At 41.2% G+C, this 1,026,246-nt stretch overlaps 9 protein-coding genes across 22 annotated transcripts; 6 read left to right on the plus strand and 3 right to left on the minus strand.

The window, feature by feature from the left end:
* The first annotated feature begins 18,208 nt into the window (after positions 1–18,208).
* frmd4a (FERM domain containing 4A) lies at positions 18,209–539,961 on the plus strand. Of its 10 annotated transcripts, XM_068005053.1 has the most exons (26): positions 18,209–18,337; positions 27,442–27,515; positions 35,803–35,921; positions 37,703–37,791; positions 345,613–345,678; positions 381,723–381,817; positions 403,578–403,670; positions 431,059–431,143; positions 443,439–443,495; positions 447,305–447,327; positions 470,167–470,250; positions 475,207–475,272; positions 477,589–477,646; positions 483,455–483,541; positions 491,450–491,526; positions 491,978–492,116; positions 493,024–493,165; positions 503,993–504,126; positions 505,160–505,282; positions 514,771–514,999; positions 515,477–515,533; positions 518,299–518,536; positions 521,008–521,184; positions 523,515–524,374; positions 533,563–533,662; positions 538,053–539,961. In XM_068005053.1, the coding sequence occupies exons 5-26, from the start codon at positions 345,613–345,615 to the stop codon at positions 538,153–538,155; spliced, it is 3,093 nt and encodes a 1,030-aa protein (XP_067861154.1). In that variant the 5' UTR covers positions 18,209–18,337; positions 27,442–27,515; positions 35,803–35,921; positions 37,703–37,791; the 3' UTR covers positions 538,156–539,961. The 10 variants fall into 10 exon arrangements, with proteins under 10 accessions (XP_067861154.1, XP_067861155.1, XP_067861152.1 ...); XM_068005054.1 differs by lacking the exons at positions 27,442–27,515; positions 35,803–35,921; XM_068005049.1 differs by lacking the exons at positions 18,209–18,337; positions 27,442–27,515; positions 35,803–35,921; positions 37,703–37,791 and adding exons at positions 299,120–299,582; positions 535,913–535,987 and having other exon boundaries at positions 538,053–538,140.
* A 17,419-nt stretch (positions 539,962–557,380) lies between these two features.
* On the minus strand, positions 557,381–579,769 carry prpf18 (PRP18 pre-mRNA processing factor 18 homolog (yeast)). 2 transcript variants are annotated; one of them, XM_068005059.1, is made up of 11 exons: positions 579,641–579,769; positions 578,068–578,145; positions 577,891–577,917; positions 573,206–573,307; positions 571,277–571,390; positions 569,724–569,870; positions 567,511–567,579; positions 564,402–564,542; positions 563,776–563,847; positions 559,357–559,512; positions 557,381–558,187 (listed from the first exon to the last, which is right to left on the minus strand). In XM_068005059.1, exons 1-11 carry the CDS (start codon positions 579,704–579,706, stop codon positions 558,107–558,109), a joined length of 1,053 nt encoding a protein of 350 aa, XP_067861160.1. In that variant the 5' UTR covers positions 579,707–579,769; the 3' UTR covers positions 557,381–558,106. The 2 variants fall into 2 exon arrangements, with proteins under 2 accessions (XP_067861160.1, XP_067861161.1); XM_068005060.1 differs by lacking the exon at positions 577,891–577,917 and having other exon boundaries at positions 579,641–579,768.
* Positions 579,770–583,009: 3,240 nt separating this feature from the next.
* bend7 (BEN domain containing 7) lies at positions 583,010–627,152 on the plus strand. The gene is made up of 9 exons (XM_068005058.1): positions 583,010–583,461; positions 584,680–584,757; positions 590,864–591,205; positions 593,785–593,901; positions 599,251–599,555; positions 610,348–610,573; positions 615,443–615,562; positions 618,599–618,655; positions 625,731–627,152. The coding sequence occupies exons 1-9, from the start codon at positions 583,401–583,403 to the stop codon at positions 625,802–625,804; spliced, it is 1,380 nt and encodes a 459-aa protein (XP_067861159.1). The 5' UTR covers positions 583,010–583,400; the 3' UTR covers positions 625,805–627,152.
* A 21,519-nt stretch (positions 627,153–648,671) lies between these two features.
* On the plus strand, positions 648,672–689,385 carry sephs1 (selenophosphate synthetase 1). The gene is made up of 9 exons (XM_068005061.1): positions 648,672–648,762; positions 648,907–649,231; positions 662,563–662,666; positions 668,800–668,907; positions 672,303–672,457; positions 676,819–676,909; positions 678,510–678,609; positions 684,139–684,351; positions 685,664–689,385. The coding sequence occupies exons 2-9, from the start codon at positions 649,039–649,041 to the stop codon at positions 685,876–685,878; spliced, it is 1,179 nt and encodes a 392-aa protein (XP_067861162.1). The 5' UTR covers positions 648,672–648,762; positions 648,907–649,038; the 3' UTR covers positions 685,879–689,385.
* An 8,043-nt stretch (positions 689,386–697,428) lies between these two features.
* On the plus strand, positions 697,429–712,255 carry phyh (phytanoyl-CoA 2-hydroxylase). 2 transcript variants are annotated; one of them, XM_068005062.1, is made up of 9 exons: positions 697,429–697,534; positions 699,615–699,670; positions 703,816–703,926; positions 704,602–704,770; positions 705,234–705,315; positions 705,789–705,970; positions 709,303–709,452; positions 710,235–710,369; positions 711,783–712,255. In XM_068005062.1, the coding sequence occupies exons 1-9, from the start codon at positions 697,481–697,483 to the stop codon at positions 711,834–711,836; spliced, it is 993 nt and encodes a 330-aa protein (XP_067861163.1). In that variant the 5' UTR covers positions 697,429–697,480; the 3' UTR covers positions 711,837–712,255. The 2 variants fall into 2 exon arrangements, with proteins under 2 accessions (XP_067861163.1, XP_067861164.1); XM_068005063.1 differs by lacking the exons at positions 697,429–697,534; positions 699,615–699,670 and adding an exon at positions 697,620–697,641.
* A 28,706-nt stretch (positions 712,256–740,961) lies between these two features.
* Positions 740,962–755,733, plus strand: ucmaa (upper zone of growth plate and cartilage matrix associated a). Its single transcript, XM_068005064.1, has 5 exons — positions 740,962–741,139; positions 741,916–741,981; positions 742,063–742,158; positions 749,827–749,925; positions 755,037–755,733. Exons 1-5 carry the CDS (start codon positions 741,082–741,084, stop codon positions 755,132–755,134), a joined length of 417 nt encoding a protein of 138 aa, XP_067861165.1. The 5' UTR covers positions 740,962–741,081; the 3' UTR covers positions 755,135–755,733.
* Positions 755,734–763,360: 7,627 nt separating this feature from the next.
* Positions 763,361–830,694, minus strand: mcm10 (minichromosome maintenance 10 replication initiation factor). The gene is made up of 20 exons (XM_068005383.1): positions 830,646–830,694; positions 824,111–824,165; positions 823,621–823,941; positions 822,094–822,219; positions 816,945–817,085; positions 814,540–814,726; positions 812,678–812,843; positions 809,378–809,545; positions 807,996–808,112; positions 805,551–805,747; positions 804,174–804,268; positions 802,813–802,929; positions 798,247–798,373; positions 796,276–796,504; positions 794,845–794,989; positions 789,394–789,512; positions 786,907–787,020; positions 771,409–771,554; positions 765,960–766,002; positions 763,361–763,613 (listed from the first exon to the last, which is right to left on the minus strand). The coding sequence occupies exons 2-20, from the start codon at positions 824,115–824,117 to the stop codon at positions 763,530–763,532; spliced, it is 2,649 nt and encodes an 882-aa protein (XP_067861484.1). The 5' UTR covers positions 824,118–824,165; positions 830,646–830,694; the 3' UTR covers positions 763,361–763,529.
* A 3,649-nt stretch (positions 830,695–834,343) lies between these two features.
* On the minus strand, positions 834,344–870,498 carry optn (optineurin). Of its 3 annotated transcripts, none has more exons than XM_068005067.1 (15): positions 870,433–870,498; positions 868,494–868,694; positions 864,347–864,540; positions 863,632–863,823; positions 862,857–862,933; positions 859,881–860,015; positions 859,131–859,326; positions 857,772–857,887; positions 853,340–853,510; positions 852,385–852,478; positions 846,582–846,716; positions 845,990–846,139; positions 841,856–841,998; positions 840,589–840,677; positions 834,344–835,980 (listed from the first exon to the last, which is right to left on the minus strand). In XM_068005067.1, the coding sequence occupies exons 2-15, from the start codon at positions 868,678–868,680 to the stop codon at positions 835,859–835,861; spliced, it is 2,001 nt and encodes a 666-aa protein (XP_067861168.1). In that variant the 5' UTR covers positions 868,681–868,694; positions 870,433–870,498; the 3' UTR covers positions 834,344–835,858. The 3 variants fall into 3 exon arrangements, with proteins under 3 accessions (XP_067861168.1, XP_067861166.1, XP_067861169.1); XM_068005065.1 differs by having other exon boundaries at positions 859,881–860,018; XM_068005068.1 differs by lacking the exon at positions 840,589–840,677 and having other exon boundaries at positions 835,887–835,980; positions 859,881–860,018.
* Positions 870,499–882,891: 12,393 nt separating this feature from the next.
* ccdc3a (coiled-coil domain containing 3a) lies at positions 882,892–942,494 on the plus strand. The gene is made up of 3 exons (XM_068005069.1): positions 882,892–883,523; positions 885,868–886,042; positions 941,555–942,494. The coding sequence occupies exons 1-3, from the start codon at positions 883,159–883,161 to the stop codon at positions 941,819–941,821; spliced, it is 807 nt and encodes a 268-aa protein (XP_067861170.1). The 5' UTR covers positions 882,892–883,158; the 3' UTR covers positions 941,822–942,494.
* Positions 942,495–1,026,246: the final 83,752 nt, after the last annotated feature.

A 1,026,246-nucleotide genomic window follows, 5' to 3' on the forward strand; every position in this document is an offset into this window, starting at 1 on the left:
ACAGCACCTCCTACAATGCAACACTCCCTCAGAGCTTAGATTATGTGCTCAAGTCACTGGGGCTTGAACTCACAACCTCCTCAGACAGAGATGAGTGCTACCACTGAACGAAGGCAGATAGATAAAGGAGTGTTCCTTAATTACAGACTTAAACAAACCTTCTTCTCTTTTTCAAATACATTAACAGTTCATCAATCTCCTCTTTCTTAACTCATTTATTTGCTCTTTACTTGTTTAATGCAGTATACTCCTAACCAGATGCCTTAGGTATCAATGAAAACAACCTAGTGATGGCATTTGTAATTTACCCTGATCTACATAACGGTGGAATAATTGGTGTCTGTTTAGAGTTTAATATTTTGGTCGCTCAAGTTGTCTTGCATTAAACCAAACCAAATGGCTTGAATTTTAAAAAAAATTCTGCCAACAGTCTGAGTGAAGTGCCGCATTAGTTGAAAACGATTTAACTCCTGGATTATCAGAAACAAAGAAGTGAAAGGTAACACAGAATTGTAACTCCAACATTACTTTATTTCCCTAACTCTGTAGATGTAAAAATACCATGGTTATCAAAATAATCTTCACAATATTTACAATAACTTGGTTTCAGAGTCAGAACAGTATAGCAGGAGCTGGGTTCATCTCTCGGCTTAGCATTAAAGTTTTACAGTCTTAGCTGCATACAGATAACAATTGTATGTTTTGTTTAATTCTAGTTATGGTATTAATTTAGGAAGGATGTCAAGGCCCAGAGAGGATGCAGAGGAGATTTACTAGAATGATACCAGGGATAAAAGATTTCAGTTACATAGAGAAGCTGGGGTTGTTCTCCTTAGAGCAGAGAAGGTTAAGGGGAGATTTGATAGAGATGTTCAAAATCATGAACGGTTTTGATTGAGTAAATAAGGAGAAACTGTTTCCAGTGGCAGAAGGGTCGATGACCAGAGGACACAGATTTAAGGTAATTGGCAAAAAAAACAGAGGCGACATGAGGAAAATTTTTTTAGTCAGCGAGTTACGATCTGGAATGCACTACCTGAAAAGGTGGTGGAAGCAGGTTCAATAATAACTTTCAACAGGGAATTGGATAAATACTCGAAGGGAGAGAATTTGCAGGGCTATGGGGAAAGAGCTGGGGAATGGGACTAATTGGAAAGCTCTTTCAAAGAGCCGGCCCAGGCACGATGGACCGAATGGCCTCCTTCTGTGCTGTATCATTCTATGATTCTATAAATCTATAAATAAAATGGCTTACAGCCATTTCAGCTCCAAAAATGGTTGAAGTGTTGAATTAAACTTGAATCCATTTCTAAAACAATCTGGTTCTGCCTCCTAGTCTGTCACTGTCAAGCTGTGCCTTCAGCAAGTGCTCTAAAACCATCTTTTGTTCCTGGTTCATCAGGTATCTTTTTTGTTTCTTCCAGCTTAACCCATACATGTATTTAACTATATTGCTCACAACTCAAGAATTTATGTTACTGGATTAACTATCAAAACACCTGCTAAACTTCTCTCTCAGTTGAACTGAATTCTGACTTTCTTTCACTCCTGAAACCTATCTTTTGTTGTATCTGACAAAAGTAAGGCAAACATTTCCTTTCTCATATTCCAAGATCAAAATAACTTCAGACAATCTGACCTGTCAATCACTTCCTCAAGATTACAATAGTTCCTTTCTAATCCAATTTATTTAAAAGCTCCACCCTTGGGCATTTATGACAATAGTCAAATGGTGTCAATAGTCTGAGTCAGGGGCCACCCTTTAGCTTTTTCCAGAGGGGATCGCTCCTTTATAAGGACTTAATACACTTAATAGTTGTAAACTGGTGACAGGAAAACTTTTGCTTTGGTTTATTGTTATCGAAAAGACTTTCTCAGAAACTATGCCAATTTAGATTTATCAATTGGGAAATGTTTCTAAATTCTCAAAGTTTTTTTCCTTTTCTCATACTTCCTCTACCACTTGTTTATTTATTGACCTTAGCTTGACCTGCCTATCGGTATCAACACCTTAAACAGTCCTGTGTTATAAGAATCTCTGAGTTCATAAAATGGAGTTTGACCCTAACTTGTGTTATGAGTTTCACTTCTAATTCTTCCTACAATAAAGAGATGTCTGGTGGAGGAATGAAAAGGTGTCTTAGCAAGCACACGCTGTCTGCATATTCCACACAAATCAAGTTTCCAGTGTCATTGGACCATCGGGGAGAGTTGTTGTGTGAACCCTATGTGCTTCACTACAGGGAATGGGGTGGGGGGAGAAACAAATGACTACCTCCTAGTAGGCAGTTATAGATTAATATTTACAAAGATCTTGATTAAGTAATCTATTCACCCTTCCTACCAAGTAGAAAAAGTATGCAAAAAGATTTAGAGAGAACAGACAATGATGATTCTTTGAAAGAAAGATAAAATCACAAATTGCAACCTGCCTCATACCATTAAAAGTTACTGTAGTCCACAATAGATGGAACTATAATGAAATTTCAACCAACTAAAATTTGATCCATAAACAAACATCCTGTCAATATTCTGTCATTTTGAGTGCAGTTTGTTCTGGTTGAGGTTTAATTAACAAATAATGGTGAACCATATGTCTTCACCAGGCTATCTATTTCACCATAAAGAGAGTCATTTGAAAGAAAGATGAGGTCAACAGGTTAACCTTTTGCTCACAACATCCTAATTTCTGCTTCAGACAGTAGTCTCTTTCTGGTAAATAAGTAGACTAGCGAGGGCAAAGGGTTAAATCTGCAGAGGGATGACCCTTGACACACAGGTCATTCTAACCACTGCAGCGTAACATTAAGTTCCAAAGAGAATCCAGTCTAATCATGTCTAGTAAAGAACACTGGTAAGTGGGGCATATGTTGAAAGTGAAACATCAAGCCTTATTAAAAAAAAATTCCATTACATTAAATGTACTATAATGCACACTGCTATAAAATAAACAGGATAAGCTATTCCACTGTAAACTACAATGAAGTAAACCTCAATATCACATGTTACAACAGCACTTCAGTTTAAATGGTGTAATTAGATTGTAGGAGACAGCCATCCACCATGTTCTGCCATGCCAGAAAAAAATCTAAAAACAGTACAAAATAAACTAGCCACTCCAACTATGTATGTATATTTTTGAAGAACAGTACAGGCTACAGTATTTTTCAAATATTAACATGTCTGAGTTCAAAAGATGTTGATAAGGAGATCAAACTTTGCTCTTTTGTTTCTGACATCATCTTAACACCTCAATTGCTCACCGGCATATTGTATTAGTAAGGAATGATGGGTGTGATTCTGTGATCGGATACTCACAGGGAGCACATTGCGGATGTCATTATAGATGGAAAAATCACAGGCTGGGTGTCCGCGATTTCCTGAGACACATACCTTGTGAGCATTCTCCCAAAATGGGACTGCCGAACACTAAATCATCCCTGTTATTCCTTCTTTAACTGCAGTGAAATAAATGCTAATATTACTTCTGGTCAAAGTATACAAGATGGAGGTTGCTTTCATTTTACAAAGTACTTGAGAAAATGAATCAGAAAACTATTTTCAGCTATGCCAAGGACCAAAGGTCACAGGTTCAGGGTTGTGAAGGGCTGATACAAGGGATTTTTTTTTACACAGAGGTTTATCAGCAGTTGGAATGGTTATTAAGAAAATCATTTAAGAAACAGCTAAATGCAGTATTGGGAAAGTGTAAGGTTGGTATTCTGGAATAGGTCAGGTCAAACAATCATCTGAACCTAACTTGTGATCTTGTGAGCAGATTTATCTCCACTACGGAAATGGTAAGAAATTCTAAAACGTGTACCTACTGTATAGAGAATTATACAACCTCAACTTGGTGACAAGGTGGTGACAGGAATTATGATGTCAACAGAATCTTCCAATGAGTTATTACTTTGTGATGTGCTGCAGACTACATTATGCTACATTTAACACACCAGCCTATATGTTATTCCATATTTTCAATATATAAAATAATTATGATCCCCCTGAGTAATTTTGCAATGTCACAACTTAGATTACACATTAAATGATATCTAAGACTTGTATTTATTGATGCTTTCTAAGTTGAAGATTAGTTGCTTGGGATTTTTTTACGGTGCAATTCCTTGTCTTGGTCTCAGTGTTTGTGTTGACCTGCAACTTAAAAATACCATTTTTTGTTTAATTGACCAAATGTAATTCCCCACTATAAATCTCTTGCAGGCTCAGTCTGTTAATCCAATAAACACAGTGAAATGAGTTTATATTTCCGTAAGCTTAGTCAAACCTCATTAATGAAACCTAATAACAGTCAAACCCCATTATAACAAATCTATTCTTGTAATAAAGCTTTGTACTGATTCTAGCAGAAGCACATTATATAAAAAAAGAAAGACTTGCATTTATATAGCGCTTTTCATGGCCTCTGGACGTCTCAAAGTGCTTTATAGCCAATGATGTTCTTTTTGAAGTGTAGTCACTGTTATAATCAGTAGGGAGCTGGAACCTTCCTATGATGAATTCCTTACATACAGGTGTACTTTGCTGTTGCTTACAAGTTTTCAATAATAAAGCCTGACTCACAAACCTTTTTTAAAAGTGGGAGGACAAGTTTAAAAACCTGTTTTTTAAAAAAAAAACATTTGGGATCCATGTTTTAAATAGTCGGGTTTACAAATACCAGTAAACAGTACAAAAGCAAAGAGATCATTTTAAACCTATAATCATTGGTTAGACCAGATCAGAGAACCAGTTGGGTTTTTACGATAATCCAACAGCTTCATGGTCATTTTCATAATCTCCCTTTCAGCTCCTAAATTATGAATTGAATGCACTAGGTGCTGTAGGCCAGAGAGAATCCTTCACAATGAGTCAGATTCTTATCCATGCCATCACTATGGTCTGATTGTTTAAAACAGCAAAAACTTGGCAGAGACTGAAAGAAACAAAGACAACCCCACAATAGGCCTGTAAATAGATCAATCTTAGTCATAGTTGCTATTTAAAATCTTGGGCCATTTGAATGGGAACTTTTATGTTCACTGAACTGGGCCAACCACCTCCTACACAAAAACCGATATCCCCGGATACTACTGTCCCGAAGCCAATTGCAGGGTTCCTCCTGTTTTGGCTGAGGTCAGCTAACTCCGCAAGGGCCAGTGATCAAACCTGGTGACTTCTGGATCTGTATCGCACCAGGCAGTGCCCACGGAGCCATCGGCTTATTATTTTATTACAAATCACAAAATACAATCACGACTGCAAAAGAAAATAATATAACTACATTATAAAAATAGTTTATGCGCTACACAATACAGTAAAACAAAACATTAAATTGGGCTGTTTCAATTTACTTATTATTTATTGCTCACATTTCTTTTGAAAATCTAACTCCCTTAAATTTGAATCTCATTCTTGGATGAGTGTATATAGGTTTGAAACATACATATTGAATATGGTATTTGTCCCAAAATTAGCATCGTATCGTGAAGCATCAAAGAACACAAACTAAACTAAACTACAACAATAAAAACAACTTGCATTTATATAGTGCCTTTATCATAGAAAAACATCCCAAAGTGCTTCACAGAGGCGTGATCAGAATCAAATGCATACCGAGCCAAAAGAAGGAGATATTAGGAAGGGTGACTAAAAGCTTGGTCAAAGAAATGGGTTTTAAGGAGGATCTTAAAGGGGGAGAAGGAGGTGGAGAGACGGAACGGCTTAGGGAATTCCTTAGCGTGGGGCCTACGCGGCTGAAGGCACGATCGCCAATGGTGGGGCGAAGGGAGGGGGTGCACAAAAGGTCAGAGGAACTGAGAGTTGGGAGGGATTATCGGGCTGAAGAAGGTTACAGAGATGGGGAAGGGCACGCCTATGAAGGGATTTAAATACGAGGTTTAGAATTTTAAATTGAAGGCTTTGGGGAATGGGAGCCAATGTAGGTCAGCAAGGACAGGAGTGATGGGTGAGTGGGACTTGTTGCGGGATAAGGGAACCGAGTCTTGGATGAACTGAACTTTATGGAGGGTGGAGATGGGAGACCAGCCAGGAGAGCATTGCAAGAGGCAAGTAGAGGTGTCTAGAGGGCTTCAGCAGCAGATTGACTGAACTAGGGGCAGAGGCAGACAGGCAAAAAATACGTATGTTCCAAACATCACCTGGGAATAATGAAGATAAAATAAAAACAGCAAATTCATTAACATTTTCTTTCAGTCATTGTCAATTTCCAGCGTCTCTTCAGATTACCAGCTTTTAAAAAAAAATCTTTACAATGAAGTAGTTAATACAGGTACTTTAGAAATTCATCCTGGTCAAAATGCCACTTTTCTGCATTTCTTTCCCCCTTTTAAATATGTTCAAGATACAAGTACTTGTGGTTTGACCTAAGGTACTGACAGTAGGTAGTAAAGGAAAACCAATACAATTGCCTTCTAACCCTTACATCTGCCCCAGGTTCAAATGGCATGGAGGTGCCATATGAATTGTGTATGAATCATGCAGTTGTGTTACGTTTCACATGGTGTGTATTATGTGCCATTTTAGTTTGAATTGTTGTAACAAACCACACACAGCTGTGATTTCCTTGGCACCCAGAGCTACCTACAACTAGTCAGAATTCTTGGATGCCTTTGCAGCTCAGGTGGATATTTGGGGGAAAAAACAGATTGTTACAGTGGTGGGGTGAATTGTGCTGTGCAATATTAACTAAAGTGTTTATATGAAATTCCTTTGTCTGCTATTTTAAAAGAAGTGCCAACCCATTCTCTAGTTCCCAAAAGTTTATAATAAATGTAATCTATTAAATGTTGGTGAGACATGATTAGTCTTATTCTTTAATTGACTGAGTAGAACTTCAAAATGTTTAATCACATTGTATTCCAGCTTCAGAGTCTGGATTTTATCACTGCTGAGCCAATGGACAGTGAAATGTATGGCACTAACGCTATTCAGTAAGGTGCAAACCACACACCATATTTTTATTCTTCCCCATTTCCATGTCCTTGTGGGACGATTGATATCACCTTGATTGCAGTTTTCAGTGTCCCTATAAGGTTTGCTGTTGAAATTTTAATTAAACTTACATGAAGGCTTCTAACTTTGATGGGGCAGGGAATTCCAAAAATGAGTAGCCTGAAGATTCCGGTTGGACTGCTGTGCTGCCCAGGTGTGGTGGGGCAGGACTTTCATCCATTAGCCTGCCCCAGTGCTGACCCTGCTTCAAATCCCAGAGATGGGGTCATTAGCATAAAAGGGGCTGGCACCCACACCATTTACGGTGTTCCTGGGCATCCACCCCCCTCCCACAGGTGTGGAATTTAGGAGCGGAAACTTGCTGCTCTGTTAGGGAGGGAGGAGGCGGAGGAGAATGGCAGGCTAGTCTGGCTGAAGAAATCATTTAAAATCCTATATTGCTCCTTGGTGTCATTGATTCTTTCCTAATCCTGTTGATCTCTCTAAGATCGATTGCCTTTGGGGAATGGCATTGTGGACTGCACTTGCAGCAGCCGTACAGCAAGGAGAAATTTCATTTCATTTCGAGGATTTCATTTCACATCGTTCACCTGACGAAGGGGGAAGCCTCCGAAAGCTTGTGAATTTAAAATAAAATTGCTGGACTATAACTTGGTGTTGTAAAATTGTTTACAATTGTCAACCCCAGTCCATCACCGGCATCTCCACATCATATTTTACATTGGTCATATGCCCGGCGGAACTGGCAGGATTTCAATCTGGGAATGTCGTCCCACCAGTCCCAGCTCTCACTGTAATGTCACAATGGCAGGGGAGGAGCTGGCAGAAGAAAAGTCCGTCCGTACCACCCTCACCCCCCGTAAGAATTTCCAAATTTGGGTAGAAAGGGATAGATATTCAGCTGAGACTGGTTCCACCTTAAATTCCTCTCCCTGCCAAGATTGTGTGATTCCAATGCCAAAACTGGACCATAATTTCGGAGCTAATTTTTTCTCTTAAGACCTGGGAAGAAATTTTCAGCACTATTTTTGATCCAAAGACATGAAGGTGTTCCAGATATAAATGCCAATTAAATATTCAATTAATTCAGTGGTACAACTTTGTAGTTAGCAAGTGAGTTACAAAGCCATTATAGCGTCACATTACTCATTTTTTTTCATTTTGTTGTTAAGAAATCTGCTTACATTCCTCACACTGCTTTTCTGAAGCCAAGAGTCTGGGTGAACAATCTGTTGGCAAGTCTTTCCCAATACCATTCAGAACTAACTGTTCAAAAGTATGCAAGAGGGGGCACTTTCCTCCCATTTTCTCCCCCTACGCATTGGGAAGCAACTAATTAGTGCTTCTCATCAGTGACATGATTCAGACTACACATTGGTGTGCAGGATTGCAATGTGTCCAATACAACTATGAATATTAATTTTATTTTTATCTCTGTGTATATGCAAACAAAGTGAATCAAATTTAGCTCAAAAAGTTATATTAAAATGCAGAATTTCACTATCATTAGCTTTTTAACAATTAAATTGATAAAATATTATGATTAATTTGTGCCTCTTCTATAAACACTAACTTCTGCTCATTTCATATAGGCAATAATAAAGTAACACATACTGGTGTAATCCCTTCCCCAGAGAGCTCCCCATCGTTCTGAGTCAAATCAATTTGCACAACAGCCACTACAAACAGTGGCCCTTGGGTTCTAGTCTAGATACCCCGATACTACAGACCTAGCTCTCATGGCCATCCCCTGCCTCCTGTTACACCTATCAGCCCAGACATTTGTGCCTTAGGCAGTACTTACAAAGATCAGTCTATTAAACACTCAACATAAGATTAGTATTGTTCAACTAGCACTTTTTATCTTTGGGTGCTCTTAAACTTGGTATGAATTGCACTCTTGTTCGGCTAGTATGTGAGTCGAATCCACTTGGGCGTACTTGCTGTGAAATTTTATAAGCTAGGTCCATCAACTGCTGTCATTATCAGCACCTATTTTATCATTACAAGAACATCAATGATGATGACCACCCTTTCAAGACTGCAACATTTTTATATTTGGTGAGTCCATTCAAGCTCTGCTTTATCACATAGTTACAGCTACAACCACCGCAATTTTATTATCTCATATGAAACACATGTGGTGCATGCATCAGTGAAGAATATTAAAGGATAATGAAGAGGGGATTTTCTGTAACAATTCTTCTGCAGCAACAAAGCCCTACTTCCTTGAAATAACCGTCTCCTTAATAGTTATGACACTTCCAAAATTCTAAAATCATAAAGATCTGCATAGTAATCCCCTTTTTGATTCCCCAACACCCCTACTATAAGCATACTATAGAAGCAAAATAAATATAGAGTTTTCCAGGAATCTGCTCATAATCTGCAGATATAAAAGATCAGTTACAGTATGTACTGGAAGATACTACAATCTGGTCTGATGAGTGTCAGGTCTCCTTTTCATAGTTTAATTTTGGAGTACAGTGAACGTAGCAAATAGCTCAAATGATGACTGTATGCGACTGAGCACGATAGCAAGAAGGCAGGTATCCTGCAATGCTGCACTTTTCTGTGATCTCTGTTGTCATTTATAGAATTGTCTTTCAATGAAAACATTCATATATAAAGGAATATACCTTGCATATTTATTCCAAGTTTTTTTTAAAGTTTACAATTGCAAGAGTGAACTCCTAAGCAGCACACGAGACAGTTCATACTTGGTTCAGTAGAGTGGGGTGTTTTTACAACCGTCTTCCTTTTTTTTCTAGGTTCTCAATGCTGGACTAGTCCCTTAACAATTTCTCTTCAATCCTTGGAACGCTTGCTAGTGTTGACTGAATTTAAAATGGAAGCTAAATTTCTCTGACTCTTTTCAGTAATTGTTGCTAACTCCTCCAAAATCTGCACTTTCTTGAAACATGACTCATTTGCCCTTGCAGAACAGGTGAGCAAATGTCCCTTTATGGCATGGCTTTGAAACCTTGTTGTAATCCCACTTTGAGGTTTGCAACTGTGATTATCAATATGGGTAGATGCTAATGAAATTCTCCACTTTAAAACATAATGGACTCTGTGGAAACTGATCAGTACAATCAATTTGCACCAACTGCTTCAAACAGTTGAAACGTAAAACCTACAATACAATCTGATTTTGACTATTTAAATTTGGCTGCTAAATTGCCATAAAAGAAAGAACATGTATTTATAGAGTGCCTTTCACGACATCCCAAAGCACTTTACAGCCAATTAAGTAATTTTGAAGTGTAGTCACTGTTGTAATGTAGGAAATATGGCAGCCAATTTCTGCACAGCAAGGTCCCATTAACAGCAATGTGCTGTTTTAGTGATGTTGGTTGAGGAATAAATATGGCCAGGACTTGCCTGTTCTGCTTTGAAATAGTGCCATCAACCTGAGAGGACAGAACGGGCCTCGGTTTAACACTTCATCTGAAAGTCAGCACCTTCGACAGTGCAGCACTCCCTCAGTACTGCACTTGAGTGTCAGCCTGGATTATTGTGCTCAAGTCTCCGGAGTGGGACTTGAACCCACAACCTTTTGACTCAGAGGTGAACATGCTACCAATGAGCCATGACTGGCACAACTCCATTATTATAATTGGATCCTACTGTAATACTCAAAATTAAAGCAATGAAGAAATGGGCCTGCGATTTCATATAATTAGTAAGAACTCCAAACAGTAGGTATTCACTTATATTGTGTCATCAAATGAAACATAAAAAGTGCCAAAATGGAACTTATTTCTTTTTTACCATTATCTCCTTTATCTTCCTTTTTAAATGTCCTTTACAACATGCAGATTACCCACCAACAGGGCAACCTCTTCCCAACCTGTACAAATGCTGCCTTTGATCCATCTGTTTCGAGTTTATCTGCAAGGCCACATGGGATAATGTTTTCTGATTTCCTTACTCTGGGGAAATATGTCACCTCCTTCATCTCCTGTAAGCAGCAAACTGCAGGCAATTAACCTTTTAAATTTGAATTTAACATTCTGACAAGGAAGGCATTCACTTTCAAAAATCTCTATTATTAACTTGTTCAATGCAAAGCCATAGAAGTTCTGCAGATTCTGTGGAGATATATACATCTGGTTGAAATGTATGCCCTAAATTTTCCAAAAAAAAAATTGGTCAGTCTTGCTTCTTTGGCATTACATTATGTTATAAGGATCAGTGAAAATATACTGGCACAGAATTTATGCAGATCATGAATATTTACATGTTTTCTGCATGTTTCGTTGTAATGCACAAGCCTCAAGTTATCAAATAAAAATAATTATGACAAGATCTGCTTTACTATTTTGGAATTATGTCATCACTGTTGGTTTTCACATTGCTGCACAAATCATAAAATAGCCACTTGCTGATTATTGACCAATAGTATAAAATTACAGTTGTTTTCTCGAGCTAACAAAATGGCCTGACATCACATTCAAATGACCACTAATGTTGCTGTGATCGGCCTGCGATTCTTGTATATGTGCATTGGTCCATTACAATTAATAAACAGCTAGCAGAAGCAACTGGATCAATGAAGCACTGACACATTATAGACATATAGTGGAATCCTGCTTTATAGATCAGTGATTAGGCTGCTAATTGTCTTTAACTGTGAAGGATCCTGAGGGTGACTTCTGGAACATGTTGCCAGTACATGCACTGTTAGTGGTCAACAGAATGCTGTATGGGTTACTGCAAATGGAAGACATCTTGAGTTATAGAAGGTAGGTTGGGATCATGGGGATAGTGTATCAGTTATCTTGTTCCCCTGGAGCTTGCTTTGTCACCTATCAAGGGTTAGAGATGAATTTCTTGATTTTTTTTTTCCTAAATTGGCCTAAGTTTTTTCTCTGGTTTTCTTTTTACTTCTCCCAGGAGATTGCATGGCTGCTGGGGGTGGGATTGCTTGGGGTGGCGGGGGGGTGGTGGCAGAGGGGAGAGATGGTTCAATGGTGTGAGCAAGTTTCCACATGAGGAACAGAACAGCTTTAATGGAGCAACTGGTTTTTTGCTGTCTTTCTTTTTTAAATGTTTGTATTTTTCAAAGAGTTTATTTTCTCAGATATCATGTGCCACAGCAGAGTACAGAGAGGAAGTGTACTGAGGCCAGGGGGATAATTTTAACCCCCTAAGAACGGGTAGGTTGAGGGCGGGAGGCAGTAAAAATAATAGATTTTTGGAGTGGGACCGCATCACAGCTCCAATGTGCCCACTTCCGGGTTTAACCCAGACGCATTTGGATGCGCACACGCAACAGGAACCCAGAAGTCCCGTCCTCACTTAAAGCCGGCAGGCCAATACTTAAAGGGGCAATGTACCTCACTGCGATAGTTGAGGCACTTAATTTTTTCTGCATTACAAACGTAAAACAAATTTAACCTTACCTGTTCGGGATTCACATCAGGTGAAAGGCGGCGGGAAGGACCGGATCCATGAGGTGAGGGCCTTTATTGCACTGCTTGTGGGCCTGGAGGAGCAGGAGTGCTTCATCCAGGACCAACAAGCTCACCAGGCGCAACAGAACCCTTGCGATCGGCCGACTCCCCCTCCCCCCGCAACCCGATGTTGGACACCCCTCTCCTCCCCGTGCTGGATACCTTCCCCAGCGCCCACCGCCCATCCCCTCCACCTCCACCGACGCTGGACCCCCCCCCCAATTTTCTCTAAGGCCCCACCCAATGTCGTCCACGTCGCCCCACCTCCTCCCACCCCTCCGATTTCTTCCACGGCCCACGATCTCTCTCCCTCCCCCCTCTCCAATTAGCGTCTCCTTTCCCTGTAAATCTGGCTGCCTGGTGCGTGGGAAACCCGGAAGCACAAATACTTACCTTCAGTTGAGTTGCGATCGCAGATTGCGACACACTCATTTGACTTCCGGGTTCCCCACCTGGATATCTGCGGTCGCGCTGGGTTCCTGGCTCCGAGCTAAAATCATGCCTCAGATGTCCCATCAAATTGATCCTGAGGGCTGCTGAGAACACAAAAGGCCTGGAATATTTTAACCGTGGGAGCCTAACCATGGCCTAATGTGTGCTTCAGCAACTCTGGATCTAATTGCTGCAGTGAAAGGGTAAATGTAATGATTCATGAAATGAATCTAGTGTTAATTTAAAATGCATCTAGGAGCTTTATATTATTGATAAAATGTGATATATTGTCTCTGCTGATGACAAAAACTACTTCCGTGGAAAAATTGCCCTGCAGTTTTCACCCAAAGAAAATCTATAGAATCTACCAAAAATCCTGCCAATTTCCACAAAACCTATTGATAGTTAGTATACATACCAGGCAGAATTCTCTTGCCAAACACTACGCAAAAGGATAAGGCAACTGGACAATCATGATTTGAATGTTCCATTATATCAAAGAATTGTATATAATTTTATTTCAATTTGTAAGAAAGTAGCTCATTTTCAGGGCCATTGGTTTACTGTTCCTGAATAATTCAAATTCTGATTGCATTACATAGGATTCTGGGATTTTTACTGGTGTTTTGGGGATTGCAAACTGCTTTTCTGCCCATTTTTCCATGAAAACTGCAAACCAGGGACCTTGTTAATCTTTTCAAAGTATCTTTAAAGAGCCTTAAATAATATCCGAAAGCAGATGAAATGGCTCTGTGTTGCTCCTGTGTAAGAATACTCAAGAAATACAAACAGATGTTTCTCAGGGCTGGATGAAATATAAGAGGCAGGAACTTTGAAAATAAACATCAGGGTTAACGATTTCAGAAAAGCAGATAGATCACAGGGAATTAACTAAAACAACAATCTGGAAAGGAAGAGGTGGGAGCATATAATTTCAGGAAGACAGTTTCAATAACACGTTTAATTTTGGGCACAGAAGTGCAGTCTAATGTTGGTGTTTAGCTGGGGGAAACAGGGAAAACAACTTCTCCACCAGTGTTAATATTGTTAATAATTTGATGGCACAAAAGTAGGTTTGGCACTTGGAGGACGACTCTTTTTTACAAGAAATAACCTTCAGGCAGACATAGAGAAGTTAGCAGAATGATCACATAAGTGGCAGATGCAATTTAATGTGGTAAGTGTGAGGTAATACACATTGGGAGGAAAAACCGCAACAATCATTAAGGCTTGCGATTGCAATGTGCCTCAAGCTGCTTGCCCAAAGTTTTGTAAAATTTAACAGTAATAAACTGATTTTTGGTTGCTTGGATGCTAAGTAAGATAGGGTCACTGCTTGGCATCACCAATCCTGTCTTCTTTCTCTGCTGGCCATAAGGGCCCTAAGTGAATTGTGACCTGTCTTTCTCTTTTTTTTCTAGATTTGCCTGAGGACGAATAGCCAGGCCACAATGTATCCAGTACTGCCAGCACTTCACATCGCACAGCATCACTCACTCTCCCCCTCATGAAGACCAGTTCAGCTACATCTATCACGGGGGATTTAGAGAGTGAGCTTGAGGGGAGTGCACTGGGTGAGATCCACAGCAGAAGTGAGCAGGAACAGCTGCTGCTGGCAGAGGGATTTGTGGCCTGAGGGCCAGCTTGTGTTGCACCCTGGCTGAAGAGCTGGCATGTGTTGCAGCCTGGCTGGAGAGCTGGCATGCGTAACTCAATGTGCCTACAGCAGGACCTGGAAAACATCCAGACATGGGCTGACAAGTGGCTGGTAACATTTGTGCCATGTAAGTGCCAAGCGATGACTATCTCCAACAAAATATGTCTGAACCGCCTCCCCCCTAACTCTTAACAGCATCACCATTGCCAAGTCTCTCACCAGTAGCGTTCCTGGGGGTCATCACTGATCAGAAGCTTAAGTGGACCAGCCATATCAATACTCCAATAATCCCTGATGTTGGATATTCTGTGATGAGTGGCCCACTTTGTAACCCCTCAAAACCTCTCCACCATCTACATGGTTTAAATCAGGACTGTGATTGAATACTCACCACTGACCTGGGAGGGTGCAACAGCAACAACATTCAAGAAGCTGGTCAGCATCCAGGACAAAGCAGTCCACTTGATTAATGTCCTCCCACTGAACTAAATATCCACCTCCTCCATCACTGTGGCTGCAGTATGTACAATCTGCAGGATGCACTGCAGCAATTTGCCAGGCTTACTTCAACGGCATGTCCCAGTCCCGTGACCTCTACCACTGAGAAGGACAAGAGCAGCAATTTCATGGTAACACCATCACCTTCAAATTCCCCTTCAAGTCACACACTGTTCTGATTGGACCTATATCACCATTCCTTCATTGTCACCATGTGGAATAACTCTGTGACAACTGGTGAATCAAAAACTCTACAGCCACTGCTTCTCAGACAAGGAAGATGTTTGCACTTTGCTTGTATATTCTGGAGTAGGGGTACAGCTAATGAATTCTGATTGCCTCAGGTATATAGCTGGACTTGCCCAACATTACTCTGTTGTTCCTCTTCTTTCTCCAAAAAGAGATAGGGCTATTCTTAGTGGGAAAGTCATGATGTGAGGAAGTTCTTCATGCAAAGAGTGATTAACACTTGGAATGGACTTCTGGGTAGACAGAACCTTGGAGTTATTTGAGACAATTGGATGCAGTGATAAGAGGCCTGTAGGTTTGTCTAGATGGATGAGCTAAATGGAATGAAGGGCTTTCCTAATCTATATTTATTTTGTTATCTTACATTACTACAGTGTGACTATATATTAATCTGTAAAGCACTGTAACCCAGCTCCTTTGTCATCATGTGTAGATTAGTGCTGTACTTCCCATATCTGATGCTTACACCAGTGTGCACATTTTTCATGTGGGTTGTTCTTCATTGAAACTTGTGCAGTCAAATTACTCCAACTTGATGGCAGGCAATTTGAATGAACCAAGCCAAGAAAAAGGAAAAAAAGGAGCAATGTACAAAATGATGCCTAGTAATAGGAAAACTTGGAGTTCATTTCTAGTTATCATCTTCATCATTGGAGTAACATAGGAACATAGAAATTGCTAGATGAGAAAAGATTGAGTTCCATTTAGTTTGCCTTCTATCATCTTGGTAGTCACATGGTACAACAATAATGGAGTTCTTGACTAATCATGGCAATCAAGCTCTATCAATTATTCTACAACAGAAACAGGCATGAGGCAAGGAAAACCCCAGTAGTGGAGAGCTTTGGGAACCATAGATCCAAAGTCACCTGTTCCACCCAAGTATGCTACATTTACCATATGACATGTCTCAAATTACTCATGTACTGTAACCCAAACCATCATTTAATGTCATTAAATTGGGACCCTTACCGCTACCCACAGCCTAGTAGAGTGGGGAGACTTCAAGCTTCATTAGGAATGGGACACAAATGCTAAATTCAGAACCGTTCAAGGAATATACCAAGCCTATTCATGGGTAATTGTAAACAATTTTACAACACCAAGTTATAGTCCAGCAATTTTATTTTAAATTCACAAGCTTTCGGAGATTTTCTCCTTCCTCAGGCAAATGTTTCAAGATCTCCTTGAAGCCTACGCATTTATACATATTGAACAATAATACATGGTGTAAAATCGTCGAGCAGAAATTGATAGCCAAGTTCCGCACCCATGAGGACGGCCTCAACCGGGATCTTGGGTTCATGTCACGCTACACGTTACCCCACCAGCGAACAAATGTTATCTGTTTTTAATATAATGGGTCATTTGCTGGCTCTCTCTGCCTTCCGGATGTTTCTGCCTCTCTCTGTGTTTTTTTTTCTCTGTTTTTTTTCCCTGTTTGTTTTTTTGTTGAATGTGTATTCGGAGGTTCTGCAGGTAACACCTCTCTGTCTGAACACGGTGATTGCCTTGGCAACGGGCAGTTGCAGGGGCAGTCTGTAAACACCATGTATTATTGTTCAATATGTATAAATGCGTAGGCTTCAAGGAGCTCTTGAAACATTTGCCTGAGGAAGGAGAAAATCTCCGAAAGCTTGTGAATTTAAAATAAAATTGCTGGACTATAACTTGGTGTTGTAAAATTGTTTACAATTGTCAACCCCAGTCCATCACCGGCATCTCCACATCATGACTATTCATGGGTAGCACACATGGTGGTCCAAATCATTTAACTTATCCATTCTCTCTCAATATTTTTGCAATCCAATCATATTGATGGTTAACAGTGTAAACTGAATAACAACATTCCAACCAATATGTGTTCTATCAAATTTGGAATAAACATAGGGCTCGAAATTCCACAATCCCCGCTCCTCCACCAGAAGTGTGGCGGACGGGACTTCTGGTGGGACTGGGCCTTGTCGTTGACACCGTCTCAAATCCCAGCGACAGGATCATTTTAATAGTCAGGGTACTTGACCTGCACCTGTGGAGGCGTAACAGAGGTGTCCGTCCTCTTGAGATGGTATAAGTTGGAGCAGCACTGTGAGGTTGGGAAGGGCGGAAGATAAATGTGAAGAACATTTTTGAAATGCTCGTCAGGGATCAAAGGGTCAGGCTTTTAAAGGTAATAAATCCATCTGCATCTACCATCACCACCAGATCCCTTTCAAATTAACCTTTAGCCAGCTCTACACCATGCAAATTGTGAGTATGACACTTATTCCTTCTGTTCATATGCAGAATCTTTGTAGGGCTAGGTACTGTTCCCCAAGTGTTTTCAGGCTTCTGACTACACTACAGCATTAATTAGTATGTTTGTAGTTTTCTGGGTGTACTAGGCTGCATTGTAGCATTATTGCTTCAGGTTGCTTGCAGGTTCCTAGTTGCACGGGATTGCACTGCAGCATTAGGTGTTCTCGAGGTTCCTGGTTGCACTGCAAGGTTAATGGCAGCACAGCACTACATAACAGTGTTACTGAATGTGTGCAGTTTTCCAGCTGCACAAGACTGCATTGCAGCAGTAATGGCTGTTTGCGGGTTCCTGATGACACGGGACTGCCCTGCAGCGTTAACGGATGCATTTACGGATTGCTGGCTGAACAGGACTATATTAATGTAGCATTAATGGATGTATTTGTAGCATTAATGCGGGTTCTTGGTTGCACGGAACAGCATTGTAGAGTTAATGGGTGTGCTTGCAGGCGCCCGGTTGCACAGGACTGCGTTGCAGCGTTAATGGGTGAGTTTGCGGGTTGCACTGCAGCCTTTACGGACGGATACAGGGCTGCTCTGCAGCGTCTGCGGGCTGCGCTTTTCTCTCTGCTGCCGGGTGATGGACAGCTGCGCAGTCGCGCGCCGCCGTTTGGGCACGTGAACACGGCAGAGTGGCGACAGGAACGCAACGTGTGTGTGTGGGATTCACTGGGCCAGATTGTAATAATAAAAACATCTGGACGGGATTGTGTCCGCAGTTGATGCACGTGGAAATCTAAATGGACGTTTTCCCGTCCTGAAATATAAGGTAGGGTTTTTAAATATATATATATATATATATAATTTGAAGGATCGCGAATAATTAACTTTCCATCAGACGATGGTCCTATTTTTGCTGAAGGTTGTAAATATGAAAATCGTATTTTTTTCTGCCTAGAATTTAAACCAGTAAATTGGGAACAGAATACGGCTGTGTTTTGCATATAGGCTGTCTGCTTGTGTGCAGACCTGTTGCAAGTACTGTACCTTTTTTGTAGTTCTGCTGCAATGCAGTCTTTTAACTGAGGATGTCATGACTGCTTTTTGAGTGCAGATGAATTTGGAGCGTTCAGTACGTGCAAAGGATGCATAAGGTGGGCCTACAGTTTGCAGGAATAACATTAAAATTCTAGAATTGAATTGCATTGGAAATTCAATTTAATAATGAATGAAAAACGAATTATATATATATATAGTAGAGTGAATCCTCTATACTGAGTTAACAAAAACTTGTGTTTTGCATTGTTCAAGGTATTGTTTTTTCATCACCACCCTCTGCTCCTCCATTGGACCACCAAGGAACTTTTTAAAGTATGGAGTCTTTTTCATGTTAGGAAACATCTGCCTGTGTTCTCCTAACATTAAAAAATAGCAGTGGAAAGAGCAAAGATCTGAAAATGCATCAAAGCAGACATGTGCAAGGTCAATGGGTAGATTCCCATTGCGAAGTGTAGTTGGCAGACCAGTGTTATATTGTGCACACATACCTCAGCATGATCAGCAACATAGAGTTTTTAGATGAATTCACATAGGTAGATTAAATAGTGCTTCAGGTATGCTGCTGTACACTTTTTAATTAGCCTGTGTGTGGCAGACATTGGATCATTCTGTGTCTCTAAATGTACCTTTGGAAATCATTGTAAGAAAAACAAAAATATTTTGTTTCTGTTTAATATTTAATTCATGTTGTGAGGAGTGGGCACACCTCCTTATGCTGGAGCAAAACCCTTAAGCTGTGGAGCAAAATATTTATTTAAGCAAGCCTTTGCTGACAGCTTGCTCATGTGACCTAGCCTTGACAATAATTATGATCAGAAATGATCTAATTGTTCAAACAAGATTTGGTGTGCCCTCACTGTTCTATCACCTGATTAATTTTACCTATCTTTTGCCTCTTAATTGTTTGTCACTTGAGCGTTATGTCACATAATGCTTAACTATTTGACTGTAGGATTGGCGTAACAATGTTGTGTTAACAGCTTGCATTCTACTTGAAAGCCATTGGTGCAGGTGTGACAATCCCAGAAAAACCTAATTTTCAGACTAGAATCAAGCGCCTCACTGTTGGGCCTTCTCAATGGAATGATACATCACTTCAATTCTTACAACTGCTAATAGATAACAGGGAGCCCATTTTAAAGGCATCAGTCACAAATTTCATGAATTGTTAGCATAAAATAGGCTTTATTCTTATCAGGCCTTTGTGAGGAATCAAATAAAGTCGCACATCGTTGTACAGACTAACTTCTTTCAGTTTATTAAACTGAATCTATTTGAGACATCTTTCATTTTGAGCTAACTTATCTGGATAATTACAGATTGGTTGAATTAAGCTTAAAAAATAGTGTGTTTGAAAAGTGATACTTCCTACTGTAAAGGGAAATCTAGTTTAAAATGTCTCTGGTAATTTTTAGGAAGTTGTTCACAGGATCAACAGTTTCCTTTATCAGGCCCTGTTACATTATACCAGATGCAGAACGATCAATCGACAAAGCAAAAGAGCAGTACATTGTCTTTCTGGGTTAGTAGCCACTTTGTCAAGCAGCTAGAGTTTCTGTATGTTGGATGAAATGGAAGATTGCTCAACTTGACATTCCAGAGCGACACACATCCGTGCTCTGCACACGATGTTGATCTGCTTCTGGCCTCTCTCGTCCAATCCTACCTGTTGGCCTCAGTTCCTACCCCATCTGAAGGACTTCTGTCACCTGCTGTTTTACTACTTTGCTGAATCATTTTTTAGAAGCTTATTTCTTTCTCTTAATTGCAAAACTGAGTAATAAAAAGCTAAAGAAAAGAAAACGTACTTGCAGTGGGTTATTTTTCAGTGAAATTACCACACACTATTAACACATAAGCAAACAGAAGGAAAATAAGCATCATATTGAGGCACAAGTAATAAGTTGTCTTAACCTGATGATGCTCAGTTTCAATTACAATCCAGTCCAACGATGAATACTTTGTTTTGTTGATGTATGTTTGTATATATTTTGAAAGGGATATTTTGTTGATCAAGACTAGCCGGTACCAGAGAGATCAGTTTTTTAAAAAAAATGGTGTCTGGGGATAGTGGGAGGCAGAGTGCGGCCAGGAGGGAGGGAAGTGTGGTGGAATTGGAGCATGGCAGATGGATTATAGTTGCCTTTTAAAATTCTCATGCCAAGCTAGAAGTCTCGAACTGAAGTCTCCTCCTACTTCTGCGAGACTTCTATGGCTTGGCACCATTTTCAAATCCAGGAAATTCACTTCTTTTAATGCCCAAATTTTAAAAAAAATCAAATTTGGCGTCAAATGTCCACTACTGGGATGTATTTTTGGGGAAGGAGGGGAGGAAGTTCAGAATGTTTTTTATCTAAATATGTCTCCATTATGTCAAATTAAATCTGCAGTTCATACTGAGAGGTACATTCCGAGAAGTGAAATTGTTAAATTTGAGGTCTTAAAATAAGGTGATTACACCTGCATATATAACCTGATCTTTCATTGATTCAAAAGAAAAGGACAATCTATTAAAAACTTCCTGTTGCTGTGGCAAACAGCAAGCCTGATGCACGGTATACAGAACAAAGGAAGAAATAAGTTATATGCAATTATTTTAATATGACTATTAAATTTTCAAGGTAGCACTTTTTGAGGTTTTTTGCCCCTCCTCACTCCCACAAACTGTCACTTCTTACTCGACGGCTTTCACAGATGAGAGGACCCTGGACATTCCAGTACATCAATGACACTCGCAGACCAATTAAAGAGACTGTTTGCGAGACTGGGCAAAAGGTGATTTCCCCATAATTTTCACCTAGTCTGCAAGGAAAATGCCTGGCCTCTGACCATAGCTTCCTGGCAGTAACTTAGCTGAGATTATGAATCTAACAGTGCTGGGCATTGGGGGTGTTAACTAATATCCCACCTTACATCTCTCATCATACTACCTGTCAGTGTGATGGAAATCTTTCTGTTACATGTACTGGTAGTTGTAACCTGATTACAAAAAAACTTATGATCAGACCTCAATGTCTGGTATGCAGGTAACCAGTTCAGATTAGTGTCATAACTTTCTGATGCTGTAAGCAACAATTATCTTAGACCTTGGTGGGAGAACATTTTGCAGTCTGCTATTAATGAATTAAAAAAGAAAATACAAACCACTGTGATTAAGATTTTGTACTTCAAAATATCTCCGTGAAGGAACTCAAAGGCCTTGTGATAATACTGTGAGGAATTTAATCTATCTGGATGTTGCACTGTATTCAAACAATATGCTGGCTGCTGCCACGTTTTGACATACATGCCCCCACTTAATGCACAGAGTTTGCCAGGTCCAGTACCAAAGAGTGGGCACTGTAAGGGCAGTTAGTGCAGTCATGGTCTGAGTTGTAAAGGTCTTCTTGATAGTTATGAATATTTAATTGATTTTTCTCTATCATAAACTATGACTAATAGCTGTAAATGGAACACAAATTAATAATCCAATCTCAAGTCATATATCTATCTTAAGCTGCTTGATCTTTGCTCTTGTGGTTTGATGCAATACAGGATTTTGTTTCTGATGTTAGATTTATTAGGCAAATATTGTGAGCAAATGTCTTTTTTATTCTAAAAACAAAAAGTAGAATAAATATGGTGATGGTGACCCAATATTGTGTGGTTCCTAAATGACTGTTGTATTAGCAAATACAATGAAATGTAATACCTGTTAACAAACAAATTCACAGTAATCAAGACACCAATTGTAATCTAGACATTGGGGAAAATTCTACTGTTGGCCCCCTCTATTAATTTTCATTCATTATTTATTATAGACATGAGATTCATTCTTCAATGGTCAACATAATTTGCGATCTGTAAATAACAATCCGTTATGTTGACCTACCATGATGCAGTGCAGAAATTCAACTACAAAGTATTTGTTGTAAATTTGCTGAATATGTAGAGAATTGTCTACTTAGTTTGGGTGAAATCACTTTGAAAAATTGTGTACTGCGGAACAGTGATGCACTTTAATCAAATTAATTAGTTGATTACATTTTAATATATATCAACTATACTATAACAATTTAAAAACAGCTGCCTGCGCATTTTAATACAAACCAATTTGTGTCAGTGATCTGACCTACATACTACACTATAAATCGATAAAAGCAATAACAAAATTTATGGTAGCAATCATGCACAAGTGAAGTTGTTTATGGAACTCTCAGGGTTTGTTTAATTGACACAAGGTTGATAATTTTCAGTATGTTCAGCAGTGTACTTTACAAATTACAGTCCTTGCCTTAATCATTTTGCCAGACAGTGTGATTACACAAAAGCATTAGGAATAAGCTTAGGTTTGGGTTGTTGTGAAATTATCCTTGAATATTGTTTTTTTCCTGTTAATCACTAATAACATTTGCCATATTCTAATTATACAATTGCATACATCTCAATCACAGAATTATAAACATATTAAAATGCAGCATTTTTGTAAAGAGAATATATTGTACCTTCATCCCTTTGGAAGATACTTCTGCAAGGTGATTTTTTTTTTAAACATAGCACCTTTAACACTCTCTTGTATTAATGTCTAGCATTATTTATAAGAACAATAACATGCATTTATATAGCATATTTATTGTAGTAAATGTCCCAAGGTGCTTCACTGAGGCAAAAATGGAGCTCCTCTCCCTGGGCATCTGATGTTTAATATTGCGAGAGAGTAGGCAAGAGTGTCACTTTTTTTTACAACAAAAAATAATCCATGCTAAATTTATAAAGTTTGGCAGAGATTACCCTGCTACTGAACTCAGTATATACCACCTTCACCACTGCTGCACTGTGGCTTCAGTTTGTACTGTCTACAGGATGCATTGCAGCAATTCGCCAAACTTACTTCGATAGCACCTCTCAACCATGTGACATCTACCATACCATTGAGAAGGACAACAGCAGTAATGTCATTGGAACAACTTCACTTGCTTGCAAATTCTCTTCCAAGTCACACACCATGCTATCTTGGACATGTACCATCAATCCTTCCTCGTTGCTGGGTAAAATCCTGGAATTCCCTATCTAACACCATCATGGTAGTTCAATCATCACAAGGACTGCAGTGGTCCAAGGAGAAGGCCCACTTTCACCTCAGGGAAATTAGGGATGGGCAATAAATGCAGCTTGCTAGCTGTTTTTCCACAATGGATTTGTTAAGAGTTACTTTTAATACTGGGTTTGTAAAGCGCATTGCCACAAGTTTGAAAAAAAGAGGCTGTGAGACAATAAATAGTTAATCTGCTAATGAGGTATGATTCATGACCCTTTCCCGTAGACTGTGAATAATAAGCAATTCATATACTGTGAAATAAAGCAGCTGAACAGTTTGTGTGAAGTCTCTCATCATTTAGTGTTTGCATGGTCTGCCTTCAGAGAAATTGAGGAACCACATGTTAAAGACACCAATATCTAGTTCAGATCACAAGGGGATACTATTGTTACATTCCTGGTTTATGCTATTGTATGGTAAGATATTGGGTAGTACAGGCACACCTCTAAACATCATCTGCTCTAACTGATTATGGCAGTGACTAGCACCATTGTACACAAGAGAATATCTATGGCAAGATCTAAAATTTGTAACACCTCCACACACAAAAAAACCGAGATCCTCTATATACAAAACAGCAAGACTATTTGAGACTCCTATCTTTTCTACTTTATTCTCTCCCTTCTTTCTGCTGTCATCCTGCAGATTTTGACCATTCAGGGGGTAGTTTTTTCCAGTCCTCCAAGCTCGCAAACTAGAAACAGCTTGAAGGTGCTGAAGCACAAAAAAGGGAACCAGATGTAGCGCCATGGGCATGATCAAAGAAGCTCACAGGCTGCACTTGGCCCATGCGCCACCTCTTTGACATCACTGCTTTGTAGTACTGCACCTTGATCATCTCATGTGATGTGCAAATTTGGGCATTTATTTCCAATGGCTGCTTGCAGTCCCTCATGATTAGCAAAATACTGAAATACACTTTCTGAGCATGCTCTGATATTCTGCGCATATGGTTCAATTCTGATGTCTTTAACTTGGTTGTTCTGCATCTTGCTGACTGGGTCATGCTTCCTTACCGGCTTTTTCCTGTTCACTGGTGTGGGTAAGTTTACATTTTTAAATGTAATCTTGTTTTTTGTTAACGTTTCTGCTTGCTTTCTTTCCATAGGCTTTACTGCCTCTCACACCTTGCCTGCTTGTCACCCCTACTGGCCAAGCTCCTGCTGTTATATTTCCCCCTCCCCACTGACCTTGCTGTTGTCCCCACCAGACTTGCCAGCTTTTGTAACTCCAGGATAGCACTGGTGGCAATATTGCTGATTATGAATATTATCACCAAGCAGATGGGTTTACTGTAGGTGGAACAGAGGTAAAGTTTGTTGTGTGTATACATTTGTTGCTCAAGTGTTCTCGGTATTTCTTTGTGTCTAAATGTATTTTTCTTTATGTGCAAAGTTAAAGAAAGTTATTTTATTAAATTGAAGAACATTTGTAATGATAATCTAGTGAAATAACTTTTTTTTAGCTTTACAGAACACCTAAGTATCCTGAATTAAGATTTAACTAATGGAATGGATAAAGTATTTGATCTGTTCAGGTGCATGGTAGAAATAGGGTAACAAAAATGGATGTTCAGTAGATGTTCAGGATATGCAAACCTGCCCACATCTCATGTTCTTAAAAACAGATAGGAAAACAAATCAAAACAAGTAAACATTGATATACATAACAGAATAGATCGACATTCGGGAGTACATCCGATAGGATTCGGCTACATCGGTATATAGAGTCATAGAAGTTTGCAGCACAGAAGGAGGTAATTGGCCCATCACATCTATGTTGGCTGTTTGCTAGACCAATCAAAACTAATCCCACTGCCCCACTCTCTCCCCGTATCGTCCTCTGCTTCAAACATTTGTCCAATTTTTCCGTAAAAGATTCAGTGGTCTCTGTCTCAACCATTCCCTGTGGCAAAGCATTCATTCCATGCTTCAGTAACCCTCTGTGTAAAGAAATTTCTCCTAACCGCTCTGTTCACTCTCAGTGCCAGTTTTAAATTGATGACCCCATCCGACCAGAGGAAATAGTCTTTCCCTATTCATGCTATCAAAACCTTTCATAATTTTAAAAACCTATACTAAATCTCCTCTTAGCTTTCTTTGCTCCACTGGAAACTGTTCCAGTATCTCCATTTTCTCCTCAGATATAGTTTCCCATCCCTGGCATCATCATGATGAATCTACATTGTACACTTTCTATGGCTTTAGTGTCCTTTCTATAATGGTGCATCCAAACTGCACACAGCACGTTAACTGTGGCCTAACCAATGTTTTGTACAAATTTATTGCTTGTTTACTCTTGTAATCTGTGCCCCTATTTATAAATGCTATTTGCATTTTTTATGGATTTATATACCTCTGTTTCCATTTCAGGGAATTATGTATTTGAACTTCTAATTCTTGCTGTTCATCTACCACCACCTTCATCTTTCCACTGAGTGAATACTCTAATTTCTTGTTTTTCCTCCCAAAATGTATTACCTCACATTTATCCATATTAAATTGAATTCATAACCTGTCTGACTATTCTGCTAATCTGTCTGTCTTCCTGAAGCCTTTTACAGATCTCCTTGCTGTTTGCAAATCCCTTTTGTGTCATCAGCATTTGAGATCATGCTCCAGTGCCCAAGTCCAAATCGTCTATACATGCCAAGAACAAAAGTGGACACAGCACTGACCTCTGAGTTAGATCACTTCCAGCCCTTCTCCAATCCAAACATCCTACGGGGTCACCAATACCCATTTATCCAAACTGTTTGTTTATTGTCCATTGACCAACTTTCTATCTATGCTGCTACATTTCCTCTTGCACATGTGCCTGAATTTTTCTAAAGTCTCTTGTGAGGCACCTTATCGAGCACTCTCTGAAAATCCACATAGATTACATCTGTTGCATACCTTTTATCTGTCCAATAGGTCACTTCTTCAAAAAAAACCTCTCTTAAATTTGTCAAACATGACTTGCCTTTAACAAATTTGTGCTGGTTGTCCTTGATTAACTCGACATACAAACATATATATAATTTGTGTAGGTCATGGAGGTGCTGATCCCATTTTGCGGACTTCTTGCTTAATGATGTCTGATACATTTTGTGGACCTGAATGTCCTTTCACTTATGTACAGTATTACACTGAGTCATGTCCTTACAGTTTGTACGTTGCCATGCTTTATAGCATAAAAATAGACTGAATGCAGTGTTATACTGCCCCTTTTTTTAAAGTGTGGATTTGCATATTGAGTTTTTAAAATTGACTAGAAAAATTAGGCTCTCTGACAAGTAAGGTATTGTAGACATGTCATGAAATCTGTCAGGAGTTCCTCTTCTCTCAGCACACATTCAGGATTAAAGTTAATCTTATCCTTGTCTGCCTATCTCAATTTGTTCTGCAGAAAACATAGAATTCCTTGAGATTAAGGCTTTACAGGATGTCTATTGTTTAAGACAGAGATAATCGCTAGAAATTATTAAACCATCATACGTCTGAACCTCAATGGCTGAAAAGACTCACATGAATAATGTAATGTTTTGAAATTTTTTTATTGGAATTTAAATATCTTGGAAGTGCAAGCAAATGCAAAGGTAAAAAAGCAACTTTTGGCAGTGTAAAAGAATCATAATACCCTCCAACGTATCAAAGAAGGTGACAGCAAGAGTTGAGGATTTTTTTCTCCTGTCAACCTCGCAAGTAAGTTTGTAAATGTGCTCGTGTGTGTATTCAAATAATTTTGTATTGTGAATGAGATTCTTAATTCTATCTTTCATAATGTGTATGTGCTGTTATATATGTTTCTTTCAGGAAACCATGTGAGACAAGTCACAACTCAAGCAACTCAGTGAATGTCCGCATCATCGAGGCATCTATCCAAGCCAGTACGTGGAGTAGCTCCAGCTGCATCATGACAGATATGCTGAACAGCAAACTTAAATCACTGTCTCTTGAAATTGGTGAAAATGACACTCTAAATTAATGCACAAGTAAAGTACTTCTTGAGCAACAGTAATGATTTAATTGCGAAATGCAAATAGTTAGGATGTAGTGGGTACAAAGAGTGCAGAAATGTAGAATCAGGAAGCAAACACAGCCTCTAGTGTCTGGATGAACTGTGTGAGATTAGGTATTGTGGAGATTCCAGATCATAAGTATCACTAAGGGAAAAATCTTTTGGCCCATTTATTCCTCAAGTCATCAGGTTGAAAAGATACAGATGGTAAGGAATTTATTTGCTGAAGAAATCTGCAAATATCATAAATCACTTCAGGGGACAACACAAGTGTATGTCTTGCACAGTGTAGTACATTGCAAAGTGAAACCAACCATTCGCTAATATCCCATTTTGTTGGCTTTACAAAGTCTAAATTAATTGAATCTTGGAAGGATTCTTAAGTCTAGTACAACTTGTGCTGACTTTGCACATTTTATTGGAGAAAAGCTTCTTGGGTGTACTGTTGAAGATAAAGTACCAGTAAGGATTTTGATTAATGAAAGTACCAGCCTGAGCAAGAAAACCCAATTAATTGTGTGTGTAAGATGCTCCATAAAAGATCTATCAGAAAATTTCTTCCTCTCCCTCATGGAGCTTGAATCCACAGCATCAGAAATTGAGGAACATTTATGGCATGCATTGTGTAGCTTCTAGCTGCAGATATATGTTGGCATTATGGAAGTTATTTACAGCTGTTGATCATGACTTAAAGAGCAAGTCAAGATCCAAATAGAGAAGGCCAGGAAGATCGACTGCAGCATGAATAGTCTGAAAATTAGCAAAGGGTTTTGTTAATGATCTTGGATTGATGGTTGATTGTCTCTATGAAGAGTTTCTCAGAAATCCTTCAATTCAAAGTTGAAAGACGTCCTTTTGTAAAGCTACAGCTTAATAAGATGAGATCTTTTTGGAGAAAGTGTGTGACTAATGTGGTGGAGAAGAGTTGCGTGGGCTTTGTGAATTTTTCAGATTAAGGTTTTTTTTTATTCAGACATGGGATGTGGGCGTTGCTGGCAAGGCCAGCATTTATTGTCCATCCCTAATTGCCCTTGAGAAGGTGGTGGTGAGCCACCTTCTCGAACTGCTGCAGTCCGTGTAGTGAAGGTTCTCCCACAGAGCTGTTAGGTAGGGAGTTCCAGGATTTTGACCCGGCGACGATGAAGGAACGGCGATATATTTCCAAGTCGGGATGGTGTGTGACATGGAGGGGAACGTGCAGGTGGTGTTGTTCCCATGCGCCTGCTGCCCTTGACCTTCTAGGTGGTAGAGGTCGCGGGTTTGGGAGATGCTGTCGAAGAAGCCTTGGCAAGTTGCTGCTGTGCATCTTGTAGATGGTACCCACTGCAGCCACGTTGCGGTGGTGATGGAGGGAATGAATGTTTAGGGTGGTGGATGGGGTGCCAAACAAGCGGGCTACTTTGTCCTGGAAGGTTTAGTGAAGTAAAACACAAGTATAGGCATGTAAAGAGCTGAGGCCCACAGCTTTGCCTTCTCACCAGTCTTGGCTCAAGAAATTGTGAATGCAACAAACACATTTGCTGCTATTAAGCTGAGCATGAGTGAGCGTTCAAAGTAATTAATGTAATATGCAGAGGTCTTAGAACCAAACTGATTTCTTTGCAACCTCCTGTTTATTTTCATTGTTGGACCAGCTCTCCAAAAGTGGAACCCACAGAATTATATTAAGAAATGACTGCTGTCTTTACGATCTGATCATGTTACAATCATGAATAAATGACCTGCGTCAGCTGCTGATTTGATAGCATTTTGGATGCACTTTTAAGAAAGATTACGTTCCTTTTAGATTCTTCTTTTAGTATTTGTTTTACTTTTTAATTTGGCTGGAATTGGTTGCACAACTCACGATGAATCAATAGGCAATTTTCTGATTTTTTTATCACTGTGATACTTGTGTGACTGTCAGATGGTGGAGATTGGAGGAATCAAGAGTTGGCGAAGCAGACACCAGAGGATTTTGAATAGGGATCCAGGACATATTGAGGGAAACAGAAGCTCAGAGATTGGACAGATCTGGGGCGGGGGATGAAGAGATCAGGGAATTGGGAGCTGGGGGGCGGGGGGGGCGGAGATGGAAGGAACTTTAAACACAGATCTGAGGAATTGGAAGCCTGGAGAGCAGAGAATGGAGGAATTGGAAGAGAACATAGACTGAAGGAATTGGGAACTGTGGAAGTGGAATTGGGAAGAATCTGGAGCAGAGACTGGAGGAATTTGGCACCAGCTTGAGAGGAGATTGGAGGAATCAAAGCCCCATTATGACGGTCCTAATAGAAAGGGACAAAGGAATTTGAGTTTAAAAATAAACATGTGAAATAGATGTGTGTTCATTAATGGAGTGATTTCAGATTTGGAGAAATAATTTTGAAAAATGTGCATTATGATCTATACAAACTCATCATTTTCTGAAAAATTAATAAATTGATCTGACATTATGTCCGTCAGTCCAATGAAATACTTAAAAGTTGTGCGGCCAGGATCAAAGATTACATAAAACCAGATAGATGAATTTGCCTTCTTTAAAATATTCTGCTTCAACCACTGATTCGAAGGAGGCTGTGGCCTACCTGGGCATTTTTGAAACATGGCTTTGCATTAGCTGGAGTTATGCTCCTCTCCATGTGAGACTGGTCAGTCCGGCAATTGTTCTCCTTGTGTAAATACACCATCCAGAAGCAATCTACATTTTAGAGAGATAATCAGTGATCATTTAGTCAGTAGAGATTTGAAGGAGCGTGGTTGTATTTGGTCCAGATTTCAAAGCTAAGAGAAATGAAAAGGCTACTATAGGTGTCTAATTAATAACAAGGATGCAAGGGGAAGGTTTCTTTTGACACAAGACTAAAATTCGGTCAGCAGCAAAATAAAAGGTTGCCGAGAGAGAAAAGAGGTGAGATTAAGTCATTGGACAAATTCTGGTAAGTAACCTTTTATTTTAAGTTCATCCAACATTTTGAAGTAAATAATGTAGGTTATATAATATAATATGATGTCAACCATATAACTAGATAGGTAAACACAGTACATACCTGTTGTATTACATCCTTTATGGCTTGTGCAAAACTTGTGAAATTTCTTTTAGTCCACAGAAAAAAATATTTTTTAAGTTCAGTCTTATCCTGAAAGTTGATATTAGAAATTCCCAGATTGTCCTTTTCATATCCACACAGATGATTCTGAAACATCGCATTCCATATCAGGAGATCCATACTATGCTATCATTTGGGCTGTTGAAGGGGTGCAACATCCTGTCATTCTGTAGTTAACAGCCACTGCACAACAGAAAGTAGACATAGTCAAATGAACCATGCATCAGCTATATGAACCACCAGAGGGACAGCATGGAAAAAAAGATCCCTCACTTGTTCTGATGCAGAGAGGAGCATATCAGCAATAGTTATTCGGCACTACAATTTCACATACAGGAAGAAGATACTTCTAAGCATTCCAGGCACAGATGAGATTACACTTGTTATTCAGACTAGTTTCTGACCAATATGCATCATAGTATGCAAACTGACTGGGTTCAATTGGCTGATCAGTTTGGCTGCTTAATCAATCTGCTGGCACAAACCTTCTGCTATGCTTCAGAAATGTACCATGTTAGACCTCTCTCAAGCTATTAAATATAACCAGCTGATAGTGTTGTTGGGAAAGTTTCCTATGTCCCTTTGGCTGAGATGTCACTCCACTCCAAGGCTTTGCTGTAGTCATTTTGAGTAATAGTGCTTCTATCTGAGTTCAACCCTGGATGCTCAGTACATTTTTTTTATTCGTTCATGGGGATGTGGGCGTCGCTGGCAAGGCCAGCATTTATTGCCCACCCCTAACTGCCCTTAAGAAGGTGGTGGTGAGCTGCCTTCTTGAACCGCTGGAGTCCGTGTGGTGAAGGTTCTCCCACAGTGCTGTTAGGAAGGGAGTTCCAGGATTTTGACCCAGCGACGATGAAGGAACGGCGATATATTTCCAAGTTGGGTTGGTGTGTGACTTGGAGGCGAACGTGCAGGCGGTGGTGTTCCCGTTTACCTGCTGCCCTTGTCCTTCTAGGTGGTAGAGGTCGTGGGTTTGGGAGGTGCTGTCGAAGAAGCCTTGGCGAGTTGCTGCAGTGCATCCTGTAGATGGTACACACTGCAGCCACAGTGCGCCGGTGGTGAAGGGAGTGAATGTTTAGGGTGGTGGATGGGGTGCCAGTCAAGCGGGCTGCTTTGTCCTGGACGAGCTTCTTTAGTGTTGTTAGAGCTGCACTCATCCAGTCAAGTGGAGAGTATTCCACCACACTCCCGACTTGTGCCTTGTAGATGGTGGAAAGACTTTGGGGAGTCAGGAGGTGCGTCACTCGCCACAGAATTAGCCTCTGACCTGCTCTTGTTGCCACAGTATTTATGTGGCTGGTCCAGTTAAGTTTCTGGTCAATGATGACCCCCCAGATGTTGATTGTGGGGGATTCGGCGATGGTAATGCCGTTGAATGTCAAGGGGAGGTGGTTAGACTCTCTCTTGTTGGAGATGGTCATTGCCTGGCACTTGTCTGGCGCAAATGTTACTTGCCACTTATCAGCCCAAGCCTGGATGTCATCCCCATTTCTGACCTTATGATGGAGGGAAGGTCATTGATGAAGCAGCTGAAGATGGTTGGGCCTAGGATACTGCCCTGAGGAACTCCTGCAGCAATGTCCTTGGGCTGTGATGATTGGCCTCCAACAACCACTACCATCTTCCTTTGTGCTAGGTATGACTCCAGCCACTGGAAAGTTTTCCCCCTGATTCCCATTGACTTCAGTTTTACTAGGGCTCCTTGGTGCCACACTCGGTCAAATGCTGCCTTGATGTCAAGGGCAGTCACTCTCACCTCACCTCTGGAATTCAGCTCTTTTGTCCATGTTTGGACCATGGCTGTAATGAGGTCTGGAGCCGAGTGGTCCTGGCGGAACCCGAACTGAGCATCGGTGAGCAGGTTATTGGTAAGTAAGTGCCACTTGATAGCACTGTCGACGACACCTTCCATCACCTTGCTGATGATTGAGAGCAGGCTGATGGGGCGGTAATTGGCCGGATTGGATTTGTCTTGCTTTTTGTGGACAGGATATACCTGGGCAATTTTCCACATTGTCGGGTAGATGCCAGTGTTGTAGCTGTACTGAAACTCAGTTTGGCTAGAGGCACGACTAGTCCTGGAGCCAGTAAACAAGTTAAACTACAGGCACTGTTCCATTTTCTTTCAATTTATGTAAATAAGAATTATATTGTTTTACTATTTAATTTGTCGGATTCTTTGCCCATTTGTACTTTCTTCATATTAGATGACAGTCTTACATTTGAAGAAAAATGCCTCCTTGCTTGCTGCATTCTAGATTTTAGTTGGAGTCCAGCACACTTGCAACTTGAGGAAATTTTGATCTGGGCCCGTTTTTGGGCACAGACTCGGCACCGTGCGACCAGCACACACCCAAACTGAGAGGCCAGAGGGTTGATGGAAACCTCCACCACACGGACTGCAGCAGTTAAAGAAGGCGGCTCACCACCACCTTCTCTAGGGCAATTAGGGATGGGCAATAAATGCTGCCCTCGCCAGCGATGCCCACATCCCTTGAACGAATGAAGAAAAAAAAATCGTTCCTTTGGCCTCATCTGCATACTCAGCGTGAGCTGCCAGCGCTGGTCGCACTTTCACAGGCAGCTCACCCAAGTGGAAAAAATCAGTGACGGGTCACCTACCTCGCCAGCAACGGCTCTCGGGTAAGTCCGGGGGGTGGCGATTGGAATGGTCTTTTGGGGTGGGGCCTGATTGCGACTCCTGCTCCCCCTGGCTCCACAGGAATGTTTTTTTAAAGAATTTTTAAAAAACTTACTATTGGTGGTCGCCGGGACTGCTGAAGAATCCTGAGCGGGGCTTGCTTGTCGCTGACAAATTTCCTAATGGTGTCCGCCAGGCGTTAGGCCCCTAATTTCCATATTTACGACTCTCTAATGCCTGTTCTAGATATCTGCCCGGGACACCTAAAAAAAAAAAGGCCCCACGCAATTAGCAGTGGGACCAAGGCCTTCGCAGATCGGGTACAATACATACCAATTTCTACCTCTTTTTCTTTGACTTCCTCGTACTCATTTCTTGCTGCCTGAGTAATCAGCACAGAAGTGGTATACTAATGGTGACGGCACAGGACAGAAGTTGTGTATTCAAATCCTGCTGTGGCAAATTGTGCAATTGAATTCAATAAATCTGGTAATTTGTGGGTTGGCACCAGAAAACATGACCATGAAAGCTGCTGGATTGTTTTTAAAATCCAACTAGTTCATTACTGTCCTTCAGGTAAGAGAATGTGCCATCTCTACTTGTTCTACACCATGTGGTTGAATCTGAATGCCCACAGGGCATCTAGGGATGGACAATAAATGCAGCCTTGCCAGTGTCGACCACATCCGGAAAAAAATAGAGCATTTAGCCCATCAAGCCTGAACCGATGTTTTTCTTTACATTAGCCAGCTGGTTTAATGACATGCTCTTGCTTGCTCACCATACCTTTTTAATGCTCTTTTTCAAGCAACTATCTAATCTCCTTTCAAAATAATTTGTGGCAGAGAATTCCATATTCTAACTGCTCTCTGTGAAAAGGATTTCTTTTCCTAACCTCTCTTTAATACTTTTTGTGATTATCTCAACTTTTTGCTCGCTTGTTACCATCTCCCCATCCAGTGGAAACAATTTATCACCACTTAGCCTATCATAATTCTTCGTAATCTTGAACATTTCTATCAGGTCATTTCTCACCCTTCTCAGTACCAGTGAAAAAAACTATAACTTCTCAAGTTTCTCCTCATATCTGTAATCTTTCATCCCCGGTAACATCCGAATGAATTGTTAATGCAGCAAATACTACAGTAGTTGGTTGCTATCACCTTAAGGCAACCAAGCAATAGCAGATATGATGGTGAAATGTTCGTGTTCTTGTAGTCATCCCCCAGTAACTTCGGCTTTATTTGTCAGAATGAAGTATTTTCTAACCTCTAACAACAGTGGTACTTCCAGTTTCTGTTGCATTAGAGATTTGTCTTGAATACTTTTGCAGTGGTCTGGCAGTACTTTGACCTAGTCCTTGCTGGGTTTTAGGTTGGAAAATAATAATTGGATAGTATTAGTAGCATTTTGCCCCTTAATTACTGTTTGGTTTTTCAAAGATTTGCTGTCAAATTCCTAAGCACTGAGTTTAGATGCTGATGTAGAAATGCAAACTGTTGGAAAATGCAAAAGCATGGATTTATTGCCACAATTTTTAACCTGTTGGTGGTAAGTCAGACCGAGTATTCTTGCGATTAGGAAGATCCAGCCCCTTCTCCGCCGATAATTTAGCTCCCTCACATTATCAGTCTCTTTGCAAAGTATCATTGGTACTTACAGTTTAAACAGAAATATTCAGTGTCAGCTAAAGTGGGGAAAACAGCTATTTATATCTCTATGCAGTGTTTAAAAGGAGTAATTTAGAACTGCTCTGTAAGGCATATAAATCATCACACTGTAGATAGGCAGTGCCACATGTGGTCTCCTGCTCCTGTGTTATTTAAAGCCCCTGGACCCACATTATTGTGCTAGTTCATTTTACCCCACTTAAAGATGCTTTGCTTCTCATTTTGGACCTCTTGTTGCCAACGTCTGCGAAAAATAAACCTCTAGCCCCTTTACAAGGATAGATTAGATTAGACAGCGTGACTATCAAACATTCCGTTAATGTACCTAGTCTGTCACTCTGTCTAATCTAACCTCTCCCTGTGGTCCCTTCCAGAAAGTTCCATAGATCATTCTTATGTTGCACGAGTTTTGTAACTTTTTTACTCAAAGGTACTTTAAAGCCTGTTTTTAGCTGCTCAAAATATTTGCAAAGTAGTCTGATTTAAAAAGTTATAATATGATCATCTTGGCCCTATAAGTCCAGTAACATTCTGTGAGAACCTACTGGTAGTTTTGGATTCCATCCCATTCCGGTATTAATATATGCGTTCAAATTATCATCTAGAGTAGTTTTGGTAAACCTGAAGCTTTGGATGTATTCTAGCATTTTTTAAATGTGTCTTTTAATGTAGAATAATGCTGCATTAACAAAGTATCACACACATTGGAAACAATGAAGAGTAATTTATTTTTCTTAACATTTTCATAAACAGGCATTGTATAATCTGTCATCTGTCAAGAAATTGCCTCGTGTATTCATCACGAGTTACCCTTAAATGTGATTGATTTACGTTTGTGTATTAAAACAGGAATTCAAACACAGCCAAAAAAGGTACATTTCATTTTATTTTATATATTAAAAATAGGTGAATGAATGGAAGCCCGTAACTTACTCCAGTGTACTCTCTGAGAGTGTGTGTGTTTGTGTGTGTGTGTGTGTGTGAGAGAGAGACAAAACTCTATGGGTGACAGGGCTATAGAATCAACCATTATTTGTTATCTTTGTACTCTTACGATAAACATTAACATTAGTTTTTGCTTCATATACCCACGAGTGATTACAGTAGCTTTGCCTATTAAAGATGTAGCTAACAGTTCCACGACTGGAAGAAATAGCATAGCAACATTTAGAAATATTTGTATCTATATTGCTACTAAATATTATTAAGCATGGGATAATGAAATTGTGGTGTAACACAGGACAGTAACACATCTCAGGCTAGAGTTTACACCATAAGATTGAAGCTGTAGTAGTTTTACTGATATTACTGCACTTGCAAACTCTATAGTTCATTATTCTGTATAATAATGGCCCTGAATTTCCACAGGTCTTTCTGGTGCACCTGCAAATGTGGCAGAAGGCCTGGGAATTAGGATGGGACCAAGATAAGCTGGGTCCTGGCCTAGTCAATGAATTTCTGGGAGGGGGGCTATTGTTTGTGGGGTGGGGGTGGGGGGGAGAAGAGAGTTTTTCGGGTGGGACCTAATGGAGGGGGGTGTAGTTGGAGAAGGGAATTCCCAGGCCGAGAGTTTCCTTGGATCCTGCCTGGGTTATGCTGGGCATCTGGGATGCTGGGAGACACAAATCACATTAGCCTTGTCAGCGGTATAAATGGGCCATGCCTAGGGGTGTAGGCCTGTGTCCTGGCCTGGACCCACCCCCCACCCCCCCCAAATAAAGAGGCTGATATCTTTCTAGATAAATCAGCCCCCAGTGCTAGGCCTGTTGAAATTAACATCTGTATGCTCTTTTAAATTATTCTCCTCTGCTTCCTGACTGCTGAGCTGATCATTTGAACTTTGCTATGTGGGAAACCATCCTACCGTTCCTTGATGCAGCACTTTGCTACATCTGGCACTGATTCACTTAACTGCCCCTGCCAGACATTATAGTATTTGAACGTTTTCAATAAAGCTGACTGGAAAATGCCAGTGCTTCTAATACTTAAACCTGCTACTCCTCTCCCTTGGCAAAACCTAGTCTCAGGATTCCAATTAAATCAAACAGCTGCTGTGCATACTTCTACAAGGTTGCTTTTTCTAAAAATGTTCTCCTGTTTCCTCTCCTGAGGATGGTGATGTGTGCCGAGATACAGGTCCATGGGAGCCCGCAGAGTCTCACCTGGGTAGCTATTTTTCATGTGTGAGCTAAGACATTGAGTGTCATTAGGCTGTTTATGGAGGGTATCTCACCTGAACCCATTTCTGCCAACACCTCACATTCACATGCATGCAGTTCAAGCAGCACACAATGTATAGTGATCTGGAGCAGTAACTCTGGTTGGTTTTCTCCTCCCCATAACCTCATGATGCTGAGGCCCAAGTTTGGCACCCAGTTCACTCAGCACAGACCAAAGGTTTAAACCTGGGACCTTTTTGCTCAGCACCAGCAAGCAATGTTTAACAAATCTTGCTTTTTGTATGTTTTAAAAATATATATTATTAGAGATTATTCAGGGACTTTAGGTTTCTATACAAGCATGTGCTAACTGGGATGAATAGCCTCCCTTAACTGTACTGATCTTTGTGGTAATATATTTAGGGAATGCTCTATTAGACACAACAGGTACAGTAGGAACTAAATTGCGACACTGATTTCTTATCTGCTTTCAGATTTGTTCCAGAGATGACCTTTTGTGGAAGAAGATCCAGATAAGAATGCCAGCAAGCAGCCAGGAAAGCATTTACAAGACTTTGTAATTGTAAGTAGCCAGAGTAAATGGTGACTAGGTTGTTGTCAAAGTGGGCCATTAATTTTCATTAGTATTATTGTAAACTGCTACAAATATTTAACAAGCTGGTACATTGATGATCTCTGGCAGGCTCTGCACTGGATAAGCTCTGGCTGAAGCCTGGTTTTCTTTTGTGATTTCTCTGAAACTTGAGCACAGTGTTTCTGAGTATGTTTAAATACTTTTCCTAAATGTAGTATGTGTAGGGTCAAACACAGACATCTAAAGGCTCCTTGTAGTATGGTATCCTATATGCAGGCTTTTCCATAAATGGGGTTGCACTGAATGAGAAACAGTTTGCATTTATTAGGTGAGAAATGATGTGAGGTGAGATGCTAGAATATTTGAGTGTATATATTATATATATATTGAGTATTGACAAAAACAATTCTGGAACTGAGAGGAGATCACAGACATAGGGACAGACGGCAGGCAAGTGAAGGTTCCAAAAATGATGTTTTATTAATTTTATTTTATAACTGATTCACTTCTGTAGTTACGTAAAGAGTTTTTTTTTCAAAGAGTGAGTTGGTTAGGCGATATAATTACTTGCAGTCTCCCAAGTTTGTGGCTCACAGCACTACACTACCTACGATTTGGCACAAACTTGTATTAAAATGGAACTTCTCAGTTAGCAAGGCCACAACGGTGATTAGTGTGGCTACTGGAAAAACTCTCATGGGTTTATACGCAGCAAGTTGTTAGGATCTGAAATGCACTGCCTGAATGGGTGGTGGACGCAGATTCAATAGTAACTTTCAAAAGGGAATTGCATAAGTAGTGAAGGGAAACAATTGCAAGGGAGTGGGACTAATTGGATAACTCTTTCAAAGAGCAGGCACAGGCACGGTGGGCCGAATGACCTCCTTCTGTGCTGTATGATTCTATGCAGTAAGAGGTCCTCTTTCAGTATCCCAGTAATGGTTCACCAAGCGGTGCAAAGTCTGCGTTTCTTAGGATTACGTGAGCAGCCTTTTTGTTTTCCTCTTGAACTGAGAAAGTCAGAGTTCAGAATGTGCTCACTTGAACAGAGGCACAAGTGCTCAGCTCACCAGCCTCTGAATACTGGGAAATTTCAATGTTAAAAAGGAACTGATGGATTAGGCAACTTTTTTTCTACCATCGGGCATTTAAAGTCAGCTTGCTACACTACATGCATTTAAGATTCAACTTTAATATTTAAAAGCTCTCTCTCCCTTGGTTATAGTTAACTGGCAGCCAACTTGTTCGCAGTGCCTGGCCATCACCCATTACTGAGAAACCAGCAGCATTACACTGTATGTTTGGTGCAATGCACCAGTGTCAAAAGTGAAGCATGACTGGAGCACAAGGTGTAGGTTTCAGCACTGTGTTGAGACAGAGTATAGCGGGCATTTTCCAAGTCAGAAAGAACGAACAAACTTGCATTTTTATCGTGCCTTTCACTTCTTAGGAATTTGCAAAGCACCGTAGCACCATTTAATTACTTTTGATGTGTAGTCATGGTTGTGGGCAAACTCGGCCTCAATTTGAGGGTGATGCCTTATTTCTGAACAATCACCAGATTTTTGTTTAAATCTCATTATTTGGTATATTTTGTATAAAACAGTAAACAAAAGATTTGCGACTACCCAAAGCTTCTGGATAGCTGAAACCACAGCCAATTTGCCCACAACTCGCACCTTCAGCATTTGGCTGAGTCTTCACCCTTAAAAAAAAAAATTTTTCCTCAGGTTGGAAAGTTTGAGGGAGCTAGTCTGTACACCTCGACTGTGCTATACTAAGTCTGGAGGATGGAAATGTGTTTGTTTCCCCAGCACGTACATCCCTTGTCTTGATGAACACAACAAAATCTATTTTTTAAAAAAAGAATAATTTTTTTTAACATACTTCTGTCATTTCTGTGTATTTAAATAGTAAATGTTAATATATTAATGAGCCAAACTGAATTAACATCAGTAAAGATATTAGCTTAGATACTACTGTTTGCAGTATTAGCATATAAACACTTAATAAATTGATCTGACATTCCTCTATGCTGTTTTACCAGAGATGTTAACCCATTTGAAGCGGATGGATAATGCCTCCATTAAAACAGCAGATGGATGAATGTCATAAAAATATATTGAGAATTTATATGCTCATATTGCAATGCAATTTTCAATGCCATAGTGATTAATCAGTGATATCAATTAATAACAAGAACAAACATATAAATAGCACCTTTAGGAAAAATCTCAGGGTGCTTCACAGAGGCAGAAAGCAATGGACAACGAGCCATTATAGATGAGTTAGGAGAGGTGACCAAAAGGAGAGATCGAAGAGGTAAACATTGAGAAGACTTTTAAATGCGGCGAGAGAGGCAGAAAGGCAGTGGGGTTTCAGGAGGTAAATCCAGGGAGTAGGACTCTGGTTATTTTTGGTGTTAAAATTGTCCAGGCCAAGTAGAATTTCCGGGCCAGCTCTTCACGTGATATTGACAAAACTAATTGAGTAATTAAATTTAAAAAAAAGATTTTTCAGTTAATGACACTGATTTTATTTAATGGTGAAAATCTCCATTTACGATTGATTTTCTTATTTTCTAAAGGGGAATGTTGATCCAGTTTTTAAAAAATTTGGTAGTAATGAAGCACAAAATTCTGAAGATGGGATGTAGGAGATAAATGAATGAACCATGAACTAGGTTAGAATATATCTGGAAATAAATAAACAATAACCACTTAGATTTACATTTTTAAAAAATTTGTTCATGGGATGTGGGTGTCGCTGGCAATGCCAGCATTTATTGCCCATCCCTAATTGCCCTTGAGAAGATGGTGGTGAGCCGCCTTCTTGAAGCGCTGCAGACCGTGTGGTGAAGGTTCTCCCACAGTGCTGTTAGGAAGGGAGTTCCAGGATTTTGACCCAGCGATGATGAAGGAACGGCGATATATTTCCAAGTTGGGATGGTGTGTGTCTTGGAGGGGAATGTGCAGGTGGTGTTGTTCCCATGTGCCTGCTGCCCTTGTCCTTCTAGGTGGTAGAGGTCGCGGGTTTGGGAGGTGCTGTCGAAGAAGCCTTGGCGAGTTGCTGCAGTGCATCCTGTGGATGGTACACACTGCAGCCACAGTGCGCCGGTGGAAGGGAGTGAATGTTTAGGGTGGTGGATGGGGTGCCAATCAAGCAGGCTGCTTTGTCCTGGATGGTGTCGAGCTTCTTGAGTGTTGTTGGAGCTTCACTCATCCAAGCAAGTGGAGAGTATTCCACCACACTCCTGACTTGTGCCTTGTAGATGGTGGAAAGACTTTGGGGAGTCAGGACGTGAGTCACTCGCTGCAGAATACCTAGCCTCTGACCTGCTCTTGTAGCCACAGTATTTATGTGACTGGTCCAGTTAGGTTTCTGGTCAATGGTGATCCCCAGGATGTTGATTGTGGGGGATTTGGCGATGGTAATGTCGTTGAATGTCAAGGGGGTGGTGGTTGGACTATCTCGTTGGAGATGGTCAATGCCTGGCAATTGTCTTGGGCGAATGTTACTTGCCACTTATCAGCCCAAGCCTGGATGTTATCCAGGTCTTGCTGCATGCGGGCACTGACTGCTTCATTATCTGAGGAGTTGTGAATGGAACTGAACACTGTGCAGTCATCAGCGAACATCCCCATTTCTGACCTTATGATGGAGGGAAGGTCATTGATGAAGCAGCTGAAGATGGTTCGGCCTAAGACACTGCCCTGAGGAACTCCTGCAGCAATGTCCTGGAGCTGAGATGATTGGTCTCCAACAACCGCTACCGTCTTCCTTTGTGCTATGTATGACTCCAGCCACTGGAGAGTTTTCCCCCTGATTCCCATTGACTTCAATTTTACTAGGGCTCCTTGGGGGTCAATTTTGCAATAGTGGCGGATTGGCAGCGGAGGTTGAAGATGTGCGTGGCAAACCTGCATGAACAAAACTTACCGATTCCGACGCGATCGCATGTTGATTTCTGATGATAAACGTCCTCTCCGGGTTTTGCGCCCGGCAGCCAGCCTGATTGACAGAAGTCTGTGCCTTCTGACTTCAGTTTTTTTCAGGAGGATCTTAGAATTCGAAAAGTTCTGGGTGGTTCTTCTCCTGCTTGGTTCAGACGTCGTTGCTGTAAACTTATTCTTGAAAAGATTGATGAGAGATGCAGTGAAATTATCTGAGTGTCAAGTGAGTGTGGTCCTTCCTTACCTGGTTGGTCCCCAGCCTGATGTTGAAGTGTGCAGGCAGAATTGTCTTTTTAAAGGTCGCACTCTTGTTTCCATGCACTCCAATTAATTATACCCATTTTATATGAGATTTATGCCAGTGATTACTCCACTGGATATCAAATGAGCTGACCCAGGAAGCCCTCGTGAAGCTACCTCTTCAGACCACTGGCAGGTTCAAATCTTTTTCAGTTGACATAACAGGGGCACAATTGAACACATAGAAATTTCCCCCTCTGTGTCTTTAGTACAAGTGTCAATTTTTTGCTTCTTCATTGGTTAAGTTTGTGTGTTTTTCTAATTGATTATTTTCTCCTTTGGTCGGAAAATAACCAATTATATTGCACAAAATCTTTCTCCTCTCCAAATTTTTCTTCTTGATTATATTGCAGGAAAAAAAATTGTGATACAGCTGTCATAACAAGTTCCCCACCAATCCCACTATATATGCCTAATGGTATGGGACTGGGATTTGCTCCTTCATCCCCCACTACCCAGTCCCAGCATGGTAAAGTCTTCTTGATTCTTTATTGGATTTTCCCAGCATGTTTTCTGAGTTGGAACCTGCTTCACGTAGCTCTGGCAGGATGGTTTACGAGAGGAAGCACAAGTAATTAGCTCACTACAGGAGTTCTCCATTCTTTCTGAAATGACTTACTTAACACCTGCTTCACCTTGGCTGACTTATAAAAGGACAAGTCTTAGGGCTTCTGTTTTCTGTCAGACTCCATTAAAAAAATTTTTTTCTCTTTTTCGTTAATGAAAAGTGTTCTGCTGTTCTGAAGTGCTTAGCCTTGAGGTTCAACTAGGATTGGCACCTGGCAAATTTAGTTTCAGGTGGAATCTGTGAGGGACCCTCTAAATCAGGGGTGTCAAACGTATGGCCCACTGAACAGTTTCATCCGGTCCGTGGTGTGCTGTGCCCGATCTACCAGAATGGGACACAAATCCCCCGGGCACAGATGGGACTCGGGGTGGGGGCGAATAGAAAGGGATCAAGGAAGGGGCAGAGAGGAAAAAGGGGATGGGGAGGGGAAGAAAGGGATTCCGAGGAATAGGGAATGGGGGGCTTGGGGGGAGAGAGGGAGGTTAGGGTGATTAGGGCGTGGGCAAGGGGGAGAGAGGAATGTGAAATTGTGTGGGCATAGGACCCAGTATTTTCTGCAGAGTTGGGAGCAGCAGCAAGGTGGTGAGTGGGAGCTGGGGACTTTACACTGGGTAAATAGTGAAAGATTGTTTCCACTGGTGGACAAGTGGGGAACAAGGGTACAGAGAGTGAGGGGATTCTCGCTGCATGCAGGGAATTGCATGCCCTGATTTTACATTGCAAGCCCCAACCGGCGCTGTTCACGTCGGGCTGGGAGAGGAGGGGAACTGCACAGCCGCAAGATGCTGTCCCACTCCCCCGGCTCCTCTCTCAGGGCAACAAACCTCACAAACAACCCCGGCCCCTGATATGTTAGATGTGCTGTTTATGGAAGTTTGTTTAAAGAGCTCTGTGCTAAGATTTGTTGAGACAATTTATGAACCTGTTTTCTTGTGTTTTTTGTTTCTTTCCTGTTTACACGGGAGGCTTTGTGTCAAGTGATCTCATCAGTTGCAAATTGGAAAATAATCAGCAGCTTTGATTTTGAATTTTCTTGGAAAATTGTTCTCTTAGTGATATTAAAAATACATGTTGAAAGATATTATTGAGTGTTGATAAGTAAATAATGAAGTTATATTGTACTCAGTATTTGAGATAAATTAACATGGTATCCTGGTTAAGTGATGTGAGCAGAAATCACAGGTTGAAATTGATAAAGAATGGTGCTTCAGCTTGCTGAACAGTATTGCCTTTACTTATCTAAATTATCACATTGGAAGAAGTTAAGTCTTGACAATGAAGGCAGCATTTTTTTTTATCACGACCACATGTGGTAATCCCCTCCTGCGTTACATTTTTATCTTGGAATTGCACCAGCTTAGGGAGCTGCAGCTGTGCATCCCTGCCTACCTGAAGCTTAGCCTCGTTTATCTGACAGTGCAAGGTACAGGGGATAGATTCAATGTTGTCACTGCTGTACCTGACTCTGGACAACAGTAGCTACTGTAATTGGACTGGCTGTAATCATAAAAAATGCTTTTTAAAAAAAAGGCCTGCATCCAAAGATGTTTTGAATAAGCCGTTTCCTTTACCTGTGTATTTTTTTTAACAGAAAGACGTACTAGAATAAAAAAAGCACAGTAATGAATTACACCGTGGTAATATTATTACCCTGATTGTCAGTTAGTTGATCTCCCGTGGTATTGCTCATGAACTAAATTAAGAAATGTTTGCTTCTGTTCCCATCTTGCTCTGTAATCCCATTTGTCTTCTCTTGCTGTTTTTTGTTTGTCTTCTACTCTTTCTCTCTCTATGCCTCTCACATATTTTCCCTTGTCGCTGTATCTCCTTTTTCTAACTCTTCCTTTCTGTAAGTCTTTCCTCTTTCTCTCTGCTCTCTTCATGTCTCTTACTCTCTTAAGTTTAGATAAAGTTAGTACATGCACATGAAGCATCATGTAATACTGTTTGCTGAGTCTTTTGTAACTTAAAGAAAGAAAGACTTGCATCGAGTTACATTGAACCTGTAGCCCAGAACCAGGCCATTTGGCCCGACTGGTCTATGTCGGCGTTTATGCTCCACACGAGCTTCCTCCTACCCCTCTTCATCCAAACCTATCAGCATACACTTTCTCCTGCATGTGCTTATCTAGGTTCCTTTTAAATGCATCTATGCTGCCTACTTTGTGGTAGTGCATTCGACATTCTTACCACTCGTTGGGTAAAGACGTTTCTCCTGAATTCCCTATTGGATTTATTAGTGACTATCTTATATTTGAGTTCTAGTTTTGGACTCTCTCACAAGTGGAAAATTTTTCTCTACCTCTGCCCTATCAAACCCTTTCATTATCTTAAAGACCTCTTATCAGGTCATTCCTCAGCCTTGTCTTTTCTAGAGAAAAGAGCCCCACACTGTTCAGCCTTTCCTGATAAATATATCCTCCCAGTTCTGGTATCGTCCTTGTGACTCTGTTTTACACCTTCTCCAATGCCTCTATATCCTTTTTATAATATGGAGACCAGACCTGTGCACACTACTCCAAGTGTGGCCTAACCAAGGTTCTTTACAAGTTTATCATAACTTCTCTGCTTTTTAATTCTATCCCTCCAGAAGTGAATCCCAGTGCTTGTTTTTTTATATGGCCTTGTTAACCTGCATTGCTACTTTTAGTGATTTGTGTATCTGTACCCCTAGACCCCTTTGCTCCTCTATTCCATTTAGATACTTACTATCCAAGCAATATGTGGCCTCCTTATTCTTCCTACCAAAATGCACCACTTTACTTTTATCTGTATTGAAATTAATTTGCCAATTACATGCACATTCTGCAAGTTTATTAATGTCTTCTTGTATTTTGTCACATTCTTCCTTCGTATTAACTGTACCCCCCAATTTGGTGTCGTCCGCAAATTTTGAAATTGTGTTTCCAATTCCTGAGTCCAAATTGTTAATGTTAAATTGTGAACAACAGTGGTCCCGACACTGATCCCTGTGGAACACCACTTCCCACCTTTTGCCAGTCTGAGTAGCTATCCTTAACCCCTACTGTTTTCTGTTTTGTAGCCAGCTTGCTATCCATTCTGCTACCTGCTCCCTGACTCCACATGCTCTGACCTTAGTCATGAGTCTACTATGTGGTACCTTATCGAAGGCCTTTTGAAAATCCAAATATATTACATCTACTGAATTGGACTAGGGACTAGATTGTATTTATGTAGACCAATTATTTGAACTGGATAGATTAGGGAGGGCCAGGGATTACGCTAGTTATGTAAGGGCAGAACTGGGTTGGATGTTTGGCAGATAGAATTGCATCAATGGCATGTGAGTCCTTATCTGACTTTGGCCAGCACATGTAGGCAAGATGGCCATAATGGCTGGTTACAAAGCAATACCATCAATCTAGTAATAGCCCGTGTTGCCGACTCTCTCAGTCGTGAATAGTGCGTGCCATGATTGGATGAGAAGAAGGGAAAACAGAGATATATTAAAATGTAGAATAATAGTAAAAAAAAACAAAAGTTCCCTTCAGTTTTTTAAAACAAGTACTCAACATCCTACCATGTCAGAGGTAGACAGACTACTTGAAAATTGTTACTTCTTTTATTTACCCAAAGATAGCTTGATAGTTAGCTACATATTTCAGTCAATTAATAATTCTCCCTGTATGGACTGTACTAGGCATTAACATAATGGTTTTCCCTTGCAGTTTCCTTCTGTTATTCCACAGCACTTTTTTGAAATTTCTCACCACTTACTCCTTTTTAGTTGAAGAACATCTCATTAGGTTAATGCTCCTCCGCGGTTCAGTTCCTAAGAGGTGAGAAAGGCTGTTAGTTTTGTCTCAAGGTGGTTGTTTCATGCTACTATATGATGTACAAATCGCTGTTTCATGCCGTCTAATCAGCTTATACACGATACAATTGGATGTACTGTCTGGTTCATGTCTTGGCTCCATTAGGCAATTTGGAAATTTGCAATTTATGTCTTAATATTAAGTGTAGATGTGAACTGAAAATTTGTGACTTGAATTACCTCATTTCAGATTTAGTCCAGAGTATATCATTTCAAGTTAAGGTTGAACTGCCAATTTTAAAAAGTGATACACATGCACAATATTCCACCTCCATTTTCTATATTCTGTTCAACATTCCCTATAACAAAAATAGTGTATTTAAAAGATATTTTATTCACTGGAGTTGCATGGCTGGTTTCACCAGTGTGAAACGTTATCAAAAAGTGATGGAGTGGAAGTTGGATCTTTCTCATGATCTCGGGCGTGCTGTTGCTGGGAGAAGCCACGTGGAGTTTGGCACGGCTCATAGGAGCAATGGAGGAAGATTTGGAAGGAGATTCATCTTCACACCATTCTCATGTACCTCCAAGGGTGACACTGGCAGAGAATGTATGCAATAGTATAGAAGTAAAGGAAAAGAAAGAACCTGCATTTATACAGCGCCTAGCACGACCTCAGGACGTCCCAAAGCACTTCATAGCCAATGGAATACTTTTTAAGTGTAGTCACTGTTGTAATGTAATTTGTATGCAGCAAAGTTCCATTAACAGCAATGAGATTAGTGACCAGATGATCTTTTTTAATGATGTTGGTCGAGGGATAAATATTGGCCAGGAGACGAGAGAACTCCCCTGCTCTTTTGAATAGTGCCATGGGGTCTTATGCGTCCATCTGAAATAGTAGATGGGACCTCATTTTAATATCTCATCCGAAAGGTGACACCACTGACAGCACAGCACTCCTTCAGTACTGCACTGAAGTGTCAGTCCAGATTATGTGCTTAAATTTCAGGAGTGGGGTTTGAACTCACAGTCTTCTAACTCAGAGGCAAGAGTGCTACCATTGAGACAAGGCTGTCACTTTAGGTGGAAAGGGCCTGCTTATCTCATTCCAAGGCTGGTACAGATGTTGTCGCATCTATCTATGTTTGTGTATCTGCTGGAGGTAGAAGGAGTTTTGGAAGCCCATCTCCTGTTATTCAAAAGAGTAAGTTTCAGCTTGGGAGTTCAGGCCCTGACCATGGTCTGGACCCCTCAGTATGGCCCCATTGATGCGCTAGTTGTATGTTGAACCCTGGTTAATGGAATCTCCTCCCCCCCCACCCCCCCCCACGGCATCACCGTCCTTGTAAGGGACGGTGAAGGTTGCATCTCTTGTAAGGTGTAGAGGGAATTCCCAATATAGGCCGGGACCCAGTGTATCCAGGTCCCGACAACATTCTGGGATTTCTACCACCCTGCCGCTGGAGTTCCAGCAGAAGTGTACCAGAATGGCTGAGCACTTTCGACCCCTGCAACTCTATTCCCAGGATCAAGAAGAGACTTGACATAGAACCCTCTGCATGGCTAGTAACAATTGTAAACAATTTTACAACACCAAGTTATAGTCCAGCAATTTTATTTTAAATTCACAAGCTTTCGGAGATTTTCTCCTTCCTCAGGCAAATGTTTTGCCTGAGGAAGGAGAAAATCTCCGAAAGCTTGTGAATTTAAAATAAAATTGCTGGACTATAACTTGGTGTTGTAAAATTGTTTACAATTGTCAACCCCAGTCCATCACCGGCATCTCCACATCATGGCTAGTAACAGGCTAACTAACCTCCCGAGGACTACGTCGCGAGGTCATTAATTCTATTAACATAGAAATATAGAAACATAGAAAATAGGAGCAAGAGTAGGCCATTCGGCCCTTCGGGCCTGCTCCTCCATGCAAATGATCATGGCTGATCGTCTAACTCAGTACCCTGTTCCCGCTTTTTCCCCATATCCCTTGATCCCTTTAGCATTAAGAAATATATCTATCTCCTTCTTGAATACATCCAATGACTTGACCTCCACTGCCTTCTGTGGTAGAGAATTCCACAGGTTCACCACCCTCTGAGGGAAGAAATTTCTCTTCATCTCGGTTCTAAATGGCATACCCCGTATCCTGAGACTGTGACTCCTGGTTCTGGACTCCCCAGCCATCGGGAACATCCTCCCTGCATCTAGGCTGTCTAGTCCTGTTAGAATTTTATATGTTTCGATGAGATCACCTCTCATTCTTCTAAACTCTAGTGAATATAGGCCTAGTCGACCCAATCTCTCCTCATACATCAGTCCTACCATCCCAGGAATCACTCTGGTAAACCTTTGTTGCACTCCCTCCATGGCAAGGACATCCTTCCTCAGATAAGGAGACCAAAACTGCACACAATACTCCAGATGTGGTCTCCCCAAGGCACTGTATAACTGCAGTAAGACATCCCTGCTCCTGTACTCATCCTCTTGCAATGAACGCCAACATACCATTCGCCTTCCTAACTGCTTGCTGCACCTGAATGCTCGCTTTCAGCGACTGATGTACAAGGACACCCAGGTCTCGTTGCACTTCCCCTTTTCCCAATCTATCACCATTCAGATAATAATCTGCCTTTCTGTTTTTACGACCAAGGTGGATAACCTCACATTTATCCACATTATACTGCATCTGCTATATTCTTGCCCACTCACCCAACTTGTCTAAATCACATTGGAGCCTCTTTGCATCCTCCTCACAGCTCACATTCCACCCCGGCTTTGTGTCGTCTGCAAACTTGGAAATGTTACATTCAGTTCCCTCATCCAAATCATTGATATATATTGTGAATAGCTGGGGCCCGAGCACTGATCCCTGCGGTATCCCACTAGTCACTGCCTGCTACCCGGAAAAAGACCCGTTTATTCCTACTCTCTGTTTCCTGTCTGTCAACCAATTCTCAATCCATGCCAGTATATTCCACCCAATCCCATGTGCTTTAATTTTGCACATTAACCTCTTGTGTGGGACCTTATCAAAAGCCTTCTGAAAATCCAAATACACCACATCCACTGGTTCTCCCCTATCTATTCTACTAGTTACATCCTCAAAAAACTCCAGTAGATTTGTTAAGCATGATTTCCCTTTCATAAACCCAAGCTGACTTTGTCCAATCCCGTTAATGCCCTCCAAGCGTTCTGTTATCACATCTTTTATAATAGATTCTAACATTTTCCCCACTACTGATGCTAGGTTAACTGGTCTGTAATTCCCTGTTGTTTCTCTCCCTTTTTTAAATAGTGGGGTTACATTTGCCACCCTCCAATCTGTAGGAACCGTTCCAGAGTCTATAGAATTTTGGAAGATGATGACCAATGCATCCACTATTTCCAGGGCCACTTCCTTTAGTACTCTGGGATGTAGATTATCAGACCCTGGGGATTTGTCAGCCTTTCGCCCCATTAATTTCCCTAGCACTTTTTTTTAACTAATACTGGTTTCCTTCACTTCCTCCCTCTCACTAGACCATTGGTTCCCTAACATTTTTGGGAGGTTATTTGTGTCCTCCTTTGTGAAGACAGAACCAAAGTATGTGTTTAATTGTTCTGCCATTTCTTTGTTCCCTGTTATAATTTCCCCCGTTTCTGACTGTAAGATTGATATTCTGTCATGTAAGTTTGCTGCTTAGATGTTGTATAATTACAAAGAAAAAAGGGTCATCCTCTGGTTTCTGGATTATCGGTCAGTCATTCCTGCCTCTGCTTCATGGGCTGACTCTGAGACCCAGTGCTTCCAGCAGGGAGCAACAGGCCAGAGAATTGGGTACAGTGTTGTAGCCCTATCCCCTGAACTGTGCTTGCTGTGGGGGTGTGGCTCCCGACTGGGAGCACGGGAACGCAAAATCACTCTTTATGTTTTATAACTTTGTCAAGCTCAGGAACTTTCAGTGCTTTCTTTCTAAAGGCACATTATAAAGTTGAAAAGGAGCACATGGTCCACTGTGTGAGATTAGAAAGGGACCTTTTCATCGTTAATTGGATAAGTAGCCTTAAATCCCCATAACTGCTTTTGTTCTGTGAGATTGGGTATATGTGTTTCTTTATCTTGAAAGGTTCACACCCCAGTTGGTTGAATGTGTTGCATGCGCTGCCAGTTGGCAGGCTGTAATCTCTTGGAATGCTTGGTAGCACGACTAGTACAGTATGGGTCTTTTTTGTTCATTATTTGATGTGGACCTTTATCTATCTTGTGTTCTGTCACTTGACAGCACTTTCAGCAGGCACTATTACCCAGATTATTCTGTTTTCCAGTCCTTTTGTCTTTTTATAAAGCACTACTTTGTGACAGGTTATCCAGTGTAAATAAAAAAAAATAAATGAAAAGGAAAGGTATATTACTTTCCTTTTAGCTGTCATTCTCATTTTCCGATTAATGCATATATCCAGCTTTCTCATTATTGATTACCTTCAGAGTGGAGTACTCCGAGTGGTTTCATGCTTTTCTGTACATGGTGCTTTGTACAGCAATTACTAGCAAGTGTGTTAAAATTCATCTGGGACTCTGTGCCTCCACTCCAGAGTCCAGATACTTTTTCATCCTCCTAAACATTATTTCACAAATTGATAACAAAAGAGCTGAATTCCAAAGGTGAGGTGAGAGTGACTGCCCTTCACATCAAGGCAGCATTTGACCGAGTGTGGCACCAAGGAGCCCGAGTAAAATTGAAGTCAATGGGAATCAGGGGGAAAACTCTCCAGTGGCTGGAGTCATACATAGCACAAAGGAAGATGGTAGTGGTTGTTGGAGGCCAATCATCTCAGCCCCAGGACATTGCTGCAGGAGTTCCTCAGGGCAGTGTCCTTGGCCCAACCATCTTCTGCTTCGTCAATGACCTTCCCTCCATCATAAGGTCAGAAATGGGGATGTTCACTGATGATTGCACAGTGTTCAGTTCTATTCGCAACCCCTCAGATAATGAAGCAGTCGGTGCCCGCATGCAGCAAGACCTGGACGACATCCAGGCTTGGGCTGATAAGTGGCAAGTAGCATTCGCGCCAGACAAGTGCCAGGCAATGACCATCTCCAACAAGAGAGAGTCTAACCACCCCTTGACATTCAACGGCGTTACCATCACCGTATCCCCAACCATCAACATCCTGGGGGTCGCTATTGACCAGAAACTTAACTGGACCAGCCACATAAATACTGTGGCTACAAGAGCAGGTCAAAGGCTGGATATTCTGCGACGAGTGATTCACCTCCTGACTCCCCAAAGCCTTTCCACCATCTACGTGGCACAAGTCAGGAGTGCGATGGAATACTCTTCACTTGCCTGGATGACACAAGAAGACTAAAGAAGCTCAACACCATCCAGGACAAAGCAGCCGCTTGATTGGCACCCCATTCACCAACCTAAACATTCACTCCCTCCACCTCCGGCGTACCGTGGCTGCAGTGTGTACCATCCACAGGATGCGCTGCAGCAACTCGCCAAGGCTTCTTCGACAGCACCCGCAACCTCTACCACGTAGAAGGACAAGGGCAGCAGGCACATGGGAACAACACCACCTGCACGTTCCCCTTCAAGTCACACACCATCCCGACTTGGAAATATATCGCCGTTCCTTCATCGTCGCTGGGTCAAAATCCCGGAATTCCTTACCTAACAGCACTGTGGGAGAACCGTCACCACACGGACTGCAGCGGTTTCAGAAGGCGGCTCACCACCACCTTCTCAAGGGCAATTAGGGATGGGCAATAAATGCTGGTCTTGCCAGCGACGCTCACATCCCATGAACGAATAAAAAGAAAAACAAAGTGACCACTGTTTTTTGAAAAAAAAACAAAATAAGGTCAATTTATTACTCTGGTGGGAGTGTTTTCTTTCAAGTTTAAGTACAGTTCCTGGTATTGAGAGCATAGTTTTGACTGATGGTGAGGAAAATCACAAACTGTGTAAGAGTTAGCACTTGGTAATAGTTTAGTGTTCACTGGAAGAAGCAGTCCACTGGTGCTCAAAATGTGGGGCATGGGTGAATGATGCCAACCTCAATTATTCAAAATCAGCAGGAATCTCAATAGGCCATCCATAAAATAATTGTAATCAGAGTAACCACTGTCTGCCCTGCCATGATGGTGAATTTCTCCAATCTTGCTTGCTAAAGGGAAGCAAGCACAAAGACCTCTGGAGCTCACCAGATTGTGGGTCACCCTGGCAGTTGTTAACAGCAGTAACTAGCTGGGACTGTGCCTTCCTCCCTTTAGAGCTTTTGGTGCAGGATTGTGGGTCACCCCAGAGTTGTATTGATTCTCTTAGTTATTCTGGTCAGATATGTTCAATTCTAAATCCTTTCCACTCTCACCATGGATATCAGTATAAAGGGGCAACTACACGGATTTGTGTGCAGGAGAGTCCAGAATTGTGAAAGCCAGTGACCTGAGAGAAACAGTGAAGGGAGGAGAGTGAGAAAAGCAGGAGTGGAAGAGAGTAAGATAAAAAGCAGAACTGGAGAAGAGAGGGACAGAGAAATAGAAGTGAAGGAACGTGAATTAAAGACAATTCAAGTACATTTAGACATTAGTATCAGTATGCGTGCTTGTTGAAATGTGAGAGGTTATGAAAATTTTTTGGTGGAGCTTAAAAAAACTTAAGATGGCGGGACTTATCAGAAATGCTCTTGTAATCTGCAGGATGATGAACTACTTGAATCACATTAGTTATCTAATCAGGTGGATGAGCCAGTGGTGTAGTGAATGAGACTATGTTTAACGAAGCCTCTGCTGCACAGCACAGGTACAAGGGACATCTGAGCTCCAAACAGCAAATACCATTGTTCAAGTCAGGTTGGCAAAGAGTGGACATTGTACAACTAGGTGAATCCAGTACAGTTACAATATTTTTAAACATGCGCATTGTGGGATACTTCACTCACTATTTTCCTGTTGTATATCAGTCGTTCTTAAAAAAAAAAAATTGTGGCATCTCTTTAAAAAGAAAAAGAATTGTGAATCAAATCTGTCTTGTCTTGAATCTATAATGAGTTATGGTTTCAATCGTTGAAAATGAAAAACTCTCACCATCTGTGTAAATTAGATCTGAAGCTGCCTGTCAGTCACACATAATGATACACTGTGATGATGTCCACCTGTGATTCTCCAGCTGTGCGTGACTGTGAGCGCACTCCCCACACATAAACTCAAGCTCTTCAATCAGCCTCATTCAGTATTTACCAAGGGTTTAATAATAGCGGTGATGTTAATGAAGTCTGCATATGCATAATACTATTTGAATTTTTTGATGAAAGGAAATCAAAAGTGCTTTCACAGAAAATAAAATGAAATTGCTAAAATATTGGTGATACAACAACCTCTACTTGGGCTGCTTCTTCGTACAGGTTTATATGACCGAGTTTGGGGAGGTGACTTCACTGGTGTGATTTAGAGATTTTGCTAGGTGCTGTAAAGATCACAGATGCCACTGTAGAATAAATGCATGATTTCTTGGTTTCCAGTACTGCTGCTGTAAAAGAGTGTTGAGGATTGAATACAAATAGAAGAAAAATCAAGAATCGCATTGGTTCTAAAATCTTTCCAAAAGGTTGAAACTTGAAATTGAAATGCTGCAAATGTACAGCAATGGGCAGTAGTTCCTCTCAGTGCCAATTGTAGCAATAACAGAGTAACTTGTTAAAACAGGAGTTATTCCTAGAGTTAAGCAGTATCAAACAGATTTATGTGTATTTAGCACAGTTGTAAGATTTCTACCAGTGGGGAAAAAGCTCTCCGTGAATTTAACACTGAAGTTTTTTTTTAAAAAAGTTAATAACTCCCAATGCCATTCTTTCAGTCCCAGAGTGATTCTCAAAGATGCTTTTTTAAAATTAGCCATTATCAAGACTTTAATGCTTGTTAATGCTGATTAGGTCACAACTTCTGGAGTCACTCTGGCAGGGAAGGAATGGCATTGGGAGTTACTAACACCAGCTCAGGCAGTTAACCAGGGAAAGGATGGGAAAGCAATCTCGAAGTCTCACTATGGTGGTCAGGCTCATGTGATGTGGGTGTTCAGGGTTACAGTCAAATTATCAACAGGTTCCTGGGCGATTAAAAGTAAGTCTACTTAAGAACATGTTAAAGTCAAGTTTCCCAATTGTGCACTGCTGGTGAATAATGTTTCCTAAATGTGGAACAAAAGTATTTTGGAACAGAGAAATACCTGCACAAAAAAACATGTAATTTTCTCATATGATGAGCTAGAAGGAATAAGGAACCCACATACTCCTCAGGAAATAAGAGTCTAAATGGGGTAGAGAAGTAAAGAGATCTAGGGGTACAGATTCACAAATCATTAAAAGTTGCAACGCAGGTTAACAAGGCTATAAAACATGCAAACAAAGCACTGGCGTTCATTTCTGGAGGAATAGAATTGAAAAGCACAGAGGTTATGTTAAACTTGTATAGAACCTTGATGAGACCACACTTAGAGTACTATGCACAGTTCTGGTCTCCATATTCCAAGAAGGATATAGAGGCACTGGAGAAGGTTCAAAAAAGATTTACAAGGATGATACCAGAACTAAGAGGTTATAACTATCAGGAAAAACTAAACCGTCTGCGGCTATTTTCTCGAGAAAAGAGAAGGCTGAGGGGTGACCTAATAGAGGTCTTCAAAATTATAGCGGGGTTCGACAGGATGGATGTAGAGAAGATGTTTCCACTTGTGGGGGAGTCCAAAACTAGGTGACGTAAATATAAGATAGTCACTAATAAATGCTGATATGCTGAAAGGCTTAGATGAAGTAGGGTGGGAGGAGGCTCATGTGGAGCATAAACACCGTCTTAGACCAATTGAGCCGAAAGCCTGTTTCGGTGCTATAAATTCTGTGTAATTCTATATTGTTATAGTGCTGATTCTGTTGAAGTAGTTATGACAGGGGCATGTGTTACATTTCAAATCATAAAGTGGGATGTGGCAGGTGGCTAAATTTTATTTACTGTAACAGGCAGATAGCCAATGATGCATGTGGCCGTACTCATTTGGCAGGCAGGGCATTATTAATACGAAGATATGTTTTGATTGCAAAACAAACAGAAACCACTTAACACAAACTGCTTGCTTTGTCCTGAAGACATTTAATTAAAGTAAATGACTTGGTAGTACCTGCAAATGGGTTTGGGTTTAGCATCCATTTGGAGTTTAGGAAACCATCACTTGGCTTTGATCAGCTTTATTCAACTGTGGAAGACACTTTTTAATTTCCTGCATCCCAGCTTTGAGCTTCAAAGGGTACAAGAGGTTTAGGAGGTATAGCTCGGGCAACATGGTCACAATTCTTTGGTTCTTCTGAGCCCATCAAGACCGGGACAAGACATCATCTGGTTGAGTTTTTTCATCGCAGCACATGGGGAACATCCAACCCCAGCAAAGAGATAAAAAAGGGGTAGAGATCCAGTATGTAAGGTGTCTACCCTTGTTGCACTGCCCAGGCTTTCCTGGGGCCCCCAAGAAACACATCACTGGGCCTACACCTGGAGTAGGCTACAGGCCCAGCTTACAATAGTAATGAAGGGGTATGCCCGGCCTCCCACCTTTCATTTATCATCAGCTGACTATCAGGCGCATGAGGAAACCTGATAGTAGGGCTGTGACCCTCGTGGATTGTAAAATCTGTGGAAATCCTGCGGGTATGCAAAGATGAAAGAGAAGCCCAAAATTGGTGTTGCCAAGATACTTCCCTTCCACGCGCCTCCAGGTTGATCTTCAGGCCTCGGGAGAGCAGCAGTCAGAAAGTGCCAATACCAGAAGCCAGGAGTGCAGCTCGTGGTCTCTCAGGCCAACATTTTAGTTGGGCCATTTGCATGGTCCCTCTGGCTGGCTCAGCCAGGGGGACCATACAAATGGCCTGGAACATGAAATTTAAGTGCAACTCTTTTTTGACAGACGCAGTACAACTTAGGGTACGCTGTGCTTGTGGGATACCCTGAGGAAAGTCTCCCCTCGTGTTAATAGACAAAACCTGCTGGGTAAGTTAAATAATGGGTGCTGATCCAGACTTAGTCTGAGTGTTGTAAAAGAGTTGCATTTTTTTTGTAGCTGAGAATGTAATCAATTGAAACCTGCTGTATTGATCTGCAGCTGCTTTTAATAAAGCTGATTCGTAATTTATAACCTAAGTCATATGGTCTGGTAGAGTGTTATTCCTTCTATTATCCGAAAACCAAGAGAACACGAGAGGGTGCATGTCAATTCAGTGAGCTAATTACGGTAACACGGATTTATGTAAGGCAATGCTACATGACCACATATTGTACATATAAAGTTGTACTCTGGTTTGTGGGGAATGAAGGGTTACCTACGGGAGTGGTCTTTGGTGCTGAGCACAAAAATATCTATTGAAGTCCCAAAAATGTACGAGTAGGTTTGACAAAATTTCTGCAAAGAGGTTTTCCTGTATTGCTGCTCAGAACCACTTCAAAAGACTAATGTGCAGAAAAAAGTACTTCAGAAAATCAGACAATATAAGTTACAGGGTTTCTTCCCATATCCCACATCATGATACAGTAATTAACAACTTGCATTTCGATAGTGCCTTTAACGTAGAAAAATGTCCCAAAGTAACTTCACAGAGACGTGAGGGGAGGGGGAAAAAACCAGACACCAAGCCAAAGGAGGAGAGATTAGGAAGGGAGACTGAAAGCGAGGTCGAAGAGATGGGTCTTAAAGGAGGAGAAGGAGGTGGAAAGGCAGAGGGATTTAGGGAGGGAATTCTAGAGAATTGACCTATGAATAACATTGAATATGTAACCTGTGTGTTACATTTCCAGCCCTTACTTTTCCCACCGCACTCTTGTCTTCATCCCTTATTATCCGCTTTAATCTCATCTCCTTCAAGGAGATGAGATTAAAGCAGATAATAAGGGATTCAAGGCTGAGTTAGACACATTTTTGATCAGCAAGGGAGTCAAAGGATATGGGGAAAGGGCGGGATAGTGGAGTTGAGGTAAAAATCAGATCAGCCTTGATCTCACTAAATGGCAGGGCAGGCTTGAGGGGCCGAATGGCCTACTCCTGTTCCTATCGCTTATGGTCTTATGGTCCTCCAAAGACTAATTGGCCTATAATTTCCTGATTTTTCCTTTTTTTCTTGAACAGAGGGTAACATTTGTCACCCTCCAGTCCTATAACATAACTCCCATTCCGACATTTTTTTTAAAAGTTATGGCCGCTGTCAATGCTATCTCTCCCCACCCTTTTCTATTTGATACCACCTGGGTCTGGTCGCTTTTCTATTTTTATTATTAACTTTTTTTTAATACAGTTTACTTTTCAATACTTATCTTCAATAGTGATTCTTCCACATCCCACTTGCGCACTCTTACCATCCTATTTTCACCTTTCTCTGTAAAAACTGATGTGAAATACTTAGTGAGGGAATGGTAGAAATCCTTAATGTCAACTGCAAGATAGCGCTCTTCATCTCTAAGTAGTCCTGCCCTTTTTTTGGCTATCCTTTTTACTTATATTTTATAAAAGCCTTTGCTATTTCTCTCTATGTTGACTACCAGTCGTCTTTCATACTTCCTTTTAGCTTCAAACAGTACTACTTTTTTTCAGTGATTTAGTCATTGGAAGGTGTTGAGTTATTCTAGATAACTCTTTTATATGGGACAATTAAAATGAATTGGCTAAACTGCAAAAACTGTTTGCTGATACTGGACAGGGCTTTCAGGAATATGCAGTTGGAAGGGTAGAAGGCCTTTAATGGTAAGCAGACATACAGCATGTTTATTACTATTAATTACTATTAATTACCAAATGGACTTTCTAAATCCCCCTTAAAATTATTCTCCAATCAGCTTCACTAAGCAACAACAAAGAGAAATGATAGTAGTGCTATTTATGTCACAGTTTATTTTTGTGGAATCTATTACTCTTGTTAAGAGAAGTTTCCCATTACACTTGTCTGCTGAAGCAACTGCTGTTTGAAATCTTCCCTAGCAGGAAGAAATCCGATGTAACCTTTTCAGTAGTGTATCTATAGTTCATGAAGATTGTGGCAGACAGAAAAATAATAATCTGATCTGGTTATGTTGGGCCGGATCTCGTTGTAAAAATAAAGGTGAGGCTAACCGCTCACTGTTATTTATGTGCAAATCGGACAGTAACTTATGGCGACAGCACATGTGCCGTTAAATGCGGAAATCTGGAAGTTGCAGTTCGAGATGCCCTGCTCCTCCAAAAGCTGCATGAAAATGGCTTCTCACCATCTGACTCACCATTCAAATGTATTGAATGGCGTGAAGTTCCTGTGCTGACGTCATAGGTATAGATTAAACTCACCAAAAAAAGTTCGGGCTTGTCAATTCCAGTGTAAGTACCCATTTAATGATGAGGTAAGTCTTAATTACTGCCAAACAACCTCTCTAGCACTGAAAATTAACTTTTACAAGTGTGGAGTCTCATGCCTTTAGGTATTAATTATTGTTGGACATTTTAAAAAAAACTTAAAGATTTTTTTTTTCTTTGTCTCTTTTATCTCTGTCTCTTAATCCAATCTTTCTTTCCCTCTCTTTATTTTGCTTACAGTACCCGATTTGACATTGAATTCACTATTCTAACTTGCACTTCCTAGTTTAGCCCTTGCGCTGCTCATTAACAATTCTTCAATCTGATTGGTTAAGGAGATATACAGTTTCTTACCCAGTTCACACAGGTCCCAGATGCCCTGGAGAGGGCGCTGTGCTATTTGGCTGTCCCATTGACAGCAACTTGCCATGCAAAAGCCTATAAAGAGTCAGTGGGCAAATGCAAGTTGAACAAACGGCTGGTGCCGTTCATTTGCTGCTCACAGCAAAGTCCGGCCTATTATTTGTCAAGGAGTAGAAAGGAAATATCCCGGGAAAGAAAAAGAGACGCAAAAATAGAGCACGGAGAAAATGTAAGTGCAAATTATTATGATACAGTTTTCATGTGCTTTAAACTCAACTTCCAATAAAGATCAGTAGGACCACCCTTTTTGAACCTTGGTGTACTGAAATGCTAGCTTTATAGAATGCCTAAAATGCTATATCAGTTTGGGAGGTTGTGTAACATTATGTTTCCAGTTGTCTGGTTGGGCATGTAATGCTTTTTATATACAGTTTACTTCATTAGGATAAGATCCTATTGTGTATCATTTCCAGTGCTAGTCAGTGTGTGTCCAATTGTGCTTCTATTTATAAATCTAATATGGTACTTATAGCCAGAGTTGGTTGTAATATTTTGTTTACACAGGGATCATCATAGTGGGATTTTATTTGTCCGTGCAATTCGATGTTTTAATAGAGAATGATGTAGATTCCGAGGGGTTTATAGATTTGGTGTGGGACAAGAAATGGGCAGCAGAGTTTTGGTTGAGCTGAAGTTTATGGAGGATGGGAGGCTGGCCAGGTGAGTATTGGAATAGTCAAATCTGGAAGTGTCAAAGCCAAGGATGAGGGCTGCAGCAGCAGAGGGGCTGTGGTAAAGGGGGTGGTGGGCAATGCCACGGAGGTGGAAGTAGGCAGTCCTTGCAGTGGAGAGGACATAAGATCGGTAACTCAGCTTGGGGTCAGATAGGCTGCCGAGGTTGCAAACAGTTTGGTTCAGCTGTGTCAGTGGGAGGGGAATGGAATTGGTGGCGGGGTCTGAAAATAATGGCTTCAGTCTTCCCAATATTTAACTGGAGGAAATTGTGTTTCATCTAAGACTGGATGTCTGATAAGCAATTTGACATCACAGAGGCAGTGGAGAGCAGGGGCAGACTGGCCATATGGGAAATTGGGTGAATTCCTGAATGAATGGTTCCATAGCTGTATATTATTGGCACCCTCCTCACCTCTGCACCCCCCCCCCCCCCCCAACGAGAATCCCAAAGAATCCCTTTCAGGGAAGCCAGTCCACCCCTGGTGGAGGGGTTGCGAGAGGTAGTGGAGAAGTAGAGCTTGAGTGTTGGTGTATATGTGGACGCTGAACCCATCAAATACCAGCAGAAACAGACTAATTGCTCATTCATCTCATGGCTGTTTGTGAGATCTTGCTGCACACAAATTGACTGCAGTGACTGCACTTCAAAAAGTAATTAATTGGCTGTTGAGCACTTTGGGATACCTTGAGGATGTGAAAGGCACTATATAAATGTAAGCTCTTAAACTCACATTCAAAGGGGGGAGGAGAGGTAGCCATTTTTTATTGACTGGTGAATCACAGCACCCGCTCCCCACCTCAAAGTTGTATCATACAAAAAAAAGGGACAAGTGGCGTTAAGGTTTTAAACAAGAGACTGAGGTGTAGGCCTGGGGCCCGGAGCTGGAAGCTTAAATTGCAAGAGGTCAGTTTTTGCAGTTAGAAGTTCTCTCGATCAAAGGATATGCCATAAACATGTAAGTGAGCCCTTGAGAGGGATTGGGCACACGGTTTATTATTTTTCCCATTTCTCAAAGAGAGACGTGAAATTGAGTGAAGGGAGTAAAATTTAATTTGAATGTTACTTGCTCATGTTATCTGTAAAATAAAGCAGCTTACCAATTCATACCTGGCCTTGTTTAACCAAATGTATTAGTCTGACATCAAATAGGTTGGAAATGTGTAAAAGACAAAATATCCAGTTCAGATTATGAGGGAGTCTTATTGTTAACACCCCTGAATTACCCTATCATATAATTAGAGATTGCGCACTACGGGCACAGCTCTGTATGTAAGATGCTCAGACCACTTACAGGAGTGACCAGCACTGCTGTACCTGAGACAATATTTACGGTATACCCACAACTTGTTAGAGGGACATGCCCCCAGACCTCCCAAGAAAATAAATCTTGTGCCTTCAATGCTTTATCTTTCTAATTTTTTTTTCTTTTCAACACAACTGAAGCAATGTTGGGTATTACTACAGCTGAAGTTACAAGCCCATGTCCCGTTGCACTTTCTATGCATTTACAGTTTTGAATTGTCAGCTTTATTGGGGTTGCGCCAACTTATTTGAAGCTTTTGGTCAGCCTTTGCTAGATTTCTAGGTTGGCATGTATGTTTTTTTTTATTCGTTCATGGGATGTGGGTCGCTGGCAAGGCCAGCATTTATTGCCCATCTCTAATTGCCCTCGAGAAGGTGGTGGTGAGCCGCCTTCTTGAACCGCTGAAGTCCGTGTGGTGAAGGTTCTTCCACAATACTGTTAGGTAGGGAGCTCCGGGATTTTGACCCAGCAACAATGAAGGAACGGCGAGATATTTCCAAGTCGGGATGGTGTGTGACTTGGAGGGGAATGTGGAGGTGGTGTTGTTCCCATGTGCCTGCTGCCCTTGTCCTTCTAGGTGATAGAGGTCGCGGGTTTGGGAGGTGCTGTCAAAGAAGCCTTGGCGAGTTGCTACAGTGCATCCTGTAGATGGTACACACTGCACCCACAGTGCGCCAGTGGTGAAGGGTGTGAATGTTTGGAGTGGTGGATGGGGTGCCAATCTAGCGGGCTGCTTTGTCCTGGATGGTGTCGAGCTTCTTGAGTGTGGTTGGAGCTGCACTCATCCAGGCAAGTGGAGAGTATTCCATCACACTCCTGACTTGTGCCATGTAGATGGTGGAAAGGCTTTGGGGAGTCAGGAGATGAGTCACTTGCCGCAGAATATCCAGCCTCTGACCTGCTCTTGCAGCCACAATATTTATATGGCTGGTCCAGTTAAGTTTCTGGTCAATGGTGAGCCCCAGGATGTTGTTGGTGGGGGATTTGGCGATGGTAATGCCGTTGAATGTCAAGGGGAGATGGTTAGACTCTCTGTTGTTGGAGATGGTCATTGCCTGGCACTTGTCTGGCGCGAATGTTATTTGCCACTTATCAGCTCAAGCCTGGATGTTGTCCAGGTCTTGCTGCATGCAGGCACGGACTGCTTCGTTATCTGAGGGGTTGCGAATGGAACTGAACACTGTGCAATCATCAGCGAACATCCCCATTTCTGACCTTATGATGGAGGGAAGGTCATTGATTAAGCAGCTGGAGATGGTTGGGTCTAGGACACTGCCCTGAGGTTTAATGTCTAATATAAATAATGTGAAATCTTATTTAGAATGGTTTAACATAAGGCTGATAAAGGTGCACAAATCCCACTAAGTATTACTTAAACAGCAATGATGTACTAAGAACCTTGCTGTTCGGCTACTGAAAATAAAAATAGACAATCCAGTGCATGGGTCGTAATCCAAAGAATCCAAGACTACCTAATGATTCAGTGATTCAGTCTTCCTATTGACCGGCAAATCGGTAAAGCCTATCCACTGTTCACAGAACCAGTTCACTCCAAAGCCATGCAGCCTATTTCATGCCCAAGTACTCCATCTATAACACTGAAGGCTGAGCTGTAATTTCACTGCAAGGTTATGACTGTAGTTGCATCATGAGACTTGCTGGTGCTTCAGCTTATCTCCATGTTATCTCAGGACCACAGGAACTATTGCAGTTGCACCTCATCATTTTGTGTAAATCCAGAATCCCAGCACCAAAACTAACTTCTGTGCTTACGTCAGAACACAAGGTTTGCACTAAGATTGCGTTGTAAATATTCATGATGCTACTATATGATGCCCAATAGACTAGTTTCATGGGTTTAAAGGGCTTGAAACATATGCAGTGGATTTGGTGGTAGCTCCTATAAACTACCAAAAAGTGGATACCTGCCGCCACTGGAATAACTAAGATTGCATCCTCTATATTTATAAGTACAGCTGCGGTGGGGAAATCATGCATTTGCATTGGCTGCACTCTGCTGATATAAAAGGCCCTTAAATATACTACCTTAGAGTCAGAAACATGGATTGTGAACAATTCCCGTTACTTGATCATAGAGTAGAAATGTTAACAGTTGTGGGAAGAGGTTCATAGTTTGGACTACCTTTTCTTTGGGGCGAGTAGTTCAATTAAAATAAAACTTATTGGGAAAATAAATAAAAACCGGGTGAACTGTCATACCAGCTGCGACTAAGAAGCATTTAATGTTTTTCTTTAGCTCATTAGGGCTCTGAATATTTTACAGATTGTTCAATATTTTATACCAAGCCCTCACGACAGCCCCTGGATGATCCATGTAAACATTTACATAATCAGTCTAGACTTATAGTAACCAGCGTATATAAAATTGCTATGGATAGCATTTATGTCTGGGTTTTCAGCATCCAGTAATTTACTGTTTTCAGGAATGATTTCTCTTTCTGTCCTAAAACATGGCCCACCCCTTTAATTAGTCCAGTGCCTGATGGCCCTGAGGAGCCTCCTTCGGGATGTGTAACAGTGTGGCCTGGAGTGATTGTTGAAAGTCTTTGTCTGTAAGAGTTCATCTGGTGCAGCAAGTGTGTTCAACAGAACCTGACATGTTTCCAGTAAGTGTGCAAGCTCTGTGGGGAGTTCTGCTTTATATTGGGAGGAGGAGGAGGAGATAGAGAATTTGATAAGGTGAAGGGTCACCGATTAACCCAATTCATATGTAAATAGAATAAAGGTTATTGTACACAGTGGTACTCCATTTCTGTGATTAACCCTTCCACATTTCAAAGTATTTATGGTGTCTGTATGTTGAAAGATTCCACGATGTGCACCATGTTTGGAAAAGGAAGAAAATAACCAAAGCTACATGTGGTATGTTGCACTGTTTATATTTTCTCTTGCAAGGTATAAAAGTCGAACAGTCATATCTTGCTGTTTCATATGGCTAGAGAGCAGGGGGTTAAAGAGTAATAGCTTTAAGTATGTGGAGGTGTTTGCTTATATTCAAAGCTACCTTGCTGTCAAGTGCTTGATAACCGCTTTCTGCATTCCTCCTGAATGGCTGAGTTGCTTGCACTTTGCTTAAAGCTCACTGTTATCTCCAGAATCTTCTCTGAAACCAGCTGCTTCAAGGTTGAGCTACAGACGTAGTCACTGTTCTTTTATATCTAATTAAGCTTTTTTTCCCCCCCCCACCCTCCTGTGCTGCTCTTTCTGTTGCTCGGTTTTTTTGCTCTGCTTGTCTGCGGGCAGTATTTAAGCATTGTTCTCTGGCTTCTCCCCTTTTTTGTTTTCTGTGCTGAATGTAGGTGTTTGGATGTTCTTCAAAAGAAAACAAAAAGGCCAGAAACTTGCTTAATGTGAGGGGGTTTACACTTATTCAGCTGGCAAGAGAGGACCATGGCTGTGCAGCTTGCGCCTGAACCTGCTTTCAGTTTACTTATGGTAAGCGATTCTGCTGAACTGACACACATTCTATACTGCTGTGATTTCACCTGTCTCTTAAAATAATTTTTCTTTGCTCAGTAATGTTTTACATTTGTCATGTACGATGCATAAGTGGGTGTTTCATTTGTCTTGCTCAGATCTGGTCGAGTAACGAGGGGATGAAATTTTATGGCTTTAAAATATAAATAAATAAGCAAAGGCCTGCATTGATCAGGGTTTTCCAACCATGAAAGATGTCAGCATTTCTCATGAGAGTGCACAGTTATACATCCTTGACAGGGTGGGTTCATTAGACATGCCCAGTAGGCTGTGTAAAAGATATGCTGTGTAACAAGAATATTGTCAGCATTTACAGTATGTTACAATTTTTTAATAGCCTACCCTTGTTCATATTAGAAAGGATTTGTTTAATTTTTGGACAATAGAAAATTGCTACAATTCTGCTTTCCACTCTGGGTGTGTGGAAGTTTTTGAAAGAAGCAACATAATCCCAATAGTGAGTGATGTCATGGCTTAAAAGAGGCTTTCCAATAACACTGTGTGTGCATCATTGTTGACACTGGTGACCTATGAATTATCCCTTTGTTTTGATAGAAGAATCCATTATTAATTGTCTTGCTGATGAAGGGCTTTTTAACAAAAAAAAAGACTGACCTGTTTATAGCGAGGAACAAAGTAGTTATTGTGGCCTGTGGTGTCAGGCCCAGAATGGGGTATCCACCTGATGTCATGTAATATATCTTAGTTGTCATGTTGACTTTGAGTATCTACTGTAGTTTGACTGAAATTAAAAGCAAGATAAAGTATAGTTTACACAATATGATATTTGATACTTGCTTCCAAGCAAACTGAGAGACACTCTTTAACGCTTATTATTTTATCCTGACGTCGTGTAAGAAGAAATAAAGCACACCACGATTGCTGAATTAATTTGGTTCAAATTCTGGTCCTAACAGCTGACAAATGTTGAAACGCTGCCAAACGTGTGTGGGGGAGCTTGTTGTTTTGTTAGATCACTGTATAGGTTAAGAATGGAGATAAACTACTCTTTTACAAAGTGCCTGGAGATGCCACCCTGTTAGAACTCCATAGAACCAACTGGTGGGATGGGACCAGTCGCTTTGTACTGAAGTCCTTGAGACAACAGTTCGGACCAAAAAAGAAGCCTCAATAGAATTGAGCGTTACAGTAAGAGGTATGACAATAACGAGGCACCTATTAAATTGCCATCTGTTTCTGCCCAGAACAGCTGCAGAGCTGATAGACTGTACTGATTTGTCATTTGATTTCTACGGACATTAAGACGTTCAACAGCAGGAATCTGTGACTGTGTAAGTGTCTCAAGTGTATACAATTCCCTCCCACATGCTAGAGAAACAAATCAACAGTTCACGGCTCTTCAGATAATTTGGGTGACGTAGAGGTTAGGCCACTATTATACAATGTTAGTTTCATCCTGATTTGCTAAAAGAAATTGCAAAACTAAAGTTAAATTAATATGTTTTCCTCCTATTTGACTTTTCCCTCTCAGATTCCACTTACAACGACGAATGTGGGATATGCTAGACTATGGCAGAGGCATAGTAAATACTGTTTCTGATCATCTGGGAGATGCACTTCTAAGTTTGAGCTATTCTGGCTACTTTCTCCTACCCCTTTCTGCCCCCCACCCAAGTGATGGAACACTCGACTGCCCCCTCAGAGTGTGCTTCAACAAAAGGCTTGAATGCAAACTAGTAAAATTAATCCAGTGACGGAAAGCAAGATACAGTGTGAATAGAAGGTGGGATTCAGACACTATGGGCTTCATTTTAGCACCCGATATCGGGTGCGTTCCTGGCAGGGGGGCTCCGAAAATCGGGGAATCCCGGAGTGGGTTTGGAGCCCGGCTCCAACCCGCCCACTTCCGGGTTCCCCAAAGACGCGCCGACGTGCGCGCGCAGCCCCCGCATGTGGGACTCCCGCAGGCAATTAAAGCCGGCGGGGTGCCACTTAACAATATTTATCTAGCTGTTCCAGGTTATTAACAGACCTGATTAAGTGAATATGTGAGGAGGGGTGGGATTTTAGAGACAACTGGGACTGTTTCCCATACTGGGGAAAGCACTCCCAGTTGAAATGGACGTGTTGCAGCTGTCAGCCTGTGGCAGCTGCATAGGTCCATTTGACAGGGGGGGGGGAGACCCTCACTCATTGCAGGAGGCCACTCTGTCACTTGGGACAAAGTTTGGCCTCCACCACCCTCCTCCTGACAAGAAAATTCACCAAGTTGCGCACTTACCCCGGGGTCCAGAGACATGTACCTACCTTGCGGACCCCCTCAGATGAATATCTTCCAGATGGGGGCCGCCGTAGCTGCAGTCATGACCTCCTCGGAGGGCGAACAGCATCACCAGCCTCGCTGGCCACACCGTCCACCTCTGACACGTGGAGCTCCACAACAGAGTGCTGTGACACATCCACCTGCACAGCAGGAGGGAGGGTAACCGCAGAGAGAGATGCGTCGCAGAGGGCACTACCCTCGCCACAGGGTCCACAGAGTGAGGCTCAGCTTCCTGGACCTCTCTGAGCAGCAGTGCACACGGAGGCTCAGAGTCACTCGACATGTAGTCGTGGACATCTGCAGCCTCCTTCATGCCGAGCTGCTCCCATTTGGCCCGAGCATCATCATCTTACCTGTTGCTGTCAAAGTCACCGCTGCCCTCAACAACTTCTCCTCCGCATCCTTCCAAGGTGCCACCGGGGACATCGCCGACGTCTCTCAGTCGTCTGCACAAAAGAGCCCTGCAAATACACCTACACCCACTCTGCAGTGACACAATGGGTGTCATCAGTTGTGGGTCTTCATTGTGATCCTCAGGAACGGGCATTATAGCACAAACCAGACAAGATTCGCAAAGACGTGGCAGTAGTGGTGCCAATATACTATGTAATGTGAGTTGATCAGAAATTCAATACAAGTAAAAACCATGACAAACCCTCAAACACCCTTGTGCATCCCCTTCATGCTCACGACACGTTTGCCTTCCGCTTCCTACTGCACATATGTGATGCATGCCCTGTGGCTGCAGCACAGGTAGTGGCAGGTTGAGTGAGGCTGACTGTGAAAGAGATGCATGAGAGGGTGAGTATGAGATAGAGCCATGAGATTGTATGAGGATTGGGTTGAGTGGTAGTGGCGGAATGAGTGCTGGCGAGGTGAGTAGGTGCAGGTAAGATGATGATGAGGTTTGAGTGGGTGTGAGGAGTGATGTGACAGAGTAGTGTTGGCAGTGCAGAAGGAGATGTGAGGTGGGGGCAGTGATGTGGCAGACGGAGTGTAGGGGAATGAGTAAGTGTACTCACTTTGGCTGACCTACTTAGGTCATTGCAGCGCCTCCTGCACTGTAAGCAGGTGGCGATATGTTGGTGGTGCAGGTGACCTCCTCTGCCACCTCGAGCCAGGCCTTCCTGGTGGCAGAGGCAGGCCGCTTCCTCCCGCCCGCCGGGGGGAAGATCTCTGTCCTGCCCCTCCTCCTCACCCCATCTAATGATACCTCGAGTGAGGCATCATTAAACTGGGAGTAGCCTTCCCCCTGGGCTGCTCCATGTTGTAATTTTTTCTATTTGTTGCAGCATCTGTCAGTGGAGGACTGCCCCTTTAAATAGAGCTCCTCCAGCTGACAGACCTTACTGCGCATGCGCAGCCCGCCCGACGCACAGATCAGCAGTGGGGAACCCGGAAGAACAAGTAAGTGGATCCAATTAGGCTGTGATCGCGCGGGGGGCAGACTGATTTCGCCGGGCACGTTACCCACGCTCCCAATAGCCCCCCCGCCACGAACCCGTAGCCCTGGTAACATCGAGCCCTATAACGTCAACCATTGGGGCTACCGAGCTGTGTCACAATTAGCATAAATATATTACAAATGATACAAATCAATTTTTTTTTTAGCGAACTCTACTTGTCTCCTGCTTTCTAAATCTTTCTGTCTTCCTCTGTTTCTCTTCTACTTTTTCTATTTCACTCTAGGGCCAATTTTAACCCGCCTCGCCCAGCTGCAGTGGGTGTTGGGGGGTGTGGGGGTGGGGGTGGGAGGATGCGCCATTTTCCCGCCCCCCTCCCCCCCCCCCCCCCCCCCCCCCACCATTTTTACTTGCCTGACTTCGAGCACAGGAAAGCTGCCCGTCCCAGAGGAGCGGGGCCTAATTTAAATGGCAGTGTCGCGTCCCAATTACGTCATCAGGGCGCACGCCGAGATATTCAAACATTCACACCCGCACTCACAAACTCACACATGCAAGCACAAATAAGTTCATGTTCGGACATATATAACCTGACATTCTGAAACCTGTTCATGCTCACACTCACACTTTCACACCTGCACTTAAAAGATTTTATTTCAACATACTTTTTTTTCTGCATCTTTGGTAATTTAACAGACATCAGACCTTACCTTAAAGGTTGAGCAGGCTGGGGCTCTTTTCTCCAGAAAAGAGAAGACTGAGGGGTGACCTGATAGAGGCCTATAAGATTATAAAAGGGTTTGACTGGGTAGATGTAGAGAACATGTTTCCACTTGCGGGGGAGACTAGAACTAGGGGCCATAAATATAAGATAGTCACTAATAAATCCAATAGGGAATTCAGGAGAAACTTCTTTACCCAGAGGGTGGTTAGAATGTGGAACTTGCTACCACAGGGAGTAGTTGAGGCGACTAGCATAGATGCATTTAAGGGGAGGCTAGATAAACTCATGAGGGAGAAGGAATAGAAGGGTATGCTGATAGGGTTAGATGAAGTAGGGAGGGAGAAGGCTCATGTGGAGCATAAACACTGGCATGGACCTGTTAGGCCGAATGGCCTGTTCCTGTGCTGTCATTCTATGAAATTCTATGTACTCTTCCCCACACCAAATTGATAGAAAGACCAAAAGCAGAAACTCTCACACTGCCAGACCTTGTGCTTTCTGACCACTGGAAATCGCAGGAACAGGTGGCAAGAAATAAATATAATTAAGGTTGGGTTGGATCTGTTGGGTGCGGATAATAGTAGGGTACCTAGCAGAACATACCATTCAAGGTCAGGTGGCCAGGAAGACTCTAGGTCGGGTAAAGGCTGAGTGGGGCTTTTGACGAGCAGTCGCATTTGAATGGGAGGGGAGAATAAGGTTGGCCATAGCAAAGAAATTGAGCAGGTTAAGTCCTGGCTGCTTGGGAGGAAGAAAAAGTAATTAAAAAGAGGAATACTGAAAAAAAAAGTATAGAGGTAGAAAATTAAAATTCACTGCTTATGTGTTCATGTAGGGATCTTGTTGGTCTAGTTGTGACATGGTTAGCATCCCGACTTGGAAATATATCGCCGTTCCTTCATTGTCGCTGGGTCAAAATCCTGGAACTCCCTTCCTAACAGCACTGTGGGAGAACCGTCACCACACGGACTGCAGCGGTTCAAGAAGGCGGCTCACCACCACCTTCTCGAGGGCAATTAGGGATGGGCAATAAATGCTGACCTCGCCAGCGACGCCCACATGCCGTGAACGAATAAAAAAAAATGCATCAGTGTTGGGATGTGCTTGGTTAAGTGGTTATCATGGACCAATCAGTAGCATTGGCGGCTCACTACAATATTATAGACGCGCAGACTTAAAACTTTTAGTAAAATAGATGGATAATGTATTTTTAAAATATCTTACGCACATCTTTTTGTGCTCAGTTCATTTAACCTTGTATGCATCTGGCCAAAAGCCAGTGAGTCTGAGTGCTGTAGGATTATTGATAAAGTCACATTTCAGAATTTTGTGTGCAGTTTCAGACATGCTGCTTTCAAATTTATGGATACATTGGGGAGTGTTTTAGAGAACTTTGATAAAGATGATCTTATGACTTAATGTTTTAAGATATGAAGGAGATTCACAAAACTGAAATTCTTTATTAGAGAAAAGAAAATTGCAGAGACATGATCATGATTTTTTAAATATTAGAAATGGATGATGCAGATGTAAGCAAAACAGGTTATGTAACCTCTACAGTGTTTGAAAATCCAAGGAAATTCTGATCTCCTTCTGCCTGTATTTTTAAAAAAATTTTCAATTCACGAAGTATGACACTGAACAAACATTAATATTGCAGTAATAAAACCACTCATGCTAAGGTTAGTTCTATTGCAATATAAATTTTATCTAACTAAACATTTGAGAACCATTTTAAGCAATGAAAAATGCACTGGTTGCCCTGTCTTTCCCTTTCGCATTATCTCTTCTGTTTTTGCTATTTTCACTTTCTTGCTATTTTATATCGAACCTGTTCACCTATGCTCTACCTATTTTTCAGTTGCAGACACTTATCCTCTGTATCCATGGTCCAACCATCAGTTTTAGAAGTCTACATGACATCATAAAAAAATTGGCTACTCCAAGGTCTGTTTTTTTCAGCCAGTCAAAGGCCATATAGTCTACAGCTTGAGATGATTATGTTATAATCGTCACCAGGCCAACTTTTGGTACATTTTGAAGCACTGTTTTAGTGAGCATGAACAATCTCATCATGCCTGGACTCATATTTATAGTGCTTGGACTGTGAGTGCAGAACAACAACAACTTGCATTTACATAGCGCCCTTAACATAGTGAAATGTCCCAAGGTGCTTCACAGGAACATTATCAGACAAAATTTGACACCGAACCACAGAAAGAGATATTAGGACAGGTGACCAAAAGAACTTCAGGATTCCAGTATAAAATCAACTAATCTTGAAAATATGAGATTGCAATGGCTTCACTAACCCTTGGGAGGGCAGGAAGAAGCTTTGCTGAATCTTTTCTTGCATTAACTGGGTAGAGTAGAACCAACAATAGAACATATTGTACGTTGTCTGTGGAAAGAGTTGACTTGGTTGTCTGAACAGCCTTTCCTCGTTCTGTGATTTCTTTTTATGAGGAATGGCTATTACATTTGGTCAGTGTGCTCATAGGGAATGCCACATGACCTTTCACTGGGGTTAGAAAAGTTACATCTGATTAATAGGTGTGCAGAGAACACAAGAGGCACCATTTTAACTTTTTTTCAGTACGAAGCAATAATATGGTAAAAGGTAAAGCTGTGGATGGTACAATGAAAATGTTTCTCTTAAAGCACTAACCATATATACTCCAGTAGCTTCTGCAGAACAACACTGCTCCTTTTAATGTAGGAAATATGCCCTGATTGCTAACCCGTAGCTTCAGTTTGTTTTTCATCATTTCTTAGGCCATAAGCTCTGGAATTCCCTCCCTAAACCTCTCTACCTCTCTGTCTTCCTTTAAGAGTGTCCTTAAAACCTACCTCTTTGACCAGGCTTGTGGTCAGCTGTCCTAATATCTCCATATTTGGCTTGGTGTCAAATTTTGTTTAATAATTGCTCCTGCGAAGCGCCTTAGGACGTTTTACTACGTTAAAGGCGCTATGTAAATGCAAGTTGTTGTTGTATTGAATATAAACAATAAAATAGGACATTTAATATTTGCAGATAGCTGCCATGAGCAGTGATTTCTCATTTGCATTATTATCTAATCGCACATTGGCATCTGCTGTGAGCGTAGACAGTAACATTTAGGCGCAGTGTCAACTTTAAGGCCTGTTTACGATGTACGCCCAGTGTTTCATGACAAAATTAGTGATTCTTCCTGCAGTAAATGTATTGCGACCTGAATGTTAAGGTAAAAATTAAAGTCTACGCAGCGAGCAAGTAAGATTAAGAATAAATTTAAAAAAAACAAATGTAGAAATCTGAAATACTGGAGGTTGATCAACATCTGAAAGATGAAGATAGATTAATGTCCATCATTAGAAATGGTGTCTTTTGAGCTTGTATGATATGGTGAAGAGGGAGGGGGAGTTAATAGACAGCGGATCCTACTTTAGCAGTTGCAGGCTGGATATTATTTTCTGACTGTACTCACTGCATTGTTTGTGATAAGTGGGCTTTGCTTAGCCTTTAAATGTTCCAATGTCATTACAAATTTAATTAAAGGTTGCATTTTGATACCTAATACTTATTTTCTGTGTTAATTCTCCATTGTTTGTAGTTTAGTCTTTCACTTCAATAATAAGAAAGTCAGATGTGATGCATCTGGGTAAGAACTGCATTGATTGACAAAAATGCTTCCTGTATTAACTACCGGTGATGTCATCTAACCAATCACATAAGACCTCAAGTACCATGAATGATGTATCTATACCTTAGGGAGTTGTGCTGGGAAATATAAAACGTGCATGTAAGCAATATTAGGAACCCATTACACCTATAGTGAGTAGGAGTCATGCACTTTGAGAATACTTCGATAGGAATTTAGATTAAGAATAAATAGCATGATCGTCTGTTTATGTAAATATAAACCTTAAGCAATATATTCTGTATGAAAACACAGTTTATATTCTGATGTAGTAGCAAAAAATTTTTATCTTGCTGTGTCTAATAAGTTTTGTGTGCACGTGACCATTGTATTGCTCTGCATCCACACAAAGGAGCCCATTCACTTGAGTTAAGCAGATGTTCATTGCAGTACTAATAGGTTAACCACTACCATTTGTGACAAATGCTTGGTTCAAAATGATTCATACATTGATGAGGTTCCTTCATGATGTACTTAAGATCTCTGAGTGGTAGGTTGGTTGGTAATGATCTTTGTCATTTCCAGGGCTCTAGGTAAGTTCATAAGATTGAGTCACATTATTTTTGCAATCATTAAATTAATTTTTTTTAAATGGAAAAAGCTCTCCATTTTTTTCTGTATTAGCTGATTTGTAGCTTCAAGTACCTGTAGTTTTCCTTTGGGGCATAAATCCTATTTAGTTAAAAATTGCAAAGACCATTAACCATTTAAAAAAACATGTCCCTGAAATGATGCTGTGGGATACTTGCAGCCAAACACTTAGCATGTTTGCCTGCAATTCTTCTCTTCACCAATTTTGTGCAGGCAATAACCCAAATGGGTCAATGCCATGATAAAATAGCAGAGAGATCAATTTTAGACCAACACATTAAGTGTTTGTCGTTATCCCACAATTTTAAGGCTATGAAACTGCACTTTTACAGTTAATTAGTCTGCAAGCAGTGTAGCTCCAAACATACCCTTCAGTGTTTCTTCATAAAAGGTTATTAATAAAAGTTAAATAACAGTTCTGGAAAGCCATTTCAACTGAATGATTCATAGATTAAATTCTTAAAATTCATTTAATATTCTTTTGGAATGATTTGTGTTATAAACCTTCTGTGAGTAATGTATGGAGGTGTGGGCTAGTAGCTACAATGCTGGTAGATCAGTGGTGTCCAAATACTGTCTCCTGTGTACTGAAAATTTACATTGTAATTAATGTAATGCATTCTCCTTTTGATCCAACCATGGGTATTTTTGGTATGTCTAACTCAGTTCAGATATATTGTGTTAATGTTTGTTAAACTGTTCTCATGAGGAATGATTGAACAAATTATTTTTGATTTGGAACATTTACTCAAGGTAGATCGGTGGTATGTTCATAAGAGAGCACACACTAATAACTCCTTTCAGTTTATCTTTCCAAATGAAATTACATTGGCCGAAGGGCAGGATGATCATTGACTTCTTCACTTTCCCATAGAGTTTAACTGAAAACACAAAAATGGTTGTGCCATTAGGTGACCTTACTTAGAGTGGTTTACTGCATTGTGTTTTATCCTATTTATTCTGTTCATATGTGTATATATATTTTTTTAATATATATATATATATGTCACTGACACCCCAAACCTGTTCCATGCAAGGGCCAAATAGAACAGCAGAATACTTCTTAGAACAAACATTTATATTAGATTTCTTGTCACTGAAACTTTTTTTAGGGGGGCGGTGGGTTATGTAATGTTTCAGTAGAAATGATTAGAAAATCACTTTTCATTACAAGATGACAATTTATTGACAATCAGTATGTCTTTTCCTGCTTTTGTAGTTTGTGAATTGAAGTCAAGTTTGTTGATTTAATCTTGTTTGCGGAAAAGCAAAAGGTTGTATCACATCTTACAAATATGATCTGAATAATATAAACCTCCTAATGTCACAAAAATAACCTACAGGTAGAACTTCAATACACTTTAAACAAGGTTAACTTATAGATATGATTTTTCTTTTGTATAACATAATTTCCAATTTCCTTACACCTAACTATACTCCAAAGAGCAGAGGTGTGATTGGTGATTAAAAAAACCACTTACGTTGCAGAATACCTGTGCTAGCGTTGCAGGTTCCTGAAGCTTGAATTTTGTGCACCCGAATGCAAATCAGTGTTAAACTCCTAGACTCACTAAGGCCAGCTTTTGGGAAGACCCATTTTAATGGTCCAGAGACCAATTTTTAATGGGTCTCTGGACCATAGGTTTTAACAGTTGCTGGCACTTTTACATATGACTTTCAGACAGTTATTGGGGACCTGACCACACTGGCTCAATATAAGTGATCAGTAGGGGGATTGCTGGCTGCCCTTCCAGTCCGAGAATAATGATGTTGTGCATAACAGGTTCCCAGCGCCCCATCATTCCACCACCACCACCTTTGCTGAGATTGGCTAGCTCATAGAGGCCAGAAAGTGAATGAGGTTCTTTGTGGTCTGTATGACAGTGCTTCACCCTCAATGAGCTGTGGGTCAAGTGGGTGACATTTATTTGGTGTAACTAATGCAAGCTACTTATGTTTTTCTTTTCCTTTTTCTTCTTTCTGATAGTTGGCTGATATTGAGCCAGAGTGATGGAACTGTACCAATGAAGAGATCATTGGTAACAAAGAACAATGGACGTGGGTTGTCATCAGTGCAGTACCACATTGGACAGAAAAATAACGCAATTTGCATAGATTCAATTTTTACAAACTGTAGGGGCAGTCAAAGTACCTTGTATATTATAGAACAGCATTACTCATATTTGCTTGAACAGGCTTGTGTACTTAAGACTGCCGTTGAAAACTGGTGCTGCTCCAGGTGCAATAGTTATCACAGTTAGTACCTGTTTGCGTAATGATGTTAGTAATCATAGTTTTAGTAGCATATTAACAATGCTATGCCACCCTGAACTATTTTCACATATATATTTTTGCTTCCAAACTAAGAGTTCCTGACACTAAATGGATAACGCATTGCAATTATTCGCCCCCCCCACACCCACACCCAAGAACTTTGTTTTACAGAAAGCATTTTTTATTTTTTAAATTCAAATTTATTTCCTGTTGCTATGGGTGTCCATTCTACCACTGCATTTAGTAATTAATTTTAACAAGTCTGTGGGTCACAGATTTATAGTCCTTTTGCAATGTAGTAGAAGTTACAATTATAATAATAATTAAAATAGTGGAAATGGAGGACAAGTGTAAGTATTGATTGTACTGATAAAATAAAGATGGGTGTTTTTCACGCAAGCTACAATTTGCAAGTAAAATAATATGAAGAGACTGGATGGTGTAGTTGGTGAGCACACTGCCCTTTCTTGAGTCCAGATTTGAATCCAATCACCATTGATGCATAAAAGCCTGTTCTGTCTGCTGATTATGAGGGTCGTATATGAAATGATTATTATCCTAGTTCCTACTTGGTTCAGGGCAGCAAAAACTGTGCATTTCCACACAAATTGGCAGGCTTAATCAGAGGATCTCACAAGAGGCTTCACCACAAGATAGAATCACGTTGAATCAGTGGCAATCTGCTGGGTGGATTGAGAATCGGCTGGGTGCCCGTAGGCAAAAATAATGCAATTTTTGCAATGCTGTCAATGGATTTAGATTTGCCAGGAGACCTGTTACTAGTGGTGTCCCGCAGGGATTGGTGTTAGGACCGTTGCTCTTTGCTATCTACATTAATGACATAGATGTGGGTATTAGGTGGAAAGATTTGCATGTGTGCAGATGATATCAATCTATATGCGACTGTAGAGGATCCTCAACTACTGCAAGCAGATCTAATTGTGATGGGGGAATGGGTCCGTGTTTGGAAAATGACGTTTATCTTAGAAAAATATTGTGTTATACACGTGGGCAGGTCTAATGCTAAATATATGTACGCCCAACAGGGAACAGAATTGAAGTCAGCGGTGAAAGAAAAAGATTGAGGTGTAATATTGCATCACTCCCTTAAGGGTTCATGACCAACGTGAAGCTATAGCTAAAGCAAACAGGGTTCTATTTTGTATTCACAGGACAATTTATTACAAAACAAAGCATACCATTTTGTCTTTGTACAAAACCTCGGTTGGGCCTCAGTTAGAATACTGTGTTCGTTTTGGTTCCCTGGGGATATTGAGGCTTTGGAAAGGGTGGAGAAGAGGGCCACAAGTTTGATTCCCCAGTTTAAAATACCTTGGATACCCAGATAGGCTCAAAGAGCTGGGTCTATATACTTTAGAGAAGGGTAGACTAGGGGATGCTTTATTCGAGGTCTATAAAATAATGAAGGGACAAGATTATGTTCATGTGGACCGATTGTTTCAACTGGATAGATTAGAGGGGACCAGGGGTCATGCTCACACTAGTTATGTAAGAGCAGAACTAGGTTGAATGTTAGGCAGTTTTTCTTTTCCCAGAGAACAGTGGACCTGTGGAACAGGTTGCCATCTCGTGCGGTGAATGCTGATTCACTATATTCCTTGAAGAGAGAGCTGGACCTGTTTCTGGCTGGGATGAAGATCACCTCGTACAAGAGGTAGTATAAATCAGGGTCAGTGTTCTCCTGGACTAGTTTCGATCACCTAAAGGGGTTGAAGAGTTTTCCAGATTTTTTTCCCCCTAATTAGGGTTTTATCTAGGAGATTACGTGGCTCCCGATAGGTAGGGAGTGTCTGTATCTTGATTCATAAGGCATCACAACTATATAGAACAAGCTAGACGGACCATTTGGTCTTTTCCTGTCCATCATTTTCATATGTTTGGAGATGGCCGAGGTGGGAAACAACAGTTAATGAGAAGGTTCTTTTCTGGGGTTGGGGATTAAGGCATATTGGGGCTTGTTCTGCATCTGTCACAAACCAGATCTGAACTGCTTGACACTGGCCAGCCGAAATAAAACATCTATGACCCAATACTGACGTTCCTTATGAACATGAAAATCTACCAGAAAAATTCAGATCTTTTCTCTGGAAAAAAGAAGGCTGAGGGGCAACCTGAAAGAAGACTTTAGGATCATGAAAGGGTTTGATAGGGTAAATGACGGGAAATGTTTCCACTTATGGGAAGTCCAAAACTAGAGGTCATCAATATAAGATATTCACTAATAAATCCAATAGGGAATTCACGAGAAACTTCTTTATCCAAAGAGTGGTGAGAAGGTGGAATGCGCTACCACAAGGAGTAGCTGAGGCGAATAGCACAGAATCATTTAAGGTGAAGCTAGATAAGCACATGAAGGAGAAAGGAATAGAAGGGTATGCTGATAGGGATAAATGCGTAGGCTTCGAGGAGTTCCTGACATTTACCTGAGGAAGGAGGAAGCCTCCGAAAGCTTGTAAATTTCAAATAAAATCGTTGGACTATAACTTGGTGTTGTAAAATTGTTTACAATTGTCAACCCCAGTCCATCACCGGCATCTCCACATCAGGGATAGATGAAGTAGAGAGGGAGGAGGCTCGTGTGGAGCATTAACGCTGGCATAGACCAGTTGGGCCGAACGGCCTGTTGACTCAATTAGTTACATTGAGTTACATTATGTGCTTATGTAATAAAAATGTTACTAATGAAGTAATCATTGCTACGAATACGAAACTAAGACAATGTACACTTAATAGTAATAGAATTACTAATCTTGCAATTTTTTTGCTTGGTATCCTCCAGAAATCCTTTATTGCTCCAAGAATCTGACAGTTTATCAAGATAAATGAGTTTCAGTTTTACATAACATGAATATCTGAGAAAAATCTATATTTCTTGAATATGGATTATATTTAGTCTTTTGTATGGTTTGACTTGCCACCTCCCATATAGGTACACTCTTCAGATCTTTATTGGTTATATTTTGCAATAGTTTTACACCTGATCAATGCGCTTGGGTTGGAAAAATAGTCTGGTAAATCCAATTTAATAGGACGGATGTGAATTTATAAATAATAGAAAACAGCATTACCACAATTGATTGTCTGCTGGCCACAATGTAAGTGCTTCTAGAGTTGGCCGGTGTGCCTTTCCGTTGTGAAAAAATAATGGGACTGCATGCCTTTTGTAAGCATGACCCAGACTGCACTAAAAGACCTGACCTTTCCTCAAATAAAATAAATTAAATAAAATCGTGATAAGAAATTGCAACACCTAGAGGATGGCTTTGAATTATATTGCAATTTTCCAAACCACTAGGCAATGTGAAGTAATCACTGTAAAGTAAAGGCTGTGCTTTACAGATAAATGCATGCTTGAATACATTTACAAGTATTTCCATGGAAACTGTATACGTAAAATAAAAGTGACTAGCGAAACTATTACTTTAAAAAAATTTGCATAATTGAATTGTGCATATTTTGACATTTGCATTTTGCTGTTGAAAGTTGTTTCACCATGCATAACGTTTAACCCTTAGTCTGCTGCAGAGCTGACAGTCTCCTCCCTCTCTGCTACATAAGGGTTTGGGCTAATTCCTGGTGGGCACACGTTTACAACACCTAATTGCTTATAATTCAACACTAATTAGTCATACCTTGTTAGCCTCAGAGAAACCATAAGAAAGCTGATTGTGGAAATGCAAAAGCTGCACTGATACAATGGGGTTGTATCTTCTGAGCTTGAGGGCAGAGAGCTTTACCTTGCATCTGACCCATGCAATATCTTACTGAGGAGTGAGTGCTTAATGCTAAAATTGGATACAAAAAACAATTATATTTCCAAGCATTGACATCCCTCTGCCTCAATAAGTGCAACATCCATCACAAAATATAAATACATTTTTTTAAATATTAACCAAATTAAATTGTTGAAGGTTCAGTTAAATATTAGGTAGCTTGCATATAAGGGTATTTTTTGTTTTAAAAATTGCGCTTCTAACAGGAAGGCTAGATTTTAATTCGGGATCAGTGCGTGGGTGTACCAGGGCGAGTGACAAGCTCAGTTGCTGAGGCCTGTAGAGATTTTAGTTCCCGGTCTTCATTTAAAAATGGAAGATCGAACCCAGCAGGAATCACTGAGCGGGAATTCAGGCAGCAGGAGGCCGCTGCCGGGGACCCATAGGAACGATCCTCAGCACAAGGTAAGTCCGTCGGAGGCTCTGGGAGGAGAATCCCCCCCAAGGGAGGAGGGGGGGGAGATGCCTGGGGCCAGGGGTGGCGCAAGGTTTCCTTGTGGTGCCTGGAGGAGCACCCTTCCTCCTCTTGGTCTACAAGGAAACAAAAACGTTTTTTTTAAACTTACCTCACTGGGCCTCTTCTGGCCCCAACTACTGCTCCCAGCAGGTTTGGCGTTCAGGCTCCAGGTTAAGATGGCAGATCGATGATGTCATCGGAGCCTGACCTGCATATTTAAAGAGAGCCCTCCCGGCTTTGGGCCAGGCATCCTTGCTGCTTGCAATTTAAAATTGCAGCTGACCAGATCGGGTCAGGAAGGGAGTGGGTAACTCCCCGCTCCATTTTAACCCTCTCCCCTCGCACCCGCCTGGCTTCCTCCAGGCAGGGGGAGTTAAAATCGAGGCCAAACTTTCACCTGCTGGGAGCGTGGATTGAGCACTCCAGTTCAGTTATCAGTGGGCCTCACAGGAGTTTCCATCCATTAAAAGTAATGACCCGGAAATTTGTAAAATTACCCCTTAGTACTTTGCTGAATTATTTTTTAAATATGATGTTCCTGTTTTGGATACTTTTTCCTTATTGTTGCATAATTTTCCTAGGTTGTTGTTATACAGCCTTTGTTATACTCGTGTGTTTATACCCATGTATACTATTGAAGCAGAAACAAGTGATTGCTAAGGGCGAGAACGAAACATGGTAATCACTACAGTCAGGGGTCAGAGATCTAAGGTTTGCAGTATGCACCTGAGTTATTGCACACACAGAAAAACAGGAGACATCCTGATTATTCCCTCTACATCCTACACAGTTTAAAAAGAAGATTGGATAATAAAAGTGCCATTTCTCCCGGCTGTATTTGTTTATATATAACAAACCTGGGACCAGTGAATTCCACTAGCTACTATGATTTGAAAATTGCTGCTTTACTCGATTAGTTTGAACAGCACCATTTCCTGTTACCTTTTTTCCAGTTAACCCATCGTAACTACTTCAGTAATACAATTATTCAGAAATTATAAATATATCTTCTACAATGTGCAGGGCATTTAAAATTATTCATTGTAACCTGTACAACAAGTGAAGGATTGGATAAAGTAAGGCTCTTTTTATTTTCTAATTTGGTAAAAATGTTGTAGAATCATCACGTTTAAGATTCGTACTGAATATAATGCTAAGTGCAGAGAGAGTATCTGTCAAAGATACCAACCCTCTCTTCCTGTAGCAAAGCACTTGGTCACCAGTCAGTACCTTTTTCAGCAGGTTTTGACATTGGGTATTTGACTTAAGAAGGATTACAGGCACCGAGGATTATAGGCCCCCAAACAGTAGTGGAGGTGTAGGGGAGAGCATTAAACAGGAAATTAGAGACGCATGCAAGAAGGGTGCAACTATAATCATGGGTGACTTTAATATACATATAGATTGGTCAAACCAAATTAGCAATACTACTGTGGAGGAGGAATGCCTGGAGTGTGTACGTGATGGTTTTCTAGACCAATAGGTTGAGGAACCAACTAGAGAACAGGCGATCCTAGACTGGGTATTGTGCAATGAGAAAGGATTAATTAACAATCTTGTTGTGTGGGGTCCCTTAGAGAAGAGCGACCATAACATGATACAATTCCTCATTAAGATGGAGAGTGAAGTAGTTGAATCCAAAACTAGGGTCCTGAATCTAAATAAAGGAAATTATGAAAGTATGAGGTGCGAGTTGGCTATGATAGATTGGGGAACTTTACTAAAAGGGATGACGGTGGATAGGCAATGGCTAATACTTAAAGATCGTGTGCAGGAACTACAACAATTATTCATTCTTGTCTGGCGCAAAAATAAAACAGGAAAGGTGGCTCAATCATGGCTTACAAAAGAAATTAGGGATAGTATTCGATCCAAAGAGGAGGCATATAAAATTGCCAGAAAAAGCGGCAAGCCTGAGGATTGGGAGCAGTTCAGAATTCAGCAAAGGAGGACAAAGAGATTGATTAAGAGGGGAAAAAGAGAGTATGAGAGTAAACTAGCAGGGAACATAAAAACTGACTGTAAAAGCTTCTATAAATATGTCAAGAGAAAAAGATTAGTGAAGACAAATGTAGGTCCCTTACAGTCAGAAATGGGGGAAATTATAATGGGGAACAAAGAAATGGTAGAACAATTAAACACACACTTTGGTTCTGTCTTCACAAAGGAAGGCACAAATAACCTCCCAGAAACGTTAGGGAACCAAGGGTCTAGTGAGAGGGAGGAACTGAAGGAAACCAGTATTAGTAAAAAAAAAATAGTGCTAGGGAAATTAATGGGGCTAAAGGCTGACAAATCCCCAGGGCCTGATAATCTACATCCCAGAGTACTAAAGGAAGTGGCCCTGGAAATAGTGGATGCATTGGTCATCATCTTCCAAAATTCTATGGACTCTGGAACAGTTCCTACAGATTGGAGGGTGGCAAATGTAACCCCACTATTTAAAAAAGGAGGGAGAGAAAAAACAGGGAATTACAGACCAGTTAGCCTAACATCAGTAGTGGGGAAAATACTATAAAATATGTGATAACAGAACAATTGGAGGGCATTAACGGGATTGAACAAGTCAGCTTGGGTTTATGAAAGGGAAATCATGCTTAACAAATCTACTGGAGTTTTTTGAGGATGTAACTAGTAGAATAGATAGGGGAGATCCTGTGGATGTGGTGTATTTGTATTTTCAGAAGGCTTTTGATAAGGTCCCACACAAGAGGTTAGTGTGCAAAATTAAAGCACATGGGATTGGGGGGAATATACTGGCTTGGATTGAGAATTGGTTGACAGACAGGAAACAGAGAGTAGGAGTAAACGGGTCTTTTTCTGGGTGGCAGGCAGTGACTAGTGGAGTAATGCAGGGATCAGTGCTTGGGCCCCAGCTATTCACAATATATATCAATGATTTGGATGAGGGAACTAAATGTAACATTTCCAAGTTTGCAGACGAAAGAAGCTGGGGTGGAATGTGAGCTGTGAGGAGGATGCAAAGAGGCTCCAATGTGATTTAGACAAGTTGGGTGAGTGGGCAAGAACATGGCAGATGCAGTATAACGTGGATAAATGTGAGGTTATCCACTTTGATTGTAAAAACAGAGAGGCAGATTATTATCTGAATGGTGATAGATTGGGAAAAGGGGAGGTGCAACGAGACCTGGGTGTCCTTGTACATCAGTTGCTGAAAGCGAGCATTCAAGTGCAGCAAGCAGTTAGGAAGGCGAATGGTATGTTGGCCTTCATTGCAAGAGGATTTGAGTACAGGAGCACGGATGACTTACTGCAGTTATACAGGGCCTTGGTGAGATCACATCTGGAGTATTGTGTGCAGTTTTGGTCTCCTTATCTGAGGAAGGATGTCCTTGCCATGGAGGGAGTGCAACGAAGGTTTACCAGACTGATTCCTCGGATGGTAGGACTGATGTATGAGAAGAGATTGGGTCGACTAGGCCTATATTCACTAGAATTTAGAAGAATGAGAGGTGATCTCATCGAAACATATAAAATTCTAACAGGACTAGACAGCCTAGATGCAGGGAGGATGTTCCCGATGGTTGGGGAGTCCAGAAACCAGGGGTCACAGTCTCAGGATACGGGGTATGCTATTTAGAACCGAGATGAGGAGCAATTTCTTCACTCAGAGGATGGTGAACCTGTGGAATTCTCTACCACAGAAGGCAGTGGAGGCCAAGTCATTAGATGTATTCAAAAAGGAGATAGATATATTTCTTAATGCTAAAGGGATCAGGGATATGGGGAAAAAGCGGGAACAGGGTACTGAGTTAGACGATCAGCCATGATCATTTTGAATGGCGGAGCAGGCCCGAAGGGCCGAATGACTCTACTCTTGCTCCTGTTTTCTATGTTTCTGTGACACATACTATGCCACTTATATGTTCCTTTTTTACAGTATACTATAGGATATTTATCAAGATTAATTGTAGATTTTATTTATGTTGCAGTGCTGGGGGAAAACAGACAAGGGGAGGGATTGTCTTGGAGAGTATTATTCAAAACACAAGTGTTATCATTTACTGATTACGATGACCGTTCTGTCCACCAGAACAAGCAGCAAGGATCTTGACTTAATAGTTTTTCTGAAGGAGAGTGCCTCGTGGGGCTTCCATGGAATTGTTTCCCCAGGTGATGCTTGAATCCATAAGCTGATACAACTGCCAGAAATGAGTGAGTGATATCAATGCTGCTAGTGCCAGCCATGATAAATGTAGGGCACAGTGTCTGCATCTTGAAACTTAAAAAAGAAAATTGAGAACAGATCAAAAAATGAAACTACTTTCATTTCCATCTATAATTTAAATGTTGCAATGTGGTGGCATTGCAGCATCGTATGTTATTTTCAAAACATGATCAGAGACGTTAACGCCGATCCACTCCAGAGATTTGAGCTAATTTAGGAGGAGTTGAGAACTGGTGCAAATCACTTGTGCTGCCAATAAAAATGCCTGTATGGCAAAATTGCCTTTTGCAATTAATCGTGTCACAGATGACATTCAGTGTCTCAAAATGTGTAAATCTCAGCAACTGAAATTGTGAAAGAATGTTGAGGGATAGAAATTAAGTCTTTAAGCAATGCAGCATACATATACTTATTTTAAATTTCCCTTTATTCATGCAAAATTGCTTTTCCTTTCTGTACAACCTGCTATGGAATGGCCGGTGGGAGTACAGTCCTGTACCAATTTCTTATCAGAACATCCTAGGTCACATCTGTCATCTGTTGTTCTGCATTTAGTCACTGAAAGCTTGTGGTATCTGTTTGTCATATTGAGTGATCTCTTGCTGTGTATAAAGATTCATTGACAAAGAAAACGGGAGTTCTACCACTCTATTTAATTGGTGTGAGAGCAAAAGATGTACAAACATGGTCTGTGAGTGATACAAATGAGAAAATTTGCTCTTTTATTGATTAGATTTCTTCAAACAAAATTGGTCAGATGTCTGAGTAATTTATTTTGTGTAGGGTTATGGGGTGCCAGATATAGGGGGAGCATAAAATTACAGAAATCTTGATGTGTTTCAATTTTTTCTTCCTCCTCTCTCAAGAAGATGCCTGACTAACAAAGGAAAGAAAGTCAAAATTACCCATTTAACTTGTTCAGGGGAAGTGATGTGTGACTTATTGTATCACAAGACCTGTCAAAAGCCATAAGTAAATACGATATATCTAGTATTACGGATGCCTTGTCAGAAAGTCCTGCAGAATTCCAGAAGGTATACTTTATTTAATGCCCTCTCTTCCACAAAGCTAAATTCATCAGGTTTTACATTCTCGGGCAATTATTGCAAATGTCAGAGTTAGATTTGGTAATCATATAATATGATAATTAATGCTAAGTTTTTTTTTATTGGCTTGGCTATAAAACCCCAGGTGGATATGTTGGTTTTGAAATTTGAAGAAACCTCTAACAATGGAGCGAGCCTTTGGCTTAGTGGTGGCATTCCCGCCTCTGAGTGAGAAGGTGCAGGATTGGAACCCCACTCCAGACAGTCCCGGCGAGCGGGGACCGGGGCTCCGGGCGGTCCCGGCGAGCGGGGACCGGGGCTCCGGGCGGTCCCGGCGAGCGGGGACCGGGGCTCCGGGCGGTCCCGGCGAGCGGAGACCGGAGCTCCGGCTCTGAATTCTCGGTTAACGTCCAACTGGATACTCACGCCTGGTGGGTGTGGGTGGCTCCCCTCATTGTATGGGCTGAGGAGAGTGTAGGGCTAACCACCCAATCAACTGGTATACAGATGGTTACGGGCATGGATGGAGCATTCATTTCGTGACCTGTCAGACTTAATCAGCCTGCAAATCCTCCACTACTTCACACTATTCTCCAAGGGAACAGTGTGAAGATGCAAAGACAACAACATCCTATAACAATTTCAAATAAATGCAACTAAATTGCTTCAGCATAACCTCCCCAACCCACCCAAAAAAGAATATATTTTTCTCCTTTGCTGTGTGTTTGAGGAAAGCCACTTCTCATTTCTTCCACTTTACTCACAAAGACTTCCCGCACAATGCACTTGATCCCGGTTTAAAAAACTGGGCCGGAGACCTGGGCCTAAATTTTAACAATGAGATGGGAGGGGTTTTAACAATGCAGTGGGGGTGGGAGTCAATAAGTGGGTGGGAAACCCGGCAAAAAATTTTGTGCGTGGTCCCGAGCGATCGCAACTCAATTGAAGCCACTTAACACAACTTCCAGGTTTCGCGTCCTCAAGCTGCGCAGTGGGCGGTCTGCGCACTCGCATGCCGCGATTTAAAGCCCACTATTTAAAGGGACAATGGAACAATGCATTTTGAAGGAGAAAGGAGGTGAAACCACAATGGAACGTCATAGAGCAAAGCCTGCACCCAGGTTCTCAGATGCAGCCCTGGAGACACTACTGGCTGCTGTCAGAAACAGGAGGGAGGTGCTATACCCACCTGACAGGAGGTTCTGCCACCAAGAAGGTGGCTGGAGGTGAAAGAACAGGTAAGCAGCAGGAGCACAGTGACCCAGTCGTGGCTGCAGTGCAGGAAGTGATTTAATGACCTAACCAGGTCAGGAAAACTGAGTACAGTTACTGATTCACCTGCATTCTGTGGTGAACATTACCCTCTCCGGCCCCCCCCCCCCCCCCTCACACTGCTCTGCGAAGTCTACTCCATCACAGCACCCCTCACACCAACTTAAGGCTCACTGTCAAATTACCTTCACTTTCTGTGCACTTCTTCATCTCCCATTTGTGTACCCACCTCTCCCACTCACCCCAATCCTGATGCAGTGTGATGACTCTGTCTGATAGTCACCCTCTTTTGCATCTCATTCACTGTCAGCCTGACCCAGAGTATTGCATCCATTGGGTGACCCTGTCATCCTCACTCACTCATACGTCTGTACTTTCTCCCCTTGTAGGAGAAGAGAGCGCATAATGCAAAGGAGAGGAGTCGGACTGGAGGGCGGCCTCTATAAATCATGGCCCTTACAGAGGCGGAGGAGGAGGCCTTGGAAATAAGCCGAATGGTGGAGTGCCCGCCATCGGATTGCCGAGACTGGCAACGCGCAAACGTCTGGTGACAGAACTTAAACATCCCTCGCACACAATATGGATTGATGTTATCAATGATTGACCTGTTGCACACCTCAGTATGCTCATTGCAACATTACTTCTGCGATGAATCTTAATATTGCTGTATGTTCTCTTCCAGGGCCGTCAAGGACTGAAGATGTGGATGAGGGCGATTCCTCAGAGGAGCTCCCTGCCTCTGAGGGCGCACCGTCACATCTTAGTGAGCCGTGCACCAGCGCAGATACTCACACCTTGGTGGGTCCTATTAGAGAGGTAGTTGGGTTGTCGCCTGGTGAATCACCACACACAAGTGGGCATGACCAGGCACGAGCAGACACTGGCGGCAGGGTCAGCGGTGGAGAGTCCGTGTCGGTGGGCGCACTCCTCTCCAAGCTCTGCTCAGCTTGGCACAGATGCTAAACCCGGGGGCCATCCTTGAAAAGCAGAAAGATAGAGTTACAGACGCATCTTTGCGACGAACTGGGAGACTTGCCACGCTTAATCTCCACATTGACGCAGAGGCTAGAGGAGTCCACCTCCAGCATTAGTGGACTGGTGGCGCAGGTAAGTGAGGAAATGTCTGCGATGGAGAGAATGGCAGACTCCATTGAGCTTCAAGCAAGACTCCAAAATGAGTCAATTCAGGCCCTGGCAATGGCCATGCGGACTCAGGGTGAACAACATTCTGCCGCCTTAAACAGGCTGACAGAGACATTAGAAGTGGCTTTACAAAGCATCACAAGTCCTCCAAGTTATTCTGCAGCATAGTGGTAGGAATAATGTGGCCCCTGGCCCAGGAGAGGGATGATGGCAAAGAGGGACATGGAAGTGCGGACTTCACTCAAAGCTCTCCCACGCCTCACCCGTTGCCCCCCCCCCCCATCCCCCTCAACTGATACCCACAATGCTGCCTCCTCTCCCGATGGTTGAGTCTGCATCTGCACAGGTGCAGGTGGAGCAATCTTTGGAGGGGCCCTCAAGGGCTCCAAAACCCAGAGGTCGTAGACTGCCCTAAGCAGTCAGGGCATGAGTCTAAGCAACCTGCCACTACCTCTGCTGAAGCCACAGGGGATGGCGAAGCTGTAGGAAGAGGAAGTCGAAGGTTTTCTAATCACCGAGGGTGTCTAACAGAATGTCATGTTTTTCATTTATATTTGTTTTTTGTTGAATGCACATTAAATTTTACGATTCTCACCACCACTGCCACGTCTTGCCCATTATTGAGCCCCTTTTGTGAAAGCGTCCTTTCAGGTGCTTCATCATGTACGACAAGCCTTCATGCAACCCATTGGGTGCATTTACAATGTGTGTATGTGTAGTTGTAGGACTGTTTTGTGCAACCGGGGTGGGTGGGGATGTTGGTGTTGGTGATTGTTCCAGGTGGTCTGAGTACTTCATTATCGTCAGATCGCCCTATGAGAATCTATCAAATATGAGTGACTTCCTGGCATCACGAGCAGCCAGGTGAGACGCTGTTCTGCCGATGGTTTGCCCCTCCTTCGTCTCCTCCTCCTCTTCGTCTTTGATGGCAGGTGTGGCTGCTTCATGAACGCATGGGACCTCATCCACTGGTAACCCTATCTGTTGAGTGATGTTATGCAGGACGCAACACACGAGTATTATTCTACACACCCTCACTGGTGAGTACTGAAGGGCTCCCCCAGATTGATCCAGGCAACTGAAGCACATCTTGAGCAGTCCTATGGCTTGTTCTATGACAGACCTGGTGGTGATGTGACTGTAGTTGTACCGCTGCTGTGCCTTGCTGGTGGGGTTCCTCGCAGGTGTCATGAGGGGGTATCCCTTGTCTTCAAGCAGCCAGCCCTTAAGTCTGTCTTGTGCATGGAAGAGGGCCGGGATGTTGGACTCGTGCAAAATGAAGGAATCATGGCAGCTGCCAGAGAATTTGGCACACACCTGTGGAAACCTCTTCTGGTGGTCACGAACCAGCTGCGCATTGATGGAGTGATATCCTTTGTTGACGAACGGTCCTGGCTCATGTGCAGATCCTCTCAGTCTGGCTGATGTCGTCGAAGGGGAAGTTGAGGTAGTCGGATGCCCTGACAAACAAGCCATCCGTGACCTGTCGTATACACTAATGTACAGACGACTCAGATCCTGGTGCTGTAACCAGTGGCGCCCTGGAAGGATCCGGAGGCAAAGAAATTGAGGGCAGTGGTGACTTTATATGCGGGCAATGCGTGTCCACCAGGCCCAGCCGGGAGCAGCTCTGCATGAAAGGGTGTGCACGTGTCTGCAACCACCTGGTGATTCAATCTCAGCCTTCATAGGCACTGCTCCGCAGAGAGGTCCAGGAAGCTCAGCCTCTGCTTGTAGACCCTCTCATAAGGGGCGTGCCTCCTGTGACATCGGCCCCTCCGTTGATCCCTTCTCTGCTCTTCTGCAGGTCCTTGTGGAGCTGCAACTCCCAGAACTGCATGCTGTGCCTGCCGCGGATGCTGATGTGCCTCCTCCTCAGATGCACTGCTGAATAAATCCATTGCACCCCCCATCCTGATGGTGTCAGTTTGAAGGGGTCCAAGATGTAGGTAAATATGTGTGTACACAAGAATTCTGAATGTGAACAAAGAAATCTCAGTCTAAACACAAAGTACTCCCAGCCAAAGGTTAGTCTGAGAGAACTGATTGCCCTACTGCAAAAACTCACCTTTTCTTTACCTGTCAGTCACTGGTTTAAAGGTCCAAGTGGCTGCCGGCTGCAACTCGCCTCCATTTCCATGCTGTTTCTCAGAGGCCACGGGAGACACGTTCAGGTGGAGTTGAAATCATTTGTCTGCCTCAATACACAAAAATGTAATTCACTTAACTACTTCAACTATCTTAATTGCCCCTTTAAATGTCATCCAAAAGTTGGCGGGACTTCCGGTTTTCTGAAGCGCGCGCGCACCCAGATGCGTCTGGGCGAAACGCAGAATTCGGCTGGTTGGAGCTGGGATTCATTTCCGCTCCAAACTTTTATAATTTCCACTGTCCCCGCCCCCCCCCCCTCCTGCCCCCAACTCACCCGTTCTTCCGTGTTAAATTTATCCCCTGGTCCCAGGCCTCTCCCTTATTAAAGCTCCTCAAAGATGTACAAGATTAGTCTCCAGAGATTGGCAGTCCAATTTTTCCATTGGTGGAAGTAATGCTACCGTGGTATAAAACTCTGGTTAGACCACATCTGGGGTACTGCCTTCAGTTCTGGGCACCGGATCTCAGGAAGGTTATATTGGCCGTGGAGAGGGTGCAACGCAGATTTGCTAGAACGATACCAGGACTAAAAGGGTTAAATTATTTGGAAAGGTTGCATAGACTAGGCTTGTATTCCCTCGAGTGTAGAAGATTAAGGGGTGATATAATTGAGGTTAAGATGATTAAAGGATTTGATAGGGTAGATAGAGAGAAACTATTTATTCTGGTGGGGCAGTCCAGAACAGGGGAACATAACCTTAAAATTAGAGCTAGGTCGTTAAGGGGTAATGTCAGGAAGTACTTCTTCACACAAAGGGTAGTGGAATCTGGAACTCTCTCCCTCAAAAAGCTGTCGAGGCTAGGGGTCAGTTGAAAATTTCAAAACTGATATTGATAGACTTTTGTTAGGCAAGGGTGTTAAGAGTTACTGAACCAAGGCTGGTAGATGGAGTTAAGATACGGATCAGCCGTGAACAGGCTCGAGGGGCTGAATGGTCTACTCCCATTCCTGTGTTCATATGTTGCTAACCTCTCTGTGGTGATGTTCCTGGCCAATCCCACAATGTCTTAACTTTGTTCCATAGGGAGTTCTCTGTCTGGAGAGAGAGAAGAAAAATTAAGAAATGATGGTTTTAGACAGCTTTATTTAAATTTGCTGCGGCTGTGAAATTCCATAGAGAAATCTTGGATCTAGTTCTAGACCGGATTTTGATTTGTAGAACTCAATCCAGGCTGACTTGACACATTTGAACAAATCTGTCTTCAGAGTTGCAGCACTCTTGTCAATATGTTGTTTCAGATGCGCACCACACTTTCTGCTAATTTAATCCTTGCCATAAATGTAGCTTGCCAAACCCTACTACAGGATGTGTGAGTAACTACCGAAATGCAGCTGTCTGTGCAGATGTTCCACATCTGTCTGCTTTGTCAGCAGACTACAATCTACAACCGAGTCCAGTTCTGCGATTTGTTATGAGCATCTGGCTAAATTGGGAGCTGGAGTCTGAATTAACCACACACAAAACCAAAAAAAAAACCTCATCAAGAATATATTACTGTCGGATAGGAGGAAGAAGAGCGTTGCTTTCATGGACTCACCAATCTAAAGAAATCAAAAATTGTTGTCAATTGAACGGTTACAGAAATGGTATCAAGTCAAATGTTGTTCATATTTAATGAGGTTACACAAATCCAAAGTGAAAGTATTCATAGACTTGGTCATGAATTTTGTGCTCATCAAAGAGATGTCAATGCTGAGAAATAGAGCTCTCCAGTTTTTGTGTCTAGTATCAGCATGAGGTGCTTCTATATTAGATATAGCAAGCAGAATATACGGATTAAAGCTTCCTCTCCCTTTCCCCAACAATATATCTTAATGCCAATCCCAGAAGAGTGCTTTCAATTGCATCAGTAATATAAAAAGAAAAAAGAAATATTTGCATTTATGTAGTGCCTTTCAGGACGTCCCAAAGCACTTCACAGCCAACTAGGTACTTCTCAAGTGTAGTCACTGTTGTAATGTAGGAAATGTGGCAGCCAATTTGTGCACAGCAAGATCCCACAAACAACAATGAAACAAATGACCCAATGATCTGTTTTATTGATGTTGGTTGAAGGATAAATGTTGGCCAGCACACTGGGCGAACTACATATCTCTTCTTCGAATAGTGCAATGGGATCATTTACATCCACCTGAGAGGGCAGATGGCACCTCGGTTTAATGTCTCATCTGAAAGACTGCACCTTCACCAGTGCAGCATTCCCTCTGTACTGTACCAGGAGTAATGGCCTGGTTTATGTGCTTAAGTCTCTGGAATGGGGCTCGAACCCACGACCTTCTGACACAGAGGCAAGAATGCTACCACTGAGCCACAGCTGACACCTGTAAGAACTGTATACAGAACAAGAAGTGGCCATGCGCCTTACAAAAACTCGCTCCTTCGAGAGACCATGTACAATATATTTATCTCTGGCCACCTTGTCACCACCTGAGCAAAAGTTCTGCATCAATACCCTTTGATCTCCAAACGAAATCAGCAAAGTTCCGGAATATTGATCTATTCCCACACCTTCACAATTCAAACCTGCCTGCTACTCTCCACAGAAAATATTTCCCCTCTCCACTGTGCCAGCAGCACATGAACTATTGTTTCCCATGGAGGATTTCATCATCTCAGTCTACACGTCCTGTTACAAGCTACATTCTTGTTCCCAGAAAGATATTTATCCAGCTCCTTTTTTTAGCCGTTAATTTTCTCAGTCTCAAGCTGAGGCCTGAGTGGCGGGGAGCAGTATCAGCTCCGCATCAGGCAAAACCTGCCGGGAGCCACGGCCTGGGCCATAAGAGGCCCAGAAGGTAAGTTTTAAGTTTATTTTTCAGGTTTCCTTGTGGACCAGAAGGGGCACCTCCTTCAGGCCGCACAGGGAAGCCTTGGACCTCCCTTGCACCGGGCTCCCCCTGCCCCCCCGATCATGGCCAGACCGCCCTGCCCCCGACGGGCAGATTAGGTTAGAATTGCCTCCTCAGAGTCACTAATGGATGAGTTTCGACAGTTCGTCTTTGGTCACTAGATGAATCACTCGAACTCTGCAGCCAGACATGGCCTGCTTAGCTCTTAAGGGCCAATCCGACTCAACATTGGGGAAGCATGATTGAGACATGTGGCTTGTGTACAGTGAGTCAGTTCGGCAAACCTAGTAGCCACAAGACTCGGTGCTCCAAGTCAAGAGACAAGGGATGAGATTTGTGAGCTGTTGCCAATCATTGGGAGGGAATTGGTGAATGCTGCGGAAATTTTGCTAGATAAGAAATAATGGTGTCCATTTTCAAAAAGGGTGACAAAACAGTCCAGGTAACCAAAAGCCTCTCAACTTGATATCAATACTAGGTCAAATAACAGAATTGAATATCAGGAGTAAAGTTGAGGATTTCCTGTATGATAATAACCCAGTAAATAACAGTCAACACAGAAGGGAAAGATCTTGCCTGACCAACATCCTTGACATTTTTGAGGAAGCAAAATCCTAGATGGACTTTGGAAAGCCTGGGACATGGTGTATCTAGATTTCCAAAAAGCTTTTGACTCATTTTTATTGTTTTTTTAGGATGTGCAGACGTGGCATATAATTTCATCCATTTTAGAGTTTGTCATCACCAGCATGCAAAGCGCATAGACCACCAGACAGTTTAGTTAGTAGGCATTATTCAGTGATATGGTACATGGTTTATATATTGTCTGCAAGAACATTTGTCGCCGTCACAAAGGTCCCATAGGTGAAGATTTGAGGAGCATAGTCCCTGTTCAAAGTGGTTGAGAAGCGCCCAGTTGAATCCTGGTTGATGTTCTGTAGGGTCAGAGATGAAATGATGATTTATAGGAAGGAGCATCTGCTGTCCACTCTTCGCGCCAGTGATTAGGTAAGTAAAAGTCAAAGGAATCAGGGATCGTTGGCTATATTGGGTGGGTAGAAAAAATCAGAGGGGATTGGCAATCTTATTTTATCACAAAGTCTGTTCACCAATTGTGCATCTGAACGACGAAGATGTGGGTGAGCTATGTTGCAGAGAACTGATAACAATATGCAGGGTATAGGGCCCAATGTGCCTGACTCAAAACACATGGTAGCGTGCAGTTGAGTATCCACCACTGTGTGGTGAGCAAGCCCAGATGGAAATCCTGTTAATTTCCTGTTCATAGAAATAAAATTATCTTTTTATAAAAACATTTCAAATGCACCTGTGACCTTTTACTGACATTACCCATTCTTAATGTTCCCAGATAAGCAAATGATATTCACTATTGCACTATATTTTCAAATGTCAGATGTATTAATACCTTTGCACAGTACAAGTACAAATGCGCATTCTTGGAACTGGGTGATGCAGCTTAATTGTATTAAAATTTTTTTTAAAAATTTCCATTGAGATATATTTCACAAAGCATCATATATTTTGATTGTGTGATGCTTATCAGAGAATACATTGGAACGATAGGTTGTTAGCATGCTATATGCATATGCTGAGAGTGTTGCATGTTTAAGGGTTGGTTTTGATCCCTGGGATTTGATTGGGCTGAGGGTACAAGCTGTCTCCCCTACATTAAATAGAGGTCCTATTGTTTGGGGTTGCTGTCTTTTCTAAATCCCACAACTGGTCACTGTTTTTCTGTTTCCTTTACTGTGTTGAACTGCTGTACGCTCCCATAAGGTAGTTTGAGTATTGCGATGTGAGTCTTCAGGAAGGATACTCTGACTTCCCGGTCTCCAAATCTAAAAGAATGCTGAATATCATTCATTCTGATTTTTAATTTGGAAAGCATATCTGACAGAAATATGAGCACATTTTGTAAATTGCTATGGAAATACAGTACTGGAATATATTTTATCTTCATATCTAGCTAAATTACTTGAAGGAATCTAAGGTATTCCTATGATATTCTATTTTAATTAATGTATAGTACAATTAAAGACAGTGACTGAAGTTGGAATATGAGGGGTGATTCTATGATCCGGCACTCCCAGTGCTTCCAGACAGTGCATCTCGGGAAATCTCACAGCCAATACTTTCTGTCCAGTAAAATTAATGGATTAAAAAAAACACAGGCTACGCAACAAAATGGGCAGAAATTTTACTATACAACTTTTACTTTTTGGGGAGACGCAATTGCAATATTTCCTCTTCACCTTCCTACAGAGCTGCTTTTTTCAACTGCGCATCTCCGATTGGGAACGATAGCCAATCGAACTACAGATGGTGTTGATGCTGCTTTGTGGTCATCTGATGCAGAGGCACCAAGTTGGGAAGAGTAAATGCTCTTGCATTGTTAATATTGGAGGTGCATTGCAGCCTGTTTCTATCTAGCATGCAGCTATCTTGCACAGATTCGTTAGGCTTTTCTTTGTGGATTTGATTAGTTACGAACTTTGTTGTATTATCGACTTCCAGATTTATATTTTAAACAGACTCTGAGGGCTGCTGATCATTTCATTTCATTATTTCCCTTCCAGACAGTAATTTTATTGGAAATTTAAAAACTTAGGTGTGGTGTGAGTAGGAGTCGGTGGTGGGCTATTGGTACCGCAGTAAACTGCACCAAGATCCTACTGACAGTTTGTAGTTTCACACCATTGAGGAGCACCATTCTTCAAGTATTGGGTAGTCTGGTCCATCTAGTGGCAGAACATTGGATGTAGACACGGTCAGAGTGAGGGAGATAGTGGGTGGCTGGTTTCCCTTTCTCCATGCTTCTTCATCGCTAATTTTTTTTTCATTTTAGATATTTTTTAAAACAATAAATTTGCAGGGTGGTTGTGCAAAATATGGGGCCTGATGAAGAACTGTAACATCACTGAATTTGCTATTCCAAACCCAGCACAATATGAATTTGGCCGCAGTCTTTGGAATACATGAGTCCCCACTCTCGAGACTCTCTGCAGCTGCTCATCCTGAAAATCTCAGATGGTGAATAGGCATCTCCTATATAAAAAACAATTGGAAACTGAATAATTATGCCCAGAGAATTTGGGGCTATGTACAACAAATGATCCCAATGAGCATGAACCTGTAAGATATTATTTAAGCATTACTGTTTATTAATAAGGAGCTATTTTGGCAATTAAATGAAGTGGGATGGGCATTTTGTGTATTGTGTTAGCAAAACCTGTAGTGTTGTTAAAGAGAAGGCTCGCATCTGGGCTATATAGATTCTGACCAGTGGAATTTGGGAAGGCTGAATTTCCAAGTACGGTATCCAGCAGTTTTACAGAACTCGGGTGCAGATCAAATGAGGTTTACAAGCAAGGGAGAATGGCACTCTCATATTGATTCCTTTCTTGTGACTGGTAGGCCTCCCTGTCTGTCTGCAGTTGCTGTAGTCCTGCTTCCCAAAAGTTATGGCCAATCTTACAAACTGAGCAGGTGCTGGTCCATGGTGGGATTGTTCCTGCCTGCAGTTCCTCCCTTGAGATGGAGGTGCTCCATCTAGTGGACTGAGAAATAACTGTGAAAGCCCAACAAGACAATGAGTGAATTTGAATGTCTGTCAACACTGGGATTTGAATTCTATGCCCAATTCAACTAACTGTTTGCAGCTAGAGATACCAGGCTACCCAATTTTTGAAAGGGTGGGCTTTTTAATAGTGCAGAACACCCTCAAACGGTTACTTGGTGCAGTTCACTGCTGTTAAGTAAATAAAATGATAACTTTCTACACATACCACAATTTTATGCTTGAATAATAGACACAAGTATTTGTGTTTTTATTCAACTTTTGCTTTAAATTTGTTTTTATAATTGTCCTGTTGTGTTTTGCAGGAAAAGCGCCATATCTCCTGCGATACCACTCTTCCTGTTCACTTTAATGCAGCTAAATTATATGTAAATAATTTTACTCGTTTGTATCCTGCTCACGGCATCACTCAGCACTGGTGAATAATTGGATATTTTAAACCAGTTGGGTGGGAGGGAGATGATTTGTCTTTTAAACAAAATGACCTTTGAAACAACACCAAGAATTGAAATATATTAAAAAAGGCACTATTGAGCTAGCTTTCTGAATTGTGTTGGATGAGAAATTTTTGCAATCAACTCTTTCAATATTTGTAAGTTCAAATACAAGTTCCGTTTCCCTTGGTCACAACTTGTACTGTTTTATTCTACAAACGTCGTGCTGTTGCTATTACTGCTGCAAGTTTGCAAAGTTTGTATTAACGCTGAATTTAGAGAGTATCACTGTTTTACCAAAGGAGTTAATCTGTTTAAAATGGACACGTTAACATAGAAAATAGGAGCAGGAGTAGGCCATTTTACCCTTCGAGCCTGCTCCGCTATTCAATATGATCATGGCTGATCCTCTATCTCAATACCATATTCCTGCTCTCTCCCCCTACCCTTGATGCTTTTTTTGTCTAGAAATCTATCTAGCTCCTTCTTAATTATATTCAGTGACTTGGCCTCCACAGCCTTCTGTGGTAGAGAATTCCACAGGTTCACCACCTTCTGAGTGAAGAAATTTCTCCTCATCTCAGTCCTAAATGTCCTACCCCGTATCCTGAGACTGTGACCCCTAATTCTGGACCCCCCCAGCCAGGGGAAACATCCTCCCTGCATCCAGTCTGTCCAGCCCTGTCAGAATTTTATATGTTTCAATGAGATCCCCTCTCATTCTTCTAAACTTGAGTGAATACAGGCCAAGTCAACCCAATCTCTCCTTATATCACAGTCCTGCCATCCCTGGGATCAGTCTTGTGAACCTTTGCTGCACTCCCTCTATGGCAAGTATATCCTTTCTTAGGTAAGGAGACCAAAACTGTACACAATGCTCCAGGTGTGGTCTCACCAAGGCCCTGTATAACTGCATTAAGACATCCTTGCTCCTGTACTCAAATCCTCTTGTAATGAAGGCCAACATACCATTTGCCTTCCTAACTGCTTGCTGCACCTGCATGTTTGCTTTCAGTGACTGGTGTAGAAGGACACCCAGGTCCCTTTGTACATCAACATTCCCCAATCTATCACCATTTAAACAAACCCTGCCTTTCTGTTTTTCCTTCCAAAATGGATAACTTCACATTTATCCACTTTATACTGCATCTGCCATGTATTTGCCCACTCACTCAACTTGTCTAAATCGCCTTGAAGCCTCTTTGCATCCTCCTCACAATTCACAATGCCACCTAGTTTTGTGTCATCAGCAAACTTGGAAATGTTATATTTAGTTCCCTCATCCAAATCATGGATGTATATTGTGAATAGCTGGGGCCCAAGCACCGATCCCTGCGGTACCCCACTAGTCACTGCCTACCACCCCGAAAAAGACCCATTTATTCCTACTCTCTGTTTCCTGTCTGTTAACCAATTTTCAATCCATGCCAGTATATTACCACCAATCCCATGTGCTTTAATTTTGCACACTAACCTCTTATGTGGGACTTTATCAAAGGCCTTCTGAAAATCCAAATAAACCACATCCACTGGTTCTCCCTTATCTATTCTACCAGTAACATCCTCAAAAAACTCCAGTAGGTTTGTCAAACATGATTTCCCTTTCATAAATCCATGTTGACTTTGTCTAATCCCATTGATATTTTTTAAATGTCCTGTTATTACATCCTTTATAACAGACTCAAGCATTTTCCCTACTACTGATGTTAGGCTAACCGGCCTGTAGTTCCCTGTTTTCTCTCCCTCCGTTTTTAAATAGTGGGGTTACACTTGCCATCCTCCAATCTGCAGGAGCTGTTCCATAATCTATAGAATTTTGGAAGATGACAACTAATGCATCCACTATTTCCACGGCTACCTCTTTTAGTACTCTGGGATGCAGATTATCAGGCTGTGGGGATTTATCGGCTTTCAGTCCCATTAATTTTTCCAGCACTTTTTTTTACTAATACTAATTTCCTTTAATTCCTCCTTCTCAGTAGTCCCTTGGTTCCCTTGCATTTCTGGGAAGTTATTTGTGTCCTCTTCCGTGAAGACAGAACCAAAGTATTTGTTTAATTGCTCTGCCATTTCCCTGTACCCATTATAACTTCTCCTGTTTCTGACCGTAAGGGACCTACATTTGTCTTCACTAATCTTTTTCTTTTTACATACTTGTAGAAGCTTTTACAGTCCACTTTTATGTTCCTTGCAAGTTTACTCTCATACTCTATTTTTCCTCTCTTAATCAATCCCTTGGTCCATTTTTGCTGAATTCTAAACTGCTCCCAATCCTCAGGCTTGCTACTTTTTCTGGCAACTTTGTATATGTCTCCTCTTTCGATCTAATACTATCCTTAATTTCTTTTGTTAGCCATAGTTGGGCCGCATTTCCTTTTGTGTTAACATCTTTGTTAAAATAGCAGACAAAGAAATTTGATGCAGACAAATTAATGCGTTCACTACTAATATCGCACAGGTCATGGAACTTATTCATGAAGGAATGCTCCATTTAGTTGATAATTACTGATGAGCTGAAGTTCATAGAAGGGCTTCACCTCATAGCCTTCGGTTTTACAGGTGCAAGTGATACCAGCAAAGACTGACACCACGCAGGTGATTTCTGTCACTGTGAGGAACATGAAGAAAGAGACTCAGTCAGTAACATAAAAATGTAATAAAAACAGAAAATGCTGGAGAAGCTCAGCAAGTCAGGCAGCATCTGCATTCTGACAAAAGGCTTCGACCTGAAACGTTAACTCTGTTCCTTTCTCCACAGATCCCGCCTGACTTGGTGAGCTTCTCCAGCATTTTCTGTTTTTATTTCAGATTTCCAGCATTCGCAGTATTTTGTTTTTGACATAAAAATGTAATGTGTAGTATGCCCAATTTAACAGTGAGTTTGAGATTTATAGCATAGAACCTCCAAAGAGATTACATTTTTTGTTTTATTAATGTATGGAAACAAATGCTTTTATTGGCTTTGCTAGTTCAGTGGGCTTGTCGTTTTAAAGCTTTGTTCAGTCATCGATGGGTAGTGAAATGGAGTTGACAATGAACATGTATGTGCGTTCTGCAGTGTTTTTAATAATGCACGCAAGTATAGAATCTTAAAGGTGAAAAAATCCTTGGTTAAAGGGAACAAATGTGTTTGTTCAGTTGATGGACTTTAGTAATGACTGCAATAAACATTTCCAATTTGAATATTTGTTACCAATTTAGATAATAAGAAAATAGTATTCTACTTAGTTTTTAAAGCACTGATAAAGCAATATGTGCTGTTGTATTGTATCACATTTACCATGCAAATTGGCACAACTTCAGACATACTGCTGAGGTTATGGCATACATTTACTATAGCAGTGCTCACACACCATCAAGGTTACAGCATTATGCAGAGAAAGTTAAGTTGCTTTACTGGAATGACATATAGTTGATTCATCCTTGCCAGCTATTATAAATCTTTGAAACAATGCTCTGGCACTCTGACGTTTAAAAAAAAATCACAGCCAGGTGGTATTCATTTTATTTTTGGGGGAGGGGACTTGTTGCTAATAATATTGAATCAGATTTATTACAAGGGACAAGGAGGTAGGTAATGTGATCTTTGGAGACTAATGCATACGGCACACAAAAACATGACTTGGAAACACCTCAGGCACTTGAAGTCTGCTCACTAGTTGTGCACTACGCTCATTAAAGTCCCAATTTTGATGCCAGTGAGGAGAAGTCCCCATAATGCAAGTGGAAGACCTGAACAGTGCTCTCCTGGGCTAAATGCCAATATCAGGAAGGATCTGTTCCCGTCAATTGGGTCCTTGCTTTAAAGGCACTTTTTTTTTTTGGGTTCATTTATTTCGAGTCAGTGTTTCTCTGCTATATTGATGTTGTTGGATAAGGAAGGTAGTGAAACTTCTTGGCATCTTCCTGACAGCCTGTTAAACATATATTTCATCTGTCATCCACACATTTTGTCCAGTGAATGATCTTAATGTGCCGGTTTGAAAGGAGCTATGGATATCCCATGGACATATCTGTCTATTTGCAGAGAGAAAGAAGATTAAAGGAGGCATGGCAGATGTGCATTTGTAGCTTAGGTGCCCTGTTATGGTCCATCCTTACGCTGCCACCCGCGTGTGCAGGGTCATGTTCTTGTTCTTGGACATGTCCGACGACAGTTGTATATGAAGATGAAGGTTCCTAAAAGAGGCTATAACAGAATCATTCACACTGCTGCAGCCAGACTTCATAACCCCTTTCAGGACAGGAACAGCTCTGCCATTGACTGCCATGGTTCACAGTTTTGTTGTACTTCTATATGGCGCCGTAGTTCCAAGTAACTATTGGAGATTTTTGGCGTATCTCCCAAGCTTCTAGTGCTAGTATTATTCAGGTCACTGGTTTAATTGTTAGGCAGGGCCAGTGAATTCATCAGGTTACCTTTGGAAAGCAGCCAGCAGTAATAAAGAGCTACCCACGCTTCCATATGAACGCTATGGCAGTCAATGGTGCTCGTGTAATTTGAAGGTTAATGAAGACTGCAGAGATGGCCACTGGGGGAACCAGCGAAATGCACTACAGCTGTGGCTGATGCCACCACTACAAAACCCAAAGACTGGACCTGAGGAGAGTTACAGTACAGCCCATGTTACTACCTGGGTCTTAATGGAGCACAACATCAGCATCTCCAGCAGCGTTTCAAATGTCTGAACAGATCAGGGGAGTGCTACAGTACAGCTTGGCCAAGGTCTTGAAGATTATCTAGGTATACTTTGTCCTGCAAAGGGGTATAACAGGCAGAAGAAGAAAAGCAGGAGCACCATAGAAAGAGGATGAACCCAACCACAAGACTGAAGATTTGCCTGCGCAATGAACTACTTTGTTAGCAAGAGTTATCCGGTGTAGTCTAATAGATGACACCTTTAAATAAGTGCATTACACCTCTGATGCACATATTCATCCCCACATATGCCCAATATCCTTGCCAACTTTACATCAAGCCCCATGAATGCCTCTTCTTTTCTCTGCAATAATATTTGCCTCATACTAACATGACTGTCAGGATATGTTCCAGCGTCAGTCAACGCAACATTTATTAACCTTAATGGTATGTGGTGCAGATGGGTTCAGTGCATTCTGCCTCGGTGTTTCCCCTTAGTGAAAGTGTGTGCCTTCTACTCCCTAACTCTGTGCTTCCTTAAGTGGGAGTTTTCCCAGTGGGAGGAAGCAGTAAGGTGGATGGAAGTGGTCTAGTACCTCCTTGTGCTGGGCCATCAGATGGCTCTGTAACTCTAAGCAGGACTGATGCAATGGCTGCCTGGCCTATATGCTATGTGACACATTGCTAGTCCTTAGAGTGGGGTGGCTGACAGTCAGACAGAGGCACCACTCTCTGAGACATCTTCATCCGTGCCAGCACCTGCCAGTTGCCTTGCTGCTGAGTGCTCCCTTAGCACAACTAGAGATTTGTGTGAGAATAGACTTCTGGCCTGCAACAAGGTTCTTGAAGAGCTGCATTACAGTTGTCTCGATCTTATTTCCCACTGTGGTGAATTCAGACGAGAGGCCACTGGATATTTGAGCCCAAAGAGCCCCAGTCATAGCATATGATGGTAGCTATACCTGAGCCTGCAATCTCAGGCAGTGTTGCTCCGCTGCAGAGGATCCTGGAGTGTCCACATTCTTCATGGTGATCTGCAGCTCAGTCAGGCAGTCACTGCACACGTGCAGGTTGTGCAACTCTCCAAAGATGCATCCAAACTGTAGAGGCTGCTTGCCGCACACTCAGATGACTCTATTAAGTGCTGATGTTGAGCTACCAAATCCTATTGACAGACAGGCCCCGTGAGGTCCAGTCCTGGGGCACATCATTTGAAAGAGCCCACAACCTGGCCTTCTGAACAGCAGGTTGTTTTTCCTAGAATTTCATCTGTACTTGTTCCTCCTCATTTATGTTCGGTGCTGCCTCTTGCAATTCACTGACCGTTTTTATCACAGATATATTCCCCACAGTGGATATATCTCTGATAAAACAGAAAATCCATTAGCATCTGTAAAGAAAAATGTTTTAGGTGTAATCCCTTGTCAGAACCTGTCAGAAATGCTGTCACCTCCATCCTTGCTGCACTGATGCTGCTTTTTATCGCAGTGGCCTTCACCTCTGACCCTGTGGCACTCCCAGCATGTTATGTGCTGTGTGCCAGGATTGAATTTTTTTTTTAATAAGTTAACTTCACACTATAGCACGATCTAAACTAGGAGCATCATAGTTGCACCAAAATCACACTATCAGAACGATTTTATGTTTCTATTAGCATCCATGTTTTTTCTTTTTATTGATGACAGGTTTCAGGCTTGGAGCAGAGCTGCTTCATAATACATGTACAATATTCTTTAACTAAAAATGCATCTTGTTTATGGCTCCGGATAATTGAAAAACCTTATAAAACACCCTCTCTGTAACATTCCTCACACCAGAGAATATTTGCTTTTATAACATCCCAAAGGCTACTTTTGTACTTTAAATCATCTGGATGGCCAGACTTTTCAACACCTTTTTGAATGACAGAAATTAGATGGAGAATTCCACCCCTGGTCCATTAAAGTTCACTGGTGCAATGCATTTTTAGGAACATCAGTAGTAAAGTTCATACTCTTACTGCAGTACATACATCAATATTTTCATTGGAGTACAGTGGATATTTGGGATTGATTACAAGGTAATCTGGCGGGGGAGGGGTGGATAGGGTACGGACACCCACTGCCTTAGCACTCTGTGAAATGTCAATAGTTCTCTGGGTAGAAATTCTAATCTATGAAATTCCAGTCGGTAAAGTTCACGTGAACATTTAACATGCGTGTACGACATTCCTGTGTGTGCTAATTTTCCACAGGTGTGTTAACCTGTTTAAGATAAATGGGTTGATACCTGTATAAAAAATAATGCTGACAGGAATGTAATACAAGTGTGTTAGGCTTTTGTTTGTGTCCTACTTTGTGACGTCTTTACTGCAAGTTTATTGAGAAATAATTTGCAGTTGATTTCTGAAAAATTTATTGTAAGAGGATATCCATGGAGACTGTGGTTTACTCCCAGTTTAATTCTCTGTAATAATCTTGTTTTTATTTTATCAATGCTACAATGGCCATTTATCCTTTGAACTTTCCTTTTTTGTTTCTTCTAAGGTTGGAATTCAGTGACCTTAGACTCTTCCTCCTCCCCTCTGCATCCTCACTGTCAGGATTCAGCACACCATCTCCTACACTAAAGCATTCTATCCCAGGACCTCAAAACCATGGAATTCCCTACCATCCTTAGTTTTCCCTTCCTACCGCCGTTTGCAGACTTTTAAAATGCAAGCCAGAAAATCATCCAACATCAGTTTATCTTATTGTCTTTCCTACACTTTTCAATCTTCATGTATCCTGCACTATGATCCTTGGGTCTTCACTTAGGTTTCTCAATTTAAAAATAAAATTAGAAGAGTTATAAAGCTGTGGGCATGAATACTGTCTTGCCAGCAGGTATCCTTTTATTAGTATGTGCTAAAATGCAAAGCAGATTACATATTGAGCTATTTTATTTTATATTTTGTTCCCTTTTGTTACTTTGAAAATTACCCTATGACCTTTGACACAGTGGCTGACTGGACATGTACGTCAACACTGCCTGAAGTGAAGTATCCCTTATTCTGAGTCCTGGAGGAATTTTGGTCAGTAGAAATCAGTCAGTAACTGCACTACTGCACAGAATATTAATTAAGTTTTAAACTTGAGAAACCGTGAATTTGTGAGGCATTAAACTGCTTCTACGTGCAGAATAAATGCCATGGTTCCATGACTCTCTATTTATTAATGCATGGGTGCACTTTATAGCAGAGTACACCCAGAGAATCCTGAGCTTATTGCATGTCTGACATTTTTAATTGAAAAATAGTTTTCTACCAAGATTGTAAATCATGAGACAAATTTCATCCAGTGGTTTATTGACATCCAGCGTTGACAGTAGGTTACTTATTGTTGGCACAGATGCTATTTCATGCAGCTAATTATTCAGTCATTCCCAAGCACTGTTATTCCCAAGCACTGAGCAACAGCTTTCAATGATGTCTGTACATCTTAATGCTGACATATGATTGCCGTTGAATTATAACAAAAAACAACAACCTGAAGAAGAATGAGTTCCAATGCCCTTGAGAGTGCAAATAGAAGTCAATATGATTTATTAAGAATAAACATACGGTACCTCAGACTTACGGACTCTTCATTGTGTCTAGCACAATTCGTCTTCATTCTGCATCCTCCATACAATGTAGGAGTGATCCCTGCATGGACGTAAGAGCTGGATGCCAGAGGAGAGATGAGAGTACCGCCCATCACATCAAGGCAGCATTTGACTGAGAATGGCAGCAAGGATCCCTGGAAAAAGTGAGGTCAGTGGGTGCCATATAATAACGATCACCTAGAATTGCGGGGGTACAGCTAACTCAGGATTGTTTGTAGGTCTTAGTACAGGGCAAATTGGTATGCATATTGAGAACAATACTACATTAATCTGTTATATTAGTGAACATGGAAGGATTCACCCACAGTCCCTTTGTCATGTTAGATGATGCACATCATTTGAAGAATAAAGAAGACCCTAAATGTCGTCAATCTGCATTTTGTGTCATGAGGACCGTGAGTCTCAAACTGTTACAGTAATGTTCAGTATTGTGCTCTATATCAGGGCTTGTAACGATACAGTAAATGTCCAAACTTGTTTCTTTGACAAGTTTGGACATTGAATCTGAAAGCAAGTTGGTTCACGGAAATACATTTTTATTTCAGGGAATGTGCCAGTCTTATCTGATTAGGATCAACCATTTTCTATTCAAGTTTAAAGTAGGCCTCTATTGCAGGTATTTAGAGGATGCAAGGATTATTCTGTGTTCTTATTGAGAAGATTTTTTCAGAAATATCTTGCCAATAGTGGTTGACAGACAACACAAGGCAGTAAATATCATGAAGTGGAATATTTGTTTTTGCTACAGCTATGCTAGAAGTTGTATAAAAGGTATGCTGCTAGACTTATAAAAAGAGTAAAAAAAATGCTCGTTACATATTTTTTGTAAAATCACCCATTTAAATTCCACGAAAAATGTGCTGGTGTGTCTAGCATTTACGTGCGCCATCAGTAATATATATAATATGCACATTCTTTTCAATGTGATTCAACTGCTTGATTTGCCCAACTCTGTGTAGGTGTTGAACCGAAAGTGAAGCAGTTTACTCTCTTCACATTTCCTCAATTCCTAGGTAATTAGATGTGTGCAAAAGCCAAGCCTCAGCAGACACCAGTTTAAAGCACTATCACATTGTTATGACGGGTCCGGAGTGGAGGGTGGGATGCACTGAACTGAGGATCTGTGATTTCTGTGCACGTACTCCTATGTTTATCTTCCTTCCTGATGTAACTCCATAGGCCTGCAATTCCCAAAGAGAAAAGCTCCATAGTTAGTTGTAAGTAGAGACCTGAGGGTAGCTCGTGAAAATCTATGTCTCTGTTGGCGCCAGGTCTCTGGAGTTCAGGTATTTTATATTAATGAGTTCTGTTTATGGTGGGAGTATCGAGTGTCTTCCTTCAGTGTAAAAGTGCCTTTAAGTGTGATCTGCTTAATGCTGCATTCCTGTCAGCTGCTCTGGATTTCAGTGTAGAGAGAGCAAACGAATACTGTTGCCGGTGCCTGGGTTCCTTGTTACTGATGAAAAGAGTGATGTATGCATTAGGTTTGTGGATACTATTTTTTAAAAAATTCCCTCTTTAATGGAATATATACTTCAGGGTAGGCTCACAGAATGATGGAGTGTTATCTAATATTGCCCCCTGGTACCTCTACCAGTTCTAAAGTTTTTTTTTAAATTAAAGGGTAAATTCACCCATCCTATTCTCAGAGGTGGGCCATGCTTGAAGAGAGCACAGTCAGAGAGAGGGCTAGAACACTGTAGCACTGATTTTCTGGCCCACGCTCCTTTTCCTTCTAGGAGTGCACCATCAGTGAATTTACCCTTAAGTTTTAAGCATACTTTACTTTCAAGTCCACAAACAGCTGTTCAGCATATCAGATGAGCATGGCCATTCCATTGTAATATACCCATCACAGTGTAATGTACCCATCACAGTGTAATGTGCCCATTTTTCCTTTTGGGCAGTTTTTACTGTAGTTATTCACATGTTATAAAGTTCCTTATCACATCAAAATATCTCAAAAGATTTCATATAGTGAATTACTTTTGAAGCCCAATGACTATTATGTAAACACCCCGTCATCCCTCACTATTTTTAAATCCCTAAATTCTGTATTATTTTGTGTTTGAATGTGTGTTGTAACATAGAGTTTTCTAAACAATATAGGGAACTTTTTGCACCCATTAAAATAAATAGTCAGAAACTTGTAGCCTGGGGGTTACGCAATTTCCCAATATCTACTTCTGACATGTGTTGGCTAATGTTTTTACAGATTTATAAATCTCAAAATTTTCACTGCCCAACAAAATGTGTTTTTTGAGTGAAATTTAAGAGGAGGGTGTTGGCACTTCATCTATCTTGTATTGTCCACTGAGGATTGTTTCTGAAATTTGGCAACTTTGCTGCCCTTTTGGCATGGTCTATCTTTCCATAACGATAAGAAAAACCCAAGTTTGACTCTGGGCTGGTCTGCAGTTCCTGCTTAGCTGATCAGGAGTTCCATATGGTCTTAATGTCATTTCTCATTTTATCATTGAAATAAACCCGCAGCTGCTGTCATTACAAAAATCCAGGTCACCATGTGGGCAAGCAGAATTAAATGAGGGCACCAATGCCAGTTTTGTATTGTCATGGTAACTAGAATCATTCAAAGAGAGTACTGATGCAAACAAAAATGAGACTTTGGACTGTGCTGTTAATCAAATACACAGCAGGTGTTTGAAGGAGTTTTACTGAAACATATAGGGCATCATGGGCACCATCTGAAATCATTGTGATGTGAGTATATGAGTATAATTAATCTATATGACATTACCATTTGGCCTGTTTCAGCTGTCTAATCTTTCTGAAGCAAGCCTGACGTCTAGGTCAAAATTGCCACCAGAGGTCATTATAATGGAGTTCAGGTTGATAATACATGATTGACTTCAGCAATTTTTGGATTAACCCTTAATCCTTTAAGTAACTCATACATCAAATTTCAAGATTGATTTAATTGTAACCAGATAGTTATGCATATGCCATGTGTCATTTAATGGAATGTACACATGTATGTCTCATTTGCTAATGCAATACAGAATATTTCATGATTTTAGACCTACATCTAGTACAGTGAAGAATGCTGCAAAAATTTATAGGAAGAATAATCTGTTAACTGAAATGTTGGGACTGTGCTCAAGAGTGTTGACATGCCCTTTTCTGATATTTGTACTAATGCTTCCTCTATAAAGCAAGTTTGTTAGTTATCTATCAGAAGAAGAAAAAATTGGCTTAGGGAACGAGCTCCCTTCTGATCCTCTGTAGCACAACTCCTAGTCGGCCATCTGACGAATGGCATTGACTGCACTTGTGGAGATGTTCATGGCCAAAGAGCCTTACCATCTTTGCTTTTATTTTGTTGAGAAAAGTTAGTGAAGGACCATGGCATATAGTGCAGAACACCATTAAGACTGAAAAGAGTAGGAGAGAAAATGAGGTAATTAAAAATGTGGGGGGAGAAAAATGAAAATTAAATGCACCAGCTTCACCATATTCAGATAATAGACCACACAAGGAGATGAATTGTCAATTCTGAATCAGAATAAACTAACAGTCTCTGTGTGGAAATACCTTGTTCCAAGCAGTGAAAATTGTCTCCTTTGAAAGATCATAAAAGTGGTGACATTAGCAGAGGAATTCTGCTCTTTACATTTGTTTGATTGGAGTAACTGTGAGTTGATGTAGCTGTTTCTCACCACAATTTAAGTATCATGAAAGCGGAGGATGGTTGAGCATAATAATATGGCTCAGTCAATTTAAAAGTGCTGGTAGCAGAGGGGATTACACAACTTTGCCATGTTATTGTAGCTGCTCCGAAGCTTGGTCCACTGACATTTTCATTGACGAGTGTAAATATTTGCAGCTGTTGAATAGCCCTGGATTAACTCGATTGCCACATATCTTTGGTAAGGTGGTCTACTGTGCTCAACATTTATATTTCTGATTACAGCTACTGAGGATGAACATTGAATCTAATCCGCTGATAGTATGTTGTTATTTATGACCAGAAAGTAGGTGGCAATCAAGGACTGAACAAAATGAAGTGGAGGGAGGAACAGATAAAGGTCAAGAGTCTGATATTTTATCAGCGATCACAAAGAAGCAGTTAAAGGGTTTAATATCCTGTGAATAGGTTTCTTTTTAGAGAGCTGTGAAGAGGTGAGAAAGTGAGGATATCCTAACCTGCGGTGGTGTCACTGCTGGATATCATTAAAAAAAAATATTTATAGATGTGCTGTCCCATCCCCTGTCACTTAGATTTCCTTTTAGGTGCGAGTTTCCCAGTCATAGTCAGGTCTTCTGCGACAGAATATCTTTGCACACCTCTCAAGTTGCTTTCTTCATTGGCTGACTATGGCTGCATTATCCCACCCTCCAAAAAAAAATCAAAGAGAAGACTGAGGGGTGACTTGATAGAGGTCTTTAAGATTATGAAAAGGTTTGCTAGGGTAGACATAGAGATGATGTTTCCACTTGCGTGGGAGAGCAGAACTAGGGGCCTTAAATATAAGATAGTCACTGATAAATCCAATAGGGAATTCAGGAGAAACTTCTTCACCCAGAGAGTGGCAAGAATGTGGAACTCGCTACCACAAGGAGTAGTTGAGGCAACTAACATAAATGCATTTAAGGGGAAGCTAGATAAACACATGAGGGAGAAGAGAATAGAAGGATATGTTGACAGGGTTAGATGAAGAAGGGTGGGAGGAGTGTCACCTGGAGCGTAAACACCGGCATGGACCTGTTGGGCCGAATGGCCTGTTTCTGTGCTGTACATTCTTTGTAATTCTTTGATTCAGTAGATCAACTTGTGCAGGCAGTTGATACCACCCACAACCTATTTGTTGCAGTTTGTAATAGCGGGGATTTATTGTTCTATTTCATGAAAGATTTCCATGTAAAGAAAATAACACAGTGGTCGGAGTTTTTCTTTTAATTAGAATTAAATTGTCTCATTTTTTATGTATACTAGCCCACTTATCAATGAAGTAATTCACCCTCTTTGTGTAATTATTTCATACCAGATAATCGTTTTGCAGAAAAGATCTTTAGATGTTATTGTAATTGTCGGTTGACTGATGGGCCCCTTCAAATCCAGCGAAAGGTTATTGAAAATAGGAAATTGATATGCTGGTTCTTGGAAAAGTAAAGCTGCAACTGCATTAATAATGTACAAAATGTATTAGAATGAGAAGGGGATGGAGAAGGAAGTTTGAAACCCACCAGGATCATTATATGGAAATATTTTTATAAAATGAGCAGTGACAATTGTTTGGGCAATTAGGGTGTGTCCCTTTGGGGAACTTGCACGCCATCCTAGGAAACTGACAAAAGCTGACCGGCAGCTTCAAAAAGGCTGACACACCAAAACAGCTTTAAGTATAGACCTTATGGTATGTGAAAGTGCAGTGGGACATGGGCTTGTCATAACTTAAGCTGCAAGTCTACCCAATATTCCATCACTTTTATTGCAGGAGGTAAAAAAAACTAGAGTACCCGAAAATGCAGTTTGCCACAACGGTGGATTTAGAACTTATTGGGGAAATGTGAGTGACGAAGGCCTGAGATTTATTTTCCTGAAGGACCTGGAGGCATCCCCAGAAAATTTTGACTTTGCCACTTTATTTGGTACATTTCCTGACATTTCGCAGTCTACTGTAATTCTACCTTTTTGAAGTCAAAAATAATTTCTCCTGGAAGACTACAAATATTTTAAATTTGAATATAAAAGTGGTTGTAGAGACTTCAGTACAACTTTACAGGGTCTGGTAAATTTGAGTCCAGATGCATCATTTTAATTTGTTAACTTAACTCTTTACAACACATACCTACAATAATCCCAAGCATCAGGGCATGTCCGAAAACATTTCCGGCTCAAGTTCTGTGAATCTAACATTGGGAAAAAGTAACATCTGATTGGTTTGCTTCTAACAGCCTTCAATCCCACCTTCAAACCAACCTGATTAATTAATATTGACAACTTCCAATTCCAGTTTTAAAAAAAAGTTGCTATTTTTTTAAGGCCACTTCATAGGGCAGTTAAGAGTCAACCACGTTGGTGAGGGACTGGAGTCACATATAGCCTAGACCGGTGAACACAGCAGTTGCCCTTCCCTAAAGGACATTAGTGAACCAGTTGGGTTTTTACGACAATCCGACAGCTTCATGGTCGTTTTTACTGATACCAGCTTTTTATTTCCAGATTTTTAAAACAGAATTTAAATTCTGAAACTGCCATGGTGGGATTTGAAATCACGTTCTCTGGATTATTAATACAGATCTCTCGATTACTAATCCAGGAACATAACCATTATTCTACCGTACCCTGATTATGCTTATATTCTGGGTTGGTGAGTAATGTGCTGAGAGCCTTTGCGTAGAGTATAGGGGAGGCTTATCATGGCCCCAATTTCCAGAATACGGCAGACACAGCACTCATTTAGAATGGGTACTTCAGGGGAGGCCCATTTACTTTTTCCCCCTGGGCGGCCCTCTCCTTCCGGTAGGGTGACCCGTCATTCCTCCTCCACCTCATTTCTTTGGCCTCTAGAGACCATTCAATCAAATGGGTTGTTTTGTCCCAAACTGACATTCTGTTGAAAAAACAAGGCAGCACTGTAAGGGTAGACAGCAGCCCTTAAGTAGTTGTTGGCACCCAACATTCCAGCTCCAACCTGTTTGACTCCTAACTAATCTAGGTTAAGAACTCCTCCTGTTGTTATTTTTCAAAAATAACATGCTCATGATTTTGTTAGAAATAGCAGTCGGAGGAAATCTTCATGAATAAACTTACAATGTTGCACCGTGAGGAATTCTTATCCCTTGGTCTCCATTGAACAGAAGAATTACATAGAGTTGCTTGTAAATATGGCCTCAGGAATTTGGTCTCTCACATTGCCCTGTGACTACTTATTAGTTAATCTTGAACTTTTGAACATTTGTAGCTAGTTTATTTATTTAAATTTTCAGTTACAAGTTTTAAAGGGTTAGAATTTTCTCACCGTTAAAGTTTCAGTTCTTGCTGTGGAGCTGTCAGGATTGCTTTCTGTGCTTGCTGCAGAATATGATTCTCAGATCTGATTTTTCACTGCAGAACGCAAGGTTACAATCCTACAGATACAAAACTTTTATTGTAGAGAATTATTGCTAATCGCCGAAGAAAATGAAGGTGTACAGTCAATTTCTCATGCAGGAGTAACATATTTAGCAAAAAATAATTCACTAGCTGGAGCATTCCTTGTGCAGAAATACCAACTGACTTTGCAAAATTCAGTGAGGTTGGCCCACACCACCTCGAGGGCAGTCTGGGCCCCATTCGCCGTGTTCCTGATGGCTATTATGCCAGGATCATAAAATTGACCCTATTAGTTAATTTTTTTCTTTGATGTAAGTCTGTGAGATGACTTAAGATGCCATCTCTGTTTATCTTGTTTGCATAACAGTAATTCCACTCATTTGTGGAGGTGGGCTGGGGTTGCTAGGAATATTTCCCCCAACTGCAGTAAACAGCACACGTCCACCGTTTGTTAACGATATATAATATAATATGACATAAGGGAGTGCTTCTTCTTTTCAATGTTGTGAAACATAATTACTTCAGGGCAGGTGATCTTTTTTTTCATGGATTTTCATCAGCAAGAGTAAAATTCAGAATGTCACGATTGATTCTGCTGTTCTAGAGTACCCACTTGTTCTGCCAACTACCCTTTACTCTCAAATCAGGGAAATATGGTGAGATATTTATACAGAATGCAGAGCTTTACTAACTGGCATTCGAAAATGCAAAGGCATAATCTTGGGGACTATTTAAACTTGAACTTTAATTTTAAAGCTTAAAAAGTTCCCTGGGCAGAAGAGTCAAATCAAATTTTTGCAAGTATGATTATTCTCTAAAATGGGGTAATACTCCAGCTAGTGGTCCATGGATACTTCTCCTTTAATTTAAGTAGGCAGTCTTGTGAGTCTTCTTTAACAAAAAAAAAGGGTGAGTCTTGCTCCAGTTTTTTCCTGCTTATGAGCCAGTGTCAGGCCTCTGCCAGTTAAGCAACGTAACTCAGATGAGTGTGGGCCTATTGAACGGGAAATTTGCATCCCAGCGGCCCCGCCCACCCCGTGCCTTTGCAAAGGATATTGCTAATTTCAAGAAAACAGATCCCCTGCTCCTACCACCATTCACTTCTTTAGAGATCTATTTTAAGAATATTATGCAATCAATGAACACTTCAGTAGGTTAAACAACAGATAATCTCAGTGCTCACCTGGTGTGAAATGCTGATCTGTTAATTGTTTACATAATTAATGCTTCATTATTCACAAACTGCTGGAATCTAATCAAAGGAAATGTCATACTGCTATGATCTTTAAAACTTTACAGTATTAATTTGTATTTGTAAATATAAAAGAACATATTTATAACTGCCTTCCTCCTCCAAGTTTTTAAAAGAATTTTTTGCATATTCTTAAAAAAAATATTCCTGGCCATGTTTCTTTAAAAATACATTGAATCAGTTGCATATTTAAGAGAAGTATGTTGTGCTTGGATGCTTTTAGTGATTAGACAGCTACTTTTATTTAAAATAGGTAGGAAGCTGCAGAAAAGTTTAGCAGAACAATTTTTTTCCAGCATTTGTATTTACAGTGATCATTGTATTCACAGTGGTGTAGTGTACACTAGCTCTTAACCACATGATTAAGATTTTCAGGCAGTACAGCAAAAACCAAGCCAGGTTATACAGCAAGTAAAACAATCCCCCTCTGCAGAAAATAGTCACGGGTCAGGATATAAATAATAATGGATACTTGATTAAGGTAATTAATAAAGCTTGAGTGGTTTATACACATCAACTGAACCTGAGATTAGATTATAGCTTTTAATCTAACAAATTAGTGGATGAGGGCAAACCACTTGGAATGATTTACTTGGGTTCCCGAAGGCATTTCCTAAAGGTTAAGACTGAAAAGTGGAGTTATGGGGACGAATAAATATACGGATGTTATGCTTTTATACCTTTTGAGGATCAGGATTGGGGTTAATAGTCTGAATGTGCTTTTCTCAATCCATGCTTATGCTGATACCTGCAGAAATTTTAGTTGCAAGTTTTATTGTTTCTTTGAAAGTTCCAGAATCTCAGTAGAGCATGAAACCGTTCTAACCAAAAGCTATTGTACTCATTTGTAAAAAAGGTTTATTGGACAATAATTTTGAGTAGGGAATTTCTACGCACAGAATATGTATGTTACTGTAGTATATTAAAAATCTTGCATCGGATGCACATTTCCTGTCTGTCACACTTCTCGCTTATCACACTTTCTCCCTTTTGTCACACTTCACTGTTGTACTTGGCTCAAAGTAAAACAACAGCAAATCAGGCAATGTACAATCAAAAACGAGGAAAACGGCTAGAAGACCACTAATGAGAAACTACGAAGGATTTATGAAACTAGCCAATCCTGGATTACCAGTCAGGAGAACCTACCAAAGGAAGAAAAAAGATGAACCAATCAAATCATTCAAAATGCCTGCCATTTTCTGTCAGTAATGAAGTTCCTAATGTCCAAAGTAAGGTTTATAACATAAAAAGATATTTAAGGATGACATATTCTGCAATAACATGATTAAACTGAACTATAAAGTTGCGTTTTGTGTCTTTGATTGCCTTCGTTAATGTTTTACTTGAAGACCTCACCCTGTCTCAATAGTCTGGACTTGAACTTCTCATTTTAGCCCAGAGCTGTGACTCTAAACTGAAGGCAGATACTGCAGCCTTGGCATGCGCAGTTTCCCAGAATACATCAACAGTATTTAGTCAGCTCAGTTCCTCAAGTTTCTCTTCAGCTTCCAGCAATATTTATTTTTCTTTAATATTGTGTTTTTGGAGCAGAGAGGCTACCTGTGCATGTGTGTGAGAAAGACGGAAATAGAAGCAGACAGAGACTTCCTGTATGACTGGCTACTGATTACATATGTGTTCCAACTTTTCCTTATGTTCAAATCATAAGCATTCTGTTATTTCTTTTTCTCAGTAGAAAAATCAGATTGCATCTCTGCGTATAACATTATTTCAGTTTGTGTGTGTTTGTTGAATATGAACTAGACAGTGAAATTTGCATAGATTTCAACCAAACTTTTAAGTAACAACTTTTTTTTTACTTTAAAGAAGTATGTCAAGCTTAGACAGAGAGTGGGAAAGGGATAGAGGAGAGCAAGAAAAAGACAAACAGAAGTGGGGGATGGCTCCAGGGCGGGTAAGTAACTTGGGACATTTCAACTGCCTACCTGGTGGAAACCAGGTGGGCACGCAGTTAAATCACCCGAGTTACTTACCCGCCCTGGAGCTGCCAGGAACCCACCATCTGCGATTTTAACTTATTCTCTTGGAATAGGACACCTGCGCGAAGCCAGCGGGATCCTTCTTTACATATGCATGTTGGGTCCCTGTGAGGTCAACGGGACTCAACTGCAGTTTTAACTCAAACCAGAGCGGGGCAAGTCGCTGTGGTTTTCTCTCCAAACCAACTGAGGACAGAAGAGGGTTATCCCCAGAAGGGGCTGAAAAAGGTAAGTGTTTCTCTTTCCTTTGTGGGGAGGAGGAACAGAACTGACACCCTCTCGCTCCATACTGCCAAACCCCAGCACCTCTATCCCTCCATGCAGCCAAAGCCTAGGACCATCTGTCTAGTGCCACCAAAGCTCTCGATCTTCCCTCATGCTACGGAAACCCAGGACTGGCCCCGATTCCATAACCCTACCTAATACTGCTAACGACCCAGTACCTACCTTCAATTAGTACATCTTGAATACCATCTTGCTTTGTGTTATCAACTTTAAAAATGGTAAGGGATAAAAATCAAATACATAGGTAAAGGAATTTATATATAAAGTGACGATCCCGTATTTACGGTTTTCACAGAATTGTGGACAGAGTTGTGGGCTTCAATCCCAATTCACTGGTAAAAATCCCAAAATATCTACTGTAAATTAAATTTGACCCGTGGAGTGTGCTTTCCATGAAAACTCCAAAGTAAACCAGCTCGTACAGAAATCTCATTATAAAAAAAGTGCCTAATTTGCAATTACAGTTGTCACTTAACGCTACCTGTCACACAACACTACCTGTCACATAACACCGCCTGTAACATAACACCTACTGTTTTAGTTTATCTTTTGCCCACAAGCTGCTCAAAATGTTTTCTGAAAATAGTCGCTTATAGTAAATAGTAAATAATATTTATAATGTCCAAAATCAGGGTTTCAACAAAATAAAAAATTATTTCTCTATAACACTAGTGCATCTCCCATGACTATGTCAACAGAAAGACAGGACAAAGCAAATTTACCTTAGATTACATTAGTTGTGGTGTAGGTATAAGTATGAGGGAGCTGGAGCTTCTGAAACTCTGGCAAGTGGTAGAAATGTGCAGCTGCAGGCATGACTGTGTTGCAGACTGGTGGGGCTCGATTTTTGCACCCGCGATCGGGTGCATTTGTGGCAGGGGGGGCTGCGAAAATCGGGGATTCCCGGGGCGGGGCGGGAGCCCGGCTCCAACCCGCCCGATTTCCGGGTTCCCCACTGAAGCGCTCACATGTGCGCGCAGCCCCCGCATGTGGGACTCCCGCCGGCGATTAAAGCCAGCGGGGTGCCACTTAACGTACTTAAACAGGTACTTCAGGTTGTTTACAGACCTGATTGACCAGTTATTTTAGCAGTAATGGGATTTTGCAACTGACTGAGACTGTTTCCCGTACTGGGGGAAACACTCCTAGTTCAAATAGACGTGTTGCAGCAATCAGCCTGTGGCAGCTGCAAAGGCCCATTTGACAGGTGTGGGGGGAGACCCTCACTCATTGCAGGAGGTCACTCTGTCACTTTGGACAAAGTTTGGCCTCCACCACCCTCCTCCTAACAACACAATTCACCAACTTGCGCACTTACTCCGGTGTCCAGACACATTTACCAACCTTGCGGACCCCCTCAAATGTACATCTTCCGGATGGGGGCCGCCGTAGCTGCAGTCATGACCTCCTCGGAGGGCGAACAGCATCACCAGCCTCGCCGGCCGCGCCTTCTACCTCTGACACGTGCAGTTGTTGGTGGCTCATTTCCCGACCTTGTCGCACCACAACACAGTGCTGTGACACATCCACCTGCACAGCAGGAGGGAGGGCTACCGCAGAGAGAGATGCGTCGCAGAGGGCACTACCCTCGCCACAGGGTCCACAGACCGAGGCTCAGCTTCCTGGACCTCTCTGAGCAACAGTGCACACGGAGGCTCAGAGTCACTCGACATGTAGTCGTGGACATCTGCAGCCTCCTTCATGCTGAGCTGCTCCCGGCTGGCCCGAGCACCATCTTCTTACCTGTCGCTGTTAAAGTCACCACTGCCCGTAACAACTTCTCCTCTGCATCCTTCCAGGGTGCCACCGGGGACATCGCCGACGTCTCTCAGTCGTCTGCACAAAAGAGCCCTGCAAATACACCTACACCCACTCTGCAGTGACACAATGGGTGGCATCAGTTGTGGGTCTTCATAGTGATCCTCAGGAAAGGGCATTATTGCACAAACCAGACAAGATTCGCAAAGACGTGGCAGTAGTGGTGCCAATATAATATGTAATGTGAGTTGCTCAGAAATTAAATATAATTAAAAACCATGACAAACCCTCGTACACCCTTGTGCACCCCCTTCATGCTCACGACACGTTTGCCTTACGCTGCCTACTGCACATATGTGGTGCATGCCCTGTGGCTGCAGCACAGGTAGTGGCAGTTTGAGTGAGGCTGACCGTGAAAGAGATGCATGAGAGGGTGAGTATGAGATAGAGCCATGAGATTGTATGAGGATTGGGTTGAGTGGTAGTAGCGGGATGAGTATTGGCGAGGTGAGTAAGTGCAGGTAAGATGAGGATGAGGTTTGAGTGAGTGTGAGGGGTGATGTGACAGAGTAGTGTTGGCTGTGCAGAAGGAGATGTGGGGTGGGGGCGGTGATGTGGCAGATGGAGTGTAGGGGAATGAGTAAGTGTACTCACTTTGGCTGACCTACTTAGGTCATTGCAGCGCCTCCTATACTGTAAGCAGGTGGGCGATATGTTGGTGGTGCAGGTGACCTCCTCTGCCACCTCGAGCCAGGCCTTCTTGGTGGCAGAGGCAGGCCGCTTCCTTCTGCCCGCCGGGGGGAAGATCTCTGTCCTCCCCCTCCTCCTCCTCCTCCTCCTCCTCACCCCATCCAATAAGAGCTGGAGTGAGGCATCATTAACCTGGGAGCAGCCTTCCCCCTGGGCTGCTCCATGCTGTAATTTTTCCTATTTCTTGCAGCATCAGTCAGTGGAGGACTGCCCCTTTAAATAAAGCTCCTCCAGCTGACAGACCTTACTGTGCATGCGCAGCCCACCCGCCGCGCAGCTTAGCAGCGGGGAACCCGGAAGACCAGGTAAGTGGATCCAATCAGCCTGTGATTGCGTGCGGAGCAGACTGATTTCACCGGGCGCGTTACCCACGCACCCAATCAACCCCCGCCGCGAACCCGCCACCATGGTAATATCGGGCCCGTGATGTCCAAATAAGAAGTGCACGACATAAATTAACATATTACAAACCTCGTTAAATTTATCCATTGAATTGTCTTTTGTGTCTTTTAATGCTGTCATTAAACTATGTACTTGTAGGCTTCAGCCTCTCCTAAAAGCCTGGGCCTGGTCTTGATATTTTTGCTCAGAGCTGTGACATTGTTAAGCTGAATTCAGATTTTGCAGTCTGAGCATGTGCAGTGAACTTAATTTCCATGATGCATCAGTGCCATTTGCTCAGCTGTACAATTGGAATATTTTCCTTAAGTTTCTGCTCTGTCGTTTTTCAAACTTTTCCCCAAGAAAAGCTCGAGGCCAAATTTGAAAAGCTTTATTCAGATAAAATTATATTGAATGTTTATTTTAAAAAACAGATTTTGAGTGTTTGTGTGCTTGCGCGAGAGTGTATATAAATTACACTACTGATTGAACACTTGTAGCTTCGGTGTTATATAAACTTCAGAAAGGACACCACAAGAGAGAAAAATTGTCTTTGCTCATGCAAATATTAAAGTTCAATTTTCAAACTAATTATTTTACCTGTGTTTTTGACAGTTAGAAACAAAGTAAATGTTCTAATTTCTTACAGCCGTGAGACAAAATTTCTAATTGCTATCTGAGAGAAAGACAGAAGCAGACAGAGAAGTGTCTTTTTATATTCTAGTTAGGAGAGGAATGGGAAGGAGGGAAACTGGTTGAGGGTGAGAGGGGCTCTAGCTTTTTGCCACCACCATTGGAGGCAGCAGGGGGAGTGGATGGAGAGGATAGATTTAAGTTGATTACAGGGGAGCAATGGAGCAGGATGCAGGGTTGAGTGGGCAGATCAAAGAGGAAGAGGTAGGGGTGGTAATGGAAGCGCGGTGGGGGGATGCTATAGGAAGAGGGGGTAATGGGAAAGTGAAAAGGTAGTGGCATAATGGGACTGAGGGAGTGGACGGAAGCACGTGATTGGGGACTGGGTGGGATTGGAGCCGCTGACAGTCACAATTTCCCTGAAACCTCTACCCCAAATGCAGCTTGCAGTTGTTGGTAGCTCATTTCCCGACCTTGTCGCACCACAAACCACCTTCCAAACAGAAAGGAAGAAGAAATAGACAGAGAGGAAAGCAGAAGAGAATAGAGAAAGAAGTAGAAGAGAAAAACTGGGCAGAAGAGGAGGAGCAGCCACATGAAGATATCAGAGACAAATGAGGTAGACTGTATGCTCCGATTTACCATGTGCAACACCATAAGGGATTGACTAATGTAATAAAAATGGAACTTAACATACTTAGTGAGTATAGACCAGTGGCCCAGTTGTTATGCTGTATATGGCATAACGCCCCTATTGTTAAGAAATAGCAGATTCTCTTGACTTACTATGAGAAATGCCATGGAAGACTTGATAGTAAAAAAGCATTGTTTTATATTAAGTTTAATCAAGTTATTGTGAAATTTGCAATTTTTAAATGTCTTTTTATGTTGCAACCCTATTTTGAACATTTTGAATTTCAGTTACTGAGGAAAAAAATAGTAGTGCCAAGCTTTTCAAAAAGCATTTGCTGTGATTCAATTGATTCACTTCTGTTCTTTTATTGATGTGGAGATTTCACATCGTTCACCTGACGAAGGAGGTAGCCTCCGAAAGCTTGTGAATTTAAAATAAAATTGCTGGACTATAACTTGGTGTTGTAAAATTGTTTACAGTTCTTTTATTGATGAGGGTCTCCAGATTGATCACTCAGGATTGATTGTTTTTATAAGTCCTTAGTAGTTTCTCATTGGCAGTTTTCTAGATACTTTCATTGTTTTTGATTTGTACATTCTCTACCACTCCAGTTCTGATTTGCTGCGGTATTACGTTGCGTGAGTTAACAAAGTGTGGCAGGAAGAGTATGCTTCCTATGCCTTTCACGCATAGTTTCTGTCACACTTCGCTCATTTACTTTGAGTTGATCAACATAAGTGTAAACAGCAATTCCCCAGGGAGGTGTCACATTACAATTCTCTGTTACTTTCACCTAGAGACTAAACAGTCACGAGATATGCCTGTCCTGACATAGGCACAATGTGTACTCATTTTAGGAAGTCTTAGATGAATTGCACAAGTTGGATGACGGATCTTGACTGTACGGAAAAAAGTCATTTGATTATTGTAGGAAGGAGAGAAACTGCAGTAGTGTGTTCAGATAATGATTTTAATTGCATTTTTAAAAGTACAAAACACTGTGACAACAAAAACATGATTGCTGAACCTGTAGCATATTATTTACCAGTTAATTAAAAGAAGAATGTCTGTGGAGCACTTCATCTTTAAAACCTTGCATACCCATCTGCTGTACAAGTTTTGATACCTTGACATGAAAATTGGAACCACGGTCAAAACTATTGCAGCAATTTGGATTAAAATGTACCAATTTGAGTTTGGTTTCCTATATGACCCATTGCAATCACATATACTAAAGAGGGGCCACCAGTTACAATTTTCAGTTTGTATGGAAATGAATAGGAATGATTACAATAATCTTCTACAGCGCAGTTAAAATAATCTTCTTCCAAGAACAGAATTATTAGAGATGGCGTATCTGGAGCATGCCATTCAGATCTAGGTTTCAAAAGCAGTAAAATTAATGAAATATGGATGTTGGAAGGAGTTAATAAAGGTTCCATTTTTATTCACCCCATGTGTGCACAGGTTCTCCACATGCCTTATCATCACTGTGGCAATGTTGTATGGAATGTTAAATAGATCTGCAGGAAGCAAGCTGTCACCCTAGAAATGCATTTAACCATTTGCTTCGCATGATTTTGCATTATAGATAAAAGACGAGCCCACGCTCTCTGAAAATGACAGCTTTGATCTTGTTAAATGGCTAAATTTATTAATCACTGCAGTCCATATAGCAAGGAAAGATGATGATGACCAGTATAGATTTGTGGGGGCTGTTTATTCTCTGGAGTATTGGCTGTGGCCTCAGGCAAAGGTTTAAAGCAGCTGATATTGCCACTGAATTGTATCTGGGGATGCTGGTGTTGCCCATAACAACGGTTGCTGGGAAACCATTGCGCACGTATGGAGAGGTTCGAGTTGCTGAGTATGAGTGGCCCAATCCTTATGTTCTGTTACTTAGCTGTTTTCATTTGCAATACTAGTTAAGGAGGTGAAAATTAAAGCAGATATTTGTCAAGGATGGATTTCATGTTACACTGTATACCTTAAAATTTATACTAACTGGGTTATGTTTAAAATTAGTCTGAAAATAAATTGAGGTCATACTGTAGAAACCATATATATGTAAATAATGTAAAATCTATTCTCGTCTATACAGGGAACCATAAACCTTAGTCCCATTGTCAACTGTCCTTTCAAAGATTACCCATCAATGAATTGTTTCTGGATGGCTCATTGGTAGCTGTTACAATATTTTCTGTTTTACATGTGTTTGATAGTTTGGCTTTTCCTTGTATTAACTTGCCCTAATTACACAGTAAAATGGCTTAAAAAGTTCAGATTAAATGAAGTTTAATTTAATTTAAGCTTTGCTAGGGTAAACGTAGAGAGGTCGTTTCCACTTGTGGGGGAGTCCAAAACGAGGAGCTGTAAATATAAAATAAAAACAGAAAATGCTGGAAATACTCAGCAGGTCAGGCAGCATCAGCGGAGAGAGAAACAGAGTTAATGTTTCAAGTCGATGACCTTTCATTTGGTCTCCCCAATGTAGAGGAGACCTCATCGTGGGCAGTGAATACAATATACTAAATTGAAAGAAATACAAGTAAATCACTGTTTCACCTGGAAGGAGTGTTTGGGACTCTGGACGATGGGACGGGAAGAGGTGAAAGAGCAGGTGTTGCATCTCCTGTGCTGTTTTTTTTATTCGTTCATGGGATGTGGGCGTCGCTGGCAAGGCCAGCATTTATTGCCCATCCCTAATTGCCATTGAGAAGGTGGTGGTGAGCTGCCTTCTTGAACCGCTACAGTCCGTGTGGTGAAGGTTCTCCCTCAGTGCTGTTAGGTAGGAAGTTCCAGGATTTTGACCCAGCGACAATGAAGGAATGGCAATATATTTCCAAGTCGGGATGGTTTGTGACTTGGAGGGAAACGTGCAGGTGGTGTTGTTCCCATGTGCCTGCTGCCATTGTCCTTCTAGGTGGTAGAGGTCGCGGGTTTGGGAGGTGCTTTCGAAGAAGCCTTGCCGAGTTGCTGCAGTGTATCCTGTACATGGTACACACTGCAGCCATGATGCGCCGGTGGTGAAGGGAGTGAATGTTCAGGGTGGTGGATGGGGTGCCAATCAAGCGGGCTGGATGGGGTGCCAATCAAGCGGGCTGCTTTGTCCTGGATGGTGTCGAGCTTCTTGAGTGTTGTTGGAGCTGCACTCATCCAGGCAAATGGAGAGTTTTCCATCACACTCCTGACTTGTGCCTTGTAGATGGTGGAAAGGCTTTGGGGAGTCAGGAGGTGAGTCACTCGACGCAGAATACCCAGCCTCCACCTGCTCTTGTAGCCACAGTATTTATGTGGCTGGTCCAGTTAAGTTTCTGGTCATTGGTGACCCCCAGGATGTTGATTGAGGGGGATTCGGTGATGGTAATGTCGTTGAATGTCAAGGGGAGGTGGTTAGACTCTCTCTTGTTGGAGATGGTCATTGCCTGGCACTTGTCTGGCGCGAACGATACTTGCCACTTATCAGCCCAAGCCTGGATGTTATCCAGGTCTTGCTGCATGCGGGCATGGACTGCTTCATTATCTGAGGGGTTGCAAATGGAACTGAACACTGTGCAATCATCAGCGAACATTCCCATTTCTGACCTTAAGATGGAAGGAAGGTCATTGATGAAGCAGCTGAAGATGGTTGAGCCTAGGACACTGCCCTGAGGAACTTCTGCAGCAATGTCTTGGGGCTGAGATGATTGGCCTCCAACAACCACTACCATCTTCCTTTGTGCTAGGTATGACTCCAGCCACTGGAGAGTTTTCCCCCTGATTCCCATCGACTTCAATTTTACTAGGGCTCCTTGGTGCCACACTCGGTGAAATGCTGCCTTGATGTCAAGGGCAGTCACTCTCACCTGACCTCTGGAATTCAGATCTTTTGTCCATGTTTGGACCAAGGCTGTGAAGAGGTCTGGAGCCGAGAAGTCCTGGCGGAACCCAAACTGAGCATCGGTAAGCAGGTTATTGGTGAGTAAGTGCCGCTTGATAGCACTGTGGACGACACCTTCCATCACTTTGCTGATGATTGAGAGTAGACTGATGGGGGGGTAATTGGCCGGATTGGATTTGTTCTGCTTTTTGTAGACAGGACATACCCGGGCAATTTTCCACATTGTCGGGTAGATGCCAGTGTTGTAGCTGTACTGGAACAGCTTGGCCAGAGGTGCGGCTAGTTCTGGAGCACAAGTCTTCAGCACTACAGCCAGGATCCATAGCCTTTGCTGTATCCAGTGCACTCAGCCGTTTCTTAATATCACGTGGACTGAATCGAATTGGCTTAAGACTGGCTTCTGTGATGATGGGGATATCGGGAGGAGGCCGAGATGGATCATCCAGTTGGCACTTCTGGCTGAAGATGGTTGCAAACGCATCAGCCTTGTCTTTTACATTCAATGACTCTGCTATCATTGAGGATGGGGATGTTCTTGGAGTCTTCTCCTCCCGTTAGTTGTTTAATTGTCCACCGCTATTCACGACTGGATGTGGCAGGACTGCAGAGCTTTGATTTGATCCATTGGTTGTGGAATCGCTTAGCTCTGTCTATAGCATGTTGCTTCCACTGTTTAGCATGCATGTAGTCCTGTGTTGTAGCTTCACCAGGTTGGCACCTCATTTTTAGGTATGCCTGGTGCTGCTCCTGGCATGCTCTTCTGCACTCCCCATTGAACCAGGGTTGATCCACTGGCTTGTTCGTAATGGTAGAGTGAGGAATTTGCCGGGCCATGAGGTTACAGATTGTGCTGGAGTACAATTCTGCTGCTGCTGATTGCCCACAGCGGCTCATGAATGCCCAGTTTTGAGCTGCTAGATCTGTTCTGAATCTTTCTCATTTAGCACGATGGTAGTGCCACACAACACATTGGATGGTGTCCTCAGTGTGAAGACGGGACTTCGTCTCCACAAAGACTGTGCGGTGGTCACTCCTGCCAACACTGTCGTGGACAAATGCGTCTGCGACAGGTCAAGTAGGTTTTTCCCTTGTGTTGGTTTGCTCACCACCTGCCGCAGCTATGTCCTTCAGGACTCGGCCAGCTCGGTCAGTAGTGGTGCTACCGAGCCGCTCTTGGTGATGGACATTGAAGCCCCCACCCAGAGTACGTTCTGTGCCTTTGCTACCCTCAGTGCTTCCTCCAAGTGGTGCTCAAAATGGAGGAGGACTGATTCATCAGCTGAGGGAGGACAGTAGGTGATAATCAGCATATGGTTTCCTTGCCCATGTTTGACCTGATACCATGAGATTTCATGGGGTCCAGAGTCAATGTTGAGGATTCCCAGGGCCACTCCCTCCTGCCGGTGGGACAGGACATACCCAAGGATGGTCTTGGAAGAGTCTGGGATGTTGGGTGAATGGTATGATTCTGTGAGTATGGCTATGTCGATTGACTAGTCTGTGGGACAGCTCTCCCAACAGTTGCTTTTGCATGGTAAGGTGCCATGGGAAGGAGAGCAGGTGTTTGGGTGATGGAAGAGTGAATACCTCCGTTCAGTCTGCAAGCGTGACGCTGAGCTTCCGGTTGCTTGCCATTTTAAGTCTCCATCCCACTCCCATTCTGGCCTCCTACACTGTTTCAGTGAAGCTCAACAGAAGCTCGAGGAACAGCATCTCATCTTTCAGTTAGGCACTTTACAACCTTCCGGACTCAACATTGATTTCAATAACTTCAGATCATAACCACTGCTCCCATTTTTTCGACCTGCAGCTGCTGGTAATAGTTCTGATGTTACTATTTACATCTCCTCTAGACCCATCTTTTGTTTCTTTACTTGTCCCATTGCCACCTCCTTTGCCTTGCACCATCATCTCTTTTGTCATTTAATTACTCCTGCCCTCCACCCTATCACAGACGTTCCCTTTTGTTCTTTCCTCCCCTCCCCTCCCCTTCTTCCCCCCCTCCCCTTTCCCTGGCTCTGTACTTGCTTAGAAACTGTTAAATCTTCACTTCAAGTTTTGATGAAAGGTCATCGACCTGAAATGTTAACTCTGTTTCTCTCTCCATAGATGCTGCCTGACCTGCTGAGTATTCCAGCATTTTCTGGTTTTATTTCAGATTTCCAGCATCCGCAGTATTTTGCTTTTGATTTAGCCATAAGTATAAGATAGTCATTAATCAATTCCAAAAGGGAATTCAGGAGAAACTTCTTTACTCAGAGAGTGGTGAGAGTATGGAATTCACTACCACATGGAATGGTTGAGGTGGATAATGTAGATGCGTTTAAGGGGATGCTAGATAAGTACATGAGGACGAAGGAATAGAAGGATATGCTGCTGGGGTGAGATGAAGTAAGGTGGGAGGAGGCTCGTGTGGAGCATAAACACGGGCATGGACCTGTTAGGCTGATTGGCCTGTTTTTGTGTTGTAAATTCTATGTAATGTAATTCAATGACTGTCAAACATATACCATCCATAGCATTAAAATCTCCTACTAAAAATATGTTTGGCACATCAATTTATGTACCTGCCCCTAGTGATTATTGCAAAATATAGCATATTGATCAGACGCAGTAACATATTGCCATGAAAAGTCCGAATGGCATGTTTACATGATTTTAAAAGTATATTTATTTGTTTCAAGATATTTGTACCTTCGGCTCAGAGGCCAAACATGGAACTTGTGGCATTCTCTGTTATTGCTGCTACACAATTAGCCGCCTGGTAACGTTCCTGCTGACATTTCCTCTCTCCCAGTGGCGACATGCCATACTTCTGCTCACTGTCATCACATGACAGCATGACTAGGATCAGGAACTCCCCAAGTAGTGAGTTTATATTCCTACCTGTTGGGAGCTGTACCTGTTTTTATCAATTGTTTGGCTGTTGGTGGTGACGCTTGAAAGATCCAAAATGACATAGTGAGCAGCTATTATTGTGGGAGTAGGGATTGGTGTCCTTCCTGGTCTTAAATACTAAAGCCAGTGCTCAAAGTGGTTTAAAGGAAAGATCTGTATCAGTTGGGTTGGATAGTCCTTCAGAAAATTAGCAAAACATTAATGAGTTGCTACTTTATTTTTTGTTTACAAAAAAATTTTTTTGAACTCAAGGACCTTCAAAAATAATAAAAATATTTACTTCAAGTAATTGCACAGTGTGTTGGAGTATCATTGTGGTGCAATGCAGTTTTCCTCTTCTATGTCACTGAGTTAATGCTCTCAGTTACAGTCACTGTGAGAGGTGCTAAGTAGAGACTAGGTGCTTCTCTTTGGATGGGGTGAAAAATCAGAGGCAGGTTTATTTCCTCTTAGTCCCAGTTGGTTGCGTTTGCTGGGTAGTTTGGACTGGCATTAGTGGAAGCCTAGGAATGGGTAAATCACCCTTTCTGTTGATGCTACCTGGCCCAGGAAGAATATTAGGAGGTGGTTTTGTGTTTGCATTATTTTTTATTCGTTCATGGGATGTGGGCGTTGCTGGCAAGGCCAGCATTTATTGCCCATCCCTAATTGACTTTGAGAAGGTGGTGGTGAGCCGCCTTCTTGAACCGCTGCAGTCCGTGTGGTGAAGGTTCTCCCACAGTGCTGTTAGGTAGGGAGTTCCAGGATTTTGACCCAGCAACGATGAAGGAACAAAGATATATTTTTGTGGCGGGATGGTGTGTGACTTGGAGGGGAACGTGCAGGTGTGTTGTCCCCATGTGCCTGCTGCCCTTGTCCTTCTAGGTGGTAAAGGAGGTGTTGGGAGGTGCTGTCGAAGAAACCTTGGCGAGTTGCTGCAGTGCATCCTGTAGATGGTACGCATTACGGCCACGGTGCGCCGGTGGTGAAGGGAGTGAATATTTAGGGTGGTGGATGGGGTGCCAATCAAGTGGGCTGCATTGTCCTGTATGGTGTCGAGCTTCTTGAGTGTTGTTGGAGCTGCACTTATCCAGGCAAGTGGAGAGTATTCCAACACACTCCTGACTTGTGCCTTGTAGATGGTGGAAAGGCTTTGGGGAGTCAGGAGGTGAGTCACTTGCAGCAGAATACCCAGCCTCTGACCCGCTGTTGTAGCCACAGTATTTATGTGTATAGATTGGAAAGGTGGGAGGTTGTCCTAAGCCTATCTCAATTTTTTTTTAATCATGCAGAATTTGGAAGGAATGTTCCTTGGAAAACCACAGTTATACAATAAGGATCACCTTTCCACATAATTTCAATCCAAGTTTCATTTGTTTGTTCAACCAAATATAAGTTAAATCATTGATTCATTCACTGCTCTATTTTTAGTGTATGGGCAGAGTTCTCATGGTTTTTGTGTATGGCGATTTCACTTTTTTGTGTCCACTCGCTGGTTTTGACATGTGTATTTGGCCCCCCAGCTCCAAAGGCTGGACATATCTGAAAGGTGCCATAGACTGTAATGGCAGATGACATTGTGGGTTTAAATTTTTCTATGTAGCCCACCTGGTAATTGTGCATTAAGAAGTATTAATTTAGTGATGTGGTATTAATTGTTGGTGCTTTAAATATTGCCCGCACGCCTAGAAGTAAATGCGTCCAACACACGTTAATGCAGAGTTCTAGTGTTAACTTTTTATGCTTGTTAACTGCTCATTAAACAGCAATTTAATTACGGATGGGCGGTAAATATCATTCTTGTCAGTATCGCTCAAATTCGGAGAACAAATAAAACAATAGCGTTTAACGTGGAATGTGCAAACGTACTTAATTTCCACATCACATTAATTTCCCCCATTAGAAGTTGGGGTTAAAACATTGGAGGGAGCTTGCAGAGTTCCAGTGGTGAGCAGAGCAAGAAATATAGGCTAAAGGAGGAAGGAAACCTTTTACTTCCAACAGATAATATTTTGTGCCGGCTAACTTCCAATTTTATATCTTTCAATGCAAATAACATTAAAATGGGGGTAGTAGAATTTTATCCCCCAGAAATGGAATAATCTATCCTTCTAAATCTCCTCACACAAATTTTGTTATGGTTCATATTATTTGGAGAAGGTTATTGGGGTATGAAATATGTTTTCTAGATCCCACTATCTGGCTTTTGTTGCTTTTTGAAAATCAACTGTTCAAGCAAAACTTCTTTGTAGTGAAAACTGAGATATTTACTGCATCCTTCTTTATAATCTGCTATTATATCCTGTAGTGCCACATGGTATCTTTTAGCCTATACAGCATACTGTAAATACAGCAACTCTCCATTTCAGTTGCATGTGTGCATTTGGTTTTAATTGGACTTCCAATTAATAAAAAGGTTTATGGAAGACTGTTTTCATTTAAATTGTCTGTGTATATGCTGCTGTAAAATCCTGAGGGTTGTACAACTGAATTCATTTTTGTATAACACATAATCTCCCACAGAGTTACTCACAGAAAAAAAACCCACAAAAATGTCTGTCTCTAGCTGTAGGTATCTCTCCACTTCTTTTCCATTCTATAATGCTTTTCTTCCCTTTGTCTGGCGTGCAAGCTTTTTTTTTGCTCACCTGCTTTCTCTTCCTCTTGCCCTACAGTTTATTACTCTAGAAAGAGACGTGCACTAGCTGCAGCCGAAGCTATTTGGATTCAATTAGTTCAAGCTAAGGGTCCAAAATTAATCAATGGCATCTGTTACAGGACTTCAGGACAAGGAGCCCTTTATGACGTGGCACTTTGGGCACATACTACTAAAGCATCTGGATTGAGCAATGTTTGTATTATGGGACATTTTAATTTCCCCACCAGTGAATGAGCCAATGGTGAACCATCTAGTGTAGAGGGCAGATCAGCTAAAAGATTTGCTGATACTATAAATGACAGTTCCCTAACAGGTTGGTGAGAAGACTGGGGTAGTGGATTACTTGATCTAGTTTTTAAGCAGTGATCCTAATACAACATCAGACATCCCTGTGGGGAAACACCTGGGCAGCAGTGACCACAGTATAGTTAGAATTAATCTGACCAGCCAATCCAAGGCCACTGACAGTTTAATGCTAGCTTCAGATTTCAAGAGAGCTAAATTCACAAAAATGGCAGAGGATTTGAAACAACCCGACTAGGCAGAGAAATTTCTAACGCTGATATAAAAAAAAGGGAACCATTTAATAATATTCTAAGACATAAAGGGGGTGATTTTAAACCTCAAGAACGGGTGGGTTAGGGGCGAGTGGGAGTTGAAAATAGTTGTTTTTTGGGTCGCGACCGCAACCCGCCTTTATTTCCGGGTTTAATGTCGGCACGGAAGAGTACAGGCTGCAAAGTCAGAAAATTTTGCAGTTATGATCCAAAAAAACTATTTTCAACTCCCGCCCGCCTCCAACCCACCCGTTCTTGGGGTTTAAAATCACCCCCAAAGAAGCCATGTATGTCTCTAGGGTCAAAAGAAGGGCACATGGTAAAACAAATCCAAAGTGGCTAACTAGGCGTATGCAAGTATAAATTGGATTCAAACAAAATTATTTTTACAAATTAAAAGAAAATTACTCCCAGGGGATAGATGCCGGCCTCAGTTAACGCGACAAAAGCTGTCACTGGAGCAGCCAAAAGTTTAGTTGAAAAGCACTGGTAGCAATAGCAAAGCCTTTTTTTTAGCTTCAAGGAGATTTAATTGAAGTGTTTAAAATGATGAAGGGACTAGACTGTGTCCGAATGGACAGACTATTTGAAATAGATAAGCTAGGGAAAATGAGGGGGTCATGCATATAAGCTATGCAAGCATAGGACTTGGTTAGATGTCAGGAGTTTTATTTTACGCAGATGGCTGTTGACCCTTGGACCAAATTACCAGCTGATGCAGTGAGTGTGGACTTGCTGCACCAATTCAAAACCGAGCTGTACAAGTTCCTTGCTGTGGCTAATATCACTGTGTATAAAAGGTTGATGGAACATTGGTAATGCAATTCATGGTCTCTGTGATCTCCTTGAACTCATTTTGATCACCTTGATGGTTCGAGAGGACATTCCTAGATTTTTTTCCCATGAATTAGCCTAGGTTTTTTTGCCTCTCCAAAGAGATTACATGACTACAAGTGGGAGGGTACACGGACAGTCAGGATGTTTAGTTGTGTCATGACTGTTTGGGACATGCTCACTGGACCAGCCGATCTTTTCCTGTCTGTCTTTCTGTATGTTTGTATATATTGAATTTCTCTGTCGATACTTTTTTAAAGCCATGGGTATGTGGCAAAATTAGAGGCGACGTACTGCATTAGAGGTGAGTACTTTGATGGGGTGGGGAAAGAGAGTTATCATAGTCGTATCATGGTAGATGCAGCACAGTAGGAGGCCATTCGGCCCATTGTGCCTGTGCCAGCTCTTTGAAAGAGCTATCCAATTAGTCCTATTCCCCAGCTCTTTCCCCATAGCCTCCTAAATTTTTTCCCTTCAAGTATTTATCCAGTTCCCTTTTGAAAGTTACTATTGAATTTGCTTCCACCACCCTTTCAGGCAGTGCATTGCAGATCATTACAACTTGCTGCATCAAAAAATGTTTCCTCATGTCGCCTCTGGCTCTTTTGCCGATCACCTTAAATCTGTGTCCTCTGGTTACCAACCTTTCTACTACTGGAAACAGTTTCTCCTTATTTATTCTATCAAAACCATTAATGATTTTGAACACCTCTATCAAATTTCCCCTTAATCTCTGTTCTAAGGAGGACAACCCCAGCTTCTCCAATCTCTCCACATAACTGAAGTCCCTCATCCCTGGTACCATTCTAGTAAATCTCTTCTGCACCCTCTCTGAGGCCTTGACATCCTTCCTAAAGTGTGGTGCCGAGAATTGAACACAATACTCCAGTTGAGGCCTAACCAGTGATTTATAAAGGTTTAGCATAACTTCCTTTCTTTTGTACTCTATGCCTCTATTAATAAAGCCCAGGATTCTATGTGTTTTTTTAACAGCCAGCTCAACTTGTCCTGCCATCTTCAAAGATTTGTGTGTGTGCAATCTCAGGTCTCTCTGTTCCTGCACCCCCTTTAAAATTGTACCATTTAGTTTATGTTGCCTCTCCTCATTCTTCCTACCAAAATATATCACTTCACACTTTTCTGTATTAAATTTAATTTGCCATGTGTTTGCCCATTTCACTAGTCCACCTGTGTCCTCCTGAAGTCTGTTACTATCCTCCACATTGTTTTCTACATTTCCGAGTTTCGTGACATCTGCAAACTTTGAAATTGTACCCCGTATATCCAAGTCCAGGTCATTAATATATATCAAAAAGAGCAGTGGTCCTAATACCTACCCCTGGGGAATACCACTGTATACTTCCCTCCAGTCTGAAAAACAACTGTTCACCACTACTCTTTGCTTTCTGTCCCCTAGCCAATTTTGTATCCTTGCTGCCACTGTCTCTTTAATCCCATGGGCTTTAATTATGCTAACAAGTCTATTATGTGGTACTTTATCAAATGCCTTTTGAAAGTCCATGTACACAACATCAACCGCACTACCCTTAACAACCCTCTCCTTTACTTCGTCAAATAACTCAATCAAGTTAATCAAACACGATCTTCCTTTAACAAATCCATGCTGACTTTCATTTATTAGCTCATACTTTTCCAAGTGACAAGTAATTTTGCCCCAGATTATTGTGTCTCAAAGTTTCCCCGTCACCGATGTTAGGGTGACTGGCCTATAATTGTCAGGTTTATCCCTGTCCCCCTTTTTGAACAGGGGTGTAACATTTGCAGTCTTCCAGTCCTCGGGCACCGTCCCCATATCTAAGGAGAATTGGAAGATTGTGGCCAGAGCCTCAGCAATTTCCACCCGTACTTCCCTTAGTAACTTAGGATGCATCCTATCCGGACCAGATGACTTTTCTACTTCGAGTACTGCCAATCTTTTAAGTACCTCCTCTTTTATCTATTTATATCCAATATCACTACTACCTCCTCCTTTACTGCTACAATGGCAGCATTCTCTTCTCTAGTGAAGACAGATGTGAAGTATTCATTTCGTAACTCGGCCATATTTTCTGCCTACACAAGAAGATCTTTTTTGTCCCTAATCGGTCCTACCCTTCCTTTGACTACCCTTTTACAATTAATATATTTATAAAAGATTTTTGGGTTCCCTTTTATGTTAACCGCTAATTTTTTTCTCATACTCTTTCTTTGCCCCTCTTAGTCCCTTTTTTAGATCTCCTCTGTACTTTCCGTATTCAGCCTGGTTTCCCGACTGTATTATAAACCTTACATTCGTCGTAAGCCTCCTTTTTCTGTTTAATTTTAATCTCCATATCTTTAGTTATCCAAGGAGCTCCAGCTTTGGATGCCCTTCCTTTCCCTCTCATAGGACTGTGTCTACTCTGTACCTGAACCAACTCCTTAAAGGTCTCCCATTGTTCATTTACTGTTTTGTCTACCAATTTTTGATTCCAATCAACCTGGGCAAGATCCCTTTTTAACTCACTGAAATTAGCCCTCCTCCAGTTAAGTATTTTCACATTTGATTGTTCCTTGTCCTTTTCCATAACTACTCTAAACCTAATGATATTATGATCTCTGTTGCCCAAATGCTCCCCCTCTGAAACATGCTCCACACACACAGGTGAGAGAGGAGGTGGTGTCAGGGCAGATGTGATGGGGAGGGGGTTATATACTCTTCCTCTATTTGTGCATATGTAATATTTTTTGATGGACATTTTCATAAAATCTATGGACACGCGTTAGACAAGTTATAGCAGGCACATGGGAACAATACCACCTGCACGTTCCCCTCCAAGTCACACACCATCCCGACTTGGAAATATATCACCGTTCCTTCATCGTCGATGGGTCAAAATCCTGGAACTCCCTTCCTAACAGCACTGTGGGAGAACCTTCACCACACGGACTGCAGCGGTTCAAGTAGGCGGCTCACCACCACCTTCTCAATGGCAATTAGGGATGGGCAATAAATGCCGGCCTCGCCAGCAACGCCCACGTCCCATGAACGAATAAAAAAAAACACGAGTTTTAATTCAAAAGATAGTAACTTAATAACAAAATGTATTTAATTTTCCTCTCCAAGAAATGAGCTGCACCTAATGTTGTTTCTTTTTGGAGATTCTGTATTGGTAACTTGTGCACTGTAATTGGACTTAAAGACCAGTTATGCAACAGTGACATTGCTGCAAACCAGTTCTGGCTTTGTAGTACTGCAAACTGCGACGTGTAGTCATCCAAATCGAATTTAGGCAAGATATTTGAGGCCACATCAAGGACATAGTCTGAGAACACTTTGGCTTTACACCAGCTGGAATCTAATTGCCCGCAGTGTGCAGCAAACCGTAATAAGTTTTTAAACTTAATAAAGTTTTTTTTTTAACTTTCAAAAGGGAATTGGATAAATACTTGAAAAGGAATAATTTGCAGGACTATGCAGAAAGAGCAGGGGAATGGGACTGATTGGATAACTCTTTCAAAGAGCTGGCACGGGTATGATGGGCCGAATGGCCTCCAGTGCTGTACGATTCTATGATTTTCAGTTTAAAAGACAGCTGACAGCCCTGTTGGTTGCTTGTTAACATTAACATTTAAGTGGTGCGAAGATGCCAATGAATGGAGCTCTTAGGATGTGTATAAACACATAGGGCTCGATTTTGGCGTCGGGTTTCCGGCGGGTTTCCAGCGGGGGGGCCCAGAAAATCCCGATATCCGGTCACGTGACCGGATTGCGACGAAATCCCGGCCACTTCCGGGTACCGCGCTGACGTGCGGGGCTGCGCGCGCAAGCCCCGCTGGTGGGAATCCCGCAGGCAATTAAAGCCAGCGGGGTTCCACTTGAGTGTACTTACCTTGCTTGTTGAGGTCAGTTAATGAGCTGAATCAGCTGTCAAAAGAGGAAGTGTGGGATTTTAGGTTCAAGGCAGTGAGCTTCACACACTGGGGGAAACAGTCTCTCTCCAACCAGGCGTGTTGCAGCCAGCAGCCTGTGGCAGGTGCCAAGGTGCACTCCACGGGGGACAGCCCTCACCCACGCAGGAGGCCACCGCGTCACATAGGGAAACCCCTGCCCCCCACCACCCCCCGCCAAGCCAGAGGACAGACCGACACGAAACCGCAGCCCCAGTCCGAGGAACCACCCACCTACCCTGCACAACCCCTCAGACCAACACCTGCCAGATGGGTGGTGTGTGGACACCCTCGGAGGACGAAGAGCATGACCAGCCCCAGCAGCCTCGCAGTCCACGCCGTCCGCCGCAGAGACGTGGATCCCCCCAACACGGTGTTGTTGCACGCCCACCTGCACAGCAGGAGGGAGGGCTACCGCAGAGAGAGACGCATCGCAGAGGGCACTACCCTCGCCACAGGGTCCACAGACCGAGGCGCAGCTCCCCGGACCTCTCCGAGCAGCAGTGCACAGGGAGGCGCAGATTCGCTCGACATGTAGTTGTGGAGATCTGCAGCCTCTTTCATGCCGAGCTGCTCCTGGCTGGCCCCAGCACCAACTGCTTACCTGTCGCTGTCAAAGTCACCACTGCCCTCTACACCTTCTCCTCCGCATCCTTCCAAGGTGCAGCCGGCTACACCGCCGATGTCTCTCAGTCGTCTGCGCGGACGAGCCCTGCAAATACACCTGCACCTACTCTGCAGTAACACGATGGGTGGCATCAGTGGTGGGTCCTCATAGTGATACCCAGGAGCGGGCATTATTGGACACAACGGACAGGATTCGCGGAGACATGGCAGCGGTGGTGTCAATATAATGTGTGCTGTTTGTTGCTCTGAAATTCAATATAGGTAACACCCATGACAAACCCTCAGACACCCTTGTGCACCCCCTTCATGCTCACGACACGTTTGCCTTACGCTGCCTACTGCACATATGTGATGCATGCCCTGTGGCTGCAGCACAGGTGGTGGCAGGTTGAGTGAGGCTGGCCGTGAGGGAGATGCACGAGAGGGTGAGTATGGGATGGAGCAATGAGATTGTATGAGGATTGGGTTGCGTGTTAGTGGCAGGATGAGTACTGGCGAGGTGAGTAGGTGGAGGTAAGATGAGGATGGGTTTTGAGTGGGTATGAAGGGTGATGTGACAGAGTAGTGTTGGCGGTGCCGAAGGAGATGTGGGGTGGGGGCAGTGTTGTGGCAGACGGAGTGTAGGGGAAAGACTTCATGTTCTCACTGCGGCTGACCTACTGCGGTCATTGCAGCGCCTCCTGCACTGTAAGCAGGTGGGCCATATGTTGGTGGCGCAGGTGATCCCCTCTGCCACCTCGAGCCAGGCCTTCTTGGTGGCAGAGGCAGGCCGCTTCCTCCCGCCCGCCGGGGGGAAGATCTGTGTCCTCCCCCTCCTCCTCACCCCATCTGATGATACCTGGGGTGAGGCATCATTAAACTGGGAGCAGCCTTCCCCCTGGGCTGCTCCATGCTGCAATTTGTTCCATTGGTTGCAGCATCTGTCAGTGGAGGACTGCCCCTTTAACTAGAGAGCCTCCAGCTGACAGATCGTACTGCGCATGCGCAGCCCGACCGACGCGCAGGCCAGCGCCGTGGACCCCGGAGGAGCAGGTAATTGATTCCTATTAGTGGGTTGCCTGCTACGATCGCGCGGGCAACCCACTAATTTCGCCGAGTGTGTTGACCACGCTCCCGGAGGACCACCCGCTGGGAACCCGCAGGCCTGCTAAATTCGAGCCCATATAGTCTGAAACTGGTTACTGTAGTGTAACTCCATCTGGAAAACGTTTGAACGAAAGAAATCGATGCATTTAAATAGCACCTTACCACATCTCTAAACACTTCACATATAATGAATCAGTTTGAAGTGCTTTGACTTATTATGTAGGCAAATGCAGTACCACTTTGTGCACAAACAATAATGACTAGAATGTTGGCCAGGGCACCAGAAGAATTTTCCGGTTGTTTTCAAACAATGCCATGGAAACTTTAACATCCACCTGAGCCGTGGGAACAGGCAGGCGGGGCTCAGTTTAACATCTTATGCAAAGGACAACACCTCCAACATAATGCACTCAGTGTGGCACTGGAGTGTCAGTCTAAATTGTGTGCTCGTGATCTGAATTGGGACTTCAACCCACAACCATCTGACTCAGAGATAAGAGCGTTGCCAATTTTAGCCAAGCTAACGTCGGCTGTTGGAATTCTAAAACCACAAAGACAAAATTTTACTCATCAACAGACCTAAGCAGGAATTTATGATAACAGTGTTTCAGTTTAAAAAATCAACTGTAACATATTTTGAATATAATTTTTTTTCATTAATGAACAATGTAAAATCTTGTACAGTAAAGGTTTTACCCACATGAAAACACCTCCTGCATTTCAAAAGTCATTATTTGTAGGTGAAACTCTTAGGGATGTTTCTGGAGGAGCCGTAACAAGGCAGAAGTGCTGATTATACAAAATGGCACCCCCAGCAGGTGCATAGACGGAACAGTATTAGCAGCATGTGTGAATTACAATGTAAGCTCCCAGCAGGCGAGAGTCCCTGCTGGGAAAGCAATTTTGTAAAATTACCCCTGCTATATAAATGCAAGAGTTTCTTTCACTTGTTTGGTGACATCTGTTTATCATTCAATCAAGTTATTTTACAATTCTAATTGTACCTGGAAATTAATGTTTGTAAAAGAAAAGCACTGTTTCAGTTACTCATACCTAAAGGGTACTGGACAGCTAGCAGATTGTGGGAATTGTATCTCATGCAAATTTATTGAGTAACAGCAAGATGAGTGGATTACCATTCTTGTGGGAAATTACTCACTATTTCTGAATACGGTGTATTTCCTAATCTTTAAGACCTTTCCCATAGTCCCTGTGTAGACTGAAACTGCTTCATTCTGTAAAACTCTCACTTTTATTTTATGTTTAATTGGAAAGCCTGTAGCTTTCCGTCTGGAGAATTTTAAATGAATTCGGATTAATGACTATGGTTCTCAGACTAGGGCAGCGGTTCAAATAAGCTAAACAGAAGTGCTGAAATATTCATACAGGCTCTAGTAGAGGAGTAACAATACTGTTAATTACAGAATCATTAATATAAATTTCCCATGTTGCTTTGCTGGATTCCGAGTAATCTCGTTTTGGGGTTTGCTGGAGGGCTGAGATGTGGGAGTGTGTGAGATTGATTCAAGATAGCTCCAGGCATCACTAAGCAACATGCCTATTTGTCTCTTTCTGTCAATCTGATGAGTACACTGTTATTGCTAAATACTGTGCAGGCAGAATAACAGCTCTACAATCCTCCCGTACTTCATGTATTATAGAGAATTAATTAGTTGTCTCTTGGTATGGATTGTATAAATGAATTTGTTAAATATTAAACATTGGCTGCTTGGGGAAGGAGGGTGCTGCAAGGCCACATTTTAATCAGAGGGCTCTCTGTGTACTTGTAGATCTTATATACAGGCTATACTGCACTTTTATGGGAGGTGCTGCTCAGATTTTCTTCATGTTGGCCACATTAGTGCAGTAAGACATTGCCCCAACCTCTCAGTGCTGACATCAATGAGACTATCTCTAAGTGGTGGTCTTGCACTAATTTTCTTTGTTCTTCAGACTGACCACTGTATAACTGTAAAGAAAGAAAGACTTGCATTTATAGAGCACCTTTCACGATCTCAGGATGTCTCAAAGCACTTTACAGCCATTGACGGACTTTTAAAGTGTAGTGACTGTGCTAATGTAGAAAACGTGGCAGTCAATTTGTGCACAGACTAGTCCCACAAACAGCAATTAAATAAATGACCAGATCATTAGTTTATAGTGATGGCCAGGACATGGGAGAACTTCTGTGCTCTTCTTTGAAATAATACCATGGGATCTTTTATGTCCATCTGAGAAGACGGACGGGGTCTTGGTTTAATATCGAATCCAAAAGGCGGCACCTCCAACAGTGCAGCACTCCCTTAGTACTGCACTGAAGTGTCAGCCTAGATTTTATACTCAAGTCTCTGGAATAGGGCTTCAATCCATAACTTTCTGACTCTGAGACAAGAGTGCTGCCTCTGAGCCATGGCTGACACTGTAGCTGGCATCTCTGTGCTGGAATTTGTTCAACTTGCATCTGAGCAATTGGCACTTCCCTTTCCCGATTGCTTATTTGCGTAGACATCAGGGGAATATTTCCTTAGGTCATTATGTATTAGCGACATCTGAAATGTCATAGGAAGAGTTCTTCTGATCACTGTTTCTAGCAAAATCATAAAATGTTCTAAAGTAATGCTTTTCATTAGAAATAGTGACCAGAGGAAATTCCCACCATCCACAATTTGGCTCTTTATCTTTCCAGCTTGTTGTTGATTTCTAAAACAAATAAAGAGAAATGAACCATCATTATATCTACAGTCTGTTGGCCATATTGTATATTTTCTTTGCTCAGTGTGAGTGATCACAAATTGTTGTAGTTAACAAAATTATCTAAATTGATCACAGTTATACTTACACTATCAAAATGCATTGGAGCACTTATGTGTGTAGGCCTCATAGTGGTGCAATTGCCCACAATTTTACACTAATTGGCAGTAAATTTGCAGTCTCTTAGAGGCCACAAAGGTATGAGAAACGAGAAATAGCACACTGATGAACAGTTGCTTCCTGTCTGAAGTTGGGTTGAAGTTGCATAACTGAGGCAGAATAAAGGTTGCATTACCCTGCTTAATAATGACATGAGTATAACAAGTGGGAAGGTGTTCACCATCACTGCAGTCACATTGCTGTGCACAAACTTTACCCACCAAATTATAAACTAGAAAAGAGCAGCTGGCCCAGGTTGGTTCAGTCCGTGGCCGTTTCTTTCACATCTCCAAAATTCCCCTGTGCTATTTTTTCCACATCTCCCTTGTTCTTTCCTGTATATTAATCTGTCTTTACATTACAGGCATGCAGCCAACAGTAAATGCACAGTTCGATTTGGTGCTTGAGGAATTGATGGATCATGTATCTACAAAAATATAGGTCTTCAAATATGCCGTCAGGTTAAGGTGACTGGTTTCATCAAAAGACGTTCGAGGATCCAGTCCCAGGTATTGCACTGTGGATCTCCGTAATGGAGCCCAGCACACCTACAGAAAGTGGCTCACAACTCCAAATCTAAAAGGAAGAGTGATGTATGAAGCTTGCTCTCCCAAAATAAGATCAACAATCCTGTATTGTGTAAAAGTGACTTTTAATCCACCACAACTACGATTTCTTTGTCTCTGAGATGCCTGTAGCCGTTTGGTTGTCAAATTGCCCCTTGCTCGCCAGCTTCACACTTGTGAGGTCTCTCCCTGATCACCAACTCTGGGTCTGTTGAGGTTTCCCCACGCTCACCAGGGGCTCGATGTTACCAGGGCTGCGGGTTCGCGGCGGGGGGGTTATTGGGCGCGTGGGTAACGTGCCTGGTGAAATTAGTCAGCCACCCGCGCGATCGCAGCCCAATTGGATCCACTTACCTTGTGTTCCGGGTTCCCCACTGCTGATCTGCACGTCGGGCGGGCTGCGCATGCGCAGTAAGGTCTGTCAGCTGGAGGAGCTCTATTTAAAGGGGCAGTCCTCCACTGACAGATGCTGCAACAAATAGCAAAAATTACAGCATGGAGCAGCCCAGGGGGAAGGCTGCTCCCAGTTTAATGATGCCCCACTCCAGGTATCAATACATGGGGTGAGGAGGAGGGGGAGGACAGAGATCTTCCCCCCGGCGGGTGGGAGGAAGCGGCCTGCCTCTGCCACCAGGAAGGCCTGGCTCGAGATGGCATAGTAGGTCACCTGCATACAATGCAGGAGGCGCTCCAATAACCTCAGTAGGTCAGCCAAAGTGAGTACACTTACTCATTCCCCTACACTCTGTCTGCCACATCACCGCCCCCACCCCACACCTCCTTCTGCACAGCCAACACTACTCTGTCACATCACCCCTCATACTCACTCAAAGCTCATCCTCATCTTACCTGTACTTACTCACCTCACCAGTACTCATCCCGCCACTACCACTCAACCCAATCCTCATACAATCTCATGGCTCTATCTCATACTCACCCTCTCGTGCATCTCTTTTCACGGTCAGCCTCACTCAACCTGCCACTACTTGTGCTGCAGCCACAGGGCATGCATCACATATGTGCAGTAGGAAGCGTAAGGCAAACGTGTCGTGAGCATGAAGGGGATGCACAAGGGTGTTTGAGGGTTTGTCATGGTTGTTACTTATATTGAATTTCTGACCAACTCACATTACATATTATATTGGCACCACTACTGCCATGTCTTTGCGAATTTTGACTGGTTTGTGCAATAATGCCCTTTCCTGAGGATCACTATGAAGACCCACAACTGATGCCACCCATTGTGTCACTGCAGAGTGGGTGTAGGTGTATTTGCAGGGCTCTTTTGTGCAGACGGGTGAGAGACGTCGGCGATGTCCCCGGTGGCACCTTGGAAGGATGCGGAGGAGAAGTTGTTGAGGGCAGCGGTGACTTTGACAGCGACAGGTAAGAAGATGGTGCTCGGGCCAGCCGGGAGCAGCTTGGCATGAAGGAGGCTGCAGATGTCCACGATTACATGTCGAGTGACTTTGAGCCTCCGTGTGCACTGCTGCTCAGAGAGGTCCAGGAAGCTGAGCCTCGGTCTGTGGAACCTGTGGCGAGGGTAGTGCCCTCTGCGACGCATCTCTCTCTGCGGTTGCCCTCCCTCCTGCTGTACAGGTGGATGTGTCACAGCACTCTGTTGTGGAGCTCCACGTGTCAGAGGTGGACGGCGTGGATGGCGAGGCTGGTGATGCTGTTCGCCCTCCGAGGAGGTCATGACTGCAGCTACGGCAGCCCCCATCCGGAAGATGTACATCTGAGGAGGTCCGCAAGGTAGGTACATGTCTCTGGACCCCGGGGTAAGTGTGCAAGTTGGTGACTTTTCTTGTCAGGAGGAGGGTGGTGGAGGCCAAACTTTGTCCCAAGTGACAGAGTGGCCTCCTGCAATGAGTGAGGGTCTCCCCCCCCACCTGTCAAATGGACCTTTGCAGCTGCCACAGGCTGACAGCTGCAACAGGTCCATTTGAACTGGGAGTGTTTCCCCCAGTATGGGAAACAGTCCCAGTTTGCTATAAAATCCCACCCCTCCTCACATAATCCCTTAATCAGGTCAGTTAATGACCTGAACAAGCAAAATAAATACCTTCAAGTGGAACCCCCCTGGCTTTAATTGCCTGCGGGATTCCCACCAGCGGGGGCTGCGCGCGCACACCGGCGCGTCAGTGGGGAACCTGGAAGTGGGCGGGTTGGAGCCGGGCTCCCGACCCGCTCCGGGATTCTCCGATTTTCGGAGCCCCCCCCCTGCCAGGAACGCACCCGATAGCGGGTGCTAAAATGATGCCCCATGTCTTTGTTTCCGAGATCTCCCCTTGAACTCTATACTGAACTAAAGTCTTTGTGCTTGGACATTGTACATTATCTTCCAAACAACAGGCAAAAGTGGCAATCATATATGTACAATAAAGCTGAGCTTCCATCTACGTGTTTGTTCAATCCCAAATGCTTAAAGCAGTTAATTGGCAGATGTACTTGTTGAAAATTGTCTGTTGGTGCAGTTGTTCTAAATAAAGTAATTGAAAAACACTGTCATGACCTCCTCCTCTGTGGAAGTCAATGGGTGTGGGTAGGGTATGATAATGTTGCTTAACAAAGATAACATAATTGCATCTTGCACTTGGAATGTTCTTGATATTTATTAACCTTTTTGTGGTGCTTTTGACTTAACTATTAAGATTTTTTAAAATTTTGAATGAAATAGCTGCAGATGGCAAAATTATAGCACAGTATCAACTTGTAAAGAAGCGAACCCAAAAAATGAGGAACCATGAGAATTATTCAGTATAAGGCTTTGTTGTAATTGCTTTTCATATTTCTTATGTTACTGAAGAAAGTTAGGTTTTTTTTATTGATTTTGTTGAGAGGAAGAACATGTAAAGTAAATCTAAAATTGTTCTCAGTGAATAACAGTCAATGCTTCTCCGTCGTTCCATCCACTGGCCAAGATTTGTTGATTTGTGACAATTGAAGGCGAAAGATATAATATTGATACTCGAATTTATATAGCGACTGATCACATTGAAACATCTCAGTACTTTTCACAATGAATTACTTTTGGATTGTAGTGTCCCACAAACAGCAGTGACATGAATGACGTTTGTTTAACATCTCATCCAAAGGACAGTCCAGTCTTACATAGATGCCAGGCAACTCACATGAATTTAGAGCCTTTGTATTCTCAATATCTTGCTTGCAATATTACAGGTGTCCATTAGCGTTACACACTGCATTTATAATAATGATGGTTTAACAGGTTTACTGAATAGATCATGAATAAGAGTTGATTAATAATTTCTACATGTGCATATGTAATATATTTTCATTAAACTATATTACAGTTACTGTAAATTGGCCAGACTTCCAGTTTGCAAAACTAGGTCTCCCTTAATCAGGAGGATAAATTATGGAAATTAGTAGTTACTGTGTTACAAGAAAACACTGAATGAGGTCAGCTGAAGTAATACCCAAGCTCTTGAAGAGAAGCAAGGGATCAACAATTGAATCTAATGTAAATAGCACAGTTCTGACTAAATCAAAAGAGAAAAAAATATGAACTCCTTGATTTTTACACTCTTGTCTATATTTCAGATAAATCTATTTTTTTTAGGAAAATTTGCCTCTAGCTGAATCTGTGCTATGGTCAGTCAAGCGAAGAATTCACTTGAGTCTCCTTGTTGAGAGTCTAATGCTCTGCCTTTCTGACTATCAGGTCCTGCCATTCAATATTACCCTATAATAGTCTTTGCCGTTCCAATTTGTAATAGCTTTCTCTTCAGTAATTGTGATCGTCAAGCAAGGATACCATAATGGATCTTTTAAAATTTCACTCTGTTGAGAACTTTGAATGATGCAGTACATGTCTCTGGTAAAAATGAAGAACTGAATTATTTTTCTCCTCTAAAGTGGTAGTCAGAATGAATCACAGCCTTTAGTGATTTCAGCGACTTTGTGCTCGGGACACAAGGGCTGGATATTAACTTGGAGTGGGGGACGGGGGGGAAGGATTTTTGGATGGGAAACCCGGAAGTAAGGGTTTCACACACGTGACGATTTTGACAGTAGGTTGCCTTTAAAAAGAGTTTTTTAACAGGTTTCGCACTCGACAGCCAGCAAGATTGACAGACTGGCTGCCTGTTGCGTGGGAAAACAGCTGGGGAGAGATCAGAGTTTTTGGGGTTTGGATGGGGATTGGGGGTTGGAGAAAATCGGAGCCTTCGGTTTTTGGATTGGGGGGGACATCGTGGGGGGGTGCGTTTGGGGCGCACTGGACATTGTGGAAGGGGGTCGGCCGATCGCGGGGGTGTTTAAAAGGTAAGCTTGGTGAGCTGCCGGGAAGCATTCCTGCTCTTCCTGGCCCACAAACAGTGCAATAAAGGCACCTTATGTATTTGGCCCCTCTCGCCTCTTTTACCTGCCGTGCTTCCTGCGTTCCTACGGCCTGGGAAACCCATGCTGGAGGTGTTAAATTCGCAGTTCATTTTAAAATCACCTAATTTACATCTCATAATCAGGTAAATTGCTCCGATAAGTACCCGCCCGCCTGCTAATTATCGGCCCGCTTCTGGCATGTAGGTTACTGGCACGCAGCCAAACGCATCTCCGTTAAACCCAGAAGGGGATATGTTGGAGCCGGGTTACGGTCATGCTGTAAAATTGTATTATTTTAACTTCACACCTGCCCCCAATCCACCTGTTCTCGGGGGTTACAATCCCTCCCCCCCCCCCACCATGCTGTCTATTTCCTGCTATTTACATGAGTAGAAGTATGCAGGGGAAGTTTGGAGTTGTAGTTTTGGTTTGTGTTTACTGTAAAGTAGCTCGCCATGAACGTATCCAAGAGCGCATGGCGTTCCAGTTCTTGTCCTGTGTTGCTCACTTACACGTATCAATCCTTCCAGGGAAAGCAGAGAATGTTTGAAAACAGCTGAGGCACTCTACCAGCTATTACTTCATTAAATTGTTCTGGTGCTGAGCAAACCCTCATTTGTTCTGGTAACTGGCACCATGTGTGGTTTGTGCCAATGAAAACAATAAAATAGAGTCCATTGTTTCTTCCCAGCTGTGTTACTGTTCGTAGTGACTGAAGTGACTAAATTGTTTGTCGGATCATTCTTTGAATGATCTTCATGATGTGGCCTGACAAATGATCTGAAGTCATACTTTCAAGAGAGGAGATTTTTATTTTGCTCAAATGCTTTCAAGAGAATTGAAGTCCCAAAAGTATGCATGCACTTCTAGTCCAATGCTAAGACTTTCAAGTAAATTTAACTGATGGGGAGGGTGGAATAAAATGCGTTTTCTGAGCAGGCGATGAAGTTGTACAGAGAGTGATTGGCATTGTTTGTCCTTGATAAAGCTTGATACACTCTGCTGATAAAGACTTTGATGTCAAATTCTGTAGCTAGGATAAATATTTGCTGTTATTAAAATGTAATAGCTTATGAGATGTTGGCCTGAGTCCTTCAATGGATATGTAAAGCCAAAAGCTGGGTTGCTGATGGTTAAAAGATCCTTTTTCTCTCAAATGTAATTAATTCTTGCCACAGTGTCATGTACTGTTCCACATCACCACACCAAAGCAATGCAGGATACATATTCAATGATTTCAAGCAGCACTTTTTACTTTTTTTCCACAAGAATATAATTTACCAGTGACTGAGTACTAGTCTAAGGGCACTAATGGTACATTTGCAGTGTAGAATTGTTTCGAGAAGCCTTTCCACTATATTGCTTGAGGATATGAGGTACTGTGGAATGAGCCCTGTTGATGGTTTTGACAGCAGCTGGAACAGAAAGCCAACTATGCATGTGAAAACTTGTACATGCGCGTTTGTTTTTAAATTATGATTCACAACATTTTTTATGGCCTCCAGACCTTTCCCAATAGATGAGGTACATTCAGGCCAAAAGCAGAAAAGCCTATTGCTGGCTTCTATGTCATAAAAGACTGCTGCCTACTTTTCAGACAGCACAGTTTATGTTGCTACCAAGGGTGCTGGTAAAAACTATCACCAGGAATTCTCTCGGGGGGTTCTCCTGATCAGAGCTGTAACCTTGGCAAAAGATTGGCAGTACCCCAGATACCTGCATAAACAAGGTTTTTGCTGATCTGCTGAAGTTATGGTGGCCGATCGGGGAGAAGCCCTGAGGAAATTCCTGGTGCTCCACTTTAGGTGGGCTGCAGAGTCTTTGGACACAGCAGTGCCACCTAATTTATTGTACATGCTGTAAGGTGAATGCAACGTTACACACAACTCTTATGAAGGCCTTCCTTTCTGGCCCTACTTATTTTTTTCCAGTCTTTCTATGATACTCCAGAACCTTCCCTTGTCTGCTTACAGTTTTCGCAGGTGCTTGTTTGTTTGACTTTCTGTACTTTGGCTTTTTTTAAAAAACGATTTGGCTTGCTAAAATAATATAGTAATGGACCTGAACCAGTAGACACTATCAGTGCTAATAGATGGGAAATTGGGAAAGAAGTCATAGGGAAGAAAGTCCCCATTGTCCTGTGAATATTTATGTCTTACTCAAAACATAGGGAGACGTATGGTAATGCTCTGCTGAAGAGTGAGGAAACAAAATAATATTTCCAAGGAAGAAAACTAGAATTGTAGGTGAAAACCTGAGATGGATTGAGTCAGCACAGAAGATTTTGGAAAGTAGGAAAATAAGGAGCAAAATTTTGCCTGTAATAACTTAAGACAATTAACTACAATTACTTTCCTGATCAGTTCTGTGAGGTATGGGATTATAATTTGAGTAGAATTACTCTGCTGCTTGATGTCAGGTACAGGTGTTTGACTTTGGTGGTAAGATAATGCTTTATTAGAGCAATTTAGTTCATTTAATGTGCTTAAAAAGAGAGTATCAAGCCATAACTACACAGGCCTTTAAAATGAAAATAGGGTACCTCCTCCTGATCGTGGAAAGTCCTCCTGGGTAAGCAGAAGAGGTTATCAGCAGGTGCATTCCCGGCTTAATAGCTGGCATCACAGGCCCATGTTTTTTCATGGCCTGTGTTTGTAAAACAGGTATCAATATTAGATGAAGCCAATTGTACTTTGTACATTGCAGTGGTGGAATCCACTTTTCAACATTCCAGACAAAATGCAAAAACACAGTATAATATGAATAATTAATGTTAAAATAAATGAGTGTAGGGGTGACAAAAAAAACAATGTAGAAGTGACAAATATACTACAGGTGAAGTTTTTGGAATTAAAATTAATCTCTGAAAATCAGTGCTTGCTTTGAGTGAGGGTTTGTACCAGGAGTATAGCCTCTCAAAATTTGCCCTTATATATTGTGGTAATAATTTACATATTGGTATAACAGCAGGGAGTGAAACACAGTAGTTATTTACAGTTAAAGATTAAACATTAAAAGCAAAATGACTCACTTGTTTTGATTAACAACTCCTAGGTGGAATTACTTTGGTTCCCTTTTCACTGGCTGAATTTTATAGATGATGTTGATAAGATTCAAACAATAATTGTCCTACATTAGTCAAAGGAAAAGGGACAATTTGTATCATGATCCCAGTAGAAGGAAGGACCAGGTTGAGCTATGCTATTCTGCCTACCTAACAACAGTCACTGCACACCAAAAGTGGTTGATTGTGTAAAGTGCTTGGAGACATTTTAAATGGTGTGGTAAACATTATGTAAAGACAAGTCTTTTTAGTTTTAAATATTTGCAAAATGTTTTTATAACCTTGACTGTGAAGGTTATCTTTTTTGTATTTAAGTATTTACTGGGCAATCATATAACCTTTTGCCTGTCAACATTTGAGTCAGAAGCAGCATTGTGCGATGAACTGCTATTGCTTTCTAAAAGTGTTCAGCTCTTTAAAGGTTTCTCCAGCAATAAAAATCAGTATTTTTTGTGGGGAATATTTTGTGTGCAATAATACTATTAATTAACTATTAAGATGGTTTAATTGCAGCAGTTGAGTATTCTACAAAGCTACAGACGAAAATAAGGCAATGGCCTGAAAGCATTTGTTTCACCAAAGCCAGTTGGAGCTGAATCACCCCCTGCCGGTGTTTTGCTAAAATGTGGCCAAAAAATGGACCAAGTTGAATGATACACAGATCTATGTTATCAAAGGAAAAATTAAAGGACCACTGCAACAATGTTTGGTAAACCTTTTTTGTTTGGTGATGGAGTCAATTAGAGATATGTGTAATTTTTGCCACAATGGTAATGTGTATCTGGTGCTATGATGCATTTCAAAGCAACTTAAGTAATTATGTTGTATATTTGGTAACAAATGAAATAGGGTTAGCGAATCATTTTTTTCATGTAGGTGGTGCCCCCACAGACATCTTTTTTCAGCAGTTAGTGTTAAACTTAAGAGGTTGTGAAGTTGTTCCACTCGTGAGAGACCAATATAATTGGGATGGTGAGTATATCTATTGTAATGTATCTGTTAAATCTTGGCTACTGGACATAGTGGTTATCTAGATCTTCAAAATATGTCCATTTGTTTTATGAGTACCAGTACTTGCTACAGGAAGGAATTGTTTGTGGTATTATTTTCCAAATATATATATTGTGTTCTTAGCTAACAACTCTTCAGTTTGTTAACCAAAGAGATAACAAAAACTCGACGGTGTCTGCTTTAAAAGCAAAATATGGGAAGGATCCAGTCAAATTCTGCATCTATTAAACTGGATGTCCTAAAGGTGGATTCCTGTCTGATGTCAGTGGAACATATCCATTTTTATAAAATATTACTTTGCTGTTTGCAACTGAGAATCCTTTTAATAAATGATTACTTCTCATGGGCATAACTCTATTTCCGCTAGAAGAAAGAAAAAGACTTACACCTACGCTGGCACATGTGAATGGGTTGGAGGACATCAACACATCTATGGAAACAAGAGTATAATTTGTTGAAAGGCATTTATCAGCTTTTTAAATTTTTTTGATTTTAACATAATGTTGATCATAATTTGGTGTAAAGTTATTGTTAGTGATTTGTTTTGCTAATGACAAAAAATGCATCTTAATCAGAGTGCATGAGATATTTAGAAGAATATGCAGTGGTGCATGCAAATCTGAATAAACTAGGCAAACAGCGTTTGTGCAAAAACTGTGATAATTTATAATAAGCGCTTTTCAATTACAGTCTTTTGATTTTTTTTTTCTGATGATGCTTCCATGCAATTCCAAAGCAATTCAAACACTGGATGCACATGGGGAACAATTTTGTGTGCACAAAGGAAAATCAGCAAGCATCTCAAGTGTTGAATCTTAAACTGCCAGAATGATTAACATTTCATATTGCAGAGCAGTAGGAGGTATTTCATTCTGCGACAGCACTCACGGAGCACGTGGCCATTTAAAAAAAAATTAATTGTTTCCTATCCCTCTGGTCACTACATTTAATTTGTAATATTCTTTATGCTTTAAAGGATCATGGCCAGACTTCTGGATTCTTTGTCATGTTATATAATCTTAGATAAGATGAAACTTGAGGAAGCTGTATTTTTAAGGCAGGTATCTCCTCATTTTTTGGTCTTTGTGAACCACATGGGTGCATGTCAGGGAGCCTCGGGCCACAAACAACATTTAAATGTTAATACTAATTTGCATATATCTCAAGGTGCTGATATAACAGAGCTTGGTGTTTTGATTTAATACTTAATCGAAAAATGAGGCAGTAGCACCAAGAGCAACCTCTCCCAAACATTCAGGTCCACAAAATTCAAACTAGGCAAACCAGTGAATAGGAAATGAAAGGACAAATAGGACTGATTTGCTTGTGCTTCCTGGGCCAGATTATCAGATTTGGGGTCACATGTGGCCCATGGACACTGCTGCTCTAAGGGAAGCTCATTGTTGCCAGTGGTAGTGTTGCACATACCTGGGCAGAACTACCAGTGTATTTAATATCTTGGATGAGTTCTCTCAGCTTCTGTCTAAACCTTCGATCGGAGGTTAAGCCAACAATAAAGTTGTTTATTGTTGGCTGGAACAACATTAGTGGAATGCTAACATGGTGGGCATCCTACGTAATGTTGCGCACATAGCAAATAGATGTCCACCTCAGAGAATTAATTCAAGTGGGAGCTATTCAGTTATGGAAGACAGAAAAAGGAAAAAATGTAAACTGCAAGGAGAATGAAAGAATAGCAAATAATTGAGGTGGGTGGGGGGAGAAAAATCAAGCTGACCATTTTGTAGACTTTTGAACACTGAGCAAAAAAGTCACCTTTTTAAAAAAAGACTTTAATGTCCGAAGCGGCCTGCAGTATTTTTGTAGAGCCAGGCTGAGCACTCCAGCTGGTTAAGCCACTGATGACCCAAAACAACTGGGCAGAACAACTCTGCTATTTGCTGAACAATTTCGATTGAAATTTGTACCCCAAACATTGATTTAAAGCCCAAAAAACAGGCACAACAATGTTGAATTTCTGACCCATTGTCACTTTGCAGTGGTGGAACTGGTAGTTTGGAGATCATGATAATAGTACTATACAAGGACCTTGAAGAAAATGTCCATTGGAAGTACATGTTGAATTGATGAAGCACAGCCACAAGGTTTATTGTGATAACTATATACAGGAGTGCAGTTACATCCAAACATACAAAAAAAGGACAGGGGAAGACCAAAGGTCCATCAAGCCTCTCCCATCCAAACATAGTGCAGCTTACGTGCACCATCAACCTATCCCCACCCCCTCAACACCCCTCTGTTCACTATGGTCCCACAACACCAATTGCGGACCTTCAGTGTCTTTATCAATTACGACCTCCAGGTCCCTCTCCCTCCTGCATGATATACACAAGCCATGAATTACCCAGACACAAATGCATCACCCTACATTTATCTACATTGAAGGACATCTGCCACACACGGACCCATTCCCCATAAGCATCTAAATCAGCCCATACCCAATTTATTTCATTTACACTCCTAACCCCTCAGTTTATTCAGCAAGGTGGCAGCTAATAGAGGCAACACTAATATTGCAGTAGTTAATCAGTATTGCTAATTTATTTTTATTCAGTCATCTGCGCTTTGAGAGTGCAATTAAAAAGCAGAATTTTCCACCCTTTGGCACTCTTGTTTGCAGTAGTAAATTGGTGTTCCATTGCTGGCTGATTGCCACCTGCTAGTTAAGTCGTGGGAAACCGTGATGCTTATTTTCATTACCTTTGGAGGCCTTAGGATAATGTCCCCTTGGTGACCAAAGGTAGTACCAAAACTTTCCTTTTCAGGGTGTTAATGATCTCCTTGTCAATTGCACCATAAAAATTCAATGAGCACCTCAGCTATGCTTATTTTTCATCTTAGATACACTTGGTGAGTCGGAAAATTCAGTTTCGAATTGCAGTTTTCATTTTGTACACCAAAAACAAAAATTAATGTTAGTAATCATAATGAGCGTTCACTATTAGCACGGTGACTGTTTTCTTAAATTCTGTCCTTAGTTGTAATTAATTTTTGACAATAACCTTACTGTTTAGTAGTTAGGAGCTTTTTTGGATTATTTATATTAATTTTATTTGTGCTTTTATTAATATTCAGCCACAGTATTCCTGCATAGCTCTAACGCAGAGCTGCTCTGGGTAATCCTCCAGTAGAAGATCATCCTCTGGAGTTTTCACATTTCTCCCACATCGTAACAGTGACTTCTACTCTTCAGCCTCATAAGGCACTTTGAACCTATAAGGTTGCCCTATACATAGGCTCTGAAGGAGTCTGTTTGAGCTGTACTTTCGTGATCACATGGTTCCACACTGTGTGCCTTGAGAGCAACCATCAGGTTCCCCTAAAAATCTCTGACCTGCTCTTTCTTCAGCAGTAATACCAGCTTTCCAATCTCACATCTTGCTTTCTAAGGCACTTGGGCGAGGGGCTACTTGTTGAACTTTGCAGGCCGAAGGAGGTGCACAGCAAATAATACTTGGGTCAGGGAATCTTATTTGTACTTCTATTTATTTGAGTTACTCATTATATTTCAGGACAGGGTTGCCAAAGTTCAGGGCAATCATCTGTTTGGATTCTTTTAGAGATCCTGACCTGGGAAGATGTCCCATCTGCAGAGGTCTCCAAATTTCCAGTATTGAATCCTCAGACCAGGAAAGAATAAGGCATTTAATGCCATTCCATTGTGAATGGAATTTGGCTCAACCTTGAATGTAGGGCAGTTGAACTCCTAATAAAATTTAAAATGGTCATAATGTCATAAAATACTGCAGTTTGGTCAGGACACAAGCTCGCTTCCACAGACTTCAAGGACACGTATTTCCTTGTGGCAATTTCTCCACAGCTGATAAAATGTTCCAGAACATCAGAGAAGTCATCTGCTGTGGAGAAATAGCCACAAGGAAAAAGCTAAAGGGATGAATGTACAAATATACAGATCTACCTTGTGGTCTTATGTCTAGTCCTTGTGATTCTGAAGTAACTTTCTTTGACTGTAGCCTTCTTGAGGCTGCCCAGCACAACATAACCATTTTCCCGATGTTTGGGTTTTTAGTAATTCTAGAAATAATCACATTTGAGCATTTGCAGAACTTTATACTCATAAGTTTCATTTTTAAACTTCTGGGAATGATTTACTTGTCAGACCAAATGTCAGATAATTTGACAGAACATTTGCTTTTGAATTCTGGGTTAGATGTATGTAGTCATTTTTTTAGTGTGGAATGGAAATATATTCACAAACTTCTCCAGCCCAACCTTCTAGCCTACTGGTTACTCAAGCATCAAACACAAGATAATAAAAGAGATTTACCTCCAAATTGACATGGGTTGAAGAAGACAATGTTATGTTAGGTTTTAGGTTACGACCTGCTCCACTGTCTTTCATGTTGGTTACAGATGGTTCTTGACAGGAGAAACACATAAATGGAGGGTAAGTGGGCCCAAAGCACTGGACTCCATCGACTTCCAAATGACACATCAACAAATTAGGATTGAGAGTGGAACCATTAGTCTTCAAGCCTTTCAAACTCTGATTTGTGGGCAGTGTCAAATTTGTCCTGGGGGGCATTTATGATTCCTTCATCTGGATACATTTCAGGTTGACTAAAGTGGGTCCATGTGCATTTGCATAACTGGATGCTACACTCAGAAGTCACAAGTGACCTTTCTCAGGGATGGGGTTATGTGAAAATATGCATTTGCAAACTTTTCTGAGAAAGGACCTCTAAAAAAACATTTCACTCCAGTGACAGGAGAGTTTGAACTCTGAAATATGTTGTACTTTTGATGGAAAAAAAATGCTTCTGTGCTGTGCTATCATTTCTTTTCAGCTCCAGTCTTCCAGTAAGTGAAGGCTGAAGAGGATGATACTTTTATTGATAACCCCAGACTAGTCTCAGAAACTGGAAGTCGTGATTCTCTGACATCCGTCAGTTCTTTTTCTTAAATCTTTTTTTTTCTCACTAGTTTCCCCTCTCTTCTCTCCAGAAGGTGTTGATTCCTTGCTTGGGTACAGATCCACCTGTGTTGAGCACCATCCAGTAACTCACCAAGTGGTCATTATTCAAGTATGAGCATTGGCAGCTATTCTTCTGTGGGAAGTGTCACAACTGAGCCTGATCCTGTCCTCACCCAGTGTCCACACACCCGTGCACTTCCAAAAGGGGGTCACTGGATAGAGCAGGAACACTAGCTAATTTTCCTGTTTCTAATTCTGAAGCAAATTGTAATGCCACTACCATCACCCTGGCTGAGATCAGCTAATTCAACACGGAACAGGGATCAAACTTGGGATCTTCCTGGTTTGTATGACTCATTGGGTACAGTTGCCGAGGCATTGGGGAGCTCTGACATCCTTCAGTTCAGTTCCATTGCACCATTCTTCGCGTTGTTACAGGCTGGACCTTCTGTCTGAGCTGGAAGGTTAGAACCAGCTATGCCAAGTGTTTCTTTGATTACTTGGCTATTGGCTCTCCAGTGAAGGTCACATATATCTGTTCTGTTCTTGTGTTTCTGGGTCCAACGAGCTCTGAAACCTCTTTGGACCAAAAGAGCTGGCAGTGCAGAATCTCTGCTACTGCCGTCTCTGCTATCCACTGAGAGGTGCATAATAGTGACAAAGCTCATTTTGATTTTTCCTCCCTTTTGCAAGAAGACTTTGTGGCCCTCCTGGTTACTGCAGGTCAGTTCAGGAACTGAGTGGGGTTGAGGATTGAACTCAAAGTTCTGTGTACAGTGCCACTTAACCTGACTTTTAAAATTTAATAGTACACCATTAAATTGATTATGACTCATCATAGAAGTATTTTGACACCAATAAGAATTACAATCAGTAATGTATACATAGTGTATCAAAATTACCCCATTACTCATGCAACTAGACTCTATAAAAGAAAAATATTAAACTTTGTAATCATTTTATATGGTACCAAACTACTCATAAATATCTTCAAAAGGTTAGAGTGCCATTGGCCCCTGTTCCATTGTATTGAAAATTGTTCAGCGTACACATAATTTTTGTCATTAAATTTTCACGTGCCCATAATCTGCTGACAGCTTTATGTGTGCTATCAGGCAATATGCTTCATGAAAATAAATTGGACCGCATTGGGGACTAGTTGCCACTGCATAATAATTTGAAGGTATGGCAAAAAGCTCACCAAAAGAATTGAATATTTTATACCCATAGCTGATTCACAGTTTTCGTTCGCAGATTTAATAGTTCTCGTGGTTACTCTTTTTACCTATAAATTCAATCTCGTTATTTGTATAGAAAGAATTGAAGATTCCTTTTTCAGCTACAACAAAATGTCCCACCAAAAGAAAGCTAAGAAACGACTGTGACTGTGGAAAATAATTCTGATAATACGAGGATAAATTGTCCAAGGTGAAAGTGAGTGCAAATTGTAATGTTCCTATTTTTCTTTATGTTGTATGCAAATAGATACCAGGGAGAATTCATCTTTTGATAATTCCGGTAGCTATTTCCAAAAGATAAATAAAGGATGAGTTTAGTGTTTCATAGTTCTGCAGGATTCCCTAGTTCAACTCTATAATCAGTCTTGTTTATTCACAGTTTGTTTCTGTTTTTGCAAACGTTAGAAGTCATGATAAGAAAGTCTTTGAAAGCAGCAGATGGATCGTCATTCCTGCAAATATCACCTGCCTGTAATAATAGTATATAACTTCAGTTATCCCAACAGATGAGCTAATTAAACATCAAAGTCACTTAAGACTGTTTCTTTGGTGTTTTCAAAATAGTTTTCATCCACAATGGTTGTATTTAATGTCAAGGACTGTGTTATAATTGACGATACATTTTACATTTAATTTACTTAGCCTCGTCAAGTGTTTCATTTACGCACATGCTCAATTTCTGCATCTTGCCAGATGTAAACTTGCCCATCCATCAAGGTTAGTTGTAATTTAATAGCAGTAATGAAGTATAAAGGGTCACATTATCAGGCTTTTTAACAGACCAGGACTTTCTTTAGCATTTGATTTACACTCGTGCTTAAGTATGCTTAAGTGAATGTGTTTTAGAGTGGTAACTTTCACAAGCTACAATTCGATTATTGTAGCTTAATGAAACATTTATATTTGAATTTACTATTCCCAAGCCAATGGTATGGAATGAGGAATACTTGGATTTCATTTTAAATCTTTTTTATTGCTGTGTTTTTCTGTCCTGTAACACTATTTGGCTATTGATCGACTTGGATTTATTTCTATTCAATAAATAGTGTGTAAATATATGAAGCCATTTCACATCCGCACATCTCAAGAGTTTTCATTTTTAATGATAAGTTTGAACATTTTAAGGTGGGAGCTGCTTAAAAAGTAACGTGTGGAGGGAGATGAGACATGCTGGCGGAGAACGTAACATTGCTTCAAAGTCTTTGGAGCTATCTGGCTTTTTCTTAAGCATTTCTTGTGCTCTTAAAGAGGGAGTGTCACCATCATGATCCCCTTTCAAAAGTCAAATAGTTTTTAAAAAATCTGTATTATATAGACATTTAAAGAAGAAAATTAATAGTCATTCACAATAGACACAAAGCATTTTATTATAAGTCGATCTCCCTTGGCGTTGTCCACAGAGAGTCAAGATCTAGTGTAGCCTTCAGGTGAAGCAGGGTTACAGGGCAGGAGGTAATAGGACCAGGGTGCACAGATGTAATTCAGTCCCCATTTAATACTCATCATTCTTACTTTGTTTGTCACCACTGGAGGGAAGTGGAGTGAGCCTTTTGGCTTAACGGAAGCATTCCCGGCTCTGAGCCAGAAGGTGCAGGGTTTAAGCCCCGTTCTGAATTCTGAATTGACTTCCAGCGGGCAACTTACATCCAGTGAGTGTGGGTGACGCACCTTCATCGTATGGGTTGTGGAAGCCCATAAAACTCTCCCGCCTTATAGGACTAACAAGCCTATCAGCTGGTATAAAAATGGTTATGGCTTTGGAAGGACTGTTCACGTCGCAGCCTGTTAATAAGCCTTTCACTACATCACACTATTCTCCCACAGGAAGAGTGTGAAGCTACGTAAACAACAATCATTAAGGGGAGGGTGTAATTATAGCCTGACAAGTTTTACATAGGCAACAACAACAACTACTTGCATTTATATAGTGCCTTTAACATAGTAAAACATCCCATGGTGCTTTACAGGAGCGTTATCAAACAAAATTTGACACTGAGCCACATAAGGAGATATTAGGACAGGAGGTAGGTTTTAAGGAACGTTTTACAGGCGGGGGGAGAAGTGGAGAGGTTTAGGGAGGGAATTCCAGAGCTTAGGGCCTAGACAGCTGAAGGCATGGCTGCCAATGGTGGAGCGATTAAAATCGAGGATGCGCAAGAGGCAAGAATTGGAGGAGCGCAGAGATATCGGAGGGTTGTAGGGCTGAAGGAGGCTACAAAGATAGGGAGGGGCAAGGCCATGGAAGGATTTGAAAACAAGAATGAGAATTTTAACATTGGGGCGTTCCTGGATCAGGAGCCACTGTGGGTCAGCGAGCACAGCAGTGATAGGTGAACAGGACTTGATGTGAAATAGGACAAGGGCAGGAGAGTTTTGGATGAGCTCAAGTTTATGGAGGGTGGAAGATGGGAGGCCAGCCAGGAGAGCATTGGCAGCTTCCATTTTAAATATGGACATAAGTGTTTATAACAGAAAAGGTTGACTGGCACACAGACGTAAGAATTCTAATATATTTGATGAATAAACAGATTTCCAGAAGAAAAATGAAAAGGAAATTTGTATAATTTCAGGTTGTGGTTCAGTGGTAGTACTCTCTCCTCTGAGTCAGAAGGTCGTAGGTTCAACCCCACTCCAGAGATTTGAGCACAAAATCTAGGCTGACACTCCCAGTGTAGTACTGAGGGAGTGCTGCGCTGTTGGAGATGCTGTATTTCAGATGAGATGTTAAACTTAGGCCCCATCTGCGCTCTCAGGTGGATGTAAAAGATCCCACGGCACTATTTGAAGAAGAGAAGGGGAGTTCTCCTCGATGACCTGGCCAATGTTTATCCCTCGACCAATAGCACTAAAAAAGATAATCTGGTTAATCTCACATTACTACTTGTGGGACCTTGCTGTGAGTAAATTGGTTGCCGCGTTTCCTACATTTGAAGTGACTGCATTTCAAAAGTACTTAATTGGCTGTAAAGTGCTTTGTGACGTCCTGAGGTCGTGAAAGGCGCTATATAAATGCATGTCTTTCCTTTTTTTTCTTCAAAATTACATGAATTTTATATTATTTGTATATAACATGAAAGTTTATGTAATTTTACAGCAATTTTACTCGAATGATCAAATGTAAATGTGTAATGCATCTGCCATAGCTTTGCTCGTAGGAGGTTGGACAATGTGTTTGATAAGGAGAGGAGGATTTTATATGTTGTAATGGAGAATATAATGGTTGTATGTTTTAAATGTTTGGCAATAAGGGGAATATTAGTTAATATAAAGAAATGAATGTAAAATAGATTAAATGGTAGAGAGAAGTTACATAGAAATGAAAATGAATCATTGAAATTATATGTTGGAAGAATTTATATAATTGCAATGGTTTATGAATAAAAGGAATAGGAGTTGAAATAATTTAATGTGAAATATATTAAGTAGTATAAAATGTATGCATACAATGTGTATATAGTATATATATATGCCATGCAAGGTAAATATTTTTATATAATCTTTGTATTCAATTTAACTGTAAGGAGTATTCTGCATTGATACATGTCATACATTTTTTTAAACATTAAATACTTGTGTATTAGTTTCTGTGTTGGGCAGAAGCTTGTGTTTATTTTGATGAGTTTATGAAAATGTGTGTTTGCAGGAAGCAGGAAAAAACAGGAAAAGGACTTAAAAAAAACTCAACTGCAACAGATCAAGTATACTAAACCCCATGAGTGGGAGTTAAAAAAAACACCAGAGCAGGATTAAAAGTAGTAGGAGAGCTGTACTTAGAGCAGGAGTTAAGAAAATGGAAAGCTGTACTTAAAAAAAAAAAGGAGTGGGAATTCGAAATTAAGTACCTGAGCTGATTGCATAACAACCAAGGAGCCTTTGCTTCATCCCATCCCCCAAATGTCCTCCCATTGTGCTCCCCATGGGCAGACCTACACACACCTCTTAAACCTCCAGATATTAAAAAAAGCTGTGTTTTTAAAGTACTCATACAATATTTGAACAGTGTAAGCACAATAAAACAATCTCCCAGTTTCTCACCTTAGTGCAACAAGCCAAACGGGGTTCCTGGGGACGTTGGTTGGATGTTGGGGACAGTCGACCAGAAGTCCGAAGCCCAAAATGTAAATGCAATGGGTGGTGGCTGCAGTGAGGTTTGTGGGGGGGGGGGTGGGTGTGGGTGGTGGGCAAAGCTGGTAGCAAACAGCCCCAGATTTGAGTAGTGCAGCCAGAGGCAGCAATGGGGTGACCAGTGGCAGTAGCAGAAATGGGCTGGAGGTATGGGAGATGGCAGCAACAACAGGGGAACGCTTGATGGACCTAGCAGTCATGGCTGGGAGGACCACCGATAGAGTTGATCACATGATCGATCAACTCAAGCTAATCACAGGCAAGTATAGGAAACGACTAGTGCTCCAGAGACAACTAGCTTGAGGCTCAATTAGGAGTCCTGACAACACTGAATTACAGCTCATTGCGGTAAATAGGAAAACTAAAGCGTGATAGAAAACCGTGACACAGCAACTGTGTGACGCAAACAGAAAGTATGAGCCTATGTAAAGGTTTGACTATATTATGGATAGATATGGTAATAGAAAGAATGATGACTTGCTAGAGAATGATTTCATGTGCATGTTCTTCTCATTTTAGAAGAATGAAAGATTTGCATTTTACGTAGCGCCTTATCGTATCCTTAGGACATCCCATTATATTTCACTGCAGATGGATCACTTTTGAAGTGCAGTCACTTTTGTTATTTAGGCGAATACAACAGCCAATTTACACACAGCAAGGTCCCACAAACAGCAAATAAATGAATTAACAGATCATATTTTTGGTGGTAATGATTGAGGGAACAAAGTTACCCTAGATACCAGGGGAACTCCCAGCTCTTCTTTAAATAGTGCACAAGATCTTTTATATCCGCCGGAGCTGTTAGACTGGGCCTTTGTTAACGTCTCGTCCCAAAGACTGGACCTTCAACAAAACGATACTCCCAGAACACTGCACTGAAGCGTGAGCCTGTTATGTAATAAAATCTGTAATGGGGCTTGAATCCACAACTCTTTGATTTAGAGGCATGCGTCCCCCTATCTGACATTTTAATAACTAAACTGCTAAGTAATAAAATTACGCGCATCTCATTTGTACAGTTCGCTACTGTGGCAAAATGGATTTTTGCCTGTTGAAATTTTTAAACTTGTATTTTTGTATTTCTAGAATAAGCTTGCAAGGACTTAAAGCAGCATCATACCAGGTGTTTCTCAACATATTAGTTCAGTTCAGTGTTCAGTGGCTGCGGCATTCTTTATAAATGAAAATTGATAAACTGAGAACAATAGAAAGTCCAGGCATCAGTTGACCAGAATTGTCGCATTCAATGACAAGCATCTTAGGTCGTTATCAGAGATTGCCTACATTCAATATTGATGAATGGCTATTTGGTTTGATTAAATCATGATCAGTGGATTGTTTGCTACCGTTGTTTCTGGATCTGTGGGGATAGGCTCCAGTCTAGGGTAGTGACTTTGATTGACAGCTCTTTCTAAGGCCTTTTAAAAGAAAGAGCTGTCAATCAAAGAAACTATCCTAGACTGGATAGAGCCCTCTGTGATTGACAACTCGATGGGCAGATAATTTATTTCACTGAATTGTATTGGCAGCCCACAAGGCAGCCTGGGGTCAGTCAGTCAGCGAGAGCAGTTAGTGGGTGTGAAACTCGCAACCAAGAGCTGCATGGCTCTTTGCTTTTCAAGTTATTGCCGACTGGCCAAGAAAGAAGGCTAGTGTGAGTTTGCAGTAAGTAGACTTCCACTTAAAAGTACAAATTTAGAGATAAAGCAAGTAGCATCTTTATTTATATTGAGTGTAGGGAAATATATATATATATATATATATATATATACTATAGTCACACTATATTAAACTGTGTAATGATCATTCATCTACTTTGGAGCCGGCATGCAGAGTAAGGGTTCTCTGTTAAGATCCTTGGGGTCATGCTATTGTTTGCCTAGATATTAAGCAGAAAAGGGTACATTCTTACAGGAAAGTGGCTTATGGGAGTGACTGCAGGTGCTGAACCTAAGAGAATATCTAGTGTAAAAACCACTAAATGTGACAGTTACTATTGATTTTTTGGTTCTCAGTATGCAAATGCAATGTCAGGTATATGTGCTCATGAGTTTAAATGTGTGTCCAAAGACAGTAAAAGTGCATCCTTTGAATATGAGTGAGTGCCTGTTGCTCATATTTATTGTGTTTCTGGAATAAAGTTGTGTTACTAGTTCCAGCAGTGACACATTGCCTACCAGCATTCCTCCCTCCTAGTACCTAAGAGACATTTCTGTGCTGAAGTTCTTGAGGCCCAGTTTCGCATCTGTTTCAATGGGAAACCAAAGTAACATTTTACTCTTGCCAATTGGCCATCCTTCAAAGAGTTTCTGTAATGATCCATAACAATTTTTTTCCTTCCTTCCCCCTCCCTAAAAAATTCGCACACGCATTAACTATTTTACTTTAAATACAGAAACATTTCAGTCAAAGTCCATAGAGAGTAAAAGCTGGTACATACATTTTGTACAGGGCTAAATTGGACTTACTTCTTGCAAGCTGGTAAGAGATTTGTGGATGTGATGAGATATATAGTTTGGGAGATTTGAGTATCTTGACCTGAGGCTATGATCTGTAGTGTGAATACAGCTTGAGTAAAGCTATAACTCAAAATTGTTAATTATAATGCTCCCCAGTATAGCACTATTGCAATTATAGCACTACTGTTCCTTGAATCCTGTATTTCCTTTGATCTTAAATGGCTAGAAAATCAAAGGCAAAATCGTGATCAGTAAGTGTCCTTAGTATAACAGAGCGAGCACAATAAGTAGGCTTCAGTTTAAAATCTAAGAACTCCTCAGGTTGCTACGTGTAGCAACATTGAAAACGTGTTTGTGAAGATTTTCTTCGTTGTGTATTTTTTGTGAAGTTGTAACATGTGCACAGGCAGTTGACCTTCACAATGATAGCCATCCTTGGCACAATAAGAAGTCAAATTAAAAGAAAGCATTCCATGAAACCAACCAGTGTATATTTGATAACGACAGTAGTTGCAAGTCTTAGGTTTAGGTGACTCCTCCAGCATTTGTGACATTACAATTAATTGCCTAATTATCCCTGGGCATTTACTATTCCAGATCTTCACAAAAATAATCAGAATGACTTAGGTCTTTAAATTACCATGCAAAAATGTTAATAATTTCAAAAATAAGAAATAATTTGAATTCGGGGCAGTTGAGCTGTACTCAGCTTGGGGTAAATTTTAACCCCACAAACGGGTGGGCTGGGGGCAGTGGGAAGGTAAAAATTGTAAAAAAAAACTAATACCCTACCCCAACTCTCCTCCCACTTCCGGTTTTAACGGAGGCGGGTTGAGGGGTGGGCGACCAACCCGCTCTTAGGTCGGTCACTAAAAGCTTTTAAGGAGGCTGCAGGCCTCCATTTTGACAGCTTTTTGTTTTTAACTCCTGGGGACCGGGATTCCTGGGCCTTCTGCTTCATGCCATGGGTAAGAGGAGGCAGGAAGGCCCGGATCAACAGGTAAGTGCCTTTATTGCACTGCTTGTGGGCCTGGAGGAGCAGGAGTGCTTCCCTCATGCCCAACAAGCCTACCTGCCTCGATCCCACCAATGCGATTGACCGACCCCCTCCCCCCCCCAGAGGTCTGACCCTCCCGATCTCCGATCCCTCGATGACCGATCAGCACCCCCATCCCCCCCCATTACCCCCGACCCACCCCCGGTGACCGACTCACCCCCACATGACCCCCGACCCACCCTCATGACTCCCCCTGATAACCCCCTCTGATGATCCCAACCCCCCGATGACCAACCCCCCCCCCCATGACCCTCGACCCCCCCCAATGACCGACCGCTCCCGGATGACCCCCAACTCTGACCCACCCGACGACCCTCAACCTCCCTAATGACTTCCCCCGATGACCGACCCCCCCCCCCCCCCATAACCCCCGACCCCCTTGATGATTCACCCCAGATGACTTCCCTGACTCCCGATGACTAACCCCACCCCCCCCAATCTAAGACTTACCTGCAGGCATCTGTTCCCTGGCTCTTCTCCCATCTGACCGACAGCTAGCCTGTCAATCTGACTGGCTGTCGGGCAGGAAACCTACAAAAAAAAATGAAAAGACGTCCTTACATCAAAATCATAAAGACGTCCAGGAAACCCGTACCTCTGGGTTTCCGTCAGGAATTCCCCCCCACCCTCTGCCCTCTTCGTGGCTCCTGGTTAAAATTTCCCCCCTTGTCTCTCTATGACTATACACCACTACACCTACTTTATATTAACTCCAAAGCTGGCAACTGTAGCATACTGTGCATAGCACACACTTTCTCAGATGTCCTCATGCTCTCCTCTTCAGTTATTGATGTGTTTTCAAATTTCCCCTCCTTGTTAATGTTGTCTCTGAGCATGACCCCGACACTGCCAACGATTGATCATTCACTGAAGGTTTACAGCCATTGTGAAGATGTAGTTAAAAAAGTTAATCAAATAATAAGATTCATCTTTAGGGCATTAAACTGTTATTTTGATAAAAAGCACTTCTAACCTTGTATGAATGCTGGACGAAATGTTTTTTCCTCTACTGTTTAATGGGCACGTGCAGTGGACTCTCAGCAAAAGCAGTTCAGGCTGGGATGATTAATTCCTTTGACAAGTATCTACCTGGGAATGGAATTGATAGTCAGTAGGGATAGGTACAAACTGAGTTGTTCAGATACATGACAGAACACATTGGGCCGGAATTTGCTGTAAAAATAACGGTGAGGCTAATGGCGCTCACCTTTATGCGTAAATGGTACAGCAACTTCGGGCAAGGGACAGAGTAAGGAAGTCGTGCTACAATTGTACAAGGCTTTGGTGAGACCACACCAGAAGTACTATAACAGTTTTGGTCTCCTTACCAAAGGAAGGATATGCTTGGCATAGAGGCGGTGCAACGAAGGTTTACTAGATTGATTCCTGGGATGAGAGGGTTGTGCTATGAGGAGAGGTTGAGTAGAATGAGCCTTTAGTCTCTGGGGTTTAGAAGAATGTGAGGTGATCTCATTGAAACATATAACATTCTCAGAGGGCTTGAGAAGATGCTTCCCCTGGCTGAAGAGCCTAGAACTAAGGGGGGCATAGTCTCAGGATAAGGGGTCGGGCATTTAGGACTGAGATGAAAAGGAATTTCTTCATTCAAAGGTGATGAATCTTTGGAATTCTCTACCCCAGAGGCCTTTGGATGATCGGTCGTTGAGTATATTCAAGGCTGAGATCGATAGATTTTTGGACACTAAGGGAATCAAGGGATATGGTGATCGGGCAGGAAAGTGGAGTTGAGGTAAAAAATCAGCCATGATCTTATTGAATGGCGCAGCAGGCTCGAGGGGCCGTATGGCCTACTCCTGCTCCTATTTCTTATGTTCTTATACGTGGATAATTGAAAGTTGCTGTCTAAGTTGCGCTGCTCCACCGTTAGCTTCACGAAAACAGGATCTCGCTGTCTGCCTCATTGAAATGCATTGAATGGCGTGAAGTTGTTGTATTTGCGCAGTAGATACGAACTAAACTCGCCGCAGAAAGTTAAGTCTTGTCATTTCAAGTCTAAGTACCCTTTTAACGACATAAGTGTTAATTACTGCCGACCAACCTCTCTGATACCGAAAATTTACTATTACAAGTGTGGAGTTTCATTCCTTCTGGTTTTAATTATTGTTGGAGATTTTAAAAATATCAAATTTAAAATTATTATTTTTTTTACTTTTCCTTTCTGTTTCTTTTTTTCTCTCTTAATTAAATCTTTGTTTCCCTCTCTTTATTTCTCTTTCTGTACCTGATTTGACATTGAATTCAGCCACTCCAATTTACACTTCCTTAGCAGTCCTTGCGCTGTTAATTTCACAATCCTTCAATATTATTGGTTAAGGAGATACACCGTTGCTTGCCCTGTTCACGCAGGTCCCAGATGCCCTGTTTCCCTCACTGCGACGTTATAAGCTCGCACTTTCAGCAACTTGCCATGCAAAAAAATTCAAAATCCTAAACATGGTTAGATGCCCTGCTATAGCAAATTATGACAAATTATGGTTTCTGTACTGTGGGGCAAAGGGGCAATATTTCCTGAAGGACAGCAGGTCGAGATTGGGTAGTGTAAATGTGAGGGTGGATGAGAATTCTGGAATTTGCCTATATTATGTTTAGGGATCAGAACTTTCTGAAGCGATTTATGGATGGAGTAGAACGTAAGAACATAAGAAATAGGAGCAGGAGTAGGCCGTACGGCCCCTCAAGCCTGCACTGCAATCCAATAAGATCATAGCTGATCTTTGGCTTCAGTTCCACTTCCCCGCCCGATCCCCATATCCCTTGATTCCCCTAGAGTCCAAAAATCTATCTCAGTCTTGAATATACTCAATGACTCAGCAGCCAAAGCCCCCTGGGGTAGAGAATTCCAAAGATTCACAAGAGTAGGTGATAAGGTCTGTGGAAGAAACTTGCTTCATGGCTAATGGGGCCTTTTATCTTTCCATGCTATATGTTCTTTTACAAGTAGGAGAAAGGATGGATGGTGAAATAAGAGGCAGCAGCATCAGGGGCAATTGCACGACCCCTCGAGTGGATGCAGCCCTCATAACTGGCCACCGCTGGTGGCGTTGGTCAGTCCAGGCAGGCTGAGCTCTCGGACTAATGTATTCCGTTTCTGCCTGACTGGTCTGCACGGATCGTCCACATCATTGGCAAAATCAGAGGTGGCCTTAGGGTGGTGCAACCCATGCAATTGCACAGTCCAGGGCCCCGAGCGGATCTAGTCCCCAAACCGAACGTTTGCACAAGGCCCCCCGCAATGCAAATGCTGCCCCCGAGAAACATAGGAAGCCATAGAGGAAGCTAATACTGTTAATTTTTCCTGGTGAATGAAATCCTAATGTTGAATCACTGTATCCCTGTCACTGTAGTACTTTGATGGCACTTCAATCCCAGGATGGCATTGTAAGGAGGTGTCGTTTGATGTGTGGGCTTTAATTACTTGGAAAAGTTAAAAATAGTGGTGCTCACTCTATTTATCAGGCTTGGCTTTACGCGTGCACACAAAAAGGTAACATTGAGCCTGACAGGAGATATTTTAAAAAACTAGTCATAAAATACTACTCACTAACCATTTCAAGATTTATGAAAACATTTTTGTATCTCAAAAAAAGAACGTTAGTCAAAATTTATGGTGAAGCTTTGTGGCTTTGGTTGTTTGTATTATTTATTTAGTTGTTTTATTTATTTTCTCTTGAATTTTTTTTGCCTCTGCTCTCCTGAAGGCATCGACTTCTTTACTGGGGTACAGTTCCATGGGTGGAATTCTTTACTTCATCAAAGTGATCATTATTTACGTGTGAAGCCTGAAAGTGAGTGGTGGAGAACATCACAGCTGAGCCTGCTCCTGTTCTCACTTGATGTTCACATACACGCACTTTCCAGCGGGGGTCACTGGATACTGATCAGGAGCAGGAGTCCTTCCAGTTTTCCCTTCTCTAACACAGTGGCACTGTGGGGCAATTGTAGCACTTGCACTGGTGCCCCAGCTGAGATCAACTAACTCAACAGAGAAAAGGAGTAAAACCCAGGACCTTCCAGCTCTGCGGCGAGTGTGGCTCTGAGCCATTGCGGGAAACATGTTTAGGGTTTTTTTTTAACATGAACGCATGAACTGTTGAATTTTTATGATGACTAGCCTCTTTTAATAGAAAAAGTTAACAGTTTTGGCACCACACACAGGTCCACAGCTCAAATAAAACTCCAGAGTTTTCTTGTAAATCGTGGAGTTACATACCAGTTTCCTTTAACATTGTGAACTGCAAATTGTGTGTTTTGATTCTTTTTTGTTGTTTTAATCAGGAAGTAAATACTGAAAAACTATAAAGTGATCTTTTAGAAAAGTTTGGAGCAGCAAGCTGTTCCACTGTAGATAGTCCATTGTGTTATTCCCCTCCACTATAAATAAATAAGACATTGTGGGATGTTGCAATTAAGCAAGGAATTGAATGATGTCCAAAACAGTGAGATCAAATCTCAAGCAGTTTATGAACATTTATACTTTGAGATTGTGTTAGACCCATGAAGCTCGTATGTACGTGTTTAAAAAATGATGTTACATATCTACAAGACATTGATTGTGCAAACTTAAGGACGTTTTTCCTCATGTTGGTAGAGAATCTGGCTTAGGAAGAAGTGACATCTCAATCTCTTTGCCACTTTGCAACCTGCAAAATGGTGCAGTAAATGAGGTGGCACACCATTGGACCCCTGATAGCACTGCCATTTCCAGTAGCAAGGTAAATGTTTGCCGTCGGAGGTGAAGGCAGTCATGATTTGGCTGCAGCAGACCATCCAGCCAATCTGTTCACATCTGCCCCATGAGAGCCAGTGAAATGGTTTTTCATTCACATCTGGTCCACTACCCTTTCCCAGCCAACGAAGAAGGTAACAGCTCTGTCAAAAAGACGGAAGCAGCAACTTAATAATGGCTGCACTTCCATAACATTGCATGTGCGCAGCTGTTTAAGTCTTGATCTGTAGAAGCCAGTCTGCAGTAGGAACAGAGCGATTTCTATAATGCAACCAGCATTGGATGATGAGAGTCAGGCAGCCTAAATGTGATTATACAGACTCAAGTTAGCTGTCACTGCATTTTGGAATCCTTACTGAAGTGATGTTTTATCATGTAACAAATATTGAGCTATAACAATGACTACTAGGAGGGTATTTAACACTTTATAAAGTGACTGATTTATTCAGTGCCTTGCATATATTCTAATACCCTATGTTACTGGTTTGCTGTAACAAGGTTTAAGGACTGCCACAAAACAGTAAATGTGAAGTGATTGCAATGCTATTCGACTCTGATAATTGATGTTTTAGTTTTGACATGATTGTAAAAACTCTAATGAGTTAGTCAGCAGCCACCTGCCAGAGATAATTTTATTAATGAACTGAATATTCAGTCTGAGTAGTGGTTTGAATATTTGACTATTACTAGATCACCTATTCGTGTCGACCTACTGTGAGTAGTGCCTGAATTTACAGTGGAGGTTTCTTCATAAGTGCCTCTTTTAAAAATAAATGTTCAAAGAATTAGAATTAATGTACCATTATGTTTTTCTCCCTATATCAGCTTCTTAAAAATAATTTGATAGAATACTGAAGGTTGATAACATGGGAGTGGGGGAGGGTACTGGGTTAGAAGAATTTCTGCTGCTGACAACGAGCCAACCGAATTAACATAAGTAGAGATGGTAATTAACCCAATGGACTTCAGTTGCCTTATCATTTTTACTGTGTATTATAATTTTGCTTCCTCTGTCTTCCTCAAAAGACCATTGATATTTTAGTTTTATAATGAGCATAACGTATCATTTCAGCACTGTTAGGCAAAAGTTGCATTAAAAAAACCCTCTATGTTTGATTTATTGGTGCTTAGTTCTCTCAGCTATTCTATTAATATACATATAACAAAACATGTTAGGAAACAAAATCTTACTTGCAATTATCAAACCACATGATGTAATGGTATTGCGTGTGCTGGTATTTGGCTGTAGTTAGAGTGCCACTTTTGTGTTGATGTGAAGAAATTTTGCGTGCGCATGGCTGGAAACATGTCGGTGTAAGTTGGGCATCAGGTCACGTGCTAAAGCCAGTTGGTGTGAGATCTCCGCCGGGAGGTAAACTCACAACTGATTTGAATCCACACCAACTCCAACCTAAAAATCAAACTGCTGCAAAGATTATTATTAAATTTAATATCCATCCCCCCCAACCTATTTGTCTTAGTGTTTTTACACATTTGTGTCTAAATAGTGAGCATTGATACCCTTGCCGGGAGAAACTAGCAGAAATTGTGAAGCCCAAAACAATGCCACGGAAGTGAATTAAACACATGCTTAAGTCTAGAAATTACTGTTGGCAATATTAATGGACAAATGCTTAATGTGTTTATGTCACATTTCTCTGTCCACTATTTTAAGGCAGGCATTAACTCATTTGTGGAACCTTCATGCATATTGATGGTGATCTTCCTAACTTTGCCTGGACTGCTATTTTAAAATCTGGACTCAGAACTGCGTGACTACTCCAGAATTTTTTTTTATATATTTGTTTTCAGGATGTGGGCAACGCTGACGAGGCCACATTTATTGACGAGGAGCAAAGCTCCGAAAGCTTGTGATTTCAAATAAAGCTGTTGGACTATAACCTGGTGTTGTGCGACTCCTTACACATAACCATTATAATACTGTACCCATATAGTGTAGCACCACATTAGTCTATATTTTATTTTTATTCATGATTGATTTAAGACATTGATAAAATTGATCTAGCTGATGGAAAATGTTAGGTGAAGCATTCCAGAATGCCTGTGGTTTAAAACATCCTTCTTGGATCAAGATGAAAGCATAGAAATCCTGAAAAAGGAGCAGTACTTCAGGTGACTTGGGACCATGGTCCTTATTAATGTGGGGGACATCAGAGGCATGAAAGTATAGACTAGTGGAGCAGGATTTTGAAAGCAGTGGGAAATTGATAATTTTATAATTTTAACACAAAGGATACACAATTTTAAAAAAGAGAATGAGCCTTCTGCTCTCCATCTCACTCTCTTGGAACCCTGGTATGCATATGGTGTGTAAAGAAAGTGCTGGAAATGTTGTGCATTCCAGAAAATGCTCCACTCAACCACATCCTGAGTAATCTTGACTCGACATGTCAGGGACTGTTTTTCACAATTTTCAGCCCATTGTCAAATGTAGTAGTCTATTTATTGCAGCATGCCATGGGAAATTATGTCCGGGTACTGACTCGGCTGAAATTTGAGGGTGCGCTGTCCTAAATAAGTTGTTATTGAGATACTTTACTGAGTAAATTCCCATCACACCCATTACACTGTGGCCAAGTGAAACTATTGAAGATAGTTTTGATAAAAGCCTTTTTAAACCCCATTGAATAGAATGAAACTTGCTTCTTCGTTGTCCAAATTTGCCTCGAGCTTTAATATTGCAAAATTTACTGTTCAAAGATTAATATGAAAGCAAAAAAGTCCCGTGTCACATTGATGCTAGACAATGAAGTAACTCTTCAAACTGAAATCTGAGAGGCTTCTCTTTACAAAGCCACCAATTTGCCTTTCTTGTCAGAAGCAACACCTGTGCTATTAAAAGGAGCTAAACAAATGACTTTCATAACTCAGAAAAGCAGCACCAGATATGGGCTTATTGTAACACAGAACTCACTATCTATTATCAAAGTGCAATATCATAAAATCTTTGGGTTATAAAAGCCTCTGGATTTTTTTTTGTTGAAATGATGCATAATGTTTTTCTTGAAGAATGCAATTGTTTAACTGGAAATAGTGTGTAAAGTCACTGGCATGTAACATAGCACAAATATTGAAAAAACTTCCAGTTACGAAAAACAATTTGCTGCTTGGGTACTAATAATGGTACTGTTGCTTGCATGTTATTATATTTTCTTGTACTGAATATTATAAGGATCTTTGTTGGGAAAGCTGTTTTTTATGGTTAACTTTATTATTATTTGGTGTCGGATTGGGTTAGCTTGCCTCTGGGTCAGAAGGTTGTGGGGTCAAGCTCAACTCCAGGACTTCAGCACATAATCTAAATTGATACTCCAGTGCAGTACTGAGGGAGTGCTGCATTGTTGGAGGTGCTCTTCTTCGATGAGACATTAAACTGATGTCCTTCCTGCCTGTTCCAGTGATTCAGGAAGAGGTTAAAGATCACATGGTAATATTCGAAAAAGAGTACGGTGTTCCTCAGTGTTTCGACCAACCTTCGTCTTTGACCAACATCACCAAAAAAGCAGCTACAACCATCCTTGAAGACAATAAACCTTCACATAAGAAAACAACTGGCCACACCCTAGAAGATTCCTTTAAGCAAAATGAAAAGTTTCTAAAAGCTGCATTTTAGCAGCTACTTGTTTTATATATAACTTTTTTGGGGAAGAACAGTAAATAAACACACCTGTGATTGTGACTCAGAAACCATCATCTCATCTTAAAACCTTTCTGCCTCAAATTTGGGCACAACTAATAGTGGGAGAAAGTAAAGTCTGGCAGACTGGTAATAATATCCTTCAGTCCCATCCACCAATTGATCTGAATGGTTCCAATAGCCTTCAGCCCTACCTACCAAATGATCTAATTGTTTATAATAATCTCCAATCCTAGTGGAAAAAAATGCTGATTTTTCTTGTAAAATGCTGATTTTTCTTGTGAAATGCTGATTATTTGACTCATGTTGTTGAAAAACTGTGGACTATTAAAGACAGGTGGTTGCCATGTTTGTGACAGGCCTGCTCCCAGGCCTCTGTCAGTGTTGTGCTTTATGAATTAAAAAGTCTACAGAAGTAATAGAAAATAATGTACTGCATGAACTATCAAAAAATTGACATTTTTCAAAATTCAACATCTTTTTAAAATAATGCAATCATGAGTTAAATCTGATCTGAACTGGCAGAGGTTTAGATGAAAGAAATTACATTTCCTGATGAGTTTGGGCTTGGGATTCATTATATTAATGCAAGACGCACTGGAAATAAAATGTTAGAATTACAGTTATATTATGCAGTTCTGGAGAAATTAGATAGGTATAAGTATTGCTGAGACGTGAACAATCAGGCAGAATTTTAGATAAATGGAAATAAGGGATTCTAAAGGACAGAATAGGATAGATAGAAGGGGCTGTTGCTCTGTTCGTTACCAAGGAGTTAATTGTTCTTGAGAGAGATAATATTGGTCTCCAGGGCAGAGCGGAAGCAATTCGATTGCACTTGCATCAAGCTATTGGTCCAAAATTGATTATTGGTACCAGTTACAGGCCTTGTGGATGAGGCACTCTGGGCACAAATTGAAAAGGCAATAAAATTAGGTAGTGTTTGTGTTTTGGGGAATTTCCAGCTTGAAGTTCAAGCTGTGACTGCTTCTGTGAATACTGAGAAATTATTTGACAAAGTGCTGTGGGTTTTGATACACAGATTTGGCTTGGGGTGAATCTGTTTGGTGGAGTTGAATTACATATTGTGCACCTACAATACACATTGTAAATGTTATCAGACAGCTTTGCACTTGAGATGGTAGTAGGACTGGATACCTACTCTTTGTTTCAACACTTAGCTGAGACAAGGGTGTGGTAATGACTGGGGTGGGATGAACAGAATATAAGATGTGTCTCTATGCTGGTGCCAACCTATTACTGTTGTAACAGCTTCAAATGGTAACACTTTTTTAACCTTATGTGCAGAATTCCTTTACATCTTTATTAGGTAGAAGATAAAAGGGAGTAAGTTAACTGTGCTCCATTCAATGTCCACTGCACCAAAATGATACTTATAGGAACAAACACAGCTATAAAAGTGCACTTCCTGTAACAGGCAAGATTTGCAGTGTTGGAATGGATAGTCAAATGGACCTAGCACAGATCATTGTGGGACTCCATTAGTGACTAGCCCCCACGCAGAGCTGCTACCATTAATAACTACTCTCTGTTCATGTGAATGCAACAAATTCACTACCCCACCTAAAACCTGCACGCCAACCCCACAATACGCAATCTTTTGTGCAGCACTTTATCAAAGGCTTTTTGAAAGCCAAGATGCACAATACTTATCAGACTTCTATTATCCACCAACTTTATAACCTCTTCAAAAAATTCAACCAACTTGGTGAGACAAGACCTCCTTTTCCAGAAGCCATGCTAAAAATTAAGTCCAGTACATGATTTGCACTGGTGTCTTCTCTAACATTCTGCGTAAGAAAGCAATCATTTATAACATCTACAAAAATGGCAGTCCTACTCGCCTCGATAGTTGCTTGGCTGCTATTGAACCACTGGATTCCAGAGATTTGCTTAATTGCAGCAGAGACTAAATGATTCTCTTTAATCTCGATCAGTGTCAATGGATTGTTCACAGAGGGCTTTGTTTTATAATAATTTCAGCAATTTGATTTTAATAAATGAAAATAACTAGATCAGTGGAAAACAGGTTGTATTTACACATATAGAGGGTGATGTAAGGAGGCAATTATTTTTTTATTCGTTCCTGGAATGTGGGCATCGCTGGCAAGGCCAGCATTTATTGCCTATCCCTAATTACCCTTGAGAAGGTGGTGGCGAGCCGCCTTCTTGAACCGTTGCAGTCCGTGTGGTGAAGGTTCTCCCACAGTGCTGTTAGGAAGGGAGTTCCAGGATTTTGAACCAGCGACGATGAAGGAACAGCGATATATTTTCAAGTTGGGATGGTGTGTGACTTGGAGGGGAACGTACAGGTGGTGGTGTTCCCATGTGTCTGCTGCTCTTGTCCTTCGAGGTGGTAGAGGTCGCGGGTTTGAGAGGTGCTGTCGAAGAAGCCTTGGCGAGTTGCTGCAGTGCATCCTGTGGATGGTACATACAGCAGCCACTGTGCACTGGTGGTGAAGGGAGTGAACGTTTAGGGTGGTGGATGGGGTGCCAGTCAAGTGGGCTCCTTTGACCTGGATGGTGTCGAGCTTCTTGAGTGTTGTTGGAGCTGCACTCATCCAGGCAAGTGGAGAGTATTCCATCACAATCCTGACTTGTGCCTTGTAGAGGGTGGAAAGGCTTTGGGGAGTCAGGAGGTGAGTCACTCGCCGCAGAATACCCAGCCTCTGACCTGCTCTCGTAGCCACAGTATTTATATGGCTGGTCCAGTTAAGTTTCTGGTCAATGGTGACCCCCAGGATGTTGATGGTGGGGGATTCGGTGATGGTAATACCGTTGAATGTCAAGGGGAGGTGGTTAGACTTTTTTTTGGAGATGGTCATTGCATGGCACTTGTCTGGCGCGAATGTTACTTGCCACTTATGAGCCCAAGCCTGGATGTTGTCCAGGACTTGCTGCATGCGGGCATGGACTGTTTCATTATCTGAGGGGTTGCGAATGGAACTGAACACTATGCAATCATCAGCGAACATCCCCATTTCTGACCTTATGATGGAGGGAAGGTCATTGATGAAGCAGCTGAAGATGGTTGGGCCTAGGACACTGCCCTGAGGAACTCCTGCAGCAGTGTCCTGGGTCTGAGATGATTGGCTCCAACAACCACTACCATCTTCCTTTGTGCTAGGTATGACTCCAGCCACTGGAGAATTTCCCCCCTGATTCCCATTGACTTCAATTTTACTAGGGCTCCTTGGTGCCACACTCAGTCAAATGCTGCCTTGGTGTCAAGGGCAGTCACTCTCACCTCACCTCTGGAATTCAGCTCTTTTGTCCATGTTTGGACCAAGGCTGTAATGAGGTCTGGAGCCGAGTGGTCCTGGCGGAACCCAAACTGAGCATCAGTGAGCAGGTTATTGATGAGTAAGTGCCGCTTGATAGCACTGTCGACGACACCTTCCATCACTTTGCTGATGATTGAGAGTAGACTGATGGTGCGGTAATTGGCCGGATTGGATTTGCCCTGCTTTTTGTGGACAGGACATACCTGGGCAATTTTCCACATTGTCTGGTAGATGCCAGTGTTGTAGCTGTACTGGAACAGCTTGGTTAGAGGCGCAGCTAGTTCTGGAGCATAAGTCTTCAGCACTACAGCTGGGATGTTGTCAGGGCCCATAGCCTTTGCTGTATCCAATGCACTCAGCCATTTCTTGATATCCCATGGAGTGAATCAAAATGGCTGAAGACTGGCTTCTGTGATGGTGGGGATAGCGGGAGGTGGCCGAGATGGATCATCCAGTCGGCACTTCTGGCTGAAGATGGTTGCAAACGCTTCAGCCTTGTCTTTTGCACTCACGTGCTGGACTCCGCTATCATTGAGGATGGGGATGTTTACAGAGCCTCCTCCTCCCGTTAGTTGTTTAACTGTCCACCACCATTCATGACTGGATGTGGCAGGACTGCAGAGCTTTGATCTGATCCGTTGGTTGTGGAATCGCTTAGCTCTATCAATAGCATGTTGCTTCCGCTGTTTAGCATGCATGTAGTCCAGAGTTGTAGCTTCACCAGGTTGGCACCTCATTTTTAGGTACGCCTGGTGCTGCTCCTGGCATGCTCTTCTACACTCCTCATTGAACCAGGGTTGATCCCCTGGCTTGTTGATAATGGTAGAGTGAGGAATATGCCGGGCCATGAGGTTACAGATTGTGCTGGAATACAATTCTGCTGCTGCTGATGGCCCACAGCGCCTCATGGATGCCCAGTTTTGAGCTGCTAGATCTGTTCTGAATCTATCCCATTTAGCACGGTGGTAATGCCACGTAACACGTTGGATGGTGTCCTCAGTGCGAAGACGGGATTTCATCTCCACGAGGACTGTGCGGTGGTCACTCCTACCAATACTGTCATGGACAGATGCATTTGCGACAGGTAGATTGGTGAGGATGAGGTCAAGTAAGTTTTTCCCTTGTGTTGGTTCGCTCACCACCTGCCGCAGGCCCAGTCTAGCAGCTATGTCATTCAGGACTCGGCCAGCTCAGTCAGTTGTGGTGCTACTGAGCCACTCTTGGTGATGGACATTGAAGTCCCCCACCCAGAGTACATTTTGTGCCCTTGCTACCCTCAGTGCTTCCTCCAAGTGGTGTTCAACATGGAGGAGGACTGATTCATCAGCTGAGGGAGGGCAGTAGGTGGTAATCAGCAGAAGGTTTCCTTGCCCATGTTTGACCTGATGCCATGAGATTTCATGGGGTCCAGAGTCAATGTTGAGGATTCCCAGGGCCATTCCCTCCTGACTGTCTATCACTGTACCGCCACTTCTGGTGGGTCTGTCCTGCCGGTGGGACAGGACATACCCAGGGATGGTGATGGAGGAGTCTAGGACGTTGGCTGAAAGGTATGATTCTGTGAGTATGGCTATGTCAGGCTGTTGCTTGACTAGTCTGTGGGACCGCTCTCCCAATTTTGGCAGAAGTCCCCAGATGTTAGTGAGGAGGACTTTGCAGCATCGTCTGGGCTTGGTTTGCCTTTGTCGTGTCCGGTGCCGAGTGGTCCGTCCAGTTTTATTCTTATTATGACTTTTTTTAGCGAGATTTTACAACTGAGTGGCTTGCTAGGCCATTTCTGAGGGCAATTAAGAATCAACCACATTGCTGTGGGTCTGGAGTCACATATAGGCCAGACCGGGTAAGGACGGCAGGTTTCCTTCCTTGAAGGGCTTTAGTTGCGGGTGCGTTGGCGGTGGTGGGGGTGGGGCTCCAAAAATCGCAGAAATCCCTTTCGGGTTCGGAAGCCGACTCCAACCCGCCAACTTCCGAGTTTCCCAGGGACCCACCTGTGCGCACGTGGGGGACCCGAAAACGGATGACATTTAAAGAGCCAAATATACCTCATTGAGATACTTAAGGCACTTTACCTGTGACAGATTAAGTACTTAGAAATATTTTTAACTTAGCTGGGTGGCTTGCCCACCACTTCTGATTCACGCCTGGTGAAACAGGCTCCAAAACCCAGAGGTCATGCGCCGAAAGCATCCAAGGAGTCAAGGCATGAATCTAAGCAACCCGCCACTACCTCTGCTGAAGCCACAGGGGATGCACCACATAGAAGCGGTAGGAAGAGGAAAGCTAAGTTTTTGTAATCACCAAGGGTATGCACAAGGGTGTCTGACTAAATGTCATGTTTTTCATTTATATTTGTTTTTTGTTAAATGGACTGCCACGTCTTGCCCATTCTTGAGTTCCTTTTGTGAAAACGTCCTTTCATGTGCTTCATCATGAACGGCGGGCCTTCATGCAACCCATTGGCATGTTTACAATGGGTGTATGTGTGGCTGTGGGAATGTATTGTGTAACCGTGGTTGGGAGGGGGGGTGGCTGGTGGTGGTGGTCGTTCCAGGTGCAGATTCTTAATGAGCACATGGGACCTCAGGCTCCAGTAACCCTCTCTGTTGAGCAATGTTGTGCAGGACGGAGCAAACGACTATTATTCTACACACTCTCGCTGGTGCGTACTGAAGGCTCCCCCATATCGATCCAGGCACCTGAAGCACATCTTGAGCATTCCTATGGCTTGTTCACTGACCGACCTGGTGGTCATGTGGCTCTGGTTGTGCCGCTGCTGTGCCTCGTTGGTGGGGTTTCTCAGAGGTGTCATGAGTCACGTCGGCAGGGGGTATCCCTTGTCTCCAAGGAGCCAGCCCTTAAGTCTGTTTTGTGCACGGAAGAGAGCCAGGATGTTGGGTTCGCGCAGAATGAAGGAATCATGGCAGCTGCCAGGGAATTTGGCACACACCTACAGAAACCTCTTCCAGTGGTCACAAACCAGCTGCGCATTGATGGAGTGATAAACCTTTCGGTTGATGAACTGTCCTGGCTGATGTGGAGGTGCTTGGATTGCTATGTGTGTGCAATCAATTGCGGCCTGTATCCGTGGGAAGCCAGCCAGAGAGTGGAAACCCACTGCCCTCTCAGTCAGGCTGATGTTGTCGCAGGGGAAGTTGACGTAGTGGGATGTCCTAGCAAACAAGCTATCCATGACCTGTCGTATACACTTACGTGCAGACGACTGAGAGACCCCAGTGATGTCATCGGTGGTGCCTTGGAAGGATCCGGAGATGAAGAAATTGAGGGCAGTGGTAATTTAACTGCAACTGGCAATGCGTTGCCACCAGGCCCAGCCAGGAGCAGCTCTGCATGAAGGAGCACGCAGATGTCTGTGACCACCTGGTGACTCAGTCTGAGCCTGCGTAGGCACTCCTCCTCGGAGTGGTCCAGGAAGCTCAGTCTCTGCCTGTAGACCCTCTCGTGCGGTTAGTGCCTCCTGCGACCTCTGCCCCTCCATTGTTCCTCTCTCTGCTCTTCTGCAGGTCCTTGTGGCGCACCTCTGTCTTGTGGAGCTGCAACTCCCAGAATCGCAGGCCGTGATGTGCCTCCTCCTCAGAAGTAATGCTCAATAAATCCATTGCACCCCGCCATCCCCATCCTGATGGTGTCTGTTTGAGGGGGTCCAAAGTGTAGGCGATTATGTGTGAACACAAGAATTCTGAGTGTGAGCAAAGAAATCTCAGTCTAAACACAAAGAACTCCCAGAATATTCATCCAATAACTACTCTCTGTCTGAGAGAACTGATTGCCCTGCAGCAAAAACTCACCTTCTGTGCACGTGGCAATCACTGGTTTAAAGTCCAAATGGCTGCCGGCTGCAACTTGCCTCCGTTTCCATGGCGGTTTCAGAGGCCACGGGAATTGCGTTGGGTCAGAGTTAAAATAGTTTCCCTGCCTCAATACACAAAAAATTAAACACTTTAAATACTTTAAGTATCTTAATTGCTGCTCTAAATATCGGCTCACCGGCTTTAATTGCGAAAGTCGGCGGCTTGGAGCCGGGACTCATTCCCGCTCTGAAAAAGAGCAATTCTCTCTCCCCCGCCCCCAACCCACCCGATCTTGGGGGCTAAAATCATGCCCCATATATCTTTTCTAATATATTAACTGCGTGCTGGAAGAAGTGTGATTTGTGAAGCATGTTCTACCATCTGCCAAGTGGATGTGAAGGCCCGCACTGTTTGTTCAGACATCTGTAGCATATTGGGAAAAAAATTAATAACAAGTAACCTGGTGAATGAATGTTGATCGTTTCTGCTCTGATTTCACTGCCCTCATTTGGAGAGTTTGTAGATTAACTTTTGTCTATTTGTATTCTATATGTATATGTGTTAAATGGCAATAGTAACACATCATTGAGTACACATGATGATAGTAAAGTACAAGAGCAAAGCAGTTTCTCTCTCCAGATTGTATTCTGTATAATATGACAAAGTCCTTTTACTTTTCAGGAACAGGAACCAGAACTTGATTTTGTTAATTGAGAATGACTGGTAAAGGGCCAAGGTCCACTGTGCAGGACACTACCAGGGTTGAAAAGAGATGGGTGGAGGACAAGATAAATAGGTGATGGCAAGTTTCGCTTTTAAAAACCTGCAGATAGGAGAAGGAAGGTAAAACTGAGGTGTAAGGATTTCCACAGTTCATTGCTCTGTGAAAAGTTTAATGAATGTGCATTGTCTGCCATTGGACCTGCATCTACCCATTGTTTGGTTTATTGAATATTCATCCAATAACTACACGTAAGCTTTGAAATAAAACTTACCTGCATCATTTGTATATAGCAGTCATTATATAGCGGCCATTGTATTCCTAGCTTCAATTTAACTATGTACGGCACTGAAGTGCTCCAGGAATTTAATTCAGAATACTAAATCCGCTCATTTGCTTTTAGTGATACGAATTTAATGCCAGATTAGTTAAGTGACTCTGTTCGTGTCCAGGCTCATTTGTCTAGTGAAAATTTTCCACAGGGATGGGGAGGCACAAGAAATTGAGACCCTCTACCAATTTGGTAGCAAAGCCATGCAGCTTTCTCATGTGACAAATAAAGAACCACTTTAAGTGAGACCCAGCTTAGCATCAAGGAAGGAAGTTCAGGGTCCATCCCTTCCAATTTTCTTCACACATGTCAGGGAACCACAAATCCTTATTCAGACACAAAACGGAATCTGGCTGACATTGAGGAAGTCTATTATCCTTACAAGCGGGAAGTCATTGCACGAAGAACTGTTTGTCAAAAGATCTAAATGTTTTGAAGGGTACACGATGTATGATACAGAATAATAGATCAACAGAGATTTATGATATTATTTTGGAACTTGAAATGAAGCAAGTCAAAATCACTTGGCTGGAATGGGAAGAGTCTCTAAGTACAGACTTTCTTCACTCTTGACCATTAGTGCCTCCACTCGTCTCTCAAGCTCTGTGATGTGATTGACTTTGTCATACAACACTGAACGGTGTGGGAGATCAATAAAGTAATTAACCGAATTGCACTTGGGATGGGAGATGTGGTGGATCATTTTTAAGAACTGACTAATGAGAAGACTGAAATTAGAAAAGTTCTTGACCAAACAAACTATTATGCCTGCTTGTTTTTTTATATCAGTAAAGAACACACTTTAATATTTTGTAATTTATTTTTCTGAGTAAGGTATCATGAAAAACTCTAGTAGAAGATGTTCAGCTCCCTCAACAAAAAAGCTAACCACTTCTCAGCACGTTATATGTGAGTTCCAAATCGTGGACTTTTTAACGTGAAGCCCAAATCATTGCTTTTCGATTCTGTAAGTCTACCAGACTTGCTAATGTTTGGTTAGTCGATGTGGTTTAATTAGTAGCAAAGCCATCCAAGCAGTTCAAACAGGCTGCCGTGTAGAGTTTGGAATTCTTATGCCAAGAACAAGAAACCACATCTGGCATGTAAAATTAAACTGTCGGGCCATTTAGAAAAAAGAAAATCAGTTTGTCAATACAGTATGTAATTCAAAATGGTAGAAGATCGACCTCATAGTCCTTAGCGTTAGGTAGAGTCAAACCATTCTGTAACACTTATAAGAAGTCTTATGGATTCAAAGGAGCAAATTACTTTAAAGCTCAAATGATAGTTTCAATCCATACTCAATTGTGCATGAGTAAGAACTACACGAAAGACTGAACAGAAAATGTGAATGATAGGGTTTTAAAAAAAAAATAGGACAATTGGAAAAGATTGAAAGCAAGAGAAACAAAATCAAGAAAATAGCTTTGTTTGTAAAAGATTTAACGTTTAAATCAGATGAGGAATGCAGCTTTGCACTGTGATGTTTAATATATTGTGCTCCTGTGGATGCTCATAGTAGAATTCGGTCATATCTCCACAGAGAGGGAGGGAGGGAAAACTGACAATAAAAGGGATCATCACCAAAACACTGTAGTGCATCTTCTGGTGGTTGGTTTTAGAACAGCATTGTCAGAGTCCTGGGGGTAAATTTTAACCCCCAGAAATGGGTGGGTTGGGGGCGGGTGGGGAGTAAAAATACTCTGTTTTCAGAGCAGGACGGCATTCCGAGTCCACCGTGCCTGTATCTGGGTCTAACCCAGGCAGGTTTTCCTGTGTGTGGAGAGCAGACACCAGAAAGTCCCGCCCCCACTTAAATCCACGGGCCGATAGTTAAAAGGGCAATATACCTCATTGAGATACTTGAGGTACTTAATATTTTGTGTATTTGGAATAATAAAATGAATCTAAGCTTACCTGTTCATGTCAGGTGAAAGCAGGCAAGCAGGGCCGGTGCCATGAGGTGAGTGCCTTTATTGCATTGCTTGTGGGCCAGGAGGAGCAGGATTGCTTCATCCAGGTCCAACAAGCTCACCTGGTTGACAGGACCCCTGTGGTCAAAGGACCCCCCCCCCCCCCACAAAATGGTGGACCCCCCTCCCCCCATGGTGGACCTCACCTACCTCCAGCTCTTCACCCGACATCCAGCGACCTCTGATATCTTCCTCAGCCCCCTGATCTCTTCATCTGCCACCCCCCCCCCCCCCCCCCCCACCCATCCAATCTTCTCCCTGGCCCATGATCCCTCCCTTCCTCTGATTCCTGGCCGTCAGCCAGCCAGTCTATCAATCAAGCTGGCTGCCGGGTGCAAAACACGGGCATGAAATTGATGGGCCTCATTACGATCACAACCCACCCACTTACCTTACAGGTTTTGCACCCGGAAATCTTCTTCCCCACTCCCTTCCTGGCTTGGAATCATTTGTCTGCAGATGCAATGTATGTGTGTGGAGGGACGAGGAAGTGGAACAAGAACAAGCTGAGGGAGAACGCCTTAGAAATACTGGCCTGGAGATTACTCTTTGCATATTAGCATATAAATATTTAATATTTTCATATAACATTCTTCTGTCTGTTGCCTTAACAGAGGCATTAACCTGTTTAAAAGAAACCGGTGAATACTTCTGCTAAAATAGCAGAGGAATGTAGTTGTGAATGTGTTAAGCATTCATATACTGTTATCACAAACAACAATTTCTAGGCTATTGAATATCACTTTTACCAGAAGATTATAGAGAAGTACAGGGAGTATTTCATTGAAATGCAGCATTTAAAAAAATCCTTGAATATAGCAGAAACTGTTTTTGGGCACATGATTTTAAAATCTGTGGACAACGGCAACAAAAAAAATAACTTTCAAGGCTATTGTCATCTTTGGTGCCATCTAGTTCTTAATCACCACATGATATCAGATGTGATTTCAGACCCTATTTTGCAATGGATTGTGAGCTACATTTTGTAGTCATGTTGCTGGAGGTTAGACTAATAGTAATAATTGTTATTAACAATGAGCAGGACTGGCATTCTGGAGTCTCATTTACTGTCCATCTCTCTGTAACGAAAATTTTTTGCTGGGTATTTCCTCAGGATTTCTCCCGCTCTGTCACCGCATGTTCAGCGGAAACCCCGAAGTTACGGAGTCACAATTGGAATTTTACTCTGTACTAACGGTTAGAATTGACTGCATTGCCAGACTGGATTCCACATGACCAACACTGAGCAAATTGTTTATTAGCATGCAGATTATTTGAAACTATTAGACAGTTGGACAGGAGCAACTTTGTAATTGTTCTTTCTGGTTTCACAAAATGGCCTGAATGCCGGAATGGGATAAAATCTGTTTTGCTAATCTTTGCTAGCACGTTGATTTCTAATTACCCTACTTCTTGCCTATTTGCTTGTAAGAGAGCGTAGAATATGTGACATTCTCCCATTGAGAATTACATAGAATTTACAGCACAGAAAGAGGCTATTCGGCCCAACTGATCTGTGCTGGTATTCATGCTGCACATGAGCCTCCTCCCACCCCCCTTCATCTAACCCTATCAGCATAACCTTCTATTCCTTTCTTTCTCGTGTGTTTATCTAGCTTCCCCTTAAATGCATCTAAGCTATTCGCGTCAACTACTCCTTGTGGTAGTGAGTTCCACATTCTGACCACTCTCTGGATAAAGAAGTTTCTCCCGAATTCCCTATTGGATTTATTAGTGACTGTCTTATATTTATGGCCCCAAGTTCTGGTCTCCCCTGCAAGTGGAAACATCATCTCTACATCTACCCTTTCATAATCTTAAAAACCTCTATCAGGTCACCACTCAGTCTTCCCTTTTCTAGAGAAAAGAGCCCCAGCCTGTTCAATATTTTCTGATAGGTATAACCTGATAGGTTCAACTCAGTTTGTGTGGTCCCATCTTGTAGCAGTCCTTTACACAATTTCAGATCTCTTTGGTTTACATCTGAAGAAAACTGTGATGAAAATATTCCAGTGGTAAAAGCTTTTAACATTTTGGGAGTCTAACCAGCTAATTTAAAATTCTTCTTATTAGATTTGCTTTGCGACCATTGTAACATAATTTTTGGATCAGGGTTTCAATTTATCTGCTCTTAATTGTGTCAGGGTGTTTAGACAAATAAAGGTAGATTTTCACTGGAGCTGCTGGGCAGAAACAAGGCGGTAGCGCCTCTCAAATGGTGGGGGAAAGCTTTCTGTCCCTGATCTGGCTAACCCCAAGTCCAAAAGAATATACCACTGGACGACCGGAGAGCCCGCCTGAGTCAGGGGATAGGCCCTTTTACGATGCAAATTAGGCTCCTATGACGTTTGTAGGACTCCGACTGCCATTTTGGGACACAAACAGGTGGAGCGTGTGCTGTGCGCACTCTGCGTGGTTTCACTCTGGCAGCCCAGCTGAAAGGGAGCCAAAAAAGTACGGTGAAGTTTTCATCATTTTTGAGTGGCCAGGAGGAGCAGCAGTGTTCCTCTGGACTCCACAAAAATAATGTGGACTGCTGCCGCATCGGGTTCCCCTCCCTTCCGCGAATAATCCCTCCCCCCGCCACCTTGCTGGGCCGCCCGATATAGCACCGGCCCAGAGCCGGTGAGCTTCCACGAGGCGCCCATTTGGCCCCCGCAGCTGGTCGACCACATGGTACAGAGGCCCGGCCCTCAGAATGAGTCTGGACTGCCATTGGCACTTTCGGTTGGCCAGGCAACGCGCTGCACCGGTCAGCCTTCCGATAGTTAAAATCTACCCCATTGCTTCGTCATGGCAAATACTAGAAATATGTTACATTTGCTTTGTGCCCGTGCCACTCTAGACGGCTATACTTTTCCTGGCAGGCTGTAAATTGTCTGCCCAGAGCAGCCGTTCACATGTTGATCTCGATGCAGATTTGTGAGTATATACTTCAGTTGAACAGTTGAACAGCCCACATGCATTGGGATTGTAATTCTTGGGGATATACTATTTTAAATGTAGATAGCTGATAGCAATAGGAAGAGGTGCCCTATCTGGCATGATTGTGTTTCAAAGTTTACTGTCCAAAAGCATTAAGCATTTAAGAAGATGCCGACTATGCAAGTGCTGAACCACTGGTCATATTCTGCCTCCAGATCTGTTCACTACGATACCTATTGCTGTCTGCAGATGAACTTCCTTTCATTCAGGGAAAACAGAGGAAATCATCATGATAGCAGGCAGGTCAAATCCAATTAATAATACAGTATTAACAAAACATCAAAGCCAATGGGGTTTAATGCATCAGATATTCCCACAACACAGCAGCCAAAAATAGCTGATTTGCGAGCTGCAGTGTCTTTGTCCTTGCTGCCATTCCCGCTGATTATTGTTTTTTTTTCCTGATAGTGCTCCTGTGGTGCCCTTGGATGCCTCTCTGATGATAACTGCTGGCCTGTGTGTCATCGCCACTTGTTCCCTTGTTCATCTTGCCTGGCATCCTTGGACTGTCGCCTAGATCAAACAGATGGGTGGTGTCACTTCCAAAATTCTTTGGCCAATGTTTTTCTGACCTGCAGTTGCTTGTAATAAAGCCTCCCAGGTGAGACGCCAGCCAATCCAGATTGGCCACCGTGTTCTGACGGCATAGCACTGACCAAATAGGAAGCTGGTTCTTCCTAATTTTTCTTACAATTCACAGATACAGTGCCTGCCGCTTCCTGGGAGTGATTGGCCATATCAAATATAGCCCCATTCATTTGGCTCTTGCCAACAAACTCACTCTGCAGTGGAAGCTGTTAGTTAACAGCTGACACCATTATTAACTGCATAAACTGATAAAGGTAATTGCCTCCTCTCTGACCAGAATTGATGCATAGTTTTTACATTGCAGGTATTTGGTTAATGACCATTAGTGAAATAAGGTGCTTTGTGTTCTCTCTGGCTAACTTTTGAACCCTTATCTTCAAAGCAGCAGTGACTAAAAATTGTTTCATATCCTCCTGTACAACGTAGCTTCTCTTTTTAACAAGCTACAAAAAAGTCTTTTGCATTTTGTGTTACCAAGCATTTCAGACATGTGAAGCTGGTGATCAGTATAACAAGCTGTCTTCTGTCTCACTCGGGCTTCATCTACATATAAGGCAGATATGTCCTCAGCTGTGTCTCCAAATTGCCTTTAACAACAGAATTACTAAAGAATACAAATTCATAAATTTCAAAAGGATCTTGATTTTATTTGTCTGCCACATGCATATTTGGACAGTGGGAGGTGGCTGGCTGTCATTGGTGTTTCAAAAAATAAGCATCAAAGCAACAGATACTGTAACAAAGGTAAAATGCACATCAGCTGTTGCACTTATAGCACTCCAGTTAAAATCTATTATTCAGTATTGTTTAGAATGAAGATTTGTATTCGGTTGGATGTCCCGAAAGTAAAGGACGGTGTGTATAGCATTAGGCTGGCAGCAATTTGCATTCCAGTTGTAGCCCATAGTAAAAGGAGAGCTACTTTGTTAACGGTGTTACACAGAAAGAGATTGATGATTTCAAAGGTTTTTATTATGGCCCTGGCTGCGTGCTTTGTTCTGCTTGTGTCATGGCAACGGCTTGATGCTTGCATTGTTTAGTCACTCTATTCCCAGCTGCATGAATGTTTGATTCTGCATGTGAGGGGTACCAGCTGATCTCACCATCCTAATTAGCAGTATCTCCTCTATAAGTCATTGCAGGTACTTTCAGAGGATTAATTCCAGACATTACAAGATAGACCTGATTACTGATTACTATTCCTCAGGGATATTGTCCTAGGGTGGTAGTTTTTTGCTTCAATTACGCTATCGCAGTTGAATATCAATGGGTGTCCGTGTGTGTGTTTTTCCCCCTTGGATAACGACTAAGTCTGAATCTTTACAAATGCTTGAAATAGTCCTGCAGTGTGGGAAGAAAAAAGAAAATGGTTTCAGCATGGACGCATTTACTGCAGAGGGACCACGTTTCATTTTTACATTTGACAATTATAGTTAGGGAATAATTGGTGGTTGCTGTCTCCCTTCAAAAAAGAAGTGCAAATTTCAAATAGCTGTAGGATCCATGCAGTCTTGTTAAGCTAATTTTGTATGTACTGTATATTGTAGATATATCAAATGGTACAACACAGCTGTCTGAGGAAAACAATGTAATGTTATTTTGAACAGCATATAAAAGAAAGAACTTGCATTTGTATAGAGCCGTTCACGACCTCAGGACGTCCCAAAGCGCCTTACAGCCAATTAAGTACAGTGACAGTAGTCACTGTTGTAATGTAGAAAACATGGTAGCCAATTTGCACACAGCAAGGTCCCACAAACAACAGTGGTTGGAGGGATAAATATTGGCCAGGACACCCTGCTTTTCTTCAAATAGTGCCATGGGAGCTTTTAAGTCCACCTGAGAAGGCTGATGGGGCCTCGGTTTAACTTCTCAACTGAAAGATGGCACTTCTGATAGTGCAGTACTCCCTCAGCACTGTACTGAAGTGCCACTGAATTTCATAGATTGTCTCTGAAGTGGGACTTGAACCCACAACCTTCTGACTCAGAGACGTGAGTGCCACCACTGAGCCAAGGCTGATGCCCTAAATGTAATATGATGTTAAACATAATATGATTTTAGCCCTTCTAATAGTGTATGGGTGCTTGTAGATGTTAGATCTGACAAACTGCTATAGTTCCTTTGATTCCAATTGTAAATGAGCAAAGCTATTGCTGAATATTAATTGAAGTTACCTTAGCACTCGGAGGATGCATCATCATTGTTTTTTTCCTTTTCTAATTTTTTCCCCCATCTTTGCTAAAGGTGTTAACTCTTGCTAGGATTCAACAGCATGGGTGGGGCAGCTCTCCGATACCTTGTCGAAGTAACTTTCCTTCATGTGTGAGCCTAGCCAGCAAGATCGGAGAGGCTATTTCACCAAGAAAGGCATCACAGCAAATTCCGATTCTGCCCTCAACCGACACCCACAAAGACGTAGTTTCCAAGAAGGGTCACTTAACAGCAAGCAGGCGCAGCAATCCTGGCAGGTGTTTCTCTGGCCCAGGAAGGACGAACTGTAGTACCAGAACTATCGCCCCAGCTAAGATCCGCTAACTCACTGGTGACTGGAGAGCAAACCAAGGAACTTCAAGTGTGTCCCATTATAAAATAATACAGGGCTGCTTTTAGTATCAATCAGAAAAAGTTCCATTCATTTCTCTTAATGTACAGTTTACTTCAAAGCTGCAAAGTGCATTGAGTTTATGATTTTCTTGTAGGAGTAAGGAATCTGCAGTATGCTGCAGTGGGTTATTGCCATTCTAATGTGAACTGTAGGATGAAGTGTATTTTTTTTCTCCATTTGAATGATGGGTTGTATAGTGCATGATGATCTGGAGATAAGGAAGTAATAAAGAGCTGAATTCAAAATGAAGCAGTGTTACCACAATGCAATGTTTGTTTGGCGTGAATATTTTTTTATAGGCACGTGCTATGTGCCCCCATGGGCATCTTCTAATAGATGGAGAATTGCTAAAGAAAGCACAAGTGCTGCGGGGGAGTGAGAGCTGGAGTTAATAACACAGGGAGGATTTGCAGTTCAGTAGCAACATGATTTGGGGCCTGCTCTGACACAGTGGATGTTTCTGGTCAGACATATTATTGTGCAGCCTCAGATATTGGATGGAAATGTATGTGATGCAGTTTTAAAACATTTTTGTACAAGAATTTCAGCTGTGAAGCTCATGCAAGAGTTACCTGTGAAACCTCAGGGTTATATGGAGCAATCTGTGCTTTATGCTAAAATATGTAAATCTTGGAGTTGTTTCTATTGCATTGGCTTTAAAGATAAAATATAGTAAATAAAGATTAAAGCTGTGTTATCCCACAGACTTCCTTTTTCCTCCCTCCCCCCACCATGCATATTTTTTTGTTCTCATCAAGCTAAGGTTTCATCATGCTGGGGAGTAAAACAATTACTATGTCAGGCACCCAGTAGCTCCACTAACCACTCCCAGGTCAAGTATGGTACAGCTCAATGCTGAGTAAACTGCCAAACAATGTCTTTCTGCCCCAACCTCACAAGGGTGCCCCTTGTTGCTCCTGTTGTGACACATTCCATTTCCCACATGCATCACCTTTTGAATGAAGATGCCAATTTAATGCTTCTCTAATGGGCAGTTTTGAGCTGAGGGCCCTTGCTCATGGGAATCCCTTCTAGTTTTATGAAAGTTTATATTAAAGGACTCTACCAAACTTCCTGTTTTAAGTTCTGATTGATTTAAATTTATTTTATTTATGTAAAGAATCTTACAACACCAGGTTATAGTCCAACAATTTTATTTGAAAATCACAAGCTTTCGGAGATTACCTCCTTCGTCAGGTGAGTGAGTGTGGGACTCCTTGAACGTTTCGCATTTATAGTCAGAGAACAATACCTGGTGATTACAGATAATCTTTCCAACTGCCCGTTGTCAAGGCAATCAAAGTGTTCAGACAGAGAGGTGTTACCTACAGGACCACCGAATACACAAACGGCCAGAACACAAGACAGAGAGAGAGAGGGAGAAACATCTGAAAGGAAGAGAAAGACAGAGAATGACCCGTTGTATTAAAAACAGATAAGCTTTATTCGCTGGTGGGGTTACGTGTAGCGTGACATGAACCCAAGATCCCGGTTGAGGCCGTCCTCATCGGTGCGGAACTTGGCTATTAATTTCTGCTCGACGATTTTGCGTTGTCGTGTGTCTCGAAGGCCGCCTTGGAGAACGCTTGCCCGAAGATCAGTGGCTGAATGTCCTTGACTGCTGAAGTGTTCCCCGACTGGGAGGGAACCCTCCTGTCTGGCGATTGTTGCGCGGTGTCCGTTCATCCGTTGTCGCAGTGTCTGCATGGCCTCACCAATGTACCATGCTCCGGGGCATCCTTTCCTGCAACGTATGAGGTAGACAACGTTGACCGAGTCACAGGAGTATGAACCGTGCACCTGGTGGGTGGTGTCCTCTCGTGTGATGGTGGTATCTGTGTCGATGATCTGGCATGTCTTGCAGAGGTTACCGTGGCAGGGTTGTGTGGTGTCGTGGACGCTGTTCTCCTGAAAGCTGGGTAATTTGCTGCGAGCGATGGTCTGTTTGAGGTTGGGTGGCTGTTTGAAGGCGAGTAGTGGAGGTGTGGGGATGGCCTTAGCGAGGTGTTCGTCGTCATCCATGACATGTTGAAGGCTGTGGAGAACATGGCGTAGTTTCTCCGCTCCGGGGAAGTACTGGACGAAGTTCCAGGGAAGTATTTTATTTATGTGAGTGAGATCAAGTGGCACTGACCTCCACCCACAGTACTTATCCCTGCCAGTTGGACACAGAAGCACAGAGTGGGCATCAGGCTGATTTGTGATCAAAATTTGTAAGTAAATGGCTTGAGCTCACTCACAATGTTTATTTTTGTTTTACTTTTAAAACTCTTGAATACTTTTTAAAGTTTCAAAAAATGCTTTATTTCATTGTATCTGAATGCACGAAGCATTCATAACAAGATAGATGAATTAATGGCACAAATAGAGATAAATGGGTTTGATCTAATAGCCATTACTGAGACGTGGTTGCAGGGTGACCAAGGTTAAGAACTAAATATTCCAGGGTACTTGACTGTTCGAAAATATAGGCAAAATGGAAAAGGGGGGGGGAGGGAGGTAGCCCTGATAATAAAGGATGAGATAAAGGCAGCAATGAGAAAGGATCTTAGCTCAGAAAATCAGGATGTAGAATCAGTATGGGTGGAGCTAAGAAATAATAAGGGGCAGTGGGAGTAGCTAACAGTAGTTATAGTGTTGGACAGATTATAAATCAGGCATTTATAGGAGCATGTAACAAGGGTAATGCAATAATCATGGGGGACTTTAATCTTCATATAAACTGGGCAAACCTGATTGGCAAAAGTAGTTTGGAGACGAGTTCATGGAACGCATCTGAGACAGTTTTCTAGAACAATATGTTGAGGAACCAACTAGGGAACAGGCTATTTTAAATGTAATATTGTGTAATGAGACAGGATTAATTAGTAATCTTATAATAAAGGATCCTCTGTGGAAGAGTGATCATAATATGATAGAATTTCATATTGAGTTTGAGAGTGATGTAGTTAAGTCGGAAACTAGGGTCTTAAATTTAAACAAGGCCAATTTTGTAGGTACAAGGGGCGAGTTGGCTAAGGTAGATTGGGAAATTAGATTAAAAGATATGATGGCACATAAGCAATGGTGAACATTTAAAGCAATAATTCATAATTCCCAGTGAATATATATACCCTTGAGGAATAAAAACTCCACAGGAAAAATGATCCAACCGTGGATAATTAGAGAAGTTAAGTATAGTATTAGACTAAAAGAAGAGGCGTATAATGTTGCCAAAAATAATAGTAGGTCTGAAGATTGGGAATGTTTTAGAAATCAGCAAAGAATAAATAAGAAATTGATTAAGAGGGAGAAAATTGAATCTGAGAGTAAACTAGCAAGAAATATAAAAACAGATTGTAAGAGCTTCTACAAGTATATAAAAAGGAAGAGATTAGCGAAAGAAAATGTGGGCCCCTTAGAGGCAGAGACAGGAGAAATTATAATGGGGGAATAAGGAAATGGTAGAGATGTTAAACAAATATTTTATATCTGTCTTCACAGTAGAAGACACAAAAAACATTCCGGAAACGGTGGGGAACCAATGGTCTAATGAGAGGGAGGAACTTAAAGTGATTAAGATTTGTAAAGAAAAAGTATTAGAAAAATTAATGGGACTAAAAGCCGACAAATCCCCTGGACCTGATGGCCTACGTCCTAGGGTTTTAAAAGAGGTGGCTGCAGAGATAATGGATGCATTGGTTTTGACCTTCCAAAATTCTCTAGATTCTAGAATGGTCCCAGTGGACTGGAAGGTAGCAAACATAACCCCGCTATTCAAGAAAGGAGGGAGAGAGAAATCAGGGAACTATAGTCCAGATAGCCTGACATCAGTAGTAGGGAAAAGGCTAGAATCTCTCATTAAGGACATAGTAACAGGGCACTTAGAAAATCATAATATGAATAGGCAGATTAAACATGGTTTTATGAAAAGACAATTGTGTTTGACAAATCAATGAGAGTTTTTTGAGGGTGTAACTAGCTGGGTAGATAAGGGAGAACCAGTGGATATAGTACATTTGGATTTTCAAAAGGCACTTCATAAGGTGCCACACAAGAGGTTGATATACAAGATTAAGGCTCATTGGATTGGGGGTAATATATTTGCATGGATTGAGGATTGGTTAATGGACAGAAAACAGAGAGTAGGAATAAACAGGTCATTTTCGGGTTGGCAGGTTGTAACTAGTGGGGTGCAACAGGGATTAGTGCTTGGGTCTTAGCTATTTACAATCTATATTAATGACTTAGATGAAGGGTCCGAGTGTAATTTATCCAAATTTGCTGATGATACAAAGCTAGGTGGGAAAGTAAGCTGTGAGGAGGATGCAAAGAGTCTGCAAAGGGATAATAACAGGCTAAGTGAGTGGGCAAGAAGTTGGCAGATGGAGTATAATGTGGGGAAATGTGAGGTTATTCACTTTGGTAGGAAAAATAGAAAAACAGAATATTTTTTAAATGGTGAGAAATTATTAAATGTTGGTGTTCAGAGGGATTTGAGTGTCCTTGTACACAAATCACAGGAAGTTAACATGCAGGTACAGCAAGCAGTTAGGAAGGCAAATGGTATGTTGGCCTTTATTGCAAGGGGTTTGGAGTACAAGAGTAAGGAAGTCTTCCTGGAGACCACATCTGGAGTACTGTGTACAGTTTTAGTCTCCTTACCTAAGGAAGGATATACTTGCCTTAGAGGCGGTGCAACGAAGGTTCACTAGATTGATTCCTGGAATGAGAGGGTTGTCCTGTGAGGAAAGATTGTGTGGAATGGGCCTATACTCTCTGGAGTTTAAAAGAATGTGAGGTGATCTCATTGTAACATATAAGATTCTGAGAGGGCTTGACAGGTTAGATGCTGAGAGGTTTCTTCCCCTGGCTGGAGAGTCTAGAATGAAGGGGCATAGTCTCAGGATAAGGGGACGGCCATTTAGGACTGAGATGAGGAGGAATTTCTTCACTCAGAGGGTTCTGAATCTTTAGAATTCTCTACCCCAGAGAGCTGTGGATGCTCAGTTGTTTAGTATATTCAAGACTGAGATCAATAGATTTTTGGACTCTAGGGGAATCAAGGAATATGGGGATAGGGCGTGAAAATGGAGTTGAGGTTGAAGATCAGCCATGATCTGATTGAATGGCGGAGCAGGCTTGAGGCCTAATCCTGCTTCAGTTATGTTCTTATGTTCATAAAATTTAAGGATATACACAGTTCAATGTAAATATCACAATTACATTTCAAAACAACAAAATACAGATCGTACACACTCCGATCCCATCATTACAATTCAAAACAAAGTACATATCTTCTAATACATGCCGAATAATGCAAGGTGGGATGGCCTTAAACGGTGGCTTTTCCCCGTAGAGTCTTTGTGTAGGCCACACCTTGCTTCAGCGCATCCCGCAGCACGTACTCCTGGACCGTGGAGTGTGCCAGTCGGCAACACTCGTTCATGGACAGCTCCTTCAGCTGGAAGACCAGCAGGTTTCGGGTGGACGAAAGGGCCTCCTTCACCAAGTTGATGGTCTTCCAGCAGTAGTTGATTTCTGCCTCAGTGTGCATCCCAGGGAACAGCCTGTAGGGTACAGAGTCCTGTGTTACTGAGCTGTGGGGGATGAACCGGGACAGATACCAACACATCTCTCTCCACACCTTCTGCGCGATGGGACAGTCCACCAGAATACACTATATTTAAAACTAGAGGCTGTTATTCCATTTATTTTAGAGGATTGCAGCCTCTGGAGGGAGCCCTGGTCTCGGGTAGCACTGTACTGTAAACGAGGTGACACACGTGCATCTGAAGATAGGCCACACCACCATGTCAAGTGATTTGTTTCGCTGCCTCCTTGGTAAAGCACTGGCTGTGGTAAAGCCCAGTAGCTGCCACTGGCATCGCCAGCCCTCAGGAGCATCATTTGGTTCTGGCTGCAAGCAGCCTGGGAAGTATTTTACCACTACTGGTCTATGGAACCTTCCTCTTAACGTGTTGGGGGAGCGAGGGTGGTGGGGGGGAAGAGGAAGAGACCTGTGACCTGTGAGGAAGAGCCTTGTGGCTTGTGCATCCCCGATTTCCTTTGCCCCACCATTGGCAGCTGTGTCTTCAGCTATCTAGGCCCTCAGCTCTGGAATTCCCTCCCTAAACCTCTCCGCCTCTCTATCTCTCTCTCCTCCTTAAAGACGCTCCATAAAACCTACCTCGTGGACCAAGCTTTTGGTCACCTGTCCAAATTTCTCCTTATGTGGTTCAGTGTCAAATTCTGTCTGATAACATTTCTGTGAAGTGCCTTAGGACGTTTTACTATGTTAAAGGCACCATATAAATGCAAGTTGTTGTTGTGCAGTTGTACTGATTTTACTGGTCTCCAAATCTACCCGTAGTGTAAATGGGATAATTTTGGCACGACGGAAAACCGGTCCACTCTGTGCAGCATAAATACAGGATGTGTTGGTGTGGTGGAAAATGCAACTTTAAGTGTAGTTAGTGACTAATATGAAAAAAAAAACTTATCTGGAATCACAGTTCTGCACACAACGTGTGCTTTCTAATCTATCTGAGTTGCTCCAAAGCACGTGTATGAACTTGGAACATTGGAACACTACAAGTAACGTGGGGTTGGGATAAAATTGCTGGAGCGTGTAAAAATCCTTTCATCATCAATATAATAGTGCAAAGTAAGCACCTTCCAGTCATCCTTTTGTGACCTAATAGCAGCGGTTTGGATGATAGCACTTTCCCTGTGTTGAATGCACTGCGTAAGACAGGGATCATTTGTCAGTGAGCGTGGAACAAACATAGCTCCAGGCATGTTATACAGAGAGGAACAGAGGAAGACTCCACCAGGAGCGGTGTGCAGTGCTGGGAATTCAAGTTAGGCAGGTTGATATGGAGAAGATCACACTGTGGTTAGCGTGGCCTTTTTTTACGTGGGATGCTTGAAAGCTGAAGAAAGACGGACAGGCAGCAGGAAATGTTATGAGGCTAACACAAAAATGGAAGGTCTTCTGTCTCCAATGCGTACAAAGGTAGGTAAATTAAATAGCGTCTGGAGCAGCTACTGTAGCCTTGCAAAAAGAGTGGAAGTGCAGGCATGTTAGTGTCAATAGCAGTGGAAAAGCTGCTTCACTGAGCTTTTGTTTTCCCAGAAATCGCTCTCCCTTGACTGTGGCAGTGTCGCTTTTTAGCAGAACGTTATTCTAGAAAGAGTGCACTGAGAGAATATTATCGCTCTGTGAATAGAAGTGGGAGGTTTTCTAAATGAGGACGCCTGCTCAATAGACAGCCATGTTTACACTTGCTTTTCATTTAAGCCATGAATAGCCTCAGAAATGCCTGGTACTGATCAAATGGAAAACTACCAACACAGTGTAGTCGGGCTTTTTCTTCTGGTGACGAGAAGCTGAACCGTAGGGGGGAAAAGTAAACAAGAGCTATAAAGAGATTCGTCGCAAATGCTGACAGAATGGCCCTGTTATGATTTTTTTTTTGAAAGAGGAGAGAGAGGGAGACTTGAGTTTCATGGAACAATCTGTATGTGAAGATGTTCTGTTAGAAGAAATAAATTTTAAACTGGAAAGTGGGGGGCGGGTGGAGGGAAGGCTCTCTCAAAGACCTAGAGTGCTAATTTTCTTTTTGTTAACACATTTCTATCAAGCAGTGGAGAGATAGTAACACCTAGCTGCTCCAGTGTCTTGAAAATTGTTTCTGAAGGTTTAATTTCTCTTACGCTGCTGAGGTGCCTGTATGGTAAGTTTTTTTTTTAAAGTGTGGGTTTTATTCATTCCGAATCCTTTGGGAATGAACTGTTGTAGCCTGTTGTGCAAAGCGTTGAAAGCTCATTGATTTAGGAATGGTGTTAGAAGAAAAATTGTTACTTGGCTCACACATAGAGTGTGAGTGAATCATCTGTTCCCTGCTACACACGTAGTGGCTCACCGTGGTAATACCGGGAGACACTGCTTTGAGTTCCATTGCCCAGAATGTGCAGCCATGTTGAAAAGACTGTAAATCTTGCATTGGCTTTTCATTATTTTGATAGTATGCAGATGCGGTGGAGGCACGCTCTGTTTGCGTGAAAAAATACTGAAGGACTTTGACAGCAGATCTCTGAATGATTAATGTACTGTTTGAGGCACCTGGTGACTTCCTTTTCCAAGGGTTGTTACTGCACAGCTACTGTTCCACAGCAGAATGTTTAAACAGTGAACTGTGCGGTTATGGTAACGGGTCTAAACACTGCATTGTGCAAGTAGGGGAGGCTGTATGGGCATAATGTTTTTATTTTCCTGTCAAAAAGACTCTTGTTAATACACACACACAGTCGAGATGATTACAAAGCCATGATCTGTTCTCAAAATGTTTAATAACTGCACAACTGTTTGATTATCATAGCGCCTTTGTACTTTGTGAAATTTTAGCAATATAGTCTCGACCAAATAGTACAGATACCATTCCAGATTTAATAAAGCAATAAAAACTAGACTGAAAATATATGTGAATTGTAAAAAAAAACCTCCCTCAGCTGTGAGTTTCAGACAATAAAATTAAAATTAACTCTTTGTTGGTCAGCAGTCCCTGCTTTTCTAACTGAATGTTATTTTCTGCTATGCACTTATTTAAAAGCAGAATGAATACCATTCTGTTTTTTCATGTATTTGTTCACAGAATGTAGCAAGTAATTCCAACAAGGTTGATGTTACACATATTTATTTTGAATTCTTAATTCCGTCGGGGGAAGGGGTTGGAAATTTCCTTTGTGCTTTAGCTATAGCAAAATCGTAAACCCATTTGTAAAGAACATATTTACAATTTCCTTACACTTACTTTTGCATTGGATTATTTTCTACACTATCCGGCAGTTCGATTATGCCACAGCTGATGTCAGTTGGCCACTTCTCAACTCTGAAGATAGTTGTTCGGAAAACACAGGGACTGCATTGGAAGCATTTGAGGGAACATGCACAATTTGTTGTTTATTCTTCACATACATTCCCTGATACAGTAGGTATCACACCAAAAACTTTGTAGTAAAGCATCTCACTTACTACTGTTAGTACCTTAGGAACAGGAGTAGCCCATTCAGCCCCTCGAACCTGTTCCGCCATTCAATTAGATCATGTACCTTAACTCCATCTACTCGCCTTGGTTCTGTCTATAATCCTTAATACCCTTGCCTGACAAAAACGTATCAATCTCAGTTTTGAAATTTTCAATTGACCCCCAGCCTCAACAGTGTTTTTGGGGGAGCGAGTTCAAGATTTCCACGACCCTTTGTGTGAAGTAGTGCTTCCTGACATCAACCCTGAACGGACTAACTCTGGTTTTAAGGTTATGGACTCCCCCACCAGAGGAAATAGTTTCTATTTACCCTATCAATTCCTTTAATCATCTTAACACCTGGCCCTTAAGTAACATAGTTGAAATAAGCAATAAAACAGTTACATGGTATATAGTGCGATGCCACTAAATTATACATTAGCAGTTTGGAATCTGGAGCACGGTCCTGATGTTTAGCTGCTGACCTGGCCTGTCTCTCTAAGGCCACTGCTTGTAATAGGCAAATGTAGTTACTTATAAACAGCTGATGTTTCAGGCTTCAGAGCCGTGACTGGCTTTCTGATGTCTGGTGTGTGAAGGACATGTGCTAAATGTAAAGCTTTTATATCTATGATATATTAATAGTCTTGTGTATAGGGCGCTCTTCCTGTAAGTCATATTTTATTGAAAACACCCCTATTGTTGTAAAACAGCTGCCCTCCAAATTCACTGCCTGAGATCGGCTACTATATTAAAAGCCTTCAGTCTGTTACACTTGTTCTTCACAGTTAAAAAGTTAACTTTTTTTTATTATAGTTACCTCTGATTGAGTCGTCCGGTCTTTGTTTCCATTCTCCACAGTATCACCAGCCTGGGGCCTCTCAAATCAGACGTGCGTCTGTGTCTTTTCCTTCAGCCCTCCAGCTGAAGAAAACCCTATAGCCCTGATCCCAGCCATGACCCAGGATTGAACTTCAAGTGTTTAATATGCTTTTGCAATATAAGCACTTTATCTGCTTTAAATAACAGAGGCTTCACAGATCAATGCTGGGAAAGGCATTTTGGGAATCCCAGCTCTCCACCAAGGAAAGCCTTGTAACCACAAACATTCTCAGGTCACAGCTTTAATGGTCATTCTCCTTCATTCCCCTGTCCCCTCCCAAAATACCACCAAAGCCTAGTCCCTCCTCCAAATGCTCCTCATCACTTCCAGACCTCAAGAACCTCTTTCCCAATCATCCCAGATCCTCACACTCCTCTCTCCAGTATTTCTACATCGTGACCTTTCTCCTCCTTGCCATAATTCCCACGGCCCCCTACTATTGGCACAAGACTTGCAGCACTGCTGTCCCAATAGCCTCAGGGCCCTATCCCCCATCTGCTACTCCCAAACCTGTCATTACTCCAAAAGCCCTAACATCTATTCCAGTGTTGCCAGACCCTGTAACCCTCCTCCCCACTGTTCCTAACCCCCAGGGATTCTTCTCCCAGTAATTCCACGCACCAACATCCCACGATCACCCTCCACTGCTGAAACATCCCACCACCCCGCTCCCACCATTTCCACATTTCCAATACACCATTCCCAATCCTGGAACTTCTCTCCTACTACTCCCTCATCGAAGGACCTCCCTCCTCCGTACTCTCACACCAACCCCTCTCACAGCTGCCAGACCCTTACCACCCTCCCAAAACTAGAAACTATATGACCCCTCCTACCTACTTGCAACCTGAGACCTTCCTGTGATCTTGAAGACGTAACATTGAATGCATAGCTAAAGAAACATAATAACAATTGTGGTGCGTTGCCATAGGGAGGGATCACTGGAAGGCAAGTCGCCACCGAGCTAATGCAATGCGTACCCTAGCTGCACATTTAAAACAACTTAGGCAAATACCTGGGAGCAGATTGTCTTCCCCTCAACTTCTTAACCACTGTAAGTGCATGGCCTGATAAGGCCAGAAACTGGGGAAAAGAAATAAAAACCTTGAGAGGATAGTATAAATAAAATGACGTTTATTGATTTTCTGAAACACTTGAGGGTTTAATCCCACTATTTTTACACATCAAGTTAATGCGTTTACATAAATGCCTGTTTGCGCTAATTTAACAACATCTGTATTAAAAGTAGTGCAAAAAAGAATTTATGACGGCTGTTTAACATGTCCGACAGAAATCGATTAGGAATTAAAGCCACAAATGTTCTAATACACTGATGTCTATCCAGAATAATTGCTGTACAATTCACAAGTACTTTAGCCACTGTATTTCCTCAACTTTATCAGTCTTGTAAGTTAACTTCAGTACTTTGATTATGGGAGATCAGTTTGCAAAGTTATGAATTCTATTACATAAAAGAGAAGAAAATTCAATGTAATATTTTGGTAATATTAATCTCTCCATATTTTTTCCTCTTCAGCTTCCCCCCGCCCACCAACCCACCCCCCCTCTCCAGAACGTGTTGGCTCCTTGCCCGTACAGTTCCATGAGTGCCAGTCACTCTCCAGTACTATGCCCAAGTGGGCAGTATTCATGGATGAGCCTCAATAATGAGTGTCTTCAAACTATTTGGCTACGGAGGGCTGTGCCCAGTCTTGTCCTCACACAACGTCTACATGTACACTTCCGGCAGGGGTCACTAGATGGTGATCAGGAGCCAGAACCTCTGTTCCTTCTCCTCCGAGCTCAGGGTTTCTGAGGCCAGTTGTGGTGCTTCTATTGCTTCCACAACTGCAGTCAGTTAACAGAGCACAGACTAGGAATCAAACCTGGGGGTCCTTCCTGGTTTACACGGCTCACCCACACTCGTGGATAAATTCACGGAGCCATCGGGAATGCCTGCAAGCTCTTTATCTTTAACGCAGAGATCTAAATGTTAATTCTCACATTTAGTAGAAAACAAATCTGTGCTACAGATTATGATGCCCGCTGACAGCATAAAATTGATCTCGGAGAACAGAAATTGTTATTACATTATACTGCATAATAGACTCAGTCAGACCTAGTTATGAGTATTTAATGCTCCTATACCTATGGATTAACATAATTGTTTTATTAATATGTATGAGATTAAACTCAAAGTAGGAAAATATGATAAATAGCCTGCGCAGTTACATAAAATGAGGTTTTTAAAGAAACTGACAATGAATTTTTACTGAGGTACTGACCTATATGGTTCACAATTGAGGACTGTAAAAAGAAAATATTCTATTTCTACTTCACATGATTTTTAAAAAAAAAATCACAAAATGACATTGTTTATAATACCACAATAACTGCTGTAACGGGAATAGATCCTTCGCTACATTATAAAGCTATTTTTACAAGTCTTTCTCCTTTCTGCTCCAGTTTTTTTCCCTCGTCTCCTGAAGGTACTGATTTGTGTGGAGTGACGCATTTGTACGGGCGGTCTAGCTCTCCAGTACCTTGCCCAGCTAGCCTGTCTCCATAAGGGAGTCTAGATAGTGAGTGTTGGCACGCTATTGAACCATGGCAGAGAATCACAGCCAAGCCTAATCATGTCTTCACCTGACACCCACGCAGTTATTTCCTGTTAAGAATCACTGAATGGTGATTAGGAGTGGGAACCTAGCACATTATCTCTCTCCTTCCTAGCCAATCACAGCACCCAATCTGAGATGGTCCTAAGCATATACACACTAAACAGTGCACTTATTTAGGCATCAGAGGAGCTGTTAAATATTTATTTATATCTTGAGATACGTTGCATTTTTCGGGCCAACTCCCTCCACTAGCAATTTGCACACATCTTTTATTTCCAATAAGTTAAATATTTATCAAGGTTTAGAACACGATTATACCTGAAGTAGAAGACAACTGTTGATAAAGCTGAGGACACTCTCAGTGGCGTCTCTACGTGCTGATTCACCTCTTTCTGTTGTGAGCTTGCCTTTGTTTTCCTCAACTTGATTATCTCCATAGTTGTTCCCAGGTCCTGTACACAGCTTTGAGCCTAGCCACCACCTGCTGTCAGGCATGGTGCATTGTTGTCCTCTGGGGAGTGTACCATGGACCCTCAAGCACCTACACACCCACCTCATGGAGCAGCATATCCATGTCACCAGCCAAAAAAACAGGGATTCTGTGCTGCTCCATTACTTCTCCAGAGTCTCCATTTTGGGTTTTCTTCACTTTGTTTTTTGGCTGTCACTTCTCCCTTCCAGTACAGCCTGTTTTAAATTGACCTTGCGCATAGAATTGTTGCCCCTTTAAGGCCGGCATGCTCTTTAGATTGCCTGCCCCCTTACAAGGCACAGTCGGCAGAAGGAACTCTAAATCATTATTTAAATATGCTGACCCTGAAACTAACCAGAATCCAGCTCAATGTAATTTGGATGAGTGGAGAATCTACCCTATCAGCTATCAAATGTAACTGGTCATGTTGGCTAATGTTGAACTGAAATTGTGGCATTGTTTGACCACATTTGACTCTTCCTCAGAGTTTCACCTGTGTGAGGGCGAGCCCAAAACAATAAAGTTTAAACATGTTGAAGTGGAAGGCATGGGGTTAATTTACCAAATGGCCTTTTCCCATCCATACTTTGCCTTGTTTCCAAGGACGTGAAAGTAAGCTTTGAGGTACAGTTCATTTATAATTAGTTTATGGGCACTAATTTTTTACATGTGGTATATAAAGATTGCTTCATGGAAAATCTTGAATGACTATTTCCACTCACCAGGAAGTCTTAGTATTGTGATTGGATTTCACTTGTGGGAATATAAATAGTCCATTGTGATGTATCCTCTGTACACAGCGCTAAAGAAATCATTAAATTGCACTTTTCCTGAAGGGAAAAGTCTTTCTAGCCCGTTTGGGTGGGACAGAAGCAGCTGTAAAAAAAATTTTTTATTCGTTCATGGGATGTGGACGTCGCTGGTGAGGCCGGCATTTATTGCCCATCCCTAATTGCCCTTGAGAAGGTGGTGGTGAGCTGCCTTCTTGAACCGCTGCAGTCCGTGTGGTGACGGTTCTCCCACAGTGCTGTTAGGAAGGGAGTTCCAGGATTTTGACCCAGCGACGATAAAAGAACAGCGATATATTTCCAAGTCGGGATGGTGTGTCACTTGGAGGGGAACGTGCAGGTGGTGTTGTTCCCATGTGCCTGCTGCCCTTGTCCTTCTAGGTGGTAGAGGTCGCGGGTTTTGAGAGGTGCTGTCGAAGAAGCCTTGGCGAGTTGCTGCAGTGCATCCTGTGGATGGTACACACTGCAAGCCACGGTGCGCCAGTGGTGAAGGGAGTGAATGTTTAGGGTGGTGGATGGGGAAAATCATTTCCTGTGTTATGCAATTCACCATCAGGAGCCTTAAGTGCATCAGAGTCAGCTAGCTACAAATATTTTGAAAATTATTAAACAACGATTATTATTACTTGTTTTTCAACCATTGTCTATTGTAATCGTTGCTAAGTTTTAAACTGCTCTTCCACTCGTCCATTCTTACCTGATTCTGCTATTTTTTTTCTCTATTTGCTCATTTTTTCTAAGCTCCCAGCATCCTTCGGGCACTTTCTGTAGAGCTTCCAATCATCGCCAGTATCTTTGGCACGCTTGAAGGGATTTGTAATTACAGTTTTACATTTATAATTCTTTTTGAAAAAAATATTTATTTTGATCTTTTTATCCAGAGTTTTGCTCCGTTTTGAAAGAGTGGTCAGACTATTGTAGTCAAATGGTAGAGCAGATTGAAATATGAGAAGAGGAGACAGTGTGACACTGCCTCCGCTCGCTGATGTGCCTCATATTGGATATGATGAGTAACTTGCTAAGTAAAATTGGGATTTGCAGCCTAGTTATCATTCAGCACATTAAATACGTTGAGTCATCAGCTCCTACACTTCCATTTAATTATCACTGGGCTATATCTCCTTCAGAAAAACATTCTGTCTGTCCTGTTAGCCAAGGTATCCTAATCCAATCTATTATTGAATGACAGATTGGTTTACAATCATTTGCGATATTTTAGTAAGGTTCCAGTTCAGTTTGATAATCCATAACCTTTAACTCTTAGTCAGAACTGTGGTGTTCTGTAGAGACAAAGGAAGTAATGATTGCCAGAATAAGAGAAAAGGCATTTCTTGAGATTGTTTAAGGTGATGTGTTCATCTTAACTTCATCACCTTAGGAACTCTAACCCATTTGCTCAGAATAAAATACATAGTTTTTTGTTTTGCAGGGAGATACCCTCTGTTTCTTGCTATCCCCACAACATGCCCCATTCCTAGCTGAGAGGGATGGGTGAATGAGTATTTCCAGGGGTGCACCAATGCCACTCCTCATCCTATTACTAGGAGGTGAAGGGTTATCAATTTAAAATTATCACTAAGAGATTAAGGAGAGGGATTAGGAGAAATTTCTTTATGCAGAGAGTTGTTGGCACATGAAGTGGTTTGCCAAAGGGAGTGGTTAAGGCAGAGACCTTTGCTTTTATAGGAAAATTGTAAAAATATTTGAAGCAGAGAAAGATACATTGCTATAGCGAGAGTGAAGGATGATGATCAGTTTTGGATTGTTTGAACAAAAAGCCAACAGATGGGCTGAATGGCCTCCTTGGGTGCTGCAAATTTTAAGTTTTTGGGGGGCATGGGCCTGATTTCCTCTTATTTTTTTCCTCTCTGCCCCTAGCTATAGTTTGATGCTTCTTCAAAGCTGAGATCAGTAACTCAGCAAATGGGAAATCACAGGTCCTAGAGTCTGTGTCACCCCTCCATGGTGCAGCGTGTTGGTGTTCTACTGCATTCTGGCACCATCTTATCCCAGAATGAAGAATTTTCTTTCTTGTTGCTGGTATAGTTGACCAATTTGAGGAAACTGGATTTTCAGGGTAATCATTTCAATTTATGATCCGGGGCCATTCGATCAGCAACGAAAGGAGAACATTACTTGCTTCACATTAGTTAACTGAATTAAGGTAGATGGGTTGCTTGGCCAAGAGTGAAGATAGCCAGCTGGTAGCTCTAGTAATGAAATTGTGGACTCCATTAAAAGGCCTAATTTCAATTTATAGCCTTGATTAATGTTTGAACTCTGCTAACTTGAGTTTTGTCCGATCTGTGCACATAATTATATCACGGCAGCTGATTATGCAGATGGTATGATTTCTGCAAAGAAGTTGGTTACTAAAATGTAGATTTCAAGTATAATGGGAGAGTAAATAATTCGAGACACAACTGCTGGAATAGATTAGTATAAGTTTTATTTTTTTGATTCTTAAGTGTTCTGTTTTAATCAGTATATTTTCAAAATGAAGATGGAAAAATTATAGGATGCACATTCACATGTACTTATGTGCAATCAGGGAGGATGACTATAGGAATGATAGTATGAAAATGAATGACTGTAAATCAGGACATTTTCACATGGTCTTATTTTCGTAGGTTTCTCATATGTTCTGTTGTTGGGAAAATAAAACCATCACAAATATTTTGCATGATACAAATGCAAAGGTTAACAGTAACCAAGCATGAAATTAAAGCCACACAAATCTTTTGTTAAGCTCACTGTAGTGAAAATTTAACCCAGTGAAAATGATTTGATTTACAGTATCTTTTTTGTTGCTTGGAAGGATTGCAGTAGTGCAGATCTATATAAAATGGGGCAGAATATAGGCAGTGAAGCGTTAGCTGTTCTTTTTGATTTTAATCTATTTGTGGCCTGGAGAAGACGCCTTCAGTGGGTTACATGAGTGAGTTGTCAGGATGCTAGGAATTGGCAAATTACTGTAGACCTAAAGCAGTGAAAGACAACAGAGAGGTTAGGTGATTTAATGATACTGTGAAGAGTCCAAGACTCTTATCTGCCAGAGGATCAGATTTCCACAGAAGTGGTTTAACCCTGTGACCCGAGCCAATGAGTTTTAATTCAATATGATAAGAAATCCTTACCAAGAACTCCTTTCCTAACCCCATTCACATGCAGCACATTTCAAGGAGTTTCTTTGTCTATATTCTCTTTTATTTTTTTTTATGATGTTTGTACTATAAATGAGTACAATGAGTAAAAAATTTAGATAGGTTTAAGAATTCTTTCTGCAAACTGGTCAAATTCACAGACAATACCAAACTCGGAAGGACGGTTGAGTCTGAGGAATTAGCTCTGGTGCTGCAAAATGAGTTGGATTAAATATGTAAGCGAGCAGAATAATTGCAGATGAAATTTAATATGGACCAGTGCATATGTAGATATATTCTGCATATAGGAAGAAAAATGAGCAGCAAATGTACTCAATGGTGACGAAATTATTAAGGATGAAGTTGAAAGAGATTGAGGGATTTTTAATAGACTTGATGCTCAACATGTCTAATCACAGCACAGCAATGATCAACAAAGTAAATCGAATGCTGAACTACATAGTCAATAGAGTAGAACACAACTTGGGGGAAGTCATACTCAAACTGTATAGTACTCTGGTCAGACTACACCTGGAATACTTTGTTTAATTCTGATCACGGCGACGCAAGAACTGGAGGTGGTTTAGAGAAGAGCCATGAGACTGATCCCTGGTGCTGTATACCTAGTTATGAGGAAACACTGGAGAAACATAGATTTTTCAACCTTTAAGAGAAATGATTGAGAGGACATAAGATAGTAAACAGTATAGAAAAGGTAAATCTGAAACATTGGTACAAACTAAGCCTTGAGAGTGGGGCAAGGGCATAAAGACTAATAATCAGTCCTGATTTAGGACTGATGTCAGGAACTTCTTTTTCAAACAAAGAGTGATCTACACATGAAATGGACTTCTGGGTAGGGAAAATCCTGGAATCATTGAAGAAATAATTGTTTGCTGTTTTGGGAAACTAGATGAATAAACCGAAATGGGCCAAATTGCTTGTAGCTGTTGTCTGATAGGTGTAGAGCTTGTATTACATCATAGATACAGGCAGTGATACTTCTCTGTTGATAATTTTAATTGCTATTTAATTTTATGATACTAACATTATGTACAAAAGTAAAGTGATTCTATATAACGAAGCCTATTGTGTGCCCTCTGGTAAATGCAGCAGGTTTCTTCTGATTCTTACTGTCTATGCTACTTCAACATTGGCTCAACATCTACATAAGCAGAGCTTCTGGGGTAGGTCGTTACACTGGTCTCCCACTAGTGTGATGGTTTTACCAAACTAGCACTGCGTGTGCATACAACTTGCCCTGCTTGTTGCTTTCCCAAACTTTGCGACTATTCTAACGTCATTGGCACACAAATTTTGTAGATATTTACGTAAACTACCTGGCATGATAAGGTGTAAGTCATAGACTTCTGTGGGATCAAATCAGTTTGAAAGGCAGAACAGAAAGGCTGGCTAATAGTAGAAGGTGAAAACCTACCACCATTTGAAGGTTGGTGAACAAGAATTAGGGATGATACGAGGGACCTTCCTGTACACCTCTGGCACAGCATTTGTTAGTGGCATGGCAATGTTTGCAATGTTGTTATAATTCAGGGTACTTCCCAATATTCTTTATCTGTGCTCTTTGCAAAAGTTAGCTTTGATAAGCAATCCCATGAAAATCATCTAGAATAGTGTATCACAATACGAACAATGAACTCTTGTAGCATTGAGATATACTGGAAATAGTACAGGATACCACCGATTACTGATCTCTCTGAAATAGTGGGAAAACTACTAATTTAAATTCATTGTAATTAGTAAGTTTATGCAGAAGCAAAAATAAATCAGCACACAAGCATAAGTACAGTAACTAACACTACACCATTGTACAATGTAAGTTCCGAGATCTTAGCACTTCTGTTCAATAACTTTTGAACAGGTGTTTATGATGAAAACCTTTATGGTAGGAATGAACCTCATAGAAAGCCTTTAAATAGTAATGTGGCACAGCAAAAACTAAAGAACATGATAACCAGCCATGATAGTACTCCACTCTTTCATTGATGTCAAGCTGGTACAATGGAAGATTTTTTAAAAAGGTATCCATCACAATTATTCAGAACTGTCTCACTTTGAATTACTTTTTACAGTGTCAAACCAGAGATAAAAGCAACTGCAGATATAAACAATTCCAACAAACAAATGTAGCCAAACAGGATTTAATTAGATGCAGGTCAGCAGTTATTACAGATAACAGCTCCAACTCTTTCTCACAGCAAGCAGCGAACTCACATGTCTGAGGAAACAATCAAATCATTTTGTCCTGATAGGGGGGCTGTCTGCAAGCAATCAATAAAAACAAAAGTGAGTCATTTTCCTCTCAACTTAGACAGCGTTTGAGTAAACCTCACTCGCCTCACTGCTAACAGAAGCCGCCTTATAAAATTGTTACAAGCAAAAAGGGGGGAAAAAAGCAGCAAATGCTGGAAAGAAGGGTTGGTGCCCAAAACGTTAACTTGTCTGTCCTCTCCACAATTGCTGACTGATTCACTGTGTGTGCTTCCAGCATTTTCTGTTTTTTGTATTGAATTGTTGCACTACTTGGCCTAGCTACAAATTCATATACAAAATAAATAATAGAATTTCTTGTTGTTTAAAACTGCACGGGTCATAGAACCTATCATAGTGAGGGACAATAAAAGTAATTGGCTTTTTTGCAAAGCTTATATTGATGTAATTTAAGACTGATTTTGCAAGAGACATTCCCCGTTGTTGCTTTTCAAAGATTGGAGTTTAAATCTTTCAGTAGAATCATAGAAAGGATATAGCACAGAAGTAGGCCATTTGGCCCATGGAGTCCACACCTGCTCAATGCAAGAGCAATCCAGCTAGTCTCACTCATCCGATCTTTCCCTGTAACCCTGCAAATTCTTTCCTTTCAAGTACTTATCCAGTTCCCTTTTGAAGACCATGATTGAATCTGCCTCCACCATCGCCTCGGGCAGTGCATTCCAGATGCTAATCACTCGCTGTGTAATAAAAGATTTTCCTCATGTCACCTTTGGTTCTTTTGCAAATCACCTTAAATCTATGTCCTCTGGTTCTTGACCCTTCCGCCAATGGGAACAGTTTCTCTTTATCTATTCTGACTAGATCCTTCATGATTTTGAATACCTCTATCAAATCTCCTCTCAACTATCTCTGTTCCAAGGAGAACAACCCCAGCTTCTCCAGTCTATCCACATAACTAAAGTCCCTCATCCCTGGAATCATTTTGTGAATCTCTTCTGCACCCTCTCTAAGGCCTTCACATCTTTCCTAAAGTGCGGTGCCCAGAACTGGATACAATACTCCAGTTGTGGCTGAACCAGTGTTTTGTAAAGGTTCATGATGACTTCCATACTTTTGTACTCTGTGCCTCTGTTTATAAAGCCCAGGGTCCCGTATGCTTTTTTAACCGCTTTCTCAACCTGCCCTGCCACCTTCAACAAATTGTGCACATATACCCCGTCCACAGTATTATCTACTCATAGTTCAGACTTGTCTCAGTTTTTGAGATACTGTAAAGCTGATGAAAGCAGAGAGTTTAGCTTTGACATCTTGTCAGTTGTGACCTGTAGCCTTGTTACAGCAGAGTGTGAATAAAGTAAGCTGCACAGACTTCATCCCCAGGTGATTTGAAGTGCAGCAGTAACAGCATTATGCTTCAGAATGCAGTATTGGGCAAATGTGTGTAACATGGTGCATATAAGACAAAGATAAAAAGAATGAAGTGATATGAATGAGAGACAAAGTTTTTTTTTAAAATGAAGTGATATGAGTGAAAATGGCTTTAAGTCTAGGCCACTTAATTTTTTTTTCAATGGAAGTAAATTGAGTGAGATTAAGCACACATTTATTATGCAACTTATTATAAAATCAGTACAGAAAAAAATTGTACCCCACTGTCAGTACTGTATTTTTTCCCCCATTAAACTATTGTTGTTTTAGTAAAACATTGTAGGGGTCTGACAGTATTATAGTTAAAGAAATATTTTCCTACCAAATATATATGTGACTCTTATTTTTATTATCGAATATTTGACTATACCTATGAGTTTTATCTGTTAAATGCATTTCTTTGTGTAACTTACACCAACTCCCCACGGCTGCTGTTATTAACTTAACGGACTTTGAGATATTTAACACTTCGTGTGAGATAATCCCTTATTTCATTAAGAGCTGCAATTCCTCTGTGAAAACTTTTAATCCCATAACAGAAAAAAAATGTACAAGTTGAAATGAGCTAAAATGCTTTGATTTAGGAATAATAAGCACAGATGGATTCTGTTTCAGTAATTACTGCAGAATAATTATGACTGTGAGTTGGGTGGCAGCTTTAATTTAAATTTCCAGTATACTTTGGGATGTACATTGTAACCAGAACCTACATTTTTAATGAGGGAACATGAAATCTGACTGGAAACTCCTTCAGTGTGTGACAGCATGCTATTGCTCTGAATTTTCCCTGTTTACATTTCAATTTTCAGAGAGGCGCAGGAACACTAAAACAGCTGTTCACTCGGAAGATCGCGTATGTGAAGTTGATGAAAATTGAGTCTGGGAATTATACCCTGCAATATAATTGTACAAGTGTGTTCAGCATTCGTAACAAACTCTAAATCGGGTAATGTTTCTGTTAAGATACTAGACAATGAAATTGAATAGGAATGTGTTAAGCATTCATTTGATATTGTCGGAGAGGGTAATTTCCCAATGATGGTGTTTAATGCTCAACGCTTTGACCAACTTTGGGGAAGGTCAATCTTGGTCAGCCAGCAGTATCAAAGTCACTCTAAGCCTGGCCACTGCTGGACAAAATTGACATCCGGTGGGTCGTCAATTTGAGTTTCCCTTCGACAGCATTTTGTCTCCGGAGGCAAGAGGCAAATCGCCTTGGGGGAGGATTTCCTCTGTGCACCAGGTGTAATGAAATTGTAGAACCATTCCTTGTAAACTGGCTTATTATTTTATTACTCAGAGGAAATTTCCTCTCCTTGTGAAGCAGCGTCTTGTGTCTTCGGAGATATGGATACCACCTTGTTTATACTACAAAAGTGTCTCCACTGTCCATGGAGGCAACATCATAGAGGTAAGTAGAGTATACAGTCATTTTCAGTTCCATTGTGGGGGACATTTCTTTTACGTACAAGAAATAGCACAATCAAATGTTTGTGCTTTCTTCATTCAGTGGCTCACACAGATTTTTCAGAAGTATGCCATAAGTTGTTGCCGTAGCAATGACCTACCAATAACCTCACCGTTTCCATTATTTTTGTGAAGCAAAATAGCACGTAAGAACTAATACTTTGGATTGATCCTCGTTCTTCATTTGGACTCTGTTGTATAGTAGCAACATCCAGTGGTAACTTTGAACTCTGAATTAACTGGTCATTCATGTCATTTACTGTTTGTGGGACCTCGTTGTGTGCAAATTGGCTGCTGTGTTTACAGCCACAGTGACTGCATTTTAAAGGTAACTCATTGGACATGAAGTACTTTGAGACATTCTGAGGATATGAAAAGGAATACCTTTCCATTTATAAAGGTGCTCTAGTCTGGGATTTACTTAGTGAGCTCTGTAACCATTAAAAACTTCTGTTATAGGTTAATTCAGTGACTTGTATTTGTGTCTTTATATCTATTTGTATACATAAAGTTCTTTTCTTCATGTAGACCTTGCTGTCAGGTAGTGGAAAGCTAACTTGGGTCTTTCAGAGTGCTCATAGTGGTGTATATTGCCATGTTTCTTTGTTCTTTTTTAAGATTATACGTTAAACCTGTCAAAATTGTTCATTACACTTCTGGGATGGTTTTCTATGTTAAATGCGCCATATAATTGCAAGTTGTTAAGTGTGCGATGACACTTCAGATTGTATTCTATGGCTAATAAATGTATCAAATGCTCAGCTAATAAACCAAAGGCCTAAGGTGCATTATGTTGTTTGAGGTGGCATCCTAGCAATTTGGACTCCTTTCTGTAGTACAGGATTCAATTATTGTACCAGTACTTGATTGTAGAAGTGAAAGAGTACAAAAGGAAGAGGTAGAGCAATTAAATAGGATACTATAGATAAGGGAATACTACTGAAAAAGTTGGTGGATGTTTGCATAGGGATTTTCAAAAGGCATTTCATAAGGTGCTGCATAGGAGGCTGGTTGATTAAATTAAGGTGCATAGTATTAAAGGGAATGTGACAGCATGGATAAGAGTTTGGCTAAAGAACAGAAAACAAGAGAGTAGTGGTACATAAATGTTTGTCGACAGGAGGATGTAAATAGGGGTGTCCCCCTGGGATCAGTATTGGGACCCATTGATCTTCTCAGTATATATAAATGATTTGGACTCAGCTTTAGGGGCACAATATCAAAATTTGTAGATAACATAAAAATAGGGGGTATGGTTACCTGTAAACAGTCAGTGACTTCAGAAGGGCATAAACAGATTGGGCAGATAGACGCCAAATGTAATTTAATGTGGAGAAATGTGAGGCGATGTGTTCCGAGGGGAAGAATAAGGAGAAAATATATACATTAAATGGTAAAACTTTAAAAGGATGGAAGAGCAGAGAGACTTAGGGGTTCGGATATATAAATCTTCAAAAGTGGGAGGATAAATTGATAAAGCTATTAAAAAAAAGTACATGGGATCCTAGGATTTATAAATAGGGGCATACAGTACAAAAGAAAAGAGGTAATGCTAACTCTATATATATCATTGATTATGCTGCAGTTACAATATTATGTCCATTTTTGGGCGCACCACTTTGGGCGCCACACGGACTGCAGCGGTTCAAGAAGGCGGCTCACCACCACCTTCTCAAGGGCAATTAGGGATGGGCAATAAATGCTGGCCTCGCCAGCGACGCCCACATCCCGTGAACGAATAAAAGAAAAGAAATAATGTCAAGGCCATGGAGAGGATACTGAGAGATTTATTAAGATGATACCAAGAATTTAGTTATGAGGAGAGTCTAGAGAAAGTGGAGCTCTTTTCAGTAGAACAGAGAAGGTTAAGAGGAGTTCTGATGGATGTGTTCCAAATCATGAAGGGTTTTAATAGGGAAAACTATTACCACTGGTTGGAGTTAGCAACCATAGGATGTAAATTTAAGATCATCACCGAAAGAATGAAGGGAGAGGTTAGGACATTTTTTTTGTTTTACAGCGGTTGTTAGGACATAGAATTCCCTGGCAGAAACTCTGGTGGAAGCAAAATCCATAATAGTTTTTAAAAGGGAAGTGGATAAATATTTGAAAAAAAATTAAAAGGCTATGGTCAAAGGGATTAAATGGATAGCTCTTTCAAAGAGCCAGTAGAAATGGAATGGGCCAAATGTACTGTACTGTCGAATTCTATGATTGGATAGATTAGAGTACTTTCTAAATGGTGAAAAGCTTGAAACAGTGGAGGTCCAAAGAGACTTAGGGGTCCATGTACATAGATCATTAAAATGTCATGAACAGGTACAGAAAATAATCAAAAAGGCTTATGGAATGGTGGCCTTTATAGCTAGAGGACTAGAATACAGGGGAGTAAAAGTTATGCTGCAGCTATACAAAGACCTGGTTAGACCACCCCTGGGTGGTCAGTTCTGGGCACTGCACCTTAGCAAGGATATATTTGCCTTGGAGGGAGGGCAGCATAGATTTACTGGAATGATACCTGGACACCAAAGGTTAAATTACAAGGAGAAATTACATAAACTAGGGTTGTTATTCCCTGGAATTTAGAAGATTATGGGGTGATTTAATCAAAGTTTTCAAGATATTAAGGGTATCATAGCTTAAAAATTAGAGCCAAGACTTTCAGGAGTGAAGTTAGGAAACATTTCTACATGCCAAGGATGGTAGAAGTTTGGAACTCTCTTCCGTAAACGGCAGTTGATGCTAGCTCAATTGTTAATTTTAAATCTGTGATTGATAGCTTTTTGTTAACCAAAGGAATTAAGGGACATGGGGCTAAGGTGGGTATATGGGGCTTGATTTTAGCGTCGGGTTTCCAGCGGGGGGCCCCCGAAAATCCCGATATCCAGTCACGTGACCGGATCGCGCCGAGATCCCGGCCACTTCCGGGTGCCGCGCTGACGTGCGGGGCTGCGTGCGCAGGCCCCGCTGGTGGGAATCCCGCAGGCAGTTAAAGCCAGCGGGGTTCCACTTGAGTGTACTTACCTTGCTTGTTGAGGTCATTAAATGAGCTGAAGCAGCTGTCAAAACAGGAAGTGTGGGATTTTAGCTTCAAGGCAGTGAGTTCCACACACTGGGGGAAACAGTCTCCCTTCAACCGGTCGTGTTCCAGCCAGCAGCCTGTGGCAGCTGCCAAGGTGCACTCCACAGCGGGTGGGAGAGCCCTCACCCACGCAGGAGGCCACCGCGTCACGTAGGGCAACCCCTGCCCTCCACCACCCCCCGCCAAGCCAGAGGACAGACCGACGTGAAACCGCAGCCCCAGTGCGAGGAACCACCTACCTACCCTGCACAACCCCTCAGACCAACACCTGCCAGATGGGTGGTGCGTTGACATCCTTGGAGGACGAAGAGCATGACCAGCCCCAGCAGCCTCGCAGTCCACGCCGTCCACCTCTGACACGTGGAGCTCCACAACAGAGTGCTGTGACACATCCACCTGTACAGCAGGAGGGAGGGCTACCGCAGAGAGAGACGCGTCGCAGAGGGCACTACCCTCCGCACAGGGTCCACAGACCGAGGCGCAGCTCCCCAGACCTCTCTGAGCAGCAGTGCACAGGGAGGCGCAGATTCACTCGACATGTAGTCGTGGAGATCTGCAGGCTCTTTCATGCCGAGCTGCTCCTGGCTGGCCCCAGCACCATCTGCTTACCTGTCGCTGCCAAAGTCACCACTGCCCTCCACAACTTCTCCTCCGCATCCTTCCAGGGTGCAGCCGGGTACACCACCGATGTCTCTCAGTCGTCTGCGCGGAAGAGCCCTGCAAATACACCTGCACCTACTCTGCAGTAACACAATGGGTGGCATCAGTGGTGGGTCCTCATAGTGATACCCAGGAGCGGGCATTATTGGACACAACAGACAGGATTCGCGGAGACATGGCAGTGGTGGTGCCAATATAATGTGTGATGTTTGTTGCTCTGAAATTCAATATAGGTAACACCCATGGCAAACCCTCAGACACCCTTGTGCATCCCCTTCATGCTCACAACACGTTTGCCTTACGCTGCCTACTGCACATATGTGATACATGCCCTGTGACTGCAGCACAGGTGGTGGCAGGTTGAGTGAGGCTGGCCGTGAGAGAGATGCACGAGAGGGTGAGTATGGGATAGAGCCATGAGATTGTATGAGGATTGGGTTGCGTGTTAGTGGCGGGTGAGTACTGGCGAGGTAAGTAGGTGCAGGTAAGATGAGGATGGGGTTTCAGTGGGTATGAAGGGTGATGTGACAGAGTAGTGTTGGCGGTGCCGAAGGAGATGTGGGGTGGGGGCAGTGTTGTGGCAGACGGAGTGTAGGGGAAAGACTACGTGTTCTCATTGTGGCTGACCTACTGAGGTCATTGGAGCGCCTCCTGCACTGTATGCAGGTGGGCGATATGTTGGTGGTGCAGGTGACCCCCTCTGCCACCTCGAGCCAGGCCTTCTTGGTGGCAGAGGCAGGCCGCTTCCTCCCGCCCGCCGGGTGGAAGATCTCTGTCCTCCCCCTCCTCCTCACCCCATCTGATGATACCTGGGGTGAGGCATCATTAAACTGGGAGCAGCCTTCCCCCTGGGCTGCTCCATGCTGTAATTTGTTCCATTGGTTGCAGCATCTGTCAGTGGAGGACTGCCCCTTTAAGTAGAGAGCCTCCAGCTGACAGATCGTACTGCGCATGCGCAGCCCGCCCGACGCGCAGACCAGCAGCGCGGAGCCCGGAGGAGCAGGTAAGTGATTCCAATTAGTGCATTGCCTGCTACGATCGCGCGGGCAACCCACTAATTTCACCACCCGAAACCCAACCCGCCGGAAACCCGCAGGCCTGCTAAAATCAGGCCCATGGAGTTAGGTCACAGATCAGCCATGATCTTATCAAATGGCGAAGCAGGCACGAGGGGCTGAATGGCCTACTCCTGTTCCTATGTTCCTATTTGATTGGAAGAGAGTTGCTGTCGGGCTTGTATTACTGGGCTACTTGTTAAAATGACTTCTATGGAATCCTAATCTGGGAATCAAGTCAATGCATTCAATAATACCTTGACCACAAAAAGCTCAATCTATCTAAAATTGACTGAATAAAATCAACAATTAATTGATTTGTCAACAAGCCAATTAAAGGATCAGCAGCAGTCCTGAGCAAGCAGGGACATTCCACGATAAAGGGTAAGAAATAATTGGCAAAGTGAGCTTGCTCCACCTTCACCTTGTTGCCTGCTGATAAACTACAATGACAGTTCCAAAATTTATACATTGACAAGTAAAAAGCAAAACTCTGCCTTTGCTGGAAATCTGAAATATAATCAGAAAATGCTGGAAATACACAGCAGGTCAATCAGTACCTGTAAAGAGAAAATTCAGGGTATTGGCATTTTGGGTGTGTGAGGTACACATCTGAAATTTCATTATCCTGCCTTTTTCTAAATACTGATTTACCTGCTATGTTTTTCCAGCATTTTCTGATTTAATTTTACACCTTTACACATTTTTTCAAAGCTAGATGATGGAGGTAGTTTACTCAGGTATAGTCTGTGACATAATAATGAGAAGTAAATTTTGTGGTATAACAAAGACACTAGAGGCTGATACAGCTTCTCTGTGCACTTTATCTCCTGGTGAGTTCAGTTTCAGCATGGCATTTATCTACTGGTAAATTCAGTCTTGGGTTCCTTTATACTATTTCAGCTTCACACTGATACTAAACTTGTGTAATGTTAATTGAGTGTTAAGACTCAAACTGACTCCAAAGTGAAACGGAGTGAGCCTTCCTCCTCACACTGGTAAATGCAGTCTTGGGATGGGATTTATATTAATTTTTGAAAATGCTCCACAGGTTCTATATACTCCTGCAGAGTGATAATTCATGTTGGTTGCTCATTGATTATCAGCTGTTTGGGTAGTCTGAACTTTGCCTTGAGTTTTATTCTCAGTAAACACTGTCATTACTTTCTAAAAGCAATTTTATACCTTTGCTTATTTGGCAAGAATTGCAGACTCATATAGTTAAAAATAAACTGTGAGGCAACATTGTAATTAGCATGATTATTTTGAACTCATGCAATTTGCCTGCGGCTGAGGATGAATTTGTTATTGTGCAAGCAGTGCCCTGGATTTTCCTGTAAGTAGCCTGAAGGAAATGCTATTGATGCAAATGAACTTGCCAGGAAAACAAATGTTCAAACATTTCGTGCTAACACTTTACATGCACTTTACGCACATTCACTAAGTTTAATTTGTTGGAGGGCTGGGGTTTGATCAAGAAACAGGGGCAAAATCCCTGTCTTGGCTAATTTTAGTGAGAAAAAGGACACTTTATATTAATGTCGAATTTGCCCTAAAGTTAGTGAAGTTAGGAATTTCACACGGGTGATTCCATCTTCTAAGAACATAAGAAATCGGAGCAGGAGTACGCCATATGGCCCCTCGAGCCTGCTCCGCCATTCAGTAAGACCATGGCTGATCTTCTACCTCAACTCCACTTTCCTGCCCGATCCCCATATCCCTTGGTTCCCTTAGTGTCCAAAAATCTATCGATCACAGTCTTGAATATACTCAGCGACTGAGCATCCACAGCCCTCTGGGGTAGAGACTTCCAAAGATTCACAGCCCAGAATGAAGACATTTTTCTCATCTCGGTCTTAAATGTCCGCTCCCTTATCTTGAGAATATGCCCCCTAGATCTAGACTCTCCAGCCAGGGGAAGCGGTCTCTCAGCATCTACCCTGTCAAGCCCTCCAGGAATTTCATATGTTTCAATGAGATCACCTCTCATTCTTCTAAACTCCAAAGAATATAGGCCCATTCTACTCAATCTCTCCTCATAGAACAACCCTCTCAACCCAGGAATCAATCTAGTGAACCTATGTTGCACCCCCTCCAAAGCAAGTATATCCTTCCTTAGGTAAAGAGACCAAAACTGTACACAATTCTCCAGGTTTGGTCTCACCAAAGCCCTATATAATTGCAGCAATACCTCCTTACTCTTATACTCCATTGCAGTAAAGGCTAACATACCATCTGCCTTCCTAATTGCTTGCTGTACCTGCATGTTTGTTAACTTTCTGTGATTCGTGTACGAAGATACCCAAATCCCTCTGACTACCAACATTTCTTAGTCTCTTATCTTTAAAAATATTCTGCTTTTCTAGTCTTCCTACCAAGGTAGAAAATTTCACATTTCCCCATTTTATTAACCCCCATCTGCCATCTTCTTGCCCACTCACTTAACCTGTCTATATCCCTTTGCAGCCTCTTTGCGTCCTCCTCACATCTTCCTTTCCCATCTAGCTTTGTATTGTCAGCAAACTTGAATACATTACATTCGGTCCCTTCATCTAAGTCATTGATATATATTGTACACAGCTGAGACCCAAGCACTGATCCTTGCGGCACCCCACTAGTTACAGCCTGCCAACCTGAAAATGACCTGTTTATTCCTACTCTCTGTTTTCTGTCTGTTAATTAATCGTCAATCCATGCTAATATATTACTCCCAATCCTATGAGCCCTAATCTTGTGTAACAACCTCTTGTGTGGCACCTTATCGAATGCCTTTTGAAAATTGAAATATACTACATCCACTGGTGCCCTCTTATCTACACTGCTAGTTACACCCTCAAAAAATGCTAATCGATTTGTCAAACACAATTTCCCTTTCATAAAACTGTGTTGACTCTGCCTAATCATATTATGATTTTCGAAGTGCCCTGTTACTCCGTCCTTAATAATAGATTCTAGCATTTTCCTCTCTACTGATGTCAGGCTAACTGGCTTATAGTTCCCTGTTTTCTCTCTTCCTCCTTTCTTGAATAGCGGGATTACATTTGCTCCATCCAATCCACGGGAACTGTTCTAGAATTTAGGAAATTCTGGAAGATCAAAACCAATGCATCCACTACCTCTGCAGCCACCTCTTTTAAAACCCTAGGATGTAGGCCATCGGGTCCAGTGGATTTGTCGGCTTTTAGTCCATTAATTTCTCCAGTAATTTTTCTTTACTAATATTAAGTACTTTAAGTTCCTCCCTCTCATTAGACCCTTGGTTCCCCTCTATTTCCGGTATGTTTTTTGAGTCTTCTACTGTGAAGACAGATACAAAATATTTGTTTAACGTCTCTGCTATTTCCTTATTCCCCATTATAATTTCTCCGGTCTCTGCCTCTAAGGGAGCAACGTTTATTTTTGCTCTCTTCCTTTTTATATACTTGTAGAAGCTCTTACAATCTGTTTTTATATTTCTTGCTATTTTACCCTCATTCAATTTTCTCCCTCTTAATCAATTTCTTGGTCAACCTTTGCTGATTTCTAAAACCCTCCCAATCCTCAGGCTTACTACTCTTTTTGACAACACTCTAAGCCTCTTCTTTTAAACTAACACTATCTTTAGTTAGAAGACATTAGTGTAAAGTTGACACCTTCAATCCACTAGAATAATGAAATCCAATAGAGTCCACTTGTATTTAGGTTACTGATAATAGAAAGTAGAAGTTAGTACTCATTCAGCTAGAGATTATTTAAAGGCTAGCTAGTTTGGATGTCAAGCATGTCCAACACGAACGTTAATGATTTCCTATTGAAATGTTCAACAGTCAGAATGGGTGGCTGACATCAGTTGAGCATGCTGTAGAATTTCCATCCACTATAAAATGTTAAGTCCCCTGGAAGATGAGGCAAGGTGTAGGTGAGCAGCATTAGGAGATTTTTATCTAACAATATAATTAAGGGCTACAGTTTCACCCATTCTTCCACCTTGAAAGCACTGAAGTAGGACTATTCTATAGGTTGAATAGGGGTATATAAGGCAGCCCAGAGATTTTATTACCAGCAGAGTTGTGTTGTTACTTAGATGGATGCAGCCTACAGCTAAACTAAGCATGTGCAACATTCAGGAGTTAATCAATCACCTTCATATCTCCTGAATTCATCCTTAATTCCCCAAAATTATCCACAAATCACTCATTTGATATTCTTGAACTATTATCATCACTAAAGTGGCATGTTTGTCATTATAAACACTTATTATTTGTAGGCCTAGCCCTTGTTTGCTACAAGTAATACAATCTTTGTTCCAAAAGAAAATTCCTTGTTCTATTTCTTGTGTCTGGGTGAATAGGCTGAAGGCTCTTATCCTGTGAGCACTGCTGGAAAGGACATATTTTTGGACACAGTGAAAATGATAATGATGGCGATAACGACAATAACCACTAACATTTTTATAGCGCTTCTCAGGATGCAGTTGCCCTGGGCTATGATACTCCGACAGTCTCCTGACACCACTGTCTAGGTTAGCATGAAGAATGGCCACTTGGGCAAGGTCCCAGAGGACCACTGGTGACTGTGGAACAGTACCCTAATGTGAATCACTGCCTTCAGGGATGAGGAAAATAATAAGGAAGAGAATTGATGAAAAAATTACTGAAGTATGCAAATGGTCATACTTTACACCATAACTTCTATTACTTCTATGCATAATACCCTTTGCCTTTTAATTGCTTTATATATTTAGACATGATTCCTTTCTGATTGCCCTGAGAACTTTCAGTAACATCTTGTTCTCTTTTTTAAATCTTTAATTCAATTTGGAAAGTTATTTAATTACAGGTCAGGTGTAGGTTGTATTTTGCAATCTTTTCATTAATGAGGTGCAATTAGAACTTTGTTGTGCAGTACTTGAAAATGAAATGGGAATTGATGGAATTACCTTAATACCACCATTATAAGGAATCCCATAGTAGGGACAATGATCTGAGGTTCACAAATCTAATTTTTGAAAATATTAAGAGACCTGTGAACCTTCAGGCTTTATGTTCAATATCTGAAGTTTTCATTGTTCTGTGTTGAGATTATAGCCCAATTTCAACCTTGAATTCTAAATGACAGCAAACAGTATTTAATACAATCATTTATTTGAGAGGCTCTTAAAAGGAGAGACTAAACACAAGTAATAGGGGTAGAAATTCGCTTGGGTGCATTTTCGACGGTACATACAGTCATGTCTCCTAACTGCCCTACTACTGCTTACCATCTGTTTCTCTTTTGTGAAGCACCTTGGAACGTTTACTTTGTAAAAGGCACTAAAAGACGGAAGCATTTACTTTGTAAAATGCAAGTTGTTTAATCTGGAAAACAACAAAATGATTAATTTCACTGTTTAAACATTCCAAGGTTAGAAAAAGATAGGAAACAGAGTAGTTGGAAGAGAACATTACCATATAAATCTACCCACATTGGGATTAGTGGTGCAGTGGAATGCAATGCCATGGAGTGGATGTTACAGGTTTGTCTTTTGGGGTCCCTACAGATTGAGTTTACAGTCTCACCCAGACTATCTGGTTGAGGCGGTAAGTAAAACCAAAGGAGCCCACTAAAATGCACTGGTATTATCAGCACGCAGGGAGGCCTGATGCTTTCAATGCACCCAACCAACGTGGAGGGCACTGGGAGCTTATGTACACGCTGTGCGTGTTAGGGCCATGAAAATGTGACAGGAGCGTCTGAGCAGCATTTGGAAAATACCCTGAAAGGGAAGCCCTATTTTAAAAAAAGAAAGTTTTTCTGCCTGGCTTTTCCTCCTGCTACCCTGAAAAAAGCCAGCAATCTATGGGCAGACAGCACTCCTTCACTGCCTGTTGTTCAACTTGGCGCTCCCAGCCTGTCATGTGAGACATGCCATGAGCGCCAAATAAATATTTAAATGATCTGACCTCACAAAATCAGATGGGGGATTTCATTTATATGCAGCATCATGCAGCACCGAAGGGGCAGCAGGGAAGGAGGGAAATTCTTACGACAGATCAACTTTTCTGTGCCACCTAGTGGCCAGATTAAGATCACCATTGAGAATAGGTTACCACCTATTAAGTTTGCCAATACAGTGAAGCAAATTTAGTTACAAAGCTGTAACTGAAATGTTAATGTCCAACCTTTTGGAGCGGGGCTCAATTCCATTTGTTACATAGTGCATGGGCTGTGCATGAGAACTAGAGGGTAAATCTACATAAGTAGTTCTAGCGTCTAATTGTGTTTCAGAAAACTAATGAACACTATTTAGCGTGGTTAAACCTTCAAATATGAATAGACTTGTTAAAAAATTATGATTAATAGCATCAATGCGGGCTGTTACTTCTAGTGAGCTTTTTTCATCCCAGTTGAAGTTTATCTTCAACAATTATACAGTGTATATGTTCTTGGCATCTCTTGACTCTGATTTGACCTGTTCAACTGTTTATTTGGCCGTGTTGGTTACATATATTTATTACACACAGTTATCAGTTTATGATGGTGAGATTATCATCTTTTACAAATTAAGGGTATCGTTTTTGTTTTATAAAGCAAACTGAAACCTGAATGTTGGTATTGGAGATGAGTGTGGGTGCCTACAAACAGGTTAAAAGAAAAGTAGAGATACACACTCCTGGCTGCCACCTGCTGTACCACACTCATGTTGGCTGGTGTTTGGGCAATTGCCCAGGTGACATCTTGATAGGATTCTATTTCGATGACTAATATTGTGTCCCGCCTTTTCAAGTTTGCCTAAGGCATTATAATATTGTGGAGCCAAATAATTTGATGTTATTTTACTTGTGATGACTTTGATGTTTTTAATATAAACCATAGACACTCTTTGATCTACCCCAGCTTTCAAAGCCCTGTAATTTCATTTAAAAAAAAGTTTCTTAAAGGAACATTGCTATCAATTTGTAGAGGAAGGGCTAATACCCTTGACAGTTCTGCAACACAGTAACTTCACATACTAGCAATGTGATGATATTTTCTTGGCACAGTTAAGTTTTCAGATTGGAGTAAGATTTAATTTGGTATTTCTATTCAAATCATAACTGATCTTTTGGAACGTGTTCATTCTTTCACTGTAAATTGTGAACAAAGGAAATCTTCATCGGCTCATTTAGAATGTCTCTCCGCACTTTGAGCAGAGAAATCCTTACCATGTGAATTGTTATTGTGTTTATGATAAGAGAAATGAAAGATTTGCTAATTAAGCTTCAGTGACAAAAATGTCCTTTAAAGCTAAAAGTCAGTCAATGAGAACCTTAAGTTTATCCTTTTAATGTTTATGTGTATATTGAATTATACAGTATCATTTTACATTTTATATGTCGGCTTGTAATTCAGTACTGATAAATCACTACTAAAGATGCCCTCTGTTGAATGAAAACACAAGTATTTGAGCTGGTTCAACATCACTACACTGATTTATCTCGGACTGGAATAAGTGGGAACTGTTGTTCACCGTATACGCAGATGATTTGAATTCAGAAATTGGAGGTATGGTGTTGAAATTTACATTTAATTCCAAATCGGGAGTGGGGGTGGATAACTAATAATATGGAGGACTGCACCAAAATACAAGAACACATAAACAGGCTTGCAGAGTGGGCAGATAAATGGCAAATAAAATTCAATATAGCAAAGGGGATGAGGTCCTAAAAGCAGAATATAGGGAGTTAGGAGGTAAATTAAAAAATAGGACCTCAAAGGTAGTAATCTCAGGATTGCTGCCAGTGCCACGTGCTAGTCAGAGTAGAAATAGGAGGATATTTCAAATGAATACGTGGCTAGAGGAATGGTGCAAGGGGGAGGGATTCAAATTCCTGGGACACTGGAAACGGTTCTGGGGGAGGTGGGACCAGTACAAACCGGACGGTCTGCACCTGGGCAGGGCCGGGACCGCTGTCCTAGGAGGAGTGTTTGCTAGTGCTGTTGGGGAGGGTTTAAACTAAAGTGGCAGGGGGTTGGGAACCTGAGCAGGGAGAGAGAGGAAAGCGTAACAGGAAGGGACAGAAGGTATGGAGTAATAGGTAAAGTGTTAAAAAAGGAAAAAGCAGGAACTAAGCGTCACAAAACAGATTTGAAAGTTCTTTATCTGAATGCACGTAGCATTCGTAACAAAATGGACGAGTTAACGGCACAAATAACTACGTATGGGTATGATCTTGTGGCCATTACAGAAACATGGCTGCAGGGTGACAACGACTGGGAATTAAATATGCCAGGGTATTTAACAATCAGGAAGGACAGGCAGGAAGGAAGGGGAGGTGGGGTGGCTATGTTAATAAAGGAAGGAATCACTGTAATACAGATAAATGATATTGGGACAAAGCATCAAGATAATGAAACAGTTTGGGTGGAGATAAGGAATAATAAGGGGAAAAAAACATTAGTGGGCGTAGTATATAGGCCTCCTAATAGTTGCAACTCTGCTGGAAGAAGTATTAATCAGGAAATAGTCGGGGCATGTAATAGGGGAACAGCTATAATTATGGGGGATTTTAATTATCATATTAACTGGACAAATCAAATTGGGCAGAGCAGCCTTGAGGACGAGTTCATTGAGTGCATCAGGGATGGATTTCTTGAGCAGTATGTAACTGATCCTACAAGGGGGCAGGCAACCTTGGACCTGGTCCTGTGTAATGAGTCAGGATTAATTAATAATGTCCTAGTTAAGGATCCCCTTGGAACGAGCGACCACAACATGGTTGAATTCCATATCCAATTAGAGGGTGAGAAGGTTGATTCTCAAACAAGCGTACTGAGCTTGAATAAAGGAGACTATGATGGTATGAGAGCGGAATTGATTAAAGTGGACTGGAAAAATAGATTAAAGGGTAAGACGGTACATGAGCAGTGGTGTTCATTTAGGGAGTTATTTTACAACTTTCAAAATAAATATATTCCACTGAGGAAAAAAGGGTGTAAAAGAAATGACAGCCATCCGTGGCTAAGTAAAGAAATCAAGGATCGTATCCGATTAAAAACAAGGACATATAAGGTCGCCAAACTTAGTGGGAGGATAGAAGATTGGGAATTCTTCAAAAGACAACAAAAAGTAACTAAAGGATTGATTAAGAAAGGGAAGTTAGATTATGAAAAGAAATTAGCAAAAAATATAAAAACAGATAGCAAGAGTTTCTATAGTTATATAAAAAGAAAAAGGGTGGCTAAGGCAAACATAGGTCCCTTAGAGGATGAGACCGGGAAATTAATGGTGGGAAACATGGAGATGGCAAAAATGCTGAACAAATATTTTGTTTCAGTCTTTACAGTAGAGGACACTAAGAATATCCCAACACTGGACAAACAGGGGGCTCTACGGGGGGAGGAGCTAAATACGATTAAAATCACTCAGGAGATGGTACTCAGTAAAATAATGGGACTCAAAGCGGATAAATCCCCTGGACCTGATGGCTTCCATCCTAGGGTCTTGAGGGAAGTGGCAGTAGGGATTGTGGATGCTTTGGTGATAGTTTTCCAAAATTCCCTGGACTCAGGAGAGGTCCCGGCAGATTGGAAAACTGCTAATGTAACACCGTTATTTAAAAAGGGTAGTAGGCAGAAGGCTGGAAATTATAGGCCAGTTAGCTTAACATCTGTGGTGGGTAAAATTTTGGAGTCTATTATTAAGGAGACAGTAACGGAACATTTAGATAAGCATAATTTAATAGGACAAAGTCAGCATGGCTTTATGAAGGGGAAGTCATGTCTGACAAATTTGCTTGAGTTCTTCGAGGATATAACGTATAGGGTGGATAAAGGGGAACCAGTGGACATAGTGTATTTAGACTTCCAGAAGGCATTCGACAAGGTGCCACATAAAAGATTATTACTTAAGATAAAAAATCACGGGATTGGGGGTAATATTCTGGCATGGGTGGAGGATTGGTTATCAAACAGGAAGCAGAGAGTTGGGATAAATGGTTCATTTTCGGACTGGCAACCAGTAACCAGTGGTGTTCCACAGGGGTCGGTGCTGGGTCCCCAACTCTTTACAATCTATATTAACGATTTGGAGGAGGGGACCGAGTGCAACATATCAAAATTTGCAGATGATACAAAGATGGGAGGGAAAGTAGAGAGTGAGGAGGACATAAAAAACCTGCAGGGGGATATAGACAGGCTGGGTGAGTGGGCGGAGATTTGGCAGATGCAATATAATATTGGAAAATGTGAGGTTATGCACTTTGGCAGGAAAAATCAGAGAGCAAGTTATTTTCTTAATGGCGAGAGACTGGAAAGTACTGCAGTACAAAGGGATCTGGGGGTCTGAGTGCAAGAAAATCAAAAAGTTGGTATGCAGGTGCAGCAGGTGATCAAGAAAGCCAATGGAATGTTGGCTTTTATTGCTAGGGGGATAGAATATAAAAACAGGGAGGTATTGCTGCAGTTATATAAGGTATTGGTGAGACCGCACCTGGAATACTGCATACAGTTTTGGTCTCCATACTTAAGAAAAGACATACTTGCTCTCGAGGCAGTACAAAGAAGGTTCACTCGGTTAATCCCGGGGATGAGGGGGCGGACATATGAGGAGAGGTTGAGTAGATTGGGACCCTACTCATTGGAGTTCAGAAGAATGAGAGGCGATCTTATTGAAACATATAAGATTGTGAAGGGGCTTGATCGGGTGGATGCAGTAAGGATGTTCCCAAAGATGGGTGAAACTAGAACTAGGGGGCATAATCTTAGAATAAGGGGCTGCTCTTTCAAAACTGAGATGAGGAGAAACTTCTTCACTCAGAGGGTGGTAGGTCTGTGGAATTTGCTGCCCCAGGAAGCCGTGGAAGCTACATCATTAGATAAATTTAAAACAGAAATAGACAGTTTTCTAGAAGTAAAGGGAATTAGGGGTTATGGGGAGCGGGCAGGAAATTGGACATGAAGCTGAGTTCGGATCGGTCAATGCCCTGTGGGTGGCGGAGAGGGCCCAGGGGCTGTGTGGCCGGGTCCTGCTCCTACTTCTTGTGTTCTTTAGATTTGTGGTTGGGATCAGATCAGCCATGATCTTATTGAATGGCGGAGCAGGCTCGAGGGGCCGATTGGCCTACTCCTGCTCCAATTTCTTATGTTCTTATGTTCAAAGTGTGAGGTGGTTCATTTTGGTAGGAGGAATAAGGAGGCCACTATAAATCAGTAAAAGTAGCATTACTAATTGATAATGTCTTAAAGAGTGTAAACAAAGTACTGGGGTTCGTTTGTAGAGGAATAGAATACAAAAGCAGGGAGGTAATGTCAAATTTATATAGAACCTTGTTCAGGCTATACTTGGAATGCAATGTGCAGTTCTGGTCTCCATACTACAAAAGAATATTGAAGCACTGGAGAAAGTGCAACAAAGGTTTACAAGGATGTTACCAGAATTGAGAGGATGTAACTGTCAGGAAATATTGAGTAGGCTGGGGCTCCTTTCTCTGGAAAAGAGAAGACTAAGAGGAGAACTGATAGAGGTCTTTAAAATTATGAATGGCTTCGATTGGGTGGATATGAAGAAACTGTTTCCACTTGTAGGTAAGTCCAGAATGAGGGGCCATAAATATAAGGTAACCACTAACAAATCAAATAAAGAATTTAGGAGGAATTTCTTTACACAGAGAGCCACATGGATTGGTTGAAGCAGATAGTATTGATGTATTTAAGGTGAGGCTTGATGCATACATGAGGGAGGAGGGAATAGAGGGATATTTAGAGTGCGAGGAAGTCCTTGTGGAGTATAAACACTGGTATAGACCATTTAGGCTGGGTTCTGTGCTGTAGATTTTATGTAATTCTATATAAAAAAGCTTGGATTTTAAAAAGCTTGTGGATTGTAGGTGGAAGTGAAGATTCAGTAAAGTTAAGGAGTTCAACAGTTTTGAGGTCTTGGAAAAGAATGAGTGAGTATAGGGGATTGTGCAATAAATTGTGACTTTAACACATTGAGGCTGCAGGGAGGAAGAGGAAAAATGTGTGGGCTAGCGACTTTTGAGCTCATGAGTAACAAGAAAGAAAAGTTCAGAGAAGGACTGACCATTCAAGTATTGTTAAAATAGTGAGAGTAAATAAAAAGCAATATACTAAAATTGGAAAATTAATCATTACTTAAATTATTTTCAGCACAGCCTGCACTCTGAAAAGTCTTACTCTCTGGCACTTTGGGGCACATAGTCAAATGCCTATGAACAGACTGGTATCCATAGGAAAATAAATACCAATTAGCCATTCCAGGTTGAACTATCTCTGTTTTGGCAGTGCGTTATCCAGGGTTGAAGTACAGTAACTGTAATGGAAAGGTTTGTTCAGTGGGAAACAGTTGCCTATAAGTAGTGTTCCATTCTTTGGAAATATTCCCTTCCAATCATAGTTTTGTATAGAACCATGATGGCTGTCTGCACATGGCTTTTGGCCCTGGTCTATTGAAGCTGATTGAATGAGTGTATTTATTGCAATTTCATTATTATATTATTGTATGTAGAGACAGCACCTTCTGTTGATTTAATTCATTAAGCCTGGCTGTTTCATTTATCATGATTATTCTTTGTAGTTTTGGTAGCCTCCCTTCCGAATTTTTTCTTCCGAAATTGTAATGATGTTGGCTGTTTAATATGCAGTTCTAATTAGACTGGCGTCTGGGCTCGTCTAATTGGAGTGAAGCTTCTAAGTTCATTTTAATTCACCTTCACTAATAATTAGCGCAGTATAATTAAATGCAAAAACTGAAAGCTACTGAGACCTACTTACATGTAGAAATTTCCCAATATTTAGAAAAATTTGGTCTTTATTAATTTAGACCTACAGGGCTTCTTTTCACTGCTCTGCCCCTCAGTACAATGAAACATTAATCCCTCCTATGGTACTGAAATAAATTCTGAACACTTTTTGTTTCTTTAATGCATGCTCTATAATATGTTAAAAGCCCTGGCATATAATGCACCCTTTCAGTGCGACACTCACTTCCTTTAACACTTTCCCTGTCACACTTTCACAGTCACACTTTGATGATAGCACCCCTGCTACAAAATAACATATCTGATTGACCGTGAGCCACAGGAGATGTGCTAATTGTATGTGTGTGTTTCTTAACCATTTTACACAAAATCTAGCAATATTTTTCAGAAACAAAAGGATCTTAAATGCACAGCCAGTGTGAGTTTTCAAACAACATACAATCCAATAGCCAGAGCAAAATGAAGTAAAAAGTGATTCTGAGAAAAAATTGAAATGCACTGAATCCGCTATATGTCACTACCTGTGTGTCACTGCCACTGTTGTTAGCACTTACAGATGATTTGTACACCAAAACTGATATGTTTAAAAATAACATTTAATCCGCTATTATACATTATTAGGACCTCTGCAACATTGTTTTTCATCAGGAGAACTGGGTCTGTTGTGCATGTGATATATATCAGTGGGGTGGAGAACATACAAAGTCAGACATGAAAAGCTTTGGTTATGAGGACAGAATAAAGAAACTGGGGGTCTTCTCTTCAGAAATGCTGGCCTTGCTAGCGACGCCCACATCCCAAGAATGAATTTTTAAAAAGAACAGAAAAGGCTAAGAGGAAATCTGACAGGTATTCAAAATTACATGGAATTTTGTTGAGGGAAATAGGGAAAAACTATTTTCACTGGTTGATAAGGTGGTAACTACAGGGCAAAAAATGTAAGTTCATCACCAAAAGATTGAAGTTAGGAGAATGCTTTTTACATAGAAAATTATTAGGACATGGAAAACCCAATGGAAACTGGTGGAAGCAGAATCCATAAAGCTTTTAAAAAGTAAGTGGATAAATATTTGAAAAAAGGAAGACTTGCATTTATATAGCGCCTTTCACGACCTCAGGATGTTCAAAAGCGCTTTATAGCCAATGAAGTACTTTTTGAAGTGTAGTTACTGTTGTAATATAGGAAAACATTTAAATAACGTAGGGAAAAGGCAGGGGAATGAGACTAAGTAGATAGTGATTCTACAAGAAAAGTCATTTTGGCTCATCAAATCTTATTACATTAACTGTCCCAGCATGGCATCTAATTGTATTTTGAATAACCCCAGTGTTTTGCTTCTATTACCTTTATTTTTTTGAGCCAAGGCATTTTTCTATTATGTTCTGTATTTATTTTTCACTAATTTACATTTATATCCTATTTTCTTCTTGTCCTTTGATGTGATAGTCTGGCTTACTTATCTACACCATTTAATATCTTATATACTTTAATGGAATACGATTAACTGTTCTCTTTGTAGACTGTAAAGTTTAAGCTGCTCTAATCTTTCTTTCCTCCCCATTATACTTAGAATTGGCTTAAGAAAAGCTTCATAAGCAATGGAAGTCTTAACGGGCCTGAGATATTTCAGCCTTTTCTGTTTTGCAATGCCTTTTCGGTACAAACGTCTGTTAATAATTTTAAGAAAAAAGTTTTCATTTTTTTTGTTCTATTTGGCTGTCTGCTCACATTGAACCAGACAATGATTAATCTCAGTGTCCTCTTTCACCCTGAGCTCAGCTTCAAACCCTATATCCTATCCATCATCTAGAGCGTTTACTTTCACTTCCAATGCCCTACCTCACTCCCACTGTTGTTGAAACCTTATCACCACTTTGACTGCCTCTAGCAGCCTCTCGTGCCCTGGCCAACCTCTACTAACTCTAAAACCCCACTGTCTGCATCAAGTTCTACTTGCCATTACTCTGGTCCTCGCTGACCTCCACTTGCTCCCTGTACCCATTGGATCGAATTCAGAATCCTCGTCGTCATCTACAGATCCCTTGTTGGCCTTGTCCATCCTCATCTCAACAACCTCCTCCAGTCTTCCGTCCCATTCCTATGCTTTTTGGCAAAGGCTATGGCTGCCTCGGCCCGACCCTCTGGAATTCCCTCCCTAAACCCCTACATCTCGCTAATTCTTTCCCCACTTTAAAAGTCTTCTTAAAATCTATCTACTTGACTACATAGAAATATTTTACCTTTAGGCAGCGGCCCTCAGGTAAATCCTAGGAAGGGGTTGGAGCGGGCTACGGGTTGGGGGGAGGGGCGGCGGAGGGGCGATTGCGACTTCTTGAAAAAAACAATTTCAAAAACATAACCTTTGGTTTGCGGCTGCAGGGACCACTGAAGAATCCTGAGCGGGGCCCCACGAATTTGGCAGTAGGATCAACTCCTGTCCAGATTGAGCACAGGCCGTCCCACTGCTGAATTGGAATGCTTTACGTCCATTTTATACCCAAAAAAACGTTGCCATGCACAACAATTTCTACTCTGGGGTTTCCTCATTATAAGATGTTGACATAAAAGGCATGACTCAAAAATAATGACATTAGGAGGTCAGGGCAATGTGAACAGGAAATGCGCACCATGTGCAAGATTTTTAATATGAAGGTGATATCACTGTGCCTCCTGGTGGAGGCTAGTGACCTGTTAGGCTGATGAGAAATTGGATGGAAGCCAACATTGCTGTTTTTGCTCCAAATATGTTGGAAAGGTCACTAAAATGTTTATGACACCTCTCTTAAAATATACCTCCATAATCCAGGTACAGAGAAACGTTCCGCTGAATCATTATCCTTTGTGTATCTTTTTATGGCTCACACACAGAAGACGAAGGAAGGCTGACTAATAGAAGCAGTTAATTTTAATTATCCTGAAATATATTGGGGGCAGCTTGATTTGTTGCCTTCATTGACAGATGTGTGGGGAGGGATTCATGGAGCGAGTGCAGTCAATACCAGCAGATCCAGTAGATAACAATAAACCAGAACCAACAGTTAGTCTGAAGTGGGTGAATATTTACAAGCGCTGATGACGCTGTTAGATTTTGTTAAGAGCTACAAATAGGAGAATTAAAATATCGATCTCACCAGACTTACTGCAGGGATAAAGAGTTGCAGCAGAGATAATTGTCTAGGAGTTTAATTTGTATTGAGGTTGATAGAAGCCGGAAAATGGAGAAGTGTTTGAAAGACTGGGTGATCATAACCTTTTAAGAACAAAGAAGATCATTTTGTTCCTTAGATCCAAGAAAATAAATGAAAAAGGAACAAAGACTTTGCAAATGTTTTAAGTTATCCAAAATGAACAAGGGAATGCAGTGAGTAAAAGAAAAATTAAAAAATCTTTTTAAAAAAATTAACAGGTATATAGAAAAAATAGAGACAGATATCAAAGTGGTTGAGGACCAATAAAAACGATTGCAAAATTAAGAGAACAATCTAGAAGGAGAAGATAATGGGATTTTGTTAAAATAAATATAGCTTTCCCAATAAATAAGGAACTGTTGAAACACAATGTTCTTTTCTTTGGTTTCAACAAGGAACATCTTATAGGGGAAGTTTTCCTCTGTGTACTATTTGTAACAAAATTTTAGGCCAGTTTATAAAGAATTGGTTTATGAATTTGTGATACATTGCGCATAGCAGAAATGTTCCTTTATAAAGGTTCCAAATTCTCCAACCAGATGCAAGAGTCTGCCAAATAAATAAACAAGCAGGGAAGTTGTTATTTATAAGTTGATACAATGAAAGAGCTGCAGGCACAATTTCTGACCCGGTAAGTATATTAATGAAATTAATACATTTTACAGCAGTTTTTGATATAGAGTGTGTTGCTTCTTCACCAGAAAAGGCTGAAGTGTAACCCTGGGAACTATGTCTGGCTTAACTTCAGTTGTAGGTAGATTATCAGGGAACATCATTAGAGATGCAATCCAGTGTCATTTGTCTGAATTGAACACGATCAATGATGGTCCAAATGAGTTTAGGTAAGACAGGTCATGCCTGACAAACCTATTGGATTTTTTTGAGGAGGTCACAGAAACTGCTGACGAGGGAGCTGCGTTGATGTTTGGCTGTTTGGACATTCAAAAAACATTTAATAAGGCTTCTCGCCAGAGACTTGTCTGCGGGATAAAGAATGGAGAGAAGTGACAAATTGGAACGTATCTAAGAACAGAAAATGGAAGGCAGTTTCTAATGAGAGAATTTCATATTGGAATGCAATAATCAATCCCAAATCTGCTCTTTCTCATCATCTTTAATGACCTTGATGGAGGGATAATAAGTACTATATCTGCAGTCACATTTTACAAAATTGTTTGGGAAAACTAACTAGGTAGTTAACATGCAGAAGCATCTGTAAAGGGCTTAATATTTGAGCAGATGGTTTAGGGTGATTGATTGACCAGTGTACATTTTTGGAATGTGATTTAGCAGCTGAGCAGGCAAATATGCTTTTAGAATATATGATACACAGTTGGACACAGTTTTTTTTCAGGTCACTTCTCCAGCTGGGATGTTGCAAAATTTGTGATTTTTCATGAGTTAAGTATATTTCTGGGAAAGCTGCACAGTTTGCAGATGTGTGACAAATTTTTCACGTACTTACCTGTAAGTGTATAAACATCTCTCACACACAGGCACACGCACATGTATACACGCACGCACAGAGTGATTCTAACTTTCTAGTACTGAATAGATGAAAAATGGTTGAGGACATTCAGCTGCGGCTATGTGGCAAGTTTTGCTGAGGAGACCAAGATCTTCACTGAGGAGATGCTTGGAGAGAGAAGTCTCTGGATGTCATTTCCATATTGGGACTTCTAGCACTTATCTGAAAGATGTGCGCTATGAATTCTTGAAACACTGAATTCAGTCTACTGAAGACAGAATTAAAATTGGGACTTTAATTGTTTCCCAGAGTACAAAAAAGAGCATTCTATGAAAAGAAAAAGATGAAATTGTGGAGCTGATTTTCTGGTCGGCTGCTCCAGGACAGCAGTTGTCCAACTGGGTTCAAGGGAGTAGAAACTTAGGAGAAACTTGATCCCATTTCCTACTGGGCTACAATTTTTGTGATCTGCTGCATTTATTGCTTGCTGTCTATTTAATGCCTTTTATGTCATTGAGGTCCTAGATTTGATGTAAAAATATTTAAGTGAAGACCTAGTCCAATTTTTCAGCGTGCTTTTGTCCTTTGTGTGCTCATTGAGAGCAAGGGAAGCCCCATGTGCAAAAGAACTATTATGTTTTTTGTTTTTTTTGCAAAGTTTATAAGTACTTTTTTTAAAAAAAGCTTTACTAGATGTTTAAACCTGTGTAGAGCATCTCTCAATAGGCAGTAACTAAATTATCTGACTTTTAAACCTGCTACTAATGCAATAGTAGTAAGACTCCCAAAGTGATCCTTAATTTTAACAATTATATTTTTAAAAAAGATTTTATTCCATATTTCTAAAATTTTCATTAAAAATATATTATATTTGAAATCATTTGTTTTTGGGGGAGCAATTTTTCTTTGCTCCTTGTGGAACGTTTGTTTCTAAAGTGACCCAGATTCAGTATTTCATGGTAGAAGTACGAGATGAAAGGAGGCATCAGACAATATCTGCACATCGGTGGAATGGCAGGAACTGCCTCGGGTTGCTGGATAGCCAGTTGCAGAGCTTTGCGATGCGCAGCAAGAACATCTGGGCAGCAATCAACTTGCAACGTAGGGACGACATTGCCAATGGTTGACAAGGTTACTGCCGCTCTTAATTGTTCTGCCTGTAGTTCCTTCTCGGCTAGCGTTGTAGTGTCATATATGTATCAAACAGGTGACTGATATGTTGGTTAGCTTTGCCAATACTTTAATCTCCTTTCCCACTTATTAGCATGACACAGCGGCCCAATGTCACTACAGTCCCTAAAATGCAGAGGGCCTCTGATGGCTGCCATATTCCTACCCTAAAGCCCATTTTGGTTGTCAGTGAGTGATCGTGTATGTGGTACGATGGTTTGATGTGTAAAGCCCTGGGAAATTGTGTGTGCAGCAAGGCTGTCAATTGTACGTTGCATCTTGTCTGTGTGCCCTGCTAAAGTATGGGTATGCATGAGATGGAATGAAATAGCTGCATGGTTTTATGAGAGCTTGTCATGGGTGACAAATGTGCAACAGGTCGACAGGCAACACGTTGTGACATTAAATCTTGAGCCATTTACTTGATACGTTGAAATGTTGGTTAGTCTTGTCTTGCCAGATTCATTAGCGCGCCATCTTCTCCCACATCCGTTCTCAGTCGTATAGGCACTGTAGACAGCATTGAGCCTGCTGCTACCTTCTACTAGGCATGGTGCACCGCTGTCTCTGGGGACAGTGCCCTAGACTGTCAAACAGGGCAACTCTCCTTTCACCCACCTCATGGAGCAGCACATCCACTTCGACAGCCACCAAACTGGGGACTGGGGACGGTGCTACTCTGCCACTAGCCCATAGATTTGTTTTCATGTCTCCGCATTGAGTTTTTCATCCTTTCAGCCTTGTTGTCACTTCTTCCCCTCCATAAAGCCTTTGCAAAAGGCTGGAAAATTCTTAACAATCATTTAAAAAGGTTGACACATGTTTGTCCCCAAATAAGGTCACCTCCCTTTAAGTCGCTACACCTCTTTCAATTTGAACTATAGCCCTATAAGCAATATATACTGCCACAATTTAATGCCTATTCTGCCCCCATGTAGTCACATTCTCTGTCCAAGAAACCAACGCCACGGGGACCTTATTTATATAAGCCCAGAAGAAAGTAATTGTCCAGCTAACTAAGCAGCTTATTCAATAAAGTACGGGCAGTATGTCAAAAACCACCCCTTTATAATATAGCAGGGAGGTATTTGCTACTGTCCATCCTTTAAAGTTAGTTCAGGACCCGAGCCAGGTCAATATTATTTCAATAGTAAAGCATTAGCCCACACTTAGATCATTGTATCTAGTGTTGTTCTACATACTTAAGGAGGACATAATTGCTTCCATAAGAGTGCAGAAAATAACTAGGAGGTGAAAGTTCCGATGTACCACTCTTTGGTGTTGTCGGGAGCACATTTCCCAACAGCATGCACTCCCGGTCTGTGATTTTCCATCCATTAACTTGGAAAGAAGAGGACAGATACATTGATAATATCCTCCTCACACTTGCTGGAGAACATAGAAAAATAGGGAATGACGACAAGCAATGGCAGAATATGGAGGAAGAATTCCTCTCTATTCTATAAAATAAAGCAGTACGTCAAAAATGACCCCTTTATAATTTAGTCGGGAGGTATTTGCTACTGTCCATCTTTCGAGGTTTGATCAGGACCCATGCCACCTTTCAAGATCAGGGAACATTCAGGACCTAAGGTAAGTGATGCTGGGTCTGTCTCCTTTTCTGTTTACTGACAAAATCATAAATGCGATCATTTATAAAAGTGGTTATGATTTTTCTACAATCTTATCCTGTGCTGTATTAATGACTTTTGAAGGAATTTCTTTTATACCAGGGATGTAAAAACATTGAATAAATTGTCATCTAGCACTGACAAAGTGCTATCTCTAGACAGTTTTTTAAAAGAAGTGTTATACAAGCTTATGCTGCAGGGAGGACTAATTGGCTACAAACTCAGGATAAGCCAGGGTGAAACAAATACCAGTGGGGGATTAAAATGCCATGTACTAATTGGAGCAGTGTTTGCACTTGAATGGAGTTGAAGTTTACAATAGTAAGGGGATGGATGTCAATGCTGTTGATCTAACATTATGAATTATAGAAGAAGAGAATAGATACTCGTAATGCAGTGCTCTATCCCAGATGGCTGTGGATGCTTAAGTCATTGAGTATATTCAAGGCAGAGATAGATAGATTTTTGGACTCTAGGGGAATCAAGGGAAATGGGGATCGGGTGGGAAACTGGAGTTGAGATCGAAGATCAGCCATGATCTTATTGAATGGCGGAGCAGGCTCCAGGGGCCATATGGCCTACTCCTGCTTCTATTTCATATGTTCATATAGAGCCACTTGCAGCCCGCCTCTACCTCACCTGTGACCCTCAGGAGACTCGCTGCTCCATGTGTGTCACAGGCTCCATTCACAGCACCAGATAACAAGATAGTGGCCCTCGACAAAAGATAAGGGTGTAGTTTCCTCCTGTTGCACCAACCTTTTCAGTCACATTAGTGACGGCTGGAAAATGTGTCCATAAATGAGTAATCTTGGACTAGATGGACTGAATGGCCGGTTCTCATTTCTTACTTCCTTACCACTTATTCTATTTATTAACAATAATACTATCATAGATGGTGAAGGGTAGCTCGAGGCCCTCAGAAAGGAAAGGCAATTTTTTTTAACATACAATATCATTCCTTAATTTTTGCCAACATGAGAAATAATATTGTTCCTTATGAAATGCCACAGCTCGTAGCCTTGTTATCACAGCTAGAGATGCTGGCTATATTAAAAAAAAATTACCATTTCCCATGGCTGTGACAGCTGGAAAAATGGTGCACTGATTATCACGGAGACCACAGATGATATTGCCTGAATAATAATAAGGGCTAAAGATCACAGTTTTTAATTAGCCTCGCGGTAGATTATTAGTTGTCCTTGTGCCGGAAATGATTAGAGACCTCTGCTCTGTGTTAGTGACAAACATGAGTACAACACAGGTACCCTGCACAAAGAGCACAGACCTTGCCTCCTGCTGGTGCTTGTCCTTTTCCTCAAAATTATTAATGACTTAATAATTACTGTTCAGTTCTCAAATTTATAATTATTCCCTCTAGCTGGTGAATTTTCACCCACCTATGTAAAATAAAACATTGAATGCCAAGAAACAGACACACAGCATTTTCTGAAGTGATCAGCAAATACTCCAATATGTAATCCTGTGAGTATTCATTCAAATTGACACGATTATTAAGCTTGAAAATCCATTTGACCCTTTGTGTGGTTTAGTTTCATTTTGTGCCATGCCACTCTCCTATAGGATGTTAAATAATAAATAACGATCAATTTACGATACAAAATGAACCATTCTCCTTTGTTACCTCACCTAAATTGGCACCCACCATTCCCCATGTCATATTTAGAATGCGTCCTTTCTTTAGCTGGTCTGCAGGGTACTTCCAAAACTACAAGCTGACCAAATCTATGCAGCAAACTATCATTAAGTGAATTTAAGATTGTATACAAATGCAATTACCTCATACTGCTAAAGATTTCAAGAGGAAGGAAGCTCTTGAGATAAAGTGCTATAACCTGGCAAGTACTTCCCCCTCACGGAGTCTCATAGTTTAGAAATTATCTTTCCAATGACTTGACAGGGCTTCTCTGTGCAGGTGTGTATTCATTTCTTTCATGAGGCGAACAGTGGAGGGGTTGCTCTGGGTGAATTAAGCTGAGGGGAGCTACTTGCAGCTTATTCCCAAGTCTTATCACTGGTGCCAGTGTGGCTGCCCTACAAGGGAATACTCTCAGTTACCATCACTCCAGTGTGTCCGCTCTATTGTTTGCTGCATGAATATAGGCGCTATGAGATTGTTTGCAAAATAACTGTATTAAACTCAATTGGATTCAAATAGATTTATCTTCCCATTTGTTTAACTATCCCGTATACCTCTGTAAGTTCACATCTCAAATACTTTTTTTCAAGGCCATAAAGCTCAAATCTCTCCAGTCGTTCCTCATAATTCAGAACCTTGTCACTAAGGATCAGCACTGTGGCTCTAATCTGCACTGCTTCCAGTGCTTGAATGTTATTTTTGTGTCTTGGCAACCAGGACTGGACATAGTGCTCAAGGTGTGGCCTGACCAGAGCACTATACGATTTGGACTTGACTTCCCTTGACTTGTATTCTACTGTTTTTTCTTTATGGTTCAACATTCTGTTGGCTTTGTTGATTGCTACTTGGCATTGATTGCACATGCTGAATGTCCATCAGAGGTAAATGTAAGAAGGCTGCAAAAACTCTTCAAAATATGCATTTTGGAGTGTCACTAAGCCATAACAGGCAGGTATTAGGGAAGGAGACATGACACAAAATTGTGACGTAGGAAATCAAGTGTGAAATGGAGAGGAAGTGCATGCTATTAATATAAATAGATAGAGATAGAATTGTTTTAATATTTGTTTAGTAAGTATTTGAAAGGAAGAATTTTCTTCTTATTTCTGAATCTAGTCAGCACTACACTTTTAAAACAATTTTTAGAATTATGTAATTAGGTATTTTAAACACTGCAGTTATCGTTACAATTACTGAAGAGGGTTAAGCAACATAACAGAAACATTCTGTTTTCAGATATACTTCAAGACAAGTAAATTCTGATTATTGTGTTGCGTCGGCATGAATCACAAAGCATTGATACTAAATCTTCAGGATGGTTGACTGCTGCGTGAGATTGAGTCTGTGTGCTCCCTGTAGCCCGATGGTTTATGGATCGGTCTTATTCTTCAAACTGATTTGTTAGCTATTACTTTATAAGTCCCTCTGCAACCATATCTCGTCCACAGTCAGCCTTCAGCAAAAATAGCCAGAACATTATATGTACAGATGAAAGTAGTGCCGATCCTGTACCATGTTAGATGGGTTTGAATGTGTTCATCAATATGGCTTGCCTGGAGGTGTACAGGGTGAGTGTTCTGCTGTAGTTTGAATAAAATCAGCAGCAGTTTATGTCACTGGAGTATCAAGGAAACCAAAGGTGACCTCATGGTCACTGTAGATTTAGTGTAAGAAATTCTAGATGAAATAACATTTCAGGGAGCTACGTTTTGTGCAGTTTTCATTTTCCATTTGCTACCTACAAGATGCCACCTATGTTCAGAAATCACATTAAAAGATTTTATTGAATGAAAGAGAGAGGAAAACCTATAATACTTGTTTGTCAAATCAGACAAGTTGGGTCAAAGATGAACAAACAATTTATTACAGACAAGTTCCTTGCATGGCGATAGTCCAGCTATCCATACCATATATCAGCTTCAAAATCAACATGTTTCAGTGCCAAGCTATTAAAATGTGCTGCTTGACCATATGAGGTTTCACTGTGATTACACCTTATAGTTGAGGGCACTGCAGTGTTTGTTGTGCAAAAAGTAAATGATGTTGCTGGCGGAAGGATAAAGTAGTTTTTGAATATAAACTCACCCAATTTAGGTGACAATACATAACTGGTAGTGTACTTAGGAAAGCCAGTTACCTGCCAACTGATCTGAACCCATGTGCTAATCTCGCGTCTCCTGTTATTGCAAAAGGGAGCTCTGTTCTTTTCCCTAACTGCTGTGCACTGTGAGTACCATTACATCACTAGGTATTGGATGATTGTGTTCTGCAGCTGTGGTGTAATTTTTTTCACAGCATTTTGCCAACAAAAAAGCATTATTTTAAACATAACATTTAGTAATGAATATCATTTTTAAAAACTTTTAAATGCCAAATTTATAAAGCCCTGATTAATTTTGGATAGATTATGGTTTTGAGAGGCTATTCAGAAATTTCCAAGGTGTAAACTGTACGCCAAAGTCATTTTTTTTAAAAAGTTATTTTTTTCCACTTCATTTTGTGTACCTCCTGATGTGGAGGTACTAATTACTGAGTATTGCGATTTTTGATGAACTTTCAACTGCAGAAAAGAAAATCTCAGAACAGCAGCTATGTTCCGACCCCTGTCTGAACCCTAGTCCGTCGACTTTTGGACTTGGCGTAAGATGGCAACTCTAAACTTATATTTAGTGACATTTTCTGTTCCATGGTTCATACCAGTTGCGCCTTACCCTTTACACTCCAAAATTCCATTTTGCTGTTGTTCATCCTTCAGATGAGATAGTAAACCAAGGTTTTATCTCCTGTTCAGGCAGACATTGAAGATCCCATGATACTATTCTAAAAAGAGAAGGGAGTTCTCCCAGTGTCCCAGCCAACATTCTTCCTTCAGCTAATACCATCAAAAAAAAGATTCACTGGTCATTCTTCTTAGTGCTGTTCATGGCACATTGCTGGTGCAGAATGGCTGCCAGGCTTGCCTACATAACAACAGTTATTGTACTGCAAAAATTATTCATTGTGTGAAGCAATTTGAGACATAGTGACATAACAGAGTGCTTTATAAGTGTTTTGTCCTTTGGTAACATTTCTTTTTCACCTCTCTCATTTTCTTTTCTTTCCCTAATAGACTATTTAGTATTTCAGGGGTGTGAATTTTATCGTGTTGTCAGTAGAAGTGACAAGTGAGAGATGAGCTACTTGTCAAAGTACTTAGCTATCAAACATGATCCTTTTTATCAAATAATGGGACGTGATATTACTACCAACCAGGCACTCTAATGTCTTCCATCTGGAGCCTTTTATTGGTTCACTCATCAACGATCAAGGGGAAATGATTCCTTGTACTATTGTATGTATTAGAGAATTGTTAGAAAAGATTATAGAAATTGAAAAGATACAGGAGAAATGAATGCAACATAATGATTTCTAAAAGTGGGTAGGAGATTGGGTCGTGCAGTAAGTTAGCACACTGTTCCTTTGACCTATGGGGCCTGGGTTTGGGTCCAGCCCACACTGTTTTCTTTAAACGCTCAACTTGAAATGTGTCTGAGCAGTTTCAATTAAGGTTGCCAACCCTCCTGGATTGCCCAGGTACCTCCTGGAAATGGGGCATGAATTTCCGGGAGAACTTGGGACTAGGGGGCAGGGGATTGTGGCTTGGGGAGGAAGAGTGAGCGATGGATGACTGGGGGATTGGGGCTTGGGGGCAGGAGGAAAGAGTGACAGCAGACTGGGGGTCGGGGGAGAGGGGGACAGAGGACTGGAGATGGGGGGTCGGAGAAGAAAGAGGAATAGGGGTCAGGTTGGGACCTCGGGGACAGAGAGGAAAACTGGGGAATGGTCTGGGGGTGGGGTGTCGGAGGATGGAGAGTCGGGGAAAGAGGGAGGCTAGGCTATGAGGGTCGGGGGATGGGGGCTCGAGGGAGAAGGAGAGACAGTCGAATGCAGGTCAGGTTATGGGGGCTCAGCGGAAAGAGGGAGTCTGCAGAACAGGTGTCGGTGGATGGGGCTCATGTGGGAGGGGAGAGAGGGAGATTGGGAAATGGGGTGGACGTAGGGCACAGCATTTCCTGCAAAGCCGGGAGCAGCAGCAGCAACAATAGTAACGCGGTGAGTGGACAAGATGCTAAAAGAGGAGCAGCCAGTAAAGGATGAGTGAAACCTGGTGTCCTTACTGTGAAAGATTGTTTCCACTGGTGAGCGAATGGGAAACAAGGGGTTCGAGACCAAGGATTCTTACTGGAAGAATCAAAGGGGAGGGAAAAGGACGAACAAAGATACTCAACTACAGGGAATATGGTAAATGCAATAATGTTTGCAGATGATGCATGATCGGATGTCATGTGATCAGAAAGCATCTGGTCAGATGTCGTATGATCAAACCTCCAGGAAGACCTCCAACCAGAGTTGGCAACCCTAGTTTCCATCCAGGTCCTACTGGACTTGATTCCACAACACATGGCTATCCTTTTTTTTATTTCAAAATATACTTTATTTCATAGAATTTAAAGATACACACAGGTCAATGTAAATATCACAATTCCAAACCAATATAATTTAAACCAATACAATACAGATCGTACACAACACGATCCCAACAATAGAATTCAAACACAGTACATTTCTTGTGATTCGTAGTGTACAATACAAAGTGGGATGGCGTAACACAGTGGCCTTTCCTCATAGGGCCTTTGTGTAGATTGCACCTCGCTTCAGTGCATCACGTAGCACGTACCCCTGGACCTTGGAGTGTGCCAGTCGGCAAAACTAAGTCGTGCACAGCTCCTTCAGCTGGAAGACCAACAGGTTTCGGGCGGACCAAAGGGCCTTCTTCACCAAGTTGATGGTCTTCCTGCCACAGGTAATATCTGTCTCGATGTGCTTCCTGGGGAACAGCCCATAGAGCACAGCGTCCTGTGTTACCGAGCTGTTGGGGATGAACTGGGAGAGATACCAACGCATCCCTTTCCACACCGTCTGCGCAAAGGGGCAGTCCATCAGGAGGTGGATGACGATCTCCTCCTCCCCACAGCCTCGAGGGCAGCTCGTGGTGGTGTTGAGATTCCGTGCGTGTTGGAAAGACCACACTGGGAGCGCCCTTCTCACCACCATCCTGGTGCCTGTTGGTTAGTTCTGGCAATGAGACACTATGGCAGATGGCATCGACCGTCTGGTCGGGGAAATGCCCGATCGAATCCACCCTCTCCTTTCCTTGCAGGACTCTCAGAACGTTCCGTGTCGACCACTGTCTGACGGACTTGTGGTCGAAGGGATTCCTCTTCAGAAACTTTTCCACCTGGGACAGGTGCGGGGGGACGGTCCAGATGGACTCTGTCATGCTGCCTGCCAGAAGCATACCCCTTCAGCACTTCCAGTAGGTCTGGGTCTATCCAGTCCCACAGAGCCGAGTACAACTCCACCGTAAGCCGTCGCTTCCGGGAGTTCTACTCTTCTTGAAGGACCGGACGGCCTTTGTCAGCAGAATGGTAGCATAGTGGTTATGTTACTGGACTAGTAATCCAGAGTCATGAGTTCAAATCCCACCACGGCAGCTGGGGAATTTAAATTCAATTAATTAAATTAAATCTGGAAATAAAATACTAGTATCAGTAATGGTGGCCATGAAACTACCGGATTGTTGTAAAAACCCATCTGGTTCACTAATGTACTTTAGGGAAGGAAACCTGCCGTCCTTACCCGGTCTGGCCTATATATGAGTCCAGACCCACAGCAATGTGGTTGATTCTCAATTGCCCTCTGAAATGGCCTAGCAAGCCACTCAGTTGTAAAATCTCGCTTAAAAAAAGTCACAACAAGAATAAAACTGGACGGACCACTAGGCACCGGACACGACAAAGGCAAACCAAGCCCATACTCGCAGAATCATACCTTTCAGCCAACGTCCCAGGCTCTTCCATGACCATCCCCAGGGTATGTCCTGTCCCACCGGCAGGACAGACCGACCAGAGGTGGCGGTACAGTGATATACAGTCAGGATGGACTGGCCCTGGGAGTCCTCAACATTGACTCTGGACCCCATGAAATCTCATGGCATCAGATCAAACATGGGCAAGGAAACCTCCTGCTGATTACTACCTACCGCCCTCCCTCAGCTGATGAATCAGTCCTCCTCCATGTTGAACACCACTTGGAGGAAGCACTGAGGGTAGCAAGGCACAGAATGTACTCTGGGTGGGGGACTTCAATATCCATCACCAAGAGTGGCTCAGTAGCACCACTACTGACCGAGCTAGCCGAGTCCTGAAGGAAATAGCTGCCAGACTGGGCCTACGGCAGGTGGTGAGTGAACCAACATGAGGGAAAAACTTACTTGACCTCATCCTCACCAATCTACCTGTCGCAAATGCATTTGTCCATGACAGTATTGGTAGGAGTGACCACCGCACAGTCCTCGTGGAGACAAAGTCCCGTCTTTGCACTGAGGACACCATCCAACGTGTTGTGTGGCACTACCACCGTGCTAAATGGGATAGATTCAGAACAGATCTGGCAGCTCAAAACTGGGCATCCATGAGGCACTGTGGGCCATCAGCAGCAGCAGAATTGTATTCCAGCACAATCTGTAACTTCATGGCCCGGCATATTCCTCACTCTACCATTACCAACAAGCCAGGGGATCAACCCTGGTTCAATGAGGAGTGTAGAAGAACATGCCAGGAGCAGCACCAGGCGTACCTAAAAATGAGGTGCCAACCTGGTGAAGCTACAACTCAGGACTACATGCATGCTAAACAGCAGAAGCAACATGCTATAGACAGAGCTAAGCAATTCCACAACCAACGGATCAGATCAAAGCTCTGCAGTCCTGCCACATCCGGTCATGAATGGTGGTGGACAATTAAACAACTAACGGGAGGAGGAGACTCTGCAAACATCCCCATCCTCAATGATGGCGGAGTCCAGCACGTGAGTGCAAAAGACAAGGCTGAAGTGTTTGCAACCATCTTCCGCCAAAAGTGCCGAGTGGATGATCCATCTCGGCCTCCTCCCGATATTCCCACCATCACAGAAGCCAGTCTTCACCCAATTCGATTCACTCCACGTGATATCAAGAAACGGCTGAGTGCACTGGATACAGCAAAGGCCAAGGGCCCCGACAACATCCCAGCTGTGGTGCTGAAGACTTGTGCTCCAGAACTAGCTGCACCTCTTGCCAAGCTGTTCCAGTACAGCTACAACACTGGCATTTACCCGACAATGTGGAAAATTGCCCAGGTATGTCCTGTCCACAAAAAGCAGGACAAATCCAATCCGGCCAATTACCGCCCCATCAGTCTACTCTCAATCATCAGCAAAGTGATGGAAGGTGTCGTCGACTGTGCTATCAAGCGGCACTTACTCACCAATAACCTGCTCACCGATGCTCAGTTTGGGTTCCGCCAGGACCACTCGGCTCCAGACCTCATCACAGCCTTGGTCCAAACATGGACAAAAGAGCTGAATTCCAGAGGTGAGGTGAAAGTGACTGCCCTTGACTCAAGGCAGCATTTGACCGAGTGTGGCACCAAGGAGCCCTAATAAAATTGAAGTCAGTGGGAATCAGGGGGAAAACTCTCCAGTGGCTGGAGTCATACCTAGCACAAAGGAAGATGGTAATGGTTGTTGGAGGCCAATCATCTCAGCCCCAGGACATTGCTGCAGGAGTTCCTCAGGGCAGTGTCTTAGGCCCAACCATCTTCAGCTGCTTCATCAATGACCTTCCCTCCATCATAAGGTCAGAAATGGGGATGTTCGCTGATGATTGCACAGTGTTCAGTTCCATTCACAACCCCTCAGATAATGAAGCAGTCCGAGCCCGCATGCAGCAAGACCTGGACAACATCCAGTCTTGGGCTCATAAGTGGCAAGTAACATTCGCGCCAGACAAGTGCCAGGCAATGATCATCTCCAACAAGAGAGAGTCTAACCACCTCCCCTTGACATTCAATGGCATTACCATCGCCGAATCCCCCACCATCAACATCCTGGGGTTCACCATTGACCAGAAACTTAACTGGACCAGCCATATAAATACTGTGGCTACAAGAGCAGGTCAGAGGCTGGGTATTCTGCGGCGAGTGACTCACCTCCTGACTCCCCAAAGCCTTTCCACCATCTACAAGGCACAAGTCAGGAGTGTGATGGAATACTCTCCACTTGCCTGGATGAGTGCAGCTCCAACAACACTCAAGAAGCTCGACACAATCCAGGACAAAGCAGCCCGCTTGATTGGCACCCCATCCGCCACCCTAAACATTCACTCCCTTCACCACCGGCGCACTGTGGCTGCAGTGTGTACCATCCACAGGATGCACTGCAGCAACTCGCCAAGGCTTCTTCGACAGCACCTCCCAAACCCGCGACCTCTACCACCTAGAAGGACAAGGGCAGCAGGCACATGGGAAAAACACCACCTGCACGTTCCCCTACAAGTCACACAACATCCTGACTTGGAAATATATCGCCGTTCCTTCATCGTCGCTGGGTCAAAATCCTGGAACTCCCTTCCTAACAGCACTGTGGGAGAAACTTCACCACACGGACTGCAGCGGTTCAAGAAGGCGGCTCACCACCACCTTCTCAAGGGCAATTAGGGATGGGCAATAAATGCTGGCCTCGCCAGCGACGTCCACATCCCATGAACGAATAATAAAAAAAAAAGCTGATCCAAGGTCAGTGGCCAATCGATTCTCTCCCACTCACTGTCCTCTGAGACCTCCACGATAGAGGACAGGAAGGACTGGGAGGCCGTGCTTCCTGTGGGCTTCGCGTCATTCAGGCCGGCATAAAAGGATTTGCTGATCCTCAGTATGTTGGCCTGTGAAGACGTCACTGAGCCGTCTTCCTACTTCAGGCCGCTGATCACAGAGGTCTCTCTTTGCAGCTTCTGGAAGAAGAAGAAGCGCAAGCTCTTCTCGCCCTGCTCCAAGGAGCGGACTCTGGACCGGAGGATGATCTTTGAGGCCTCGGAGGCAAAGATCAAGGTTTGCTGGCCCTTCACCTCTCTGAGTTCCTCCCCGACAGCGACCCCCATCAACTGCAGCTGGAGCAGCTCCTGCATGCTTTTCTGGAGCTGCAACACTTCTCATTTACTTCGGTTGCTCTTACATAACACTTTGCAGTTGGTTACAGCCTGGCATTGGTAGGGTCTGGAAGCATGTTGGGTCCATGCCCTAATAACAGGAAGTGCTGCCTAGCAAGGAGATATAAAGAAGAGAAAACAATATGATCAGTGTCAATGAGAATTAATTAAGTTTGGTTCTGCTATTAAATATTTCAGTGTTTCCATTTCAGCCTACAGTATCCTCTAAATCCCAATGTGAACTTAACCTAATTCATCAACATAAAACCAAATCAAACCAAAATCTTCCAAACTTCCTTCGATAGGGGGGTGGTGCCAGAGGACTGGAGAATTGCAAATGTTACACCCTTGTTCAAAAAAGGGTGTAAGGATAAAACCAGCAACTATAGGCCAGTCAGTTTGACCTCGGTGGTGGGGAAACTTCTAGTAACGATAATCCGGGACAGAATTAGCTGTCACTTGGACAAGTGTGGATTGATTAGGGAAAGCCAGCATGGATTTGTTAAAGGCAAATCTTGTTTAACTAACTTGATTGAGCTTTTTGATGGGGTAACAGAGAGGGTTGACGAGGGCAATGCAGCTTATGTGGTGTATATGGACTTTCAAAAGGTGTTTGATAAAGTGCCGCATAATAGGCTTGTGATCAAGATTGTCACCCATGGAATAAAAGGGGAGTAGCAGCTTGGATACAGAATTGGCTAAGTAACAGGAAACAGAGAGTAGTGGTGAACGGTTCTTTTTCGGACTGGAGGGAGATGTTCAGTGGTGTTCCACGGGGATCACTGCTTTTCTTGAAATATATTAATGACTTGGGCTTGGATGTACAAGGCACAATTTCCAAATTTGCAGATGACAGAAAACTTGGAAGTGTAGTGAACAGTGAGGAGGATAGTGATAGACTTCATGAGGATATAGACAGGCTGGTGGCATGGGCGGACATGTGGCGGATGAAATTTAACGCAGAAAAATGCGAGTTGATACATTCAGTAGGAAGAATGATGAGAGGAATATAAAATAAAGTGCACAATCCTAAAAGGGATACAGGAACAGAGGGACCTGGGGGTGTATGTACACAAATTGTTGAAGGTGACAGGGCAGGTTGAGAAAGCGGTTAAAAAAGCACATGGGATCTTGTGCTTTATAAATAGAGGCATAGAGTACAAAAGCAAGGAAGTCATGATGAACCTTTATAAAACACTGGTTCGGCCACAGCTAGAGTATTGTGTCCAGTTCTGAGCACCACACTTTAGGAAAGATGTGAAGGCCTTAGAAAGGGTGCAGAAGCGATTTACTAGAATGATTCCAGGGATGAGGGACTTTAGTTACGTGGATAGACTGGAGAAGCTGGGGTTGTTCTCCTTGGAATAGAGAAGGTTGAGAAGAGATTTGATAGAGGTGTTCAAAATCATGAAGGGTCTAGACAAAGTGGATAGAGAGAAACTGTTCCCATTGGGTCAAGAACCAGAGGACATAGATTTAAGGTGATTGGCAAAAGAACCAAAGGTGACATGAGGAATGTGGTAGCCACAGCGAGTGGTTATGATCTGGAATGCACTGCCAGAGGGGGTGGTGGAGGCAGGTTCAATCATTGCCTTCAAAAGGGAACTGGATAAGTACTTGAAAGGAAAAAAATTCCAGGGCTATGGGGTTAGGGAGGGGGAGTGGGACTAGCTGGATTACTCTTGCATAGAGCCGGCACAGACTCATTGGGCCGAATGGCCTCCTTCCATGCTGTAACCTTTCTATGATTCTAAATCAATCTCTCTTACAACACTGAATATCAACACATAAATATTTTTTTTGTCCAATTCTTGCCCTGGCTCTCCTGAAGGCAGTGATTTGTGCTCGGCTACAGTGCCATGGGAACCAGTAGTCTTCTGGTACCTCACCCAAGTGGTCATTCTTTATGTACAAGCCTAGGTATGAAGTGTCAGCAGGCCATTTGATGATGGTCCGGGGGACAGGTACACATCGAAGCCTAATCCACTCGTCTTCTAATGTCCATGCAAGTGCACTTTTGAGCAAGCATTACTGGACGGCAAACAGGGCAGGGACACTGGCTGATTGAGAGAAGAAAGAAAATAACCGCAAACGCTGGAAACTGAAATTAAAATAGAAAATGCCTGAAATACATAGTAGGTCCATCAGCATCTGAAAATAGAAGAGATGGGTTAATGTTGTGAGTGTAGACCTTATGTGTGGAGCTGCTTTCCCCTAGTCCTGGAATGCTGAGACCTGTTGTAGCATCCCCACTGCAGGTTGATATAAATGTATATACCTGTTTCCTAATAATTCCTCTATACTGCAGTGCAGAATTAATCTGTGAACTCTGTGATTTTTATCTTTTTTGTAAAATGTTTCAATCCAGTGTTCACAGTAGAGCCTTAATAAAAGCATTTTCACAATACATCTTAAAATGCACCATAGGAACAGGAGTAGGTCATTCAGCCCCTCAAGCCTGCTCTGCCATTCAATTAGATCATGGCTGATCTGCACTTCAACTCCATTTACCTGTCTTAGCTCCTGATACCCTTACCTAACAAAAATCTATCGATCTCAGCCTTGAAAGCAAGAGTTTTTGCATGTTTAGGGAGTTCAAGTGTTTTTCCTAGCCATTTCAACACAGTTCATTATAATTTTACAGGCAATTATTCTCATAATCAGGAGGTCTAGAGGAAATTTCATTCTCAAAATGTTTCTAACCTGCGGAGTTCCTATAATCAGATCCCGCAGACAGCCGAATAATAACATTCGGAAGATTAGAATAAAAGATTGTCAAGCTGCGTGGTGATCCGAATGATTTCCCGTTAATCCTTGGATTTGTTGACACAAGTGTGTGGCTGTTTTGGCTGAAGTAGTAACAAACTGTCACTTTAAAAAGTGCTTTCATGTGTTCAAAGGCACAGCTGTGTAAGTTATTGATAAATGAAGCTTTTACTGTTTATGACGATGGTGGGTTGTTATTCAGTAAAATGTAAATAAAATAAGCACTGAAGTAATCTTTAAAAACTGTTCAGTTTTACATGCAAAGTTATGTAGAATAAGTGCCTTCATTAAGATAAAAATTTAGAAAAATATTTAAATGCTGAAAATCTAAAATTGAAACAGATAATGCTGACAGCAACTGAAAAGAGAAAAGATGGGTTATCATTCTAGGGACCCTTCCTCTTAGAATTCTGTTCTGCTCTTAAAAAATTGTTTCTGTGTGAAACATCAGTCTCTTTTTTCTGATTTCGGATGGTGACTGGTCTGTGTATTTCCAGCACTTTCTGCATTAGTTTGGACCTAGAGACCAGAAGTTGTAAAATTACAATGATGGCAGTGATTCCATGGCACAGTGCCAGTGACATGGCCATAATTTTGATAACAGATTTTCAGGAAGTTCTGACTGACAAATTTGAAAAAAACTGCAATGTTTCATTTCTAATATAGTGATGGATCATGAGTCTGCAGTGACCCTGACAATAACATTGTTGTAGAAAAGTCTCAGAATCTTTATTCTAGAAGGTTTGCTCAATGCCTTTCCAGATGGAACTGGCTTAGATCACATACTAATCAAGTGAGAATTGTGGACACGGAGCCCAGGTTATATAACTGCACGGCACAGTGCGTAAGTGCAGTAATGTACCATGGCAAGCATTGATAGTCTATTGAAGTTTTGCTTTGGTGTGGTAATTCAGTATTAGTTGGGTCCCTGATACCATTTTCTAGTACTCGTGCAATGTTCCAAGTGCCCTCTGTTTCCCTGTTGGTATTGCGCACACCCATGACTAATAGCACTGGATGCAGGGCTCCTACTGTAATTAGATCCTTCAGGCATTCAAGCGTGCATTGAAGTACAGATGAAGAGGATGAAAATTAGGCAATTGCAAAGCCTTCTATCGCACTGTTTGATGCCATAGATACAGAAAATAGCACTAAAGCCTGCTTCCACGTTATCTTCTTTAGTTGATTTGCATCAGATTCTGAGATTTTCAAACCACTTTGTTGATTACCATCATAGGGTGACTGCTGTCTCTGACAAACGAGATAGAGTTTCTCTTCTAAATCTTATTTACAGAAAAAGATCAACTAACTGTAACTGATAGCATGTAAATTGATAACATCTAATGGTACTGTTGATGGACAGATACCCTACAGACTTACAAAGAGAGCCTGAGGGACTTAAATGGCACAACTGTATCACTGAGGCGATTTATGCCGAAGGTTTTAAAAACATAACTTGCTTTATAATTTAAAATTGGGACCTATTTGCTTCAGTGTTAAAAGTACTTTACATTATATTTCTGTCTTTAGTAGAAGATGGAGTACATAGAAAAATAAACTAGCATGTGTGAGTTTAAAAAGTATTAACACAATCAAAAAAATTTGACGGATGGCATAAGCTGCAGAGCCAAAGATTTAATCGGTCTGAAGATGTCATTCAAATCCATGATCTTGCAATTGCCTTTAATTCCGTCCTTTCTACTTATTATTTTCTGTCATGCAGCTAAATCCTAATAAATGCGTAACCAGTTTGCGTGGATGATTTTATGCTAGGATCAGCAATTTCAAAGACTACTCACGAGAAATATTGAACTTATAATATTTGAATCACCCCCCCCACCACCCAATGTGATCATACAGGGCTACAATAAAATCTACATTCAAATACTTTTTGTTGGTGTTCAAAAGAGATAAGTTATTTGCCAGAATACCAGTTATCTCTTGGAATGATTTCAACATGCTGAGCAGTGGGAACCCTTAATAACTAGAATTTTTATTTATCCTGACTTCAGGTTTAGATTGTTTAGGAGCCTAGTTCAGGAGGGCTATGTAATTGAAATGAGTGTGAATTGGTGTGGGTAGATTGAAAAGTTGTGGTTGGAGGAAACTATGCAGAATAAGTGGAAATTCTGCCCAGATAATAATAGTCTCTGCACTTAAAAATAATTCATTATGTGAAGAGCTCTGAATGTGAAAAGGCACTATATAAATGCAAATTCAATGGAACCTCCATTATCTGACATAAAAATTGCCTTCCCCCCATCCTAGTAGATAATTGAAATTGGTGGATAAGCCCTCAAGCTTTGATCTTGCACGTACGGTAGAGCAATGCTTTTGGCATAGTAATGAAGATGGGTACAATAAGAATTAAAACATTATGTAGTTTTATTCATTTAAAAAGATGAAATACAAATGACAAAAGAAGTTACACAATGAGATGAGGTTTTGCAGAAGATTTTGTCCTGAAAAAAGCTCTGGACGATATTAGGATTACTGATAATGGAACTTCCACTGCAGTTGTGTATGTATAATAATATAGCCTATGTGCCACTAAGATTATGGTAAAATGTTTTGGAGGCTGAGTACATCTTTGTACAATGCCCACTTTAACTGTGAAAAGGACTCCAGTACAATTATAGATTTTGCCGTTCTAAACTTGCAATGTTTCTGAAGACAGTATTTTGAGCTATGTCGCACTAGGATGAAGTACCAGAAGTTGCATGACTTCCATTTATGGGAGCAATTTAAAGTGATGAATTAAGTGTATCACAGAGGAAACGCATTGCATTAAAGGATATTGGCTTAAGTATGATTTTTTTTCTTCCCATGGTATGTTGGTGTCAATATGCTAATTAGGTCTAGAAACAGTATTGCTTGTGCCACGGATAAGATTATGTCAATGACTGCACAGTAAGAGGACTGCAGGTAGGACTTTGAAGCTGAAAACCCTTGAATCCTGTAAGACCCTTTTCTTTTTCCTGTCCCTGATTTAATAACCTTCCCAGATTTGCATCCCTTCATCCCAACCTCTTCCCTTTTACCATTCCCAACTTACAGCCATTTCATTTAAAATAGTAGCAGAAAGTCTTGAAGGCTTACTATAATAAAGCTTCAAAACATAAAAGCACTGAAACAGCACATTGGCAGCACAGGGCTATTACCTTTTAGAGTGCGTTTAATGGCCAATAGGGGACCATTTTTTTTAAAGATCCATGTAGTTCTGAGTTGCTTTTGGTTCTGTATGACGATGAGCAATCAGGTTGTGTGCACATGAGCCCTGAACCACCACAGAGTGACGTACACATCTGCAGTTCATCCCTGGAAGTTCAACACAAAAATTGTCTTATGTTGAGTAAACTACAGGTTGCATGTAATGTAGAGCAATAGGTTTATATAGTCAGGCACGTATACAGAGTGTACCTTTTAAAACTGGAGTGTACATAATGTTAAGGATATCCATGGATTTTAATATTGATGAACGTTATCCAACAGAGGCTGTGGAAGAGTTTTTATAACACCTTCAAATACTTCAAAGCAACTCAGAACTACATGGATCTTTATTAAAAAAAATGGCCCCCCAATGGCCATTAAACGCACTCTAAAAGATAATAGCCCTGTACTGCCAGTGTGCTGTTTCTCCGTGCTTTTATGTTTTGTGGGGGGAGTCCAAAACTAGAGGTCATAAATATAAAATAGTCGCTATTAAATCCAATAGGGAATTCAGGAGAAACTTCTTTACTCAAAGAGTGGTAAGAATGTGGAAGGCGCTACCATAAGGAGTAGTTGAGGCAAATAGCATTGATGCATTTAAGGGGAAGCTAGGTAAGCACATGAGGAAGAAAGGAATAGAAGGATATGCTGGTAGGGTTAGATGAAGTAGGGAGGGAGGGAGGAGGCTCGTGTGGAGCATAAATGCTGGCATAGACCAGATGGGCCAAATGGCCTGTTTCTGTGCTGTAGTTTCGATGTAATTCGTGTAGTCATAAGGAGAACTTTACTGTACAGAGGAACATACTCCTTATTTCTGTTTTTTGTAATTATTATATTGTGTAATATCCAGAATGCTTATTTTCAATGGCTGATATTATTGAAGACTATGTGATGGAGTAGACTGGCAGATCTAGCAGTAGGAGCAGCTGACTTCCAATCTAAATACTCAAGTTTGAATCCCTGGCTTGACTGGCTTCTAATTCATCATGCCTGTTTTCTCTTCTCCCCTTTCCCTCCCCTGAAGTCCTTGCTGGTTATGATTACATGATTGTTGACTGCCTTCCAGTACCTCAGTCAAATCGTTATTATTCATGTGTGAGTCTAGACAGTGAGTGTTAACTGGTTGTTCACCTGTAGGAGCATCACAGCTGACTCCATTGCTGTCTTCGCCTATTGTACAAAGTTAGCAATCAGGAGCTGGAACCATGGACGATTTTCCCCTCTGCATAATCTTGAGTGAAGATGCAATTGTAGCACTTACTGCTATATCATCTGAGATCAGCTAAGTCAGCAAAGATCAAGGATGAAGCTTGAGAGCATTCTGGCCTATATGGCTTAACTTCTGACTGGATAAACCAACTGACTCATGTGGGGAGCCACATTGCGCAGGAATTTAGATAACATGGAAATGCCAAACTCTTCTCTGTTCATAGGATTTTGCAAATAAATCCTTGTTAATGAAATAAATGCACATTGTTATTTCAAGCCAGTCACTTATTTTTCCTACTCCCTCCCAAGATAACTTTTGGAATCATGAATTGCACATTACTGCAGGTTACACCCCCCACCCTATAGTCAAATTGCACTCATTGTTTCTATCCTAAACCCTTCCTTTAAAAGATTTGTCTAAGCGAAGAGCAGAGGTGGTGGGATTTGATTGATATGGTGTGGGGTGAAAGAAAGGGGAACATAATAAGAAGTAAATGTTAATAGCTTTTAATATTCACTTTTCTGCATCGCAATAAATGAAGTGTGTTGCGTGGTTCAACACGTTATAGAAAGCAGGAAAAACCCAGCAGATTATTGTCTGAAAATGTCATCTATATTCTAAGCTTGTGTTGATGCAACATTGAATTTAAGTCAAAATTGGAAGTAATTGTGCATTGGTTATTACTGAATTGCAGCTCATTCCTGAATCCTCCATTTGCAGTTCTATAGTCGAGAAATGACTGTTGTCGATAGATCAGTGTGTAGCATGTTATTACATTTTAGTGGAGGTGATAACCCATTTAAAATAAACAGGTTAATGCCTGTGGACAGCAGAATGTCCACTGTAGGCGAAGGTCCACTAATTTTGCCAACAGTCCTCTCCGTTTTCATACTTACTCGAAAAACACTTTCTTAATATTTATGGAGAGCAATTTCCTCTATTTGCTACTTGACTCCATTTTGTCAAAGAAAAACTCTGCAAGTGTGCAGGTGCTGGAGACACTTGGTGTGTTGGTCAACTGAGCTTAGCACACCTGATGTCATTACCAGGCGCTGTGGTATAGGAGTACCTGGCAGAAGCATTCCAAAAACTTTCATGGTTAAGCAGAAAATTTAGTGCACAACCAGAAAATTAGTTCACAATGAGCCAGTCATGAGACAACCCTTTTATGACTTTTGGGCCCATAACTTGTGCAGTTGAGGCATTGTAGAACTTGTTCCATTTTCCATGGTAACCCACTACATTTCCTTTACTGGTCCCATTTATGACCAAAGTCTAACAAGTAAATACTGGAGTTGTACATGTCTACCTAAATAAATGCAGGTTGTTAGTGCACTTGGACCTTGATGTTTTCAGATCCTGATGTTTCTCTGTTATGTTGCAGAGTACATGGATAATGTCACAAGGCACGCTCTCATTTCAATAGGACCCTGTGACTCTTTAATACATGGAGTAGTAGTTTGAACACTGAATCCTGTTGGTTGAGAGACTGTCTTTGATGTAGAGTGACTGCTTAAGTTTATAGAACAGGTGATTACTACAGCTCAGTTGGTATGATACTATTTACTAATGGTCACAAAGAACTTTAGGGATAATTCCATCATCCTGCATTCCAAGAGAGGACCTGTCCTCACAGGAAGTGCAGGATGGAGATAGGACTACAACATTGTAGCCCCAGTCCTTTGGCCATCTTCAGGCTCTGAAGGAGCCTGTTAAGAGTTTGTATCATTTTCTTTTTGTTTGAAGGGAATGTTATCCTGGGAGGGAATTACTTTCAAAGAGCATCCCTTTTAACAGAACAGGTCTCCCAAGGCTGCCTTCAGACATGCACCAAATTGAAATATCTCCTGTCAAGTAGAAGATAGTTTTTAAAGAAAACAATCTTTTCCTGCAATCTTCCTGGAGAGAGTACTTTAAATTGAAACATTTACCTCCAGGGTGTCATTACCATTTAAATAAATAGCAGCCCTGGAATCTTGAATAATTCATCAATTTACTATTTTGCAACATAAACCAATCTTACATGGTGGCTGAAACAGGATCCTGAGTGTGGTGGTAACTTGTCAAGTGTTGGGTGTGATATCATGTTAGTTGGCATTGCCAGACTGCAGCACCCCAGTGATACATGGACTTGGTGATACAAAACAAAGAACTCCATGAATCTTGCTAAAATATTACAAACTCTGTAGCATCTCCAATGAAAGGAATTGCATTCTGAATTTCCTTCGGTAGAAATAGTGCTTCTTTCGTGTAGCACTTTTAAGAAAGAATTATCCTTTAAACACAGCATTGATCTTAATAAAAATATTTAGACTAATGGTGCAGAGTCTGTAACGGTGCATGCTTCATTGCAGTCCTTCCTGGCAATATTGTAATAGGCAAAATTCCTCTCCACTTTCTTAACTAAGGTGTTAAGCTGTTTATTTTAAATAGGTTATTGTCTTTGTAAGGAGTCGTTGAGGAGTTGCACACCAACAGGTTATGGCATTCATTACTAATATTGCACAGTGCAATTTCAGCCTATTTTTTGCAACATCCTGATAGTGTGACAGTAAATTGGAAAAGTCACTTCAGTTAACAGGTATTGATTGTTGCTGAGGGTCAACTCTATAAATTCTGTTGTGTTGGAATCAAGTAGACTATTATTTTTGTCTGGATACGGTCCAATTTGGGTATTGTCTAAGCAACACATTATAGTAGTGTGAACCAGGATCCATGACGTTCCGTGTTAGGCAGAAACCTTCAGCTTGTCATACAAAACGACAAAGACAAAGGGAAAAACTTTCAATTGTGTGGACAATTCTGTATTTTCATTCCACATAGTGTGTAAACCATGTATGTGCAAAAATGAATCTATCAGTCATACAAATAATGCCCATTAGCCCTATAGGCTAATATGGCCCATGTTGCCCTATGGGTACTTGAAAATAGCTTGTGAATAGTGTAAACAGAGAAAGCAAAGGCTCTCTGTAAATACTTTGTTGATGAAACATTGCCGAGAACAAAGATCAATTTTGTGATAATGTGAAGAGAGAAGAATCATTAAACATGAGAAAATTATCCTGAGGAACTCAACCCCTGCTTGTGAGTAAAATATGGTCTGGAACGACATGAGGAAGGTATTCAGTGATTTAATATAACCTGCCAATGACAAGTTGCCCCCATATTGGGTCCTAGGCAACCAGATTTGCAAATAATTTGGTAGAAAATAGGGGACATTTTGCATATCTGTTTATGTGCAAAACAACGAATGTAAATGGATTGAAAATTCCACTGCCCGCTGCCAGTGAGCATTTAGCAACTGCACTATTGTGAACAAAAAGCAATTTTGTCTCCAAACTATTCCTTTCAGACATTCTTGACTTTTGGACTAATGTGTGGAAACCGTTCAAGTTTTCTAACCAGAATTAATAATTAATGGTCCACTTGTTACAGTCATATTTTAAGAGTCCACCATAAAATCCCGAATTGAGTGCTCTATCCACATTGCAGGACTTAATTACAACCTGGACAAATGCTGTCAAGTATTTTTTCTCTTTGTATGTTGCGCAGGAATCTGTAGAACTATTTGGTAAAATAAGCAGGACAATTTTTCCACACCTAAATTTGTTTTTTCATCAAGAGAATGAATATATCATCATAGTAGGTACAGCACAGGAGGAGGCCATTCAGCCCATCATGCCTGCTGGCTCCTTGAAAGAGCTATCCAATTAGCCCCATTCCCCTGCTCTTGACCCTTAGCCTGTAAATTTTTTCCCTTCAAGTATTTATCCAATTCCCTTTTGAAAGTTACTATTGAATCTGCTTCCACCACCCTTTCAGGCAGTGCATTCCAGACCGTTACAACTCACTGCGTAAAAAATGTTTCCTCATGTCGCCTATGGCTCTTTTGCCAATCACCTTAAATCTGTGTCCTCTGGTTACCAACTCTTTTGCCACTGGAAACAGTTTCTCCTTATTTACCCTGGCAAAACCGTTTATGATTTTGAACACATCTATCAAATCTCCCTTTAACCTTCTCTGTTCTAAGGAGAACAACCCCAGCTTCTCCAGACTCTCCACATAACTGAAGTCCTTCATCCCTGTAAAGCTCTAGTAAATCTCTTCTGCGCCCTCTCTATGACCTTGACATCCTTCCTAAAGCACAATACTCCAGCTGAGGCCTAACCAGCATTTTATAAAGATTTTGCATAACTTCCTTTCTTTTGTACTCTATGCCTTTATTAATAAAGCCCAGGATCCCATATGCTTTTTTAACAGCCTTCTCAACTTGTCCTGCCACCTTCAAAGATTTGTGTCTGTGCATCCCCAGGTCTCTGTTCCTGCACCCCCTTTAAAATTGTACCATTTAGTTTATATTGCCACTTCTCATTCTTCCTACCACATTGTATCACTTCACACTTTTCTGCATTAAATTTCATCTGCCATGTGTCTGCCCATTTCACCAGTCTGTCTGTGTCCTCCTGAAGTCTGATACAATCCTCCACATTGTATCCTACATTTCCGAGTTTTGTGTCATCTGCAAATTTTGAAACTATACCCTCTATACCCAAGTCCAAGTCATTAATATATATCAAAAAGAGCATTGGCCCTAATACTGACCCCTGGGGAAAGCCACTGTATACTTCCCTCCAGTCTGAAAAACAACCGTTCATCACTACTCTCTGCTTTCTGTCCCCTTGCCAAGTTTGTATCCACGCTGCCATTGTCCCTTTAATCCCATGGGCTTTAATTATGCTAACAAGTCTATTATGTGGTACTTTATTAAATGCCTTTTCAAAGTCCGTATACACATCAACCGCACTATCCTCATCAACCCTTTCCGTTACTTCATCAAAGAACTCAATCAAGTTAGTCAAACATGATTTTCCTTTAACAAATCCGTGCTGACTTTTATTTATTAGCCCATACTTTTCCAAGTGCCAATTAATTTTATCCTGGATTATTGTCTCTAAATGTTTCGCCACCACTGATGTTAGGGTGACTGGCCTGTAATTGCTGGGTTTGTCCCTCTCCCCTTTTTTGAATAGGGCTGTAACATTTGCAATCCTCCAATCCTCCAGCATCATCCCCATATCTAAGGACGATTGGAAGATTGTGACCAGAGCCTCCACAATTTCCACCCTTAATTCCCTCAGTAACCTAGGATGCGTTCCATCCGGACTGGGTGACTTTTCTACTTTGAGTACTGCCAATCTTTTAAGTACCTCCTGTTTATCTATTTTTATCCTATCCAATATCGCTACTACCTCCTCCTTTACTGCTACAATGGCAGCATCCTCTTTTCTAGTGAATACGGAGGCAAAGTATTCATTTAGTGCCTCATCCATGCCCTCTGTCTCCACAAGAAGATCTCCTTTTTTGTCTCTAATCGGTCCCACCCTCCTTTGATTACCCTTTTACTATTTATATGTTTTTTTAAAGACTTTTGGGTTCCCTTTTATGTTGGCTGCTAATCTATTCTCATACTCTCTCTTTGCCCCTCTTATTCCCTTTTTTCGATCTCCTCTGTATTTTCTGTATTCAGCCTGGTTGTCTACTGAATTCTGAACCTTACATTCATCATAAGCCTCCTTTTTCTGTTTCATTTTAATCTCTATGGGCTAGAAGTTGGGCCGTGTAGCGCCCGTTGTTTCGGCGCTATGCAGCCTTCCGAAGTGCCAAGGTGGTGTCTTGGCTGCGCACGCACGTTTCCAGCATGACGTGCGCTGGACGCCATATTGGTATAGGTATTAGCGCATGTGCAAATGCTGAACGCCGACAGCATGTAAAGTAAGGAGAAAATGGATACAATCAGTTTGCAATGCTGATTTAAAGTGATAGACACCATTTTGGGACTTAATGTCAACTCAACGCACAGTCTTAACCACGACTGTCTGAACATGTCTTAGAGTGCCTGGAGGACCCCTGCCAGCGCTATTTAAAGGGACCATTCAGGTTTTACAGGTAAGTGGCTGGATTATTGCTTCTGGCTGCAGATGCATCTATAACTGTTTTTGGAGGTCTCCTATACTTGAATATTAGGACGCGGGGACATATCCTAAGATTTAGAGCCAGGATGTGCAGGCGTGAAGTTAGGAAATGCTCCTACACACAAAGGGTGGGAGAAGTTTGGAACGCTCTACTGCGAACGGCAGCTGATGCTAGCTCAATTGTGAATTCTAAATCTGAGATTGATAGATTTCTGTGAACCAAGGGTATGAAGGGACATGGGGCTAAGGCGGGTATATGGAGTTAGGTCACAGGTTAACCATGATCTCATTGAATGGCGGAACAGGTTCGGGGCTAAATTCCACTGCCACTTGCTGCCTCCTGTTATGCGCCACCTTCTCCTGCAAGAAAGCGGGACGTGTGTCTCTGGGTGATGTGCCTGTCATGGTTGAATAGCTGCCAGTGTGTGTGGCCTGTGAGTTGTGAGTGGGCGGCTTGCAACAGTGGTAATGTTTAAGGGTGAGTGGAAGCATCTGATTGGAAGAGTTGAGTACTGATGGAAAGAGTTTGTTCGTTTGTGGGTTATGGGGGGGTATAGAGCGTAGAGTAGTGGATGCGGCTAGTGGTGCAGTTGGTAGGAGATCCAAAAGAGTTGGATCCAAATTTGGCTCAGTGGCAGGAAGCAGAGGGTAATGGTCGACGGGTGTTTTTGTGACTGGAAGGCTGTTTTCAGTGGGGTCCGCAGGGCTCAGTACTAGGTCCCTTGCTTTTTGTGGTATAAATTAATGATTTGGACTTAAATGTAGGGGGCATGATTAAGAAGTTTGCAGATGATTCAAAAATTGGCCATGTGGTTGATAGTGAGGAAGAAAGCTGTAGACTGCAGGAAGATATCAATGGACTGGTCAGGTGGGCAGAAAAGTAGCAAATGGAATTCAGTCCGGAGAAGTGTGAGGTAATGCATTTGGGGAGGGCAAACAAGGCAAGGGAATACAGTATAAATGGGAGGATGCTGAGAAGTGTAGAGGAAGTGAGGGACCTTGGAGTGCATGTCCACAGATCCCTGAAGGTAGCAGGACCGGTAGATAAGGTAGTTAAGAAGGCCTAAGGGTTACTTTCCTTTATTTGCCGAGGCGTAGAATATAAAAGCAGGTAGGTTATGCTAGAACTGTATGAAACACTAGTTAGGCCACAATTTGAGCACTGCGTACATTTCTGGTCACCACATTACAGGAAAGATGTGATTGCACTAGAGAGGGTACAGAGGAGGTTTACGAGGATGTTGCCAGGACTGGAGAGTTTTAGCTATGAGGAAAGATTGGATAGGCTGGGGTTGTTTTCTTTGGAACAGAGGAGGCTGTGGGGTGATTTAATTGAGGTTTACAAAATTATGAAGGGCCTGGATCGAGTGGATAGGAAGGACCTATTTCCCTTAGCAGAGAGGTCAATAACCAGATTTAAAGTGATTGGTAGAAGGATTAGAGGGGAGCTGAGGAAAAATGTTTTCACCCAGAGGGTGATGGGGGTCTGGAACTCACTGTGTGAAAGGGTGGTAGAGGCAGAAATCCTCATCACATTCAAAAAGTACTTGGATATGCACTTAAAGTGCCATAACCTACAAGGCTATGGACCAAGTGCTGGAAAGTGGGATTAGGCTGGGTGGCTCATTTTCGGAAGGCACGGACATGATGGGCCGAATGGCCTCCTCCTGTGCCGTACATTTTCTATGATTCTATGCGATGTCACTTGACAGTTGACCTCATTCACCTTGACCACTCGTCTCAAAGCATTGAACTTCTTCCTGCACTGCATCCATGTTCGTGGTGCTGTACGCCTGGCATTGACTTCGTCCCCCGCTGCCTCCCACTGCCATTTGAGCATATGTCTGGAGGTCCTCTTGCCCCCCTCCCCCACTCCCACTGCGGATATAGGATGTCCCTCCTTCTGTCCACCTCTTGCACCAAGACCTTTAATGAATCAGCAGAGAACCTTGGTGCACGCACTCTCACAGGCCTGGTACAAACTCAGAATGGTGAGGTCTGGCATGCAGATTGGACAATGTGGGATTTAGTAGTGCGCAACCTTTATTCAGTGATTTAACATAACTCATCAGTTTATAAACACAGGGACTGGACCTGCATCTGTGTTTTACATGTGCGATGTCTGATCTCCGTGCAGACAGCAGACTGTTATTTTTAGCTAATAACAGGTACCGGCTATCTTCAAGAGATTTTAAGAGATATCCTCCCTTTAAGAGATTGGGGCTCCCCCTGCTGGTGGAAAGTGTGCATTTACTTCAATCATCGTGTAAAGGCCAAGAATTCAACGCTGCTTGAAGGTAAGTACTGAGGCTGGACAGAGTTCTCGTCCTACCTGCGCAGGGGCCATCGGGCGCAGGTTAATAGCAGATTGCGCTACCTACGGCCAATAATAGGCCTTACCCAATTTTTTTTCCCCCTACATCTTTAGTCAGCCAAGGAGCTCTAGCTTTGGATGCCCTTCCTTTCCCCCTCGCAGGGATGTGTCTACTCTGTACCTGAACCAACTCATATCTTGTTAGTAATAAAAAGCACAATAAGCATTAAAATAAATATGATAACATTTATTAAAAAAACTGCATGACCCATCACATTTAAACCCATTTATTTAATGCGGTAATTAGAAATCTGTAAAATAGGGCTTTTTATTCCTCTTGTTTTCATTAATTAATGCTATTTTGTGAACACAGTTTTCTCTTGTGAGTATCTGATGCAGACCACAAAACTAATTTTGCCCACAGTGTCAGTGACAATGCCATTTTGTTAGGTACACTGGGCTCAATATCTGGAGATGCCTTTGGCACCTAGATGGTGTTGGCAGACAGCCGTGGTGTTTGTAGACATTTTTCCCGTACTTGCTTTCTGATGTACTTTCCTTCCCAATCTCTTGAGTTTTCTATTTTCTCCGCACACACCCCCACCCCCCACCACAATCTCTGTCTCTTGATGTGTTTCTGATTCCTGGTCTTAGTATATGTTGATCCATCTTGCTTTGGATCTCAAAAGAAAGAACTAGGTAACACTATTGGAAGGTAGGGAAATCACAGTCTTCTCCCACCGTTCAATTCTCCTACTTCACTGGCCTGCTTCATGCCTCTCACTCCCCAGATGCTGGTCCTGATATTGAATTTGCTTTTGTCTGTGCTTTTGGTCTGTCTTCTTCTCCGTTCTGTCTTCTCTTTCTTTATGGTCTTTTACCCACCAATATTTTGTGCTGTGTGGTCTAGAATCTTCCAGTCTCATTTTTCTTTTAAAGACAGAAAAGGAGCCTACAAACGATGGCAGCTCACGTGGTTTGAACACAAGAAGCAAGTAATTACTCTGTAACCTCTCCCCTCAACCTCCCTATCAGCTTCTCAATCACCCTGGTCTCCCAAAGAGTTTTGCAGTCACTTTAGTTTCATAATGTGCTTCTTCCCCTTAGCCACCCCATGTGTTTCCGAGTTTGTTTCTTCCGCTTTTTCTCCCTCCTTGCTGTAATCTTAAGAAAGCTATTCCAGCATCCCTTTGATCTCTGAAATTACCCCATTCCCACTTCCCTGCTTAAGAAATAGACCTGTTTTAGAATATTGGGAAACAGAAATGTAGAGAGGGTATAGGAAGAGAAGGGGAATCAAGTCAATTATTTTGGTGCTTTTTCTCAGGTAATTACTCCTTGAGTTTAGACACTGCCTTGAAGAATATAAATACTTCTATATTATATAGAACCTTGGTTAGAGCACATTTAGAGTACTGTGCACAGTTCAGGTCTCCATATTATAAAAAGGATATAGAAGCACCGGAGAAAGTGCAAAAAGGATTTACAAGGATGATACCAAAACTGAGAGGATACAACTATCAAGACTGAACAGACTGGGGCTGTTTTCAGTAGAAAATAGAAGACTGAGAGGTGACCTGATAGAGGTGTTTAAAATTTTGACGGTGTTCGATGGGGTAGATGTAGAGAAGATGTTTCCACTTCTGGGGGAGTCCAAAACTAGGGACCATAAATATAAGATCGTCACTAATAAATCCAATAAGGAATTCAGGAGAAACCTCTTTATTCAGAGGATGGTGAGAATGCGGAACTCACTACACAAGGAGTAATTGAGGCAAATAGCATAGATGCATTAAAGGGGAGGCTAGATAAGTACACGAGGGTGAAAAGAATAGAAGGATATGTTGATAGGGTGAGATGAAGTAGGGTGGGAGGAGGCTCGTGTGGAGCATAAACACTGTCATAGACTTGTTGGTCTGAGTGATCTGTTTCTGTGCTGTAAATTCTATGTGATTCTATGTAGATGGCGCTGTAACAGAAGGCTACATCTGAACTCTGGTATTTAAATAATTAGTGAAAAATAACCCGCTGACTACTTTTTCTTCTTCTTTAGACAGTAAGGTATGTAACACTAGCTGAGCCCCGCTGATGCTAGGTTGTTGCTATCACCGGTCCATATGTGTTATTTATTGCCTGTTTGTTTTAATTTTCTTCTCCAATTTTCACCATTCCTCTCCTCAAGATGTTGACTCTTGTTGGGATGTGGTTCCATAGCCACTAGCTGCCCTCTGGTACCTCACTCAAAGCACAACTTTCCAGATGCCTGGACAGCTATTCCACCACTGCGGGAAGTCATAGACAAGCTCAGTACTGTCCTCATCTAACAGCTAAAGACATTCACTTTCCAGCAGGAGTCACTAGATACCGTCAGGAGTGGAAATCCAACCTTATTTTTTCTCTCTCTAATCTAGGATGCTGAGGCCAATTATATCACCTCGATTGTCTGGGATCAGCTGAGCCAGGGATTGAACCTGGGACTGCCCTAGTTCCATACTGGGTTCCACTGAATGATGTGAAGATAAAAAAGGCCACTAGGACCATCAAATCTGCTGCATCCAGAGTCCATGTTGGATCATTCTATCATGGACATTTCCCACTCTCTTCTTCAACCACTACCACAAACAAAAATCAAGCTCTATAATCTTCAAATTCCCTTCTTAGGAGAATCATTGGGAGTACTACTGTCTGTAGACATTTTTCTGATCATTTCTGCAGCACCAATGGAAAGACAAGAAACAAAGGTCTTTCAACTGATAGTGTTTTGGATTAAAAACTAAATTCTATATTCCCCATTCCCAATAGCTAATATTTTATAGAATTTTCATTTTCTTCCCTTGATTCTCTTTCATTGCTTTCTCGAGATGATTGACAGGTTGTCTAGGTATTTTGTGTATTTTGCCTTGCCAAAAAAGCAGTATTCAGATTGTTTCATCCAGCTGTTTGGGTGTCAGGTGGCTGAAGTAAGTGAAATTCAGTCTAGTCATTAAAATTCTACACATCAATTTCTTCATGCCTGACACCATTTTCACTGTCTGTCTGCTTCAGAATAACTTCTAACAAAATATAATGTCCTTCTAAAATTTGACTGCAAAAATGGATATAGAGGTTCTTCACAGTATATTTGGCCAATACAGTTAGCTATATTCATGACATTTTCTTGTTTTGTATGAGATGGTGCCCTTTCTTAGCCTCATACTAATAGAGGAGATCTTGACAACTGGCACAATGAGCTATTGATACACTGCTCGTGCAAATACTCAAGGTCTCGCAGTTGTAGCAGCCAGCTTCTGCAAGCATGCTGTACTCTGTACAATGCACTTCACTGTGGATAGCCATCTACAAAAGGTCAGCACTGAACAGAAAGAAGTTCAGAGTTGAGAATTAACTGCTCCCATAAATAGCGTTGTTATTCAGTGGTCTTTTGCTCCATTCTCACACGCTGTTGTAGTCTCTTATACTACTGACTGGTATCTGATAAAGTGCTAAATGTATGATGGCTCGACAACCACTCTGAGCGAAAGTTGGAGGAGACATTTCTCTGAAATTCTTGCCTGTTGAGTTTAGGTAACAGTGAAGGAAATGAAACTTTAGTTTCTGACTATTTCTGATTGTGGAATAAGTCTGTGGTACTTTCTGGGGGCAAAGCAGGAGGACATAAATCTTGTATCTTGGATCTGTTGCACCATCACTATGACTCTGGCTGCTAAACTGGAAGACCTGGAAGTTAAGATGGAGCATCTTCTTATGGACGTGTTTGTAAGTACTATGTACTTTTCTTGTTTAGCAAACTGAATGCAGTGTTTAAAACCTGGAACTACAGTCAGTAATTCTCAGTTAAATCTTTAAGGAATACCTTGTTAGGAGTGCGTTTGAAGTTTAAAAGGATAAGTATTGATATTGATGATCAAATACAACGCTGTATGAAACACTATAATCTAGTCCTGCTGTGTTGTGACTGTGACAACCCTTGCAATCTTATAATTTAATTTTCAAGAAACTACTTCAAGGGAAATGCTTAAGAATGAATAAATACTACTCACTGTTGTAACATTTTGGCCCTTAGTCAATAACACAACAGTAAATTACATATGTATCCAAGTAATCATAGTGATGTTCCTTAATACTATGTACTTAGGTAAAAAATAGTCTTCTGGCTGATTCAGAAGTATGTGCTTGCTTCTCCTTCTAATTACCTTCACCTTCATAGTGTTACCCAACTGTAAAATAGAACACCATTTCACAGACCTTAATTCTGTGTTTACGCTTCCTCCCCTGCAACCTTTAGGACTCATGTTAAGGTGAGAGAACTGGAAACGGTGGGAAATATATCATTAGTTGGAGCTGCAAACATTGCTTAGTGTTCAAACAGAAAAAATAACATTTATATTGTTCCAACTATTAATTTTCAGTTTTAAGAAAGAACTTTAGTCACAGAATAAATTAATATTTCCCCAGTGTTTGTGAATGGAGGAATATTGTCCCTTATAAAATAAGCCCAGCAATGCATTACTAATGATGCACTTTTCGATACATGTTAATACATGTGTGCATCAGAAGAGAATGCATGTTGGGCACCAATTGTTTATTAAAACGGAATGACTGGTACATAACTCATGAAGTCAGCAGATCAATCTTGTGTAAGTGTAACGGAGCACTTATATTATGCAGTTCAGTTATAGGGTCAGTATATTGTTTACAGATTTGGCAAAGAAATACACTCACAATTAATTTGCTTAAATTAGTAGTTGATCCTTGATTTTTGCAGTCATGACATTTGACGATGGAGGTTAGTGGAAGTATAGAGTCATTCATTAATGAGAATATAAATGGCAGCTGTCTTTCAATGGGTTGAATGAATAAAACATTGTTCACAATTTTGGAGTAATAGATTTTCTATTGTATTTATTGCTATAAGCACTGTGTGATTTGTGTTTACCCTTTATAATAAATCTCTTAGTTCAGTAATCCTCTTTTAGTCACATACTACAAGGCATGGGCTGTCTTAGTGACAAACCTCTTTAGTTAAGTGGTTTTGTAACCACTTGACTTCGCCACCTACGAACGAAGACCTTTGATGGCTCAGAAACATGCCTTTTGTGCATATTAAATGTTTTTTTTTGCTATGAGCATACAATATTTATTGACCAGCAGTGGCTATAGTACCACTGACAGAAACATTTTACTGTATTCATATTAAAAGAATTCTGTAATATATACTGTGTGTAGAATTTCAAATATAAATTATTCACCAGTGATTGTAGAGTAATGACACCACAAAACATCACAGCACTTGAGACATTAAAGCTCTTCCAGTAACAAGAGCCAATTTCTATTCTTTTTTTAAAAATAAACATATAAATCGTATATATTGTTCAAAATGAATACAGAATGCAAGGGAGTGAATCCAAGCCTATAATCTGTTATTGAGGTTAGATAACTTTTGTAACTTGTTCAAGCTTCTTTAATGTGTTTGCTGACATCATCTAAAACCATAGATCAGATTGGAGCCTTAACAATGGGTTGAGAGGCTAGAGGCAGCTTCCCTGATGGACATCTGGGTAAATGTTGCAATAAGATGATGAATGTCAGTATTTGCTTTATTTGAGGGATTTCCATATCCAATTCATGAGCTGCCAGACATGCCACAAAAGGCTAGCTTCTGATAGAGGCCAGAATGGCACACCTCCATTGAAAACTCTAGTAGTGTTGAGGGATGGTGCTGTAATTTTGCACAAACTGCTTCATTTCTGGACCATAAGGTTAAGAGTATTGTCACAAGCAGACAGCTTGGCTTTGAAACTACGTTGGTGACCAGGTTGTTGTGAGTTTTCACTTGACTGTCCATCACGCTACCTGTCTGTAGTTACTGGTGTCCATGTTTGATCTCTTGTTGTGAAAAACACAACGTTTGATGCTTTGCACTGGATGAGTCAACATCAGTTGTGTGAACAATTCAAATAGTTGAGCCAGCAGAGTGGCTACTTTTTCAGATTGGGCTTTAACAGACCCACAAAATTGTGTCATTGGGACCTGAGATATTTCTGGAATCAAGCTCACAAAGGAAATGATTACATTTTGAAGCCGGTGTTGATTTGCTTGATTGCATTATTGTATTTTGATGGAAATTTTGGATTTGAAATTATGTTCAAATTTGGTGTTCTTCATCTTTGTGTTTTCCTCAAGGTGTGGTGAGTGACTCCATCTTTCTCAAGAAGAGAGATAGTGGGGTTAGACTCGCTCCTAAAGACATATTTGACTCACTCTCCCCAGTGCTTGTATGTCTGATTGAAATCATGCAGTTTGGAGTTGATTCTCTGGTGAGATGATGCCAAATTCAGTATACACTTTGTGTCCTTTTAGATCTTTGATCCTCCCCATCTAACCAAAGTACTTCCACTTTTATGGCTAACATTCCAGTCCACCTTTCATACAAGGTTGTGACCCAATGCCATTGTTTAGCTGTTTGAATGGGATGTGACACTGCAGTACTAAATTTGATCTTCTTCTCTGAGCTCAAATAAAGTCCTAATCTTTCATTTAGTAGATGGTGTGTCCAGCATAGCAATTTCCTGTTTGAGGCCAATCCAATAATACGGCCTAATGCTGCATTTGTTATTCCTTTCAAGAAAGTAATAAAAGGTCTCATTTCATTGCAGACTAGTAGATTCCCCAGTAGTGAGTATGATTCCCCAGCTGGTGCTGTGTCCAGTGGTTTTCAGTGTAAGGGCAGGTGGTCAAAACGAGACCCAGTTGGAGAGTGAATTATCTGAGTGAGGCCATTAGCAACTGTGAAAGACAGTAAAGCACACGCCAAATGGTCTTTTATTTTGCTTTCTAGCCAGTTTCCATGCTGCCCTCTTTTTGATTGACACTGTCTCATCTGCAGCTATTTGTATTTTAGCCCATGAAAAAAAAATCGAATTTGTTATTTATGTGACTTTTTTCATTCTATCCTTTAAAGATGGTCTTAATATCATGAGAAGAATGGTAAAAAGGTCAAGGTTTACAGATTTGATGCAAATGTGTCTGTCTTTTCTCATCCTGAACTATAACCCATTTAATTACATAGCTACAATAGCACACAAACAATTAGTTACTATATTTTTTTTCCTGAAATGTTTACTTTTTAGCAATACTAAGAACACGTTTTGATGCCAAACTAGTTACTTGTTCCTAAATGGGCCTCCAGATATTACAGTTTTTATACCATCCAGCATTGCTTAGCAGTGTTACTAATATTTACAAATGCTACATTTGCATCATATTTTAAACAAAGTTCACTTCCATTGGTAAGATTCAAAGAAATGTTTATCACTGAACAAATCACAAGTAGCAGTTAGTATTGGGAAAGGCAAACTAGCCTGAGAGACTGCAGATATTGTGGCAAAATGAAAGTTGTTTCATTAAACAAGGTCAGCGAAAGAAAAGATGGTGGTGGACCAAGCATCAAATGTAGAAATTGCAAAGACAAATAGATTGTTAGTGTGAATAAGTAGATTCATAAAATACAAGTCCAAAGATCCAAGGTGTTGTACTGAGACTTCCAGATAGCATTTGACAAAGCTCCACACGATAGGTTATTAGTTAAAATTATTAGTTAAACTCAAAGTTGTAGGGATGCAGGAAATGGATAGAAAATTGGTTGAGGGGTAGAAAATAATGGATACTTGTTAGAGAAGTTATATCAGGATGGGGGAAGTACTGCATCAAGGGTCAGTGTTGGGACCACTGCTGTTTCTAATTTACATCAGTGACTTGGACTGAGAAACCTAATGTAAATTGATCAAATTTGCAGGTGATACCAAACTAGGAGCGGAGTGAAATCAGGGGGCAGCTCAGAAATTACAGAACAAATTAGGCAAAATATGTAAGTGGGCAGAGCAATAGCAGATGAAATTTAATACAGACAAATGTAAAATACTAGACAGCGGAAGGGAAAATGGGCAACATGCCCACTGTATGAATGGTGCTGAAATAGCTAAGGATGAAGTTGAAAAAGACTTAGGAGACTTAAGGACTCCATGATAAAAATATCCAACCAGTGTAGAACAGAAATCAACAAAGTCATTAGATTGTTGAACTATATAGCCAAATCAGTAGATTACAAAGCAGAGGAAGTCATGATCAAACTGGACAGAGCTCTGGTCAGACCACACCTTGAGTACTGATCATCAAAACATTAGAGAGACATTCAAGCATCGGAGGTGGCGGATAAAAAGGACCACAGGGCTAATCCCCAGTTATGAGGAAAGACTGGAGAAACTTATGCTCTGTAGCCTTGAAAAGGGACTTCTGAGAGATGAGTGTACAGAGATGTACAATACTTTGAACCTTATGCATAAGGTAAATTCTAAAAATTAAATTGCGAGAGCAGGACAAAGGGTCACACATTTAAACTTAAATTAGGACTGATATCAGGAAGTTTCTCTTCACACAAAGACTGATCAACACATGACCGGGTGTGGACTTCCGGATAGAATAGTGAAGGCGAAAACTCGGGAATCATTTAAGAAATAATTGGATGCTGTAATGGGAGGAGTTTAAATTCTGGATGGATAAGCTGAAATAGGCCCAATGGCCTTCCTCATTCATAATTATCTTGTGTGATCTTGTGAAGACTGATAAAATATAATGAGACCACAAATGGAGTATTCTATCCAACTGTGGTCACTGTATTAATGAAAATGTATAGAAGTGGTGGAAAGGATTACAAAAATGATTCTATGTTTTAGATCATTGAACTATAGAAAAAAACTAAGGGAGCTGAATCTGTTCTCAATTAAATAAGGATTAAGAGGGAGGGGAAGATTTGAAAATAGTGAACATTGTACATCCACAGAGGTACTTTGTGCAAAACCAGGATAGAAGAACAGGAGGACATGATTATAAAGTAAAGCAACCACAAGATAAACTTAACCTAAAGAATAATTTCTTCACGTTTGTCGACTGGAATAGGCTGCCCCCTTGTGCAATAAAAATGACCTTTGCAGCAGTCATGATTTTTAAGTGCAGTTTTCTGCATATTTACAATTCCTGCATTAAAGCTTAAGAATTAAAAAAGCTTCCACAAATCATGGTACTTACATGCAAATTGGAATTGTTGGCAATGCCAAATGACTGACTTAATTGAAGCATGCAAAAGAGAATTGGATCAATTCCTGATTCACTCGGGAGTACAGGGATATGGGTTTAGGGCAAGAGAAAGGTAAATAAAAGTCTGGCTTGAGTCCTAAAACAGAACCTGCATGGTGGTGTGAGCCAAATAGGCTAAATGATTCTTCCTATTATTTATGTTTTCTGATTGTAGATCTATCATTTTGAATGCAGCAGCTTACATGATGGTTCACAAGACTTATGCTACTGACCTTTAAATGAAATTGCACAATGCCAAATTTACTGTTGGCTAGTTGACTTGTTTATAAACTCACTTTGTGAATTGAGACTGAGCTAGTGGCATTGGGTTGTTTCATTATTTCAATCACCAATAGCGAGGAATTTGGTGGCATGTTCAAAAACTAGTGATTAAAGCTTATCAACAGAAAACAGCCGCTTGCTTTTACATCGTATGAACAAACCAAACTACTAAGGAAATCCTCAGATTTTGTTTGTAACAGATGTTCATCCACTGGAACTTTCAACTACGGAGGGGGCGTGAAACGGGCGATATCAAACAGGACGGCCATTATGCACTCCACCCGGTTTTCCTTTCCATTGCTGTCTATGGAAAGGAAAATCAGTCAGGGTGTGTAACGGACAGTCGATCTGCTACTGCCCGCCTTACACCCCCGCTGAAGTTGAAAGCTCCGCCCATTGTTTTTTCTAGTTTCAGGTACATGTTCTTGTGTAAGGTTGAGGGCTGGTGTCCATTGTACCACTGTGTTTCCTCTCACTGTGGCTACACTAACTCTATATATAGTTTATTATTCTTTAATATAATAAAAGTATTCTTTAATAACTCAGTTATAGATGAAAAGTTTTGACAACTTCACAAAGATTTTGAAAAGTTGAGATGGGTGATTGTTTCAAATAAAACAATGTGTTGTTTCCTTAGCAGGAAGTGATATGCATTGTAATCAGCTCATGTTTTGCAAAATTGTTCAAAGCTTATTTATATTCCCTCAAATGTTGTCCCAAAACATACTTCAATTGTTTCTGTTGCTGAAATACAAGCTTTCAAATGGCTGCTGTGCACTCTAGATAATGAAGGGTAAAGGCAAATATTGTTGGGAGTCTTTAAAATCTAATGTGGTGGTAGTGGGGAGGTAGGGTAGTTTCAGATTTGACATTTTGCAGTTAGCTGACAAACCCTGTCATGCTTTTAGATCTGTTTTTTACCCAGAAATGCATTGATAGTTTTAATACGTTTTCCTTTGTTATAAACTGTGTAAAATATATATTTAATTAAATAACACTCCTTTGTCCCTCCCAAGCATTTGGGGCAACCACTGCTTTTCACTGCCAGGGACCTGAGCTTGAATCTATTTAGGAAATTAATTCAGTCGCTCCTGCAGATACTGGGGGGTGAAGTTGGACTTGGGCGGGGACACCAAACAGGCGTGATTGCATCAGTCGCCTGTTATACGCCCCGCCCATTATACGCCCCGTCCAATTCAGAGCCACTGACTTCAATAGAACTGAATACCAGGCGTATGGTATAAGGGGCAATCGATGCGATTCCACCTGTTATGCGTCCCCACCCTAGTCCAATTTCATCCCCCGCTGAGTCATAATATTAAAAACATTTCGCGCAGGTTGGGGGAAAATAAACTCACTGATGAGACAGTATAACTCTGTCATACATTAATGAGATATTAGGAGATGCTGATAATGTGTTACAGTTTATTCAGGCAATAAAGATAGCCTCCCACTTTGTTTCTTGTTAGCATCCAATTCTATTTATTCTTTTGCTGATGATTTCACTCTACATTTATTAGCAACTGCTTTTGGATCGCGTGATTTCAGTGTTCACACCAGTCCTCTCCCAGTGCAGTGGCTGAATTACCACATCTTGATTTGCATGCACTTCAATGGAGCAGTGAAAACCTGGTCTCTTTTAATTATCCAAAGACACTGGGAAAGGATTTTGTGTATAAAAATCATAACCTGTTCTTTATGAACTCATTTAAGACTCTGTTTCACATAATGTACATTGGAAATTTTCCCCCTTAGTTTCTTCATTTTTCTCATTAGTCTAACCAATACTAGCCAATACCTTTAGTCCTTCACCTATCGATGTTCTTGACCTCACTATTTTTCATCTCCTTCATTGCTAACATTGCCTCTAAGAAACTCGGTCTTCTTCTGCATGCAAAACACTTCCTTTCCCCATAACAACTCCAACTCTCTTAAAAAGCCCAAGTCCAACCAAAATGTGGATATTTTGCCCAGCACTTCTTTCATAGTCTTGGACAGGATACAAAAAAAAACAAGTGATATGATTGCCAATTCCCTTTCTCACCTCTGGTTTCCAATTAGTTTCTCCCTTGCAAGCTTTCTTGATTTTATCTGTTTCATCAATACTGTTATGACCTGTATTCCTCTGAACTTTCCTCTTTTGTTCCTTCTAAGCTGCAAATATGGCATCAATTATGCTTTTGCCCCTCCCTACTTTGGCACTGTATTGAAACCGAGGCTCATTGCACAGTTTCCTACTCTAATGCATTCTTTTCCAGGACCTCAGAACCGTGGAGCTCCTTACCTCCCTCATTTTTACCCTTCTTCTACAATCTTTAGGATTGTAAAACACACACTTGGACTCATCGAATCAGTGCTTTCTGATCTACCTTGTCATCTGTTTTACTCTTTTTAACCTTTGTGGTGTCTTGTACGATGGGCGTTGGTTTCTCAATTAATAAAGGTCATGAGATTCTATTAATGCACTGTGAATGGTCAGGAAAACCACATCTTGCCCTGGGTAGGAAGATTGAAGTCAGGCGTCTGTTGATTTCACTCATTTCTTCTTCCAAACAAAACTTGGAAAGGTATTGTACTTCATCTAGAAATGTAGGATTTGTCATAAAAATATTCCACACAGCGTGATGTTACCATCATGGCGCACTGGCACATCATCCTACAGTGAGATGGTACAAGCTCCACCTACCATATCCCCGTACTATGGCTCAAAACTGGACAATCGGAGGCAACAACAACAACTTGCATTTATATAGCAAGGCGCCTTACAGGAGCGTTATCAAACAAAATTTGACACTGAGCCACATAAGGAGATATTAGGACAGGTGGCCAAAAGCTTGGTCAAAGGTAGGTTTTAAAGAGCTTCTTAAAGGCACAATTCTGCAGTGACAAAGGGAAAAATTGCCAGACTTGTCCATCACTGCTTCCACACACTTCCCAGTGGTCAGTTATAAAACACAATTGATAGTACAAGAAAGCAGGTTAGCTTCCATACAATCTGTGGTTACAGAACATTGCATAGTGCAGTAATCTATCAATGTATAATATACACATTGGATATGCTGCTGTTTACACAAGTGTAATTGAAGCTTCAGTTTTGCCCGTAATCACTGAAGCTTTCCCTCGTCAAATCTAGCTTTCTGTGGAGAAAATAAATTCCTTGAGCAGATGAAGCTTTATTGATTTTCAGTTGACTGAAAAGAAATGTGCTATATATAACACTACACTTCACCAACCTGCTGAAAGACCTAGGTGTTATGAATCATTGTACTTTACTGAGAATTTTTGCAACGTTAGTGCTAGACTTTAAAAAAACATTAGTGTGAACTAGAAAAGTGAACTGGACAACAAATTCCATTTCAATGGTGCTCCTCATGTAGAGAAAAAACATTTTAGAGAATTGGTGGACATCAAGCAGGAGGAAAAAGGATCTTGAAACTAACCAACAAACAATAGCCATTTCCAGTTAACAGCCCATTTATATTACTGAGCCAGAAATTGGAGACTTAAGGTGCCTCCCTACTATCAACCTATTTACTCACTTGGCCCTCTGGCTCACTTGATAGTACTCTTGGCTCTGAGTCAGAAGCTTGTGGATTCAAGCTCCACTCTCGACTTGAGCACATAATCTAGGTTGACAGTTTAGTGCTGTTTTACAGGAACGCCTTATTGTCAGAGGTGCTGTTTTTTGGATGATGCATGAATCAGAGGCCTCATCTGCCTGCGTAAGTAGATGTAAAAGATCCCATGGCACTATTTGAAGAAGAGCAGTGAGTAATTCCGGTATCCTGGCTAACATTCCTCCCTCAACCACCACCAAAAATAGACTATCTGGTCATTCATTCATTTTGGTGTTGATGGGACTTCGCTGTGAGCATATTGGTTGCCACCTTTGCCTTTATAAAACTGCACTTTAAAAATATTCCATTGGTGGTGAAGTGCTTTGGGACAACCTGAGGACATGATAAGGCACTGTATAAATGCAGGTTATTTTCTTCTCTCACTTTGCTTTAGCAGCTAGTCAGCCGCTATGGTGTGCACGCCATTCACTCAATTTCAGCACCATATTTAGTTTGACAAGCAAATTGTTGGTTGCTTTGAAATAAAATTTAACTAGCTTGTCCCTAATAAAATATAACTGTGTTAATTGTTCACAGTAAAATAGCTACTTGGTAACAGGAAAATTTTAGAGGGAAAATGTATGTGGAAACAGCAAAATCTGTTGATTACTTGGCGTGCAGGAATAGGCAATGCTGCCTTCAGTGATGTGGCTAGAAATCACCAATTCAGTTGACAGTTACAGGCTCTGGCTCCCACCAAAACGCAGCATGAATTTGCCGCTGACGTCAGCAGCTGCATTGACTGCAGGCTCCTACTATAAATAGGACATTAGAACTACGCAGAAGACAGTGACCTGGAAATTCTGGAGGGGTTCTCCCTATCTCCTGCCAGAACTTCGGCGAGTGACTGGCAGAACCACCGGAGAAACGGCATAAAAAGTCATGCTGATTCTCCAGGGGGTTCTGTCAATCACCTGCTGATGTTACAGCAGAAGAACCCCCGCAGAATTTCGGGGCCAGTGTGAAGAGGGTTTGTTTGGACTGAAACATTAAGGGATGGTTTATGGGTTGGTACATTACAGTTTATAACTTGTCTTTTTTTTTAGTCTGTCAGAGCTGAAAGGGATTCTCCACAAGCTTAGAAGTTAAGCTATCAGATATTTACATACGAAGGCTTAACACATTTGTATGAAATTTCTTTTTCTGCTATTGTAATGGAGGAATTAACCCATCTTTCAACAGATTAACACATCTGTTAAAATAACAAGCGAAGGATGATATGGCACAACCTAGTTTGTCTCAGAAACATCTAGGTCATCTGAGACCTCAAAATCCTGGTTCTGTTCCCATATTGTGAAACACATTGTTGTAATTGTTCAAAGAAAAAACTGGGAAAAGGATGGCATTCCTCTAGGATTGTGCAGCCTACATAAAATGATTTGTAACATTTTCTCATAAATTGTGGTGTTTCGTTTCCCACAAAACAGCCTCTGCTTGTTTCTTGATTTTTCACTTTACCAGATGAGAGAGAAATGTAACTATAGACATGTTCTTCAAGTCATATTTGAAAAAGGACTCATGTTTCAGAAATCAGGCATTTCGCAATCCAGTTATGGTTGAGCTCATAACGGAAAGCTTGTTGTAACTTTTTCCCCTGAACTGCTGACACATTTTTTCCATTCATGACTCATGAAGTTGCAGCTTTCATTGAGTACAAATACAACAGTGCTCAGGACATATTTGTAATTCCCACATCCTGCAAGCGTTGGTTTTAATCGCCTTTGCGTAAGTGTAGACTACACCATAGTGCTGAGGCATTGTGAATGTCATGTACAGTCAGTCTAACATTTATTGTATAAAGCTGCTGGGTAGAGGGGTTACAAATCAATACTTCTGGATCTCCCGTGACATTGCTCATGGATAAAGATATGAAATATGTTTAAACAAGCAATATTAAAATAATTTTCTGCATTACTCTTAATTATTTATATTTTTTGCTCCCCATATCTTCATTAACATTTTCCTTTCAAATTTCAATTTATTTTTGTACTGACTCTGATGATCCTTCTTTTCTGATTCCTTCTAGTGCTTTAAAATATGTTTACATGTGGAAAAATTACATTTCTCTTTGAATTTAACTGGCTGTGGCTGTTTTCATGTTTTTTTTAATTATCTGTTAACATCATGAATTATGATTAAATCTCTTGCAGTTTTTCATTAATGCAATCAATTTGTGCCCTGAAGGGAGAGAGTGAATGGTGCAAATTGCAGATTCCAGGGCTGCCAGGGAGCAGCAGAAAGGAAAGGGAATGAGCAAGGAAGTTTGTGATGTGCTTGGGGTGCGAGAGTGGAAAAGGAATGAATCGTTAAGTCCATAACCTGCTTAGGACAGGAGGGAAGGAAGGAAAGAAGCAAAGTCATTTCATGCATGGGTTGGGAAGGGAGCAAGTGGTAATGTTGTGGGTCTGGGGCAGTATACCTGGGATTGGGGCCGGAAGGCAAAAGCAAAGTGGGATAGCACCCTGCTGCAGGTGTGCATGCATTCTTTACATTACCTGTCCCATCTAGCGGAGGTACAATGAAGTATCAGGGAAGGGTAAAACTATGGTTGAAGATGCATATGAGGCCAGCAGGGTGCAGGTGGGAAACTTGTTGGAACAATTGGAAGATGTGATTGTTAAATTTATGGTTAGATTTGCGATTCCTTTCTGAAATGTTTTTTGTGTATTTATTATGTTATAAATTTTATTTTTTTGAATATGTGGTGGGGTGCGTGCAGAACTGTTAAAGTGCCAGTATGTTGTTTTGCTGCAGTTTGAGTGGGGAGAAGTTTTTTGGTGCAGTGCGATTGCAGAAAGAAATTGGAGATGTGAGAAAGAATTTATGCAATCTGATTGGTGAGCTAATGAAAATAGAAAATAACTAATTCGTAACAAGAAACTAAACAGACATAACCAATGAGGAAGGACAAAATTGACACTACGATGGCAACAATCATTACAGACACAAAAATATATTTTATTAGATAGATCTCTTGCAATATTTTCATTAAAATATCCTGTATGAGTGCATTAGAGTGTGAGGCATGGTACTTCAAATTGTGAATGCCAGCAGGCTCTGTGTTGTGGGTCACAAAAAGGTGAATTTGTATCTCTTATGAATGATTGATTTATCATGCAGCAGGAACAAAGTCTGGGCTCTGCTTACACGAAAACTAAATTTCAAAGCATATAAGGCTAACAACAGGCCTGTAGCTGTTTCTCTAAATTTTGGTGTAAACTTTAGTTGAGTAATTTTAAAAACTTACTTCTAAGGCTGATTTGGTAATCCATACTGACAGGTTCTTTACTTCAAACTGACGCATTAAGAAATGTATGTTATTGTACAGACAGTGCATTTTCAGCCCTTGAGCCATGACAAGATGAATATGTGCATCTTGTCTTTTCCTTAGAATTTTCATCCTCTAACATTATTTATGCTCTAACATGAAATAAGAGAAAATAAATCAATACCTATTCATCAAGTTTGGGAAAAAAACCTTTTATTTTCACAAATAGCATTAGGTTAAGATTGTATGTGTTGCATTGCTTAATAATTATATATATATGTGTAGCATATGCTTAATGTTAGATGCATTGCATGTTTTAACAAGACTACAGTGCATTCATGCCAATATTAATTAATTGCATGATGTTTTATTACTAATAATGAAGGTAATAAAATAATTTCACATAATGTGGATGTTCCTTTGTGTGTAAATATAATTTGAGTTTTCTATGTAAATAACACCCGGTACAGACAGTTAACCTAGACGTACAAAGGAGGCCATGAGTTGAAAGTAATGAGTAGTTTCCAGTGATACTGAGTCTTGGTTGAGTTATGCTAAGCTGCTGGCACACAGTTGAAGTCATTGCATCTTAATGTGTCATGTAATTACATTAGCAGCCTATCATTTTACCGCGTGAAGTACTAAAGCTGGAGGCTTTGCTTCTGCATCCCTGAAGTTTTCTTAACATCAAAAAACACTTTCCTGTGCTGTGGTCTTGTAAAGATCAGCCGGCTGCAATGATTTAACAGTAATCTCTGCACCAGATGGTGGTACATCAGATATTCTTCTTGAAATGGACATGTGACCTGTCTTGCAAACAAACCAGGGGGAGTCCTGTATCACGTGGCACACTTAACACTGATAGAGGCAGATTAGACAGCTGACCCTGTCAGCATCCACTGATACAAAAACTAAGCTTGACGTTTTGGGAACGTTCCTTTCCCAAAAGCTTTCATTTTCCTACTGTGCGCTGCTCCTCTGAGACTAGATTGTGTTGAAGACGGAAGCCGAGTGTTTACAGCACGGAGCGAACGACACTGGAGGTGTTTTCAAATTTTCTCTTTTAAATTGGGAAAAAAAAACTCCAGTAAGATTATACTACAGATGAACTGAAAGCCCCACTTACTCAGCCTTGGTATCAGAGGAATCTGGTGTAGACACAGGCTTTGGAAGTTGTTCATTTTTTTTATTTTTTCCTTTTCGTATTGAGCCTGCATGATGGTCGTGCAGGCAGCAGTCACCCCTGGAAGGACCAGGAGACTCTTGTTCAAAATTCCATACGGAACACTGAAAAAGAATAGTGGCGAAAAGGTAAGAAGATTCATTCTCTGACTCTCGAGTCAAGGTTCTTTCTTTTTGTACGAAACATATTCCTGGTTTAGTATTAAGGCTGTCAGTGTATATTCCATCTGTTTCCAGTTACCATACCAAACATCGTTGGTTTCTACAGATTATTGCAAGATAGGAAGAAGCATTTACTGTTCGATTCACTTCATTTTGGAAATGTATAGAAACTTCAGACATCCACAGGCAGCTTTTCATCAAGCTAGAATAAACTGAGAGAGCTCATCGTATTTTTTTTGCAGCGTGGGGTGTAAATTGAACTGAGTAGTGTCGGGGCATTACTGCTGAAAGTGAAAATGAGCATTTCAGCATTAAATGGATGTGAGAAAGAGATCAGCTTTCCACCTAGTGTCCGGTGCCCTGTTTCACATTATGCCTGAAGCAAGTGCCCATCCCCAAAAACTATGTTGGGAAAAATAATTAAATTACAGATTCATGATAAAACCAGTCATATCTAGTATGTCCAATTAACATCATCTGAAAAGATGCTTTATTTGTGAAGCTTCAGTAAAACTCCATCATACACCATTATGCCTTTATTGTAAATTGACAGGGGCATTTATTTTATTGTAACTGACAACACTTTCCATATACAGTGTGTTTGTTCCCGTATAGAAAACACCAATTTGTGCACCTTGTCTTGCAGTGATTTTTCAGCCCGTTTAAATAACATCTGATGGAATTTATGAAGACTGCAATGCATAAACCATTCATAAATATTGTACCATTATATAATGGAATGCATAATGCAGTATTTATTAATGTAATTACTGTGCCAACGCAGCTGCTTAGACTATGTCTTTGAAATCTCATTGTTTGCATTGTGTAATGCCACAGCCAATTTCCGTAGAGATTATTGGCTAATAAAAGATGATTGCCATGTGAAATACACCGCACATTCCTCTTCGACACTGGACACTGTCACGTTATATAACAGGAATGAAACAAACCTTTAAGGGGACGGAAAGTCTGGGCGGGAGTACTTTGTTGTTCAGGGCGGTAGAGAGGTAAAGGAGTTAAGAGAGGAAGTTCCAGAGTAGCGCTGAGATATCTGAAGCGTCTGCCAGAGTTGGAGTGGAGGAAGGGGGCATGCACAGAAGGCTAAAGTCAGAGAACCAGAAGGTATTAGGGTGCAGTAGGTTACAGAAATGGGTTGATGAGGCCATAGAAGATCTGTGGATGAGGATGAGAATTTTAAATTCAATCTTTTGGTGGATAGGGCGCTTGTATAGGTGGCAGGGTGGTGAAGATGGCAACTTTCAAAGTGGGGAGGGGCAGTGCCTGAATTAAAGGGTAATTCACAATATTAACAAGCATTGGGGCTAGTTTACCAAGGTCTTTTCCATACGTATAGGACTTTTCAGTCAATTGTTGCAGCCTGAAGATCTAGTCAGCATATCGTGTCCTCTTTTGAAGTCACAAGGACTTTCTCACAGCTCTCTATCCTATTCAAGAGCACTCCAGCAAACATCTCCCCGGCACACTAAGCAAATAGGTGCCTCAGGAATTCTTACACATCTTGTCTTCTTTCTCGTACAATGAAATTAGCAGTTTCCAAATGTAAGATACTTATTCCATACTCCAGGCTCTTTGAATAGCACTGTGGAGCTTTTTCAGCATCTCAGTACCACTCTGCTCCTGGCTTTAAGTACTTCAACTACAATACAACACGCATCCAAGGCTTTTCCACTTTTTCTCTGCTTCACTTTTTGTTCCTTCCATGGCATTTTGCATATCTTTTATTACTCACTGGTGATCCATTGGATTATTTGTCACTTGAAAGCATTTTCCGAGTTGAAAAGTTAGAATTTCTATGATTTGGTGGCTAATATTACCTTCCCTGATGGTGATGTGAGTCATTTTCCCCAATTTATTTCAGAAAAGAAGAAAGAACTTGCATTTATATAACGGTTTTCACGACCTCGGGATGTCCCAAAGCGCTTTATAGCTAATGAAGTACTTTTGAAGTCTAGTCACTGTTGTAATGTAGGGAACGCGGAGCCAGTTTCACACACAGTAAGGCCCCAGAAACAGCAATGAGATAATAACCAGATAATGTGTTTTTTTAGTGATGTTGGTTGAGGGATAAATATTGGCCAGAAGACCGGGGAGAACTCTCCTGCTCTTCAAAATGGGATCTTTTACATCCACATGAACAGGAAGACGGGGCCTTCCTTTAACATTTCATCTGAAAGACGGCATTTCCGACAGTACAGCACTCCCTCAGTACTGCATTGAAGTGTCAGCCTGGATTATGTGCTCAAGTCTCTGGAGTGGGACTTGAATCTACATCCTTCTGACTCAGAGGCAGGAGTGCTATCACCGAACCAAGGTTGACACCCAGTATCAGCATCAAACATTCCCAGGTCATTAGATGCAGAGTAAAGTACTCTGTACTGTGCCTAAACCATGTGACTCAGCCTCAACCTCCAAAGAGCTCTTCCTACTCCACCAGTCAACATTTTTCCATTGCCTACACCAGTTGTCCTGTGGCGTCTCTGAATGAGATTGCCAATTGGTAGTAAACTAAGGGTAGTTTTGTGCTATGGGCTCATAGCCACCAGGAAGTGGATTGAGACTAACCAAATTTCACACAGGAGCATCAAAGAGAAGAGACTTGCATCCAATCATTGTGGCTTGGATTTGAACCCAGAGATAAAATCAAACCAACCAACCACCCAATCATAACAGAATAATTGCACGAGGTTGCAGACATTAAGGGCTCGATTTTAAACTGGAACTGTGGGTGCATTGGGGCGGGGGGGGGGGGTGGGGACGAAGAAAATCGCGATTTCCAGGAGCGGGCAGAAATCCCGGCTCCAACAACCCTAAGAACACGCACAACCCAGAGACATCTGGGTGCACCTGCCGTTCCCAAACCCGGAAGACCCGCTGCCAGTTAAAGCTGGCGGGATGATATTTGAACAAGCAATTCAAGTACTTGATATGTACATGAATCTAATTTAGAGTGAAGGCAAACGATTTCAATGCTGCCTCAGCGTATTTCCCGCACTGTGTGAAACACGCCATGGGGAACGAGTCGTGTTTTGGCCAGCAGCCATTTGGACATTTAAATCCCTGTTTGACAGATGGGGATAAAAGGTGAGTTATTCCAGCAGGGCACTCAGTTCTCTCAGACACACTTTTGGCTGGGAGATCTTTGTGTTTAGATTGAAAATTCTTGGTTTCCACTCAGAATTATTCTGTTTACACATATTTACTAACTTTTCGGACCCCCTCAAACTGACACCATCAGGATGGGGGGTGCGATGACTGCATTCACCAGTACATCCGAGGACGAGCAACATCACCATCCTCACCAGTGGCGTGCACTTCCGCCACTTGGAGCTCCACAACACAGTGCTGTGCCACAGGCACCTGCACAAGAGCACAGAGGGGAACAACAGAGGGAGCGACGTTGCAGGAGGCACTACCCTCGTGAGAGGGCCTATAGACCGAGGCTCAGCTTCCTGGACCTCTCTGAGAAGCAGTGTGTACGGAAGCTGAGAGTGAGTCGCCACTTGATCGCAGACATCTGCAGCCTCCTTCATGCCGAGCTGCTCCTGGCTGGGCCTGGCGGCATCTCATTACCCGTCACAGTTAAAGTCACCACTGCTCTCAAGTCCTTCACCTCCGGATCATTCCAGGGTGCCACCGGTGACATCGCCAGGGTCTCGCAGTTGTCTGCCCACAAGTGCATAAGGCAGGTCACCGACGGCTTGTTTTGCAAAGCCTCACAATACGTCAACTTCCCCATGGACGACCTCAGCCAGACGGAGAGGGCAGTGGGATTCCACTCTGTGACTGGCTTCCCACAGGTACAGGGTACAATCGATTGCACACATATAGCAATCCGAGCATCCTGCTCGTTTGTGACCAGCTCGTTTGTGACCACTGCAGAAGATTTCTTCACGTGTGTGCCAGATTCCCAGGCAGCTGCCACGATTCGTTCATTCTGAGGGAATCCAACATCCCGGGCCTCTTCCATGCACCGAACACCCTTAAGGGCTGGCTCCTTGGGGACAAGGGCTCCTCTGAGGTATCGCCCTCTCCCGTAACTGCAGTCGTTGAAGAGCCTGTAAGAGAACAGAATGCAATATTAAGCATCATCACAGATGTGTCATGTTGCGATGAGCATACTGAGGTGTTCAACATGCTAATCACTATTAACATCAATTTGTGTGTGTGATGAATGTTAAAGTTGTGTCACCAGATATTTGTGGGGTGCTAGTCTCGGCGTCTCCAACGGATAAGCACTCGAGGGTGCGGCTGATCTGCAGGGCCTCCTCCTCCGCATCTGTGAGGACCACTATTTGTTGTGGCCCCCCTCCAGTCCTCGCCCTCCCACGTGCATTTTGTGCTCTCTTCTAGAAGGGGAGAAAGTACAGACATGAGTGAGTGATGGCAAAGTGGCCAACCGATGAATGCATTACTTTGGGTGAGGCTGACTGTGAAAGAGGTGCATCAGAGGTTGAGTATGAGACAGAGACATCACATTGGATGAGGATTGGGGTGAGTGGTAGTGGTGGGGTCACAAATGGGGAGGTGAGGAAGTGCAGGTAAGTTGAGGATGAGCTTTAAGTGGGTGTGAGAAGTGATGTGATGAAGTAGTCTTGGCAGTGTTGAATGAGTTGGGGGGGGTGGGGGTGATGTGTACCACAGAATGCAGGAGAATCAGTAAGTGTACTCACTTTTGTTGACCTAGTTAGGTCATTAAAACGCTTCCTGCACTGGACCCAGGTGTGGGATATGTTGCTTCTGCTCGTGACCTCCTCTGCCACCTCGAGCAGGGCAAAGGCAGGGCGCTTCCTCCTGTCGGCCGGGTAAAATAGTTTCTTCCTCCTCCTCACCCCGGTCGGTAGCAGCTGAAGCGAGGCATCGCTGAATCTTGGAGCAGGCCTGCCTCTGTGCTGCTCCATTGCATCTTCTGGCTCTGTGCTCCAGCAAAAGCCATTGGTGCGATGGCCTGTTAAATCCAGATGCTCCAGCTGACAGCCTGTCATGCGGGTGCACAGTCCACCCACTGCGCAGCTTTTGGATGGCAAACCCGGAAATAATTAAGTCGCGATCGCGTGTGAAATGGTATGTTTTTATTATTCAGGTTTGCCGTGCGCCCATTGACCCTCCCCCCCCCCCCGCTGCCATCCCGCCGCCTTTTTAAAACCGAGCTCCAAAAGTTCTTTGCTGATGAACTGGAAACTGCAGCGTTGAAAATTTTCACAAAGAAACAAATCTCTAATGTATGTTTAAGCGTTTTTTTTGATAATATGGTTCATAAATTGGCTCATTTGGTAGCACTCTTACCTAGTCAGAAGGTTGAGGATTTAAAGACATAATCTGGGCTGACATTCCAGTGAAGCACTGAGGAAGTGCTGCACTGTTAGAGGTGCCATCTTTCAAATTTGATGTTAAACGGAGGCCCTGTCTTCTTGTTCATCTGGATGTAAAAGGGATGACATGGCGTTATTCATAGAAGAGCGAGGAGTTCTCTCGGTGCCCTTGAAAAAATTCCTCCATCAACCGACACTGTCACAAATGAGATTAGCTGGCCATCCGTCTGATTTGCTGTTGTGTGATTTTGCTGTGCACAAATTGACTGCCACATTTGCCTACATAACCACAGTGCCTACACTTCAAAAGTAATTCACTTGATGTGAAGCACTTTGGGGCCTCCTGAGGATGTGATGAGACTCAATATAAATGCAAGTTCATTCTTTCCTTCGTATTTAGAGCTGAATCCGTTAAGAAATATAACTTTTCAGGAATTCATGGATTTATTTTGATTTAATTCTGGATGACCTGTAATACTTTGTTTCTTGTGACCTATAAAATGTTGTGTGCTAGCATTTGTGGTAGTGCACTGTCATGCAGACCTTGTTTAAGTGAGTGAGCATTTTGAAATAATCATTTTAATTGCTATAACCAAAAAGATACCGTACACGAATAAAAGAGTTGATGCAGCTTGACAGCTTCATTCCATGAGTTGTACCACTAAAATGCCAATTTTAAAAAGCAGATTTTCTTAAAGATTTAGGTGATTATGGAAATTGTTGTGATGACTATCCAGACAGTCATCACCTATTAGAGCTGTGCAGAGAAATTAATAATGACCATATTTCCAAGTAGTAGTGGAAAGATTGTCCCAATGAGATTGGAAGCGAATAGTACAGCTCAAACGCTAATGATTTTTTTTATCCTGGCAGCGCAAATGGTTGCACACTGGCCGTGTATCAACACTGCATATAAAGAATGAGTTCTTGTAGCTGTGTAACCATTGTGCATTATATATACTGCAATACTGAGTTCACTAAGTAAATCTGTAGAAATATTAGCATGTAGATAGCAAGCTCCCTGATGGCTCAGTTGGTAAAATGCACTACCCAATATAGATCTGGAAAGTACAAGGTTCAATTGCTTGCAGAATTAGCTGATCGTAACCAATCTTGATAACAGGGATATATGGAGAGATATATCTGTATTGAACTTTTGGTAATCTGTTCATTATCTGAGACATTCTGTGGTGGCTGTAGTGTAATTGGAAACAGCTCAGGTTCTCTTCCCAGTAGTGTTCAGAGCAAACTGTGCAAGAGTAGCGCTGGTTACCAGTGGTAACATTGGACCAGATTTTGCTGGAGCGGGGCAACTCACGGCATTCCCCATTGGTTAGATCTTTTCCCCCACCCTTCATCTCGAAATCTTTTTGCCCTGCAAGTTGCCGGAAGTGTGAGCTGATAATGGCGTGGGCAACAGGGCATCTGGGACCTTGGTAAATGACGGGACCAACAGTCTATCTCCTTAATCAATGAGATTTAAGGATTGAGAAAGAAACAGAGGAACGACGGAGAAGGAAATAGGGAGAATTAGAGTCAAATCAGGTACAGTGGGAGAAATAAAGAGAAGGAAAGAAAGATTGGATTAAGAGAGAGTGAACAAAGAGACAGAAAGGAAAAGTAAGAAAAAAAAATTAAATTTAAAATTGTTTTAATCTCTAAGAACAATTTACTACCCACAGGTTCCACAGTTTAAATTGTTCCCTTTCTGGGTCGGAGTGGTTGACTGGCATTCAGGCACATGAATCATGTCATTAAAAGGGTCGTCACACTGTTAAGTACTAGCCCTAACTTTCTGCGGCAAATTTAATGGGCAATTAAGTGCAAATGTTGCAATTTCATGAAACCCACGGGATGGTTGAGGGCGAGATGCCATTTTCACGAAGTTAACGGTGGAGCAGCGCAAATCGTCCAGCGACTTGTGCCGATTCGCAATTCACGGGGTATCTCGTCCTCACCACGAGTTGCTGGATGATTTACACATTAAGAAGGGTGAGCACCATTAAACTCACCTTTATTTTGGCATCATAATCTGGGCCAATGTTTAGAAATGGATGAAGCTATGTAAAACAATTGTTAAATTTCTCTTTACGAACTATAACATGTCATGAAAACATTAATGTTAGAAATTTTAAAATATTTAGCAACTATTAAAGGCTGATTCCGTTGTCCAGCGCTCCCAGCAGGGAGTGCCATTCCCAAGGAGTGCATCTTGGGGAAATCACAAGCTGGGCATTTCCGCTTGTCAAGATGTATTCCCTGTATGCACTGCTCCCTCCTGGGAGCAACGAATCACAGAATCGCTGCACAAGGGCAAAAATCTTAAGTGCCTTATGTCACAGGTCAGTAACTCTGGCAGCTAAAGCAGGAAAACATACTTGAACTTCCAAAATATAAGAATGATGAAAGAATAAACTGCAAACAATAAGAAAAGGAGTCTCCTAATGGCTCAACGATTAAATGCAGCAGGAAGGCTTCTGGAAGATTTGATTCCTGGCATGTGCTGAGTTACCTGATCTCAGCTAAAAAAGGCAGTGCAGTTGACGTTGGCACCCCGGCTAGGAAAGGGAAAAGTGGAGTCTGGGCCCTCCTCTTGATTGCTGTCAAGTGACTCCAGATGGAAAGTGCATGCGTGTGGATATCGGATGAGACAGGATCGAGCTCAGCTCTGATGTCTCCCGTGGTCAGATAGCCGACTGATACTCATTATCTACGCTCACACATGAAGAATGGGCTGCTTAGCTTGGGCACCGGAGGGCTGGTGGGATCTTCAGAATCACACCACATCACAAGTCGGCACCTTCACAAAAGGAGGGCAGAAAACTGCTAAAGGGGAGGAAGCAGGGAATAACAAATACTTAGGAGGAAGAAAACTATCAGTCAAAGTCCTAATTGGATTATGGCTTTATAACTCCCTCAAAGTATCGTCTCCGCAGGCTGCCTTTAATTAATTTACTGATCACTCAGCTCTGTTGACCAGTGGGGAATGAATGATTATTTTGCCAAGCAATGGCAACAAATGTTACAATTGTAAATCTTGATGTTTCAAAACGTCTGTCAGTGATTCTGTCTCATTTACTCTACCTGCAAGAAAATCTTTGTGTTTCTCATTCTTTGTAGAAAGATAGTCCCCTTATGCAACTTTCAGTTTGATCCTAAAGCAGTGTTCCGGATTTATCTTATCTATAACTGTTTTCCACGTACCTTTATGAGATTCTTTCTCCACAGCCTCCTTTCAAGACTTTTCTAATAACTCAGTCCCCTGAAGCTTGAGGCTTTTGGAGGCTTCCTCCTTCATAGGGTACGGTAGCATAGTGGTTATGTTACTGGACTAGTAATCCAGAGGCCTGGACTATAATCCAGAGTCATGAGTTCAAATCTCGCCACGGCAGCTGGCGAATGTAAATTCAATTAATTAATTAATTAATTAAATAAAATCTGGAATTAAAATACTGGTATCAGTAATGATGGCCATGAAACTACCGGATTGTCGTAAAAACCCATCTGGTTCACTAATGTCCTTCAGGGAAGGAAACCTGCCGTCCTTACCCGGTTTGGCCTATATGTGACTCCAGACCCACAGCAACGTGGTTGATTCTTAATTGCCCTTTGAAATGGCCGAGCGAGCCACTCAGTTGTAAAATCTCGCTATGAAAAGTCATAATAAGAATAAAACTGGACGGACCACGAGGCACCGGACACGACAACGGCAAAACACCAAGCCCAGTCGACCCTGCAAGGTCCTCCTCACTAACATCTGGGGACTTGTGCCAAAATTGGGAGAGCTGTCCCACAGACTAGTCAAGCAACAGCCTGACAGAATCGATACCTTTCAGCCAACGTCCCAGACTCTTCCATCACCATCCCTGGGTATGTCCTGTCCCACCGGCAGGACAGACCCACCAGAGGTGGCGGTACAGTGATACACAGTCAGGAGGGAGTGGCCCTGGGAGTCGTCAACATTGACTCTGGACCCCATGAAATCTCATGGCATCAGGTCAAACATGGGCAAGGAATCTTCCTGCTGATTACCACCTACCGTCCTCCCTCAGCTGATGAATCAGTCCTCCTCCATGTTGAGCACCACTTGGAGGAAGCACTGAGGGTAGCAAGGGCACAAAATGTACTCTGGGTGGGGGACTTCAATATCCATCACCAAGAGTGGCTCGGTAGCACCACTGCTGGCCGAGTCCTGAAGGACATGGCTGCTAGACTGGGCCTGCGGCAGGTGGTGAGGGAAAAACTTACTTGTCCTCACCAATCTACCTGTCGTAAATGCATCTGTCCATGACAGTATTGGTAGGAGTGACCACCGCACAGTCCTCGTGGAGATGAAGTCCCGTCTTCGCACGGAGGACACCATCCAGCGTGTTGTGTGGCACTACCACCGTGCTAAATGGGATAGATTCAGAACAGATCTAGCAGCTCAAAACTGGGCATCCATGAGGCGCTGTGGGCCATCAGCAGCAGCAGAATTGTATTCCAGCACAATCTGTAACCTCATGGCCCGGCATATTCCTCACTCTACAATTACCAACAAGCCAGGGGATCAACCCTGGTTCAATGAGGAGTGTAGAAGAGCATGCCAGGAGCAGCACCAGGCGTACCTAAAAATGAGGTGCCAACCTGGTGAAGCTACAACTCAGGACTACATTCATGCTAAACAGCGGAAGCAACATGCTATGGACAGAGCTAAGCGATTCCACAACCAACGGATCAGATCAAAGCTCTGCAGTCCTGCCACATCCAGTCGTGAATGGTGGTGGACAATTAAACAACTAACGGGAGGAGGCTCTGCAAACATCCCCATCCTCAATGATGGCAAAGTCCAGCACGTGAATGCAAAAGACAAGGCTGAAGCGTCTGCAACCATCTTCAGCCAGAAGTGCCGAGTGGATGATCCATCTCAGCCTCCTCCCGATATCCCCACCATCACGGAAGCCAGTCTTCGGCCAATTTGATTCACTCCACGTGATATCAATAAACGGCTGAGTGCACTGGATACAGCAAAGGCTATGGGCCCCGACAACATCCCAGCTGTGGTGCTGAAGACTTGTGCTCCAGAACTAGCTGCGCCTCTTGCCAAGCTGTTCCAGTACAGCTACAACACTGGCATCTACCCGACAATGTGGAAAATTGCCCAGGTATGTCCTGTCCATAAAAAGCAGGACAAATCCAATCCGGCCAATTACCGCCCCATCAGTCTACTCTCAATCATCAGCAAAGTGATGGAAGGTGTCGTCGACAGTGCTATCAAGCGGCACTTACTCACCAATAACCTGCTCACCGATGCTCAGTTTTGGTTCCGCCAGGACCACTCGGCTCCAGACCTCATCACAGCCTTGGTCCAAACATGGACAAAAGAGCTGAATTCCAGAGGTGAGGTGAGAGTGACTGCCCTTGACATCAAGGAAGCATTTGACCGAGTGTGGCACCAAGGAGCCCTAGTAAAATTGAAGTCAATGGGAATCAGGGGGAAAGCTCGCCAGTGGCTGGAGTCATACCTAGCACAAAGGAAGATGGTAGTGGTTGTTGGAGGCCAATCATCTCAGCCCCAGGACATTGCTGCAGGAGTTCCTCAGGGCAGTGTCTGAGGCCCAACCATCTTCAGCTGCTTCATCAATGACCTTCCCTCCATCATAAGGTCAGAAATGGGGATGTTCGCTGATGATTGCACAGTGTTTAGTTCCATTCGCAACCCCTCAAATAATGAAGCAGTCCGAGCCCGCATGCAGCAAGACCTGGACAACATCCAGTCTTGGGCTCATAAGTGGCAAGTAACATTCGCGACAGACAAGTGCCAGGCAATGACCATCTCCAACAAGAGAGAGTCTAACCACCTCCCCATGACATTCAACAGCATTACCATCGCCGAATCCCCCACCATCAACATCCTGGGGGTCACCATTGACCAGAAACTTAACTGGACCAGCCATATAAAGACTGTGGCTACGAGAGCAGGTCAGAGGCTGGGTATTCTGCGATGAGTGACTCACCTCCTGACTCCCCAAAGCCTTTCAACCATCTACAAGGCACAAGTCAGGCGTGTGATGGAATACTCTCCACTTGCTTGGATGAGTGCAGCTCCAACAACACTCAAGAAGCTCGACACCATCCAAGATAAAGCAGCCCGCTTGATTGGCACCCCATCCACCACCCTAAACATTCGCTCCCTTCACCACCGGCGCACTGTGGCTGCAGTGTGTACCATCCATAGGATGCACTGCAGCAACTCGCCAAGGCTTCTTCGACAGCACCTCCCAAACCCGCGACCTCTACCACCTAGAAGGACAAGAGCAGCAGGCACATGGGAACAACACCACCTGCACGTTCCCCTCCAAGTCACACACCATCCCGACTTGGAAATATATCGCCGTTCCTTCATTGTCGCTGGGTCAAAATCCTGGAACTCCCTTCCTAACAGCACTGTGGGAGAACCGTCACCACACGGACTGCAGCGGTTCAAGAAGGCGGCTCACCACCACCTTCTCGAGGGCAATTAGGGATGGGCAATAAATGCTGGCCTCGCTAGCGACGCCCACATCCCATGAACGAATAAAAAAAAAAGGTGAGTGTACACTCACCCGACAAAGGAGGAAGCCTCCGAAAGCTTGTGATTTTAAATAAAGCTGTTGGACTATAACCTGGTGTTGCAAGACTCCTTACATTTGTCCACCCCAGTCCATCACCGGCATCTCCACATCATCACTATATATAGTCAGTGCTCACTTTTCTACAGCTTGTCCTTCATTGTATCACCCTTCCTTCTCTTTGGATAAGACTTGATCTTTTTCGGACGGGGGAAGAATTCCAAACATTTTTCCTGCGGTTTGATCAACTTTATTCTCCAAACTCTAGCCTCAAAATAAGGGAGGTGACACCCTCCAGAACCACATCACCTTACCACATGGGAGTGCATGAAAATGGTAATGAACTAACAAAAAAATACTGTACTTTTACAAATATCACTTCTGTCCTATATGTACTATATAAATAGGTTGCATACAGGAAATGGATGGATTATGGAAAGTAACAAACTACTTGTGCCACAGTGACACAACTCACACGGGGCTCCTGAGTTATGCTTCCAGAGCACATAAGTAGTTTACTTTTTTAAGAGCATCACCAAACTGACCCCAATAGTTGCTAGGAGCACAGAAAAACCTGTAAGATTCATACTGCAATACCAATGAGCAGCAGATTTGCAAAATGTAAAGCATGTTCCTTACAGCCTTGGTTCAAGCTTCTGCTACCCCCTTCCAACTGTAGTTATATTTAACTATTCCACATCATATGAAAATGGCCAACTTTACATTTTAATTTACTTTATATGACACATTGTTACATCAAATCAGTTTTTGAGTTGTTTCTTCCTGCACATCACACAGTACAGATTGATAATGCTTATGTAGGATAATTTCAGATCAGGCTAAAACATGGACAGTTTTTTGTGCAGCTGCTGTGGAAATGAAATTTATTTTCTTTCTGTCTCTTTGCCTAAGTTTGCCTCATTCAAAGTAAAAATATTAAGAACAAAAGAGTCAGATTTACTGTTTCAATTCTGTTTCTAGTTGCCACACTCAAAGTGGCTATCAACTAATAAACTCAATCAAATGACTACTGTGACACTTAAAATGGCCGCGTGGCTTGTATTTTAAATTCAGTTTTTCAGCTTATTTGCTAATCTTCCCATTGCTCCAATCAGTGTTGAAGCTTTCATTAATGCCAACATGCTATTTGAATCCAGTGATCAATTAGTTTAGTGTCTCAAGGAGGATTCGAATAGTCATACTTTCAGGTCACCACTTGGACACTAATGGAATCAAGGGGTATGGGGATAGGGTGGGAAAGTGGAGTTGAGGTAGAAGATCAGCCATGATCTTATTGAATGGCGGAGCAAGCTCGAGGGGCCAGATGGCCTACTCCTGCTCCTGTTTCTTATGTTTCTTATGTCAGGTGAACCAGTGGAAAGTGAATCAAAGCCTTCCAAAGCTGATGATGCTTTGCAAAAGTTGGCAAAGTCTGCATTCTTATCTCATTGTGTTTTTTTAATGTATGTTACTGGAGTTCTTATTGAAACGATCACATCCTGCAGGTTTCATAAAAATTGACACTTTGTTTTGTCAAAATTTGCTATTGCCCCAGCCTTAAAAGTGTTCGGTGCCAAAAAGTTAGTGGAATCGTTAATGTTTTAACGCACAAAAAATGGCAGAAATGTTATTTAGATGTTGCTTCTTAGGTCAAGTACTGTAGCTTTTCGGTAAATATTTACTGCTGTATTTGTGCACTGAACAACATTATATTCTGGTCACATATAGTTGTGGTTGATAGGCGTACTTTTTTTCCTACGTGCTTAGCTTCTCCCTTTTCTTCCCAGAGTTATGACCTAATGTATATCATTGTTCCCTGACAAACAACCATTAGGCTCAGATTCAGTTATTCAAAATCAGTCCATTAATCTGTAGAATTTCCTTCCTATTGACAGGAAAACACATAACTTCATACTGTCACTTAACATTTGAGTTCTTTGTTTGAGCAGTTGTGTGTGGAACGAAGAATACTGAATGGTGTTTTTTATGTGCTGTAGACTGAGTTTGGGCCTGCAGCGCTTTGATAGAAGTCTGTGATGAATCATATGTTGCTAAACTGGGATCAAAAAGGCTTCACTGTTGGCTGCCCGCTTTAATCTTGCGTAGAAATCAATCTGCAAGGGCTGTGTGATGGCTCTTATAAATTAAATCTGCTAAACTGCTCCTTAAAATTTTGATCCAGATTTGCTGTTGCCATGTGTTGTGGCTGCTTTCCCTCGAATGTTTTGTAGGGGTTAGTCAAAATAATCTGCATAAAATTGTGTAGAGACAATCTTACATCGTATTTGCTACTGGAATTATTATGCTTATCTCCCACTTGTGTGACAATTTTTTGAACTTGCAATCTGAAAATGGACATATGCCAGAAAGATGAATCAGGATGAATTTTTAGAATCATATAAATTACATAAAAACTAAAAGAAATCACCTTGACCAAGTTAGTTTTAAAAAAAAATCTATGTGTAACTACAATGAGTACTAATTTGTGATATTTACTGATACAAATGGGTTCCTCTTCTCACCTAATTTCAAAACAGTAGATCAGTCACATTTTTCATAGATGTCGACAGTAATCTGAGAAACATATTATTGGCACCTTATCATGTTCAGGATCATTGTCCTGAGCTGAGGTAATAGGGCTGTGATATTTAAGCAACTTGTGTGCTTATAGAAAGTAGACACAAAGCTGTTGGAAGAAGTAGTTTGGCAGTACAAAAAACAATATAGAGAAGTCATAGGGGCTGATTTTAAACCCCAGAACGGGCGGGTTGGGGCAGGTGGTAGTTGAAAATATTTTTTTTTTGGGCTGCAACCTCAAAATGCTCGGACTTTGCATTCCCAGTGGGAAGCCTGTACTTTTACGCGCCGACGTTAAGCCCGGAAATAAAGCTGGGTTGCAGTCGCGACCCAAAAAACAACTATTTTCAACTCCCACCCACCCCTAACCCACCCGTTCTTGGGGTTTAAAATCGCCCCCATAGTGTCCAACTGCAATTGGTACACATGGTCAGAGGTGTCAGTCGGCGCAGGGTATATTGCCTGAGGGAGAAGCGATAGTACGATTGAGAATCAGCATGTGATCCTTATAATGCTGTGAAGGATTGATAATGTGAATTCAAGTAGACTGTTTGATTGGCCTTTGAACCTAAAACTGAGGACATAGAACAAAACTAATAAACGATAAATGTTTGCCCCCCCCCTTCCAGAGAATAGTGGATTTAAGGGGCAGACTTCCAGCAAATCAGTTGGTGCCTTGTTGATTAATGCCTTAAACAAAAAGCTAAATATATCTGGTTAAGAATTGGACTAAAGGTTATAGGGATAAATATAGACAGAGACAGTCGAATACTCTCTTGGAATATGGTAATGTCGATGCTTTTGGTACCAATGATATGCCATCAGAGGAAAGTAAACAGGCAGAGTTTAATAATGGTGATGTGAAGAAGGATAGATATTTTGGAGCTTTTCTTGATTACCTTTTGCGATCAGGGAAAAATTATATAGACCTTTACCTCAGGAGATTATTGAGATGAGGGTAGAGTTGGCTTTATGGGTCAAATGGCCTTTTCTTAGTCCATGTTTTCTTATGCACTTTCAATTAGTGATTGAACCTATTGAACTGTCCAGGAAGGAGTTGTATAGTATCTCCATATGACTATCAACAAACCAAATGAAATGCTTGTTTCTGTAGTGCCATCTTTATATTCCCATTCAGTACATGGTTAGCAATGTTAGTTTTATCAATCATTTAATGTACTTGTGTAGTGCATAGAAGTTTGTGTGGGTATATACCCAGCATTGATGTAGCAAGTGGCACCAGTGATGGCTGTGGGAGGCATATGGAAAAGCTATGATGTGGAGATGCTGGTGATGGACTGGGGTGGACAAATGTAAGGAGTCTTACAACACCAGGTTATAGTCCAACAGTTTTATTTGAAATCACAAGCTTTCGGAGGCTTCCTCCTTCGTCAGGTGAATGTGGGATTCCATAAATGTACAGCATATATAGTCAGAGAACAATGCCTGGTGATTACAGATAATCTTTCCAACTGCCCATTATCAAAGCAATCAAAGGACTTGAATGGTGTTCAGACAGGGAAACATTACATACAAGACTACCGAATACACAAACGGTCACAACACAAAGACAGAGAGAGAGAGAGAGACACACACACCCGAAAGGCAGAGAAAGAGATAGAATGACCAGTTGTATTAAAAACAGATAACTTTTTTTCGCTGGTGGGGTTACATGTAGCGTGACATGAACCCAAGATCCCAGTTGAGGCCGTCCTCATGGGTGCGGAACTTGGCTATCAATTTCTGCTTGACGATTTTGCGTTGTTGTGTGTCTCGAAGGCTGCCTTGGAGAATGCTTACCCGAAGATCGGAGGCTGAATGTCCTTGACTGCTGAAGTGTTCCCTGACTGGGAGGGAACCCTCCTGTCTGGCGATTGTTGCGCGGTGTCCGTTCATCCGTTGTCGCAGTGTCTGCATGGTCTCGCCAATGTACCATGCTCCGGGGCATCCTTTCCTGCAACGTATGAGGTAGACAACGTTGGCCGAGTCGCAGGAGTATGAACCGTGTACCTGGTGGGTGGTGTCCTCTCGTGCGATGTTGGTATCTGTGTCGATGATCTGGCATGTCTTGCAGAGGTTGCTGTGGCAGGGTTGCGTGGTGTCATGGACGCTGTTCTCCTGAAAGCTGGGTAATTTGCTGCGAACGATGGTCTGTTTGAGGTTAGGTGGCTATTCAATTAGTCCCACACCCCTGCTCTTACCCCATGGCCCTGCAGTTTTTTCCCCTTCAAGTATTTATCCAATTCCTTTTTGAAAGTTACTGCTGAATCTGCTTCCCCCACCCGTTCAGGCAGTGCATTCTAGATCATAACAACTCGCTGCATAAAAAAAAAATTCTCCTCATCTCCCCTCTGGATCTTTTGCCAATTACCTTAAATCTGTGACCTCTGGTTACCGACCCTCTTGCCAGTGGAAACAGTTTCTCCCTATTTACTCTATCAAACTTCTCATAATTTTGAGCTTCCCAATTAAATCTGCCTTTAACCTTCTCTGCTCTAAGGAGAACAATCCCAACGTGATGATGTCATCACACACGGCCATTTTATCAAACCATCTCTTTGTGACTTCCGTCAGCTTAGCTCTCGCTGATGAAAAATGCTACTATGGCATATATATATATTTGTAATTTCTGCATTTGTATTCTTTTTCAGAATAAGGTGGTCAAGTTGTACAATGACTTGGAACTTAATCATCCTTTTCCCACCATGTTTTCACTTTGAAGCCGTGAGATTTAAAAAATTTATCGTACCATTTTTTAGAAGTTGCCCCTCCTATGCTTCCCAGGCTGAGATGATCCTCTTTTACTGGGAGAACTGGACATTCTGGCTGAAAAGCTTGTGTGTTGGCGATACAGTTTCTAGCATGCGGTAATGTGGCAGTGTAAATAAGTTCTTCTTCTCTGATCAGCTTGTCATCTGGGGAAAGTCCAAGTGTAATTGTCAACAGGTGGTGTTGTTTAAACATTATGGCAATTATATTGTACTATCCGTCTTATTGACTTTCTCTCACTTTCCGGTTCTGTCTCTGTTCATTTTCCACATTAGGTTTAAATGGTTAGAAATGAGAACAGTTTCACCAATATATCAAGTGGATAAATGCATCAGCCCATGCAACACTGAGCCTACTGCACCAGAAAGGTCCCAAGTTCAATCCATTTTCTGTGCTGCATCAGCTGTTCTCAGTTAGATGAAAGTGGGGGCACTTTAATTGGCCGTAGTGCCTTAGGGCTAGGGAAGATAATAAACCAGTCATTGGTTTCCATTCCTGATCAATAGCCAGTGACTCCTGCAGGAAAGTTTGTGTGTGTGGCCATTGGGACAGGATCAGGCTCAGGAGCCACATGCTCCATGCTCGAATAGTTTGCCTACACATCCATTTGTATGAGGTACCAGAGGACGACAGATATCCATATTTGGTATGAGTCACCAACGTCAGGCGAGGGAGTAAGGGAGAACTGAAATAGAATCCATGTGAATGCTAGGATTTTATTTTATTTTGCATTCAAACCAATCCTTTATTTAATATTCCGATTGTTGGATACCATTAAGGACAATTTTTAAAAAACAATTTCACCCTTCCCAGGTTTCAACCATTTAACCCCTTTGCCAGTGTTAGCATCCCTCTGATACCTCAGCCACATTCTTCATGTGTGAACCCGGGTGATGAGTGATGGTCATTTATCTACACTAGTGCATCACAGCTGAGCCTATAAATGTGCCGTCACAGCCGACCGAGCGCCTCTTGTTGTACAAACTAAACGCCAGCAGGCGGCCTAGCCATCCAATCATCTCTACAATCGGGTCTCCGTGTCATATATTGGAGCCCAGGGGGCTCATGTAGACTGGCTGCTGTCAACAAATCTGAAGGAGGAGAGTGACGCCCGGCGGTCACTCCTCCAGCCAGAATAAAATAGGTAAGAATAACAAACGCCTTGGCAGACAACAGAGATCTCAGCTTCAAGGGGTGAAAAGTTCTTTGCTCAGAAGTGCATTCAAGATTTCAGTCCCAATCTGTGTATCCGTTCTTTCCTAATTTGCCCCTCTCATTTTGCTGAGATTTTATTCTGTTTAAAAATAAGTCTTGTTCGCAAATAGCAACTAACCTTTGACTCTATTTCCTGCAAATAAATGGAAAATATTTGTGAACTGACATCCATAATTGGAAAGAACATCTGGAAATAGCCTTCCAGCTTGAATTCCAGTTTGGGAAAAAAACCTAGAACAGTATAACCTAAGCAGTTTGAACAACGTTCAAGGCAGAAGGTCACTTTGTTTGTTTATATCACAGGACCTTGTGGCTTCAGAATCACTAGAAAAATGAGAGAGACTTTTTAAAACAAAACAGACACAGATCTAGCTGCTTAGGCTATTCAGCTTGAGTAGTTAATCTTGAGGTCAGTTTGCTCTACACTTTCTCATGAGTCTAAATGACAACGGTATGTAAATGTAAACCACAAGAAATCTGTCAAAGTTGAAGTACAACTCGTAAGATTAGTGCTTCCATTTAGTATAATAATTGTTTGTGTCTGAGGTATGAACGGAGGTTGTACTCGTAAACAACTATTGTAAAACATACTTTACTAACTCCCCATCTTAGTTGATGCTCTGGGGGTAATTTTGATTTTGGGTGATAATGTAAAACGGGTGATGTTGAAGCAGACGCCCGTCATACATCTCTCCCGATTTTCATTTCCATTGACTTCAAAATCGGGAGTGATATATAACGGGCGGCTGAATCAACAACACCCTCTTTATGCTATCACCCAAAGTCAAAATTACCCCCCCCCCCACCCCCGACATGAACCTAATACCAAATGATGGAAAATAAAGCTGACATATTTCACGTGAAAATAGTAGTATTCTATTCTATTCCCATTCTAAAAAGTAAGAATGATGTCGAAGCTGCTTTGTTTAAATGTTTTACCGTCCAATTTTCTCCTCTTGGCACTGATTCATAATGGGGTTTGGTTCCTCCAGGTGCCAGCCGCCCTCTGGAATCTCATCTCAATGGCTGTTCTTCATGGATGAGCCTATTTAGTGACCGTTAGCAGGCTATTCTACCATTGAGGGGCAATACAGCAATACCCAATCTTATCATCTTCTGACAGCAACGTAGATGCAGTTTCAAACAGGAAAGCGATGGTGAGAAAGAACCCTGGCTAATTGTTTCCCTCCATAGCCCAGGGGCACTGAGGCTTATTGAGATCAACAAACTCCGCAAGGAACAGCGATTGAACCTAAGATCTTTCCTGATCTATGTGGCTGAGTACCAGACTGGGCAGTGCATTTTTCAAGTGAGGAGCCAGGAATGTTTCGAGTTCTTGACTCACATCATTGCACTCTTACGGCACATAAAATTTATGCTTTTAAAATTAGATGATCACTTGTCCTCAGATACTCATTTAAAAAAATATTCTAATTAGGATTGGTCAATACGACCAATTCTGCCTTTCACCACAGTCCTCCAGAGGGCTTCAAAATAAACAGGTGATGTTTTCAGAATATTAGCCATTCTACCAAAGTCGGTTGCTCCAGGGTCTTGTGGATATATTCATCACCGGAACGAAAGATTTCCTCTTTGCGCTACAATTGGTAACGTGCTACGGCTGACATCAACACACCTGGGCGAAGGAGGAGAAATATCACCCGAGGCTTCTCTTCCCTGCTGGAAAAGTACCTGTTTGTGGTCACTGGGCGAGTATAAAATCAGGTTCAGCTGCGATGCCATCTGAGGTCAAATAGCCTGCTAACACTCACCGACTAGACTCGCACATGAAAAAATGGCCACTCTGGTAGGACGGTGGCATCTGTGGAAGTGAACCTTTGCACCAATCAGCATCTTCTGAAACAAAGAAAAAAACTGGAAACTATTTTAGTGTTAACAAGTTGTGCATGAAGACCTACTGCTTGTTTAATCAACTGTTTGAAACAATTATCAAATGTAAAAACTAGTCTTCTGGGTTTATCCTTGAGTTACTTTGAAAAGAAGACCATTAAATGGTCAGTAAATCTGGAATTTCATTTTGCTCATTTGACGCACTCAGGTAAACCATGATACTCAGGTGAAATGCCACAGCTTAACAGAAGATCCTGTTTTTATTTGATAGAGAGTAAGAAGTGTCAAAAATTGCAGTGCCTGGCAGATCTAATTATTTTAAATTTTTTAATTACTTGTAGCGTGCATCACTTACCAAAGACTTAACAAAAAACACTGGTTGGCAGAATTAGTTCTGCAGGTATGTTCACCACATGCACCTAAACAAGGGGCTCTTTCAGTCACAGTGATGCCACCTCAGCAATTAACACCTCTCGCAACATATTTACCTGCCAGCTGAGCAAGGGTTAGATGATTGACGCATTCCCTTAGTTCTGGTGCAAATCACATGGAGCAAAATATAAAACAAATAATTAGGTGACATTTTCAGATTAATGGTAGTAGAACTACCTGTATTAATATTATCTCTTCTGAAACTGCACCGACCTGAGACAAATCAATAAATGAAAAAAGACGATTGTTTTACAGTTTTAATTGGTAATCATAAATGGTTTAAAACAACACTAAAACCTGTTTAGTAAGCAGTGCTCATACTGTGTGCAGTATTAAAAGAAAATGTTCTCTGGGGTACGACGGATTGGTAGATTTACCCTGACTTTATCACCGGAGAATACAGGCTGTTTTATGGACAGATCCACTTTATTTTGATATGAAAATGCAAATCACTTCTTCCACTTTGTATAGGTCTGCACTGTAACAAGTAAAGATGGATTACACCGAATGGTCCAGATTGAACTTCTGGTTATCTGAAGTGAAGTGGTCAGTGGTCGTGTTAAGATATGGATTCTATGTAACAGTCTCATGGCTTATATTTCAGGGAATGTCAAAGGCTGAAGTGATTGGCTAGCAGTTTTTCTTCTCAACAGGAAGAGAATGATTATAGAATGCAATTAAGAAAGAATTAGCTCTAGCAACAGAGCTGTAATGTAATAACTGTGGAAACAATATGCCATTTTATGATTATGTTATAAAGTTATTGTTCTCCGATGCAAATTGACAACCAGTTTAAAGTCTGCAATCATTGCTTTGCCTTCCAATTTTTTACTGGTGCTCTCTACTTACATTACTTTAGGGCATTGGCCCTAAATAGAGAAATGGAATGTCATGGGAATGTTGGCAGTAAAACAACAGCGAGAGTTAATTTTTCCCTGGACAGAATTCTGGCAGCCAAACAATCCAGCTGAAGTTCTGTACGCTCCTTTTATGTGTGTTGCTTTCCTTTTCCAAAAAAAAAAGGGAATATTGGGAGTAGCCTTTTTTTTAATGAGAGTCTTGCATGAAGCCATTTGATAATCTGTATAACTTTGAAAATACCTCGTCTCTAACATTGATCTGGGTACGGTGCTGCTCTGGCTAAAAGAAGAATTCTCTAAGGAACACTTCTTATGGGAAAGAAGAAAAGTTGATGTTGGCTCCAGCTCTTTTCCTTTGGCTTCAGAAATTGTACGCTGAGAAAAAAAATTTGAGTGTCATTTTCAATTTACAGTATTGACAGAGGAGCAACACTCAAGAGAATCGGCTTGAACTGAATGAGGTTTCAGTTACAGATGCAATGGCTGCAGTGCTATTTAGTTTTGAAGACTTGCTGTATAACTGGGACAGCCTGGTCTGGAACCTTACTGCCCGAGCTCTCAGGAACTGGCGTTTTGGTAATCTCCGTGCAGTACAGCTGCTCTTGAGACCATGGTGTGTCTCCCGAGGTGTTTATCAGGTGGGGAAGTTCAGTTATTACCAGAAGTATGTTGGCTGGTTATGCTCCAGGTCAAGGCTGTATTTCTAACACAGTGCAGCTTCTGCAAAGCATGTCCAAGTATACATTTGTTGAAAGAAAACTGGGATGAGTTTTAACAGTTTAAAAAATGTATATTGTATTGAGTGTACAGATTTCATTATAGCCAGAAGGCTGCATTATTTCATGAGTTCATCATTATTAGAAGTGCAGTCGTGCTCTGATTTTTGCTTTGTTGTCTTTAAATTAATTTGCACTCATAACTTAAAGATTGCTTGCTACAAATAAACTCTAGCGACATCTACATATTTCAATTTAAAGACAGATGGCAAATGATTACAAGATGTGCATGATAAATTTAAGTCATTTCAGTAAGTCAGCAATCTGAAATTCAATGTTGATTTATTAAACACAGATCAAAAGAGGTCTAAAAATATAGGGGTAGAAATTCGTCGGCCCTGTTGTATCTCCAAAGACAGCTAGCCCTTCTGCATGAATGAATTTTTGGCCACCTGCCTCATTGGCTGGTGGGGGGAGGGTGGGATGGTCCACGGGAGTGGGGGGGGGGCCCATCGCAGCCATCAGCAGGAGTGCCGTGGAGCCGGAAAGGAGCACTTCTGCTCCTCCTGGCTCCCCATCAGTTTATTTAAAAAAAGACTAAAACTTGCCTATTCGGTGGAAGCTGGTTCCTAGGTTGCGTCCTCGCCAGGTGAAGAGAAGCAGAGCAGGCCCAGCACCTACTCCGGTCCTCGGGACACCAATTTTCCGAGGGGTGCTAAAACAGGTGTCAGGCCCCTCGTTTACATATATAAGGGGCCTTAAGCCTGTTGTAGGTCGCCGTCAGAGACCCCCGAAGAATCATCCGACCCAATTTCGCATAGGATGTCTTTCAGGCCCCTGAAATTGGGCCTCGTTGCACCCGTATTACGCCCATAAAACAGGTGCAATGAGTCCTAATTTCTACCCCCTAGCATTGGTATGGTTTCTGCTTTATTTAAAATCTTTTTTGTGTCTCAATATATCCGCCACACAAAAAACACGGACCTGAGCTGAAATTATCTTGTGTGTATCTCGAGGTATTATTGACAAATTGAATTGCTATGTACCACACAATAGAAGGGACAGGAGAGTGACACAAGTTATTGTGTCCTCTGATTTGTCTTCCTTGTGGGTAAGTGTTAGCCTCAGCCTGTTGTCTTTCCCAGTTGAGAGAGAGAGAGAGAGAGAGGGGGATTTCCTGCAGCGGTCAGTTTCCATTAGGCATGGAATGCCTATAAAGTTCAGGCACTGATTCCATTTAATTCCCAAACAGCCTGGGAATTCTGTGCTACAAAAGTATTAATATACCAATGCATTAAACTGCTAACTTACCCCAGATTACTACGGTTTGCTAATATCTTTGAAGTGGAAACACAAGGTGAAACCTTTCATTACATAGAATAGAAGTAAATATGGATCTTATAAACCCAACCTGTGTGATTAACCTGTATATTCTGCAGGGTAAAAATGACTTCATTCAGATGTTAATCGTTGACTTTGTTTTTATTATTCCACTTTTACTTAATTTTAAAGTGAATTTTTGTGCTGATCATAGAATCATAGCGTGGTTACAGCACAGAGGGAGGCCATTTGGCCCATCGAGACCATGCCGGTTCTTTGTAAGAGCAATCCAGTTAGTCCCCTTTCCCCGCAGGCCTGCAAATTTTTCCCTTCAAGTATTTATCCAATTCCTTTTTGAAAGCCGCGATTGAATCTGTTTCCAACACCCTTTCAGGCAGCGCATTCCAGATCATAACTACTTGCTGCATAAAAGGGTTTTTCCTCATGTTGCCTTTCGGTCTACTGCCAATCACCTTAAATCTGTGTCCTCTGGTACTCGGCCCTTCCGCCAATGGGGACAGTTTCTCTTTATTTATTAAAACCCTTAATGATTTTGAACACTTCTATCAAATCTCCTCTCAAACTTCTCTGTTGCCAGGAAAACAACCCCAGCTTCTCCAGTCTATCCACGTAACTGAAGTCCCTCATCCCTGGAACCATTCTAGTAAATCTTTTCTGCACCCTCTCCAAGGCATTCACATCCTTCCTAAAGTGCAGTGCCCAGAATTGGCACTCCAGCTGGGTTTCATACCAAGCCTTTGAAGGGAAAGGTGGAGAATCCTAGTGGTGTATAAACTGAAAGAATGGCAATCAGATGGAAGCAGTCTATGTTCTATGTTTTAAACTCTGAATAATCAGTTGTTTTTTTCTGCTAGCTGTACTCCAGCTGTGACCGAACCCGTGTTTTATAAGGGTTCAACATAAATTCCCTGCTTTTGTACTCTATGCCTCTATTGAGCAAGCCCAGGAGCCCATATGCTTTTTTAACCGCTTTCTCAACCTGTCGTGCCTCCTTCAAAGATTTGTGTACATCAACCCCCAGGTCTCTCTGTTCCTGCACCCCCTTTAGAATTGTACCATTTAGTTTATATTGCCTTTCCTCATTCTTCCTGCCAAAATGTATCACTTTGCACTTCTCTGCATTAAATTTCATCTGCCATTTGTCTGCCCATTCCATCAGCCTGTCTGTGTCCTCTTGAAGTCTATTACTATCCTCCTCACTGTTTACTACACTTCCAAGTTTTGTGTCATCTGCAAATTTTGAAATTGTGCCCACACACTCAAGTCCAAGTCATCAATATATATCAAAAAGAGCAGTGGTCCTAGTACCGACCACTGGGGAACACCACTGAATACCTTCCTCCAGTCCGAAAAAAAACTGTTCACCACTTCTGTCTGTTTCCTGTCACCGTAGCCAATTTCGTATCCATGCTGCCACTGCCCCTTTTATTCCATGGGCTCCAATTTTGATGATAAGCCTACTGTGCGGCACTTTATCAAACGCCTTTTGAAAGTCCATATACACATCAACCACATTGCCCTCATCAACCCTCTCTGTTACATCATCAAAAAACTCAATCGAGTTAGTTAAACACAATTTGCCTTTAACAAATCCATGCTAGCTTTCCTTTATTAATCCACACTTGTCCAAGTGACTATTAATTTTGTCCTATCAAGATGACAGATATTAGTGTTGATCAAATGGAACATGCTTTCCATTTTAGGCAACCACCAACAGTGTCAAGTACTTCCAGGTCCAATATACCATCGGCAGAAGTTCCCTCTATTCTGCCCCCCTCACTATAATCTTAGTTCCACAACTCAGAAGAGCACTCGCTGCTACATCAGTTTGAATTATTCTGTTTCCCCCACTAGCCAACTTCTGGCCTGTTTGGGTGAGATTGCCATTCCAGTATGCAGTTTTGTGCAGTGGACCCGCACCCACTAGGGTCCTGGATTGAGACTGCCCAAGCTCATCTCACCTAGAACTATCACAGCCGCAGAGAGCGAAGGCTTTCATTTCTTCAACCTCAGCTGGATTTGAGCTCAGGTAAAAAAGGTAAAACCCACTGCCACACCCTGTCTCCACTCTCCCTCTCTATTAACCAAGTCATGTTACACAGTAATAGGAAACAGTACAGATGAAATACAATACATTCAACATAAAAAAGTATTATCTTCCTGAAACAAGTTGTGGAAAACGCTTGCCTTATTGGTTTAATAAGACTGTTAAACAGCAAAGAACTTGAAAAGATATATGTTTAAAGTCTACATTTGAAGTATCGTCTGGCTTTAAGGCATTTTAAGTAGAAAGGAACAGAACAGCAGTATGCTTCTGGGCTAATGGGAGTATAAGCATGTTCTGACAGTGAACGGAAATAGTTACATAGGATGGAAGCTATTATACTTTAAAATGTGGGAAGAAACTGGATATGCTGAGTTCACAGCTAGTGCAAAATGTTCTCTAAGTCAAGTCAACTCCAAGTATGTAGAGCAGTTTAATTATGTGGCTGGCTTTATTAGGTCCTGTCATGCAAGTTTCAAAGCTCTGCTTGGTATAGTCCATATAATTTGCAAGATGTTGGCAATGGCTCAAGGATTTTAGGATGCATGCTGTTTTGAATAGCAGGCTGGTCTGGTATGCAACCCAGGGATTTATTTATAGTATATGTCTGTAAGCTTAAGGGCTTATTAGACATAAAAGAGTAACACGCTGAGAACAGATCCTAGATTAAAACAATAAACATTTTGGAAAGGTTTATTGAGGAACAGTAGCTACAGTATGGACTAGATGTGTAATGTGTATTTCTTATAATCATTATACAAATTATGATCAGATTCAGATTTTTGGTCAGTTTCAGCTCCGTCACCTTGATTAATATTTATTGCTGAACCCAGATTTTAATATAAAGTGGTGGAAACTTACATGGTATTGATGTCCTATTATTAGATGTCACTAAACTGCTTACCTACAAAGCATATTTTGAAGCATTAGAATTAATAAAAATGTCCTCCATCTGTTTGTGTTTGGATCTTATCAGCTCCTCACTTTCTGATATCATGCACATACTGAAAAGGACTCCTATATTTTATTACCACTGAACTAGAGTTATGGAATTGGACTGCAGCGTTTTTCTTTATCACGATCACGATACAGAATGAATATTAAAATTACTATTGTTCTATCTGCTGCTCTGGATTTGCACCATTGACCATTTACAAGTAGAAAATCTGTACAGTCAATTACTACTCGTGCACAGACCAAAGAATAATATTCTCCATTATAGCCACTATAGATGGGCCCTTAACAGAGATTTTGATGTTGGTTTGTAAAGGCATACACTGCAATTTACTGCAAACAGTCTTTGTTCTTGTCTCTTTTTTGTCCCCTCTCTTTGTCTTGGCTGTCCTTTTATAGTATTTCTTCTTTCCAAACCCTTTGGCAATGTTGGAAATTGGAATTCATGTGGCGATAACTTGTAAGTTGGACTATGTAGAGCAGCACATCAGCAGCTGGCTAATGGATTTCTAGAGGTCAAGGATGTAATCAGCACAGACTGCAAGATGTATATAGGAGAGGAATTCCTTGTGGTCTTAATGTTATCCACGTAACTGGCCACTCTTCATTTATAGTATGATCCATGGATCTTCCTTATTTAAAACATAGAGGGTCCATTTAAAATGAAACTGTGAAGAACTAAAAAACCCAAGTGAGTTATTTTATTCCCTGTAGTGAAAATTATTATGTGTGTATATTACATTGCCGTGTCTGTCTCAGTTTACTGTCAGTAATGATATGGAGACATATGTTCATATGGAAACATTTTCACTGCAGGAAAAATAGTTTCATTTTATTAAGATTTTAAGAAAGCATCTGGGGCTGATGCTCAAACTTTATTAAGTGAAAGACAATTTCATTATATCTCCTGTTGTCATCCTAAGGCTTTTTGCTGTCTCATTGAACTTGCAATGACTTTGTGCTAGTCGTTTCTCTGCCACTCATTACTATGCAGCGATATATGGTAGAGTTCTTTGCGCTGAGCAAGAAAACAACCAGGGAATATTAAGGAAACACGAATCTTTAATGCAATGCGTAATTGTACGCTTGGAATTAATGTAGAACAGATGAACGCAGAATTGTTTGAACAATTCAAAAAACAAACGGGCAATTCTTTGTTCGGAAGAGAGTAGAGGGATATGGGATTAAGCAAAGCAGAGGGAGATGAAAATAATCTATGCAGGTCCTGACCACGGAACTAGATGGCATTGTGAGCCAAATAAGCTTTTTGGATTTTCTTTGTTCCCAATTTGTTATGTTCTCATAGTGATGTAAATGCACTGTTACACATCAGCCACGTCACTGTGTGTAGAAATACAGGGACTTGAAATATATTTGTAGATGAGTTCCTCAGAAATAACAATCCAACTATAAAATTATTACTATTTCTAACAGTCTCTAGATCCATTTGAACCAGTCACTGGGGAGCCCTGAGTTGAGACACTTAGTAGGACATTATCTCAGAAAAGCTTTTCTGCACCAGAAACTTAATTTTTGACAAGTATTCATTCATTGTAGATCCATTTTCAAGGGAGCTGAAAAGAGGCAGTTTGGGTGCATGCTCAACGCTTTTCAAATATACCAAAAGCTCTTCGTTAACCTGCATCCCTTTGGACGTAGGGCTTAGAACAAAGATTGCTGCAAGGCCAACTTTCCATCATGTTTGTGAATTAGAGATAGTCTTGCCACTCTTGAGAAGCAGCCTTTTAGATGCAATGATGTCAGGTATGTAAGGCGCCACTGTTGGATCTTTCTTGTTGAAAATCCAGCACTGCATTGGCCTCTGAGAACTCTGTTCTCTGGGCTCAGCACAGAATACACCCCCAGAGATGGAGCATCGTATTAATCATTCAGGGCTGTGTTTTAGGAAGTCCGGAGACATAACTTTTTTGAAGCATTTCATTCTCATTCAGTTCCACAATCACTTGAAATTAAACAAAAACTCTTCAGAAACTTCATTAACAATTTGTGCTTCTACACTTGTGGGAATATTTTGAACCAATGGTTCACCTTTAGAAAGTATTCATTCGGTACTTTAGGTGCAGTGCATGTACATTATGTAGCATTTTCGCCCAGTAGTTCTACAGCTGTTAGTACACTGCCTGGCCTTTTCTTTCTTATTAAGTAACTGAGGCGAAGGACATCGTTCATAGTTTCAGGACGCCACTGAAGTTGAAAAGAGTTGGTGAGAAGAGGTGGTGAATCAAACAGTGTTTAGATGAAGATTGATGAAAGACTGAGGGAGATAAGCATTTGCACAGTTTTGAGATTCTGAAGAAAGAGTGAGTCAGAGAGTGGGGTCATTGCTGGAACTCGGTGGTCAGCTTGCCTGCATTTGCAGATTCAAATTTCCTGTGCTGAATTGCTCCATCAGGCAGTGTGGTTCACTAAACCATAGGTCATTTGAATCCATCAGTAACTCCCTGATATGTGCACTTCAGTCCTGTTCCCCCAAAGTTTTGCAGAAGTTGGCAGCTATTTGTTGACTCATAAGAGCACCCATTGCTGTACCAGAGTGTTGTTTTCTATTTCCCAGCCTCTCTGTGCCAAATTAAAAGCATCTTGGTACAGATTTGTTTTCTCTAGCACATGGGTTGAGAATTCCCAAGCTAATTTCCAGTAAGAGTAATATATTGTTCCCTCCTTATTTTTTCTTCCGAGGGCCAGGGTAACTGGGATTTAAAGGAATATTCCAGGATGAGGACAGGAGGAATTTTTTTTTTATGCTGCAGGTTGTTGTGATCTGCAATGCACTGCCTGAAAGGGTAGTGGAAGCAGATTCAGTAGTAACTTTCAAAAGGGAATTGGATAAATACTGGAAGGGAAAACATTTACAAGGCTATGGGGAAAGAGCAGGGGAGTGGGACTAATTGGATAGCTCTTTCAAAAACCCAGCACAGACACGATGGGCTAAATGGCCTCCTTCTGTGCTGTATGACTCTATGATCATGCCACTCCTGTGTCCAAGACACACACTACACATGCTTGCACTGGGATGAACAATGTCATTAATTGTACAGCTCTTCAATTTCACCAGCTTTTCACATGCCTCCCACAATGTGCCGAATGGCCTCCTGTGCTGCATCATTCTGTAATAACACCCTGCAAATTAATTCAACTCTATACCATTCCAATATTGCCACTTAGAATCATAGATAGGTTACAGCACGGAAGGAGGCCATTTGGCCCATTGAATCCGTGCCGGCTCAATGCAAGAACAATCCAGCTAACTCCACTCCCCTGCCCTATCTCCGTAGCCCTGCAAATTTTTTCCTTTCAAGTATTTATGCAGCTCCCTTTTGAAGGCAACGATTGAATCTGCCTCAACCACACCCTCGGGCAGTGCATTCCAGATCCTAACCACTCGCTTTGTAAAAAAGATTGTCCTCATGTCACCTTTGGTTCTTTTGCCAATCACCTTAAATCTATGTCCTCTGGTTCTTGATCCTTCTGCCAATGGGAACAGTTTCTCCCTATCTACTCTGTTTAGACCCCTCATGATTTTAAGTACTACTATCAAATCTCCTGTCAACCTTCTCTGTTCCAAGGAGAACAACCCCAGCTTCTCCAGTCTATCCATGTAACTAAAGTCCCTCATCCCTGGAATCATTCTAGTAAATTTCTTCTGCACCCTTTCTAAGGCCTTCACATTCTTCCTAAAGTGTGGTGCCCAGAACTGGACACAATACTCTAGCTGTGGCCAAACCAGTGTTATGTAAAGGTTCATCATGACTTCCTTGCTTTTGTACTCTATTCCTCTATTTATAAAGCACAGGATCCCGTATGCTTTTTTAACCACTTTCTCAACCTGCCCTGCCACCTTCAATGATTTGTGTACATACACCCCCAGGTCTCTTGTTCCTGTACCCCTTTTAGAATTGTGCCCTTTATTTTATATTGCTTCTCCTCATTCTTCCCAACCGAAATGTATCACCTCACATTTTTCTGCGTTAAATTTCATCCGCCCATGCCACCAGCCAGTCTACATCCTCTTGAAGTTTATCACTATCCTCCTCACTGCCTAGCTTTGAGTCATCCGCAAATTTAGAAATTGTGCCCTGTACAGCCAAGTCCAAGTCCTTAATATATATCAAGAAAAGCAGTGTTCCTAGTAGCCCTGAGGAACATCACTGTACACCTCCCTCCAGCCTGAAAATCAACCGTTCACCACCACTCTCTGTTTCCTGTAACTTAGCCAATTCTGTAACAATGCTGCCACTGCCCCTTTTGTTCCATGGGCTTCTATCTTGATGACAAGCCTATTGTGCGGCACTTTATCAAAAACCTTTTGAAAGTCCATATACACCACATCAACTGCATTGCCCTTATCTACCCTCTCTGCTACCTCATCAAAAAACTCAATCAAATTGGTTAAACACGATTTGCCTTTAACAAATTCGTGCTGGCTTTCCCTAATCAATTCACACTTGTCCAAGTGACTGCTAATTCTGTCCTGGATTATCTTTCTAAAAGTTTCCCCATAACTGAGGTTAAACTGATTGGCCTATAGTTGTTGGGTTTATCCTTACTCCCTTTTTTGAACAAGGGTATAACATTTGCCGTTCTCCAGTCCTCTGGCACCACTCCCATATCTAAGGATGTTTGGAAGATTACGGCCAGTACCTCTGCAATTTCTACACTTACTTCCCTCAGCAACCTAGGATGCATCCCATCTGGACCAGGTGACTTATCTACTTTAAGCACAGCTAGCCTTTCTAGTACCTCCTCTTTATCAATTTTTAGCCCATCCAGTATTTCTCTTACATCTTCCTTTACTGAGACTCTGGCAGCATCTTCTTCCTTGGCAAAGTACTTTGCAACATTTATGTGCGTGTATATATAAATTCTAATTAGTTCTTTGCAAGTTAGTGAAGTACCGAGAATCCTTTGAAAATGTTGTGCAAAGAAAAGTTGCAACTTTGTCACATCAGATTGGGCAAAATAAGAATTTATTTTCCCAGTTTTATCTTCTCCTCTCCTCTCGAAGATGTTGACTAATGGTGGTGTACAGGTTCATTTCTGGCAGTAGACCTCCAATACCTCACCAAATTGGCCAATCATCACATGTGAGCCTATATAGTGAGCGTCGGCAGGTTGTTCAACCATGGGGATCATCACAAGTCAGATTCTCTCCTCAGTAATTGGAATCCTGGCTATTTAAAAGTGCAGGGACCTTGGCTGAGATCAGCTAACTCAACACAGCCTGGGAAACAAACCTGGGGGGTGGGGGCCTCCTGATCTGTATGGCTCACTTCTACATGGGGAGGAGGGAGCGTTTTTAGTTCCTTGGGAATTTCTAAATTGTAAATCAGGTCCAAGGTGTGGAAAGGACATAAGAAGGCACGGATCAAGAAAGGCTCTTGCCCAAATGCTTGTGTGGAGTATAAACTCTGACATAGACCAGTTGGACCGAATGGCCTATTTCTGTGCTGTAGGCTCCATATAACTCGATCTAATTCACAGAAAGCAGAGTGGAAGTGAATATCCTGATCGGCAGATGATAGTCGATAGTCTTTCTAACGTTAAAGCTGTCAAGCATTGGATTGCTGGTGTCATGGATAAAGACCTGTGTGCCTCACACAGGTCTTTGATATTCATTTAATAAGATTAGTGCCAAATAGTCCACCAGCTACTGTATCATTCATGATTTTTGTATTGAAAGTAATTGTGGAAAGTTTGTGGTCGATTATCCATTAGCAAAATTAATTTTTGTGAATTGACTGCTGCTATTTGTTATTGTAACATTACTTAATGGGGCATAAATTGCTCACCCGAGGACTCCATTCATCAATGGCGTCCTCTCTCTCCACTGGCGAATCCAGAAAGCAAGTTCGCGAATCCGCACTAAAACCAGAAAATCGTGACCTTGCTCCCATTGGTTCGCCAGTGGTTTGACAGGTCTGAATTAAAGGGCCATCTACACTACAATCAATAAAATCATTAAACATTCAGAAACTTACCCATCTGCAAAGATAACTTACGCCACCAAAAGGTACGCTGGAAAATACCAGCTCTACACTACTTTTTAAAAGCGCAATGACTGCGAAACAACAAAAGATTACATTTTAAAACTGTGGAATGTAATATTTCTCTTAATTTTTTTTAATGATCAAAAAATAAAAAATTAAACATTTTTTTTTACTTTTAACTTCTGTGAATTTCATCAAATTAAATAATTTGCTTGGCTTTTTAAAATAAAATATGTAACATTTTTATTTAAACTAACATACAGACGTTAACTGTAAAGGAATGATTTCTAGTTGCCAGCTTGTGGGCGTGACTTCTCTTCTTGACAGATTCTGTGGGCGTGGCTTCCAGTCCCACAGTCTCTATCGATACGAAGGAACCTGCGCTGAATTCACAGCGGTGAACTTAAAAAAAAAAATTTGAAGAGGGAGCAGCTGGACATCGGAGACCACGAGGTAAGTTTCTTCGTAATGTTTGTCAGCAGGATGTGCGGACAGAGTTGCCTCACTGGTCGGAGCAAGTTCCAGCCCAGTGATTCTTCTTTATAAAGTATGTCAACAAAATTGTAGTTAAGTACAAAGTTCCTTCAGACTAAGAATTTATATTTATGGAGTCGCAAATGAATGATCAGAGTGAGTGTTCCACCATAGGAGGGGTCACATAACATTAGTAAAATAAGCCTCTTCTGGCAATCATTTGGAAGGCTGCGCAGAGCCTGTTTTCAGATCTTGTCTGTACTTTATTGTTGTCCCCATTTCCCAGGAAATCTATGCCGTCCCACGCAGAAGTTTCCATATAGGTGGGATGGTCTGAGCTGCGGATTACGTTATGTGGTTGTATTTACACGGGGGCTCTGTTAATCGTCGGCTGTAACTGCGGCAGAAGATCCAGAGAAGCGCGGTTAATACCATTTCTCTGGGGTTTCTGCGGATCATCCGCCAAAGATACGGCCGACGATTGGGAGAATCTCATGGAAAATAATAGCATATCAGCCCACCTTTGCATGATGGAATTGAGAGCGCAAATACACGTGCTAACACTCCATGGTACCACACACACGTTTTGCTAAAGGCCTCCTTTAAGCAGGGTTTACCACCATCCTGCTACTACATTTTATAGCATAGATCGTTCAAGCATGGAAAGGGGCACAAATAAGTCACCAAACTGTTCATTCTGGTTATCGTCTGCCCATCAAGGAGTCGAATCCTGATGTCCCATGTGACAGATGGGGATACCACCCACAATACCAACAAGATGATCACATTATCTCATTCAAACATACAAAATTCTTACAGGGCTTGACAGGGTAGATGCAAGGAGGATGTTTCCCCTGGCTGGGGAGTCTAGAACCAGGGGTCACAGTCTCAGAATAAGGGGTAGGCCATTTAGGACTGAGATGAGGAGAAATTTCTTCACTCAGAGGGTGGTGAATCTTTGGAATTCTCTACCCCAGAGGGCTGCAGAGGCTCAGTCATTGAGTACATTCAAAACAGAGATTGATAGATTTCTAGATATTAAAGGCATCAAGGGATATGGGGATAGTGCAGGAAAATGGCGTTGAGGTAGAAGATCAGCCATGATCTTGTTGAATGGCGGAGCAGGCTCGAGGGGCCGGATGGCCTACTCCTGCTCCGATTTCTTATGTTCTTATGTTCTTAGGAAGTGTCCCCAGTAACACACATGAGCTTTCACTCAATTTTCACAGCGTATGGCACAAGAGCCCATGAATAGTTAAAAATTAAAATTTTAAAAATAATTACAAGAAAACCAACTAAATCAGAGAAAGAAAATCCAGCATTGATAATTGGCCAAAAATTAAATTAATGCTTTATCACTAGAGAAATATCTTTATTAATGGTTGTTGCAAGAATGCAGAATTAGCTTCTAATGTATTAACAGTAGAGTAAAAACTTTAATTTCCAGTTTGAGCTATCTGAATTATAAGTCTTACCATACTTATATCATGTAATGGAGCCTCTTTGTCCGTTTGAAGTAGATTTATCCAATTAAGTGCCACATGAAAAATGCATAAAATATTCTCTAGAACACTCCATATGTGGGAGACTTACACAAACATATTGGGCTCGATTTTAGGAGCGTGTTTTCGGCGGGTTCCCAGCGGGGTGGCCCTGAAAATCCCGATCTCCGGTCACGTGACCGGATCGCGACGAAATCCCGGCCACTTCCGGGTACCGCGCTGACGTGCGGGGCTGCGCGCACAAGCCCCGCTGGTGGGAATCCCGCAGGCAATTAAAGCCAGCGGGGTTCCACTTGAGAGTACTTACCTTGCTCGTTGTGGTCAGTTAATGAGCTGAAGCAGCTGTCAAAAGAGGAAGTGTGGGATTTTAGGTTCAAGGCAGTGAGTTTCCCACACTGGGGGAAACAGTCTCCCTCCAACCAGGCGTGTTGCAGCCAGCAGCCTGTGGCAGGTGCCAAGGTGCGCTCCACGGGGGATAGCCCTCACCCACGCAGGAGGCCACCGCGTCACATAGGGCAACCCCTGCCCTCCACCACCCCCCGCCAAGCCAGAGGACAGACCGACACGAAACCGCAGCCCCAGCCCGAGGAACCACACACCTACCCTGCACAACCCCTCAGACCAACACCTGCCAGATGGGTGGTGTGTGGAGACCCTCGGAGGACGAAGAGCATGACCAGCACCAGCAGCCTCGCAGTCCACGCCGTCCGCCGCAGGGACGTGGATCCCCCCAACACGGTGTTGTTGCACGCCCACCTGCACAGCAGGAGGGAGGGCTACCGCAGAGAGAGACGCATCGCAGAGGGCACTACCCTCGCCACAGGGTCCACAGACCGAGGCGCAGCTCCCCGGACCTCTCCGAGCAGCAGTGCACAGGGAGGTGCAGATTCACTCGACATGTAGTCGTGGAGATCTGCAGCCTCTTTCATGCCGAGCTGCTCCTGGCTGGCCCCAGCACCAACTGCTTACCTGTCGCTGGCAAAGTCACCACTGCCCTCCACACCTTCTCCTCCGCATCCTTCCAGGGTGCAGCCGGCTACACCGCCGATGTCTCTCAGTCGTCTGCGCAGACGAGCCCTGCAAATACACCTGCACCTACTCTGCAGTAACACGATGGGTGGCATCAGTGGTGGGTCCTCATAGTGATACCCAGGAGCGGGCATTATTGGACACAACGGACAGGATTCGCGGAGACATGGCAGTGGTGGTGTCAATATAATGTGTGCTGTTTGTTGCTCTGAAATTCAATATGGGTAACACCCATGACAAACCCTCAGACACCCTTGTGCACCCCCTTCATGCTGACGACACGTTTGCCTTACGCTGCCTACTGCACATATGTGATGCATGCCCTGTGGCTGCAGCACAGGTGGTGGCAGGTTGAGTGAGGCTGGCCGTGAGGGAGATGCACGAGAGGGTGAGTATGGGATGGAGCAATGAGATTGTATGAGGAGTGGGTTGCGTGTTAGTGGCAGGGTGAGTACTGGCGAGGTGAGTAGGTGGAGGTAAGATGAGGATGGGGTGTGAGTGGGTATGAAGGGTGATGTGACAGAATAGTGTTGGCGGTGCCGAAGGAGATGTGGGGTGGGGGCAGTGTTGTGGCAGACGGAGTGTAGGGGAAAGACTTCGTGTTCTCACTGCGGCTGACCTACTGCGGTCATTGCAGCGCCTCCTGCACTGTATGCAGGTGGGCGATATGTTGGTGGCGCAGGTGACCCCCTCTGCCACCTCGAGCCAGGCCTTCTTGGTGGCAGAGGCAGGCCGCTTCCTCCCGCCCGCCGGGGGGAAGATCTGTGTCCTCCCCCTCCTCCTCACCCCATCTGATGATACCTGGGGTGAGGCATCATTAAACTGGGAGCAGCCTTCCCCCTGGGCTGCTCCATGCTGCAATTTGTCCCATTGGTTGCAGCATCTGTCAGTGGAGGACTGCCCCTTTAACTAGAGAGCCTCCAGCTGACAGATCGTACTGCGCATGCGCAGCCCGACCGACGCGCAGGCCAGCGCCGTGGACCCCGGAGGAGCAGGTAATTGATTCCTATTAGTGGGTTGCCTGCTACGATCGCGTGGGCAACCCACTAATTTCGCCGAGCGTGTTGACCACGCTCCCGGAGGACCACCCGCTGGGAACCCGCAGGCCTGCTAAATTCGGGCCCATTATCACAAGATCACAGATAGGCAGGGTTAAGGGAGGCCATTCAGTCCATCACAGCCAAAGAAAGCCTCCAGCCTGCCCATCACAACATCCAACTCTTTCTTAACTAATTCCAAGGTTTACTCTGTTTCTCTATTAGTGATAGAAATAAGAAATGCACATTATATAAGAGGTTGTGATATATCTGAGATCGTATCAGTGAATGAGAAAAGTATTAGGTGGTTTATTCGTGATAACATCCACTCCTTATGGCTCTGTGTAAGGTCTGGTTACAGCAGAGAAGATTCCGTGTAGGAGCTGTCTTAAGAGATTGTGTTTTATTTAGTATTGTTCTACTGAGTGGAGTCATATGTGAAGGGCAGTAGTACTCATAATATGCCCTTTGGGCTATTTTCAGCCCACTTCCTATTCATTTTGCTGATCCATGTGTTTCTAGGCTTCCATGTATGGCCTGCCTAGCTGCGGGGTACAACAGAACTGTTCCATCCTTTTCTTGCTCTCCACCAAAAGAAGGCAAGATAATGCTAGTGGAAGGCAAGATTGTCACAGTGTTAATTGAGAAAGTGGAAGGGCTGCATTAAAACCATAGGTGCTATAATTTTCATATGGGTCTTATCATTTTCCCCTTCCTATAAGGAAGAAGCATGATCGAAGGTAGGAGCTCATCATAGGAACACCAGCAGGCCATTCAGCCCCTCGAGCCTGGTCTGCCATTCAATGAGATCATGTGGAGAATGGTGGAAGCAGATGCACTTTCCTTCACTCCACGGTTCAGCATGTTGTAACTTTACTGAGAGTGAGCCTCGAGCAAAACGCTGCTTGGGACCATGGCCGTAATGTGTGTACTGGATCATAGAAAATCAGTACATCTGTCTGTGTAATAAAAAGCAAGAGAACTTCGGGGTAATGATCTTCATCAGACAGTATGTATTTCAGTTTAAAATCTTTTCCCCAGATTTACAAAGTAAAGCTGCCTTGCTCCTGATATACAAAGACTTGACTCTGCAAATTGTTTTACGTGTCAAATAAATGGCACTGAACCCCAGATATTTAATGCTGCACGTCATGGGTTATGTGGAAAGCAGCAGGAACTATTTAATTCACTGTGAATATTATCATATTTCAGTAAAACTTGATGGTGAGTGTAATGGTACATTTTGTACTTTGTCCACTTATGAGCATGCAAAAATAAAACAGGAAAAGGGCAGCTGGTCCATCAAGCCTGCCCTTTACTGTCATGGTGTGACTTCCACACTCTATCACTCCCATCCACGTTCTCCCCAACTGTGGGAAATTCTTCTCTGACCTCTGAAGGCGATTAAATAAGTTTCAGGAGAGCACAATGACTCTGAGACAGACCCCCCACCCAATACCAACCTACCCTCTTAATGAGGTTATGTTGGCCACATTCAGTAATTTGTCCAGGTCCCTTTTGAATGCTTGCAGCAAATCCACACTCACTAAGTGCCAGCAATTTGTTCCTGAGGTCAACGATTCTCTGAGAAGAAGTACCTCCTAAAATCTAACCTACTTCTATGCTTACTCCCTATCCTATCTAGCTCAAACAGCTTATCCACATGGACCACGTTTAATCCTTTCATCATTTTAAAGACCTCAATCAAATCTCCTTGAAGTCTACATTTTTTTAGAATAAAAAGCCCCAGCTCTTTAGGTTTAATGTGGTATATGAGGGCCTTTAAACTTAGGTATTAATCTAGTGGCCCTAATCTGAACCTTTTCCAGAGTCTCTATATCACCCCATCATCATGTAAAGGGACCAAAACTGGGCACATTGTTCTAGATGAGGCCTGACTGAGGACTTGCACACAGATAGAATAGTATTTCTTGTTTTGTATTTAATCGTCCTGGCAATATATCCTCATACTCTATTTGCTTTTGTGATACCCTCCGTGGCCATGGTCATGGATTGCCAAAGATTCTTGCACTATAAAATCTAGCTGCCTCTCACACTCAGCAGCCTTGAGCACACAACCTAGCTTGGTGTACAAATGCTTGGCGTTGCCCCGAACCACGTGCATAATGCTGCATTTATCTATATTAAAAGACCTGTTCTGTGGGGAAAAGAAACAGCAATCCAATTATTGACTTTCCCCTTCCAAACTTTTAGAGCATTAATAATTTTGCTAGAAGTACGAAGGAAATCATCAGGAACACGCTTACACATAACAGCCAGAGGAACTCTTACCCTGACGTGTTGTATCTTGAGAGAGTAATTTGAGCTGTAGAACACTAAGGTGAAGCACCACTGGTTACAGGCATGTCACTGGTGGTGAGAGCAATTTAAGATGATGAATTGCGAGATTGTGAGTATCACACAAGAGATGTACCGCAGAGTCAGATTAAGTGGGTTTTTCCCCCGCAGCATATTGGTACCAATGCACAAAATAAATCTAGTGACAACACTGAGTAGCATCTACAGGCCCATCCTATGTCTGCCATTAGGTACACTGTTTTAGAGACAAAACAGTGCTGCAAGGCAGTTTATATGAAGTGCAGAATATCCGATTGTGACCGACATGTTGAAATAATTATTTATTTTTAATTAATAGATTTTTTTTGTCACCAACAACACCATTTCTGAGCCCTTCTTGTGAGCCTCTCTGTCACTTTTACTCCCCAGTTTGGTTTCAGATCAATACAATAATGTGCTCCAGCTTTGCGATGACAGTCAGTTGCAGCTTTGCTAGAATTCTTTCCATTGATTTTTTTTTGTTGTTCTCCTTGCTAGTTCAAGCTCTATAATATTCATTAGAAATCCATTTACTGTAAGCTCATTGGTACTCTCATGAATGGAGGGTGGGCTGCAGTGAAAGCTAAGTGCCAAGAGAAGGCCTTAGTTCAGGACTCCTGTGTTTCAGCTTGCTGTCTCCAGTGGAACGACCTGGTGACGGGAAACAGGAAGTAATGTTGTCTGAGTAACAGGATGACCTCTGGTCAGATTACAGACTGATGAGATCAGAAGGAAGTGATCAGAACTCATTGTACGAGAACCTCTGGAGTCAGCAGAGACCTAGAAATACAGATTTTTCTTTCGTAAATTGTGCCACACTAAAGAAATAATTGCATGCTGTTTGGAGGAGAAGGGAAAAAAACATTGCAAATTCTCAAAAGGGTTTTTCTTAAAGGGCACAAATTGATTTTTGAATCCTGATATGCATTGATTTAACTCAACACCCTAATTCAGGAGTGACCAAGTTTTTTGTGTTTGTGGGCTTCTTAGCTACATGCCATTGGATACTCCTTGGTAACATATATAAAAATTTAAAAGGATGTTGCCATTAATTAAAACTGCAGGTACAGATCCTGGTGTTCTGATATAGGATTTATCCACCAATGAGGCAGTACTGCTATAAACAGCCCTTCCCAAACCCGCAAATACAAAATTCAAAATGGACAAATTTGTAAGAAATAGAACAGAGTTGTCTGGCCCTTATGGGCCAGATTGCCAGAGCTTGCGGGCCAGACATTACCCACATCCCCTAATTCATGCACCTCCTAACTTACTTCTCACACTTTGTGTCGCTTTACATTTTATCTGAAACTTGTCCCCTGCAAAAAAAATCATTTTGTCCCAAAATAAAATTTTGCACAGTGCACCCACTCTGCTTCCATGTCACTTTTCATATCACACTCAGATTGTTATTCTCTCACATTATGGCTAAATATCATTTTCTTTTGGAATACGTGTTCAACTCTGCTAGATCAGATTTGGCCGTGATGAATGAATAGTCTGCCAACACTCGCCTTCGAGGCCTCTGCATGAAGTATACTGCTTGGGAAAGGTATTGGAGACTGCTGATGACTCCAAACTGTACCCTGCATGAGTCTTCATCTTCAAGAGCAGGGAAAAACACAAAGGGATGAACATCCAAACACTGGAGAGTTGCAGAGGTCTTCATGAATTGGGTTCAGGCTGTCTCAACCCAATTCTTAGTGTGACAAATGAGAAATAGAAAAATTCACCAGTCTTGGCTGATCTTAGGAGGTTGAGGCTAATGTGCCTATTTGCGACAGAATAGAGAGAGCTTTACTGTTAATATAACCAGGAACTCTGTTTTTGGTTAATCTGCTTTTGGTGGTACTGGCTGTGGGAGCAACGTTGGCCAGGACACCGGGAAAACTCCATGGTCTTCTTCGAATAGTGTCTTGAGATTTTTTTGTGTCCACCTGAACAGACAGAAAGGCATTGATTTAAGCCTCATTTGAAAGTCAGCGTTCAGTGCAGTGTTGGCCCAGATTATGTGGTCACGTTGAAGAGTGTAGCTTGAACCTGCAACCTTCTGACTTAGAAACAGGAATGCTATCAACTGAGCACTTGAAATATTGGAGAAAAAGAAGGAAACAAAGAATAAAATAAGCGCAGTTGTGGAAGGATAAAATGAAAGGAAACTTCAACCAGAAGAAAAGTATAGAAGAAAGATTTTATAAAAATATGGAAAAGGAGAATGGGTAAAACATAGTTGAACATGGAACCGATATCTGATTTGATATCCAATTGCAGTGCTCAACATGATTGCCATTTATTCCTGACGTATAGATGAACTGATTCAACAACAACATAACAATGACAGCATACTTACATGGTGCCTTTATCATAGCAGACTGTCCTATGGGAGTTACAGTAGTTTTACAAGTACAAGTACTTTCCTAGCATCAACTTCATTTCTCATCACTTGAGAGGTGCAGATTATTTTACTCCATATTAAAGTGTTAAAGTAAATAACTCCTTTGATGGATAAGTGGATGAATGCATGGCCTGGTGTGTTACTGAGCCATACAGAACAAATGGTTCCAGGGTGAATTCACAGTTGGTGCCAAATTAGCTGTCCTGAATCAGGGCAGCAGATGAGGCACTTCAGCACCCTGTGTTAGAGAGAGGGGTAAGAAAAATCAATTGGGGCTCATGGGCTTGATTTTTACTTGTTGCCGGGTACTCCACGCGTCCGCAGATATCCGCTTGGGGAACCGGGAAGCGAATCTGCGATCACAACTCAGTTGAAGGTGAGTATTTGAGCTTCCGGGTTTCCCACGCACCAGGCAGCCAGATTGACAGGCTGGCTGCCTATTGGCAGTGAAAGGATCTACAAATCAGAGAGGGGGGCGGGAGGGAGAGAGTGATCATTGGCACTGCAAAATATCTGGGGTGGTGGAGGGTGGGGTGGACGACACGGGATGTCCAGCCAGCATCGGAATCGGAGGGGGTGGGTCAGCCAGCAGTGACATCGGGGGATCAGCCAGAACCAGGGATCGGGTTGGGGGTGGGGGGGGGGGTCAGCCAGCATCGCAGATTGTGGGGGTGGGAGGGTAGGTCCAGCATTATGAGGGGGGTCCCACCATTGGAGGGGGATTCCACCATCGGGGGGAGGTCGGCCGATTGCGGGGGTTCTGTCGGCCAGGTAAGCTTGTTGGGCCTGGATGAAGCACTCCTGCTCCTCTGGGCCCACAAGCAGTGCAATAAAGGCACTCACTTCATGGATCCGGTCCTTCCCGTCTGCTCATGAGGTTGGGGGTAATATATTAGCATGGATAGAGGATTGGTTAATGGACAGAAAACAGAGAATAGGAAAAACGGGTCATTTTCGGGTTGGCAGGTTGTAACTAGTGGAGTACCACAAGGATCAGTGCTGGGGCGTCAGCTACTTACAATCAATATTAATGACTTAGATGAAGGGACTGAGTGTAATGTATCCAGGTTTGCTGACGATACAAAGCTGAGTGGGAAAGTAAGCTGTGAGGAGGACACAAAGAGTCTGCAAAGGGATATGGACAGGTTAAGTGAGTGGGCAAGAAGTTGGCAGATGGAGCATAATGTGGGGAAATGTGAGGTTAGGTAGGAAGAATAGAAAGACAGAATATTCTTTAAATGGTGAGAAACTATTAAATGTTGGTGTTCAGAGGGATTTGGGTGTCCTTGTACATGAAACACAAAAAGTTAACATGCAGGTACAGCAAGCAGTTAGGAAGGCAAATGGTATGTTGGCCTTTATTGCAAGAGGGTTGGAGTACAAGAGTAAGGAAATCTTGCTGCAATTGTACAGGGCTTTGCTGAGACCACAACTGGTGTACTGTGGACGGTTTTGGTCTCCTTACCTAAGGAAGGATATACTTGCCTTAGAGGCAGCACAACAAAGGTTCACTAGATTGATTCCTGGGATGAGAGGGTTGTCCTACGAAGAGAGATCGAGTAGAATGGGCCTGTACTCTCTGGAGTTTAGAAGAGTGAGAGGTGATCTCATTGAAACATATAAGATTCTGAGAGGGCTTGATAGGGTAGATGCTGTGAGGCTGTTTCCCCTCGCTTGGAGAGTCTAGAACTAGGGGGCATAGTCTCAGGATAAGGGATCGGCCATTTAGGACTGAGATAAGAAATTTCTTCACTCAGAAGGCTGTGAATCTTCCGAATTCTCTACCCCAGAGGGCTGTGGCTACCCAGTCGTTGAATATATTCAAGACTGAGATCGATAGATTTTTGGACTCTAAGGGAATCAAGGGATATAGGGATCGGGCGGGAAAGTGGAGTTGAGGTCGAAGATCAGCCATGACCTGATTGAATGGCGAAGCAGGCTCGAGGGGCCGTGTGGCCTACTCCTGCTCTTATTTCTTATGTTTTTATGTTCACTGGATGTGAATTGGAAATGATGGAAAACCCGAACAGGTAAGGTTAAATATATTTAAGTTTAGCAATGCACAAAATATTGCGTGCCTCAAGTGGTCCAATGAACTACATTGCCCCTTTAAGTATCGGCCCGCCGGCTTTAAGTGGGGGCAGGACTTCTTTGTGTCTGCTGTGCATATGCGTACAAACCTGCCTCGGTTAAACCCAGGAATGGGTGTGTTGGAGCCAGGATACGGTCCCGCTCCAAATATCTACTATTTTGACTGCCCACCTTCCCCCCAACCCACCCGTTCTTGGAGGTTAAAATTACCTCCCATGGACCCAATCACTGTCCAGGGACCCCTGCTGGATTGGGCTTGCTAGTGGTGGACCCATGGTTGAATTGTGTGCCAACACTCACTGTCTAGGCTCACATGAAAATTGGCCACTTTGACAAGGTGCCAGAGGACCGCCAACACAAGTGGATCTGTATCCCAGCGCAGGTCTGTACCTTCAGGAGAAGGGTGGAGAAAATTAGGGGGGTAGAAAAGAAAAGAAAAGGAAATTCCCATCAGGCAAGACTGTTTTCACAGTATTTGCAGAAATTACTTTTTTTCCTAAAATGTGAAATGGATTATTTTGCAAATACCGAGTATTTAGATAAAAAGCCACAAGTAATTTACTGAGTGAACAGCCAGCTAAAAATAGAACTAGTCCTCTGGGTGTACATGAGGCAGATGTTGCATTTAGAACTTGGTCGTAAAAGTCTCTCTTCTATCTAAAACTTGTGATGAGGACTTGGAAAACACTCTCCACTAAATCTCACAGAATATGTATACTGTGGATGACTATTGTTTCCTCAAACCTTGTTCAGCATAGTCTACAGTGCCAACTGCATAGCAACTGGGACTAGAAGTGCCAAGGAAATAAAATAAATGTACTTGCAAGATGAAGACTTCAATGAAGAATCCAATATGGGAACAATCATGGCGCCTATTGTGATTTTTGGGATAACAGATGCATTTGAAACTATTATAAAACATAATTAATACAAAATATTACAGAGTGCTCTCTGACTGCTACCATGTTGAATAGCTTGGATGTGAGCACAAAACAGAGGTATTCCAACACTAAAGTAGGCAAGCAGCCATTTATCTTAATTATTTTCCAGGAAACATATTCATTCAAATCACCAACTCCAGATACGAAAGTTGCTATTGCCTAATCAGTAATGAAAAAATAGAAAGCATTTCCAAGTTCTGAATGCAACATGAAGCTTGTTTTGCTATAAATACAAACCACATGGGAGCCAAGGTTCTAATATTTTCAAAATGCCTGCCTTTTACAGTGCTGCGCTGTAACTATATTCCTGCCATACAATACAAGGAGGGCCTTCTTTGACCAACTGGTGAAAATTAAAGATAAACTTCATGTGGTGGTGGCTCTGGCATATGCTTTTCCTCCCACTGGGTGATAGACTTTGCAGTCGTGATTTTTATTAGAGTTCTGCCAGTTTACTGAGGAGATGCATTAAGGAATCTGCTGTATTTTTACGGTAAGCAGTCACCTCATTTTTCTTAAATGTCGGAGGAAAACCTCAATAAACCCCCAGTTAATTTTCCTAAATACAGTACAGGATGCTGTAATAGAGGGCAGGCGTGTTGACACACCATTGTGATGACTTTTAAAACACCACTAAACATAAGAAGGTAGGAACAAGAATTCGCTCTTCAATGTATGTAACTCGCCCTGTTTTCGAGGAACGCCCAAATAGACAAGTATCAGTTACTTTATTCCCTGCCGTGCAGGTCTGGAATTACTTTCCTGTTTGTCCATAGCTAGCCAAATTGGGTTTTGTCTTACTTTGAGCGCTGCATCAATCCTCCTGGATGGGTTTTGACACCCACAGATGCACTATGCAATATTTTTGTCCATGTGTCAGAAGCTTGGCGATTTCCAGCAATAACAGAAATGATAAGCACAGGCTTCCTTGGAGGTGCAACACTGCTGTTTTCTCATCGCTTTCGCTGTAAAGAAGATTGAAAAATTATTAGATCTGTCGAGAAGACTTAACATTTTGTTTCCCCCCGCCCCCATTTAGTTCTTGTGTCACCATGGTCGACTGACCCTTCACATTGGAATGTACCAACACCAAAGTTCTAAACACTTTACTCCGTTATAAGGAAAAGGAAAATCTCCACGTTCATCACATGACTACTCAATTGTTAAGTCCTATTAGTGCACATTGCTAAAATAATTATTTTTGCTAAATATCAATACTGGTGTGCTAGGACAACATGTTCGTGTCCTAGGGTTTGCATTATATTTATAATCCAATGTTGCTTAATTCAAATAATCTCAATTCATTTTTAGCAACAGATTCCAACTTTGCTGTGTTATTTACATTTAATTCAAATTATTGGACAATTCAGCATTTTTGGTGCAAAAAAAAGACTGAATTATCAGGAGTACTTTCTGCACAGTTTGTTACATTCTGTACTGTCTGTGTTAGGTTCTGCACTGTTAGTGTGTTAAAATCTGTGCTTTCCGTGTGTTACTGTCTGCACTGTTAGTGTGTTATGGTCTGCTGTCAGAGTGTTAGGGTCTGTACTGATGGTGTGTACTGTCAGTGTGTTATGGACTGTACTGCCTGTTAGGGTCTGTGCTGTCAGTGTGTTACTGTGTGTACTATTAGTATATTAGTGTTATGGCTGTACTGTAAGCGTATTGTTATCTGTGCTGCTGATGTGTTAGGGTCTCTACTGTTAGCGTGTTGCAATCTTTACTGTTAGTGTGTTATGGTCTGCTGTAAGTGTATTAGCGTCTGTATTGTTGGTGTGTCACAGTCTGTAATGTTAACATGTTATGGTCTATGCTGTTGGCATGCTGGAGTTCCACTTTACTGTGTACTATAGCTTGTTGTGAATTTGCCTGAATTCAGTATTTGTGAACAGAGCCAAACTGGAGTCTCGATCACTCTGATTTTGCAGTTTGATTCAGGGGAACCCGGAGGTGAGCGGGTTAGAGTTATACAGCACGGATAGAGGCCCTTCGGCCCATCGTGTCCGTGCCGGGCCGAAGGGCCTCTCCGAAAATGGCGGAATCCCGGAGTGGGTTCGGAGCTCGGCTCCGAACCCACTCCGGGATTCCGCCATTTTCGGAGCCCCCCCTTCCCCAACGCACCCACTCAGCCATCCGAAAATCGACCCCATCATCATTGTGGCATCAAACACTGTGTGTTGCGACAATGGATAGCGTGAAGCCATTTTTTCACACAGAGGGTTGTTAAGATCTGGAACGCACTACCTGAAAGGGTGGTGGAAGCAGATTCCATAGGAACTTTCAAAAGGCAATTGGACATTTACTTGAAGCGGACTAATTTGCAAGGTTATGGGGGAAAAGCTGGAGTTTGGGACTAAATTGAATAGCTCTTTCAAAGAGCCGGCACAGGCATGACAGCCGAATGGCCTCCTTCTGCGCGGTAAGATTCTATAATTTTAAGCCCTGTGAATAGAGAGGTTTACCTTCAGGTGAAATTGGTAATATGTAGTTATATAGATAAAGGCTGGTACTTAGGAAGATGATGCAGTGGATGCCAGTTGGAAAAGGACAATGTTGAAGACCAAAACTGGGATTGTGGGACCTGAATAGAAGAGTGACAACAAACTGACAATTTTTTTGATATTCGTTCATGGGATGGGGGCGTCGCTGGTGAGGCCAGCATTTATTGCCCATCCCTAATTGCCCTTGAGAAGGTGGTGATGAGCCGCCTCCTTGAACCGCTGCAGTCCGTGTGGTGAAGGTTCTCCCACAGTGCTGTTAGGAAGGGAGTTCCAGGATTTTGACCCAGCGACGATGAAGGATCGGCGAAATATTTCCAAGTCGGGATGGTGTGTGACTTGGAGGAGAACGTGCAGGTGGTGTTGTTCCCATGTACATGCTGCTCTTGTCCTTCCAGGTGGTAGAGGTCGCGGGATTGGGAGGTGCTGTCGAAGAAGCCTTGGTGAGTTGCTGCAGTGCATCCTATGGATGGTACACACTGCAGTCACTGTGCGCCGGTGGTGAAGGGAGTGAATGTTTAGGATGGTGGATGGGGTGCCAATCAAGCGGGCTGCTTTGTCCTGGATGGTGTCGAGCTTCTTGAGTGTTGTTTGAGCTGCACTCATCCAGGCAAGTGGAGAGTATTCCATCACACTCCTGACTTGTGCCTTGTAGATGGTGGAAAGGCTTTGGGGAGTCAGGAGGTGAGTCACTCGCCGCAGAACACCCAGCCTCTGACCTGCTCTTGTATCTACAGTATTTATATGGCTGGCCCAGATAAGTTTCTGGTCAATGGTGACCCCCCAGGATGTTGATGGTGGGGGATTCGGCAATGGTAATGCTGTTGAATGTCAAGGGGAGGTGGTTAGACTCTCTCTTGTTGGAGATGGTCATTGCCTGGCACTTGTCTGACGCGAATATTACTTGCCACTTATGAGCCCAAGCCTGGATGTTGTCCAGGTCTTGCTGCATGCGGGCTCGGATTGCTTCATTACTTGAGGGGTTGCGAATGAAACTGAACACTGTGCAATCATCAGCGAACATCCCCATTTCTGACCTTATGATGGAGGGAAGGTCATTGATGAAGCAGCTGAAGATGGTTGGGCCTAAGACACTGCCCTGAGGAACTCCTGCAGCAATGCCCTAGGGCTGAGATGATTGGCCCCCAACAACCACTACCATCTTCCTTTGTGCTAGGTATGACTCCAGCCACTGGAGAGTTTTCCCCTTGATTCCCATTGACTTCAATTTTACTAGGGTTCCATGTGCCACACTCAGTCAAATGCTGCCTTGACGTCAAGGGCAGTCACTCTCACCTCACCTGGAATTCAGCTCTTTTGTCCATGTTTGGACCAAGGCTGTAATGAGGTCTGGAGCCGAGTGGTCTTGGCGGAACCCAAACTGAGCATCGGTGAGCAGGTTATTGGTGAGTAAGTGCCGCTTGATAGCACTGTCGACGACACCTTCCATCACTTTGCTGATGATTGAGAGTAGACTGATGGGGCGGTAATTGGCTGGATTGGATTTGTCCTGCTTTTTGTGGACAGGACATACCTGGGCAATTTTCCACATTGTCGGGTAGATGCCAGTGTTGTAGCTGTACTGGAACAGCTTGGTTAGAGGCGCAGCTAGTTCTGGAGCACAAGCCTTCAGCACTACAGCCGGGATGTTGTTGGGGCCCATAGCCTTTGCTGTATCCAGTGCACTCAGCCGTTTCTTGATATCACGTGGAGTGAATTGAATTGGCTGAAGACTGGCTTCTGTGATGGTGGGGATGTCGGGAGGAGGCCGAGATGGATCATCCACTCAGCACTTCTGGCTGAAGATGGTTGCAAACTGGTTTGTTGGTAATGGTAGAGTGAGGACTAAGCCGTGCCATGAGGTTACAGATTGTGCTGGGATACAATTCTGCTGCTGTTGATGGCCTACTGCGCCTTATGGATGCCCAGTTTTGAGCTGCTAGATCTGTTCTGAATCTATCCCATTTAGCACGGTGGTAGTGCCACACAACACGTTGGATGGTGTCCTCAGTGCGAAGACGGGACTTCGTCTCCACGAGGACTGTGCGGTGGTCACTCCTACCAATACTGTCATGGACAGATGCATTTGCGACTGGTAGATTGGCGAGGACGAGGTCAAGTAAGTTTTTCCCTCGTGTTGGTTCGCACACCACCTGCCGCAGGCCCAGTCTGGCAGCTATGACCTTCAGGCTTCGGCCAGCTTGGTCAGTAGTGGTGCTACTGAGCCACTCTTGGTGATGGACATTGAAGTCCCCCACCCAGAGTACATTTTGTGCCCTTGCTACCCTCAGTGCTTCCTCCAAGTGGTGTTCAATATGGAGGAGGACTGATTCATCAGCTGAGGGAGGGCGTTAGGTGGTAATCAGCAGGAGGTTTCCTTGCCCATGTTTGACCTGATGCCATGAGATTTCATGGGGTCCAGAGTCAATGTTGAGGATTCCCAGGGCCACTCCCTCCTGACTGTTTATCACTGTACCGCCACCTCTGGTGGGTCTGTCCTGCCGGTGGGACAGGACATACCCAGGGATGGTGATGGAAGAGTCTGGGACCTTGGCTGAAAGATATGATTCTGTGAGTATGGCTATGTCAGGCTGTTGCTTGACTAGTCTGTGGGACAGCTCTCCCAATTTTGGCAGAAGTCCCCAGATGTTAGTGAGGAGGACTTTGCAGGGTCGACTGGGCTTGGTTTGCCTTTGTTGTGTCCGGTGCCTAGTGGTCCAATGCCGAGTGGTCCATCCGGTTTTATTCTTATTGTTGAAGGTGGGAGAGGGGATAGTGTATGGCTGACTGTTCTATACTAAACAATTATACATAAGTGAGAATTGCTATGGCTGTTTTCCAGCACAGGTATGGAAAGGAAAGTTGATGTATGTTTAAATGCACTCGCAAAATCAGTTAATTTCCAGCAAATTCCATCACGAGCATCAGCTTGACCATGATCACTTTTACTCTTCCCCATCCCCCCCGCCCCCCCACCCCAGGCTGCCATCTGAGAATAAAAGAATCTGTCTTGAAAATATATATATAATTGCAGTTCCTGTATTTCAGCAAAGGTTCCTGCACCCTCTTTATTGTTAACCTAATGAGCATTGCTGGATATGTGTAGTCATGTTAAACCTCAGACTTTTACTGTATTGCAGGGTGAGCTCTCAGAAATAAAAACATTACAGAGGAGCCTTATTTGATTAAAGAGTTTGGTATATGTGCACATTGTCATTTTGTATGGAGTAGTTATGTAGACAGCTGTGATCACCATAATGAATGGGTTTTATAAAGAAATTATATGCTATATATAATGGGCTTTAAAATACCAACTTACTGATTCTTGACTTCTCCAATTCTAATTTGATGACTGCTTCAAAATTTGTGACAATGTGCTTCTGACAGTAGGAAGCCCCACAGTTTATGTTCCTTAATGTCTCTTGGGTCATAATGATGTGGAGATGCCGGTGATGGACTGGGGTGGACAAATGTAAGGAGTCTTACAACACCAGGTTATAGTCCAACAGCTTTATTTAAAATCACAAGCTTTCGGAGGCTTCCTCCTTCATCACCTGACGAAGGAGGAAGCCTTCGAAAGCTTGTGATTTTAAATAAAGCTGTTGGACTATAACCTGGTGTTGTAAGACTCCTTATACTTGGGTCATAGATATAGTGCAGCTACCGCCCAGAGCCAGCAGACCCAAATTACACTCCTGGCTTTGTGATGCTCTCCAGTCAGGCAAACTGGAGCTTTGTGAATGCACAAAAGCTCTGCTCACTGTTGTCCAAACAGCAGTTAGACTTTACTGAAGGGTTTCTGAATTTCAACAAAGAACCAACAGGACAGTCAGCTTTCTGCTCATATTAAAAAAGGTGGCAGTGAAATTTGTAAAGTTCCCAGACAGCCTGTCAGACCACCCGGGAGCTTTCCAAACTCTGCTTTGCACTGATTGCAGTTATACTGTAGCGGCGTGTGAAGTTGCATTGGAACGAAGCCACTTCCTCGAGATGGTCTCACACCACTTGGTAAAATGTGAAGTATTGTCAGCTCAGCAATTTTGCACTTCAGTTTACTGCATCTCTTGGGGTGTAATTTCCTTTGGCATCAGTAACCTGTTTGTGTAAAATCCCTTTGTACTTTATTTTAACAGAGTCATTAATCCATTTATTTTAAACAGATTAATGAATGTGTTAATACAGAGCAAAAAGGGGAGAAGTAGCCAGCTGGTGAAGAAGGAGAACAGGGGATAAGTGGCTCATGGGACGACCTAGAGGAAGTGGCACGTGGGAACCCCATGGAAGAGCAGAGTGTAGGAAGACTAAAGGAAGGGGAATGTCAAAAAGACATGGAGGGCAAGAAAGTAGTGGACGGATATAAAAGGAGTGCAGCGAAGACTGCCATTTAAGACTATTAGTAGCTATTGTGGCAGTGAGGTGATTGTGGTCGATCAGTGCATTGCCAGAGGAAATTAAACTCCTTTGTGTCAATACAGAGTCAGAATCACTTGATGAAAGACGTGTAGTGTAACTGGATTTATTCATTTAACCAGTTTCATTACATCTGAAAAGATTTAGTCTGTTGTAAAATAAGCAATCTGTGCTCTGACCTGATAACACCCAGATTAATTTTGGTCGAGGGTTTTGCTGTAAACATAGATGCTATTACTTATAAATGTTCTGTAACTTTCTACTTACTACCACAACTACATATTGGTGTTGTAGTAGACAACATTGCCATCGCTTTATAATAGTTCACATGTATTTAGATTGCAGTCATCTGGTCCTTTGTTAGGGAATTGTTAGACTTTATTCAGGTTACTGAAGTATGTTGTGGATTTAATTCTATCCCACCCACACCCACATACATAATAATACTGAGAGCAGAGACAAAGTGATTACATATAGTCATTGTGTGTGTGTCATCACCAATTGACTGCGATTAGACTACACACAATTTCCATTGCAATGACCAGGAGCCATTAAAGTGATGTTGTCATCAGACTGAAAATTAATGATGGCAAATAAAGTCAAACAATAGCGTGCACTTTAGGTATCATTTGTGGGGCCAGGTTGACATTTTTTTTCTAATTCTGCACAATTCTCCAGATGATAGATTGAGTCTTCTTGTGCTTAGTATTGTTGTTAGGCAGTGTATTTACAAAGCAGTTATGAAATGTAGGAGGGTTCACATCTGACAAACCCAGGATGACTGCATGATGCATCAGTACTGTAGCATGTCAATACTCGGTTTGTGAAGCTAGCCATTTCGCTGAAAGCTATAAACATCTGGTTGCCATGTAATCTGGAAATATATATTCTGTCTTCAACATAAAGTGTATGGCAAATTATCTTTCATTTATTTATAAATTCATGGTGCTATGTTGTAAATTGTGTGTCAATTTCCTATTTCATTGTACTCACAAAATGCCAAATAGCTTTTCTGGCTCTTTTCCCTCTCCAAAGACACTTTAAGATGAAGACAGTGCCACTTTAAACAAGGGCTTGTCGCCCAGGACATACAAAGCTTAGTCCAAATAAGGGAAATTGTGATTATGATTTCCAGGCCCAGGGCTCTGACTGATGGAATGTTTTAGATTTAATTACAGCCATGTTTCTTTTATGTTATGTTTGTTATTACTTATTAACTTTCAAGATATAACAGCATTGTACTGCAGTTCATGGGGGGAGGGGAGTTACGCTGAACATTAGTCAAGTTCTTAGAATATGTCTTTCTCAGAAAAAAAGCAAATTTAACTTTAGTGACCTGTTCCTAAAAAGTAAATATCTTACTAAGATACTGAGGAACTTTTCAATGTAACATCACCAACCAGAGCAGTGGAGGAGTTATCTGTTCCGAAAACTGCAACTGGAGGTGACACAGAATTCAGGCAGTGTCTTGTGCTATCATGGAATCACTACCTCAGGTTGCTCATTGAAAACAGTCACCAATACTTATCTCCAGAGAGGACAGAGAATGAATTCTGTAGACTTACTGTGCCACAGTAACAGATGGATGTGATTTTACATTCAGATATTACCAGTATGTATAAATCAACTATTTATTACTCTCTTGATGATTACTGCATGTGCTTGCTGGTTAGAGATAGTGCGTTCAGTTTATTCGATGTAATCCGAATGGCTGAGAAATAACATATCCCTATTCCCCGCCAGCCTTCGTCCTTCTTTATAAAATGTATTGTGTAATATGTGTAGTTCATTATAAACACCTCTATTGTAGCACAGTGCTGTGAAAGCTCGGTACAGTAACTGTCTAATAACTGAAATTAAGTGAGAATTCCATAAACTCCAATACTTATTTTGCACCACAAATATTTAATATAATAATCTTAACTGTGCGCACTTGATGACATAAAATGCTTCATACTCTTCCAGCCCAATTACATTTGAAGAGATTATTTAGGACTGTAGTAAAGTTTTAAGGCCTCAGATCTTTGTCCTGCCAGGCTTGGAGGCCTTCCTGCCCACTTCCCGGGCATTGTGTTATCTCAGTCCCTCAGTTTGAGGATGATATCCTTAATTCTGAACAATCATCTGCTTGTTTTTTTTTTACTATACATGCACTTAACTCCGTACTTGGTTCACTGGCATATTTTGTATAAAAGAAAGTAAGTGAATGGTTTGTGAGCTCCTAGAGGCTTGAACAGCCCAAGAATTCCCATCAAATATGACGACATCGTTCACTTTTGGCACTTGGTTGAATGTTAACCCTCATAAAAAATTTCCTCTTTCTTTCACTGGCTGTCATTTTCATCTAAAATGGCAACAAATGCCTTCAAGCTTTCCTGTCCACATGATTGAAGTTGAAACATTTTATGGGATGAATGTACATGTACAATGGATGGTAGGAATTCTGAATTGAAAAGCTGACTACTGCATGAATTATCGAGCTCTTTTCATGAGAGAGCATGCTGCCTGGCTGTATATTTTTCTACTGGATGTAGATCTTTAGTGCATTCTTGCTTCCCTTCACTATTTTTTTTCTTTTATTCTGTTATTCCCCTCCTTTCGTGCGACTCATTCATTCCTCAGCCGAAGGTTGGGCAAGTAAATTGCTCCTTGACCTCAGTGTGCTCAAGTAGATGCACAGGAATGGCCACGGGTTTGCCTTTCCCACTTTTTACACTTTTCCCAGCCTCTTGGTGGGAAACTGCTCATCTTTCCCTTGTTGCCCAGTAAATATCATGAACTCATCACAATGGGAATCACAGCTGCAAATCCAACTCTGAAACACTGTACCATTCAACCACCATTTTAATTTCTTTTGTTATCTACTGCTTTGTATGATGTGCAGTGTGTGTCACAATAATATTTTTCTCATTATATAAAGCAACGTTTTTACTGTCCTATATTGTACAGGTCCAGCAGTCACATGTGCAGTAGAGTGAAGTATTTCTTAGTGCCATTGTGCTATGCATTTCCTTTTAAAGAAATTTATGGTAGAAAGTCATACATAATTGTAGCCTAAGGACTGAGCTTATTGAGGCCCCACTGCCAAGACACACATGGTTTCAAGTACATGAGTTGTCATTCCTTCTGTAGAGACAGAACATAAATTCTGCAGGGTTTTTGTTCTGGCTGTATGGAAAAGATCACTGCCCTGTGAAAGCAAATAGTGTTTTCCAATACTTCCTCCAGTCAAAGTCTCTGGGAAAACTTCATTGTGGTTAATAAAAATAAACTGGTGCCTGCAAAGGCTTTCAGTTTAATGCTGGTTGACATCAGGACAAATGAGGAGAAAGGAAAAAAAAATGCAATCAAAATTATAGGAAGGGGTTTATCAAGAAAATGTTTTACAGACAGTGTTCTCTTTGAAGTCCTGCTTCTTGATGGAGTTGTAACTAGGAACAGATTGCAGCTGTCATTAGTGTGTTAAACTCTAATCATAATGATCTTGGCAAAGAACCTTCCCCCCCCCCCCACCCCTGCCATTGGTTTATTCTGTTCTATCACTGTGACCAACACCAGGTTTTATTCACTGCTCGGTCTGTCAAATCTCCTTCAAGCCTGTGCAGGCTTTAATACTGCTGCAATATCTAGGGAGGCTTTCTAAGTACCTCTCTTGCATTCCATGATTTGATACAAAAAAACTCATTTGATTGTCAACCTCGCTCTCACCTCTAGCCTCCCTCAGTCCGTTACAGCCTTTCTTATGTTTCTCTTTTATTGATGCTAATGTGATCATCGTTCTCAAAACTTCCCTCACTTGTTCCTCTTAAGTTCTAAATATACTTTTCCAAACTGTCCTTCTCCTCGCAGTGTTGAAAGTAAGAAGTTTGGCACCCATCATTTCCCAGGACCTCAGTCTTCCCTTCCTATAATCCTCAGGCCTTTAAAGTCCAAGTTTGGCATCAACTAACACTGACCTCTTGATTTATTTCATCCTTTCTCCACCCCTTTCAATCTTGGTAGAGTCCTGCCCTACATGTCATTGCCCTTTACCTCAGTTTCCCAATTTAAGAGAAATGCTCGTTGTCAACAGTAAGTCAATGTGTTACTGTTGTGGGAATGTTCCAACGCACTTTGTGCAGTGATCACCATGGCTTCTGGCATCAACAACTCGCTTACCACACTGCCCGCATTAACATAAGATACCATCACTTGCTTATTAAATCTCGGATTAAAATATTCCAGACCATTTAATTTGTATTGGTGGACTCATGGAAAATATCAATGACTACCTATTAAAATGATTGCAAATCCACAGGTTATTTCTAACTAGCCTGCAGTCTCATGCTGTCCGTCTAAATGTTGTAAATGTAGCTAGGTATTGTTTTGTTAGTCTGTTCTCCTCAGGCTAATGCTGACAAACCAGGAAAAGGTATGCAGAATACTGGAGGTTAAGAAAAAAACACAAATGCTGGAAAACTGAAATAAAAACAGAAAATGCTGGAAAATGCACAGTCGGTTTCCCAGCATCTGAAACAGAAACAATGATTAGCACCAACATCAGAACTCCACAATAATGGATCATGTCATGGAGGTACAAAGCTGTTTCCGGCAACTTCCCAAACAAAGTTCTGGCAGAATGAGCGTCAACAGCCACCCCCCCCCAAATTTAATTATGCTCTTCACGTCTTTCTCTCTTACATTTCTGGTGAATGTGTAAGATGGATCTTGCTGTTTGTGTCGTGCTGTGGAGTTTTGAAGATTCATGACTGCGTGAGATACACGTTTATGAAAAATCATATTGTGTGACATAGTGACTGTAGGTTAATATTGTGGATTGATGGAAAGTTTTTATTGTACGTTCAAGAAAATGATTATATTGCAGTGGTAGTCATGTGATCAGAACGATTCCTGAGCTCTAACATAATGCTAAATATTGATTATTCTCTAAATAAAATCCTGCCTTGTACCTATTAATTCACACAAATCAGCGTACAAGCCACATATTCATATTTATTTTATAGCCTATAAATATAAGTCAGCTTGATGTAAAAATTGTTTTATGTCCTGTAAATATAGTGCAGTAATTTCTATATTAATGGCATTTTTATTTGTAGCTGTTGTTTAAAAAGGGGAATAATGTACAGAGATGCAATTTGGAATTCTGGCTTTCTTAAAAAATTATTGTTTGGAAAGATGTCTTATAAAGGACAGTTTCTCATTGCAAAACAAATTCACACATTTTGTCGACAGCACTGTTTTAGCTCATCCTATTTTGAACCTCATTACCTGATGTTTACATTACACCTCTGCCTTAACCCAGTCCATGCACCAAAACTATTGAACTGCCAGCCCAACAAGTGCTGGTGTATTCCATAGGTCAGGAGGTGGGAGCAGGAACAACAACTTTCATTTGTATACGGCTACAAAATGAAGGGGCCTAGAGGTAGGGGTGTGTGGAGACAAAAGTACAGCACACAGTTCACTGCCAATGATCCTGCTCCATCTGCTCCGGACCATCACATTTTCAAAACCACATTTATGTTCCTAGTAAATGTACAACTTCAATTACAGACTTCATATTAATTAAAACTGCTGTACAAGTCTGCTTAATATTTGAATCTGTTTTGTTCTAGTCCTCTAAGTATAAAAGAGAGTTTTATATACTAATGTAACTTTACATCAGTGCAATGTAATTTTATTTGTGTGATTTATACAACCTATAAATGGGACTATGAATAGTGTATATTGATTAGAGTAGTTTTCTGTCTGTAGAGTAGTCTGATAGTTTAACGTGTGCAATCATCTTGTTTGGCGATGTGAATTGAGAACAAATTTAAATTTACTGCTATTGTGTGAACTTAATATTGAGTCTCAGCTTTCTTCCACGTCTGTTCATCGTTGAAGCATTAGATCTCAGAGCTTTCAGTTGAATTTTATCATCAGGAAGGAAAACCTCAGAGCTCAAGCCATGATTCCAGCTCTTGCCTTGCCCTAGGAAGTTGGCTGAGCGAAATGCGACAGAGAGTAGGGATAATGGGTAAGTATTCACATTGGCAGGATGTGACTAGTGGAGTCCTGCAGGGATCTGTCTTGGGGCCTCAATTATTCACAATATTTATTAACGACTTAGATGAAGGCATAGAAAGTCTCATAACCTAAGTTTGCCGATGACACAAAGATTGGTGGCAATGTAAGCAGTGTAGATGAAAACATAAAATTACAAAGCGATATTGATAGATTAGGTGAATCGGCAAAACTGTGGCAAATGGAATTCAATGTAGGCAAATGTGAGGTCATCCACTTTGGATCAAAAAAGGATAGAACAGGGTACTTTCTAAATGGTAAAAAGTTAAAAACAGTGGATGTCCAAAGGGACTTGGGGGTTCAGGTACATAGATCATTGAAGTGTCATGAACAGGTGCAGAAAATAATCAAGAAGGCTAATGGAATGCTGGCCTTTATATCTAGAGGACTAGAGTACAAGGGGGCAGAAGTTATGCTGCAGCTATACAAAACCCTGGTTCGACCGCACCTGGAGTACTGTGAGCAGTTCTGGGCACCGCACCTTCGGAAGGTCATATTGGCCTTGGAGGGAGTGCAGCGTAGCTTTACTAGAATGATACCCGGACTTCAAGGATTAAGTTACGAGGAGAGATTACACAAATTGGGGTTGTATTCTCTAGAGTTTAGAAGGTTAAGGGGTGATCTGATCGAAGTTTATAAGATATTAAGGGGAACAGATAGGGTGGATAGAGAGAAACTATTTCCGCTGGTTGGGGTTTCTAGGAATAGGGGGCACAGTCTAAAAATTAGAGCCAGACCTTTCAGGAGCGAGATTAGAAAACATTTCTACACAAAAAGGGTGGTAGATGTTTGGAATTCTCTTCCGCAAATGGCAATTGATACTAGCTCAATTGCTAAATTTAAATGTGAGATAGATAGCTTTTTGGCAACCAAAGGTATTAAGGGATATGGGCTAAAGGCAGGTATATGGAGCTAGATCACAGATCAGCCATGATCTTATCAAATGGCGGAGCAGGCACGAGGGGCTGAATGGCCTACTCCTGTTCCTATGTTCCTGTGTTCCCTGATTTGTCCTCTCTGTGGTTTTGGACATGGCAGTCCTGCAGTTATCAATTACGTTCCTGTTTTGGTCCTAAATTTCATATCAGCTCATCTCCAGTTAGAAGGATGTGGATTCAAGCCCCACTCCAGCCTGCTCATAATCTAGGTTGACAATGCCATGTATTACTAAGGAGCGCTGCACTGCCAACGGTATTGGCATACAAGAAGTTGTTAAACCAAAGCCTCTGTCTGCCTGTTCTGGTGGATGTCAAGGATCCATTGGTACTATTCAAAGAAGAGCACAAGATTCTCTGGTGTCTGGGCCAACACTTTTCCCTCAACTAATGCCACCAAAAACAGATTAATTGGTCCTTTATCTCACTGCTCTTTGTGGGATCTTGTGTGCAAAATGGCTACAGGATTTCCCTACATAACTAATGGTCACTGCACTTGAAAGTATTAATTGTACATGAAGCGCTTTGAGACATTGCTGAGACATGATAGGACATCATGTAAATTTGTACAAGACATTGGTTGTGCCACAGTTCTGGGCACCCCATTAAGGGAAGAGCTGCAGTGAAGAGTCATTAAAATTATACCAGGAATGAGAGGTTATAGTTACGAAGAAAGGCTGAAAGAATTGGGCTTTTAAAATAGAACAGCGAAGATTAAAAGGGGATCAAGACAATGAAAGGTTTTGAGAGGGTAAATGGTGACAAATTGTGCTTGGTTGGTGAATTGGTATCAAAGGGTCATAGACTCACTCAGAATTATCACTAGAAAAAGTCAAGAGGAATTTGTTTCACATTTTTATTAAAAAATGGAATGCTTTGCAACGAAACTATAACATTTAAAAGGGAATTGGATAAGTACTTGAAAAGAAGGAATGGAAAGGTTTTTGTGGAAATTGAGGGCAGTGGGATTAAAATAGATTGCTGCAGTTTAAGAGATAGCACTGGCACATGAGTGATGGCTAAATGGCTCCTTCTGTGCTGTAATTTCTTTGATTCTATAAATTTAAGTCTTTTTTAAACTTCCCTTGTCATAGTTTAACTTGGCAGTACAGATATCAAGGAAATAAATCCAGAATACTTCTTCCAAGTTAAACTTTTGATGAGTTTTGGGCCCAGTCTTATTAGTGACTGCAGTTATATCGTAACTCACTTGGTACAGAGAAACCTTGTTTAAAAAAAACAGTAACCCATCCTTACTGTTTGATAATATGATATCCAAATAAAAAATGCCTTCATCTAGTTGGCTGGTGTTTTTGTATTCCAGTTGTTGTCCAATGCATTGCAATGGCTGCAGCCATTTCCTAATTCCTCCCGTCATTTTCAGAGTGCAACGGTATTCCAAAATAATGCTCAGTTGACATGAATGCTCAGCCAGCACTTCCCAATATCAACACTGAGCCCAGCAATCGTTCCCAATAACATATTGTTTCTGTAGTCTATTGCACTTGCAACCACTCTTCATCATTTGTACTTTCTGCTGGGAAGATAGTATACTGCCAAAATCATTTTTTTTATTGGACCCTGAAGTTTATGTCGGATATGTCTGTGCCATTGAACATGGTTTGTATCTCAGTTATTGCAAGAACCCAGGAACTGGCCTTGACTGGCCCATCCACTGGATAGTCATTAGATAACTGGATTTAGATTTAATTACTTGCCAGTTTGTAAAATGTGATTATTTTGAGCCTTCCATGCAGTATTCATTTAATTATTTAATTAATATTTAATATTATTTATGTCATCAAGATACTGCGCATCCTATTGCCTTCAGATATCACGGAGAAAAAGAGGCAAGTATGTTGTAAATGTAAAGTAGCATATGCTTGTCCAATGGCTAGAATGTACATTTGTGAGAATTGGTAAGAAATGAATGAATTAAGGGAGCTCGATCAGTTTGGGCATAAAATGAAGTTGAGTCCAAACAAATGTCCGAAATGGTAAAAACCCAAATACAGATTTCAGATAATTATTGTCCTACAATGGCTGTTAAAGTGGGTGAGTTCAATACGTTGTGGCTACTAACCAGATCTGAAACATACTGTAATCTGGAGTATGCATTCCCACAGCTAGTTATCTTCAAGTAAACCTCAAGGGCACTGAGGGCTTGAGTTCCTCCTAAATGTCCTAGTTTACTGTAAATCCCAAAGTACAAGCTGCAAATTCACAATTTTGAGTATTGTAAGTACGGTGGACAACATATAGTAGGAGAACTCCTTTATAAGCCCCCTTACCTGACATCCCGACGTGCATTTTCTAGCACTGGATAGCAATCAGGTTTGAGATCCTGGGCTGTTTTTTTTTCCCCCTCTTCCTAGCCCAGGAACACCAAGGCCAACTGTAGCACTCCTGCTGCCACCCTGGCCGGGATCTGTGAGTAGATTTTTCTGCTCTCGGGCTCAGTGTTGTTTTGAACAATGCACTACAGTTTGAAAAATACAGTGGTCAAATTGACCACGCCGCACCTGTTTTTTGGGCGCTGTTAAAACAGTCTCCTAAGCCGCCAATATGGCGGGCAGGAAGCGCGAGCTCATTACAAGCTGGACATGCGCCGCTTATGTAAATAAGGGGCCCAACGCCTGTTAGAGGATCCCACAGCAAAATTGGTTTGTCCTGAGGCACCTGGCGCCGGCTACACCCAGGAAATCCAGGTCTATGTGTGGCCTTAAAGGGATCACCTGTTAGGCCGCAACCAACAAGGTAAGGTTTTAAAATAAACTTACCTTAATGTGAAGCCGGGAGGAGCAGGCGTGCTCCTTTAAAGCACACTGGCAGTTGCTGGCCATCGCTATACCACCACCCCCCCCTCCCCCGCCCCTCCGCTTTCCTGGTCACCGTTACTTCCCGACCTGATTGCCATCCTGCCAGGGTTGCACCCTTTCCCGACCCAGTCGCCACCCTCTCCTGGTCCCCCCACTCCTCCCCCTTTGATCACTTACCTGAGAGCCATTGCTGGCATCGCAGCAGCAGTCCAATCTTCAATCCCACTTCACCGGCAAACTGCCTGTTACTGACCGCAGCTCACCAGATCGGGGGTAATGAGGCCCGAGGCCCAATATCGGGTGCGGTGCACCTTGGTCATCACCCACTTGCCCAAAAAGGCCGCGCCCAAAATACTAGGCCAGTAAGTAGATGTACAGAATGGTCATTTGTTTTATAATATACCCAGACACTAAATTCTGTGCTGCATGAGTGTTGTTGGAAAAGGAAGGTTACACTCCTTCTTAATCGACCAACGTAACACAGTCAATTAAATACCTATCCTGTGCAACCCGTTAATGTGACAATTTCATAAGTTGGATTGAAGTCTGCAGCTGCTTGCAGTGGCGTGTGGCGAGTTTGAGACGAGGAGCAGCAGCAATAATTATACCCTACTATTTTCACGGGGAATTAAGTAGGAACCCCCTCAGGGGGGATGTGGCATGCTGCCTGGAATTTTGTTAAGAACTAATCAAAATATACCTTTTTCTGCATCTTGGATGAACTTTTTCATGGAGGCATTTGAATCTAACTGTGTTAATTGTAGTTTTAGCATCACCTCATGCACAAGATGGAACAGTCACAGTGGCACCGAAGGTACCAATTAGACTGGATGGGTTGGGGGCAGTCAAGTCTGCCCGTCTTTGCGCTTAACCCTACCCTTTACCAGCACAATTGTGACCAGTGAGACAGAGTCAGATCTGACATGTGCAGTCACTTGGTTTTTATTTAGTAATATTGTATCGATGAAATCACCTCAGTCTGCTAAAGCACAAAGCGTTTGCTCTAAGTCTTTACATCAGCAATTATCACGACTCCGCGTGTGGTGGTAATGTCGCCACTTTTTAAAAATGGTAATTCTGTTAAATCTCATTATCAAACTCTCAATGCTTCGAGCTATTTTCCATCCGTCACCGCCTCCACCCGAAATAACCTTCCGTAACAGATTCTAGAACGTTTTATGATGTCTTTCCCTTTTTTTCGTCACCTGCTGTCTTGGAGCATCAATTATTGCTGGGATACAATTCTGTGAGCGCCAGCAATCTTCTAATACCGTGCCCAAGTGGGCATTCTTCATGTGAGTCCAAACTGGTTATTTGATTGTGAGAGGCATCGTAGAGAGATCCTTTAACATGTGCTTTAGGAAGGGACCTGCTACCGCCTACCCTGTCTGGCCTACATGTGACTCCAGCCCCACACTATGTGATTGACTCTTAATGCCCTCAGGGTATCTCGGGATGGGTAATCAATGCTGCCTTGTCAGCTTCGCCCATATCCTAAGGGCAAATACAAGACGTCCTCGCCGCAATCCAGTTACTCCGACTGGCGGTGTGTGGCTGCGGCTGTTGAATGAGGACAGGATCAGGATCAGGATTGGGCTTAGTTGTAAAACCCGCTGACTAGGCTCACATATACGGATGGTTACATGGGTGAGGTACTGGAGCAGTATCAGTGCCTGTGGGCCCATACTTCCGCGTGACTCAGCACCTTCAGGAGGGACATTCCATTTCCATCCTAACTGTATCAGAGATCTGTATCAGAGGGAGCATTCCAGTATCTATTAGTGATAGATTGTGAGTTGATTACTGTCTGCTAATTGTTAACTGTTTGAATTTGCAGTCTTAACATGGCTAGCTTGTTCACTTGAAGCTGCTCTGCAGTTGGAAGATTTTTGACACAGGTTAGGGGAAGAGGTTAAGTGCTGCAATTCTTAAATCTGCTGTGTTTAAAAAAAAAGCCTTTGCTTTTTTTTTCTGCTTTCCTGCCTTGCATCTATCTTCCTGTGGGCCAGATGTGGGTAGGTTGTGCTTTACTGTTTCTCTCACCAGCTGAGAATACTCTCCTGCTGTGTCCAAGGTTCCTGAGTTTCACATGACCTGACGTCTAGGCTGTATACAGCTTTTCCTCTCTCTCTCTCTCTCTCTCTCTCTTGCTTTCTGTGCTCCCCTCCCCCAATCTCTTCCTCTTCAACTGTGTTTTTGCCTGCACGTGAGCTGTCCACAGTCTCCAGCCAGCCTGACAGAGCCCATCAGCAGTCAGCTGCTCCTTATGTTTCTCCAATGGTATGTTATGCGAGATATTTCTTCAGTGTTCGAATGCTTGTGCTGTGTGCTCCACAGAGGGTGGATAGTGCATTAGTGCTTTGGACTGCAGCCAGTGTATTTCTCTAGCACAGTGTTAGGAAGCGGCTTCAGATGTGCTGACATTGTGGAGCTCCTTGCAGGGACAGGGGCTGTGCCTGGATTCCAGAGAATGGGATACAATGAGCTGAATACAGCCTTAAGGCCTGAGGCCTGGCTGGTCTGATTTTATGTTGTGTTTTAACGTTATAGGATTCATTACATGATCTGAATGTTCTTGCATGTGAAAATACTTAGATGATGGAGAGTATAATATTAAAAAGATGGTCTTGGCAAAAGCAACTAAATAACAGTGTTATGTTATGACTAGAAAAGTGGAGACTGTGTCATGTTAACTGGACTGGGCAGCTGACAGTAAAGGGAATTTTAAAATCTCACTGCTGGAAGACTCTTTAGTGTAACCTTGGCAATAATTAAACAGATTTTAAGACTGAACAAAGGAAGAACATTTTTTATTGTTACAAAAAAACCTTAGTCAACCATGTAAAGCTTTTTTAACGTTTTTATTGCTCAGTGTGTTAATCTAGAAAACGTGAACTGAGAAAAACAGGCCTTAAAACTTCAATGAGGGCTAATAGTTTACGAACACTTGGTGCAGTTGTCTGCAATTGCGTTCTCTACTATTTTAACCGTGGCATTAATCCATTTAATTTAAATGGGTTAATGTTTCTGTTAAAATATCAGAGAAGAATTCAAAAAAGTGCATTAAACATTTGTGTGCTACATTCCCATGGCAGAATGCCAGGGTCATGGGGAGTGTGTTGGCATTTCTGGTGTGTTATGTTTTTCTCTAAGTTGGAATCATGAAGAGACTATTTTATTAGTACAGCATAAATTATGTTTCTGGGTGCTGAAAAGTTCATTATTATTCAAGTCGTTGACTTATTGGGGGGGAGGAAATTAAAATCTAGTGAAACCAGTTGTTGATGTCCCTGTTACATGATACCATCTCACTTGGTTCTATCATAGGATTGCCAACCCTACAGGATTGTCCTGGAGTCCCCAGGAATTAAACATTGATATTCTGGGCACTGCTGCAAGCAACACGGGAGAAAAATCATAGGGGTGTTAAAAAAAAAATTATGTGTTTTTTCATTTTCTTTTTATCACTTTCGTTGATTAGTTTTAAAAATATTGGAGATGGGAAAAATGGCTGTTTGACTGGCAGGGCGGGAGGTCATGTGGTGAAATCTCCAGCAGTATGTTCAACCAGAGTTGTCAACCCTAGTTTATCAGTGCTCGCCGTACAATAACAGGAAGAAAATGTTTCGTTTGGGGCTGGGGGCTCACTAATATAGTGTACCACGGACTGCAAGGGCTCAGGTAATCACCTGCAGCTCTTTATATTCGGTCTCTGGGTTGCCATCTGGAGGCAGTACTGAGCGGATGGCATTCCACCACTGGGAGGAAGAAAAGATTGGATGGTGAGTAACCCAGGCCCACTGTACCTGTGAACGGTCACTAAGCAGTTACTTTCTAATGTCTGGGAATAGGTCACCATCCATTCAAGAAATGTCTTAGGGAGATCTCAGGGGCTGGGGGAGATAGGGAATTAAACAAATATATCACAAAGTGCAGAGATGGAAAGGAAAGAACAAAACATTCAATTCCTTGTAAATATATTTAAGTTGAAGACTTTTATCACATGATCCTGTATGATAATAAATAAAATAGAAAGGGTAAAATCAGGACCATTACTGGTCCAATTAAACTGTGACCGTATGGTGGGGATAGTTTCAAATTGGTGAAAGGCAAATTGAAGACTGATGTCAGGAAGCTGTTCATGCAAAGAATGATCAACATGTGGAGTGGATTTGTGGCTAGGATAGTGGATCTAATAGAATCATTTAGGAAACAGTAGATGCTGTGATGGAGAGCCTGCAGGTTCTTTCTGGATGGATGAGCGAGAATGGACTAAATTGCCTTCCTCGTCCATATCTACCTTGTGATTAGAACTTCATTTGGGCAACTGGGACAATATTTTGTAAATCGGTCATCTGCTGTATGGACTGTGGAGTTCACTTGAGTCTCTTACACTGCCTTCCATTTGATTCATGCCTTGTGATTGAAGTTGAACACTGCTCTGTGCACTCAGGGGTTTTGACTAACGGAGGGGGAAGATGAGAGCATGCTGCTCAGTTCCTATAGCTTTGTTAAGTTGCTCTGCAAATTCACAAGTGGTGAAGACACTGACACAGAGTACAACAAAGCCCTACGGACTAGGAAAAAAACAGAAGTAAACACTGATGTTTGCACAGCATATTGTGTTGAACAGCCTGTGTAAAAAGCATCAGTATGGCCTGCTAAAATCCAGTGTCGGATCTGTCTGTCGTTAATAACACACATAGGATGTTTTTAAAGAATGAATTCAGATCAGTAACATAGTCACATCTACCTGAGGAACTCAGTGTTCACTTTTCTGTGTCCTTTGCAGCGTCTGACAAATCATGACTAGCCTGATGTTGAATGTAAAGAGGTAAAATCATGATTTTGATTTGAATTTTATTTTATAACCTTTTATTTTTAGCGAATATGGATGAATTCTATTAAAGGGGAACTCCTTGGTAAACTTTTTTCACTCATTTAAGCAAACAATAGTGTGAACCACATCATGACGTAGCTTTCTTGTAACGTCAAAAATGATACGTGCCTTTTTTGGCCTCTTCATCCTATCCCCACACCAAAAAAAATGGTGTCTGCCAAACACTTTTTTTGTAAAGGCGCTGTCCCTTTAATTCAGTGAATGCGTTAGATCTGCATCTGTTGAATAAGGGTCTTGCTCTACTCTACCCAGGCTGTTATTGCTCATGTACTAGTGACGGTTGAGTTCCAGTCCCCATACAGTATATTGTGAGTGTCAAAACATTGGAGAATGAGAGAAATGGATGAGGGCAAATTGGTTGTATGGTTCACATCACTTTTTGAGAACAGTCCCTGTGCAAAGTTACTGTCAGCCTTTAGATGGAACACTTTCTAAAGAACACTGAGTAAATATTTAGGCAGAGTGTTTGACTGAAGTCTGAGCCTTATGTTTGATTTGAAACACAGTGTGGATTGACTTAAGTAATGCATTGCACAATACACTGGAAACACTGCTCAAGACGGGCTATCCAAAAATCAAGCCAGCAATGTATTTTTCCAACAACATAAATTATAACAAACCTTGCATTCAGGGATTCCCAAGGTTTGACAGGGGTGGGAGAAAAGATTTGGGCCAACAACCATGGTTTATAGGAACAAAGATTTTTTTTGTTCCCTTCTGTTCTAGAAGCTATTTGGAAGGTATGAATCCAGTCTATCTCTTAAAGTGTACTTTATAAATTCTGTTTGAGCTGTCGACATGTTTCCAAGGGATTGGCACACTTTCTCTTCAGAACAAAAGAAGGAATCTGAAGCTCCACTGTGATACTTCATGTTAAAGCATATCAAATTTGGATGCGCAGGCATTATACTGATTGTGTCCTGGAGCTTTACAAAGACATGCTTCATCGCCCCAAATCTATACTGCCCAGATTGAGAGCTACTGGCTCACAGTAACTGTGAAAGTCAAGTTCCGTTATTATTGCACAAATTCCAGGATTTTTACCAGTATTTTGGAGATCGCATTCCACAGTTCTGTCCATAAAAACTTTGTTGTAATTCTTTCCCCATCTTTCCTCCCCATCTCTCCTGGAGGCAATTATTCATACTGGGGTATGATTTGTAGGCAATGCCAAGTTGGGCATTTTTTGTGTGTGAATCTAGACAGCGGGTATCATCAAGCTATTCTACTCGGCGATGGGCATCACAGCCAAGCCCAATTCTGTGCTCACCAACATCCAAACACATACTTCCCAGCAGCTTGGCACTCAGGAATAGGAAGCCTGGCTAATGTTTTTTCTCTCCTTAGCCCCAGGACTAACTAAGACTAAGTGCAGCATGTGCACTAGTACCCAAGTTAAAATCAGCTAACCCAGCAAAAACCAGGAGTCAAACCTGGATCTTTGGTTGTCTGTATATTGCATTTCCACAGTACATAATCACACACTGAGACATTCAATTCTGCTGTTTTAAAGCGATGCAGAAATCATGCCATAGTATTGAATTGGTGCATGAACAATAGATTACTGGAAATAAGATATGGACAATTCAAGTAAGAAAGATTTATTTTCTCTTTTACCTGAAGTACCAGAAACCATTTGAAAAATACAGATCCAGTCTGTCTTTTACAACATACTTGATGAATTCGATCACCCCATGAGCTGTTGACATCTATCTTCATGGGGCTAGCAAACTGATTCTTTATAGCAAAAGCAGGAATATAACGGATCTACCATTACACTTCACATTAAAACATAATACAGCAGACCAATTTATTGTGCAGTGGTGACTGCTTGACATTTATAGGAAGTCTGCTTTACAAAGGATTTCCTTTGGGGATGGTGCCAGACTCTCTCTCTGCTGGGTGTGTGAGATGTAGTCCTAACCCATACTGTTAGTGTTCAGCCAGAAACTTCAGCATACAATGCTGTGAAATTCTGCGCCTGTGGAAAGATCCTTGTTTCTCCAATATGATCCTCGACAAAGTCTTTTTTATAAGGAATATCAGTTCAGAGCAATCTGATATGTTGTAACTCACACGGTTGGTGCCATTTTGTTGCTGTGCCTCACTGTTTCTGTTGCCGATGCTCATCACGTTTCTCGGGTCTGACTGTTGCTTCTGCTCTCTTTTAGATGACGGAGGGGCGTCGATGTCAGGTGCACCTCCTAGATGACAGGAAGCTGGAACTTCTTGTTCAGGTAAATATATTTATCAACTGCTGGTATCTTTATAACATCGCCTCTTCAGTTTGGAGTAGGGGTCTTTGAGTCTCCAAATGTTTGTTATTCTAGACCTTGATCATATATATATTATACACACATATATATATAATATATATATATATAATACACGCACACGTATCTAATGTATACACACATATAAAAAAATACACATATATATACAACATACACACATTTATATATCTATATAAACACACACACATATGTATATGATGCTGGATATAAATATATAGCAACCTCGAATTAAGGGTAGGTGATCTTTTAACTGCTCATGAGTTAAACATATATCAAAAGCTAACAAATAACACCAGTGTAAGCGTGGCTGTGTTAAAGTATAGTGATGAGGATCGGGCTATTGTAGATCCTTATCCCACAGTGGTCATGTGTTTAGCCCAATAGGTTGATATTTAAACAGACAATTTCAAAAGAAAGTTTCTTAGGGGTGGTATTACAAATGGGACGTGCTGTTGTATAACTTACAAGTCTCCATCTCTATCCGGGATGATCCCAGATTGCCAGTGCCGACTCCCGATATTGTACACAAACCCCATGACTGCACTGCTGCATTGCTGGACACTCACAAAGTTTGCCTGAAACTTCAGGATTCAGGAGGTAGCTCAGTTGATCTGTGCTTCCTCTAGATGACTTGAAAGATATACTGTTTGAACCCACTATGTCACGAACAGCGAATTCCCATTTCCTATTCATAATGTCACTTCCAGATAACTTTCTACACAGTCATCCTTTGATAACAGTTTTATAGCATAAGACATGAGAGCAAGAGATCATAAATAAATATGATTGACTATATATATATATATATATGTGTATGTGTACCTGCTTTAAAAACATCTGGATTACATAGCAATTTTCATTATGGGGTAAATTAACTTCCCAAACAAAGAAAATTTGGTGTTCAAGACATTTCACTACATATTTATAACTACACATAATCATTACGGCTTTATCATACATCAGCATGAAAAAAGTTACGGATGAGAAAAGGCCACTCAGCCCACTGAGGCTTATCCCTCTACTACCCAATTCTGCCATTATAACATCCAGCCTTACATTGAGCATCTCTAAACTTTTCGCCTGTGTTCTCTCGTTTGCCAGATTGTTCCAGTCACTTACCGTTCTCTGAGTGAAGAAATTCTGTACCTTATTTTGAACACCATAATATTTTGACTCTTTAAAACAATTTAAATATGAGATAAATTACTGTAATTGATTATTGAAAGCTGACTCTGTATTATTGTTTATGAATAACCCCACCAGTAATGTCTGTGTGTAGTTTTAGTCCAGGCAAATGTCAATTTAATTAATATTATTATATTAATTGCCCACAGTATTGACAGCACAACCTAGCGTCCATCCACTGTGTCGTCTATTATAACAGATTCACCAATCTGATTGATACATGTGTTTTAAACACAGATCCAGACAGTGATGGGATACGTGCTTTCACTGCCTGCACAAGTCGTGAGCACTGTTAAATAGGTCAAACTAAGTATTTCATAATGCTGCAGAAAATGTGCTCCAGCACGTTGTATTTTGAAATGCCAGGATATGAGTCCAGAACAGATCCCCAGTTGCCAGGGAGATTCCTTCTGTGTTCCATGTGTAACAAAATCGTAAACTCCTGCTTTAGAAATTTATTTGTGGTTTTGCTGCAAATGGGGAAATCTTCCCTGTTACTGAGATCCCACTGTTGGCTGTACCATTAGGGTGAGGTGCTTTTGCACAGGGAGGTTGAATGGCCCCAGGCTGCTATTGCTCATTTCCATGCAGTCTGTTACAAAGCACACAGACACAGGCCCGGGGGTCGGTCATCTCCCCAGATTTAAGACCAAATGTAAATTAAAAGGGGCATTTTTTTTTACAAACTAAAAATAATTGCCATTGAAAGTTAAAATTGAGCAGAAAGCATCTGCAGTAACACATATGTTTGCCCAACAATGATCATGTTGGAAGTTTTGGCACAGACATTTGCAGTAACTGAACTTGCCTCATATTCCCTCAATATGATGACTTAATCTCTTTAATGAACAAGAACCCTAGTTTTAAGACTGCAGTCTCCTTATGTGGCTAAGTGCTAAAAGACCGCAGTCTTTAACTGCAGTGCTTGTTTTGGCAATATGTCAAACACCATGGTTTCCGTCATGTCATTTTCATGGACCCATTTAAAACGAATTTGGTAATTTTGACCCTCAGTAAACTAGTTTTGTTTCTGACTCTGGACTTCGTCCTGACTCCCTTCTCTTTTGAATTATCGGCTTGTAACCCTTTTCTGTTTATTAATTCTAGTTATTACCCTTCATTACTGGTAGAATACTGCCAGTATTTATGTTTACTATTTGCATCGATGCAACTTTTCTTTTGCCAACTACCTGACAGAAAAGGTGTAACTTTTCATAAGCAACCAACTTCCCTTTAACATAATGAAAGTATTGTATTTATTTTAACGTGATTTTTTTAAAACCTACTTTGTGTACAGAGTATTTTTTTTGCTGAATTTGGCTGCTGTACATGACATCAGTCAGTGTGTTGCTCAGCAGTCCCTTGTATAACACATTAGGAATTCAGGCTTAAATCAGTGAAGTGATGAGAACTGTCAAGATATTTTTTTAAAACACATGCATGTTATTAAACAGAACATTAGCTTGGGACCAGATGTTTGTGGTAAATAAACAATTTACATCACAGTCAATCTATTGTTGCTTATAGCTGTAGTGCTTGTGAATTTATTTCTTGAGCCACTTGTCCCCTGGTGAATCCCCCACGTAATTCCCCCACTCCACTCAAATATCCTTTGGTTGGCCAGAGGGAGCTCACTTTACAAGAAGGCGGTGAATGTATGGTATAAACTGCGCGGAGGAACAGTGGAGGCAGATAATCTTGGCAAATTCAAGAGGGAATTGCTAGATATTTGGCAGAGAATGCATGTGGGGGATAAAATACTGTTTGGTATTGTTGAACCTTCAGACTGGACAAAAGAACTGGAACAGTTTCTTCCGGCTTTATGTATTCCCATGTTGCTAAGTGCAACAGTCAGTCCATTTGAGTTGATTCTCTAACTTTGAGTACGGTAGCACACTTATTACAGATATAGCTTCCAGGCTGCATTTAATTTAACTGTAAAATATAGCAGATCAAACTTGGCTACTTTTTCTTTGTGTGTGTATATATATATATATATATATAATTTAATTAAATCCGGCAGGATTCCCTCACCTCCCATTAAGAGTACTACACAGTAGCTTAAGTTAACAGGCAGGCATCCTGTACCACTGTCATTTGGGAAGCATTTGGGGAAACTATCCACAGCTCGGGACCAAAACAAGATACATACATGAGCCAAATCACTTTTAAATGATTTCTTTAAAATGGACTAAAGTCAGTCTGTTGATCTAGATGCCCCTGCTGGATGAGAACTGCTTTGAAACTGTTTTATTTTTAGCTGAAGGTACTGCAGGGTTCTGCAGTTATTAACAATGGGTGAGCTAAAAGGTCACTTAACATTAATGTCAGTTTTTGTTTCTGCCCAACTAAAGCTTAACAGTTCCATTATGACAGCGACTGGGCTTAGCATCAAAAAAAGAATGATGTTCTCTGACGATACCTCCTGTAGCAACAGAAAAATGACAACTCAAGGACACTCATGATAATATCCTCCAGCTTATTAACGGGCCCAACAGTAAGGCAGAGCACACATCAGTCAAACAATTCTTATTAAAGGGGCAGTGTCTTGACAGAAAAATGATGAGCATTGGCTTCCCAATGGCTTAAAGGGTAATTGCACTTCCTGAAGTGATACTAAACAATATATATCAGGAAGGCTCCAGATTCGATCCTTGGTCTGTGCTGAGCTAGCTGATCTCAGTCAGAACAGCCGTGGAGATTCTCCAATTAGCGTTAGCACCCCTAGCAAAGGGAAGAGGAGAAAACAGTGAGAGTTCCTGCTCTTCCACTATCTAATGGCTCCTGATCACTATTTATTTGAAGGTGCTTGTATGCATTGTTAGGCGAGGATTGGGCGCAGCTTTGACAGCCCACCCCACCTTGCCATGGATGAATAGCCTAACACTCACTGTCTAGATTTACCCTTGAGTAGGCTGATAGTGGTTTTGGTAATATACTCCAGCATGAATCTCTACCTGCAGGAGAGAAGGAAGAACAACTAGGAGATCTGTGCATCACTTTTAGCATGATGATGTTGGATGCAAGCGACACAGTTATGTGTTTAGACAGGATTTAAATCATTATGTTTTTTTTAAACAGACTTTTTCATGAAGACGTTGTCCCTTTAATTTTTATTTTACAAGTGGCATTTACAATTCAATAGTAGGACATAGATCCCATTTTTTAAAAAGTTCAAAAAATTGTCTTGGAAAATTACTAATACCAACGAGCAAGCAGATAATGTTTGCTTTAGTTGTATTGGGGGAAAGTTGTAATTCTACCATTTTGAAAATGTCACTCTCAAACACTGCTGTGCAGTAGATAAGCCAAGCTTAAAGTGTTTTTTCCCTTGGCCAAGTAATTATCAGAAGGCATGTTCTAATCAAGCCAATGAGTCTCCCCGCTGCATTGTAATTGGATCCTCTTAACTGATCGCATGTTGACTGCCTGGAAGGACTCTGGTGGCAGGAGACTCTTGTTGCCCTCTCAAGTGCAGAATAGGGTAGCACTTAAGAGAAAAAAGGTGGTGCACCAGAATGTTGCAGTTACTCCAGGGCTTGACATTAGCAAGTGTCCCCATGCCTCAGGAGTACCCAGCTAGCATTGTTTGGCAACCTGAGTGCTTGGGGTACTTAATGGGCGGGCAAGCCAACTCTTTCCAAAGATGTGTATCCAAACTATTGATCCTCCCAATATATGTCAGTTCCCCTTCCTGTTTACCCAAGGTGCATTCATAACGTAATAGCAAGAGAGAAGACTCTGAGTGTGAACACAAGCAAAGGCATGGACTAACAAACCTGCCAAGTCTCATTCATTTGGAATGAGCTTCATTCATTTTGATTTAAAATGTATTGTAGTGTATTTCACTTTTGAAGAGAAACTGGGCCCCCGTAAGTTTAAATCGACTTGTTATCTCAGTATTAAAAATAAATCTCTCTCCCAACGTTTTTATTAGTTGGCCGCAACAATGAACTACGGGAAGGGCAAACCAGAGGCAAGTTGAGAAGAAATGGAGGGAAACTAGGAGGACAGACAAGGTAGTGCAGACAAGGAGAGATGTTAAGAAGAGAGAATCATGCATTAATACCATTCATTGTCTGTTATTTTTCCCAATGAATTGAATCCAGAGCTCAAATATTGGCTGCTGTAACTGTACTACCTGAGGGGGAACATATGCTGCAGGCCCTAGGTGGCACTGCATTAGGCAGTTTACACCATTTATTTTAAATGAGTTAAACTACCTTGAAACAGCACACAAAGAAATTTTACACAAATGCATTAACCAGTGCATAACCAGAGGTTCCTTGGCGAACACTCTGTCCAGTAGATCATTGAAATGGCTTCGGAGTCCTATCTACATCATCCCCCAATTTACTTGTATTCATAAGGCTTCTGCATGAGTTAGGCAGGTGCCTCTACTGCCCAAGATAAACAGCAGATTTAAAAATGGCCGCAGGGTGGTAATAGCTCAGTAAGTGTATTGCTTGTATCCAAACTCCCATTCCACCCGGTTTTTGCCGGGCAGAGAGAGTTAAAATTCCCACTTACATATGAGCTCCCAGTTCGTACAATAGAGGGCACTGGCCTACCCCTACACATCCCAAGATATATATATATATATATCACAAATTCTCTGAAGTATTGCCCATGTATCATAGTTTGCCACAGAGAATCAACCCAGTACCAACCTCCCATTGTCAGGTGTCCCCATCCTGGAGCCAACGGCCCCAAACAGACCCTGGCAATTTTGGAATGGGAATCCTGTTTAATTTCACCCCCCCCCCCCCCCAACCACCACTGTCTAGGCCAGAAGATACTGAGGCCAATTGAAGCATTCCCACTGTTTCCCTGACTGAGATCAGCTAACTCAGGACAGATCTGACATCTTTACTGCTTTGTATGGCTCAATGCCAAATCAGGCAGCACATTTACCCATTGAACAAACAGGGAAACATGTTGGTTTAAGTTAGCTTACAGTATACAAATACGCTCTCATGTCCCAATCGATAAAGGTGTAATTGGGTAAAATTTATATTGTCTTGTGTCAAATTTTCCAATTGTGGACAAGATTTATTTTAGCTAACACTCATAGTTTGCCACAGAGAATCAACCCAGATCTCATTTTATTTTAATTATATAAATCTTTCTAGGCGCATATTCCATTGAATTTGTAATTCACTGAGATATTTGCAACATTCTGACTCCTTGGCCCCGATATTTACAGGGAGCCATGGAGGGAGCGGGGGACGTGTCAGTGGCTGGGAAACCCGGAAATACCGGGAAGGCAGAGGTCCTGCCGAATTTAATGAGCAGGACCTCATTAAAAACAAATGTCTCTGTTTCCCGCCCGGCCGCCGGCCAGATTGAGAGGCTGACCGGCTGCCAGGCGGGAAAGCCTGCCATAGAAGGCCGCAGCCAGGGACCCTTGAGGACGATCCCCGGAAATCGGAGAAGATCGGGGTTGGTGGGGCAGGCTCGGAGCACGGCAGCAAGAAGGGAGGAAGGAAGTGATAGCGGGAGAGGGAGAGATTGCGGGGCAGGGGGGTGGAGAGATCGCAGGGAGGGAGAAGGTTTGGATGGGGGAGAGCACTCCTGCTCCTGGTCCACAAGCAGTGCTGGAAAAGTACTTACCTGTTGGATCTGGCAGCTGCTGCCTCCCTTCAGCTGCCAGGTTTCTTGAGCCCTGGGAAACCTGGCTCGCAGCCGTTAAATTCATATGGCTCCCAAAATCTGAGGGACGGAGCCTCATTTAAATATTATAATCACTGAACCGCCTCTCCAGAGCAGGTTACTCAGATGCCCTCAACCCCGCCGCAGTTAAACCAGAAGTAGGCGCATATTTGCCAATTTAGCCCCCTCTCCCAACCCTCTCCCACCCGTCGTGGTGGGGTTAAACCCCCCCCCCCCCAACCATGAATGTAGAACCTAAAATGTGGAGCGTACTCATGGCATCAGATCAAACATGGGCAAGGAAACCTCCTGCTGATTACCACCTACCGCCCTCCCTCAGCTGATGAATCAGTCCTCCTCCATGTTGAACACCACTTGGAGGAAGCACTGAGGGTAGCAAGAATGTACTCTGGGTGGGGGACTTCAATGTCCATCACCAAGAGTGGCTCGGTAGCACCACGACTGACTAAGCTGGCCGACTCCTGAAGGACATAGCTGCCAGACTGGGTCTGCGGCAGGTGGTGAGCGAATCAGCACGAGGGAAAAACCCACTGAAGTTATATTGTAGTAATATCCATCTGTTCATTGTCTGCCATCCTAACACAAGAGTTTGCCAGTTCATTTGCAAAGAATTTTATTACCAACCTTAGCCTAATGTTTTTCCTCAAAATGAGGTGAAATTTATCTTAGCTGTCCTCATCACTTAGAACTTTTCTGAACCCCTGCATGCTTGTTTTCTAACCTTTAAAATATTTAAAGAATTTTCTCCTCCTACGCCTCCTTCCCTGAAGGGACTGACAGATACTCGGGTACCTTGACCAGCACCATGTGTGACTATTGAAGTTGCGTGTTATTAACCATGAGGGTATTATATCTGAGCCCAATCTGCAAACATCTGCATTTCGAGCAGGAGTGTGCATATGTTTAAGTATCAGGAGAGGATAGGATGATGCACTAATGGTCTTGATTGTCAAAAAGCCTGCCAACACTAAGATTGCTGCCTTGCGAAAGGTGCCACAGCACTGCAAGCGCTGAGAAAGGGTCAGCACTTTCATAAGAAAGGAGGGGGAGAATTAAAATGTAGCCATTATGACGTTGCTGCTGCTGTATGAGTGTAGCATGTATAGACTGTCTATCACTATGTTTCTTAAGTGGTAGACCACCAGCTTTCTTGTGTACAGCTGTTTTCTAAACATCTGACTATGTGTTTCTTGCCGATGACACATTGAAGCAGTCATAGAATGATTTGCAACTTTATAATGAATAGAATTATTGTACAGCTGTAGCAAATCAGCAGCACAGCCTTCCAGAAATATGAGCTCCCTATGTTTGTATTTTCAAATGTCTGACTGGAGAATTAAATCGAGACCAGTGGCAGGATTTTAACTGGAAACAATGGGTGGGGTTGGGAGCGGGGGAGTGGGCATTGAATATTGCCCCCAACCCGCCTATTTCTGGTTTTCACTGGGTTGGGACGAGGGGTGGGGAACCAACCCGCTCTCAGGAGACGGGTTAGTCACTAAAACCTTTCAAGGAGGTTGCAGGCCTCCGCTTTGAAAGGTTTTGCGATTTCAGCCTCTGAATGCCGGGATTCCCGGGCCTTCTCCTTCATGCCGCGTGAGAGGAGGCATCAGGGCCCGAAACTGCAGGTAAGTGCCTTTCTGGCACAGCTTGTAGGCCCGGAGGAGCTGGAGTGCTTCCCCCAGGCCCAACAAGCCTACCTGTAGCGACCAGCCCAACGATCGCCAACCAACTCCCCCCCCCACCACAATGATTGCAGACCCCCACGATGACCCCCAATCCTGACACCCCCCCCCCCCTCGGTGACTGACATCCGATTTCCCCCCCAATGACTGACTCCCCGGTGACTGGCCTCCCTCTTGCCCCCCATCCCATGATGGCTGACCCCCCCCCCCGTGGCCCCTGTGCCCACCCATGCCTCCCTATGCTCCCCATCCATACAATCTAAGATTTACCTGAAGACGTCCTCTTCCTTGCTGTGTTGCCGTCCAACTGAGGCCAGCCTATTAATCAGGCCAGCCTGTCGGACTGGAAACTGACAAAAAAAAAAGACGTCCTTACGTCAAAATCGTAAGGAAGTCCGGGAAACCCGTACTTCCGGGTTTCCTGTCCACGATTCCACACCCCCACCCACTTCCCGGCTCCGGGTCAAAATCCTGGCCCAGGTTTCTAGTTTTCAGTTACTTGGGAGCATTACCTGGGCAGCAGGAAGCACAATAGTTTTAGTATTGTCTTTCCAGATTAACATAATCCACGGAAATAGTGAGTTTGGAGAAAAATCTATTGGAACTACAAACCACACAATCAGGGATTTCTGGCTTCCTGTACTCATCTATCCATTCATAATGCTGGTGTTTTGGCATTGGAGATACCCAAAAAAAACTTTATTTGTTTTTACAACTTAATTTTCATGGAAGATTTCAGGCTTCACCATTGTACAATTGGTTCACAACAACTTTGTCAAAATAAAGAGGAAGAAAGAATGTATGTTTATCTCACGCCTTTCACAACCCCAGGGTGCCCCAAAGCGCTTCACAGCCAGTGAGTACATTTGAAGTGTAGTCACTGTTGTAATGTAGGGAAACACGGCAGCCAATTCCCACGCGGCAAAGTCCCACAAACAGCAATGAGGTAAATGACTAGATAATCTGTTTTTTTTTTAAGTGGTATTTGTTGAAAGATAAATTTTGACTTTTGAATAAAGCCATAGGATTTTTTACATCCACCTGAGAGGGCTCCGTTTAATGTCCCATTCAAAAGAGGGCACCTGCAGCAGTGCAGGTGGTTGTGGAATGAATAGATGTATGGGAATTTGAAACTGAAACATAACAGACTTTTTGGAGTGCATTGTGCCTAAACCTTTGAAGTACAAGTTTAAGTTTTATCTCACACTCCTGTTTTTCATTATATACTGTTCTATGAAGAAAAGTCTAAGGAATATGCTTTGTGCAGAAGATTCATAGGCACTGTTTACTTCAATTTTAACCTCTTTATAAGACCACTTTTATACAAGTCATTGTGATAATGTCACATGATCAGTTCTTTGTAAAATCTATCTTAACATCATTCGGCCTTGCATTAAAATTGTCTTTAAACATATTTTATCCCTCTCCTAACATCATCTCTACAGTCACTAGAATATAACATTCATATCTTAAGGCATCTTGTAGCTTGAAATAGGCAGGTACTAAATATATAATGCTGATACGATAAATATTTTGTTACATAACCGCTTGAAATTGCTCAGTAATGGCATCGCAGTAGTGTGTCAATCAGGTTTACAGTGGACTTGTGAGTGCTGGTTGGATAATAAGGTCTATGACCTGTTAATCACAATCACTCTAACTAACCAGAATGACTTCAATTCAAATGCAATATACTCAACTGAAATCTTGACCTAAAATGATGGTGATTATTGTCTCTAAACATTATACAGAAATTAGAAAATAGGACATCGTGGGGGCAATTTTACCCCCCAAGAACGGGTTGGCTCAGGACAGGTGGGTAGTAAAAATAGCTGATTTTTTAAATGGGACCGCATCTCGGTGCCTTTAGGACCACTTCTGGGTTTAACGCAGGCGTGCTAGGATGCGCGTGCGACAGAAACCAGGAAGTCCCGTCCCCACTTAAAGCCAGCGGGCCGATAGTTAAAGGGGCAATGTATCTGATTTTGATAGTTGAGGCACTTAATTTTTTGTGTATTACAAGTGTAAAACAAATTAAACCTTGCTTGTTCGGGTTTCCCCTCGCTTCTGATTCAAGTGAGGTGAAAGCAGGTGAGAAGGGCCGGATCCATGAGGTGAGTGCCTTTATTGCGCTGCTTGTGGGCCCAAAGGAGCAGGAGTGCTTCATCCAGGCCCAACAAGCTTACCGGGTGCGAACAGCCGACCCCCACCCTCCCACAATGGTGGACCTACCCCCAGATGGTGCGCTCCCCCCCACCCCCCCCCCCCCCCCGATGGCCTAGACCCCTCTATACCTCCGACTCCTCCCGACCTCTGATCTTCTGGTGACCTGATCACATCCCGGCCTGCGAGTCCTCCACGGCCCCCCGCACCCCCCATGTCCTCCACAGCCCACGATCTCTCCCTCCCTCCTCTCTCATTCCTGCCCGACAGCCAGCCAGCCTGTCAATCAGGTTGGCTGCCAAGCGCGAAACCCAGAAGTAAAATTTATTGCCCTCATTAAGGTTGCGATCGCAGATTGCAACCCGCCAACTTAACTTCCGGGTTTCGTATCCAATTATCTTCCCCCTCCCCTCCCTTCCTGCCTCTATGTTAAAATCATGCTCCATGTCTCTGCAGTTAATGCTGGCATTATAATTTCTGTTAAATATAGACAATTGTGATCTGCAAATTATTACCTTTAGGCTGTAATTACAGACCTCACTGTAACATAGACTGAGTAGATGACAAAAACAGAGTTTCGGAATAGCAGAAAACATTTTATAGGTTTCAAGTCCCATTTTTTTATATAAAATCTTTTTAACACTCTTATTTATGTACTTTTACAGCGTGTATGTTCCAATTGGTTACCACCAGTGAGATGAGTATTGCGAATAGGAAAAAAAACTCGGAATTTATGTAATGTTACCATTTTGGATTTGAAGAAAAAGATGCTTAAACTTCCTCAGTGGCTCAGCAAATTTGTCTCTAGTGTAGCTGAGCAAAAAGCCCCATGCCTCTGCTGTGTTAGCTGGTCTCGGTCAGGACAGCAGTAAGGCACTGAACTTGGCCTCAGCACCAAAAGGCTGAGGGGGGAATAAAATCACCCAGAGTTGCGGTTCCTGATCAGTATCCAGCCCTTGCTGGAAGTGCTTATTGTGTCACTTGTGACAAATGTTAAGTTTTCGACTTAGGTTATTTTTTTAACTGGAGGTATTTTAAGCTTCTGTGATTAAGACTACTCTGAGAGGTGAATCTTAGCTCCCTTTGTCCTTGAGAGTGCTTTCATTTACATTCATATCTAGGTAAAATATCATAGCGTGCCCATGATAACAAACAGAGAACATTTTTTAGATTAATTTAGCTACTGATTCCTTCCTTCGTGGGATCCTCCTTGGCTTCAAAAGACAACAGAGCAACACTAGGCTAAACCTTGTTTTAGGCTTTAACTTCCAAACTAATTTATTAAATAGTAAATTTGCAAGAGATCAGTAGTAGTAGCACAATATTTTTTACATTGCTTGTTAAACTTTAAATCTAACTCCTTGTATAGTAAAAAGTAATTAATAGTTTGTAGCTCTTGTGCTAAAATGTGCAATAATTAATTTTCATATGAAGTGGCCTTTAGAGGTTATCTGGCTCAGGTAGCTCACTGAAGGTTTCAGATAGACGCTCTTCAAAAGCCCCAGATGGACTCATTGATTTGAAAAAAGTAAGCTGATCAAACGTTCAACATAATTAATGGAGGTTTGTGAATTTAAATAATTTATAAAATTCAGAGAGGAGCTGCCAATGGAACACATATTTGAACAAATAATTTTGCACGTTTGTACTTGAATTGAATGGCTTGGTCCCCCCTCCGCAGGACAATTTTTTTCAGCCTAATCAAATTGCAATAAAATGTGGTAGCATTCTTCTATGAGTGAAGCTGTTTTTTGGACTCTTTAAGTATTATGACAGAATCAAAGACGCTAATACCAAGCTAAATGTTAGTCAAGCTGCTTCGTGTTTGTCACAAGGAACTCCTAGTAACTTCTGTCCAGCTGGTAAGGACTCAAACCCATGCTTGTCAATTATCTAGCATTCAACCAGTGACTGTCATCCTTGGGGGAGGTATGCGAGATCTCTTTGGGGTCACGTGGTCTCCAAGTTAATGCATCTAGCAATGGAAGCTCAGAATCAAGCCACCCCTCCATGACAGATTTGGCAGATTGACAGACACCTGGGCCAGCCACGTCCACAGTATTCCAGAGCACAATAGATGATCGACCAGTCAATTTTCTTCATGAATGGAGCTTAAAGGGTAGAATTGCTCGAGGCTAGAATTCTACTTACTCTGCTCTAGGTAACGTGTAGGCCAAAGCCCTAATGAACAGGGCGGTTATAGCTTGACAAGTAGTGGAAAGCTTACCAGTATTTTGTTCTGTGCAGTTTTAGCTGACTCAAGTCCAGCAGTGTCCCTGCTTCGGGTTCTCTAAGCTTCAGCTCTGCCAAATTGCACCTAAGCGCTGTGGATTTCAGCAAAATGGCTGCAAGATCCAACAAACATCAATGGGATGGATGACCAGTTAATCTGTTTTTTTTTGGGGTGGGGGGGTGTTGGTTGAGAAGGAATTTGGGTCAGTGCACAGGGAGAACTCGCTGCTGTTCTTCAAATAGTGCCATGGATCTTTAACACCCACCTGAACCACCAGACTAGGCAGAATGGATCTTGGTTTAATGTCACATCTGAAAGACGGCACCTTTGACAGTGCAACACCATCTCAGCATTGGATTGGATTATTAGCATACGTTATGCATCCAAGTCCTGGTGTGAGGCTCAAATCCACAATCTAGAAATAAGAGTGCTGCCACATGAGCCAAGCTAGTGGGTGTGCTGTGATCCCAGTTTGCTTCTTCACTCTTGTAACACTGCTTGGTGCTGAGAACTGCGTGATTATTTTAGTGCTTGACTCACACAGGCAGACTGTTCATTGTGTGCTTTGGGAATGCTACAGATCGTACATCATTTTATGAAAATATATCTGGTTTCTTTTAAAGTGGTAATGCCACCAAATGCCGGTGTGCAAGAAATCTCAGCATTTTATAATCGTCTCTCCCTTTCCTCCCGTAAAACAGATGGACATTATTTTCTAACATCCTGCAGGGAGATGCAGCAGATAATGTGAAAAATTCCCAAATGATATATGTGAGTCTGTCAGAGGCAGACAAAAATTTAGGCCTGAATGTAGCGATTACCTCTCGTAAATAACTTGTATCTAATTCCCTAAACAACTGGAGCGCAGACATGATCAATGGAATCAAATGGGAAATCTCACAGTGGATGTACTCTTAAACTGCATTCCACTGTCGCAGTGATGAGAGGTAACTTTGGAGAATTCTTCTATGGCAATGCAGGATTCTCCAGCATTCTTTCTTTAACTTTTGCATGGCTGTTTCGGATTTTGTTGCTACATTCACCGCTGGCCTTCTCCCCGAAAGGTCAGTACAATTCAGGGTGCTGTAGAAAGAATGCAGTGTCGTTATTGTACCATGTTAAGATCGGTAGCAATGGAAAGATCAGCAGCATTGCTGAGTGAAATGTGTGTCTGAATCCCAGGACACCTGCGGCCCGTTAGCTGTATGTGACCCGTTAGCTGTATACGATCTGTTAGCTGTACACGGCCCGTTAGCTGTACACGGCCCGTTAGCTGTATACGATCTGTTAGCTGTACACGGCCCGTTAGCTGTACACGGCCCGTTAGCTGTACACGGCCCGTTAGCTGTACACTCTATGATCCTTGACAATCCGGCCCAAGAAGGCCAACATTCCAATTTCTATTTGCGGTTGTATTTCTGAATCACTGGTTTTGCCTGCATTTATGTTGTGGTTTGGAAAGGTCTGTTCTCAATCCTGTTTTCCCATTAGTGGATAAACCCTAAATCAGAACACCAAGATTTGTTCGGATCAGCAGCTTGAGATACAGGGCAAATTAATTGAACATGGACCTAAACAGGCCTATCTGGCCATAAGGCTCCCTGGTATCCACCTAAGCAGCCAACAAAGACCAACAGGTTTGATACTCCTGTCTTAATATCTCAAATTTTCAGATCTTCAAATACTACAAATTCACTCTTTTAAAAAAAAAATTTGAGCCCACTCCTCATAGTAATGTTAAATTTGAGAGCTTGATTGTATGACATTTTCTTTTGTTAAAATAATGGGCATAATTATCATCAGTACTGCAGATAGATCAGTGATATACCTTCAGTAAGAGAGCATGCACAGATTTATTTACACATAAAATGTAAGCTTTTGTTCCACCTTTTCCTTGTGTCTAATTCCGGTTCTCCTGATATTTTGTTCACCTCTATGCTTATCCACTTGTATTTACCCTTTCTCTAATAAGCCGGTTTTCATTGCAGAGGAAGATTTTTCCCTTTGCCTGTTTTGCTTGAGAGGAACCATTGTCGGAGATGTCAAATGCTGCTGTTTTTTCAGCCGAAATAATGGGCAGAGGTTTGCTGCTAGTTTGGCCAATGTCTTGCATTTGGAACCTCTTTAATGGAAGACAGCATGCCTCAAATGTGAGGGTCGAAAGAGGACAAAAACAGGGACCGGTTATAAATGAAAAGTGTGGAATCTGAATCTTATGTAACCAAATTTGAAATCCTATTTGACTTTGTTGATTTATTGCTATGATCAACTTAAATACATCTTAATAGCTAGGTCAGAACAGTCTCAACTTGTCCAGAATTTAAACTGCAGGTTAGTTCAAGGGCAAGGGCAAGGGCAAAAATCAAAAAGCATAGCCCCCATCCCCACCCACCCCATACCTAAAATAGATGTTAAGGAATAAAACCTATTAGTTTGTGTGAGAGACTACCCTTAATGACGTAGCAACAGAACTCAAATAGCTCATCTAGAGGGAGAGTTTTAAATTAACTTTGGGTTCTGTTGTTGAAAATCTTTTGTGCGGAACGTAATCCTATCCTGGAAAAAAATGATTAGAAGGAGTTGGTGTGCAATGGGAAAAATGTACAGGGGAATCTTGGGCTTGATAGCAAAAGATCCAGTGTAATTGTACTGGTCTGGTGGCTGTGCAGCATTGTAATACACTTTCAGCATCAGCCACCAAATCTCTTGTCTTCCTTGACATTTTTTTTTCTGTTTCCAGGATTGCAATTGGAAGTGTTTTTCTAGTGGCTTTCACGCTATCTAATCCCCTAAAATGACAACCCCAGTATGAGAGATAAACTGCAATTTATTTTGAACAATACGTTCTAACTGGCATGGGGCAAAGCAAAGAAAAATGTCTTGTGAAATAATGAGTTCTATTATTTGTTTATTGTATATAATGTCATTTTAACAAATTCCTAGTGCCCTTGAATCAACAAAAAAAAATTGAAAAATTATCTTGCCACTGCCTCTGTAAGTTTAAATAATGTAGGGAACTGGACAGTTATGTAAACTAGAGCTCTGTCCTTTTCCCTCTGGAATCTGCATTTCAGTGCAGCCCAGACTAATGGGATGAAAGTCTCAATGGGATGACAGCGGTTGGAGATCCTAAGTGAAATGAGTTTGGGCATTTGCAACCCAGTTCCCAATGGATGTGAGTCCCCAGCACTTACTAGGTAATCTCATCCAAAGGGGCAACAAGTATGGCTGGTATAGAAAATGAAAAATTCATAAAGGAGATAAGATTCTTCTGAGGTTAGAATTATTATTTTTTTCCGATAAATTTGGCATAGCAACAAATTTGTAAACACTTTTGAGGCAGCAAAAAAAGGGCCACACGAGAGCTGTGAATTTTCCTTCAGGGGCCTGTGGTAAAATAAGCAGTTTATTCAATATTTTTCCTCCGCTTCTCCTGAAATCGCTGACTTAGGCTGGGAGCCTTCTCTGCTGCCTTATCCAAGGGGCCATTCCTCATATGCAAACGCACACCGAGCACCAGCAGCCTATTTGACTGTTGGGAGAGAGGGTGGTCAGAAATACACTATTTGTAAAAACTTTTTTTGTTGTACTCATTCTCAGGTTGTGAGCATCATTAGCAAGGCCGGCATTTATTACCCATCCTTAGTTGCCCTGAGAAGATGATGGTATGCATTTCTTTTTGAAGGTTTGATACAACTATACTGACTAGGCCACTTCAGAGCATAGTTAGGAGTCAATCAGCCATGTTGGTGTGGGGCTGGAGTCACATATAGGTTAGACCAGGTAAGGATGGCAGGTTTCATTCTCTAAAGGTCATTAGTGAATCAGTTGGGTTTTTACAACAATCTGACAGCTTCATGGTCACTTTTACTTCCAGATTATTAAACTGAATTCAAATTCTCAAACTTCCATGGTGGGATTTGAACTCATATTCTCTTGATTCGTAGTCCAGGCCTCTGGATTACTAGTCCAATAACGTAACCACGACACTATTGTACTCATAACTTCTATGGTTCTGACACTATTGGCCTTGCAACATATTCTTTATTTCTTTATTCTCCTGCTGTAGCAAATGTTACAGGTCTATCAGCATCTTTCTTATTTGATGATTTACTTTTCTGTTATCTTGAATGGTGATTATCTTCTCCTTGGTGGGCCAGTCACTCATTCTGAACCACATAATGAATAATTTTAGAATTTGGAAAGAAAGAACTTGTATTTATATAGTGTTTTCCACCTCTCAGGACATCCCAAATTCCTTCAAGTCCAATGGATAACTTTTGAATTATAGTCAGTGTTGTTATGTCGGCAAATGCCAATTTGGCAGGTCAACTAATTCCATTGTGTCAGTGAATGTGTTGCTTCATTAGGTATATATTAGCATTGTTTCATTTCACACAGATGTGTCTGTAGAAAAACAAGTACAATAGTATTGAAACTTGGTAAGCTGGAAAGGACAGAAACTTTAGGAGTGATTATAGAGCTAAGAACTTTAAAACAAATCGGATGCAAGGTTTCTCTAATGGCTCGATGGGTGGGTGGGTGCACGGGGTGGTACGAAAGCCAGAATGGTTCCAGGTTTAATCTCTGGTTTATGGTAACTTGGTTCATCTTAAGCCATGGGAATGGTGGTTAAATTATATCTAGCCTCAGTATGCTTGTGTTAAACTGCAGGAAAATCAACAAGGTTTCTAGTGGAAATTGATTGTCAACTTCCATGTCACTCAGGCTCAGTGGACAACGAAGCTGTGTGAAGTTGCACTTCAGTGCATTTGAAGTGGGCAGATCAATGAAATTTAATACAGACAAGTGTATAGTGCTCCATGTAAGAAGAAAAAAATCTACAACATAAGTACTTCATGATTAGTGTTGGAATAGCAAAAAATTGAAGTTGGAAATGATTTAAGGTAACAACCTTGGCTCAGTGGTAGCACTCTCGCCTCTGAGTTAGAAGGTTGTGGGTTCACGTCCCATTTCAGAGACCTGAACACATAATCCAGGCTGATGCTTCAGTGCAGTAATGAGGGAGCGCTTCACAATCGGAGGTGCCGTCTACCCTCTCAGGTGATCATAAAAGATCCCATGGCACTACTTGAAGAAGAACAAGGGTGTCCTGGCCAATATTTATCCCTCAACCAACAGCGCTAAAAACAGATTATCTGGTCATTTATTTAATTGCTGTGCGCAAATTGGCTGCCATGTTTCCTACATTACAACAGTGACTGCACTTCAAAAGTACTTCATAGACAAAGCACTTTGAGACATCCTGAGATCATGAAAGGCGCTATATAAATATAAATTCTTTCTGTCTTTAAGAGTTTTAGTAGACTCGACGCTGAGATTGCCCAATCACTGCAGAATAACAATCAACAAAGCAAATAGAATGATGAAATATGTAGCCAAAACATTGGAGTACAAGTCGAGGAAGTCATGCTCCAACTGTATAGTGCTCTGGTCAGATCATCTTGAGTACTGTGTCCAGTTCTGGTCACTGGGATACAAGGGAGATATTCAAGCATTGGAGGCAATTCAGAGAAAAGCCGCAAGACTGATTCTAGTGTTGGTGAATTCAATTATGAGGAAAGATTGAAACACTTTCTGGAGTTGTGGAGGTGAAATCATTTAAGAAGCAGTTAGATGCCACAGTGGGGATCTGTGTGATCTCTCTGGATGAATAAGCTATGATGTGCTGAATGATCATCCTCCTCTGTATCTATCTTGTGATTCACTCATCGCTTCAGAACGCTTGTGAAATGTTAATGTTAGGAGAGAGCCGACAGGACAGTTGGCTTCGCACTGAACTGCAGCTATACCTGGTGTGAAGTCCAAATGCTGCAAGATTACCTAATAGAGGTAGTGTCATACCTCTTGCCTTTAGATCATTGATCTGACTACTGATATACTATCAGTTTTGCACCTTTGTGCACCTATAACCACTTTGCATCAATGCAAAATTAATGGTCTTACAGGTCCTTTAAAGGTGCACTATTGTTATTAAAAAAAAGTGTCTGCCAAACCATTATTTTTTGTACTTGCCACAATATTATGACATGATGCTACGCAGGTGCATTATTGCATTGCAAAAATGTTATGTCAAAAATAGTGTGCAGTTGCTGGGCTATTTATCCTCCCCAGTGCCTCTTTTAACTGCACCTAACCTGTGTCGTACCTGACCAAGAAGTGCTTGATGCTGTCAGTTTGAGCAGATAGAAATAATGTTCTGCTCTGCATTGATAAGCACAGAAAATCTCCCCAAGAGATATTTTAAAAGATACATTGACTTGTATGTTCCACACTGTAATGAAAGTGGATGGAAATGGTGCATTAAAGGATTAAACTTGAACTGAAATTATACTTAAATTCTAATATCTCTGTAATAAGAATGAATGCTGTATCAGCATTTTATTCATGTGACTTTCTTGATCATTAGTGACTACCACTTAATTTGATATTAGATACAAAAGCTGAGTGCAATCACATTTTATATGATGCTGGCTTTTATATCTAGAGGACTAGAAATCAAGCGGGTAGAAGTTATGCTGCAGCTACACAAAGCCCTGGTTAGACCACACCTGGACTACTGTGTTCAGTTCTGGGCACCGCACCTTAGGCAGGATGCATTGGCCTTGGAGGGAGTGCAGCATAGATTTACTAGAATTATACCTGGACTCCAAGGGTTAAATTACGAGGAGAAATTACACAAACTAGGGTTGTATTCCCTGGAATTTAGAATATTAAGGGGTGATTTGATCGAAGTTTTCATGATATTAAGGGGAACTGATAGGGTAGATAGAGAGAAACTATTTCTGGTGGTTGGGGAATCTAGGACTAGGGGACATAGCCTAAAAGATTAGAGCCAGACCTCCAGGAGTGAAGTTAGGAAACACTTCTACACGCAAAGGGTGGTAGAAGTTTGGAACTCTCTTCCGCAAAACGGTAGTTGATGCTAGCTCAGCTGTTAATTTTGAATCTGAGATTGATAGATTTTTGTTAACCAAAGGTATTAAGGGATATGGGGCTAAGGTGGGTATATGGAGTTAGGTCACAGATCAGCCATGATCTCACTGAATGGCAGAACAGGTTCGAAAGGCTAAATGGCCCATTCCTGTTCCTATCTTCCTTCCTATATTCCTATGTTTAAATGGCACTTTTTTATTTTGAAATCTTTGGCAAAGCACCAAAATTGAGTACAGTTCTAACCTGACTGACAAATGCCGCGACTGTGCCATTGATCTGAAGCTATTCCATCTGTTCTGATGCAAATAGTATTTTATAATGTCACTACAATATGAACAAAAAAAGCAATTTTTCTCTGTGATTGACAACTTCCTGCCCTTGGACTAGTGGTATTCTCAGTAGCTTTAACTATCCTCAGTCAGAATTTCCCAATTCATTTAGATTGATTCTGCAATATAAATGGAGTCCACAATTGATTTAGATTGATTTTGAAGCCTTTGACTTTAAAGCTAAATGGTTGGCATGAACCGTCTCCTTTGGTTCCCTGTGCGGAGCTGGGGCTCAATTTCAGCAACATTTGTGACATCAAAACTGGAATCTCGGCAATAAAAACATTTGAAAATAGTAATAAAAAGACTAAATAAGATTTTGGATTCTAAATTTTAAGAATGTGATATTCTGGAAGTGGGACAGTAAGGAAATTATGCGTTTGCTTTATATCCCAATGGACGTAAAATTGAACCTGAAAACTGGTGGTGCATTGAATCCATTAAACGTAGGAACATGAGTGTAAAGAGCTTTTGGTTGGGACATAAGAATCTACGAATTTCTAAGAACAGGAAAAAGGAATTGGGCCCAATTAGCCTGCTCCTTTTTCAGAGATCGGACCCATGTACATGCCATCTTATCATATCCCTCGATCTCTTCTCTGTCTAGAAACGTTTTTTTGTCTTGAACTCATTTCTGCTATCCAGTTCAGCGGCTTTCCAAGTCTGAAATTACGCCATGGGATACAAGCACACAAATACTTAATATGTTCTTCTCAAATTTTTCTCTCCACTATTTTTAGAGGAGGTTTTTACTAATTTATTTTAGTTGGCTTAATAAATTGAGTAGTGTAAGCTAGGCCCCCATCAACAAGTCCATTTTATCCCCAATTTATATCGAAGCCCAGCAAATAAATTGGAGGCTGAAAATCCAGGGTAGATTTTCTGGCTGGTGATAAGCTGTTCCTATATTAGGCAAGCACAAAGGTTGCAGGCTCACTGGGCCCACAGACTGAGCAGCAGAATTGGAATATACAGTCTCCTGTGTATTTTACTGCTTGTTTTGTTGCTGCAGTTTTCTGTAGAACAAATATAAGGCTGTTTTTCAAATGGATCTAGCGTGCTGGCCCCAAACAACCTTCCTGGCAATCCATTCCAGCTGTTGAACATTTTCTGTCTAATTTTCCAAAGGTTCCCTGGGACCTGGTGTATACAAACCTTTGATGCAAGTTCTCAATTACTTGCCAGATCAAATGGATGTTCTGTGCACACATATAATTCTTTTAAAGCTTTTTGATTAACTCTTCAAAATTAATTTGTTTCTAACCCCATTAAAAGCGTCTTAACCTAATCCATTTGAGAATATGAGCACCTTAATAAAAGAATGTACTAGCAGCTGTTAAAACATCCCATCACTTCGCTGCACAATTTCAGAATCATTTAGTTACGAAATGCTTCTTTCTTTGGTTCATTCAGCCATGTTCTTTAGCACTTCACACCAGGGCCTGGTACATAATATTCAGTTCTTTAGGAGGAGAATGCAGCCATGTTAAATGTTATCTGCTCTATGACACTTTTTTTGGAACTTCCACTCATCAACTTTCTGTTGAGTACTTCATTCAAGTGACTATTCCTTGTATGTGACTTTGGACAGTGAGTGTCAGTGGGCTACATGATTCTGTCCTTACCCAAAGGTCACACACAATTAATTACAACAGCGGTTGCAAATAATGATTAAGAGCTTTGGTCAGTTTTCCCTCTCCCGATTCTTAGAATGACAAGGCCAATTTTAGTGCCCCCGTTGCTCTGATTAAGGACAGTTAATAGACCAGGAAACTAACTTAAAACCTTACTCTTCTGTATGTCTCAGTAGCACACTACACTGCAGCTGTGCACGGAATCAATCAAGGTATGTAGCCACATTCCGGATTATGTGCTCCCAGCGGGTGGTGCTCCACACCAGGAGTGTGATTTTGGAAAATTGCACCTATATGGTGTACATTGAAGAATTAACAATTGTGAGGTAATCATTGCAAGTTTTCAGAGTGATAATCTGGAGTTGGTTACCAAGACATACATTGACCTACACTGGCTCCCGGTCCTGGAATGCCTCGATTTTAAAATTCTCATCCTTGTTTTCAAATCCCTCCATGGCCTCGCTCCTCCCTATCTCTGTAATCTCCTCCAGCCCTGCAATCTTCCGAGATCTCTGCACTCCTCCAATTCTTGCCTCTTGCGCATCCCTGATTTTAATCGCTCCATCATTGGCGGCCGTGCCTTCAGCTCCCTAGGCCCTGAGCTCTGGCATTCCCTCCCTAAACCTCTCTGCTTCTCTTCCTCTCTCTCCTCCTTTAAGATGCTCCTTAAAACCTACCTCGTTGATCAAGCTTTTGATCACCTGTCCTAATATTTCCTCAGGTGGCTCGGAGTCAAATTTTGTTTGAAAATCGCTCCTATGAAGTGCCTTGGGATGTTTTACTACGTTAAAGGTGCTATATAAATGCAAGTTGTTTTTTTGTTTAGGCCATTGTACATTATTCCTTTTGCTAGGCTTTTGTAACTACATTAAAGACATCCTGTGGTGGCACTGGTGAAATAAAGCTTTACCACATCATTTTGAGAGGGGGAGAATGGTATCAAATTGCTCCTCCCTCCCCTATACCCATACACTTCATGCAGCTGGTAGGATGTGTTCCAGTTCCGTGTTGTTCTGGCCACGAGGATGTTCTGTGATGAACAAGCTCCCCCTTACCTTCTCTGTTGGACTGCTCACAGGACTTGAACAGAGATTCGAAGGTCAGCCATATGGACAAACAAATAAGGTATGCCATATTGGATTGAAGCATCACTTTATAAAACTGGGTGGGGAAAGTTGCCTCTGTTAATATCAAAATTGTAACATTGAGTAGAAAGAATGCATTTACAATTTTGCTATAAGTAGCTAATAGAGGAAATCTTCCCCTTATGGGAAAATTAAACTGATACAAAGTTAAAGTTTGCCAATGAGGTATGATTTGCATATATAATTAGAAATAGTTTGCTACAGCACAAAAATCATACATTATAGGCATCAAATTTGGGGGATAAATTGATTATGATAAAATCTAATCCACATCAATAGGGTGGAATGTTAAGGCCTCATTCCAACGTATAAATTAACATGATTGCTAAAAGAATTCGAAATCCCAAGCGCTATATTTGTGAAACTTGGAAGTTCTAATGAAAGGAAAATGTTAAAAACTAAATAAAGACCTTTTTTACATACGCTACTGGGAACTAATTTGCATATGCATTTTAATTTAATTAGAACAAGAACTTTCATTGGAAAAGATAGTCCCCATCCTTATGAAACAGGGGATTTATATATTTTATTAAAAAAAGGTTTATTAAAGAATTGTGTTAATTAAACCTTATTTACATAATTACAAAGTATTTTCACCAATAACTAAAATATCACAAATGCTTGCTACACAGGCAAAGAACAATATTTATATGCAGCTTTATCCCTTTGATCTCACTTGGGGTAATGCATTTTCATGAAAAACCTCATTATTTTCTATCACACCCATTGTCAAACTAGTACGACAATGCAAATCTTTAGATCTGGAAAATTACACCCATGAAGAGCTCCGGGGGTGGGGGGGGGGGTGATAAATGTGATAGTGAATCAAGAAAATAACACAGAAAAAATGGAATGTTTTCGAGACCAGGTTAAAAGATGCAGTAGGAAGACCCTATGAGAAGAAGGGGAAAAAACAATGTGAGACTAAAATCACTGTTGCAGAGTATTGGTATCAAAAATAATAGCAAGATCAAGCAGAAATATCTGAAAAGACAAGAAAAAAGTAGAAACTAGTGAGGATTAGGAATCATATAAGAATCAGCTGAGATTATCTATAATAAATATTAGAAAAGGTAAGAGACTATAGATAGTATTAAGTGGGATCCAATTTTTTTAAACAGTGTAAAAGAGGTAAAAGACTAGCTAGGTCCTTTACGAAATAAAAATGTTATATAGGATCAGGGAATGACAGATGTGTTAAAATTAATTCTTCACAAATGAAAATTACATACACATTCCAGTTATTTTAGCCTGGAAATCCATAATGCATGCCGTCATCAATAAAGCATGCAGAAACTCAAGAAACTCGGTATATAAGAGGCACCTGGAACATTGCCATTCATCTTAGAATTCTCAGGAAAGTGACAAATTTTACAGGTGAAGGTTGAGTTAAACATTAGTACTGCCATAAATACAAGAGATATGCCTGAGGAGTGGAGATTGTGAAATTTTAACGGAGTATTCAAAAGAGGAGAATAGGTTGAATCTAAGATTCAGTTAGCCTAGCATTGTTAGTGGGGAAAATACTCAAGAGCGTTTTACACAGTACTCTCAGTGTTCCTCTAAAGAAACCAGAGAGCCTAAGAAATAGCTGGCATGGATTAAGAAAGTGACACATTGGAGGGCAATCCAGTTGACATAATCCATTTGAATTTTCAGAATGCATGTGCTAAATTCCACATATGAAGCCTATAAAGAAGATTATGATTCATAGAATTAATGCAAATGAACTAATTGAATTGAAACTATTTGGTCTGCAGAAGGCGATGATAAATAGAAAAATCTCAGGCTAAGGGCGGTTCGATTCATGGAGCTCTGCAGCATCTGTATTGAGTTCCTCTTGTTTCCAGTATTCATAAATATTTTGGGGAGGTACTTTCAAATTATAAAACTTGTTAATGACACCAAGCTATGTGGTCAAATGACGAGCATAAGATAAATAGGTGTCAGCCTTGGCTGAGTGGTAGCACTCTCACCTCTGAGTCAGAAGGTTGTAGGTTCAAGTCCCACTCCAGAGACTTGAGCACAAAATCCAGGCGACACATCGTTGCAGGTACTGAGTTTTGGATAAGACGTTAAACCGAGGCCTCTTCTGGCCTCTCAGGTGGATATAAAAAATCCCATACACTTTGAAGAAGAGTGCATTCTCCTAAACAATATTTATCCCTCAACCAACATCACTAAAAAACAGATTATTTGATCATTATCTCATTGCTGTTACTGGGTCCTTGCTGTGAGTAAATTGGCTGACACATTTCCCTACATTACATCAGTGAGTACACTTCAAAAGTACTTCATTGGCTATAAAGTGCTTTGGGACATCCTGAGGTCATGAAAAGCACTATATAAATGCAGAAATTCTTCTTTCTTTATAACACTCAAAGGGACTTCAGACAATTATATTTCTGGGCTAAGGAATAGCAGATAGATTTGGATGTAGAAATTTGTAGTGTTATACAAATTAGGAAAGAATGGATTAATGAGGGAATTTGCCAGTTCTACAGAAAACTGCATTCCTGTCCTGAGTGCCGACCTGAATTCCACTCTTTAGAAAGAACAAACACAATGAAGGGATGTCCATTAGCAAAAGTGGAAAAAGAGTTGGGCTGGTTATTGGTCATTTACTGAAAAAATCCAGTCAATTAAATTCTTTAGGAACAAAGCTAACCTGCATCTCAAGAACTTTTGACTATAAGTTGAAACAGGTTATTCTAACCTTGTTTGGATCATTGGTGAGACCACAGTTAGCATATTGTATACAGTTTTCAGCACCCTACTTTCAAAGGGGTATTGGTGTATTGCAGATGGTTCCGAGAGGAACAACAAGAATCATTCTGGGATTTGATGCTCTGAATTATAATCAGAGACTGATAACTAAACTAGTTTGCACTGAAGAAAAGAAAATTTAGAAGGGACATAATTCCCACTTTTCAAATTCTGAGAGAAATGCATAATCTCGTTGTAAGCAAGCTTTTAAGTTTGGACTGTGAGTGCAGGACTAGAAGATGTGTGCAAAATTAATGACCCTCAAGCAAGACTTGAGGTTGGAAGAATATTCTCCCCTCCCTGACAGACTAGTGCATGTGTAGAATACAGGGGAAGGCTTTCTGCATCATATCTAGAATTTGCACACCGCGTGGATAGAAAATCACAGGATGGAGGTGTGCAATTTCCCAATACGTGCTCCCACTGTGCACCAGGAACAGCAAAGTGGAAAATGCCCCTTAGAACCCCAGCAAAAGAGGTTAATGTTTCAGTGAACTTGTTGCAAATCGAGCTGAGTGAATATCTAGTCAGGAATGAAATTGAGGGTTCCAAGACAAAAACAACAACAACTTGCGTTTATATAGCGCCTTTAACGTAGTAAAACGTCCTAAGGTGCTCCACAGGAGCGATTTTCAAACAGTTTGATCACGACTTTCTCTACAATATTCTGTTGGCTTTGTTGATTTATGTTCTACATTGGTTGGACATTTTGAGCACCGAGGCTAAGATCTTTTTCAACTTCATCCGTAGCTATTTCAACATCGCTTATGAAGTTCTTGTCTCCAGACTGTAGATATAGGAAAATTTAAATGATACTTACAGTTAGAATAATTTACACCTCATTACTTCTGCACCCAGCTCTGTTTCTTACAGGTGGAAAGAAACCTTAAAATGCTGTGTTTCAGCTCCCTCTTTTCAAAAACATACTGGTTTCACAGTGTCGCCAGCAACTTAATTGACCTGCCAATCAAACAAAACCAGCAGTCTGATCTGCAACCTGACCTCTATGTGAACCTTCGATTGATTTCAAGACCATATTACACTTGCTGACCTTAAAGGAACACACCTGTATCCTACAGTCCATTGATAATTCTAAGCTTTTTTTTAAACACAAAAAATGTAAATTATCCATTAATTAGAATTAGATGAGTTTGAATTAAAGGGAGTAGACTGTTATGTTGTCCTTTTAAAAACACAGAACGTTCTGTGCCATGAGAAGTTCGCCAGTATACAAAAAAAATAAAGAAAAGTGAATATATAAAAGGACTAGAGTGTGTCTGTGTGTCACTCTAGATGTCACATTCTGTCACAGCTGCAAAACAATCATTAAAAAAAACCAGAAGCAAGCTAGTCCAGCTTGACTCAGTCGTAGCACTCCTACCTCGAAATCAGAGGATTATGGGTTTGAGCCCCACTCCAGGACTTGAGCAAATATTCTCGGATGATACTTCAGTTCATTGCGAAGGAAGTACTGCATTGTCGGAGATGCCGTCTTCTGAGATATTAATCTGAGATTCAGGTGGATGTAAAAGAACCAGTGGCACTTTTTTGCTGAAGAGCAGGGAGATCTTCCAGTGTCCTAGCTAACATTCATTGCTCAACCAACACCACCAAAACATATTAACTGTTTGTGGGATCTTGCTGGGCACAAATTGGCTGCTGAATTTGCCTACAAAACAACAGTGACTACACTTCAAAAGTAATTCATTGGCTGCGAAACACTTTGGAACATCAGAGCATCTGTAAGGCACTATAGAAGTGCAAGTTCTTCTTCTTCAGTTGTTGACCTGCAGCCTGAAACATAAAAGAATATACAATTACCTGGATTTGCCTATTTGAGTCTCCCCAGCCCCGGCAGGGGCCTTAGACAGATAGGCCAGATTAGCAGCTAAGCATTTACAGCCATGCTGCAGACCCCATCCACCTGTGAGCAACATTGTGGATGATCAGCTAGTTTTTTTTTAAGTTTAAATTAAAATGAGCGAATTTGTGCGTGAGCTTAAGTTTATAGAGGCCTCCACTTCCCAACCCAAAGCTGCATTAGGAAACAAAGTACGGGCCTGATTTATTCAGTTTTTAAATTGTACTGCAGATTATTTTAATATCAGCAGCGTCAGCATAGACTAATCTGGTCATTATCACTGGATTTGCAGCTTCCAGTATATTTATTAGAAAAAAATTAGAAAACATTTCTTTTGATTAAAAAGAAAAACTTTGCCCCCTGGTGCAGTTTGGGGTTGAAGATGGAAGATTCTATAAATTCAGGATCACCCACAAATTCACTCATTTTAATTTTGCCACCGCTTCAGCAGATGGGAGTAGAAATGCACAAACACAAAATAATTTGCTCCATTCACAGTGTGACAAAGCACTTAATATATGTCATTAAAAACTGATAGTCACATCAACTGCTTATCAGGCTTTGAGTTAATTCAGAATCAAATATTGCCGTGCCTATTTTTTCTAATTTTGCTAACAAAATCAATTCAATGGATTTCTTAAGTTAGTTGAATTACTGAAGCAGTCAATTATTGCTCGTGGTAAAATGTTTGCTGGATGAGAATTGTCACTATTCCAAGTTAATTAGGTCATGTAAATTTCCCAATAGAAAAAAGACCCTCAAGGACTTAGTGTATGAAGTTTGATGAAAATTCATGAAGATTCCTTTGGGTAAAAAAAAGTCCTAACTCTACGTGCAAACATTGCTAATACGAGAATTCCATTTCATGCACCTCAAGTTATCTTTCTTCTCGGATATCTACTTCCTGTTACATTTTCATTCAGTTCCCTGTTCACTTGCTCAAAATAACGCCTAGAGATACTGTAGCAAAAATGGGCCACATCTGTTTGAAACTAAAATCATTATGTATGCATTAAACATAGAACCTGGATTTTTCAGATTCATAATGATAAAAAGGGGAAAGGAAATGTATTGAAGTATTACTGGATACTGAAAGGCAAAATTTGGAACAATCCCGTTACATTGCCTTTGCCCTTGGCTACTGTTAAAGGTGCTTGTGCTATTGCATTCATCCTGAGAACTACAACACCCTTAATATGATTACCTTTCTATTCTTTGCTTACTGGTAGGATAATTTAAAATGTATGTTGGATAAATTGTGATCATGGACGAAACGAGGGATGTTACTGAGCTCTTCGATCGGACATGTTTTTCAGCCAAGCATATATTTCAGTGCCCAAGCCAGCATTTGAATATGATCCCTAATTGGAATTAACATTACTGTCTGAAATAGCAAATTAAAAATTGAAGAGATTTAAAATATGGAGTACTGGGCAGAATGTGTTGGGTTTTGGAACCTTAGATATATTTACGTGCACTAATGAATTTTCTGTGAAGTAATTTGCTGTGCTCTATTGTTTTTATATAAATAAAATGGTTGTGATTGGCATGGAGGTTATTTTCATAGTTCTAAATTAAACACAAAGTTTTTTTTAGTACCAAAATGTTATTACAGTTTCTAACCATAATTATCATAACTATCATTTCCTGTCTTACGTATGTCATGGGACCCGGATTTGCATTTATTAGTCCAGCAGGAGCCTCATCTGCCACCAAAACCAGCGGTGTTAAAATTGGAGATCGGCGGGAACAGAGGGAGAAATGGAGCCACTCCGTTTTAACTGCTTTTCCGCTCCTTTCCCGTCGATCGGGGAGAGTTAAAATCGTCCTGTCAGTGTCTGGATCATTGTGCCCTCACAACTTGGATCACCATACATTCTCATTGTGTGGGTTACTGTACAGTCAGAGCCTGGATCATTATTTTACAGCCTCACAAACATTGAACTCCAGACCTCCATCAGCTTTCTCTTCCTCCTTCAGACTTGGCTTTTAAAACCCAAGCCTTGTGTCACCTGATCACAACTTCCTGATTTACCTCGGCTTTCCTTTTTCTCTTTCCAACTTTGGTGTTGTCCTGTATTGAGTCTTGATCCTTCACCAAGGCTTCTCAATTTTTAAAAAAATCTGAGAATAGTTGTTTTTTGTGTTGTAACAAAACTTGAATGAGATCTCCAAAAAAAAGTCTTCCAGCTAATACTGAATTATTTCAATACAGAAAGCTTGATTGCATGTGTTGTAATGACGAATAAATGAGGATAGCTTAACAGACGGCTATGGTTCCTGTTATATATTTACACAAACAAACCATCTTCTCGCCTATCAGTCAGTCAGACTAAACGGTTTCTTGTTAATTTCTAAGCTGCAAATGATTTCTAAATTAAAATAGGACATTTTCATTAACTGATCTGATGCTTGGCCATTACTTTCATAATATATTGAGTAAGTGCCAAGTCATTCTCAATTTAAACAGGATTATGTATTCATTTTTGCATTTAATTGTGGGAAATAATATAGTCCAGACGTTATTGTTGGTGATATTAGTGAACAAATGTTTTCAGAATATTCCTTTGAATGCTATTATAAGATAGTGATTAACCCATTTCAAGAATACAAGACTGAGACATGTCAAATGAATATATTCAGTGTTCATCCACTGATACTGGCAACAGTGAGTTTTAGGCTTAAGACTTTATTGGTGAATGTATTTATCTTAGTTAATGCTTTGATTGCTATGTGTATTTTAGCCACCATCCTCTAATGGGATATCTGATAATCTGTATGCATGAGCATCACTGAAATGTATGACCATTTGAATATGCCATCCCATGGCGATGAAACTCCTCAAGGAGAGCAGTTATCGTATTATGATTTCAAAACATTTTGTTGCAAAGTTATTTTAATTTATAAAATTCAAATTAATTTCCTTTTTTCTCCACTTTTAATGCTCTGGCAGCTGGTCCTTGGAAGACAATTTGCCCCTCCCAGGACCTACCCAGGGACTGCTGCCCGCAACAAGAGCGCCCCGAAATTTAAATCCACTTCGCCGGTGAGCTGCCTGGGGAGGCCCAGCAGGCATCTGCAGCTCTGCGGTCTAATTTAAATGAGGTCCGAGTGTGCCTCAGGCCTAAATCGTTGCGGCGCAGGAATTATTCGCTGCGCCCAGTTCGCGCCAGCAGGCCATCGCTATCCCATTTTACCCCCATGGATTCTACCACATCTCCATCTTTATATCATAGTCAAATGATGCCTCCAAGCATGCATCAAAGACTATTTGCTCCTGTGGTTCATTAGACAACGATTCCCTTAGCCATCTGCATCATTGAAAAGTGAACCACATGGTATTTACAGTTACTTGTGTGGGTTCATCTCAATGTCAAGGATATAACAGCACCAACTAGTGAGGAATATGTAAACATTGTGAGACACATCTGCTAATTATAATGGAGTCTCATCTGGACTGGCCCATCTCCTTTTACTCGCTCCTATTTTTCCTTGATCTCCCAGATCAACTCAACAATTGCAGATGAGACAGTGGGTGTTTCTGCTACTCTTGCTCTGACATCTTCTGCCAGAAGATGTGTGTCAGTGGCTTGAGCCTGGGCCTGGTCCAAGACTTGCTCCAGTTTTTATTCACTCTAATGTTCCGCCCCTCTTCTCTGTAGGGTAATGTCTTGCCTCTACTTGGCAGCTGCCCACAGATGAGATTATACAGGTCAACAGTGAGCGGAAGAACATCAATGCTATCTTGTGTTGGACTCCGATCACAACATTCAGAGCCGTTTGAACTCAGCCATCCTTCTGTTTGCGGGTTTTACAGGTTCTTGGTCAGGTCATTAGATGGAGTATCTGCCAATAACAGATCACTCTGCCTCTGGGGTTGGGGGAAGGAGGGGAAAAATCTGAAACAATTCATGCGACAAACCACTAAGCGTATTTCCCATCATCCAGTACACCATATATTTTCAAACTGAACCCCAACTGGACTAGGGGTCTGCCAGGAGTCCTGGAGGCACCTGAGGTCATCAGATTTCTCTCAACCTGTCAGCAAATGTTGAATTTTTCAGTATTTGTTGACTTACTGGAATGTTATTTCTGTTGCTGTGTGCCAATAATAAATGTTCTCCGCAGTAAATAGCACAGCTTCTCTTTGGGCAGCTGACACTGACTTTTGGAAGTCAGGATACGGAGCTCTGAGAGTGTATTAATATTTATAATAATTAATATTCCTCCACACAAATGCTTGAAATCCATTCCAGTATAAAATAATATTGGTGCCAGTTATGGAAACATGACCCTTGCGATCTTGTCCTTTTTGCCTGAGGGAAAAGTACTGAAGTGGGAAGGCAGGGAGAACGGAGACTGGGGATATGAAAGCTGATTTTACAAAATCACGCTCCCGCTGGGGAGCCTTGCCCACTGGAAGCATATGTCAGGAAATCTTGGGCATACTCCCCATGACTTTCCATCCTTTTACTTTAATAAGTAGAAAATCATGCGGAACATGCCCGCGATTCTCGAAATGCGCTCTCAGCAGATCAGGCTCTCCTCCAGAAGAACAAATTGATAAAATCGGCATCATAGCCTTTTTTGTTTTTGTTGCAAGTACATGTCTAATCTCTCCTTCATTTTCAACATTGAAAATGATTTATAAATGGTGTACATTAACTGAGAAAATTCCCAGTGATTTAGAAGCTTCGCCTTGAAAGCTGTCAATTCTAATTGAACACTATTAGTTTTTCCCTTTTGCCGCTCCAAGCTGCTGTCACTGTTAGTTTTGCTTTTTAAAATCAGTTGGAATCACAAAATTTGAAGGACCTATGTCGTGAAATCTCATTTATTATCTTATTTATAAACTGTGGAGGATGGGAATGCATAGAATTACATAGAACGTGCCATTCAGCCCAAGAGGTCCATGCTGGTATTTATGCTCCACACGAGCCTCCTCCCACCCTTCTTCATCTAACCCTGTCAGCATATCCTTCTATTCTTTTCTCCCTCGTGTGTTTATCTAGCTTCCCCTTAAATGCATCTATGCTAGTCGCCTCAACTACTCCTTGTGGTAGTGAGTTCCGCATTCTAACCACTCTCTGGGTAAAAAATTCTCCTGAATTCCCTATTCGATTGATTAGTGACTATCTTATATTTATGGCCCCTAGTTCTGGTCTCCCCCACAAGTGGAAACATCTTCTCTATGTCTACCCTATCAAACCCTTCCATAATCTTAAATACCTCTCTCAGGTCACCCCTTAGTCTTCTCTTTTCTAGCCCCAGCCTGCTCAATCTTTCCTGATAGGTATAACCTCTCAGTTCTGGTATCATCCTAGTAAATCTTTTTTGCATCTTCTCCAGTGCCTCTATATCCTTTTTATAATATGGAGACCAGAACTGTTCACAATACTCCAAGTGTGGTCTAACCAAGGTTCTATACAAGTTCAACACAATGCATTCGGCACTTGGCAATGTTAGCCTGTTCTCTGTCCAATGCAACAAATGCTGTCTTCACTGCAGCAAGTAGTGTCCAGGACATGTAAAAAGTCAACTGCTGCTGGTACAGTATTCATTGAAACAGAGCAGTGTCCACTGTAAGATAATGGTGGATATTCCTGGGCAGACTCTTTCAGGAACTGATTCTCATTCCCTCCTTAAAAAAAAAATCAAAAATAATGATAACTTTTAAAATGCCTTTCTGTTAATTTTTTTGAAGTATTTTCATTTCAAATAGTAATTGCTGATTATGGAACCACATTACTGACTGGGAGGTTATTGAGGCCAACAGTGTATTGGAGTTGAATTAAAATGCATGCAGTTGAAATGAAGTACCAGTGGGTAAATGATGTTATCTCTGCTGACATTAATTCAGCTTCTTCTCCTCATCAAGCTCAATAATTCCTCCAAGTTTCAGCTCACTGTTTAAACAGCCCCCTTCCCAACCCCAAAAAGAAAATTCCCACAAAAATCAGAGAGACAGACATAAGGAAATAGGTATCAAAGTTAATGATACTGATAATCTGCTTAATGATAATGGTACCATTCTCGCAACACGTAAAATAAGATGATGTGAAAATGTCTCCTTTCATTCCAGAATACATTGTAAACTTTATTCCCAGTATCCTCCAAAATGATCATTGTTCCAGCACATTATTTTAATATTACGGATATTACCTCTGGAGAGTTTGGTTAAAACAGAGAAGTGTGTGTGCCTGGTTTCACTTACTAGTGGAATGCTATTAGTAGTTTCAGTGGATTATTTGTATGTTTAAAAAAAACGATATAAGCACGCTTTGCTGGTAAAATACTTTTATAGTTACTCAGTGACTGATTGAATTTTATATGACATGGAGTGGTGATCTCTTTGTAACCATGAAAGACCACAATATTCTGTGAGGTGCAGCATATTTTGCACCCTTGTTTGGAGTTTAGCCTCACGTTGTCAGCCAATGGTAGTGGTAGCAAAGAAACGGTAGAAACATCAAAAAAATTATATATTTTTATAATATCTTCTCTGTCTCATGTACAAAGAGTACTTGTTCAGGGGGAAGACCCTGTAAATGGGTCAAGAGACATACTCAAGGCAACGGGCAGGAGGAACATTTAGTGTTGGAGCTTCGCAAGCCCACATTATAAAACAGGGTATTCTTTGATTCACCATAAGCAATGTCATGGGAGATGTGAAAAAAAATGTTTGGTGGTTGCACAGAATTACATCTCTGTAGGGGGTTCTTCATCATTTGTTCTACTTGCATTAATCTAATCCCATTCATCTATTTTTCTTTTTATATTAAATGATACTGTCTTTGTAAACAAAAAAATATTTTCCAAACTTTGTTTTGTTTGGGGAGAGATTAGAGCCAGACGAGCTATCATAGTGATGTCATATCCAAGTGATGCAATGGTGCATTTTGAAGTGATTTGACATGTTGGTTCACAAACAAACAAAACTCATACAATGGAATAAAATAGAACTGTGGCAGAGATAGGGCATTAGACAAAGACAAGGGAAGGGCAGTGACAGACTTTGAAGGATCAGGAGCCCCAAATTAAAGCAGAGAAATAAGCATTGACGGAGTAACATGTCAGTACTAATTGCTGGTGCAGTTCTTTGCTCTTTAGCTGCAAAATAACTAAGCTTTGCTTTGGGTTATCAAGTCTTGTCTCCTACTCATTTCTGGTGTACTGCGTGGCTTGGAATTCTACAATTATTAAATTGAAAGAAGACTCTGGCTGATTCACAAGTGGCCTTTTCCAGGTCTGCAAACACAGAACAAATTGGCAAATGTTCCACAGCAAAAGCACATTGCTGTAACTGAGCAAAGTCCCTTTCAGGACTGATGTAGGCTTTTTCTAAGATAAGTAGAGCTGGAAAATATTCCATTTGTAGTTTAACCTTCACAATAAATAGAAACCATTTATATATTGTGTAGTGAGTGCATTAATTTATTTTCTTGATGTGTGCTCAAAGCTGAATACATCTCATTGGATTCTGCATATTTTAATCCAAGGTTGTGTGACAGTGAAAGTGAACCTCGTATTTATTCTAAGCGCTGTTAGGCATCAATGAAGTTCCTTTTTTTTATAAGCTCATTCATTACCAATAAACAGGGATTGATAAAAATCCGTCATACTAAAAGGTCATCCAGCTCTTTTGTATGAACCTTGACCCATGCAGGATATGAGTCTGTCTCTGGCACTCAATTCATTTGATTATGAACATAGCAAGGGTACAAACAAAATGGTTAGAATCTCCGTTTTAGAATCTGCTGGACATTTGAATGGAAAAAAACATAAATTATTTTGAATACTTTTTTTTCATTTGTAAGTTGATGGCCATCTTCAGATTCACCTAGCGCACACGGCTTCTGCTGCCAGGAGGGTTGGCAAGTTGTTGCCGTTGCTCCCTGTAGATAGGCACCAGGGCGTTCTAGGTACCCCACTGCCACCCTCTGTCAGAATAACTCTTCTTATTTACCTTCCCCTCCAGAGAGAGGCGGCAGCTTGGGTTTGATACAGCATCTTAATTCTGGTATGAGCAGAGTGAGGTTAGAAGCTACAGTCATCCCACTCTGTGGCACTGAGTGTTTCCGCTCTAAAACTTGAAATCCTTTAGAGAGCGTGAGGACACGTTGAAAGAGTAGATTTTTTATTCTGAGAAGCTCTGTGTTGGACTGAATCGAAAGAGATACCATTTCCTTTAAAAGGAGATGTCAGTGCCTCAGGCTGTCTTAATGCAATGAATTTCAGGTGCCACGCTTTGCACAAACATCGATTGGAAGCGAGATGGAATGTGTCCCTGGCGAGTACTGGAATCATTGTATTCCACTCAGACACCAGAATGATTGTTTCTCTTTTTCTTTTCCAGCCTAAACTCTTGGCAAAGGAGCTGCTTGACCTGGTGGCATCTCACTTCAACCTGAAGGAGAAGGAATACTTTGGCATAGCATTTACAGATGAAACGTAAGTGCTGTATTTTATCTACAAGGAGTCTCAAGATTTGTTTATTCTATTCTTGTCTTTGGTGAGCAAACAACAAGCGAACAGAAAGCTGAGATGTCAATAATGAGCCAGTAAAGAATGAGACAGGAAAGAATGATTAGTCTAGGGAGGGTCAGACTGTTCTAAAATAAGTCAATTTATTACGTGATAAGACAGCACTTAAGATGTGATTACAATCACTGTAATGTGTGTGTGATCACTGAAAAAACAGATGTAAATTACACACCTTATTATACCCTTTCACTTCCTGGTTTCAAAGAGAAATTTAAAACATTTGTCCTTGAAAGTACACTATCCAAATATTGGCGTACAAACGCTGAACATATTTGCATTTCTGTTCTGTTTAAACTGAGGCATTAGCCCCTTTTCAAAATTGCCACCATTAAAACAGCAGACAAAGGAATTTCGTACAAATTAGTTAAGCTCTTTTGCTAATATTTGCAGAGCATAATTTCAAGGCCTTACAACATGACAACTAAAAGAATAATAAAGAGGGAGAAAATAAATTATGAGAGTAAACTAGCAAGAAATATAAAAACTGAAAGTAAAAGCTTCTACAAGTATACAAAAAGGAAGAGGGTAGCTAAAGTCAACATTGGTCCCTTAGAGGATGAGACTGGGGAAATAATAATGGAAAACAAGCAGAGGAATTGAACAGATATTTTGTATCTGTCTTCACAGTAGAAGGCACGAATAATATACCAATAATAGTAGAAAATCAAGGGGCATAGGGGAGGGAGGAACTAAAAACAATCACTATCACTAGAGAAAAAGTACTAGGTAAACTAATAGGTCTGAAGGCTGACAAGTCCCCTGGACCTGATGGCTTGCATCCGAGGGTCTTAAAGGAAGTGGCTACAGAGGTAGTGGATGCATTGGTTGTAATCTTCCAGAATTCACTAGATTCTGGAAAGGTCCCAGCGGATTGGAAAACCGCAAACGTAACACCCCTATTCAAGAAGGGAGTAAGACAGAAAGCAGGTAACTATAGACCAGTTAGCCTAACATCTGTCATTGGGAAAATGCTAGAATCCATTATTAAGGAAGTAGTAGCAGGACACTTGGAGACTCATAATACAATCAAGGAGAGTCAACATGGTTTTAGGAAGGGGAAATCGTGTCTGACATTTATTGAATTCTTTGAGGAAGTAACGGGCAGGGTGGATAAAGGGGAACTAATGGATGCAGTATGTTTGGATTTCCAAAAGGCATTCGATAAGGTGCCACATAAAATATTACTGCACAAGATAAGAGCTCATGGTGTTGGGGGTAATATACTGGCATGGATAGAGGATTGGCTAATTAACAGAAAACAAAGAGTTGGGATAAAAGGGTAATTTTCAAAATGGCAATCTGTAACTAGTGGGGTGCTGCAGAGCTCACTGCTGAGGCCTCAGCTATTTACAATATATATCAATGACTTGGATGAAGGAACAGAGTGTATTGTGGCCAAATTTGCTGATGATAAAAAGATAGGTGGAAAAGCAAGTTGCAATGAGGACACAAAGTGTCTGCAAAGGGATATTGACAGGTTAAGCGAATGGGCAAAAATTTGGCAGATGGAATATAATGTGGGAAAATGTGAAGTCATCCACTTTGGGAGGATAAATAAAAAAGCAAAATATTATTTGAATGGAGAAATACTACAAAATGCTGCGATACAGAGGGATCTGGGTGTCCTGGGTGTTTTTGAAACACAAAAGGTCAACATACAGGTGCAGCAGGTAATCCGGAAGGCAAACGGAATATTGGTCTTTATTTCCAGGGGAATGGAGTATAAAAGCAGGGAAGTCATGCTACAACTGAACAGGGTGCTGGTGAGACCACACCTGGAGTACTGCTTACAGTTCTGGTGCCCTTATTTAAGGAAGGACATACTTGCATTGGAGGCAGTTCAGAGAAGGTTCACTAGGTTGATTCCGGGTATCGAAGGGTTGTCTTATGAGGAAAGATTGAACAGGTTGGGTCTATACTCATTGGAGTTTAGAAGAATGAGAGGCGATCTTATTGAAACATACAAGATTCTGAGGGGACTCGATAGGGTAGATGCTGAGAGGATGTTACCCCTCATGGCGGAATCTAAAACTAGGGGGCATAGTCTCAGAATAAGGGGTTGCCCGTTTAAGACGGAAACGAGGAGGAATTTCTTCTCCCAGAGGGTCGTGAATCTTTGGAATTCTTTACCCTAAAAAGCTGTGGAGCCTGAGTCATTGAATACATTCAAGGCTGAGTTAGACAAATTTTTGATCAGCAAGGGAGTCAAAGGATATGGGGAAAAGGTGGGAAAGTGGAGTTGAGGTAAAAATCAGATCAGCCATGATCTCATTGAATGGCCAAATGGCCTACTCCTGCTCCTATCTCTTATGGCCTTATGGATTGTTGATTGTTGCTATGTGCTAATTTTTGAATGTAATATTGGTAGCCTTTGCAGTATTTTTTATCATTATGTAGAGAATATCTTATATACTGAGAAGTGTGTAAGGTACAAATTGAACCAAGTGATTTAGCTGACATTATATCACTTTATTGCTTGCTGAGTTAGTGTCTTGCAGGGACCTATTGCCTTTAACCCACTTGCTCTTTGCCTATCTATATATTAAAAATCTTGCATAGGGCGGGCACTTCCACAAGTCTTGCTTCCTGTTGTCACACATTTTGGTCCCATGTTTGTATCAACATTTACCATTGTAGATTGCGATGGCCAACATTTCCCATTCAGTTTTGCTATGCCAATTTTGATGTGCTCTGGCCATTAGGTGGTTTTGTGGAGTGAACTCCCAACTTTGTTACCATCTTGTATACTAAAAACACTAAAGTGTCCATTTACCAGCGCAAATATCCCTTACCTTGAGCAGCATGATAAAAAAAAATCATCAAAACCCATTTTAAAAACCCTGATTTCCTATACACATTCTGTGAATCTTACACTGCAGCAGAAGAGCTTGCAGTCTCTGAATGCGTTCAAGCCATTTAGTTGCAAAGTAGCTGATTAAAATGATTGTTTGATGTAGATGACAGAGTTGTCGGAGCCAGTCCACTTTCCACTCAGGTCAATTGTGCCTACTTAATTTCAATTAAATCTGCTTGGCTGGATTGTGTACCCTGAACCAATGCCGTATTAAAAATACTTAAGGATGACACTTAGGACAAATGAAACTAATCATTCAAGTGTGCCTAATGAATCAGCATAATGCACAGAAACAGCATTGATGCAATTGCTACTGTGTTTATCTATGTGATGCAGGTAAGGGTGGCAAACAATCACTTACATTAATTGAAGCCGACATTTAACAACTAGTCCAGTGCGAACAATTGTAATTAAATAGTATAGACAATAATTAATCAGATCAAAAAATCATCCTTTTTCAGTTGTGTGAAGTATTTCCACAGGTGTCATATGAAGTAGCAATGCAGCCCTTTAGTAGAATTTCAACAGCTCACCAATTATTTCAGGAGCTACAGTATTGAGGGTCATTGATTCACCATGTCATGGGTTGGTGGGATGCAGACCTGCAACAGTGATTCTGTGCATGAATCACTTCTCAATGTCAGCTGGTCCATTGACTGAGCTGGGAGAGGCAGTAGCTGGGTAGTTTCCAACAGGGAGCAGAGTCATCTCATAGCAGAAGGAGGAGCTGGGAGCTGAACGTTTGCCTCACCTCCTGGTGCACGGCAAGGAGATCAAAGAGGGGATGATGGGGGAGGGAGGATTAATTGATCTGATTACCCCTGTTAGTTTTGCTTCTTCAATCTTTCTGAACTTTCCCTGTGCATAGTGCTTTGATTGTAGCTGTAGTGTGCAGTGCCCTCATATTCCAACCAAAATACAGATGGGGGGAAAAAAACATGCTGATTTGCAAGCCACGGATAGCTCTTGGCAAACAGATTGTTCAATTCTAATTATTGAAGATGAATATTGACTTGACACTCTCCATCAAAAGATAGTTCTGAAAATGAGCAAAGATTATCTCTAGGGCGTCAGGTCTCTGCAATGTCAATATCACTTACTTATCCTTGAAAGGAAGGGGCTTCTGGTATCAGGTATATCTAATTGCCTGTTGCAGTGACCAGAAGGCTTTTATTTTTCTCTTTATCTCGCTAAAGAGGATTTTCTTCAGTTATCAGTTCTCATCCATTTCCCCTGTGCTTTAGCCAGTGTAGCCTGTGATTTCTTGGATTACACAGAGGAGGTTGACCACACGTTTTTCCTACAGTCAATATTAGGATACTCTCAGCCACTTTGAAGCCCTGAAAGTGCCTAAGGCACTTGTTCTGGGAAACTTCTACCCCAGAGACATGGTTGTCAAGTGCTGTCTGTGGCTGTCAAATGCTGTCCATGTACTGAGGCAAGTCGCCATTTGTTTATATGTCTGGTTGGACACTAACACACTTAGTTTCTCTGTGATATGGTGTGGTATTAACAGTGATCATATTGTGTAGCATGAAGTGCTATTTCACACCATCAAATGAATAGATAGGTGCCCATTTCTGACAAACCTGAATTTTGGTTGGGCACTAGGGAGAGATTGGGCAAAGTAATAATAAAGAGACTATTTCTGCCTTGATTGAAAGTGCACCCTTAAAATTTGTCTTTTAAACAGCATTTAGCCCATTTGAAACACCTAACTTAGGCCAATAAACATTTTAGAACACTTACTTTTTCCCTCCAAATTTCTCTCTTCTTCTGAAGGCATTAACTCCTTGCTGGGGTACACCTCTCCAGGCTCAAGCCAGCCTCATGTACCTCACCAGAGTGGCCATTCTTTATATATAAGCCTGAACAGCATGTGTCTTGAGGCTATTCCACTTGGGGAGAGTGCGTCACAACCAAGCCTGATCCTGTGTTTACCTGTTGTCTACACATGCCTATTTTCCAGTAACAATATTTGGATAATGATCAGGAATGGGAATGCTGACTGATTTTCAGCCTTTCCATATGGGGTGCAGCCAGCTGCTGAGATCAGATTACTCAACAAAACCACTTCTTTTCATGTTTCATAATATGTACCACATGGAGCTGGGTGAATTGTGCATTACAGTAGTTCATGCACGTGGAGATGGGTAAGGTATGTGCTCAGAGAGCGCGTATCTTGGGGAATTGCGGGCACACAGTCCATGATTTTCTGACTATGGACTGTGCCTGTGATTTCCCAAGATGTACTTCCTTTGAGCAGCACTTCCTGCTGAAAGCACTGGATCACGGAATCACCCCTTTAGTGTGTGCTTTGTAAAAGTGCATGTGGAGTGATGCAAAGAATCTCTAAGCAGAAGAAACATTATCAATGAGCATAAAACAGAAATTGCCGGAAAAGCACAGCCGGCCTGTCAGCGTCTGAAAAGAGAAAACAAATCGTCTAATATTTCAGGCAGATATTCTTTGTCAGAACTGGAAAGCAGGCAAGTGGGCCCCTTTATAGAACAGACCCAAAGAGGGGAGAGGAGAAAAATAGGTAATGGCTGTGTCAAAAGTGCTAAATAGTAGTACAATGTTATTCCTCCTTCTCATGTTTGGTTTTGATCCATTCTATAAAAGGCCTCAACTGCCTGCTTTCTTTTTACAACTGCTGATGATTCTCTACCCAAAAGGACCTGTTTTGTATTTCCAGAATTTTCTGCCTTTATTTCAAACTCTCAGCATTTCCAGTTTTTTGCTTTTTATTATAAATTGGCAAGTATTTTCTGGAAACAAAGTTGAGACTCTAACAGAGAATGTTTTTTGTAAGCTGCAATGCAACTAAATATTCTCATATAAGTAACTTTTTTTCCAACTATTCTTGCTGTTTATTTGTGCCTCATTATAGCACAGTAATAACAGTTAATCTGAAAATGAATCTCAGCTGTAAATAAAGATCTGCTGGAGTGGTCAGTTGCAGATCGTAAGACTGACATTTCACCAATAAAGCCACATTGGACAGTATATTACTTCATTGAAGGCACTTCCTCTGTCATTTCCTGGCCCTGAATAATTGGTATGTTTTGTTGGTTTGCCTACCTCCAATGACACACTTCAAGCTGGAGCCTGAAAGGAGGATTCAAGCTAGTCATTACATGATTTGAGTTTGGTGTCTGTGATCCCTTCCTCAGTTTGCTTTATAGTTGTATTGAGCTGGGTGCCACAGACTTAAAATGATGCCTAGCGTAATGGGACAGATCTGCTGGATGTTGTTAGAAAATTAGACACATGACTTTAATCCAGACAAGTCTATGTGGTTCAATCTGCATGTTGTACACAAGGAAATCTACATTGCATTTGTTTAAAATGTCTTTGTTTCCATTATATTAGCAGAGGACAGTTGGCATGGAGCATCAGTACGGTAGCTGATGTAGCAACTGTGAGGAATTCACGTTTGATCCACTGTGGCTCTAAACTACCAATCTCAGCTCTGCCGTTGTAGGGAGATACGAGTGGAGGTCACACGCCTTACAAAGGTGGGGGAGAAGTGTAGCGAAAGTCAGAAAGATTGATTAACAACCCACTCTTGCACAGGTCTGCCAGGTGACTCCCAGTAGCAGTAATGGAGACAGGGGAGCAGGTTTCACAGCTGTTCCCTCAGCTACTGAAGCTGCATGATCTGGGAGACTGGGGAGATGATAGAGAGAGCCATATGCTCGGGAAGAAAAGACCAGCAGAAAAGCGGAACCAAATACTTTGAAAATCCACTTAAAAAGTGTTTCCCCCCCACCCCTAATACTTTCCATTCTTCTTCTAAAGGTACCAACTAGCCTTCAGCAGCCTTCTGTACTTTTCTCAAGTAACCATATGTCATTTGTAAGCCTGGACACTGAGGTCCAATTTTTTCAAACAGCGTTATTTAATGTCAGCAAAAGCAAAGTACTGAGGATACTGGAAATCTGAACTAAAAACAGCAAATGCTGGAAACGCTCAGCAGGTCAGGCAGTATCTGTGGAGTGAGAAACAGTGTTAATGGGATGAAAGGTCATCGACCTGAAACGCTAACTCTGTTTCTCTCTCCACAGATGCTGCCTGGCTTGCTGAGTGCTTTCCAGCATTTTCCGTTATTTAGTGTCAGTGTTAACCCATTTAAAGTAAATGGAGTGATGCTGATTAGAAAGTCTAAGTTTGAGTGTAAGTGGGGTGTTCAACATGGAAGAGGCATCACAGGCAAAGAAAAAAGACATGATGCACTCGTTCAACGTTCACAATATTACTTTTCACCAGGGGTGGTTGGATTGTGATATGGTGCAGGAGCCCCCCTGCTTTTTCCCCTACTTAGCCAAGGGATGCCATGACATAGTGCCACCCCCACTGAAATCTGCTAGCCCAGCGAATTGCAAGTATTGAGCTCGGGACCTTGCTGGTCTGTATGGTTCAGTTCTACACCATGCAGTGCATTTATTTACTAAGACGTCAGGGAACCCCGCTTACTGACTTTGTCCACTAATAGTAGCACACTCCGAGTATATTACAGTAATAAATGAGAAGATTTTCATTGTCACTAGCTAGACATATTATCCACAAAAGCTAGAAATAAGTGTAAAATTGTGGAAAATATATGTTTTTGAAAAAGGTTTCGAAGCACTTTTGAAAAACATTAATTGCTTATGCCTCACTGTTAATCAAACAATATACAGTACAACCTATGTTGACATTCTTAGCAAATTAAATAAATGTTTGTAAAGCCTAATTTCCATGTCACACAGTGGAATCTGTTATTTGAAATTGCACGGGTACAGTGGAAATTATACTGTACACATTTCCTGTGGGAGTTTAAGTAAATGCAGCTTGATTCGCTTCACTGTACCCTGCACTTAAAGCCCAACAAAGACCAGCTGTTACTATTGTACATTGTGAAAAATACTGTGAAACTGGTACAGACAGAGTCACAGCTCCCATATCAATATAATATTATTTAGATGTGAATTGCGTTGTCTTAAATCATTACACTGGAATCCAGAGTTTGATTTAATATTTAATTTAAATGCTAGAATATTTCTTTGGTCTAACATGTATATGATTGGAAGTTAAACTTTTCTCTTCTTGCTTTGTCCCCTCCAGAAGAGAATGATTCATAATGAGATACAGTTACTGGAAGCCCCCTAGTACCTTTCCCAAGTGGCTCATTCTTCATGTATGAGTCTCGACAGTGAGTGCTGGGAGGCTGTTTAGAGCTGAGCTCAATACTGGTGTCACCCAATGTCCACGAATGAGCATTTCCCAGCAGGGATCATTGGACAACAGTCAAGAGTGGAGACTGGCCGATTTCTCCACCCCTTTTGCCCCTCCTTTAGCCCAAGGTCTACTATTACCCTGGCTGATGGCAGCCAACTCAACATTGACCATATATTGAACCTGGGGTCCCGCGAAACAAAAGTTAAACTTTTAAGACAGACAGTCAACATTTCATGGGTGTACGTAGTCCTGAAGAAGGCTGTTTGCCCTCTCCATTGATGTGGCCTGACCTGTTGAGCGGTTCCAGATTTTTTTTTGTTTTTGTTTCAGATTTCTAGCATCTGAAGCATTTTATTTTACTTAAACCTTTAAGGCATGTGTCAAGCTAATGTATTGTTACTGCATTGGAGTAAGAAAATTAGATATATGTATCTGTTTTATATATATCTATTTATCTTTTATCTTTCCTAAGGAAAAGTTCTTTAGCACTTCAAACATAATACTTCAGAGTGTAAAAAGTATCAAAGACAAAGAAAAATAGTTACTTAATTGCAGGTTAAGGAGGTTTGCAGATTGACCTGGAGCCAGAAATTTACACGGATATCGTAATCTGAAAACGTCAGTCACCAACAGCAAATAATTTCTTATTGACCTCACGCTTGAGCTTATTTACAACAAGTAGACTTTTTTTTAGCCTTAAAGGACAGGCCATCTTAAACACAGATCCACCTTAGCAGTAGAATAATACATTGTGGTTTGCATAGTATAATATCCCCTGTCATCATAAAACAGCGCAACATCCAATTTACCGTAAACAACGCCACTAGTACGATCGAAAGAGACTGAATACTGCAGGGCACCTCATTACAAGATAGATATGATAGAGGAAGGCCATCCAGCCCACTCAACATCAGCCATCTAGAGAAACCTACAGACCCCCATCACAGCATCCAACCGTGCCCCTGCTACCCTACCTGTAAGTCCATTCCAAGTGTAAATAACCTTTTTTTCGGAGAATTTCCTGACATTGGTCCTAAATTTGCCTTTAACCACTTTGATCCTGCGCACTCTCGTCTTTCTGTCAGGATGTACCTTGAAGTAGTGTTCCAGATTATTTCTTCCATATTGCCTAATATGTTTTATACCTCTATAAGGCTCCTTCTCGGTCAGCTCCTTTCAAGTTTGAAGACCCAAAGTTTCTCCAGTTTTGCCTCATGTGCCAATTCTTGGACGCTGGCCTTGTGGCTCTTCTCTGGACTGCCTCCGGTGCTTGAATATTTCCCTTGCATCTCTGTGACCAAAACTGGATATGGTACTCAAGGTTCAATCTGATCAGCGTACTGTATAATTTCAGCGTGATATCCTTTGACTTATACTCTGCTGATTTAGCAGTAGCAACGTTCGATTGCTGTTCCACAGCAACTGGACATGGTGAGCGCTTAGTCCACTGTCACCTCTAGATCTCCTTCAATAGCAAGCAGTGATCAATAATTTTATTTTTCAACCATTAGTCGATGTCCCATGACATTGCACACTGGGAGTTGAGACCCAGTGCAGTATTCGGGTCAATCAAGGTTAAAGGGTGGGGGATAATTGGACATGGTAAGTGAAGGGAGAAAGGAGGAGGCAGAGGGGAGGGAGAGATGGAGCGGAAGTGGGGGACAGGTGAGGAGAGAGATTGGAGAAGGTGGTGGAGGGGGACGGGAAGAGAGGGGGAGGGGTTGGGTAGGAGGAGGGGAATGGGAACAGAGGACAGAGAGGGGGATAGGGTTAGGGAGCAAAGGCATGGTAGTCCTCTCGCTGGGGGAGAAGGGAAATAGTTGTGATCTGCAAAAACATTCTCAGCTCCTTCCCAGTCACTGGGTTTTTTATTTTACTCCAAGTTAGAAAGACACCCAGTGGCCTCTTCATAGAAATGTACGTGTCTCACATGATCAGTATGCAGTAGGTGCCAATGTTTTTCAATCTAACGTATGTGACTATTGTAAAGGCCTATCACAGCACCATCTACAGGTGTAACAGGTACTGGAGACATATGTACACATTAAAATAATGCACTTTCCCTTAGAGATCAGGTGACACAGGAGTGTTCATTGTATTTTGAATTGGGTTGTGGTGAGCCAACCAGGGATTTTAATATATAAGAAACACGTCATTGTGAGGAAAAATTAAATACATTTAATCAAGCCCAATTTTTAAAGTCCTTGAAGTAAAAGCCATTTGCATTGGTTTGGCGATATGTGCGTGATATTTCTCTAGGATCATTGTTGCAGCACAAAGATCATTAATGGTTCAGTCACAGCTCAAAAAATAGTGGTTGACAAATACAGAACCAGCTCAGATAAAAAGAAAAAGTGGAAGTGTTGGATATCCGAAATACAAACAGAAAACAACAGGTCAATCGGCATCTGATAAGAGAAAAGACAGATTAACATTTTGGACAGTGACCGATAAAAGGTCTCTACCCAAATTATTAATCTATCTTTTCTTTTTTTTCTAATGCTGTCAGACCTCTTATGTATTTCCAGCATTTTCTGTTTTATTACAGAACTGGCTCATTTCTACATTTTTCTTTAAAAGAAGACCATCGGGTATTTTGCATTGATTCTATTGCCACAATTGTAACATGGCAACACTGATGCAAAGATTGCAGAAAAACATCTTATTTTGAAGAAAAACCCAACAATCTCAAAGCAGCTTTTAAGACCAGGCATTTCTGGCAATAGTGATACTTCGAATCCAACAATACTGCTGGACCACTGTGGGAGACCAAGTGATTGGGGGTCTCAAAGCACAACAGCTGGCACGAGATAATTTTCAGAATTTATGTGCCAGCTGGGGCGATGCCAAGGTGTCACAAATGGGATTGCAACATTCCTATGCACTTGAAATATTAATGAGCTGCAGTTTTGAAAACAGGGTAGCTGCTCTGAAAACATGGAATGTATGCACCGTCCGGCGTGGAACTGAACCACACAGAACTCTAAGGTCCCAGGCTTGAACTTCAGTCTGTGCCTTGTTCACTGACCTCAGTCAAGATGCAAATAAAGGTTTGGATATTCGCCTCTGAACCTACATTTTAGAAACCTCCAGACCATTCAGTCCAAAACCAGATAGATGGCGACCCGAAAACGCACCTCCGTAATACATCGGACACTTCAGAGTCTGAAACTCTGCAAAGAGACACTCAGCTGATGTCAGTCACATGCCCTGTCACCAATCAGCATCCCTTTCATACATGAATGCCAATTGGGAGGCATTGTCATTGGTAAAATTTAGACAGGCACATAGGAGTACATGGTGAGATGAAGATTTAGGTAAAAATGCCTTCATGTGATAACTAAATAGGAAAAATATTTCACAGTGAAGGTGCGTTCCCAGCACTTACTTTTAATTAATGGCAGGATTTTTTTGATCAGTTCTTTTGTCACCAGCAACCTGATACTGGCACAGATAATAGTATCGGTTGGCCCTCACAGAATAAATGTAGGATTTTATAATTAGATTTTTGATCCTTTTAATTATAAGTGGAAAACCATTTATTAATCAACTCTTGGGGGTGCAATTACACTGTATTTTATAGTTGAGTATGCTGGCTCCAGCAGCATAACATTACCTCTGTACCATCGAAGTGTTAAAACGTATGTCCTGAAATTAGGCTCTTTGAATATTATCATCTGAACACTTAACAAAGGAATTTCACAAAAATGCGTTAAGTGTTTGTGTACTAATATTTAAAAAGCTTAATTTCAAGGAATTGCTTAGTATTTGGATTTTTTTGTATGATTCTTTAGGATGTGGGCATCACTAGCAAGGCCAGCATTTATTGCCCAACCCTAGTTGCCTTTGAGAAGGCGGTGGTGGGCCTTCTTCTTGAACCACTGCAGTCCATTCGATGAAGGTAGTCCCACAGTGCTGTTAGGTGGGGAGTCCCAGAATTTTGACCCAGCGACAATGAAGGAATATGTCCAAGTCAAGATGGTGTGTTACTTGGAGGGGAACTTGGAGGAGATGGTGATCCCATGCACCTGCTGCCCTTGTCCTTCTAGGTGATGGAGGTCGCAGGTTTGGGAGGCGCTCCCGAAGAAGTCTTGGCGAATTGTTGCAGTTCATCCTGTAGATAGTACACATTGCAGCCAACGATGCGCAATCAAGCGGGCTGCTTTGTTCTGGATGGTGTTGAGCTTCTTGAGTGATGTTGCAACTGCACCCATCCAAGCAAGTAGAGAGTATTCCATCACACTCCTGACTTGTGCCTTGTAGGTGGTGGTGAGGCTTTGGGGAGTCAGGAGGTGAGTCACTTGCCACAGAATACCCAGCCTCTGAAATGCTCTTGTAGCCAAGGCATTTATGTGGCTGGTTCAGTTCAGTTTCTGGTCAATGGTGACCCGCAGGATGTTGATGGTGGTGACCCAGCGATGGTAATGCAATTGAATGTCAAAGGAGGTGGCTAGGCTCTCTCTTTTTAGAGATGGTCATTGTCTAGCACTCGTGTGGCGAAAATGTCACTTGCCACTTTATCAGCTCAAGCCTGGATGTTGTCCAGAGAGTTGGGTTAACAAGCTGCTCTGACGAACTCCTGCAGCGATGTCCTGGGGCTGAGATGATTGGCCTTCAACAACCACAACTATCTTCCTTTGGGGCACGTATGACTCCAGCCACTGAAATGTTTTCCCCCTGATCCCCATTGATTTCAGTTTTATGAGAGCTCCTTGGTGCCACACTCAGTCGAATGCTGCCTTGAAGTCAAAGGCAGTCACTCTCACCTCACCTCTGGAATTCAGCTCTTGTGTCCATGTTTGGACCATGTCTGTAATGAGGTCTGGAGCCAAGTGGTCCTGGCAGAACCCAAACTGAGAATCGGTGAGCAGACTGATAACACTGTTGACGACATCTTCCTCACTTTGCTGATGATTGGCAGTTGGCTGGGTTGGATTTGTCCAACTTTTTTTGGACAGGATATACCGCAGCCTTTGCTGTGTCCAGCACACTCCATTGTTTCTTGATGTCACGTGGAGTGAATCGAATTGGCTGAGGACTGGCATCTGTGACGGTGGGGATCTCAGAAGGATCATTCACTCGCCACTTCTGGCTGAAGATGGTTGCAAATGCTTCAGTCGTGTCTTTTGTACTCGCGTGCTGAGCTCTGCCATCATTGAGGGTGGGAATGTTCATGACACAAGTCAAAAATTAAAAATACGATGGGAAATCAGACAGAACTTTTCACCTAAAGGGTCATATACTTGTGCAAAACATAATTGGAGAAAGCCATTGAAATGGACAGTATAAATGAGCTAAAGAAGCAACTGGATGTGTGGCTGGAGAGAGAAGCAATTGAGGGGTATTTTTGGAAGATAGGTAAGTGGTGTTGATCTAGTGAATAAAAGATGCAATTGTTGGCCCTAATGGTCATTTCCTTTTCCTAAAATTCTTATGTTATATAAAGTTTTGTTGTATTTGTTAAGCTTTGGAGCCATCAGTCAACAATGTGAGCTTGAAGAAGATCACAGACTTTGGTGCTAGTGACATCTGTGTGCTTGATCGACAACCTTGGAGTTACCATAACAGCAGCAACTATAAGAATCGGAGACATATCGTTTTTTTTCAGACTAGGCTCATTGGGAAGTATTTTGAATTAAATTAAGTATATCATTGGATTGTGTAGTTATAATACTGCTTTATTAAATTAGCTTCATTATTCACATCTTACCCCCGGCTATCACCCTGCTTTCAGCCTGAGACTCTGAACAAGAGACAATTGTAGAGCTATTATCAAATTAGTGAAGGAAAAATTTAGGGCTGTTGTTTACACACAGCGTGATTAAAACTTGGATGGACTTTTGGATAATGGAGGTGAAAGCACTGGAATAAACAAGAACTTGCATTGATATAGCGCTTTTTAATGCAAAAAAATTCCCATGGCACTTCACAGATAGGTATAATGAAAATGGATGCCAAGCCAGGAAGGAAGAGATCACAACTGAAGGATAAATCGAAGAAATAGGTTTCAAGGAGATTTTTAAAGGGGGACGGTGAGTAACAGAGGGGGAAAGTTTATGGAGGGAATTCCAAAGAGTAGGACCAAGACTCTGACATCAATGCTTAGTGAAGGGAGTGCAGATGCACAGAATCACTTAGGAAACAGTTGGACACTGTAATGTGGGTGGGGGAGCTGGAGGGCCTTTCTATATGAATGAGCTAAGATGAGCCTAAGGCCTTCCTTATCTGTATATATCTTGTAATTAATGTCTGTGTGATGCTCTGAGGAGGAGGACGGGGAGGTACGCATTGCACCGTCTAATGACCTGACTGATAACTGCGGGCAAGCAGGCTTAAAGTGTAGGCTGTAATCCATTGAAGGAGCTACAAGACTACTATTTAATATCTCTTTAAATAAGTAACTGAAAATGTGAAATAAATACGTTAATAATAATGAATGACAGAGGTAACTACACTCATGGGAATCATCCCATAATTGCCTTTCAACTTTTTATAGATGGATATTTCTCAGCTCGAGAGTGCCCCCTGTAAAGAGCCACTTCTAATGAAATACACTATGTAGACGTAATTTTATATCTGAAGTGAGTAATTAAAAACAGACATGTAACTGGAAAGATAAAATAAAGAAAAACAGAGACTTGCAGTTATATACTAGCATATCACATCTTTCAGAAATATATCAATATGTTTTACATCAAAGAGTTACTTCAAATGTTTCGACTTCAAATAAAGTACTTTGTTGTTAAGTAGGAAAACCCAGCAGTCATTTTGTGTACAGCAAGATGCCACAAACAGCAATTAGATGAATGATCAGCTAATTTTTTTAACTGATGTTGGTTGAGAGAGGAATGTTGGTCAGTACACAAGAACTCCCTAATAATTTTTAAGTAGTGACATTGGACCTGAACAGTAGACCACTCTTCCGTTTAACATCTCATCCAAAGGACCACATCTCCAAGAATGCAGCACTCCCTCAGTACGGCACTGGAATGTCAGCCTAGGTTGGGACCACAGCCTCTGACTCAGAAGCAAGAGTGCTGCCAACTGAGCCAAGTTGATGCTGCAGAAAACTTCTGTTTTCTTCCAAGAAGTAATATGTTTTATTCTTATTTAATTACCAGCAGATCTCCTATGGTGTTGCCATAGTGAATCTGAGGTTTTATTTTCTGCTTCTTAAAATGAATGAATGGAAAATCACAGGCAGCGAGGATGCAGTTTCCTGATATGTAGTCCTAGGGGGTAATTTTAACGTAATCCACCAGGCAGGAAACCCACAGCATCAGGTGTAAAACGTCCGATTTTACTCATCACTGACTTTTATGGAGAGTAAAATCGGGCGGGGTGTAAACCAGCGTTACACCCGATCCCGTCAATTTCCCGACGGGCGGGTTAGGTTAAAATTCCCCCCTTAGTATGCGCCAGGAGTGCAGAAGTGGAAAAATTTAGTGCACTATTAATGTGTTTGCAGAATTATTTTTTGTTTAATAAGCAAACATTTCCATAAACATACAAAAGTGGCTTAATAAAAATTTCAAATGTTCATTGTATACAGTTTTGAAGTTTTTATATTAAAAAGTTCTTAAACCTCAAAAATGGTTCAGAAGAGAGAATTTTTAATTGAATTTTCAACTACAATAAACAGCAGTCTATTCTCTATGTAAAGAAAATCTTAATTTTCTTTTCTAACCACCAACAAAGTAATCATGATCACAGGTCTGCTGTTCGCTCATCTTATTTGTCTAAGCAGTTCAAAATAGAAAACAGCATTTGTGGTTAAATTTAATTAAATGGCAGGCTAGCCTGAAATAAAGCTTTGACAGCTTAATCTCCAGTTTCTTTTAAAATCTTTTGGAAACACTCAGTTCCTTCTGCCCTTCAACTCCTGTTGATACACATGTTACATGCTGGAAGATTCTGCCAGCTGCACATGCTGAGATGACACAGATGTGGTTAAAAGCTCTCTCCAACTGCTGTGGGGTAAAAATTTCCAATTGAACTCCAGGCTTGAAGTAAAAACTTTAATGAAGGTATTAAAAGGTGCATTCAATAGGCAAATTTGATGCTGTTATTGTGAAATATGTTATTTTTTGAATCTTGTCATTTTGTTTAAAACCTTATTCCAGACATTATTATACATAATATATTTAAAAACAGAAAATGCTGGAAATACTCAGCAAGTCAGGCAGCATCTGTGGAGAAAGAAACAGAGTTAACGTTTTAGGTCAATGACCCGAAACATTAACTCTCTTTCTTTCCCCACAGATGCTGCCTGACTTGCTGAGCTCCTCCAGCATTTTCTATTTTTTTTCCGATTTCCAGCATCCGCAGTATTTTGCTTTTGATCCAGACGTTATTAATTTGTTACTGATTTTTTTTAAAATGGAAATTTTTTGTTCAAAAGACATTTTGAGTTATTCAGTTGGTTCATCAACAGACAGTGACTGGCAACTGTTTACATTGGGAATTCTCATTACAAGTGTTTAAACAGGCATTTTTAATGTTAAATGTTAACATAAAAACCGGCAACAGGAAGTAAAGTTAGTCGACAGTGAGTGCACGCAAGGGGCTCGATTTTCCGATCGCGTTTCCAGCGGGTTGGCCCCGAAAATCCCGATATCCGGTCATGTGACCAGATCGCGACGAAATCCCGGCCACTTCCGGGTACCGCGCTGACGTGCGGGGCTGCGCGCGCAAGCCCCGCTGGTGGGAATCCCGCAGGCAATTAAAGCCAGCGGGGTTCCACTTGAGAGTACTTAACTTGCTCGTTGTGGTCAGTTAATGAGCTGAAGCAGCTGTCAAAAGAGGAAGTGTGGGATTTTAGGTTCAAGGCAGTGAGTTTCCCACACTGGGGGAAACAGTACCGTTCAAACCAGGCGTGTTGCAGCCAGCAGCCTGTGGCAGGTGCCAAGGTGCGCTCCACGGGGGAGAGCCCTCACCCACGCAGGAGGCCACCGCGTCACATAGGGCAACCCCTGCCCTCCACCACCCCCCGCCAAGCCAGAGGACAGACCGACACGAAACCGCAGCCCCAGTCCGAGGACCCACCCACCTACCCTGCACAACCCCTCAGACCAACACCTGCCAGATGGGTGGTGCGTTGACATCGTCGGAGGACGAACAGGATGACCAGCCCCAGCAGCCTCGCAGTCCACGCCGTCCGCCTCGGAGAGGTGGGGCCCCCCAACACGGTGCTGCGGCACACCCACCTGCACAGCAGGAGGGAGGGCAACCGCAGAGAGAGATGCGTCGCAGGAGGCACTACCCTCCGCACAGGGTGTACAGAGCGAGGCTCAGCTTCATGGACCTCTCTGAGGAGCAGTGCATACGGAGGCTCAGAGTCAATCGCCAGGTAGTCGCCGACATCTGCAGCCTCCTTAACGACGAGCTGCTCCCTGATGGACCAAGCAGCATCTTCTTACCTGTCGCCGTCAAAGTCACCACTGCCCTCAACTTCTTTGCATCCGGTTCCTTCCAGGGTGCCACCGGGGACATCACCGGGGTCTGTCAGTCCTCTGCACACAAGTGCATAAGGCAGGTCACCGATGGGTTGTTCCGCAGGGCCTCCCACTACATCAACTTCGCCATGGACGAGCGCAGCCAGATGGAGAGGGCGGTTGGATTCCATGCCATGGCCGGCTTCCCACGGGTGCAGGGTGTAATCGACTGCACCCATATCGCAATACGGGCACCTCCGCATGAGCCAGGGCTGTTCATCAACAGGAAGGGGTATCACTCCATGAACGCCCAGCTCATCTGTGACCACCGCCAGAGATTCCTACACGTGTGCGCCAGATACCCCGGCAGCTGCCACGATGCCTTCGTCCTCAGGGAGTCCGCCGTCCCGCCCATCCTGCAGGCACCCAACGCCGGCAACGGCTGGCTCCTCGGCGACAAGGGGTATCCCCTCCACACGTGGCTCATGACACCTCTGAGGAACCCCATCACCGAGCCGGAGCGTCGGTACAATGACAGCCACACTGCTACCAGGTCTACAATTGAGCAGACCATAGGGCTTCTCAAGATGCGCTTCAGGTGCCTTGATCGTTCTGGGGGAGCGCTGCAATACACACCATTCAGAGTGGGACGAATCATAGTTGTCTGTTAGCCCTGCACAACATGGCCCAACAGAGAGGGGTGCCGCTGGAGGAGGCCCCATCCACACCCGCCACCCACATTGAGGAAGGCGAGGGCGAGGAGGAGGAGGAGGAGGCGGAGGAGGAGGACGCGCCAGAGGATGTTGGACGACCCATGCGCCGAGCCGCGACTCACCGGGATGGTCGCCGGGCCAGGGAGGCACTCATACGTCAACGGTTCTCCTAGAGTCACACACTGCGAGGCGCTCGCATCTCCTCACCTGCACATGCGAGCGGCCATACCAGCCCCCTCCATTGAAGAGTGCTGCCAGTAATCCTGCACCCACAGCAGTGTGCCCAATGGGTGGCAGCAGGTGTTCGCCGTCATGATGGCCTCCACGGAACGCACCTATTGCACAAGCCGCGGAAGAATGGACGAGAGGTGGCAGGAGTGGTGAGAATAGACTATTTAATATCTCGAATGTGACATTATATAAGAAAAAAAGTACGAAATAATAAACACCCTGGTGTTTTCCCTTTGTGATTATAAGGCCTTTGCAATTCTTTTCCGGGAACCCCTACGTGGTGCTACCCCTGTGGCTCCAGCAGAGGTAGTGGCAGGTTGCTCGTCTTCTTGCCTTGACCAGGTAGATGCTTTTGGCGGACGGCCCCTGGGTTTCGGTGCCCGTGACGACACCTCCACAGACTGCTCCTCCTGCACCGGGGCAGGGGCAGACTCGGCCACCTGGAGAGGAGGCACCATTGCGGGTACTGGTTGAGAGGTGGGCGACGGGTGGGACGTGGGGGCGCCTTGAGAGGCGTCCCCGCTTCCATGTCCCCGGTCACCATCATCCCTCTCCTGGCCTCGGCCCACATCACCCCTTCCACCCTGCTGGACGGCAGTTTGGATGGCATGTGTGAGGCCTTGCAAGGCCACCCCTAGTGTATCCCTCAGCCTGTTGATGGCGTCGGAATGTTGCTCACCCTGAATCCGTACAGACGTTGTCAGGGCCTGCATGGACTCGATCTGGAGCTGTGCGTGACGCTCGAGGGAGGCCAGCCTGTCCTCCACCGCAGACAGTCCCGCACCTACCTGCGACACTGTGTCGCCGGTACCCTCCTGTGCCTGCACCACCAATGCCCACATGCAGGAGGTGGACTCCTCCATCGCCTGCGCTATTGTGGACAATGCGCGCGGCACCTCTGCCAGTACCTCAGCAATTAGCTGGTGGCCCTCGACGACTCTCCTTTTTACTGGTGGCCCCCTGGATTCAGCATCTGGGTCCGGCTGAGCAGAGCCTGGAGATGAGTGCTCCCTCCGTCGCGGACCCTCCGCGGCTGCCCCTGCCACCAGGGTCTGCTCATGCTCACTCGTGCGTGGTGACTCACCAAGTGCTACCCCAACTAGTTGGCGAGGGGGACCCACCGAGGTGCGTGTCTCTGCGCTGGTGGATGGTTGGCTCTGATGTGACGATGCACCCTCAGAGACCGCCATGTCCTCTGAGGAATCGCCCTCCACGATCGCTTCACCCAAAGACGGACCTGCAAGAGAACAGAGGGCACTTTGAGGCATGTGGACCAACTTGACAGTGCGCCTGATGGCAGGTGATGAGACGGTAACTCGCGATCATGGGTGTTGAGTGTCAGCTTTCCCTTACCGGCCGTTTCGGCGGCAACACACTCGCCATCGGCCACCGACAGGCAATGTCGCGTGCGGGCGAGGTCGAGCGCCTCCACCTCTGCGTCGGTGAGCTCCACCACTTGCGGCGGCCCACCTCCGGTGCGTGCCCTTTCCCTATTGTTCTTGCTTCTCTTCTCCTGTGAAGGCAAAACACAGATGTGTGAGTGGGTGCGTATTGCATCGTGAGACGCATCGAGCATCGGTGTGGTTGGGTTGAGCGTGGCGCGGATGGATGGGAGGAAGCGTGGGCCACGTGCCCATCCCATTGCATGGGGATTGGGGTGTGTGGTAGTGTTCGGGTGGGGTCAGGGACGGTGGGTACTTGCGTGCACGGCGAGGATGGTGAATGAGTGGCTGTGAGGATTGCTGATGGAGCGCAGTGGTGGCTGTGCAGGAGGGGGTTGTGATCTGCTTGGCGTGATGGTGGGGACGGGATGTGGGAGGGTGCGTTGGTGTACTCACCTTGCCAGACCTAGTCAGGTCATTGAAGCGCTTGCGGCACTGCTCCCAAGTCCTTGGGGTGTTGCCCCTGCTGCTCACCTCCGCCGCCACCTCTGCCCATGCCTTCCTGGTTGCGGCGGCAGGGAACTTGCGTCCATCTTCTGGGAAGAGTGTTTCCCTCCTCCTCCTCACGCCCTCCAGCATCAGCTGCAGTGCCAGGTCTGAAAAACGGGGCGCAGCCTTTCCCCTTTGCTGAGCCATCGTCTCAAACCGCTTGCTTGTAGCAGGAGGGGCTTTGGGAGACTGCCCCTTTAACTGGAGCTCCTACATCGCGTCGACGGTACTGCGCATGCGCAGCCGGCCGGCACGCAGCTGGGGAGCGCAGAACCCGGAAGCAGGGCTTAATCGGTCCAATTATCCCGCGATCGCGTGGGGGACGCACACGATTAGCCGTCCGCGTTTTCGACGCTCCCGGAGGACCACCCGCTGGGAACCCGCAGGCCTGCTAAATTCGAGCCCAATATTTTTAATAAGATATAGACTATGTGCTGAATTATGAGCAGTTTTTTTATTCTTTCCCAGTACTCAAACTGTGGAATTCATCTCCCGCAGCGGTCCTTGCAACCTACAGTCTTTTAAAACCCAGACTTGACAGCATTTATTCTTTGTTTCCTGATTTACCCAACCTTCTCTCCTACTCTTGGTGTTGTTCTTTCTCTTTGCTTAGGTTTCTCAATTTAAAAATGATCATTAATAAAGGAAGAGTGCTCTATTTCGGTTTTTAGGAGGTTAGGGTAACTAGTGTCCCAGCTGTCTCTGCCAACCATCTTTCATAATAAAAGTTTTCAGGAAGCCTTTCACGATTGGCAGTGAACCGGGGCAGCCTGTGAAAGAGGTTGGGCTATTTGTGGGGAAAGAAGCATGTATGGCTGTAGTCTGCTTAGCTGGACTAGATCGAATGTAGAAGAGCTCCTAAGGAATTGGGAGCACAGCTTTCAGATGGAGTTTAGTATTATTAGCTATCATAATTTATTATTTTAATTCTATATTTTGAAGTAGCCGATTGCTAGTGATAAGATCACAGCGTTAATGGATTCTGCTGCCAACTGTGCCAGTTAAAAGGATATCTCTAACCTTTTGCCCTCATTTAAGGAAGAATACATAAATTGAACCAAATGGCTTTTGGTTAAAGAAAATGTTCTTCCATTTTACACTGCTCTGCCAAATTGCTAATCCATCTTGACAGACGTTGGGGGTATCTGCTATGTTTCTGCACCGTTATATGTACTTATTGCACTGTTCAGATATTTGTTCCTTTGGGTTAAGGTATTGCTGGTTGGGTTAACACTTGTACTAATGCTGTTCTTATTTATTCTTTCCCCCTCTCTCCCCCAGAGCACATTTCAGCTGGCTGCAGTTAGATCGCAGAGTGTTAGAACACGATTTCCCTAAAAAGTCAGGACCAGTTGTGTTGTACTTCTGTGTGAAGTAAGTTGCCTCTGTATTTTTCATTTATTATTGAAAATAACCAAACTGTTTGGCAAAGAATGGCATTGTAAATACCGCTATTTTGTTTTATTCCCCTACCCACTAATGTTACCTTACTGTTCATGCAACATCCGCACTCAGTTCACTCCTCAAACCCAATATTATGTTTGGATGTGTCAAGTCATTAAACAGAAGATTTTTTCCCTCAGAAGAAAAATGACATGGAGATCGGTAGTTAGCATGTATGAATAGCATGAACTCATGCATATTTTATAACATTGTATAAAAGCGTTGAAGAAAACATGGCTCTAAGTGACTGTAAATGAAGGGTTTTATGGTACTTTACGTGTCGTATTGGCTACAAATTTACCTTAGTTTATTATTAAGTTTGGAGATACTAAATTTTGTACTTTCATACTCCTTTAAACACTGCAACAAATCTGTTTTTGCATCAACTGATAAGGTTTGTGATTTCAACAAAAAACACACGGTACTTGAAGTTGTAAGTTGTTTACAAATTAGAGGTTTGATTTTCTCTAGTAGCACACTAGTTAATGCACTTGCTTGCTTAATATTCTGTTGTCTGTTATTTTAACATGATCAGTTTAAAACTGCAGAATGTGACAAGAAGTGGCCATACCCAGTAAATCTGTACAGATTAAAGGGGCAATTCTCCCAATTTGCACTTCAGACTGGGAGCCTCGCCTACCGGCCGCGTATATTGGGAATCACATGCGGTTCATTCATTTTAATGGACAGAAAATCGTGGGTTGTGTGCCTGCGATTTTCCAACATATGCAGGCAGTGAGGCTCGAACTTGGAACATTCCCCCTCCCCTTAGTTTCTTCCTTTTGTATATTTTTGTAACTTACGGAGAGAATTTATTTGTTTTAGAACTAACTAATGATTATTTTGCTTTTATGGCATTTTATAAAATGTGGATACAGCTATTTAAAAAAATGAGACTGCAATGTGCCCAGACTGCCAATACCAGTTGTCTGCTGAATTATCATTAACTATAATGAACGGTACTTGAAGGAGCTTGTAGTGTGCTGGAGCTTCAGATACTCTGGAATCTGACCCATTACACTGCGAGGTGTCCTCCTGTGGTAAAATAAAAACGCTCCAACCAAGCAAGTATGTGTTTGTGCAGTTGTTTGAAAATTGCAGCCGCTAATTTAAATTCTGGTTACAGACCTTTCCCCGCTATCAACAAGGGCCAGCTGATGTGAAAACTGCATCACATGGCCTCACGGGAGAGCTGAATACTCAGCCCCTTTGCAGCTAGATATAAAATGGAGTCAAATGTTTGCTCTTCAGTTGGTGCATGCAGTCTGCGCTAAGTTAGCAGATATCAGCCTGAGCCAGCTAGGAGTTTACAGATGAGCTTCCCATTCCTGATCACTAACCAGTGACCCCTGTGTGTGAGTGGGACCAATTGGGCAAGCAAGGATTGGGCTTGGCAGTGATGCCTGTCATTGTTGAATAACCTGCCAACACTCACTGTCTAGGCTCACTTGAAGAATGGTCACTTGGGTGAGGAACTGGAGGACAGCTGGTGCCTGTGGAACTGTACCCCTGTAAGAGACTCTGCCTTCAGGAAGGAGATGGAAGAAAGGGGGAGAAGACTTAGAGTGGGGGAATAAACATAAAACAGAAAACAAGTTGTTTTTCCAGATGTAACACGAAAGAAAGAACTGCAATTTTGAAATCCTAAGAGTCATCCCTATCTCAAAGCACTAATGCACTTGCATTAATTTAAATACAAAGAAAGTCATTTTCTCAAAGCTGTTGTGGACGTTATATGAATTAAAGATGCAGGTGCTGGAATCAGGGACTAAATAAAGCTGTGACCTTGAACCGAAATCCACACTGTAAAAGTACTCCATGTTATCATTACATTTATTGCTCCCTCTCTCAATCAGCAAACAGAGGGAAGTTCAGAGTAAGGATAAATGGAAACTGTCAGGAGGATAAATAGCCAATCAGCTTAAACAGTAAAGCAGATTATTTCTGAAACATCTTTGACCACATAACCAGTGAATTTTTTCAAGTACCAAATTCCTCTCGGTTGCTGTTTGTAAGCTTCAACAAGTATGCCCAGTAAGACTAAAAGAGATCCTTTTAAATAAAGCTTTAGAAAAAATAAAAACGCTTGGTCCCATTTGATTGCTAGTAAATTGTGGTGAGCTTCTGATAAGATGAGCCAGTGACAATTTCCTTTTCTTGTTCTTTTAAACGATTGAGCCAGTCACCATGTCACTTCCTCCCATCAAAATCTGTATTGGGTATGGTTCGATTCAAGATGGCTGCCATTTTCATTAGAAATTTCTTGTGATCGCATCACCTTTGGAGACATTTAGCAATCATGAAATCAAAAACCAACACTTCCCCTTAAAATATTTCACTTCCTTGTAGAAAAATATCTGTTCATTCCTAATTTGGGCCAGCAGTACTTTTACTTTCACGTGATCACAATTACTTTGAAAGCATTGATTCAATCATTATCTAATATGAAAGCTTCCTTTTATGTCTAAATTTGACATGACTAAATAAAATGCAAGTCTGGAACTTCTACCATCAGAATAAGCCTGAAACTACTGAATGAGTTGTCACTTAACCTTATTTTTTTTTATTCGTTCATGGGATGTGGGCGTCGCTGGCAAAGCCAGCATTTATTGCCAATCCCTAATTGCCCTTGAGAAGGTGGTGGTGAGCCGCCTTCTTGAACCGCTGCAGTCCATGTGGTGAAGGTTTTCCCACTGTGCTGTTAGGTAGGGAGTTCCAGGATTTTGACCCAGCAACAATGAAGGAACGGCGATATATTTCCAAGTCGGGATGGTGTGTGACTTGGAGGGGAACGTGCAGGTGGTGTTGTTCCCATGTGCCTGCTGCCCTTGTCCTTCTAGGTGGTGGAGGTCGCGGGTTTGGGAGGTGCTGTCAAAGAAGCCTTGGCAAGTTGCTGCAGTGCATCCTGTAGATGGTATACACTGTAGCCACGGTGCACCGGTGGTGAAGGGAGTGAATTTTTGGAGTGGTGGATGGGGTGCCAATCAAGCGGGCTGCTTTGTCATGGATGGTGTCGAGCTTCTTGAGTGCTGTTGGAGCTGCACTCATCCAGGCAAGTGGAGAGTATTCCATCACACTCCTGACTTGTGTCTTGTAGATGGTGGAAAGGTTTTGTGGAGTCAGGAGGTAAGTCACTCGCCGCAGAATACCCAGCCTCTGACCTGCTCTCGTAGGTTGATTCAATCGATTCATACCAAAGAAACCTCACTTCATTTTTAAATTGGCCATGATCTGATGAGATCAAAGATGGTTGCCATTGCCATATTAATATTTTTGAATTGCAGTACCTTTATATATTTGGTTGGTTAATACCAAACTGTGACGTGTTTCCTGCCCTCAAAAGCTAACCCTCTTTGATTATAGTCAGTATTTATTTGTTGTATTCATTTAGATCTTACTACAGATATACCAAGGTATGGAAGGCTATCTTCTGAAAGCATTGCTGGATACCACTCTATGTTTAACACTTTAAACAACGTCTAGACTACATAAGTTATTGATTCTGCCAGTTGACAACCTTCTTATACTCGTCTGCACTGTGCTAACATATTCTAAACCCTGTTAGAGATGGTGTAACGTAAATCAGTTGATTTGTACCTGCTAAGAAGTAAATACTGTATTTGATGATTATTTATAAAGGCTCAACTTCTGACTTTTATCTGTTGGTTTACACTGTTTCAGGAATTAGCCAGGATCCTTGATTTATTCTCCTTCTGGAGGTTTAGTCTTGACTGTTATTATACTTGGTCCAAAACAGAAGAATTAGAGTTGTGTCCACATGTTTCTGACTGTTTACATGAACTGTTTCCTCTAGGACGTGGAGTATGGGTGCTGCTGCATTCGCAGCCTTGCAGTTGCTAGATTTGAAAAACCTTTCTCATAATAAGTTCTTGCCAAGTGTGGCATTGCTTTTCAGCTGAAACTTCATCTTGTAATTAGCTTGTAGAAAATGATGCAGTGTGCACAAGTTTGGGGCTGTTACCTGCTAGGACACAAATTTACACTTGCAGTTCTTAATCTCACCTGTAGAGCCATTGTAGAGCAGAAATGAGCAGAAACTAGTCATTTGTCCACACAGATGGAGAGACAGAGGGATGCCACCTTGGGCTGCTGGTGCTCGTTTTTTAAAAAATTGTTTTTTCCTTCCCACCCTCCCTTTTATCTTGTCTATTTTCACACTCTCTTTAGGTCCAATGCATTCAATACCCCAACTGAAGGGGCATGCAGGTGTCATTGCCCTCTGTGACCTGCAGGGAAGCAATGGGACTCTTTGGAGATCGGGCAAAATTTGGGAATTCACCATGTATGGTACTCTTCAGTATAAAATCAAAATAAATCAAAGCACATGGTCTCATTAGATTGAAATATTTAGATTTTAAATATAGGTGTACTTTAACCCAATCATCAAATATGAAGAGCAACAAGAAATCGCAGCTTTCATAGTCTTGCTTGTGTGTGGGAATCAATAGAGTAATGACATTGTATTGATATTTCAGTATTCACACCAATATTAGGTTTGATATATAAACACAACTGTTCAATTTATAGCATAGTTACATTTCACACTGCCCTTTAATTTGCATGGTGTAACTGGAATGATTTACTGTAAGTAAATAGGTGATACAAGCGCATTGTACAACAATGCAAAGACTTAAATCTGTCAAACTGTAATGTCCCAACTATATAAAATTCCATAATGCTGTCTCAATTCTGGGATCCCTTAAAGGCCTTAAAATACGAGTAACATCAAATCTTCTCCCGTTGGGGATTATGAAGGATTATGTATTCCAATTAACTGCAGATCTTTAAACAAGATGATCTGCAAAAGTTTGACTCCTGTCATAAAAAATAACCTTTTAAAGCAGTTTTATTTGTCAGGCCTGAATTGAATATGTTAATACCTGTCTCATTTTATTTCTTGTAAATGTTAGTGCAATAAATTAATGACTGACAGTCATTTCAATCAACCCAATTCTACAAGATCATTGTTTAGTTGAATCTGACCTGAAGTAATTGACCTCCTCTTGGTCAGTGGTTCTCTTTGAAGATAGGATGCCTTCAACTTAAGGCTGCATGACTTCTTGTACTTAATTTAACTCCACCATTATATTTTGTACTAAAATACCTAAAATTTCCTTCTCTTAGCACCTCTATTAACTGAAAGACATTGCCTGAAGAGACTAAATTAAGCGTCAAAGTACAAAATAACACACATCACAATGACATTCCGTTGTTACATGTCAATACACAAGCTAGTGATGTACATCAAAAGTACATTAATTTTACAGTGTATCATTCTCGGTCTGATGAAATAGATTTATCCAGTGACCATGGGGCAGAACGGCATAGAATAAATCCGATAGTGTCTAATTCATGGCTGCAGTTTTCCCTGTGAAAGGACAGCTTGTTTTTCACTTCTTTCAGTTCCTCATGGCTGTTGACCGTAAGTTTCCACGGCCACTCAGCGAGGTTCTGGTGCTGTCTATTTAAAGAGGGAATATAGGATTTTACCAGAATGGCGAGACTGCCAGGGAACCTGCTGATCTGCATATATCTGTCATTACAGTCGGCATCCAATCAATGATTGCGGTCACTTCAAAGAACCTTATGCTAGTGATTAAAGACTCATTGCTTCATCACTACGGGCATGGTTGGAATGAAAATCATGTCAGTCCTCGATGTAATCGAGATGGACAGTGCTGTTTCCCCCCTCCTGCACTATGTTCTGTGTACAGATGATAAATTGCTTGTCGTTGCATGTGAATGCCACTGCTTTGTCGTTTAATGAGCACTAGACCCATGACCAGAATACACAGCACTGAAATTAATTGTTTTAATCTAAATCCGTCTCAAGACATCACGTTTTTTTTTGTGCATTTTTATTGCACTTTATTTTCATTTTTGGTGTTACTTGACCTCAAAGACTGTGTGCACTTTATATTTTGGTTGTGCCCATTGACATTGGACCTCACTACATGTGAGTTTATTTTCACTCTTTGTCTCACCTCCTTGCTGGGGTATGTTTCCATGGGTCCCAGAGCCCCCTGGTGTCTTGTTCAAGTGGCCTTTCTTTGTGTGTGAGCCTTGATAGGGAGTGTTGACAGCTGTTGTCCCCACACGCACACAGCCATTCCAGGAGCTGCCGCATAGCGATCAGGAGTGGGCAGGTTTACCCTCCCTAATCCAAGGACACTGAAAGGAATTGTAACACCCCCTACTGCCACCCTGGCAACAGCTTTCCTTGTTGTTAATGGTATCAGCGTTTGATCACTGATGTGTAAGGATGAGAGTGCATCTATCCTCCCTGAGGGGGATGCAGCCGTGTTTCCTGCAGGTTGAGGGAGACTTGGAAACTGAACCTTTGTCTGAAACCAATATCTTTATTACAGGATAAATCTGAACATGCATTTCTAATAAGGGTATAATCACAAATTAGGAATTATCAATTATAAAATGTATTATTATTATGATTTGAAACCTGGGAAATAACAATTAAGGTCATTGGGCTATGTTTCTCTCTCGACGGAAAATAGGGACAATTTTCCTAGATTGGACAAACGTACTATACGACTGACACCTCTGGCAGAAGACCCTGTAAGTGGTATTTGATGTGGGGAGCGGGGTATTAAAATAGGGCTTGTCTTGCATTCCATGGTGTTCCAGTTTTGACCTTGCCACTTTGATACAAAATTAAAGTTGTTTTAGGTCTTATTGAAATCCCTGTACAATGGACTCTTTATTATAAACCTAAGTAGACAATGGAACTTGGCGGATAATCAACACATATCGTACAGCAATACGCTCGGCACAGGAATGAAAACAATTACAGTACATATAACAAAAGAAACATTATATAGTTTTATTCACCAAGAAAAGGAGATGAGATACAAATAAAAACAATGTCTTGGATAAGGCTTTGTATTGCATAAAATTCTGGCAGATAATCAGGATGATGGATAAAAGGAGTGTAGACAATGGTGGATCCCCTATATATTCCTTCCTTCTGTTGCCCCATTCACTGTCTTGGTTTTTCTTTTCACAATGAAACCTGTCTTAAAGCGCACATCTTCATAGTATCCCAGAATGATAATCCTGCTAGCTCAGCAATAAATCAGTGACTCAGCTTTAAACTTGTCCTAAGAAAACATTTATCTGTACAGATTACCTGAAATTGAACCCTAAGATGGTCATTAAAGATTAAGTGAGTCAGAAAATATCAAGCAGGAACTTACGATAAAATGAACAGATTCTAGCATGATTTTTATCAATGTCAGATTCCACATGTGCGCTGACGACACCCAGCTCCACCTGACCACCACCTCACTCGACCCCTCCACTGCCTCTGATTTGTCACGTTGCTTGTCCGACATCCGGTATTGGTTGAGCAGAAATTTCCTCCCAATTAAGTATTGGGAAGACCGAAGCCATTGTCTTTGGTCCCCACCACAAACTCCGTTCCCTAGCCACTGACTCCATCCCCCTCCCTGCCCACTGTTTGAGGGTGAACCAGACTGTTACATAGGAATATAGGAAATGTTCACAACATCAGCGTCCTATTTGACCCTGAGCTGAGCTTCTGACCCCATATCCTCTCCATCACCAAGACCGCCTACTTTCACCTCAATAATGTCGCCTGTCTCTGCCCCACCTCAGCTCATCTGCTGCTGAAATCCTCGTCCATGCCTTTGTTACCTCTAGACTTGTCTATTCCAATGCTCTCCTGGTTGACCTCCCATCTCCTACCCTCTGTAAACTTGACCTCATCCAAAACTCTGCTGCCCGTATCCTAACTCGCACCAAGTCCTGTCCACCCATCACCTCTGTGCTCGCTGACCTGTATTGCTCCCGGTCCGGCAGCGCGTCAATTTTAAAATTCTCATCGTTGTGTTCAAATCCCTCCATCGCCTCACCCCTCCCTATCTCTGTAATCTCCTACAGCCCTACAGCCCTCCGAAATCTCTGCAATCCTCCAATTCTGGTCTCTTGCGCATCTCCAAATTTCATGGCTCTACCGTTAGCGGCCGTGCCTTCAGCAGCCTAGGCCCTAAGCTCTGGAATTCCCTTCCTAAGCCTCTCCACCTTTCTACCTCTCTCTCCACCTTTAAGTCGCTTCTTAAAACCTACCTCTTTGACCAAGCTTTTGGTCACCTGACCTAATATCTCTTCATGTGGCTCGGTGTCAAATTTTGTCTGCTAACGCTACCGTGAAGCGCCTTGGGACGTTTTTACTACGTTAAAGGCGCCATTAGTTGTTGTTTTACTTCCTATTGTTTTTTTTAGCACTTTATTTTTTCTCCTTTTCCTCTCTTAAGGGTGCTCTATGCCACATACCATTCTCTTGTCAAGTATCTGTTAAAATCCAATGGTGAAACATAAGAACTTAAGAAATAGGAGCAGGAGTAGGCCATATGGCCCCTCTAGTCTGCTCCGCCATTCAATAAGATCATGGCTGATTTTCGACCTCAACTCCACTTTCCTGCCTGATCCCCATATCCCCTGATTCCCATAGAGTCCAAAAATCTATCTATCTCAACCTGAATATACTCAGCAACTCAGCATCCACAGCCCTCTGGGGTAGAGAATTCAAAAGATTTACAACCCTCTGAGTAAAGAAATTCCTCCTCATCTCAGTCTTAAATGGCCAACCCCTTATCCTGTGACTATGCCCTCTAGTTCTAGACTCTCCAGCCAGGGGAAACAACCTCTCAGCATTTAACCCATCAAGCCCCCTCAGAATCTTATATGTTTCAATGAGATCACCTCTCATTCTTTTAAACTCCAGAGAGTATAGGCCCCTCTACTCACCCTCTCTTCAAAGGACAACCCTCTCATCCCAGGAATCAATCTAGTGAACCTCCGTTGCACCACCTCCATAAGGAGACCAAAACTGTACGCAGTACTCCAGGTGTTGTCTCACCAAAGCCCTGTACAATTGCATTAAGACTTCCTTACTCTTGTACTCCAACCCCCTGGAACATTGCTCTAACTCACTTTGAGACTGGCTCTCCATTCCTTCATTCATCCTCAGTCACGTGTTCCAGCCAGTTGCTGGAAGGGAATTAAGTTCTGGGCAGCGTCTCCTCAGCTAGGTGTAATAAGACATTGGCTGGTCCATCGAAGCCCAGGAAACTGTTGCTTCTCTAGGCAAATGTTCATAATCAACACACTTCAGGTCTTTGTAATGCTGGAAAGTATACCATCTTCTAACAAAAATAGAAAATTCTGGAAAATATATAGCAGGGCAAACAGTATATAAAAGATAAAGATAGGTTAACTGTTCAAGTATAGCCCAACATCAGATGTTCTAATAAATATTACATCTGAAATTTTAACCTATCTTGCTTTCTCAGATGCTGACTGACAAGGATATTTCTAGTATTTTCTGCTTTTATTTCAGATTTCCAGGTGCGTAATTTTCTTTTTACCCTTGGCTCCATTAGTTTGGCTGCAGTTGAGATCATGTAGTTCTGGAGAACATCAACATGACAGAAATGAGGGTCTTAGTCCCTGACTTAATTCACTGCAGCATGTACACGTTGTTTACACCCACCAAGGGTGGTGGGCTGACATTATCTGTCCACAAGGCATCTCAGTTTAATTCCCTGTATGCGCTATTTTTAGCAAACTCATTAGCACATTCACATTAATTCCTGCCTGTCTGCAGATATTAACCCGTTAAAATAGCACAGACAAGAATTTATGCAGGCAGGTTTATTGAAAATAGCACAAAAATGGATTTAAATCCACAGGGGTTGGCGGATTTTTTAAACATTTTTTCTTAAATATCTAACATCTACGTTTAGCTTTTTGTGTTACTGTTCACATGGGTCTTCCCTCACGCTGCCTGAGTACTAATATCAGTAATGCCACTTTCCCATGATGGTTTGGAGACCTGTGTGCTGATAGTTGCCTACTCTCTTTTGACTATGTGATGAATTGTTCAATCAGTGGGCGCTGAAATCTTGGCAATGCATAACTGTGATAACTTGGACTAATATGTTCATTTCTAATGAAGAACTGTCCTGTTCTTAATGTGTGGACTGGAATGAGAGATTGGCTGTAGAATGAACCTCGTCAAGTTCAGCGATTACTCTTGTGCCTCAGGTCACAAGCAGAGATGACAGGTTTTTGAACTGTAATGAGTGTAATAGTTAATCTCTTTCAAAATTTAGTACATAAACACAATGACATGAACAATACCTTAGCAGTGTGAGGCTTCAAAGAATAGCAAAAAATTAGAATCATTCTTCCTCATCGCCATTTACTCTGGAATTTGATTGTGATTCATATAGATGAGAAGAGAGATTATGGTTTCACTATAGGTGAATCACATATTTCACAGTATATGTCTTCATATTGAGCCTATTATATGCCAAATGCTTGATTAAGCACTGGCAGCACACATCCACACATCTTCATAAATTCCTTTTGACTTTACTTTGATAAATCATTGTGGCAGGAATTATAGTATTTTATCTTTTCGATAGGCATTCGAGAACCTACTAAATCTGTACCTGCTAATGAAGTCGCACCAAGCTGCGTGTCCTGGGGAAATAATCCAATTAGATGACAATACACACGCTCTCTTGTCTCTGCTATCACTGCATCTCTTTTTTATTGACAAAACCCAGGGGAAGGGCAAGATACCTAATGCAAGACACCAGCCAGTTTAAAAAGAGTAGGAGAAAAGTTGAGATAAATCAAGGAGTTGTGGTTTTGAAAGTTGGTAAATTGTAGGAGGAAGAGAAAATTGAGGGAGTGAAGAGCTCCACAGTTTTGAGATCCTGACAAAGAATATCTTTCCATATAACATTTAATGGACCTTATAGTACAAAGGGGTAAGTACAGAGAGTCACATGTATTTTTTTAATGGAACAGTTCAGACTTTATTTTCCAAGGTAGTAATCCATGTGATTAGCAACCTTTTACTTTTAGTTCATTCCAACTATCTGCTTTTAAAATGCTACTTAATGTTACACATTGTGCTATCTCATAAATTCTGCAACTGAAGTGGATAGAGTGAATCGGCTTCCCCAAGTTCATTAACCACCATTTGTCGAGGTGTTTGCAAGAATATTGTCATAAATGATAGCTAAGGCAGATCTTACAAAGGAAGGCAAAGTGATAAGCGGTAACATCCACTCAGGAATAAATTATTATATCATTTCAACTTGTGCCTTTGTCAGCTTGTGATAACATTCAGTAACTTCATCAGTGTCTGATAAGGTTCAGCCTGAAACATCACAACTATTATTTATCTGGGGGTGTCTGTCAGGTACCTTCACAGTTTTACCTGGTTTATGCAGATTTTTTTTGTTTTTATATCCATTGTACTGTGTTGATTTCTAGGTTCTGTATTAATATGTGCAGCAAAGTATAGTTAATTTGAATATGATCAATAGAAAGGGGGGAGATAATTGAAAGACTAATCAAACTTAGAGAGGATAAAACCCGTGGTCTGGATGCATCCGTGCATATTAAAAGAAGTTCGGGAAGAGATAGCAGAGGCACTATTGCATATATGTAAAAATTCATTAGACAAGGGAATAGTGCCAGAGGATGGCGGACAGCTAATGTTATTCCTATATTTAAAAAGGGCGATAGAACAAGTCCAAGGAACTATAGACCAATTAGCTTAATGTCGGTGGTAGGAAAGATAATGAAATCGTTACTCAAAGATGTAATAGAAAAACATCTAGAAACTGAAAATATATTTAAAAAATTGTCAGCACGGATTTCAAAAGGGAAGGTCGTGCTTGACCAACCTTATTGAATTCTTTGAAGAAGTAACAAGAAGTGTAGATAAGGGCAAAGTAGTAGATGTAATATGTATAGTTTTCATAAGGCCTTTGATAAGATACCACATAGTAGACACATGACTATGGTCAGAGCGTGTGGAGTCAAGGGACAAGTAGCAGAATGGATAGCAAGCTGGCTACAAAACATAAAACAGAGAGTAGGGGTTAAAGGTAGTTACTCAAACTGCCAAAAGGTGGGAAGTGGTGTTCCACAAAGATCAGTGCTGGGACCACTGTTGCTCACCATATACATAAACAATTTGGACTCAGGAATCAGAAGTACAATTTCAAAATTTGCGGACGACACGAAATTGGGGGTATAGTCAATACTGAGGAGGACTGCGACAAAATACAGGGAGACATTAATAAACTTGAAGAATGGGCGTGTAATTGGCAATTGAATTTTAATATAGATAAGTGTGAGGTGGTACATTTTGTTAGAAATAATAAAGAGGCCACATATTCCTTGGAAAATAAGAATCTAAATGGGGTAAAGGAGCAGAGGGATTTAGGGGTACAGATACACAAATCACTGAAAGTAGCGACGCAGGTTAATAACATCATAAAAAAAGCAAATCAAGCACTGAGGTTCATTTCTATAGAATTGAAAAGCAGAGAAGTTATGCTAAACTTGCACAGAACCTTGGTTAGATCACACTTGGATTACTGCAAACAGTTCTGGTATCCACACTATAAAAAGGATATAGAGGCACTGGAGAAGGTGCAAATAAGATTTACCAGGATGATACCAGAAATGAGAGGTTATACCTATCAGGAAAGATTGAATAGGCTGGGGCTCTTTTTTCTAGAAAAAAGAAGATTGAGAGGTGACCTGATAGAGGTCTTTAAGATTATGAAAGGCTTTGATAGGGTAGACATAGAGAAGATGTTTTCACTTGTGGGGTAGACCAGAACTAGGGGTCATAAATATAAGATAGTCACTAACAAATCTAAAAGGGAATTCAAGAGAAACTTCTTCACCCAGAGAGTGGTAAGAATGTGGAACTCGCTACCACAAGGAGTAGTTGAGGGAACTACCATAGATGCATTTAAGGGGAAGCTGGATAAACATACAAGGGAGAAGAGAATAGAAGGATGTGTTGACAGGGTTAGATGAAGAAGGGTGAGAGAAGACTTACGTGGAGCATAAATACCGGCATGGACCTGTTAGGCCGAATGGCCTGTTTCTGTGCTGTACATTCTTTGTAATTCTTTGTATCCACTTATTGTCAGTCAGCCTAAATTGCATGCTAAACAGCAGAAGCAACGTGCTATAGACAGAGCTAAGCGATTCCATAACCAACGGATCAGATCAAAGCTCTGCAGTCCTGCCACACCCAGTCGTGAATGGTGGTGGACAATTAAACAACGAACGAGAGGAGGAGGCTCTGTAAACATCCCCGTCCTCAATGATGGCGGAGTCCAGCACGTGAGTGCAAAAGACAAGGCTGAAGCGTTTGCAACCATCTTCAGCCAGAAGTGCCGAGTGGATGATCCATCTCGGCCTCCTCCCGATATCCCCACCATCACAGAAGCCAGTCTTCAGCCAATTCGATTCACTCCACGTGATATTAAGAAACGGCTGAGTGCACTGGATACAACAAAGGCTATGGGCCCCGACAACATCCCAGCTGTAGTGCTGAAGACTTGTGCTCCAGAACTAGCTGCGCCTCTAGCCAAACTGTTCCAGTATAGCTACAACACTAGCATCTACCCGACAATGTGGAAAATTGCCCAGGTATGTCCTGTCCACAAAAAGCAGGACAAATCCAATCCGGTTAATTACCCCCCCATCAGTCTACTCTCAATCATCGGCAAAGTGATGGAAGGTGTCGTCGACAGTGCTATCAAGCGGCACTTACCAATAACCTGCTCACCGATGCTCAGTTTGGATTCCGCCAGGACCACTCGGCTCCAGACCTCATTACAGCCTTGGTCCAAACCGGGACAAAAGAGCTGAATTCCAGAGGTGAGGTGAGGGTGACTGCCCTTGACATCAAGGCAGCATTTGACCGAGTGTGGCACCAAGGAGCCCTAGTAAAATTGAAGTCGATGGGAATCGGGGAAAACTCTCCAGTGGCTGGAGTCATACCTAGCACAAAGAAAGATGGTAGTGGTTGTTGGAGGCCAATCATCTCAGCCCCAGGACATTGCTGCAGGAGTTCCTCAGGGCAGTGTCCTAGGCCCAACCATCTTCAGCTGCTTCATCAATGACCTTCCCTCCATCATAAGGTCAGAAATGGGGATGTTTGTTGAGATTGCACAGTGTTCAGTTCCATTTGCAACCCCTCAAATAATGAAGCAGTCCGTGCCTGAATGCAGCAAGACCTGGACAACATCCAGGCTTGGGCTGATAAGTGGCAAGTAACATTCGCGCCAGACAAGTGCCAGGCAATGACCATCTCCAACAAGAGAGAGTCTAACCACCTCCCCTTGACATTCAACGGCATTACCATCGCCGAATTCCCCACCATCAATATCCTGGGGGTCACCATTGACCAGAAACTTAACTGGACCAACCACATAAATATTGTGGCTACAAGAGCAGGTCAGAGGCTGGGTATTCTGCGGCAAGTGACTCACCTCCTGACTCCCCAAAGCCTTTCCACCATCTACAAGGCACAAGTCAGGAGTGTGATGGAATACTGTCCACTTGCCTGGATGAGTGCAGCTCCAACAACACTCAAGAAGCTCAACACCATCCAGGACAAAGCAGCCTGCTTGATTGGCACCTCATCGACCACCCTAAACATTCACTCCCTTCACCACCGGCACAAGGTGGCTGCAGTGTGTACCATCCACAGGATGCACTGCAGCAACTCGCCAAGGCTTCTTCGACAGCACCTCCCAAACCCACGACCTCTACCACCTAGAAGGACAAGGGCAGCAGGCACATAGGAACAACACCACCTGCACATTCCCCTCCAAGTCACACACCATCCCAACTTGGAAATATATTGCCATTCCTTCATTGTCGCTGGGTCAAAATGCTGGAACTCCCTACCTAACAGCACTGTCGAAGAATCTTCACCACAGCGGTTCAAGAAGGCGGCTCACCACCACCTTCTCAAGGGCAATTAGGGATGGGCAATAAATGCTGGCCTCGCCAGCGACACCTACATCCCATGAACGAATAAAAAAAAAGCCTAAATTAATAAACTTTATAATTTAGCCCAAGGCACACATAGATAGTGCTTTGTTGATTTTGAGTATATGAAACTGCCCTGAAATTAACAGAAAGGAACAGAGCACTATTATAATAAAAGAAAGAACTTGTGTTTATATGGTGCGTTTTGCATTCTCAGGACATGCTTCACAACCAACTGATTACTTTTAAAGTACAGTCACTGTTGTTATGTAGGCGAACACAGCAGCCAATTTGTACACAGCAAGGTCGCATAAACTGGAAATGAGATGAATAACCAGTTAATCTGATGGTGTTCATTGCAGGATGAATGTTGGCTAGGATATCAAAACCCTATATCCTGCCCTTTATCTAGTGCCAAGGATCTTTTCGGAGCACCTGAACAGGCAGATGTGGTTTCAATTTAATGTCTCATTCAAAAGACTCCAATAATGCAGCACTCCATACCTTCGATCAGACATTCATAAGTGGCAGCCTTGGCTCAGCGGTAGCACTCTCGCCTCTGAATCAGAAGTCCCACTGCAGAGACTTGAGCAAGTAATTTACGCTGCCACCTCTGTGCAGTAATGAGGGAGTGCTGCATTGTCGGAGGTGCCATCTTTCAGATAATGTATTAAACCAAGGCCCTATCTGCCCTCTCAGGTGGATTTAACAGATCCTGTGGCACTATTTGATAAAGAACAGGGGAGTTCCAGAATCCTGGCCAATGTTTATCCCTCAACCAGTACCTAAAACAGAAGGTCATGGGTTCAAGTCCCACTTCAGATAGACATCTATAGATTATCTCGGCTGACAATTCACTGCGGTACTGAGGGAGTGCCCTCTCAGGTGGATGTAAAAGATCCCATGGCACTATTTCAAAGAAGAGCAGGGGAGTACTCCCCTGTGTCCCAGCCAATATTTATTCCTCAACCAACATTAGAAAAACAGACTGTGGGACTCTGCTGTGTGCAAAATGGCTGCCGTGTTTCCTACATTACAACAGTGACTACATTTCAAAAGTATTTCATTGGCTGTAAAGCGCTTTGGGATTTCCTGAGGTAGTGAAAGGCGCTATATAAATGCAAGTCTTTCTTTTTTTCTTTTCATGGAGGAGAGGACAGGGTCGGCGTGGAGAGGGATGAAGTGGAATATTGAAATGACATCATTTCTGCCTTTGAACTATCTACTGAACCCCTGAATCCTCCCATTTGCTCCTCATCACCTTCCCTATCCACTTCCCCCATCTTCTTCCTCTCTCCTGCTTTCGCTCTCCTCCCGAAGCTGTCTGCGACATTAAGGTGCTAATTCCATAAAATAATTATAATCTATTGTTGGTGATCATCTGACATTTTGTTTTGGTGTTTATCGATTGTTAATAACCTTGTCTAATAGAAGTAATCTTTTTTTTTTAAATAGTACAAAGCACATCAAACTCAAACATGTCAAGTGGGAGAAATTGCACTCTACTATTTTTAGCAGAAATGTTGACAAGGATTTTAAACGGGGACAGCATTTTAATCTCATGTTTAAGTTTTCGCTAAATATAGCGAACAGAGCAGGATATCCCCCTTAATTACTATCTCATTAGACTCTGGAAGCCTTTTGAAAATAAAAAAACATTGTGGGCTTTGGACTGAAAAATAATCTTTACAGTTTAGCGGTTCCGGATAATTGGAAGGTTTCTGCTCCGGATTTCAAAGTTACAATCCGCATACTGTAATCGCCAGAAAAGGATTTGACTTTTCTTGTAGCTGCTGGATCATACTGTCCTTCCTCCCTGTTGTTTGCATTATTCCCTCTTTTAATCTTCTTGCTTCCTTTGATCTTCTTTGCTGTCCCGCTTTTCAGTTTTTTTTCTTCTTCTGTTTCTTTCAGGCGATAACAATTAATCACAGTCACGACTGAATTTAATGAAAAATAACATTGAGAAAACTGCTTCAGTTGAAATCTGCAAATGCAGTGCAGCCTCGTGCTCCATAACTGTTATCGGTTAATCCTGACCCAGTGGAAATTTGGACCCCACTCTTTTGATTGATAAGTCTGTAAAACTCTATTGTATTATTAGTTACTCATAAAATAAATTGGTGTCAGCCTTGGCTCAGCATTAGCACTCTCACCTCTGAGCCATTAAAGTTGTGGGTTCAAGCCCCTCTCGAGAAACTGGAGCAGCAGTGCAGTACTGAGGGAGTGCTGGGCTGTCAGAGATGCAGTCTTTTGGACGATATTAAATCAAGGCCCCACGTGCTCTCTCAGATGGACGCAAAAATATTCATGGTACTATCCAAAGAAGAGCGGGAGACATTTATCCCTCAACCAACATGACCAAAAAAAAAACAAATTATCTGGCCATTTATCTGTCATTGCGTTTGTGGGACCTTGCTGTGCGCAAATTGGCTGCCATGTTTTCCTACATTACAACAGTGGCCCACATCTTAAAAGTAATACATTGGCTGTCAAGTGCCTTAGGATGTCCGGAGGTTGTGAAAGGTGCTATATAATTGCAAGTTCTTTCTCTCATTGCAAGATTGGAACCTGTCCAAGCATTTCTAACATACCCTCATCGCTTCAACCAGTTTAAAGAGCTTTGTCAGTTTTCACCAAATTGAATAAGTGGCATCATCATATCTTACTGAACTCTTGGGCAGGTAGAGGATTATCTGTCTGGGTGACCTTCCTTCCATGAACACTGACTTGTCATAAAAATGTAAGAATTTTTAGGAAAAATAAAAGGCCGTTCACCCCAACATGTCCCTTTTTCAAAGATCAATCCCCACCTCCCTCTTTCTCAACATTATCCCCAATCTTTTCTCTCTCCAGAAATGCATCTAATTGTCTTTTGAACCCATTTATACTTCAATGACATTCATGGCATTCCCTGGTAACCTATTTAACAACTTGTCTCCTTGCACCATTTTGCTTGGGTCAATTTTATCGATTCCCTTCATAATTTTGAAAACTTCAATTAGATTACTTTGAAGTCTCTTCTTTTCCAAAGGGAACAAGATTAGCTTCCTTAGGTTTTTCTTAGAATTTAAATTCCTCCTACCTAGAATCATCTTTGTTGCTCGCTTCTGTATCCTCCCAAGGACAATTATATCCCTTCCCAGTGATCACTATCAACTTCTTTTGTTCAAAAACACTGCTCTAATTTTCACAAAATGTAAAAGAATATGATCTGGTAGCTTGCAAAATATTTCACTTTGCTGGTGGTAATCTATGCAGATTTTAATGTTTGCAAATGCTTCTCCTTATGTGATAGACATCTGGCAGGTTCAGATGTTTTATGTATTAGTCATTATTGGGGGCAGGTTTGCTCTTCCAGGCATTGTTCGGTTGTGGGGAAGGGCTTGGGGAAGGTGATGAGTTTCCTACATTACAACAGTGACTACACTTCCAAAGTACTTCATTGGCTGCAACGTGCTTTGGGACGTCCTGCGGCCATGAAAAGCATTATTTAAATGCAAGTATTTCTTTTTTCTTTCTTTATGTCTAATGTACGAACTTGGGAGGAAGTGCCAGCAACCCAACAGTACTCAGCTGTAGAACGTTAAATGTTAATATTTTTAAAAATTGGAACCCAACAGTTGTTATTAGGAACTGATATATAGAAGCCCAGAGAGTTATTTTATAGAGAAAAAAAATAAATTATACAAAACTGCCATTTTTTTCCTGGTCGATTTAGGCATTTTTGGAGGAAGAATGTGGCTCAGATGTGGTAAAATGTATTTTCTAGGTAGTTTTAGGGGCATGCTCTCACAGAACATTTTGATTTTTGACTTTTTTTTGTTCATTTTCCAAATATCTCATCACCCATTTAACATGTTTGTGCATGTCCTTATTTTCATCCCAGTGAACCCCTCCACTTTCTCCTTTCAGAATGTATCTTTGATCACCTAATGCAAAGGTTATCAGATTGCAAAGCATGGTATCACAAATAGCAGTAGGATTAATGACCAGTTCATCTGTTATTATTGGTGATGGTTGAGAAAGAAATATTGGCCAGGACACTGGGAGAACTCCCTTCTGTTCTTCGAATATTGTTGGGATCTTTCATGTCCACCTGAGCAGGCAGAAAGGACTTGAATTCGATGTCTCATCTGAAATATTGCACCGCTGACAATGTAGCACACCCTTAGTACTGCACTCAAGTGTCAGCCTAGATTATGTGCTCAAGTCCTATAATGGGGCTTGAACCCAAAAATTTCTGATTCAGGAGTGAATGCTACCACTGCCCCAAAATCATAAATACAGGTATAGCGAACATGTTATCCACAGAGGAACCCCCATCAAGCTTAAAACGTATTTAATTAGTTTGCCTACATAACACCACTCCAAAAGTATTTCATTGTGTGAAGTCCTTTGAGACCTATTAAGGTGCTGTATAAATGGATGTAATTACTTTATTTTTCAGTCAGTGGCCAATTAACTGCCAGGAGTTAACTAAAACAGGGACCGAGTGAAACATACTTTGGTTCAACTGTATCCTGGAGAACTGTGGCTGCTACAAACTCAGCTGAATTGGAATTCTTGATACGTGGTATAACTGCTATACACTCACTGCAAACTCTGTCAAACCAGAATATGTGAAAGCCAGTATTTGATGCAGGTTGCTGTCCAGCTTGCCCTGTCACCCACTGTGTTATATTTCCAGTCCAGGTTCTATTCTGAGATGTTCCCCAGAATGCATTACAATTTGACCTAATAAAGTTATCAAAGTGATGATGCCATTAACCCCACTTCAAACCTACGATTCCCAAAACAAGCTGACTTTTATGGGGCCAGGACGAACAGGGGCTAGAAACACTGAGCATTTGCACAAAGCACGGACGATAGACATCTATGTGTCATCTACCTGTTGTCTTTGTTGATTTAAGCTGCGTTCCATAGGGTGATCACTGAGCTCTCTGAAAGCAATGGAAATAACTAAGAGTATTTTCACCCTACATTACTTGCTCTGTGATAACAATGAAAGCTGTATTCAGGTTATTGAAAAAATACCTGAATGGTTTGTCATCCAGTCAGGGTCTGACAAGGTTGTATTATGGCTCTTAACCTTTTTGAAATGGTCATTCATCAAATTCTTCAGGAATTCAAAGAGCCAAAGTAGGATTTACTATAAAAACTCATAATGTCACATTTGAATTCCAGGGTCATGTTGCTATCTTAACTAACTCCAGGGGTGATCTGGAAAATGCATTAACAGGCCTCGACTAGAAAATGAAGGAAACCGACCAGCAAATCTTTTTTTTTGCAATACTTTTATAGACAGCGTATCTCTGAACTTTCCTCTTGTGTTCCTTTGAAGCTCCACATCCCCTTTTCCGGACGCTCTTCTCCATTCCTCCAGCCTCAATGTGAAATTAAAGCTCATTACACTGTCTCCTGCCCAAACTTATTCTTTCTCAGGGCCTCAAAACTGTGGAATTCCTCTCCTTCCTCAATCTTCCCTTCCTCGTACAATTGATGGGCTTTTAAAACTCAAGCTTGGTGTCACCTAATCGATACTCTTAACTTATCTTGATTTCACTATTATTGATTCTGACCTCAATGGCATCCTGAGCTAAGGACTTTGGCCCTTCATCTTGGCTTCTAAATAAAATCAACCGGACAAAGGTAAAAGCTATAAACAGTCCTTTCAGCTGTATAACAGCTGACAGTGAGGAGATTAATCAGCAGCTTCCCTTACCACATATTGATTACTTGCCCTGAAGTGAAGGTGCAAACTGGGACATTAATCCACAAAGTAACTAAAACAGCCATTCTCATTGATTTGACAGATATGCAATGAATGTCCACTTGTTAGAGGTGAAACTGTTTATATTCCCACATTCCCACATATATTTTCTCTCCTCCCTCCAGAAGATGACAACTTGAGCTGGGATACGGTTCCACATTTACGGGCCGCCCACCAGTACTTTACACAGATTACCATTTTATATGTTTCAGTCACGACAATGCACGTTGACAGACTACAAGGACTTGCCTTAGAAAGTTACTGTTCTAATAACCAACTTTCTGCTTTATTGTCCAAGAGTGACTTTGATGTTAAGCAAATGGATGATTACCCCCCACAGTATGTAAAGTATCCATCTATGTTTCTGAGACCACCTACTCATCCATAGTTTCCCAATGTACTGCAGTGGCTGGGCCAGAACACATTTGGATTTGGATCAGGTGGGCTACCTGAGTGTTGTAGAGTTGCATTGAGTTTGAGCTTGATCATGGCATTTTTTAACATATATTACATGGTTTCCTTGAAATATGCATAACACAAAAATATATGTTTGAGAAAAATTTTTGTGAAAATATTTTGATTACATGGAGTTGTGTGACAAGCTACGGCAATCACAATGCATAAATGCCTTTTCTCCTTATAACTTAATCCTCCGAAGGTTTTGTTTACAGTTCAATTTGTGTTTGACAGGTTCGGGTTTAAATGTCATATTTGTAAATAGATCTTCAGCAACACTGTACTGAACAAAGGCGATCTGAGCTGGTGAGAGGATTAAAAAAGGCACAATTTTGGCCTGGATTAAGTAGTCAGAAGGGAAAGAGTTCCATTGTACTCGTGTGATGAGGTGTTCACCTCCAACATTCTCTCTCCCTAGTCCCTAGTTTGTCATTCCCCCCTCTCTGGTTACAAGACTGTCATTCATCTCTCTCTCTCTCTCTCTCTCTCCTATCTTTGCTTCCTAATCTCCCATGCTTCTGTCTCTGAATTCCAGACTCCTGCTCACTCCCCATGTTGGAGCAGCAGCAGCAAACGGAACAGTCTGTTCATTAAGATCAAACTCCCCCCTTTCTGTGGAGCGCCCAGTAAATCATTGCTGCTCCCTAGAGGATGGAAAATTGAATTATTAATGAGCAGCTGGACTGCTCCACGCACAGCCACTGCTTCGCACCAACACAATTGGGAAACAGGAAACTGGGAGCCAGAGAGAGGTGATTGACAGACTGGAATTGAGAGAGAGGAGAGTAGGGAACTAAGATGCAGAGAGAGGTGATTGGGGAATCTGGCACTGGAGAATACAGAAAAACAAGAGGACGAGTTTTCATGTGGAAGTCTTCCCCTGATCTGAATCCTACTTCCTATAAGAGGAAATCTTGCTGCAAGTCCATTACTAAATCCTCTCTGAGCACAGTCAGCCACAGACACCAGAAAAACCCATAGACGAAGTTCAGAGGCACTACTGTTCAGGCACAGAGTAAGGTGAAAGGATTAGCACCCATTTTTCACCTGTGTTTTGCCCAAATCCAGAAACTGTTTGGGGACAGGGTAGAGGAGAATCCACCCCGCAGTCATTATGTAAAGTGTCAGCCTTGGCTCAGTTGGTAGCACTCTCACCTCTGAGTCAGAAGGTTGTGCGTTCAAGTCCCACTCCAGAGACTTGAGCATGTAATCCAAGCTGACCAATGCAGTACTGAAGGCACGTCTATCAGATGAGACGTTAAACCCAGGCCCCGTCTGCCCTCTCGGGTGGACGTAATAGATCCCATGGCACTATTTCGAAGAAGTGGAGGGGAGTTCTCCCTGGTGTCCTGGCCAATATTTATCCATCAACCAACTTCACTAAAAACAGATTATCCCGGACAATATCTCACTGCTGGACCTTGCTGTGCCAAATTGGCTGCCGCATTTCCTACATTACAACAGTGACTACACTTCAAAAAGTATTTCATTGGCTGTAAAGTGCTTTGGGACGTCCTGAGGTCATGAAAGGCGCTATATAAATGCAAATCTTTCTTAAGCAAATACGGGAGCCAATTTATGCACAACAAGGTCCCACGATCAGCAAATGAATGAATGGCCAGGTCATCTGTTTTTTGTGGTATTGGTTGAGTGAGGGTTACTGGTCAGCACACGAGAAGAACTCCCTGCTCTTTTTCAAATAATGCCATGGAATCTTTTGCATCTCCTCTAAAATTCTGCAACTCCCTTTGTACTGCACCAAACTGTCAGTCAGGATTATGTACTGGAAATACACTTGTCATGGTGGATTTGTTTTGCTTGTAGGAAATTTACATCATAAAACCTAAAGTTATCCCATTTTAAATTTCATGCAAATACTCTAATTATTTTTTGTTTACCACAGTAAATGAAACTTCGAAAGAAAGTGCAGATTCCAGTTGACACAATTCTCCTTGCTATGAATTTTTAATGATTACAGGTGTATGGACTTTAAAATGGATTGGGAGACTGAAATGAGAAAACATAGCTATCTGTACCAATCTGAACTAACCTTAATTACTCAATAACTGTTAACTAAAATGACTATAAAACACTACATATAAAAATGGGCAGTTTGAATACACAAACAGGAAAGGATTAACCTCAAAGATCTCGAATCAGTCAAATCCTGACAGAATCAGTAACATTTCTACCCTAAGAGAAAGTTTGCTTTAAGAGATAAGGAACCTAATCGGATCAAACTCACTGAAGCCAAAGAGAGACTTGTGTTTGTTCAGCACTTTATCAGACCTCTCAGAAACATCTGTAGGCACTTCAAAATCACCAGAAAATTTGAAAATAATTGATCATTCCTGAAGTTCTCTGAAAAAGAGCTTTATTTACATGATAAACATTCTGCAAATAAGATTCTATTGAGCTGTTATGTTGACCTGGAAGGAGCTTAGTTTCTGCTCAATTTAGAAGTGAACATTTGATAATATAATGATTTTGTAGTATGCTGCGCCCTCTGGTGTACATTAATGGGAACTAAGACCTGTGGGTGTTGAGTAGAATTAAACAGCAAGGGGGGTGATTTTAAACCCCAAGAACAGGTGGATTGGGGTTGAGTGGGAGTTGAAAATAGTTGTTTTTTGAGTCGCGACCACAACCCGGCTTTATTTCTGGGTTTAACGTCGGCGCGTAAAAGTACAGGCTTCGCACTGGGAATGCAAAGTCTGAAAATTTTGCGGTTGCGACCCAAAAAAACCAACTATTTTCAACTCCCACCCGCCCCCAACCCACCTGTTCTTTGGGTATAAGATCACCACCCCCCTCCCCCATGTGTCAGAGGTCATACACATGTAATTACACTACAACAAGAAGTTATATTTATATAGCACTTTACAAGGAGGAAGAGACGTATGCCTCAAAACCATTATGACAACTATGTACGGTTCTCTCCTCCTTAACTACTTTGGCCAGTGATGTGTGGGGAGGCGGGTGGTGGGTGTCACTGTTTCAGCTTCAGTGTTCTTCTAGTGTTTCTTTCTGTCTATGAATTAAGCTTTTAAGTGCTTCCCAAATATACTTATCATGTGTTAAGAAGATTTTAAGGTCTGCTACAAGAAGCATGCATTTGAGGTTAGAAGCAATACTTTTTTGAATGATTTCTAATTGCAAATAATTAAAATGTTAATTAATAGCATATACTTATATTTTCTTTGGTGACAGTTTAGCAATAGAATTTTGCAGAAGAACTTGTTTTAAATTTATACACAGGGAAAATGTACACTGGTAAACCCTCTAACATTTTTTAAAGTTCACAGTGCAATTTAAGATCTTTGCATGGACTTTTACAGATTGATCGAATGAAGTACATCTTAACTTTGGTTGAATTATCTCAGTTGGTTTAGGAGATATAGTCAAACTTCATTGTTACGAACTTATGGTAGCTGATGAATTTGTTTGTACCAGTCAGAAGTTCATCTCACTGAAGATTCAGCTGCACTCCCAACATCAGTGTTGGAACCAGGATCAGGAAGAAAGTTTGTTCTAATGAGAAGTGTGGAATGGCAAAGTTTGTCACAATAATGATTAGCTGTGGTACAAGAAGTAAATTATAAGAAGGCCAAGGGATAGCTTGCTGCAAAAGTGCCAAAAATAACACGGGGCAGTTACAGAGACCAGAATCAGGCTTGGGTATAGGTGTTTCAGTGCCTCTCTTCTTCGTGCATTGCTTTGTTTCCTGCATCGCACTCCAATCCGATCATTGTCTTCTGATTGAGCTCGTTGTATCAGCTCAGCTACCGAGGCTGCAAACTGAGCACACTGATGCTGATGCTGCACTCACTCTTTTACTCTACATGTCAGGTTGTACACATCAGTGTCTCGAGATGTTCTTTGCCTTCGCGATCACTTGGCCAGATATGTCTGATGGTGCCAAAATAAATTACTACCAGCCTCCAGAACTTTAGAAGCTACCAGACAGCAACTGAGAAATTTGCAAGATCTGTCACAGGATGTCATACTGCAACAAATCAGTTGCCCTAGTTGTAAGACAGATGACTTTGCATAATATAAGAGCAAAATTTGAATAGCTTAGAACTTCATCTTGAGCCCAGGATTTGTAATTGGCATCCGATTGTACTACATATAAAAATGTTTATTTTGGTTTATCAGGTTATTTGTACTATTTCGCTACTGTGTAGGAGCGCTGAGATATATTTTTCTCCATTCACTAATGTTAGATTTTTTTTTTAGATCAGCACGAGCATAAAATGAGGAGACATGTTTTTAGACTGTGCTGAATTTTGCATTAGTGAACAGAAGAGCCTATATCTTGGAGGAACATAATGGTGTGAGTGATAGGAGGGCAAAATATTTTTCACAAGGCTCCCTGAATTCTTCACTGTATAATTGTAATGTGTTTACCAGGAGAATCACTACGCATGGAGTTTAGACAGCGAAAGAAATCCTGTTAAATATTATGGGACTAATTCTGTAATCCCACAGGAAGCCATGCTCACAGTAACCGTGGGTCAGAGAATCGGGGCTAGAATGTCGTAGGCGTAACTCTGATCTGCACTCCCTTTGAGCACACCTTCCCTGATAAGGTTGCAGAATCCCCTCTAGTATCATCAGCAGGAATTGCTGAGGCAGCTGAAAAATAAATAGTGGGGATGCTGTGTGCGGTCTGAACCAAGCTGAGAATAATTGATGGGAAGTTGAATCTAAAAGCTGTCAGTTGTATGATCAACATTGCCATATGTGAAGCAGCTGGTCATTCACAGTTTGGTCATTCCTGCTCTATAATTGTCAGTATTTGACACTCGTTTTACCAATGTTTATGTTTGTGAATGTTTATAGAGTTCTCCCTACTGTTATAAGTATCACGTGACATTTTTACGATGTTAATAAAAATCCCACCACAAATGTTGGAGATTATATATATATGTTGGAAATATTATATTATATACACAAATATACACACGTATAAAATATGTTTTGAGACATGTCCATCATACTTCAGATAACACACTTAAGATGTCACATTTTGTATAAAACACGAATAAATCACAACTCAACATCCTTCAATGAAAAATTAAGGAACGGCAGTCATTAGCCCGCAGTGGACCTCAGGGTGTGGCTAACAACAATTAGCCTATAATTGACCTCAGGGTGTGCCTATTTACAGCAATTAGACCTTGTGACCTTAAAGGAAATAGCATGCATCTATATAGCACCTTACCACATCTTCAGGATTCCCTAAAATGCTTTACAACCCGTGGCTTGCTTTTGAAGTTTCAACTACTGTAATATGGGCAAATGCAGCAGCCGATTTGCGGAGAACAAGCTCCCACAAACAGCCAATGAGTAAACTACCAGATAATCTCTTTTTGATGGTGCTGGTTGAGGGATGAATGTTGGCCAAGACTGTTAAAGAGACTGGAGCAGCAGAATAATAATGGTATAATGCTCCTGTCCTTATAAAAACAATCTATCCTCCAACTGACTGCGAGCAAGGTCACGGGAGATCTGCTGGTCTGAAATAAAAACAGAAACTACAGGTCAGACAGCCTGTATGAGAACAACCTTTCAGGCGTAACCATTCAGCAAAACATCTGTTACATCCAAAATAAGAGCTGTCGGTCCTCTTTCAGATGCCGGTTGAGCAGCAGTTTCCATTATTGTAACAGTTTATGACATTACCAAGGAATTCCACTACAAGCTGATAAGTAACAAGTTAGGTCACAGTGACGTTGTATTACGCTCAGCTAAAAAAAAATGGTTCAAATTATGCTGTACAAAAAGGGATGGGCTTATTGAGCCTAACAGCTGTCTGTTCTCAGGGATGTACATGATATTGATAAACGCACATTAGACTGATTAAACGGGCATTATAGCTATAGTTGTAAATATTCATTTATTTTTCAACAAAATACAATCCTAATTGGGACTCTCGTCAGTTTTAGACATCCGCAGTTGTCTCTCCTGTTCTCCTTGCGTATTTCTGGTTCAATTGAGATGTCTTTAATCAAAAGCTGAGGATGTAAGTCAGTCGATCAGTCACTCTGACTTCAATAACCAAAGACAGTCTAATTCAATTATCGAGAAATCTTTAAAAATGGAAAGCACAATATTTAATAAAGATTTAATAAAAGATTTTGAAAGAAGAAAGGATCATTTCTTCATAATGTTTATGCTGAGCTCTTAATTCTTTTGCAGGTTCTACATCGAAAGCATAGCTTATTTGAAGGACAATGCCACCATAGAGCTTTTCTTCCTAAATGCAAAGTCTTGTATCTACAAGGTAAGAATGTGTTCCAGCACAAACGTTTGTGACAATTTTTGTTATAATGTTGACCTACCTAGGTGAAGGCACATGCTGGAGGACCCCCAGAACTTGAAGAGAGTACAAAAGAAGACGATTAGTGATTAGGTGACATCAAGCTTGGGTTTTAAAGCAGGTAGACTGTGGGCGGTAGGAGAAACTAAGGGCAGTAAGGAGATACAGAGTTTTGAGGTCTGGGAAGGAATGAGTCAGAGTATATGGGAGTCACAAAGGGTAGTGGAAATCTGGAACTCTTTCTCCCAAAAAGCTGTTGAGGCTAGGTCAATTGAAAATTTCAGAACTGAGATTGATAGATCTTTGTTAGGCAAGAAGGGTATTAAGGGTTACGGAACCAAGGCAGTTAGATGGAGTTGAGGTACAGATCAGCCATGATCTAATTAGATGGTGGAACAGGCTGGAGGGGCTGAATGGCCTACTCCTGTTCCTATGTTGTTCCTGATGAGTTTTGATTTCAGCACAGTGAGGAAAAGCACTTAGGGTGGCGTATTTGGTGATTAGGAGAAGAATAGGAAGTTCAGAGGAGTGACACCGTTGTAACAAATGGAAGTAGTAATCGCAATGATTTAATTCTAATTGCAGAATATTCAGAAATACATTTTACCCTCACAAAAAAATCCACCTGTTTTATCAACTTGCCGTGGTAATGGACAGCACCATAAATTGGTGTTCCTGCACTCTGCACCACAGTGTAGTAAGATCTAACCCTGTGTCAGTGAATCAGCATATGGCACCTTCCTGCTGCTGGACACAGTCATCAGATGGAGAAGCTTAGTGGATGTAAAGTGATTCTTCAGTGAGAGAACGAGCTTGACCACAGATCATCCTAAAATAAAGTTGCACATCTCCTGATTCCCAGTTGCAGAACAGCATTGGTATAGAGTTGGAAGCAGATAGACTACATTTCTACTTGGATTGGAAAGTGCATATTACAGTGAGATCCAGACAAGGAGAAGGGGAAAAAAAAGAAAGAAACCACCAGAATTATGTTTTACAACAATAAAGCAGTTTAGAAAAGACTGGGTAGCAAAGTGTGTTCGTACGCTGTACGTTCAGCTCTGGAATCTGGGTTGCAATCCAGCCCGGACTGACAGGATGAAGATTTCTTCTCTCTGCTGGCAGTAAGGATCCCATGTGAAATGATTTTGGACAGTCTGAACACCGTTCCTATTACATACGGGCCCATAAACACAAAACTGACAAACTTACTCAGAGGCCACAGGATGGTACATTGGGGAAATAAAAAATGTTGCACTGATAACAAAGAGGTGCCTTTCTGTCTTTGGGATTAAGCGGCATTGTTGGGACAGAGCGGAGGCTGGAATGTGACAAAGGCATAGTAAAAGCCAAGTAGTCAGCAAGTGCTGTATCAGCTACCTGTCCCAATTCCAGTTAGTTAGATAGGGACGCACACAATGCTTCTGCCAACATTGAAGTGACATTCTGAGAATGCAGCACCATTTCAGGAATTTGTGTCTAGAGCACTGCAATGGCATAGCTTACCAGAGCGTTAACATGTCATGCCATCGAGGGCAGGGGCAGTTTCAACCTCCCACATTGCATAGCTTCTCAATCATGTCACTTACTGCCACTCTACTGCGAAGGAGGTAAAATTGGATGGTCACCCTCAGATGGCTTTTGCCTACTCAGAAGTGACTGACTCAGAATGACGTTTGTCAGGGCGTGGAGGCGAATTGCCTGCTCTTCTGTTGCAGTTGCAGTAGTTCTATGGCTCAGGGATAGCAAAACAAACAGAGAAAATCACTAGAAAATGAAGGGTTCAAGAATGGTAATGCACTGCCTAGAAATTCAATCAATGAGTACACACAAATAAACAAATAAAATATTGTATGCTAGTTTTAGACCTTTTAACGAAATACGTGCTGTAGGTAAAGGTTGAATTCCAGGGGGAGCCAGATTTCACAATTGAACTAGTTATATCCTGTTGAGTTTTTCTCACTTCCTGAGGAGGCCACTAGGTGAGTCAGATCACCACTGACAGACTAAAACTCATCTCAGTGCATCGTGTGCAACCCAGACTGGTACATTCATGGAAAAACTCAGATTTGTACATGTTTTATTTTGATGTACCTTTTGGACTGAAACACAATGCAGTTTCCTGGAAAACTGTCATATGATAAAAACTGTTTCCAAACTTACCTGCTAATTGACACCAAGGGGCCCCCACACAGAGATTTACTGGCTGCTGACACAAAACTACAACAACTTGCATTTATGTAGTACCTTTAACATAGTAAAATGCCCCAAGGTGCTTCACAGGAGGGTGATACTGAGCCACATAAAGAGATATTAGGACAGGTGACCAAAAGCTTTGTCAAAGAGATAGGTTTTAAGGAGCGTCTTAAAGGAGGGGAGAGAGGTAGAGAGGCGGAGAAGCTTAGGGAGGGAATTCCAAAGCCTAGGGCCTAGGCAACTGAAGGCACAGCCGCCAATGATGGAACAATTATAATCGGGGATGCGCAAGAGGCCAAAATTGGAGGAGCTCAGAGATCTCGGAGGGTTGTAGGGCTGGAGAAAGTTACAGACATAGAGAAGGGCGAGGCCCTGGAGGGATTTGAAAACAAGGCCGAGAGTTTTTAAATCGAGGTGTTGCCAGACCGGGAGCCAATGTAGGTCAGCGAACACAGGGGTGATGGGAGAACGGGACTTGGTGTGAGTTAGGATACGGGCAGCAGAGTTTTGGATGAGCCCAAGTTTACGGATAGTGGAAGATGGGAGGCAGCCATGAGAACTTTGGAAGGTAACAAAGACATGGATAAGGGTTTCAGCAGCAGATGAGCTGCTCAAAAGGGGATGCAAACCTTTCTACTTTTTAAAATGGCACTTCCATCTTTTTTTAATAAGTTGCACCCATGCCAACTTTCTATTCCCGAGACATGGACCAGCTGCTAAGTGATACCCAAGGATAGGGCAGTTTGTCTTGACCTCTGAACTTTCATCCTTAAGGTGAAGACTCTGATCTCTGCTTGTTACGCCTGAAGGAAGCTTTATGCCGTGGATCTGTGCCCACTAGGAATAAAAACAGAAAACGCTGGAAAACACTCGGCAGGTCAGGCAGCCTCTGTGGAGAGATAATATTTCAGGTCAATGACCTTTTATCAGAACTGATGAGTGCTTTCCAGCATTTTTGTTGTTATTTCAGATTTCCAGCATCTGCAGTATTTTGCTTTTGTGCCCACTTGGAACTGGGTTGAGGCCCTCATTTCATGTGGAACCCTTGCAGACAGCAAAATAAGGAGGCTTTCATCCCATCAGTTTGCGATTGATGCACATCGAAATATCAGAGGTAAAAGAACAGTGTACTAACTCAAAGCACTGCCCATCTCCTGTCGCACAGACCTTTGAGTTCAATCAGCTGGGGTCAGTTGTGGCTAGACTGAGTCAACCTATCAACTGAACCTGGTTCACTCAGCTCTACTTCCCAGAATTAAAACATGCAAGACTACATCCAGTGGCACTCTCATTTACAAACATGGCTCCAAGACCAAGGTTTTCCAGGTGCAAATTTCCTGATTTTGCCAGCACAGGAGAGGGAAGAAACAGGTGAAGATGGGGCATATCATGGGAACTTCAGCGGAACACACTTGGGATTGTTCTCTCTCACCTTTCAGCAGCACTAACCATGGCAGCACTCGGAGAGTCCTGGGCCAAGACCCCCATCCAACCCCTTAACAAGATTGCCATCTTTTGCTAAAACCGTGCACAAGGAAGGATAGACATTGGGATGAGATCATTGCTTAAGTACAGAGGTTTGTCCTACTGCCGACGAAAATTCTTTGAAAACCCAGAACTAATGCCTGCCATTCGTAAAACACACATGTCAATGGATGCATGGAATTTTGTTTAAGAAAGGATTTTTAAGGCTAGAAATTACAGTTGATGTTATCGTACAAATGGTCAATGCCCTCGTATCAAATTCTTCTCTAGTATTTTAACAGACGCATCAGTTCATTTAAAATGAACAGGTTAATGCCTCTTAAAGTAGTGCAGAAGGTATTTTTATAAGAGCGCATTGAATGTTCGTATGATAACGTCACTCACAGTAATTTCCACTTCTGGGTTTCCAATTTACATTTTAGAAATTTCTGGACCACCCCACTCGTGCAAACTTACTGTTTGGCTCGGGATAATGTCTGTTTGGTACAGAAGACAAAAATGAGAGGAGAAAATTAAATGAAAACGGGGGAAGGGATTTAAGGCATCTACATCCCTGGCTTTACAATTTCATTATACACATCCACACAGAGGAAATTCCAACCCTCCTCATGCTGTGCCAGTAATAATGACTCAGGAAGTGAATGTGCTTTCTCTAACACTAACAGTAAGGTGAGTGAAGATTAACTGGGCGCTGATGAACGTCTCAGAGGTACCAAGCCATTAAGGTGCGACTGAAAATAAATTGATGGGAGGCTGGGCATCTCAAATTTGACCAGGGTGTTCTCATTTTCAAGGTGAATTGCCTCAGTGACGAGGGGCACCATTAGATCAAGTTTATGTAAGTCCATTAAAAGACAGTATTGGGACAGTGAGCGGCTGTTAATGGGCAATGAAACGGCAGCAGTTTTGTATTTTATTCCAGCAACTAAATATGCCACCATTATGTATTGTGTATTAAAAACGCATAATATGCACGAGCTTTGATGCCTGGTGTGTTCAGACTTTGGGCTCCTGCTCCTGGCTGATATCCAGTGACCCCCACACCGCTGGAAAGTGCAAGTGTGAGAATATCACATTAGGACAGAATCCAGCATGAACATGAGCCTACCACAGTCAGATAGCCAGCAAACTCTCACTGTTTGGGCTCACACATGAGAAAGGCTGCATGGGCATAGCAATATAGGCCTGTCCCAGCCCACAGAGCAGTGTTCCAGAATGAGTCAAGAAATGACAAAACTAGGAAAACATTGGGGGGGAAGATATCCTGACTGCAGGAATCAACAGCAGATACTTTTATGAGAAACTTGCAGTGACAATTTCACCATTTTTTTAATGCCCTGGCATGAAAATCAGCAAGTATTCGCAACTCAGAATGCACAGGCAGTTGCTATCTGCGCCGACAGCCACTATTAAATAAACATTGACCCAAGATGAAATCAAACCACTCCATCAAGTTCACAATGCAAATCATTTTCATGTTTGAAATGATACCCTGGGGGTGATTTCATGACAGTAATCTAATCTTGTGGGTTTAGATAGTGATTTAGGATATCGGAACTCCTGGATTAGATTACTACCTTGTAATCACTCCCAGGTATCCATTGTTCTCTGTGTACACTGCTAAAGCTGCAGAAGGAATTTGGTGCTCAAATTGAAGAGGCATGTTCGAAAATTAGGCTGCAAGCCAATCCCACCCCTCCCCTTCCCCCCCCCCCCGCCCACAAAGTAAAAATTTTCCAGGAAAGCAAAGATTTCAGTGACATGAGGTATGCAGCCGTGTAATGGTGCTGTTACCAACAGCTCAGAACATGGAACAATGTCCCTGGAAAGTCAAAGTGATGCTTGGGATCACAGTCTGGTTTTGTACCAGACAGTCTGGTTTATGACCGGGGTGTCTGGAAATCTCTTAACAAATTAATCAAAAGTACGATTTCTTAAACAGAAGTCCATTTTCTTCACTTATTTCTGCGTCTTCTGATGTGAATGAATTAGTTATTAATCTTTTCAACGATTTCACCATCAGCAAAGCTAACACCAGAACTCAGGTCATGATCCCAACCCTTGCCTTTCCCCATCTTACTCCGATCCCACCCCTTGCCCATCCCTTATGCCGCCCCTGTGTGATCCTGGATTTGACACCCCCAAGGGAGACAGAAGCAACTTGTTGGTACATGAAGCTGGCAACTGTAACTGTTACTAAACCCTTGAACTAGACATCCCCCATTCATTTCTTTTTGACATAGAAACATAGAAAATAGGAGCAAAAGTAGGCCATTCGGCCCTTCGGGACTGCTCCGCCATTCAAAAAGATCATGGCTGACCGTCTAACTCAATACCCTGTTCCCGCTTTTTCTCCATATCCCTTGATCCCTTTAGCATTAAGAAATATATCTATCTCCTTCTTGAATACATCTAATGACTTGGCCTCCACTGCCTTCTGTGGTAGAGAATTCCACAAGTTCACCACCCTCTGAGTGAAGACATTTCTCCTCATCTCGGTTCTAAATGGCATACCCCGTATCCTGAGACTTTGACCCCTGGTTCTGGACTCCCCAACCATCGGGAACATCCTCCCTGCATCTAGTCTGTCTAGTCCTGTTAGAATTTTATATGTTTCGATGAGATCATCTCTCATTCTTCTAAACTCAATCCAATCTCTCCTCATACGTCAGTCCTGCCATCCCAGGACACCAGAGCCTAGATTACCTGATCAGTGTTAACCTCTTTAAAATTAATAGGTAACACCAGTGTTAATATAACGCCCATCGGACGATCTAGGCTCAGCGGTCTATGCAAAAGGGGTCAGATATCAGCAGGCAGTAAAAAAACCTGAATAAATCAGGTACAATCCTGAGGACCAAACAAAAGTGACATATGTACCTTTATTAAACGAACCTAACTGACTGCTGCAAAATTCATTTTAACATACAGTACAGCATGCAGTTACACTTGATAAGCCCGTATGATATTGCTGCTGAAATCAAATGCCACCTTTCTGAATAAATGCTTTATCCCACACGTGCTGCTAGAAGAAGAGTCATTCTTTTCATTGACAAACACCTTCCTTTCTACCCAATTTTACTTCATCTTCTGAAGACATTAATTCATGCAGAGGTACAGTTCCACAGGGCAGGTGCTGGCTGTCCACTGGTACCTTGCCCATGGACACAGCGGCGTGCCTACTGCTACTTTGGCTGAGACCAGCTCAATCAGCATAGACCAGGATCAAACCGGGGACCTTCCTACGGTCAATGCTGATTTAGCTTGCTCAGTAGTGCATTTACTGAATGGGCCAGTGCTGCACTGTCAGAGCTGCTACCTTTCGGATAAGGCGTTAAACCGAGGCCTCATCTGCCTTCTCAGGTGGACGTGATGGTATTAATCGAAGAAGAGCAGGGGAGTTCTCCCCAGTGACCTGGCCAATATTTATCCCTCAATCAACATCACTAAAACAGATTATCCGGTCATTAACTCATTGCTGTTCATGGGACCTTGCTGTGCGCACATTAACTGTCGCGTTTCCTGCATTATGAAATGACTACACTTCAAAAGAACATTGGCTGTAAAACACTTTGGGAAGTCATATAAATGCAAGTTCTTTTTAGGCCATCAGGGAAGATCAACAAAAGTCTTATTTTTGCAGAAATTTTAAAATTGTAAACTTTGAGCCTTTCTACATATTTTATACACTGTTTGATTTAACCATGTAATGTAACAGCAGTCACTGTCTCCTTTTTGGGTCTCACGGAGCTACATATGATTAAATACTGGATACAGCTGTATTTTATAGCACTGGTAAATACAAACTGGATTTTATTTTTAATCACTCTGAAATAACAGCTAGTGTCGGCCAACAGAAGAGGAGGGGTATCTTGGCAAATTTATGGAAACCTCATGTGTAATCCCAGAGCCAGGCACTGTACTCTATCAGGCTGCTCCCAGAGAAACAAGTGCCAAGAACCTCCAGATGTTTCACTGTGCCTCAAATCTATCCACGTTGTAAAATTAGAAGTGTTGCACTAACAGCCTTTTCAAAGGACCACTGAGAATGCTGCTGAGAAGCAAGGGTCGAGTGATTTACTACATTTGCAGAGGATATTTACTAGAATGGTACAAGGGATGAGGGACTTCGGTCATGTGGAGAGACTGGAGAAGCTGGGATTGTTCTCCTTAGAGCAGAGAAGAGTAAGGGGAGATTTAATAGTGGTGTTCAAAATCACGAAGGGTTTTGATAATGTAAATAGGGAGAAACTGTTTCCATTGGCAGGAGGGTCGGTAATTTAAGATAATTGGCAATAGAACCAGAGGGGAGATGAGGAGAAATTTTTTTACGCAGTGAGTTGTTATGATCTGGAATGCACTGCCCGAAAGGGTGATGGAAGCAGATTCAGCAGTAACTTTCAAAGAGACTTGGATATATACTTGAAAAGGAAAAATTTGCAGAGTTATGGGGAAAGAGCAGGGGAGTAGGACTAATTGGATAGCTCTTTCAAAGAGCCGCCACAGACACGATGGGCTAAACTGCCTCTTTCTTTGCTGTATGATTCTATGATTAGCGCACAATTGTGATTTTCCAAGCCCTCGTCTGCCATCAGTGCAAGTCAGAAAGTTGTGGGCACGACCTATTGACACACGCCAGTGGCATGCAACGATTCGGAAAATCTACTCTACAGCGCCCTCCCTGAACACTTAAAAACCACGCTGGGCTAAAATTCCTCTTTTAATGGAAATCGGGAGACGGTCGTTGTTTTTCTCCATATTTAAGCACTCGGCAACGAAACTACGTGAGCATGTGGCTTTGAAATGTGCATTGTCTGAAAATGTTATTCCATTAGAGGGTTGTTAGTTATGGAGGAAAACTAGCTTTCTTTCATTTTTCATTAAAAGTGGAACTTTGGACCCAACACTGGGTAGAACATTTTCTCAGTGTGTTATCTGTAATGAAATGATATACCTCTTTATAACTTCATTACGTGTTATGCACAGAGGAAATCTCCCCTCAGCCCATCTGTCTCATTTTGGCCAATTTAGAGTTGAATTTCGAAACTCCTCAAAATAAATTATCAGACTGGACAGAAAATTATGTACATTAATTTTTAAACATCATTTTTACTGTTACAGTATCTCAGAAACAAAGCAAGTTCCGATATCAACATCTAGAACTGGCTGAAAACGCCCTTGTTTGATCAGATATTAAGCTTGCTTTAAGAAGATTTTGTTTTAAAAGTATTCTCCCTGTTTGAACTCCACTTGATCACACTATCCGCAAAGTGGAATCTCATCCTTGTGTGCATAAAATTCGACATTGTTTCACTTTAGTACAAATAATATGTGATCATTTCTGTCTAGATATACCATGTACACCCATACGTGTGCTCATATATATACTTTACATATATAAACACAACACAGAAATTCATTCAGATCACTCCCCCAAGGTCTACTTTAGAATGTGTTACAGTCCATAGAATAAAGACTATAGGGATTACTGCACAGTTGTCACTTCTGTACCCCGAGAAGCACCAGATAACCTTGTCGCCTTAAAACCACTCATACTTATTTTACTATACCGCCACTAAATATATTTTAGAAGAAAAGATTGTTTCGATAAACTAGTGGTGCAGGATGTCAGTGCGCTGAAACACTGCTCCATGTTGTGCCGGACTGCCAATTCCCCCTTTCTGATTCCTCACATCCACAATTTTTGCCCCACCATCTCCACATTAACTCTCCATTTAACCATTTCTGTGCCTGACCTGCAAATGCTTGATGGTGACATGGGAGAATTGCTCTGGTTGTCAGGTGTAGCGACTTTGTAAATGTGTTTGTGAAGACCGCCTTTGTTTGGTATTTCATAGACACCTCTTTTAAAACATGTTTACAATGTTGCTATAAATGCTAAACAGGAAATCTGCGCAGATTCATTTACAGTGTCGCTATAAACTCATTTACAGTGTTACTACAAATTGATTTTCACCGTCACCACACATTGTGACCAAAGGAACTCTTGCCCCAAAAGTGGAAACATTTATTCTGTTCCTCACACTGTCATCCCTCAATTTGATGAGCACAAAAATTCATCAAAATAAATCTAAAAACCTGAGCTATTGAAACTGCTGAGTTTGGACAAAAAATGGCTCATCATCAGGTTTGTTGTTGTGGATTCTTTTTATTTCTCAACAAACCCAAGCAATTTCCTTTTTAAAAAGAAATATGAGCTGAACTGAAAGTAAAATCATTTTAGGCTTGATCCTAAGGGTGGCCTTGCGACTGGTATTATTGAGATCAATACAGGGTTGGCAGGCCTGAGTTACACCACTGGCCCTGCATTATTGCATTACTCTCTGGCCAGGGAAAATAAAGCTTACATATGGATGCAAACATAGCTCTGGTCATCAGCATTCAAATGCCAGTTAAACGTTAATGTTGGCAATAAGGCAACTATCCTCTCAGTTGATATTAAAATGATTGAAAATCAGGTTTAAATAATTCACGAATAATCCAGTAGAGTGCTTAGAGACTTTTTAAACTTTACTTTGCATCCAGCTTCAGTTGGATTATAGCCAAAGTGGTGTGAGACTGTCTCCTTGCCTCAATTTGATTTGTTCGAATTGGCATCCAGATACTACAGCACAATTTGTGTCAATTTGAAGCCAAAACAGTCTTTAGGAGAACTGGCCTGTAAGAGTACTGATTTTTAGGGATGAAGAGGAAGATGTTTAACTCTTTGGCCCAGGTACTGAAACTTGCAAGTCCTCTTGTTCATTCAGAAAGAACTGAGGTGTAAACATTACCCCAGGCCAACGAGTAATAGATTTAGAACTCTGTTCATGCAAAGATACAGCTGCCAGCAGTAGTTTTCAAACTTCTCTGTGTGAAGGACCATTTGGAAATATTGATGTGAAACCTCACGGGACAGGAATGTGGGTCACAGAGTAGACACTATAGTGTTAATGCCTCTCTCCCACCCACACTCCCAGTTAACAAGGCTGGGATCAGAGCATCTCAAAGCTATCTCTATTATTTTACTCTGCTAGGTGAACTCTTAATAGATGGAGTGGGAGTATGCAGGTTTGAATCAGCTCACTCCACTCAGCTGCTCATGGTCGGAGCACAATGGCAGAGGCAATAGTATCTCCCTCCCAGGCCCTTTGGCAGAAAATGTTGGCAGCCCGGCAGCACTGGAAGCGGGGTTATACCCTGCTGCCTCCAGAGGCAGTAGAGAAGATGTCTTTTTCAGCTGGGTCTCAGCACCTCTTGTGAAGCACCTCGGGCGGGGGGTTTTCCTACATTAAAGGCGCTATATAAATGCAAGTTGTTGTTGTAGTGGCCCTGCCTCTTTCGCCTCACAGCACTGCTGGAGATATTAGACTCTATAAGTTAAAGGCTAACTATTTGCCAGTGCAGCATCTCTGTCAGGAATCTGATAATGTGGACACAAACAGACGTGTAACGGTTATTATTTCTTGTGACTGGTATGTTTTACTGACACGAGGGACAATGTCCATCAAACTGTAGGTGGCTATTTTGGCAATGTAGCTGCACAAAACAACTCAGCAACGACAGGAAGCATTTAATAACCTTTATCGTCCTGACAACTAACTGTTTCAGTGGTTATCACAGGGGGAAAAAAAAGCCTCCAAGTTACTGCTCTTTGGTTAATATTTCATTCAAGCAGTGCTTGGGGAGGTAGGGTGCCCCACCCCGGTCTGGTCTGTCCAGAATTATTGATCCTCTGCTGTGCCTAGCTTGTCTGTTTAAAAGGGAAAAATGCCCGGAGTGGTTGTTAATTAAATCAGAGAGATGAAAGAACAATCCTTTGCCTTGTCCTTTATATCTCAGGCTGCGATAATGGCAGGGGCCAGCTTTGGGGGGCGGGGGGGGGTCAGGGAGAGGTGAATGAACCCTGCTTGGCAATAGCACGTGGGAACCTTATGAATCTTGCTTCACCCAAGAGCACTGGCATTTCGTGCACTGCTGACTAGCCACGGATACAAAGTAAAACAAGAAAGTCAAGAGATTACGAGTGGGATCAACTGTCCCTGAAGTCTCCCTGTGAGACCGATGCTGCAGAACGGGATGTGGGATGGGTCAGGTTCCTACATTCAGGAATTTGTGCTTTAGCCACAACATTTACACGTGAGTGCTTTTGAATTGCTGCCTGCCCTTTGTAGAGAGACTATTCCATGTGCTGAAACCTCTCTTGTAGGAATGGGGATGACTCCCGTGGCCTCGTATTGTTGGCTGGAAAAGCTTGTTGGGCGAGTCCGTAAAGTTTTATAATCCGAGAGTCGTCTTTTTTTTTCTCCACGGATTTTTAGCAGATTGTAATTATCTGAGTGAAAAGGGGTCTCTCAGAAACGAGGTAGAGTTTCACTCGGTTCCTTACGTCAATTGTTACACTGCTATCGGTTTCACAGCTGAGTCCTTTTATTCAGAATGAAAAGTTTCTTTGAAGAAACGCAGTCGTGAAAGGGGAGGGTTTGTGCAACCTGCTCCATTAAGCAGCAAGTGCAAGGCAGCTGGTCTTTTCATGTCGCTCACTGAATTTAACTTTAGTTGTTAATTTCTCTCACAGGAACTGATTGAAGTCGACACTGAGGCCATTTTTGAATTGGCTGCATATATTCTGCAGGTAAGAACATTAAAGCATGGCCTTTGTGTATTATTGGTGTGCAAGATTTGCGACGTAGATGGTAACTATTCTGATGTGAGTGATACATAAAGAAAATAGTGAATCAGAATACCTCTCTGCTGTCTATTTGGAGGAAGCATTCTTAAAATCAAAACTTAAATGCTGGACATAAACGACATATTTAGAGTCCACCTATGGAGTGCTTTACTGTGGAAAGTTTGCAGCTCCCCTCTGTACTCTGTGCTGGAACTAACTATGGAGCCTTCGGACAAGTGCGGTGAAAGTTCACGCTTGCATCATACCAGCAGCGCACATGCTGCACTCGCTCTTCAAATGCAGTGACTCTGTGCAACTCCATTCACCTATGCAAGGCAGTGCATTGAGCATTGAATGACAGGATTTAGCATTTTACAGTTTGATTTTTGCTTGCTTTTTTCCCCCTGCTTTGCTTTTGTTGGTATAACCTAATGAACTGAGGACAGGCGAAGCCTGGTGTAATCACCTCTTGATTTACTAACCTTCTGTTTAATGTGTGCAAAAGAACCCTCTGCAAACATACCTGCTCCCAATCTTATTGTTAATCTGCACAAATTAATTACAGTAGGTTTATGGATCTGGCAAGACAACAGTCGTTTTGGAATTGTCATTGCCATCTGAGCACAACAAGTTCTACTCCTAAATGTTCTGTTAAAGGGGAAGTGTATGGCGGATAGTCAGTTGTAATTTAAGTGATTAATGTCCAAAAGCTTTGCATCAATATAATCGGAACAATCCAATTAATAACCAAGAAAGAAAGTTGCTTGGTTGAGTAAATTCATTCGCACAGCAACCTGGAGCAAAGAATTGTTCAATGTACAAACTTTAATTTACTGCAACTGTTGGCTCCCGTTAAACATTAACAGGAGAGGTCCACAAGTATATCTTTTAATTTATGGTTTTAAATTTGTTAACAAGCAGATATGTTAAGGTATCCGCTGAGATTTAAAGACTGAGGCGGTTTAAGCTCTTGACAATAGCTCTTTAGGTTCAGGGCTTCTGAAACAACATACCTTTTAATGACTTATTGTACTGACGGGCAGATTTCCATTTCTAATATCTGTTGGTGGAAGAAGAACATTTATTTTGTAAAAGGGGCAAAGTTGTTGCAGCCACTGTATGTGAGACTTTCTAGTTGTATTATGCTGCTCTGTTAAGACTTGTGCTCATTTGGTATCTTGGTATGTAAAAGATGTGCTTGGTTCCTCTTTCTCCACGATTCCTCACATGCCAAGTTGCTGATTATGGATACAATATCAGAGCTGAATCCAGGGGAGATGACAAGATAAGTTTTGATGAAGAAAATCTTTCACCCCCCTTTGATTTCATCCTTCCAGAATACCAACCCTACCATCTCCCTATTCCAGCAGCTCGTTGTTCGTTAAATGAGCTCAGTATCCTGGCCTCAACCACTCTTCCTGGCAACCATTCCAACTGTTAATCCCCTCTGTAAAGAAATTCTTTATGGGCCTTTATCTTAAACTTGTGCTTCACAAATCTGTGCCCCCTTGTCCTGTTGCTTTGGTGTATCTGAAAGCATTGTTTCGGGTTTACTTTCTCTACTATATTAACTATCTCATATGACTAAAGATCCACTCTAAGACATTTTTTCTCGAGCCAAATGGGGCCAGCTTATCTAGTTGTTCCTTAAAGCCCATCCCCCTGACACTAGGGGTCAGAATCGTTGCTCTCCTCTATATCCCTTCTGTCATGGTGATCAGAATTGTTTGCAGTACTTCAAATGTGGCCTGACCAGAACAGTCTACATATTCAGCATCACTTCTGGGGATTAGAACTCAACTGAGCTGGCTATAGAACCCAGCATCCTGTTCACATTGCCGTTTGCCCCAGACCACCGTGACCGATTTCCTAGTGGTTGTTTCAAAGCACGTTCAGATACAGCAGCCCAAACTCTGGCGCCAACTGCTGCCCCTTAAAATCTTCGATCCACTGTTTTCCGCCGACCCGTGCGGGGCAGCAACACTCCCAGCACCAATATGTTCATTGCCGTCAGAGACGGAGGAGGAGATTTTCTTCCTACCCGCCCAGCAGAAACCAGGCAGGTAAGCAGTTAGGGTCCTACCGGGTGACTTACCGCCGATGTCCCACCTGGATCCGGCTGTTGATGATTTTTACCACACAGGTGGCTAAACCGCCCACCCAAAGCTGCCGGCGTCTTTCTTTAAATGTGCAGATTAGAGTCTGATAACGGCATCGGGACCGACCATAATTTCAACTCCAGCCTGAGTGGGGAAGCCAGTGTGACTTTCCTGCCAGATGAACTCTAGTCAGAAGAGGATCAGAAGCAGAAGAGGCCATTCAAGGTGAGCTATTTACTTTGCTCTGTGGGGCCCGGAGGAGCTCCTCCAAGCTTACCTGAGTGCCAGCGGGCAGCACTTGGCCGCTCGATTTTCCACAGGCCGGTAGCTGCGTGCCGTCCACTTCAGCCGGCGGCATGTAATGGAGATCCACTGGTTAAAATCGTCTTGGCCTCATTCTGCCATTGGCGGGTGGGAAATTAACTGACACCCGCGGTTTCCCCCCCAGTAACGCGCTGGGAGTTAAAATCAGCCCCGGAGGCAGCCATGTTTCACGGATTCTACCAGGCCTAGTGAATCGGTCTCTCTGTAAGAACCAGTGAGTGTTGATGATTGTTGTGTACTGGTTTGTACATACCTTTCCCAGCCGTTGGGAAAGTACGGTGGCCAGAAACAGTCACCAATTTCTTACTTCAAGACTGCATGCGGAGTTATTTTTCTGTTCTGGTCACGACCCCGCGATACTAACAGACAGCATCAGAAGTTTAGCAATAAGCTGCCCACACAGTCTGAGAAAGATGTGTACCATGAGAGCAAAACACTGACATTAAAAACATCACTCGGCAATAAAATTTTCAGAAAGCTCACTTTCACTGATCGAGTCGCCTGGAGGTTAAAGCAAAATATGTAACTATTAAATAACAAACCATTAAATTGAATGACTGTTTCATAACAAACAAGGAACGAGAAGAATGAAAAAGGCATGGAAGGGATTATATGTTGTAGAAAGTTTTCCAAAGGGTCCTTTCTCGTGACCTGCTGAGGAGTGAATGAGGAAGTTCAGTATCACACAGCCACATTTCCCCCCTCACCTCCGTCACACCAGATCTCACATTCCTGGAACCGTTTGAAAATCCCCCCTAGAACGTATATACCTGTCATTTCAGTTTATCTTTTTTACTTCTTTTTCGCTGTCATACAGACAGAGATATTTTGTTTGGGAAATCATGGGAAGAACTGAGCCCATTTCCTACAACTCCAAGGCACCTATACCAGTGAATTTCTGAACAGAGTAATGTAATACAACGAGAAATGTTCAATTTTAGTAAATGTGCACCCTATTTAAATTCATCTTTTAAGTCAAAATCTGCTAACTCTGTGAATTTTGTTCTGTTACACGTATCATTAAGAACAAAAGATACCAGTACGTCTTAAGTGATGTGGCAGTCCGCAACAATTTATCATGGGGTAAACAATTGGTTGTAGAATGTAGGGCACAAGAGAGTAGGTCTGCAATTACTTCCTGTTCAAAGGGGGAGTGAGTGCCTCATGTAAATATCAGAACACTAAATCCTCTGGATTTGGTCAGCAGTGGTAAGCAAACACAGCGAGAAACCTAAGGCAGTGGCATGTGCAAGTATTGTTGAGATATCCCTGAATTGCATGGATGTATGGAAACTTTCTGTGGTTATAAAGCATAACTAATTGACGGTCAACTGTGTTCATTACTTGCAGGAAGCAAAAGGAGATTACTCAAGGTAAGCTTGGACAAAACGTTTGCATGCAAAGCATGATAGATTACACAACGCTGTGAGAATTTGTTTGTGACTTTCTACCAAACTGTGTAAGCTGTTCAGCAATCTGTCTTCAGAAAACACATCTATGTAGATTTTTGTAAGAAAATATGCAGCCTGTTGTTTTCTATTAATGTTGACTGCTGTAATTAAGTGGTTATGATAGAGTTGTCTTCTTTCATTAAGGTTTGAGATGCAGCCAACAACCTCTGTTCCTTTACTACAGTACCATTATTTGTTAGTGCTACACAGATAGGCCATAAATCACCGAACACTTGCATACCTTCTTTATGTTTTCTGGAACTCTCTAAGAAAACGTTGGTTTTGGAAACTTTTTGCTAGTAGAGGTAGGCAAGGATCCAGAAACATAGGAATGACTTTTCCATTTCAGTGACAATTCAATATCAATAAATTTGCAGTGAGTTTTATTGGCAATTAGAAGTCTCCCTGTTAGTACAATTTGTTTTATTGTGAGACATACTCTAGCAGATCAGGGTTTTCTGTGAGCTAGATCTAAGGATGGCAATTTTTTTTAGCAAGGTGCCTTTGACCTCCGCTGTGTTTGTGCCCAGTATTTGTGTGTTTGTTCAGAAGGTTCAACAGCACCTCCCAAATCTTTGACAGCACCTCCCAAAACCGCGACCTCTACCACCTAGAAGGACAAGGGCAGCTGGCACATGGGAACAACACCACCTGCACGTTCCCCTCCAAGTCACACACCATCCCGACTTGGAAATATATTGCCGTCCCTTCATTGTCGCTGGGTCAAAACCCTGGAACTCCCTACCTAACAGCACTGTGGGAGAACCTTCACCACACGGACTGCAGCGGTTCACGAAGGCGGCTCACCACCACCTTCTCAAGGGCAATTAGGGATGGGCAATAAATGCTGGCCTTGCCAGCGATGCCCAAATCCCATGAACAAATAAAAAAAAAATAGAATTTCAACAGAGAAGTTACACAGACTGGTTAGAAGGTAATCATTGCTTTAGCTAGCAAATGTCATTCTGGGCCAGGGATTCAGGTTTCGATTTCTGATTCATGGCATGATATGGGTGACATAATGCATTACTTATGTATATTAGGCTGGTGAAATGATAGCTTAACCTAACATTACTATGCACCGTGGCAGCCATCAGTATGCACAGATGACATTTATATGTTTTTCACATCTCCAAAGTGACAAATAGTAAAAGTACAAAATGTTTGTTTAACTTGTCCAGTCTTTGTGTTCAGTGTGGCTGATCCAGTTTACTGGATCACAGCCAGTTACTATTGCTGAATTGATTTCAGATGCTATAAACTAATGCTCATTGGTCTAGAATAATTATTCAGCACACTGCGGTGTGACTTATCTTAAACAGGTGTTGTAGATTTCCCCAGCGGCTCAATCGGTAACCACACTACCCAGCGTGAAGCTAAGCCTACAGGCCAGGAAGGTTACAGGTCTAATCCCTGACCTGTGCTGCTAACTGGTTTCACTTTGGGTGGCAGTAGAAAAGCTGCAGTTGTGTTAGGAACACAGAAACACGAGCAGGCCATTCAGCCCCTCGAGTCTGTTCCACCAATCAATTAAATCATGGCTGATCTGTATCTTAACTCCATCTACCCGCCTTGGTTCCGTAACCCTTAATACCCTTGCCTAACAAAAATATATCAACCTCAGTTTTGAAATTTTCAATTGACCCCCAGCCTCAACAGCTTTTAGGGGGAGAGAGTTCCAGATTTCCACTACCCTTTGTGTGAAGAAGTGCTTCCTGACATCACCCCTAATTTTAAGGTTGTGCCCCCTTGTTCTGGATTCAGTTGTTAGGGGGAAGGGCGAAAACAAAAGCAGTGTTCCTGCTTCTAGTGTTATCCAGGGTAAGTAGACTTGTGCAGAAATTGGGTGTGGACCGAATTGAGCTTGGCTGCCACACACCCACAGCCAAATAACCTGCCGACACTCACGGTCTGAGCTTATGCAAGAAGAACGGCTGCTTGCTGATGACCTGGAGGGCAGCTGGCACCCATGGAACCCCACAACCCAACATGAATCCGTGACCTCAGGAGAGCGGAGGAGAAAATTGCAGGGATGAAGAAACAGGAACTTTGATAAATATGACACACTCTGTAACACAACATTTGGAAGATTATCTAAAAGAAATTTCTGATTGATCTGTATCAAATGCCAGGACTCTGAATCACAGCAGTAGGAAGGTTTTTTTTTCAATAGAAACATTACTCTTGCTGCCTGTTTTCTGTTCGATGGCTTGGACATGTTTTAGTAACACAACTGCTTTTGTAGCTGCCGAGTCTCCTCCTCGCCACAACAAAATTGATTCATACATTACGTGGCGTGAGAACTAAGAAACTAAAACACACAAGCATTGTGACTTGGCTTCAGCTGAGCATGTCCTTGGACAGACTTGTAATAAAATCTAAAGTTGAATCACAATGAATGAATTACAGTGGCAAAACACAGAAAGTTCAAACGCCCTTTAACAGCTTGGCAAATTGTGTTGCAAATAGGGTGCACTTGAAGCAAAGAGCTCCACAAGCAACCACATAAAACAATTTCTATTTTTAATTTAAAACTGGAATGCAGCTTGTAAACAGTGCAAAATTCACCAAGTGAAAAGAAGGAATGCATGGAACCAGTAAATTAAAACAGAAACAAAGGCTCCTGCCAAGACTGTTTATTACATGCGCTGCCATGGTCATTTAGTTTATCCCCACTGTGATATTTGTTTAAAGCCAATCTCAAGTTTTCAGGCCAGCCACAGTAGTCCAGAGCTTTCAATTAACTTGTTTATTTGTGGAAATCTTGTTTATTCCTTCAGGATTTGATGGTTTATCGCTAAATTACTAAAATGCGTGCCCAGCAAAAGATTGCTAGGGAAGAATTCAGATCCAAATTTATTATCAGTCACTCAGCAGAGAAGCTTATTCTGTCAAATGATTTCTGGAGCTCCTGTGTTGGTGTGTTGCTTAGTGTGGGAGTGAGGCATTCTGAGTGGCAGGTCCCTAAGAGTTCTGTCCCCAGTCTGTGCTGTTTCCTCAGGAGCGCAGCAGCAGAGATGTGAGAGAGGAGGAACAAATTTGCCAGGAGCTCCCACTCCTGATCGCTGTCCGTTGGACCTGTGTTGGAAAGTCTTTTCCATGTGGCTGTCCATGGGGGGCAGAGGGGGAGAACAGGTCAAGGCTCGGCTCCGATGTTCTCCAATGTAGAATCGTAGAATCATACAGCACAGAAGGGGGCCATTCGGCCCATCATGCCTGTGCCGGCTCCTTCGAAGAGCTATCCAATTAGTCCCATTACTTCGCTCTTCCCCATAGCCCTGCAAATTTTTACTTTTCAAGTATTTATCCAGTTCCCATTTGAAAGTTACTATTGAATCTGCTTCCACCACCCTTTCCGCAGTGCATTCCGGATCATAACAACATGTCAATTAGCCTGCTGGCACTCACTGTCCAAGCTCACACATGAAGAGTTCTGCTCTGGTGAGGTATTGGAGAGCTGCTGGTCCCAGTGGCATCTCCAGGGGAGGAAGGGAAACGCTACCGATTTGTATTCCTCAACTGTTTGGTTTGGAGACTCTTAGGCACAAAGACTGGTTTCTGCGCATGTCAGACACCTGCCTGACCAAGAGATCAGAAAAGAGGGAGCAATTTTTTTAAGTAATTTCTTATCAAAGAAGTGCATAAAGATCATAAGTGCCAACCTAGAAAACTAGTAAAAGCTGACCAACAGCTTCAAAAAAGCTGACAGCTCAAAAACAACTCAGAATCTAGACTTATGACACATGAAGACAAGAAATTAGACTGAGACTGCAGGTTTGGCCAAATCTAAGCTGCGTCCATACCCAGGATTCTATCAGTTGTATTATATGAGAAAAAAACTGAAGTCCACAAATGTGAATTTTTTATAAGTGTTGGGGTAGAAATTTTTAAGAGGAGGTAAGCTCTGATTGTGCAAAGTTTCCTTACTGGGAGCTCTGGATACACATCCCTTCCCTCCCCCCACCCCCACACCCAGGAAATGTTTTTTTACACACTTTTACGTTTCATTTTCCAGCAATTTTAAATATACTGTGATTCAAACTCTCACTGCCATCAGTTCTCCCTTTTCCCTCTTACTGCCGTCTAACCTCCTCCTCACTTCTTGTTTATCCATCCTCCCCTTTACTCTCATTTCCATCTGTCCTCCCCTTCTCATACTGCCATCTATCCTTCCCTTTCCCTCTTACTACCATCCATCCTCCTCCTCCCTTCTTATTTCTATCCATCCTCCCCTTTTCTCTCACTTCCATCCATACTCCCACTCTCATTTCACTGCAACCTGTTTCCCTTCTCTCCTCTCCGTGTCGCTTCCAACATTAATGACCTGGATTGCAACTATTATATGCTATAGGTGGGAACTTCTGTTCTTGTGAGAGTTCCCACCTACAGTACAGGAAGGCTGCAGTCCTTCCAAATGGCATTGATAGTGGCACAAGAACAGCTAGGGACCCCAATTGATGCATTACCCACCGGACTCAGAAGGAGCAGGACTGGGAGGAGAAGGGGACCGAGCGGCGCTGAATTTTGTCATTAAATGCTGATCTGCTAACGCTGACAGTCAGTGTGAAACGTTGACAGTTGGCATCCATGACACTGCCCGGTATGGTGCTGAGACACATGGACCAGAAAGGTGACAGGTTCATTCTCTAATCTGTTCTCAATGGGCCAATCTCAGCTGATGTGGCAGTACAGGTGCTTTAATTGGCCATAATGCTCCAGGGCTAGGAAGGGACAAAATCAAGCAAGTTTGCTGCTGCTGACCTCTATCCAATGACCCTTTCTAGAAAGGCTATGTTTGCATGCTGAACGGGGAACGGATTGGGCCTGACGTGATTGAATTCAACTTTGACGACGCGCAAACGGGTGATAGTGGATCAGCCACCTGTTATACACCCCATCCGATTTTCCTTCCTGTTAACTTCAATAGGTGTATAATGGGTGACCGATCTGTTGCCGCCCATTTTGCGCCCCTGCCGAAGTTGGATTTCACCCGCTATGTTTTTAAAAACATCTGAGCGCTAATCGTGGTAACGATTTCAAGACTGGAAATTTGCACTGCAGTGTGGTGTAGTCCCTTCTACTTGTTAGGTGTGTATTGTCAAGGGCAGTCTGAAATACACTGCAGTGCTATATTTTTCTTCCTACTTAAAAGCCAATTTACCAACAAGAATAGAAGACCACAGATCAGAGTAGCTGCTCCTGAAAAGTAGCAGTAGCCAAGCAATTGTACACATCCTACTCAAATGTTTCTCCTTCAGCATCATGGCATTCAGCCCTTGGAGTTGCCAACCTCGCAGTATTATACCAGTAATCACATCTTGGTATTCCGTCTTTTGTAGCAGATACTTGTATTAGGTTCTGTAATGATGTGGAGATGCCGGTGATGGACTGGCGTTGACAAATGTAAGGAATCTTACAACACCAGGTTATAGTCCAACAGTTTTATTTGAAAATCACAAGCTTTCGGAGGCTTTCTCCTTCGTCAGGGGCACTTCACCTGACATGGGAGAAAGCCTCCGAAAGCTTGTGATTTTCAAATAAAACTGTTGGACTATAACCTGGTGTTGTAAGATTCCTTACATAGGTTCTGTAAGGAATTGGTAGTCCTAACAATGCTCCGTTAATCTTTCAGGAGATGAATCAAAATATAATTGTCATAATATTGGGCTACCTCAAGGCACTTGTGATCTGTTCCAGGATCGTAACTCTGTCATAATAATAAGTTATATTTAGGATGGCACATTCACCATTGTTTCTCTGTGTGATTCAAATAACTCAAGTTCGAAGGGGGTACAGCAGAATGTGATGTGAAGACTGTCTCATTGAGTTATCATCAGGGGCAGAGCCAGTGGGGGTCCAGGGGGTTCATGATCCCCCTTGCCCAATCAGCCAATTTTGCACGCAGCCGCGAAGCATTAGGGGACATTTTCAGGTTGGGCGCTGGCCAGGTGGTGTACCAGCGTAACCCACCCAATGCAGCAGTTGAGAGGCACAAACCACTTCCAGGTTCGGGCCTCATTAACATTTTTTCGGAACGTTTTCGGAAGCTGACCAGCAGGTAAGGCCTGTTGACGGGAAAGCAGATTCAAGGAGAAGGGGGGCGAGAGTCGGCCAGGAGATTTTTGGAGGAGCACTCCTGCCCCTTTTGGAGGAGCATTCCTTCTGCCTTTGGCAGCCCCCAGACCTCGCCTAGACTTTTGCCTCCGGGGGCCAAGTCAGCCAAATCTGGACTTCAACCCCCCAATCCTTCAAGCCTAGCTCTGCCCATGGTTATCACCACCGTAGCCCTGCAGGGCCTGAGGAAGTGCATTATGGGGTGATCTGGGCACAGTGTGGGAAGTCTGAATCCCCTGCAGATTTCTGGGTCTAAACATGAACAGGCAAACAGCTTGTTAGAAACACTGACTGTTAGCTCACAACACAAGTCGTCGGCATATATGACTGCGATTCTGGGGTTGAATCTCAGTATAATTTTTTTAATTAAGTAAAGCACATTTATCTCACCAAGCACAGTCCCTACTTTATTTCCAAACCTTGGCAATTCCACAATACAGCAACCGAAATGATCAGAATGAGCTACTTAATGTGTTCACACCTTATCTTAAAAAAACAGTGGCAACCAATATTGAAGAAAATAAACCCTCACGTTAAACAAAAGCTGGGCCTCATAGATCCTTTTGAATAACATAAAAAACTTTCAGAAGCTGTATTTTTAGCAGCTCATTTGTTATATATAATTTCTGTGGGAATAAATGCACACATAACTGGGAGTCTCAGAAACCAACAGCACATTTTAATTTTTTTTTGTCTCCAGTTTGTGCACAACAAACAAAGGGAGAAAGCCGTGTTTGATTGGTTGCAGTCCTGCCCTCCAGCCCACCTGATTCTGACAGACTCAAGTCCAAATGATCTGATTGATTGACTCACAGCTCCCTGCGGCCATTGAAAAAAGCTGATTTTTCTTGTTAAACAAGCTGACACGTGGGTTGAAAAGCTGACTGTCAGCTTAAAAAGTTGGCATGTATGAAAGATAAAGGCCAGGAAATTCCCTGCAGCTGCTACTACTTCTACTCCTCCGAAGTTACTTCATCGGAAGTGCGGCGGAAACCCAGCACTTGCACAAAATTAATGCCAGCAGAAAGGGAACAGCCCGGTGGAATTTTCCAGCCAAAGGTTTTAAATAGCTGCTGCTAATCATTTCCATATTATAGTAAACAATAGTCACATACATTTGAATTAGTGTTAAACAAGGTAATGTGCTGGCATGAGGCCGGGTAATTTACGTTTTTTATTAAGTGACTTGTTTTAATGAAAAAAGTCAGGTGAATCTCCTTTTTAATAAACCTATCTGCCTGTCACACCTATTTCTCCCTTCCTCACCCTCAGTACATTTTAATTTAGAGCTAATGTTTAATTTTAGTGCTCCTGGACAGAAAACGAAACCTGTTTCTCCAAAAGGACCCAAATCTGTTTTGTTTTGTGCTTATAGGTGTATGAATTCCTGTAATACAAATCCTAAAATATCCGTTGCTGGCTTTGTGAATGAGGTAGTATTGCCGGAAAACTTACATCACTTGTAGCGGACATATCTGACAGCATGGAATGTCCATTAGAGGGAGGCTTGGAATCAATGTCCTAGAGCCAGGAGCCTCTTGTCATTCAGAGTCTGGAGTCGATGTTGCCTAGAGCTCAGAGCATCCATTGCAACCAGCCTTGGTCTTACAGAATCCTTGGGATATCTGTCCTAGGGACCTTGAAACCAGTGTCATTTTAAAATCTGGCACATTTGGCTTGAGAAATCTTCTGTTAGTGTTGCCCAGGTGCATGCAGTATCTGTCATGGGGAGGCTACAGGCGGTATTCCCCAACTGTTTGCAGTATTTGTCATGGAATTGAATGGAATATGTCATGCAGTATTTGCCTGTTGTGAGGATTCTATGGTCAGTGTTTCCCAGGAACCGCAGCTGCCCCTCGATTCTGGAGCCAGTTGCATATACAGACACACGCACACATATGCAGACAGGTCATACAGTATAGTAAGTATTTTCAAACCTTTAACGAGACAATGCCCCGGTAAATTGGTTTGAGGCCTTGTTGCAGTCCTTGTTATTCCTTGTTCCTTACTTGTTTAATTGTAAACCTAAGACAGAAGTAGTCATTATGGACCACACTTAAACATGAGAGGTTTTCGGCTGTGGTGTAATGGATGGATAGTTATTATGCTGAGATTGGAAACTGAGAGCAACTGCCTCCTGCTAAAACACATATGGTATAAGAGTGCAGCCCTATCATTAGTTCCAACTTTGTCCTCTCATCACAACCATATCTTTAATCACCGAATACAGTAGTATCCTGTTTCCTGCATTCATAAAAATCCCAAAAATGAGCAGTTTTCCAATGGTTAGAATATAACAAATTCAGTGCAGATAAGTTTATGTAGAGGCTCTATCACTTGGAACTACCTGTACAAACAGACTCATTACCTGTGAGTGTTGAAATACCATTTGTTTTCTAGAGCCAGGTGCAAGCCAGAAGTGCTTATGAAGGGGAAACAAACAGTTTGAAATTGTGCTGCGTTATATTTGTAATACATTGGCTAACAGACTCACTTGAAACCTCTCTGTTTTAACAAAGGGGTTAACCCATAAATCTACTGAAAAAGGAATTTCTTGAAGTTATGTTTGGCCTACATTGAAATATCCGGACTTCAGAGTCTTAACAGTCCTTTGGTTATGCATTACAATGTGAGGCAAATATGTACCAGTTGGCTGTGTTGTGTTGGTGTGCTAAGTTCTGGGCACTTTGCGTGATGTACATCTTAGTGCTGAGTCGAGGGTGGGCATGATGTTTAGGAAACCTCTGTTTCCATTCGTATTATCACAGTTCGCAAGCTGGCCCACGTGATAGAAGTTAATTTGAATGATCAAAAAGGCCTGCTTGGCCTTTTATCAAATGGGAAGGAGACTATAAGGGGAAATACTTTTAGTTTCAAATATTTATGTCCCACAGGGTTTGGCTCAAACCAAATCTTACATTTGAAAGGAGTCTCATTGTAAAGACCAGTCGATCAGCAATTGCTCGAAGCAGATCCACTCCGCAGAAGTTGGGTTGAGCACATCTGCTCAGTCTTAGTTCTGCATAGGCTCTGTGGTTAGAGACCAATCAGTAGCAGAGATTCTATTTTTATGTGGTCTCTTCCCCATCGCAGACTAAAAGTATAATCATGTTTCCCAGAAAAGTAATCTTTGAGATTGGACTGCTGAAGGAAATCATTTTAGGTACTTCTGTATTATAGGCGTTCAGCCGGAGGGAGACGGCACGAGTCTCCTTCTGCGTGCTGCTCTCCATAGTATAAAATGTGGGTCTATGAACTAAATGTGGGGAGCCAATCCCCTGTGTTTCCACTGATACAGCAGAGCCCAGTCCCCCCGAATTTAAAAATACAAGAGGGAGTGCAACGGAGGAGGGAATCAACCAACAAAATAAAAAGGCCTTTTAATAACTGTTTGCGGGCATAGGTGTAGATTGAGATGATCAGATGCTCAATGGTACACTATCATTCCTGGGGTGAGTAAGGGAGAGAGAACATTGTTGTCTGGGTGACACCAGATGGGTCTTGAACAATGGACAATTGGAGATGGATGTTTTCTGTGGAGTTATGCTTAATTTCCTTCGACGATTGGTGAGTTGTTCAGAAGAATTTTCTTGCAGATTAACTGGATGAGGTAGAATTCATGGTAAGGTAGATTATACATGGTGTGTGAGTTTGATAGGCAAAAAAGCCGTTTCCTGTTCCACACTCATTTTCGTGTATCATCAATCTAATGTTAAACTATCTGAGCTGGCTTTCAAAAGGTAAACAAAACATAATTCTTAGGTATACGTCTTACATAATGGGTTGAAAACAGTTTGAAACCTTTGAACCCCAAGATGCATTAAACAAGAACAGAGAAAGTCACAAAATTCATCCTTTGGCAGCTGCTTTATTTTTTTAAAAATACAATCTTTCCTTTACTTGCAGTTGATTTAATGTATCTGAAAATTGAAATAGATGCATTTTCAGATTAGTCCACTCTTAAGCAATTAAGGTTCAATTAGGTTCTCAGAAAAACTTGCCCCAAACCAAATAACTGATAAGTCAACAGGTGGGCAGGGAGCTGTCCTTCAACTAATATATCATTAATATATGGGATGGTTCCTATTTATTTACAGTTTTTTAAATGTAACCTTCCCTTCACCAGCTAGTCTATCGGAGACAGCACCTTTTTGAAGTGACTAGTACATTTTTGCTAATACTTGGATAATCATTATTGCCTGTAACTCATTACAGCCCATCAGTGCAGTTCCTGGCAGTCATTAATATTTTCGTTTCTAGTAAAGCTGATTGCCGTAAATAGGAAATGATGAACATATTGCCAGCAGTTGATCTAGTAGGCACCTGTCATTCACTTGTGCTCAGCAGCTCCTCCAATATCCTGGAGAAGCTGCTAAGCACAAGGGAAAGACACGTGGCTAAATGCCTCAGAACACAGATTTTTTTTTCCCAGGAATGAATGAGTGTAAAATAAAAAGGAGGATGACAAATATCGATAATATCTTGCACAAGGTCACATGATAGGCACGTCAAGTGAGAAACTGCAGTTGCCCCCATCACAGCATCGGTTTTCTTAATTATTCCATGTTTTTTCCTTTCCGTTATCCTACCCGGAAGTTCATTTCAAGTGTTGATATCATTTTGTGTAAATAAGAATCAGTCCTAATGTTGCCCTCACAAATGCCTCTTCCTACTTTTACTCTAAACATTTCTGAAGTATCAGTACATGCAGCTAATTACAGTAACGAGGAGATGATTGGCAGGGCCTTCAGTTGGCTCCATCATCCATGGGAAAGAGAAAAAAAATCATCTTTTCCCTCAGTGAACCCTGCTGGAAAGTGAAAGTGTGAGGATCGAAGATGAGGACAGGATCAGATTCACTTTTGTTGCCCCCCCCCACCCCCCCAGTCCAACAGTCCACCGATACTCATTGCCTACGCTCACACATGTAAGAAGTTACATAGAGTCTACAAAACAGGAACAGGCCATTCGGCCCAACTGGTCTATCCCGGCGTTTATGCTCCAAACGAGTCTCTGCCCACCACTCTTCATCTAACCCTATCAGCATATCCTTCTATTCCTTTCTCCCTCATGTACTTATTAAGCTTCCCCTTAAATGCATCTATGCTATTCACCTCAACTACTCCTTGTGATAGCATGTTCCACGTTCTCACTGCTCTTTGGGTAAAGAAGTTTCTCCTGAATTCCCTATTGGATTTATTAGTAGCTATCTTATATTTATGGCCCCTAGTTCTGATCTCCCCCTCAAGTGGAAATATATTCACTACGTCTACCCTATCAAACCCTTTCATTATCTTAAGACCTCAATCAGGTCACCCCTCAGTCTTCTCTTTATGAAAATCCAAATATATTACATCTACTACATTACCCTTTTCTCCTCTTTCTGTTACTTCTTCAAAGAATTGAGTAAGGTTGGTCAAGCATGACTTTCCTTTTTGAAATCCGTTCTAACTACCCTTTGTTACATTTTTGGTTTCTAGATTTTTTTAAATTACATCTTTGAGTAAAGATTCCATTATCATTCCTACCACCGAAGTTAAGCTAACTGGTCTACAGTTCCCTGGACTTTTCCTATCTCCCTTTTTAAATATAGGAATAACATTAGCTGTCTGCAAGTCCTCTGACACTATTCCTTTTTCTGATGAATTTTTATATATATGTAATAGTGCCTCTGCTCTCTCTTCCCTAACTTCTTTTAACATGCATGGATGCAATACATTCAGACCAGGGGTTTTATCCACTCTACGTTTCATTAGTTTATCAATTATCTCCTCCCTTAAATGTCTTTATATCTTTTTTGATTTCTTCTTCTAATGTCATGCCCACCTTGTTAGTCTCTGTGGTAAATACTGAGGCAAGGTAACTATTCAGTATTTTTGCCATTTTGCTGTTGTTACCTGTGAGTTTATCTTATGCATCCCTTAGTGGACCTATCCCTATCCTGATCTTTCTTTTGTTGTTTATGTGTCTATAGGACACTTTACTATTTTTTTAATATTCCTCGATAATTTAATTTCATAGTTCCTCTTTGCTTTCCTATTTTTTTTTACTTCTTTCCTAACCTGTTTGTATTCCCTTTTGTTATCCTCTCCTTTATTGTCTATGTACTTAGTGTGTGCCTCGTTTTTTTAGTTTCAATTTTACCCTTATCTCTCCATTCACCATGGTGTTGTATTATTAGCTAGTTTGTTCTTGTTTTTTGGAGTAATAATATTTTTCCTGAATTCTGTTGATCACTGTTCTAAACACTTCCCATTGCTGTTCTATCAATTTTTTTTCCAGTTTACCTTCCCTGGTTCCATTCTTATCCCCTCAAAATTAGCTTTTTTTCCAATCTCCCTTTTTAAATATAGGAATAACATTAGCTGTCTGCAAGTCCTCTGACACTATTCCTTTTTCTGATGAATTTTTATATATATGTAATAGTGCCTCTGCTCTCTCTTCCCTAACTTCTTTTAACATGCATGGATGCAATACATTCAGACCAGGGGTTTTATCCACTCTATGTTTCATTAGTTTATCAATTATCTCCTCCCTTGATCTTTGGTCTTTGTCTTACATATGTCTTTCTCAATCATTATTTTAAACCTTATTATGTTATGATCGCTATTGCCTAGATGTTCCTCTATGTTTACTTCTCTTATCTGCCCCGTTCATTTCCCATTACTAGATCCAGCAGTGATTCCTCTCTTGTTGGGCTTCTCACATACTGGATAAGAAAGGAGTCCTGAACACACTGTAAAAGCTCCATTCCCTTTTCCCCTTTCCCTACCTCTTCTTGCCAGTTTGTTTGGGGATAGTTAAAATCGCCCATGATTATTATTCTATGTCTTTTACTCATTTCATAGATTTGCCTACATATTTCTTCCTCCACTTCGCTTCCACTGTTAGGTGGTCTGTAGAATCCCCCTATTAACATATGAATTCTGTTTTTACCTTAATGTTACTTCTGTCCCTTTCTTCTACTGCCATTATATTGTCTCTAATTAGCACAGCTACCTCGCCCTGCTTCTTCCTTCCCTATCCTTTCTAAATACGTTATATTCTGCAATATTTAACTGCCAGTGCTGTTCTTTATTAGGCCATGTTTCAGTTACCCCTACTACATCTGGCTCCTTGCTCTGAATTATTGCCTCCAGTTCCCCCGTTTTGTTTCGGGTGCTGTGCACATTGCTGCACAGGCAATTTAATTTCTTTTGTTTAATTGTTCCACTTACTTTATTTTTAACAGTCATTTTATACTTATGTTCTATAATTGTATCTGTTCCCTGACCGTTTGTTATCCTTATTCCTTACCTTGGTCTGACCTTTACTCTCATCTCCTATTTCTTTTATCTTCAGGCTTATGTTATTGTCACCAGATCCCTCCCCCCTCCCCCCCCGTCTTACACCGAAGGATGTCCACTTTGGTGAGGTACTGGAGGGCTACAAAGCCCCATGAAACCATTCACCAGCGTGAGTCACTACCTTGGGGAAAGGGGAAGTGAGGGGAAAAAAAGACAACTTGAAATATTGGATTTAAATGTGCTGCAGTTGTCATGGAAGCTGGAAAGGAAACACACGTTTGGTGATGCAGCTGTAGAGAAACAAATCCCTGTCCCCTTTCCTGTTTTGGACATGTTCCAAGCTCATTTCATCGGTACTGTTTGTTTACAGCTCATGATTCAACTCATGATTCCTAACGCTTTTCAAAACCTTCTATATGAGCATTTCACGTCTGGGAGACCGGATCATTGACACGTAGAAGGGTCTGTTGCGGGGAGCGCTTGTCTTGATCTAGCAGAATCTAAGGTCAGCGGGCTGCTTTAAATGATCCATTTTTGTTGCCACAATATATCAGGATGATGGATTTGAACCAAGATGTGGGAGAGTGAGAGAGGGGACGTAGTTAAGCAACCAGGACGCAAGTTAATTATTTTGGCAGGCCAGGGTTCAAAGGTCACAGTCGCTATAGCTCACTTGAATATTGCAAGTTGTATCCACTTTGGTTATAAATAAAATATAGGTATGATGATTTGAATGAAGATGAAAAGAAAAGCCAAGTACTTATTGTCGGCTAGTTTGTGCATGCCAAAGAATTTCCTTTTACAAATTGCCTATACGAACCTGGATATTTTGCAGCCAAGAAATAGTCTAATTTTTTGTACATTTCAAACATAATAGTTGCTTGAATATGAAAGTAATGCTGCATCCCTTTTAGGGATTGCTTTAAACTTGCAGAAAATGGCCTGTAATAAACCACTAGTTATTATTGAACGCAAATATGCATTGATAAAATTTAGAACATTTTAGCAGTCTGCAGTAACAATGTTTTTGGCATTTCCTTATTATTGGTGCATTTTTAAAAGGGTTGCAGTGAAGTTCATTGCTTGCAAGAGGTCTGACATAGTTTCTTTGTAAGATTTGTTTTCTTTTAATATGAATGCGAAGAAAGTCTGTGTTTCTCTCCTCAGTGCACTGTCACGTAGCACTGCAGAGCTGTCACATTCACCTTGCCCTGGCATATGTTTTTTTTTCCTATTATCTTTTTTATTATCCTTTGGTCATTCTAATCATGTCAACCCACACTGCATCCATAGGAACAAGCAGACTGAATTCAATTTTCTTGTGCATTCACACACCAGCCAGTGTTCTCCACTCTCGCCAGTCTACCACCGTTAGTCACCCATTCATTTCAATAAGCGGAGAATCACGGGATGACAAGCACAATGACGAAACCCCTGCCACCAGCTTTAGGACCCAGCGACGCTAAAGTTGGCGGGTAAGCAGGGTCAGTGACATTATCGAATCGATCTCTAGGTCTGACTGTCTAATCCCAGAACCTGTCGTTTTAGACCCAAACTGCAGATTTTAGGTTTCTAGTTTGGGTCCCAAAGGAAAAAGTTGAGCAGTGCCAAGAAGGAAAAAACAACTTAAAACTGTAAAAAAAAATTCCCTACTCTTTTGTCCTTCCTGAGGACTGTTTTGTGTGACATTGGTCATGATATGTCAACGCCCCACCAATGAATCACGATGAGCTCAGATCAGACTTTGAAGGTATCTATCTGAATAGGGCCTCCAAACCTGGGAGCAGTTTTCTCTGTTTTCCATCGATGGGGAATGAAGATGTCCTTTGGGTTGATGTGTATGTGATGTTCACCGTGCACATGTTCTTTGGTACTTTTTCATCTGCACTTTGGGTAATTATCTCCCGAATCTGTGCACACAGGCAAAGCTGATCTGGATAAATCGTTCATTATGCTGAAAAGTTCAAATCTCAGCGGACACAAGTTAAAAAATAGGAAGTTAGGAGCAGGAAAGGAAGTCAAGCAGAACTTTTTTTTTACACAGGGGGTAAGTAATAAACTTGAGTACTTAACCACCAGGAAAGGCCATTAAAGTAAACAGTATAATGGTTCAAGAGACAATTAGATGTGTTTCTGAAGAGTGAAAGTATGTGCAAAGACAGGCAGCTACAGTTGAGTTTATTGGAAAGGGACATATTTGTTGGGCTAATTGTGCCTTTTGCCACTGCTTCCAACATTTTTTTTGCATTCATTAACCATTTCTGGTGTTTAAGTGGATTAAAAATTAGATTTATTTTCCTCCTTTTTCCTCATTCTTGTCCCCTGAAGGTGCTGATTCCTTGCTGGATTATTTTCCATGCTGGGTCAGTTTCCCTCCAGTACCTCACTCCAAATGGTCATTCTTCATGCACAAGCTTAGACAGTGAATATCAGCAGGCTAAGTCAACTACAGGGGAGCTTCATTCTGTCCTCCCGTGCATATCTGGTGATCAGGAGCGGGAAACCTGTCTGATTTTCCCCTCTGTAAACTAGAAATGCTGAGGCCAATCACATAGAATGTACAGCACAGGAACTGGCCATTAGGCTCAACTGGTCTATGCCAGTGTTTATGCTCCATACGAGCCTCCTCCCACCCTCTTCATCTATCCTTATCAGCATAACTTTCTATTCCTTTCTCCCTCATGTGTTTATGTAGCTTCCCTTTAAATACATCTATGCTATTTGCCTCAACCACTCCTTGTGGTAGCAAGTTCCACATTCTATCCACTCTCTGGGTAAAGAAGTTTCTCCTAAATTCCCTATTGGATTTATTAGTGACTATCTTATATTTGTAGAGAACCCCTTCCCCCCACTACTGCTATTGCAGCTGGGATCAGCTAACTTAGTATAAGTCTGTATGATTCACCTACTCACTCCTTTCAGGGGAGCCTGCAACAATGGGATTTAAATGTACCAAAACTAGCGTGGGAGAAATTTGTCAGGACCACTTTTCCTGAGCCCCTTTCACGCATCTCTCAGCAACTGGTTCAGAGGGACGTAGGCAGAGTCCTGGAAACATGTCACTCTTGGCACCTGATAGTGATTCTGAGTGGGAGAAAAATGCTGGGGGAAACAAGCAGAATGTTTTAATTATATAGGAAAAAAAAACAATATGAAAAAGCCTTTAGATTGGGCCACACATAATGTCACATAGACACAAGAGACTAAATCAGGGATAGCCGCAATTCTCCTGAGATAAAAGGGAAAACAATACAAATGCTGACAAGTGAAATCAATCTAGAAAGTGCTGGGAATACACAGCAACCCACCAGCATCTGTAAGATAAAAAGATATGTTAATGTTTCCGGTATAGATCCTTAGTTAGAATGGGAAAGTTTGAGATAAGCGAGCCATTTTGTTTGGGACTGAACAAAACAAAGAGGGATGGGGTAATTAACAGCCAAAAGCCAAGAGTCATGCTAGCTCACTCCAACACAACGTTAATAGGTTTAAGAGCCTGGCAATCATTTTTTAAAAGGTGGAAAGGGTGAAAAAATGTTTGGCGATATACAATGATCACCTCAGTCAGGCAGTGAAAATGCATTGGAAAGTCAAAAGAGGTGTGAAAACCATTCAGCTAGACAGTGAAAAGAAAGTCTTGCATTTATATAGCACCTCATCACGTCTCGCAGACACATCTCAAAGCATTTTATATGTAATGAATTGCTTTGAAATGCAGTAACTTCTATTACATAAGTAAACTTAGTTATGGTCCAACAAATTTATTTTAAATTCCACAAGCTTTCGGAGGCTTCCTCCTTCCTCAGGTGAATGGTGTGGACACATTTCCACACCGTTCACCTGAGGAAGGAGGAAGCCTCCGAAAGCTTGTGGAATTTAAAATAAATTTGTTGGACTATAAGTTGGTGTTGTAAAATTGTTTACAATTGTCAACCCCAGTCCATCACCGGCATCTCCACATCATAGGTAAACTTAGCAGCCATTGTGCACAAACAACAATGAGATGGATCACCAGTTAATTACTTAATGGTGTTAGCTCAGGAAGGAATGTGCCAGAAGAACTTTCTGCATTCCTTCAAATAGTTCAATGGGATCTCTGATATCCACCTGAACCACTACAGCAAGGCATACAAGGCCTCAGTCTCATGTCTCATCTGAAGGACAGCACGTCTGGCAATGCAGCACTTCCACAGTGCTGCGCTAAAATGTCAGCCTGGAACAGGGGGTAAGTTTTGCAAGGCCCCACAATGCGCACAGGCAGCACATATCAGAGAATCTCAGGCAGCATGTCTGCGATTTTCCAATATGTGCTGGCTCTATGTGACGTCTGCGGAAAATTTGCAAATATTACCTTAATGTACTGAAGTGGGGCTTGAACCTACGACTTCTGACTCAGTAATGAGTGCTGCCAGCTGAGCTATGCAGACACTGATTCATTAGAAGCTTTAAATAGGGGTTAAAACAGCTCCAAAATGGAGGGGGTGAATTGGAAGGTGGATGGGAGAAACAGGCAGGAAATGAGGAAGACAGCTAAGGTTTGAAGTTGTTAAAGTCAATGTTCGAAGAGAGAGCTGGAGAATTTTGCAAATCTGCTGAGCCTTTCATGCAGGAGGAGACCTTATTTTAATAGCTATCGGTTCGAGTTCCTTCTGGAAAAGGTCACAAGGATCAAAAGGTAAGCTGCTTTGCACAGGCTAATGTGGATGACACCAGAAATATGCCAAGATATGGGACGAAGACTTAAATATTCTCTGTGAAGAGTATGCCGAGACCTTCAGACAGGCTGCAATGCCTTGAGTAAGGACATGAATTAAAAGGAGGCCAGCACATACTGGGGCTGTGTAGTCCCTTATCCAGCTTCCAACTACTGCTGAACAGGCTAAGACTGTTGGAGGCAAGGAGGGAAACCAACGCCATCACCACCTCTCCCCACCAATTCAGGTGCAAAACACCTGTCACAGGCTAGTGAAGTAGCAGGTAATGTTGAAGATGCCACAACCTCCTATCACCACGTCACCGCTCCCACAAAGGAAATGTTGCAAGTTAATAGATTATGTTGATGGAAAGTAATAAATCAATAAGTGAAGTAAGGGAACATTTGGGATCTGGTGATCACCATGTTGTTAATTTTAAGGTTGAAATGAGGACGCAACATATAATGAAGATTATTAAGAAATTGGATTTTGGGAGAGCAGACTTTGAGGGGTTGCAATGCTGCATGAAAGGAAGAAAATAAATAAAGTATTGGATGTATAATTAGGGGTGTGACCGAAAAGCCCAAGAAAGTGAGCTTGACGTATCTGGCCTTGGTGGGGCTACATCTCGAGTACTCTGTTCAGTTTTGATCTCTGTGTATCAGAAAATATGTAGTATTATTGGAGGGACCCTAGAGGAGAACCATGAGGCTGATCCCTGAACTCTGTGGGCTGAGTTAAGAGGAAAGAGTGTCTACCCTGGGACTTCACTGTCTGAGGAAGAGGAGGATCAGGGAGAACTGTGTGAGGCAGGCTCGATGGACAGGCTGGTCTTTTCCTGTCCATCATTTTTTTATGTTTGTAGTTTGATAGAAGGTAAGGTTTTCATTGGTTATGGAGAGTTTGGATCCAGAAATGCTCAGGATTTGAGGACAAAAGGAGAACTTTAAAGTTAAGGGTGTCAACAAGAAATAGGAAATTCAGGCAGCTTTTTTTTTTGGAAGAGGTTGATAGAATTGTGTAATGGACTACCAGCAGGGATGGTGGAACAGAAAAGCATGTCAAATTTTTTTAAAAAGGACTCGATGAATTTCAATTAGGAACCAGCATACTGGGCTTTTAGTCCCAGAATCATGGTAGGGAACCTGATGTCTGCTTTGGAAGAATAGGTTAAATAGACAAATGATGTTCTCCTGCAAGACATGTATATATGTATTACAGGTGTCTACATTTAATAAAGCACACAATTGTACTATTCATATTTAGTCCTTTCTACTTTCATAGTGACACACACACTCACACACACACACACCCCACACACACACACACACACACACCTCTGAATGTCCACTCATTGTGCACAGTACCCCACACACACAGTTGAATGACCACTCACTGTGTATAGTACCACCCACACAGAGCTGAATGTCCATAAACTGCGTATCGTACCACACACATAGAGCTGAATGTCCACTCACTGTGCATAATGCCACAGGCCTCAAACTTGAATACCATTTCACTGTGCACAGCATTACACATAGAGCTTAATGCTCTAGATTTCAAGCGCGAACCCACCAGCAGCAATGACCACTGCGTCTAAACTGAAACGCAAGAGAACCACTTGAATTTGGTCCCTTTGTGTCATCAGGATGTGAGCAGCATGCTGGGTGTGCCAGTCGTGCCTCAGGGGGCATTGCTCTGGTTGCGAAGGGTAGGAAAGAGTGTCCATTGGGACGCTGGCACCAGCCCATGGTGAGTCCACATTTAGGGAAGTAAAATGGTTTAGTTTGATAGGTCCCTTTAAGATCAGGCACGATCCAGTATGGGAAAGGGGCCTAAAACCAGCATTAGGCCCAGGATTTGTATAGGCAATGGGCCTAGCGCTGGTTTCAGGCGTGTTCCCTGGACGTCTCCAGGACACCCTTACCAATCTCCCAGTGCGGAGTGAGCGCGTGCAGGACGCATGCCATATTGGACTGTTTAGCATCAGTTTTTGCCCAAAAAATGGACGCTGCATGATCCAACTTCTAGGCCAGTAGTCTTTTCACTATTTGACATGCCCTTAAGTAAAGATTGGCGCATTTTTGACAAGCTGTGAAACTGTTTCTGCAGATTTGGAACTTGAAATCCAGGAAGTGAAAGGTACAACATTAAAATCATTCTAAAAACAATTATAGACCGTTATAGAAAAAAGAGAGGGTAAGAAATAATTGAAGTAAATAAAAGAGACAGAAGGAAAAAGTTAAAAGAATTTTTTTTAAATGTTTTCATTTAAAAAATATACATTTTTAATGACCAAAAACTATTAAAATAAGGAGTAATGAGACTCCACATTTTTAAAAGTTAATTTTTAGTTGTTTGGCAGTCATTAAGACTTACCACGCTGTTAAAACTTAGTTTAGACCTGGTATTTTTAAGCATACCTGTTTTGTGGCAATGAGCAAGTTGGCACTGGCTCACTGATTTCACTGATTGCATTCAGTGATGTCCCTTTAATTCGAAGCTGTCATTTCACCTGCGAACCACTAGGAGTGACGATACCGGATTCTTTACTCTTAGTCTGGTTCAGCAAAAACTGAAAGCGAATACACTTGAAAGTTTTAACACAATTTATTAGCTGCAGCTGGCCCGATCTATAGAATTGATTTCAACTCTTGACAGAGTCTGGTCAATCTCACAGAACAGGCAAATTACACAGTCAGAGTTCACACAATTATACATTTTCAGAGTGGGGAGGGACATGAGTAGCAAGGGGTTAAAACCAATCATAAGCTGAGTCTGGGCAAGCCATACTAACTGACATAATGACCGACCACTCACAGGTGATACCTGTTCATACGTAGGTCACAGGAAAGGGAGTCTCACTTATCTCAGGCCTGGGATGTTTTTCGACCTTGTCCGAAATAAGGATCCATTCATTAGGTAGCTGCAAAACAACACTCCCTACACCTGCTTACCCCAGAATTCAGCTTATCATATCGCTTTGCTTGATTCATAATAAAGCATACATTTTCATACAGGAAATTAATAACATAAACGAATGATCAAGGATAAACTCATTTGAAAAGCTCATTGTTCTAATTCTAGCTAGCAAAATGGGCCACTTATATTAACCCTTGGTTTACCATACTGCCATTTTGTTATGGAGGCATCTTATTGAGCTACTGAAAGCTTACTACATATGCATTTCATTAGAGGGGCACCTCGTAGGTATTCTCAGGAGCACGTTCCAGATTTCCGCGTTTCACTGCGCATGTGCGAACGCCGGAACTTGCTCTTCCAATTCGCCACTAACAATGGGGAGCGCTGTTGAGCTCACCGTTCTTTTCTGAGCGATTTCTGCCCCAACACCTCCAGTCAAAAAATCAACCAGTATCTTAATGCTCCTGCGAAGCGCCTTGGGACATTTTACTACGTTAAAGGTGCTATATTAATGCAGGTGGTTGTTGTTGTTAACAGTTAGTTCGGAAACTGGCACATTGCAGCACCCTGCCAAGTGCTGTTTGCTGATACCAGGAGATAGGAGTGATTTCTTTTTAAAACTCCAAACGACCATGTGCTACAACTCCTGAACCCCTGGGTTTAATACTACATCGCTCGCACACGCGAAAAGGACCTTGCAGCTTAACTTGCAGTCTGCGCGGTGAAGTATAAACAACTTGTGTGTACGAGACCATATTACATTTCACTACTAATACTGTTTAAAGCAACTGCCAGAATCCTGAGCTGCTGCGTTTCAATAGGGTCAGTGAGCACAGCCAAAAGCAGCCTTGATCAAGTTTCACCTCACATAGTTGCAGTCCGTCATGATAACTTATAAATTATACTGGAACGAGGTTAAAAAGTTCAATGATGGCAGGTATAGTGTAAAATATATTACACAGCCATCAGCACACGGCGGTTTGGCTGCAGACAGAGGGAGAGTGTCTCGAGATGAGTCTTTTAAAGCTGAGGGCAGTTCACCTCTCCTTGGCCACACATTGAAGCCAACAAATTGCTAGAAAGTATAAAGCATTACAAGCTTGTTCTGTTAGACAGAAATGAGCTTTAAGGGTACAGGAGCAACAATTAGACATTCTGGGTTTTATGTATCCAGACTATTTTCGTAGAACCCCAGGATGTAAAGAAATCATCATTCTGAAAGTTTGTCTACCATTGCTGAAACAGAGCTAGCTTTGTGTCAAGGAACAATCATGGTTTTAAAATAAGGTCAGTGACTCCATGCTGGTTCCTTTGAACCTCACAGGTTATTAGAGTCAAACCCCTCTATCAAAGCTTCATTTTGTGCTTTCCCCCCAACCCTTTACTTTATTCTTACTTTAAATCTTGTAGAGGAAAGTGAACAGTTGTTTCCCCCCCCCCCACCACCAAATGGGTCAAAAAGTGCCTTTGTTCGAAGGGGCAAGGGACTTGTACAGAGGAAGTGAGGTAGAATCTAGTTCCCGACCACACAGCAACAGTGAAACACAAGTTGATTTTTTTTTAATTAAAGAAAAAAGCCATTGAAGATTTTTTAAAAATCTACTGAGGTAAAATTTGCTGTAAAGTGCTCTTATTTTACTAAAAAGGAACAGATGTAGGTTTTCTGAGTGCTCCATCTGGTCTTGGTCACACTGAGGATCATGATTTCTGTATAAACCTGATATCCTTTTGATATTTTGTTTCAGTAATGAAGTCACAAGGGCTGACTTAAAGAAGCTGCCAGTACTCCCAACACAAGCACTGAAGGAGCATCCATCCCTCGCCTACTGGTAGGCCTCAGATCCTTCTTTCTTATACATAACTACCGCTTTAGAATTTAAAGTCCACAACTGTTCTCAGCATGCATTCAGTGGAGTCTTTTGTATTAATGACAAAGGCAAGTATATAATTGTGAATTTTATATTTTCAGTCCCTTACAAGTAACTCTGCAGTTGAAGTAAGTTTTTAATTCAAGCTATCATGGTAAAGTGAGGCTGACTGTATAACACGAGTGAAAAAGCCTCACATACGTTATGGGTCAGTCTCGCCGTATAACTAAAAGTCATGTTGCAGTGTTGTCACTAAGACCTCAGTGCTGCATAATACTGGTTGTGTGATTATTCCTTTAGTACTGCTGAATTGCATTTCACATTTTAATTCTAGATGTTGTCCTTTTAAAAGTGGGTTGTGTCTGGAGAGAGCATTTTAAGCTGTATAGGGTAAATTCAGCAACCCCGCGCTCCCAGTGAGGAGCTTTTATCGAAGAAAACACAATTCGTGGACAGGCCTACAACACTGTAGTGTTGCTTCTCCGACCTGTCCTCCCAAGCTGGATTAAGAATTCTTGGGGCCCCTCGCACAACCCCTAACCCCTCCAATCCATTAAAACAAACTCTGTCTCGCTCTCTACTGACAGTATTTTTACATGTTGGAAGATTTTCATCCAGCCAGTTTTTCTGTGTTGTGGTGAGCTTTACCGGGGGCCCCATATTTAGCTGGGGCCCCTGGGCACAGGTCCCGTGGGCCCGCGCGTTATTCCATCCCGGTGTGCTCCCTTTCAGCCAGGTTTCCCACTGGGAGTGTGGAATCTGTGAATTGGTACCAATATGCTAAATAAGCCGAGTGATAACATTGGATTGCACAGTTGCCAGGAACGTATTCTATAGTTGTGGAGCTATTCTTCAAGCAATTCATGTTTTTTGGTAACTAGTTGAGATTGTAACAAGGGTTAATGGACCAATTTAATACTGGCATTTCACCTCTCACAAGAAACCTCTGAAGTGGGGATTGAAGTTAAGAAATATTTCAATAACTTTCCATCGACTTGCTTTAAATTTCTAACTCTGTGTTGAGTTGAGTGTCAAAGAAAAATGTTTAAGCTAACACAGTTTGTTAGTTTCCGCCCTACTGACGTTGTTCGCCTCTCCAGGTCTACCATCTTGTGTGTAATAGAATAGATGAGCCTGGAGACATTCTCTGTACTGCAGAATAGACAGAACTGGACTGAGAATCAGCCAACATGTAACAGTAATTGCACGAGGATGTGTCAAGCAGTTATTGTTGACTTCCAAAAGGTTGCCAACCTGCATTTTTATTAAACAGGCAAAAGAAGATCCAGTTTCATTTTAGCCGCTTCATACCCAAGAAAGTATGAAAAATAGTTCCGCACCTGTGAAGTCAGAGGTGGTATGTTACACCAGTGCAGAGTGAACAAAGAACAAGCCATCTAACTATATAGTCACACCTGTTCTTTATGATCTGATTGTATATTGTACCTCTTGACACTTGTTTTGAGAATATGTGGAAGCAGCGGATTTAGGATTCCATGGGGGTGATTTCTGCAAGCCTCGAGCAATTACTGTTGGGTCATGAGTGATGTTGTAAACCGAAAGATGTGAAAAATGGGGCGAGTACACTGATCAGAACACTGCACCTTTATCTCCACAACACAATCCCGTATTGCAGCTCGGATTGATTGGCTCCCTGATCACTGTTAAAGGTCCAAAATGAAATGGGTTTGGATAATGCCAATCCTTTTCCCAATGGAGAAAAACCTCATCATTCTGCACATTTGCCACTAATTGAGCCATTTCAGTCAGAGAGGACATAAATATAAGACAGCTTAGCAACAGAAAATTCCCAATAGTGCAGCATGGAGGTGCTCTTCTGAGGTTGGGGTTAGGTCTATTATCAGGATAATGTAAAGGGAGCTGTACTTTACATCTAACCCATGGCCGATATGAGTATATGAGAACCCATCACTGAGTACAAATTTCGAGACATGCTCCATTCCACAGCCCTGTCATCCATCACATTGATGAAAAGAAGGAAAGATATGAAGGCAGAAACTTCCGCCAGTTTAAATCAACCATTACTGAATAAATTTATTTCAAATGCAGTTTAAAAGGGGTGAATGTCACCAGGCGTTCCTTAGCATCCATCTGCACTTTAGTGTCTTGACAGTTTTATTTGTAATTCAATTTTCTCCGTTCCTCTACTCCATCCTGAAGGCGCTGACTCTTTCTGGGGCACAGTTCCACGAACCCCAGCAGGTCTTCTCTTCCTCACCCAAATGTAGACAGGCTAAGGGGGCAGCACAGTCAAACCCACTCCCACCCTCATCCCACGTCCACAATGTGCATTTTCCAGTCAGCGTCACTGCAACCAGGGATGGGACCACTTGCCGATTGTCCTCCTTGCATGTCCAAGAGGGGCGAGCCTAATAAGCACCTAATGCCACCCAAGCCGAGATCAGCCCTCTCAGCATATGTCTTGTGACTCCCCCTCATGAATAGTGAATTCCTGATCTCAGTCACTCCATTATTGGCGAGGGGTTGAGGAAAAGTGTGCTGGGGAGGAGGGAAGTCTCGACAGCTGGTTAAATAGCGCAGAGGCAATGGTACAGAAACAGGCCCAGTTAGGCAGGAAAGGGGCCTTGTGCAGGGGGAACCTCAAGAGGAAGAGGGAGAGAAGTGGGGGGGGGGGGAGGGGAAGGTAAAGTATTAGAATATCAATAAATTCCCAATCTATTTTATATTAAAGTTAACATAAGAGGACAACAATAAACTGGAGGCAAACCTATAGAAGTGATAACAGCAGGTGCAGCGGTGCAGGCTGTAAATTTACGCAGCTGTTAGAAGCTGTTGCTGTTGTCCCAACTGTAGAAGAACAGCTGAGATGATATTTAAGGTATTTTACAGCCTCTGCTGTTACTGACTCCCTACCAGTAACTTCGCTCATGTCTCTGTTGAAAAGAAGCTCAGCCTGTTGTTTATCTTGGGTCACAGTTCTGATACTTGAGATGAAATCTTTCACAAGCTATAAAACTATGACACAGGAGACCTATTGAACTTTCTTTTTATTTTATTTTCTTCAAACCAGCCCAAGGCTTCTATTTTTTTTCCATTCATGCCTTAAGCAACTGACATGTAGTAAAAGCCTAACCTTTCATTTTTCAATTGAAAAGAATAGTACAACAAATTTTACTACTAGAAAAGTAAAATGTATTGTGTATAATCAAGAATCCTACATAAGATGAAATGAAGCAGCATTGGTTGATGGATAGAAAACAAAGAGATAGGGTAAATGGGCATTGATCAAGACTGCAGAAGGATTGGAAGTGGTGTACCCCAGAGGTCAGTATTGGGTCCACTATTGTTCTCGATATATATACTTATGTATAGGAGATACAATATCAAAATCTGATGATAACACAAAAGTGGGAAATTTGGTAAACAGCGAGGAGAACTGTAAGAACTTCAGAAGACATTGATAGGTTAGTGAATGGGCAGACGGATTGTGGATGAACAGAAAGACCTAGGGTTTTAATACATCATTTCTTGAAAGTGTGAGTGAAAGTAGAGAAATAGAGAAAATAGAATTTTGTTTTATAGATTACAAGAATAAAGAAGTAATGATAAATTTATACAAAACTTTTTGGTGCCCTATTCTAGAAAGGACATTAAAGCCATAGAGCATTTTTTTTTTTTTATTCATGGGATGTGGGCATTGCCAGCAAGGCCAGCATTTATTGCCCATCCCTAATTGCCCTCGAGATGGTGGTGAGCTGCCTTCTTGAACTGCTGCAGTCCATGTGGTGATTATGTCTTTTTGTAGCAGGATTGTACAACTGAGTGGCTTGCTCAGCCATTTCAGAGGTCAGTTAAGAATCAGCCACATTGCTGGGGTAAGGTCGGCAGGTTTCCTTCCATAAAGGGCATTAGTGAAGCAGGTGGGTTTTTACAACAATCTGGTAGCTTCATGGTCATCATTACTGATACTAGCTTTTTATTCCAGATTTTTTATTTTAATTAACTGAATTTAAACTCCCTAGCTGCCGTAGCGGGATTTGAACTCATGTCAGGATTACTAGTCCAGTAACAACCACTTTGCTAACATACCTGTACAATATAGATTCGCCCAGATGATGCTAAGGATGGGAAATTATCGTTAGAAGGAGAGAATTTGAGATACTTGGATATAACCAGTGGAGCATAGAAGGCTAAAAGGAGGTTTAATAGAGTTTTGATAGAGTGAATAGGGAAAGACTATTTCCGTTTATTGAGGGATCAGTGACCCAGATTCATCAATTTAAAATTATCACTGAGAGTGAGCAGAGAAGTTAGAAGAAATTTATTTGCACAGAGGGTTGTTGGTGCATGGATTGCTTTGCCACAAGGAGTAGTTGAGGCAGAGACCATTGCATTCTTTTCAAAAAAAATTGAAAGAATATTGAAAGCAGAGAAAAATACAACGCTATGTGGAGAGAGCAGGATAGTGGGATTAATCTTTGAATGTTCCAGCAATGAGCCAGCATAGACACAATGGGCCGAATGGACTTTTTCTGGTTCTAAGCCAGACTGAGCTTAGTCTTTCTCTCTCTGTTTCTTCCCATCTTTTGTTCTTTCTATCACTCACTGTCTTTTCAGTTTTCTTTCATACTTTCCCTCTTTCCTAATCTCTCTTTCTCCCTTGCTCCCCTGTCTCAGTTTTTCACTCTCTTCCTCTGTCACAATCTCTTTTACTTCTTTTTTCCATTCTCTCTTTCCACTATCTCTTACAGGTTGTACAGTTCTTCTGTTCCAACACATTCCAATCAATTCCACAATATATATATTTGCATAGCAAGAGGTAGTGAAAAAGATTGGGTGCACATACTGTACTTTTCTGACACTTTTTATTGTGTGACATTTTCATGAAGTCAGACTGTGGTTTTAAAAAAATGTTTGTTGTCTGATGCCTTTCAGTGAGGATAGAGTGATCGAACATTATAAGAAGGTCAGTGGACAAACAAGAGGACAAGCTATAGTGAAGTAAGTCATGCATTTTCTGAAAAATTCAAAGGATTACTTTTTAGGAGCCGATCTTTTGATCTATTGAAAAACGATATGCTGGAAATTACTATTAGCAATGTTCACCTGCAAACAACAAGCTTCGTATCAAATTTCCCTTTCCACCATTTTAGTGGAGGCATTAAACTGTTCAAAATAAACAGATTAACGCCCCCACGATGACGGCATCGCTGCGACAGCATCAATACTCAACACCAACAACAGCCAATCTCCGGAAGCCATCCTACAACTCATCCGCTTCATCCTGGATCACAATGTCTTCACCTTCGATAACCAGTTCTTTACCCAAACACACGGAACAGCCATGGGGACCAAATTCGCACCCCAATACGCCAACATTTTCATGCACAAGTTCGAGCAGGACTTCTTCACTGCACAAGACCTCCAACCAACACTATACACCAGATACATCGACGACATTTTCTTTCTATGGACCCACGGCAAGGAATCACTAAAGAGACTACACGATAACATCAACAAGTTCCATCCCACCATCAAGCTCACCATGGACTACTCCTCAGAATCAGTTTCTTTCTTGGACACACGAATCTCCATCAAAGACGGGCACCTCAGCACCTCACTCTACCGCAAGCCCACGGACAACCTCACGATGCTCCACTTTTCCAGCTTCCACCCTAACCACGTCAAAGAGGCCATCCCCTATGGACAGGCCCTGCGAATACACAGGGTCTGCTCAGACGAGGAGGAACGCGATGGACACCTACAGACGCTGAAAGACGCCCTAGTAAGAACGGGATATGACGCTCGACTCATCGATCGACAGTTCCGACGGGCCACAGCAAAAAATCGCATAGACCTCCTCAGGAGACTAACACGGGACGCAACCAACAGAGTACCCTTTGTCGTCCAGTACTTCCCCGGAGCGGAGAAACTACGCCATGTTCTCCGCAGCCTTCAACATGTCATCAATGAGGACAAACACCTCGCTATGGCCATCCCCACACCTCCACTACTCGCCTTTAAACAGCCACCCAACCTCAAACAGACCATCGTTCGCAGCAAACTACCTAGCTTTCAAGAGAACAGCGTCCACGACGCCACACAACCCTGCCACGGTAACCTCTGCAAGACATGCCAGATCATCGACACAGATACCACCATCACACGAGATGACACCACCCACCAGGTGCATGGTTCATACTCCTGTGACTCAGCCAACGTTGTCTACCTCATACGTTGCAGGAAAGGATGCCCCAGAGCATGGTACATTGGCGAGACCATGCAGACGCTGCGACAACGGATGAACGGACACCGCGCAACAATCGCCAAACAGGAGGGTTCCCTCCCAGTCGGGGAACACTTCAGCAGTCATGGACATTCATCCACCGACCTTCGGGTAAGCGTACTCCAAGGCGGCCTTCGAGACACACGACAACGCAAAATCGTCGAGCAGAAATTGATAGCCAAGTTCCGCACCCATGAGGACGGCCTCAACCGGGATCTTGGGTTCATGTCACGCTACACGTTACCCCACCAGCGAACAAATGTTATCTGTTTTTAATATAATGGGTCATTTGCTGGCTCTCTCTGCCTTCCGGATGTTTCTGCCTCTCTCTGTGTTTTTTTTTCTCTGTTTTTTTTTCCCTGTTTGTTTTTTTATTGAATGTGTATTCGGAGGTTCTGCAGGTAACACCTCTCTGTCTGAACACGGTGATTGCCTTGGCAACGGGCAGTTGCAGAGGCAGTCTGTAAACACCATTTATTATTGTTCAATATGTATAAATGCGTAGGCTTCAAGGAGATCTTGAAACATTTGCCTGAGGAAGGAGAAAATCTCCGAAAGCTTGTGAATTTAAAATAAAATTGCTGGACTATAACTTGGTGTTGTAAAATTGTTTACAATTGTCAACCCCAGTCCATCACCGGCATCTCCACATCATTAAAATAGTGGAGAGAGGAATCTGATTCAAGCACATTAAACGTTTGTATGATAACATCACCAGCAGTGATTTCCAGCTTATGACTTCTGTCCTTTTATGGTAACTGGGAAAGTGATTTATATTTTTATTGATGGTACTTTGATAACTGTTCTAAGATGTTTCATTTCTATATTTACAAGATGTTGCTAATTTGTCTGTTTCAAGTGTTTTCTATTTGTTTTAACGTTATATTTACATTTCTTCTGTTGGCAGTTTTTATTTGCAGCTTTTTTATGAGTTTGCAAATCAACTGCCTAAATATTTCAAAGTTTTTGCAGCACTGCTAAAAAAACCAAAATCTTTTCTATCATTCCTTCCATTTCTGGTCTTTTCCCAGTTACATGAGCATTGCGGAATCTCTTCCAACCTATGGGGTGCACTATTATGCAGTAAAGGTAAATTTATATTTTCTACTTTTTATGCTTAATTTTAAAATTATTTTTCCCCTCTCTGGGTTACATAGAATTACACAGAATGTGCAGCACAGAAACAGGCCATTCGGCCCAACAGGCCCATGCCGGTGTTTATGCTCCACACAAGCCTCCTCCCTCCCTACTTCATCTACCCCTATCAGAATATCCTTCTAGTCCTTTCTCCCTCATGTGTTTATCTAGCTTCCCCTTAAATGCATCTATGCTAGTCGCCTCAACTACTCCTTGTGGTGGCAAGTTCCACATTCTAACCACTCTCTGGATAAAGAAGTTGCTCCTAATTTCCCTATTGGTTTTATTAGTGACTATCATATATTTACAGCCCCTAGTTCTGCTCTCCCAGGCAAGTGGAACCATCTTCTCCACATCTACCCTATCAAACCCTTTCATAATCTTAAAGACCTCTATCAGGTCACCCCTCAGTCTCGTCTAGAAAAAAGAGCCCCAGCCTGCTCTATCTTTCCTGATAGGTTTTCTCCGTCTAGAGTAACAGAGAGGGTGGGTGAGCAGGCAGTTGGTGCCAGGCTGCTTCTGGGCTTTTGTTGCTAGTGTTGCTCTAACTGCCCACTAGCAGGTATTTGAGAGTGACTCAGAGTAACTCATCTGTGCAGTGGGGGGAGGAAATTGTTTTCTGTTTGCTATTTGTGTTCTTTATGCTTGCGGTTACAATTTTTCTCCAAATACTGGACGGAGTTAACCTCCTGGCCCCCACCTCCCTGGCTATGATGAACTCAAAGCTTTAGTACAGCAAGATCAGGAGCTTTCCACCTGAGTACTTACTAGGCCCATCTATGGCACAGACAGGACTGCTCTATATAAAATAGCAGGGACTTAGAACTCGGCACAAATGCACCAAATATTTCACAGAACAACTTTCCTTCAGGTTTCTTTCCTCCAGTTTTTAATGCTGTCTCGGACAGGATAGTTTTTACCTCCCATTGCCAGCAGCAACCCTGACTGTTGAACACAGGATAAGGATTTTCTTGACTGTTAATGAATGTATTTAATTTTTGAAGTATTATAGTTTTGGTATTTTATTCTTTTACAGAAATTTTATAGAATCTTTGAAAGTCCGGTTTGACCTGAGCTGAGCTTCCGATCCCAACTTCCTCTCCATCACAAAGACCACCTACTTCCACCTCTGTAACATTGCCCATCTCTGCCCCTGCCTGAGCCCATCTGCTGCTGAAACCTTCATCCATGCCTTTGTTACCCCCAGACTCGATTATTCCATTGCTCCCCTGGCCTCCCATCCTCCACCCTCCATAAATTTCAGCTCAGCTGAAACTCTGCTGCCAGTAACATAACCTGCACCAAGTCCTGCCTACCCATCACCTCTGTGTTCACTGACCTACATTGGCTCCCAGTCCCCCAGCGCCTCTAATGTAAAATTCTCATCCTCGTGTTCAAATCCCTTCCTGGCCTTGCCCCTCCCTATCTCTGTAACCTCCTCCAATCCTCTGAGAACTCTGCGTTTCTCCAACTCTGGCCTCTTGTTTATCACCCACTCCCTTCTTCCAACCATTTGCTGCTGTGCCTTCAGCCATCGAGGCCCTAAGCTCTGAATTCTCTCCCTAAGCCTCTTTGCCTCTCCATCTCTCCATCTTTAAGAACCTCATTAAAACCTACCTTATTTGACCAAGCTTTTAGTCACTTCTCCTACAATCTCCTTTGGCTCAGTTTTTGTCTGATTATGTTTCTATGTTAAAGGTGTTGTATGAATGCAAGTTGTTGTTGAAAGTTTTTATTTTCAGTGAAAATCTCTTAGATTTTAAGAGATAGACTGCTTAGAAATTTGTATCTGTTCCATTTATCTCAGGAAATAACAGAAGTGACATTTTACTCACCATTCACACATCGTCCATTGAAAGGGATGGCCATTTTATGATAGTCAGGGATAATCAGAATAATTGTAGTTTCTATTTGCCAGTGTTATTCCCTTGGCCAGAAGTCACTGGGAAAGTTAGAACCCTTTGTTGGCTTGTATGTGGATAGTTTCTCTTGATGGTATCCGCAAGGCAACTACTTGAAGTTACTTACTTGCTTTTACTGAGCATTATTGTCTTCCTTAGAGAGCTCAAAATGATAAATGCTTTGACTTGGATGTGCTCCACACTGACCTTGGGGTCTAGGTCACAGAGTTCCCACCTCCAGCTTTTGCACTACTTTGATATGATTCATTTGTATGTGGAGGTTAAATGAATGAAGAAGATTGTCCACTGCAACTATGGATTTCTTCCTCCTTCCGATGGGTTTCAGCCTCCAGATACAAAACCCACTTCCTTCCTCCCGTTATGTTAATTGTATGACCTCCTTCATTGTGCAACTTGTTGATAATATCGATGCCTATTTACATTTTTCTTGTTGCTGCTAGGTTTCTGTAGTATTCACAGGCGCTAGGACTCCATCTTTTAGCTTCAACTTACTCTCTTCACAATGCTCCTGTTACTTTTAATAGTACTGTGTACTTTAATAGTACTAATGCACCTCTATGAGCCTATTTTCTGAGTATCAAAAATGTCAATACTGACTTACAGTCACTCATAAAATATCAGTCCAGTGCCTTGGAAAGTGATAGCTGCAAGTTACATTATTAGCTAAGTGGCAAACACTACTAATAGACTAAAAACACCAACTGAGACCATTAACAGAAGTGCATCCAATTCAGTTGAGTATGTCTTGCATTTTGAGTATTATAAAAGTCTTACAAAAATGTGGATACTGTAGCCTAGTGGTTATGACACTGAATTGGCAACCCAGAGGTCATGAGTTCAAATGCCACCATGGCAAATTGGTAAATTGACTTCAATAAATCCGATAATTTGTCAGCTAAAACCTGGAAGTGACTGTGAAAACTGGTGGATTGTTTAAAACCCAACTGATTTCACTAAATGTCCTTCAGGGAAGGGAACCTGCCACCTGTAACTGGTCTGGAAATACACGTGACTCCAGTCCACGCTACATGGTTTGGTCTTAATGCCCTTTGGGCAACTAGGGATGGGCAATAAATACTGGCTTTCCAGTGTTGTTCACATCCCAAGAACAAATTTTTAAAAAAAACAATGTCTGTAAGCTGCATTTGCCTCTGGACTTGAGTGTCCCTGTTGCAGATCAATGACATTTTTCTTGTCCGGGGAGGAGTAGTAATATATGACAATTAGGATACAGAGAGTTAGGACCAGGCCTTGGGGAAGGGTTATACCAGCCAGACTTTAATTTCCTACATATCTTGGAGAAATTATGCATTTGGAGAGTCAGATTAAGCAGGAAGATCATAACTGAGTTGATATTGGCATTTGATTTGGAGGGGTTCTCAGAGACTGCAGTTGTTTTGCCCTTGACTGCTAAAGTCACCCGTAGTCCTGTCGCCGAGAGGTGGGATGGTTCCCACTTGGCTCCAGATAAACCCCACAACCTAATGCCCGAACAGGCAGGGTTGCTTGGTTGCCCAAGCAGCAGGAAGCTTTTCAATCCTCTGCTGTTGAGCTGCGTGGTTTTAGCTGATTAAACTTCAGCAGTATCCCTGCGTGCATTTTAGAGCTCATAGGCATTGGCTGTCCTCTGCCTATGCTTCTGGACATAGTCCGGAGGGATATGTTCCCATCGGGAAAGACCGCACTCCTTATCAGACAAGCAAAAATTCCACATGCGTGGGTTTCCCAGCAGCTTGGTTTGGAGACTGTTTACCATGGTGAGGGGTCTCTGCACCTGTCAGACACCAAATTGACCCAAACCCAATTTCATAACAGTAATTGCAAAATAGTCTCTTGCGAAAAAAACATCTGTTTCTGATCTTCCGTATGTGTATCTATGTCTTTTATGCAACGCTATTCTTTGTTCTTTGCCTCGCTGAGCCTGAACCTGTGCTTGTGTCTGACTACGATTCCTTTGATTCCCTTGTGGTAGCAGCGTCACTGGAAGAAAAAGCTGCATCCAAATAGCATAGTGTAATTTGTTGTGTGGGGATAATGGAGGACTCAGCAGCTCTCTGTGCTGTCTGGGCATCAGGGCATGAAATGCCGACCTATGTCAGTGGGACAGTGCGAGGAAGGGTTACACGTCCTCTAGTGGGATCGATGTCACCTTGAACAGATTGCTGACCTGAGAGCCGATGTCCTGTTTATGATGACACAGAATTTGATCTATTTTGTTTGGCAAACACTGCAACCTTTCATTGATCTGGCTGAGAATAGACTGAATGACATATCCAACCTCGACTGCACTTTCCATTAATGATGACTGCAGTTGCTGCCTAATTTCAGGCAGCAGTGCCCTCAAAACTGCTCTAAGACTTGACCCCCACATCTGAGTGCATATCTGCTCCTGTGTTGCTACACCTATGAGTCACTGAGGATCCCACTGCAACTTCCATGTTGGATAACGTTCCCTGCACAGCAAACTCTTGTGCAGCACTGTTTATAATAGGTTTGAGCATTGAGGAGCAGTGCAGGGAGTGAACTCTCTGGGCTGGTGCTTGTGAAAGTAGTGCTATTGTTGTATGTCATGTAGTGTATAATGCATGCTGCAATTCCAGATGGTCCAAGTTTATCTGTGGGGTGACAATATATACCAGAACTATATGACCACACCCTCATAATCCCGTCTGCAAAGAATAAAACAAGAATATTGATAGAAGGTGACAAAAATGTGGAATGACTGCATTAGTAGGAATTAAAATGTATACCATTTGCATGTAGAGTCAATATACATTGGGATGCAGATTATCAGACTCATTGCCTACTACCTCAGCCTCTACAACACCCTGAGGCATTTTAAGTGGAGTTCTGCAACTCTCAGCTCGGTCAATATCAACTCCTCCAGTTATGTGGATTCACCCCTAGTTACTCTTTAAGCTTAGAGACCAAATGCAATCTTCTCCTTTGTGGTCTTTTCTCACTTCATTGAATTGTTTTTGGACTGCATCTGGCAGGTTTTTTATATCTATTTGTTGTCCTCAACTACTGGGTAACCTCTTCCCAGGCCTCCCTCCTCATTCTGAGGTTAAATGAATTCACCTCTGTGCCAAAGATGGATGCTCTCCACATCATGGCCTCTTCCACCATCAAAATCCATCTTGCTTAACCTAGGTTTTCTCATTTTTTATAGAGATGTTCCATTTCCCAATAACACTGTTGTCTATGTTATTGTGAGGTCTTTGATGATAAAGATGGCATAGCTTACTGCCAAATGTTGATACCTGCTGGAGCTGAAAATAGCGTGCGATTGGTTTGGTGGGATACACAGTTGCTACCGCAACTCTGAATAAACTGCTTTTATGGCCAACAGTCCAGAAGTAGGGCTCCTTAAATTCGTAAAACTATAGCATCTCTGCTGCCTCTTCCTGTCAAAGAACTATGGTGTGGCTAAGAGCAAAGCTTTACACACAAGGGAGTGGAGAAGAGTAACTGACTTAGATAGGCCTGTATGGCATGAAGCTCTTAAAGGGGCAGTGTCCTGTGGTGTCATCTTCTTTAGATGGTAGACTACTCATTTCTGCACGAGGAAAACCGTAAGTATTTATGATAAGTAATCTAACATTTTTTTTAATGATTTGAAACTTGCAGATATAGTAAGGCTTGATGTCTCAAAGCCTTGTCTCAGCAAGCTTTTTGAGCATTAACCTCACTTAACTCCATACCTACTTGGCTTTTGCTTAATTCCATTTGACACAGTGGACTCTGGTCTCCCCAGATTTTTCTAGGATTAGTGGCTTATGTTTTTTTTGAAAATTGCGTTTTGTTGACTGCTGAAATGTTATGGTTTATCTGATAGGACAAGCAAGGGATCCCCTGGTGGTTGGGATTGAGTTACAAAGGAATTTTTCAGTACGACTACCATGACAAAGTGAAGCCCAGAAAGGTAAGCAGAGAAGCCCATGCAATGCTGTATATTGTGGCCAGTCAAAAGCTTTGCTTTGTAATAATGTCTATAAATAATATTATGCAAATTCTTTAGAATACATATTCATGCTATTATATATTTTTCAAATAAATATTATATGAATGTCATTATGTAAATTATTTATAATATGCATGCAAAGATTTTTTTTATATGACTGGATCTGCCAAGATGTCATTGCTGATTTTCTCTCACCTGAGTATTCACACAACACTGAAAAAAAAACAGATGAAATCCAGGACTGATCAAATATATACTGCCTCCGTGCAGCTTACTGAGCTGTATAATGGAGACAGTGTAAATAAAGTTACTGTAGGTAGTACTAGTACCAGACCAGGTTCAGTGTCTGTACTGGTGGACTGGTAACTGCCACACACAATTTATTGTGGTATGGGCTGTTTTGGCTATAAATTGTTGTTGCTATCTTGGATGATGGTTAAAAGGTTCTGAATCAAAGGAGATGATTGTTTGCTCTTTTTTTTATAGTGTGTCTGTTTTCAATGAGCAAGTATGATTTGAAGAGCAGGTCGATTTTTTTTTGCTACTATTCATTGACTTTGCTACAGACATGTTTGATTAAGATCCACACACCAAGTGTGTAATATGCCATAAATAGGTTGGAGAATTTAATGTACTTCCTATGGTTTCAGGCTTGTTTGTGGTCAGGATGTGGTGCTGTTTGATTTTGATTACTTTATATTTTAACACAGGAGGTGCTATTATCTTGAGTGATACAGATGTGCACTGCAACATGCACCGTGACAAATCTGTCGGGAATTTATTGCTTAGTCACTGCGGTGTCATCACTTGAACATATCAGGATTTGTTTCCAGCAGAGCACATATATCTTAATTTTGTTTCAGTTGAGTCATTTAACTAACTGGAACTATGTTACCAAAAAGGGACCATAATTACTGGAACATGTGGGAAACTCCCTGGTTTACATCAGTGTTGTCTAATAAGGAAGTTACTAGCCACATGTGGCTAATTGGAAATCCAGATGTGGCTAATTGCATTTCTAATTAATAAATAACAAATGAATAATAGACACCATCGTTGGGTATGTGGTCGTAATGCTTATTTATGCACGACGTGTGTGTGAATGTGTTCAGTAATCTTTTTGTGCGTTTGTTGGTAAAATGGTGATGCGAAAAGTAGAGTGCAGTGGTGTTTATTGATCGATGTGAGTGCTTTACTTCCTTGGTTACTGTTGGTGGTAGATGTTTCTTAAGTAAATATACACGTGAAGCACAATTACCTGTATTATGTGAGGCATTTTCTACTAAAATTAGTGCATGTGGCTATAACGGTGTTGCCAAAGCCACATCTGCGGCTAGTCAGCAATTTCTATTGGACAACACTGGTCTACATGATGTAGAAGTGCCTGAACTGTAAACTAGCTTTTCTTTTAAAGGGACACACGTCTACTTAAGCAAAATCTGTTTGTGAAGATTCTTCTTTTTTGTTTGCCGAACACTTTTTGATGAAGACAATGTCCTTTTCACCACAATATGAATCTAAATTTGAAACATTCCCTCTGCTCTGTCTGCAATGGCTGCATTGTTCATTGATTCTTCTGCACTGCATTGTAATTTGGATATTGAAAGGCTTCCATGATTCTGCTACACTTGCACTGTGCCATGGATTTTACTACTGGTTACACTGCCCAATGGAACATAGGAGCCTATTCCGCCATTCAATTAAAACATGGCTGATCTGTATCTTAACTCCATTTTCCTGCCTTGGTTCCATATCCCTTAATACCCTTATCTAACAAAAATCTATCAATCTCAGTTTTGAAATTTTCAGTTGACCTCGCATCAACAGCTATTAGGAAGAGAGATGGGTTGTGCCACAGTTGCACTGCCCCATGGATTCACGGAACCCTAGCCTGTGCTGAGTTGTCAGCATTGTCAGAAGGGCGATGGTAGCTGTGCTACAATTGGCCTCAGCACTCCTAAGTTAGGGAGAGAAAAATGAACCGGTGACTCTTGATGAAAATGTATGTGCTGATTACTGATGAGGACGGGATTGGGCTCAGCTCTAGTTGCATGTTGCAATACAGTATAACAAAGGGGGTTCTAGTGCCCCCAGGGCATTGATGCCCATCTTAAGTGGTGGTTTCTCCTTGCATCGCTGGAGACAAAGCACTGCACACAGGAGACATAAATGGCCACTGGCAGCAAATGGCCACTGGCAGCACTGGACACCAGAGTCATCAGTTTCTTCTGGCCACATGGCTGTAAGTGTCAGTAGTGCAACTTTCATATTGATGACCTGCATGGACTTACCCCTGCTATCAGGGAAGATTGTGACCAAGCAGTTTCTTTTTTATTTATATTAAAGATGTGGGTAACAAGGCCTCATTTATTGCCTAGCCCTAGTTGCCTTGAGAAGGTGCAGGTGGGATAGTGATTGTTTTTGTAACTGAGTGGCTCCAGAGGGCAGTAAGAGTCAATCGGAGTCACTCCAATTATCCACCTTCTTGATTATCCATCGGAATACTATGAGGACAAAGCTTCCTTACTGCAGTCTTCTAACACCAGTCTGGCATAAATCAACCTGGCAGCTCAAAAGAAAATTCAATTTGTTATTTTTACCGTGTTTATTTTTATTCCTGTGCTTAGAGTATCACTGAACCATATATGGAGGATCAAGGGGAATCTTGATTATCTGCCAGCCTCCATTATCCACTGGGGGAATCCCTTCTGTTATGCCGGATAATGGAGGTTCTATTGTACAATATTTGTGGATCAGAATTGAGGGCAGGAGTTATCCTAGAGGCAAAAATAAAAGCTTTGCAACTAGAGTTTCTGGTTTAGAAGCAGTTTCTTTGTTAAAAACTTTAAACTTTGAGGCCTTCCATAGGGGCATGATTTCAATTTTGCTACTGAGAGAGAGAGTGCAACGGTTCTAAATTTTGCCCAACGTCTGTGACAAAAATTTGGACAATCACTTTGAAACCATGTGCAGTGTAGGGTCTCAGGGGGATCGGTGCTGCTGCCAAGGGAACATCTTGGATCCATTAGTGCGTCTGGTTCCTGAAGAAAATGAAGCTGGGTTGTGCACTGTGACATGTGATCAGCAAACAGGAAGGTAGCTCACTTCTTAAGGGCTGAGGATATTTGCATTAGGGGATTAAATTCCTTGGTGGTTAGGGGGAGGGGGAGATGCAGATAAGCCTGGCTGGGAGCTTACTGTGTAAACAGGTTTACAGTGTCACAGCTGAATACTGAGAGAAACTAATGTTTTCCACCTCTCCGTGCTGAGCACAAAGCACAGCATTATGGTAGAATTTTTACTGTCAGTTATTTGGGTCTCTCTAACTCTGTCTTTACCCACTCCATTATTCTTCCTGTGACAATTACTGTTGAAAGCAATGGATTGGACGAGCTGAATGACCTACTCTCATGTTCCATGCTTTCTTGTGCTTCAATACAACTGTTTGATACTACAGAGGATTACTGTTAAATGAATGGTCCTTAATTTTGACAAGAGGTTATGTCAGCACAAACATTTTTTAAAAAGAGTTTCCATCATTCACAGTCATTTTGAGACCATTTACATTTATGGCATAGTGTTAACAATTGAAGGAAGAAGAACAGTCACAAAATATAAAGCAACAAATCAGCCTGCAAAGCTCCTTGTTCTTCTGCTACGTATGATGGCAGTGAATTCATCTTTCATTCCAGAAATATGACAGGAAATCTGGCCTGTGGAATATATGTTGGTTGCTCCTGTCATTCTTGCAATTTGCGTACAATTATTATTTTAATGAGGGATGCATCTGTCTGCCAAAATGTGCATAAAATAATAAAATATAACACTTGCATTTGTGTAGAACCTCATCAAAATGTCTCAAAGCACTTTTCAGAATGAATTGCTTTTGGAGTACAGTGACTGATGTTACTTATTCAAACCATTGAATTAGTTTCTCATGGTAAATAATGAGGCAGAACATATTGTGCTAGTTCAGCACCTTTCCAAATCAGCCCTTCATGTCTAGGATGTGAGAAGCAGTTTTTTGCATTTACTACCCCTGTTTTTGCTTTGAGCCAGAAACTCATATTGAGCAGCAGGGCATCACAGCAGCTTATTGAGCAACAGTAAGGATGGTGGCAAATAGTTTGAATGTGCTGCATATTCAATCGTTTTACGGTGATACTCATTCCTTAAGATGTAGCCCTCCTGAAACCTTGTCCCAATGGCCATTCTTCACGTGTGAGCTGAGAGAATGGTTGGCAATGGGCTATTCAAACCATGGGGATATGGCAGCCAAGCTTGATGCTCTCTTCTCCCAATATCTACACATACCCACTTTCCAACGTGTTGGGTCAGCAGCAGGAATGCTGGCTGACATTTTTTCTTCGCCATAGCCCGGGTACAGTGCAACCCATCACATCTTTGCCTGTGCTCAATTAAGTTAATGGTTGAAGAATCAAACCTGAGACCTTCCTGGTCTGCATGACTCAGTGCCACACCCTGCAGTGAATTCACCCACTGACACAGTGAGAGAGTGATGTACCCCATTTTGAATATTGCCTTTTTCTATTGCTATTATGTAAATATTCTACTTCTGAGTCCATTTAAAAATTATACTCCTTTAAAATTTTAGCTGGGTAATTCTTACTGTTGCTATGCATTTGCACTGCAGGCAACAATGTTTACTAACATCTGTTTTCTTGGTTGCTGTATATGTTTTTAAGCACTGAGCTGTTCTTTACATCACACACGATGTGGAACACATGTTATTGTGCATTAAGGCATGATACTAATTTAAAGGTTACAGCAGGAAGCCACACATCTAAATAGAGCAGGCCTAATATTTTTTATCCCCACAGTCCTGCAGATGTGAGCTGTTTCCCTGGTGTCATAAGTAGAAATGGAGAATTCAGTGTACCAACAGCATCCGAAGACTTTTCACTGCTCTGCAGGATGGTCCGCAAGTGTAGAGCAGCAAGACTGGCCAACACCAATAGAGCAGTTGGGGTGGTCAACAAACGCAGAGCAGTCAACAGATCAGCGCAGAGAGTGCAGAATGGATAGGTCAAGTATTAAGTGGAGAGTAGACAGGCCAGTCTACTAGTGCAGAGTAAATAGGCCAGTCGACAATCACAGAATCATCAAGTGAAGAGCAGATATGCAGTCAAGAAATGCAGGGTGGGCAGTTGACTAAAGAGTGTTTGGACGGATCAACAAGATGATTTGAGGCAACTTCGTAAAATGCCTTTTCTCCTTTGTCACTGAGCGGTTAATGTTGCAAAGTCTGTACAAGTTGTCTTATTACATCACAAGACAATGTCCTATTACACGCTTGCACTACTCCGTGACCAAAGAGAAATGTGGGGATATTTTTAAAACCTCTGCCTCCTGCTGCTCTTTTCCTTCACAATATTTTCCTTGGAGCAGTTTCTAGCTGTTGCAGAAACTTTCGCAAAGCTTTCTTTCTTTTCCTTCCATTTTAATAAAATGTCAGTCTGCTCCTCAGGCTTTATCCTCCCTTGTGGTTTAGTTCCCTGTCACGAACCCCTTTACTTTATAAAATATTAAACATTTTCCAGGTTATGGAATCCGCAATCTTCTGATCGATTCTGCTTTCCCTGGTGGTGGCTCATGATGCAGACAAGCAAGTGTGTAAGCTGTTATGAATAAATAAACATATCTGCACATATCTCTGCAAGGTTACGGGACTGAGGAAATCAGCACAGGGAATAGATAATATCACAGTTGCATATTTCTGAGATTTTTGCACCACCCAAGTAAAAGGATGAGACCCATGATTCTGAATCTGAATTTTAATGAGGAGTCCAAAACAAGAAGAAATACTGGAAATCTGCAATCTGGAAGTACACATAAAATAAAAGGCGGTATAATGTTCAGATAGAGATGTTTTTTCAGAATCCAGCTGCACATTTCCAGAACTTTCTATCTTTATTTTATGATAGCTAAGTTCAGCATTTAATTAATTAAAAGGTCAGCTATTGAGGAGCAATAATTGAATACTAGTTTCACTTGAAGATTAAGTGCTCACCTTCCATTAGATTTTGAGGGTAATTCTGTTCATTGTGGCACGTCTGTAAAGCAGTTAATGGTTTGTCAATTAACACCTTCAAAAACAGAGCTGGATGAGTAAATGAGGATTGTAAGAAGAAATATACATTGATTCTACAGCACAGAAACAGGCCATTCGGCCCAACAGGTCTATGCAGGTGCTTATGCTCCACACGAGTTTCCTCCCTCCCTACTTCATCTACCCCTATCAGCATATCCTTCTATTCCTTTCTCCCTCATGTGCTTATCTAGCTTCCCCTTAAATGCATCTATGCTATTCGCCTCAATGAGATGGAGATGATCAAATACTGTGGGGAATGTGAAATGGAAATACACAGTAAGTTAGTTGGCATCTGTAAAGAGAAAAGACATTAAAGTTTGGGCATATATCCTTTTTACTGTGTACGGGGAGGGAGCAGGAGGAGACATTGCAGAATATGTTTTTATTAAAAGAAAAGCTGCAAATGATAGAAATCTGAAATAAAAATACAAAAACGCTAGAACTGCACATTATGATCATTAGCATCTGAAAAGAAGGAAAAAAAACAGATTACTGCTTGAAGCATAGTAGATCCTTTCTCGGCTGTTGAATGAAACATTAACCTGTCATTTCTCTTTTCAGATGCTAGCAGACCCGCTGTGTATTTTCAGCATTTTCTGTTTTTATTTCTTTTCCTTGGTTAACTGGGCAGGAATAGAACATAGTGTACATGACCTGAGAAAGGAGCAAGTTTGATAGGCTGGTGGAATCATTTCTCCTCCCGTGCTTCCTTATTTTACGTGTCTAATGAAGAACAGCATTGCAGATAGATGCTAAGCCCCACGCACTGTTGTTTCCATTCAGAATTTGTGGAGAGCAGCTCTCATCGCAAGCATCTGGAGTTTGTCTCATGCGTGATGCTGCCCAGGAGTCACAGGCTATGGTGTCAGGTTCTTCCCCCTTTGACACAACCCCATGTGGTCTCAGCTGGAAATTCTCCCAACACAAACATCTGGCATGTTTGAAATTCCTGAACCTCTGCTGTAATGGGAGCTAAAACCCCTCATTAGCATATACTAGATCACGAGTGGCCAGAAACCAAACAAAACTTCAGTGAAACAAAAAAGGGTTTGAAATTGCCACTTTACTTAAGCAACACAAAAGTAGCATAGGCTCATTTTTTTCTTTACTTTAGAAATGCTGACAGTCAATCCGCTGCATTGTAAGTTATGATAGGTCCTGTTTTGTTTTTGACTGATCATAAGGTTCTGAAAGAGGCTCCAACCTTTAAGCTTTTATTACGTTGCTCCTAGCAATAGTAAATGTCAGGAGCTATTGTAGATTAGTGAGCAGGAAGTCGGGTCCCACGAGGGGCATGTGATCGAATGTCTTCCCATCTTTTACTTCCAACCAGTTCATGAGGGGAGGAAATTATGTTCAGCAGTCCTCTAGTACTGAGTCACAGATGGTTTTGCTTACTTCTCAGAAGTACTGGCAGCAAGAAGCCTGCGGGTCCAGGAAAAGACTGGTGTTGTAGGAATTGTATGGAAAACGAAGAGGGAAAGCAGACTACCGGAAGGGACTTGTTAGCTGTTTTTCTTAAGAAAAAAGTCCTCAGGAAAACACACCCAAAGTGTTTGAAATCAGCTCGCAGCCTTGTCAGTTTTTTTTTTCTGCATCTTGCAGAAGGAGGAGAGAGAGAAACTACAGAGAGCCAGAGGCTTTAGATTGTGAAAGGGTAGACATGTGTGTGCAGAAAACCTGAAGAGAAGTTGTTTATATGTTAAAGAGGGTGAAATAACGAACGGCTTTCATTCTTAATTCTTTGTCTTGTCAAGATTTTCCAATGGAGGCAATTGGAGAACCTGTACTTCAGAGAGAAGAAGTTTTCTGTGGAAGTCCATGATCCACGCAGGTAAAGCAAAGCGCCGCAGTCATCGGCTACAAGTGCCATACGTGGTGTAGTGAAATCACTGCTTGCTTTCATGTTTTTACTGGTAAAAGAGAATAGAAGCAGATTCCTTCTAAAAGTTTAGAATATTTGCTATTCTAAAATTGTACACAACTTGTTAACATTATGTGTAAAGATGGTGTAAGCAGGCTGCTACCTTGTATCCTGTGGGTTTCTTTCAGTATATAAGTGAAACTTCTTAGGATACATTAATCGTTCTGAATAGGATCGTAGGATCGATCTGGAATTTTTTTGACGAGTCATAATCTAGTGGGAGGAGGGAATGCTGCTACATTTATAGCAAGGGACGGGGTTCATATTGTAGTGATAAAACTACTGTTAACAGTAATTCTATACACCCCTGGGGTAAGAGACAAAGTCTTCCAGCAACTCTGCTTTCTGTTTACGTTCCCAGGGCTTCTGTAACCAGGAGAACGTTTGGTCACAGTGGAATCGCAGTGCATACATGGTATGCCAGTGCTGCTCTGATTAAGTCGATTTGGGCTATGGCCATTAGCCAGCATCAGTTCTATCTGGACAGAAAACAAAGCAAGGTGAGCCCAAACCAGCGTAAAATTATTTCCTTGTTCAGATGTTTTAGCCGCTTAGACATACTATCAACAGAATTTTTTTTTACTTAAGAAACCTATTTATAAATAAATGCTGCTTTGCACGAGATGTTGGAGAACAGACTTAAATTAATAGCTTCCATTGCCTCCCCTGCAATCTCTTTGGCTCAATTGGTAAGTGCACTGCCGAGTGAACCATAGTGACCAGGAAGTTTCCAAGCTCAATGACTGGTCTGTGCTAATCTTAGCCAGGCTGTGGTTTGGGCTCTACAATTTGCCTGTGTCTCTGGGCTACAGAGGGGGAAAATCAGCCAGGGTCCCTGATCCTGCTCACTATCCAGTCTGTTGTTATCAGACTCAGCCGCGTTGTCTCCAAATTGCCTGTCGATACACACTGCCTGGTTCATGACGAATGTCACCTTAGCCTAAGGTGCTAAAGGGCATTGTTTATACATCGTGAGTCAACACCTTTTGGTTAGGTGGCCAGAACATTTGAGGGGAAAACATTAAATTGGCTACTTTCAGTGTACACGATGCTCCTACTTGCACCAAGACTGAAGCAGTAATGAGACATGACGCAGGGTTCTATTTAGTACACTGCACATTCCTGCTACTTTCCTGTAATTATAATCTTTGAAATCTTCATTCTTCATCATAATCCTGGTCATTGGTAGGTTACTCTTTGCCATTGAACTCCTGAGCGTGGAGTTCAATTTTTTTTGAGAAGTGAAGGACAAGATATGCAATGTCCATTGAAGCTCATCCTTCTCCTACCTTAACTTTCCAATTATAGCATCCAGCTGCATTTTAAACGCTGTTTATGTTAATGCCTTTATGAGCTGTGCATTGTTGTTTCGGCTCCGTTATTTACTACTTTTGTTATTTTCTCCAGTCAAAAATTCATGCAGCAAGAAGTCTGAGTGAAATAGCCATTGATTTAACAGAAACTGGAACACTAAAGACCTCCAAGCTAGCCAATATGGGAAGTAAAGGCAAAATCATAAGTGGAAGCAGCGGCAGTCTGCTGTCATCAGGTGAGACACGCACTCTGGAAAGGATTGGTTTATCCAACAAGATTTAACCTCAAAGAATTATCATATTCCATCTTTGCATCGGATTACGTAACTGCTTCTCCAGCATGTTGAAAAAGTATAGAACGAAGTTTAAATTCATTGAATTATTCAAATTGCAGTCTTGCTGCTGTTTTTGTTTATTTCATTCCCAGCTTTAATACTTTGATATTTACAAATTATCAAACTAAATATTGTGCATTTCTCCACTGGCCTAATTAGTTAAAACATTGCCTGGTGTTTTAGTACACTGTTGACCGGAGGTCACCGGTTACGGTTATTGGCTTAGTACAAAGAGGAGAAGAGTCAATTCTCTCTTAACTCTCAATTCGCTTTATTCATGCCGTTAGATCATATACATATAGCTTATACGTCTGGTTAGATATAGACATGCTGTTTGCACCAGGTTATACAGTTTTATACCCAAACTAGGATCTAAACGCTATACGTCTGGTTAGATATAGACATGCAGTTTGTACCAGGTTATACAGTTTTATACCCAAACTAGGATCTAAACGCACACCCACTAGGTTTCTCTGACACTCCCTGAGTGGTCACAGAATATAAAGGATAATACCCGAAAAGGAGAGCTGACGCTGGCCAGGCATTCCGTTCTCTCTCTCTCTCGACGTCGTCTCCACGTCCCTGATGTAGGTTCTTCCACTTCCGCAATGGTTGGTCTCTGGAGTCTTCGCTCTGGCTCCACGCCCCAGATTCTTCAATCTTATTCCGAATCTTATCTCTTCAGGCTGTGCTGTCTCTCTCTCCCTTTGGTTTAGGCTTGCTCGCCTAGTCTGTGTCTTCTCCTCATTGGCTCTGTTCCAAGGACTTAGGTAGCTTTACCTCATTATTCCTTTTCTAAATAAGGACTTGTGCCTTATCACATCTCCTTTGTCTTTCACAAAACTTAGCTAATTCAAACCGGTTCCAGCCAGCTCAGGCCAGCGACTGAACTCAGGTTACTTCAGTTCAAAAGTTGCTTTTGCCTGTGTGTCAGCAGCTCGGAATTTCAGGTTACTTCTGCAGCCCCTGGCCAACAACACCATACAGGTGGAGAATTCTTCTGTGTTATGTGTATTATAGGTGTCAGCCAGAGCTCAGTTGGTAGCATCTTGCCTCTGAGTCAGAAAGTTGTGGTTTCATATCCCACTCCAGAGACTTTGGCACATAACCCAGACTGACACTTCAGTGCAATACTGAGGGAGTGCTGCGCTGTTTAGGTGCCGTCTTTCGGATGAGACATTAAATCAAGGTCCCGTCTGCCCTCTAGGTTGAACGTAAACGATCCCGTGGCATTATCTGAAGAAGAGTATAGGGCTTCTCCCCAGTGTCCTGGCCAATATCTATCCCTCAACCAACATCAGTAAAGCATTATCTGGTCATGTATTTAATTTCTGTTTGTAGGACCTTGCTATGTGCAAATTTGCTGCTGCGTTTCCTACATTACAAAAGTGGCTCCGCTTCAAAAGTACTTTGTTGGATGTCCTGAGGTCGTGAAAAGCACTATATAAATGAAAGTTATTTCTTTTTCTTAAAATCATAAACCTGCTCATAAAGAATATATTTACAATCTCACCACACAGTTGACACAGAAGAAATCCTCTACATTGACCAGAAGGTCCTAAGTTTGAGTTAGTCGATTTTAGATAGGCAGTAATTGGGGAGCTACTGTTGTCCTCAGTGACCCTGGAATCAGCAGAGGCTCCTGCTCCTGATCGCTATCACAATCATCCCCTGCAAGATCAGGAGAGAAGGGAGAAAGAGAGAGACAATCAGAAGAGAAAAGCACCTCGGATATTGTGTGTGTAATAGCACCACTTATGCTGTCAATTTGAAATTAGGGTCCAATAAGTTACAGACATTGCAGGGGAGAGTTTCTGCAGGGTTCCTCCGATCTCTCATCGTTACTTCGGTGGAAGGTCAGCAGAAACCCTGGGAAAAGGGCAAAAAGTGGCCATTTTTAGCCATTTACGCTGTTTCTCCAGGGGATTCCGCCGATTGGGAGAACCCCGGCAGAAATACCAGGCGTGCAACTTTAAATCATTTGGCAGAGACCGCGTCATGCAGTTTCTGACTTCAGTTCAGCAGTACGTAGGGGAGGCTCATCAGCCCAGAAGTAGCTGCTTCGTGCTTGGATTTAAACTTGCACTTGGGTAGGCAGCTGATTTTCCTCACATTCCTTTACAGCTGTAGTAAAGGACAGCAGCTGGCTCCATGTATTCTGATTAGAGCACATTAATTTGATAAACAAGCTGCTGTAGGAAATATATGTAGTAGGAAATCTCAGAACCTATTCAAGAGGATCTTTAAAATTCTTTGTAATTGATCGGTTATTATTTCAATAAAACTGGTACAGGCTCGCACTGTTTTCAGAAACTTGTATGTTAAGTACAAGTGAAACAGATATTCTGTGTTAAGATTAGAGTATTGGCCCTTTCGAGGTTTTTTTTTAGAATCCTTATTCTTAAATCACAGTTAATTTAGTTTTTAAAATGTTTTTCCCGTTGTTTAGTTTAGGAAAATGAGCTGGAATTAGTCCTACTAAAATGAGTGGAAACGTGAAATTGAACTGAAATTCACAGTGGAAAAATGATAGATTTTCTGGATTGCATTGTGCCTAAACTCTCTATAATGACAGTATTTATGATGCTATTTTCATTTGTTTTCTCTAAAGAGGGACCAAGTATGTGAGTATTCTATGAGGGTGAAGAGAGTGTAGGAATCATAGATAATGCTTTGTGCTGAACTTTTAAAAGTAATTTTAATGTTTTCTTCGCTCTACCAGAACTGTCTGAGGCTGTTATCAAAACATGCAGCGTGTTGCACAACAACCTGTTCAGCTGAATTTCCTTTACAATCCACACATTGACACATAATGAAAATAAACTGTTACAATTATTTTTTAACGTCAATTAAAAGAGAATCTTTACGAAGTTATTTTGCGTATCACACGCCCACTCTTGGGGACCAGTTGCTGATTAATAACCTGTTCTTTTGAAGGCCAAGCTTGAAAGGGCAAAGACATTTTAAAAATGCATGTTCATTGGTGAAAAGTTCAGTGAAGTTCTATCCATGTGTCTGGTGCTCCCCTATTTTCTAGTTGCCATTTTGCTGAAACTTGAACTGGTGCATAAGTCATGTCTTTAAACGTACAACAGTTGTGTAGTGCTCCTCGTGTAACGAATATCTCAGAAATGTTTACAAGGGAAGAAGTGGATGCTAAGCAAGAAGTAAAGGACTTTACAGAGAGGAAAGAAACCAAAGGTGCGTTTGAAGAGATATGTTTTAGGAGGCTGGTGAATGCAGGGAGAGATATACAAAGGTTTTAGAAGAAAGTTCCAGAGGGCAGGAGCATAATGGCTAAAAGACCAGCCTCCAGTAGAGAATGAAACTGCCACTTATACACAAAATGTTATAGTTCTTCACCGTTTGGTTCCATGTAACACAACTAAACATCAAATAACATCAGACCAAAACTGTATTTACCAAATGCCTGATTTGCTGTTATACTGTACTTTTGCACTGTTGTTACCTGGTTTGTGTGTCCCATTGACACAAAAACTTCAGCATAACTTAGAAGTAAAGTCACTGATCTTGCAGGACATTGAGTTGAGCAAGTGATATGAGACCAACTTAAGGAGGTTGACTCACACCACTTGGCGTTTGCACTGGTTGCAATATAAGTGCAATCGATGCAAGGCCAACTTTAAAAAGTTCCAAAGAAACTCTACCTTCATTTTTTTTTAAGCAATCTGCAGTGTAATAGTAACATGAAACTCAAAAGTTAATTGTAGGGGACCTTGAACATTGATTCAAAACATTAATTAATAAAATAAACTGCATCTAGATGGACTTATTGGATCTCTTGCTGTTTCACTTAGTTTCCAAAATGATTAGAAATGAGTTGATGAAAGCAGAAACGAACTTTCATTAACAGGTCACTGCAGTCTTTCAGACCAACAAACATGATTGTTATGCTCTGAGATAGCTGCAAGTTCAGCCCACAAAAGAGCTATGTGGTGCCGGATGACGAGCCCACTGCTCCATTTGACTTCAGCTGTTGTGTTAATACTTTTTCCATTTCTTCCATGACTGATGTGAAAGTCAAGCGGACCGAATTGTCCCGACTAGAACAAGTGTGCTGAAGTATTTCTCACAGAAAACATTTTTAAACTGGAAAACTTGATTTGCCATGTTAGAAGTCACCCTCCTCTGATATATAAAGCCATATTATGGTTACCTTGTGTATTTACTTTTCATTATGTTCAAAATGTGGCCCTGAGTTAGATGTAATTACAATTCATCAATGGAAATCGGAGACACTTGCTCCCAAGAAGCCCAAGATCCAAAATTAAAGCTGACCTCAATGAAATGATAAACTGTTGTAAATTGCTGCTTGCCCCTTTGCACTTTGTTCAAGTCTTGCTTGATGAAATAAGATATAGTTAATTTAAATAAACCTGGAGACAGGGACCGTGGAATGTGTGAAATTTTACTTACAGATTTTTATTGATTATTTTAAATGTGCATTAAAGCACAGTAAAGTGTCTCTATGCGTCATGTGATGCAGGTTCGCCTTGTGATTCTCCGCAGAATTATGTTTCGTATTTTGTTCCAGGGATTGCCCATCTCTGGTTGCCCTGAGAAGGTGGTGGTGGGTCTTCTTCTTGAAGCAGTTGTTTTACAATTGAGTGGCTTGCTAAGGTCGTTCAGAGGGCATTAAAAATTACTCATGTTAAATAGGACCGGAGTCACATGTAGGTCAGACCTGGTAGGGGTGGTAGAATTCCTTCCCTGAAGGATATTAATGAACCAGTTGAGTTTTTGTGACAACCCAGATCATTTTTTTCTGATGCCAGTCCCCAAATTACCAGATTTATTAAATTCAGTTTCACAAATTTCACAACTCTCAACCTCTGGGTTGCTAGTCCAGTGCCATAATTGCGGCAACTACAGAGAGACTTTGGCACAGGCATAGTAGCAGGTTGACCATACAGCGCTGTCTTAGCTGGGTACTGGAGATTTGTGAAGACTATCCTTGAACATTTTGGTTAAAAAAAAAGTAATACTTATACTTTGAATGGGATTTGGGAGTTCAGGTTCCCAAGATATTTAAAGTAGCACCACAAGCAGATCAGGCCATACAAAAGCTGGTGGAATACTGGATTTTATGGCAAGAGTTATAGAATATAAAAGTTAAGATGTATTGGTGAATCTATGTAAAAACTTAGTAAGACCACATTTGGAGTAATGTGTGCAGTTTTGGGCTCCACATTATAAGAAGGATGTGGGAGGGTATAATGCAGATTTACTAAGTTGCTGCCTAGTATGAGAAATACAAATACAAATAAAGACGAAAATTGGAGCTGTTTTCATTAGAAAGAGGAGATTAAGGGGTGATGTGATAGAGAGATTTCAAATTATGAAGGGATAGGAAAGAGTAGATAGAAAGAGACTGTTTCCAATGGCTGAGAAATCTAGAATGAGAGGGCATAGATACAAGATTTAAAAAAAGTAAGAGAGTTGTGAGGCTGTGGAATGCACTATTGGAGTTAGCGATTGAAGTAGAGAACCTATCAACATTTAAGAATAGGTTAGATAAGTGGTTGAAGGAAAGGGGGATAAAGAGATATGGGAACAGGGCGGGCTTGTGTGGAGAATAAGCATCAACATGGACTAATTGGGCTAAACGGCGTGTTTCTGTGTTGTAATTTTTTTTGTGATTCTTTGTAACCTGTGTAAGTATGCAGATACTGTGTTTAGGGATATAAGTAATGGTCCTGATAGCACAGTAAATTTGAACTGATCTAGAAATCTTTCACAAACCCAACTGAGACGTGGCCAAATCCCATTTTCAATGCGGCAATGATTTTACTCTGAAAAATCTGGAGGAAGGAAAAGAGAAACTACTATGGCAGGATGAATCATTAGCAATTAGCATAAACGGACAATGGCAACCCTGAGAGTGTGGATGTGCACAGAGCCTATGCGCCTGTAGTAAATGTGTGTGTCCGTCTGGGGGGAGGAGAATGGAGGTTGCTTTTGGTGCCAGAACATTGTTGCAGCATTTTTAAAAATTGGTCCAGAAATATCCTGGTCATTGAGTAAACTGATTAAGATCGAGAAAAGTAACATTTGAGGGGAGTAACGATTTTTGCAGAAATTGTTCTTTTTCAAGCTGATTGTTCTGCTTTTATAGATTGTGGTAGAACACAATAGCATTCAGCTGCACCGGATACATGTAGAGCACACGCAAATAAATAAGAGAGGCAAAGAGCAACTGGCAGGCTGAAGGCAGGTGTCAATGGTTTAAAAGCATGGCTGGGTTCTGCTAGCTCGAACCGATGCATACAAAGGCCAGGCAGCCTTTGTCAGCACTCCGAGCTGCTGTATATGCAAGACACTGTGCACAGGAAGCTGTTTTGTTCCACATTTTGACACAGACCAGCTCGGATTGCTTTGTTTTTGCCATTTTGTAAATGCATTTCTAGAGTTGTCAGTGAACATCTTTGGGATTTTTTTTTTATTATTGATAAAACCAAGAGTCACCAAGATTGAAAAGAGTAAAAGAGCATTGATGCTCAACAGTAATGCCATTCCTTTTTATTCTCATACATTTTAGGATCTTCATGGGGCTACTCATGGTAGTTTGGAGGATGCTGTTACCTAGAAATTGGATTGTGCCGCACCCATTTTACAGGCATTGAACGGGCACCTAAGGCTCCAATATGGCAGGGGCCATGTACACGCTCATTCCAGGCCGGAAGTGCGCTGCTCACCACATTGGTAAAGGCTCCTGCATAGGCCCGCGCCTGAAACAGGCGTTAGGCCCTTTGCATATCACCCCATATCTCTTTATAATGAGAGTAAAGCATCCCACAACATCCCTTACCTTCCCATGACCCTGTTAATGACTCATGATGGGATCTACACCAATCAATACTCAGCCACTTACTTACCAGTCCATTAGCCTCACTTAACGTATTTATTACATAAAATCAAAAGAGAAACTTCCTCTGGTTGGCCTTCAGCATGAACTGCTGTCCGACATCCTGCAGCTTTCTTTTTTCCCTTTTTACATAACTGAATATTGTGAAAAGCAATCTGTTGAATAACTGTGGAGGAAGATAAAAATGCTGGCTGTTATTAATAGATTTCCTCAATAGATCTTCAGAATTCCTCTTTACTACAGAGCATTGCCCTCAGGACATCCTATATTGAAGAATTACAGGTATTTGTTTTAGTCTATGGATTGTCACAGTACATCCTGAGAAGATTATGTAATCGCAGAAAGCCCTAGCTGGTTTTTTTTTTAAAGAAACTGTTTTTCATTACCAGCTAATCTAAAATAACCAGGTAAGCTCAGGCAGTTGAGTGAGTCCATTTGTCTCCAGACTGGAAGGTCGTGCTTGTTACCTGAACTCACTTCCTTTAGTTGGTGACTTTTGTCAGTGTTTGACAGGGCAGCAGATGTTTCAACAGCAGTATCTTTCTCAAGGACCTTTCTGAAAGCCTATGCAATAAATTATAGCTGAATGTAAGCAGAGTGGCCCACTAGAACTGCTGTCTTTTATCCGGCTCGTTCTCCTTTTCAGTATCACTTGTGTTTTACGCCATTTGTCTGATTTGTGACATTCCCTGCCTGTGCTCGTTGAGGCTCATTTATTTTAAATTGAGATGTGATCTGAAATGGACAAATTGAACCTTTTCAAAGTGATACTGGGGCGTGGAGATTACCCCGAGTTACAGTATTGCCATAAAAACGCTTAACATGTTCACAATTTTAATAGAGGCATTAACCCACTTGTTTTAAATTGACTAATGCCTTTGCTGAAAGGGGATTAAAGAATTTAATGGGTTTATATAATATCACAGATCAGTATTTAATGGGCCTCTGTTTTTTCCCTAAGGTTAACTAATTAATCTAACAGTTACATGGTGCACTTAGGGGATCTGGTATTGGCTGTATAAAGTGACTTCTTTTATTTTCTTAATGAGTATTTGGACACAAACCAACCTCTTATCTCTTCCTCTGCCCCTTCTCACTCCCTCTGCCCTCATCATCTTTATTACTGTCCACAGAGGTTCTTGGCAGGAGATAGGAAGAATTGGGGCAGTGTGGACTGAAAGCCTGTAACCCCCCCAAGAGTGCTGCAGTGTCTTTTGCAGTTAACCACATCGGAATATTTCTTCCAGTACTGTGAAAGAGGTTTAGGGATTAGCTTGAAGCCAATGAAATGCTAACGTTACTGTCTACATAGCAATGGCATTTGTCAAAGCACCACACTGGATTTTGTTGGATGCCACTCAGCCATCATGGAAGCCATTGCTTACCTGGACTGTCAACTCAAACCAGTAACTAAACACTGGAAATGTAATTTACAAATGTAAGTGACCTAAAGAGGATGGTGTACAGGTGCTGTTTTTCACACTGGCTGTTAACATGTATTGCTGCTGTGTTATGCAGATGTGTGATTGGCTATGTTAACGTGTTATAACACTCATTGTAACCAGATTGGAAAATGGAATTGACTAAGCAAAAATGCAGTTTTACAGTGCTCATTTCACACCAGTACTCATTCATTAACCTCACACTCAGATTCCAACCCTTCCCCAGTCACCTTTGTGGCAGGATTGAGAATTTTCCTCGTATCCTTTTCATTAAATTAACTTGGTCAGGCCCTTGATTGCACAGTGTTTTCTTTCTGTGTTAACTGTACCAGAATAAGTCTTCGAGTTCATCAATGTGTGATTTTATAAACTACTAAACATGTTATTTATGCTTAAGGATAGATTTTAACTTTGGGAATATTCTTGCTTTATTGAGAAATCTTAAGTTTATTCTTAAGTTTATTGAGAAATCATAAGGGGGTTCATGAGATTAGAAGACTGGACGTTCCGTTTTACAGAACAAAGAGAACCTGGAAAATCCAATACTTTGACACTTATTAAAGTGAATATTATATCTATATGTGGACACAGCCTTTAATTGAGAGAAATATTTGTTGAAGGATAATAAAGGGTAGATATAATGGGAGCAAGCAATCCAGTTGGCTAAAGAGAGAAGCCATTAATGCATAGGAAGAGGCAGGATAAAAATAAACACAATGGGTGACAGGCGGGCCAATTCAGTACCACATCTGGATTTGAAAACTGACCCAATGAAGGTTTCAGCTTGTTTTCTAACAGAGTACAGGAAGCAGTGCCTTCTACTTTAGTCAGTGCTCTGCCCCCATTCAGTATAAAACTCACTGGAACACTCATTATAAACAAATTGGAAAATGGAATTGACTAATCAACTGGAATGCAGTTTTACAGTGTTCATTTCACAGCTGTTAGAATTTATGTTTATAGGAGGCACTTTCATTTCATGGTTAATTTTGAACCTAATCCTATGAGCCCCTTTATTGACACTGTTATAAATATCTTGCCCTGTTATAAATTTCTTTGTGTGATTTAGTAGTGAATTGAACGGTGCACTGTTTCAAGTTTTCTACAGTTTCAGATTTGTTCTTTTATTTCTTTCACATAGCATGTAAGAAGGCCTGTAAGAAAGGTTGGTTGAATTGGGGGAGGGGGAAATAGAAACTGTTAGTTTAATAGATTAGCTTTTTAACCAGGCTTCCATTGTGCATTCTTTTAACATTGCTTGAGCAGTGCGTAGCCAAAGTTCGCTCTGGGCCTATTGCTGTAGTTTCCTCAGCATGCTCACCATTTCCTTCCCGTCCTAACGTCCTTGCTCTCAGGGCCAGTGCAGTCCTCTGTGTTTCTTTAGTTGTTTTGCAGCACTGTAGTGCATAACAAGAGGGAAAAGGCTGACTAATGTGACTAGGCCATCCCAATTACACATAACTTCAGAAATCCAGTGTTTAAAATTGAATCTCAAAAATACCAGGACTCTCTGTCCTCGATATCAAGCAGATGTTGTACATGACAGTAAATATTTGTGTTTCCTTTGGTCTTGGGTCGTTTCTTTTAAAAGTTCAAATTTACAGCTCCTCTGATTTACCGGTTGACAAATGTAATGCCTTGTGTGGAATTGAGCCATACGGACCAGTAAGATTCCAGGATCGATCAGCTCTGTGCTGCGTCAGCTGGAACAGTAGGAAAGGGGCACTGCAATTGGCCTCAGTGCCCCTGGGTTAGGCAGGGAGGGAAAATCAGCCAGAATTCCTTGCTCATGATTGCTAATGAGTGACCCGCCTCACAGGAAAGTACCCCTGTGTGAGGTCAGGATTTAGTTTGAACGGGATGCTCCATATTCAGGTACCCGCTGACGCTAAATGCCAAGGCTCCCAACTGAAGAATGGTCACTTGGACAAGATATTGGAGGGTGCCCAATGCCTGTGGAACCATATCCCAGCATGAGTCAGAAAGTTCAGGAAAGGAAGACTATGAAAAAAAACTATTAAAAATTGGAAAACATTCACAAAAATTGGTGATAAAAAATGTTAACAGTTTCTATTTAATTCACCTGGTATCTACTTGTAGAATTGATGTGGCCTAAAACGCTTTTAGATGCAGCATTAAGCAACATTTTCTCAAAGCCTTGAGTCTTTCCTTTCTTATTTCATGAGATAATTAAAACAGGAGATAATCTTCCATAAATGTACTCTCTCTCTCACTTTCTTATAGTTCTATTTGTAAAGTTTAAAGTTGTAAAGTATTGGAGTAAGATGCTGTTAAAGAAAGTGCTTAGTTATCACATCACTTTAAAAAGTGTTTTTTTTCCTCTCAGTGCAGATGTGTCCACTGTTAGCTGCCATAGTGAAGTCATTTGTTTGTTCACAGGTTCCCAGGAGTCAGACAGCTCTCAGTCTGCCAAGAAGGACATGTTGGCTGCCCTGAAATCCCGGCAGGAAGCTCTGGAGGAGACCCTTCGAGTGCGGCTGGAGGAACTGAAAAAGCTGTGTCTGAGAGAGGCGGTAAGAAGGGCTTCAGAGTTCTAGAGCAGTTGCCAAAGGATGCTCTTGTTTGTGTTCCTGTACAGAAATGTTTCTGAAGCGAAATAGATGGATACGGTGAAAAGGCAGGGATGTGGGGCTGATATCAGACAAAAAAAAATCAATTGACTTGTTGAGCCAAATGACCTTTTCTGTCTTAAATTTTACTTCACATAAAGATTAAAATATAAATCACCAAATTAACATAACATTTTGGTAACTTAAAGGGAATAGTACAGTGATGGGAGTACTTTCAATTTAAAACAATAAATGTTTCAAATTGTCTTTTATTTTTCCGACTTGAAATTCCATTTTTATGGCTTAGTCGGCTGGAGACTGTCCAAACGTTGTCTAACTAGCTTTAAGTCATTGTTATGCGGAATGGGCTATTGCTACTTTTCACATATGGGGGTAATTTTCAACTTAGGCGGGGGTGAAAAACTGACAGTATCAGATTGGCCCCACCTGATTTTTCTTTCTATTGACTTCAGTGGAAAGGAGAATCAGGCGGGGTGTATAATGGGCGATTGATCCAATACTGCCAGTTTTCCGTGCTCGGTGTAGTTGAGAGTTGCTCCCGTGGTTATGGGAGGTGAACTCTCAACTAAGGGGGCACCGTTGGCTCAGCAAGAGGCTTATTCTGTCCCATCTCCACTCTTGCGCTTCTATGTTGACCACGGTTGTGGTTTGTGCTCCGGGAGATAATAGATCTCCTGAGCCATGAGCTTTTTCAACATGTTCGCTTTTTCATTTTAATTTTTATCAAAACTATCAGAAAAATCTTAAGCTAATTAGCAATGAATGCAACCAGCAACACAGTGATGTTGCCATGTCCTATTGAAAAACTTGGTACCACATCTCACAGAACTCTTCACCTTGACAACACTCCTGCTCTAATAAGATTTTGTAGCAGCACTTGGAAGACAATAAGGAACTCTGGATGCAGCTGTCAGCCATGCCCTCAACTCTCTAGCTGTTCTCTGAAATCTGAGGAGTCTTTTTTTTTCTTTTGCAGGAACTGACAGGAAAGTTGCCCAAGGAATATCCTTTGGATCCTGGGGAGCAGCTACCGACTGTCCGGCGTAGGATAGGCACTTCCTTTAAACTGGATGAACAGAAGATCACTCCCAAGGGAGAGGTAAACGTTAGTTGATTGCAACGTTGCATAAAATTGCCTTCCGCGAGTTATGCTAATCATTTTAATTTTGTCCGTTTCATTTATATGTTGGATGTTGCAAGTTCTGTCAAGGCTGTGATATGTAAATAGTTCTGGACAACATTTAGTGATTTTTGTCACTGATCAAGCAGATATTTTCAGCTTGATCTGTGTGGGTGGTTCTTTTTCAGGGAGATCATAAAGGAACACTGTAAGTGTGCTTCTGATTATGTTAGACAGCAGCCAGCTACCTCACTGGTTGGATAAAATGTGAGGTAAAACAATACTGCGAGTCTGGGTGGTACAATAGGTTTGCACACTTTTTCCTCACTCTAGGTTGAATTGCAGCCAGACTGTTGGGAAGAGAGTCTCCGTCCATCTGTCTGTCTCTCTCACTCTCTCTCTCTCTCTCTCTCTCCCTCCCTCCCTCTTCCTATCTCCCACTGCCTGGACCCTAAGCTGTGAAATTCCCTGCCTAAGCTGCTCCATGTACCCACTTCCCTCTCCTCCTTTAAGACGAGCCTTAAAATTCATGTTTTTGACCAGACTTTTGGTCACCCATCCTAATATCTACTTCTTTGGCTTGGCATCTATTTAATTCTGATTGGGCCTCTGGGACATTTTTGGGACATTTTTCTATGTTAAAGGCGCTATATAAATGCAAATTGCTGTTGTGCAAGTGTATAGTTCATATTAAACTACCTGCAATTGTTTAAAAGTAGCAAGATGGCTGCTCTTCTGGGACTTTTTTTGGTGCATTCCAAGCATCTGAGTCAGAATCAAAATTATTTTTTCATTTGAGCTGGGATTCTTTGGACTGGTCCATTTCTATTTGCTTCCCTACCCAGGTCACATTGTTTCTGAGCCGTTAGTGTAGTAGGATAAGCTATTCTCAGCTTTATTGTCCAATAAAGCTCTTTCCTTTGATGGCCTCTCTGCTCAGTTTGAACCCTCACCTTCACCCATCATTCTCATTGTGAGACGGTTGAATAATTGACCCTGTGGATTTACTGCAGTAAAGTGCAGCTCAAAATCTCTCAACTACCCAATCCATCTGTTACAGATGCTGTTTTGAGACATATTTGGAATGTGCAACGTCTGTCCTTGAATGAGGAGAGGATTCCAAATATCCCCCTCCCCTCCTCCACACACACACACAAACACATACACACACACACACACACACACACACACACATACATACACACGTTGACTTCAAGACCATAGTACAATGATGAGTTGAGCCCAGGAGGGACAGATCAATCTTGCTACTCAGGCAGGGCTGTTTAAGTTGGAGGAAAGTGAACAAAGTTTTGTAAAATGTTTCTGTGAACTGAATAACTGAAGCTACCTTTGTGCAACTGACGAGAAATCAATCCACTTAAAATGCAGAGTTCCAGTGTATCCCAAAACCACACAGCAACCTGCAATCATTGACTTCTTGTATCTATCAGAGGCAGCTGACAGCCAAGCTAGGAGCTTGCGTAGAAGTCGAGAGAGATGTATATCGGGCTGCTGAATCAATAGCGCCTGTTTTACACTATCGCCCATAGTCAAAGTTATCCCCTAATTGTCTCGCAGATGTTTTGTCTAATTCCCAACCGTCCCTTCTGTGGTCCATTTCCCATACCAACAATGATGCCTCTGTCAATCTGCTTCACAGCTGCCTACCCTCCACATCAATTCCCCTAAACAGTCTGCTGAACTTTTTAAACTTGATTTTGCACTGGTAACAGTTATACCTCAGTGACTGTGAAGCTGAAGCAGTGTGACACTATCCCCTCAAAAGTGGTCTCACATCACTTGCCAAATGCAGTGCACCGGTAGATTGTCTACATAACTCTTTACTAATACCGCCATTTTTACACTGATGCAGCGCAAAAACTGCGGTCAAATTGAGGCAAAAACAGTAGTCTCACTGGAGCATAAAATAGTGACTTAACAAATATTTTCAGGCAGCCAACAGCGAATAACCTTTTTTGCTGAAAGCTGTGAAGAATGCCCTTTTGTACCATAGCCACTCGGGCAATGCAGCTGCTGGTTTTAGGCAGGAAAATCTTCTCATTGTTTGAACACAAGGAAACACTTCCAGAGAAAAAAAATCTCTGACACGACCACTTCCCTCTTCAGGTCAAAGTTCTAAGCTGTCCAAAGCTTTTTCTCTATGTTTGTTTAATTCAGTTCTGTGCTGAATGAGATCATTTTCCTCCAAGCATCCTCATGTTGGAGGAAAAAAACAACCTTTTTCAGCTCGTTCATCCCTGGCCTTGTCATCTATGATTAAGAGAGTTTGTTCCTGAAAGGGAATGAATCTCATCTGCGATGATACTGTATGAAAAATTGATGTATGGACGCTACTGTTGCAGTATCTTCAGGACAGGGAAAATAACTGAGAAAAAATGGCTTTTGTTCACAGAGAAAGGCAACAATGTCTTAAAGGGTAATGCCACAGTGCCCTCTATTTAAAGATGCAAACGACAATCATTCAATTTATCATTGTCCTTTGTGTTCTCTCTTTCTGTGGATTTAAACACTGACTGTACATATTTTTATTCAGGATAAATTATCCCTTCACTTTTTCCTCCAATGTCTACCCCCCCACCCCCACAGAGGCCATGCATTTCCTGTGGCCAAGAGAGTAGGACAGTTAAGAACATAAGAACATAAGAAATTGGAGCAGGAGTAGGCCAATCGGCCCCTCGAGCCTGCTCCGCCATTCAATAAGATCATGGCTGATCTGATCCCAACCACAAATCTAAAGAACACAAGAAGTAGGAGCAGGACCCGGCCACACAGCCCCTGGGCCCTCTGCGCCACCCACAGGGCATTGACCGATCCGAACTCAGCCTCATGTCCAATTTCCTGCCCGCTCCCCATAACCCCTAATTCCCTTTACTTCTAGAAAACTGTCTATTTCTGTTTTAAATTTATCTAATGATGTAGCTTCCACAGCTTCCTGGGGCAGCAAATTCCACAGACCTACCACCCTCTGAGTGAAGAAGTTTCTCCTCATCTCAGTTTTGAAAGAGCAGCCCCTTATTCTAAGATTATGCCCCCTAGTTCTAGTTTCACCCATCTTTGGGAACACCCTTACTGCATCCACCCGATCAAGCCCCTTCACAATCTTATATGTTTCAATAAGATCGCCTCTCATTCTTCTGAACTCCAATGAGTAGAGTCCCAATCTACTCAACCTCTCCTCATATGTCCGCCCCCTCATCCCCGGGATTAACCGAGTGAACCTTCTTTGTACTGCCTCGAGAGCAAGTATGTCTTTTCTTAAGTATGGAGACCAAAACTGTATGCAGTATTCCAGGTGCGGTCTCACCAATACCTTATATAACTGCAGCAATACCTCCCTGTTTTTATATTCTATCCCCCTAGCAATAAAAGCCAACATTCCGTTGGCTTTCTTGATCACCTGCTGCACCTGCATACCAACTTTTTGATTTTCTTGCACTAGGACCCCCAGATCCCTTTGTACTGCAGTACTTTCCAGTCTCTCGCCATTAAGAAAATAACTTGCTCTCTGATTTTTCCTGCCAAAGTGCATAACCTCACATTTTCCAATATTATATTGCATCTGCCAAATCTCCGCCCACTCACCCAGCCTGTCTATATCCCCTTGCAGGTTTTTTATGTCCTCCTCACTCTCTACTTTCCCTCCCATCTTTGTATCATCTGCAAATTTTGATATGTTGCACTCGGTCCCCTCCTCCAAATCGTTAATATAGATTGTAAAGAGTTGGGGACCCAGCACCGACCCCTGTGGAACACCACTGGTTACTGGTTGCCAGTCCGAAAATGAACCATTTATCCCAACTCTCTGCTTCCTGTTCGATAACCAATCCTCCACCCATGCCAGAATATTACCCCCAATCCCGTGATTTTTTATTATCTTAAGTAATAATCTTTTATGTTGACCTACTACTAGGCCTCAGCCAACTATTAGGAGTTAGTAGTTCAGTAGCTTGTCAATAAATTGTTCTCAGATTTTCCTTTCCTTCTGCTCAGTAGCTCCCCATAGCAGTGCACCTGAGAGAACAAATTTAACAGGATGACAGCAAATTGAATCTATGCACCTTCATGAGATGGTGATTCAGAATTCCCTCCCTAAATCTCTCTACCTCTCTCTTTTAAAACCTCCTCAAAATCCATCTCATCGACTGAGCTTTTGGCCGGCCCTCCTAATCTCTCCTTTTCTGGGCACATGATGTACTCCAGTGCTTACATTACTTTCAGTGCTTACACTTGAAAAATGGTCTCTTTGAGCGAGGTAAAAGCAGGTGACCAGTGCCCCAGCAAGGAGTCAACTCCTTGAGGAGCTTGAGAGAAAATTACCACAGAGACAATAGGCAAATAATGAACACAGTAAGTAAATGCTAATGATATCATCAGGGGAGTATCTTTGACGGGTGTGACGGTGTGAGGGAGCTGGATGACATTTACAGCCAGGTTAACCTTTTGCCTGATTAAAAAAAAACTATTCCAGCGCACAGTAGATATCGGCCAGTAGCAGGTTACGGGTTATTGGTTATTTCACCACAGGCATTGATGCAAGCCCCTTGCACTGTCAGGTTTATTAACGCCTTCATCCAGTTCTCCCCAAAGATACCATCAACATGAACTGCTAAATTGCTTAAAAGTGAATAGAAATAGACAGAATGTTAAAGCGAATGATATTTTTGTACACTTTTGACTTTAAAGAAGGGTAACTGTTGGCGACACTCTCTCTTTAAATGTTGGCTAAAGAGCTGCTTAGAACTCGAGTAAAACAAACTCACTGGGGAATGGAGGAATTTTGAATACATATGGGACACAACTGTTGCAATCCCAGTTCAAACTTTTCTGGGAATGTGCTTTATTTTTTCTGGCCACTGAAAAGTTTAAGCTCTGTACTGCTCAGCATTAAATACCATAGGATAAGTGAAGGGTTAGCAATGAACAGCAGAGTTAATCTAAATTGAATGTCTGACCACACGAACAGCCGCTTGTTCAGTGAATACTCATGGAGGGGAAAAATGCTGTTCCTGTGTCATCTCCAGCTTTACATATTACACAGTCAGCACCCAGCTGCTGAATTCAGAAAAGGTTATCTCCCCAAATCACCTCGGCAAAATGAAAACAAAAAAAAAATGCATTGCTGTTGAGTGAGTTTATTTTTGGATGAATTGAAGGTTGTGAGGGACGGGATGCATTTTGTGGACCTGGGGGAGGAGCGCCATGTGTTTTCAGGAGTATTACTGAAGCGATTGTTTGGAAAGCCGTCTCCCACAAAGTGCCAGACGCTACCCTACTCTGTGTTGCTGGACTAGGTTGGTGAGCTGTGGGGCAGAGTCAGAGCTAACAGTAGCTGCATTGTCTCATAGTCCAGCCACTATCGGTTCTGCAGCTCACATATCTTGTTTTTTTTTGCTTGTGGTTTTTTCACAGAAGCTGCCTTCTCTTGTTATCCAGATCTAATTAAGTCAAAAACAATTTGGTCAGCAATAAGAGACTTGATCAAAAGGAAGGCATATTGTTTTGTTTTTTTATTCTGGAGGACAGACTCTGTGAGCAGAAAACTGTTAACAGTTTGTGGGATATAGCAACATAATATGAAATTTTCTGTATGTAGTTATTAGAACAGTCTAGTCTAAAGTGCTTACTTGGCTCAGTGATAGCACTCTCATATCTGAGTCGGAAGGTTGTGAGTTCAGGTCCCACTCTAGGATTTGACCATGTAATCTAGGCTGACACTTCAGCACACTACTAGTGCTGCACTGTCAGAGGTGCCATGTTTCAAATGAGATGTTAAACCCAGACCCCAGCTGCCTCTTCAAGTGGATGTAAAAGATCCCCTGGCACTATTCAAAAAAAGAGCAGGGGAGTCTTCCCAGTGTCCTGGCCAACATTTATCCCTCATCCAGTGCCCCAGAAACAGATTAACTCGTCATTTATCTCATTGCTTTGTGTGGGACTTTGCTGTGCGCAAATTGGCTGCCACGTTTGCCTAGAAAACAATAGTGATTACACTTTAAAGCTGATTCAAAGTGAAATATTTTGGGACATCCTGAGAACATGAAAGGCACTATATTAATGCAAGCTCTTTCTTTCTTGAAAAATAGGTTTGGGCCTCATTTTGCTGAAATTTAAATGATTCTTAAAAATTCTTCATCAGGACACCTCCCCATTGCGTAAATGCACTGCCCTTTCTGGCGCTAGTGATACAGACCAGAGAGTTTCCAGGTTGCAGTTTCAGTCCCTGGTCTGTGCTAGATAAACTGGTCTCAGATGGGAACAGTACAGATACCTCAAAGACCCTGGGCTAGGGAGATGAAAAGTCAACCAGGGTCTGGACTCCTGATTGCTATCCAGTGACACCTGCCGGAAAGCCTGTATATGCAGAAGTCAATAAAAATCAGGCAAGGGTGTGATACTCCCAGCAGCCAAATAACCTACCGATACTATCTGGGCTCACACGTGAAGAATGACCTCTTGTGTGAGGTACAGGTACCCAGTGTCTGTGAAGCATTACCTGATCAGGAGTCACTGCCTTCAGGACAAGAAGGGGGAGAATTACTTTTGAAAGTTCTATGTTGAACAAAATAGGCCAAACGCTATAAAAAGAGATAAACTGTTTGTCTCCACTGAACAAACTGACCTGTTTTTACACCACAGCGGAATTTTAATAGCAGCAGTGCTCCTTTTGTAGCCCTTAGGTTTGATGTATGGTTGTTTTAATTAATGTATTAGCTTTGCCCCAGAGTACCTTGTACAGTATTAGTTTTGGACTGTGGTGTGGATGCAGACTGTTTCTGTAATGCCCAGGAGAGGAATGCAGATGCCAAACCAGTATTTTTAGACACTGCTGTCGTCTGTAGAGTTTCATACGCCAGTACAAACTGTGGATTACTAAAGGAAAATGAAACAATGTTCAGAGAACAGTTTCACATAATGGATTTCCGATTGAGTTTCGATATTGAGCCATGCGAGCCAACAGGATGAGTGCTTGAGCCGTATCTCTTTTTCCTTCTATAAATGGATAATAATTATTGCTGTGCGTTTAATGAAATGCAGCCAAGGAATAACTTCTTGCAACCATTGCTATTACTCCCATCCCACCAATTCTCTCCCCTTCTCTCCTGAAGGTACCAGCTGATGCTGGGATATAGTTCCACAGGTACCGGCCATCCTCTGGCATCTCACCATTTTCCAGGTGTGAGCCTACATAGTGACAGCTCGCACGTTGTTAGGTATAACTGAGCCTGATCCTGTCCTCACCTGATGCCCAACACATGCACTTTCCAACAGGAGCCATTCAGTAATGGTCAGGAGTGGGACCGCTGGCTGAATTCTCCTCTCTCCCTAGCCCAGGGGGCACTGGGGCTAATTGTACTGCCCCTACTGCCACTCCAGTTGAGATCAGGCAATTCAGTACAGACCAGAAATTAAACCTGGGATCTTCTTGGTCCACGTAGGCTCAGTTACTCACAGAGCTGTGCATCTTCCAACAGAGCCATCAGGGGAGCTTAACTATTGCTACTAATCTACTTCCTACTAATGTATTCTTAGTAAAGGCAATCAGTAGCTGTAACAGATTTATGTGTTTTGGGGTACCAGTTTACAAAATATGCATCTGTCAGCATTTATTTTTTTAACATTTTGTATAGTTATTTTCATTCCCTGTGATATACTACTTAGGTCGTGGGTCCAGACCACATGCCCAGTGAATGTACCATTGCCACTCATTGGTTAACATTCAAGGATGTGGGAGAGACCCCCCTCTATTCCCCCAACTCACCCCAATGATGTGACCAAGACTGGCAAACTCACTCCTTGTGAGAAGCTGACGTGAACGTCATCCAGGACTGGAATTTGGACTTCATTCACCTAATCAAGAACGTAATGCTTACTTACAACAATAATGATTAATAATGAAATTGTTATTGCTGCCTTTAAATTTAAAGATCCAATGCCAAGGATTCTGGTTTTGAAGTGAGTCTGGGTTAGGCATTGACATGAAATGCCTCGCACTACCTTGAGGCACTGGTTTTGAAGCAGGAAGCAGGTGTAGAGTTGGGCACTGACACAAAGGGGCAGAAATTTATGGTTTGGGGAAGGGCAGGAGTTGGTAGTTTCATCCAGAGGGTGGGGGCAGGAATCTGGGCGAAACCTGGATCTGCCTTGCATCTGCCTTCCAACAGAAATTCCAGTGGGGGCGGGGGGGGGGGGTGCACAGGTGAGTCTTTTGCCTGTCCACCACATCCTAGTACTGCTTTCAGGGCATGACTAGGGGAGTTCCCAGACTAACCTGGCAATTTTGCCCTCATTAGGCCCAACAGAACTCTTGTCAGCGGAGAGTGATTGGGTGCTGCTTCAACAGCCATCAGCAAATCAGGACTTCGGAATTTTGAGCCCACAGTGTCTGGCATTACTTTTGAGACACTGGTTTTGAAATTGAGTCGGCATGGGCACTGACGCAGAATGTCCCTGACTAGCTTGAGGCACTGATTTTGAAGCATTGCAGGGATGGGCACTGATGCCAAATGTCCCGCATTGCCTTGAGACACTGATTTTAATTTGTTTTATTTTGGAGTGGGCACTAACACGCGATGTCCCGCACTAGCTTGAGGCGCTGGTTTATATTAAGCGTTGGTAGGGCTGGACATTGACACACAGAGTCCCACATCACTTTACAGCACTGGTTCTGAATTGGGTGTCCTTTACTACCTTTAGACACTGCTTTTATACTAGATATAGGGGTGGGCACATACAAACAGTGCCCGGCAGTGCACTGACACACTGGTTATGATTATTCTGTTCAGTGATGCATTTAGAAACTTTGTATCACTGCATGAATAACTTATAATGTTGTACTTCTGGTGTGTTCTTGACACTTTGGGACTCAGGACTTGCAAGGAAGAAATACCTGGTCATCAAAAAAATAAGGCTCATTTTTACTTTTTTATAAAAAGAGGATGGTTGTGTATATTTTTATAAATTGTATTCTTCTAAATTTTTAAGTTTGACAGAGGGAATCATAATGCAACCATATTCTTGCCACAATACATAAAAAAATTACGTGCAGAGTAGAACTCTCTCAACAATGTCCCACTTCAGAAAAACACCTCTTACTAACCCAGAATAATATTTTTCCAGTACCCACACATAGCAATCCTTTGGTCTCTCTGGTTGCTTAATCAATCTCTATTAATGTTTTGAAACAAAAATAGATAAATTTAAAATATTGTTCATCTTTCCCATTGAGGGATGACTGTTCATTTTGAACGGGATGTCTAGAGATTTTGTTTTTGTATTGGTTGACATCTGTTTAAACTCCTTCAACTGTAAAGATTTTTTAAAAATAATCCACAAACTCCCTGATAGTGGCTGTGTAGTCACTGCTTATGAATGAGAGAGTGATCTTATCCTTTTTTTTCTTGGATCTTAAAGAGAAAATTCCGATTGAGGTTTACTTTATTCTGCAGGAGATTGAGCTGGAACGACTAGAAAGGGAGTTTGCCATTCAGTCTCAGATCACTGAGGCAGCACGGCGTCTAGCCAGCGACCCCAATGTCAGCAAAAAGATGAAGAAGCAAAGAAAGATGTCCTACTTAAATGCACTTAAAAAACTGCAGGACATTGAAAATGCCATCAATGAATACAGGATCAAATCTGGAAAGAAACCCACACAGAGGGCATCCTTAATCATAGAGGGTGAGTTGTGATGTTGTTACTGGAAGATTTAACTTCTGCACTGTTTAACACGTTCATGTATAATTTCTTTGTATGCTATTTTAGCACAATCGTTAATCAGAACTGTTTAACAACTGTATTAAAGAGAACACCAAGGAATTCCACGTGAATGCCTTAACCAATACATTCATGGTGAAAATTAAACCCCTTGATGTATTGGAACCAATACGCTTTCGGATAAATTGTACAGATAGGAGAAATTGGAAGATGGATTAGAGTGAACGGGGGATTCTCTATGATTTGTGTCCCTTTGGGGATACGCCTGCGTCCGCCTGCCATTTCTCAACAGTGGTAGAGCCAAGATCAGGAATGTAGAGGGTGAAAAATCACAGCCACAGCAAGTGCTGCTCAAACAAACGCACTACCAAGCAGTCTGGGTTAATCCTTCCTGTAGTTTTAACTACAAAAATCATGTACATTTTTGTGATTTCCCCTCAGAAGCAAACATTGGCTCAGAAGACAGCTCACTGTCAGATGCCCTGGTTCTTGAGGATGGTAAGTAACTCCTTTAGTCTAGTGCTGGATGATCACTATAACTGCAGTATCACCAGGCCACTTTATAAAATATCAGCCTATTAAAAATAATTTTACAGGGAACAGCTTATTGAATAATTATTTAGAAATCCATCTCCTCACTTTTTTTGGTCAGCCAGGTGTCTGTTAAGCATGGAACTAGGAACATAAGAACAGGAGTAGGCCATTTAGCCCCTCGAGCCTGTTGCGCCATTCATTGAGATCATGGCTGATCTGTGACCTAACTCCACATCCTGCCTTAGACCCATATCCCTTAATACCTTTGGTTAGCAAAAATCTATCAATCTCAGATTTAAAATTAAACAGTTGAGCTAGCATCAACTGCCACTTGAGGAAGAGAGTTCCAAACTTTTACCACCCTTTGCGCGTAGAAGTGTTTCCTAACTTCACTCCAGAAAGTCCTGGCTCTAATTTTTAGGCTATGTCCCCTGGTCCCAGACTCCCCAACCAGCGGAAATAGTTTCTCTCTATCTATCCTATCAATTCCCCTTAATATCATGAAAACTTTGATCAATCACCCCTTAATTTTCTAAATTCCAGGGAAAACAGCCCTAGTTTGTGTAAACTACGTCACCATGCTTAAGAATCTCTAAACCAAACTGAAAACTCCATACAAGTAGGGTTTCTGTTTTCCAAATATGGCAGTCACACTTTTCCCCCTGTAGGAACACATCCCACTTAAAAGTCCAGGGAGCTGAGGCAGAGGCTGTGAAGAGCCAAGGCTTAGGGTCTCCCAAGTATGTTCAGGGATACTACTGGAGGTTAACCAGATAAAACCGTGTACTTTACCAGCACAGAGGATTGGGACGTGTCCGGCTGCTTGTCCAACTAGGATTACCCTACTTATTAGGACATTGGCTTACAGGTTTATTTAGAACTGAGTGGAAAGTATCCCAGGCCCCTACACTTCTACACTTCAGGAGTTCTACACTTCAAGGTCCTATCAATGGGCCAAGCTAGCTGGTTAATCATTAACAGTGCCCTGAAGGACTCATCTCTATTTCCTCATTCATAGAATCATAGGATTGTGCCGTGTAGAAAACCATTCGGCCCATTACTTGTCTGGCTCTTTGTAAAAGCTATCCACTTAGTCCCAACCCCATGACCTTTCCCCATACACCTTTTATTTTTTTCTTTTCAAATATTTATCCACTTCCCTTTTAAAAAATATTATGCATTCTGCTTCCACCTCTGTTTCTGGTTGGGAATTTCATGTCCTACCTGGCCTCCGTAAATAAATTCTCCTAACCATTCCCTTTGTTCTTTTGGTAACGATCTTAAATTTATACTCATCTTATCAATATCTCTTTGCAGCTTTCTTTGGTCTTATAAACAATTAGCTATACCTCCTATTTTGGTGTCAACTGCAAATTTTGACACCGCTCACTTTAGATCAATACCCAAATCATTGATATACACAGTGAACAGAACTGAACCCTGTGGGATACCACTTCCCACTTTCAACCAGCAAAGAAAACGGCCCTTAACTCCTACTCTCTGTTTTTTCACTTCTAACCAATTTTTAATCCAGTTTGCTATCTCACCGGTAATTCCATACCTTTAATCTTTTCTAGTAATCTTTCATGTGGTGCCTTATCAAAAGTTTTTCTGAAGTCCATGTACAATACATCTACTGCATCTATCATGTCTGTTACCTCCTCAAAGAATTTGATGAGGTTTGTCGAGCAAGTAGAAATCCATCCTGTCTACTCCAAGTATTTTTCTTTATCTAGATATCTTGGTAATTTCATCCTTAATTAAAGAGACTCTATAAAAAATTTCCCTACCACAGATGTTAAACTAATTGGCCTGTAATTACCCAGATGAGCTCTGTCTCTCCTTTTAAAAAAATGCATAGACAATTTCCATTATAAGTGAGGAAATAGGCATTTATGATGGAAAAAGTATCTGGAAGTGTACACAGACATCAGATTTTTAATATATTAATAGATTGCACTTTTAAATGATTGCCCTTTCAAAGCATCTTCTCATCTACACTGAATATTGAGGCTGGCTCACCTGGTAACCATTTTGTTTTGTTATTGTTGAGAAATCTAGATGAAGGCTTCACACCAGACAATTCCAAGGTTGAAAAGTATAGGAAAGAAGATGAGGTAAATCAAGAAGTGATTTGGGTGATGCCCAGCTTAGGTTTTATAAGATTATAGATTGTAAGAGGAGGGTGAGACTGGGGTAGGAGTTCTACAGCTTTGAGATCTTGGGAAAGAATGAGTTAGAGAAGGAGACACTGTGATGAGTCTTTGATTTTAACGCAATGAGGATGCAGGGAGTAGGAAAAGCATGTCGAAGGGCAGAGAATATAATGTAAAATAACAGTCTTCGGAGAAGTTACTCGTTTTTAGAAGGTTTGAAGTAAGTAGTTTTGCTTTCACCTTTCTTATTCAGGTGATTCCTGCCTGACCTTAGCAGCTTGGAGACATTCCTACTTTTTTTAAAAAGAAAAAGTGTACAAAATAGGGCAGAAATTGCACGGTTGCACTGCCAGTTGAACCTCACTAGTGGTGAGTGCAGGTCAAAGAATCGGTGTTACAGTGTTCAACTCTTTCTCTAACGTGCCCTCATGTTTAACAAAACTCTGTGTCTGGGGCAGAGGCTCACAATTTTAACCCTTATATTTAAACAAGAAAACATTTGCCTACTGGGATCAATCGGGCTTTGCTCTGGATTCTAAAGAATTAAAAGAAGTCCTTTTCTTTGTTTTACAGAAGACCCTCGTGTTACTAGTGTTTCATCACCAATGCAGTCTCCGCATAAAGGCCTCCCTCCCCGCCCACCCTCACATCAGAGACCTCCACCCCCGCAGTCTCTGGATGGATTACGGCAGCTGCATTACCATCGTAGCGATTACGACAAGTCACCTATTAAACCAAAAATGTGGAAAGAGTCGTCTTTAGATGAACCATATGAAAAGGTCAAGAAACGTGCCTCTCACAGCCACTCAAGGTCAGTCACAGTAGCACTAAAGAGGCTGAACACTGCTCTACATCATTATGGGCAGAATTAAATTCTGCTTGAAATGACACTAAAGTCAGTTAATGGTATAATTATGTTATTTTTTTTTAATGCCATTGCATAGAATCTCCCATTCTAGCACCAACATAATAGAATGTTCCATGAAATGGAATGTACATATTCTAGCATGAAAATAATGGACTGCGTCTATTCCAGTGCTATTGAATACAGTGCACCTATTCTTGTGGTATCGGATGCAGTCCTCTTATTCTAGTTCCATCATATCCCTCGGCACTATTTGAGGAAGAGCAGGGAGTTCACCTGGTGTCCTGGCCAACATTCCCCCCTCAACAAACACCACCAAAATCTGGCCATTCTTCCCATTGCTGTACGTTCACCTACATAACAACAGTGACTACACTTCAAAGTAACTCTTTGGGTCATTTCCGCTTTTGCATTTTGGGCTGGTGGTAGAAGTATCCTTGTCCCCAGGGTGAGGGGGGAATGCTCTTTAAACCTTAATACCATGCTTTTCTACTTATTGAACGTGTTGCTTTAAATTACTGGAGTTGGGGTGGGGGTGGGGGTGGTGCCATGTGCAGCTATTCCTCTCTAGTGCAGTGAACAGAACATGCAGTAGCACGTCAGCATGATGGAAGCACAGGTAAACTGTCACCTACACAAAATCAATGAGAATACAGCCACGTTGTACTGAGGTATAATGTCTAAGCCCTGGTAGTGAATATCCCTATCATTGGGTTCCCAATGCTAATAGGGATTGGGTTCATTATAGCTTTCAAGGGAAAACATTTGCAGCTACATATTGTCTTTGTCACTGATGCCGAACAGTCAATGTGGAGCGATGCATCAGACCTTGCAGTGCAGTCATGCTTACTGAAGAGTTCAACATGTGTTTTAGAGAGACTGTTGACTTTAAATTTTTCTTTTCATCTATCATTTTTCTTTATGAAAGTTATAAAAGCTTCAAATTTCACATTTTAAAACATGGCAGCCTGACATACTAGATAGTCAATTTCAAATAAGCATAAAAGAGCAGAGGAGTTCTCCCCATGTCCTAGCCAACATTTATCCCTCAACCAACATCACTTTAAAAATAAGACATTATCTGGTCATTTATCTCATTGCTGTTCATGGGACCTTGCTGTGTGAAAATTGGCTGCCGTGTTTCCTTACATTACAACAGTGACTACACTTTAAAAGTACTTGATTGGCTATGAAGCGCTTTGGAACATCCTGGGGTTGTGAAAGGTGCTATATAAATGCAAGGTTTTTTTCTTCAGAATAAAATTTTGATCCAAGTTTAAATGCCCCCCAAATCATCATCTTTTCAGTGCTCAATAAACGAACTTCCATATGGGCAAAAAGTACAGCATTTGTTTTAATTCAGGGTGAACTTGCTTTTAGGGTATTTTACCTTCTCAGACCTTTCAGTGCTACACACCATCTCCACCTGATGGAGCCAGGCAATCGATCTGATCTCAACCTCTGCAATGCTGTTATAATGCATTGAAATAGGATCCATGTCCGAACAGCAATTGGCTGACCAGAACCTGTGTTGCCAACACTTGCATTTCACCCGGAAAGTTTTTTTTTATGCTTATAATTCATCTGAGAAATTTAAACATAGCTCAGTGGAGTGGTAAGTAATATTTTTTTTTCTCCTCAGTAAATTTTTGTTTCCCTACCCAGTGTCCAGGCACAAATGTTGCAAGATAATTGCCCTTCCTGCCATACGGTACACAGTAGTATAGTGGATATGGTACTGAATTAGCAATCTACAGGTCATGACATTAAGGGTCACCATGGCAAGTTATGAAATTGAATTGAGTAAATCTGGTAAGTTTTGGGCTAGCACCTGAAAAATGACCCTAACAACTTGTCAGATTGTCGTTAAAAATCCAACTTGATCATTAATGTTTTTCAAGTAAGGGAACTTGCCACCCTGTCAATGACTCTGGTTCACTCTTAATGCCACCTGTCGTGGCCTAACAAGCCACTTGTATGTGAACAGTTGCCATTTTCTCAGGGCACCTAGGCATGGGCAATAAATGTGGCTTGCCAGCTTTGCCCACATTCCAAGAACAGTTAAACAGAAAGAAGAGCTTAGAAACCACAATACTGGCAATAATGGATGATGCAAACTGCAGAGTGAAAACTCCACAATTGAAAAGCTCCATAACGATAAGCAGAAATAAACTTTACATACTACAAATTCTTTAGTGTCTAGGGAGCCCATTCAAAAATGTACGACACTCTAGGGATTCAGCTGTTGCAAAAAGCAGTTGAGCTTTGCTCTCACAGTTTGTGTTTCATTCTAGTAACACTCCCAGCCACCATATGCTAGAGTATGTTGTAACACCACGTGTTTGCAAATGAGAATCTCGAATAATTTATTGAGCTAAAACCCTTCAGTGATGTTCAGTGTTTGTGTTATTATTTAGCCTGGGGAGTGGACACACGCGGTTTCCCAGTGTAGGGAGCTGTGCAGAGGCAGGAGCTGGTGGGTCCCTGCAGAGCAGTCCCGTAAGAAGTGCCCCTCACTGGAACTGCTCACAGTCCAGCATGCCATCCACACCAGATCTACGGATACGAAGTCCTCCATATGTCCATTCCACGCGGTAAGTGACCTGAAAAATAAGCTACGATTTTCTCTTGGAGATAAAAAGAAGAAACGCAAATACTGGAAATCTGAAACATAAACAGGAAACTGTGGAAGTGCATAAAAGTCCATCAGATCTGAAAGCAAAGGGCGGATTAACTCTTTGGGTTAATCTAGTCTGATGGGTGAGCTAAAATAATCTTTCTCTTTCAGCTGCTGACTGATCTGTGCATTTCCTACATTCACAGTAGCTACAACAAATATACATTATTATGCTCTTATGAAGAAAGTTGAAATTGTATCCAAATTCTAGTACCCTTTTTTTCAGGATACCTATACTTTGCATTGTTCATAATTCTGTAGGATTTAGGTGTCAGTTTTTGTAGAATGTGCTGGCTTTAACTGTTCAAAACTGTATTATTTATAATGGGTTTGTGAGGATGTCAACATCAAAGGCATGTATTATCAAGAAGAAACCGAAGGGTAATTCATTAATCCTAAGCTCCCAGTGGGAAACTGTATTCGAAGGATGTGTGAGTTGGAGCTAGGACTATAACACTGTGACGTCGATTGTCTGACCTGCACTCTGTTCTGGCACAGCTCCCAGTTTGCAGCACAGGATTAGTGAATTTGCCTTCAAGTCACTCGGTACCTTGGATTGGCAGAGTGCTGGGGCAGAATATCACTGTGTCAACTGAGCACCTTAAAGGCTTGTGCTCACAATTCCTCAAGCTAAACTAGACATGATAGAACCCAGAACGTAGAACAGTTTGATTTGTACCGTGACTTAGATCGACTACATGTAATTTCTACAACCCTACTCTCTACAACAACAGTTCCAGTGACATAGATCATACCTGACTGGGAGGTTGTGCATTCTTTTGAGATCCTCCTTTTCCTCATCCACCTGCACCCCCCCCCCCAGCTTTTTCTCCCACTCTTTCCTGACAGTACCAATTCATGCTAGGACACAATTCCAAGATTGCCAATAACTCACCAATGCAGCTGATCTTCATTTAACAATGGGGAGTATTATTGCTGATCTCAACACGACTCAGAAACATGCACTTACCAGCAGTGCCACATAAGGCAATACATTTTTCCACTAAAACAGAAGGGAAATACTGTGGATGCTGGAAATCTGTAATAAAAACAGAAAATGCTGGGAAACACTCAGCAGTTCTGGTAGCATCTGTAGAGAGAGAAACAGAGTTAACGTTTCAGGTCAATCACCTTTTATCAGAACGCAGTTTCGTCAGTTCTGATATTTTTATTTCACATATTCCCACTAAACCATATGTTATTCTCATATGAGATTGGGAACTCAACAACACAACCTCAGCTCTGTGGTTCTCTGTATCAGTGCTTCAATGCACAGTGCCATTGTGCCATCCTGAACCTTTAATTTTTAAACCCGCAGAATTAATTTCCAGTTAACTCCAATTGTCTCTTCTGGTGTTATTTTCAATGAACTGGAAGGGGGTGTCTTGCAAGTAATATGGAACAAATGGTCCCAATGCAGAGGCATTTGGATTGATTAGGAAGTTGGGCTGACAACTAGCAGGTGTTATTTAATGTGATAAATACAATGTGAGGAGATTAAGAAAAAGGAATAAGTAGTGGAACTACTAGATATAGTCGACAAATTACTACATAGGAGTGAGATTTGGGGTTACTTGTGGATAACTCACTGACTCCATTAGCGTAATGTGCAGCAGTAGTAAAGAATCAAAACAAGAGCTTATGATATTTAATCAAAAAAAGCGCAAGTTCTAGTAAGAACTTCTAAACAGAACCGTCCTGGCCCCACCTGGGGAACTGTGTACAATTCTGCTCAGTGTACTACCTCCTGATACTGGAGCAGGTACATTGAAGAGCAATGAAATTGATACTTTGGATTTGGCACCCAAGAAAATGCTACAGAAACTGAGAATGCTTTTACTGGAGAAACAAAGGCTCTTCAGAAAGTTTATTGCGGCATTCAAGATTCTAAGGGGTACAGGTGAATTGAACTCTAACAATCACAAGCTATACAAGGCGTCATGAACTCAAGCTTATAAGAGGGAAGGTGAACAGACATTTTAGATTTAACTACTTTACACAGAGATTGGTGAATATATGGACAATACTGCCTGAGAAGTTAGTGGATATGAGAATGTCAGCAAATTCAAGAGGGAACTGGATAGTATTTGATAGAAATTGTTCAAGGGGTATGAGTGATCCACTAGTGTATAATATTTTTTAAACTGTGGAACCTTTTAACATGGCCTGCAGTGGTCTCTTTGGTTCTGTACATTCCTACGTTCCTAAGGGGCACAGCCTGTAACAATTTGTTTTTCACTTTTCCAGGTCAGTAGATATCAGCCCTACTCGACTACACAGTTTAGCACAGCACTTTAGACACAGGAGCTCCAGCTTGGAATCCCAGGGCAAGCTGGTTGTGTCAGAGAATGAAACAGGGAGTCCAGACTTCTATACACCAAGGACTCGTAGCAGTAATGGCTCTGACCCCTTAGACGACTGCTCCTCTTGCACCAGCCATTCCAGCTCGGAACACTACTACCCTGCTCACATGCATGCCAACTACTCTACGCTGGCTGAGGACTCACCATCCAAGGCCAGGGAACGACAGAGGCACCGATCTGCCGGGAACCTCGGTTCCTCCAATTCAGGGAGCATGCCCAATCTGGCTGCCAAAAACGGCACTGGAAACAGTGGGGTTTACCTTCACAGCCAGAGCCAGCCTTCCTCTCAGTATAGAATTAAGGAATATCCTTTGTATATCGAGGGAAGTCCGACACCGGTGGTAGTGCGTAGTTTGGAAAATGACCAAGAAGGACACTACAGTGTGAAGGCACAGTTTAAAACATCGAACTCCTATACTGCAGGTGGGATCTATAAGGATACTTGGCATGGCGACGATATTGATTCAGTAAAGCTGACGCCGTCACGCTCTCAAATTGTTAGGACTCCTTCCCTTGTTAAAGATAACGCTGAAAGGAGCACAAACAGAACTGCGGTGTCTGATGAACTAAGGTGTTGGTATGAAAGGTCTTCAGCCACACTGAAGGAACACAATAGGCTCTCTCATACAAGCTCTGACTCATCAGACAGGAGTTCCCCATACAGCACAGCTCAGAGCGCCTTCGTGGCTCACAGCAGGATAACCCGTATGCCTCAGCCGTCCAAAGCAACATCAGCTGTTTCAGGTAAAACATTTGATCTATGCTGTTCTTTTACTTTTATCATTAGAGATATTGGGGGGAATTTTAGCCCCCCAGGAGGCGGGTTGGGAGGTGGGCGACTAACCTGCTCTCCAGAGGCGGGTCTGTCATTTAAATATTTTAATGAGGCTGCATGCCTCAAATTTAACCACAGTTTTACTTTTAACGCCTGTGGGCCGGGTTTCCTAGGGCTCGGGAAACTCGGCAGCTGGAGGGAGGGAAGAACGGCCGGATCCAGCAGGTAAGTGCCTTTCCAGCACTGCTTGTGGGCCAGGAGGAGTAGGGGTGCTTTCCCCTGCACCCCCAAGCAAACCTGCTTCCCTCCCTGCGATCTGCTGACCCGCGATTGCACCCCCGTGATCCGATGCTCCCCCCCTCCTTTTGAACTAATTTGACATTTTAAGTCTGTTTATTTAGCCTTGTGTATAGCAATCATTTCACTTGTAAACCAGGAATTCTATCCATAAATCACAACAAATTCCACCTAGAAACCACCAAGATTTCTATCCATAAACGACTGGGAAATCCACTTATGGACCACCAGGAATTCTACCCATAGGCTACCAGGATTTCCACCTATAAACCACCAGGAATTTCAACTATATACCACTAGGAATTCCACTTATGGACCACCAGGAATTCTACCCATGTACTACCAGGATTTCCATCTATAAACCACCAGGAATTTCAGCTGTAAACCACCAAGCACCATGATCTTTGCTGGACCTTGTCACGTGTGAGATACAAACCTGGCATCAATGCAGCTCTTTCTGCTTCCCTTTTATATATAAGAGGAAAGATTGAAAGTCAATTTCAAATACTAGAGATGTTGATACCACACAAGAACCTTCCCTAATTCTAAAATTTAAGTAAACAGGAAGGTCACGTCACTTATATTGTAAACAGCCATGTAAATAAGAATTATACTCACCAAGATGGGTCTTTTTTCAAATACTTTATTCAGAATTGTTCTTGTGCATTATTACATATCTGCAATCCCATTCTATAAATTCCATTCACATTGTTCAATATGAATTCTGTCCCCATTATGATCCCTAAATCCTATTGTCATATTCTAACTAATCCCCTCCCAATTGTTCTGCCTTTATCCCATTGTTATTCTTTAATCCTATCCCTAAAATTGCTTGCTCCAGAAAGCCTTTTCACAAATGATGCTGTTTGCCTGAATCTACACACTCACTTGTACTTTTTCAGTCGTTAAGCTTTATCGTTTTGTGTACAAAAAATGCCAGTAATAATTCTTATTAAAACATTGGATATTCTTGAAAATGCCACAGCCAATTTGATAAATGCATGTCTGATCCAAGCAGAATTCTAATTGAAGTAAAGAGTTCCAATAACTCCTCCAGCCGTAATGAAAATACAAAATCCTTTGAAATTTAATGCTCCCTGACCCCTTCAGGGAAGAAAATCAGGTCAACAGATGGGTTCTGGGTGACAGTTCCTACCTCCTGCTTCCATGGTTAGTGGCCCCACTAAGAGTCGCCCAAACAGCAGTAGAGAAGCTCTATATCAAGGCACGTTCCTCTACTAGATTGGTCATTGGGAGGGTCATCGAGGTCTTAAAGGCACGTTTTTGCTGCTTAGACAAGTTGGAAGGGGCTCTGTAGTATGCTCCAGATCGTGTGTCACAAATAGTTGTAGCCTGCTGTTCCCTTCACAACTTTGCTATTCAAAAGGGCTGATCTTTGATATTGCTGACACAGAGGCCCTGGCTTTGTTGGAGCCAGAACTAAATGGAGGAGAGCATCATGATAACCTGCACTCAGAAGACACCTCAGTAACTGCTGCAAGGGACATTTTTTTTTTATTCGTTCATGGGATGTGGGCGTCGCTGGCGAGGCCGGCATTTATTTCCCATCCCTAATTGCCCTTGAGAAGGTGGTGGTGAGCCGCCTTCTTGAACCGCTGCATTTGAGCACATCTCATCACTGAAGTCTTCTCTTCTGTGTAATAGTCTTTCTTTGACATCAGAGCATTACCTCCTTCTTCCCTACTTTCAAATAAAAGGACATTCCCTCAGTCTACTACTCATCCTACAATGTGACAACACATCAGCCCTCTGCCCCTACATAAGCGTGCTAATAATCATCACCTGAGTAAGTCAGCATCAAATAAGTGTGCCCTTTCCAGTATGACTCTAACCTCCATAAATAACAAAGCATGATGTCAGTGCACATTTTATTACAATGATGTCCAAAGCAAACTTTTTCCTAACACTGTGTTTCCCATGGGTGGCTGCATGTGCCTTTCTATCACCCATTCTAGTGCTTCTTCTAGGTGCAACCTGAGAGCCAGTGTCATGAGAGACTGCTCATGTTCTACAGAAATGTCAGGGGATTGAGATGGCCCTCCTCTCTTGGCAGCTTGCGACTGGCAGGGAGCCACTGCTGGCTGCTTCTCTGGAGCTTGTTAGTGAGCAGTCTGGTGTCATCTCCTGTGTGCCACTTGTGTGATGCTCTGAGAGGGAAGTGCTGCTGTCCTGAGTATCAGGCAGGTGGACTCCAACTGTTGCCATTCCATTGGGCTTGGATCTGTGTCACCACTGATCAGCTGGATGGATGGTCTAATGGTAGCTATCAGGTCCTGAAAGCCCTATGAACAGCAGGGTGCATCGTGGCCACCATAGTCTGGAAGCCAGTATGCTATTGCCACCAGAGCTGCAGTCTGTGCTTCTGTGGAGGTGGAATCACCGACTAGTTCTGTCCTCTTCTTAGCTGGGGGTCTGCCACAGATTCCAGTGAAGTTGCCACGTGCTCCATTGGTGCCTACAGTTAAGAAAATGCTTCCCTGATGTTTCTGCAAATGAGAACTTTAGACTCGAGATTCATACCTCTCAATTGCCCCATATTCTTGGAGACTGACCTCAGAGACCGCACGTAGGTATAATGTTCTTCAAATATCCTTATTTTCTACAATTGTAAAGGGGTACAGGAACAGAGAGACCTGGGGGTATATGTGCACAAATCGTTGAAGGTGGCAGGGCAGGTTGAGAAAGTGGTTAAAAAAGCATACGGGATCCTGGGCTTTATAAATGGAGGCATAGAGTACAAAAGCAAGGAAGTTATGATGAACCTTTATAAAACACTGGTTCAGCCACAACTGGAGTATTGTGTCCAATTCTGGGCACCGCACTTTAGCAAGGCTGTGAAGTCCTTAGAGAGGATGCAGAAAATATTTACTAAAATGGTTCCAAGGATGAAGAATTTAAATCATGTGGATAGACTGGACAAGCTGGGGTTGTTCTGCTTAGAGCAGAGAAGGAGATTTGATAGAGGTGATCAAAACCATGAGGGGTCCAAACAGAGTAGATCGAGAGAAATCGTTCCCATTGACGGAAGGTTCAAGAACCAGAGGACACAGATTTAAGGTGATTGGCAAAAGAACCAAAGCCGACATGAGGAAAAGCTTTTTTACGCAGCGAGTGGTTATGATCTGGAATGCACTGCCTGAGGGGGTGGTGGAGGCAGATTCAGTCTTGGCTTTCAAAAGGGAATTGGATAAGTATTTGAAGGGAAAAAATTTGCAGGGCTACTGGGAAAGGGTGGGGGAGAGGGACTAGTTGGATTGGACTTGCAGAGAGCTGGCACAGGCTTAATGGGCTGAATGACCTCCTGTGCTGTAACCATTCCATGATTCTATGATTTTCTGGCGAGTACCCATAAGTTCTGGGCCCAATAACTCTGAAGCCATAGGCAGCCTTCTCCTCAGCCTCTGCTGGGAAGGTGGCATATTCTCACCTACTTCCCATTCCTCCAACTCCCTCGTGCTCTGTGAATTATTCAATGCCACATCCTCATCAAGGCTATCTAATTGGTCCTGGTGCCTGGGAGAGAAGAAACATGTGACACAATGGGTGAGGTGGAGGGGGTTGGGGCAGAGGAAAATGCACAGGAGGTCCGTGCAGGAACTAATGGGTTACAGTCCACTTGCATCTCCCTCTTTATCATTATCCTTCTTCTTTTCCTCCTCCTCCTCTTCATCATCATTATCATAGTTGACAAGGAGGTGGTTGTGTCTGCACTGTCCTTTCCCCTCCTCATCATCATATTCCTCCTCCAGTGCCCCCGTTGCTGTGGTGGATCTGCCAGGAAGGAGGGTAGAAGCTAAGAATAGGTAAGAATTACCATCTTAGCTTCTACCCCTTCTCCTTAATCCTAATATCTGTGTCAGGCTTCACAGGGTTGCCAGCGGAGAGTGCTGATGAGGAAATTCACCTCCATTATATACTAATCGCTCCTGCGAAGCGCCGTGGGACGTTTTACTACGTTAAAGGAGCAATATAAATGCAAGTTGTTATTGTAATTACTCCATTTCAAAATTATATATTATTAGTAGATCTCCAATGGCATTGCTCACAGTGAGTCAGAGGATACACTGACTTATAACAATAGGGTTATCAACAAAATGTGATGGGGGAAAATGTGACAGGGAAAGTGTTACAGGAAGTAAGCATAACACTTACAGGAAGTGGGCGCTACAGGCAAGACTTTTAATGTATCATATAGATTAAAGCCCTATGATGCAGTATATTTGAGCTCCAGTGCATTCATCCCCATGATGAGTTCTAGCTTTCAGCTACGATGTCAGGGGTTGCATAGGCCCATAGGACTGGGGGAGGAGTCACTGTAGTCACTCTCTCATGCATCCTAATAGTCAGTCACAAAGTGGCAGTGAGTGAGGTCTGGGAGCTGGTTGTCTGTTCACCCTCTCAGCGGAGAATGGCAGTGAAACACAGACGAGGGGAAAGAGGAGATAATATAAAAACAACCTGCATTTACACAGCATCCCTTTCAAGGAAGAACGTCTCAGTGTTTCACAAGGAGGAGCAGGAGGCATTTTAAGAGACTTTTGAAGAAGAGGAAATAGATAACAAAAAAAAGCTACAGCCTAACCCTGAACTGCTCAGAAAACTGACATTTCTCCATGTCCAATGCAATAAAAGCAGAAGACCGATTGTGTCAATGTTCAGCATGAAACAGCAATGAAAGCACAGTTTGAAAACTGTAACTGCTCCAGATTTCATTTTTAAGAAAATCTGGAACAAAAAGTACCATTTGGCCCCTTAAACTCATTTCCTCCGCAGCCATATCCTGTAGCCTCTCATAGACTCTATTCAACTTATTTAATTTCCCGAGGGAAGTGATTTACAATAGACAAAACTTCCCAAGAAGATAAAACTCTGTGACGTTTCGTTCTGACCCCTAAGATAATGTAGCAAACTAGCAGGATATTAGTCCGACAGTACAATGTAAATTATTTAGCTCAGGCTAGTTGCATGCCAGAGATGACACTTTAGATTTGAAAATCTGTGAATTGTTTTTTTTGATGTACTATATCCTCATTGCTCCCAAATATTCTGTGTGGTAGAACTTAGTGTGTGTTATAGGCAGAACAAGTGATGTCCTGTGACTTTCTGTACTGACTGCATTTAGCACAATTTACTTTCCAAGTAACAGTTTTGCAGAAAGAATCCCAGGAGCAGTGAAAATGCAGGTTTCACAGTAGACCTAAGTGATAACAAGTCACTTGTTTTAGCTATAGAGTCTGTCCCTGACCTAAAATAAAATGCGGTATAGACAGTACCACTGCAGCTAAGCAAAAGTCACAGTGAAGATTTCTGAGCAAGCTGTGTGATCCCTTCAAAGGTGAAATCAGATGTTTCTCCCAGTGCTGCAGTTGCTTTATATTTCTTTGGTGGTTCATGGATACATAGGCCCTAAATCTACACAGGGTTTCTCCCAATCTCCCTAGCCCCCAGGTAAACGGTGTAAGTGGCTAAGAGCAACCGTTTACGCCATTTTCCTGCGGGTTCCACAGTCACCCGTTGAAATTATAGTGGGAGACTGGGAGATCTCCCGTGAAATTTCAGGGCCACATCATATTCGATAATATTACATTTATCATGTGCACTAAATCTGGGGCTTTATTTAACAAATGCCTGTGCCGTGGTGTCAGAATTTCATGAAAAGCAACAGAAGTTTCTCAACACAATTATTTTTAAAAAGTCAATCTTTGCACTGCTTTAAGAATGAACAATACAACAAAGAAATGAACCTGTAGGCATCATAGGGGTAACTTTCCAGCTTCACACTCCCGGTGGGGACCTTTCCTGAAATTCCACCGTTTGCTGCCCACAGTTCTTTGACCATTATTTTAAACAGTCACAAAATCGTGCTACACTGTGATCCGAAATTCCATACATGCTTTCATTGGACGAGGCTCCCTGCCAGGCTGGAAAATTACCCCTTATATACAAAACACTAATTTATTATAATTAGAACGTGCATTCATGGCAGCCTGAATGTTACCATTTAATAGAAAATAAGATACTAAAAATTATGTAACATAATATATTTCAGTTAAAAAGGAGGGGGCTGAGTGGTGCAGTGGCTTAGCACGGTGTCCTTTCACCTGACACTGGGTTCAAATCCACCCCAGGTTGATGGAATGAGAGTCTCCTTTCTTTGCTACCTGTAAGGGTCCTATGTGAAATGAATTTTAGGTAGTCTCAATTCAGTCATCAGTGGGTCAAGTCCACAGCTCAAAACCTCAAGCTGACAATCTCGCTCAGAGAAGCCGTAGGAAACAGCAGATGTGGGATGTGAAACAATTCACATTGCTGCAGCCTTGTCCTCAACATTCTCTTCCTCGTCGTCATCATACTCCACCAGAAAGAATTTTCTTCCCTCCTGCTCCTTTTCCTCCTCCTCCTTTTCATCGTCTTTCCCCACCAGCATTGTGATGGTTCTGCAGGAAAAGAGGGCATAAGTTAAGAATGGGTGAGCTAACCCCCTTGGGATTAAGGAGATCAAGAAGGGTGTGGAAACCTCTGGCTATCTGCTGCTCCACAGGAATGCCATGCGCTTGTCTAGGTGTGCAGCCCACTAACCTGCCACCTGCACCATCTATCTCGCCATCTCCCACAGCTAGAGCAGAGTGCCTCCCCCACAACTTCATGGCCTGCTCCTCATCAGGGGTCAGCTCTCTAAGATCTGGAATGGCCTCTCCAATTCTTTGCATTTCACGGGCATTGTGTGCAAGTTTCTGCTGTAACACGATTGTGGGAATTAGGGGACGGCTAGCATTTGAGTGATGTCCCCAGGTGGCATCAGATAGCTGACCCTGTTAAAGTTTTAATATTCTTTAACATTCTTTCTGCAAGTGATTGCAGTTTTGGGAAATTGTGGTACTTATTGTAAGATCCCGAGTTAGTGCCCCCCATAACCACAGTGCAGTGTGAAGAGTTAGTTGTGCAGCCATCAATGCTAGAGGATGAACAGTGTGTTGGTGCTTAGGGTGCCCAAGCAAGAAAAGTGACAGCGGCCAATGTGTTACCTTGCCTACCCTCATCACGTCATTGAACTTTTCCCCCTGCTGGTCTGTAGCTTTGGGGGTGAGAGGTGGCATTCCTTCCCTCCACATGGCATACAATATATTTTTTCTGAGCTTTCTCTCGCTCTGTCCGCTACATTTCATCCAGGAGTATCTGAAGGTTGGTATCATTTAAATTGTGTGTTTATCTTTCCTGCTCCTTTCAATGCTCTGTTCCCTTCTTTCAATGCTTCTGCCAGGTCCTCCATTTGAAGACACGCTTTAAGTGCCACCAAATCTCAAATGAGCCATCTATTACAGATATCTGATAGTTACCCCAGTTTTGCAAACCATTCACTATTTCCCTGCTGCTCCCCCAGCTTGATGCTGCAATCTTCACCCATTCTAGGCACAGTGCTCCTGTAATCACACTCAGCCAATGGCAGTGGCTATGCAAATGAGCTGACCCTGCGATTTACGGTGGGGTCAGCGCTGGAAAGTATCGTCGAGACACAACACGGGCGTAAATAACCCAGTGGATATTCAGGACAATTGTGTTCGCTGATATTGTGGGAAAAGGCCAGACATTCCACAGTGCTGACCAGGTTAAAATTGTACTTCCTGTGAACTATGAAAAGCAGTGTCTCTCACTATCTGAGGTTTGTTTAAGAGGTAACGACCATTCTTTACAGGGTGTACCAGGCAATAAATCCCAAGGATGCCGGGCCACTCTGTCCATACTGAGCACCTATTCCATTTGTGTTATTGCACACTGCACAGGTAGACATTGTGGCTGTTAAAAGAGACCGTGGATTGAGTTGCTTTTGTGTACTTTGTGTGCCTTGTAGGTGATTGGGTTATGATGACCCCGTAGCACAATATGTTGGAGTTCCAAATGGCCACAATGTGGAGCAGTAGGATGCGTTATTAATCTCACCTATGCCGTTGCTGGGAGTCGCACAGCAGTCGCCAAGCACTTCCCCACAAGAAGGGAAAGTTGCCCTGGCCCTTACTGCACCCTGCTCCCCGCCCATGCGTGGGTTACAGAAGAGCATTATTAGGTGTCCTGTTCATCCTCCCAATGGGCATGATATGTCGACAAAAACTTAAAGATGGGAAGTGGAAAAAAAGACCATACATAAAGCATTTTTAAAAAGCACTATGATAAGAAGATCTGCATAAGCTGATTAATGATTTGTGTGGTATATAATTAACAATTTTCTTAACAAGAATCAAATTCTAGGAAAACAGAAAGAAACCCATGTCAGACAGTGGCAAATGTTTCAAAATACCTTATAATTTATGAATAAAAATATACAACACACGAGTAGGAAATCTAAACAAAAAGGAAATGAAGAAATTACATTTTCAGTAACAGAAATTGTTGCACATATTCCTGAGAAGTAAGGGCCAATTTATAGGTTATAGATGTAGCAGACACTCATTTTGACCCCAGTTTAACACTCATAATGCATCTGGTCTCACTCAAAACAATTGCATTGTATTTGGAAAAACGTTACTATAGCAACTTTCAAAAGGGAATTGGATAAATACTTGAAGGGGAAAAATGTGCAGGGCTGTGGGGTAGGAGCAGGGGAGTGGGACTAATTGGATAGCTCTTCCAAAGAGCTGGCACAGGCACAATGAGCCTAATGGCCTCCTTCTGTGCTGTATCATTTTATGATTCTATTAATAGTTTGTATCTTCCTTTGTGAGATTTATGCTGAATCTAATACTTTAATCCTAAATATATTCCATGAGTCAAGCTTTATCTGTCTCTGCATTGTCCAATCTTTAGATCTCTGTCTGACCTTCATTGTATCTTTTTTCCTTTTAAGCTGCCTCACCTCGCATTCAAAGGAGCACAACACAGTCTGCTGAATCGGTAGTTTCTTCTCCATCAAACAGTCCACACCACATTGTGTCCTGGCAGAGTGGGTGAGTCATGCAGTCTGGGGACAAAGCTTATTGTCTTTGTACAAATCAAACCTTTCACTCATAGCACACGAAACTGTACAGACCCAGATTCCTAAAGAACAGTTTGAACAGCAATTTGATCCACAAAAGAAATCTGTCCTAGTCTAACATTATCACATCGAAGGTGTTCTGGTTAGCAGACTTTTTTTTACAGTTTCCTAACTTGACAGTAGAGCTGACAAATGAGCAGATGGATGCACAGCAACAGCTCTCCCAGAATACCTTACATAAGTAATGACAGTTGCCATTGGGGGTAAAGTTTACACATTGCTTAACATTTATTTTCCTCCTATTTAATTGTATGGTGAGCAGGTAAGACTTCTGGATTATTAGCCATTCCATTGTGAGTTGAGAAAGTTACATTTGTGTAGTGCTCTTTGACAGAATTAAATGCTCGAAGTAAAAACAGAAAACACTGGAAATGTGCAGCAGGTCCATTAGTGTTTGAAAGAAAAAGGCATCCAAATGTACAGCTGGTAAATCAAGCCTGTTCTAAACAGTCATGATTCAACTAAGCATCAGTGTCTCCTCCCACTTGTTGTTTTTCACCTCTCCCAGGAAATTACATGACAAGATTTTTTTGAAATCCTAAATCAACTCGGGGGAAAAAAATCTGTGATATTCTTCTCCGACCCCCAAAGGCGATCAAAACAAGTTCCAGGAGATCACAATAACCATGAGGTACACACCCAAGGTCCCACCTACCTTTTGGCAGGTTAAAAGTCAGATGGGACCATTCATCAGAAATGTTAGCCTTGATTTCCCTTTCATATACTGACTTACCTACTGTACGTTTCCAGTATTTTCTGGTTTTATGTCAAGTTTCCAGCATTTGTGTTTTTTTCATCTCCAGGATTTAAACACCTCTCCACTTCCGCTACTCTATTTCCTCTGTTCTCCTGCAGTTCCTAAAGGCTCTTAAATAAATAGCACATTTTAAAAAAATCTTCTGTGTATGAAAGGAGTAAAATAACTTTTAAATAGTGCTCTGTATAGCACAGCTACATTGGAATTTTATTTTGGGGACAATTTAAATTTGATCTTTATTTGAAATTACAAAATTCAACTTTTTTAGATTATATATTGTTTCAAATTCCAATGAAGAAAAATTGCCTTTTTAAATAAAATGTTTATTACATTTAAGCATTTTATTTCACATTGTTACAGCCATTCTTCAGCCAGATAAAAACACGTTGTTGCCTTTTTCCAATCGCAGATTAAAATGCTACTCATTAATCTTTTCTGGATAGTAATGTGATTTTGGAATGACCATGTTTGATTTATCCCCAATTTGCTCCATGTGCTGCTGTACACCATCCCAGGCCATATAAGTACTTGGGCAACATACTCTTGGGTTTCTGTCTGTGCTGTTCTGTAATGGGTCAGTAAGGAGCACAAAAGAGGCGCCTGGAATGACGCCTTCACTTCCCTTGTGGGTATGCGTCCGGGTTAATTTTGACTTTGTGCAATAGTGTAAAACGGGTGATAGCGAATCGGTAGCCCATTTTACATCTCTCCCGAGTTTTACTTCAATGGATATAAAACAGGCTACAAATCCACTATCACCCATTTTATGCTATGGCACAAAGTTAAAATCTATCCTCATTGTCCTGAACCATGGTCTCACCATGTGATACCAGGTCATGCTTTATGTGATTCCATTAAAGTTGGTGTAGTGTTTCAGTGACCAAGCCTTAATTTAAATAGCATCATTCAAATGTCTGCTTATGTGTAGATTGTGAATACAAAAATTACTTTTCCAGGGAAAGAATTTCTACAAAACAAAATTGTTCAAAATTTTGATTTTAACAGATCTGACTTAGTTTAAATCAAATCAACCTCATAAGAAATCAACCATTCTGATAATAATCAATAAGCATCAGAATTGGGGGTGCAAAATGTAAGGGAAATGTTACAGCACATTGTATTTTGTATCAAATAATCTTTTTGTAGTATATGTGTTCACTGTTCAGTGTCTTAAAACCTTGCATGGAAGAACCAGAATGTGAAAAGTCTGACTATAATGTAACACTAAAGTAGTTTCAGTATTACAGTCCTAATTCTTTCTCATTTTAACAATAAAAAAATTAAATCACCAGCAAGTTTCTTACTAATTTTCTAATCACAAATTCTAACTAACATTTTCCTCACTTTCTTCTTTTTACTAATATTCAATCTTATCTGCTCCTCTTTTCACCTACTCTCCTGTAGAGATACAACAGAAAACAGCACACCTCATGATGAACAGACCCAATCGCCAACTCACCAAAGCCCTGTAAAATAGAGGTATAGTAATAATCAGTTACGTGGTATGACACCCCTCACTTCGTATACTCTCTGTCTCTGTGCTAAGTAACCGTTTGTAGTTTGGTTGTGGTATTCTTAGTTTCGTTTTTATTACCAAAAAAACTTTATTGAAACTCAAACCATAAAACTGAGGCAGCAATCCAATGTTTTATTTCATTAGAAACTTTGGGGGTAATTTTAAACTAACCCGCCCGTCTTGAAACTGACGGGATTGGGTGTAACGCTGGTTTTATACCCCGCCCGATTTTACCCTCCATTGAAGTCAATAGGGAGTAATATTGGTCGGGGTATAAAACTAGCCTTCCACCCAATCCCGTGAGTTTCCCACCCGGCGTGTTAGGTTTCATGAGTAAATGCATTGTGTGGTGTAGCATTATGTTATATAGACCAGAAGATCCCAACTTCATTTCCTGGTTTGTGCTAAGTTTATCTATTGACTTCTGTTCAGCAGTTGGGGTGTTACAGTTTGCTCAGGGTTGTCTTGCTCCCGATTGCTCTCCAATTATTCTTGCTTGAATGTGGGCATGTGTGCACATTGATCTGAACAGTAATGCCCTCTGTGGTACTCACTGTCTGAAGTCAAACCAATTGGGAAAATACTAGTGACTGTCCTTAACCCAACAAGAGTCAGCGCCTTTAGAAAACAAAGGAGAAAACTGAAACAATTTTTTTTTTAAATGCATTGAAAACATTAAAGGGTTGGACTAATTTGTTTTTCACAGATAAAAGTCAAATGCTTTCCACTAAATCTCAGTGGATGATGAAAAGACAGAATTAATCCCTTTGAAAAGCATTATGAACTTTGGCTTACCATCTTTATATGGCTCTTAATATTCAGCTGGTGAATTGTGTGCTTTATTTTATAACAATATACTGAGGAGATTTTATAGATTGTTGTTTATGCAGTTAAAATGTTGCCTTGATATAGAGAGTCTTCTCCCTCTCATTAACATTGAAAACTTGGCATGCCCCCATGTGTTATACAAAGGACCATAAAGGTTTGACCTTGATGAAGTCTAAATGAAGTGTTTGTTCTGCTGTTAAAAATTGGTTGTGCCTGTTGCTCTGACAGAACACTGATAGTGAAACTATTGCGGCAATGTGAAGTATTTCCAATCGCAACTGATGAAAAGTTGGCACACTTCAAATGCGTTTGTGCACAAAGACTCAATCTGAGGGAGCTCAGTCACCTCTTGCCATTGTGGAACTGAGTTTAATGTCACAAGCCGTACATAAGAATTTTGCAAATTCTTTGCTTACCTACCAGTTGAAATTTATAACTCGTCATTTCTCTACTTAGGAGGAAGGAAAAATAATGTATTGATTTCAACTCAACTGTAAAAACAATCCCAGGAAGATTTCTCTTTTTTTGTTACTTTATTAAACAAGGTGCTTTGTGCTTGAAATTACCAAATTTCAATTGATACCCGTTTCTCATCTAACTCAGTGACAACTGATATGGGTTAGCCGCACTCTGAGGGATCAGTAGATTACCGCAGAAAACTTGGCTAGATTTACAATGTTCCAGATGTTTTATAAGATGGAACTTATAGGATTTCAAAGTTGCTAGTCAGCATAGCTTAGAGGTTAGGGTCAAGTTTTTAGGCTACCTGACACTTAAACCTGCCAACCTCAACTGTGATGGGTTTTGTCAGTTCTCTGCTTGGGACTGAGTTCTCTCACCTTGTGAGAATGAATATTTTGAAACTCGCCCTCACAACTAGCTCAGCAGCAGTGGTCTTAGAGAAATAAGACCTGGGATTTGGGCCTGCCTTGCTTTCCCAGTAGAAGGTGGCTGTGCATGTCATGGATTTGCAGTAAACAATTCTTAATTTTTTTTCCTCCATAGTTTGTCCAAAACATGAGACTGTCAAACGATGTTACCATGGTCAGCCTACTGTTGGTTGCCCCTAAAGAATCCTGACCTGGTTTGTTCAGTAGCATCACAAGTAGTGGACTATGATTTGTTACTTTGCACTGAAAATAAGAATTTACCAAATAGTAAATGATGACATTGATTGACTTTAGTCTTTTCTCTTTGTAGGCCCTACCAGGACACTTGCTACATGGACTCCCCCCTCTATTCAGAATTAGCAGATGTCCAGTGGTACGGAAGTGACAATGCCAAGCCTGGAACTCTAGTCTGACACCTGACCTCAGATCAAAGTACAAACGTCGACATCATTCAGTGATCACCTCACTGTCCCTTGTCACTGCCTTACTCTACGCACAGTCATTAACCAGCAACTTCAGCTCCATGCACTTTCACAAAAGAAAACAATGAGCAAAGTCAAAATGAAGCTTAATTAAAGTACCACAGACTGTGCTGTCACTCAGGTAACCACTGGTCAATAATAATAAGGTCTTTATAAATAAAATCAGAAACTCATTTTAAACTGTGAATCATATACACCAGACCTCCTGTGCTTGAAGCCTGTGTGTATGATTTTGTTTTATTCCCTTGTGGAAAATAATACTGACAGTGTACTAATAAAGTAGTACTTCAGAATTTAATAGAGCATTATGTTTACTTGAATATTACCAAAGACCAACTTAAAGCTGAAGGGAAAGAATTGGATGGGTGTTGTCCATTGGTTACCTGATAAATAATAAGTTGCCAATTTCTTGTTTCATTAATGATTCTGGCAGATAGCAATAGATGCTGTGAAAGATATAAAAGATGCATTCTTCACCTTAAGAAATGCCAGAGTGTGGGAAAGATTGTTTTCCTATAATAAAGCAACACTATTTTGAAATATATTTATGGATGGCTTGTATGGAGGCTGTATGAACTGTCATTGATCAACAGAATTGTGGCCTAGTAGCTCATAATATATAGAGTTGATTGAATCAGAAATAAGTGGAAGAAAAGCACACAATTAACATAATCTGCATATTTCTGGATTGGAGAAAAATTGGTATTATGGTACAATACCAGGTTTCAAAGCAGCTCGACGATCATATATTCTCTTCAAGGGCTTTAGCTGATTTATGGGACAAGACCTTGGAGAGCTGTCAACCCTTAGAAGGCCTCACAAATTTTTTAAAAATATTTTCCCATGAAGTACTCATCAGAAATAATTTAGTGGCTGGAAAAACTGGCATGTAAAAGTCCATGTATCACAGACTTCTCAGCAAGGTGACTGTTGGAGCGGGACTGTGATCTTGCCAAAAAAAAGCTCTTTTTTTTCTGCTTCTGAATATTCGATGGTTTCCTGTTTGAGTGGACGGGAGGGGGGAGGGGAGACAGCGACAAGGAGGCCAGCAAAGAAAGGCCTAGAGTAAGCTGAAGCAGAACCATTGTGTGTGGTCCATGAACAAGAATGGACTGCTTCAGCAAGCTGCAGAAAACCAGACACCACTGTTTGTCTTTGTGAGAGGACCAGGAAGGATTCATGTTGAGTTAAAAGAGAGGCTAACATTTGCAGACGCTACCATACACTTATTGTGAGGTGGATTTTTCTAATTACAGTTTCAGTTACCATTGTGGAAAATGTTAAAATTCCAATATGTTTTATAAATCAGTATTAGTTTTAGTTTGGACATAGCAAACCACATTCAGGTGCTACCCAACATACAGTTACCACTAGAATAGTTGTAGGGTTTTACATCTATAAATGTCAATAGTTTTATTACAAGTTGTGTAAATTAAAGCAATGTAGTTAAAATAAATTCAGTAGATTGCTCCCTGAAAATGGCTGTAGAATCTAAAAGAGCATGTAAAATGTCTTTTTTTCCCCCTCCCTCTGGTTTCTGTTCAATTTTAATCAAAGAAGACTATGTATGGTGTAGAAAATGCAGAATTGTGAAATTCTGCTATTAATTTATTCTTTTTGTATTAAGAATTTGTATAGTACCTTTACATTTTGCAGAACAGTGTTGTCAACAATTCCTAAATGAAGCATTTTCAAGATAATGAATTTGGTGGTTCTTGAAATTAACAAAATAAATTATTACTGAATGTTACAAGAATTTGGCTGTGGTATTTGTCTTGATAAACAGACTTGTAGAATATGCAAGTTAGCTGCAAGTGTCAGCTTGGCTCAGTGGTAGCACTTTCGCCTCAATCAAAAGTGAGTTCAAGCAGCACCAAGGGAGCACTACCTTATCAGATGCGCCATCTTTCTGATGAGACATTAAAATTAAGCCCCATCTGCCTGTTCAGGTGGACTTAAAAAAAAGTCCTATTCGAAGAAGTGCCAGGAAGTTCTTCCAGTGTCCTGTCCAACATTTATCCCTTGAACAACACCAGCAAGACATATTAATAGGTCATTTATGTCATTGTTGTCTTTGGGACCTTGCTTTAGGAAAATTGGCTGCTGTATTTGCCTACATAACAACTGCGACTACACATCAAAAGTAATTCATTGGCTGAGAAGCACATTGGAACCTCCTGAGGATGTGAAAGGTGCTATATAAATGCAAGTTCTTTCTTTCCCAGTCATACCACCATGAGGAGATAGTGATTCTGCAGACAGAAATAGCATGGATCATGTACCTCTTAGCTGCTGATTTAAAAGCTTCACTGGTAAAGATCTGGGACCAGATCATCATCGCACCTGAAAACAGTTCATAGCAAGAGGGGTGGGTGAGGGAGAAAATACTTTTTCAAAAATAAACTTGTGTTACTGTGAAGATAAACTCTGATTATGAGCAAAGATTTACCACATCTTTCTCATCTTTATTAGTTTTGTTTGAAGGAGAGACAGCATTGATATGAGTAAAATACTGACCACTGAGACTTAGATTGGAGGCCTCACGAGTGATTTGTAAGATTCAAGCACCTTACCAAAGTGTTGTGATTTGACCGATCTTGTTTGGAAAGACTAAAACAGTGAGAGTTACACAGTTGTCATGTGTAAGAAACACGTGAAATTATCAATCACTCAAACATCACTGGATCTAATTATTTAGGAATGACAGTAGTCAAAGAATTGTCTGCAATATAAATTTTTAGCTTTACTTCTGCTCCTGGGAATCGAATCTGGCACTGCCAGTAAGTCAGCTTCACACAGCTTTTCACTTTACAAAGAATTTGGAAATGAAAGTTTTAAAAGGTTAACAAATGTTGCAGACTTGCAGCTGTGATGGTTCTGGAAGTTATCGGTCATATATAATTAATAACATACCAATACTTCAGCTTCACTGTGTATTGCTGTCAACAAAAGGCCATTTGAAATCAATTTTCGTAGTAGATTCTACTTTCCCATTGCATTCTGTAACCTTTATTTCCCGAACTAGAGAGCAACACACATCCTGAGCCTGTGGTTACAAATCAGTGTTAATGAAAAGTGCAAAATTATGATGGAGGAATATTATCAACAACTATTGTGATAAATGTTTCACCTTTGCTCCCCAGCTAAATTCATCGAATGTATAAAACTATAAACATAATAAAACAATTGCACTGATGGGCAAACCTACCAGTAAACATCCAACTTGAACAAGAGGGCAGCATTGATAACATTTCTGTAACTAAGTACTAATTCACTCAATCAGTCGACAAATATTCATTGCATAAGATGACTTGCCCCGTTACCCGTTTATTATCTTTCGATGCATTAAAATTCAGGAAGTTAAACTGCAATCTTCAGATCAGCATATTTAAAACAAGAAGTCTATGTTTGTACACAAATGGGAGATGGTGCAAATGATACCATGAGTGGCATTTTGTACATCTGGTTCACAATCTGAGCAAAACAGCCTCCTCCCCCCCTCCCACCCACAATACACAAATATCAGCTGGATGTGGGTTCAATATCCAAACTGAATATTAGAGAAATATATTATCCTTACACTTACACACCAATTTGTAAATTGCAAACAGAGAAATTGATAACTTAAGTATTTGGTAACCAGAAAAATGGAGATTGGGCTCCTCACCAGGAGAGCTAAGCTTGACTGACCTTTAATGTTGACTGTCCTTTTAGGACTAACTTTGTCAGTATTGGCTGTCTAATTCACAGGAAAGTGAAAGAAAAATTGTCCCACTTCTTACACTCTTCAAACAAGGATCAAGGAACAATCTTGACTCTGCCTACTGGTGCTGACTGAAGGCAGCTTGGATAAGGTACCTGAATTTGGGCAGGGCTACAGGAGAGTCAATGGAAAATCTTTGGATAATTTTGCAAACTACCTCAAGTGACTGTAATCTTAACAAACTATACCTAAACACAAGTTGCATAGAGAACTTATTTGTTAGAGAACTAGAGTCATTGATTAAAATAGAAAGTAGTGATATAACAGCAATAACTGAAACATAGCTGCAGTTGGGTCAGGATTTTCAATTAAATATACCTGGATAATTTCAGGAAGATTAAGGAAAGAAGAAAGAGGGGTAGTGGTATTAATTAGAGCATAAGAATTTAAATACAAAAGTAGTCCAAACAGAATAATTTGGATTGAGCTAGCCCCCTAAAGGTCTGGTGGATGATTCTCCTTTCCATCCTTTCCACAGTCAAGCCTATTTTGCTGCCCAGTGGAAACCATTAAAATACACTTCATCAAAATTTTATCAAAATGTGATGGAAGAAGACTGAAATAAGAAAATAAAACCAGATGATGTGGAGAAAAGCAATATCTCCAAATAAGAGCTTGATCGACATATCATTTTTGAAGTTATAAAAGACTCAACTGAGATCAGGATCATCCCTTCTGAAAATACCATAGTACCTCTGAGTTTAAGGCTATATTAAACTAAAGTATTTTTAATGCATTTCACCCACCCACAGTGGTGCCTAGTCCTAAATTCATAAAAGGTTCTTATGCCCACATTGCTGCCACCAATGGATTGTATTGTCTGGTCACAGGTGTGTATAGGGGAGGCCAAGTCTGACAAGGAACCAATATTCCCAATGAGTATTTCACCCTCCATCTGCAATGCATGGTGCTTCTTGACAAATGTACCTTTGTTGGACTGTAGTCTGTTATTTCACATGTTTTTACTTTTACTTTTCCTGTGCTTTGCAGAAAAAAAAAGACAAAATGGCAAGAACTATCCATCATATAACCTCTTTCCACACATACTATGCCTCTCAAAAGAAATAAGTAAATACTTTATTTCCTCCATGGTTTTGGTAATATCCATATGGTGTGCATACTCTCCGAGCAGAAAGCTGTGTAATGTGCACGTCACATCAAATCCCAATAAAACATTATTGATGGAAACAGCGACCACAGTCGCAAGCAATAAAAGCTTTATTACCGAGCAAAACTTAAAATAAACTGCCAACAGAATCTGAACTGTAGTCATGATTAGACAATCAATACCTAGTATACTGGACAAGATAAGTTTGCTTGGTGAACCAGGACCGGTTACTATTGTGACTGATGTTTGTTGGTTTATCAAATTATTTACTTACCCAAGAGTGTGCTATTGTTGCTTTTTGATGACGTTTAACTTTTAAAAGGCAAGCCCCTACTTTCCACTAAAGATAGAGAAACATCTTTGTAGTTACAACCACTTGATTGAAGCTAAATCCTACCTGGTTTTTTTTGCATTTTATGCAATTTATTAGAGGATTACTGAATGTGAGCACCAAGCCCCATGTGCTATTTTAAAATTCTCATCCTGGTTTTAAAATCCCTCCATGGCCTTGCTCCTCCCCATCTCTATAACCTCCTCCTGCCCCACAACCCTCCGAGATTGCTGCACTCCTCCAATTCTGGCCTCTTGCGCATCCCCGATTTTAATCACTTCACCATTGGCAGCTGTGCCTTCAGCTGCCTAGGCCCTAAGCTCTAGAATTCCCTCTCAAAACCCCTCTACCTCTCTCTTCTCCTTTAAGATGCTCCTTAAAACATATCTCTTTGACCCTCACCTGTCCTAATACCTCCTTATGTGGCTCGGTGTCAAATTATGTTTGATAACGCTCCTGTGAAACACCTTGGGATATTTTACTATGGTAAAGGTGCCATATAATTGCAAGTTGTTGTCGTTGCTAGGTTGCATTACAAATAACTGCCTGAGTAGATTGTAAATATTAAGAATATACAAGAAATCAAATTTTTTTGCAATATTGAATTTCTTATATTGTTAGCATTTAGAATCTACCAAGGCTGTTAGCACATGGATTTGATGCTCACACAGTGCTCTAACAAACACCAGAACATTCAAAAAAATAAACAGCCTGGATTGGATTTTGAGCGAGTGGCTACAACAAACTTACTCTACCTTCAATGGAAAGTGTGGAAGTTACCCATTAAACATTAAACTTCTCCTCAAAAGAGCAACAATAGCACACTGTTGGATAGGTGTTGAATCAATGATTTAATAAATTACCAAAAATTATACACAATGGCAGCTTTTGTTGGTTGCCAGTTCAGTGAAGGGGAGACAGATTACATATGAGTCGAATCCTGCAGTTGCCTCCCTCAACCTTTTTGTATCTTTAAGTATATTTATTTAGTTGTCAAGGATTTTATATTTGGTTAAGTTGAGGTACATTTTCATTCACACAAAGGTTGCGGATATCAGGATAATCAGCGGGGTATCTATGCTTACATGACAATGTAAGGGGGTGGGCATTTTCAACTGCCAGCCGCCCATTTCTTGCCTGAAAAGCAGGCGACTGGCAGAGGAAGATCTGATGGGAAACCTGGACACCCATGTGCCCACCGGATTCAATTTTCAAGCAAGTCTTTAAATGGGCGTAAAGCACTCCGGCCCAAAGCAAGATTATATGCAAATCGGAACCCAAAGGCAGTTGTAGAACCTTGATTGTAATTTTTATGGAGGAATAGGCGGAGCATGCAAAGTGCACGCTAGTCTCGTTTTTTCCAGGCATTGAGCAGCCTAACCAGCAGTGCTTAAAGGGACTGCTGAGAGAAGATATGTATTGCCTTTTTAATAAGATTTTTGTGCGGCTTGGAGGAGCATTCATGTCGGCGCCCCCTTGCCTCCCCTCCCCCCCCAGAACTGCTGCCCCCAACTGCTACAAGCCCTACCTGCTGGCCAGCTCTATGCAGAAGCCAGCTGATTTTCTGCCACACCAAACTGGCAAGCTGCAGCACAGTGCCCATTTGGAACCTGCTGCTCACCGGTAAAACTTAAATGAGGCTTCAACCGGAAAATGGTTTGAGCCTTCTGACTATGGACTTGGGTGGGCTCTGTAGAAGCACTACCGATATTGTGCCTGTTTTTGAGCCCATACATTACCTGTATTGGCACATGTCATGCAGATGTTTCATGCATGTTTATTTGGGGGAGAGTGGGCATATTGGGTTACTAGGAGGAATAATGCTCATAGTGAGCATTGGATCTGTTTGCATGTCATTAGTGACCCATGTGTTCTTGGTTGTCCAAGACAAGGGAGCTTGATGCTAAAGGTGAAGATATAACGAGACTTTGTGTAGTAGTGTGCCCAAGAGATGTTTGTGTGGTGGTGTATTATTGTCACGTTCAATGATTAATTTACACTTGAGCCTTTAAATGTGTACACCATAGTCACAAGAGCAGAGCAGACGCTGGATACTCTGCAACAAGCAGCTCACCTCCGGACTCCGCAAGGCCTCTCCACCATCAACAAGGCTCAAGCCAGGAATGTGGCACACTCACCACTGGCTTGGATGGGTGCCACACTTAAGAAGCTCAACCAACTAGGGCAGAACTGTCCAGTTGATCGGCAATCCTACCACTGGACCGAATATCCACCGCTTCACCACTGGCTCACTGTGGCTGCGGTGTATACTATCTACAAAATGCACTACAGCAACTCGCCAAACTTACGTTGAGAGCATTTCCCTGTTCCGTATGCTCTGCTAGTGAGAAAGACGAGCAGCAATGGGGTGGAAAAACATTCATCACCTGGTGCCTCCCCAAGTCACACACCATCCTGATAGACATATGTCACCGTGCCTTCATTGTTGAGGGGTCAATATTCTGGAATTCCCTATCTAAAACCATCATGGGAGCACTATCAGTACAAGAAATGGATTGGTTCAAGAAGTCCCACCATCATCTTCTCAGGGCAACTAGGGATGGGCAATGAAAGCCATCTTGCCAGAATCACCCACATCCAGAGAACAAATTAGATTAGGTCTTGTTCCCAGGAACCTTTTAGGTTTTCTATTGGTTTGGAAAGAATATGGTGCACAAGGAGGAAATGTGCTTGTGGGGTGGGTGGATTATGCAAGCAGTTTACACTGGACTTTGGGGAGTACAGTTGTGACCTTGAGGCGAGGCAGTATTCCAGTTGCTGATTTTCAGAGCTGTGTTACCTAACACCCATAGCCAAAGTATGGGAACTTGAAGCCCCAGTGACTGTTCATTCTACAGTCATCAGTTCCATTTATTGATAACACACTGAGGCCCTGCTCTGTGATTAGTTTTATTCTTTCTATTTCAGTAATCTCCTTGCATGTAAATTTTGTTTCTCTTTCAATTTTCTTTCTGTGCCTTTCTTTTTCTCACCATTACATTTTCTTCTACTAGCTCTCACCACTGACCATTTCAAATGCAAACAAACAGAGACCTAAAGCGAGCAATAGGCTCAGATTAAGTCTGGAAAGGAAGACTTTCTACTGTGTTTGTGTCCGTACCACAATTTTCTAATCTTGGCTGTGACATCAAGAGATGACATTAAGGAATGTGGTTGGAATAGCAAAGATGCTTCAAAGCTGAAGTTTCTACAATTTTTGTCAGGCTAATCTTCCCTTTCATTTCCGCTTGTTTTTGAAGTGTATTGACATTTTGGAGCGTGTGCTTGTGGTCTACTGTGAGGCACCAGTTGTGACTATAATTAAAGAACAGCGTTCTGCAGTGGAAGCAGTTGTTAAATCTAGAACTTATATGCAACTTCGTGTTAAACATAGAGAACAAAACAAATGGGATCATACATCTAGCATGATACTGACTTTTGTGTTAACAGAATTGTAGGAGTACCATAAATGGAAGTGATATTAACAGTTTTTGAAGAACAACGGAGGTTGAGTCATTGTGCAATCAAACGGCTATCGGCTGTGGCAGCACAGCACACACTCTGGAGAGCTTTTTAATTTCCTTCCTTTTACAACTCTCTGAGTCACATACAATTCTCTGCTGGGGCGGGCGGGGGGGGGGGGGGGGCAGGCTACCTAATTCCTCGATTTTTAGGCAAAACTGTTCTGAAACTGGCTACTGGAGGGTGCGTCAGAGAAACCTGAAGTGCTTTATTCTCCAATTGTCAATTTTCACTGTCAGTGAGTGCCTTGCCTTGTTTTGCAGTCCCCTCGCCTGTTTAAGATTCATATATTTAAACCAATGTCCTTTCAGTGTGATCTTGGGCACCTGCACAAATGCTAAAGCGCTCTTAAATAGCAACTTTCAAGGTACTAATCAAACGTAACACTGAGTGAGGAATAAACTATGTCTTTCAAGCTGTCTTAGTCAATTTTACAGTAACAAACCCTTGTGCTTAATCCAGTAAGTGTAATTATAACTGACGATTTCAACTACAGATTATTTTAATAAAAAAAACTGACCTTGATTTCTGTATGTGAAATAACAATGGATCTTTAGTTTTTACTTGTTGTAGGTTTGAACAGTGGAAGGGGATTTGTATATATGGCAAAGCCTAAATCAGGCATTGATTAGTAAGCAATTGGTATGCTTATTGGGATTTTGGTCACTATGGCTTATGTGGTAGGAACACCCTCCCTCTAATTTGTGCCAATTACACCTCCCACGCTTTGCTCAATGGAATACAGGCATATGAAAACATGAGAGCTGTTCCTGGGCTCAAGCCCAGTTGCAAGTAAAAAAAAAATTTCAATAATACACTTGAAACACAAGCTCCCTCTAGTGCTTACATTAGATTTTAGAATCATATCTTTTTAAAGTCATTCAGGCTTTCAGATATTACACAATCAGTTTCAGTGTTCCAAACCACAGATGCCATGTAGAATGCATATGTCTTGCAACGCTGTACAGGCAGAAAAGCACTGAGAAAAACGGTGCCTTTTTTAACCCATTTTACCCCCTTTGTTTTTCTTTGAATCCCACTGTGCTATTTGTCTTTTCCTGGCTGACAGTACGGTGAACAACCTGCAACCAGGCTTTTTCCAATGCCATTCTATAACCAGCCAAGTCTACAGGAGCATGTCCTTGGTTGAATGACCTCAATCTCTCACCTTTCTTGTGGAAAAGTGCTTCACTTCTGCTTGGTGCCTTCCCAGACAGCATGATCAAAAATAGAAAAAATTGTATGTGGGGAATCAGAGGTGTGAATCTGAGTCATGATATTCCATGGTGCATACCACACCAATGTTTGGCACTGCAAGGCCACCTAAAATAGTACAATCTTTAATTATTACACACGATTTCCAATTTATTTTACTGGTAATGTTAAATACCGAATACAAATGTTTGATTTAAACTGGTTTCTAATCTTTATCAGGTCACATGTTAATTTGAATGTCTTGAAAAGTTACTTTGAAACAGAATCAGACCTGCACACGACTTCTAAAGTAGTTTAACACCATCATGGATTAATTACCTTTGTGCTAGTGCAATCATATCACCAATTATCCAGCTATGCATGTTCAAGCAAAGATTATTTATATACCTGAAAAAAAACTTTGCTTTAATCTCATGAAAGCAAGCCAAATTCACATATACTAGAGTCTCACGAGTATAAATTTCTAACTTAGCTGAGAGAAATCAGCATTTGAGGGTAATTTTGAACATAAAAGTAATATTCTTGATTTACTGAATCTCTTGTTTAAGCTATACTTAATTGCTGACATTCATCTCTCTTTTTTACAGCAGGCCAGTAGAGGTTTGTTCGGCAGCGGGGTAGTAGGATCTACATTTAAACTTTGTACAAGAGACAAAGGGTAGAGATAGCCTGTAAACTGGTACGATTACCTCTACGGGGGCGAAATTGGTCTTCAGAGAAAGCTGAATGAAAAAGAAAATCAGGCGCAGTGTAAAATGGGCTGCTGATTCGCTATCGCCTGTTTTGCATTTTTACTGAAGGCCAATGTCACCCCCTATATTATGAAGTTGCATAAATAGAAGGACAAGAATACCCCATTCTGAAGCTGGAACTGAAAACCGACAGCCTTGTTCTGTTAGAAGTGAGTGTGTTGCTGAACATAGTAACTGCATCCTCACTGTGTTGAAATTAAGACGCATTACACTATCGCCTACTCTAACTCATTCTTTCACAGTACCTCAAAATCGTGGAATTCTTTACCTATAGAATGACGGACGTTTACATCATAGAAGGAGGCCATTCGATCCATTGTGTCTGTGTCAACTCTTTCCTAGAACAATACAAAACTAACTCCACTCCCCTGCACTATAGGACTTTGAGCCTTCACCTAGGTTTCTCAATTAAACAAGATAGCCTTCTCTTGAGACAATGGTGTGCATACCTAATTACAAAGCAGTACAAGAATGTTTTTTAATATGACCCAAAAGTCATTATCGATATTAAAAAATCTACACATATTTCCTGTCAACCTTTCCATTATAAATTCCTATGCCCACATTTATAATGGAAATTGCCTATCTAAACTTATCACACTGTTATTGTACCCTCCCTTCCAATGGCACTACCGCATCACCACTGGCAGGAGGGTGTAATTAGAGCATGACAAGTTTACATAGGCATTTTCCATTATAAATGTAGACATAAGAATTTATGATGAAAATAAGGACAAAATGTATGATTTCAAAATGGAGACTGAGTAACCTTGTACAATTATTCCCCACCCTCTAAACCCATTTCACTTGAAGACTACATTTTGTCTTGACTGCCCGAGTGCAATGGCACAGGAGATGGACTAGTTTCTAATACATTCAGTGAAACCATCAATCTGATATTGTACTACCAATTATTTATTTCTTTATTCGACTCCCAGTATAAAAGCTTATGAGGGAACTCTTGGGTGAAAAATGCTCTGAGGAAACCTTGTCTGTGTGAAGGTGCAAGAAATTCTTTATTATTTCTACACTTTAAAAAAAAACTGGCATCTAGCTTCCATTCATTTCAGTTTTACAATGAAGTATCTGGTGACCAATGATGGTGTCACAAAGGTCACGGAACAATACAAGGCACATACAGTGTGGAAAAAAATGACTTCAACTTTATAACAGATTCTTGATCACTTTTGCAATCCTCAGGTCAATAGTTTGCTGCTTAAATCTCAATGCATTTATAATTTATAAGTTACAACACCTTAACTGAAATTGGCTTTGCAACATTCACATCATTTTATTTAACTGACCAAAAAAAATGACAATTAAAAATTGTCCACATAAGCTCTGTAACCTTCAAAATTATTTCCAACTGTTTCTCTACCACATTTTCCTTCTTAATAGCTCATAAGAAAATCTAGAAATTAAACCTCAACAAGGAACAAACTGACTGATTTTTACTTGTACTAAATTAACTGGCCCTTTAAACAACTACCTTGTGCATACAAGAACAGAAAGGTGGGATGTTTATGTGGCTAACTAGATCTTGTTCAGTGCTAGTTAGCTTTAATTGAGGTGTCAGTTTGATCAACAAATTTGTGAAGAAACTGGATTTATGATGAAAAGCAGCTGTCATAATAGAGTTTACATGGAGACAATCTCGAGACTGCTGCTGGCTTCAAATGCAATGGGCAGCTGGAAATTGTTACTTGAAAATGATGTGAGAACATTCTTTCAGACTACTTTTTCTGAATGGCTTCATTCCATGAATTGCTACAGTATAGAGTTATTGTCACTGGGGACAGTTTTAATTATAAATTAACTCATTTATTAGAGGTTAATCTAGTTACTCCACTTATTTTTTGCATTATCTATAAAAATTTTGTGCTTGGAATTCTCTCAGCCTTCTAAATATAACATCACAATTCAATGAGTTTATATAAAAACTTACAAAATAAATTCTGTCAGATTAGCATACCTGGTTCCACTTATTTAAAATGCTGAATTCGTGATCTCAACCAAGTAGCAAGTAAAGATAAGGCACTTTTCCACCATCTAGAGGTAAATACGGTTGAGTCTATCCAGCCAGCCTTATGCATCTCCTGGTGACTCTCAGGAATAACTTTGGCAGAAGCATAGAATTAGCTCACCCGCCCCTTTTGTCAAGAAATGATAGTAAATGAGGAGTAATCATGGGGGAGGGGAGAATGAAACAAATAGGTATATGTATAATTACTTTCCACACTTGTAAAATAAGTGGAAAAAATTATTTTCCTCTACAATGAAATTACATTTTCTCTTCTGCGTTATTCTGCAAAGATTACTAGCGTATTTATTATACTTTATGTGAGACTGGTTATTATTGGATAGGGAGTCCTTTACTATTGGTATAGTCCAATGTGGCATTTATTCATTTGGAGTCCAATGTTTCCTCATAAATTGTGGAATCCCTCTTCACTGTGAATAAAGGTTTTGCGACAGGTGTCACTGCATGATGTCAATTAGTGCTAGCATTTTGCCATCTCAGAGCATAGAAACCCACTTAATGGGCCCGATATTAGGAGGGAGGCAGGTTGCCAGCGGGGTGTCGACTGGGCACATGGGTAACCCGCCCAGTAAAATCGGTCGGTTCCCCACGCGATTGCAAGTAAATTGAAGCCACTTACCTTGGCTTCCGCGCTGGAAAGCTGCGCAGCGGGCGGACTGCGCACCCACATCATAGGCTGTCAGCTGGAGGAGCCCTATTTAAAGGGGCAGTCCTCCACTGACTGATGCTGCAGAAAGGAGCCAAAATTACAGCATGGAGCAGCCCAGGGGGAAGGCTGCTCCCAGGTTTAATGATGCCTCACTCCAGGTCCTACTGGATGGGGTAAGGAGGAGGGGGAGGACAGAGATCTTCTCCCCAGCGGACAGGAGGAAGTGGCCTGCATTTGCCACCACGAAGGCCTGGCTCGAGGTGGCATAAGACCATAAGAGATAGGAGCAGGAGTAGGCCATTCGTCCCCCCGAGCCTGCTCCGCCTTCAATGAGATCATAGCTGATCTGATTTTTACCTCAACTCCACTTTCCCGCCTTTACCCCATATCCTTTGACTCCCTTGCTGATCAAAAATTTATCTAACTCAGCCTTGAATGTATTCAATGACTCAGCCTCCACAGCTTTTTGGGGTAAAGAATTCCAAAGATTCACGACCCTCTGGGAGAAGAAATTCCTCATTTCCGTCTTAAACGGCGACCCCTTATTCTGAGACTATGCCCCCTAGTTTTAGATTCCCCCATGAGGGGTAACATCCTCTCAGCATCTACCCTATCGAGTGGCAGAGGAGGTCACCAGCACCACCAACATATCACAGACTTGCCTACAGTGCAGGAGGGGCTTCAATGACCTAAGTCGGTCAGCCGAAGTGAGTACACTTACGCGTTCCCCTACACTCCGTCTGCCACATCAGCACCCCCACCCCACATCTCCTTCTGCACTGCCAACACTACTCACATCACTCCTCACACCCACTCAAAGCTCATCATCATCTTACCTGCACTTACTCACCTCGCCAGTACTCATCCCACCACTACCACTCAACCCAATCCTCATACAATCTCATGGCTCTGTCTCATACTCACCCTCTGATGCATCTCTTTCACGGTCAGCCTCACCCAACCTGCCACTACCTGTGCTGCAGCCACAGGGCATGCATCACGTATGTGTAGTAAGAAGCGTAAGGCAAACGTGTCGTGAGCATGAAGGGGATGCACAAGAGTGTTTGAGGGTTTGTCATGGTTTTTACTTATATTTGATTTCTGATCAACTCACATTACATATATTGTCACCACTACTGCCACGTCTTGGCCATTCTTGACTGGCTTGTGCAATAATGCCCTTTCATGAGGTTCTCCATGAACACCCTTGATGCCACCCATTGGGTCACCCTACAGTGGGTGTATGTGTAGTTGCACGACTACTTTGTGCAGGTGCCTGTTGCAAGCACTGTGTTGTGTAGCTCCACGTAGTGGAGGTGGACGGCGTGCCTGGCGAGGCTGGTGATGTTGCTCGTTCTCCAATAGAGTGATGAATACAGCAATGGAACCCCCACCCGCCCCACCCCATCCTGACGGTGTGAGTGTGAGAGGGTCCACAAAGTAGGTAAATGTGTTTGGACAGCAGAATTTAGGGTATGATTTAATAATTTGGAGTGTGGAGACAACGGTGTGGCAGGCAAAATTTTGTCTGAGCTGACAGAGTGCCCTGTTGCAACGAATAAGGGTTTACCCCGCACCTGTTAAATGGACCTTTGCAGCTGCCACTGGCTGCTGGCTGCAATACATCTGTTTAAACAGGGAGCGTTTCCCCCAGCTCTGGGTAGTCCAAAATCCGAAACCTCCTAAAATCCCCAACTAATGAGGTCTGTAAACGACCTCAAATACCCAGATAATGATCTTAAGTGGGATCCTGCCGGCTTTGATTGCCGATGGGAATCCCACATGCGGGGGCTGCGCGCACACCGATTCGCATCATTGGGGAACCGGGAAGTGGGCGGGTTGGAGCCGAGCTCCGGACCCACTCCGGGAATCCCCAATTTTAGGAGTCCCCCCCCCCACCCCCGCCGAACGCACCCGCTCGGCCCCAATGTCTTATTATGCAAAAGACATCCAGAAGAAAAAAAAATTGATTCAAAACATTTTCTTTGTAGTACTTCTTTTGTAGCTACTTCTTTCAACTCTCCTAGATAGCAACCCTGTATGTTGTTCTTCCAGTAACAGTTGAAAACTGTCACTGATCCATCAAGTGGTATTCTGTGAAAATGAATACTCATGGTGGCAAAATCAGTGTAATGTTACTGCAAACAAATTTTCTTTCTAAGGATATTTTAAAGCTTTCTGTTCATCTTTTTCTCCCTCATTTCTTTTGCTAAGAAATAGCTAAATACTATTGTAGGAAGATGGGAAGTTTGGAATTCTGGAAGGATGAGATTTTGACTGACCTTCTTCATCCAAGGCTATCTTGTGATCTTTGTTCCACGAGATGTAGCTCATCCAATTAACTGAAAAAAAATCATGTAATCATCTGTTTTTGGTGGGTTTTCCTTTAACCTCCATTTTGTTGCCACACTAAATTTTCAATTCCACCTCGCTTCGTTATACAGTCATGTTTGAAATTCTACAGCCTCCTACAAATAACCATTTCCAAAGGCTACAGAAAAGTACGTGACAAGAAAAAACAAAATAAGTGGCAGAAAATGTTTTCTAAACAAAATTATGATACAATTCAGGGTCAGTGACTGTACAAAGGGTGCTGAAGCTGATGATTGGAACTAATGGAGAATGACAATAATCAGCAAGTCCATAGTGTATTTCTGCACCAGTCAACTCACTGGGGCAGCCTTACATTTAAGGAGGCAAATTGCTTTTGTGCAAAATATTTTGTGAAGCATTTTCTGTGGTTCTTGTTTAGATTGAATTGCAGAATCAGTAATTAACTGGATACTGGTACAAAGAGTCATAAAGTAGCTATTTTATCTGCACTTTATAGTCCGAGCCATCATAACATTTCTTGGCAAATTAGTTATGCGTTTATCAGGATTCGGCTGAGATTATGTGGGAAATATGAACTCTAATTAAACAGATTATTTTCAAAACATAGGGTTTACTCATCACTAAATATCTGCTGGAATGCAATTGTCACAGTGAAAGACTGAACAAGCTAGGGCTCTTTTCTCTACAAAAGAGAAATCTGAGAGGTGACCTGATAGAGGTCTTTAAAATTATGAAGGGGTTCAATATGGTCGATGTAGTGATGTTTCCACTTGTGGGAGAGTGCAAAACGAGGGGCCATAATTATAAAATAATCACTAATACATTCAATAAAGAATTCAGGAGAAACGTCTTTACTCAAGAGTAGTGAGAATGTGGAATTCACTACCACATGGAGTGGTTGAGGTGAATAGCATAGATACATTTAAGGGGAAGCTAGATAAGTACACAAGGGAGAAAGAAATAGAAGGATATGTTGATAAGGTGAGATGAAGTAAGGTGGGAGAAGACTCGTGTGGAGCATAAACACCAGCATAGACCTGTTGGGCCGAAAGGCCTGTTTCTGTACTGTAAAATTCTATGTAATTCAATTAGAAACACCAATTTACTCCAACTGTAAATTTACTGAAACCAATAAAATAAAATTTTGACCTACTTTTCATGTCTACATTGCTATTTGCCTGCACCTTCAGATATTTTCTGGTGACTCACAATATGTTTTAAAAATCAGTTTGTACAATATTTAATTTGTACTGCATATAATTATGTCTATTATTTTTTTTGGTTGTATGATTTGCATCATGGTAGAATATTCAAGAATGTCCTTATGCCCACAGTAAGTACAAAATGTTGTGTGCCCAATAAAAATTAAGGACATTATGATTCATTAAAAATGAATTCAAAATACCACTGAAATTCCTCATAATAGAAACCAGGAAGGTTTGGCTAAGCTGACCATCAAAAAGGAAATTGATAGGGACATTCAAATGGACAAGGCACCCTATGCAATCAAAATGGGCCTTCTTTCCAAGAAGCACTCTGAAGTCTCTCCCCAAGCTCTTTTTGCCTTACTACATCACTCCCCTCCTTTTAAGGCTTCCTCAAAACTTCTCTTTTTCAATTCCTGTGTCACGTCTCCTAACAGCTCCCGAATTCATGCTCTGTGTCCATCGCTCCTACTGCAAAGCATCTTGAGATATTTTATTACATGAAACTCACTGTACAAATGTACATTGCTGTTGTACAGAATTTGTGACTAAAACCACAAAATTATCCAGTCAGTATGCTTTTATAAATATTAGCTTGGCCCTGTGGTAGCACTCTTGCCTCTGAACCAGTAGGTTGTGGGTTCAAGCCCTGCTCTATGTATTGTTGAGGTGCTGTCTTTAAACCAAGGCCTTGCCTGCACTATTGAAAGAAGAGCAGGGGAGTTGTCCTGGCCAACATTTATCCCTCAATCAGCACCTCCAAAAACAAGACTGGTAATTCATTTTATTGCTGTTTGTGGGACCTTACATGTGCAAATTGGTTGCTGTGTTTGCCTATAAAGACTCCATTGCTGAGTAGATGATTATCCAGTATACAGACTGCAGTAGAAGGATGAACAAACTAGCAACTTTTAACCGAAATTTTGGGAAATCTTCATCAAAGCACAATCTTTGCAAACTCACTGTACATGTATCATGATTTGTAATTGATTACAATATACTAGCGTGTCAGTGTGACACTGTGGTTGCACACTCAGCTCTGTGTGACGAAGGTTGTGGGTTTAAACCCCACAAGCTGGCCTTGAGCACATAATGTAGGCCAACAATCCAGTACGGTACTAAGGCAGTGGTGTAGGTGGATGTTTAAGCAGTCAACATTCCTTTCTCAACTAATACCTCCAAAAGTAAATTACCATGTCAGTCATCTCATCGATGCTTGTGGGATCTTGCTGTGCACAAAAATAGCTGCGTTTTGAAGTAATGCATTGTACCTAAAACACTTCGGCATATTTCTGAACGATGTGATAAGGTCAAAACACCTTCGCTATCTTCCTAAACAATGATTGATGATATTTTGACAATAAGATGAAACAATTAACTGGTTTCTTTCCTATCATTTGTAAGATTCCGTAACCATGCATCCCTTCAGACACAATAACTTGTCTATTTCTTTGTTCAGCCAATCTTATGAATCACAAATATGGAAGTAGCTTAAATCAAACAGGCTATTTTTCACTTTAGAGCTTGTATTGGAAGGGCAGGGAATAGCCTTCAGACTTCTTTGCAACTCCGCACCTACAACTAGCAGTCAATAGAAAAGGTGGTTAGCATTTTTCTCCCCCCTCCCTCCTCCACCACCACCACCACCTCACGCCGAGCACAAGATTCTGGAGGGAAGCTTCTTGGCACTATGTGAAATTGCCAGCCTGAATTAACACATTTCACATATTAAGTGGAGTGCCCAATAACAGCTGTGCTATTAGGAGAGGTGCCGAGCAAATGCCAGACACTTCTTCCAAAAATAAAAGGGGAGGGAAGAGAAATATATTAAGGCTACCACTAAAGATTGCTCTTCCACCCATTTAGCAGTAGGATCAAGTGTAGAACTGCTGGAGGTCAGCTACCTGACCCTCTATGCCAGGAAGTGATGTGAAACCCAGGAAGAGAGGAGACCAAGAAAAATAAAGAGCATTTTTCTGAAGTTGAAAAATTTCAGCTGTGCACAGTGCACACATGAGCCATCAAAAGCCGATATTTTAGACAATGACCTTATTTACAGCATCAAGTTTCATTCAGATTTCTCCCCCCGAGACAACATGAACAGGAAAACATTTATGCCAGTATATTTACAAAACCAAAACTGCTGTGGAAGTGCTAACAAAATAAGCTCAACAACATAAAGAGAACAAAGTTACTGTAAATGAAAGCAGTAAAAACGTTACATTTAAGATAGGCATGCAGGATGATTTGCTATAAAAGCAACTTTATCAAATTCCAAAACAGTAATTCACAATAAGGTTGGACAGTTTGCATCAAAATCTATTTCAGTTGACCATTGACTAGTACATAAGACTGATGCACAGTAATTGTGGGCCGATAGTGCCTTCAGCTGCTAAAAAATTGCAAGCATTTGCTGGTTACACTAAAATGCTAAGTATCTATCCAAAATGTATGATGCAATTTCCATGGACTCAACAAGGATTTTTGGCTAGTAAGCATCAGAATAGGAAATGGCTGAAATAACACTTAGTTCAGAACCCAGATTACAATAATTTACAGGTGATTCAGTTAAAACCATATCAGCAAATATGGAAAATTATTTAATAACTATTTTAAAAAAGCATTATATAAGCATAATCCTGATTTCAAAGTATTTTCCAAAATACAGTGTCAGCATAGTTCTGTTCACATGACTTATTTCTCTTTAAAAAGGGTTTGAATTACTGCAAGGCTAATTAAAGGGAATTGGATGCAGATGTTTACAAGTTATTTAATATTAAACAAACACAACTGTAAGGGTCATGCAGCTTTAATGTTTGGTGCTTTTCTGAAGAAAATGTCATCGATATGTAAAATACTTGTACAGACGCACATATTCTTCTTTATAGCTCCCGTTAGGTCTGACTCTTGCAGTTCTCTTATCCATAAATAACAAAAAGTGTTCCATTCAAAAGCTAGCAGGTCACAGCGCATTGTACTCCACACACTTTGATGGGTCTGTTGAAAAATGCTTTTGACAGATGGTCATCAACCTCTTCAACCCCTAGAAGAACAGCAATGGGGAAAAATAAATTGGGGCAATAGCTTTTGGAGAATGAATGTATTCTGAAGGACTAAGTGTTGTCAAGAATGAAAAGGGTTTTCATTCTCAAAGAAGAGTTTAAAGCACTGTTTCACAATTTTAAAGATAAGTAATTCACATTCCAATTTATAATACGCAATGCTTTAATTTTATTTAATAATAAATGTAGTTGTAAAGTATAGCATCGGGGAGATTCAATACTTAAATAGCCCAAAAATGAATACAATTTCATTTTAGATATCAGCCAAGTGTTGATTTCAGAAATATGAAAATTGTAATCTAGTGCCCCTTCAACAATCTGTAACAAGGTCTTTCAATGGACTTACTGTACCTGTAATTGCTGAGCAATTGTTCTCAACAATGTGCTTCTACTTTGCACAAGTTGTTCATAATTAAATTGAATACTCCAAAATTAAGCTACATGTTCTATATTTCTTTCCACTTAATTTCATCATAGGTTGTCAAACACTGTGAAATTTCAGATTTGTTGCTTATCATTGTTTTCATAGGCTTCTTTAAACAACTAGCAGATCTCTCATGGTGTTACTCACGAGGAGGTTAGCTTTTTAGCTTTAGGAGCACAGTTGTGATGTTCAGTTAACCTGGCCTGTCCCTCAAGGTCACTGCTAAATATTCCCTGTAGGCAAATCAAGATATTTGTAGCTGCTTGTAAACTGCTGGGGCCAGTCAGAAGGTAATTGAACTGATTGTAAATTTCTGGCTCCGGCCAGAAATCCCCATCATGAAATAAGTGGCTTTTAAAAAAATATATATAAAAAGGGTGTTTTGCATCTTTAATAATGTATGACACTTTGGCGTGTCACTAGATGAGAGACATATATACAGACACATACACATATATTACAATAGTTGATCTCCTGCATCACTGGGAGGATACAAGGGTGGATTTTCCTCCACGGGTGTCCAACAGGTATCGTGCACCTGAAGAGTGCTGCGCCTGACAGGTGAAATTTCCCCATATTTTTGCTCCCCTGAGCCATTTGTATGGGAGGAAACTAAAAATGTTGGGAGGAAGCCTAAATCATAACAGCATAATAGAAGCCTAAAAATGACCAAGTACCTTTTACAGCTCAGTATAGATCTCTTCATTTAAGATTTTACAAACAAACCTGGATGTATTTCCGCTGTGTTTCATCATTTAATACATGTGCCACGTGTTTGGAAAAGATCTTTTCACGACCTGTACGTGCATGGATACCAACCATGGTGACTCCAATAGGCCATGGAGCATTGCCAATGGCCATCTGAAGGTAAGCGTCATTTGCCTATGGAGAAGACAAATGCTTTATATAAAATTGATTTGTCACTGAAATCAGCATCATTGCTCTGGAACATAAGAGTTGTCCAGTTAACTGTCCATTAACTATCAAGTGAAACTAACAGAAGCACCCATGTATATAGTAAAGATTTAATGGTCCAGTGATGCAAAGTGCTGTTGTACTAACTCTAGTTCAACAGTGATAATTAGTTCCATGCTTCAAGCTTGTGCATGCGAGAGACAGAAGTTCAGGTCACAACACTGCCTGGGACAAAGTTTCTACAGAGTGAAAATTCATAGCTGGCATTCTGTGCAAAGCTTTTGGATTGATGTAGTTGAGCTGCTTGCTAGATTCTTCTGTCAGTTTTGCTTGATAAATTTCACATATATCAATCTGTAAAGGATCTTTTAGAAAAACAACAGCTCAATTGCATATCGCTAGTGTTGTAGAGGATAGACTACTGCCAAGTTCATTAGAGTGCGTGGCTTTGAATTGGTCCAGGGGTAAGAGATGGGGCCTCCTCTGCAGCTTCCCAAAAAGGGTTACAATATACCATCACTGGGTGAATATATGATGTGGAGATGCCGGTGATGGACTGGGAGACGCACAACACCCGGTTATAGTCCAACAGCTTTATTTGAAATCACAAGCTTTCAGAGCTTTGCTCCTTCGTCAGGTGAAGTGAAGAGATGCATATAGGCACAGCATATATAGTCAGAGAACAATGCCTGGTGATTACAGATAATCTTTCTAACTGCCCTTTATCACACCTCGGCAGAGAGATAATCACAGCAATCAAAGGAGTGAATGGTGTTCAAACAGGTTAGTCAGGGAAACATTACATCCAAGAATACTGAGGTGGGGTCACAAGGGGTCAAATGTAGCAGATGCTGGGGTTTGTATTAAAAAGATAACTTTTTTTGGTGGAAATCGCAGCAGGTCCGGCCGCATCTGTATATGGAGAACAAGCCAACTACGACTTGAGTCTGGATGACTCTACGTCAGGTGGGGTTACATGTAGCGTGACATGAACCCAAGATCCCGGTTGAGGCCGTCCTCATGGGTGTGGAACTTGGCTATCAATTTCTGCTCGACGATTTTGCGTTATCGTGTGTCTTGAAGGCCGCCTGTGACTCGGCCAACGTTGTCTACCTCATACGTTGCAGGAAAGGATGCCTCGGAGCATGGTGCATCGGCGAGACCAGGCAGACACTGCGACAATGAATGAACAGACACCGCACAACAATCGCCAGGCAGGAGGGTTCCCTCCCAGTCGGGGAACACTTCAGCAGTCAAGGACATTCAGCCTCCGATCTTCGGGTAAGCGTTCTCCAAGGCGGCCTTCGAGACACACGACAACACAAAATCGTCGAGCAGAGATTGATAGCCAAGTTCCACACCCATGAGGATGGCCTCAACCGGGATCTTGGGTTCATGTCACGCTACATGTAACCCCACCTGACGTAGAGTCATCCAGACTCAAGTCGTAGTTGGCTTGTTCTTCATACACAGATGCAGCCGGACCTGCTGCGATTTCCACCAAAAAAAAGTTATCTGTTTTTAATACAAACCCCAGCATCTGCTACATTTGACCCCTTGTGACCCCACCTCAGTATTCTTGGATGCAATGTTTCCCTGACTAACCTGTTTGAACACCATTCACTCCTTTGATTGCTGTGATTATCTCTCTGCCGAGGTGTGATAAAGGGCAGTTAGAAAGATTATCTGTAATCACCAGGCATTGTTCTCTGACTATATATGCTGTGCCTATATGCATCTCTTCACTTCACCTGATGAAGGAGCAAAGCTCCGAAAGCTTGTGATTTCAAATAAAGCTGTTGGACTATAACCGGGTGTTGTGCGTCTCCTTACATGGGTGAATATAGGCTTTGTGGAACACTCAACTAGCTGAAGGTGACAAGCAAGGTTGAGCTTTTCTAAGGATTCATCCTTTTCTACCAGCAGTCATGATCACCACTGGTTTGTCCAATGTAGGTTACATAAAAAATTATGCCAACGAGCTCAGTTTTCATAACCAAAGAGAACTTTCTTTCTTAATAGAATAGAGGTAGGTTGGCAACATCATAGCCAATCCTTCCTGCTAGTTACTGACTTGATCTTTTCTGCAGCAAGGATAACATACTATTTATCTGCAGCAAGGAAAACATACTATTTATCTGCCCACTACTTAATTGCTTCTAGGATCTGCTTGTAGGTGATTTAATTACTACTTTTAGAGTTAATCAGTGGTTGATATAATTACAAAAGGCAGCAATTATACATTTAGTGACACCGGATCGTTAATGAAAAGTACAAATAGAATAAGCCAAACACACATGTAGGTATAGAGATAAGAAATGCACCTATTTATCATGACCTGATACACATCCTTTGACAAAATCATGTGTCCAGCTCAGTGGCTCCTTAGATAGATCACATAGTTGACTATGTCATATCCTAAAGGCTACTGCTCTAACTTTTTGTTGGATATTAAGGTATTGCTCCACTTCGGGATTATGCAATTTAGAGTATCACTGCTCATCCAACTAGCTCTGCAGACAAGGTGGGGACAATACATCAAGTTGTGATTAAGATGTTTAACAGGTTCTCATTCACTATGGCAGGTTCTCATTCACTCTGGTTTCCATGAGCTTTGGCACAAATGGCAGTAGAAATGTTGGTCTGTAAATGTTGAGGAGGAAGGTGTACAGCACAGGGTGAACTCAATTTTGAAAAAAATCAAATGCTACTACAATTTGTTTTTACTGGGGGGACAATTTTTGTAGTACTTTATTTTCTCAATGAAACAGAAGTCCTGCAACTTGACTTTGGGTACAGAGAAATTGTCCTTATGTTTTCTCTTTTAAGCTGCTAAAGTAAGATTCATACATTGTTTAGACCTGCAGTGAATAGAGAACCAAAGAACTTCTGACTTTTTTCCTGCGATTGAACATAAAAAAATTACATTCACACATCTAAATATGAATATTTGGGCACCTGTGAACAGTTTCAATCGCAACGCAATTGTATAACTAAAAATTAGATGATCAGAGTATTAATGAGAATAGTGACATTTTAGTATATGATATAATCAGGATTCCAATTAGCTTAAATATTCTCATATTGATTAGCATTTTACTTCAAGGAGGCACAGGGAAAGTTATTGCAAATGTCATTTGTATAAACGTACATCACTGTAAATGTCACTTGTATAAGATCTGTATCTGTTCTGTATTAAAACAGCATAAGAAATAAGGAACGGTATTCTGCCAATCTAGTTTATCCAATTATTTAGATTGATGGCTAGGACCTGCACAAGCCATTTCGATTGTGCTCAATGGGATAGTTTTGTAAAAAAGTTATATTTTATAAAAAAAAAGGTTCTGCTGACACATTCCAATTCTGGGACCTGAGCTTTTAAAAATTTGTATCTAATTGTGTTTTAATCTTTGCAGTCTAGTCTATTTCAGCATTATACACTGTCTGCATTTGCAGGCAAAAATCAACATGGTTCAGGCCCCTCTCCTCTCAATGCTGTTCCAACCAGAGTGTAGCTGCTGCTTGAAGTGATTCCGGTTATTACATACTGTGGGCTGATACGTTTGAGAAAACAGGAGTTCCTGCCTACAGTATGCAGTGGCCAGGTTCACTTCAAGTAGCAGGAGGACTCGGGTAGGATCGACGTTGAAGGGAGGGATGAGTGGAGGAATTCAAAATGGTAGGGAAGGGGATGAAGAGGCTGGCAGAGGGAAGGGGGGGAAATGGAGGAGGAAAGGGAGAGGGAAATGAAGGGCAAAAGGGAAGGAGGGAAATTAAGGGGGACAAAGAAGAAGCCAGAAGCAGTGCTTTTCAGGGGACCGGAAATATCTTTCTTTTTAAAAAAAAAGCCTTGGTTTGGAGCTGCAACAGAAACAAAGTGATATAGGGGAGAGTAGCACATGAAGGTTATAGGTCTCCATTTAAGCACTGTTCCCCAGGGCCCCAACTTAGATATAAATCTGCCTTTAAATTAGTAACAAAGGCCTTATTTATCCCATACTGGACATACTTCTGTACATTCTTCTGATCAGAACATATTAATATTGCATGCGATTTTGATAGCACAAGTTCAGTATATTTAAAGAAGCCTACATTTTTCTGACAGAAAAAAACTATTGCTTTTTACTTTTAAAAAAAATCTATTCATGCTTCAAACCCCTTCCTCTAGACCTTTTAAGTTTTCAACACTATAAACATGGTGACAAATGTTCAATAACCAAAAGTATCTACCTTAACATATTCTCTTTGTAACATGAATTTGATAATATCAGTTATGGACTCTTTGATGTCTTGGGGCAAATTCTGGAAAAAAAAAGAAATATACTTTTCTTTCAACTGATTTCTAATGTATTGTATTCCGTGAAATCATAGCAAATTAATGGTAGCACTAATTGCAAAGCATGCAGTAATGGTCTGTGCAAGACCATTATAAAGACACATCAAGGGCAGTAATCACAGACAATAACTAATTACTTATGGATGTTATGACCAAAAGCCTGCGTGCTCCACAACCCTGACACTATGCTGGCAGAGTAGCAGCAAAGTGAGAGAGAGGAGCGGAAGCTGCCCGAGCATCAGGGTGTTCTGGTATAGATATGGTCTGTGGAACATTAAAAAGTTCAATTAAATCATTTAAGTTAAAATTAAGTTAAGTTAAAAACATTCAAATCTCCAGAGCTGGGGCGGTTGTATACATTTCCATTACTGTTGGGTATGCTAAGGCAGTTAATTCCAAGCCATTTTACCAAAAGTCTCTCCTTTCACTATGCACCAACCTTGGTCCACAGGAAGGCAAAAAGCTCAACTACAAAAAAAATGAAAGTGACTCCAGCAGTTTCAAAAGACATGTCCCTTACCTTTTTCCGAAGTTTCCTGAAGAGAGGTTTTAAGTAGGATTCAGTCTGCTTGTGGGTGGCCCCGGCAAGTTTACCCTGTACACTGCACTTTAAATAATCCTCTCTGGCATTTAGATCTTTTGCCCAAACACCAAGAAGAAACTATAAATGGGAAATAGTAAAAATATATTAGAGTATGGAAGAAGTTAGATTAAAATAATTCTGTTATTTTATCCTCGTATGTTGAAAGATTTCAAATCCATAAATCAGTGTGTAAAAAAAAACCAAAGACCAATTCACTAGAAGAAGTTTTTTTTGCCAAGTACAATAATAGTGGGTCAAAGGGAAGCACAACAGTATCAAGTTTCCCAAGCCAGGCTCTATTCTTAAAAGATTAGACGATCAAAAAACAGTATTTAAGGATCGAAGATTGTTTCCATTTAATCACATACTCTCATAAGTAAAGCATCTATTCTTGGATGCTACAAAAAATATTTAAGAGGCTTGTTTAAAATCCTTTGTTCTGCTTCTAAATACGGACTGGAAACATTTCAAATGCATTTAAGAGTTTCTGAATATTAAAATGATGAAAGATTATTCTATTTTTGTTTTATGATTGCATTACCTAAAGCCTACATGAAGCATGAAATGACAAAGTGTTTTACACAATAAATTACTTTTTCCTATCGGAAATCGGTGACTTGCCTGGCCCATCAAACCGGTTCTATCTTTATTTTTAAAAACAGCACTTGTTGGCAGCTTGATCTTTTAATCCCAATTCCACATTATTTATCCAAATTCCTTACTACTGTTGTGAAATATCGGAGATCTATCATGTTTCAAATCATAAACCTTTCCATATTTTTAACATTTCTTCAAGACATTTTAGGTCAGCTGGTGATCATTTTAAGTTTGTTATTGCTTGTTGAAATCAGCTTGTTAGTATGCATATGGTTCCATATTACTGGTTGCTTTGCAGACTGCACCTTCAAAAACAGGTGAGTCACCTTTGTCTGGATGGACCAGCTAACAAGTATTAGAAGTTGTTTTAGGATTTTTGCTTTTGTTTTCCATGAAAAAGATTTGGGAATGCGTTATGTTTGAGAATGAGTGTTTTTTTTTTTCAGAAACAAAGTAAATTTGCACAGGTTTAAGAAGCCACAGGCTGCTGTTTCTGAGACAGAGGGGGATGTGAAGCATTAGTTTTAGTTTCCACAACGACCAAAGCAATTCATTATCTCATCTAAGATGGCCTAAGAAAACATCCACACCTATTATAGTGGGGGTAAATCTATTCATATGAGACCATCATGAGTGGCTACTGACAAAATATGCTTGGGAGATGGGATGGTTGGCTTGATTAACAAGCTAATCACTGAATCCCTAATGGAAAAGGAGTCAGAAGTACCACCCTTCCACTTCCAGTGAATGCAGAGAGAGAAAGAAAAAAAAGAGTCACATGGTAAGTCAGTCAGATTTTAACAGGAGATTGCAAGAGGCAGGCCTTAGCCACAGGTGGTAAGATTTTGCAGTTAAAAGTTGTGTAAAAAGAAAGGTACTGCCACGATCAAGTCAGCCAGCCAGTTAGGTCAGAGCCTGTTGAAATCAAAACGCTCATCAGGAAAAGTTAAGTGAGCCTGCTAATAGGGACAGTGTGTATGTTTATTATTTTTCTCATTCTTAAGGAAGGTTCTCTGGTTGGTTGGATCAAGACGAGATTTGATTACAACTGTTATTCTGTATGTTTACTTGCTGTCAGTAAAATAAAGCAGCTTTATGATTTGTATCTGGCCTCATCCCACTGCCTTCGGAAAGACTGGAAAAGCTTGTGTGAGGGCACATGTGAAAGGCAACATCGAGTTCAGATCACATGGGGGTAACACTGTTACACCCCTGGATTAAGCTATTGTATAATTGGATAATGGGCAGTACAATCACACTCCTGAACACAAGATGCTCAGACTGCTTACAGGAGTGGCCAGCATCGCTATACCCGAGAGATTATCTAAGGCAGACCCAAAACTTGTAACAGCAGCAAAGCTAATCTGGATGTTAATACAGATTACTGGGATGTGAGGACATAGCAATGATTACTTGGGATTGCTGACACAGTAAGAGGAAGGCAGCCACCCATTGTATCAGAGAATCTTACTATTCTATAGGTGTCAACGTTTGATCAGAAAGCCTATCGGGCAATTTCAGTGCCTTTTAATCCTAATATGATCGACAGCTGTATCTGACTGTGAAACATACCCTCCCCAGATCAATGTAATTGAAGATGCCAATGGTGGCCTTTATAGACTGGGGAGTACCATGGAAGATTCTCTCAGGCTGCCAATGATAGGTTCATCATCGGCTAAATTTAAAAGTTGTCTTCTGGTCACAGTGCACAAAACCTGACCGTGGCTATTGGATACGCCATATCACCAGCACAGGTGGAGAGCTGATCCAAACTACTGCAGACAAGCTTTTGCCTTGAGGTGAGGTTCTGCAAGGAGAGCTACAGTGCCACTAGTGGTGGAAGGATGTAATTACAGTGTGACAAGTTTACATAGGCAGTTTCCACCTTCACAAATATTTGGGCAATACAATAAGTTGCATAAAATTCTTCAGAATCAATAAGTCTATGGATGTAGATGAAGTAGCACTCTTTTCTTAATGAACTTATGCTCATCAAGGTGAGGGATATTATTGCTCAGGAATGTAATACTTTCCATTTCAAACACTCATTGACAGCATCAGGTCAGGTACAGCATGTTAGGTACTGATTAAAACTCCCTCTATTCTGCCCCACAATATGCTTCTAAGGAACACCATCAACTCCACTAGTGTGGATTTTCTCTGTTTTCCAACCCAGACATTCTGTGGTCTGAGTAGGACTGTTAACATAGTGCCAATTATTGCTGAATGGGCAGTCTTGTGCTTTGGGCCCATATCCATTAGGAATTAGATTGTGACTGTCCAACTACATCACATAGGACCCTTGCAGCCACCAGAAAGAGGAGACTTTCATCCTATCAAACTTGGCTGGATTCACCTTCTGGACCAACTTGCTGAAGATGTCTTATTCACTGCACCATCCTGTCACAAAGAAGCATTCTTCAAATACTACTATTTCACATAGTCTTACCCTTAGAACTTTGGTTATAATGTCCATGTCTTTATAGTCATCACCCTGACCCAAGGACTCACCCAAGGCCTGCATTAAAAAAGCAAACTGTTGTTAGTAATTTGTGGGAGCATTGTGATTTAACCACTTAATAGCAGTTAACACAAAAGACAAAAAACTTATATATGTAGCTGCTATGAAATTATGACTGAAATTACATTGTTTTTCTTAATAATTGATGTCTAATGCCGTCTGTTTGTTGTGCATTTTAGAGTGCCAGTCATGTGACATTGTACAGCTGGTACAAAACAGGAATAATAAAGGACTACAGTGCTATTTGACAAGGTTTATGCAGATCTGCTGCACGAGGCAACATCTTTGAAGGTGCCTGTGATGGACTTTATAGACAGGGAGTACTATAGAAAATTCTCTCAGGCTGTCAACGATAGGTCCATTATCTGCTAAATTTAAAGGTTTTGTCTTCTGGTCAAAGTGCACAAAACCTGACCATGGCTATTAGATACACCTTCTCACCAGCACAGCTGATCCAGACTACTGCAGAGAAGCTTTTGCCTCAAGATTTGAGGTTCTGCAGTGGTCACTATTCAAACATCCTTTACCACAAACAATGTAGTGTCATGATTAGGAAAAGTTTCATTTGTTGCTCAGTTATCTTTAAAAAAATAATTTTTTTCATTTATAGCACCGAAGGGAACCAGTTCATTCTTAGCACAATGTTACCAAGTCGGCCTCTGCTGTGATAAACTCTTTGGTACAGTTGGAGGAATGAGAATACTGTATAGTCACTATTACTCACATCAATTTCTGCAGCATATCCTGACATAACATGTTCTCTTTTCTAAACTCATTTAGATCACATGAAAATGCAATATATTTTGTCCTCAGTGTCTACAGGATATGCTTTAAAATGTGTTGTTTAGTATGGAAATCTAGCTACATTGTATAAAGAAAATGTCAGAAAAACACAGGTCAGTCAGGCTCTGAAAAAGAAAGGCAGGTTAATGTTTTAGATGGGATCTTTCATCAGGATATGAAGCATCTCATTCAAGTGCTAACCTGTCATTTCCTTTCAGATGACACTGGGATGCTATAGATTTCCAGCTTGCTTTATTTTTATTTCAGATTTTCAGCATTTCTGTTTTTGTCTTTGAGGTGCTGATGGACTTATTTTGTATTTCCAGCATTTGTGTTTTTTTCTTTTGAAGTCGACATTATAAAGCTCCCTGGGTTATCTCAAGTTGTCTTATCTCATTTGTTTCTAAACCCTTTAATAACTCAGGTACTCTTCTGTGTATCTTTCCCAAATTAAGGCTGTTTGAAGTCTTTTCAGATTAATGAATATAAATGGTAGTCTCAAACTACATCAGCATTAGAACACTTAACAATAAATATCAGATGTTTTGCATCAAAACATTAAAACAAAATTTCTCACCAGAAAGTTCATTTTAACTTTCAATTTAAAAGTAGTTACTAATAGTTCAAAAGCAAGCAAGGTTGTTAAGTAATGGTTGAAGGATTTGGGACTTTTAATACCAGTTTTAAAGAAAACTAAAATAATGGGCTAGAAATCCCAGATTGCCCAAAGAGCAGAATTTGGTTTGAAGTATCAACAACAAAGAATAGAACACAAAATTGTTAAGCTTGAGTGTTCAAGACAGCATGCTGGGAAACTTGACCAAGTTCGAAGGGTATTATTATTATTGCTTCAGACTGTTTGGAAAGCTAACCAAGACGATGTACTGTCAGAGATAAGGGGCAAGATTAAAGATAAGACAATCGCCTAGATAGGCCTTGAAAGTCTGTGAGAATCTGTCGCAAACATCAAATGTTGTTTCTGTAGCACCAGCCTGCTTGAACCATGGGAAAGAGAGACGAAAAGTACCAGCAGCTTGTTTTTACACCAGCAAGAAGGGTATAAAAACAGTGATTTTAGTAAGATAGAGGAGACAGTCCACGAGACAGACCAGAAGAATGCGAAGAAGAATGTCCACGGAGAATTAACCCCTCAGTCTCCCAAAGCAGAAGACTGTGACTATTCTGAGCTTCAAGTTGTACTTCTAACTAAGGTTGTAATTCATATCTATCTGTAAAACTGCTGTGTTGTAATGTTAAATAAACCAATTGTTAGAAAAATTTAAAGACTTGGTTGATCTTACCTCTGGATTACCCTAAAGAGTAAAGAGAGAGTTAAATAAACCCTACACAATTCTTACCTCCAATTCCTCTATCGTGGTGTTTTCTTCATGAACTTTCAGGTCATTCTGTCCCTCCTCTTCGCCTTGCTCCTGACCAGCCACAATCTCATTCAAATACTGCTGATCTATCTTATCCATAGCAGCTTTTAAGTCATTTCTCAAACCCTGTGGGAAGTCACAAAGAACTAAAACACTTAAGTTTTTGAAAGCTATACCTCCTAATTAGAATGATTCCATAGCGTGGTTGGTTCTTCTGTGGTTTGAAAAGTTTTGCACGTATCCTCCTTGTGCTTTAACCCTCTCCCATTCAAAATAACTATCGTGCAATCACCCCAGAGCAGCAACAGACAGTTTTCAACTCTTATTAAATATTTCAGTTTTTGTAATTCATTTATAGCAGTTTTAACTATGTCTTTGCAAAGTATGTTCTGGTTTCTTGTACATATGGTTATACATTTGGAAAGTCTCCGAATTTACTTGATCATGGTAGTGATGCAAGGCTAGTGTATTCGAACACATAATACTAACTGTGAGCCATATTAGAAATCCCAGGTTAAAATGACAATACTAATAAAAGGGAGTATATTCACTTTGGGGTATGTTTTGCCCTTTTCACTTTTTTCCTTTTGGACTCCGCAGGCCAAGTACCTTCTCCAGCAAGGCAGATGGTGGGGTGACTTGCTCATTGGGTTCTAACGATGTAATGTGTGCTGGTCATTAGGAGGCAGAGTACAAATACCCGGAGATGTTCCCTGGTCTGACATCCAGGACCCACAAGATGATCATACTGGTGGATCAAATTCAAATTACATTCTGATAACCAATTTCTGCTATTAGATGGTGTGATGACATTAGTCGTTTTTTTATATAATTCCTGGACCACATATATTATCTCTCATATCTAAGCTTTCCTCAAATGCAGTTCCAACATGACCATTTTAAAAGAGGGAGACAAATAGTACAGCCCCTTCTTGTATGCAAGCTGTGCTGTTTCATTTTTCATGTGGATTGGTGATCTGAAAAAGGAAAATTAAAGGAAAGAAATAAAAGGTTAAAACACAAAAAGGCGAGCAAGAGGAATTTGAAAAGTGGGTAGTGAAAAATAAAACAGGAAATGGAAAGCTGAGAAAAACACAAGTAAAATAGAAATATTAAAGTTTGTGATATGTGCTGCCACAAGAAAAATCAACATCATTTCTTGTAACTATTTAGATGAGTAGATTTCAGTACAAACACCTTGTACATCAGTAACTAAACTCTTGCTAGATTTCCCTACATCCTTTCTTGTGACCTTTGTGCTACAATAGACACAAGGCAGCTAGATTGCCTCCTTAGCTTACAAACTATTCAGATCTTGGGCTTCTAAAAGAGAAAAGAGTTTGTAAAATTCCATGTTAAGAATTTAATTCGGGTGTATCAATTTAATTGTCCGTTAACTGTACCAACTTTACCGCAAATGTGTATTCTTTAATGTATCAGCATGATCGACTAGCTCTAAATACTGGGGTACGTCGTTATATAAAATGCCACTGAGAAGAAAAACTTCACAAATTATTTCAAAAAACACATACCTTATTAATTTCAGGAGTTAAGATTTCTATTTTTCGAAGACGTTGAAAGGCTTCATAGTCTGTTTCAGCAAACAATCGAATTGGTTCTGCTCTTTCTCGTAACCTTCGAATCACCTTGGAAGATAACAAAAAGATTTGATTTTATCAGAGAAACTCTGTAGTGAAATACAGTTTCACTAATAAACTGTTCTTTGGGCATCATCTGAATAAATGAGAATCTATGTCTGAGCAGAAAGAAAAAGATTTATGCATCTCTATTTACCAATTATTTGCTGCACTAAAAGCAATCTAGTACAAAAACTGTAGCTTTCAAAATAATTCTCAAATGAAAAAGCAACTTCCTGTTTAAAGCATGAGCAGTGCTGAGTTTTCTCTTCCCTTTAGGGAATTCCCCTGAAATAATTGAGGTAGCACTGTTCTTCAGCAGCATATGGTGATGAACTTGAGCCATTTAAAAAATTATTTGGCACAGTACAACAGCACCATCTACTGCAACTCCATCCCAAACGCCTTAAAGAGAGAGAGTGAAAATTAGCCTCTTCACTCATCTCTCCAAATCTAGAGGGGTCATTTGAAAATTTAATACAGGAAATCCCTGTGGCCCAAAATTTGCTGGAGCGGGGCATCTCACGGCGTGCCCTGTTAGTTAGACTTGCTCCTGTACCCTTCAGCTCAAAAATATTTTTCCCTAAGTTGCTGGCAGTGCAAGCTGATAACAGTGATGCAACAGAACATCTGGAACCTTGATGAATGATGAGACCAACTATCTCCTTAACCAATGAAATTTAAGGATTAAAAAATAAACAGAGGGAGGACTGAGAAGGAGGGTAAATTAGAGTGAGTGAATTCAATGTCACAAATCAGGTACAGATTAAGAGGAAGAGAAAAAAAGAGACAGAAAGAAAGAAAAAAAAATTTAGACATTTTTTAAATCTCCAACAACAATTCACAACATGCAGGAATGAGATTCCACACTTTTAATTGTTCACTTTCTGGGCCTGAGATGTTGATTGGCGCTCATTAACAATTATCACGTTAAAAGGGTACGTACACTATTAATTACTAGACTTAGCTTTCTGTGGCGAGTTTAATGGACAATTAACGTGCAAATTCAGCAACTTCATGAAACTCACGGGGAGGTTAAGGGCGAGATGCCATTTTCGCAAAGCTAATGGCGGAGCGGTACAAATCGTCCAGCAACTTGTGGCAATTCGTAATGCATTGGGTATCGCTTCCTCGCCACAAGTTGATGGCCAATTTGCCACATTAATAATGGCGTGCGTCGTTCTCACACTGTTATTTTTTCAGCAAATTCTGGGCCATCATTTTTCTGCTCTGAAGCAAAGGAATACAAAATTTCAACAGATTTTACAGGAGGGCAGCACACTTAAGCAGCATCTTGAAGCACCATAACATGGTGCTTCTCTAACAGGAGAGATAGACTTGATAGTTGAATTCTGGTGACCTGTGGCTTGAACAATGTTGCTGAGTGGAGGAGAGGTTGGAATTAGCAGTTATCAGTGCACATTGCTGCACACCCAGTAGTAGCTGGCTGAAAAATGGCATTAGCAGAGGCCTGAATGTAGGCTGCTTGCTCGCTTTCTTGGCCAGCATAGCATGTGGCCCAGGCAGACTTTTATAAGCAGAAAACTCAGAATAAGAGGGATTTCATAACCCAGTGTTTTTTTTTGCTGTACGCTTCAGTAATTAACTTGACAACATACCAAGTAAAATACATCTATTACCATTCGACAATTTGGATCAAGTTACCTAGTTAGATAACATAAACTTTGGTTCCAACTTTGATTGGATATTTGAATTCAAACAGTGCAGATTTTGATTAAATATTAGGGTTCTGAAAATCTATTCATAGTGAATCCTGCATTTTGACAATTACTAGGCACAGTGTTAACCAAGACTAAACCTTACCTCTTGCCTGGAAAGTGTCATAGGTAATTTCTCTTCTGCAAGTTCGAGTTCAAGCACTTGATTTGATGAAGAATCATCATCTTCATTTGTTTTCACTTGCACCTGTACATTAACAGCATTAATTAAATCTTTAGTGCAGGAACCAATAACTTTGTAAGATTGTGACAAATACAATCACAAGCCATTCGATCCAACCGGCATGGACCTGTTGGGCCGAATGGCCTGTTTCTGTGCTGTACATTCTATGTAATTGGTAACCACATAAATTGCAAGCCACTTCATTTCCAGTTTTGTGAAACATAGGGGAAATCAGCTTTTTCCAACGTAAATAAAAAAACTACTTTAAATCTGCCACTTTAATAGATTTCTATAAAGACCAGGATTTTATCTACATAAACAAAAATTGTTAACTTTGCCTTTTTTAGGATCAGAAACACTAATGTTACACATAACTGCTCGTTAAAAGGTGGGAAGAAAGAAATAAAAATTTAAGACAGAATTAGTAATTGAGCAATTTAAACATGAATGGAATTTAATTGAGAGCAGCAGGAATACCTTATTAACAAGCATATAGACAGCACCTTTAAAAAAAATTAAGGTGGGGGGTGTGGCATATATGAGAGTTGATTTTATCTGGGAGAGGGGGGAAGAAAGGTCAAGTTTGAGTTACAAAATGAAAGGCATATTGATAAATAAGGCCAGTCAGATTAAAAGATTTGGATACAATAGTTGACCACCAATTGCAAAGGCAGATAAAATGTTAGGTATTAAAGTAGATCCAGAAATCCAAATAACTGATACTAATAACTTCATAAAACACAAGATTGCAAATGGAACATTGTGCTTAGCTGTGATCACTTAATTTACAAAAAGATAGATGCAGCGTAAAAAATTAAAAGAAAGGCAATAAAGGTTTTAGATGACTGAGCTATGAAAACAGCCTAAGATAGCTGAGTCTATTCTCACTGGGACAGCAGCAATAGGGGATGATAGGGTGGACTGGAGAAAAGATTCAAGTTGTTAAAAAAAAGGGAATGGTAATTGATTACAGACAGACTTAGTAATTGGACAGCTGAAACTGAATAGAATATTGAAAAATGTACAGTAAAACATACTGGTTCTAAAAAGAATAAATACAATTACAAAATGAAAAGCATATATTGTTAAATAAGGTGAGTTGGGAAATCTTTTTGGGTGTAACAGTTGACCGACCATTGGAAGCGTCACAGTGTAGGGCACTAAATGCAAAAGCAAATAAAATGTTAGATCCAGGCGTCTAAGTAACTAATACTAAACACTTTCTCTTACACTTAGTGACTGAATTGCTGAAGCTTAATTGAATTGAAGCATCAAAAAGGAAATCGGATCAATTCCTAGTTCAACAAGAGATGAGTTTGGGGTATGAAAAAGACGAATAAAGGTTCAGACTTCATCCTAAAACAAGATCTGGATGATATGGGAAGCTGCATAGTTTGAATGACCTTTCTTCCTTGACTTAAAAATCTCCAAGTATGTGGTTTGCATTAGCTAATTGAGGATCAATGACCAGATAAGCAGTTAAGTGGTGATAAGGTCACATACCAAATGCAAAATATTTTAAACAGAAAATTATCCTTACAATCGAACAAACTTCCATAAATATAAATATGGGATAGATTGGGTTTCTTATAAATAGACAAACTGCATAGTTTATTCTATTTAACTCAAGAACTAATTGACTTTCCCAAATTAAAATTGTATCAACTGGAGCTGTTCTCTCAACTAATTCAACAGGTTAAATAATCTTTAGCCACACTTTTAAATACTGCAGCTTGTAACAAACAGTTTTTGTAAAACAAGAACTAAGGAAATTGTTCAGGTAACTAGCACACAACCATAGGGAAACCATACATCCATAGTCACTTGATTTAGAAGAAAAATAGGACATCAGCAAAATACACATTAGAGCTTTTGCATATGTGGCCTATGGACCATTAATTACTGATTGCCTAGTTAATCAACAGGATGAAAAAAAAGTTTGCTTATATTTGGTAGTAAATTTCTGATGAGCAAAGGGGAGGAAATCCACAAAGAACAAGGAAAGAACTTGCACGCATGTGAGTAGGCTATGTGCACTTGCTTTCTAGTCAGTCGTTGTAAAGTTATGCAAGGAACATATTTTGTATGCACAAATCTGATCTTCTTTATCATTCTTTTATAAAAGTGTCCTTTTAAAGTCAGTGCCTATTCAAATTAAAGATTTTTATGTGCATCAGTTTATGAGCCTTAAGGTAAAATTTGAAATAGGAGTCATTGCTAAATTTTAAAGAATTTTTGGCAGTCTGTCCAATAAAGAAATAAGAATGAGCAAACTTCGACAACAACTTACATTTATATGGCACCTTTAACCTAGTAAAATATTCCAAGGTGCTTCACTGGAGTGTAGTCAAACAATAACTGACACCAAGCCAAAGAAGGAGACATTAGGATAGGCTTGGTCAAAGAAATAGGTTTTAAGGAGCATCTTAAAAGGAGGTGAGGTGGAGAGGTTTAGGGAGGGAATTCCAGAGCTTAGAGCCTAGACGGCTGAATGCATGGCTGCCAAAGGTGGGGCGAAGGAAGTGGGAGATGCACGAGGCCAGATTTACATAGCACCTTTCACGTCCTCGGGATGTCCCAAATGTTTACAACCAACAAATTACAACAAAAGCACTTTAGAAATGTTTTGACATTACCACTAGATGCCTCGAGATCACTGAATCATATTCTATGTGTCCTTATTTTCAACACTGCAAGCATATTGTTTTTCATTCACCCCACTCTACAGCCTAGATGCACAAACACATCTCTATCATACACAGACAATGTAATTTAAGATATATTCAATACCAATGTCATAAAGACAGTAATTTATACTTGCGAGAAAAATGACAATACTATCAGAAGGTAATGTCCATACTGATGAGTTTTGATTTTATACTTTTAAAACAGTATTGAGATTTAATAGAGGTTTATACTTGAAACATTACAACAGTGAGCCCTATTGTAGTTTCATTACAACAGAATATAAAATGAGACCGTTGTTAGAAATGTTTTACCCTCAAGCCCCTATCATCTTAATCCCTGAACCTACATTTTTCTTTTTCTCTTAGAAAATTGTATTGTACAATACACAAACAAGTTATGAGATGTAGGCGTCACATCAATCTTCAGATTATGAAGACGATCACAGCATAATCTACCTAATATAAAAGATGATAATATCCAGAAACTGGCCAATGGCTAGTACCTGTCACTAATAGTTCTGAAAACAATTTAAAAGCATTAAGCTACTTATTACAATAAAAAATGATGCAAATGCTGATATATATTTACAATATCCTTGCATTCCATGCTCACTGACCATGCCGTCCTTCCTTCACTGCCATGCCTTAACAAACAATGCAAAATGGAGTTTGACTTGCAATAACACCACTAAGCAGGCAAACAGCTACCACAAGGAGTAGTTAAGGCAAATAGCATAAGATGCATTTAAAGGGAAGTTAGATAAGCACGTGAGGGAGAAAGGAATAGAGGGGTATGCTGATAGGATTAGATCAAGTAGGGAGAGAGGGAGGAGGTTCTTGTGAAGCATAAACACCGGCACAGACCAGTTGGGCCGAATGACCTGTTTCTATGCTGTAAATTCAATGTATCTTGATGTAATTTGCAATAACCACAGTACTTGTTTTAAACTGTATTTTCTACCAACAGATGCACTGCATTCTAGGTGCACGCACACTCTTTCCTACTGATTTCATTCACATAAAGTATCAACACTATTTTACTTAATTGATCAGTTTCACTCTTTTTTAGGACTAGTACAAGAAAAAAATGCAATACATCATTTGGTGATTTAAATAGTGTTACTTAAGCATTGGCTACCAGCTCTAAAAATAGAAACTTACCTCAGTGACTACTTGTCCATTTGTTTTAAGACCAGTATAAATGTTTTAAAATAATGCAGTTTAAACTCTTCACGATCAACGTTATTCCATCACTGAATTAAATTTATTCATAACCACATTATTTCTCCCTTTCACCCCACTACATAAAATCCTAAGCAGTATTCTACGAATATAAGATTCCAACCCTCTGTCAATACCATTCTATAAATGACCACAAAGATGTGCATGACTATAAGGGTAGCCATGGGGTGATCTGTTTTCCAATTTTGTTTCTCCTACTCTGTGTGAGATATGTGCCTGTCCTTTTGCTGACACCAAGAAAACTGTTCTCGCAAACATGTCCTGCCATTGTGTGGCAAAGCAGGTTAATATGCCGATGTACTGCATCATTCTGCGCACAGTTTTTGAAGGTATATTTTAAGTCAGTTATTTGTAATAATATGCAACATACTATTCTACTGTAATTCAATGTGAAACTGTCAATATTTCTGCCTTTTACATTAGCCATACTTGAAGTAAATGATGAACCAGTATAACAATTATTCGAACGGATTACAATAATTATTCCAGTTGATGACTGAAAGAGCATTTTATTTCATTAACTGAAAACAAAAGGCCAGCCAAATGTAATAAAACAACACAAAACGTTAGAAGCCAAGGCACAGGCTCACAGCTTTCATACTATTTGCTTTCATGCATTCAGCTACAGGACTTGTATACAGCTCAAAACAAAAAGAAAGTTTGTTCTTGAACCCATACCTTTAGTGTTGACTCCTCATTTACAACCTATTGACACAAGATTCACAGGAAAGGTTTGTTGTAAGTTCTCACAATCAAATCTCACTAGTGAAATGCATTTGATTGCAACAGTTTTAGAAAATGAGAATCAGTTCATTCACCTCCAATAATCCTAAAAACTAAATGTGACATAAGTACCTTGTAGCCACATCTTTCCAAATACATCTCTTCTTCCTTCCTGGTTAGTTCACTACGTTTGAAGTATTTTTTTGATTCCTGTAATTTAACAAAAAAAAAAGTTACCATTTCTCAGTCTCTGCACTCTGGAAGCAACGTGCAAGTGTTGTGAACAGCTACTAATACACGTTACATACAACAGGCTTAAGCATGAGTAAAGAAACTTGGTGAGATGTTGAATGTATATAAGTAGCGAACCAAATAATGCTGTTCAGAGTATTACACCAATATAGCAACTGGTATTACAATGAGTGTAGAGAACTGTAAAGAAAGACTGGATCACAAGCATACAACAGTGTCTCATTTGCTGAAATATGTATTGTCCACGTAGTTACACCTATTGATAATTTGCATATAGGATGCCAAAAGATCAAATGCCCATTTTGGTTCAATTTCAAGCTCTGTTTTAACAAACTCAAAGATGTTGCAAATTGCTAGGTTCACATATTACTAACAGCCATGTTACTCCTGCTACCCCCATTAATGACAGTGCCTTTGCCATTGCCATGGATTCTCACAGACAACAATCCAGGATAAAGACACTCTCGCTCTGCTCAAATTTTGTTCTAAAGCTTCACTCCTATGTCATCAGGTTGTACTCCAGTAGGCAGGGAAGGAATTAGGCTGTAGTTCATTTGGTCTGTAACTGCAACGTCTCTGCCATTGTTGCAACCAGGCGAATTCCATCACCATGACCCTCCCCAATCCTGGCTTCTAGCTGAGCTCAACACCCATTCCAAAGCCTGAGCGCCGACTGTTGCTCCCACATCATCACACTGCATTCCAGCAGGCAGACATTAGGTGTTATGCCATAGCTCATTCCGTCTATTTTACAACATTCCAATGGTATCACATTTAAAATTAAATATTTCTAAAACAAAATGCTCAAAAGAAAATAAACTAGTAAGATCAAAACAAACCAAAGTACCAAAATGAAAGACCCATGGCGACATATTCCAGTAAGATGTTAACACCTTCAGTAGAGGGAGGAAAGAAAGCTCCAAACTCAATATATGGTCAAGCAAGCTTGGAATCTTTCTTACACTGACCGTAAATCTCATTCCAAACAACACATCTACGTTGATGGTAGCGATGATGCTTATGTTTTTAAATATATAATTACATACGAAAAATGCAGAAAAGGCTGCATTTGAAGACACGGCTGCCCATATGAAAGGAATGCACGGAATGAGATTTACGATCAAAAGGAGATACTGTGATTATAGCCCTTTTCATGGAGTTGTGTTTATTTTTATAAAAGCAGTGAGACATACTAAGGCAGAAATTACAGGCCGACTGAGTCAAATTCGGTTTTTATTTCATGGAGTCGCGGGGCTTTCACCGCTACTTTGGAGCTCCACAGATCTGTCCGTTTCTCCATGAAAATCACAAACCCGTGATGTTACCGACGGGGAGCGAGGCCTAGCAGGGCAGCAAAGAGCAGCGGCTGGATATACACCTCGAGACTCCCATTCCCCCCCGCGCCGTGGTGACACGGGCCGCCCCACATTTAAAAACCAAACCCTCTGCTCACCCCGACCAGCTGCTTATCCTGCAGCAGCTTCCGTTTCTTAGCGATCTCGGCTCTCAGGATATCCATGGCTCCAAAACAACCGCGTCACTAGCAGCGCGCGGCGCAAAGCCCGCCGGGCACAAGAAAGACAGCGGGGTAAAGGGCATAGGTCAAAGGGCGCGCCCCCCCCGCAGCCAACCCGTCGCCATAGTAACAGAGGACGGCCTGGCATTGTCTGAGCTTTTCTAAAATAACCCATTGCCCCAGTGTCACCAACCGAAAACCAAACAAAAGTGCCCCCAACACCACCACCACCACCCTACCCTTTTAGAGGGGGCACAACTAATAAAGAACTTAATCACAAAACCAAAGTAAACTTAAATAATAATGTTATTGCTACCATCTACTCTACCCTCCAGTCCCAGCGGTCGGTGCCCACCGGTCGCGGAAAGCCTCAAGCGTACTGGCTGACACCGCGTGCTCCCCCTTCCAGGGCCACGCGGACGCGAACAAGACCACGGAAGAGAGGCAGCTACAGCGAGCGACCACTCCCCACAGCCGCGTCCAACCTGGACCTGAAACCTAGCATTGTCTGAGCTTATTAGTAATTTACCAAAAACTTTACTTCTTTCAAAATATATATTTTATTTTAATATATAGATAGGCTTTGTTTTCCATATTTAATCATAGAATTATTATTACTAGAGGCATAGGTGAAAATGGAGCTTTAATATGCAAATATTGTTTAATCTGATCCACATAAAATGATCACTGCCATTTCTTATTTTTTAGAATTATTCTCTTTCTATTGTACAAAATGGAATTGTCACTATAGGTTTCTGGAATTGCCAAAAATCTCAAACCAACTAGATTAAAATTAAAAACACATTCCCTCCACTGAGCAGTAGCTTCACACAGTATATACAGTTCCATGTGGCTTGCACTGAGTGTAGCCAAATATTTCAGCATGTAAATAACTTGCAAAAAAGATCTCATGGTTGTCTCTAACATATTTTGCTACAAGAATTATATTTAAAGTAATATTTAATAATTGTGGATAAAATCTAACAAGTTGCATTTATATAGAACCTTTAATAAGAAAAACATGCCAATACGCTTCAGAGAGTCATGGTCAGAAATAAATGGATACCGAGCTAAAAAGAAAAATGAGAAAGGGTGACCAAAAGCTTGTTAAAGACGTGGGTTTTAAGGGGCTGAAGACACTAATGCCGGGGGTGGAGGGGTGGTGGAAGAGATTGTACAAGGGGCCAAAGTGCAAAAGCAAAAGAACTGAAATTTAAGGAAATCTGAAACACAAAAAAAACTAACCACACAGCAGGTCAATCAGTATCTATGGCGGGTGCTCCTGGGCCTGGCCACGGTAGCTATCCACAGGACGTGGCCTGTGGGGGTCGTCACTCTGGCTACCTGTGGTCTTGTCTGTACCCAGGTGGCCCTGGAGAAGGAGTACGAGGTGTCCACCGGTACACTTGAGGCCTTCCGCAACCGGATGGCACCGCAGGGTCTGAATGGCATATTGGACACGGGCAGCAATATTATTATTTAATTTGATAAGTTTCCTTTGTTTTTGTTTAAGCTTTCTATTAGTTGTGCCCCTCTAAAAAGGGGGGCACTTTTGTTCAGTTTTTTCATTTGATGACACTGGAGAAACCCAGTATCTCCTTATAATTTTTTTTTAAAAAGGCATCTGTGGCGAGAACAGGCAAGTTTACACTTCATCAGAACTATACAACTAATTCTGATGAAGGGCTATACCTGAAATATTCTTTCCACATGTTGGCTGTGTATTTTCAGCATTTTCTGTATTTGTTTCAGTATTAAACTTCACCCTGATGGAGGATGGAATCCTTATCCTGAAGAGGTATGGGAGTTCTCAGCCTGATGGAAAAGAAAGACCTGCACTGACATCAGCTTAGATTATTTGCTCAAGTCTCTCGAGTAGGACTTGAACCCACAACCGTCTGCATTTATACAGAACTTTTCACATCAGGATGTCCCAAAGCACTTCACAACCAATGAAATACTTTTGAAGTATAATCACTTACGGAATATAGGCAATCATGGCAGCCAATTTGTATAGGAACAATAAGAACATAAGAAATAGGAACAGGAGTAGGCCATCTGGTACCTCGAGCCTGTTCCGCCATTCAACAAGATCATGGCTGATCTTCTACCTCAACGCCATTTTCCTGCACCATCCCCATATCCCTTGATGCCTTTAATATCTAGAAATCTTTCGATCCCTGTTTTGAATGTACTCAATAACTGAGCCTCTACAGCCCTCTGGGGTAGAGAATTCCAAAGAGTCACCACTCTCTGAGTGAAGAAATTTCTCCTCATCTCAGTCCTAAATGGCCTACCCTTTATTCTGAAACTGTGACCCCTGATTCTAGATTCCCCAGCCAGGGGAAACATCCTCCTTGCATCTACCCTGTTGAGCCCTAGGAGTAGGTTATTCAGCCCCTCAAGCCTTTTGCAACATTCAATTAGATCATGGCTGATCTGTACCTCAACTCTATTTACCCGCCTTTGCTCTACATCACTTGATACCCTTACCCAATAAAAATCTCTCAATCTCTGTCTTGAAAATTTCAATTGACTCAGCATCTAGGGTCACCAACTCTGGTTAGGCATATTCCTGGAGGTTTCATCACATGACCTGCTGCCTGCAACTGTCCAGCTCCCATACTCGCACCATTGGTCTCCCAACACGAGCATCCTCACGGTGCACTGTCTTCCCACACCAATCGGAAAGTGGATAGACTCTTCATTACCTAACTGGATGATTCTTGACTGTCTGACAAACAACCTTTTCCCTATGTCTGATGTTTTTATAACTAGTAAACTAAAGTGTTAAAAAAAAAATTGTGTTTTAAAAAATTTTCTTTTATGCGCCTTTGATTTTTCTCCTGGGTTGCTCGCAGCAATGTCCTGAAGATTAATCTTTAATTCCTGGAGACTCCAGGGCAATCCTGGAGGGTTGGCAACCTTGCCAGCACCACAGCACAACAAGGTTGCAGATTTCCAATTCACTTTGCGTGAAATAAGTGCTTCCTAATTTCACTCGTAAACGGCCTAGCTCTAATTTTACAATTATGTTCTCTTGTTTTGGAATCCAGCACCAGAGGAAATAATTCGCTGCATCTACCCGATTAGATCACCCCTCAACCCTTTTAAATAGAGGATGTAATGTCCCCCTGATGGAATTTCCTTTGCTGGAGGATGGTGTGCCCTCCTGGTGGAGTTTCCCTCGATGGAGCGTGGTGTGTCCCCCTGGTGGAGTTTCCCTCAATGGAGCGTGGTGTGTCCCCCTGGTGGAGCGTCCCCCTGATGGAGGGTGATGCGTCCCCTTGCTGGAGGATGAAGTGTCCCCCTGGTGGAGTTTCTCTTGACGTTGGGTGGCTGTCGCTCGGTCGCGGTTCTTTCTCTGTAGGTGGCGCCGGAGTGTCGCCCGTCGCAGGCCGGAATCCTCTTGACTCCGAGTGTGATTTCCAATCGTTTTTCTCTCCGAAGCCAAACCCGCTGCTGAAATAGCCGGTGGCGGGTGAACCTTCATCCGTCCATTTGGCGTCTTCTATAATGTGATCTCGGTTCATTTTGAAGGGCCTGTGTCGAGTTGGTGGCGGCGCTGCTCTGAGGGAAGAGGCTGCAACCGCTTGGTGAGGCGGGCAGGCGGCGGGCGTTTCTGTTCCTATTTTTATTTATTCCTGGTGATTTCTGGCCCCCCGGAGAGAAGGAGAAGGAGGAGGATTGAAGATAAATGGAGTTCTCCGAGAGGAAAAGGAGCAGGAAATCGCGGAGCTTCAAAAGAGTGAACGAAGGTGAGAGGCGGGGCCGACTTATTAATGGTCGCTTCTGATTAATTCAGGCAGAACTTGAGCGAAGACAAGGTGCAGCTGAGTGACCTGACGCGGGCGGTGCAATCTACTGGGGGACGTGGTTGTCGTACGTTGCGGAGCTGTCGCTTTATTTTTATTTATTTATAATTTTGTTTATTGGAGGTGGAGGTGGAGGGGGTTGATCTGAGATTATAACCCTTCCAGCAGAGTTACAATGAGTCTACAGCACAGAAACAGGCCGTTCGACCCAACTGGTCTGTGCCAGTGTTTATGCTCCACATGAGCCTCCTCTCATCCTACTTCATCTAACCCCATCAGTATAACCTGCTATTCCTTTCTCCCTCATGTGCTTATCAAGCTTCCCTTTAAATGCATCTATGCTATTTGCCTTAACAACTCCTTGCGGTAGTGAGTTCCACATTCTTACCACTCTCTGGGTAAAGAAATTTCTCCTGAATTCCCTATTGGATTTATTAATGACACTTTTATATGTATGACCTTTTACTGCATCTTTCCATGTGGTGTCAGAAAATGATCTCTAAGGGTGCATTTATACTATAACTTCAGTGTCAGTGTGAAGTGATGTTGGTTTGCTAAAATTGAAACGTTAAAGCCCACAGTCACAGCCTGACCTGGATCCAAAGTGTGAGACTCCACTTTGCTCTGGAGTCCAGATGGGCTCCTGGTTCAGGATTTGCACTAGTCTTTAAAGTCATCAAAACTGAAACCACTTTACACTGATGCTAAGATTTTATGTGATTAAACCCTACAAATCTCAAAATATATATTCTTAAATACTATGGTATGATGGTTTTAATATTACCTATTTAAAAAAATAAGGACTAAACTCAAAATTAGTGAAAAGGAAATTTAAAAACATTCTAAATTTTAGAATTTAGAGTCAAGAAAAACTTATTTACTCTGATAAATGTTTGGAATAATCAAGCAAGAAAAAGAAGCAAAAACATTGTATATTTAATAACTCCAATCAGCTGTCATGGTTTAAAAGGTAGTGTTCTAGAGGGATGGAATTCATTGAGCATTATGAACTTTGCTCTCCCCTGACTTTTCTTATTATAAAGTTTATGAAGTTTATTGCACTGTTGGATTGATCTTGCACTGTTGCCTTAATATCCTATTAATGAATTGGGTACTTGTGTAGAGATTGTAAACTGTGCTAACCTAAGGTATTTTTTACAGATTATCAAGATGATTATAACAATTCTGACAGCAGCAATGAAAACGTAAGCAGGACACATGATACGTTGTTTGCCACAGGTATGTTTTTGTTTCACTACTGTACAGTTGTATGCTGATAAACACTAACAAAATACATGTGGATATAAAATATTGTTAATGAGATTAAAGAGAATGAAAGTCTGGGAAGTAATTTTCAACGCACTTCCCCATTTTGAAAGAAGAAAACATTAGCCAAAGGAGAATTTTGATTGACTTTTTTTTAAAAAACATACTTTGAAAAAAATGTCTGCCCCTAGAATTAGGAAAGTTTAAGGAAAGTTTTTCTTTGTTTTGCAGTATTCACCCTTGTTTTAGAAGAAAACATTACACTCAGGAAAACTTTGTCAATTGTACTGGTATGGAGGCTTTTGAGTTAGGTCTCCCTTCCTGCTGGGCAACTCGAGTGATCTTACTGATGATGAGCACCCCGTATATCCTGAAGCTGCTCCATGGTAAGCAGCAGGTGCCATGACTTCAAAGAAATTTGGGAGTTGCCCAAGTCTGAGGAACCACGCTACAAGTTATAGCCTGTTTCTTGTTGGATAACTGTGGAGCAGCTCTTGGGTCAGTTGAAGTCGCAGTGCCTCTTGGTCACTAAGAAACCACTGCACGACCTCTCCCATTGGTGATGTCACTGGAGTGAATTAGCAGGGAGGGATTCCACCTGATGGGCCTCCATTCAGCAGGAATATTGGTGTTTATGGAAAGAAAAGTGAATCAAAATTCTTGTTAAGCTAATATTTTCTAATGGAAAAAGAGGGAGTACTTTGAACAAAAAGTACTTCTGCTAAATTTTCCCTCCCCTTTTAAATATATAATTTATAGGGAGCTATGTCATAAGGAAAATCTCACTGCCGTGTGAATTTACATTTGGTAAAATTAACATTGATTGATTGGGAAATTGTCAGTAATGTGTTATAACAGCAACCTAAATGTTGTAAAATATATCTATGCATTTATAAATGTTTCTGTTTGCTCCTTGTTACTGTATTTTACACTTTGAAATTGCTTTTGAGAAATAGCCTAGGAGCTTACATACTGCTTGACAATCTAGAGATGTGATGATATGAGTGGATAATAGAATCTTACAACATAGAAGATGACCATTCAGCCCATCGTGCCAGTGCCAGCTCTTTGCAAGAGCTATCCAACAAGTACCTACATCCTCGCTCTTTACCCATAACACTGCATTTTTTTTCCTTTGCAAGTATATATCCAATTCTCTTTTGAAAGTTATTATTAAACCTGCTTCCATCACCCTTTCAGGCAGTGCATTCCAGATCACAACAACTTGCTGCATAAAAAAAATTCTCCTCATCTCCCCCTCTGGTTCTTTTGTCAATTATCTTAAAACTGTGTCCTTTGGTTACTGACCCATTTGCCAGTGGAAACAGTTTTTCCCCTCATAATTTTGAACCCCTCTATTAAATCTCCCCTAAGCCTTCTCTACTCTAAGGAGAACGATCCCAGCTTCTTTAGGCTGTCCACATAACTGAAGTCCCTCATCCCTGGTATCATTCTGGTAAATTTCCTCCACATCCTCTCCAAGGCGTTGACATCCTTCCTAAAGTGTGGTGCCCAAAATTGGACACAAAACTCCAGCTGAGGCCTAACCAGTGATTTGTAACGGTGTAGTATAACTTCCTTTCCTTTGTACTCCATGCCTCTTTTTAAAGCCAAGGATCCCGTATGCTTTTTTTAACACTTAACAATCAATTTGTCCTGTCACCTTCAAAGATTTGTATATGTGATCTCCAAGGTTTCACTGTTCCAGCACCCCCTTTAAAATTGTATCATTTATTTTATATTGCCTCTCCTCATTATTCCAGAATGTATCACTCTACACCTCTCTGCATTAAGTTTCATCTGCCCATTTCGCCAGCTTGTCTCTGTCCTCATTGTTTACATTTCCAAATTTTGTGTCATCTGCAAACTTTGAAATTCTGCCATCTATACCCAAGTCCAGGATATTAATATATATATAGTCTTAAGATAAGGTGTCGGCCATTTAGGACCAAGATGAGGAAAAATTTCTTCACTCAGAGGGTTGTGAATCTTTGGAATTCTCTACGCCAGAGGACTGTGGATGCTCAGTCGTTGAGTATATTCAAGACTGAGATCGATGGATATTTGGACACTAAGGGGATATGGGGATAGGGCGGGAAATTGGAATTGAGGTAGAAGATCAGCTACGATCTTATTGAATGGCAGAGCAGGCTCAAGGGGCCTTATGGCCTACCCCTGCTCCTATTTCTTATATCAAAAAGAGCAGTGATCCTAATACCGACCCCTGGGAGACACCACTGTATACTCCTCCCCCCCCCCCCCCCCCCCAAGTCTGAAAAAACAACTGTTCACCACTACTGTGCTTTCTGTTTCTTAGCCAATTTTGTATCCACGCTGCCAATGCTCCTTTGATCCCATGGGCTTCAATTTTGCTAACAAGTCTATTATGTGGCACTTTTTCAACCTCTCTGTATAACATTAGGTTTATGTGACTACTTAAAATACACACTTCCCTTCAAAAGAAGGGATGTGTAACAGTTTATAGCAGCATAATCATTCATTTATCCTTTTTTAGTCTAATTTTCAGGAACAACTCTTTACAGACTTTACATTTCCTGCTCCTTCCTGATGCCCCCAACCCTTGTCCATTCGTCAATTGTTTGTAATAGCACCATCTCAACTTAGTTTTAGAATACAGAGATATAACTACTTCTTATGGACACATAAAACATCCTGCTTTTCAAGCTGTTTCAAACTCTTACACCACCCAAACACAATTTTGAAACATTTTCTTACCCCAACTCCTTTCGTTGCCTAGCCGCTTTGCCAGCCATGAACCAGTCTAGTCAGAAAGGTGTTCGTGTGGTCCAATTCAAGGCCCCTTCCGTTGTTGCCATCAAGTCAATCATTAGAAGTTATGCTCAAGTAGCCTGGGATGACTTTATCTGCCACAGTGCATTTTACATGTATTTTTTTTAAAACAATCTTTCCCTACCCATTGGCAAAGTGCCTTGTATCCACTTTACACTTCCCTGTGACAAAATAGCTGGACTCAGGAACTCGCTATGTGGGGTGCAACCTGGTGTTGTGACACAGGTTGTTGGTGTTGTAATGTGCTGCACTATTGTACCACCTCATTCCTTACTTCTAATGCAAATAGCAGAAACTGAAGGAGAGAAAGAATACATCACTTATTTAAGTTGCATTTATAGAATCATCTGTGAAATTAATGTTGGTTTCCTAGAGTATGTGTCACTGACGTGTTCTGTTTGAGCAAAAATCTTGAAATAAAACAAGTGATGCTATTATCTGGAAGCTAATAGTGGAAGTCTCTGGTTTGTTTTAGAAACCACCAAAACTAGGAATAATGATGATTGTTGAAAACGAAGGAAAAATGAGGATGCATATAGATATAATTTGTCCAATTACATGTTTTTCTTTTTTAAAAAAAAAACTTTCAGAATTCTTATTTTGCTACAAGTGGGGCATATTGTACCCATTGTCTCCTAAACATTGTTTTAAGTAAATATATAAATATTTGCCCAGGTGCACCTGTAACCCATCAGATCCCGCCCTCTGCCTGATGAGTTGAAGTGATAGATGCAATAGTAAGCCTCTTGTGTCTGTCACTGTCTCATGGAGAGCTTGTGAAATGTGGAACTGCAGTCTGCTCAGCGCAACCACAATGAAAATACCTGGTGCCAGACTGCTGCTTTGCTTGAAATTTAATTGTAGTTTCAAATAAAAATAATTGGCAGATATTTTTATAGTAGTAGTTCAATCGGGATTCTGCTACTAATAATGTCAGTTAATGAGCACAACTCTCCTAATCACTTTCAGAACATTGGAAGAGAAACACCTTATAACTTAAAGGGGCATTTAATTTTAACTCTACACAACTGAAATAAGCTCAACCAAACCTAATTCAGTTTTCAGTAGAGATAGATCTACACTGGAGATTGATTGGTGCAGTGACTGTACCTTTCATCTCTGGGACTGAGGTTAAAATTCAACCCAGAGGGATGGGCTGAAAGTCCTCTTTCTCTTCCCCCCCCCCCCCCCAATTAGACCCTTACAGAAGCAAAATGAGTGAGCGCCGTCTGAATTAGTTCCCATAGTATAAACCTTTTATACCAGAAACAGTGGAGCTGCTGTACTTGCTAGTTCAAAAAATTTTCAAGGAATACTAAAAGTGAAGTTTCTCCTGCTAGTAAAATTCTATCCATCGCAATGTCATCACCTGGAATGTTGTCCCTTGTAATGCAAGTACAGAGTTAATCGTCATTTGCCAATCGAGGCCTGATTGTATGAGCTACAACATTATTAATTTTGATTTGCCTCCTTGTACCCAACAAGCCTTGGGGCCAAATTAATGAGATGTTTGGCCTTGACACATCTGTTTTTTGTTGCAGCCTGCTTAGGTGTAGAGAAGTGTTCTTTTTCCCCCAACATTGACATCCCTCAACTTGAGAAGAAAATGTCACCAAAAATGAAAATTAAATGTAAATAATATTAAGGCATATTGCCTGTGCACCATACATTTTTTTTAAAAAATGCATTGGGAAGTTCCTACAAGCAGCAATGGGATGAATAACCAGTTATATTTTTTGAGTGGTGTTGAGTAAGAGAGGAACTTTGGTTAGGATACTGGATGAACTCACTGCTCTTTTTCAAGACAGTGCAATGAGATCTTTAACATATAGCTGACAAGGCAGATGAGTCCTCAGGATAGTACTCCCTCAATATTGCACTGGACTGTCAACCCAGGTCATGTGCTGAAGTCCTGGAAGGGGTTTGAATCCACAGTATTCTGATTGAGATAAGAGTAGTGACACCTGGTTGAGACTGACTTCAGGAGCCCTGTGACCGATGAATGCTTCTTAATGTCTGTATAAACAAAGAACCATAGAGCTTTTCAGCATAGAAAGAGGTCTTTTGGTCCATTTGTCTCTGGCGTCTCTTTGTTAGAACAATCCAAAGCTAATCCCACAGCCTACTGCCTCCTCATAGCCCTGTACCTTCATCTACTTCAAATATGTATCCAATTTTCACTTAAAAGATGCAATAGTCTCTGCCTCAGTACTCTCTGTGGCAACACTTTCCATGCTCCAGCAACTCTTCTATGTAAAGAAATTTCTCCTAACCCCTCCCCTTTTTCTCTCTCGGCAGCAATTTTAAATTGATGACCCCTCATTGCTGATTTCCCAAACAGAAGAAATGGTCTTTCCCTATTCACTCAAAATACTTCAAAATGTTTTTTTAAAAATCTCTATAAACCTTTTCCTAATCATTTTCTGCTCCAGTGGAAATAACTCCAATATCTCAAGTCTCTCTTCATGATTGTAGTTTGCCTTCCCTGGCATCATCTTATGAGATCTATGATAAACAATCTCGATGGGTTTAATGTCCTTTCTATAATGGTAGTGCCCAAAACTGCACAAACTATCCTGTTTCCTAACTATTTTTACAAATTTATCATCTTGTTAACTTTGTGACAATGCCCCATTTATAAAACCCAAGTTGCTAATGGCCTTTCATATGGGTTTACAGACCTGCATTTGCACTTTCAGGGAGTTATGTATTTCCACCCCAGGTCCCTGTTCCTCCACATCCTTCAGCGTCTTTCCATTCAGTGTATAGTCATATTCTTTGTTTTTCCTTATAAAATGTATTACCTCTCATTTCTCTGCATTAAATTGCATTTGCTACCTGTCTTTAACTGTCTTCCTCACTGTTTGCTAAACCTCCTACTTTTGTATCATCAGCACATTTTGATGATATGTTCCACATGCCCACGTCCTAATAATCTATATAATACTAAGAAAAAAAAGTGGACCCAGCATTGATCACTGGGGCACACCACTTGTAGCTGTTCTCCAATATGAGCAACTATAATCCTTTATTTCATGTCTGTCAACCAACTTTATATCCATGCTACTATATTTCCTCTTGTACCATATGCTTAAATATTTGTAAAAATCCTCCTATGTCACCTCATTGAACACCATCTGAAAATCCATATATACTTCATCTACTGCATTCCTTTTATCTATCCAATTGGTCACTCCTGGACTGCACAATGTTCTTAATTACATGTTTTAAAGCCTTTTTTGAATATCTGTTTTTTGTTGTTTGTCAGGTGACGTATGTGAGGGGCTGAAGAAGCAAGTTTCTGGGATGAGACGCTTATTAAACAACAAGGTTAATACTGTAAGAATCCAACAGCCATTGATGCAAGATAGAGAAAAACTGAAGGGGGAACCAGAGGCTCCAGATTTAACATGGCTCCAACGCAACACAGGCCAATCCAACGCCTGTCACGATGAGCCACATTCATCCCAGAGTATTGTCTGGAAAGATATCCAGGTTCAAACTCAGGATAGCTGTGTTCCTGGTGGATATAGTGGTGAAGGCTCCAGATCATCTAAACCAATCATGGATGCAAATACTGAAAGAATCCATGGCATGTTGGAAAGCAATGGTACGTTAGTTTTGTTTTGTTGTTGAGGACTTTTCAAAATTTTAAATAATCCCATTTCTTTCAGAAGCGATAAAAGCACTCTGTGTATCAAGTATTACAGTGTGCATTTTATGAGCTAACAAAAAGTTCAACCATTATGGTCTGAGCAAGTTCTAAAGTGTCCTGTGTCACAGGAGATTCCCAGCCAACAATTGATGAATGTGCTGACTGGCTGACTGAAATCATTCCAACACTGACTAATGAGCTTGGCTGCTGGAAATTGATTTGATGAAACTTTGGATAATAAAGTAGTTCTTTTATAAAGTTTTAGATCCTTTTAATTTTTTTTTAGACTGCTTGAAACACCTGTTTTAAATACTGGAAATTCAAGGTTTAAAACTTATAGTAAAGTGTCTCTGTTATGCTGGCATGGTCACATTGCCCTCCTACAATGAGTCATCCTGGTACCATATTCAGGTGATAGGGCAAGATAGCAGGTTTGTGATCTGAAGATATAGCCTGCAGGAACCTCAGTAAGTACCCCAATGAGGCAATTGTTCCACCTCCCACCAGCCAGCCCATGCCTATCAGACTGGTTAGCTAAGGAGAAACCTGTTTCAAGAGTGGTAATGGTAGGAATGGGAAATGAACCCTGTCCCATGTTTTCCAGATTCAACATCACAGTTGTAGAAGGGAAGAGCAGACCTGACTTGATGTGGGGCTTGGCTTCACACATGGATGGGTGTGATTGCAGAATAAATTAGCAGTTTTTTTAGGCACTTGAATTGTCAGTTTGCATTTTAAAAATGTTCGTAATTTAAAGCTAACTGAAAATTTCTTTAATGCTGCAGCTTCTAAGTTATTAATTGCCTGTTCTTAGTGGAGCAGGCATTAAAAGGAGACAGATGCGTCCATGGTATAATTTCTTTTGGGTGGACTGTGGCATAGATGGTTACCCAATATTCTTAGCATAGGTGGGAAGAATTTGTAATCCAGGACTTTGAAGATACTTTGAATAGACATACTTTTCAAGGAGAAAAAGGCTCTTGTAGAGCTAAAATTTACAATTCACTGTCTGTTGATTCTGTTTTTGCCTACTCGTCACACACCATTGTTAAAACTGGATCTTCTACCTGAGATGCACCATTGTACTGATGGATTTCAGTTGCCATCGTAAGGTTTGGGTAATGAGCAAAAAAAATGTGTGCACTATCTTGAACTCTTGTGTTATTGTAACTTTTTTAAAAAAAAACACATTAACTCTCAAGAAAGATTGACCTCGGATGTTGCCTAATCCACTCAATGAGGGTTGTAAATGCTCTTCGGTTGCAATCAGTCAAATCTTGGCATGCAAATCACATCTCATCAGTTCTGGGTAATTAAGTGGCAAAAGTTGAATGGAGAAGCTGCTGAAAGTTTTGTAATTCTCAAGAAATCTGTTGATAAAAGCATCATGCAACTGAGACATATGGACCCAGAAGGTCCCAGGTTCAATTCTTGGTTTATTCTGAATCAGCTGATTTCACCCAGGGTGGTAGTTGAGCACTTGAAATAGCCTCATTGTCCTTGATTGATGTTCATTGACCCCTGCTGAAAAAATGCACGTGTGCACTCCAAGGCAGGCTGAGATCAGGCTTGACTGTCATTCCGTGCACAGTTGAATGCACTGTATAGGTTTGTACATGAAAAGCAATCACATGAGCAAGATATCGGAGGTACCAGAATGAGTTGGTGCCTTTAGAAGAGGTGGGAAGAAAGCTGAGTCCCACTTGTCACCATCTGTAACTTCAGTGATCAACAAAGCCTATATCTGTCCAAAGAAGACCCAAATAATGTCATACTTCATTCTCTATAATATTGAAGAGATAGTCCAGGGTTGCTAATCGATTACAGCATATCTCTATTTATGCCAGAAACACAAGTTTCTGCAGCTGCTCTTCAGTCCTCTGTATAGATCCAGAAAGTCTGCACTGAATACCTGGAGTGAAGTATCACATAACTTTTTGTGCTTATGGAATTCTAGTCCAGACAGTATCATCTTCTGGAACTCTATCTCTTTGTGTCATCATTTACTGATCCAGAGTTGCTGGAGTATGCTGTTAGAAATATGTGATTTACCTATTGGTACCCCTGTCTGATTTGTCCATCTTCCTTTTGCTCTCAGCAGCCACCAAGATGATATTTCTGAGACATTTGCCTCATTATAGTTGTATCTTATCTGCATGCTGTTATTCAACTTTAAATAAAAGAGACATTTTAGACCCATTTAGAAAATATTAGTTAAGAACCTTGTTGATTTGATAGAAGCCTTCAAAGTGCAGATAATTTTACCCTGTTCATATCTTTGCTGTAAAATAATAGTCTAATACCACATTTGTTTGAATACTGTAAAAGCAAAATTGTAGTATTATAAAACACAGAACAACAATTGGCAAAGCACTCACCACATGCCTAGCACTTCATCTCTAACGATACAAACTTTTTCAATATTTGTTTATATTCATTCTAAAATGTTAGCTATTTTATCAGCAATACAATATTACTGCTCCCTTTTATGACACAGGATTAACTTAGAATATTATGTGTTGCCTGTTCTATAGGAGAGATGCCATATTCTACATTGGGTTCTAACTGTTGTATGTGTAGTTGTCAGCCAACATTACTAGCCATACTACAGGAGCTTCGAACTATGCGGGAGTTGATGCAAGCACAAGCAGGTAAGGACTGATTTTATTGTATAGAATGGTGCACGATTTGTTCTTTTTTATATGATTTTAAATATTTTAATTGAAGAAAAGCAAGACATGTAACAGTGCATCATGAGTCTTTAATGATAAATATGGATTACATCAATCAACTTCTACAATTTTAACAGTTGAATCAATATTGTCTGTTATTTGTCAAGCTGAGCATATCTTATTTAAATCTTTAGTTTCCCCTCACTACATTTCTGGACTTCTTTTCCCCCCCACCCCCCCTCCAACCTCCAAGCCTAAATTTCCTCTTTTGTTAGTCACCTAATTCCAGCTTCCAATAAAGCTATATTTAATTTCCTTTCCTTTACAGGCTTCTCTCTGTCTCTCTGTCCACTTCTTCTAAAGCAAAATTCTTATACTCATCTGTGGTTTTAGTAATATATTATCCACTACCTTCCATATAGAGTCCCAGATACGTCGTTTAGATTCCCTGTTGCCCCTTGATTTATATACTGTAATTTTTCTGAAACTTTTATCCCGTGATTACTGGGGCAATTTCTCAATTTCCAGTTTTATGCCACAGAAATGTGCTAATTGGAGTTGTTTTGGACTCAGTTCCTGATTTACCTCTTTTTCTCAAACTTCTGTAGCTAATCTTGTTGTTTGCTATTGGCCTTTAACAATGAATATATTGAGGTTGGCTTTTGTGCCCACGTGCTCAAAGCCTATTGTCGGGTTCCATTTTTTGCCCTGTTGTACAATAATCTATTAGAATCAAGGTCAATGAAATAATGCCACTAACATAATTAAGATTAGGAATACCCAGCATTTTCAAGACATCCATAATTCACATAAAATACTTTAACCATATTTGGGGAGATCTTGACCCCCATATGTCATTTTCTTCTGCTTTCAAGTATGTAGTACCCCCAATTCCCTCAAATGGTTTCTGTTGAGAAGAAAGTCTCTCGGCTCTCATGGATGGGGAACTCAGCCCACTTTCCGTACTCTTGTTTTCTTCTGTGGTGGTCCATTTGGCAAACAGTCAACATGATGCAGAAATCAGTGTGTCTAAGCCTCTTCCCTTCCTGGGAGCTTCAGGTCCATATATAAAGATTCCCATCAATTTATAGGTGCCAATTCTGATTTATGATTTTGCTACCATTGAAGCAATATTGAAGAATAACCATTTCTAAACTCCAGACTCACAACATTCAAATAGTACAAAGCAGCGGATAAGAAATACTAGTGCAAATAGGACTGAGCTTCCTGGGCTAGATTGCATGTGGTCAAGGCTTTGTGCCTATTGGCTGTAGTTTTTTTTTTACATCCCTGCCATAGAAGGAGGCAAACAAAAATTAACTTTTTGTTTTATGTAAGCTGAAATGGATGAATGAACAGTAAGCCATCAATTCCAGTACCTATATTAAAAAAAACTTCAGTGCCCAGCAGCAACAAAATATTGTGCATTTTTACCATTAATTTTTGTTTGGCTTCATCTACTGTTTTCTTGATCATGTTATATAACTTGTGCCAAGAACCCGAAGACTAGATCAAAATTAAGGTAGGAATATTGAACATCCCCAGATTCCCAAAGACTTGTAAAAATTTGACTAGATCTGGTTAACCCACTCCTCCAGGAATCTTATCTGCACCTATCTGCTTCATTATGTCCTTCTGTAATGGGCCAGCATCAAGTGGTCTTATTTCAGCATGGCTCACTGCTTTCAGAAGAGGGATAGAGGGAGAAAAGTGGAATTTGAAAAATAAAAAAGTTGAATGGTGTGGTAGCACATCCCACTGGAGTATTGATATGCACCAGCCTTGCAGTTTCAGTTATGATATGATAATTGTTTAAAAGCAGAGTGGAGACCAGGCACTTTCCCACTGAAGAGAGGGAACATTAGAAGCAGACTTGTTCATGAGCAGTTATTGACAACTTCCTAATAGCAGAGTTGTACTGATGGAGGCATGTAATTCTCCTGCAGGATGGATATTTCTTCAGGAGTTTAAGGGAGCTGGGGGTAAAAAAAAAGGTTGCTGCTACCTCTTATTTTTACTGGAAGCTACTGCAGAGGCCTGTTGAACCTATTCCCCTTTTGATACACAATTTTTCATGTATCAAACTACATTGGAATATAACACTTTTTTAGTGCATTTAATACCCTGCATCTCTTGTTTGGTGAATCCAATGCTTTCCTTTTCCAGGGGATCTTTTGTTGGTTTATTTCCTCATAAATGTCATTTCATCAAATACAAATTTTGTACTGGTTCTAAGCATTCTCCCTCCCCTTCCCTGGACAGAGAGATGGAACTGGTTGACGTCCCTCCCCCATGTGATGACATTAATGTTTTGGTGACGTTGCATGCAATTATTCTTTTTATAGGAAGTGCAATATTACTATTTCTTAATAGTGCAAAAACCCCTTTATCTTTGAATTTCTTCATCGTTGGTGATTTTGCAGAGCTTTCTTATTTACCAAATCGTAGGCTCTTAATAACCCACTCAAATAATCATCAGTTAGGTTGGTGGTGGGAGAATACCAGAGGGATTTCTGTTGAACTACTCCCCTTTCCACATAGAATCATAGAAAATTTAAGGTGCAGAAGGAGGCCATTCAGCCCATCGTGTTCATGCTAGCCAAAAATGAGCCATCCGGCCTAATCCCACTTTCCAGCTCTTGGTCCGTAGCCTTGTTGGTTACGGCACTTCAGGTGCATATCCAGGTACTTTTTAAATGAGTTGAGGGTTTCAGCCTCTACCACCCATTCAGGCAGTGAGTTCCAAACCCCTACCACCCACTGGGTGAAAAAAAAATTTCCTCAGCTCCCCTCTAATCCTTTCACCAATCACTTTAAATCTGTGCCCCCTGGTTATTGACTTCTCTGCTAAGGGAAATAGGTCCTTCCTATGCATTCTATCTAGGCCTCTCATAATGTTATACACCTCAATTAAATCTCTCCTCAGCCTCCTCTGTTCCAAAGAAAACAATCCCAGCCTATCCAATCTTTCCTCATAGCTAAAATTCTCCAGTCCTGGCAACATCCTCGTAAATATCCTCTGTACCCTGTAATGTAGTGACCAGAACTGTACGCAGTACTCAAGCTGTGGCCTAACTAGTGTTTTATGCAGTTCTTGCATAACCTCCCTGCTCTTATATTCTATGCCTTGGCTAATAAAGGAAAGTATTCCATATGCCTTCTTAACCAGCTTATCTACCTGTCCTGCTACCTTCAGGGATCTGTGGACATGCATTCCAAGGCCCCTCACTTCCTCTACACCTTTCAGTATCCTCCCATTTATTGTGTATTCCCTTGCCTTGTTTGCACTCCCCAAATGCATTACCTCGCAGTTCTCCGGATTGAATTCCATTTGCCACTTTTCTACCCACCTGACCAGTCCATTGATATCTTCCTGCAGTCTACAGCTTTCCTCCTCACCATCAACCACACAGCCAATTTTTGTATCATCTGCAAACTTCTTAATCATGCCCCCTACATTTAAGTCCAAATCATTAATACAAACCACAAAAAACAATTAAAGCAACCCCTGTATTAAATCTTTGTGGTTTATATTAGGCACTAACGTTGACATAAAACAATTAAAATAATAAAGAAATGTGTGTCGTCTTGTAAAAATGTTCGGCAAACCTTTTCTTGTATGCCAAACACAGTGTAGTGACTTGAATCACAGCTAACCTCTTTGCAGTGCAAAATCTTCTTGTTGCTTGTACGTATTGTCATGATGGATATGATGCATCTCTTCTCCACCCCCTCTCCTTGGAGAGATCAGAGTATCCCACAAAATGGATAACCTGTGCCTAAATATGTCGGTCAAATCTCACTATCCCCATCCAATTTTAGAACCTGGATCCTCTCGGTCACCAAATGGTGCATTGCTGCAGGTTAAATAATCCAAGGAGATGGGAGAATAATATCCCATGAAGTAGATGATGTAGGAAGGGAATATGTTAAAGGATTTGAAAATCGCTGTTTATTGGCCAGCAATGATGATATTACTTGTAACCAGTTCACATCAATTGGGTTTTATGTGAATGCTTTGAAATGCCATTTTTAAAAAAAAATCTTTTTTTTTTGTCTGGATATACCTGCGGCCTATTTTCCCCTTTTCTCAGGACATTTGCAAACTGCAGCTACAGTTGAGTTTTTACCAATGCTGCTGAGAACCAGCTGGCTGGAGATGCACAAGTTTAGCCTGAGGTTGCTTTCAGGCTGATTTATCACTCCTCCTCCCAACCTCCTCATTCAGGGATGGCTGGACTCTGTTCATTGCTTGGCCAAAGTGAAGCAGATAAGGTGAGAAAATCAGCAGAGTGAGGAAACTAAACTGTTTCCCACCACTCAACAGCACAGAATGTTTGGTGCTTTAACATGCTGCACACCAGATGTTTCTGTTTATCCTTCTTGAGTTGATTTTATACCTCCTTAAAACTTCCAGTTGTTGTGTAAACCTACTCTTTCTAGTCTGCTCATCACATCCTCTTTGCTTTTTATTTCTTACCATACTGCTTGGCCCAGGTGTGGCCAAATCATGCCCGTATCTTACTATAGGAATTATTGTCAAATCCAATTTTTTCCCTCCTGCATACATGAATGTACTGGATTAAACTAGATTAAAGTTTGTTTCTTTCATCTGTTATATTTAATCCTAAAAAAATTCAGGCTTAGTTTTGAGCTCCTTGCCAACTGCTAACCATATTTTTAAAATTCTTTTTGATTGCAGCTGAGCCATTGAGTGAACTAATTTTTTTAAATTTATACTTTTTGATATTTACTTGTGTATATTATTTCATTTAAAGACCACATTATTTTGTAAAAGAACGTTTGAGATAGTTGTCCACTATTTTTCTGAGAGCTGAAAAAAACAGGAATTCCCCAGGTTTGATCCCTGGTTTGTTCTGCATTAGTTGATCTCACTTGGTATGATGGTGGACTGCCGAGGAAGCTATGATTAACCTTAATGCCCTGGGCTAGGGAAGGAAGCTGCCAGACACAGTGCTTCTCCTGAACACTCCTGTTGTGCGTGTGAGAACATTAGGTGAGGACACGGTTGGGCTTGCCTGTGATGATCAAATACAAATCAAATAGCCCAGTGGCGTTCACTGTCTAGGATCATACATGAAGAATAACCCCTTGAGTGGAATATACCCAGCATGAGTCAGAATCTTCGAGAGAAGGGGCGTAAAGGGGAGAACTAAAAGACACTTTAAAAATCAACACTTTTTTTTAGCTTGATGTATTTATTAGTTAAATAAATAGCTTTTTCTACCAAAATGGAAAGTCTTTATAACTACTACAGATATCCGAATGTTACATGGAGTTACAATAAAACCACTGGTTTCTTTACAGGTCCTCAGAGCACTGTGCATGTTCCATCATCCCACATTAATACCTTTCGTTCAAATTTACTACGGAATAAAATAATTAAAAAGAGACTGATCCACAGGATCAGGCCTGCTCCTGTTCCTATTCCAGCTCCAGCTCAACCAAATCAGAAAATTCACAATCAGAACATCAGCTTACCACGCACTGAGAAGAACACATTATCAACAGAGCGATTGACCACAGAAATTAATCCAAGGCAGGCCCCACCGAATCGGGTAGAGGGTTATATTTCTGAACTGGATAGCCTCCAAAAAAGTGATCTTCTAGAGGTAAGTACGAATATGTTATACTTGTAGTGCAGAAGCTCAGTACCTGTGACATGGGAGATTGGGGTTCAATTTCCCAAGAGGAAGACATTGTTTAGTCTGTATTGAATGCATTCTTCCAATCAAAGGAGGTTAATGTCTGCTTCCCGTTGGCTCAGTGAGTAGCTGAGCAACTTAGACTATGAATGTTTCTTGTGCTGAGTTAACTGATCTCAGCTGTGGTGGTAGGGTCCCTATAATTGGCCTCAGTACCCCCTGGATTATGGTGGGAAAATTAGCCAGAGCCCTCACTCCTGATAACTCTCAGTGGCCCTTGCTGGAAATGTGTGGGTGCGGGCGTGTGATCAGCCTAGACTATGGTGCTGCCCCTGTGGTAAAATAGCCTGACAATACTCATTGTCAAAGATAATGGCCGCCTGGTAGTGGAACCAGAGGGCCACCAGCACCTACGCGATCAGGGAGGCAATGTCTTCAGGAGAAGAAAAATGGCAAGAGAAAGAAATTTCTAAAAAGGAAGCCAATGCTGCATTGGTTTAACTTCTTTAAAAGGAAGCTAGTTAAATATCTGGTTTTGAAAGGGATGGAAAGTTATTGAGAAAAGTATAGACCTAGGTACTCAGATATTTTGTGCAGAACTGTTGGTCCAGTCCAGTTATGACCATTGACTTGTCATCTATGAAATAAACAGGTTGAGGCTGAATAATGTTTGGTATTCTGAATTTTTTGATTCAATTGTCTTTTTGGTCAGATAGTAATTTCAGTTGTCTCTATCTGGGGTTATTCACAGAAGATTAAATAAATTAGGGAAGTATTCATGACAATATTAATGGTTTGTTGATAGAATTCCTACAATGGTCTGAATAGACTTTTCTTCTGCACTTTTTTTTGTACAGGTATTTTTACTTTTCCTCCCTCATGTTTCTTTAGTTTCTCTTTACTATGTACCATCCCTACCATAAGGATACAGTGTTGACCTGTTCCCAGCTCTCTGCCAATGCCACTTTGAAACTGTCCAGTAGGAATTTGCTAAAGCAGACTGGAATGCATTTCCCAATTTTTTTTCTCCTCACCTGTATTGAAATAATTATTCTATGCCTCTCTAAACAGCACATCTAGGATTGGTAACCAACGGATCAGATCAAAGCTCTGCAGTCCTGCCACATCCAGTCGTGAATGGTGGTGGACAATTAAACAACTAACGGGAGGAGGAGGCTCTGCAAACATCCCCATCCTCAATGATGGCGGAGTCCAGCACGTGAGTGCAAAAGACAAGGCTGAAGCGTTTGCAACCATCTTCAGCCAGAAGTGCCGAGTGGATGATCCAACTCGGTCTCCTCCCGATATCCCCACCATCACAGAAGCCAGTCTTCAGCCAATTCGATTCACTCCACGTGATATCAAGAAACGGCTGAGTGCACTGGATACAGCAAAGGCTATGGGCCCCGACAACATCCCGGCTGTAGTGCTGAAGACTTGTGCTCCAGAACTAGCTTCATCTCTAGCCAAGCTGTTCCAATACAGCTACAACACTGGCATCTACCCGACAATGTGGAAAATTGCCCAGTTATGTCCTGTCCACAAAAAGCAGGACAAATTAAATCCGGCCAATTACCGCCCCATCAGTCTACTCTCAATTATCAGCAAAGTGATGGAAGGTATCGTCGACAGTGCTATCAAGCGGCACTTACTCACCAATAACCTGCTCACCGATGCTCAGTTTGGGTTCCGCCAGGACCACTCGGCTCCAGACCTCATTACAGCCTTGGTCCAAACATGGACAAAAGAGCTGAATTGCAGAGGTGAGGTGAAAGTGACTGCCCTTGACATCAAGGCAGCATTTGACCGAGTGTGGCACCAAGGAGCCTTAGTAAAATTGAAGTCAATGGGAATCCAGGGGAAAACTCTCCAGTGGCTGGAGTCATACCTAGCACAAAGGAAGATGGTAGTGGTTGTTGGAGGCCAATCATCTCAGCCCCAGGGCATTGCTGCAGGAGTTCCTCAGGGCAGTGTCCTAGGCCCAACCATCTTCAGCTGCTTCATCAATGACCTTCCCTCCATCATAAGGTCAGAAATGGGGATGTTCGCTGATGATTGCACAGCGTTCAGTTCTATTCGCAACCCCTCAAGCAGTCCAAGCCTGCATGCAGCAAGACCTGGACAACATTCAGGCTTGGGCTGATAAGTGGTAAGTAACATTCGCGCCAGACAAGTGCCAGGCAATGACCATCTCCAACAAGAGAGAGTCTAACCACCTCCCCTTGACATTCAACGGCATTACCATCACTGAATCCCCCACCAATGACCAGAAACTTAACTGGACCAGCCATATAAATACTGTGGCTACAAGAGCAGGTCAGAGGCTGGGTATTCTGCGGCGAGTGACTCATCTCCTGACTCCACAAAGCCTTTCCACCATCTACAAGGCACAAGTCAGGAGTGTGATGGAATACTCTCCACTTGCTTGGATGAGTGCAGCTCCAACAACACTCAAGAAGCTCAACACCATCCAGGACAAAGCAGCCCGCTTGATTGGCACCCCATCCACCACCCTAAACATTCACTCCCTTCACCACCGGTGCGCAGTGGCTGCAGTGTGTACCATCCACAGGATGCACTGCAGCAACTCGCCAAGGCTTCTTCGACAGCACCTCCCAAACCCGCGACCTCTACCACTTAGAAGGACAAGAGCAGCAGGTACTTGGGAACAACACCACCTGCACGTTCCCCTCCAAGTCACACACCATCCCGACTTGGAAATATATCGCCGTTCCTTCATCGTCGCTGGGTCAAAATCCTGGAACTCCCTTCCTAACAGCACTGTGGGAGAAACTTCACCACACGGACTGCAGCGGATCAAGAAGGCGGCTCACCACCACCTTCTCAAGGGCAATTAGGGAATGGGCAATAAATGCCAGCCTTGCCAGCGACACCCACATCCCATGAACGAATAAAAAAAAAATATAAGAATTGCAGGTGAAAACTCATGCCCTCTTGTTTATCATTACTGTAAAGTGTATTCTACAAATGCTCTCAACATATAGTACAGTACCTCACTTTTGAGTGATCGGATACCATTTCTTGAATGATTAGACTCTACAGTTAAACAGTGCTTGAATTACTGTAAAGCGGAGTCACAGATTGAAGGTTTGTGTATATGATTTTCCGTCCATGGTGAGTTCCTGATCTCTACTTCCTCACACAGAAAAAAATATTGAGGGGACGTCTATCCAGATCTCACTAATTTACTTCCTACCAGACTGTCTGAATAACAGCGGCCTACTGCCCAACCCACTGTAATTTTCTGCTTTAAGCTTGCAAAACAGTTTTGTTATTACCTGTTACTTGTTACGTTAAAACTGATTTTTTAAGACATAAAGGGAGAGAATAATAATTTCAAAATAGAAACAGAACTTGGAATTTGTTTTTATCATTATTAATGAGGCCTGAATATTGTTCCTACTGAGTCATTCCTATCTATGAAAGTATTCAGTTTTCATTAACCTACTTTATAATATAAAATTCGGAGGGCACAAATAGCCAAGAAATAGCTTGCTTTTCTGTGAGTTAGTGGCATGGACTGTGTGGGGTTGGGCACTTCCATAAAATGTTTGAAAGTTGACAGATATTTGCAAGAGTTTCAATATGATATTGTTCTATTACAGGGCACTCACTCACAGGGAAAAGATGTGGGTATGCTACATAGGGAGTGGGTTGGAGAAGTATTCATGTCTGGGTGTAACCCAAGTAAAAACTTGGTAAAGGAACAAATATTTTTCCAAGTGATTCAAACAACAATGAACAAAGAGGGGAAATCCATGAATGAATTGTGTGATAGGAAAGGAATGGGAGAGAGATAAAGAAAGAGAAGCTGTCCTTGATTTATGTCTCAAGTGAGAATGATCCATCAATTTATGGTGAAGCAGCCACTAAACTGGCAAAGACGGAGAAGAGACAGGCAAACCAAACCTAATTTTGGTTCTGGGTAACTTCATAGATCACAGGGGAACAATGTTAATAAACTAAAGAGGTGTGTGGGAATTGACAAGGGATATCATCAGGTGTCTGCTGAACCCTGTGATTATGGAATATACATTCCACTCACCACTTAGAATCCATTCTGGAGTGATGTTCCTGTGATTACTGTAACAAAGGAAACTGAAACAAGAACTATTTGTATATTGAATATTAAAATGGATGCAGGGAGAGTTTATTGGGCTTGGACCTTGAATTGAAAGGTTGTACAAGAATATATTCTTATTACAGCATCCTAAATTTCAGGTATTAATTGAAAGTGAAACAGATTGCTGTAAATTAAATGAAAATTTGGTTAATTCAATTGATGTTACAAAAGACATTTTTAAGAAGTAGCATCTTGTATCTTGCCTCTATTGGAAAAAAAAGCAAATAGACAATCATTGCAACTGGAAGTTAAAGTAACAGAAATGGGTTGTTCCAGAGGTGGCTATTTGCAAATCAGACCAAAAAAAGGAAAGTATGATTTAAATGACTTACTAAATAACCCAGTCAAAGGATTTGCCTTTTACTTTTAAGAATTAACATGGGGGGGAAGATCAAACAAATTAATGGCCTGCAGTTTTTAAAAAATCAGACAGTTAATCGTTTGTGTGAAAGAAGACGGGGAAAGAAAAAGGTAGAAGAAATCAGTATGGCCTTTGAACTGTTTTATGTGAAACCTTTTTATGAGTCGAAGTTCACCATAAAGGTAAGAAGACATCTTCAAAGATCTAGCAATTAAACAGTAGGCACACAAATCATTCCTAGAGAAACTAGTAACAGTCATTGAAGATCAGAAGGTCATTTGATGTTTGGCATCGAGGAACATAGGAAACACCCAGTGTAGACTGGAAAAGACCGCAGTCTTGAAAATTTCAATTGACCCAGCATCCGCAGCCTTTTAGGGAATGAATTCCAGATTTCCACTACCCCTTGTGTAAAAAAAATAAAGTATTTTCTGATTTCATTTCTAAATCGCCCAACTCTAATTTTAAGATTCTGCCCTCTTGTTCTGGATTCCACCACCAGAATTAATAGTTTCTCTGTATCTAACCTAATTGAATCCCTTTATCATTTTAAATACCTCGATTAGACCATCCCTTAACCTTCTTCTAAACTCAAGGGAATACAAACCAAGTTTCTGCAACCTGTCCTCATAATTTAGCCCTAGAAGACCTGGTATAATTCTGGTGAATCTGCGCTGTCCCCTCTAAGTTCAGTATATCCTTCATGAGGTTCGGTGCCCAAAACCAAACGCAGTACTACAGATGGGGTCTGTACAACTGAAGCATCACTTCTTCACTTTTGTATTCCAACTCTCTTGGGAGAAGGGTCAACATTCCATTAGTCTTTGTGATTACTTTTTGTACCTGTGTACGAGCTTTTAGTGATCTGTGCACATGGACACCTAAATCTCTTTGCTCCTCCACAGCTCTTAATTTCTCACCATTAAGAAAATAGTCTGATCCAAAGTGGATGACCTCACACTTTCCCACATTGAACTCTATCTTCCATAGTTTTGCCAGTCACGTAGCCTGTCAGTGGTCTTTTATAACTTCCTACTTCCATCTACACAACTTACTGTGCCTCCTACTTTAGTGTAATCTGAAAACTTGGATATATAGCCCTCTATTCCTTCGTCCAAATCATTTGCGTATTTAAAAAGCTGAGGCCCAATACAGATCCCAGGGAAACACCACTTGTCACATCCCACCAATCAGAGAAAGTTATCTTTGTCTCCTCTTTCTTAGCCAATTACCAACCCATGTCACAAGGTTACCTCCAATTCTGTATGCTTTCATTCCCACTATTAATCTGTGCGGAACCTTATCTAATGCCTTCTGGAAGTACATTATGACAACACCCATAGACACTCTATTCACCATGCTAGTGACCTCCTCAAAAACTTCAACTAGATTAGTCAGACATGACCTAACCTAAACAATAAAATAATAGCTATGTACAAACTAAATAGGGATTGTTAAGGTTCATGTAAACCTCCAGGAGTTTAATAAATTATTCTAGTTTTTCATAACAAGGCTCCCAAGCTGATTAACTACAATTGAAGTGCTGGAAAGGTTCTGTTAATAATTAGTGTATGCGTATAGGACAATGTTTGCACAGTGTGGAATTCAATTCAGTTTGCTTTGAATTTTTTCCCACTATAATTACCTCAAAGGCCTGTTTTGCACTTTAGAAGACATCTGTTTATTATTCCGCATTGTTAATTTGTAATTACATCTCCTGAGAACAAAAAGAGAATCTGTAGCTACACAATATAATATAAATCCAGAAATAACTCAATTTTTCTCCAGAGCAACGCTAAAAGTTATTCATAGAATCATAGAAGTTTACAACATGGAAACAGGCCCTTCGGCCCAACATGTCCATGTCGCCCAGTTTATACCACTACGCTAGTCCCAGTTGCCTGCACTTGGCCCATATCCCTCTATACCCATCTTACCCATGTAACTGTCCAAATGCTTTTTAAAAGACAAAATTGTACCCATCTCTACTACTGCCTCTGGCAACTCGTTCCAGACACTCACCACCCTTTGAGTGAAAAAATTGCCCCTCTGGACCCTTTTGTATCTCTCCCCTCTCACCTTAAATCTATGCCCCCTCGTTATAGACTCCCCTACCTTTGGGAAAAGATTTTGACTATCTACCTTATCTATGCCCCTCATTATTTTATAGACTTTGATAAGATCACCCCTAAACCTCCTACTCTCCAGGGAAAAAAGTCTCAGTCTATCCAACCTCTCCCTATAAGTCAAACCATCAAGTCCCCGTAGCATCCTAGTAAATCTTTTCTGCACTCTTTCTAGTTTAATAATATCCTTTCGACACACAGTATTCCAAGTGGGGCCTAACTAATGTCTTGTACAACTTCAACAAGACATCCCAACTCCTGTATTCATTGTTCTGACCAATGAAACCAAGCATGCTGAATGCCTTCTTCACCACCCTATCCACCTGTGACTCCACTTTCAAGGAGCTATGAACCTGTACTCCTAGATCTCTTTGTTCTATAACTCTCCCCAACGCCCTCCCATTAACGGAGTAGGTCCTGGCCCGATTCGATCTACCAAAATGCATCACCTCACATTTATCTAAATTAAACTCCATCTGCCATTCATCGGCCCACTGGCCCAATTTATCAAGATCCCGTTGCAATCCTAGATAACCTTCTTCACTGTCCACAATGCCACCAATCTTGGTCTCATCTGCAAACTTGCGAACCATGCCTCCTAAATTCTCATCCAAATCATTAATATAAATAACAAATAACAGCGGACCCAGCACCGATCCCTGAGGCACACCGCTGGTCACAGGCCTCCAGTTTGAAAAACAACCCTCTACAACCACCCTCTGTCTTCTGCCGTCAATCCAATTTTGTATCCAATTGGCTACCTCACCTTGGATCCCGTGAGATCTAACCTTATGTAACATTTTCCTTTAGTTTTACACATATTACAACAGTAAAGAAAATTAAAACAGAAGATAAATACTCTACGGCAAAAAGTTTGAATTTAGGAAACGGAAAAAAGAACAGCAAATGTGTTTTTTGAGATTAGTATAATACTGGACAATGTATTGATTTAATGAAAAAAATAATTTTGGTTCTAATGTGCTATGGAAGACTTGGATGGTACTCCTTAGTTCTGACTAGTTAGTGGGCCTTTCCCAGTTGATATCACATGGAAGAGACTAATCATAACATTCACTGTGGTAACATGAGGGGGAGTTTTAACCCCCACATGACGGGCGGGAGAGAGTCAGGGGTTAGGGTTAAATTGGCAAATATGTGAAACCCGACCCCAACCCGCCGTGAACGCACCTACTTCCGATTTAACTGTGGCAGATCTGTAATTAGAATATTTAAATGAGGCTCCATTCCTCAGATTTTGAGAGCCATTTGAATTTAACGGATGTGAGCTGGGTTTCCCAGGGCTCAGGAAACCCGGCAAGTAAAGGGAGGCGGGAGCTTCCAGATCCTGCAGGCGTACTTTACCAGCACTGCTTGTGGGCCAGCCAGATCCTCAAGCAAATCTTCAGCCATGATTTGCCTCCCCTCCCTGCGATCTGCCTCTCTTTTCCCCCCGCCTGTGATCTGCCGACCTGCAGTCGACCGTCCCTAAGGGTCCCCAGCTGCGGCCTTCTACCACTGGCTTTCCCACCCGACAGCCAGCCATCCGCCAGGCGGCAAACGGAGTAAAAAAAATTCTAATGTGGTCCTGCCCTTAAATTCAGAAGGATCACCGCCTTTCCTGTATTTCCGGGTTTCCTGACCGCAGACACGCCTCTGCTCCCTCCTCGCCTCCCAATAAATATCGGGGCCATGGTTCCTATCCAAATGGGACCAATTAAGAAATCGAAATCAATAAATATGTCCAGGGCTCACTGTTAAAGATTAACCACTTGGGCAAGGTAACAGAGGGCTGTTGGCATCCATGGAACTGAACACCAAGATGAGTTAAAACTTTCCGAATAGGTAAGAAAAGGGATGAAATATAACTGGCAGCTGTTTCTTGCTGTGCAATGCTCAGTGGTAGCTGCGAGTCTGTCTGCAGGAAATTAAAGATCATGCCATGTTGCACTTTGAAGAGGTTCCAGACCCAACTAATTGGGATTCCATTATAAAAGAAAGCTACATTTAGAATTGTGAGGGAAGTTTTGCAAACGAATGGAGATGTTTCTGATAGATTTACTTAGAGGATCAGATCTGTAATGGAGCTTTCCTTTTTCAGAACCTGGTTGAAACAGCTCCACTTGATTATGGAAGCCATCTTTTTCACAATAGGATCACAGGTTTTGGAGTGGGGGTGGGGTAAGAGGGCGAGCAGGAGGGAGTAACTCTGGATTTCTGCCCCAGAAAGAGACGGTGCTAAGTTTGAATCCTAACTTCAATTGTTTTTCAAACTCTTATATTTTTACCACTTCTCATCATGGCCACTAGATGGAACACTGTACTATACTGGGGCGGGGCTCAAACTTGCAGGACTGGTTGGTCATAAAACATGGAACTAGATAAGGCCAGTCAGCCCATATTGAGTCTGGTCCTTTCACAGATGATCTGAAATTTGATCCATGATGGACTCTACCCAATTTATTTAATCTCAAGAGATAAACAACGACAGGTAAAACTTTCAAGAAGATAAAACGCTTATAAAATTCTTGAAACTAATGTGGGGTAACTCCAGGATAATGCACATAACGCTAGATCGTTGTTATTCAGTCGTGAGCAATGTTATTCCACAGCTGGCATTCCATGGTCCAGCAGTAAAGAAACCATTATGTTCTATAGTCTATTTGAACCTTGTAACCCATTCTTAACCAAATATTTTGACTCTGTTTCAGTCCTCTTAAAAACAAATAGATAGTGTTAATTGCTATTTATTGAGAAATCGAGAAAGGTTAATGCCCAAAGTGAAGGACACTACCAAGGTTAGTTTGGGTTTTAAAACCCTGAAGATTGTTAAAGAAAGGGAAGATTGGGGGAGGTTAGGCGCTCCATAATTTTGAAGCCCTGGGAAAGAATGCAATATAGTGGGAGTGTAATGTATTTTGATTTCAACACAATGAAGTTGCAATTACTATGTTCAGTAACTTGCTCACTTCTAGTAGGATGGAGCTTGTTTTCAACATAGTACGGGGGAAGAGCATGTAGGATGGAGTATTTGGAGCTTAGAAGTTGTAAAAGAAGAAAGTCTGTTTCATAAAATTACAACTCTGGTGGGGGTGGGGGAGTGATGGGGAAGAGATTTCTTTTAACCTCTAATCTCACTTGAGCCTTGTTAATTTTATAGTCTTGTCCTAAAGTTTTGAAATCAAATTTAAAGTTAAATAACCTGTTTCTCTTTGCATTATTCTTGCTTCTCAGCATTTTAAATCTTTACTTCAATAAAAGAAAGTTCACTTCAGCAAGTCTCTGTTCATTACTTGGAATTTTAAATCCTATGATCAATTTGTTGATCTTTTCTGAATCCCCTCTCATTAATGTCCTGGAAAGATACCCAAAATTATATCTGCTATTGGCTTACCAGGGTTAAAATCACCCATTTCAGTTGATGAGGTTCATCCTTGAACTTGATCAGTCATTTGACAACAGCTTGATGTTGGCTAAATACTTTCAATAGATAGTTAATAATCACAATACAATCCTTTCTGCTTTTCCATCACTGTTACTGGGCATCCATTTATTGGGTACAGATGTTAAGTGTTTCCTGTATCAATATGCATTACCACCTCAACATTTGTCTAGCTGACCTACTTAATTAATCCAAGTTACTTTGAGTACGATCGCTCTCGGGTAAGCAGGTTATAGGTGTAACCTGGCCACATCATTTGGTGCAATCCACTGGTAACCTGGCCACATCATTTGGTGCGATCCACAAATTTTATATCCTCCCAGCAACTAACCTTTCACCATGTTATTGGCATATAAAAGTACACCTATGACCTGTTGTAAAGAGATGTTGGCAGCAACAATGGTCATGTTTACTCTGCCTATTCAGTTCATAGGGAAAGTTTGAAAGCAGATTTAAAATAGATGGGAAGGAAAGATGTAAACCAAGTTTAACTTTTTAAATAAGTGTTGAAAATTTAGCTAGAATATTTTCTTGTAACGGCACAATACAATGAGCCTTCAAGTTTATTCACAGATTTTTAACTTAAGTTTTTGGGATTGTTTATGAGCTAGTGGTTTTGGGGGGGCGATGAAGGGAGGCGCAGAAAAACCAAAGAAGTTTTAACTTTACTTCCTCTTATCTTTCCCCAGCCAGAAGTCCGGCTTGCAGAAGGATACGACGTGTTAATCCCCAAGTCTCAACTGGAGTCCATATTACTAAATTACTCACGCTCGGGAAGTCTGCTTTTTCGGAAACTCGTCTCAGCTTTTTTTGATGACCGGACACTGGCTAACTCTCTTCCTAATGGGAAGAGAAAAAGAGGAGCCAATGACAACAGAAAGGGTCTTGATCCAAACATTGTGGGAGCAATAAAAGGTAATTTTAAAAGATAACATTTTTAACAAAAAGTGCTTGCTTTCTTGAATGCAAAACGTCTGGGTTCCCTATGCTAGGCATCGGAAGGAGTAATTTTAATGATTAGACCATGCTGCAAGAGATGACCCTCGTGTGCAGTAGTGACTAGTCCTGTAAATATACATACACTAAGTAGGGCTATATTATCATGAAGACATCGAGTCTTTTATGTGTTGCCAACTGTATCTCTGCTTCGTAAGATGACATGGACGGTAGTTGCCATAAGAATGTGCAGAACAGTTTATGTCCTAGATTACATTATTCATCCAGCTCACGTTAATAGAAATTAGTTTTAAACTAAAGTTATTTACCTTGGCATATTTCCTTGTGCAATTACAAATTTAGAGAAATTGCACACAGCCTTAAGTATGTGATTTGAAAGTCACTGGACAAATTTTGTTTCGAATCGATGTTTAGTAATAAAAGTGCAAGTGTGGAGTTAGGTGGATTTATGACACAATTCTCAATTAATCATTTGCACCTCACTTACCTGTGTGAATATTAGCGTACAAATGCATAATAGGTTTGTATGCAATTCTTTTTGCCCTTTTTCAGTCGAAGTATTAACTATACAAAGCTATTCTAAGGGGCGTGATGCAAAAAATTAGGCCTATTTTTCTCCAATGTGGGGGATAAAATCCACCCTCTGAATATATTCCTTTTTACATAGTAGAAAACCAGAGTTTTGAAATCAGAAGAAGGAAATGAGCTTTTGTGCTGATCATTATTACAGTACTGTTTGTGCATGACTTCTGTTTCCTCTCCATGTCATAATATGTTTGCTACATTTATTTTACATTGTGAAATTCCTGCATTTATGTCCATCCAGGATTTTTGTTTCTTGTGTATGGCACAAATATACACTAAATAATCTAATTGCTGGATTTTTGAATTAGCACTTAGAGACAGGAGTTTGCTTTCATTATATCATCATTTTTGAATTGCTATGCAAAAAAGAACATTTTCCTTTAATCCAGTTACATAACTAACTACATAGTTTATTACAATGACTAGTATAAGAAAACTATGAAGAAAATGTGCAGATTTCAGAAGGTTGTGAAATTAATCACTTTGGCAGGAAAAATAGAAAAGCAGAATATTTTTTAAAAGGTGAGTGACTGAAATGTTGGTATTCAGAGGGATTTGGGTATCCTTGTACACAAATCGCAGAAAGTTAACATGCAGGTACAGCAAGCAATCAGGAAGGCAAATCGTATGTTAGCCTTTATTGCAAGGGGGTTGGAGTATAAGAGTAAGGAGGTCTTGCTGCAATTATATAGGGATCTGATGAGACCATACCTGGAGTACTGCATACAGTCTTGCTCTCCTTACTGAAGGAAGGACATACTTGCCTTAGAGGGGGTGCAACAAAGGTTCACTAGATTGATTCCTTGGATGAGAGAGTTGTTCTGTGAGGAGATTGAGTAGACTGGGCCTATGTTCTCTGGAGTTTAAAAGAATGAGAGGTGATCTCATTGAAATGTATAAAATTCTTAGAGGGCTTTACAGGGTACTTGCTGAGAGGCTGTTTCCCCTGGCTGGAATGTCTAGAACTAGAGGTCATCATCAAGATAAGGGGTTGGCCATTTAGGACCAAGAAAAATTTCTTCACGCTAATGGTTGTGAATCTTTGGAATTCTCTACCCCAGAGGGCAGTGGATGCTCAGGCGTTGAGTATATTCAAGACTGAAGTTGATAGATTTTTAGACATTAAGGGAATCAAGGGTTATGGGGATAGGGTGGGAAAGTGGAGTTGAGGTGGAAGATCAGCAATGATCTTATTAAATGGCAGAGCAGGCAGGAGGGGCTGTATGACCTGCTCCTATTTCTTATGTTCTTATAACTAATTTGTGGCATTAATTTATATAACAATTCACCCAAAATTGGAAAGAATAAGAAAACACAGAGCTGAAATTTAAAGTGAAATTCCAGTTTTACAATGACTGCACAGCAGTGATCATTAACTCACTTTTGACATTTGTATGAAAAATATAACTGATGTTAGGATCATTTTGTACATCAAGGATTGATCAAGCCTACCCATGTCATTTTACTTTAGGTCTGTCTGGAACTCTCATCTCTAGTGCTGAGCGGGGAGGTGGACGGTCTGCTGTGGGAGATCTCCAGCCATGCCCCTTTGGCTGGCAGTCTGGAAACCAGCAGGCTCCACCCAAGTACAGCCGCTTTCACCGCTACCTCCCTTTCCACCCTGTACCTGACCTCTCCCCAGTCTCCCATCCATTCTATCTCCAATCCCCCATTAAATCCCTCTCCATGTTCATCTCTTCCATGAGACCCAACTTCTGCTCTCTTGATCCTGTCTCCATTTAACTATTAACTACTCAGCTACTCCTGACCCTCATGCTAGGCCACATTGTTAATGGCTCCAGTTACTCGAGCACCGTCCCATTTCCTTTCAAAACCACAGTCATCGCCTCCTCAAATCACCCACCCTTGTCCCATCCATCCTCTCAACTACTATTCCACCTCTAACCTCCCTTTCACCTCCTGAAAGAGTGGTGGAAGCAGATTCAATCATAACTTTCAAAAGGGAATTGGATAAATACTTGAAGGGAAAAATTTGCAGTTCTATGAGGAAAGGGCAGGGGAGCGGGACTAATTGGATAGCTCTTTGAAAGAGCTGGCACATGCACGATGGACTGAATGGCCTCCTTCTGTGCTGTATCATTCTATGATTCGACGATTCACCTCTAACTTCCCTTTCCCCTCAAGTCCTTGAACGTGTTATTGCCACCAAGCTCTGTGCCCCTGTCTCCCAAAACTCTCTGTTCAATTCCCCTCAGCCTAGTTTCCACCCTGCTCAAAGCACCAAGACTGAACCTGCCAAAGTCATGAATGATACCCTCCATGACTGACTGTAGTGCTTTGTCTTTCCTTATCCTTCTTGAACTCTCCACGGAATTTGATATGGTCGACTATGCCATCCTCCTCTTGTCACTTCTCCGTTGTTTCGCCACGGGACGGCCCTCACATGGTTCCACTCCTACCTATCCAGAGACAGACAGCCAGCACATCTCCAGTAATGGCTTCACTTTTTACCCCCTCACAGTTACCCCTGGAATCTCCCAAGGATCTATCCTTGGTCCCTTTCTCTACACACTGTCCTTCAGTGACATCATCCTTAGGAATGGGGTCAGCTTCCACATGTATGCCAATGACACCCAGCTCTGCCTCTCCAACAGGTTCCTTGGCCCTGTGAACACCTCTCTGCTGTCAGACTGCCTGTCTGACCTAAGTCTTGGATGAGTCATAATTTCATCCAACTGAACATTGGTAAGACCGAAGCCATCATTTTCAGTCCTGCCACAAAATCCACTCCCTAGCCATTTGCTCAGGTTGAACCAGACTACAAAACCAATAGCATCCTGGTTGGCCAAGACCTGAGCTTTAAATCCCACTTACTATCCATCACCAAAACTGCTTATTTTCACCTGTCCAACATCACACACCTCTGCCGCTACTTCAGCTCCACTGCTGTGAAACCATTATTCAGGCTTTTTAAAATTTCTCCAATGTCCCCTTTGCTGGCCTCTCATCCTCCACCTTCCATAAACCCCTGTTTGTCTAAATCTCAGCTGCCCAAATCCAATCTAGCACCAAGTCCCGCTCACTCATAACTCCTGTCCTTGCTGATCTATATTGGCTCCCTTTCTCCCAGCGCAGTAAATTTAAAATCCTTGTCCTCATCGTCAGATCACTTCATGGCTTCTCCCCACCCTACCTCTGCAGCCTCATCCAGCCTTGTATCCCCTCCCACACCCTTTGGTCCTCTGACTCTCACCTTTTGTGGATCCCATTCTCCTTCCACTCTACCAATGAGAGAAGAGCCTTCAACTGCCCTGGTCCCAATCTCTGAACTCCATCTCCACCCCCCACTCTAAATGCATTCACCTGTCCACTTCTTTCTGTTTTAATGGCCTTCTCAAACCCCATCTTTCTGATCAAGCTATCAGTCACCTCACCAAACTCTCCCATCATGCTCGATGTCCATTTCTTTATCTACTTTATTTATTCTCTCTCTCCCCTCTGTAAAGTACCTCATGACATTTTCTACAAAAAGTGCTTATATAAATGCAAGTTTTTGTTGATATGAGCTGGGAGGGGGAATCAAACCTGCAACCATTATGCACCATGCTAGTGCTGAACTTGTAGAACTCCTTACTTTCTGATCAATTTTAGTTCATTATCTATCCTTTTTTTCTTTAAGCTAGTTTAAAAATTAGAAATTGTGTATATGGTTTCATGCTTTATTTTGAGCTGACTGTTTGCTAGAATGTGTAGTTTGTGGTTTTTGTAAATGCTGATATGAACAGAAAAAAGTCACTACAAAACATCAATAAAACTTGATACAAGTGTCATCTGCAAAGCAAATTGATTACAATAAACAGGTCAATGCCTTTGTCAAAACAATGCATTAACATTAGTGGTATAATATCACCAACAGTCATTTCTACCCTATGTTCTGTCTGTAGAATTTTTCATGCAGTTGTTTATTTCTATAATACAATAATTGGCAGGTTTAAAGGGTAAAGCTGGTGTTTCTTCAAGGTCAATTTCAGATCCATTTAACCCTATAGAAAGAAACTTCACTGGAGTTGAAGATGAGACAATTAAGGACAATTGGTGTTATTTACCCACATTGAAGAGACAAGCAGTTGTTCTTGTTTGTTTTGAAAGCTGTCTCTTCAGTCTGTTCTGTTGTATGCCCTTTTGTTACATGTTTCTAAATTGCACAGATCCAACAGTACTTTTCACATTCTCGCTAACATAAATGAGACATTCAATTAACTAAAATTTTAATATTTTCAGTTTTCATAGAAAAATATTGCACATTAAATCAGATTGATAGACTTCCTGGACCAAAGGATTGGATACAGATTCTCCAAGATCAAATTAAACTAGCAAGAAAGCGCTTAAAAAGAGGTTCTGGTAAGTACAGGTATTCTGTAATCTCGCATATAATTGAAGGAGTGGGTTTAATAGAAGGGCTGAAAATTTGCTAATTTTTGAATGAAACTGTGTCTGTGCTCACTTTCAAACATTGCGAAATACCATATCATGCATCACAGTAGAAGTAATTTGTTACTTGGTTACTACAAAGCCTCCAGGAATTCTGCAGAAGAAAGATTCTGTATCAGAAAAATGAAATCTATTCTTAGAAATAAGAAAAAATAAAACTTTAGATGGTCACATTATTGCATTTATCTTTTATTTTCCTTTCACTTCAAATGCAGTAGCAGTAAAATTTAAATTATCAGGCTTGGTTCTTTATGCTTCCATTCCATAAAGTACCGAGTCCACCTTTGTTTTCGATGTATAGATGATTTGGATGTGGGCATGGGGAGCATGATATTGAAATTCACTGTTGACACAAAACAGGGGGCTTTGGGCAAACAGCACGAAGCACTATAAAAGACTTCAGCAGGATGCAAATAGGTGCCAGGTGCAATTTCATGCAGAGAAATGTGAAGTAAATCATTTTAGGAAGAAACCAAGAAATGGGAGTATAAACTCAATGGAACGATACTGAAGGTTGTGAAGGAACAGAGTCTGGGTGCAAATACATAATTCCTTGAAAGTGTGCGTGCAGGTAGTTAGAGCCATAAAAAAGCATTTTGGGTTTAGATACAGCATAACATTTTACTTGTAATTAGTTATTTTGTGAACCTTTTGATCAGTGAACCATACATAAAACAGAATAATTACCCTTTGTACCGAGCTAGTACTAACTCGTGCCTCTGGAATGATCAAGCACCAATCACCACATTAATGAATGAAGTCATGGCATATCTTTATAGCAATAGCACAGGTGGAAGTGGAGATCTGACAGGAGATATGTGATTTTCCATCCAGTCAGGTGGACATTTTTTAAAAAGTTAAACAGGTGGAGGTGTATGAGCGTTTGGTTTTCCATCTCCTCTAAAAATTGTCTTCTGTGGTATAAATGATAAGGCCCTGAAATTTCTGGCACAGGTGCAGCAGAGCAAAACCTCAGTTCCAAATTGTGGAGATGGAGTCATCCACATGGCTGGGGCAAGCACATTGTGCCTGCAAGGGTGCTTCAGCAACACCTATAAGCCTCCAGTTGGAATGTTAGTATCAGGCCACTCCAGTGGCAGAGAGAAGGTCCTGGAAAGGCCCAAAGAAACTCTGTCTTTCAACAGATTCTGCTCCCAAAGCTACTCAGGCCTCTGGGCAGGCATGAGTAGCTTTGAGGCCTTATCATCGAATCATACAGCACAGAAGGAGGACATTTGGCCCATCGTGCCTGTGCCAGCTCTTTGAATGAGCTATCCAATTAGTCCCATTCCCCTGCTCTTTCCCCATAGCCCTGCAAATTTTCCCCCTTCAAGTATTTATCCAATTCCCTTTTGAAAGTTATTATTGAATCTGCTTCCACCACCCTTTCAGACAGTGCATTCCAGATCTTAACAACTCTCTGTGTAAAAAAAAAGTTTCTCCCCATCTCATCTCTGATTCTTTTGCCAGTTACCTTAAATGTCGGGTGGAAATCTTTTCCGCTGTCCCCGAATCCAGGAATTTCGGGGCCTGATTTATTTCGAATGCTCCTGTCAAATGGTGGTGTCCTTGCTGAGTGGAATACCAATATTGTCCCCATCCATAAGGAGGAATAATTTCAGGCCCGATGCTCTTACTGCTAAGTGTGCTGAAAACCAAAGCAATTAGTGAACGAGAAGCTATTGCAGCTTACAAGCTGCTGTCTTTTTGTCAGTTTGGTTGAGAGTAAATTGATTAATCTGTGCAACTCTCTATCTCATGGTTCAGAAACAGAATGATTCTCTTAATGCCCAGCACAAAGTTGGAGAAGTCGCCCTTGATATGTCTAGATTTTATAGGATAAGGTTACCCAGCCTCCTCAAGAAACTGATCTCACTGTGGCATATCTGATGAGCTACTGAACTGAAATGCACTTAGCCAGAGTTCACAAACACTACATCTATGCAGAGATTCCTTGGGGTAGCATGCTTGGCCCTCTCTCTCTTTCTCAGTTGACCAAGATAACCTCAGCCCACTAATCACACCAGCATAAGATCCATACTGCCCAAGCCCCATCCTCACCCAGTGCCTGACAAGCCTCCAGACCCAACCTCCTCACCCATCCAAAGCCCCCATATCAAATAAAAAGTCCTAACCTAGTAAATCCTCAATGCCTAGTGCTAATGAAATATATAGTGCTCTTTAAGACCCTCACTATATGTAACTACAAGTGCCATGCAATATAACCTCTCCATGTCATAACCTTAAAAATGTGTGTAACCTTACTGAATTCATTAAAACCCTTACAAGAAACAGAATCAGAATTGGATCAGAGGTTGGACTACTATGTGTAAGAGGGAAATAGAAAAGAGGAAATGTCAGAAACCGATGACACTTTGGCTTCAATAAAAAAAAGGTGAGGGCCGGATGACTGGAAATGGACAGGATTTAGATTTCAGGAGATGCTACGAAGATTGCAGAAGTGCAGGTTAAAAGCCAGAAGAGGCTGCAGTGAGTATAGTTTTGGGCATCTCAGAGACTACACTAAGTTGCAGATCTTTCAGTTGTACTTGTGTATTGTGTGTGATGATGATGGAGGGAAGAAAGAGTAGGGTAAGGGGCTACCACCACTGTGAAGCGAGATCCCACATAGCAGAAGAACCTCCCAGACGTAGCTACACAAAACATCCATCTAATTGTGAACTGCCTGGGATGGGGTAGATTTCAATTAGGTTCAGGCCTCTAACATTCAGGTGGCTGGGCTACATGTGTGGATGTCAGTTGAGGACAAAACCAGGCTTGGTTGTAATATTGAATAGCCTGCTAACAGTAAATTTCTTGCACACTATGATTTGTTGACTATTCAAATTGCCTCCATAGATAATCTAAGTAATTTAATTCAGCTAATCATTTGCAACCTCTAAATTAGGTATATATCTAACTGATTTTGTCATGTTGTGTTTCTAGTCCTGCAACCATTTGAATCCAGTGGGAAGATGGGAAGCAGTTTTATTCTTAATACAGGTAATGCTTTGTTGTATTTGTCGTACTTGAACATATCTCAGGAATACTTGTCATTTTGTTACAAAATTACTATTTTTTTTAAACCAACTGCCACCTCATGAGATTTTTTAACAAAAAAAAACTGCATGATGCAAAGTATCTAACATGAACTTTAGTTAACAATTGGAAAATGTGGAATTATTTCCAGATGAAAGAAAGAACTAATCACAAGTAAATTTCATATTTCTTGCTGAGTAGAAATTACATTTTTTTTGTTTTCTGACTGGGATAATGAGAACTTTTGGAAGCCTAACACAGTACTTTTAATAGTTGTCAATAGGCCATATTACCTCTCACCTCTTTCCAGAAATGAGTGACTGTCCTGTTTTTTTAAAAAAAATCCCTTGGTATGAAATTCATAGGGTCATTTTGGTCCAAAATAAAATGTACTTTAGCATAAACAGCAAGAAAATTCTAGCACTGATCCTCAGTCTGAACAAAGTCAGATGTTAAGGTACTGCAATTGGCCACATCACTTCTGGGCTAGGAAGGGTAAAAAATCTGCCACGGTTCTGGCTCCTGATCGCTGTCGAGTAAGCCCTACCACAAAATACAAGTGTGTGGATCTCATGTGAGGGGAGAATTAGGCTCGTTAAGATAGCTTCCGGCATTCACTGTCGAGGCTCACACGTAAAGAATGGCTACTTGGGTACTTGTAAAACCGTAACCCAGAAAATGTCAGTGCTGAACAGCAATGAGGGGAGAAAACTGCTCTCTTTGACGCAGCGCATTTTTCATTTTTGTCATCTTTATACTATCAGAATTCAGCCAGTGCCGAAAAGTAAAATAAGAATTGCAAATTCTCCATAAAAGTAAATGATAATTGCATTTATCCTATTGAAATATTTCAAAATGCATTACACAATTAATTACTTTTGAAGTACAGTGCCTGTTATGCATGCAAACGCAGCAGATATTCTGCACCAGCAATGTCCTACAAATAATAATGAGATGAATGGCCAGTTAATCTGTTTTTGGTGGTGTTGGTTAAGGGAGGAATGTTGGCCAGGACACCAGGAGAGCTCCCTGCTCTTCTCCAAATAGTGCCATGGAAATCTTTAATATCCATATGAACCAGCAAAACAGGTAGAATGTCTCATCTGAAGCTCCATCAATGCAACTGCACTGGAATATTAACATAGAGTATGTGTTCAAATCCTGACGTTGGGGATGCGAACCAGTTGCAGGATGAACAATCCTCCACAGACGGGACTAGAATGGGGTGTGGTCAGGCTGTTTGGAGGCGTAACAGAGTAATGAATCGTTGGATTGCTTTAAAGCAGGCAAAGTATAAGTTTATTGCTTTTGTGCAAACATCGAGAACCCATGGTCAGTTATTGCCTGTGAAGAAGGGAACTTTAAAAGTTCCCGTCATTTTTAAAAGTATATATTTTTTGCAGTGTACGGGGATTGCTTTCAAAACATCCCTAACTCCAGGAGACACTTTGAATGAAAACTTGCATTGCAAAATACAGTGTGTAATGTTTGTGTTCACGTGTATGCCTGTGAGTGAGAAGGTTGAACAAGACATAATTAGAGGACGCTAGCCAAGAGCTCATGGGTGGCCTCAGGCTTCACCCTCCCTGATTTCTTTGACACTCTCATAGGCAAGGACCTGCAAGGCGGCCTTCTCAAAAGGGACTTGAGGCTTAAAACTTGGGTATGGTCACTTGTACTACGTGTTATCTTGTCCTGCAAGGAGAATAGTCTTGAGATGACCTGACCCCTCCTGCTTAAAACCAAAAGATTCAGAAGGATCATGAGGCTCCACCTTCGCAGTATTATTCAATATTTTATTATACATTTTCTTCAGTGTTATTTTAATGTCCCATTAATCATTTTGAGTACTTTTTAAAGAATTAGGGAAGAGAACCGTCAACCTGTCTGGGCCCAAATTCCAGCAGGTAAAATAGATGAGTGAGTCTCGTACCCATTGCAATACTGTGGCTGCAGTGTGCACCATCCACAGGATGCACTGCAGCAACTCGCCAAGGCTTCTTCGACAGCACCTCCCAAACCCGCGACCTCTACCACCTAGAAGGACAAGAGCAGCAGGCGCATGGGAACAACACCACCTGCACGTTCCCCTCCAAGTCACACACCATCCCGACTTGGAAATATATCGCCGTTCCTTCATTGTCACTGGGTCAAAATCCTGGAACTCCCTTCCTAACAGCACTGTGGGAGAACCGTCACCACACGGACTGCAGCGGTTCAAGAAGGCGGCTCACCACCACCTTCTCGAGGGCAATTAGGGATGGGCAATAAATGCCGGCCTTGCCAGCGACGCCCACATCCCGTGAACGAATATCAAAAAAAAACTGGAGATGAGAACAGATCAAGCAACCACAGTTCTGTGACCTGACAGGGTTGAAAGTATGTTACTACACAAAAAATACTCTTCTGACACAATGCACAAGCTATGGAGTTTAGGATATAGGGGAAAGATTTAAAGTAGATTGCCCGTGATCTAAAATGTTAATCAGACAATTCTGATCAATATAAATGTCAGTAATAAGTTTGATTTGCAAAATGAGTTTTTATTTTTGCAGGTGACCATCTTCATGTTTGGTGTTCGCATGACATTACCACCTTTTTGTGCCCTTTTACTAAAGTGCCATCTTGGTTTGGTTGGTAGCACTCTCATCCCTGGGTCAGAAGTCTTTGGATTCAAGACTTGAGCAATAGGCTTGAGCAAATCCTCTAAACTGACATTTCAGTCAGTGCTGCATTGTCACATCAGACTAAACCAAGGTGGATGCATAAGATTACTTAGTGATATTTGAACAAGAATAGAGAGTTCTCCTGGTGTCCTAGTCAACATTCCTCTCTCAACCAACATCATCAAAAACAGGTTTGCTGGTCATTCTTTTGTTTCTGGGACCCTGCTGTGCACAAATTGGTTGTCACATACACTACATAACAACAGTGGCTGCACTTTAAGAATAATCAATTGGTTATAATGTGCTTTGGAATGTCGTGAGGACATGATACAGTGCTATGTAAATGCAGGTTCTTTCCTTTGCGTTCATTTTTTAGACCTTTTCCCAAGAGTCTACAAGAAACTTACTTACTTAAAATCACAGCACTGAAACAGGCCATACGGCCCAACTGGTCTAAGCCGGCGTTTATGCTCCACACGAACCTCCTCCCTACTTCATCTAACCGTCTCAGTATACCCTTCTATTCCTTTTTGCTTTCTGTGCTTACCTAGCTTCCCTTTAAATGCATCAATGCTATTTGCCTCAACTACTCCTTGTGGTAGCACGTTCCACATTCTTACCACTCTTTGGGTAAAGAAATTTCTCCTGAATTCCCTATTGAATTCAGGATATTGATGACTTCTAATTTTGGACTCCACCACAAGTGGGAACATTTTTTCTACGTCTACCCTATCAAACCCTTTCATTCTCTTAAAGACCTCTATCAGGTCACCCCTCGGCCTTCTCTTTCTTTTTCTAGAGAAAAGAGCGCCAGGCTGTTTAGTCTGTCTTGATAGTTGTATCCTCTCATTTCTGGTATCATCCTTGTGAATTTTTTTTTGCACCTTCTCCAATGCCTCTATCTCCTTTTTATAATATGGAGACTAGGGCCTCCATTTTAGCTTCCGCTATCGGGTGCGTTCCTGGCAGGGAGGCTCTGAAAATCGGGAATCCCGGAGTGGGTCGGGAGCCCGGCTCCAACCCACCCACTTCCAGGTTCCCCACAGACGCGCCGACGTGCTCGCGCAGCCCCCGCATGTGGGACTCCCGCAGGCAATTAAAGCCAGCGGGGTGCCACTTAAGACTATTTATCGAGCTATTTCAGGTCATTAACAGACCTGATTAAGGGAATATGTCTGGAGGGGTGGGATTTTAGAAACAACTGGGACTGTTTCCCGTACTGGGGGAAACACTCCCAGTTGAAATGGACGTGTTGCAGCTATCAGCCTGTGGCAGCTGCAAAGGTCCATTTGACAGGTTGGGGGGGGGTGCGGGGTGGTGGGGAGTGGAGATCCTCACTCATTGCAGGAGGCCACTCTGTCACTTGGGACAAAGTTTGGCCTCCACCACCCTCCTCCTGACAATCAAATGCACCAACTTGCACACTTACCCTGGGGTCCAGAGACATGCACCTACCTTGCGGACCCCCTCAGATGTACATCTTCCGGATGGGGGCCGCCGTAGCTGCAGTCATGACCTCCTCGGAGGGCGAACAGCATCGCCGGCCAACTCTGACACGTGGAGCTCCACAACACAGTGCTGTGACACATCCACCTGCACAGCAGGAGGGAGGGCAACTGCAGAGAGAGATGCGTCGCAGGGGGCACTACCCTCGCCACAGGGTCCATAGACCGAGGCTCAGCTTCCTGGACCTCTCTGAGCAGCAGAGCACACGGAGGCTCAGAGTCACTCGACATGTAGTCGTGGACATCTGCAGCCTCCTTCATGCCGAGCTGCTCCCGGCTGGCCCGAGCACCATCTTCTTACCTGTCGCTGTCAACGTCACCACTGCCCTCAACAACTTCTCCTCCGCATCCTTCCAGGGTGCCACCAGGGACATCGCCGACGTCTCTTAGTCGTCTGCACAAAAGAGCTCTGCAAATACACCTACAACCACTCTGCAATGACACAATGGGTGGCATCAGGTGTGGGTCTTCATTGTGATCCTCAGGAAAGGGGATTATTGCACAAACCAGACAAGATTCGCAAAGACGTGGCAGTAGTGGTGCCAATATAATAAGTGATGTGAGTTGGTCAGAAATTAAATAGCAGTAAAAACCATGACAAACCCTCAAACACCCTTGTGCATCCCCTTCATGCTCACAACATGTTTGCCTTACGCTTCCTACTGCACATATGTGATGCATGCCCTGTGGCTGCAGCACAGGTAGTGGCAGGTTGAGTGAGGCTGACTGTGAACGAGATGCATGAGAGGGTGAGTATGAGATAGAGCCATGAGATTGTATGAGGATTGGGTTGAGTGATAGTGGCGGGATGAGTACTGACGAGGTAAGTGCAGGTAAGATGAGGATGAGGTTTGAGTGGGTGTGAGGGGTGATGTGACAGAGTAGTGTTGGCAGTGCAGAAGGAGATATGAGGTGGGGGCGGTAATGTGGCAGACGGAGTGTAGGGGAATGAGTAAGTGTACTCACTTTGGCTGACCTACTTAGGTCATTGCAGCGTCTCCTGCATTGTATGCAGGTGGGCGATATGTTGGTGGTGCAGGTGACCTCCTCTGCCACCTCGAGTCAGGCCGCTTCCTCCCGCCCGCCGGGGGGAGGGGAAGATCTCTGTCCTCCCCCTCCTCCTCAACCCATCTAATGATACCTCGAGTGAGGCATCATTAAACTGGGAGCAGCCTCCCCCCTGGGCTGCTCCATGCTGTATTTTTTTCCTATTTGTTGCAGTATCTGTCAGTGGAGGACTGCCCCTTTAAAAAGAGCTCCTCCAGCTGACAGACCTTACTGCGCATGCGCAATCCGCCCGACGCGCAGATCAGCAGCGGGGAACCCGGAAGACCAGGTAAGTGGATCCAACTAGGCTGCGATCGCGCGCGGGGCAGACTGATTTCGCCGGGCGCGTGGCCCCCCCGCCGCGAACCCGCAGCGCTAGCAATATCGAGCCCTAGAACTCTGCACAGTACTCCAAGTGTGGTCTAACCAAGGTTCTGTACAAGTTGAACATAACTTCTGTGCTTTTCAATTCTATCCCTCTAAAAATGAACCCCAGTGCTTGGTTTGCCTTTGAGGCCTTATTAACCTGCCTCGCTACTTTTAGTGATTTGTGCATCTGTACCCTGAGATGCCTTTGCTCCTCTACCCCATTATTATTATCCAAGGAGTATGTGGTCTCCTTATTCTTCCTACTAAAATGCACCACCTTACACTTACGTACATTAATGTCATCTTGCAGTCTTTTTTTGTATTAACTACTTTGAATTCCCGAGTCTAAATCATTAATGTAAATTGTGAACAACAGTGGTCTCAGTACCGATCCCTTTGGAACACCAATTACCAACTTTTGCCAGTCTGAGCAGCCATCCTTAACCCCTACTCTCTGTTTTCTGTTTTGTAGCCAGCTTGCTATCCATTCTGCTGCCTGTCCCCTGACTCCACCTTAGTCATGAGTCTATGATGTGGTACCTTATCAAAAGCCTTTTGAAAATCCAAATATATTGCATCTACTGAATTATCCTTGTCTCCTCTTTCAATTACTTCAAAGAATTCAATAAGTTGGTCAAGCATGACTTTCCTTTGGAAATTTGTGCAACTACTCTATTATATTTTCATTTTCCACATGTTTTTTTATTACATCTTTGAGTAAAGATTCCATTATCTTTCCTACCACCAACGTTAAGCTAACAGGTCTATAGTTCCCTGGACTTGTTCATCTCCCTTTTTAAATATAGGAATAACATTAGCTGTCTGCCTGTCTTATGGATACCACAAGGAAGCATATATTACACCCTCAATCAGGACAGAACAGCACTGCTGATTTCAACTGCCATGTCAGCAGACCTGCTGCATCATGTATCTCTGGGCCTTTGTTCACAGCTCGCCAGATATGGGTTGTTGCTGAGGATGGGATTCAAGGTAGGGAGGTTGAGGGTGTGAGAGAAATTAAGAGATCAACATATAAAATTCCTTAAAATTAAGTGCATGGAGTTTTTTGGAGGTCTGTGTGAATGGCACTCGGAACAAGTAGCTGCTTAAGATGTTGGCTCTTAAAACATTTAGTTTTAGTTGAAAAGGTGGGGGAGGAAGCACATAGAAGCATTTAGGAAAACATTAGCTGAATTTATTAGCATATATAACTTCATGAAGTATCATATCTATATGCATTAATTCATATTTCAGTACAGTATCCTGTATAGTACTTGAGTTGCTTTCTCCTTTAACTGTCTCTCAGTTGAACAGGTCTTAAAAATAATGGAAATTTATGGCATTTTTTGGACAGAAAAGATTTTTGAAATTTTGTGTTGACTGGGCTGTTGATGAGAGCTGAATTGTTTTACAAACAGCGACTGATAACCCCAAAATGTATGTTTGTTTTAGGAGGGAGCGCTAACGCATCCAGCTCAGGTGACATATGGGATGCTTCAGAACCAGTCCGTATAATTCAAATGTGATGTTTGGACAGCTGTTTTTCTAATGGAACACAATCCTTATAGTGGTTGGATCAAAGACAAACCTGTACTAATTCATACTTATTTTCTCTCTTCCCTCTGAAGGCATCTACAAAATCAGTTGTGATGTTCCTTTATAAATCTTTTATTCATTTAATATTCAAGTTAACTATGATAATTTTTCTTATAAATCTGTATACTTTTTTTGCTTGAAATAACTATTTTGTGCTGCTGTCAAATGTACTGTAAAGAAGTTGCTACTGGAACATTACAAAACATGCACAGAATTCCTCTGATAATCCAACAAGTAACACCAAACAGTTCTTTTAATTGGAGAATTGTACAGAATGTGCCAAAGCAACTTTTTTGCATATAATTCAAATGAGTTCAATATTCAGTGGTTTGCCTAAAGAACTATGGAGTATAAATCCGTCTTGGGCGCCAGTGTAAAACGGGCGGTAGCGAATGTGTCTCCTGTTTTGCACTCCACCTGATTTTCTTTTCCGTTAACTTGACATATATCACCATTCATGGTCAAAATCCTGGAACTCCCTACCTAACAGCATTGTGGAAGTACCTTCATCATACTGACTGCAGCGGTTCAAGTAGAAAGGCCATCACCACCTTCTCAAGGTCAACTCGGGATGGGCAATAAAAGCTGACCTTGCCAACAATGCCCACATCCCAGGAATCAATTTTTTTTTAAAGCCGCCCAAGAAAAATTTATACCCCAATATCTTCACTAGCAATCATAATAGCATGATAATTAAGGATGCTTCTTCCAGCATAGTTTTATTTTTTTTTTACTTATCATGTTTGTGAATTGTAGTTTTTAATTGAGGAATTTGTAATAACTGTGAATTATATATAGCACAGCCACTATTATGCAATCACTACTGACCCAAATTGGTATTTAACCCAGTTCCTTATAGTTACCAGCAGCACTGAGAAAAAAGGACACATTTCTCAGAAGATGCTGTTCAGCACCAACCAAGTTCAGAGACTCAGAACAGTAAATGTGATGAAAAGGCAGTTAAAAGAAAGTGCTTGCTTTACACAGATTGATTTTGCTGGCCAATTGTTCAAGAAAAAATTGTGCATTAATTACAATTAATAACTTTGTTCAGAAATAATTTATAATTGTTTTTGTTTTTCAGAGGCTCATTTACTAATTGTCATTAGATTTTAAAGCTGAATTCTTTCAATTTAAACTTAGAAAAAAAGCCCTGATTTTATAAGATCACTGAGGAATGTAAATTATTTGGATTTTTATTAGGAATAGTAAAATTGGTTGAAAACTGGAGCAAAAATTACTGTAATATATAGTTACAGTTTTAATATGTAATACTTGTCCTCTTTATAATAAAAATTGCTACAACTGCTATTAGCTCCTTGTCACCTTATTGATGAACTGATACAGCCTAGAAATTACTGTTTATGATAACGCATGTGCATTATTGCTTTGTCTGCTACTTTAACAGAAACATTAACCCATTTTGATGCCACTATTAAAATAGCAGGCAAAAGAATGTCCTACAAATGCAATAAGCTGATATTGCAAATATCTAAGCTTTATGTGTTGCTATAAATGCAGTTTCTTCCAGTGGTCTAGTAGTATAAGCACAGTTGCCTACACAAAATGTTAACACCAGTAAAGCCCACACATAAATATACAATCTCTACACTATGGTACAGTTTTATAGTAGCTTTGACCATTTTGGCAAGGGTACTGTATTCACTGGAACACAGCAAACCAGTTGGATTTGGTCCATCCTTAGGAAATAACTTTAAAGATGGTGTTTAAAGTTTTCCTTTTAAAATTATGTATACTTTTTCTTCCCCTCCCCCATACTGCACCTCCTCCTACTACTTTACTTGACAACAAAATGGGATTGCCTAAGAACACATGCCTCTTGTGACTACTATCGGTGCCATCTATGATTAATAATAGGACATACACTCCTGAGAGTGAAGACTGATACTGCTACTTTTAACCTAGAACTCCATGTAAGTTTACAACACAGACGGAGGCTGTTCATCCCATTGTGTCTGTGCTGGCTCTTTGCTATATCAATCCAAAGCTAATCCCACTGCCCTGCTCTCCCACCATAGTACTGAATCATTCTCTTCTAAGATATTTATTCAATTTTACCTTAAAATGGTATCAGCTTCAACTTCAACTGTGGAAAAGCATTCCATGTCCAACAACCTTCTGCATAAAGACATTTCTCCTAACTTCTCTCCTCACTTTCTTAGTTTTAAATTGATGACCCCTCATAATTGGCACTCCAACAACAACTTACATTATATAAAGCCTTTAACATAGTAAAACATACCAAGGCACTTCACGAACGCAATCAGACAAAAATTGACACCAAGCCAAAGAAGGAAACATTAGGACTGCTAACCAAAAGCTTGGTCAAAGAGGTAGGTTTTAAGGAGTGTCTTAAAGGAGGAGAGAGGGGCAGAGGGGTTTAGGGAGGGAATTCCAGAGCTTGGGCTTAGACGGTTGAAGGCACCTGCCACTAGTGGGGCGAAGGAAGTGGGGGATGCACGAAGCCAGAGTTGGAGGAACGCAAAGTTGTGGGGTAGAAGGAAATTTCAGAGATAGGAAGAAGTGAGGCCACAGGGATTTGAACATGAGAATAATTTTAAACTTGAGACGTTGCTGCACTGGGAGCCAATGTAGATCAGTAGGCACAGGGGTGATGGGCAAATGGGATTTGGTACGAATTAGGATACGGGCAGCAGAGATTTGGAAGTCGAGATTGGAGGTAACAAAAGCATAGATGAGGGTTTCAGCAGCAGATCAAGAAGAAATAGTCCTTCCCAATTCATTCTATTAAAACCCTTCACAATTTAAAAGCCTCTATTAAATCTCCTCTTAATCTTCTCCGCTCCAGTGGAAGTAGTGCCAGTATCTAGAGTCTCTACTTGAAACTATAGTTTCCTGTCCCTGGCATCGTGGTGAATCTATGTTGAGCACTTTCTATGGCTTTAATGTCCTTTGTGTAATGGGGAGCCCTAAACTGCAAATGGCACTCTAACTGTGGCCTAACCAGTGTTTTGTACTGATTTTTTCATTGCTTCTTGTACTCTATGCTTCTATTTATAAAACCCACAATGTTGTTGGCCTATTTTATGGCTTAATAGGCCTACATTCACACTTTATGAATTATGTATTTCAACCTCCAGTCGTCTTGGTTCATCCATGCCATTCAGCAATTTTCCATTGAATGTATACTCCCATTCCTTATTTTTGCTCCCAAAATGTATTATCTCACACTTAACCACATTGCATCTGCCACCTGTCTGCTCATTGTTAACTTATCTAAGTCTTCCTGAAGTCTTTTACAGTCCTTCTCACTGTCTGTTAAACCCCCTTCTTGCCCAAAGGCCATGTTAGTATCGTAGTATGGTCCAGCACAGAAGGAGGCCATTTGGCCCATCGTGCCTGTGCTGGCTCTTTGAAAGAGCAATCCAATTAGTCACACCACCCTGTTCTTTCCCCAGAGCCCTGTAAATTTGTTCCTTCAAGTATTTATCCAGTTCCCTTTTGAAAGTTACTATTGAATCTGTTTCTACCACCCTTTCAGGCAGTGCATTCCAGATGATGACATGCTGCATAAAAAAATGTTTCCTCACATCGCATCTGGTTCTTTTGCCAATCAGCATAAATCTGTGTCTCCTGGTTACTGACCCTTCTACCACTGGAAACAGTTTCTCCTTATTTACTCTATCAAAACCCTTCATGTTTTGAACACCTCTATTAAATCTCCTCTGCACTGAGAACAACCCCAGCTTCTCCAGTCTCTCCGCATCACTAAAGTCCCTCATGCCTGGTGCCATTCCAGTAAATCTCCTCCGCACCTTCTCTAGGGCCTGGACATCCTTTTTTAAGTAGTGTCCAGAATTGAACACTATACTCAAGCTGAGGCCTAACCAGTGTTTTATAAAGGTTTAGCATAACTTCCTTGCTCTTGTACTGTATGCCTCTATTTATAAAGCCAAGGATTCCATATGCTTTAACGGCCTGCTCAACTTGTCCTGCCACCTCCAAAGATTTGTGTACATATACCCTCAGGTCTCTCTGTTCCTGAACCCCCTTTAAAATTGTACCATTTAGTTTATATTGCCTCTCCTCATTCTTCCTACCAAAATGTATCACCTCACACTACTGTGTTAAATTTTATCTGCCATGTGACTGCCCATTTCACCAGTCTCTCTGTGTTCTCATGAAGTCTGTTACTATCCTCCACATTGTTAACCACATTTCTGAGTTTTGTGTCAACTGCAAACTTTGAAACTATGCCCTGTATATCCAGGTCCAGGACATCAATATGTCAAAAAAGCAGTGGTCCTAATACCGACCCCTGGGGAACACCACTGTATACTTCCCTCCAGTCTAAAAAACAACTGTTCACTGCTACTCTCTGCTTTCTGTCCCTTAGACAATTTTGTGTCCACGCTGCCACTGTCCCTTTAATCCCATGGGCTTTAATTTACAGCAACAATAACTTGCATTTATATATTGCCGTTAACGTAGCAAAATATCCCAAGGCGTTTCACAGGAGCGTTACCAAACAAAATTTGACACCAAGCCACATAAGGAGATATGACAGGTGACCAAAAGCTTGGTCAAAGAGGTAGATTTTAAGGAGCGTCTTAAAGGAGGAGAGAGAGGTTTAGGGAGGGAATTCCAGAGCTTAGGGCCTGTGCAGCTGAAGGCACAGCCACCAATGGTGGAACGATTAAAATCGGGGATGTACAAGAGACAAGAACTGGAGGAGCGCTGAGATCTCAGTGGGTTGTAGGGCTGGAGGAGATAGGGAGATTCGAGGTCATGGACGGATTTGAAAACGGATGAGAATTTTAAAATTGAGGCGTTGCGGGACCGGGAGCCAATGTAGATCAGCGACCACAGGGGTGATGGGAGAATTAGGATACGGGCAGCAGAGTTTTGGATGTTCCGCAACTCACTAAAAAGTAAACAGCTGCTTTACTACTTTTAAAACAATTTTTTTTTTAAACTTCTCATCCCAGACCTGAGGGAGCCTTCTGAATTCAGGCCCAAAGATACATGGAGGAGCAGATTTGATCAGGGTCAAAGGTGAAGCAAAGGCCAACCTTAAAAGCTCCTCCATCCCCCCAAAACTCCAGGTAGTGTCATCTTACAGGATGTGAAATCTGTTCTGTGGGGGAATAGTAGGTCAGTGGAAGCGAATGACGAGACTAAGCCAAATGAAATGTAAAATGTGGAGCACCTAAATGTCTCAGTATCTGTATACACTGCCTAGTGTGGTGCTGCACCATACAGATGAGAATAACCCCAAATTCAATTTATCTGTGCTAAGATAGCCGACGTCAGCCAGGGTAACAGTGGTGGCACCAGAGATTGTACCGGTAAGACTTCACTAACGAGAGCAGATAAGTGAACATCCACCTAACTTGGGGTATTCGGGCCAATCTTTTGAATGTGTGGTCTTTGCTGTTACTTTATTTCAAAAGTATATTACCCTTTGAGTGAAAAAGTTCTGCCTGACCTCCCTTCTTACTCCTAACATCCTAATTCTTGTCTTCTCGAGCATTTGAATCCTTTGCCAAAGTGAAGATTTTGCCAGGATCAGCTACATCAGTTCTCTTCATAAGCTTGAAAACTTCAGTTTGGTCACCTCAAAGCCTCTTCTTTTCCAAAGAAACATGCTAACGTCCTTTATCCTTCCAAGTTTGATACCAAATCATCTTGGTTGCTACTTTCTGCATCCTCTCAAGGGCAGGCATTCTTTAGCTATTGTTAATTCTCCTGAATCAATTTCTTGTTTAAAGCCCCAGCTTGATTTTTTTTTGTCAGGCTAATGCCAACTTTGAAATAAGTTCATCCTGTCAATAACACACGTCTAAAATTTGATGAAGGTATATGAAGTCATTCTTGGCTATTTTATTCTGTCTTTTTGGCACAGAGAATCATTGCTGAAAATGTATTTCTTTACAGTAATTTTATTAAATGATTTTTTTCTGCTCAGTACTGTTTGCTAGGAGGTATACCAGTACGGTAGCATAGTGGTTATGTTACTGGGCTAGTAATCCAGAGGCCTGGACTAAATCCAGAGTCATGAGTTCAAATCCCACCACGGCAGCTGGCGAATTTAAATTCAATTAATTAATTAAATTCAATTAATTAAATAAAAATCTGGAATTAAAATACTAGTATCAGTAATGATGGCCATGAAACGACCGGATTGTCGTAAAAACCCATCTGGTTCACTAATGTCCTTCAGGGAAGAAAGCCTGCCGCCCTGACCCGGTCTGGCCTATATGTGACTCCAGACCCACAGCAATGTGGTTGATTCTTAATTGCCCTCTGAAATGGCCTAGCAAGCCACTCAGTTGTAAAATCTCGCTACGAAGTCATAATAAGAATAAAACCGGACGGACCACCCGGCATCGGACCACTAGGCACCGGACACGACAACGGCAAAACACCAAGCCCAGTCGACCCTGCAAGGTCCTCCTTACTAACATCTGGGGACTTGTGCCAAAATTGGGAGAGCTGTCCCACAGACTAGTCAAGCAACAGCCTGACATAGCCATACTCACAGAATCATATCTTTCAGCCAACGTCCCAGACTCTTCCATCACCATCCCTGGGTATGTCCTGTCCCACCGGCAGGACAGACCCACCAGAGGTGGCGGTACAGTGATATACAGTCAGGAGGGAGTGGCCCTGGGAGTCCTCAACATTGACTCTGGACCCCATGAAATCTCATGGCATCAGGTCAAACATGGGCAAGGAAACCTCCTGCTGATTACCACCTACCGTCCTCCCTCAGCTGATGAATCAGTCCTCCTCCATGTTGAACACCACTTCGAGGAAGCACTGAGGGTAGCAAGGGCACAAAATGTACTCTGGGTGGGGGACTTCAATGTCCATCACCAAGAGTGGCTCGGTAGCACCACTACTGACCGAGCTGGCCGAGTCCTGAAGGACATAGCTGCTAGACTGGGCCTGCGGCAGGTGGTGAGCGAACCAACACGAGGGAAAAACTTACTTGACCTCGTCCTCACCAATCTACCTGTCGCAAATGCATCTGTCCATGACAGTATTGGTAGGAGTGACCACCGCACAGTCCTCGTGGAGATGAAATCCCGTCTTCGCACTGAGGACACCATCCAACGTGTTGTGTGGCACTACCACCGTGCTAAATGGGATAGATTCAGAACAGATCTAGCAGCTCAAAACTGGGCATCCATGAGGCGCTGTGGGCCATCAGCAACAGCAGAATTGTATTCCAGCACAATCTGTAACCTCATGGCCCGGCATATTCCTCACTCTACCATTACCAACAAGCCAGGGGATCAACCCTGGTTCAATGAGGAGTGTAGAAGAGCATGCCAGGAGCAGCACCAGGCGTACCTAAAAATGAGGTGCCAACCTGGTGAAGCTACAACTCAGGACTACATGCATGCTAAACAGCGGAAGCAACATGCTATAGACAGAGCTAAGCGATTCCACAACCAACGGATCAGATCAAAGCTCTGCAGTCCTGCCACATCCAGTCGTGAATGGTGGTGGACAATTAAACAACTAACGGGAGGAGGAGGCTCTGCAAACATCCCCATTCTCAATGATGGCGGAGTCCAGCACGTGAGTGCAAAAGACAAGGCTGAAGCGTTTGCAACCATCTTCAGCCAGAAGTGCCAAGTGGATAATCCATCTCAGCCTCCTCCCGATATCCCCACCATCACGGAAGCCAGTCTTCGGCCAATTCGATTTACTCCACGTGATATCAAGAAACGGCTGAGTGCACTGGATACAGCAAAGGCTATGGACCCCGACAACATCCCAGCTGTAGTGCTGAAGACTTGTGCTCCAGAACTAGCTGCGACTCTAGCCAAGCTGTTCCAGTACAGCTACAACACTGGCATCCACCCGACAATGTGGAAAATTGCCCAGGTATGTCCTGTCCACAAAAAGCAGGACAAATCCAATCCGGCCAATTACCGCCCCATCAGTCTACTCTCAATCATCAGCAAAGTGATGGAAGGTGTCGTCGACAGTGCTATCAAGCGGCACTTACTCACCAATAACCTGCTCACCGATGCTCAGTTTGGGTTCCGCCAGGACCACTCGGCTCCAGACCTCATTACAGCCTTGGTCCAAACATGGACAAAAGAGCTGAATTCCAGAGGTGAGGTGAGAGTGACTGCCCTTGACATCAAGGCAGCATTTGACCGAGTGTGGCACCAAGGAGCCCTAGTAAAACTGAAGTCAATGGGAATCAGGTGGAAAACTCACCAGTGGCTGGAGTCATACCTAGCACAAAGGAAGATGGTAGTGGTTGTTGGAGGCCAATCATCTCAGCCCCAGGGCATTGCTGCAGGAGTTCCTCAGGGCAGTGTCCTAGGCCCAACCATCTTCAGCTGCTTCATCAATGACCCTCCCTCCATCATAAGGTCAGAAATGGGGATGTTCGCTGATGACTGCACAGTGTTCAGTTCCATTCGCAACCCCTCAGATAATGAAGCAGTCCGAGCCCGCATGCAGCAAGACCTGGACAACATCCAGGCTTGGGCTCATAAGTGGCAAGTAACATTCGCGCCAGATAAGTGCCAGGCAATGACCATCTCCAACAAGAGAGAGTCTAACCACCTCCCCTTGACATTCAACGGCATTACCATCGCCGAATCCCCTACCATCAACTTCCTGGGGGTCACCATTGACCAGAAACTTAACTGGACCAGCCATATAAATACCGTGGCTACGAGAGCAGGTCAGAGGCTGGGTATTCTGCGACGAGTGACTCACCTCCTGACTCCCCAAAGCCTTTCCACCATCTACAAGGCACAAGTCAGGAGTGTGATGGAATACTCTCCACTTGCCTGGATGAGTGCAGCTCCAACAACACTCAAGAAGCTCGACACCATCCAAGATAAAGCAGCCCGCTTGATTGGCACCCCATCCACCACCCTAAACATTCACTCCCTTCACCACCGGCGCACTGTGGCTGCAGTGTGCACCATCCACAGGATGCACTGCAGCAACTCGCCAAGGCTTCTTCGACAGCACCTCCCAAACCCGTGACCTCTACCACCTAGAAGGACAAGGGCAGCAGGCGCATGGGAACAACACCACCTGCACGTTCCCCTCCAAGTCACACACCATCCCGACTTGGAAATATATCGCCGTTCCTTCATTGTCGCTGGGTCAAAATCCTGGAACTCCCTTCCTAACAGCACTGTGGGAGAACCGTCACCACACGGACTGCAGCGGTTCAAGAAGGCGGCTCACCACCACCTTCTCGAGGGCAATTAGGGATGGGCAATAAATGCCGGCCTTGCCAGCGACGCCCACATCCCGTGAACGAATAAAAAAAAAATACCAGAACAGCCCAGGTTGTTTCCCTCCCTCCTTCAGAGCAAGTGCTTGGTCTTCCCTTGGCAGCTCTTCATAATGGCACTCCTGAGATTGGTGATGTTGCCACATAAAGCCAATCGGGCGCAAACTGACGTCCTACATCTCACTTCCTGTTACTATAAATCAGAAGTGTGAGAAAAACCCATTCACCCATCAAACACATTCTTTCTGAAGCATGCTTTTTTTTGTTATTTAGACATCTACTTTTATTATAACTTTCAATCTCTTTCACAACCTGGGAAAAAAAAGTTTATAACAATGACGGAGAACAACCAGAGAATAAAAGTTAATTACAATACATGAAGGAAATCAAGTTTCTGTCATGCACTATTTTATATAATTACTAATAAACATTTGCCATCTTGACTAACAATTTTTCATACTTAAGCAAGAGGTACAAATCAACTACAGGATGTAGTTTTACACTGCTTGGACTTCGTACCTACTCCAATAGAAGTGTAGCTCAGTGCAAAGCCAAGTTTTACAAGTTCCCAGGTGGTTCTTTTAAAAACATAATTTTAATGTTAGTCGACAGCTGACGGACCCATTTACCCACCAGTTGCTGGTGACAAGGTCACATCCAAATTACACGCACAATTTGCATCGATGCAAAGTCAAAACCATTTTGCCTTAATGCAACCTTTTTTTTTTGTTTATTCGTACATGGGATGTGGGCGTCGCTGGCAAGGCCAGCATTTATTGCCCATCCCTAATTGCCCTCGAGAAGGTGGTGGTGAGCCGCCTTCTTGAACCGCTGCAGTCCGTGTGGTGACGGTTCTCCCACAGTGCTGTTAGGAAGGGAGTTCCAGGATTTTGACCCAGCGACAATGAAGGAACGGCGATATATTTCCAAGTCGGGATGGTGTGTGACTTGGAGGGGAACGTGCAGGTGGTGTTGTTCCCATGCGCCTGCTGCTCTTGTCCTTCTAGCTGGTAGAGGTCGCGGGTTTGGGAGGTGCTGTCGAAGAAGCCTTGGCGAGTTGCTGCAGTGCATCCTGTGGATGGTGCACACTGCAGCCACAGTGCGCCGGTGGTGAAGGGAGTGAATGTTTAGGGTGGTGGATGGGGTGCCAATCAAGCGGGCTGCTTTATCTTGGATGGTGTCGAGCTTCTTGAGTGTTGTTGGAGCTGCACTCATCCAGGCAAGTGGAGAGTATTCCATCACATTCCTGACTTGTGCCTTGTAGATGGTGGAAAGGCTTTGGGGAGTCAGGAGGTGAGTCACTCGCCACAGAATACCCAGCCTCTGACCTGCTCTCGTAGCCACAGTATTTATATGGCTGGTCCAGTTCAGATTCTGGTCAATGGTGACCCCCAGGATGTTGATGGTGGGGGATTCGGCGATGGTAATGCCGTTGAATGTCAAGGGGAGGTGGTTAGACTCTCTCTTGTTGGAGATGGTCATTGCCTGGCACTTATCTGGCGCGAATGTTACTTGCCACTTATGAGCCCAAGCCTGGATGTTGTCCAGGTCTTGCTGCATGCGGGCTCGGACTGCTTCATTATCTGAGGGGTTGCGAATGGAACTGAACACTGTGCAGTCATCAGCGAACATCCCCATTTCTGACCTTATGATGGAGGGAAGGTCATTGATGAAGCAGCTGAAGATGGTTGGGCCTAGGACACTGCCCTGAGGAACTCCTGCAGCAATGCCCTGGGGCTGAGACGATTGGCCTCCAACAACCACTACCATCTTCCTTTGTGCTAGGTATGACTCCAGCCACTGGAGAGTTTTCCCCCTGATTCCCATTGACTTCAGTTTTACTAGGGCTCCTTGGTGCCACACTCGGTCAAATGCTGCCTTGATGTCAAGGGCAGTCACTCTCACCTCACCTCTGGAATTCAGCTCTTTTGTCCATGTTTGGACCAAGGCTGTAATGAGGTCTGGAGCAGAGTGGTCCTGGCGGAACCCAAACTGAGCATCGGTGAGCAGGTTATTGGTGAGTAAGTGCCGCTTGATAGCACTGTCGACGACACCTTCCATCACTTTGCTGATGATTGAGAGTAGACTGATGGGGCGGCAATTGGCCGGATTGGATTTGTCCTGCTTTTTGTGGACAGGACATACCTGGGCAATTTTCCACATTGTCGGGTAGATGCCAGTGTTGTAGGTATACTGAAACAGCTTGGCTAGAGGCGCAGCTAGTTCTGGAGCACAAGTCTTCAGCACTACAGCTGGGATGTTGTCGGGGCCCATAGCCTTTGCTGTATCCAGTGCACTCAGCCGTTTCTTGATATCACGTGGAGTGAATCGAATTGGCCGAAGACTGGCTTCCGTGATGGTGGGGATATCGGGAGGAGGCTGAGATGGATCATCCACTCGGCACTTCTGGCTGAAGATGGTTGCAAACGCTTCAGCCTTGTCTTTTGCACTCACGTGCTGGACTCCGCCATCATTGAGAATGGGGATGTTTGCAGAGCCTCCTCCTCCCGTTAGTTGTTTAATTGTCCACCACCATTCACGACTGGATGTGGCAGGACTGCAGAGCTTTGATCTGATCCGTCGGTTGTGGAATCGCTTAGCTCTGTCTATAGCATGTTGCTTCCGCTGTTTAGCATGCATGTAGTCCTGAGTTGTAGCTTCACCAGGTTGGTACCTCATTTTTAGGTACGCCTGGTGCTGCTCCTGGCATGCTCTTCTACACTTCTCATTGAACCAGGGTTGATCCCCTGGCTTGTTGGTAATGGTAGAGTGAGGAATATGCCGGGCCATGAGGTTACAGATTGTGCTGGAATACAATTCTGCTGCTGCTGATGGCCCACAGCGCCTCATGGATGCCCAATTTTGAGCTGCTAGATCCGTTCTGAATCTATCCCATTTAGCACGGTGGTAGTGCCACACAACACGTTGGATGGTGTCCTCAGTGCGAAGAACCTAGTATAAGTGGCCTATAACCATCAACTATAATGACAATATTCACTCGTGACTACAGTAGAGTCATGCAAAATATGATATCCAGTTCATTTCACAGCAAAATAGTCAGATACCATTAAAAGACCAGATAAGCAGGTTCTTTCTTAGTCAAGTTTGGTTATGAATTCAACACCATTAAAAAATGATTTGGAGATATCACTTCAGGGACAGGAGCCACAGAAAATCTAAATAATAATCCAAATTCAATAATAAGGGCCTTCAAAAAAATATCTCCAAGAATATTTAATCTGAAAAATAGGCATTTCCTAATTTCTGACAGACTCCATAAAGAAGCAGTATCTACAGGAAGGTAACAAAATAGAATTTATAAACCCTCTTAAAGCAGACATCAGCTGAGAAAGGATAGGATAAAAATATAGTCAAGGTGATTTTAACCCACTCTGCTCAGCAGGAATGGAGCGGGGAGCAGTTAAAATGGAGCTGCTCCATTTCCCGCTCCATTCCCGATTTCTGGTTTTGATGGTGGATGAAGTGCCCAGCGGGAGACTCGAGCGGGGCGGCCGCACCGCCAGGTGTACCTGGCGGGAAGCCAGTTACAAAAAACTTTTCTTAGTGGGGCCTGAAGGAACAGGAGTACTCTTCCTGGCCCCACAAGGAACATCCGGGCTTCTACTGCCCCGGCCCCCTCTCTGCCTCAAGACCCTTGAAACACCGCCGCTCCTGGACGTGTCTTACTCAGCCTTTGTCTGATGCCAGCGGGAGGCATTTTGGCCGCACAAGTTTCGTCTTCCCCCACCTGGTAGCTGCCGCTTTCCGCTGGAAAAGGCTGAGCAGCTGACCGGCGGGATTCAAATGAGGCCCAGCAGTTAAAATCTGCCAGGATTCTAACCCTGCCGGCTTCCCACCGGGAGTTAAAATTGCCCCTAATGAGCTGGTGTAACAGGCGCTGTTAGGACACATATTTATATTCATGTTCCCCATATGAATTCCCTGCCTCAGCTGGGTTGTCTGAGGAGATGCTGAACAAGCATCAAAGGAAAATCTGACCATCAGTCGACAAGTGAAGTAGGAACTCTTAAGTCACGTTTAGCTTGATATTTGCTTAGCTGTATCATGTCCAGTAGTTCTAATCTCCTGGTTAAATACAAACAATAAACAAATTGAAGTCAATGGAAATAAAAATTGGGAGAGATGTAAAATGGGCTGCCGATTCGCTATCACCCGTTTTACATTATTGCACAGAGTCAAAATCTACACCTACTACTCTACCTCCACTCTGCTAACTCCCTTTATAATTTAAAAAATGAAATTCTGTACCCATCTTACCGGTCATTTTATCAGGGTGAATAAAATATAATACCTTATTCTATGTTCATGTGCTGTTTATTGACATCCTTGACTCCCTTTGTTAAACCAACTCCACAAAAGAATTATGACTTTATATGCATATTCTATTACATATTACAGCAAATCACTGCATTCTGTACCCTTGTAGTGACTTTTGCTGATGAACAAATCAAACAAGACAAAAAGCAATGAATGTGAAGAACAATTACAATTCTTTGGAATGACACAGTGGAAGGAATGGATTTTTTTAAACCTCTACAAAAAGCCTTCAAAAAAACCCTATGTTAGTGGCAATATCATCAAAAACATAAGGGCAAACTGCATAGAAAACCTACTTGAATTTTTAAAACATACATTTAAAGTGAAATTATCCTACTGTCTGAGACAATCATTACCTGTGCAGTTAAAAGCTCTCAAAATCTAATTTTTCAACACCAAGTATCTTATTCAAATGTTCCAGAGTTTATGGAAAAATATATTTCCATTCTGACAGTAAAATATCATTTTTTCAAGGTCGGAAATTAGTATTTCTATTGTCATCCTCTTTGATTATCAGCCAGTAATCATTGGGGGCAGGTAATTACATGCTGGTTTTCTAGATTGCATTGTGGACCTGGGGTGTGCATGCAAATTAGACATTTGGTGGGTGCAGGATTGACAAATCCTATCACTGTGCTTGCATATTAGTTGAAGGGTCACCAAAACTATCAAAATAATGTGACTGCAACATCAATTTAAAGAAGTGGTAACAACATAGAAAAACTGTTAATCCTTTAAGAGCGAAATTGTATTTGTACTTAAAAAGGAGGTTTGCATTAGAAAAATAGATGGAAAAACAAAAACAAAATCATGATTATACATGCATGGAGATGGAGAAATTGCAGAATGCATCAAATACATCATAACTAGAGATTGGTGTATTGGAACAAATATGAGGTTAACAGTCGCAGACTAGTAACTGTTTCTGCAATGAGCAGCCTTGCAGATTTGAAATCCAATGCCCAAAACAATTACAATTTTCCAACCATATCTGTCGACTTTGGCACATCTACCTGCTGAGAACAACTTCCTCTACTTGCTCTGGGTCAGTAACTTTGATATCTTCTGCAAAGATACTTGCAGCCAACTTGCAACATAAGGACAGCGTTGGCAGGCAAGGTCACTACCGCCCTCAACTGTTATACCTTCACTTCATTCCCAGCTAACACTGCAATATCAGCAAGGAGAAAGAAAGAACTTGCACTTATATAGCACCTTTCATATGCTCAGGAAATTCCAAAGCACTTCATGGCCAAATAATTATTTTTGAGCGTAATCACTGTTGTTATGTAGGCAAACATGGCAGCCAATGTGTGCACCACATCCACCCTCGAGGCAATGGAGGGATTTGAAGATGAGAACAATAAGTTTTAAATTGATGTTATGGGGGACAGGGATTCAGTGGAGATCAAAAAGGACAGAGATGATGGGTGCGCTAAAGTTTGGGAGCTAACGAGGCCTGTGAGAAGAGCATTGGACAAATTGAACCTTGATATACCAAAGTTGCAAACTTTGGGTTAAGTATGATGACCAGCTGCAGAGGGAGTTGGAATGGGTGTATGAAGCATAAAGTTTCTAGTGGGAAAAATAACCAACAGAGGGAATCTTTCCACTATGTTTATGATGTCACTGACCACATCACGATCAGAGGAAATCTTCCCGCCAAACCTTCCCCCACTCCATTGGGACAGAGCAGAGAGCATTACTCTGCATCTGATCTGTGCTGACACAAGAGCACAATAAAACCTACTGGACCAATTTTCTTGAATAAATCAACAACCATAACACCCGCAGCACTATCCTAGATGACACAATCTGCCTCAGCACAGACTAGGGATTAAATTTCCCACAAACTATATGGCTCAGTACCATGTCATGCAGTCCATTTACTCACTGAATCAAAGGGGAGCCTTGCAAAGATATTTTCCTCTGATATAAAAGCAAAATGTACTTGCTACTTGTGAAGATAAAGATGCAGGCTGTGGGATGGACAGCCAGAATGCTAACCATGGTACCATTGAGCAGGAGGGAGTTCGGGGTGAGGGGGGGACGAGCAGAATAGAAAGGTTGTAGTCATAGGGGATTCAATAATTGGGGGGTAGATAGCGTCCTCTGCAGATGTGACCGAGAGTCCAGGAGGGTGAATGCATGGCTGAAATACTGGTGTGGGAAGGAAGTGTTCCATTTCATGGGACACTGGCATCAGTACTGGGACAGGAAGGAGCTGTACCGTTGGGATGGGCTCCATCTGAACCAGAATGGGACCGGCGTCCTAGCAGAAAGGATAATTCAGGCTGTCGATAGGACTTTAAACTAGTAAAATGGGCTGAGGGATCTGGTGAGGATAACATAAGTCTGAAGATAAAAGAAATAGAAAATGAGAGTAAAGGTCAGACCAAGGTAAAGAATAAGGGTAATATAAACAGTCAGGCAACAAATACAGTTATAGAACATAACTGTCAGACTGGAGGGAGGTGTACAGTGACATTCCCCAGGGGTCGATACTAGGACCACTGCTTTTCTTGATATATATTAATGACTTGGACTTGGGTGTACAGGGCACAATTTCCAAATTTGCAGATAATACAAAACTTGGAAGTGTAGTAAACAGTGAGGAGGATAGTGATAGACTTCAAGAGGATATAGACAGGCTGGCAAAATGGGCGGACACGAGGCAGATTAAATTTAATGTAGAAAAATGCGAAGTGATACATTTCGGTAGGAAGAACGAGGAGAGGCAATATAAACTAGAGGGCACAATTCTAAAAAGGGTGCAGGAACAGAGAGATCTGGGGGTATATGTGCACAAATCGTTGAAGGTGGCAGGGCAGGTTGAGAAAGTGGTTAAGAAAGCATATGGGATCTTGGGCTTTATAAATAGAGGCACAGAATACAAAAGCAAAGAAGTCGTGATGAACCTTTATAAAACACTGGTTCGACCATAACTGGAGTATTATGTCCAGTTTTGGGCACCGCACCTTAGGAAAGATGTGAAGGCCTTAGAGAGGGTTGCAGAAAAGATTTACTAGAGTGATTCCAGGGATGAGGGACTTTAGTTACGTGGATAGACTGGAGAAGCTGGGGTTGTTGACCTTGGAACAGAGAAGATTGAGAGGAGATTTGATAGAGGTATTTAAAATCATGAATGGTCTAGAGAGAATAGATAGAGAAACTGTTCCCAGTCGAGAACCAGTGGACATAGATTTATGGTGATTGGCAAAAGAACCAAAGGTGACATGAGGAAAAACTTTTTTACACAGCGAATGGTTAGGATCTGGAATGCGCTGCCAGGTGGGGTGGTGGAGACAGATCCAATCATGGCTTTCAAAAGGGAACTGGATAAGTACTCAAAAGGAAAAAATTTGCAGGGCTACAGGGATAGGGCGGGGGAGTGGGACTAGCTGGATTGCTGTTGCATAGAGCCAGCACGGACTCGATAGGTCGAATGGCCTCCTTCCATGCTGTAACCTTTCTATGATTCTATGAAGTACAAAATGACTTAAAAATAAAGTAAGGGGAACAATTATTGAAAACATATTAAATTGCCTGTACAGCAATCTGCACAGCATCTGAAACAAAATGGGGGAACTGGAGGCAATAATTTGTAGCGAGGAGCCAGATGTGGCTACATGAGGAACATGACTGGCAGTTAAATAATGCAGGATATAACATGGCTAGAAAGGATAGAGAAGAAGGTGGGGTGGGGTAGCTGTACTAATTAGGGACAACTTAATGGCAATAGAAAAAAGGGATATAATTAACATTGTGATCGAAACAGAATCCATATGGATTGAGACAAAGGATAATAGGAGTTCGATCAAGTTAACGGGTATATTCTACAGACCACATAGTAGTGAAAGGGAAGTGGAGGAAGAAATATGTAGGCAAATCTATGCCACGAATAAAAAAAACTGAATAATAATCATGGGAGATTTCAACTACCCACAAATAAACTGGCAAGAAGAGATAGGGAAAGGGGAAAAGGGAATGGAGTTTTTACAGTGTGTTCAGGACTCCTTTCTTATCCAGTATGTGAGAAGCCCAACAAGAGAGGAATCACTGCTGGATCTAGTAATGGGAAATGAACCAGAACAGATAAGAGAAGTAAGCATAGGGGAACACCTAGGCAATTGCGATTATAACATAATAAGGTTTAAATAATGATTGAGAAAGACATAAATAATACCAAAGTAATAGATTGGAAAAAAGCTATTTTGAGGGGATGAGTGTGGAACTAGGGAAGGTAAACTGGAAAAAGAATTTGACAGGCAAAGAGGTACAACAGCAGTGGGAAATATTTAAAACGGTGATCAATAGAGTTCAGGAGAAATATATTCCTCTAAAAAGAAAGAACAAACTAGCCAACAATGAAACATCATGAATGAATAAAGAGATAAGGGTAAAATTGAAACTAAAGAAAAAACATAGACAATAAAGGAGAGCATGACAAAAGGAAATACGAAGAGGTTAGGAAAGAAGTAAAAAAAAATTAGGAAAGCAAAGAGGAACTAGAAATTAACTTATCAAGGAATATAAAAAGAAATACTAAAGTGTTCTATAGACACATAAACAACAAAAGAAAGATCAGGATAGGGATAGGGCCACTAAGGGATGCACAAGATAAACTCACAGGTAATGACAGCGAAATGGCAGAAATATTGAATGGCTACTTTGCCACAGTATTTACCAGGGATCTAACAAGGTGGGCATGACATTAGAAGAGATCAAAAAAGATATAAAAACATTTAAGATAGAAAGGGAGGAGATAATTGATAAGCTAATTAAACCTAGAGAGGACAAAACCCCTGGACAAGATGGATTGTATCCGCACATATTAAAAGAAATTAGGGAAGAGAGAACAGAAGCACTATTAAATTTATATAAAAATTCTTTAGAAAACATAACAGTGCCAGAGGACTGGCGGACAGCTAATATTATCCCCATATTTAAAAAGGGAGTTAGAACAAGTCCAGGGAACTATAGACCAATTAGCTTAATGTAAGTGGTAGGAAAGATAATGGAATCTTTACTCAAAGATGTAATAGAAAAACATCTAGAAAATGAAAATGTAATAAAGAATAGTCAACACGGATTTCAGATGGGAAAGTCAACCTTATTGAATTCTTTGAATAAGTAACAGAAAGAGTAGACAAGGGTATTGCAGTAGATGTAATATATTTGGATTTTCAGAAGGCCTTTGATAAGGTACCGCATTGTAGACTAAGATCAGAGCATGTGGAGTCAGGAGACATGTAGCAGGATGGATAGCAAGTTGGCTACAAAACGGAAAAGAGAGTAGGGGTTAAGGATAGCTACTCAGACTAGCAAAAATTGGGAAGTGGTGTTCCACAGAGAGCGGTGCTGGGACCACTGTTGTTAACAATTTACATCAACGATTTGGATTTGGGAATCGGAAGTACAATTTGAAAGTTTGCTGATGACACCAAATTGCAGGGTGTAGTTAATACAAAGGAGGAATGCATCAAAATGCAGGAGGATACTAAAAACTTGCAGACTAGGCGTGTATGTGGCAAATGAATTTCTATATAGGTAAGTGTGAGGTGGTGCATTTTAGTAGAAGGAATAAGGAGACCACATACTGCTTGAATAATAAGAGACTAAATGGGATAGAGGAACAAAGGGATCTAGGGGTACAGATACACAAATCACTAAAAGTAGTGATGCAGGTTAATAAGGCCATAAAAAAAAGCCAATCAAGCACTGGTGTTCATTTCTAGAGGGCTGGAATTGTAAAGCAGAGAAGTTATGTTAAACTTGTATAGAACCTTGGTTAGAGTAAACTTGGAGTACTGTGCACAGTTCTGGTCTCCATACTATAGAAAGGATATAGATGCATTGGAGAGGGTGCAAAAAAGATTCACAAGGATGATACCAGAATTGAGAGGATATACTTATCAGGAAAGGCTGACAGGCTGGGGCTCTTTTCTCTAGAAAAGAGAAGGCTGAGGGATGACCCAATTGAGGTCTTTAAGATAATGAAAGGATTTGATAGGGTAGACATAAAGAAAATGTTTCCACTTGTGGGCGAGTCCAAAACTAGAGGCCATAAATATATAATAGTAGCTAATAAATCGAATAGGGAATTCAGGAGAAACTTCTTTACCCAAAGATGGTAAGAATGTGGAATGCACTACCACAAGGAGTAGCTGAGGCAAATAACATAGATACATTTAAGTGGAAGCTAGATAAGCACATGAGGGAGAAAGGAATAGAAGAGTATGTTGATAGGGTTAGATGAAGTAGGGTGGGAGGAGGCTCGTGTGGAGCATAAACACCAGCATAGACCAGCTGGGCCGAATGGTCCTCGATGTAAGAATCTGTTATATAATGTAGTCTGAAGCTACCATTCTTACATTGTTACTATCTTCGTGAGAAAAATGTTTGACAAACCTTTTCTCATTTGTTTGCAAGAACACAATGCATTCATATAAAACACATCAAAATGCACCATTTTGTGGAATGTCATTTTGCTTCTACCTCCCCAAAGGTCTGCCAAATCATTTTTACAGAAGTTACCTCAACCCCTGCACAATGTTTAAGGCTGTACATACAGAAGTGTGATCTACCAATGACTATGTTTGAGGTTTACAATGCAGACAGACAGCTGAGTGAAAGTAAATCTTCAAACCTATAAAATAACAGAGCTGTTGCTCTGTGTGTATGCCTATGACTTAAATAGGGAAGTGTCAAGTGAAATATAATTTATTTATTATCTTCCAACACAGATCACCAGTGCCATCTGGTGCATGTAAAAATGAGGAAGGTTACAGTTCTGAGAGACAAGTTTCTGTGGATTACTTTCAGGTGAAAAATATTTGGATAGAAGCACAAAGATGTACATAAAAACTGTGTTATATGCACAAAAATGTCAATAATGGGGTGGGGACCTAAATATATATATTAATTTTATACTAACATAACAAAGGCAATCAGCAGCGTCCCAGGGAATGATAGTGATGTGATGGAATGCATTGAAAGATGCTGCAATATAATCCAGTTATCAACAAGTTTTTCTAGTTATTCTGATTGTTTAATGTATATTTTCTAAACTGTCCCCTAATTATTTTCTAAGAGTTTTAATAGTATTTACAAACATTATATTGCTGAGTATTTTTGGATGGTACAGAAACAAACTACAGTCCAGCACCACCCCAGAAAAACTGAGAGTTTATAATATTTTGGTTATGGTGCAGCAGTTGTTGTAGAGTTGAATAAATGACCAATTTACAGGTGCTGCAATTCAAGTCTTTCATTTGTGTGGTCCACAATTAACTCTGCTTTTTTATAGAAAGGAGGCATATTTTAAGACCGCTGAGTTTAAGAAGTCTATTTTATTAGTTTTTTCTTTCCTATATTTCACATTTTACAGGTTAACACACGTGAATGGCTCAAATACTGATTTACATATATAAAGTAGCAGTCAATGTTCCCTCATTCATCAGCAGTCTATCTTCCCTCATTCATCAGCAGTCTATCATTGGATCCCATGTAACAAATTAAAAAGGATCATTTATAATTTTTCAGTTCTGGCTGTTCATATAGATTTTCTGCCATTGATCAAGCCGTTTTTCAGAAATAAAATCAGGTCTGATGAAGGATCTCATCCAAAACATTAACCTATTTTCTCTTTCAGATGATGTCTGATCGGTTGTCCTTCTTCAGCACTTTCTGTTTTTCTTTCAGATTTCTGGCATCTACCATCTCCATTTAATCGCTGTCTTTTTGAATATCCTTGTTTCTAGGTAGGATACACCACAGAAGAATTGCGTAGGACAACTTCCTCAATGAAGAAAGGGTGAAGGTAGCTAATTTCTTCAATCTGAGAAGAGCACAATGGTACATCTTCCAGGATACAAAGGGATTGACCAAGGTCTTGCCACTTCCTCTAAACACATTCAGGAAGCTTTTTCATCCCGCTAACCAATTAGGTAAAACTTCTTTCTCATAAGATTACATAGGTCCAACTATTGTGGTAAATTTAGATGTGATTCTGATTTGTGCAACTATTTACAAAATCTTTTAAAAAATCTTAGGAGGAGGTTATAATTTCAGCAAAACTACTGAATTTTTGCGGAATGTTGGAAGAAAGATAGAAAGACTTTACCTGACAATCCCTTGGCCAGAACAAATGTTTTCTTAAAATATAAAAAAGCTTCTCAGTGTAAAGTTAAATATAGAAAACTGTTATTTTTCATATTCAAATGTAAATACGTCATGTTGTAATATATATACACATTGTCTTAATTGGCCATCAAGGTCTTTTGAAATCAAAGTTGAATTACATCACTGAATGAAATCTATATTTTGTTATTTCTGTTAAAATACTTATTACATAATAATCGGTACTAAATTTTTAAAAACACAAATATAAATACATCATTGGCCATGTTCCCCTTTAATATGACAGGTGCATTTGTAGTCGCGCAGTTCCTCAATAATTTAAAGCAGTGTCAAGCACCAAACAAGTTTAAATGAAAATAATTGGAACACATCGACAGTTTAAAAAGTCTTCGTTTAATCTACTGCTAACTTTTATTTATAGAGCTCCTATTATCACTTTTATGAGAGGTTTAGTATAATTGCAGCGCAGTTTTAGTCTTTTAAAAAAAATTACCGACAATAAAAATTTTCTCTGCAGGTAAAAGGACAACCCCTTTAAGAGTGCAGGGACCGTCTCTACTGCAGACCTGTTAAGATAAGCGTCACGTCTGTCACTTGCACTTGATATAAAAACACATCACAGGTACATTTTATTTAAAAAGAGAGATATGAAAAGAGGAATGGTAACAGTCCTATTGTCCTAGGGCTACATCCTATTCGTATATTACAAGGGGATTGATTTCAACTTAACTGCGCAAATCCCTTTAATTTCTTTTTGCCATGACCTCTTAAAGGGGGGGGGGGAAATAAAAGGCGCCATTTGGCAGATTTAAAGGACCATCACCCGGGTCCACATTCCAGATTTTTTTTGTTACTCAAAAATATAATGTGCGGCAGAGAAAAAAAAATGAGAGCATTTGAGAAGAGACAATTCTCGGAGAAATACCTACCCTTCACTTCTCTCGTCAGCGTCTCGGCGCCGAGTGAAAATCCCCCCCCCCACCACCCACAACCACCAAACGTTAAACCGAACAGGCGCGTGAAAGGGACGACTCGAGCTCAGTCCCGGCGGCTGGTGCTGCTGCTCGCCGCGCGTGCGTGAGCGAGAGCGCGCGCAGGATTGTGGGTGTTTTTCCTGGCTGCCGAGGCGCGCGCGGAACGAAGGTAAGGAACCGATGGAACCATCGAGGGTTAAAAAATTTAAACAGCAACCGTTAAAAAAAAACAGCGGCCAGAAAAAAGCGGCGTTTTAACACTGCACCACACGACGCTCTGTCTAACCTTCTCAATGTATATCTCACCATACAGGTTCGGCGGAGAGGAGGAGGAGGAGACGGACGATAGAAGAGACATTTTTTTTAAAGGGTTGAAAGTATATATATTTTTATATATAATATATATATATACACACACACAATATATAAATTATAATTATTAATCATGTCGGTGAGGGAAACGTTCAATCCAGAAAATTATGAGTTGGATAAAAATTTTCGCCTGACCCGCTTCGCCGAGCTCAAAGGGACGGGATGTAAAGTGCCGCAGGATGTCCTACACAAGCTGCTGGAGGCCCTGCAGGAGAACCACTACCAGGAGGATGAGCAGTTTCTCGGGGCGGTTATGCCGCGTTTGGGTAAGTGCATTTGTTTATGGAGCATACACTTTCTGGAAATGTTTGCATTGCAAGTGCTATTGCACCCCCCCCCCCTCTCCTTTAATTTTTTTCCCTTTACCTTGGTCTATGGTTATTACTTCCCTCCACTGTGCTGTTGTAGCTATGAGCCACCGGTAGGGTTGATTGGAAACGAGGTGAAAGCGCGCTTCAGTTCCCTCAAACTCGCTTTAATTAAAGAGGCCAGGCACTGTTTTTGTTTTTAAACGAAATTATTCGGGGAGACAGGAGGTCATTCCAATGGTTGCATTCTTCAAACTTCTTTCCCCTTTCAGATTTTGCATATTTTGAACTAAATACTTCTATAAATTATACGGCGGTTTTCAAAAAGTGTGGTAATCAAAACCCTGTGCACTGTTTGAGTGAGTGAGTGTGTGTGTGTGTGTATATGTATGTCTATTTTAAAAGTTGTACAGCAGTAAAATTCATTATTACGCCTTCAAACCCTTGCAGGAAATAAGCATAATGTGTATATTTAGAAGAATCTATCATTGTTTTTAATCAGTTTAGGCGTTCTGTTGTATTAATTTATTTTAACAGTATTATAATAGAATATGAGTAAACAATACAATTGTTAACCCTTTGCAGATTTAATAGAATTTAATTTGAGATGAAATTACTATGTGATATGAGCATTTTCCTAACACTTTTTTAATATCGTTTCATTGCATGTTTACATTAAGGATGGGAGCTTTAGGAACTAATCTTTAGGAGCAATGTTGGTCATTTACAAAGTTACTTTGCTAGTTGATTTGGTTAAGACTTTGGTATTGGAGAAATTAATTAAATTCTCTTGTTTGTTTGAAGTGAACAACATGTACTACTGTTACTTCATTGAATATTGACTGTCACAGTGCTGGCATTATCCAGGAATTTGGTATCCCTGCCCATTTAAAAAGAATTAGCTTGCATATTGAAACTCTGAAGAAACAACTAATAATTGCAGTAATGCTATTGAAATGTCTGCAATGGCTTTTACTGTATAGAGAAAATATTAAAATGATAAATAACTTCATAATTCTTTGCCATTATCTTTTTTCTCATTCTTAACTTTTACACATTTTTGCCTATACCCTTTTTTGTTTTACTTTTTTTTTTGCTTATTTTGTTTTTAACATGGATCTGGGACTTCAGTTACATGGAGAGATTAGAGAAGCTGGGGTTGTTCCCTTAAGAGCAGAGAAGGTTAAGGGGAGATTTAATAGAGGTGTTCAAAATCATGAAGGGTTTTGATAGAGTAAATAAGGAGAAACTGTTTCCAGTGGCAGAAAGGTTGGTAACCAGAGGATATAGATTTAAGTTAATTGGCAAAAGAACTAGAGACGAGATGAGGAGAATTTTTTTTACGCAGTGAGTTGTAATGATCTGGAACGCACTGCCTGAAAGGGTGGTGGAAGCAGATTCAATAGTAACTTTCAAAAAGGATTTGAATGAATACTTGAAGGGGAAAAATTTTCAGGGCTATGGGGAAAGGGCAGGGGAGTGTGACTAATTGGATTGCTCTTCCAAGAGTCAGCGCAGGCATGATGGGCCAAATGGCTGCCTTCTGTGCTGCATTATTGAGTGATTCTATGGTAGGCTTAACATGTTTTGTGTGTCTCTATAAACCTGCCATAAATCTTGGAGCTAGAACATTGAAACTTGATCTAGTCAGGTCATTAAAGCAGCCAAGTCAGATTTCTGACATCTTTTTCAGGAAAGTGCAAAGTGACTGAAATAACCTGGTGGCCCAGGCAAGTGGAGGTATCGAAATGAGTTATCTGTTGGTTTTGGCCTGTCAGCTAATTCTGGAAGCATTTTCTTTGGTACTTTTTTTTACCATAATCGCACACCCTTTGGCCTCGAGGATGGTCTAGTGACCTACTTTCAGCCCTTTGCCATTGCTGTTCAATAGCTGATTTCTCAGAAATATACAAGAGCAGCCTGAACTGATTGACCATCAATGTATTTATTAGTTCATGAAGTGTCAAGCAGTTGAGTTTATCATCCACTGTAAAGCTTTATTCACATTAACAACCTGGTGAAATTGAGATTTCTGTCTTATTTTTAGTAAATAGTTACAATGCTTGTATGGCATTTATGTAGCAAATTACTGTGTCCTTTGTAACCGCAGTGATAGACTGGCCAAAAACTGATACATAACTCTTTGGTGCCTTACTTTAAAAGTAAATAGTTGTGGGGGAAAAAATTTCACAGCTTTATTTTAGTTTGGGGCAGAATGGTCAGTTTATGTATTCCTGTTGACATAACAGTTGCAGAACTACTTCATTCAATGCAAATGATTCAGAGGACTGGATTTTTTTGAGGTCCACTTTTTATCATTACTACCATGCTTGCTTCCTGTCCATTGTGACTTTAATTTGCAGTTTATCTTCCCCCGCCCAACCTTGTTCATTTTTCTACTTATTCTTACGGTTTCACAGCTGTGCTATGTGCATGTCCTTTGTGTTATCTTTTCTTCAAGTATATATTTTTCAGATCATTGAGTAAAATTAATAACATTTTGTTCATCTGTTTACAAAGCAGTAACATTTGAAAAGAAGCAAAATTAATTATTGAAAAGCAACTGCTTGCAGGTCATTCCATTATAACATTGCAATTTTATATTAAAGCTGTAACTGCGTTTCAAGGCTTGAGATTGACATTTTTTTGAGCAGCGCCTACTGTTCCTTGCCCAAATACCACCTTGCTTGTCTGGAATTCGTTTCCAATGAAATCCTGTCTTTTGTGTGGTAATTTCACAAATTGTCCTAAGATGTGGTGTAACAATTTTTCTTTTTAACGTCTGCAAGTAGTCTAATTTCATGTGTTATAACTAGTTTATGTAGTCATTCTTTCACTATTCACTATCTTGAAGTTAGAAAGTATTCTGATAGCAATTCCCCAATACCCTCAAAAGTAAATTTCATCTGGTCAGATGGTGAGAGTCAGCTGAATATTGTACATTGACACATGTTGGAGCTCCAATATCCTAACATGGATTCACATCCCTGGGCGAAACTTTCAACTTCGACCTGTGCGTAAAATGGATGGTAGCGGATTGGCTGCCCTTTATACACTCTGCCTGATTTGGAAAGAAAAATCAGGCAGGAAGATCAACGGGTGGCCGATTTGCTAATGCCTGTGTTACCTATATGCAAAGTTGAAAGTTCTGGCACATGACTTCCCACATGATTAGTTCCTGCTTTGAAGTGTGTTGCTGTGTGGAGGGGATGAGTAAAGGCCAAGTGACAGGCAGGAGGATAGTGCATGATATGGCTAAAATTTAGGAAGAAAAGATGATATCCAGGAAAAAAAAACATATAGCAGCATTCACTTTCCTTTTCTGTGTTTTTTTCTCTTTTTTTTTTCAGCAGTCTTCCAGTGTTTGTCTGCAATCCTTCAGATTTTTTTTCCCTTTTCTCGTACTGTCCAACAAGGGGTGCCATCAGAAATTAGTCCTACCTGGTAATCATAAGCCCCCATAGAAGAGATTGTTGGATAGTAATTGGGTGGGATCACAAGTTGATTTAAACCCCCACCCCCCCATAGCTAATGAATGTTTATCAATTAGCACAGATCAGGGATCAAACTTGTGACCTCCCTGATCTGTATAGTTGAAGGCCACATCATGTGATTAATTCATCCATAGTTCTTGCCAGGATGCAAGAGGTGGCCTACTGTTTTGGTGATGAGATATTGATACATACTGTGGTTTAATGTGCTGATGCAAATACGTGCAGACTTCATAGTTTCTAAGCCAACGACAGCAATGGTCTCTTATCTCGATAAATTAAGAATCTTACAAAAAATACATTACTGGGTGGGAAATTCTATAAGTGGTATTACGCACATTAGAATGTATTATTGGAATTATAGAAAGAAACAACCTGCATTTATATAGTGCCTTTCATGACCTCAGGATCTCCTAAAGCGCTTTATAGCCAATTAAATACTTTTGAAGTGTAGTCATTGTTGTAATGTAGGAAATACGGCAGCCAATTTGCGCACATCAAGGTCTCACAAACAACATTAAGATAATGACCTGAATCTGTTTTTTGGTGATGTTGGTTGAGGGATAAATACTGGCCAGGACACCAGGGAGAACTCGCACCTTGAATAGTGCCATGGGATCTTTTACAACCCTGAGAGGGCAAATGGAGCCCGGTTTAACGTCTCACCCGAAAGACAGCATCTCCAAAAGTGCAGTGCTCCCTCGGTACCACATCGAAGTGTCTAGTCTCTGGAGTGGGACTTGACCCACAACCTGACTCAGGTGAGAGCTACCACTGAGCCAAGGCTGACACCCTAGTACAGAATCAAAAATTCAGACATTCATTTGCATTGCAATTTTAATGTTGATGGCAAGTTGTGAAACTGAATTTTTAAAAATCATCTGTTAATTTGCAGGCAACACTAGAAAATAATCATATAAGATACTGAATTGTTGTAAAAACCCACATGTTTTCAGGGATGGTAACCTGCTACCCCTCAATCTTTTCTGGCCTACATCTGACTTAATTTCCACACTGGCTGACTCTTATTGCGCTCTGGCCACCCAGGGATAAATACTACCTTGCCCATGTTGCCCACATCCCAAGAACAAACTCTATCTAACTGCTCTGGGATGAAGCAAAGTGAAGATGCTCTTCTCCAGGAAGTTTCGTCACGTGTCCTGCCTCTGCATTTGCACTATATAGTTATAATATGGGAATACTGCTTTGTATCAACGTTACAGGTATAGTGTAAATGAAAGCTAACTTTGATTCTTGGGTGCTCTTTTTGTACCCAGAAGTTCAAGAAAATTGGATGGAGACCATCTAGTCACTCGTAGTGCTCTCCGGTTGTCAAAATTCAATTCGGGACTTTAGGCCCTCCTTTTGTATGCTCAAACTTTCAACAAAGTTACGTGCCCTAATCGGTAACGTCCTTCCTGAATTCTTATTCAATCAAATAAAACTGTTCAATATTGTATTTAATGGTTATTACTATTGATCTGCAATTATGATCCAGCCATTCCTAATTACTCATGTAAGAGCTTAGAAAAGAGTACTCTGTTTTTAAGAATATGAACAAAAATCGACCAAGTCTTACCACCAGCTGGTGTGACTGGAGTTACATTTGATCTTCTTTCCAATTATGCATCTTTTAAGTTTTGTACTAGCTGGACTAGCAGTAACCTTGAGAATGCTGGTGGGTCTGGGGAAATTCCATGCTCGCTAAGCCAGCCTTTTCGTTATGGCCTGTATGCCAAACACTAATTACAGTAATAGCTACTCAAATGGCAGGAGTAAACATGTACAATTAAATAATAGGCTTTTCGGTTTAAGTCCGTATAACCCAAGAACCCCTCTGTTCAGATCAAGTCTTTGAAATTGGTGTTTTTTTTAACACTGATAAAATACCTAAAATGCATTCTTTCAATTTGTCCAAGTACTCTTGGCTTTTAATGATTTTTATTATTAATAACATTGAATTATGTTTTTGAGCTTCCTCCAAATTAAGAGGCATTTACGGCACGGAATCGTTATTTGCTTTTGATTCCAGCACTTGTAATCCCCAGAATTAATGGCTACCAGTCGATGTATGTTTGGACTGAACACAGCTGGTTCTACAAGGTGAGTAAGTCTTGAAATATTTAGTCTGATTTTTACTTTTTTTGACAATAGGAACACAAAGCACCAAAAAAATGAACGACTGATAAATTGACCAAAATAAGATGAAATACTGGCAAAAAATTAAACATTGAAAACCGGAAAGCCTAGTGATTAAGACTTGTGCTTCCCCTTTCACTATTTCTTGCTTTCTTTTTTCTCTCTCCTTTCTTCAGTCACTTTTTTTCTCTCTCTCTGTGCCCAGCATTGCATAAAGAATGGCTATGTGGAACAGCTAGAGCTACTTCCACTAATGGAATCACACTATCAAAAGTTGATGCCTTCAGAAATAGATGGGGGAGGGATGGAGAGGAAGAAAAAAGTTTTTTCTGGCAATTGGTTATAGCAGCTCCATCCATCCTTGCAGCAATGCGTGAAGTAAAAAGTCAGCATTGTATGGAAACTTGTACATTGGTTTATTGTTTAGATAATGGCTTTAAAAAATCTTTCCCTTTGTAGCTTGAAAATGTTTGTTTACATTGCCATGACCACAGAACAGATTATAGGGTGAAACCAAGCGTATGTCAATAAATGGGTGGTTGAACATTACTCACTTAAACAATGTTATAGGCTGGAGTGTAGGATGCTGCTTGTATTTGGAATGTATGTTGCTGTTAACACTACACATCAAAAAGTGAATGTGTGTATTAAACAAGAGTTCAAACCATTGTAGTAAAGGTAGCTTTAATTGTACAAGATTGCCCTTTTTAGGGCTAATATAACATTTTTAATTTTATACTTTTTTGAAAAAAACACTTTCATGTTGGTCCATTAAAAGATCTTTCCCTACCTTTGACTCCATGGGTTTCTGTGGATCTGGGCGGCACTGAATATTTTGTCCTGATGTTTAAGTAAGGATGCAGATTTTTTTTTTAAACAGGCTGTTGAGTGTATAGGGCACTTTGGAGGTGTTCAGTGCAGCAATTATGATCAAAGATCAATAATTTAACAAATTATGCTTTGAAGGGTTTCACTAATGTGGTATATTTCAGGACATTCTATAAGTTGAAGCAGATTTAACGTTGTGGAAACAATTGGCTTGGAAGCATGCAAGACCACTCTAATTGGAAAAAGCTTCATTTAAGATTTATTTCTGGCCGTCAAGATGTTAGATCTTTGTAGTGCCATAGCAATCTAAATTGGAGTGGAGCTCTACTGTTTTTTGGGTGCTAAACGGAAAGCATCGATAAAATGGTTGTACTGTAAATTAATCACTTCACACAGACATTTTAATGAGTTTAATCTGTTTTTGTTTTGTAAAATAAATCATTGGGTATTAAAAAGTGAATGTAGTTTTTCTAAGTATTTATAACCCTGGTACCCTTTGACTTCCAAGTATCATTGGTTATTCATGTTATCCTCTGGGCAGCATCATCAGTGTTATCAGCCACTGCTTGCATGCAATTCTATTTCAGTATCATATTTGTGCAACCAGTATGATTTCTGTTAAGTTACTGGATACACCTGAATCTGTTTTGAAATATGAATTTCGGTGATACAAAGCAGTTCTGTACTACTAGCAGACCATTGGGGTTCCATTAACTGGACAGCCTTGTGGTATGCTGTCTTAGAAATGTGAAAACTAGGAAGGTTTCCCACTCTCAAACAATATGCAGTATCATTGATGGTAGGCATGAGAAGTTTCAAACTTTGGCTACCTTCTCAAAGGAAGATACCATAGACCAGTGAACAAAAAGGACTTTTTTAATGACTGTGGGCCTTTTTCCAGCTGGAGTTAGGTTTAGAAATGCCCAGTTATTTTCATTTTTACCCTTTGCATCCAACGGAGAATTTAGCTTCATCTTGGCAGATTTTAATGACCAGTATCCTAACCATATGTTTCATTCAGTTTCCAGATCTGCTAATATTGCAATTGTGATCAAGAATCTGTCGAATACAAATGTGACTTTTTTTTCCCAATTTAATATAGTGATGTAATTTCACTACCCTGACAGGAGTGTTTTTTGTTTGCATTTGGCTGAATAGACTGCATCTACTTTCACTGTGACTTTACTATGTATCCCAGGCTGAGCATGATACCTAAAAGGCAAAATAGGTGATCACCAGTGTACGTTTGAAAAGAGGATTCTGTAATTTTACAGGAAATAGTGTATTGTTCTATTGCTCTTATTGAACTGAAGACTAGGTGGAGAAGGAGAACTTCTCAGGAGAAATAAGGGTCAAAAAACTTTTATAAATGTTCTTTTAAAATTCAAATAGCCAAGTGGGGAAAAAATTATTTGTAACATATTTCTTCCTGATCAACTAAAAAAAAATAGGGATAGTGCCTTGGAGTTGCATGCAAAAATTAGTCTACTCCATCTTAATTTTTCTGTAATATAGTGATCTTCTGTGGTATTGCTCATGGTCAAAAAAATTGACTTTGTGTAACTGTGTCCCTGCTTATCTCCACCATATAATTTTTTGACTCTTACTGATATCTTCCAATTTCTTTTGATGGCTCTTCCTATATATATTTTACATATTTTCTCGTTGAATATTTATTTTGACTCACATATTTTCCCTTTTTGGGAATCTCCTCATCTCTACTCATGTATTACCTGTGCTTTCTCTACCCATATTTATTTGATTTTGTCTGCATTTTTATATGCCTCATGCACTTTCCTTTTATCACTGTCTGTTTTATTTTCTCATCTCATTCTTGGGGATTTGGGACAGAAGCCAGGGCTTGACAGCAGAATGATGCTTATGCCAGAATTGGGGAAGGAGTAGGTCCTTCTTAACTGTACAAGTGATAATGCATTGTCACATTGGTCCATACTACACATAGCCCATGCTAGCAATCAGATAAGGAGTCAACTATGAACACTTTATTAGAGAGCCAAGTTATTAATGCCAATATTGTAAATTGTTGTATAAACAGCTAATAGATTAAAAATTATTATTAAAAACAACCAATAGAGTAATATAAAATTATTAGCAGAGCGGCACCAATATTCAGTAAGTTAGAGGTTATGCTGTTGGAAGGGAGAGAGTGCACTGAAGGAATTTGGAAAGAAGTTTGTAAGAAACTTCACGCATCATCAATATTTGTGATGAACACCATTAATTAGACCATGTGTACCCCAATTCTCCAGTGGCATATTTACAAACACTTGCTGGAAAACTAATTAAAATACACCACAATGAGCACAGCGAATTAGAAGGGGCGCAGCCAAGGACGTGTGTCTACAGGGAGATGGCGACAGTGTTCCCCACCACATGCACTTTGTTGTTTGGGTCAGTACCACTTCTGGAGAATAGAGGACCTCCCCACTATTAAATGAGCCTGCCACTGTGGGAGCCAAATAATGCAACTGTTTGATTAGTTTGGATTTAACATGCCCCCATTCAAAAGGAAGAACTAGGTCTTGGTGAGTCTGCAGGATATTACACAGTGGGGCACTGTCCAAGTTAAATGCCACATTACATGTTTGGTTGTCAGCATTTATAATGCCAATACTATTAAAGTGACATTTCACTACGTTTTATTAATTGCACTCCATGTAGATGTAAACAATAGGTAAGCTGTGAAGAGGACACAGAGTCTGCAAAAGGATATAGACAGGTTAAGTGAGTGGGCAGGAAAGTGGCAGATGGAGTATAATATGGGGAAATGTGAGGTTATTCACTTTAGAAGGAAGAATAGAAAAACAGAATATTTTTTAAATGGTGAGAATCTATTAAATTTTGGTGTATAGAGAGATCTGAGTGTCCTTGTGCAAGAAACACAAAGTTAACACGCAGGTACAGTAAGCAATTAGGAAGGCAAATGGTATGTTGGCTTTTATTGCAATGGGGTTGGAGTACAAGAGTAAGGAAGTCTTGCTACAGTTGTACAGGGCTTTGGTGAGACCACACCTGGAGTACTGTGTATGGTTCTGGTCGACTTACCTAAGGAAGGATATACTTGCCTTAGAGGCGGCACAACAAAGGTTTATCGGATTGATTCCTGGGATGAGAGGGTGAGAGAGTGAGTAAAATGGGCCTATATTCTCTGGAGATTAGAAGAATGAGAGGTGATCTCATTGAAATGTATCAAATTCTGAGAGGGCTTGACAGGGTAGGTACTGAGAGTCTGTTTCCCCTGGCTGGAGAGTTTAGAACTAGGGGACATAGTCTCAGGATAAGGGGTTGGCCATTTAGGACTGAGATGAGGAATTTCTTCACTTAGGGTTGTGAATCTTTGGAATTCTCTACCTCAGAGGGCTGTGGATGCTCAGTCATTGAGTATATTCAAGGCTGAGATCGACAGATTTTTAAGAGAATCACAGGATATGGGGATAGGGCATGAAAGTGGAGTTGAGGTCGAAGATCAGCCATGATCTTATTGATTGGCGGATTAGGCTCGAAGGGCTGTAAGGCCTACTCCCGCTCCTATTTATGTTCTTATAACAGACAAATACATATTTCTATATACACAGGTTCTGGATACTGCGTGTGTGTACTGTGACTTCAAACTAAATTTGATACTTCATGCACTGCAGTACATTTCATTAGAATTTAATTTTTTTTAAAAGACAGCCATAAAAAATCTCCATAATGTAAGATAAACTGAAAATTTAATAAAATTATCCTATTATGGATAACTTTAAATGCTTACAGATAGGCATTTAATCTGGCGCTGTAGTCTGTGCCTTCCTACATTAGAACCATACCCCAACAGATTCCAGTAATGCGCCTATATTACTTCATACAGTCATTAGTTGTGGGCTTAAAGCAATTAATGAATAAATCTGTGAATAGGGAAACATGTATTTCATTTAGTCAAATTGGCCCTGGTGATTGGAATAAATGGTAAAGAAAATGTTACAAAAGGTATGCCAGTAAGTGTATTTTTGCTAGCTTTAAGGTTTATTCTTTAGAATGGTAATAGTCAAAGATGCATTGGTTTCCGAGGCTCTGCAAACATTCAGAAATAAACCAGAATTAATAGTAATTGTAAATGTGAATTACATAATTTATTTTTAGCATGGTCATTGGGAGGAGTTTGTTAATAATCCCAAATTTGTGCAAAATGTGCAGATAATTTTTTTAAACATGAGATTCCTGTGATTATACTAAACTTACTGAGCCCCAAATTCTGCGATGGTTTAAATGGCAGTGGCGATCACAGTAACGTTAATTCAGCAAATTGGCATTGATTTTAATGGGTGCCGGGCTATGATTGCTAATTGTTTCGGTAAGGGAAATGGCAGAGTGACACAAAGGTGCCAAGAAATTATGGTGTGGCATAAGTCACTTATGCCATAATTTCCTGGGACTTTTGCGCCATAAAATGGTCCCTTCAACGTAGATGCGCCATTACTACAACACAATTCTCCAGAAAATTCTGAGCCATAGTGTTTCTCTTGCCCACGTGAATAAGTAACTGCCGCAGTTACATAAAAAAAATCTGAATGCTATGCTTCCCTTAACTATCCTTTGGTTTAGAGTGTGAGATTTAAACTGAATGCCAAAAAAAATTTTTTGATTCATATGTTTCTTACCTCTTCAATCGTGATTTGTTTTATATGAATATAAAATTTGAGCCTTTTTTAAATAAGCTATATTTTTGTTGGGTAAGGATATCAAGAGATATGGATCAAAGGCTGGTAAATGGAGTTGAGATACATGATCTGATTAAATGGCGGTACATGCTTGAGGGGCTAAATGACTCATAGGAACAGGAGTAGGCCAATCAGGTGGAAATTGGACGTGTACTTTGCATATCAAGTATGATGCCTGAAGTATGGCAGACGAAAATGTGCTAGACATAATTTCTTTCTCCAGAAAATTGATTTCAAGGTAAATGCACCTATTGACCGACCAAAGGAGTGATGTCATCTTTTAAATGCTCATGGTTTTATATGCTTTGTACTGGCTTCTGTGCTCTGATTATATGCATGTCTTTTGCTTTACCGATCTAGAAAATCTTGACAAATGAAAAGGTTTAATTTTAGCTTTCATTGAATAGAGATATCATTACTTTTGTCTAATTGTATTCAGACTTAGATTACAATGGTAACGGGATCTCTTTTGAAGTTAATAAAGTGGCTGATAACATTGATATGAAAATTTGAGTAATGCTAGAAATGTGTTGATAGGCCCACAGTATTTGATCGGAATGTTTGAATTGGCAATAACTTTTTTTTTCATTAATACAAGTTATTTTACCCCTCTATTGTAGTTTCCCTACTCATAATTGACTCATTTCTTGGCCTGGAGGGTGGGAAAATGGCCAGGTCCTTATCCTGGCACTGTTGCTGTTAAATTCATTATTAGTTTGGTTAACGGATGGGCTCAGTTTATAGGTTACCCCCATTTCCCCCCCACATCCTATTTCTTGGTTTACTTTCCACAGATACTAGGACAAAGATAAGGAATTCACCAAGAACAATGTAGTCGTGCCAACTCATCTTACTATTTTATGGCATTACATCACTAATGAATTTTGCAGCATTGTGCTTGATTTTTTTTTTCTGTATGTTGTAGACCTGGTAAAGAAAACCTCTTTATTTAAAATGCAATTTTACTGCACAAATAAAATTGGACTATGTAGGGTTATGATGCTAATAATGTTGTATATGATAAAGTCATGTAGAATGCTGGTTAGATATTGTGAAACATTTGATAAATGAAAACTGTTTCCCCTGGTAGTTAGCTATAGATTGTTACTCAAATGTGTCCATTCGTGTGTGCATTTTGACTGCACCAGACAGACTTGAGAGCAAATTTCAAAATGTTAACCATTGTGTTGCTTTAAGGAACTAGACCTTCACAAACACCTGAATTTGTTGATATATAGATTATTAGGTCCAAGTGATGGCCCCAAATGCATTTCTAGATGACCACTTTCTGAATGGGATGGGGCAACGTCACCAGTTCAGTGACAACGTGATATATTTATTATGCAACAGCTGTTGAGTAACCATATATACCACTGTCCTTGCATATTCTTGTGGTATAAATTGCATGTAGCTCTTGATTTTTCATGAAGATCTGAAATGTACATTTAAATATCTTCCCACTCCAGCTTACCCCAAAGAATTTCTGTGTTCTACTTGTATGTAATTTCAAAATGTTATTAGTATGTAAATAAAATAAATGCAATGGATATTTTTGAGATTGTGTAAAACTTTATGTATCAACCAACGGCACCAAAATAAACTAATTGATCATTTATCTCTGTGGAGCTTTGTGTGCAAACTGTCTACCTCATTTGCCTATAGAAACAACAAAAGTAATCCATTAGCTATAAATCATTTTAGGACTGAACAACACTTTATAAATGCAAGTTTATATGTCTAAACATCTGTGCCTGTTATGCTTCTGGTTGAGGTATGGTTAGTGATTTTATCCTATAACAGTAAGTTGTATAAGATACTTCTGTTTCTATTCTGCTTTATTAAAAAAAATGATAAAACTCCTCTACAGGGTAACCTTTTCAAAAACATTTTTCCATAAAGGCCAAATTTATTGTGAATCTACTAGACTGAAAATTTTTGGTATAAGGATAGCTTGGTGAAGTGTAATGTTTCATGGTAATTTCAGACAGTTGTGATATAACATGATTTCCAAGATGTTTGTATTTTACTTCCAGAATGGAATAGTGTGTTTTAATCCTTTTGAGATGTTTGTTTTTGTTACTTTTAATAATCCTTTTGTTAATGTTTGCAGGTATTGGGATGGATACATGCGTTATTCCCTTAAGACATGGTGGTCTTTCTCTGGTTCAGACAACAGATTATTTTTATCCTATTGTTGATGATCCTTATATGATGGTGAGCAAATTTAAGTGTACTTGTGTATATAATGAGCAACATTAAAAGGATTTACATAAATCATTGGACAAAGCACAGATATTTACTACTTGGTTCTATTAATTTAATGTTATGTATATGGTAGAAAATAATCCTTCACATTTCACAAAAACTGCTAATGAAATTTAAAACCACATACTCTGTGTTTTGTGCTCGTGCTTATGCTTCAACATTTTAAGCACTGATTATTCTGAAAAGCCATATTTTGTTTATACTATACAATACTCAAAATACTGAGCTAGCAACTTCTATTTGGTCTGCTGCTAATAGTATTATGAACTATTAATGGATTACATTTTTTTTGACAATTATTATCTTACCAATTTTCCTTGTAATCAAAAGTGCCAATTTTAACTGTAGCTTTCAAGTGCCCTGCATTTTGTACAACAGTTCATATTTGTGGTGGAATTCATCTTATCAGACAGTAAATGTAATCCAAAACATGATTCACCTGCATTTTTGGTAATTTGTCTGTTATTTGAACTCTGACCTGCTGTTGGTGATTGAGAATTATGTTTAACTAGAAAGATTGCTACATATTTACTGGTCTGTTCAGAATTGATTTATTCCATATAATTTTTTTTCAAATTGTGTAACTTAATACTATTGAATTCTGAACAGTTGCATAAAATAAGATGTCTGGCATTGTGGGTATATGATCTCTACATTTTCATGCATCTGCTTAAAATTAAGGATAGAAATAATTGTGAGTTTGAGAGTTCCTTTTATTGTTTTGCTGTCTCTTGAAAACAATTTTGTTTATATCTTGAATACAAAAGAAAGTGGCCTTTTTTGGTATTAACATATGGAAAATATAGCATTGGAATGTTTTAGAAAATAATTTTGGAACCTTCTGATTCTAGGATTAAACTCAGTAATTCCCATCCACCCCTTGAAAAATGAATTGTAAAATTGTTTAAATCCAATAATGCCCAAAAGTGTTAATATCAGTATACTGTAGCTTTATTGTGAAGCACACAGTTACTTCCATCTTTGGTGCAGGTAGCATTTATTTACTTTCTGTAAGGTCAGGGGCATCAATGTCACCTCTGTCACAGAGGCAGCTGAATGAAGTTTTGTCAGGGAGGAAGCACTGAGGATGCAGCTAGTGATATGACAACTTTTAGCATTTTACTTTGTAAGAATTTTATTTACTTAAAAGTATATTTTGTTCCTTCTAAAATTGAATATGGCACCGCTTTTCAAGAGATTTGTAAAGCTTCAATGTGATAAGTTGGTACAATAATAAAACTATAACTCTGCCTGCTTTACATTTGTCTCACTTTGACAGATGCAAAACGATTTTTTAAAAAAAGTCTACCATTGATCTGAAGCAATTTACTCGCCTGTAATTGACCTTTAGGTTAGCAGCTAAAAATCACAACTGTGCTCGAAAATCCAGACTCTCAGCAATGCCACAGGAGATCCATTAATTAGTATGTATAAGATTGATTTATTCATTAAACCCAAAATTTTCTGATTTATGAATATATAGTTCTTTAGTTTTAGTTTTGACCTTAAATTTGTTTGCAGTTGATTTTCACTTTTTTACCTTGAATTCCTGTTTTATAGATACTTTGTGACCAAGATAATGTAGGTAGCAAACACATTTAGTAATGTAGGCTACAATGTTGCTAGTCATCTGCAGCTTTTTTTCAAATTAGTTTGACAATGCGGATGAAATAAGCTTGGTATCTATATTTACTTTGTGGTGTAAAATCTCAACACCAAGTGCAGAATTCCTTTATTACTACTAGGAACGGTTGGCAGTAGCCAAAAACCTTTAAACAGTTGTCTGCAAAATATCAGCACGTTGTGGTAAAGTTGCCTGATACGGCTCAACTTTTGTTATGCTTTTATTAAGCTGTAATACATCAAAAAAGATGCCCATTGCTTTGGGGATCGGATTCTAATGAATCATTGACTGACTTAGTGCAACATCAACTCTATACTGGAGGTTCTAGAAAGGCTTTAACCAAAGATGATTCCAATTTTTAAATGGCTTCAGTCTTATTACTTTTTATTTATTTGTTCATGGGATGTGGGCGTCGCTGGCAAAGCCAGCATTTATTGCCCATCCCTAATTGCCCTTGAGAAGGTGGTGGTGAGCCGCCTTCTTGAACCGCTGCAGTCCGTGTGGTGAAGGTTCTCCCACAGCGCTGTTAGGTAGGGAGTTCCACGATTTTGACCCAGCGACGATGAAGGAACGGCGATATATTTCCAAGTCGGGATGGTGTGTGACTTGGAGGGGAACGTGCAGGTGGTGTTGTTCCTATGTACTTGCTGCCCTTATCCTAGGTGGCAGAGGTTGCGGGTTTGGGAGGTGCTGTCGAAGAAGCCTTGGCAAGGTGCTGCAGTGCATCCTGTGGATGGTACACACTGCAGCCACTGTGTGCCAGTGGTGAAGGGAGTGAATGTTTAGGGTGGTGGATGGGGTGCCAATCAAGCGGGCAGTTTGTCCTGGATGGTGTCGAGCTTCTTGAGCGTTGTTGGAACTGCACTCATCCAAGCAAGTGGAGAGTATTCCATCACGCTCCTGACTTGTGCCTTGTAGATGGTGGAAAGGCTTTGGGGAGTCAGGTGGGGAGTCAGGAGGTGAGTCACTCGCTGCAGAATACCCAGCCTCTGACCTGCTCTTGTAGCCACAGTTTTTATGTAGCTGGTCCAGTTAAGTTTCTGGTCAATGGTGACCCCCAGGATGTCGATGGTGGGGGATTCGGCGATGGTAATGCCGTTGAATGTCAAGGGGGAGGTACTTAGACTCTCTCTTGTTGGAGATGGTCATTGCCTGGCGCGAATGTTACTTTCCACTTATCAGCCCAAGCCTGGGTGTTGTCCAGGTCTTGCTGCATGCGGGCACGGACTGCTTCATTATCTGAGGGGTTGTGAATGGAACTGAACACTGCAGTCATCAGCGAACATCCCCATTTTTGACCTTATGATGGAGGGAAGGTCATTGATGAAGCAGCTGAAGATGGTTGGACCTCGGACACTGCCCTGAGGAACTCCTGCAGCAATGTCCTGGGGCTGAGATGATTGGCCTCCAACAACCACTACCATCTTTCTTTGTGCTAGGTATGACTCCAGCCACTGGAGAGTTTTCCCCGATTCCCATTGACTTCAATTTTATTAGGGCTCCTTGGTGCCACACTTGGTCAAATGCTGCCTTGATGTCAAGTGCAGTTGCTCTCACCTCACATCTGGAACTGAGACTTTTGACACTGAGGATCAGAGTCTAAGCTCTTTCCTGCACTGCCTCCAGCACGCTCTGCTTTGTGTCTGACCAAAACTCGGCACAGTACTTAAGCTGTGGCCTGACCAGCACATGATGCAGTTTAATGACTTCATTTGACTTGAACTCTATATTGTTTTGGCTGTATAGTTCAGCTTTCTAATGCTTTTGTGATTGCTGTGTTGGTTGGACATGTTGAGTCTACCAAGACTCCTAGGTCGCCCTCATTTTCTTCAGCTATTTCAACACTGTTCATATGCTTGTGTCACGCAATTTTCCATTCTATGTACAGTACTTTACGCTTGCCCCCATTAAATTTCATTTGCCGTTATACTGCCCACACATATTTTATCCAGCTCACTTTGTAATTTCCGAGCTGCTTCCTTCAATTTCATGGCCCATGTAGTTTAGTATCTTTTCAAATTTGGCCAATTTTCATTGAGTTCGAATCCAATTCATTGTGATTAAGAAAAACCGATCCTCGGGCATACTGTTGACCCTCGCATAACTCCTCCAACAAGTACCTCTTGGCCAGCCACTTTCTTATCCATTCCTAAGATTTACCCTGAATCCCAACAGCTTTGAGCTTAAATAATAGTCTTTCATTTGGAACTTTGTCAGATGTGTTTTAAAAGTCTAGGTACATTATATGGTAAGGCTTTCCTCAGAGAAATTTAGGAGGTGGTCAGGCAGGAATGTTGATTCTGAATCTATGCTAACAGATAATCCTCAAGTTTACTTCTGACTATCAATTCCATTAGTTTACATAGAATTGTCACCCGGTAATATCAGCACCCTTTAATAGTAACATCTTAGCCTATTTCCAATATACAATGCCATTAGCTTTTAATGCTCATTACCTGGTCACATAGCTTGGTGTCAGCAGGTGATTCCCCTTTATAATGAATCCATTTTGTATAAAAGCCATCTTTTGCAATGATGTATTTGTCCTGAATCCAGTGCGATATAACTGTATATATCGTGCCTTTTATAAGACTCACTACCAAATTACAGTGTGCAAATTAGTGGCGGGTATGTTAAAATAACGGTCAATGTGCAACTTGCTATAAAAGTTCATGGCGTCAACTTGTAAAATTGCACAACCTGTTCACAAACAAAACAACCCGCACATAAGTAATACCCTTTTAATGAATGCCTGAAGATGCTTAACAAAGGAGGAGATAATTGATCCATGGTGATTGATGCTGCTCTTGCTTTTCCTCCCCTTCGTGATGCTCTTCTTTCACCTCTTCCTCCTCCACTTGGTCCCTCGGTATAGCGAAGCTTTGAAGCACTCTACCACAAATCTGCATACACGATCGGGGATGTATTGTAGACTTCCGAATGGTCCAGGCAATGGAAACTTTGTTTAAGCGCACCGATGGTCTGCTCAATTATATTTCTGGTGGTGGCATGACTCTCATTGTAGGCATGCTCTGCGTCTGTGCTCAGGTTCCTAACTGGAATCATGAGCCATGTCTGACTTGACAGCCTGTTGGAAATGAAGGCGACAGAGGACCGGCACAGGACGACTGAATCGTAACTGCTGCCAGGAAACTGGGCACAGACCTGCATGATGCATTGCCTGTGGTCGCAAACAAGCTCCACATTCAAGGAGTGGTATCCCTTTCTCTTGAGAAAGATGCCAGGCTAGTGATCGGGAGCACATGGCAATGTGATTGCAGCCTGTGGCACTTTAGACCCTGGGGAAGCCTTCAATGCAGGCAAAGCCTACTGCTCTATTGTCCTGCTTCTCACCCACCACCCCCTTCATGGAAACTGACGTATGTGTTTCTCCTTGTGTAGAGATGCTTGGTCACCTCCCTAATACAATGGTGCACAGCAAACTGTGAGATGTCACCTGCTGCAGCCTGGAACGACCCCATGGCATAAAAGTTAAGGGCCACGGTGACCATGGCAGCCACAAGCAGTGCTGTCCATGCCTGGTTTGCATTTTCAAGTTGTGGCTGCAACAGGTGATACAGCTCTGTGAGGACCATCTTGCTGAAGCGCAGGCACCTCTCAGATTTCTACTCAGTAATGTTGAGGTATGAGAAGTACTTCCTGAAGACACGCTGTGAATATTGCCTCCTGCATACTGTGTTTCTCCTCCCTATTCTCTCATTTCGTCTTTCTGCTCCTCTTCCAGTCCCAAAGGCTGATCACACAAAGCTACAATGACTGGATAAGTGCTCATGGCAAAAGTGAAGTCCCACATAGTTTTGATGCATTTCTGCGTAGAGTGAGCACTTCTTCCCATCATTCTGTATAGAATGGCCACCAACGTTTTGAAAAAGTGCAAATCTCATGGGAGTAAGTGCACTCATATTCTAGATGCCTATTGCTGTTTGGCTGTTAAAACTAGTGGTATCACCATTTTCAAATGAAACTGCTTAGTGTACTACTAGAACTGACTTCTTTAGGGGGACCTGCTAATACCTAGTAGATAATTGTCTATAGTATTTGGATGCATTGGCTGCTTTTCATGTGTGCACTGCTTTTTGCACTATGGAGTTTTTTTGTGGCCCAGTGCAAAATGTACTTGTGTTAAATTATCCATAATAATTACTGACATTTGAAAAAGCAATCATGAGTACTCTAGTCATCAAAGGGGTGAGGCCTTTGTCCAAATTCTAGTTCAACTGTAGCTTAGATAACCATTAAACTAACAGTAAGTATACATTTACATGAATTTTAATTTGCCAAGATTTTGCTCAATTTTTGGGCTTAGTTTAACTTTCAGATAAGATTTATTTTTGTTATTGGATTTTCCTTTTGGAGAATCCCTTTGATTTCACATTCCTTACTCATCATGCCTGTGTTCTGACCCTTGTTTTTCCTTCCTCCCCTCAATTTTTACAGGGTCGTATTGCTTGTGCCAATGTTCTAAGTGATCTTTATGCCATGGGGGTCACAGAGTGTGACAATATGTTGATGCTGCTTGGAGTCAGCAATAAAATGACAGATAAGGTAAGCTACAAAAGCATCCAAATAGTATTAGTAACACATCTTAAAAACAAAATACATACTCTAGAATCCAGTGTAGATTTTTTTAAAAAGCTATTAATTTATTTTTGCTTGCAAAGTTTAACCTTCGTTCAAAGTAAAAATATGAATAGAATTCGGCAGTGAAAAACTAACCTATGTAACAGAAATAAAAAGCTGCAAGTGCTATTAAATTGGAAACAAAAATGCTGGAAACATGTAGGTCAGTTAGCATCTATGAAGCAAACAGGCGATCAACATTTTGGGCTCGTACACTTCTAAGAAGGGTACGAGTCCAAAATGTAAATTATTCTCCCCACAGATGCTGACTGATTTGCTGTACATTTCCAGTATTTTCTGTTTACGGAGCCAGTGTTTTGCTGAGTCCAGTTTAAAAAGATGTTCTCAGATCCAAGTGCAACATAAAATTTATCATAAATGTGATTGAGGCCAGAATTACTCTCTCCAGGCTCCAACTTTGAATTCACAATATTCCAGTATCTTAAACATTATTACCACATTGTGTTACTTGTAATTGAAGAAGAAAGAGTGTTGGCTAAGTTGGTAGAGCAGTTTGGCAATATCTTTTTAAATCTTTAAAAGTATGTAATTATAGAGTTTAATTTTCATAAGTCGTTCATGAAAGTTATAACGCTGTGATTCTGTAGGTTGTAGGTTTGATTTATGGTCATATGAGCAGGTAACGAGTAAAGGCTGGGTGCTTCCCCATGAGAGGAAACAGATTCCAGGCCACTCTTCTACACATCTAAGCACATGTTTCATGGTAAATTTGCCAGAGTTCTTGAAGCAGGTTGTCTTCACAGCCATTCCTTCATTGTCTTGGCCAGAGTCTTGATGTCAAAATCTATGGTATTCATGGAGAAAGCAGCTTTGTGAATTTAATACTTCATCCCATTTATCCTGGTGTACTGTTCCATGGAGGCTAGCAGTTCTCTGGTAATTTTTATTTTTGTGAGAGCCTAGGCATCGAATAGTTAAATGTTCTAGCTGCTGAATCTGATATTGGCCTCAGATGTCCACATAGACATACTTATCAGCAGGAGACTGTAAACAGTACTCAGGAGAAGGAGCCCTGTTTTCTATTATTTTGTTTGCCTTCCTCCACCGCTCCCCCCCCAACCACTCTGTACGTTCAAGTTACTTACTTACTCACTCACTTCAGCACAGGTCAGAGATCAGATCTGAGACCTTCCTGGTCCAAGTGGCTCAGTATCAATTTGACGGAGCTACCTTGCTGGGGTATTTTCAAGATGGTGACCAGCTACACTTGTAGAAAGAGTTGGCTCACTTGAAGTGGCTATAGTTCCCCTTTACACTTTAGGAGGTTTGAATTGGAATCTTGCTAGAACCTTGAAAATGTTTAATACCTGGAATGGGCATCCAGGTAAAGTAGTGAAGACAAAGACTCATTCAAGAGGCATTTGGATGCTATGATTTCTGGAACACTGGCTCCTATGGAATGATGAAATAGGTGGTCTGACCGCATCTCCCTTTTCTGTGCTTATTTATATGATGGAAAATTTGAAGTGCAGGAATTGCCATTTAAAACTGGATAGAAAATTATTACATCTGTGTGTAATGGAGACTAGTTCAACATCTGATTTATTTTGTGATTGAGGAATACAGTTGTAACACTTAAGATGAATGAGCCATGTCTCCACTTGAAGATAAACTGGATATTCCATTGTTCCCCACTGTGTATTCTCCTGAATAATTAATTTTATGCCCTTTTGAACATGACAGTACCATTCCTTTGGATTAAAATGAGTCGTAATTTAGGATTAGAAAGCCCCTATTAAACTATGTGCTGTAAACGCTTAGCATAACTTTTTATCATTATGTATTGATAATTAAGACTAGTATTAGAATTCTACAATTGACTGTGCTGTGGTGGTTTCAGTCTTTGGGAATTATTGGTCATATCCATTGATAGTTTGGTTTTCCAAGTGCTCCCCTTGCCAGCACCTGTCTAGCAAGTATTCCAGAAACTGAATGCAATTGCTAATTGGTGGGAATGTGGACTGGGACAACCTGCATTTTTCTTTGGCGAGGATTGGTTTAGGTCAGCATCAACAGCAATATTAAATTGAATACAGATATAGAGCTTTTAGCAGTGATGAGCAGGTGCTGGTAGTTAGTTCATTACCCTTTTCCCCCTAGATTCAAGTCCAGTCCAAACTAATGGATGAAAATCTCTTCTCACTGCTAGTGAAAGGGATGGATTTGGGCAACTTGAGCCCAGGTTTTAATTGTTATGCACAGAACAAAACTGCTAATTGGCACAGTTACAAATTGCAAACTTATTTAGAAGCCATGTGGATGCCTTGTGAAATGTGAAACTATTCATATTGAAGTGTTCAAGGTTTTCATGGACTACTTGTATGCCTACCATGGAGCCTGACAGACTACATATAAAATTTTAAATCAATGTTCCTTTAAATTTGCATATATCTGAATCTGCAGATATTAACAGATCTTGGTGTTCTGAGTGAGGATTAATCAACCAATATGGCAGTGCAACTAAGAATAGCCCTTTTCAAATCCTCAGACCCATGGAATTCAAACAGAATGAAAAAATAAGTAAGAATTAGAACTGAGTTGCTTTGGTTTCATAGGTTGAATTGTCAGAACCCACTGGCTACATATTGGCTACAGCCTACATTTGGGCACCCCAGCAGTAGGATGTGCTTTTGTGAGGTTGGGGTTAATGTGTGTGATTGAGAGAGTAGCGGAAGATTTACTGTGCATCCGATCTCTGTGTTGCCAGATACTAATACTAGGGTCTGAAATAATGACCTACTTGTCGTAATAAATGTACCGTTTCATTAAAGATGGTGATTTTTAAAAGAAAAATAGAAAATAATCTCAGTTTGACTTTTTAAAAAACAAACTGTAGTTTGACTTGATTTATGGGTACAGTAGCCTAGTGGCTATCACACTGGGCTAGCAACCCAGAGGTGGTGAGTTCAAATTCCACCATGGCAAGTTGTGAAATTGAATTCAGTAAATCTGATGATTTGTTGGCTAGCACCAGAAAATGACCATGAAAGCTACTGGGTGTTGTTAGCTCAACTGGTTCACAAATGTTCTTCAGGGAAGGGAACCTGCCACCCCTACCTAGTGTGCCTTACACGTGACTCTATTCCCACACTATGGTTGACTCTTAATGTCCTGAGGGCAACTAGGGATGGGAAATAAATATTGGCTTGCCAGTATCACTCACATCCCAAGAAGTTGATAGGTATGCAGCTAAATTTTACATAAATGACTTGTACACCAGTTTATAAACCTTTAACAGCTGAAACTGGCTTTTAAAAATATTCATATAATTTTAAAGTCTAATTGTGTTTTACATACAGGAGCGGGACAAAGTAATGCCACTAATAATACAGGGTTTTAAAGATGCAGCAGATGAGGCAGGTACATCAGTTACTGGTGGACAAACGGTATTAAACCCATGGATCATTTTAGGAGGTGTGGCCACTACAGTCTGCCAACCGAATGAATTCATCATGTAAGTTTAATCCTTGGTGTGTACATAACATCAATTATGGTTTTGAATGTATAGTGGATCAAACATTATGGGCATTTTTTGTGTTATACAAAAGAAAAGCTTATCTTTGCCTGTTGTTCAGAGACTCTACATTTGAAGTTTCTTTTGAATTTAGTCATGGATTTATGAGGAGTTGACTATAAACTTAAAAGGGTGGGAGCTAATGGCTGTGGATCCACAGAATAAGAGTTTGCACTGCTATTTTCACTCCAAACAGATCTGTCAACAACCTGTGTAACTCATTGCAACCCAGCATAAAGCAGATAACTTTTCCAGTCACCACAAGGGCTACACTCAATTGACGCAAAATGTAGACCAAATTATCAAACACAAAAATGGGCCCAAACCTTGTATTCCACACAATCAACATTCAAGTCCCCAATAAAGAAGAAAAATAGCCATGGAAAATCAGCTGATAGGTTTGTTCCATCTGATAGTACTGTTCCTTGCATTGTAGTAATTGGATAAACACAACTGGATGAAACTTCTTGCATTTCTTTCTTACCACTGCAATTTATAGGTATCATTTATCTCAAAGTGCAACTGAGGTATTAAAAAGGGGGCAGAATCCTGTTTGAATAAGATTCACAGTTTGCGGAGTGCCATCAGCTGCTCCTGACTGCAGTTTGGTTGACTTGTGTAAATATTGTATTTCATGCGCTAGAAGAACAATAGAGTGAATCTCCAAGGTGATTCCTTGACAGTTTTAAGTTACTGGTGTCATTTATTTAATTTTTATTTTTATTTAAAAAAAAATTCTCTTACTACCCCGTTCTGTATACATGTTGTCTAACAGTGTGGGCAGGCACCTGCTTCTAGTGAATGATATCCCTGAACTGACTTTTTGGAGCTTGGATCTTTGTTGAGCACCTCCCTCAGTCATTATAGTCAAGATGGAGAGCTCACCATTTGGGATTTATGAGCATGACCAAGTCATGTTATCCTGACACAGGCTTTTTTGAGTACTGGCTGGCCAAAGATATTTTTTATATTTAAGTTTTTTTTTAAATGATGATATTAAGGAATGTGTACAGAGAATCCTAAATTTATTCACTTTTAGCTACTCAAAAGTATTGTTTCATTTTCCAAAAACAAATGGACTTTGAAACCAATAGTGGAAACTGACAACTTTTTGACCAGTTTACATTTTCTAAAACTCCCTTGACTTGAAGTAATAAACTTTTTACAGAATTTAATCCTTTGGAAGTTGTAGTTTTGACAGGTTGATTGTTATGCGAATACTTTAAATAAAGCTTTGACTTTTGTACCTTAAAATGACATACAGCTAGAGTCACAGGTTGTTGCAAATTTGTGTAATCAACATTTCTTTTATTTGTGCCTCAAGTTGCAATACCCTTTTTTATCAGGAATTCAGCATAATAGTTATACACCCAAAATGCTCTTGTTAGACAAATGTCATTTGTGTACACCCAATTTGTAAGTAGTTATATTTGCCTTTAGTTTAGAAAGAATCACTACTCAAAATATTGACGTGATTGATATCTAAGTGACAGTTCTAACTATGCTAGGTTTGGATTTAAATGAATGTGTGTGTGTAAGTAAAGGCTCATGATTCCAATTTGAAACTGTTTTATTGACCAGGAAACACTTCACTTCCAATACTGTAAAACGCACAGCTGCTGAAGGACTGTTTAAGGGCGCCTTCTCTGTGATGTCTATACGTGTACTGATAGTAGGGAGCGGGTGCTTGCAATAAATACTTTGCATAGACCTGATGTCATGGGATGGCTTGCGTTTGTATTCTTGAAAGATTGTGTAAATTTTTGACTTCCAAAACAACAATTGATTTAGTTGATGAGCATCAATATAGTAAGGTCGCAATTTTGTGGTAGATCCACACACTTTGTGGTGTGGTATAATACTAACTGCCTCTGGTAGTATATGCAGCATGGACCTTGTGCTTTCACACTACAGAAGTACTACAAAACATTTGTATATGTTTTGTTATTTTTAGGTGCTTGAATTTTACCTCACTACTTTGGGACTTGAGGCTTTAACACAGCACAGGCTTTCACTAGTCATCTAATGTAGTTAATTGCCATTTGATCTTTTAAATCAAAATTATAATATGTGATAAGCCCACACAACTTTTCATTTCAGCAAGCCATGAAAGAAATCTGTTGAAATAACAGAATGTTGCTTGCTTTTTGCATTTTTCTCTTGAATTCTTAGAAAATGTCTGGTCTCTTCCCCAGAACAGTAGAAATTATAGTTTTGCCATGTAGGGAATTACAAGCAAGGAAATACACCCTGTCATTCTTGACACAATCTTGGAGCACCAGAGTACTATGTCGCCCTCTACTGCTGTAATTTTGATATTATCCCATTTCATTGACTACAATGTTAACATATATTGAAATATGAAAGATTTCATTTGGCTTCCCTGATGACTCAGTGAGCAGTTGACCATATAGACCATGAAGGTCCCAAGTTTAATCTCTAGTCTGTGCTACAGTAGCTGATCTCAGCCAAGACAGCAGTAGTGATGCTGCAATTGGTATCAGAGCCCAGAGGTTCTGAAGAGGAAAATCGGCCAAGATGATTGCTGTGGTGTGTGTGAGAAATAAGGGTGATGCCAAGCTTGGATTTGGTGCACCCTGTGGTAAAATAGCCTAACTCACTCTTGAGGCTTACATATGAATAATGGCCAGTTAGGCAAGGTATGGGGGGTTTGAAACCACACCCAACAAGCAGTCAATATCATCAGGAGGGATGAGGTTAACATTGTGGGGAGGGGAAAAAATTCTATTGGCTGTCTTTTCAATAAAAAAAAAAGCCTCCTATGTTTTTGTTTGGAAATTATGCATCAGGTTATTTTCCTTCTTGTGGTCTAGGAATAAATTTTGCAAGATTGTATGCTGCTGGTGGAACCTTCCATGCAGAGGTCGGGGATCCCAAGATATACACCCTAGTGTCCATGAAAAACGTACCCCCTATTGTTCACAATACATTTATTAATGTGAGAGCTGTGCTTGTCTGACCTTTCAGTTTGACTTTACCCCTTTGATTTACAGTATTTTGTGTATATAAGTGTGGTTTGGTCATTGCTATTTTTGTGGAGCTGAGTGTACCATGCGATTTGTTAATGCAACAGAATTTTATGACAAAGTTTTCAATTTCCTATTCTGTGATTCTTTCCATTTGGTAGCTGCTCCCTTCAGTGACTAGATAAAGAAGTCATTAGCTGGAGTATCTGCTTCTGCACTTGCCAGCCCATAATTTTCCATCCATTGAAGTGAATGGGTGGGAAATTGTGATGGAAAACCCTGGCCATTGTGTCTATTTTTCCAAAATAGAAGTAACCAAAGAATTGTTGGTAAAATATTTCCTACGGAATATTTTATGGTCCATGATTGTTATGAAATATGGAAAACGTGTGGCTTAATACTACAACATAGCAGTGGTGTTCCCTATCCGATCTTCCATTCCAGTTAAATATACTCCATTAGATGCATCATTGAGAAGCTGTTTTTCTCTGCAATATTCAGATCAATCTATTTTTAACTGTTAAAAATTCTGATCTATGAAATTTCCCTCTCTAATTTGGGTATGTGTTTCAGTGCATGCAAAAATCTTTATAGCTCATCGTTCTATTTCCTTTTTGAGAAATGGCAGTAAAATTGATTAGGCTGAGATTTTTGTGTGGATTTTTACACTGTTTTCAAGACAAGCCCTTCATCTTGTATTAAAAGTAGTTCAGTATGTTTTGAATACATAGAATGTGTTATAGTCAGCTGTGATATGATCTATAGTAATATCTTTATTGTAGCTGACTAACTCAGTGTGCAAATAAGTTAGAGCCAGGCTCATGTGACATTTATCATCTGTTGCAGTTAACATTAAATGCCCCGTTTTATTTACTTCACTCTTTAGACAGATGTTTAAAAGTAATAATTTTGCTTGACTTTACATGGGTAGAAGTAAAAAAAAAAGTTTACAATTCTCAGATTATATGTTGTGCTCTTTGTTTGACTAGGCTTTTTTAGAAAAACATGTTTTGTGAAATTGAGAACAATTGTAGAATTGATATGTTTAATCTTCAACGTGTGATATATCGTTCCAAAAATGTTCCTTTGAGCTTACAAATAGATACGATCCTGGGCAGATTAATTGTGTTCATCCAAAATTGCTTGGTCAAGCCTTCTGTATTGAACTGCCTAAATTAATTTACAGGTTTGTCAATGTTGTATGTAATTCAATCTCTATAGGTATGTAACATACCTGGTAAGTTAGAAAATGGAGCAGCAAGTTATTCATTGTGGATTTCTTGATGTGTTGAAATGATTTTAAATATTTTACAGGCCAGACAATGCAGTACCAGGCGATGTTTTGGTACTAACAAAACCACTTGGGACTCAAGTAGCAGTTGCTGTGCACCAGTGGCTAGATATTGTGAGTACTTAGGCACCAATTGTGGTGCAGTATTTTGCTTTTAGGTTATTTGACATAAGTAACTTTTTTTAACATAGGAACAGGAGTAGGCTATTCAGCCCCTCGTGCCTGCTCCGCTGTTTGATAAGATCATGGCTGATCTGTGATCTAGCTCCATATACCTGCCTTTGGCCCATATCCCTTAATACCTTTGGTTGCCAAAAAGCTATCTATCTCACATTGAAATTTAGCAATTGAGCTAGTATCAATTGCCGTTTGCAGAAGAGAGTTCCAAACTTCTACCACCCTTTGTGTGTAGAAATGTTTTCTAATCTCGCTCCTGAAAGGTCTGGCTCTAATTTTTAGACTGTGCCCCCTGCTCCTAGAATCCCCAACCAGCGGAAATAGTTTCTCTCCATCCACCCTATCTGTTCTCCTTAATATCTTTATAAACTTCGATCAGATCACCCCATAACCTTCAAAACTCTAGAGAATACAACCCCAATTTGTGTAATCTCTCCTCGTAACTTAACCCTTGAAGTCTGGGTATCATTCTAGTAAACCTACGCTGCACTCCCTCCAAGGCCAATATGTCCTTCCGAAGGTGCGGTGCCCAGAACTGCTCACAGTACTCCAGGTGCAGTCTAACCCCTCCCTCCGTTTAAAAAAAAGTACAAAAGGCATATTTTACATAGATAACTGCCTTCTTAAACTTAATGTTGAAATATCAAAATTAGCTTACTGGCATTCCTGTTAATGTTCAGTGTTAGATGCTGGAATGGTAGCAAAAACCATTGTGCTTGAAGATTATGTGAGTTATGTAAAATACATTGCAACCTCACTTCATTGTAACAACCACCATTTTGTCATAAGGATATTTTTCAACTTGTATGTAAATGTAATTATAGTGCTTGCTAGTACAGGATTTTTTGAGTTTGTACATTTGCTGTCTCTGAAAGCATGTCTTTACAGAAATTTTGAGCATGGTTTTTAATCATTTCTGTTTTGGGTATATACACCAGAATTATGATCATTCCTTCCAGTCCCATGTCTGCATAACAGAAGCTCTGCTATATATAGACCTGATCATGCAATGTTAACATGATATCCACAGGTGGCAGAGTAATCATTATTATTTTTCCAAACTCAATTTGAAATTGTTTAAATTATACTGTGTTCTACTTTGTGATCGCTTCTATAAAATGTTACTGATCATGTCATAGTTGCAACAAGATGATCCTTCAAATTTTCAGTTTGTTTTCATTAATTTCAATAGTTTTACATGTGTACAGTTTGATATGACTCAACACTTGTCTATCACTGACTTTTAAAAAGAAACTATAAGTTTTGTTTTAAGGTTTCCTGGTGGTTGAATGCCCAGATGAAGTGTTATATGGGTAATTTTATGAATTTGTGTTCTTGACACGGATCTTTGCCTGCAGTGCATGTCAGGTATTCAGGCATGACTTCCCCATGATTTCCATCCATTAAACAAATTCCTGATGTGCACTCCCGATGGGCGAAGCTAGGTGCCAGGAGTGCAAATTCATAAAATTATTCCTAATACGCTAAGTATTTCCAGTATAATTTTATGTTAACTGCCCCATCTTTTTACCAATAGCCAGAGAAATGGAATAAGATTAAGCTTGTTGTCACTCAAGAGGATGTGGAGTTGGCTTACCAGGAGGCAATGATGAACATGGCACGATTGAACAGAACTGGTATGTACTGAGTGTTTTGTTGATAGCAGCCACAATGAGAATATCTGAATAATTGGTCTTTCAAATAAAGAAAATAAGTCTAATCCTACTTGAGAATGTGTGCTAATCTCTAAACTTTCAGAACAAGGTGTATGTACTCTGTTGTTGCTGGTCTCTTCATTAATGAATAGGTAGCTTTTCTGTTTAATTATATCCCAAAAAAAACAAACCTTTTTGCTTAAGTATACTTAAGCATTCTACATATAGGATGCCAGATCCTCTGGCATCCTAGATGTAGAATGAAAGGCAATGTTTTCCCAATTTTGCAAGCAATGTGAGAATGTAGGAAGGTTATTTAACTTGAGCTGTATTGGTTATTAATATCATCAAGCTAGGTCAAACAGCTGATTTCACCCCTCCCCGTTTATAAGCTTGAAGAGAGCAGACAACCTTAATCATGTCACCAACCTGTTACGTCTGCTTGAATTGTATATTCTTTCCCTCTCTACTTTTCCCACCCACCTCCTTTCAGACCACTATATGGAGTATAGCGAAACATTGACCAATCAATATTAGAATTGAAGTACTGTCCTATGTCCACCCAGAACAATCAGATGCTTCTTCCTGCACAGTAGTTTAGTGAAGATCTTTCCAAACTGAAATGCAAATTAACATTCACTTAAAATACAATTGCCAAACCAGGTATGATTATGTGTAGTCGCACATATTGAATTATTAGTCCAGGTCTCGGGATTACTAGTCCAGTAACATAACCACTACACTACTATACCGTCAAATTGAAGGGGTGCAGATTTGAGCATATCTGGCACACAACTAGTTTAGCCATCTGTCACCAGATCTGGCTGGACCACATCAAGCACTATTGGACCTCGCTTTCCTTTGCCAAAACTGATCACTATTCCAGGATCATACAGGAACTGACCCCAGCTTCTTTTCTCCACTCCCAACAGTCCCTTCTGCCCTCCACCTCCACCAACGAGCAGCTCGTGAACTTCTTTATCACTAAGATCGAGATTACCCATTTTGTTGCCTCTATTGCATCCCCCTTCCCCATGGCCAAAGCTCCCACAAGGCTCTCCCGCCCTGATCCTGAACCCGCATCTTTCCGCAGTTTCTTTCTTGTCTCCTCCACCTCACTGAGCACACCTTGTCCATGAGATCCACCTCCTGCTCCCTTGACCCCATTCCCACTAAACTGCTGACCACCCAACTTCCCTTCCTGGCCCCCATGCTAACTGACATTGTAAATGATGTGGAGATGCCGGTGATGGACTGGGGTTGACAAATGTAAAGAATCTTACAACACCAGGTTATAGTCCCAACAATTTTATTTGAAAATCACAAGCTTTCGGAGGCTTTCTCCTTCGTCAGGTGAATGTGGAAATCCTTGAACGTTTCGCATTTATATTCAGAGAACAATACCTGGTGATTACAGATAATCTTTCCAACTGCCCGTTGTCAAGGTAATCAAAGTGTTCAGACAGAGAGGTGTTACCTACAGGACCACCGAATATACAAACGGCCAGAACACAAAACAGAGAGAGAGAGGGAGAAACATCCGAAAGGAAGAGAAAGACAGAAAATGACCCGTTGTATTAAAAACAGATAACTTTCGTCGTCCAGTACTTCCCCGGAGCGGAGAAACTACGCCATGTTCTCCGCAGCCTTCAACATGTCATCGATGACGACGAACACCTCGCTAAGGCCATCCCCACACCTGCACTACTCGCCTTCAAACAGCCACCCAACCTCAAACAGACCATCGTTCGCAGCAAATTACCCAGCTTTCAGGAGAACAGCGTCCACGACACCACACAACCCTGCCACGGCAACCTCTGCAAGACATGCCAGATCATCGACACAGATACCAACATCACACGAGAGGACACCACCCACCAGGTACATGGTTCATACTCCTGTGACTCGGCCAACGTTGTCTACCTCATACGTTGCAGGAAAGGATGCCCCAGAGCATGGTACATTGGCGAGACCATGCAGACACTGCGACAACGGATGAACGGACACCGCGCAACAATCGCCAGACAGGAGGGTTCCCTCCCAGTCGGGGAACACTTCAGCAGTCAAGGACATTCAGCCACCGATCTTCGGGTAAGCGTTCTCCAAGGCGGCCTTCGAGACACACGACAACGCCAAATCGTCGAGCAGAAATTAATAGCCAAGTTCCGCACCCATCAGGAAGGCCTCAACCAGGATCTTGGGTTCATGTCACGCTACACGTAACCCCACCAGCGAATAAAAGTTATCTGTTTTTAATACAACAGGTCATTTTCTGTCTTTCTCTTCCTTTCGGATGTTTCTCCCTCTCTCTCTGTTTTGTGTTCTGGCCGTTTGTATATTCGGTGGTCCTGTAGGTAACACCTCTCTGTCTGAACACTTTGATTACCTTGACAACGGGCAGTTGGAAAGATTATCTGTAATCACCAGGTATTGTTCTCTGAATATAAATGCGAAACGTTCAAGGATTTTCACATTCACCTGACGAAGGAGAAAGCCTCCGAAAGCTTGTGATTTTCAAATAAAATTGTTGGACTATAACCTGGTGTTGTAAGATTCTTGACATTGTAAATGGTTCCCTCTCCAAGTACTGTCCCCTTCACTTTCAAAACCGTCATCATCATCAACCCCTCTTTGGGGGGAAGAAAACCTGCTCTTGATCCATCTGTCCTTGCAAATTACTGCCCCATCGCCAACCTCGTCTTCCTCTCCAAAGTCCTTAAATGTGTTTTTGCCTCCCAAATCCATGCCCTTCATTCCTGCAACTCCATGTTTAAATCTCTCTAACCTGGTTTCCATCCCTGCACAAAACTGAAATGACCGTAATCAAAGTCACAAATGGCATCCTCTCTGACTGTGACCATGTTGCACTATCCCTCCTCATCCTTCTCTACCTCTGTAGCCTTTAATGTTGTGAACCACACTATTCTCCTCCATCTCTCCTCCATTGTCCAGCTCAGTGGCACAGTCCTCACTTGGTTTCACTCTTGCCTATTTGCCAGAGCATCTCCAGTAATGGCTTTTCTTCCCACCCATGCACCATTATCTCTGGAGTTCTCCATGGATCCTTGGCCCTCTCCTCTTTCTCATCTATATGGTGCCTCTTAGCAGACATCTGAAAACATGGGGTCAACTTCCATATGGATGCTGATAACACCAAGCTGTGTCTGTGTTGTCTGACATCCAGTCTTGGATGAGCCAGAATTTCTTCTGGTTAAACATTGGGAGGATCTAACCTATCGTCTTCAGCCCCTGCCACAAACTCAGTACATTTGCTGCCAATTCCATCCCCCTTCCCTGTATTCTCAAGAATAAGAGGTGTGCCACATAACATTTATTTTAGGATGTTGAGCAGAGAAAATTTCTATGGTATGACTACAAATCTTTAAGGTCTTCAACAGCACATGTTAAGTGCTGAAGTATCCTGTTTATTTGTAGAAGATTAGGTACAATATTCTTTTAACATGTCATGAAGTTTTTTTGTGTGTGACTACGATACATACTGTTTTAAATTTTTTATATGTTTACTTCACTAAGCACTGTTCAATGTCGGGGACTTGAGGGCACTCTGATTAAATGAAAAACTGCTAAAGTTTATATATTTTTTTATCATTGCAAGAGTCACATCCCCTAACTCCCCGAAGGTTGTCCCTCCTATCCTGAAGGTGCTTAATCCTGCTGGATTGCAGTTTCACTGGCACCTGTGGCCCTCCAATACCACAACCAGTGACCTTTCTTGATGTGTGAGCCTAGGCAGCAAGTGTTTGAAGACTTTTTATCATGGCCAAACCTAATCCTGTCCTTGCCCCACAGGTGCACATTTCAGCAGGATTCGTTGCTAAGTAGTCAGTAGCACCACTGGAATATTGTGTCGGCATTTTTATTGCAGAATCTATAAAAAAATCTCATTACCTAATAAAAATCATCTTGCTCCATTCCCCGCCTTAGCCCCTGCCACTGCTTCTGGTTGCTTTCTGATACTATTCTGGGGGATTGAACACTGGTATGCAGTGTGGACTGTAGCTTTGAGATTAGCAATTCCCATGTGCAGTGATTGTTTGTTTGATCCCCTAGAGCAGCGGTTAGCATAAAGGAACAGCAATGAGCAGTGAATCAGGCTGGTTCTTTGAACTTGGGGGAAGGGGAGAGGGAGAAAAGAGGGCATTGGAGTGTCAGTGTGAAAAAGAGGGAAAGGGAAGAAATATGAACTAGAAAGGGAAAGGAGAATTAATTTATTTTAAAAATCAGATAGCAATCGTGAGCACTGATACATACACACTATAGTCTGCAGTTTCTCTACAAGAAACGAGGGAAATTCCCCACAATTTTCCTTTGGTCCTATTGATCAAAAATGAGAACTTTTTTTTAGCAGCATAGGAATGCTGAAGCCAACTGCCACCCTGGTTGAGATTAGCTGAATTGGCACAGACCAGCAGTCAATCTGGTCTGTGTAGTTCAGTACTATATTATCAGCTAAACCATCTGAGAAACTGGCCCAGTAATCAGTTTAATCAAATTGTAATAAGAATGGCTGTTTTATATTTTTTTTAAAATCTTAACCACAGTAAAACATCCATAGCAATTTAATTTAAATGATACCTTGCAGTAGTCATCAGTATTAAACTTTACTGAATGGGAGAACTCTGTACTAGCACAGAGGCCAATTTGAAATGCTGATTTCCATGTTAGTGCATAGAACCATTCTGGAATGTGTGTGGGCTTTATAAATGTCAGCAATGCTGATGCAAGTGAAGATGTAAAATGATTAGTTTCCATGGGAGAGAAAATTCTGCACTGATCTGAAGTTAACTTCTCCCTCACCAGATAAGTAGTTTGAACATCTACATGCAGGGTTGAATTGAAAGTGCTTCTAAGTACATATTTGAGGTGTTCCTGCCCGTCAGAATGAACCCACTAAGATGGGTCTGCTTGCTTTTCATAAATATAGCACCAATGGATGTGAAAATGGTCACTTAAACAAGTTCTAGCATTTGAGACAAATGTTATAAGGCTGTACAATTTAAAAGAAAACTTTGATCTACTTTCATATCAGGATTATTGCTTTCTCCAGTTCAAATAGAGATTTTGCCACAGCTAAGCTGGTTGGTTAAAATGAACTTTCCAGCACAATTACAGCAGCAACCACCTTCTCAAATGTCTGTACATAAGTTTTTAATGATTTGAGTATTTTTTAAAAAGGGGTTTGTTTGCAACTGTACACTGTGTTTAAAGTCCTTATTCTTGACCCATTGCATAGCCATAGAATGGAGAATTTTTAGCCACTCATTTGTAGCAAGGGAGTGGATTTCATCAGCACTCAGCACTGAAATAAGATCTTTCATGTGACCTTTATAAATTAATATTGGCGGTAGTCATTTCTAATGTCAATTCTTGATTTATTTGCACAAATGTTCATGTATATTATCTATACTCTTAAGTCTACAACCTGTCTGTAAACAAATTATATGTCTGTTTAAAGCAGTAGCATTTCTGACCTCATTTTCTGTTTTGCAGCTGCTGGCCTTATGCACACCTTCAATGCACATGCAGCAACGGATATTACAGGCTTTGGGATTCTTGGGCATGCTCAGAACCTGGCAAAACAGCAACGAAATGAAGTGTCATTTGTTATCCATAACCTGCCTGTCCTTGCTAAGATGGCGGCCGTGAGCAAAGCATGTGGGAATATGTTTGGGTTGATGCATGGCACTTGCCCTGAAACATCAGGTAGACGCAATTGACATTTTATTATTTTTGTAAATGGATTTTTTGATGCTCAAATTCTATCCCAGTACAAAGCACGCTATCCATGGCTGGGCAAATAGGCAACCTTGTTCAACCATCTGTCTGTGCATTTCAGAAACTAGTTGTAAGAATAGTCTGGGGGCGGTGGGGGTGTTTGTTTGTGTCTCTCTTTCTCTTTCAAATCTGCCCCAAGTTGGGAAAACTGTGGCCTCTGTAGGTTAAATCCACTCCACAGTAAAAACTAAGCAGAGTTTACAGCAAACAGCTGGGTTATGTTATAAATTTGCTTCAAATTCAAACCGTTCTGCAACATAATTGGAGTGTCAGTTTGGCTCAGTTGACTCTGGCCCCACAGCAAGATTTCAGCTCATGGTCAAGCCTGATGCTCCAGAGCAGTCCTAGGGAATACTGTATTGTTTGAGGTCCTGTCTGCCTTTGGATATTGAACATCCCACTGTTTGAAGAAGAGCAGAGAGTTCTCCTGGTATCTTGACCAAAAGCTCTTTGTCATAACTGATCATTCATCTCCCATGTTTGTTTGATTTTGTGGTACAGATTGGCTGTCAGATTTGCTTACATAGTCACTGTACTCCAAAAAGTAATTAATTTTTGTGAAGAACACTGAAGTTTCAACAACTTGGTAAAGAGCTATATAAATGTCAGTGTCTTATTTCTGTGACATACGATTGTAGATTTGAACAAATAGAAAATTGTGTTGATATTTTTTAGATTTGCGCTTTCTTCAAATGATCACTGCATTTTATTAGGAAAATTATCTGATAGTGCTTGGATATTTAACTTTCCGGGCCTGTCTTTGTGATACATGTGTAATTATTGGACAATTGGTGTGCTACCTGAGTCAGTGACACTCTGTCTCATTTTAATCTTTTCCTAATTTCGCCCACCCTGCTCCTCACCAGTAGGTGCTCACACTTCCAGAAATATAATTTTGTAGGTGCTAGCAGCCCTTCAATACCATGCCGAAATAGCCACACTCATATTTGAGCCTGGAGAAATAAGAGTGATGTTCAACTCTGGGGTTTTGCAGCTGAGCCCAGTCCTGTCCTCCTTCATGTTTGCACTTGCAAGCTTCCCAGTAGGAATCTCTGCAGGGTGAATGGGAGCAGAAATCCTGGCTGTTAGCCAGCATCTCATAACCAAGGTGTACACTGAACCCATTTCTAATGGCCCTATAATTGCACCAGCAAATACTAGCTAATTCCTTCAATTTTAACTATTGCCATGTGCTGATGGTAGAGTAAGATGCTGACTTGTATAACATACTTATTTGCAGGAGGCCTTTTGATCTGTCTTCCACGGGAACAAGCGGCTCGGTTTTGTGCAGAAATAAAATCACCAAAATATGGTGAAGGTTATCAGGCGTGGATCATCGGAATAGTGGAGAAGGGCAATCGCACTGCCAGGATCATAGATAAACCACGGATCATCGAAGTAGCTCCAACAGTTGCAACACAAAATGTCAATCCAACTCCTGGTGCCACGTCTTAAAGAAAAAACGCACACAGAAAAGGTGACATTTATTGCAATTCTGATGCCATCCCAAGCAACTTTGTAAATTTAACTTGTCTGCCTAGTGTCGGCCTTTTGGCAGATCATGCGTGGATATAAAATAAATCCATTGCCTTGTTTTTCTGTTACATTAACTGAAGATGCACCTAATACTAAGGCAGCTTCTAAGTTGAGAATTTATTATCCAATACTGTTGATTCATTTTGAATCTTTAGACACTTACTGTCTGTGCCGCATAGGCTCTCTTAAAGTGCTTTACATAGAGCACACCTTACCAACAGCAGTGCAGCAGCATTTCATTTGTCTGGTCACTATATTATATGAAAACTACTTGTCTGCAAATTTGTTGCCTTGAAAGCTTTTCAGAAAGAGTTACAGATTGCAGTTATCTAAACGATTAATTGAATGCAGCAGTTTGCATGATTTCATTTGGTCTTTGGTTTGTAATGTTTATTCACACATTAAGATGTAATGTTAATGTTGACTTTACTCAGTTGCTCTGTCTGTAAAAACAAGTAGGTCCTCTGTGCTATATTCGCATGGCCAGCACTTCACTTGGAAGAGAAGTATTTCTTTCCAGTATGGTAAATCTTAAACAATAATGTTATCATGGTATGTTTTCTATTTGTTATTTTGTAGCAGACACAGATGTATGTGCTAGTTTACACTGTGGTTCGCTGTTTTATCATGCAGAAAATGTTGCAGACCAAAAGAAAGAAGGCTACTGTAAAATACTCTAAGATTGAACTACACTATGACTTTTTAAAAATATAATAATCAATTATGTTGACATTATGTGCTGTGGTTATTAGTGTTTAATACATTTTATATTTTGTAAAGTGATATCTGCATCTGCTTTTCCGTAAATACAACTAATCTTTAGCATAATGCTACTTAGCTTTTTTTTAAATTTTGTTCTATTGATTCTCTGCTTGCTATTCTGTTAAACTTGATTATATTGCCAATGTCACATCTTGAAATTTAACGTAATATTCTAATGAATATTTAAAGTTTCTTCCCTCCCACCCCCCCCCCTTTTCTTATGTTGCTTTGTTTGTAAGCACATGCCTTTGTTTCTGTATCATGTTAAAAGTGTATTAAGATTGGGATTTTGTTACTTTTGGGGGCATTTTATTTGCTGCTTCCCCCCCACCCACCCCCTTCCCAATAGAAGTTTCACACAGCACAATAACCCAGTTCATTAAATTGGAGATTTGTTAAAATGGCTGTTGATTTTATTTCTCCTATTCCCCCTCTCCCACCCCTACATTTAGTTATTTTGATTGATTTGTTCTCTAAGGCAATTTTCAGCAATGCAGCGTGAGATAAAATAGCTGTGTCTTTGGGCTGGTTCAAAATTTCATGTGCAAGTTTTTGAGCACTGCAGATTCATTTGTTCTAACGTGTGCTAACTCCACAGTGAAGTACATATGTCTGTGTTTGTACATCCATATTTGAGAATTTGGGCCCCTAAGAAATTGAATTTTTAAAATGTTTTTTAAACAGTTCTCTTCAACTGGAAGGGTATTGTTGTCTGTGTGCTCTGAAGTTTTCCATGACATCAGTTAATGTTCCGCCATGATCAGCTGAAAGGTGTATAACAGCACAAGGTTATTCTGTTTGTTCTATTCTACCACTATTACCTCCAAAAAAACGTCAATAAGCTTGCCCTCTGACAGCAACTACAAGTATCCAATCGAAGACTTTTTTAAGCTGTCCCTAATAATAAAAAAAAATAATTTAAGGGCTAAATGGAAGAGACATACTGGAGGATCAACATATGGCAAATGTGAAATGGAGTTGTTTACATCAGTTTTTGCAGATGAGGTCCAGACAAATTTAGGATCTAGTTGTTCATTCAACATCCTCTGCATCCTACTGAGGTTTTCAGGTGTGTCACACTTCTGGAAAAACCCAAGTGGTGGACAATGTCCCCTGTGATTTTGTTTTTTGACATCACTAAACACCAGTATCAGATGACACTGACCCAGTTGTGGGAGTGGCAGTTTGTTTTCCTCAGGTACAAATGCTAACGTTTCAGATACAACCCTTTGTCAGTTCTGACAGAGTTATACCTGAAGGGTTAACTTTTTTTTCCCTTTCTCCACAGATGCTACCTGCCCTGTTGTGTTTCTGGCAATTTCTGTTTCCAGCTTCCAGCATCTGCAGTATTTTGCTTTTTGGGAATAATGCTGTCTGCTCCTAGCATAGTCTGTTTAGTGAGGTCACTATGACATCTAATCTTTTGAGTTTGTTTAAACTGTTCTGAATCATTATATTTTTATTTATAGTTTACTTTTTAAAAACTTGTAAGAACACTGATGGAACTGGTACCTTTTTGGTTGACAACCATGGGTTGGAGTTGTTTTCAAATTTTATCGTTTTGTTGCACGTGTTTCAGTTTTTCCACTCACATAGTACCAATCAATACCTTTCAGCACACCAACTTCAAGTTTGTTCAAGAAATTCAACGTTGTTCTTTACAGTTGCTGATGGCTAGAAGTATCCTCTTAGCCCAACACCTAAAGTGTGCATTTGAAAAAAACTCAAGGAATTAAATGATATACGCCAGAATTTTTAAGCAAATGTGAAAAGAAATAGGTGTGGCTTTTTTTTTGATTTTCTAAAATAACTGAGGGCTGCAAGAGACTGCTGCCTCAATTTGGTGTGAGGCATGAACCTGGGAATTGTAGAGACCAGTTGCCTTAACATCAGTGCTGGGGAAAATGCCCAAGAGCATTCTATAGAATGTTATCCATGTTCATCTGAATAGTGTAAAGGCTGTAAGATCGTTGGCATGAAGTTTGGGGGGAAAGAAATTGCTGTGCCTTAGAGATCTAAAGTTCTGGGGGGGTTTTTTTGAGAAGGGTAATCCAGTGGATTTTCCATTTATCATTTTTGCTTACGATTAATACTGCAGTTTTGAACCGAATAGCAAAATTGCTTTTTTAAAAAAAAATCTATCCTTTGAAGCTTCCCAAATAGAATTTGAGATGGGTAATCCACTTACCTTTAAAATTTTACCTGTTTACTGAAGACAAGAGGAATCTACACAGAATTAAGACTGAATCTTATCTCCTGTTTGAAGAGAACAACATTTAAAGTGGATGATCCTGAAACCGTCTTGTGCTAGTGAATCTACATCATCTGGATGTAAGCATCTACTGAGAAATTCTGAATTGTCTCTAGCAATTTCTTTTCAATTTACGAACAAGTCGGCCTCCTTCATAAGCGCAGGACCAGCTGGACAAAGGACTGGAGCAACCTGAAAAGGAGTTCGAATAAGCCAAATGTTTAAAGGGTATTTGTCTGAAATAAGCTGCTTTATAGACCAATATTTTGTTGAAGATTTTGGAAAACCACATGGCAATTTACTCTGTTGAGCTTCAACCACCTTTGTAAATCAAGAGACTAAATATAGGGTGGAAAAGACTGCATTTATCACTAATTCTGATCTCAAATAAAATCTGAAAATTGTAAAGGTCAGATGCTGGTGTACAATTCTAATTTTGTTTTTTCTTTACCCATGGTTTCTGCCATTAATGCTGTTAAGCCTGACATCTACAGCAATGAGTTGGGGGGAACTTGTTTGCAGGCATCAGATTGATCACCGTCTTGCCCTATACTGACAGACTTGTCATTGGGAGATCACATCCAACATTTGATTTTATATCTCATAGGTGGGTGAGGAAGATTGAGGTTATGCTATTTCTTATTCAAAGGAATGATTTTCTCAACAGATTTGAAAATGCTCTTACTAAGGAAACTTTGGTCCTAGAGATATACAAGTTTTTGCTTTCTGAAGACACTTTTAGGGCATTAAGTTCTATTCCTGTGCCTTTGTAGTCTTCAAGATAAGTTTTGACTCATTTATGACAAAATTTAAAATTTGTTCTGAAGGAATGGGCATTAATACTATTACAACTGAGCTCAACATGCTTTGTGTAGATTCTGGGTTTGTTGGCACATTCATACTAGTGGCTATGTAAATTTATAGATTTTTTTTAGAGATTGGAAGAAAAACTGCAATTGCTGGCAGTCTAAGAACAGAAAGGTCTGAGTAGCTGAAAAGAGAGGTTAAATGTTTTGTGACCTTGCATCAAACTGATTAAAGAAAGTGGAACAACTTTATAGGACTGACTAAAACAGATGGGAGGGAATAACAAATAAAAGACAGCTGTGAGTAGAGATATGCAAATGACTTAAAGAGGTAGCTAATGCATTTAATAACCTATGAATAGACTTTTTGTAAAAATTTGGAGAGCTGTTAGCATGATACACAAAGATCATCTTAGTGAGACTATTAGACAAAGAATAGGCTAGTGAAAATGGAAGGAGAATTGAAGTGGCAGGAGTAGACCCAGTGAAAAGTGGTTACCTAATCTGTGTTTGGCCAGTTTTAATATTGAGGTGGCAGCACTATCTACAGTAAACATGTTCTAGTAGATTGCAGGAAGTATATGTACAAAACCTCTTGTAGAGTTCTGGAAACAGGTGGAATGGTATGAGAATAAGCAAATGGACACATTTTGCATCTACTATGGTTGTGTAAGAAAGTAGTTGGGAAGTACAATATGTTATAAGGTGATGGAGAAGTAGACAAGGGGTGCTGTAGGCACAGAGAAGGGAGGGGAAAATGCACTTGGTACTGAAATCACATTGCGGAGTGGACGATTGGCAGGTGCAGAGGATGAGGGACTTTTTATTGTAAAAAGGAGGAAGAACTGGTGAGCACAGAGGCGTGGGGCATAGATGTGGCCACAGCTGTGGGAAAACCTTGCAGTGTAAAAGAAAAAGACATTTTAGAAGTTCATTTGAGGAGTATGCAGTATGCTAACTGAGATGTGTTTGGCTGCTACAGCCAATGCAATCACAATAGACCTGCAAAGATGACCATCTTACACTGCTGAAGCAGCTAATAATTTATTTGACTACATTGAAAATCACCTCTGGGGTCCAAAACTGGTGACAATTAAATTTTGCAGTCCTACATACAGGAACCCCACCCATTTTAACAACCTCGAATCCTAGGATTCATAATCTAAAAATTTGGGGATTGTGGCAATGACGTGACTCAATATTGACTGTGTGAAGAGGGACCATAACTGAGCAGAACAAAAAGAGAGAAAAACTGGGGCGAGAGAAAATTAGGACTTAAACGAGAGAGTTGAAGATGAATAGAGGAAGGCACAAATGAGGGAATGACAGAGCATTGTTAAAGTCTCCTTAGAACAAGTGGTGACTTATGGAGAAAGCTAGGAAAGCCTGATCTGTTAGTGTGAGCTGGGCCAGTACTTTTTGTACCACAGCCTTCAGCGGTTTAAAAAAAGAAGTTATTAGAGCAACTGATATTGTAAACTTGAAATTGTATTGGCTCAATATTATAGGGATTTAGGTCACTTTGGTAATAAAATAAGCTTGTAAACATTAAAGGAGAAGATGAAATCCTGATAGCAATGTGAAAGCGGACCTGATCTCTACCCAGGATCTGGAATTTATAAGATTGAATCCCAGATTCGTAGGATCACAATGGGCATCAGGATTGCAAACCCTAGTGCAAAATATCAATGGCAGCAGTGAACGGGTGGAGGGTGACAACGCCCCTGTGAGCAAGTACAATAATGAGGCACATGTTGGGTGAAGGAAGTCAGTGTGGAAGGAGGGTACAAAATAGAGCATTGCATTATAAGCCAGGTCAACGCTGTCATCATAATTCGGAGGACCTACCAGGATATCCAGAAGCCACTCAAAGATGAGCAAGAACATTAGATAGATAGATATATATCTATATCTATAAAGTGGAAATGCAGGACATGTGCCCAAGGTAAAATTTTAGCTGATAAAAGATGTATGCAAAAATAATCCCACTACTAACATGTAGAAATTACATTGTTGCAAGTAATGTATTGCAGTTCCTTATTTTGCGAGAATGATAAAAATGGTACCTACTCGCCTCAGCTTCCAGTTTAAAGGCTGAGCAGTACCAAATTTTGAAATGAGGGTCTGCCCCCTTAATAAGCTACTTGCACAAGGAACACTTGCCTAAATAGCTTGGACTATAATATGCTTGTCATGTAATAATAAAGATACAAGTTCCATGGAGGTAGGTCCCTGAAAAATCAATGCATTTGCCCAGACTGCAACTAAAGTAGTAGTTTGGTAGCACGAGGATGGCATTGGTAGGTATTCTGCTCACTCATTTACTCAGATTTCTTGTGGGGCCCATCAAGCATAGCACAAACTTAAGTTGGAATCTCCTGCAACCGCTGAAAGGTGCCATTTAAAGCACCATACACAACTACTCTTTTGCACACCCTCTTTTGTAGAATCATACAACACAGAAGGAGGCTATTCGTCCCATCGTGTATATACCAGCTCTTTGAAAGAGCTATCCAATTAGACCCGCTCCCCTGCTCTTTCCCCGAAGCCCTGCAAATTTCTCCTTTTCAAGTACTTACCCAATTCCCTTTTGAAAGTTACTATTGAATCTGTTTCTACTACCTTTTCAGGTAGTCCATTCTAGATCATAATTTGCTGTGTAAAAAAAATTCTCTTCATTTCCCCCCTGGATTTTTTGCCAATTATCTTAAAGCTGTGTCCTCTGGTTACTGACCCTCCTGCCAGTGGAAACAGATCCTCTCTATCAAACCCCCTTATAATTTTGAGCACTACTATTAAAATCTCCCCTTAGCCTTAAAAGCAAAATACTGCAGATGCTGGAAATCTGAAATAAGAACAGAAAATGCTGGAAAACACTCAGCAGGTCAGGCACCATATGTGGACAGAGAAACAATGTTTCAAGTTGATGACCTTTCATCAGAACTGAAAGAGGTTAGAGATTGATCATTTTAAAGTACAGAGCCAATGAAAGCTCTGCTCGAAGGAGAACAATCCCAGCTTCTCTAGTCTTTCCACATAACTGAAGTCCCTCATCTCTGGTACCATTCTGGTAAATTTCCTCTACACCCTCTCCAAGGCCTTGACATTCTTCCTAAAGTGTGGTGCCAAGAATTGGGCACAATACTCCAGCTGATGCCTTACCAGTGATTTGTAAAGGTTTACCAAAACTTCCTTGCTTTTGTACTCCATGCCCCTATTTATAATGCCAAGGATCATGTGCACTGTTTTAACTGCCTTCTCAACTTGTCCTGCCACCCTCAAAAATTTGTGTATGTGATCCCCCCAGTCTCTTTGTTCCTGCACCCCCTTTAAAATTGTAAAATTTAATTTATATTGCCTATCCTAATTTTTCTTTCCAAAATGAACACCACACTTCTCTGCATTAAATTTCATCTGACATGTCTGCCTATTTCAGTAGTCTGTCTATATCCTCCTGAAGTCTGCTACTCTCCTCACTTTACTACATTTCCAAGCTTTGTGTCATTTGCAAACTTCAAAATTATGCCCCCTTTACTCAAATCCAGGTCATTGATATATATCAAAAAGAGCAGTGGTCTCCATGCCCTGAGGGATATTGTTGTATACTTCCCTTCAGTCTGATAAACAACCGTTCACCACTACTCTCTGCTTTCTGTCTCTTAGCCAATTTCGTATCCATGCTGCTGCTGCCTCTTTAATCGCATGTGCTTCAATTTTGCTAACATCTATTATGTGGCACTTTATCAAAACGCCTTCTGAAAGTCCATAAACGCAACATCAACTGCACTACTTTCATCAACCCTCTCCATTATTTAATTGAAGAACTCAATCAAGTTTGTTAGACATGATTTGCCTTTAATAAATCCATGTTGGCTCTCATTTATTAACCCATGTTCTTCCAAGTGACAAATAATTTTGTCCCAAATTATAGTCTCTAGAAGTTTTCCCACTATCAACATTAGGCTGACCTACCTGTAGTTACCTGGTTTATCTCACACCCCTTTTCAAAAAAGGGAAGAAACGTTTGCAACCCTCCTGTCCTCTGGCACCACTCCCATATCCAAGGAGGATTGAAAGATTGTGGCCAAAGCCTCCACTATTTCGACTCTTACTTCCCTCAGCAACCTAGGATGCACCCCATCTGGACCGGGCGACTTTTCTACTTTGAGCACTTCCAGCTGTTTAAATACCTTTTCTTTATTTATTTCTATCCTATCCAATTTCTCTATCCCCTTCTTTACTGTGACATTAGCAACATCCTCTACTTTTGTGAAAACAGATGCAAAGTACTCATTTAGTACCTCAGCCTCCACAAGAAAATTTCCTATTTGGTCCCACCCTTTCTTTGACTATCCTTTTACTCTTTATATGTTTATAAAATATTTTAGTGCTCCTTTTTATTTTACCTGCTAATGTTTTGTCATACATTCTCTTTGCTCCTCATTTCCTTTTTCAGTTCTCCTCTGCACTTCCTGTATTATGCTTGATTCTCTACTGTATTATGATCCTGACATTTATCATAAGCCTCCTTTATCTGTTTTATTTTAATCCCAATTTCTTTAGTCATCCAGGGCACTCTAGCTTTGGATGCCCTTTATTATGCCAAAGCTGGAAGCCACATTTTTCTTGCGTGTGGAAGGGTCACAATGGAATATCAAACAGATGATCTGGCTTGCAATAATTCATGTTACTAAAGGGTTCTGCTGAAATAAACGATTAAATGCAGGACTTTTATTTAGAACCTCCCTCCAAACTTTTATAGTGATGGTTCCTGCTCTTGAACCCCACCTAGTGTTGAAAAGTACACATTTGCACAGTTCAGTGAGAACAGGATCAGGCTCTGCTGTGATGCCACCACCAGTGGTGTACCAACATGCTTGTAGATCTCCACATATGCCGGGGTAAATGTAGACCTGTCCTTCAGCTTTCACTCCTGAGACCCATGCTGACTCCACTGGTCTCTCTCCTAAGATCCTTTTCCCTATTACCGTATCCTCAATCCCAACCTGCCCTACACTCCTAAAGACCTGGATCCACACTCTAAATGTATCCTGAGACAACTTGCTACCTGCATTGCAGCCTCATGGCCCAGCTCATGGTTCCCATTAATCCTCGCCACAGTCAATTCGACCTGAAACCCCACCCTGATGTCAGACCTAGACTTGGTCCCAGTTATTACCACTAATCATTACTTAGGCAAAATAAGATTGGTCTCTTGGCACAAACACAATGCAGAGGTAGACTTGACACAGTTGGGCTTCATTTTCTCAAGGGCTATGACAAACTAAAAGTTTTTTTTTAATCCTAGAGCCAGAATTACTTAAGCATTTAACATTGTTTACTAATAGGCGGTACATTATTTCTAAAATCGTGGGTACGCCCCTCCTCTTCCCCCAAGCAATCTTATAGCACTCGCTACAGTATCTAAGTTCACACAAGAATAATGGCCATTTAGTGAAAAAAGTAGGGTGGCTGAATGATTGAACTGTACGACAGCCAAAATTAGCACCTCTGGGAGGCAAAAAGTTACTGTTCCTCAAACTTATTCTTCCACACAAAGTTGCTATTTGGATTTTCTTCTTGTTATGTGACCTCCAAGCTCCAAACAGACGCTGAAATAGCATTCCCTGAGCTCTCAAAATGTATCATTCCACATCTAACCAGTAAATACTCAGAGAAACAGCTCAATTAACAAATGAAATAAGTGTTTACTTTATAAGTAGAATATATGTCAAGTATTGACGTTTTATAAAAAATGTTGGGGCTAGTGTAACTCTTTTGTGCCTATGGCAGCTATGTTCAGTACCGCTCACTTCATAATTCGTTTTTCATCAATATTGTAGCTGCCGTATGCTTCCTATATATTAGTCTATGATCTTAAAATTACACTGGAATAAATATATAAATTCTTCCATGTATTCATCTGCCGTTCCTCTTCCACGATTTTCAAATTGTAAACAATTTTACAACACCAAGTTATAGTCCAGCAATTTTATTTTAAATTCACAAGCTTTCGGAGATTTCCTCCTTCCTCAGGCAAATGTTTCAAGAGCTCCTTGAAGCCTACGCATTTATACATATAGAACAATACATGGTGTTTACAGACTGCCCCTGCAACTGCCCGTTGCCAAGGCAATCACCGTGTTCAGACAGAGAGGTGTCACCTGCAGAACCCCCGAATACACATTCAACAAAAAAACAAACGGAAAAAAAAGAGAAAAAAAACAGAGAGAGGCAGAAACATCCGGAAGGCAGAGAGAGCCAGCAAATGATCCATTATATTAAAAACAGATAACATTTGTTCGCTGGTGGGGTAACGTGTAGCGTGACATGAACCCAAGATCCCGGTTGAGGCCGTCCTCATGGGTGCGAAACTTGGCTATCAATTTCTGCTCGATGATTTTGCGTTGTCGTGTGTCTCGAAGGCCGCCTTGGAGTACGCTTACCCGAAGGTCGGTGGATGAATGTCCATGACTGCTGAAGTGTTCCCCGACTGGGAGGGAACCCTCCTGTTTGGCGATTGTTGCGCGGTGTCCGTTCATCCGTTGCAACAATCGCCAAACAGGAGGGTTCCCTCCCAGTCGGGGAACACTTCAGCAGTCATGGACATTCATCCACCGACCTTCGGGTAGGCGGCCTTCGAGACACACGACAACGCAAAATCGTCAAGCAGAAATTGATAGCCAAGTTCCGCACCCATGAGGACGGCCTCAACCGGGATCTTGGGTTCATGTCACGCTACACGTTACCCCACCAGCGAACAAATGTTATCTGTTTTTAATATAATGGGTCATTTGCTGGCTCTCTCTGCCTTCCGGATGTTTCTGCCTCTCTCTGTTTTTTTTCTCTGTTTTTTTTCCCTGTTTGTTTTTTTGTTGAATGTGTATTCGGGGGTTCTGCAGGTGACACCTCTCTGTCTGAACACGGTGATTGCCTTGGCAACGGGCAGTTGCAGGGGCAGTCTGTAAACACCATGTATTGTTCTATATGTATAAATGCGTAGGCTTCAAGGAGCTCTTGAAACATTTGCCTGAGGAAGGAGGAAATCTCCGAAAGCTTGTGAATTTAAAATAAAATTGCTGGACTATAACTTGGTGTTGTAAAATTGTTTACAATTGTCAACCCCAGTCCATCACCGGCATCTCCACATCACGATTTTCAAAAGAGGCGTTGACCCAATTCTAATGGGTGAGTTAACACCTCGACGAAATAGCGGAGATGGGAATTTCAGAAGAATGTGCTAAAGATATTTGTTCGCTATTATCCCACAGATCTTTGTTTATTCCTGGCCAGAGAATGGGTTGCTCTTTCTCACCCTATAGTCATTTTCAAATTTCTATTAGAAACCTTCATTGTGAGTTTATCATCCTGAATCTTACTTTCCTTTTTTTTAAAAAAAATCTTTAAATGGGCAAGAAGTCAGAGAAATGTAATTGTGATCGACGGGCTTATTTTTTTTGCACAGCTGCAGAATTTTCGAACAAGCCACGGTGGTAATTAGTTGCATTTTACATAAAAGAGCCCTTCAAAGAAAGCTAATGAGCATTGGGATTGAATGGGCGATGAGCTGTTTTGCATATCTATAGTTTTTACAGAAGGACAACTTCCGCGGCACCGTGTGCGCAGCCTCCGGGGGGCGGCTCCCAGTTTTACCCCGTGACTTGGTGTGTTTATCATTTGTGCTCCGTGTGTTTCTGTCGCAATGGCTTCGGCTGCTCGACTGAAGGTTGTTTTGCAACATCTGAATTCCGGAGATGTATCCTTTTTTCTCCCCTCCCAATCAACTAAACGCACCTTGGGGTGAATGTCCGCTGGCGGGTTCTCTCGCTCGTCTTTTGTCGTTTGCAAGGCTTTTCCGCTAAGGTTAGGACGGAAGCGTCTCCCCAACTAAAGCGAAAGTATTACCCCCCCCCCCCCCCACCTTGGGTAAGGCCAATATCAACCAGCCTCTCGGAGTCTGGAAAGTGCCGTCTGTGGTCAGCCAAATACCAGGAAGGCCGTATTGGGGAAAGTATTGAAATGGTACCGAGCGATGTGTTGGAATTTAGAAAGAGCGTTATAACTTAAAAAAACACTGCATCACTTTAAGCCTCGTTCCTTCTCAGCTCTTCTAAAAATACAAGTATCATAAATGAGGCGTTTGTGATGTTGCACACAATTGTGATCGAGCTAGAGTGATATGGCTGTGGCTTAGTTGGTAGCACTCGCCTCTAAATCAGAAGTTTGTGGGTTCGAGCCCCACTCCAGAGACTTGAGCACAAAATCTAGACTGACACCACAGTGCAGTACTGAGGGAGTGCTGCCCTGTCGGAGATGCCCTCGTTCTGATGAGATGTTAAATCGAGGTCCCGGCTGCCCTCTCGGGTGGATGGAAAAGATCCCACGGCACTATTTTGAAGAAGACACTGAATCTCCTGGTGTCATGGCCAATATTTATCCCTCAACCAAAATAATTAAAACAGATTATCTGGTCATGATCTCATTGTTCTTTGTGGAACTTTGCAGTGTGCAAATTGACTGCCTCATTTCCTACATTACAACAGTGACTACACATCAAAAGCATTTAATTGGCTGTAAAAAGGTTTGGGACTTTGAGGTTGTGAAAGGCTCTATATAAATGCAAGTTAGCCTTCTTTCTAAAGGGTGGGAACTGAGACTGCAAATCTGCTTACACAAATCAGTTGATTACTTTCTGTTTGCTTCTCACACACATTCCATTTCTGCCTTGTGTCTTTCCCAAACCCACGACCTCTACCACCTAGAAGGACAAGGGCAGCAGGCACATGGGCGCACCACCACCTGCACGTTCCCCTCCAAGTCACACACCATCCCAACTTGGAAATATATCGCTGTTCCTTCATCGTCACTGGGTCAAAATCCTGGAACTCCCTACCTAACAGCATTGTGGGAGAACCTTCAGCACACTGACTGCAGCGGTTCAAGAAGGCAGCTCACCACCACCTTCTCAAGAGCAATTAGGGATGGGCAATAAATGCCGGCCTTGCCAGCGACGCCCACATCCCATGAACGAATAAAAAAAACACCTTTTTCTTCTCACTTCCCACATAGCTTTGGACTCAGACTGTCACCCTCTGATAGTCAAGGAAACGATCACTGAGGGGAGAAATTCAACTTGCGCTGGTTCCTGCCGCAAAATTTCTGCCACAGAGACGTCGGCCTGAGGGCCAGGTGAAATTGGGCCTCAGGCTTCGTTGCCAGTGAACTGGTGAGTCTCGGACACTAGTTGGGCATCCTGATGCAGCTTGCTGGTTGAATGTCCAATTTCTCCCTCCCCCCCCCTCCACCCTCGTCTCCCTGGTTGATGGAAGGAGGTTGAGTCAGAGAGTTCAGGGTGGAAAGCAGCACGGGGCTGGAATTAAGTAATCCTGAGTTACTAGGTCTTTTTCCCCATTGACACAGTAAGGTTAAAAAAAAAACCTCATGATAAAATCATAGATTAATACAGCACAGAAGGAGGCAATTCGGCCAGTCATGCCTGTGCTGGCTGTTTGAAAGAGCTATCCAATTAGTCCCATTCCCTTGCCCTTTCCCAATAGCCCTGCAAATTTTTCCCCTTCAAGTATTTATCCAGTTCCCTTTTGAAAGTTATTATTGAATCTGCTTCCACCACCCTTTCAGGTAGTGCATTCCAGATCATAATAACTCACTGCGTTAAAAAAAAGCATAAAGAATAAATTTGCATCATACACCCAGGAATTAACGTGTTTTATTTGCCTATTTCCATTTTAAAAAATTTTAAAATGTCAAAAAATATGCACTCAACAATCAAAAGTTCATTATGATAGCTTATGTTACTTCCTTTACCTGTGTTTCAGACAGCCTTTCCCACATCTGCAGAAGTCGCAACTCAATCTCATCGTGGAAGACTCCGGTAATAATGGCCCAAATCTTGCTGGAATAATAACGGCGTGTTAAGGATACATGCTGTTATTAATTTGCAAATCGGCCAGCAAATTCAGGGGATTAAGAGAGTTGCAAATCTCCAGAAATTGCTGGCCAATTTACGCCACTCCGCCATTTGCTTCACATAAACCGCATCTTGCCCTGAGCCTTCCCATTATTTTTAAGAACTTGCTGGATTTGCCCATTAATTGCCCATTAAACTTATCACAGAAAGTTAAGGCTGGTAATTAAGAGCGTAAGTAGCCTTTTATCAAGGTGATGATTGTCAATGCAATACCAATCAACCTCTCTGGCCCAGAAAGGGAATAATTTAAAATGTTCAGTCTCATTCCTGCATTTAGTAAATTCTTCTTAGAGATATTAAACATTTTAAATTTAAATCTTTCTTACTTTTCCTTTCTGTCTCTTTTCTCTCTCTTAATCCAATTTTTCTCTCACTTTATTTTTCTTTCTGTACATGATTTGACTCTAATTCACCTCTTTCTCCATCGTTCCTGTTTCTTTCTCAATCCTTAAATCTCAATGGTTAAGGTGATAGACTGTTGGTCCCACCATTCACTAAGGTCCCAGATGCCATGTTGCCCTTGTCACGCCGTTATCAGCTCGCACTTCCAGCAAGTTAGGGCACAAAAAATTTTCGAGCTGAATGGTGCAGAAAAATGTCTGACTAACGATGTATACCACGAGATGACCTGGTCCAGTTAATAACCCTACAAGCCACTTCTGTATCTAATTTACAAGTATACATATTTTTAAGTATTCGAAAAGTGTTAGTGGAGAACACAAGCAAATAATAACATTTTACAGGGAAGTTTGTTAAATATTTTCTTACAAGACTGAATGTAAATATTCCTTTTTCCCACAGCCCCCTCTAAGTTTCCTGTTGCAGCAGTTTTTAGTATCATACAGCACAGAAGGAGGCTATTCGACCCATCGTGCCTGTGCCGACTCTTTGGTAGAGCTATCCAATTAGTCCCACTCCTTACTTACTCTTATCAAAACTGCTCATCCTCTATCAAATCTCCTCTTAACCTCCTTTGCTCTAAGGAGAACAATCCCAGCTTCTCCAGTCTCCCCACATAACCGAAGTCCCCCATCCCTGGTACCATTCTAGTAAATCTCTTCTGCACTTACTAAAAGGTGGTGCCCAGAATTGAACACAGTACTCCAGCTGAGGCATTACCAGTGTTCTATAAAGTCAAAGTTGCTTTATCTTCTTTCATCAGCTGTGGACTTCTGTACATCTGATAACAAAATTGCTTTGTGATTAGTTGATAGAAGATATATCTCTGTGAGATGGGGCAATTTTTTTTACTGTTCTCTAAATTTGGTCTACAATGCACAAGTAGTCTTAACGAGAAGCATTAGATGGCGATCACTGGGGAACTGTGAACATGATTGTTAGCTGAGGGAAGAATTTGGCTTCTTCCTTCAAGTTAGAATTCAACTATTCTTTTCCCCACAGATTTCTCCCATTATCTTTTTTCTGCTGAAGGTGGTGACTTATACTAGGGCGCAGTTCCATGGTGCTGACCATCTTTTGGTACCTTGCCCAAATGGACCATTCTTCATGTGTGAGTCTAGACACTCATTGCTTGTGCTCTATTTGACCACAAGGGCTATTGCAGCTGAGCCTGATACTGTTGTCACTAGTTGATAAATGCCTCATCAATGTAATACTGAGCCACACAGACAAGGGAGGTTCCAGTTCAATCACTAGTCTATGCTGCGTTAACTGATCTCAATTTGGGTGGCAACGAGCTGCTAAAATTGGCTTCTCTGGGCTAAGCAGGTGAAGAATCAGCCAGGATTTCCACTTCTACCATTACAGAATAATAAAAATACCTACATGTAGTAATGTGCAATAGCCCAGGATATTTTATTTTATCACCCAAGTGCTGTATAACTGCATTGTAAGGATGTAAAGTTAGAACAGGATGTGGCTTAGTTGTGATGATCAAATAGCAACTGATACTTGGTGCCTCAGCTCACAACTGTAGGATTGCTACTTGGATAAGGTATAGGAGAGCTGCCAGAATCCCTAGAACTGTACGTGAGTAGGAGCTGCTGCCTTCAGGATTAGTTTGAACCTGGCTATTGCTACAATAAGGTCCCTGAGTCAGTACATCAATGCCTTACTTCACACTCAAACTCTATTTGACAGTTGCATAGTGACATTTGAGCATGGGGGCATGTGGGGGTGTACAGATTAACTGAGCATGGGAAGGAAAGTAAATCAGCTATCAATGAGAGATGGCCTTCAGCAGAAACAGGAAATGCTGAAAACATTCAATAGGTCAGTCGGCATCTGTGGAGAGAACAGATAAGTTAACGTCTCAGGTGCAGAAGTATTATGATGAAGGGCCTCCACCTGAAATGTTAACTTATCTGGTCTCTCCACAGGTGCTGACTGACCTGCTGAGTGTTTACAACATTTTCGGTTTGTTTCAGATTTTCAGAATCTGAATTCAAATGGATCTTGCACAAGTGAGGAATGAAGAGTGTCATGAACTCTTGTCCAAATACTGCCTTCTCCAAAAAGGGTCTTAAACAATATATGCGTTAACTCCCTGACTTTCCCCCTCCTCAAAAAAGAAATCGATTTGATGTAAAAATACAGACTTCACTGTCTTAAAACAATGGAGAGAGTCAAAAGAATTATACTTTTAATATTGGTTTGGCTGTTTCTGTTAATTATTATATTGGAAGAGTGAGTGCTGAAGTTGTCATTGGGGGATTTGGCATAGGCAAGTTATCATGCGCAACAGTATGGGGGAGCTGGATTGAAGTACAAAGTTAAAATGACAATCACTGAAGGACATTGGTTTCAAAGACTGTATTGATGTTAATTCAGTTGCCTTGCACTGTACCTCTCCAGGCAATTTCCCGAATAATGTCATCAATTCTCACTGTTTTAAATAAAATCGTTCTGTTAAAATAAATAACAGAACTGGAAAGAAAAATCCAAAAGGATATTGAAGTTAATTACATTTCTTCCTAGCTGTTTTATTAAAAGGATATATGCTAATAGGCTATCATTAAAAAAAGAAAACTTACAAAATTTTAATGTGTAGTAGCCCAACATATGTTAATATTAGTCGTTATTTTATTGTATAGCTGCAATGTAAGGATAAGGTTGGCCAAAAACCAGTAGTTTCTTTATATGCAAAGGCTGATGAGGGCTGCAAAGTGTTTTATACACATGTACAAAATGTCTTCCACTTTGTTAGAAAGGTGTAAAAGGTCTAGTATCATTTATTTCTGTTTAATAATTTTAATCTGCATGGTTTGCAAAATATGAAGAAAGTGTGATTCTGTTTTGATGTGTTACATGTCGGGACTGTGATATAAATTATATCTTCAGTAATGTAGCAACCCAAAGAAAACAATGTAAGCTTGACAGGAACCGATTGAAATCTTCAGGTGTAAGCCTTGTGGTGTCCCAGTTCTGCTGTATTGTACTCTGTTTTCTAGCGCAATCTTGTTTAAGCTGCTGTTGCTGGTGAAAAATCATCAGACTGTAAAAGAATGTTCTGTTTGCTGCTGAGTTTTGACCTAATTATGTATCAAGGAAAAAAAATGATTTAAGAATTTTTACAGGATGTGCCAAGCAGCTTAATTAGGTGCCCATGCTGACTGGGAGGAGGGGGAACTAAAGATAAATCAGAGTTCCCAGCAACCTGTTAAGTGAACAGGTCGAGGTGTTAAACTGATTTTTGGGGATGAAATTCCTGCTGTTGATAACCTTACTGATAAAGTTGACTTTTTCACCAAATTTGTCAACGAAAGGAATTTCACCCACTTTTTTCGATGGAATCCTGAGGGGAGAGGTGTATTCTCATTCCTCTTTCCCTCTGAGCGTTTTGAAATTGTATCCTTCCCGTGAGTAAAATTAGAACTTATCACATTGCTGCAGTATTAGGACTCTTGCATTTGCATCATTCAACTAGCACCCCTAAAAAATGGCTTGATCATCCCAGAGTAGCTACAGAATAGTATGTCCAATATCACATAATAGGCACTAACATAAAACATTGTTGTTTTTGTGTGAATTTTGTATTCTAAATGTAAATTGCATTCAGTCTTGTTATTTGAAATTATCTTTATACCTAGCTACACTTTGGAAAACGGACTTCTCATCCCTGAGCAGAGGCAGTTTTATGAGGAAAATGGATTCCTTCATATTAAGAACCTGGTTTCTGCTGAAAATCTTGACCTCTTTAGGTAAGTTGTTAGGTGTTAAAGAAAGAAAGAAGAAACTTGCATGTATATAGCATCTTATCACATCCTCAGGACATCCCAAAGCATTTCACATTCAATTATTTCAGTATTACAACAGTAAGAGGGCAGTCAGCGAAGAGGTAAAAACCATTAAGGTGCAAGCAGACTCAAAACTGAGGATGAGCATAAAACAGTAAATATTCTGAACGATTACTTCCTCCAAGTATTCACAAAGGGAGACATGAGGAACATACCCTCCCTAAACAAAGGTAACTGAAGTAAGATGAATGACTTCGATATAAATGAGTTGGAAAGCTTAGAAAGACTAAAAGGGCTGAAAAAAATCACTTGGGAGTGATGGTTGATCGCTGAGCAAAACTAGGAAGGAGATTTGTGAGGTAGTGGCAATCGTTATGAGAAAGTCAGTGGACACTGGGGAGGTACCAGTAGATTGGAACCAGGTTAATGTGGAGCCCATTTTCAAAAAGGGGGCACAAAACAGACACAGGTAACCATAAACCCATTAGTCTTTGTTCCATTCCATTTAAAATAATGGATTTGATTATCAGGAGTAAATTGGAAGACTAACAATGATCTAGTAGTTATTATTATGGTGCATATACTGAATAAATGTAAATTTTACACTTAGAAATGTTAAATGTTTGTCTTTTGTTATAGAGATGAGTTTGAGAGGATCTGCCGGAGGGAAGTTATAGTTCCAGGATTAATGGTGATGAGAGATATAGCCATTATTAAAGCTGAATTTGTTCAAGATCAGAAAGCTGTTTCTAAGATCCAAGATTTTCAAGACAATGAAATACTGTTTAAATACTGCTGCTTGCCGGAGGTGAGAGACAAGGAAAAAAGGCTAAAGATAAAGAATATATTTAATACATGTAAATGAAAGGGACCTGAGAAGATATTTATATTCAGAAGGAAATGTTACTGTAAGATTAAGTGCTTGTAAGGTTTTCTCTTAAATTAAAAAAATTCTCTTAGCAGAAACCATAAGTTTTATTTAATTAATAATCTGAAACGTTTACATAGAATCATAGAAATTTCAGTACAGAAGGCTGCCATTCAACCCATTAAACTTGTGCCAATAGTAGCTCCACATCAGAGCAATCCAATCTAACCTATTTCACTGCTCTTTCCCCATACCCTTTAATATTTTTCTTCTTCAAATGCTTATCTAATCCTTAATTTACCAATGGAATCTCTTCACAGCCAATTCATTGGTAGAAAATATAATCTGTATAATATGTCTTTAGATGCAGTTCCTTCTTAACTTAATATGGATGTGCTTTTAGATCTTGAAATACGTGAAGTGCTTTACTGGCCCTAACATCATGGCAATGCACACCATGCTGATCAACAAGCCCCCAGATGCAGGTAAGGGAAGCAAAGGTGTGCTAAAAGCGTATTTAAACCTGGCACAGTGACATCTTTAACAGTCAGGTAAGACTGACAGTTTTCTTCAGCAAATATATCATTTGCTGTTCCAGTTTCATAAGCAGAGAATAGTCCAACCGCAAGTCTTTGAGATGTTGAACTGGATAAGGGATATTCCTTTACTTAGTAATCTTTTCTCCCCCCTGTAGAATTATTTTCTATTTTCTGAGAGCCCCTGGAAGCCAATTTCAACATTGTTATTGTGAACTATAACTTTGTAAGTAATTATTAAAATGGGAGATTCTCACATTTTCCCCATATTTAGTAGGTCTTGGTAGTAATGTGAGGTTGTGGTAAGCTCAAGGCGTATTCTGGGATGCACAGAATCTGTATTAATAACTCGCCGGAGTAGGACAGGGATAATAAATTATGTCAATAATATAAAAGTGGTATCCGTATGTGTATGCTTTCAGGAAAGAAGACATCCCGTCATCCTTTGCACCAGGATCTGCACTATTTCCCATTTAGGCCTGCAGACCAGATTGTGTGTGCCTGGACTGCCATGGAGAGAGTGGACCGCAACAATGGATGCCTTATTGTGCTGCCAGGGACACATAAGGGCAGATTGAAGCAGCATGACTACCCTGAGTGGAAGGTACGTACTACGTTACAATGCTGTCCATGCGAAAATCTTTTTAAGAAAAAAGCGGCTAATACTATTGCAGACACGTGAAGAAAAACACATTGGGTAGAAAGTTGAAGGGAGAGGGTTCATGGTCCAGGAAGTCCAGAGAGAGGAGGGGGGGAAAACAAATGAAATAACCTGACAAAAATGTATTGAGACCAGGCACCTCATCACTGCATGCACTAATAGAAATGCCTGTCTCATCTCTATTAGTGATGAGACAGGCATTGACCATGATATCTAATAATAACACAGTCCTGTTATTGCATAATAAAAGTGCACATAAAATACATCAAAACATTACACTTTGTTACAAGCTCCTTCATTTTTTTTTGCCTTAATTGATCCTTGTTTTTTTAAAAATTTGACTTGTGTTGGCCCAGTGCCTTCATTCTTAAAATACCATATTCCAGTAGATATGGAAAATGTCATGTATGGAATGCTTATGCTTCAGCAGTAACAGTCTGCTGCTGTGGTATGGACGGTTAAAATGGTAGATGAAAACTGTTTGAAACCTCATGTGCCCAGAAGGTACTAAGAAATAATGGAAAAAAGTTTCAATACAGGCAACAAAAGAATCTTGTTAAGGTTAGTCGAATAACAAAAAACATAGCAAGCATCAAGGCCAGTCAAGTTATATAAAATTACATAGAATGTACAGCACAGAAGCAGGCCATTCGGTCCAAAAGGTCCATGCCAGTGTTTATGCTCCACACGAGCCTCCGCCCATCCTTCTTCATCTAACCCCATCAACATATCCTATTCCTCTCTCCCTCGTGTTTATCTAGCTTCCCCTTAGATGCATCTATGCTAGTCGCCTCAACTACTTGTGGTAGTGAGTTCCACATTCTAACCGCTCTCTGGGTAAAGAAGTTCCTCTTGAATTCCCTATTGGATTTATTAGTGACTATCTTATATTTATGGCCCTTGGTTCTGGTCTCCCCCCAAGTAGAAACATTTTCTCTACGTCTACCCTGTCAAACCCTTTCATAATCTTTCGTAATCTTGAAGATCTCTATCAGGTCACCCCTCAGTCTTCTCTTTTCTAGAGAAAAGAGCCCCAGCTTGCTCAATCTTTCCTGATAGGTATAGCCTCTCAGTTCTGGTATCATCCTAGTAAATCTTTTTTGCATCTTCTCCAGGTTAATGAAAGTATACACTTTTTTATTCATTCATGGGATGTGGGTGTCGCTGGCAAGGCTGGCATTTATTGCCCATCCCTAATTGCCCTTGAGAAGGTGGTGGTGAGCTGCCTTCTTGAACTGCTGCAGTCCATGTGGTTAACGTTCTCCCACAGTGCTGTTAGGCAGGGAGTTCCAGGATTTTGGCCCAGCCACGATGAAGGAATGGCGATATATTTCCAAGTCAGGATGGTGTGTGACTTGGAGGGGAACGTGCAGATGATGGTGTTCCCATGCGCTGCTGCCCTTGACCTTCTAGGTGGTAGAGGTCGCGGGTTTGCGAGGTGCTGTGGAAGAAGCCTTGGCGAGTTGCTGCAGTGCATCTTTTAGATGGTACACACTGCAGCCATGGTGCGCCAATGGTGGAGGGAGTGAATGTTTAAGGTGATGGATGGGGTGCCAATCAAGCGGGCTGCTTTTTCCTGGTGGTGTCGAGCTTCCTGAGTGTTGTTGGAGCTGCACTCATCCAGGCAAGTGGAGAGTATTCCATCACACTCCTGATTTGTGCCTTGTAGAAGGTGGAAAGGCTTTGGGGAGTCAGGAGGTGGGTCACTCGCCGCAGAATAGCCAGCCTCTGACCTGCTCTTGTAGCCACAGTATTTATGTGGCTGGTCCAGTTAAGTTTCTGGTCAATGGTGACCCCCAGGATGTTGATGGTGGGGGATTTGGCGATGGTAATGCCAGTGAATGTCTTTTGGTTGTAACAACCTTATTTAAATTCAGTGGGCACAAAGTATTTTGGTACTCTCACTCAGAAAGACCACCAGAATGCTGGTGATGGGAAATGGGTTTACTTTGCGCCTCTCCTCTACTGTATCTGATCTGGGAGTGCTTGATGTGAATGATAAGGTACAAGAAGTGGATTAAATGTACTGGTCCCTCAGCTTTGATGCCTCTCATCTTCGTGTACTTGTCTTTGTAAACATCGGTACAAAAATCACGTATGAAAGTAAAAGCATAGTTCTTTGAGGATTATACAGCGTATTAATATTTCAATTGAATCTTGGGCTAAAGAAACTAATACAGATTTGATAACTCAGAAAACAGAAGCTAAATTTGCACCACAGCACTTGATTACCTCTGTAATAGATGTTTTAATTTCTAAAGTCTCAAAATCTTTGCTCATGGTAACAAGGTTCTCAGAGAATTGTTTGAATAATAATAATAATAATAATGTGCATTGGCTGATAATGAGCATAATGCCAAATCGAAAATATAGGCAGAGCTTTGATAGGCTGTTGGACTCTTCACATCGTGGTCTTAACTGCCATTCACACATTAATTTCTCCAAGAATATATGTTCCCAGTTTCAGCTGAGATATCTGGAGGAGCAAGTGAAAAACTGTTTAGGGTGAGGGATTCTTTCCTCTGCTTATGCTTTCCTCCTCGGATCTGGAAGTCCAGCCAATAGGGACCTCCCTAGATGTTGTCAGTACAGCTTTTTAGTTTGTCTACCAGGAGGAAGGAGGTATATTTTGAGCAATGTGGGAAGGACTCTACCATATAGCGACGGCCTGAGTACACATAATGTGAGACTGACTTTGGAAGGTTGCAGCTTGTCGGGTACTCAAAAAGGATGCAGCATTTCAGCTGCCTACCCCAATTGTATAATAGAATAGTTTCTGTCCAATGATCCTTTCTCCACAATTGGCTTCACTTAGTTAGAGTTTTCCCACCTCCAGATAACACACTGCTTTGGTTGTCCTTTGACAGAACTGTCTAAAGAAGACTAAGTGGTATGCCATTATTAAACACGATTCTACTTAATTTTAGATCGTATCATTAGTTACGTAATTAAATCCTATTTGCTAATTATATTTTTAAGTAAAATGATAATTTTGTATTCTACATTAACCTGTTAAAATTAATCTTATACTTGTTATTTTGGTGTGAGAATGATATCCTAATAAAGGTATAATGGTTCTACAACTGTCAAAAATTATTGTTGCTAGTAATTGCTTTTGCTTCAATTTACATTTTCAACAAAAAAGTGTCTTATTATATAACTTATAAATAACCTAAATTGTGACTCTTCTCATTTCATATAGTCCTAGCTGAAGATAATTGGTTTTTGTTACCCATGAATGTAATATGCTGTTTCCCCTTCCACTGTATCTTCAGGATGGTGTCAATATGATGTATCATGGCGTGCGTGATTATGACCCCAATCATCCCAAGGTTCATCTTGTAATGGAGAAGGGTGACACAGTATTCTTCCACCCTCTGCTCATCCATGGATCAGGAACGAACCGGACTCAGGGCTTCCGAAAGGTAAGGGATCACTTGTGATGAGAGACATAGATCAGATCTAGTACATACTTTATGTAGCAGATCAAAAGAAAATGAAATCAGCTAACTCCACAAATTGAACCTCGAACCTTCCTGATCTATATGGCTGAATGCCATACACTCAAATACATTTATCAATAGAGCCATTGGCCTAATATTTCTTCTGCCATTTCTGATTATCTAAATTGTTTGATGTTTATATACAAGAAATTCTGGCTTACAAGTCAGGAGTCTTCTATGTTATGTTCAGGGCCAGTGGTTTACAGGGACTGAATAAGTCATATTCCGTTTTTATTATATGGAATCCAGGAATTTTTGTTAGTGTTTTGGGGATCTCACTCTGCGACTCCATCTATGAAAACTGAAGACCATTTTTTACTGGAGTTACTGCATTCTGTGTTTGCGCTTTCCTGATAGGAAAGAGGTAATAACAGATGGAAGGTTACATGAAGCACTATTATGCACCTTCAAGCAGCTGGTAACAGAGGGACATCATCTGATGCCTGGAGGTTGTCTGCTTATCCTTTATTGCCAGAGAATGGGGAGTGATTCAGGAAGACTTAAATAATAAAATAACAGATAAGTGTATGATGGAAATACAATTTGCTGCTTGGTTTCAAACACAATTTCTAGTCGTTAGCAGCTCACTACTAGTGAACTGTGCACCTTCCAGTGTAATATCCTAGTATTGTTGTCCTCATGATTACCTTTATTTTTTTTACTGCACACTTACTGTATTCTGTGTTTGCATTCCTAATTTTTAGGCAATCTCATGCCATTATGCAAGTTCTGACTGTTACTTCATTGGTGTAAAGGGTACCATCCAGGAAAGTATTGAGAAAGAGATTGTTGAGATGGGACGCAAAAAGTATGACTTGGACAAAGACGTAACTTTGGCGGTAGGTTTTAAAAAAATGTATTTTGTCAAACTGACATATTGGGGTAGAGTTTCCACTTTGGGCGCAATTAGGAAATTGGGCCTGAAATTGCTGGTCAGGTTACAGTTCAAGTTTCTGCTAAAATGCATTTGCATAATCACAAACGTAAAATCTTGCATGAACCAGCGCAATCAGGCAGCGTAATAGAATGTAATTGTTTCTTTTTTTTTTCTTTTTGCATTAAAAAAATATTCATTGATGTATTTAAGAGTGGTAACCTGGTGCGGTTTTATTAATACAGCTGAAAATGGCTTAATCGCAAAAAATAAGCATTTTTAATAAGTGTTTAGACCTCCATCTGTGAGTAACCTGATTTTAAATAATTGAAAATTACTTTAAAAAAACTATAGCGAACCATTGGAGTACACTAGTCAGTTTCTTAGTAAATTAAATATTTTTTGATATGTAAAAACTTTTAAAACGTGCCTGTGCGCCTAAGAAAATTAGCACAATTTGAACAGCCTTTCCAAACCAGTACAATCGGCGGAAACGTGCCATGTCGACTGGGGGGGGGGCGTGGCCAGTTTTGTGGGTGGGGCCTGATCTGGGTGAATTAAATCCTAAACCAGCGTAAAAGATCGCGGAAAACCCTAATGTAAGTGGTTTTGAGCGTAACTTACTTACGTTTAAAATTCACCAATCTTTTGTGCTGGAATTTGGGCGCAAAACTAGCGGAAACTCTCCCTCACAATCTTACAATCGAAAACAGTCGCTACCAGTTTAAGCTGTTCTACTGTATTTTCCCCAATGTTAACTGCTTGAGTCCACTATTGGACTTCTGAAATCTTGGGCTCCCACTTCCAGAATTATAGCTGAATAAACCTGAAACCAAACAATGGTTTATTTGTACAATGAGATTGCGAAGCATATGTTTTCTGTTCTCATCGCCTTTTCCTTAATTTCCAAATGTTGAAGCTCTTGATATGGGTTCACTCTTGCAGTTCCTTGCCATGTGACTCTCAGGATCTCAGCCGTAACATTGGAGGTGCTGAGAAGACCGTAGGCTTCTCCAAAGAAAGGAGGGGCGAATCAGAGGTCAAGACACCTGTCTGACTTTACTCATGCCCTAGTGGCTGATTACAGAGCAGTATTAGCAGAGGCTGGAGACCAGGTTGCCTATCTGCCCTTTTTAGCCAGAAGTAGTACACCCCATTGACTGAAGGAGAGGGAGGGAGAGAAACAGATATAAAGAAATGTAAAATAAAATTAAAGAATGAGTATCCAAACTTGTGTAAAAAAGATTCCTCTCCCCACCCCTTTAAACCTGGTGCATAAAGATTGTGGCATCAACAACAATTCCTAGTGCACCAACCTGTCTCACAGTCAGATCAGAAAGGAACCAATGCTAATATTTCTGTGGTTTTATCTTTCCAGGATATTTGGAGTTTCAAAGGAAGGCTTGTACAAGGAGAGAGAACCAATATGTAGAGTTGTTCCTGGAGCTGGCTCTGAGTAACCACTAGAGGATGCTGTGGGTTTGCATTATTCATCACCGCAATTGATTCTTTAATTATTTGCGTTTATAAACGATAATCTCACTATGTTCAGTGTAATTTAATACGTGTTATATGTTTCAGAATGAACTTTAATTTAAGAGCTTACATCACTACGTGTGTTAATCCTTAGCGTGGTGTAAGTTCTAAGCAAAGCAGTACTGTGATATAGTACAAGAAATATTTCCATTTAAAATGTCTGTGTCTCAACCAGTTAGATGTTGACTGTCACCAGTTCTAATTTCTTTTGCGCTGTTGGTGTTTGATTTTAATTTGTATTATGTTTAAAATGTTCTATTCTGTACTAATTTACATTGAATGTTGCTAATATAAAATTAAATTTATTTAAATTCAGACATGTCTTACAGTGTACTGCTCAGTCCATTGGCGAAAGACAGTTTTGCAAATATATAGAATTATTTTTTAACCAAATATTTTGACCATAGTGCCCCACTGGCTCTGTTGGTAAACACACCGCCCAGTGTGGATCAGGGAGATCCTAAGTTTGGTCAGTGCTGAGTTACATGACCTCAGCCAGTGTGATGACAGAAGCTATATCACTAACTTCCATGCACCTGGGTCAGAGAGGAGAAAAATCATCCAGAGTTTCCACTCCTGATCAATATTCAATGAATCCTGCTGGAAAGTTTCAGAAATTGCCCGTTCCTGCCTGAATGGTAAGTGAAGACATTTGCTGCTGCCTATCTATCTAAAATTCCTTGATACACACAAATAGAAATTGGGTGAGGTCAGGGTCAGTCTTTGCTGTCATACCCTTATTCACGGTATAGGCTTATGTATGAGGAAGGGCCAATAGGGCAAAATACTAAGCACAACTTATCTCCTTAGATCACTTCACCAGCAAGAAAACCCCAGAGATTCATTTAGCATCATATTTGCTTCCATGTCAGAAGTTCACACAGAAGGTTAACAAGTGACTTGGGAATGACATCTTGGCTGCTAGGTAGTAGAGGAGGAATGGGCAAAACTGTGAAATGGAGTCAGGGGAGTAGGAGGTGAGTCTCATGGGCATGATGCACTCAGTGAGTGGAGATGGGAGCTACATGGGTTCAAGGCCAACATAGAAACATAGAAAATAGGAGCAAGAGTAGGCCATTCGGCCCTGCTCCGCCATTCAAAATCATCATGGCTGATCGTCTAACTCAGTACCCTGTTCCCGCTTTTTCCCCATATCCCTTGATCCCTTTAGCATTAACAAATATATTTATCTCCTTCTTGAATACATCTAATGACTTGGCCTCCACTGCCTTCTGTGGTAGAGAATTCCACAGGTTCACCACCCTCTCAGTGAAGAAATTTCTCCTCATCTCGGTTCTAAATGGCATAACCCGTATCCTGAGACTGTGACCCCTGGTTCTGGACTTCCCAGCCATCGGGAACATCCTCCCTGCATCTAGTCTGTCTAGTCCTGTTAGAATTTTATATGTTTCGATGAGATCACCTCTCATTCTTCTAAACTCTAGTGAATATTGGCCTAGTCGACCCAATCTCTCCTCATACATCAGTCCTGCCATCCCAGGAATCAGTCTGGTAAAGCTTTGTTGCACTCCCTCCATGGCAAGGACATCCTTCCTCAGATAAGGAGACCAAAACTGCACACAATACTCCAGATGTGGTTTCACCAAGGCCCTGTATAACTGCAGTGAGACATCCCTGCTCCTGTACTCAAATCCTCTTGCAATGAAGGCCAACATACCATTCGCCTTCCTAACTGCTTGCTGCACCTGAACGCTCGCTTTCAGCGACTGGTGTACAAGGACACCCAGGTCTCGTTGTACCTCCCCTTTTCCCAATCTATCACCATTCAGATAATAATCTGCCTTTCTGTTTTTACAACCAAAGTGGATAACCTCACATTTATCCACATTATACTGCATCTGCCATGTTCTTGCCTACTCACCCAACTTGTCTAAATCACATTGGAGCCTCTTTGCATCCTCCTCACAGCTCACATTCCACCACAGCTTTGTGTCATCTGCAAACTTGGAAATGTTACATTTAGTTCCCTCATCCAAATCATTGATATATATTGTGAATAGCTGAGGCTCAAGCACTGATCCTTGCGGTACCCCACTGCCAAGGCAGGAGGGAGCCTGGGAGAGAGTTGACTTGGTAGCCATATGGAAAGGGGAGAAGCAGCAGATTACCAGCTAACCAGATTATCTCAACTTTAGCGACAAAGGAGTCCATGGGCTCCTTGCACTTCTTGGAGGTGAGGGTGGAGGGGGCTGGAAAGAGAGGTTTAAGGAGCCAGCTGATGGTGGAGAAAAGAAGTCAGAGTTACCTTTGTCATCCAGGATGATCCTGGAGTAGTGATCAGTTTGGCAGAGGCGAGTGAGGAGTTTGATGTGGTCCTGCCAGATCTAGTGATGGATGGGTAAACCAACTGTGCACCAGATACACTCAAGTCTGCACCCCTTGGACTTGAGGGAGAAAAGTTGGGTTCATCCCAGGGGAATAACCAGGATAGGGGGTGAGTAAAGGTTTTGTTTTGGACAGGGGCACCCAAAGTCAGTGGTGAAGGAATGGTTGAGCAAATTGATCGCTGCAGAAGTATCATGACGAATGGAGGACCAAAGGCTAGGCAGTTGGGAGTTTGAAAGAGCAGTTGTAAGTAAATTGGGGAGAGTTTTTTCCAGGGCAGGTGGTGGCAGGAGAATCATAGAAGTTACAACATGGAAACAGGCCCTTCGGCCCAACATGTCCATGTCGCCCAGTTTATACCACTAAGCTAGTCCCAATTGCCTGCACTTGGCCCATATCCCTCTATACCCATCTTACCCATGTAGGAAGGTAGAGGGGTAGTCATGGGTTGAAATATGGATTGGGGGAGGGGGGTCACAATACTCAAGAGGGAGAAATGAAAAGTGGCATAACTACGTGACGAGAATGGGAAGAGACAGATGAGAGCCCGAGAGGGGCCAAGGGAGGAATAAAAAGGGAGATAGTAGTAATGGGCTTGATTCTAGAGCAGCAGCCAAAATGCACATGCAAATGGACACACAGGGAATTTGGGTTACATAGGCATGGCAGAGATTAGGAGAAACGTATCTTGGTCGTAAACAGCGGGCAGGAAGGAGACAATGTGAAAGAATCCGAAGTTTAAGTCTGAGGCTCTACTGGGGTGAAGTTGACTTGTAGACAGTGTGGAGTTGGCTTGGAGCATCCACCAACCAGTGTTGAGGTTCAGAGATGGTTGTGAAGAAATTGTGATATCTAGGAGCTGTTCATGGAGTAGATTATCAGTGGGGACGCTGCTGAAACACAAACTTATCTTTTCTCTTTCAGTTGCAGATGGAACTGTTCTACATTTCCCACATGTTCTGTTTTTATTTCAAAATTTCCTTTTTCGCAGTTTCAAAATATCTAAATCAAGAAATAATGGATAGGTTATGCCAAGCATGAGGCTTAAAAGAAAGAACTTACATTTATATATTACATCCTCAGGACATCACAAAGCACTTTACAACCGATGGGTTACTTGCGTTTGATGGGAGCGGAATACCGCCCCATCATAGCCCCGGGCAAGCTGGAGAGCAAAGCTCCAGCCTTTGAATACTGGGTTGACATTCAGCAAAGTACGCTCGTCCGATGGGAGTGCAGTAGCAATCCCCCATCGTATCCAGTCGGTCCTTCTGGTAGGGGTTATGAGTCAGGCTAATGACCTGTCCGCATATATAAAAAAAAGTATTTGTTGCAGAAAAACCCAGCACGTGATCTGCTGTATGTAGAACAGTAGAAGAAATGGGTTGTCTCATGTGGCTAGGCACATGAGAGAGAGAAGAACAATGTTTGAAATCGAGCGAAGTACATTTTTTTTCTCTCTTGTGTTGTGTGTATGTTGACAGCTTGAGTTGCTACGGTGTTGCCCTTTGACCCTTGTGCTTTAAATCAGACATATGATATCTGAGCAATGGCCTCATGCAAGTAGTAAGCGTGCTGGCTGACTATGGAGTTTCAATAACAGCTGCTGGGATTCTGATGGCCCGAGAGTTTGTTTGGCTGTGCAGTACCAGGTCCTGAGTGTGAATCAACCATTTAGTGGCAACAGATTCTGCCTGCTTTTAGTCACTTCTTGCCATGACTGGTTTCTGAGTGGGAGGGGGTGGGTGGTGAGGTGACCAACAGTTCCGTAAATGTATGCCACCTCTCCCTGACTCCTCGCAGTAGAATTTGCGATGCTTGGCCTGTAAAACTGACTTCCTTCACTCTGTAGCACCCAATGCTACAGTAATTTTGCTCAGTAAGCAACTGCCTTTGCCTCCCTAGTGCTATTTCAGGAGATAAACAGACTCCGAATTGCTGTTAATTACTGATTAAGAAAATTTGTGCTTTTCTCTTTTCATTGGTTATGTGGGAGAAATAGGCCACAGACGGAACGCAGCAAAATCACATGTAAACAGCCCCATCATTGTTATTCCAAAAAAGCTTTTAGTAATTTCTAAATAGTGGACCAAAGGCAATTTCTAGGCTACAACTTCAGTCTTGAAACCCTTTCAAAATTTTTTCAGTTGATCCTTGTTTTTTTTTAATTTGGTTCTTCTTGGCCCAGTGCCTTCATTCTTAGAATACCATGCCTCAGTAGAAATGGAAAGTTGTGCGTGGAATGCTCCTGCTTTAGCAGTAACAGTTCGCCCTTGTGGTGCAAAAGCTTCGGCTAATGGATGAAATTTGGGAGCAGAAATATAAACGTTTTTAAAACCTTGTGTACTTCTGAGGTATGAAAAGAACCATTGGGAATGAATTTATAGCCTTATCATCATAAATATGGATTTTGCTGCATTGACAGGAACAGTCCGCAGTGAACCATCTGCCCAACTGCTTCCGCATGGTCATTCCTGCATAAACCCCTGGTTTTGCCCCTTATTACTTACTCACAGCAAGCTCCATCTGTGCAGTAGGCTGACTCTTGGGGCTAGTAAATATGGAAAGGGAATTCCCTGAACTGCTGCCATGACTTAAAGGATTGCAGCAGCAGTGAACATAGTTTGCTTGTCGTATCTTTCCAAATCCTCTCCCCATACTGCAGTGACAGATTATGTTTTGCAAACTGAGCAGAAACAGATGGGATCTTTTTAATAGAAATGGAAGCAAATGTGCCTTACATTTGTAGGTTTTATTATATGCATAGATTATAAAATCAGTAAATGATTGATGCAGGACAGAAAAATGAAAAGTCACCTTAACTCTCACTGGGTATATGTGCAGTATAGGAGAACATAGAAGTGAAAAATATTGCTCTAGTCAACAATTAATGTCCTAGAAATAAGTTAGTGGGGAAAAAATCCATATAATTGGATAATGATTGCACAAACAAGTGATTGCACAGTTCTGCTTACATGAAAAATCACAAGGTTGCGACCATAGTGAACTAAGGGATTTTACATTGTAATGATGCTGAGTGTTCAGCATCTTTCAGTTACTTTAATTAACTTGTTTACATTTTGTATTGAAAAGCAGTATCTGTAAAAGAACGTGCATGGTGGTGAGATTTCCTACAGATGGTATAATGTACAAATATTTTATTTAAGGTTTCCACTAATGACCTATAAATAAAACTCCCATTTCATATGAGCTGAAGGGAACTAGTTTAACAATTCACACAATTAGCCACCAATGGAGGACCCTTGAAAGCACACAGGTCTATGAGTGGATGGTGGCCTTGAGGTGCTGATATATGCACTGAAGCAAAGGAAGGTTGCTTTTGCTGGTTGGTGTTCAAGGGCACCGTCTATAGAGAAGAGCCATGCAAAATGCCTGGCAAGAGAAAGCTGACAGGGTGATTAATCTCTTCAACACCCAGAGGCCCTGGCTGCAAATGTGGAAGAGAGTGGCAGACCTGAGGAAAAGTACCAAGGTAATGCTCCCCAGCAGAGTCCTACAGCAAATATGTGTCCCCAAATCCTCAGAACCTGTTACTTTTGTACTGCACATCCCTCCAAAGCTGTCATGCAGTATTACAGCCCTTTCAATGCTTATCATGCATGGATATATAGCAAGATGACACACATACAGGATGCAAGTTACATTTGGAACTGTTGTGGCCCTGAAATCATAACAGTGCCTCATTGCATCAAATCCTTCTGCAGCAGTGTAGCAACCTGGATATTATCAATGATATAAGAAATAGGAGCAGGAGTAGGCCATACGGCCCCTCGAGCCTGTTCTGCCATTTAATCAGATCATGGCTGATTTAGTGCAGTATAGAAAAGTGCTGTCTTTTGGATGAGATGTTATACCAAGACTCAATTGCCTGTTCAGGTGGATGTAAAAGATCCCATGGTGCTATTAAGAAGAGCAGGAGAGTCCTCTCAATGCCTTGGCCAGCATTTATCCCTCAACCAACACAAGTTAAACGGTCATTCATCTCATTTAGTGTTTGTGAGACTTTGCTGTGTGCAAATTAACTGCCGTGTTTGCCTACACAACTACGACTGCACTTTAAGAAGGAGTCTATTGGCTCTGAAGTGCTTTGGGATATCCTGAGGATGTGAAACGTGCTATATAAATGTACATTCTTTCTTTTCTTTCATTCGTTCTTTTGTTGTCCTCTCCTGCATTTTGTAATATGCAACATGACGCTGAAATTGGGCAGTGGTATCATGCTACTGTTGCTAGTCCTGTTAAACAATTAAAACAATTACATGGTGGATGCCTTGTAAGTGGCAAATTGTCTGATCCTGCAGTGCCTCATCCCTATGCTAGCCTGGAAAGAAGCAGAGCATAGCAGTTGAGGGAGGAGATGAAATTAACTTCCAGTAGTAGTGCCAACCCTATGGTGAAGCTTGGCTGCAGGTCTTTTTACAGCACACTGCGCTAACTCTGTAACTGTTTCTGTGCTGATCCAGATCCTGCAAAGGCCTTTGTCATTGCCAGGTAGGTGTGCCAGGGCCTGCAGACAGAGCTGATGGCTTAATGAGTGTGGGCAATCTAGGTATGATGCCAGCTGATTTCCTTGGCATGCCTTCTTTGATCTATCAATAACAACAACTTGCAATTACATAGCGCCTTTAACGTAGGAACATTTTACCATGAGAGTTACAACAGTGGTTGAGTGCTTTAAAAGCAAACCGCGTATTTAGTGAAAAATTGCCTTAAGGACTACTAAGAGCTCTCTTCCCCACATGCAAGAAGGCTGCTGTCCTTTAATGCATATTTTAAATGGATAAACAATGTTCTTGATATTCGGTGCAAGAGCTGTTAATCTAGATAGTAACCTTGAAATACAAAGTGGCATGGCGTGTAAGAGGAGCGAGGAATCAGAAGGATCAGTAAGACCCTATTTCCCTGGCCCCACATAATATATATGGTGGCAGGACTGTTCCCAGACAATGGAATTTTTAACATGTTATCTCAAGGTCAATTCTCAGTTTAAAAAATTAAAATCACTCTGACTTACTTATTTTTTAATTTGTTTATTCGTGGTCTTTCTATAAATGTACTAAGGGTATTCTGTTAATCACTATTTGCACAGTTTTAATTTTACCATATTACTTTAATTTTTCTTCCTATATTTGAGTGAAGCACCCAAGGGTGCCCATGGAATTGTAGTCCATGAAGGAGTCAAACCCTTCATGAGAGGAGGAAGGGAGAAAAATGGCAGGAAAACAAAGAAAATAAAAATCCTCAAAAATGTTTGACATTAATCTTTTTCTGATAATGACTAAATATTTTGTCTCATAGATTAAATATATGCTAATTGGGATTAGGAGACAGCTTGTCAGAAACAAATTCCTTTGACACTCAACAGTGGGCTATGATGAGTCATGTGGCAACTCTCTCACCAGGGAGTACAGATTGGCGTTGCCTTTGTTTCCATCGGTGTTTGTGCTCGTCTGACTCTGGGCACGAAGAACCTTTCAGATACAGCAGAAAGCTTAAAGCAAGTCAAGGTTAAATCAAATAAATGTGTTTGTCGATAAGGTGCGCTTTAGATAGATAGCTCATGGACTTCAAGAGTCATACATTTTAATCATTTCAGTTATTTTTTAAAATTCATTCTCGGGATTTGACTGTCACTGGAATTTAATGCCCAGTCCAAGTTGCCCTGAGAAGGTGGTGAATGGGCCTTCGTCATGAACCACTGAATAGCAGTTTGATACAACTGAGTGGCTTGCTAGGCCACTTGAGGGCAGTTAAGAGTCAACCACATTGGTGTGGGGCTGGAGTCACATATGGGTCAGACCGGGGAATGATGGCTGGTTTCCTTCCCTAAAGGACATTAGTGAACCAGTTGAGTTTCTACGACAAGCTGACAGCTTCATGGTCACTTTTACTGATATTTTTATTTACAGATTTCTTTTTTTTAAAAACTGAATTCAAATTCCCAAACTGCCATGGTAGGATTTGCACTCGGGGTAGTTTGTGACTTTGTGTGATAGTGTAAAAATATTGATAGCAAATCAGCAGCCTGTTTTACATCTCTCCCCATTTTTATTTCTGTTGAAGTCAGCCAATGGAAATAAAAATTGGGAGAAATGTAAAATGGGTTGCTGATTCGCTATCAACCGTGTTACACTAGTGCACAAAATCAAAATCTATCCACGTTCTCTGGATTATTAGTCCAGGCCTCTGGATTACTAGTGCAGTAACATAACCACTACACGATTGCATCCTTAAATGTATCTCAAACAACTGAGAGAATACTTCCATATTGGCTCTTAAAGTAGCTTTATGAAAAACGGCAGTGTTGTATTAACTGTTATGGTGTTGTCATAATAATTACTAACCCAGCAGTTTGAGGTGCTTTTTTATTTAAGTTAAATGCTAAAAAAATGTATTTTCTGTAATAAAAATTACAGTTTTAAAAATTATATTTTACTTCATTTTAAAGGCTATTTAGAGTTAGTAAATGCAGATGGCAAAAGCATTGATTAATCTAATTTTTCTTTGTCTGACACATGGAAACCATTTAGCCAACCAATCATCATGTTTAAGAGTTTCCAAATGAAGCTTCTGAGAAATCCACACAGTTTGCCCAATTATGGGGTCTGCATTCAGTCCCCATAGCAACACATCTCAGTTACTTAAGGCCAGAGAACTAAGGTGCAGGTTGTCAGTCATGATTTAAGAACCCCAAGTGCACCCAGAAGTGCTTTTAGAGGTTAACCAGCTAAAACCTCACAACCTACCAGCAAAGAACAACAATAAGGTTCCTGCTTCTCATCCAATTGGGATCACCCAACTCATGAGGCATTGGGTTGCAGCTTTATCCAAATAGGAAGAATTCTAGCCTTCAGTGACAGATCTACCCCTCCATGTTCCATTAATGAGCCAGACTCTTCAGTTATCAACGGTGTCCTGGAGTACTGTGGACTAGCCTGGCTTAGGTATTGGATTACTGAGTCCCACAGAGAGTTGACCTGGTTCAGAACTTCTATCACCGTGGAGCCACCTCAACCCCGAGGAAGCCCTGCTTACATCCCCCCAGATAGGATCGTCACAATTGGTCATTAAGCAATTAGGAAGCACAGGTTTGAGCATTCACTGGGTGTACAGCTGGTACCAGGAACTCCTCACAAGCAGCATAGTGAGTAGTATAACTCACCATATAATTGTGTAGCTTGCTGATTAACAACTAAATAATTGAAAAATTCTAATAATGGAATCTAATAAGCAATAGCAGTAAGGGAGGTGAATTTGGGCAATCTCAATCTAGTTATAGTGGTCACAAGTCCTCAACAAGTAAGTGTTGTAGGAAGAGTTAATGCAGTGCTGGTTCAGGGCCTGATCTTGGACAATTCAGTCTTCTGTCACTTGCTAGTCACAGAGATAGCTGTTTGTTAGATGTGCATCGCCACCTATCTTTAATGCAGTGATAGAAAATTAATTGAATACATCCACTGAAATTAAAATTAAGGAGACCAGTAAAAACTAAAGGAGAGATATTTGTATTCAGACCCTATGAACACTATTTTAGTGAAATAGCTGAGAGTGCTTCTTCTACTCCCCAGGTCACAATTATTGCTCTAGGATTAACTGTATTCTGATGTTAGGAGAACCTGTCCTTTGCCAAGCTCCATTGGCCTTCTGAGTCCCAGAGAATAAATTGTAAGAATCTTTGTTCTCACTTTCAAATCCCTCCATGGTCTCACCTCTCCCTGCCATTGTTACCTCCTCCAGGTCTATGTCCCTGCACACACCCTTCATTCTTTCACCACTGGCCTATTTCTCATTCCCTCCTTCCACTCCACCATCCACCTTGTCCACACCCTCTGGAACTGCCTCCATCAACATCTTTGCTTGCCACCTCCCTTTCTGCCTTCAAAAAACTCCTTAAACTCTTACCTTCGACTTTACATTTGTCCCTTTCCTGACCCTCTTCCTCACTCCCTCGCTTGGTATCCATTTGCTATTTAACACGATATAATGTGCTCTGACATGTCCTTTTGTAGGTAGTGAAAGCTTCAGAAATGTAAGTTCTGTTGTACCAACGGCAGCCATCATGGAGGGGAAGGGGAAAATGTTTTAAATAATGTGAAATACTGCTTTTCCACCCCCCCCCCAAAAAAAAAGATTTCTCAAATCTATGAAGGAACTTCTAATCCCATTAAAGGTAGTGCATATGTGGTGTTACATGACATGACGAGGGTAATTTTCCAACTGCACTGCCAGCTGGAAGCATCACTTGCCAAGTGCACATACTGGGAATTCTATCATATGTGTAGGACCCACTGAATATCTCATGTGCTTTTAGCAGTTGAAGCTTCCCACCAGCTGTGCAAAGTCAGAAAGTGATCCCTGACATTTATATCAGATCAGAACAATCTCACAATCAGATTAAAAAAGCATCAATGCTAATATTTCTATGATATTTCCTTTACAGGATGCTTTTGCAAGGAGAGAAAACCAATCTGTAGAATTGTTTTGCAAGCTGGCTCTCAATAGCCACTAGAGGATGCTGTGGGCTCACCTCATACCTTCTTGACCTCGACACCATGCCATATTCATTAGTGTAATTAATTAGTTTTTATGATACATATTTTGGAGCCATGCTGATCTCACTATATGCAGTGTGATTAGAATATGTTGCACATATTTCAGAATGTGTTTAATTTGTTCTTGTCACTTGGTAATAGAACGCAGCCTTGTATACCGTTGTGGTATTGATCCTTACTGGGGTGTCAGTTCAGAAAGCAGCAGTACTTTACTGTGTTGCAAGAGGAAAAATGACCTTGCTCCAGATGTACAGAGATTCAACCCCATCACAGTAATGGCCAGCTGCATGCTGACTGTTGCCAAATCTGATTTCATCTCCAAAATGTTTTAGGCTTTAATTGAAATTCTGACATACCCTATGTTCTACTTATTAATACAGTCACAAGGGACAAATTTTGCAGCTCCGTTTATATATAAATACTCTACGAGGATATCCCATTTAATAGTAACATGAGCTCTGTGCCACACTGTGGACAACAAGTTGAGAGTATTTGAGCAGGACCAAGGGAATTTTAAAGTATGCCAACTATCAGATTGGTTTGAGCTTGATTAGTATTTAGAATGATGTAAAGTTATATTCAAATTGAAGTTTTCAAAAAATAACAACAGCTCACAATAAAACAGGAACAGCTAAGCACAACTAATTTTTGTTGGAGAAAAATTCTGAAGCACTGGGTCAAAAATATATTTTTAAGATATTTTTATATTTCACACATCATCTTTGACAATAAACAGAAACAAAAACAATCCACTCTACCAAAAAACTCTCAGTCTCTCATGCCCCTGTGTCTAAAGATACAAATTCTGGTTAAGTCTGAAAATAAAAGGTCTCTCTCCTTCCCATTTGTGAGTCTTTTTCTTCTTTCCCATTTGTGAGTCTCTCGCCTCCTTTCTTTTTGTCTCTCTTCTTCCTTTTTGTGAGTCTCTCCCCCTCACCTTTCCCTCTGCATTTCTCTCTTACTTTCCCTTCTATGTATCTCCCTCTTCTTCCCTTCTGTGTTTCTCCTCCTTCCCTTTCTGTGCCTCACCTTCCATTCTCTCTCATCTCCTTCCCTTCTGTGTGTCTTTGTCAACTTATTCCCTTCTGTGTCTGTCTATCTGTCTGTCTCTGCTTCTTCCATTCTCTCTCTACTTAGCCTCTTCTGGTGCTCTTTCTGCTTTTTCCCTTCTGTGTCTCACATCCTTCCTTCTATGCGTGATCTGTTCCATCTCTTCTGCTGCTTTCTGCTTCCCTTCTCAGTCTGTTTCTCCTCTGTCCCTTCTATGCATGCACCTCTCTCCTTTTGGGGGGAAGCAATGAAGCTTTCTGGGAGCAATGTTACAAATTCCATTTCTCCATAAGACAACAGTACATATTCAAAGCACACAAGTGCCTAGTCAAAAAGCTAATTAATTAAATATTCTTCCATGTCTCCATGCACTCCTTCCTCAGACTCCACCACTATATTGGATAGTGAAGGTGAACACAGTGGAAGAGTTATTGATTTAGATAGGGAATATTCACAGAGTCAGTGAAGTTTTGAGGAACAGTTTTGGCAAGATACCAAAATAAGTACCTACTGGAGGGGCAGGAAGACAGTAGTTGACACTTCTTTTTAATAAAGTTATTATTAGCAGATGTAATAGAGAAATTACAGAAGTTATGAGCAAGCTAAACTTGGCTTGGGCTATTTCAAGATGATCCAAGATTCCATGTACAATAGGCAGAAATTTTAGAAGAGGCAGAGTGTAAAGTTTTCAGCATTAACGCAACTCCACTCTTAAGGTCACGGGCTGAGTTTTAACTTACAAGTAAGTTCACAAGGGAACATATGCTATAGACTCTCTAAGGAGACAGTAGCGGAACATTTGGATAAACATAACTTAATAGGACAAAGTCAGCATGGCTTTATGAAGGGGAAGTCATGTATGACAAATTTGCTTGAGTTCTTTGAGGATATAACGTACAGGGTGGATAAAGGGGAACCAGTGGATGTAGTGTATTTGGACTTCCAGAAGGCATTCGACAAGGTGCCACATAAAAGATTATTGCTCAAGATAAAGAATCACTGGATTGGGGGTAATATTCTGGCATGGGTGGAGGATTGGTTATCTAACAGGAAGCAGAGAGTTGGGATAAATGGTACATTCTCGGACTGGCAACCTGTAGCCAGTGGTGTTCCGCAGGGGTCGGTGCTGGGTCCCCAACTCTTTACAATCTATATTAACGATTTGGAGGAGGGGACCGAGTGTAACATATCAAAGTTTGCAGATGATACAAAGGTGGGAGGGAAAGTAGAGAGTGAGGAGGACATAAAAAACCTACAAGGGGATATAGACAGGCTGGGTGAGTGGGCGGAGATTTGGCAGATGCAATACAATATTGGAAAATGTGAGGTTATGCACTTTGGCAGGAAAAATCAGAGAGCAAGTTATTATCTTAATGGCGAGAAACTGGAAAGTACTGCAGTACAAAGGGATCTGGGGGTCCTAGTGCAAGAAAATCAAAAAGTTAGTTTGCAGGTGCAGCAGGTGATCAAGAAGGTCAACGGAATGTTGGCTTTTATTGCTAGGGGGATAGAATATAAAAACAGGGAGGTATTGCTGCAGTTATATAAGGTATTGGTGAGACCGCACCTGGAATACTGCATACAGTTTTGGTGTCCATACTTAAGAAAAGACATACTTGCTCTCGAGGCAGTACAAAGAAGGTTCACTCGGTTAATCCCGGGGATGAGGGGGTGGACATATGAGGAGAGGTTGAATAGATTGGGACTCTACTCATTGGAGTTCAGAAGAATGAGAGGCGATCTTATTGAAACATATAAGATTGTGAAGGGGCTTGATCGGGTGGATGCGGTAAGGATGTTCCCAAGGATGGGTGAAACTAGAACTAGGGGGCATAATCTTAGAATAAGGGGCTGCTCTTTCAAAACTGAGATGAGGAGAAACTTCTTCACTCAGAGGGTAGTAGGTCTGTGGAATTTGCTGCCCCAGGAAGCTGTGGAAGCTACATCATTAAATAAATTTAAAACAGAAATCGACAGTTTCCTAGAAGTAAAGGGAATTAGGGGTTACGGGGAGCGGGCAGGAAATTGGACATGAATTTAGATTTGAGGTTAGGATCAGATCAGCCATGATCTTATTGAGCAGGCTTGAGGGGCCGATAGGCCTACTCCTGCTCCTATTTCTTATGTTCTTATGTTCTTATTCCTCAACAGAAAATAACAAAACTTCTTAGCAATCATTACAAAAGTGAATGAACTCGTTCCAGCTTTGGCCTGCTGAAATTGGAAATACCAGGATAAAGTTCCAGTGAGCTTTGTTCCTGTTACAGTCCATTATTAATTTTACTACATGACAAATAAACTGAATACGAATACAATCTGAAGACCCTGCTGCTTAGCTGTTTTCCTTTACACTATTAAAGCTGTTAATTGATAATAATTAGCCAGACTTCTGCAGCTTACAATTGAACCAGGAAACTTACTGCTATCATTATCATATTTTAAGTTTTTAAAGAGCTGCTTTTATTTGTTTGTGTGATTATTCTCTCTCTCCCGGCCCCATGTTTTAAATTTAAATTTTCCCCTCCAGCTAACCACCCTCCAAACTATACATCATTACCCAGGTGAGAAGGTAGGAAGGTAACCTGCTTCCAAATCTCTTCCAATGATGTTCTTACATAGAATTACATAGAATGTACAGCACAGAATCAGGCCATTTGGCCCCACAAGTCCATGCCGGTTCACACGAGCCTCCTCCCATCCTTCTTCATCAACCCCATCAACATATCCTTCTATTCCTTTCTCCCACATGTGTTTATCTAGCTTCCCCTTAAATGCATCTATGCTAGTTGCCTCAACTACTCCTTGTGGTAGCGAGTTCACCATTCTAACCCCTCTGTGTAAAGAAGTGTCTCCTGAATTCTCTATTGGATTTATTAGTGACTATCTTATATTTATGGCCCCTAGTTCTGATCTTCCCTATGTGGAAACATCTTCTTCATATCTACCCTCTGAAACTCTTTCATAATCTTAAAGGCCTCTATCAGGTCACCCTTCAGTCTTCTCTTTCCTAGAGAAAAGAATCCCAGCCTATTCAGTCTTTCCTGCTAGCTATAACTTCTCAGTTCTGGTATCATCCTAGTAAATCTTTTTTGCACCTTCTCCAGTGCCTCTCTATTCTCTTTACAATATGGAGACCATATTCTTGAGTTGGATGTAGATATGAATGGCCTGGGTGGTCCATTTTTCAGTTTTTCACCTTTACTGGGGAGTAACGGCCGGACTTTGTAACTCCTATTTGGTGCCCTCTAACTTCCCTATAGTGTAGGGAATCACAAACGAAAACCTGAGTCCTAGCATTTTCAAGCATGTTGGTACATCAATGCTAGACTGTCATAGAGGCACCATTTTACTACTGCCTTCCTTTTTGTATAATTAGAGGCACAAAACCAGTTCTAGATAATTGTAACAAAGATAGATGTCTCATGAATTTAACCCTGTTTGTTTCAAGGAGCATGGAGATACTTGATACAGCTTCTCTTAACAAGCAAGTCACAAATTTCTGGTATTCGGTGTTGATTTCTTGGATTGGTGCAGAAAGCTGCAACAAGTCTTGTGTTCTTGTTATAAGTGTGGCGTGTGACTTAAGCCCTAATTCCTGTGATGCTACTCTGGTCATAACCTTATAAGGACTGATTACCTGGCCACATTGTCATGGTACTATAGAGGTTGTATTTAACGAAATGCTTTCTTTCTTGTTGGCAACAACAAATGTAAGAAACAGGACAATAAGCAAATAAAGCATTTTTAAAAATTGTAAAAGAAAAGCAATAGTTGAAAATGGCCCAGAAAATGTAACGTCTCACTGAGAACAGTTGCAGAAATAAACTTGATGAAAAGCAAGTTTTTACAGTTCAGGCCACCTCCCAACATTCTTTACTCACACTTGCCACAAAAGGCAGTTCTGTCATCAGATTCACATTTCCTCTGAGCTGAAACGCAACCTTGGTCTTTTAGTGAATGGGATGTAGCATGTCTGAGGATTAACAATCTACCTGTTTATCACTAAGTTATACCAAAAATGCCCATTGTAGCACAGCATGCCCAGTATATGGTACCTAAATGGTAAAAAGTTAAAAACCGTGGATGTCCAAAGGGACTTAGGGGTTCAGGTACATAGATCATTGAAGTGTCATGAACAGGTGCAGAAAATAATCAATAAGGCTAATGGAATGCTGGCCTTTATATCTAGAGGACCAGAGTACAAGGGGGCAGAAGTTATGCTGCAGCTATACAAAACCCTGGTTAGACCACACCTGGAGTACTGTGAGCAGTTCTGGGCACCGCACCTTCGGAAGGACATATTGGCCTTGGAGGGAGTGCAGCGTAGGTTTACTAGAATGATACCCAGACTTCAAGGGTTAAGTTACAAGGAGAGATTACACAAATTGGGGTTGTATTATCTAGAGTTTATAAGGTTAAGGGGTGATCTGATCGAAGTTTATAAGATATTAAGGGGAACGGATAGGGTGGATAGAGAGAAACTATTTCCGCTGGTTGGGGATTCTAGGAGTAGGGGGCATAGTCTAAAAATTAGAGCCAGACCTTTCAGGAGTGAGATTAGAAAACATTTCTACACACAAAGGGTGGTAAAAGTTTGGAACTCTCTTCCGCAAATGGCAATTGATACTAGCTCAATTGCTAAATTTCAATGTGAGATAGATAGCTTTCTGGCAACCAAAGGTATTAAGGGATATGGGCCAAAGGCGGGTATATGGAGTTAGATCACAGATCAGCCAAGATCTTATCAAATGGTGGAGCAGGCTTGAGTGGCTGAATGGCCTACTCCTGTTCCTATATTCCTATGTTCCTATATCAGAGGGCCTATTTTACAAATGCACACTGCTAGTGAGGAACTTTTCCCACTGGCTGCATATATCAGAAAATTGCAGGCATGCTTCCCTGTTATCCTGTGCAATAATAATGGACAAAAAATTCTGGATGGTACGCCTTTGACTTCATGATATACATGGCCGGCAGGTAAGATTCCCCACAAGTGTTCAGAAGATTGTCCCTCTGATCTCTCCAGGAGGTAGAAAACACCATGCTAACGCACCATATGCCTGAGGCTAAAATTACTAATTTAAATTCATCGTAAGTTGTAAATTTTTATAGAAGCAAAGATAAATGAACATGAAAAATCTGGTAATACTGTGACTCTCATTGGTGTTTAAAACTGTTTTCTGAGACCAAATGATAAAGTGTTTTGAGATTCCTAGGGAGACGTGTATCAAAGTCCCTATAACTGTGTTTTTAGGAGTCAGTAACAAGAGTGCTGGGCACCGTTGGGTTCATTCTCAACACTATGACTTGGATATTTGGCATAAACAATGTGAACTAAAGATGAGCAGTTACCTCAAGGCCTTTATGCCTGAAGACGCCTTTCATGCTACTGGTGCTAATTTAGAAATTACAACTTCTTTCCCAGCAGGATCTCCCGACAGGACAACCGTTCAGACAATGGCTCGGTTTCTTTCTTGCAGTGGCAAACTGCATACGTCATCTGAGGAATTAAGCCATTTTTGACCTGCCAGGGGACAGTCTGCAAGTAATTAAGACAAACAGAAACAAACTGTTTTTTGAAGCTAGCACCTATACTACAGACAGGATCTGCGTATTTGCTTCACCCCCATGCACGCAAACACAACGCAAGCCCCTTCCAGAAAGCAGTTAACAGAAGCCAATTTACATTTTTCAGCAATATGTAATGCCTCCTCACAGAGGTATTTTGTTTGCTTTGTCTATAAATTCCAAAGCTAAAAGTGCAAAACAGAACTTGACAAAAGTGTAGCCATGGCTTCCATTTGAAAAATCCCAGAGCTCTAGCCTATCAGAATTTTCATATGAAACAATATAATGTCAACATTTCATAACTTGAACCAGGACAGGTTCCTGTTTCCCTCACAGTAAGTGCAAGATTAACAGGAGTAGGCTAAAGAAAATCTAAATAAGGAAGAAATTAAATACTGCTTGTAAATAACTTGGCCAGTCTCCATGGCAACAAAAGCCTAATTGCCATGAGGTTGGCTTTTTAAAAAATTAATGTCTGCTTTAAATCGCTGAGCCAAAGACTTTTATTGTTGCTCAGAGATTTACAGCTGTTGTCTCCTGTATCTGAACCTTTAAGACAGATGTTTGTTTTGGATGCATTGCAATGTAGAATACAATATGGAAATTCTTCACCAGCAGGAACTGCACAAGCAGTGGTTATCACACAATCTTCCCGACTAGCTGTCTGCAGGTGGTAGAACAGCAAAACTAATGCAAATAAGGAAACAATGGGAGAACCAGTGAAATGGCTAAGCTCATCCATTTAAAAATGGATGTTAAAGGGCAGCCAGGTACTCATCTGTTAGAAAGGGATCCTTGAAGCTATACTGTGATGTAAACAAATCCAAAGCAGTAAGAGGGTGAATTTCTGAGGGAGTTCTCCTGTTCGTCTGCTGGATCTTTGGCAGAAACATATCCAGTGGATACAGATTTAAGATAATTGGCAAAAAAGCTAGGGGGGAGATGAGGAGAGTTTTTTTTTTACCCAGCGAGTCATCATAACCTGGAATGGATTGCCTGAAAGGGCGGTGGAAGCAGATTTAATAGTAACTTTCAAATTGGATACATGCTTAAAAAAGAAAGATTTGCAGGGCTATGGGGATAGATCAGGGGAGTGGGACTAATTGGTGGATTTTTCAGAGAGCCGGCACAGGCACGATGGGCCGAATGGCCTCCTTATGTGCTGTATGAGTCTATCATTCTATAAACCCCAGAAGAACAGCGGAAACACAGGTTACACCATCTTTTGAGGGGTTCAGTGGCTCTTCCATCGAAGTTACGGTGGATGATCAGGAGACGCACTGTAGTGATTCACCCCTGAAATGTTTATTGGGTATACGGACTAGATGGGATACATCCTAGAGCCCTTAAGGAATTGAATGATGGAATAGGTGAGGCCGTGGTCAAAATTTTCAAGAACTTGATAAACACAGGGGTTGTACCTGAGGATTGGGAAGTTGCTGATGTAATCCCAATATTTAAAACAAAGGAGAGGCATGAAATGAGTAATTGTACATCACATAGTCTGATATCATAGCTGGGAAGGTATTTCAGAAGGTATGTTCAGTGTTCATTTAAGGAGTTTTGAGGTCATAAGAGGATGTCAGCATGGTTTTAAAAGCAATGTACCATGTCTCACAAATCTACTGGAATTGTATGAGAAGGTGACTAGATTAGTGGCTGGTGGATAGTCAGTGGGTATAATAATAAACTTTGATTTTCAGAGTCTCAACAGCCCATGTCCTAACCTGTTGGCCACCTCTTTCTCAGCCAGGACATGCCAAATGACACCCAGTTCCTTCTCCCTCTGCTAAATACATATGCAATTACATAACAGCTTTAAACTCTACAGTTCAATTTCCCCAGCACTGGGATTCCTTACCTGGATGAGTTCATCTTCCAGCGTTATTATCCTTCAAGCACAATTCCTCTCTCTTTAAAAGCTCTTTGAAATAATACTCTCTTGTTGTAAAGGGCCAGGATCTTTTTAGTAGAAGGATCTATCAGGCCATTGAGACATTTTGGGATCTAATTGCTCCTGTCTATAATTTTACTGGAAAAGTTGTCGTGAATAACAAAGGGATTTCCTGTTTTGTACCCACACCGTCTTTATCAGTAAAAATATTGACAAGAAGAATTTCATCCAGTTTATCATGTAAATTAATTAGATGACTGATAATGAGGTTAATCTGCAGTATGATATATTTGTGAAGATTAGGATTCAGGTGCCAGAGTGCATATATTAATAAGAATGACACGGACCATTGCTGTGGAATCAGAAGGTCTAAGTAGGGGCATTCCTCCTTAATGAAAACTATAACAACATCCAGTGGACAGTTAGAGAAGATGGATGAAAATAAAAAAAATATACAATTTCCAGGGGATCAGGCAGCACAATAAATGTCACCTCTAAAACCTGGGTTACAAACAAACCAGGTTGATGGGATGAGGAAGTTTCCTCTTTCTGTTGGCTGTAATCATCCTATATAGCACAGGTTTGCCCAGTATCAACCCTATTCTTGACAGACATAAATTTGTGACACATTGTGCCCATTATTCACGACAACAGTTTTGCTCAGAGAGGCCAGAAAGATAGTTGGTTGGGCATTAGGAAAATTCAGACATTTTCTAACATCTACCCATGAGGTACACTTCCATGGTTGAGGTTAAGACACGTTATTGAGACAGAATGGTGGGTGTGTTACTGTGCACTTGGCCTGCACTGTTCCTGATCTGGAGCTCTTGATGCTGCCAGCGGACGGTTGATGAGAAAAAAATGGCACAAAAAAAAGAAAACAAAGAGCACAAATACTGTTGTTTTAATATCAAATGGAGAGGGTAAAAAGTTGGTGCTGTACTCTTGTGAAATGAGGCATGTGAAAGGCAAAACTAATATTACAGACATGATGGGAGATAAAAGCAGATAGGGAACCTTGGAAATCCAGGTTTGGGTTGGAAATGGAAAGTATAGACCTCGGGTTTGAGCGAAATTAGTAGACCATGAAGGGAATGCAATGATCTGGAGATGAATAAAGTGGTAAAGAGTGGACTATTTGATCTAACAATACAATTAACTAAGTGATTTGAGATTGTGGGATCTACTGAGTTGATCAAAAGAATTGTTTTGTCAATAAACTCAAGATATAAAAGAAAGCAGCAGTTATATTTAATAACTGTTAAGGTTGCATGAAGTTGAAAAGAAATTTGTTACATAACTTGTTAGATCTGACCCATCAGTCCTTGGGCAGAGGAGATGGTGAGCGGAAATAAGTTTATTGTTGAATTCATGGATGTGAAGGCAAGGATCTAGGGAAATTAAACTATTTATCTGTTTATGACAGGGGATGAGATAGAGTGAAAGAAACAATTTATAGAGAGTGGGCGTGAAAGGGTGAATGTATTTACAGTTCACAAAAAAAATGCTAATAGGAAGGAATCAGTTTATTAATTTATTATTGGATAGCACATCATGATGTATCAATTATTTACCTATCAAAGCAAGTAATCCAGGGATGAAGAGAAATTGATTATGTATTAATTTATGGTAAAGAACTCAGTGATGTAAAATGAAAGATTTATTAAAATATTAGTTTCAAACCAAACATGAAGAAAAGTATTACCAAAGGTTTTACTAACTTCCAGATCATCAAACAAAGGGAAAACGATGACTTTAGCATCACCTTAACTTTAAATGGCTGTATGAGAAATGTCTCATTTGTTTCTAGTGTGGGCAATACGCTCTAATTATTTTTCTGCCCTTTCTCCAACTGGGTATCTTTGTATCTGTACCATCAACTGGTAAGAACATGAGAACATAAGAACATAAGAAATAGGAGCAGGAGTAGGCCATATGGCCCCTTGAGCCTAGTCCGCCATTCAATAAGATCACGGCTGATCTCTTACCTCAACTCTACTTTCCTGCCCTATCCCCATATCTCTTGATTCCCTTAGTGTCCAAAAATCTATCGATCTCAATCTTGAATATATTTAACGACTGAGCATCCACAGCCTCTGGGGTAAAGAATTCCAAAGACTCACAAACCTCTGAGTGAAGAATTTTTTCCTCATCTCAATCCTAAATGGCCAACCTCTTGTCTTGAGACTATGACCCCTAGTTCTAAACTGTCCAGACAGGGGAAACAGCCTCTCAGCAAGAAGGTGAGCAAATGACTTGCTAGGAATTGCATATGACTAGGCCAGGGGTAAATCTCTATTCAGTTTTCCCAGCTCCCTGAGGAGAATTACATGGCTTTCGCTCAGTGTTTCCATGTAGTGTCAGTTTGGCTCAGTTGGTAGCACTCTCAATCCTGAGTCAGAAGCTCCACCCCAGAACTTGAGCAAGTAATCCAGGCTGACATTTCAGTGCAGTGCTGTATTTTTGGAGGTGCCGCCTTTCAGATGGGACATTAAAACCGAGGCCCATCTGTCTGCTCAGGTGGATGTAAAAGATCCATTGGCACTATTTGAAAAAGAGCAGGGAAGTCTTTCTGGTGTCTTGCCACCATTTATACCTCAATCACCACAAAAACAAACTGGTCATTGGAATGCTTGGAAAGAGACAGACATGCTTGGAAAGAAAATACATTTTCCCCCCATATTTTGATTTCCTGAAAATAATGCAGCAAAGTTCCCAGACAGTTTATGCCTCCACAGCTGCACTACTGCTTCTCTTGTGAGCTGAACTCTGAATGTATCTTGAGCAGAAAATAAATGCTATACAACCATGAGCTCAACACATACATCTAGAGAAGCTGGAATCCAACTGCTGCACAAGCTATAGCTTTCCTTCACTAGCTCTAAAGCCATTCTCTACCAGCTCCAGCATTCCTTCTCTGGCTGTTTCCCAAATTTCTCTTGGCTCCTTTGGTTCTACCTTTCCTTCCTTGGCTCTACACCAAGTGTCTCCTGGCTTCCATTCCTTCACTGGCTGTGTTCCAGTTCTATTCTGGCTTTAACTTCCCTTCACACTCTATTCCAATTCTGCCACAGTTTCTTGACTCTGGATTTCCTTCAGTTACTTTATCACAATTCTCCCTCTAGTTCCAGCTTTCTTTCCCTGGCTCCATCCAAATTCTCCCCCCACTTCATCTTTTTTTTCAACTGCTATATCCTGCTCCTCTCTTGGCTTCCCTTATTTTCTTCCCTGTTTTTAAGATCCACACTTGTGCTACAAACTATCCAACAGGTGGTCAGTCCATAGTTTCCTGCCAGTGTCACTGGTGTGCCAGCCACTAGAAGATTATGATAGTAATGAAGGTAGACTTCCTTCTTATTTTCCCTTCCTCTTTCGTTCCCTGAGGAAGTGTATTAGCTTTACTCAATGCTTCCCCCAATAGTCTTACTGGAGAACCTCTTACATTTACCTTACAATTGATTTTGTAGACGCTTAAATCTAGGAAATGATCATTCAGTTGAGATGAACTTTTGAGGAGCAAGCGTTCAGTAGACAACAATGAAAGTGGGCTACTTTCTGTATGTATCAATGAAATCCTGAACAACAACAACAATAACAATTTGCATTTATATAGCACCTTTAACATAGCTCAAATGGCTCAAGGCCCGAAGTGGTATTTTTTCCATGCTTTGTGTTACCATCTTTTCCTTTTTAGTCTCCTAGCATCTTACACCACTTTTTAAATAAGAAAATAGGCAGACATCGGGTCTCAGGGTTTTGCAGTATTATTCTAGGACACACACCTGAATGAGTTGTGTTGAGTCAAACAATTTTCCTTTATTCCCTAAGATATTATGGGGGGAAGTGGTGGAGGGGGAGGTGCTGGATCGTACATAACAACAGAGAGGGTAATGGAAGTGATCAGGAAAGGGACAAGATACAGCAAGTTCAGACTGCAAGACCTGACAACCAAATAAGGATATTAAGGGGGTAAAGATTAAACTAGAGGCATAGGTGGCAACTGGTAATTATGATATCATAGAAATATTGCTAACCCAGGATAGGAGTAATAATACAACTTACAAGGGTACAGAGCATTAAGGAAGAACAAGGGATAGGGAAAGTATTGGGTTGCCTTATATGCAATGGACACTTAGAAGGTTACGGTAATTGAGTTAGCATTGCAGGAAAAGATTTGATATGAAATTCTGTGATTAGATGTGTTAAATAAGAACATTTGAGATTTTTTACAAATTTGGATAGTTCTTTCAAAGAGCCGGTACAAGCACGATGGGCCAAATGGCCTCCTTCTGTGCTGTACCTACTATGATACTAAGATAAGTAAACATTATATAGGGCTTGAAAGAGACGTTTTACCTAAGTGAGGCAAATACTTTTGTGATCTTCACGATAAAAAATACATTACGCATACCTTTCCTCCACATATATACCTCCTAAAGGATTAATCAGATCAGAAAATGTACTTACGCTGAGATTTGTTCACTTGATGGGTCTATTGTGAAATAGTTGATGATGGAAATTTGGAAAAAAGGTCACTTTCCTAGTGCTGCAATTGTTCAACTTGATGTGGACATATACACACAAAAATATGAAGGTTTCATGTTAATAAACATTCTATATCCTTCATAACATTTTTCAAAGCGCTTTAGCCTATGTCTAAAATATTCTAGACATTTCAAGAACAAAAATATAAATTGACTTCTTTATTTTTGTGAATTTTGTGCTCATTGAGGTTAGAAAGGAAGATTTGCATTCATATAGTGCCTTTCATGACCTCGGGATGTCCCAAAGTGCCTTACAGCCAATTAAGTACTTTTTTGAAGTGTAGTCTCTGTTGTAATGTAGGAAACGTGACAGCCAATTTAAGCACAGCAAGGTCCCACCATCAGCAACGTGATAATCATGAGATAATCTGTTTTACTGATGTTGGTTGAGGGATAAATATTGGCCAGGACTCCGGGGAGAACTCCCCTTACTCTTCTTCGAGTAGTGCCATAGGATCTTTTACGTCCATCCAAGAGGGCAGATGGGGCCTCCGTTTCACGTATCAAATAAACGACAGCGCCTCCGACAGTGCAGCACTCCCTCAGTACTGCACTGAAGTGTCAGCCCTGGAACCCACAACCTTCTGACTCAGAAATAAATCAGAGGCGAGAATGCTACCACTGAGCCATGGCTGAATGGAAGGGAATGAAATATTTTCCATTTTGGGAACACAGTGTTACAATTCAGGTAACTTCTTAATACTTTTTACTGTTCTGATCACAACAGGCGACTTCCATAGGCAAGCTCAGACTTACTATGAACCAAAACATGACCTGATTCATTAAAAATCTAGGATAGCATTACCACAGAGTAAACAATGAACTCTTCTACTATTGGGGTATGCATCGGTGCTCCAGATCTCTCCAAACCAATGGAAAACACCATGCTGATGGTTTGTGTAGCCTAAGTTGAAAACCACAGAACAAGTTTACTGAGAAATAGGACTGTACAGAAACTAGAATAAATCATAAAATGAAATAAGTAACAGTATAGTCTTTAATTCTTGCTGTTACTTTAAATCTGTTTCTCCAAAATAACTAGGATTTTTTTGAGATCCTTTTACATGAACACATGCTACTGCACCTATGGGTCCTACCTCACTGCAGTGACCTGTACATGTAATTGAACCTTGTGAATTGCACTAGGGAAAGTTTACCATATTTACCCCAGATTGAAGCTGAATCTGGCTGCAAAACTATCAATAAAGAATCAGAACAAAGACGCAGCAGAAGGGAATACCATGTTGATTGATAGCAACACCCTGCCTCTGCTTTATTCCAGGATGCTAATTCCATTCAATTTGCATCTGACTAGCTTTTGAGGAAACAAAACTCTATTTTCGATGGTTCAGCCCTTAAGGATAATGATAGCACCTCCTCTTGCATTAGTAACCTCACATATATCAACATAGCACAAGCTGAAAGTGTCTGGGCAACCAGTCAGGACCTAATGAGGGTCTGTTTGCAAACAAAGATGAACCCTACCCTCTGAATTTCAATGTTAAACTCAGACCGTTTCTATTTTCTCTTTATTATAAAGACAGCATAAATTTCTCTCAGAAAAGCAATCATAGAAACCATTTTAAAATTGTTGCATTACCAGGTATAGTTACATATTCCAGTAAAAAATATAACATGAAGATTCTTATCATCTGAAACAGGGCAGGTCATCAGATACATCAAGTCGAGTATCAATATTAAGCACTCCCAGGTCAGCTATACCGTGGATAAATATAGACGAAAACTTCCTACCACACTCAACAATGTGCCTCAGCCCCAACCTACTGAATTAGTATGACATTTTTCCTTTGCCACATAGCCAAAAAAACTCATTGCCCTCAAGAACATCAGACAGAAGAGACTTTTATTCCTTCAGTTTGGGCTGGATTTGAACTCAGGTCCTAAAGGTGAAAGCCTGCTATCCATTCAAGCCCAGAACATACATTTTTTCTTTGAAGAATTCAGTTTGGAAGCTATAAAGTATTTAGGTGTCTGTCAATGTTTATTTCTGTAATAAAACAATGAAGTTAAAAAAATATTGAAATATTCACACTTTGGTGCAGCCATGTTGAGTTTTTAATGGATTTAGAATGAAAGGATATCATGTTTTTAATAAAAATCTGCATTCCAGTAAAGCAAAATCTGTAGGTGACGTCTGAAACAGATCCATTTTTTGAAAACACTGCTGGCATTCTCAGTTAGTTTATTTTAGCAGTAGGGAAATAGGGTAAACGTTAATCACCTTGAATCTACTCAAATTTAAAGCTACAATGTCCATTTTATAGGTCTGGGAAAAAATAATTCAAAATATTATTATTAAATGAATATGATCTATCATCACATTCTCACCAACTCACTGTGTATAATTTCAGATGTAGATACTTATATTCTTCTGCTTTAAAGAGGTAAAGACTTGAGATAAATCCTGAAAGAAAAACTGCAGCCAAGTGTTGCTGTATTGTTTAACTGATGCTACAATCGAAATATGGTAACTTATCAGAACATTCCAGGACAGTTGTTTTGCTGTAATTTAAAAAGGTCAATTAAATGGCTTTGAAAATTAGTTAGATATGTTAAATGAGAAAAGTGGCCAGGACACCATTTGGGATTTTCTACAAATGTTGCATAATCTATTTTGCATAATTTAACATTTGACATCTAGTTTGAGAGATTGATATTTGATTCTTTGTTGGACTAAATTTAAAATGTAGATATTTTCCAATACATTATTCTATCCAGAAGTTGACTGAAGAGTCAATCAAAGTATTCTCAATCTGGCGTTATCTGCTGCTTTGGTGCAGAATTGTAACATTTTCGCTTGTTACTAGTCTATTTTATATGTCTTAGTATACATACTCTAAGTGTTAAACAAACTTTCCCTGTAAGGGAACCTTAAAGCAACTTTGAGAGACAAAAAGATTTAGGGGGAAGACATAAAGCTGTGTAGAATTACTAGGGCAGTTAATGCTACATTTTGCATTGCTGTGGAGCAGTTGTTGCAAGAAATGCAACATAATTGCACATTAAGTTTAACAAGCTGAAAGCAGTTTTGATTTTCAGTAGTGGTATAAGACCAACTCAAGAGGAAATCTCACACTGCTTCAAATTTTGAAAATTTTCAGGTGATCCACTGAATCACATCTCAAGTTTAATGTTAGAAAACAACTGATGGGATGAACAGCTCTTTCCCAATAGTAAAACTGTTACTGGCAGTTGGAGGCTGGTTAGCAGAGTTCTGCTTTGCTTGATTAGAGCACAGTGTGGGCTGACTGTGTAATTCTTGTCTGTCCTTCTGCATTATTCTAAAATCGGGCATTGGTGTCAAAGCATCAGGTGCAATATATCTGCAGTATAAATTTTAAATTTAGTCCAACAAAGAATCAAATATCAATCTCTCAAACTAGATGTTATATAGAGTTTGATTATTCAGGGTTCTGAAAAGAATTAACAAGCATGGCCACGTGAGTTGTATGTTTAATTATTGTGAAAAATCCATATTGTTTTAATTGCAATTCCCAGTCTTCTTTATTCTTTATTCAGTGTTTTCATAGAGCATGCATTATACTTCAAAATTAAAGAACCTGCATTTATATAGTGCCTTTCACAATCTCAGGATGTCCCAAAGCGTTTTATAGCCAATTAAGCACTTTTGAAGTGTAGTCACTGTTATAATGTAGGAAACGGGCAGCCTATTTGCACACAGCAAGATCCCACAAACAGCAATATCATAGAGATCAGATTATCTGTTTTAGTGATTTTGGTCAAGGGATAAATATTGGGCGGGACACTGGGGAGAACTCCCCTGCTGTTTTTCAAAATAGTGCCATAGGATCTTCTATGTCCATCCGAGAGGGCAGACAGGGTTTCAGTTTAACATCTCATCTGAAAGACAGTATCTCCAACAGTGCAGCATTCCACTGAAGGATCAGCCTAGATTTTGTACTCAAGTCCCTGGAGTGGGATTTGAACCCACAACCTTCTGACTCAGAGTGCTACCAACTGAACCAAGGCTGACACGTAAAAATCTTTGAATTCCTCTCCCCAGGTCACCCTATTTTTTTTGAAAATTATGGATAATATTATAAGCTGAACTAATGTATAGCTATCCCTCAGACAATCATAGAAATTTGAGCACAGAAGGAGGCAGCTTGTCTCAGGGCTCCTGTGCGGCTGCTGGCTCCACGCCAGTCATCTACTCTAATTCCATTGCCCTTGCTCTTTCCCCCCTACCTTTTCGCATTTTTCCTCTTCAACTGCTCACCTAATTCCCTCACAGTTAGTCTCGGTTTTTATTATGACCGCCTTTCCCCGTGGTTCGACGGCGAGGTTAACAGCAAGTCAATCCACCGTTGTTGCTAGTTGCTCCTGCAGCTTTTAACGAGGCTGCCAGTTCCAAACAGCTGGTGCCAGACTGCTGGAATCAAATGATTCCTGAGCACAATTTCTACATTGACTTAAGTTTGGGGCGACCTCGGGTCCTGGCACACAGTGCAGAATTATTCAAAACCTTCACCTTTTATGTTACAAAGTTATTCAATCTATCCATACGCTAATTGACTTGATTACATAACGTATTATTTTTAATTTACAACAAAGATGTGAGCTAAACCATTTGTAAATCGGAGATATTTTATTTCCTGGAAATCTAGAACTACATTTTCATTTGACAAAGCCATCTACAGTTCTTTGAAGCAATATTATTTCAAAAATCAAATTATTTAAATCTTTCGCATTATCAATAATCCCTGCTCCTTTCTGTCCCCACTGATGTGTCAGTTGGTTGAACAATCCTTAACAAAATCTTAGCACTGTTCCAATAGCATGGAGTGGGCACGGATCCAGCTCGCTCTGATTTTGTACTACACCGAAAATATATTTAACTTCAGTCATTTATTATGAATACTACCTAAAACATAATGTAAACGGAAGGACCCGTGAATCTGCTTCTTGCTTTACAGGTGTCCCCACACGGGAGAGTAGTGAAGTTGATTTCTGGATTGTTTGCTGGCTCTGGGAGGTGAAGATGTTGGGGAGCTGGAGTCTCCGCCCCTACCAGATTGAAATGCCAGAAGTCTGCCCTTCTCTCTGACACATGTGCAATTTCAAACCTGGACTCATAAAGTTTCCCAATTCACCATTGTTCTGAGCAGCGAGAACTCTGCAAAAATGAAATGGAAACAAATCATTTTCCTTTCGTGCCTCGCAGTCGTTTTTATTCTGGCAAGTAAGTAATGTCATTGAATCCACTTTCAGTCGTTTAACTTGTACCCAACAATTATGCTTTTTGCAATTTAATTTTTTTAACCGTGATTTTGAATTGACTGAAAACCCTTTAAGCGGACGATTGAAAGAAATTCCGGCCGATGTATAGTAACTGCCCCATGAAATGGGCAATGTGTTATTCTCCTCTATAATGTCCGGGGGCTCGGGGTTGGGGTTTGTTTTGAGGGGGTCACAATCTCCACTATTCCTCAGACCGCAGCCAGACATTAACTATGGCCAGTTAACCCCTTACTTATGGGACTTTGCTATTAAAATTAGCCTTTTTTTATTGCATTTTACTAAAATATAGGAAATGACAATGGGGATTGTTTCCCAAGGTTAAAGGGATTGTTCAATTCTTCCCCCCCTTACTGCTTCTTAGGCCAGTCGAAAAGTCTGTTTCCATTTAATGAATGGGCTTTGCATTGTGTGTGGCGACTTTAAATGTGACAGGTTAAAGATTCATGGCAGATAACGGATTTCGTTCTTGAAATCAGGTTCTTCGCCCCTTTAGCCAGCTATCGTTATGCTCCAACTATGAAAGTCAGAAGTCTAAAAGCGAAACTTAAAGGGATTCCCATTCTCTGATATGCACCGGCCCCTTTCAGTTCTTAAACTTGTTTTCATGGAAAGGGTAATTATAGCGCATGTGTTCTATGTTGTAACTTGTGTATCATTGTCAGAGATGATGCATTTCAGTATTTTTTTTACATTTGCATTTTTGTCTTCTTTCTGTAGTTCTGAAGGAAGCTGATTGCGCCGCGGTCCGTGTGGAGAAAGATGTCAAAACAGACGACGAGGAACGTAAGAAGCATTTCAATGTAGAATGAAAATGTAACACTCTTCCATTTCCAACAATGAAACGTGCGTTTATTGAACCCGCAGGCATGAAGAGGCAGGTTTTTGTATCTGAGGCAGACGCTTCCACTTTCTTCAAACGACGTGCCAAGCGCTACACCAAGTCCACGGATGAAGTGGCTGGTGAGTCTGAGCTGTTAGCAGCTCAAATCGGGTCCTTTGTGCTTCTCAGAGGGAATGCGGGGAGAGAGACCACGGTCAATCTGCAGGTGGCATTCAGGAAACTTATCCCAATTAAACATATTAACCATCCAGTATATACAAAAATAGAGAGCGATCTAGGAACTAACTAATCACGTCTCTGGCTGCTAGAAGACTGCATTAATAGCTCTCTGTCCATTTGTTGATTTTTTTGGAGCTGGAAGGGTTTTGGAAACCTGGGAATAAAAGTTTCCAAAAGTTAATGACTGACCAAACACTAATCAAAAAAATCCTCATTCTTCGTTGGAAGTAGTCTAATATTTTAATAGTTGGTCACACGAGGTAGTGTAAATTATGAAAAAGGACACAGCACCTAGATGATATTTGTTCTATCTGATTGATCTTTGTGGAAGAAGTAGAGACTAGGACTCTGTTCACATTTGGTCAGATTTTAAAATAAAATAGGAAAATTAAAACGTGGTAAATATGTGTGCGTTATTATCAGAAGATGTTCCTTTTCGAGACACTTATGAAATCAATAGGTTCGCGGGACTCCAGCGGGCTGTTGTGGGAGGTGCAGGTTAGCCTGGTGAGATGGCCAATCCTGCAGTGATTTGAGAGTTTGAAAGTCAGTCAGTATCGGGGATTTTATTCGGGTCAGTTCCAGACATTTCCTTCTCGTGGCTCCTCACAGTGGCCCCATTCAGCCCATCCCGAAACCATGCACTATTACTATTAGGGCTCGTTTTTAACTCCTGCTCCTCCTCTATATACTCAGCGCGGGCGACTGAAGCACTGTTAGAGATGGCTCTATGAACCGTTTTATGGCTGTAAGGAAAAAAAATGTCCATTGGTCGCCTGTCCTGCCAGGCAGGAGAACTAGTTGCGAGAATCCAACCACATCTGTCCGTAATCCGAGCACTGGAAGTGAGTTGGAGTTGGGCAAATGGAATTATATATCAGAGGGAAAGTGTATAGTTTATCTGAATAAATAAATGCGTTTTGCATTTTTGTTGCAAGGTCTAGCAATAATCATAATTATGCATAAAATGTCTTAATATTTTGAAATAACTCCCCAAACTCTCAAACTGTACATATTGAACTGGTTTGGAGTATGGTGTAAAGTACAGCTCAGGTAATGTATTTATTGGCCCGTGCTGTCAGATCTAACAGTAACAAACTCAGCGTTCTTTGTCACTATTGAGAAATTTAGGTAGTGCCTAATAGGAGGTAGATCTAAAGTAGGTGATTAGGTGACACTGAATGTGAGCTTTAAAAGCCTACAAAGAAAAAAAGATAGCTTTTGTATCGCACTTTTCACACCTTCAGGATGCTCCAAAGCATTTTACAAGCAAAAGATTACTTTTAAAATGCAGTAACAAAGTAGAAAAATGCAACTGCCATTTTGTACACAAGGTTTCACAAACGGGAAATGAAGGAATGACCAGATAATTTCCTTTGGGCGGCTTTGGTTGAGGGAGGAATGCTGGGCAGGACACCAGCAGAACACCCTGCTCTTCCAATAGCGCTCTGGAATCTTTTTTACATTCACTGGAGCAGGCAGATAGGACCTTAATGTAATATCTCATCCAAATGAAGGCACTTCCAAGCCATACAGCACGCCATGAGTACTGCCAGTCTAGACTATTTGCTGAACGCCACAGTGGAGCTTGAATCTACAACCTTCTGACTCAGAGGTGAGACTACTGACCACCAACTGAGCCAAACAGACACTGTACATAATAGGAGGAATGAAAGACTGAGAAGTAAAGAGTTCCAAATTTCAAGGACCTGGAGATGTTAGGTATCTGTGCAAAGGATTTTAATTTCACAATTATTTTAATGACGAATCTTGGTGTGATGATCCTATATAGTAAATTAAGTAACCAAGCTGATTGGGCAGGAGGCACCTATTTTTAGTCGAGTGCTGCATTCTTAGAACCTAATCTAAATGTCAAAGCAATACCAGAGCACAGTCTTTAGGAACGGGGGCGGTAGAAATTAGAGTCGCACGATAAAGCAAAATGGGAGGTACATCGGCCGCCGGTTATAGATATTCAGCTCCAGTGAAGTCAATTAGATTGAATTTCGGGCGGGGCGCATTAAAGTGTACATAAATGATACCGCCCGATTTGCTCAACTGGCAAACACCATTTTCTCCCCCCCCCCCCCCCCCCGCCAATGTGTTTTAGTAATATAAATGGCTGTAAACCACAGTGGATATAGCCAATCTGCTCCTTGCCCCATATTCTAGTACAAAAGCCATACGTTATTACAATACAGCTGTAGTTTACTAAAAGAAGGAAATTTGATTTGCTACTGAACAAGTACTAATCCCCAGGAGAATATCACACTCCAGGAAATAGCGTATTAACACTGAAAATAAAACGAAAAGCAAAATACTGCGGATGCTGGAAATCTGAAATAAAAACAGAAAATGCTGGAGAATCCCAGCAAGTGAGGCAGCATCTGTGGAGAAAGAAGCAGAGTTAATGGTTCAGGTCGAAAACCTTTGGTCAGAACTGGAAGATGTTAAAAGTGTTCGTTTTTGAGGAAGTACAGAGCCAGGGAAAGAGAGAGGGGAGGGGAGGAAAGAACAAAAGAGAAGGTCTGTGATAGGGCAGAGTACACCAGTGATTAAATGACAATAGTGATGATGATACAAGGCAAGGAAGGGTGGTAATGGGACTCAAACGAAAGAGCTCTCTGTCCGCAAGCGTGACCTTGACCTGCTGGTCACTTGCCATTTTAATTCCCCTTCACACTCCTACTCTGACCTCTTACACTGTTCCAGTGAAGCTCAACGGAAGCTCGAGGGACAGCACCTCATGTTTCGTTTAGGCACTTTACAACCTTCTGGACTCAACATTGATTTCAATAACTTCAGATCATAACTACTGCTCCCATTTTTTCAGTCAGCTCGTGCTGGTAATGGTTCTGCTTCTGCCATTTATAGCTACTCCTGATCAATTTTTTGTTTCTTAACCTGTCCCATTACCACCCTCTTTGCCTTCCACCATCATCCCTTTTGTCATTTAATCACTCGTGCCCTCTACCCTGACAGAGACCTCCCCTTTTGTTCTTTCCTCCCCACCACCCCCTCCCCCTCCATTCCCTGGCTCTGTACTTGCTCAAAAACTTGAACTCTTAACATCTTCCAGTTCTGACGCAAGGTCTTCGACCTGAAATGTTAACTGTTTCTTTCTCCACACATGCTGCCTGACTTGCTGAGCTTCTCCAGCATTTTCTGAAAATAATTTTTTTTCACAGCCATGACAGCACATTGTTGAAAATGACATCACCTTGATAGTGTTTTTCTGCTGATTTTGCTGAGCTACAAAAGATACTCAAAAATAATCTCCTCTATTAAGACTATACATGTATAATGGAATGTCATGACCAATCATGTAACGTGCTAATTTTCTCCACTTTTGGGACAGCCATAACCCACTTCTGCTTATTACTATTCAGTCAGCTTCATTTGTAAGGTTGTGGAGATGTTTATCAGAACATGGCTGGCTACAAAATCCTTTTGATTAAGCTGATATATTTATTTTCTTTAAAGGATCATATGGAAAATTACCCAGTGTTAAGTCTATATTTGGAATTGGGGATCCTGACTAGTTTGGCCCTTTAGTTCATCTAATTATTAACATTCTACTTTTTGTTGTATGATCAGCATATTGGTTTAGTTTCCTTTTGTAAAGTTATACTCTCAGTAGATGTAAACTGAAAGTGTATTTTGATACATTAGTAGCATAATTACATTTAGGATTTATAAGTTTTTTTAAACTGTTATTATTGACTTATGTTTCTTTAATTTTGAAATTTTTGTAATCTTAAATTTTGATAATTTAAAACAATTTGGACAAATGAGCATTTTGATTCTTATAGCGAAATGTTTTTTTTAAAAAAAGAGACTTTTTATATGTTTTCTGGCAAATGAATGAAAAAATGTGACAGATAATCTGAGATTGCCAAATTCCACAAGCATGTCAACAGACTCCACAAGGCTGTGGCTAGTCTCTGAGACCACTGGAAGCTTCCATCAAGCTCCTGCCAGCCTGTATGATTCTGCATCCATTTCAAGTCCATGCAAGGATGTGAATAGTCATTTCAAGTGCACTGCTGCTGTTTGTCACTAGACATTCTGTGGTCACCACCATCTCATCTCCAATTTCAGAAAGGTTGCCATGACTATCAAATCTATTACCAGTGCACAGAAGGATGCACCTAGCCATGTTAGGAATTCTGCCAACATCCACAAGGATGCTGGCAACCATTTATAGCCCACTGCCAACATTTACGAGGAGGTTGGGAGTCTCTTTGAGGAGCTCACCACCATCCACAAAAACTCTGCCAATTATTTTCACCTATTAAAGGTTTCTGCCAAACCTTTTGATGTTATAGCCAATTAACAGAGAAACCTAAGTCATTTTGACTTCACTATCAACATCCAAGAAGATGCTATCAGTTACTTCAAATACACCACCACAATCCAGCTACTTTAAATGTGCCATCAACGTCTATAAAGATGCTAGTTTATCCAAGAATGGTGATACTGTCTATAGTCATTTTAATAATATCTTCACTGGTCATTTTGTTTCTGAAATTAATTTTCCTTCCAATTTTATTGCATTCTATAGGTTGAATGATACCATGCATTAGACCTTGACTAAAAGGGTGGTGTGGGAAATGTGCTTCCAGGCTCTATCAGTGCCACTCTGTGGCTGGGTTGAATGAGGGCTGGGCTGAATGAGGGCTGGGCATAGTGGGATGTGGTAACTAAGCCTCTGAATCTTACTCCTTCCTGTTTCTTGCCCCTTAATAGTCCATCTTAAATTGGATATAAATACACATTCTACCAGTCCATTGTACAGCAGCTGGTAGATCCAGGTGGCCAATAAGGATGCCCCCAGACATTGAGTCTCACATTTTAAAGAACATAATCTAAATATTAAAGAAATGCCATACACATTTACATGCCAAACTTGTACAATTTTACACTGGAACAATACCAGTAGAAATTTTATTGAAATATTGTAATATGATTGGCTGGCCATCTGACACTAATCCTTAATAGTCTTGAATTTCATCTAAATGATTTAACATTTATTAAAGTGTCTAACTATTTAATATTCATTCTAATGTGTCATGTAAATCTTACTTTGAAATTGGAGATTGCAAGTTATTGTGGTGCTTTAACAAATGTTATTGAAAACCTTTGACATTATGCTGTGGAGGTAGTCATATTGATTTTTGTGTATTCTACTTGTGTAAACTGAAAGTGTGTTTTGGAGCAACAGTAACATCAAATTTTATATCCGCATTATTTAAATATTTTAAAACTGATTTACATTATTCATGCCATTTTTCTTAATTGGTCATTTTATCTCAAATTGAAATGTCTTCATAAATAACTCAAATGAGAAACAGTTCAATTGTGGTATTAGAGTAGGGTTTTTACAAGCTTTTTAATTGTGTTCTTAGTTAAGTTAATAAAATGAAAATAAACTGCAAATGTTTTGACACTCTCAAATTCCACAAGCAGGCCGAGTAACTTTATAACACTGACAGTACTGCAGAATCCACAAAAACACTTCTAGGATTGTGAGTCCACCTCCGACCAGCCATTATGAATCCCGATATAAATGTGGCAAAACTTGAAGCCCTCCATTGGGATCTGGCTGACAATTTTGAATTTATTTCCAGGCATTCATAAAAATGTCACTGCCTATTCCAGGTTACCTGCTACTGTGCCTGAAGATGCAGCCAACCATTTTTTTAGTCACCCAACTGGGATGATGAAGATGTCAGAAGTCTGTCTAAAGATCAAGAACAACAACAAAAAAAACTAAGAAAATTTTTCTAAACTTCTAAGTCATTATTTAGAGATCAGAATTTAATGATACAATAGGAAGACAAATGAATTAGTAAAAGTGGGAGGGGAAGATGAAAGGTCAGAATCAGAGTACAGAATGTGAACTAGGAGAAAAGTTTTAAAAACTGGTCAAAGACAGGAATTAAAAATATTAGGAATAAATTCAATGTTGCTGAAATAAAATATTTGACTGTGATTCATGGCAGCAGAGAATTTACATACTTTAACACCCTTATATTGATGAATAAAACTCCGTTCCTAGCCACTGACTCCATCCCTCTCCCTGGCCTGAAGCTGATCCAGACCATTCACAACCTTGGCATCATATGTGACCGTGAGTTGAGCTTCCGACCCCATATCCTCTCCATCACCAAGACTGCCTACTTCCATCTCCGTAACATCACCCGTCTCCACCCCTGCCTCAGCTCATGAGCTGCTGAAACGAAACACTCATTCATGTCCTTGGTACCTCTATTCCAAAGCTCTCCTGGCCGGCCTCCCACCTTGCACCCTCTGTGAACTTGAGCTCATCCAAAGTTCTGCTGCCCGTATCCTAACTCACACTAAGTCCCATTCACCCATCACCCCTGTGCTCACTGATGTACATTGGCTCCCAGTTTGGCAACGTCTCAATTTTAAAATTCTCACCCTTGTTTTAAAATCCTTCCATGGCCTCACCCCTCCCTATCTCTGTAACCTCCTCCAGTCCTACAACCTTCCGAGATCTCTGTGCTCCTCCAATTCTGGTTTCTTGCGCATCCCTGATTTTCATCGCTCCACCATTGGTGGCCATGCCTTCAGCTGCCTAGGCCCTAGGCTCTGGAAGTCCCCCCAAACATCTCCGCCTCTCTCTCCTTATTTAAGATACTCCTTAAAACCTACCCCATTGACCATGCTTTTGGTCACCTGGCCTAATGTCTCATTATGTGGCTCGATGTCAAATTTTGTTTTATAATTGCTCCTGTGAAGCGCCTTGGGACGTTTTACGTTAAAGGTGCTATATAAATTCAAGTTGTTGTTGAATAAAAAGAAAATCATATGAATAGCGTAATGAAATATTGTCTCATACATTTAAATCTTCATGTAGACTCCTAAGAAGAAAATACAAACAGCAGCTGCCACTAAGGTAGCACCTTTAATGCAGCAAAATGTCCCAATGCATCATACAAAGGTGAGATGAGTTTGGACACGGAGGTGTTTGGTAGTAGGCTTCATTGGAGGTAACTGAAGATATAATTGAAGAGGAGGATTTTGAGAAACTTTTGAAAATGGGGCACAGCAGAGGTCTAAGAAAGGGCATTATAGAGCACTGGGTGTTATGCCTGAAAGCAATGGGAAAACAGGTGGTCAGAATCAGAAGAATGTAAACTCCAAGAAAGGTCTCAACATTCCAACTGATCAAATACAAGAACTGAAAATATTAGGAATAGATTATACATTTCTGTGTAATCCATATTTGAATTAGATGTAAACTTTCATGGAGAATTTGTGCATAAAATAAGGTAAATGATTAAAAAAATTGTATTGAATTTACTGTGTTTTATGTACTTTTTCATACCTTGCTGTGCTGTCTATTGGTTTTGCAATAAATTTTAACATAAGGAAGTCTGCCATCTCAAAGTGAAGATTGTGTTACTTAATTTAAAAGTTCATCACCTTGGTTGAAGATGAATAAAACCAGGTTAGATAATTATAACAATTTACATTCAAAATTTCTGCTGTGGCAAAGACATGGAACTCAAATCATGTTAAAAAAATCTTTCCTGCAGCTGAAAACAGACAAAGGCTTACAGCTGATGAACGAAGGAAGGAATATCACGAGGAGCAGTTGCATGAATGGGAGAACTATGTAGAGGAGGAACAAGATGGTAAGGAGTCAGAGACAATGCATCCAGATGATTAAAAAAATTGGATTGCATTGAAGGTGAAATAGAAGCCCAGTTTATATTCTTAGTTTTTTTTAAAATACAAAATTCTTAATGTACCGTTGGTATTTTTTAAAAAACCTTTTGTATGTTGTAATATTCTCCAGCTCAGATTTTGGACTGTCAAGACTGCTCCCACTGTGTAACTGACTGCTCGAATGTGTGTGAGGGTGGCCTGGACTGACTTGCTCTTTGATTTTCCTTTCTTAACTGCATGGAAGGATCTCACTTTTGATCATGGCTTCCCCCATTTTTAACTGTGACTGGCAACTCACTGTGAATTTGTTTTACTGCTCCACAGTCGTTTGTGCACCAGCCTATTGTCCAACTGTGCTACCCTGCTGAATCAGCAGGATCTTTAAACATACGGTAGTCAAATTGCAGCAAAACAGACTGTGCTAGGTTGGTTCTATTTGTGTGATTTTCCATACAGTGAATTTATGATTTCATCTGGGGAAGAACAAAAGTACTTCTCCTGATAGAGAATAATAACCAACAGCAGAATTAACCTATGCTGTTATGATGGATTCTTTACAACTGTTCAGAGTGCTGGAGGATAATGGCCAGAAGCAAGTTATCCTTTTGGAGTATGGCAGTGGGAGCCTGCAATGACAGAAAATTGAAAAACTGGGTAAAAGGATAAATAAACAAGAGTTGACCAGTATCAATGAATCACATCCCTCTAACGGAGCAGTACTGAAGATTTGTATTTAGAAACTGGGAATGTTCATTTAGAATTGTGCATTTCAGTCTGATGGGTTGAAAGTCTTCTCTGTCTGCTGGATGTAAGGATCCTGCATAAAATGTGTTTGAGAAATCGCAAGCTAGTGCTGAGGAGGCATGGGCCTACAACATAAAACTACACCCAATTTGGTGCTAAGTTGGTAATATCACTTGGAGAGATGGCTGATGTGAGAAATGGGAAAACGTCATCCTGCTGCAGTATTGGGTGCTCTTTTAAGTTTAGGACTGAGGCACATTGTTGAGGCAGAGGAGGAGCTTTGGCCTGCAGCTAACCATGCTATAGCAGACGGGAGTGCTTGAAGCTGATACTGGATGACTGAAATGGAAAGTATTCCATTTTAAACACTAACAGCCTTCATCCCGATGATCGCAGAAGAGTCACAAAAATTCATTGACTATTTAATATTTCTGTAGGGAACATTTTTTTCTTTCCTCGTTCTCATAAATACATTGGCCTAAAAATTGGTTCACGCTGACCTGCCAGGGATCAATCCCTGTGCCGGAACGGACAGGCCGAGACCCATCCGATATTGGGCTTTGGGCCTCATTTGCATTGGACCATGAGCTGCAGGTGCACGCTGGGCGTCCCCAGGCAGCTCGCCGGCGATGACCATTTGAATTTCGGGCTGCTATGTCACCAGTATAGGCCCTCAGGTAGGTGGGGGGGTGGGGAAGCGGTGGCTGGCAGTTGCCCGTAGTTTTAATGTGTACCCGGGAGAAGCTCCCAAATTAGAATATCAGATGACAACAGTTTCACATCTGAAGTTGCACAGTACTCTGTTGAGTTATTGTGAAATAATGTTTGCAGCACTGACAGAATCTGCAGCTACCACTGCTGATAAGTGATTGTTTAGTGAATATAACCAGTTTATGAGGAGTGTAGAGTAGTTTATTGTCAGACCACAGAACCTTTTGTAAACGTTTACTGAAAACTAAGACAAAATTTAAAAAAAAGGTTTATGTAAATAGGTAATTTATTTTGAAAGCTGTAGGTGTTCTAAACTATACCACAGGTTTAGAGATATAAACCATGTATCAGTATAAAAAGAGTTCATGTGGCTTTAATAATGAAAGGGTTTCCTTGAAGTCACACAATGTGAGAGAGAACCATCAACAGTTTATATTGCCATTAGGACCATGAAGTGATGTCCTAGCCTTCAAACATACTCACAACTGTGTACATACACCCCCAGGTATCTCTGTAACTGCACCCCCTTTAAAATTATACCATTTCGTTTACATTGCTTCTCCTCATTCTTCCTACCAAAATGTATCACTTTACACTTCTCTGCATTAAATTTCATCTGCCACGTGTCTGTCCATTTCACCAGTCTATGTCCTCCACAATGTTTACTACATTTCCGAGTTTTGTGTCATCTGCAAACTTTGAAATTATACCCAAGTCCAGGTCATTAATATATATCAAAAACAGCAGAGCTCCTAATACTGACCCCTGGGGAACACCACTGTATATTTCCCTCCAGTCTGAAAAACAAACATTCACCATTACTCTCTGCTTTCTGTCCCTTAGCCAATTTTGTATCCATGCTGCCAGTGTCCCTTTAATCCCATGGGTTTTAATTTTGCTAACAAATCTACTATATGGCATTTTATCAAATGTCTTTTGAAAGTCCATATACACAACATTAATTGCATTATCCTCATCAACCCTCTGCGTTTCTTCAAAGAACTCAATCAAGTTAGTCACGATTCCCTTTATCAAATCCGTGCTGACTTTCATTTATCAGTCCATATTTTTCTAAGTGCCAATTAATTTTGTCCCTGATTATTATCTCAATGGAAGCCAGTCTTTGGCCAATTCGATTCACTCCACGTGATATCAAGAAACGGCTGAGTGCACTGGATACAGCAAAGGCTATGGGCCCTGACAACATCCCAGCTGTAGTGCTGAAGGCTTGTGCTCCAGAACTAGCTGCGCCTCTAGCCAAGCTGTTCCAGTACAGCTACAACACTGGCATCCACCCGACAATGTGGAAAATTGCCCAGGTATGTCCTGTCCACAAAAAGCAGGACAAATCCAATCCGGCCAATTACCGCCCCATCAGTCTACTCTCAATCATCAGCAAAGTGATGGAAGGTGTCGTCGACAGTGCTATCAAGCGGCACTTACTCACCAATAACCTGCTCACCGATGCTCAGTTTGGGTTCCGCCAGGACCACTCGGCTCCAGACCTCATTACAGCCTTGGTCCAAACATGGACAAAAGAGCTGAATTCCAGAGGTGAGGTGAGAGTGACTGCCCTTGACATCAAGGCAGCATTTGACCGAGTGTGGCACCAAGGAGCCCTAGTAAAATTGAAGTCAATGGGAATCAGGGGGAAAACTCTCCAGTGGCTGGAGTCATACCTAGCACAAAGGAAGATGGTAGTGGTTGTTGGAGGCCAATCATCTCAGCCCCAGGGCATTGCTGCAGGAGTTCCTCAGGGCAGTGTCCTAGGCCCAACCATCTTCAGCTGCTTCATCAATGACCTTCCCTCCATCATAAGGTCAGAAATGGGGATGTTCGCTGATGACTGCACAGTGTTCAGTTCCATTCGCAACCCCTCAGATAATGAAGCAGTCCGAGCCTGCATGCAGCAAGACCTGGACAACATCCAGGCTTGGGCTGATAAGTGGCAAGTAACATTCGCGCCAGATAAGTGCCAGGCAATGACCATCTCCAACAAGAGAGAGTCTAACCACCTCCCCTTGACATTCAACGGCATTACCATCGCCGAATCCCCCACCATCAACATCCTGGGGGTCACCATTGACCAGAAACTTAACTGGACCAGCCATATAAATACTGTGGCTACGAGAGCAGGTCAGAGGCTGGGTATTCTGCGACGAGTGACTCACCTCCTGACTCCCCAAAGCCTTTCCACCATCTACAAGGCACAAGTCAGGAGTGTGATGGAATACTCTCCACTTGCCTGGATGAGTGCACCTCCAACAACACTAAAGAAGCTCGACACCATCCAAGATAAAGCAGCCCGCTTGATTGGCACCCCATCCACCACCCTAAACATTCACTCCCTTCACCACCGGCGCACTGTGGCTGCAGTGTGTACCATCCACAGGATGCACTGCAGCAACTCGCCAAGGCTTCTTCGACAGCACCTCCCAAACCCGCGACCTCTACCACCTAGAAGGACAAGGGCAGCAGGCGCATGGGAACAACACCACCTGCACGTTCCCCTCCAAGTCACACACCATCCCGACTTGGAAATATATCGCCATTCCTTCATTGTCGCTGGGTCAAAATCCTGGAACTCCCTTCCTAACAGCACTGTGGGAGAACCGTCACCACACGGACTGCAGCGGTTCAAGAAGGCGGCTCACCACCACCTTCTCGAGGGCAACTAGGGATGGGCAATAAATGCCGGCCTTGCCAGCGACGCCCACATCCCGTGAACGAATAAAAAAAAAAAAAAATTGCCAGGTTTATCCCTCTCTTTTATTAAAGAGGTATAATATTTGCAATCCTCCAGTCCTCTAGCACCGCCCCCATATCTATGGAGGAATGGAAGATTATGGCCATTACCTCCACAATTTCCACCCTTACTTCCCTCAGCAATCTAGGATGCATCCCATCCGGACCGGGTGACTTATCTACTTTAAGTTCAGCTAGCCTTTCTAGTAGCTTCTCTATCAATTATTAGCCTATCCAGTATCTCAACTACATCTTCCTTTACTGAGACTCTGGCAGCATCATCTTCCTTGGTAAAGACAGATGCAAAGTAACTCATTTAGTATCTCAGCAGATCTTTTTGATCTCTAATTGGCCCCACCCTTCCTCTTTCTACCCATTTACTGTTTACATGCCTATAGAAGACTTTTGGATTCCCTTTTATGTTGGCCGCTAGTCTCTTCGCATACTTTCTCTTTGCCCCTTATTTTCTTTTTCACTTCCGTTCTGAACTTTCTATATTCAGCCTGGTTCTCACTTGTGTTATCAACCTGACATGTCATACGTTCCTTTTTTCGATCGATGCGAAGTATTCATTTAGTACCTCAGCTATATCCTCTGCCTCCACAAGAAGATCTCCTTTTTTTGTCCCTAATCAGCCCCACCCTCATTGAATATACATTGTTTCAGACCAATGAATGTACCAAATAAACAGTTGTGCTGCAGGTGCCTTTAACTTGCCAATTCAAAAGGTTATTGTTTGACCCAAGAACACAGTAACACAGCCTGTGCAAGAGCAAATGAGTTAGCCGCTTCGTGCTAGTAATCGAAATAATCCTACTCTTAGGTATCTAATTAATAATCTCAATCTAATCCTTTTTTTCTCCTAATTATTCCTTAGAACAATATGAAAGGAATCGCGAAAAGATTGAGTCGTGGCGTCAATGGCACTATGATGGTCTGTACCCTCCATACCAGTACAATCGCCATGTTTATTAAAAAGTGAGCTCAGTTTGTTTAGTCAGAGCTGAAAATGCATATTATGATATAAAGCAACATTATGTACAGATTGGTTACATCTAACAGAGATGTGGTGTTTTACAATACCATCAAAGTTCTCTTCAAAGTGGCAATATAAGCATGAAGAATCAAACTATGTTTTTGGTTTATTGCGTACAGCTTCTATAGGGCATAGCTTTGGTAAATACAATATAGCCATCTTTTCATTTTTAATGAGTTCTGAAATTTGAAGTACTGTTTCATTAAAAAAAACTTTAAGCACTTTGTTGTGAAGAGAAATAATAAAGTTGCATGTAGCAGTTTTCCATAAATAATAGCTATGTAGCAAATACCAGGCTGCTAAGAAACAGCCAAAGTTTCAGGCTATTGAAATCTTTTCCCTTAGGGTAGGGTAGATTTAAACTAAGAATCCCTGTCTTGGAAGATTATAAGAAGCTTGAAACATTGCCATTTTCTCTCGAAATGTTTGTGCTGTATAGTTTCCTTTTTACTATATTACTTTTCTTTGTATACTTAAGCTATACTACAACTGCATGTAGAATATAAAAACTCAACAGAATAAATATTTTTAATCCCAATGTTTTTGTTGGTACTTAGTTTGTCAGAAGTTTAACAGTGAATTATTAACCCATTGGTGTCAAGCTCCACAATTTGTGATGGGAATCAACGTTGATGAGGGCTATTATGCTGGTTTTCTTAAAGTTACCTTAGTAATAATTTTAAAAAATAAAGTTGGTCATTTTGTCTTGTTAATCTATGAAACTTACATATTGTAGCCAAATCTACACATATAGAATCCCAATAAATGCGAATGTTACCAAGTCTCATGTGTTTACATTACATACTCAGTAATTATTTAGCTAGCTCCACTCAGTGTTACTCACCTCATTCCAAACTAGGCTGATGCTTCAGTGTAATAGTGAGGGAATACCACATTGTTGAAGTATTGATTTTTGGATGAGATGTTAAACTCAGGCCCCATCTGCTTATTCCAGTGGTCATGAAAGATCTCGTAGAGGGGGCTCTTGGTGTCCTAGTCAAACTTTTCTGGTTGTCTTGACTCATTATATCAACAGGATATACCTGTATTAACAACCATTGAGTGATGAAATATCAAAAGATCTTTATTAGTACATGATGTGGTCAAGTATAAATTTCTGCAGGTATTTTTACAATTTTTATATGATTAAAAAAACAGAAAATGTTGGAAATGCATAGCACATCTGAAAAAGAAACATTTTGGACAAGAACCTACATCAGAACTGGGTAGTTCTCTTTCAGATGCTAAGTGATCTACATTACAAGTGACTATACTTCAAGAATACTTCATTGGCTGTAAAGCGCTTTGGGACGTCGTGAGGTCATGAAAGGTGCGATATAAATGCAAGTTTTTCTTTCTTTCTTTATCTACTGAGCCATGCCAGCATTTTCTGTTTTATTTCATATTTCTAGCATTCATGATTTACTCTTTATCTCCGTTTTAAATGTGTTGTTTGGATTTCACTATTGCATACTCTTCCCAATGAATACAGTGGAACAAAAACATATTTGCGAAAACCTAATTCGAGTAAAGTATGCTGCCAATTGATTAGTAAGAACCTCGAGCTTAACACTCAAACAAAAGTTTTTAATGTGCCACCAAAATAGCTGTAAAACTGGCAACCATGTCAGAACAGTCACCTGCAAATCACTGGAGGCTTAGAGCCAACAGATAATTGATCAGATTTTTTTTTTTTTTAAGAGGTTTCTTTTTACCTCATCCCATCAAAGCAGATTCTCTGGCGATTGCTGTTAGTGGGATCTTGCCGTGTGCACAATCGGCTGCCTTTTTAAACTTTATTACAACAGTGACTACACTTCAAAAGTATTTCATTGGCTGTGAAGTGCTTTGGAACATCTTGATGTCATTAAAGGTGCTATATAAATGTAAGATTGTTCTTTCTTTTCTTTCATACACGTCCAGAGAATGAGTGATGGCATGCTTTCCAATAATGGGGGCATCACAGCTGAGTCCTTACCTGATACTTAAAAACTCAAGCGTTCATGGGGCCATTAGTGATCAGGAATGGAATCCGACCTATTTTCCCCTCCCTAACCCAAGGGCAGCAACTGCAATAATAGCACTTCAATTCTTGCCCCAACTAGATCAGCTGAGTGAGCACAGGATCAAATCTGGGAATTAGTTAGAATTAAAAATGTCAGTTTACACAAGTTTAGTTTTATAAATCAAATAATTATGTTGCAAACTTCAAGCTACATTTTCAAGAGACTCCAACATGTTTGGTAAAGACTGAATATCAAACTAGGAACATTGGAACAGGAGTAGGCCATTCAGTCCCTTGAGCCTGTTCTGCCATTCAATTAGATCATGGCTGATACATATCTTAACTCTATTTACCTGCCTTAATTCCTTAACACCCTTACCTATCAATCTCAGTTTTGAAATTATCAATTGACCTAGCCTCAACAGCTTTTTGGAAGTGTTCCAGATTTCCACTACCCTTTGTGTGAAGAAGTGCTTCCTGACATTACCCCTGAATGGCCTAGCTCTAATTTTAAGGTTATGCCCCCTTGATCCGGACTCCCCCACCAGAGGAAACTGTTTCTTTCTATCTACCCTATCAAATCCTTGAATTATCTTAAACACCTGGATGCTAAAGCCTCTTCGGGTTGGAAAAAAGATTGTTTTTACCATTTGAACTTTACTTCCCCTGTTGTACATTTGAACTAAACTCTCCACTAAAAACATCTGCTGAAACATCTGTTTCAAAAGAACAAATTTAAATAAGTGCAGAAGCAAAGCAAGAAATCTTACAAGATCTGAGCAAACGTAGATAGAAGCTGTCGGCAATATAGCCAAAATGATCTTGGATTTTAAAACTCACAGCAAATTTGTCAACAAGTTTGACTGAAGAGTTACTGGAACTTGTTTGACTGAAGAGTGCATAGATAAATAAAACTTTAAAATGTCGAATCCATTTCCAGATAGCCTTTCTAAGCACAATTCTGTGTATCCTTCAGAAATAGAAAACATGTTGTGTTCAACAAAGGAATGCTGCTGCAGGAAACGCTACATAACCCAGTCTATACTGGACTCAGTTATTAATAATATTCCAGCCAAACTAAATATTCTGCTTAACATTAATAAACTCTTCCTGAAAACCTCAAAGAACACAAAACTGAGGACATGGCTACTCAGTACTCAAAATACTTTTTTAAAAGAACTTTTGTACTGGGAATTGAGCACTTTCCATTTTGGGCGCCCAGCATCAGTGTCAAGCGTTCCAAGGTCAGGTATGAGACAGTTATAAAGCTCCTCTACTCTGCCCCAATAATGTGTTTCAGCCCCAACTTCAGAAGAGCACCTCCACTGCTTCAGTGTGATATTTTTTCCACTTCCCATATCAACCATCCTGTGGTTTGAGACTGCTAATTACGACCAAATGAGGTACAGATTTACACTGTGACCTTATGCCCACTAGAAACTCAGAACTTGCTGCACGAGGGACCATTACAGTCGGCAATCAGGTGTTGCTTAAAAGGTTTTAACTGAAGAACATTTCTCCTGTGTTACTAGTCTACCAAGCAAAACACCATCATACAATACTTTTTAAAAACTGCATGATTTTAAGATTGACTGGACTTAATCATTCATTTTAAATAATAGAATGTAGATCAACACACAACTGGTCCAACCATAGCACTCCCATACTGTATGTTCCAATTGAAAAATAAAATATTTTGGCAAGTCTGTAATACAGGAATGAGATGTGACTGCCATTTTTCGATAAACCGGAGGGACAACACAGAGCTTCTTCAAAAAGTGGCTCTGGAGTTTTTTTTTAAGCCAGTTGTTACAGTGCAGCATGGTTATTCCAATAGGACAGCAAAGGTAGTGACTAAAGAACGGAGCTGCCCAAGTCCGACTGGCCAAATTCCTCCAACACCCTCTCAAAAAGGTACTCAGTAGTTTTGTGAAGAAAATCCCAGACTATTGTGGACATAGTAGGTGAGCACTTTGGTGACAGTGACCATAATTCGGTGAGATTTAAGGTGGTCATGGAAAAGGACAGGGAGGGGCCGGAAATAAAGGTTCTAAATTGGGGGAAGGCCGATTTTAATAGGATAAGGCAGGATCTGGCCAAAATGGACTGGGATCAGCTGCTTGTAGGAAAATCCGCATCGGAGCAATGGGAGTCTTTCAGAAGGGAGATTGAGACCATACAATGGCAACATGTTCCCGTAAAGGTCAAGGGTGGTTCCAAGAACTCCAGGGAACCTTGGATGTCAGGGGATATACGAGAATGGATTAGGAAAAAAAGGAGGGCTTTTGGCAGATACAAAAGGCTAAAGACGGAGGAAGCCCGAGAGGAGTACAAAAAGTGCAGGGGGATACTTAAAAAAGAAATTAGGAGATCAAGGAGGGGCCATGAAATAACACTGGCGAGCAAAATAAAGGAAAATCCTAAGATGTTTTATAAGTATATTAAGGGTAAGAGGATAACTAGGGAAAAAATAGGGCCCATTAGGGACAAAAATGGCAATCTGTGTGTGGAGCCGGCAGATGTAGGAGGGGTTCTAAATGAATTTTTTGCATCTGTTTTCACTATGGAGAAGGACAATGTAGACATAGAAATACGGCAGGGGGACTGTGATATACTCGAACATATTAACATCGAGCGGGAGGAGGTATTGGCGGTTTTAGCAGGCCTAAAAATGGATAAATCCCCAGGCCCGGACGAAATGTATCCCAGGCTACTGTGTGAGGCAAAGGAGGAGATTGCGGGGGCTCTAACACATATATTCAGAACCTCTCTGGCCACAGGGGATGTGCCAGAGGACTGGAGAACCGCTAATGTAGTACCATTATTCAAGAAGGGGAGTAGGGAAAAACCGGGGAACTACAGGCCAGTGAGCCTAACATCAGTGGTAGGAAAATTATTGGAAAAAATTCTGAAGGACAAAATTAGTCTCCACTTGGAGAAGCAAGGATTAATCAGGGATAGTCAACATGGCTTTGTCAAGGGAAGATCATGTCTGACTAATTTGATTGAATTTTTTGAGGGGGTGACTAGGCGTGTGGATGAGGGTAACGCAGTGGATGTGGTATACATGGATTTCAGTAAGGCCTTCGATAAAGTCCCGCACAGGAGACTGGTCAAGAAGGTACGAGCCCATGGAATCCAGGGTGCCTTGGCACTTTGGATACAAAACTGGCTTAGTGGCAGAAGGCAGAGGGTGATGGTCGAAGGTTGTTTCTGTGACTGGAAGCCTGTGCCCAGTGGGGTACCACAGGGATCGGTGCTGGGTCCCTTGCTGTTTGTGGTCTACATTAACGACTTGGATATGAATGTAAAAGGTATGATCAGTAAGTTCGCTGATGATACAAAAATTGGTAGGGTGGTAAATAGCGAGGAGGATAGCCTCAGTCTGCAGGACGATATAGATGGGTTGGCCAGATGGGCGGAACAGTGGCAAATGGAATTTAACCTGGAAAAGTGCGAGGTGATGCACTTTGGAGGGACTAACAAGGCAAGGGAATACACAATGAATGGGAGGACCCTAGGCAAGACAGAGGGTCAGAGGGATCTTGGTGTGCAAGTTCACAGATCCCTGAAGGCGGCGGAACAGGTAGATAAGGTGGTAAAGAAGGCATATGGGATACTTGCCTTTATTAGCCGAGGCATAGAATATAAGAGCAAGGAGGTTATGATGGAGCTGTATAAAACACTGGTTCGGCCACAGCTGGAGTACTGTGTGCAGTTCTGGTCGCCACACTACAGGAAGGATGTGATCGCTTTGGAGAGGGTGCAGAGGAGATTCACCAGGATGTTACCAGGGCTGGAGCGCTTCAGCAATGATGAGAGACTGGGAAGATTGGGTTTGTTTTCCTTGGAGCAGAAGAGGCTGAGGGGGGACATGATTGAGGTGTACAGAATGATGAGGGGCACAGATAGGATGGATACTAAGGAGCTTTTTCCCTTCGTTGAGGGTTCTATAACAAGGGGGCATAGATTCAAGGTAAAAGGCGGGAGGTTTAGAGGGGATTTGAGAAAGAACTTTTTCACCCAGAGGGTGGTTGGAGTCTGGAACTCACTGCCTGAAAGGGTTGTGGAGGCAGGAACCCTCACAACATTCAAGAAGCATTTGGATGAGCACTTGAAATGCCATAGCATACAAGGCTAGGGACTGTATAACTCTATAATTTTTACTTTTAAGAATAATTATGAGTATGCATAAAACTGCAGCTTTGGCATTAATTTTTTTTTCAAATTCCTGCAGTAATTGTTGTAATCACTAACTGCCCTGTGCATATGACCACCACACTCCCTGTATAGAGGGGGCTAGCAGCAGCTATTTTCTCTGCCCATCATTGCCTGCACTTTCCTGGTCACTGCTGTTCATGATGACTCCAAAAGGGCAGGGCTCACATTTGCACCTCTAATGTTTTCTAACCCACTCACTCCAGAGGTGAGTTCCTAATAAGTGGAGCTCGATTCAATCGTCATCTTTATTCCACCTTCAATACCACCTGGTTGGTCTGCTTTCTAATTCTTTTCGAGAAAATATTTTTAACTCTAAATTGCCACTTTGCTAATTATGATTCAAATAATTGGATAATTAAAATTGTTAATGTAAAATAAATGATCGAGAGAGAATGATCAGTAGAGTTATGACGTGCTATTGCTCCTGGCCATCCTCCTTCACCGACTCTCCCTCATGGTTCACCTCCCACTGGATTGCCCTCACTTGGTTTCACTCCAATGCAGTAGGCACATCTTCAGCAATGGCCTTTCTCCCATCCCCACATGCCTCCTTCCCCCCGGCATACCCCAAGATCCTAACTCTCCCACAACGATTCAGCATTAGTTTTCTCCAATGTGAACAATCGTGGGACATTTTCTATGTTAAATGTTGTATTGCTATTTTATCTGATGACTTATTTTGCTTCGGTATAAGTTTGCATCTGACAATAATACAACTTTGTTAGTGTCGAAATAATATGGTCTGGCAGCATGGTGTTTTCCTACCGATTGGAGCAATTAGGGGAGCATCAAAGATCTTTCTACTGTGCAACTTGAGAAGGGTAATTGTTAGTAATTTGCTCTACACACAAGGTTTATAACTTTCAGATTATAGATGGTGCAGGCTGCCTATTGAGAGTATCTTGTGCTGTGAGCATGAATAAGGAATGTTTTTGAGAAGCCGGAATTGTAACATACAGATCAGGCAATCCCACAGGGAATAAGTGAAAATTTGAGGGAGAGTCATTCTAAGACAGCTTTGTACAGTTCCCAGCAGCTGGCTTTAGCGACGCTTTGGCAGACATCTAGAAGCAGAGCAAAGGAAGTCATGAGACATGTAAAGGAAGAAACCAGTTACCTCCCGAAACATACTTTTGGAGTGTTAAGGAAACTGCCCTGCAAGACTTAGCCTCAGGTCTGTTACATTTTAATTAAAAAAATGTTTTAAAGATAGCACATCCTCAAAAATCCAGCCCTGTTGATCTACAACCCTGTATGTCCATCAAGGATCGTGTGTAGTAATGAGTCCTTCATGCACGTCGCGTTGTCAGAAAAGAGGGAGATGGAAGCACAGCGTTGATTGTTCTAAATCAGGCCGAGAGGGAATACAAGCTGTGCTTTACCCTTTTGGGGGCATTAAATGTTTGATGAAAATCAAAATTGCCTTGTACATCCTTGGTGGTAGAATTGTTATACACTATTTCTACCACTAACAGATCTGAATAGGATTTTACTTTAATTAGAAACCATTCTTTTAGAACTTGCCAGAAGAAAATGAGCCGAAGTTAACAGCTTTGGCAAATATGGTGAACTGCAAGAGGCATTTTAAAAAAACCCAGTAAATTCTGGAAAAACATTTACTCAAATTACTCAGAAATCGCAACCCACCTCTCTGAAGGCAAACAGAGCTAATACAAAATCTGTTGTGCAAATTAGTTACAACTTGGATCTGACAGAATTTTAGCCGTAGGCTCTTCACTCCAACATTCCTTTTTATGTAACTGGCGAGTAATTCTTCCATTGTGGATTTACTGGGTTAGTCACACTAAACTAGGTGAAAATCCAGAGATCCGTTTATATTCTGGCAAACCTTTTTTAAAAATATAGACACAAGATTAAAAAAAATACCTTTGTCCTGCCTATCCATTTTCCTGATATGCTGCAACATCAAATGAGGAAATTAGAAAAATGGTATATTTATTCATGGTTAAAAAAAAGTTTTACACTAATTTTACATCTGGGTGATCAGCACCAAAAAATAAAACTGTTCTCTGGTAGCACCATCTATTCAGTCAGGTATAGCCTATATAAAAGTGTGGCATTTTATACACACTTCCTGCAATCAGGGATCATTTTGAAGTATTTAAAAATTTGCCGTGCTCTTCTCCTCTCGGTAGCAGCAGTTCTCCACCTATTTTTGGGCCTTTCTTCTCCTAGAGACACAGAGAGAGAGAAAATTCAGAAATATCAGCATATATATATATATATGCAAATTTAGCCATTTAAACTGTCCTCCAGCATTTGGTACACCATTAAGCAAGTGTGAGCGTTTGCAGGAAAAGATGTGAATTTTGGTGTGAAACAGTTTAGTTGCCAACAATAGACTAGATTGAGACAGAGCATCTAGGTTTGAGGTAGGCGTGCTTTGGATATGGTTTAATCTCCAAATCCAAAACAGAGCATCATCCAAATAGAGAGAAACCACCAACACTGCCCTTTTAACCACCTAGCATTTTGCAATAACCATGTGAGAGCGATAGATTTTTGGACTCTAAGTGAATCAAGGGATATGGGGATCGAGTGGGAAAGTGGAGTTGAGGTCAAAGATCAGCCATGATCTTATTGAATGGTGGAGCAGGCTCGAGGGGCCGAATGGCCGACTCCTGCTCCTATTTCTTATTTTCTTATGTGAGCATGTGGAAAGCTTTGTAAATGGAGACTGAACTTATCCAAAGAATAAAGAAGACTACCCCAAAGATAGTTACACTATTTCAAAACCAAAGTGCACTTCTCCAGAACCTCTCACCGTCCTCACTTGAAGTTCTAACATTTGCTCTCACTCAACCTCCTGCTAAAAAACAATGTTAAAATAGTACAGAAAACGGAAGTGGGAAAATCAATGACTAAATTTTAAGGACTGTTTAGAGCACAGTATTACTTGCTCTGACTTGTCGGGTCAAGATTCTTTGTAATTCATGTAGATTATCCATGCAGCTGCCTTGCAGACTTGAGAGAAACCCTTTGCATATTGGACCAATAAGTGTCCATAGAATGACCCTACTTGGTGATTGCTGACCAGTAAAGGCAGAACATAAAATATACTATCCGTTTAGCTTGATAATGAATTTACCTAGTATTTTGGCACTAAGCAAAACAAACTGATTCACCTAGATTGGCATCTCATCCATACAGAATATGAAAACCCTAAACATCCACAAAATGATATTTTCTCTTCAGACAGGAAGAATATAATTGCAGAGAAAATTTCAGCAGAATGACTGAGGGAAACCTATGCAATCTTGTGCAAAAATGTCTTACAACTGGTCCAAGGAGTGCCCTAATCAAATAGCACAAGGTAGATCCCCACCAAAGCATGAAATTCACTCTGTGAGCAGAGATGAGTCAAAAGTGAGATAGGTTTCAGTCATACAAAACCAGCTTCATATGGGTCAGACATAGGTCTGTGGTGGGTGTTCCTGGACAAACAAATGGTTTAAGATTCCAGACACCATTCACGAATCCGGATACCACTGGACATTCCGTAACAGAATTTCCTACTAAAGGTGACTGACGTATCAATCCTGAATAAACTGTGCGATGGACATTAAGAGAGCAGTATTTGTAAATAAAGTATAACCAGGTTTCAAAATAAAGGAACCTGATATACCAAACCACAAATGGGTCAGACATTTCCTATGAAGGAAAAAGGCCAAGGTCCCCAGTAGGGAATGGTGCCAGGAAACTTAAATTTGTTTGTCCAGTAATGTCTACTGGGAATGTCAAATCTTTTTTTGTCACAGATTTATCTGTCTGATCCACTTGAAACTGTTATGATATTAACTAAAACAGTATCTTGGTAACCTCTTGTTCTGGGTAATCTTATTTGTTAAAGATTACATGACGTGAATTCAGATGAGGGTCAACGTGTATGATTGAACCTCAATCTCTACTTGAGACACCCAGCATTACATTTTGCATCCCCATGTGTCTCTGTTATTAACATATCTTATCACCTCATTAATGAGGCTCTGACCACATTACTGCAGTTGCATTCCTTGAAAAATTAGGTTATTCAGCTCACTGCTGGAACCTTGAACATGTTTATATCTCAGATAAAATGTAGCTAATATCATACAACTTGGATCGCAACCTGGGAGCTAGGTACCCCATATCAGGAAGGAAGTTTTGATCGCTTAGCTTGTTTCGTACCCATCACTTGTATTAAAGATAGTGACCATAGTTAGACTTCACTCTCCCTCCACCTCACTCCAGTACAGTATCAAGAAAATAAACCTACCTAAAATTACATCCAAAACCAAATTTTAATCCATTCTTTTAACTGTTTAGATCCATTTAAGTCCCGACAGGAGAAAGCCACTGTCCCCATACAAATCTAATTATAAATAAAATGTTTGCTTTGAAAGTAATTGTTTAGTATTTGACTTCTTTTACTCTGTAAAGGATGAATTATCTGCTACATTACATGCTAAATTACTAATCGTGTAACACAATTCAAAGCAGCAAGGCATTCAAAACACTAGGATCTTAGATAAACCCACCTTCAACATTCCATCTCTCTCCCACTTAAACAAGCCACAGTTGCTGAAAAGAAATACAAGAAATTACTATTGTGGTAGTCATGTTAGTAAGAAAATCATCTAATTTCTTATGTCATTCCAATCGTTTGAAATGCAATCATAAACACTTGCATTTCAGATTTCAATGTGAAAACCCTGAGCTTTCCAAAATCTCATGTAATTATAACAGTATTGTGTTCATTTTTAAATGAAGCTGCAAATACAAAAATCAACAAGTTTTACAAAAATCGCCACTTATGCTTAGAATGTATTGTGTTGCATTAACGTTACACTATTGAAAATAACAGACTGCACATGCATTTGTTCCATGACATTACGTTATGTAGAAGATGGCAATGGTCAAAACAGGTATATCTCCAGTAATTTGCTGCTCAGAGCTATAGCTTGTACATGGTGGTAAAAACATTGAGGCCTACAAAAATAAAGCTCTGGCACACAAAAGGCTTTTTGCTTATACAATTTACGTACACATGGGCTCCACAAAACCAAATCGTTATTTTTATGCATATAGAAATCTTAATTATCTGTCACAAAATGGAAAAAGGGGGGTAAACGTTGATAAGCTAAGTTATTCATTCTCCTGCTACTTTTTCTACCAACTTTCTCCCTTCATCTGCTGAAACTAAATCAAATTGGCAAAAGTAGTTTGGAGGACGAGTTCACGGAATGCAATCGAGATAGTTTCCTAGAACAATATGTCATGGAGCCAACCAGGAAACAGGCTATTTTAGATCTTGTCTTATGTAATGAGACAGGGTTAATTAGTAATCTCATAGTAAGGGATCCTCTGGGGAAGAAGGATCATAATATGATAGAATTTCAACATTGAATTCGAGAGTGACGTACTTAAGTCTGAAACTAGAGTCTTAAACTTAGACAAAACCAATTACATAGGTATGAGGGGCGAGTTGGCTACGATTGATTGAGAAGTTAGATTAAAAGATATGACGGTAGATAAGCAATGCCGAACATTTAAAGAAATATTTCATAATTCTCAAAGTATATACATTCCATTAAGAAATAAAAACTCCACAGGGAAAGTGATCTATCAGTGGCTAACTAAAGAAGTTAAGGATAATATTAGATTAAAAGAAGAGGCTTATAATGTTGTCAAGAACAGTAATAAGCCTGAAGATTGGCAGAGTTTTAAAAACCAGCAAAGAATGACCAAAAAACTGATAAAAGGAGAAAATAGAATATGAGAGTAAACTAGCAAGAAATATAAAAACAGACTAAGAGCTTCTACAAGTATGTACAAAGGAAGAGAATGGCGAAAGTAAACCTGGGTCCCTTCGAGGCTGAGATAGGAGAAATTGTAATAGAGAATAAGGAAATGGCAGAGATGTTAAACAAATATTTTGTATCTGTCTTCACACTGGAAGACACAAAAACATACCAGAAAGTTCCTCACTCTAATGAGAGTGAGGAACTTAAAGTAACTAATATTAGTAAAGAAAAAGTACTGGAGAAATTAATGGGTCTAAAAGCCAACAAAATCCCCTGGATCTGATGGCCTACAACCTGGAGTTCTAAATGAGGTGAATGCAGAGATAGTGGATGCATTGGTTGTGATCTTCCAAAATTCCCTAGATTCTAGAACGGTCCCAGTGGTTTGGAAGGTACCAAATGTAACAACGCTATTCAACAAAGGAGGGAGACACAAAACAGGGAATGACAGGTCAGTTAGCCTGACGTCAGTCGTCGACAAAATGCTGGAATCCATTGTTAAGGATGTGGTGACAGGGCACTTAAAAAATCATAATATGATTCGGCAGAGTCAACATGTTTTTATGAAAGGGAAATAGTTTTTGACAAATCTATTAGTTTTTTGAGGATGTAACTAGCAGGGTAGATATAAAGGGGAACTAGTGGATTTAGTATATTTGGATTTTCAAAAGGCATTCGATAAGGTGCCACACCAAAGATTGTTACACAAGCAAGGGCTCGTGGGGTTGGGGGTAATACATTAGCATGGATAGAGGATTGGTTAACAGACAACAAACAGAGAGTAGGAATAAATGGGTCATTTTCAGGTTGGCAGGCTGTAACTAGTGGGGTGCTACAAGGATCAGTGCTGGGGTCTCAGCTATTTACAATCTACATTAATGACTTAGACGATGGGACTAAGTGTAATGTATCCAAGTTTTTCTGACGATACAAAGCTAGGTGGGAAAGTAAGCTGTGAGGAGGACACAGAGTCTGCAAAAGGATATAGACAGGTTAAGTGAGTGGGCAAGAAGGTGGCAGATGGACTATAATGTGAGGAAATGTGAGGTTATTCACTTTGGTAGGAAGAATAGAAAACAGAATATTTTTTAAATGGTGAGAAACTATTAAATGTTTGTGTTCAGAGGGATTAGGGTGTCCATGTACACAAAACACAGAAAGTTAACATGCAGTTACAGCAAGCAATTAGGAAGACAAATAGTATGTTGGCCTTTATTGCAAGGGGGTAGGACTGCAAGAGTATGGAAGTCTGCAGCAGTTGTACATGGCTTTGTGAGACCACACCTGGAGCACTGTCTACAGTTTTGGTCTCCTTACCTAAGGAAGGATATACTTGCCTTAGAGGCATTGCAACAAAGGTTCACTAGATTGATTCTTAGGATGAGGGGGTTGTCCTACGAGGAGAGATTCAGTACAATAGGTCTATACTCTCTGGAGTTTAGAAGAATGAGGTGTGATCTCATTGAAACATATAAGATTCTGAAAGGGCTTGACAGGATTGATGCTGAGAGGCAGTTTCCCCTGGCTGGAGAGTCTAGAACTAGGGGGCATAGTCTCAGGATAAGGAGTTGGCCATTTAGGACTGAGATGAGGAGAAATTTCTTCACTCAGAGGGTTGTGAATCTTTGGAATTCTCTACCATAGAGGGCTATGGATGCTCAGTCATTGAGTATATTCAAGGCTGAAATCGATAGATTTTTGGACTCTAGGAGAATGAAGGGATATAGGGATCGGGCGGGAAATTGGAGTTGAGGTCGAAGATCAGCCGATCTTATTGAATGGCAGAGCAGGCTCGAGGGGCCATATGGCTTATGCCTGCTCCTATTTCTTATGTTCTAATTAACCATCGACTCCTTGGTGCGGTATAGTTGTGCAGGCATTGTTCATCCCCTAGTACTCACTACCGTGTCCATTCTTCATGGGTGAGCCCAGACTTGTATCAGCAGACTATTTGACCAGCCTGATTCATCTCTTCTCCCCCATATCCATATATAGGGACATCCAGCAACTGATAGCTATCGTGGAACTGGAACCATTGTCAATTTCCCTCGCCTTAATTCAAGATCTTTCTGGCCCATATGGCTCAACTACTTATTGTACATCTGGAGGAGTTTAGGAATACTAAGTTAACATGTAGGCTGTGAATAAGTATTGGTTCTGGGCCTAAAGAAGTCCTATTTTGGAGGCCATAAGAAGCAGGTTTTCTCTGGAGTAGTAGTGGAAGTCAGGAGACTAAGGTGCAACTGATCATGCTGCCAAAGTCTTGATCTGGAAAGTCACTAACTTTTAATTTCCTTGAGTCTCCCGATCATGAGGGTGACCCTCACTCCTCCCAGTGGAAGAAATGGCTTCAATCACCAACGGCTGCACTACAATTGCAACAGTGGAAAGCCAACTTTTAAAAACTTCAGACAGCTTACTGGATTGCCTTTAAAAGAGCCAACAGGATAGTCAGCTGTTCATCATCAAAAAAACCTCACCAGCAGTTAGATATAGGCAACCAAAACTCTGCTTTCCCCCAATTCAATAGTGTTATGAGAGGGGCAATATAGCTTACTAGGTGATAACGCTCCCAATACTGTTCCAGCATGGATGCAGTATACTTACAGCATTAAGGGTGCATTTACGTTTACGTGTTAGTGTCAGCACAAAGTGGTTTCTGCTTCATGCCAATACTAAACATGTGTTGTGTAAAACTAGAGTAAGGGCAAAACCTGATTCTGGAGCAGAGGAGGCGAGAATGTCTCCTTCTCACTCCATTTTGCTTCATAATCAGGTCTGACTTTAACTCTGGATTAAGGCTGCATTTACAATATAACTGTTATTTTGCTTTGAACAGATGCTACAGTTGTAGCGTAAATGCATCACTAAGTCTCTACGTATACAGTACACAAGTTCCCAGCAGGTAGTATACAAGTTCCCAGCTAGTTTACGTTCAGAGATACACCATAGATTTTGCCTCAATCAAGTGAGATGCTTCCCAGCCTGTAGCCCTCATAACTTTTGGTGTACAGGATCTATTTCTATGCTGTCTTGGCCTGCAGATTTCTTAAAGTGAACATGTTTCTCCCTCATTCTCCATTAAATAGTGTTTCAAATTTCTATATTTTCACAAGTGGACATCCCATCTCTCTTTCCTGAAAAACAAGAGCAAGTAACCCAATGGGACTCTCCAATTCCTTTGTAAATCTGGGCAACATACTCAACTGTTATGATGAGGCAAGCAGAAATTTTAAATCTTGTACATTAAAGTCCATTTAACTCTATCCTAATTTGAAACCTGCAATAAAAATATAAATACAATTTCAAAGTAAAAATGCAACGAGATGAATGAATCTAAGTAAAAGCTACCTAAGCAGGTTATATACACGATAATGTGTTGATCGGCTAGTGTTTTAAATCCTTACTTCCTAACTTTTCACAATCTTCAAGGGTGCACACTGTAGCAACTAAGAACATCTCCATACTACACTGGATGCTGAAGTGCAGTCTACGTTAATTCCCCTTCCCTCAAAACTGGTGGACCAGGGTTAAGGGTCTCAGCTCAATATTTAAAATACAAAATGCATTGCAAGTGTCAGCCAATCTTGGAACTCAAAATCTCCAGTCAATGGCACATCATGATACATGATGTTCATTCAAAAGTTATTCCTCTAAATCATGAGGCCATTATAAAACAATATTTCACACAATTGAGGTGAAATTTGCACATTTGGATGAGTATATATGATACATACATATATGTAAGTATAGGTGGGAATAAGATACTAAGAAGAATTTCCTTACTCAAAGGGCGATACGTGTTTGGAATAATGTGTCAGGCAAGTCAGTAAAGAGACAATAAGGGTATTCAAAATGGATGCTGGGCTGGGAGAGTTAAGATACTAAAGTGATGAGCTTCTGTGGGACAAATGACTTCTTGTCTTTGACTGTTCTAATGTTAGGGCAAGAGTACAGCTAACAGAATTGACATGGGGAAGCCAGATTGTATCCGGAGTTTGAATGTTTCAGTACAAAGAATGGAGTTATACTACTTTTGTTACTGGTGGTTGCTTTCTTATTAAATATTTGATTAAAGATTCCTTTGAACCGCCTCTAATTATAATGAAACAAGATCTTGAGCCAATAGTTTCAGAATGATTCCATGTTTGCCTGATCGTCACTGTCAGCCTACCAAACATACCTGCAGCTTTTCTTTGGCAATCTTGTTAATGCTATTTTTCTGTTACCACATGGGCATTTAAAGAAGCGTTTGATTGCATCATGCCAGTGATAGTCATGGTTTTCACTCACGCACGTCTCCAGTGGTTTGAAATGTGTATATCTGCACTGTAAAGAAAGTGAGGAAACCATTAAGTATTTTATTTGTATAAACAGTTTTACAAGGTGTCATACAATTCACTACTCTGTAGCAGGTAAACAGTTCAATTTAGTTTTGACAAGATTGCATATTTTCCCATACATTACCAAAGTAAAATACTTAAGGATATTAAAAATAGATCTTTAAAGACTCTTCGTTGCACCTTTTATGTAAACAATTAATAATTTTGTTTCAAGATAAGTTTCAATCAATATTGCAACTTTAAAAAAAATTCTCAGGATGTGAGCATTGCTGGCAATGCTGGTATTTATTGCCCATCCCTAGTTGCCCCAAGGTGGTGGTGGGTCATCTTCTTGAAACACTACAGTCCATGTTGTGACAGTGCTCCCACAGTGCTGTTAGGTAGCGAGTTCCAGAATGTACATTCTTGTACATCTTGATACAACTGAGTGGCTTCCTAGGCTACTTCAGAGGGCAACTGAGTCAATCACATTGGTGTGGGATTGGAGTCACATATAGACTAGACCCGGTAAGGCAGGTTTTCTTCCCCAAGTGAACAATTGGGTTTTAAATGACAATCTGACAGCTTTGTGGTCACTTGTACTGATACAAGCTTTTTACTTCCAGATGGGATTTAAACTCATGCTCTCTGGATTACCAATCCAGTAACATAACCACCACACTACCATACCTCCTGAAAATGTTTATGTAAAAAGATGGATCCAGTAAGTAGACTGGGTGTTGGAATGGGCTTTTGAGCTTAACCACACCATCAAGTTCCCTCATATAATAGATTCCCCAAATTTGACATTTAAAATGTAGGTTTTTGGTTCCATTTATCATGGATCAAAAGATAGTTTACACAGTCACTCATCAAGAATTCAAATGAATTGCACTACCATGTATTCTCCTCTTTGATGTCAGCTTTAACCTATTATCACATTTTTATGACTTTCAAAATATCAGGTTTAATATGAAAAGTGACACACAAAAACTGTTGAAAAACATAGCAAGTTGGAATTTCTGGTAACGCAGTTGGATGAGAGGAAAAAAAATCAGGTTTATGATCAGAGCCATCTGGAGGAAGACAAAGGGTCCTTTAAAAGACATTGAACTGACCAAGTGTTTACAGGAAGCTCCCAAAAGGCCATTTCCTCATCTCATAGCAATGTCCTTGTACAGTATTATGGAATTTATCTGAATTCTTAAACATCATTCACTGCAATAAAAAGTGATTAAATTGAACACATGCTGTTTTCTATAGAAAACATCTTATAAAACAGATTCCCAGAAAATAAAGACAGCAGTACCAAAATAATTTATGCACTACGCTCTCAAAATTTTACTAGTCAGATAAAATTACCAACACAACCAATTTGATAGTATAAAGTTGTGTTGGTGAAATGGTGATTTACACAATGCTTGGTTTTCATGTGCTTTATTTACTGCACATCTTGTATTAAACTATATGGAAGACATTTAGGGCCCGATATTAGGAGGGAGGCGGGTTGGCAGCAGGGGGGGGGGGTCGACTGGGCACGTGGGTAACACGCCCAGTGAATTCGGGGTGCTCCGCACGCAATCGCAGCTTAATTGAAGGTACTTACCTTGGCTTCCAGGTTTCGCGCTGGAAAGCTGCGCAGCGGTCGGACTGCGCAGGCGCATCATAGGCAGTCAGCTGGAGGACCCCTATTTAAAGGGACAGTCCTCCACTAACTGATACTGCAGAAAATAGGCAAAATTACAGCATGGAACAGCCCAGGGGAAAGGCTGCTCCCAGGTTTAATGATGCCTCACTCCAGGTCTTACTGGATGGGGTGAGGAGGAGGAAGGAGGACAGAGATCTTCTCCCCGGCGGAAGGGAGGAAGTGGCATGTCTCCACCACCACGGAGGCCTGGCTCAAGGTGGCAGAGGAGGTCACCTGCACCACCAACATATTGCGCACCTGCATACGGTACAGGAGGCACATCAATGACCTAAGTAGGTCAGCCAAAGTGAGTACACTTACTCATTCCCCTACACTCCGTCTGCCACATCACCGCCCCCACCCCACATCTCCTTCTGCACTGCCAACACTACTCTGTCACATCACCCCTCATACCCACTCAAACCTCATCCTCATCTTACCTGTACTTACTCACCTCACCAGTACTCATCCCGCCACTACCACTCAACCCAATCCTCATACAATCTCATGGCTCTATCTCATACTCACCCTCTCATGCATCTCTTTCACGGTCAGTCTCACTCAACCTGCCACTACCTGTGCTGCAGCCACAGGGCATGCATCACATATGTGCAGTAGGCAGCGTAAGGCAAACTTGTCGTGAGCATGAAGGGGATGCACAAGGGTGTTTGAGGATTTGTCATGGTTTTTACTTATATTTGATTTCTGATCAACTCACATCACTTATTATATTGGCACCACTACTGTCACGTCTTTGCAAATCTTGTCTGGTTTGTGCAATAATGCCCTTTTCTGAGGATCACTATGAAGACCCACAACTGATGCCATCATTGTGTCACTGCAGAGTGGGTGTAGGTGTATTTGCAGGGCTGTTTTGTGCAGACGACTGAGAGACGTCGGCGATGTCCCCGGTGGCACCCTGGAAGGATGCGAAGGAGAAGTTGTTGAGGGCAGTGGTGACTTTGACAGTGACAGGTAAGAAGGTGGTGCTTGAGCCAGCCGGGAGCAGCTCAGCATGAAGGAGGCTGCAGATGTCCACGACTATATGTCGAGTGACTCTGAGCCTCTGTGTGCACTGTTGCTCAGAGAGGTCCAGGAAGCTGAGCCTCAGTCTGTAGACCCTGTGGCGAGGGTAGTGCCTTCTGCAACACATCTCTCTCTGCGGTTGCCCTCCCTCCTGCTGTGCAGGTGGATGTGTCACAGCACTGTGTTGTGGAGCTCCACGTGTCAGAAGCGGATGGTGTGGCCGGCGAGGCTGGTGATGCTGTTCGTCCTCCGAGGAGGTCATGACTGCAGCTATGGCGGCCCCATCCGGAAGATGTACGTTTGAGGGGGTCCGCAAGGTAGGTAAATGTGTCTGCACACCGGGGTAAGTGTGCAAGTTTGTGAATTTTATTGTTAGGAGGAGGGTGGTGGAGGCCAAACTTTGTCCAAAGTGACAGAGTGGCCTCCTGCAATGAGTGAGGATCTCCCCCCCCACCCCCCACCTGTCAAATGGACCTTTGCAGCTGCCACAGGCTGATGGCTGCAACACGTCCATTTCAACTAGGAGTGTTTCTCCCAGTACGGTGAACTGTCTCAGTTGATTGGAAAATCCCACCCCTCCTAAAATATCATGTCAATCAGGTCTGCAAACAACCTGAAGTACCTACTTAATTAGTTTAAGTGGCATCCCGCCGGCTTTAATTGCCAGCTCGGGGGTCCGAAAATCGAGCCCTTACTGTCTGACTTTAAAAGAGTAAAAGAATGAGTGCAAATGGCTTATAGTTCAACAACAAAAAATGTACCAAGTAAAATTGGGGAACAGGCATCCTATCTTATTGAGAACAGGCCAGAGGATTGAAGGAGGAAACCAGAGTACTGATGTGTCGAGGCAAAAACCTTACAGAAATGTTGCAAAATACAGCAGGGGGCTTCAAATGGATACGTCACAAATATATGAATTGTGTCAGCTTATATTACAGCTCTGACAGTGTTCACTAACTTAAATTGCTAATGGCTGCAAAGAAAAAAGAATAATTTCCTGTTTCTTGAAAGAACAGGCCACTGTGCTTGTCTGGTAATATGCAAGTGCAGTGCACTAATGCAGATGAAAATGTATTTTAGTTTTTGTAAGCTGTTGTGCTTAATTAAATGTCGCAGGAAGCTGTGTTTGTTTGACATCCTCCAGCCCTACAACTCTCCAAGAACTCTGCGCTCCTCCAATTCTAGCCTCTTGTGCAGCCCCAATTTCCTTCGCCCCTCCAACGGCAGCCATGCTTTCAGCTGTCTAGGCCCCAAGCTCTGGAATTCCCTCCCTAAACTTGGCACCTCTCTCCTCCTTTAAGATATTCCTTAAATCCTACCTCTTTGACCAAGCTTTTGGTCACCTGTTCTAATATCTCCTTATGTGGCTGAGTGTCAATTTTTGTCTGATAATCGCTCCTGTGAAGCACCTTGGGAGGATTTACTACGTTAAAAGGAGCTATATAAATGCAAGTTGTTGTCTTTTTGCCAGGGAACCCATTTATAAGGCACCAAAACAACCTCGTATACTAATTGGGTTACAGGATCATTACTCATTCTTGTTGGGAAAAGAAGCACTTGAGATTTCCTAAGGCAGATGGTCCAATAATAACAGGTTAAAACCAGTGGGTTTTTTTGGAACTTTGGAAGCTCGTGCTAGTTGAGAGATTTGGTCAGCTTGGGGACTCCATGGGCACGATTTTAAAATGCCGGCGGGATGGCAGCTGGGGGGAGGGTGGGTCAATGGGCGCATGTGTAACCCAAATACTAAAACCTTACTGTTCCCCATGCGATCGCGACTTAATTGGTGGCCATTAACCTTGTTTTCGGGTTTGCCGTCCAAAAGCTACACAGCGGGCGGACTGCGCACCCGCATGACCTGCTGTCAGCTGGAGCATCTAGATTTAACAGGCCATTGCATCAATGGCTTTTGCTGAAGCAAGGAGACAGAATGGAGCAGCAGAGGGTCAAGCCAGCTCCAAGATTCAGCGATGCCTCACTTGAGGTGCTGCTAGCCGAGGTGAGGAGGAGAAGGGAACAATTTCACCCATTCGACAGGAGGAAGCGCCCTGTCTCTGCCACCAAGAAGGCATGGCTTGAGGAGGTTATCAGCAGGAGCAAAATATCCCACAGTTGGGTCAAGTGCTAACTAGGTCAGCAAAAGTGAGTACACTGACTGATTCTCCTGCATTCCGTGTAGCACATCACCCCCCCCCACCATCCATCATCATTCTGCACTGCCAAGATTACTCCATCACATCACTCCTCACACCCACTTAAGGCTCATTCTCAACTTACCTTCACTTCCTGAGCACTTCCTCACCTCTCCCCATTTGTGAACCCACCACCACCACTCACCCCAATCCTCATCCAAAGAGATGTCTCTGTCTGATACTCACCCTCTGATGCATCTTTTTCACGGTCAGCCTCTCCCAAGGCAATGCATTCATCGGTTGGCCACTTCGCCAGCACTCTCTCACGTGTGCACTTTCTCCCCTTGCAGGAAAAGAGAGCGCAAAATGCACATGGGAGGGCGAGGACTGGAGGGGGGTCACAACAAATAGTGGTTCTCACAGAGGCGAAGGAGGCAGCCCTGGAGATCAGCCGCATCCTCGAGTACCTGCCCACTGGGGACACCGAGGCTGGCACTCCACAAACGTCTGGTGAATTGATGTTAAGAACGAATGGCATGTTAAAACACCTCAGTATGCTCATCGCAACATTATACATCTGTGATGATGCTTAATATTACCTTCTGTTCTCTTCCAGGCCCTTCAATGAACTCAGTGATGGGAGAGGGAGATTTCTCAGAGGAGCCCCCGGCCTCTGAGCATGCACCGTCACATCTTAGTGAGCCATCCACCAGCGCAGATACTCATACCTTGGTGGGTCCCAGTAGTCAGTTAGTTGGATTGGCACCTGGTGAGTCACCACACACAAGTGAGCACGAGCAGTGGCAGCTGTGGAGTCCTCATCGGTGGGCGCACTCCTCTCCAGGCTCTGCTCAGCTGGACGCAGGTGCTGAACCCTGGGGGTAATCCTTTAAAAGGAGAATAATCGAGGGGCTGCAGCACATTTGCGCGATACTGGAACAGGTGCCACGCACACTCTCCACAATAGCGCAGAGGATGGAGGAGTCCACCTCCTGCATGAGTGGAATGGTGGCACAGGTACGTGCAGGAATGTCTGAGATAGTGGCGCACGTAAGTGCGGGAATGTCTGCAATGGCGAGAAGGCTAGCTTCCATTGAGCTTTAAGCACGGGTCACAAATGAGTCCATTTAGACCCTGAAAAAGGCCGTTTGGACTCACGGCGAATAACATTTTGCCACCTTAAACAGGCAGACAGAAACTTTACAACAAGGCTTCCAAGGCATCATACATGTCCTCCAAACTGTTCTCCAGCAGGGTAGTGGGAGTGATGTGGGCCTGGCCCAGGAGAGGGATGATGGTGAAAGGGGACGTGGAAGTGGGGACGCCACTCAAAGTGCTCCCACATCTCACCCGTTGCTCACTTCTCAACCAGCACCTGCAATGCTGCCTCCTCTCCAGGTGGCCGAGTCCGCCCCTACACAGATGCAGGTGGAACAGTTTTTGGCGGGGCTCTCATGGGCACCAAAACCCAGAGGGCATAGGCCGAAAGCAGCTAGGCAGTCAGGGCATGAACATAAGCAACCTGCCACTACCTCTGCTGCAGCCATAGGGGATGCACCAGAAGTAGCAGGAAGAGAAAGGCTGAGGTTTTGTGATTACAAAGGGTATGCACAAACGTGCCAGATAGACAGTCACGTTTTTCATTTATATTTGTTTTTTTATTAAATGTTATCATTCTCACCACTACTGCCACGTCTTGCCCATTCTTGACTGCCTTTTGTAATGGTGCCCTTTCATGTGCTTCATCATGAACGGTGAGACTTGATGCCACCCAGTGGGTGCGTTCACAGTTGGTATATAATTAGTTGTAGGACTGTTTTGTGCAGCGGGTGGGGGGGGGCTGGTGTTGACGCTGCTTTCTCCAGGTAGTCTGAGGACTGGACTATCCACACTTTCTATACGTCCTTATGAGAATCTTTCAAATATTAGTGACTCCCTGGCCTCACGAGCAGCCAGGTGAGCCGCTGCTCTGCCAATGGGTTCCTCCCCCTCCTCCTCCTCAATGTTGATGGCAGATGTGGATACTGAATGAGGGCATGGGGCCTCAACAACCGGTAACCCCCTCTGTTACGCCATGTTGTGCAGGACACAACAGACGACTATAATTCGACCCACTCTCGCTGATGCATATTGAAGCGCTCCCCCATACTGATCCAGGCATCTTCAGCAGTCCTATCGCATGTTCAATGACTGACCTGGTGCGATGCGACTGTCGTTGTATCGATGCTGTTCCTCGCTGATTGGGTTCCTCAGAGGTGTCATGAGCCACGTGTGCAGGGGGTATCCCTTGTCTCCGAGGAGCCAGCCCTTAAGGCTGTTTGGTGCGTGGAAGAGGGGTGAGATGTTGGAATCTCAGAATGAGATGAATCATGGCAGCTGCCAGGGAATCTGGCACACACATGAAGAAATCTTTTCCTGTGGTCACAAACGAGCTGCGCGTTGATGGAGTGATACCCTTTTCTGTTGATGAATAATCCTGACTCATGTGGAGGTGCTTGGAGTGCTATACGCGTGCAATCGATTGCACCCTGTACCTGTGGGAAGCCAGCCACAGAGTAGAAACCCACTGCTCTCTTCATCTGGCTGAGGCCATCCATGGGGAAGTTGACGTTTTGCGACGCCCTGCGAAACAAACCATCGGTGACCTGTCTTACGCACTTGTGTGCAGACGACTGAGAGACCCGTTTCACAAATCATGGGAAACACGTTGAGGCAGCTTTGAAATCACTTGCCATCATTGTTAATTACATTTATGCACATTTCAAGTACTTTAAATACTTGAATTGCTGGTTTAAATATCGTCCTGCTGGCTTTAATTGCCGGCGGGACTTCCAGGTTTGGGAACGGCGCGCACACCCAGATGGCTCTGAGTCGTGCGCGTTTTTCGGTGTGTTGGAGCTGGGATTCCTTCCCGCTCCAGGAGATCCCGATTTTCTTTGCCCCCCACAACCCCCGCTTTTAAAATCGGGCCCCATAACTCAAATAAATAACAATACCAAGATGGAAATGGAACAAGAGGTTGAATGGCAGAACTAACCAAGCTAGAGTAGTTATTGTCTGAAGATGTTTCTCAATAAGGTAATTAGCCCATTATAAATGTTGCTAATTATATTTAATTTTAACATCAAAATTATTTATACAGTAAATATTTTTAGTTGTTTCAGCTTTGTTTAATATTCCAGCATTTGAGAAACTCTGCAAATCCAGTAAGTAGGGTCATCACTAATTATCTGGGTTATACAATTCAGTGAGTACAGACAACTGACAGGGTTAAATTTAGGACTTTAGGGATGAAGTCCACTTATGTAAACTGCTGTGAAATCATAGAAGAAAATGACTCATATTATACTTGAAATAATAACAAGTGAAGTGAAGTCCAGGGATGTTCTTTTTGTTAAAAGTACTTATATTATAGAAGAAAATATTAGCATCAGCACTTTTATTGCCAGCATGGAGACCTTCAGGTTGGGTCTTCCTTCCTGCTAGGTCGCTCTGGAGGATTGAGCGTGGCTGTTTGGAAACAAAAAAGGCTGGAACTTCGAAGCTACCCGACAGCCATTGGAGTTCAGGAAATCTACATCTCCAGCTGGTGAGTGATTTTCTTGGGTGGGCATCTCTCATAGGAACATAGCAACAGGAGTAGGCCATTTAGCCCCTCGAGCCTGTTCCACCTTTCATTGAGATCATGGCTGATCTGTCTGTGATCTAACTCCATATACCCGCCATAGCCCCATATCCCTTAATACCTTTGGTTAACAAAAATCTATCAATCTCAAATTTAAAATTAACAATTTTTTTTATTCGTTCATGGAACGTGGGTGTCGCTGGCAAGGTCAGCATTCATTGCCCATCCCTAATTGCCCTTGAGAAGGTGCTAGCCCATTGAGCTAGCATCAACTGCTGTTTGCAGAAGAGAGTTCCAAACCTCTACCACCCTTTCTTTGCGTGCAAAAGTGTTTCCTAACTAAGCACCTGTAAGTCCTGGCTCTAATTTTTAGGCTACGTCCTCTAGTCCTAGACTCCCCAACTAGCGGAAGTAGTTTCTCTCTATCTGTCCTATCAGTTCTCCTTAATATCTTCGATCAAATCATCGCTTAATCTTCTAATTTCCAGGGAATACAAACCTAGTTTGTCTAATCGCTCCTCGTAATTTAACCCTTGGAGTCCAGGTATCATTCTAGTAAATCTAGTTGCACTCCCTCCAAGGCCAATATATCCTTCCTGAGTTGCGGTGGCCCAGAACTGAACACAGTACTCCAGGTGTGGTCTAACCAGGGCTTCGTATAGCATAACTTTTACCCCTTTGTACTCTCGTCCTCGAGATATAAAGACCAGCATTCCATTAGCCTTTTTGATTATTTTCTGTACCTGTCCATAACATTTTAATGATCTATGTGCATGGACCCCTAAGTCGCTTTGGAACTCCACTGTTTCGAGCTTTTCACCATTTAGAAAATACTCTGATCTATCCTTTTTAGGTCCAAAGTGGATGACCTCACACTTACCTACATTGAAATCCATTTGCCACAGTTTTGCCCATTCACTTAATCTATTAATATCTCTTTGTAATTTTATGCTTCCATCAACACTGCTTACAATGCTGCCTATTTGTGTCATCTGCAAACTTGGATACGTGGCTCTCTATCCCATCATCTAAGTCGTTAATAAATTCAGTGAATAGTTGAGGCCCCAACACAGATCCCTGTGGGACACCACTAGTCACACCCAGCCAATTTGAGTGCCTGCCCATTATCCCTACTCTCTGTCTCCTGGTGCTCACCCAATTTCCTAACCAGGTCAATAATTTGTCCTCAATTCCATGAGCTTCAACGTTAGCTAACAGTCTCTTATGAGGGACTTTATTGAATGCCTTCTGGAGGTCCATGTAAACAACATCCATAAACATTCCCCTGTCCACTACTTTAATCACCTCTTCAAAAAATTCAATCAGATTTGTCAGGCATGACCTACCCTTTGCAAATCCATGCTGGCTCTCTCTGATCAACTGAAAATTTTCAAGATGTTCAGTCACTCTATCCTTAATTATAAACTCTAGTAATTTCCCGACAACTGGTCTACAATTCTCTGGTTTCCCCCTCTCACCTTTCTTAAATAGCAAAGTGACATGTGCAATTTTCCAATCTAAAAGGAACAGTTCCTGAATAGAGAGAACTTTGGAAGATTATAGTTAGGGCTTCTGCAATGTTCTCACCTACTTCCTTTAAAACCCTGGGATGGAAATCATCTGGTCCTGAGGATCTTTCACTCTTTAGTGCCATTATTTTCTTCATTACTGTTAATTTGCTTACGTTAATTATGGTGAGTCCCCATCCCGTTTCAAAATTAGTTTCCTTGGGGTGTCTGGCATGCTAACCTCTTCCTTTAAAGTAAAAACTGATGCAAAGTAATTATTTAATATGTCTGCCATTTCCTTATTTTCATTTACAATATCAGTCAGTTTTTAAGGGGCCCACATTGCTCTTGATCACCCTCTTTTTCTTAATATAATTGTAAAAATGTGTTGATTTTGATATCCCTTGCAAGTTTTGTCACCTTTTGCTGTTCTTTGTATCTTTCCCAGTCGCCTGAATCTGTGCTATTTTTTGCATTTTTGTACATTTTTTTCTTTTAGTTTTACCTATTGTCATCCATGACTTTTTTTTTGGCAAGTAGAGCGCTTGCCCCTTAGGAGGCTAGATTGGCTCTGTATTGCGTTAAATTCTTTTTTGAACACCTCCCACTGATCTTCAGTCGTTTTACCCATTAACAGATTTGCCCAGTTTACTGTGGACAATCTCCGTCTCATCCCATTGAAGTTGGCCTTACCTAAATTTAGAATCTTAGTAGCTGATACGGGCTTGTCCCTTTCAAACGCAACATTAAACTCGATTATGATCGCTATTAGATAAATGTTGACACGCCGTTAGGCTGTTAACTAAATCTGGCTCATTACTCATTATTAAATCTAATATGGCCTGCCCCCTTGTTGGTTCTAGGACATATTGATGCAGAAAGCTGTCATGAACACACAAGAAATTCACTACCTTTCTGACATGAGCTCGTCTGCTTAGCCCAATCAATACAGAAGTTAAAATCCCCTATTAAAGCCACTCTGCTACATGCTTGTCTAATCTCTGCATTTATACATTCTGCAACTTCACAGCTGCCACCAGAGGCTTAATACACAACTCCCACTACAGTCTTAAATCCTTTTCTATTTCTTAATTCTACCCATGAAGTCCCCACTGCATGCTTACCTCTCGTTATATCCTCTCTTATCATTGAAGTAATTTCATCCTTAATCACTAAGGCTACTTCTCCCCCTCTACCAGTTTCCCTGTCCTTCCTATAGATCTTTAACCTGGTATATTCAACTCCCAGTCATGACTGTCTTACAGCCATGTCTCAGAAATGGCTACCCTCTAAGTTGAATTTGCACCTGCCATTCATTCAATTTGTTCCTTATACTCCGTGCATTTGTATAAAGAATGATTATTTGGGCCACACACCCTAACCCGCCCTTCTGCTCTAATGTTTTTCTCACACATTTCTTATTTCTCTCACCTGATTTAATTACTTTACATCTTTTAGTTTTCCCTTTACCTGTAGTGCCTAAAGCACAATTTTTGACTATCACTCTACTTTGTTTTGTTTTAGAATTATTATTTACACTACCTTTTCCACCTGAGCCCTCCCCCCACAATTTACTAGTTTAAAATACTTGTGATCACTCTATTGTCCTTTCCACTATTATTGAATCCTCTACAACTACCACATCACGCTTCTCCTCCTGGTACGCTCTGAACAGGACCTGATTACTCTTTACTATGTTGCTGGTTCCCACACGGACCACAACGTCTGGATCCTACCGCCTCCCTCTCCAATATCCTTTCAAGCTGGTTCGAGATGTCCCTCACCCTGGCACCAGGTAGGCAACATACCATGTGGGACTCTCGATCCTGCTTACAAAGGATGCTATCTGTCCCCCTAATTATTGAATTCCCTACAATTACCACATCACGCTTCTCCTCCCCCTCCCCACTTTGGACAGCTTCCAGCTCCAGGGTGCCATGGTCAACATTCTGACTGTCCTTCCGACAGTCTTTATCCTTATCCTCACAGGTAGCAAGTATATTGTACCTATCGGACAGAATCAGTTTCTGTGGCTCCTCGTTCTCTATTTCTCCTGGGTTCCTCTTACTCTGTACACCGTTGGTCACACTAACCCCGTTCTGATCCTGTACTTCTCTACAAGGTGACACCAAGGCCTGGTGCAAACTGTTCAGATGCTCCTTCCCCTCCTTTATGTGTCTGAGTGTCTCCAACTCGCACTCCAGTTCAATGACTCTGAGCTGGAGAGATTCGAGGCAGAGACATCTACTGCAGATGTGTTTGCTCGGGAAATTCCAGATGTCCATAAACTCCCACATACTGCAGTCCAGACACACAACCTACTCTACCATATCTTAGTCTATATTTATTTATAGATAATTACATTTCAGTCTGTTTTGTTTTTTTTTAAAAAAAACTCCTCCTTCCTCCTCTACACCAAATTCCCACTCTCACCAAATTCTCAAGTTCCCACTCAGTTCACAATCCCTCTTTGCAATGCCTGCTCTGTGCTTCAGTAGATAACCACCTGCTTTATACAACTTTTGAGATCAGCAGTTATAACTGCTCAATCAGCTTCCAGCTCACAGTAATTACCCCCTATTCAGGCAATCACTTACAGCTGACTGACTGTTAACCATTAACTGCCACTGACTTGCTGTTTCTTTTAAAGTTTTAAAGTTCGAAGTTAAATTTTCAACTAAGTTTTAATTTCAATTCACCCACTCTCACCAAATTCTCAAGTTCCCACTCGGTTCACGATACACTCTCTTTGCGATGCCCGCTCTGTACTTCAGCCCTCGCAGACTGATTTGAAGTTGTAGCTCCCATTGTTTCACATGGAGCCTATCCAAGGGTCATTCCTTATCAATAAAGTGCAAAGTATTGCACATCGAAAGAAAAATTGGGCAGCATAAGTAATGTGTCCAAATTGTCTGTCACGCTTGCCTATATAACAAACGACTGCAGTTCAAAAATAATCCATTGGCTGTGAAACACTTTGAAATGTCCCGAGGATGTGAAAGGTGCTATATAAATGCAAGTTATTTTCTTTTTCCATGAATGGTGCTGAAATTGTAGGATATCTGGAGTATTATTTGACCTGGCACTTAACAAGTTGATTGTTGCTCTGCAATATTTGGACAAGGCAAATAGAATGCTTAATAAAATAGCCAAAACAGTACAGTACAAATCACAGTAATAATGCTCAAGTGTATAGTGGTTAGGTCATACCACACTTCGAGTATTATGTCCAATTCTGGTCAGAGACACATGGAAGATATTCAAGCCTTGGTGGCAATGCAAAGAAGCCAGATCCCCATTGCCAGAGAACTGCATTACGAAGAAAGACTGGAGACACATGGGCTATTTAGCTTTGAAAGAAGGGGACTAATAAGTAAATAATTACAAATTAAATCTTAAAAGTAGAACGAGGGGTGTAAGTTTAAAATAGCAAATGTCGTGATGTCGAGAAATTCTTCACAAAAGAGTGACCAAAAAGTGGAATGGATTTCCAGTAAGGGTAGAGTAGGCAAAAACCAAATAAATTAACATGTAGATGATGTGATACATGGACTTTTTCTTTCCTGGATGAATGAGCCAGAATGGGTCAAATGGCTTTCCTCATCTCTATCTATCTTGCAATGTCAAATTCAAAAGGTTGCTCTCATGATTTTCGGATATATGCTCCTAAAGGACAAGGCTCCACATCGGATGTACAGAATTGGAAAATTTATTCTAATGTTTTATACAGGTCCTATAAACCTCTATAAAGGGGCCTCTTTTTTGAAGCTGAAGAGCTCTAGCTTTTATCAAGCTATTTCTCATAGGTCACCTCTCTAACAATATTGATCTTTATGCATTACCTGGATGGCTCCCTTACACTGCAGCGACTAGAACGATGCACAGTATTCGATGTCTGACATGATTGGAAATGTACAGAAATAGCATGATTTCTACAGATTTGGCAGTAAAACCAAGCGGCCCGTTTGTTTTACTTATTGCCATGTCACACACGTCAGACACTTTCAACTTGCACCAAAGCAAGTTCTATACCCCCCATAGAACACATGATCCATCCCGAAGAACAAATGTTTCAGATTAAAGAAATCTGAAGTTATTTAAGAAAACATGTAAGAAAACATATTTTGCACCTGGTATCAATTAGAACAATTGCATTCTGTCCTGCAAAACCAATATTTCCACTAAGGCTACCTGTGACAATTGGGGGTTCTTTTGGAAAATTATTTTTTTCCATTCCCTTATCTCCCTGCACAATGTGACAATCATTGCTGATCTGACCCTGGGGCTCTGTCTCAACTGATCCGAGCTGGTGGATTTCAGATAAACATAAATAACCTGTGAATGGTCCAGCCCTAATCTTTCTTTATATACACAGTGGGACTAAGAAATTAGAGTGCCAAGGACCATAAGCATGAATCTACGTCAACAACAACTTGCATTTATATGCCTATAACGTAGCAAAACATCCCAAGGCACTTCACAGGAACGTAATCGGACAAAAATTGACACCGAGCCAATGAAGGAGACATTAGGACAGGTGACCAAAAGCTTGGTCAAAGAGGTAGATTTTAAGAAGGGTCTTAAAGCAGGAGAGGTAGAGATTTAGGGAGGGAATTCCAGAGCTCGGGACCTAGATAAGTGAAGGCACGGCCACCAATGGTGGGGCAAAGGAAGTCGGGGATGCACAAGAGGCCAGAATTGGGGGAACGCAGAGTTCTTGGTGGGTTGTAAGAGGTTACAGAGATAGGGAGGGGCAAGGCCATGGAGAGATTTGAATGCAAGGATGAGAATTTTAAATTCGAGGTGTTGATGGACTGGGAGCCAATGTAGGTCAACAAGCATAGGAGTGATGGGTGAACGGGACTTGTTGTAACTTGTCCTCCAGCTCTGTTACACTGAAAGTTCTTTTTTTAATGTGCAGCAGTAATGTGCAGAGATTGGTTTGAGAAGGGGAGAAGGGGTGAAGATAATTAATCTAAAGGAAAAATTAAAATGCCACTTTAAAAATATCAGTTTTAAGTCTTAATATTTTATAACTTTTTTCCTCTTTAGGTATTGTTTCAAAAATCTTGGGTGTCAATGCTGGTGGGTGTAAAGCAGAAACATCTACTGGTATTTTTCATGTTTTAAGGAAGTCAGTTGGTTCTCATTAATCCAAACTATTGCTGCATTAATGTAAAACAGGTTTGTGATGGAAAGTTACATCAGGTTCTCAGAAGGTTGTTTTTCAGGGTTGTAAAACCACAGACTCCCAAATTTATCACACACTGTTACAAAATAAGGAAACAAATGAGTTCTTTGATTTTGAATAGGTCAACGGAAAATGATCACACACACTAGTTCACTGGTTGCAAAAGTTCTCCTCCCATAAATTCACTCACTGTTTTACAGCTCACGACTCTGCACTTCATTTCACGGATGTTTTTCATTTTTTCTTCCATTTGCTCTTTCTTCACTAGTGGTTCAAAATATTGCTCTTGAAGCTCCAGCTCTGCCTGTTGAAACATAAGACAGTTCTCAATCCTATTACCAGATCACATTTAGTATTTCTGGATAGATAATACACTTTCAAACAAAGAATATAATCATGGAGTTTTAAAACTATAATACAAACATACAGCATTAACAAATGTTTTATATGACTATACCTTATTAGTTACTGTGTATAAAGGAGCCAATTCAAGATTGGCTACAATTAAAGATCAGGAAATTGCCAAAAATTTACTCATATTTAGATTCTCTCTGTCACCGTGATGTTTTAAAATTCAATCTCTCCTTTCACTTACAGAATGAACTTGCATTTATATAGCGCCGTTCATGGCCACAGGACATCCCAAAATGCTTCACATCTAATAAGTATTTTTGAAGTGTAGTCACTGTTGTAATGTAGGGAAATGTGGCAGCCATTTTGCACACAAGGTCCCACAAACAGCAATAAGATAAGTGACCAGATAGTCTGTTTTGATGGTTTGGTTGAGGGATGAATGTTGACCAGGGCACCAGAAGAACTCCCCTGCTCTTCTTCAAATAGTGCCAAGGGATTGATCCTTTACATCTACCTGAAAGGGCAGATGGGAGTTTAATGCCTCGTCTGAAAAGCGGCACCTCTGACAGTGCAGCACTCCCTCAGTACTGCATTGAAATGTCAGCCTTGATTACGTGTTCAAGTCTCTGGAGTGGGGCTTGACTCACAACCTTCTTAATCAGCGGAGACAGTTGACACTTAAAATAAATTAACCTTAAAAAAAATGTAAATCGCCAATCAACTTTTATCTAATAAAACTTGAGGGTTGAGTGGTAATACAGTACTGTTCAGCTGTGCAATCTCTGTCCTTCATCCATGATACAGGCCCATAACTGTCCAATCAGGTTGAAAGTTGTTCTCAGACTCCATCTGGTTCTTAGGTTAATGCCTCAAAAGCATGCTAACCTGGCACCTTATTGGCCATTCTTGCATTGAGCTCTACAAAGTGTGTGGGTAAGAGAAATATGACATGGGCTTTGAAAGCAATGCAATTACGAAGAAGGGCAGACAGTGAACTAATCTGGAGCTCTGGATGGTCACTGACCTAGGGCTATTGTTGAACTAACAGTGCATTGTATTTTCTTGGTGTGATGTAAAAATGCAGCAGGGTTTGCAAAATCCATTGACACAGTTCTAAACAGTGCATGGCACTTAGGCTTTGAAGATTTAATAAAACCACATAATAGCTAAAACATCATCAGCAAAGTCACTACTCTCCATCTCATCTAAAAGGAGAAAGTTTTTACATCTTCAATTCTTGATTTTTTTTTTAATGAATCAAAATTTTATTCATATCATTACTCAGCATTTCTATTTCTAGACACAATGAACTGTCTTTCAAATTCAATGCATTTATCCTGAAAATATCAGACCTGACAAAACAATTAAAATTCTCTTCCGAGATATCTAAAAGATTTATTCTTAAGAATATTTCACTATCAGCATTAAAATTAAAATCAGACTTAACTAACTGTTGGAACCAGTGACTGATAATAGTTGAGGAGCATGCAGGAAAGTTACAAAACTATGTAGATAAAGCTCACCAGGACAAGAGCCTTTTAGTAGCTATAAAATATTGACAAAATTCATCCATGAAAATTCCATTCCTACTAAAATGAAATGAATGATCAAGGCTGCTGTACTTCAGTTACACAGGGACCAGAAATTCCTTCAATCCTCTAAGCAGTTAGTTACTTTCAAACCTATTCACTCAAGTTTTCTGTCACAAGGTCTGCAAGGTTTTTTTTAAGATGTTGAGCTAAATACCACAGTATTATAAAGTGACACTGCAGTTTATCAACATCTTTGGGTAGGAATAAGCATAACAGAGTACATTCATTACGCTTACAATTGAACGTTTCATGATCCTTCACACAAAATGTGGACGAGAAAATGTCTACAACTACACAAATTACAAGTAATATCTTACAAAATACGTCATCTACCTTTCCTTTCCTGTACTAATACTATTGCTCTCTTCCAATGGACTAATTTGAACTTTTGGTTTGCGAGATAGAAGTGCAACAATGTTGCCTGACAAAGAATAGGTGTGCACATTGGCAAAGGAGACAGGAAAAAAAATTGCTCTAAATGCACATTTTCTAGCCTGTAAAAAGTCTGAGTTAGGTGATGTTTCTGTGCCAGATTATAAATGTCTTGGAGCAAAAGCAAATATGATTAAGTTCCCTGTCTCTGTTGAGCTGAACATAGAGTGCCATTATATGATTAGTCAATGCAGTTTCAACAGAAAAAAATCTGGCCAGAGCGTAAACCACAACTGGCCCCATTCCATACTGTACAGTGCTGCAGTTAGAGAGGAGAGACAGAGACTGACTGGTCGCACCTCTTGCACTGCGCCAACATGTCTCGATTTTGCATTCAGTATTTTCTGAAACTCTTCTGAGTCCAGGTACTCCAGCTGTGCACGGTGCTTCTTTAAAGTTGGTTCATCATTTCCTTCATCTGAAGAAACAGAATTTAAAAAGATTGGACTAAAGGCTTGAGTGCTAAGAATCTTCACATGTAAATGTGCAAAAAGTTGAACAATTTTCTATTTTAAAAGCAGTATTATTTGTTCACCACATATATCAAGGTTTACATTATATGACCAATATATGCTGAACCAGTTTGTCAATAAAAACCCAAAAAGGTCTGGAATGGTTTGTAAGATGCAAGGCTGCCAAGGTCAGTGGATCAGAGATGTGAATAATGCTCAATTTCTTATCAATTATCTTTCCCCATTCCCAACGATTTTATACTCAATGGTGCTGCTTGCCACTACACATAGAAACATAGAAAATAGGAGCAAGAGTGGGCCATTCGGCACTTTGGGCCTGCTCAGCTATTCAAAATGATCATGGCGGATCATCTAACTCAATACCCTGTTCCCGCTTTTTCCCCATATCCCTTGATCCCTTTAGCATCAAGAAATATATTTATCTCCTTCTTGAATACATCTAATGACTTGGCCTCCACTGCCTTCTGTGGTAGAGAATTCCACAGGTTCACCACCCTCTGAGTGAAGAAATTTCTCCTCATCTCGGTTCTAAATGGCATACCCCGTATCCTGAGACTGTGACCCCTGGTTCTGGACTCCCCAACCATCGGGAACATCCTCCCTGCATCTAGGCTGTCTAGTCCTGTTAGAATTTTAAATGTTTCTTTGAGATCACCTCTCATTCTTCTAAACTCTAGTGAATTTAGGCCTAGTCGACCCAATCGCTCCTCATAAATCAGTCCTGCCATCCCAGGAATCACTCTGGTAAACCTTCATTCCACTCCCTCCATGGCGAGGACATCCTTCCTCAGATAAGGAGACCAAAACTGCACACAATGCTCCAGATGTCGTCTCACCAAGGCCCTGTATAACTGCAGTAAGACATCCCTGCTCCTGTACTCAAATCCTCTTGCAACAAAGGCCAACATACCATTCGCCTTCCGAACTGCTTGCTGCACCTGAATGCTCGCTTTCAGTGACTGGCGTACAAGGACACCCAGGTCTCGTTGCACCTCCCCTTTTCCCAATCTATCACCATTCAGATAATAATCTGCCTTTCTGTTTTTACAATCAAAGTGGATAACCTCACATTTATCCACGTTATACTGCATCTGCCATGTTATTGCCCATGTTATTGTCCACTCACCCAACTTGTCTAAATCACATTGGAGTCTCTTTGCATCCTCCTCACAGCTCACATTCCACCCCAGCTTTGTTTCATCTGTAAACTTGGAAATGTTACATCTAGTTCCCTCATCCAAATCATTGATATATATTGTGAATAGCTGGGGCCCAAGCACTGATCCCTGCGGTACCCCACTAGTCACTGCCTGCCACCCGGAAAAAGACCCGTTTATTCCTACTCTCTGTTTCCTATCTGTCAACCAATTCTCAATCCATACCAGTATATTCCCCCCAATCCCATGTGCTTTAATTTTGCACACTAACCTCTTGTGCGGGACCTTATCAAAAGCCTTCTGAAAATTCAATCCTTGTACAATTAGGAATGCCTTCATTGTGTACTTCTTTGCAGCTAATGCCAGTTCTTTAATGGGACAGTAAGAATGTGTAGAGATCTGTGGCGAGATAGATGGCTTTCTTGCCTGACATTTCAGTCAATCAGTCTCACATGCTCTTAAAATCCTCATACTCAGCTCTACCTCTCTGCCAGCATCTTCATGACCACTGCCACGCTGTCAGATTACTCGGCTGACAGCAAACAGGGATGAGCAAAAACTAAACTATCGTAGTCTTCCCACCCCTGCCCCCAAACCTGGATACTTGCTCAAGCTGAACATGACTCTGTATAACTCTGGTGTCCTGTTTAACCCAGATCTAAGCTTCAAACCCCTTTCCATCAGCAATACCACCTTTTTCCATTTTAGAAACAGTGTCCACCTTCGCCTTTACCTCACTCCCACTGAAACCCTTACCTGTGCTTTAGTCATCTCAATGCTCTCCTCGCCCCCTCCTGGGTTCCATTCTACATAAACTTTAACTAGCTCAAAATTCCGCCATCTTATCTTGCATTAAGTTCCGCTTCCTTGTCATCCTTTCCTTGCCAACTTCGACTGGCTCCTCCTCCTAATGCACAGAATTCATCCACATTTATAAATCTCTCCCACAGCATCACTCTCTCTATACCTCTGCAACCTACTACAGCTTTACGTGCCAGACGATGCCTTCAGCTTTTGAGTGCGGGCTCTTTCACATTCCCCCTTCCCTCCGCACCACTTTTGCTGGCAGTGCCTTCAACCATCTTGGCCTCATGCTCTGGAACGTTTTCATTCCTCCACCTTATTCCTCTCTCCCCACCTTCAAAACCTTCCTGAAAATTTACCGTCACCATATTTTTGATCACATCCGTCAATTCTTCTACTACAGCTCAGCTTCAGTTACTGCCTTTGCAAAGCACCTTGGAGTATTTTACCATAATAAAGAGGCTAAATAGATTCTAAGTTGCTCTGAGTACAGCAACTATTCACTAACTAATTACAGCCACATTGATTTAAAAATGCCTGCTATCATCTGAACACTTCTCAAACAGATTTTAAATACAAACACAATCGCTTGAATTTGTTTTATATTGCGTTTTCATTTTAGTAAACATCACATATAACATGATCAACAAGAAGATTTTTTGTCATACGTTTTCTCTGAAGGTTTGAATTCTAGGTTGTGAACATTTACAAATGACAAACTAGATACATGTTGTAGCTCTCGCCTATCCTCTTATTAAGTGTATACACACTTGTGGGAAGTTATCACTGCTATCATTTATATTGTGAAAAAATTCTGAAGGTTAGTTGAGGCAGTAATATATACAGCTGATCTATGCTATAATCATATGATTTGGAGGTCAGTTAAATAATGCATTATTGAAAACTTCGACAGATAAACAGCTTGGGGAAGTCCTTCCAACAGTACAAGTTTACAGTGGAGTGAAGAGATGTAATTTGAAAGCGCAGTGCTACACTTTAAGAGAAATGGCCCAGGAAAATCTAATCTATTTGTGTGAAAAAAGCAAAAATCCAGTTAGTAAGGATACTTTAAAAACTATTATCTCTACCACAGAACATGTTTAGGAAGATGTTTTTCTTTTCAATTGTCAACAGGCCAGTTTGGAAGCTACTCAGAGCATGAGGAGCACACCAGTAAGAAAATTCAGGTAAAAAGGGTGGATGCCAACAAAACCCCTGCTGGACAAGCAGTGAAAACATAAATGTATACTAGCTTACAGGCACAGAATTAACTTTCTTACAAGGGTAAATGCTGCTGTTTGTTTATTTTACCACCGCTTTCACAGATACAGCATAGCATTTTAATAGTGCTCAACTTTTGCTTGGAGTAGAACTGTTCTGCGATCTTCCAGTGCAGCTACCTACGAGGAGACAAATGAATAATTGGGGACAAATGATTGAGTTGAGCTTTAACAAAAGTAGTACTCCACCCATCTGTGAATATTATACCACTGGTCTCTTTAGGAAAAATAGAAGAGGAGAGGAATTGTGATTAGTTGCTTTTATAAACACTTGTCCTTTACTGCACTTAATATTGCTGTAATCTTGAGACAGTAAGTAAACGCTGAACGTCTCTACAATTAACAGCAAGCCTGCAGCCATGAAGCAGGCTGCTGGCTATTGGGAAGGCCCAGTGACACTGGAACTTTAAAAACATGTTGACCTGGTGGCACTGAGATGGGAAATGGCCCACTAGTTAGAGAGAACCCGAAGGTAATATTTACTTGAGTGGTTTCTCCTTCAATAAGAGTATAGTGGTGTTAATGCGACCCCATGCTTGAGGTTGGCAATGTTATACATGCGGCATGCCACTATGGCTTCCCGCAAATCCGATGTGGTATGGACGTGGCCAAAAATAACTAGAAGAGTCTCATTTATTTTCACTTCTCTCCACTCCAAAACACTGAATGACTTGAAAACAAATCAGTATTTCTCCTTACTTCTATTATTGTCTTTTGTATTTTAATATTTACCTAAATGTAAATTTGTTTTTCAGATCTATTTTGTTGATATGTTGTCTAAAGCCAAAAGCAATCTTTGCAGGTTCATTTATATTAATATACAAGATAGTAGCTAGGTCTTTGGTATTTATTCAAATCACTAAAAAATACACAAGATTGCCTAGTTTATAGAGTCCTCAGCCTTGGAATGAAAAGCATCCTTCACATACAGTAGCAGCGAGTACAAATTTGCAATGGGTAGAATCACAAGGGAAAAATAGCATTAATAGGTTTTCGATGTTGCACAATGAGGCAGATAATTATAATGATGCAATAGTAACACTCCAGAATTTTTGTTTTTGTTTTTAAAACTATATACAAGATCTCCAGCATGGGCTGGATGGCCTGAGATGGAGTTAGCAACATTTTTAAGAAGTCTCAGTGACCAATGATAATCACATGATAATTATTTCTGTCATTTTCTAAAAATCTCTGGCTGTCAAGTATACGGCTGATCGAACTGTTCCGTTTTGATTGATAGGTCTTTGAGCTGCTGGCAGGGACAGGGATTCAGCAGGTTTCTGTCAACATTACAATGGCGGGGGAAAGTAATTTGGCATGGCAAAGATTGTAAGACAGTCTGGGAAAACTGCTTAAAATGGCAAGAGTTATAACAACGATACCTTTCTCGTAATCCCAAGTCAGTTTGCCCCCCTCAGTGACACTTTAATTTACTTTAGAGTGTTGGTGTTTGCTCTCTCTCAGCCTGTTTGATACATAAGGAAGTTTCCAGCTGGCAAACTGCTTGTCTGAGTAATAGCTCATTGGTCCCTGATCACTATGTAACTGTTTCTGTAATAAGTGTTACTCAGTTACTGGTCTGTGGGAACAGTATGGTTGAAAATCTCATCTGTCCTTGGTCCATGGTAACATGATTGTAGCAAGGAATGACATCTCAAATGAGAGTGACATCAGAGAACAATTGCATGAACTGGGTCATAAGTAGAATATAAATTGGGAGGGCCTCAATATTTTCTTCCTATTTACTATTGAGAGCTATGTAGTACAATAATAAACTAACTAGGCAACATTTATAAAGTACAGATCCTTCATATAGTCAGGCCTAGTAACTCTTGCAAGCCAGTTCCATCGATAATACCATCACCTGACAATTTCAAGAATGCTTTCTTCTCAAAAAAGATAAAAGCTGATTTAAAACAAAGAACATTGTTTTATTTTTCCTTTTGAACTGGTGACTGTTTCAAAAAGAAATCAAACAGTAACTCACAGCAGGATAGTGTACGACAGACCCTGGATATTCCTCAGTTGCAACTCACCAAGTGGGAGAGAAAGATTTTTCTCTATACGCTCCAGCACCTTCTCAGGCATCTCACCCGTGTCGGAAAGTTTCCTTTTCACACTATTGGGGTCCTCCTTTGCCAGAATTGCACCTTTTTTACGCAGTTTATTAATAGCTGCCATCTGGAAAATTTCATAGATCAGAAGCTAGCAATATTCCTTGTTTGTTATAGCTATTATGGTATAATTGAAAATTCAAAAAAAATCATTTGTAGCCAAATAAAAATTTGTAGGAGAAACTGTTTCCACTGGCAGAATGGTCAGTAACCAGAGGACACAGGTTTAAGATAATTGGCAAAAGAACCAGGGGGGAGATGAGGAGAAATTTTTTCATGCAGCGAGTTATGATGATCTGGAATGCACTGCCTGAAAGGGTGGTGGAAGCAGATTCAATAGTAGCTTTCAAAAGGGAACTGGATATATATTTGAAAAGGAAAAACTTGCAGGGCTATGGGGAAAAAGAGCAGGTCAGTGGGACTAATTGGATAGCTCTTACAAAGAGCTGGCACAGGCTTGCTCAAGTGGGTAATGACTAATGACTAGATTAAATTGAGGGATTGGCCTTCAAATTTTCTCTTCTCCTTTCCTGAAGGCATCAACTTGGAGATATGATTTCATGCTCAAGTGGCCTTACTTCATGAGTCAGCAGTCTTTGCGGTGGCAGGAGCTCATTACGGTTCACCCCAATCCCATTCTCCCCTGTTGTTCACACTGTATCCAGAACTATTAGCAGCAGGTATCCTTGCTCATTTTTCCCATCCAGAGGCTTTGTGGCCAATTATCCCTGTCTGGGATCACCTAATTTAAAGCAGACCAGGGATTGAACTGGGGCTCATCCTAGTCTGACTCAGTTCCACATTACCAAATACTTCATCTGGGGAAGCTCCAATGTTCACACATTTTAGTCTGACTAATGTTTAACAAAAGGGTGCACAAAGTAGGTTGAGAAATGAAACATTTTTGGACATTTAAAGAAAGTGGGGTGGGGGCGGAAAAAAGGCATTGTGTCTTAAATTACACCTCCAGCAAAGCAGTTGTGCATTAATCATAATGGCAGCACAGTGTGTAATCCAGACCACCTCTGAAAAAGAAAAATGCTCCTCACAAAAACAGTAGATGGTAACTACTCTGATCTTCACTGCCAATGGAAAACATCTTCAAATTGTATTCATCAACGGGCTTGATATTGGATATGGTCAGAATTTCAAACATGAACATTTTAAGGTCAATTAATTGAACTCAATCACGATTTTCTAAATTGAAAATAGATTTAAAACAATCACTTTAAATTAAAAAAAATATTTTTCAGAAGTTACTATGACAATTTTCAGCAACAAGCTTTGCTTCCTGAGACATGTCAATAATAGGAGTAATATAATCTCAGAATATAAAAGAATGATAAAATTTACCTTTTTAGAATCTGCATTATGGCTCAGTTTAGGTGCTGAAGGCGGAGATGTATCAAAAAACAGAATATCCTCCCCTTCAGAAAAGCCTCTGCCCAGTTTAGGTGTCTGTGGTTTTGCTACTAATTTCTGCTCCTTGGGAAATTCTGCTCCAACCCTGAGTGATGAGTGAGAGGACAACTCTCCAGACCTAGATGTGTGACTGTTGCTTTCACTTGGACTCTGCATAAACCTGCAGGAAGAAGCTTTGTCAACACAGTAAAACTAACAGCTAGCTGTGTTTGGCACAATACAGTATTAGTTGCCTAATGTAACAATCCATCACAGTCACACTAAATAATACAACTTCATTAAAAGTAGCTATTTTGCATTCAAAGACACCTCATTGCTGTTAATGACCTGTACTTTTTGAAATTCTTGAATTTACCGTAAACTTAAACTCCGTTTTTTAAGGAAGGAGAGAGAGGAAAACCAGGGAATTATAGACCAGTTAGCCTAACATCTGTTGTGGGGAAAATGCTGGAGTCTATAATTAAGGATAGGGTGACTGAACACCTCGAAAATTTTCAGTTAATCAGAGAGAGCCAGCATGGATTTGTGAAAGCTAGGTTGTGCCTGACAAACCTGATTGAATTTTTTGAAGAGGTGACTAAAGTAGTGGACAGGGCAATGTCAATGGATGTTATTTATATGGACTTCCAGAAGGCAGTTGATAAAGTCCCACATAGCTAAGATAGAAGACCATGGAATCGAGGGAGAAGTATGGACTTGGTTAGGAAGTTGGCTGAGCGAAAGGCGAGAGTAGGGACAATGCGTAGGTACTCACATTGGCAGGATGTGACTAGTGGAGACCCGCAGGGATGTGTCTTGGGGCCTCAATTATTCACAATATTTATTAACGACTTAGATGAAGGCATAGAAAGTCTCATATCTAAGTTTGCCAATGACACAAAGATTGGTGGCATTGTAAGCAGTGTAGATGAAAACATAAAATTACAAAGCGATATTGATAGATTAGGTGAATGGGCAAAACTGGGGCAAATGGAATTCAATGTAGACAAATGTGAGGTCATCCACTTTGGATCAAAAAAGGAGAGAACAGGGTACTTTCTAAATGGTAAAAAGTTAAAAACAATGGATGTCCAAAGGGACTTAGGGGTTCAGGTACGTAGATCATTGAAGGTGCAGAACGGTGCAGAAAATAATCGATAAGGCTAATGGAATGTTGGCCTTTATATCTAGAGGACTGGAGTACAAGGGGACAGAAATTATGCTGCAGCTATACAAAACCCTGGTTAGACCGCACCAGGAGTACTGTGAGCAGTTCTGGGCACCACACCTTTGGAAGGACATATTGGCCTTAGAGGGAGTGCAGCGTAGCTTTACTAGAATGATACCCGGACTTCAAGGGTTAAGTCACAAGGAGAGATTACACAAATTGGGATTGTATTCTCTAGAGTTTAGAAGGTTAACGGGTGATCTGATCGAAGTTTATAAGATATTAAGGGGAACGGATAGGGTGGATAGAGAGAAATTATTTCCGCTGGTTGGGGATTTTAGGAGTAGGGGGCACAGTCTAAAAATTAGAGCTAGATCTTTCAGGAATGAGATTAGAAAACACTTCTACACACAAAGGGTGGTGGAAGTTTCGAACTCTCTTCTGCAAATGGCAAATGATGCTAGCTCAATTGCTAATTTTAAATCTGAAACAGATAGCTTTTTGCCAACCAAAGGTATTAAGGGATATGGGCCAAAGGCAGGTATATGGAGTTAGATCACAGATCAGCCATGATCTTATCAAATGGCGGAGCGGGATCGAGGGGCTGAATGGCCTACTCCTGTTCCTATGTTCCTTATCACAAAGCACCTACTTTTACTTTCTGATAGGTCCACTTAATCTAGAGCAACAATCTAATTAACAAATAAATGTACAATTTATACTCTCCTGCCCAGCCAGTGAACTATCAACATTACCTTTTTTCTAACTCTTCCGTTCTCCTCTTGCGCGTTTCCAACATTTTTTGTTTTTGCTGCTTTAATAGCTCAGTAGCAGATATTGACAGGACGGAAGGTCCTGGCTGTGTGTTATTAACTGCTCCACCTGAAAAATCAAGCAGTGATGAGTGGCAACTTGCCCAATGGTTCTGTGACAATTGTATAAAGCTTCCTGGATCGAACGTATAATTTCTTTAAACACACAAATTAATATATATTATATGTACAAATAAAATACACAAATTATACCATTATAGAAGGCAGTTAGATTCATTAAACAATTCTGGGACCATTTGCGGCCCACCTGCCCCTCACCGTGGCTTTTGGCAGACTCTTTGCTGCACACCCTCCAGGCGTCCATTCATGGCCTGCCTGGCTGTGGGATGTTGACTAAGCTGGGATTTACTGCCATTTCTTTTCCTTTTGTTGCTTTTCAGCAAAGAAGAGCTTTCCCAGCTTCTATTCAGCAAGTACAAGAGAGTAAAAAAGAACCACTGGCCCTACAGTTTTATTTTCCTTCTTCCTTTCTCTTTCTGGAGAAAGTGCTGGTTGTAATTCTGGCCCTTGAGAAATAGCTTGTAATACTGTTACAAGGGAACAAACACAGAGGCTTAGAAAATGCACACTGCCATTCTTTTGTGTTAAAACTATATTAGACTTTTTTGACAAATAGAAGTTATGATCACTGTGTATATTGCACCCTAGAACCCAGATCTTATATAAATCCTGAGGCATTTGCCATAAAATAGTATGTCAATCATAATTGATTACAATGGATAGGTAGCTTCCTCTGGCTAAATAACAGGAAGACCGAAGCCACTGGCATCAGTTCCTACCACAAACTCTGTACCCTTCCCACTGACTCCATCTCTCTCCCTGGCCACTGTTTCCTGCTGAATGGGACTGTTTGCAATGGTGACACCATTTCTGATCCCGAACTCAGTTTCCAACCCCGAATCCCCTCCATCATAAGATCGCCTACTTCCACCTCCGTAACATTGTTTGCATCCAGCATTACCTCAGAAACCCTCATTCATACCATTGTCCCCTGCAGGCTTGATTACTCCAATGCTCTCTTGGCCGGTTGCCTATCCTCTACCGTTCATAAACTTCAGCTCATTGCAACTGTGCTGCCTATATCCTATCCTGTACCAAGTCCTGCTTGCTCATCAGCCCTGTCCTCATTGACTTACAAGGGCTCCCTGACCCCCACACCTGAACCTTAAACTAGCACCCCTGTTTAAATCCATCCATAACCTCACCCGCTATCCCTGGAACTGTCTCCAGCTCCAGTCCCCCTCAAACTCTCCTTTACTATGACTCTGACCTCTTGAGCTCACATTCCCTTTGCCCCACCATTAGCAGCCATGCCATCAGCTGTCTAGGTCCTACTCTTGGAAATTGTCTTCTTCAACCCCTTCATTTCTCTCTCCTCCTTAAAACCCATCTATCTGACCAAGCTTTTGGGCATCCATCCTAATCTTGTTCATTTGTCCTTTTTTTTCTCATACCACTTAAGCGCCTTAGGACATTTTTCTACGTTAAAAGGTGCTATATATATATCAAGTTGTAGTATTTGAAAAAGAATATATTAAAAAAAGGGAAAAAGGCAATATAGCTCCAACTAAAGGCAGGGATTCTACCTTACCAGGGATGAGCGGGAATGCTGGTTGTGTAATGGCTGCTGCAATGCACGATTACTGAGGCGAGTTCAAGTTGCGAACTTGCCATGCTTGCAAGGATTGTGCAGAGCAACTTTATGTTGAGTTGCGCTGTGTTGGGTGAGGATGTGATTTCTTCAAAGGGGTTTTTGAACCTGTACGATGTCTCGGTAGGAGTAGGTGTCATTTGATGGCACTACGAATGACTCTCTCCATCATTTTACAGATGATTGGAAAGCGAATGATAACAAGCCAATTACCTCCCTTAGTTTTATGGATAGGACATATGTGGATAGTCTTCCACATTGTTGGACAGACACCAGTGTCTTGGCTGTACTGGAACTGCTTGGCTAAGGGAGCGGCAAGCTCTACTGCAGAGGTCATCAGCACTACAGCTGGGATGTTGCCATGTCCAGTGCACTTTGCCACCTCATAATGTTTTGTGGAGTGAAGCGAATTGGCTGGAGACTTGTATCTATGATGGTAGGGACCTTGGGAGGAAGCCATGCAGGTTTGTCTACTCAGCGCTTTTGGTCGAAGAAACTTGTAAACACTTCGGTCTTGTTTGTTGCACTCATGCAGGGCTCCATCACAGTTCAAAATGGGAATGTTCATAGGCCTCCTCCTGTTAGCTATCTGGTTGCCCATCATCTCCACTGTTCTCCACTGGATGTGATAGTGAAAACTATTTTGTAGCCCTAAGTATGTACCTCATTCTAAGGTATGCCTGGTGTTGCTCCTGTCATGCCCTTCTAAACTCCTAATTTGACCCAATTCGGTCTTCTGGCTTGACGGTGATCAAGGATGAGGGATACTCTGGACCATGAGATTACAGATTGTGGTAGTATAGAATTCTGCTGCTGATGGTCTATAGCGCCACATGTCTGCCCAGTTTTGGGTTGCTAGATCTGTCCTTAATCTGTCCCACTCTGTATGGTAGTAGAATCACACTATACAATGGAGATTAGACTTTGCTTTCACAAGGACTGTACAGTGGTTACTTCTACCAATGCTAGTGTGGGCAAATGTGTCTGATAGGCTGATGAATATGAGGCTAAGTAGGTTACTTCCTCAAATTGGTTCCACAGTCTGGCCAGCTATGTCCTTCAGGACGCAGCCAGCTTGGTCAGCGGTTGTACTCCCAAACTACTCTTGGAGGTGGACAGTGAAGCCCCCACTCAGAGCTTTCTCCCAGTGACGTTCAGCATGGAGGACTACTGATCTCAGTTGGGAGGGGGCAGTGGTGGTGAACAACAGAAAGTTTGATCTGAAGCCATGAGACTTCCTGGGGCTCAGAATTAATGTTGAGACTCCAAGGGCCACTCCCACCTGTGTGTATATCACTGTATCCTGAGTGGTGGGACTGGACCTATCCAAGGATGGTGCTGGAGGAGTCTGGCATGTCGGTTGATAGATATGATTCTATGAGCACAAGTACATCAGGTTGCAGCTTGACTAATCTATGGGACAGCTTTCCCAAGTTGGGAATCAGAGGAGTACTTTGCAGGTTGACTGAGCTGAAAAAAGACTTGCATTTATCTAGCACCTTTCACAACCTCTTCACAGACAATGAAGTACTTTTGAAGTGTAGTCACTGTTGTAATGTAGGAAACATGGCAGCCAATTTGCACACAGCAAGCTCCAACAAACAGCAATCTGATAATGACCAGATCTTCTGTTTTTGGTGTCGTTGATTGAGGGACAAATATTGGCCAGGGGACGGGAGAGAATTCCCCTGCTTTTCGAAATAGCGTTATGTAATCTTTCACGTCCACCTGAGGGGGCAGACAGGTCCTCGGTTCAACATCTCATCCGAAAGACGGCACCTCCGACAGTGTAGCACTCTCTCAGCACTGCATTACGTGGAGGTTTGCAAGGCCACTTCAGAGAGCATCAACAGCCAAACACAGCGTGGGACTGGAGCCACTTGTAGGCCAGACCAGTAAGGGTGGCAGGCTCCCTTCCTTGAACGGCATTAGTGAATCAGTTGGGTTCTTACCACAATCTGGAAGGCTTTCATGGTTATCTTTCTGATGCTAGACTGCAAGTTACCAGATTTAGTGAATTCAATTTCATAATATCCCATTAACTCAACTTCTGGCTTGCTAGTCAAGTACCATATCCACTAGACTTACTGCATCCGTATAAGTTATATAGTTGATGACTGAATATTGCCTCAATCACTTGGAGGTTTCCAGAGGCTGCATTCTGCTCACCATGTCAATATAAAGGTTTATTCTGCTCTGAAACCCAGTGGGTTGTTAATGGAGCTACATGCTTAGATACATGCTGATTTTAAAGGCAAAAATACAGCTGCAGAGCAGTTGAAGCTAGCTTTACATGACAGGTCTTTCAACATAAACACCAACCATAACATCACCCTACAGGCACAACAGGTACTGCAGGTAAATGCCAACAGTTTTAAAATGGGCTTTCCCCATTGATAAAGCTTCAATGTATTTTGAGACAAAATGCTGCAACCCACTCGAAATTTTTAATGTACAACAGGCATACATTTTCAGATTGGAGGTCCCAATTTCATTTGCAAGAGTGTATGTACAAAGCGTACGAAGAGTTGCTTTCATTAGTTAATGGTGAAACTAAAAACAAAGCTATACCAAAAAAGCAAGCATATGATCCACCGACGCACAAATATGAAAACTTGGGTAAGGAAATCAGAACATGAAAACTGATTTTCATGGGACAGAGGAAAGCCCATTTTTAAAATGTTTTTCACTATTGGAAATTCAATGGCACTAGTAGTGAAATGCACATTTTAAATGCATGTTTATACCATTCCTTTGTCTTACTTGATTATTGATTGCTGAACTTGTGTGACAAATAAAAAGATTGATGAAAAAAAAAGTACAAGTGTCAAACTGACCTTTCACAGGTGCCTTGTTTAAATGTTTCTTGAGGTTACGAGCTCCAAATGTTGGCATTTCCATTAAATCCTTAAAATCTTCTGAGCAGCCCATCAACACCTTTCCATTTGTCAATGCTGGAGTTACACACAAAATCTGTATTAGTGACTAGTCAATTCAGATGCATTACTTTCCATTTGAAACATCATTTTGATGTTCAGTGTTAGTTATATTAAGACTTTGAAACAATAAAACAACTCCCCAAACTTTTGCAGGCTTCCCAATTTCAGTGTATTAATGGTAATCACCTAGCCCTCTAATCTACGAACATTGGAAATTGAGCTGATTATAAACAGGACGAGGCTGACATATACTTACACTACAATTGTAATGTCAGCAAAAAGCACTTTGGCTTCAACCAACATTAGTTATAGTGCAAATGTAGCTTAAATCCAGAGTCAGCCTCAATGGACACTGAATCAAAGGGGAGTGAGAGTTCCTGAAGGAGGATGGAATCCACTTTGCCCAACACTAACTGCATTCTCAATCTCTTTTCTTGCTTCATGCTTCCCCACCCCAAAAATCGACTTACTGGGGTACAGGAACTGTAGACACTTAAAACACACAATATACATAATGATCAATGTTTATGTACTGCATTGTTTAAAACTGAAAATCTTCTGAAAAAAATTAAGGGAGACCTAAGCCCTGGCTGTTCCATTAACTGGACCTGCAAGTAGGTCCAGGAAAGGATCCTGACTAAGCTCAAAGACAGCTACATATACCTGTCTGACATATCCTGCAAACATATCCTGGCTGGAGAAGCTTTTTTAAAACAAAATATTTGCATTCAGAATGTAGGTGACTGTGGCAAGTCTGCATTTATTGTCCATTCCTAGTTGCCCTGAAAAGGTGGTAGTGGCCCTTCTCCTTGAACTGTTGTAGTCCTTGTAATAACGATGCTCCCATGATGCAGTTAGACATGGTGTTTCATTAAATAAAAGCTACATCATTAAATAAATTTAAAACAGAAATAGACAGTTTCCTAGAAGTAAAGGGAATTAGGGGTTACGGGGAGCGGGCAGGAAATTGGACATGAATTTAAATTTGAGGTGAGGATCAGATCAGCCATGATCTTATTGAATGGCGGAGCAGGCTCGAGGGGCCGATTGGCCTACTCCTGCTCCTATTTCTTATGTTCCCATAAGGCTGTTTTTGTGCCCAAAAGGAGATTATCTTCTCTTGGACAAGAAACACTTCCTGCAGTTTATTTTTCCTCCCTATTTCTGGGGAGTGTACATTAGGTTCTCATCTTACGAGAATACTATGCCCCTTTATAGTCCCTCTTTGTACCACCAAAAGCAATTCTATTCCATATTACCTATCTTCTTAGTTTCTCTAACAATATCATCTGCTCCTTTCACCACCATGTTCGTCAGGGTCATCTGAACCATTTTCTTAGGACCTGCTGCTCTGCTGTGAAGGCAAAAATAAAATCAATTGCAAACATTTTCAGTTATTAACTGGAGATTAAAACCATAAAGAACATTGGTGACCTTAAATGACATTTAATTTTGCACTCTTATCAGCTATAGATTTTCTTTTCTTCATCCATTTGTCCATGGACAAACCAAAAAGAAAAAGTAAAAAACAACTGATCTTTATCTATGGCTTTAGCTGTCTCAGTTGCAGTCTGCAAAATTCATTGTTAAAGATTTGATTAAATGCTAATGGATGGCTCCCACAATGACTTAATGGGTAAACACACCTCTTAGTGTCCCACTTTTAATCCCTGCTCTGTGCTGAGATAACTGCTCTCAGCCAGAGAAGCCCTTGGAACATCACAACTAGCCTCCGCATCCCTAGGCTGGGAAGGGTTTTAGCAACAAAAACAAAGGTTCCTACTCTTGATCGCTACTCAGTGGCACTTCATGGAAAGTACATGTGCTGATGTTGGGCTCAGCTACAATGTCTTCCAATGTCGAACAACCTAAAGCTCTCCATCAAGGCTCACACATGAACAACTGCCACCCGCTGTGGAATCATACGTCATGGTCTTCAGCACAGAAAAAGGAAAAAAACCCAGTGGCTAGCTTTCCTCAGCCTGATATTCACATGGAGAAACTTAATATAATGAAAAGAATCCTTTGCTTACATCATGATTTGATTGCAAGAATAGAGCAACTGGTCATTTATCTAATTTGCTGTTTAGGGTTTTTTTAAATAATGGAAGGATTTGGATACAGTCCAGTTAGATAAGTGATTTGAGATCGTAGAACTAGAGGGCACACATTTAAAATCTGTCGGCAAAGAGTTAAGATAAATACCATGTATATTATTCAGATTCATCACCCTCCGGAACAGACTACATGAATATGTAGTGGATATGGATAGTCTACAGTTCTATTAAAAGGAAACTCAACAACTTACTAATTGAAGAGGACATTTCCAGTTATAGAGGGCAAGTGGTCAGTCAGCGACATTTATGAGGGCTTATGGGATTCTGTGGTCTCCTGGAAACTTTCCAATTGTCTTAGGAAGTCAGAGAGAAATTTCTCAGTTTTTCCTGAACTGGCTGCAGGTTTTTTCTATCTTTTTTTTGGAGATTACCTGGTTAGGGGGGGCGAGTCAATCGTATACATGGTTGTACCATATCTTGATGGGACTGGCTTGATGCTTTTTTATCACCCTATTCATACATTCAAACGTATGTGTTGCTATGCATTAATCAACAATACTGTGCTAAGTGGTTTCTTACACTGAAGCTGCATACGACGCCGATGACACTCCTCCATAGTGGAATCCCTGCTGGCATAGCCTCTCTTTCAGACTGCCACCCTTGCCATGCATTTTGTTAGGAGCGTGGCCAGAGAAGCTGGATTGTAAGTCAGCTCGTTTGGCACTAAGCTTTTTATACTGGGCTTTGACATGGAACTCACAATATTCACATTCCATCTGAAAACAAAGGAGGAACATAGAAAATCAGTGTAAAAAGGTAAAGTGCAAGTTCAGCATATTTCAACACCAGCTAATGACCCAATTAAAGTGGTACGGATGAAAAACTACAACTAGAAATTCAGAACCAGCATTGCTTGTATAAATTCCCTCATTCCGAGTCTGCTTCATAATGTGTCTCTTGTGAAATTAGTAAATTCTGACAACTAATATGAAATGGCAACATCCGGTGGCATAAGATAGGTTCTAAAATATTTCCCCTCTTTCATTATAGGAAAAACTAATGAGTTCCAATCATATCCTGTTTAAGATTACCTTTCTTCTAGCAAATGCAAATCCTTCCTCCACTGTACACTATATTTTAAAAAAAGCTGAACCAAGAGTAAAAATCAACACCTCTTCAGCACAAATGAATCATCAAGCACAGCTTGTTCTGCTTTAGGACAGATCAGTATTTCATCAAAATGTTTATGATTGTTTGCTAAATGTACACATGGAAAATATTCAACCATCTGCCCCATACAGTACCAATGTAATATATTTATATGTTTTGCAATACCATATTGTGACACATTTACAAAATAGGCAATTACTGGCAATGATAAAGTACTACAAAATGACATTTAACCCTGAATTGTTATGTCTAGCTTTAAACCGAGCATATTTCGTTTTCTTGCTATTATGTGATGAGTGGAGATGTTGGGTACATAATGTCTTGCCTGTGATAATTGACTGCACAACAGGGAAAACTGCAGGGAATGGGATACTGGTACTGTGAAAACTTAATATCACATCATTGAGACAATACTGCAATCTCAACCAATCCGATATTATCAGAGATCTTCTTTTGCACTATACTGTAACACTTTCAAACTTTTCGTTTTCAAAATCCTGATTAGAACAGTGAACTGACTAGAATAGATATCTTGTTCCCACAAAAACAAATACATTCAATAAGTGCTCAAAAATATAACATCATCAGATAATATGAAGGGTTCAATAAGGCCACCAGTATTCAGATCCCCAGTCTTGTTGAATAAGGGGCTAGAACTTGCTGAAAAAATAACGGTGAATTTAACAAGCACACCATTATTGTGTAAATCGTCCAGCAATTTGTGGCAAGGAAGATATACCCCGTGAGTTGCGAATCGCCACAAATTGCTGGATGATTTGCCTCATAAAAACAGCAGCTCACCCTCAACCTCCCTGTGAGTTTCAAGAAATTGCTGCATTTGCACATTAATTACGAATTAAACTCACTGCTGAAAGTTAGGGCTGGTACTTAACAGCGTAAGGGCCCTTTTAATGACGAGATTTATGTTCCTGCAATGCCACTCAACCTCTTCGGCCCAGAAAGGGAACAATTGAAACCGTAGAGTCTCATTCCCGCAGGTAGTAAATTGTTCTGAGAGATTTTTAATTTTTTTCTTATATTTCTCTTCTGTCCCTTTTTTTTCTCTCCCTCTTAATCTAATCTTTCTTTCTGTACCTGCTTTGACTCTAATTCATCCTATTTCCTTCTCAGCTGTTCCACTATTTCTTTCTCAATCCTTAAATATCATTGGTTACGGAGAAAGACTGTTGGTCCTGTGGTTCACCAAGGTCCCAACTGCCCCGGTGACCTGTATTCAGCAATTTGCAGCACAAAAAATTTGAGCTGGAGGATGAGGGAAAAAGTTTAACTAACGGGGAACGCCGCAAGATGTCCCACTCCAGTAAATTGTGGGCCAATATTTTTGCTGGCTCTTACAAGTGGGCAAACAATTATGAGACTAGTCAAAAACGCATAATAGCATCAACAGTTCCTGCATACCACTGCAGCCCAGATTGTCACAAAAAGCACAACCTCCTCCTCCTCTCTGGTTAACTTCCATTCAAACAAAGTGACTAATGACATCACTGAAACATTGCAATCTTCCTCCCTCCACTACATGTGTTTCCTTGGCTTATAATGTAGAAATATAACTAGACAATGCCATGTCCCATTGGGCAAATTCATCCAGTGATGGGGACAGGCTGGATGCACCAGTTGGTCTTTTCAGTATGATCATATAGTTAAAACAAAGGATATTCTAGTTTATCCCAACCCCTGCCTACATAAACACTGATAAAATCAAGAGGTCCATTTGAATGAAAGGCACTTTGTTATACAGACCAGAGGAACTACTCCAAATGAAAACTGGCTGTGTATTCAGGCATTAATGTAATTTATTGACTAACCACTTTCTTTTGCCAAAAATGGACTCACCAAGTTTACTATCTGGGTACAGGGATCTCCATTCTTCTTTCTAGCTCGGCAGGTTCCCATGTCTAAGGCTTCACCCATGATCAGGATCTTCTGTGGGTGATCGACGGACAGGCAAACCTGCATCATAAAACGGGAACTGGTGAAGTAACTGAAGTGGCATTGAACAGAAATATACTTGAGCTGCATCGATTACCAGAGCTACTCACAAATTACTACGTTAATAAGTTCCCAGATGGTGTGACCAAACAACAGGTTAAGTGAGTGGGCAAAAAGTGGCAGATGAAGTATAATGTGGGGAAATGTGAGGTTATTCACTTTGGTAGGAAGAATAGAAAAACAAAATATTTTTTAAATGGTGAGAAATAACTAAATGTTGGTGTTCAGAGAGACTTCGGCATTCTCCTACAAAAAACACAAAATGTTAGTATGCAGGTACAACAGGCAATTAGGGAAGCAAATGGCACGTTGGCCTTTATTGCAAGGGGGTTGGAGTACAAGAGTAAGGAAGTCTTACTACAGTTGTACAGGGCTTTGGTGAGTCCACACCTGGAGTACTACATACAGTTTTGGTCTCCTTCTCTAAGGAAGGATATACTTGCCTTAGAGGTGGTGCAACGAAGGTTCACTAGATTAATTTCTGGGATGAGAGGGTTGTCCTATGAAGAAAGGTTGAGTATAACGGGCCTATACTCTCTGGAGTTAAGAATGAAACATGTAAAATTATGAGGGGTCTTGACAGGGTAGATGCTGAGAGATTATTTCCCCTGGCTAGAGAGTCTAAAACTAGGAGGCATAATCACAGGATATGGGGTTGGCCATTCAAGACTGAGATGAAGAGGAATTTCTTCATGCAAAGGGTTGTGAATCTTTGGAATTCTCTATCCCAGAGGGCTGTGGATGCTGAATCATTGAATATATTCAAGGCTGAGATTGATAGATTTTTGGACCTCAGGAGGAATCAAGGGATATGGGGATCGGGCAGGAAAGTGGAGTTGATGTCAAAGATCTGCCATGAAATGAATGAATGGTGGAGCAGGCTTGTATGGCCAATCCTGCTCCTATTTCTTATGTTCTTATGTAAAACCATCTCACAGTCACTACAGAAATGGTGAAAATCCTAGAAACTAAAAGCCTGTAGCTTCCGTTACATTTCCATTGGTATTACTTTTAGAATAACTAACACTGCTAGATACCTCTCCAATAAATACCAAAAGATGATGCTTTATCAAATTCAGAATGTTTCTTTTTTTTTAAAAAAAGAAAACTTTCCAAACTAGCTTAAGTGTTTAAAATCAGAACTGAATGCATCAAAACAACACTAAAAAGGCTGAATCCCCTAGTAGCCTAAGTTTATTTTACTGAGGAAATTTCTATTCACCTACCTCATCAGATCCATCCCTGGGTTTCATAGGATTGGCATTCAGTAGCCCAATGACAGTCCCCGTCTCTATTTTCCAATGTTCTTTGTGGACATTCCCAAAGAGGAAGAGGGACAAATTCAAGCGGCTACTACGCAGGTCACTTAAATTCCATATACTGAATGTTTTACCCTGTAACAACAAACATCCTATTTCAACTTTATTGCAAAAACGTTACTTCAAATTGTGATTTCCTAACTTCTTTCCTGACTCTGATTTTAAGGTTATTGTCCTAGACTTCCCCCACCAGTGGAAAATGTTTCTCTCTATCTACCCTATCGATTCCTTTTCAAAATCCTAAAAACCTCAAATCAAATCACCTCTTAACCTTCTATATACCAAGGAATACAAACCTAGTTTATGTAATCTCTCCTCATAATTTAACCTTGGAGCCCTGGTAACATTCTGATGAATCTGCACAGCGCTCCTTCCAAGACCAATACAATCACAATTTTTTTTTACACTAGGTGGTGTGGTGGGTTAGATACTGGCATACAGTAGTATAGATGGGAACATAAAATTACAAAGAGACGCTGATAGATTCAGTGAGTGGGCAAAACTGTAACAGATGGATTTCAATGCAAAAGTGTGAGGTCATCCATTTTGGACTAAAAAAGGATAGATCTGAGTATTCTTTAAATGGTGACAATCTAACAGTAGAGGTCCAAAGAGATTATGGGGTACACAGATTATTAAAATGTAGTAGTCAGTTACAAAAAATAATCAAAAATGTTAGCCTTTATATCTAGAGGACTGGAATATAAAGGGGAGGAAGTTTTGCTACAGCTATACAGAGCCCTGGTTAGACCACATCTGGAGTACTGTGTATAGTTCGGGGCACCGCACCTTAGAAAGGATATATTGGTCTTGGAAGGAGTGCTGCGCAGATTCATCAGAATGTTACCAGGGCTCCAAGGTTAGATTATGAGGAGAGATTACATAAACTAGGTTTGTATTCCTTGGTATATAGAAGGTTAAGGGGTGATTTGATTTGAGGTTTTTAGGATTTTGAAAAGGAATCGATAGGGTAGATAGAGAAAAACATTTTCCACTGGTGGGGGAAGTCTAGGACAAGGGGACATAACCTTAAAATCAGAGTCAGGACATTCAGGAAAGAAGTTAGGAAACATTTCTTCAATCAAAGGGTGGCAGAAATGTGGAACTCTCACAAAAAGCAGTAGATGCCAGCTCAATTAATACTTTTAAATCGGAGATTGATAGATTTTTGCTAGCCAAGGATATTAAGGGATATGGAGCCAAGGCGGATAAATGGAGTTAGGATACAGATCAGCCATGATCTCATTGAATGGCAGAACAGGCTCGAGGGGCTTAAAGGCCTACTCCTGTTCTCATGTTCCATCACCTCTGGGATCTAGGTTCAAATCAAGTCCAGACTGATGGAGTGAGGAGACTCCTCAGTATAGTCCTGTGTAAAATACATCTTGGCAGCCTCAAATCAGTTTCTCCTGGGTGTGAGCACCAATTGGCAATCTTGCCTGGATAGGCCAGAGAGGTTGCAGTTGTACGAAGTATAAAAAAATCACGCTTTTCTAAGGTCGTGGCTAAGACACTCTGCAGCTGGCTGCACTATATCTGACCTGGGAGTGCTTAATATTGACAATGGATGTCAAAAACATTGCACTCTCACCAAGACTACCCTCCCTTCACGGGCATAATATTTTGTTTAAAAGCTTGAAACGTCTGTTAATTGCAACAAATATATTAATAAAGGGAAGAGTAGAATATTTAATTGATTCTATAAATGGATAAATATATGAAGCAAAGGATGACAAGAGCTATGGGGAGAGCACGGCAGCGGGAATAATTTTGGATTGTGAAGAGCTAGCACAGACATAATGGGCTGAATGGCTTTGTTCTGTGCTCTAAACTTCTATGGTTTTAAGTGAGGGAGGACTTGTGTAACTTGTGAGCAAAAAGGTCACGAACAAGATGTAAATGTCTTCCTAAATTGTGGAACGACTGGCTATTACCCTATTTTCCACGCCACACCAAATTGAGATAACTGGTTAAAACTGTACATTTTAAAAGCCAGTTCTTTTACCTTTACCAATTTCTCCCTTCCTATCCTTAAGGCCACTTTCACGGGTGGCACTCAGTATCCGGACAAGTGACCATTATTTGTCTCATTATCACCTCATTTTGCCTTGCATCAGCATCACTTTTGTCATTTGTGTCAGCTGTGGCTCAGTTGGTAGCACTCTCGCCTCTGACTCAGAAGGCCGTGGGTTCAAGTCCCACTCCAGAGACTTGAGCACAAAATCTAGGCTGATACTCCAGTGCAGTACTGAGGGAGTTCTGCGTTGTTGGAGATGCTGTCTTTCGGATGAGATGATAAATCAAGGCCCCACCTGCCCTCTCAGGTGGACGTAAAAGATCCCACAGCACTATTTCGAAGAGGAGCAGGGGAGTTATCCCCAGTGTCCTAGCCAATATTTATCCCTCAACCAACATCACTAAAACAGATTATCTGGTCATTATCAAATTGCTGTTTGTGGGAACTTGCTGTGCGCAAATTGGCTGCCGCGTTTTCTACATTACAACAGTGACTACACTTCAAAAATACTTAATTGGCTGTAAAGCATTTTGGGACATCTTGAGGTTGTGAAAAGCGCTACATAAATGCAAGTCTTTCTTTTCATCACTCTTACCTCCACCCTATCCCAGACCCTTTTGTTCGAATTCTAGTCCCCCCCACCATTTCCCTGACTCTGCACTTGCTTAAAAGCTGTTCATCGCTGACATCTTCCAGTTTTGATGAAAGGTCATCGACCTGAAACGTTAACACAATTTCTCTCTCCACCGACGCTGCCTGACCTGCTGTGTGTTTCCAGCATTTTCTAATTTTATTTGACCATTATTTGTGTCAGCTTTCAAAGTGGGCAACTCCAAGTCATTCCACTGCAGGATAAATTACAACCAAGCCCAATCCTGGCTTCAAGCACTGTCCATGCGCATGTACTGCCACAGGAGTTGCTGGATAGCGATTAAAAGTGATACACCAGCTGATTTTCCCTAATGCAGGGAAAGTATCGAATCAAACTATAGTGCTCTACTGCTGCTCTGGCTGAGATCAGCTAACTCCTAGATCTTAAAATCTTAAGATTTGGAATTTCCTACAATAATTAAGATTTGAATAGAAGAATTATGCTTAATGAAATCAATCCATATTTATAATATTTAAGCAAATCACAGGAAGCTAGAAATATCTCCAAATACTGAATCATCTTCAGGTATTGTACATACACTGTTAGAGCTCTGCGGTGTAATTTTCTTAATGATGACCGCAAATGTAACCCAGTCTGTGTCCTCCAGCTTTTCATTTGCAAGTTTTGAGTGCAACTGGGAGAGCCGGATCAGCTTTCGGCCTTGCATCTTTCTCTCCATCTCTATTGACGAAACAACAGGGTTTCTGGAGGGAGAAAAGCATTTTCAGTTTAATCTGACAGTAATTCTCAATAGCTGGATTTATTTAAAAAATGAACTTTAAATAATGAAGCATGTTAATAAAAATTACAATCACCAAAACATTTGAATGTGTCAGAATTAATTTATATATATATATATATATATATATATATATATAAATAGGGACCCTGTTTTTCCTTCAACTGGAACGGTACGGAACATAAGACAGCTCCACAGTCACCATCAATTTCGAATTGCAATTGACTGATTGATAGTGCATTTCTGTTGCCTCCTTCCATAATGTCAACTACATGTCAAAAACTAATTTGTTGAATGTGAAGTGCATTGGAATGTCCCGAGAATGTGAAAGGTCACCTTATAAATGCAACCTCTTTTAGTGCACAGTGCTCCATCTAGTGACTATGTGAAGAACTGGCAAAACTCATTTAATAAACAAAACTAAGTGTAAATTAATACAGAACCTTTCAGATAGGGAACAAAAACAGAAAATGCTGGAAACACTCAGCAGGTCAGTCAGTATCTGTGGTGAGAACAGATGCTGACTGATCTGCTGAATGTTTCGAGCAGTTTCTGCTTTTCTTTCAGATGTCCATCTTCAGTTTTTGCTTTAGATAGGTAGTTCAACCCAATACCCCCAAAGTTATTGGGTCATTCTACAAGTTTCCCACAATGGAACCTCCATTATCTGCATTCTAATTGTCCACCGTCCTGATTATCCACCAGAATTTTCACCAGACAAAGCTCTGTGTCAGATGTTGCCTTGGTTCAATCTCCCGTCTGACATAATTCAAGCATCCCAAAATTAAAATTCAATTCCTATTATTTATATTGCGCTTGTGTTCATTTTATTGCCCAAGTTATTGCTGGACCATGTATGCAAGACCAACATTTGGGCTCTTTCAATTATGAGATTATAGCAGATGATAGGAGCTCCACAATAATGATAAAATTAGATATTTACTTTTAAGAGCGATATTCTTGTAACTGGGCCTTTCTTGAAAAGAAAAATTGTCTGTTTTCTCTCAGATTAGTTAGCATATTTCCTCCTCCCACAACCCTCCTTAGATGAGGTGGAAGGTCCTGCTCGCAGACTGCCATTAATGCCACTCTCTTGATGGCCCACAAAGATGCATGCTTCCCAGGATAGTTTGTGCTCAGATAACCTGGAGATGCCACCGTCGGGTATTTAACTCACTTTCCTATTCAGTGAGCTTGCAGGGTAATCTACTATATTATGCACTAATGCTTGGGTGAACCGTTCTAAATTAGTGAGTGAGGGTATGAAACTTAACGAAAACCAAAATGTGGATTTTAATACTCACGGAGACATTCAAGATGATTCAGTGATTGCCTTCCAAAATTAATCATTGAAAGAGTTACTTTTAATTGCAAGAAAGATTTGTGTTTTTAACATTTCATTGTACTTCACCTTTAAAAGCACACACACAGATAATAAATACAATTAAAGGACTGAAGGTATATATTGGGGAATGGATTGTTAACAATCCAAGTTTATTTGCTTTGTTGTCTGGTTACCTCAAAAGCACATAGGGCAGAGTCAAACATAACTTGCTAAGAAACTGGAGTCATTTTCCAGCAGCAGAGAGACCTAATGGAAGAAATACTGGTATCAAACATTTTAAAAAGAAGACAAATTAGAAAGAACCCAATTACAGTACCTCAGCCTCAAGCCAGAGAATTTATCCACAGCTATGTCAGAATTCGTAGCCGTTGAGGTTCCTGGTCTTTCACAATCTCTTGCTGTTGCAGAAAGTTTCTGATGAGTTGTGTTGGGTTTGTTGCTGGTTTTCAGAGGCTGAAGCAGCTGCCTACTTCCAGGTTGTGTTTGGGTGGGACTTTTTCTCTCTGTGTTCAAATGATTATAAAAAACATATTTCACAGAATAAAATCATTCTGGGACATTTTCAATCATACCGGTCTCTTGCTATTAAACTGATAAAATAGTAACAACATATATTACTTTTGAAGTAGAATGCTCACGAGTCCCAAAGGCAACCACCCGTTCCACTCCCAACATTGGCAGAGATGGTTCAGCACCCCCTCCACCACAATAGGGTTTCTTGTCCTGGAGAGATTCCCCTTCAACAGGGTGTGCATCTCTCTCCCTGCCTCAACAGGACTTGCTTCTCCCCTCAAAAGGTTCTCTATCTTCACCCCCATCCAGGGGTGTCTCTTGTGTTCTCCTTACTCCCCCCCCTCTCTCTTCCTCCCTAAATAGGGTGTCTCTCTCTCTCTTGGTTCACCACAGGTTTACAAGAAGTTGTTGCTTTCTCTACTTCTTTCCCCATCCTCAAGAGGATGCTTCTCCCTCTCTTTCTGCTCTTCTCCCCACCGCCCCCCCCAAAAAGAGAGACTTGTTTTTTGATCTCCATTTCATAGGCTGCAGCACAGCTGAAATATAGGCCCAGATTTTCCTGGGGACATGCACCATGGTGTAAAGACTTTAACTACATTCTCTGATTACATTTAAATGACGTGCTCATTTTTATATTGAACAATACTAAGCATTATACTTGTATTGCACAAAACAATATCTATATCACACACGAAATGTTAAGTGCATAGCAATGCATTAAACACATTAGTGAATACTACATATACAGTCTCAAAATGGTATATTATATACAATGCTATACTAAACAGGTCTATGCAGTATAACACTAAGCATATATGTATAGCACTATATTAAACAGTACTCTACTAATCATATCTACAGAAATATATTGAACCTGTCCATAGACTACTATACTAAATATGTCTAAGATACTATAGTAAACACTATAAATGCAGCATTACACAATGCATTATATATATATAATATATATATACACATACACACACTAAACATATGCAGCACCTCACACATTAGAGTACTATACTTATACAATAGTACACTAAAGTTTCTATACAACAGGGTGCATTATATAGTATATAAACAGGACAAGCGTATATCACTTTCCTTATTTTACTTAATTTTAACACAGCAATGTATTTCATTAAATTAAGAAATACAGTATCAGCAATGGCAACCAATTAACTGAAGAACAACTGCAGTCCCGCACAATGTACGCCTGTTCCATTTGGATTGCCTAATGTTGCCTTCAGGAAATAGTTGTCTTTTTGTGATTAACACATAGAGCTCATCCGCAACCACTGGCCCTGCTATTCATCTTCTAATAATATGTTCATGAGAATCTGAGGCAGCAACTCATATAAGTTGGATGTGTTTGGAGCTGCAATTCTAGGTTTAAAAGAAAATTATCTGCTGAGGCTTCAATAGTAAACTGCTGAAATATATGAGAAAATATTATCTTTACAAAAATAATGAAAAAGAACAAAGAGCAACTGAAGGCAAAGGGCTGTGTTACACAAGTTATTAGAAATTACCCAGCCGTCCTATTTCATGGCTATGTTAATCATAGTAAATTATCAATGTTTAAATGTATCTAAATGGTTCCAAAATAACACTTAGTGACAATTAATAACAATAATATTAAAAGCTATTACTGCTTTAACTATACAGCAACTTTTGAATTTTAAAATACTACCTTGCATCTTATAAAGATCTACACAATCTGTATTTTGTTTCTCGAAAAACAAGGTAAAAAAATTAACCCAAAATACCTCACTTTTCAATAAGGTTTCCAGAGCCGAGCAAGTGCCCAGAGACCTTTTCAGCCACTTTTATTTTGATTTTACAAAACCAGTTATTCTGCCTCAGTTTTGATTGTTGGTAAGATATACAAAGTTTGCTCCATCATAAATAAAGAAATGGCAAATTAGTAACATTATTCTGGTCCACATTAGGTTTTTTCAAACATATGTAGACCTCTGCTGGTGAGAGGATTAAGAGTCTTAAGAGACAGTTTACAGAGTGTAATAATTGCTTGCACAAGACTTTGGCAAGACCGCATTTCAGAATACTGTTTTCAGTTTTGGTCCCCTCTTAAGGTGGGTGATACAGAGGCTATGGAAAGAGTTCAGAGGAGAGCCACAAGAATGATTGCAGCTTAAAATACCTTAAGTTACTCAGAGAGGCTCAAAAAGCACGCTCTATTATTACCTGTTGTTGGATTTGTGGATTCTTGGGCCTTGCGTGGCTTAGTTTTCAATAGACCATTTTTAGGGCTTGCAGAGGGCATACACAGAGCTTCCTGAAAAACTTTGCTTTCCTTTATATTCAGTGAAGTATACATAGCTTGTCCTGTTGAAAACATACAGTTGAAACAAAAACTTAAAATTAAGGAATTAATTATTACTGGGACTGTGAGGGAAGTTACGAGAACTGGTCCACTGAAAGGCCACAGTATTCCTGACTAGAGTCCACATGAGCAGCTCTCAACAGAACAATTTCACAGCCAATTGCTTGCACAAATTCAGATTATACACGCATACCATCAGAATGCCAACTATTCTGATGTTAGTATATTTGTATGATGGGTTAATTCAATGATAAATCCTGCTGATACGTGAATTGGCTCTAATTTAGAGTGAAGAAACTGCACCATCTAAACTAGCAGGTCGAAGTCTGATTTCTGAAAATGTTGATTTTGCTGCAACATCCAAGTTAGTTAACATTTTCTAATTTCAACGTAATTTAAAAGGGGTAACTAAGCTAAGGCAAGTCATGGCAGCAGACCTCGCACCCGTGATATGCTCCTCCTGCAAGATGTGGGAAGTCATGGACACTACCAGTGTCCCTGCCGACCATGTGTGCGGGAAGTGTGTCCACCTGCAGCTACTGACCGATCGTATCTCGGAGCTGGAGCTGCGGGTGGACTCACTGTGGAGCATCCGCGATGCAGAGAAACTCGTGGATAGCACGTTAAGCGAGTTGGTCACACCGCAGGTAAAGGGTATACAGGCAGGAAGTGAATGGGTGACCACCAGGAAGAGTAAGAGATGCAGGCAGGTAGTGCAGGGGTCCCCTGTGGCCATCCCCCTCTCAAACAGATATGCCACTTTGGATGCTGTTGGGGGGGATGACTTATCAGGGGAAGGCAGCAGCAGCCAACTTCCTGGCACCACGGGTAGCTCTGCTGCACAGGCTGGGAGGAAAAAGAGTGGCAGAGCTATAGTGATAGGGGACTCAATTGTAAGGGGAATAGACAGGCGTTTCTGCGGCCGCAACCGAGACTCCAGGATGGTGTGTTGCCTCCCTGGTGCAAGGATCAAGGATGTCTCGGAGCGGCTACAGAACATTTTGGAGGGGGAGGGCGAACAGCCAGCTGTCGTGGTGCACATAGGCACCAACGATATAGGTAAAAAAGGGGATGAGGTCCTAAAAGCAGAATATAGGGAGTTAGGAGGTAAATTAAAAAATAGGACCTCAAAGGTAGTAATCTCAGGATTGCTGCCAGTGCCACGTGCTAGTCAGAGTAGAAATAGGAGGATATTTCAAATGAATACGTGGCTAGAGGAATGGTGCAAGGGGGAGGGATTCAAATTCCTGGGACACTGGAAACGGTTCTGGGGGAGGTGGGACCAGTACAAACCGGATGGTCTGCACCTGGGCAGGGCCGGGACCGCTGTCCTAGGAGGAGTGTTTGCTAGTGCTGTTGGGGAGGGTTTAAACTAAAGTGGCAGGGGGTTGGGAACCTGAGCAGGGAGAGAGAGGAAAGCGTAACAGGAAGGGACAGAAGGTATGGAGTAATAGGTAAAGTGTTAAAAAAGGAAAAAGCAGGAACTAAGCGTCACAAAACAGATTTGAAAGTTCTTTATCTGAATGCACGTAGCATTCGTAATAAAATGGACGAGTTAACGGCACAAATAACTACGTATGGGTATGATCTTGTGGCCATTACAGAAACATGGCTGCAGGGTGACAACGACTGGGAATTAAATATGCCAGGGTATTTAACAATCAGGAAGGACAGGCAGGAAGGAAGGGGAGGTGGGGTGGCTATGTTAATAAAGGAAGGAATCACTGTAATACAGAGAAATGATATTGGGACAAAGCATCAAGATAATGAAACAGTTTGGGTGGAGATAAGGAATAATAAGGGAAAAAAAACATTAGTGGGCGTAGTATATAGGCCTCCTAATAGTTGCAACTCTGCTGGAAGAAGTATTAATCAGGAAATAGTCGGGGCATGTAATAAGGGAACAGCCATAATTATGGGGGATTTTAATTATCATATTAACTGGACAAATCAAATTGGGCAGAGCAGCCTTGAGGACGAGTTCATTGAGTGCATCAGGGATGGATTTCTTGAGCAGTATGTAACTGATCCTACAAGGGGGCAGGCAACCTTGGACCTGGTCCTGTGTAATGAGTCAGGATTAATTAATAATGTCCTAGTTAAGGATCCCCTTGGAACGAGCGACCACAACATGGTTGAATTCCATATCCAATTAGAGGGTGAGAAGGTTGATTCTCAAACAAGCGTACTGAGCTTGAATAAAGGAGACTATGATGGTATGAGAGCGGAATTGATTAAAGTGGACTGGGAAAATAGATTAAAGGGTAAGACGGTACATGAGCAGTGGTGTTCATTTAGGGAGTTATTTTACAACTTTCAAAATAAATATATTCCACTGAGGAAAAAAGGGTGTAAAAGAAATGACAGCCATCCGTGGCTAAGTAAAGAAATCAAGGATAGTATCCGACTAAAAACAAGGACATATAAGGTAGCCAAACTTAGTGGGAGGATAGAAGATTGGGAATTCTTCAAAAGACAGCAAAAAGTAACTAAAGGATTGATTAAGAAAGGGAAGTTAGATTATGAAAAGAAATTAGCAAAAAATATAAAAACAGATAGCAAGAGTTTCTATAGTTATATAAAAAGAAAAAGGGTGGCTAAGGCAAACATAGGTCCCTTAGAGGATGAGACCGGGAAATTAATGGTGGGAAACATGGAGATGGCAAAATTGCTGAACAAATATTTTGTTTCAGTCTTTACAGTAGAGGACACTAAGAATATCCCAACACTGGACAAACAGGGGACTCTCGGGGGGGAGGAGCTAAATACGATTAAAATCACTCAGGAGATGGTACTCAGTAAAATAATGGGACTCAAGGCGGATAAATCCCCTGGACCTGATGGCTTCCATCCTAGGGTCTTGAGGGAAGTGGCAGTAGGGATTGTGGATGCTTTGGTGATAGTTTTCCAAAATTCCCTGGACTCAGGAGAGGTCCCGGCAGATTGGAAAACTGCTAATGTAACACCGTTATTTAAAAAGGGTAGTAGGCAGAAGGCTGGAAATTATAGGCCAGTTAGCTTAACATCTGTGGTGGGTAAAATTTTGGAGTCTATTATTAAGGAGACAGTAACGGAACATTTAGATAAGCATAATTTAATAGGACAAAGTCAGCATGGCTTTATGAAGGGGAAGTCATGTCTGACAAATTTGCTTGAGTTCTTCGAGGATATAACGTATAGGGTGGATAAAGGGGAACCAGTGGACATAGTGTATTTAGACTTCCAGAAGGCATTCGACAAGGTGCCACATAAAAGATTATTACTTAAGATAAAAAATCACGGGATTGGGGGTAATATTCTGGCATGGGTGGAGGATTGGTTATCGAACAGGAAGCAGAGAGTTGGGATAAATGGTTCATTTTCGGACTGGCAACCAGTAACCAGTGGTATTCCACAGGGGTCGGTGCTGGGTCCCCAACTCTTTACAATCTATATTAACGATTTGGAGGAGGGGACCGAGTGCAACATATCAAAATTTGCAGATGATACAAAGATGGGAGGGAAAGTAGAGAGTGAGGAGGACATAAAAAACCTGCAAGGGGATATAGACAGGCTGGGTGAGTGGGCGGAGATTTGGCAGATGCAATATAATATTGGAAAATGTGAGGTTATGCACTTTGGCAGGAAAAATCAGAGAGCAAGTTATTTTCTTAATGGCGAGAGACTGGAAAGTACTGCAGTACAAAGGGATCTGGGGGTCCTAGTGCAAGAAAATCAAAAAGTTGGTATGCAGGTGCAGCAGGTGATCAAGAAAGCCAACGGAATGTTGGCTTTTATTGCTAGGGGGATAGAATATAAAAACAAGGAGGTATTGCTGCAGTTATATAAGGTATTGGTGAGACCGCACCTGGAATACTGCATACAGTTTTGGTCTCCATACTTAAGAAAAGACATACTTGCTCTCGAGGCAGTACAAAGAAGGTTCACTCGGTTAATCCCGGGGATGAGGGGGCGGACATATGAGGAGAGGTTGAGTAGATTGGGACTCTACTCATTGGAGTTCAGAAGAATGAGAGGCGATCTTATTGAAACATATAAGATTGTGAAGGGTCTTGATCGGGTGGATGCAGTAAGGATGTTCCCAAAGATGGGTGAAACTAGAACTAGGGGGCATAATCTTAGAATAAGGGGCTGCTCTTTCAAAACTGAGATGAGGAGAAACTTCTTCACTCAGAGGGTGGTAGGTCTGTGGAATTTGCTGCCCCAGGAAGCTGTGGAAGCTACATCATTAGATAAATTTAAAACAGAAATAGACAGTTTCCTAGAAGTAAAGGGAATTAGGGGTTATGGGGAGCGGGCAGGAAATTGGACATGAAGCTGAGTTCGGATCGGTCAATGCCCTGTGGGTGGCGGAGAGGGCCCAGGGGCTGTGTGGCCGGGTCCTGCTCCGACTTCTTGTGTTCTTTAGATTTGTGGTTGGGATCAGATCAGCCATGATCTTATTGAATGGCGGAGCAGGCTCGAGGGGCCGATTGGCCTACTCCTGCTCCAATTTCTTATGTTCTTATAGTATAAATGAAGTATGAACTTTATAATAACTCATGAGTGTTATAGAATTGGTCTTTCTAAATGCCTACCAATACTAGGTGGGCACGTTTAAAAAGATTAGAAATAAACCAGAGCCAAATAAATTTTGATGCCAGTCACATAAAACCCACATGAAGGCTGCAACGTTCCTATCATGAGCTTCTATTTATAATATAAACTGTGTAACAGTACATCCCAATACCTGGCACATAATTTCAAATCTCTAGCTAAAACCTACAGCAAAATATTACCAAAAAAACAAGTTTGAAGTCCTATCTGAAAATATACTACGGTAAAGTTAAATTGCATTTGTGGGGAGTGGATTCTGGACGGCTCCTTTCAGAGTAAAGATACATCAGGTACCTAGAACCTGAAAGTTCAGCTCCATTTCTCTTATTGTCAAACTCCCTTTACATGAACTGCTCAATAAATCACGGTGAATTCCCTCAGTATGTCAGCTCACACCTACAAATTAATCCATACCCGGTGCTCTCAGCTTGTTTTCAGGTGACCTTTTTCCAGAACGGACAACAGATTTTGGTCCATCTGTGACCTTTGTCAACTGCTTCTGTAACTTTTCCATCTGCTTCTTCATCTGTTCCAGTTCCACTATGGGAGAAAAAGACAAGGATACTTAGGGAGGCATCTAGTCCCTAACCACATAAATTGAATTAGTATTTGATCTGCAAAAATCTTACTATTTATGGATTGATTTGCTCCCCCTCCCCCGAATGCAACAAAGAAATTCTCCTGAAGCAAAGCAACAGAATTCCTTTTATCCATGGAAAAGCCTGCTAATGACAATTCTTCACTAGTGACAGAAAAAATATTATAACTTCACAATGCTTTTACACGAAGCAGGCTTGAAATCACCCATGTATATTTGATATTTCTTTGTAAATATTCAAGAAACTCAGAAGTTTTCACACAGCTCATTTACTCCTGATGTTCGTTCCTTCATAGTACATTCCACAGGTCCAGCATATACATTTCTTCTACACATCACTATTCAAAATATTCATTAGTGCAAGCAGAAATTTTGCTAGTCTTTTTTTTTAAAAAAAGGCGTGCTCACTATCAGGTAGTAAAATTGCAAACTATTGATAGGTTTCATGTTCGACAGATCAGTACAATATTAATGCATTTATACAAAATTTTTAAGTTAGAACGATTTGGTCAGATTGGATTACAACTGCTTCAAAAATTGTGCTGGAAAAGATTATATATTTTCAGGATATATACTATTTCCACTTAACATACAATGATTCAAAACAGTATAATTCCAGTAGAAAGCATAAAATAGTAGACTGGAATATTTTTCAAAGATACGAGGGGCTTGATCTCATGGTTTGTGGTATTATCTGACCTCTTCATTTTGTTCCTTCCTTGTAATACACTTCAGCCTATACATTATCTTATATACTTATATGATTAAGTAGAAATCTGCCCAATAGCAGTAATTTTGCTGAATTAAAGATTATAGCATATCTTTTTTTTTGCATTAAAGTGTCTTCTGGTGCCATGCTTGGACATCTTCTGCTCCCTAATTCACTCTTATCCCTCTGTGTCTTCTTCTGATTCAGCACCTTACATCATAAGACATTGCCCTTTAGCCAAGGAGGGATCCACTGACTGACATTATGTGTTGCAGCTGCCAGTAGAGAAAATTTCAGATTTTCCTTGCCACAGTTTTTCAGTAAACCAAAAGAGGAGAAAGAAAGTTGCTTATTAGTTCAAAATGCATTAGTTGGGTGTCAGCCCAAAAGTATGTTTGATACAGCATCAAGCACTTTAGCCAGTGAATACAAGAGATTATTCCCTAATCAAGCGCTCCCAGCGAGGACTGGTGCTCATGGATATCATGGACCCACAGCCCTTGATTTTCCTATCCAGCTGTCCTGGCGAATGCCCGTCCTCACCAGGAGTGCCTGACTGGGTAACCAGTCCTGTGGTTTCTGTGATAAGCTGTAGACCGAAATCAGATTTTGCAGAGCATTAAATGTGAAATACCTTCTAATTCCAGTTTAGATTTTTCTGACTTCTGATCAGAAATGAGACACAGTTGTTCATTTTTCTCTATTGCATTTGTTTTACTCTTCTGGTCCTCCTCTTCCTCCACCAAGTCATCCACATCCCCAAAAAGAGCATGGATTTCCTTATCCTGGACAGCATCCTCTTCATCACCATCAAACAGGTCATCCCACTCATCAGTCTCATCGAGCGATCTCTGCTCAACACTGTGTTCACCCTGAAAACACCCTGCTGCTGCCACAATCTCTTCCTCCTCATTCTCATCCAAAAGGGACGTCAATAAATCCAAGTCATCGTTACCTGCCACCAATAAAAGCATTTCGTTAATCAGAATGCAGATGTGCCTCTACTTTTAAAATGACTCAGCTCGAAGTGTGATTTTTTCAGTAAAATTTTGGAAAAGCAATTTATTTTAAAAAAGCACCAAATCAGTTAAATACTAGAATGCCATTCATTCAAATGCTCTTACCTTCCATTGTATAACGATATGATTAACAAGACTTCAGAAAACGGTGACACACACACTGAAAAATAAAAAAGATTGCACCACTAATAACGAAAACAAATTACTTTGAATAAATGGAACTATTCCATATCCACAATCCCCACACTACATTCTTAATTTAGAAGGGCAATTTTTATATAATACATAGATTAATAAATAAACCGCAGAATTTCCTCTCTGCCCTCTGTGTATACACAAAAAGATAAACCAAGATCTGAAATATTAAAGTGCATAAGCACATTACTGACCCACTATGCAAAGTGGACACATTCTCACTGGAAGAATGTTTGAGAGGTGGTGATTGCTGTTTTTAGGATTCTAAAGGGACCAGTTAATGTAGACAATGAAAAGCTATTTCACCTTGTTCAAAACAGTGGAATCAGAGAACACGGCCTGCGCTTGATGTGGGGGGGGGGGGGAATTCAAAACTAATCTGCGGAAACAATATTTCAATCAACGGAACAGGCTCCCTAGGAAGACAGTGGAAGCAGTTAGTATTGATCCATTCAAATGCAAATTATATAAATTCCTTTCCAAAAACAACATTTTGGGATATAGTATATAAGCAATGAGACATGTGGTAAGTGTAGCATACTTAGGGGGAACAGGTGACTTTGGACAAGCATGTAGCAAAGGCAGAGTGGTTTTAATGGGGGATTTTAACTTTCATATTGATTGGGATAAGCAGATGAGCTCATGTCAGAAAGGTACTGAATTTCTTGTGTGTTCAGGACAGCTTTCTGCAACAATATGTCCTAGAACCAAAAAGGGGGCAGGCCATATTAGATTTAACAATGAGTAATGAGCCAGATTTAGTTAACAGCCTAATGGTGCGTGAACATTTATCTAATAGCGATCATAATATGATCGAGTTCAACGTTGCATTTGAAAGGGAGAAACCTGTAACAGCTACTAAGATTCTAAATTTAGGTACGTCCGGTTTCAACAGGATGAGACAGATATTGTCCACAATAAACTGGGCAAATCTGTTAATGGGTAAAATGACAGAAGATCAGTGGGAGGTGTTCAAAAAGAATTTAACATGATACAGAACCAGTTTACACCCCTAACGGCCATGAGCTCTACTTGCTATAAAAAAAGTCATGGATGACAAAAGAGGTAAGGGACAACATGAAACTAAAAGAAAAAGCATACAAAAGAGCAAAAAATAGCACAGATCCTGGCAACTGGGAGAGATACAAAGAACAGCAAAGGGTGACAAAACAGATAGTAAGAGCTACAGAAAGGGAGTATGAAAAGAAACTTGCAAGGGATATCAAAATCAACACAAAAAATTTTTACAGTTATATTAGGAAAAAAAGGTGGTCAAGAGCAAAGCGGGCCCCTTAAAAACTGATAATGGTGATACTGTAGATGAAAATAAGGAAATGGCCGACTTGTTAAAGAATTACTTCGCGCCAGTATTTACATTAAAGAAAGAGGATAGCATGCCAGACACCCCAAGGAAACTAATTTTGAATCAGGGATGGGGACTCACCATAATTCATGTAAGCAAATTAACAGTAAGACAAGATAATGACAAAAAGAGTGACAAATCCCTAGGACCAGATGGTTTCCATCCCAGGGTGTTAAAGGAAGTAGGTGAGAACATTGCAGTTGCCCTAACTATAATCTTCCAAAGTTCTCTCGATTCAGGAGCCGTTCCTTTAGATTGGAAAATTGCACATGTCACTCTGCTACTTAAGAAAGGTGAGAGGGGGAAACCAGGGAATTATAGACCAGTTAGCCTAACATCTGTTGTCAGGAAATTACGAGAGTCTATAATTAAGGATAGAATGACTGAACACCTTGAAAATTTTTAGCTGATCAGGGAGATGGATTTGTAAAGGGTAGATCATGCCTGATGAACCTGATTGAATTTTCTGAAGAGGTGACTAAAGTAGTGGACAGGGGAATATCTATGGATGTTGTTTATATGGACTTCCGAAAGGCATAAGAGACTGTTAGCTAAAGTTGAAGCTCATGGAATTGAGGGCAAATTATTGACCTGGTTAGGAAATTGGGTGAGCGGCAGGAGACAGAGAGTAGGGATGATGGGCAGATACACAAATTGGCAAGATGTGACTCGTGGTGTGCCACAGGGACCTGTGTTGGGACCTCAACTATTCACTGAATTTATTAATGACTTAGACGACGGGATAGAGTCGCGTATCCAAGTTTGCCGATGGCACAAAAATAGGCAGCACTGTAAGCAGTGTAGATGGAAGCATAGAATTACAGAGAGAAATTAATAGATTAAGTGAATGGGCAAAACTGTGGCAAATAGATTTCAATGTAGGCAAGTGTGAGGTCATCCACTTTGGACCTAAAAAAGATAGATCAGAGTATTTTCTAAATGGTGAAAACCTCAAAACAGTGGAGGTCCAAAGAGATTTAGGGATCCACGTAAATAGATCATTAAAATGTCAAGGACAGGTACAGAATATAATCAAAAAGGCTAATGAAGTGCTAATCCTTATATCTAGAGGACTAGAATACATGGGGGTAGAAGTTATACTACAGCTATACAAAGCCCTGGTTAGAACACACCTGGAGTACTGTGTTCAGTTCTGGGCACCGCACCGTAGGAAGGATATATAGGCCTCGGAGGAAGTGCAGCGTAGATTTACTAGAATGATACCTGGACTCCAAGGGTTAAATTATGAGGAGATATTACACAAACTAGGTTTGTATTCCCTGGAATTTAAAAGATTAAGGGGTGATTTTATCAAAGCTTTCAAGGTATCAAGGGTAGATAGAGAGAAACTATTTCTGCTGGTTGGGGAGTCTAGGACTAGGGGACATAGTCCAGGCTCTAATTTTTAGGCTTTCAGGAGCGAAGTTAGGAAACACTTCTACATGCAAAGGGTGGGAGAAGTTTGGAATTCTCCTCTTCAAACGGCAGTTGATGCTAGCTCAATTGTTAATTTTAAATCTGAGATTGATAGATTTTTGTTAATCAAAAGGTATTAAGGGATATGGGGCTAAGGCAGGTATATGGTGTTAGGTCACAGATCAGCCATGATCTCACTGTATGGCGGAACAGGCTTGAGAGGCTAAATGGCCTCCTCCTGTTCCTATGGACCACGGGGGTTTTCCTTGTCATGCCTGGGACTGTTGTAGACCAATTGATAGAGATTGATAGTTATAATTAGTCAACAACTCCATTATCATTGTACCATACATCTATGAGGATGACCAAAAGTGAACTGGATGGACTTTGGTCTTTTTTTGCCCCAGTCTCTCTCTCTCTCTCTCTCTCTCGCTGATTCTCCCCCCAGTCTGTGTCTCTGTCTCGCTGATTCTCTCTCTCTCGTTCTCTCCCCATCTCTCTCTCTCATTCTTTCTATTTATTTCCCCCCTCTCTCTCTCATTCTTTCTATTTATTTCCCCCCTCTCTCATTCTTTCTATTTATTTCCCCCCTCTCTCTCTCATTCTTTCTATTTATTTCCCCCCTCTCTCTCTCATTCTTTCTATTTATTCCCCCCCCTCTCTCATTCTTTCTATTTATTTCCCCCCCTCTCTCTCATTCTTTCTATTTATTTCCCCCCCTCTCTCTCATTCTTTCTATTTATTTCCCCCTCTCTCTCTCATTCTTTCTATTTATTTCCCCCCTCTCTCTCTCATTCTTTCTATTTATTTCCCCCCCTCTCTCTCTCATTCTTTCTATTTATTTCCCCCTCTCTCTCTCATTCTTTCTATTTATTTCCCCCTCTCTCTCGCTCATTCTTTCTATTTATTTCCCCCCCTCTCTCTCTCATTCTTTCTATTTATTTCTCTCTCTTTCTTTCTATTTATTTCCCCCTCTCTCTCTCATTCTTTCTATTTATTTCCCCCTCTCTCTCTCATTCTTTCTATTTATTTCTCTCTCTCTCTCATTCTTTCTATTTATTTCCCCCTCTCTCTCTCTCTCATTCTTTCTATTTATTTCCCCCTCTCTCTCTCATTCTTTCTATTTATTTCCCCCCCTCTCTCTCTCATTCTTTCTATTTATTTCCCCCCCTCTCTCTCTCATTCTTTCTATTTATTTCCCCCCTCTCTCTCATTCTTTCTATTTATTTCCCCCTCTCTCTCTCATTCTTTCTATTTATTTCCCCCCCTCTCTCTCTCATTCTTTCTATTTATGTCCCCCCCTCTCTCTCTCATTCTTTCTATTTATTTCCCCCTCTCTCTCTCATTCTTTCTATTTATTTCCCCCCCTCTCTCTCTCATTCTTTCTATTTATTTCCCCCCCTCTCTCTCTCTCATTCTTTCTATTTATTTCTCTCTCTCTCTCATTCTTTCTATTTATTTCCCCCTCTCTCTCTCATTCTTTCAATTTATTTCCCCCTCTCTCTCTCATTCTTTCTATTTATTTCTCTCTCTCTCTCTCATTCTTTCTATTTATTTCCCTCTCTCTCTCTCATTCTTTCAATTTATTTCCCCCTCTCTCTCTCATTCTTTCTATTTATTTCCCTCTCTCTCTCTCTCATTCTTTCTATTTATTTCCCCCCTCTCTCTCTTTCTTTCTTTCTATTTATTTCTCTCTCTCTCTCATTCTTTCTATTTATTTCTCTCTCATTCTTTCTTTCTATTTATTTCCCCCCTCTCTCTCTCATTCTTTCTATTTATTTCCCTCTCTCTCTCTCATTCTTTCTATTTATTTCCCCCCTCTCTCTCTCATTCTTTCTTTCTATTTATTTCCCCCCTCTCTCTCTCATTCTTTCTATTTATTTCCCTCTCTCTCTCATTCTTTCTATTTATTTCCCCCCTCTCTCTCTCATTCTTTCTTTCTATTTATTTCCCTCTCATTCTTTCCTTCTATTTATTTCCCTCTCATTCTTTCTTTCTATTTATTTCCCTCTCATTGTTTCTTTCTATTTATTTCCCTCTCATTCTTTCTTTCTATTTATTTCCCTCTCATTCTTTCTTTCTATTTATTTCCCCCTCTCTCTCTCATTCTTTCTATTTATTTCCCCCCCTCTCTCTCTCATTCTTTCTATTTATTTCCCCCCCTCTCTCTCTCATTCTTTCTATTTATTTCCCCCCTCTCTCTCTCTCATTCTTTCTATTTATTTCTCTCTCTCTCTCTCATTCTTTCTATTTATTTCCCCCTCTCTCTCTCTCATTCTTTCTATTTATTTCCCCCTCTCTCTCTCATTCTTTCTATTTATTTCCCCCCCTCTCTCTCTCATTCTTTCTATTTATTTCCCCCCCTCTCTCTCTCATTCTTTCTATTTATTTCTCTCTCTCTCTCTCTCATTCTTTCTATTTATTTCCCCCTCTCTCTCTCTTTCTTTCTATTTATTTCCCCCTCTCTCTCATTCTTTCTATTTATTTCCCCCCTCTCTCTCTCTCATTCTTTCTATTTATTTCCCCCTCTCTCTCTCTCATTCTTTCTATTTATTTCTCTCTCTCTCTCTCATTCTTTCTATTTATTTCCCTCTCTCTCATTCTTTCTATTTATTTCCCCCTCTCTCTCATTCTTTCTATTTATTTCCCCCTCTCTCTCTCTCTTTCTTTCTATTTATTTCCCCCTCTCTCTCATTCTTTCTATTTATTTCCCCCCTCTCTCTCTCTCATTCTTTCTATTTATTTCCCCCTCTCTCTCTCTCATTCTTTCTATTTATTTCCCCCCCTCTCTCTCATTCTTTCTATTTATTGCCCCCTCTCTCTCTCTCATTCTTTCTTTCTATTTATTGCCCCCTCTCTCTCTCTCATTCTTTCTATTTATTTCTCTCTCTCTCTCTCATTCTTTCTATTTATTTCCCTCTCTCTCATTCTTTCTATTTATTTCCCCCTCTCTCTCATTCTTTCTATTTATTTCCCCCTCTCTCTCTCTCTTTCTTTCTATTTATTTCCCCCTCTCTCTCATTCTTTCTATTTATTTCCCCCCTCTCTCTCTCTCATTCTTTCTATTTATTTCCCCCTCTCTCTCTCTCATTCTTTCTATTTATTTCCCCCCCTCTCTCATTCTTTCTATTTATTGCCCCCTCTCTCTCTCTCTCTCATTCTTTCTATTTATTTCTCTCTCTCTCTCTCATTCTTTCTATTTATTTCCCCCCTCTCTCTCTCTCATTCTTTCTATTTATTTCCCCCCTCTCTCTCTCTCTTTCTTTCTATTTATTTCCCCCCTCTCTCTCTCTCATTCTTTCTATTTATTTCCCCCCCTCTCTCTCATTCTTTCTATTTATTGCCCCCTCTCTCTCTCTCTCATTCTTTCTTTCTATTTATTGCCCCCTCTCTCTCTCTTTCTTTCTATTTATTTCTCTCTCTCTCTTTCTTTCTATTTATTTTTCTCTCTCTCATTCTTTCTATTTATTTCTCTCTCTCATTCTTTCTATTTATTTCTCTCTCTCTCTCTCATTCTTTCTATTTATTTCCCCCCTCTCTCTCTCTCATTCTTTCTATTTATTTCCCCCCTCTCTCTCTCTCTTTCTTTCTATTTATTTCTCTCTCTCATTCTTTCTATTTATTTCTCTCTCTCTTTCTTTCTATTTATTTCTCTCTCATTCTTACCCTTTTTTTCGCTCCGTTCTCCAATCTGCCGCCAAACGCCAGGACCCGAATCACCAACTGACGTGATGATCGTCTTTACAATTCGCCTGATCGGAAAAGTACTGCCGATAAATAGGATGGAATAGGCTCGATCACACGCCAAAAAATACTAAAAATTATAAGCGCATATTTGGAATGTTTCTTTCCCACTCTCTCTCTCCCCTTTTTGCTTCCCCTTCTTCTGGCAAATGGTTAGGACAGCGAAAAGGTCCTTCGCGACTGTCAGCTGCAGCCATCAGGCTGAGATCCCGGGACGTTCCATGGAGCGAGACTCGGGGCGATCTGCAGATGGGACTGAGGCAGCCAGTTGTGTTTATAAAACTAATTACACAAGGAATTGCCAGCAGAACATGCAACAAATGTCCGTCATTGGGAGCATCAAAATCACCCACTTTAGTTCAAATTAAAAATGTAGACTATTTTGATCTCTCACTCCAAAAAGGAAACAGTTCCATATATTTAATTTGTCTTAAACAGTTTAATTGACAGTTACTATTACATTTCAAATTTCTGTACCGGCTATTAACTTTCTGTATAGGCTATTAATTTTCTGCACAAGGTTTTAACTTGGAGTACAGGGTTCCATATATTTAATAGGTTTGTAATCTAAGTCACTTTTCCTGACGTTGACAACTTTACAACAAATGTCTGTGTTTGTAAAGCAGGAACATACCTGTCAACTGAACCTTCAGATGATTAAAAAGAACGTTGTCACCATGGGAGTATTACCTTTGAAAAGTTAGATAAAACTAACGTTAATTGTTCATAAGGAATAAATAACTATTTACTGTCGCATTTAAAAACCAATGTTTTTAACAAGCAAAAAAGTGCCGAAAATCTGAAGCAAAAACATCTGCGGGGAAAAAAAGTTAACGTTTAAGATGTGGACCTTTGCCAGAAGTCTGTTTCCTGTTCCAGAAACTAAATTTCCCTAAAAATACTCCAATCGGGTAATACTTAATTTCTTTCCTCTTGCTCTGGGTGTCATCCCTTTACAGCTCCATGATGAACGAACCATCACATTTATTAGAACTGATCAGACTTTCCTTTTACGTGAGCAGTGCTTCAAATTCTGTATCAATTCAAAAGCAGTCGTAAAGCTTAATTCTGCTTCCGCCAGACAACTTTATTGCCTGGAATTCTGTTTATCCCATGTAGGAATTCAAAGAATTACCTTCACCAGAATTACATAGGCCACTGTCAGGGTCGCTGAAAACTGAGGCAAAAGAAAAGGGATTTTATTGTAGGGTAATTGAGGCTATTGTGAAATATATTGATGCCCTCTGATTATGAAATAGTTTTAATGAACGTTAGATTGTTTATGAACCGATCCTCTCCAATTCATAGAACTATTTTTCTTCGGCAGTTCAAGCAGCCTGTCTAATCTGCTTCACCTCTCTCCCATTTCTAGCTCCAACCTGACGCTGCTGAGCAGGAAATCCTGAACTGCTAAAACTGTTGCAAAAATGATCACCCAGAGCGTGCAGCACAGTTCAGTTCCCTAGAGCAGAAGCAGGTAAGAGACAGCAGCAGCCGTGATAGAGGCAGTACAGGAGAACAATTTGAGGGGAGAAAAACATAATGTTTGTGGCTTCTGCAATAAAAATGTGGCTGCACTTTTCTGGTGGCCCCTAAATTGAAATTTGCCTGCTGATTCCCAGCAAACACTAGGGTCAAATTGTTGAGACACTTGTTATTGCAGTTATCTCTAGCTTCAACCTTTTGTTGTGCCATTTAATGTACAAGAGCACAGGAAAGTGAACTATTTGCAGGCCTCTGCCACTGTTGCAATTGAGCCAAATCATTTGGAGCTCCAAAGTAACTCATCCTCTGAGTTTTGCACTTTTCGTCTGGAAATTAATTTTGCCTGATCCCAGATCCTCTATATGGACCATATATAGCTTCTGACCTCATCAGGAATCTCCATTGTCCATTCTTGTAGAGGATTTATTTTTGGCAGATAATTGAGAGTCCCCCATACTTAATTTGACAGAGCGCTTTTGATTAATCATTTTTTTCTACTTCCCAGCTTGTGCGGCTAAGACCCATGATTTTTCATTTTAAAAATGAGACATTGAAAAAACAAATTTTGGCAACTCAATTCCTGCTGAGCCCCCAAACCCGAAACACTGGCTCACATTGCTCTCCTGCTGAACATCAGAGGTTCACTGATAGTAAATTCTATCAGCTACTAAATGGGCAGTTCACAACTATTTATTTGGCTCAAGAATCCAGACTCTGGAGAAAAAATGCATTTTAGCTGATTCATGCAAAATTAAAAATTGATTTGCACAATTGTTGAGGATAATCAGTATCCTGTGCAACCAAATCAATGTGAGGAGCTTGCCATGTTGAGAGCTGGATGTGATCATGTCCCCTCTGGCTCCTATAATAGTGAATTGCAAAACACTTACTTACAGAAATATTAATATAAAAATAATGGAGTTAATGGACTCAGGTAACAGAACACTATGAAGCGACCGGCTATTAATACAGAACAGGTGGAGAAGGAATGGAAGAATATTCACAAATATGTGAGAGATAATGAATAAGGATGGGAAGTCCAGGAACACAATGGCCCTAGAAGCAAGAATAATGACACTAACAAATCATGTGCCCTATTTCTCTCTCTTCCCTTTTTAAAAATCTAATTTTGATCTGCCCTCCCTTTCCACTTCCTTATGCTCCAAGTCAGAGGTTTTCTGGCAATATTATCCTGACCAGCCACTGGGAGGGCGTGAAAGAGTAGGTAGGGCTGACAGATTTCACCTCTTTGCCATTAAAGAAGCTTGCCTCTCCGTAACATCTCCCCAAAGACACTGTTGGGATTGGAACATGCCTTACGTACACCAGCTGTTCAAATAGTGCGTGAAGTCTTAACTTTTAAGCCCTACACAGATAATAAGTTTCTTATTTTTTTTAATAGGTGTGTGGGAGATGCATGCATATAAACCACACCCACTGCCTGTCTTTTCTCTATTCTTCAAAGGATTCCATAAAATTGGTCAAGCACGCCCTGCTTTTTTGAAATCCATGGTAAATGGACCAGATTAGCCTATGTTTCTCCAAGTGGTTAGTAATCATCAGGTATTTCTTTAAATGCCCTCTCCACTCTTCTGGATCCACAGTCTCTTCCTCTGTCAATCTACGAGGCTGATGACAACAGTATAAGCATAGGATACCTTTGTGTAGTTTCCGTCAATTCCCTTGGGTGATTTGGCTACCACTAAAAAATTCACCTTTGTGGGTTTGGGAGTCACTTCCAACTTTGATTCATGCTTGTACAATGTAGTGGAGAAAGCCCACTCCATTTGTGTAGGAACTTAAAACAATATATATATGTATGTACACACACACACACACACTTGAAATGGAAAAATTTGCAGGGCTATGGGGAAAGAATGGGGGAATGGGACTAATTGGCTGGCTCTTTCAAAGAGCTGATACAGGCAAGATGAAGCTTGCCTCTCCGTAACATCTCCCCAAAGACACTGCTGGGATTGGAACATGCCTTACGTACACCAGCTGCTCAAACAATCTGTGAAGTCTTAACTTTTAAGCCCTACACAGAATGGCCTCCTTCTGTGCTTTAAAAGTTGACTGAAATGTGACGCTCCTCCCTCAAAACACCTTTGTTATTCAATAACCACAATTTAAACAACTGTCAAAACATCTATTTATTTTAATACTCAAACCATACTTTGACATACAAGAATTATTTTTCAGAGTAAAACTGCTCCCATTTATCAGTAGATTTTCACACAGTAAATAAAGTGCATAATTACCCAATTATCATGCTGTATTTTATAGATGAAACAGATTCCTTATTTTATATCTACTTAATTTCAGGAAGCTTCAATGCAGTTTAATACTACAATTGAATTAGCCAGAGGCTGATAGCTTTACTAAAATTATGCAATTTTTGCAAACAAAAAAATGTTGACATCACATATTTTATTAACAATCTTTAAAACAAGGATTAACTAAACATAGCTCTTCCCGCAGTGAGGCGGTCAAGAAGGGGAACTCAAAAGTGGGAGTTTGCTACTACAAACTCTCATCCCATTCTTGTGTGGCATGACATGTTGGTGCCCACAACTGTCACAGTAGTGCTTTAAATTATCACCCCCCCACAATACAGACTGCTGATAACTTTAATTCAGCCATTAACAGCTCCTTAACAGAGACGTTGCCCTGCATGAAGTTTTTGCTGCATCCAACAGAATTTTTGATAACATTGTTCATCAGCCTAGCTATTCCTTCTTCAATAATTCTGCCTAAGAGCAGTACTCAGTATTACATTTCCATTTTCCACATCAGCCACATCTGTGGGGAGTTTTGAGCTGTGGGGTTGGTTAACTGGAATTCGGATTCCAACGGCCCAAATTAATTTTCATTTGGGGCAATCCAACAGGCCGCCGTGAAAGGAATGCTCATCTCTTCATGATGTCCTAGACTTATGCCTAGAAGTGAAGGGCAATGTTCTAACCCAGTACACCACAACTGATTGAGATAGTAAGCATTTCAATTAATAGTTACATTTTTAACAAATTAACTCTAACTGGATGTTAACTACAATATTTAGTCTTTATCTTTGACCGGGACATTAACAATCACATTAGACAATTCTACCATCAAGTCCCCTGCCTAAGTGAACCTCCATCTGGTAATATTGTGAGTTTAAGTAAGTTTTGTTATGACAAAAGAATCACAGGCCTGGGATGTGCAATTTCCTAATCTACAAATCAGAATCTCCCCTCTGTGAAATCTAGATCTGACTTTCCCTATTTTACCAGGCTGTTTTTACTTATAGCCCAAAATACTTAATGATAAATGAGAATGCTCATTGTCTCAGTGAAGACCCACGAACAAACCTGCATGAACAAATGGCTTTGTAATGTGCAATTTCTAAGATATCGTTGAACAATAGATAATAGCCATTGGCACATTTTCCTCAGAATTGTGTTCCTTCAGATAAAGGTACACCACATTCACATAAGAAAATATTAAAATAGTACTATATAATAAAGTAGTACTATTTTCACAATTACTGGTTTGAAAATAAATTCATCAGTCCTCATTCCCTTCTCCCTCCCTCCCAAATAAGGCAAAGGCAAAGCCAATATGTATGCATAGCTATAACAATCACATAAATGGTTATTTAGATCTTTAGCTTATATGATGCAATCCATGACGTGTATCTGTAGGGTATCGATGTCAGGAAGGACGGTACCACACTTTGGACAAGCATGTTCTGGCATCATACCTTGCTGCTCCCAACTAAGAGGCTCAGGTTCTGTAAGCAGAATTAAAAAGCATTCAGTAAAAAAAAAGTTAAGGTATCATAATATATTTTACATATCTGACAACTGCAGAACATATTTCATATAATTCTAAGGTGTCGGGTTAAATCGCATGTCAGATTGTGTAATTCCTCGAGATTTTACAAACAGTAACTCAACCCATAGATCAAAAACAGAATAGCTATTCACAGCCTCATTAGACCCCAACACATTATCAGCTCTCCCAGAACTGAACTCAGGAGAAATGTTATTACTTTTATTTGAATTGTAGGGCCATAGAATTTATTTTGTGATGGATTTGCAAAGAGCAGCAAAAAAAATACCTATTCATCAAAATTCTTCCTGTACTGGTAAATACTGAAAAAAAAGACAAAGGCACTACTTCATCATCTGTGCTATTCCAATAATGTTAACATTTTAAACATTGACATTTCACCCTCCCTACCTCTTGTAAGTGCTGTTTCAGAATTCAAAATTTTGCAAAATCGCACTTCAAAATTGGCTTGACTAGAATTCTCCCCCAAAGATCTCAATTATATTATTTCATAGATGATTTGAAAAGCTGTGGCACTCAGATTTATTTAACTAAATAGTACAGGAAATTTATTGTTTAACTTGACTTTATTACTTTCAATTTTTCAAAGACACAGTTTCTTCATGTTTCTTAGAAGTCTAGCAGCTACCACCTCTTGCCTTCGATGGCTCCATCTTCAGTCCATCAACTTCCTTGGCCTCATTATTTCCTGACTTCAAATGGAATTCCCACATCTCCTCCATTTCTGAAGCTGCCTCCAAGAATCTCAATTTTCTCTTTAGCGCCAAGCTACTTTTCTGCTCAACTTTTCCCTCTTTAAAGCCTTATTCACTACTACTTGATGTACTGTCCGGCAGGTGGATTTCTGAGCTGGGAGTTCGGTTAAAACCCAAATCATTTAAAATACAGCTGAGTATTTATTTAAAATACATATAATACAGATTTCCCCAGGTCACTACTGGGGAATCCTCCCCCACTCAACTGTTCCCTCCCTCAGCTAGGATCGGACCCTCACTGTTCGAGAATGAGTGTTAGGGTTCAGTCACTGAAGGTTGGGCTTGGGAAAGGAGATTTCTAACAGTGACTGAGGAAACCTTTTGGACAAGTTCCCCCAAGATTTGATTTCATCCACCCAGCTAGGCTCTGATCATAAGGCTCAAGGTCCCCTTTGGAGTGACAAAAGCCATTTTCCTGGCTCTGGTGATTTGTGAAGTGCTGAACAACGGTTCCACTTTTGGGTTTGCTGTGCACTAGGACTCCAGATATGTTTGGGTGATGCAGCAGGGGTGGGGGAGGCAAAAACTGGTTGAGGGTTGTGGCAGGGTGAATACAGTAGTGGCTAGGGGTGAGGGGAAGGAAGGCTGTGACAGTAGCACTGGGCCGGTGAACTGATCTTAGGGGCTCAAAGGTGGATGATGCTATAGAGGCGCAGTTGGGAGGTCTGAGGTAAGTAACAGCATCACCTACCTTATGGACTCAGAGGCAAGTAAAATGAATCGGCTAGTTCAATCATGCCAGAAAAAGGCATGATTAATATTTATGGGGAGGAGGGGTGGTGGGAAGTGTCTAGTCATGATACTCCAGCCATCATAGGTGTGGGGCAGGCTTGATGGACCAGCTGGTCTTTTCCTGCCAGTAATCTTCATACGTTTGTATGCATGTATATAATAAAATATTAAAAGTCTTGCATAAAATGCACAATTCTTGTAAGTGCAACAACTGCTTCCTGTAATACTTAGCCATCATCCTCCTCCCCCCGCAAAGTTACTACCAGACCCCTCCCCCACTACCACATCCCAGGCTCCATCCTTGAACCCTGCTTAGTTCCACATCCTACCCCTCCATTCCTCCAGGACCTTAAGAACCCAGACACAAATCAACTCCCTTCCCACCAATGGACCCAGATCGCAGCACCCCTTCTTACCATCCCAGACCCATGTACCTTCTCCCCAATGTACTCAAACCCTTGAGACACCACTTTGTGCTTGCAGACCTGCATCACCTCCCCCGTCACTGTTCTCGCCATTTGGTACCCATAACCAGCAAACGCCTCCCAGTGCTCCCAAACCCTGCCATCATCTCAGGGCTGGCACATTCCGAGACCACCTTCTTACCACTTCCACACTGATGACACACCAGTCCTAGTACTCCCAGACCTCACCCCACACCACCCCCTGCCACCACTATCACCTCCGTCCCCACCTCCAGGACTTCTACACGCCTATCTGCCACCCTAGAACATCTTACCTACCTATTTCCTGTGGATTCCCGTACTTACAAAAAAGTGAGAAATAAAATTGAATACATAGGCAAATAAACATAATAAGACACTGATTTGCAGTTTCCACAAACATGTGAATATAATTCCATAATTTGAACCCAAGGATATCATTAACACTTTGTAATAAAAATAGTTTAACTTCTTCAATGACCATAAATCAATGGCCCTTATATATTGTACGTTACACAGCATGTCTCCCCCAACTCATTGTCAACATCACCATGGGAGATATGCTAAAACCTGTGTTAAGCAGATACTGTCAGACATTTCCTGTACCACTTGTGTCTTAACTATAGACCAATTCATTCGAGGGGAATTTATTGGGCAAATTTATTCTACCGCACTTGATTGGGTCATTCTTCAGGGCTGACTCCCAGTCCTGGTCCCTCAGCCCTCATTTCTATTTTCCCGGAAGCTGCTGCAGGCTACAGAGAAGGACTTTAAAAAAAAACTAAAAACAATTGAACAACTTCAAGCTAAGTATAAATGTAAGATTAAACTTTTTAAAACAATGACTCTTACAATTAGAATAATTTACTCTTTCTACCATCTGCACATGGATCTCTTTCTTTGACACAAAACAACCTTAAAACGCTGTGTTTTTGCTCTCCAAGAACATGATCTGGCTCCACAATGTACGAATTCTGAGTTAATCTGTCAAAAGCCAGGGTTCTCTTCTGCAACTTGATCTCCAAGTGAGCCCACCATTCATTTCGACAATGGAGACCAATGACAATTTCTAGCCTTAAAGGGACACAGCTACATTCTATTTTATATGGTATATTTTCTTCTGAGCTGATAAAATAGTGCATTGTCTGACTTACCATGATATCAAAGACAGTAATTGTGACCTGGTGACAATTACGGTAGTTCCTTGATATTATGTAGGATTACAGCTTATTTCAATTTAAATACCGCCCCATCAGCCTACTCTCAATCATCAGCAAAGTGATGGAAGTTGTCGACGACACCTTCCAAGCGGCACTTACTCACCAATAACCTGCTCACTGATGCTCAGTTTGGGTTCTGCCAGGACCACTCGGCTCCAGACCTCATTACAGCCTTGGTCCAAACATGGACAAAAGAGCTGAATTCCAGAGGTGAGGTGAGAGTGACTGCCCTTGACATCAAGGTAGCATTTGACAGTGTGGCACCAAGGAGCCCTAGTAAAATTGAAGTCAATGGGAATTGGGGAAAACTCTCCAGAGGCTAGAGTCATACCTAGCACAAAGGAAGATGGTAGTGGTTGTTGGAGGCCAATCGTCTCAGCCCCAGGACATTGCTGCAGGAGTTCCTCAGGGCAGTGTCCTAGGCCCAACCATCTTCAGCTGCTTCACCAATGACCTTCCCTCCATCATAAGGTCAGAAATGGGGATGTTCGCTGATGATTGCACAGTTCAGTTCCATTCGCAACCCCTCAGATAATGAAGCAGTCCGTGCCCGCATGCAGCAAGACCTGGACAACATCCAGGTTTGGGCTGATAAGTGGCACGTAATATTCGCGCCAGACAATGACCATCTCCAACAAGAGAGAGTCTAACCATCTCCCCATGACATTCAACAGCATTACCATCACCGAATCCCCCACAATCAACATCCTAGGGGTCAACATTGACCAGAAACTTAACTGGACCAGCCACATAAATACTGTGGCTACAAGAGCAGGTCAGAGGCTGCGTATTCTGCGACGAGTGACTCACCACCTGATTCCCCAAAGCCTTTCCGCCATCTATAAGGCACAAGTCAGGAGTGTGATGGAATACTTTCCACTTGCCTGGATGAGTGCAACTCTAACAACACTCAAGAAACTCGACAACATCCAGGACAAAGCAGCCTGCTTGATTGGCACCCCATCCACCACCCTAAACATCACTCCCATCACCACCGGTGCACTGTGGTTGCAGTGTGTACCATCCACAGGATGCAGTGCAGAAACTCGCCAAGGCTTCGACAGCACCTCCCAAACACGCGTCCTCTGCCACCTAGAAGGACAAGGGCAGCAGGCACATGGGAGCAGCACCACCTGCACGTTCCCCTCCAAGTCACAAACCATCCCGACTTGAAATATTTTGCCGTTCCTTCATCGTCGCTGGGTCAAAATCCTGGAACTCCCTTCCTAACAGCACTGTGGGAGAACCTTCACCACACGGACTGCAGTGGTTCAAGAAGGCGGCTCACCACCACCTTCTCAAGGGCAATTAGGGATGGGCAATAAATGTTGGCCTCGCCAGCGACACCCACATCCCATGAACGAATCTAAAAAAAATTAAATCAAACAACTTTTACCTCGTGCTACCTGCTGCTGTGATGCTAGATTATCCTGAGCCAGTGGTCCTCGATTTCCATGACGATGTTGTAGTTCAATCAAAGACTGCCTGTAAATTCAGTGAAACATTTCTGAAGTCTGGCTAATGTTCCAGGTGTCAGTAGAAAAATTATTGGATAGCCTTTAAAATTTATAGCTGGTAAGTTCTTTTACACAGCAAGTCCATGCGATTTTGTATTCATAATTTAAGACATTACAAATATTGAATTTTTTTTTTTAAAAGTAACTAAATTTAGCACCCCTAATCCTGAACCAGTTCAACAAAAAGAAAAGGATTTAAAGAACCTAGTGATTGATCTCAATTTGTGGTCTACATCTTAGCACAATTAATTTTATACCCAGAGAAGACCTTACTGATGAATGAATCTTAGACAGCCAGTAAGGGAGAGCTTGGAGCAAGATACATGTATGTATATTATGAGAAGATGGCCGTAAAGTTTTCTTGTGTTTCCTGCCTGCCACTGGAATCCCTTTGATATCTGGAGCATGGACAATTACTTCTTTTAATTTGTTCTGCAACATTGGTTTCTATAATTAAGAGCTACAAGTATGAGCAAACAGCTGAAATCAATGATGCAGTTAGATATAGGTTATTATCCATTGGCTATGAATGGATGGAAAATCTAGCCAATAGAGAATGTTGTAGTCGAAGTATCAAATTGTATAAACTGAGTCCAAGACATATATCAAAAGGTAGAATCTTCTTTGATAGATTGTGATACCGAAAAGATCAAATTTCAGACTACCTCTAGAGAAAGCATGCTAACCAAGAACAGATTAACCTAGTCTAGCAGTCTCTCCAAGAGGATGGTAATAGAGGCTAGTTGTTCCACCTATTCATAGTTAGTCAGCAGAAAATCTAGCCCTGAGATAACCGAAAGGAGACCTATGGATAACTAAAGGAAGGGGTCAGTACAATCAAAAGAGGATGGACTAGATATAGGAAAAAGTAATGGGTGTGAATGAAAAGGTAATACCTTCAATCTAATGGTGCAAAATTTTATTCTTCTGCCTTATGCTCTCTAATCATTCTCATTTATGGATGTGCTACTGAGGCAACACAATGCATGTCAGAAATAATTTAATTTTTGAATGATTGATTCACAATATCGTTTTGGGGATTACTTCTATATTAAACTAAAACTGCTAATGTAGCTTCAAGATTAAGGAGCAATCCTGCAATATGATTTTGACTCTTTTTTTCCAGGACATGCTGTCACTAAATACCTGCCAAGTGCTTCCAGTTCTTCCTTCAGTTTTGTGTTTTCCTTCACTAGAAAATCCAACTTTTCAGCCAACCTTTCCTTTTCTGCGTGAATCTCCTCTCGAGCTGCTCTTTCAGCATGGAAATCTGCACTATAAACATCGGCCTACAGGAAGACAGAAATGACAGTAGCATTAATACTTTGATTGTAAAACAGCCATTTTATATTGCCAGCCACTATAAAACATGTTGGTTTGTAATTGGTACTTAACATAAATCTGAATTATCTAGATTTGTAAAATATAAATTACATATTTGTAATTCTTACAGTCCTACAGCGATCATTATAAAATATAAAATTCTAATTTTTTTACAACATGGAAACAGGCCCTTCGGCCCAACATGTCCATGTCGCCCAGTTTATACCACTAAGCTAGTCCCAATTTCCTGCACTTGGCCCATATCCCTCTATACCCATCTTACCCATGTAACTGTCCAAATGCTTTTTAAAAGACAAAATTGTACCCGCCTCTACTACTGCCTCTGGCAGCATGTTCCAGACACTCACCACCCTTTCAGTGAAAAAATTGCCCCTCTGGACCCTTTTGTATCTCTCCCCTCTCAGCTTAAATCTATGCCCCCTCGTTATAGACTCCCCTACCTTTGGGAAAAGATTTTGACTATCTACCTTATCTATGCCCCTCATTATTTTATAGACTTCTACAAGATCACCCCTAAACCTCCTACTCTCCAGGGAAAAAAGTCTCAGTCTATCCAACCTCTCCCTATAAGTCAAACCATCAAGTCCCGGTAGCATCCTAGTAAATCTTTTCTGCACTCTTTCTAGTTTAATAATATCCTTTCTATAATAGGGTGACCAGAACTGTACACAGATTCCAAGTGTGGCCTTACTAATGTCTTGTACAACTTCAACAAGACATCCCAACTCCTGTATTCAATGTTTTGACCAATGAAACCAAGCATGCTGAATGCCTTCTTCACCACCCTATCCACCTGTGACTCCACTTTCAAGGAGCTATGAACCTGTACTCCTAGATCTCTTTGTTCTATAACTCTCCCCAACGCCCTACCATTAACGGAGTAGGTCCTGGCCCGATTCGATCTCCCAAAATGCATCACCTCACATTTATCTAAATTAAACTCCATCTGCCATTCATCGGCCCACTGGCCCAATTTATCAAGATCCCGTTGCAATCCTAGATAACCTTCTTCACTGTCCACAGTGCCACCAATCTTGGTGTCATCTGCAAACTTACTAACCATGCCTCCTAAATTCTCATCCAAATCATTAATATAAGTAACAAATAACAGCGGACCCAGCATCGATCCCTGAGGCACACCGCTGGTCGCTGGTCACAGGCCTCCAGTTTGAAACACAACCCTCTACACCCACCCTCTGTCTTCTGTCGTCAATCCAATTTTGTATCCAATTGGCTACCTCACCTTGGATCCTGTGAGATTTAACCTTATGTAACAACCTACCATGCGGTACCTTGTCAAAGGCTTTGCTAAAGTCCATGTAGACCACATCTACTGCACAGTCCTCATCTATCTTCTTGGTTACCCCTTCAAAAAACTCAATCAAATTCGTGAGACATGATTTTCCACTCACAAAACCATGCTGACTGTTCCTAATCAGTCCCTGCCTCTCCAAATGCCTGTAGATCCTGTCTCTCAGAATACCCTCTAACAACTTACCCACTACAGATGTCAGGCTCACCGGTCTGTAGTTCCCAGGCTTTTCCCTGCCACAAAGGCACAACATTTGCTACCCTCCAATCTTCAGGCACCTCACCTGTAGCTGTCGATGATTCAAATATCTCTGCTAGGGGACCCGCAATTTCCTCCCTAACCTCCCATAATGTCCTGGGATACATTTCATCAGGTCCCGGTGATTTATCTACCTTGATGCGCGTTAAGACTTCCAGCACCTCCCTCTCTGTAATATGTACACTCCTCAAGACATCACTATTTATTTCCCCAAGTTCCCTAACATCCATGCCTTTCTCAACCGTAAATACCGATGTGAAATATTCATTTAGGATCTCACCCATCTCTTGTGGTTCCGCACATAGATGACCTTGTTGATCCTTAAGAGGCCCTACTCTCTCCCTAGTTACTCTTTTGCCCTTTATGTATTTGTAGAAGCTCTTTGGATTCTCCTTTGCCTTATCTGCCAAAGCAATCTCATGTCCCCTTTTTGCCCTCCTGATTTCTCTCTTAACTCTACTCCGGCAATCTCTATACTCTTCAAGGGGATCCACTTGATCCCAGCTGCCTATGTAATCTTGTATGATTTTAGGATATGATGCTTAAACTTCTTGCCTCTATAATAAAGGGCTTTCATGGTTAATTCCTCTAAAAATGCTATTCTCGAGTATTAGTGATCCTCTCTGGGTGTCTTGCTTCTGCCAATTGTTTAGTTTCAATTCTGGCTAATTTATTTTATTAAAATTAGCAAAATGAATTGGCATTGCTTGTACACGCTTGTAATTCTTTGAAAAAATATTTTTTAAACAGCATTTTTTCATGTGCAGAATTTCTCTGGTTTATGTTAAAAAATTCTTGATTTGAACTGAAAATAATGTTAGTCTTCACTGTTGCTATTTGATCCCAAAATTGATATGAAGCAGAGAAAATTTGATCTCAAGAAAAAATATTGCTCGACAAACTGTTTCTTACTGACTAGTTGTTCAAAGCGTTAATGAGACGGTATCCTTTTTACTTCCAAATGTTTGTACAATTCTCATCATATTTAAGAGCTATACAACAGCAAACGTTCTCCATATAAACAGCACGTACTTTTTCTAACCAACACAGCATAACAATAATATACCTAAGCTGGTTACAATTCACTGGTGTCTGCTAGTTTTCCTTTAACGCACACTCTGTGCTCTATATTCCTTTGAAACTCAGACCACCATGCGCACACATAGGCATGCACCTGTTGACTTTCCAACTCAAAAGGAAATCAGAGAATCCAACATATGCAGGAAGCATAACCCTGCCATAAGCACGTTAAATCTACTTACTAGTATGAACCTACTGGCTTGGTGATGAGCATATATAGTGTGGTTTCAATTGTCATCACAATACACAATTTATTCCTGAGCATTCTGTGTTCCAGCTGCTAGACTGGAGTTAACATGGTATAAATTTACCACCAGATTATCTCCAGGGCAGGAAAATGTGTCACTATGGATGTCGATAAATGAGGAGATTAACCAGTTAACTGGTAGGCTACTAACTTGTTTCATGTATGTGCGAGTATTATTGAGGACAAAAAGGTACTGTTATGTAGAAAGATTGAAGAAAGACATTCAGCTAATCTTACTGACCTGGTCCACTTTCTGGCTTCATTCTTATTTTCTTGTTCTCCTGCATTCTGTTGAATTCCAATGAAATGATTTTTGTGACAGTAAAGGAAATCTGTCACATTTCAAATCTTTGAAAATGACTAATCTACATTTAGAGGATTTTGGTATCAACTTCAATTTGCTCACTAGGCACAACATGGTGAACTGAGATATGTGAACCATCTGAACTCAGACTATCCCCATCTATGTCTCAGACCCAGAGGGAGATTGACTTACTTAATTTTGAAAAATATCCTTTTACATTTCCTTTTTTAAATTCAAACTTTAAAAGGGATTGGGAGATATAATTTTCACAAAGGCTTTGTTTTGCGGACACCTGAACTAAAGTAATCGTGTTACTTTAAAAATCTACTGAAGTTTAGAATCATTTATTTGTTTTGTAAATAAATTTAGTGAGTTAAGTAAAGTTTCATAATCAAGTGAAATATGCTGTGTCGATCTTTAGCTGCTGTTTAATTTTTACTTTTAAATAAACCTGATTCATAGATTATAGCATAAACCACACCATCTGATTAAGACTAGGAGAACATGAAAGAACCTGTGGCATTTCCAATAAGCAAATTACAGTATCAAGAGTGTTCTGTTTGACCCTGGATAATGATACATTGCCAGCTATTTTGCATTCAAGGCCACATCTGGTTCATAGGGAGCGAGGGCTCACTTGCAAGGGTGGTCCTTGGCACTAAGCACAAGAGAAATATCTGGTATAGTCCAAAAAATCGTATCAGTTTCTAATGTAAGCAGAAGGTTTCGCACTACCTGTGCTTTGAACACAGCCACAGTTTCTATTTCTTCTTCCTGTTTTATAATGGTTTGCTTCAGTATATCAATCTTATGCTGCTTTTCCACCAGGGCTTTCTCTGCCATTTCTAATTGAGTAGTGACGTCAAATAAATCGGTGTGTGCATTCTGAGTAAAGAAAACAAGACAAAAAGAATACATAACACTGCAATGGATTTCTGATAATAACAGATTTAAACCTTCAAAACAACCTAACCAATTAGTAATTGCAAATAAAATTGGAGTAAAAATTTAAATTGCTTTCCCATCCACCTTATAAATGTAGCTAACAGCTACAATAGCTCATCATTCTTATTACCTTTTTAAAAATAATTTACCCCCTCTCTCCTTAGGTTTCCTTTTAGCACTCTCCCGTTCAGGTGGTGAACAAGTGAGCTGCTGAGTACTATGAAATTTTAAGACTCAAATTCTATTCTAATGAACTAAGAACACTGAAAGAAAGACCGAGTGGTTTAACAAAACATTCCTTGGAGACAAAAATTACAACCATTAAGTACATACAAATTACACCGATTACGTTTTTTTAAAAAAACAAACCTCAGAATCTAACCTGTGCATTCAACTCATCTGCTTGCTGTGCAACAGTCTGCGTCATTTGAGCGATCACTTGCTGATTTGCTTCCATCGTTTTTTTAGCTACATCCAGCTCCACAGTGAGATCGTTCAGTGTCTGCATCTGTTTATTCTGTCAACATATCAAAATGGAATTCAAATTTAACACATATTTTGCTATAGAATGATCAAGGCTAACTGTTACTAGGTAGAGTTTTTCAGATATCACCATACATAATACAGAGTTAAAGAATTACATACAATATTTTAAAGATTCAATAAAAGTATTTGATTAGATCTTTTTTCTCAGACCAGCTGATATTGCACATCATACTGTTTTTAATATAGAGATCCATTTGGGCTCATTATTAAATATAACGTCCCTCCATTCTGTTCCCAGGCTATGTAATGGGAATGGCCAAAAAAGCAATCAGGTGAAACCCCACTTAGCTAATGGTGTTCTTGGACAGCTACTAGAGATCACAGATTACACTCAAATTTTTCTTCCATCCTTGTGGGAAAGTGCCACTGAGCACTTCCCAATAAATATGGTTGGGATGGGTGCTCGGCAAAGTGTATGTGGGGAGAGGAGTGGAAGAGGGGAGAAAAACAATGAGACCTGAATGTCAGAGCACTGGGCTGTGGTGCTTCAATGTACTGGGTTACCATGCCTGCAGTCCATTTAAAAATAAAAGGAAGAAACATTTTGCTTTTTATAAATAGTACAGAAAACAAGTTAGTTTGGTTAATGGTCTATGATGAGCTTGAGCTAAAATAAGACCAAACTAGAAATAAAAGTTTAAAAAGCGATCATTTTGCACTACTATAGTTGTGAAAAAACACAGCATAAATACTTCAATGAATGCCTTCGACTGGTGCTTTTCCTTTGGTAACAAAACTGTTAACATGGCTAGAAGTGGAATCTTTCCTTTAAAAAAAACCTACCTAGGATCAAAGACTCAATTTTACCATGGCTAGTTTGAACAGTAACTCCCTTGAGTGGGGCTGAGTTCCAGAAGACCATAGGTCACTCCATGGTCACCACCAATTGCAGTTCAATTACCAGCTGAGGCAGATAATGTCAAGTTGTCTTTCTGCAAAATGGAGCACTTTGCTAGCATACCATTCTACCGTGTGGCTCACTCAAAAACAAACAGCCAAAGGAAATTTCAATTGCATGTGGATTTAAAACAATAGTCACTGGGGGCCTGTTGGTATATCACTGAGTGGGTCACATGTAGGTTCCAAACTACAATCCTTCATAAGAGCAGTTCAGTTCCTGATCTCGTCCTGGACACTGAAAGAAGGCACTTCTGAAGAAGGGATGGAAGGAATTTAAAAAACATTTTTAAGAAGTAGAACTGTTGATAAAAAATGAAATTTAAAAAAGGTCTATCATGCCATCCACAAACGGTCCCCTTTTGTAACCATTACATAAGGGAGAAAATAACCATTGAAGAGAAAACAGTAAACTTAAGCAACAATGATTGCTAAACTTCAATATTAAACACTAAATCTCCTTATTGCGTATTTTATATAAAAATTTAGATACTTGAGAGAAAGAACAGTACACATCAATCTTTGGACTGCAAATGACCCCATGCACTATTCTGAGTTTGTGCATTACCAATTCAAATTGAATTCTCAGGTTATTACTATGTTCCAGTGGTTCTCAAACTTTATGGCCAGCACCCAATTTATCTCCCTTAATCCCAGTTTTTTCTTGCCTCTAATCATGTCAAGTGCTGTTCAGGTCAACCTAATGGGCATGTGGATTTGTTTACACAGAATTCACTTGGGCTGTAATGAAGAATAAATTTCAGTGGTGAAAGACGCAAACAAACACATGCCTGATCAGGAATGAATGGAAAATTGGTATCAGCTCCACTCTACTTCACTGAAGTCGTAAGTATAAAGTAGAGCTTTAGGAAGCAGCTTTTAATGTAACTGACATTGTAACTATTGTAAACAATTTTACAACACCAAGTTATAGTCCAACGATTTTATTTTTAATCCCACAAGCTTTCGGGGGCTTTCCCCTTCCTCAGGCAGTGTGGACACTTCCACACTGCCTGAGGAAGGGGAAAGCCCCCGAAAGCTTGTGGGATTAAAAATAAAATCGTTGGACTATAACTTGGTGTTGTAAAATTGTTTACAATTGTTAACCCCAGTCCATCACCGGCATCTCCACATCATGACATTGTAACTGGCAGTGCTACAGTCCTGACAGCGTTACAGGTTAAAATCAATTGGGACTTTTTGCAAAGGAATCCCCCAAATCTGATGTCAATACTTAACCGATATAAAACAGAAAATGTTGTAAATATACAGGTCAGTCAGCATCTGAGAAAAAAAGACACGTTATTGCAGTACCTTAAGTGTGCAAGTTGAAAAACAAAAACAGTAACAGTTAGACCAGGGCAACAAAAAATTCTCAAACAAAAGACTAAATATTGTAAACGCTGGAAATCGGAAATATAAACCCATGTCCTGATAAACGGCAATGCCTGAAACGTTGGGCTGGATCTTGCTGGAGCGGGGCATCTCACGATATGTCACGTTAGTTAGACATTTTTCTGCACCCTTCAGCTCAAAAATCTTTTTCGCTGTAAATTGCTGGAAGCGCAAGATGATAACGGCACGGCGAGGGCAACAGGGCATCTGGGACCTTAGTGAACGGCAGGACCAACAGTCTATCACCTTAATCAATGAGATTTAAAGATTGAGAAAGAAACAGAGGAATAATGAGAAGGAGGCTGAATTAGAGTCAACACAGGTACAGAAAGAGAAATAAAGAGAGGGAAAGAAAGATTGGATTAAGAGATGAAAAAGAGACACAAAGGAAAAGTAAGAAACAAAAAATCAAAAAATTTAAAATTTGACGTATTTAAAATCTCCAAGAACAATTTACCACCTGAAGGAATGAGACGCCACAGTTTAAATTGTTCAATTTCTGGGCCAGAGATTAATTGGCACTGCATTACACTTATCATGTTGTTAAAAAGGTATTTGTGCTATTAATTACCAGACTTAACTTTCTGTGGTGAGTTTAAAGGGCAATTAATGTGCAAATCCAGCAAGTTCTTAAAAACAATGGAGAGACTAAGGGTGAGATGCCGTTTGTGCGAAGCAAACAGTGGAGTGGCGTAAATCAACCTGTAAGTTCTGGAGATTCGTAACACAAGGCCTATCTCTTAATCCCCTGAACTTGCTGGCCAATTTGGACATTAACAACAGCTCGTGTCATTAGCACACCGTTTATATTTCAAGCAAGATCTGGCCGATTGACTTGTTCAATCTCTCCACAGATGCTGTGCCTGACGTGCTGAGTGTTTTCAACATTTTCTGTTTTAGAACTTTGTCTGGATCGGTCAGCGGTCCAAGAGTTAATTCTGCTTTACACAGCTTACTCCAAGGAAACATACACAAGGACATGATCTTTCCTGCTGTACACATACTTTATTGTTCCTACCCCATTCCATTTGATACATTAACTACTGAATACAAGTGATGGTAATGTTTTACAGATACTAGGAAATCACTGATGTGCCACTCAGGCAGACATGATGCTGGGTTGTCATAACCTTCACAGCTGAGGAATCAGAGTGGGATTGTTGAAGGTCTACACAACTTGTTTTTTTCCGTATCTGAAAAAGCAAAATTCCTTTTTCTGTGGCATGCAACTGGAAACAATGGACTATTCAATAGTTTAGAGCTCAACATGTTGACAGCTCAACAAACTTGCTGTTAACTCAACTATCCATTAGAAAGCTGAATAATCTGCATAATACTTCAGCAGGCCAGATTATCATGAATGATGATGGACATATCAATGGGTAAAGCAAATGTGAAAACAATTGTTCAGGTGTAAGAACAGCCAGATTTCCAAAAGGCATACACTGAATCCCAGGCTACTCCTGATCAATCTTTTGTTTCTTAACCTGTCCCATTACCACCCCTCCTTGCCTTGCACCATCAGTCCTTTTGTCATTTAATCACTTGTGCCCTCTACCCTATCACAGACCATCCCTTCTGTTCTTTTCTCTCCTCTCCTCCCCTCCCTTCCCCCCCCCCTTTCCTTGGCTCTGTACTTGCTCCACAAATGCTGCCCGACTTTCTGAGCTTCTCCAGCATTGTCTGTTTTTATTTTATATACTGAATCCCTGTTGGCTTTTCTATAATTGTCAAGTCAGAACAGGAACAAGTTACATAATTTTCTGCTTCATGTCAGTGATTTTTTCTGCTTTATGAGCTCTGAGAATTGAACAGCACATGATAGAAACTGGCTTCTGTTCCAGGATTGACCAGTATTCATTAATAAGATTCAGCAAACAACCATAAAACATGGAATGGATGACTTCAGGTACCAAATTTCTAGCTTCCGGAAAACTACTTAAAGTACTACACCAGGACAAAGACTTACAATGGGGCTTGACTGCAGATATCGGCATAAAAATTCCCATTTAAAAATAAAAACACAAAACAATTTGTTGATGTGGTGTGGCCTGGCCTTCTAACTGGGGACCCATATTATAGCAATTTGAGACCAAAAAAAAATGAACGAAGGAACAAACTAAGCACTAAAACATAACATTTTGGGACTGACACAGCTTCAGCTCCCAGTACCACTTGCTTCTCATTGTTTTCAGTGCTAGCACTCCTCACTGACTATTGCTTTCAGAGAACACACAGCGCCTAGCACTCCTTGCTACCCATTGCTTTCAATGGAGAAAGGGATCAGGGTTGTCATTTCCATACAGCTGTACTCCAAATACAAGTCAATACCTCCAGTAGATGGGAGAAAATTAGTATGGTCTCAATTGAGTTCACTGCAAAGAAAAACAAAATCACTGACCATTTAGCACTAACTGGCAGAAAATAGATGTTGTGCAAATTGGAAATGTCATATCAGTTCATTCAACAAATGCTCTTCTGAGGTTGAGTGAAGATAACAGAGCACGCCTTTGAGGGGATGTACCCTTCCATGAAGGTGCCTGCACACTTCCTCCCAGCGTCCTCCTTCAGGAAACATGCTACCTGAGATAGTAGGATTGGCAGCCCACTCCCAGCTGTGGGTAGTACTAATTCCTTTCCAAGTTATGCACTTCCTGGCCCAGGATAGTCAATGCTGTTCCTAGCCATGCAACAGGAAGTAGCATTCAAGGAAATCCTAATGGAAGCTCCTCCTCTAAATTTCCTTCTTTCCTTGGGAAGGCATCTGATCTCTGCTCAGCCAAGATCAGAAACTCAGCAGATTGGGGAAAACAAACCTGTGCTCCACCACATTGAGGCATCAAGCATAAGTGCTCCCACATGCTGTTTAAGACTGTGTAGGAGTTTTATGCTGCACTCATTAACCCACACTACAGCTGATACTAAGTGCAAAAATTAGAAAGTTATTCTATTCAAAACTGATGAGCACAAGGTTTTAACAATTTAAAAATAAGTAAAGTAAATCAGACTGAAGACATTTCAGCTTCATTGTATGCTGCAGCCTCCTAACAGGAGAACTCCTAAAGATCATGAGCTACACAAATCAGTTTCTACACTGAATCAATCAAATATCTCTAAAGCTGGTTAGATTTCAGCATTGCTAAGCAACCTCACAGTCCATACAGGAGTTTCAATACTAGACATTTACACTAGCAGCACACTCTGGAGTGATGCACATTCATATCAGGACTTTAAAATTTGTTCGAGTACAGTGGTGGGAAAAAAAGGGAAAGATAAACGTATTGACTTTTTAAAATGTACACAGCACTAAAAACCCCAAAGACATACTTCCCAAATAATGAACATACCTCTTTAGTTTTCATATCTTCCTTAACCTTCATAAGCTCATTGTAGTCTTTAAACAAATGATCATAGGCAGCTTGCATTTGCACAAGTTTTCTCCTGTTTAGAAAGAACCAAAATAAGTAAATTACTAAAAAAGAGGTATTATGTACGGTTAGTTATATTTTTACTATTTAAGCATTTATTCTAAACATTTTATTTTTCATACTCAAAAGAAAAAATAGAATAACTTCTTTTATTTTCAATGCTGTTCTAACATTAATGCCCTTTATATCATCCAGACAATAATTTTTATAAAGCAAATTTTTCTTCCCATTTGCTTCACTTATCTATTCTGAAGGTGCCAATTTATGCTGGAGTTTGGTTCTACAGATGCCGGTAACCCCTGGTAACTCACTCCAAGTAGCCATTCTTCACAACCCATGTTGCCTCAGTTGTCAGCACTCTCATCACTGGGTCAGAAGATTGTAAGTTGATGCCAGGTTTGAGCTTGTCATTCAGACTAATATTCCAGTATAGTACTGAAAGTGCTGTCCTTTGGATGACACTTTAAAATCAACTCATATGGACATTAAAAATCCTATAGTATTATATACAAGGAGGAATGAGTTCTCCTGCTGCCCTGCCCAACACTTTTTTAAAAAAATCACCAAAAACAGATAACTGGTCATTCAGCTCATAGTGGAACACTACCGGCACAAAATGCTTGCTGCATTAGCCTACATAACAATCAATATGCTTCATAATAATTCATTGCATGAAGCACTTTGCAATATTTTGACATGATAAAGCACTACATGAATTCAAGTAAGGTCTGAGTGCCACAGGCTATTCAATTATGGGACATGGCAGCACAGCCAGATCCTAACTCCATCCAAAGTCATGAATCATTCTTTTATAATAGATAATAGTAAATAATGAGTTTGAGAGAAAAGAGGAAACCAAACGTTAAAAACTTACTTTTCCTCTGCTAATTTCAATTTTTCATCTGCTAATTTCATCTGCTCAATTTTTTGTTCTGATTGTAAGCTTTCCACTTGTAGCTTCAGCTTTTCATTGGAAAACTTCAGCTGCCTCATTTCCTCTATACCCACCTGGCTGTTAGCCAGCTTTTGTTCCAATTCCAGACATCTGAAAGAGAACAAGCGATTAATAATTATGTATTTTGCTACACCACAGTTAATGCTTTTTCTGTATCAACCACAAAGAAGTCAAACTCTATTGAAATTCTTCGGCCTAAAAGTGGTTAAAATATTCACTTCAAGCTAAATTTAGGATCAGGACAAAGTTTTGCATTTTCCAAGCTGGTTTGAATTTGATAGGTATTTCTGTCCATCAAAACGTTCTGGAAGCACATGCATCATTTCTGAAACTTTTTTGCCATTTTTAAGATCATTCAATTATCTTCTACAGATACCAACCTCCATCTGGGAGGACATTTATAGTGTGGAATCATTCACATAAAACGGAGTAAAGAGAAAAACAGGTCTAAAAGGTGCTGCTTTTCTCCTAGCTCTAGTAAAACCATTTTAGATATTTACATCCTAGTTGTTCCAATGAAATTTACATAACTGTTTTTGAATGTAACTATTTCTTTAAAATAGCCACTTCCACACTTAGGTCACCAAGAGGTAGCATTCAAATAGACAATGTTCTGAGCAAAGAAAAGCCTGGGAACTACAGACCGGTGAGCCTGACATCTGTAGTGGGTAAGTTGTTAGAGGGTATTCTGAGAGACAGGATCTACGGGCATTTGGAGAGGCAGGGACTGATTAGGAACAGTCAGCATGGTTTTGCGAGAGGAAAATCATGTCTCACAAATTTGATTGAGTTTTTTGAAGGGGTAACCAAGAAGATAGATGAGGGCTGTGCAGTAGACGTGGTCTACATGGACTTTAGCAAAGCCTTTGACCAGGTACCGCATTGTAGGTTGTTACATAAGGTTAAATCTCACGCGATCCAAGGTGAGGTAGCCAATTGGATACAACATTGGCTTGACGACAGAAGACAGAGGGTGGGTGTAGAGGGTTGTTTTTCAAATTGGAGGCCTGTGACCAGCGGTGTGCCTCAGGGATCGGTGCTGGGTCCGCTGTTATTTGTTATTTATATTAATGATTTGGATGAGAATTTAGGAGGCATGGTTAGTAAGTTTGCAGATGACACCAAGATTGGTGGCATCGTGGACAGTGAAGAAGGTTATCTAGGATTGCAACGGGATCTTGATAAATTGGGACAGTGGGCCGATGAATGGCAGATGGAGTTTAATTTAGATAAATGTGAGGTGATGCATTTTGGTAGATCGAATCGGGCCAGGACCTACTCCGTTAATGGTAGGGCGTTGGGGAGAGTTATAGAACAAAGAGATCTAGGAGTACAGGTTCATAGCTCCTTGAAAGTGGAGTCACAGGTGGATAGGGTGGTGAAGAAGGCATTCAGCTTGCTTGGTTTCATTGGTCAGAACACTGAATACAGGAGTTGGGATGTCTTGTTGAAGTTGTACAAGACATTAGTTAGGCCACACTTGGAATACTGTGTACAGTTCTGGTCACCCTATTATAGAAAGGATATTATTAAACTAGAAAGAGTGCAGAAAAGATTTACTAGGATGCTGCCGGGACTTGATGGTTTGACTTATAGGGAGAGGTTAGATAGACTGGGACTTTTTTCCCTGGAGAGTAGGAGGTTGAGGGGTGATCTTATACAAGTCTATAAAATAATGAGGGGCATAGATAAGGTAGATAGTCAAAATCTTTTCCCAAAGGTAGGGGAGTCTATAACGAGGGGGCATAGATTTAAGGTGAGAGATACAAAAGGGTCCAGAGGGGCAATTTTTTCACTGAAAGGGTGGTGAGTGTCTGGAACGAGCTGCCAGAGGCAGTAGTAGAGGCGGGTACAATTTTGTCTTTTAAAAAGCATTTGGACAGTTACATGGGTAAGATGGGTACAGAGGGATATGGGCCAAGTGCAGGCAATTGGGACTAGCTTAGTGGTATAAACTGGGCGACATGGACATGTTGGGCCGAAGGGCCTGTTTCCATGTTGTAAACTTCTATGATTCTCTATGATTCTAAGTAATGCAGCTTGTTAAGAACAGCAAAGCAAAAGTGCCAGAGACCAATGGGACACAAGTTCTTGCCAACACTGATGAATATTCCTATCTTAATGATTGTGAACTTGTTCTGACATGGGAAAACAACAGAAAACTGATACTAACAACAGGACTAAAACGATGGGCAACTTTCTTCAAGTGACAGTATCCCAGGTGATATTTCCATGAGGGGTTATAGTAATACACTATTTTGAATGATTGGGAATTTATGTTATGCCAGTGAAGTGATGCAGCAGGTTGGTGTTCCAATATGCTTTGCTATAAAACAATAGCATGTGCGTTGCCTCCTATGATTCACCACATGCACCATTCCCTGGCCATGAGCTGACCTGCTCCCAGGCATCTACAAATGCTGTTCTGTAACCGTACAGTAAGAAATGTTTGAAAGGAAGTTGGTTGCAGTGATGTTGGGGTTCGTTAGTGGATAGGAGTTAAGGACCATTTTTCAGAGTGGCTGGTGTTCCACGGGGTTCAGTTCTGAAGCCACTAACTGTTCAGTGTGCATATCAATAATTTGGATGTGGGCTCAGAGGGAAATATGCAGATGATACCAAAATAGGAGGTATGTTAATTCATTGGACGACAAAAGAATGCTGCAACAGGATATTGATAAGATGGGGGAATGGGCTAAAAAGTGACATATGGAATTCAATGTCAGAAAGAGTGAGCTGATAGATTTTGGTAAAAAAATAACAGCAGTAATTATACTCTGAATGGGAGTAGGATCAGTGTTGTGGAAGAGCAGGGGGATTTGGGGATACAGGTCACAAGATATTAAAGGCAGCATTTCAGGTTGATAAGCTGTTAAAAAAAAAGCTAATGTCATTCTAGGTTTTATCATGATACAAAACAGATTCACTAGGATGCTATGAGAAAATACAAATACAAAAGACCGTAAATTTTTTAATTTTTTTTGCATTTGAACACCACAGATTATGAGGTGGTATGATTGAAATGTTTAAAATTATGAAAAGATGGGAAAGGGCAAGAAGAAGTTGGTTTCCAGTAGGTGAGGGGTCTGGAATAAGGGGCTATAGATACAAGATTTAATCCAAGAGATTTGGAACAGACAGCAAGAGAAGCTTCTTTACACAGAGTTGGAATGCTGTGAGACTCTCTTCCAGGCTTACTCTGGCACGGGACGAACCAGAAGTGTGCATCTATGTTCTCTGCCACCAACCCATGCAGACAACCTTCTACCAGCTCCCTCAACGTGATGCTTTATGACCAACTTAGTTGCTCAAGAGCAGCTTGTGGCAACTTTCCCTCCTTTCCTGTACGAAACAATGATCTCCGCTCAGTGTCTCCCTCTTGCAGAACATCTGAGGTTATTAAATCATTACATACAGAATAATGGGCCAGAATTTGCTGCCAAAATAACAGTGCTTTTAAAGCGCATGCTGTTATTTGTGTGTAAGTTGTCCAGCAATTTGTGGCGAGAGATGCGCCCAGGAGTTGCGAATTGCCACAAATTGCTGGACGATTTGCACAGCTCCATCATTAGCCTCATGAAAACGGCAGCTTGCCTTCAACCTCCCCATGATTTTCAAGAAATTGCTGCATTTGCGCATTAATTATCAATTAAACTCACCGCAGAAAGTTAGGGCTGGTACTTAACAGGGTGAAGACCCTTTTAATGACGAGATTTATGCTCCTGCAATGCTACTCAACTTCTCCAGCCCAGAAAGGGAACAATTGTGGAGACTCACTCCTGCAGGTAGTAAATTGTTCAGATTTTTTCTTATTTTTCCTTTCTATCTCTCTTCATCCAATCTTTCTTTCCCTCCCTATTTCTTTTTCAGTGCCTGATTTGATTCTTATTCACCCTATTTCCCTCTCCGTCGTTCCTCTGTTTCTTTCTCAATCCTTAAATCACATTGGTTAAGGAGATAAAGTTTTGGTCCTGTTGACCTCGCTACACCGTTATCAGCTCGCACTTCCGGAAGTTTGCAGCGCAAAAATGTGAGCTGAAGGGTGAGGGTAAAAAAGTGTAACTAACGGGGCATGCCGTGAGATGTCCCATTCCAGCAAATTCTGGACCAGTGTCTCAATGGCACCCGTGCATACCACTTCTTAAGGCGAAGCGTTCAAACTGTATTTTAAACTGAACATTAGATGGTCTGCAGCTGTATTGGACTTCAGTGGACTACAGAAGCAATTCTTCTCAATTCAACGTTGACAATCTGAACTATATCTGAAACATTAAAAACACCTCTTTTTAGAATAAATATAGAGTTTCTCCAGATTTAATTTACTTATCCATTTTCAAAGCATACTTCTTACCCCTCTTGAAGAGACTTCTTCATGTGTTCAGCTTCATCCAGTTTTTTCTGGGCTTCCTGTAAGTCTTTTACTAATGACATCACTTGTGACTTCAATACTTCAACTTCATTCGAAGGCTGAATAGACAAACAGCACTCCGTTAATCTGACTGCTGACTTTTTATAGTATGGAACTGTATAATGTAATAACTGTGCAATATTGCTGCAGGTATTAAATATATTATATTGTGCAGTTTGTTCTAAGGAGCTAATTCTATGCATATACCAATCATAGTTTACACGACCGATGCTGTTGCTGGATACCTCTATACTGTTAAATAATATATTTTCAATTTCACTGGTGTGAAAATAATAGTTCACATTTTGGCAAATATCCCAACATGACAACTTGGCATGGTTATCACCTGTTGGCAGAGTAAGGTTTTAGAAACAAAAAAAAGCTATGCATGTAAGAAGATTGGATAGTGAAGTGCTAGATTTACATACTAGCAGACTCCCCAGAGAAGCAGATAGTATCGATCAATTCAAATGCAAATTTGATAGATTTCTTTCAGAAGACAATATTTCGGGATACATTGTATGAGTAATAAGAGACATGGCATATGGTAAGTGTAGCATGCTTGGAAGGAACAGGTGACTTTGGACCTATGGTTCCCAATGCAAGTGTCAGCCTTGGCTCAGTAGTAGCACTCTCACCTCTGAGCAAGAAGGTTGTGGATTCAAATCCCATTCCAGAGACTTGAGCAAATAATCTAGGCTGGCATTTCACTGCAGGACTAAGGGAGCGCTGCGCTGGTGGAGATTCTGTCTTCTGAAGATGAGACATTAAGCTGAGGACCCGTCTGCCCTCTCAGGTGGACATAAAAGTTCCCATGGCACTATTTGGAGGAGAGCAGGGGAGTTCTCCTGATGCTGCGGCTAACATTTATCCCTCAACCAACACCTAAAACAGATTATCTGGTCATTTATTTTATTTCTGTTTGTGGGACCATGCTGTTAGCAAATTGGCTGCTGTGTTCCCTACATTACAACGGTGACTACACTTCAAAAGTACTTCATTGGCTGTAAGCGCTTTGGAACATCCTGAAGTTATGAAAGGTGCTAAAGACGCTATATAAATACAAATCTTCTTTCTTTCCACCACTCGGGGTTTCCTCACCTCATGTCTGGGTCTATTGTTGACTAATGATAAGAGATTGATTGTTGCATCACGCGACTACCAGGATGGTAGAAGGCAAACTAGATGGACCTTGGTCGTTTTTCGTTGATCAGTTCCTAAACAAATGAATCTCCTTCACAGCAACCTTGGAATCCATTTCAGTTTTACAAACCTCTGCAACAAGTGCTATGAAGCACTTACTTGGTTGTCAGGAGTATTCAATCCCTCTCCTGAAGCAGCAGCTGTTTCAACATTCTGTTGGTCTACATTGACATTAGTCAGCATACTCTCAGATGCCACTTCCTGTTTGGTATCGGATGAAGGCTGCTCTGCTGCAATCTTCTCAGTCTGTGTTGCAACTTCAGCTGTTTCAACAACTTTTTCGAGCTCTGAAACCCTGAAAAATATTGCCAAGTTGTGTGAGTACTTACCATGAAGGAGCACAATGGAAGCTAATCTCAAATGATGAAAGAACCCAAACTCTATTTATTTGTACAAGTACAAAGGCCAAGAATCTTATTTAAAGTTGGGTTTAAAAAAAAAGTTGGATAAAGACTCCCAACCTTTAACCCCATTCATTGTGGTCCTATAACAGGGAAAGTATTTACTGCCCTTTCTTCAACTCCCTTTAGAATTTCAATCCAATTTGTCATGTGACCAACAGTAAATGGAATTATCTTTTTCTAGTTCACTTCCTATGTCAAGAAGTCACACAAAATGACAACTTCACTGTTCACACAATTATGGCACCAATCAAGCTGTTAGAAGGTTGGCAAATCAAATTGATTACATTCAATGAACAATAAAATTGAATTTTGGACATTACAACCAATGGGGTCCATTATATATCTACAATTCTCAAAATTACTGCATTAGACTTTGAATTAGAATGCAAAGTATTTAAAATTTTGGTTCTATTAGTTTTGACTAGACAGACTTGAAACCCTTTACCTTTTCTTTGAAGACTGAAGCGCATGTTCAAGTTTTTCCAACTTCTGAGTCTCGTCCCTCAGCATATGAAGAAGTTGGCTGACCGTTAGCTCTTCTGATATGAGACGTTTCCCAGTTTCATCATGTTTCTTTGGCCTGCTTTTCAATGATCAAAATATTATAATTTAAATACACAGTGTTAATTATTTCAAACTATTGCTAATGAAAAAAATACAATACAGAAAAGGACTTTTCATTCTTTAAAACTGACCAAATATAAACATGAATTTCACTTATTTATTCTTTCAAGGAAGGCGAATTACCATTAAAGTATAACTTTCAAAAAGAAAAAGCTGTCAAATTTCTTATAAGCCTTGAAACTGACCTTGCAGAACATCAAGGTATCAATCCAACATTACCACCTACATTATTCAGCCCTGACTAACAATATTCCACAGGTGACACTTTCATGGTCCTGGAAGCCCAAAATACATTTTGCTCAGTAATGCACCTGATAATCTATCTACATAAGAAATAGAAGCAGGAGTAGGCCATATGGCTCCTCGGGCCTGATCTTTGACCTCAACTCCACTTTCCCACCCTATCCCCATTTCCCTTGAATTCCTTAGTGTCCAAAAATCTATTGCTCAGTCTTGAATATACTCATCCACAGCCCTCTGGGGTACAGAATTCCAAAGATTCACAACCCTCTGAGTGAAGAAATTTCTCTTCATCTCAGTCCTAAATGGCTGACTCCTTACCCTAGTTCTGGACTCTCCAGCCAGGGGAAACAGCCTCTCAGCATCTACCCTGTCGAGCCCTCTCACAATCTTATGTTTCAATGAGATCACCTCGCTTTCTTCTAAACTCGAGAGTATAGGCCCATTCTACTCAATCTCTCCTCCTAGCACAACCCTCTCATCCCAGGAATCAATCCAGTGCCTCTAAAGTATCGATGTCAATACAACTGTCAAAGTCACCAACTCTTAACTTACCTTTAACTGCTTCTGTCAAGACTCTATTCCACACATCTATTAATTTTTCTAAATTCCCCCATAATATTGCAACATCTTACACATCTGAAGTTTTTTTTTGGGAGTCTGTATGTTTTTACCCATGGTCTTACAAAGTAATAGCTATTATGTTTTAGCTCTATCCTTGTCTAGTAATACACAGCTTCATTTCTCTTAAAGTCTATTCCTCTTAATTTGAAGTCAACTTCTGTTTAAAAAAAATTATTCCTGTAAATCCAACAATTTTAATGACTGAACACCAAAGCACTACAAGAAAACAAAAAAATGCCATAAACACAGCAATTATTGAAGTGCTATGATCAAAACTTGAGCATTGCATTGCGCAGCTTGTACAAAGTTCAGTCATACCACAAAATACTCATTAATTGCGGTTTGCCACCTGTTAAAAGCACATTCATCCACAAAAATGTCCATTCTATTTAGTGCAGACAAAAGTTCCATTGGGACATCTAGCTAGTTGTCAACCATTGCACATAATTGGATGCCATGGTGTGGTGGGGGGCTGGTTTCTGTACTTCTGTCAGTGCGCTGGACCCACTCACAAGGTTTCTTCATGTGGCAGCAGCATCCTCCAGCACACCAATGATTTCCATATTAATGACAAATCCAGACCTCAGGACTTCCTCAACACTGAGAATAGATTCCAAACTCTCGGTGCTGGTAGTTGCAACAGAGAACATATTCCTTTTAAAAAGAGGTTCTCTGCTTCAGAATCAGCTGTCAGTGCCTGTGTGGGATCCTAAACTGTCAATTCCAGCTGCTTCCTCTGCTGGTGGGATCAATTACAGTGTCAAAAGCAGTTGGCAACGGATTCTACTTTTAGCTTATTCCATGATGAACAGCTTATGGGGACTATCCGCAGTACATCCAATGAAAATGGCACATTAGCATCACAAATGCCAATCACTTTGCACTAAACATTTCTTCTTGAATTGTTTCAAAGCATACATCACACAAACATCCATTGGCTGAATCGCAGAAGTCTTGTTTGGCAGGAAAAAGGCGAAATCCATTGCATTTAGATGAAGGCACTTTGTGAGCCCCACAGTTAGCAACAATCAAGGTGACTTTTCTGCCTTTTGATGCCATACTTTGATCAAAGTGTCACAGCCATTCCTCAAAAAGTGCAGCTTGCAAAAAAGGCCAATGTCATCCACATTTAAGATGGCATTAGGTTTACTGAGGTAAAATTTCAGTTGGTAATATTTTCCGTGGAAATATCACTTACCTCTACTTGTCTGGACCTGGACTTAATTGCATGGTTATTTTTGAAGCAGCTGATCCACAATGCAGAAATAGGGTCAGTTCCATATTCTTTGGTGAATTCATTTGCTTTTTACAGCAAGGCCAGGCTAGATAGCTGCTCTGATTTCCTTGAATCAGTTCAGCAAAGATGATTCTGCATCAGGATAAGCTGATGAGCAGTGATTCTCTCTTTGTTTTTCAGGTAGGTGGAGAGGGATGTTAAATTTCTGTGCCACAACTTTCATTTCTGCAGGGTGTTCCTTCAAATATTAGATAATCTTAGATTTTTCTTCCAATGGTTAGGGTCTTGTACTTCTGACTAGCCACATTCCCAAACCGCTCTCAAGTTGCTCTCTGTATCCACCCAACAATGCAATGCATTCATACGGGGCAAGGCAGGTACATCTGTGCACCTGATGTTGATCATGGTGTTGAAATGAAATTAAGTGGTACATTTCACTAGTTTGAGGTAGCAATTTGAATTTGAACTAAGTAGCTCTTGTGAAGCAACAAAATTTCAGTGGATTTTCCAATAGCTATTGTTTGCACAATTCTGTTTTGAAGGAATGGAGAATTTACATAAAGTACTTTCAAATTAAGAGTAGACCGTACATAATAAATCAGTGCAAAATGTGTAGCTTTGAATGTTTGAATAACATATAATCTTACTTCAAATTTTAGTGATGTGACAATGAAGCACACAAATGAAATCACTCACCTGTAGGTGGCATGGTTGTCTGTACCCTTACACTGCAATTCCTTTGTTGCTTTTAATTCACCATCATCCATAGCTTCCTACAGAATTAAAGAGCATCACTGCATGCAAACTACACTAAACAATTATATCACTGCAGTAAACAATGTTAAAAATGACATTTAAACATAAAAAAATTCAAAAAAAGTGTTTTCTAGAATTGAAATCCAATTAACAAAACATATTCTACACCTAAAATTTTCAGAAAAAAAATCTTCTAAAATTTTTAGAAATTTTATCATCCTTTTGAATATATTTTAAAATTTTGATCCTGACTTTTAGATCTCCTGCACATGCTCCATTTCCCATCCAATGTACTCCCACTATTGCTCTTGAATTGAATGTCAGGACTTGAATGAACAGTACAGGTTGATTTGCTTTCCACTTCTCCCCATTCCCAGCCTTTTGCGCTTGCCGCCTTTCGAATGCAAAGTTCTTGAAAGCAGTATGTCACAGTACAGAATCACAGCAATTAGTCCCAGGTCTGCAATTTCATGGTGCAGTGCATTCTTTCACTTTATAAAGGTGCTTTGCTAGCATTTTTCAACTTTCATACATTAGGTTAATACCACAGACTTGGCTCATAAATTGAATAGGATCCTGTTAAAAACTGTAATTTATACTGCATTCAGTTCTACTTTTAGTGTAGAAATACATAATTGTACACTGTAACAGTAACCAATTTCAAGAACTGGTGTGTTCTGGATTTCCATATACTTTATATAGCTTTCCCACATACCACCATTCGAATTTCAACAAATGAATCATCCGGTGATCCAGCACCCAACTTCAGTAGGAGCTCTGAATTCATGGCAACCAAATCAGCTTTTTCTGTCTGCAACCTGCTAACAAGCGCTTTCAGTTGCTGAACATCTTGTTCCACCGGATTAGAGCATGCACCTTCAGAGAATGAGTCACCTTTGGGTACCCCCTGTCAGAAAACAAAAATTATATATTTTAAAAATAACATCCGACAGATTACTTAGAAACATAAGAAAGTATGAAATGAGAGGAAGAAATTGTGCCCATAAAGCCCATTCCTTCCAAGAGACTAAGTATAATTTGTGCAGTCATGGACTCTTTCCAATGTATAAGGGAGGTAAAAATCTGAAGTTATAATTCTATGACATCAAACCTGACTAGCCACATTCTACAGATGATATCATTGCATTCCATGAAAGGACTGGAAGGATAGTGTTTCATAAATTCTGATCATCAGTGTCTACACTTAGAACTTTTAAACTCATTCTTAACCAGGCATTTGGCCACTCTTTTGTAAAAGGATTGGAGAGATAAGACAGTTTTTTAAAATCAACTATTTCACATTGTGTAATTGCCTTTCAGCATTTCCCCTTAATGAGAACAAATTAAAATATTTCAGCCTCCATATCTATAGTGAAATTAAGTAAGTTTACATACAGTGCTTTAAATCTTAAAATTCCTGTTCTGTATACCTGTAAACCGCCTTGATTTAGTTCTTGTATTTTATTCTTTAAGGCTTCGTTCTCTGCAGCAAAGTCTGTTAGTCGGGTTTTGGCCTCCTCAAATTTATTCTGAATATACTCCCGCTCTTCTCTCTGTTTCTCACGCCAAGTTGCAAGTTCTTCATAACGTTCCTTCATAGCATGATTTGTTTGCTTGATGGCTTCTGCAAGACACAAACACCAATACTTTGCTTTAAAAAAACAAAATATGAAGCTGTCCAGTAAATTAAATCAATCTAAAAGAATATGTCTGTAATTTAGTTAAAGACTAAATATAATTTTTTTTTAAAAAAGCCCTTCACTGCACACTTCTTTTATTCACAATTGAGAGCTAATTGACCTACTAAAAAAAGTTCTGCAATGTATTAAATTACTGTAGGAATACAGTAATATAAAATATAACTAATAAGGGTAGGCATTGATTCCATTGCTCACCATTTCTTTGGAAATCCTCCAGAATTTTTGTACAATTAAAAAAAGCTTCCAGATTCCTTTTATAAAGTGTTCTTTGTGATTTTGTCAAACCAAAAATGGTGCAGAATGGGCATCAGAAAACATTCCGTTGTGTCTAGTTGACTTCAAAAGGCTATATAGTTAGCAGTCTTGTGCAAAAAAGTGTGCTCAACTGTGGGGCTAGAGATGTATGATGTGCTACCCATCTTAGGTTCTCTGTGCCTATCCTAGCTTTGTCTTTTTTACCTCTAGTTCAACTTGCTTCACATGCCTGAAGTATAAAAGAGCTTTGAGAAAACATTTTTTTTAAATGGACATGAAAAATGAGAGATGCAGCTTGATAGAGTGAGCTTATAAAAAACACATTCCAAAGCTACAAAATCAAAATCAGAGCAAGTGACTGTTCTCTAGTTTAATAAAAGTGCTTTGGTTTATGCTTTTTGTTTGTTACTTAATTATTCCTGATAATATTTGAAGAAGCATTGCAGTTGAAATTGCACCAAGAATATAAAGCTACAAAGCCAGCTAGTCCCAGTGCTGTGGTTGTCTTTTGTCAAAGAAGCAGAAAGTTTCACATGGTAATATCTGATACTATCTCTGCAACAATGTTTTTCAGGGTCACACTAACAATTTTATTTTTAAAAATTCTTTGTTCCATACAAGCAAGTCTCTGACTGACAATTAACCTTCTTATTTTTAATTAAGAGCTATGATTCTTACATGAACGCAAGGATTCTATTTCTGTGGTTTAGCTCATTCTCTCAGCACAGCAATTTAATACAGTATTTTTCAGGTCCTTTCATTTTAGGGAGGTTTTGCAGAAGGATAAATTCAAAACAAAATTACCCACACACTTGCTAATCCAACTGTGAGTGCTCCACAATACAACCATCATACCCACTTTTACCAACTGAGAGCCAACAGCTCTTCTCTTTACAACCACTAATAATATCATCTAGAAAATCTTACACTTGAAAATTGTATTACCTATTATACAACACCATATGGTGTAATGGCGGTTTATACTTCCAACATTTCTTCAAAAAGCCAATCTGAGATGTATGTTTTATTTACAAAAAAAACCTTCCTGACACGTAGTCCTTAACTAAGCATCTTTATGGCTTTAAGAGTGAAAATGATTTAACTTTATTTTCCAAGTTAATAATCCACATTACAACAATGGAAATGGTCATGGCTGACAAAATTTCAGTACCAGTGTCATCTGATTTCCGTAATGCACTAATCCTTCAACATGTACCCTCCATATAAAACACCAAACTCTTAATTTAATATTTACCTGTATGCATGTGATGCAAACATATGAAATGGACAGCAATTGTATTCAAAATATAAATCACTGAGTCAGATCTATAACTTAGTGTGTCTTTGGAGATATTAGACCTGACATCACTTAGTATGTTACTTCCTGGTTAAAAAAACGTGGTTCCCTGCTGCATTGAGGCCTCTAAAATACTGAAGGCTACTTAATTTGAGATGAGCAAAGAACTACCAAACCAAGGTTTTAAATTAAATTGAGAGAATAGCACAAGTTTCCTGCCAGAGTAGCAGGTATGTAGAACAGATTTGCAGCAAAATAAGTTGATGCTGTGTTGAATAAATCCTTTGTGAAGCAGCTGGATAAACATTGGTTGGTAATGGGCTTGGAAGTTACAGATATAAACACAAATGATCAAATACGCCATAGGACGCTGCTGGTCCTGTGTTGTGGAAATCAGCAGGCCGGGGTTGAATAGTGAAGATGTGGGAAAGCACGAAAATTATAGAGTTCTGCTTAACTATTTATGCAGAACCTTCCCGAAGGAACTGAAACAGATTTAATAAAATCCACAGTAGTATAGATTCTATATGATCCATGGAAAAAGCTGGCTAGATGAGATAAATGGTCTTCTTGATTTGTATATTCTTGTTACTTTTCCCCTACCCTTACCGCCGGTGGTTGAATCCAGTTGAACATCAACTTTAAAAATTAGATTGAATTTCCTCCCTTTTAATCTCCCAGGTGACTCCCCATTATCCAGCTGACAGGACTGTTGGGCAACTTCCTCTCAGATGGAAGCATACTTTAATATTTTTAAAATATAATTTTTAAGGACTATATACCCACACTGGCCAAATTAAAAATTAAAACAAAGCTGGCTTTTATGGAAAAAAAAACTTGCATGAGTATAGAGCCTCATCATGTCTCAGAAACATCTAGGAAAAGGAGTAGGCCATTCAGCCTCTCGAGCCTGTTCCGCTATTCAATTAGATCATAGCTGATCTGTATCTTAACTCCATTTACCCACCTTGGTTCCATATCCCTTAATATCCTTGTCTAACAAAAATATATCAATCTCAGTTTTGAAATTTTCAATTGACCAAGCCTCAACAGCTTTTTGGGGAGATTGTTCCAGATTTCCACTACCCTTTGTGTGAAGAAGTGCTTCCTGACATCACCCTGAATGGCCTAGCTCTAATTTTGAGGTTATGCCCCCTTGTTTTTGACTCCCCCACCAGAGAAAATAGTTTCTCGCTACCAACCCTATCAAATTCTTTAATCATCTTATATGCCTCAATTATATCACCCCTTAATCTTCTATACTTGAGGGAATACAAGCCTAGTCTGTGCAATATTCCCTCATAATTTAACCCTGTTACCTCAGTATAATTCTGGTGAATCTGCACTGCACCCCTCCAAGGCCAATATATCCTTCCTGAGGTGCGGTGCCCAGAACTGAACAAGGTACTCCAAATGCTGTCTAACCAGAGCTTTATACAACTGTAGCATAACTTCTGCCCTTTGTATTCCAGCTCCCTTGAGATGAAACTAACATTCCATTAGACTTTAAAAAAATTTTTTGTATCTGTCCACTAGTTTTAAGTGATTTCTGTACATGGACCCCTAAATCTCTCTGCTCCTCCACAGTTCCCAGCTTCTCACCATTTAGAAAATACTATGATCTATCTTTCTTAGGTTGAGCTCCATCTGCCAGTTTTACCCACTCACTTAATATAGCAATGTCCCTTTGTAACTTTCTGCTCCCATCTACATTACTTATTGTGCCATTTAACTTAGTGTCGTCAGCAAACTTGGATATATGGCTCTCTATTCCTTCATCCAGGTCATTTATAAATATAGTGAAAAGCTGTGGCCCCAGTACAGATCCCCAGGGACACCACTAGTCACATCCTGCCAATTGGAGTACATACCCATTATCCCTACTCTCTGTCTCCTACCTCCAAACCAATTCCCTACCATTCTGCTTCTAAAGTCAATTGAACTAATTCAAGACAAGCACAGCCGGATAAATAGGAGCAAGTCACCTGCCTGACTTCAGACAAGAAATGGTGCCAAGGGAGTGGATTACCTTAGCAGAGACTAGAACCGAAAAAGTTTAAAATAAAAAAAAATCCATATACGTAAAGGTGTGTGTAACTAGATGATACAAAATAATGTATTTTTTTCACCTGCAGCTCTTGATCTGTTACTATATATCATTTCCACACGTAGTAGCTGTGGAGAGTTGTTAAGTGGTGGAAATGTACTCTTTTATAATTTCATTAATCATTGACATCCAAATCTAAACAATTTTGTGAATGAATGACAGCAATTACAGGTTTCCAGCAATAAAAATTGTTTAATGCACTAGAAAAGTAAGCGAACCTTTTAACTCATTGTTCTCCTTAATAAGTTCGTCCATTTGCTGTAAGGTTTCTTCTGGGGTGAACGTATCCAACGTGTGGGGACCATTGATGTTCATGGCAGTAACATTCACAGCATGCTGGCCCTGATTCAAATTCTCTGCAGTATGTCCAAGAGCAGGAGTAGTTAACTGGTTAGAACACATCATTGCCTTTTCTCATTCTGAAAGAAAAACATTAAAAAATATAAAAAAGCTAACATCACAAGATAATTCTATACTAATTAAGGCACTTTAATAACTACTACTTCAGCCTAAGCGTTCTAAAAAATATTATATATAGTGCAGTTTTACTGCACATTTAGCAACAATGCAAAGCAGCTTTCAAATCACAATGAAGTAAAAATACACAACATAACTCCAGCTGAACTGGCGCCTTTACTGTTGTCACAGCTGAGATCAGCTGACTTAGCACATACTGGTGATCAAACCAGAGACTGTCCTTGTCTGTTGAGATGATCTTACACTATTTTAGCTTTATGTTGGATTGCAGTATAACTGCAATTGTACAAAACCACCTTTTTAAACTTTAATTTTAAGGTTTAAAAAGGGCCCAGAAAGCTTGTGGGTCACCTTTAAGTTTATTAATGTTAGAAAAGAAACAAGTTGGCTCAATTCTACCCACCCCCTCCCAAACATTTTCTCTCCTTTTCTCCTGAAGGTGTTGCCTTATGCTGTAGTATAGCTTTAAAGGCACCAACAGACTTCACGTACATCACCTAAATAAATGGCTATTCTTCACATAAGCTTAGACAGTGAATGTCAGCAGGTTATTGACCATGTTGTCCAATCCTGTCTGGAGATATGCATGTTAATGGATAATGATCCAAAGTGGGAACCTGGCTGATTTTTCCTCCCTCTGACCAGTGGCATTAATACTGCAAAATGCTGGAAATCTGAAATAAAAACAGAAAAATGCTGAGAACACTCAGCAAGTCAGGCAGCATTTGTGGAGAAAGAAACGGACGTAACGTTTCAGGTCGATAACCTTTCATCAGAACGGATGCTGCCTGACTTGCTGAGTATTTCCAGCATTTTCTGTTTTTATTTCAGATTTCCAGCATCCGCAGTATTTTGCTTCTGATCCAGTGCAGAATGGGGTCGAACCTGGGCCCTTGCTGTTCTGCATGACACAGTGCATTTCAGTTATACGATTTAGGTCTTGAAAAGTAGGCCGCCTTCTTTTTTTGTTCCGGAAAGCAACACTCAAAATGTTACAATACGTTTATGGGAGAAAATAGAATTCTGTTTAATTTTACATAACTTATTTTCAGACCATACAAGTTCTTCACCTTTCTTACGTTAACACTGAAGGGAGGGAGTGAAGCTTCGGCTCCCTCTCACTACAGTTTTGCTGGTTAGTGCTATTTCTATCTGAAAAGGTTCTACTCAGTGATGTTTGCGACAGAACCCAGAAGCTGCACCTTTACAAGCAACATCCGATGACAACATTGAGCGAGTGTTCAAAGGGAGAGATAACTAACTCAGATCGGAGTTCACAACACATGGCCCCTGCTGGCGGCAGCACTTTTTAAGCCAACCTTTCAAAACAAGGCCCGGATGGCAACACCCCAGGTTTCGGTTTCATGTTCCCATAACTATTGCTCAATGTGACCACAGTTGTACCATGTCCCACCCGAAGCCTGCCGTTCTCTACACCAGACCAGGGACGATTCCCTCCCTCCCTCCCTTTAGCGACCATCCTACACTCTGACTGCCCAGAAGCACAAGCCGCCCCTGGGGCGCCAGTTACTCAGGACTTCTCGGGCTTGGTTTCGCCTGGCACCGGTTAAAATCGGCCAATTACGTTTTCCATCAGCCTCCGTGTTTCGCGGTTAAGGCAGACCATTTTAACCGCTGGTGCGCCACAATTACTTAATTTGCCTGACTGTTAACACTCACCGCTTTGCCTTCTCCTCTCGCTGCGCAGCCGCTCTCACCGCGCTCGCGCTCGCGCTTCGCCTGACGCGTGACCTGAGCGTTGCGTCAATGGGACGGGTCACGTGCCCCCCGAAGGTGACGCTCCGCCGCCATCTTGGTAAAGGACGAGGGTGCGGAGAGAGGATTCTCCACACTGATGTCATTCCTGCTGATATCTTCTCGGTTGTCTGGGGGTTCTCCCGCTGCCCTAACATTTACCTCTCAACCAACCCACTGAAAATCAAATCAAATCAAATCAACTGGTCGTTAATTTCATTGTTGTTTGTGGGATCTTGCTATGCAGTATCTGATTGCTGTGTTTGCCTAAATATCCAACAGCCACTGCACTGCAAAGTAATTGTATGTGAAGAGCTTTAAGATGTTTCTGAGAGACATGATAAGGCACTGTATAAACGACAGTCTTCCAGAGCTCTCAAGTTAGGGGAAATGTTAAGGAGGTGACAAAGAACTTTACTGAATGTGAAGGTAAGACCAGAGGAACAAGATTCAACCAGCAAAAGGTAAATCTAGGACTGATGTCAGGAAGTTTTTCACACAAAGAGTGGTCAATACATGGAACAGGCTTCCAGGTAGGATAATGGCAGCAAAACCATGAAATCTTTTTAAAAAACAGGATGGGCTGAATGCCCTTATTCATCCATCATGTAATCTGATCAACAATATAATAGACCAGTTAGCTATACTGCAGGTTCTGCATATAATGTAACTTGGGTGTACGATTGGTCACCCAAATCAAATTTAGGCAAGCAGTAGATACCATCTTGAAGTAGTCCCATATTGCTTTGACTTCATACTAACTGTAGCACAACAGCTACTAGTGAGAAGCAAAGCTAAAAAGGGTTTTTAAACTTAATTTTAAAATCTTGTTAATGTTAGCAGATAGTTGATTGTACCGTCATCTCTTAGTTTATACTGAAAATGAACTGACATGAGAATGCTGATGACTGGAGCTCTGCTCTCCCTGCCTAGAGCACAATGTGTCTATCATGTCACCCTAAGCAGGTAATGGTCAAAAACTGGTACCTGTTTTGTTTTAATCAGACTCAGACATGTGAAACAAAAAAGCCATTTCACTCCAAATGCAGCACCACACCTATCTAATTTTAACTCCCTGCTGGCTGGAGCAGGCAGTCCTCTACTCTTTATGGCTCCTGAACTAGCATAATAGTATGTGTAGCATAGTCCTGAACTGGATAACGCTACTACTAGAATATAATTGAACTCTAGGATGAACTGCTGGAATCATGGAAATTATGCCAAGTAAGGCATTTGGGCATGGACACATAATGTAGGATCAGGTAAGAATAGAAAGGAATTCTAGAATCTCGTTGAATTTATCTTCGAGGGATCAGGGAGTATTTATATGGAGCCTTCCCTCAGGAGATTAACTGGTTGTGTTAGACAGTCCACTATAGAGTTGATTGTAAAGAGCCTATGGAAGTAAAAAGCTTGATGAGTGAAAGGGCCTCCTTGGTTTATGCCTTTATAATGTGTTTACTATATAGTGTCCAAAGATTCACAACCGACTGAGTGAAGAAATTTTTCCTCATCTCGGTCCTAAATGGCCGACCGCTTATCTTGAGACTATGACCCCTAGTTCCAGACTCTCCAGCCATGGGAAACAGACTCTCAGCATCTACCCTGTCAAGCCCTCTTAAGAATTTTATATGTTTCATTGAGATCACCTCTCATTCTTCTCAACTCCGGAATATAGGCCCACTCTACTCAATCTCTCCTCATAGGACAACCCTCTCATCACAGGAATCAATCTAGTGAACCTCTAGATTATATTTCTGTGATACCAAAATTGTCAACATTTTTGATAATTGTATATCTTAAATTCCAATAATTTATTGCTAATGCTTCTGGCATTAGTATGAAAGCCATTCAAACTTATCATTCAAAGCCTGCTCATGGTGCTAGTTCAGCAACCAGGGGTTAACACCATTTGAAAAATGATATATGCTGAAGAATGGTGAAGGCAGAAAGCAGAACTGGAATCTCAAAGTGTTTTTGTTCATCTCTTAAATACTTCATAATTTTAGAAGGGAATGTCTGGATCCAGTTCTGCAAAGAGCTGGAGAGGGAACTGGCCACAGATCTCCCTCCTAATGCCTAGTTAATGGGAGTGGGCAGTGGGATCAGTGAACTTACACAAGACTTGAAATTGTTTCACTAGTAGTAGTTTGCATAATAATTGTCCAGAAGGAAGATGTTGGGCAGGATTTTAACTGAAAAACGGCTGGGTTGGGAGGAGGAGGGGCATTGAAAATTGCAACAATTTCAGATCCGCCCCCAACCCGCCCATTTCCAGTTTTCACCGGGGCGGGACAAGGGACGGGCAACCAACCTGCTCCCAGGAGGCGGGTTGGTCACTAAAACATTTCAAGGAAGCTGCGGGCCTCCATTTTGAAAGGTTTTGCGATTGTAACCCCTGGGGGCCGGGATTCCGGGCCTTCTCCTTCACGCCGCGTGAGAGGAAGCGAGAAGGCCCAAAACTGCAGCTAAGTGCCTTTCTGACACAGCTTGTGGGCCTGGAGGAGCAGGAGTGCTTCCCTCAGGCCCAACAAGCCTACCTGCAGCAATCCCCACAACAATCGCGGACCCCCCAAACGATCGTGACCCCCCCTAACGATTGTGGACAACCGCGTGACCCCCAATTATGACATCTCCCCCACCTTGGTGACTGACCCCCCAGTGACACCTGATCGCTCTCCCATGACTCCCGATCCTCCCCATGACTGTTTCCCACGGTGACTGTCCTCCGGACTAACCTCCTTCCCCCCCCCCAACGATGACTGACTCCCCCCCATGACCCCCAGCCCCCAGTGCACCCATGCACCCCCCATCCATACAATCTAAGACTTACCTGAAGACTTACTTTTTCATGTCCTCTACCTTGATCTATTCCTGTCCGACTAAGACCAGCCTGTTAATCAGGCTGGCCTGTCAGATGGCAAACCGACAAAAAAAAATGTCCTTACGTCAAAATCGCCCCCTTCCCGCTTTGAGTCAAAATCCTGGCCCTTATTTTTTTATCGTTCATCTTCCTTCTTACATCTCAGACATATTTATTAGCACTTTCCTTGCAGTATAAATTTAGAAATTCACCTGTTTAGGTTCAGAGTTGACTAGTGGAGAAAAATTACAGGTCACATACAGAACAACTCTCAGGTATGATGTGCAATCTTTCCAAATATGACTTTCCTGGCCAAGCACAGGAGCAAAGAGTGCCACCATTCTAGATCTTGTACATTGCTTTTTAAAAAACCTTTTGGAAAACATACATAAATGCAGGTACAGAATAAAAGTGGCTAAAAAGTAAAGCAAATACAGCATCAACATTAAAACTTGTCACGTCAATATGGCACTGATCTGATCATAGAATCATAGAAAGGTTACAACACGGAAGGAGGCCATTCGGCCCATCGAGTCCGTGCCGGCTGTATGCAAGAGCAATCCAGCTAGTCCCACTCCCCCACCCTATTCCCGTAGCCCTGCAATTTTTTTCCTTTCAAGTACTTATCCAGTTCCCTTTTGAAAGCCATGATTAAATCTGCCTCCACTACCCACCCTGGCAGTGCATTTCAGATCCTCATCACTCGCTATGTAAAAACGTTTTTCCTCATGTCACCTTGGGTTCTTTTGCCAATCACCTTAAATCTATGTCCTCTGGTTTTTGACCCTTCCGCCAATGGGGACAGTTTCTCTCTATTTACTCTGTCTAGATCCTTCATGATTTTGAACACCTCTATCAAATCTCCTCTCAACCTTCTCTGTTTCAAGGAGAACACCCCAGCTTCTCCAGCCTATCCACATAACTAAAGTCCCTCATCCCTGGAATCGTTCTAGTCAATCTTTTTTGCATCCTCTCTAAGGCCTTCACATCTTTCCTAAAGTGCGGTGCCCAGAACTGGACACAATACTCCTGTTGTGGCCGAACCAGTGTTTTATAAAGGTTCATCATGACTTCCTTGCTTTTGTACTGTATGCCACTATTTATAAAGCCCAGGATCCCGTATGCTTTTTTAACCGCTTTCTCAATCTGCACCACCACCTTCAACGATTTGTGCACATATACCCCCAGATCTCTCTGTGCCTGTACCACTTTTAGAATTGTGCCCTCTAGTTTATATTGCCTCTCCTCGTTCTTCCTACTGAAATGTATCACTTCGCATTTTTCTGCGTTAAATTTCACCTGTCACGTGTCTGCCCATTCCACCAGCCTGTCTATATCCTCTTGAAGTCTACCACTATCCTCCTCACCGTTCACTACACTTACAAGTTTTGTGTCCTCTGAAAATTTGGAAATTGTGCCCTGTACACCCAAGTCCAAATCATTAATATATATCAAGAAAAGCAGTGGTCCTAGTACTGACCCCTGGGGAACACCACTGTACACCTCCCTCCAATCCGAAAAACAACCGTTCACCACTACTCTCTGTTTCCTGTTACTTAGCCAATTTTGTATCCATGCTGCTACTGCCCCTTTATTCCATGGGCTTCAATCTTGATGACAAGCCGATTATGTGGCACTTTATCAAATGCCTTTTGAAAGTCCATACACACATCATCCGCATTGCCCTCATCGACCTTCTCTGTTACCTCATCAAAAAACTCTATCAAGTTAGTTAAACACGATTTACCTTTAACAAATCCATGCTGGCTTTCCCTAATCAATCCACGCTTGTCCAAGTGACTGCTAATTCTGTCCCGGATTATTGTTTCTAAAAGTTTCCCCACCACCGAGGTTAAACTGACTGGCCTGTAGTTGTTGGGTTTATCCTTTCACCCTTTTTTGAACAAGGATGTAACATCTGCAATTCTCCAGTCCTCTGGTACCACCCCTGTATCTAAGGATGTTTGGAAGATTATGGCCAGTACCTCTGCAATTTCCACCTTTACTTCCCTCAGCAACCTAGGATGCATCCCATCATCCCAGGTGACTTATGTACTTTAAGTACAACTAGGCTTTCTAGTACCTTCTCTTTATCAATTTTTAGCCCATCCAGTATCTCAACTACATCTTCCTTTACTGAGACTCTGGCAGCATCTTCTTCCTTGGTAACGACAGATGCAAAGTATTCATGTAGTACCTCGGCCATGCCCTCTTCCTCCATGAATAGATCTTTTTGGTTCCTAATCGGCCCCACCCTTCTTCTTACTACCCGTTTACTGTTTACATGCCTATAGAAGACTTTTGTATTCCCTTTTATGTTGGCTGCCAGTCTATTCTCATACTCTCTGTTTGCCCCTCTTATTTCCTTTTTCACTTCCACTCTGAACTTTCTATATTCAGCCTGATTCTCACTTGTGTTGTCAACCTAACATCTGTCATATGCCCCTTTTTTTCTGCTTCATCTTACTCTCTATCTTTTTTGTCATCCAGGCATCTCTGGTTTTAGTTGCCGTACCTTTCACCCTCATGGGAATGTACCTAGACTACCTGAACTACCTAGACTCCATGATAAATTATACTTTACAATTAAAGCAAGATAAAATAGAGATGAGATGAAAAGGAGGGAATAGGTACACTTAGAAAGCTAGCTTGAATAAATATACAACTCTAATCCCTTGCTAAAGTTATTAACAGAATGGGGTAATTGGCACACTTTGCACATCACATGCATTTTGGGAGCAAAGGAAAACATGCACCAGAAGTGCCTGCCTAAAATGGGGGCAACTTTATTTAAATATTAATTTGGCATGGGGATGTTGGCATGCCATTTCCCAATGTTCCGATATGGGTATCCTGGCAGTGGTAAGTATACAGATGTTCATTTAAAGGACACAGTAATAATAAGTGTATTTAAGCCATTTCTTGACAACTTTTATTCATTTTTCCCGTTTTTTTCTCCCAGCACTCATGAATCTTTGTGCCAGTTCTTTTCGAAAAAAAATATTGTCCCCAGCACCATTTCTTGCACCAATGGATTTTCCTATGAGAATCCCCTTATCTAGAACCACGTCAAAGAGGCCATCCCCTATGGACAGGCCCTGCGAATATACAGGATCTGCTCAGACGAGGAGGAACGCGATGGACACCTACAGACGCTGAAAGACGCCCTCGTAAGAACGCGATATGATGCTCGACTCGTCGATCGACAGTTCCGACGGGCCACAGCAAAAAATTGCATAGACCTCCTCAGAAGACAAACACGGGACACAACCAACAGAGTACCCTTCATCGTCCAGTACTTCCCCGGAGCGGAGAAACTGCGCCATGTTCTTCGCAGCCTTCAACACGTCATTGATGACGACGAACACCTCGCTAAGGCCATCCCCACGCCTCCTCCAAGGCGGCCTTCGAGACACATGACAACGCAAAATCGTCGAGCAGAAATTGATAGCCAAGTTCCGCACCCATGAGGACGGCCTCAACCGGGATCTTGGGTTCATGTCACGCTACATGTGACCCCACCAGCGATAAAAAGTTATCTTTTTAATACAACGGGTCATTCTCTCTCTCTCTCTGCCTTTCTGGTTCCTCTCTCTCTCTCTGTCTTTGTTATCTGACCCCGTGTGTATTCAGTATTCTTGAATGTAAGGTGTCCCAGACTAAACCTGTCTGGACACCATCCACTCCTTTGATTGCTGTAATTATCTCTCTGCCAAGGGGTGATAACGGGCAGTTGGAAAGATTATCAGTAATCACCAGACATTGTTCTCTGACTATATATGCGATACTTTTATGGAAACCCTTCTTCACTCACCTGACGAAGGAGCTAAGCTCCGAAAGCTTGTGATTTAATATAAAGCTGTTGGACTATAACCTGGTGTTGTACGACTCTGTACCCTTATCTGGGGATGTTTGGAAGAAGAAGAGGACTAATGATGGGTTCCATGCAGATCAGGACACGTGATAATTACTCTGTGCCCACCCACTAGTACATGCATAAGACAGAGGTGAACATACATCTCTTTAACGATTAGTCGTGGAGGATCTTATTCCCAAAGGAAGCTGGGACAGTAGATCCAATAACATCACTAAGATATGTGAATGTCTTTCTAACCATAATGCATGCTTCCTCAGAAGCATCACAATCATATTGCATGAAAGAAGGCATGTCAGAGTGATCAACAGCCAGTGCAACCTGAATCTATTAAGATGCCACCAACCATAGCTGCAGATCATGGCAGATCTGCCCGGCAGTACCATGGGCAGCTGTCTTCACAGGGTCTGAGTTATCAGAAAGTCAGGTGCAGAGCTCTGTCATCTCTTGTAATGATACTTGCAGCTATTATGTAGCATGGGACTGACACATCTAGTGATAGTAATGGTCAGTTGTGGCCTGAAATTTGGCTCCACCTCCTTGAAGGCTTGTTGCAATTCTGACTTATGGGGATGGTGCCATGGAGTGGCTCATGCGATCACCCTCCTTACAACTATCTTATGCAGCAACAGCCACCAAGCAGGGGGTTGGGTGCTGGACTGCTCTGTTGTTGTCCTCTGACCCTTGCGTGCACCTTGGGTTTCCTTTTCCTTCATTTTTGCTTGTCACTTTTTCGTTCTTTTCCCATTAACCTTCGCAAGGGTTGCTAATGCGTTGAGTTATGTTCTGAGCCTTTCAAATGCTTCCAAAACTTTTTATCCTCTACTCTGACACTCTGCTTTAATTGTCCCCATCCCTTTAAATTTCACAAACAAGCAATTATCCACTTCCACCACTAGTGTGCTCCTTGCATGTGTCCAAATATGCACTTGGACCTATGCATTCTTATGATAATGAACTGATTTTGTAAAAGTGCGTGTAAATAGCCCGCTACCATTTGTGTCAGTGCAAAATCGGTTTATAACCATTAGGGTGTAAACTGCACCCACATCATAAAATTTAGGCTAATACCTACCTTATATTAATTTTTTCGTTTAAGGAGAAATTAGGCAGAGATGTTCCCTGTGCACATTTGTTTTGTATTGACATTCCAGAAAAGAGGACATGTATGCAATGCGTTCAGGTTTGTTCACAGACTATATGCAAAATAGGTTTGAGCATATTTGCATTGTGTACAAATACAATCATGAAGACAACATTTGGAACACTCTGAATTAATTATGTTAGCATTGCCTAGAAATGACAGTTTGTGATATTAGTGTAGGAAAGCTTAACAAATATGTAGATTAATATTGTATTAACAACTCATGGTTAATAAAATGTTAACATTTATTGCAGACACCTAACTAGGGAGCGGGAGGAAGTGGAACTGGAGGAAGCAGCTCAGATTGAGTTGGACAAAATAAGTTGTGGGTTGATCAATAGTAGATAAAGTTTAATGTAGAAAAGTACAAAGTACAGCACATGGGATGAAAAAATAAGAAACACACGTACTCCATGAATGGCGTTGAAATAGGATGACATGGAAAAAGAGTGTTAGTAAACTAAACATGTCCAACTAATGCAGACCAAATAGAATGTTGAACTATATAGCAAGAACTGTTCAATATAATCATGTCTGGCCTGACCATACCTTGAATATTTCATTCAATTCTGGTCACCGAGCCAAAAAGAGATAGTCAAGCACTGGAGGCATTATAGAGACGAGTCATGAACTGTAAATGGTATGGAAAAGGTTAATCTGAAATATTTTTAGTTAAATTATGAGAGTACGACAAGGGACTACAGGTTCAAACTAATAAACGGTAACTAGGACTAATATCAGGACATTCTTCAGGCAGAAAGTGATTAACACTTGGAATGGATTTCCTGTTAGAATAGAGGAGGTGAAAACCCAGGAATCACTTAAGAAACATTTAGATGCAGTATTGAGAGGACTATAGACTCTGTATGGACGGACTAATATGGATGGAATGGTCTTCCTCATCCCTAATTATCTTGTGAGGTTGTATAAATCTTTTAGGTTTTCCCACATTAGGACTTGCAGAAGGATCACTCTGTCTACCCACTAGATGGAGCTCTCACACTGTTGATTCTAAACCAGCCAACATCAGAAAATTGCTGAAAATATTAGTGTAGTACTTTATTTCATGTCAGTTTCAAATTTAATTTTAAATGAATATTTTAAAATATTGTTCATCAGAAACTAGTTCTAAAGTTCAAATCACTTCCTTATTGAATGTAGTATTTTTTTTAGCAAGATAGATTATTTTTCTTCTGGTCCACTGGTAAATTCTAGAACTACAAAAGTGGTTCTGATAGCCTAGCACATTATTATAGTGGTGATAGCACAATGAAGTGACAGGGCATAGGTTCTAGTAATTGGCTGCACAGTGAGGACCTGTTTTCAGCTGGGGTCATCTGGACAGGTGTTAAGCTATCCCTGAAGGCACCCAGCCCTACCTCTCTATCAACTGTTTTGACTCCTCCACTACGTCTATGTTGTCAAACTGCTTGTCTGACTTCCAGACTTAAATGAGCCACAATTTCCTCCAGTGAAACATTGGGAAGACCGAAGCCATCGTGTTGGCCCCACCATAAACTACATATCCTTGCCACAGATTCCATCACGCTCCCCGACCATTGTCTGAAGCTGAACCAGACAGTTAGAACTTCAGCATCCTATTCGACTCCAGACTGAGCTTCTGACCTCATATCCTCTCCATCATAAAGGCTGCCTACCTCCACCTCCATGACATCGCCCAGTACTGCTCTTACCTCAGCCCATCTGCTGCTGAAAACAATATCCATACATTTGTCACCTCCAGACTTGACTGTTGTAATGCTCTCCTGGCGGTTCTCCCATCCTCCATCCTCTATATCCTTCATCTCATCCTAAATCTGCCGCCCATGTCCTAGCCCACACCAAGCCCTACTCACTCATCATCCCTCTCCTTGCTGACCTACATTAGCTCCCAGTTCCCCAATGTCTCCCATTTAAAATTCTTATTTAAATCCTTTCATGGTTTCACCTCTCCTTATTTCTGTAACCTCCTCCAGCTCAGCTCTACAACCCCCTGAACATTCCGTTCATCGGACTCCAGACTTTTTTGCATCCCCATCCCTCTTTCCCAGCCACTGGCAGCTGTACCTTCAGTTGCTCACCAGCTCTGGAATTCCCTGCCTAAGCCCCTCCACCTTTCCACCTTCCTCCTCCTTTAAGACCCTCTTTTAAACCCACCTCTTGGAACATTTTTTTGGTCACCACTCCTACTATCTCCTTTGGCTTGATGTTCACTTTTGTCTGATTATCCCTCTGTGAAGCACCTTGGTACATTTTTCTACATTAAAGATGCCATATGAATGCAAGTTGTTCTTGTCGTTGAAGGAAGGAGAAAGGATAGTTAAGGGTGAGACATGTGTGTCATCGTCATGTAATCTGTTCTGATTGCTTCAGAGCAGCAAAAAGGAGCCTAAGGTGTGAGGAACGCCCTCTCGCTCAATTGGCATGGTGGCATTGGGGAGAAAAAAAACAATATTTTGAAATACAAGAATGTTGTATAGTATAGATATATAAATATTTATATGACTTCAAAAGTTTGGATACTTCCTAATCAAATTAGGTTAATAAAAAAGAACAATACCATACAGTGTAATTGTTTTATACAAATTATTTTTTCTATGTAGGATCAACATTTCATACTTGTCTTTATAATTTACAGGGACATCTATCTTGTAATGTGACACTTTGTTACAGACTGTCTTGGTGGTACAATCCTGTTAAATCAAGGATGTGGTTATCTCCTTATGCGGCTCGGTGTCAAATTTTGTTTGATAATGTTTCTGTGAAGTGCCTTGGGCTGTTTCACTACGTTAAAGGTGCAAAATAAATCCAAGTTGTTGTCAATTACTTGCTGAATTTCTCACTTCAATGTGAATTGTTTCTGCTTAAGAATTAGTTTGATATTAAAGTGTATGTGTGCAATTTATAGCTCCGAAATGAATTTAAAAATATTTTAAGTAGGCATGTAAAAGCTTCCAAAATTATTTTGTAATCATCTAGCAGGAGATGGAATTTAAGCTTACCAAGTCCATCATTTCTCAAAATTGTATTCCTCAAAGCATCATGCTTGAAAAATTGTCACAATGTATGTCAAACTTGTGCCTAATTGGTACAATATCATTTTCATAAAACATGAACAAATCACAAATGAATAGATATGAAACATACAATAAGTAAATAGCAAGTGGGAATGAAAACTATCAATCAAGCATTTCAAAAAATTGTTTGAAAATCCTTTCAGTGACCCTTCCCTACCCCACCACGCCCTCCCCAGGGGAAGGCAGATTAAAACATATTTTTATTTTGGGGAGTGGTCATTTATTGCTCTAATGAACCCTAAAACACAAGTATCCACTGTCAGACAAATTAATTTAAGTATGCTTACTGTACATGATTGAAAAATACGGTCTGACTTTCAGACATAATCGAAGTGTTGTCAGACAAATTAAAATCTGACCCTGGAAACAGTGACAAAGACTATAGTTTCCAAAATTATTCATTGCATTTAGAAGTGGTCTATGCATTTACAATGTTCTGCATGTGCAAATAAACTGGCAACCCCATGGAATTTTATATAAATATATACAGTATCTGTCTGATGATGATAGCTGAGTCAGACTAAAGAAGATAATATCCTTCTGCGTCTGGTGCGGATCTGCCCCACATGTTAAGTAAGCCCAATTTGAATTATAAACAAACATGGCAATAGAGCCTGCTGATAAAACTGTCAAGCCACTGACCTTTCTTAACTGTTGTAGATATCCCATTATAGATTGATGTGTTTCTAACAACGTATGTTTACTGCTTAAAAAATCCTCTTCATTATTCTCAGTCAGACTTTACTTCATCACCAAGTCAACATGTAGTAACATTTTATAGCAAAATAGGTATATCTATAAACGTTTCAATGCATTACAGATACTGTACCTTCAACATGTGCACAAACATTTTTCAACTTTGAGCAACGGCTTCTTTCATTAAGCTTCAAGGTGACTTAACGCTAGACCATAAAATGCACCCAACTTCTTTACCCAGAGAGTGGTCAGAATGTGGAACTCGCTATCACAAGGAGCAGTTGAGGCAAATAGCATAGATGCATTTAAGTGGAAACTGGATAAACACATGAGGGAGAAAGGAATAGAAGGATATGCTGACAGGGTTAGATGAAGTAGGGAGGGAGGAGGCTCATGTGGAGCATAAACACCGGAAACAAATTGAATTATGATGTGACCACATCACCGCTGACCATAGCAGTATGCGCCCTTCTCCTAACATAACCGGACAAAGTTTCTTGAAAGGCACTTTCTCAGATGACAGTGCCCCTTTTAAAATTGATGATTATGCATACACTTTGTACGGAATTCCCAAGGGAGCTTGCTGGGAAAGAGTTAACAATTCGCACATGCTACCGATTGGTTCTCTCAGTGGAAAACTGTGATTGGTTCTCACCCACCACAGGGGAGCTGATTGGTTCCAGCTGACTGAGATACAATTGGCTCTCTCCTCCTGGTCTGAAGTATCAACTTCATTCAAGTTTTTTTTTACAATGCAACTGTGTATCTTTTCGTTGGCAGCTGGGAATCGAGCTTGTTGACAGCTCTGCTGATTTCCAGAAACACTCACTCCCAGTAAATTCTCGGATCTATTAGTTCGCTGTAATATTTCATTTCTTCGTTTTTGTTTTCTTGGGGGGAAAAAAGTTAGAAAACAAACACAACAGTTGAGAAGTAGGGGAAAATAGAACTTTCCATCCAAAAAAAAAATTGTAATTCTATAAACAGCGAAGAGACCATGATCTTTTTACCGGTGATAATCCTAATTGTGACAGGTTGTAAATTCACCCCGGTTTTAACATGTCAGTTCCCCACCGACTGGAGACCCCTGAGTGAAGGTTGCAGGGCTGAATTGGCTGAGATAATAGTTTATGCCAGAGTACTGGCCATCCATCAGGACATGTACAGTGTGTACAACTACCTGCCGTGGCAGTACGAGACCAGCCTGTTCTACTCGGCGGAGATCGAGATGTTGTGCGACCAGGCATGGGGCAGCATGCTGGAGGTGCCCGCCGGATCCCGTCTCAACCTCACCGGCCTCGGCTACTTCTCCTGTCAGTCTCACACCGTCATGGAGAACAACAGCTACTTCTTCTTCCTCAGGTAAAAACAAAACAAAAAACATAAAAACATTGTTAACACCATACAAACAGCAACAGAAATGTTTCTTGTCTGAAATTTATTTGTATTTTCTAACTAAAATGGTTTAGCTAAGAAAACTCTTCAAATATCCCTTTTAGCACAATCTTGTGCCAGACTTGAATAGTATGAAGATTTTTTTAAGATGACATGTTAACAATATCAAGATGTTAAAAACAAATATACGAGTTAAACACATATGCCCCTTTAAACTTTAGCTGTTGCCAATAATGTGCTCCCAATGTGTCCTGCAAACCCTTTTTACAACTTCAGTAGACGCTGAAACAGGCAGATGTGAAAATGCAATTCAGTATGTGTTTTTCTTTTATAATCTTATTAAAAAGGTTGCTTATCTTGTAGTTTTCAGTTCTGAGGAAGGGTGTACTACACCCCAAACGTTAACTTGTCTTATCTCTTACCAGATGCTGACTGACCTGCTGCGAACACCACAATTTACTGTTTTTATTTCAGATTTCTTCACTTGCAGTTTAAAAAAAAATCAAGACCCAATTGCTCCACGTAAAAGTCAGTGTAATCGCCTTAAAATTTAAAATATTCTCAAAGATATGAATGGTTACCAATCTTCCTTTCAAACAGATGCACTACCTAACAAATCACCTACTTGCCTTTTGTGGAGACTTTTTAAAATGTTATATTTCTAATTTATTCTACAGAGTAGTTTTCCTGAAATTAAATATTGTTATGTTTAACCATTATAAAACAAGTTTTTTATAACAATTATTACTTAGCTAAACTTTGTTTTTCATATGTCAAAAACTGGCACATATGAACTGGGCCATATGTTAGGACCTTGCAAGGTTAACCTATCTAGTTCTCTCTTTGCATTTTGAGTAAAGCATTTAATGTAGATGGCAGGCAATGAGTTATAAAGCAGTAATTCAATCAAAAGGCTTGAATGACGACATAATGTGCAAAAAGCAATGCTCAAATATTTTATGAAAGTTTGCAGATCCTCAAGATCAAATTACGACCTTAAACTCATTCACTGCCAGACATACGTTATTCTGTGTTTTATATCCTTTTTTATATAATATATATATTTGTTCTTGTTATTGCCCATCCTTGGTTGCTCTGAGAGCATTAAGAGTCAACCATGCATGTGTGACTGGAGCCACATATAGACCAGACCGGGTGAGGATGGTAGGCTGCTTTCCTGAAAAACATTAGTGAACTATTTGGGTTTTTATGACAATCCAGCAGGTTCCATAGTAATTTTCTGATGTTAGCCCACAAATGACCAGATTTATTGAATTTAATTTCCCAACTTGCCATGGTGGATTTGAACTCATGACCGCGGGGTTGCTAGTCCAGTCTCATAACTAAAATATTTAGTTTTCTTTCCCCATAGGTAGCAGGTACAGCACAGTCAGTATGATACAAATGAAAAACAATAAAGATGATAGTGAACAGGATCTACATACTACTTATGGTGTCATATAACTCATACTTTAGTAAAACCAGCACATTATATTAGGCAGTACATTTGTGGAAAATATCTATATATTATTAAAAATCTTGTGTAAGGCATACACTTCCTGTCCACAAACTTTATGCACTGTCATCACAAATTTTACTCATGCTTTTCTGCCAATATTTAGCATTATAAATTGCAATACTAATATTTCCCATTCAATTTTCCTGTGATCAAAATGTCACAATGATTTTGCAGGATCTGGTCACTAGGTGGCTATGTTGATCGAGTTTCTGGAGTCTCTCTCCCAAATCAGTTGCCATCTTATATATAAGTTACATTGATTAATTGACATTGGGCAATGCAATTCATCAAAGTTTTTTCAACAATTCTGGTTATTGGAAAATCAAAAAAAGTTTAAATTAGAATTTGTTTTAATTTACTTAAATTTCATAAAAGAAAAAATATAGATTATAGTTAAGTTCATTATTGCTTTTACAGTGGAGATTGGCACCTTGGTAGCAGCAATGGTTCAGCTTTGGATTTGGGGTTTTCATTTATCTCTTTCTTCATGGGAGAGCATTAAAGGGACTTTCTGTGTTTGTCTTTTTTGATTATGCCTCTGTAAAGCGCCGTGGGACATTTTTCTATGTTGAAGGTGCTATATAAATGCAAGCTGTTGTTATTATACAATAATCTTGCATAAAGGTAGTGTCTATTTTATCTTCAAATTTACATTTTAAATTTGCTTTGCTGAGTTACTATTTCATCTTAGGGTGAAGCATGTATTGCTACCAGAATATCCTGGGATATTACTGTAGATCTCAACCTATTAAAATATTAATGTTGAAAAACTGCTATTTTAATTTTTTGCAGGATGGATGACAATTATAACATACTTCCTCATGGAGTTAATTTTCAGGATGCTATTTTTCCAGACACAACTGAGAACAGGAAGATGTTTTCCAGTCTCTTTCAGTTCTCTAATTGTACTCAAGGGCAACAGCTCCAAACTTACACTGCTGACTGGGAAATCCAAGAGGATCACAGGGTAAGGACGCCATCTGCTGGTCATCTCCATGGAGCATTTAGGCACTATGGATTTTGGTAGTAAAATAAAGTTTCTAAATTATTGTTTGGAAGCCAAATATTCATACTGTCTCATTTTAACATTCTCAGCTATAAATGTAATGAATACCAATATATTTTAATGGAAATTCAACCTTCTTGATTGAATGTGAAAGGATTAAAGTAGTTCAAAACAGGGTATCATTTATTAGTACTAAAAATAAATTGGTTCAATACGACATTCTTTTCTTTCTACTATTCCTGGTTATTTCATTAAGCTGAAGTAATCTGATACCAGTTAAGAGGCTTCTATACCTTCTTTACCAAAATTTAACAAAGATGCTGTACTTCAAAGGAATTTCTATCAGTAACTGTTCTTTAATTGTAGTGAAAATATTGTAATTTACTAGTGGATCTCCTATGGTAATTCTCAACTGTGAATGAGAAAATGTGGTGTTCCTATACTCTGACATACAAAATATCCTAAGGCAATTTACAAAGACACTAGACAAATGAATGTTATTATTGTCATATTGTGGGCGCTCTAAGCTGCAACAGCAAGCATCTGTCCCATTCCCAGTACGGTCAGAGATATTTCTTTTCTCCCACACCATTCCCACACCCTCCTCATCTCTCTTCTGTCTTTGCATTAACAAGTTCTCTCTCCCCCTACTTCAATAGAATTTCTCCCTTTAGTGGATTATTTCTCTCCATGAGAGGGTATATAGCCTTCTCTTTTTTCACTCTACTCAAAAGGACGTCCCTCACCCCAAGCAGGATTATGTCTGTCTCTCTTTTTCTATCTTCCCAGACCCTAATAGGGTGTCTCTGTCTGTCTGTCTCTTTCCATCACTCTCTCAACTAGATTTTCAAGTGAGTCTCTCTGCTTCCCTCTTGATCCCCCACAAAAGGGTCTTTCTCTCCTTCCCTTCCCCCTCCTCCTGCAAGTGTTTGTCTTTCTGTCTCTCTTTTCTCTCCCTGTTTCCTGGGCAGTACCACTGCTGAAAAAATATAAAGTTGGGAATTTGTTCATTTGGATATGGACTTCTGCACACATGCATACCACTTTTCCTTGCCCCTTCCTTCAATTCTTTGTCCCCTCTCCCTTCTTTTCCCTTTAATTTCTTTTCACTTTTTCTTTTCCCTCTTTCTTACTCTTTTGTTTTATCTATTTCCTGTTTCTTTCTATAATGCTTTCTCCTCCTGTTTCTTGCAGCTTTTGCATTGCTGTATGGGGAGATTGAGAGAGGGAAGAGCTGGGGTATTAAAAAAAAACACAAAACGAGTCCGGGAGGAAAGAGGGATACACTTCGGGGAATTGTATTCCTGGACAGGAGGCTGGGAGGTGGACAAAGAAGCTCTTGCAGGAGAGGATGGCTGCTTTGTAGCTTTCTGGCAATTGTAATCCCGGGACATTGACAGACAAATTAAAGAAAGAAAGAATGAACTTGCATTTATATTGCACCTTTCATGACCTCAAGATGTCCCAAAGCGCGTCACAGCCAGTGATGTACTTTTAAGGTGTAGTCACTGTTGTAATGTAGGGAAACATTAATAAAAATTTTGCCTATTTATTTGCTGGGGAGTGGGTGTGTCATGAGTCCAGGATGTTCAGAGGGCAGACATGGTAATTTGTGCTGCTTGTGGAAGAGGCGGGGTGGGGGGGGGGGGGCGGTGGTGGGGGGTTAGTGGTTGGAGCCAAGTTTATGGATAAGTTGTTGATTTTTTGGGGGAGGAATGAACACTTTTATTTTATGGGGTGTATAGTCGGATGGATGAGGAGCTGCCATGCCAGTTGTATCTCATGATAGGGAGAAAATTGAAATTGAGGAGGAATGTTTTGTATAATATGGTTGGTGAATAACAAAATAACTGATTAGAAGGTAGAAAAACAGAGACAAATGTATAGCCAACAATGAAGAAGAAAAGTGATGGACAGACTTGACAGTCATGACCCAGAAGGCCAAGTCTACATGATTTATTATCCCAAGTTTGACTTGTATTATGGAAAGTGACAAATAATCTAATGCAGACTTTAGGCACTATAATTGTGGTAAAATCAGTAACTTGGATAATCGTAGAAACATTAAGTTCAAGTGTCATTGTGGATGCCTGCAATGGAAGTAGGGTACATGATTAGGTTTGCATTTTCTGTTCTTACCCCCCATTATTTCCCATATATGTACCCACATATTTCATTTAAACAATGGAATGACGTACAGAAATCACCATGCATGCAAGGTCTTCAACATTTACTCTGTGAATGAATGCAAGCAAAATTTCTAATGTAATCATTTTTAATGTAAAGACTCATCCTTCTTGATCAGAATTGGTTATATCATAAACCATTGGAAGACTGACGAAACAAAAACAAAGTAGACGTTGGCTTATTTAAGGATGATGTTTAATCTTCTGTTATCTTTCATTTGAAGTAGTCTTGTCTGCTTAATAAATGAGAACTACATACGGTGGCAAAACAAATAACTGATTAACACTGACAGTGAATGAAGAACCTGATAATTCAAAATCTGTTATAGTCATCTGATTTCAATGCTTCAAGCAACTTCATAAATAATTCTATTATTAAAAAAAAATCCTTATACATGTTTGTTATTTGGTTAGGCGGCAAGTTTGAAATATGTATTCTAGCAGCAATAGTTTCACCTCAGACGAAGTACCTGTCATTCAAAATCACTTTACATCTGAATCCATTCATTAACACTGCACAGTGTAAAAAGCTTTAAATACTTCACAGTTTTTAAAGTTGTAGTGCTTAATGATGCCAGAAATCAGTACTGTAACTAACACTAATAAAATCTGTTTCTGAAAACATTTTTGTGATCAGCGTGAATTTGCAAAAAGCAAATTTTAAATTGTAAAACTGGTTTAGCTGCCCTTGATCTATAAGTTGTCTGTCACACCATAAAGAACCACCAGCACTCCATCTCAATGATACTTGATTTGCCTCCTCTCCCCCAAAGCAGGCTGACTTCACCCATTCCCAAAGCAACATGTCTTCATTTCAAATGAAGTCTGTCTAATTTAACACTTCATATAAACTTCATATAAATATTATATCAGTCTTTATATAGATATCTTTAAATATTAAATCACTGTGTTATACAGGAGCTGAATAAGATAATATGAGAGCAACTATATATTATCAAACTGTGTTACAGGGTATGATGTGTCTACCTGTGACCACTTGGACTTTCACACAGCTTTTAAGAGCCCTGGCAGTTTCCAAAATGACAGCATCTTCAAGCCAACACATACAGAACTGATAAGACCCAGAGCACTCAACAGCAGCCCATTCCTGTCCAGCTTTACATTTGTGCAAATGACATGCTGACACCAAAGCTCAGCAAGATGTCAACAGATCAGGATGTTTACAGACCAAATATTTTTGTTTGCAAGCGAGAAAAATCAGAATACACATGGCCTTTAAACTGTGCTTTATTAACAATCCCCTGTAACAAATCCATTTAGATCTAAGGGATCTAAGCAGAACAAACATTGCTAAGGAGATTAAGATATGCACTAATCTTTGTAGGAAAAAAGGTTTTAAACACTAGGGGGTTGTAAGGTTATGACCCCTGAACAAATAAGGATATAAGTGTGCCCTTGTAAAAATTCCGTACAACTCCTAAAGGAACTCACTACAATTTAGTACGACTGCGAAATCCTGCAAGATAAATCTTATTAAGATTTAGATAAAAGTATTATTCAGAGCTTTATATATGTATTAATATATTGCTTTAAAGTTTCTTTTTGTGTGGTGCCCAGTATTTTTGAAATAATAACAAACTATTAGAAATATAAAATGAAAAACTTCAATCAATCGGACAAAATAATGCTATTACATCCCCTTGCGACTTATATCAGTTGCAGTACCATACTTCAGAACAACTGAACTTTGGTTTAGCATTGCAACACTTTTGACAAACTTTGATCAACTCAAACAAAACAATAAAAACCACAGTGCAGAGTCAGTAACTTACTGCCTGGCTTATCAAACCTGTATCCCAAAATTACAGCATAAAAAACAAAACCTATTTTACTGGCCTTTGGGAAGGCTGCTTTTTAATTTTATTTTGTTGTTTTTCTTGGGCATTTTCTCCAGCATCAAAATAGCAATATCAGTAATTCATCAGGCCAGGGGGAAAAATCATCAAAAAATCATTTCAAAATGTGCACAAAAATTGTTTTGCAGCATAAAGGAATTTGAAAAATTCTTTTGGATACTCAGGTGCTATATTAAAAAGCTGTATATTGTTCATAGAATCTTCCAATAATCAACAGTGGATTATTTTTTCATCTAAGCCCGCAGTAATGACATCATAGTAGTTAACTTTGTCATGTGGCTGTCAGCACACATGGAGCGCACTGACAGTAAGTATCACTACAAACCACCATTACTAGCACTAAATGGTCTAAAACCAGACTAAAGCTCCTATACAACTAAAATTAAAAGTATACATTATAAATATCAGCTTATACGTGGGATTCATTTTAAAACAAAACATTTCGGGTTCAAGTCAATGGTTAGATTTTCAACTTGCCACCATTGAAATCAATGGAAATGAAAATCAGGTGGTTTCTATAACGGGCGGCTAATTTATAACACCAGTTTTACGCCTGGCAGTCTCGTTCCAGTTATTTCAACATCTATTCAGTAGCAGGAGAGCTTTAAGGGTGAGCAGCAATAGCAACAAGAACAGCAACATGCATTTTTATAGCACCATTAACATACAAAAATGTCCCAAGGCACTTCTCAAAGGTGTGAGGAAAATGGATGCTGAACCAAAGGAAGGAAGGATTAGGAGGGGTCACTATAGGCCCTTTATGAGCAGCTGCTCCCCCTGCCCCCTCGTGTGCTCCCAGTACGTCATGTGCTATATGCTGGAGTGCTACTTTGAAATGTAAATTAGCTGATCTCACGTTATCTGGTGTGGTCAGTTGTCTGCACTGCTGGTACACCTTCACATTACAGTAACTAAAAGCATAGATATATATTAAAGGGGTGTGAGTGATGCTGTGGGCTAAAACATGTCCTTTCACTTCTGTGCCCTGGTATTGAATCCAGCTGGAGATATGTTTTCTTTTTATTCGTTCACGGGATGTGGGCGTCACTGGCAAGGCCAGCATTTATTGCCCATCCCTAATTTCCCTTGAGAGGGTGGTGGTGGTGAGCTGTCTTCTTGAACCGCTGCAGTCCGTGTGGTGAAGGTTCTCCCACAGTGCTGTTAGGTAGGGAGTTCCAGGATTTTGACCCAGCGGCGATGAAGGAACGGCGATATATTTCCAAGTCGGGACGGTGTGTGACTTGGAGGGGAATGTGCAGGTTGTTCCCGTGTGCCTGCTGCCTTAGTCCGTCTAGTTGGTAGAGGTCACGGATTTGGTGAAAGTCTTCTAAATACTAAATTTGCCCTCATTCAGAAAAGCTATTATGATCATTGCAGAGGGAAAAACAAATGGTGTGATGTGAGACTACCTAAAGGCAATTTGAAAAGTAAAATGAATGGTGAGAGAAATTTAAAAACTATTGGATGATTTGCATACTATCGTATGACTTCATTCAGTCTACACTCTTTGCAAGCAGAAACTTAAATTGTTTTTTTCCACTTGTTCCACTCAGCGAACTTGATGGGCTTCAACATTTGTTTCACAAGTCAACCTTATTTTAATAATCTGATCATTTTATGTAACAAGTACAGTTTTCCTCCTAAGAAAGAACTTAGATTTATCTAGCGCCTTTCACGACCTCAGGCCATCGCAAAGCGCTTTACAGCCAATGAAGTACTTAGAGTGAATCTCATTTTAAATAAACTGGATTAGAACCAAGCAATAGTGAGGTGACACACCACTTGATACCATGGCATCTTCACTGGTTGCACTCTTATGTCACAGTACAAAAAACATTTCTCCATCAACAGTTTTTGTGAATTATCTGTCACTGTCGTATGCTCAATTGTATGATCAGAAACTCACCAGGGGGAGAAATTTTCATTGTGCGTTAAGTGTAACAAAATATTTTGTAAATGTATTTACAATGTCATTACACAGAAAAGGCTAATTTTCTGCTCAGCTGTGCCAAAACAGCAGGCACACAATTGGAACAGGGCAAATTGGGAGAGTGGAACCTGCGCCAATTTCTAACTGGGCTACAATTTTGCAAATTGCTGTATTTTGTGTGCTGAAATTCTTCTATCCATTTCATGCCTCAGCCTCATTACGCCCCAGATTTGTTGCAAAAATATTGAAATGAATACCTAGCACCATTTTGTAGGAGCTTTTGCTCCAGCTCAGCTTTTTTTTCCCTTGTGCACCCATTTGGAATGGGAGCAAGGGAAGCTCCCAGTGTGAATTAACTCTTAAATTGCTACAAGCTATGTATGTTTTTGTACTTCTTCCCCAATATTTACAATACTTTTATGGTTTTTCTTAGAGTTTTTTAAACATATTTCTGATACATTTTAGGAAACAGATGCCATTTCCTGACTTTACATTAGGTTTTTCATCATTTCAGCCTTGCTGTTCACTACCCCCCCCCACACACACAGTTGGAAACTTTTTATAATAATTTTTGAGTCTTTAAAAAGCCTTAAATATTTCTGTCTCCACACGTGCCGCTTTCATTTAAATAGATGCATCCCTTTAATATTGAGAAGCAACCCTTTAAGGGCTCCATGCTTATGTGATTTAACTCCCTGTGCTCCCACATAAGGCTACAGCGGTGCAGGTTTATTTAAATGCTATTCGTGCACTGAGCTGGTGATATCCAGCAAACGCAGCTCCCCACTGTTCTGACTTATACAATGTGATTTCAGCAGCTTTTTGAGCCAGGATTGCAAAATTTGCTCTATAGCATGTAGAGGAAATATTCTTTCCATATGTGGAACTGTAGGACCACCATCACTGCATGTTCTTTCAAGCTTCACTAAATAGGCCAGGGGGTGGGATTAGAAAATGGGAGTAAAGGGCAAAGAGGGGAAAAAATGACAAGTTATAACAATTCACTTAATCCAATGCTGTGAGCACATTTAAGTTAGTTTGTCCAAGTTAAATATCAACTTCTGTTTGTTTTAGCAAACATAAATATTAGTGGCATATTGAGAGAACTAGTGCTTATTTTGTTTGGATTTTGATCAGTACAGATTTAATTAAATCCTGCATTATAATCTTATGTACCTTGACAGATTTTTGACTTTCTTTGAACCTAGTAAATAAATAAAGATTTCAAAAATATTAAATCAAAATAGTGACAGCGTGACATCTTCACAAATACAGCTTAGCTATGAAATGAGGCTGTAACATACAGCAGCCAACAGAACCTGTGCAGGCAACGTGACAGAGTAAAAATTAATGGCGAGGTATCAATCTTTTACATGTTTTTGCAGCTCTTTCTTAATACTTTGAAAATTATAGTGGTGTTCCATTGTGGAACAAATGAAGTCACAGGCCAATAGATTTTGGAGTGAAAATGGAACCCTGAGTGCTACTAGTATAGTCACCAGGGAGTACAGTTAAATGTATTTTAAAAATTGTACAAACTTGTTGGGCCAAAATAACAGTGAGACTAATGGGGCTTGCTTTTATTTATGCACAAATGCTACAGCAACTTCAGGTGAGGGGCAGATGCGAGGTCAAACGCAGAAATCCAAAAGTTGCTGTCTGAGATGCGCCGCTCCGCTGTTAGCTTTGCGAAAATGGCATCTCGCTGTCTGCCTCACCTTTGAAATGCATTGAATGGCGTGAAGTTGTTGTATTTGCGCGGTAGGTACGAACTAAACTCCCCACAGTAAGTTAAGTCTTGTCCATTTCAGTCTAAGAACCCTTTTAACGACATGATAAATGTTAATTACTGCCCAATCAACCTCTCTGGCACCGAAAATTAACCATTACAAGTGTGGACTCTCATTCCTTCAGGTTTTAATTGTTGTTGGAGATTTAAAAATGTCAAATTTAATTTTTTTTTCACTTTTCCTTTCTGCCTCTTTTTACTCTCTTCATCTTTCTTTACCTCTCTTTATTTCTCTTTCTGTACCTGATTTGACATTGAATTCAGCCACTCTAATTTACACTTCCTTCTCAGTCCTTGCGCTGTTAATTTCACAATCCTTCAATTTGTTTGGTTAAGGAGATACACAGTTGTTTGTCCTGTTCTCCCAGGTCCCAGATGCCCTGTTCCACTCGCTGCAACGTTTTCACATTATGCTCCCGATTCAACGCCGTTAGATGCCCTGCCACAGCAAATTATGGCACATTATAATTCATTTTTTTGGTCTTCTTACAGATTTGACATGCTGTAAGATCCTAATTAAAAGCTTACTAAAAACAATAACATCAATCTTATAAAAAAAATATTTTTCACTGCTACAATTCTGGTTGACTCACCATCTCATTTTTCCATACCCTCTTCGAGAGCAGCATCTTGATTTGCTGCTCAACTTCCTCCACCTCCACCTTCTTCGTTGGGCAAAAGATTGCCATGGGAATTCCTGGGTGCGAACTCATGTTGTGTTTCTCCATGACACAATAGCCCTGATTCTCCAAGTTGTGTCGACAGCATGCAGCCTTGCCGGTGGTGAGCACAGGTCAGAAAATCAGGCCTCTGATTCGCTGCAGACCACATTTTGTGATGTATGACTTTGGGGCTGGGGGACAGAATTAGGCTGTGCTACAGGAATGCACGAGTCTCATTAACATGTAACGTTCATTTATATTTGGTCCCATCTGGAATCTCCTGTTTTCTGGAGAGGCTCCGCCTACAGAGCACACCTCGCCTCATATATCTCCACTGTGCCATTGTGAACTTCTCTGCCACCATTACAATGGCCTCCATTTTAGCACCCGCTATCGGGTGCGTTCTTGGCGCGGGGGCTCCGAAAATAGGGGAATCCCGGAGCGGGTCAGGAGCCTGGCTCCAACCCGCCCACTTCCGGGTTCCCCACAGACGCGCCGACGTGCGCGCGCAGCCCCCGCATGTGGGACTCCCGCAGGCAATTAAAGCCAGCGGGGTGCCACTTAAGACTATTTACCTAGGTATTTCAGGTCATTAACAGACCTGATTAAGGGAATATGTCAGGAGGGGTGGGATTTTAGAAACAACTGGGACTGTTTCCCATAGTGGGGGAAACACTCCCAGTTGAAATGGACGTATTGCAGTTGTCAGCCTGTGGCAGCTGTAAAGGTCCATTTGACAGGTGGGGGGGGGGTGGGGAGACCCTCATTCATTGCAGGAGGCCACTCTGTCACTTGGGACAAAGTTTGGCCTCCACCACCCTCCTCCTGACAATCAAATTCACCAACTTGCACACTTACCCCGGGGTCCAGAGACATGTACCTACCTTGCGGACCCCCTCAGATGTACATCTTCCGGATGGGGGCCGCCGTAGTTGTAGTCATGACCTCCTCGAAGGGCGAACAGCATCGCCGGCCAAGCCGTCCACCTCTGACACGTGGAGCTCCACAACACAGTGCTGTGATACATCCACCTGCACAGCAGGAGGGAAGGCAACCACAGAGAGAGATGCGTCGCAGGGGGCACTATCCTCGCCACAGGGTCCACAGACCGAGGCTCAGCTTCCTGGACCTCTCTGAGCAGCGGTGCACATGGAGGCTCAGAGTCATTCGACATGTAGTCGTGGACATCTGCAGCCTCCTTCATGCCGAGCTGCTCCCGGTTGGCCCGAGCACCATCTTCTTACCTGTCGCTGTCAACGTCACCACTGCCCTCAACAACTTCTCTTCCGCATCCTTCCAGGGTGCCACCGGGGACATCGCCGACGTCTCTCAGTCGTCTGCACAAAAGAGCCCTGCAAATACACCTACACCCACTTTGCAGTGACACAATGGGTGGCATCAGGTGTGGGTCTTCATTGTGATCCTCAGGAACGGGCATTATTGCACAAACCAGACAAGATTTGCAAAGACGTGGCAGTAGTGGTGCCAATATAATATGTGATGTGAGTTGGTCAGAAATTAAATAGAAGTAAAAACCATGACAAACCCTCAAACACCCTTGTGCATCCCCTTCATGCTCAGAACACGTTTGCCTTACGCTTCCTACTGCACATATGTGATGCATGCCCTGTGGCTGCAGCACAGGTAGTGGCAGGTTGAGTGAGGCTGACCGTGAAAGAGATGCATGAGAGGGTGAGTGTGAGATAGAGCCATGAGATTGTATGAGGATTGGGTTGAGTGGTAGTGGCGGGATGAGTACTGGCGAGGTGAGTAAGTGCAGGTAAGATGAGGATGAGGTTTGAGTGGGTATGAGGGGTGATGTGACAGAGTAGTGTTGGCAGTGCAGAAGGAGATGTGGGGTGGGGGCGGTGATGTGGCAGACGGAGTGTAGGGGAATGAGTAAGTGTACTCACTTTGGCTGACCTACTTAGGTCATTGCAGCGCCTCCTGCACTGTATGCAGGTGGGCGATAGGTTGGTGGTGCAGGTGACCTACTATGCCATCTCGAGCCAGGCCTTCCTGGTGGCAGAGGCAGGCCGCTTCCTCCCGCCTGCCGGGGAGAAGATCTCTGTCCTCCCCCTCCTCCTCACCCCATCTAATGATACCTGGAGTGAGGTATCATTAAACTGGGAGCAGCCTTCCCCCTGGACTGCTCCATGCTGTAATTTTTGCTATTTGTTGCAGCATCTGTCAGTGGAGGACTGCCCCTTTAAATAGGGCTCCTCCAGCTGACAGACCTTACTGCGCATGCGCAGTCCGCCCGACGCGCAGATCAGCAGCGGGGAACCTGGAAGACCAGGTAAGTGGATCCAATTCGGCTGCGATCGCGCGGGGCAGACTGATTTCACCGGGCACGTTACCCATGCGCCTAATAGCCCCCCCGCCGCGAACCCGCAGCCCTGGTAACATCGAGCCCAATGTATCTATTAATGGCAAATTGCAAACCCTTTAAAAGCTACTGCCTCACCAGATTTTATGCTCCCTATTCAATTTAGGAGTTATTTTGATGTGGTCTGCCCTCTGAGCTGCTGGAACAGGTGGGCCTGTGCCTTGGTCCAACACAATCTCATTTTAGCAATTCTTGTAAAATTAGGGCTCATATATCAGGTTACTATAGGTAGGTAGAGGTTTTTAAATCACCATTCTCACTGATGATGTGTTTTCTTTTGCCTTTACTCAATGACAACCTCATATTGCTTTATTTTTACGTGTTTCTTTTTATCTTTAAATTTAAGTTTGCTCTCTCTTTCTACAATGAAGCTAGGAAGCTAAAAGAATGATTTAATTTTATCAAGTGTTTTTTTTTTGTTTTCAAAGTAAATATAATGATGAATAGCACCAAAGAACAAATGCAGTCCCATTGACTTCAGATAAATGACCTAAACATTGAATTCCGGTGTACCACATAATTTCCCATTCACTCCTAACGTACAAAGACCCTGATCCAGACATAAATCTATAATCCCAATTAGAACTCAAAATCCAATCTAATCTATTTGCATGTTGTTCAGTTGGCACACTGGTGTCAGTGCGATGCTTGTTGATCATTGTTCGCATACTAACAAGTTTTTGTAATAAAGATAATTATTTTCTAACCAATGAAAGTGACTGAATATGGATTCGACCACAATTACATGATTTAGATGCACAGAGGTACGCAATGGTAATTTATTTTTATGTTTATAGTTTCTCTATGGAATACTGATCCAAGCACAACATTTCTTGGCAAAGTAGTCATTGCTTTCTATAAGCTGTATATTAATGCTGGTAAAGCTCAGTAATATGAACTCTTAACATCCTGAATTTAGTCCCTGTAGCACTTGTGTCAATATAATTGAAAATTCATGCGTAAACATAATCCACAGCCTGCATGACACATAATTTTTTTACTGTTTGTGTCTTTAGAAGAATGATCTTAATATACAAGAACTGACTTCAACAGCATCATTTTTAGTTTTATTCCAAAATAAACAGATACAATAGCTTGCCAACAATACAAGGGATTTATTTTTCTCCTTCATTTCTGTTTCTACATTTGAGCTTGAAAGCTTGTTTACAATGGACCCCTGGCCAAAAGTGGCTGACAGTATTGGAGACAAAATGAATACACCACAAAATCAAACTATACATATGTTAACTCTTCTAGGGTTTCGAATTTTTTTGCAAAATCACACTATCTTTTGGTTAGTATCTTTAAATGACGTTTCTGAATGGGTAGAAATTAAATACCTAATTATATGGAATGCCAGTGCACTGTACTAGGACAACCCTATATTAGCACAAGTTGTGAAATTGTCATTCCATATAGTGGTTTATGGCTCATTGTTGAAACTGTTGTCCAATTCTAATATGCACGTGTCAAGCCCCAACCACTGAGTCCAGTTTGTTTGTTTTCTTCTGGCTGTTCTCTTTTCTCCCAAGTGGTTCATCTTTCTTCTTAGTGTGTTCATTTATCATTCTTACCTCTTTGTTTATCTGGACTTACCAACCTTCCCATAAATCTCAGTGAGATCCCTATGTAATATTGTTCTCTGGGCTCCTGTTTGATCTGCTTAATCCTCCGGAAGCTGCTAGAAATGCCCAGACTCCCATCAGATGTGGAATATCATTAAATGGCTGAAGCCACCAGGAATGGTGTGATGAGATGACAGCTACTGTTCAGCTGGAACAGCCTCATATTTGCAGAGAAGCTCATACCCCTTTCATTATTGCAAACTTGCTTCAAGTAGAAGTAGTTCTACGATAGCATCCTGGTTCTCTGTAATCCAACCGATTTATATGGCGGTTCAGATACCACAGCACTGGGCAGCAACAGAAAAACAACATGCGTGTGCACTGTCATTTAAAAGATGCAATAACAACCTTTATTATCTAGCCATGGAACTTCACTGATGTCAGAGGTGGGTCTGTACAGTCCAGCAATGTTAAAATCCTCACTGCTAGTTTAAATGGGTGGACTGAGTGCTTATAGAATAGAATCATAGAATGGTTACAGCACAGAAGGAGGCCATTTGGCCCATCGAGCCCATGCCGGCTCTCTGCAAGAACAAACCCACTACCCCGCTCTTTCCCCTGCAATTTCTTTCCTTCAACTACTTATCCAATTCCCTTTTGAAAGCCACGATTGAATCTGCCTCCACCACCCTTCCAGGCAGTGCGTTCCAGATCATAACCACTCGCTGCGTAAAAAAGTTTTTCCTCATGTCACCTTTGGTTCTTTTGCCAATTACCTTAAATCTGTGTCCTCTGGTTCTTGACCCTACTGCCATTGGGAACAGCTTCTCTTTATCTACACTGTCTAGACCCTTCATGATTTTGAACAACTCTATCAAATCTTCCCTCAACCTTCTCTGCTCTAAGGAGAACAACCCCAGCTTCTCCACATAATTGAAGTCCCTCATCCCTGGAACCATTTTAGTTAATCTTTTCTGCACCCTCTCTATAGACTCTGGAACAGTTCCAATAGATTGGAGGGTGGCAAATGTAACCCCACTATTTAAAAAAGGAGGGAGAGAAAAAACAGGGAATTACAGACCAGTTAGTCTAACATCAGTAGTGGGGAAAATGCTAGTGTCTATTATAAAGGATGTGATAACAGAACACTTGGAGGGCATTAACAGGATTGGACAAAGTCTGCTTGGGTTTATGAAAGGGAAATCATGTTTAACAAATCTACTGGAGTTTTTTGAGGATGTAACCAGTAGAATAGATAGGGGAGAACCAGTGGATGTGGTGTACTTGGATTTTCAGAAGGCTTTTGATAAGGTCCCACACAAGAGGTTAGTGTGCAAAATTAAAGCACATGGGATTGGGGGGAATATACCGGCATAGATTGAGAATTGGTTGACAGACAGGAAACAGAGAGTAGGAATAAATGGATCTTTTTCCAGGTGGCAGGCAGTGACTAGTGGGGTACCGCAGGGATCAATGCTCGGGCCTCAGCTATTCACAATATATATCAATGATTTGGATGAGGGAACTGAATGTAACATTTCCAAATTTGCAGATGACACAAAGCTGGAGTGGAATGTGAGCTGTGAGGAGGATGCAAAGAGGCTCCAATGTGATTTAGACAAGTTGGGTGAGTGGGCAAGAACATGGCAGATGCAGTACAACGTGGATAAATGTGAGGTTATCCACTTTGGTTGTAAAAACAGAAAGACAGATTATTATCTGAATGGTGATAGATTGGGAAAAGGGGAGGTGCAACGAGACCTTGTACACCAGTCGCTGAAAGCGAGCATTCAGGTGCAGCAAGCAGTTAGGAAGGCGAATGGTATGTTGGTGATCATTGCAAGAGGATTTGAGTACAGGAACAGGGATGTCTTACTGCAGTTATACAGGGCCTTGGTGAGACCACATCTGGAGTATTATGTGCAGTTTTGGTCTCCATATCTGATGAAGGATGTCCTTGCCATGGAGGGAGTGCAACGAAGGTTTACCAGACTGGTTCCTGGGTTGGCAGGACTGATGTATGAGGAGAGATTGGGTCGACTAGGCCTATATTCACTAGAGTTTAGAAGAATGAGAGGTGATCGCATCGAAATATATAAAATTCTAACAGGACTAGACAGACTAGATGCAGGGAGGATGTTCTCGATGGATGGGGAATCCATAACCAGGGGTCACAGTCTCAGGATACGGGGTATGCCATTTAGAACTGAGATGAGGAGAAATTTCTTCACTCAGAGGGTGGTGAACCTGTGGAATTCTCTATTCAAGAAGGAATGGATATATTTCTTAATGCCAAAGGGATCAAGGGATATGGGGGAAAAAGCGGGAGCAGGGTACTGAGTTAGACGATCAGCCATGATCATTTTGAATGGCGGAGCAGGCCCGAAGGGCCGAATGGCCTACTCTTGCACCTATTTTCTATGATTCTATGACTCTAAGGCCTTCACACCCTTCCTAAAGTGTGGTGCCCAGAATTGGACACAATACCCCAGTTGCGGCCAGAAATGATGGCTGTCAGCGATGATAGTCCTTTTCATGTGCTAGCGGCAATGCTATCACTATGGGAGCTTTGGAAAAACCCCGTCTGAGGTTGTTCTGTGCTCCTACAGGAGCGGTGAAGGAGCCTCGTTTATATGGGATCATTGCCTTTGAAGTCAGAGCTGCTGTTTGCAGCAACACTGTAATATAAATGGGGCCACCAGAGAATGGCATTAGGGGCATTGCAATTGAATTGTGAGCTCCTAGTTATCAATCTGGTTACCAAGATTAGCGGTCAATGTTATTGCTATCTAGTTGCTGTGATCCAGTGTGGCAAATGACTGAGGTCAGCTTGCCTGCTGTTCAGAGACTTGCAGTTGCAGAGTTGATGTGCAAGTCATGTGGTAAGGATGTTAAGCAGTACTCAGAACACAAGAAAGAAGGAAGACAGAAAAAGAAAACTAAGGAAGGAAGTAATTTGAAGATAAGAGAACAGACTGGGAATCTGGAGAGGAGAGGGAGGAAGGTTGGCCAATACTAGAAAAGAAAAAGAGAAAATAAAAAACTGAGAAGGATTAAAGAGAGACATGAAGACTGCAGAGAAAATCTAAAGATGAAAGAAAAAAAACACAGAAGGAGAAAGTGAATATGAATACTACCAAATGCTTTTTTCTGGATATCAACTTTTCTTCCTTAGTTTTGCCATTGTCCTCCTGCCTGTCACTTGGCCTTTACTCATCCCCTCCACACAGCAACACACTTTAAAACAGGAACTAATCGTATGTGGGATCATGGATGTGATTCCATGTAGGGCGCGGAACTCCAGTATGTTGTGTCACCATACTCTCCATAAATATTTACATATATAAATATTTTGAGTTACATCCGTCAAACTTCAGGTGTCACAGATGCAAATTTCTGTAACAGTTTAAAAAAAGCCAGTCATTTCCTTCTGGTTTCAAAGATAATTTCGTAGTAAAGGAAAGTGCCCTCTAATTACCCTTAGAATGTGTCTATTTATAACAGTAAGACACTGTGGCCTTAAAAGGACAGACCAAGTTACTTACAGTTCTCACTAAGCATACATTGCGTTATATGGAATAATGCTCCTGTCTTTACAAAATGGTGTATCCTCCAACTTGCTGTGAGCAATATTACAAGAGATCTGCTTTAAATATATGTTTTCCATCATTGATTTCCCTGTCCTGGTTAATGCCCCACTTTCTCCAGCTTTTCCTTGTCGAACAGTTGGAAATTATAGTTCATAATTCCTGGTTGTCTCTCCTCTCCACTGCACTACATTCCTGTTTCATTTTAATATTGCATCACAATGAGTTGAAAATCAAATAAAATATTTAGTCAGATGACAGTCTAAAGGTCTTTTTTTAAACTTGTATTTAGATAATCCCATGCACCATCCAACAGAAAAAAATGGGTAAGTTACCTGTGTCCAAGACCATCTCGATGCTGTTCTGAATCAGGAACTAGGAAGTATACAGGAGTAGTTGAGTACTGAGATACAGAGTCCAGACCTTGGTCTCTGATGAGTCCGCTGATCTTAGCTAAAATAGCAGTAGTGAACTACAATTAGCTTGAATATCCATGAGCTAACAGGTTTCCCTATACTTTTTTGCTATGCAATGATCTTCTGCTAGCATGTGCATGTGGACAATAGATGAGGATGGGTGAGGCTTGGCAATAATACTCGCTATCTAGCTTCACTAAAACTATCTAAAAATTACCAAAACAAAGAGAACTTAACCTTTTACAGTGGAATGTTCAAAGTATCTGCTAAATCAAGTACATTGAATTATCTGAGCTAAGATTTTATGTTGAATAATTCTATTCAGAAATGAGATCTACAATCTAGGTTAGTAAATTGAAACTATTCAGTTTGTTCATTGTCATCATAATTCTGTAACCAGAAGCATTTAATATCTTTCCTGCTCCATGAAATTAAAGTAGGATTAACATAGGTCTTAACCTTTAGTTTCTCATGTATTTGAAGGCACCCTTAAATGGTCTGATCCAGGCATAATTTATACAATGTAAAATCAACATACTGTTGTACTCTTAAAATTGTTTGGGAAAGAAGTGCTTGTACTTTTCCAACAACAGAATGTGTCCATCTCTTTTTGGCATGTTTACAGGCTGAGAAGAGAAATGCTAATCCATGACTCCATGAGTACTAAAGGCATTTGCCGTACACCTTCCACAGATAACACAACAAGATAAAACTATCTTTTTCTTCACGTTTTCCCACAGCTCCCCGTTGTGAAGCTAGAATGGCCCCACTTGTAGCATTTTCTCTCCCTACATGGTGCTAGCTTTGAATCCTTAAATAAGGTCCAAAAATAAAACCCAAATTATTTCTCAACAACCTTCAGCTGTAATGGTATTTAATCATAATGGGTCAGACATTTTAGGGAATATTAAGCAGATAACCCTTAACCTTATTCTGAACTGAATAATTAACTTGTTCCAGATATATAAATACTTTAAACTGTATGTAGCATGTGATTCAGTATATCAGTACTCAAAGTTTCCTGTGACTTGGTATTGAGGTCAGAGAGTAAAGTTTTTTTTAAATTATGTTTCGTTGGATCTTTAGAGCACATTTTGTCCACTGCTACTCTTATGTAGCACTGATAGTTTATATTGCAAAAACTGCTTCTGGTATTAAAATGGCCACCTATGGTGGCTTGCACTGCCTGAGATGGCTTTTTACATCCACTGACACTGGTGCTATGTTTCTGTTAACATTGGGGGGGGGGGGGCGGGGTGGAAAACATCTCTTGAAATAATAATCTGGCCGCTGCACTATAAGTAAAGTGCTGTTTTATTTACATTATAGCTCTGTCTCCAAAGTTGGGACTGTAGACAATGGCAGTGATGAAATGTAAATGCAATATTAGACATGCCAAAGATGGATCTCAGAAATGTGTTACCTGGAGAAGGGGAAGCGGCCAAATGTCTGCTCCACAGCTCTATGGCATGATACATTTCCACAACATTCACCTGAGGAAGGAGGAAGCCTCCGAAAGCTTGTGAATTTCAAATAAAATTGCTGGACTATAACTTGGTGTTGTAAAATTGTTTACAATGATACATTAGAACAGCACCATATTGGTGCTTGTGGGGAAGATAAAAATTTTGAGTGAGAAATTCTAGTGCAGTGCTGTCCAATACATTAACCATTAGCCACTAGCCAAATATGGCTAATTGGGAGTTCAGAGTAAATAAAAATTGAATAATAGACAGCATTGTTGGGCATGTGATCTCAATACTCATATTCGCACAGCATATGCACATGTACTTTAAACATTTTCTGCATTTTTTTGTAAAATATTAAGATGAAAAGCAGAGTGAGTGAGTGTTTTTTGATCATTGTGAGTGCTTTACTTCCTTGGTTACTGAATGGTGGTAGATGTTTATTAAGTAAGTATGCATGTGAAGTACAATTATCTGTATTGTGTGAGTGTATGTAAGGCATTTTCTATTAAAATGAGTGCCTGTGGCTAAAATGGCTTCACCGGCATCTCCACATCATAAAATGGCTTCGCCATAGCTACACCTGTCACCTGTCAGCCCATTCTATTGCACAGCACTGTTCTAGTGGTTGGGTGGAGGTGGTAGTGAAGAACAGAATAGTGACTTCACTGACAAAAGAGGAGAGAGGGAAGTCTCATTCTTCAGTACAGGAGACCATTGTAGTTATTTCCTGCAATGTTGAAGAATTTTTAATGCAAGTTTTCAAGGTCCAGTTTATGAGAGCACATGATGGGAAATGAATGAATCTTTCACCTAATGTGAGAGACTTGATAGGCGTGCTCTCTAGTGATCCTCAACTCATCTTCTGATACTGATTCAGCAACCTGGTTCCAAAGCCAGACTTGGGCGACCACTGTTCTTAACCCCATTAGCTGCATGTAAACATTCTGCTGAAATAGATTAAAACTGCATTATTTCCCATAATTTGAAGAAAAAGAAAAAAAGTGATAGATTTGAAGAGAACAGCTGACCCTAATCAGATCAGACTACTATTTTCCAACACATACAATACGTTCCAGTTTTGTGTTAATAGATTTAAGAAGTTTCTTAACCAACTTGGTATTTGGTATTGTTGCTGGTTGGCATGGTTATAACTAAGTTTAGTTCAAAACTTGGAATCATGTTAAAGATATATGAAAACATGAAATGAGAAAAAAAACATTCGCCCATCCAGTATTTTCCTTCCGGAGATGGTGAGCAATGTAACAAGTCATGCATCTAACGAGCTTATTCAATTTTCTGAGGCAAAGCTCTCGATTAAATACTCCTTGATCCTCAAAGGTAATCAGGCAAAACTCCAGAATATTCATCCACTTGCATGTCTCCAGTATTCAAGTCTGGCCTGCTGCCTAACAAAGACTACGGGTGCTAAATTGGACCATGTAGCGCCCGCTGTTTCAGCGCTACACGGCCTCTCCAACATCCAAGATGGCGTCTTGGCTGCGGGCGCATGTTTCCAGCGTGATGTGCGCCAGACGCCATCTTGGTATAGGAATTAGCGCCGGAGCAGATAATGAACGCTGGAAGCATGTAAAGTAAGGAGAAAATGGATACAATCAGTGTGCAACGCTGATTTAAAGTGATAGACACCATTTTGGGACTTAACGCTCAACTCAACGCACAGTCTTAACCCCAACCATCTGAACGTGTCTTAGAGTGCCTGGAGGACACCTACCAGCGCTATTTAAAGGGACCATGCAGGATTTACAGGTTAGTGGCTGGATTATTGCTTCTGGCTGCTGAGATATTTGTAACTGTTTTTGGAGGTCTCCTATACTTGAATACTAGGACTAGAGGACATAGCCGAACATTTAGAGCCAGGACATGCAGGAGTGAAGTTAGGAAATGCTTCTTCACGCAAAGGGTGGGAGACGTGTGGTATGCTCTTCTGCAAACGGCAATTGATGCTAGCTCAATTGTGAATTCTAAATCTGAGATTGATAGATTTCTGTGAACCAAGGGTATTAAGGGATATGGGGATAAGGCGGGCATATGGAATTAGGTCACAGATCCACCATGATCTCATTGAATGGTGGAACAGGCTCGAGGGGCTAAATGCCACTGCCATTTGCTGCCTCTTGATATGCGCCACCTTCTCCTGCAAGAAAGCGGGATATGTGTCTGGGTGATGTGCCTGTCATGGTTGAATAGCGGCCAGTGTGTGGTGGATTGTGAGTTGTGGGTGGGCGGCTTGCAACAGTGGTAATGTGTAAGGAAGCATCTGGTTGGAAGAGTTGAGTAGTGATGGAAAGAGTTTTTTGGTATGTGGGTGATGGGGGGTGTAGTGCGTGGTGCAGTTGGTAGGAGATGCCACTTGACAGTTGACCTCACTCACCTTGACCACTCATGTCAAAGCATCGAACTTCTTCCTGCATGCATCCATGTTCATGATGCTGTGTGCCTGGCATTGACTTCGTCCCCAGCTGCCTCCCACTGCATTTTGGATATATGTCTGGAGGGCCTCTTGCCCCCCGCCCCCCCCCCCCCCCCCGCGGATACAGGATGTCCCTCCTTTTGTCCGCCTCTTGCACCAAGGTCTCTAGTGCATCAGCAGAGAACCTTGGTGCCTGCACTCTCGCAGGCCTGGTACAAACTCAGATCAGCAGATTGGTGAGGTCTGGCGTGCAGATTGGAGGATGTGGGATTTAGTAGTGCGCAACCTTTATTTAATGTTTCAATATAACTCATCAGTGTGTAAACATAGGGATGGGACCTGCATCTGTGTTTTACATGTGCGATGTCTGATCTCCATTCAGACTTCAGCAAATAACAGGTACCAGCTACCTTTAAGAGATTTCTAAGAAACATCCTCCTTTTAAGAGATTGGGCTCCCCCTGCTGGTGGAAAGTGTGAATTGCATTGATTCCATATGCAAGGCCTGGAATGGAACGCTGATCGCAGGTTAGTACTCAGGCCGGCTGAAACTCGCGTCCTGCCTGCGCGGGGTAATAGCGCATCACGCTACCCGCGCCCAAGAACGGCCCTTATCCAATTCCCCCCCCCCCCCCCCCCTACATTTCCCTTTGCTACCTCTACCCAGCAGCATTAGGGCCAATGTGTCCAGTTAGAGTATTTGATCTAAAATTTATAATACCAGTAAGTATTTATAGGCTTTTGATAAAGTTAGATATTTTGAAATACTAAATAGCACTAAAGGAACATTTATGCCATAACAATGGGACAATCTGCTGTAGAAAAATGTTACAGAATATTTTCTGTAGTATAGTATCAGTTTGTGGTTGCACACGAGGAAACCAGACAATTTCTGCATTTTGGCAATAGTACAACATTGCCTAGAAATAGAAGCTTTGTGGGATCTGACATTATGTTCCATTGGGGATAGAGGTTACCAGTTTCCAACAGTTCTTGCCAACATTTAAAAAAAAAAGCAGGTTGGTGAAATTGTCTGCCAAACAAAGTTTATTAACTGGGTGGGGACAGCACATGGATCTAAGTAAAGGGATCATATTGAACAAGTTATTCAGTGAGCAGCTGAGCCAGACAAACCAAGAACAGGTTTGATCTCCGGTTTGTGCAGAGTTTGCTGACCTCAGCCAGGACAGCAGTAGGGCACGACATTTGACCTGGGTTGGTGATCTCTGTTGGAAACGGACAGGTTGGGTCCAGCTGTGATTCCCCCATGTTTGAATAGCCCCTGTGATGCTCGCTATCAAGGCTTATACATGAATAATGGCCATTTGAGTGATGTGCTGGAGGTGCCTGTCACCCTATGGAAATGTATCCCATCTAAGGAGTTGATATGTTCAGGAGGGGGAAAGGGAGGGAAGAAGATAAATTTGATTAGTAAAAGGAATGATATTGTCAATTCTTTATACTTAATTGTAAACAATTTTACAACACCAAGTTATAGTCCAGCAATTTTATTTTAAATTCACAAGCTTTCGGAGGCTTCCTCCTTCCTCAGGTGAACGTTGTTGGAAACGATGTTCACCTGAGGAAGGAGGAAGCCTCCGAAAGCTTGTGAATTTAAAATAAAATTGCTGGACTATAACTTGGTGTTGTAAAATTGTTTACAATTAAGTATAAAGAATGTATGACAAATAACCCCAATTAAGGCTTTAATGGATGACACCCTGAAACTTGCTTCCAAGAAGAAAGCCTAACTTCTTATGGTGAAGACAGGAGAAGAAAGAGACAAGGCATATCTCTTATCCAGTGTAAAGTTGGAAACAACGTTCACCTGAGGAAGGAGGAAGCCTCCGAAAGCTTGTGAATTTAAAATAAAATTGCTGGACTATAACTTGGTGTTGTAAAATTGTTTACAATTGTCAACCCCAGTCCATCACCGGCATCTCCACTTTATACTTAAGAGATTGTTACTTATAAATCCAATTCAAAGCTGACAGTAAAGCTGCTTTTAGACTGCAGCCTGGATCTTGGGAGAGCTGAGCTGTTTTCCCATTTTTAGTATTGTCACACTATTGGCATTATATCACACTCACTAAATTAGGGATGGGCAATAAATGCTGGTCTTGCCAGTGATGCCCACATGCGGAGAATGAATTAATAAAAACGCTCTGTATTTAGTGAGATGGAAGCATTACCAATGTACTCACAGCAGCTCACAAAACCGTGTGTCTACTGCTGCTGGAACAATAAAGGTCGGGTTGTTTATAGTTACAAGTGCAGCTGGTGGCAGAAGAACCACACTTTTGCTGTTAGCTCTCTTCTTCTAACGTAAACCACCGTACATTGTGGAAACACAAGAAGCTGTGTCTCTGTGCTGACGGCTGGTACAATAGTAGTGATTGTATGAGTGGCTTCTTGTGCAGTCTATGGTGCAGCAGTGATTTGCAGTCCAGATGGGTTAGGCCGTCCTGTAAGGATATATGTTATAAGATTGGTATATGAGTATTATGTTAAATGTCACAGTATTGCTCACATGCAAGTATTGCTATGTTATCCACACAGCAGTCTATGATAAATAGCATGTTTGCTAACTGTTATTGCAGACTACACTTCCTAACTGGTATGGTGGATGGGAAAGCATATCACAGAAGGGAAGAATGGGGGTCACTGACACTTAAGCCCGTATCAATTTAGGTCACCCTTCAAGATTTTCCAAGCCAAATAATTCTGCAGTTGCTTCTTTTTATATCAGCTTCTTATGTTTTTTTTCAGCCATGGCTCTGAAGTAACCAATCTGAACAGCTGAATTGGTGAAGTGTTTGTGTCCTGTAGAGTTCAGGAAGCTCACTTCCTGCTTTTTAAGGTGCTAAACTGTGATAATTGCTGGTGTTGTCATTGGTTTCACAATTGAACTTTGCAAGCAACAGGTAGCATTGGGCCGCTGAGAGGAAACATCAGTATCTTTGTATGTCTGTAAATTCTGCAGAATGTATGACAAATAACCCCAATTAAGGCTTTAATGGATGACACCCTGAAACTTGCTTCCAAGAAGAAAGCCTAACTTCTTATGGTGAAGACAGGAGAAGAAAGAGACAAGGCATATCTCTTATCCAGTGTAAAGTTGGATGCTAATTGCTTGCAGCTGGGGAAGTGAGTTCTGTAAGCCCCTGAATAAAACGGGATTGTGTATTCACAATTTTAATTGTACATCTTGAAAACTACACAAAGGCCAGAAATAACTTGTCAATATTAGTGGACAAACTCCTAACTCATTTGTACAGATTAACACCTCTGTTAAAATAGCAGTCAGAGGAGTATCATTTGAATATATTAAGTGTTCTCCTGTTAATATTACAGCAGTAATTTCTGGGCGTAAATGAATTTTCCATCTTGTTTTCAAGAATTCAACATTTGAAGGCTAGAAAAATTAATTGAAGTTAAGTTCAGTTTTAAAAGCTGTTCTGGGTTTGGAGGTAGAGCTTCTGTTCTAACCTGGTAAGTTTAGTAAAGATTACTTTCTAGCCTCTATATTTTCCCCTATTTCTAAACTGTAAACTCTATCCCAAAGGTTTTATAATTTACATTTATTTCTTTCAGAAATTTTTACACATAATTTATACTGTTTTTAATGTGATCAGACAGTAAGATTGATGTGTTTTCAGGGCTTGCCTAAGTATGCGGCAAGGGACTTCAAGTGGCCTATTAACTAATAAAACAAGGAACTTGTTGCTATTAAAAAAACAAATAACGTAACCAGCACTTCATAAATGCAGGTGTTCACCACTTTCTCCCAGGCTGGCTTTTGTTAGACAGGGATTTCAATGGAAATGGGGCTAGCCCACATTCTCAGTGCCAGTGAAATGGTCTATACACTTCCTCAGTAGCCATGGTCCCAAGGTTGTCTGGTCCCTAGTGTATTTCCTATTTTTGAGAGAGTGATGTTCAAATTTAGTAGCAACATAAATGGCATGGGAAGTGAAGTAGGAACAAGAGACAAAGTAGCAGAGGACAATTTGAAGCTGGTGGGAATTGGAGGAGGAGCTTTGAAGCACACATTAGGTAGGAGGAGGGTTTGAGACACCCATTAAGGGGGCAGAAATAGGGTCATGTGTTGCTGGCTTGGATCAAATTGCCAGCTGCATTTTTTGGATTTTTGGTACTTATCTGATCCAAAACATTAATTTGGAGAAGGCTTTGGTTATACTCGCGCTGACAACTTTCTATTAATTCTCTTCTAAACTCTTGTTTACACAAACATCAGAAAAATAACTGAAAATCGTTTTGTTACATTTTTACCAAATTTTCCTTTTATCAAAAAATGGCATTATCAATTTAATTTCTTTACAATAGAAATCCTGGGACCCTCCCCTCAGTGACTCAAAAATATATTTGATTTTGGGCACTTGCTTTGATTTTGAACATTTCCCAGGATATTGTATCATGTTACATGTATATTCTATTTATTCCTAGTTTTATTTGTTCATTTTCTTTTGTTGCTTTTGGCTTCTGTTTCCCAGTTTGATACTTTCCCCTCCCTCATGTCTAAAAATGATATAAATTACTGCAATGCTATATTTTTAAAATCTTAAGACATTTCTTTAAAGTAAGTGGTCAGGTCGTGCACTTTGGGTGAAGGATACAAATGCAGTTTTCAGGATCAAAAGGGAAATCTTATTCTTCAATTTAGCAATTCCCCAGCATTTGTCTTTCATATTAGCTGAGCTTCAAATTCAACTGTGAAGGAGGAAATGGATTTAGTCTGTCCAGAACTACAGGATGTGAAAAAAATGTAGTGATCAAAGCTTATAAAAGGTCCCCAATTCCTAAAACCTGTGAGTTTCTTGTACTATTTCCTAATGTTATTCAGTGATCTCTAACTTCTGCTCATTTGATAAACACTTGTGCTACGAACACAATATAATAGATGGCTGGCAGTAAGTTGCAAGAGAGTAATTCAATTAAGTGGTTTTAGTGTTGTCATAAACCATGAGTGAAGCTTGAATGTCAGCAGAACCCAAGATGGAATTACAACCTTGAACTTACAGTGAGTGTTTATTATTCATTGATAGAAGATATATATATATCATTTTTTTCTTCAATTTTTTTTACTGTCACAAGTTGCATTGATTGTGGTAGAAGCAGAGTTACATAAGCAAAAGGATAACTGCTGCTGTGGGAAATAAGCCTTTACAACAATAACAGTACATTGTACTTTTGGTACAAAAACAAGAGTAAGGGAGAAATTATCCATACAGGTTACCCCATAGGTCTACACAAGAGATAAATTTTGGGAGACTCTTTCTCCCCGCATGAAGTCTTGCTCGACGGGAGCACGGATCAAAGAGTTGGTGATTTATGTTAAGCACTTGGAAATTGGGAGCATTATAAATAAAGCGTACTGACATCTGCACCAGACTTTCTGATCCGTGCTCCCATTGATTGAGGTTCGTCGTTGCGAGCAGAACCGTGCAAAATTTATCCTATAGTTTATTCTTTTCATATCTATATTTGTCCCCATCTCTCCTGAAGGTGTTGATTCCTGCTGGAATATAGTTTTACAGGTACTGGTAGTCTCACCCAGGTACCTTGCTCAAGTAACCATTCTTCAAGTAAGCCTAGAAAGTGAGTGTCAGCAAGTCACCAGACTATGGAAGTAGGGGGAGGGAGGAGGAGAAACCTTTGGAAAATCCATTTTTAAAAAATTGCTAATTTAAATTGGGCCAGTTTAATACCCATGAATTACTGCAGTATAGTCCCAATAAAAAATATTATGCTTCTGAGTTGCATTTAAAATGTGCTGAAGTTAGGTGCTCCTTGGCATGATACACAAGATAGATTTTATTTCTTCGGTGAATGATCAATATCTTGTTTGTGTGTAGAATAAACTTTGTGTCATTAGGTATTCAGCAAATAGATTATTGATTTAACTTAAGGACACTACAAATAACAATTAAGATCATAAACAAAAGGACAAAAACTTGGATTTGTATTGCACCTTTAAGATTGAAAAACACCCCAAGGTGCTTTACAGAGACATAGGAAAAAACAGATATCGAAGCAAAAAAGGGGAGATGAGAGGGGTGACAAGAAGCTTGGTCAAAGAGATGGACTTTAAGGAGGAAAAGTAGAAGGCTTGAGAAAAGGAATTCCAGACACTGGGCTCTAAGTGGCAGATAGCATTCGGGCTGTTTCAATGCTGTCATCTGATTGGAGGTATTCAAATAATGAGCTGTGGGAGAGACGGATCTGGAAGGCATCAATGTATTCAAGGAATTTGAGAAGAGATGGAGGTTGCAGACAAAGGGAGAGGTTAGGAGAAAAAAAATTGTGCAGAGGGTTGTTACGACATGGAATGCTCAACCAGAAAATATAATGGAAGCAGAATCCACAGTACCTTTAAAAAAAGAGAAGTGGATAAATATTTGAAAAAGAAAGAATTATAAGGGTACGGGCAAAGAGCAGGGAAAGGGACTAAATATATAGTTCTTTCAGAGAGCCGACAGACACAAAGGCCTGAACGGGCTCTTCTTGTGTTGTAAAATTCTATGGGGGTAAATTTGACTTTGTGTGATTGTGTAAAAGGGTGATAGCGAATCGGCAGCCTGTTTTACATCAGTGGATTTTTATTTCCATCAACTTCAATGGATGTAAAACGGGCTGCCGTTTTACACTATCGCAAAATGTCAAAATCTACCCGAGAGTCTATAATTATGACGAGAAGAAAAGATGCTTTAATGTTCCTCATTAACTCATGCAAGCTGCCACTCATACCTGCCCAGGGCAAGTAACTACCATTTTGAAAAGCCCCTTAGTGACATGGTGCAGTAGGTTGGAACTCCAACACATTGTGCCATGAAGCGCCAGGACGCCGGTTCATGACCATAATTTTTTCCACGGTGAGTTCTTTAAACTGTGGCACCATGTGGAGGTTCCGAATGGTAGCCAGGCACTTCCTCCACAGAAAAAAGAGGGGAAAATTGGAGACCAGTCATGCTGGGCCATCACAAGCAGTATGTGACTGGATGGAAAATCCATGTTGGGCAGCGCACCCATGATTCTCTGATAGACTCGATGGCGGGGAAGGGTCCCACCGGCAGAGGGAGCACGGAAAGTAACCGCCTATTACCCTCATATACTCAACAATAAATATTTATTCCACTAGTTTTACACATAGGCCTGTGGTACAAACTGTTTCTCGATGCCTATAAAATATCTATCTGCTCTAGCATGCTTAATGTATTTATCCAGAACATATGCTTCACAGAAGTTGCGGAAAACTGGTTGTACACTTGAAATATAACAAGCTTAAATTACAAGTAACTAGGGAATGAAATTCCTTCATTCCCTAGGTTTAATGAAAAAGCTGGTGTAAATGTAAAGCAGGTTTCTACATTTATACGGACTTTTTTGCTAACATGAGCAAATGGAGGAATTTCACCCCCTGGGTTGCAACTGTTGCTTCAAAAAAAGATAATTTGTGTGAATTTGGAATTTAAAAAAAACATACCAAAACTAATATTTCCCTGAAAAACCAATTTAAAAATCCAGAACAGAGTTTGTAAAATGAAGACAATTCCTATTTCATAGAATATTATAAGACTTAATGTTTTGAAATTCACAAACTCTTCACAACGTTTCAAACACTAGTTTAGTTCCAGCTTTCTTCAAGTATACCTTGATATTGGCGTTCTCCATGCTGGAGTGAGGGGATAATGTTATGTATAGAAATTGTATTTTATTGCAGAATTCCACGAGTCCACATGGTAGCACAATTCAAAACTTTTCTTTGGATATTCCCCAGACATGAATAGCACAGAGCAAGACAAGATGCCTATTATTATAGATACAACCAAGCTCACATAGTAAGAACAGCTGTGGAGTGTCTAGCCAGATAGTAAACAAGAATATTTTAATGTTCCATAGTGGTTAAAGACAGATTTAACTAAATTATATTTGGAAAAAAAAGAAACTATGCTAATTGTTTCCTGAGCTAACTAGTGGAATATAGCAATAGCTGCGCCCATATGTGATATTGTGGCTTTACACAACCCGAGGTGGGGTACTTGAAGGTACTGGTTGAAAGATCCAGGGTCATCAGCTCAAATTGTTGATTCATTTTGATGCTTGGAGGCACATTGGATGTCAACTTCTCCTTGGAGACAATCTTTCAGCACCATGGTGAGATGGGGTGAAGGGCACCTTGGTTTATCTCTAATTACATCAAAGTCTCAATGTAGAATAAGGTTGTGCTGCACAAGACTCGTAGTCCAAACAGTTTGCTTTCATAGATCAGAACTCCTAAGCATGCACTGGAAAGGCTTCTTCTGACCCATTTTCAAGACCTAGGACCAAGTTGTGAGGTGGATTTGTGGCAAAAAGTGGAAGCACCTGCAGGGAGGGAGGACTCCAGCATATACCAACCTGTCATTGAGTATGGAGGGGGAGTAGCCATGTGGCAGGGACACCTCTTTGCTATAGACTGCCATGTAAAGACCATGATTATGTAGTTAGTGATGAGTAAGACTGATATGTGGCACATCATCTGGACATCTAGAACATCAAGGAGACTGGCACAGCTGCTTGGCATAGGTCTTTGCATCATGCTAAAAACAGATCTCCGTTGCATAGCTGATGAGAATATTCTAAGACTTAGACAAAAACTGCTGGAAGGATTTACTTGGAGGCCAAGTGCGAGAACATGTGCTTATATATCCAGGCTTAGTGTCTGCCATGATTGGGTCGCAGAGTGACAAGCAGCACCATGGTTCTAATTGTTGGAGATATGGGGTGTCCATCCTGTAGTGAGGAGATTAAGGGCAATGCACTCAGAGATTTTATGGTTAGCTGTGCTGGTTACCATATGGCTGTAAAGAGGTTGCGGTACCTGCTAGCAAGGGCTGAAACCCATGCTTATCAGTTGTCTAATGATCAACCAGTGACTATCCTCCTTGTGGAGAGAGGGCAGAAGTTGGGTGTCTTAGGAGTCGAGGTTGCTCAAAGATGACTTGTCTGGTGCTATAAGTTCAGAACCAAGTTAACCCCCGTGACAGACTTTAACCCAATACCTGAATCTGGCAGGTCCGCAGCATTCCTGGGCAGTATTAATGACTCATCACCAAGTCTAGTTCACTGCTGGGACTGGAAGGTTAGACCCGTCACTGGTGATTGAGATTCTTCCCACTTGGCTCCCGATAACACTGCAAGCATAGTCTAACAGGTAGGGTGCTCCTAACTGAACAGGCAGTGGAGAGATCTGTACCAGTAAGTTGCTTGATTTTCACCGGTTAAACATCAGTCTCCTGCGCACACTTGTTGGTCCCTAAGTCTTTGCCCTGCCAACCTGTGTCAATGGTCTCTGGACTTAGCTAACTAAGGTATGTTCCTATGGGGGAGTTTGTGCATTCCATATCAGGTAATCAAAAATTCTGATCCTGAGATTCTTAAACAAGGTGATGGATTTCCACGTGTGTCAGATACTTGGCTGACCAAAAAAGCCTAATTATCTCCCCACTCTGCTCAATGCACACTTAGATTCTGCCAACCTGAAAATGACCCGTTTATTCCTAATCCCTGTTTTCTGACCATTAACCAATCATCCATCCATGCTAATATATTACCCCCAACCCCATGAGCCCTTATCTGTTCAATCCAGATCAAAAGATTGGTGCCTTATGTTATCAGTGTCCTTTAAAATAGACTGTGGAAAACCCATTTTACACTGCATTAAGAATGAGAATGAAAAAGAGACATTATTAAGGATTCATTCCATGATGAACTGGACAGTTTGGAAATTGTGGGATTACACGTGCAGTTGTTGTCTTCAAACTTCACATAGTATTATTCCATGCATCATCTTATTTATTTGGAACAGGTTGGCTGCTTCAGGATTTTCTCATCAATTTTCTCCCCAACTCTCTTGAGGAAGATGGTAATTTAAATTAACAGATAGAAAATCAGGCAGGCCCCTGTATAGGATTGTAATTTCCCTCACTCAGTTTTTCTCTATGTATTGTGCCCAGGCAATCGAATATACCCAGGTGCAGGAACAGGAAAATCTGCCCCCTCATGTCAATCATGCAATAAAATAATGAGAAGTCAATGCATAGAATGTTGATCATTAGGAGAAGCAAGGTACTTTCACACTATAGAAACAAAGATGAAGATCTGTACTCTGTTCAGTTTTAGTTTCTCTTTTGCTAGTTACAATATGGTCTGCGCGACCGTATAAAACCGAAGCTCTAATAAAATCAACCCACTTAGGTTTTTTTCAAGGTATGTTACTCTCTTTTTCCCTTTGGTTTTCTCCCCTTTCTATTCTCTACTTAGGCCATGCACCACTTACAGCCGAGGGGTTGAACCCAGCAACCTGCTTCCAGTTACCCCGAGGAGTGTGCTAAGAGTCCTCTTCCAGTATACATAAATGACCTGGAATCACAGTCTCAGTGCAGAGCAGCTAAATTTACAGATGTCACCAAATTATGGGGGCATGGGGAGGGCATTGGACTAAGTGGATGCAGCTAAAATCTTATGATGGGAGCTCAACAGAGTTTGCATCTCAGCTGATCAGTGACAAATGCACTTAAGAACATAATAGAAGCACGAGTAGGCCATACGGCCCCTCGAGTCTGCTTCACCATTCAATAAGATCATGGCTGATATTTGGACTCAACTCCACCTTCCTGCCCGATCCCCATATCCCTTGATGCCCCCAGATTCCAAAAATCTATCTCAGCCTTGAATGTATTCAATGACTCAGCATCCACAGCCCTCTGGAGTAGAGAATTCCAAAGATTTGCAACCCTCTGAGTGAAGAAATTCCTCCTCATCTCAGTCTTAAATGGGTCACCCCTTATCCTGAAACTATGCTCCCTAGATCTAGACTCGCCAGTCAGTGGAAACAACCTCTCAGCATGTGCCCTGTCAAGCCCCCTCAGAATCTTATATGTTTCAATGAGATTGCCTCTCATTCGTCTAAACTCCAGAGAGTATAGGTCCATTCTACTTAATCTCTCCTCATAGGACAATCCTCTCATTCCAAGAATCAATCTAGTGAACCTTTGTTGCACCGCCTCCAAGGTAAATATATCCTTTCTTAGATAAGGAGACCAAAACTGTACACAGTACTCCAGATTACAAATGTAGCAAGACTTCCTTACTCTTGTACTCCAACCCCCTTGCAATAAAGGCCAACATGCCATTTGCCTTCCTAACTGCTTGCTGTACCTGCATGCTAACTTTTTGTGTTCCTTGTATGAGAAATCTCTCTGAACACCAACATTGAATAGTTTTTCACCAGTTAAAAAATATTCTGTTTTTCTATTCTTCCTACCAAAGTGAATAACCTCCTATTTCCCCACATTATACTCCATCTGCCACCTTCCTGCCCGCTCACTGAACCGGGCTATACCTCTTTGCAGACTCTTTGTGTCCTCCTCACAGCTTACTTTCCCACCCAGCTTTGTATTGTCAGCAAACTTGGATACATTATGCTCGGTCCCTTCATCTAAGTCATTAATATAGATTGTAAATGGCTGAGGCCCAAGCACCGATCCTTGTGGCACCCCACTAGTTATAGCCTGCCAACCTGAAAATGACCCGTTTATTCCTAATCCCTGTTTTCTGACCATTAACCAATCATTCATCCATGCCAATATATTACCCCCAACCCCATGAGCCCTTATCTTGTACAACAATGTTTTATGTGGCACCTTATCGAATGCCTTTTGAAAATCCAAATATGCTGCATCCACTGGTTCCCCTTTATCTACTCTGCTAGTTACATCCTCAAAAAACTAATAGATTTGTCAAACAAGATTTCCCTTTCATAAAACCATGTTGACTCTGTCTAATCATGTTATGGTTTTCTAAGTGCCCTGTTACCACTTCCTTAATAACAGATTCCAGCATTTTCCTGACGGCTGATATCAGGCTGACTACCCTGTAGTTCCCTGTTTTCTCTCTCCTTTCTTGAATAGCAGTATTATATTTGCTACCTTTCAGTCTACTGGGACCATTCTAGAATCTAGGGAATTTTGGAAGATCACAACCAATGCATCCACTATCTCTGCAGCCACCTCTTTTAGAGCCCCGGGATGTAGGCCATCAGGTCCAGAGGATTTGTCGGCTTTTAATCCCATTCATTTCTCCAGTACTTTTTCTTTATTGATATTAATTACATAAGTTCCTCACTCTCATTAGCCCCTTGGTTCCCCACTATTTCTGGTATGCTTTCTGTGTCTTCTACTGTGAAGACAAATACAAAATATTTGTTTACTGTCTCTGCCATTTCTTTGCTCCCCATTATAATTTCTCCTGTCTCAGCCTCTAAGGGACCCATGTTTACTTTTGCTACTCTCTTCCTTTTTACATACTTGTAGAAGCTCTTACAATCTGTTTTTATATTTCTTGCTAGTTTACTCTCATATTCTATTTTCTCCCTTTTTATCCATTTTTTGATCATCCTTTTCTGGATTCTAAATCCCTCACAATCCTCAGGCTTACTACTATTCTTCGCAATATTATAAGCCTCTTCTTTTAATCTAATACTATCCTTAACTTCTTTAATTAACCACGCATGGATCACTTTTCCTGTGGAGTTTTTATTTCTCAATGGAATGTATATTTGTTGAGAATTATGAAATATTTCTTGAAATATTTGCCATTGCTTATCTACCGTCATACGTTTTAATCTAATTTCCCAATCTACTGTAGCCAACTCGCCCCTCATACCTATGTAATTGGCTTTATTTAAGTTTAAGACTCTAGTTTTGGACTTAAGGACGTCAATCTCAAACTCAATGTGAAATTCTATCATATTATGATCACTCTTCCCCAGAGGATCCTTTATTATGAGATTACTAATTAACCCTGTCTCATTACACAAGACAAGATCTAAAATAGCCTGCTGCCTGGTTGGTTCCATGATGTATTGTTCTAGGAATCTGTCTCGAATGCATTCTATGAACTTGTTCTCCAGACGACCTTTGCCAATTTGATTTGTCCAGTCTATGTAAAGATTAAAGTCCCCCACGATTATTGCATTACCTTTGTTACAAGCTCCTATTATTTCTTGATCAATACTCTGTCCAATGATATAGCTACTGTTAGGGGGCCTATAAACTACTCCTACCAGTGTTTTCTGCCCCTTGTTATTTCTTATCTCCACCCATACTGATTCTACTTCCTGATCTTCCAAGCCAAGATCCTTTCTCACTACTGTCCTTATGTCATCCTTTATTATTAGGGCTGCACCTCCTCCTTCTGCCTGTCTTTTCGAAACATCAATATTTAGTTCCCTACCTTGGTCACCTTGCAACCATTTCTCTGTAATGGCTATTAGATCAAATCCATTTATCTCTATTTGAGCCACTAATTCATCTATCTTGTTACGAATGCTTCGTGCATTCAGATAAAGCGCCTTTAATTTTGACTTTTTACCATTTTTCTCTGCTTGGATCTTATTCGCTGATGCACTATTACTGCTAAACTCTCTGTCCCTTCCTGTCACACTCTGCTTATCTTTACCCAAATTGCTACACTGCTCTATTGCCCTTACTTTCTCTTTAGATTTCTAAATTTTCCCTCACGTGACCCATCCCCCCTCTTTATAGTTTAAAATCCTATCTGCCACCCTAGTTATTCGTCCCAGCCCAGTTTATGTGGAACCCATCCCAATGGAACAGTTTCCTCTTTCCCCAGTACTGGTGCCAATACCCCACAAATCGAAACCCCTGTCTCCCACACCACTCTGAGCCACGCATTGAACCATCTAATCTGTTTGTCCATATGCCGATTTGCACGTGGCTCAGGTAGTAATCCAGAGACTATTACCTTTGAGGTTCTGCTTTTTAATTTGGTCCTTAACTCCTCAAACTCCCTCAGCAGAACCTCATTTTTAGATCTACCTATGTCGTTGGTTCCTACATGGACCACAACAACTGGATTCTCACCCTCATGCTCCAAGTTCTTTTCCAACCGTGAGGAGATATCCTTAACCCTGGCATTGGGCAGGCAACACAGCCTTCGGGACTCCCGATTGCGACTGCAGAGAACAGAACTATACTGTCTCCTACCATTACCACATTCCTTTTTACTCCCCCCACTTGAATGGCCTCCTGTACTATTGTGCCGTGGTCAGTTTGCCCATCCTCCCTGCAGTCCTTGTTTTCATCCATTTGGTAGCAAGTACCTCGTACCTGTTGGACAAGGTCAAGGGCTGAGGCTCCTCCATCATTACATCCTGGGTCCCCATACCTGCCTGACTCGCAGTCACAACCTCCTGCCCCTGATCACTGACCAACTCTAAACTACTACTTAACCTAAGGGGTGTGACTGCCTCGCAATGCCTGCAGCTCAGATTCCAGCTCAACTACTCTGAGCTGAAGTTCCTCGAGTTGCAGACACTCACTGCAGATGTGGTTGCCGGGGATCTCACTGGTCTCCACCAGCTTCCACATGTTGCAGTTATGACACGCAACCTGCCCTACCGTCCTTATCTAATCTTGTTTTATTTATTTAATTAGTTAAAGTTTTTATTCAATCATTTATTTTTAGTTTTATTAACTAATTGGTTTATCTAGTTCAAGATATTAATTTAATAAAGTGATAGCTTATAGTTTCCCAGCTCTTAGTTTAAACCACTGTCCTAGCTTAAAGAGAAAAATAACTGTAATATCAACAAATCACCTACCTGCTATCCTGTGATGCCACTCCTTTATTTTTTGTTGTTTTTGATTTCACCAAATAATCCCGCCGCCGCTCAGGTCTGCGCTCTGCCTTGGTCCTCCACTCCTCCTCTATTTATGGCTCCTGCCGCCACTCACGTCCGCGCTCTACCTTGGTCTTCAACTATTTATGGCTCCGGCCGCCGCTCAGGTCCGCGCTCTACCTTGGTCTTCCACTATTTATGGCTCCTGCCGCCGCTCAGGTCCGCGCTCTACCTTGGTCTTCCACTATTTATGGCTCCTGCTGTCGCTCAGGTCCGCGCTCTACCTTGGTCTTCCACTATTTATGGCTCCTGCTGTCGCTCAGATCCACGAAATTCAATATGGACAAATATAAGTTACTGGATATTGGAAGTAAAAATAGAAGGCACGTGTACTGCTTGGGTCTGATAAAACTTAGCAACAGGGAAGTGAAAAACCTAGGGGTGTTAGTTGACTTTTTTGATTATACCTCTGTGAAGTATTTTGGGATGTATTTCTACATTAAATGCACTATATAAATGCAAATTGTTGTTGCTTACCACAACTAAGCAATGTAAGGTGACAATAAACAAAGCAAATAGGATGCTAGACTGTATTACCAAATCAGTTGAGTTCAAATCCCCAGAGGTCATTCTGAAGCTGTGTACTGCCCTGATCATGCTGTGTCTGGAGTACTGTATATAGCTCTGTTTGCGATAATACAAGGGCAGTATCTAGGCACTAGAAGCGGTGCAGAAGAGAGCAACAAAGCTTATTCCTGATGACAGCGGGAAGAGCTATGAGGAACAACTTGATAAGCTAGGGTTCTTCAGCCTCATAAAGAGACATCTCATAGGGTACATAATAGAGATATACATAACGGGATAGAAAAAGCAATCCTGAAACAATACGTAGAGATATCATAACAGCAGGTCAAGTGGGCACTGGTTCAGAGCTGTGATGTGCAAAATTTAGGACAGATGTCAGGAAATATTTCTTTATGCACAGGGTTATCGACTGCTGGAACTGATTGCCAGGAAGTGTGGTTGAAGCAAGGACACTGGACACATTTAAGAAACAACTGGATGCTGTACTGGGAAGACGGTGTACTGGAAGGTTGAGGTCAAATGAGCTGATGGGCCTTTTTCACTGGAACCATCTTGTAATAAAAACAATGCTTTGAGCGAAAAAAAGTTTGGATTGATTTGCATTATAAAGGAGATGCAATACGAGCTATTTATCATTTCTGACTTTTACTCTCCATAATTCAATAAGTATATAGTGGTATTTTCTGCTCATTTCAGTGGCACTTTCAATTTTCTAAATATTTTGCTAAGTCATCTGAAATCACTAAGTCAGCCTCCTTTGAGGGGGATGAAGAAAACCTGCAAAGAGACACGCTTAACCCTTTGAAGATTAATTTTGGAGCTGAAATGCTACAGCAAACATTTACCAAAGTGGATAGTGTGGTTGCTAATTGTGTTTGGACACAATGGGCTTACTATTCTGGGACCCCATGACACTGGCGTGGCCTCAAAAAAAGTTCAAAAAAAGGAAATATTTCTCTAGTACGAAAGCCTTTGACACTCAAAGGAATTAGTAACAGCAATTCTGCCAGCTTTGAAAACATTAACTGGAAAAATTCAAAGCATCAGTGAAGGAATTGTTCTGAAGGGTTCAGCACCATCCATTTCTTTTCTGCATTGCAGTGAAGTTTGTGTTTTGTAAACTGTCTGATGTAATGACTTGTATGTTAAAGCTGACGAGATCGAAGAGAGGTGTGTGTTGTACACTGTTAAGTATCAGCTCTACAGGTTACATACCCAATGAGATGTCTCTTTATGAGGCTGAAGAGCCCTAGCTTATCAAGTTACAAAGCCACCAGTGGAATGGCAAAGGATCAGTCGATCCAAGTGATAGTTGAACTGTAAAACTAAATTTGAAACAGAATAATTTAAGCTGGAAAGTCACTCATCTCTGGATTGCTTGATAAGGAAAGAACTGGCTTCTACAAACTCAAATGATTGCATTTCTGCGCATTGTCACTCTTGAATGGATGTTTAATTAGCCTGTGAATTTGAGTAGGTCCTTGAAACAACAAAATAAAAATCACCTTAATCATTGTGTACTTTTTTTTGGCTTAGAATACAGAGTACTTTTTATTGGAAGTATTTTTCAATTGCCATCTAGTCCCATCAGAAGAAAATAAAGCTTTAATTTTTTAATCAATCATTCTTTCAGTCGAGGATGTGACTTATTTCACAGTGCATAAAGTAGAGGATTTGTGAAGGTTTAATTGTTTAATCCTGTGGTTTTTAAAGTTCTGAGGCTTTTAAATAAGAAGTAGTTCTAAAGCTTTTAATTAATAAGAAATGGAAGGGTCCATGCTGTGGAGTTATAGAACTGTCTATACCCGCAGATGGCTGCCTGCCATTTGTTATCAGCAGAATCTGCTTTAAGGAGGCATGATTGAAGCAAATTTGGGTAACTTTGTTTTTTGGTAAGACTGGCTGACTATCCCCTTGTCTAATTTATTTATGATGGAGAAAAGTAATCAGTGCTTCCTTAAGGGCTACATTCCAATGTTAATGGAGTGTTCTGGTCACTGTTAGCTGTGGTCAGTTTACACAGTGATTTATCTTCAGCTGTTGAGCAGAGTGGTGCATATTCACGCATGTGTTAATTGCACTACTTCCCTCTTCTTTGATCTCTCACTGTTTTAGTCTACAAAGCTTGGTTCACAAGCTGAGAAAGAACATATCCAGTGTCACTGTTTTATGATTTCAGCCTGGAAATAATAGAAATGCTTTTGATGTTTACTGAATCGAAAGTGCTGTTTCTCTTCTCAGTAATGAATGCAGATAGAAGTAATGAATTGTTATTTCCTGATGTAATGTACATATTGAACTATTTTAGCTGATATCACTTTGGGTCACTTGTACTTACCATTTTGATCTTTCTTAAACTACATATTATTTGCAGTCATAAGGTCACACGATAAAAACAGATGAGGAAGGCCATTGAGTACATTTTAGTTCATTCACCCAGATAACCCTACAGTCGCCCCATTGCAGAATCCAACTGTTTCTTAAACAATTCCAGGGTTTTTGCCTCCACTATTCCACCCATAAGTCCATTCCATGCAATGATCACTCTTTGTGTGAAGAACTTCCTGACATCTGTCCTAAATTTGCCTTTTACTAGTTTGAACCTGCTTCCCCTTATCCTCTGCTAGTGATTTAGTTTGAAGTCATTTTCCAGATCCACCTTTTACATACCATTTACTATATCTATACCTCTAAGTTGCTTCCTCTCAAGGCTGAAAAGCTCAATTCTTTCCTGTCTATCCTCATATCTCAGTACTCTGATGCTGGGCATCACTTTTGTAGTTCTTCTCTGAACTGCCTCCAGTTGTCCACATTGAGTCTTGTTAGCCACAATTGGACACAGTATCAAGATGTGGTCTGACTAGAGCAGTATACAGATTGAGCATGACTTGTACTCTTTTGTTTTGGCTAAATAGTTCAGCATTCCATTTGTTTGGTTGATCGCTGCTTTGCAGTGGTTGGACATGTTGGGGGTAATTTTGACTTTGGGTGATAGTGTAAAACGTGCGATATCGGCTCGACCCCCCCCCCCCCCCCCCGTTAAACTCCTTTCCTGATTTTCATTTCCATTGTCTTCAATGAAGTCCGAGTGACCTGCATTCTCTGTTTTCACAGGAAACTGAGATTCATTAATTTGAACCAGACTCTAATATGATAAATTAAAATTCACAGTTTAAAATAAGACTATGAATTAACTAGACTAAAAGCGGTCATAGTATGCAGAGGGATTAAGTGACATCTCAGAGTCCTTGAGAGTTCCCTCTGTTTCACAACTTTGAAGTATCTTCGTGTAAAGCATCAGGATAAATGATTTTTTGTATCTTTCTAATGATAAATATTAGAATACAAAATTAACAAAGTGCGTGTAGCCACTGGATGCTTATTCAATCATTCTCTAAACAGATAAAGGAAGGGTGGAAACCTGAGGCTGAGCATTGGAGTGCAACCACTTAATGCCATGGAGGGGGAGGGCACAGGATTGATCCCCCACTTTGCTCAGGTATCGATTCGAACTGAGCTGAGTGAAGAGATGCCGAGCAGAGGCTGTGACAACTTCTTGCTTGGGAAGGAAAGCCAATGGGGTAATCCAGAATGGATAGGACCTGTCACCTCCCACTACTTGACCAGAAAGAGAGGGGCATTTTTAAGAGCACTGGGAGCAGGGCCCCCTATCTGCCCTCATTGTAGAAAAAAAAGAGTCCTGGTGTAATGAAGATGATAACTTATTTTCAAAATTAAATTTTTAAAAATTATTAATAAAGGATATTAAGGTTGCATTCACACACATCTTTAGTGGTTCCCGCTTCACAACAACATTAAAAATTATGTGCCTAAAGATCCATGGGCTATTGATCCTGGCGTAAGTGGTGGGATCTGCCCATTGGGAATGTCTACTGTTCACCCTATTGGAGTATCATGGGGCGCGGGCGGGAAAGTGGAGTTCAGGTTGAAGATCAGCTATGATCTGATTGAATGGCAGAGCAGGCTCGAGGGGCCGGATGGCCTACTCCTGCTCCTATTTCTTATGTTCTTATCCCTAATTTAAATAAGACTGGCTGTCACCTCGTGGGGTGCATCTGTGGGTGCATCTTGGGTGCCTGTCAGAGTTGGGGGTGTGGGGGGGCAGGAGCAGCAATGCTGACCAGCTGAATATGAAAATGTAATCAGTTCCTTATCCAGCCCAAGATCTGCCCACGAATGCCATAAGGCTGAATTTTATTTATTTGCCTTTAATGTAGCTCCTTGCCAAAAGGCTCTATGAAAATCAAAGTACACAATATCAACTGGGCTACCGACAACCACCAACCTAGTAGCTTCCTCAAAAATTCAACCAGTTTGGTGAGGCGGAACCTTTTCTTTCAGAAGCCATGTTCAAATTCTCTAGTAACCTTTTCTCTGTCAGTCAAAGTAGTCTGACAGTGTATCTGGTAACTTGCCTATAATCGAAGTCAAACTCATGGGCCTGTAACTTTCTGGTTTTGACTTAATTCCCACATGGGTCTCTCTCCCGCATGGAACATTGTTCCCAATTACATCAACTAGTATTCAAAGATAGTTCAGTAGTAATTTCAGTCAGTAACCTTCCCAGTCCAAGATGTTTTACATAGATGAAGCTACTGGAAGACATAGGGTCAAAGAAAGGAAGGTCAAAGATGAACCTTTATAAAACACTGGTTCGGCCACAACTGGAGTATTGTGTCCAGTTCTGGGCACCGCACTTTAGGAAAGATGTGAAGGCCTTAGAGAGGGTGCAGAAGAGATTTACTAGAATGATTCCAGGGATGAGGGACTTTAGTTACGTCGATAGACTGGAGAAGCTGGGGTTGTTCTCCTTGGAACAGAGACGGTTGCGAGGAGATTTGAGGTATTCAAAATCATGAAGGGTCTAGACAGAGTAGATAGAGAGAGACTGTTCCCATTGGTGGAAGGGTCAAGAACCAGAGGATATAGATTTATGGTGATTGGCAAAAGAACCGAAGGTGACATGAGGAAAATCTTTTTTACACAGCAAGTGGTTAGGATCTGGAATGCACTGCCCAAGGAGGTGCTGGAGGCAGATTCAATCATGGGCTTCAAAAGGGAACTGGATAAGTACTTGAAAAGAAAAAAATTGTAGGGCTACGGGGATAGGGCGGGGGAGTGGGACTAGCTGGATTGCTCTTGCATGGAGCCGGCACGGACTCGATGGACCGAATGGCCTCCTTCCGTGCTGTAACCTTTCTATGAGGAGCAAACTCAATATATGAAAGAGGTCAAACTGGGTGAAAAATTCTGCCGTTTTTAAGTAGGAAACGGTCACATGGAACAGTGTTTTTTCTCCCATTTATCAGTGCAGAGCTTCAACACAACTGGCTGCTCTAATGTGTATTTTCAGTGGGCCACAACCATTGTAAATGGACCATATCCAATTATCCAAAGGTAGAGTAACCTGATAATTGTTGTTTCTACTAGTGCTGCTTAAGTGAACTGCCACCCATTAAGCAATCGCTTGTTCAGGTATGATTCATTTCAGCTTTGTAACATCTAAACTTCATTAAAACTATCGCTGAATTGCTAATCAGAATTACTGCTGTAAGCCAAATCAAAAGTTTGAATGTTAACAATCCCAGGTATTGTATAAAGTGGCATTAACACATTTGATGCTAAGTATATGATGTTGAAAGCAATGATTTAAGTTCTGGATAATTTGAACCATCTCTGTGAAAACAGTAATCAAGGGTCTGTGTAAATGTTTTTGAAACAAGTGTGTTTTATTGAAGGTACCACAATGGATTTTCATACTTTTTTTTTCATTATTTTCTTTTAGGGTAAATTAAAAGAGCACTGTCTTTGTGAAAAAATGTTTGGCAGATCTTGTTTAGTTTGTTTGCAAACACATGATGCAATTAAAATGGTTGAAATGCATCATGTAAGGAAAGGGTTAATCAGAGTAGCAGCAGAATTCTGCTGCTGAAGTGATTTGATATTGTAGTAATGTTAACTTTTAACCTCTGCTAGGGTAGTATGATTCTTAAATTGTAATGTCTTGAAATAACTAATTGACATTATGATTGTATGGCTACACAGCAATTCTAAGATGGTGACCACTGAACTGAGACTGACCTTTACAGCACAAACAATTTTTATATGCTTGTGTGAAGTAATCACCTGATAGAGAATGTGTCTTAATGGTATAAGCAATTGAAGATGAACTGATGTGTAGTAATCCCAAGCTTGTGGCAACTGTAATCACTGTGAATTGCAAGGCTTCCAGTTAGTCCTGCAGAAGAGAACATCTGTGTAAAACATTGTGGGGTAGTTGCGCCCAAAATTGTGCTGGTCAGGTTACATTTCAAGTTTCTGATAAAATTTATTTGCATAATCACAAACGTAAAATCTTCCATGAACCAGCGCAATCGGGCAGCTTAATAGAATGTAATTGTTTCCTTTTATTCTTCCCATTAAAAAGTATTCCTTGATATATTTAAAGTGGTAACCTGGTGTAGTTTTATTAATACAGCTGAAATGGGTTTATCACCAATAATAAGTATTTTTAATAAGAGTATCCAGTCCTCCACCTGTGAGTAAGTTTATTTAAAATCGCTGAAATTGACTTTTAAAAACTATATTGTTTGCAATGATGTATGTTGAAATAACATTACCTGCTGTTTATAGGTTCCATATGACGGACTGTGAACAAATATTGCCCCGCTGACCTTTTCAGCAATTCTTACCTTATCCTTCACATGAACAGACCAGTGCAGGACATTGGTTGTTTAAGACCACTAATCAAAATAGTTTTCTGATTTTCTTACCAAACTGCAGTAATTCATATATTTTGTAAAAATAATAAATAGAACAGTTCTTTATTTTTGAAAAAAGCTAAATGGTTTGTGAAATGCTAAGTTATGTAACAGAGTAAAAAGATGGACTGTAATGCAATACTATTGGCATTTTTATAAAAATAAATGCAGAAATTGTTGCTCACAGTGAGCCAGAGGATACGTTTTCTTATGCTATGTAACATACAAGATATTATTAGGGCTACTGATCTGTAGTGATTGTAATTAAAGTGCAATTTGATTTATTCAGAGTATTATGAGAATGTTAGTGGTATTTTCAGGTTCCGGTTACGTGTTTATGTCCAATTGATAGAGCCCTCAGGTGGGTTGAGGTAGAGCTAGGAGCTTTCAAATCAGGGGTAAGTGCAATATTTAGGTAAGTCTAAGTGTGACAGGCAAGCTTGATGGAAATAGTGTGACAGGAAAGAAGTAAATGTTGCACTGAGGATTGAGGGAGGGCTGTGTTTTTCCAGAGGTGACGTCTTTCAGATGACATGTTCAACTGAGGCCCCATCTGCTTGATAACTGAAGCTAAAGTGGCTCAGTTTGTACTTTCAAATTTTGAAACGTTTTCAAGCTGTCTGCTGGACCATTTTTAATGTTGGTGAATGGTGAACATGACAAACATGAAGTATAAAGGTGGCACAAAAAAGGATACTGAACATACCCCAGTATTTCTTCTGATGTGTTCAATTCATTACAAATAACATGTGGCCCACCTGGACATACCCAGACAGCAACATTTATTTGATTCTCAGTTAGCTGTCTGTCATTGGACTGTATAAATACACATATACAATATGTATGATTGAATTTTCATTTAAAAAGAACCCAGTAATATAGTGGGCTCTGACACAAATATGTGATGAAATTGATATTATCCTTCATCCTACATCAAATGATACATAAATGTCATAAAACCTCTACATCAAACAAACTGCTGGAACATCTATCCGTAAATTAATTTTCATACCAAGTAATGGATACCCAGGAGAGATTGCAGGCTGCAATCTTATCAAGCAGTTAATTAGCATTATCTGAAATGCAAAAAGGTTAGTGTTGGAAAATCTTCCATATTGTGTGTTTTAAAAAAAATTATAATCTGTGAAGTTCTTGCACTAATTTTATCTCATTTTGGACCTAGTTTTTGACATCCTCTGGTATCAGGGCAGACGGTGTGATTCATGTTGTTACACAATGATGTCTGTATTTAAGGTTTATGATTGATATAATCACTGGAAGCTTATAGAGTGGTAATCAACAGTTGATTACAGAGAGATATTATGGTCATTAGAAGGCAGTAATTCAATCTTAGGACTCAGATAATGCTCTTAGATCTTGCATGGTTTAAGACATGATCTGAGCTCCTGTATTGAATTACTCCTTTATAATTTATTTAAAGATATCTATCATCTGTATAGCAGCCAAATATTTTTTTCTAACTTGGTTTCATTACATTTTTATTTGCATTTATGAAAAGAATACAAAATAGAACCCAAGGAATCATGTTTAATTGAAGCTATTTAAAAAAAATTTAACCAAGAGTTTATTCAGTTACAAAATGAAGAGGTCTGTGTAATTTCAAAAAAAAATGGAAAATTCTCAAATTATTCAGCAGATCTGTTAGCATCTGAGAGGAGAAAAGACAGGTTAAAACTTTGGACAACTTTTGTCCAGGGCCTGACACAGTTCTGATGAAGGGTCTCTACTAGAAACATTAACCTGTCTTTTCTCTTTACTGTTGCTGACGGACCTACTGGGTATTTCCAACATTTTCAGTTTTCTTTCAGATTACCAGGTTGTGCAGTTTTTAAAAAAAAAACTTATGTGTGCACACTTTATGTATAGTGAACCTCCAATTATGAGAATTTTATTTCAGCAAACAACTTAACTTTATAAATGGTTACAAATATCCTTTGATAGATTCCACTTACTCATCTCTCAGACATCAGCAGCAAATTTCCAAACCGTTGCTATGTGGGTGTAGACCTAGTAGGGTTGCATTAGACATGACCTCCTATTGGCCAAGATAAACCATATTCTTCACTTGTCAAGACGAGTCATCCCCCGTACATCAACACTAAAGGAACCCATATCATCTACACTCCAAAAAGTTGCTGAAATGGCTGCTCCTATGCCCAAAAAACTGTTTTGAAGTTCATAAGTAATTTGCTTCATCTGTCTGACAAAATGATTCAACAGGAAAGTGACAGCAATCACGAGGCAGAGAGAATGTGCAGGCTGCTGTCTGCCAAACTCAGCCATCTGATTTCTGTGCTGCAAATCTCAATGGGTTTGTAAATTGGGTACAGATTTTTGACAGCACCCAGGAGAGAAGGAAAAAGGGGGTGGGGGAGGAGAAGTGAAAACATGAGCACAGAAAATTCTAACATGGAAAAAGTTAGGAAGTTTGGAGCAGAATGAGATTTGAGAGCACCTGCATAACTGAAGGGGGGCAGTTACTGGGGCTTCCTGTTTGTTGTCTGTACAGACTCAGCAAGTGAAAGAATAGAAGCCTGTCCCCTTCTCTAGTAATGTTACAACCTCACCTTGACAAACACAGTGGGGCAAATTTCATCTTTACTGAAAGAAGAACAGCCATTTGGACTGGCTTACCAAGAAGCCAAAAGTAGCTCTTACTTGTTGAAGTACACATAGTATTAGCATTCAGTTGTTGGACACTTGCAGGGCACACAGTTGTCATTCATTTTCAGTCCCTTCCTTAGGGACATTACGCATCATTACCAGACTGGCCAGATGGACAAGTAACATGTTCCTTATGCCTCTACACATGATGCTTTTGTCCTGCTGTGTTCCTTCCTATGACTTGACTGAGACCAAGTACTGATTGTGTATGCAATCACATTGGTTGTGTGTGGAATCATGAGTACAAACCTGCATCCACCATAGCATAGAAGTGTCTCTATTATGATCACATTTTAAAACTTTTCAAAAATGGTGTTTCTAAAAAGACTACAGATTTACAGTGTAGATACTGCAGCATGGATACACTGTTATTGGTAGTATCTGAGCATATCCTGAGATATTATAGTTGGTCAGCTCTCTTCTCTGTTGAGTATCTTTTGCAGTTTGCAGGTTGATATTGATCTTGGGTCACATTAACGAGTGAGGTAGAACAAGTCCAATCTCACTGCACTGAAAGCAGAGTCAGCAAATTGCCAGCGATCTGGCACCACATTGTTCACATCAAGAACAGGTCCTTAAAGTAATTATGAATGAGGCATAAGGTTTGTGTGCATGAAACTGGTCATAAATCTGCACTCATGTCCCACAGAGATTTTAAGATTTGAACGTCGGCCAAACATTTTGATGGATTATTTAACCCTTGTATGAATTGAGACAAAATAGTCTAGCAAATTCTCAACAGAAGGAATGGAAATTCCTGAAATTCCTAGGAGTTAAGTTAATCTAAACAAAGACAAGACAGTTAGTCTTCAGTGCTGGATTTGGTAGTTTGATTTCTTTTTGACAATGGATCTTTTATTACCAAACTGCGAGCAAAGCACAGTCACACAGGCCTTGAAGTTACATGGGCTGCGATCCAAGCAGTTACGATCCTGCTGATGCCCTCCAGCACTGACGCTGCTGGAGTTTGTAGGCTAGTGGGCGCGAGTGACACTATGGGTGCATCTCTGGTGCCTGTCGGCCTTGAATCGGATGGTATTGGCAAATTGAAGAGGGAGATGGATAGCTTTTTAGCAAAAAGTGAGTGGGGGACATAATAGTAGATGTAATATAACATTTTTTGGACTTTAGGACCAGCCATATGTACCTCAGGGATATTTTGTGTTCCTGCATACTCCTATGTATAACCTGATGAAGGCTTTCCTTGCTTATAATTCACGCAAAAGGTTAAAATTAGGTATTTACCTGTTCTCAAGTTTTCAGTAATTACAATTTAAACTGACGCTGTTTGCACTAAAAAAGAACAATGTGGATTACTTCATTTTTAAAGGGACATTTTTTAAATCAAATTGTCTCTGGGGGTAATTTTAACTTTTACCACCAGGCGAAAAACTTAAAATAGCGAATCGGCAGCCCGTTTCACACCTCGCCCGATTTTCTGTGCCAATGACTTCAATGGAAAAGAAAATCAGGTGAGGTGTAAAACAGAATGGCAATTCGCTATCGCCCATATTTTGCCTCGTGATAAAAGTTAAAATTATCCCCAGGAAAATATAGTACTTGGATCATGATTTATTTGTCTTTCAAGGGAAGAATATTGAAGTTCTGTGGCTACTTGATCATTTTGGGGTGAATATGTATTCCAGAAGAATGAAAATACGAAAGTGCAGAACAATAAAATGCCATTCCTTCCACAGACCAGATACAATTTGCTCTGTCATTGATCTTACTTAACCCATTTAATCTCCTGAGGATATATTCTCCAACATTTCTTTTGTCTCCTTGAAAGGTAAATCAAGCAAAACTCCAGAATACATATTTAATTCTCCATCGTACACTGTACATGCCAGATCAGAAATCTCCCTAGGCACAATTCTCTGGTCGTGGCAGCTCATGAACCCAAAGCATTTGATTATCTCGGTGAAGGAAGAGGGTGTGATATATGAATCATTGGAGTGTTATCAGTTAACTGTGAGGCACTGAAGAGTGACAACACGTGAGGCAGCGCAAGGATTGCATAATGACCTTGAGAAAGATTATGCAGCCAAGTGTTGTAGCAGCACTAGTGAAAATGTATTTAGGAACTAGGAGGCTGAGCAGCAAGCTGTAGCATCAATAGAACAGATAAATAGAAAGGAAAAAATAATGAGGACTTTTTCTTATGATTATGATTCAATTTTCTATTATAATGTTATAAACAGATGGCTATTTATGTGGCACCATGTGTATATAACTCATGTGAAACAGATATTAAGAAAGTTACTTACACACTATGGTACATCTTGAGGACATTTGAAATTATTCTAACTGTGCATAGGATACCAGTATGGCCAATTTGGGACGTGTGTATGCAGTTTAGGGCACCCTATTTTCAAAAGGACACCAATGTGTGGCAGAACACTCATACGAGCAGCATGTAGGTCCATACATACCAACTGTCCACTAAATGTTCTGGGAGCCCTATGTATCCGGATTCAGAGATCAAAATCAATATAGACCTGGCCCTTCCCTTAAGTGCTGCTGTAGAATTCCTAGCTGTTAGCACTCCTACTGTGATTGACGGCACAGTACACTGTTGGCCGGAGGTCTCATTGGAGTAGGAATTCTGCTCAGTGTAAAGTGTCGTCAATTACACCCAGAGGCACCAGGAGACAGGAGTTTGGGAGAGGCACTTGGAGAAGGAAAGCAAGAGGAGGAAGGAGGATTAGGGGGGGGCGGGGGGGAGGGTACGAAGAGAGAGGTGCCAGTAGCAGTAGTGCTTGTGGAATGGGGAGAGAGAGGAAAAGCGAGTAGCAGCAATTGGTGGGGGGAGCAAATGGGAGCCGAAACCAGCAGCAGCTCGAGGGAGTGGGTAGAGAGACGAGTGCCAGGAGAAGCATTTTTGGGGGGGGGGGGCCAGGAACAGCATATTGGTGTAGTAGGGGAGGGGCGGGGGAGTGACAGAGTGGAGAAGCCAGGAGCACCACATTGGTGGGGGGGTGGGGTGGGGGAGGGGTGGGGAGAGAAGAATGAGAAAGATGAGCAGCGAGGGGCAGTATTTGGGGTAGGGGAAGAGAGCCTGCCCTAGAAAATAAATCTAGTGCTTTTAGCACTCGTATTCCCGTACAGGCTTTCATGTATTTAAAGTGAAGGAATGAATACCTACAGTTTAAGTTACATGCCTATGTCTCACTGTCCTTTCAATGTAATTACTTGTTTTCATATGTCATGGGCATTATTCAGAGCTATTTTTGAGTTGTCCATTTTTTTGGGCCATGAGAAAGGACATGATTCAGCTCTTTAAAAATGCTAAGAGGTACAGGTTGTACGAGTGTAAGAATCAAGTGAAACTAGCGATTGGGAGAAATGATTTCAAAGTAGTGGATCTATTGGACAGCATCTGAGCAAAAGGAAGTGATACTATATCAATTAATTCCTTCAAAAAACAGCTGGATAAAGATTTGGTTGGGAGTTACATTAGGGTTATAGATAGAAATGGTTGAATTCTCTATGGGACACATGGTCCTGGTGCTGTTGGGACTGGAGTGGGGGGGGGGTGGGAATATTTTCTATAGGGGTGGGGGTGGCTGCAGACCAGAATTGAATAATGGAAATGTGAGGATGGATGGATAGTCTGGAATTTTTATTCACAACCTTTAGTGATTAATTCTATTGCATAACCTTGCCTCAGGGGATTAAATAGTAATGGTATAGTTGATGACAGGGTATGTGGAAATGCTGAGCTTAAGGAGCCAATGGCCTTTTCTGTTCCATGCTTTCTTCTGTTTGAAAAACCATTTCACTAATGATTAAACAATTAAATATGTAGCACGATAAATTACTGCGGTATAGCACTTCCATTTGTTGCAAATAATTTACACAGTGCCTATTTTACAATGAGCCTATGGCTGGCAACTTAAATTGAAATTTGAATCGTAAAATATTTAATCAGCTAAATTGAAATTAAATTAGAACGACTCACTAATTACTTAATAAGACCAGTTTTGATCTCCTTACCTAAGGAAGGATATACTTGCCTTAGAGGGGGTGGAGAAGGTTCCCTAGATTGATTCCTGGGATAAGAGGGATGAGGAGAGATTGAGTAGACCTGGCCTACATTCTCTGGAATTTAGAAGAATGAGAGGTCATCTCATTGAATGAATAAAATTCTTAGAGGGCTTGACAGGATAGATGCTGAGAGGTTGCTTCCCCTGGCTGGACAGTCTAGAACTAGGTGTCATCGTCTCAAGGTAAAAGGTCGGCCATTTAAGACCTAGATGAGGAAAAATTTCTTCACCTCAGTGGATTGTGAATTTTTGGAATTCTCTACCCCAGAGAGCTGTGGATGCTCAGTTGTTGAGTATATTCAAGACTGAGATTGATAGATCTTTGGACACTAAGGAAATCAAGGGATATGGGGATAGGGTGGGAAAGTGGAGTTGAAGTAAAAGATCTGCCGTGATCTTATTGAATGGTGGATCAGGCTCGCTGGGCCTCATGGCCTACTCCAACTCCCATTTCTTATGTTCTTATGTTCTAAATCTGCTACGAAATGCAAACCATTAAAAATGTACAGCATGGCTTTGAGCTCAAGACCACTGCTTTCTCTAAATGCCGACAGAACACTTAAGCTGAAAATTATGTTACCCAACTATTTTAATGTTTCACTGACTGGAGTCTTATAATAACTACATCACATAACTGTAGAGCTTTTTGGACACTAAAACTTAATTGAATTGAATATTGTTGAAGAAGTACTGCCACACTGACTGACAACACTCGTTTCCCTTTCACAAGATGGCACTGAAACCACATTGAAACCAACTTATAGCCATTTATCCTATTTGATGTTTTCAAAGTAACCTTGCAAATCCTTGTAAAATATCTGTTGAATACTTGTGGTATGTAGAGCTAGAATCATAGAAAGAATCATAGAAAGGTTACAGCATGGAAGGAGGCCATTCGGCCCATCGAGTCCATGCAAGAGCAATCCAACTGGTCCCACTCCCCCGCCCTATCCCCTTGGATCCAACAACTCTGCACAGCACTGGTACACGTGTGACTAATTGTAGCCTGGTGATTCCACTCTTGGTTACAGGCATTTTTAGAACTGACATTTTGAGCAACCATTCCCACACAGCAGCAAGATTTTTTTTTTAAAAATTGATAATTCTATGTTTCGCATTCAGGATGACACTGGAGCAAAACTTCTTGTCACTTAATATACATTTCTAATGAATAAAACAACTTCTCCACCTATCTTTCTAGGTCTATACGTGCAAAACATTTTACTGTCTACTTCTATTAATTCGAAATCATATCTTGCTTGGAAAAAAAAATTATCCAGTAATACAAATTAAACAATTTTAATAAAACACAGGAAAAAAAATTTCTGCACAATTTCAAATTAATTACCAGTAAATTCCAGTACTTTATTCCTGATGACCCTTGCAATTGTATAAATATATTTAAGCCTATCTCTCAAAACATTCCTTTTCTGATTTGATCTTTTTGCTATTGCAACTCCCCCTGCTTTATTAGTTTACACCCTCTCCTACAGCCCTATTTATCTTCTATGCAAATAGATGAACCCCGCCTCACCTGAACAGCTTTACCCAGCTCCAGTTCTTGTCCCAATGGACTCTGAACCCCTCAGCCTTACACGTGTCCAGCAGCGCACTGACATATCTAATCTGTTCTTCCCAGTGAGTTGCTAAGCAAGATCTTCTTGTTTAATCTAGAACTCCTTAAAGTTCCTCTGCAAGACATCCATTCAACTCTTTCCTACGTCATTGGTTCCTGGTTGGCTTCCCTCCCTTTTCAGATGTTTTCCCACCTAGTCTGCATATCTCTTACCCTCCCACCTGAGTGGTAAAACACCATTTGGGACTCTGGGTCATAGCTGCAAAACAGGCAGCCTATCCTCTACTACTCTTCCCACTCGCCTGTTCTAATGGATTATGTCTCTCTTTTTACTCATGAGTGACCTCTTGCTCCTTGGTGCTGTGTGTTGCTCTTGGTTGCCTTCCATTCTTATCATCATTGGTGTTGAGAACTGTATATGTATTGGCCAAGTTTTGACCCACAACATTTATTGTACTGGTTCCTACCATGTGTCCTTTTTTCCTTGTGGATAGTCCCCACTGTTCCACCATTCCTCTCTACCTGTGGGATGATCACCTTTTTAGACGTCTTCCAAAAACCTTTACTACCTGTCACATATGCTGTACAGCAGAGCCAGCTGCTCCTTGAGCTCAGCATTCCTCTGCTCAAGCAACACAACTATGATTGTTTATGCACTTTTATTCATTTTGGATACTCTACAGATCCAGGATATCTCATCATGTATTTGGCACACATCTAGCTTAGTTCTTTATCCTGATAATCATTTCTATACTTGTACTTACTCTAGCTTTGATTAATTACAACTAATTCTCACTTACCAGCCTGATTCAGGCCCATTCTGTTCTGAACTCCAGTTTGGGCCTAACTTCCTCCACTCACTCAGCTGCCTTCTCACTTTACTGGCTTCTCCGAGATTTATAAGGGCAGAAGTGTTTTGCACAACATATTAACCTGCCTCTTTAAGGCCTCAAAGTTTAATGGTGCAAGTGGAGTTTAATTATAAATTGGAAGGTACTTGTAAATTTGAGGCTTTCTTTTTTAAAAAAAATATTTTTGTGCTTGTGTAACAAAATGTGATAGTTTGAAGTGTGGTGTCTGGTGTGTGATAGATATGCACAAGATGCAAAACTTTTATTTGTATATATGCTAACAGGATTTTAAAAAATATTTGTTCTGGGGGTTGTGGGCGACACCAGCAAGGCAGCATTTATTGCCCGTCCTTAGTTGCCCTGGGGGCATTAAAAGTCACATGTAGGCCAGATCTGGTAGGGGTGGCAGAATGTTTTCCTGAAGGACGTTAGTGAACTAGTTGGGTTTTTATGACGATCAGCTTTTATGGTCATTTTTTCCTGTCACTAGCCCATATATTAGCAGATTAATTAAATAAAATAAATCACAGCTTCCCATGTTGGGATTGTGAATTTACACCACCTGGGTTGCTAATCCAGTACCATAATCACTAGGTTACCACATCCTTGATGTTACCCACAGGGAATTGGAAGATATGCTGTTTTCTAATAAGCATATGCTAGGATTGCTGAAGGAGAAAATTATGGTCTTAATAAATTATAGATAGATATATATTCCAATCCTCCTTAGATATAGGGGTGGTGCCAGAGGACTGGAGAATTGCAAATGTTACACCCATGTTCAGAAAAGGATGTAAGGATAAACCCAGCAACTACAGGCCAGTCAGTTTAACCTCGGTGGTGGGGAAGCTTTTAGAAATGATAATCTGGGACAAAATTAATAGTCACTTTGGACAAGTGTGGATTAATAAAGGAAAGCCAGCATAGATCTGTTAAAGAAAATCGTGTTTAACTAACTTGATTGAGTTTTTTGATGCAGTAACAGAGGGGGTGGATGAGGGCAATGCAGTTGATGTGTATATGGACTTTCAAAAGGCATTTGATAAAATGCTGCATAATAGGCTTGTCATCAAAATTGAAGCCCATGGAATAAAAGGGGCAGTGGCAGTATGGATATGAAAGTGGCTAAGTGACAGGAAACAGAGAGTAGTGGTGAACGGTTGTTTTTCAGACTGGAGGAAGGTATACATTGCTGTTCCCCAGGGGTCGGTACTAGGACACTGCTTTTCTTGATATATATTAGTGATTTGACTTGGGTATACAGGGCACAATTTCAAAATTTGCAGATGACGCAAAACTTGAAAGTGTAGTAAACAGTGAGGAGGATAGTAATAGACTTCAAGAGAACACAGACAGGCTGGTGGAATGGGCAGACACGTGACAGATGAAATTTAACGCAGAGAAGTGCGAACTGATACATTTTGGCAGTAAGAACGAGGAGAGGCAATATAAACTAAATGGTACATATCTAAAGGGGTGTAGCAACAGAGAGACCCGGGGATATATGTGCATAAATGTTTGAAGGTGGCAAGACAGGTTGAGAAAGCGATTAAAAAAGCATATGGGATCCTGGGCTTTATAAATAGAGGCATAGGGTACAAAAACAAGGAAGTTATGTTGAACCTTTATAAAACACTGGTTCGACCACAACTGGAGTAATGTGTCCAATTCTGGGCATCGCACTTTAGGAAGGATGTGTAGGCCTTAGAGAGGGTGCAGAAAAGATTTACTGGAATGGTTCCATGGATGAAGGACTTCAGTTTTGTGGATAGACTGGAGAAGCTGGAGTTGTTCTCCTTACAGCAGAGAAGGTTGAGAGGAGAATTGGTAGAAGTGTTCAAAATAATGAAGGGTTTAGATAAAGTAAATAAAGAGAAACTGTTTCCATTGGCGGAAGGGTCAAGAACCAGAGGACATAGATTTAAGGTGATTGGCAAAAGAACCAAAGGCATCGTGAGGAAAAAAAAATTTATGCAGCAAGTAGTTATGATCTGGAATGCGCTGCCTGAAAGGATGGTGGAAGCAAATTTAATCATGGCTTTCAAAAAGGAATTGGATAAATACTTGAAGGGAAAAAATTTACAGGGCTACGGGGAAAGAGTAGAACTAACTGGATTGCTCTTACAAAGAGCTGGCACGGGCTCGATGGGCCAAATGGCCTCCTTCTGTGCTGTAACGATTCTATGTTATTGTTGGATTCTGATTTAGAATGTCATTAATATTCCAACAAAACAACATATTAAATCTAAAAATATTTATAAAGCGAGATTTAAAAAAATATTTCCTTTGCCTCTGGCACACTCTGGCAATTCTTATCTTACATCAGTGTAATGGAATTAATTTATAGACTAGAAATAAAAATAAACCAGCAGGACTTGCCAACAGTGTTGCAGAACATGTGTCAATTAATTCACCAATGGCGCAAAATATGTAGAGGATAAATTACTTGTGACTAATGATTTATTCATGGATCCTCACCTTAAATTTTGAATAAATTTATCCAGAAAAACACGTACTTGTTCCTCGTATCATATTTTCACTAATTGCATTTTTTAAATAAAAAAACTCTCGTATACCTTACCTGCTTTATGGAAATATTTGAAATCCCTTTCTGTGTTGACCTGTGTACATTTAGATTTAGAGGCCTATAACTCCTCAACCAAAGGTTCATAAGTTGAATTCCCAGCCTTGACTGATGGAAACTTGAAATGCCTCCATTGGCTTTGTTTCATTGGTTCTCTGGACAGGCTTCAACTGGATAGAACGCTAGGTGACCAAAATAAAATTACTTGGCTGAAAAGTGAGAAAAGAAATCTGACAGGAGCCAAGTATAATGTACAAACCATGTACAAGGCGCTAAAAGCATAAGTTACTATTATTACTTTTGTAATTACCCAATGAACTCACAGAGGTGCTAAGCATTCTTGCTCAGGTCAGGTCAGACACTCTTATATGGTGTGATGTTTTACGCCAAAAACCATTTATGATTATTTTAATAGTTTCATAACTTTTTTCATAACTTTTTTTATACAAAGATTATGTTCCACCGAACCATGCTCTGAAAATGCAGCAAAATTGACTGCGTCCTTGGAAAAGTCAGAATTTGGACTGATTTGATTGAAAGACAAACAGGGAACAAAGAATTCTAAACAAGAAAACAAATAAAGGCATTACCACTTCCCAAATGGCTCAGTGAGTTGATCTAGTGAGTAGCTGAGCCATACAAGTCGTCCCAGGTCTGATCCCCAGTCTGTGCTGAGTTTGTTGATCTCACAGAGTGGTGGTAGAGGCATGACCACTGGGTTAGTAAAACCAGCTCCTAATCACTAACTAGTAACCCCTAGTGGAAGCGCAAGGGTGCGGACATCAGGTGAGGACAGGGGTATTTGAGCTAGCTGTCATGCCACCCATAGTTAAAAAAACCAATGATATCTATTGTTAAGGTTCGCACAGAATAATGGCCAGTTGTAGTGAGGTAATGGTGTGCAAGTGGCGATGGTGAAACTAGAGGATAGAAATTGCTGTTGTTGATGTTGTTGTATGAACAGTTAACAAGCTTGTATCAAATTCCCCTCTGCCATTTTGCAATAAATGGGTTGACGCCACTCTTAAAATAGCAGAAGAGTTTGATATGAATGTACTAAGAGGTCATACAACAATATTGCCAACTGTAATTTCTGGTCTCATACCTCAGCAAGGGGTTAATCCCTTCAAGAGAGGAGAGGACAAGATGGAAGAAAACTGAAGGGAAAAGGGGAAAGAAAAAGATAACCATCACATTTGCAGGTAGCATACCTGAGATGGACATTTATCTGTGCATTTCACATACTGTAAGTATTGACGATTTGTTGGGGTAGAGTTTCACCAGCACTATTTGGTTTCCTATACGCCAAATAAAAGAGTACAAAAAAAGAAAACGCATTAAACTTCTGTTCCTTTTGCAGCTCATGTGCTCCACGGTGCAGAAGGCACTTTTTGAAGAGGAAGACAGAGTGAAGAAATTGACCAACAGGGTCGCCATGCTGGAGAGTCGCAACAAGCAACTGAAAGACAAGGTTAAGAGAGTGAAACGCACCCTGCGGCAGGTGAAGAAAAACAGCCGACGCATGGAGCAACTAAACAAAAAGCTACTGGAGAAAACATCAAATGGTGGAAGCCAAAGCCCACATTATGCCAAACCAGACTCCAATGTGGCAATTCTCAAAGTATAACACACAGGCAGTGTAAATTGTTACAATTACTTTTGTTTGTCTTGTAATTACTCAATGAGCTAACACAGGAGGTGCTGGGCATTTCAGTTAGCTCAGTCACTGTACACTCTCAGTGATGTTCATCGAAGGCCGTTAGGTCCCCCCAAAACCATTTATGAATAGTTTTATAGTCTCGTCGCTTTGTTTAAGGAGAGAAAAGGAAAGTTGGAAAATATTACTGCGCGCAGTATTAATCATTATTTTACTTAGGCCAATTTGTGATAAGTATTTCTTGCTTTAGTGGCCACGTTTCTTTTTGAGAATAGTCCGCGTTTTTTTCTTGTAATTAAGGATTACATAAGTAAATGATAATTGCTGATACGAAAGTACTGACAATATCCCTTCATTTGGTGCTTTCTTAAATGGAAACCTATGGTTTTTTCATGTGGGCAACAGTACGACAGGTATTTTCCAGAATGCATGGCATTTGTGCACCAATCCTCTAGTTGTCTATAAACTTTTTTGACACCCAATATAATTTTTGAAAGCAAACTTATAATAGAAAAGTTATCTTGTTCATTAACATTAAGTGTTATTGAGTCTAGACAGTTTCAAAATCACAGTCTGTATCTGTTTCCTCAACCATTTGTAGGATGTTTTCTATATATTTCAATAAAAATATATACTTTGCTAATTATTTTGCTTCTAATGGTGGGTAATATAAGGTTTTGCTGCCTCATTTCAAGTCAGCAACCCCAAGTGTGCAGTGTCTCTAAAGGAGCACCATAGGACTACAGATTGCAGATAGGATTGTTGAAATATTTTCTTTATATATTCAAATCTTAGCACTCTGTTTAATTGTATTCATGCACATCAGTCTGATTGGTTATTGACAAAGTATTCCAAACATTAGGGATAATTTCATCTTTTTTTTTAGATGGAAGCGCCTCTTCTTTGACAGTACAAGAGCTGCCGGCACAATTTTGTGCCACTGTATCATGTTTTTGGTTGGAACAACAGTATTGAAAGTGCGTTGGCGTATACATATTGCCAGAGAACAAAAATGATTAAACTGTTGAAACTATTTGCTTTGACAGCTGCTAAACTTTGATTTTTGGCTGTGTGGTCTAATTGCTTCCCTGGTGTTCTACAACCCATGTGCAAAGTTCTTTTGTGAGCTTCAAAGGGTTCATGTTGTGATACCTTCCCAGTAATGGTTCTCTACAAGTGGAAGCCAAATCAAGATTGAATTGGGGTTGAAAAAACCTGCAGAGGTAATAAATGATTATTCCACCTTTTCACTTCCAATTTTCCACTTTGTAAAGTGCAATAAAGTGGTGAATTTGTAACTGTTATATTAATTTTAATCTAAGGTCATCTATTATTGATTATTTACTATTCTAAAACAAAGTGAAAGCACAGAGACTTTTAATAAAATTGCTTCCTTCTTTTACTTTTGCTGATTTCTATTAACTCTAAAGTAGTTAGTGTAAAAGGATGTCACTTATAATCAGAAAGTTATCAATTCAGTGATAATATAACCATAGAGCATTGCACTGTTCTAATTTTCAGTTGTTCTATTGGATTATTCCTAATCTTTGGTCATTCTAGTTATATTTAATCCATCCAATATTATTTCCTTTACTTTATGTAATTGGTGTGACGTTGTGATCAGATGATGACCACTGGAAATACCGCATTTAGCTTTACAAAGGCCAACTTCAAAGGTATGAGGGAGAAAATCATACAGTTTAACTGAGGGTAATCATTAATTTCATTGCAGCTGAGGGCAAATAGAATACTTTCAAAGGCATTGTGGGTAGCATGCAGGGTCCTTTAAATGTGCAGATTGGGTCTGATGACATCATAGGGCTCCGACCACGATTTTAACTCTGACCTGAACGGAGAAGCTAGTGAGCTCTAGTCGGAAGAGGATCGGAATTGGAAGTGGCCATTCAAGGTAAGTTTTTTTTTTACTTTCCTTTGTGGAGCCCGAAGGAACAGGGGTGCTCCTCTGGGCCTTACAAGGAAAAATTAGGCCTCTCCCGCTCTGGACCCTTCCCAGGAACCCTGGTCCCCACACTTACCTGAGTGCCAGCCAGCAACCAAGGCCCGCCTGAATTTCCGCAGGCTGGTAGCTGCTTCCCAATGGCTATTCTTGTAGTGCATCCTATATCTTGAATAGCTGTCGGGACTCTGTATCTCATCGAAACCAGTGCCTTGAATGCTATTAGTGGAACTTTGACCCACCCTCTTACTGCATGATAGAGTTTTGTTATTGATTATTGTGCTTTTGAATGATCCCACGTATGTTTAATGGGATGGAGGTTAGAATTATGACCAATTCACGCTGTTGTTCCCGTTTACACCTCATCAAGTTTTTCTTTGTATTCACATTAAGATGATCCCAGGTTAAATTCTCAGTGTGTGCTGAATTAGCTGACCTCAGTTAGAGCAGCAGTGGAGCCTCTGTACCCTGGACTTGGGAGGGTAAAAATTAGCCAAGGTTTGTACTTCTGATTAGCAGCGAGCGACACGTGCAGCAAAGTGCGCATACATGGACATTGGATGAGGGTAGCATCAGGCTCGACTATAATGATGAATAAAGAAAAGTCTGTTCGCATTCATGGTCTCGGCTCAGAGATGAAGCGCGGTCACTTCGTTAAAGTAAAGTAGGGCTGCTGGAATTCACGGAAACATACCCCGGCTTGAGTGAGAGAAGGTGGGGAGAAAATTGGAAATTATTGAAAATATTCCTATCGGGCAGTGCATTCCAGATCATAACCACTTGCTGTGTAAAAAAGTTTTTCCTCATGTCGCCTTTGGTTCTTTTGCCAATCACCTTAAATCTATGTCCTCTGGTTCTTGACCCTTCCGCCAACGGGAACAGTTTCTCTCTATCTACTCTGTCTAGATCCTTCACGATTTTGAACACCTCTATCAAATCTCCTCTCAACCTTCTCTGCTCTAAGGAGAACACCCCCAGCTTCTCCAGCCTATCCACGTAACCGAAATCCGTCATCCCTGGAATCATTCTAGTAAATCTTTTCTGCACCCTCTCTAAGGCCTTCACATCCTTCCTAAAGTGCGGTGCCCAGAACTGGACACAATACTCCAGTTGTGGCTGTACCAGTGTTTTATAAAGTTTCATCATAACCTCCTTGCTTTTGTACTTTATGCCTCTGTTTATAAAGCCTGGGATCCCGTGTGCTTTCTTAACCGCTTTCTCAACCTGGCCTGCCGCCTTCAACGAGATTATACCCTCAGATCTCTCTGTTCCTGCACCCCTTTTAGAATTGTGCTCTTTAATTTATATTGCCTCTCCTCGTTCTTCCTACCAAAATATATCACTTCACACTTTCCTGTGTTAAATTTCATTTGCTACATGTCCAGCCATTCCACCAGCCTGTCTATATCCTCTTGAAGTCTATCACTATCCTCCCCACTGTTCACTACCTTTCCAAGTTTTGTGTCACTTGCGAATTTTGAAATTGTGCCCTGTACACCCAAGTCCAAGTCATTAATATATATCAAGAAAAGCAACGGTCCTAGTACTGACCCCTGGGGAACAGTACTATATACCTTCCTCCAGTCAGAAAAACAACAGTTCACCACTACTCTGTTTCCTGTTACTTAGCCAATTTTGTATCCATGTGCCTCTGCCCCTTTATTCTGCATAATAGGCTTGTCATCAAACACCTTTTGGAAGTCCATATACACATCAACTTCATTCCCCTCATCGACCCTCTCTGTTAGCTTATCAAAAACTCAATCAAATTAACAAATCCATGCTGGCTTTCCTTAATTAATCCACACTTGTCCAAGTGACAGTTAATTTTATCCTGGATTATCGTTTATAAAAGTTTTCCCATTACCAAGGTTAAACTGACCGACCTGTAGTTGCTGGGTTTATCCTTACGCCCTTTTTTGAACAAGGGTGTAACATTTGCAGTTCTTCAGTCCTCTGGCACCACCCCCGTATCTAAGGATGATTGGAAGATTACAGCCAGCACCTCTGCAATTTCCACCCTTGCTTCCTTCAGCCACCTAGGATGCATCCCATCCGGACCGGGTGTCTTTTCTACTTCAAGTTCAGCCAGCCTTTCTAGTAGCTCCTCTATCAATTTTTAGCCCATCCAGTATCTCAACTACCTCTTCTTTTACTGTTACTTTGGCAGCATCTTCTTCCTTGGTAAAGACAGGTGCAAAGTATTAATTTAGTACCTCAGCCATGCCCTCTGCCTCCAAGCGTAGATCTCCTTTTTGGTCCCTAATCGGTCCCATCTCTCCTCTTACTGTTTACATGCCTGTAGAAGACTTTTGTATTCCCTTTTACGTTGGCCGCCAGTCTGTTCTCATACGCTCTCTTTGCCTCTCATTTCCTTTCCCGCTTCTCATCTGAACTTTCTATATTCTGCCTGGTTCTAACTTATATTATCAACCTAACATCTGTCATACGCCCCTTTTTTCTGATTCATCTTACTCTCTATCTTTTTTGTCAGCCAGGCAGCTCTGGCTTTAGTTGCCCTGCCTTTCTCCCTCGCGGGGTGAACCTAGACTGTACCCGAACCATTTCCTCCTTAAAGGCTGCTGATTGTTCAATTACAGTTTTGCCTGCCAATCTTTAAGTCCAATTTACCCGGGCCAGATCCGTTCTCATCCAACTGAAATTGGCTCTCCTCCAATTGAATATTTTTACTTTAGCGTGGTCCATGTCCTTTTCCAGAGCTAATCTAAACCTTTTGATACTATGATCGCTGTTCTCTAAATGTTCCCCTACTGACACTTGCTCCACTTGGTTCACCTCATTCCCCAGACCCAGATCCAGCAATGCCTTCTTCCTTGTTCGGCTGGAAACATACTGGTCAAGAAAGTTCTCCTGAACACACTTCAAAAATTCCTCCCCCACTTTGCCCCATACACTATTATTATCCCAGTCCATATTAGGATAGTTGAAGTCCCCCATTATCACTACTCTATGGCTCATGCACATCTCTGTAATTTCCCTGCATATTTTCTCCTCTATATCCTTCCCACTGGTTGGTGGCCTATAGAATACACCCAGTAGTGTAATGGTACCTCTATTGTTTCTTAACTGTAACCAAATAGATTCTGTCCTTGACCCCTCCAGGACATCCTCTCTCTCTAGCACTGCAATATTCTCCTTAATCAATACTGCCACCCCCCTCCTTTCTTACCTTCCCTATCTTTCCTGATATATTCCTTGTATCCAGGAATATTTAGTACCCAATCTTGCCCTTTTTTGAGCCCAGTCTCTGTTACAACATCATATTCCCATGTGGCTAATTACGCCTGCAGCTCACCAACTTTGTTTACTACACTTCGTGCATTTATACACATGCACTGTAAACCTATCTTAGACCTTCTTGTATTCTCTCTTAATGTCTGATCCCACCTAATACCGTTCTATTTCTTACTCTAGTGCTATCTGTCTCTCCCAATCCTTTGTGCACCTTGTTTCTCCTTTCCAATGCTACATCTAGGTGCCCATCCCCCTGCCAAATTAGTTTAAACCATTCCCCACAGCACTAGTGAATCTCCCCGCATGGACATTGATCCCAGCTCTGTTGAGGTGCACTCCATCCGGCTTGTAGAGGTCCCACATCCCCCAGAACTGATCCCAATGCCCCAGGAATCTAAAGCCCTCCCTCCTGCACCATCACTCCACCCACGCATTTATCTGCTGTATCCTCCTATTTCTATACTCACTAGTGTGTGGCACTGGGAGTTATACCGATCTTTGAGGTCCTGCTTATTAATCTCTTTCCTAACACCCTAAAATCTTCCTACAGGACCTCATCCCTCTTTCTACCTATGTTGTTGGTACAGATATGGACCACAGCCTCTGGCTGTTCACCCTCCCGCTTCAGAATGTTCTGCAATCACTCAGTGACATCCTTGACCCTGGCACCAGGGAGGCAACATACCATCCTGGAATCATGTCTGCGGCCGCAGAAACGCCTATCTGTTCCCCTAACTATTGAATCCCCTATCACTATTGCTCTCCTGACCTTTCTCCTCCCCCCCTCCCCCCACCTACAGCTGAGTCACCCGTGGACTTGGCTCTGACTGCACTCCCCAGAGGAACCCTCTCCCTCACCAGTATTCAGAACTGAATACCGGTTAGACAGTGAGATGCACTCAGGGGTCTCCTGCACAACCTGCCTGGTCCTCCTTGTCTGTCCGGTGATCACCCAGTCCCTCTCTGCCTGTACTCTCTTATGCTGTGGGGTGACCATCTCCAGAAATGTACTTTCTATGTAGCTTTCAGCCTCGTGGATGCACTACAGTGACGCCAGCCGCTGCTCAAGCTCTGACACCTGGAGCTCAAGCTCCTCCAGCTGACGACACTTCCTACACATGTGTCCTGGAGTTCCCACATGGCTCAAGATGTGCATTCGACGGGTCTGAGGTGTCCTGCCATGCCTCTCTTTATTAGATTACTACTCAACTTAACAGAAATAAACTAAAGGCTTACAATACTGTTATTGTTAATTTACTTACTGTTTACTTACCCAGATTAACCAACCCCTTTTTAATTTCCCAGCTCTTAGTGTAAACAGATGCCCTAGTTTAGAGAAAAAAAAATGCTCACCAACCAATCAATTACCTGCTGTCCTGTGACATAACTCCTTGATTTTTGTTGTTGTTTTCGATCTTGGTTCCCCGCTTTTTATGGGCCCTCTGTCACCGCTCTGCTCCGCCGCTGGTATCCCTGGTCTCGAGGCATCTTTCCCCGCTTTTTATGGGCCCTCTGTCACCGCTCTGCTCCGCCGCTGGTATCCCTGGTCTCGAGGCATCTTTCCCCGCTTTTTATGGGCCCTCTGTCACCGCTCTGCTCCGCCGCTGGTATCCCTGGTCTCGAGGCCTTTTCCCCCATTCTTTATGGGCCCTCTGTCGCTCTGTTGCCACATAGGTCTGCTATGCTCCGCCTCTGCCGGTACCTCTCACTAATTCACACTATAACTTTAGTGTCAGTGCAAAGTGAATCCATTGATGCTTTAACTGTAGTGTAAATACAGCCTTAGTTATACTGTGGTATTAACAAATATATTTAAAATTGTTCCAACTTAGAGCACATCTTTGCTTAATTTTTCACAAAAAATGATGTTGGGGAGGTAAATAATGACGTGTGGGGCAATACAAGTCAGACCTCCAATGATATGTTACTGGAACATAGATTTCAATGTCAGTTCTCAGCATTTGAACAGAGAGCCTGTAAATGAGGCAGAGAACATAAGGAAAGAGGCTTAATTAGAGGAAGAATATAAGTGACCTACCCGCCTTGGTTCTGTAACCTTTAACACCCTTGCCTAACAAAAATAGCTAAGAGGTGGAAGCAGAAGCACAAGTAATTTTTTTCTGATCACCAATGTGAAGGACATTAATATTAGGAAATGGAGCATTATTTTTGCAAAAGAAAAAGCAGAGATTTGCTTTAAATTGGAACAATTTCAAATTGATAGTGGAACAAGGAACAGCTGTAAAATGTAGAGCTAGCCTACTTATTGCTTTTCACTGAATTCACTTTTCTACTGCAGTCTCTGTCCTGGTCAGATATTGGTTTCCAGGAACATTCCAACACATACGCTGCTTAAGTCATTTTTCTTTAAGAACTTTTTAAAGTCAAATAAGCTGTTTATGTATTTCCAATGAAGTGAAAACATTACCCGGTAGCATACATATTTCCTGTCCTCTTCCTGCTAATTTTCTCCTTTCCATTTTTCTTTTCTGAAGGCATTGGCTCCTTGCTGGATGTCTTCCAACAGCTTGTTCAAGTACTCATTCTTCATTCAAGTACTTATTCTTCATTCAAGTACTTATTCTTCATCAGTGAGCCTAGACGAATGTCAGCAGGCTATTCAATTGCATGAGGCATAATAGCTGAATCTGATCCTATCCTCACTGGACATCCACACAAACACAGGTAGGAGCAGGAACCCTGACTAATTTCCCCCTCCCTAATCCTGGGGTACTGAGACTAATCACACCACCCCTATCATTGCCTCAACACAGATCGGGGATGGAGCCTGGTGTCCTGGTCTGGATGGCTCAGCTACTCACTGTCTTAACCTGCTAAGAGGCACCCAAACATCTTATCGCAGCTACAACAGCTCCACATTACAATTCAGTTTACCCGCTAACCCTATATGCTTGCACAGGATAAAACAAATACCTGTCCATTAGATACTCCTGTATCCAGATTTGCATTACCTGTGGTGTCATATGGACAAATTCAAAGTAGAATAAGAAATGAAATGTATTAGTCACGCTGAAGAGCAGCTCACAGGTCAGCATTTCGATGACCATGGAAACTTTTAAGGGGGAGATTCCCAACATCTTGGCTGAACAAAGAAGTGTAGCAGTGGACAGTAGCTGCGGGTGAGCATGATCTATGAATGAACCCATAGCACAAAAAAATTGGCGCAAGTTTTCCTGGAACCAAATCAATAAACACTTGACCACCATCCATTTCGCTCTGTCTCACCACATCTCCTCCCAATCTTCTACATATCCTCCAACTCCCACAAGCTTCATCGTAGGAAGTCCACTAGTTAAAAAAATAATAAAATACTAAAGAAAGTCAAACTTTTCCCAAACTTCTGCCTTATTGACTCCCTTGGAGTTGAAGGTAAGAACACATTTCCTGTTCCCTCCGACTTGATTTGGCACTTTGTTTATTTATGGAGCTGTGGTATAAAAGTCATACATCACAAAAGAATCTTTTGATCCACAAAAAAATATTTGGGAAAAGAAAAACACATTACAAGGAGAACACATGGCTGCCAGCTGTGGAATATGATTTTTGTATCACTCATGAACCTAACTCATAATTAGGAACCTCTAGATTGTTTGATACATACAAGTTATGCATATATGATGATATCATTGACAAGTATGTGAGCCTTGATCTTGATGCCTAAGGCCCAAGTTTCAAGAATTGCTGCAAAAAAATTTTTAAAAAGACATAGCTTGACTATTGTATATACTGCCATATAAGGTGAGAAATTTAAGTCACAATTTGAAGTTTGAAAATAGGAGGCAGGACCATTTTACATGCAAGTCCCCCGCTGCTCTCTCTTTGCTTCTGGCCTCCTTACTGCTCAATCACACTCTGCTCCTTGTATCCTGCAACTGTCTCATTTTCTGCTTCCAGTCACCTGCAACTCTCTCACTTTCTGTTCCCAGTCTCACTGTAGCTCTCTGTTCTCAGTCTTCCTCTGCCCTCTTACACTCTGCTCCTGGCCTTCTACTTTACAGCTGTTCTGGTGTGAAGTGGCAGCCCTTCGAACAATCAACAGCCATTGAAATCAAATTTCATGCTGTCTCTGGAGTTACCACATAAGCTACAGAGAATGGGAAGTTTGATTATAATGTGTAAGGCAAATGTTCCAAACTCAGCAACTGCTTTGCAGATGGCTAGTGATACAAGGCCAGAAGCTGAGAGCTAGTAGGCCACAGGAGACTGGTAGCAGACAGTGACAGGGAAGGGGAAGACTAGGAGCAGTGAGAGGTGGGAAAACCAGGGGGTGAGACAACTTAAGGTTGCAATGAGAGCTTCTGCAGAACTTTGAATCCACTGCTATTTGAAGACAGGATTGCTACTGTTTGAATGCTGTTTTTATCTGGAAAATGGATAACCTTATAGGCAAGTATATTTGATACAAACAACAGGATACATATTAATGTTCAGTCCAATGTTCAGTATGGGCATCCAGTATGAGTTCCAGAATGCTTGATCTTTCTGCTTCAGGTTTTAAGATATCACTGCATTAAAAACCAAAAGAGAACTAAAGTGATGCTCGTGCAGTCTTTCTCAGTGGGTCCTCAGTTGTTCGCATTTGAGCCTCAGGTTAAGATTGAAACTATGGGAGTTAATCTCCTTGGAACTTTTATTGTTCTGCTGCCAAAACTTCAATGGAAGTTTTTTGGCAAAATAACCTGAGGCAGTAAATGGATGCCAAGACATAGAATATTAAGAGGGGCGAACAAAAGCTTGGTCAAAGAGGTAGGATTTGAAGAAGGTCTTGAAGGGGGAAAGAGAGGTGGAGCAGTGGAGGAGTTTGGGGAGGGAATTCCAGAGCATGGGGTCTCAGTGACTTAAGGTGTGTGTAGGTCAATTTGCCTGCCATTGATCGTGACAACCCTTTGATATCCTTGCTCTATGTATTGCAATTCGGTCACTGCCTCCCTGGGTATTTTTAACCTACACAGACAGTTTCTCAGACAAGTCCAAGCAAGTCCACCTCAGCTTGTAGTAGCAGTTTGGAGGGTAATGCCGATGACTACAAACCTTCCTCTGGTGCTGTCTCGTCTGCCTGGCATTCCTCCATTCCTCCTGCTCCTCTTCTTCACAAGGACATAAATAAAGCAGGATTCCCATTAGGAAACCCATTATCCATATATGACTTTTGGCCCAAGGAACCAAATGGACCAAAAAATGGGGAAAAAAGCAAACAACCAATTACAAATGATTCTTCAAAACCATCACTGGGCCTTCTCCTGGCTCTTTAAGTCTTCACTTCTGCATTGAACAGCTGCTTAGCAATCTGGGATATCTACATGATGGAGGCCAAAACCAGCGTAAGGGCCAGGAAATAGCCTTAAAATGTTGAAACAAAACTTTCTGATAGGAGCTTCCTGTGCTACTCAAAACACCCACTGGAAATTTGCCTGAGGCTGGAGATTGAGGACAACTGATCTCTACCCATATTTCCAATCAGCTATATGCCGATTAGAACCATTTATAGGCTGCAACCAGCACGAAAATCCATCCCATTATTTCTGCTTTTTTTCTGAACCTGATCCTTTGTAGCCATTTTCTTGTCTCTACTGATTGGCACTTTTCTGTACCAAAGGTGTTTTAGTCCCTTTAAGACTCATTTTCTATGGTTTTAGTTCAAGTAACATTTTCAGGGGTAAAGTGTTATTTGTTGGGAGGACAAACATTTAGCAGGACATTTTAAACAGTACACCTCAAAGATCTGCTTGGAATGATCGTCATCTGATTACTGTTAAGAGATAAGTGACTTCATGCGTGGTATAGGTTCAGGGATACTGGAGATCCACTGGTTTGGCAAAGTGGCAAACCAATTGGAGGCCACAGGAACTTACTTTGGAGAGGACTGTAGAAATGAGACCTGTCGCAGCGAGGTACCAGTGGTAAGGCATTTTTGTGCCCACTGCTCTTGCAGTTTCTTTCCCAAGATCTCTAAACTGGAAATTCCTTACATCCCCCAGTCTTTCCTTCCTTCTATAATCCGCAGCCTTTTCAAACAAAGTTTGGTGTCAACTCACTTCTAATTCTTGAATTAATTGCCCTGAGCGGCGAAAGAATGTCCCCCCGTTAGTTACACACTCACCCACAAACTATTTGCGGGCTTCTGGGCGCCAACTTGCTTCACTGGTGAGGTGCAAAAAGTGCAGCGTCCATTCCCGAGCTTCTGTGAGTTTTAAGAGCAGGGAAAGGATCTCTCTCCCTCCTCAACCAATCAACTTGAAGCCTCCTTGACAAGCCGTGCAGTCAGAACCTGGAAGTGAAAGCAACAGCAGTGAATTCAATGTAAAATCAGTTAGAGAAAGTGAAATAAAGTGACGGTAAGAAATATCAAATTTAAAGAGAGAGTTAACAGAGGCAAAGAAAAAGTTAAAAAATTTTAAAAAAAATGTCCAACAACAATTACAATCAGAAGTAATGAGACTCCACATTTTTAAAAATTAATTTTCAGTGCCAGAAAGGTTGTTTGGCAGGCATGAAGACTTACCATGCCATTAAAAGTTAGTTTAGACCTAAAAAAAGTGTACCTTTTTTTTAAATGGAGAGATTAGTTCATTTCCAGCTGGCCAGGTGAGCAAGTTCATGCTGGTCCATTCATTCAGCCGACGAGCTGTCCCCCTCGAGCAGCTTTCAAACGAGCAGGGTAAATGGTAGACCAATTTCCGGAATTCCGCATTTGACTGCGCATGTGTGCTTGCCAGAACTTGCCCTGTTAGCATCACCATTATTTTATGAGCGATTTCCAGGCTCTTCAACTTTTAAACTTAGGAGGTGTCCTCAACTATGGACCTCAGCTCTCACATAACAGAGACAACAATTCCCTGTTCATTACTTGTCGGAAATTCATAAGTGACTATGAAGAATGTGTTTATGATTTTGCTACAAATAACAATCAAGGGAATCTTCTCCTGATTTGTCTTGGGCAACACTAAAGCTAATGTTGGCTTTGGCTGGATTGTTTTTAGTAGTCAACAGCAAAACTGTACAATACTGACCAATTGCTAATTGCTGATTGCCCATCAGTGTACGACAAATAACCAGTATCAGCTGACTCTTATTTCATAGCAATGTGTCCTGAGAGCCAGTAAAACCATTGGCCCAATATATGGAAATGTGACCGGATTCAATTTACCTTGAAGAACCACATAAATAGTATTGGTAAACCAACAGTAGATCAGCCTTTAATTTGGATGGCATTCAAGAAGCAGTTCTTTATAATTAGACTTTATACTTATCTGTTTAACAATACAAATCGGGACTGTGTTTTCAGAGGGAAGTGCACCGTTTGGTATTTGGACTGATTTTATACTATAGTAAACACAAAACATTGAGACTAGGTTGAGGTGTAGAAGAGAAAATTAGGGGAGAGTTTCTGCTTTGGATGCAACAGGGAGACTGCGCTGGTCAGGTTACAGTTCAAGTTTCCGCGAAAATTAATTTGCATAATCACAAACATAAAATCTTCCATGAGCCAGTGCAATCAGGTAGCGTAATAGAATGTAATCAATTCTTGTTTTTTCTTTCCATTAAAAAGCATCCCTTGATGTATTTAAGAGTGGTAACCTGGTGCAGTTTTATTACACAGCTGAAAATGGGTTTATCACCAAAAGTAAGCATTTTTAATAAGGCTGTCCAGTCCTCCACCTGTCAGTAACCTGATTTTAAATCACTGAAAATGACTTTTAAAAGCGATACTGAACCATTTAATATTTTCATTGGTGTACACCAATCAGTTTCTTAGGAAATTAAATAATTTTTGATATGAAAAAAACGTGCTTATCAGTGCCTGTGCGCCTTAGAAAATGAGTGAAATTTGAAGAGCCTTCCCGATCCAGCCCAATCAGCAGAATCTCACAATTTCGACATGGGGACGCAGCCAGTTTTGTGGGTGGGGCCTGATCCGGGCGAATAGAATCTTGAACCAGCGTAAAAGATCGTGGAAAGCACGAACTAAGTGGCTTTGGGTGTAACTCACTTATGTTTAAAATTCCACGATCGTTTGCACTGGTTCGGCCGATTCCGCCCGGATTGCTGATATTACTGACCTAAACTTTACTTCAATATATTTATAGAAGGCTTTTCGTGTGGTTGAAATGTCTCAAAGTGCTCGATGCAGTGAATTCCTTTTGGAGCACACTGACGGTTATGAAGGCAAACATGGCAGGCATTCTGAGTGAGCAACATTCCACTACCAGCAACGACAGGAGTGACCTGCTAATTTATTTTTTGTGATATTTGAGTAGTACAAGGGGACATTTAACATCCACCATCCCAAACAGGCAGCAGGAACTCGAATTAGCATCTTATCTGAAGAACAGACTGTATTGTCAACAGGTTGCTGGTTGCACAGTGATTTCTGATCAATTTATCTCAGGGTGTGTGAGATAGTGACATGTAGATATTTTGCATCACAAAAACTACTGCAAGCATAAAGATTTTGGCATATCTTACAACTAGCTAAATCTTATTCCTTTTTTATGCAATAAAAAGGCACTAGTGTTGCATTTCATGACACTAACTTATTTTGTCATGTTGCAGATAAGTTGCCTTCTTCTCCTTTCCCACGTACTTGAGGCACATGAAGGGGGAGTTAGAGATGACATTAATGACCTGAGTGCCATTAACTCAATTTTATTAGTGTTATAGTGATTTGCTTGTCATGACCACCACAGTGTAAAATGCTCCACTCCTCAGTAAATCTTTAAAAATTCTTTGATGTGACGAATCAGTCATCCAGTACAGCCAGGGTTGTTTTCAGATAGTCTCAGCTTCCTTTTTTTATCACAGGGATGAAATGTTCTGACAATTCATGCTATGGGATGCCAGGCTATTGTTCTCCACTCCCTTACCCCCTTCAATGCACCAGTGTGAAAGTGTGAAGTAAATCCATAATAATCGTCATACAGCAGTGCAAAGTGCTGCTAACTGCTGCCAAATAGAATGGACTAAATAGTACCACAGAGCACTGTGAGGCTCAGCCCAATTTTTATGCATGAAATAAAATTTCTATGCGATTGACCACAGTTGACGATTATAAAGTAAATTGCTGTCTAAAAGGTTTACCTGAGGATAAGGGCATTATTGAGATTATTTGGGTAGGCTGAGAGGTATGGAAGCATGCCACCTGTTGTTCACTGATGGAGTGGTATTAAGATTTCCATGCCCCAGACTGCCCTGATGTCTTGGCTGAAAAAGGAAGTGAGGTGGCAGTAGTCAGGAAACAATATAAATAATATACCAGAGGACGTTGAATAATTCCCTTACTTTTGCCTGAAGAGGAGAATGAATTTTTTTCCTTCCTTGACACTGTTCAGCACTTCATTACAAACATACGCTTATACCACAGGTCTTTATTCGTTCATGGGATGTGGCCAGCATTTATTGCCCATCCCTAATTGCCTTTGAGAAGGTGGTGGTGAGCCGCCTTCTTGAACCGCTGCAGTCCGTGTGGTGAAGGTTCTCCCACAGTGCTGTTAGGTAGGGAGTTCCAGGATTTTGACCCAGCAATGATGAAGGAACGGTGATATATTTCCAAGTTGGGATGGTGTGTGACTTGGAGTGGAACATGCAGGTGGTGTTGTTCCCACATGCCTGTTGCCCTTGTCCTTCTAGGTAGTAGAGGTCGTGTGTTTGGGAGGTGCTGTTGAAGAAGCCTTGGTGAGTTGCTGTAGTGTATCCTGTAGATGGTACACACTGCAACCATGGTGCGTCAGTGATGAAGGGAGTGAATGTTTAGGGTGATGGATGGGGTGCCAATCAAGCGGGCTGCTTTGTCCTGGATGGTGTCAAGCTTCTTGAGTGTTGTTGGAGCTGCACTCATCTAGGCAAGTAGAGAGTATTCCATCACACTCCTGACTTGTGCCTTATAAATGGTGGAAAGGCTTTGGGGAGTCAGGAGGTGAGTCACTCGCTGCAGAATACCCAGCCTCTGACCTGCTCTTGTAGCCACAGTATTTATGTGGCTGGTCCAGTTAAGTTTCTGGTCAATGGTGACCCCCAGGATGTTGATGGTGGGGGATTCGGTGATAGTAACACCATTGAATATCATGGGGAGGTGGTTAGACTCTCCCTTGTTGGAGATGATTGTAAACAATTTTACAACACCAAGTTATAGTCCAACAAATTTATTTTAAATTCCACAAGCTTTCGGAGGCTTCCTCCTTCCTCCTTCCACCATTCACCTGAGGAAGGAGGAAGCCTCCGAAAGCTTGTGGAATTTAAAATAAATTTGTTGGACTATAACTTGGTGTTGTAAAATTGTTTACAATTGTCAACCCCAGTCCATCACCGGCATCTCCACATCATTGTTGGAGATGATCATTGCCTGGCACTTGTATGGCGCGAATGTTACTTGCCACTTATGAGCCCAAGCCTGGATGTTGTCCAGATCTTGCTGCATGCGGGCAAGAACTGCTTCATTATCTGAGGGGTTGCGAATGGAACTGAACACTGTGCAATCATCAGCGAACATCCCCATTTCTGACCTTATGATGGAGGGAAGGTCATTGATAAAGCAGCTGAAGATGGTTGGGCCAAGGACACTGCCCTGAGGAACTCCTGCAGCAATGTCCTGGTGCTGAGATGATTGGCCTCCAACAACCACTACCATCTTCCTTTATGCTAGGTATGACTCCAGCCACTGGAGAGTTTTCCCCCTAATTCCCATTGACTGATTTGTAGATCTGTAGTATAAATCATACAGTAAAAAGAATCAGTTTAAACAGAATTTGTTACCCATGAATTATCAGAGTTGCCACAACTGTAAAATGAAAATATTTCATTGATGACCATAGTGTTTGCTTCTTTTTTGGTGAGAGTGTTTGTAGCAGATTTTGAAACTTAGGCATTAAATCCTATTTACTAAAACTGTACAAATACAGAAATAACATGTGGTGCCATGGATAGCATACAAGATGACCAATGCACAGCACCAGGATGTCTCATACTGTTGGACTCTCAACGTCAGCCCTTGTGTGGAACTATTGAGTGAAGCCCAAGTGTTTCCTTGGGTGGGAGTGAGGGGACGGTCTGCATCTGGGCAGGACTGGAACCAATGTCCTAGGGGGAGTGTTTGCTAGTGCTGTTGGGGAGGGTTTAAACTAACCTGGCAGGGGGATGGGAACCGATGCAGGAAGTCAGTGGGAAGTAAAGTGGTGACAGAAACAAAAGGCAGTAAGGGAGAGTGTACAAAACATGACCGGACAGATGGTCTGAGAAAGCAGGGCAAAGACCAAGGGAAGTCTAGATTAAACTGCATTTATTTCAATGCAAGAAGTCTGATGGGCAAGGCAGATGAACTCAGGGCATGGATGGGTACATGGGACTGGGATGTTATAGCTATTACTGAAACATGGCTAAGGGAGGGGCAGGACTGCCAGCTCAATGTTCCAGGGTACAGATGCTATAGGAAAGATAGAGCAGGAGGTAAGAGAGGAGGGGGAGTTGCGTTCTTGATTAGGGAGAACATCACGGCAGTAGTGAGAGGGGATATATCCGAGGGTTCGCCCACTGAGTCTATATGGGTAGAACTGAAAAATAAGAAGGGAGAGATCACTTTGATAGGATTGTACTACAGACCCCCAAATAGTCAACGGGAAATTGAGGAGCAAATATGTAAGGAGATTACAGACAGCTGCAAGAAAAATAGGGTGGTAATAGTAGGGGACTTTAACTTTCCCAACATTGACTGGGACAGCCATAGCATTAGGGGCTTGGATGGAGAGAAATTTGTTGAGTGTATTCAGGAGGAATTTCTCATTCAGTATGTGGATGGCCCGACTAGAGAGGGGGCAAAACTTGACCTCCTCTTGGGAAATAAAGAAGGGCAGGTAACAGAAGTGTTAGTGAGGGATCACTTTGGGACCAGTGATCATAATTCCATTAGTTTGAAGATAGCTATGGAGAAGGATAGGTCTGGCCCAAAAGTTAAAATTCTAAATTGGGGAAAGGCCAATTTTGATGGTATTAGACAGGAACTTTCAGAAGTTGATTGGGAGAGTCTGTTGGCAGGCAAAGGGACGTCTGGTAAGTGGGAGGCTTTCAAAAGTGTGTTAACCAGGGTTCAGGGTAAGCACATTCCTTATAAAGTGAAGGGCAAGGCTGGTAGAAGTAGGAAACCTTGGATGACTTGGGAGATTGAGGCCCTAGTCAAAAAGAAGAAGGAGGCATATGACATGCATAGGCAGCTGGGATCAAGTGGATCCCTTGAAGAGTACAGAGATTGCCGGAGTAGAGTTAAGAGAGAAATCAGGAGGGCAAAAAGGGGACATGAGATTGCTTTGGCAGATAAGGCAAAGGAGAATCCAAAGAGCTTCTACAAGTACATAAAGGGCAAAAGAGTAACTAGGGAGAGAGTAGGGCCTCTTAAGGATCAACAAGGTCATCTATGTGCGGAACCACAAGAGATGGGTGAGATCCTAAATGAATATTTCACATCGGTATTTACGGTTGAGAAAGGCATGGATGTTAGGGAACTTGGGGAAATAAATAGTGATGCCTTGAGGAGTGTACATATTACAGAGAGGGAGGTGCTGGAAGTCTTAACGCGCATCAAGGTAGATAAATCTCTGGGACCTGATGAAATGTATCCCAGGACGTTATGGGAGGTTAGGGAGGAAATTGCGGGTCCCCTAGCAGAGATATTTGAATCGTCGACAGCTACAGGTGAGGTGCCTGAAGATTGGAGGGTAGCAAATGTTGTGCCTTTGTTTAAGAAGGGCGGCAGGGAAAAGCCTGGGAACTACAGACCGGTGAGCCTGACATCTGTAGTGGGTAAGTTGTTAGAGGGTATTCTGAGGGACAGGATCTACAGGCATTTGGAGAGGCAGGGACTGATTAGGAACAGTCAGCATGGTTTTGTGAGAGGAAAATCATGTCTCACGAATTTGATTGAGTTTTTTGAAGGGGTAACCAAGAAGATAGATGAGGGCTGTGCAGTTGACGTGGTTTACATGGACTTTAGCAAAGCCTTTGACAAGGTACCACATGGTAGGTTGTTACATAAAGTTAAATCTCACAGGATCCAAGGTGAGTTAGCCAATTGGATACAAAATTGGATTGACGACAGAAGACAGAGGGTGGTTGTTGAGGGTTGTTTTTCAAACTGGAGGCCTGTGACCAGCGGTGTGCCTCAGGGATCGGTGCTGGGTCCGCTGTTATTTGTTATTTATATTAATGATTTGGATGAGAATTTAGGAGGCATGGTTAGTAAGTTTGCAGATGACACCAAGATTGGTGGCATTGTGGACAGTGAAGAAGGTTATCTAGGATTGCAACGGGATCTTGATAAATTGGGCCAGTGGGCCGATGAATGGCAGATGGAGTTTAATTTAGATAAATGTGAGGTGATGCATTTTGGGAGATCGAATCGGGCCGGGACCTACTCCGTTAATGGTAGGGCGTTGGGGAGAGTTATAGAACAAAGAGATCTAGGAGTACAGGTTCATAGCTCCTTGAAAGTGGAGTCACAGGTGGATAGGGTGGTGAAGAAGGCATTCAGCATGCTTGGTTTCATTGGTCAGAACATTGAATACAGGAGTTGGGATGTCTTGTTGAAGTTGTACAAGACATTAGTAAGGCCACACTTGGAATACTGTGTACAGTTCTGGTCACCCTATTATAGAAAGGATATTATTAAACTAGAAAGAGTGCAGAAAAGATTTACTAGGATGATGCCGGGACTTGATGGTTTGACTTATAGGGAGAGGTTAGATAGACTGGGACTTTTTTCCCTGGAGAGTAGGAGGTTTCGGGGTGATCTTATACAAGTCTATAAAATAATGAGGGGCATAGATAAGGTAGATAGTCAAAATCTTTTCCCAAAGGTAGGGGAGTCTATAACGAGGGGGCATAGATTTAAGGTGAGAGGGGAGAGATACAAAAGGGTCCAGAGGGGCAATTTTTTCACTCAAAGGGTGGTGAGTGTCTGGAACGAGCTGCCAGAGGCAGTAGTAGAGGCGGGTACAATTTTGTCTTTTAAAAAGCATTTGGACAGTTACATGGGTAAGATGGGTATAGAGGGATATGGGCCAAGTGCAGGCAATTGGGACTAGCTTAGTGGTATAAACTGGGCGACATGGACATGTTGGGCCGAAGGGCCTGTTTCCATGTTGTAAACTTCTATGATTCTATTCTATGAGGAGGGCAGCCTGAATAGGCTCTCTCAAACGTCATAGCTACCAATATGGGGATCTTGGAGCAGGTCACCCACTAGCCCTCTCAGCCGCAGTTGGTGTGTGGCCTGTGGTGATCAAGGGGGAAGAAAGGTACAAAATAAAATGGCTACTGAAACAACCAACAACAATCTAAATGATGCTATTTCTTTCTCTTGCATTATTTTTCCAATTTTCCCCCCTTTTTTTCCCATTCCTGATACTGGGGTACAGTTCCAATGTATCTCATTCAATTGGCTATTTTTCATGAATGATCCTTTGCTAGTGAGTGTCCATGGGCTATCTAACCGTAGCAATCATGGCAGCCTAATCCAATCCTGTCCTCACCTGATGTCCACAAATGGGCACTTCTATCAGGGGCCACCAGGTAATGATCGGGAGTAGAAACCCGACCTGATTTCATCAAGTCAAAAAATGCATTCATGTAATTGCAAATATTCATTATAATATGAGTCAATAAAGCCTTCTCTATGCTATGCCAGGTATTTGGAGAAGTACTCAATCATTTACCTAGCTATGTATAACTATGATGTGGAGATGCCGGTGATGGACTGGGGTTGACAATTCTGAACAATTTTACAACACCAAGTTATAGTCCAGCAATTTTATTTTAAATTCACAAGCTTTCGGAGGCTACCTCCTTCGTCAGGTGAACGATCGTTCACCTGACGAAGGAGGTAGCCTCCGAAAGCTTGTGAATTTAAAATAAAATTGCTGGACTATAACTTGGTGTTGTAAAATTATGTATAACTACACACTGAATCTCCCAGGTCCAGTAATACTCCAATTGTAAATCCTGTAAGATGGGTGGGTTGTAAAAGCAGCAGTTTTGAAGATAATGTAATGGAAAATGCCACCCTATTACAACTCATTTAACCACACCCTCGTGTTGTTACAGCTGATTTTCTGATATCAGGACAGTCACCATTTGAACTTCACGATAAGTCAGCAGTGTAAATAGGACAACTTGCAACATTGCGGCTTCAACTCAGCTTGAAGTCTGCTTTAAGAATAATGTTGAAGGGCCTGTGAGGATAAATTGCAATTGGCAGACAGTATTACACGAGGATCATGCACAGACCAAAAAAAAATGATGCAGCTTCAGGATTTATAGCATATTAAATTGGTAGACCGCAGGATAGCAAATCAAGCCAAAAAAGACATTAATGCAAAATTGCTAACATTCATTATTGCCCAAGTCAGAAAAGTCATTAGATCTTCTTTATGTTGTGCCAGGCAAGTAGGCACTAGAAAAGTACTCAAATATTTGCCTGGACATATATAACGATGCACACTGAAAGATTGAAATGTTTTTGTCGTTACGATCGATTGGTCGGATTTCAGAGCCGGTCTAGTGAACACATATTAGCTTAAATTCACTGGAGGGATATCAGAATGCAAGAAAATCAATATTGCAAAATACTGTACTTGCATTAGGATTGTGAAAAACAGCATTCTAAAATGTCCAAGAGGTATTTCAATCTAGTAATAGATGATGAGTTCCCCATTCACTGCTGGAGGAATGTTTTAGTGGGAAAAGATGTAGTGGAGGCTATAGAACTGGCAAAGCTGAAGCCCTTCAGTCAACAGTAGGACTAAGAAACCAATTAAGGAGCTATGTTAGAGGAACCATGATGTCTGGAAGCTGCAGAGGCTCTGGGCTAAGGAGTGATGAATCAACATCTATTTCTAGTGGTTAAGATCGAAATTCTTTTTGGACATTTTGGAATGTTACATCCATAGTGTAGAACCACTTCTATTTGAAGCAGTTCTGTCGTAGTCTTGGATGCTGCTGCTGTGAAATCCATCCTATTTACACTGCAGGGCAAATTCCAAAGCATTGGTGGCAACGAACAATATTATTATACTGTGCATGCATAGAAGTCATTATGGCCTTTTTAACCAACTCAATTCTTTTTTAAGGTTGAGACTCCCTCATTTTAAAACATTATGCACATTTTTGCCATGTCCCTGCACCATGCGATATCATGGTTGACTACTTGCAGGCGATGTGCCTTGTGACTACTGCCAATGCTGCTCTATAAGCAGATGCTAGAAGTGGCTCAGAGTGATGCTGCATCCAATTTCTGTGGGAAAGCCTACACCAGGCATGGCTGAGATTGGCAACTCAACATGTGGGATTGCTGTAATGCATCGCACACAGTATCACCTACTCAACATATCGCTGATCACAAAACTACTTGGAGGATATTTCATTCTGCTTCAACAGCTGGCTTCAAGAATTAAACTCTTGTAGTAAGAAAACTAAGATCAATAGCCATCACAAATTCTGCTCTGCATCACAGAAATTGTTAAACCTTTACCTTTGGGTTATTATGTTAATCAGGGTCTCAGGAAAGACAGAGGCTTCCTGGTGTTTCAGCTCTTTTATCGTCCAAGTAAAAAGAGAAAAAAAAAACCCTGTAAATGCTGGACCTCTGAATAAAAAACAAAAAGTACTGCAAATGCACAGCATCAGTAAAGAGAAAAGCAAGATTAACACTGCAGGTACAGACCCTTCGTCAAAAGTGGTTACTGGAAAGTAATTGAGTCCCTTAATACGACTGAACAGAATAATATGGGAAGGAATGAGAACAACGCGTGGAAATGAAGAATCAGGAATGTTGACCCCTGTCACAGAGAATGGGTTTAATCTTCAGCAAAAATGTTTTTTCAAGACTTGGAAAAAAATGAAAGCCGGAGGAAGACAAAGATCATCACAGTGAGGCAATGAAAAGGCATTAGAAGGACAAACGGATGTAAAAATAGCTTAGGCAACGAAAAGATGTGGGAAAGGTACACTCACACAAAAGAGAAACAAGAAAAGGTGAGAATAAAAGGTAAAAGATCTGCAAATTCTAAAATAAAAACAGACATCAGTTCTGTCAGCATCTGAAAATAGACAGGCCAACACCACAGATGCAGACAGCCCCCACCCCCCACACCAGAACTCTGCTCTGGTGATGAGTCTACACCTGAAATGCCCTCTCCCTGCTCATTTATCCCTCTTGTTGATAGAGGTTTATCTTTATTTGCAAAATAGATGACATGGTCTTTGATTAAAGATTAAAATCCCAGAGTGCAGTCGAGCTGCCCAGTGACGTTCAATATAAACAGAATGAGAAATGTTCTGAAAGCAGCTTCTTGTATTATGGGAATGGCGGCCTGAAATTTATGTTCAAGAGATCTAAATGCAGATTAAGCTATAAATATATAAGAAAATCTCCATTCATGTAAGAGATATGAGTCCGACAGTAATTCATCGAGTTGTTGTACCCTTCGAATATATGCAAGATGAATCTCCCTTCCCTACAAATCTAACTCTGTTGTAAAGCAGCCCACCTGCCCCATTCCCTAACCCCTGCACTATCTCCCAACTGTCAGCACTCAAATAAAGATGGAAACATCACAGCTTACTTTTTGTTAAAAAAAATTCTATCAGGCATAAAAATCACATTACTGCTGGTAAGAATATTGCAGATGTTTCCATCAGAGATAAGAACTGGACACGATAAACTCTCACTTGTAAGTATGTGGTATTTCAATAAAGACCTCGCCACTTTATTCCATATTATAGGGTGGAATTTCCTCTGTATTTGCGCCCAATGGTGCATGTAATTGGGGCATAAAGCAAATACCTGGTGTAAAAGGTCAAGGAAACTTAGGCGCAAGTGTGTTACACAAGCAATTACTCTACCCCTTTATTTCCTCACTCTTTTACGCCTGTCTATGAATCTCTGACCCCCGAACATATCTCAGCTCATTATAATGGCTCTGCCCCCAAGCTAAAGAACCATACACGTGAATGTCCTGCAATTCTGCTGGTTCAAAATAGGTGTAAAATTAAGCCCAGGATTTTAGGCACAGCAGAAAACAAAATCATTTTTCTAGTGCGACTTTTTCAGGGACTTAAAAAAAAATGTCTCCTTACCCAGACCTGCACTGTACTTTCTGTTTCTTTGAATGATTTTCATGGCATCAGTGCAAGTAACATTAAAAACTGAAAAGTGTCCACGATAGCTTATTGTTAAACATGCATGCCTCATGTGCATGAATGATAGTTAGATGGCTTGAAACTTTAATTTTTATACTCAAAGGACTATATGGTGAGAGTTCGTCACTTTCCTTGGGCCCCGATTGTTTACGCTGATTTACACTTGATTCTGTACATTTTTACATTGGTGTATGTTAATGAGATTGGCAGGAAATTTGGGTGTAAATAGACATTGGCAAAATGGGCCTACAAATAAGCGTAATTTTGGGTGTACATCCCGATTACGCCCCCACCGGAAATTCCACCCCTACATGTATCCCATTGAGTTAGTCTAATACTATTTATGGGCTAGCTCTTAGAATCCATATTTTGAGATACAATGAGTGAGCATTTAGAAATGCAAGGGTTGATTAAGGACAGCCAACATGGAATTGTCGAAGGCAAGTCATGTTCGACAAATTTAAGAGTTTATTGAAGAAGCAACCGATTGGCTAGATAAAGGAGCTGTGGAATCTAGGAATTTTCAGAAGGCATTCCCAATATGCTTGTTAGAAAAATTCAGGAATTTAGTATGAGGAAATGCAGCAATAAAGATAGAAAGTTTGTTGACGGACAGGAAACAAACAATTAGGGTGAACGGATGTTGCTTAGGCTGGAGAAGGGTTGGATGTGGTATACCCCAGTTTTGTTCTTTGTATTAATAGATGACTTGAACTTGGGAATAGGGAACACAATCTCCACATTTTCTGATGACACAATAGTAGGAGGTTTGGCAAACAGTGAGGAGGGCTGTAAAAGACCTCAGAAGATATAGTCAGACCAGTGCAATGGGCAGACAGGTGGCAGATGCAAGTTTATGTGAATAATTGTGATGTAATACATGTTGGGAGAAAAAGGAATGAGTACATACTTAACGGAAAAACACTGAAGAGTGTGGATGAAGAGAGACGTGGGGGTGATTTTAAACCCCAAGAACGGGTGGGAGTTGAAAGTAGTTGTTTCTTGGGTCGCGACCGCAACCCGGCTTTATTTCCGGGTTTAACGTCGGCGTGTAAAAGTACAGGCTTCCCACTGGGAATACAAAGTCCAAACATTTTGCGGTTGTGATCCAAAAAATCAACTATTTTCAACTCCCACCCGCCCCCAACCCACCCGTTCTTGGGGTTTAAAATCACCCCCATAGTCATTCTAATACATAATTCTCTGAAAGTGCGAGTGTAGGTCGATAAAAAGACCAATAGAATTTTACTTTTTATAAATAGGGGAATAGAGTACTAAATTAAAGAAATAACAATGAACTTATCCAAATTTTGTTAGGCCACAGTTAGAGTACTGTGTACAGTTTTGGGCGCCCCATCATAGAAATAGAAATAACATTAACCTTCATGAGTGATATTGGTGACATCCTTCAAGGCACTGAATCCACAATACATACAAAAAAACAGGAAATTGAACAAAATGATGTGCAGATGGAACAGCAAAAAATAAAAATGCCTCCACAAAGATACACCATAACTACTGATAAACAACAGCTTACAAGCACTAACAGCCACATATTGAGCAACTGAACAAACTGCAACAAATGATACGATAGCTTGACCCACATACCTATTAAAACAGGTAACAGATACTGATGAACCTCCACAGAAAAATGTAAATTAGTTCCAGATGATGACGCAGACATACCCAAACCAAAGTAAATTATAGCCACATTTTTTGCTTATGTGTGTTTGTATGAATATAACTGTGGAAATACCATGGTTATGAGAAGTTAGTATTGAATTCCGGCACAGGCACGATGGGCCAAATGGCCTCCTTCTGTGCAGCATCATTCTATGATAATCCATTTGGCAAGTGAATTGGTAGGTTGGAAGTGATACTAAAGAGAAATCCCTGAATTGATTACTGTGCATTATCATACGCAGCTGCATGACAAAAACAACAATTTGCATTTATATAGCGCCTTTAACGTAGTAAAACATCCCAAGTCACTTCACAGTTGTATATGTGTGTGTATGTATGTATTAGACTATGGAATTATCAGGTAATGGAGCAGATAATTAGCGGCGGCGGACCTGAGCAGCAGAAGACTGAGAGTGGGGAATAAAAGCAGCAGCAGACCTGCAACAAGAGAAAACTACTGTGCGACGTCACAGGTGAGGCAGGAGAGTCCGTGAGTATAAAAGGAGAGACCGAGAGCGGGAGGAGAGTCAGAGAGGTGAACGCAGTGTAAATCTAAGGCAAGTCATGGCAGCAGAGCTCACACCCGTGATATGCTCCTCCTGCACTATGTGGGAAGTCTTGGATGCTACCAGTGTCCCTGGTGACCATGTGTGCAGGAAGTGTGTCCAGCTGCAGCTACTGGTTAACCGCATTACGGAGCTGGAGATGTGGGTGGATTCACTGTGGAGCATCCACGATGCTGAGACTATCGTGGATAGCATGTTCAGTGAGGTGGTCACACCGCAGGTAAAGATTACGCAGGCAGAAAGGAAATGGGTGACTGCCAGGCAGAGTAAAAGGACTAGGCAGGTAGAGCAGGAGTCCCCTGGGGCCATCTCCCTTTCAAACAGATATACCGCTTTGGATAATGTTGGGGGAGATGGCTTATCAGGGAAAAGCAGCAAGAGCCAAGTGGCTCTGCTGCACAGGAGGGGAGGAAGAAGAGTGGCAGGGCTATAGTGATAGAGGATTCAATTGTAAGGGGAACAGATAGGTGTTTCTGCGGCCACAAACGTGACTCCAGGATGGTATGTTGCCTCCCTGGTACTAGGGTCAAGAATGTTACGGAGCGGCTGCAGAGCATTCTGGAGGGGGAGGGTGAACAGCCAGTAGTCGTGGTCCATATCAGTACCAACGACATGGGTTAAAAAAAGGGATGAGGTCCTGCAAGGTGAATTTAAGGAGTTAGGAGATAAATTAAAAACCAGGACCTCAAAGGTAGTGATCTTAGGATTACTACCAGTGCCACGTGCTAGTGAGTATAGGAACAGAATAATAGACCAGATGAATGCGTGGCTGTAGGGATGGTGTAGGAGGGAGGGATTTAGATTCCTGGGACATTGGGACCGGTTCTGGGGAAGGTGGGACCTGTACAAGCGGGACGGGTTACACTGGAGCAGGACCGGGACCGATGTCCTCGCGGGGATGTTTGCTAGTGCTGTTGGGGAAGGTTTAAACTAGAATGGCAGGGGGATGGGAACCTGAGCGGGGTGTCAGAAGGGAGTAAAGTTGAGAGCAGCAAGAGAGGGGAAGACCCAGGGGAAATTTACAATACAAATAGTACAAACAGTTGTTCAAGAACAAGTGAAAGGGAAAAGCGTAGAGCAGCAGAAATAAAGTGTACTTTAGGCACGACAGATAAAGTGAAAACTAGAAGGCGTAAGGCGATTAACCCAGCATCAAAGCTGAAGGTCAGGCTAGGGTGTGTGGCCTAAGAGTTCTATATACAAATGCACGGAGTATAAGGAATAAATTAAATGAACTACAGGTTCAAATTCAAATTGGAGGGTATGACATGATAGCTATTACTGAGACATGGCTGCAGGATGGTCAGGATTGGGAACTAAATATAGCGGGTTATAAGGTCTACAGGAGAGATAGGGAAAATGGAAGAGGGGGAGGAGTAGCCTTAGTGATTAGAGATGAAATCACTTCAATGATAAAGGAGGATATAATGAGAGGTAAGCAGCCAACAGAGACCTTATGGGTTGAATCGAGAAATAGGAAAGGATCTAAGACTATAGTGGGAGTTGTATATAGGAGCCCTGGCAGCAGCTTTGAAGTGCTAGATTGCATAAATGCAGAGATTAGACAAGCGTGTAAGAAAGGCATAGTGGTCTTAATGGGGGAATGTAACCTTCACATAGATTGGGAAAAGCAGACTAGCAACTGTCAGAAAGGTAGTGAATTTCTTGAGTGTGTCCGGGATAGTTTTCTACAGCAGTATGTCCTAGAGGCAACAAGGGGGCAAGCCATACTAGATTTAGTAATGAGTAATGAACCAGATTTAGTTAACAGCTTGACTGTGCGCGAACGTCTGTCCAATAGCGATCATAACATGATCGAGTTCAATGTAGTGTTTGAAAGGGAAAAAAGTGAATCAGCTGCTAAGATTCTAGACTTGGGGAAGGCCGACTTCAATGGGATGAGACAGAGACTGTCCACAGTAAACTGGGCAAATCTGTTAATGGGTAAAACGACTGATGATCAGTTGGAAATGTTTAAAGAAACATTTAACGTGATATAGAACCGATTTATAACCCTGAGGGGCAAGAACTCTACTTGCCAAAAAAAACAGCCATGGGCAACTAAAGAGGTAAGGGACAGTATAAGACATAAGGAAAGGGCATACAAAAAGGCAAAAAATGGCACAGATCCTGGCGAATGGGAAAGATACAAAACATAAGAACATAAGAAATAGGAGCAGGAGTAGGCCAATCGGCCCCTCGAGCCTGCTCCGCTATTCAATAAGATCATGGCTGATCTGATCCTAACCTCAAATCTAAATTCACGTCCAATTTCCTGCCCGCTCCTCGTAACCCCTAATTCCCTTTACTTCTAGGAAACTGTCGATTTCTGTTTTAAATTTATTTAATGATGTAGCTTCCACAGCTTCCTGGGGCAGCAAATTCCACAGACCTACCACCCTCTGAGTGAAGAAGTTTCTCCTCATCTCAGTTTTGAAAGAGCAGCCCCTTATTCTAAGATTATGCCCCCTAGTTCTAGTTTCACCCATCCTTGGGAACATCCTTACCGCATCCACCCGATCAAGCCCCTTCACAATCTTATATGTTTCAATAAGATCACCTCTCATTCTTCTGAACTCCAATGAGTAGAGTCCCAAACTACTCAACCTCTCCTCATATGTCCACCCCCTCATCCCTGGGATTAACCGAATGAACCTTCTTTGTACTGCCTCGAGAGCAAGTATGTCTTTTCTTCATATGGACACCAAAACTGTATGCAGTATTCCAGGTGCGGTCTCACCAATACCTTATATAACTGCAGCAATACCTCCCTGTTTTTATATTCTATCCCCCTAGCAATAAAAGCCAACATTCCGTTGGCCTTCTTGATCACCTGCTGCACCTGCATACTAACTTTTTGATTTTCTTGCACAAAGATCAACATAGGGTCACAAAACAGATAGTAAGAGCTACAAAAAGAGTATGAAAAGAAACTTACAAGGGATATCAAAACCAATACGAAGAACTTTTATAGTTATATTAGGAAAATGAGGGTGGTCAGGAGCAGTGTTGGCCCCGTAAAAACTGAAAGTGAGGATTTTGTCATTGACAATGGGGAAATGGCAGACATGTTGAACAATTACTTTGCGTCAGTATTTACAGTAGAAAAAGAGGATAGCATGCCGGAAATCCCAAGAAAACTAATATTGAATTGGGGACAGGGACTCAATAAAATTAACATAAGTAAAGCAACAGTAATGAAGAAAATAATAGCACGAAAGAGTGACAAATCCCCAGGACCAGATGGTTTCCATCCCAGGGTTTCAAAGGAAGTGAGCACATTGCAGATGCCCTAACTATAATCTTTCAAAGTTCTCTAGATTCAGGAACTGTCCCTCTAGATTGGAAAATTGCACGTCACTCTGCTTTTTAAGATGGGAGAGAGAGGGCAACCAGGGAATTATAGAGCAGTTAGCCTAACATCTGTTGTGGGGAAAATGCTGGAGTCTATAATTAAAGATAGGGTGACTGAACACCTCGAGAATTTTCAGTTAATCAGAGAGAGCCAGCATGGATTTGTGAAAGGTAGGTCGTGCCTGACAAACCTGATTGAATTTTTTGAAGAGGTGACTAAAGTAGTGAACAGGGGAATGTCAATGGATGTTATTTATATGGACTTCCAGAAGGCATTTGATAAAGTACCACATAAGAGACTGTTAGCTAAGACTCGAGGGAAAAGTACGGATTTGGTTAGGAAGTTGGCTGAGCGAAAGGCGACAGAGAGTAGGGATAATGGGTAGGTACTCACATTGGCAGGATGTGACTAGTGGGGTCCTGCAGGGATCTGTCTTGGGGCCTCAATTATTCACAATATTTATTAACGACTTAGATAAAGGCATAGAAAGTCTCATATCTAAGTTTGCCGATGATACAAAGATTGATGACATTGTAAGCAGTGTAGATGAAAACATTAAATTATAAAGCGATATTGATAGATTAGGTGAATGGGCAAAACTGTGGCAAATGGAATTCAATGTAGACAAATTTGAGGTCATCCACTTTGGATCAACAAAGGATAGAACAGGGTACTTTCTAAATGGTAAAAAGTTAAAAACAGTGGATGTCCAAAGGGACTTGGGGGTTCAGGTACATAGATCATTGAAGTGTCATGAACAGGTGCAGAAAATAATCGATAAGGCAAATGGAATGTTGGCCTTTATATCTAGAGGACTAGAGTACAAGGGGGCAGAAGTTATGCTGCAGTTATACAAAACCCTGGTTAGACCGCACCTGGAGTACTGTGAGCAGTTCTGGGCACCGCACCTTCGGAAGGTCATAGTGGCCTTGGAGGGAGTGCAGCGTAGGTTTACTAGAATGATACCTGGACTTCAATGGTTAAGTTATGAGGAGAGATTACATAAATTGGGGTTGTATTCTCTAGCGTTTCGAAGGTTAAGGGGTGATTTGATCTAAGTTTATAAGATATTAAGGGGAACAGATAGGCTGGATAGAGAGAAACTATTTCCGCTGGTTGGGGATTCCAGGAGTAGGGGGCACAGTCTAAAAATTAGAGCCAGACCTTTCAGGAGTGAGATTAGAAAACATTTCTACACACAAAGGGTGGTAGAAGTTTGGAACTCTCTTCCGCAAACGGCAATTGATACTAGCTCAATTGCTAAATTTAAATCTGAGATAGATAGCTTTTTGGCAACCAAAGGTATTAAGGGATATGGGCCAAAGGCAGGTATATGGATTTAGATCACAGATCAGCCGTGATCTTATCAAATGACGGAGCAGGCTCGAAGGGCTGAATGGCCGACACCTGTTCCTATGTTCCTATGTATTTATAGCATCGTGTCCATTTGTCGGTTGAATTATAATAGAATCACGTCATATTCTAATTGTACTATGTTTTGTAAATATAGTCGACAAATATAGCAACAACACAACAGCATAGAGAATAAGTTATCTGGCCACATAAATAAATGTTTTTTGTTGCTACCACCTCTGACTTTGCAAACAACAATCTCTTTTTACTTTGCTATAAATGACCAAAATTCTAAACTTGTGGAGTACACTGGTATAAGACACAAACTGCAGACTGAACAAAATCAGGAAATTAATTGGAACAATGATAACCAACACTGGATTACAAACCAACAAAAAGATAACAAACATGCAAAGACGAAACAGTAAAATTATACCAACAACTGGGCAGAACATCAATTTGTACAGCAAACTAGGTAACAGTAAATGGAGATGTACTTTTTATTCCCTAAATGTCCTGGCTCAAGCACATTCCAACTAAAAATGTAACAAACATAAAAGGAAATATGATCACAATTAAAATTGCAGTTATTATTCATTGATTTCACAGTAGGTTTCTACAATGCGTAGCTAAGCTGTACAGATAACGAAGGACCCCGGACCAATCCCCAGTTTGTGCTGAATTCAGCTGGGGTAAGGGCACTATGATTGGTCTCAGTACCTTTGGGTTGGGGAAGGAAAGGGGGAAAATAACCAGTCAGGGTTCCCGTCCCTGATTGCTATCCAGCAACTATAGCTGGAAGTGTGGATGTCAGGTAGGGATAGGATCGTGCTCAGGTCTTAAGCCACCCTTGGGTATAATTGCCTGGTGACACTCACCTGAACTTTGAGGTTTGGAGTTAAAGCAGTGGTAAGCAATATCTCCCCTTCACTCCAAACTTGTAATTGGCAATATATCGAAAGCTTGTAATTTGCATTAACACTAGGGACAGGAGTGGGGTTTTCTTTATAAAATAGGCAAATCAGATGTTCTTTGCCTGCTTGGAAATCTTGCTCATCATTGCTGCTTTTCTTAACAGCGCTGTTTAATGTCAGGAGTATTCCAATTAAATTAGTACAGTTGTGAAAATGTATTTAATCAGGTAGATTTTGCAGATACCACAAAAGTTTTGCAGCTTTCATTTTCTGCCTTACAAGATGCTACAAGCTTGTGTATCATCCTCCCAAGCCTTTTCTGTAATAAGTTAACTACAATAACTTTAACTTTAATAAGTTTCTGTCTGCTCTTCACGGAGAATATGGATATCCTGCCAGCTAACCGACACGAGTTCAGTGTAGATTGGAAACTGGGGGAGTCGTGCCTGTTCGCTCACTTTGCTGACTGGGAGGAATGTCCAATGTGGAGTTTTGGTGGGGTGGGGGGGCGGGGGTTTGGAGGAGAGAATCAGCTGCAAGGAAGAAAGACAGACATTGAAATACAGCAAAGAAACAACTTCATATAAATTGCGATGTCTGAACAAATTAGGAGAACACCCCATTTATTCCACAAGTACATTGTTGCATGACTGATAGACTGAAGGGATATAAATTTGCATCCGTCAGCAAATCATCACGCGGGTTAATATTTCAATGTGGACCCCATCTGGATGTCAGAAATACAGATTTACTCGGTTGTATAATAGGCCATCTGACAAGCCCAACATGAGTGAAAATAACCAGAAAGCAGTATGCGACAGCAGATCATTGGCTTTAATTGGATTTAGAAGAAAAAGGGTCATCGAATGAAAACACAAATACCGCGTGACATTTTACATGGTGTGTGGGGATGCAGACAAGAGCAGAGAAAAATAAAGGAAACTCACATAGTGATTATAAAATCAGGGGGAAAGAAAGAGATGTATGGGGTGACAGGAATAAATGGAAATAAAACTTGAGACCAGGACAAAGTCAAGGTGCATTTACTCAGAAAATATTGCCTTTACCCTCATGAAGATTTCCAATCAAAGTATGAGGGAAATTTTGAATGCAGAGAGAAAAAAAACTCATGACAACTTTTCACATACTGCATAGATGGACAAAACTGCAGTGGTGTTTTACTACAGATAAAGAAAACCATAGTAATTGAGTGGAGTAGCAAACTATTGGTCTTCCACCATGTTTGCCTATGTTGGGGGAGTGGGAGGGAATGTGCTGTGCGAATACACTGAAGTTTGAGGGTAGGTTTATACTGTGGGATCTAGAATATTATCATGTTGCTGGTGTTTTTAATTGACTCCATTTACACATCAGGATAGATTCAGAGCACTGGGAGTGACACTAGTGCGTCTGTGCGTGCAGTAGATTGCATATGTGCAGTTGTTCCATAAGCCAACAATGTAAAAACCAGCCACAACTAGAAAGTGGGGGCCAGCAGTACTTTGCCTCCCAATGTGCCACTATTACCTCCAGAGGAACTGCAATTTCATGAGGTGGGCCTCACTTTTTATCTTTCTATTGATACCTTTTCACAGGCTGACTGAAATAACCTTCATGTACCATCCAGCACTTTTCTCCTCCTTTCAGCTTCTTCTCCCCACCCCCCCAAAAAAAATCCGCTTACAGGGATTTAAAGGCTGTTAGAAAAAAGAATATCCATTTATAATAGAGCCTTTCACATCCTCGGGATGTTCCAAAGCCCCTCGCTGCCAATGAATTACTCCTGACGTGCAGACAAACACCGCATCCAGTTTGCACACAGCACATTCGATAAATAACGAGGAAATCGGGAGAACTCCCCGCTCTTCTTCGAATAATGCCATGGGATCTTTAGCGTGCAGCTGATCAGGCAGACGGGAGTTTGATTTAATTTTCTCATCCGAAAGACTCCCACAAAGCAGTACCCCTTTAACAATACACCAAAGTGTCAGCTTAGATTATGCACTTAAATCCTGGCGTGGGGCTTTAACCTACAACCTTTCAACTCAGATTCAGGGTAAGGGTTGCCAACCCTCCAGGATTGTCCTAGATTATCCAGGAATTAAAGATTGAATCCTGGACACTGCTGCAAGCAACCTGGGAGAAAAATCATATGGTCATTGAAACAAGGTGTGTTTTTCATTTCCTTTGAACACCTTCGTTTATTAGTTATAAAAGTATTAAAGGTGGGAAAAAAAGGCTGTTTGACCAGGCAGGGTGGTTGGAGGTGGGAGGTGATGTGATGAAACCTCCAGGAATATGTTCAACAAGAGTTGGCAACCCTCTTCAGAGGTGAGAGTGCTATCGCTGAGCCAAACTAACAGTACAGTTTATTATTAACTGCGTCTTTGTGTTAGCATACCTGACCCAAGATCTTCACCTGTTGTTCTCCCTCCCCTTTGTTTCAGTCAGTCCTGTAAAAGGGCTTCTCACCTTCTTGTTGAGTTCTAAAGTTTTTGTAATCCTGCATAGAATGTGATGGCTCAAAATGGAGCAAACGTAACATTGCAAAATGTTGAAATGTGTGGAGCGTTTTGATTAATTCTTTTACTTATTCTGCTGAAGGGTCCAGATAAGTTGGAGTTAGTTATAATTCTAGACTGACTGACTTTCATTCTCTGAAACTTTTCGGAAGGTAAAATCCTGATTTAAATTATTAGGCATAAATACATGCATCAATTTAAAATTGTTGTTGTGTGTGGTTCCTATCGTAAAAATTAAGAATGTAAAAAGTAAGAATTATTTATTTCATTTTTGGGTTATTCTATTGTTTGTGTTACTGTACATCATTATAGCTCAGGTAATTTGATGTATGTATCTATATCTATCTATATAAATAGATTATAGATATGGTGATGTCAATTTTCCCCCTCTTCTAATCATCTGACATATTAATGATAAAAAGCTCTATCATTCTCTTTCTAATTTCCAACAGTGGATATTTTATGGAGTGTTTGTTCTTGAGGAAATGACTATAACTCACAATGTATATATACTTTCTGTGTGTTTTGACTTGTTTGTCTTCTGATAACTAATAACTTACAAGGTCCAGAAATGGTTTGAAAAGAAGTGACAGATTGATAGGTCTTTCTTGGTGCTGTGAGTGGTGTGCGTGGTCAATAATAAAATACATTACTCCATATAAACGCTTATCTGACACCCAAGTGAAAAAACAGTTAAATGCTGTATTAGGGAAAATGGTGGCATTATTATTCTGGAATGGGGCAAATGACTTTCTTCAGCTGCGGGTGGATTCACTGTGGAGCATCTGTGATGCTGAGACTATCGTGGATAGCATGTTCAGTGAGGTGGTCACACCGCAGGTAAAGATTACGCAGGCAGAAAGGAAATGGTTGACAACCAGGCAGAGTAAAAAGACTAGGCAGGTAGAGCGGGAGTCCCTTGGGGCCATCTCCCTCTCAAACAGATATTCTGCTTTGGATATTGTTCGGGGAGATGGCTTATCAGGGGAATGCAGCAAGAGCCAAGACCGTGGCACCACGAGTGACTCAGCTGCACAGGAGGGGAGGAAAAAGAATGGGAGAGCAATAGTGATAGGGGATTGCATCGTAAGGTAAACAGATAGGCGTTTCTGCGGCTGCAGACGTGACTCCAGGATGGTATGTTGCCTCCCTGGTGCTAGGGTCAAGGATGTCACGGAGCGGCTGCAGGACATTCTGAAGGGAGAGGGTGAACAGCCAGAGGTCGTGGTCCATGTCGCTACCAATGATATTGGTTAAAAAAAGGGTTGAGGTCCTGCCAGCAGAATATAGGGAGTTAGGAAATAAATTAAAAAGCAGGACCTCTAAGGTAGTAATCTCAGGACTACTCCCAGTCCCACATGCTAGCAAGAGCAGAAATAGGAGAATAGACCAGATGAATGCGTGGCTTGAGAGATGGTGTAGGAGGGAGGGGTTTAAATTCCTGAGGCATTGGGACCGATTCTGGGAAAGGCGGGACCTGCACAAGCTGGACGGGTTGCACCCAAGCAGAACTGGGACCAATATCCTTGTGGGGGCATTTGCTAGTTTTGTTGGGGAGGGTTTAAACTTGTATGGCAGGGCGATGGGAACCAAAGGGCAGGTACAGATAGGACAATTTCAGACCAGGAGACGGGAAGTAGAAAAGCAGTTAGTGACGTAGTTAGCGACTCAGAAAGGCAAAAGAAGCAAAGGTTAAATAGTGTTCAGCACAGGAATTTGACGGGGCTAAAGGGTATATACTTCAATACAAGGAGGATTACAAACAAAGCAGATGAGCTAAGGGCACAGATAGACACATGGCAGCATGATATCATTGCTATAACGGAAACCTGGCTTAAAGAGGGGGATAATTGGGAGCTCAATATCTTTGGATTTAGAGTTTTCAGGCAGGATAGAGTGGGTGATAAAAAAGGAGGGGGTGGGTAGCATTATTGGTTAAAGAATCAATTAGAGTTGTGAGAAGGGATGATATGCGAAATGGATCATCAATCGAGGCCATATGGGTTGAGCTAAGAAATAAAAAAGGGGCAGTCACACTACTAGGAGTGTACTATAGACTCCCGAATAGCGAAAGGGAGATAGAAGAACAAATATGCAGGCAAATTTCTGAGTGCAAAATAAGAGGGCAGTAATAGTAGGGGACTTCAATTACCCTAACATCAACTGGGATTTAAACAGTGTGAGGGGCACAGAGGGCGCAAAATTCTTGATCGGTGTCCAGGAGAACTTTTTTAGCCAGTACGTGACAAGCCCAACAAGAGGGGATGCAATTCTAGATTTAGTCCTGGGAAATGAAGATGGGCAAGTGGGTGAAGTGACAGTGGGTGACCATATTGGGGACAGTTAGTTTTAGCATTATTATGGAAAAGGACAGAGTTAAATCAGGAGTAAACATTTTAAATTGGGGGAAGGCAAATTTTACAGAAACAAGAGGTGATTTGGCAGAAGTGGACTGGACACAACTACTTGAGGAGAAATCAGTGGCAAGCCAGGGGGAGGCAGTAAAAGGGAAATTTTACAGGTACAATGCAGACACGTCCCCTCAAAGAAAAATGGTGGCACTGCCAAATTTAGAGCCCCCTGGTTGTCTAGAAGTATACAGGGCAAGATAAAGCAGAAAAAAAAAGCTTATGACTGTCACAGAAAACTAAATACTGCAGAAAGCCTAGAGGAGTATAGAAAGTACAGGGATGACATAAAAAAAGGAAATAAGGAAAGCAAAGAGAGGGTATGAAAAAATATTAGCCAGTAAGATTAAAGAAAAACCAAAGATGTTTTCAGTACATTAAGAACAAGAGGATAGCTAAGGAAAAGGTGGGACCTATCAGGAATGATAAGGGTAACTTGTGTGTAGAAGCAGAGGATGTGGGTAGGGTTTTAAATGAATATTTTGTCTCCATATTCACAAAGGGATGATCCGGACGTAGTAGTTATAGAGGAGAGGTGTGAAATATAGGATAAGGTAAACATAACGAGAGAGGAAGTACTAGAGGGACTGGAATCCTTGAAAGTTGATAAGTCACCAGGGCTGGATGGACTGTTTCCTAGGCTATTGAAGGAAGCCAGGGAGGAAATAGCGGATGCTCTGAGGATCATTTTCCAATCCTCACTAGATACAGGGGAGGTACCGGAGGACTGGAAGACTGCAAACGTAGTACCATTGTTTAAAAAGGGTACGAGGGAAAGGCTGAACAATTATAGGCCGGTCAGTCTTACCTCGGTGATGGGCAAACTATTAGAATCAATACTGAGAGATAGGATAAACTGTCACTTGGAAAGGCATGGTTTAATCAGGGATAGTCAGCATGGATTTGTTCAGGGAAGGTCATGTCTTACAAATCTGATTGAATTCTTTGAGGAAGTGACGAGGAGGATTGATGAGGGTAGTGCAGTGGACGTTGTCTACATGGATTTTAGTAAGGCATTTGACAAGGTCCCACATGGCAGACTGGTCAGAAAGGTAAAAGCCCATGGGATACAGGGAAATGTGGCTAATTGGATCCAAAATTGGCTCAGTAACAGGATGTTTTTGCGAATGGAAATCCGTTTCCAGTGGTGTGCCACAGGGCTCAGTGTTGGGTCCCTTGCTGTTTGTGGTATATATTAATGATTTGGACTTGAATGTAAGGGGCATGATTGGCAAATTTGCAGATGACACAAAATTGGCCGTGTAGTTGATAGTGAAGAGGATAGCTGTAGACTCCAAGAAGATATCAATGGGTCGGTGGAGTGGGTGGAAAAGTGGCAAATGGAGTGCAACCCGGAGAAGTGTGGGGTAATGCACTTAGGGAGGGCAAACAGTAAAAGGGAATACGCAGTAAACGGGAATATATTGAGAGGGGTAGAGGAAGTGAGAGACCTTGGAGTGCACGTGCACAGGTCCCTGAAGGTGGCAGTACAGGTAGATAAGGTTGTGAAGAAGGCATACGGAATGCTCTCCGTTATTAGCCGAGGTATAGAATACAAAAGCAGGGATGTAATGATGGAACTGTATAAAACGCTGGTAAGGCCACAGCTGGAGTATTGGGTGCAGTTCTGGTCACCACATTACAGGAAGAATGTAATTGCTCTGGAGAGAGTAGAGAGAAAATTTACAAGAATGTTGCCAGGGCTTGAAAATTGCAGCTACGAGGAGAGATTGGATAGGCTGGGGTTGTTTTCCTTGGAGCAGAGGAGGCTGAGGGGAGACTTAATTGAGGTGTACAAAATTATGAGGGGCCCAGATAGAGTAGACAGGAAGTACCTGTTTCCCCTAGCGGAGAGTTCAAGAACTAGAGGACATAGATTTAAGCTGATTGGCGGAAGGATTAGAGGGGACATGAGGAAAAACTTTTTTACCCAGAGAGTGGTGGGTGTATGGAATTCGCTGCCCGAATTGGTGGTAGAGGCCGGGACTCTGAACTCTTTTAAAAAGTACCTGGACCTGCACCTAAAGTGCTGTAAGCTGCAGGGCCACGGACCGGGTGCTGGAAGGTGGGATTAGAATGGGCACCTGGTTGTTTTTCGAGCCGCCGCGTTCACCATGGGCCGAACGGCCCCCTTCTGTGCTGTATCTTTTCTATGGTTCTATGGGTCATCCAAGTCTATCCTGTGTTCTCGAGTTACTATCTGTCTTCTGACCCAAGATTTACCCATAATTCACAAGGGTCAAAAATGTTACATCAGTAGTAAGATGACAGACTAAATGAATAAGAAAACAGAGTGTCACTACAAACGGATGCCAAACCTACACAAAGTCAGCGTGAGGCCCGGCTAATTTTAACGGCGGGGTCTCATTACAATACGATTGGCGGGCTGCCCGCCCAATCGTATTGGGAGTGAGCTGCTTGCTCACTTGCAGGCCGAGATTTCTGCCAGGCCTCCCCAGACCTATTTAAATGTGAAAGTACCTCTTAAAGTGAGGTTACATTCACTTCTGCCAGATTGCATGACTAACACTGCTGCAAAGAGCCGATTCTTCTAAATGAGTTGCAACGCTGCCCCCAAGTTCTCCGACGCCTCCCTGTAGGAAGAGGTCAGGGTTAGGAGGGACATTCTCTTTCCCAGGAATGGGAAGAAGATTTCAAAGACCTATGCACAGCAGGCCTGGAGAGAAGTGGCTGAGTTGTGAGTTCCAGAAGTACCAGCCCCAGGACGTGCTTCAATGACTTGTCAAGAGCATGTGGTAAGGAGGTTCTTCTGATGTCCTTCTGGCTTGATTCACATCACTTCTGGTGGCTGGGCAGGTTAAGTCACCATTATAAGCTCTGAGTGCTTATTCAGTGTGAGAAGGCAAAAAAGAAATTCGAAACAAGCAACCTCAAGTATCCCCAAGAAATCCAAAGAGCAAAATAGCACACAGGTCCCTTTGATCTGAGTGCCCCTTTAAATACTGTTTCCAGTGGCTCTCTGACACCAATCCCACTGGCGTGCACACAGTGCATTCAGCGCTCAGCAGGACTTCCACTATTTCCTGTTAAAATTGCATCAGGCTCCTAATGACATCATTGGATACATGAATACATGAGGCACCTGCCTGCAAAAAGTGCATGGTTAAAATGGTGGCAGGTGGGAATCGAACGGGAATGGGACGATGAACACTTGCAGGCTATTTTAACTGCCTCATTCATGTTAAAATCCCCCCTCCAGTGTCAGATTTACTTAGAATTAAGTATGTTGAGGTTGTTGTGGTGGTTCAGTGAGTAAATTAGCCTATCTGAGTTAGGGTGATGGTCGACTGCTACAATTGGATTTAGTATCCCCAGACTAAAGAGGTAACATTAGCCAGAGTTTACACTGTCAATCCCTATCCAATGCTGGAAAGTGCTTGTGTTTGGTTATTTGAGAATTAGATTGGGCTTAATTGTGATGCACTCCACAGACAAATAGCATGCTGACAACTACTATCCATGTTCACACATGAAGAATAAGCACTTGTGTGAAATACTGAAGGGTTGTTAGCAATTGTGGAACCATATCCTACAATTAATCATGGTCATCACAACAAAGAAATAAAAGGAAAGAGAAGGGGCAAATTCTAAAAAAGGAAAAAAAGAATAAATTATACTGGATTAACAAATGATATTCAGGCAATAGTTCTTTGATCCAAGCTATTTTGTACTTCGGCACAGTTTACATTCTTTCAGTAAACACTTGTGTCCCAAACAGCTGCAATGTTCAACTGTTATCTATTGAATTGCCACGTTTTAATGAACCGGTATTACAAGATGTCTGGTCGCAGGATAAAATATTCAGAGTCAAATTTCTTGCAACCCAAATCTTGATTACACTACTTTAATAGCTTTCAAATCCATGTTCTCCATTGATGAGAAACTAGAACCTAGAAATTACACTCAGCGAATAATAATGGATGAATACAAAACTGCCTGCTATTGAAAATGCAGGTGTTAACAATTTTATTTTATTTGGGTCAATGCCACATTATTTTTGTTTGGTCACTCAGATGTTTTTGACATCCATTGAGGCCCATCACCAGACAGAGGAATGCCAAACAAGCGCATTAAGCATTCATCTGTTGTTATCGCTGACAGTAATTTCTAGGCTTAGGTTTTTCTGCTTCCTTTGCATCGCAAGTTGGTGATGGCATTCGACTGCAAATACTTAGTATTCAAGTTACCATGAATAAAGGGTTTGGGAATATTACTTTTTCTTTGAATGACAGCTCTTCATTAAAATTCTATATTTTGGCAATCCCTCAGTTTATGTGATCAGAAATCATAGCGTGATGGGGCAAAAATATTCTGGTTTCCCTGTCAACAAAAACCATTAAGTTTTCAATGAATGAATGGAGATAGCAATTCAGTTGTACTATGAGGTTAGCCAAGTGCTGCAACAGAACCTTTCATCTCAGTTTGGGAATGGCGTGTGCTGACAGGGCATCTACAATACGTTCCCTAGTTCCGCTATTGAGAGCCGCTGTCGAGAACAGATTAATTGTCATTGTCTGCTTTTAATTGAGAGATTGGGAGGGAAGATCTTTTTAGCAAATCTTTAGAGTTACAATTTATAATCTCATAGGTATTTGTGTATTTAAGTCCATTTGATATTTGATGTTCTATTCACTTATTATTCTGTTCTCAGCCATAATTAGGTTTTATATTTTCTTCCTTTGCGTCTCTACACCATTAACTAAGTGAATTGAGACTTCTAACCTAAATTACAAGCCCCTGCGAACGCACTAGGTAACATAGACCACTGAAAGCTGAATTCCTACCTTAACTATTGCTTCCACCATGATAGCTTCTTGCTGAAGTCTTTTTTTTACATCGATGGGTCCTAGAGCCAGCCAGTTTTCTTAACGGACTATCCAGGCACTACTTGAAGCTTATCTCATAACTGCTTTCTCGGCCTGGTTCAAAAGTGTACACACAGATGCACAGGGCTTCCCCTGACACCACTACTAAGCTATCCTGACAAATGGTTCAGGTCTCAGCTGGATACTTAGGCTTCACACTCAGCTGAACTCTCCAGATTGCCTGGATTTGTTAAATCCTTCGCTGTAATCCTTAAATGTGTAACTGGAGCTGATTTGGTGAATCTGGATTAAATCTGATTTAATGATGCACTTAGAGCTGTTGTGACTTGTTGCATTACAAATTTAAATCAATCTTATGTACGAGTTCAACCTAAATTCATTCCAGAAGTAGCAATTCACAATACCGTGCCCACATCGTCAATACTAAGTTGTTTGCTTATAAGTGTGAGAGGCTTATTCAGAAAGGACACATTGTTGCAATGTGTGGATATCATCTTTCCTGACCCAAATTAATCTTTCACCCCATGGACAGGTTAGGAGTAGAAGTAGGGCAAGTTCTGTGATGTTCAGAGGAAGAAGTATTCATTACAGGGAAAAATTGCATCAACCTACTGGTTCATATCAAGGAGGATGTCCTTGGAGTCATGATACAAACAAGGCAAATAGTATATCATTGAACCACATTATAGTATCAGAACAGCACATACTCAAACAGTAAAAGAATAAAGAGATGAGTGTCTCAAGAAAGTATCATACAAGCATCATGTCATACTAGTTGAACTCAGAATAGGGTTGTGTGCAGTATCTCTGATATTATCTCCTCTTTATTAATCTATTGTTACCTCTTTCCTTTATTCTGTTTAGGGGAAATTTCCTTTTTGAGGAATTTGTTTTTGTGTTTTCTTTCCTTACTAACCTCTTTTTATTTTAATTTAATTCCATATCCCCATAGCAATTCTGCATTGTTAACAATCCACTTTCACCAGGTCAAAATGGTGTTTTGCAACCACGACATGAGGCAGGTTATGACGTTTCGGATATGTAGCCTCCTTCACACCCGAAATGTTATAATCTGCCAAGTCTCATGACAGATGCTGACTGACTAATGTACATTAAAAAAAGACACGGATGGCCATGAAGCCTGGGACTGGACCTGCGTAACAGCCAATAGGGAGACTCAATGATAGATGATATACCCAGTGATTTCCTTGCCTTTGTGACTGAAATCATAAATAAAATAAAAGTGGAGCTTGTTAGTCACTCATTCACTAAGACGTGTCCTGTTATGGTGATTGCAAAGGGAAAGAAAGGTGTTAGGAGCTTAGCAGTGCCCTAAGGTGCATGGTTTTAGCTGATTAAACTCTAATAGTATGCCTTCGTAACCTTGAGCGTCTTTCAGCTTAGCTCTTGCCAAACTGTGTCAAAATTCTCCAGGCTTAGATAAGAGTGTGTATTCTATTAACACGTAAACAGAAACTCTAATTATGTGGATTTTCAAGTATTTTAGTTTGGAGATTTTTAAACATAGTGATGGTCCTTCAATGCATGTTAAACCATCTGAGTGACCAAAATAAATGTGGTTATTATTTATATACAACGAATGACATTGCACTGAACTCACCATCGCATGGCAGAGATGCAATTAATGTCCTTATTCAAATTTCTGGTCACCCACAATCAAATTTTGAAGCATTGTATGTGTTTTTTGGTAGAACGTTATTTACAACTGTATGATTTGCAAACTGTTGTAATATATTTAGAATGTTTTGCAAAATACTTGGAATTTAGCTTTTAAAGACTGAACTGATTACTAAACATCATGGACAGTACACCCATTATATATTTGTAGGAAACAACTAAACACAACATTAAACAGATAGATTTTTTTAATTAAAGAAGCTCTGCTTCATTATAGTTGACCCTTCAGAAACAAACTAAGAAATTAGACACATGAATTACAAAGGTGTCGAGTGTCACAGTGTATTACTGAGCCAATTCAGATTTGCATCTATAAATTCCTGCAATCAAGTTCCTGATTTCAATTGGGCTGTTGTGGTGGAATCAACAAGCTAAGCTTTTCACCACAAGAGCTAGGTCCATCGGTGTGTGTTGGGGATCACCTGTCTTAGTTGCATCATGGATGCTAGGGGAAGATTTTACAAATTGGTGCATTCATCTTAATGGATCGAAAATCAGGTGGCCTGTGAAATGGCTACAATAACTTCCATACTCAATACTCTGATTAGCACTCCCATATGCAATGCTCAGTGTCAGGGCACTAATTTGGAAAATGTATTTAAATTTCAAATATTTGCCAATGCTAGGCAAGCCAAATCGGGCCATTTCTACCAGTGTGGTAATCTTCATACACAAAGTCATGTCATCTTCTTAGCAGGTTTGATCCAACATCTAACTGAAGGTGGACCTTCGTTTTTTTCTCTCTTTGGCTAATTTTATCAGACTTTCATACTATATTTCACTTTGGAGACTCCATTAACAATTTGTGTAATCAAACTAAAAATTGAGTTGCACCATCTTAAGCCTTCCTCCATCTCTAGTTCTCTAAACTACTGTTTTCTTGAATTCCGTTTTTTGGACCATTTTGTTCTACTGGATTCCACCCCATTTGCACCCTTAGGATCTTCCGCCCGCTCCCCTGTATCAAAGGACATGTTTGGGGGAGGTGTGAAGCTACTCAAAGAATGCCACCCAGTACGCCCATGGTGGGCCTCAACAGAACACTTGCCAGCTGATAGCAAGCCTCAGATCCCCAGCAAGCAAAGGTAATTCATCTCAGGTAGGATTCATCTCCTTCACCAGAAGAACTGCTGGCTCCAGTGGGAGCTACAAGAAAAAACATGACCTGGATCATTGGGCACTTTTGGACTTTTCTTCCCCCTAGCACAGCATGATGCCATTCCAATTTTTTGGGCTTCTGTTTGGGTGGGTGTTGCTGATGTACCCTTTGAGCACTTGCGACCTGTTCCAAGTATGCAGACGACTCGCATCCCCTGGATTTGGGACAGGGCCCGCATCGTACCAGCTGGGGAGTTGGATGTTCCCCTCCGCCACACTTCTGCTGGCAGAGTGGCACTCCTGGAATTTTGGCCCTACACCAATGTGAAAATTAAGCAGATGATGGTTAGGTGCGACCAGTGCAGCAGAACGTGAGGATATTAAACTTCAATATAACAGGTCAGAATTTGCTATCAATATAATGACAAGGCTAATGACCCTCACCGTTATTTATGGGTAAATGGTTGTTAGCGGATTTCTCCTATCATTGTCACAACTACGGGTTGTTAATCCATCAACAATAACTTCCACTTGATTCTAGCCCAAGTGGTTATAAAATAGCAAGTTCAATAGATTGACTTACAACAGAGTTGCACTACAGCTGTCTTCAACATTACATTCAACAGTATTATAGCTGTCTACAGATGACATTAAATGACAAGCAATCAGTGCAACCCAAAGGACTTCCGACCGTACCCTCTTGAGAGCGCTCACTTTTGGGAGGGAGCATGCCCTATTTTTATACTATTTGGCTGTGTTTTTCTGTACGTAAGCACTGCTGGTCTTATCTAATGGTCGTAAACCATCCCACTTTGCTGACTCCCAGAAACCACCAAGGATTGTTTAATGTCTTAGTGTTTACGTAGCCTTTCCCCGTTATCAGGTCTCAGTATGTTTCTACAAGGTTAAGACAACCTGAATCTTGAATCTTATTGATTTTCACTATTCTAAAGCCTCAGCACTCTTTCAACGACCTCTTGGGTTTCTATAAGTTATTTTCCTCACAGAGATGCGGACCTTTGGCCTTCTATTTTCTATGCTTGTTTTAAACCATATTCCTACAATGGTACAGCAACTTCAGGCGAGGAGCAGATGCGCGGCTGGAAGTGAATATCCTAAAGTTGCTGTTGAAGTTGCTTCACGTGAACGGCATCTTGCCCTTAGCCCCCCACCCCCTGTGGTTGTTTTTTTTAAATAAAAAGGAACTTGCTGTATTTGTCCATTAATTGCCCATTAAACAAGCCACAGAAAATTAAGGCTTGTCATTACAAGTGCGAGTATCCTTTTAACGATGTGATAAGTGTTAACGACTGCCAATCAACCTCTCTGGCACCAAAAATTAACTGTGTGCAGTCTTATTCCTTCTGGTTTTCAATTTTTCAGGGAGATTTTTAAAAATGTCAAATTTTAAATTTAATTTTTTTTCTTACTTTTTCTTTCTGTTTCTTTTTTCTCTCTCTCTTAATCAAATCTTTCTTTTCCTCTCTTTATTTCTCTTTCTGTACCTGATTTGACATTGAATTCACCCTCTTTACTTCACCCTCCTTCTCAGTCCTTCCTGTGTTTATTTCGCAATCCTTAAATCTCATTGGTTAAGGAGATACCCTGTTAACTCGGGTCCCAGATGTCCACGGCTCGATTTTACAATGGCGGCTGGTTGGCAGCGGGAGGGTGAAGGTGTGCGGAGCAAATCCGCATGAACAAAACTTACCGTTTCCGACGCGATCGCATGTTAATTGCTGGTGATTAACGTCCTCTCCGGGATTTGGGCTCCGGAGCCAGCCTGATTGCTGGAACGGAAGACTGGAGTGGGGGGGGGGGGGGTGGAGGGGAAGATCCGGCGCTGGACTGGAAGACTGGGGGGAGGGGGGGGGGGGAAGAGGGGGAAGATCGTAGGGGAGAGGGGAAGATCGGGGGGACATCGGGGAAGATTGGGGGTGTGAAAAGGGGGACATCGGGGAGGGGGTGGTGAAGAGGGGGACATTGCAGCGGGAGACATTGGACATCGGAGCAGGGTGCAAAGATAGGTTCATTTAGTGTTTTCACTTCCGTCTATGGTTTTTTATTTAATTTATTTTCTCTGATCCGGCCCTTCACGCCTGGTTGAATCAGAAGCGGTGGGCAAGCCGCCCAGATAAGTTAAAAATCTTTCTAACTGCTTACTCTGTCATAGGTAAAGTGTCTTAAGTACTTCAATGAGGTACATTTGGCTCTTTAACGGTCATCCCGCCGGCTGTAATTGCCGGCAGGACTTCAGTTTTCGGGTCGCCCATGCGCACACAGGTAGGTCCCTGGGAAACTCGGAAGTCGGCGGATTGGAGCCGGCTTCCGAACCCGAACAGGATTTGCGCGATTTTCGGAGCCCCCCCACCCGCAATTGCCTCCTAAAATCACCCCCCCATTTCCCTCGCTGCGCCGTTATCAACTCGCACTTTCAGCAACATTGTGCGCAAAATCTTTTGGAGCTGGAGGGTGCAGGGGGCAAGTTTAACTAATGGCAGACACCATTAGATGCCCCGCTACAGCAAAATCTGGCCTAGTGAGATTTTGTTTGGAGAAAAAAAAATCCCAATATATTTCACCATGTAACTGAATGGTATTACAATACTTGTTCAAGCCTACAAATGGCTGTTTGAACGACAACAACAACTTGCATTTATATAGCACCTTTAACATAGTAAAACATCCCAAGGCACTTCACAGGAGCGAATATCAAACAAAATTTGACACTGAGCCACTTTGCAGGTAGAGGAGTGCTAGGTTTACTAGAAGTCCTACTGGAAAGAACGAGGGGCAGGGGGGACAGACTGAAAGGAGTAATAGCCTCCTCGGAGGTGCCTAGCAACGGGTATAGGAGAGGGTAGTCAAAAGGGTAAATGCTGCTTCCAGGACCCACGGGAGCTGCAAGGTTTGTTTACACCACACAGCAAGTTCTTCCTCTGAAATGTAAAGGCCCCAACATATTGGAAGGGGCTTCCCCTACATTGCCTGATTCATATTAGTGCTGTGCATCTGAAACACTGTTCAGGTACTCAGAACCCATTATGGGACGATCCCCTCATTTGAATAAAATTTATGGCCATAATGATCCTAGTGCATGGTAGGTGCGCAGGCTCACAGTGGCACAAGTGCTTACTGACTGCTTAATCAGGCACTCTGCACACCAAGTGCTAAGCAGGCCTCAACTCCCATGATGCAGGGCACCCACCCCAATGTGCATCAGTGCTGAGAATCACATAAAATTGATATTTATCTAGGAGACAATGACATATTTGAGGACCTTAGACAGGAAAAGGAGGTTGGAAATGGAGCAGTTTGAATGAATGAATAATGGTGGTGTTGGTTGAAGGAGAAGTGTTGTCCAGGGCAGCAACAGAACTCCATGCTCTCCATTGAATAATGCCATGGGATCGCTTACATTCACGAGCGGGCTGATGGGGTTTTGGATTAATGTCTCACCTCTGACAATGTACTACTCTCTCTGTTCTGCACTGAAGTGTCACCCAAGATTAAAGTCTATAGGGGGGCTTGAATCCACAGCCTTGTAACACACATGATGTGGAGATGCTGGTGATGGACTGGGGTTGACAATTGTAAACAATTTTACAACACCAAGTTATAGTCCAACAAATTTATTTTAAATTTCACAAGCTTTCGGAGGCTTCCTCCTTCCTCAGGTTCCACAACATTCACCTGAGGAAGGAGGAAGCCTCCGAAAGCTTGTGAAATGTAAAATAAATTTGTTGGACTATAACTTGGTGTTGTAAAATTGTTTACAATTGTAACACACAGGCAAGGGTACTACCAACTGAGCCAAGCTGGCACCTGATCTTTCAGAACTTTATAATTTTCAACACGTACCTGGAGAGGAAATCATGGCAGAACCGAACACCTAAAAGGCAGTGGGAGCCATTTTCCTATCTGTAATCCACCATGTGTGCTAGTTCACAGGGTTTTACAGCCAGAAAAAGTGCTGAAGACCACTAATGCCTAGTCTCCAACTCCTTTGCGCATGCTGCACATTTCTGGTGGAAGCATCCACTTGAAGCAAGCATGAAGTTCATTATTATGCGCCAATAACGTGGAACCACTGTTATAACACATCCTGTGTCTTTTTGTGGCCTATACCTTGAGTCTACACCGCTTCTACAGATGCCATTGAAGAACAGGATAGGCCACCCTAGATTTGCTCCACCGACTGAGGTGGAATGTAGAAGGAACATGGAACTAGGCAGTAGATAAGATACACCCTACACTCTCACCAAGAGCCAGCACTAGGGAACTAAACATTAAAACAGAGACATAGAGCTTGACTAGGGAAATAAACTGGATGCATCTTCTTTGGAATGTAGATTTATTCTCAGAAGAGATATATGAATATTGTAGGTGGGGGAGAATAAACTGGGATGGTAGTCAAGGCAGTGGGGATTAGGCTCATAGTATAGTACAGATCGGACCACAGGACTGTTAATGCAGGGCTGCAAGTTAAGTTTTTAAGTGCAAATGATTGAGGGATAAACAAGATAGAAAATAATGCATGATATTTTTTGAATGGGACTGACCAGATTGACCATGTTCTGATGTTGTATATTTCTATATTCCTATGAATTTACATCATTTCTGTCTTGCCTAATGTTATTTAGCAAGAGATAACAATGACATTTCTCACTAATCCTTGCAGACAATTGAACAAAAGTTTCCAAGATGTCAGTCCAACAATATTGAATGCCAAGATTTCACAGTTGACTTTCCAATAATTATAATAGAAATGGAGCCATAGCAAACAGGGGACTGTAAAATTTTCAGTGAAATATTATTTAGAAGCATTATTTACAATTATTAATCAATATTAAAAGTGTCACTTAATCAATTACTATGGAATCTACGTACGTATTACTGCACTGGCGTGAATGATTGCTGCCAAAAATATCTTCTCACATGTTTCCCAGAAGTAGACCTCGAAGATATCAATCTAATGTTTTCTTATGGTCTTTGTGGGTTTTGAGCATACTTACTGATTATTTTGATAGACATGTCAGCCTTTTCCCTCCAGTAAACTGAATTTGGTTTAACTATAAATGCATTCCAAAATTTAGCCTTTGGCCTGGAATGCAGCACACACTTCCATAAATGCATATGTAACGTTTAAAGAATAATACCATAATAGTTATGACCATTGCAATTGTATTGAGTTAATGTCTATTAGAGCTACTATATAAAGAATACCGTATGTAGCTAATAAGGAATATTGCAGCAATCCATAACTATTGCTACAGTTTTCAAACTAAGTACCAAATGTGTAGAAACAATTTAAGAATTTAATTGGCTTATTTGGAAAAAAAATTTGGTTCAAAGATTTTTTAACAAAAGAGTTGGCCCAATAACTCATGCATCAATATGCTACCACACTGGATCATGATCATGGAGAAGGAAAAGGAAGATTATATTGTTTAGTGAGAACAAACAAAATTCTTTTGTGCATAATTATGTATTAATATGTGACTGATTAGAAGATTCTGTGGAAATTTATTCTGTTGGCACTTATTAAGCAACCAGTGGAAAGATAGCCAGCAGCCTGTGGCCACACATATCCCGGCTATAGTGCTGAAGACTTGTGCTCCAGAACTAGCTGTGCCTCTAGCCAAGCTGTTCCAGTATACCTACAACACTGGCATCTACCCGACAATGTGGAAAATTTCCCAAGTATGTCCTGTCCACAAAAAGCAGGACAAATCCAATCCAGCCAATTACCGCCCCATCAGTCTACTCTCAATCATCAGCAAGGTGATGGAAGGTGTCGTCGACAGTGCTCTCGAGCGGCACTTACTCACCAATAACCTGCTCACCGATGCTCAGTTTGGGTTCCGCCAGGACCACTCGGCTCCAGACCTCATTACAGCCTTGGTCCAAACAAAAGAGCTGAATTGCAGAGGTGAGGTGAGAGTGACTGCCCTTGACATCAAGGCAGCATTTGACCGAGTGTGGCACCAAGGAGCCCGAGTAAAACTGAAGTCAATGGGAATCAGGGGGAAAACTCTGCAGTGGCTGGAGTCATACCTAGCACAAAGGAAGATGGTAGTGGTTGTTGGAGGCCAATCATCTCAGCCCCAGGACATTGCTGCAGGAGTTCCTCAGGGCAGTGTCCTTGGCCCAACCATCTTCAGCTGCTTCATCAATGACCTTCCCTCCATCATAAGGTCAGAAATGGGGATGTTCGCTGATGATTGCACAGTGTTCAGTTCCATTCGCAACCCCTCAGATAATGAAGCAGTCCGTGCCCGCATGCAGCAAGGCCTGGACAACATCCAAGCTTGGGCTGATAAGTGGCAAGTAACATTCGTGCCAGACAAGTGCCAGGTAATGACCATCTCCAACAAGAGAGAGTCTAACCACCTCCCCTTGATATTCAACGGCATTACTATCGCCGAATCCCCCACCAACAACATCCTGGGGGTCACCATTGACCAGAAACTAACTGGACCAGCCACATAAATACTGTGGCTACAAGAGCAGGTCAGAGGCTGGGTATTCTGCAGCAAGTGACTCGCCTCCTGACTCCCCAAAGCCTTTCCACCATCTACAAGGCGCAAAAAGTGTGATGGAATACTCTCCACTTGCCTGGATGAGTGCAGCTCCAACAACACTCAAGAAGCTCGACACCATCCAGGATAAAGCAGCCCGCTTGATTGGCATCCCATCCACCACCCTAAACATTCACTCCCTCCACCACCGGCGCACAGTGGCTGCAGTGTGTACCATCCACAGGATGCACTGCAGCAACTCGCCGAGGCTTCTTCGACAGCACCTCCCAAACCTATGACGTTTACCACCTAGAAGCACAAGAGCAGCAAGCACATGGGAACAACACCACCTGCATGTTCCCCTCCAAGTCACACACCATCCCGACTTGGAAATATATCGCCGTTCCTTCATCGTCACTGGGTCAAAGCCCTAGAACTCCCTACCTAACAGCACTGTGGGAGAACCTTCACCACACGGACTGCAGCGGTTGAAGGCGGCGGCTCAACCAACCTTCTCAAGGACAATTAGGTATGGGCAATAAATGCTGGCCTTGCCAGCGACGCCCACATCCCATGAATGAAAAAAAAACATAGATGGATTTATGATAGAAATGCTTCTTTGGTGCTATGTAATGTTTTTTCTTTTATTGAAAATGTCAGAGGAAAGCTTATTTGCTTGTAGTTTTTGTTCTAAGTAAATTAGAACCAAATATCTGACATCATGGCATATGAACGGCCCAATATTCTCCATGTAATTGTGGAAAGAGGTTAGTCATAAGGCAGGCTATTATTATTACGATGCAATGTGCTGTTCTGTGAGAGAGGGTGGTGGAATATTTTTTAAAATGAAGTGAGAAACATACCAAAAATCTTCGAGGAAGAGAGAGAGAAAGAAAGAAAATACAAGCACAGAGAATGTGTGACCACATGCAAAAAAAAAGCATATGGATAATTGCCAGAGGAAGGAGGAATTTTTTTTAAGAAAGGTATGCAGAAATGATAGATAGCAGGCACTCGTGCAGTATATATTTGTCTGTTGGAGTGTGAGACCTGATGAGTGGTGTGGAGACTGATACTGTAAGATAATTAGGAAATAAGGACATGGTGTGGGGAACTGCATGAGAGCATCTAACGTCAGGAAGTATGCAAAACCCACTTTAAGGAACACAAGATATGGAGCTAGACAAAGATTGGTGGCTGAAAATTTGGCTGTGAGTGTGGTATAGCTGGAAGGGAGTTTAAATGGTCCATGAATTCTTTTAAATCATTGCACTGTTATTTTCTATTTTCAAGCAGAGTATGGAGTGAGCAGGAGAGTGGGATTACACTAGATGAGGAAACGGTTGATGGGCTAAATGGCCTATTTCCATGCTGGAACGTTTTATGATTTCTATGACCTTTAAGCAGAATATCAAATTCAACAGAAGAACCCAAAGAAAACAGATCTGAAAGATGTATAGGGAAAGCAGGCCAGCTCAAATGTGATTTCACCAATTGTGGAACAGTGTGACTGTGGAAGATGTCCAAAGCATCACTGTAGCAGTAGCCGAATAAGGAGAAGTGAAAACTTGGACAGAAGATGAACTCATAAATGAGGACCATATCTATTTACCCAGTGTAGGAATTGGGGCAGTTTATTTATTTTGTTGTGTTGTACTGATTTAATTCAATTGAAAACTGAAGTGATTGAATTTATTATACAGGTCTGGACCCTGGAAGATTAATTCATCATATGATTAGTTCTGATTGAATTAATTAGTAGGTCAGAAGTCAATTCTCAATTGGTCTGGAAAAACTCATTCATGGATTTGTTTTCTTTTTACTAGTGTGGAGGGTGAGTCCATTTATTGAAAGAAAATAACTGACCTTTTTAAGGGTGGGGTTTTGTAGGGGGGAGAGTCGAGCAAGCTTTCCTTTACATCTAACCGTTGCCATACCCAACCTAAGAGTTCCTGATGCTGATACTAGATGTGAAAAGTGGCAAAGAATTACCACAAGGTGACTTTATACAGTGCTGACCACAAGCACATGAATATGTTTTAAATCATCTGATTCAATTTTCCAGAAGCCTTCTAAATTCATCACCATTTTATTACATCAAATATGCTCACCACGTGTGATCTTGTACTTTTTGCTTAATGTGATTATATAAGTGACAAAAAGTCTAAATTCTAAAATTGTACTGGTCCAATGAATCATGCCATTTGGAATTATTCCTGTTCGATGGACCATATGTTGCTACTGATGAATCTTGTTACTGTATCAGTGATTGTACAACAATAAAATAACATGCTCAAGCTCCCAACCATAGTACAGCCATGCTTGGTTTCCATACAAAGCATCCATTCCCCATTTTATTGAGGCCTTTAAGAACGTACTGCTATAATGTCGTCCACCGATTGTATTTAACTCTTTATCCGAGACTGACAACAGTAACTTATAGTAACTTGCCTGCAAGACCTAAAACTGTGAAAAGCACCCAATTATCTAATTCATTACATCTTCACAACAGCTACATTTAACTTACTGAAGGAGCTGGTAGGACATCATCAGTTCAGCAACAAACAATGCTTTATTAGGACAACTCAAGTTTAGTAACAATATAAACTCAGTTTTAGTCTAGTGTTTTATTAAACCAAGTTGCTTCTTCAATTACCCCTACTTCTATAAAGAGAATGCAGGCAGGTTACAATGCTGTCTGCTCGGACCTTGGCTTGCTTTCAGCATTGCTATTGAACATTTATTATCTATGAAGCACAAACCAGATTCCCCTAAATTTTATTGATCAGCAATTTGTATTCCATCACCAGATGAATACAAATGAGGAAGACCATTTGGCTAATCTTAGTTCACAGTTCTGGCATCACATCATCTAACTGTATCTTGCATCAGTCCAAGTCTTTGCCTCCATTACCCTATCTGGAACACTATGTCAAATGCTGACCACTGTTTGCATGAAGGCATCCATACCAAATTGGTCTTTCATCAATTCTGTTCCCTTGTTTTACTTTCTTGACTTATCAGAGAGCTGAGAGGATTTCAGAGAGCTGAGAACAGCTGAGAGGAGCCGAGCGGAGCTGCGACCGAGTTCGAAGTGACGTCAGGAATCAGATCGGGACGCGACACAGGGGAGGCACCTGATTGGTGAGTAGGTTCAGGTGAGTATTTCTCCTTATCGACAGTAACTGAAGTAAAAGGAAAGGGAAGGTCTGCAGGTCTTATAGGAAGTAGCGTTTATTTTTTAGTGAATCAAGGTCCCCAGTGTAGTTAACATTCTCTAAATTGAGAACAATTTAAAGGAGTAAACTCCTTAAAGGGAGTGGTAAGTAGTTTTTCTTTCCTTTTTTTTTCTCTTGACATTGTAGTTGTTCTTAAGCTAATTTAAGGGTTAAGTCATGGCAGGAGATCCCAGCGCCGTGTCATGTTCCTCTTGTGGGATGTGGGAATTCAGGGCTCCTTCCTGTATCCCTGATTCCTTCACCTGCGGGAAGTGTGTCCAGCTGCAGCTATTGTTTGACCGCTTGACGGCTCTGGAGCTGCGGATGGACTCACTTTGGAGCATCCGCGATGCTGAGAAAGTCGTGGATAGCACGTTCAGTGAGTTGGTCACACCGCAGATAAAAATTACTGAGGGAGATAGTGAATGGGTGACCAACAGACAGAGGAAGAGTAGGAAGGCAGTGCAGGGGTCCCCTGCGGTCATCTCCCTCCAAAACAGGTATACCGTTTTGGATACTGTTGGCGGAGATGGCTCACCAGGGGAAGGTGGCAGTGGCCAGGTTCATGGCACCGTGGCTGGCTCTGCTGCACAGGAGGGCAGGAAAAAGAGTGGCAGAGCTATAGTGATAGGGGACTCGATTGTAAGGGGAATAGACAGGCGTTTCTGCGGACGCAACCGAGACTCCAGGATGGTATGTTGCCTCCCTGGTGCAAGGGTCAAGGATGTCTCGGAGCGGCTGCAGGACATTCTGGAGGGGGAGGGTGAACAGCCAGTTGTCGTGGTGCATATAGGCACCAACGATATAGGTAAAAAACAGGATGAGGTCCTACAAGCTGAATTTAGGGAGTTAGGAGTTAAACTAAAGAGTAGGACCTCAAAGGTAGTAATCTCAGGATTGCTACCAGTGCCACGGGCTAGTCAGAGTAGGAATGACAGGATAGCTAAGATGAATACGTGGCTTGAGAGATGGTGCAAGAGGGAGGGATTCAAATTCCTGGGCCATTGGAACCGGTTCTGGGGGAGGTGGGACCAGTACAAATTGGACGGTCTGCATCTGGGCAGGACTGGAACCAATGTCCTAGGGGGAGTGTTTGCTAGTGCTGTTGGGGAGGGTTTAAACTAATGTGGCAGGGGGATGGGAACCGATGCAGGAAGTCAGTGGGAAATAAAGTGGTGACAGAAACAAAAGGCAGTAAGGGAGAGTGTACAGAACATGACCGGACAGATGGTCTGAGAAAGCAGGGCAAAGACCAAGGGAAGACTAGATTAAACTGCATTTATTTCAATGCAAGAAGTCTGATGGGCAAGGCAGATGAACTCAGGGCATGGATGGGTACATGGGACTGGGATGTTATAGCTATTACTGAAACATGGCTAAGGGAGGGGCAGGACTGGCAGCTCAATGTTCCAGGGTACAGATGCTATAGGAAAGATAGAGCAGGAGGTAAGAGAGGAGGGGGAGTTGCGTTCTTGATTAGGGAGAACATCACGGCAGTAGTGAGAGGGGATATATCCGAGGGTTCGCCCACTGAGTCCATATGGGTAGAACTGAAAAATAAGAAGGGAGAGATCACTTTGATAGGATTGTACTACAGACCCCCAAATAGTCAACGGGAAATTGAGGAGCAAATATGTAAGGAGATTACAGACAGCTGCAAGAAAAATAGGGTGGTAATAGTAGGGGACTTTAACTTTCCCAACATTGACTGGGACAGCCATAGCATTAGGGGCTTGGATGGAGAGAAATTTGTTGAGTGTATTCAGGAGGAATTTCTCATTCAGTATGTGGATGGCCCGACTAGAGAGGGGGCAAAACTTGACCTCCTCTTGGGAAATAAGGAAGGGCAGGTGACAGAAGTGTTAGTGAGGGATCACTTTGGGACCAGTGATCATAATTCCATTAGTTTTAAGATAGCTATGGAGAAGGATAGGTCTGGCCCAAAAGTTAAAATTCTAAATTGGGGAAAGGCCAATTTTGATGGTATTAGACAGGAACTTTCAGAAGTTGATTGGGAGAGTCTGTTGGCAGGCAAAGGGACGTCTGGTAAGTGGGAGGCTTTCAAAAGTGTGTTAACCAGGGTTCAGTGTAAGCACATTCCTTATAAAGTGAAGGGCAAGGCTGGTAGAAGTAGGGAACCTTGGATGACTCGGGAGATTGAGGCACTAGTCAAAAATAAGAAGGAGGCATATGACATGCATCGGCAGCTGGGATCAAGTGGATCCCTTGAAGAGTATAGAGATTGCCGGAGTAGAGTTAAGAGAGAAATCAGGAGGGCAAAAAGGGGATATGAGATTGCTTTGGCAGATCAGGCAAAGGTGAATCCAAAGAGCTTCTACAAATACATAAAGGGCAAAAGGGTAACTAGGGAGAGAGTAGGGCCTCTTAAGGATCAACAAGGTCATCTATGTGCGGAACCACAAGAGATGGGTGAGATCCTGAATGAATATTTCACATCGGTATTTACGGTTGAGAAAGGCATGGATGTTAGGGAGCTTGGGGAAATAAATAGTGATGTCTTGAGGAGTGTACATATTACAGAGAGGGAGGTGCTGGAAGTCTTAACGCGCATCAAGGTAGATAAATCTCCGGGACCTGATGAAATGTATCCCAGGACGTTATGGGAGGTTAGGGAGGAAATTGCGGGTCCCCTAGCAGAGATATTTGAATCATCCACCGCTACAGGTGAGGTGCCTGAAGATTGGAGGGTAGCAAATGTTGTGCCTTTGTTTAAGAAGGGCGGCAGGGAAAAGCCTGGGAACTACAGACCAGTGAGCCTGACATCTGTAGTGGGTAAGTTGTTAGAGGGTATTCTGAGGGACAGAATCTACAGGAATTTGGAGAGGCAGGGACTAATTAGGAACAGTCAGCATGGTTTTGTGAGAGGAAAATCATGTCTCACAAATTTGATTGAGTTTTTTGAAGGGGTAACCAAGAAGATAGATGAGGGCTGTGCAGTAGACGTGGTCTACATGGACTTCAGCAAAGCATTTGACAAGGTACCGCATGGTAGGTTGTTACATAAGGTTAAATCTCATGGGATCCAAGGTGAGGTAGCCAATTGGATACAAAATTGGCTTGACGACAGAAGACAGAGGGTGGTTGTCGAGGGTTGTTTTTCAAACTGGATGCCTGTGTCCAGCGGTGTGCCTCAGGGATCGGTGCTGGGTCCGCTGTTATTTGTTATTTATATTAATGATTTGGATGAGAATTTAGGAGGCATGGTTAGTAAGTTTGCAGATGACACCAAGATTGGTGGCATTGTGGACAGTGAAGAAGGTTATCTAGGATTGCAACGGGATCTTGATAAATTGGGCCAGTGGGCCGATGAATGGCAGATGGAGTTTAATTTAGATAAATGTGAGGTGATGCATTTTGGGAGATCGAATCGGGCCGGGACCTACTCCGTTAATGGTAGGGCGTTGGGGAGAGTTATAGAACAAAGAGATCTAGGAGTACAGGTTCATAGCTCCTTGAAAGTGGAGTCACAGGTGGATAGGGTGGTGAAGAAGGCATTCAGCATGCTTGGTTTCATTGGTCAGAACATTGAATACAGGAGTTGGGATGTCTTGTTGAAGTTGTACAGGGCATTGGTGAGGCCACACTTGGAGTACTGTGTACAGTTCTGGTCACCCTATTATAGAAAGGATATTATTAAACTAGAAAGAGTGCAGAAAAGATTTACTAGGATGCTACCGGGACTTGATGGTTTGACTTACAGGGAGAGGTTAGACAGACTGGGACTTTATTCCCTGGAGAGTAGGAGGTTAAGGGGTGATCTTATAGAAGTCTATAAAATAATGAGGGGCATAGATAAGGTCGATAGTCAAAATCTTTTCCCAAAGGTAGGGGAGTCTATAACGAGGGGGCACAGATTTAAGGTGAGAGGGCAGAGATACAAAAGGATCCAGAGGGGCAATTTTTTCACTCAAAGGGTGGTGAGTGTCTGGAACGAGCTGCCAGAGGCAGTAGTAGAGGCGGGTACAATTTTGTCTTTTAAAAAGCATTTGGACAGTTACATGGGGAAGATGGGTATCGAGGGATATGGGCCAAGTGCAGGCAATTGGGACTAGCTTAGTGGTATAAACTGGGCGACATGGACATGTTGGGCCGAAGGGCCTGTTTCCATGTTGTAACTTCTATGATTCTATGATTCTAAGTAGTGCACAGGATTTATCTAACCTATTTACTTTCTTGCATGCTTCTTTAATGTTCCCTCTCATTAGCCTACTTTCAAGGCTAAGAGCTCCAAATTCTCCAGTTTTATTCTTTCAGTTTTCAAGCCTGTATCATCATGGATTAGCCTTGTGACTCTCCTCAGCACTGCCTTTGTGCCCTGTATATTTCTCTTATATCTTGGTGACTAAAACTGAACATAATATTCAAGGTGAAATCTGGACAGATTTAAAGGGAAGCACTTATTGTGTTCCTGCAAGTCTAGGTTTATCTGGCTCTACATTTCAACTGGTTTACTTTAAAATGTACTTTAATCAGAAGGCAGTACATATTCTACTGGTGTACCCATATCTCTGGGTATCAAGAATCTGCCCATAAATTTCTGGGAGGGGCAGCAGTCTTGGGCAGGCAAGTGTCACATTGCATTTAATAAAACATAGTGCCTCAGCAGTTTTGGGTAAGTAATGTGACAATAATTTATTAGGAAGAACTGGTAATTTAGCAATTAGTTAAAATAAACTATAGCCATCATAGTTTGAAGACTGAATCTGAAACCCACATGGCAGTAAGTCTGACAAATTTAATCAATTCTTAAACAAACTAAAAGGAATGAATATCCTAGTGGGCATTCTCCCAGTATGAAGTACTCACAAGAGCATGATTTGGCAACAAAGTAAAGCTTTCTCTATTCCATCCCACATTGAATCTTAATGCTAAATGCAGAAAAGCATCCCTACTGTGCAAGTTGATATTTCCATTTTCCACAGAAACCATCCTTATAACTTGCCAATTAGTGCCTATTTAGTGTTTGTTTTCTGCTGTGAATTGACTCCTATTAGGAAGTTGATTGAGACCACCTAAACTTACTTAGGGGGATCACCACAATACACTCACTCATCAAAAATAGGAGGCTTTCATTCCTTCAGTTTATATCAGCTCTAACCTATGCTCTATTTGTTGAAAGGATAATGTTGCAATCCATTGTACCAAAGTTAAGATGCTGCCTGATCTGCTGAATGTTTTCTAGCATTTTCTGTTTTTATTTCAGATTTCCAGCATCTGCAATATTTTGCTTTTATTTTGTACAAAAGTTCCCAACCTCTTCACTTTTTTTCTGATTGTTCCCATTAAAAAACCTCCTTTTGGCAAATCTGTGGAAAACCAATGGCACAGAATCCTGTGAGAGAAGTTTTTCCAATTCCACCTTCTTCATGAAAGAAAATGGCAGGAATTGACCACATGTGGGCAATCCTGGAAAACACAACTCAACAGATAAGCCTATTCAACATCGTACATACTTAGAGCAGCAGCCAATACTTCTGGGTTCCACAAACATCAAGATCATGCTACAAAACGATGATTCTGATGAGTTGCTTGTCACTTTTTAAAATTGTTGTGACAGATGCATGAACAGAGCAACTGCTGCAAGTTCCAATGTCATCCTAAGAAATTTTTACACAAATATTTATTCAAGACAATCTACATTTTCTACTCCTCTGAATAAATGCACTCAACTCCTTCACTTTTTTCAGACAGCTTGTTTGGTTTAAATTGCAGTGCATTAGCCGCGTGAAGTGCAACACTCCCAAAGGTCACTTCCACAGATGTAATTAAATAGTAGTTAATGAAAGTGCCAGAAGGTTTTTGTCAGCAGCTCAAACAGCTGTAGTTCCATTAGAATCAGGTTCCATAAAGTTGTGTAATTTTTGAGTAGAGTGGCGGGAGGTTGCAATAGTTATTTAGTGTGTGTACTCGGCAAGGTGAAAGATGACACGATTGGAAAACAGAAATTCTTTCCACTTTGCCAAAGAGAAAAACTCACAGGTCAGATAATGGATAAGCCTAAAGCATGTCAAGTTGCCTCATATTCCAAATAAAACTTCAACAATGAAGGAACATCACACATTCTTCTCAGTCTGATACTTCCATTCTCCAAAGTATAACCTCAACTATCAGAAGAAGATTGATGATCCATGCTACTCAGTACTGAATATATATTCTATAAGAGGTTTTGTAGAAAAGGATAGGCACAATGAAAAATCTATGTTAAATGGCGATCAATTACATCAAGAAAAATCTTTCAACATGTGCATATTAGTAATGAGACATATATGATTGAGTGGGACATGTAATGATGGTGCTCGGTGCGGGACATGTAACGATGGTGCTCGGGGCGGGACATGTAACGATGGTGCTCGGGGCGGGACATGTAATGATGGTGCTCGGGGTGGGACATGTAACGATGGTGCTCGGTGCGGGACATGTAATGATGGTGCTCGGTGCGGGACATGTAATGATGGTGCTCGGTGCGGGACATGTAACGATGGTGCTCGGTGCGGGACATGTAACGATGGTGCTCGGTGCGGGACATGTAACGATGGTGCTCGGTGCGGGACATGTAACGATGGTGCTCGGTGTAACAAGTGGATGAGGTTGCATCTAAATTCTTGGTAAAAGTTAACTTGCAACTTGTATTGTTACACTTAAAGATTTATATCAAGGCAATGTTACATGGCAAAGTGCACATCAAAATGTTGAGGTATGTTGGAGAAATATTGATATACAATAACTGATGGACAATGGGGAGATGCCTTATGAAAACTTTGACAGGCTCCACTAATATTTTAATTATATACAGTTTGACAAAAGTTGGACTGAGGTGATGCAAATGCTTCAGTTTTATCCTTTAGTTGTGAGGATTTTTTTTTACATTTTATATTTTGAATTTTTGAATTATATAACATGTAAGGAAAGTTAAGTTTTTTTAATAGACTTTGGCATAACAGTAGTAACTTATATACGTCAACTGACATATCAGAGAATTTACAGCAAATCTGAAAAAAACAACATATTAGTGGAGTTTGTCAAAGTTTTCATAAGGCATCTCCCCATTGTCCATCAGTTATTGTATATCAATATTTCTCCAACATACCTCAACATTTTGATGTGCACTTTGCCAGATAACATTGCCTTGATATAAATCTTTAAGTGTAACAATACAAGTTGTAAGTTAACTTTTACCAAGAATTTAGATGCAACCTCATCCACTTGTTACACCGAGCACCATCGTTACATGTCCCGCACCGAGCACCATCGTTACATGTCCCGCACCGAGCACCATCGTTACATGTCCCGCACCGAGCACCATCATTACATGTCCCTAGTGCAAGAAAATCAAAAAGTTAGTAGGCAGGTGCAGCAGGTGATCAAGAAGGTCAACGGAATGTTGGCGTTTATTGCTAGGGGGATAGAATATAAAAACAGGGAGGTATTGCTGCAGTTATATAAGGTATTGGTGAGACCGCACCTGGAATACTGCATACAGTTTTGGTCTCCATACTTAAGAAAAGACATACTTGCTCTCGAGGCAGTACAGAGAAGGTTCACTCGGTTAATCCCGGGGATGAGGGGGCAGGCAATTGAGGAGAGGTTGAGTAGATTGGGACTCTACTCATTGGAGTTCAGAAGAATGAGAGGCGATCTTATTGAAACATATAAGATTGTGAAGGGGCTTGATCGGGTGGATGCGGTAAGGATGTTCTCAAGGATGGGTGAAACTAGAACGAGGGGGCATAATCTTAGAATAAGGGGCTGCTCTTTCAAAACTGAGATGAGGAGAAACTTCTTCACTCAGAGGGTAGTAGGTCTGTGGAATTTGCTGCCCCAGGAAGCTACATCATTAAATAAATTTAAAACAGAAATAGACAGTTTCCTAGAAGTAAAGGGAATTAGGGGTTACGGGGAGCGGGCAGGAAATTGGACATGAATTTAGATTTGAGGTTAGGATCAGATCAGCCATGATCTTATTAAATGGCGGAGCAGGCTCGAGGGGCCGATTGGCCTACTCCTGCTCCTATTTCTTATGTTCTTAACTCCCGCACCGAGCACCATCATTACATGTCCTGCACCGAGCACCATCATTACATGTCCTGCACCGAGCACCATCATTACATGTCCCGCACCGAGCACCATCATTACATGTCCCGCACCGAGCACCATCATTACATGTCCCGCACCGAGCACCATCATTACATGTCTCCACACCAAGCACCATCATCACATGTACTACTCAATCATATATGTCTCATTACTAATATGCACATGTTGAAAGATAAAATGATTGACATATGTCAATGAGAGAAAAAGATGGATTATAATTGTGTATTACTTAACAAAGGGACAGGCTCTCATGTTTAATTAATATACCTTAAGCTGCAGCAAGGACAAGTAGCCAGGAATATGGGCAATGCACATTAACAAAGGCTCTGTAAATGTTTGTGACGGACAGTGATCAGTTAAGTGTTTGTACATGTGACTAATACGATATTAGCCTAATGTACTGCAGAATGCAGACTGGCAGAGTAATAGGGAGGGCTGCCCAAATCTTAAGACTAAAATTATTGGATCTGTAAAGCTTAATTTGGTTAAACCCTACTGGTAGCTTGTAGTCATTTTTTTTGTTCATTTCCTTGGTTGTACTCATTATGATCCAGTGTTTGCCGCTATAACCAAGCCTTAAAGCTTTGTTGAGAGCTAAAATGTAAAACTTCCATTTTTAGTTCTGATTAATGTTCCATTTGGCTATGTTGTCTGCTTTCCTGAAACTTATCTTTCTTAGTCGGACCTCCATCTCATTCTCTTGGCTTTCCCTGGTCCGATCTTACAAGGGGTTGTATTAATTTCACCAACCCTGATTTTACTCATTCAGTCCCTAATTTCATTCAATTTTGTTTCCCTTGGATTCCATGAACAGTGCTTGGTTTTCCCCAAAAGCTTTGGTACATGAATGCCTCAACCTCCAAACCCCAATCTTTGTACAGCCTTATTTATGACGAATAAAATAGCTCTTGGAGCACAGCCCTCCTTTAGAGTTTTGTGGAGAAAGATAAATCACTGTAACGTGTAGATCCTGAAATTTTAGGAATATGTGAAGCCATGATGATTTAGTACAGTACTAAGTAACAAGAGATCAATTTTACTTGAAATGGCAGGAGAGAGTCTTATAAACACAGTAAATTGTTTGTCTGGAAGCCTAGAGAGTACCAGGACGCCTCGTTCAGAAGCACCACATGCAATCATGCAAAGAAAAGGCCCTTTGTAACAGGGATTTTCTGATAAAAATCTAGCTGGGAATTCCTGTCAGATATTATATACTTCAGCTTCCATCTAATCTTTTCCCATTAAGGTCAATTACCTTTTTCCTGTCCCTAAAGATTTGTGTTGATAAAAGCCCCTTGAACATAAAGAATATTACACCTGCCATTGGACGATTAGTTGCTTGAGAGAGTGCTTTAGCTACAAAGCTCCTGTCATTTCTCAAGAAAACTTACCTCCAATATCAAGTTCAGAAGCACTAACAAATGCATCCATTACTATATGGTTAACAGCTTGAGCGTGAACAGGTGGTAGCCACTATAACTTAGACCACCATTAGTGAATGATCTAGAATATTCTTCTTCTTCCCTTTCACAAAAGTAAGCCCTTACATCTTAAATATTCTCCTTGGATGGGAGGGTGGAATGGTTAACTGTTCTGCACAGGCATCATTGCTTTGTTAATCTGGCAGAAGACAGAATAGGTAGATACCCTCATCTGGGACCCATGAATCATCCAAGACTGAGACAATTCCCTTTAAGATGCAAGTCCCAATTGATAATAGGAATCACACCAAGGCTTCCGAGTCAGTCCATCACTCGAACACTGCAGGAGAGTAAAATAATCTTCCATATGGGATAACGGAGCCAATGAAACAAAAATGCACACAGCGCACGTGAAATGTGTTAAAAACTGGAAGGTCTGCTCCAGTTTAAAATCAGCATTCCATGTCTTGTATTGTAATGTGTTAACATAACCCTGGATGAAACCCAGCTTGTTTGAGTTACGTTGTTCAGAAGTTGCATATGCCAACTGGCCAAGCTTATATTGTTGCAACAATGTTACTAATCATTTTGTAGTCCAGCACCTGGACGACCAAGGCAGTTTGTGCAACACTTTACATATGGCTTCAAGCTTGATGACCAGTCAATTAAATGATTAAAATGAAAGACTTGCATTTATATAACGCCTTTCACAACCTCAGGATGTCCCAAAGTGCTTTACAACCAATGAAGTATTGTATTTTAGAAGTGTAGTTACTATTGTAATGTAGGGAAACACGGCAGCCAATTTTCGCACAGCAAGGTCCCACAAACAGCAATGAGATAATGACCAGATTATCTGTTTTTTTTTTAAAGTGATTTTGGTTGATGGATAAATATTGGCCAGGACATCGGGGATAACTCACCTGCTCTTTTTCGAAATAGTGCCGTGGGATCTTTTACGTCCACCTGGGAGGGCAGACGGGGCCTCGGTTATTAGTTGTACTTTTTAAAGTGAAATCCTACCTTGTTATTTAGAAAATTACAAACTTCAGTCATTTACTCATAAGCAGATGCCTCTGGTAATGTTGCAATTTTCCACTATATAATTGGTGAAATTTTGGCTTTTTCTTCCCCACTTGTCTGATTGACTTTTTTGTGGCCAGACTTTCCATTAAAAGTAGCCCTAGGTGGAACATATTATTTAGGTACTGGCTTCTAAAATACTGACCACTAAACATAGGGCTGCATGTTTTGGATGGAGTACATTTTCTTTTCTCTGAAGCTCTACAAAGTTGGGGGTGGATCCAAAATATTTCACAGAAGTCCTTTACAATCTGTACAAAATACCAATATGAACTATATCTGAAATAACCTATTTAAAGGAGGTTGCAACTCCCAATTATGCATCTGCTGGAGCTTTCAGATGGCTGCAAGGAGGGAAAGAAGTTTGTGCCAGGATGGACGTGCTTTTCCCACAATATGGGAAGAAGATGCCCAACTGTTTGGCGAAGAAAGTATACTTAGAGATGGCAGATTAGGCCAAGAACCTAGATACAGTGCCGCAAGAGATTTAATGACTTTACAGGGACAGCAAAGGTGAGTATTTCAACTCCTGTCCCCATTTCTTGCATTGTGCGTGGTCAGTCCCTCCTCCAAGATCCAGAGCAGCTACCACTCCTTTATCAAATCCCTCACTACCAATCACAAAGGTACATTGCACCACCTCTCATTATTACTCCTTTGACACTCACCTGCCATTTGTGCCTTCACTGCTTCCAGTAACTGCATACTGTCCTTACCTACTGTCAATTGCACAACCTGCAACTCCTCTCCTTCCTGAATTCACAATCAAACCAGTTACTTCCCACTCAAAATCTTTCCATTCTCCTATCATCTTGCTTCTCCTCGCCCCCTACATCCCCCCCCCCATCTCAGTTTACACACTACATGCAGAAGCCCCACACTTCCCTATGCAGTTGCCACTCATAACTCTTTCGTTCTTGTTCTGCAGGAGAAGACAGCGTACAACGGAAGGGAGAGAGATAAGACCGGTGGAAGAACGCTAGTCATCATGGCCCTCACCCAGATGGAGCAGGAGGCTCTGGAAATCTGTGGCACAGCAAGAGCTAACAGCATTGGAGCTAACAAAGCTGGTGGCTCCTCCAAGCAGGTGACTGCTTATCACTTGAATCCCTCATGAACCACAAGCAATTGCAGCTTCAGACAACTTTAAGGTATGAGACACCTGTCTGGTCAAGCCTTGCATGTGTGAATGTCCAGCCTCTCATTGCCATTCTAATTCTTGTTCCTCTCTTCTTTCCTCTAGGTCCCTCCCAACAGCAACAACCTGGACCAGCAACCTGCTGAGGAAGACACCTCAGAGGACAACTTCCCTCCTGAAGAACCACCATCATGTGTTACATCCCTCCCAGGCACCAGTACAGATATTGAAACACCGAGTGGGATAGATAGTGAGTTAGAGAATCCTGCACCTAGTGAAATGCATGGCATAGGTGAGCAGGAACTGGTACTGGGGGCAGGGACAGCTTAGGAGATTACACATCAGAGAGCGATGTCCTCTCTCAGCTCTGCTGAGCGGGACCGAGTTGCAAACCTCTGGAGCTCAGACTCGAAAAGGAAGCTGCTTGAGGCACATCAGCAATTATATGAGGGATCACAAGGCCTGCCAAAAACTTTGAGCACATGTTGCAAAGCATGGAGGAGTTCAACTTCCAGCATGGATGGAGTTTTGTCACATGGCATTTCGACTCTGCAGTCTACCTTGGAGCATGTGGCTCCAGGGACACTGTAGTTGAGCCCTCACAGTAAGAGTCTATCATCAGCCTTTGCAGCTTTGTTGGAAGCTCAGATGGCTGCCATTCAGACTCTGAGCTTCAAAGTCTGCTGCACCAAGAGATTGGTGCACCAGATGGATAGACTTGCGGACCACGTCGACAGGGGCTTTCAAGGTGTCACTCATCTCCTGCAGTTCATCGGGAGCGATGAGCTGTAGCCCCATGGGAGTGATGGTAGCACTACGGGACAGGCAAGTGTTGTCCTCTCTCAGGGTGGCTGCACATCTGCTCCCTCGCCACCCTCTCAACCATTACCAGCCATGGTGCCAGAAAGCTGGCTGGGCCAGACTGCCGTCTGCAGCCGTGCCCTCACGGATCCGAGCTCCCAGAGGACACCGGCCAAGATCACCTCAAGGGTCCCAACGTAATCCACAGCAGCCTCTGACCAGCTCTGCTGAAACCACTGGGGCGAATGTCATAAAAGTGGTAGGGTGAGTAAATCTATTAAAAAATGTCACTATTGGTTGACACTTGGGTGATTAATTATCTGAAGCAATGTATTGTGTTTGGAAGCACATTAAAATCTTAATTACTTTTGGCACCTTGGTCTGCAGTGCGTTTGTAGAGCAGCTGATGAGTCTGCCTCGACAGGACATAATAAATGTGAAAATTGGCAGAATGATTTCAGTGTTAGAGAATGTAGGATTAAGGGAGTGGTGACTGAGGTTTCCAGGACTGTTAGTGCTAAGGGGCTTGATTTCAGAGTTCAGGGCAGGGGACTGAGCAATTCAGCTGAACTGTTGTGCAATTAATTCATCCCTTGCATTTCTCTCTGGAATACCTGGTGCTGCTGTCCTTCCTGTGCATCGGCCTTGCCCTCGGCCAGCTGTTCCTCGTCAGGTGAAGATTCATCCTGTTCATCTATCTCTTCTGACTGCAATCCTCTCTGGGCAGTTATATTGTGGAGGACGCAGCAGACCACAATTATGCAGGAGGCTCTTCCTGGTGCATATTGCAGGGAGTCCACAGACGTATCAAGGCACCTAGACCCTTGGTATAGGAGCCCTAGAGTGAGCTCAATGATCCTCCGTCTGGTGGCACGTCTCTGGTTATATCTGAGTTCCCCAGGCATTGTGGGGTTTCAAAGGGATGTCATGAGCTAAGTTGACTTGGGGCATCACTTCTTGCCAAATAGCCATCCTCCGATATGGTTGAAAAGTTGGGGGATGTTGGACTGCCACAGGATGAATGAATCATGGCAGCTGCCTGGTATCTGTCACAAACCTGCATGATTTTCTTGGTGTGATCACATTCTAGCTGAACTCTGATAGAGTGAAACACCTTGCGGTTATCAAAAGCTCCTGGTTGGTCCCGAATTCCTTGATGGCAGCACGAGTGCAGTCAATAGTGCCCTACACTCTCGGGAAGCCAGACATTGCTGTGAACCCCAATTATCTCTCATTCTGTCTGTTTCCATCAATTGGGAACGAGATGTAATGATTCACTCTGGTAAATAGTGCTTTTGTCACCTGCTTAATGCATCTATGGACCACCTACTGAGATGTGAGCAATGTCCCCCATACCAGCCTGGAAGGACCCCGACACAAAAAAAAATTCAGGGCGATGGTCACCTTCACAGCCACTGGCCTGACAAGGCCTGGCCCCCTGGCATGGTAGGTTACAGGTCTTATTGCATGAGGCCGCAGAGGTTAAAATTCCCTCCAACATCTCAGAGCCAACCAATGAAGTCTAATGGCTTGCTTGACTCAAGCAAAAGGCCTGTCAGTTTGTTGCTTGATGGAGGCTACAGAGTTAAAGATCTCCCTTAAGTACAGAGACATCCAGTGTGTGTGAGCTATAGGACATGGGTTCAAAGAGCTCATCAGAAAGCTTCTGTCAGTGGCCTGGCGATGAAGTGACCAAACAGTTAGAGTAGTTTGTCCCTCACCAGGCAGCTTAACATTCCCACATGGAGGTTTAGCAGATCGACTGGTGCACTTATTTAGATCCAGACTCCAATTTTTTAAAACTTCTTTTTAAAGAGGCGTGACGTTTTGCTCCTTTTACCCTAATTTATCCATTTCCTGAAGAATCTTGAACTTATTTCAGAATAAGTTTTAGAACTTTAAGAGGTCTTGAAGCAGATTTCATTGAAGGTACAAAAAAGTATTAAAATTCGTCAGAACAGTCACTCTCATGGTGGAATGCTCCTAAGTGGAGAGTTTTGAGGTTGAATCTGCTTCAGTGAACCTAACCTTATTTGTTCAAATTTCACTGAGTTTTCCAAGTTTCTGATCTGGTCACTGTGACAGTGGAGTAATGTCTCTATAGAGAGAAAACAAACCTGATGAACATCGCTTATTGGATAATCATACAAGGGAATAGAAGACAGTTGCGATGAGTTTTGCTGCCAGGTTGTCCTCCTATCCCGTTTGAAGGAGAGAAAGAATGTAGGGGGGAGGAAAGGAAACCGAAGAAACGAAGAATAGAGATAAACATAATATCCTAAAATAGGATCAAGCATCTGGAAAAGAATAAGAGATAAATCAAGAAAAAAAGTTAAAATGGGTGATGATGTTACACAAATAAAATGGAATAAATTACTAGGTCAGGGATCAGACACCAACATTTATGTTCTGATATGTTCTACCTTTGTCTTGCTATCAAATGCAACAGAGCTACTCCATCCTATCAGCACAAACATGCTAAAAAAATGAATCTGACTGACAAACAGTACTGTTAGATGTTAAGCAGGGGCAATATGCACATTTGCACATTATTAATGTGATGACAGATGCATACAGGCAATTTGGTGCCTTAACTTTATCCACGTGTCAAGTTGCAATCCCTGGGGAACCTTGGAGACATTCGCGGACGATGAGCTGGCAATGCATGCATTAACTATATAAATTCCACGATTTTATAAGCAGAAAAATATTGGCTTTAACAATGTTTATAAGGAGCATGTTGGAAAAATTCTGTTCTAAGTAGCGTTGTGATAAAGATTGCTTGCTTTTGGTTAGTTATTAATGCCCTAACTTTTCAAGTGGAAAATTCAGAGCACTCACCAATTAGCACTGATCCTCACCAGTTAATGCAATACCCTATGCCAGCTGAACAGAGATTTGGTTTGTTGTGTGTTGCAGGAGAATTGTAACCTTGCATGTACAATACAGTCCTGTATCTATTATATTCTGGGTACATGCTGTGTTATAATGAAATACTGACTTAAATTTCACTGTTCCCCTCCTGCTCTGCCATTCACTATTCCATGACTAAGAGAGGGGGCTGGCAACATGCTCCAAGCCTCTGCTTGGGTAACTACTTGCAAACACCGTGTATAGACTTGCCCATTTGATTTTCTCTCCATTCCTGAAGAGAAAAGCCTCTTGGCGGTATTCTTGGCAGCAGAGATGGACAATTCACTATACAGGGAATCATGGGTACTGACCAATCCATGGTGCAATGCATTATTACAATAATGAGATGCATTTCTCTCCTCCTTGTGCGAAGCCTTATTACTCATAAATCAATCTAGGGATATGTAGGTAGTGTCAATAATGAAGTATGAACCAGTATTTTGCTGCATCCTGAATCATATATTTACACCATAAATTTTTATTAAAACCCATTTTTCAACACAGCACTGGACCACTAGATCACTTCCACATGCCAATTGGAAGTTAGCAGCGGAATATTCACTACTCACCTTTTTAGAAAATAGAGAAGGAAGAAAATAAGAGAGGAGGGGAAAGGGAAAAGGGTATGTGTTACTATAGGGAGGTCCGTAACTTTCTTTATTTTTAATTTATTTGGCATATACTCTAAGGCGCCCATCTAGAAAACAAAAGTGTTGAACCATGTTCTGACATCAGTGCAATAAGGCCTTCTGTGTATCTTACGCTTATGTTGCTGATTCTTGCTGGTTAACAGTTTCCATAGAAACACAAGGATCCCGTACATTGTCTATATGGTTCTGACAGTTTGAATTTCAACATGAAAGTTAAAGCAACCCCAAGTAAACCCTGTGATTGAATAACAATCTTAGAATTGAACAATGGTTAGAAAATAAAAGCACCAGCAAGGAATTCTGAAAAGGCTGTTATGGTGAAAATAGATATTGCACTGTAATATTACAGTTGTGTAGAGTACAACTAGATTATAACATTAAGTTTCCGCTACTTGATCGCCTGACTAATAATTGGATTGTATGATCAACAAAGATTTGTAGCATGGCTGAGCTTATACTGTACAGGCTAAGTTAAAGCTAACAAATTGCTCACGGCTGTTACAGATTAGATCATGCAGCTCCTAGCATTAACTCCTGTGCAGGTACACGGTAAATTAAATGAATTGAAACCCACCAGTGGCAGCACAAGTTGAGCAAGAGAAAGCTTTGTAATTTTCTTCATATATTAGGCGGCATCAGAAGATTGCAAGCGAAGGCATCAGTAACTAATGACATTGAGAAGATATGGCGGAGAACTAGCAGACAAGAGATTTCCCATAACCTAACACGTGCCCCAGGAGCTGTCTGGGAGAGAATTCCCCAAAAGGAGGTGGTGCATGAAGCTTTGCCAACAGTATTCAATGCAGACTTTTTGACTAATACAGAATATTGAGGTGCAATACAGCTTCTGTATTTCTGATATGAACATGGAAACCTGGCTTAGGTGCTGGAAATTCTTTGGTCCTGCTCTAATCATAATCTTAGAGGACAGCCAGTAGGCCACTTTACATCGCTTGTGCTATAGTACTTTATAATTGGTGCGACTAAAAAGGTGAATATACAAATAATTGCCAGTAATTAAACAAACCTCTATTTACTTGTGCCCATTATTTGCATTTATATACCACACCACAATACTGACCATTATTTTATTATTTTTCTTGTAACCAATTACCTTTCATTATCATAAAGTAGAGCTTTAGTACCAGGCTAGTTATTAAAATCAAACAGTTTTTGGACTTGATATTGGCAGTGGTTTGGGAATGTACTGAGTTCACTGTAATTGTTTGAATGGCAGTGGAGCCATCATGTAATCACTGAGTGGGAGACACAGAGCCATTAACATGAATGCATGTGGTTGCTGAGTTAATTGGAAGCAGGTTAAGGAGGCATTCTCCACTGGAGTAGAGTCTTTAAAAGTTCTAGCTCCACTCCATGGGGTTGAGTCTGCAGTCACGCACTGAGAATAAACCTGACTCTGTTGGGAAGTGGAGAATGTGTTCACAAGATCGAAATGAAATACTCGGTCTTATTAAATTACAATGAGAACTGACTGCTTATGACTACAGCTGTACATGATTGATTGATATGTACTGCGGGTGGTATAGATGTATGTGTTGCTGCTGGAGACAGGTGCAGTGAGGTGGTTTCCATCTGTTCAAAAGCCTTATTGGCTGTCTCTGGAGAAGAATTGACTGAGCTTACAGAAGTGTCGGCTAGAACAATAATTAGTTTAAAACACATATACCTGAAACAATAGAGACAATTTGTAGTGGGGAAACTTTTAGGGGACAATAATCCAGGAGAAAATAAATTGGCACTTGGAAAAGTATGGGCTAATAAATGAAAGTCAGCACAGATTTGTTAAAGGAAAATCGTGTTTGACTAATTTGATTGAGTTCTTTGATGAAATAACTAAGTGTTGATGAGGGTAGTGCGGTTGATGTTGTGTATATGGACTTTCAAAAGGCATTTGATAAAGTTCCACATAATAGAAGTGTTAGCAAAATTAAAGCCCATGGGATTAGGTATAATTTCAAAGTTTGCAGATACACGAAACTCGGAAATGTAGTAAACAAGGTAGAGGATAGTAACAGACTTCAGGAGGACATAGACAGACTGGTGAAATGGGCAGACACATGGCAGATGAAATTTAATGCAGAGAAGTGTGAAGTGATGCATTTTGGTAGGAAGAATGAGGAGAGGCAATATAAACTAAATGGTACAATTTTAAAGGGGGTGCAGGACCAGAGATCTGGGGATGCACATACACAAATCATTGAAGGTGGCAGGACAAGTTGAGAAGGCTGTTAAAAAAACATATGGGATCCTGGGCTTTATTAATAGTGGCATAGAGTACAAAAGCAAGGAAGTTATGCTAAACCTTTATAAAACACTGGTTAGGCCTCAGCTGAAGTATTGTGTTCAATTCTGGGCACCACACTTTAGGAAGGGTGTCAAGGCTTTAGAGAGGGTGCAGAAGAGATTTACTATAATGGTGCCAGGTATGAGGGACTTCGGTTATGTGGAGAGACTGGAGAAGCTGGGGTTGTTCTCCTTAGCACAGAAAAGGTGAAGGGGAGATTTGATAGTTGTTCAAAATCATGAACGGTTTTAACATAATATACAAGGAGAAACTATTTCCAGTGGCAGATGAGTCAGTAACCAGAGGACACAGATTTAAGGTGATCAGCAAAAGAGCCAGGGAGGAAATGAGGAAACAATTTATTCACACAGCGAGTTGTAATGATCTGGAATGCACTGCCTGAACCGATGGTGGAGATATATTCAATAGTAACTTTCAAAAGGGAATTGGATGAAATTTACAGGGCTATGGGGAAAGAGCAGGGGAATGTAACTAATTTAATAGCTCTTTCAAAGAGCCGGCACAAGCACAATGGGCCAAATGGCCTCCTCTTGTGTTGTACCTACTATGATACTGTGATTTCCTCCCTCCCCTGCAAATAACTTAATGAATGCTGAAATACAGTGCTGGTCATTCTCATTGGTGCTTCTCAAAATGCTTTCATTACAAACCAGAAACCATTGTATTGGTTTTGACTGTTTTACATTGAGTGTCTCATGTGCAGGAAACCCCACCAGCTAAAAAAAGTTATCTGTTTTTAATACAACTGGTCATTCTCTCTCTCTTCCTTTCAGATATTTCTCTCTCTGTCTGTCTGTCTGTCTGTCTGTGTCTTTGGGTTCGGACCGTTTGTATATTCAGTAGTCCTGTATGTAATGTGTCTCTGTCTGATTGCCTTGACAACGGGCAGTTGGAAAGATTATCTGTAATCACCAGGCATTGTTCTCTGACTATATATGCGGTAACCTTCAGGGAATCCCACACTTCACCTGACGAAGGAGAAAGCCTCCGAAAGCTTGTGATTTTCAAATAAAACTGTTGGACTATAACCTGGTGTTGTAAGATTCCTTACAATTGTAACGTACAGTGAGAGTCCATAACATTCAGAACAACGGGCAAGGAACGGTAGAAAATTCCAAGTGTTTCATCAATTAGAATATTTTTTTTACAAAGATGCTCTTGACAAAATATACCACAAATTATTTATAAAATACTTCATAGAATCATAGATAGAATCATAGAAGTTTACAACATGGAAACAGGCCCTTCGGCCCAACATGTCCATGTCGCCCAGTTTATACCACTAAGCTAGTCCCAATTGCCTGCACTTGGCCCATATCCCTCTATACCCATCTTACCCATGTAACTGTCCAAATGCTTTTTAAAAGACAAAATTGTACCCGCTTCTACTACTGCCTCTGGCAGCTCGTTCCATACACTCACCACCCTTTGAGTGAAAAAATTGCCCCTCTGGACCCTTTTGTATCTCTCCCCTCTCACCTTAAATCTATGCCCCCTCGTTATAGGCTGTAATTAGATGCTTTTACCTATGAATGATATTGTCATTTACACAATAGAAGATATTTTATAATATTTATAGGAGTGAAGGATGCTTACTTCTCAATTGGAGTATACTGTTAAGGCTTTTAAAATACTTTATCCTATAAGAGATGATTGGAATTGATCATAAAATATTGAATTTGCTCTTCAAAATCCAGTTACATGATCAAGGAATATGGTTCATTTTATAATACAATATGAAATGTTTATACATAGTTTACTATAACTTGTGTAAGAATACAAGGAAGTATTAAATAAGAAAATGTCAGTCAGCCCATCGTGCAGGCATCTTTCACCAGCCTTGTACGATCTAATTTATCATCGACTCTACCCTGTCCATTTAATCCCTTGTGTGAAAGTTTTTCTTGCGTGCTCTCACATGTCAAAAGATAATAAAACAACACTCCAGAGGCCATCCCCAAATCTCACCATTCAATCCTGTCATCCATAAAAAACATCCCAGCACTCTGCACATGCTCAAGCAGGAATCATCATATCTCGTCAAGTATTTGATCATTTTGTAAGTCATCCAGACCCAATCCAACTGGATATTATTGTGGTGCTTAATTCCTAAAGCACATCTCACGCGCTTCTCAGTGTGTTCAAATATTTGCCTGAAACGGATATCATCTATCGAACCAGTAACCTGATATCTCAATTCTAAACCGTGTAACCTGGCAATATACAATGGGGGCTCTGAAATTCATCAACAGGACAATGTATACTTGCCTGTGGGTGAGTGCAGTATGTATGATTGAAGCAGTGTTAGTTAATGCGCCAGGTAAATATTAACAGCAGCACAAGATTTCCAATTAAAAACATAACATGCTGGAAATGCCAGCAGTTTCAGTCAGGTTGACAGCACCTGGAGGAGAAAGTCAAGTTAACTTTGAGCGAGACCCTTTGTCAGATTCTACATTATTGTTTCTATAGCATGGCAGGCTAATAGTCGGTAGAATGCAATATTTAGACATAAGTCTAACTTTCTATTCAACTGGATGCAAATATTAATGATCCTGTTTGAATTGAAAATGATGGGAGAGAGAAATGATGGAAGAGAGAAATAGGAACTGCCTTTGTTTTAACCTGGCAGTTCTATATTCCACAGAAGTGCAAATTCATTTAAAAAGTAATAATCAGTCTATTACAGAAAGATCAAGTCCTGGCACTGCTGCCAATGTTAACTCAGGAAGATTTTGAAGCTAAGCTTTTGCAACAGCAGGAAATCTTTGATTTATTTTGGCACTTTAGTCCTGGGTTTGAATTCAGTAGACTTACCTTGGTTGCCCTGGTTTGTATTTGTGTTTATCAATTTATCACGTCATCCAGTCCAGATACCATTAGCTTTATTAGGTAGCAAGTGGAAATGAGCACAATGGTTCGCTGTTCTATAAGCCATTGTGCTATTTGCTCGTCATTTTCTGACAATTGTTCTTATTTAATTGCCAATATTTTGTAGTAGTTTCAAAACATTTTTGTGTATTTCTCCATAAGCGGGATATTTATATGAACATATTCCTACATTAGAACAGTGACTACACTTCAAAAAAAGTACTTAATTAGCTGTAAAGCACTTTGGGACTTCCTGAGGTCATGAAAAGTGCTTTTTTAATGCAAGTTCTTTGTTTTTATCCAAAGTTGATTGATCTCTGGGCTATGTTTTATCACTTATTATTTTTATTGCACAATTTGTGATTGTTTTCAACTCTGTTTTATTCAATGATAATGCAACACATTCAGCAATAACTTTCACATATGTAGCACCTTTAACTTCATGAAACTTCCCAGGGAAAAAATCAGCGAGCAGGAGTTGGAAGAAGAGTTAGAGGAGATGACCGAAGGTACTGTCAAAGAGGTAGGTTTTGAGGTAGTGAGATGGTGAGGTTTAGTGAGAGAATTCCAGAGTACAGGGCCATGACATCTGATAGCTCGGTCACTGATTGAGGAGTGGAAAAGGGAACAGAAAGAACTCACAGTAGTTGAGCTGGGAATGGAGGAGGAAGGGTAAGGCAATTCAAGCTGATGAAAATTTTGCAGATTACTTGTTGTTGAGCAATGGCAGGAGTGCAGCAGCTGAATGGTGAGTAGCAAAGAAAGACAGTGACACTGGATATGGTAATAATAGTAAAAACATTAAAGAGGGAAACAGCAATGTGGGGATAGAACTGGACTGAAAGTGTAAATGATACTGTAGTCTTAGGACCAGCTTATTTTTTTGCCATTATTAAAAAATGTATACAGATACAAGTTCAAATAAATATAACACAGACGCGCAAGACATCACAAGCACAAACTGAGATAAGAGAGTAAAGTTACCCCACCCCCAGAAGTGCATGTCATATTTTGAAAATAAAACCACACTATTATTCTTGTGAATGCCCAATCATCATATAATAGGCACTGCAGTAATCCGTGTTGTGAACTTTTGTCTTCCCTAACAAAATAGAATTTTCTTTGCTGGGGGTGTCTCATTCTAACTGATAAGTGCTCTTTGTTGACTGCAATTTTACTGCATTTCTATGACAACCTGTAAGAAAACATGATGAGGTTTCCTGAACTAATGGGTCAATCTTAACAATCTCAATGTGTAAACTGAAATGAGCAGGTGTTGCCATAGCAATCTATGGGGCTTTTAAAGAGGCATTTTTGGGCTTTTAATGAGTGTCATAATCCCTAAATTGTTGATTATGTCTTTCATGGGGTAAATCCCCTTCCAGATTTGCCACTACTGCACGCTACAGTTTTGGCAGTTTCTACCAGTTAACTATCAGTTTTTGTTACTATCCAAGCTCGTGACTGAACCATCAGCATCACCTGCACCACTGTGTAATGCCACAAGCTGTAGGTTTGTGTAACATTTCCCCACGGAAAGGACAGGCAGCCTGCCCAGGCCTCTATCATTGTAACTTGCTGCTCTGAGATGTACAATAGTGGCCCAGGGGGTGATTAGCTCTTTCCTTCATTTCTCCCTGTTGAAAAGGATCTTAACTCGTCAGTGGTCCCTGGCAATCCAGCTGATCTCTTCAGCTTTCAATATATAATTCATTGAGACCAGCTGTGGCAAATTTAGCTACTGTCCATGGCTGTTTACAGTGTTGGAACTGAGAGAGATAGAGGGCCGTCATTAATTTAAAAAAATAGTTCCCTAGTATTTTAATCACAATTTAGCTGTACTATGAGGCTTTATTTACCAATTCTTGCAACCCAACTGAAACTTATCATAAGCTATATAATTCTCATCAATGGGGCTGGCAGAGCACCATAAAATAAGAGATTAACATAGAAACATAGAAAACAGCAGCAAGAGTAGGCCATTCGGCCTTTTGGGCCTGCTCCGCCATTCAAAATGATCATGGCTGATCGTCCAACTCAGTACCCTGTTCCCGCTTTTTCCCCCATTTCCCTTGATCCCTTTAGCATTAAGAAATATATCTATCTTCTTCTTGAATACATCTAATGACTTGGCCTCCACTGCCTTCTGTGGTAGGGAATTCCACAGGTTCACCACCCTCTGAGTGAAGAAATTTCTCCTCATCTTGGTTCTAAATGGCATACCCCCTTTTCCTGAAACTTTGACCCCTGGTTCTGGACTCCCCAGCCATCGGGAACATCCTCCCTGCATCTAGTCTCTCTAGTCCTGTTAGAATTTTATATGTTTCGATGAGCTCACCTCTCATTCTTCTAAACTCTAGTGAATATAGGTCTAGTCGAACCAATCTCTCCAATTAAAAAGAGTGAAATTGGTCATGTTGATATTTGTAATGAAAAATTCAGTGTGAAAATAAGACATTTGTTTTAAACTGAAGGGTATCTTCTTCAATAAAAGTATTGCAGACAACTTTCACCCCATGTATGCGCTGTGAACAGAGTCTCCACGCCTCATGCATCTAATGCAGAGTGCGCCATCTGTTTATTTGCACAGGACAAATTTCAAATGCACGTGTGGTGGAGGCAAGAGTGTGAATGTGTGTGTAGTTGAGAGGAGAGGCATGGCATTAAAGGAGGAAAGAAAAGAAACTTGCATTTACGTAACACTTCAATGATCTCAGGAAGTCCCAAAGTACTTCACAGTCAATGGATTACCTTTCAAGTGTAGTCACTGTTGTTTGGTAGGCAAATGCAGCAGTCAATTTGTGCCTTACAAGGTTCCACAAACAAAAGTAAGATAAATGACCAACAAGTCTGTTTTTATAATTAGCTGGGGATAAAAGTTAGTCTGGGCACTGGAGAATTCCTGCTTTTCTTTGCAGAATATCATAAGATCTTTTATGTCTATCTGAATATGTAGATAGGGTCTCAGTTTAACATCTCTCCCTTGCCTCCTCCCAGTGCTACTAGTGGCTTCTCTCCCTCACCCTCTCTCTCTCCTCCCCAGCTTCCCAAATGTTGCTCCTGGATTCTCTCTCTTCCCCCTCCAACCCATCTCCCAAGTGCTGCACCTCTCCTGCCTACCCCTTTCCAATAGTGACCCTGGTATCTGCTCTCTCAATCCCCCTATCCAATTGTGCTGTACTCGCCTTTCCCTTCTCCCATCCCCCACCAAAGACTGCTGCTCCTTTCTGCTTCCATGGGCCATTGCTGAGCTCTTACCTGCTGTGAATGACAGTGTTCTACATTGGGGATGGAAATTGCCAACTTTCTGAGGTAGGAACTCAAAAGCTGTACTCAGGGAAGGGATCTAGTCTGCACTGGACTTGCCAACTCTGATTGGATGTATTTTGGGAGGTTTCATCACATGACCTCCTGCCTCCAACCATTCCGCCCCCATGCTCCCACCATTGGTCGCCTGACATGTCCATCCTCGTGCAGCTCTGCCTTCCCCTGCCAATTGGAAAGTGAACAAACTCTTTGTTACCCAATTTTTGACTGTTAGTCAAACAATTTTTTGTCTCGGCTCCAATGTTTTTATAACTAATAAATTAAAGCGTTCAAAGAAAATGAAAAAAAACATTAGATTTTTTTGAATGCCCCTATGATTTTTCTCGTGGGTTACTTGCAGCAGTGACTGGGAGATTAATCTTTAATTCCCAGAGACTTCTGGACAACCCTGGAAGGTTGGTAACCCTAGGTCATACTGCTGGACACACAAACAGGGGCCCCAAAATGCTGTTTGTCTGCATAAAACACAGTTAACATATATTGGTAATGCTTTAAGCCCTTGCAAGTTGGAGACTCTATTAGAAGAATTCATGAACCAGTGCACACAATTTCAAATGGAAATGAAAAGCATTAGACCATGAAGACTGTTTCTATACCATGCAGTTACATTTGAAACCTCACTAATTTCTTATTTAAGTATTACATTCTTTACAGATTGAATTGCTGTAGAACAAGTGATAAGTGCTGAACTGAAAAGACAACCCAATATGACCTGAATTAGCCTATTTTGGGTTTAACCATATTTCATCCAACTTGGATTACTTCAGATTTGAATGTGCCTAGAGAAATCCTCCTGGAGAACTCTCGTGAACATTTAGGCAGAAATGTATCTACAAGTTCTATTTAGCTTATCATGCCTAAGTAAAATGTGTTTTAAAATACAGCACAGGGTAGCTGATGTCTGGATGAAGATTTCTTCCCCCAACCTTGACCTCCAGTACCCTTTGTAGCTCCATTGAAAGCAGTGATTGTGTGAGAATGGGGGTTGCAGATAACCAGGGGTAGGTGGCAAAATGTCATGTTTTACCCCTACCTCAGAAGTGTGGCTAGGATGGTGGTTTGGAAGGACAGTCAGCCACCACTGGGTGGATGTTTAAAACTTCCTTTTTAACTTTGAGTCATTTATTTAAAATTAAAAACAGGAGTTTCCTTACAAATACTTGAGGATAAGGATACTATAAAGCCTTACCTTGTACTTATTTAAAAATGTAATTGTGCATACACAGGGGACAGTAGGTTAATAAGAAGGCACCAGGTTTTAAATCAATGAGTTATGGTGACAGATTAAGAGAACTAATTCTGTTGTTATTAAAAAAAGACAAGCAAAAATGATACAAGTCTTTAAAATCATGTTGTAGGTTGTGCAAGGTAAAGCCTTTATGTTGAATCTGGGGAACTGTGGGAGATGATTAGAAGCTAAAGAAACACCCAGCTAAATTTAACTTAAAAAGGAAATACTTCACATATATTAAATTATGGAATTGACTGCTCTAAGTTGGAGGATGAAAATGATTTAAGAGGGTCCTGTTCATAAACTTAAAACGACAAAGCATGGTAGATAGACTAGATTGCCTTTTTTCGTATCTATTTTCTTATGTTACTATGGTGGGAAATGGAGTAATTTTTTTTTAATTGAATGTAATATCATTTTCATCTTTGTCACATTATATTTATAGGGACTGTGAAAATAACTGTAATGGCTAAAGAATACATTGATTTTAATGATTAATATGCTGATCCAGTACTGAATTAGGGTTGGCAGTATTAGTGACAGGGATGGAGTTTAAGGTAATTTCGGAATCCAAATTAAGCAAATTCTAACACATTCAGCTGTTCTGGATTCACCACACTAATACTGATTTGGATTCAGAGGCCTTGTACGGCAGCAATCAAGATGTTAAGTGGACATCTTGGCTCAACCAAATCTCAAGCTGAACTATCGAATGCCACGGAAGGAACCTGAAATAGTGGATTTGGATATTAGAAAAATTAAATTCCATAACCAAAGACTGGATTCAGATCTCCTAACTGCATCAAGTTAAATAGATCTTTTATTTGGGAGGTGTGGTCTGAATAATATACAGGCTCTTGGGTGGTTGTGTAAGGCAGTGTTACAGACACATTAAGAGTATTAGAAACTAATGTATAAGTACCATAAGAATTGATCAGGATTAATGTTGGGATGAGAGTGTCCAGTGTTTTCTGGAGAAGTGTCAATCATCCTTCCCCTCACATACAGGAATTGAGTTAAGACATTTGGCAGCAACATAAAATGTTCATCCAGCTCAATTAGTGCTCCTTGTTTACTAATTGACTGAATTACATGACACCAGCGATGCAGTGCACTGTCATTAATTCAGCTTTAATGGAGTTATGTCACTGAATATGGGACAGCTGCCCCCGAATATAAGTCTTTCCGACAGCCATGTCGTGACATACTAAATTACATCGGATCTGGAAACTGTCAAACTAGTTGCATTAATTTGACTTTTGACATCCAGGCTATCAATCCATTTCTATTTTGCTGTGTTGGATAGATTCCACATCTCTCCCTAAGGTGATTAAAACAACCGAGCTTCCTCATTTGAAGAGTTATGACATCATAATCCCTGTCTTTCCCCATTTCAGCCAATAGGTTTTAAGGTCTGAGTGTTGTTAAGTATCCATTATTTCAGATTTCCGGTCTGGTAGATATAGTTAAAAGTTGCCAGTTAGTTTAACAATAGGCTTAAAATCCTCAAGGGAGTGCTTCTATTTCTAGCGACCATGCAAAATGTTTAGTTGCCCTTCTTTCTGGAGTGAGTGATAATAGATGGATGTGTACACATTCTCTTCAATGGGGCAAAACTGAATTTGAGTCCAAGACCTCCTGTACCCTTTCACGTCACGTCAACATACTGTGGCAATGGACCAACTGTAATACTCACTTTAACGTACCTCAAACTTCTTACACTGCTGCATATAGCTTTCTCTGAAACTCAATTTTATTGTTGAGTACAGAGCCACAGAAATGATCACAGTTAATCATAATTTAATGGGACGCTAATCTTATTTTATTATTGGAAAAGTTAGAGGGACTGACTTGTAAACACGCACATACTCATTAGTTGAAAATAAATGTCAAGCATCACTAAATTAAATAACCTAGTCGTAACTTACTGAAGATGGTATTCATCTATGTTTAACTTTGCAATTTTAAAATCATTTAACAATACAATTTTATGATTTAACACGTGCAAAGCGGTATTTAAATGCATTCAACAAGATCTAATAAACTTTAAAGTCAGACTTCTCAAATCCTTTCCTTCTCAAATTCTCTTCTGTTTTCAAACTTTCTTAATGTCTATAATTCATAATTTCATAGATTGATTAGCAGTGTATTTGGAGAAAAACAATTTTTCAGTAGCAGTGTGGACTGTGTGTGTGTGGCATGCTAGCTAATATCCTGTGAGACTAGAAAGGTAAGTCTGAGTACACACAAATACTGCAGATAAGTCAAGTTCATTTATTTCTTTGTAGAGCTGTTATTTTCAATAAGGTCATATTTTACAGTTACAGTCCTTAAGAGAAACACACAGCTGTTAATATTATACTCGGTGTGGGAGTTTTGGTTGTGAGTCATATACTTATTCCACCATAAAAATGATTGAAAGTAGCAAGCTGTTTCTGCCCTATAGGTTGCAAGTGATCTACATTTTAATCAGAGTTTGCTTTTCTGCTTTAGCTGTGCAGTTTCTCAGAGATGCTAGGTTTCTTGGTCACCATTAGTTGGATATGTCATATTTTCTTGCAACTACAGGAAGAAGGGTTTTCAGCCATCAGAAATCACTTGAAAAAGGTAAAGATGGACGTTAATATAAAAGCAGCTGGTGCAAACGTTAAAAAGGCAAGATATTAAAGGTAAAAATAAATATGAATATGAGACAACAGAGTGTCTTAGACACTGAGCTTTCACCTCTGAGACCTGGGTTCAAATCTAGCCTGGACTGATGGAATGAAAGTCTTCTCTGCCTGTTAGTCATAGCTCCCAGATTCACAGATGCATCCATGGAGGCGGTGCTGACTGAAGTTAGGGTGAGAAGGAATTGTCTGTTGGGTACTGAGGGCAAAATGCCCTAGGAGGGTGGTTCAAGCTGTATGGAGGAAAGTCACAGAAGTTGTCAGTGCAACTTCCACCACCCCAAGAACTACCACAAAATGCAGGAAGAAATTCAATGACCTCTCAAGGGTGGCCAAGGTAAGCCCAGGCACTGCCAATCCACATCTTGCACCAATGATAGGGGCTTCACTCAGCTCCTTACTACTTGAACTCTTTCTCTCTGTCATCACCTGGGTGTCAGGGAAGCCCTGATCACCAATTAACCATCCTTACACATGGCTCAAAGTCATGTGGGCAGGTATGGTAGATTGTCACATGATGAAAGTGTCATAGCAGCTTCCTGGGTGCAGAAATTCGTAAGAACATAAGAAATAGCAGCAGGAGTAGGCCATACGGCCCCTCGAGCCTGCTCCGCCATTCAATCAGGTCATGGCTGATCTTCGACCCCAACTCCACTTTCCTGCCCAATCCCCATATCCTTTGACTCCCCTAGAGTCCAAAAATCTATCCATCTCAGCCTTGAATATATTCAATGACTCAGCATCCACAGCCCTCTGGAGTGGAGAATTCCAAAGATTCTCTTTGTGCAAGATAAGGTGATTGGCATCACGCACTAGCTACACATTAATTGAATGAAAGCCTTTCTTGAATATAAAATTAAGGGGGTTCTTATATGGGGCTTTGAGTGCCACATACATTGTCAATTGCTCCTTGCACCTGTGGGAATCCTGCTATTATATAAAACCAGATAGTACTGTCTCTTTGTTTTGCTGACTCTGTTGGGAAGGACATGAATTATGCAGCCCTCCTGAATAAAACATCAGTCACCTTTTAATGCAATGGTGAGCTGCTGCCTGACTAATATAAAAACATAGAAACATTGAAAATAGGAGCAGGAGTAGGCCATTCAGCCCTTCGAGCCTGCTCTGCCATTCAATATGATCATGGCTGATCCTTTATCTCAATACCATATTCCCGCTCTCTCCCCATACCCCTTGATGCCTTTTGTGTCTAGAAATCTATCTAGCTCCTTCTTAAATATATTCAGTGACTTGGCCTCCACAGCCTTCTGGTAGAGAATTCCACAGGTTCACCACCCTCTGAATGAAGAAATCTCTCCTCATCTCAGTCCTAAATGTCCTACCCCGTATCCTGAGACTGTGATCCCTCGTTCTGGATCCCCCAGCCAGGGGAAACATCCTCCCTGCATCCAGTCTGTCTAGCCCTGTCAGAATTTCATATGTTTCAATGAGATCCCCTCTCATTCTTCTAAACTCGAGTGAATACAGGCCGAGTCGACCCAATCTTTCCTCATTCGACAGTCCTGCCATCCGAGGAATCAGTCTGGTGAACCTTCGCTGCACTCCCTCTATGGAAAGTATATCCTTTCTTAGGTAAGGAGACCAAAACTGCACACAATACTCCAGGTGTGGTCTCACCAAGACCCTGTATAACTGCAGTAAGACATCCTTGCTCCTGTACTCAAATCCTCTTGCAATGAAGGCCAACATACCATTTGCCTTCCTAACTGCTTGCTGCACCTGCATGTTTGCTTTCAGTGACTGGTGTACAAGGACCCCCAGGTCCCTTTGTACACCAACATTTCCCAATCTATCACCGTTTAAGTAATATGTGCCTTTCTGTTTTTCCTTCCGAAGTGGATAACTTCACATTTATCCACGTTATACTGCATCCGCCATGTATTTGCCCACTCGCTCAACTTGTCGATGGCAAAGATAATATGGCAAAGATCAGTAGATACTACCTGAAAGGCTCCAGTTGCAAGAAATTCAAGGCAGAGGTGACTTTGACTAGTACAGTCAACTCTTGGTACAGAAGTGGGCTGTCGGACTTAAGACAGCAGTTGAAATATTTCACCAATAGCCTCTGGGGAAGATGCAGCCTTCTGAGGGAATGAATTACAGAGAAATCTAAGATCTCCTTGGTCAGTAAACCCTGTGAGTGGGAATGTGCATGTCGGAAAGAGGCACCTTCTGTGATGCCTTAGGCTCAGAGCCTACAATCTAGCATCTTCTGCCTCCTCACTATCTTCAT

Source organism: Heptranchias perlo, chromosome 24, assembly GCF_035084215.1.
Source record: "Heptranchias perlo isolate sHepPer1 chromosome 24, sHepPer1.hap1, whole genome shotgun sequence".
NCBI classification, from domain to species: domain Eukaryota; kingdom Metazoa; phylum Chordata; class Chondrichthyes; order Hexanchiformes; family Hexanchidae; genus Heptranchias; species Heptranchias perlo.

What these genes read in the sequence shown, in the direction of transcription:
- bend7 (XM_068005058.1), top strand. Translation starts at nt 583,401, where the DNA reads ATGGAGTTCTCCGAGAGGAAAAGGAGCAGGAAATCGCGGAGCTTCAAA. An exon ending in TGGCATGTTGGAAAGCAATG is followed by an intron (nt 591,206 to 593,784) that starts GTACGTTAGTTT and finishes CCTGTTCTATAG; the next exon opens with GAGAGATGCCATATTCTACA. An exon ending in AAAAAAGTGATCTTCTAGAG is followed by an intron (nt 599,556 to 610,347) that starts GTAAGTACGAAT and finishes ATCTTTCCCCAG; the next exon opens with CCAGAAGTCCGGCTTGCAGA.
- prpf18 (XM_068005059.1), bottom strand. Translation starts at nt 579,706, where the DNA reads ATGGATATCCTGAGAGCCGAGATCGCTAAGAAACGGAAGCTGCTGCAG. An exon ending in TGGAAAGATGTGGCTACAAG is followed by an intron (nt 577,918 to 578,067) that starts GTACTTATGTCA and finishes TTGTGTCAATAG; the next exon opens with GTTGTAAATGAGGAGTCAAC. An exon ending in TAACTCCTGAAATTAATAAG is followed by an intron (nt 569,871 to 571,276) that starts GTATGTGTTTTT and finishes GACTTCCCACAG; the next exon opens with GGTTTGAGAAATGACTTAAA.
- optn (XM_068005065.1), bottom strand. Translation starts at nt 868,680, where the DNA reads ATGATGTGTTCTAACCAGTTAACTACTCCTGCTCTTGGACATACTGCA. An exon ending in AAGATATGAAAACTAAAGAG is followed by an intron (nt 846,717 to 852,384) that starts GTATGTTCATTA and finishes ATATGTTGACAG; the next exon opens with AATAAACAGATGCAGACACT. An exon ending in GAACTGGAAGCACTTGGCAG is followed by an intron (nt 840,678 to 841,855) that starts GTATTTAGTGAC and finishes CTGAATTTACAG; the next exon opens with GCAGTCTTTGATTGAACTAC.
- frmd4a (XM_068005047.1), top strand. Translation starts at nt 299,424, where the DNA reads ATGGCTGCAGTGCTATTTAGTTTTGAAGACTTGCTGTATAACTGGGAC. An exon ending in TGCACTATTATGCAGTAAAG is followed by an intron (nt 477,647 to 483,454) that starts GTAAATTTATAT and finishes TTTATCTGATAG; the next exon opens with GACAAGCAAGGGATCCCCTG. An exon ending in ACAAAGTGAAGCCCAGAAAG is followed by an intron (nt 483,542 to 491,449) that starts GTAAGCAGAGAA and finishes TGTCTTGTCAAG; the next exon opens with ATTTTCCAATGGAGGCAATT.
- mcm10 (XM_068005383.1), bottom strand. An exon ending in TTCTCTGGCTTGAGGCTGAG is followed by an intron (nt 812,844 to 814,539) that starts GTACTGTAATTG and finishes TTCTCCCTCCAG; the next exon opens with AAACCCTGTTGTTTCGTCAA. An exon ending in GTACCCAGATAGTAAACTTG is followed by an intron (nt 805,748 to 807,995) that starts GTGAGTCCATTT and finishes CTTTGTTTTCAG; the next exon opens with ATGGAATGTGAATATTGTGA.
- sephs1 (XM_068005061.1), top strand. Translation starts at nt 649,039, where the DNA reads ATGTCGGTGAGGGAAACGTTCAATCCAGAAAATTATGAGTTGGATAAA. An exon ending in TGCACCAGTGGCTAGATATT is followed by an intron (nt 676,910 to 678,509) that starts GTGAGTACTTAG and finishes TTTTACCAATAG; the next exon opens with CCAGAGAAATGGAATAAGAT. An exon ending in GGCACGATTGAACAGAACTG is followed by an intron (nt 678,610 to 684,138) that starts GTATGTACTGAG and finishes TCTGTTTTGCAG; the next exon opens with CTGCTGGCCTTATGCACACC.
- phyh (XM_068005062.1), top strand. Translation starts at nt 697,481, where the DNA reads ATGGCTTCGGCTGCTCGACTGAAGGTTGTTTTGCAACATCTGAATTCC. An exon ending in TCTCATCGTGGAAGACTCCG is followed by an intron (nt 699,671 to 703,815) that starts GTAATAATGGCC and finishes CTTTATACCTAG; the next exon opens with CTACACTTTGGAAAACGGAC. An exon ending in AATACTGCTGCTTGCCGGAG is followed by an intron (nt 704,771 to 705,233) that starts GTGAGAGACAAG and finishes ATGTGCTTTTAG; the next exon opens with ATCTTGAAATACGTGAAGTG.
- ucmaa (XM_068005064.1), top strand. Translation starts at nt 741,082, where the DNA reads ATGAAATGGAAACAAATCATTTTCCTTTCGTGCCTCGCAGTCGTTTTT. An exon ending in GTCCACGGATGAAGTGGCTG is followed by an intron (nt 742,159 to 749,826) that starts GTGAGTCTGAGC and finishes TCTTTCCTGCAG; the next exon opens with CTGAAAACAGACAAAGGCTT. An exon ending in TGTAGAGGAGGAACAAGATG is followed by an intron (nt 749,926 to 755,036) that starts GTAAGGAGTCAG and finishes ATTATTCCTTAG; the next exon opens with AACAATATGAAAGGAATCGC.
- ccdc3a (XM_068005069.1), top strand. Translation starts at nt 883,159, where the DNA reads ATGATCTTTTTACCGGTGATAATCCTAATTGTGACAGGTTGTAAATTC. An exon ending in AGCTACTTCTTCTTCCTCAG is followed by an intron (nt 883,524 to 885,867) that starts GTAAAAACAAAA and finishes AATTTTTTGCAG; the next exon opens with GATGGATGACAATTATAACA. An exon ending in AAATCCAAGAGGATCACAGG is followed by an intron (nt 886,043 to 941,554) that starts GTAAGGACGCCA and finishes TTCCTTTTGCAG; the next exon opens with CTCATGTGCTCCACGGTGCA.